Here is a 900,426-nt window from a genome sequence, read left to right as displayed (position 1 = left end):
GGTGATAATATGGAAGGCATTCTACAAACGAGTCAGATTTGAAAGGAAGGGCTTTGAACCACAAAAGGCATATCCTTCCTGGTGGCATGTTTATTCTAGACCCAGGAGATGTCTCATTGAAATCTTTAATTCCAAAATTCTTCCTCATTCATTTCTTTTTTTTTTATGATTTTTTTCCTTTTTTTTTAATGTTTATTTTTGAGAGAGACAGAGTGTGAGTGGAGAAGGGGCAGAGAGAGAGAGGGAGACACAGTATCTGAAGCAGGCTCCAGGCTCCGAGCTGTGAGCCATCAGCACAGACATGGGGCTTGAACCCATGAGCCGGGAGATCATGACCTGACCCAAAGTCGGCCACTTAACCAACTGAGTCACCCAGGTGCCCCATTCCTCATTCATTTCTAATCCCAGACTAGCTTCTCCCCAACTGTAGCTGGTGAGTGGGGAATTTGGCTGTCTCCAGCCCCATTATCAAAAACGATGCCTCCCCCCCAACCCCCGCTCAAAAAACGAGAGAGGCAAATCTGGTAAGAAGAAAGGAAGGAGGGGAAGGGAAGGTGTTTTCCAAAACCAAGGAGACACGGTGTGAGGCCACATACTGGCTTAGATTATACATAGTTCTCCTTTCTCCTGAGAAAAGATCATCTCACCTGGAAAATGTCAGAACTCAGTGGAGTTTCTTTTCTTGAAGCTCCCAGAGTGACTAAATGGGAAAAGCACTTGGGTTGGGGAGGTTAGCTAAAGAGAGCGCGCCGTTGGCAGACCTGGGTTCCCAGAAACTTCAGCTTAAACTTGAACTTGAGCTCAACCTTTATCAGCTTCCATGACCTCATCCGTGGAAGGGGTGCAACTTCTGCCTCTTCCAACATCAGACTCCTCGAATGAAGTGTAGGGAAACGACCCATCGGACAGAGGTGCTCTCCGGAGATGTCCCTCGCCCCCAGCCAGCCCCCTATCCCAGTTTCTCTCTCCAGAACTCTCAGAGCTACAAGTTTTTCGACTTCCTGACCTGACTGAGGACGAACTTTGGCAATGGGGCTTGGCTGCAGTCAACAGGTGCAGAATGCAGCTGATCTCTTTCTAGTTTCTAGCATCCTAGTTTCTGGAAGGGAAGGGGCACTGAAGCAGCAGGCTCCTGAGGCTATGGGTTGTGAAGGGTGTTCTGTTAAGGTGCGGTGCAGGAAGTTAAGGGGGAGATGAGACTCGGGTGGCCTGAGGAATCCTCTCTGGGTCGACTCCAGCACACCCAAGACGGGCTGCCCCCACCACTACCTCGTGGTTCCCAGCACCTACTGCACCCACCCTTCTCGAATGCTGGCCCCGATGGGCTCAAGGAAATCCAGGAGACCCTGTCACTTCCCACTAAGGGGCTGTTGGGGCTCAGAAGCCAAAAGTGACACAGGGACGGAAACAGAAATAGCTAGTGTTTGGCTCCCTCCCCTCCCAACATTGACCATCCAAGCCAACAAGGCCCTTTGGGTTGGGGTTTTATTGTCACTCAGGCAGAGCTTCAGCCAGGGCGGGGTGACCCCAGATGACACTGGGGTCAAAGCCCAAAGAACACCAGCCGTTGCCCTGGAGGGATGCAGTGACACCCCCAGCTTGATCCCTCCGGAATCTGCTGCCCCGGAGCTGGGCTGCGTGGATATGGGCCCAGTCTAGTGCCAGCCCGACTCTGCACTGAACAGGAAGGTTCCTCCTCTTGACCTTCATGACACATGGGGCTGCAGGGCTCTGGGGGTGGGCTGGCTGCACCTCCCCTCTGCTCCAACTGCCCTCAGCAGCATGGCTTTGAGGGTTTGGGAGCAGCTCCTATGGGGCCCAGATGCAGTGGCTGATGAACAGGCTCCTGCTTTACACCTATTGTCCCTGATGTGATTATTAGCAATGCTCCCTCTCATTTTGTTTCTTTTTTTAAATGTTTCTTTATTTTGACAGAGAGAGAGAGAGAGAGAGAGCGAGCAAGAATCCCAAGCAGGCTCCTCACTGTCAGTGCACAGCCCCACGTGGGGCTCTGCCCCATGAACGGTGAGATCATGACCTGAGCCAAAATCAAGAGTCAGACACTTCACCGACTTCCCTCTCACTTTGTTTCCTAATCATCTGGTCCCCGCACTCCTACTGATGAGTCGTAACCTGACAGCCAGGCAGGGCCCAGCCTTCAGTCCCTCCTACACTTGGGGCCTTAGACCACCGTGCTGAAGGTCTGGGAGAATGGAAGGGACCATCTCCTGGACACAAGCTGTGACTGGGGACTAGGGGGTTGGCATGGAAGAACCAGTGAGTCCGGTTCCGTGACCACAGATTCAGAGGGAAGCTCTTCCCGCTTATTGCTGTCTCAGACTCGGTGTCCTGACACTTGAGGGTCTGTGCTGTCCTCAGTCCGGTCCTCCCTACCATGGGCTCTGGGACACACGCATTAATGTCTGCAGGATACTGCTCTGCCTGGACTGTTCTGATGGAGCAGTTGCCTGAAAGAACAAGAAACACATACCCCTCATATAGGGCCTTCCTTATACAAGGGAAGATCCTATACACAGGATCTTCCCCTATACAGAGATCCTACCCCATCTCAACTCTTACTCCCCCAGACTGACCGATAGCTCGTGACACTGGGTAGAAACTTGGGGGAAATCCGTGCCGGTTCTAGGCTGTCTTCAGGAATCTTGCTGGTCAGCATGGTTGATGTAGCAGAAAACCCAGGCCTTGGACATGGGAACAGAGGAAACTGGGTTCAAGTTAGGGTCGCCGGATAAAGCACAAACCAAAATTTGCATGGGATATGTTTATCCCACACCACATAATTTGTTGTGATCTGAACTTCAAAGTGAACTGGGCATCCTCTATTTTTATTTGCTGCCGCAAATCCTAACTCCACACCAGATGTGGGTGCTCCTCCAAAACTTCTGGAACCTGGGTGTCCTTTTCGAGAACATGGGGGATGCCGAAAGCGGCTCTGTACGCCTCCCCCCACCCCCCACCGAAAGGTGTGTGGGTGTCAGAAGGGAGATTACATGAAGACTGAATTTGTAAACCGTAACACCGCTCGACACATGCAAGAGATTAGTCCTTAGGTGGGATCCACTAAGAGCTTCTGGGTTCAGGCACAGTTCGGGCTCAATCCGTCCCGATTTCCAATCCCTTGATAAAAACGTGCTCTACCTGCCTCAGGACTCATCCTAGCTGGAAATCGCATCAGTAGAAAACTTCTGAATCGTAGAGATTTGGTGGGGGCGGAGGGGTCATCCCGGGCCCTTCAGAGCCTGTCATTCACCCTGGAAAACACTCAGATTAGGACCCGTTGAGCAAAGTTTTGTAGGTTTGTGGTAAAGTGCTGAAGAGCTACAAGGAACACCACAGGACCCAAAGTGAAGAGCAGCCATGACCACCCCAGGCCTGAACGGGCAAGAGGAGAGGAGGAAGTTACTGGAACCCGCAGAGAAGGCTGGATGGAGAGGGAGATGTCACACGGGGCCAGTCGGGAGTCGGAGAAGCACCATCTCCCACACTGGGCCTGGCTTGCCTTCTGTCCTCGGGTCCCCTGTCTGGGCTCCTGATGGCCCAAATTCAGCGGGAAGTCAGAGGGCACTGGGGTGCAGCCCATGAAGGCCAACCTCCCCCGGGGGCCCAGAGCGAGGGGGACAGGAAGGTCACGTGGGTGCCGGCAGGCCCACAGCAGTGCTTACGTGTGTGTCTTCTGATGTTGACGTCCCCATAGAGTTGCACTCTTACTCCCTTCTGGATGTTGATAGAGTGGAATTAGGCCCCGAGAGGCTCGCTGGGAGCCTCCACCAGAATAGGTGGGATTTTCTGGTGTATTCGAGAATTTGAAAGGTCTTTGACTTTCTGTTGCCTGCAATCTCCTGTGCCATCTAGAGCCGCAGGACAATGACAGCAGCTGACCTTTGTTGTCGACCACATACCACACCCAGCGCTGTGCGGAAGGCCTTTGCTGCACCTAGTTAATCCTCAGGGCGGCCCCGTGATCAGGAATTTCACCTCCTCCCATTTACCAGAGAAGGACACATAGACACAGAAAGGTGAGGGGACCTGCCGGGTAAGTGCCAGAGCCAGAAGTGGACCCCAGGCCTGCCTGGCCTCACTGCCCCCCCCTTCCCTTTTAACCACCAAGCAACCTGCTGGAGTTCAGATAATGCTGGGTGTTTGGGGAGGCCTCCATATTCTGGGCGGGCGCAGGCCAGGAGGGAAACGTTGTTTCCGGATAACGATGGTCACAGGGGTGGACGAAGGTTTTCCCTAAAGGGCCAGATGGTAAATATTTCGGGCTTTTCGGGGTACATGGAGCCTGTTCTAGTAAGGAAGCGGCCCAAGATGATACATGAATGAATGTGAGGCTGTGTTCCAATCAAGTTTTCTTTATGGACACTGAAATTTGAATTTTATAAATTTTTTAAATTAATTTTTGAGAGAGAGAGACAGCGAGACAGAGTGCGAGTTGGGGGAGGATAATAGAGAGAGGGAGACACAGAATCCGAAGCAGGATCGAGGCTCTGAGCTGTCAACACAGAGCCCAACATGGGGCTTGAACGCACGAACTGTGAGATCATGACCTGAGACGAAGTCGGATGGCCAATCGACTGAGCCACCCAGGCGCCCCTGAAATTCAAATTTTATATAATTTTCACATGTAATGCGATATCATTCTGGTTTTTAGTCTTTCTGAATCATTTAAATATGTAAAAATCCGGGGCGCCTGGGTGGCTCAGTCTAACTTCATGAGTTCGAGCCCCGCGTCGGGCTCTGTGCTGACAGCTCAGAGCCTGGAGCCTGCTTTAGATTCTGTGTCTCCCTCTCTCTCTGCCCCTCCCCCTCCCTCTCAAAAATAAATAAACACACCTGGAACCTCAGAATGTAACCTTATTTGGAAGTAGGGTCTTTGCAGATATAATTAGTTAAGATGAGGTCATACTGGAATAGGGCGGGCCCTAAACCCAGTGACTGATGTCCTTTAAGAAGACGGGAGGACACGGGGAGACACAGAGAGAGAAGACCATGTGAACACAGACGCAGAGTTCAGAGTGGTGCATCTGTTAGCCAAGGGACACCACGGACTACAGGGGCCACCAGAAGCTGAAAGAGGGAAGGAACGAGCCTCCCCTAGAGCCTTCAGAGGGAGTGTGGTCCTGCGACACGTTGATTTTGGACTTCCAGCCACCAGAACGGGAGAGAATAAAATTTTGTTGGTCTCTGCCACCCAGTGTGCTGCAGTCTGTTATGACAGCCCTGGGGAACGAATAATAAGCCCTCCTGGGAGCTCCAGTGTGTGTGTGTGTGTGTGTGTGTGTGTGTGTGTGTGTGTGTGTGTGTGTGTTTAATTTTTTTAAGGTTTATTTATTATTGAGAGACAGAGAGAAAGACAGAGCATGAGCACGGGAGGGGCAGAGACAGGAGGAGATGCAGAATCCAAAGCAGGCTCCAGGCTCTGAGCTGTCAGCACACAGCCCGATGCAGGGCTCGAACTCACCAACTGCAAGATCATGACCTGAGCTGAGTTTGGACGCTCCACCGACTGAACCACCCAGGAGCCCTCCAGTGTGTGTGTTTTATCTTGGAGGGTTTAGATTGAGTAGCCTCGCACAGGCTGACAGTGTCCCAGGACCAGGCACCTCCCGGACCTCGGGCCTCCCTTCTGCTGCCGCCCCCAGCTGCCTTAGCTTTCTGCAGAAAAGTGCCAGCCAGCCCCGAATTAAATTGGCAACTCTGGGATGCTTGTTTTCCTGTTTCTCCCCAACCTCCCCACTTCTTAAATTGTTTCCACCTCTCAGTAAGAGCCAAATAACAGTCATTCCCTGAGGTCAGGAAAAACCCTCACCCGCCACCAACCTGCAAGATATTAATCACAGATGCCGATGACCAGTACTCCGGGGGCCTCTTACCCTCTGGCCATTGCTGGGTAAGGGCAGAGGGAGCGGCAGGACCTGCCTCCTTTTTGGGGCCTGGCACGGTGCCTGGTATGTAGGGAGACCGCACACCCTCACAAGGCAAGGCGCCACTGTCCCCAACTTCTGCTGGGACACAGCAGTACATCCCTAGATGGAAGAAATCCACACGCAGTCAGGGACATGGATACATATGAAAGACAGCTCACGCTTAGCCCAACACTTTCGCAGGCGCTTTGCATAAATTAACAAATTCTTACAAAGGCAGGAGCTGAAACACAGAGAGGCCAGGTAACCTGCCCAAAGTGACAGGGCCGGGGCCCCCAGTGGTATCCCCAATGCCTAGGACTGCACCAGCCAAAACACCATGTGCTCCAGCATGAAGAGAGCTCCTCGGGGTGAAGGGAGCTGCCCACAGTCCTGCATGAGACCCGGAACTGGAGCCTGTTCCCCGACTCCCAGGCCTGGACGACTTCCATTCCACTGGCTCTTCCTCAGAGAAAATGATTGCTCTGGTTCAAGGCTCCTGGGATGACACTGAAATACAGCTGGCAACCTTGTCATTGTTTACTCTAGTGGCATGTATTGTAAAGGGATTTGGTCAATAGCAGGGAAGATCCGGAAGGCTCTAGAAAAAGGATGGAAATGGTAGGAAGTCAGAGAAGCCACCTCAGAAGTAGCCCCGGTGGTCATTTCTTGGAAGGAAACCGGTGGGGGAGGGGCCGCCCCGCAGGGGCAGGGCCGAAGGAAAGTGACCACACCTGTTTGCAGTTTTCCAGCTCGCCTCTCTCCACCTCTCCTCACCCAGCCCTCTGTAATCAGCCAGCTGTCTGTGCTTGTTCGGCCTCATCCTCCTGCCTAGACCCGTCCTGCAGACACCGGGCCCTGAATCACAGGCGGGCTCCTTTCTGTGGCCTCTTGTCAGCTCTTGGGGTGAGGAGTGAGTGGAGTTGTTTCTCTCATGACGCCATGACTTCACCTGGGGGTGGGGGGAGTTGCTGGGGTCCTGCCCCAGGGAGCTTCCTCTGCACTGCCCGGACTTGGGGGAGGGGGAGGGAACACCCTCGGCGGCCCCGGGAGCGGCTAGCAAGGACAAACAGGAGAGGAGCAGGCTGAGTGTTAAGGGACACACAACTATGCACAGTGACAAGATGACAACTGACGCTCGACCTCTGAGGAGAGAGACTCAGGAAGTGGGTCAGCTCAGAGTCTGCTGCCTCCCAAAAGGGGCAGCTCTCCCTGACTGCTACGACTGGACTGGAAAGGGGTGAGGTGGGGAGAGAGACCAGTACTCCAGGCTCTTTGGATTCTTCAAGAACCAGAAATCCCAATTTTATGTGAATCCCCTTATGCTTAAATACTATATATATAGTAAGCGTCGTTGTGGTGTTGTGGCCGGTCATATCTTCCCAAAATGATTGCAACAGAGCTCCCATCTCACGCACTCCCCTTATAATGTAACTTCGACATCCCTCCACCAACGGTGGAGCCAGTGTTCCCTCCCCTTAATCCTGGGTGGGAAGGAAATGTGATTCTAGCAGAAGGGAGGCGACGTGACTTTCAAGATCATTGTTACAGGATGAACTGCGCCACCCCAAAAGATATCCCCAGGGCCTACCCTCCAGGACCTGTGGATATGACCTTTAAAAATAGAGTCTTCACAGATGATCAGGTTAAGATGACATGGGTTCTAATCCAAGATGATTGGCATCCTTATAAAAGGGGGAAACGGGCAGATGTGCATGGAAGGAACACGGCGTAGAGATGTAGGAAGAGGGCCAGGGAAAGACAGAGGATTAGGGTGATGGATCTACAAGCCGAGGGATGCCCGAGTCCACCAGAAGCTAAGAGAGAACATGGAACAGCTTCTCCCTTACAGCCTCAGAAGGAACCAGCCCTGCTGATGGCTTGATTTTGAACTTCTAGCCTCCAGAAGTATAAGAGAATGAATTTCTATTAAGTCATCACTCTGCAGTAGTTTGTTATGACAGCCCTCGGAGACCAATACAGTCATAAAAGATCATATAGTTTCTGTCTGGTTCTCTTGGGACACATGATCTTGGCACGTGGCCGCCATCTTGTGAGGAAGCCCAAACCATCCCACGTGGAGAAGCCATACATAGGTGCTCTCGCTGATAGCCAGCATTAACCACCAGGGTGAAGGTGATCCAGTCTGATGCCAGCCCCCAGCCACTGAGTCACACCGCCCATACCCCCTTCCTACCCTGCCTTCAATCTTCCCAGCTTCGACCTCTTACATCATGAAACAGAAACTAGCCATTCCTTCTGTGCCGGTTCTAAATTCTCGAGACCCACAGAATCCAGAAGCATAACGAATGGCTGCTTACAAGGAGTCTGTTTTGCAGTAGAAGGAACTGGAACAGCTGTGCATGCCAAACAGAATATATCTTCAGGCTGCATCCAACCCACAGGCCACCAGGTTGCCTTTGGATAAGATCACAAGGCTGCCTGTGGGCTCTGCGAGGCCAACAAGCTGCCTAACCTGGAGCCATGCCTTCTCCACACCCTTGGGGAAAGGGGCAGTGACATGACATGAAAAGGGTAGGAAAGAATGGGGATGAGCCGGGCTGCTGGGACAGTACCTTTCAGGCAGGGATGGGGTATGTGTGCAAGAAGTCACCCTCCACTAGCAAAGATCCCGCATCAAGATCCCAGGTTCCAAGAGACGCTGCTTGTCAGAATGTGTAGACAAGAGATCTCTGGGAAATGCCTGCAGCCCCACGGATGTATAGTCTTATAGGGCTTTCTGGAGACCCAATGAGTTAATATATGCGAACCCCCCAGAAGGAGTGCCTGGAATCTTACGGAAACTGACCCGTCCTGAGGTCTACCTGTCGTTAGGATTGCTGGTGTAAGTTTTCAGTATCCTGAAGCCTCGAGCAGTAAAGCAGGTGGGGCGCTGGGAGGCTCATCCCACTTCAAGTTCAGTAGGACCACCCTGATCTGCTTTGTATCTTGCCCGGTTTCACTTGAGGGGTAGAGAGGAGACTTCCTGCTTACAAAAAATAACATCGTTGAAAACCACCCAGGCAGCAAAACCAGCGCTGGCCCGGTTCTGGTAGCAGCAGGCTGTGTGACCTTGGAAAATCACTCCACCTCTCTGGATTTTATTTCCCGCCCTGTAAAGTGAGTGGCCTGGGTGACGGCCAACATCCTGTCATCCGCCCTAAAGCAGCCAAACCACGTGCTCAGGCAGAAAGGGAAATCGCAAATTTCCACGCGATTAATTTATTTAATTACAAGGCCCGTATGCCTTCTCACGCAGCTCTTTCTTTTACCCTCTGATGGCCTTGCCGGAGCAAAGTTTGCTTGGCCGGAGGAATCCCTGGATGTCGCTCAGCCAGGATGTCATTTGCTACCCAGAAACGCCTCTGGTCCAGGCCTGGGGCAGCCTGCTGCCTGAAGCCGAGTCCCCACTGCTGGCTTACCCTAACAGGCCCACTGCCTTCAACCACAACTGGCTTGTGAAGGTGACAGAGGGCTTGGGGAGAGGAGAAAGCTAGCGTCCTGCATCATCAAGCCATCAAGCTGGGAAGTGTAAATTAGCCTTGACATCAGGCTGGGACGAATTATTGTTATGACTCGAAGGCTTTGCCGACCCGAGGAAGGACACACACGTGCACGCCCACATAGACACACGTGCACGCAGACATGACAACACTTACAGGAAACAATACTCTGGAGAAAACCAACGCTGTGGCCACAGCGAGGGGCTTTGATAATTACGGTGTGCCATAAACACATTTTCTGGCACCTCTGCCTCATTCTCCCCACAAGGAGGAGAGAATCAGTGATTCCAGACCCTTTTCCACTCTTGCCAGCTCCTTGGCAGCCATTGGCCCAAGACACAATCACACTGGCTTGAATGTGGGGACAGATTCAAGAGGGCAAGACAGAGGTCCCTTAAAGCCTGTTTCTTCCAGAGGATCTTCCTTCCCTGTGTCCTGGGCCGGTGGGCGCGGGGGTCGGGGGGAGGGCAGCTAGGAGAGTGTAGGGAAAGCCTGGAGTCAGACAGAAGTACACAAGCATCAGGTCAACCCAGGGACCTGGGATCTGGGGGGCTCAGTGCAGAGGGAGGGAAGGAAGTAGAGTGCTCCAATGAAAGGTACAGGCACAAGCACCTCCTGCTCTGAGGGAGCTGTCCCTTTAAGGGCTTCGAACATGTGGGGTGATGTGTCACATCACATTGGGTCAGTGAGGATCTAAGTGACGCCTTCGGCTCTCTCGTCATCTTTTCTTCAGCCCTGGGCCAGGCACTGAGCTCCAGGAAGGGATTTAATTGGGGTCTTTGGTGTGGATGTGGGCTGGTGGTGACAGAAAAGGCAGATACAGCTGGGGCCTCCCAAGAACTGTCTTGAGTCAGTCCTTGAAATGAGGAAGAACCTTCCCCGGGGGAGAAAGGAGGGTGCCTGCTTGGTGAAGATGGCACCCATTCTCCCTTCTGTACTGTACTGTGGCCGAGTACAGTTAGCGAGCTCACTCACACTTCGGCTGGGATCTGCCTCCTTTCCTGCTGTCTTGTGGTTTTGTGGCTGGACCCGTGGGTTTCAGAGCTCGACTGCGTGGGGTCCTTTTCAGTCTAGGATCTGGACACTAGCAATGGAATCTCGGGCCGGCTACTTAGCCTTCCCTGATTTTCATCTCGAAAATGGAAGTACGGGCAACCACTTCTTGGCCCGAGATCTAGAATTCTTAACTCAGAGTAAAGTACTCAACAGGTGACAGCGACCTTGCCTTTTCTAAGGGCCTCTCTTAGGCCACATTTGCCTCTGATCTGGGCTCTTGGGGAGCAGACACACCTTTTCTGAGCGCAGACGAAAGCTCTTTTCTCACCCCAGTTGCTTTTCTTTCCATCTTTTCAGGGGCCCAGGAGGGTTTCTGGTTATCAGGGGCTGCCCTCCAGCAGAGCTGGGTCTCTGCCCACCCCTCCCCAGAGAGGATGACAGAGAGCCCTGGGCGAACCCCTCCACCCCCACCCAAGCCTGAGAGACTCCTTTATCAGAAGTCTAGGACTGCCTCTTGCAGATAATGCTAATTCTTTTTTTTTTCTTTCTTTTTTTCTGTTAGCTCAATTCTGGGAAACACTAACAAGAATGGGCCCACTTTGTGCCCAAGGGGGGGACGCTCGGGAACAAACTTGTTCCACAAAGTCTAACTCGAGCCCTTTATTTTGAGACCGGCCAGCGTCCACATCATGGGCCCTTGGGTGGCCCCAGCCTGACGGTGAACTCTGGCTTGAAGTTTCTACCAGCCTCATGCTAACTCCTTGAGGTGGGTAACCACGTGCCCTCCACTTACAGATGAGCAAACTGAGCCCAAGTGACTTCTTTCCGGTCATACAGTGACAGTGGGGATCTGAACCCAGATAGTCTGGCCTCAGGGATCTGCGTTCCCAATCCGGACCTGCAGGGCCTTACAGCACCAGGAGGAGGCCTCTGCGGACAGGCAAGGCTGGGCTTTCTTGCCCGTCCTGGGGGTCACTGGTAGTCGAAGCTCTGGACTTCAGAAATCTGGGGACCACACAAAACATTCTTTCCAGGGTCCCCGCTTCTGAGACTCGCTATCTTTAGCTGAAGTCTATGCTAATTTTCTGAGGAACTCAGAACCCTGACTGTATCTTTCTTGCCCATCCTTTTCTCCCTCCCAGATAAACAAGATATTCAGTATCATCAACCCCCTTCATGGAAGTGTTCCAGCTCAGTGGTCAGGGGCAGTGTGTTAATAACACGATGATGCACAGTGACAGACGGGACCCCTAAGTGGGGTGAGGCGGGGGGGCCTGTGCTGTCTTTTTCCCTGGAAGAAGGATAGAGGAGGGGACCACGGTACCCAGAAGCCTAAAGTCTGATTTAGCAACAATAATAGAAACCAGGGTCCCTTACGTTGGACTTGACAGTTCACAAAGCAAGGTCACATGTTTGTCTCCTGATTGTTACCATGCCCTCCCTACAGATGGGACTCAAAGAGACTAAGTGACCCCTCCGAGGTCACACAACCCAGATGTTCTGACCCCACATCTGGGCTCATTTCCAGTAAATTCCATGGCCCCTCTGCTCTGTCTCCACCCTTTGGCCCACCTCATCACCTTCTTCAGGTCCAGCTCAACCCTACTGTCGCCTCACCTAGCCTGGTGAGCAGTCCATCTCCCATGCCAAGGAAGGCCAGGGCGCCTCTGAGACACAGCGTCTCCCTCAGCCCCTGAGCCCTGGGAACTACTGTCCTGGGAGGACGCCTGACCCTGTGGATGGCCCAGCAAGGGCCCACTGAGGGGCTCACCGAACAGAGCTCGGTTTGAGGCTGGGGTTGCAAGCGGGGGAAGGGAGGGGTACAGGGCTCTGGACTCTCTTCATTCATTCATGGCCAATGTACTGCATGCCAACCCACACGGGAGATCCACCACCAGTCGGACACCAGCCCGCCCCCAGGAGCCTGTGGGAATGAACTGCTGTTTTACTCTCTGGGATTCCTGGCTGCTCCAAAGCCCTGATGTGGGTTAAATCCCTCAGAAGGGGGTTCATGCACCTGGAGCCTGGGGCAAAAGAGCCCCCACCCCAAAGGCAGACTTTTCCCCACAGTGGTAGAGGGCCTGACCCTGACTGCAGGCTCTCTGCCAATATAGCCTGGTATCCTGGGGATTTTCCCAGGCTGCACAGCAGAGGTTCCCCGGGGCCCTGTGAAAGGGCTCCAGGTGGTTCCCTAGAGCAGGGAACCAAGGCAAGAAAGAGCCCCTGCCTAGCAGGGTGGGCATGAATAGCCAGGGGTGGGCAGGGCCTCAGATCACCAAGGCTCCATCCCAAGCTGTACTGACATCAGGCCCTGGTGACACCCAGAGGTGCCCACCGGGACCATCTTGGCTAACCTCAGTGCGGGGAAAATGGTGAGGGGACTCAGGATAGAGCTGGGAAACCATCGATCATTCTGGAAAGTTAAATGACCGGCCCAGAGTCATACTTTATGGCAAAGCTGACTAGGTGACCTCTCTACAAGGAACTAGGATTAACCCACCTAATGTAACGAACCTTCAAGGCCGGGGCAAAATAATATGAACTAAGATGCCCAGAGCCCAGCGTCAACAAAGCAGGGAGGTGTGAGTTTGGGATGGGTAGGCACACTGGGGAGCAGGGGTAGGGCAGGCCCACGCAGCTTAAGAATCACGTATGCCCAACCCCCAGGGCAGGCCCCAGCAGTTCCCACAGGCAGAAACACGCGCCTGGGGTCTAAAGGCTTATAGGTCAAGTTATAGCAAAGGTGCAGTTAAGACCTCAAATCCCTCTCCAAAGTCAGGGGCTTAGAGCTCGCCAGAAATGTCAAGGTAGATGTTCAAGCTTCAAGTTTCTCATTTTGCTAATTTCCTCTGGTTATCCATAGGCCGCCATAGTCTGAAAGGTTAGAGCAAAACTTAGCCTCAGTAGATACTTAGGAGGTAAAGGTCCCTAGAAATTCACAGGGAAAATTAACACGGTCTTTCAATCAAGCCTCCCGACCAGGTAGGGTTCTAGCAAGGCGATTGAGATCACAGTCTAGAAGCACTCAGCTCCTTCCAGGGACCGCCTACATCCGCTGTGGGCATCCTGAAGGCAGGGTTGGGTTTTACACATCTTTGCCCCCAAGGCAAACCACTGGATTGTTCAAAGTTCGAGGAAGGAGCCTCCCTTGCAGAGCACTGAATTTGGATAAGGAGGGGCAGAATTACAAAAGGGTGAGGACTTTGTCCTAGAGGTATGCTTAATTGACGTGTAATCTAACTGGGAAGGCCAAACCCCCAGACACCTGTAAAAAGGAGAACAAATTACTAAACAGCTAGCCCTAAAAGACAAAATAATGTGTTAAAATTGCAGGGAAGAAGGGGTCAGGGTGCCGGGACTCAGCGAACCAGGTTAAGTTTTCTCTGGACAGATAAGGTTAAGCTGTGGTTTATACCACCTTTGCCTGACTCGCTTTAATTTTTTTATCTTTACTTTTTGGTTTTTTTCAAGATTTTTATTTGTAAGTAAATCTCTTCACCCACCTTGGGTCTCAAACTTACAACCCCGAGATCAAGAGTGGCAGGTTCCACCGAATGACCCAGCCAGGCGCCCCTCGCCTGACTTCCTTTAAAACCCAGGGAGCTGCTAACAGCAAGGGAATTCTCAGTTTGTGCCCCGTCCCCTTTCCTGTGGAATATCTCACCATTGGCGTTTATTACTTTGGTAAGGATCATTTACAAACGGAAGCCGTTTCTCAAAGAAGGAGCCCAAGGCCTGCTTCTCTGGGACTCAGGAGTTGGTCGTCCTCGAGGTCCATCTGCAGCAGAACTTAGCCTCCGCGGATACCCAGGAGGCAAAGGGCACAAACTTTGGGAAAGCAAGCCGATCGAAGCCAGGTCACCCCGCCCAAACCCCTCTGACACCCTCTACGGGGCTGGCGGGCCGGCTCCTTCCCGCCCGTCTCGTTTCCAGTTAGGGTCGGGGACGAATCCACGGCCCGGGGGACGCAGACCCCGGGTTCCCTTCTCCCGTCGGGGCCGGGCCCGGGAGGTTGGGGGCAGGGTGGGGGGGTACTGGTTCCTGGTCACCGCTGGGGCCCTCGGGATCCCACCGGCCCGGGTCCCGGTGGGCCTCCACGCCCGGGCCGCCCCACCTGGAGGAGCCCCGACAGCCTGACTCGCAGATTTGAACCGAGGAGGCCGAGCGGCCGGGCGAGAGTTCCCAGCCGCCATTGGTTGAGGCGGCGCCGTGACTTCAGCGCCGAGGGCGCGGGAGGGAGGGCGCGGGAGGAGCCTGGAAGGGGAGTGTCCGAGCGGCTCACCGCCCAGCGAGCCTGAGGGCCGGAGGGAAACGGACGCCGGCGCTGACATGGGCCTCCAGCCCCGGCGCCGCGCAGAGCCCACGGAGGGGACAGCGCAGCCGCGCCGGTCCGGCGCTCGCGTCTCTGGGGACCCAGGTAGGCGACCAGCAGCCCGCGCCCTGCGAGGCCTGGGTGGGTTCGGTCTGGGGGTGGGGGGTGGCTCGAGGCCCCCGGTGGGGGCGGAGAGCGTGGAAGACGCCGCGACAGGGGGCCGAGGGGCGGGGAGGAGGGCTCAGAGACCCCCACTCCTGCGCCCGGCCCCGGGTGGAAGGGCTGGGCCGGGGCGCGCGCGGGGCGGCCCGGGTGCTTGGGACCCGGAGCCGCGCACCCCGTGTCCGAGCCGAGCCGAGCGGGCTTTGGGGAGGAGGGGGTGGCCGAGAGCCGGGAAAACCGCGTTCTGCCTCGATTTCCTCTCTCCAGACCGGGATTCGGCGTCCGGCCCAGGGCGCTGCTGGGGCGGGTGGGACCGGGGCGGGGGTCGTCCCCGGCTTTAAAGGTCCGCCCGCTGGCCCGGGAATGGGGCGTGCGCCGGGATGGGCAGGGGCACAACAATCGCGGCGAGCCGCCCGCAGTCTCCGCGAGGGGGGCGTGTGTGCGCACGGAGTTCTCCGTGAATAGAAACCGAATTCTTCGCGTGTAGTGGCGGAGGCGTGCACACACGCGCTCGCTCTCGTACACACGCTGCAGCACACGCCACCCAGTGTCACCCGGCGAGGGAGGAAAGAAGGAAGGAGCTGCCTGGAAGGGAACGGCCGAGGAAACAAATACAACCTCCTTCCAGCCGCCGCCGCCGCCCCCCCCCCCCCCCCAAGCCGGGCTCCGGCCCCGCCCGCCTCCTCGGGAGACCTGGAGGCCGAGGCGGGAGAGGCCGAGGCGGGAGCGGACGCGGTGCCTCCCGGCGGGGTGGGGCGCAGCCGAGCTGGCGGCCCTGGGAGGGGGCCACGCGCGGGATCGGCGCGCCGGGTGCGCCTGGGGCAGAGCGCTCCTGGCGTGGCCGCCGGCCGCGAGCGGTCGGTTAATGATTTAATCGCCCGCTTGGGGCGGTGGAGCTGCGGTCGGCCGTCTCTGGCTCCGCCCCCTCCCTGGAGCGCCCCCAGCCGGGGGTACAAAACTGCCCCTGCCCCGGGTGCGTCCTCCACCAGCTGCCCTGCGGCCCGGGGCCGCCGCCGGTGAGTGCCCGACGGGGAGAGCCGGGCGGGAACCGGGAGCCGGGGCTGGAGGGCTGCGGCTGGGCGGGCTTCCTGGGAGAGGACTGAGCCGTGTGTGTGTGTGTGTGTGTGTGTGTGTGTGTGTGTGTGTGTGTGTGTGTGTCTGGGGGAGGGGTGCTCTCTGTTAACTCAAACCAGATTCCTGGTGTTTCCCGTAGAGATACTGCAGCCTGGGCTTTGGAAGTTTTCTTTCTCTCCCTGAGAGAATGGAGGGGAAATACAATGCTTTTTCTTTTCTGTTCACCCTTTGCAATCTGACTGGCTCCCACGCCCTCAGCTGCATCCTCGGCGCCTATTCTTTGCTCGTGTGTATCCGAGCAGTTGAATGGGGACAGGGTCCCCTAGCTGCTGAAGCCTGCTGGCTCTTCTCTAGAGGGTGCGTGGTGCTGGAGGGATGATCTCCGTCTTCCTTACCCCAGCAGCCATCTGGACCAGAGAAAGCTTTCCCCATGCAGCCGGCGTAAACAATGAGGGGCCCAGTTACAGGAGGGCCTCCTGCAATGCAACTTCTTCTTGGAACAGTCTGGGTTTCTAATAACTCCCCGCCGCCTCCGCCCCCTTTCTGAGGCTGGGGTGGAGGAGGGGACCACCAGCAGGATGGACTGAATTTTAAGAGAACAAAGGGCACAAAGGAAGGGGGAACTGAGCTGTGGATTTTCCCCAGGAATGGGGAGTTTTCTGGACCCAGGCTGGGCCCATCCAGGCCTCTAGGTGGCTCCAAGGCTCCCGGAGCAATAATGGGGTGTCCTGGGGAGTCTGGTGAGGCTCCGGCCCTGTGTGGTAGCTAGGAGCCTGCCAGGAGTGGGGGGGGGGGGGTGCCATGTGGGCTCCACCTTTTATCAGCTGCCCTGTGTGAGCTGCCCATGTGACTACTGATTAGTGTGGTTCATCTCCTCCAAATGTGGACTTTGGCCCACCACTCCTGGAGGACATCTGCTCCTTCCCACAATTGGGGCTTCAGTGAACCTTGGGAGATATCCCAGTGGGTTCTGGTCTTCCCAGGGGTTCTGGTGACCCACACAGGGACAGGGAGCGGGCTGGTGTGATCAAGGGAGTCTGCACCCAAGATGCGATGGTTTGGGGTGAATCTCAACCCCTCTGATATCCCCCTGAGCTCACAGACCCCCGTTAAACTGCTTCGCTCAGGCCTCTACTTGGAACATTCCGTCCTTTATTGGGGTCCTTTATCTGCCTTTTCCTCTCTCGACCCTTCTTTTTTTCCCTTCCTTTCTTCCTTACACATGCCCACCCACTGATGCTTATCCCAAGTGGATGTGCAAACCCGGATCTACTTCTGTCCTCCTGCCTCTTGGAGACTGAATGTCCAGCCCTCACAAGACGGGAGCCCAGGGAGCCCCAAGCAAATGAGAGCCTTATCTACAAAGTGGGGCTGGGAGGATTTCTCCGCCCCAACAGATGTCGTCCTGGGAGAGGAATCTTAGACCCTTCTTGACAAGTCAGGCGCTTTCCCAGCAGGGCCTCAGATTGGCTCTGGTTCAGGGATTCCAACCCCCTCCGTCTTTGGAGTGGTTGATTGATTTCTGTGGCCAGGACAGGCCGTGCCCAGGTGTGGCCAGCAAGGTGTTTGATATTGGCCAGGCTTGCTTGTTTTCTGTGTCCTCTCTTTCCCTCTCTCTCCCTCTCACCCCCTCTCTCGCCGTCACTCTCCCCTTCTCTGGGGTGGGAATAGAGAGCTGAGAATTTCTGCCTGTCTCCAGCTTCCTTTGCCCTAGGTGGGGAGGGTGGAGTCTGTCCCTTGGAGGAACAGGATCCGGGTTGATGCCAGAGATAAGGCTTGGGGGCGGAGGAACAGGGGTTGTGCAATCTTGCCCTGGAAGCTGAGAGAGGGCTGACCCCAGCTTTGGTCTTCTGACCTATGCACTGAAGGCTTTTCCTCAACCTTGGGAAAAGGAACCAAACCTTGGAGCCAGCTGGCAGAGGGTCCTGCAGGGCTTGCTCTGGGGAAGACTTCTGGGATGTTCGGGGGGGCGGAGACAGACCCATGCCAACCCTCTCTGGAGGAACTGGATGGTCACACCTGGAGGGACGTGTGGGTGTGTGTGGGTGCGGGTGTGTGGCTGGATGTGGTCCTTCCTCGCTCGCTCACAGAGTATCGCGAAGGAAGTCTAAGCTATTAGTTTCCCACATTCCCACTCAGTGTGTCCTCGAAGCTCCGGCTGAAAATACGCCTCTTGTGGAGCCTTGGGCTTCCTTCCAGAAACGTACATCAGAGTCTCCCCCAGGCACTGCCGGCTTGCAGCTCGGGGCTCCATGCCAGGGTGGCAAGCGCTGGCATCCAGACCCCTCCTTTTCCAGGAACAGGGGCACCGGAAGTCTCCACTCCGCCTCCCGAGCTGGGGAAGGGTCTCCCTTGGGGGTCAGGCAAGGGCAGTGTGGGGCACATTCGTGAAGGAAGGCTTCCACAGAGACTGAGCTGCCCTGCTGGCATTTCCCCCTCTTTCCTTCATCCCAGGAGCGGGGGCCTCTGAAAGGCAGCCGTTCCAGGGCAAGAAACACCCCTGAGTGTATACTCAGGGACAGCGTCTCGCTCGGCCAGGTCTGCTCAGAATCGTGCCGTTTTTGCAGCGGCCAAATGTGGGCTGCAGACCCCAGCTTCCAGATCTTCCCAGGGTGACCACGGAAGCTCTGTGTCCCGGCTTCTGTTCCCTGCCCCTCCTTTGTCTGTTCCCCCAGGGGCCCACTCCCTGCAAGCCTTCTTTATGCCTTAGAATATCGCCCTTGAGCATCAAAGGGGGACTAGTGCCCCTGGCTGGGAGAACACAAAAGGAGGCTTCTCCGGGCTCCACTATAGCTTCTGTACCTTAGTGAGGGTTGGATTAGGTCCAGAGAACCAGGGAGCATTTTATTGGGGGGTGGAGCGTGTGGAGGTTTTGTGCATTATTTGTCACTGGCGCCCACAGTGCCCCAGATTCCTCAGTTATCCGGCCCTCATCCTAGAGAGGAGCGGCAGGCGTTTCTTTTATCCCACCTTCGCCTCACACCCCCACCCCTGTATCAGGCTGAAATAGGCAAGAGTTTAAGTCTGGTCCCAGAGAAGCCAGACTCTTCATCCTGGATCGTGAAAGGTCAGGAAGGGAGAGGGGGAGCGGAGCCAAGTCTTGGATGTCTCAATCCACGGCCTGTGGGGACTGCAGTCTATCTCTGGGCTTCAGAAGCTGGGAGGACCCCTCCTCCTGCAACACTTCATCCTGGGGACCCCCCCCTAAGGACTTGAAAAGGGTCAGCTCTGGAGCCTTTTGGATTGGGTATCATCAGGTGGCTCCAGAGGTAGATGTCTTTGAACTTGGCCAGAGTGTCGCTGGGGATGCTGGAATTTTCCTCCTACCTTTCGAGGCATGGGCATAGGGCATCCACTGAGAGAGAGAGCACATTACAGCATCTTCACAGCAAATACGTGAGTGCTCGCCTCTTGTTGCGCTGAGGGCCTTGCTTACACGATCTTATTTAATCCTTATGGCAATGCTAGGAAGTACATAATGGCACCAATCCCTTTGAAAGCGTGCGGGGAAACTGAGGCACGTGTAACGTGCCCAGTGTGGCCGGGCCGCGGTGGGGAGTCTGGCTCCACGGTCCGTGCTCTCCGCCTCCACCCTGCGTGCTCCAGCAGGGCCAAGATGGAGATTTGCCAGCCTGCTCTGGAGTGAGTCCAGATCCACCCTCTGGAGAGCCTCGAGTGTCTTTCGATCCCCACTCCTCGGCTGAGCAGTGGACTCTCAGGAGAAGGGAAGTGAAACCAAACAGGGCCTGGCAGATCTGATTTCAAGCCCAGCCGCTTCTTTGTGAGGCGCCCGGGCTGGAGGGCGGAGCATCAGGGCCGCTCCCAGGTTCGGGGAGACCTGCCCTGGGTGCTCAGGCCAAGGGGGTCCCCACCAGGCACCTCTTCCTCCTCTCCTGGCTCTTCCCCCTGTGATGGCAGCCGCTGCTTGTGTCCCAAGGCAGGCTGGGGGGAAACACAAGCTTCCAGGAAGAGTCCCATAAACAAGCAAAGTTGCTGATATCCCGGAGTCACTGGCTTTTGGCTCCTTCAACTCCTGAGCGGCTTTGCGGCTTCCTGGCTTCCCGTCGTCGGGTCACAGGGCACGCCTTCCCTTTCTTTCCCCGGAGCTGTTTTCACCCCCGGGTTGGGGGCGGGTGGGGGGGCCTTCTCCTTCCCCCTCCCACTTGCCTTCGCTGCCTCCCTCTCCTGGCCCAGAGCACACGGTTCTGGGATCTGGAAGGAGGTGGATACAGAGACCAAGGTGAAGGAGCCCCGTGGGGAGGATGGCCGGTTGCCAGCGGGATGGAGCTGCCCCTGTCTTTCCCAGGATTTATCTGTACTTTTCGCTGGGGTGGTGGAGAATGGAGTGGCCAGGCTGGGAATATTTTAACCTGGAATTCTATGTAAAACTGTGTATCCTGTGCGTGTGCATGCATCCAGAACCTTCAGATCTCAGAGGCCGGGGCCCCAGCAATACTTAGGACCCTCTCCTGCACACCTTACGGTGGAGTGGGAAGAACCACAGTGGGAAGAAACTCAGAACCAGGCGGATCCTGAGACTCTTCTCTCAGCCCTGTTCTTCGCAAGGACGTGACTTGGTGGAGCATTGGTGTCTCTTAGCCTCAGCTTTCTTATCTGTAAGATGGGGACGATAAGTCCCTTGGATGGTGGGAAAGAACACCAGGACAGTGGTAGTACTTGTTTTGTTGTTAAAAAAAAAAAAAAACAAACAGGGGCGCCTGGGTGGCTCAGTCAGTTAAATGTCCAACTTCAGCTCAGGTCATGATCTCACGGTTCGTGAGTTCAAGCACCGCGTCCTGCTCTGTGCTGACAGCTCAGAGCCTGAAGCCTGTCTTCGAATTCTGTGTCTCCCTCTCTCTCTGCCCCTTCCCGGCTCGCGCTCTCTTTCTCTCAAAAATAAAGAAAACATTTAAAAAATTGGGGGGACAAAAGCAGTTTAGCCAAGACAGAGCAGCTGCTTGGTGCAGAGGAAGAGCTCAGTGAATGTGAGTTCCCTTTCTCATACTTCCGGTGACACATGGGCCACCTGAGATCCACAGGTGGGAGCTGGGATAGCACTTCCCAGAGTGGGGTCCTCAGCCCCAGCCTTCGAGCCCAGGCTCTGCTACAGTTCTGTCACAAGCCTAGACAGCTGCTTCTGTGTTTTCCAGCAGTCAAAGGGTAGATTTTCTAAGCTGTCGCGTGTTTTCCCTACTGCACCTTCGCCTGGCTAAGTTACTGGCTTCATTTTCTTATAAACTGTAAGAAACTATCAATTCTCTGAAATGAACGAGAATGTCTGCATCCAGTGGTGAGCATTATGCATGATCAGTGGAGATCCCTCTAGATCAGCGCTGCCAATAGAGGGAGGTACCGTGCCAGCCGCATACGTAATTTTCAGTTTTCCAGTAGACACAGTTTGAAAAACTAAAGACGGGCGTCTGGGTGGCTCAATCGGTTAAGCGTCCGACTTCAGCTCAAGTCATGATCTCATGGTTCGAGGGTTCAAGCCCCGCGTCAGGCTCTGTGCTGACAGCTCAGAGCCTGGAGCCTGCTTTGGATTCTGTGTCTCCCTCTCTCTCTGCTCCTCTCCCGCTCATGCTCTATCTCTGTCTCCCAAAAAATAAATAAATGTTAAAAAAAATTTTTTTTTTTTTTACTAAAGACAGGTGGAATTAATTTTAATGTTTTGTTTAACCCGAGTGTACACATCAAAAAGATATCATTTCACCACATAATCATAAAAAATTAAGACATTTTACATTACTTAATCACACAAAGTCTTTGAAATCCAGTGTGTTTTTAACACCTACGGCACATCTTTATTTGGATGCGAAATTTTAGAAATTCTTCATTCGAGGGGCGCCTGGGTGGCGCAGTCGGTTAAGCGTCCGACTTCAGCCAGGTCACGATCTCGCGGTCCGTGAGTTTGAGCCCCGCATCAGGCTCTGGGCTGATGGCTCAGAGCCTGGAGCCTGTTTCCGATTCTGTGTCTCCCTCTCTCTCTGCTCCTCCCCCGTTCATGCTCTGTCTCTCTCTGTCCCAAAAATAAATAAACGTTGAAAAAAAAATTTTTTAAAAAAAAAAGAAATTCTTCATTCGAATTTGAATTTCCTACCACTTAGGGTTGAAAAAGTGGGTTCGTATATAGTCAAGTGTGTTTAGCAGCGTGGACATTAAATATATATAAATTAAAAAAGAAAAGACTAGCGTCCCCATTTAGCAGCTGTAACAGTCAGAAAATACAGCTAGGTAAAGGGGGGAGGAGCATAATCCACTCACAATGACAAGAGGGCACAGAATGACCTGGGATAAACACCACAAGGAATGTGTATGACTTAGAACATTTAATAAAGGAGATTATCCAAAAGATTTGAATAAATGGCTATGAAGCTTTGATGTTGTGATAAAGTCCATTCTTCCCAAGTTCATTTCTTCTGTCCTTTCAATTCCAGCATAATCCCACTAGGATTTCTTCTGGGACTTACCGTTTTTAAAGTCCGTCTGGAAAAGGAACAACGTTAGAAACAATGCAAGGAAACTTTAGGGAAAAAATTAAAATAGGGATATTCCCCTATTAGATGCTCAAAATGTTTTACAAAGTGGCAGTGTAGACCTGGTTTAGAAATCAGCAGACCAGCAAACAAAAAGGGGAGTCCCAAGATAGATTCACGAGTGGAAGGGTATCTGTAAATAAAGAATTTAGGGGCGCCTGGGTGGCGCAGTCGGTTAAGCGTCCGACTTCAGCCAGGTCACGATCTCGCGGTCCCTGAGTTCGAGTCCCGCGTCAGGCTCTGGGCTGATGGCTCGGAGACTGGAGCCTGTTTCCGATTCTGTGTCTCCCTCTCTCTCTGCCCCTCCCCCGTTCATGCTCTGTCTCTCTCTGTCCCAAAAATAAATAAACGTTGAAAAAAAAAATTTTTTAAAAATAAATAAATAAAAAAATAAAGAATTTAATATCTGGTGAAGGTAACTTTTAATGCCTTACCCACATTTTATAACAATCCTATAAGGAATCAGTAACGTGCATACAACATTGTTGTATTTTAATCGTTTTTCTATTTTAAACAACCCACAATTTTATAAGCCACAGGCAGCTTTACTTTGTTGTATTTCCTTCCAGTATTTTTCTCTCTGAGTAGTTGCTCATTATTATATTACCTGGTATTGTAGAGGAAGTGGATATTTTCATAAACTGAAAAGGGGAGAAGGTCTTTGCTTCATAGTGTTAAAGCCAGAAACCACGAAACAAATTTGACTATATAAAAATGAATGAGCACTCTGGAAAAGAAGACAAAATCACCCAACTGCAAACGGGTGTGTGATAAACTTACAGAAGTATGTAGGATGGTAAGAAAATTTTAACTGCTTTAATATTTTAAAAAGTCCTACAAATCCATTGAAAAGGTGAAGCCCCTTCCCCGGAGAATTGGGCGAAAGGCTTTGACAAGCAATTCCCAAGAGAAAGACACAGAGGGCGATGATGCACTTTTTATTTTTTTTATTATTTATTTTTTTAATTTTTTTTTAACGTTTTATTTATTTTTGAGACAGAGACAGAGCATGAACGGGGGAGGGTCAGAGAGAGAGGGAGACACAGAATCTGAAACAGGCTCCAGGCTCTGAGCGGTCAGCACAGAGCCCGACGCGCGGCTCGAACTCACAGACCGTGAGATCATGACCTGAGCTGAAGTCGGACGCTTAGCTGACTGAGCCACCCAGGCGCCCCAGATGATGCACTTTTTAAATGCTCATCCTCCCTTGTAATTAAGGAGATACAAATGACAAGTTTGTGAGTGTGCTGATTGTCGTGTTTTTGTTGTTTCCAACTAAAGAAGATACAGCCCCTGGTATCAGACACTATATTCCTGTGTTGCTGGCACTGCAGCTTGGTGTGTAGAACCTTCTGGAGAACAAGTTCACAATAAGAAACAGAAGTAATTTAACTTACTTTTCGACCGGAAATAAAGATTGGCGCAAACTTAACCAGAGGATTTTTGTTACAGAGTTGGGATAAAACGGAAACAACCTAGCATTCGTTAGCGGCCCACTGGATGTAAAATTTTGGAATGTAGTCCTTAAATTAAAATAACGCAGACGTTATTTATGAACGTGTAAATATTTTCCCCCAAAGGTGAACAGTGCTTGGCTTTATTTATCTACCTACAGTGGAAGGTACTGCCCTTGTCCTAAAGGGGAAAATGCCTCAATCAGCACTAGCCAGTAGAAGCAGTTTGCGAGTTTCAGATTTCATTTCCATTTTGAATAACTGTATTTTATTATCTTTTTATTTTTCTTTAATGTTTGTTTTTGAGACAGAGCCTGAGCAGGGGAGGGGCAGAGAGAGGGGGAGACACAGAACCCGAAGCAGGCTCCAGGCTCTGAGCTGTCAGCACAGAGTCCGATGCGGGGCTGGAACCCACAAACCCTGAGATCATGACCTGAGCCACAGTTGGGGACGCTTAACCCACTGAGCCACCCAGGTGCCCCAATAACTATATTTTAAAAAGTGAAAAGAGATAGGTGAAATTAATATATTATTTAACCCAATATATTCAAAATATTCTCATTTTAACATGTAACCAATAGAAAAATAGGATGAGCTATTTTGCATTTTGAAGTGCATTGTCTGTTTTGCCCCTTAGCACGTGTGAATTCGGACTCCCCGCGTTTCAGGTGCTCTGTAGCCACGTGAGGCTGGTGCTGCGAACGGTATAGCTGTAAATAATGTAATAGCCCTAGAGAGGCAGCAGAAGGCAGGAGTCACTGAGAAGTTGTGGTGTGGAGTACGTGGGGTTCGCCTTGTGAGCCCTGCTCCGGCCAAGAGCCTCGCATCCTCATTAGCTGGGCCGGGCTCACCCAGCAGGGAAAGCTGGGAAAGTGCACAGGTAACTTGCAGCTCTGGGAAGCAGGTATTGAAACTGGGCCCTTGTTCACTTTCCCTTTCTTCTAGGAAGCAGGAAGTGGGATCTGCCCACATGGGGCTGGGCAGTGGCATCCATGGGCCAGTGAGCGTGGTCTGGATGGGCAGGCAGGCAGGGGTGATGGAGCAAATACAGGGCCCCCAGCCTGGGAGGTTTTAGGAAGGGAGCTTGGTTCTGGTCTTCCTTCTTGGCAGCTGGGACTACCAGGAGACACGAGGGGGACTGAGACATGAGGGGGACTAGAGCGGAGCGGGAGGGAGGGGGACTAGAGCGAAGCGGGAGGGAGGGACGTTGGAGGCGGGGCCTTGTGCTGAGCTGCTAAACACGCCAGGGGAGTCCTGGCTTCTGCTTCAGGTTGGTCTCTTCCCCCACCCACCCCTTCCCAGGGAATCAGAACACGGGGAGGTTCCTCTGAGCAGGGAGCAGGAATGAGATCCTGAGTAGGGAAGAGCGCTTCTGAGCCAGCCCTGAGAGCAGATCTCTGACAGAGAGTCCGTCCCAATGAGTCTTGGTTCCAAGGCTCTTGGATAAGCAGCCTCCCGATGCCGTCCTACCCACCCACCCCCGTCTTCCACGGGCACATTCTCAGCTGGGAACATCTGAATAGGCCAGGAGGCATCACCTCGTACAGAAAACCATGGGTCCAACGCCCATCAGAAGTGGGCTGAAGTCATCATTTAAGTAGATGTGAGAGTGATCTGTCGGGTGAGGCTCACGCCGTCTGAGCCTCAGTTTCCCTTTCTGTAAAACGGGCAATCTTGATACCCTCCTTGCAGGGCGAGGGGCACAAGTGGCCCATGGTCTAGGACAATGCCTGGCATGCGTCAAACACCAGACTCTGTCATTTAGACAGTGTTGCTGTTTCCACCCGTGGCTTGGTGGTCCACCATTTGGGGGGGAGCACTGGGGTGCTGGTTGCCCTGTGTGACCCCAGCCTTTTCTCTGCTCCCGTGCAGCCACCGGAAGAGCTGAGCTTAGGGCTGTAGGAGCAGCAGAAGCAGAACTTTCACCTGCCCCGGGCATCTCGGATAGCGTCCCACTGTGGGATCACCTGTGTGGGAGGCTGGCCTCCAACTTGGAGCTTTAGTGACACTGGAAATTGGCCAGTCTCCGGTGACGGTGACGGTGGGGGGGGTGGCGATTGTTACCTTTCATCTCCTCAGTTGAAGAGGCTCAGGCATCAGGAAGCAGCTGTTGGGGAGCGAGCTCTTTCGGGGGAGTCCTAATCTCCGTGTCTCCCCTGACACCGGGCTGCTGGAGGTCACCCACCTTCTCCTCCACGACTTTGAATACAACCTGTCTAGCTTGGTGGGGGGGAGGAGGAAAAGAGAACAGACATCCGTGGGGGATTTTGGTGCAGAGAGAGTGGACCCGAGACCCACCTCACCCAGCCCCAGCTCGGTGCCTTGTATTGGGCCCTGAGAACCAGACAGTTTTAAGCTGGTTTTGAAATTAATGTCTTTTCCTTAATCAGCCGTTGATGCTTTGGGACATTGATGCTTTGGGATTTTTATGATTATTATTTTTTCTTACTTTTTTTTTTGTTTATTTTTCACAGAGAGAGAGAGAGACAGAGACAGAGACAGAGCATGGGCGCGGGAGGGGCGGAGAGAGAGGGAGACACAGAATCCAAAGCAGGCTCCAGGCTCCGAGCTGTCAGCACAGAGCCTGATGCGGGGCTCGAACTCACGAACCTTGAGATCATGACCTGAGCCCGGGACGTGAGCTCAACAGACTGAGCCACCCAGGCGCCCCTATTATTATTACTATTAGAACAGCATATCACATCAAAGGAAACAAAAAAAATTGCCTGTTTTCCACTCAAGCCTAACTTAACTCCTCAGTTTCCCTGTGTGCCCTTTAAGCCTTTCTCCGTGTAGACGTGTGAATGCTGTGTATGAACAAGCCTGAGCTCTGCCTGCTTTCTCCTTCCCCTTAATGCCGTTTGGGAAGCAGCTGCCCGTGTGGCAGCGTGGTTTTCACACGTTAATCGTTCGAGTTACTAGGACCTACTCCCCACACCCCTTTCCTTATTCCTGGCCGTTAGGTTGTTTCCAGCCTTTCGTGATTCTAAATAAGGCTTCTATGCATATCTGCGTGTGTGGCTTTTTTCCTGCTTTGAAATCGTTCCACAGGACAGTTGCTAAATCATAATCATTTTAAAATTGTTTTTTTTTTTTTTATTTGACGTTTATTTATTTTTGAGACATCGAGAGACAGAGCATGAACGGGGGAGGATCAGAGAGAGAGGGAGACACAGAATCGGAAACAGGCTCCAAGCTGTCAGCACAGAGCCTGATGCGGGGCTCGAACTCACGGACTGTGAGATCATGACCTGAGCCGAAGTCAGTCGCCCAACCGACTGAGCCACCCAGGCGCCCCAATCATAATCATTTTAAAGCCATTGTTTAAAGAAACTGCCATAGTTGCCCCTGCCCCAAGACCACACTTGGGGGCAGTCCCTTCATGTGCCCTTTCATGTGTCCCTTAAGTCCCTTAATGTGGCTTCACCATCTCTGAGAGTATGGTCACTCCATACCCAGGGATTTTAAGGAGATATTTGACACGGATAGACAAGAGGTACAGGAGTGGGTAACGGTGGTATTTCATGTTTCCATCCCAGGCCTTTTTTTTTTTTTTTTTTTGTCGCTGTTCAGGCCCAGATTATTTTAAGACCATGCTTCTTCATTTCCTGATGCAAACAGCACACTTACAAATACGAGGGCTTTTCGTAGTGCGCGTGAAGGAGGTAAAAGATTCCAAATAGTACTAAAGTCGGCTAAAACAACAACATTGCCCCCACCGCGGTTCCTCCCGCGTTATGTAAGAATGTGGATCAAAGCGTCCACGGTTCTGTTCATTCACCGAGCAGCCCGTCAGCCCCGTCCCACCGTTGGGAGTTAAACCGTCTTGTGCCTTCGCTGGGATTCCTTATCTTTGCAGGAGAAGTCTGCCGAATGTTCCAGAAGGCACCGAGTCTCTCTCTGGCCTCAAAAGCCAGAGCCTCTAGCCTCTCAGGGAGGGAGAGGCGTGGCCCGTGTTACGCGGAACTTGCACAAGGCCCTTCCATGTGTCGCTCCGGCTGGCAGGGGCTGTGTGGCAGAAGGCCTCCCCTGTTCGGGCAAAGTTAAGTTCTTCCTAGTGGTGGAGTGTTGGCTGCACCCTGGGAGAAAGGTCCGCAGCCCAGCAGGTGAGACCTGCTGGGGGGGGAAAGGGCCTCTGGGGCTTGGCCGGGGCCTGGAGTCTTTGATTCTGCCCTTCCTCTCTTCCCCCATCTGGGCCCTCAGCGACTCCTGGTGTCACTGACTCCAAACCCTGCCCCACATGTGCCCTCCTCCGTCTGTCTCCGTAGCCGCATCCGTCTCCTGGCCCCCATCCTCTGCCCTGGGCTCTGCAGCGCCGGCCGTCTTGTGCACCAACCGTGTGCTGCTTGGGAACTGCCATCTGTTTCCTTTCCTACCAAGAATGCCATCCAGACTCCTACCTGGTCCTCAGGGGGCTGGGGCTGTGTGACCTGGCCCTTGGCCCCTGGGTTTCCGTTCTGTTCCTCAAGCTCCGCAAGCTTCTTCCCTCCCCTGGGGATGTGCTCGTGCTGTTCCCTCCCTGGATTGCTCTTGACCTGCCTGGGTCCTTTCCACCATTCAGTTCTCAGCTCACAGAGCCCCTTCCTCAGAGGGGCCTCCCCCAGGCCCGTGACACCCACACTTGCTCCCCTTTCTTGACGCCAAGCACTTGAGAGACTGACTGTCTTACTTGCGTGTATGCAGCGCTGTTCCCCACCCACCCGTATTCACTACAGACTTGCCCCCGGGAAGGCGGGGCCTTATCCACCTTGAGATTTCCACTGTCCTGTCTTCGGAGCCTAGACAGGTATGGGAAACCGGGTGGATATGAATGAATGAATGAATGAATGAATGAAATGAACACGGCCTCCTGTCGCCATCCCAAGCCGTGACTGAGGTTGTCTTTCACCAAACATCCCCTTGCTTTCCACCGTGCTGCTTGGGGCTGGCCCCGGATGGGCGTTAGAACAACTCAGGGGAGTTGATGGAGAGGCGCCTCCGGTGGCAACGGCAGTACGGTGGGCGTAGAAGCATGCGTGCCGTGAAGCAGGGTGAGCTGCGGGTCAGCTGCGAGAGTGGGAGGCCGGCCTTGCCGCCCCAGGAGAACTTGGGTCTCTCGCCTGCCTTGGCCCGGCTGCCAGGAGCCAGCCACTGCTTGGGTGTTCGGAGCGCACCGGTCCAGCCTGTCCTTCTGTCTGTCTGGTTGCTGCTTGACTGGCTGATCTGGGAGGCCAGTGCTCTGTGTGCAGCATGCCGGGAAGGATGGGTGAGGGGTCCAGGCAGGCGCTGTCCTCCGGGGTCCCAGAAGCAGAGCTGAGCTGGGAGCGTGATTGGTGTAAACCAGCCAGGGGCCTGGCCTTCCAGGGAGGGTCCGTTGCTCCCGCCTTGAAGGAATGTTCTGGGAATGGTGGGGCCAAAGGGTAGAGGCATCTGGATCCATCAGAGGCTGGGGAGAGTGAGGGACAGCCGTGGTCCCTGCTCCCTTTTCCTTTGCTCTGGCAGGAGAGTGGAATTATGGCTTCGGGGCAGGGTGGTGGTGCCCCGCCCCGGGCAGGCAGGCTGTGGGGAGTGGCCGCCCTGTCATCAGGCAGCCTATTTAGCCACATCCCCAGAGCTGAGTCATGGCACTTAGCAACACCCCCTGCCAAAGGCACAGCTCTCTTTGGCAGGATCCCCTTCCGGGTGGGAGCGCAGGCCTCCTGACCTGCCGCCCCCAGGACTGGCCCAGGCCACCTGCTTGCCCGTAACCTCAGTGTTCCATCTCCTCACCCCCGCATCGCTCTCTGTTCAGAGCTTAGGGTTCTCACCAGCCCTGAAGCCTGGCCCATCGAGTCTGAGCTCTAGGATCCCAGAGACCCAGACCTTGGCCCCGTCCCAGGACTGCTAGGCAGTGGGATGGCAGGTGACTCCACAGAGACCCCAGCTCTCTCCAGACTCTTTCATGCTGGGTGCTGGAGGGATGGTTTGGTGTTTTATAAGCCGGAAAGCCTCATTCCCACCCCCAGGGAGCGAGGCTATAAGTAGCACACGGCACCGGCCAGACTTACTTTCTTTCTGGGGGTGTAGGGCCCAACAGGATGCTGGGGCCCCGGGCCTGGCCGGTGGGTTTCCCCCCTGGCCGCTCTTACCTGTTCCTTTGTTTTACCCTCCAGGATAGAAGGGGGGCTGATGGCATGATGGGACCCTCCTGTCCTGTAGTCTTGGTGGCCAGAATGCCAGGTCCCTGTGAGTGGCCACAAGCCACTCCATGGGTTCTGCTGAGCCCTTGGCGGTTGAGTGTGTGGTTCCCCTTTCTCTGTCAGGAGCACTTCCCATCGGGAAACCACAGCGCTTCAAGTTGCCTACCGGGTCTGGGGATTCCTACTGTTGCAATGAAACCCTGGACTCTGGGAGTGCATGTCTTGTGTTCCCACAGTTCTGACCCTTTGGGCCCCCTTTCCTGTCTCCCACCCCCACCCCCCTTTTGTTGTTGTTGTTGTTGTTTATCTGGTAAGTAGCATAAGCTTTAGTTTCCTAGCTGTGTTCTCAACCTGGGGCAATTTTGCACCCCCCCAGGGGACACTTGGTATGTCCGGAGACATTTTGGTTGCCCCCCCCTGGGGAGGGATGCTGCTGGGATTTAGTGGGTAGAGGCAAGGGTGCTGTGAAACATCCTACCATGTGCAGGATGGCCCCCACCACAAAGAATTATCTGGTTCAAAGTGTCGACACTCTCGGATCGATCAGGAACTTTCTTGAGGAAGCAGCTAGGCTCCTCCTTTTTCTGGACTCTCCTGGCCCAGACGCAAGGAGAGGTGTCCAATTGGTAAAGGTAGCTGGTAAAGGATGCTACCCACCAAAGGCCAGAGAAAGGTCTGGAGCAGAGCACTGGACCAGGAGGCCAGCTTCTCGCCCAGCTCTGCCGTTTGGGGCAGAAACCTGGATGAGTGACTTTGCTTCAGTGACACCTGTTTTCTGGAGCTGCTCTGGGTGTCCCTTCCCTCCCAGCTCTTTGAGATCCCAAGATTCTGTGACTAGAGGCAGGAGTTCAAATGCAGGCCGTTTGAACACGTGAGCCTTTCCCATTGTTGCGTCAGTGTCCTGGGGGCAGCAGAAGCTCAGGGATTCTCTGGTACCAAGCGTTCATTAGAAACCTGGTTTGATTTCCTTCCGTTCCTAACATGTCTGAGACCAACCCCAGCCTCCCTTTCTCTTTTTTAGCCAAAGAGAGCTTTTCCCCCAAAGGTTTGCCTGGGAGCCCATGGCAGACCCAGAAGGTCACATATGCTGACCCTCTCCTGGGCAGTGTGGCGAGGGGATAACCCTGAGGCCAGTACTTCTCATGTAGTTGGAGTGAGCAAACCGGGACCCATGGGCCAAATCTGGCCCACAACTTGTCTTTATATATAAAGTTTTATTGGGACGCAGCCATACCCTTTGTTTCCATGCAGTATGTTGCTGCTGTCCTACTGGAAAGACGGTATCTTCCCCAAAGCCAGAGATCTTTAGTCTGTGGTCCTTTATAGAAAATGCTGGCCAATCCTTGGTCTAGCTGGTCCGCGTCTGATTGTTCAGAGGTTAGGTCCCAGGGCGTGGGCAGGAGAAGAGGGTTCAGGTTAGGGATGGGGAGAGCTAACTCGCCTGAGGGTTGGTGGGAAGGAAGGGGCAGGAGGAGGGAGAGCTGACTGGCGGTAGTGAGAGTCCTCACCTGGCTCTGAGCCCAGCCCAGATCACCTGCGCCCCGGTGCCTGGCTCCTGCCTCCCGTCCTAGAGAACTTTGTTTGCTGGAGTGACAGTCGCATGACTGCCTGGGGCGGGGTTTGGGGGGTGGCACTTGATGGTTGGGGAGCCGTCAGACTGGGCGTCAGCAGCTGGACAAAGACTGAGAATGCTGTGGGGGGTGTTTGGAGGACACAGGGGTCAGGCCGGCCGGGAACCCTGGAGCCGGCTAGAGGCTGAAGGGAAGCCAGCGCGGCCCCTGGACTGGGAAGCAGAAAGGGAGATGGGGGAAGGCAGGACGGAGGTGTTGCCTTTCAACAGGTCTTTGAAGACCCATTGCTAGATGGGATTCAGTGGTGAGTCGGCCCCGTCCGAACCCTCTGGAAGCTCAGGGTCCAGTGGGCACATTACAACCCAGCTGGCAGGAATAGAACGATGTAGCCTGTGCCTGCCGGGAGAGGGGACATCCAGAGTGCTGGGAGGCCGGAGGCGAGGTGGCCAAGAGGGTTCACCCTAGCTAAGGACGGTTTCCCGGAAGAAGCGACGTCTCAGCCGAGCCCGGAAGGACGTTGAGTGAGCCAGGTGACAGGGTGTGCCAGCAGGGACCTGCATGTGTCCAGTCCTGGAGTCCAGGAGGCAGAAGCTGAGAGAGGGCTAGGACAGAGAGCAAAGGTAGGGGAGCGGCAAGCAGTGGCGTGGAGGAAGGAGGGAGGCAAGGGCGGGTCGCCAGATCGAGGGGTCTGCACCGGTGAGTCCTGGATGGCTTTTGTTTTAGAGAAAAGGTGAAGAATGGTCTGGAGAGGGACAGAGGGGGAAACGGGGATCTGCTGGGCTGGTGTTGGGGGCCAGGTGGGATGTGGCGGCCTAGCTGGGGGTGAGGAAGAAACCGGCGGGACACCCACGGGTCGCGCTTCGCAGTGGGAAGAGTGGTCCCGCCATGAAGTCTTGTTGGCAAGACTACGGCCACCATCACCCCTTACCCACCCGCCTTGTCGGATCCCGTCCGTCTTCCTGCCCTGCTCAGCCCTGCATTGCTGGGTTTAGCCTTTGGGGCAGGTCCCTCCAGAGGGAAAAGGACTGGTTTGTCTCCAACGGTCGACCTCAACTTGGTGCTTGCCAGGAGCTATATGGGTGGTACCTGGAGCTTTCAGATGCCCCAGGCTCTCCGGGGCCCCCCTCGCTGATCCTCAGTTCCGGTTAACTGTCCCCCCGGGGTCGGCAGATCTCGGGGGCCGGGCCGTCTAGTCCCTGCCCTCCTCCTGCACCCTTAATGATTCAAGAGACCAGAATTTTCTAGTCTTCATCCCTAGGAGACACAGGGTGAGTGTCCAGCAAAGAGCTTGGCCCCACGGTGGAGAGGTCGCAGGCGGGGTCCTCGTTTGCGGGACACCCAGTAAGGACTGGAAGGCTGGAGAGCTGGTTTTGTGGGTCCCAGCGGCCCCGCCCCAGTTCTGATTCAGAAAGCGAGTCTGGCCGCCCACATACGTGGAGGTGCCGGGCAGCGTCTCTCCGGAGCCCATCCTGTTCTCTCCCTCGTCAGAGGACCATGACTCAGGTTGAGGTGTCCACTGCCTCCACGGGGATTGAGGTCAGACAGCAGGAAGAACCTAGAGCGTGTCTCCAGCCCGGCTGTCCGCGGGAGTCCTGTCCTGGACCCAGGCTCTTTCCCAGACTGCCACACGGAACCGCCTGTGCATCTCCACCGCCTTAAACGTGGTTGTGTTCACGCTGGTGGCATCCTGGTCGGGGGAGATGCTGTCCTTCGGAAGAAGGATCGTCCTTCTCTCTGGTTCGGGGAAAATGTGTCTGTGGCTACCTGAACTCTACATGGCTACCTAACCCGAGTGCCTGCGCGTGAAGAATCAGGCAGGCTTGGGCCACCGGTGGCTTCTTTCACAGTATTTCATTCTGGTGGGAGAGCTGAGGTTTGGGCAGCAGCCCCTCTGTAGATGGGCTTGCTGCCCTGCGGCCAGCCTGGGTTAACCCTTTGCCTGCTGTTCTCTTCTTGCAGCCCTATGATCTCCTCCTTGGCACCCCCTATGCCCGCCGGACTTCACATCTGACCCCCGACCCGCCTGCCGCCTTGGGAGGCCCACCCCCCGCCCCCCGCCCCCCTCCCCCACCGGCAAGATGCCCATCCTCAAGCAGCTGGTGTCGAGCTCGGTGCACTCCAAGCGCCGCTCCCGCGTGGACCTCACGGCCGAGATGATCAGCGCCCCCTTGGGCGACTTCCGGCACACCATGCACGTGGGCCGGGCGGGGGACGCCTTCGGGGACACGTCCTTCCTCAACAGCAAGGCCGGCGAGCTGGACGGCGAGTCCCTGGAGGAGCAGGCCGCCTCCTCGTCCTCCAAACGCGGCCTCCTGTCCCGGAAGTTCCGGGGCAGCAAGCGGTCGCAGTCGGTGACCAGGGGGGACCGGGAGCAGAGGGACATGCTGGGCTCCCTGCGGGACTCGGCTCTGTTCGTCAAGAACGCCATGTCCCTGCCGCAACTGAACGAGAAGGAGGCCGCCGAAAAGGGTTCCGGCAAGCTGCCCAAGAGCCTGTCGTCCAGCCCCGTGAAGAAGGCGAGTGTCGGGGAGGGCGGCCAGGAGGAGGCGGGCGAGGGGGAGCTGGCGCCCCGGCGGAACGGGGCCACCGCGCTCCACTCCCCCGACCCCCTCCTCGACGAGCAGGCCTTCGGGGACCTGACGGAGCTGCCCGTGGTGCCCAAGGCCAGCCTGGGGCTCAAGCACGCCGAGTCGGTCATGTCGTTCCACATTGACCTGGGCCCCTCCATGCTGGGCGACGTCCTCAGCATCATGGACAAGGAGGAGTGGGACCCCGAGGAGGAGGGCGGCGGTTACCGTGACGGGGACCCCGCAGGCAGCACCCTCCGGGCTCCCCCGGCCCTGGCATCGGCGGCCCCTCCGCGGGCAAGGCAGCAAGAAGGCGCGTCGGGCCGGGACCCGCCCCAGGACGAGGGCTGGGCGGCGGCCCCCAGCCCCGGCTCGGCCCGCAGCGAGGGCAGCCACACCACGCGGGACAGCAGCTCCCTGTCCAGCTGCACCTCGGGCATCCTGGAGGAGCGCAGCCCCGCCTCGCGGGGGCCCGACAGGGCCCGGGCCGCGCTGCCCCGGCAGCAGGACAAGGAGTTCTCCTTCATGGACGAGGAGGAGGAGGATGAGATCCGGGTGTGAGGGGCACCAGGCGGGAGGGGGGCTCCGTCTCCTCCCTGCCCCCTCCCCCCCTCCAGGCCACCACCCCCTTCCCTTCCCTGTCCCGTCCCATCCTGTGCAAGGCAGCCAGGAGCCTGGCTTCCACCGCAGACCCTGGACGTCCCCCGTCCTGGACGTGGGGCGCCGGCGAGGCCGGGGCCCCAATGGGGACACAGGGAGGTGGCGTGGGCACCCAGCTGCCTGGCGCACCCAGCCCTCCCGTGTGCTGCGGGCCGGACCGGGTGCTTGCGGCAGGAACCGGTTCTCCCTTCCCTCCAGCCCGGCCTCAGACGGTGACGCATGTCAGCCAAGTCCCCGCCTCGTGGGGCAGCAGCGGCGGGTCAGTCCGGGAGCGGCCCCGGTGCCTCAGCCAAGGACGCTCGGCTCGCCTTTCCTCTCCTGGCGTTTCTGCTGTGACTGGTGGCCGTGTGGCAGGAGGAAAGGTGGTCCCACGCCCCGGCCCCCCGCTCCCGGCTCCTGCACCGTGAGCCTGGAGCCCCTTGGAGCAAAGCCGGACCGAATGTGTGCACTAAACGCGGCCCCTTCCAGGGGGGAGAACAGGATGGGGAACGAAAGAAAGGAGGCCCCAGGCTTCCTGAATTTTCTAAAAGGGGCCTTTCCAGGATGACACTAGGAACAGGCTGGGCACTCGCTCGGCCCCTATCGATCTGTTTGTTCTCCTGTCCTGTGTAAATCCTTCCAGAGCATATCTGGAACAGTGTTAACAGCTCTGCTACCAGATGGAAGATCAAATCCTTTTAGAAAACCTTTATACTAAGTGCTTCCAGACTTTATTTAGAACTGTATGGGGTGGGTGTCCGTGCGTGTGTGTCCTTCCCCTCCCCCCCACCCCATGGCTATTAACAGTTGAAGGCAGCCAGTGTAGAAATTTTCTGGAAAAGGATTTTTTAAAAAATTAATATATCATTTCTTGGAGGGCTAGAAGCTTTTTTGACTGAGTTACTCCCCCCCCCCATACACACACACACACACACACACACACACACACACACAAACTGACCACTTCCCCTTCCTTCTTTAGGCCTTTCTGCCAGCCCACTTCTGAGGCCCCTAAGGGTAGAGGGTTGCCAGATTTAGCAATAAAACAAAACAAAACCAGAACGCGGAGATAAATTAGGATGTCGGGCATACAAAGGATAATCTTTGTAGTATAAGTATGCCCCACACCATGTTTGGAACATACTTATGCTAAAAAAACTATTTGTTGTTCTTCTGAGATTCCAGCGTTTCACTTTGGTCCTGTCACCCTGCCCGAGGAGGTCGAGTGGGAGCTTGGGCATGTGCGCCAGGGTTAACTGATGATTATTTTCCTGTCCTGGGAACAAGCTGACCCACCTTCTCCTGTCCCCTCGTACGCGGCGGAGGGAGGGGACAGGCCAGGGTTTGCGGGCGTCAGCGCTGCAGCCTCTCCCGCCTGTTGCCAGATCCTGATCCACTTAGTTCCTGATTCCGGTGCCCTGTCAGTACTGTTTCCAGTAGTGTGGCTCCCACATAGGGGAGGAGTCAGAAGGGGCCCTACAGCCCCCACCAGCTGCCCTTGAAACCCATGCGAACAGTGGTCAGTTCCAGATTCTAAACTGTATATATTTTTTCATGGTATTGTTAAAACAGTGAGGAAACATTAAAAAAAAAAAAAAAAGTGCTGTGGCACTCCCGTTGTCCGTCTCTGCTTCTGGGGAGGGTTATCGCAGGATGTGGGTGGGTACAGGTGCCGACTGGGGGCCCTGGGGCTGCCTGTGCCCCTAAGGCACTCGGGATCTGGGGTGGCTTCTCTCCCTGTCCTTTTGGGGCCCCTCCCCTCCTGCGCTGCTCTCCGGCCCCTGGAGGGACGAGGCTCACGTGCCCATCTGCTGGGCAGGTCTTGGGGGCTCTGGGATTTTGGTGGCCCACCCGCCGCTTACCAGTTGGGGGCCTCTGGCCACTAAGTCACTTAGCTGCTCCGTGCCTCCTTCTGCTCCTCTGTGATACGGGAACCCTGCTGCTCTTACTGGGCCTGGTGCAGACACAGTCCCTAGAAAGGAGCCGCCCTCCTTTCTTTCCCGGCTTTTCCCCATCTGACCCGGAGAATGTTAAAGGCAGCGTGCCCTTCGTCCAGACTCACGGCCTGAGAGCCCATAAGAAACGGATCCAGACGCCACCTGGCCACCTTCCCCAAGTCACTAAGCAGTAGACTCAGGACAACATGGACTGAAAGCCCTTTCACCTGGCTGCTCACGGCCTCCTGGGAGCTTCGTTCCTTCAGGAAGTGAGGTTGAGGGTGTGTCTGTCCTGGTTGGGGACCTGGAGACCCGTCCGCCCTGTCAGCCCAGGCAAGGCAGGGTTTGCTAGCTGAAGTCCCTCGCACATCCTCCTTTCCACATGGGGGCCAGTGGGGCTGAGTTCCTGGAAACCCTGCCCCTCTCCTCGAGCATCCGCAGAGAAATTTGGACTTGAGCTCATCCTCCCCGGGAAGCAATTAGAAGCATAATAAAAATGTTGCACCGGCCCCTCTGTCCCTAGAGGGGCTCATTCTCAGCTAATGAGGGATGTGGCTGAGGCTGGGAGTGAGAAGCAGGGTGTGGTGGCCCCAAAAGAGGGAGGGGAGAGGACTCCCCTCTGGTCCCTGAGGCTCGCCTGAGAAGCCCACGGCCCCCGCAGGGCACATCTCGCCTTGACAGATGCCCTGTAGGGCCCCTTCTACCTCCAGCAACCCAAAGCAGGAGCCAGGGGCTGCATCTGGGCAGTAATGTAGCCATGCTGATTCAGGTCACGGCCAACACTTAACAAAAATGTGCTGCAGAGCTTGCTGCTCCGGGCAGGGCTGTGGTTCCAGCCTAAAGATGCGCATCAGCACCAGCCCGCCCCGGTCCAGCCTTCGTGTCCCGTCCGCGACCACCGCTGCAGGCCAGGGCTCTGCTCATGCTTCCCCGGGCACATGCTGTTCTGCACCATTACTGTGGTGAAGGCTGGGTGCCAGCCCTGAGGACCGCCGTCTGCCAGGCACTGCCCTTGGTGCTGGCCTCATTTATCGTCATGACAACTCTGTGAGGCCCTCGCTATTCATATTACCCCCATTCTACGGATGAGGACGCTGCGGCAACGGAAGGCTAAGGAACCTACCCGGCCGCACACAGCTGGCATATGGAGGAGCTGGGGCACGGACCCGGGCACGGCCTCCAAGGCCTTCCTCTCCACCACTGTCCCAACCTGATGATTTATACTTCGGGACCGGCAGTGGCCAGCAGGGCCAGCGACCCGACTGAGCAGGCCAGTGCAGAGACAGGCCAAGTTGGGTGGGGTGTTCCCAGCTCACCTGGGCTGTGCGCCCAAGGGGAAGGGGGTACTGCTCACTGCCAGGCGAGGGGCTGGCGGCTGCCGATTCGCGCCATCCAAAGGGCGTGCGAAGGCCCTTCTCGGGGTCACTCAGGGCTGGCCTCTGTCCCTGCCGGGTAGGCCCCTTGCTTGCCTCACAAGCCTGCAGCCTCGGGCCCGTGTTCCTGCTGGTGTCCAGGCTGGTCCCGCAAAGGGCTCACCTCCGACTCCGTTCTGTCACACACACAAGCCGTTCTCCCGCTTCACCACGTTCCCAGAAGAAAGTGGACAAAAGGAATAGAGGGGGTCAGGACACATGAAGGAGGGGTTCTTAGCATCTCCGAGTTTTAGGATCCGGTCCACCTCTCCCGGTCCCCCATTTTACAGATGGGCAGACAGAGGCTGGGGGAAGGAAGCCCTGGCCGGGTCACGTGAGCAGAACAGAGCAGAGGAGACAGGCGGACTGGACTGGCTCTGGCTCCGGCCTGGCGGACAAGGGGCAAGCCCTGCCTGTGGGACGTGGGGGGCACGGGTGCTTGCTTGAGCTGGGAGTGTTAGTTGGGCTGACGGCTGAGGGGCGGGGTTGACCTTTCCAGGTGTATGTAGCTCCCCCTACCCACCCCTGGCTCACCCCCGCCCTCGCACAACAGCCTTCCAAAGGTCCCCGCCTCTGCATACAGGTCCCCACCCCACCCCGCCCCCAACACCGCCCTGGCTGCAGTGACAGTCTACACAGCGTAACCCTGGAGGCTCCGACTGAAAATGTGGGCAAGGCAACTTAGGAATAGCAAAGGGAGAGCTTGTCTAGCCCCTTGGCAGGAGCCAGATGGGAGACTGGAAAGAATGTTTGGGGGAGGGAGAGGTATTTGCAGGCAGATGGGTGTCGGTGGCTTTGCCTCTAAAACCTGTTGCTGCAATCCACGGAACTGCTGTTCTCCAAGAAGGGAGACTCCCAGGAGGGGACAGGAGGAGCCAAGGGTAGCTGCCTTCCCCCCGCAGGACTCTAGCCTTGAAATGACACTTGGCATGTTAAAAAATACCCGCCGAGGCCACGGGGCTCTGCTGAATCTTGTTTTGTTTTTATGGCCTGCTTTGTTGCCAAAGGATTGGAGGCAGCTTAACACACACACACACACACACACACACACACACACACAAAGTAAACTACAATAGGATAAAAATAGATCAAAGCAAAAACAGGGCTGGAACACACAGTACAATGAACCAAGAGGGTGGCACAGCAGAAACGTTCTCCGAGTGGGCCTCCGCAGTTCTCAAAGATGGGCTGCAACTTGGGCTCTGAGCTTCCCGTTAGTTGAAGTGAAAAGGGAAATCCACCTGTTAGGAAACTCATGAAGTCCACAAGGTTAAAAGGATCCCAGAAGCAACTGTGCACGTTCTGAGGTCTGGGAGGGATTCTTGTGAGATCTTTGAAGGAGCCAGGGGTGGGGTCTCAGACAATGTCCTCGACCACAGTCTCCTAACAGGGCCACAGAAACCCCATCAGGCTGCCTTTGCTCAATGTAAATCCAGGGCTCGATGCCAAAGTGCAGATCAATGAGATCAGGCCTATGGAAAAGGCCAGACCAAAGTGATCCAAGTCATTTACCCAAGACATGGAATTTAGATTCTTCCAAAGCAGGGGTTCTCAACCTCAGCACTTTGACAAGTGGGCCCCCGTCATTCTTTGTTATTGGGAACTGTTCTGGAGGAGGTTAAGCAACATCCCTGGTCTCTACCCGCTGGATGCCGGCAGCATGCCCCCCAACTGGCTAGGTCAATCCAAAACGGCCCCAGAAGGCATTGCCAGATGTCCCATCCGGGGCTGAAAACCGCTGCTCCTGTTCCGTTTCAGGAACACCATTTCCCCCCCCCCAAACCCCGCCCCCCATAAGGGCCAATTTAAGACAAAACGGTTTTCAAGTCACATGTTTTTTATTCAAAGCAAAAAAAAAAAAAAAAAAAAAAAAGGCTATGGAGTCCCGCGGGGGAAAATGTGTACATTTGCATCTTAAATTTTACCTACTTTACTGAGAAAGCTGGCACTTCTCTTTAGCCATCAGCATGTTTCTCTGAAGGTGTAATATGAGAAGCACCATAGAGACACAGATTTCTAGTCTCTGCCTCTGGAGCCACACTGAGGAATGCACTGAGAAGGTGGCTGGGGCCGGGCTGCCCTCCGCAGACCTAGGGTGGCGAGTGCACTGTGTCATTTCCCAGGTGACTTGGAAGATGCTGCTTCAGTATCGTTTCTCGCAACCAGGGCTCCCCCCCTGCCCCCGGCGAGTCAAATCATAGCCGCCTGCAAGTGTGAGGCTGTGTTCTCCGAAGACAGAAATGGGCAGCACAGACTCGTTCGTGCGTCCCCGGCAGGTGTTTATTAAGCACCTGCTGTGTGCCCGGTGCTGTGAGAGGCACAGGAACGGTGAGAGAACGTAAGAGAGTGGACAATCGGGTACTTTTTACTGTGTTAGGAAAAAGATGCATGCTTTAATATTAAATATTAAAACGTTTTCTTTGGCCTAAACGCTCCCATATCGTCTTCTGATTTTAAGGAAATTAAAACATTTTCGTGGGCCTCTAAAAGTGCTGAGGGCCCAGCCCGGGCACTGCACCTGCTGGGCCTGATGGAGAAGCCTCACAGTGGGAACATGGGCTAGGGGTGAGGTGGGCTGGGGGTGCAAACAGAGCACCAGCAAGATAGGAAACATGTGAAACACTGGACATGGCACTAAGGGCTTCTCAGGGATAAACTGGTGGGTGTTGGGACAGGAAATGACCTGGGTCTCACTTTAATTTTTTTTTTAATGTTTATTCATTTTGAGAGGGAGAGAGAGAGAAAGAGAGAGAGCAGGGGAGGGGCAGAGAGAGACAGAGAGAGAGGGAGAGAGAGAATCCCAAGCAGGCTCTGCGCTGTCAGCACAGAGCCTGATGTAGAGCTCGAACTCATGAACCATGAGATCATGACCTAGCCGACATTAAGAGTCAGACACTTAACGACTGAGCCACCCAGGTGCCCCTGGGTCTCACTTTAGAGAAGGTAATAGGGAAGTGTCCCTGAGAGAGGAGAGTTGGAATCAGACCCACGAATGAGAGAAATCTATGATGCGAAGAGCAGGACCGGCCCATTCGAGGAATCAAGGACATCCCTCGCTTTGGCCCGAGCATCTGGGGTGGTGACATTCCTGAGAGGAGATGGCAGGAGGCACCAACTTCAGGAGAGCTAGGGTGGGTCTCAGACATCTCAAGTAGAAACGGCCAGAAGGCAGCTGTGTGGGAAGCGGGTGCCTCGGACTGGACGTTTGTGATCCCCTAAGTTAATACGTTGATGTCCTACCGTCCTACCCACCCCCCTAGTGTGATGGTATTAGGAGGGGGGCTCACCTCGGGGAGGTGAACAGGTTTAGATAAGTTCACAAACATGGGACCCCCACAATGGGATTAATGTCCTGTTGGGAGGAGGAAGAGAGACTGGAGAGTCTCTCTCCACCACGTGAGGACACGGCGAGACAGGAAGTGTACTCTCACAGGAACCGAATCTGCCGGCACCCTGATCTTGGACTCCCAGGCTCCAGAAACTGTGAGAAACGAAAACCTACTGTTCAAGCCCCCATCTGTGGTATTGTGTCCCGGCAGCCAGCACTGACTGAGACGGGGGGGGGGGGGGGGGGGGGGGGGGGGCAACTCCCCGTGTGTCTCTAGCTGCTCATCTCCCTGGAGTCATGGCCCAGAGATGCAATTCAAGCCAAGAAGTAAGACCAAGGACAGCTCCATGGCTGTGATAACCCTCCTCCCTCCCCTCCACCCCCACCGCCGACCGGAGGAAAGGTCAGCATTGGTGAGCCTCTCCCCTCTAGCCCCACTAGCTCCCAGAAGCCTGCACATGCAGGCGGGATGGGCTGGGGGGTCGTCCAGGCTGGGAGCCAGGCAGGGCTGCCCTCTGCTTGTCGGCTTCTGCCACTCACACCCACTGGGCTTGGACACAAAATGGGCACAATTGACTTCCCATCAATAGTTGGGGCCTGGAGGGTTTTTCCATCCGTACTCTGTCTGTCCGCCTTGTGACCCGAGAATCATTTAGAAGTAACAGACTGGAGGGCAGTCTGCTGTGATGGAAATGGAGTTTTTCTTCCAGACTCGATTGACCCAAAGGCAGATCAAACTCCTGACCTTGGCCCCCAATCCATCAAAATGAGTGCCCCAGGCCGTGGCTGGGAGAATCAATCCATCACACTGTCAACAGCCAGCTGGCGGTGCTGTGTCCTATAGAAACCTTCCGCCCCCCTTCTGCAAGTGGGAGGAAAGGGGTGCGTGTACCCCAGGAGGTGCACAAAGCCATCTCCTGGGATGCAGGGATAGATACAGATATGAGAACCCGGCTAATAATTACTGTGGATCCTGACATTGAATGTTTCTCTCCTTTACAAAGCATAGACAGCTTCAAGGCTGTAGGGAAGACGACCCCCTTTCCTGGGACTGCTGGATTCTGGCTAACGGGCTGCTCCGAGTCCTTCTGGGGGGGGTGGGGGCCTTCCTTGGAGAGCAGCCCCAGGGCTTTGCAGCCGCAGGTTCTTTCTAAAATGCAGGCCGGGGGCATCTGGCTGGCTCCCGTTGGTAGAGCATGAGACTCTTGTCTCCGGGTTGTGAGTTTCAAGGCCCACATTGGGAGTAGAGCTTAATGAATGAATGAATGAATGAATGAATGAATATGAAGGCGTCAGCAAGTCTGCATTTCTTCTGGAGGTACTAGGGGAGAATCTTGCCTCCTCACTTTTTACAGCTCCCGGAGACCTCCTGCCTTCCTTGGCTTATGGCCCTTCCTCCATTTTCAAAACCAGCAGAGTAACTAACGTCTTCAAACCTCTCTCTCTCTTTCTCCTTTCCTGCCTCCCTCTGGCTCTCCTGCCTCCCACTTTTAAGTCCCCTTGTGATGACATTGGGCCCACCCAGACAATCCAGGGTAACCTCCCCCATCTCAAGATCCTTAACCACACCCACAAAGTCCCCTTTGCCACGTAAGGTAACTTATTCACAGGTTTCAGAGATTAGGACGTGGGCATCTTTGGGGGCCAGTATTCTGCTCACTAGAACACTGATAAAAGCTGCGCCTTGTTCGTTCTGTATCCTTCAGCATGAAGAGAAGTTCAACAATATTTTTGAGTGAGTGCTGAGTGAATGAACGAAAGACTAGCCCCCTAGAGGCTGGGTGGGGGCAGAACCATCGAGGGGACGCCGGAAGGGCTCTGGATAAGGAGGAAGAAACCAAAGTGTAACCTGAGCTGGCCCCATCACGCCTCTTCTGCTAACTCATTTTTGCTGGCGGTCTGGACCTGTGGCATTCCCCCCAGAGCTGCCGGTGACAGGGCATAGGAACCCCAGGAGGCTCCAAGCAGCCTCTGCTCCCCCTGGAAGGGCTCTGGGCACAGAAGCTGAGGAGAGGACGGCCTGTGGACCAAGATGCACGGAGGTGGCAACAGTGGGGGAGAAAAGCTATCAGGACCCCCTGAGCCCCACAATGTCCTGTCTCCTTGACTCTGAGACCCAAAGTGCGTGTCACATGACCTCTCAGTGGCCTCAGCACGCTCTCGAGCCTGAGAGGTCAGGCTCCTGCAGACGGAGCCTATGGTCTTTGGGAAGCTCATCTAAGTGCGACACCTACTGGTTCAGGCAGCCCTTCTCACCTCTCAGCCCTGGTTTCTTTGTCTGCAAAATGGGTACAAGCAACTTGAACAGTTGCAAGTCAGGACAGGAGGAGGCCCAGATGAGAAGTGTGGGTGGCTCATTAGTGCCATTACTGAGCCCGCGCCCCTGGGGGAGACGGATGCCTTTCCTAGAGTAGACTTCCTAGAACCACCAGACTCCCAGAGACCAAGCTCTTGAGCAAAGGCAGAGCAGACCCATCCCAGCTGCTGGAGCTCCCTGCCCTGCACTCCAAGTGGCTATTGTGAGGCCAACAGCTGTCCCCGCCAAGTGGCATCTCTGGGGCACAGAGCAGTGGTGAGGGCAGGGCACACTGGCTCATTGTCCTTGGGGCTGAGCTGAACAGCAGCAGCTGTGGGTCACTGGGGGATCCTCTGACCTCCACTCCATCTCAACACCATGGCTATCCAGCCACCGGGCCCGTCCCTGCTGGACTTAGAGCGGCCCCTCCAGCAGCGCCTGAACAGCATGGAGCCCCCTGTCTCCTAGGGGGGCCCCTGTCTCCTCTTTTATCAGGGGCCCTTAGGAACAGAAAGCTTGAGGAAGGTGGCACCTTGGGCCTGGGGGCAGGACACCGTTCCTCACTCCTTATGGCACATACCTTCTGGGAGGGACGGCTCCCACCCAGCTACTCCCTGATGTCAGGCACCCACATGCCCATATGTACTTCTCACACAGCACCCCGGGTATGGTCACACTGTGGGTCCCATTTCACAGATGCAGAATCTGGGGTTCAGGGAGGTGATTAAATGACTGGCCCGCGATCACGGGCTAGGGCCCCGCAGAGCCTGGATTTGAACCCTGGCCTGCCCAATGCCACAGTCTATACCCGTGGCATGAACTCAGGGTGCCCAAGGCGGGAGGTAGGCAGATTGATGCACAGACACCAGGGAGGAGGGCCTGGCCACACTCGGCCCGGAAAAGCACTGGCTGAGATTGATCCAAGGCCAGGGGGGACGGGCTCGAGGACCTCCCCCAGTTCCTGACAAGAGAATTCTAGAGCTCCCTGCACGCCTGCTTTTCAGAACAGTGCATCTATAGAGGGAAAGGGGCAGGGTGATGCTGATTCAGGAAATCTGCAGCCGGAGTTAAGTGGGTGCCTCATAATGATGGTGATTAAAAATTAACACCACTGTTTGCAGAACGATTTGGGTGTCCACTTTGCAGCCATGAATTAATTAATCGATGAAAACACCAGTGCTGGGGACAGGCTCCGGGGCACAGAGAGAGGACTATGAGGTTCCAGAGGAGGCACCCAGCTCCCCACTCCGGCGCCTTCTCTGGCCTGGGGCTTGCTTTGTGTCTCTGCACAATGGGGTTGCTGGTGCACTTGGGGAGCCTTGACGTGGTAGTATACACGGGGGGCAGCCTCCTGGTTCGAGTGACAAGAGTGCGAAAGGATTTAGGAGGTGGGAGACCCAGACCTGCCCCCAGTTGCCACCAATTAGCTGTGGGACCTCGGTAGTCACCTACTTCCCTGTGTGTCTATTTGCTCATCTGTAAAAGGGGTGAGGTCTCCTGCAGCTGAATTTCCGAGCGGGTGGATGAATTAGTTTGCTGGGGCCACCATAACAAATTATCACAGAGGCGATGGCTTAAGACAACAGACATGTCCTCCCATCGCTGAGGCCACAGGTCCGAGAGGGCGGTGCAGGCAGGGCGGGCTCCTTGGGGAGAACCATTGCCGCCTCCGTCGCCTCCGTCGGGGTCTCTGGGGGTAGCCGGCCACCCTGGGTGCTCGGCAGCCACCAGAATCCCGTCTCCTCCTCCGTCTTCATAGGGCTCCTTCTCTGCGTCTCTTCCGTCGCTGCGTGTCCCAAACTCTCCTCTTGTAAGGCCCCCAGCCATGGAGTTTAGGGCCCACACGAATTCCAGGAGGACCTCACTGAGATCCTTAGTTACATGTGCAAAGATCCAATTTCCAAATCAGGTCACATTCACAGGTACCAGGGGTTAGGACTGGGTCTCCCTCTTTGGGGGAGACCATTCAACCCACCCTAGAAGGCATTTGGGGTAAGCAAAGGCTGCGAATGCCAGCTGCTGTCATTCTTAGGCCAAATCAGTGACTGTGCTCTGGGACTGGGGAAGTCATCTAGGCAGCATCCTGGGCACGCCCTTGGCCGGCCAGGCACTCAAGAGGTGCGACCGGGAGTCCGGGTCGTGGGCGGGGCCTTGAACGAAAGAGGAGGGGCCGCTGGGGTGGATGGAGGGAGGAGTCTGCACGGGGGCGGGCGGGGGGGGGCCTCCTCCAAGCTCGGCTCTTGCCAATGAACCCTTTCCGGCCACCACAGTGCAGGGAAGCATCCCTGGAGATATTTCCAGGCTCTAATTATTATTTTTATCATCCCTTAAATAGCTGCCTGTCCTCTCCTCCTCCATCTACTCTCCAGGGTGCCTAACCCTTCCGGGACGCTCCACTGGCTTCATGATAGAAAACTAAGCTCTAAGAGACACTCGAGTTTCAAATGCCAATCTTGTCACCCCCACCCCTCTAACAGAAGGACTAAACCCTGACCAACCCCCTCCCCACCACCATGTTGCTTCATTCTCCATGCCTTCATATGGCTGGCCTCCCTTCTGGAACATGCCCATCGCCACCAGACGCTCTTCGGCCGCCCCTCCCTGCCCGTGCTGAGCGCCCCCCCCCCCCTTACCGTTCATACCCCTGTTAACCTCCCCCTGTTAGCCATTATCGTCCCCCGGGACCAGCGTGTACCTCCCCACTTGGCTGGGCTGTCCCTGGGGGCAGGAACGCAGCACTCTGTTTTGGGGCCCCAGTCCCTTGTACGTAGATGCTCTGTGGATGTTTATGGAAAGAAACCATCGAGAGATCAGGATTTGAATTCCGTGTCACCATCTTCCCAGCTGTGTGCCCTGGGCCTCGCTGAGTCGTGATGTCCTCATTTGCCAGCCTGCCTGCCCTGCAGGGATAGTGTGTTGATAGATGAATGTGTTCTCAGGACTACTAATCAATGCACGGGAATAGGGTTCCTGCCCCAGGGGCGCCCCTGTGCCCCAGCCTCCCACAGGCCCCGGCTTGGCCCCCTGCCTCCCTGGGAATGAAGTCAAAGGGAGGCCCGGGCTTTTGGAAACTCTTGGATCCCTTCCCCGCCCCTCCCAGCCCCGCCTCAGCTCCAGGTGTCTCTCCCCAGCTATTTTCTTTTCTGATCCCGAGTTCAAAAGAACACCACCAAATCGAGGAGGAGCGCGGCGACAGCCACGGGAAAACAAAAGCCAGCAAGCAGGCTCCTTCTTGCAGGCCCGCTCGGGCCTGCAGGGCGCTGCCCACCTCTCCCCGCTCGCTCGGTCCAGGAAGGAGGGCGTCGGGGTTCTGCGGGCTCCAGTGCGACTCTGAAAACACCAGCTCCAGTTGGAGGGAAGGCCAGTTCAGGGCCAGGGCGTGGGGGGAGGGGGGGGAGCCTGCCCTAGTTAGAGCCCTAAAATGCTCCTTTGAAAGCACTTTCAGATGTCCCCAGCCCTGGGGGCAGGGGTGGTGTAATAATAATAAAACAACATTTGCATAGAGATTTCGTTTACAAAGCACTTTCTCAGGGGTGGGAGGCGCTGGGGTGGCCTGTGGAATCCTGGCTGGGAGGCCTCTGGTTGGTTCCACCCCCAGCCGAGCTCGCGATTGTGTGCGCGTAAACAAAGCGCTATTCATCCAACTATTTCCGATTCCTCTGGATTTCGTTCCTTTTTCCCTCTCCCATGAAGAGCACACTCAGGGCTTGTCACTCAGGCCAGAAAAGGGATGTCAGGAGTCCCAGAGGGAGGGGTCGGCTGGGACCCGATTGGAGGGAAGCGGGGAGGCGGGGGGGGGGGGGGGGGGGGCGGGGGCTCCCTCCCTCTGCACCCCTGCCCCGCCCACCCCCTCACCCTTTGGCCCCCAAGCTCCTGGGAATCAGAACAGCCTCGCTGTGGTCGGTTTGTGCAACTCTGCTCAAGGCTAACCTGTGGCTTTGTCTTCATGTTGAAAGACTGAGCACAGGTTTGGTAATGTCTGCGCATACGCCGTGCGTGCGTACGTGCGGCTTTGCTAATTCTTCCCCAGCGGCGCGCATTGTGAGCTGGATGTTAGGTACACCGCGCGAGGGCGCGGGGCCCCGGGGCGCCTGCACCTGCACCTGGTGGGAGTAAGAAGACAGCTGTGCCCAGAGAGCAGCCCAGCTGTCACCTGGCCCCTGGCATCCGGGGATGAGGGGGGCAGCACCAGACCCTGCCCCCTTAAGGGCCTCTGATGAGCTATATAGGGTGCACCTGCAGGGGCTTGAGCAGGTTTGGGCGGCTCGGCAGGAGATGGAAGATGCAAGAGATCATTGCTGGGCTAGAGCAGTTCACCTTCACCTTCGAGAAGGATGTAGAGATGCAAAAGGGCACTGGACTCCTGCCTTTCCAGGGCATGGACAGTGAGTGAGGACAGGGTGTCAGCCGTCCCCCTGGGGGACCTTGCGCCGTTCTCTGGGCTTCTCCGCTCAGCCCCTTCACTGCGGCACACCAGGGGGACCGAGTTGGGGACTGGGGCCTGCCACCCGTGATTCTCAGCTCAGCACCCCCCTTCTCAGGGGCTGAGGGCTCCCCTCTTACATACTCTCCAGGATTCCAGGAGAATGGAGCTGACTTCCAGGCAGCCCATTTTCCAGACGGGGAAAGCAGAGAGACACAGAAAGGGAATGGTGAGAAGCCAGGAAGTCCACATTGGCCTCCTGAGTTGCCTTGGGCCCCTCCATCACCTGTGTTTCAGAGTTGGGGGCTTAGGTGTTGAGGTCTTGAGGCTGGTTCTGGAGGCCAGCATCCAAAGAGCCAGGCCCAGCCCCCAGGCCCAAGCTTTGGGGAGGTTCAGGGTTGCGGGGGTGGGTGGGGGTGGGTAGGGACTTCCTGAGGAGGAAAAACCCCCTGGCAGGTGCAGCCTCTGGTGAAGCTACCTTCTCTCTTTCCTTCTTCCCCTTCTAGAGTCGGGCTCAGCTGTGTGCAACTTTTTCGCTAAAGGGCTCTGTGAGAAAGGTGGGTCAGCAGGTGAACCGGAGCGTGGGGGGCTGGGGCCGTCTACATATCCATGCCCTCTTGCAAAGAAATCCAAGTGCTCTGGTGGAAGGTCACACCCAAGCGAGTCATTGGCCGGGTGAGGGTAGGACTATTTACAAAGAACCCCTTCCCAGCAACCCTCACATTCTATCAGAGGGTTGGCCAAGCATGAGGCTGGGCCTGTTTAGGAACTTGGGAACTGGGGCATCCTTCCTGCTGATGGCCGTACCCCCCGTAAGAAGGTAACAGAGTCACACAGGACATTTCTACTTCCTTCTCAGTTGTTAGTTACAAAGCCGGCTCTTAGGTGAGCACGTTAGGTCTCCGGGGTCAGGAAACACAACCTTTGAGGGGGGTTTCTGAGACCTGGTTTTAGCAGGCCCTTAACAAGCACTATGTGCCAGGGGCTGTGCTGGCCCCGGGCTGTGGGGGCCCCGGGCTGGAGCCACGGCTCTGCTCTCTGGTAGGAACCCCACCCTAAGCCTGGAGGAGAGGGGGGCTGTGAGGCTGCTGGGAGCTGTCCTGACCCCCTGGGGCTTCCCGGGGTTTGAGAAGCACGAGGGCAGGCCAGGCAGAGAGGAAACTTTGGGCAAAGGTGTGGCAGTGCTAAGACGACAGCCCGTCCTCCGTGTGGCCTCCACCAGGGGTCAGGTGATGGGATGGACGAGGGGCACGCTCCTCGGGAATCCCAGGCAAGCAGGGGGCGGGGGTGCTCCCAGCTGGCTGCTCTGCTGTTCCCAGGGAAGCTCTGTCCCCTCCGGCACGACCGAGGGGAGAAGATGGTGGTGTGTAAGCACTGGCTGCGGGGACTGTGTAAGAAGGGCGACCAGTGCAACTTCTTGCACCAGTACGATGTCACCAGGATGCCTGAGTGCTACTTCTACTCCAAGTTCGGTAACGCCCCTTCCTGGCTCCAGCCCTTACCTAGGGGGGTTGGCAGTGGGGACTGGGGAGACAGGAAGACATGTGACAGGGAAGCCCAAAGGAGACTGTGTATGTCTCCGGTGGCCGACCGGGCCTCTCTGAGCCCCAGGAGCCTGCTTTTCCAGCCCCCTAGGAACAGTGGAACTGTACTCTGGGATCCCTGTTTCACTGGCCCACAGGCTCGGGCACACGCTAGTAACCCCCACCCCCACCCCCACGGGAAGGGTGGGGTGAGGCTGGACTCAAAGGCTGAATTGTTTCCCTCTGCAGTCCTGGCTAATCACATACCCGGACTGACTGTCCGGAAATAAGCCTGGAATGGGCCGTGTCTCTGTCCCCGGGGTGGGTCCGGGCCAGCGTTTCCCAAACAGCAGGATTTGAAAGCCACTTTCACGATGCTTGCCAAACACAGAAAGCACCTGTGCCATTGACCTGTGTCACTGTCGATTCTTCCGACTGTCTTGTTTTACGGAGTGTTATTTTAGAAGAAAACTTTGCATTGCTTCCGTAAGCGGAAAACTAGCGTCTCTTATTGGCAATGCAGGGTCACTGTAAACATACAGTCATGAGGTTCAGAAGCACAGCCTCTAAAATTATCTTGTGTGGTCGGGTTGGGACCAGTGTCCTCCTTCTCTCTGGCTTTCAGACCTCCTTTTGTCGTGCACAGGGCTGCCCGGGGCAGGAAGCCACAACCACTTGCCACCTCATTTAAGATTGAATCGGCAAGTGTGCCTCAGATCTTGTAAAATATCCTCCCAGTGAAATTCTACAGCTCAGTGCTTTCCAGAGCTGGAAGGAGCCTTAAGGATTATCTAGTCCAGTGCTTTTCAAACTGTGTTCCAAAAGAGTGACCTGGAGGGACAGAGAGCTGCCACAGTCTTCAGGGACGTCTCTGACTGGGGCAGGTTTGGGGTAAGCTGCCCTTAGTGCCAGTGGCGGGGGGGGCAGTGGGGGGAGGTCCCGGCTATTTGGGAAGAAGGTGAAGCATCCCCAAAGAGCTCCTCCCAGGCCGAAATTCTGTGTCCTGCCTGCTGGGAGTTGAGGTCCCGCAGCCTGCATGTGTTCTTGGAAGGGAAGGACAGAGTTTACCTGAAGCTCAGCTTCCCTTGGTCAGCACCTAAATAAACCTCTTTCATTTAAAAATGCCACTTACCATTAAAAAAAAAATTATAACATTTATTTATTTTTGAGAGCTAGAAGGTGACAGAGCACCAGTGGAGGAGAGGCATAAAGTGGGGGGGGGGGGGGGGGGGCACAGAATCCGAAGCAGGCTCCAGGCTCTGAGCTGTCAACACAGAGCCTGATGCAGGGCTCGAACTCACGGAAACTGAGATCCTGACCTGAGTGGAAGTCAGACGCTTAACCGACTGAGCCCCCCGGGCGCCCCAAAGTAATTATCGTTCTTATTGGAAGTAAACTGTTTTATGTAGAACATTATGTTGGGAGGTGTTGGAGTGGGAAGGGGCAGCTGAGGGGGCCCAGGGTCTTGGGCCCTGCAGCTGGCTGGGCTTTTCTAACAGCTACCTGGGGGACTCCGAAAAGGCTGACTGGAGGGTGAGGCGCGGGTGCCACCTGCTGGCCGCCAGAGGAATGCAGCGAGGCGCATCCAGGCCAGGACAGAAAGGCAGCATTGCACTGGCAGGTGACTTCCTGCCGCTGCCTCCGCCCGCCCGCTGCCTCCTAGATCAAATGCTCGCCAGCCCTAGGGGAGGGATGTCACTTCCATTCCTCAAAAGGCGGGAGCCCAGAGGCTGCACTCTGCCCTGGGCTGCACACGGCACTTCCCCTCTCTGAGCACTGCTGTCCTCATTTGTGAGGCGGGAAGGCCAGGAGGGAATGGTGATTTCAAACTGTTAGGCATCAGCGGTGAAACCTGCTTTGCAGAAGGGCGACCTTTAAGTAGATCTCTGGAGAAGTCTGAAAACCAATGGGGCGAACACCATCAAGTCCTTTTGGCTGTGAGAAGCACCGAGTTGTAGACTTTTTTTTTTTTTTTTTTTTAACGTTTATTTATTATCGAGAGACAGACACAGAGCGTGAGCAGGGGAGGGGCAGAGAGAGGAAGACACACAGAATCCGAAGCAGGCTCCAGGCTCCGAGCCGGCAGCACAGAGCCCGACACGGGGCTCAAACCCACAGACCATGAGATCATGACCTGAGCCGAAGTCAGTCGCCCAACCTACTGAGCCACCCGGGCGCACCCGTGAGTTGTAGGCTTTTAAGGAGGATGGGATTGGAAGCATCCACCAATTCTCTACTCACATGAGGTGAAAGATGAACTGATTCCTCCCCATGCTCCTTCAGAGCCCTGGGCTCCTGCAAGAAATCTAAGAGTGTTCTTACAACAATTCTCCAGTGGTCTGTCCCACGAGGCTGGCTCCTTCTAGAGGACCCGAGTCTTGGTCTATAACCCACGGCTTACAGCACAGGCATCGTGCAACCACAGGGGTCCCTGTGTAGCATCTAGCATCAGACCACCGCCAGCTTTGGAGCTGGTCTTGTTGGCCTGTCCGCCAGAAAGGACTGTACCCTGGTTCTAGAAGCACCGTAGGTCTCCGTCGCAGAGACGAAGCACAGAGGGCCTTGACTGAAACGCATCCACACTGTGTCCTCTTGGATCTTTAGGGGCTCGCTCTGGCTCTTCTCTCCCCGCCGCTTCTTCGTTCCTTCCTCTCTGGTGGCCTCCAGATGCCTTCTGTCCCAGTCCCTCCCTCTGGATATCTGGCCCTGCCTCTGCTCTTCCAGATGTGTTTATTCTTACCCAAGTCCTACTTAGCAAGTAGTATTGGGATCCATTCTTCTTAGATTGCAAGGAGGATTAGAAAATCCTTGCTGTCTTCTAAAAGCTGCTGCTGATGGAAGGAAGGCAAGTGGAGGCTAGGCAAGGCGGTCAGTCCACTTTGGGGAGGGTGGAAATGAGCGTCAAGATGAGCCTGTTTTTAAAGAATGCTGGACTTTTCAGGTGATTGCAACAATAAGGAATGTCCCTTTCTCCACGTGAAGCCAGCTTTCAAGACCCGGGACTGTCCTTGGTATGACCAAGGTTTCTGCAAGGATGGTGAGGCCCCGATGGAAAGGGAGCACTAGGTGATCACGATGTGGGGGGTGTCCCCAGCAGGGGAAGGATGCATATTCCTGATAAGGCTCCGTGGGGGTGTGCCCCTGGGTTAAAATCCCAACGGAAGACCTTTCCATAGTTCTCCCCCAGGCTCGCCCTGATGGAAAAGAACCCTCTGTGTATTGTAACATTCAGCCTGGCATGGCTTCTCCCAGCAGGCTTACTTGGGTTCAGATCCCAGTGACTTCAGAATGTATCAGCTGCGTGACCTTGAACGAATTGCTGAACGCAGTTCCTCACTTATGGAAAGGGGAAACAGCTCCTTCATAGGGGTATTGAGCTGGTAGATATAGGACCTCACAGGAAGCCCTTGGCATCAGGTCTGGTCCAGGGGAGACCGACCACATGCATTCTCTTGTCTATTTCTTTTACCCAACTGGGGGGGGGGGGGGTGCTGTCACCTAAGCGTGCTCCACCTGCCCCATTAAGAGGCAGGGTCCCCCCATTGGAGTCCCTGTGCTCTGAGTACTGCGCCCTTTACTTTCATTGGTGTTCAGGTGCACTGTTCTGAGTCCTCGGCAGTGTTCCTTTGGGGGCATTTTAGGGGACGATTAGTAAGCTGTGGTGGGGTTAGTCTTTCCTCAGCTGTAGCTTCTGGAGCTAAGTAAAGGTGACAAATGACAGTCTACAACCACGTAAATCCTCCAAGATGCAGTGTGTCAGGGACGCCTCCGACCCCACTGCTCAGCACTGGCCAGCTGGCACCCACCCCAGCACATTCTGAGGTAGCCATTCCCCTCTCAGTCACGTGGCTAGGAAGCAGGTGCTTTGGGCAGGAAAGGACAAGGTTTATATACCCTGTTAAGTGGAGAGCTATGACTGCCATACCCTCCCGGTGAGATTTGTCATGTGTGTTTCTGGCTGTTCTCTGCCCAGCAGGTCCCCTGTGCAAACACCGCCATGTCCGTAAGATCATGTGCGCTAACTACTTCGTGGGCTTCTGCCCCGAGGGACCCAGGTGCCAATTTGCACAGTAAGTATGACACCTGGATTAGCAACTCTAGTACGGTGCCTGCTTTCTGGCTTCTGGATCTAGATCCTTCTATACCTTCACTGGTCCAAGGTGGAAAATGAAGTGTCTGGTGAGCATGCCCCCCCTCCCCCCTGCAGTGATTTCCTTGCTAGCTCACCCTGCATTGCCCCCCCCCCCCCCCCCCCGGTGCTGCACCGAACTCTACCCCAGGCTGTTCATGTGTATTTGTGCGGGGCTGACAGGCATGCGGGGCTGACAGGCATGTAGCTCTTCCCAAACTGTTCTAGAAATGAGCAGAAACACTTAAAACCCACCCCAACCCTCTGCAGTTCTCCATCATCCCCAGGCTGGGGCATGGGCTCCTTCCCCAGGGGGCTCAAAAACCGGAAATCTGCAGTAAGCTGGCGAGGAGCACGCTAATGAGCAGGTGATGGAGGGCTGGAGCCAGGCTGTAACTGTCTCTCTCTCGCTCTCTCTCTCTGTACTTCCCTCAGTCCCAAGATGAATCTTTTATTCAACCCGAGTTTCACGAAGGTGAGTGTGCAGGCAGGGAGGGGGCAGGGGTGTTTCGTTCCCTTTACCGCACGCGCTCCCTGGAGAGCACTTACTCTGTCTGGCACCGCACTACGCCCAGCTGCCCTCACCCTCGCACGATCCGCTCCAAGTACCCGTCCCGGGAGAGGCACCCGCCACGGCCCAGACCCCCTCCCACCTCTGCAGCCTCTGCGGCAGGTAGCGGCCCTGCTCAGCTCATCAGCCCTCGAATTCTCCTTAGTGGGCGGCATGTGTGTGTAAGCAACCTGTGGGGTTCCAACTCACGACCCTGAGATCAAGAGTCGCATGTTCCTCCAACTTAAGACAGCCAGGCGCCCGACAAGACCAAGGGGCCCAGCTCCGGGCTTGCGGTCCAAAGTCGTTCCTCTGCATCGGGACCATCCTGGTTGTGCCCGGTCCCTGCGGGAACACATACTCTTCCCACTGCTACCAAGCACTGACGAGCACCCGCATCAGGGGTCAGCAAACTACAGCCTGGGGGCCAGATCGGGCCACTGCCTATTTTTGTACAGCCCAGCACTTGCAGTGGGTTTTTTGTTTTTTTTTTTTAAAGATCGTAGGGGAAAGAAACCAGAATATACTGTAACACGTGAAAATGAAAATGTCAGTGCTCGTAGTTTTATTGGAACCGGGCCACGCTCATGTACGCGTCATCTACAGCCGGTCTCATGCTTAGGAGTGGCTGCGCCGGAGCCCAGACGGCCTGCAAGGCCGGAAATCTTTCCTCTCTGGGCTCCTACAGAAAGTCTTTGCTGACCCCTGGTCCGGAAGACTGAAAGCCGGACGGCCAGTTAAGTCTGAAGGAGGTCAAAATAGGCGTGGGAACGGGGGCGGGCGCTTAGCCCCTGTCAATCAGTGGCCCCACATCCGGTCCCTCAGCCAGAGGGAAGGCCGGCGCCGGCTCGGAAGGGCGCCCTCTGCCGCTTCCAGGTGGGATCTTGGCTGGAAGGTGGGAAGCCTCCTCAATGACTGTGGGCGATCCACAAGCCCAAGTCTAAGGCTAGTCGGGAGCCACGCTGTCGGCAATTAACGCCGCAGTAAAGCACCTTGAAACCTGCTTTGCATGTACACGCCTGGCCGGAGCCCCTGCCCTCAGTGCAAAGTCGCCACGTCTGCAGTGTTTTCTCCTGACTTTATCAGCAGCTTGTCAACTGGCCACGGGGTTCAGCCCCTCCTGCTCGTGCCTGGGAGCCTCGCAGGCCCCCTTCCCCGCCGGAGGGACCGCTTCTCCCAGCTCAGAGGCCCCAGCAGCACCTGGGCTCCTACCACCTGGGACTCAGGGCGCCGGAGCCCGGCCCGTGCTACAGGGTGAGTAGCTGCGGTGCGACTCCCTTCGGGTCAGGTAAGACCACCACACTGGGGTCTAGGGGTGTGAATGAGGGCAGGGAGTAGGCACTGGTAACCCCAATGTTACCCTAAGTCTCCACGACCTCATCTGACTTACCTCTCTGGCCAGACAAGACTTTCTTTAAAAGCTACTAAGTTAAACAGCTTTCATCACCTTCTTTGCTGCGTTACCAGTTCTGAGTTGATCTATAATGTCCTCAAGATTTAGGGGGCAGGATTTCCTAAGGGAATGTAGCACTTTGGTTTCCTTTTTTCCCCTGGTTTATCAAGAAGAAAAACATCATACATACCTTCACGAGATAAACTCTACGCTGTTCTGTGCTTTTTATTTTAGAGATTTTATTTGTAAGTAATCTCTACACCCAATGTGAAGCTCCAACTCCCCACCCTGTGATCAGGAGTCCCACGTTCCACCAACTGAGCCAGCCAGGTGCCCTGACTGTCCTGTGCTTCTGGCCACTCTACACTGTAAGAGCAAGCTCCACCGGGAGAGGCCAGGGAACAGGGCCCTTGCCTTTCTCATACGTTTGATTCCTGGGGCCTCTGAACATCCAGAGCCCTGTTCTCTGGGATAGTGATAATGGCTTGAATCTCAAGGTCTCTCAGGCCTGAAACAGAGCTTCATTTAAGACAAAATCCATCAAGGGTACCTGGGTGGCTCCGTCGGTTAAGCGTCCGACTCTTGGTTTCGGCTCAGGTGGGGATCTCACAGCTTCATGGGTTCAAGCCCTGTCAGCCGCGCTGAGTGCGGAGCTTGCTTGGGAGTCTCTCTGCCCCTCCCCCACTTGTGCTGTCTCGGTTTCTCAAAATAAATAAAAGAAAAAAAAAGCTAGCTAGGCAGCTAACTAGCTTTTTTAAAAAAAATTTTTTTTAACGTTTATTTATTTTTGAGACAGAGACAGAGCATGAACGGGGGAGGGTCAGAGAGAGAGGGAGACACAGAATCGGAAGCAGGCTCCAGGCTGAGCCATCAGCCCAGAGCCCGACGTGGGGTTCGAACTCACGGACCGTGACATCGTCACCTGAGCCGAAGTCGGACGCTCAAACGACTGAGCCACCCAGGCGCCCCGGCAGCTAACTAGCTTTTATGGTTCCTTAGACAGGTTAAGATGTTTCTATTGAGATTTGAATTTATGAAAAGTTACACCCTTAAAATCTTTTTCTTTTAGTGTCGAAAACCGGGCCATTATGCCAGCAAGTGTAGAAAGACTCCAACAGGTAGGAGTTATCAAAAAGTAACCCCTGGTCTGTGGGGTAACTGAAGACCTTCTAGTGAAGACACCCAGTGGCCGCGCTGTGGGGTCCTCTCTGTTCCCAGTGAACCCTACTGTCCGCCTCAACAGGGTAGGAGATGCGAGAGTAGCGTGCTGCATTCGGGCTTATTTCCTCTCATGCTGTCTGTGAACGAGCTGCTAGAAACACAACAGGACTGGAGGCATGCAACCTGTGGCAGGACGAGTTAGCCATAAAACGGGGGAGCAGAATGCACATAAACTCTGAACCCAAGCTAGTGGGAACAGCCGCCCCCCGTCTGCGCGGCTCCCGCACCCGCTACGAGACCAGCCTGGGCTGCACGTGGCCTCACCTGCTGCTGCAAACTGGTGATTAAACTCCATGGTTTCCTTTGGCATGACAGCCGCTTCCCCGTTACGGCTTACTTAAATTTAAGGCTGGATCCTGTGCACGCCCGATGTGAGGAATTATGGGGAGGGAGACGGTACACACCAGTCTTATCCTGGGGAGGTAGGGGCGTGACCTGGACCATTTAATGCCATTCTGTTTACGCGGATGCGGGAGTCAAGTGAGTCTGACCCACTGGGAGAGGAGCGGGGAGGTTAAAGTAGAGACTTTTGGAGAAATGGAGAAAACAGTAGAAGGTGTGAGTAGGACGCACCCCCCCCTCACCCCCACCAGCCTGTGGCAGGTGGAGACGGCCACCCGGCCGCCTGGAGCTAGAAGGTAAGGGGACAGGGTGATCGAAGAACGAGGCCCGCAGGTTCTGGGGGCCTGCACGGCAGCCCCGCCTGGGCTGCTGAGACAAATACCACACAGCCGTGTAGGCAAACTACTCAGCCTCAAGCCTCAGTCCCCTCAGTGTGACAAATAAGCGTAACGGCGCCAGCCTCCCAGGGTGGTCCTAAGGATGGGATGAGAGAATGCAGGTAAAGAACTCTGCACAGCACTTGGCTTTGACAGAGCAGGCCCCGGAGGGTAGCCACGTTTTAGCGAGGATCGTGGCGGGCTTGTTCTCGCTTGGTTCACATTTAGAATCTGAAGTAGCACGAGGCCACAGGGGGTTCAGAAGAGCCGTTAGAATTTAATTCCTACCACACGTGGGCCCTTGCTGGAATTTACCGACGCAGGGCCTCTAATCCCACCAAGTCTCTGCAAAGTAGGTATAACTGTCCCCACTTTACAGTCCAGACTTCCAAAGAGGCTCCAGGAAGTCAGACAACTGGCCCCAGGCCACAGCCACCCATCTCAAAGGTGAGGGTCTGGAAGAGGCAAATAACCAGGTGAGAGGAAAATTTTAAAACTACTGTTATGAAGAGTGGCGGTAGGAACATACAGGAGGAACACAGGGAGCAGGGGAATTAGGATAATCTGCAAATCAGGGTAAAGGACTAAGAACAGCGGCAGCGAGGTTTCCCGGAACAAGTAAAACACCCTGTTGCTAATACACAAATGATTATCTTCAATAACTAAATACTCTGGTACGTATTAGAAGAAAGTACTTTCCCCAGTAAACTCCGTATTTCAGATACAGTCACTCAGGCTTCAATCCCAGGAGCTAAGACCAGGGATAACCCACCCTACACAGACCACGTGGGCACAGCCATGGCCTTTGGGCCTGCCCGGAAGTATTTCCAACCTTCTGGAACGGGACCCTCCCCTGAAGTCTTCTCCAAGGCGGATACGGATCGCTCGTATGGATTCTCTGCACGCTGCTGGAAGATTCGTTTGGGAATTCTTGCCTCTGTCTTGGAAGCAGAACCTAACCAACACTGTTGCTCACCTGGGGGTGGGCTCACCTAGGGGGGCTCCTGCCCGTGCTGTGGGAGGTACGAGGCATCATTTTGGGAGACGACATCAAGGAGGCCGTTTAACACGGAACATCAGGTTAGGAGCATCCCTGGCTTCTTTTTCTCGGCTTTGTGATGAGCAGCGACTCCTGACTCACGCCTGCAGGTAACAGGGCCTCACTCATCTACGATCCCAGGTTTGAAAAGAATCTCTCCTCTTTCTGGGTGGAGCCCTGCATCTGCCAGGTCACAGACAGGATTAGGATTGGCTGCGCAAATGAACTGATCTTGCAGGGGTATTTGCAGATTTGAGCACTAAATGTAGCCTCACGAGCCAAGTTTACATTGCTACCGTAAGCGGAAACTGCTCCTTTGATCAAGCACTTTGTCTGGACCGGAATCTAGGACAAGAATCAACGGCTCTCTGCTGACCTCAACAACTCAGACTGTTTGGAACATTATGAGGAAATCGTTAAAAGACCTGATGAAAGGTCTTCAAGCACCCTCTCACCCCACATGGCAGAAATGCGAGTGGCCAGAAACCAAGGAACTCCAGCATCTGGAGATACTAACGGCTTCTTCAAAGTCCCCCGGACCATTTAAGAATCCACGCTCAGTACTGGGGCGCCTGGGTGGCTCAGCTGGTTAAGTATCCGACTTCGGCTCAGGTCATGATCTCACAGTTCGTGAGTTCGAGCGCCGTGGTGGGCTCTGTGCTCATGGCTCAGGGCCTGGAACTTGCTTCAGATTCTGTAGCTCCCTCTCTCTTCCCCTCCCCCGCTCACACTCTCTCTCAAAAATAAACATTAAAAAAAAAAAAGAATCCACGCTCAGTATCAAATTCAGAGGCATCAGTTAAGCCCTTTTCTTCTTTCCTACACATGGGTCAGGATTCTTGGTGCTGGCCATGTCAAACTAAAAAATCTTTTTAGTGCAGGATCCCACCTTCATCTTCAACTTGGTAAAATGAAGCCGCTAGCTGTCCCTCTAGGACGGCTGGTTCATTTAGTTTGCTCTTCACATTAAGGAACTTATTTTCAGGGATATAAAATACCTACTGTGACATAAATTAAGTAGAATGTTTTCACTGTTCTAGCATTCTGATTCTGACAAATGACACTCTCTTATTTACAGTAGTGGTAATAGGTCTTGGGGCTCCAGCCCCTGGGGACCACCACTGCACCTGTGTTTGGACAGCAGGGGGTGGCACCAGGGCACTAAGGCTCTAGGTCAAGAAAGGCTTCTACTGAAATGTTTCCCAACCCAAACTGTCTTAGAGCAGGGATCCCAAGTTGCCTTACACGTTCCAAACGCTCCAAATGCAGGGGCTCCAAATGCGGGGGAGGGGGGCGGGAAGGGGGTCCCGCTCCCCCAGGGCAGGGTCAGCACACACTTCCAGCTTTGCAAACCACGTGGTCTCTGCTGTAACTACTCAGCTCTGCCACCAGAGCAGAAAAGCTGCCCCAGACCACGCTTAACAGAAGGAGCAGGGCTGTGCTCCAGGAAGACCTCATTTACAAAACAGGGAGCGGGCTGGATCAGGCCACCACGCAGCTGCTTGAGGGGTTTGGGGCAAGAGGGCATCCCAGGCAGGCAGCATTCTCTTCTACCTTGACTCCCTGACAGTTCCCGACCTGGACTAAGGACAAAGGGGGAAGTGCAGTGTCTCCCTTAAAGCACATTTGCAAAGAATGGCCACAAAGCCCTTTCAAAAGGAAAGATCCTGTTTTTGGAATTCCAATGAAGTCCTCAGTAATACAAATGCTCTTCTCTCCTCAACCCTGAATTTTTTTCCTTTTGGGAATTCTAGTGTACCTTTTCCCCAACCAGGAGAAACTGATGCGGGATTAAATTACTCCCACTGGAGGGGCGCCTGGGTGGCGCAGTCGGTTAAGCATCCGACTTCAGCCAGGTCACGATCTCGCGGTCCGTGAGTTCGAGCCCCGCATCAGGCTCTGGGCTGATGGCTCAGAGCCTGGAGCCTGTTTCCGATTCTGTGTCTCCCTCTCTCTCTGCTCCTCCCCCGTTCATGCTCTGTCTCTCTCTGTCCCAAAAATAAATAAACGTTGAAAAAAAAAATTTTTTTTAAAAATTACTCCCACTGGGGATAATTAGAAGGGGAGAGAGACAGGGGACTGGGAAGAGAAAAGGCAGATAAAGCAGAAGATAGAGCCAGAATTCAAGTTTTGAGAAGAGAGAAGAGACGTGCAAATAAATAAATGCTGGCCTCGGAACAGCACACTGCTTTTTCTGTAGTTTTGAAAGAGCTGGGATGAAAGAGACTAACCTCCTGTATTTGGCATGAGGATACCCCAAGCAAAGCTAAAATACACGTGTGTGTGTGTATAAAACAAACATGTAGATATGAACACGTCTATGATACATAATCAACCCCCATGTTGGAAAAGGGATTGGAGAAACAGCTCTCTGTACAATCTGGATTACGTTTCCTCTAAGCCTTTTCTATCTGTCAGTAACCAGGTGAGGAAGCCACCAAAGCAGAAGTCACAAACTTAGAAAGACACTGAATATTTTGATGGGGGAAGAGACCCGGAAAAGCCAACAACCCTGACAAAGTAGAAGGAGCGTCCGAGTGTTTCACTGAAGTTCTCAGGGAGGGATGGGTGGGATTCTGAAGTTTCCAGGAAGGGATGACAAACAGAAACCATCTGCTGTTATACTCAAGATGTATAAAAAGTGCTTCAACAATTCTGTTTAGTGTGCGACTGCATTTTCATCAGCTTAAATATATTTAAGGATTTTCCAGAGACCCACCTGCAACTCTGTATCCCCCTGACTTTGCTTTTATGTTTCTCACACCCGCCAAGGTGTCAAGGACCCCAAGAGGCCCGACGGGAGGCAGATTTCCTGCCACTTCAGATATTAACCTGTATCAGGGCGTATGTAGCCTGGCATCTCGTGCAGAACGACTGTAAAATGCCAGAGCTTAGAGAATACTTTTAGGGAGAAAGATCTAAAAGTGAGATATTATTGACTGCAAATTAAGAACTCTTTAAAAACCTCTGTCATCTTCCTGCCTCCCTGACCACCATCAGCCTTAAGGGGCCAACAGACCGAAGGCTTTCAGGAATTCTGTCACTCTGGAGAGCCAGCCGAAGACATGGCCACACAGACGCAGGCCTGTCCACGGCGAAGGGACGGGCTTCCTCATATCGTGGTTTCAGAATCCAGTAACTTTATCCTTTTCACGCCCTCTCCCTGCCCCGAATACCAGTCTAAACCGCTCGATCCGCACCGCAGTGGTCTTCGCCGTGCTCCCCGAGTCTCAGAGCTTTCTTACGTGGTGTCCGGGTCACTACTTACGCCAGCGCTGCAGCTCTTTGGATAAACAGAGAGAAGCGGTAAGAAGCCAGGAGGCCACTCCCGAGGACAGTTTCTGTCTCTTGCCTGTGCGGACCACTCCACACATTCGGAAATAAAGTCTTAGGCGCCATCGGGAGCTTCTGCTCCGCTTTCTTCAAAGATCTGAAAAACCACCTCGGGTATCAACCAACTGAGCCCTTTGAGACAGGTAAACCTTTCCGGGGAGGCCTTTTCCCTGGGAAAGCAGCTGAGGGCTGGGGGGTCTCCGCATGCGCAGGGCTGACCAGGAGGAACCTCCTCTCCCCTGTGAGTGTGTGACACCCCACCTACCAGCCCCCCACCAGCGGGCAGGCGTCCGGCTGCCGCTTGACCTGCTCTCCGGCCTCCTAGGCACCGACTGCGTGAAAACCTCCAATGAGAGTCAAGTGCTGGTATTTTAGAAGTCCTACCGACCATTTGTGAATGCTACTGGGGTTCACGGTCATCTTGTACTTTTACACCCCAAGTTTTCAGAAAGGGTCTGGGCTCTTTTTTAATTGTGGAAAACTGCTGGGCTCTTTGGATATCCTCCTATATAGAACGTCTTTAAAAAGTTTTTACTTATAAAAATGTATTTTTATAAAGCGGTACTGTAAAAAAAATGAGAGAAGTTAACCTGAACTGAAAAGAGAGGTGGAGTTCAGACGCTGTCCTCCTGGTGAAGGCCCGAGGCAGGCTGAAATGAGCTAGAAGGATGCTTGTGTTCTCAATGCGGAAAGTAACGTTAACTAAGACTCCTGTGACCCGCACACACAAGACTGACCGCCGTATTGTTTCTCCTTCTCTCTTGGGGTATGAACTGTTTGGTTTCAATGCTGAAAGGCAGTTCTCAGGTGGGAATTAAGAAGGGCGCCGATCTGGCAGGCAAACAGCTTTAAGGACAAAGCACAAGACCAGCACATCTCCAGGGAGAACCTCACACGGGAGCACAGGAGCAATCATGTAAAGTCTAGTCCAATCTTATAAAGGTCATTCTAACTAAAACCCGTAATAAAAAAACCCCAGAGCCTCAGGCAGTGGCTCAGTCACTGGGCCGAGTCAGATAACGCAAAACTGTAAAACAAAAACAAAAACAAAGTAATTCGGAGAATCCCCTGGAGGTCCCCGTAATAGGACGAGGCCTGTGATTTTAGGCTCAAAGTATCAAAAAGCTTACTCAGATGCCTGAAACTCCAGCTGCACCAGAGGACGAAGTACCCCGTGAAGAGCATGGTGACGCCCCCAACTCCACTCCTCACAGTGGTGCTGCACCTGACCCAGCCTGTGTGGAGAGAAACACGTCTGGTTGCTATGGTGAACTGGAACTAGGGGGCCGCGACCTGCCGGATATTCAAGTTATCCCAGTCGGCCTGGGCCATGGGATTGAAGTCACAGAATCCTCGCCAACACCACACGGGTATTTTTTTTACACAGACGAAAAGGCCCAAAGGTGGAAGACCTTAATTTTAACAAGTTGAGTTACTCTTGTTTTGGGAGTTTGGTCGGAATCTCGAGTGGGCAGGTTAACACGTCTGGTGAACTTGAGGCGTAGAGCCCTCCTGGCTTTGGGACGATCCAGGCGAGCGGGGGAGAAATGGCGGGGGGGGGGGGGTGGCCAGGGGAGACATCACCAACAGGAAAGCTGGCCAGTAATGGCAGCCGCTCTCCTACTGGCTTTGACGTCAGACTCTACGGTGAAAACAGACCGACCAAGGGAAGGGGGCCTACACGTTTGTCTCTTTTTCTCTTTTCCTTAGCCTTGCTGTAACCATCAGGGCTAAAGTAAGAGAAACTTCTCCAAATGCTTGGAACCAGCAACAAAACCCAAAGTCAATGACTCCAGCTCACCTTTCTGGACAGCTCCCAAGAGCCTCATCAGAGACAAGCTGGAGGGCGTAAGTCTGGTCGGGGGTCCCAAACTCCTGAGAGCAGTCGAGCTTCTTTCCAACAAAGGAACTACGGTTCCAAACAGAAGTCACTGTGACAGTTCATCTAGATTCGGTCTCTTTCCCGATCCTCAGTGCCCGGGGTTCCCAGGGCCAGGCTGAGGGGAGGATCTCTAAACAGCCGGATTACTGTGTACGGGGCTGCAGTGAACTAAGTGCTGAAAGTCAAGGCGGTTTATTCCCCAAAAGAGGTTCTGCAAAAGGCTGAGGGAGCCCCTGGGGATCGGGATCTAGCTACATTTTTGGTCTGAAGAATACACCCTGCAGCCCTTCCATGTGCATGTGCTTAATGAAATGAACTGTCTACGTTTTCTACCACTTGCAATGTTTTAGCAGAAGGCAGGACTTTCTACCATGATACTAACTACTGCTACTCCTCACTATATCTACTAGGGTCAACACGTGTGCTCTATCACCCCACTGCTAACAGCAAACAGGTCTGTTCAACATGTGAATAACTCACGTAAAACCAGAAAGGAGAGTTTATGCTCTCCATTTACATCTTTCCTGTACCTGTTTTTCTGTTTAAAGATAGGCAGGGAATCTCTACTATTGCTGGTTCTCTGCTCTTGGTTTGGCTCAGTGGGAGAAAGGGTAAACAAGGGAATATTTACAACAAGTTTAGCAGATGTGGTAAAAGTTGCTGCGGAGGTAAACATACTAACCAAATGATCATATTAAGTGAGACAAACCAGACTGGCTTTCAAGAAATTACCCAGAAAATTACTTCACAAGGTGAAGATTAGTCTCTTGAAAAAACAAAGCATGACACAACCCATTCTTCTTGGAAAAAGTTTGAAAAGAGACGGGAAGAGGCAGTTTTGTGACAACTGCAATTGTAAAACCACTTCCCCTGCCGTGTCAGGAACGGGGCGGCCCCTCCACTCTGTCTCCTCTCCAGCCAGTAGCCCATTTCCTCCACTAAGGGTTCAGTCAAACTTGTGTGAATGACATCAGTTCGGGCCCTGGGCTGGGATACAAAAGCAGCCCGAGGTCCAGGAGAGGCCAGCTCAGAACCCACAGAGGTGGTTAAGAGTTCTTTAGTGTCGTCCTTCCCATCGTCCAGGGGCCCTGGGTTCTGATCTATACCCCTCTTGGCCTGGCTCCACTGCCATCTCCAGACACTGTCCTGGACCCACTGCCAGTGTAGACATCCTTATTATCCCAAACCTAGTGACAGAGGTTCCACTCTCTAACATAAATGCTGGAACCATCCCTGGTACCTCTAACATTTCCTATCACCCCTCTGACCTGGCTGGAATTCCAGACCTGTGACCTGACTACCCCCCCCCGGTCTCTGGCTGTTGTCACATGTCCCCTCACATGGCCGCCTCTGGCTACTAGAAGATCTAATCCTGACGTGTCATATTCCTGCTCTGCTCTAATCCTAACTATTCTGAGCCCCTTCATCACATGTGTCCCATCTCAAACAGGTCACTCGGACACCCTATTGGCGGAAACACTGTTTAAAGATGAGAGAAGAGGCTTATGAAGTTGTTTCTGGGTCTCTGAAAACCCATGACGCGATCAGGTTTCCCTATTTTACTTTCTGCTATCCCCACCGGCCAATTTCTAGGAACTGTTTTATTCAAACCTCCTCCTCCCTCCCCCACCATCTGTTTGCCAACACCCCCTACAGGGTCTGAGTGCCCCCCTCCCCGCCGCCAGTGGCCTTCCCAACACCTGCAGTACTCTTAACTTTGGAAACGTTTGGAAATCTGATTCTTAGATCTGACTTCAGAATCAGTCTTTAGGGATGAGGTCTAAGAATCTTTAATCCTATATGGGATCATCAGGTTGTCCTGATTTGGGCCTAGAGCTCTTCAACTCTCAGTCCCAGAAGCCAAGGCACCGACATCTGGCCAGGGCTCGGCCAAGCACCCCAGCGAAGTGCTCACAAGGCTTTCCTTTGAACAAAGGAAACCAATTCCAGCTTCTTTGCTGAGGACTGTCAGCCCCTTGTACTTGCTCAGTCTCCCGAGATTTGAATCTTGAACTTCTAAAGTCTATTTTCTCTAATGCTGGGAAAACTATTTTTTTGGGGTAGTAAGTCTGTGAAAATCCTTTTCACTAAACCTCACAAGACGGCTCGGCTCCTAATGCTGCCGAGCTCCATGAGTAAGCCTACTTCTCGTTCCTGACTTACAGAAACCCGACTCAGCCGCGTCCTCAGAGCCACCAGTCTGCCCAAGCTAGTGACGGTACTGTAGACCGGGACCAACATGAGGGAACAAAACAGCTCCTCACCACTCTTCTGGAGAAACTCTTGTTGACAAAAACCTTGTATTTTTCCCCCATATTCAATCTCACAAGCAAGCCAGGTGGTCCGATTAGTCACTGTATGTAGCCCTTACCTTATTCTTATCACTATATTCTTGGGACCCACTAAAGTGAGCATGTCAACGGATAACTTACATCAAAAATGACAGCAACCACTAACTGCCCCGAATAGTAAGCCCAGTGCACAGTATGAAGACCAGGGGTAGATAAGTCAGATGGATCCAGACTTGAATTCTGACCACCACTCACTGGATGAACGTGGGCAAGTCACTTGAGATGTCTGGGGGTCATGGGGCACCCGGGTAGCTCAGGCCATGATCTCATGGTCGTGAGCTGGAGCCCCGCATCAGCCAGGCTCAGCGCGGAGCCTGCTTGAGTTTCTCTCTCTCCCTCTTTCTCAACGTAAATAGATAAATAAATAAAAGATGTCCGGGGCTCAGGTTCTTCGCCCATAAAAGACGGTGGGACGGGGACGTCACTGACAGTCACCTGAGTTGTCATGAGGGTTGAATGAGGTAGTAATGTACCTAGCAGAGGCTGATCCAGTCACCATCTGACCAATGTCAGTCTCCTCCCCTTTCCCTCTGAAATGAGAAGTGGGTGCACCAGAGACTCTCCTCAGCACTGTAAGAGACAGCACAGTAACCACAGAAGTCCTACTCGCCAGAGAGATTTGCTACGGGCTGTGCGCGTGCCTACGTGATGCCAACCACAAGGAAGTAGAGACAGCTGACCGACCCCCATGTTTCTGGTTCTGGTGCACTTTCTGCAACACGGTTTGGTGGAAAGGGTGAAACTTGGTCTGAAGAGACTGTGTTCTCTGGCAGCTCTACCGTTTACAGCAACCTGACCTTGGACAAGTCACATGTTCTCTCTGTGTCTGTTTTATCATCTGCAAAGCAGAGATACAGATCACTGCCCACCTCTCAGAGTGGCGGGGCCATAGTAAGAAAATGGATGGAAGAGGCACTCTGAGATCAACAAACTCAGACGTTAATATCATTTCTGTATTAACGTGGAAAAGGGGCTTGCGAGCACGGCTTTGGCCTCGAGACAGACTACAACTTTGTAGAGAGCGCCTGATGTTAGGAGTGTTTGTACAGCGGGTGGAAGAAAATTGTAGCTTTAGCTAGCACTACACTTCACTTGATATACTTCCGCTTTGAAACCTTTAGAAAGGAATAATGACCATACAAAAGAAAATGCTTTTTCACACCGGACAACCTGGGCTTTGGTGAATACGAATAATTTACAAAATATACCAGAGAGGGAAAACACGTCTCTAGGAAGAGGTTACAGGATTTTCAGGTGCAAAGGTATTCTGACTTGCCACAGGTCTCCTGTCCAACCTAAAAGCACCAATGAATACTACACATACACACACACACACACACACACACACACACACACACACACACACCCCCCCCCCCCCCCCCCGAGATGGATGCTACGTTAAACTAACTGTGCTGCCATGGGCGCCTGGGTGGCTCAGTCAGTTGACCATCCGACTCTTGGTTTCGGCTCGGGTCATGATCTCATGGTTTTTGAGTTCGAGCCTCACATCAGGCTTCGAATGGGTGGTGCGGAGCCTGCTTGGGATTCTCTCTCTCCGCCCCTCCCCCTCTCACTCTGTCTCTCTCAAAAACAAATCAACTTAAAAAAACTAAAATAAAAAAATGAACTATGCTTCTAGAAAACCTTGAAAGAAAAAAATCTAAAGCTCTCCGATGAGGAAAATGAAGAAATGTTACATATTGTAATTAGAGAGGCAGTCCGATAACTAAAAGTAAGGTTCTGCAGGAAGAAGTGAGGATCCCCGAAATGCCAGAATTTCCTGGCTCTGTGGGGCCACTTAACCCATTCCGGGCACGGGCAAGGAGCCTCTGGACAGCTTCTGAGGAGACCCCCTCACAGTCCTCTCTCCTTCCCTAACCTCTCACCCAGTCTCTCAAGACAGTTTGAATCCCTGCCCCATATCCACTGGCCACGCCCCTGCCCAGTGGGGAAACTCGAGTGATCAATGCCACCAGCCAGCCTGGCCTAGTCCAACCGTCAACTCTGGGTGCAGGGGAAGGGACAGTGGTAAAGCACTCTGGAGCAAGAATGAGTGTTTTCAGAACCACGAATGAGTCTGGCATACTGGAACACCTGGGTACAAGTCAGCTGAGAGAAAGCAGGAGTGCTCTGAACCTGATTAAGGCAAAAGGCACAGAGCTGTTTGGAGGGGCTTGGAGGGTCCTTGAAAACGAGCACGCTTACCTTGTGAGAGTCTCTCCCCCTGGGGACTGATGAGCTGAGGCTTCTGGGCCATTGCATTCCAATACTGGGGCTTCCCTGGCAACACCCCCAGTCCAAGATAACCAGGATAGAGCTCTGGAAACCACTCCAGGCCCAGGGAGCTTGAGACGCCCTTCCTGCCAGCCACGCCCACCTGACTGAAGGGGCTGTCAGAGGCGTGGAGCAGGACTGAATGTGAAGGCTGCTGGCACCCAGGTTGTGATGCCTGGGGCCCACAGCCCGGTCCGTGCGGTAGAGGAGCTCGCTCACTACGCTCTGTGAACACCTTCACATCAGGGACTCGGTGAGGACTGCAGGCTGCTGCTTTCTCTTCTTGAAAAAATCGGACAGCCAGAGAGGCCAGATTTTGATTATACGACTGTGATACAGAAAGTAGCTCACCGCAAGTCGTCTCCCTTGGAGTGAACGAATTTAAATCGGGACCTTCGTCTCGACATTTCTTCTCTGTGGCCGAATCACCACCACTGAAGTTCTTTGCCCGTTCCTGCGTGTCTGTCACAGATACACTTTTCTCTGCATTTCCTGTGCTCCCACTTGCCTCTACTCCAAGGTCAAGTCCTTCCCCTTGGTTCTCCCTGATGTGGATTTCACCTAATGGGCTAACTTTAAAATTTAAAAATTGTGATTCCATTCTCTTTTCTTGAATCTCAGGGTCTCTAACATCACTAGAGACTTCTAAGAGGTGGTCCCTGGCCTTGGACTCTGTCTCATTGCTTGACAAGGACGTTCTTACTCTTTCAATCCCATGATGGAGATTCATGGGAGAACTACGATAATCACCATTAGCTGTACCTACTAACTTTACTAGAAGTTTCTGTCTTGGGGGATCAATTTTGTCCAATCTTAAATCAGGAGAAGTGGTCTGTACATCACTGGGTAAGGTTGAAAGTTTTCTATCTTGATTTGATGAAGAAGGTTCTACTGGGCCAAGAGGTAAAGATGCTTTGGTTTCTGAAAGCTTAATTCTACTCTCCCCCAATAGAGGCAAATCTTTGGGAAGTTCTTTGTTAGGAGTGGTATTTTCTGATGCATAAAACTGAGCCTTGGTTTCTCCCTGGAAAGCAACCTTTGGTTCAGTATCTTTTAGCATTTTGAGGGAGCACCGAACTCGATTCTTGAGGTATTCATCTGCCTTTGTGTTACTTGCTCTTTCTAAACCAACGGCCGGTAGTGGAAAAGACTTCACTGTCCGTTCTGGTTTGTCCTTTATCAACTTGGTATTTCTTTTTTCACTCCTGGTCTCTAATTCTCTCTCTTTAGTGTTATTTAAATCTGTGATTGGTCTTTTCCTGCTTGTAGCATGTGGGCGTGTAGCTAGCTTGGACTGACAAGCTTTGTGATCAGCAGGTACAGTCGGCCTTATCATCTTACAGTGTGGCAAGTGGGATTTTAATCGTTTAAATGGCTTCTTACAGTAAGGACACACTTCCATCCTGGCAGAATATCACTCTCTTATTCCTGAAAAAGATAAACAGGAGATTATGAGGGGCACAGAGTTCGTAAAGTAAATACTAATATTTCATTTACATGTGTACCTTTCATTTGGAAGAACCCAGGTCGAAGGAAATTTAAAAAAAAAAAATGTTTTGATTCATTTTCTTACAGAAATAGGAAACAGAAGACATAGTTGGTTTTAAGATAAATACTCCTGGCTCCATTTATGCTTGGCATTATACATTTCTTAAAGTCTTCTAGGAACCAATCATCAGTAAAAGACAATCAAAGAGGTTTTACATCCCTAGCTAGTAGCTGAGCAAAGCTAAAAGACTGAAACCTAATAAACAACGGTTACTGGAAGAAAAAGTTGTCCAAACTAGCAGTCAGATTAAAATGTTTGCTATTTAAAGTTACAGCAAGTCAACTGGGTATTACACGAGTATAAAAAAATTGTCTGAAGCCCTTAAATATACCACTTAAGGAAAGAATGGTGAATTCAGGCCAAGATCTGAAGGCTGTTGACTAGAGTCATGTTTTCCAAGTGGTATATGGAAGATCCACAGAGGTGCAAGAAGAAAATATTAGAACTTCCAGGCTTTCAGCATGAGAAATGAAGCTGTACTAACACTTCCCATATTAGTAAAACACATGTACACCCATACACATATATATAAAACTATGTGGGGGTGCCTGGTTCACTCAGTTAGTGTCCCACTCTTCATTTCAGCTCAGGTCACGATCCCAGGTTTGTGGGACTGAGCCCCACGCTGGGCTCCATTGTGAGCGTGGAGCCTGCTTAAGATTCTCTCTCTCACTCGCTCTGTCCCTCTCCTGCTCACACTCATGTGCATGCACTCTCTCAAAAAAAAAGTATGTGCGATGCACTAATAATATATAGGTGGAGGGAACATGGTCCCCAGTTTTTCATTCACGGTTTGTAGCATATGGACTGCCAGCAAATTCATTTAGTTTGAAACCTTTGTGATATTCATACCAGGTAAGAACATGAAAAAAAAGTAATACCATGTATCACTTGTACCTCTTTGAGCACCGCGCTGGGCATATGGTATTTGTTGAATGAATGTTTTCTCTGAACGTCAACATGCAAACGCTATCATAAATCACTGTGACTGAATACCTTCTAACTACTAAAGTCAAAGAGTGACACTGAAACCATTTACAAGATAAACAGACATAATCCTGGCCATTTAGGATCCTATGTAAACTCAGGCAAAACAAAACTGTTTCTGATTACAGTAATCGTTCTGACTTTGGAGGTACCCCTCTGACAATATAATCAAACTTTTGAGCCTTTGACTTACAAAAATAGCCACAATTGGAGCCAGTCCACGGGCCTCAGGCTAATGGCTTCAGAAGAGGCTTGGGACCTCTTAGACGTGTCTGCCCCTACAGTACACCACACTCAGTCCTACTGGGAAGATCCTGCACCCTCTCGTGGTAACGTCTTACCGTGGGTGCCTAAATACTTTCTTACAGGAGCTTCCCCAGAAGGATGCTAATTTTGTGGTTGTTTCTCTTGGATCTCCATGCCTCACCATCGCAGCTCCTGGGTCTGGAAAAAGAAACTCGATTTTAATTATCAGCCAGCGCAAGACACAATCAGAAAAGTAACTCGACAGCACACTCAGTGAATGAATGTGGTGCGGCACTGAACCGAGTACAACCAACTCGCAGCGCACGTCTCTCTCCGTGTTCCGGAAAGCAGACAGTTAAAGCCGCGCACGCCGGTCGGGCGCAGGGCGGGTCGGACTTGTGCCAACCGCCCCCCCGCCCCACCCCACCCCACTCCACCCCACTCCACCCCTGAGCCGCGGTACCTGGCCCGCCCTCCTCCCAGCTCCCGCACTCTTTCCGGAAGCCGAGCCGCCGCTTCCCGCGGAGTGGGCGGGGGCCGTGGGGAAGCTAGCGGCTCCGGGCCGGCCTCCACTGCAGCCTCAGCCGGAGCCGCAGGGACGCCGAGGAGGTTCATCCTGAGGCCCCGGGAAGCCCCCCCCCCCCCCCACGGCTGGTCCGCCACCCGATCGACTCCCCTCTCTCCTCGGGAAGCCCCCTCCCCTGACCCCCAGACATATGGCGTGGGCACTAGGACAAAGTCCGACCCGCCACAATTAGCCCAGAGCAGCGTCCTTACCTAGCCAGGTGTGAAAGTCCCGGAAGCCCCCGCGACAAGCCCCCCAGCGCAGCCCTCCAGCAGCTTCCCAACTCCCTGTCGGGGACCCGCCGCAGGCCGTCTGCGCCACTGCCTGATGCTTCTCAGCTATGTTTCTACAAAACTGTTAGCTCATAGGTGCTTAACTTAAGTACCTGTATCGTCTTATTATGAAATAATTTAAATTAATTTAAACCTGGCTTGACTTATATGCCGTCACTTTTCGGCTGCGAACAGGCGAAAGCTCGGGCCGCCTTCTCATGAGGTCCTCTCTCCCAGAAGCTCCTAGGCGCTCCTCCCCTCGGAGCCCGCCTCTTCCCGTGGGCGGGGTTACCGGTCGGCGCGGCCGCCGTCGCGCCACTGCGCAGTCTCGAGAGGGCGGTACCACGGCGGCTGCGACATGGGGGGGCGCGGAGCAGACGCCGGAAGTAGCGGTGGTACGGGTCCCACCGAGGGGTACTCACCGCCGGCAGCGTCCACCCGCGCCGCGGCGAGAGCCAAGGCCCGAGGGGGTGGGCGTGGCGGCCGCCGGAACACAACACCCTCTGTTCCCTCAGCTCGCGGAGCGGCGCTGCGTCGCTCCCCTCCACCGGCTGCCATGAGCGAGCGCCTCCGCCCCAGGTGAGACCGCAGGGACCTCCTTCCTTCCCAGCCCCTCGCTGGGGGCTGGGGCCGAGGGAGCACGCGAAGCGGGGGTCCGAGCAAGCGTGGGCCCTGTGGGTCTCCATCTGGGCGCCCTACGGCCCCGGGGAGGGAAGAGAAGGATGCGCGAGTGGTCGGGTACCTGGTCTCTGAGGTGCTGGAGGAGTGACTCGCCAGGGTCCAAGTCTCCCCCCAACCCCATCTTTTTCCCTCTTGTATTTCCCTACTTGGAATGCAGTCTGAACGGTCCCGGAAGAGAGACAGTGGCCCTTGAAGCTTCCCTGTCCTAAATTTAGGAGGGTGGGGGGATGGGAGGAATGTCTGATCTTTGAGAGGGAGCCCCTAGGACGTCTTTGAGGGACCGAGGCTGGGAGCTGCCGTCTCCCCAAGGTCAGAAAGGATGGGGTTTAGCTCTGCAGTGGGGAAGGGTTGGGATAGATACTAGAATTTGTGCCCCGGACGGTTGTGAACATAGGAGGGCAGATGACCAAAGTGGCTTATAGCATAAACAGGCAGGATTCTAAACTGTTTGGACGCGGAGCCGTTTGACTCCGAAAGCGGGAGGTAGGATTATATGGCGATGCTCTACTTTCCGGTGAACCTTGACCTCAGGACCTGGGTTTTGACCTAGGGGTGCTATGCTTGCTTGACGTGTACAGAATAGAGTCCCGATCAAACCGCAATTTCTTTGTCTTTCTTTTCTCCTCCTTACGCCCTGTAAGACAGTTGGGGAGGAGAAAGTTGGGATTGGGAACCCCAAATGAAGCGGAGCAGTTTTACTTCAGATTAGAAAAATCGCTTTGTGGAAAACCTATAGATCACCAAGTCCTACACTTTCATTTTTCTGATAAGGAGACATTGAGGGAGCTCAGCAGGTTTACCCCAGTCTTTCCAGGTTCGCTGCTCTTTTCATTACTTCACGGTACTTTCAGTGAAGCTCTGCTGAGGCCAATAGGATTGCCTCGGTAGGTTATGCTGGATGTTTCCTCGTTCTGTATTTTCATTGGCTCTGATTGTACTGGGCAGTCTTTCCACAAGGATCCTGCTCTGGGGGATGGTCAGTTCAGGGATTAAGATTCTGGAAAGCATCTTGAGGTTGTTTGGTCTAATAGTGAGAATCTAGGGTCGCCCATACTTCTGCACTGGATTATTGATTTGGGTACACAGTGAGTGGGGCACAAAGCCTGCTCGTGTAGAGAACAAGAATGGTCTAAGTTTGAAATTAGGGGCCCAATGACCAACTTGCTGTTGGAATTAGAAACATAGGCTCCTGTGATGTCTCATATCTGGAAAAGCCTAAATAGTTCCTGCAGAAAGATTCCCTTCATCCGTTGCCGTATGCAGATCTAAATGTGCTTATACTGGTAGCCGATTTCTTTTACCTGGTACGCAAATAATCTCAGCCCGTTTATACTGCTGACTTCGTTGCCATAAAAGAAACCGTTTGATTTGGACAGGGGTTTCTTACCTCCTTGTCACCCCATGTTTCATGTACCAATTCCGCCAGCTCCCGCTAACATAATGTCTCCCAAGTCCAGTTTCTGGATGAAGCATTGGTCTGAGATGGTGGTTTTTCAGACTGTTATAAAATACACTGGGATAGCCACTGAGGGGTGGATGTAGGTCAAGAAAACCCCCACTCTAACCAAAACAGGTCCTTTGTCTCGTATATATTGACGTATTTTTGCCAACAGAAAGAAAGGGTTCTGTTACTTAAAAAAAAAAAAAAAGTTTGAAAAACACTAGTTTCCATACTCAAGATTCCTCCTCCTCCTCCTGCTTCTTCTTTTTAAAGTTTATTTATTTATTTTGAGAGAGGGGGAAAGATAGAGAATCTCAAGCAGGCTCTGCACTAGCAGAGCAGAGCCTGAAGTGATGCAGGACTCAAACTTCCCAACTGTGAGATCATGACCTGAGCTGAAATCAAGCCTCAGGCACTTAACCGACTGAGCCACCCAGGCGCCCCTCTTAAGATTTCTTCTCTGCTCAGTCTCTAGGAGATGGCAGGAAGATTGGAAGGAAATGAGATGATGGACAGTGGTACAGTCAGCCATCCTTAGAAGTAACAGATGCTAAACAACAATCTGTAGCTAGATGCCTGGGGAGAATATAATCAATTATATGGTAGCTGCTAAAATTATAACCTGGTCTGTGGCATTAATGTAGAAAGCTATAATCTGACTGTGTGGCTAGAGTTGAACATGAAGCTATAATCTTGGCAATTATTAACGATTTTTGTTGAAAGAAGACTGTTCCAAGGACGGAATCTGCATGGAGCCTAGAAAAAGGAGAATGAAAACAGCAGGGCTCATTCTTAATCGGGTAGCATCCAGAGGAGAGGGCCCCCGACACGAGATCGTTCTGTTCTGGTACCTTGAGAAAGCAGCTGATCATGAGGCAGGGATATTTTCATGCGACTTTCCCAGAGTTTAGTTGAAATCCGCAAAAGCAGCCCATCCTCTTTGTTCCTACGCTCTTTTTGCTTTGCAACCTCCTTGACATTCATTTTCTTGTCCCTGGAAAGATACGGTCTGGATTATAAGTGAGGAAATGAGAAAGTTTGGGTCGGGCTCAGAAGTGCTTAGAGTGGCCCAGTCAGCTGCTGGCACATTAATAAGAGTTTGGGGACCAGCATACTGTCATTTGGTGAGAGTCCCACCTGTGTCAACTGGCCTTCCATCAGACCTTGCCCTGTAACTGTAGCTCTTTTCCAGAACAAATTCTCTGGTCATAGCTGGACAAAAATAGTAATTTCTTGGTTCAAATCTATGGTAATAGCACATCCATTTAAATTAGTTTTAAGCCTGCTTTTCACCTCGTTTTTAACCTGCAAATACTTCAAAGTAACGTGCAGGTAAGATCTAATGTCCTGAGAGAAAGTTAGGGAGCAGGAATGATGGTCTTAGAAGCAGTTGAGTCTGGGAATGAGGTAAATGGTGCAGCCCTTTGCTGGTTGGTTAATGCTTTATCAGCACCACACAGTCACAATTTTATCATTCCACGCCTAGATCTGTATTTATTAATAAAGCTAGATGTATTCAGAGTACAGGAATTTTGCAGAATACGGGAACTTGAGCTCGGGGTGGTACCTTAAATTTTCTCCGATATCAAGACTTCAGCTCAAAACCTTAGGATTACGGACGGGCCTGCCATGGTTTGCCGCACTGCTCGCGTAGAAAACGTGTGGCCGTACGAGATGCCACGTGCTCAAGTTCAGTACTTGCGCAAAAGCTGTTTTTCCCTCCAGCTATGGGAATGTGAATCTTTAAGAATTTTCATGGTAATACATTGTGCCGTTTCGTATCAATGGCCTCTTGCCAACACTGTCCATTGGTATTTTCTGCGGTGATGGGAATGTCCTCTGTCTGTGCTGTCCAGTACAGTGACCACTAGCTACCTGTGGCCTTTGAACACTGAGAATATAGCTAGTGTGACTAAGGAGCTGGATGGTAAATTAAATTTAATTTAACTGACTATATGTTATAATAATGTATAATCATAATATAACGATAGCTAGTGGCTCCTGTCCTGGACAGCACAATTCCAGGCAATTCGACTTAAAATAATACCTCCTTTAATTTATCTCTAACTTCTGTCTTCTAAACTGGGATTTAGAAGTCCTTGTAGAAGCACTTAATTCTTGCATAGAATACATACAAACTTTGTTGCACATCTGAGAACACTGGGGTAAAGGTGTGAATTTTTTTCTTTAAACCTGAGAATTTTGAGCAGCCTGGGTTCCAGACTCAAAGTAACAATCTGGTGAAGTAACGTGTCATAATACTAGGGGTGGTGTAGAGAGAATAATGGAGTTAATGTGTCCAAGAGCAGCCTTTCTAATGAATGTCGGGAAAAATGATCTAATACTTTAGAGGGCATTGAGCTTTTGTTTCATGTGATGATTGGGGGGAAGTCAGGGATGAGAGAAAACTGCACATCAAAGGCTACATGAACCTTTAATGATCCTCCTGCGTAGCACCCCAGTTTTATTAGGATTTTAGGGGTATGTGGGCAACGACAGCCCCTCCTGTCTTCCATGTTGTCCTATGGGAGGAGTAGGATTAGGTAACTTGAAACTGTGATTTCAGGAAACGTCGAAGGACCATAACCTTGATTAGGTGGAATTTGGAAGCTTAGTCATTAGCATCACCCTACTTTTATTTATTCCCAGTAGGCATTTAAAGTTGCCAAGCTTCTTTTTAGAAATCAGTTGTACTAATTTAAGCTCACCCTGCTGCTGCTATTTTGTATTTTTACTCTTTGTGCCCAACGGTAGTGTACTTTCAACTTTTTACCTATTGGGGTAGCATGCAAATTCTGTTTTCTCGGGTGAGAGGGTACATTTGTTGTGATTTACGATTTTAAGTGTCCAAAAGATCAACTGTCGGATTTTTTTTTTTTTTCTCGTAACTTGACTTCAGGAAAAGGAGAAGGAATGGCAGTGAAGAAGACCACCATCTTCCCCCGCAGACCAAAAGGAGTAGTAGAAACCCTGTCTTTCATGAGTCCTGGGACACAGAGGTAGGAAGTGTGGTCAGAGTGTCTGCTGTTTCCATTGCTTGAACAAAGTCTAAATAACCCAGTTTCTTTGTGTGATTAAAATTATTCTTTGAATAAATAAAAGTGATTTTATTTGAGTGTAGTGGTTTCAACTTTTTTTTTTTTTTTTTTTTTTTGAGTCACGGCCCCTTTGAGGAAACCGTGCACCCTTTCTCCATTGAAGAGTATATATGCACATACTAATATGTACACAGAGCACAAAATTTGTTACGAGTGTCATAGACCTTTGAAAATTCATCTTTGAGCTGTCTGGTTGATCTTTGAGAAACCAACTATTTTCTAAGTTTCTAAGCCATTAATCATCCTTAAGGCAAGTATATTGCTTTCATTCACATGAAATTCATGTTTAATTTTATTCATGAGAAACTGTGTAAGCATTCAGAATATGCCATGTGTGTGTATGCAAAATACTATTTTTAAGTGTTACTATTTTTTTTTAAAGTTTATTTATTTATTTTGAGAGAGAGAAAGAGAGTGGGGAGGGGCAGAGAGAGAGGGAGAGAGAATCCCAAGCAGACTCCGCACTGTCAGCACAGAGCCCGATGCAGGGCTCACACTCACAAACTGTGAGATCGTGATCTGAGCCGAAATCAAGAGTCGGATGCTTAACCGACTGTGGACACTGCCACCCAGGCGCCCCTGAGTGTTATTCCTTTTTTATCGTGTTCTAAAAGGACTCCTGTGGGAGGCAGGGTGGTGGGGAGAGAGAGGCGTGAGGGGGAAAGAGCTCCCGAAGTTTTGGTTTCCCAACAAGAGAGCTCCATTCTGCATACCACAGGGAGCGTTTTGGTGCAGTTGAAAGGCTGCTCTGCAGAGGGAAAGGAGGGCAGCTAGCATTTAAGTGACGCCTCTGTTAACTTACACACTGGAAAATTGTGACCCTTGAGTTGTCACCCTGACGAGAAGCTCCTCCCCAGCACAGATCCCTAAGCCTTAGCCTTATAACTTAAAGCAGAGCTCTGCATATTACAGTTTTTGTACCACCGAAATAATTTGTACTTTAAACAGTCCTTGATAATAGGATTTGACCTACATCTGGTCCTTACCAGAAATCCAAAGCTCTCCCAAGGGGGGAAAGCCAGTTAACTCTCACATAGGTCCTACACGACTAGGAGCAGTTCATGAACAAGTGTGGGTGGGATCTTTTTGTGTGGGGATGTGAGTTTCTGTGACTTCTCTCCCCCTTTTAAAAATCCTCTGTTATGCTTTCTTTCCTTTTTCTTATGTTTTTAAAAATGATTCGCAGAGAAGTAATTGAGCTTTTGTGTAAGGCGATAACTGGAGGGGGCAAGTGAAGCAGAGCTTAGAGAGGCTCCCACGAGCATTCAGTGATGAAACTGTGACAGTTGACTTTCCATCATTCTTTGGATTAGAAGTCTGTTAAAAGAGCACGCAGTGAGTGCTTTCACTGTATCTGTCCACTTCAGTGTTTCTTTCCTTGTGTCTGTGTGCACATCCTGCTGAGTGAGGTTTGTTAGCTCAAAGGTACAGTCGGTCTGACTGTATTGATCATTTGCCCTGTATTTACAGTAGTGATGCCTGAGAATAGGAATATAAGTTGTCATTAAAAGCAAAAGGAAACGCTTTGATCTCCTATTTTCACTAAGACTCTTAGTATTTTTGTATTGCTTTGTTTTAATTGCTGTTCGTAGAAAATGATCTTTCTTCCCTTTCGAAAACCTGGGCATTGGTATCAGAGGCAAACAACGTATTGTTACTCAACCTCTTGGTTCATGTGTCTTGTTCTTACTTGTTCAAAGACATGGAGTGGATAAACTGCTCTGTAATCATTGGTCTGAAAGATGGACCAGCTTGCCTTTGTTATAATTAACAGTCAGTACAGGTACTTTTTATTTTTCACGGTAATCTAAGCTCCCTGGTAGACCTCGCACGGAGGGTTCTGACCATTCCTTCCAGCCCTGCCGACCAAGCAGTTACCGGCTCTCTGCATGGGTGGCCGCTTGTGCTCTGCTTCTCCAGAGGCGGGGGATTAACAAGTAATGAAGCTGAGTCAACCTAGGGAGGGCTAGAGAAGCAAAAAGCGGGGGGAAAACCTTTAAAGTGGAAAGTTGAGCCCTAAATAATTGATTGGATCATCACCACTGGAATAGATTGTTAGTTATATTTATAGCACAAGAATATCAAGTTTAGGGGCACTTGGCTGCTTTTTGACAATCGTGTATAAAAAGGAAAATAAAAAAAATGATTCATTAGTGGATTACTTTTGTTATTTCATATAGTCATATATTAATGAAAATGTTATCTTTTAATTCTAAGGTTGGGCCAGTGAGGTAAGTTTTCTTAAGACTAACTCAGTGAAGAGAAACCGTTTCTTGTGTTTTTCCTGAAATACTTAAGTAATTTTAGAGTTCTTTTTCTTGTGACTTGAAGAGCTTTTATATGGAAGGAGTTTACTTTTTTTTTAATGTTTGTTTTGTGAAAGAGCACGCGAGCATGAGTGGGGGGGGGGAGAGAGAGAGAGAGCGCGCGCGTGCGTGCGTGCATGCATGCGTGAGAGAAAGAACCCAAAGCAGGCTCTACGCTGTCAGCTCAGAGCCCGACGCAAGGCCTGAACTCACGAACCATGAGATCATGACCTGAGCCAAACTCAAGAGTAGGATGCTCATTTAAAAAAAAAAAAAAAAGAAGGAAGGGAGGAAGGGTGAGGGGAAAAGAAAAGAAAAAAATGGGCGCCTGGGTGGCTCAGTTGGTTAAGCATCTGACTTGGGCTCAGGTCATGATTTTGCAGTTTGTGGGTTCGAGCCCCATGTCGGGCTCTGTTGTCAGCACAGAGCCTGGAGCCTGCTTTGGATCCTTTGTCCCCCTCTCTGTGCCCACCCCCACCCCCCTTGCGCATGTACACTCTCTCTCTCTCTCTCTCTCTCTCACTCAAAAAAATGAACATTAAAAATATTAAAAAAAAAAAAAAGTCGGATGCTTAGCCAGCTGAGCCACCCAGGCACCTCGGAGTTTGCTTTAATTCTAAGAGAGAATTAAAGTTTTTTATAATTAATTTTCAGAAGTTCTGTTTTTCTCCTAATGTAATCATATTGCCCAGTACCGGGAAATAAGATGTGAGGTGTTTGAATTATGTATGCCAGAAGTAAATCGCAGCTACTTCTGTAAAGTAAAGATAGTATACACCTCTCTTCCTAGATACTGTGAAGGTGAAGAATGTGGACTGACTTGCCTGATTAGTTCTGTAAAGAGAAACTTTTAGTCTACTTGTCCATTTTCTTCCTGTCATTTTTGTAGGTGCTATCTCTGCTTCACAGATGGGAAAATTGGGGCACAGAAAAAGAAAGTGGTTTGCCCGGAGATACACAACTAGTAAGAGGCAGGGTCGATGATTCCAGAGCTTGGCTGGTGAGCAGCTCCTTGCTCCTAACCATGGTACGTGCCGTGTCACAGAATACCGGACGGAAGTTCTGAGGGATTTTGCTAAATATATCCAGAGGCAGCTTAGGTCCTAGACTTCTCTCAAATCATAGGAACAAGAAGAATGTTTTTCCTCCTCCTGTCTTTTAGCTGGAAAATACTTTTCCAGGTTAATGCTGTGATACAGTATTAGCGTGAAAGCACTTTTAGATCTCTAGTTAGAAAAAGCGAAGAACGGGAATCTACTCCCAAAACCAAGAGCACACTGTATGTTACCAACTTGATGATAAGTTATATTAAAAAAGCTAGATCAGATGGATCTACATCATCAACCTGATAATAAATAGCTCTTTCAAAACCTAAAAAAATTAAAAAAAAATACTAAAGAAAAAGTGAAGGAATTGGGGTCTAATGGTTTTTTCAAAATTCTAATTGGTGTTTGAAACAAAGACCTTAAATTTTAACTCCAGCGACTTAGATTTAATGACTTGTGGGCCTGAGGATACTATTAAAAAAAAGTTTTTTTTAATCTTTATATTATTTTTGAGAGAGAGATAGAACGTGAATGGGGGAGGGACAGAGAGAGAGGGAGACACAGAATCTGAAGCAGGCTCCAGGCTCTGAGCTGTCAGCACAGAGCCTGACACGGGGCTCAAACCCGCAAACCGTGAGATCATGACCTGAGCTGAAGTCAGAAGCTTAACCAACTGAGCCACCCAGGCACCCCTTGAGGATACTATTTTAAAATTGATATATAGTTTACTGGTATGGGAACCAAATTTTTTTGTAACACCATGCTAGATGAATTGTTTTAGTTAATGTAGAAGTCAGGTTCATTTTTCTGTTCATTGAGTGAAAAGTGAAATCATTTGTCAATTTGTGTCTTCCTATTGGGTCCCGTGGAAAGGCAGTGACATTCCCTGATCTTGGACAATTATTTGGATGGGTAAAAACTAGCTACATTTAAATTTGTTCTCTTAGGGTCTGGCCTTTTTGGTTTGAATTTTATCTTAATTTGTAGTAATGCTTTTTGCTTTCAGTTTCAATATCTTTATTTACAAATTACCTTAGACGTTTCCACATAAATCTGGCTTCTGTTACATAGGATATAAAAGGTGCTGCTACCTGAGTAAATAGAAGCAGTACATCTTTTAAATGCAAAGACCTAGGTTTGTGGGTTAAAAAAAAAATTTTTTTTTTCAATGTTTATTTGAGAGATGGAGAGAGACAGAGCATGAGCAGGGGAGGGGCAGAGAGAGAGGGAGACACAGAATCCGAAGCAGGCTCCAGGCTCTGAGCCATCAGCACAGAGCCCGATGCGGGGCTCGAATTCATGAACAGTGGGTGAGATCATGACCTGAGCCGAAGTCAGACACCCAACGTAGCCACCCAGGTGCCTCAGTTTGTGGGTTTTTTAAAAAAATATCTTTAACTTACCAAGATCATTTTAATTTTTAGATCACTATAAAGTGTAACAAGCAGAGAGAGAAAATGTGGAAGAAAAACGAAGTGGCTTACTTTGAGCAGCCTCTGTCCTTTTTTTGGGGGGGGGGGTCTCTATTAGAAAGGGAAAGTTTTCATGTCATAACTCTAAAATCCCAGGGATACTCTTGGAGTGCAGAGATGTGACAAAAAGTAACCAGGGGAACCCATGTGTCATTACAATTAGGATTCTCTCAATCCATTTATCTGAACTGATAAGAATTAGTTGAATATTAGGTTATCTTTTTTAGTAGTGTGAAGTTCGAGGACAGTAGGATTCTTTAGTGTAATTTTTAAAAAAGTATCTTAAGTTTCTTAGTTTTGCCCATTCTCATCTTCAGTCTGTTGTAGGGTAGCAGGTGCATCCTTAGAGATGGAAGGGTTTGGGTGAAACTTAGGTGTGTGTTGTGTTTAAAATCCTGTAGCAAATGAACTCTGAAATTAACTTCTAAAACAGTCCATTTAAAATGGAGTAACAGGGGCGCCTGGGTGGCGCAGTCGGTTAAGCGTCCGAGTTCAGCCAGGTCACGATCTCGTGGTCCGTGAGTTCGAGCCCCGCGTCGGGCTCTGGGCTGATGGCTCAGAGCCTGGAGCCTGTTTCCGATTCTGTGTCTCCCTCTCTCTCTGCCCCTCGCCCGTTCATGCTCTGTCTCTCTCTGTCCCAAAAATAAATAAACGTAGAAAAAAAAATAAAAAAAAAAATGGAGTAACAAGCCTTTCAAAAGTTAGTCTGATTTTTAGCATACATTTTAAGAAACTTTGCCCCTGGTTTAAGTCCTTGAAGTGTTTGTAATACATCATGTCAGCTCACAGCACAAAAAGCTGCAACAAGTGGTTTCTTACTGACATTGAAGGCCAAGTTTGTTAAGTAATGAGACTACATACACACATTTTTCTATAGGTCAGGATTATTTTTTGGCCTGTTGAAATTTAAACAAAATGAAGTGATAGATTAATAGAACATTTTAGTTAGGAAGGAACTTAAAACATCTGGTGTGGTCCAACTTCATTTTATAAAGGAAACTGAGACACAAAAAGGACATACTACCTGTCGAGCGGCACAGAAGAGTGACCACCTGCATTTTCTTTCCTTGCATAGTTAGAAAGTGGTTTTAATTAGCCCGCTGAATTCATTTGGAATCTTATGGTCTCGCTGACAGTAGCAGACTTGGAGCTCTCTTAAAACATTGGGCACTTGGGAAACAGAAGTTTCCATTAGATGCTCTGATAGACTTGGCTAGGGTCCCTCACTCCAGATTCTGCAGTGGAGTTAGAATGCACTCCATCATGACCCAGGAAGGGAGTGTGTGTGCAGTGAGCAGGAGTCCTTTGGTCTTCTGAGGCTCACATAAATTTAAAAGCAGCAGTGAATGGGGAGATGGAGGTGATGGGAAGCTGGGGGCTGAAAGAAAAAAAAATATGTAGCTAGTCTGCTTTTCTAATTAAGAAGAGAAAGCAGGGTTTGCCTTGGTGGCTTGGTTAAGCGTCCAACTTCGGCTTAGGTCATGATCTCCTAGTTTGTGGGTTCAAGCCTGGCAAGGGGCTCTGCACTAACAACGTGGAACCTGCTTGGGATTCTCCCCATCTCTACCCCTGCCCCACTCAAGCTTGCGTTCTCTTTCTCTCGAAAGAAAGAAAGAGAAAGCATGCAGCTCTAAATAATAGATAGGCACAAATATTCTGGTTCTCTCTTTATGAAGCAGAGAGGCTCAGTAATTAATATTCCTGCTGGAGGGCTTTCTAAAGATTATTAGCAGGAACAGTCTTCAGAGTTGTTTTGTTTCTACCATAGGTATACATGGGTGAGCTCTGAAACTGACTTCACCTGCTGGGAAGATGGAACCTAGGGGTAGGACGAGCTGAGGGGCCGAGAGTTCTTGACTCTCCGCTTTGTCATTTGCGCCCTGGGGACTGAGAAAATGAGCTTAACATTCCTGTCCTGTGTCAGGATTTATACTCTGCCTTTCTGCGGAGGGAAGTGTCCCTCTGCCTTTCTGTGTCTGCTCTACCTCCTGAAAGCACCCCCCCCCCACCCTCCCGCCCACTATGCCTCCCTTCTCTGCGTCTCTCTAGTGTCGTCTCACCCCCCGTCCTCTCACGAGCCCACGAAGGTGCCTTTCCTTGCAGATCTCCTCGCTGCCTGGCCCACACCCGTACCGCTTCCTTCCCTTTCCCAGCGGCTGTCTGGTACCTTCAGCCCAGCTGGCGCTGTCCCACTGTCTTCCGTCCTCTCCGCTCCGTGTCCCGGCTTCTTCCCCGACCCCCTGAAAGTTCTCTCAGGGCTCGCCCGTGCTCTTTCCATTCCACAGACACACACTGAGCACGGTATTTGCCAGGTTGGACGTCTCCTTCATTTCCTCCTTCCATCTCCCTGTGGGCTGTGACACACATTACCTTTCGTTTACATTGCCGCAGTTCTCCTGGGACCTGCTTTCCTGCTTGATGCAGAATCCTCACTCCTGAGGGTAGATCTGGGCAGAATTAGGTGCAGACCTCGGGGCGCTGGATCCGCCAGCCATAACCTCTCACGGATGTTTTGTCTGACCAACTGCGCCCACAGTGGCCCAGCCCCACCACACTATTAGCTTTGCTCCCCGAACACTCCTTCCTTCTCATTTTGCTCTTCCTGTGCTCCCAGTTCGTCACAGCTTGCTTACGAAAACTCTTCCTCCACCTTCCCGGCCCACTTCAGACACCGTTCATTTCAACGAGCCTCTCCTAATTCTTCACCTGCTGCGGGGTTCCCGTTGCCACAGGAGCATGACAGTACGATCACTATCCGCGGCTGCAGGTGGTTTTCACTTTTTAGTATTACAAACAAGGCCAGGCCAGACATTTGTGTACCTGTCTTTATAAAGTTGGTATAAACCAGGGGCACCTGGTGGCTCAGTCGGTTAATTGTCCAACCTTGGCTCGGGTCATGACCTCACAGTTCGTGGGTTCAAGCCCTGCGTCGGGCTCTGTGCTGACAGCTCAGAGCCTGGAGCCTGCTTCGGATTCTCTGTCTCCCTCTCTCTGTCTGCCCCTCCCTTGCTCATGCTCTGTCTCTCTCTCAAAACTAAACATAAATAAAGTTGGTATAAACCATGTCTTTATGCAAGAGTTTTAAAAGGGACTAGAAATCACAGGTATGTTTGTCTCCCTCACCCTTTTTCAGTATCTTATGTGACCCATTTTAAAGAGCTTTTACTTTTTTGCAGCATAGTGTCACCTTTGCTATTATAGTGTGAAATAAAATTTGAGATGGAAACTTGACTTACTACAAACTGATTCTAGTTCTTGCCTTAATTTTCAGACAGTACCTGTAACGAAAAACAGTAAAGAAAACAGACTAAGAGGAAACAAAGTGTTCTGCGCGGTGGGTTTCTTATCTAGTGTAGTAACTGACTTGTTAAATAGCCATGGCCTTACCAGGTGCAGGAGAGCCGCACGTGTGGGCTGCTCCACTCTAGATTAGGAGGGGCCTTAATGTAAGAAAACAATTTTTGGTTTTGAATCGTATTTGACTTCTTAAGTCTTTTAAGTAAATTTAACCAGTGCTGTAGCTAACCGTACCATCTGACTCCATTCAGTCCATTTTATAATGCTTTCATGTTTGTGTTTTTCTGTAGACAGATAGCTTGTCTTTTACTATCTGTCGGCAGTGGGATATGTGACCTGTTAAATAGCTCAAGATGACTTCTGGACCATGATGATTCTTGCTTTAAGTGTTGTTAATAATGGATATCTTTCATGGACATTGCATTCTCTGCTGTTCTCAGATATGTTTACGTACCTACTGTTAGGTGTAACTTTTGATCAAAAATGGATAAACTAGTCTAATTTTGAAAATCACTTTTCGAGTTCTGTCTGGAAACATTATTGAAATATTTATTTTTATAATGAAAATACACAATAACCACATTGCAAGAATGTGATAGTAAAGGGTAGGAAAAAAATAAGCAGCTTCAGTCCCTCCATCCTAATATAACTACCATGGCCAGTTTTTCTCTAGTCTTTTTTTCTGAGGTGCAGATTTTACACAGCTGTATGCAGACTTTTCAAAACCAAGGACTTTGTGTAAGGGAGCAGGAGTTAGATGTATCAAACGACTTAAGTTAAGAAAAAGCATACACTAGATCATTATTAGAACTCTGTCTTTCTCCTGCATCGATTCTTTTCAGTACAGTATCGTATTGAGTTGTGAATGGAAGAAGGGTACTGCTAGTCATTTATTTGAAATGCAGTATTTAAATTGTCAAATATCAGAATTCTGAAATGGATTCTTACCATTGACTTCCCTTTTGAGAACCCTAGCTCTTAGGGATCTCTGACTAGCTTCTTCAAGACAAGTAAGACATCAAGTCATGTTCGCTACCTTAAAAATTAGGCACGCTTGTGCATGCTTGTGCATGTTTGCCCACACACATCTGGAGCTGCAGAAATGCTACTGTAACTTAGAAGAAGTATGTTGTAGTCTTTCAGGATGTGTGTTCTGCATCCAGGGGATACCATTTTGTGTCCATGAGATGATAACCAGGAAATTGTTCCAGATTTTTTGAGACTTGTGCCCAGAAGCCATTTTATTTGTTAATGACGTCTGTCCCCTGTACCAGTGATTGATACTTTGCCTTGGAAGCTGAACACTTCCTCGTTTGATGATTGGACATTATCGGAATGAACGATAAAATTCGCAGGTAGAGAAGATGTGTAAAGGCACTCGGGTGTAGTGGAGAGGGTTTGCGGTCAGAGGCCTGCACTTGAATCCTGGACCCTGCCGCTTCTGGGAATGTGATGGGGATCTTGGCCCCACTCAGCCTCCCGTGGTGGTCGTGAGGATAGAACGAAGTCTCCTAGGTGACTGTGCTTTGTGAAGCTCTAAAGCCCGCGGTCTGTTTTGATGCTGGCGCTCCTCAAAGCAGATGGCAAGAATACTCTCAAATAGGGTGTTGGGAATGAAACCACGGTGAAGTTCCGAAGAAACAAAACAGCCTAACGGAGCTCCCGTTTCTTTTTCCTCCCAGTCTTCGAGCAGCGATAGCGGCGGCAGCAGCAGCAGCAGCATCAACAGCCCGGACAGGGCAAGCGGGCCGGAGAGCAGCTTGAACCACATGGGCGCCGGGTCCGGCCCTAACACCCCTCAGCCTGTTCCTGAGCAGTCTGCACTGTGCCAAGGCCCTTACTTCCGCATCAACCAGACCCTGAAGGAGGCCCACTTCCACAGCCTACAGCACCGGGGACGGCCTCCGACATGATGTGCCGGCAGTTTCTTGCCTTCTGTGAAGGGACAGCGCTGTGCAGATTTGATATTTCAACTTACGATGTTTTAAAAAATTGCACAAAAATATGCCTGTTGGCTTTTCAGTCTATATTTGAAAGAGCAGGTTAACAGGCAGTTGTTTACTTGTGGTTTTGCTGCACTATTGCAATTTCAAAGGGGCTTCGAAGCAATTTTTTATAGGATTCTTTTGAGGGTGGGTATCACATCCATGTCGAGGTAACGGTATGAGGAAATCTCATCTGCGTGTTGAATCCATAGTTTGTCCAGTTCAGATTGGTTTCCAAATCTGTCAATTAGAAATTCTACTTCATGTAAAAAGGCCTTTTAACAATGCGGGATCTTCAATTTTTTAAATTCAATAAATCAGCAAAGAGTATCTAGTTTCCATGAAAAAAACCTAAGTTTTTTTTTCCAAAATTTAGAAAGCTTGATTCAGTCTTGCACTGAAATTAACTGCCATACTACCTCTTAGTATGTAGACATCCTGTTGAAAGTACGCTGTCCTTTCTAACAGGAGAACAATCAGATCCAAGTTAGACCGCGGAAGGGAAGCACCCTTGCTAATAACCATCTTCTCTCTTTGTTATATATTTGTATTTCCAGAGAGAATCTCTTTCAGACTTGTATACCCAGATAACTTCTGCTACCGTTACTCCTCCAAAGCCTACATCTCAGACTTAGTAGAAAACACTGCACAGATCTGACAGTCGAGAAGTACATAACGAATGACCTTTGTCTTACTCACAGACTTGTTCTGCCAGCAGCTTCTGTGATCTCACTGGGAGTCCGCCTTGGGGGTCAAGAATTCAGGCGCTGCTGAACGCTGACCAAGTGTAGGCTCTCTGAACTGCTGTCTGAAGTCACAAGTATCATGAGACTGTCGGACAAGGATTCACTTTATGCTTAAAGCAAACCCCCAACAGTAATTCGGGGGCCACATTCCACCGCTGAAACTGGAAAGACTGGTGTGGCTTAGAAATAAATGAGCAGAGGCACCGTTAGAAGAAGTGATGTAGTATTTATTTAGAGAGGGATGGCTATGTTCCCACGTTATTTAGTCATACTAGAGAGCCAACCTAGCTTGAATAACGAAGGCGTAGACGCGTCTTCTTCCTCACTGACCAGCTGTCTGAACAAGGAGCCAGGGTGCGTCGGGTCACCTGCTCGGGAGAGTGCCGGGGGGCCAACCTGCCACGCATGTAGAGGAAAGTGCCTTAGAGTCTACCCAGACCCTCCTGCCTGTTCACCCCCCGCCACTGCACTCGGAGTCCACACAGCACACACGAGCAGATCTGAGAAGCACGGAGAGCTCTAGGAAGGGGCCTTTGCTCTTTGTCAAGATTGGCAAAGGCCTTCGGGGACAAAATGCGATTCTATTATGTGACACAACTAACGCTTCCAGGTGAGAACTCTCCTGGGAAAAGGGTAAACATATGTACCTCCTTTCCCTGGTCGGTTCCTCTCCTACGGACAGGACTTACGGTCAGTTACTTGAAGAGACATTCCGAGTTCGGGGGGGAAGTTCTGGCACAGGCCCATGCTCGTGGAGGGGATGGTCTGTGCAGGAACTCGTTCTCTTCACTACCATCTCCCACATTTGACAACCAGATGTTTGATGAGAATCTGGGTCTTAATGGGTTTGATGGCGGGGAAGATGGAAAGGATACGTTGCTAATATTTTGTCTCACAAGAAAGCAAACACAACTAAATGCTGAAAGAAGACAAGCTGTTTGGGCTCAAACGCGTGTACACAACACAACTCAGAAATACCCAGGAGGACTCTTGCGGGCTTAATGGATGGCAGTCAACTGAAACAAAACGCGCATTAACAAGAAAATGTCAAACTCAGAGCAAATTCCCTTTAATTTCCCACCCAACTGAAAGAAATGGAAGAGGAAACCACCACCAGAACAGAATGGTTTCTTCCCCCAAACAAGTACAGTCATCACGCTGGGTTAGCAGTTAACTCTCTCACCCTACAAGAAATAATCTCCATCCTGTCCTGCCTCTTTTTTACAGCCTTGGCAGTCTGAGAGAACGTTCCTATTATGAGGCTACTTGACAGTGTAAATGGGCATCTTTTAAAACTTCTATCAGCTCGAGCTAGTGAAACCTTGTACTTCTCTATTGCGCCGCCATTAAAAGCAGCATTAGTGCATTTTGTCATTCGGTTCTTTATCGGTTATTTAAGGGGGAGCTAATTGGGTGGTTTGGTGGGAGGTGGGGACAGGATCAACAGGGGTGAACCCCTCACTCTGTGCACTAACCTGGGTTTTTGTTTCGATGCTTCTGCTGGTTGATTTGGCCTTTCGGGTACTTGTCATGCTCAGTGGAAGAAGTCCGAACCTCCAAGACAAGGTGAAGGAATTTCAGGGGCATGAACAGGAAGCTTCGGGGCCCGGCTAAAACATCTTTAGAACCATTACCTGATCTGACTCGATGCCAGAGGCAGTATGTTATGGGGTTCTTGGGAGTTGAACGTGTTGCTCCTGGGCGTGAACTGATTCTCTGTACCAGTGACCAATCCAAACAGAACCTGACAGACGAGAAATGGAGCGCAGTAACACGCCGGGTTTTTTACTGTCCAGTTGAAAAGAGAAAAACCCCTGGCTAGGAATCAAGCTCTACTTTGTTTCCGTCCAGCCTTTTGGGGAACGTTCTTTTGAGTGTTAATGCTTCAAAATTACCTTTTTCACTGCCCACGGGTCAGAACCGTATAGTCACATGGCTCTTTTACTTCATTCTCTTCCTGAGGCCTTGACCTTCATAAAACCTTAATAATCCTTATCTGCGCCTCCAGGGGTCAGACCGTGGTTGCCTCAGCAGTGGTTTTATCTAATCCTCTTTTGGCCCTTATAACTAAACTGTGTGGTTTGGGTCCCGCCCCCCTCCCAGCACCACCTCCAGGGTATTAAGTGCAGAGGCAGGTTTGCGTGGTAACCTGAGCCCGCGCGCGCTTTCACAACGAGCACGTTTCTCACGTGACTTACCGAGGTTCGCTGCGCCAGCCGCGTGAGGTTGCTGTTGAGGTGTGGTGTGAAGACATCCAGGTCAAACGGGTCAATGAGTGTTTCCAGGGAGTCGGCCACTTTCTCAATTCTGAAAAAAGGATTCTGATTTCCTTTACCCAGTTTTCTAGCTCAGAAACCCCCCTTAAGGCGATTCGATGCTAAAGAGACCCCGTATTTGGACGTAGTCGTAACTGCTGGCTCGGGACCACCTGTCACTGCCCGTGGTACTTGAAGTGATCCCAAGAGCTTCCACCTGCTAAGATGTCTGAAGTCCATTCCTTCCTCACATTGTTAGGGTCAGCGCCACAGGCTCAAATTCTGCCCAAGAGCTGGTTGGCTGACTCAGAGGAGAGAGGGATGAGATTCCACCTACCACACTTGACCATGGCATTTACCCAGCAGGTGGCTATTCTTTATCTAGCTGGTAATATGAGCACTTCCTGTTTAAAACGAATACAACCAATGCACGACGAGAGGCTGCCTCATGGGGGCTTTCTGGAACGGGCTGTGTGCACTTGGGAGAGCCCGTGGCGGGAGCCTACCTGGAGTCCTGCTTGCTGCGGCCACTCTTCACCTCCTCACCCCTGGCTGTCAGAATGATGCTGAGATAGCGCAGATCATAAAGCAGCTGCAGGGCCCGATTCTGGGTCATGGGGAACGCACCTTCTTTCTGTAAGTGAATATCCCACCCCCACCTGTTAAGGGAGACTTGTGATATGAGCCAAATAAACAGCTTCATGCTTTGAGTTACAGCTTATTCCAGAGGCAGCCGCTTTTATATTCATGAGGGCAGTTCAGTCTCACAACACCAACAAAAAGAACAGGTTATGTTCGAAAGTTTGTCTTAAACCAAACTAAAAACCTTAAAGGCCTTGGGGGCTGTAGACTGCCCTTTAAAAGGGGAAAAAGCTCCTTGTGTGAAGGAGAGGCATTCTGAGGCAGCTCAGGAGAGGAGACTTCGCTGAATTCTTCCCCAAATCAGGAGGTGGTCCTGTCTTTAAAAAAAATTTTTTTTAATCTTTATTTATTTTTGAGAGAGAGAGAGACAGAGTGTGAGCAGGGGAGGCTCAGAGAGAGAGGGAGACGCAGAAACTGAAGCAGGCTTCAGGCTCCAAGTTGTCGGCACAGAGCCCGATGTGGGGCGCGAACTCACGAACCCAGTGAGATCATGACCTGAGCTGAAGTCAGATGCTTAACTGACTGAGCCACCCAGGCACCCCGGTGGTCCTGTCTTTAAAATGTCACTAATGAAACCGGGACATCAACCGAGGGCAGAGCGCTCCAGAGAAGGGGAGGGTGGGTGGAGGGCTGGGACACAGGAGCTCCCGGAAGCCGGTACCTCTGTGTGCCACATGCTGCGCTGGGCATGGTCCCCCTCCACCCCTCCCAAGCAGCTCTCTGAGTGACCGCACCTGACTCCGGAGAAACGGAGAAAGTGTCACAATTTGCCCAAAGCCGCAGCATGTACTTGGCAGTGCTGGGGTCGGAAACCAGGCCTTTTTTCTTTCCCACTGAACTGCCTTCTAGTGAACACCTGCTTGATCCTCGAGAATGGGTGTGATGAACTCACGGCGCGGGAAGCCGCTACTGATTAGACAGCCCGTGCTGCGTGTAAACGCTTGGAATCCTTGATGGGAACTGCCCAAGCCCCAGAAAAAGCTAAGGTGTTTATTTCTGTTTTTAGCGGGGAAAAAATTCAAACACCAACCTTCACCTGTTTTTCTTCTGAAAGTTTCTCATAGGCAGCCACCACCTGGACCATACAGCTTTTCAGCATCTCCTGCAGGGTCACTTTTGGCAAAGCGTGGCCTCCAACCCGGTTAATCTCCTGGCAGAGGCTAAACAGGAAGGACTGGACATACCAGGATGGCTAAAAGAACAAAGGGACGTCGAGTCACCAAGTTGCGCCAGTTGGTAAAAGTGGCTCCGTTTATCCCTACTAGGCTCACGTGCCGGGACCTTGACCCTCCAGTCAGCCCCTCACAGCAGGCCCGGCAACAGATACAAGTGACAATCGCTGCCATCCCCACGGTGGCCGGGGGCTTGGCCCGGCAGGTGGCACTGTGCTTTACGCTGTTTTCACTTTAGGGTAAACAGCCGTCTAATGAGCAGAGCCCGGGACACACAAGGAAAGGATCGTTAAGTGACTGACTCCTCGGCCCTCGGTCCACTCTACCCCCATGATGGAAGTTATAAATACCACTTCCGGCTCTTCCTCAGAAGCCGTGTGCTGACTGATTTTCTCGTCTTTTCCCTCTCCGCAGAGTGGGCTGTTTGGCCCTGTCCAGGCCACAGGTGCTCCAATGGGGGCACCTGCTAACCTGTGTAGGGAGTCGGATTGTGGACATGATGCAGCTGCCAGACTCCGCTTCCTCCTGGATTTCTAGTTCATCCCAGCTGGTGGCTGTGGCCAGGATGGAGCCGGCATCGTCTAGAAGTAACGACTGGGTGAATCCGTGAGCCAAAACCTGGTAATAAGAGGCAAATGTCCAATAGGCCCCTTAGCTCCTCCATAGAGCGTTTCAAGCCACCAGGGTAATCTCGAGACCAGCTTCTGCTGCTTAGATCACGTGTGCCCTGCTGAGTGGAAACGTCACTCTTGGGCTGATTCCGTGCGGCAGTAATGGGAGTTTTGTAACTACCCTACAGATGTCAGCGGCCACTCCTTAAGATGCCAGTGGGGACCCCAGAGAACATGATACTCAGGTTGAAGAGCAGGAAATACAGACCCTTGCCCCGAGAGGTCTTTCTTTTATTCTTATCAGGGGGCAGGAGAAAAAGCCGGTGTTTCTGTCTCTAAAACCTAGGCTAAAAATGTGAACGGAGAAATGTGTACGCGAGAGCCATCTCACTATCGCAGAGAAGTAAAAGTAACTGCGTGAAATAAGAATCATTTCTCCCTTAGTGCGGAAAGCCCTCGCTGAGGCTGGCCAGCCTGGAACGTGACAGAAGGGAGGCAAACGGGGTCGCCGCTGAGCACGGGAAGAACCCGCCGACGGGTCGGTCACTCACCTTCACAACCGCCGAGCTCCACACGCGGTAACCCATCACGCTCTGCCGCAGGAGGAGCTCCTTGACTTCCTGCCACTTGGCCTGCGAAGGAAGTACTTCCCGAGTGGTCCCCTTTCCCTGCTTTTTCAGAGCCTTAGGGTCCCTTGCTGGTTTCTCAGAGTTCCTGGACTTTCCCAAGACGCACTGCTTCAGATGGGGACACAGCTCTCCCAGCGACTGGCAGAGTCTGGCCATGAAAAGGACCGCGTGCAGCTGGACACTGTCGAGGGCATCCCGCTGCCCCTGCACCACCTGCTCCGAGCCGTGCAGCTCTGCCCGGATGCAGGCCGTGATGCGCTCGATGCACGCCACGGACTGATCCTGCAGCAGCTCCAGCACGGTGCTGGCATCCGCGTACCTGTCAAAGGCACAGCTCTTGGCTTGCACGGGGGAGACGTCCTTGGGCAGTGACGAGTCCGCAGAGGGAAGGTAGGCCAGGAGGTCGTCCAGCTGAACCTGCAGTTTAGCATCCAGGGCAGAGCAGAAGTCCTGGACGCAGGGGCTAACCGCCTGCGCCTTCATGGAGAGCCCGCTGCCGGCACGCGGCCCCCGGTGCGCCACGCTGACCCAGGCAGCATCGGGAGGCAAGTCCTGGGGACTCTCGGACCAGAGGAAGAGAGACATGTTATGCTCCAAGTGGATGTGCTTACTCGGAGTGGAGCTGCTGGTGCTGCTCTCGAGCTCCTGCAGGGCGGAAATGAGGAGCTCCTTGCAGCCGGTAGAGATGGAGTCGAAGCCTTCTCTTGTCAGGGTCTGAAAGAGAGCGAGAGGAGCGAGCGTTCCAGTCGTGACCTGTCAGGACATCTCAAAGCCACGGCACCAGCTGGCACGCCGTCCTCGCGCTCCGCACGTCCTCCGGCATGCTCAGAGAGCTCACGTGGTGTCGGCAGAGAACGGGGTCGTTGCTGACGGCCCCGGACACATGCCCGACCCCCTGACAGAGGCCGCGTCTCTTTCTGTACCACAGTCTAGATCTCTGCTCATTTCTATGGTTCGTTACCCAGAAGAGCCACCCCTGAGTCAGCAGACAGAGGACAGACTCAGGGAGTGACAGAAGTGACAGTCAAAAGATCACACTAGGACGGGCCGGAAGTCAACCGGACCGAGTGATCTCACCTGTAACCGGTCAAGGAACAGCTGCCGCATCAAATCCTCCCAGAACAGGAGTGGCTTCTCCAGAAGCCGCTGACATATCACGTCCCAGCTGTGGTTGGTGGACTCGTTGGTAAGTAATTCCCACATGGCATCCCGGATCCCTGCGAGCCCTCTTATGCTCTTCACGTAAAAAAGCAGGTTGGTGATCCCATTTTTAATGTCTTCATTACACCTGCAACAAAGTCATTTTTCTTGGGCTTTATTAGACTCGTGGTTTTCACACCTTTCTTAAGAAAAAGAGCAGGACTCCAATGGAAAACCTCTTACTTGGGTCCCAATATATAAACGTATATGTATCTCAGAGTATTTATCAATATGCACTAAAGACGGCGTTTCTGGCTAGACTGGGGGATGGGGCCCACCCTTGCCTCCCCGAGGTATCTACCTGGAAGGACGTCTACGGGCCACTAGAATGGCTTCAAAAACCGCTGCACTAAGTAAAAGCTTAGGAGTGGCAGAACTCTTGCAATCCTGTAGGGATTATTCCCTGTCAGGATATATTCCTTTGGGAATATTTTGGAAGGTGAATTCCTTCTTGGTTCTCCTACAGCGGAGGCTGACCAGCCCCCCCCCCCCCGAGCCCCCCGAGGGCAGTGACAGGTGGCAGAGTGAGTGACTGGCATGACCCAGTGGGCGGCATGCAGAGCATCACCTAGAAGGTCCGGCTTTCCCCTCATTCCTCCGTGGCCTCACCGGCCCCTCTTGTGGCTACGTGAGTGGGTCCTGCCAGCCTCGGGAAAGTCCTGGCTACTTACATGTGGATCCATTTCCGCAGCGTGTCTTTCAGGTACTCCTGGCTGATGGGCTGTGCCAAGGTTCGGAGAGCCGGCTGGAACTGGACGACGGATGCCGGCAGGTGTCTGGACCAGCTGCACAGCTTCACCTCCTCTTGCAGAACACCGGCGCCCTTCCCTAAGAGAAGGCCAAGTGACAGGTAATCGGGGCCATCCTTTGGAAGGCATATTACAACCTGGACCCAGAAGGAACTTCCAAAAATCATCTTGCCTTCCTCTGGCCAGGTCAGGCCGCACCCCTGAAACAGGGGGGAAAGGGAAGTACAGAATAGACGGTCCTCAGGGAGCTGGCAGCTTCCCGCCAATATGGACACCATATCGGTTGAGAAGGTGAAAGGCAGGGAGGAAAGGTGCGGGGTGAGGCAGGGGGCAGGAGCAGTACTGGGGTGCCCTCCACGTCCTAGAGGCAGAACTTACGTTGTCACAAAATAAAAGGCGATCATTTCCCTTTCCTCACCATCCTCTGAGCAACCTGGAAGAGCTAAGAACTGAAGACCACTCATCCTGATGAGTGGCTTGTAGCTCCTTAGAGGTGACCTTTCAAGAAGGACACCAGCGTCTGCGGGGCAACTCTGGGAGGCAAACACCCTCCGGAGCTGGAAACACAGGGGTCCTTCTGAGGTCCCTTGTACTTGTTCTCCAAAGCCTTGACATATCAGCCCATAGGCACCTTTCATGGGAGGGGAAAGGATGAAATGGAAGCACCTAGAGGGAAGCCAAGGCATAAGGAAGTGGCACCCTAGCTGGAAGAGACTACGTAATACACGTTTCTCTGAAAATGACCAGATGGCTGTCCCCACTTTCTACTTGTTTCCCTTCTACCTTTGGCCATGTCTCCTCTGCCTGACCTCTGAGTTCTGGAGTCCCCTGAAGCACAGTCCTCTGTCATCCTCTTCCTGTGATGATGTCACCTATCCCCAAGGCCTCAGCCACAGGCACAGATGTGTGTCTCCGGCCAGACCTTTTACTGCTCTGTTCTGGACCTGTAGCCGCCTGCCCAGTGCACACTCCCATTCCAAGGGCTCAACGGTCTCCAAAGCAGTATTTTCAAGAGTGAGCTCATCATCAGCCCTTTCAGACCAGCTCCTTTTCTAATAGACTCGGACACCTCCTTCCCACACCCTCCACAGCCAATCTACCAAATCCCCTGCTAAACAGACGTCCAAGTTGTCCAACTAGCCCCCATCGTCTGCCACTTAGGTCATGATGACAGCCTCCCAAGTGAGCGCTCCACATCCACTCCAGACCCCACGAAGAGCCACTGCCACATAAAAGCCAAATGAGTTTAATTCCAATTAGGATAAATGCGATCAAATAAAAGCACAGGACGTATGGGGACATATAACAGAAGGATGTACAAGCCTGGAAGGTCTTAGAAGGCTCTCCACTGTTCTCTGGATAAGGTCCAAACTCCCTAGCCTGGTCCACGCAGCTCTGCATTATTTGGTCACATCTGACAGACTGGCCACATCTCTTCCCATGCTGCTCTTGACCCTACCCCAAACCCTTAGCCTCACCTGCTTGCTTTTACTCCCTCAAATATCCTAACATCTTCCTTGCCTCAGGACCTTTGCACATCCCATCCCCTTTGCCCGGAACTCTCTTCCTTGCCTCCCTCATTTGACTAACTCTTACTGAACTTTCAGATTTTAGTTTAAATACCATTCTCCAAGGAAAGCATCGTTGGTGAAGTCCCTCCCAAGTCAACTTGTGCTTGGCCTTTATGACAGTGGCCAATGTCGATATCCAACGGATGTGTGTGTATTTGTGAGTTCGGTATCTGCCTCTACCGCTAGACTGTGACCTCCACGAAGGTGGGGTCCGCATTGGTCCCACGCGCTGCCGTATCCCCAGCGCTCGGCACCGCAGCAGGCAGACGGTAGACACTCAGTAGACAACAGGTGAATGACCAGAAAATGAGAAAGGCTGGCCAAGAGCTCACCGGTCGGATGCTGGCCCGTGATGGTCTCTAGAGTTGAGAAGAGCAAGCCGCATGGCAGGGACGGATCTGGCAGCTGGCCTTCTGGTAAAGTGTAGAAAAGAGCATGAGCCTGGTTCAAAGTGGTGGCCAGCAGCTCCACTAACGAGCAGACCTGAGTCTTGATGCCAGTACCTACGAGAAGAAACCACCCTCCTGTAAACAAGTTCCTGTGGTCAAATGGGAAACAGGGAACACCCCAGATGCTTCGGTCTCCCTGAGCTCATGCGTCTCCACTCCGTTGTTTAAGGACCACGTTTTGGAAAGAAGCCAAACCTACTGTGGTGCGGCTGGTTGAGGAGTTTCTGAATAGCTGCCTTTCTGGCCAACAGGAAGTCTGCTAGGGCCTGGCGAGGAGAACTCTCTTCTAAGAGCATTATCGAGCACAGGGCCTCGGCTACAGCCTGGTCAGACACGGCTTGGCATTTGAGCAGCAGCTTGCTTTCGTGCAGAATAGTTGACCTAGAAAGACAATGACAGAGGTCAACGGGGAATTTTTTCCATCTTGGGAAGAAGAACCTTGGTACATCAGGAGAGAAGACCTATTCCACGACCCGGTAGCGGTGGCGCGTGGCCGTGCCCGGAGCCGGTCGCCACGCCGGGTCCACTTACCGGAAGTGGCTGGCTGCTGCGACCTGCCGGATGAGTATCGGGAATCGCAAGAGGACGGGGCTGTATCGGGAGCCAGAAGAATCCAGCTGGAGCAGGCTGTGGAGGTGGCAGCAGAGCAGGTACAGCTGTGTGGCATGGAGGTACTGAGAGGCCTCCATGGAGCTCCAGATCTTCTCAGGAATTTCCAAGAGTAGCTTGATCTGGGCAGCCATGCTGTAGAACTTCTCCTGGGATGGCCGCTGGGGCTGCAGGGAAAGGCACGGAAACCACGTCAGAAGAACAAACAGATGCAGGGTCAGCGTTTGGCAGGCTCGGGGGGAAGCGTGGGGGTATCGTAGGGCACAAGCTTTTGTTCAGGCTGATGCCGCTCGGCTAGGCATCAGAGTTTGGGGCAGAGAATCAGCAGAGACAGGAGTCCTGTCCAGCCGCACTGGCTTTTCCTCCCGGTTGGGGGCACCTTTGCGCGGTCTCCTGGAGAGGTGGACTTGATCTGGTCCTCCTCTCGCAGTCTGGTGATCAGCGAGCCTCGAGAGGTCTCCACGGCACAGAGCCCTGCGGACCACCATTCCAGTGGGCTTTCTTCTTCCCTTTTCTGATGTTCCGCCTTCCCCCATTTGCTCCTGCTTCTCTGAGTGCTCAATAGACTTCTCTGCCAGCTGTTTTTTTTTTTTTAATTTTTTTTTTTTAATGTTTATTATTTTTGAGAGAGGGAAAGACAGAGACCAAGCAGGGAAGGGGCAGAGAGAGAGGGAGGCACAGAATCGGAAGCAGGCTCCAGGCTCTGAGCTGTCAGCACAGAGCTCGATGAGGGGCTCGAACTCGCAGACCACGAGATCATGACCTGAGCCGCAGTCGGCCACCCAACCGACTGAGCCTCCCAGGCGCCCCTCTGCCGGCTGTTCTTTACCGCCCCTCCGCGTGGCGCAGTCCTCACGCCTCTGCCCACCTCAGTCCACGATCCTACTCCAGGACTCTGTGCCCTGAAGCATCACCTCTAAGCAGACCACTACTATCACGTCTTTTTCAGCCCTCACCACTCTCCTGCGTCCCAGGGACGCCTCTTCTGCTGCCTGCCTGCTAAGTGTCACTGCCATTCTGTAATCAGTATGTCCAAGACGAAATTCACTGCCCTCCCCAAAAATCTCAGTCATCTGACCTCCAAACATATCTCAGCACACCACCACTCTGCTCCCACGTTCCCAGGAGATTCATGTCCTTCCGGTGGTTCTGCTGAGGTCTCCACTACTAGGTTCCAGGATTCTAATGCAGGTCCTTATCGTCTCCCACTCATTAATCCAAAAACATTTCGCTCATGATGCGTTCATTCTCTACCGCCTCCGATCTATCCTTTACCTTTGCCTTCAGATTAATCTCCTTCAAAGGGAGAGCCTTCTAAAAGGCTCCTCGCTGTTTAGTAACTTGGCCTGGTTGTCAAAGATTTCCTGTCCTTCCAAGTACCTTCTTCCAGGGACCCTTCAATCCGTTGGTTCTACTGTGGCGGGGAGGGGAGTGATTTCATCCTCTCGGGAAATATCTGGAAACATTTTCGATTTTCAGAAAGGAGAAGAGGGGTACTACTGGTGTCCAGTGGGTCAAGGCCAGGGATGCTTATAAATATCCCACAATGCACAGGACAGTCTCTAAAACAAAGAACGATCCAGCCCCAAATGTCAGCAGCACCAAGGTTGAGAACCCCTGCTTTAATCAAATTGATTACCGACTTTTAATTGTCTTTTCATACTCCAGATCCATATTCCAAATTTCATCCATCACAACGGCCCCTCCTTACTGAGACTCAACCCTGAAGTGACTTCCTTCGGAAATATTATGGTAAATGTTAGTAATTATTTTGGAATCGATCACACATTATCCTAAAATGTTTTCTATTGCTACTCTGAAGTATTTATATTTTTCTCATCAACTTTTCATGGACTTAATTCCTTGACTAGATTGGAAGCTCCATCAGAGCAGGAATGGCGGGGTGGGGGCAGGATTCTGTTTCTTTGTGCCTTCAACACAGAGGGCACGCAAATATTTGTGAGTCTGAGAATAAATCAGAAATAATAACTATAAAAAATATATTTCTAAGGTCAGGCACGGTACAAGTTACCTTTTTTTTTTTTTTTTTTTTTTCAACGATTATTTTTGGGACAGAGAGAGACTGAGCATGAACGGGGGAGGGGCAGAGAGAGCGAGGGAGACACAGAATCGAAAACAGGCTCCAGGCTCTGAGCCATCAGCCCAGAGCCCGACGCGGGGCTCGAACTCCCGGACCGCGAGATCGTGACCTGGCTGAAGTCGGACGCTTAACCGACTGCGCCACCCAGGCGCCCCACAAGTTACCTTTTAATAAACCTGAAGCATAACTCCGTTATAGGAAAGGCTGGCCACTAAAAGGAGGCATATATAAATGAACAGAGGAGAGGGATGAGGTTTCTCATTTCAAAAATTAGCAAAATATTTCTAATCTTCTATGGTTCTGTTGCGTGAGCCCTGGCTACTGACTTGGATTTTTCAGTTCCAAACTGGAGCTAAATTGTAGTTTTGCAACTTGTTCTAACATGTCGCTCTAAGGTTCCTTCTCCCCACTTGTTAAGAACAAATTCCATGTTTACTCTTCTGACCCTCCCTACCCCTTCACTTTGTCATCCTTAAGTCAACATTCTTTAGGAACACAAAATGCTGCTCCGAATATATTAGGATGAATTTAGGGCTGAATCCTTCCACATCAGGCCTAATCATTAGCATTTCAGGAGGAAAACACTTAGGGTAACTTGATTAGAATAACCTTAGCTCCCTTGGCGCCTGGGTGGCGCAGTCGGTTAAGCGTCCGACTTCAGCCAGGTCACGATCTCACCGTCCGTGAGTTCGAGCCCCGCGTCGGGCTCTGGGCTGATGGCTCAGAGCCTGGAACCTGTTTCTGATTCTGTGTCTCCCTCTCTCTCTGCCCCTCCCCCGTTCATGCTCTGTCTCTCTCTGTCCCAAAAATAAATAAACGTTGAAAAAAAAATTAAAAAAAAAAAAAAAGAATAACCTTAGCTCCCTAAAATGAAAATGTTCCACTACTGAAAGATGAGAGCTTGATGGCTGGTACTGTCGTGCAACAACGCCAACAAAGGGTAGAATAGGTGTTTGGGATCATGGAACTTCTTCTTGGGAATGCGGTGGGCTCGAGACCGGGATGAGGAACGACATAAGGGGAAGGGACCAACGTAAGGGAGAGATGTGTTCTAAGAATAACGCCAGGAAACATTATACAGGGATGAGCTGAACTGCCGAGCGAGAGACCCTGGCGTTTCATCTAAAGCTGGAAGGGAGAGCCCAGCGAACCCACGAGGGAGGTGAGAGAATCTGGGCCCGGAAGTCAGGGAAGGTTCCTGAGCGGAATGACGGATCAGCAGCCAGCGCAGGCAGGACAGCCGTGTTCCCCCCACCAGGAAGGGAGTCCAGAAATGCGGCTGCAGGCTCTTCCCTCGGCAGGTGAGGCTCGCGCGGGGGGGCGGGGACTGGCCCGTGGCCGCCCGAGGGCTGGGGGCGGGTCCGCGGGGGGCGGGACCGAGGGTGCGGGGCTGACCTGCGGGTCCCGTGGCGGCAGGGGGGCGGCTGAGCCGGCTTCGCGGAGACGGGCGCAGTACTGGTCGGTGGACTTCACGGCGTCCACCAGTCCCTCGGCGCAGCGGCGCATCTGGCCGATGGTGTCGGCCGCCTCGATCAGATCGCGGTACCGCTCTCCCACCATTTGCCGCAGCTCCTCTTTCTTGTGCTCGATCTCGGCCCGAACCTGGCGCTCCAGCCCGCGGATCTCCTCCGCCCCATGTGTCTCGAAGAGCGCCGCGGGGTCGCGCAGGTCCAGCCGCTTCAGCGCGGGAGAGGTGGCCGCGGCCGCCATGATAGACGGGTCAGTCGGCCGACGGGTTACTTCCGCCCGGAGGCCCGCCCGGCGGCCATCTTGGATGGGGGCGGAAGCGCTTCCGCCCCGCTGCCCGCCATTCTTCTTAGGGGCTGCTCCGGCGGCCAAGGGGCGGGGCCGGGATGGGTGGTGACTTTTTTTTAATGGGCGACGCGGCGGGTGGGGTAGATCTCTAGGGACGACCGTCAGTTGGCTCGCCGGGACCCCCAGCCCCGCCCGGCGCAGGTGCACCCTCAAAGCGTCCGACCTCTGCACCGGCAGCGCGTTTGTACCGTCTGCTCCGGAAGCCCGAGCCCCTCGGAACGCCGCAGCCGCCCGGGGTCCCGGCGCAACTCGACCACTTGGCTCCCTGCGCTGTCTGCGGGCACCGGGCGTTATCTTCTGGGGCCCTTGGCCCAATGCGACGCCCGGAGTGGAGGAGTTGGGATCCGTTCCTGTTCATCCTCATCCTCGAAAGTAACTTCGCAGTTGTTCGGGACCGGCTCTTCTCTAAGGCGCGCGTCCGCTCGTTTGGCTTCGGTTTTTCTTTTGATGTCGATCAGTTCTTTGCGGCTTTGGTTTTTGTTTCAAGACGGTGTTTAACCACGAAGGATGCACTGGCACTCGCGTGGGGCCGAGGGTGGTGGGCAGAGAGGAAGGGGCGCGGTGCCTTTGAAACAGCGCCTGGCAGTGTGGGCTGGGGGTGCCTAACGCTGACTCGGCAGTGATGAGCTGGGGGGGGGGGGGGGCTGTTTCTTCTGAGTACTTCCAAGACCCTTCACTTTTAAAAACATTTATTATGGAAGAGTTCATTTTCACACCGACGCAGAGAGGATGGTGTCATGTGCCCACCCGCCAGGTTTTCTGCCGCCTCTGTACCCCTATTCACTTCCTCTCCCACCCACGGCCTCTGTTACTTTGAGACAAATCCCAGACAGCAAAGATTTCAATCTGTAAATGAAACCATTGATATTTATATCTCACAATAGCCCTACAACGTAGCAAATGTTCTCATTTTACAGATGGGTAACTTGGGACCCCCAGAAACAAATGGACTTACTCAGTAAGAGTCTAATTTTCAAAGCCTGTACACAAACCGAACTAGTTTGATACACACGTCAGCCTTGCAAAATAGGTAGGGATAACGTTTCTGTTCCACGCATAACCAGAAACCCGGAGAAGCTTATGTGCCCTCCTGCGTTGCACGGCTGATGAGGGATGGAATCTCGTCTAGAGTTTTGAATTCCTGGCTTGTGCCTTTTCTGCTTTGTCGTGCGACTTTCCACAAACTCAGAACACTCAGTGATGGTGGGTCTGCAGTTGGCCATCACAGTCCACTGTGCTCTGTAGGGGACATTTTCTTGACGTTGGCTGCCCAGCATGGGTGCAATGTCTTTTCTGTGTTGGGGGAAGTCACCTCTGTGGGGCAAGATCTTTTCCAGGGACCCCTTACAGCTGTGGTGAAAGCCTGTGGGCCTGGGATTGGTTCGTCAGACAACTAACTGCTGGGGACTTTAAATGGAGAGTCACTGATGTCAAGAGGCATCAGGGACACTGGAGATTTCATTCTGGGGGCAGTGAAGGTACCTCTTGGCAACATCCACTCTCCAGGGGCAGCAGGGGCATTGAATCCAGCTGGGGCTCCCAGCTGCCCATGTAGCACTGGTCCTGGTGGCAGTGGTGGGCGACCCCAGTGAGGCCCCTCATCTGAATTGATTGCCTAGACGTATGCTTTGATTGGGTTCTGGATGTTCTCGCTTCTCTTTATTCCTGTCTGTCCCCTGAGCCTGATTCTCCAGCTTTCCCGGAGGTTGTATGGGCTGTCCAATATCTTACTGATAAATTTGATGGCTTTGAAAAATCAAAACCACTTTTGGTCGCTTGCCCTAGAGACCCTGACTGACACACCGTTCTGAGTTTCCAGCTCAGTAAGAGTGTGGCTGATGTCTCTCTAACAGCAAGGGGGAGGCGTGTTGAGGCATCAGTTATGGTGGGGGACCTGGGGGTTTCTTTGTGCATACACCTGCCATCTCAAGTAGAGGAAAGGCCAGCTGGCTACAGAAGTCTCCACTGCGGAGCGTGTTGTGAAAGCAGGTTACCCTCTGCTTCCCTGGCCAAGTTCATCTGGCCATCCTGAAGATGCCACTGTTGCTCTTCTGCCTGCAGAACTGAGCACCTGACAGAGGCTGTTCCTGAACATTCATGCTCTGGAAACTGGGCACTAGAAACACTCCCGGGGCTGGAGGTAATGTGTCCTTGACTCTTTACCTTCTTTGGTTCCTTTTCCTTTCCCCTCTATGTCAAGGTCCCCCCTCCCCTTCATCTTCTGCCTTTTTTTTTTTTTTTTTCTTTTACCATCTTGCCTTCTCAAAATCAGGATGGGGGCCAAGAGCTCAGCTTCAGCAGCTGAACAAGGCAAATGCTGGGCACACAGGGGCAAAGATGAAAAACTGGTCTTTTTTGTTTTGCTCAAGGAGGTACATGAGCAAAGGGCACTTTGAGTTTTTATGCCATCATTTTGTTTTGGTTAGGGAAGTGTGTGTGTGGGGTGGGGGGAGGGCAGGGGTGTGTTGGTGTCATTTTCTTCTTTTCAGCTTAAATCTTTAGGGGCAGGAAACATCCAGTGTTCCCATTCAAGAGATTACATTTAGATCATCCTGGGTCTCTGAGTTCAAACCCCAGCATTCTGCTAGTTATGAGAGCTGTGATTTTGAGCACCGTCCAGACACTTTGCATATGTGATCTCTAATCCCAACAATAACCCTACAGCATTGGTGGCTTTCCACCCATTTGATAGATAAAGCCAGCTTCGGCAGAACCCAAGTAACCTGCCTGAGATTACGCAGACTGTCTATATGTCCCTGGCAGCCTGACTCAAAAGTCCTTGATCTCCCTACTTTGTCACATTATTAGCTTCAAAGAAAATTCCAGAACATCAAGAGACAGATGGGTCAAACCACTCCGAGCAACATTCAGAGGGCGCCCACACTGCTTCCTGTCTGTTGCCCGGAGGTGGGTCTCTGCCATTGCCTGGGCAGTTTGGGACTGGAGCTGGAGTGCTTCTCCGGTGATGTGGGGGCAGGCGGCAGGCGGTTGGTCAGGCCTGGTAGCCAAGTGTTGGTGCCGGAGAGCCCACTTTCAAAGCTGGGACCACGTTCTGATACATTTGCTTTCTCCGGACCTGTCGGTATTCCTGTCTCACTCAGATGGTTGAGGGGGCAGGATCCGCCTTACTTTTTATTTATTTAATGTTTACTTATTTATTTTGAAAGAGAGAAGGAACGCACGTGGGGGAGGAGCAGAGAGAGAGGGAGAGAGAATCCCAGGCAGACTTGGTGTTGTCAGCGAGGAGCCTGACGCGGCGCTCGATCCCCTGAACCATGAGATCATGACCTGAACTGAAATCAGGAGTCAGATGCTTAACCGACTGAGCCACCCAGGCACCCCTCTCCTTACTTTTTTGTTTTTGATTTTTTTTAATGTTTTATTTATTCTTGAGAGAGAAAGAGAGAGAGACAGAGTGTGAGCAGAGGAGGGGCAGGGAGAGAGGGAGGCACAGAATCCGAAGCAGGCTCCAGGCTCCAAGCTGTCAGCACAGAGCCCGAAGCAGGGCTCGAACTCACAAGCGGTGAGATCATGACCCGAGCTGAAGTCGGATGCTCAACCGACTGAGCCACCCAGGCACCCCGATCCTTACTTTTTAATAGAAATATGGGAAGCAAGGCAGCATCATGTTTAAATTGCAGGGTTCTTAACTGGTCTCCTTCCCTGATGCCACACGTGGTCTAGCATCCAGGAAAGGGGCCCAGAGACCTTGGCTCCCGGGCTAAACAATTGAATAAATATTTGCAAGATGAATGAATAGTGCCACACACAGTGTCACAGAATCACAAAGTATCTGCTCAGAGGGTGCATTGGAAAAGGCGAAAGGACCTTCTACCATCAATTGCCTAAGACGGTTCTCACTCATCCCACACCCACCTCACCGACTTGTTTCAGGACCTCTCCTTTGATGAACGGTGCTGGGTGGCCGTGGGTCGGGCATGTCGGTGTTCAGCCTGAAGGGTGAACCTGCAGGATACTGTCCCGCTATGATGGTGTCAGAGAGAGGGCATCCTGTCCCAAGAGTTGGGGTGGGATGCGGGCCGGGCACCCCCGGAGGAGAAAGAACAAGTAGAAGATGGAAGCTTGCGTGGGAACATGAAAGTGAGCTTAATTCTGGCTGAGCGAGAAGAGATGGAAAAGGAGAAGGAAAAAAGGAGAGGCACCCTCAGCAGATTAACAGAGAGGGGAGGAAAGCTAGGAGGATTTGATCCGGTGAAGGACACACCGTGTTGATAAAAGGAATGTCAGGGGCTTGGAAGGAAGGCTGGATTCCACACCTGAACCCTGGTGGGATTCAGACGTTTGGTGTTTATTCTGGGCTGAGATGCCAGTGGGATGGAGACAGCCTAATGCAGTCGTCCCGCCGGCTTATCTTTATAGCTGTGTTTATCAGCTTGTGTCTGCTAGAGCTGACGTTTGCGGTGGAAGGGTTGGTTGTTTGACTCAACTGTTTGCAGATTCCGGAGACTCCGCCTTCAACAAATAGCCAGGCAGGCATCACACCTGACAACAGGAGCCTGGACGTCCGGGGTGCACATGTTCTCAGTACCTTGACTAAAACATGGTGATAGGCGATGCAGAGTTCATGCTCCAAATGTTATGTCCTTGATTGGCGTGTAATTGAGTAACTACTGTGTTGTTTGTTTGCTTGTTTGTTTACTTCTTTATTTATAGAGAGAGCATGAGCAGGGGAGAGGGGCAGAGGGAGAGAGCGAGAGAATCCCAAGCAGTCTCCACGCTCAGTGCAGAGCCTGGCAAGGGGCTCAGTCTCACGACCCTGGGATCACGACCTGAGCCAAAATCAAGAGTTGGACACTCAACCGACTGAGCCACTCAGGCGCCCTGAGTGGCTGCTATGTTTACTAGCCCTGTGCTGGATGCTGGAGAGAAGACAAAAGGTATTTGACTAACAGTGACTCTAGGGGCACTGGGTGACTCAGTTGGTTGAGTGCCTGACTCTTGATTTCGGTGCAGGTCAAGATCTCACAGTTCGTGAGATTGAGCCCCAGGTCAGACTCCGAGGTGACAGCACACAGCCTGTTTGGGAGTCTCTCTCTCCCCCTCTCTCTCTTCCCTTGCCCTGCTCACAGATGCGCTCCCTCTCTCTCTTTCTCTCTCTCAAAACAAATAAACATAAAAATTCAGTGGCTTTGTAGCAAGCTCAAACTTTTCTTTTTAAAAAAAATTTTTTTAATGTTTATTTATTTCTGAGAGAGAGAGAGAGAGAGAGAGAGAGCGAGCAGGGGAGGGGCAGAGAGAGAGGGAGACAGAGAATCCTAAGCAGGCTCCAGGCTCCGAGCTGTCAGCCCAGAGCCCAATGCAGGGCTCGAACCCATAGATTGTGAGATCATGACCTGAGCTGAAGTTAGACGCTCAACTGACTGAGCCACCCAGGCTCCCCTTCGACTTCTTTTCAAGTCCCATACACAGGCTTTTCCCTTCCCCAACCATTCCACAGCGGATGAGCCTTTCTTGTACGTATTGAGAAAATCAAAGTAATCAGACACGAATGTCCTCATGTTAAATCTGCTGTATCTACCAACCTGCCTGAATAGAAGCTTAGACCTCCCGCCTTCTCTCTTGTTACGAAGAACAAAGTGTTCCTGCTCCCTTGACCTCTCCACTTGGCCTCTGGATCTCACTCCCCACTTCTCAAAAGCTTCACCTCCTTCTCTCTCCCATATAAGGAGAGAGGGTTCTGGATGGTTCAGGAGGATCCTTCCCATGACGGGGCATCCTCTGCTTTTTGAAAGTTCGTGTAAGGCCCCTTCACTTTTTTTTTTTTTTTTAAAGTTTTTATTTATTTTTGAGACAGAGAGAGACAGAGCATGAACGGGGGAGGGGCAGAGAGAGAGGGAGACACAGAATCGGAAACAGGCTCCAAGCTCTGAGCCGTCAGCCCAGAGCCCGACGCGGGGCTCGAACTCACGGACCGCGAGATCGTGACCTGAGCCGAAGTCGGATGCTTAGCCGACTGAACCACCCAGGCGCCCCAGGCCCCTTCACTTTTAAGAAAGACCTCCCTTCGTACCATTTTCACTAACCAACAGAAACCCGAGGAGGAGTTTCACTTTTATGATAAACAGGCCGAAAGCGCGAATAGGCCCCTACAGAGGCAGCGCACCTGAGCGGCGACAGGGGTGTCCGGCCCCTTCCGGGGACCACACTCGGCATCCCCGCATCCGGCTGGCCGCCCCAGCTTTGGACTGTGCGAGCATCCAGGCTGTTACCTGTGCTGGTTTTGTGTGTCTATTAGCAAGATGTGTCCGAAGGTATCAGAAAAGACTACGAGAGGTGACTTTTCGCATCAGGGGTAACTGCTTCCCTGCGCTGCCCCGTGTCGGCCAACGAGAGGCTCTGTAGGAATCTCCACTTTCAGACAGTGGGGCGGGGCAGGCGGGGAACCTGGGTCTTAAAAATACCCTCTGGTGTCTCCCATCTTGAGCGTCGCACTCCTTTGCACGCCTTCTTGCAGCCCCCGTCTGCTTCTCGTCTCCTCGTCAGGAGGAGACGTCTCCAGTCACCTCCTGTTGTCCTGCTCCGCTCCACCCATCAGGGCTTCTCACGTCCCCTGCTGCATCCAGTGCAAGGCCCTTCCTGGCCATCTCACCAGCTCCAGCAGCTTCTCTGTTCCTGGGCCTTTCAGCATAGCTGACCTGCGGCCTGTGGACACTGTTTCCTCTTGGCCTCTGCGACATGCCCCGGGGCCTTTCCTCCTACCGCACGAGGCACTTCTTCTCCATCATTTTTGCTGGCTCGTCTTCCTGTGCTTGACTTCAGGCATCAGATAGGCCCAGGCTCGAGCCTTAGCACCCGTCCCTTCTTGCCCTGCATCCCCTGACCAAGTGACCCCCTCCTGGCCCTCAGGGTTAGACGGTCACTGTGGCAGGTCATGTGGGAATTGTGCCCGTGGTGGAAATAGAGGGCAGGGAACACGTGTCTGCACGTGACGCCTGCGTGTGTGACTTCAGCCTGAGCTTTTGCAGGACCCCTCGCTGCCTCCTCAGAATCTCCACTTGGCTGCCTAAGAGACATCTCAGACTTAACACATCCACACTAATAACTCTCTTCCCGCCCCCCATCCTACACTCTCCTCCAGGGCACCCCCATCTCAGGAAATGGCACTGCCCAATCAGGGCTAGAAACCCAGAATCATCCTCCACCCTCTCCTCTCACCATCCACACCCCATCCATTTACGAGCCCTATGGATTCTTCCTCCAAGATAGGGGTCGATGAGCTTTTGCTAGAAAGAGCCAGAGTCAGTGGGCTTTGCCCGCTCTGTGGTCTCTATCACTATTCAACGAGGCCTCGGTAGCAGGGTTAGGAATAGAGAAGATGTGAATCGGTGGGCATGGCAGTGTTCCAATAGCACTTTAGTTACAGAAGCAGGCAGAGTGGCCACGTCTGGTCCATGGATCGTGGCTCGCTGATCCCTGATCTACAATAGATTCCTGTCCTTCACCTCTACCTGTCCATCATAATGCATCCTTTGCTTCAAACCTCCAGCGGCTTTCTGCCCCTGGAGGGCAGAAGGCAAACTCCCATCAAAGACCACCAAGTCCCTGCAGGCCTCACTGGTCCCAGCCCTCTATTCCTCCCTCACCAGCCTTCTGTTTCGTGAACAGGCTGTGGGCCCACTCCTCCCTAAGGACTTCCCTCTGGCCATTTCTTTTACCAGATCTTCACAGGCTGGTTGCCTCCTCTGAGAAGCCTGCCTGGGCCGCCCTCATCTAAAGTAGGAAGAGTTAGGGGCACCTGGGTGGCTCAGTCCATTCAGCATCCGACTTCAGCCCAGGTCACGATCTCGCGATCCGTGAGTTCGAGCCCCGCGTCGGGCTCTGTGCTGACAGCTTGGAGCCTGGAGCCTGCTTCAGGTTCTGTATCTCCCACTCTGCCCCTCCCCATCATGTGGTCTGTGTGTCTCTCTCTCAAATATAAACAAACGTTAAAAAAATTAAAAAAAAAAAGTGGGAAGGGTTAAGCTTTATGAGGGGCTCACTGTATGCCAGCCACTGTTACAGATTCTGAATATGAACGGACTACCTTGCTTCATTCTCCAAATTCATAAAACTCTCTGAACTGGATTCTGTTCTTATGTCTACCTTATTGAGGAGGAAATTGGGGCCGAGGGAGAGTCTATAATTTGCCCCCAATCATTTAGAATTAGCAGAGCTGAGACACAAACCAGACTGGCTTCAGGGCCTGGGTGCTTAACCATCCTCTTGGCTGTCCGTGTATTTTCATCAGAGCGTCTGTCACTATATTGAGAGTTCACGGTCCTTTATTTGTTTGTTGAGTGTCTCCGCTGCAATAAGGAGGGGAGACTTGGTCTGCCTTTCGTCTCACTGAATTCCTAGCTTCCAGAATAATGTCTGGCAACATAGTAGACGCTCACTATGTTTTTAGTGCACAGACAATAATTTAACTTTGTAATAATTTATTCATATGCTGACGTATCGATAAATATTCAAAGTACACCTTACCTTAGAATTCCTACGAAAGAAAGAAGAGAAAGAAAATAATCAGATTTCCTTGAATTTCGGAAACGTAGAAGGAATTCACCTTCTGACCAGCCCTCCCCTCTCCCCCCAAGTTATTAGGTGAACTGTTTGCATTTTTGAACGACCCTTGTGGAATTAGGAAAGAAAAGCAAAAACTCCTGTCCATCCTGACCATCTTGTTCTCTCATCTGCTTGGCCCCAGACTGGATTAGATGACAGATGCTCGGTCTTGAGCCCCGAGGAAATGTGAAATTCGGGTACTTGCAAATGTAGTTGGGGAGCAAATGCAAACAAGTGGTTAAAGTATACCGAATACCCTGCGTAGGTGGGGGGAGCAGAAGAGCACACTACTTGACGTTCACATTCGGCAAGTTGTGCGGACGATTTGGTATCTTGCAGAGGGAGACCTTGACGTTGTATTCTGCACTGCGAGTGCCCGACGCAGAATTAAACCTTTGGGAGTTGGCCACCTTGAATACTATGTGGATGGAACTCGGACCCTGGACCCCTTTGGCTGCATCGACGCCATCCAGTGGTTATTTTCTGGAAATCCAGTTTATCCTCTTAGGAATTAGGGAGTGCTCCTAGGGTCTCCAGGGCCCCCTCCCCCCCAGCTGTGTCTGTGCCTAAGGTGGAAGTTTTACCGAACGCCCTTCGGCTACGCCGGTAGACCGTGGGCTGCTTGGAGAGGGCTGGGACCCCACACACTGGAGTGCTGCTGGTTCTCCACGTGCCTCCCACCTGCCATTCCGTCCGTTCTGTGCCCTTCTCTGCTCTGGGCACCGTGGAGGACCTCTGCGGACTGCCTCCCTTGGCTCTCTTGCCCTGTGGCTCTGGTGGAGCTCAGCCACGGGCCGAGATCAAAGGGGTCCACTCTGACCCTGACCCTGGCTGAGTTCCTGTGCAGCTACAGCTCCCGTTGAGTCCCACCTTCCCCCGTGGCTGTGCCTCTCTGGTACAGCATCTGGCTCTGGTAACAGCATCCCCTCCCTTGTCCCTTCAGCTTGACGGCTGGTAAAGGCTTCCACCTGTATCTAGTGTCCCAGCGCCTCCTCTGTCCCTGGCTGATTCCCTTACTGCCCACACCTCTCTGTACGCGGCTCATTCCTTACATTCGCGTTAAAACCCGTTTGCAGCTGGACACAGATGGTTACAGACCCCAGATCAATGGCGTGATCCTCTCCTTCTGGTTAGCACCAGACCCCAGGTGGACCATGGTCTCACCCTGGAGGGAAAACACAGAATCGACTCAGCCATTTGTAACATGCTGTGACCTGCTAAGTTTCTAGAATGTTTCAGTAATATGGGGCTCTGTTTAGGGAGGTGACAAGTTATATTCCTGGTCCGTTCTGAAGGCGACCAAAGTTTAGTTAGGCTTGACTGCCAAGCCTGCACTGCACTGGCAGGAAGTCCCCCTCGCCAGAAAGGAACACCCCGTGTAGACAGAAAGCATGTAGCGCCTTATCAGGCAGACACATAATGCATTTACTTTTCTGCCCTGGACTGGCTTTCACCTTGCATCACATGCTCGGCTTTGTTAGTGCCAGCTAAGCTCTCCACTAATGGCAGGATTAGAAGCTATAGTTTAATATTAGCCAGTTTGGAAAATGGTCATTTGTTTAACAACCAAAACGTCTCTGGTCTTTTTTTTTTTTTTTTTTTTTTTTGCTGTGATTGAAGGTGAGGGAAACCTAATGTGTACTGGGCACCTCTGTGCGCCTGACAATGTGATAAAGCATTTAAAATACTTGCTTTCATTCAGTCCCTTGCACAACTCTGTGCAGTCCATGGCGTTATCCCTGCCCTGCAGACAAGGAAGCGTGGGCTCGGGGGTATCCGGCACTGGCTCGGAGGTCGCCTATCTTGTTGGCCTGGTGCCGCGAGTTTGCTGTGCCTCAGTTTCCTTGTCTGTCGAGTGGGGGTAACAGTGGTACTCGTGGGGATTAGCTCCTGCGGGAACTGAATGAGACGACGTATACACAGCGCCTAGAACAGAGCTTGTACCTCGTGAACGCCGCAAACGTTGGCTCACTTTCTTTTCTGGTTTCAGCAGTCTGGTTTGTGGTCAAGACCCTGTTTTAAGCAGCTAGAAATATCCATCATGTTTTGATGTGGAGTAAATGAAAAGGCGATGGGAAGGTGACAAAAAAGTTCTCTGACCTAATTTTAAAACACCCGCTGTTTCCCTGTAATCACTTTTGCCATCTGCAAGACTTGCCGTGCCCTTACGGCATTTTTGGAGCACCCCCCTTCACCATCTGCTTTACTGTGACTTAAGCCATGCTCTTTAAACTCGGCCAGAATCCCGAAGACAGTAGATCCAGTCATTAAGGATCAGTCTGTGGACCAAATGGGACTCAGCCGTGGTGGTCTAGTTTTAAGTTTTGTTTTCCTTTTGCTACCGAGTGATTGCTAAGACATCTAGAAAACATTTTGTAGGCTTTTCATTGGGTTTCGAGTTTTAAAAAAAATTCCTGAAATTCTACACTCTCCAGTTCAGCGTTTCGGGAAACATGGAAAGTGCAGGTTATCTCGTGACCTGGGACTGTGGCCCATTTTCCTGAACACGTAGCGTCTTTTTCAGAGGTAGACGGGAGCAGAGGCGAGTTCACACAGGTGGCCTAATGAACAAACTTCAGTCTGAGTCCCGCCCATGGAGACTATGATTTCACATGAAGGTAGTTTATAGAACAGAACACTTGCGAAGAAAAAAAGCAATACAGTTACTAAAAGCCACGTTTGCTTCTTGCTTTCCAGTATACACAATCAATTAGAACAGCAAAGACAGAGGTAAGTTTATCTGACATACAGAGACACATACAGACTCACAAAGTTAGTTAGAGCTTACTTGAAGGCCAAAGCAGTTTTAGCAAATTCATCTCAATACCGGACATGCAGGAATGACACGTTCACGAGAATAACCACATTCACGGTACCACAAGAATGATAAACATAGCTTGTTCGCATACCTAAGCTTGTCATATTAAAATCATCCATCACACCATGTCACTGACATGGGTTTTGCAGTTGGACTCCCGGAGGCTTTTTTGGATGTCCCATGTTTCCTTGTGTCCAGAGCATGGAAGGAGAAAGAAAACTCCCATTAAGCCCTCACAGATGGGTAGGAGGGGGCCTGAAGGCTCGAATTCCATGACATCCACCACCTTCGGGAAACAACGATGTCAGCACCGCTCAGAAGAACAGAGGGGGTGAAACGCAGTGTGAGCGCCTGTGTATGAAGTATGTTCAGTCTCTGATAATGATTGATCCGCTGCTTGTAAAAACCTGCTGTCGTTTAATGGTGAGTGACGGACAGATTACGAAATAGAGAGTAAGTACACTTTAGGAAACATACCATACATGTGAAACTGTTGTTGAACAATTGTCAAAGTCAACTCCATACCATTGACTGACTGTTTTTTCTTGCTGAGATGGTTCTCAGGCTGTTGGAAACCGGAATGGAGATTTTTTTTTTTCCAGGAGAAAAGGCTTTCACGTCATTTGGGAGAGCAGAATTGTCTACCTTTGCCCTGTATTATCATCAGATAGGGTGACCGTGGAGGCCGGTCATGGCATTTGGTTGTGTGGCTGGGCTGGCTGATTTCCTCCTCCAAACAGATGGGAAACCAGCCTTCATTGGCGGGTTGTGCTAAGTAGGAACTGTTTTCTCCTGTTCAACCGTGTAGTAGACCGCTTCCGTCTGAGGCCATGCTACGACCGGAAGAGGGGAGAGATGGGGAAAGATTGAGGCCTGGCTCTGTACCATCCACCCATAGGATTCAATGCCTCTACTGACTCTTTCCTTCAGAGTCGGTTCTCATTTTCTCATTTTGTGAAAACTAAGGTCTTTCTATTGTTTAAAGGTGGACATTGGGCGAATGAGTGGCTCTGTCGGTTGAACACCTGACTTCAGCTCAGGTAGCGAGTTCCAGCCCTGCCTCGGGCTGTACGCTGACAGTGCAGAGCCTGCTTGTGGTTCTCTCTCCCGCTCTCTCTGCCCCTCCCCTGCTCTCTCTCTCTCAAATAAGTAAATGAACTTAAAAAAAAAAAAAAACAAGGTGGGTATTGTGGAATTCTCAAGGCAGTTTTAAGTTTTTCAATATATATACATTTCAATAAATATTAGAGAACACTGTTTTGAAAGATAGATGGAGGAAACAGGATTTCAAAGAGGTACCTGCACCCCCATGTTTATTGCAGCATTATTTATGGCCGCCGAGATGTGGAAACAACATGGGTGGACCTTGAGGGCATTATGCTAAGTGAAATAAGTCAAAGATAAATACTATATGATTTCACTTATATGTGGAACTTAAAAAACCACACACACACACACACACACACACACACACACAAAATAAACTAAAGAACAGGAACTCTGATGAGCTAAAATTTTTAAATGTGAGACTCCCTGATCAAAGGCACCCCCCCCCCAACTTCTTTCTTAATGCTACCAGAGTACCTGGACCTCGGCTGACCTTGGCATTCTTGAAGGTGAAGCCCAACTCTGACAACAGGCTTTGCTGTCCGCCCCTTCAGTGCCCCACTTTGGTTCTTCTCCGACGATTAGAGTTGACTTCACTGATCCCGGAGGCAGAAAGGAAGCCCTTGAAATTCCAGATCCCCTAAACACCCATTTCCACAATGACCCAACAGCCCAGAACGATGTTGCTGAATGCAAACCGGATCAGTTGGACTAGAAATGTTCTGTTTAACGGGTGAGGAGGGATGGGTTCCCTCGGCTGCAAAGACTGCTCCCAGCAGAGGCCACGTGCTGCGTGGCTGAGAATACGACAAGCCCTGGGAGCTAGGAGAATGCAAAAGGTGGTCGTGTGAAGGCCCAGAGGAAAAGCAAACCATCTGTGATCTGTTGCCTCCTAGAGCAAGCTTGCGACACATACTACCATGCCCATCCACCTGGGAGTTTAGAAGTTTTAGGAGACTTACTCTGCTAAAAAGCATTTAAGGTGAGGCCAAAGTGAGTCTTTATCCAGTCTTTGTTCCGGAAGCGTTCTAGATTACAGGTGGGCGTCACAGCTCTCTTTCTTATCACATACTGGCCAGTACTTAACAAGTAAAGAGAAGGAGCTGACGTGGATCTCCCAAACCACAGGAGTGGACTGGAGTGGAACCGTGGACAAGGGGAAGACTTCTTTGATATTGGAGAGCCTCTTTGTGGGGGTATGCTCATGCCTGAAGAAGAGACTGCAGTGCATTTTCTTGGTGGCCAAGCCTCTCCACTTCCCCCAAAGTGTTCAACCTGATTTTTATTAAGAAGCATGGGGGCACAAAGCTAGAGTCATCAAAACAGTCTGGTATTAGCATAAAGATAGACCCGTATATCAGCGGACCAGCATAGAGAGCCCACAGATAAACCCACATGTATGTGGTCATTTAACCTATGACCAAGGAGCCAAGAGTACACAACGGGGGAGGGACAGTCTCTTCGATACATGATGTTGTGCTGGGAAAACTGGACAGCCACATGCAAAAGAATGTGTGTTCTTACAGCACACACAAAAATCAACTCAAAATGGATTATAGACCTAAAAGTAAGACCGGAAACCATAAAACTCCTGGAAGAGAGCATAGGCAGTAAGCTCCTTGACATTGGTCTTGACAATGATTTTTTGAAGTTGACACCCAAAGCAAAGGCAACAAAAGCAAAAATAGACAATTGGGACAATGTGAAGCTAAAAGGCTTCTGCAGAGCAAAGGAAACCATCAACAAAATGAAACAGCAGCCTGCTGAATATGAGGAAACATTTGCAATCATATATTTGGTAAGGGGGTTAGTATCCAAAATATATAAAGAATTCCTACAACTTAGTAACAATAAAAATTTTTGATTAAAAAAATGGGCAGAGGATCTGAATATTTTTCCAAAGAAGACATACAGGGAGCCAGCAGGAACACAAAAAGGTGCCCAATATCACAAATCATCGGGGAAATGCAAATCAAAACCACAATGAGATATCACCTCACACTTGTCAGAATAGCTATTATCCAAAAGCCAAGAAAGGAATGTTTTAGGGAGGAAGGAGAACCCTTCTGCACTGTTGCTAGGAAATGTAAATTGGCACAGTCCCTATGGAAAACAGTATGGAGGTTCCTGAAAAAATTGAAAATAGAGGGCTCCTGGGTGGCTTAGTTGGTTAAGCGTCTGACTCTTGATTTCGGCTCAGGTCATGATCTCAGGGTTCATGAGTTTGAGCCCCACATCGGGCTCAGCACTGACAGAACGGAGTCTGCTTGGGATTCTCTCTCTCCCTCTCTCTCTGCCCTACCCTGCTTGCTCTCTCAAAAAAAAAAAAAAAAAAAATAGAGCTATGATCCAGCCATCTAACTTCTGAGTATCCATCCACAGGAAAACAGGATTTCAAAGAGGTACATGTACCCCCATGTTCACTGCAGCATTATTTATGGTTGCCAAGAAACGGAAACAACATGGATGGGCCTTGAGGGTATTATGCTAAGTGGAATAAATCAGAGAAAGATAAATAGTATATGATTTCACTTACATGTGGAATCTAAAAAAAAAAAAAAAACAAAACCATACACACACAAAAATAAAAATAAGACCAAAAAACACAAAACCAAGCTCATGGATACAGACAACAGATTGGCGGTTGCCAGAGGCAGAAGATGGGGGGGGGGGGGGGGGAACAGTGGGAGAAATGAATGAAGGGGTTCAAAAGATACAGATTTCCATTATAAATAAGTCAAGGGGATGTAAGGGACGGCATGGCCACTATAGTTAATAATGCTGTATTGCCTATCTGAAAGCTGCTGAGAGTGAATTTTGAAAGTTCTCATCACAAAAAAAAAAAAAAAAAATTCTGTAATTACATGTAGTGATGGATGCTTAGTAGACTCCCGTGGTGATCATTTCACAATATATGCAAATATCAAACCGTCACGTTATACACCTGGAACTAATACAGTATTGTATGGTGGTTACCCCTCAGTGAGAAAACAAATTTTAAAAAGCAGCACGGGAGAAAGAAATATGTGTTAGAGTGCTGTCCTCCATGAGAACCCATTTGAAAATCATTTTGAGTGATTTTTCTGCACAGAGATGGTTATGTTTTTTCTTATGCAAGAGTATTGCTGTTAGCAGGACATGTGCTTTATGTTGTTTAACCAGTGGGGATGTGGTTTTGCCAACTCCTCTACTTTTTTTGAAATTGAGGTGACCATTATTTGCAGGGACAGCAGGCGGTCCTGGCTTGCACTCTATGATCTGGCATGGAGTTGTGTGCGTGAAACATTAGCTTATATGCAATCTGCCCCCCCCCCCCGCCATAAAAAAAAAAAAATGAGTGAAGGTCTGTAGACTCCCAATGAGTTAGTCAAATTACAGTTCTCTCCCTCCATTGGAAGCCTTGGAGATTCCCTGCATCGGAAGTCTTGCCCACAACATCCAGGAGGTGTACTGGGTGTGAGCATGTGTGCGTGCACCACGGTGTGCCTCACATGCATGTGCGTGTGTCCCTCATGTGTGGGACACACGTGTGCTGCATTGTGTTGCCCTGTGCGCTGCATCCCAGGGGTGCGTGTGTCTGAGGGCACAGAGCGCAGCGAGCCTTAGGAGGCTGTCCCTCTGCACTGAGAAGTAGGACGTTGGTGAACGCTGACAAAACAACGAGACCTTGGTTATGTTGTGCAAGAAACAATTGGGTTTCTTGTTAAAAATAACACGCATGACAGGGCGCCTGGGTGGCTCAGTCTGTTAAGCATCGGACTTCGGCTCAGGTCATGATCTCATGGTTCGTGGGTTCCAGCTCCGCGACGGGCCCTGTGCTGACAGCTCAGAGCCTGGAGCCCGCTTTGGATTCTGTATCTCCCTCTCTCTCTGCCCCTCCCCTGCTCACGCTGTGTCTCTCTCACTCAAAAATTAATAAACATTTAAAAAATTAAAAAAAAATAACACCCCATGAGGGAAAATGTCTGCTCTCTCAGTAATGACCACACTCCCTTGCCTGGGCACCAGCCCTCAGTGAGGAAGAGGGAGCATGGCCCAGGAATGGCACTGCTGCACCTTTGAGGTCCCCAGTGGCGGGTCAACAGGTGGTCCAGTAGAGCTGACCGTGGGTCTTCCTCTTTTGAAACTAGGAATTTCCCGGCCATTTTGCGATCTAATCTTCATAAGGACCTGGGACAACTGTGTCTCCTGTGTGCAGGGCTGAGGCGGTCTGATTTGGTTCCACCTTTCCTTCTTTAGTGACTGCCCTTCAAAGGGACTTGCTCTATTGCTGGAGGAATTAGAGGCCCAGTCACTGAAGAACGGAGCGGGAGAGGCCATGGGACGCCACTTCAGAGTAGGCTTCTGTCACACTCCACGGGCTCTCCTACAAGGACAGGGCAATTTGATGTCTGGCCAGTCCTCACAGGCTAAGGGGCAAAGTGAGCCACCTCTCCTCACCAGACACCAGTCTCCTGGCAGAGAGGTCTTCTTCTGTCCCTCCTCTGTCCCTTCAGGAATGCCAGCAAAGAAGAGGGACGAAAAGCTAAAAGTGTCTCCCCTTCTCCACCCACCCGGAGGCCGAGTCTGCGTGATCGGTTCTCACGCAGACAGTCTCTGTCCCCTGAACCCAGGGAGCAAGCCACGGCGTTTCATTTAATATTATACTCACTTTTAACCTGGGGAGAGTCCATCGTATCCTCGGTTAAGTCGGCGCGGTTAAGTCTTGGTTAATAATTGAACTGTGTCGTGTAGCACAGTCCGGGTGCACGCGGCCTCAAAACGAGAAAACGGAGGCGATCGGCCTGTGTCCAGTCACTGCTGAGTTCACAGAAGCGGAGTGGGCAGCGGGGGCAGGAGGCATGAACACTTGCCCCGGAGTTGCTATTTCCAACCCTGACGGTCTGCCGACTGGAGTAACAGACCCGCGGAAGCTTTTCAGCCATAAGTACAGTACAGTCCCTGGTGCCTCCTTTCCAGATGAGCTGCTAGAGGGAAGAATTTGAGACGCTGCCTATGGGGATATTCCAAGAAACTCACACATTAGGAGCCGAACAACCACTTAGGTGAAGGTTTGCTCTGATGGGACGGACCTGTGATAGGAAATGTGGTGTTTCAGAATCTGGCAAAACTCGGGATCAGACAGGTGACTGATTACAAGTTGTTAGAAATCTCAAATGCTTGGCTTGCTCGCTGCCTATGGTGATTTTTATGATGACACACATTCCAGAAACACTAATCGGGCCTTCCCAACCGTCTGTGGAGACCTGATGATTCTCTTGCCATCATCCTTCAGCAAGGCCAAAGTTCATCTCTGCCTTCCATCGTAACTTAGCTGTCTTGATTGAACCGTCACATTTGGAGCTGATTAGCAACACGCATCTCGACAGTCATTAACTTCCTACCTCTCTCAGTGACCACACTGTCCACTTTTCCAGCGAGGTGCTCCTATCTAGGGCAGCTGGGGCTGAAAGGGTCAGCCATCAACACTGGAGATTAAATCTGTGTAAGCAAATAGACTCCAGTTTACTGCCTGCTCTGGAAGCCCCGCCCACCAGCCCGCATTTTCTCCTCTGCATGCCATTTGCGGTAGATAAATAAATCCATGCAAAAAAATTTTTAAAAGGTACAATTTTAAGACGAGGCTATAGGAAAGGGAAAAGCTGTTACCCAAAAGTGCCTGCAGTAAAAATCCCCCGCTATTGCTTAAGGAAAGGTCGGCTACAAGTTCCACTCAGGATTTCCTAGCAGTTACAACGGAGGAAGAGTCATGATTTCTCCTCCCCCTCCTCCTCCCCTTCCCCCTTCTCCTCCTCCCACCTTTCCTCCTTCCAAAAACAAAGGAAGGAAATGCAGTGTCCTTTCATTACCCACTGTCCTTCTCCTTGGCCGCCTAGACTGTCCCAAGCTATGGCACGAAATCCACCAAATATTCGCTATTCCTCAACTCCGTGTTACTGAAACACAAGCTAACGTTGTCCAACACAGGCCACAATGTCCTATTATCTCTCCTGATACCTCTCTCACCAGATCCACTTAGGTTTAACCAGCTCTTAACTACCCATGTGAATGGGTAGGTTAAATAGTAGCTTGCATAATCCAAATGATCAGATGCCCTAAACTCACTGGAGTGCCTTACTTTTTGTTCTCTCCCAGCATCCAGCAGATTTATATTCATAATTAAATGCTGAGCTGAGGCTAAGCTGACATTTTGGAATTAAAATTATGTTACCATTTAAATTAAAACAGCTATTGATTCCCGCTTTTGGAAGAAAGAAAACCACCAGAGAGCAAGTTATCCTTGAAAGAGAGATTTTGAAAAATGGAGAATTCCTTTTCATCCAGTAGCAACCTGCCTGCTTATTTGGAGAGAATTATAGCTTCAATCTTAGAATGATCGCCCTGCTGATGAGCAGCGACTATATATCTGGATATGCATTTTGTGTCAAGACTTTAGGCGGCTGCTGTGGGCCCCGGCCCCCTTGGAGGGAGCGTCTGATTGCAGGGGCCTGAGTGCTACAGAGTTCGTCCGTCTTCCCTGAAATTATTTCCACTAATTCTTGGTCCCTTGGAATCACTTCCCTAAGTAAAAACTCAGCATTTATTCAAAGACCCGGGAATGTCTCATATTATTAGTATTGGTAAAGCCGGGTTTAAAGCATTTCCTTCCAAATCTTTGCTTGTTTTTATGGTGGAAGAGGAGGAAGAGTCACCTTCCATCAGTTGTGGCTGCTAAGAAGTCCTGAGTGGAACTTATAGCCGACCTTTCCTTAAGTAAGAGTGTGGGATTTTACTGCGTGCACTTTTGGGTCACGGCTTTTCCTATAGTCTCATCTTATAATTGTGCCTCTTTTAGTTTTTGCGTGGATTTACTTATCTATCATAATATTACTGAGCACATTTTTCTAGGCCGCAGTGAGTCCTTTCGGGAATGAGGTGGCATGAATAATATAGACAGAACGAAGGCGGCACATTAACAGCAACGCTACAGGTGGGGTTCTTAGTCATTCTGTCAAATGGGCCTTGCTTAGGGAGCCAGAAGAGGAAGGCTCCTTTTTAAACATGGTAAAATCTATATGTGAGACACTCAGGGAGTGAGGCTTTCACAGAAACCCAGAGATGATGGCATCCTTACAAACACCCACGTGTTATATCTTCATACCCTGGAAATTTTGCTCAGTGAAATGGGCATCATCTCGTCTCTTACTGCTTTGTACGTGAGCCCATCTACCATTTCAGGCACAGAAAAATGTCCCCGATGGTGTGGAGTGCCTGTCTGTGACCATGCTTGAGGACAGCTCAGAGTCTGTGGCGTTGAAGGTCGATGTTCAATTTGTATATGGTGGGCGGGGAAGGTGGCACAGGCATACCTGTGAGGGATGGGACTCCCGCCACCACTCCTACCCAGGCACCCCCTACCTGCTACATTTTGGTTGGCTGGCTCCCATGCCTATGTTTCAGGAATAGCATCCTTGGGTCTTTAGTGTGTACTGTGGTTTTCTTAGTGCCTAGCTTTGTATCAACTCCTTAAAAAAAAAAAAAAATCAAGGAGTTGTCAGATTATATTTCCATTTTCTTTCATTAGGAAGTCCTGTCTGCCTTTTTTTAAAAGAAGAATTTCGTGGTTTCTCATCAAGGTGTAATCTTGTTTTATTCTTATTCATTTATTTTCATGGTGGGGGAGGATTAAATGGTTTCCCCACAAGAATTCCAGTCAACTTTTTGCCTGTTATGTTGGTGATTTCCTCCACCCTCCCCTTCCATGGCTCCCTAAGAAAGACCAAAGCAAATTAAGAAGGAACAAATGCAATCTTACAACAAAGCAGGCTTTGTCTTGATAAATACAATAATCGACGCCCCCCCCCCCAAGCATTTAAGTCCTTTTGGGTAAATGAATGATTCTTTGATTATATCTAAGGAGAGAAAACACATGAATTTATAGTCTGGGTCCTCAAATAACTCCTTTGCCTTTCTCACTCTGATCCAACTTGCTGGAAATTAAATAGAAGCAAATACCCAGGGGGCAGAGGTGGGTTTGAGAGGCTGGAAGCTTTAAGGAGATGTCTTTAAGAAAAAGAATACAAAAATATCTTCCTTTTACAATTTTTTACGAAAACATGTGGTCATGTGAAAATACTGCCCAAGCATGTGAGATCCCTGAAGCTTAAACTTTATTGGCTTCATGGTAAGTCCACTTCTGTGGGTTCCATATTGTAACAAATGTCCACCTATACTATGCACACTTCAACTCGCTACTCGTGTACTTGAACACAGGGAACGTAGGAATGACTGTACAGGGACTAGAGAGGAATAGAATAGATAAGTATAAACGTTAAGACCACAAGATTACATATTAGGTTTTGAACATGCAGACGTACTTTCCTATCTTTGTTGAGCGTCACCATTTCTACAGATCATACCCAGGCATGATCTCTTCTTGTCCTGACTTGGAATTGTCTGCCTGCATTTAAATGTTCGCTTTAAGGGGGAGGTAATCAATTTAATACATTATCATTCACTCAGACAAGCAGACTCAAACACTGTTCTCTGATTGGACTCATGCTGAGCAATTCCCTATTCTAGAAGCCAGGTGTGATGGGCAAGAGGAAGGGAAGGCATGGGGGCAGGGAGCATATTGCCACTTGGCAGAGCTTGCGTTTTATTCTATTTTTTATTTTTCAGGCAGTTCAGATACTGGTCTGGAGATCCCCATTGAGGAGGGTTCTCTGGGTCTCTGTGGTCTCATTCAGCCGGGATTTGTCCTGCTTACTGTCACTCCGTTCCCCGTCATCTGTGCCGCTCACCTTGACCAAGCAGAGGACATTCTGGAAGCTCTTCTTGAAGTTGTCAGACAAGAAGGCATACAGGATAGGGTTGGCACAGCTGTTAGCATAGGTGAGGACCACCACAAAGTCAAACATGCCTTTAAGCGCTGGGGTGGGATTGATGGCCACAGACACGGAGGAGACATTAAATATGTAGAAGGGGAGCCAGCAGAAAATGAAGACGGCCACCACTATGGACACCATCCGGGTGACCTTCTTCTCAGACTTTTTCCTCTTGGAGGAACCCACGCGGATCCCAGAGGACTTCACCTTGATGATAATGAACAGGTAGCAAAGACAAATGATGGTGAGGGGCACCAGGAACCCCAAGATGAAGGTGTAGATAATGAACCCTGTGTACCATGCCCCAGATTCACCTGGCCAGTTGATGGTACAGCTGCTTCTCCCCCACTGGTTGCTCCGAAGCCCAGCATAGATCATGATGGGCAAGATGACCAGCAGAGACACTCCCCACACAGCCACATTGACCATCTTGGCCGTTCGGGGTCTCCTCCACTTGGCCGACTTGATGGGGTGGACCACAGCCAGGTATCGATCGATGCTCATGACTGTCAAGCAGAAAATGCTGGTGAACTGATTGATGCCATCCACAGTCATGACCACCCGGCAGATGGCCTTGCCAAAGGGCCAATGGACCAGAGCCACCTGCATGGCCAGGAAGGGCAGACCCAGCATGAAGAGCTCATCCGCGATGGCCAGGTTGAGGATGTAAATGTTGGTGATGGTCTTCATCTTGGCATAGCGGAGGATGACGTAAATGACAAGCGTATTGCCACACAATCCAATGATGCAGACTACAAAATATATGAACGTGAGGACTGCATTGCTGGTCAGATCATAGTATGGCTCTGTCTGGTTGGAGCCGTTGGCCGCCACCACAGAGCCATTGAGGTCAAAGGGAGGGGAAAGCCACGGGCGGCTCTCATTGAGTAGCTCGTACTCCATGTCCATGGCTGCCTTACACTCCTCTAGGCCGATTCCAGCCAGCCAGAGATCTTACTCTCACCTTAAGGTGTCCTGGAGGCAAAGGATCCACTGTGACATCTGCAAGGAAAAAGGAAGACGGGTCCACCAGTCAGAGGCTTACACTCGCGCCAGCTTTCCGGGTCTCCGGTTTACCCTCTCAGACATGCCCTGCAGTCGAAAAGCGTGTTCTCTTTCTGCATCAGCGTTAGAGCTACTGACCCATTCTTATCAGTGTGCAGACTCTTTGAGTTGTTTTTCCACCGGGGGTGGGAGGGGAGTAGGGAGATGGGGGGAAGGGTTTGTTTGGGTCGGGTCATCATGGTTGACCTTGTCATCTTTGGTGACGCATGTGTGGGACATGGCTGAGGCTGCAAAAAAAAAAAAAAAAGGACTTTGATTCCTAAGAAGTTGACTGGTCCAGACTGTAAAGAGGCAGAGCATGAAGTCCCGCCACTGACTCTGAGGGGTCTGACATGGGCATTCTTGGCCTTTTCCCTGTGAGGATATCTCCACTGACTTGCCGACTGCTTTGGAGTCTTTCCATTCTAAAAATCCCAAGTGGAAAAATCCCAGAGTTTAGAGGTAAAGCAGAAGGGTTCCACCATGAAGCCTGTGTGACTTCGTGCCACACGACCACTCTCACTCTCTCTCATTTGTGAAAATGGGGGCATCATGGGGCACCTGGGCGGCTCAGTTGGTTAAGCGTCCAACTCTTGATTTCGGCTCAGGTCATGATCGCACGGTTTATGGGATTGAGCCCCGCATGGGGCTCTGTGCTGACAGCATGGGACCTGCTTGGGATTCTCTCTCTCTCTCCCTCTCTCTCTCTGCCCCTCCCCTGCCTCTCTCAAAATAAATATTTTTAAAAATGGGGGCATCATGGAGGTTAAGGGATGAAATGTATGTGGAAATGCCTGGCATTGTGCTGAGCTCATAATCAGAACTAAAAAAAAAAAAAAAAAAAATCTTCTTTCCCCCTTTTTTCCTCTGCCATCTGAGTTAGCTCTAATTTATTGAAATCTACTCACATAATGAATAAATTTATAGTCTTAAATATCAAAAATAAAAATCTGGCTTGCTTTTATATTTAAAATGCATGTTTTAGTTTAGTTTGTTTCTTCTGTTTTCGTTTCTCCAATTCCCAGTGCTTGACCTTCGCATGCTTCACAGAGTCCCTGGGGGGGAGGGTTACTCCCTGGGGGCGGGGGGGGGGGGTTACTGCTCCGGAATGCTCATCTTCTAACACTCCAGTGGATTTGCCTGGGATCCCCTGGTTAAGGAGGGAAACAGGAGCCAGGTGTGAGGGAGGCAGGCTCATTCACAGAAGTGCATTCCCAACACTACCTGGTTCATTCACGTCTCTATCCCCTTGATCTTCACCACCATCCTATGAAGTGGGATAACTGTCCCCGTTTTACAGATGAGAAACCGAGGCTTAGGGAGTTGAAGTAATTTGCTCCCATTCCCTTGTATGTAACTGGTGGAGCTGGGATTTAAACACAAGACGCTCGACTCTTCTGCGTTTTTCACAGCATCATATCTGCTGCTCGGTGGACTGGAAAACTAGTGGCTGATAATTGGGCTTTGGTTTAAAACAGCTGACTCCTGTTTTACGTTAGCGCTCAGAGAATAATTGTAACTCCACTGGCTTGGCCCAAGTCATAAAACAATAGCCCATCACATAATTAGGTGATTTATCTACTGTCATGAAAAAAAAAACAGTGCTGGGGGGGGGGGTGGGCAGATTCTTTGTTCTGCACACCAGGGATATAGGAATGAACAGGGCATGTCTGGTGCCCTCTAGGAGGTGGTAACTTGAGGGGGGAGGCAGGCAAGGAAGCCAACTCCTATTGGGTGTGAATTGCATGGAGAAATGAACAAAGGGCTTAAGAATGCCTTCCTCTCCTGAAGGATTCAGAGGAGGCTTCGTAAGAGGAATGTGTAGGCTGGGTCTTGAATATATGAAGAATAAAGCAGGAAGGGCAGGAAGGAGGTCATTCCAGGAAGAGAGAAGATGGTAAAAGGCCGGTGTGCTCAGCACACAGTGGGAATAATTCACTTGGTGGACACATCTCTCCTGAGCAGGGCACTTTCCCTGGTGCCTGAGTGAAGATTGGAGATTGCTCCTTTATGCTTGGAGAGACTGCTAGTGAGCTATAGGGGACTTAGCCACCAACAAGTTCTAGAGAATCCTTGCCCACCTTTGCCTCTGATTCATTCTGCACTGCCAGGCACAATTGTTTACCCTCTCTATGCTAATTTCCCTACCGGGCAACTATCTGTAAAGTGGGGTCTGGGCTCTGTGGCTGACCTTTCTGCAAAGTACTTTGGGGACCCAGGATTTAATGTCTTCGTTGGGTAAAAAGCATAAACTGGCAGCTCTTAGAAACCGAAATTATAAAGAAACCATTTTGGGTATCCCTGGATTAATTTGGGTTGTTTCCACTATTATTCTAACCGTTTTATTGGTACTTTAATTCTACAGACCCAGAATCCTGTTGAAGCCGCCTGCACTGGGGTGTGTATTCATCACTAGCATTTCCAAGGTCCCGTCTATGTAACATGCAAGGTCACACTTCAGTGTCTGGGTGAGCCTGAACACCTCTGGGGGACAGAGCGCTGTCTAGAGGTTTGGAGATTGAGATGATGACGGTGGAGGACAGTGAGGGAGGGTCAAATGCTGATCTCCAGCCCTAACTCTGCCTTTTTGGCTGGGGTCTCCCTCAGTGGGATGGAATTGCCTGAGGTGATTGTTTTTCTGAAATAGGCTGTGGAGCAGCAGCACATAGCGCGCTCAGGGCTTGGTGAAGGTGGCAGAGGTGGTAAGCTGGCGAGCCAGTCCAGAGTGGGAGCCCTCTCCAAGCAAGAAATGAGTTTAAGTCACAGTGACTCTTATTATTTCATCAACAATGAAGTCAGCTGCCTAAGGTCTCCGAGTGACCTTCTGCTTCATCTGGGTCCCGGGGAAAGTGGAGTCCCATGCTAGGCAATCAATGCCTGCTGGATTGGGGTTAAGTTAGACACACAAGGAAGCTTGGCTAGAATTCTGCTTGCCTTATTTTTCCAGCCTAAGAGTTAGTCACTGGCAATGGCTAGTTGTTGATTTCCTCTGAGACTGAGTCTGGGCTATGTTGGAGAGGAGGGTGAGAATGGTCTGGGGTATCCCTTGCCCTTCCAGGAGCCTATGAATCGAGTGTGGGCATTGGGACTGGGCATCAGGAGCGGTCCTAAATCCTGTTGGGCTCCAGCTTTTCCCTTCTTCCCAACATTCCACCCCAAGCCCCCCATTCATTCCTCACCACCACTTCCCCAGTGGCCAGCTAAACCCAAGTAGGTCTCCAGCCAGCCATAGTTCAGCCCTGCTGGTGAAAGAGACAATAGTCAGGTGCTAGCCACCGCGGCAATACAGCGCCTGAGGAAAGCCCAGGCAGCCTGGCCAAAGGGCATGGGGGAGAGGTGAGACTGGGGACAGTCCATTTGGTTCCCCAGGCTGGCACAGAAAATCCTCATCACTCAATTCCACGGCCCTCAGGTCCAAGGGTTTCTTAAAGAATCCTCTGCTATTTCCAGGAGGCTGATGGGGGAGATTAAAGACTGTCGTGCCAGCACTCCCCGTCGCTAAACGCAGAGGTGGTGGCCAAGGCATCAGGGCCGCCGGGAGCTGTTAACAGCCGCTTGGGGGCTTGGCCGGTGGCTCCCGGGCGCGGGCCACTCAGGGGTTGGGTCTTTCCAAACATAGGCGAACTGTCCTCTCCTCCCCGGTGCTGGGGAAGGAGTCCCTAGACCTCTCGGGATCTGTCTCCCAGGCGGGGAAAGGAAAAACAGAGGAGAAGCCACCCTTTTTCTCTGCTCCACCGCCTGCCCCTTACAGGCTTGGATCTCGAATGCACGCCCCGCAGGAGCCCCCAGCAGTGACACCCTCCACCCCCGTCCCAGCCGGCTTCGCTCTCCCCGCGTGGGGGCTCTTTTGCAGGCGGCTGGGAGAGAAGTTGTCCCCCGTCGCAGCTACCACCTGGACGAGCCGGTTGGGGGACGAGGACTGGACAAGGGCGCATGCCATGCACACCAGCCTGCGGTGGTGCGGACGCGTCCGATCCCGCACACACGATCCACAGCCCTCACTCACTCCAGGGCACCCGCCGTCGTTCCTTGCCACCAAAATCGCCGCCCAAAAGGCACAGGGGCGGAGAACCACGCTCCGGGACCTACTCTCGGGCACACCGAGGCGCGCACCACCATGCAGCGCAGATGCACCCAGGTGCCCAAGTGCGTCTCTTTCTCTCTCTCTCTCTCACACACACACACGCACACACGCCTCACCTTTGCTTTTCCGCTGCAATCGGCTAGCTCGGCTCTTCGGCACCCAGCGACCGTCCCCAACCCCGCCGGGCGCCCAGGCGCGCAGCAGCTTGGCCGGCGCCTGGCGCTCGGCGTCCCGCGCTGCCGGCTGCCGCTCGCCCCTCGCGCCGCCCGGAGCCCAAAGGGCCCGCAGACCCCCGGCGCCGAGCGCGGACTGAGGCTCGGGGCGCGGGTGGCCGAGCGAGCGCGTGCGCGCGGGTGGCTGCGTCGCCGGGACTGGCCCCGCCGAGCCCGGGCCCCTCGGCACATTTCCCCACGCGCCTCCCCCCCCCCCCCCCCCCCCCAGCCCGGTTACGTCACGGCAGCTTCGCTCCGCCCGCTGGTCCGTAGGAGGACGGGGCTGAGCCGCGTGGAGAACCCGCCGGGGGCTGCGGGGCCGAGCTCACAGGGGCGGGGGCGTGAAGGGCCGAGCGATCCGGGCCTCCCGGACGCTCGTGGCGGGGACACGCGCTGCGTTCCCTCTTACCGCTTGCACAGGATCGGGTGTGTTGCAGCCAGCATATTCCGTGCGGCTGGAGTGGCGGCCCGGGGGACCCGGACCCGCGCCGGGACCTCCGCGCCGGGACCTCCGCCATCTCCCGTCAGACAAGTTTGCAGAGCCGGTCGTCCCGGGGCGCAGGGCCGCGGGGACAGCAGGGAGGAAATGGGTGTGGGGGAAAGCACTTCATGCAGTGGCCAGCACCCCTCCGGGCCAGCGTGTGAGCCGGCACAGGGGTTCCAGAATTCAGCTCGAGGCTCAGCAGAGGACTCGTGCCCTCTCCCAGCTTTCCGTGCTCGGAGGTGCACAGGCATACAGCCAGTCGCCCGCCTGTAACCCTGTCCGACGGCACCTGTTGGCGGGACCCAGCTCGGCTCCCCTCCTGCGAGCTGTGTGTGAGCAAGAGGGGACACGCAGGAAGTGGGAGCTGAATCCCCCGGGGGACGCGTTTTCTTTTCTTTTCTTTTTTTTCTTTTCTTTTTTTTTACTGTTTATTTATTTTTGAGAGGCAGAGAGACAGAGCACGAGCAGGGGAGGGGCAGAGAGAGGGAGGCACAGAATCCGAAGCAGGCTCCGGGCTCTGAGCTGTCAGCACAGAGTCCGACGCGGGGGCTCGAACTCACAAACTGTGAGATCATGACCTGAGCCGAAGTCCGATGCCTAACCCACTGAGCCACCCAGGCGCCCCCCCGCCTCTTTTTTTTTTTTTTTTTTTTACAGCGTTTTCATTTTTGAATGTGATGATTCAGCTTCTGTTCCAATAGATTAATAAGTCATAATCGATCCTGCAGCCTCTCCTTATTCACCCTCCTCCAAGCACAGTCACAAACTCACCACCCTGGGTACAGTTTTTAGAAGACGGGGAACAGAAAGCAAACATTAATTCCAGTTTTGTCTATGGGGTGACAAGTCCAGAGGCTGCGTGCGGAGCGGGTAGTGGGAGCCCTGGAGATAGGTGAGCCACCTGGGAAAGAAAGTGCCAGGTTGGGTAGCAGTCAGCGGCAAGTATCTGTCTGGGCCACATTGTGTCCTGGGGTAGCTGCTGCAGGGGGTGAGGGTTTCCTTGGGTTTCGTCTCTTTCTGAGCTGTTGGTTATTATGGGGCTTGAATCCCTCTTGCTAGGGTCCGGGAGCGAGATGGAAGTTGAGTGAGTGGTTGCCTCATGTTCCAAACCATCCAGGAACCAGCTTCTTTCTCGACTCCTGTGTGCAGGGTAGAGGGGCTGGGGCAGGTGGCTCGCTAAAAGAGGGGTGTCCCTGCTCACTGTTGGCTGGGAGAGATGGGGGTGTTGAGGGTACCAGGAGGGCAGAGTGGGATTGAGCTCAGAACTCCGCATGCTCTGCATGCCCAGGGCACGCAGCTGGTGCAACAACCCCTGTTGCCATCTCCAGTTTAAAACCAGTGACCCGACTGGTTTGTAGGAAAAGGAAGACCCACACAGTGCCCATTCTGCTGTCCTTGCGATCATGCTGTCTTCTTGAAGGTCTTGAACATGTGTCGTTTAAAAAAACAAAGTAACCACAAGTTTTGGGGCGCCTGGGTGGCTCAGTCGGCTAAGCGTCTGGCTCTTCGTTTCGGGTCAGGTCATGCTCTCACAGTCGAGGGTTCGAGCCCCGCATTGGAGTCCCTGCTTCGAATTTTCTCTCTCTTCCTCTCCCTCTGCTCCTCCCCTTTCTCTCTCTCTCTCCCTCTCTCTCTCTCTCTCTCTCAAAATAAATACACTTTAAAAACATAACCACAGTTTTGTAACCTGCACGAGAAGGAACCACTGGCTTTCAATGCCTCTATGCACCTGCCCCCGCCCCGACCACAGTGGCCCTGATAGGACGATGCTTGGTTTGTTTTTCTTTCTGTTTTAGTACGAGTAGCATACCAGCAAGAGCAAATTGCTCCCGGAAGCTCAGGATCATCTTCCTTCAAGGCAGCTTGGGTGGTGAGCTGGCACCCTTCTGTGCGCCCGTTAGTTTGCAACCTCGGGAACTCTCTAGTGAAATCTGAGAGTGGCGCTTTACACGGAGGGCAGAGAGAGACTGAGGAAATAGGCAGGCAGTCCGGATTGGTAGGTGGCGGTTTTAAGAAGCAAGAGAATTGGGGCGCCTGGGTGGCGCAGTCGGTTAAGCGTCCGACTTCAACCAGGTCACGATCTCGCGGTCCGTGAGTTCGAGCCCCGCGTCGGGCTCTGGGCTGATGGCTCAGAGCCTGGAGCCTGTTTCCGATTCTGTGTCTCCCTCTCTCTCTGCCCCTCCCCCGTTCATGCTCTGTCTCTCTCTGTCCCAAAAATAAATAAAAACGTTGAAAAAAAAATTAAAAAAAAAAAAAAAAAAGAAGCAAGAGAATTGACTTAGGAGGCTTGCCTCGGGTGCTGACAGAATCTTAAAAGTGTCTATAGAGGCCTTCTAGACCTGATGGTCTCAGTAATACCTTATTCTCTCAAGGCCGCACCCTTGAAGTGAACCCTAGTATGGGACAAATGGGTGAAACATACATTTCAAGGACAGGGAAGGAGGATAATGAGTGACCCACCTCCTCCCAACAATGTTCCTTTTTATTTAAAAAAATTTTTTAGGTTGATTTTTTTTTTTTTTTTTTGAGAGAGAGAGAGAGAGAGAGAGAGAGAGAATATGAGCGGGGGAGGGGCAGTGAGAAAGGGGGACAGAGGATCCGAAGCAGGCTCTGTGCTGACAGCACAGATGTGGGGCTCGAACTCACGAACAGTGAGATCATGACCTGAGCTGAAGTCGGACACGTAACCGACTGAGCCGCCCAGGCGCCCCTCCAACAATGTTCTTTATCTCAGAGATGGAGTGCAGTGAAATCCCCCTTCCTGTCCTTAACTTGTGAAATCTCTCCTTGCCTAATGTCAGGTTGGAAAAAAAATGCTGGTCCAGTCCACCTCAGGTGCACCTGTCTCTTGTGCAGGGCAGAGTGAATGGGGTTGAATAGCATTGACCTTGACAGCAGAAAATGTGTACTCTAGAGCGATTGTTGATTTTGTCTGGATAATGTACGCCTCCCCCTCGTCCCCCTTTGAATGCCTCGAAAGGCATTGACTTTGCTGCCACCTTACTCAGCAGCCTTCCTGAGGCTCCCTCATTGACTCCTAATGGCTATTCTTTTGACTGTCCTCTCCACCTGCCCAATGAAGTCTGCACTGTCACACCTGGGGCTGCCTCGACTTCTCTGCGGCTCAGTTAGTAACCAAGTAACACAACCGTGAGCCGCGGGTGGGGCGGAGATAACCCGAGCACTGGCTTGTTTGATATCTTTAAAGCAATTAAATAATCCCCTTCCCCCTTTCAGCACTTATCGGAGAGACAATAGACAACAGGAAATTAAGAACAGAAGCAGGAAAAAGGGCCAGGGGTGAGAACTCAGCCTGTGACATGGGGTGGGAGGGGCGCTACTCCGTTCGCTGCTTTGGTGAGGAGTTCACAGCCTTAGGAACACGGCTGTGGATACAAATCCCAAGTAGGTCATTACATCTCTTAGCGGTTTAATAAGCTAAACGGGGGGGAATTGTTCCTCTGCAATCAGTTAGTGGACGTTAAGTCTCGCAGTTGAGCCTGAAGGGCAAGTTAGAGATCCCCCAGAGGAGGGTTGGACCTGGTCGGGAGTGGTTCAGGCCAATCCAGGCATCCAGTGTGGTTTTTATTGACTCTGTGGGAATGCCAAGGACAAAGTTTGCCACTTCTATTAATGTGGGAAGAGCAACGCTCCTGTTGCGGAGAACATACAGATGGACGGAGGAAGAGAAGGTCCCGGCATGATGAGGGTATTTTCTGGACTACCTGGGGGGACACTATTTTCAGCTGTTTTGTCCCTTGTCATCCCTAAACCAACTGCACTTGGCCAAAATTGGGATGTCACCTTCCACATTCTGTCTCTGAGGTTGCATCTTGTACCTGGTGGCACGAAAAATCCTTTCCCACATCGGCGTCCTGACCTTTAGTTTGGAAGATATAGAATATGTAAACAATTTCTTTTAAAGATCTGGCCACTTGGCAGAGTGGGTTTAATGGTCTCTTCGGATACAGAAGGGGTTGATGTGAGGACCAGTCTTCGCTTCTCTCTCTCCCCCACCCCGTGACAGATAGGTTTAGCTTGACACTTCACCCCTTTATTCTATTAACATCCTCAATCCGTACAGAATACAATGGCTGAGTGCGCGAGCAGGCCTTAGAACCTTGCTGGAAACCACCGCAAATAAGTCTAGACCCAGGGATCATGGTTAGAAGACACCCAGGCTTAGACATTATTCCTTTTTCTCTCGCCTCCCCCATTCTGGCAGAAATGCACATAAATGGAATCCGGGACCCAGAGGGACCTTAGAAATTCTCAAGTTTATAGCCCACATCCCATCATTATACAGGGAAAGATACCAAAGCTCCAAGAAGCACCGTGCCTTGTCCCGGGTCTCCCCCTCCACCGACAGTGGCAAAGTCAAGGGTCGAATGGGCTCTCCTCCATCACAGACACTTGCCCCTCCCACAGGCACCCCGCCCCACGTGGTGTGTGGGAGCCGGAGCAGTAGAGGCCCAGCTCTTCCCTTCCATCGGTACATTACTCCTGATGGCCAAGTCCCTGCCGCCCCTGCCCTGGCCAGCCTCCTCTTTTTCGGTCCCTTGGCAACACGGTGGGGACACATGTGGCCACCCCTGCTCTGTGATTTTTTTTTTTTTCCAGAGTGTGCTTCCTGGAGCACTGATTCTGGGAGATGTTGTGTAGAAAAAGAGCCCAGGTCTGTGAAATGCTTCTCCTTCTCTGAAAGACCCACCACGCATATTAATAACACTCATAGGTAACATTTATTAGGTACCCATTATGTGCATGGAGGGCTGAGGGTCTCATACGTCCATTATCTCACTTAATCCTCTCAACCTTTGACATACATACCATTATTGTTCTTGATGGTATTTTGGGGCACCTGGGGGGCTCAGTCAGTTGAGCGTCTGACTTCAGCGCAGGTCATGATCTCATGGTTTGTGAGTTCAAGCCCCGCGTTGGGCTCTGTGCTGACAGCTCAGAGCAAAGTATTGTTACTTTGAGCAGAGAAGGAGGCTATTTATCTTAGACACAGTGTTTCCTCAACTTATTTAACCCTGGGATCTTTCCCTGTGAAGAATTTTTAACGCTAAGCGTTTACTGTGTGCCAGGCACTGTGTACTTTGTACACTTTGTACTTACTCATTTATCCTGACTGAAACCCTGCGAGCACATCACCATATTACCATCCCCATTTGTGAACAAAGCAACCAAGGTACAGAGAGGTTAAGTAACATGCCTAGGGCCACACAGCTACCCAGCCAGCGACAGAACCACTCTGCCCCTCCAAGTACCAACGCCTGAGGCATGGTTTTGCAGGGCCACACATGTAGGAGAGGGGGCCCCTTCCCACCTGTAATCACTCTCAGGGGCTGATTAAGGTAGGAGAGGGTCTTTCTTTCCCCCGTGAATAGCCTGAATTGTTTCAAGCTCTTTTCCCTCCGGTGCTCCCCCCCAGCCTCACCGTGCATGTTGGTGAGTTCTGGATTGCTTCCAAGTCCTCTGAGGCCCTGACAGCCATCCGGTCCTCCCAGGACCCATTTATCCTCCCCCTTCCAGACGGAGCCAGGAGTATCTGGTGCTCTCCTGCTGCACGACCTGCCCCTCCCCCACTCCCCTCCACCCCCCCCTCCCCACCCCATGTCCAGCTGCCTGATTAGCCTGCTCCCTGGGGAGGCCTCTTCCTGGAAAAGGGGGGCTGCCTTTCGGATTGGATTTATAGACTCACAGAAGCCCAGCGGCACTCAGAGGGCATCTAGTTCAGGGCCTCACAGCCAGGCTGCGCACCAGAATCACCTGAGGCGTCTTCAAAACTAAAGGTGGCCTGGGCCCCGTGCTTAGCGATCCTGATTTAATGGAGCTGGGATGGGGCCCAGATGATTTTTCAAAGCTCCCTAGATACAGGAGTGCTGATGTATATGGGCACTTGTACCCCAATGTTTATAGCAGCACTCTCAACAATAGCCAAATTATGGAAAGAGCCTCAATGTCCATCAACTGACGAATGGATAAAGAAATTGTGGTTTATATACACAATGGAATACTACTTGGCAATGAGAAAGAATGAAATATGGCCTTTGATAGCAACGGGGATGGAACTGGAGAGTGTTATGCTAAGTGAAATAAGCCATACAGAGAAAGACAGATACCATATGTTTTCACTCTTACGTGGATCCTGAGAAACTTAACAGAAGACCATGGGGGAGGGGAAGGGGGAAAAAAAAAGTTAGAGAAGGAGGGAGTCAAACCATAAGAGACTCTTAACTGAGAACAGAGGGTTGATGGGGGGGGGGGGGGAGGGGAAAGTGGGTGATGGGCATTGAGGAGGGCACCTGTTGGGATGAGCGCTGGGTGTTGTATGGAAAAATTTGACAATAAATTTCTTATTAAAAAAAATAAAATTGGGAAAAAAATTAAAAAAAATTAAAACTCCCTAGATGACTTTAATGTCAGCTAGAGCTGAGAATCACGGATAGTACAACCTTCTCATTTCAGAGGTAGAGGAGCTTTGGCTGGGGGCAGGCAGGGGGAGGGGAAAAGTCTGTCCTGGGTCAGACAACAAACCACTCGGTCTCTTTATTCTAGGGCTACCGTGGACTCACAACCCGCGCCATGAGCCCAGGAAGTCTGTGACGAGGCTAGAGGGAGCACTGGGCAGGGTTGGTGCAGGCTGGGGCCTGGAGGCTTCTGCTCTGGCGGCAGATGGGACCATGTTGTCCCTCTCATAAGGAAAAGCCCTGTTGAGTGGCAAACACCCCTGTCTCATGGTGACATGTCAGGGTGAGATGGGGGGTGGCGATACCTCAGTTCCCTTTGGCAAGTGCCCACTGCAGATGCTGTCTCTTGTAGGAATGGGTATTTCACAGCTATGAGAGGCAGGCAGCAATTTCATAAATGGGCCAGAACCAGCAAATGGGTCTCAGTGGCTTTGTTTTTATGAAGAGCAGGGAAGATCAGGGCCAGATTTCATCCTGGCCAAAGTGCTTTTAGAATCACTGCACTGGGGTTGCCTGGGTGGCTCGGTCGGTTAAGCATCTGACTCTTGACTCCGGCTCAGGTCATGATCTCACGGTTTGTGAGATAGAGCCCCTTGTGGGGTTCTGTGCTTACAGCACTGAGCCTGCTTAGGATTCTTCCTCTCTCTCTCTCTCTCTCTCTCTGCCCCTCCCCTGCTCGCTCTTGCTCTCTCTTCCTCAATATCAATAAACACTAAAAAAAAGAAAAAAGGATCTCTGCACTGAAGCACCCTCTTCTTTCTGGCATGCTCTTTCCCAGGGTCTGTGTGAGCATCCTGGGACCTTGGTAAGGAATCCCACTGGGTCCTTTCTTCATGGATAACCCCTCCTCCCGGCCCTAGACATTCTCCTTGTCCTTTTCTCCCTGCTCTAACAGCTAAAATCATCCGTTCATCCTTAACGGGACATGAATATTTACATTTTAAAAGAATTTGGGGGAGGCACAGGCCCCTAGGAGAGGCTCTCCAAGTGGAGACACTGGCCTGATGTTGCCAGAGGGGTCTTCACTCCAAGAGTCTGCGATGGCAGAGGAGTAGCACTGTCTCCTAACGTCAGGAATTTCTGCTGCCCAAGGGCCTCTATTCCCCAAGAAGCGAGAGCCGCCCGCCCTGAGTTAATCCAGTAAGGGCAGTTAATAGATTTTAAATCCTGTTTCCAAAGAGGCTGCAGTTCCTCCGCTGGCCTCTGGGTGGCGTGAGCGCACAGAACTCACCACCCATTGGGCTTCTGCGCGGCGTGGGGGGTGGGGGGCAGCGGGTCGGGCAGGATGGGGCCCCAAAGCCCACCTCCCCACTCTTCTTTTCCTTCCCTCCTCCCCTCGCCACCCTCCTCCCATCTGGGGCTGGGATGTAGCCCCGATAGAATCAAAATGACTGCAGTGGCTGGGACTCCTTCGTTTGGCGCAGATTCTGAAGCCTTCCGGGAGAGGAGGACTCTCCCGGTCTCCCCTTTCCCCGATAGGTGTCCCCTCCGGGATCACTGCTGACAAGGACAATCTCCTCTCCCCCTGGCCTCTGTGTGAGATCAGGGTGGCCTGACTGGGAGTGAGGAAGCCACAGCTTCTTGCAGCCTAGGTTGAGCTGGGCTGAGCTGAGGAGGCTTTGAGGGCCACTGCAGGTCGAGCGCGGGGAATTTTTACAGACATGGATCCGGAAGAGGATCTTGGAGAGCTGTCTTGGGAGCTTAGTGCCTGTTCTTGGGCTGCGTGCTGAAGCCCCTAGTGAGGCTGTCACCGAGCGGCGCAAAAGTTTCTGCAAGACAAGCAAGACAGATTTTCCTTCTTTTCCGCAGGAGGCGGCTCCACAAAGACCCGTGGGCATTGGCGGGGTTTCAGTTGCTGCGCCTGGAGGGGCTTCCTTCATTGAGCCAGGTGAAGCCCCGGTGATGAGACTTGGCCACTTTCCCAAAGTGGGAGTTGACTGATGGCTTCTCCCTTCTCGCGGGGTGGGGAGGCAGGCGGCCTGTTGGTTTTGTTTGCTGGCCCAGCTGTCGGTCCCCAAGCTTCGTGGTGCCTGCCTGCCTGCCTCCCCGGCCGGAGCAGAGCAGATGGCTGGACTGGAGAGGGAGACCGGGGGTTTCCGTGCCCCACAAGGCATCCGTGTGTCCCCCTTCACCCCCACGTCCCCTCAATGGCTGCTTCTCCCCCCTCCCCCCTTTCTCCTCCTCCCTCCTCCTCCACCTCCTCCACCTCCTCCCTGCCCTCCCCCACCCTCCCCCACCGCACTTTCCTTCTGCAGCCAGATATCTTCTCCGACAGATTGTCCCCGTGCATGCCGCCAAAAACTAATTTCTCAGTGCCACTTAAGACACTCAATCTTCTTCCCTGGCAAGACCCTTTTATTAGAGGTTGCGAAGCGTGTCAAGTCCCGGTTTTTGTTGCTAGCCTGCCTGAACACGGAACCCTTTTGAGTAACTGGATCCAGGGCTTTGGAGGTGTCTTTGCTTCTAGTGGGGGGGGAGTGGGGGGAAGCACGTGGTGGGGCCCTAACACCGGCAGACCAAGCAGGTGACAGGGGAGATGGGACTTGGCTTCACCATAGGGTGCCGAATAAGGGCTCACTTTAGGGTTTTTTCAATAATAAATTCATTTAAACAGAACTTAAGAATTTTTTTTCCATACAGCTCTTCTATGCATACACAATATATACAAATTTTGAGCTACTTATCAAAATATGGCTGGTTCCAGAAATCAGATCGTCCCTAAAACAGTGATGATTGACCACCAATGAGTCTATTCTAAACATCGTGCTTTGGGCTCCAAAGTGAATTTTCAAAGAAGGGTTCCAAAAAAGACTTGGCAGCGGAGGTATTGAGTGCATGTTTGGTTTTCCAAGAGGAGCACCTCTCAGCGCCGTGAGATTGTTAGACCGTGTAGGAATAGTCTCTGATGTGGTTGGCAAAAGAAACAAACCAAAAATGTAAAAAGGCACCGACAACGTGATCGTGCTTCTGAAGGTTACATCTAGAGGCACCTGGGTGGCTCGGTCAGTTAAGCATCCAGCTTCGGCTCACGTTATGATCTCTCGGGTTCGCGAGTTCGAGCCCTGTGTCAGGCTCTGTGCTGACAGCTCAGATCCTGGAGCCTACTGTGGATTCTGTGTCTCCCTCTTTCTCTGTCCCTCTCATGCTCTCTCTCTCTCTCTCTCTCTCTCTCTCAAGAATAATAAATAAACATGAAAAAATTTAAAGAAGATTATATCTGCACGTGAACCTCCTACACAGATACGTACCTTCGTTGACTCGTCCATCCATCCGTTCAGTAAACAAAAGAGCAGATCAGAGAAAAGGGGAGACAATTTGTTTTCTGAGCTCTGTGATCAAATTTCTGACTGCGTCCTCTCATGGTGAGGGAACTCAAAAGCCCCCACCTCAGGCCCTAAATCCTTTTGAGCAAGTGCTCAGAAAGCACGCAGGGCGATCACTGCATTGGATGTGCCTCTGTGGGCCTTTCGGAAATCAGATATTTTTTCATGGTCTCTTGTATCCCACACAGGAGGCAGGCTAAAAGGGTTGTCATCGCTAACACTGTCTTTGTCCCCCGTTCTTGGCATCTTGCCACAAAGCTGGCAGTCCATCAAAAAACAATTAGTGGTGCATGACTTAAATGTGATGCATTTCTTTAGTGGGGTGGGAGGGCAGCACCAGAGCCCTGAGCTGCCAGAGGCTGCCTAGTGGGCTGGAGTTACTCATCCTGGTTAATTTCTTCCAAAAATGATATCATTGTCTATAATTTGAGGTCCAGAGAGTAAAATATATGCTGACAAAATATGCTGATCTTTAGTTCAAGCTGCTAGAAGGATTTGTTCAGCCAGGAAAATGTTATTTTAAATTTAATTTTTTTGTCAGATTCTATATGCTACGTGGTCAGAGAGTCAAACACTCCCTGAGGGTGAATACTTTCTTTTTGCTGTTTTTTTTTTTTTTCCTACTTAGGTACCTACATGTTTATAAATGACACGCTTACAATTCTATGTCTTGATTTTTCTGTTTTAGATTCTTTTGACTTCCTGTGAGGAAAGAGCCCCACCTCACCACTTACACAGTGTTTTTCCCTACCCTCTTCCCTCTTGGTATAGTTATCCTTTTTTGTCAAATCAGGGGTCAGTGTTTGCATTGTTATAACTATGTAAATATTACTTAAGGCTGACCCAAACACTATTCTCTGCTGGTCTCTTCTTTCTTGTAGAGACTGTGTTTTCCATGGAGTTAATGATTACCTCTTAAAAAAAAAAAAAAAAACTTGCTTACTTTTCTATGTAACTGTCCATATGTAACTCATCTTCAAATTCTGGCAGAATTGGAAGTCGTCTCTCAATGGAGTTAACCCACAGGTTTCATTTTTGGCTTGGAAGCATTCTTCCTGGATCCCTTTGTCCCTTCTGCTAAGTCCGGACCCATTGTCCTCGAAGTCTGCTGCTGAGCTCACATCTCTTCAACATCATCCTGAGGCTTTTCTTTCTTGCTTTCCAACATTAGTTTTCTGTTCCCTCTCCCTCACTCTGTTCCTGGATAGCTTCTTTGTTTCACTGCAGCAGCTCCTTCAGGAGTTTCTTCTTCTTCTTCTTCTTCTTCTTCTTCTTCTTCTTCTTCTTCTTCTTCTTCTTCTTCTCTCTCTCTCTTTTTTTCTCCAAAATTTTATTTAAATTCTAGTTAATTAACATACAGTGTGACATTGGTTTCAGGAGTAGAATCCAGTGATTCATCGCTTACGTACAACACCCAGCGTTCATCTCAACAAGTGCCCCGCTAAGTGCCCACCACCCATCTAGCCCATCTCCGCCCACCTCCTTCCATCAACACTGTTTGTTCTCTATCTTTAAGAGTCTCTTATGGTTTGTTTCCCTCTCTCTCTTCCCCCCTTCCATATGTTCATTTGTTTTGTTTCCTAAATTCCACATATGAGTGAAATCCACATATTGTCTTTCCCTGACTGATTTATTTTGCTTAGCGTAATACTCTCTAGCTCCATCCATGTCTTTGCAAATAGCAGGATTTCATTCTTTCTGATGGCTGAGTAATATTCCAGTGTGTGTGTGTGTGTGTGTGTGTGTGTGTGTGCGCGCGCGCACGTGCGCATGTGTGTATATATGTGTGTGTGCGTACACGTGCACATGTGTGTATGTGTGTGTGTGTGCACGTGTGCGCGCGCGTGTGTGTGTGTGTGTGTGTGTACACAAACTATGGAGAGAGCCCAAATGTTCATCAACTGATGTGATATACCTCATCTTCTTTTTCCATTCATCCGTTGATGGACATTTGGGCTCTCTCCGTAGCTTAGGTATTGTTGATAATGCTGCAATAAACATTGGGGTGCATGTACCCCTTAGAATCTGTATTCTTGTATCTTTGGGATAAATACCTAGTAGTGCAACTGCAACTGCAACTGCTGGATTGGAAGACAATTCTATTTTTAACGTTTTGAGGAGCCTCCACACTGTTCTCCAGAGTGGCTGCACCAGTTTGCATTCCCACCAACAGTGCAAGAGGGTTCCCCTTTCTCCGCATCCTCACCAACACCTGTTGTTTCTTATGTTGTTAATTGTAGCCATTCTGACAGGTGTGAGGTGATATCTCATTGTGGTTTTGATTTGTATTTCCCTGATCATGAGTGATGTTGAGCGTTTTTTCATGTGTCCGTTAGCCTTCCTCCAGGAGCCTCTTGAGAAAGGGCATGTGGTAGTTGGCTTGTAAAACAAGCTCCAATAATCCCCATCTCCCGGTCCCTTCCCACACCGTGCTGGGATCGGTCTATGTGACCAGCAGACTATGACAAAAATGATGGTGTGTCACTTCGGAGGTTAGGGGATACAAGACACTATGGCTTCTGTCTTGCTGACTGGCTTACTCTCCCTTCCCTTCTTTTATTCTCCCTCCTCCTTCCCCTCCCCTCCTCCTCCTCCCGCTCTTTCTCCTTCTTTTCTTCCTCTTCCTCTCTCTCTTTCTCTCTGATCATTCTTTCTGAGGAAAGCCAGTTGCCCTGTCATGAGCAGTCCTTTGTGGTGAGAAGCTGGAGCCTCCAGCCAGCAACCAAATGAATGAGCTTAGAAGGGCATCTTCCAAGCCCCGGTCAAGTCTCAGATGACCTTGCGGCTTCCTCGACACCTAAACTCACCCCCTCCTGGGAAGCCCCCAGCCAGTACCACCCAGAGAAGCCTCTCTCAGATCCCCGACTCACAGAAGGTAGGTGATGATAAATGTGTATAGTCTTAAGCCACTAAAATTTGGGTAACTTGGTTTGCAGCAATAGATATGCCAGCGGTAAATTTTTTGATATGGTGCTTCTCTAAAAATGTCTTTATTCTCACTTTCCACTGATGATTTGACTGTGTGTAGAATTCTGTCCCCTTCTCTCAGAATTTTGAAGGCAGTCATTTATTGTATCGTGGCTTCCCCGGGTGGATGTTGATGTGGCCAACACCTTTCTTTTCCCCATAACTCTTTAAACTTCTCTTCATTGCAGGCATTGGGACATTTTGTGAGGTTATGCTTTGGTGTAAATCACTTTGTTTTTTACTGTGAGTTACGTTTGGCCTCAATTCAGTAGGCCTCTTTAATCTGAAAAATCACATCCCTTATTTTTGAAAGAAGGATGGCCTGGGTGGCTCAGTCGGTTAAGGGTCCGACTTCAGCTCAGGTCATGATCTCACGGTTCGTGGGTTCGAGCCCCGTGCTGGGCTGTTTGCTGACAGCTCAGAGCCTGGAGCCTGCTTCGGATTCTTTGTCTCCCTCTTTCTTTGCCCCTCCCCTGCTCATGCTTTGTCTCTCTCTGTCTCTCTCTGTCTCAAAAATAAAATAAACGTTAAAAAATTAATAAAATATTAAAAAGAAAGAAAGATGTCCTTACATTGTTTTTTGTTTTTTGTTTTTTTTTTTTGGAAATTATTCCATTCCTCTTGTCACGGGTCTCCCTTTCTGGAACTTCTGTTATTCAGACACATTGTTCAATTCTCTTGGCGTTTCTCTATTTTTCATGCCTCTGTTGTTTTTGTTTTACTTTCTGAGTGATCTTTTCTCTTCTAACCCCTCTGTTGAATTTATTTCAGCTATTGTATTTTTAATTGGTAGGAGTGTGTCCTATTCTCTAAACATGCTCTCTTTAGTAGTCTTCTGTTCTTGGTTCGCGGGTACAATATTTTGGTCTCAACTTTCTAAGGATTTTCTTTATTTTTAGTTTCCTTCTACTTCTTGCTTATTTGTTTCCTTCAGATTCCTTTCCTTATTTATTTTTATCTGTATTTCAAGGCTTTCTGCAGACAGTGATTCTTTATTGATTACGTATTTAAGAGAGAAGCCCAAAATGGCTTTTGAAGGCTCTTTCTACACAGGCATGGCTTCAAGTGGTGGATTCATTGTAGATTCTCAGGTGGAGGAGACCAGGTCACTTGGTTGAGGAAGCCCCCTAATCTGTAGATTGTTTTCGTAAGCCTGCCAGCTTCCTGGGAACACCCCAAGCTGGAACGTAAGGGTTGTATAAGGCTGGCTAACATGCTCTTAGAGCCATGCAGAAAGAGACGGTTGAGGATTTCACCAAGTATTTAGATATTCATTAGTTTCCCTGTTGGCAGTATTGCACCACGTCCCCACCTTTCAGTAGACTTGGTGTCCCCAAGTCTAGAGCCTGGCTGTTTCAACCACTTCCCAAAGTAAACTTCATTAAAAAGAAAAAAAAAAAAACTGGGGTAGAGGAAGCTGTATGGTGTGGGGAAGGGATCTAAGGTTCTGATCACTTTTTTTTTTACTTGAAGTATATTGGACATAACATTATATTAGTTTCAGGTATACGGTATAGGGATTCGCTATCTGTAGATACTGCAAAATGACTACCACCTTAAGTCGAGTTAACATCCATCACCATACATAGCTACAAAAATTTTTTGTGGGTGATGTCTAAACATTTCTTATGAAGTCATTCAGCCATCCTCGTCTTTCCAACCCTACTTGGAGCCTCTGATTCCTGGATCTTTCTGGAGATCTGCAGCTTGACTTGGCTTTCTTTCTGGTTGGCTTTACCCATTCAAGGTCACATTTCATTTTTTCTATCCTACAGAGTCAGTTACCTCCCTGGCTGTTTTCCAACTTCTGATTTTTGTTTCTGACATTTTCTCATGTATTGTCATTTCCTCTGTCATTTTCTTTATAAACTTTTGCTTTTGAAAATTTCTTTACTGTCACTGTAGAGGAGTTTGGAAGGGAGAGAAGAAAACTACACGTGTTCAATCTGCCATATTTAACCGGATGTCTTTACTGGTAGTCTGCACTGGAGTTTTTTTCATTCGTTTGGTTTTATTTTGTTTGTTTATCCATGTGAATGTTTTTAGTTTTCATTTGTTTGATTGCTTTTAACCAGCTGTGTATTAGTGACTTGGTTAGCTTTGGACTTGGTTACTGATGTGGTTAGCTAAGTGTTACTGACTGGATTAGCTCACTGCTTGGTCCTCACCCATGGGATGACTTTCTGCCTGCTCTGTTCTGCATTCATTAATATGTAGTTGTAGGGATGGTGGCCACCGAAACATCCAGCTTAGAGTGGAACTGTTATGGTACCTTTCTCACTCTGGACTGACAGCTTCTGCTGAACATATCCTTTGCTGGGGTTGGTTGGGACTATGACTAGCAAAGTGGAGTGGCTCCCTCAGATATGTATAACTTTGTTCTAGTTAGGATATCTCCACATGGCAGATGGTTGTCAACTGGTCTTCAGGGCCAGAGGACACGATTGACCACCACCTACTTCTTGAATTCTCTTCCTTGAACCTTCCTTCAAGCTAGCTACCTTCTCCTGTTTTCTTTCCCCTGACCCTTTGGTCCCTCATCTGTCCATCTATTCACTCAACCAAATCTTTTGAGCACGTACTATGTGCCCGGTCCTGTCTGAATAAGATACAAACACTTGCATCATGATATTTTTACAGAGGCATTGGTGCCCATGCTATGCACATCATGCTAGGAAGTTTGCATTTTATGCTGAAGGAAATGGTGGGAGGGGGGATGGGTGTTGGGAGTTCTACCAGGAGTGTGATGTGATCACTTACTTGTTTCATGGAGATAATTGGGCTGGGTATGGAAGAGTGGATCAAAGGTAGATAACACTGGTTGGGGAAGGGAGGGGATCTGTTAAAAGTCTGTTGAGGGGATTCAGCACAGAGCAGTTGAGGGCTTGAACTGTAGCAAATGATGTGAAACCAGGGCCACAGATTTGAGAGCATTAAGAGGGAAGACTCTGGAAGGCTAGAAGCTTATGGGGTTTAGGGAAGGAGGGAGTGGGGGTACAGTGGGAGATGGGGATCCCAGGTTTCTGGCTTCAGTAACTGGATGGATGGTGGTACCTGTTACCAGAAGAGGAATAGAGGGGGAGAACACAGTGTAGGCAGAAGAGAGTGAGTTCCGTTTTAGTTGTACTGAGTTTGAGATGCTTATGGGACAGCTGAAGGAGGTGCCCAGTGTGAAGTTTGATCTGTGAGTCTAGATATCTTGGGAGAAAGAAACTGAGCTGGACATTTAATTTGAGAGTTACTCTCTAAGGTGATAGTTGGAAGTGGGGGAGTAAATGAGGTCATCCAGAGAGAATATAGGGATGAGAAGAGAAGAGAATGGGGAATGCCAATATTTAAGAGACAAGTCCTCTAAGAGAGACAGGGAGGGAAGAGATGAGGGAGAGATGGAGAGAAAGAGAGAGAAAGATGAAGAGAGACCCAGAGAGAGAAAAGCAGGAAAGGAGCCTGATCATTGTCTTGGATAGCAAGAAGAATGAGTCTCCCAGGCAGGGAGGGCTGAGGAAATAGGGTTATGAAGAGGAGAACTGAAAGATGCATGTTGGTTTGAACACCCAGGAAGTCATTGGTGCCTTGGGAGGTGGTGTGGGCAGAAGGCAGACGGCAGCATGTTGAGGAGGGAGGAGGCATGGATGCCGAGGTGGTAGAGACGACAGGTGTACTCAGTTCTTTCAGCACCTTAGTCGGGAAGAGGAAGGAGACACCAATGGCCAGAGGAAAGCATCTGGCTGAAAAGAGTGGGTTTTTTAAGGTGGTAAATGTGAGTAGATGTGATTAGATTAGATTAGGAGAGAGAGGGAAGAGGAAGAGGGAGGGGGAGACTGAAGAGTTGAGAGGAAGGATGGACCTGGACAGCAAATGGCACTTCTCTTGTGTTGTGTTTGAAGAAGCTCATACGTGCAGAAGTGACCGCAGGCATTAGAGTTACGTGGGTGTGGGTGTAGATGCGAGGTGCATCTGGAAAAAACAGGAAGAATATGAGAGGGTTTTTTGTTGTTGTTGTTGTTGTTCAAGAATCATGCATAATGCATTTTTTTGAGGATTTACTCAGTTCCAGACACCGTGTGTCTGGCTGGAGACAGGGAAGTGAAAAGCACCCCCAGCCTTAGGGAGCTGTCTGGGGGGAGCACACTGCTAGCAACACACAAGTGTGCAGAATGTTGGGTGAATCCCTCCTGTGGCGTGGGGTCAGGGGAGGGGGGTCAGGAAGCCTTCACCGGGTGCCTCTGGTGCCTACCCTGGAGTGAGGTCTGAAAAGATGAGAAAGAATTTTCCAGGTGGTTAAAGGGGGGAGGCGCATGCTTGGCCATGCAATTTAACCACAGGTATTTATTAAGCACCTGTACATATTAGGCATTGCACCTGGCCCACCAGGTGTAAGGGAAGTGAGCTGCCACTCCCACTGAGCGGTGTACCACACCTGGTGCAAGAGACATGCAGATGATTTCAATGCGGTGTGCCGAGTGTTCCGACGGTAGTGAGTGTCCTTTGGGGGCATAGAGTGCCATTTGCTGTAGAAGGAAAATAGAGAATGGGAGGGGGAAAAGCAGGCAGGGCGAAGGGCAAGGTTTAAAGGGTCTGAGATACTATCCTGTAATGGGTTGGCTCCCTGGATTGACTGCCAATTGTGGGTCAGAGTCCTATTTTCATCTACGGTCTGGTCATTGTATGTTTGCGTATTCGTTCTCTGACGAGTGAAGATGAGGACATGAGGGTGGGTCCTAAATCCAACATGACTGGTGCCCTTACAAGAAGAGACACAGACACACAGACACACAAGGAGAAGGCCATGAGATGATGGAGGCAGAGATTGGGGTGATGCATCTGTAAGCCAAGGGAAACCGAGGGTTGTGGGCCACACCAGAAACTAGGAGAGGCAAAGAAGGATCCTTCCCTAGAGCCTTCAGGGGGATCACGTTCCTGCCAACACCTTAATTTCAGACTTGTAGTTTCCAGAGCTGTGAGAAAATACAGTTCTTTGTCTTTATGCCACCAGTCTGTGGTATGTGTTACAGCAGCCCTAAGAATCTAATATAGGCATCCAATGGGATGTTACCTGGGGATGGGCAGAGTTTCTCACGCATGTGGTCTGTGGGTTACCTGTTTCAGACTTACCAGGGGGCTTCTTGAGAATGCTGATTCCAGGCCCCTTGCACACTCTTTTGGAACTGGAATCTCTGGAGAGGGGGCTGGAGAACCTGGATTATAGCAAGACTCTCTGGTGACTCTTATGCTCACTAAAGTTCCAGACTGTGTTCGTGGGACACAGTCTGAGAGAAGGGAATAATGCAATCAGACTGTGCCTAAGAAAGATCATTTATCTTACGGGACAAGCAATCTGTTTCAGCAAATATTGTACAAGGAATACAAGAACAAGATGGAGGGGGAATCTGCAGATTAAAAATGTCTGAAAAGATAGATCAATGAATTTAGTCATTAGTAAGTGACAGAGCCAGGACTGTCTGTCCCTGAAGCATAGAGGTGCCCACACCCACACCAGTTGTCAGGAAGCCTTTCTGGCCCCCATGACAGACACGCACACCCTCTTTTGCATGGGGAGCAAAATTTGCCCCTCAGTCCCTCACAATAGGCTGCCTCTTGTGTCCTTGGTCTCTCTCCTAGTCCTCAAACATTAGTTTGTGCAAGAATGACCTGAGGACATGGACCCAAACCTAATTTAGTAGATGGGGAGGGGCCCAGGAATCTGTATTTTAAAGTCTTCCCTCGGGGCACCTGCGTGGCTCAGTCGGTTGTGTCTGACTTGATATCAACTCAGGTCACGTTCTCATGGTTGAGAGATCGAGCCCGCCTCGGGCTCTGGGCTGAGTGTGGAGCCTGCATGGGATTCTCTCTCTCTCCCTCTCTCTCTCTCTCAAAAAATAAATAAACTTAAAAAAAAACAGTCTCCCCAAATGGTTTGTCTGCAGTAGGCAGTGGGCACTGGGTGGGTGAGCCATGACTGCATTGGTTCTTCTCTGTGGGAAGGATGGAAACCTCCGTTCCACGCAGTCCTTCTTCGATCTCTTGCTACCTGTCTTTGTTTGGGCCGTAAGAAAGCACCACAGCCAGGGGTGGCTTAAACAACAAACACTTGCTTTCTCACAGTTCTGGAGGCTGGACGTCCAAAATCAAGATGCCGGCAGGTTCGGTGTCTGATGCAGACTCTCCTGGCTCAAAGATGGCTGCCTTCTTGCTGTGTGTCTTGAGAGAGAGAGAGAGAGAGAGAGAGTCCTATCTTTCTTGTGTCTCCTCTTATAAGGGCACTGGTCCTATTCCTGAGGTCTCTCCTCATGACCTAACCACCTCCCAAAGACCCTACCCTCTAATACCATCATGTTGGGGGTTAGGACTTCGATGTGGATTTGAGGGGCACACCAACATTGAGTCCATAGCACCACCCCAAGAGGCATTGAAGTCTCGGGCCATTTTGGGGGTGGGGTGGGGTAGGGAGGGTGGTGGGAAAAACCAGTCTCATGTCTTGTCCCTCATTTATATTTCTTTTTGTTTTTAATGTTTTATTTATTTTTGAGAGAGCACCAGTGGGGGAGGGGCAGAGAGAGGGGGACAGAGGATCTGAAGCGGGCTCCATGCTGACAGCAGAGAGCCTGATGTGGGGCTCGAACTCACGAACCGTGAGATCATGACCTGAGCCCAAGCCAGACGCTCAGAAGAAGTCGTACACTCAGCCGACTGAGCCACCAGGCGCCCCTTCATATACATTTTCAAAAGAGACCTTCTAGCTCCTCCTTCCCAGCCCCCCCTCACCCCACCCATACTCACTTTCCTGTTTCCCTACAGGAGCACATCTCTTCTTAAAACACCAAACTGTTATTATTTTTGAATTATAGAAGAATCGTGTGCTCCTTGAAGATACCTTGAAAACACAGAAAAGCAAAGAAACAAACAAAACCGTTGAGTGTCCTCTTACCCGGACCCAACCTCCGCAAAAGTGCCGTGCACGGCCCTCCGGTCTTTCCTGTGCACGGTGTCGCCTCAGACAAGCGCACCCTCTTCCTCCCAGCTCACCCAGCAGCTTGCTCTCCCCGGCACCCCCACACTCTCCTCAGCGCCCCGCTCGCTTCTCCAGAATTCAGACCCATCTGTGCCGGCCTCCAGCTACCCGCTCCCCGGCTTGCTTGGCTCCTTCCATAGGAATCACTGTCTTTGGGGGACACGTGGCAAGCTGATGGTGCCACCTGCTTTAACTGGCAGCACTTAACGCACCGTCTCCCTTTCTCCTGTCCCCCTCCTCCCTGCCCCTGGGCCGGGGAAGGGGGTGACATCTTCCGTATGAATATTGTGAAGTTTCGGCATGGTGAGTGAAAAAGGTCAAGGACCTAGATTTTCCCTCTGCTAACTGAGAAGTACACAGCTCTGCAGGGGGGCTCTTTCTGTCCGTCTCCTCCTTCAGCAGAGATGTCCTCTTGAAGTCTATAGCAGGCTCTGTCCAGTCTCCCGTTGAAGGAACAGAGGCTGGAGGCCGCTTCCTGCCATCCCCGCGTCTGAGGCTGCCAAGAGTCTCCCGATCATAGTGACTGGAGAGAGTTATGGTTTTATGTGGGGGTAATAAACATGAGCTGCTCCGGAACCCAGAACAAATCCTGTTTCCATGCAAATGTAGTTTGTAATAAAAACCTGCCAGGACAGAAGTATGGGGGCTGTTTTTCCCAGCAAACGGCTCCCTTTGACAGAATATTCTTCAAAGTTATCCTGGGAGTAATCAGAGCAGCTGTCGGAAAGGTTCGAGTCTCAGGGATTCCAGTGGCGGCCACTGCTGTGGAATTAAGAAGTGATGGGGCGGGGCGCCTGGGTGGCTCGCTTGATTAAGCGTCTGACTTCGGCTCAGGTCATGATCTCACGGTTTGTGGGTTCGAGCCCCGTGTCAGGCTCTGCGCTGACAGCTCAGAGCCCGCAGCCTGCTTCTATTCTGTGTTTCCCTCTTAGCACCCTCCCCCCACCCATCCCCCAGCTCATGCTCTGTCTCTCTCTCTCTCTCTGAAAAAAAATAAATAAACGTTAAAAAAAAAGTTAAGAAAAAGTGATGGCAAGGCAGGAAGCTGGGCAGTGTGGTTAGGGATTGTAGAATGTGAGGCTGACTGCCGGCCCTCTTGCTTTCTTGACATTGTTGGCCAAGCCGTAGTGTAAAGTCAAACTTACATTCCTACATTTAATACTCCTTTCAGACTGGCAGAATGAGTGCTTTGCAGATTCTCATCCCTGAAGTGCACAGGGACCGGATGAAGGAGGAGGGAATACAAATTTTGCTGTTCCCGCTGCACCTCACACACTGATGTTGCTTTAGGTGCGGAGCCCAGGATCCCAGCGAATCCGCAAAACAATACAAGGACTTATCACCCCGAGAGAAATGAATGCCCCATCCCACTCCAGGGATGTCAGTGCCTTCCTTCAGTTCTCCCAGCTAATCAGGACACAATCAGAGCCACTGGACTCCAAAGCCAGAGCTCTCCTCCCATGCTCGTGCTCACAATGGACAGAGAGAGAGAGAGAGAGAGAGAGAGAGAGAGAGAGAGAGGGAGAGAATCAAGGCTATCCCAGAAGTCCAGGGAGGATGTTACTATCTCAAAGCCCGTGCAAAGGCACCAGCTCTACCTGGAACCAGACCGGGGTTTTCAGGAAGCAGAGCAGAAAGAGGGTGAGACCCCTCAAGGGCTCTGAGAGGCCAGAGGTGCTTTAGGAGGAGGGCAGTGCCCAGGAAGAGGAGGGTGGAGCTTGGTGGGCCGGCAGCAGACAGATGGCCCAGGCATCATTTCAATTTCATCTTCCTGACCAGCTGTCACTAGGAAAATGCGCCCTGGGCTGGAAAGGGGCCAAATGAGGAGAGGAGAGAAACTCAGACATCCAGAACTTCTTTGTTTTTTCATTCGTCTCCCACCCCCCCCCCCCGCCAGATGATGGTGGTCTTCATGAGGTGTGGACAGCAGCAAGAGAATCCCGAGTCGACCAGGTGTCAGCTTGCTGGGCTCTGAGGTTTGTGTCTCCAGTCAATGAGTCGCCTGCTCCACCGCCACCCTCACTCCCTGGTGGGGGGGGGGTGCATCTCCGGTGGCCCCTGGTGCCAGGCTGCTGTTTGCATATGCAAGGACTGACCGTGCGTCCGGTCAGCAGATGATTGCAGGACTCAAAGGGTCATAGTAACATTGCCAGGCAACACTGGGGGAGTTTCCCGCGGATCAGAATTCAGCTACTAAGCGCCTTGCCCAGTCCCATCTCTGTTCAGCGTGTTGCAGGGCCATTTTCTGTGCCAGCCCGGAGACAGCAGGCCTCCACTCCTTGAGCCGATCACGGGAGAGGTGATCAAAAGCACTTTGATGGACAGGACGGTGGTTGGTTCCAAGTACAGTGCGCGGCAACACGTTGGGATCAATAGTTTTGGTGGACCGTGGTCTCCAGTTCACAATATTGTAGGAACCTTTTTGAAGAAGAGTTCTGTCTTTTAGAGGGTTTTTTTTTTTTTTTAATGATTTTCTCTCTGTTTAAAAAATTCCGATTAAAAATAGTTTTGGGGTTTCTTTGGCAAGTAATTTCTGCTCTGTGCTGTTGGTAATCGTTATACTTGGAGACCACTGTGGTGTCCACCAATAGAGGCTTGATGAAATGTGCCATTTTTGGACAAGACTCTGAAATAACAGCCAGTGTTTCGGAAGCTCCTTTTATACCAGGTGTCTATTCAGGGTTTGGCGGGACTTATTTCATTTAATCCGTACAATCTTGTGAGGGAAGACACCTTAGTACGCTCTTTAAATTTTTTTTAACGTATATTTATTTCTGAGAGAGAGATAGAGACAGAGACAGAGAGAGACAGAGACAGAGCATGAGCAAGGAAGGGGCAGAGAGAGAAGGAGACACAGAATCCGAAGCAGGCTCCAGGCTCTGAGCCGTCAGCAAGAGCCCGACGCGGGGCTCGAACTCACAAACTGCGAGATCATGACTTGAGCCGAAGCCGGGCATCCAACAGACTGAGCCACCCAGGCGCCCCTGGTATCCTCTTTTAATAATAAATGGAGGAATGGAGGACAGAGACATCGAGGGACTTGCCCAAGGTTGTGGGAGTTTTAGTTCAGGCAGGTTAAACCCAGAGTGTGTGCTCAAAGCCACTCTCCTCGAGCTGAGACTGCTTGTCGCTGGGTGGTGAGGTTGGAGACATTTTTATATTCATCTCGTTGTCTGTTTTTCTTACTTTTAACATGCTCACATTGCTTCCACAATAGGGAACAATATCCCAAAATATATACAAGTAGAAAATGATAAGATAAAAGAATCTGAAGTTTTTGGACCAGGGGGAGGGGTTTAAAAATTCCTAGCCCACTTTCATCCAGCTAGTCTTCATGTTTCATGGTTTTGGCAGGAGCTTCATCAATTTTAAAAGTTTGCAAAGTTGTCGCAGTAACCAACTATGTTTTCTATCTTATCTTGGTATGCATCTCACTTTGTCATATACTTTAATTTCTTTTAAGGAATTGATGGACATAAGTCCGTTTGTGACTTTTTGCTGTACAGAGAGCTGGAAATAACCGATTGGAAATAAACTGGAAGTAAAATCCACTTTTAATGGGCGCCTGGGTGGCCCAGTCTGTTAAGTGTCCAACTTGGGCTCAGGTAATAATCTCGTGGTTTGTGAGTTCGAGTCCCGCGTCGGGCTCTCTGCTGTCAGTGCAGAGCCTGCTTTGGATCCTCTGTCTCCCTTTCTCTCTTCCCCTCCCCTGCTCACATTCTGTCTCTCTCAAAATATAAATAAACATTAACAAAAAAAAGAAGTAAAGCAGTGCCTGGGTGGCTCAGTCGGTTAAGCATCCCACTTCGGCTCAGGTCATGATCTTGCGGTTCGTGAGTTTGAGCCCCGTGTCGGGCTCTGTGCTGACAGCTCAGAGCCTGGAGCCTGCCTGATTCTGTGTTTCCCTCTTTCCCCCTCCCCTGCTCACACTCTGTCTGTCTGTCTGCCTGTCTCTCTCTCTCAAAAATAAGTAACCATAAAAAAAATTTTTTTAAGAACTAAAACCCTCGAAACAAGGGAAAAATGGAATTGCAGAAAAAATAAAGTGTTATAAAGTATTATAAAACCACTTCAGGGTATTCCAGAGTTGCTAATACTGGGGAAGACATTGGGACAGTAATTTGGATCAGATCGTTATCCTGACAAAATTATATCCAACCAAATTGCACTGAAATGGATACTCGTTTTTGTGGTTGTCCACTATGAGAACTGTTTTGTTTATGGAAAACTTTCCCACTTATGAGACAGAGCTCACCTCTGGAATAACCAGTATGGGGTTTCCTAGCCTTCATTGGAACTGGGGCACGGGTGCTGTGACATGGGAAGTGCTAATCATATGCATCTACGCGTGGCTTTGGATGAGAAGTCAGTGACCAAAAGAAGCAGGGACCATGGTGAATCCATTCTTGGTAGGGTGGTAGCAACAGCAGTGATTATGTCCAGGTTTTAGAATGTTCTGGAAATGGGATCCAGGGGTCTCTGGTGATGCAGATGACAGTGTCCAACCCCTGAGGGTTGCAGCATGGCTGTCCTCACTAGGTTAGTTCTATAGTGTAATTATTGGATTGCACCTGACTGTTTAATCTTTGTCCCTCCTGAGGATTTTGCCGGCGACTCAATAGTCATTTAATAACATTTATTTCTGTGTAAATAAATCAGAGTTAGTTTCTATTACATGCAACTAAAAACTCTGATGGATACACACGTGCTACCATTTTCTTCCATGTATTTATCAGGCATATCTTTAATCCAATACTTTATACAATAAAATGATAGCGGGGCCAGGAAATACATTAAGGATGAAGAGAGTTTTTCGGAACTTTGGAGCCTTAAAAATTAATGTAAGATATTTGCATGATTTATAATTTATAAGTGATTTAAGCCTAAGGTTTTATGGAAGTCACCGAAAGGTATTCTAGAGGGATCTTGCTTCTTTTAGGTAATAAATTGGGTCATACATTGAAAGTTTCCAAGGGCCGTGAAGGTTGGAATAAAAACATTACTTATAATGAATCTCATACTTCATCATTTTCCCAAGTGGTGGTTCATTTACATAATAGTGGGAGTTTTGTGATGAGGTCTTTTGATTTTCGATGTTGCGGCAATGCCAGCTCATTTAGTCCAATACTGTATTATTAATAACTCATTTTTGCACACCATTGAAATCTCAGTGTCTGGGGGAATATCCAAGAAAAAGAAACTATTCTTTTTCTACCCATCCTCTCCTTCCCTACAAAAGTATAAAATTACATTTAGGTGTACTTAGGTCAAGGATTTTGTGAAACATTTTTTTTATTACGATTTTATTTGGGTTTTACATGAGGTTCGTGAGGGGAAGAAGTTCACAGGCTAGCATTTGGAATGCAGGGAGTTATTCATGTACGCAGCAAGCATCCTTTCAACAAACTCCCTGAGTCCTTCTCCAATGCCTCACCACGTCCCTGCTGTAAGTGTAGAAGTCATGCTTAACTTATGATTAAGTTCCACTCGAAGTAATAGAAACCCAAAAGAACAATGGCTTAAATTAGGTAGAAACAGGTCTACAAGCAGTCCAGGGCTGACATTGTGTCTCACAGTATCAGTGACCCAGTCTCCTCCTGTCATATTGCTCTGCTGGGTGCTTTCATCCCCAAGGTCCCTTATGGTGCAATAGAGCTGCTCCAGTGACAGCCATTGCATCACATCTCTCCCAGCAGGGAAGAGGAAGCTTCCTCCTTTCAGGACACTTCCTGGTTAGAGCATAGTCACATGAGTTTATATGGCTGCAAGGGGTCCTGGGAAATGTAGTCTTTATCCCAGGGGGCCATGTTCCCAGCTAAGAACTGAGGTTTCTTTAACTGAAGAGAAAGAGGAGAAAGGATTGCTGAAGACAGCTAAGCAATTATAAAGAACAGGATGATTTTTTTCCTAAGGGAGGAAAGCAACTTGTACACTTGTTGACTGCCTTGCAGTGTGTTAAACGTGTCAGTAGTGATGTATTCAAAGGGCTATGAGAAGATAAGAAGGGAGAGGCAGCGTGGAATAGCGTGGAGGCCGGTGAAACCTGATCTAGTCTTGACCACCTGGGCTCGAATTTGTTTTGCCATCTCCTAGCTGCGTGACCCCAGGCAAGTTCCTCACGCCAACCCCTGCTTCCTTAACGTTGCTGCATAAAACACAAGACACCTGGGGTCCCAATACTTGGGACGCGCTTGTGCTAAAAAAAAATTGTTATTTATCTGAAATTTAAATTTCACTGGGAGTCCTATATTTTTTTTATATATTTTTTTATTTTTTATTTTTATTTTTTTGGGGAGTTCTGTATTTTTATTTGCTATATCTAGCCACCCCACCACCCCTTCCCCATCTGTAAAATGGGGGTTATTCGACTTCATAAACAAATGTATATTCCCTGGGAATTTACTATATGCTGCATCCCGTTTTAGAGATGGGGATACAACTTATGCAATGGGGTTATCAGAGGGATTAGCCAAGAAGGCTCATGTAAAGAGCGAGGCCTGGCCCAGGATCAGAGCTCATTGACCTCTGCTGCTGCTACACCTGCTCTTTGGCCTGGGGAAGGTCTGGTAGGGGGCAGTCTGAGGGATCCCAGCAGAACAACTTCTGAAGGGTGATGCCGTGGAACCCGTGACAGAGTAGATGTGTCCTGCCCATCCCAAGATTTAGTCCAGCTTCTCACCTCTAGAAAGCCCTCTGGGGCTACTCTGACTGAAAGCCCTCTCCCCCTGCTTCCATTTCATGGTACATGTTTATACTTCTCTTTTGGCTATTAAGAAAAAAAGGCCCAGGGGCGCCTGGGTGGCTCAGTCAGTCGAGCGTCCGACTTTGGCTCAGGTCATGATCTCATGGTTCGTGAGTTCGAGCCCCCCCCCCCCACCCCCATTGGGCTCTGTGCTGACAGCTCAGAGCCTGGAGTCTGCTTTGGATTCCGTGTCTCCCTCTCTCTCTGCCCCTCCCCTGCTCGCATTCTGTCTCTCTCCCTCTCTCTCTCTCTCCCACTCTCTCTCTCTCTCTCAAAAAAAGTCCTTACACCTTTCATTCTGTAAAAGATTTGAGGTGACTTAATTGGCAATTTCTCATTGACTACATTGGCAGTCTCTCTCTCTCCTCTCTCTCTCTCTCTCTCTCTCTCTCTGCCTCTCTCCTGTCTCTTCCCTCACCCTCTCTCTGATCTCTTGCATTGTTATTCGATGTTCAGCAGTCTCCCATCCTTGTCTGCAAACTTCCTGAGTCCCAGGATCATGGACCACAGTCCGTGAGAAACAAGCCCTTCCAGCCCTTCCATGGAGCACAGTCCATGAGAAACAGCTGTAAGGTGCCTTTGCCTTTCCTAGGAGGTAGACCTTGCCAGTCTTTCAAGAAATTGGGTGAAGAGTAAGTGTCTCCCCCCCTCCCCCACCTCCCTCCCCCCACCTCCGTGTCTTTCTCCCTGGGCATCCTCTGGGGAAGCCTGTAGAACTTCTCCTGGTCTGACCACAAAGCTGTCAGCCACTGAATGGCTCTGCCACGAATGACCTCAAAAGGTGCCATGGTGGGCGGAGGGAGCAGAGGGAGGGAGAGAAGATACTTTGCTTTAAGATACTTTGAATATCAGGCCTCTCTGTGACATCTTAATTGAAGAAAGGGTTGCTGGACTGCATAAAAGGAAAAGATTAAAGCCTCTGTTCTAGACGAAGGGTTAACAATCTGGTGTCTTATCGATGCATTTCAAGGCATTTATATGTAAAATTGGGATGTGTATATATGTTTCCATTGTTCTGGAGAGCACATCCATAATTTTTGTCAGCTTTTCAAAGGACTCCCTACCTAAAGAAGTTGGAGGGATTATTTTTAGGGCGAACTCCTATTTTTTTTTTTAATTTTTTTTAATGTTTATTTATTTTTGAGACAGAGACAGAGCATGAATGGGGGAGGGTCAGAGAGAGGGAGACACAGAATCTGAAACCGGCTCCAGGCTCTGAGCTGTCAGCACAGAGCCCGACGCGGGGCTCGAACTCATGGACTGCGAAATCATGACCTGAGCCGAAGTCGGCCGCTTAACCGACTGAGCCACCCAGGCGCTCCCCAACTCCTATTTCTTATTTGCATTTCAACTTTTGCTGGGCCCTGTGTGGTGCAGCCCATTCCTTTGGAGTTCATCCCTTTAGATAATTTCTTTTTCTTTCTTTCTTTCTTTCTTTCTTTCTTTCTTTCTTTCTTTCTTTCTTTCTTTCTTTCTTTCAAGTGTATTTATTTATTTTTGAGAAAGAGAGAGAGAGAGAGAGAAAGAGAGGAGGGTGGGGGAGGGGCAGAGAGACAGGAAGAGAGAGAATCCCAAGCAGACTCTGCACTATCAGCACAGAGCCCAACACGGGGCTCGAACTCACAAACCATGAGATCACGACCTGAGTCGAAATCAAGAGTCAGACACTTAACCAACTGAGCCACCCAGGTGCCCCTTTAGATCATTTGTGAGTTCACTGCTGCCTCCCCACTTGGCAATCAGGAGGGTGGTGGAGGATGCTCTGGGAGTACGTATGCATCTTCACATCAGCCGAAGTCACGCATGATGAGCCAGGTAAATCCGCTTGGGGAACGGAGAGAGCTGGGTGACTCCCATTGACATCTGAAGCCAATTCTAAATGTTTTGTGTTATCTGCAGCTTGGGATTTTCTGTGCCATTTTCTGTGGGACTTTGGGTGCACCGTTGGGAGTTGGCTGCACTAGGATGTGGAATAGCAGAGAGGACAAAAGGGAGCAGAGGATTTATTCGTCTTGGAATAAGGAATGAAGCATATACCCTCCCCTACCCTGGCATACTGTTTTCTTTCCCTAGAGCAGAGGTCAGCAAACATCTGTAAATGGGCAAAGAGTAAATATTTTCAGCTATGTGGACCATGTTATTGCAACCACTCCACCGTCACGCTTAGCAAAAGCAGCCAGACACAACGTGTAAGTGAGTGACCGTGGCTGCACGTCCCGATAAAACTTTATTTACAAAAACAGGTGGTGCCCAGACTTTGCCTGTGACCTCTAGCATGCCCACCCTTGAACTAAAGTTTATGAGGGCTCAGTTTCACTCTTGCTTCCTCCCTTCCTTTGAAAGTCTCAAATGGTGCCGTTTAGCATGCCACCATGGCGCCCACTCGGTCCTGCCAGGGTCCCATTGCCCTCTAGGAGAGACCTACTTTGATGCTAAATTGATCCTGACATTTTCTGGGTGGTGTTTTGTGCAGCCGAGTTCTTGGCAAAGAGCACTATAGCTGACTTTTCTTGCTAACAACTCTTGTTTCATAAGCCTGTTTGGATGGTCCCCCTGCAACTCCATCCAACTATGTAATGCTTTTCCAATCTGTGCTGATGAGTTCCTGGAGGCAGGAGACGGAGCCCAGGCCTCCTCATGGGCATTGCTGTCCAAAGCTTCACCAACCAGGGTGGTCTGCACTCAAAGCTTCGCGGTAGGGTTCTTGTAGGTGCGGCTCCTCCCTGAAAAGCCCACTTATGGCAAAAAAAAAAAAAGAAAGAAAAGAAAGATATATAATTACGCCTTCATCTATACATGTGTTTATAGCTTTTTAAAATTGTGGTGAAAAACATGTAACATCCAATTTACCATCTGTGAGATAATAGAAAATACATAGATTGGTCTCTGTCCCTGGTTCCTGGCGTAGAGCTCCAAAACCCTTGTAAGAACACTAGGATCGTCTCTTGTTCTAATATTTGTCTTTGGCCCTGTCCCTGACACAGGGCTCTTAAATCCCTTGTGAATTCCTAAGTGATAAGCGCTACAAACATCTTTTGTTCTAATGAAGTGACTCTGGGTGGGCTCTACGTGGCTCCTGGACAGGGGCTGGTCACTAGTACTGGGTTTGGAGAGCTTCCAGATGGGGGACCACAGCCTCATACTGGGTGATGCACCCAGCTTCACGGGGACAGAAGCTCCTGCGTTGGGGACCCTCCAAGGCCTTGCCGTATGTGTCTCCTCACCTGGCTGTTCATCCACGTGTATCTTTTCTTATATCCTTTAGCGAACTGGTAAACGTTAAATGTTATTCCTGAGTTCTGTGAGACACTCTAGCAAGTTAAAGGAAGGCCAAATGGGAGGAGGTCATGGGAACCTCTGATCTGTGGTCAAGTTGGACAGATGTTGTAGGTAACCTGGGGACCCACTACTTGAAGTTGGCGTCTGACGTAGGGTGGGGAGTGGTGTTGTGGGACTAAGCCCTTAACCTGTGGGATCCCATGTTACCTCCAGGGGTAGACGGTACCAGAACGGAGTTAAATTGTGGGACACCCGGCCAGTATTGTGGAGAATTGCTTGGTGGGGAGAAAGCCCACACGCACGTAGTGACAGAAGTGTCAGAAGTGAAGTGTTTTCTGAGAGTGGTAGAGGAGACACACAGGAGTCGCACACTGAGTTTTTCCATTACGCCACGGAAGCCATTTTTTAAGCATACAGCCGGGTAGAGTTGACTGTATGCACGCCATTGTACAACAGACCTCTGGAACTTTTGCTTGCCAAACTGAAACTCTGCCTGTTGAACAACAACCCTCCCTCCCCTTAGCCCCCGGTGTCCATTCTACTTTCTGTTTCTACGAGTTTGACTACTTTAGATACCTCATGTGAATGCAATCAGTAGTGTCTTTTTTGCGACTGGCTTATTTCGCTCAGCACAATGCCTTCAAGGTTCATTCATGCTGGAGCCTATGTCAGAATTCCCTTCCTTTTAAGACTGAATGGTACTTCCTTGCATGCACGTACTACATTTTCTTTACTCGTTCATCCATCGATGGACATTTGGGTTGCTTCTACCTCTTGGCTATTCTGCATAAAGCGGCAATGAACCTGGGTGTGCAAATATCTCTTCAAGATCCTGTTTTCAATTCTTTTGGACGTATACCCAGAAGTGGGATTGTTGGATCAACTGGTAATTCTATTTTTATGTTTTTGAGGAACTTCTATTCTGCTTTCCATGGCACCTACGCCATTTTGCATTCCCGGCAACATATTAATAGGTTTTTTTTTTTTTTTTTTTTTTTTTTGAAAAAGGTAAAAATGGAAGCAGGAGAGTCTATATATTCATTTAATAATATTTACTGAGCCTGCCTTTGGCTAGGCACTGGGGTACTGCAATAGACCAGATAAATTCTTGTCCCTTGGCATTACAGTCTGGTTGTCGAGAGTCAGTAACAAATAGACATATAGTAACACTAGAGAAATTGAAAAAGAGTTTAATTTAGCTATGTTGGGTGGGAAGGGAATGGTGCTGGTGCTTCCGGGATAGACATGGAGGGAGTGGACCCCTTTACGACTCTTCCTTAGGTAAATGCATCTGTAGAAACCTATAGTCAGAGCTTAACTGTGGTGAACTTATCATAGATATTTTATTTTATTTCATTTTTAATGTTTATTTATTTTTGAGAGAGAGAGAGAGCATGCATGCACAAGTGGGGGAGGTGCAGAGAGAAAGGGGGGGCAGAGGATCCCAAGCAGGCTCTGTGCTGACAGCAGAGAGCCCGATGTGGGGCTCGAACTCGTGAACTGTGAGATGGTGACCTGAGCCGAAATCAAGAGTTGGATGCTCAACTCACTGAGCCACCCAGGCACCCTCATACATTTTTTTTTAATGGGAATGAAATTCCTATAACATAAAATTATTCATTCTAAGTGAACAATTCAGTGGCATTTAGAACATTCACAGTGTTGTGCCACTGCCATCTCTGTGTGGTTCCAAAACATTTTCATCGTTCCAAAGCGAGACACTAGACCCAGTAAGTAGTTATTCTCCAGTCCTCTTCCTTCTGGTCCCTGAAAACTACCAGTCTTCTCTCTGTGTCTATGGATTTACCTGTCCTAACCATTCCATTTATCTGAAATGTAAATACTACAAGTGGTCCTTTATGTCTGGCTTCTGTCGCGAACGTCGTATTTTTGAGTTTTGTACACACAGAAGCGTGTATCAGTACTCCATTCCTTTTAGTGGGTGGAAAATATTCCATTGCATAAATATACCCGTCTTGTTTATCCATTCATCCACTGATGGCTGCTTAGGTTGTTTCCACCTTTTGGCTGCTGTGGGTGGTGTGAATTGTTGGCTGCTGTGAACATTTACGCACAAGGATTTGTCTGAGCGCTGTCTTCATTTTTTGGGAGCGTGAGGATCATAGATGATTGTGGCTTCTTGATCACTCGGGTGCCGTCTCATGAGAGGGAGCCCAGAAATGGCGTGAGCTGCCCCAGTGAGCTGGTGGGAAGCCCCAGGTCGCATGTGCTGTTACTTCCATTCCTCTCCCTCCTGGCTGGGCCGGCGTTCACTCTCTTCCTCCTGTTCTGAATCTGGAAAAGTCCCTGCCCTCCTCACACAGTCCCCAACTCCCATAAGCCACCTGCCCTCAAAGGGAAGAGCTGGGGCGCCTGGGTGGCTCAGTTGGTCAAGTGTCCAACTTCGGCTCAGGTCACGATCTCGCGGTTCATGAGTTCCAGCCCCACATTGGGCTGTGTGCTGACTGCTTGGAGCCTGGATCCTGCTTCAGATTCTGTCTCCCTCTCTCTCTGCCCCTCCCCCATCCATGCACACTCTCACTGTCTCTCTCTCTCTCAAAAATAAATAAACATTAAAACATTTTTTTAAAAAGGGAAGAGAAATGCACAGTCAGCCATTCTGGAGCCCCAGAAGCTCCTGCCCATTCTGGCTGCCCGGCCCCCCTCTGTGGCCTCTGCAGGGTCCTCTGGTGGATATCTCCTGATGCTCTCACTTCCCTCTGTGGTTCCCAAGGGAGCTGGAGGTAGAACCAGCCTGTCCTTGAAGGTGAAGGGGGCTCTGACTTCACATCTGCCCCAAGTAAGTCCTCTTGTGAGGTATCCTTTGCTTGGGGGCAGTGAGAGATGTTGGGGGCCAAGGGAGGAAATCAGGGACTGTTGTGGGAACCCCTTCCCCAGGAGGAAAGCACACCCTTTAGGTGGATCCTCTGCCCCTAGTGGATCCCCTTGGCAGATTCTCCAGGACAAGGAAAAGCTATTTGTCTTGAGATTGAGGTTCAGAAAATTCTAGGATTCTCTCTCTAATCAGGGCACAGGCAAAGCTTCTCTTTTTAGATGCTTCTAAAAAGTCTGAGCTTCTCTTTTTAGATGCTTCTGTTTCAAGGTGAGTGCTTTGTTAAATTCCGAGAATCACCGTTTGGTGATACCTGGGGATGCCGTCACTGGAAGGATTAAATATAAGCCAGTAAGAGGAAAATGGAGAGCGGGAGAGAGAAGAGCGGAGCATAGCCAGTAGAAGAAGACACACACGCACAAGGGAAGCACACCGTGGTGGAGAGGGTCGCTTCTGTGGGCTCAGGGGCCCCACTGTCACTCTGTCTTTGACCTTGACGGGCTGCCTTTTCTCTAGTGTTTTAAGCCTCTCCAGCACTCAGCAAAAAGCCCCGTATGTGGCAAATGCTCAGTAATGAGTCAATTACCATAAATGAGTGACGTCTGCCTTTGGAATGAGGCCAGGATGGGGCACGCAGAGCGCAAGCTGCCGCCGGGCCCAAACCTTTGGGATTTCCTCGCCCCGAGATGGTAAATCACTTGTTGGGCAAGCAAGTAACGCGGTTACCTCTGCCCCAGACAGCATCAAAATGAAATGTCAGCTAGTAGTTTGGCTTTAATTCTGGAAACACTCATGTTTCCTGCCCAGGTCAGCCTGCCTTCAGGTCCTCAGTGGTCTGATTGACAAGAGTTTCGAGAACTCTGTATGCACTTATTAGTCTAATGGACAGACTGGAAGGTGGCTGCCCAGGGCAGAGAGCTGCTTTTATGTTCCCCTGTTTACATCCTTGGGCATAACTTGCCACTGGGGAACATCTGCATTATCTAATTTATTCCTTTGAAGCATTTCATTTTTGTTGATTGCTGCTTAAAGGTCATTTCCAAATAAACATGGAACGAAAGGTCACTGCACCCAGTGGAAAAATCGGCTTTGGTCGTATTCGTTTCCAACGCTGACCTCCTCACCGGCCCAATCTGTTCTTTTGGTTGTATGTGGCTAATTGTGTTGCCCTTTCCTTCTCGGCTCTGGATTTGGGGTGGGAGTTAGCAGTTGGACGGCAACAGGTACAAATCTCGCTGCGAATCTTTATTTATGGAAGTGTGGGCAGAAGTGTGTGTGTGTGTGTTGGGGGGATTAAGTCATTTCCAGAAATCGCTAGGGAGTAATACAAGTTCTGGCTGGCAGTTCTGAACAACTGTGCTCCTGGCCTGGATGAATTGGATGCCTACAGGCTTGGAGGCGAAATTGTGGATTTGCTGAAAAGGATTTTGGGAAAAGCACAAAGAAGAGACATTATGGCAAAAGACCAGGGATGTTCACCTCTGTCTGCGTTTTCCAAATAGTAAAGAAGGAAAAGACTTCAAACCAAGGGCTTGTTGATTTACTGCCCATCCTGGGCTGTGTTCTGAGAACAGATTAACTGCAGGTGGTTTGTGTGCACTGAGAGGAAAGACTTGAGCTACAAAGAGGAAGCTTTTGATGTTATCTGTTTTCTCCATTGGCCAGTAGATGTGCTATGGACCTGGGACCATGGACTTTTTTTTAAGTCTATTTATTTGTTTTGAGAGTGAGGGGTTGTGGGGAGAGAAAGGATCCCGAGCAGGCTCCGTGATGTCAGTGCAGAGCCCAATGTGAGCTCTATCCCATGAACCACGGGACCATGACCTGAGCCGAAATCAAGAGTTGTATGTTCAACGGGCTGAGCCACCCAGGCACCCCAGGGACCATGGGATTTTAACGGGGCCTTCACCACATGGGCCTGATGCTTGGGCAAGATGGGTGGGCTCGAGAGCTGCCCCACAGGGGCAACATCCCAGGCAGGTGTGGGTGAAAACAAAAGGAAGGGTATCAGCACATAAAGACCGGTTGCCAGGATAAGCAAAAGGAGTTGTGGTCAGGAGGGTCAAGAGAATTAAGGAGGAAGATAAACAGGCAAAAACAGAGGGAGCAACAGAAGTGAAATTGGCGGCTGGGGGAGGTGAGAGAGAGAAGTGGCTTGTGTGGAGCAGGTAGAATTCCACAGGCTAGCTTCTGCGTAGACAGTGGGGCCAAGGCTCCGCACTAAGGACTTGATCTGTGCCGTTTCCACGTCATGGCCACTGAGTCCTCCCATGGTATCGATGATGAACTAGGGGCACCAGTCCCTGAGAGGCAGAGGCAGAGGAGAGAATCTGGCTGTGGGACACCAGGGCTCATGCCCTCTCCTGCTGCACCACACGCCTCTCGGGGGATACGGCTGGCACGTGGACACGAGGACCGACAGTGGGTGCCCGGATGACGTGCCATCGTTGTCTGTTGGATTTGGCAGCCACGACCCCCACAAAAGCGTTTCCACTTGCTGATAACGGAAGTGGAATTTGGAGAACGCTTTCAGAAGTGTAGTTTGGGGACTTGGGGGTATCTATGAAGAGAAAACATGACAGATCCTATGACCCAGCTTGTTCCTCCAGGAATGGATCCTCAGAAATGTCCTCATCAGCACTGAAAGATAAAGACAGAAGAGTAGTCATTAGAGGGGTGCCTTGGGTGGCTTGGTCAGTTAAACGACCGACTCTTGGTTTCCACTCAGGTCATGATCTCACGGTTCGTGAGGTCAAGCCCCGCATCAGGCTTTGCGCTCCCAGAGCCTGTTTCGGATTCTCTCTTTCTCCTTCTGTCTCTGTCCCTCTTTCCTCTCTCTCTCTCTCTCAAAATAAATAAATAACCTTAAAAAAAAAAAGAGTAGTCATTAGAGTGTTGTCTGTACTAGCAAAAGATTAGAAACATCCTAGAAGTCCTTCAGGAGGGACTGGCCAACTAGAATACAGTTCATCTCAGGGGCACCTGGGCAGTTCAGTCGGTTAAGCGTCTGACTTTGGCTTAGGTCATGATCTCGTAGTTCGTGAGATTGAGCCCTGACTTGGGCTCTGTGCTGACACCAGAGCCTGCTTGGGATTCTCTCTCTCTCTCTCTCTTTGTCCCTCCTCTCCCCTCAAAATAAATAAACATTAAAAAAAAAAGTATAGGTATGTATGTTTGTATGTATATATATCTGTATAAGTATATAGATGTATGGAAATACGTATGTGGGTATATGTGTGTGTGTGTATACAGATAAACATGTACACACACATATATACATAAATGTGAACTTTTGGGGGATGATATAGAGGATGCTTGTGCATTCTGATGTGCTGCACAACTCAACAGATGACCAATGATTTGGTTCAGCCCCTGACTTAGGTAAACTAAGGCAGTCCTCCTCACTGTGCCTCTGCCCTGACACACTCAAGGACTTGTGGCCCCTTCACCCCCAACGGTATCCCCAGGGCAGTTATTCTCAATTACAGGATCTTGCCAGTCAAGATGCGGCTCAGACACCCTGGTCATTAGTTCGGGGTCATGCCTCAGTCTGTTTATCTGTGAAGTGGTATGGTATCAGAAAGCTGCAGAAGGTGGCTGTGAAGGTCAATTACAGTGCAGCGGGCAGAGGGCTTAGAGTGGCACTTTGTGCCTCGTAAAGTGTTAGCTATTGTCTGTAATTTTTAAAAATCCCTGAGGGGAGCCTGGGTGGCCCAGTCGGTTAAGCGTCTGACTCTCGGTTACAGCTCAGGTCACGATCTCACAGTTTGTGGGTTGGAGCCCTGCATCGAGCTCTGCACTGACCATGTGGAGCCTGCTTGGGATTCTGTCTCTCTGTCTCTCTCTGTCGCTCCCTGGCCTGCTCTCTCTCTCTCTCTCTCTCAAAAAAAAAAATTGAATAAACATTAAAAATGGAGTTATTATTATAAAAAAGTAGAGTATAAAAGAAATTCCCGAGATGGATGTGCTACATATCCCTGCCCTCTCCACTCCTCCACCCCCTAACCAGTAGAGAATCTCCAGTCGAAGCTAGAAGGAGGTCTTTGAACCAATGGATTCATTGGTGAACTCACCAAATTTAGTTGTTGAGCACCTACTGGGCAGGTTAATTTCCATAGGTGCTGGTGATACAAGGCTGAGCGATATCGGTGTTATGTGTGTGCTTGGAGCTTTCGTTCCCACAGGGAAGACATGCACCAATCAAACACAACCCAACAACAACCCTTCCCCCGGCCCCCCACAGGTGAACACGGGCACAGAAGATAGCAACTAACAGCGGTCTAGCCTTGCGGAGGGAGAGGATTAAACTGTGTCACAAGAGGCTTGGGTCAGACGGAGCAAAGTTAGAGAGCAGGACGCCGCGTCTTACTTAATCTAAGACTCCGTTCACCGAAGGATATGCTATTGTTTGTGAACCACCAAAGAAGAAAAAGCAAAACACACTCTCAAAACCAATACGATTTGCTTATACTTAGAAATTTCAAGTCTTGGGGCGCCTGGGTGGCTCAGCCGGTTGAGCGTCCGACTTCAGCTCGGGTCATGATCTCACAGTCTGTGAGCTCGAGCCCCGTGTCGGGCTCTGTGCTGACAGCTCAGAGCCTGGAGCCTGTTTCAGATTCTGTGCCTCCCTCTCTCTCTGACCCTCCCCCGTTCATGCTCTGTCTCTCTCTGTCTCAAAAATAAATAAACATTAAAAAAAATTTTTTTTAAAGAAATTTCAAGTCTTACTAATTAAAAGAACCCTTTGATGCTTGATTTTATCTTATACACACATGTAAAGGAGATGTACCTACATGCGTACCTACACATAATATGTATGTTATGAATACACATGAAGGAATGTAATTACAATTAATTGCTAGGGGACTCACTTCCTGAAACTTCTTCCTGTCTGAGCCTGATGCTTCTCAATAACTTTTCAAGTCAGAACATTTACGTCATGTATTTTTTGTCTCATTATCCAGCATTGTCCCTATCTAGAATGTTGCTGATGTAGCATTTGTTAAAAGCATCCACGAAAGAAATAAAAGCCACTGGTGCTAATCTCTTGCGCTAAGCCACCTTCGTGGATTTAAGCCAGACGTGTGGAGGAGGGTTTCTCGGAAGGTTGAGCATCGTCAGAATATCCTGAAGTGCTGGTAGAAACACACATTGCTAGACTCCGCTCGCAGAGATTCTGGCTCAAGAGGCCTGGCATGGGGCCTTAGAATTTGCATTTCTAGTAAGATCCCAGGTGATGCTCATGTCGCTGGTCCAGGGATCACACTCTGAGTAGCTCTGTTGTGGGACTGGCTCGGTCTTCCTCCTTCAGGAATGCCACTAAAGACCTCCGATTTCCCACCTCCACGTTCCCTGGTCGTCTATCTCCTAGGGGCCAAAAGAGTCCTCCTCGGCTTCTTCCCAATCTCCAAGGCCCTGCTGAGAGTTTTGTGCCTGTGTTTCCGATGTGGGCGTATGATCGGCTTTTGACGACTGCTTCCCACCTGCTACCTGGCTGACGGCAAAATGAATCCGATTTCCGAGGTGCCAAATTGGGGGTGGGGTGGTGGTTCACACGTCCTAGAACGAACGAAACGCAGTAGTTAACCTTCTCTACATGCCTTGAGTGAGAGTGAGGCTCCCGCTGGCCTGGCGGTGGCGGTGGGAGTTTCTCCCCTGTCCCCAAGCCTCCTGGGGCTACTCAGATAGTAAACAGCCCCGCCAGGGTACCCTTTATGTTACCAGGACTGCGGATTGGGCCAGATGGTTCACTCTGGCGATTTGAACAGAGGCTACCCAGTCTTTTCTTTTCTTTTTTTTTTTTTTCTGAACAGTGCTGTTAGAAACTCTCCGATATCATTCAATGCGGCACTCCCATAAAAAGGCGAAAAGGCCTTCTTTGCGCTCTGCTGGTTAAATACCAAAGAGCAGCTGTAAGCAGAGGGGCCGGTGACATGAGTTTGTGGCAACGGGCTGCTTGTCTCCATTAGTGTCATCTACAGAGAGCTTCCCCTTAGACTTAGACACGGGTAGGCCCTGAGGCCACCCAGCTGGTCCCCCCCCCCACCCACCCCCACCCCAGGAGCCTGCAGGCATCAGCTTGGCCTGTGTTTTTTTGAGACTTTAACGAGCTCCCCAGGAGGCACCGTGTCTCCCTGCGCTTCTCTTCTCGTTGCCCTAAGAGAGCCGCTTCTTTGTCTAAGACGGTGGTTCTCCACCCGAGGGGGGGTGGGGGGGGCGCTCTCTCCCCTCAGGAGGCATTGGGCGATGACTGGCGACCTTAGTGGCTGTCACGTTGGGAGGGGGTGCCACTGGCATCTCGTGGGTAGAGGCCCAGGATCCTGCTGAGCATCTGACCACGCCCAGGACGGCGTCCCCCACCACAGAGGATGATGCGGCACAAAATGTCCCCAGTGCTGTGGTTGGAAAATGCTGGCCTGATACGGCAACCACGGACTCCAAGAGGTCGTGCCGGACGGTTGCATTCTTCCTTGACGTCCAGAGGAGCGAGTGAAGGGAGGAAACAAGACAGTTCCGTAGGCAGCGTGCTCCGCCGCTTTTCCGCAGTGCGAGGCCGGCCTTGCTAATAAAAAGCTATCATCCACCCGGCGCCACTTGGGGACAGTTTCCCCTGATATTCAAACAGGAAAAGAAACGGCGCATGCGCAGACTCCCGGACCCGTTAAGGAACACATTTTATGCAAAAATCCCATGCTCCTGACACTTGAGTGCATATGGGAACACCCCGGGGGGGGCCTTTGAAGCTGTAGGTTCTGGCTCGTCTGGTCCAGACGGGGCTGAGATTCTCCACCTCTACCAGGATCGCCACCCGAGACCTGCTAGGTGTGGCCCGTGCGGTGAGTGCATAGGTCACACGTGACGGGCGCGCCCTAACCTGGCCGGCAGCGTTCCTTCACATGTGTGATGTGGTGTGGGGTGACCCACCCATCTTGGTTTGCCTAGAACTGTTCTGCATAAAACCCAAAGTCTTGCATCGGAGAACCCCCGGATGGTCGGTCACTCTAGGAGCCCCACCGTCTTCCCAGGGGGAAGGACAAGGTTGAACCGTCCAAATTACCTTTAATGAGGAAGGCGCAGAGTCCCATGCACGGGGGGGGGGGGGGGGGGGGGGGGGGGGGGGGACTCAAGGAGAGCTTTGTCTCTATTTTAGTTTCTCTCCCGTTCTGGGGATAGAAGCGGGTATGATGTCAGGAAACCCAGCTGCCTGCCGCTGGGACACGTCTGGTGTCACCAGGACTGGGTTTCTCTCTCTCTCTGTGAATTATGCTGCTGCAGCCTCCGCTCTTCTCTTCTCCCCATCCCTATTACTCTCTGCTTCCAGATCCTTCCCTACCTCCTCTGGCCAGGCCATTTCCCAGTGCTAAACTTGCAGTATTTCCTGACTGGTATAGTTCTCGAGGGTTTTTGCCCTTAAGGAAGTTGAGTTTTGTGGTGGGTAGAAAGAAAGCGTGAGATGTTTCCAAACTCATAAGTAGCTCATATTCCCAATGGGTAACAAATACACATAGCTTATAAAGGTCTGAGGGGCACCTGGGGGGCTCAGTCCATTAAGTGTCTGACTCTTGGTTTCTGCTCAGGTCATGAGCTCACGGTTCGTGAGTTCGAGCCACGAGTTGGGCTCCGAGCTGACCGGGTGGAGCCTGCTTGGGATTCTCTCTCTCCCACTGTCTCTGCCCTCCCCTCCCCACGAAAAAATAAGTAAATAAACTTAAAAACAATGAAAAGTTCTGAGATATGATGTAATTAAGGGCTACCATGCTGGATGGAGTAGAGAGTCTGTGCTGATGTGGATTCGCAGGTGGATGAGGGTAGACTCAGTAAGCACATCATCTAAACACTCCGCATGATGGTTTGTTCAATTTCTGTGTAGTTGGCCAAACACTCTGGTTAATTCCTGCCTCTGGGCCTTTGCTTAAACTGGTCTCCCCACCATGATTGCCTTCTCCTCTCCTCTCTGCCTACCCCCATCCCTCACTGTTCTATAAGGATCCCGCCTTTACCATGCCCTTCGCTCTCCCAGCCCTTAATGACCTCTGCTCTAGGACTTTGGGCATGAAATGGGGGTGACACTGCTTTCCAACTGATAGTAACCCCAGTCTGGACCAATGAGGGTTCGAGGATGGGAAAGCCTCCAAGAGAAGAGAATGAATTAGCGCTTACAGTGGGGAGATTATCTTAGGGTGAGCTCCTCCCCAAACCCCCCCGCCAGCCTTCTCATCTCAAGCCTCATCGGTCCTTGGGACCAGCAGCTGCTCTGACTTCTCTGATTAATCTTGTCCTTGGGGGTTTCTGTGAGATCCTGTTCTGGAAATCTTGCCTGGGGGTATGCACTGTAAAAATTAAGAGTCTTAAAATATTGTAGGTCATCCCTCATTTATCTGACAAATATTTATTAAGGGTCTTCTCTGTTCACCAGCGGGATAGCACACATTCATTATAATTCCCTTTGGAGCTGAAAAACCTAATTTGTATACGTGTTAGAACAGCAGTGGACAAGTCACATAGTTAGCTGTTTTGCATGGATGTGTTTATGTTGTTCTCCTGGTTTCTGGATGCCGAGGACCATGTGTTTCATTTATTCTGCAGCTGTGATTCCCAGCTTGGGGTTCCTGAGCTTGAAGGGACTGCCTAGTATCATGTTTATTAATTATTAATATTTCCAAAGGCCAAAACGAGGCAAAGGCAAATTAAAATCTAATTTCTTTGCTTTTCGCTGGAATGACAGCCACTTAGCTCTGCAGCTCTGGTATCTCACATTGATCTGAAGCTCTGATTAGTAGTTACATCAGTGTGTCTTGAAGGGATTAAAAATGGGGAAAATAATTAACCCTTGTTTAACATCGCTTGCCTGGCAGAATTCTTTCAAACTATTTTTGGGGGGATGGGGTTAGGAAAATAATAACAGGTGGCTTATAGTTAGCACAGAGGTGGTTACACATGGGACAACCAGTGCTCGTTAAAATGAACACAAAGTAGACTTTGGTATTAAAATGGACCAGAGAGGGGCGCCTGGGTGGCGCAGTCGGTTAAGCGTCCGACTTCAGCCAGGTCACGATCTCGCAGTCCGTGAGTTCGAGCCCCGCGTCAGGCTCTGGGCTGATGGCTCGGAGCCTGGAGCCTGTTTCCGGTTCTGTGTCTCCCTCTCTCTGTGCCCCTCCCCCGTTCATGCTCTGTCTCTCTCTGTCCCAAAAATAAATAAACATTGAAAAAAAAAATTAAAAAATAAAATAAAATAAAATAAAATGGACCAGAGAGTGCTTCCCCACAGTGGCCATAGAAGGTTCTAGAAGAACTCAGGGTAGCCTTCTCAACCCCAGATGGAGGCACTTCAGGAGACAAGATTCTAAAGTCCAACTGCCATGTGGCCCCCTGACGGCAGCTGGGTATGTATCGGGGGCCCTGCAGGAAGCCCCCCTTTTTTGTACTTTTCTGGAGCTGGTGGGAGGAGAGCAGGAGAGTCAGTTTTGACCGCTTTGCCCTGTGCTTGTGGGTACTTCCCTGGGAATATCTGGGGAGCATTTGGGATGACCAGAGGAACGGGGTCTCCGGTGGGCAGTGGGAGCTCACCCGTCTGTGGGAGCCTCAGGGCTCAGATGTTCTGTCTGAGCCGTGGCCTCGCCAACCATCTGTCTGTGAAACTGGAAGGCGAGAGTGTGACAGGCTCGCCTGGTGGTGACAGGCGGTCCCCAGGGGGCTCCGGGAGGAGCAGGAGCGTGTGCATGTGGGAGGGAGGGAGGGAGGGACCTTCCTTGGGCCTTTGGCTCTCATCGTTTAGAGACTACCTCATTCTGCAGCTGGCCTGTTGAAGAGCTAATGAGGTGCAGACAATTCTTGGAAATGATTGATTAAAATAAATCATGGAAAATTCCAAGGGCACCCGGCTTTCCAAAGAGCTGGGTGTTTTAAACATCCAGGTGCCTTTAGATACAAGCACAGAGTCTATTTTATGGACTGATGGTCTTGTGCTGAGGTTTTGTAGTACCTGGATTGGGTGTCTTTACTGGCTTTAGGCATTATGATTTAAGCTCAGTGCAACTTGTTTCCTGTATTCATCTTCTTTTATACCTTACCAAAATATTTTAAAATTATATATATGTTTTTAAAATTTTTAATTGTTTATTTATCTGCTTTTGGGGGGGGGGTAGGGGCAGAAAGAGAGGGGGACAAAGAATCCAAAAAAGGCTCTGAGCTGTCAACGCAGAGCCCGACGTGAGGCTTGAACCCATGAACTGTGAGATCATGAGCTGAGCTGAAGTCAGATGCTTAACCAACTGAGCCACCCAGGAGCCCCGCCAAAATATTTTTAAATTATAAAAGGAACATAGCATTATAGAAAGGGGGAAAAGCTCTACCTTCTCGTCACCCGATGCCCCAACTAATTTGTATGAATTTCCTTCTTAGTCTTCTGTTCCTTGTGTATTTTTTTACTGCTGTAATAACAAAATGGCATATTTTTTGTCTATTGCTTTTTTTCACACAATATGATATCATAAATACTTCCTGTGTTGCTATGATCTTTATCATGTTCACTAACCGCATAAAACTCCACTGCATTTATGTTCTGTAATTTGACTATCCTTCGGTTGAACATTCAGATGATCCATATCTTTTTCTCCCTATAATTTAAATGGTTTTGTTCAGCACATTCCTGAGAAATCCTACTGATGGGCCACCCTCATTAGCAGGAGCAGGGGGCACAGGGCAAAATGCAGGGTTCCATCATTCTGTTTAATTAGGCAAATGATTTATTCGAGTGCCTTTCATGTGGAAGGCTTTCTGTCTGTATTGTTATTGTAGGTCTCCACTGAGGTTTTCTGAACATGTGGCCAGACTGTAAAAGTGTTGCCAATTATGATGACTTTAGGTAAAAGGCCAGCGTGAATCTGTGTCAAGTTTCAATTACGTAGTATTTATTTATTTTTTTAATTTTTTTTTTCAACGTTTATTTATTTTTGGGACAGAGAGAGACAGAGCATGAACGGGGGAGGGGCAGAGAGAGAGGGAGACACAGAATCGGAAACAGGCTCCAGGCTCTGAGCCATCAGCCCAGAGCCTGACACGGGGCTCGAACTCACGGACCGCGAGATCGTGACCTGGCTGAAGTCGGACGCTTAACCGACTGCGCCACCCAGGCGCCCCAGTATTTTGAATTTCCGTAGTATCTTACTATGAAAACAACTACAGTATTCTTGATTCGGAGATGTGTTAAGACACGGAATGGGAAAGTCAGCTGTTTGCAGAATGCCTGGAAAGTACCTGAACCATTTTTATTAGCTCTGGTATCCTGACCCATGTCCCTGTAGTTTTGCTTCCAATAATCATTTTCCTGGTTGAGCTGCGAGGCTGGGACTCTGATCCGACAGCCTAGGATGACTAAGGACTCACAGAGTGTGAAATGTGGGGGAGTTGGGGCCGATGGGAGATGTGGGGGCCAGCCCCGGCTCTGGCACCAACCGGCTGCCGGCCCAGGGTTTGTGCGGCCACCTGGGAAGCCAAGAGGCTTGGACCAGAAGCTCTCGGAGGGGCTTCCCAGCGCTGAATTTTATGGCGTAAGCCACAGTGACGCACCACCCTGTGTTAGCCGGAACCTCCACAACAAAGCACCACAGACAGAGTGGCTTACACAACAGAAATGTACTCTCTCGCGGTTCTGGCAGCTGGAATTCTGAAATCAAGGTGTCACAGCGTTGGCTCCTACTGAGGCGCCCGAAGGAAGGATCCATTCAGGCCTTTCTCCTGGGCTTGCAGATGGCCGTCTTGTCCCTGTGGCTCTTCACGTCGTCTTTCTTGTATATGTGTCCCTGTGTCCAGCTTTCCTTTCTATAGGGACACCAGTCACATCGGGTTAGAGGCCACCCTAATGATCACACCTTGACTTGATCACCTTCGTAAAGACCCCATCTCCAAATAAGGTCCCATTCTGAGGGACTGGGGGTTAGGACTCCAACATGTGAATGTCGGGGGTGGAGGGAGACAGGACATTGGTCAATCGATAAGAGCCCCAACAGTGGAAGTTGAATTGGGAAGTCGGTCTACCTCCCTGTTAGGTTGAGAAAGTCCCCCTTAGCACAAAGAGATGACTTCCTCCCTCCCTCCTTCCCCCTTTTCTTTTCTTTTCTTTTCTTTTCTTTTCTTTTTGTTTCTTTCTCCCTTCCCCTTCCCTCTTTTTCTTTTTCTTTCTTTCTTTCTGGCACAAAAGAACTCCTCAGCTATACTTGGTAAAGTGTTGGTGCCAGTTTTGTGGTCTGGCACCGTTTTGCTTTGGCAGTTTAATCAGAGAATCAATGTTCAGCATAGGAGGGACCTCAGAGGTCACCTGAGGTCCAGCTCTTACACTTGGCAGTTTCAGAGAGGAAAGAACTGGCCCAAGATTGCCCAGTGAGTTATTGGCAAAAGCAACAACAACAACAAAACAAAACCAAACAAAGAAAAACTTGGAGCTCAAACAGCAGTGCCCCGATTCCTTGGAACCAGCCTGCGTGCTTCCTCCTTGATTTCTTGCGTCACTGCTGACACCCTGTCAGGCCCTCAAGTCCAAGGGCACACCTGGCTTAAATGACAAATACCTCCCTTCGTGGCCACACGGATGCTGTGGTGCACAAGCTCACAGAGCCAAAGGAGGGCTTTACTGAACAAGAACTCAGGTGTCTGAGAAGGTTCTTTGGCTAGGGGGGTGTTTTATTGGTTTTATTCACCTTTCACAGATGGTTTTTGGGAGAAATTTGAAGTGATGTGTTTAAGGATGAGTTAGGTTTCCCTACAGTGATTTGTCATGGGGGGTGGGGTGGGAGGATTGGCAGGGGGAGGGGCAGGCATGGAAGAGACAGGAATCTTGGCCCATCTGGCAGAAAGGCTAGCGGGAAAATACGGCATGAATTCACTTAGGGATGGATCCTTCAGAAAAATGGAGAGCCTGGTCAGATGTCTGGGGAGCTGGTACCCGTCTGCCCAAGCAGCGAAGGGATGGGGAGGGTGGGGTCATCGTGTGTTTTTGCTAGGGTCAATTCCTGGCGCTTGGGGGCTTTCCCGCCTGCACGTGGTAGAAACGTTTGGACTCAGGGTGTATTGTTCCCTGGTGGCCGAGACAAAATGCCACAGCCTAGGGGACCTAAAACAACAGAAATGGATTCCCTCACAGTTCCGGAGGCCACAAAATCAGAAAATGAGCTGCAGGGCCACGCTCTCTGAAGGCTCTCGGGGAATCCTTCCTTGCCCCATCCAGCTGGTGGTGGCTCCTGGTCCCCCTTGGCTGTGGCCACATCACTGCGGGCTCTGCCTCTATCTTAACGTGGCTTTCTTGTCCCCATGTCCTTGTCTTCGTTTCCCCTCTATCTCTTGTAAGTACGCGTGTCACTGGATGTAGCACCACCTGGTTAATCCAGGATGACCTCTTCTCCAGACCTGCAAAGACCCTTTTCCCAAATAACGTCACATTCACGGGCACCAGGGGTTAGGATTTAAAGGTATCTTTTGGGGCGCCTGGGTGGCTTAGTCGGTTAAGCATCTGAGTCTTGATTTCAGCTCAGGTCATGATCTCATAGTTTGTAGGATCGAGCCCCGAGTGGGGCTCCGGGGTGACAGCACAGAGCTTGCTTGGGATTCTCTCCCTCTCTCTCTGCCCCTACCCTGTTCATGCATGCATTTGCATGCTTTCTTTCTCTCTAAATAAATAAATTTTTAAAAATTTTAAACGTAATCTCTGGGGGCAACCATTCAATGCACTACATGGGGCTTCTCGGATGACTCCGCACAGCACCCATGCATTTCCAGCCCCGGGCTTGCCCCCCCCCCCCTTGCCCCCCAATCCGGTCTGATGGGACCTGGAGAGACTTGGAGGTCTGCTCCTCTCTCTGACTACGGACGGCTGAGAGACCACCTCCCCATCTTCTTGCCTTCTGCATGCGAGGGGGGTTCCCTTCCCACCATCCCATCTACTGTGGCTCCTGGTTGGCTGGTCCTATTGACAGTTTGACAGTAGGAAACCACCGTCCTCTCTGGAAAGTTTTGTCCACCCCTATCCTCGGGCCTCTATGAGCCTCAGCTAGTGAGATGACTTTAGTTTCTGCTCCTGCTTGGAGAGAGGAATAACGTTTATTGCAAGCCTGCCTCCCTCCCCATTCCCTGGGGCCTCTTAGGGTCTTTGCAAGCCCCCAAAGAACTCCTGCGTTGTGTGGTCTCATCCCATATTGCACCAAGCATATATTAAAATGCTCCCACATCCCATGTTAAGTATGTTCTTTCCCCCATAAAATAATCAGGAAGATTTTTATAATTTTGCCTTGGAAATCATTTGGCTCCAGGCTGATTTAATTTATGATCGGCTGTGATTTCTTGGCCATTATTGTGCATACTTAGAAATTCTCCTGAAGTGAGAAAAGCTAACCTCTGATTGTTATTTGAATGTAATTAAATTTTTATGAACACCAAAGTCAACAATTAACAAGGTTTTATAGACATTTAAACACTTATTAATTTAAATTTCCAGGTTTTTTTTTTCTTATTGAGCTAAAAATCCAATATTTTTTTCAATGCTTACCCATTTCATGGACTGCTGGAAAACTTGGGGACCCCAGATACCGGTCCACTAGCTTCTGATGGCTAAGATGGCCCTGCTCTTCCCTTGGCCTCGCCTCATCCTTCCTGGAGTTTCTCCTTCCCAAGTCCCAGGCTTCTCCAGCCCCTCTCTGCAGTCTCCTGGGACTGCCCGTGTCCCCTCCCCAAGCCGCCTGACACCAGCACCTTGGACTGTCACTTATGTTTTCCCTCTGCCCTGAACGTCCTGGTTCCCAATCTCTCTGGGGACTTCTGTTCTTTGGATAACCCACCCTGGCCCAATTTCCTAATTTTGACATCATGACCTTCTTCAGTCTGGCCCCACCATCCCAGCGCCTGTGACAGGGCCAGCTTCATGGGCGTGAGACCGATTTGGGAGTTCAGGGTCTCGTGCTCAGAAAGGCTCTGCACTTGGTTTAATGCCCTGCTGTCACCATCTTGAGATTTCCTAATAATTTTATCTTCGAACTTGGGTTTTGTAAGCAAAATCTGCTGGGACCCTGGAGTTCTCAGTGAAAATAAGGGCTTTATTAGTTAGTCCTTTTTTTAATGTTTGTTTTGGGGGGGGGCAGAAAGAGAGGGAGACAGAGGATCCAAAGCAGGCTCTGCGCTGACAGCTTCGAGCCTGATGCGGGGCTTGATGTGAGCTTGATGTGGGGCTTGAACTCAGGAACCGTGAGATCATGACCTGAGCTGATGTCGGATGTTTAACTGACTGAGCCACCCAGGTGCCCCTTAATTAGTACTTTTTTTTTTTAAGCTTATTTATTTTATTTTGAGAGAGAGAGAGAGGCAGTGAGAGATGGGGAGGGGCAGAGAGAGGGAGACACAGAATCCCATGCAGGCTCCAAGCTGCTAGTGCAGAGCCTGACACAGGTGTTTGATCCCATGAAGCCCTGAGATCATGACCTGAGCCAAAGCCAAGAGTCTGACACTTAACTGACAGAGCTACCCAGGTGCCCCTTAATGAGTATTTTAATGGCACTCTTCCGCCTACCTTTTGAATAAGTAGTCCCCTGTTTGCATTTTGTGCCAGGCCCTACAAACTGTGTAGTCTGTCCTGCTTAGTCATGACGGTGGGCAGGGGCCGAGTGTGGGTCCTGGTGCTTCACGGTGTCACTGGAGAAAGGCACCAGTGAAATCAGATGCTTCCAGGCAAACCCAAGTGTGTTAGTTTCCTTGGGCTGCAGAAACAGAGTACGGAAATCCTTGTCGTTTGAACCACCACAGATTTCTCATCTTACAATTCTGGATGTCAGAAGGGCCAACAGAAGGGCTAAGATCGAGGTACTGGCGGGGGCTGTGCTCCTTCTGGGGACTCTGGGGGCCAATCCATTTCCTTGCCTTTCTGGCTTCTCGAGGCCGCTGGCATCCCTTTGCCCTGACCTCTGTTCACATCCTCATGCCTCCTACCCTCCTTTGACTTTGCTGCCTCCGTCCTTTCCCTTGTGGGGACCCTTGTGATGACGCTCCGCCCACCCAGAGAACCCAGGGTAATCTCCCCACCTCGAGCTCCTTTGCTCAACCGCAGCTGCAAATACCCTTTTTCAGTGGGAGGTCCCCATTCATGGGTTTCAGGGACGAGGAGGATGTGGGCCTCTTCTGCCTACCAGAGGAAGCTATTGGCTTTCCAGCTTAAACCTCTAAATATGCACCCAGGGCACATTAGGTTTCGTGGGTTCTGAAGTTTATACAATTTTAAGGGTCCTCTTTAAGAAAAAAAATTAGAAATTTTGATATTAAAATGAATATTACTTTAGTCTGAGGAAGAAATCACAAGACCTTAGATTGAGGCCCTTTTCTTCTGAGGCTTCTGGGCAGTTATCAGCAATGACATGTGCCCTGGTCTGCTAGGTGGTAAACCTAGAACATTCTCCACTTCCTGCAACCTAGGTGCTCAGTTGATCTTGGAGTACCGGGGTCCCACAGAGTGCCTAGTATGGATCAGAGGCTTGTGAAATAGGCATTGAGTAAAGGCAGGCAGGTAGGAAAGAAGGAAGGAAGAAAGGAAGGAAGGAAGGAAGGAAGGAAAGAAGGAAGGGGAGGAAGAAGGAAGAAGGGAAGGAAGGAAAGAAAGAAGGAAGGAAAGAAAGAAGGAAGGGGAGGAGGAAGGAAGAAGGGAAGGAAAGAAAGAAGGAAGGAAGGAAAGAAAGAAGGAAAGAAGGAAGTTAGGAAAGGAAGGAAGGAAGGAAAGAAAGAAGGAAGGGGAGGAGGAAGGAAGAAGGGAAGGAAAGAAAGAAGGAAGGAAGGAAAGAAAGAAGGAAGGGGAGGAGGAAGGAAGAAGGGAAGGAAGGAAGGAAAGAAAGAAGGAAGGAAGGAAAGAAAGAAGGAAGGGGAGGAGGAAGGAAGAAGGGAAGGAAAGAAAGAAGGAAAGAAAGAAGGAAGTTAGGAAAGGAAGGAAGGAAAGAGGGAAGGAAAGAAGGAAGAAGGAAGGAAGGAGGGAAGGAAGGAGAGACAGCCAAGAGATAATCATTCAGGCTGCCATGATGGGTGCTGGGCTGGGCGTTGGGTGATTCACTCCAGTCACTGTCTTAGGATGGGGAGCCTGAGGCTGGGAGGGTTTGGGAGGGGCTGGGGAATTTGTCCAAGGAACCTCATGTGCCAGGCTGAGATTCCTCTTGGCTGTCAGCTCTATGACCTCCTAAGAGAAATCAAGATCTCGGACAGCGAGGGAGGGAGAAGGGGAAGCGGGAAGAAGGGGTAGAGAAGGAAAGACCCAGGACCCACTGGGCTGGATCCCTTGTGCCCATCTCACAGCTCTTCTCCACGTCCCCCAACCCGGGGTGTTTGGCTGCAGACACTGCCACTATCCCCACCCCCGCCTCCGTTCTGCCCCTATGCTGCAAGGGGGAGGCCCTGCTAGCTTGCTTCCCCAGGTCAAGCCACAGTAAAGGGCCACCATTCTGCTGCCCTGAGGCTCCTTTGCTGACTGTCAACATCACTTAGTTTTATGGCCTTTAGATACTCGGGAGGCAGCCCTCACCCGCCTCTCATTAGTGCCTGCTACTGTGTGTGTGTGTGTGTGTGTGTGTGTGTGTGTGTGTGTGTGTGTGTGTGTTTACGGTTCACTGGGGGAAGGAAAGAAATTCTGAGATTTGTTTCTTGGGGGTCGGCCACCCAGCCTGAGGTCAGCCCGAGGCTCTGCTGACTGGGGTGTTGATTTCGTCCTGTGAACCCTGTATGTCCGATGCAGGAAGAGTGCCCTCTCTGGAGTCAGCTGGGCTTGGGTTCCCACACTACCCTGTCAACCTGGGGTCCCGACAGAGCTTTCCTGAGACTCAGTCTCCTTATCTGTTAAATGGAGTGTCACAGCCCATTTGGGCTGCTGTCACCAACCACCACAGACTGGGTGGCTGATCCCCAAGAGAAACTGATCAGTCACAGATCTGGAAGCTGGAAATCCCAGATCAGGGGGTGCCAGCGTGGTGGGGCTGAGGGACCTGTTCTGGGTCGCGGACTCCTCATGTGTCTCCACACGGCGGAGGTGGGGGAGGGAGCTCTCTAGGGTCCTCTTTGTAAGGACGCTAATCCCACGCAGGAAGGCTCCACTCATGAAATTCATATGTCTAACCCCCAATACGACTGCATTTGGAGATAGAGCATTTTGGAGGTAAGTAAGCTTAAATGAAGCCATAAGGGTGGGGGTCCTCATGCGATAGGATTGGTGGCCTTATAAGAAGAGGAAGGGAGAGAGAGAGATGTCTCTTCCTCCACAAGAGGACAGTGAGAAAGCAGCTGTCTGCAAGCCGGGAAGATAGCTCTTACCAAGAACCAAATCTGCACCTTGATCTTGGACCGATCCTAGACTTCCTGTTTCTAGAACTGTGAGGCAATAAATGGCAGCTGTTGAAGCCAGCCCCCGCCCCACCCCCCAGCCCTTCCCCGATTGGTGGTATTTTCTTGAGTAAGACACCTGATCTGGTTCTGTTGGGTCTGAGAATCTCCTGAGGGCAGAGAGCCCCTACAGTCACCAGGCCATCTCATTTCCTGACATGGTGCGTGAATGTGGTGCCACCCTCAATGTGGATGACAGCTTTTTACTGGACAAAAGATGCCAGCTCCTATTGAATCCTCTGGTGTGTGGCACTGTAGTTATGAACAGTTTTTCTGACCTGGTCACCCTCTGGTAGGTTCCTGAGACAAAATATAGGACACCCAGTTAAATCAGAATTTCTGGTAAACAACGAAGGTGAAATCTGTTTTTAGCATACGTATGTCCCAAATGTTGCACAGGACACACGCTAAAACACGATTTGTCTTTTATTATTTATTTATTTATTTATTTATTTATTTATTAACGTTTTATTTATTTTTGAGACAGGGAGAGAGAGCATGAACAGGGGAGGGTCAGAGAGAGGGAGACACGGAATCTGAAACGGGCTCCAGGCTCTGAGCTGTCAGCACAGAGCCCGACGCGGGGCTTGAACCCACGGACCGTGAGATCGTGACCTAAGCCGAAATCGGACGCTTAACCGACTGAACCACCCAGGCGCCCCTATTTTTAAAAATTTTTAATTAAAAAATAATTTTTTTAACGTTTATTTATTTTTGACAGAGAGAGACAGAGCATGAGCTGGGGAGGGGCAGAGAGGGAGGCACAGAATCCAAAGCAAACTCCAGGGCCCCAGCCATCAGCACAGAGCCCGACACGGGGCTCGAACTCACAGACCGCGAGATCATGACCTGAGCCAAAGTCGGGTGCTCAACCGACTGAGCCACCCAGGAGCCCCCCCCCCCCACCCCCCCGCTGGTCTTTTCATAGAAGGCCTGGGAAGCAAAGCCCTTGACCTAGAGCAATGGTTCTCAAAGCGTGGTCCCAGGACCAGCGCATCAACAAATCTTAGTTCAGAACAGAAAATCTCGGTCCCGGCTCAGACTGGCAGAGCCAGAACCTCTGCAGGGTGCTTGCATTCTGTGTTTTGACATTTTCCCTGGTGATTCTGATGGGAGCTATAGATTGAGGGCCACTGATTCAGAGAATGATATTAATACCAGGAGGTTCCTCTCCCCCCCCCCCCATCCGCTCACTCAGCTGCCAAGTGTAGTGACATAAATGATATCAGGGACGTTACAAGGCGCTCTCTCCCCGTGGTGTCTGCGGCTTCACAGGAGACCGCAGAGGCTTGTACAAGCAGAATGTTCTCCGCTTGGCCTCGGGGCTCTCTTCCACCCGCCCCATCTGCTCCCGAGCCTGCAAAGGGCTGTGAACCAGAGAATTGATTCTTCAGGCGGGATCTGCCAGTCGCAGCCGGCGGGGAGGGGCCTGGCGGCTGGAGGGACACGTGTGCCGGGAGGGAAGCAGGAAGTGACTTCGGGAGAGGAGCCGGCCGAGCCAGCGGCAGCGGGGCTGATGGAAGTGGAGTGGGGGCTTGAGAGGGCACCGTAGTGAGTCAGCTCTTTCTCCCTTCAGCGCCTTGGTTGGGCCGGAGGCCCGGGGTCTGGGGCCCTCAGGAGAGTGTGGGACCTGGAAGGGCAAAATGGAGTTTGGAAGGCGGTTCCCCCCGGGGAGAGGAGGGGGTCGGGGGGAGAAGCCGGATGGCTGTGGCAGGTGGCAGAGGAGGGGAGGGGTGCCCGGAGCCCCCTCTGCCCCTGGCCGGGGTCGGCTGGAGGGTGTTGACCTGCCTTCCTTTGACAGTGGTTCACCAAATCCTCTTTGTTCGTAGGTTCATGGTGGGCGTGCGGGTGTGTGTGGGGGGTGTCCCTGGGGCCCTGGGGCCCTGGGGGGGGGAGCAGAGGCGGGGCAGTCAGTGTCCCCTCCCACTCATCCTGGGGAGCAGCACGGCCTTTTGAACCTGACTGGACATTTGGTGACGGTGCAGCCGGCCTGAGCATGTGCATTTGTAACCCTTCCCCGGGGTCACTGGCCCCCAGACCACACTTGGAGCAGTGAGGTATCAGAGAACTTTCCACAGTCCCATCGGCCCAAGCCTGAATCCCGTTGCTGGATTCAACTCCTGGAGCGAGTGTGTGTGTGTGTGTGTGTGTGTGTGTGTGTGTGTGTGCGCGCGCGCGCGCGTGCAGTTTCATTAAATGCTGTTCCCACCTCTCCAACATCATCAATACCTTGAGGCCGGCTCTGGGAGGCAGGGCAACAGGTTAGTGAGGGAGAGAAAAGAAATCCTGTATCAGTCAGGGAGCCTCCTGTGCAGCTGGAGAAGAACGTGTGCACACATCTTTAAAGTTGGGGAGGGCAGAGATAATCCTCCCTCTTGCAAATTAATCCACGTTTATGTATTAACATCCGGCCCACAAGGAAGTCTGAGCCCCATCGCGGGCGGTGCTGGGACTGGCGCCCCTGTTCCCAAGGTGCCACTTACTGGCTGACCTATTGGAGAAAACTTTTCGTTCACTTGGGACTCTGTGCCAGTCTTGCCAGTCCCTCCCTCGCAGGGCAGGGGAAGTCACTTTCAAGGCTCTGGGCCTCCTAGAAGCGCCAGGGTTAGAGCAATACTTTCCATTTTAATGGGTGTGAGACTCCCTCCCAGAACTTGATAAAATGCAGAGTCTTGTTTCAGCAAGTCCCGGTGGGGCCCAACATCCTGCATTTCTAACTGGCTCCCGAGGGGGACCACCCTTGGAGCAGTGAGGATTTAAAACAGCACCTGGAAGAAACTTCTCCCAGGGCCACCGGGTTTGCATTTTCAATGGTAAATGCTGTGATTCTTGGGACGGAAAGGGCCTGCTTGGCTTTGCTGATCCTTTCCCTTCTATCTTGGGTGCTCAGGTAGGTGCAGACAGGCTGGGATAGTGCTGTCCCTCAAACCAGGCCCCCCCCACTCCCGGAACACCCAGAGCTCTCTTGGTGGCGAACCCACAAAGCCCACGTTGACTTTGGCCTGTTGGCAAATGTATGTGGTTTCCTCTTCTCTGTAGCTGTTAAAAGGCGCATTCAGTACTGAAAAAAAAAATTTGTGTTTATTTTTTTGTTTGTTTGTTATGACCTGTCTTAGATGATAAGTACTAAGGGGTGACAGCTGTGTGCCTTTCTTTGCAAACGCTGGTTTAAATTTTATCCACAAGCAGCCAGAAATAGAAGGTTGGGGGGGTAATGATCCAGATGTCTTGGTTGACAGAGAAACACAAACCACTCATTTTAGGGGGACCTAACATGATGAAGTATGTAAATGGGTGGGTTTTTTAAAAAATATATTATTTTTTCTTTCTTGGGGGCACTCCCTTTCCTGAGTTTTTATTTAGACACGGTCTGAATCCATAGACGCTGTTTCTCTTAGAGGTTTCCTGGCAAGGGAGCTGGGCTTGGGCTCATCTGGGCTCACCTGGGGACCCACAGCCTTCCCAGGTTGGAGTCCTATCCACGTTGCTGAGCCCCTTGGCACAAGGGCCCCGTCCACCCTCTGCCACGGTTTCCTTACGGGGTTAACAGAGTCAGCGTCTTTAGCTCTTGGTCCGCGCTCACAGAGCTCTGGGACCTGGCTGGGCTGAGCCCCGTGGGGTCGTGTCCAGCCCTGTGGGAGCTGGAAGACCGGTGGGCAGTTGAATGAGCCCTTTGAGATGAGGCTGTGAGCCCTGATGTTTGTGTACCGGAACACGGGGCTTTTCAACAAATGGGTTTCTCTGCCTTGTAACTTTCCACAGCAAGACTCTGATCCCCTATCGTGTCAGAGCTAGAACTTAAAACGTGTTCAAGTCTAGAGGAGGTCCGCTGAGCGGAAACAAGAAGGAATGGTACTTCCCTTTACTTCCTTGGTGGGCAGTAGTGTGAGTTCCGTTTCATTGCCGGTGTGCTCAGTTGACAGGGAAATGCTCCCTCTTCTAGCTCCCTCTCCTTGTCCTTGCTGAGTGTCCCATCAAGGTAAGCTGGCCCCTTTCTTTTTTTTTTTTTTAATTTTTTTTTCTTAAGTTTTTAATTCATTTTTGAGACAGAGAGAGACAGAGCATGAGCAGGGAAGGGGCAGAGAGAGAGAGGGAGACACAGAATTGGAAGCAGGCTCCAGGCTCTGAGCCATCAGCACAGAGCCCGATGCGGGGCTCGAACTCACAGACCGTGAGATCATGACCTGAGCTGAAGTCGGACGCTCAACCGACTGAGCCACCCAGGCGCCCCATAAGCTGGCCCTTTTCAATACAAGTATTTTTTGGATGCCAGGAAGCCCCATTTCATAGGGGTGCCAGGTGTGAAAAGGTATCATCCCTGTTCTTAAGCAACTAATGATGTAAAAGATATAGGAGGTGAGTCCATACAAAGAAAGCACCGCAGGTGTGCATGGAGACAGGCGTGGAGAGGGATCGAAGTTGGCGTTAGAAGGTGCTCTGGGCCTGCTGGCTGGAACGAGGGAAGGAAGGCATTCTGGGAGGGAACCCGATGAAGAGTGACTTGGAGGCAGGACTTGCCGAAGGTGCCACAAATGACTAGTTGAGCGGGAGTTTGGGGTGGGGGGCGGGTAGTGGTAAAAGAGTCGGTGGGGTATGCCCTTGGCAGGCCATGGGGAGCCATTGAAGGTTTGGTCAGGACTTAGGTGGGAGAGCTTCAAGAGGGAATCTGAGTCACCTGTATTTGGAGGAGAGAGAACCGATGCTGGGCAAGGGGAGCCGGAGTAGGCAGGATGTGCCAGAAGGCTGTAATCAGACCCTCCCCGTGCTCTCTTCCTCCCCGCTGAATAATCCACATTTTATGAACTTCTTCTCTTTGAAACTATCTCCCCAATGTCCTAAGCTCTTCCGTGGGCTCCTCTGGCGTCTCCCTAGGCGTCCCCAGGTCTGTGCGTGCAGGGTTAGATGACTTCTGATACGTGTGGGGCTGGACGAAGAGGCCGGGTCTGTGCCGGGTCGTTGAGGCCGCCGAGGGATGGCGGGGCGGAAAGGTGCCTAGCACCAAGCCAGATCGTGGGCCGGCTCAGGTGGAGGGTGTCAGGACACCTCAGCACGTGCAGGTGTCCCTGAAAGGCACCGCTGGCGGCTGACCCCCTTCTTGCTCCTCTGCACACAGCTGTATCCAGCATGCTCCAAGGCCACAACTCTGTGCTCCAGGCGTTGCTGGGGACCTTCTTCACCTGGGGGCTGACGGCAGCTGGGGCAGCTCTCGTGTTCATATTCTCTAGTGGACAGGTGAGTTGGCATCGCTTGGGTTCTGAAGTTTGCAGGGGGCGGGGCTCTTGGCAAGCTCTGAAACCACACAGGGCAGGTTTCCCCCGGGAAGGCCACTGGCCACGCCTCCTCCCCTCTGTGGTCTTTCCAGGTCCTGTTTTTCCCTCCTCCTCTCCCTACCCGGCTTCCGCTCCCCTCCTGGTGCGAAGGGAGGAGGCAGGGAGCCCAGTTATTAAGCCTCCTTTAGCTCCTGCCTGCTTTCTAGCTTCCGGCTCCTTTCCTTCAGTCCTGGTGCAGGCGGTCAGTTTGGCAGGTTAGCCGTCCCGCCCTGTGTCCTTGAGCTAGCTGGGATGATTGAAAAGCCCTGGGGAAAGGAAGGCTATCTGTTCCCCTCCTCACTGATGGCCATCTTTTCATTCTCTCCCCGACCCTCTCTGGGATGGAGACACACAGACTTGTCTCCCCCTGCCCCCACAGACCCCCACCCCACCCCTCACCCCTGTGCATCCTCTACCCCTGCCCCCGGCAACCTCACTCACCCTGGTGCCTCCACACCCCACCCCCACACACCCCGTGCACCCCTGTACCCCCCACCCCCCACATTCTCCCACCCCATACCCTCCACTCCTCCTACAAAACCCACGCAGACTCTCCTACCCCCGCCCCTCCATGTGCACACCCACAATCCTCCCAGCCCACACCCTATCTCTCCACATGCCCCCACCCCATACATCCCATACACCCTCACGTACCCCACGTGTATCACACAGCCCCCCCACTCCCACTCACCCCCCCCCCCCGACACACACCACATACCCCTCCCCACTCCTCCACAACCCCAGCCCACCTCATATACCTGAGATTCCCTCCTCTTCCCCAGCCCTTGACCCCCTCGGTCCATAGGCCTGGAGCGGTCAACCCATCTTTATCTTGAGGAATTGTCAAGTCCCCGCACCCTTCAGCAGGCTGCCTTAGAAACTGTAGGCGTGATAAGCGAGGGAGTGATTTAAGATCCATTTAAACATGCCGTGAGCCGGATCTGGAAAGGAAAACACAGCCTAGGAAGTTGGCAAGCCAGACGCTCTTGTGTTAGAGACCAGTAAGACGGGTGTTTGCTGTCAGGTAAGCTCTGACTTCCCCACCGCCCTCCCCCTCCTCTCCTCAGTGGGAGGTTTGGAGCCTATGAGACTTACACCACCGGCATCCCAGCTTGCCCTTGGCAGGTAGTGAAACCTTTCAAAACCCAGTCCCTGAATGAGAGACACCCAGGTGGCAGAGGAGAGGGCCCAGGTCACCTCCTCCTCCTTCACGACAGTCACGCCAGGTTTTCTGGGGTCCCGTCTCTGTGCCCTTCTAGGGCAGGGCAGCCCGTGGTTGTATCTTCCGTAGTTACCCTGCGTTGAGGAGAGGTCTCGTCGCCCCCGGGCGTGCTGCCCTGCCGAGGGCTGAGTGAACGGCAGCACGACGGTGGATGGGGCCCCAGAGCCCCGTGTGGCCCGGGCCAACGCTCTGGGGGCACTTTGGGAGGGAACAGGTGCCTTCCCTTCTTCACCGAGGTGCCCCCTTCTGCTGTGGAGCCTCAGAGCCCCTAATTTGTCTCGTGTTACTATAATCACCGAGGTCAGTAGGAGAAATTGCTGAAGACTTCTACTGTGTGGAGGCACGTTCCCCATGAACGTCACCATGTTTGGTGATTCACTAGAAGGACCCACAGCACCCAGAATATAGTTGTACTCATGGCTAAGGTTTAACACTGAAAGGATCAGCAGGAGAAGGATATAGGCGGAGTCTGGGGACATCCGTGCACAGGCCTTTGATGCTCCCTGCCTCCTGTGAGGGGCCCAACAAGGGCGTTCCTTCCCCCAGCAAGGAAAACGCAGTTAACACACGCGTGATGTGTCCGCCCGGGGCACCCTGTGGAGCCTCAGCCCCAAGGATTGTACCGGGGGTGCTCATGAAGGCAGTACATGCTGCCGAAATTCCAGACTTGCAGAAGGAAAGCAGGTGTCCTGCATCCACGACCTTGTCTGGAAACCAGCATAGGCACCTTGACCCACCCTTACCAGGGAATGGAGGGGGCAGTTCAAGCACCACGTTCCCAGAAGCCAGCCAAGGACCAGCCTTGCAAGCAGGACCTTGCAAAGGTAGCAGGCGTGGGTGGGCTACAGGCAGGTTGCATGAAAAGTGGGGGGAGGCACGGCGTTGGGAGGCAAAGGTGGCCAGAGACGGGAGTTCACAGAGATGTGCTCTGGTCCCCGCAGCAAACCTCAGCTTCCATTCGGCTAAGATGGGGGCCGCAGTGAGGGTCACCTGGGATAGTAGACACGCGGACGCTGCCCTCCGCAGTTGCTCTCAAACGTCTCTTCGCTCAAGGGCGCCTGGATGGCTCAGTTGGTTAAATGTCCGACTTTGGCTCAGGGCGTGATCTCATGGTTCGTGAGTTCGAGCCCCGCGTTGGGCTCTGTGCTGGCATCTCGGAACCTGGGGCCTGCTTCAAATTCTGTGTCTCCCTCTCTCTCTGCTCCTCCCCCTCTCATGCTCTGTCTCTTTCTCTTTCAAAAATAGATAGACATTACAAAAAATTAAAAAAAAAAAAACGTTTTGCTCAAAATTTGTTTTCTTGCTTTAAAATATATTTTAATTGTAGGAAACTCATAACGTATGAAAAAGCTTAAAGAAATAATAAAAAAGGTGCTTCTCAGAAAAAAAAAAAAAAAAAAAACAACTCCAAGCTCTGAACCTGTTCATCCAGAGTTCAGTTATATTCACGTATACATAAACTTACCCGTATCTGTTTCTTTACATGACAGGGATCAAATTTTATGTAATATTTTACAACTAGTTTTCCTCACTTGGTATCATAAACATTCTTCCTACATCCCTAAATGCTTTTTTGATTATTTTGATCACTTCGGTTACTTAACTGGGCGTGTAATATTCTGTTGTAAGGATGGTCTGCAGTTTATGTAGCCCTTCCCCAACTGTTATGTCTTTTCTCCTAATGTCTTTAGAAACACTTTTGTGATGAACATACACCTTTGAGCACCTAGCTGATTAGTTCCTTGAAGTAAATGTCTAAAAGTGGAAAAACTTAAAAAGTATAATTTTTCTCCTTCCAGGATCCAGATGAATGCTGATAGAATAATTTTGTTACCTGACTTCTTTATTAGATCTGTCTGGTTTCATTAAATTATTTGGTTGGCCAACTTTGCTTATGTCATGGCACGCCTAGAGGAAAATGTCATTTGTATGGCTTCCTGGGGTCAAAACTTTCCGTCCACCTCCAGCCGCTCAGAGGTGGGAGAGGGCTGAGCAGTTGGGGTAATCACCTCAACCAGCCTGTAACGTGTTCACGGGGCTATAGATTATGTTCCTAACTTAGACTACAAAGTTAAACAAGCATTTTTAAATGGAAATATAAAATGCATATAGAAAAGCGCACATTTTATTTTTATTTTTATTTATTTTTTTAATTTATTTATTTTTTTTTAATTTTCTTTTTTTTTTGAACGTTTATTTATTTTTGGGACAGAGAGAGACAGAGCATGAACGGGGGAGGGGCAGAGAGAGAGGGAGACACAGAATCAGAAACAGGCTCCAGGCTCTGAGCCATCAGCCCAGAGCCTGACGCGGGGCTCGAACTCCCGGATCGCGAGATCGTGACCTGGCTGAAGTCGGACGCTTAACCGACTGCGCCACCCATGCGCCCCTTATTTTTATTTTTTTAACATTTATTTTTGAGGGAGAGCGAGCGAGCGAGCACGCACGCGTGTAAGTGGGGAGGGGCAGAGAGGAGGACAGAGGATCCAAAGCAGTCTCTGTGCTGACAGCAGCGAGCCCGATGTGGGGCTTGAACTCACAAACCATGAGAACCTGAGCCGAAGTCGACATTCGACCGATTGAGCCTCCCAGGTGCCTCAAAAAGCGCCCATTTTATAAGTGTGCAGCTTGATGATTTTTCACGATCGCCTATAAAACTAGTACCCAGGTCAAGAACTAGAACAGCACCAGCCCCACAGCAGCCTTTCAGGATCCTTTCTAATCCCTACCCTCCATCCCCAACCTCCACTGCCAAGAGCAATCCCTCTCCTAGCCTGTGCCCGCAGAGATTAGTCTTCTCTGTTTCCGTACATGATATAAATGGAGTAATCATACGGTATGCGCTCTTCTGCGTCTGGCTGATTCCACTCTGTTTATTTTCCAGCTTCCCCATGCCCCTGCCTGATTATGGGCTCCATTCATGCATATGTCGTGTGTGTTCTCATTGCCGTGTGGTATTCTGTTGTGTGAATACATCCTAATTGTTGCATCCATGCTACTGTTGGTGGGGCGTTCGGGTAGTTTCTAGTTTTGGCTCTCACAAGTACTGCTGCTGAGAGCTTCTCAGCTTCTCTGAGAGCTTCGGTGAGTCCAAGTAGGCGTTCCTGTTAGGTGATGATTTCACTACTCAGGGGTAGCACTGCTGGGTCATAGGGTATGTTCATTTCCAGTTCGCTGGCTGCTGCCAGTTCGTTTTCCAAAGTGGCTGTGCCACTTTGTCCCTCCACCTGCAGCGTGGGAGAGTTCTGCTTGGTCCCCATGGTCCCTACCAACACTTATCAATTTCCATCTTTTAGGCCAGCTACTTACTAAAGGTTTACAGTTATCATTCACAGGAGAGCCAGGTAAAAGACAACACGTGGGTCAATGGAAGGCAAGCACCACTGAGAAAAACTCTGATTGGCTGTGGGATAGATGGAAGGCTAAAAAAAAAAAAAATCTTCCCCCTGGTTCTTGGCCCATTTGATAAAGGTTCCAATCCAGGCTTCTAGCTGGACAGGTTGACAAACTTAGGCGCGGGCCAGTCTTTATTCGTGTGGCTCTCTTAGATCATATGGTTTTCTCTTATCCCCAGACTCATCCCTCAGACTCTGAAACATCTTGTTTATATTTTCAGAGGCGGATCTTGGATGGAAGTCTTGGCTTTGCTGCAGGGGTAAGTAGCGTGTCAGTAGGAGCGATGTAAAACGGAGACATGCTTATTCTAACATTTCTGTGCCAAGGGGGTATGTCCAGTCTCTCTTCCTGCCACCTAGATGCATCTCTCTGGGCTCCAGGTGCTAATGGCCCCTTCGTATCTCCGCCCCTACTTACCGTCGAGCTTATTGAAATGCTCCCACCTCTCAGCGAGAGAGGCCTGCTTGTAGGGCAGCTGTCTCAGGACTTGTGAAATGAGGTGGTTTTTAGGAAGGGCGCTAGTTAAATATCTTTTCTCTCTTTCCCTTCCCTTTAAAAGCCCTTTTTTTATTGGCATCTCCAAACATGTTAAAAAAAGTGGAGAGAATCCCAGGTAGCCATCATTCAGCTTCAAGCATTACCGGTGTTTTGCTAATTTCATTTCTGCTGACTTCCCCCAACCTTCTTGAGAGGTTGGAATATGTTGTTAAAGCGAATCCAAGACATCGTGTAAGTTCACCCGAAAGTTAAATCCCCATCTCTAACCGGATGGCTTGTTTCGTTTTGTTTTTTTACAACATAATCCCCTCATCACACTTACCCAAATTAGCAACTCCTTGCTGTAAGTAACCTAACAGCAGATTTTCTCCCATTTTTTCTTAAAAAAATTTTTTTTTGATGTTTTTATTTTATTTTTGAGACACAGAGAGAGCACGAGCTGGGGATGGGCAGAGAGAGGGAGACGGGGAACAAAGCGCGCTCTGGCGCTGACAGCAGAGAGCCTGAACCCACTTGCCTTAAGATCATGACCCAAGCCAAAGGCGGTCGCCTGGCTCACCGAGCCACCCAGGCGCCACTCGTCCAGTTTTTCAAAGGGGTCATCGAATCAGCAGTTGAGCAAGATTTTCATATCGATTATATCTTTTAAGTGCCTTTTATTCTTAACAATCCCCCCCCTTTTTTTTTCTCACTCCAGTAATTTGTTGGAGACACTGGGTCTTTTATATCCGTAGAGTGTCCCACATGGTGAATTTGGCTGATGGCTTCCTCGGTGGGGGGCTGTGCACCTTGCTCCCCGGTTCCCCGATCTGTGAGCCGGGCGTTAGAGCCTGGGGTTTGGGGCGTTCAGAGCCCGCTTCCCAGGCACGCGTGTACCGTGGTGGGATGTTCTGGTTGTGTTTGTCACACCGGAAGTCCCGTACCACGTGGTTTTCTCTTCCGGGTGATCAGGATTTGGTTCCTTTGCTTTCTTTTTACTGTGATCTGCAAAAACTGGCCTGGGGGTGGGGTCTCCCAGAGGTCGCCTAAGTCAGCAGCCGTCAGACTGGGGTCCGTGTACCTTCCAGGGCACACAGAGGCCCTCCCGGTGGTGCACAGAGGCACGGAGAGTGTTCACGAAATCCGTTTCCAGGTCCTCAGCGGCCACAGGCTGTCTTTCCTGAAACCCACTCTGGTGAGGACACCCTGGCAGGCCGAGGTGCTCCTCGCCCGAGTCCCCTTCCGCGTTTGCCCTCTCCCACTTTACAAGATAGACGCACTCTTGCCATACTACCCTGTCCCTAGGTGGCAAAATCTCCACGCATAAATGGGGGAACGCTTGCAATGTTGGTGCTGCAGTGGAGAAAGTGAGGCCTCCAATCACCGATCCCTGGGCATAAATCCTTAAGTGGTTCAGACATGTCTCGCCCTTTGACTGTGGATCTAATCAAATTGTTTGCAGAGCGATGCTTAAATACCATTTTGGGATTTGGGGCCTGTAACTTGGATAAAATTCAGAGAACAAAATGACATTATTGTAACAAAGTATCTATTTTCTCCATCCTCTTCTTTATGCGAACACATTTCCTCTTTGCTTATGTTTAAAAAAGAAAGAAAAAGGCAAGAAAAATAGAAACAAAATTGATTCCCAACTCTTAATCTAGTGATGACCACTTAATATTTGTCCATGGATGTATGAGTGAATGGAAAAAACAAGGGGGGGGCCTCATCCATGAAAATACACATTCCCCCCCAAAAATTTATTTTTTAGTGTTTAGTAATTGTAAAACAGTGTATTATATTTTTGTTGTTAGAAATCTGTTCTCTACCACTAATCATTTTAATGGTAACTCAATCTGGGAAATTGTTACTTAAGCAGTTAGAGCCCTAAGTTCACGTGAATTTTCCTAAAAATTAAATTAAAATGTATATAGACATTTATATTACAAAGAAGTAGGATAAATAAATCATTAATAGACTTTCTAGCGTAAAACAGAAGTTGCTTTAGGGTAAAATTCTGTGGGGAAAGAGAATTGAAATTTGAGTCTGGGAGAAAAAGTAATGATGTAAGTTTTGGGACTTTTCAAGAAGAGTTCGCTTTTTTGTGTGTTTAGGATGTAGCCTGTGAACAGAAGAGTACGTAAAACATGAACATACAGTTTATATATATATGTTTATATATATATTTTAAGAGGATAAAATATTTGTCCGTGGATATATGAATGAATCACTAGAGTAAGAGTGGGAATCAAATCCCTATGCTGTTTAGATCCCAGTGGATATAATTAATTGACTGATGAAACAAATCAATATTTATATGCCAGAAATGAGTTTGCACCTCTTGAAATTCAAGATGAAAACCTTTTAAATGTTAACTTTAAAAGGAGTGAGGGGGTACCTAGTTTTTCAAAAATTCTTCGAGGGGTTACATAGATGCAGAATTTGAAGAACTCTGTTCTGTACTGTCGTTCTGCTTTTGACTAGGCATTTGTGTCTCCTGTTCTAGGTGGCTCTTTTAGGGCAAAAGCCACTGTAAGGTTTATATAGCAAAAAGCAAAAAACAAAATGAAACAAGAAAGGGAACAAACAAGGAAAAGCAGAGAATAATAGTCTTCAGGACATGTAAGAATAAATTTGGGAGGATAATGAAACATGAAAATTTTAGATGTAATTCTCCCCCCCCCCAAAAAAAAAAAAAATTATCAGGCCACTCTTTTGTGGTCATTTAAGTATGAGGATCTAAAATAAAATAGTTTTACTTCTGCTTTTTAATGTAGTTGTTAAAAAAAAAGAGATTCTAAAAATTATTTACGTGTGTATGCTTTTTTCTTTTATTTTTTTAAAGAAAATAGGATTTACTTTTCTGAAATTGACCTTGAGCTAGTTCCACGGGAGGAACTTCTCGAAAGTCACCAGATGCTTGGAGGAAAGTAAAAGTGTGCTGTGGGAGACCGTTGAGACTCAAAACTCAGGAAATACCAGTGGCCTTGGTGACTAGTAATGGGTTCTCATAAATGCTTCCCCAAACTAGGGAGAAGGCAGTAGAGCCCAGGTGGCCTGAGCTATAATAACCACTTGTACTAATCATAGGAATAATTTGTATTTAACACAGCCATTCTGTTGGCTAGGACAGTAGTTCTCAACGGGGGGGCGGTTTTACCCCCCGCTGCAGGGGGGCATTTGGCATGTTCAGTTGTGACAACTGATATCTAGCGGGTAGGGGCCAGGGATGTTGCTAAACACCTTCCAGTGCACAGGACAACCTCCCCCCCCCCCCCCCCCCCCAGCCAAAGAATTACCTAGCCCAAAACGTCCGTGGTGCCACAGCAAGAAATCCCGGTCCAGAGCATTTTGATGTATCCTCTCTGGTCACAGAGTGGAATGTATAAAAATACAGATGTATTAGAAGTTAAAAAAAGAAGAAGAAGAAAATCATCCTGCCTCCGCCGTATAAAAATACAGATGTATTAGAAGTTAAAAAAAGAAGAAGAAGAAAATCATCCTGCCTCCGCCCCGCGCCCCCCCCCCCCCCTTGCTTCTCAGAGGTCACCGCTGTTAACCATGAGCAGCTCCTTGGAGAACTGTTTATTATGCACGTACAAAGTATCGGCATAAACATGCCACAGGGCTTGCTAGCCTTCAGCACGGCTCTGAGATGCTTTGAGTAAATATCTTGAAAAGGGAAAGCCAGCCATCAGTCGGTTGACTGGGGTCCCATTGTACTTTGCATAGATGTCAGCACGGCTCTGAGATGCTTTGAGTAAATATCTTGAAAAGGGAAAGCCAGCCATCAGTCGGTTGACTGGGGTCCCATGGTACTTTGCATAGATGTAACATGTTTTCAGATCAGCGGGATACATTTATGCATGTGTTGTATGTGCATTGACACCCGTCTCTGCTTTAATGCTGCAGTGATGTATCTATACAATATATAATTGTGCACCGAGAAAGGAGATTCCTGGGACAAAGGACGTGGTGTTTTAAATGTGCTTAGCGGTATATTTCACAGGTGGTTTTTTTCCCTCATTAGCAGGGCCTTGGAAGCATTAATCAGTTCTCCTTAAATGACTCTTCAGAGAATCCCATTTGCCTTCCGCCGCCTCCCCCCCGACTCCTGACTCCTAAAAATGGTTTAGACTCTTTTAAGTCTTTCATATTCGTTGTCTTTTTCTTAGTACCCATGTCAGCCGTCACATTTTGCCTGAGGTGTGAACTTAATGGGGAGAAATTTTACCGTTAAAAAAAAAAAAGGCAGAAAAAGAAACCTAGAGTATTACAGCATTAAAGCCGGAAGAGTTTTACAACTTAAAAAAAAATTGTTTTTAATGTTTATTTTTCAGAGAGACAGAGAGAGATAGGGTGAGCGGGGGAGGGACAGAAAGAGAGGGAGACACAGAACCTGAAACAGGCTCCAGGCTCCGAGATGTCAGCACAGAGCCCGATGGGGGCTCGAACTCTCGAACTGTGAGGTCATGACGTGAGCCAAAGTCGGGATGCTTAACCGACTGAGCCTCTCAGGCACCCCAAAGCTGGGAGAGATTGTAGATGGTTATAATAGCTAATATTTATTGCACCTTTGTTGTTTACAAGGTGCTCTGCTGAGCACTTTGTGTCAGCCATCTAATTTAATTTTCATAACGACTCCATGAGGTATGTAGCATCTACTATTATTTACTCCCACTTTACAGCTGAGGAAATAGGCATAGCAATTGTAAATGAATTGTTCCGGATTTCCCACGGTGAGCAGAGGCAGGATTTGAACACACAGTCTGACTCCAGAGCTTTCCGTCTTAAACCATAGTGCCTCCCGGCTGATGTCTGGTCCAATTGCCCCTCATGTAGAGGCAGGAAACAAATGCAGAGAGAAGAAATGACTTCTCTAGAATCGGAAATCACTAGGTAGGGGCAGAGCTAGGACCAAACTCAGCTGAGAAGTCAGGAGCTGCTGACATTTAGCTGTGTGACCTTGGGCAAGCTCCTTAGTGTTCCTGGACCTCAGTTGACTCTGCTCAGTTGACTGACATTGGGCTTGATGGTTTGTTAAGGGCTTCTTGGTTCTGTCCAGTTAAAGAGGCGGGTTCTAGCATGGGTTAGTGTATATCCTTTTCTCGTAAGGCAGTTGGGAAGCGTTCGTTCCACTTCACCTGTTCACTCACTCACTCACTTGTTCGATGGCGAATTTACACATGCAGTTGAATATCTTTCCATCCGAATTGAGATGAGCAGTCATCGTCCCGAAAGGTAAACATTTGGGGGAATTCGAAGAGGCCAAAACATCAAGGGTCACCATTCACCATTTTAATTTTCTTTGCTCTGGTTTTGATGTCTCTTTGGTGAGGTTGATATTCACTAGTAATCTCTGAATCAGTGTACATCCTCTCTCAAGGAAGACGCGCTTGTGTGGAATAAACAGGACCAGGAACCTGCAGAAGAGAAAGGCAGCCTACCAATCAAGAAACTTACTTGTAGGCAGGAAGAGGCAATTTAATATCTATTCTTTAATCCCATGGGGAGCTGGGTTCTCATGAAAGGCACGGTTTTCTTAAGGAGGGTTTGGCTGAGTCTGTTTTTGTGCAGAACATGGTGAATAATATTTTCTCCAAATAACTGGCTCCCTGTTGGAAGTTAGTGATGCTCTCCGGTGATGGCCTCAGAGTCTGGAGGGACGAGGGTGACCAGCTGTTCTCCATTTCCATGGCGAAATGGATGGGCAGAATAGACTCAGCAGCATGAGGGATTCAGGGAGATTTCAGCCAGAGGCAGTGGAAAAGTGACCTGAGCCAAAGTCAGACGCTTGACCGACTGCACCACCCAGGTGGTGGTGATGTTTGTCCGTTTCAGGGCTGAGACTGTCCTCAGCCAAGAAGTGACGAGGTGTACTGGGTTGGCTTGATGGGACTTGGAGCCGTCTGCCCCGGGGGTCTCATGTGACCGGCTAACTGTGGCATGGTGTGTGGAGAAAAGGGGGTGGGGGAAGGGCGCCTCTCTAAGCAGGACCATTCACAGCCTCCCTCCAGGTTCTGTCACGATTGGCAAGGGGCCACCTGCCGCTTCTTGCCTCCTCTGCCTCTTGCACGGGAATGCCGCGGGACACTGGCGCTCAATCTCGTAACTGAGGGCTTTGGACCCTTAAGGTTTGCGTGAAAAGCATGTTATTTGTAAAGGTCTCCCGTGGCCAGTTTACAACGGGAAAACTTCTGTGTCTCCGCCGAATGTTTTCAAACCTTGCGAGGCGCGAGCAGCAGACGCTGAATGCACCGTGGGGGGCAAGCCTGACTTCCGGCTCAGCGCTCCTGGACCCCAAACCGTAATGGTTCTGCTGGGCACGAGAGCGATGTGGTGACAGCTGTGTCCCCTGGCCCTCTCCTCACCTTCCGTGACATGTGCCGGCAGGATCAGGGCCTTCTTTCCCGACACATCCGGACCCTGACTCCAGGGGTGGCTGGGTGAGAGAGGAAGAAAGGAGAAAAGGGAAGAAGAACATCCAGGAAGGAGACAGACCATCACTATTATTATTTGTGTGTCTTTCCTTTTCAATTTCATGCTTCAGATCTCCAGTGTCGTTATAAACAGCGTGGGGGAGGAAATGACACACGTTACCTCCCATCTGCACTGACATCTAGGTGGAAGAACCCACATGTATTGTCTCGTCCTGCTAAGCAGCTGGCCCGTGTGGCTGTGGGGCCTGCCCAGAGTCGCCTGGATGCTTACCTCGCTTCCCTGCCTCTCCCGTCCTCTCTCCCTGCCTTTCCCGGGTGCTCAGGCTGTCTGTCCTCTCATGGCCTGGGCACCTCTGCTTCCCCCTTGTTTCCTCTTCCTTTCCTTGCAGGCCTGGGCCCTGCAGGGATTGGGGCCAGGGCGTTCTCCTTGGGGAATACCTGCTCCTCTTTGTCTGGGGCATCCTTCCCTGTTCCGTGAAGGGGAGGGGCGAGTGTATGCAAGTGACCAGCAGCTTAAAAAAGGGCTTTGAGATGCCCTTTCAGTAGTCAGATGTGAGCGCTCCAAAGGCAGTAGCTCTTACACATCTCCCTGCAGGAGCAGGTAAACGTGTAATAGATACTCCTTTAAGATGACTGGCTCAGTTTCACTCATTCACTCATTCATGCATCCATTCATTCATTCAGCATTTATGGAGGATCTGTTGTATTTCCAGGCACTGTGCCGAGTGCTAAGGATTTGAAGGGGTGATAGGAGGTGGTCTCTGTCTTTAAGGAGGTTACAGTCTAGTTCTAGTGGAGAGGTGGGCACCCTGCCTGTTTTTGTCGGCAGAGATTTATTGGCACCCACCACGCCTGTCTGTCCGCATACTGTCTGCGGGGCTCGTGCATCATAATGCAGAGTGAGGAACTGCTAAAGGACCATATCGCCTGCAAATCCTGAAGTATGCACCGTCTGGCCCTTTGCAGAAGTTTGCCGACCCCTGATTTAGTGTTTACGGTGGGGTTTTCTGAGGCCTGTTGCAGTACAAACAGCCTGAGCAGGTGTCCACAGCTCCGTGCTGTGAGGGGCTCGGGCTGGCGGTCTCAGAACGTCCCTGGAATGTCTGGTGTTCCTGAGCAGGTGATTTCCTGGGGGAGCTAGGTTTTGCGGGGCACGGGGCGGTGTGGGGGGGTTCCTCCCCAAGGAGGCCTGGCCTTGGCTCATGAAATCGATGCTACTGCTGCCCCTTTGCTGGGGTGGGCCTTTGAAGAATCTTCAGGGGATAGCTTTGCAGGGCAGCACGGTGAATTATGTGGACCACTTTGCCCTCATCTTGTCACATAAGGCACACCGTGTTAGGACAGATGGCCAAGGACAAAAATGTGCGCTTTGAGATTGTGAACGAAAACTAGGTTTCCCAGCTCAAATCAACCTCAAGCTGGCAACCGTCCTCAGCACCCATGGTCTAGCAGAGTGAGCTCACTTGGCCTCACATCCTCGGCAATTTAGTCCCAAGGAGCTTCTCTCTGGCTTTGGAGAGATTCCCTTCGTTCTGATGCAGTGGTTCCACTGCAGGCTGCATGATAGAATCCTCTGGAAAGATTTAAAAAGCCTAGTGGCCTGGACACACCCTGGACTAACTACGTCTAAATCTCTGGGGCTGGGATAAGGCTTCAGTGGTTTCTCGAGCTCCCCGGGTGATCACAGCAGTGAGGACCCAGTCCGAATGGGGATGACGGTTTAATGAAGGATGGGCTGGTGTTTGGAAAACAGCAGACTCCCTCCAGAGGCTCCAAGTAACTGTGGGGCTAAGAGTCTGGCTGAGCCCGCGTGTGGGGCTGGGGCCGTGGTCACACGGGCGCTGGGTGTGGAGGATGGGGCCTCGGAACCCGGACCGGGGGGCCCAGGGGGAGGCTGCTGCCGTGGCGGTCCACTGTGTGCCTGGCAGGTTGACTTTGATACCAGCCTGAGTTGGGAGGGGACAGAGGTACTCACACGTAGGTTTCCCAGTTGGTTAGGTGATACTGGTGTCCCAGCTGCCGGAATGAGAACTCTGGGCTCCCCGACACATGCAAAAGAAAGACGAGAGGCAGGATCTTTGCGGCTTGGAGAACTTGAATGTGAGCTTAAATTCTCACCCGACGCACAGTCTTTGTTGGATTGCACGCTGTGTCTGAAAAAATCTCAGTATGGGCAGGGCCTTCCGGGAGTCATCTAAGGCATCCCTGTGCCATCAGACAGGGCAATGTTTTGCCTAATCCAGACAGATGGTGGGGATGGGGCTTGTTCCCAAAGACTTTTATGAAGCAAGTCTCTGCTTTTTTTTTTTTTTTTGTAACCTAATTGAGTGTTTAGCTAGCTTGTTAGAAACTTACCTAATCTAAATGTCTTCTGCAATTTAAATAAGAGAGAGTAGCTGACATCATCTTCCTTTGGCATCTTGGCACAAATCACATTACAAAGCATTTACTTAGGGTCGGTTCTTTTGCAAGATACTCCAAGTGCAAGGGGTCAAAGTCAATCTTGGTTAAGTCTTGTCCTGTGGCCTTAGCGCGCCAAGACCAAATCTCTACACGTATTATTAACACAAGTGCTTTGTGCAAGGCCTGCCTTTGTGCAAGGATTGCTTCTGATTGCTTTTTAGTGGTGGCTCGCTCACAGGAGGGGAGAAGAACCGGTCATCAAAGCTTTGTCAGGCGCCTGTGCAGTTTTAGCGATGGCTCAGACATGTGTTCTGTTTGCAGAAGAACCATTTATTTTCTTCCTTCCTTAGGGAGTGGCTGCCCGGAAGGTGGGAGCAGGGAGAGGATGGGCCTCAGGCCAATCCATCCACCATTCAGTGAGCACCTACTGTGTGGAAGGCATTGTGGGGATACGTAAAGAAGCAAGATAGAATCCCTCCCTGCAAGAGGCTAAGGCTGGCTGGGTTCCTGCAACCACGAGACAGGTCAGCATGTGGTTGTAGGAGGGTAATGTGTGCAAGGTGACAGGAAGCCTGGGGACAGGGAGGAGTTAGGGAGGACTGCTTCAAGGATGAAAACGAAATTGGAAGAATTATGTAGTTTGAGGATGGGCACGGAACGGGGAGGAAATGAATTCTGGGCAGAAAGAAGAGCATACTGGAAGCACGGACATGGAAAACACAGGACTGTTGAAGGAATGGCGATTGGTTTGGCTGGAAGCTGATGGCCGCAAGGTAGGTTGGGGCCTGGATATAAACAACCTGGGGCCCCGCGGAGGAGGGTTTGCGCTCTGTTCTCTAGATTGGTGGGGAGACCCTGGAGCTTTGAGGGAGGGGAGGTGACCGGAGTTGTAATTTCAGGAAGTGGGTTCTCTTGGAAGCAGATAGCATGGCCCATAGGTAGCAGATAGCACTGCAGCGGGAGGCAGGTCGGAGGCTCTTATGTTACTTTAGGTGGACTCCTGGACTCCTTAGAGGCCTTGAATCAGGCAGAGGCAGGGGAGTTGGGAAGGGAGAGAACAAAGGTCAGTCCTGCTGGAGAACTGGGGACTTGGTGGTCCTTTGATTGCGAAGGTAGCCAAAGAAGTTCAAGCCCATCACAGGTACCGTGTTCCTGGGGCTCCTTCCCCTGGGGCAATCAGGGAATTTGGTATCACCTCCTGGCTTATGGGCTGAGGAGGGGGGGCTCTACCAGAAACAGGGAGGTGGAGTATATATCAGGCTTTTCTCTTTTGAGTGGGTTTGTACTTTGGAATCTGTGTGGCAGGATGGTCTCTATGGCAACCAGCCACCTACACCTAGCTGTACTGATGGTGATGCTTCCTTCTGCTCACCGTGCTTTTGACTGAGAGTCACTGAGACACCCCCCTCCCCCCCCAAATAGTGGCTTAAACAAGAAAGACTCCTCTCATGAAGAAGAAATCCAGAGACTGTGGCTGGGAAGGTAGATCCATGGAGTCCCGAGGGATCCAGGCTCCTTTTCTACTTGGTGCTTTGCCCCAGAGGGAGGCGTTTGCCTTTCTGGCCCAAGGTGGCTGCTGGAGCTCAGGGCATCACAGCTGCCTCCAGGCAGCAAAATGTCAGCCGGGAGGGAGATTCCCTGTAAGTCTTGCCTGACAGCTCCACTTGTAGCTCATTAGCCAGAACTTACCGGAAGACTGCATCTACCTGCAAGGAAGGCCAGGACACCCGGTCTTTCAGCCGTGCTGCAGTGTGCCCAGCTAAACAATGGGATTGTGCTCCTAAAGGAGATGGGAGGATGGAAACTGCAGCAGGCAATTAGCACCCTCGGCCACACGGCCCATCACGGAGAGAACGTTGAGCATTGATGCTATTATTGATTTGCCTTCCCTGTGTTCATTTTGTATGTGGTTGTTCTTTCAAGTGAACTGGGTTATTTTTTTCTTTAGTTTCTTTCAAAATGGGGGAGTAAAAACATGAACTTGGCAAGAAATTCAAGTAGTACAAAGGGTATGCAGTAAAACATGAGTCCCTCCATGTCTGTCATCAGCCAGGGCTTTGGAGGCCACGGATGACGGAAAACCTAAGTCAGTCTGGCAAAGGACTGATGAAGGAAATGTGTTGGCCCGCGCATTGAAAATACCAGGCACAGAACTGACCTTGGATAATACTGCCAGACTCTGTAGATCCAAGGACATCACTGGGGCCTGGGTTTCTCCGTCTCCTGGTCCTGTTTTTCCCTGTGTCTCCACTTTTGGGTACTGTATTGACATCCTCTCAGACTCACGTCTGTGGGGAGGAGGAGCCCTTCTCCCCCAGCTTTAATGGCCCTTGGAATTGAGTTTCATGGGCAGGAAGTGACAGGCCTCACTTGGGTTGTGTCCTCTTCCCCGGACCCTAATTCCTGTTGCCATGGGGATGCGGTGTGTTAATTGGCCGGGCCTGGGCCACATGCCCACCCCTACTGGCCTCTTCCTCTTCCCCGTAGGTAAAAAGCAGAGACTAAAATTGATGAACAAGGAGGGGAGAGATGGTTCTTCTGAAGCAAAATGGAGGTATCCTTGCCCCAGTAGCTGTGATGGAGATTGGGTGGTCAACGTGCAGCAAACGTGCCCACATTCTTCAAGATACAGCAAATGTCACCCACACTTCTTGTGCCAGTTAGAAACCACCCGAAAACATGGTGGCTTAAGTCAACAGCACTTTATCACTTCTCATGCTTCTGGATCGACTGGACTCCGCTGTGTGGTTCTTCTGGTCTTTCCTGGTGTCACTCATGGGGTCGGGGCATCTGGTGGCTCAGTGGGGCTGCGGGGTATAGGAGGACTCACTCACAGTTGTGGAGACTCGGTGCTACCTGTCGTCTGGTCTCTGTCACGCACAGTGGCTCATGGGTCAGTGGTGCAGGTGGAAACCATAAGGCCTTTGGAGGCCTGGCCTCAGGAACGTACACAAAGTCACTGGTCGTGTTTTATTGGCCAAAGCAAGTTGCGAGGCCCGCCCAGATCCAGGGGGTGGGGAAATACTCCCTGGTCCTTGGTGACCACAACCTGCAAACTATCATGGCTCTGTGCTACCCTCTACCTCCTCGCTTTGCAGAGGTGATGCCTGTCGACAGTCTACCCTTCCAGGATCCATAGACCCTTTTTGTTGCCGGGTGCCATCTTGTTGTCATTTCTAGAAGTCCCGAGACCTCTCTCCTGGGTCTCCCTTTGTCCTGTTTTCTCCATCCTGCTTCTCAGCTTCTCTTTGGGTGTCACTCTCACCCAGTGGGAGGAAATTCTGTCTTTCTAGGTTTCCATTCCATTCACAAACGAACACGCAAGGAAGGAATCTGAAGACCCAGTGAAACTTGATTCATGCTCTGGGGGCAGGAGAGAAGCAGAGCTTTTACAGGCCCAGATTAGTCATAGGTGTTCTGGTCTCCTGAGAGGAAGGAATTTGGGCTAAATTCTTAGGACAAGAGCCCCACTGTTCCGGAAGCAAGAATTAGCCGTTGGGTGAGGTGACATTCTGTGGCTAACAGTAATGTAATCGGTCTGGAATCTTTTCATATGGGGACACATGACCTTTTGAGAGTGGGTGTGTGTCCACACTATGGAATTGGAAGGACCCGGGAGAAATACCAGTTCTTCTATTCCATGCTTCAGCATTGTTTGGTTTTGTTAACCTGTATGACTTTGATTTTTTTTTTTTAAGTTTATTTATTTTGACAAAAGGGAGGAGGGGCAGAGAGAGGGTGTGGGAGAGGGGGCTGAGAGAGAGAATCCCAAGCAGGCTTCTCACTGCCAGCCAGGAGCCTGATGTGGGGCTCGAACCTATAAACCACAAGATCATGACCTGAGCTAGAGTCTGACACTTAACTGACTAAGCCACCCAGGCGCCCCTGATTTTTTTTTCTTTAAAAAAAAATTTTTTTTTTAACATTTATTTATTTCTGAGACAGAGAGAGACAGAGCAAGAACAGGGGAAGGTCAGAGACAGAGGGAGACACAAAATCCGAAACAGGCTCCAGGCTCCGAGCTGTCAGCACAGAGCCCGAGGCGGGGCTCGAACTCATGATCTGAGCTGAAGTCGGACACCTAACTGACCAAGCCACCCAGGAGCCCCTGATTTTTTTTTCTTTAAAAAAAATTTTTTTTTTTTTAACATTTATTTATTTCTGAGACAGAGAGAGACAGAGCATTAATGGGGGAAGGTCAGAGAGAGAGGGAGACACAAAATCCGAAACAGGCTCCAGGCTCCGAGCTGTCAGCACAGAGCCCGAGGCGGGGCTCGAACTCACGAACCGTGAGATCATGACCCGAAGTTGGACACCTAACCGACTGAACCACCCAGGTGCCCCTTTTTTCCTTTTTTTTTTTAAAGGTCAAAAATTTCCCTTTCAAATTCAGGCATCAGTCTTATTCCCTCTTTGCAGGGGAATCTCTGCGTCATTTTGTGAACAGAATTTAAGAATATAAAGAGCATATTGCTGAGGGCAGGGTGGTGGAGTGAACGTCCATCCTGGTGTTTCTCTGATGGGCGTGCAGGTCGAGCGGCAGGACGGTTGCTGAACTGTGGATTTATCCCTCTTCTCACTCCCCCACTGCCCCCAAGCGTGGTGAGTGCAAGGAGACCAGAGAAGCTATAATCAGAGGCTGAGGACGCTCACTTCTGCCTTCTCCCAGGGTCCCTTGGAGAGTTTTGTCAGCCTCTGGCTCTCCTTCCACAATGCCTCCCATCCCAAGGAATCGGACCTCAGGAGTGCCTCCATCATACCTCCGATTTCCGAGGCAAGAGGAGCCTTCTTGGGCAGCTGATCCTGCTCGATGATAAACAGTGCTGGGCTCAGACAGGGAGTCGGGAGCCCTGGGTCGCTTTTCTAGCTGAGCTGTTTACAGTCCCTGTGATTAGCAGCACGTCTTGTAACCTCTGGGCATCTCATGGCTCCGCCGAGACTGAAATCCTTCCCCTCCTACCTCGTGCAGAGAGTGGAAGGGAAAAATCAGGGCATGATGGTTTAATGCCTCTGTGCCCTCTGGAGCAAAGCGAGAACAAACTACCAGAGAGGCAGCCACCTTACTAGCTTGCTGGTGGATGCTGCTCTTTGCTGTCCGGGTGCCCTGGCTTTTAATCCCACATCTGACTTTGGCTCGGGGCCATGATGAGCTGTTTCTCCGCGCTTCGCCGAACAGCGGTGGGAATAGAACCGTCAGGCCCGATGGAGAGTCAGCTCCGGGAGGATTGTGCGTTTGACAAGCCAGTGAAGGGACATGGAAGCCTTCACACTCACCTGTGCAGATTTTTTTTTCTTTTTTTTTTGGGAGCGTTTCTTTGGAAACGTCTTAACTTTCTGAAGCCCTGGTCTTCTTGTGAAGAAATCAACCACGACAGCCCTGGGGTTAAGTGAGTTAGTGTTCCAGGAGGATAGAAAGGAAAACAAAAACAAAAGCATATCTATTAAACGCATAAGCAAGGGGAAAACGGGTTAGTAATGTATCGAAGAAGGAGGAAGGGACCCGGAATCGTTGCCTGTGCAAAAGCGTTAAGTAGATTACCCGTCTGAATTTGCAGAACCCTCTGTAATTATGCATGGAGAGGTCTGTGGGGTGGGGTGTGTCCATGAGCTGACTGCAGGGAGCACTTACATCTTACAGGCTCGTGAGTCCCAAATATTATCATCTGACAATGGTTTATTGCTTTATACTTTTCAAAGCATTTCCCCATCCATTACCTCATCCGACCCTCATAATAATCCTGTAGCTGTAGGCTTTCTTTTTTGCAAATAATAGATGAAGGGTGTGCCGTATCTCATGCTGGACTTTTCCGTGTGACCTGTTCCTGGGGTGCTGGGGGCAGTGGGGAAGAGAAGGGAGCCTCCAGTACCCCCCTGAGATCCCGCCAAGGTGTGCCAAGCACTGGGGGTAAAACAGAAAACAAAGCAACCCCAAATTCCTGCTCTCATGGGACTGCCGTGCTGGCAGAGAGAGTCACAGGCTACACTCTACGCTACAACATATAGGATGTCAGACGGAGGTGAGTGTGAATGAGAACAATAAAGGAAAGGAGGAGGATGCATACTGGGAGTCACGACTATTGCAGTTTTAAAAAGAACCAATCAGTGAAGATGCTAAGGAGGTGTTCCCGATGTGTGGAAGGCTCTCAGTCAAGTCTTTTGACGTATTGAACAAATAAACAAAGGCCCAAATGGATGGATGGATGGGTAGGCGGGTGGATGGATGCACAGACTGTGGGTGGATGGGTGAGTGGATGATGGATGGATAGACAGAAGAGGAAGGATGGGTCCTACCCCCGCCTGCCCCCGCCCCCCACCCCCTGCCTCCAGAGACCTGTGCTTCCTTCAGGAGCCTTACTGTGCCTAACTATTTTTATATTCCCTTGCCCCATTTCATGCATCAATGTGGTGCACCCTAAGTGGGACCTCACCTCATGTAAGACCCTGGTGAGGATGAGCCCCTCCCTGCTGGAGAGAACCAGCATCCCACTGGTTAGGAATAGGAGGCCTCCTGGTTCTGTGCAGGTTGGGTTGGGAGGTAAATTGTTGCTAACTGATCAAGGGAGAATTTGCCTCTCGTTTACTCCAACTCAGCCTTGTCATCGTGGACCTCATGTCCTAAGTCCTGGGAGCTTGCCTGCTCTGTCTTTCTGGGAGCCTGGTCTCTTCCACATCCTTGGCATGGAGACGTTGCTCCTCGAGGAACTGAGTGTCTCATTTCCCCCTTCTTAATTTCTTAACCCCTATCCAAGATGGCACTCAGTGCTCCTTGGCAAGCGTTTGTAGCTCTCTGCTTATTCTGTACAGTCCTTATCTCTAGATCCTAACTGCTTGTTCATTTCTCTTTCCTTATTCCCAGACTGGAGGCACCTGGAAGGCAGGGGCTGTCCTTTCCACTGTTGAAACTTTGTCCCTAGTACAGAAACTCCAACATGGTTGGAACTCAAAAAAAATACGTTTTTTTAGTGTATATTATTTTTGAGAGAGAGAGAGAGAGAGAGAGCACGCGAATGGGGGAGATGCAGAGAGAGGGGACAGAGGATCCAAAGCAGGTTTTGTGCTGACAGCGGAGAGCCAGATGCAGGGCTCAAAGTCATGAACCCTGAGATCGTGACCTGAGCCGAAGTCAGATGCTCAAACGACTGACCCACCCAGGCTCTCCAGCACTCAAAAATATTTTTAACATAAGCATTGAATGAGTGTGGTGAGTGCATTAAAGGTTTTCCTTGGGGTTGGCTGCCTTTAGGGCCAGCCCAGTTTCTCCAGACCTTCTGTGTGCACTGATGTACATCTCTGGAACATCAGGATGAAATCTCAAAATAGACAACGAGAAACCCTACCCTCCGGGTCTATAAGGAAATCGGTCTTTCTGATCCTTCCAACGAAGGAAGAAATTAATTGAATGTAAACTCATTACATCTCTGAAGCACTTTGAAAATTTCCCCATAATTTAATTACAGTGAACTTCTCAGGATGTAGTCATGCCAGGAAATGTCTCAAACTTGTCAGTGGCGTGGGGTGAGGTAAGGGCAGGGGGATTGGGTACTGCGGGTGGGGCCTTATTTCTAGAGGACATGTGCTTTGGTATTATAACGAGCTATGGAGTCACCCTGGTTCGGTTTGATCCTGGTTTCTCTAATTAGTTGTGTGAGCTGGGACTTTGTAAGCCTCAATTTCCTCATCTGTAAAACAGGTTATAACAGTGCTGTCTCCTTTACGGGGTTGTTGCACACACGAAATGAGTCAAAATATTTGAAGCTCTTAGCACAGTGATGGTCACATAGTAAATCTTGATTAGTATTATCCTCTGTCAGGGGAAACGGGTGGAGGACACACATGGAATTTGAAATTAGTAGAAGTTAGTGAACTTGGATATCAAGGTTTGGATCAGCTTTCTTTCAATATGTGACTCTCACATTACTGAGCATCCCTTAATCGCCCGCAGTTGATTATCTTCCCTGTGCACACTCCTTCCTCCTTTCTTCCTGGCAGCACCATCTTGGATGCTTTCTTTGTTCACGTATAACTTAAAAAAAAAAAAAGGATCATACCAGACATAATGTTTAAAAGCATGTTCTAGGGTGCTTGGGTGGCTCAGTCAGTTAAGTGTCCGACTTTGGCTCCGGTCATGATCTCACAGTTAATGGGTTTCAGCCCCGCATCGGGCTCTGTGCTGATGGCTCAGAGCCTGGAACCTGCTTCAAGTTCTGTCTCTCTCTCTCTCTCTCTCTCTCTGCCCCTCTCTGCCCCCTCAGAAATAAAATAAAAAAACATTAAAGTTTTTTTTAAAGCACGTTCTTTCACTTCATATATCCTGAACTTTTTTCATATTCTCTTGGATCACAAGAACTGCCCATGTTTGTTTTCACTTTTGATTGAGGTATGATGAAAACACACCCAACTGCACGCAGTGACTGGGATATTTTTAACCAATGACCTGTTGCTCATTTCAGTTGGACTTGAGGCTTTGAATCGTTGTTTACTTTTATCAGGGCAATAGATGTACGCGACTAGGAAGAGCAAATGTTCGTAAAAGGCTTATAAAGAAAAGGACAGCATTCCCTCCCCTGCCTCCCACGGCCCCTTCTCTTTCCTAAAAGTGACCGCTTTTGTCTGTTTCTTGAGAAATTTTCCCTCATATTTCTAAACAAATCTATTCTGCAATTTTTTTTTTTTTTTTTTTTTTTTGATTGGGAAACCGGTACCCTTCAGTCTGGTCATTGTTCTTTTTAGGTATCTTTAATAGTTTCCCCCGCTCGCCCTGTGTTCTCTCTCGATTAATCTTACTAGTTGGCCGTGGGGCCTCCTGGATGAGCCTCTCGTTTTCCTCTCTTCTCTATCTTATAATCTCTCTGCTGTTTTGTTCTGCACGGTGGGAAGTTTCGTGGACCTTCAACTCCATAAAAGGAGCAAATGTTTTTTGTTGGTGTTTTCATAGTTTCGGTTTCTGAAAACTTTCTTGTTCTCCTTGTTTTTGTTTTTGTTTTGTTTTATTTGTTTTTCCTTTTCCTTCCGGCGCCCTGTCCTTTTCAATGTTGTCTCCTTGAATTCCCAGGGTTCTTTCTGAGAGCCTTCTTTCTTCCTGTTTGGTTCCTGGGGTCGCCCGCGGGAGCATTTAAAGACGGTCTCCAGGGGCTCCTGGCTGGCTCAGTAGGTGGAGCCTGTGACTCTTGATCTCGGGGTTGTGAGTTCGAGCCCCACATTGGGCGTAGAGCTTACTTAATAAAAAAATAAGAATAAAATCAGTTTGCAGCTGGGTAAAGAAACCGTGCCTCATAGTAGTGCCAGCCAACATTTCGAGTGCCCCTCGTAGTCCTTGGAACAGCTGGATGAGCGAGGGGCTGCTATTCCAGTCTTGCAGATGACAAAGCTGGGGCTTACGGAGGGGGATGGGACATGCCCAGGCCCTGTTGGGATCTGCCCTCAAGTCTGTGTGATTCTCAAGTCCTTGCCCTAAGCCTGGCGATACACGTTTCCCTGAGTTTTCTTTGATTACAGGGGAGGTCGAACATCTCATTAGTTCCTTGCACCCTTGGGCATTTCTTTGGTGACGAGCCAGTTATTTACAACCCTTGCCCCATTTATGTCTCTAAGTTGTTATTTGCACTGGGGCTTCTGCAATCAGGCTTGAGTCTCCCCCCGATGCTAGTCCTCTCTGCACCTGCCACCTGTATACAGCAGCTTCCACCCCAGCCCAGGCCACCGGATGCCACGGTGGGCTCGTCACGGTCTCCTTGTCTGGGACATGCACTGATCCGCCCCTGCAGATCTCTAGCCGGTCGCCTGATGGGCACCTCGCACTTGACAAGTTCAACCCAGGGCTCTCGACTGCCTCATTTCACTTCCTTCCCCATCCTGTGTTCCACATGTGCTCTCCCCTAGGTCTCCCCTCTCGGTCAAGGGCACCACCTTCCGTGAAGCTGCAGGGGCTCCAAACCGGGATGTCGCCTTGATTCCCATCTGCACTAGGTTGCATGGTGTCCCCCTGCCCCCTCTCTGTCCCAGTCTCTGTCCACCTAGAACCTGTGGGTATGGCTTTATTAGGAAATAGGGTCTTTGCAAATGTAATCAAGTTGAGATCATGCTGAATTAGGGTAAGCCCCAAATCCCATGTGACTGGTGTCCTTACAGGAAGAGACAAATATGGACATGGGCTTAGAGACCCATGGGGAGAAGATGGCCATGTGATGGGAATGATTGTCTACAGCCCAAGGCATGCCGAGGATGGCTCACAGCCCCGGAGGCCAGAAGAGGCAAGGAAGGTTTCTTCTCTAGGGGCTTCAGAGGGACCATGGCCTCGCAGAGTCTTTGATTTTGGATCCATAGGCTCCAGAACCACGAGAGAATACAGCTCTGTTGTTTCCAAGCCCCTTGGTTTGTGGCGTGTGGCTAGGCAGCCGCAGGAGACCCCTACGCTCTCTGTCACATGACCCTGCCCCATCCATTCCGCCGACAAGCCCTGTCTCTCCCTCCAGAATACAGCCCACATGTGACCATCATTCTTCACCATCTGGTCTGCACTGTGGTCATCTCACAGGTGTGCCGGAGTGGCCTCTCTGGCTCTCTGCCTCTGCTCCCGCCTCCCCGCCACCCTGTGTCTACACCCCTTCATCCGCTGCAGCCCGTGTGAGCTTCTGTAAATGCACATTTCAGCTCCATTGCACCTGCCGGAGAGTGAAATCCTAGTTGCCCCACGATCTGCGAGGACCCTGCCCTTCTCTCTCTTCTCTGGTACCCCTCCCTGCCTCGGTCACTATGCCTGAGTCTTCTTTTCTGTCCTTAAACTTGTTCTGACCTCAGGAACGTCTTCCCTTTACTTGGAACTGAATATCGGCCCCTCTGATCATTCAGATCTCATCTCAAATGTCCCCTCCCCAAAGAAGCCTTCCCTGACCACCCACGCAAAATAACCCCCCCCCCCCCCCGTCAGTGTCTGTCTCAGGGCAATGTTTTATTTCCTCTGTGTCATCCACTGTTCTCCGAATCTCTTGTTTTCTTGGGTATTGTTTGTTGGCTCTTCCCAGAGAGAAAGCTCCTCCTGGGCAGAGTGTGCCTGTCTTGTGTATTACAGCCCTCAGTGCCCAACTCGTTAACTGTTCCCCGAGTTAATTAATGCTGCCCCCAGAATTGTCTTCCTAAATCATATTTGAGATCCTTTCCCCTGCCCCTGAAGTTCTCCGTGGTTTCCTGTTTCTTACTGAATAAAGTTTAAACGTCTTGGCACGGTATTCCCGGCTCTCCTGGCCTGTTCCCATCTCCTTCCCGTGCTTCTCCCTATATGTGTGCTCTGCCTTGACCTTTGCTGTTGCCTGAACCTGCCCTACCACTCCTGGAATGCTGAGTTTCTGCTCTGATTTCCCAGCCCCAACCCGGCTTTTCGGGTTGCGTGCACCCTATGGTGCAGTGCTCTTTGTAGCCGGTCTTCCCGGGATCCCTCCGTGTGGACCTCCTTGGGTGCAATGCCTTTGGCCTCATGGTGTGTCGTCTTCTGCCAGATCCTTCTCTCCCAGCTCCCTGCTCACTGTCTCCCACAAATGCGAGGCACAGTTCTTTGTGCACACAGGCCCGTGAGCGCAAACGGACACATCTCCATGTGTTATTGAAGTGGATTAAAACTTTGTGGGGCACCTGGGTGGCTCAGTCAGTTGAGCGACCGACTTCGGCTCAGGTCGTGATCTCACGGGCTGTGAGTTCGAGCCCCGCGTCGGGCTCTGGGCGACAGCTTGGAGCCTGGAGCCTGCTTCGGATTCTGTGTCTCCCTCTCTCTCTGCCCCTCCCTCGCTCATGCTCTGTCTCTCACAGATGAATAAATGTTAAAAAAAAAATTTAGGGGCGCCTGGGTGGCTCAATCAGTTGAGCGACCGACTTCGGCTCAGGTCGTGATCTCGCGGGCTGTGAGTTCGAGCCCCGCGTCGGGCTCTGGGTGACAGCTTGGAGCTTGGAGCCTGGAGCCTGCTTTGGATTCTGTCTCCCTCTCTCTCTGCCCCTCCCCCGTTCATGCTCTTTCTCTCTCTCTCTGTCAAGAATAAATAAACGTTTAAAAAAAATAAAAGGAAAAACAACTTCGTGATCTGGTGGCGACGCTGAGGCTACTCTGGCTGCTGGGGACGCCTCCCCTTTGTCGTGTGTTTTACACATGGCGCCACCTGGGTACACAGCACATGCTTCATGCTTACACGTGTTGTATTATGCACCTGCAGACACGTGTATATGCAGTTTTCAGGATGGGTAAATTGGGCTTCTGTCCCTAGGAACTCCAGAGTTTAGATCATAAGGCTTTGATTTAAACTCTTCTCTCAAATCCTTTGCTCTCATAATAGCAAAAATGGAGACATATAATGAGCATTATAACGCTTAGTATTTATAGAGTTTTTAGGCCAGTTTTTGTGCTAAGCACTTAACATGCATTATTGCATTAATCCTTGTAGCAGTTACAGGAGATAAGCCCCACCTCAGGGACGGTGTTATGCTCTAGAGCAGGGACTCAAGAGCCACAGTGACTGGATTTGAATCTTGGCTCTGCCAGTTACTAACTGCATGCCCTTGTCAATTACTTAAGTGCTCCGTGCCTCAGTTTCCCCAAATGTGGAATAGGGATAATAATAGCACCTAAATTTTAAAATTTTTTTTTAATGTTTATTTCTGAGAGAGAGAGACAGACAGACAGACAAAGTACAAGTGGGGGATGGACAGACAGAGGGATACACAGAATCTGAAGTAGGCTCCAGCTTCTGAGCTGTCAGCACAGAGCCTGATGCGGGGCTCAAACTCACAAACCACAAGATCATGACCTGAGCCAAAGTCGGACACTTAACAGACTGAGCCACCCAGGTGCCCCCTAAATTTTTAAAAGAATATATTCATTTGTTTATTTTTGAGAGGGAGGGGACGGGCAGAGGGAGAGGGGAGACAGAATCCCAGGGAGGCTCCACCCTGTCAGCACAGAGCCTGTTGCGGGGCTCGATCCCACAAACTGTGAGATCATGTCCTGAGCTGAAATCAAGAGTCAGTTGCTTAACTGACTGAGCCACCCAGGTGCCCCCCAATAGTATCTAACTTTAAAAAAATTGTTTTATATGTTTATTTTTTTTGAGAGAGAGAGAGAACATGAGCAGGGGAGGGGCAGAGAGAGAGGGAGACACAGAATCCAAGCAGGTTCCAGGCTCCGAGCTGTTAAGACTATTAACTTTTTAAAAAAATTTTTTTAAAAAATGTTTCTATTTATTTTTGAGACAGAGAGAGACAGAGCACGAGTAGGGGAGGGGCAGAGAGAGGGGAGACAGAATCCGAAGCGGGCTCCAGGCTCTGAGCTGTCAGCACAGAGCCCGACGTGGGGCTCGAACCCACAGACTGAGATCATGACCTGAGCCGAAGTCAGATGCTTAACAGACTGAGCCCCCCGGGTGCCATTATGGTCCCTAACTTTTCACCTGAGGAGGATTACGAAGGTTCCTGGGGTGGAGTCAGTCTATCTATAAATGTTGTTATGATCGATTCCATTTTACGTATGAGGGTCACTATTCCACTATTATTTCTGTTTTCTGTGTGAAGACATAGGAGCCCTGGAGAGATGAATCTCTTCCCCAGGTCTCCCAGGCTGGGAGCTTAGGTTTGAATCAGGAAGTCCGACTCCACAGTCATGCCTTCTGTCCATTATGCCACACTGCCTTTCCCCAAGAGGGAGGAAGAGGGGAAAAGAGTGGGCGGGTGGGGCTAGCCAGGATTGCCAGACCACATACACGTCCCTACGTGAATTTGAATACCAGATAAATAAGAATTCTTTCATATGAGTGTGTCCCAAATGAAAAAAAAAATTCACTGTTTACCTGAAACTCAGATTTGCCTGGGTACCCCATATTTTGGTTTGCTAAATCAGGCAACCTAACAGGGGGGCTCTTTCATTCTTCAGTCCCTTCCTTATGATTGTGTCCCACCATTCCTGACCTGCTCTCCATTTCCCCAGGGTCGCTGCCACCATACTGATGGGGGGGTCCTTTGCACCTCCCAAGTGAGTTAGGGCAGGAAACGCGGAGAACCCATGTCGGCCTGAGTGGTAAAAATGAAATGTGATCTTGTTTGCAAGAAAGACTGGCATCTTTCCTTCTTGACCATGAAGATTGTGTCCCTAAGCCTCGCTGCTAATTTTCTTTGAGCCAGGAGAGGGGCACAGAGCCAGTGGCATAGTGGTCTCTTGCCACCGGTGAGGGAGAATAGTGAAGTCGAAGAAAATCTTCAACCAGATCTTTGAGTTTTTCTCGGTGGGACCACACAGCGTACTCTTCACTCCTCTGAACGTTGGCAGGGACTGCTTCCTCCGCAGCCAGACCTGGGACAGATTGGATCAGTGTGAGTGAGTGGTGGTGTCGGGGTAGGGGAGGCTTGACCAACTGGTGCAGTTGTCCATCAACAGGCCGAAGGGAAGAGGGTGCTGATAAATTGGTGGCTGGGTGCCACGGAGAGGTTGCTTTGGGCAACGTCATGTTCTCGCTCTCTTGAAGACCAGCTGGTGAAGAGGTCCAGTAAGGATGCCCTCCCCCCTTTTTTAGTGTACATGGCATTAATGATTTTGGCAGGCCGAAGGATTCTGGGAGTCCTCCCTCATCTGGCTAGACTGAATCTGCTTTGAAAGGCCTGAGATAATTAGCATGCTTGCACCTGTCCATTATTCAGAATAACGGGTCGGTGGAAGAGGAATGGCAAGCTCAAACCAAAAGTCTAAATATTATTTGACTTTGGAACCTCGTGGTCTTGGGTGCGGCTGAGGTCATTGCCAGTAGGTGCCCCAGTCCCGGGGGGCATCTGACACGACGCAGTTGCTTGGTAAATGTTTGTGGAGCTGAGTTGTACTTGGAATAGGAACAGGAACGTAGGTTTGGAGCAGAACTGGGCTGGAGGGCTGACTTTTTCGGCTCTTTTCCCTCTGTTTGGGCAGGGCAAGTTAGAATTGGGTCGTTGGCCAGTAAATTAGAAGCCCAGATGTGCCTTGGGTGATTATTTTTGCTTTGCCCTCACCACGGAGACCTGTGGTCACTGAGAATGGATACTGAGAGGTCCTTTCGGGCATGATTGACGTATTTGCCTAATACTGCTGGCACTTCGTGTTTGATAATGGCCCGACTCCTAGCTCCGGGCATAGGCCTTGTCGGGTACTTGGTGATTGTGTTGGCCTATCCCCAGAGAGACCATGTTAGGGTGGACCCTAGACCTGGAGACCCCATATACTGTTCATGGCACAAATGTGGCTCATCAAAATATGGGGGAGCCTCCCTAAGAGTCTTTAAAAAAGGAACATACGTCCAGATCTTACGGCGTCAGCCCAATGAGTTTTGATGGTTATATACACCTGTATAACCACCACCCAAAGGGAGGTTGAGAACATTTCTGTCACTCCAGGGAGAGCTTCTATTACCTACGCTAATTCTTCCTCTCTTCCCAGGCAATTACTTTATAATTTCCATCACCATATGGTTTTGCATATTCTTGAATTTAAGTGGTTGCATTTAAAAAATGCACAAGGAGGGGCGCCTGGGTGGCGCAGTCGGTTAAGCGTCCGACTTCAGCCAGGTCACGATCTCGCGGTCCGTGAGTTCGAGCCCCGCGTCGGGCTCTGGGCTGATGGCTCAGAGCCTGGAGCCTGTTTCCGATTCTGTGTCTCCCTCTCTCTCTGCCCCTCCCCCGTTCATGCTCTGTCTCTCTCTGTCTCAAAAATAAATAAACGTTGAAAAAAAAATTAAAAAAAAAATGCACAAGGAAAAAAAAAATAAAAAAATAAAAATAAAACAGGGGCGCCTGGGTGGCCCAGTCGGTGGAGCATCAGACTCTTGATTTCTGCTCAAGTCATGATCCCAGGCTTGTGGGATCGAGCCCTGCATCAGGCTCTGCGTTGAGCATGGAGCCTGCTTGGGATCCTCTCTCCCTCTGTCTCTGCCCCTTCCTAGCTCGTGTGTTCTCTCTCTCTCTCTCTCTCTCTCTCTCTCTCTCAAAACAAATAAAATGAACAAGGCTATATATACAGTGTTGTCAGGTGTCCTTCACTCAGCGTAATGATCTTGAGATTCATTCATGTTGTGATATCAGCGGTTTCCCCCCTTTTTATTGCTAAGGAATGTTTCATTTTATAAGTGTAGCGTTAAGAATGTATATCTATTCTCCCACTGATGGACATTGGGTTCTTTCCAGGTTTGGTCTACGAATAAAGCTGCTGTGAACATTCTTTTGTAAGTCTTTGTGTGGATGTATGTTTTCATTTTTCTTGGGACAGCTATCCAGGAGAGGAATTACCGGGTCGTAGGGTAGAATTTTTTTTTTTTCTTTTTTTTTTAAGCTCGTATGTTGCCTCCTACTTTGGAGCATGCATGCAAACTTGTAGGCCAAGACCTTGCCCATCATTTTCACCGAGTGGGTGTGGCTAACAAGAGTCAGGCCATTCAAGCTGGACTGCATCAACTAATAACTGTAATTGAAGCGAACTGTAAATTATTATAATTCTGAGTTGTTAGATTGAAGTCTGTAAAATCATATGAAGCTGGTACATTATGAGGGCTTTCTGATAAAAGAAAATTAAGTACAGATATGGCCCCTGTATCAATTTGATTCATGCTTGAGTCATGAGGACTAACCAACTTGCCAAATTTGAGAGCTGACTCAATGCAGAATTCATGTGGCCAACCATCGTGGGGTCCTGGGGGGGGTGACTCAGTAGTCAGTGGGCCCGGCCAAGCTCATTCTGGAGGGTTCTGATCCCACAACCCTGGGATCGTGACCTGAGCCGAAATCAAGAGTCAGACACTCAACCGACGGAGCTACCCAGGCACCTCTTCCCTTTTTCATTAAGAAGGAAATTTTGTTCTGTGGCTTGGATTTTCTTCCAGTCTTCAAACTGTCTTTGCTATCATAAAATAAATGCTTAACTGCACTCATCATGCCAGACTATTCTGATCCTTAAGGAACTCTTCACAAATTCATTTATATGATTTCCAGAGCAGAAATCGTCTCAAAATGGGCACTTAAGCAGAAATGAAAAGGTTTGCCTGCTGTGGGCTAGGTGTTTAGCTGATTGTTTTTGATTATTCTATGCTGGTACCTCTGACACCAGAGGGAAATTAATAGCATTGCAAAGTATGGATCCCTGTGGCATTTTACACCATATTTTGAGAAAAAAAAAAAAAAAAGCATCATATGGGTTTTGCTAGCTTTTGGAAACTGCAGAAGGGAAGTGGGTGATGTTAGTCTCCAGCAACGTGAGAAAGAGCTTGCAAACACATCTGCTGATTTTTAAATGTCTCCTGCAGTCCCTTTTGGCTCCCTGGTGTCCAGGCTGTGATTAGGAGCCTTTGACAAAATCATGCCGTCTGGGGCAGGGGGTGTCTCATTATCATGCAGAAACATTTCTGGAAATTGAGTTTTTGTCCATAGGATCCTTTTCTCCCATTGGCTTTTTTTTTTTTCACTGTGACAGCAGGCTCTTCTATTATTAAAACATTCAAAAATTGTATTATATATTTTTTCATCACATTTACTTACATATTTAAGTATTTTAAAATTACATTGTCAATTTATTTTAAGATTGTCCCCCAAAGATATGTGCATGTGTAGTTTGAAAAGTTAAACTCTTGGGGCGCCTGGGTGGCTCAGTCGGTTGGGCTTCTGACTTCGGCTCAGGTGATGATCTCACAGTCCGTGGGTTTGAGCCGCTCATCGGGCTCTGGGCTGACAGCTCAGAGCATGGAATTCTGTGTCTCCCTCTCTCTCTGCCCCTCCCTCGCTTGTGCTCTGTCTCTCTCTGTCTCAAAAATAATAAAAACATTTAAAAAAATTAAAAAAAAAAGGCAAGTTCTTCTACAGGGTTGATTAACAAAAAGCAGCGATCTGTAGACCCTCCCCTCCCTCTTTCCTACGTCTCAGGGATGAATGTCAGTGTTTATTTGCTTCCAAATTTCTCAGCTGCACACGTACTCGGCCACTGCTTGGCTTTTTCAGCCTCAAATGTAGCCAGTGACTTCCAGGTGTGGAAGATGAGAACCCGGTTTTCTTATCTCCACCTGCATCCAATGCTGTAGATATGTTGTATTTTTTGGGGGTTAGTTCAATAATCACAGCTTAATCATGGAATATTATTGAGCCATAAAAAGAATATAATTGTGACCCACACTGCAACATGGAGGAACCTCAAAAGCATTATGCTAAGTGAAATAATCCAGATGCAAAGGGCAAGATTGCACGTTTCCACTAACATGGAACACGTACGATAGGCAAATTCGTAGAGACGGAGAGTGGATTAGAGGTTATCAGGGGGCAGGGTGGGGGGAAGAGGACAGCAGAATGAGGAGTTACTGCTCAGTGTTTACAGAGTTTCTGTTTGGGGTGGAAAGTTTTAGAAATAGCGGTGATGGTTGCACAACACTGTGAATGTAAATAATACGGCTGAATTGTATAGACCTTTAACGTGGTAACTTTTATGTTACATATATTTTATCATAACAAATAAGCAAATCACTTAATAAACAATATTAGTCAGTTTACATTAAGACTGTAAATATTCTTGGGGCGCCTGAATGACTCAGTCGGTTGAGCGTCCGACTTGGGCTCAGGTCATGATCTCACGGTTCCTGGGTTTGAGCCCCGCGTCAGGCTCTGTGCTGACAGCTCAGAGCCTGGAGCCTGCTTTGGATTCTGTGTCTCCCTCTCTCTCTGCCCCTCCCCAACTCACGCTCTGTCTCGCAAAAATGAATAAACATTAAAAAAAAAAAAAAGTAAAAAACAGACTGTAAATATTCTTCATGAATTTCCTTTCTTGTGCAGCTGTGTTTTCCAGCATTAGTAAAGGTCTTTTTTTCCCCTTTACTGGACACCAGGCTCCTGCCTAGAATCATAAGTCTGTCCTCCAGACATTAGCCAGGAGGTCTATGATTTTGCTCTTGCCTGGGAACCTTCTAGCCCCTGTTCTCCTTCGGGCTCTTGGCCCTGGGCCTGAACTGTAGCTCCTGACACAGGGTGCCAGGACGTAAAGTCTTCAGCCGGCTTCCCCCCTGACCTGTGCAGGAAATCTGGGGAGGCAGAGTGCTCTGGAGAAGCCGCCTAGGGGCGGGAGGTGGCCGGGGCTGGGGCAGGAGGGGGGCTGGAACGTGGGAGCACACTGGGCACTCCTGTTCCACAGGCTTTCACTTTCTCCTGTTTTCGGTGCGGTCCAGCCCCTAGTTGGGTGGGGGGTGGGGGTGTCCCCGAGTGTCTGGCAGGCCAGTTGCTTGGCCATATGAAGTTCAGGAAGAATCTGGGATCTGATGGCTTTCCAGCCTTTCCACCAGTCTTCTTTGCCACCCCATCTGCATCCCCGTTTTGGATGGGTCTGGGCCTTTCCATCCCTGGGCTGCTCTGGGTTCTGTGGGGGAACCACCTTAGATCAGCCTTCTCAGGGTGTCTGTCAGTCCTTACGTGCCCCTCCTTTCCCTCTCCTTTCCTTTTTTGTGATCAAGATCCTTCCCGTCCCTATACTTTAAGTCCAGCGGGAATTCGGGAGCCAGCAGTCTGTGTTCGATCACCACCTGTAACCGAAAGTTCCACAATTTCAATTTCACGGTATTCCCAAATGGGCTAGGATTGACACACAGCAGCACGGTAAACATTGCTGTTTTAAACACAGTCAACACTGACAGTTATGTTTAGGGGGAAATCGTTCTCTGCTTAGATGTACTGAATAGGTGACATTGTGAATGTTACTGTTTCTGAGGAATTTCAAACATCTAGGGGATGGAATGGAGCTTTGGCGTTAAGAGCATGGCCTGGGTTTTAGATCCCAGCTCTGTGACTTCCTGCTGGGTGTCCTTGGGTGACTTACCCTCTCTGAGCCCCAAGGAGAGAGGCCGTAGGTTTCCCAGAGGTGAAGCTTGTGAGGCACACAGTCCCCTCCGGCTACCACGAGTAGTGCCTCCCCAGGCCGGTCACTTTGCTGACCCCACAAAGCAAACCGTGGGCCCTCTTGGCTTCGAGTCTTTGCTCGCACAGTTTACGATCCTTGGCTGCAGTGATCCCCCTCAGTCTTGGTAACTGTTACTATTAATTTTTAATAAACTCTTTGGAAGTATTTTAGATTTTGAGAGAACATTCAAAAATAGCACAGGGAATTTCCGCAGACCCTTATCCAGTTTCCCCTAAACATCTTACATAACCACAGCACATTTGTCTAGGCCAAGAAATTAACACTGGTACGTTAATCTTCCCTACACCCCAGACGTTCAGTTGGATTTCACTGTTTTTCCCGCTGATGACCTTCCTCTGTTCCCAGGATCCAGTCTGGGATGTATGTTGCATTTAGAGTGTCCTTGTTTGTTTTTTTTTTTCAACGTTTATTTATTTTTGGGACAGAGAGAGACAGAGCATGAACGGGGGAGGGGCAGAGAGAGGGAGACACAGAATCGGAAACAGGCTCCAGGCTCTGAGCCATCAGCCCTGAGCCATCAGCCCAGAGCCCGATGCGGGGCTCGAACTCACGGACCGCGAGATCGTGACCTGGCTGAAGTCGGACGCTTATCCGACTGCGCCACCCAGGCGCCCCTAGAGTGTCCTTGTTTTAAAGCGTAGTCTGTAAGGGAGGAAGGTGTGCCTCTCATTCAGAGCCCTACACGCAAAGCATAATGTACGTGGGCTTTGTTTTGAACCTGCCAGCTTTAGCTATGCTGCTAGGGGGGAGATTATCTTCTTGTTTGCCTCCCTCTAAGGCAGTCACGGGCTAAGGGTTTCAGTTTTTAAGGTTTATTTCGGTTTGTAAGGTCTGATGAATCTTGCAGAGAAAAATGTTCCACAAGATCATTTCTCCTGTTGATGAGTTGCCAAAGATTTCCCAGTGCTGCGTTTTCTTGGAGCAGCTTATATCCCCAATGGTGGGGAATGGCCATGGGATCGATTACATTTGATTATTGCTAAAACCGATTCATCCCAGGCTGTCATCGTGGGATGCCTTGCCTGGGAATGAGGGAGGCACTAGCTTTAACTTTGTCTTTACTCGGTAGCCCTTAGAATTTCTTAAAAGACCCCCAGGGGTCAGTGGAGGTGGGGGAGGGGTGGGGCTGACTTGATGTGGGAGGGTGCAGTCAGTTTTGGATTACATCAGCTTGCGCTGGGGCTTTGGGAAAGCCACTGGATCCCTTCAGGTCTCTGTTTTCCCACCTGTCAAATGAAGCACTTGGACTGGGCAGCCTCCCGAAACCCCTTTCAACTCTGAGAGTGCAATTCTATCAGGAGATTGTATTCAATGGATTATCTGTGATGCTCTGAAAATTCTATACAATCTTCTTTCCACACCTAAGAAAAACTCCATTGCTTTAAACAGTGACTCATCCAGTGTTTGTCAAAGGACTGAAGACATTTGAGTATGAGCCTATATGGTACTTAATTTGGAAGGTAATTTAGGTAGTAGATTAAAAAATGAGTGTTGAATCACTTCCCGATTACGCCTTCTTTTGATTTCTCTGCCCCCCCCCCCCCCCCCCCCCCATCGCTCCCCTTCACTAGCAGGGATAACAGAGGATTCATTTCGGCCATCCTGTATTGAAGAGCTGCTCTGCCCAGGGCTGCCCGGGTCTGTGGTGCTAGGATACAGAGATGCTCACAGCGTGGCCCTAATCCTAGTCCCAGGGGAATATGGACACGAATAATGAATCCAGTGTGTTGGAAAGGGGCCACCCTGGAGGAGGGGTAGGCAGCGAGATGGGGCCACTCGGGGGAGCCTGCTGAGTGCAGGCAGACTCAGAGAAGAATCCGGCAACACCGCTTTGACAACTTAACTTCCTGCCAGGAACTAGGTTGGTGTGGTGTATGCATCGCCCGTGGAATTCTTTGAGACCATCTTGTTACGTAGTAGCATTGCCCCTGTGTTTCGTTTGCTCAGAACTGTGCTGCAGAGAGCTTAGGTTACTTGCTTAGGCTACCTCACTACCAAATGGCGGAGCCGACATTCAAATTTGAACCTGATTCTAAATCCTGTGTTTTCCTGTCCGTTGTATATGTGGACCCGGGTAAAGGGTTTTGGATGCTTGAAGAAAGGGCCATGCGAGGTAGGTCTTGGTGTTTTGGCATTTTCGCCGACGAAAGTGCTTGGACCAAGGCAAGTTGGCTGGGGGTTTCAGCTCATAACCAGGGGCTGTAGGGCAAGATCATTGCACGAATGATCTAATGGTTAGGGCAAGCCCAACTGTTTTTGTTTTTGTTTTTGTTTTTTAATTGAGACCAAATTTACATACCATTAATCATTTTATAGTGCCCAAGTCAGTGGCATTTAGTATGTTCACAATGTTGTGCAACCACCACCTCTGTCTAGTTCCAAATATTTTCATCACCCCCAAGGACGGCCCTGTACCCATGAAACAGTTGCCTCCCCCCCACCACCCCTCTGCCCATTTCCTGTCCCCACCACCCCCTGTCCATCACTGATCTGTTTTGTGTTGAGGATTTACCTGTTCTGGATACTTTGTGTAAATGGAATCATATATACTATGCGACCTTTCCTGTCTGGCCTCTTGTACTTTGCATAATTAATATTTTCAAAGTTCACCGATACCATAGTATGGACCCAGCGCTCCATTCCTTTTCAGGGCTGAAAAGCAGTCCGTCGCCTCTTAAGGGACATTTGGGGCTGTTTCCATCTTTTGCCAGTGATGAACAAGATGAACATCCACTTTTTTTTTTTTTTTCAACGTTTATTTATTTTTGGGACAGAGAGAGACAGAGCATGAACGGGGGAGGGGCAGAGAGAGAGGGAGACACAGAATCGGAAACAGGCTCCAGGCTCCGAGCCATCAGCCCAGAGCCCGACGTGGGGCTCGAACTCATGGACCGCGAGATCGTGACCTGGCTGAAGTCGGACGCTTAACCGACTGCGCCACCCAGGCACCCCCCACTTTTTTTTTTTTAACGTTTATTTATTTTTGGGACAGAGAGAGACAGAGCATGAATGGGGGATGGGCAGAGAGAGAGGGAGACACAGAATCGGAAGCAGGCTCCAGGCTCCGAGCCATCAGCCCAGAGCCCGATGCGGGGCTCGAACTCATGGACCGCGAGATCGTGACCTGAGCTGAAGTTGGACGCTTAACCGACTGAACCACCCAGGCGCCCCGAACATCCACTTTTTTAAATCAAGTCTTGTCATCCATTCATTCATTCGACCCTCTGTAGGGATCATGTTGAGGTCAGGATGGGGCTGAGACACCACGGGAGGCATGTCAAGAAGAGAGCCAGGGCGGGGCCACCCTTAGTCGTGGGAAGAAGGGCAGAGTACACACAGCTTCTCAAACATCAGCTGCCACGTTCAGGTTTCCGGACCCTGCAGTAGACCTACCAAACCAGCCAGGTATTTAAAAAAAAAAAAAAAAAAAAAAAAAAAATACATTCAAAAGAATGTAGGGGCTCCTGGGTGGCTCAGTCGGTTAAGCGTCTGACTTCAGCTCAGGTCATGATCTCACCGTCCGTGAGTTCGAGCCCCACATCAGGCTCTGTGCCGATAGCTCAGAGCCTGGAGCCTGCTTCGGACTCTGTGACTCCCTCTCTCTCAGCCCTCTGCCGCCCACACTCTGTCTCTCTCTCTCTGTCTCTCAAAAAATAGATAAATGTTAAAATACATTAAAAAGAATGTATTTCCTCCTTAGCTCTTTTTTTGCAGGAGTTGTTGTTATTGAAATGCTCACTTCCTTGAGCTCCTTTGATCATTTAGCACAAAACTGGGCCACTTCGGCGGGTTTAGCAACCTCTGGCTTGGAGGATGGACTTGACAAAAGCTTTCCCATAGCGCGTTTGATCGATTGGGTTTTATGTTTTCTTTTTGGCAGTAAAGAGGCAAACAAGGACTTTGGGGAACAGCGAGGTCCCTGCCGTGTACCCCAGAACCTGATTATGCATGCCTTTTGTAGACAAAAGGTGGGAAGAGGAAGGTACCCACTGTCTGCTCCTCAGGCTTCTATCCAGTGTCTTCAGGGCTGGTGCTGCTAGACCAGTTTTTGCCTTTATAAGCAGGTTTGCATCAGTGGGAAGGCTTTCGGGATCTGTCATCTGGGGTCATAAAGGGACCGGCTGACAAGGACTTTCCTGTGGAGCCCATTACCTGAAATCTTGAGCCCTCTCCTTGGTAACCTATCCCCTCCAGGCTCTGCTCCTTAGGGCTGAGAGTCCATCGGCACACGACTTCCTGCCTCTCTACAGCTAGTCAGTGTCACTACGTCCACATCAAAAAATGCTTAACATTTAAAGGAGCTTTTCTAGTATCTAGAGTTAAAGGCCAGCCAGCTACATTGGGGGAATTACTAAATAGGACTTACCATACAGTCCAGCAGTGGCACTCCTCGGTATTTACCTGAACGAGCTGAAAAGTTACATCTACGCACAAACCTGCACGTGATGCTTGGAGCAGCTCTATTCATCATCGCCAAGACTTGGAAGCAACGAAGATACCCCTCTGCAGATGAATGCATAAATAAACGGTGTCCGTCCAGGCAATGGAATATTGTTCAGAGCCCAAAAGAAATGAGCTAGCAAGCCATGAAAAGACGTAGTGGGGGCGGGCGCCTGGGTGGCTCAGTCAGTTGAGGGTCCGACTCTTGATTTCAGCTCAGGTCACAATTTCACCATTTGTGAGTTCCAGTCCCACGTTGGGGTCCCCGCGGGCAGTGCGGAGCCTGCTTGGGATTCTCTGTCTCTCCCCTCGCCTGCTTGAATGCGCATATGCTTGTCCTTTCTCTCTTTCAAAATAAATAAGCTTTTTTTTTTTTTTTTAAAAGAAGACACAGAGGAATCTTAAAAGCCTATCACTAAGTGAAAGCAGCCAATCCAAAAAGGCTACACACTGTAGCGATTGATTCTGTCTGTATGACATTCTGGAAAAGGTAAAACTGTGGAGATGGTAAAATGATCAGGGGTCTCCAGGGGCTAGGAGGAGGGAAGGATGGATAGAGCACACGGGAGTTTTAGGGTGGTGAAACTACTCTCTCTGATACTGGAGAGGTGGATACTTGTCTTTATGTGTTTGTACAAACCCATAGAATGTACAGCTCCAAGACTGGTCTCAAATGTAAACGATGGGCTTTGGACGGTAATGGTGTATCAATATGGTGTAACAACTATGCCACTGAGGGGCGGGAGGTTGATAGTGGGGAGGTTGTGGGCGGGAGTTTGATAGTGGGGAGGTTGTGCAAGATGGCGGGGCGGGGGGGGGGGGTGTGCTTCTCTGTAATTTCTGCTCTATTTTTCTGTGAACCTGTAACTGCTCTAAAAAAATTGTCATGCGTGCCTTCATATGCTGTATTAGTTTCTTGTTGCTGCTGTAAGAAGCTACACAAATGTAGTGGCTTAAAGCAACACAAACATGCTATCTGAAAGTGCTAGAGGTCAGAGGTCAGGAGTCCAAAATGGATACAGTCAAGGTGTTCTCCGGGGTGCATTCCTTCTGGAGGCTCTAGGGGAGAATCTGTTGCCTTGTCTTTTCTACTTTCTGGAGGCCGCCTGTATTTCTTGCTTCACGACCTTTTCTCCATCATCAAGCCAGCCCGACAGCATCTTCCAGTCCCTTACTGACAGTGACCTCTGCTCTCGTCATTACATCTTCCCTGTGACGCTTATTTTTTAAAATTATTTCGTAATGTTGATTTATTTTTGAGACAGAGAGAGAGAGAAAGAGCGTGAGTGGGGGAGGGGCAGAGAGAGAGGGAGACACAGAACCTGAAACAGGCTCTAGGTGCTGAGCTGTCAGCACAGAGCCCGATGTGGGGCTCGAACTCACAAACTGTGACATCATGACCTGAGCCGAAGTCGGACCCTTAGCTGACTGAGCCACTCAGGCAACCCTGTGACTCCTCTTGTTGTCTCATGGAAACCCTGTGATCCCATTGGCTCCATCCAGATCATCCAGCATAACCTCCCCATATCAAGATCCTTAACTTGATCACAAGTACAGAGTCCCCTTTGCCATGTAAGGTGACATACTCACAGGTTTTGGGGATTGGGATGTGGCTGTCTTTGGCAGGGTGGGGGGGAAGTCATCACATCTTTGTCCACCACATCTGCCCTCTAAATAACTTTTCTTTGGGCCTTGTGGTCGCTTGGGACAGGCAACCCAATACTATCTCATGACTGTTCTCTGGTCTTTTTTCTAGTTTATGTGGGTGGCAGGGATGGTGAGGAAAAGAAATGAAGGAAATCCAGTTGGGTCCAGTTGGGTATCTGGAAGGATGAAGAATAGTGATTCTCAAGGAGGGGTCCACCCGAATCATCTGGGCTGCTTTTCTGTTTAAAGCACCCCAGATTCTGGCATACCCCTGCCTTGAGGGGCACATCTCTTTTGCCCTGTACCTCGTGTCACTTGTCCACGGGAACATTTTGTATTTCTCATCTGGAGGGGCAGAGGAAAGGTTGGCACACAGGGATGCTGAGGGACGGAAAGGAGCTAGGGCAGAGGGAGACGCGCTTGGTGTGCAAGATGGGATGGGGAACCGAGGCTGAGGAAGTGCCCCCGACCCGTGGCATCGACAAGGATAGGGTGCGGGAGGGATTGAAGGATGAGATGAATGGCCTTCCTGGATGGTACCATTTTAGAGTTGCTGATGGTGGGGCTGTATGGAAGGCCCTGGAACGTGCAGGGAAAGAGGTTGCTGGACAGGTGCGTGCAGATCCTCCTTGGTGTGGAGTTCTCCACGAACAGCAGCTCTCAAAGGCTGTTGAATTCTAAAGCCATGAGACAACAGTCGGGGACGTGTTGGGCTGTGTCACGGAGAAGGGGCCCACAGGCTTCCTTGGATGATCTCGTGGAACTGAACTGATGAGACATTTTCTTTCTTTCTGGAAGTTTCTGAGGCAGATACAATTTTCCGGGGGGTGGCCCTAAGACTTTTGCTAGGAGAATCGGGCCCAGAGCAATTGATCATGTGTGGGTGATTGTTGGCAGAAGAGAAATTACTTTCTGCATGGATTTATTCTTTATTGTTGCTTTTGTAATTCCTCGTTCTGTCACTCTGAGTGTTATTTTGGAGATGGGTGATGCAGATTTTTTTTTTTTTAAAGGCAAGGCATAATTAAATCATTTTTAGAAACCCATTCAACACTTTGCATGTCAGTGACGACTGTCATATGGTTACGATGGGTAGTGGGTGTATCTGCCAAGGAGATGTCACAGCATCTGTAAGAGTAAACAGCCATCGATGAGCGTTTACTTCGGTAAACACTGGAAAGTTTTATCAAATTGACCTCACTGAGGTTTTTTTGGGTTCAGCTTCATTTTTCTCTTTCCTTTCATGTTTCTGCCCTCATCGAGGTGATTAGGTCCTACTTGTTCAGTTCAGGATCTGCCATTTATTGGCTGTGCATCCTTGTGCAAATTCTTATTACTTCTAGATTCGATTTCTTTCTCTACAGATAGTAACAGAAAACAGCATCTGCCTCCCAGGTTGTGGCAATGATAGAATAAGGTATCAAAGATACATTTCCCTGGAAATAGCAGGTGGTCAATGAGTACTAGTTCCCTTCTTTCCTTTGAGAGACAACAAAGTTGGCAAGACTGAGCTGATATTGATCAGTGGTTGTCCTCAAATATTTCAAAGGGTGCCACGTGTCAAAGAGGAAGGATACCTTCTTTGGTGCCTCAGAGAGCAGACCTAGAAAGCTAACAGGTAAAAATGGAAGGGAGACAGACACGTGTGACCCACATCTACTGTGACAACCCAAACTGTCTCTAGACATGGCCAAACGTCCCCTGGAAGGTACAGTTGCCCATGGGTGAGACCCACTGGATTAGAGGCTAGATGACAGCATCTAGGACTCCATTCTCCCAAGGTCAGCTCTAGTCTGCCCCGTGTTTTGTTCCTATAGCACCCGTTCCAGGCATTCTGGTGGTGGCCTTTCGGTTTGAGATAGTACCTACCGTGGAAGACTGAAGGCCTAGCACATGTGTTGGGTTCAGTTCAAGTGCAACTGAAGTCTGCACTTGAAACACCTTCTGTGCGGTTGGTTTAATGGCTTATTGTTCACTGTGGTTTTGCAGGTCATGTTAGCGGCTTCTTACTGGTCTCTCCTGGCCCCGGCAGTGGAGATGGCCACGTCCTCTGGGGGTTTTGGTGCCTTTGCCTTCTTCCCTGTGGCCATCGGCTTCACTCTCGGAGCTGCGTTTGTCTACCTGGCTGACCTCCTGATGCCTCACCTGGTGAGTACCACTCTTCAGACTTGACATAGCCATTCATGTCTCTGTTGAGCAGCCAGTGATATTGAAATAGATATTTTAAGGCATTTAGGGCTTTTACCTAGAGGCACTGAATTGTGACTGGTTTTTTTTCCCCCTGAAAGAAAATAAGCTCTTGGTAATATGACTAATCGTTCCCTTAGTTACATTTTGGTGAGTTCAGATTTTAAATGTCAGATTTCATTATAAATATAGAGTATAGCTGATGTCGTACTCTGTGGCACTGTGTATATGAGCGGACCTAGAAACCGGGAGAAGTGAGTGAATATGATCATGGTCTTGACCCTTAAGGAGCGTTCACTGTCATCAGGGAGATGATGACATACCCAACTCTAGCCTGAGACCATTGGCCAAGCGTCACATGGACGGGAGCTTATTTACAGGAGGATGAAGTAGGGACATTGGGTAGCAGGGCTCTGAGTTTGAATTCACTTCTGCCATTTGCTGGTTGTGTGTCCCTCAGCTCTAGTTTTCCTTCCTATAGCTTGAGGATAACTCCCTTCAGGGGCTGCAAAGTAAAAATTTAAAAATCTAGGGGCACCTGGGTGACTCAGTCGATTAAGCAGCCGACTTTAGCTCAGGTCATGATCTCATGGTCTGTGAGTTCGAGCCCCGCGTCGGGCTCTGGGCTGACAGCTCAGAGCCTGGAGCCCGCTTCAGATTCTGTGTCTCCCTCTCTCTCTGCTCCCCCTCTGTTCATGCTCTGTCTCTCTGTCTCAAAAATAAATAAACATTAAAAAAATGTTAAAAAAAAATTTTTTTTAATCTAAAAAGGCACCAGAATTGGGGGGGGGGGGTAGCCAGAGATGTTAGGCCTTTTCGGTAAACTAGGGCTGGTGGGTTGGGTTTGGGGGATGAGCCTCTACTTACTCATGCAGTAGCATGGTATGAACCACAGCCCGCCATCTGGCTGTGATCGCTGACAGAGAGAGCCGAGGTCAAGTCACGAGCTTGTAACTGAATGCCATTGGTTAAAACCAGGTAGTCTGCATATACTGTTGTCAGTGGAGAAAGGTCAGTGTCAGTAAGAACCCAGTACGGGAACATACAGCCTCACCAGATGCTGTGTCCCAAGCAGCCCTAGAGGCAGGCAGAAGTCCTCCGTGAGATCTGAGCTAGTGCTTGAATTCTCTGCTCACCCAGAAAGGGAAGAGGAGGAGGAAGGACCCTATCGGGGAGAATGAGGTTGAAGGTTATTGCTTCTGTTGGATTCTGATGAGCTGGGATCAGGTCAGGCTCACAGGAGTCAGCTGGACATCTATCCCAAGAGGTACTCTGACATTGTCTTCCCTGCCTTCCTGTCCTCTTTCTTGCCTTAAATTCCTGACCGGAGGGAGAGAAGGCCGGGTTCTTGGGAACCTGACCCTGGGGCTGGTGAGAAGCTGATTACTCATGTCCCAGAAGGACCAGCCTCTGGACCAGAGAGCTGGATGTGATGGTTGGGTGGAGAGGCATGATATTGTCTTGGAGGAAAGACCATGTGTCATTTTTTTTTTTTTTTTTTTTTTTTATTTATCGAGAGCTTGAATGTCAGTGTCACTTTCTGCGCCCTGGACCCTTGGCTTCCTTGCTGTTCATTATGTTGCATGATAATGACTTTGAGAGGTCTCCTGTGTGGGCTGCCATATTCTGCTCTCAGATCCACCCTAGTAATGTGTGAACTTGCTGTTGGGATGTATTCTACTGGCCCTGGCAGGAAGATCTGACAGCCAACGGCCTTAACTCTTGCAACAGCAGTCCAGGGGCTGGCTCAGCGGCTCTGCACAGCCCCCGCTGGGTCTCATTCTGCCCTTCCTACCTAGTCCCCACTGGGCTTCTAAGACAGTCTCTTGTAGAGGGCTCTTTGCACTCATGATGGGCCACTGCTCACTGGTACTGGGGGTGGGCAGGAGGTCCCCAGCTATATTTGATCAGCTGTCTGAACGTGGGGACTTTCTCTGGGCAGTGTAAATAGTCATTGGCTAATTGGCACCAGGCAGCAGCACATTTTTTTAACCTTTTGCTTGATGTCTGTTCTAATATGTGCTTTGAATATGGAGAAGATCCCAGGGAAAAGTCTTGGACAGACTGTACAGAAAATTAGGAATGGCTTGGGAGTGGCGGCGGAGCATCCAGGGAGAGAACTCGAAGGGGGTTGAGAAAGGACATAATAACCGTTAATGCTCAGAAGCTCGCTAATCAGCAGAAAGATCAGCCTGAGAGTAAACATCTGTTCTAGGACAATAAATAAAAAAAAATTTTTTTTAACATTTATTTATTTTTGAGGGAGAGGAGCGAGTGAGAGAGACAGAGCATGAATGGAGGAGGGGCAGAGAAGGAGACATAGAGTCTGAAGCAGGCTCCAGGCTCTGAGCCGTCAGCACGGAGCCCGACGCGGGGTTCGAACCCACAAACCGTGAGATCATGACCTGAGCTGAAGTCGGACACTTAACCGACTGAGCCACCCAGGCAGGCGCCTGTGTTCTAGGACATTTTAAAAGAAATTAATTCTGGCCATTGATAGGAGAAGGGGAATTTGCCCTGGAAGGTCTTATAAAAGGATAAGAATGATTTATAATTGCTATAGTCACCGAAGACAGATGCTGCCATTGACGAGTGGTGCTTTGAAGCCCGACCCGCCATCGCTCTGAGACAGGACGAGGTTTCCTGGGTTTCACTGCTAATTTGCTTTCCAGACCCAGAAAGGGCAGCAGCTTGGATCTGTCGAAGATGCTTTCTGGAGTCTGAGTTCATGGGTTTTGACCTGGAGTCCAGGTGGTGGTCCCGCACTGATTGAGCGCCCCCTGGGAAGGTAGTGGTCTCAGGAAGCTGAGAAGGCAGTTTGGGAGCCCAGACTCTTGGGTTTATGGGAAGGAGATGGTTAGCAACCCACTCCGTTTCTGTTCATGCAGCCTTTCACATTTATCTGTTGCCCTTTTGCAGCCCAAGCAAAATATTGCTCATGAAAAGGGTTTTACTCCTAACAGCCTGTCAGGTTAACCCTGTTGTGGCTTTGTTAACTTCAGATACATCAAATCGCTCCCTGAACTGGATATTTGTTTTCTTTTCTTTATCGGGAAGTAAAGCAGAGAAAGCTCAGGCAGTAACTGTTCATGGGCAATGAGCTCACAGAGGTTTACGGAGATTTTGCCAAATGGTGTCTTTGTTTTTTTAATTAAATTTATTTATTTTTGAGAGAGAGAGAGAGTGAGAACACGAGCACAGGGTGGAGAGAGAGGGAGACAGAGAATCCCAAGCAGGCTCCGCACTGTCAGCACAGAGCCCGACAAAGGACTAGAACTCATGAACTGTGAGATCATGACCTGGGCTGAACTCAAGAGTCAGACACTTAATTAATTGCCTGAGCCACCCAAGTGCCCCTGCCAAATGGCGTCTTAATGGGAGAGGGGAGGAGGCTGGGGGTAGGCACATAGGTGCCACCTCCTAGACCTCAGGAAGAAGGCTGGCCAGAGGGGGCTGGTACATGTGACTGGGACCAGCCCAAGCCCAGGGCTCCCTTTGGAGGCCCCAGGGAGAGACAGAATAGATATTAAAGAGCTGTTTGGAGACATTGGCCTTTTTATGATCTTTGCAGTTTTACTTCTATATGAAGGTAAGGATAGCAGCAGGTGGGAAGCCTTCACCTTGAATTTAAAGCAGTGATTTTCTACTGGTGGGTAGAAGGGTAGGATTGGGAAGGACAGTAGGGTGTGTGTTTCCAAGGCCTCCTGTCTTTCTTTTTAATCCCATTACTATTACATCAATACAACACAAAAATCTCACCATAAAAACTAAAAAACAACAACAAAAAAACCTTATGTGAAATTCCCTTCATGCTATAGACTGTGTCCCCCTCTAATTCATGTGGCAAAATCCTAACCCCCAATGCGATGGTTTTAGGAGGTGGGGCCTTCTGGAGGCGATCAGGACACGAGTGTGGTGCCCTTACAGTGGGCTCAGTGCCCTTATAAAGAGGTTCCCAAGAGCTCCTTGCCACCCCTGGCAGGTGAGGACACATGGGGACACACGGACACAGTCTAGGAACAAGAAACCAGACACGGATTCTTCCAGCGCTTTGATGTGGGACTTCCCAGCCTCCAGAACTGTGAGAAATCCATTTTTGTCGCACATAAGCCACTGTGCTTATAGTCATTTGTAAATAGGTCTTATTTTTTTAAGTAATCTCTACACCCAGCATGGGGCTTGAACCCACAACCCTGAGATCAAGAGCCACGCGCTCCACCGACTGAGCCAGCTGGGAGCTGCTCTCGTCATTTTTTATAGCAGCCTGAGTGGACTATGACATTTCCATCTTCCTATCCTTTCCCACACCAACCGTTGTTATTAGTTTAGGGGGTATCCTTCCAGATTTTTTTTTCTCTTTTCTTTCTGCAAGAAAATGAATTATGTTGTGTGTTTTAAACAGTGAAATAGAAACACGTTCCCCCTTTGCTTGTATCGCCCGAGTGTGCTTTCAATCCGCTCTAGAGCAGTCCCAGCTCTGCCTCATTTAGAGCTCCCTTCTCTCGTGAATGTGTGTGCATGAAGTTTTATACCATTGGAAACTGTGCATTCTCGTGTGTTATTTAAAAAAAATTTTTTTTAATGTTTATTTATTTTTGAGAGAGAGAGACAGAGTGTGAGCGGGGGAGGAGCAGAGAGAGAGGGAGACACAGAATCTGAAGGAGGCTCCAGGCTCTGAGCTGTCAGCCCAGAGCCTGACGTGGGGCAGGAACTCATAGACGGCGAGATCGTGACCTGAGCTGAAATCGGCCGCTTAACCGACTGAGCCACCCAGGCGCCCCTCTTGTGTGTTATTTTTAAATTTGAAATGACTTTTATCTGCAGTCATTTTAACACCTATGCAGCACCCCACCACCTAACTTGTATGTATGTAGTTTGCCGGGTGATTTCCCCATCATCGAGTAGCTAGATCCCTCCGTGCTATTACGTATGTATACATGTACATCTGGAAATGTAATTTTGTTTTGTGTTTTCTGAAAAACAAATGGTAACATACTGTCTGTGTTGTTGCTACTTGCTTTTTTCAGCTTGCTTTCTGTCTTGGCAGCCTTCTCCCTGGGAGCTGTGTGCTCCCCACCCCCTCCCTCCTCTCTCTTGAGGAGGCTGCCCGAAGACTGCAGGGGGGAGGGGAGCTGGCGGGAATCTGATTCCATCTGAGATCTCTCATCTGAGAGAGGCTGGCTGGTGGTCCTGCCCAGACAGGCTCGGGGGGGGGGGGGGGGGGGGGAGGGGGGGGCAGGTCAAGTTCATAAGCAGCGGGGGTCCTACCTTCTTCTCTGCCCCCTCTTTATCTCTGCCCCCAATCTCTCTGTGTCCCCAGTCCTGTTAAGTGTCTCTTTGTGTTCTCTGTAACGGCAAGAAGATGGCTCTGCTGAGAACTTGAACAAGCAGCGTGTGCACATACTTGTAACACGCGTCCAACTTTTGCCGACGTCCACGTTGGTTGGCGGGAGTTGCTATGAGGGACCACCTATGACAAGTGTCTGGAAGTGACAGACGTTGCAGGAGGCGATTATTCCGTTCCCCTCTCCCCGCCCCCCCCCCCCCCAGGAGGGTTCGGATGCTTTTCTTCTCCACGGATTCCCTTCATCTTTAGCATTCCGATTCTACCTCACCGAAGAAAGAACACCTTACAGAGAGAAGATGGGGGTGGGGCGGGGATGGCAAGACTCTCTTACAAAAAAAGAGGAACTGCCGTAGGAACCACCTGGGAGTCTGTAGCACAAGCCTGGCATCGTCTGATGAGCCCAACTAGCTCCGTAGCAAAGGTTGGCTCTCTGCCTCAGTTGCCAGTGCTTCCTTCTTTCTCCTACTTGGTTGGGCTGTGGCAGATGCAATTCTGTTTGACACTGGAAGGCGCATCCCAGGCTTGATCGGTTGTTGGCATCTTGGCTGGGCTGGGGAGAGCCCCCGGTGCAGGGGCTGGGGCGCGGGGTGGATGGGGCACCTCCAGTGTCTACAGAATCAGGTCAAAGAGGAAGGAGGTTTTGCACATGGGCATATTGCTTAACTTTCTGCGCTTCTGTGTCCATTTCCTAAGCCTGTCAGAGCATATAGTACAGACCAGGTGGCTTAGACGACAGAAATGTATCTGCTTCCAGTTCGGGGGGCTGGAACTCCGGGATCAGGGTGTCTGCAGCGTGGGTTTCTCCTGTGTCTTCTCTCCTTGGCTCGGAGATGCTGTCTTGTCGCCGTGCCCTCACGTGGTCTCTCTTCTGCGCAGGTGCGTCCCTGGCATCTTCCTGTGTGTCCAAATTTCCTCTCATATGGACACCAGTCGGATCGGATCAGGGCCCATCCTAACGGTCTTGTTTCTTTCTTAACGACCTCTTTCAAGACCCTGTCTCCAATTACAGTCCCATTGTGAGGCACAGGGTTTAAGGCTTCAACGTAAGGATTTTAGGGGACGCAGTTCAGCCCATAACAAAGTTCCCTCAGTTTCTTTTGGTACTTACGGTACTAAGATTGAGAGGTGACTCGGGTAGGCAGACAGAGAGCTCATCCGTGGATGTCAGTGGAGGCCATCCGTTTAGGGACTGGGTGTCTTGAACAAGAACCCGCTGCAGTCCTGCACCGGAATGGGCAGGCTGACTGAGCACGTACCCTGAGCAGCCAAGCCCACTAACCGGTACACGGCACTAATGAATACTTTAGTTCCTGGTGGAGCAAACCCGTAAGGTAGCCAGCAACAGAAGCAACAGCGTGTGAGCCCTGGCTGGAGAGCGCTGTGGAAAGGTGGTCTTTCGGAGGGCTTCCCTAACAGGGGTTTTGAGTCTTTTAAGCAACGGGCAGGAGATTGCATCGCCCTGGGGAGCTCTTGACGCACTGAAGCTGGAGGCCCTCCGGCACGCGGTATCTGGAGAGAGTGGCATTCAGGCCCCCCTGGGTCCCAAGGTGCAAGTGGGAGCCATACTTGGGCCTGCGATGCATTCTGCAGCCTCCTGCGACTTTCAGGAAGATGCTCGGGTGTCGATTTCGGTCCTGCCGGCGTGCACAGGGGCTGCAAGGGGCGTTGCAGCAGTCTAGCCTGGGGTGGTTGCTGCTGCTTTGAGAAAACCGCGGGTGTCGCCAGTGTGCAGTCTCGCGGTGCAGGATTGGCCGTGGATACACGTACCGCCAACTCCCTCTCTTCCCCTCCGCTTGCCCCCCTCGCTTTCTGGGGTGGGTGGTGAATGCTGCAGAAAAATGCCTGCAGAAAAATGCCTGCAGCTTTGCAGCCAGTGGCCCAGAGCACCGGGGACTGTGTGCTCCAGATTTTGACCAGAGGGCTCGGGGCCAACCTCCGTCAAGGCTGTGTCTTCCCAGAGGACCCTCGGTGGGTCTGGCATGAAAACACGCACGTGTGCGTGCACGGGGGCACACGTAAGCTGTCGCTCCGGTAGAGGCCATAGAGCACCATGAAAGCAAGCGCTAAACACTTCTCGTTTTTATAATAAACTTGAAGGGATTAAAAAAAAATTTTTTTAATGTTTATTATTATTATTAATTATTTTGAGCGAGAGACACAGTGTGAGCCGGGGAGGGGCAGAGAGAGAGGGAGACACAGAATCCCAAGCAGGCTCCAGGCTCCAAACTGTCGGCACAGAGCCCGACGCGGGGCTCGAACTCACGGACCGCGAGATCATGACCTGAGCCAAAGTCGGACGCCCAACCGACTGAGCCACCCGGGTGCCCCATACACTGGCAGGGATTGATTCTTTAAAATTTTTTTTTTTTTTTTAACGTTTATTTATTTTTTTGGGACAGAGAGAGACAGAGCATGAACGGGGGAGGGGCAGAGAGAGAGGGAGACACAGAATCAGAAACAGGCTCCAGGCTCTGAGCCATCAGCCCAGAGCCCGACGCGGGGCTCGAACTCACGGACCGCGAGATCGTGACCTGGCTGAAGTCGGACGCCCAACCGACTGTGCCACCCAGGCGCCCCAGGGATTGATTCTTAAATGCAAACCCTTCTAGAACTTGACATTTGCTCTCCGTGCTTAGATTCCCTATTTTTTCCCATGAACTTGGGACTGAATACATGTCTAGTCTAGGTGTTGAGCCCAGCTTATGGCACAGGGGATGGTGGCAGAGGGTTACAGGGCCGGAATTGGGTGCGCATCTCTGTTAGCTCCTTCCTCCCACGGGTGGCAGCCTGTGTGTCTGTCACTCGCAGTGACATCCCTGGCGAGGCGCCTGGTGTGCCCTTCTCCAGCTTGGCAATCCGGCCACACCCCTGTTGTCCGGCTCCTCCGGGATGGGATCCGGGTGCCGATGGTAGGCCCCAAGGCTGGGGAGAGTCGAGCCCCAGGGCAGTCAGGGTTCTGGTGTCCGAGAAGAACAGAGGAGGGAACTGTGGGCACAGAGGTGTGGTCTGGCCAGTTCCTAGGACAGAGTCGGATGACATCCACCCCCTGTGGAGCCCCGGGGAGAAACGACAATGTATTTCTGTGGTAGTGGTGGTGTGGTGTTATACAGCACCCCCTCCAGAAATGCTCTGTGCTGCGTGAAGTCTGCAGTTCCTTTCTCTGTCCTGTGTCTCAGGGGTGGCCGGAGGGGAAGGGACTTCATCCCTGTGTCGCAGGAGCACACCGGGGCTCCAGAATCACAGCCAATCCCCCCTGGAGCGTCCTTTTTCCAATCGGAGGACTTTCCTCACCTTGACCCGAGTAAGACGGAAGCGTTCCGACTCTAGCACAGAAGCTAAGTGACCATTACGAGCCCGGTGGCACTGGCAAACAGCTCAGAACACTGTTCTCTCCTGCTTACCCCACGGGATGCCCTTTGTGTGTTCCTCCTCCGCGAAGCTTCCCTGACCACCCCGCGTCTTGGTTCCACTTGGCCCCTTCTCCCGTGTGGCCCTCGTCTTCCCTGTGCTGTGCTCACCTGTGGGCCCGATCCCTTGGGGGCCTGAAGGCAGGAGCGTGGGTAAAGATGAGTCTGCTCTGGTCCCCGCCGTGTCCTCCACACCAGTCAGCACAGTGCCTGGCACATAGTAGGTCTCCAGGAGGCGTCTGATGGATGAGTAAATGAAGGTGTAGGGAAGATCGCAGGGGATCATCTTTGTGAAAACTCCCTACAGCTTCCAAGTTTTAAAGGACTTTGTGCCCGTGAGTTATTTTCTGGAAGCGGATCCGTGCCCTCTGTGACTGGCCGCTTTCTTGGAAGAAAACAAACATGAGGCAGAGATAATTAAACGTGCAGGTGAAAAAACCAAAAACCGAATCTGAAATTTGAATCCGTTATACAGGTTTTCATGGCGGTACTTTCTTGGTGATGTTTGCCTAAAAAGGGGTATGATCAGGAAGTGTGTTAGAAGGGAGGTGGGAGGGGAGGTGGGAAGGAGCAAGGAAGTCGTCTTTGGTGCTTTAGAGAAAGACTAACACCTGAGCCTCCCTCTGGCGCTTCTGATCTAGATACCTAAGGCAACACATCCCCACAGAGGCTCCGATGTGCAGCCGATGTGGTGACGGCCGACTGAAGGCTACTCATAACTTGTTTTTTGTTCAGGTGTTTTTGACAAATTCACTGCACTTCAAATACCTTTCTCTTTCCCTTCTAAGCCAAGTTTTCCTATTGCAAAAGCCTCCGAAAAGAGGGACAGAAGGACTTTCTGCCGGTGACGAAGGGACAGTGTCAGGATGAAAGGGGAGAGGATCCGGTTCTCTGAGTTGCACATTTCCAGGCTCGCCAGAATCACCTGGGAGACCTTTTGGCACACGCTCCCCTTTACCACTGCCCTTACCACCTCCCCCGATTCTCCCAGCAGCCTTTTGCGAAAGCGGTCGCCTTGCTTCGTCTGACACCCTGATCCTGACTCTGCTCACCACCCCGTCCATTTTGTCAGAAGCTGCTTGAATATCAAGCTTCCATATGGCGGTGCCATTGCAGTCCCAGGAGACCGGCTCGCTGAAGATGCCCGGAAGCGATTTAAGGCAGGACCTGTACGTAATGAGCCTGGGGATGCGCCAGCTAAAGCTAGGTTTTCTTGCTGAGAGAGTGCTAGTTCAACATCACAGTTGGGGATAAAGGTGGGTTATTTATATTATATAATGATACTATATTTTGTGAAGGCATATTATATGCTGACGTAGAAGGATACTCCTCCATAATGGCATTAGGTAATACTATGCCATTATATGTATTGTATCTTAATTCTATCTAACACCGCCATGCTCCCCACCCTAGTCTGCGTTTCTAAGTGGGTATAAAGATTCTTTAGAGGCAACATGTTGTAGTGGAACAGGCATGGGCGTTGAACCAAATCGCCCTGGATTCATAGGGCCGCCTGTCTTGCAACAGCTACTTATCTCTCTGAGCCTCAGTATCCTTATCTGTAGAATGGATAGAATCCTACCTGAGATGGTGGCAATAATGCTTACAGAGTACCTACCACACAGGTTGGCTGGCATACAGTAGGTGTTTAATAAATGTCAGTTCCCTTACATCAGGAAATGTGGAAGCTGTTGGGGATCCAGGCTTAGTAAAACGTATGTGTGTGTGTGCGTGTGTGTGTGTGTGTGTGTGTGTGTGTGTGTGTGTGTGTTGGGGGAGATGTGTCTATGTGTTTGTGTATGCTTGCCGTCTTCAAAGGAGGAGGGTTTCATTGTGATGTTCATTGGTCTTGCCTCTGGGTTCTAGAAAGTGACATGTTCTCTCATAGATGTTTGGATATCCTATAAGCAGATGGCCCCTTCTTTCTTCTATTGGGTTGAAAAGTTCTGCCCATAAAACTGGACCCTTAGGACCACAGCCCATCTTTGCCACTCCTGCTGTGGTGTCTTTCTCTCAGATGGATTATTCAGAGGAAGAATGACCAGTGGCCACTCAGAGGCCAAAATGATTTGAGTAGGTGAGGCGGAAACCTTCAACTTGCCTGATGCCTTCACTTTCCGTAACTAGATTTACCATACTCATGTAACAGGTTGCTAGCAGGTTGTGCCCCCGGTTTGACGTCTGGGTTGTTGCCAGGACTGAATTAGGCATTCCCCCCGGCCCCCAGCGTATGAACCACTAAACCCCAGGGTGATGGTATTCGGAGTGAGGTCTTTGGGGGATAATTAGGTTCAGATGAGGCCTCAAGGGTGGGGCCCTCAGTGGTGGGATTAGTGCTCTTCCGAGAAGCGGCACCAGAGAGCTTGATCTCTCTCTCTCTCTGCCACGTGGGGACGCAGGGTGGCTGCCTACCCCCCAGGAAGAAGGCTCCGTGGTGTGTGTCTTCTCTATGCTGCCAAGCGGTTCTCCAACACCCGCTGGGTACCCTACAATTCAACTCAGTTCTGACGCTATCTCCCTGGAGATATCTGTCTACCTGCCAGTGTCCTGATCGTCGAGCAGCCATAGATCGAGGTTCCCAATCCCCCTCCTCGGATTTGATTAGTCGGCTGAAGCAGCTCACAGAGCTCAGGAAAACAGTTTGCACTTGACCCTTGAACAAAGCAGATGTTAGTGGTGCCAGCCTCTCCCCCGCATACATGCAGGCCCCATGTAACTTAAAAAAAGTTTTTTTTAATGTTTTTTATTTTTGAGAGAGAGAGAGAGAGAGAGAGTGGGCAGGAGCAGGGGATAGGCAGAAAGAGGGGGAGAGACAGAATCCGAAGCAGCCTCCAGGCCCTGAGCTGTCAGCACAGAGCCCGATGTGGGGCTCAAACTCATGGACTTTGAGGTCATGGCCTGAGCCAAAGTCAGAAGCTCAACAACGAAGCCACCCAGGCGGCCTTCCGTGTAACTTGTGAATTCTCCAAAACTTAACTAGTAATAACATGCCTCAGTGTTGACTGAAAGAAAGCCTTATCGATAACGCAAGCAGTTGATTAATCCGTATTTTGGATGCTGTACGTATTATGTGCTGCATTCTTCTAGTAAAGTAAGCTGGAGGGAAAAAAAAATATTAAGAAAACCATAAGGATGGGGCGCCTGGGTGGCTCCCGTCGGTTGAGCGTCCGACTTCGGCTCAGGTCATGATCTCACAGTTCAGGGGTTCGAACCCCGTGTTGGTCTCTGTGCTGACAGCTCAGAGCCTGGAGCCTGCTTTGGATTTTGTGTCTCCTTCTCTTTCTGCTCCTACCCCACTCTCTCTCTCTCTCTCTCTCTCAAAAATGAGTAAACGTTAAAAAAAATTAGAAAAGAAGAGAAAATCACAAGGAAGAAAAAATGCATTTACGGTGCCGTGCTCTGTCCATGGAAAAAAATCCGCCTGTCATTTGGGCCCACACAACCCATGTTGTCCAAGGGTCAGCTGTACTTGTGAGATCGCTGGTCTGTTGAAAAACGATAAAACTTACAGCCAGATGGTACAGCAGTGCAGGGAAGGTACGGGAAGGTGCGGGGAGCTCCCCACACGTCAGCCCTCCGCGTCTCCCTGCCACCCTGGAAGCTCTCTGCATCTTGTGCCTTTGGGGTTTTATGGAGATCTCATTACAAGGGCACGGTTGATTAGGTCACCCATTCAACCTCCAATCCCTGGCTGCTTCCCAGAGGTCAGGGGATGGGGCTGAAAGTTCCAGCCCTCTCTAGGTGGGTTCCCCTGGCAACCAGGTGCTTTCTAAAGGTCACCTCATTCACATAAACTCAGGTGTGTTGGAAAGAGGTTTGCCATGAATATCAAGACACCTTAATCCGCTCTTACAGCTTAGGACTTCCCAAGGGTATTTTTTTAAAGAGCTCCTGTGCCAGAAACAGGGACGAAGACCAGACACCGATTTCTTCTTACAAATCCCAATATCACAAGGATCCTTGTCAGCACCCGATTCCGCGGGCACCCTGAGCTTGGACTCTCAGCCTCCAGAGCTGTGAGCAATAAATGTCTGTTGTTCAAGCCCCACAGCGTGTGTGTGGGGTTTTGTTAGGGCAGCAAAGACAGTGGTGGAGGCGACTGTCAGAGGCCTGGGGTGACCCAGCCCTTCTTCGCCCCTCGCAGGGGTCAGGGCCAGTTCCTGCAGCCGCCTCAGCCCTGGCTCAGAGGTCCTGGCACCACCGTGTGTGTAGGACTCACCCCTTGAGATGAGGAGTCTGAGACCTTAAAATCATTGACTGATGGATCGATCGATTGATTGATTATGTTTGTAGGGTCTCTGAGACCTTAAATCTTCACTTGAGGGTAAATTTTGATTCCTTCTCATTTTCATTTCTCTCCTCTCTGGCGGCAAAAGAGCTACTCAACTCACACTGGCTTTCTTTAAGGCTAGGATTCTGTGTCACTCAGGGTCCAGTCTGGGAGAGAAACCACACTCGTCATTTGAACACAGAGACTTCACTATAAAGAACTGCCCACTGGGTACAGAGTCGTTAGCCAGGGTAAAAAGAGGGCTCCAAGGCCTCAAAGGTGGTAGTTCTTACCACCTGGGGCTGAGGAAATCGAGGAAGAAGGCAGCATCATTAAAACTTAGAGGGGGGGGCCCTCAGCGTCCAAGGAGGACGTGCCAGCAGGCTGGTGTTGATGTCGTGGGCTGGGGCCCGGTGAAGCTTGTTCCACAAGTACCGGGAAAAGTCCGGGTTGGATTCGGCCGACAGTACCGGAAGGATTTGCCACCGCCGTGGCGGAGACGAGCTGCGGGAGGGGCAGCGGCCAGCAGACAGGAAGGAGCACGGCCCCTCTCAAGCCCTGTGAGGTTCCCTTTAGTCCCCTCACCGGCAGAAGCCACCGAAGAACGACTGGCGGGACCAAAACGTAGTTTGCAAGGCCTCAGCCCGAGGATTACAGAGGTGTAGAAGCAGACGCTCGGGCCAGTGGGGATTTCAGCCGGTGGCCGTTGGCCCGGGAACCCTGGGATCCTGTGTCTAAAAAGGACTGGGCCCATGGGTCAGGGTTCTGGGTTGTAAGCAACGGACACTGCTTCTGGCTGGCTGAACGGAAGTGGAGCTTGTAAGAGGCTACCGTGCCGCTCCCAGAATGTCGGCAAGAGAGGAGGGAAGCTGGAGAACGAGGCTCCAGGGCTCAGATTTCGAGAGCACCACCCAAAACCAAGTCACCGCACTGCTCTGATGAGCAACGCACCGCTGGCCCCGGGGCAGCCCATGCGTCTACTTTGCCCCACGCCCGAGTCTTGGCCAGATACACGACTTGATTACAGTGGCCGCTACTTTTGCATCAGCCAACACCAGAAGGACGGAGGAGGGATGGGGGGAGGGGGGAGATCCCCGCCCGATTTCACTGCCTTCTCAGGCAGCCCAGCGTGGGTGCTTTTGACTGGCGGAGCTCAGTCATGTGGCTGTGTCCCAGCTGCAGCTATGCCATCGTAAAACTGGGTGTCTGTAGGTTTTCAGGTCCTGTTATGGGAAGAGGTCTTCATTCTGTATCAACTGTCAGAAAGCGGGCGGTTCCTACACACCACGGGGTTCAGATACAGCACAACCAAAATAAAAGAAATCCATCCACGGTCATGGGCAGTGTTCACCACAGTAGGGAGTGGGCTCCTGACTTCCAGTGGATTCTTCCAGAAGTGCACAATCCCCGACATGCTGAAATGGCTGAGAATTACCTCCTAGGAAGTGCTCATCACACACGTATCAACTTCCCTCTAAATGTAAGGGCTCGGGGCACCTGGCTGGCTCGGTCAGTTAAACGTCCGACTTCAGCTCAGGTCATGATCTCATGGTCCGTGGGTTCGAGCCCCACGTCGGGCTCTCTGCAGACAGCTCAGAGCCTGGAGCCTGCTTCCGATTCTGTGTCTCCCTTTCTCTCAGCCCCTACCCCACTCATGCTCTGACTCTCTGTCTCAAAAAGAAATAAACATTTAAAAAAATAAGAAAAATAAACATTAAAATATTTAAAAAGTATATGAAAAAAATAAATATAAGGGCTCAATAAAGCCTTGGTAACGAGAACCCTTTGATGGTTGAGGTTTCAAGGTGTTCAGCAGGTTTGTCAGTAATTAGCAGCCCAAGAGGGTCTTACCCGGCTGAGTGCTAAACACTGCGAGGTTGCTGGCTGGAAAGGGTCTCTTTGAGCCCTGCCTGGCTTTGATTCATTTCCCGGCAGGCCTGCGGAGTGGGAAGATCAGCTGTTCTTGCATTCCCGACAAAGGCAGGGCTGGGAGATGAGTACATTTTTGAGGACGGCAGGAGGCAATGAGAGAAGGTGAGGAATGAAATTTGGATGATTGATCGCTCCAGAAGGGGACACTCGCGTTGTCATGAGGACCCTCGAATTCTCTTCCCTTGGCAGTATGCATCCCGGGATGCCAGGGCTCCAGCCGTTGGCCAGTGGCCTCCCCGAGGGAGACAGGGCTGTACTCGTGTTTGCAGACCTGTGCCTTCTATGAGTCACTATTGCCATTTTATCGTCTTGTCTTTCTCTGCGAGACCCCGAGCCACTTCTAGCTCATGCCCCGTTCCCACTGCACGTGGCGGAAAATGCTGCCTACCAGCTCTTGAAAAAATTGCTACTCTTCTCTAATTAACCCCTCGCTGCGGTCATCGTCACAGAAATGTCATCAGTTCCTTTCTATCTCAGAGTCTGCGAATCCTGTGCAGGCTGGTTCTCCTCGCCTCTTCACTGAGATGCTTCAGCAGGGACCTCCCCGACCCTGACTTTTGCTTCCCTTCCCCACTCTGTTCCGTGCTCGATGGGATCGCACGAGTTTTTATCCGGGGGGAAGGGGCGGCTAATACCCCAACGCGGTCACATGTGTCAAGATCACACGTCGATGGCGTCTGGACTGGCAGACTTTTGCCGGTGTTTGTGGTCTCCCTTCCTGGGCCGTGACCTGGGCCGTGACTCTTCTGCCCCCACTTTTGTCCCTACCCCCGACGGCCCTGTTCCCACCAGACCTTTTTCTTCTGTGATTCATTTAGCGCCAAATTTTGGAACCAGGCATTTTGCTAGTGCCAGGGATCAAAAGCCTTATAATTATGTAAACAAGCAATTACAGTGCAGTAATTACTATAATGGGAAAGAGTATAAGGCGAGAGCACTGAGAGTGACTCAGTCTGTTGAGGGATTCACAGAAGGCTCCTGGAGTTGGTACTTGTGTTTAGACTTGAGGATGAGGTTGGGATTTGTCAGGTAGATGGCCTTGATAGGAAGTGGGGTATGCATTGCAGACACAGGTTCTGCGGGGGGCGCCTGGGGGGCTCAGTCGGTTGAGCGTCCGACTTCGGCTCAGGCCATGATCTCGCGGTTCGTGAGTTCGAGCCCCGCACCAGGCTCACTGCTGTCAGCCTGTCAGCGTGCAGAGCCTGCTTCGGATCCTCTGTCCCCCTCTCTCTGCCCCTCCCCTGCTTGCGCTCTCCCCCAAATAAATAAACCTTGAAAAAAAATAACGATACACTGTAGCAGGCTCTTTGTTGCTGTGGTCCAAAGTGTACAGGAGCGTGAAACCTCAGCGCATACACACAACAGTCAATAAGGACTGATTTCCTCGCTGTCAGCAAAGTGTCTAAGTGGCAAGACTGCAGACGGGTGGGGTGGCTCTGCTCCAAAGGCCTGTTGTCTGCCTTCGCTCTGAGCCAGTCACCTGGCAGGGTGCAAAGTTGAGGGGCGGCTGTACTGGGTTGAATAGGAAACCCCAAATTTGTGTCTTTCCTAGAAACTCAGAATGTCACTCTCCTCGGAAATAGGGTCTCTTTGCAGATGTAATCAGTTAAGTAGAAGTCATGCTGGAGTAGGGTGGGCCCCGAGTCCAGTATGACTGATGTCCTTATAAGAAGAGGAAGAGACGGGCGCCTGGGGGGCTCAGTCAGTTAAGCGTCCGACTTCGGCTCAGGTCACGATCTCGCAGTTCGTGGGTTCAAGCCCCATGTCGGGCTCTGTGCTGAAGGCTCAGAGCCTGGAGCCCGCTTTGGATTCTGTGTCTCCTCTCTCTGCCCTTTCCCTGCTCATGCTCTGTTTCTCTCTCCTTGAAAAAAAAAAAGTAGCACAGCCCTACCAACACCTCCATTTTAGACTTGTGACTCCCAGAAGTTGGGGAGAGTAAATTTCTGTTGTTTTAAACCCCCCCAGTTTAAAAACTTCTTCAGGTTTTTCTAATGAGTAACCAAGGGATGATCAAAGGAGGCATTTGACGGGGTGCCTGGGTGGCTCAGTCGGTTAGGCGTTCGACTTTGGCCCAGGTCACGATCTCACGGTTCGTGGGTTCTAGCCCTGTGTCGAGCTCTGTACTGACAGATCAGAGCCTGGAGCCTGCTTCGGATTCCATGTCTCCCTCTCTCTCTGCCCCTCCCCTACTCACGCTCTGTCTCTCTCTGTCTCTCAAAACTAAATAAACATTGAAAAAAAATTTAAAAAAAGGAAGCATTTAAAATTTGATAACATTGAAAAAAAAACTTCTCTGTGACAAAAGACGCCACCAAGTTATTAAAAACATTTTTTTAATGTTTATTTTTGAGAGAGAGAGAGAGAGAGAGAGAGAGAGGAACGACTGGGGGAGGGGCAGAGAGAGAGGGAGACACAGAATCTGAAGCAGGCTCCAGGCTCTGAGCGGTCAGCACAGAGCCTGATGTGGGGCTCGGATCCATGAACTGTGAGATGATGACCTGAGCTGAAGTTGGACACTTAGCTGACTTAGCTATCCAGGCACCCTAAGATACCATCAGCTGAAAGCCAGTGAGATGTTTACGGTGCATATAACTGACAAAGTATTGGTGTCTAGCTTATATAAAAATCTCCTGCAAATTGATAAGAAAAGGACAACCCATACTCAATAAAAAACGAACCAACTATTAGATTAGGAATTCAGAGAAGGAAGCCCTAAAGGACCAACAAATACATGAAAAGATGCTCCACATCCCTGGTAATTAGGGGAATGCAACTTACATTCTCATCCATTATATTTAACAAAAAATGAAAAAAGTTGGACAAAACTAAGTGCTAACCAAGGAGGATCTGGGCACATGGGAACTTGCATGTGCTGTTGGTAGGAGTGCAAATTGATTACAACCATCACAGTGAGTAGTTTGGAAATGTCTAGTAAAATCGAAGATTGCACACATCCCGTGACCAGATAATTCCCATTTCAGGTCTGTGCTCTCTAAACGTTCTCACAAAGGTACACGAGGAGCCATGCATAGGAAGTTTCATTGCAGCATGTCTCATGATGGTGAAGAATTGGAAATAAAATACTAGTCATCTGAAGAATGGATAATGAAATTGCGGTAAATTCACAAAATGGGATGCTAAACAGCAGTTAAAATGCATGAGCCGCATCTATATATTGACATGGCTAAATGTCTCATGTTGAGCAGAAACCAAAAGTAAGTTGCAGAATGCTACATAAAGTGAAATAGTGTTTAAAATTTGAAATTATAGGGGTGCCTGGGTGGCTCAGTCAGCTAAGTGACCTACTTTGGCTCAGATCACGATCTCACGGTTCGTGGGTTCGAGCCCCGCGACGGGCTCTGTGCTGACAGCTCGGAGCCTGGAGCCCGCTTCGGATTCTGTGTCTCCCTCTCTCTCTGCCCCTCCCCTGCTCACGCTCTGTCTCTCTTTGTCTCTCAGAAATAAATAAATGTTAAAAAATATTTAATGTTTGAAATTATATAAAATAACATTGTATATTTTTATGGGCCTATAGGAATATATAGGTGTGTCTATTATTTTTTTAAAAATTTTTTTTAACGTTTTATTTATTTTTGAGACAGGGAGAGACAGAGCGTGAACAGGGGAGGGTCAGAGAGAGGGAGACACAGAATCCGAAACAGGCTCCAGGCTCTGAGCTGTCAGCACAGAGCCCGACGTGGGGCTCGAACTCACGGACCGTGAGATCGTGACCTGAGCCGAAGCCGGCCGCTTAACCGACTGAGCCACCCAGGCGCCCCTAGGTGTGTCTATTAAAAGTGTAAAAACATGGCTATGAAAGGTACTCATGAGCTTTTCCAGAAATTTAATGCCTCTTAGTTGGGGGTGGTGGTGGAGGCAGCTCCAATTCTTTTTGCAAAATTTTATTTTAAAAATCTGAATCAACAGGGGCGCCTGGGTGGCTCAGTCGGTTAAGCGTCCAACTCTTGATTTTGGCTCAGGTTATGATCTCGTGGTTTGTGAGATCGAGCACCACATTGGGCTCTATACTGACGGTACAGAGTCTGCTTGGGATTCTCTCTCTCCTTCCTTCTCTGCCCCTCCCCCGCTCATGCTCACACTTTCTCAAAAAGAAATAAACTTAAAGAAAAATTTGAATCAACTATAGTAAAAGGTTTACCTTTGTTAAATTAAGGTAGGGAGTGCATGGATTTCAATCTTGTTATTCTCTGTGCTTTTCTGCATCTCTGAAATAGTTCTTTAAGGAGCAGTGTTAAAACCTAAAGACAACATTGTAAATCATAAGAATAAATGACACTGAAGCGAAGGGGGAACCATTGTGTTCGACAGTGGATCAGTGGGCTTCATGTTTTTACGTAATCTTTACCAACACGTCTCTCCCACATTTTGTAGTAATGGTCCCTGGCCTTTGGCGGTCATGTAATTCAAGTACTCTAAATTTTTGTGTGTGGGCTACAAAAAAATCTGCCAGATTTTGGTGTGAGAGAGAGTGCATGCGTGTGTCTGCAGGCATGCGTGTGTGTGTGTCCGTGTGCATGTACGTGTGTGCAGGTGCACGTCAGGGGAGGTGGAGGGTAATTACAAAATCCCGATATTAAAAGGAAGTAGGAAATGTCTTCTTTGAATATATTCACACCATTGTACTTGAGCATCTCCTGTATTTTCTTCCTGGTCAGTTTTAGTGACAATGATTACATTTCTAATTTTGATAACTATCGAGAATCAAGTTGCCCAAATTTGGGCAGGCTTTGAGTTTATAAAGTTTATTACCAATCGTAGTAATTTATCTGTAGTAGTCATCAAGGTCCTGCATTAGTGTGAATTTCAATGTTCTAACTTTGGAACCAAGGAGGACATGAGGGTAGCACACAGCATCAGTTCTTATCTTGTTTAATTAAGTTTTCAGCTTCCTGCTTGCCTTGAGATGGGGTATTTGTGATGTTACACTTGTCATGTAATGAGACGGATAAGCCATTTACAGCGTCATCTGCAAATAGTCTGATAATACGTGCGGCATTATCCATTTTTACGCTGGGTGATTTAGGATGAGTTCTCATCAAAAGAGAAAATTGCTCTGGTGATGAAGACAAAAGAAATTACTGGAGAACCTCTTAGAAGAACATTCATTGTCTCTTAGGTGACAGTAATGTCCCCCAAATAATTAAGTTTTATGATAATCCATATGTGAAGCCTTTTGCTGGAAGACCGGTATCCCAGGACTCGAATGCTGATGGATAGTCTATTGCAATGGTCTGTGTTTAATTTTCAAGGTGGGAATGCATTACTTTTCTCTTAATAAATGTGAAAGTCTACATCTCGAAACCGTGGAATAAGAAAAAGCTATCTTCACTCGTAGCCTGGCTTGAGCAAGTAGAGGAGGTCAGGACGCATGGCAGACTGTCATTTTAAGTTAACATACTTCCCAAGTACAATGGTAATTTCCTAGAACAGTAGATGCCCTTTAAAAATTCTCTTAAAAGGCAAAAACAAAGATACCAGTCTGGATTGCTGAAAGGTAATCTATATCCTTAAGACATATCTCGCATATTCTTGTAAGCAGAATGATTTGACATAAATGGAATATTTATATGCTTGCTATTACCGAGTTAAAAGGCATGATAGTTCCTCCAAGCAATTTAAGAGAAGCTTGTACTGCCTGCTCCTTGTTCCTTGTTATCCCCGTAAAAATCACTTCATTGCAAATAAAAGGATTCAACAATTAGAGGAAAGGCAATACCAGAGTAAGGAAAACACTATAAAAAGGAGCCAAGATCCGGCTGTGCTGTGGAACGCCAGCCTCCAGCAGTTAGTGATCACGGTCTGCTGTTCTCTTTGTTGTCGTTGCTTTGTTTTTCTTTTTGTTTACTGTGGTAAAAAAAAAAACAGCAACAACACATAATGTGAAATTGCCCATCTTATTTTTAGGGTTCGGTACAGTAGCATGCAGTATGCTCACCTTATCGTGAAACTGATCTGCAGACCTTTTGCATCTTCCAGCTCTGAAACCGTATGCATTTAGCAGCACCACCCCGTTCTCTCCCTGCCCCCACCTCCAGCCCCCGGTAACCACCCTCCTACTTCCTATTTCTATGAATTTGGCTACTTTAGATCTCCCGTGAGTGTGGAACCACATATAGTATTTGTCTGGCTTATTTCACTTAGGATAATGTCCTCAGGGTTCATCCAGGTTGTAGCTGGTGTCGGAATTCTCTTCCTCTTTCAGGCCGAGTAATATTCCACTGTATGGATATGCCACATTTAGTTTACCCTCCCATCTGCTGATGAATGTGTGGGCTGTTTCCACCCCTTCGCTATTGTGAGTAGTGCTGTTGTGAACGTGAGAGTGTTATTGACATCGAAGGGAAGGGGGAAACGATGTCTTTGACAGGGGAATCAGCGGGCTCTCCTTGAGACCCTGCTTTTAATTCTTTTGAAACTCACAAAAGGTATTTCTGGGTCACATGGTGGTAGTTTTGTTTTTAATTCTTTAAGGAATTGCCGTGCTATTTTTCATAGCAATGGTGCGATTTTACAGTCTCACCAACAGTGCGCAAGGTTTCCATTTTCTCCATAGCCTCACCAGCACTGCCATTTTCTGTTTTGTTTTGTTTTATTTTGTTTTTGGTAGTAGCCGTCCTCAGTGTGAGATGACATATCCTTGTGGTTTTGTAGTCTTCTGATGATTGTGATGTTGAGCATCTTTTCCTCTGCTTGTTGGCCATTTGCATGTCATCTTTGGAGAAACGTGTATTCAGTTCAAATGTGTATTTGATTTTTTGGGCTGGCTGTTTTCCTCTCTAGGCTTTTCAATGTAACTGACTTGGGGGAGACATTTTGTTTCCAATATGGCACTTCCATTTTTAAAAGCGAAAATCATTGACGAGGTAGAATCTCCTGTAAAAAAAAAAAAAAAAAAAATTGACGGTTATAGTTAACCTTAAAAAAAGGCTTTGATTTCCTAAAATGAAAAATAGCTCTTGTTGCAAAATGAACACTTGGCTATTTAAAACAAAACACAGGTCTGGGGACTTTTTCATTTGTTTTAAGTCTGCTCAGCTAACAAAGAAACAGATCAGAAACTGGCTGCTGCTTTTCATGGGAGTCTCTTCTGGTTTAGGGACACCCCTTTTTTAAAGCAGAAAGCTGTAGTCATTGTAGTTGGGGGTAGTAAATAGGTCATCCCTTAGTTTCTATCTGGGGCTAGATAGCACTTGCCGCGTGATTAGATACTAGGCACTGTTCTAAGGCCTACCTGTGTGTTAACTCATTCAGTCCTTAATCCTATGAGCGAGGTTCTGTATTATTCCCATTTTACAGGTCGATGGAATCCCAGGGTTGAGGGGCCCTGGGAAGTTCCGTGGGCCAGTGCCTGGCGAGTGGCATCTCATACCTGACCCTTGGATATTCTGATTTAGGAGGCCTGAGGTGGGGCTCAGCTGCTTCTACTTCCAAAAAGCTTCACGGGGGCTCTTCGGACTGGGTCTGGGCCAGGTTTGAGAACCGGCCAAATGAGTCCACCTCCCCAACGACAGTTTGGATCACTGCCCCAGCATCCCCTGCTAAAGGTTGTGCAGACACTGGATGGTTCCACTTTCAGAGGTGGCTCCCAGGCCATCCTGCCTTCGGGGAACCTAGGGTCTCACTGGAGAGAACGTTAGTTCCTAGGTCTGCTTCGACATACTGGCACACGTTGAGTGGTTTAGGCAACCAAAATTTATCATTTCTGTAAGTTCTGGAGGCTAAAAGATGCGATTGAGGTGTTGGCACGGCCATCCTCCTTCTGAAGGCTCTAGTGAAGGATATGTTGCAGCCTTCTTGCCTGCTTTCTGGCAGTTCTTTGGGTTCTGATCGCATAACTGCCTTCTTCCCATGGCATTCCCCCTGTGTGCCCGTCTCTATTTCTGTATCCACATTTCCCCTTTTAACAAGGACACAGTCATATCGGATCAGGGCCCACCCTAATGATCGCATCTTAACTTGATCATCTGCAAAGACCCTATTTCCAAATCAGGTCAAATTCACATGTACTGAGGGTTGGGACGATGATATCTCTTTTGGAGGACACTGTTCAACCCATAACAGGGAGGCAGGGCATACACAGCTAGAGGCTTAGCAAATGCAGTGTTAAATGTCAGACATTGGTGTTGCCGGGGGACATGCAGGGGGTGGTGTGGAAATAAGAAGGGTTTGGATGGGAGTGAACATCTCAGATAAATACCACTTGACCAAGGGGTTAGAGCATCAGTCCTGTCAGCAGAGATGGGGACAGACTTCAGGGAGCGATGCTGTGACTCGTCTCTCCCTCCATGGGCACCTCTGCCTTTTCCTGTCCAGTCCCGGTGTGGCTCTCCCTCGAGGGCCCCATCAGCTCCAGCCGATCATGCCTGGTCCCCGGCGCCTGGTGGAGGGGCATCGACCACGCTGAGTTGGGTGAACTCCTTAGAAGGACTGCAGCCCCACATGAGTTACTGTGCTTGTACCCAATCCCAGCCTGGGCCTCCCAGCAGCACCCTGATGCACTAATCAATGCAGGCAATGTTAGAGGCAGAGACTTCTTTGTTCCTAACCAGAGAAAATCGATGCTAGAAGAGGGTTCTTGCTCCTGTGCACCATTTGCTGGAGTTACTGGTCGGCAGAATCATTAGCTTGAGAAGCAAGTGAAATAGACTACATTTCAGATAAATAATCGTCCTCCTCCTTATTTATTTAGGATTCTGTTTTGACGGGGAAGGTGGTGGATGAGTCAGGGGCCCATGAAAACACTGTGGCACAAAAGAGAAGCCACCAGATGCTGTGTGACTGTGCTTTCCTTGGCTCCCACAAAGGGCTTTGCCTCTCTGTGGTGGTGGTCTTCATGCTTTAGCTTCTGGGTCACCTGGATTACGGGCCCACCCCCAAGGTGCCTGGTTCCAGAGGTCTGGAAGGGGACCTGATAATTTGCATTTCTGCCAAGTTCCTAGGTGTTGCTAGTGCTGGCCTAGGGACCCCACTTTGAGAATAGCTGAATAAAATCCTGGCTCTGTTCGTTGGCCCTGACTCAGTGGGGTTGTTTGAGTGACAGATGCTCTGAGTTTCTGTTCTCTGTAACACTCTGAATGCCTGTTGTCAGCTCACCCCGCGTCACTTGTGTGTTAGTGCAAGTATTTATGCCAGTTACAGTTGTTGTAATCATTTCATTTAACCAAATATCACACAAACTGATGAAATATGAGGTGAGAAGGAAAAGAAGTTTGGATGACAGTTCAGTCGACTGCTGTGAACAGGTTTGCTAATGTTGAATCACGGAATTTCCATTAAATAAGGCACAGAAGAGACAGCTGTCAAAGACTGGGCAATGGTCCAAAATATTGAGAACGACTCTGTTTTAAGATTTCCTCCCATGTGTTGAGTCCTTCCACCACTTTAAGGAAACCAGATATGAAGACTGTAAACGAAGTATTATGGGTAAGGTGTTTGCAGAATAGAGAAAGCCGAACTCAATCCATTAAGATACATGCACTAAAATGGCCTCTGTGCTACATCATAGGGTGAACAGGTTAATGCACATTTATTTGCTTGAAATTAGAAGTTGTTTTTGGGGGAGAGTCTTTCCTTCGTCCGCTTTAAAAATCAACCCACTAATAACCAGTTTGGGCTGCATGGGAAGAGAGACTATCTACCAAGTACGTTTAGGTCCACGTGAAGAGGTCAGTGGTATAAGTTCCCGAGAATAGGATTACACAATGTTTTCTGAATTTTCCATCTTTATAGGAATTCTCAAGTTGCTCTCCGTGGAGCCTGACCCGATTTATACTTTTACCAGCAATGTTTGAGAATGGCTTTCCCCCACACCCTCATCATATGGGGTTTTTGCCTGCTTTTTGTTGATAGGGGTAGGTGAAAAGGGTACCTCGTGGAGTCCGAACGGGTATTTTTCTTCTTGTGAGTTAGCTTGAGCATCTTGCCGTATGTTCCAAAGACATTTCTATTTCCTTTTCTGTGAACTGTATCCTTCTCTTGTTTTTCTGTGCATTGTTCGTCTCATTTTGGAGTTGCTTATATACTGAGGAAATTATCTGTCATTGTTTCTTTTTTTTTTAAATTTTTTTTTTCAACGTTTATTTATTTTTGGGACAGAGAGAGACAGAGCATGAACGGGGGAGGAGCAGAGAGAGAGGGAGACACAGAATCGGAAACAGGCTCCAGGCTCTGAGCCATCAGCCCAGAGCCTGATGCGGGGCTCGAACTCACGGACCGCGAGATCGTGACCTGACTGAAGTCGACGCTTAACTGACTGCGCCACCCAGGCGCCCCTCTGTCATTGTTTCAATTATTTTCTCTGTTCGTCTCTTATGACTTTGTTTATGGTACTTCTAGCTATGTAGATTTTCATTTAATTTGTACTTGTTTGAACTTACCAGTTTTTCTTGAGGAGTGCCGAGTAAAGTTTTCCTCATTCCAGGGTGATTAAAAATATCATCTTTTCTATCGCTTTTATTTCACTTTTTACATTTAAATAGTTGACCCATCCAGAATCCATTTTGACGTAAGAAGTGGGGTAGTGTTTAAGATACTTGTATTTCCAGACGTCTGCTAGAAGTCCTGATGCCTAATTTGTTGAATAAAACACACCTTTTCTCCATTGATGTGAAATGCCAACTCTTTTGTTTATCAAATTAGAGAATATACTTACTGATTAATTTCTGGATGTTTTAGTTGTAAAGTGGATAACATACTAGTAATTAGCCTCGTGTAGCTACTTAGCACTTGAAATGTGGCCAGTCCAAATCGAGATGTGTTGCAAATGTAAAAGATGCACCAGATCTTGCAAATTTACTAAAGAATGTATAACATTTCAGTGATTTTTATATTGCTTACATGTCGGAGTGATAACATTTTGCTGTTTCTTTTTACTGTGTTTGTTCTGGCTACTAGAAAGTTTAAAATTGCATTTGTGGCTCAGATTATATTTTTATGGTGGAGCACTGCTTTAATCTTTTCTGTTCTATTCGTGTTCTGTGCTATTTCAATTATTGGAACTTTGTTTTATTACCTGTTAGATCCCCTACATCTCCATTCCTTTCCAGAGATTCTTTGTTGTTCTTCTAGCCCGTTTTTCCATGTCAACTTCAGAGTCAGCCTTTTAGTTTCAAAAACATCCTCTAGGTATTTCTGTGGCGTTTGTTTCAAATTTATAGATTAATTTGAGCAGAAGTGGCAGCTTTAGGATGATGAGAGTTTCTAAGAACAAGGTGTGCCACTCCATTTGTTCAAAACATTGATTATGTCCCTTGGTAGTGCATTTTCTTTTGTTTCTATGGTAAATGAGATCTTTTCTTTCATAATACATTCTGTCTGGCTACTGTTGCATAGGAAAACTATTGATTTTTCCAAGCTGTTTGTACTAAACCACCAAACTGAATACTGTTATTGGTAGTAGTTGTTCCTTGATAATTCTCTGTAATGTATGTATGTATTATATGTTAATATATACATTATATATATTAATATATCCATAAATAGTGATGGCATACCCCCCCATTTTTATACCTTTTATGTCTCATTTCTTTCCATCTCTCTTCTCTCTTGTCTTATTACACCGATAACCCAGCTTTTAATTATCAGCTCTATTGTGCTGTTCCATGGGTTTATTTCTATCCTTTTTCTGCACTGCTATGCAGTGAAGGGTTTACATTTTATATTTAATGTTCGTGCTGTTCTTTGTGCCTCCTTCCTGAAGCATTAACCTGAATGATGGGGTTGCGTGCCCATGAACAGCAAAAAGCCTATGCATACATTGAAATTCTGGAAAATAGCCCAGTAATTCAGATGATTTGACACTGAAATTAGGGCAGAATGTGGGGAAGTTCATTAGCACAAGACACAAGACTTTTTTTTTTTTTTTTTTTAAGAATGAGATTGGTTTTATATTTGAGCAGCTCCCACATGAGCACTAATGTTCTTGTTGCTATATTGTTCTAAGAACATGCGGTCTGGCGGTTATGGCTGTTTCACCAGAAAGTCAAACTTGGAGAAGTAAGGGACTGTCTCCTCTGTGGGTTTACCTTTCGTCCCCGGGCAGGGTAGAGAAGTAGAGGAGAGAGGGAAAATCCGAGTTCTCATGGAAGGTACAGACTCTCTGAGGAGACAAAAAACCACTTACCCAGAGGGTGAGAGGGCAGTTGGTGGCCTTAAAGAAGCCAGAGGGAGGGGGGGTTGTGTGCATCGCACATGCGTGTGTTGTGTGCTTGGTCATCTTTGAGCAGAGAAGGGGGGTGATGATGGCCAGGGGGCCAGGAAGAAGCACAAGTCTGGGGTGCCAAGAGGAGGAAAGGACTGGCCGGGTCTGGGGAGCGGTTCTCTTGAAGGAGAGGCGTCCTCCATGTGGGTGTGCCGGCCAGTTGAGGGCAGGGTTGGGGGGGTGGCGCCTCCTAGTGGCCAAGGCAAGAAAGGCACATCATGGGGGCATGGAACAGGAGACCTGTCTCTTTTAGCTCTCACTGCAGCTGGAGGCCAATGTCAGTTATTAAGGGGGGAGTGGTGGTGAGATCCTATGCTCTTAGAACCGGAAGGGCCCCTGGAGTCTCTGCTGCTGTTCTCACTCCGTCCAGAAGCCTTCTTAACAGCATCCTTGGCAGGGGCCCTTCAGCCTGTCTCTGAATGATGATGGAGAGCTGACCCCCTGCTCCTACCCGCCCCTCCCGCCCCCGCCACGAGGTAACTGTTTCTCATGCAGTTCAGATTGTCAGGAAATTATCTTTTTACCCCAAAGTTGAGCATCCTGCGAGCCAACAGTTTGGAAATCAGGTAATGTCAGACGAGATACCTGATTTTTGATCTCTCTGATTTTTTGGCAACTTTGAGGCCGGCGTCTAGCCTGGCAGCGGTCGGCCGGAAGTGGGTGGCCGCTGCCCCGGCCCAGGTGAGATCTGAAGTCATCTCCCGCCCCCTCCCCTCCCCCCCAGCTCTCAGCGTGAACACAGGTGTGCCTGCTAGGGCTTCTCACCTGGGCCCTGCCAGGCATCTGAGCTGTGACCCCCGGTTTTGATTTGGGGGGATGAATTCTATGCAGTGCTTGGAAGCGGAGAGCCTCCAGAATCTAATTTACCGTCTTTTTTTCAAAAAGATCAGACGGTCTTTTATTACTTGTGAACCCAGCTGGCGTTTCCTTTCCAACCTGTGTTGTGCGGTGCCATTTTCATGCCATTGCTCGTTTGATTTCTTCTGTCCCTCGACTCCTTCTGTGGCAATCCTCTTTCTCTGACACCCAGCTTAAGCGACACTTCCAGAAAACCTCCAGTGACCTCAACTGTCTTCTGAACCTCCAACAGCATCTTTGTTTTTGTCCCCATCACGCGGCACTTTTCAGATACAGCTTTTGTTTTGTGCTCATTTGCATGCACGGGCTGCAGAGGGTGTTGTTTTTTTTTTTTTTTTGTAATGCCTCTTTGTCTCCCCTACAACTGCAGTTTGGTGCTTTCAGAATACTGGCTGTTCAGCAGATATTTGATTATTGATTGGAAGCTCAAGGGGAGAAGACAAGGTTTGGGGCAGCTGCGGTGGGGGCACGAAGTTGAAGGCTGGATGAAGAATTGCCAAGACGTGTCTGGCGTCACTTGCTAAGCTTAGGGGACGCAGATCTCTCTGGGTGTGTTATTTTGTCCAGGAGCAACCTTTGGACTAGCAGGAGGCACAGAGAAAGAGTGCACAGAGGGATGAAGGGGGGGAAGAATGCACATTTTTAATGGATGCCCTTTGTGGCCAAGTGTGGCCAAACGCACAGGCGATTTTATTTAAACCTCAGAACCATGAGCAATATTCTCTCCTATTTTGCAATCACCGAAGCCTCAATTTGGAGAGGTTAATAACGTACCCAAGGCTGAACAGCTAGAATGTGGTGGGGCTGTGCATCGATCCCAGTGCTCTCTGACTCCAAAACCCCGAATCCTGCTTTCTCAGGACAGTGGGGACAATTGAGGGCTCATATCGGCGAGGCCAGCTTTGCAGAAGGCTGGGTGGCCATGAATCTAGCACAGAACTTCAAGAGGAGTGCTGAGAATGCCCTGTGTGGGGAGGGAGTCAGTGCAGACAACGTGAGGCCCAAGGACGAAGCTTAAAGGTAAAAATGACCCCTCCCCCCGCAAAAAAAAAAAGGTAAAAATGACCCAGTGGCCCCCCGGTCGAACATTCTACAGTACAGAAATCTTGGCTTCACGTTAACAGATGGCCATCTTGCCCTCTGCTCTGGACAGTTCTGTGAACTGAAACCTACTCTTTCACAAGAAAGAATATTCTATATGGGGGCAATTTTAAGACGAAGGTAGTCTCTTAATTTCTCTGTTAGAATGAGACCAAGCAGTGGGACAAAGGGAGAAGGTGAGCAATAGATTCTGGAAAACTCTTTGGCTTTGGCGAGTAGGTTTTTCTTATGAGGCAAAGCCACATAAAAACTCTGTCACTTTTCCTAGGCACCGTGCTTACCCTCAGAGAGCTCTTTAGAGCTCTTTAATCACCAGATTCCCAAACAGGGATGCAGCCTTGAGTTGTGTTTCTGCTGAACATCCCAGTCTTGGTGGTGGAGGACCACTGGGAGGTCAGAGGAAACCTGATGCTCCGGAGAAGTAATTCTCTTTTCCTTTTCAATTCACGTGGGATCTTCTCTACAAGAAACACAAAGGAGACCTCCCAGCATCCTGTTTCTGTCCGTGCTGCTGGCTTCACGCTCTGTGGCTAAAGGTGGGACTCCATGTAGTTACTGAGAAATAGACGTTTGTAAGGACTTTGCCTCTTCGATTTGTTTCCCACCCCCTGGAGATTCTCCTGACTTCGGCAGTAACCTTTTTTACCACAGGCTTTCTGAGTCACTTGAGGGACAGAAGGCATTTTGCCAGTGGGAAAACATAGCTCAGGATGTGTCCATTGGAGACCTTCAAGGGTTTATAGCAGACTCATTAAAGCATTTGCAGAGAAAAAAGCCAAGAATGCAAAAGCATCCCGAATGCCAACCAGACTGAAGCCTCCTTGAGCTGAAGTGAATAGGCTTGACCAATAAATCAGCCATTCAGCATGATCTTCTTTGACTCATCCTGGGCTTGATTATCAAGGGAGCAGTGGCACAGCCACTTTTGGAGTCCCCGGTTTTGTTTTCTTTTGTTTTGTTTTTTTAATTCTTGGATTCTTTTGGCAAAGACTCACCGGGTTGCAACTTTGGAAAGGGAAAATAAGTCAAAAATGGGTTGTCAGATGCCCAGTGTGGGCAGAAAGGGATTTATTTAGTGCTGGTTCATATAGTGAAGGCGGACTTCTGAGATGATGGGTCTCAAAGCCTCAGTGAGGCGACGCTCCAGAAGCCTGTGCCGGGGACATTATCGCACCTGTACATCAAGAAGAGAGAGCTGTGCCTTATACCTCAAGGGCTGCCCAGGAAACAAGCTCATCAAAAACTCTTTTGGGATGGCTGTTGCTGAGATCACTAGGGATTCCTGGAGCAAACCCTTCTTTGAGGGCCCCCGGCAACATTGGTGGTCATCTCTTCTTCCTGACACAGTGGTGGCCTCACCCACCCATTTCCTGTTGCTTCAGAGTTAATGTTGGAGCCACAGTCATGAGACTTACAGCCTCTTTTGTGGAGGGAGGTGGCGTGGTTGATGGTTACAGGAGTAGAGGTCTGGAATCAGATTGCTTGCTTTTGTTTCCCAGCTCCTCCAAGCTTTGCTGAGGGTCCAGCCCCCTGAGTCTGAGTTTCCCTATTGGAAAAATGAGGATAGAAACACAACTTGTGAGACCTGGGTGGTTTCATCGGTTTGAGAGTCTGACTTCAGCTCAGGTCGTGATCTCACAGTTTGTTGGTTCGAGCCCTGCGTCGGGCTCCGCGCTGACATCTCGGAGCCTGGAGCCAGCTTCTGATTCTGTGTCTTCCTCTTTCTCTCTGCCCCTCCCCTACTTGTGCTCTCTCTCTCTCTCAAAAAAGAAAGGAAGGAAGGGAGAGAAGGGGGAAGGGAAGGGAAGAGAAGGAAGGAAGGAAGGAAGGAAAGAAGGAAAGAAGGAAAAAAGGAAGAAAAAGTGCCTAATGTTCAGTTAGTCTTAGCTGGTGTTATCTCAGTGAGACTCTTCTAAGAAAAATGACTGGCTTCTGATGTAAGCAGAGCTCTGTGTCCTGAGGTTTCAGGTTGCTAGCACTTAACAAAATCCAACCCTTTCCTGATCTTTACTTTTTAATTAATATCACTCTCCCTTTAACCTAAAGTATGGACCCGAATACCTGATTCTTCTTTGCTAAGATAGCTTGACATTTGAAAGGAATTTAACTATTCAGAGGACAACAGAGAAACAAATGAAAACCTAACAGCATCTAGCTTGCAGAGTGGGGTCCATTCCCTCCAGCCGCTGTGGAAAACAATATGGCGGTTCCTCAACAAGTTAAAAATGGAACTACCCTATGATCCAGCAATTGCACTACGATGTACTTACCCATAAGTTACAAAAACACTGATCTGAAGGGGCCCATGCACCCCAATGTTTGCAGCAACATTATGTACAACAGGCAAATTATGAAAAGAGCCCAAGTGTCCATTGACGGAGGAATGGGTAAAGAAGATGTGGTATATATACACAATGGAATATTACTTGGCCTTCAAAAAGAATGAAATCTTGCCATTTGCAACGACTTGGATGGAGCGAGGGAGTACAATGTAAAGTGAAATAAGTCAGAGAAAGACAAATACCACATGATTTCACTCAAGTGTGGAATTTGAGAAGCAAAACAAATGAACATAGGGAGAAAAAAGGAGAGAGAGAGAGAGAGAGAGAGAGAGAGAGAAGCCCAGAAACAGACTTACTCTAGAGAACACATTGATGGTTACCAGAGGGAAGGTAGGTAGGGAGATGGGTTCAATAGGGGATGGGGATTAAGGAATACACTTGTGATGAACAGCGGGTGTATGGGAGTATTGAATGACTCTGTTGTATACCTGAAACTAATATTAAACAGGAATTTAAAGAAAAACTTAAAAAAAAAAAAGAGGTCCAGCCCCAGGACCTTGGGACCTACATTCTTACAGATGGCCTGTGTGATATCTATGATCTGGTCCCAGAGCGGTAGCACAACCTTTCAGGCATTTTGCCTCTATTTTTTTCTTCCTCACTCCAGCTTTTCTCTCTGCAGGGGCCAATCAAGCTGCGGGACCCCAGAGCGTGAGGAACCCCCAGGGCACTTTCTCGGCCTGAGGATTCTCCTTCAGGTGCCAGACCTCAGAAGGTGTGGGTGCTGTTTGATGATAGAACACGGCCCTCCCTTACACCTTTGTATTTCTTCCTGCTTAACTACCAAAAGACACTCGTGACCCCACAGTAGGAAGCCTCAACCTGGCACATTTACATTTCTTCTTGAATTCTCTAGGTCCTCTGATGTGTTCAGTCTCTGCTCAGGGGGGCAGCCCCTGGTCCCTCCAGGTATGCTGGCTGCCATTTGCTCTCGTGTGGCGCTCCGGATGCACTCTGGCCGGGAGCCCAGTTAGGCGACAGCAGGACAGAGAAGGGGCTTCAGTGCCTAATGTGCTTTCTGGCCCTGCGTCTCCTTAGGGGTAGGAATACTTTGACAAGCAGATGGTTCCATCCCTCGCTCATCTTTAGACACGAGGCAGGCAGTTGAATTGAGTAACTGTTATCATTAGGGGTGTCCTCAGGCTCTTCCAGCTCTCCTAGGGGTGCGTTTTGCTGTTTACACACTCATGTTGCCTGGCGGGTTCTTCCGGCCAGCCGACGTTGGCTCAGGTGACGGTGACTTGAGCATTTCCCTGGGGTGAACCCCAGCGCCGTGATCACTCTGCCCAGAGCCCGGAGCCTCCTTCCGGGCCTGTGAGGTTTTCACTTTGAACGTCTCCGGAGACCCAGGTGCTGGGGGAGCAGGTCCCGGGAAGCGGGCCTCCTCATCTTGTCTTTAGTTATCACGTGTCTGGTGCGATGGCCACCCGCCTGAGGGCAAGAGCCAGACCCGACACCCCCTTGTGTGCCAGGGCTGAGGGCAGCGCCTTGTCCAGAGTCGGTGCGCAGTGAGCGTGGACGAGAGTGAAGATGAATTGTCACATGCAAGTGCCACTGGCTCTGTTCCCAAGAGGGCTGTTGAATCCATTCACTCCTTTCCATCTCCACTGCCAACATCCTAGGCCATCATTAGCTCCTTCCAGGGAGCCCCCTTGCAAACGCCTCCCTGTAGGTCTCCCTGCTTCCACGGCCTGTGCCCCTGCTTAGTCTGTTCTCCGTACAGCAACCAGAAGACTCTAACACACGTAGATTGGCATGCCCCCAGCCCCGCCCCCGCCTAGAGCCCTCTGACTACTTTCCTTTGCGCTTAATACTAAGGACAGGTGTGGGGCATCTGGGGGGCTCAGTCGGTTGAGCATCTGACTTTTGATTCCAGCTCAGGTCATGATCCCAGGGTGGTGGAATGGAGCCCCACATCGGGCTCCGCACTGAGGACAGGCACCTGTTAGTGTGCTCTTAGCCCAATTATCAGCCCCCAGCAGAGGGACTGACGACGGTAAATGCTCAGCGAATCTGATGATGGAAGGAAGGGCAGGTCAGATGCGTGTTGTTCCTATGGTTTACAGTTGGAGGCCCAGGCCCCAGGATCTGAGGCTCAGCTGGGGTCTCTATGTGGTTGTGCCCACACCGCAGGCCAGAGGATGGCCTAGAAGCCTCCCAATGGGCCATTCCAGCCAGGAAGCCAGTGATGTTGGAGAACCCTGGGGACCGACACTCTGTTAGCTTTTCTCTGGTGGCCCCATGACTCACTGCTCATTTTCATTCCCACAGTTTTGCGGGTGGGGAGGCTCCCGGGGGCAAATGCTGATGGAGTCTATTTCCTGGGCACCTCTGCTCTCCGACACAGCTGGCTGGCCGATGGAGTTTTCCAGGGCGTCTCAGTTTATTGCTTTATTGAATGAAGGCATTCGTTCACTTGGGGAGCTGTTGCCCTTTGGATATTGCCACTAATGTGACTCTCATTCCCCCAAACTCATTGTTGCTGTGTAGGTTTCTATGACGGCTGTTTATTTTGTGTACATTATATAAGGGGCTAGTGCCTCACGGTTATTTTCCACACGTCTTCCTGAGTCCCTTTCTCTGGGCACTGTGGGGTGCCGCCCTTTGCCTCTTTGTGTTCTCTGATGCTTTTGCAGGTGGTTAATCTAAACCTCGTTACTGGTTTGTCTCACGGGGCAAGGGGACGATTTCCTGCTGCCTCGTGATCTCCTAGATGGACTTTGTCCTGCAGGGACTAGGCCCCTAGGCCACACCTCTTTCCCTGCTGTTAGCTTTCTCTTGCCTGTCTAACAAATGACCACAAACTTGGTGGCTTTAGACAGTACCCGTTTGTTAGCTCGGGGTTCTGTAGGTCTGAAGTCCAGGCCCACATGGCTGGGTTCTCTGCTGGTGTCTCATGGGCTAAAATCAAGATGGCGGCCAGCTGTGTTGTCATCTGGAGCCTGGAGTGCTCTTTCAAGCTCATTCCTGCAGGCAGAAGAGTGGGGTCTCCACTCCCTTGCTGGCCTTTGGCCAGGGGCTGCTTTCAGTTCCTTAAGGCCACTCAAGTTCCTCCTCACATGGCCTCCCACCTTCAGACCCGCCTTGGCACCTCACCTCCTTCTCACCTTTGGATCTCTCCGACATCACCCCAGAAAGCTCTCTGTTCTGAGGACTCATGTGTCTAGAGGAGGCCCTTCAGGTCATCTCTCTTCTTAAAGAAAACTGGGCCATACACCTTACCACAGCCATGGGACTGAGAGCTTGTCTTAGGGGGATTAGGGCAGGACATCTTTGGGGGCCATTTTAGAAAATCTGCCTGCCACACCTGGCCCAGGAGTCGAAATGTATCATCCAGGGACCTAATAGAGAAACTTGCTTGCCTTCCTGCAAATTAAGACCTTCTCCCCGCCATGTAGTTTTCTCAGCTGAGTTACTGCTCAGCAGAGAGCAGTAACTCTCTCAGTCAAGTTACCACCTGTGGTGTCCAGACTCCTGTGTTCATTTATAAGGGAGCTGTGACCTTAAAGTGAGGTCCTCAAAGTATGGTATGAGCACTCTGGGGACTCCTGGAGGTTCCTTGAGATCCTTTCAGGGGAAATGAGAGGTTAAAATAATAATAATAATAAATAATAATAATAATAATAAATTGAGTCATGAAAAAGCAAGTTAACTTTTATAACAATACGAAGACTTTGCATTTGTTTCACTCTGATTCCCCTCAAAGAAGTCCTTGCTGATACCCGCTCTATTCTTCATACCTACCCTAGATTGACTGCCAGGACCTTTTCCCAAGAAATAATCTATTGTCCTTTATCCATTCTTAATTTTCTATCCTTGTTACAGCAGCTGAATGGATTCTTTGCCAAACATCCACTTACCCTATCTTCCTTTATAACGGAACTCCAATTTTGTTTGACCTCGTGATGAGCCGAGCTATAAAAGCCTCAATCTGGCAGCCTTCCGTGGGGCTAGACCCAAGTGATGGGGTTGGCAGAAGTCTTTTGGGAGGGCTTGCTTTCTCCTCTTCTCCTCACCCCTTCTCCTTCAACAATAGGGTAGCACCTGGGGTTGCGGGACACATGGCTAAGGGCACCAGGGTGGGAAGCCAGAAGGAGCCTGGTTCTTCCGGGCAGTGTGGGAACCACTGAACTGGCTGGATTGTTGACCCCCAGCCTTCTTGCAGTGAGACAAGTAAGCCCTTTATCTGTTTAAGTCCCTGCGATAGCGTTTTCTGTTTCTTCTTTTTTTAAAAAAAAAAAAAAACTTTTTTGAGGGACACCTGGGTGGCGGTTAAGCATCTGACTTTGGAGGTGTCCGTGGTGGGGCACAAAGAGCTTAGTTGGAACCCTGTGTGGTCGCTCTCCAGGAAGGAGCCAGGTTGAAGGTGCTGGCCATGGCAGCCCACAGCATCCTCCTCCTTCCTGCCCGACCTCCCACAGAGCCTGCCATTGACGTTTTGAGTTCTGGACAAAGAAAAAGAATGTCCAACAGGAGGTCTGTCCAAAACCTGACCCCGGCAGAGAATGGGGTGGGTAGGAAGCCAGGCAACCAAATGTGATGGCTAGTGTGGTTTCCCTGGCTCAACCAGTATCCTGGTTCCGAAGTCAGCGCCACGTGGCCCCGCGCCGACTGTCTGTGGTTGATACGGTCTGGGAAGGGAGCCTCACAGACCCCGGAGAATAATCTGTATTTGGCAAATAGAGGAGAACAAACTCAGAAACAGCGACCTTTTCTTTTGAAGCTTCTCCGAGTGATGTAACGATGGAAAATAATTATTAAGTCTCCGTTGGCCCAGGGCCCCAAATGGAAACGGGCGAGGGTATCGATTAGCTCAATGGCTCTTTAAAGAGCTGGCGATATTTGCCCTCATGCCTCATAAGCAGGCAGCCTCTTTTCTGTCTCCATACTTATTGGATTTTAGATGGCAACGCACACAAAATCCTGCTTTCACTGGGTAAATATTAGGCTTCTGGTCGGGTGGGGAGACAGCAGAGGGAATCTGTCAAATGGAAGGGTTGCGGGGAGCTGTCTATATTGTAGTGCTCAAACCCAGGCCTGCTGTGAACCCTCCCCCGCCTCCTTCTGTCCCCTGAGCCTCACCCTCACTTTCCTTAAGTGACAGGCCACCACGGCCGTCATCCACGGTGAAAGGAGAAAGCAGTGGCAGTAAGCACCACGAAATGTCTTTTTCTCTTCTACCACGGGACACGCTCTTACACGCTCACTTAGATCTGAGTGAGATTTTGTCACAGCTACGCTGCGTACGTCTTCTTTCCCCTTCCTTGTGGTTTCCACCTCTAGGGCAGCCCCAGTCACAGTATTCCGTGTAATAATGAGGATGATGATAATCATAGCTGGTGGTAATCAGGGGCTTATTGCATGCTAAGCTCGTTACACAAATGTCTTTATTCTCCTTCTGGAAGAGAAGCCCCAGTCCCAGCAGGTTGGTTGAAAGCAGAATTTGGACCTGTGCACACTTGGCCCAAGGTCAGGATTTCAGCCCCTTTTTGCGAAACGTAGGTGCTTTGTAGATACGATCTCGACTCCCCAGACGGCTACCCTGGAGGTCTGCACAGCTTCTCTTCTTTAATTAAACAAATGACACCAGTTAGGTCTAGTGTGCCCAGTTATACTGGGTTGGGGGAGCCCCTTGAGGGAGCCCTGGGCTCCTGACCAGCAGCCCGTCTGGAGAGGTCCTCCTTCTGGGGAAGGAGGGGTCTGGCCCACGGGCGCGGTGCTCGCTCTCTGCCCCAGCCTTGGCTGCCCGGGAGCTGCTCAGACACTCTGCTCGAGTCGAAGCCAAACCTTCCCGAACAGCTACTGATCACGAGGGCCGATGGAGGCCTCGCTCTTGTGATTTTAATGCCTGCTCTCCATCTGGATGGAAAATATATTTGCAGTCAGGAGGGGTTTGGGAATAAAGGGTGAGGTTTTCATTAAAATTGGGGACGTTATGCCATTTCCTGTGGGAGACAGCACTGAACAGTCAACCCAAAGCTGCTTTCTGGCCACCTGAGAGAGAAACTGATTTTCAGAGATAGGGAGGGGAAACGTGCGTGCGCACGTGTGTGTGTTGGGCGAGGGATGGTGAATGCACACCTTGATTGTTTCTACCTCTGTAAGAGGCAATTGGCTTCTGAAAGTCTCATTTTATTTATTTGTATTTAAAAATTTTTTTAATGTTTTTTTTTTTCATTTATTTTGAGAGACAGGGAGGGAGGGAGACAGCAAGTAGGGGTGGGACAGAGAAAGAGAAGCCGAAACAGGCCTCCCAAGCAGGCGTCATACTGTCAACACACAGCCTGACGTGGGGCTCGATCCCACAAACCATGAGATCGTGACCCGAGCCGAAATCAAGAGTCAGACGCTTAACCCAACTGAGCCACCCAGGCGCTCCCGAAAGTCTCATTTTAACTCAGGCTCCCAGCTGTGCCCAAACCTGTTGTACACAGTGGCCATAGTAAGCTACGGATCTCTGTTTTTCCATCTCCCCCCCTCCTGCCCCTCATGCTTTGGTAAGCAGAGATTGATGGAAAAGCATGAAATTCAAGAAACGAGAGGTCTGGGTGATTCAGAGGCAGGATACTCAGCCTCTTGGTGATCGCATCCAGCAGCACAGGGGAGTCACTGAGTCCCGAGTCCCGCAGAGGTGGAGTGGGTGAGGAGACGCAGTGATGGGCCTGCTGGGCCCTGTGAGGAGAGCTTGAGGGAGTCCTTTCAGGAGAAATGACTTTCCACTGTGCTTTTTTTTTTTTTTTTTTTAATGTTTATTTATTTTTTCGGAGGGAGGTGGGGGAGGAGCAGAGAGGGGGAGACAGAGGATCCGAAGCAGGCTCTGTGCTGTCAGTACAGAGCCCTATGGTAGGGCTCAAACTCATGAACTGCGAGATCATGACCTGAGCCAAAGTCAGACCCTTAACCGACTGAGCCACCCAGGCGGCCCCTCTGCTTTGCTTTTGTTGGAGAGCCTTCCTCTTACCCTCTGGTGAGGTTCGGAGCCCAACATGACCCCAGGACTCACGGTCCTTTGATTCAGGCCCCCCTGGATTGCCATTCTCCCAGTTAATCCTCTGATGGCCTTTTTAATAGGCATAAAATGAGAGCCTCTGGGGCAAATCCTGGTGTATTACAGTGGACCGAATTCTCTCTGTTGAGTTTTGCCCTCAGCAAGATGTCAAGGCTTGACTTTTCATGTAAATATTAAGTTGATGGGGCTGTTATATATTTTCTTTTATTAGCGGCTTCTCTTCCCTGCCGCTCTGGCAATTCAACTGCATATACTCAGAATTCTCTTTGTTTGGGGCATAAAAGAGAAATCCTGTATTAGCGTGGTGCGGCTGGTTCCTGAATGCACAGCTTCTGATGAAGGGCTTGTCGCCTGTAATAAACTCATGCTTCCTAGCCCAGATAAACGGTATTGGAAATGTAAAGGTGAGAAAGTTGCAGCCACAGGAAGCAGAAAGTCACAAGCTGGGCAGCAGGGTGTGGGGAACAGAGAATGTAGTCTGTTGGCATTTTTTCTCTAACCCCCAAAGGACTCTGACTTATTTAGTGATTCTTCTTATTTTTTTTTAAGAAGCTGGCCTTTTAACTGTTGAGAGTGTAAAGGTCAAATGGTTGGGGACTTAAACAAATTTTTTTTGGGGGGGAGACGCCTGGGTGGCTCAGGCCTGCATCTGACTTCCGCTTAGGTCATGATCTCACATGAGTTCGAGCTCCACGTAGGGCTCTGTGCTGACAGCTGGGAGCCTGCTTCAGATTCTGTCTGTCTGTCTTTTTCTGCCTCTACCCTGCTTGCACTCCATCTCTCTCAAAAATAAATAAACATTAAAAAAATTTTTTCTCTCTCTCTGCCTCTACCCCGCTTGCACTCTGTCTCTCTCTCTCTCAAAAATAAATAAACACTAAAAAAAATTAAAAAAAAAAGTAAACCATTGGCGCCCGAATGGTTTGGGACTTTTAAAAATTATTTGAGCGAAAGATAAATGCTCTGTGGATCCTGGGGAGCCCTGGCTCAAGTGTAGTAAGCTGGTGGTGCCGGGCACCCCTGGGGATCAGGCCCCAGGCTCTGGCAGGATCCATCCTTTTTAGGAGGAGGGGCCCCAGCGGCTGGAATGCCAGGCTTGGGGAGAATATGCTAGAGCCCATGGTATTCTGGGATGAACTCACCTCACTGTGGCCTCCCCGTGTCACACATGCCCTGTGCGCTTCACGATCTTTACAAAATATTAAAGATTAGACCAACATCTGTTGTCTTTGATCACCAGCTATTCTTGGGATCCTCATTTCCCCAGAAACCGAGGGAGATGGGTTTGGTGCGTCTCCTTTTGGATAGTTCTTTCTGTATATTTACACACATCTTTAAAATACCCATAGAAAATATAGTGTGTGTGTGTGTGTGTGTGTGTGTGTGTGTGTGTGTGTGTGTCTGAGAGAAGGAGAGAGAGGGAGAGGGATACACACACACACACACACACAGGGAGGGGGCAGTGGAAGAAAGGGAGGAAGGAAGAGGGAGAGAGCCAATGAGAACACAGATGGCGAATTGCGCAGGCTCATATGCTCTTGGTTCCCTGGCCGGAGCTCTGGAGCTCTGGAGATGCCGTGTCTTTTGTCCCAGGCGTTTGTTTTAGTAGACAGTTGCCACGGCCCATATCTTCTGTTCGTCTCACCCCGTCTCCCTCTCCCACATTGGACCCTCTAAGAAGTTAGAGCCCTCCCTGGGAAGCTCCTCCTCTGTGAGGCTGGATCCTGGTGGCCGCAACTGAAATCAGTTTGGTTGTGTCCTCCCTGGAAGCCGCTGGTTTTCCCATCCTTCCCTGAGGCCCCGCCCTGGTGTGGGGCTCCCTTAACACCTCTAACCCCGAACCTTCCCTGTGGTCCGGCTCCCTGCGATAGCGTGCTTCCATAAACTGGGGGAATGTGTCCCAGGCATAAGAAGAGCCGCCAGGAGGACTCTTCGGCCTCTCCCTTGGTGGCCCTGGCGTCCTGTGCTGACGCACAGGCTGTGCATTTCAGGTGGGGCAGTCGAGGTCTCTGGATGTGATCCCCTGCTCCTGCATGGGGCTGCTGGGGGCCAGAACAACCCTGGCTTGGGAGGCCCGCCCCTCCAAAATATAATAAATAAAAGTTTTTTTTCCTTTTAGTTAGCCCTCTGGGAGGCCCAGGGTAGAATAATCCACAGTGGAGACTGGTTACATCCTGCTCGAAGGGAAGGGCTGTGCTTGCAGAGCTGGTAGGGAGGGCTCAGGCGCCAACAGCACAGGCTTGTGTGGTAGGCGGGGCCTCTGTGGATGTCACTTGTCCCACCCACCTGCACCCAAGGGCCGAGGTAGGTGGGCTGGTGGCAGGCGGGCGGATTTGACTTCCGGTTAGTGGGTTCTCTCCATGCGACCTTAAGCACTGCCAGTAGCCCTTCAGACCCTCACCTAGTTCCTTCCACACGATTGTCCCGGACTTAGAAATGGGAGGGAAAGAGAACGTCAAATAACCAGCGTGCAAGGAGTCCGTCCAAACGGTTTCCTGCTCTGAGCCTTGCGCGGTCCGTGTTTACCTCCGCGGGGACACATTAATCAAGCCCCTCTTAATCAGTGCCCTCTTAATTCAATAGTGGACACATTCCCTCCCAGCTTGCCCCCTTAGCTCATGGGATGTGGGGGCAACAGCTAATATTCCAGATAAGCATTTGCTCCTACTCCTACTGGCAAATCCCAACTCTGCTCTCCAGGTCCCCGGGGGAACACGTTAATCTTGTCCTCTTGCGCCGCGCAGGTACGCGGGATGCGGTTCCAGATCAGATGAGGGTGGAGGCAGAGGGCAGGGAGAGGGGCCTGAATCATAGTAGCTGCGCCCAGGGAAAAACAGCAACAACGGAGGGTGGAAAAGAACAGAGCAGGCAGAGCAGATCACTCCCTTTAGTCCAGGGGCCAGGACATAGTTAACCCTGCATATTAACCCCTCTCCTTGATCCCACACTGCCTGATGAGGTCTCTCTCCAGCCCTCACTCGATGAAGCTGAGGCCGATTTGCCGGCCTCCTGCACCCAACCCACTCCGAGGGTGTGCGGTGGGAATAGCTCACACGTCGTTCAACCTGCAGATACGTGTTGGAGAAACGCAGTCAGCCCCTTTTGCCTCTTGATGAGTTTGTGTGTGTGTGTTTTTTTTTTTTTTTTTGGCAGACGGTTCTTTCCCCTGGCTGTCGGAGCTCTCCATGATGGATTGTTTTTCTAGTTTGGGAAGAGACATCTTGTGATTTTTCTCTTAAATTAGTCTACCTCTCCCAGGCACCTGTGGACACACCGACCCTTTGGTCTCCTTCCCAGGACGGCACTCTGATGTGGAGGCCAATTTCTGACTTCTGCCACGATATATTTGTTATCTGGGTCTTCCTGATAACAGGGACACACGCGTGCTCGCTCGCTCTCTCTCTCTCTCTCTCTCTCTCTCACACACACACATACACACACACGCACACACCACTTTCTCACCTGTGCTTATTCATCTCAGCAGGGTGCTTTCTCTATAACAACAAGATATGGTATCCCACTATAGCAGGTCTGTGACCTTCTGAAAATGCTGTCACCTTCAGAACATCCATATCTGTCACCTGTGGTTATTTGCTCAGGTTCCCTGTGTGGTAGGGAGGGCGTTGTTGCCCACAGATAATCCTCATGGGGGAAACGCCCCCTGCCTGAAAGCTCGTTGGGCTGACTTGTGTGGGCATCCCGTCTTTCTCAGCCTGGAAGCCCAGGGAACCCATCCTCGGAAGGGCTGGGCATTCTACCTCTTGCCAGCCCTGTGGGTGTGGTGTTCCCGTGAGGAGACTCCGCCTGAGAAGAGACGGAAAGGCTATACCCTGTGCCGCTAGACCTGGCAGCCGCCGTCACCCTTGATGCCCTTTTGGATCTAAAGTCACTCCATTGTTGCCCTCTGCTGGGCTTGTCACCCCGATCTAGCTGGGATCCACCTTGCAGCCAAGGGCTTCTTCCTCAAGAGGCACCATATATATAAGTGGCTTGGCAAATTATGGGGAGGTATGGGTGGAGAGATTATCCGTTCCATGGAGTGAGAGTAGATGTCTTTGTCTGGAATTAGACACTTGTAGATTTACCGAAGTTTGGGTGTAGGACAAGCCTTTGGTGTTATCCACTTCCAAGCCCCCTTGTTTCACAAGCAAGAGTTGATGTGTGTTGTTATCAGCAGCGCTTTCTTTCTGCTCAGGCTCCACAGCTCTTGGGGCGGCAATGACCGTGCCTCTCTCTGCAGCTTTCTGTGGTTGCCCGTCCTAGCTTCCGCCCTATACTTTTATCTTGATACCAACTTTTGTCGACCCTCGCTGGGATTTCTGTACCCCCTTCATCCTCATGCCTAAGTATCTCGTCCTGATGCTTAACTCTGAACATTGAACACACACACAATTCCTGCTTTCTCTTTTTCGTTTTAATAGGTTAATGATCTTATTGACGTTGTTAATGATGAAGAGTTTTATGCCCTTTTGCTGGTGTCCGAGGAGGGTTTGAATGGCTTCATTTCTATCCTTACCTCCCCCTGGAGGCCACTGGCTCCCAGCTGTGAGGTAGTTGATGGGAATTAGGAATCCAGCATGACCACGGACTCAAGCAAAACCAAGTGGCTCATCCCAGGACCAAACATGGCCTTATGAGCCCTGTGTTTATAACTTGAGGCTGATTTGTTCCCCTCAAACTAATTAGCATATCAGCACTGCCCTGCAGTGGCCCGGGACTGTCCTGGTTTGTCACTTAGCACTCTTAATTCGCTTCGTCCAAAGGTCAGCATTGTAGGGCTGACCCACAGGCTTGACTCACTCCTCTTCCCCAGACAAGGTCCGTTGCCCTTTGAAATCACTGCAGAGCTGTGCTAGGAAAACCAGCGTGCACCTCAAAGAGGCACCACTATCCGGCTTGCCTTTGGACTTTCACGAGCCCCCCTTCCTCCACCAAAAAAAAAAAAAAAAAAAGACTAAAAGTTGTGTTTTCCAGCTGTGTTGGTAGAAAGGTGAATATAATGCAGGGTGGATTTATTATTTCACATTCATTATCCCTCATTTTTTTCCTTCTGATTTTAAAAGAAATTAGAACATTTTCAGGGGCCCCTAAAAGTGGGCCACTGGGCACGGCACTTCCTGTGCCTAGTGGGTCAGTTGACCCTGGGGGACACTACAGATTTCTTCCCCTTCACGGCCAAGCCTCACAGAACCTCTGGAACACGCCATCTTGCCATGGTTTACTGAGTCTGAAGACGGTTCTGTGAAGTTGGGCTTTGATGGGAAGTTTGTGTTGCAGAGAATTGGTGGAACACTAGATCTTGCTCGTAACATATGGCTCCCGATTCAGGCATCGAAGGAGAAATTTAGACTCTAGAAATGTCAGGGTGGACCTCTGAGGTGGTCCGTAAGGGCTGTGGGCTCTTATGGTGTGCACTCTGTAGAATCCCCTCCCCTCTTTGGGATTTCATCCCTTTAGGTTCCTGCTCTGGTTATCCATCAGTTGATTTTGAGTTCATCAAAAGGGAGGTCACTCTGGGTGGGCCTGACCTAATCAGGTGAGCCCTTACAGGCGAGACTAGGCCCTGTCTGAGGTCAGAGGGATTATTGCCGGCCTTGAAGGAGTACGGCCATGCTGTGAATAGCCTGAGGTGGGGGCCGCACGGCAAACACGTGAGGGTGGCATCGAGTCCCTGAGAGCGGCCCCCAGGTGGCAGCCAGCAAGTGAAAGGGGGACCTCGGTCCTTCATCAACCGGGAACTGAATTCTGCCAACAGCCGGTGCACTCGGAAGAGGGCCCCGAGCCTCAGATGAGATCATGGTTTTGATTTCCGCCCGGTGAGAGAGACCCTGAGCAGAGGACCCGGTTTGAACCGTGGACGCTGAGATAGGAAATGATGGTTGCTTTTAGCCCCCGAACGTGCGGTGATTTGTCCAGCCATGGCAGCCTCATACACGCAGGCTGTGTGTCTGCCCTTGGTTGTTTGCTTTGGAAAAGAAAGAAAAGGGAAGACATGGGTCTCCACGTCCCCATAGCAGGAAGCAGAAAATCATTCCCTCCAAGCAGGCTGCTTCAGAACCTTTTCAGCTGCCAAGTTTTCATCCAGCCCAGATACGTTGAATAATTAATTCTGCTCCAAGCAGAGTGATGCCTTGGATAAAGGCTGTTAAAAAAAAAAAAAAAAAATCAAGTCTGTTCTTCAAAGGCAGAGCTTCTGTTTTGAAGTGGTTTGCGTGCCATTTGCACGCTATTTCCTTAGCACCAAAACGCACAGGGATTTCCATCCTCACGCGAAGAGCCCCCCTTCCCTCTCTGCCATCCTTCGAGTCACTAACCGCCTCCCGGATTCCACCCTTTCCAGCCTTTTCAGCCGGCTTCCTCTGGGCCGTATACTCCGGTCCCAGTTCCGTCTGGGAAGCCGTGTGTCTCAGCCCTGGAGACACAATCATCAGGAGGCAGACTGTTTTCAGAAACAGTTGGCGGCTTCAGACCCTGGTGGTCAAGCCCCCTGCGGGCCAGGTGCTGCTGAGCTGGTGGTGGTGCCTTCCCACACCCCGGGCCCCCGCCGTCGCCCTGTCCCCGCCTCCCCTACCGGGCCGCTCCCTGGCAGGCCGTGAGGAAATCGTGCTTTGCCCAAGTGGCTCCGGGGACAAACGCTGAAGCCGTGTTGAGGCCTCAACCCTGTTGCTTCCCTCCTGGTCTGTTGAAGCTGGTGCTTGTCTGTCCAACCCCCTGGACGGGTGGCTGACGGTTCAGTGGCCCCTGGCATGGCGCTGAGGGCACCCTTGTCCCTTCTGATGACCACCTCTGTGTCTTGCTTTCCATGCGAGGCCATCTTTACCAGCAATAAGATTTCTAGGATTTTCTCTTGTTGCCTGGAGACGCGGTTTTCAGGTGGGGGCCCTTACCCCGTAGAATCTCACGTTAGTTTCCATCCGTCTACCCCCGTGAAGTGAGTTTTCGTGGGCTGTCGCATGTAGCTTCGTGGTTCCATAGCTCTGGGATTCTGCCAGGCCTGGAGAGAGAGCAGCACCAGTCGCCCCTGCGTGAACACCACACTCAGACAGCTCTCCCTGCTGGATGTGGCGGCAGAGACTTGGCACCTAGTGTGTGCGTGTGTTCACACACGTCCCACCCTTTGGGTCGATATTGGTGGAGTCACTTTTTTTTTTAATGTTTATTTTATTTTTGAGAGAGAGAGAGAGAGAGAGAGAGAGAGAGAGAGAGAGAGAGACAGAGCATGAGCAGGGGAAGGGCAGAGAGAGGGAGACACAGAATCTGAAGCAGGCTCCAGGCTCCGAGCTGTCAGCACAGAGCCGGATGTGGGGCTCAAACTTGCGAACCGCGAGATCATGATCTGAGCTGAAGTCGGATGCTTAACTGACTGAGGCACCCAGGTGCCCCTTGGTGGGGTCACTTCTTGAAGTGTAGGTTGCCTTTAGTACATTCCTGGTTGACCGCAGCCTGGTGGTTGGGAGGACTAGCGAGATTTGGAGGCAGAAGTTCCGGGTGCAAATCTCACACGTGCCCGTGACTCACTGTGACGTTAGGTAAGTTATTAGCTTTTATGACTTAGTTTCCTCAAATGTAAAATGGGGGTGCGTCAGTCAGCGTGGTACAAAGTACCACAAAGCAGCACAGACCGGGTAGCTTAAACAAAAGAAATCTATTGCCTCACAGTTCTGGAAGCTAGAAGTCCAAGGTGTTGGCCAGGTTGGTTCCTTCTGGGGGTCTCCAGGGAGGATCCATTCCAGGCCTGTCTCCATGGCATGTAGGTGGCTGTCTTGTCCCTGTCTTCACATTGTCTTCTCTGCGGGCATGTCTGCGTCCAGATTCCCTCCTCTTGTAAGAACACCAGTCAGATTAGATTACAGCCCATCCTAATAACATCATTTTAATTTAATTACCTCTTCAAAGATCTTATCTTCAAATAGGGTTCCATTCTGGGGTGCTGGGGGTTAGGATTTCCACACAGGAATTTTAGGGGTGAAGTTCAGCCCCTCACGGGGGTAATGATGCTGTCTGTCGGTCTACATCACAAGAAGATACCGAGGATCCCGTGTGATAATATAAGAGGGCATGTTAGGGGCGCCCGAGTGGCTCAGTCGGGTAAGCATCTAACTTCGGCTCAGGTCATGATCTCGTGGCTCGTGGGTTCGAGCCCCGCGTCAGGCTCTGTGCTGTCAGTGCCGAGCCCGCTTCAGATCTTCCACCCGCTTCTTTCTCTGCCCCCCTCCTGCTCGCACGCACACTCGCTCTCTCCCTCTCTTAAAAATAAAGAAAGAAACATTAAAAAAAGGGACATGTTAGAAGCTGAGCATGGTGTAGACAAGAGGCTTTGTACAAACAGAGTTGCTTTCTCTGACATTGGTTCCGGCAAGTCTGTCCCAGCAAGAGCTGCTGGATAGAGTCAGCTTTCCGGCTGCTATTCTAGAACTAGAAGCCTCTATCATCTGTACAGGGCTCCATGAAGTCATTTGGTCTGAGCTTGGCTCCAATGTGTAATCTGTCTGTTGAATCTGTGCTCAGCAATTAGCCCTCAACAGCCAACTCAGCACTGCCGAGTACCCACTCCATCGTCAACACGAACGCAGCCCCAGGTGCTGAAATCGAGCAGTAGGATTTGGTTATAAATTTTTTTTTCAACGTTTTTTATTTATTTTTGGGACAGAGAGAGACAGAGCATGAACAGGGGAGGGGCAGAGAGAGAGGGAGACACAGAATCGGAAACAGGCTCCAGGCTCCGAGCTATCAGCCCAGAGCCTGACACGGGGCTCGAACTCACGGACTGCGAGATCGTGACCTGGCTGAAGTCGGACGCTTAACCGACTGCGCCACCCAGGTGCCCCTGGATTTGGTTATAAAAGAGTCACCCTGGTGATTCAGATTGTTGGCATTATTTGTTTCTGTAGATTATCATCTAAACGAAAATACAAAATTAAAAATTTTTATTTTATTTTATTTTTTTTTACATTTATTTATTTTTGAGAGGCAGAGAGAGACAGAGCACAAGTGGGGGAGGGGCAGAGAGAGAAGGAGACACCGAATCCGAAGCAGGCTCCAGGCTCCCGGCCGTCAGCACAGAGCCCCACGCGGGGCTCGAACTCACAGACCGTGAGATCGGGACCTGAGCCGAAGTCAGACGCTTAACTGACTGAGCCACCCAGGCGCCCCCAAAATTAAAAAACTTTCATATTAAACTTTTGGACCTCCGAGAACGTGTCCTTGGGTCCCCATCGGAGAAGCGCTGTTTTGTGCGAACAAGACTGAATTGTGGGTTTAATCCAGAACAGTTGTGTATAGGCTAGATCCATGGAGGGCTGCGTGCCAATTCACGGGCTCCCTGATGTTGGGTGCAACATTTTATGTGTCTGTGCACATGTGCTGTGGTAGACTGTGAAAATGGCCACAGAGTCCTCCCCCGCTGAACGTGCATACTCTGGCAACATGACAGTGGATCCTCCCAGGAAGAGCTACGGTCGATTTGTCCACGCCTCCAGTGGTCACTGACTTGCTGTGGTCAATGGGGTGGGTGGTAGCAGATGGAATCCAGGCAGAGACTTGCATAGCGCTTGACGTTGGATGTCACCTTATCTTGCTGAAATCCTGAATTCACTGTATGAACGGGCCCAGTGTAGGCTGCGAGAGGATGACAGGCCACGTGGAGAAGGGCCCTGGTTTCCCAGCCAAGAGTCAGACGACTGCTGGCCGGCAGGCCGTGGACTGCCGGATGCAGGTGCCGTCCTGGGCCATTCAACCCCTGGGCGAGCTGTGAGTCCAGGCGATACTGACTGAGCCTAGGCCGTTGACTGTAGACTTACAAGCAATAATATCTGTTGTTTTAAGCCGCTAAGTTTTGGGGTGTTTTGTTATCTAGCAAGAAATGTCTGATACACATGCACTTTTTCTTTTTTTTTTTTTTTCTGGGAAGAGTAATCTTGTCTTTTAGCAGATTTCTGGAGGGATCTGATATCCTTCTAAAGGAGAACATAGGTAAGAAAAAGTTGTATGACAAAACCCAGCTGGGGGTTCTCAAACTGTTGAACAGCGAGAAAAGGCTCCTGTGTGTATTTGGGTGTATTTTAATGGGTGTATTTTCGTGAATTCTAGGACTAAACCTAGAAGTAGGTTAAGAGTGATGGATATTCACTGAGGATTAGAAAGAAAATACCTCATTATACGTAGGTACTTGTATTCCTTTAGATTTGTATTATCGTTTTAAGGAAAAGTTCTATTTCGAGTTATAAGAAAATGCATCCTAGTTTGGAAAACTCCTCCAACCCCCCCTCTCTCGGTCACCCATGCTAGCAAAAGACCCAGCTCTTTGGAGCACAACCATACCGTCGCTTACCTGGGACAGCTATTGGAGGGCTCTCTTTGCAGCCTCTTGTAGAGCTGTGTCTGTGCAAAGCCGTGTGTTGCTTTAAAATCTGTTTTATATGATTAAATAGGCTTGATTACGAATAGTAATTTGGCATCAGAAATAGGAGAAGGTTTCGTCCCTAAAAAGATAGTCTGAGTAATAGCATACTTGCGTAGCTTAAATATAGCCAGAGGTCCGCAGTTAACTTCTGCCATCACGAAGCTCCGGGCCGAGGTCGTGGAGGAGAGAGGGAGAACGGCGGAAGGCGTGGCCTTGGATGGGTCATGGGCTTCAGAGTGGAAAGGTCTCCCCTTCGAGGCAAGAGAGCTGGGCTGCCCCGCTCTGAGCGTGCCTGCCAGGAAGAGGAATGGATTAGCCTTTGGGTGGCGGGTCCCAGGCCAGGCGGCTGCACATCCTCACGTGGCCTCGGGGCTGATATCGAAGACCTCATGCAGTCATCAAGAGGGCAGATTGGGGGGGGGGGGGGTTGGGAAGCCCTGCTTCGTGCTCTTAGCTAGAATGTCCTGAGTGCTCTGAAGTCTTTTCTCTCCCATTCTTCACGAATCCTTTCCCCTTCCCTTCTTTCTTTGTGTTGCATGTTATGCGACATTTCCCCAGCCCCCCCACCCCTTGGAGATTTCGTAGTATTGTTCATCCCTTCCTGGAAGTTAATGGAGTTAGTGAACACTGACACTGTCCTGTCTCTCACAGAAGAGCCAGAAGACAGCTCCTGCTCTGAGAATCCTGTGGCTTTGACATAGCCAAGGACACCGAAAGTGACCGTGCGCAGTTTGGTAACTGTTGTGACAGAAGCATGTGTGGGATGTCAGGGGAGCGCAGGGAGGGAGGCGTAGTGAATCCAAACTAGGCTGGGCCTATCTAGGAAGGCTTCGTGGAGGAGGGGGCTCAGTCTTCTTCAGCCAAGATTTTAAAAGTATTAAGTATCGAGTAATCAGAAGCTTGAAAACCTCCTCGCTGGCCACTGATTGGATGCCGTGCTGTTGCCATGGGGAGAGGGGACACAGGCTGAGTTAGAGGTGCAATCCTAGCGTGCTCGGGCAAGGTAAACCAGGAGGGACCAAGTCCTTCGAGCTGTGATTCTCCTTGTCTTTAAGGCTCCTGGTTATGACCCTTGATCCCTGAACACATTGGCAAACTGAGGTAAGAAAGATGACAGCGTCCTGCCTGAAAGAGACTGAGCGTCTACCCCACCCTGTGTCCCCGTGTCCCTGTTTGCTTGGAGGCCAGCCACTTGTCACCCTAAGCCAGCCAGCCCTAGGCAGCCAGGCTGCTGCCGGGCTCCCTGGGAGAGAAGGTCATCTATTATGTAAGTGTCATCCATATTCTGGCTAGTGATCAGGGGTGACATTTAATTTTTTTTCCATTATGTGGAATAATTTAAGATTGTGTTACGAGTGTCATTATTATTGCAATTTCCCGGTAATAAAAACAGCATCAATTATTTAATGTCACCTTGCGCATCTGGGTTAAGTGGGGGTGATGGGAGCAGAGGCTGGGCGGGGGAGGAGGCCCAGCCCACGTGGGCTCCAGCTACCTTCCGAAACATCAGCTTGCCGTGAGTGCCGGTGGGGAGGGAGTGTGGCCCCTCTTGCGATCCTCATCCCCCCTTCTCCGCTGGGGCTGGGTGGCTGGCAGGGGCACCAGTTAATCCTCTGACCTTTCCCTCCACCCTTCATTAGAGAGCACTGACCCGCGGGCAAACCTCAATTCAAGAGGCTGCACTCCATGGGGCTGGGGTGGCTTAGAGTCAGGACTCCCCCAGCCTGAATGAACATGGCAGGCAGCGCGCCCAGGAGAGTCAGAGGTTGGTCTGCTTTGCCCTCCCTGACGGTTATTAGTAGCAATGACATCCTAGTGGGAGAAGAACCAGGGACAGGTGGGCACGTTGAAGTTGGCCATTGGAACTTGGAGCAAACCCATCAAGCTTCTTACAGTGAGCTTTGGGGCTTGCAGACCTTTGGCCCCCCATGGCACGTATCCATAGTTGTGCCCTGCCCTGGGTGCTGCCATTTGCTGTTACAGACTTTTTCGTCTGGACGTGACTACATGCTGTTGGCTACACTCTAGGCTTTTCCTTGTGGGACTGATTTCTCTGCGGCTCTAGAAACCTCAGGCTCGTGCCTGGGACAGCAAACCCTGATGAGTAGTCCCCGGATGGTATTTATTAGAGGAGATATATGTATGATTCCTTGAAACCTGTGTGTTTTCTTTTTCTTTTATTTGAGAGAACTTGAGCAGGGGAGGGGCAGAGAGAGAAGGAGGGAGGGAGGGAGGGAGGAAGAGAGAGAGAGAGAGAGAGAGAGAGAGAGAGAGAATCCTAAGCAGGTTCCATGATCAGTGCAGAGCCTGACACAGGCTTGATCTTACAACCGTGAGATCATGACCTAGAAGAAATCAAGAGTTGGACGCTTAACTGACTGAGTCACCCAGGCGCCCCAAAGCCTTTATGTTTCCATGTAAGGCATATTGTGGGGCTGCTTCCTTTCTCCCTCCCCCACTTTTATTTCGTCCTTTCCTTTTCTCTCCATTCCTTCTCTTTTGCTTCTGGGAAGTGCTCATTATTCTCCAGGTCCTGCCCCTTTTGCACAGCCTTTCTAGAATGAGTGGAAATTGTTGTGTTTGTTCTGGACCGGACACTCGCTCTGAGCCATTAACAACAACATTAGTAATAACAATAATAATTCTGTCACAAGAAGACAGTGACCTCAAGTTCCACGGCCCTTGATGGTGTTGCCTGGTGCCTCCCAGCAGCACCCACCCCTGCTTTCGGGACGAAACTGGATTTGGCGGGGCGTGTAGGTGTCGGGGAGGAGGGCAGGAGGAGGGCTTGGGGGAGGGGGTGGTGCAGAAGAAAATCAAGACTGGTGGCTTGGGAAGGGGCCTGTGTGTCTAGCACCTTGACATTTGGGAGCTGCAGGGTGACAGGGCAACCCTGAAGGGCCTGGAGTGCCAGGAGCCCGGCTGCAGCTGTCAGGGAGAGCAGGGGGACCCATCCCCGTCTGATGGACGGCTGAGCCGGCTGTCAGGGCTGCAGTGGAGAGCTGAGCAGCTTGCATTAGTCAAATGTCTGCCCTGGAAAGGATCATGCTCTCACCTTCCTGTCCTCGCGGGACCCTCAAGGATTGAGTAGGAAGCACAGTTGGAAAAGCTTTGCAGAAGATTTAAAAAAGAAAGAAAGAAAGAAAAAGAAAGAAGGAAGGAAGGAAGGAAGGAAGGAAGGAAGGAAGGAAGGAAAAAGAAAGAAAAGGGAAGGAAGGAGAGAAAGAAGGAAAGAAAGAAAAGAAGGAAAGAAAGAAAGAAAAAAAGAAAGAAAGAAAGAAAGAAAGAAAGAAAGAAAGAAAGAAAGAAAAGGGAAGGAAGGAGAGAAAGAAAAGGGAAGGAAGGAGAGAAAGAAAAGGGAAGGAAGGAGAGAAAGAAAGAAAGAAAAGGAAGGAAGGAAAGAAAGAAAGAAAAGGGAAGGAAGGAGAGAAAGAAAGAAAGAAAAAGAAAGAAAGAAAAGGGAAGGAAGGAGAGAAAGAAAGAAAGAAAAGAAGGAAGGAAGGAAAGAAAGAAAGAGAAAGAAAGAAAGAAAGAAAGAAAGAAAGAAAGAAAGAAAGGAAAGAAAGAAAAGGAAAGCCCCAGAAATGTAAGGACATGCTAACATCAAGTAAAGAGGGCTGTGCTCCCATCAGCAAAGCAAGAGGAGGATGCAGAGAAGGAATTTCTCACTGGGGTCACTCACATGCAGGCCAAGGCCTTCTGTGTTTAAGGCAGTGCTCCCTCCACCTGCTGTGTGAGTGCTCCAGGAGCAGACGGGGCTCTGCGGAGCGTGGGGGCGGGGGTGGGGGGCTGGCAGTGTCAGCCCTGCGGGACGGTCCCACAGATGCTTCCTGGCTTTCCCCCCACCTTCAGGGGCATTATGATAAAGCCACCAGAGCAGGGTCACCATCCCCCACTGGGACCATTCCTGGAAATTCCAAGGGATGTGTTTCTATTTCTGTTTTCCTCATCGGCGGTTGAGAGTGGAGGGCAGGGACATTGAGAATCCCAGAAGGGAGTCTGGAAGGAGCCCCGGGAGGCCGGCCCGTGCCTGGGCTCAGAGGCACGTGGAGAGTGCTGCCGGGGCGTGGGTGTAGACGTCGTTCTTGGCTTCGCCCCGGATGCCCCCCGCGGCTCTCTGCTGCATGGCTCACCCCAGGCCTTCCGAGGCAAGGTGTGGGATGGGGCGCACCGGAGGAGGCTGGGGACAGGTGGAATATGCTGGGTCCTTGTCTCGCTTTTAGAAGGACAGCTTCTAAGTGAAGTTGGAGGGGGGATAAAATGGTAAACGCAGACGGCGGGGAAAGGGGATGCTTGCCTTGCCGTGTCAGGCCTGAAACACGGTCTCCAGAAATCCTGGCGGCTTCTTGCCTTAGTTTTCAGTCTTTGCACAAACGCCACGGTCTCGGAGAGGCCTCCCTCAGCATCTTGCCTCGAGGAGCACGCCGTCTGTAACAGTTTGCGACCAGCTGGCACACCTTCAGGTGCTGGGACAGAGCCCGGCTCACCCCGGGAACCCAGCGAGGACTCCGCTGTGCTAGGAACGCTGTGGGAACGGTTGGACCTCCTCTTTCTCCTTGCATTATCGCTTCCTGGCGCTCTGTTTTATATCCGGTATTAGTTTATTGTCTGTCTCCGGAAGGAGAGTGCCAAGATTCAGGAGCCCGGGGGGCTGGGCTACTTGGACCAGAACCTGGCACAGTTCTGGTATACAGTTGATGCTTAATAAGAGTTTGCCAGATGCATGAAGGCGAGCGGCCTTCCACGACAAAGTGGCAGAAGTCTTCCCTTCTCAGTGAAAAAGAGGACCTGCGAGTTTCCAGCACCGCGAACGACATGGGGAGCTTTGGGGCCCTGCCCGTCCTAAGTTGTTCTTTTTTTTTTTTTTAATTTATTTTTTTTAACGTTTATTTATTTTTGAGACAGAGAGGGACAGAGCACGAACGGGGGAGGGTCAGAGAGAGGGAGACACAGAATCTGAAACAGGCTCCAGGCTCTGAGCTGTCAGCACAGAGCCCGACGCGGGACTCGAACTCACGGACCGCGAGATCATGACCTGAGCCGAAGTCGGCTGCTTAACCGACTGAGCCACCCAGGCTCCCCCGTCCTAAGTTGTTCTAAAGCGTTCCCCAGCCTCCGCCTGTTGACGCTCGGCTGGATCACTCTTTGTTGGGGGGCTGTCCTGGGCGGCACCCCCCTGGCTGCTGTCCGTTAGATGCCGGTACCACTCCTGTCCCCCACCCCACGCACACAGAGAAGAGCCCACTGCCAGTGTGCCCTGCCTGGGGGGCGAAATCACCGCGGTTGAAAACCACTGTTGTCAGCTACACCCAGCTCTGCCCAAGCTGCACCTTGCTAAATGGGCCAAGTAACCAGCCTTGAGCATCTGAACGCTGTGGCGTTTCTGCGCAACGAAGCGGCTCTCTTCATCTGCTTTCCCCAGGTGCGCGTCAATCACGTCGTAAAAAGAAGGAAGACCAAGGCAGGAGGGTCAGCCGACACAAGTTCGTAGCGACACGCGTCTTTTAGGGCTGCGGTGGTTCCTCGATGTCAGGGTGAGGTGTAGAATTGGAAATAATTAAAGCGTAGAAACAAACAAAGAGCTGTGACGATATGGCCCACGGCACAAGCACAGACACCAGCTGTCCCTCGGGGGTGCTGACAGGGGGTTTCAGCAGGGAGCGGGACTGGCCCTCTCGAAGTCCCTTCTGTCCCCATGATTCTGTCCATCTGTAGTGCCAGCCTTGACTGTGATATGCTGTGACAGGCTGCCTTGCTTTGTGCTTCTCCCAGTGACAGAGCCGGTGAGATCCTGTAGCCCCTAGAACTCCGTAAAGGGACCTGAGGACTCTCATGAGGGAAGCTCAGACACAGCCACGAGGCATCTTTGTTTCCCCTTTTAGAACAAATTTCAAAAAAAAAAAGGTGGGGGCGTCTGGGTGGCTCAGTCGGTTAAGCATCAAACTTAGGCTCAGGTCATGATCTCACGGTTTCTGAGTCCGAGCCCCTCATCGGGCTCTGTGCTGACAGCTCAGAGCCTGGAGCCTGCTTCAGATTCTGTGTTTCCCCTCTATCTCTGCCTCTCCCCTGCTCACGCTCTGTTTCTCCCTCTCTCTTTCTCTCTCACTCTCAAAAATAAACATTAAAAAAATAAAAAAAATTAAAAAGTCCAGGGGCATCTGGGTGGCTAGGTCTGTTAAACATCCAACTTCGGCTCAGGTCATGATCTCATGGCTCGTGAGTTCCAGCCCCGCATCAGACTATGTGCTGACAGCTTGGAGCCTGGAGCCTGCTTTAGATTCTGTGTCTCCCTCTTTCTCTGACCCTCCCCACTTATGCTCTGTGTGTCTCTCTCTCTCAAAAATAAACATTAATAAAATAAAATAAAGTAAAATAAAATAAAATAAAGTAAAATAAAATAAAACAAAACAAGGTTTAATGACTGTCGGCACCCTATTAACGTGTATCATAGAGGGTGTTGTAAATAAAATGTTTAGAATAATATCGATGTATTGGACAAGTGGGAAGACATGAGAGGGAGGGCTTGTGTTTTCATTTGCAACCATTAATTATAAAGAAATAATTGAATAAGCGATCTGAATTATTAGATTCTCTTTCTGATTCCTGATCCACACAAAACAGGAAGGTGCATTTGTGTGTGTGTGTGTGTGTGTGTGTGTGTGTGTGTGTGTGTGTGTGAGACACAGTCAGCCATAACTTTGGTGAGATTCCTTCATGAAAGAAGCTTAAGCAAGAATTTTAGCAGTTGCTTGTAAATGGATGCATTTCACTGGATCATCAGCCTTCTCCTCTCCCATATTAGAGACACATATTTTAAATGGAAACTTCTGTTTGGAACTACGTTTGCCTGGGTTTCAAAAAATATCTGTGTTTTTTTTTTGTTTTTTTTTTTTGTTTTGCCCTTTGCGATGATTCTACTCCCCTTCCCTTAGCAGCTAGCATCAACATGTTTGGATGAAAGTGGAGGATGAAAGTCATTTTGGGGGGGACTTACCCATCTTCCTTGTTCCCCTCAAGATCTTACACATTGTAAGCTGTCAGCAGGGTGGGGAGGCGGGTTCTGTGGATGGCTTTGGAAGAGAAGGTTGGCCCCATTATGGATTCATTGATCTGTTCCTACTCGAATATAGCCTCCATGAAAAGCTGTGACTTTGTCTTGTTCCCCAAGTCTGCACGAAGTTGGCAGTAAATAAGGTTTTGTTACATAAACAGGGGGCTCAAAATCCAGACTTTGCCTGGTTGATGTAAAAACTGTCACATTAACTAGTTACAAAGCACAAGGGTGACATGGCTGTCTTAGGGTCTGTCTGGACTTCACACCAGATATGTTGGGTCCCCGGGACTGTCCCTGTTTCCTTCTTTTGAGGTGCTTTTGTTTGGCTCTCCTCCCCTTTTGATCTCATGAGAAACGTGAAGGTGGTCAGTTACTAAGAATGTTGACCTTGTTCCAGAGCGAGGCTGCTGTCTGAGAGAACCTGCCATATTGGCTTCTTTCGACAGTTCAGGAACAGAGCCCCTTATGCTGTTGCCTTGCAGTGGTGAAGCGTGGGATGGGGCCCTGTCTTTCCCAGTACGTGTTTTTCCCATTTCTAGGATCAGCATCGATCCTCGGACCCCAGAGTTTTTGTCACCCCGAAAGCCCCACGCCCAGAAAGTGAGTTGTCTTCCTTGTGAGCCGGCCTGGCCAGACATCTGGGTCTGGTGCTTTTGGTAGAGACCGGCCAGCAGCGTGGGCAGCTCTGAGCTGGAGGAGTCTGGGGGATGAAGGTCGTGGGGGTGTTACAGTGACATCACTGCTTCTTGTTTCAGGGTGCCGCAGAAGACCCCCCAACGGCCCTGGCACTGAACTTCGCCCCTGCATTGATGAAGAAGTCTGACGCTGAGGGTCCCAGGCTGCTCTTCCCCGAGAGTGAACTTTCCATCCGGATAGGTAGAGCTGGGCTTCTTTCAGGCAAGCTCCCTGCAGACCCGGGGCTGAGTCAGGCAGGATAGGTGGGAAACGGCAGGTGTTCTGTCCATCCGAATTCCTCACCCCGCAGTTGCTGAACTGGTGTCTGGCCCCATGCCTTCCTTTCTTGTCGTTCTCCAAACCACCTGCTTCCCGCACAGGAGCTCACAGTGCCTTTCCATCGTCTTTCCAGCTTGGCTGAGTGGGCAGGGACCCCTCTGATGGGGCAGGGCCGGTCTGGGTCACAGCATCTGGCGTTTGTCCCTCCATCTCCCCATCCCTGACAGACCCTAAATGCTCCTTTCCACTCGTGTGACTTTCATTTTTCTTTTTTTTTTTTTTGATTCATCTGGGAAACTGTGGATGTTTCTCTCACTGATTCAGTTTGGAGTCAGAAAACTCTTAAGGTAGAGGGAATGCGCTCCCCGAGAGGGATCTCATCACAGTTCATAAATCCCCAGGGGGGAGGTGTGGAAGGGGCTGGTGCCCACTGACAAGGAGTGGAAGGTGCACGGGCAGGAGTACATTGGTTTCCGGTCTCGGGGTAAGACTGCCCCTCCTTGCCTCTTCTTTGCTCACTCACTTAGGGCATTTGACCAATTTAAGGGTCCGTTAGCATGAGGAGAGGTGGATGCCTTTCTTTCCCTAGCCCCTGCCCTTCCCACTTCCTCTGTAGACCACGGACGTGCAAAAGATATTGAGAACAGACACCTCCTCCCCTGCACACAGTTCTCTTTCTCTCTCTCTCTTTTTTTAATTTTTACTTTTTTTGGGGGGGGGGTGGACAGAGAGAGAATCCCAAGCAGTCTCTGTACTGTCAGCACAGAGCCTGATGCGGGTCTTGATCTCACGAACTGTGAGATCATGACCTGAGCTGAAATCAGGAGTCGGATGCTTAACCGATTGAGCCACCCAGGCGCCCCCCTGACGGAGTTCTCTCTTGAGTGAATTGGGCAGAAGCAGACTGGCTTGGTGATTCAAGGGAGAAAAGCCCTTTCACACTTCCGTGCTGGTATTTTAATTCAATCTTTTTGCCATGTGTAGGCTACGACGAATCTCTAGACCTCAGGGGGAGTAAATGTTAGAGCGATGCTGGTTCTCCGATCTGTGTTCAGACTGTGCCCTGCATGAATTATTCATGGAGAACTCGAATATCTTCCCCACTCGGGTTGATCCTCTCTGCCTCTTACAGCTTCCTAGGGGGATGTAACCGGGAAGTGGAAACTCATCTAACATCAGCTCACGTACTAGAGGGCTTAGCACAGAAAAATCTGTCCCCTGCCTCCCATCACACGTGCCATTCGTACTCTAATCAGAGCGACTCAGGTGTTGTCCACTGTTCCTTTTCTATCAGGGAGTCACGAACTGTCTGGAAACCGGATGGGGCACTGTCTTCCAGGAAAGCTTGTCACTTTTTGTGCCAAACCGTGGGAACACGTGTCAACTCTTACTGGCCATACCGGGCTAGCACTCCTGTGGACCCCTCTGAAGACTTTACAAAAGTCCTGATTCTGAGCCTTCTCTAGGATGAAAAAGTTGACCAGATTTTATTCTATCCCATTTTTTTGGTTTTGTTTTGTCTTCAAGGCCACAGGGGGGAAGGTTCAGAGCGTGTCAGTGAAAACAGTGTCAGTCCCCTGTGCTAGACCTTGTCCAGTGGGGCCATGAGAACATAGAGCCAGCGGGAGTAGGCCGTGCAGGGGAGCCTCCTGGGACCGTGGGGTCTTCTTGGCAACCCAGGGTGAAGCGGTGAGTAGGGGTGGAGGCTGTGGGGGAGGGAGATGCGGTCCTATCCTCTGCTCAGGAACACCGAGGCCTGTTACCAGGCTACCTCCAGCCGCCATTGCTAACTGGTCAGACGCAAAGGCAAAGATCCCTTGCGGGGAGCACAAAGATGATTCGCTGAGACTGAGGGATCCCAGCCATCTCCAGAAAGGTCTCTCTTCGGCTCACTTGGACACGCCTGTGGATGTCAGGCAGTTGACAACCCTAAAACCGATAATGGCTATTTGCTGACTGGCCTCACGCAGATCGAGCCCGAATATGCATTATTTGTGCCATCTGGATGTGCCCTTAAGCTGGCTGTAAGTGCAGCGTGGAGATCGGTTTAATGGGTGTTTAGTGAATAACATTAGCCTTTAAAAAATAATATTGGTGCCGCTGTTATAATGTCCCATAATTGGTTCAGCAAGAGGAAAAGCCAGAGAAGCCACACTGTGGGAGAGAAGATTCAGCTATTCTGAGTAGTGGTGGCAACCCCACGGAGCCGGGGAAAGCATTTATGAGATACTTTTCCTGTTTAGCGCCTAGTGCCTAATGTTTTACGATGGCAACTCTTCTCAAGGCTGGGGATATTTTGGGATTAGCTAGACCAGAAGTTCTTTTAAAACCATCAATCAATCTCTCTCTCTTTCAGTTCAGCTGTTTATTTCTCTCTCTCTCCAACTGGCTTTCTTTTAATTAAAAAAGTAATCACATGGATTAAAAACGGAGAAGTAATTTTTCTTCCAACTTCAACTCTTTTACGGTCCAGGCATCCATCTCAGACACACACACGCACTCTTTCTTGTGGGTCCTTTCAGAAATGGTACGTTCATACAGTCGTGCTTGGCTCATGGTTCCGAACCTTGTGTTTTTCACTAAGCAATACATTTTAGCCTTAGTTTCCTGGGATGCTCACAGATTCATGCCATTCATGTTATTGGCTATCATCTTACTTACTTAGTTCCCTCTTGATGGCCCTATAGGTTGTTTTCAGTCTTTTGCTTTTTTAAAGAATGTGGCAGAGAGCATTCCTATACGTATACCTCTGTGGGCAATTATGTTGTTGAGTAAATTCTAGAAATTAGGTTAGAGGTTCTGTATATCTGGGGTCCATGAATGGGCACCAAAGGGTTCATGTATCTCTTGACATTTCATACATAATAATAGGTGTTTTTAGAAGGCAAAACTCCAAAACATCCATCTTTCTTCAGGTGGTGCCATGACCCTGATGTTCATCTCGATCTTGGGTTTTTCTGCCTCAACCTTACCCATTCAGCTGCCCAGTGGGATTTTTATTATTACTATTTTTATTGGCACTCCTTCTAGGCTAAACAAGGGTAGTAAAAAAGTGAATCAGTCCCTTCTTTTACTAATTGGTAGCTATCCATTTCAGTCTGTTGTTTGTTCTGAGGATGTTGAAACTCTTCAAGAGTGAGGTTTTCTGTTTGCTTGTTTGTTTTTCATTGATCCATTGACATAGCAGATGGAGAATTGTCTGTAATTCTGCGTTATCTGTGGAAGGAGCAGGAATGGGTATTATTTTCCAGTAGAGAAAGAGACGGATTAAATTTGGGAAATTATTTAGTTACGACGTGGTACTTACTTTATTTTCTGTAAACCTTTCCAAAGCTTATTGGAGGGGTAAGTGAATGGGGACTTGAGTCAGGCAAGCATAGGCTGGAAGAAACTCCAGTTAGAAACAGATTTTCCTTTAGTGTCCTGTTCTTTTATAATGGGAGAAATCACCAGGCAGGAATAATTCTACCTAGACAGCCTGGCAGATTCGAAGGCATGTTTTACAAAGTGAAACCAATGCAAACCTAATGTCAAGTGGGTTATAGGTTTGCCTGAGCTACCGTCACCAGCCCACCGGCAGCCTTTATTTGTTTGCATTTTAGTCTAAAATGTCAAACTCCTTCTCGGTTATGCTACTGACTTGCTAGGTAGTACCCTCCTGTGGAGACAGAACTGATCTTGAGAGAGAGAATTCGCCCCTTCTGACTCAAGGTTCCCAAGTGCCTGATGCCCAGATTAGCACCTACCGGGCTGTCCGTTCACAACCGGGATGGAGTTCAGGTGTTCCCTGGTGTCCTTCTCCCTCCTCAGGAACCCTCATTTGTCCACTGGATATCATGCTGTCCTCTTTTAATCTTGAACTCTCTCGTTTTCCCAGTTAAGCATCATCCCTTAGATGCCTCTGGGAAAACACTGGACAACACCGCGGAACACGGAGCTGTCCAGCAACCGACAGTGTTTTATTCCTGCTCAAGTGTTTGCATTTTTTTTTTTAACGTTTATTTATTTTTGAGACAGAGAGAGACAGAGCATGAACGGGGGAGGGTCAGAGAGAGAGGGAGACACAGAATCTGAAACAGGCTCCAGGCTCTGAGCTGTCAGACAGAGCCCGACGTGGGGCTCGAACTCACGGACCGCGAGATCATGACCTGAGCCGAAGTCGGACGCTCAACCAACTGAGCCACCCAGACGCCCCTCAAGTGTTTGCATTTTAACTGGGGACAGTTTCTCCAGCTGGATGATGAATCTGTTCGTTGGATTTCCGCACTGGTTGGCCTTTGGAGGATTATACTTTTAGGTAGCTGTGGGGTACTAGGGGAGGGCTCTGTTCTCTTCCCCCTGTGCAGGGAGAAATCCCCTCTCGGAAGACAACTGCCTGTTCTCTCTCTGAGTACATCCATGTGTATTCAACTCCCAACTGCTAGATGTCCTTGGCAATGAAATTCCTTGTAGTAGCCTAATCCTAGGGAAGCAAAGAGGGCTTACTTAAACAGCTCCCAGGCTCCTGTGACAATCGCTTTTTTCTTTATTCTATATCTTCTGACTTTGAGTCTTCTTCAAAGGAGACGCTCCCTCTGTCACCAATACTTAACAGGCAAATTCAGTAAACTGAAATCTATCAAGAGTCCGATGTAGCTCCTAGGAGAAATTCTGAGTGTTTCTTTGTAGTTAGGTCTCCAAAATAGCGTGGTTAGGGAAATCTCTGAGATGTGAATTAGTAGTTTTGACTTTTTATCAGTAAGGTCTTTAAAGCTGCAAGAATAACTTCACAGTTTTTCCCGTAAGTTTAATGTCCTGGCATGTGGTTTTAGCAGTTAGACACCTCCCCTCCCCTGTAATTGGTTGATTAGGGGACACTTTAAAGTCTTTTCCTGGCCTGAGAGTTGTCAGGGGCCTGGAAAATAGGCTGGCCCTGGCATTGTTACCTGCTTTCTGGACCAGGGCCTACAACCTGGGTTTCTTCATTAAAAGGTTGGGAATGAACCAAACCTGTCAGCACATGGCAATAGCAATGTGCCACATCTTAATACAGGAAAATATGAAAATGTTTTGCAGAATGATGAAGAGCAAAGCATTCAACAAAAATAATTACCAGGAGCTCTCTGGCATCCTGGACGTTGAAGGAAATAAGGAAGTAATACAGAAATACCCTCTTGGAGGGGCGCCTGGGTGGCTCAGTCGGTTAAGTGTCCGACTTCGGCTCAGGTCATGATCTCACGGTTCGGGGGTTCGAGCCCCGCATCGGGGGTCTGTGCTGACAGCTCAGAGCCTGGAGCTGCTTCGGATTCTGTGTCTCCCTCTCTCTCTGCCCCTTCCCTGCTCATGCTCTGTCTCTCTCTCTCAAAATAATAAATATTAAAAAAAAAAAAAAAAAAAAAAAAGAAATACCCTGTTGGACAGGGCTCTGCGTGGGGGTATGAGTGACTGTTAGCATGTCCCAGCTCCTGGAGGCATTACCGGGTGGGTCCATTTTATAGATTCTTTTGCTTCCGAAGACGTTATGTTTCACCTGATAGTTAACACTCAAGTGTTGCTTAGCCTGTCTGTGCGCCTTCTTCTAAGGGAGGCAGTCAATTTGGGGAGCGCATTTTCACGAGGCTTAGAAGCAATAATGGCACTTGCTTAGACTTGTATAAATCTGCTCGGGCTGCCGTAACAAAGAACCACAGACTGGGTGGCTGCAACAGCAGAAGTTTATTTTCTCCCTGTTCTGGAGACTGGAAGTCTGGGGTCAGGGTGTCTGCAGCACTGGTTTCCTCTGAGCCCTCTCTCCTTGGTTCGTAGGTGGCCGCTTTCTCCCCTGAGTCCTTCCCTCTCTGTGTGAGGTGTCCTTATCTCTTCCACCTAAATTGGATGAGAGCCCACCCTAATGGCCTCATTTTAACCTAATTACCTCTTGAAAGATCCTGTCTCTGAATACAGTTACCTGCTGGGGTACACAGGTTAAGGCTTCAACAAAGGAATTTGAGGGGCACACGCTCAGCCCAAGACGGCGCTTAACAATTTTTTTTTTTTTTTTTAAAGTTGTCTTCCCATGGATGGTAACCAGTCTAAAGGAACACCAGGTGGCAAACGTTTCTTTCTGTCTTTTAGATTCTCTCACGGTATTTCTGTCTCCTCATCTGTTAGACTCATAGCCGGATGGGCTGGGAACATAGAGAAAAGGGTACAAAAAAGAACTGAATGAATTTGAGAAGTTACTAGGAGTCAGCACCAAGAAAGAAAGTTAGGGGATTTTAAGTTTGATCTTGTTGGTTTTTTTTTTTTGTTTTTTGTTTTTTGTATTTTTTGAACGTTTACTTTATTTTTGAGAAAGAGAGTCAGAGAGAGAGAGAGAGAGCACACAAGCGGTGGAGAGGCAGAGAGAGAGCTCCAGGCTCCGAGCTGTCAGCGCAGAACCTGATGCAGAGCTCGAACCCACGAACCGTGAGATCATGACCTGAGCTGAAGTCAGACACTTGACCCACTGAGCCACGTGGGCGCCCCTAAGTCTGACCTAAGGCTGCTGGCAGGTGTAGCCATCTATGCCAATGAAGTTAAAGGGGTGGAACACAGCTACCCACTGCCGTCATCCCACGAAATGAGAGACGACTTTGGGGGAGATCAATATTAATACACAAGGGGACGTGCAAACGTGCTCTTCTGACAGTATTCACCTGCTAGGGCCGCATACCGCAAACTGGGTAGCTTCAACAACAGAAATTTATACTCTCCTGGCTCCGGGGACCAGAAGTCTGAAATTCGTGTCATCGGCACCACACCCTCTCCGGAGGCTCTGAGGGAAGATCCTTCCTTGGCTCTCGTAACTTCTGGCGGCACTGGCGTTCCTTGGCTTGTGGCCGCACCGCGCCAGTCTCTGTTGCCATTGGCACCTGGCCTCGTTCCTCGTGTGTCTGCGTCTGATTCTCCATCTCCCATAAAGACCCCGGTTACTGGCTTTGGGACCCACACTAATCCAGTATGGCCGCCTCTTAATTACATCTGTACTCTCTGTTTCCAAGGAAGGTCCCTTTCTGAGGTTCTGGGTGGATGTGAGTTTTGGGGGGACACTTTTCAACCCAGTGCACTGACCAGTCCCCCTTCGTGATCAGTCCGTGACCAGGCTCTGGGAACTCAATTAGCGTGGAGGGGCTTGTGTGTCAAGCAGAAGTGAGGGAGAGGGGAGAACCCGAGAGGAGATGGGAGGAGGCTAATCCTGGCAGTAATAAAAACCCATTTAATTCATCAGGAGCCTTTGGAGCAGCTGCTGGGGCTCTTTGTTTGAAATATTCATGAAGTGTCTACCGAGGAGTTAGGGATACAGTCTCCTTATGCAAAATTTAACATTTGCTGGGCTAGCAGGTTCTATCATATTTATAAGAGTTCTGACACATTCATTTCAGCTCATAAGTCTATTAAACTGGGAAATGCATTTTTAATATGCTTTTGGGAAACAGACAAGTGGCTTGGGCAGTGCCAGCCCCCATTAGCATAGTCCTGCCAGGCTTTTATTACCCAGAGATGTAGGGGGCTGATGCCAAAGCCAGGCGACCTGGGCTCTCTCCATGTCTTTGTGTTTTGGTTTTCAGATGTTATTTTTTGCAGAAGCCCCTTAAGCTGGAGAAAGAAGCACAGGGTGACACCATCGTTTGTTTATTTATCGTTTTTCTTTTTGCCTGTTAGGGGAAGTGCCCGAGAAGGAATGGAAGCTGGTTGTGAGCCCATAGAACTGGGAAGTGCCACTCACTGAGCCTTAGAGAAGGCAGGGGCTGATAGGGGAGAATGAGGAGTAGGGTTTGAATCCATGTAAATCAACAACAACAAAGCTAGTATCTGGGATGGGGTCAGTGCAATCTTGCCTTAAAGAAAAGGAGTCTGTGATGAGCTCCATTCGACCTGGGCGTCCTTTGTTAGCATGCAGGGTCTGACCTCCTCTTTTTCAGGGGGTGCACACTGCAGTTCTGTTCTCCTTTCCTCTGTCTAGTGCATTTCCCTTCCTAGGGCCAGAGAAAGTAAATAGCGCCAAGTGTCTTCAAACTAATTCAGTTTGTCTCAACGAAACATGATTTCAAGGGTTGTGGCATTTTGGAGCTAGAGATACTAAGGGACGTGCCAATGTCTTCCAGTTGACGATCCCAGACAGAACTAACTCTCAGGACTCCTGGACTCCTTGATAATCCTCAACTAATTAATCATCAGCCGGTAGGGGAGGCAGAGGTGTTCACTGGAGATGGCAGGAGAGGATGTATAAGATGTCTTTTGCAGCTCTTAGACACGGAGGGTCAGACATCTGCTGTCTTTCCTAGCAGATGAGGCTCCCCTGGTGATTTCAAGGCACCGATCCTCAACAAACCTCAGTAAAGTTTGCTCAAGTCAGCCTTATTAGTAAACATTGATTATGTTCTTTCCAGTAGTGATGCTCCTGTTGTACATATGGAAACAATTAGGAGGGACACCTGGGTGGCTCACTGGTTGAGCGTCCGACTCTTGATTTCGGCTCAGGTCATGATCTCACAGTTTGTGGGATCGAGCCCCACATCAGGCTCTGTGCTAACGTTGCGGAACCTGCTTAGGATTCTCTATCTCCCCTCCTCTCTCTGCCCCCCACCCCCCACAACTTGCACTCTGTCTTTCAAAATAAATAAACAAACATTAAAAAAACAGTTAGGAGGCACAAACCCTCAAGGAGATTCAAATCTTCTTGGAAGACAAATAGGCCATTTTATATAGTTCAACAAAACATACGCAAGCTTCTGACAATCCCGTAAGTGGGTCTTGAATATGTCCTTGGTGCTCCCCCACAGCACCCTTCGTTTTGAGTTATTTATTTTTAGATAAGGAGTGGGGTACAGTTTGAGGTTCAGCTTCTTTCATATAGATGTTCAATTGTTGCAGCACTATGCGTGGGAAAGACCGACATTTCCCTATTGAATAGACGTTGTGCTTTTGTAAAAAATTAATTGACCATATTGGTATGGGTCTGCGTTTGGACTCTGAGTTCTGCTTTAGTTTATGTGCCTATCCTTTTACCAGTATCACACTCTTTTAATTATGGTAGGTTTATCATAAGTCTTGAAATCAGACATTACGCATCCTCCCACTTTGTTCTTTTTCAAAGTTGTTTTGGTTATTCTAGATCCTTTGCCTTTATATAATTTCAGAATCAGTTAAAATGTACAAAGAAATCCTGATGGGCTTTAGGCTGGGATTGCATTGACTCTGTAAATCAATATGGGGAAAATTGACACCTTAATAATCTTAGTCTTCTATTTCATGAACATGGTATATCTCTCCATTTACTTACATTGTCTTTGACTTCTTTTGTCAGTGTTTTGTGGTTTTCAGCATGTATATCCTATACATATTTGGTTAGATTTATACCTAAATATTCCTTTTATGGTGCTATTACAAATGATACTGTGTTTTAAATTTTGACTTCTAATTGTTCATTGCTAGCTCAGAAATATAATAGATATTGTGTGTTAGTCTTGTTCCTGTAATCTGGCTGAACTCATTTATTTGTTCTGAGAGTTTTTTTTGGTAGATTCCTTGGGATTTTCTCTGTCCTGTCTGTGAATAGTGATGGTTTCATTAACTTCCAGCCAATCTGTATGCCTTTTATTTCTTTTTCTTGACTTACTTGCACTGGCTAAGGCTCCTAGTACGTTGTTGAATAGGAGTCATGAGAGGAGGCATTCTTGCCTTATTCCTAATCTTAGGGAGAAAGCATTCAGTCTTTAACTATGAAGTATGGTGTTGTCTATGGGTTTATGGTAGATGAGTGCTTAGGACAGCACTCAGTGCTTTGTATGCCCTCAATGAATATTAGTCATCGTTATTCTATCTGGAAGGCAGGAAAAATGGCCCCAGAGCTCAGGGTGCCTGGATGTGGGATTTTTTTTGGCACAGACTATGGAGATTTTGCTGCCCCTATTAGAAAGTACAGAAACGGGAGCCTGGGTGACTCTGTCAGTTAAGCATCTGCCTTCGGCTCAGGTCATGATCTTGTGATTCATGGGTTTGAGCCCCATGTCGGGCTCTGTGCTGACAGCTCGGAGCCTGGAGCCGACTTGAGATTCTGTGTCTCCCTCTCTCTCTGCCCCTCTCCTGCTTGTTCTCACTCTGTCTCTCTCTCTGCCTCTCTCTCTCTCAAAAACTAAATAAGAACATTATTTTTTTTTTTTTTAAGTACAGAAAGCTTTCGGGTTTGTATGTGGATTCTCCAGTCATTGAGCACATTTGGGTCTGTAATACTCTCAAGGTGCTCAGACAGATGTACAGCATTTATATTTGGTCCAGTTTAGGGACAGAGGAGCCACTCTGGAAAAGAACAGATGATCCCTAAGCTGGAAGAAGAGGTTCCTCAAGGGGAAAAGAAATCCCTAAGGAAATTAAAGAAGCATAAATGTATCGTTAAGGAAAAATACACCATAAGATAGATGTGAAACATTATAGAGAACCAGAAGGTGAGGAGGAGAGAACGTGTGTGTGTGTGTGTGTGTGTGTGTGTGTGTGTGTGTGTGTGGTGAAGAGCAAGGGGCTAGAGTCAGGGTGCGTGGTAGGTGTGGGAGTAACCTGGGCTCACGGTTCACTAGCATCAGAATGGACTTTGTCCATCTTTACTTTTTCTCTGCCCAGGACATAGAACACGGTCTTAGATCAGAGAACGAAAGTTGATGGGATAAGCTTTGGAATTGTACAGAAGACTGAGCTGCCCATCACTGGAAGGATTCAAGCACAGGCTAGGGGGCTAGTGGTCAGGGAAGTTATAGAGGGGCTTCATGGGCAGTGTGAAAGTTTGGGCTGAGTAACTTGCTGAGGCCCCCTTGCTGCTCCAGGATTGCTGGACCCTGAGCCTACCAAGAACAGCTGGGGGAGGCCTCTGCTGCCTGTCTGCCTCAGTGGACCTGAAAGTCTGGGACAACGGCTTCTGGTCTGAGATCCTGGAGTTTGCGAGTGGGAGCTTTGGCACAGGCTAACGGAAGCAGCATGGGTGTGGCCGTCGGGGGCTGCAGGTGCCTTCTCTGGGCTCAGCTACGGGGCCTGCTGGGTGTTGCCATGGCAACCTCGCCCCTCCTTTCCCGCTGTCGACCAGTACCTCTGAGTGTGGTGAATCCCTTACTGACCCCTTGTGTGGTTTCATCTCATCCCGTCTCTTCCCTTGGTCTCTCCATCCCTCCTGGTGTCTCTCACTCACCTCCCTGCGTCTCACCGTCAGAACCTCTCTTTTTGCGCCCACACCCCTTCCCATCCCATCTGTCAGGGGATCTGCCTGCCTGCTTTTCCTCCTCTCTCTCTGAGGCAGCAGTGAATCTGCTAGCTTCTCCCTTGCTCCAACTGTGGGCAGCCTTTGGAGAAGCCTCTCGGTCTCTGTTGGGCCCGGTGGTGCCCCCGTGGCCCCAGAGTAGCGGTTCTGGGGTGCTGCAGCAGTCGGAAAAGCTCTTCAGAGACCCTTGCTTCCCTGTGTGTCTGGAGATCCATGTGGGCAGATTCCACCCACCCCTCTTTCTGGAGACTCAGATCTGGGTGAAGTTCTCCCCCAGGCCTTTGCTTTGGGTTGGCTTTGCAGAGCAAGAACCCATCAGCTACACTGCTAATTAAACTCATCCGGGCGATCTGTTGTCAGGGTCCCTGCCTGCCATGCATTTGGGGCAGAGCCCCATGAGAGTCTAGACACCCTTCAAGTTTATTATGGAGAACCAACCTCTCCTTGGAGGCATCATCTTTCTTAGCGTCTGTCTTGGTAATGATGCCTCAACCCGTCCATCATCCAGCCCAACTTGATTAGAGTTATTAACCACTTAGTGTCAAAATATCCTTGCTTCCTGTCTGTCTGCCACAGCCAGGGGATAAAGCTTTGCCATGTTGATTTTCTTTTTTTGCAGAGTCTTCTGATCCAACATTACTCCACCTGAGGAGTCTAATTGAACCATGCGTCTCCCCTTGGCGCTCTCCCCCCGTCTCGGCCTGGAAAAGAGCAGTTAGGGATAAGGGTAGATAGACTCTGTCCTGGCATCTAACGGGATCCTATTATCTGACCAAGACTTCAGGGCCAATTTTTGCTGGTGATTGGATTTCACAGTCCTGTCGCTCAGCCCAATTTTCAGCACTGGGCGAAGGGAGGGAAGCCTTCGAGGGTGCGCCGTTTAACAACAAAGGGAGGGGACCGGAAAGACTGCAACCAGGACGAGATTGAAACGGCTCTCCCAGAACTAACGAGCTGCTTCTGGCCTCCCCGCTGGCCTGCTGATGGGAAGTCGTGGGCCCCAAAAGCTTGTTTAAGATTCTGAATGCAGAAGGCTGGACCGAGGCGAGTTTTGATCATACGACCTGACCAGCAGAACAGGACATTTTAACTGCAAACCTGGGCTCTGAAAGTCTGGTTAGGAGAGGGTAGCATGGGGCTGTGGGGCTCTTGCTTTCCTTCCACCCTCTCTCCCCTTTTGTTCGGTGTGCAAAGGCAGAGGCATTTCAATATGCCATCGCATTGGGCACAGGGACACAGACAGCCCACACTGCTTCACCTGGGAAGGGACTCTTCACCACCGCGCATCGAACACGCTGATGTGTCTTATCTTCTCTGCACAATGTCTTCCTTGAACCGATTGGCAATTATCTTCTTTTTTTCTTTTTTTTTTCTAATGTTTATTTATTTTGGTGGGGGGGGGGGAAGGGAGGGAGGAAGAACCCTGAGATCATGACTTGAGCCGAAGTCAGGTGCTCTGAGCCACCCAGACACCCTGGCAGTTATCTTCTTTGATCTGTAGGGAGCTTAACAGAAGCGGAATCCACAGTTTCTAAGGATTCCCAGACCCCCGGGACACCGCCGGAGGGGTTAGGAGGGGACGTGAGTCGCCTGCTAGGACCAGCAAAGGGGACTGATGCCTGTGTTCCTACCCTTCAGAAACAGATACGCCTCTTAAAATGTCAAATTTCAGTATTTGAAAAATTGTAAATTAAATAGAAATGTTGGCTCCAAAGCAGGTAGCAATTCTTCTGAGGTTTCCGTGATGTCTGTCTAGATGCTCTGAAGTAGCTACTTACCTCTTACGTGGTGACCCTCGCATGGTGACCCCTTCCCCCACCCTAACCCACCTTCCTCAGAACATCTGTCTTGACTGTTTTGTGGGGAGGAGACCGCCCGAGCACCTGATGAAAACCATACACTGTTGGGTTATTGGCATTTGGGGGTGGGATGGCTCTTTGTGGTACCACATTACATGTTGCTTTGTGCCCTTGTCCCCAGCCGCTCTATACCTGGAGTACCCCCTAGTCTGTGTGACAGTGGGGCAGAAGTGCCCCAGACATTTCCAAAGGCTCCCTGCAGCACTGTCCCCAAGGGAGCAGAAAAAATAGGACAGGGTGGGTCTCGCACAAGGCTGCGAACCCAAAGAGTTTGAACTGCAGCCCAACTTCTGTTGCTGGAGGTGTCAGCCTGGGTCCAGGCTGGGGCTGCCCAGAAGAAGGGGCGCCTTCCGAATGTACCGAGCGCTCTGTGGGCCACCTGCCGTCCTGCCCTCGCCCCTGACGAAGAACCCCTGCTGGAGACCCTCTCCCCAGAAAAAGCACACCTATATGGGTTCTCACACATTTTTACCTTCGATTTCTAGCACTTGGGGACTGGCCCAGCACGGTGCCTGGCACACACCGGGAGCTAAAGGCATGTCTGTCGACTGAGCAAAATAAAACCCACTTATGGTTCTATCTGGGGCCCAAAGACCCTTGGTGATGAGCCCCAGATGCATGCACTTCCCTCCCTTTGTATCCCCTCCGTCTCCAGGGCATCGTGGTCTTGTAGTCATGCTTGACATGCAGACGGCGGGAAGTGGCGAAACGTCTAAGGACGTTCGGACCGCGAGACTGTATCAGACAGATGCAAAGAGGAGAGACACTGAAATCCAGCAGATAGGGAAGCTCAGTTTTTCCCCTTCGCAGCCACACCCTGGACTTTTTGGGTGTAACAACTATACTCTCTGCTTCCCCCACCCACTGCCCTGTTTGGGCTCCTCTTTTCTTCCATCCCATTCTCATCTCCTAGCCACACTTCTTAATGGGATGTTTTGGAATTGTGTGCTATTCTAGGAGCTTGCAGTAAGACTTCCTATTATTGTTTGTTTCTTTTTTTCTTTTTTCGTTTTTTTAATGTTTATTTTATTTTATTTTTTTTTATAATTTTTTTTTTTCAACGTTTATTTTATTTTTGGGACAGAGAGACACAGAGCATGAACGGGGGAGGGGCAGAGAGAGAGGGAGACACAGAATCGGAAACAGGCTCCAGACTCCGAGCCATCAGCCAAGAGCCCGACGCGGGGCTCGAACTCACGGACCGCGAGATCGTGACCTGGCTGAAGTCGGACGCTTAACCGACTGCGCCACGCAGGCGCCCCTTAATGTTTATTTTTGAGAGAGAGAGAGAGAGAGAGAGCGTGTGAGCAGGGGAAGGGCAGAGAGAGAGGGAGACACAGAATCGGAAACAGGCTCCAGGCTCTGAGCCATCAGCCCAGAGCCTGACGTCCTGACGCGGGGCTCGAACTCCCGGACCGCGAGATCGTGACCTGGCTGAAGTCGGACGCTTAACCGACTGCGCCACCCAGGCGCCCCTCCTAGCCACACTTCTTAATGGGATGTTTTGGAATTGTGTGCTATTCTAGGAGCTTGCAGTAACACTTCCTATTATTGTTTGTTTCTTTTTTTCTTTTTTTTAATGTTTATTTTTGAGAGAGAGAGAGAGAGCGTGTGAGCAGGGGAAGGGCAGAGAGAGAGGGAGACACAGAATCGGAAGCAGGCTCCAGGCTCAGAGCCGTCAGCCCAGAGCCCGACGTGGGGCTCGAACTCACGGACTGCGAGATCGTGACCTGAGCTGAAGTCGGACGCTTAACCAGCTGGGCCACCCGGGCACCCCTGTTTCTTTATTTTCCCACCAGGTTTCTGATGGGGTAGGACTGGTCTTGGTATTGTAAAGATCCATTGTTTTCTTTTTCTTTCATAAGGCATTTGCATGTTCCCCCCCACCCCCCCCGCCCCCATTAGTTCATTAAATTCATTCATTCCATGAAGCCAGCCACTCTGGCTAAGTCTAAGCCAGGAACTTGGTCTCTGCCTTCAAAGATTGTGGGAGAGGCAGATGCCTAAAAACAAGCCATTACACAGTAATTACAAGTAGTCATACTGCAATTTTGATGCTTGATTTCTTTGATAGTCTCCGGAGGGTGGTTACATTGTCTAGGAAAGAACCCGATCATTAGACCTGGGATCCTTTTCTTTGCAGGAATTTTATCATTGTTTTTGGATCACTGAATGTTCAGGAGTACATCAAATTCAACCTTCTTGAGAATCACATGGTTTCTTCCTTTATCCACCCATGTTCTTTGGACTAAGGCATATGGTCCAGGATGATATTGCAAATACTTCCTTTCATTGATATTCTCTCTGTGTGTGTATAAAGGGGGAATGAGGGCTCCCCAGTGAGTGTGTGTGTGTGCGCGTGTGTGTGTGTGTGCGCGCACACACACGTTTGCATGCATATGTGTGCATGTTGACATATTTACTTCCTGATAGAATCAAATATTGCTTCATGTAAGTGATGAAACTGCCTATTGATTTCATAGACTATTTAGACTCAATATACTTTGTTTCCTGAAACCTGATAGGAAAAGGAAAGGTAACTGCTCACCAGATGCATACTAACATGCTTGTGGAAAGGGGAACGCGGTTGCCATGAGGGATTGACATTCCCACTGGTTCTTGGCAATGAATGCTCATTTAAGAAATATGTGTGCTACTTTCCATAAAGCTTTAAAATCACCAGGTTTTGTTTTTTTTTTTTTTTAATTTTTTTTTTTTAACGTTTTTATTTTTGAGACAGAGAGAGACAGAGCATGAACGGGGGAGGGGCAGAGAGAGAGGGAGACACAGAATCGGAAGCAGGCTCCAGGCTCTGAGCCATCAGCCCAGAGCCCGACGCGGGCCTCGAACTCACAGACCACGAGATCGTGACCTGAGCTGAAGTCGGACGCTTGACCGACTGAGCCACCCAGGCGCCCCAGGTTTCTGAAACTCATGGGCTGCCTTCCATCATCTTTAATGAACATCACTAAGAGCCTCTTTAGAATGTGTGTTGAGACGTGTGTATACGAGAACACGGTGACAGGCTTGGGAATGTTTCGGCGAACACTGGTTCAGATCGGGGGTAGGGGCACCAGATAATGTCACCTGCAGGAAGCTTTTCATTCAGGGCTCTCTGTGTGTTGGTTGCTGTTCAAATTGGGAAAAATGGTCCCTTCCATCCAGTGACTTGCATGCTGGCTCCCATGGGGCATTTATTTGCTACCAGAAGACTTTGAGGCTACTCTTCACTCCAGCCCCGTCTACAGGCCCCCCCCCCCCCCCCCCCAGGGAGCTGCGTCAGGAGCAAAATGAACCACTAGGGCCCGCGTGCCCCTGAGTGCCATTCTGAGGTGCTCAGTAATCCCCTTTTGGGTCGAAAGTAACAACTGATTACACAGCAATAAAACCAATATGTGAACAAACACTATAGAACTCCTCTGACTCCTCTGAAGGGGAGAGTTTGGCCCCCTCCCCTCCGGAAGTGATCCCCAATTGATCCCAATTTGGGATGATGGCGTTTCTCCAAAGGCTCTTGGGAGTTCTTAGGAGGCTTCTCTGGGTTGATTTACAACCCAAATTAAACAAAACAAAACAAAACGCTCCCTCCCCCCAAATCAGCCTGGTTTTGTTTTGGTTGGGCATGATTTTAACAAAAAGGGCCTTCTCCAAACCGTTTCCTTCCCCCCAGGACATTTAAAGTAATGATCCCAAAGTCAGAGGGGTTTGCGCTCCCTTGTCCCTGATGCTCTGCTGGGCTCCCAGGGGGCAGCATTCACTCCTGCCGGGTTTTCAGGACATTTTCTCATGTCTGTTCGGCCTTTGTGGCGTTAGCTGGCCTCCTCCTGGTCTCTGGAGTTGTCAAGGTTGGTGAGAAGAGACAGAAGGACAAGTTCTAGGTATGATTTCTTGTCCAAAACATGGCTGGTTAAAAAAAAAAGTAGATTAAAAAAAAAATCATGGTTTGAACTCTTGTTTTCAGTATTATTAAGTTTCACCGCTCGATGACTCACAAAGATGAGGGCATCTGCTCAAAATTTGAAGAAGCATTTGTCTAGAGCAAACGGTGCTCTGGCGTCCTTCCCGGGGAAGATGAGGACATAAAGACCCACGGGCCCACATGTGACCCCAGGCACATTCCCAGCGTGAGATTTGTGTACTGACAAGACTTCTAGCATCGGCTTCAGCTCTCTGAGTGTAATAGGCTGTACCTATTCAGCTCCGCCTTGTACCAAGCAGCTCTCCAACCTCAGAGGCTTGCAACCACAAAGGTGTATTTTGCTTCCAGGTTACGTGCAGGCTGCAGGTTGGCTCTTCTCCTTCTGGGTCCCCGCTGAGGAAGCATCCCCTGTCAGGACACGCCTGGTGTCATGGTGGAGGGGAAGGGTAGGAGAGCTAGTGGAAACCTGCCGTGCCTCGTAAGAACTCTCCTTGAGTGTGGTTTCATCTCCACTCACGCCCGTTGCCCAGCAAATCACATGGGAATGCCTGTCCTTGTGCAGGGAGGTGTACTTGACCTTTAGGGAGGCACCGCCAGTCCAGGTGGGATGGAAAAATCCTCTGTAGGGAAGAGAGGCATGAATAATTGTGCAGGTAATACCCTTTGCCACAGTCCTCCCTCTCGGTCACAAACAATCACTTTCGTTTGTCCTATACACAAAATAAGTTCACTTCTGACCCAACGAAATGTGCCTTAAAATTCTCATCCAGTCATGGAATTGGGTGTGAATTTCAGGACCTTATGGTAAATTTCGGACATCTTCATCAGGTCTGGATCTAGCTGCTCTTGATCTGGAGACGCACCAACTAAAAACAGTTTCCTGTCCTCATGTCTGACGTGGTGGAACGGGAGCAGGTTGAAGCCTTCTGCTCGGAAGGAGGAAGGATGGCGGCCACATAGCCATCACTGATACATGGCAGTTCTGAAGTCCCACCAGACAGACATGTGAGGGTTCCCTACCCGGAGCATGGGGCATACTCCATGAGTGGGTCTGTTTCTGTGCCCTGCAGGAAGCTCCAGTGTTCTCCATGGCCCCGGACTTTTCACTTCAGGAGATCTTCCTTCTTGACAATTCCCTTTAGGCACATCCAAAAAGACAAAAAAAATAGTAGAGCGTATCCCTTCCTTGGGGACTAAGCAGCTTCCCTAGCCTGCTTCCCGCCTGTAGAATATTTGGGACTCCTAAAGTTGTTTCACGTGTTCAGTGGTCACCGTCTGTTCTGTGCCTGGGTAATGGCACTTTTGGTGGCACAGCTCATTCTAAATCATTTTCAGTTTTTATTTTCACTTGATCTCAGTTATTCCATGGGCCAGTAGCCACACCCACATTTCTACGTGAGATAATCCTTTCCCAGACACACCCCGTCTCTAGGTTTAATTCTAGGCACTTGGAGCTCATCAGGTTTTGGTGAAACTGTGCCACTTACCACTCTTCCTGCAGACATTGCATCCAGGTGGAAGGATTTGCCGGGTGGGGTGTATTTTAATCCATTTATAGGTCTTACCGTCATGCCCTTGGTTTTGTGTGTGTCCTGAGGTTAGGTCTTAATCATCTTTCCTTCTGAGAGCATTTTTCTTTTTCTTTTTTTCTTTTTCTTTTTCTTTTTCTTTTTCCTTTTCTTCTTCTTTTTTTTCTTTATTAATATGAGATGAGAAAAAGTTGCAACTTCCAACTTTTTAAGTTCCAAGTTTTCTCAATTTTCTTTTCTTCTCTCCACCCTACTGGTGGTGAGCTAATACTTTTCTGACCTCTTCTCTTTCTTGTAGCACTTTGTCAAATGCATAATGACTAAAGCACGTTTTGTAGTGCTCTGTTTTATGACCTTTTCACCCAAAGCCATGCAGCCAACCTTGATGAAGCAACATGTGCCTCAGTGGCTCACAGCGCGTGTAGGCTGCAGATGGGGTGTGGTTCTGCTCTGCATGAATTCTTTTTTTTTTTTTAATTTTTTTTTAGCGTTTAATTATTTTTGAGAGAGAGCAACAGAGCGCGAGTGGGAGAGGGGCGGAGAGAGAAGGAGACACAGAATCCAAAGCAGGCTCCAGGCTCCGAGCTGTCAGGACAGAGCCCAACGTGGGGCTTGAACTCAGGAACCGAGATCATGACCTGAGCCGAAGTCGGACGCTTAACGGACTGAGCCACCCAGGTGCCCCACTCTGAATTCTTATTCTGAAACTCAGGTGTGAGGGGCAGTCCCTGTTGGTCACACCTGGTGATCCCTCTTACACCGTCTGCCTGGATGTTGTGTACTTCACATCCAGTCCTGTTACCCAGGCAGCTCACATGGCCAGCCCTGACGATGGGGGAGGAAGGGAAGCGGAGACAGTCTAGAACTTCACATCACATGACATTGAGCGGGGCTGTATAATTCTCCCTCAGCAAAGGGGAGGACTGAGTAATTGTGAATAAAAATTACAGTCTATGACGAGGCCTATTCTTCGTTCAATATAAAACAAGAAGAAAGGTGAACGATGACACCAGAGCTTAGGATGAAGTTATACCCATCTCACCAAATAAGCAAAATTTGGGAGAGGGGGCAGTTTTGTGTTTTCTTGGAGAGATTTCTTTCTGGTGATGATTTTACTCACGGAGTTCCTAAAAACTCCTCGAGGGAGTGGCAGCATATTCATGGTGTTTTCATTCAGTGCAATGGGTGTTTTTTTCTTAAGACCTCTGTCTCCTCACCCTGGACAGGGCACTGCCCCACCCGACCTTCCAAGACTTTCCTTTATTAATTCTTTGGTAATAGGGCTGTGTTTTAAGACTGACGAGGGATCAAACACCTATTGTCTCTGACTCCCCTTTCCAACACAGAACTCTGTGTGCTCCCGATCGAGAAGTCCCACTTAAATGGTTGTTTGTGGAAGCGAGAGGCGGCTGTAAAGTTGATGGGGAAAGAGACAGTCGGTGGAATAATACGTGTGAAACTCTGCTCTGGACATCTGGAGATTTGTTGGAACCATTGCTCCTGATGCAAAGCCAGGTGCTTCTGTAGGTCCTTTGATACCCAAATGATTACTTCTCCGTGTCACCCGGTGCCGTCGATCACAGGCCGTTCGTGTCCTGCACGTCCTTATAAGATCTCCTGTCTCTGTTGGGAGGTGGCAGGCTGCCCTGAGGGGCTCTCGGACACACCTAGATTTGAATTATTGCAATTCTGGTGGTGCCTTTGTTACAGCAAATACTCGGGGCCCAGGAAGAGACAAGCCACGTGCACCCGGGTAATCCGAAAAGACTGTTTATTGTGCACAGGTGCCGGCTCGGCGGAGTCACCTCCAAAAGCTGAGCCCCAAACCTTGGCAGCGGCCTCCTTTTATGGCTGGGAGGGTAGGGGGCTGAGGGACAAAAGGAAAAGGGAAGGGGCCCCTTATCGGTGGTGCTCTCCGGGCAGTTGGTGGACACAGAAGGCAAACAAGATTGCAGAAGCCAAAAGTCTGCAGGGGAGTATCCAGCCTCGGGTATCCAGCTGGCCCCTTTTATCTCGTTTTTACTAGCTTTGCTTCTCTTTACTTATAGGAATAATATGTGTTGCACTGGGACGTAGGTAAAAATGTAATAGGACTGGTGGTGATGTTTGACGTACTCCACGGTTTCCAGATTCGGAGACTCGCTCTTTTCTGTACTTGTAGCATCTCTGAAATTAGTATTTCTCTTCCACAACCAATGGCAGGTCAGAGTGGAACTGACATGCCACATAAAATAAAGGTGTGTGTTCAAGTTGCCGTGTCCTAAGATTTGGTGAAATGCGGAAATAAGGACTTGATAAAGATTTAGTTCTTCTTCCTTTTTTTTTCAAGTTGATTTATTTATTTCGAGAGAGACAGAGACAGCGTGAGCAGGGGAGAACAGAGAGAGAGGAGAGGGAGACAGAGTTCCAGGCAGGCTCTGCATTGGTAGCACAGAGCCCGACGCGGGGCTCAAACTCGTGAAACCAGGAGATCACGACCTGAGCTGACACCAAGAGTTGGACGCTTCACCCACTGAGCCACCCTCAGGTCTTAATAAAGAACGAAAAAGAAGTACAGATGTGTACGGAGGCCTCCTAAGTCATAGTGAGACGCTGGCTTTTGTGCTGAGGGTTCGAACAGGGTCTGACTGAAGTTTTAAGGGATCATCCTGGCTGTCCTGTTTGCTCTCACGCTGGTGTACCCCCTCCTACCCCCACTGTTTTCCTACCTACGTACGTCTGAAATGGTTCCGGCGCTGTTTGGTGGGCAGAGAAATCCTAAGTTGATAAAACGATCCGTGAGAAGTTGAAAATTGCCATGCAGGCCAAATTTATTACTGCTGCTGTCTCTACCAGAATAGAAAATAACCCAAGCTCTGGCGTGTGGCCCATTTCTGGCCAGCATCATTCAGTATGGTGAAAATCTACAGCGGCACAAACATTTGAAGAGATCCTTGAAATTCATCGCGGCCAGATTTGTCCTTGTCAACTGAGCCCTCCGAAACCGAGTTTCAGCCAGACCTTGCATTCCCAGCAGGGCTCTGGGATGAACCCCAGTGTCATAGACGCGGCCCTGGCCCCCAGTCACCCTTGAGGCTCGGTCTCCACCTCACACGGGGTCCTCATGGTCAGAGGACTCTGAACTTCTCTCCCTTGGGGTTGTCAGTTGCCGACCTTCTCTTGGTTTCTGGAAAGAAGATCCCCTTCTGGGTCCCTGGTGTGGCTTCTCATGGTTGCTGTGGACAATGCACATGTCTCCCTCTGTCTTTATCCATTTTTATGCTCATGGTAAAGTGGTTTGCTCTTTATTTTTCTTTTTCCAGATAGCTTACCCATTTTCTGCCGATTTCTGTTCTACGCTGCACCCCCTCCTTGTAAGAGTAAGGAGAGACTTCCTCTCCCTGCATTCCTCTCTTCCTTTTCATTTCTAGAGCGTAGAGCCTGGCACCTTGGGGAATGTGGAAACAGGCTGGGATGCGTGACATGGGGAAGGAGAGTCTGTGGAACCAGATCTGGAGGCAGGAACTGGGGTCTGAGCGCGCTTTAGAAGGCTGGCCTGTCGTTGGGTCTGGGCCACTCCATAAGGTGACTGTGGCTGGATTATAAGCATATCACCGATACTGAATCTATTTGCCACCGTGCAGTGCATGTCAAGGGCAGACTTGGAGGGAAGTTGAGCTGAGTTGCGGGGGACGTTTCTTCCCTGATGCCAGTTGTTATCAACTCACCGAAGTTCTTCCCATGCACGTTTCCTGGGAGTGCCGTGGAGCCCTGGGGCTCTGGCTGAGGGTGGGGGATGCAGTGTGGCCCACGTGACCAACAGTGAGCCGGGGCCCTGGAGCCTGAGAACCGGTAACCTGTAGCCTCGGGCACACCAGGGTTCCCGTTTCGGCCTCACCCACCCAGTGCTATGTGGCTTTGGTAAGATAGTGTCTCTGGTCCTTGGTTTTCTCATCTGTAAGGTGGGTATGGTAACATCCCCTTGCATGTTCACTGAGGATTAATTAAAGTGATGCGATACTGAACGGCTGCCCAGCATTCGGTCCTCTGTTCGGCTGTAGCACAGATGGTATGAGGAAGCAGAGGAAGAGGGACCTGGGGGACATTTGCATTTGGACTGCCTGATGGCCCCTTGCCCCACAGCGGAACCAAGGCGGGGATGGCCTGGGGGTTTTGCCTTTGCAGCTTCTCTCCCTAGTTGTCTAAAGCGGCACCTGCTGGGTTGGTGAATAAGTGAGGCACTGGGCCAGGTGTACAATTAGATAAAAAAAATTTTTTTTTAACGTTTATTTATTTTTGAGACAGAGAGAAACAGAGCATGAATGGGGGAGGGGCAGGGAGAGAGGGAGACACAGAATCAGAAGCAGGCTCCAGGCTCTGAGCCATCAGCCCAGAGCCCGACACGGGGCTCGAACTCACGGACCGTGAGATCATGACCTGAGCTGAAGTTGGACACTTAACCGACTGAGCCACCCAGGCGCCCAAAAAAATTTTTTTTAATGCAATATTTTTGAAACTCCAAATGAATGCAAAAAGTCCACAATGAACAGAACGTCAAAATTTTAAATACAGATAGACTTCGATAGTGTTAGAATTGGGGAGCTGAGTAAGGCAGGGCTATGTAAGTGCAGTGTCGGGTCCAGCTTTTTTAAAAAAGAACATTTTTTTTCATGTTTATTTATTTTTGGGAGACAGAGCACCAGCGGGGGAGGGGCAGAGAAAGATGGAGACACAGAAGCCACAACAGGCTCCAGGCTCTGAGCCGTCAGCACAGAGCCTGATGTGGGGCTTGAACCCACAGAGGTGAGATCAGGACCTGAGCCCAAGTCGGATGCTTAGCCGACTGAGCCACCCAGGCACCCTGGGTCCAGCTTTTATTTTCAAACTTTTGGTATTTTTTTTTTTCTATCATGGATTTAGAGAAATTTCTTTTAATTTAATTTATTTTCTTAAATTATTATTTAAAAAAATTTCTTTAATGTGTATTTATTTTGACAGAGAGAGAGACGGGGGGGGACTGACTGGGAGAGGGGCAGGGAGAGAGGAGAGAGAGAATCTCAAGCGGGCTCTGGACTGTCAACTCAGAGTCCCATGCGGGGCTCGATCTCATGAACAGTGAGATCATGATCTGAGCCGAATTCTAGAGTCGGGCATCAGTGCCTTAACCCACTGAGCCACCCAGGTGCCCCAAGCGACAAGTCTTCTTAGATCCGTAAGGGAAGTGAGGTCACAGGCCAACCGCTGCCTCCGAAACTGTGGACAGAGGGACAGAGAGTCTAGGGAACCTCTGATCACGGGACTAGAAACCCACAAGCCGAGCCACTGCGGGAACCAGCTCCTGCATTCTCCAGTAGCCTCCCCGTGAAAGCGGAAGGTCGAATTTTCCGCGTGTGACAAGCGTGAAGGGAACGTTGAATATGATCACAATGCAGATGGGGGTCTTTTGTTTTAACCGAAAAAAGCATATTGGCTGCCAAATCAGGGGCATTTGGGGTTCAAAATGATCAATCACCCGGCTTAACACTTTCACATTGTGAGGTGAGGACACTGAGTCCCTCTAGGAGAAACATCTGGCCCCAGATTTGGCCCTGGTGCATCTGAGTTCAGCCCATCAGGTCTCCAGTCTTTTTCATCCACAGCGGGCCAGGTGATGGCGCTGTTGAGGCCAGGCCTGTGGATCCGGTTCCTTGGTGGCTTCCCCACTCCCACCCTCGTCAGGAGCATTGGTGGGTGGTAGTCGTAGGTGAGAAGGAAGGAGCGGCTGGAAGAAGAACATCTACGCGAGAACACAGCCCAGATCTCTCACTTGTTAATCCTCATCCACCAAGGAGAACTCGTGGCACCCTTAGTGTCTCAGATTCCCATCTCGGTGATTCATGCACACTTGTATTTTGCACCCAGCCCCGTAAAGAGCAGCGGGTGGCTTTTAGCGATGCCCACCTGCCGCCGGGGCTCTGGCAAAATCGTAAGGCAGATTAAACTTTATTTTGGAATATGCCTCGCCTCCCTCTTTGTAACCACCTCTCCCCATTCCCAGATTTTCCAGGGCGCCCAGATTTCCCTTTGGCTGTGCCAGCCTCTCCGTAGTGAGATGCTCCATTGAAAAGTGGTAAGTGGGGGCGCCTGGGTGGCGCAGTCGGTTAAGCGTCCGACTTCAGCCAGGTCACGATCTCGCGGTCCGGGAGTTCGAGCCCCGCGTCAGGCTCTGGGCTGATGGCTCGGAGCCTGGAGCCTGTTTCCGATTCTGTGTCTCTCTCTCTCTCTGCCCCTCCCCCGTTCATGCTCTGTTTCTCTCTGTCCCAAAAAAAAAAAAAAAAAAAAAAAGAAAAGTGGTAAGTGATTTTGGGGCTTAATACAGGGAAGATGGGTTACCTCTCTGCTTTGTTTTAATTTTTAAAAAATATTTACTTAGAGAGAGAGAGGGAGACACAGAATCCGAAGCAGGCTCCAGGCTCTGAGCTGTCAGCACAGAGCCAGACGTGCAGCTCAGACTCACAAGCTATGAGATCATGACCAGAGCCAAAATCGGATGTTTAACTGCCTGAGCCACCCAGGCACCCCTAACTCTTTGCTTTTTAAGTAAGTTCTCGAACATCTTTAGTTGGCAGCCTGCGGGAAATGTCAGGAGTCACCTGGTCCCTCCTGACAGCTTTATATTGTCATGCAGTGGCTGGGCATCACAGTGGGGACACAGAGCTACTCTCCCCTTTAAGGTGACAGTTTCCAAAGGCAGGAACCGCCTTCATTCTGGTTACTGAGGTTCGAGGAGGCAGCCCTTGGCGAGTGATGACATTTATCCTCGTCCCCTTTCTTTCTTTACTCTTCCCACTGTCCTCAGACCCCTCTTTATTTTGCAAAGGTTCTAAGACGCATGCAATCCCATCACAGGTTTAATGAAATATAAAGTCTCCCCGTGTGTGTGGAGTGTGTGTGTGTATTCCTAGCTTGAGCGTGGGCTGTGTCTGCCCTTCTAGTGCCGGGCAGCCTCTCTGGGCACGTGTGATACACTGACCTGGGAGGGGCAGAGGGGATGGGGAGCCTCCCGGGAGAGCGCGTCAGGTGCTCACGGACCTGGGGAAGACAGCCGCAGTGGCCAGCGGAAGGTAGACTCTGTCCCTGGAACTTGGCTCCCAGTCCAGTTCAGACGGTTGCCTCCTGCCCAAGTGCTAAGGCGAGAGAGAGAGGACTAGAGGAGGTATGTGAAATACGAGTGACATCCTGAGAAGTGGCAATGGTGCCTGGCTGAGCTGCCACCGTGGTGACAGCATGATGTGGCCCGCTCTTGTTCAGGAGGCCCAGAGAGGAGCCCTGGGAAGGAAAGGGAAGTGAGGTGCTTGCCTGGTGCATAGCGATGGGACCCCAGCGCAGCTCCGAGGTCTGGCCTGGGGACCTCCAGATTCCCGTGTACGAGCCTGGAGGCATGCCTTAGCCAGTGTGGCAAGAGTTAGTGACATGTGGTTATGTTTATGTTTAAGGGGATCAAATAGTGTTTTAAGGGCTTTTTTCTCCCCTTCTGTTCTAAGGTTTCGTGTGTGTGTGTGTGTGTGTGTGTGTGTGTGTGTGTGTGTGCATATTTCACTACTGTGGGTGCAATTTACAACATGTCATTTCTTGGAGATTAAATGTAGTGTTGAGATTAATGGGGCATTCAAATGCAATTAACTTCAGTGCTTGCTAATTGACTGAGCAGAAATTCCCATTGTTGCAGAGGATAGAGTGGCTCCCCACAGGATCCCCTTTGGAAAAAACAAAAGGCCAGAACTTCGGGTGTGCGCGTATTCCTGGGTGAGGCCAGACGTGTGCATGCGGCTTTCCGTCGGTGGCACTAGACTTCGGCATATGGCGATGTGGGTGTAGGTGGCTGGTTTGTGTTTGTGCAAAGAGACAGCGGAGGTTTCTGAAAAATGTCTGCTTAGCAGACTTAGAAAAAAGAAAATGAATTCAGGGCATTTTAGTTAAAACAGCCACAGAGGTGTGAATAGGAGCGGGCTTTAGTGTGAGCAGCTCCAGGCCGCTGGTTCTCGGGACCATCTGGCACATGGCTGCTTGTCGCACGGGCTCAGCTTCTGTCCGGTGCCAGGATGAACAAGGTGCTGGCATGTGAGTTAGTTGTGCGGTGATGTGGCATGGGATGGCAGAGGGGCTGACTGGAGAAAGGCTAATGTGGGCCGGGGTGGGGAGTGGGGTGTCTCGTCTGTACTGGTGGGATTTTATTTTATTTTATTTTTTTATTAAAAAAAAATTTTTTTAATGTTTATTTATTTTTGAGACAGAGAAAGACAGAGCATGAGCGGGGGAGGGGCAGAGAGAGAGGGAGACACAGAATCCGAAGCAGGGTCCAGGCTCCGAGCCGTCAGCCCGGAGCCCAACGCGGGGCTCGAACTCACGGGCAGTGAGATCGTGACTTGAGCCGAAGTCAGATGCTTAACCGACTGAGCCACCCAGGCGCCCCTGTACTGGTGGGATTTTAATTTATGGAGGTGACTGAGTGATGGCACTCTCTGTGTTCCTCCCTCCCAGAGCCAAGTTCCTTTTCATGGCATATGAGGCCCTGTGTACTCTGGGCCTAAGCTACCTGTCCGGCCTCAGCTTACACTCGCTCCCCTCCACTCACTATGCTGCAGCCACGGGGCCTTTGCACATGCTATGCCCGCTGTTTCCAATGTCCCTCTGCTCTTCTCACGGCTGGCTCCTCCTCCTTCTTCACACGTTAGCTCATATATCACATGCCACCTCTCTAAACACATTCACCTGCTTCTTTCTCAGGACTTATTCTCTTGAAACAATCTTGGTTATTTACTTCCTGACTTTCTGTCCACCTCCCCTATTAGAATGTAAGTTCCCTGAGGGTCTGGGTCTTGTCTGTCCACCTTTTATTTTTTTTACATCATATCCTGGTGCCTGGAACAGTGCTTGACGCATAGTAGGCGCTCAGGGAGTTTTTGTTCAGTGATGGAGTGTAAGACCCGAAGGCCACTGTGGTTTATTCACAGTCTTTTCTGTACAATATCTAACGCGATATCAGTTCTTCCCAAAACATGGCAAGTCACAGAGGTACAAGGTGACAGCACGGGATGTGTACCAGGAGAGTGTTTGAGTAGTGAAGTTTTTAAAAACTGCTCAATTTCCAAATCTATAGGGTGGGGGGAAGTGATACTCTATTTTGCATGTGTGGGGAAGATTGATTGCTAACGGCATCATTGCCGCGTTACGTCTTTCGTAAGTGGGTTTTAATACCTGTGAAGCGAGAGAGAAGAATCTGGATCGAGTTTCTAGTGAAAGTCCCACAGAGACACGGCGGGAGGCGTGGTGCTGTGGCTGGTAGGATGTGATGCAAACCGCATTTTAGAAACCGGGAGACCCGGGTTCTAGTCTGACCTCCAGCAACTGCCAGAGAAACTTGAGTTAACGGGATCCGTGGACCTCAGTTTCCTGATTTGCAGGTAAGGAGTCCGTCCTAGGTCAGCAACTCTTCGCCTCTGCCATTTCGGCCGTGCGGGGGACTCGCTGGATGCTGAGGACCCTCTCCCTTAAAAAATACCTGGATGTACGATTTTGTCCCCTTAGGCTTTTGGACGGTTACAGAAACTCTGCAGCCCAGCTTATGAACCCCTGCATGAGCTCTTCCTAAAGACCAAGTTGGTCTCCCCAGAGTGTATTCCATGGAGATCCTTCTGTTGGATGTCAGTGGATAATGAGTGAAGAGAACTCTTGACTCAAACTCGGAAAGTATGATTCAAGTTAAACAGGTTTCCGAAGTGATGGCTTTCTTTCTTTCTTTTTTAATTTTTTTTAATGTTTATTTATTTTTGAGAGAGAGAGATAGAATGTGAGCACGGGAGGGGCAGAGAGAGAGGGAGACAGAATCCGAAGCGGGCGCCAGGCTCCGAGCCGTCAGCACAGGGCCCGATGCGGGGCCCGAACCCTCAGACCGTGAGATCATGACCTGAGCCGAAGCCGGGCGCTCAACCGACTGAGCCACACAGGTGCCCCTGAAGTTACGGCTTTCTAAAGACCCTCCTTGGGATAGTGTTTCTCCTTGCCTCCCTCACTGTAGAGGCCTCCTTTGCCAGCATGGTCCACATGACTAGCTAGAACTTTCCAGAAGAGAAACGGTTCTCTGAGATTAGTTTCAGTTGTCTGAGAGGTATAGTTTTGAGACACCTCAGTTCGGCTCCGGGGTCCCACATATGTGGTAGATGAGATGGCCCGACTTGTCTCCCGTGGCTTGGAGAATGTGAAAACGTTCCTGGTCATGGTTTAAAGTTTGGAGACTTCTCTGGTCAGCGTCCTTTCTTGCCTGAGTAGATATGGTCATGGGTTGGCATAGGGGCAGCTAGATGTTTCTGCTACCCATCAAACTGAAATTCGCCCTGTTCTGGGCCACGTGTTTTTGTCCCCCCGTATTGAAACCCTGATCCCCATTGTGGTGGTATGGGCAGGCCAGGCCTTTGGGAGGAAACTAGATCACATGAGGGGAAAGCCCTCACAATGGGATTAATGCTCTTGTAAGAAGAGACGGGAGAGAGCTCGGCTTTCTGTCTGCCCTCCGCCACGTGAGGGTTTGATGAGAATGTCCGCAAATCAGGAAGAGGGCCCTCCCCGAGAACCAGATCTGCCAGCACCTTGATCTTGGACTTCCAGTCTCCAGAAGTGTGAGAGAAAAATATCTGTTCTTTCAGCCACCCTGTGGTAATTTGTTATAGCAGCCTGAGCTGGCTAAGGTGGACAGTCCAACACTTTGGGATTTAGATCTCACCTGTATGCTGAAGGCCGCCATCTTGGGGCCCCCTTACCCTCTGGTATGTAGCTCCCACCTGGTGTCGTCCTATGGCAGCCCCTTCGCTCTTGCTCGAGGTCATTCCCATCACATGGTGGTTCATTCCCATCACATGCGGAGGCTTCTTGAGCGCCCTCCTTCAGAGACCTGTCTACCTTGATGATCTGCGTGTATCCACTTTCATTGAGAACAAGCCTGGCAGACCAAGGGTCTCTGGATAATTCTGCGCTTGGCAGAGGCCGTGCGGCAGTGTCATACAGCTAATCATCAAGTATCTTGCTCAGATGTAACCACCACGTTGTTTAGGTTCTAAGGCATTGAGTCTGGCCCTGTCCTTGTGGGAAGCAGGTCGCAGTAGTGGTTTGAAGGGGGCTCTAAGACCCTACCCCCAACATCTCCCTCTCATGATGCCTTCTGCCTCCGGAAGACTACTGTTAAAATGTTCCTGTTTGAGAAAGGATGGGGGCTCCTAGGCTCCTCCCACTCACACCTGTGGATTTGTTAGGCTGGAGAGTCAATATCCCAGGAGCTAGAAAGCGCCTGTCCCGGGGGTCTGGCCGCAGAAGCCTCGGGTTTCAAGGAAACAGTCATGGCAGGGGCAAGCCTGGAGGCCAGAGGACAGCCTGGGGTCTCGCCCGTGGCAGATCCAGGAGAAAGGGACTTGGAGGGAGAAAGAGAGAAAAGACAGAAGGCAGGTTCCTGCACCAACCACAGTGCTTTCAAGGGCTAGCCTTCCCGGAGGTCTTGCCAGGAGCATCATGGAGTGCTCGGAGTGCTTTTTGGAGCAGGTGAGAGCCGAGCTTTCTGCTGCCCAGTGTTGGGGGCCACATGTAGCCTGTGGTTGTTGTCTCTATCTGCAGAGGACGCCGCGCCTGGACCCGCATAGGGGGAGCAGAACCGGAGCACCTGAGTGGAGGTGGGTTGGGAGCAGCTGGATCCGTTCGTTGTGTTCGGGGAGGAGGGGAGAAAGGACAGCTATTTTAGAACGTGTGTGCGAGGCAGGAAGACCAGCGCCACTCTCCACTTGGGTTGTGCCGGCTCCGCGTGGGCAGGGGGTCTAATGCCATCCTGAGTCATTCTCTTCCGACAGCATTTTCCTTCCACACCCCTAGCAGGACCGGGAGAAGCGAGCAGGAGAGGCCCGCCGAACGGAAACCCGGGAAGTATCACTGCTTCCGAAATGCCAGCTCCCCGCTTCTCTCCTCTTGTGAGGGTGGGACTTTAATCAGCCCATCTCAGTTCTTCTGGAAGGCAGCCTCTCACCCTGTGGCTGTCAGAGGTTTTCAGGCAGGAGCAGGTGTTTTGATGAGGCAGCCCCGGCTTTCAGGTGCAGGAGTTGGCTCGGGGGCATCGCTGGAGGGTGGTCTGGATTCACCCCGTCACATTTATGTGGTAGGTTTCCAACTAAACAGAGTGAGGAGGAAGAGGAGAAACGCTGTAGTTATGGGAAAGATGGCTGCAGAGGGAAGGATTTTCTGGGACATAACTGGATTTTGATTTTAGGCCTCTAATGAGATTTATTTAAGGAAGCCCAGCCAGTGGATATTATTCTGAGTTGTCCATTAAAGCCATGTTTCAGTAAACAAGGTCTGTTTCAGATGAGTTGCCTTCTGTCATCAATTGCAGTCAGCACGATTCGGTGCATATCTCTCGCAGCACAACAGGCCAACTGAAATACCCTTGGCATGGACGTCCTTCTGGGCACCGGCTTGGGAACTGCCTGGCACCCACCTCCCAGGCCTCCGCTCTGGCAGTTGTCCATGTTTTCTTCCTGTAGGCTCAGACTCAGCTGAGCCCTGGGTCTGGGTCCGGTTTTGGGTGGGAAGGAGGTCTAGGAGGTGACCCTGCCTCCAAAGACACAGGTGCCATTCTCACCTGTGATGCCCGTGTGTCCGTCCTAACTTTGTCAGATGCCTTGGCCAGGCTTCCTGGCCGTTCATGGCTCAGACCTCTGGCTGACCCCCTCTCCTCCTCTGGACTCGTAGGCAGGGTTCTGGACACACTCCCCCCAGCCAATTTCCCATCTGCTTGTGTGTGCATCACTGACCTCTTTGGATCTGATCTCTTTCCCGTGTGACTCACAGGAACCTTTAGGTGTCCCCTTGCAAGGCACCCCCCCATTCTGGCCCTTTGCATCTGCTCTATCTAGTTGTGAACTTTAAGCAAGCATTCAGTTCCCACTCTCGATGCCAAGAGTGCTGGTCATGGGTTGGGCTGAGATGAGATGTTAGCATGGAAACCGTGTGGCCAGCACAGATGACTGGAAGAGCCCCAGAAGCACCTGTCTTGGAAAAGTGAAACTTAAGAACGGAGCAGACCGGGGTCGTCTGGGTGGCTCATTCGGTTGAGTGTCCGACTTCGGCTCAGGTCATGATCTCGTGGTTCATGAGTTCCAGCCTCCCATCGGGCTCTGTGCTGATGGCTTGGAGCTTAGAGCCTGCTTTGGATTCTGTCTCTCTCTCTCTCTCTCTCTCTGCCCCTCCCCTGCTTGCACTCTCTCTCTCCCCCTCAAAATAAATAAACATAAAAAAAAAAAAAATAGAGCAGAGCAGACCAGCATCTGCCAGGGTCAGATTAGAAGAAGCCAATCCAAAAAAAAGAACTGAGGGGATTTGGACTTGGGGCCTGGCTTGAGCAATGTGTTTGCCAAGATGCGCCTTTATTATCTGGACCATTGACTCCGAGAAGCATCTCCTAAGGACATGCTTACTCTGTTCCAGGTCTGTGTTCTTGCTCAAGAGTTGCTCATTGTAGAGAGGACACCTGGAATATTTGCAGTGCCTTTAAGTGGACCAAAACCTAGTGTTGAAATGATTTTCTGATGGGGCACCTAGGTGGCTCAGTTGGTTGAGCATCCAACCTTGGCTCAGGTCATGATCTCGCAGTTCATGAGTTCGAGCCCCGCATCGGGCTCTGTGCTGACAGCTCAGAGCCTGGAACCTGCTTTGGATTCTTTCTCTCTGCCCCTCCCCTGCTTGTGCTCTGTCTCTCTCTGTCTCTCAAAAATAAATAAACATTTAAAAAAAAAAAAAAGAAATGATTTTCGAAGACACATAAGGGGTTAACGTGCCTCTGTATTGAACAAGCACAAGTCATTTTGATGTACAGGCACAGGCACATGGGTGGCATGTGACATGGAAAATGCTGGCAGAGCTGGGGCTGGGACTTAGGGCGGTCTAGACCGTCCTTGGGACATGTGAGGGCCAGCCGGGCACTGTCTGTTCACTTAGCCTCGGCAGGGTTCCCTCTATGCAGTCCAGGGGAGTCTCCTTCGTAGTGCAGAGGGGCGGGGCAGACGGTGGGAAAGGGAGCTGGTCGCACATCCCACTGAGGTTTGTCCCCTCCAGTTGGGGACATTGAGTCCAGTGTGGCATTTGTCCGGAGTCCTGTTGGTCCTAACTTTGGTGTTCTCCGGAGTGACAGATGGGAACGGGGAGCAGAATTCTGGGACAGACACCCCCTACTGACTCCACTCTGGATTGCCAGGCTGTCTGCAGAATGTGCTGGCTGTGGCTTTCTGCACAGGAGGGTAGCATAGTGGCCGAAACTCAAGAACAAGGGGGTAAGAAGCCAGAGCTTGCGGTCAGCCCCCGCCTCCAGCTTTCCTGCGAACCCATGAGCGGCTGTGGCCCAGAACAGCATCAGCCACTGCTGTCTGTGGCCACCCCTCCCAGCTCGCGGCCTGAGTCATCCAGAGTACGAAGGCCTGAAGACCAGTGACAAAGACTCCCTTCCGCGACCAGACTTGAGTTAGCTTTCATTGAATGCGCTTGGCCTGCTGAGCCCAGTTTGGGCAAGGAATCCCGCTAATTCAGCTTATGGGGAATCCCCACTTCCTCTGTCATCTGCCGACCTCCCACCAGAAAAGGATGTCTTCAGCCGAGTTTTCCCTCTTCTGGTCACCGGATGGGGAAAATCCATTTGACACAGTAGCTATCAGGTTCCCTTGCCTGAAATGCCCTTCCCCCTCTGTCATAGGTCAGGCTGCTGTCACAAAGTACCATAGACTGGGGGGCTGATAAACACCAGAATTTTATGTCTCACAGTTCTGGAGGCTGGCTACCCCAGGTCAAGGTGCTGGTAAATTTGGTACCTGCTGAGAACTGACTTCCTGGTTCACAGACACTGTCTTCTTGCCGTGTCCTCTCACGGCAGAAGGAGCTAGCGGGCTCTCTGGGGTCTCTTTTGTAAGGGCATTACCTCCATTCTTGAGGGTGGAGTCAAATCACCTCCCCAAGGCCCCATCTCCTAACACCGTCACATTGGGGATTAGGTTTCAACTTATGAATTTCGTGGGGACACAAACGGTCTATAGCACCTGTATTCCTGCAAAATCCTTCCTGGGCTTCCCATCCCTGGGCTCACTCATTACCTTGTTTGATGGAGCTTTCCCCGGTCACGGATTCCTTATCACTGTCTTCCCTCTCTCCAGCGAGGCCTGAGCCGTGTGCTCTTCATTTCAGGGTCCCCTTGTGCCGGGCATACGCTGGGTGAGTGACCGGCGTCTGTTGCCACGGCCCACAGCGGCAGGAATTGGGGCTGCCCTAGAGCTTGGGGGCTCCCGTTCTGTATGAGGCAGGGGTGGGAAGGAAGGTGGGGCAGTGGTTTTAGGGAGAGGGCAGCTGAGTTTTAATTGAGGCTGGTTATTGAGACCTCGGGATGTCCCCTATTTTGTCCTCTCTTCCTCCAGGCAGACAAGTCTTTTCAGACAAATAGAAAGAAAAGACTAATAAAGCCCAATTACTTTGAAGAATTTGATCGTTTCCCTCCATTATCTTGTCTCCCTATTTCCCCCTTCAAACGTAATGGGAAAAAACCCATGAAGATAAATGATCCAGTGCTCCTAGGCCCCAGGAATGCTCGCGTCGGCTGATAACTCTGAGGCTTGGCTGGCCCTTTGCTCTGAGAGGCTGGCTCAGCCTCCTGCGGCCACGGTCCAGCAAACAAAGCCTCTGGAAGGACTCACAATTGCTGGGGTCATTACAAGTGGTCTTGCAGAACAGGAGCAAGCTTCAATTATTTTTCTCATGCCTGACAAGGGGCGTCTTAGAAGCAGGAAATATTACAGATTGGGATGTGCCTAAAAGACACCCTGCGTCAGGGACTGAAACGGGCTTTCGTTGCAGAACATCCATCCAAAAAGCTAGACCAGCCCTGGCACGTGCGTTCCATCCGTGGCCCCTTCCTGCATATGCCGATGGAGTTTCCTAATGGCCCTCTTCTTCAAACCATTCCTAACTACAATTTATCATCTTTGACCAGGAGGGAAAAGCACAAAATGATTCTCTGGTTCCTCTGCCTACTTGTAAGTCCAGATCCACAACCCCGTGGCCACGGGGAGAGAGAGAGCTCGCTCCAGAGAAAGGCCTTGGGTCTTGTGCGTGTCCCTCATGGGCAGAGGGGTACCCGCCAGAAGAGGGTAGCTTTGAAGCTAACACTACACCTTCTCATTTACTTTAACTAGCTATATGTTGTTTTATTTTTTTAAGTTTGTTCATTTTCTTTTGAGAGAGAGAGAGAGAGGCAGGGAGGGGCAGAGGGAGAGAGAGAGAGAGAGAGAGAGAATCGCAAGCAGGCTCCATACTGTTAGCATGGAGTCTGACGAGGGGCTTGAACTGCAAACCGTATGATCATGACCTGAGCTGAATCAAGAGTCTGGATGCTTAACCGACTGAGCCACCCAGGGGCCCCTGGATGCCAAGTATCTTGCCGGCTTTCAGCGTGTGCACAGCTATTCCATCCGCATATGCTTGTTCTTGGCACACCGGTGGCCCAGCCTTCCCTTCCCTTTGTTCACTTGTTTATTCACTCGCCCTTCCCTGAGCCGCTCTGTTAGTTTCCCAGCGCTGCCATAACTAATTACCGCAAACTTGGCCGTCTTCAAACAACAGGCATTTATAGTCTCATAGTTCTGGAGGCCAGAAGTCTGAAATCAAGCTGTCAGCGGGGCCTTCCTGGCTCTCCTGGCTCCTGGCAACCTTGACGTTCCTTGGCTTAGAGGTGCCTTACCCATCTCTTGCTTCCGTCTTCACACGGCCCTCTTCCCTGTGTGTCTTCTCTTCTTCTCTTCTCATCAGATTTAGGGTCCCCTGTACTCCAGGATGACCTCACCTTTATTACCTCTGCAAAGACCCTGTTTTCCAATAAGGTCACATTTTGAAGTTCCAGACGGACACGAAATTTTGTGGGGGGACCGACGACAGCCGTTAACTCATCAAAAAGCTTAACGTGTGCCAGTCACTACGGCGTCTGCTGGGAATAAGTTAGGGTACAAATGTAGAGGGGGCCCTGCCCTCCTCCCAGGGCTTACGGTCTGGCCGGGAAGACGATGGCTACATCGTCATGCACATCCAGCTGCGAACTGGAGCCTCTCTTCTCCCACCGGCGTTCCCAGCCCTGCCATCCGTAGCAGTCTTCATCCATGCCGCTGCCAGGCCGCTACTTCCTGTCCACGGAGTCAGTGCACGTCTCATCCTGTCGTCTTTGACCCCAGCCTGAGAGGGTGGGGCTCCTGTTGGCAGCCGCTACCTTCCACGGCAGCTCACGCCTCTGATCGCCTCGGGATTGGACGCCGAGTTGCGCACGGATCACCTTCAGGATGCAGTGGGCCTGCACCCTAGCGGAGGGGATCACCCGGGGTTCTGGCCCACGTTGGAGTTCCAGCCCCTCACCCACCTCGTTGGCTTCCAGCCTTCATTCTCGTAAATCTGCGAGGGGGAAATCGTTCTCGACAGCCGTGCTTGAACCCCGTTTTACCAGTCGTATCAGCATTGCTGAAAATCTGATGGAGTTTCTTTGGTGGCTATGACCTCCTGCAACATAATCCTTCTGGGGGAGAAATGTGCTTTCTCTCTCTAATAGACACAGACACGTGGGTGACATTTTGAAGCTTGGGTTCTGCTTAGGAAAAGGAAGATGCTAAAAATAAGGACCCCCCACCCCCACCCCTGCACTGTTGCTGGTGGACGCCAGACCCTCTAATTGCTGCTGCTCAGTAATTAGCGTCCACTATCCTGGCGGTAACTCAGAAACGCCTGGAAGTATGGATTCTGTTGTTTATTGTTGTTGCATTAACGACCACAGACACTGATAAGACTCAGTAAATAATTGCTCCCAGTTCCTGACCCTCATCTCCTCTGCCCTGGAGGACTGTGGCTGCCTCTTCACTCGCTCTCTGTCCCCACCCTTCCCTCCTACAACCAGTTCTCTGCCCAGCCACCCCGTAAAGATGCAAATTGGATTGCACTTAGCCTTAGACTTCCAGGTCCTTAGCATCGGGCACCTGGCTGCCCCTCTGGCCTCATCTGCAGTCACCCTGCCGTCCTGTTTTTCTTGCCACCCTCCCCAGGCCATGCAGGTCCTCAAACATGTCAGTGCCTTTCTTCAGAGAGCCATTGAGCCTGCACTTCCTTCCGGCCATCCACAGGGCTGGCTCTTCCTTACTGATTTCTCTGCTCAGAGGTCCTGATGGAGAGAGGCAAGGGCTCCTCTCAAAGAAAGCTGTCGGCCACGCCCCTCCGCCTCTCTGCCACGCCCCCTCTGCCTCCCGGCCACGCCCCCACCGTGTCCCTTTCCCCCCCCCTCCAGCACAGAGGCCTGTTGGACGGTTGTTTGTTGCCAGCTCCCCTCCTGGACTAAATTCCACAGAGCTTGGGATTTCTCTATGTTGCCCGGCACCATAATCCCAGTGCTGAGACCAGTTCATCGTAGGTGGTGACCGTGGGCAAAGGAGGCTGTGGCATTGTTGTGAAGAGGGGAATGAGAGACGGGCAAGTCTGTCAGAGCCTGGCCTTTCCGTGAGGACCTGTCCTCCGCTCCTCGAATTAGGATCCAACACAAAGGACACGGGGTTTAAGGAAGACAAAAGGTTAGGTGGTTGTGATTGTTGGGTTTGAGGACGAGAAAGCCGAGCCAGGATTCAGGATCTAGTCGGGTTCAGGAGGCCGAATCCGCGGGGACTGTTTGAGCCCAGACACCATTAGGCACAGCACAGCGCTCGTCCTCAGGCGGTCGCCGTGTTTCCCTTTCTCAGGTTTGGGTTTATGAAAAGCCATTGGAGTTCCCGGCAAAGCCAGAGAGAGTGCAGCCCACTTACTGGGGCTGATAGGGTTCAGTAAAGTGGCTTTTACTTAAACAGGTCTGGACGCTCAGCACAGCCCTTCAGCCTGCGCCCCGTGTAATGCATGGAACATCCCCTCTTGCTCTGGAAGAGAACCTCTCTTGGCAGTAGCTTCCCTGGGCGTTGAGCAGATGCTGTGGAGGAGAGCGCTGGGTCTGGAGTCAGATCTGGGTTCTCAACCTGGCTCTGCAGAAGAGGAAAGGGAACAAGGAGGGTGTGTGTGTGTGTGTGTATTCCTTGTTTGCTAAGCTCATGACCCTTTCAGTGAAATTAGAATTCCTGCCTCTAAGCCACAGTAGGTTTTCGCTACATTTCTCATTGGGGTTCTTGGGTTTGGTTCGGGTTAGGAGAGAAGCCCAGTAACTTATCCCTTCCCTCTTTTGGGGACCACCTTGAGGTTGTCCTAAAATGTTAGCATGGATGACACAACGTTTCTTCCCTAACAGCAGTGGTATAACGAGGAATGGATTCCCTGGGGATCTGACCTATCCTGATCGTTTCTACGCTCGTGAGATTGGGTGCTTCAGCCCCTCAGAAATTCCCAGTGTATCCCCGTTTTTTGGGAGGCTGCCAGTTGAAAACAAACATTTCCTTCGTGCTTCTGTGCTTTGTTGTCTTTCCACCATCCGTCCACTGGAGATGGTTTCCTAAGGTGACTTCCTAATTGCTGAATGCTATGGACGCTTCTCAGTGCGTTATTAGACTTTCTGCCATTGGTTCGCTGGGCTCCTTATTCTTGTTTATCATAAAATTCTCTGTCCTTGCTCTCCCTCCCTGCTCTGTTTTTCCCAGTGTCCTGTCCTGTCCTGTTCTCCCATCCATCCCTTACGTGTTACCTTCCGCCTTCCCTTTGGCTCCGTCGTCTGCCCTCTTCTCTTGGGGGATATTTTCCATGCCAGATGCTTCATCTGTTCTCAGTACACGCTCACTTCCGGCTCTGTTGCCAGCCCACGCTTCTCCTTGAGTGTCACACTCACGTTCCACCTGCCTGTCACGCGTCACCAGGACGCCGGACTCTGCCGTCAGACCCAGCTGGTCCAAAGCAGAGCTCATCAGCTCCCCCCAGACCCATCGCTTCCCTGCCATTTCCCCTAGTTTGTGCCACCACCTTTCACCTGCTTGCCTCAAGCCAGAAACTCGGCTCTTCTAGACCAGCCCCGCCCAGTAGAACTTGTGTGTCGATAGACGAGGTCTCTAACCGCACTGTGCAATATGGGAGCCACCGGCCACATGTGGCCGCCGAGCACTTGAATTGTGCCCAGTGTGACTGATTGACATTTAACGTCATTGAATTTTAACAACTTTATATGTAAACAGCTGCGAGCAGCTGGTAGTGCCCATACTGGACCACACAGTGCAGGGGGCTTTCTGCCCCTCGCTCACTCACCTCCCGTCCTGGGACTCCCTCAGTTCGGGCTTCTGCCTTTTTTCCCAGGAAGGATCTAGGACCTTCCATGGCCTGATTCTTTCCAAACGTGTGTTCTTGGAGTGGGCTTTCAGGGCTTTAAGCGTCATCTCCCCAGTGAACCCCTTCCTTCTCTTACACCCACGAGCAGACAGCTCTGAGCCCTTTCTCTTCTGTGTCTTTTTTCTCCCCCTACTTCTGTTAGGACAATGAACAAGTGTGTTAGCTGTGCCCTCGCTGTGAACCCTTCAGGAAAGGAGCAGCTTAGTGTATAAACACATCTTCTGGTGTCCTGTGTGGAGGGCAGCACTAATAAATGTTTACGGGGCAAACAGAGGAGTGATGTGGATTGTCTCCAAATGTGGGCCCTTTGGCTTTGGGTTACATTTTATTCTTCTGATAACGTGTTGTAAAAACTCCATCTATTGAAAAATCATGTAACTTGAAAACTCAGTTTTCGTTGTACCATAAATTGAGTTAGATTCAATGAAGACTGCTGATTTTAAGATACTGAATCAGGGGCGCCTGGGTGGCGCAGTCGGTTAAGCGCCTGACTTCAGCCAGGTCACGATCTCGCGGTCCGTGAGTTCGAGCCCCGCGTCAGGCTCTGGGCTGATGGCTCGGAGCCTGGAGCCTGTTTCCGATTCTGTGTCTCCCTCTCTCTCTCTGCCCCTCCCCCGTTCATGCTTTGTCTCTCTCTGTCCCAAAAATAAATAAAAAACGTTGAAAAAAAAAATTAAAAAAAAAAAAAAAGATACTGAATCATACATACACCCCTCCCCCCCCCAGATTTTTTTAAATCTCTAATGGGGCTTTGGGATTACGGGTACTTTATTAAGCACAAATAGTACTAATTCTTTTTAAAAAAAATAGCAATTTGTGTATGATGTATGTTAGCAATTTTCATTTAACTACAGCATTTGGTTAAATAAAATCCCCCTTTCCAACCATTCTTCACAGAGAATGCGTTTCTTAAACACTCTCAACTGGGTTTTGCTGAAGGTAGTGTTTACATGGAATTTTCTTTCCTCGGACTCAAAGCAGCCACGGTCAGGGGCACTGGCTCAGAAGAACGGAAAATAGCGAAGGAGGGAAGAAAACAGAAGGGGAGGATTTGTTATGGACGGGGGCGTTGGCAGCTGAAACACTTTGCCTCTCTTCAGAGGAAGGATGGAAAAGGGCTTTTCTGGTTGGAAACAGCATGTGTTGAGACAGACTTAGTCCCCGTGGGCAGTTTTCAAACCAGGTCAGGGAGCTTTCTTCCTCCTTGCGCGCTCAGATCTCGGGAATGTGTTTCCAAGCTGGCTTCTCTCCATCCCAAGGGGGTACCCCCCCAGCGTTCCCGCTGTCCGCCCATCCCTTCACATGCCTACCTCATTCCCAGAAACTGCCAACCGTGTTTGCCTCAAATTAGCCAAAGAAACAGTCTCCCGTTTTTAATCAATTAAGCAAAGATACGGATGTTTGTTCAGGTACAGTGCTAGGTTCCGGGAAGGCGGTGGCCGGCAAGATGGGCATGGTCCCCCGTTCACAGTACTCCCTAGATCCGCCGTCCGTGCTGCTGATCGGATCAAGTCCAAACCCTGGCTTTGTGCCACCTTCTGCAGCCCCGCCCACACGCTCTACTTGGGACGTCCCCTCTGTGCCCATGTTTCCTCCCCCTACCTGGCCATTCCACTCATCCTTCAAGCCTCAGCTTAAATATCCCTTCTCCATGAGGCTTTTCTGACTCATTGGGGCTGAGGCGTCAGCGCCTTCTAGATTCCCCATTCCCCCCTCCCCTATATTATTAGCATTGGTTGTTTTGTATTTTATTTCATGAGTTCACACATCAATCTCACTCAGTGCTTGGTTCCTCACGTTCAAATCCTGTATCGTATCTGTCTTCATATCCCTGAGACAGTGCCTGGTATGTGGCAGGTATTTGGGAGATATCTCAAAGGAGAACAATATACTCATTGGCGTAGCGTGTACCCTGTCACTTAAGAGAGCTCTCTTACCGTCTTTCTGATGAGCAGTGACTTGTCCTGCCATGTTTCCATCTTTTGTCCCTTCTGCTTCCTCGTACCCCGTTAGAATAGCGGCATCAAGGTCCAGAACCACGTCTTTCAATTTAAAATTAATCTCTTCCTAACGATGGTTCCTCTCATGTGTGTGTTGTGGGTTTGGACAGCAAAGTGAAGCTCCCCCTGCCTCCCCACCGCTTTGTACCCATTATTCCTCCAGCATAAGATTTTCAAGCAATCTAGCAGAGATGACATTTAAAGACCAAATTGTGTAGCAGAGCTAGCCAAGGAATTTACTTCTCAATTGAGCTGCTGTGGTCCACATGCTTTCGTTCAAGAGTATCGGTTGCTTTTTCCTTTATTCTCTTATTTTGGGGGGGGGGGTGGCGAGGGTGGGGGAGGTGGGTAGAAGGTATTGTTGTGTTAGAACTCTGTATAAATGATCATTTTGACAAAGGAACAAAAGCCCTCATTCCAACTGGCACCATATTTGAAATCAAAGTCACAGCTATCATTACGAAGATCTCATTTCCTGGTGATTGATTTAACATAATTGCTTCTTGGAGAAGTTACCCTGGACAACACATCGATGCTGGCAAGGAGGGACAAGCCACACTCACTCCTCTCCCTCCCTCGAGCTCACGTCTCTTGGATCCAATGGGGCCATTAGTTGGAGGGAGCAGTTTGGTGAGCAGCGGTGCCCGTGAAATCTCCCCAAACAGTGTCACACTGAGCTCTTTCTAACTCTGGAAATTGGGTGTGAACCAGCCTCATGCATGGCTTGTGGACCAGTTGCTTCTGGACCACGTCATCTCACCCAGAATCCATGGAAATTTATAGCATCTTTTATCCCTGGGGACTAAGAGATTCAATTTCGTCTGCTGCTCACTTAGACAAGATAGGAAAAAAATCGCCCCAAATCAATGGCAAAATCGACGCCTCAATCTGGAAGGAGTGGTGCGATATTATTAAACTATTTCTCTTCCTCCTTCTATTACTACAGGAAGATAAGTATCTCATTTTTTTCCCTCTCCTAAGACTCTGAAGAGAAGGAGATTCTGTATTTTTCTCTGTCATCTATACCGGGCTCCCAGTAACGTTTGTAACTTGAAAAGAAAATTCTAAATGTCTTCCCTCCTATGGGCATGGAAGCTCACTTCCTTCTGTGCAGTCCTTGCTAAAAATCAAGATTCTTGTCTCTGCACTGGTCCTTCGTAGCGTTTGTTCAGCAAATCCTTATTGAGCACCTACTGTGTCCCTTCCTGTCCAAGTTGAGGCTCCTTTGCCCCTTCTGTCCAAGTTGAGGCTCCTTCTTGCCACGGGGCCAAGGGGCAGGGTTCACATCACTCTTATTTTGACCTTTAATTAAAAGCCCTTCCTCTCCGGGCACCTGAGTGTCTCAGTCAGCTAAATGTTGGACTCTTGATCTCAGCTCAGGTCTTGATCTCAGGGTCGTGAGTTGGAGCCCTAAGTTGGGCTGCAGCTGGGTGTGGAGCCTACTTAAGAACAAAACAAAAAGCCTTTCCTCTCTAAACTTTGTGTTGTCTGCCTTCAGCATCATTGTTTCAGTGAGCACAAGCTAACTGCTGTAACAAACAGCCCCAGGGGCCCCAGGAAAGGATTACTTCTTGCTCAAGCAGTAGTCCCATCTGAGTAGGTTGGAAGGGGTGTTTGGCTCCTTCCCTGCCCTGTGATCTTTGCTGTATTCTGGTCCTCAGCCTTCATTCATCTGGAGGCTCCTACCATCTTGAAGGTCTCCCCTAGACCCTCTGCATCAGGCCTGCAGACAAGGAAAGAGCATAATTGAAGAGAATTTTGGGTTTTTAGGTGCCCAAGTCTAGAAATGTTACATATCTCTTCTGCCCGCATTCCATTGGCCAGAACTGAGTCACATGGCCCACCCAACTGCTGGGAATGCTGGCAAGCACATCCCCCTGGATTCCCAAGAGGGAGAGGAGATGGGATTTGGGGACTACGTAGCAGCACCTCCCCACTGCTGTCAGCTTCCACGTGGACAGCTCTCAGTGCTCCCCTCATGGTGCTCCCTGGTGGTCCCTGAGCCTTGCTCTCAGCTCAGACGGACACTTCAGTATCCTGTTCTCTGACCTCAGCATCGTGTCTCTCCATGCCCCTGGTCACCTCCCTGCCTCCAAAGACCTCTGTTTGGGACACGTTCTTACGGTCTTCGCCCCTCCCTTCCCTTCTGCGCTCCCTGACTCAGGGGCTGCTGAGAGCGATCACACACAAGTACAGGCATTAGTGCCGTTCCAGATTCCAGGTCGCCCAACCGGCTGGCTTGGCCAGCTCTTTCCGTTGTGCACTTGGTGATTATTGAAAGGTCTGTCACACCCCCGAAGCCCCCGTCTCAACCTTCATCCCCTTAACTCTCAGCCAACAGCTTTGTAATAGACGTAAGGCAAGGGAACCCTCAGCTTCGTGCTCTGCTCGCTCCTGACTTCCCCATTTGTTCCCGGCCCGCTTTTTATCAGCCCCAGAAGACGAGGTGTCTGCTCCCCCAACTCAGGGTTGGTCCTTTGTTCTTCCCACCCTGTCTTCTTCCTCTTCTTCCTCCTTCCATCAATTACCCTTTTGTTCTCTGTATCCCCTCTTGTCCTGGCTCGTTCAGCCTGTCCAGACACACTGATATTCTTTTATCTTGACAAAGAAGGTCTTCCATCAACCCAGCCACCCGCCTCTAGCTGCCACCCACTTTCTTGTGTCATCTTTCAAACAAAACTTCTGCAAGTAGAGATTCACACCAGCTGTTTTCATTTCTTCGCCTCCGATCACCCCCCGACGTGCGAATCCTGAACATCAAATCCAACGGGAAAATGTGTCACTTGACTGACGTCCACAGTATGCCGTCTGCGATGGTTAGTCTCTGCTGCTTCTCGAACCTTCCCTCCCCTCGCTTGTGGGACGCTTGTGCCTCCCAGTTCTCAGCCGTCCTTTCCGGCCCTGTCTTCCCAGTCTCCCTTTGGGCGTCTACCCGTGAAATTAGGGTTTCCCTCTTGTATTTCAGCAGCGTCCTCTTTCCCTTGTACTCACGTTCTCCCCTGGGGAGCTCACCCAGTCTCAAGGTTCTGCTTAGAACTTGAGTACTGAGTCACCTTTCTTTCATGGATGCTGGAATCAAATGTCCCCTCTCAGTGAGGATCTTACTTGTTTGTCCTACAGCCACCTAAATGGAGTGGGTCTAAAATGGAATACCCAATGTCCCTTTTCCCTGACCTCAGCCTTCTCTGCCTACTCTGTTCCTCACATTAGGAAGAATATGATGGAACCAAACCTCAGCATCATTGATTTCTTTCCTTTTTTTCTAAGCCCCCAAATCCACTTAGTCACCAAGCCCTGCTGATTAGGCTTCATAAATATTTCTTGAATCCCTTCCTACCATGACGGGTCTTGTCGAATCCCTCATGACAACTTGCATGGACCATCCCAACAGCCTCCTTAATGCACCTCCCTGCCTCTGGTCTCCCTCCACCTCTCACCCACCTGACCCTGTGCGTTTATTTGCTTTCAACCCTTCAGCGGGCCGGAGTCCATTGCCCTTTACTGGCACTGAATACAACACGCGGTTACCTGGTACAGGTCAAACGTTCTCCTACAGGATGAGTCAGAACAAAGCAAAACAGCCATCCTGGGGCTGTGCTGTGCAAGTGGGTCCTTGTGGCTCAGGCTAAAATTAGTAGTGACAGCATCATATGTGGGTTATGAAAGAGCCGAATTTTAAATAACCTAGATGAAAGTGAAAAGAACTTGTTTCAACTCTGCTGCTGAAATTGTTTGATGACTCAAGAACCCTGTCTTGTGAATGCAGCCAACACTGGTGTCAAAGACCCAGAGGTGGAATCTGAGAACGCGCAGAAGCAGCATTTCTAAGTTAATGTGTTATTTTCTATGACGCTTTTTAAAACACGTGCATTTACGACTAAGTTAGTGGATTAAATTGTACAAATGGACATTTGACTATTCCATCCCCATCTGTGTCTTCAAAAGCTTTATGTTCGGTTGGTCAGTTCCTTCCCTTTTCGCTGGGAAAATGGGAGACTTGCCCTATATTCGGAATTAGTGCGCGTCTGGGCAGTATTTATTTTAGTATTTTGTTTGGATTTTGTTTGACTCTTGGGCCGCCTCTTGACTGGGTTTGAGCTTGATAGCACCGGGCCTCTGCGACTATACCTGGTTAGTCCCCAGCGACTCTTGAATGAAACGAGCTCAGGGCTGATTAGGTCGGCAAAGCGATACCGCAGCATGGGACTCTGAGAAGATCATGCCTTGTGAGATGTGTAGAAGCTTCTCTGTTTAGGCCAGCAGAGGTTCCAGAAGGCCTTCTGAAAGACCCCTTGTTCCTAAATCCGAGTCAACAAGCAGGCGCCAACCCCCTCTGTTGCCTTTGGGTTCTGGTAGGTGGTTTTGATCATATCTGTGAAAGATGCTGAGTTGAAAATTCACGTGTCAGAAGCCTGTACAGCCCTTTTCTTAGCACTGCGGTAAGATACCAAAGAAAGAGAAGGTGTATTTTAGAATCTTTGTGTACCTTATAATCTAATGGAGCCCAAAAATGTAGAAAAAAGTTTAGTCTCAGAGTCTGGAGGTGAGTGTAGAAGTCCTCTGTCCCACACACAGTATTTTCATCTCGATGTCCATGGAAAAATGATTCAGTCCTGATTCGTATGACTCTGGGAAGAATTTTCCAGTTCTTAAGATGGCTCAGTTAACAAAAATAGGGAAAAAATAAAAAGCCTATTTTTAGAAACCATGACTTGAATGCAAGAGAAATGCAGTTTCCAAGGCAGGACGGGAGCCATTCAGGGAAGTTTCATTTCTAAGTCCCCACCGGTAATGATCGAGAGACGATCATTATTTATTTTTCACAAGTACATTCCTATTTGGGGGTTTAAGTTTGCATTTAGTCAGGGCTGAAAGACAAATGGGAGCAGAGATCTGCTGAGGAGAGCTGGTATTTTTAATGAGTTCCCTCCCCCCCTTTCTATATTTGCTGTCACCCAGGCAAGCATGCCCACAAATAGCCACAATTTGTAAATTGTTCCTGACATATTTTCTGCTCTTTGAATTCCCTGAGTGCCTGCAACATAATTAGAAAGAAGCAATCTTTTCCATCAGTGATAGGAAAAAGGACATGGTTTCGGCATGCAAATAAGATGTTACCTAAACAGAAAATTATACGTGCAACAGCGACCGATCTCATCATGGAGACGGAATGGGAGCTGTTGACGGCAGTGGCCGCGGGGACCGTTCCTCCCTCTGCACGCTGACATTTCTCTCTGCTGCTCGCAGCCACCCACTATGTACACGGGCACAGGGAAGACAATGCAGACGAAAGAGCGGGACACAGAAGCCTCCAGAGAAATGCATGCAGCCTCCGCGGAGGGTTCCTTTGGCGGGTTGGAGGCTCTAGAGTTGAAAACCAGAGTTTTTGATGTGTGTCTTCCGCCCTGTTGCAGAGCCCCACTTCTGCACAAAGCTAAACACAAGAGCTAGACAAACTTTGCAAGCACACACCCTCTCATTTCAGTTGCTGACCAGTGGATGGATTAATTGGTTGATTCATTGATTCATTCATTCATCTACTCACTCGATGAGCATCTATTTGGTGCTATCCTAAACGCTGGGGAGAGAAAGGACTTACATCCAATGGGAGACAGTGGGGGACGGTTTCCTCTGGTTCCACGGGAAGAAAATAAAGCAGACTACTAGGATGGAAGTGTGACTGGGCTGGTTTTTTTCTTATATGAGGTGGTCAGGGAAGGCCTCTCTAAGAAGGTGGCTTTTGAGAAGAGGGCACCTTTAGAGTATCTGTGGAGAGGGTATCCTGGTCAGAGGGAGCATCCTGGTTAAAGAAAGCATCAGTGAGAAGGTCGTGTTGCTGGGAGGTGCTTGATGTCTTTGAGGGACGGCCAGGACACCGGTGTGAATAAGAGGGACATGGAGAACAGGCAGCCAGCACTGTGGACAGGTCTGGGACCACTAGGGCCTTCAGATTTCATTCCAAGTACAACAGAAAGCCATCAGGAGGTTTCAGTCAGAGGCATTACATGAGTTGGCCCAAGTTCTACAGAACTGACCTGGTGGCCGTGTGGGATCTGGAAGGACAAAGGTGAAATCCAGGTTACCGGTTGGGAGGGAATGTTTGCAGTGGAGGAGAGGGTCACTCGGACGGAGGAAATAGCAGTGGAGTAGAATATTAAAGTGATGGGAGGTGTTGATGGATGAGGCTGTGAGGGAAGGAGAAGGACGGAGGCAGACTCTTAGGCTTTTTGGATTGAGCGACTGGGTGAATGGCTGGGGGAAGAACAAGTCTGGGGTGGGGAGAGTCGGGAGTTTTGTATCTGAGATCGTTCTTAAATATCCACATAGTGCGGTTGAACAGGCAGATGGAGCCACGACTTGGGAATTCGTAGAGATGTCCGGGCCAGAGGTGAACACTTGGGGATGTTGAAAGCCGTGGGGTTGGCTGAGATCGTCCCAGAAGCAGGTGTAGGCAGGAGAGAGGGAGGGCTGAGGACTGAGCACCAGGGACCTCCGTCCCGAAGTCAGCAAGTTTGAGAAGACCCCAGCAGAGGAGGTTGATGGGGAGTGGCTCCCGAGGGCATAGTAATGCCAGGAGGGGATCGTGTCTCAGAAGCCAAATGAGGAATGTTCGAAAAGGAAGGTTTGGGGGCCACGTGAAATGTCGAGGGGACGAGCAAGATACAGTCTGGGCAGTGACCGCTGGGTTGGGCCAAACGGAGACCAGTGGTGACCCTGACAAGCGCGGTCTCACTGGAACGGTGGAGATGAAGGGCTGATAGGAGAGGGTCAGAGAGAGAAGGAGAGTTTGACAAGTGAAGACAGAATATAGGAGATTCTGCTGAGGAGTTTTTGCTGTAAAAGGGGCAGAGGAATGGAGTGGTGGCCGAGGGGCTGTGGCATCGTGGCAGGATTTATTTTTACAAGGGACCTGTTATGGAAGGCGTACACTCATAGAAGTAATCCAGCAGAGAGGGAGAAATTGATGACCCAGGAGAATTGTTGGCCATGTGAGAGGGAATGGGGTAAGAGTGAGGATGTCTGTTTCCTGGGGGCAGAAGGCAGAGCAGATGGTGTGGACACGGGAACACGGGTGCACTTGGTAGGGACACGCTGAGGAATTTTTCTTCTGATTTCTCAAGGAAGTCAGAAATTAAAAAAAAATATCAACTGGGAGGAAGGAGGATTGGAGGACCGAGGAGGAAGAAAGCATATAGTAGATTCCTTTGGAAGTGGTAACATGTCTTCTCGAACAGACTCTAGTAGAAATTCCAGCCAGCCCAGAAAGCTTTCAAACCAGGCCAGACACCATGCCATTACGTTTTTCCCAGCCCCCTTCAGCTTTCTGGGGGAGATGCGGAGAAGGTGGAGGGATGACATTCCTGAGGCATGTGTGTGGGTGTATGCCTAAGAGTAGGTTGTAACACAGGACCACTGCTGGATGAGGGAGGTAAGGACACAAGGTGAGCGTTGGAAGTAAAATGGCGGTTGGGCCAATGGAGTAGAGGTACCAGTGAGACCAGAGAATTATTGGATGGAAGGTTCAAAAGAAAGAGCGGGAAATATAGAAGGCGGGTGGTTGGCTATCGGGGACGCCTCAAATTGACATTTTGGAGGCAGTTCCTTTATTAGTAATACCCTTGGGGTTAGCGGGCTGAAACAGTGTGTGGGACAAGTTCATTGAAGGTGAGGATGAGAAAGTACCAAATAAGGGACTGAAATCAAGGTGTCAGATGGTGTATCCACATGAGCCAGGAACACTGACATCGTGAATTATGAATTAATGATGGTGCTTATATCTTCAACAAATGGAGGGAGGGTCTAGGTGGGAACTGTGTGATTGCAAGAGGCGACCTTTTAGCCAACAGTATAAGAGGGTGTGAAAAGGGGCCAGCACAGTTGATGGCAGCATTGGAAGAGGTTCACAGCTGCCTGGATGTACCCAGTGCTTGAGTTGAATAAATATGAATCTCGAGCATATTGGAAACACTGGGATTTCAGGCTCCATAACAAGCAGAAGCTAAAGAGTCGCTGGTCTGAAAATGTTGGAAAAATCTAGAAGTCGGTTTGAGAATCTGAAGCTAGCTTCCAGGAAATGATTTCGATAACATATGAGTATCGTCAGAAGTCCTTGAGTCAACTAGATAAGAATTGCCATGTTTTGAAGGCACTCTAGAAACGTATACACAAAATCATTCAAGTGCTAATAGTACTTGTCTGGTAGGCTCATTCGGTTGAGAGTCTGATTTCGGCTCAGGTCACGATCTCACGGTTCGAGAGTTCGAGCGCCGCGTCGGGCTCTGTGCTGACAGCTCGGAGCCTGGAGCCTGCTTCGGAGTCTGTGTCTTCCCCTCTCTCTCTGCCCCTCTCCTGCTGGTACTCTGTGTCTCTTTCTCAAAAATAAATAAACATTAAAAAAAAATTTTTTTAAAAGCTTCAGTTTTAATGCCTGAGCATCAATTTTACACCATTTCAATGTCACCCAGGGGCACGCCTCAACTAGCTCAGTCATCAAGAAGGTGCCATTCTGGGTTGTCTCTGATTTTCATCCAAATTTTTGGCAACAGCCCTCTGCAGCTTTAGAGAGGAGTCGAAGAGGCTGCCGTATTGAGAACAGAGAGCTGGCACAGACAGCTGTGATACCATCCAGGCCTGAAGCCCAAGTGTACCCAGATTTACACCTGTTAACAGTGCACAGAGGGGCCGATAGTTAACAGCAGAGCCCTGGACCACGTTCCACGCGGGTTTCGCTCACATATGCCTCTGCGTCCATGGAGCCAATCTGCCCAAGTGACACGTGGCACAGAGATGGACCCTCCGTGATGAATCCTCCATCCTTAAGTGGATAATTCCACTTAAAAGCGTCTTGTGCCTCAAGCAGCCTGTGAAATCTTTCATCAGGAAAAGCGGTCGACCCTCTCCTGCTGAAGTCAGACATTATTCCTTGCCAGCGATTCGAGCTCCCGATGAAACTCAGACTCCTAGATTAAATGGTTGTAGTAAGTAGCTTGAATGAGTGAAACAGCAGAGCAGGCCAGCTTAATAAAATGGTTTAAAGGTATCCCTGTAGAGCTTCAAATCTCAGGGTCAGTCCTGGAGGAGTCAAGGCAAATACAAGCAGAGTAGTAAGATGAGCGATGTGTTCTGGCATCCTCAGAGTTCGGAGATGTCTTTCTGATCGTGGCTCTCTGACTTTCTGGGCTTTTCCCGTCTCCCTCTCACTTGAGTTGTGGGTATATGTATGTAGTGTGTCTCTTAAAGAAAGAGTTCACGGGCGCCCGGGGTGGCTCAGTCGGTTGAGCGTCCGACTTCAGCTCAGGCCATGATCTTGCGGTTCCCAAGCTTAAGCCCCACGTCGGGCTCTCTGCTGTCAGCACAGAGCCTGCTTCAGATCCTATCTCTGTCTCTGCCCTTCCCCCACTTGCACTTTCTCTCTCTCCAAAATAAATAAACATTAAAAAAAAAGTCGAAAAAGCGGCCGTTTTGATCGCTTCCTTACAACGTCTACTCTGCAGTGCTCAGAAAATGTAGTAGTGTTATTATTGACCATACTCACCACCTCTAGCCAATGTCTTGGGATGCAGGAATAAAACGGACTAACACATCCTCGCTTCTTCTTTGGTGGGAACTAGAGAAAAAATAAGTAAGATCCGGCGCTGCAGGAGAGAAGCCAGTTCTGCAGCCTGTGAGGCTCAGCACACACACTTATTTGGGCAGCTCGGATGTTCTCACGTATACCAGAGCAGATTTTATGAAATTAGGGGCCTCTCTTGTTTTGAAGACGACGGAGAAGGCGTCTCCGTACCATTTCCATCGGCCACTTGCACGGTTCTCAATCAACAGCAGGTGTGGTCGTATTTCCCAAAGTGATCCGTGCAATACAGCTCCACGAGATACTCATTAAAAAGAATGCAAGGGGGGAAAAAGATTCAGCAGTAGAATAAGTTTGGGAAGTGACATATATTATGTTGTCTTTTGACGGAAGAGCAATGCCCACTTAGAGGCTCTGGAAATCCTCCGGTAAAGAGACTTATTCGACGTAACTGAACTCAGGCTTTTGCAGACACTTTCTTTTTTTTTTTTTAAATTTTTTTTGGATGGTTATTTATTTTTGAGAGAGTGGGAGAGACGACGGAGTGCGAGTGGCAGAGGGGCAGAGAGAAAGGAAGATACAGAATCTGAAGCAGGCCCCAGGCTCTGTGTGTCGGCACAGAGCCCAACGAGGGGCTCGAAGCCACGAACCACAAGATCATGACCCGAGTCGAAGTCGGGATGCTCAACCGACTGAGCCACCCAGGCGCCCCCTCCAGGCACTTTCAACAGCTTTACTGATGTCCACTCACGATAAACAACACGGGTTTAAAGGGCACAATCTGATGAACTTAACGCATCTGGACGCCTGTGAAACCCGCCCCACGACCCACATAGTTCCTTCTGATTTTCTGATTTGTATTTCACGGTGTGGATATGTCAGCGTGTCTGCGCCTTCACTCGCTGACACGCATGTAGGTTGTTTGCAATGTGGGGCCGTTACAGACAAGGCTGCAATGGACGTTCGCGCACAAGTCTTTATATGGACACACGCGCCTTCCTTTCTTTCGGATGCAGACCCGGGAGTGGAATGAATGGCTCCATCACGTGGGAGGTGTTCCTCTGACTTTTTACGCACCTGCCAGGCTGTTTTTCCAAAGTGGTTCTGCCATTTCCTGTCGCAGTCAACCGTGGGTGAGCTCACCGACACTGAGTATGTTCGGTCTCTCTAACTTTAGCTCCCCAGGTGTGTACTCGTATTTCCTTCTGGTTTTAATTTGCGTTTCCCTGGTGACTAATGGTGTTGAGCATCTTTCCGTGGGCTTACGTGGCGTCAGTGTCCTCCTCAACTCAGGGATTCCGCCAGGCTCTGCCTAAGGTCCCTCTCCTTGCTCTGTATCCTGCGAACTCTCAAGATGGCCAGCTGAGAAGGTCACAGGGCTCACTCTGCTCCCCTCCCTCAGAAGTCACCGTCTTTTGTTGCCTGTTGCCCACTCGGAAATGGTTGTTTCATGTATTTTGTCTGTTTTTTGTTTTGTTTTCTTTTGTTTTAGCTGCTTCAGGTGGGAGAGTCCACCCAATCCCTTTCATCCCATCCTTGCCATAAACAGAGGTGTCTAAACATATCGCTTATGTTTATTTGACCGTGAAAATCAGTTTCTCTTGTCTGCTTTGTAATCCCACGGGACTTTTGTTCAATGGAACGCATATTCGCAGAGATGAGATTATATTCATATCCCTGGTCAGGGAGCCCTATGATTTCAATTAATGTGCCAGATTTATTTTAATTAGAGTTGCAGGAATACTTCCTGACATTTGCATTACATGAAACGTATGTGAATGTACGTTTCGTGTTCCTACACCAGGTTTGAAATGGAGACAGATGTCATCTTTTCCATTTTAAAAACAGGGAAAGAATGTCACACACGTTTTTAATGAACAACTCTCAGGCATACTGATCCTTAGCGAATACAGGTCTTTATTCTGTTCATGTTGGAACTTCCATGGGATGTACCTACCACTAGGTTTCGGGACCAACGTGGATTCGGTCTCTCATCCATCATCATACTGCCAGCAATGTGAACTTTGTAAAATGGCAGAATCGATGCAATATGACTTTTCTATTTAGAAGCTTAACATTTCCAACAGTTGTGGGATAAAGTCCAAGATCCTCAGCATGACATAAAAGCTTTTACTATCTGTGTCTCTTCCCTCTTTGTGACATCGTCTCTTATTTTCCCCCTCATGCCCCTTACATTCCAGCCACGTGGGGCTACTCTTATTCCAAAAAGAGTGCCCCAATTCTCTACGTTTTCTTGCCTCTGAGAAATGTTCCTTTTGTCTATGGAACCCCGTGCCCTTCAAGATGGTTCAGGCATCTCTTCCAATCTTAAGGCTTCTTTGACTTTCCAGGCAGGATCAAGCATTACTTTCCCTTGCTAGTCTCGTGCTTTGGCAAACCCAACACCTGTGTTACCATTTCATGTGAAAACTGTCTACCCACTGCTCTCCCCTTCCACCTCGTGCACTAGATACTGGGTCTTTTAAAGGCAGCCACCGGATTTCTGTCCATCCTTCCGTCGCCAACATGCCTTCGACAGTGGCTAGAATGCAGGGACCCTCAAGGATTAAGAGCACCAAGAACATATCTTCTTCCTAGCACAGACCTAGACTGTCGGAGAATCGGCGAATGTAGGCAAAGCCTCCTAAAGTGTGCCTGCCAGTGTTAGGTGATGGGGTGAATCACAAAATGTCATCAGGCAAAGTCGATAAGTCTGCTGAGAAGATAGGTTTAGGAGTCTGTGCCTGACGCCGTGATTTTCTGCAGTTCAGGACAGCATCCATCCGGGACCCTTGCTCAGGCAGCATCACACCTGTTCCATTCTGGGCTGGACGGGGGCCCGGCATGTGTCTGTGGGGCATGTGGGGACAGCTGGTCAGTATGACCAAGGCTTCTCAGGGTTGTTCAGAGCCACTCATTCCTACGGGCCACGCGCCTCTCCCTGGACGGTCTGTCCCAGAGGCGATTCAGCTACGTTGGGTTTTACGTCCAAGTCTCTCGATGCCCTCCTAAAATTCTCACAGAATGAGGTGGTAGTTTGGTTGTGGTTAAGATTTGTTCCTCGTTTTGGAAGAGGATGTGCATTTTGGTATTGAAGTTGGTCACTATGATTGTCCAGCACAGAATATTTTGCTCTGTGTTTAGCTCTAGGATGTGGGGTAAGGATGGGGTCCTACTGGCCCAGGACCCCCTCACACGGCCTCCTCCTGCTTCCCTACTACCTTTGGTCCCTAAGACAGGAGATGACAGCCCAGGATTAATTAATGACCATTTGGAGTTGCAAGAAAATTTTGTGTATACATATTGTCTAAGGGGATGGCTAGTACCTTTCAGCAAATTTTCATTTTCTTTTTCTTTCTTTTTTTTTTTTGAGAGAGAGAGAGAACAGGGGAAGGGCTGAGAGGGAGAAAGAGAATCTTTTTTTTTTAAGTTTTATTTTAATGTTTATTTATTTTTGAGAGAGAGACAGAATGCGAATGGGTTAGGGGCAGAGAGAGAGGGAGACACAGAATCCAAAGCAGGCTCCAGGCTCTGAGCAGAAAGAGAATCTTTTTTTTAAATTTTTTTTTTCAACGTTTATTTATTTTTTTTGGGACAGAGAGACAGCATGAACGGGGGAGGGGTAGAGAGAGAGGGAGACACAGAATCGGAAACAGGCTCCAGGCTCTGAGCCATCAGCCCAGAGCCCGACGCGGGGCTCGAACTCACGGACCGCGAGATCGTGACCTGGCTGAAGTCGGACGCTTAACCGACTGCGCCACCCAGGTGCCCCCAGAAAGAGAATCTTAAGCAGTATCCACGCTCAGTTTGGAGCCTGACATGGGGAGATCATGAGATCATGACCTGAGTTGAAATCAAGAGTTGGATGCTTAACTGAATGAGCCACCCAGGCACCCTTTCAGCAAATTTTCAAAGACCCCTGTAATCACAGAGAAAGTTAAAAGTCACTTTGTAGGGATGAGATGTGGGAGCTGTCTGGGGAAAGATGGAAGTTAACATCTATTTGGCACCCTGTTGATATGGTGACAGGCACCAGCAGGTGATCTGCCCTTGCTCTTTGAGACGGTGAAATCTAGGAGCCTAGTGATGGGTCAAGGTGATGTCCTCGGGCAGAGCCAAGGGTATAAACACAGAATGATGCCACCACCGGAGGGTTTTTTTTTTTTTAAAGAGTTCCTATTGCTCAGACTCCGTCCTCCAATCTCAAACTTCTAAGACTCTTGTCAGGTGAAGCTAATCTTGATCTTTTCAAGAATCCACTTTGGAGACAGGAACATCCGGGGCTCCAGAGATTCAGATTGACCGCAGGTACTTCTGACGGACCCAGAACCAAAGCGGAAACTCTTGATAAATAGAACGGGGTTTTCTTTTTTAATCCCGGGACCGTCATGCTTTCTATGATGGATGAAAGAGCTACTCAGACATTGGCATTTCGCACCTCCAGTTTATCTTCCTAATTGGAATGTAAGGAGCAACAGTATAGGCCACTTAAGATGCGCAGAACATTTAGAACAAATTCATTATTAAGGAAGAGTAGGAATTACTTCAAGCCTGTTTCCAGAGGGGGGATGGGGAACTAACCATGGCAGAAAGGTTTGGAAGTGAGAATGGAACGGGAGTCACTGAAACAGGGAGAACAAGAGAGACCCCTACCCTTGTATTACCTCGAAATGCCACTGCTGCTCTGTGTGGGTCCACAGCTCTCAGCTGGGCCATACCTTCGTGGACTTTGAAGGAGGATTTCTACGGTCCAGCAGTGGAACCAGTATGATGGGCACTGCCCACCCACCAGCCATTTAGGAACGAGTTTTAGGAAAGAATCAAGAGCTATGAGTCATTCTCCCATTTATCTACGTGAAACTGTTGGAAAAAGCAGCTCTTGAAGCTACACGTCTGTCCCATCTCCCGAGGAATATGAAAGCATCAATTAGGTGACGGCTTTGCTGCCCTCACGTTGTCCTGGCGAAAAACCACCAATGAAGCCCTAAAAGTTCAGTCTCTGGATTCAGAGAATATTCTGTCATTTTAGATACATCCGAAAAAAAACGAAACAGGGTCAATCTTGGTGACTTCTTGAACTCCAGCAAATATGTAAGCAGAGAAGCTGATTAGCCTTCTTCTCTTTAGGGTGTCTATTCCAAGAATATGGGTTGCATGCGTCCAGTACATTTCAGTCACCATTCCTGGCCCTGCCCTCAGGGCCTGCAACCCAGTGGTGGAAACAGATATTAAATAAACTCATGGGCATAGCTATCACTTTTGAGGGCCATCATGATGGAAATAAGCAAGGTACTAAGGTCAGGACCAGAAGGAGATCTACTTTGTTTATTTCTTTCCTTATGACTGAATTATTTTCACAAAAATGATGTATGCTCTTTGTAGACATTTAAGCAATATAACAAATCCCAAGAAAAAGTCAAGAAATCCCCTCCAAGTCTCACCTTCCAGGGATGATCAATATAAACGTTTTGTAACCACAATTCTAGACATCTGTCTCTGCGTATTTATAGATAAAAGGATGGATGAATGGAAAGAATTTAATTAACATAGGAAGGGGAGTATGTGCTATTTTAAGTTTTCTTTTTTTTTTATTTTAGAGAGAGAGAGCACACACACATACAAGGGGGGGGGAGGGGCAGAGGGAGAGAGAGAATCTTAAGCAGACTCCACGCTCAGGTTCGATCCCACGACCCTGGGATCATGACCTAAGCTGAAACCAAGAGTTGGGATGCTCAACTGACCGAGCCACCCAGGCGCCCCTCCCTGCTATTTTAAAATAAGTATTGAATTTCATTAATTTTGAATTTAGCTGAAGCAAAAGAAAGCATAGCTAAAGGAATTGCTAAACTTCAGATAAATATTTTTTAATAGAAGGTATCCATTCATGGAAAACATATAAAGGTAAGAAAAAACTTGTATGGGAACCACTTGTATACATTTTTTGACAAATATGTTCACTTGCTGTTGGAAAATAGGAGTGGGATTGCTGGGTCAGAGAAGATGTGTATGTTGTACTGTATAAGAAACTGCCAGACGGTTCTCCCGGGTGGCTGTCCTCTCTGACACATCTACCCAGGTGTGTGGGAGGTCCAGCTGTCCCACACCCTTGCCAGCATTTGGTGTTGCCAGTCTTGGTAGCTTTAGCCATTCTGTATTGTAGTGCGTATGAAATGGCATCTGGGAGTTATCCTTCTATTTCCCCGATGACCGAGACGTCGAGTACATTGCTATTTGGGTAGATTCCTGTGAATGTCTGTTTAAGTCTTTTCCCATTTTTTTTTTTTCTTTAATCGGGTCCTTTGTCTTTTTCTTATTGATTTGTGAACATCCTTCATATATTTATTCTGGATACGAGTCCTTTGTTAGATGTACGGATTGTGAATCTTTTTTTTTTTTTTTTTTTTTTTTTTTTAATTAATCTGTCTGTGGCATGTCTTTTCAGTTTTTTACTGGTGCCTTTTGAGGAGAAAGCATTTTAAATTTTGATAAGTTCTTAAATTTTTTTTAATCCAGTTGTTCTTTGGGGGATATGTGCCTGTTGTATCTTCTCTAAGAAATCTTTGCCTACCCTGCTGCTTCGGATTCTGTGTCTCCTTCTCTCTCTGCCCCTCCCCCCTTGTGCTCTGCCTCTCTCTGTCTCTCAACAATAAATAGATGTAAAAAAAATTAAAAAAAGAAAAGAACTCTTTGCCTATCCTCAGGTTGTGAAGAGATTGTCCTATATTTTCTTCTAGTTGCTTTATACTTTTAGCCCTTACATCTTTAATTTTTGTATATGCTGGGAGATAGGGGTCAAGATATCAGGTTTCTTTCTTTCTCTTTCTTTCTTTCTTTCTTTCTTTCTTTCTTTCTTTCTTTCTTTCCCTCTCTTTCTTTCTCTTTCTTTCTTTGTTCTCTTTCTTTCTTTCTTTCTTTCCCTCTCTTTCTTTCTCTTTCTTCTTTCTTTCTTTCTTTCTTTCCCTCTCTTTCTTTCTCTTTCTTTCTTTGTTCTTTCTTTCTTTCTTTCTTTCTTTCTTTCTTTCACTTTGTTTCTTTCATTCGTTCTTTTTACATATTGAAATCCAGTTGCTTCAGCACCATTTTTGGAAAAGATTTTCCTTTCGTTTTGTCAAAGATCTACTGGCCACCTGAATGTGAGGCGGGTAACAGGTTGGATCTGTAGCTCTCGCAGGACTGTGCTGAGGGTCCAGGTCTCTTTGGCAAACTGCAGATGGCATGTGCCTCCCTTCCAGGTGGCAGGGCTGTTGCTTAGGAGGGCTCTTAACTACTGCTCGCTTCCTCTCAGCCCACATTCCACCCGTGCTTGGAGATTACGGGGAATGGGGCATACGCAGGCTGGGAGAAATCCCAGGACAGCTCTGAGAGCTCACCATGTTCCACGGTTAGGAACAGTTGTGTCCAGTGCTCACAAGCGCAGTCAGAATGCCTCCAGCCTGAATTAGGACACCCCCGTTCAGAGAGCTGAGGGGGAGTTCCCTGCCCCCTCCCCTTCTCTACTCTTTGATCATTTCCTCCCTGTGACACCATGGTCCTTCCTCATTTGTGAACCCCATGAGGAGTGCTCTGTCTTGCTTTCTCAGGCCCTGTACCCGCTACTGGTGGGGAGAGGGGTCTGACAGCAGACAGGGATGAGGAAATGAATGAAACCCAGCATCTGCCCAAGCCATTGCTGTGATCGAAACCTGTACTTTGTCTGGGGGCCGGTTTCTGATACTCTCGTTATTCTGGCTGGATTCTCCCAGAGAGAACTCCTGGAAACTGCCTCCCACCCAGAGTCCAGCTCCCGTGCCCAGTGTTCATTGGCTGGAGCCCCAACTTACTGCTCCCCATGGCTCCCTGTGGTGACTGTCACCAACTCCTGGCTGTGCTCTCGGTGCAGGCATTCAGCAGAAAGTCACCATCCCACCATCTCAACTGTCTTGAAAATGGTAGGGTTGATTGGTACAGAAGCTCTTGCCCACCATCCGTTACGTGCCAGCTGTTCGTGACTGTTAAGGTCCTATTAAATTTCCTCCCACTCTTCTCTTTCCCCTTTTCTACCGGATAAACTGGGAGAAGAACCTCAGAGAAATGGTTAGGCACTTGTTTGTCAGTTGCCCCTGGCTGATGATCAGCGGAGACACTTTTAACGACATACCTATTAGATGCCACACAGGAGGAAACGTTTTCGTGGACGGCTCTCTACCGAGTCCCTCAGAATTATGTTACGGACCTGGGCCAGAGGGTTGGATCATCTTCTGTCCATTAGTTGCAAAGCAGTTTGTTGCTCTTTGGAGTTTAATTCTCCTCCTGACAGTTACCTGGAGAAATCTTATCACCGCTGATTTTATCACCATTGTTGTTATTTTGAAGATTTCTCCTTTTGACTAGATCTGCCAGAATGAAGCCGAGGTACCAAGAGGCATTTGTTACCAACATTCAGAACTAATGAAATGGGAAACAAAGGTAGAGGCACTGAATAAGCACGAATCACCATTTCCAATGATGCCCGTTCTCTGCAAAGGCTGCTATAGCAGGTTCATGCTGAACCCTAGACTGCGGGGAGCATGAATATTCTTGGGATTTCCAGACCTGGATTTCTGCTCAGAGGTGAGCCTTTAGAGAGGCACAGCCTCACTGCCTTTGGGTGGGTCCCAGCACCATCTCTGCTGAGTTTCTGTGGAGGCGGGGCAGTGGGGCGCAGCGGCCAGGGGCGGGCATCACGGCCAGGAGGCAAGACCTGGATTCCTGTGTGACTCTGGCAGGAAGGCAGATGCAAAGCAGGACTTGATAAGGGGGGGACAGTGACTTTTGTTCCTTTGTTGGATGTCCCAGGGATAAGAGGACGGTTGTAGGTAGTTGTAGGGTTTTTTTTTTTTTAATTTTTAATGTTTATTTATTTTTGAGAGAGAGAGACAGGGCATGAGCAGGGGAAGAGCAGACAGAAAGGGAGACACAGAATCCACAGAAGGCTCCAGGCTCTGAGCCGTCAGCACAGAGCCCGACGTGGGGCTCGAACTCACAAACCACGAGATCATGACCTGAGCCGAAGTCGGATGCTTGACAGACTGGGCCACCCAGGCGCCCCATAGGTATTTCTTTTTTAATTGAAAATAAGACCGTGCAAAATATAGCACACTTACACCATCCTCTCCAACCTTTCCCTTCCCCTACGCTAATTCTAGCTTTTAGTTTTTTTAATGGAGAATTCATGGCACCATTTGCCACCATCGTGGGAGGTTTTGCGATTGACCCCTTTCCTTAACCTGATCTTTGCCCTATCTTCCGGTCCTTTCTTTGCGTCCTGCGTCATCTGTCTCATTTGTTTCTCAACCTACCCATCAACCAAAGAGGTTAAAATTCAAGGTCAGCTCCGGAGCATGGTCTGTATTTTTCTTGTAATTGGTTGTACACCTTACACAGGTTATTATTTAAGGGGACAAGGGACCCTTACCGCCACGCCTGCTGGGGTGGAGCCAGCCAGTGACATAAAGTCTAGACCTCAACTGGACTTCACATGTGGATCTCCAGGGCCAGAAGCTGTTCTTGGTTTTCAGTCCGTTCAAGGGAGGTTTTTAATAACTTGTGAATTGGGAATACCTTCTGAATGCTTTCTGAAGCCACTGAGAGTCATGAATACCTTCTGATGCCATGATAATAGTTTTTAGAGATATTTTGCCTCTTTGAAACAGACTTTGAAATCCATTCCTAAAGACTTTTTCAAATCCTGGCATTTGAGGAACTTGTGCTTTTTGTTTTCTGACCACTCCTGAGATTGTGTTATCCCTTCTTTTCTCTGCATCGAGACTTAATTCTTCCCCCCTGGGAGGTTTTATGCATAATGTTCTTCCTTCATTTGTAAATGCTCCTGGTGCAAAGGAGAAGCTCTCCATCTGTAGTGATGATCTGTAGTGATGATGAATACCTGATCCCGTTTCAACGATACAGGTTTTAAAGTTCGTTCGTTCTTTGATTTATTCAGTAATCATTCACTGAGCATCTATGGGTCAGGTATTGGGGATACGGCCTAAACAGATTGACAAAGCGCCCTGCCCTCTGAGCTTGTGTTTATCATGGGGAGCATATGTGATAAAGAGGTAGGACATGTAAGAGCTAGACTGCATGAGTGCTGTTTGAAGAAAAAAGAAGGCAGGAAAGAGGGTGCCGGGGCGTGCTGATGTCATAAGTGGATATTGAGATTGCTCACTACAAAGATGGCCTGTGAGTAAGGGCCTGCAGGAAGTAAGGGGACAAGCCAGAGGGATGTCTGGAGCAAGAGAATACCAGATCGAGACAGAAAAGCAGAAGCCAAGGCCCTGAGGTCGGAGAAAGCTTGGCATGTTCAAGCTTGGGGGGGAGTGTGTAGGCTGGGGAGGGTGTGTATTTTTCTGAAATATGCCAAGAAAATGTACTAATGGGCTACCATTTCCCTGAAACTTACAAGAGAAGAGAGTGTCACGAACTCCTTCCACGGTAGGGGCAAAAGCCGACATTGTGGGTGTGATAGAGCGGAAGTGTCTCCAAGAGTGTCATTCATTGCCACGGAGGAGCCCCGGTTCTGGAGAGGAGGGATCGATCGCCTTGTGCCATTTTCAAGATGAAGACGGTCCAGCCACTTGCCCTTGGGGTGCAAACACGAGTCTGCCACGAAGCTGGAATAAAGTGTGGACTCTGTCCACATCCATCCTGACTCCACTGAGTGCATCTGATGGGCTCCCAGTAGGGGATCTGAGTCCCCGGGGCTAGAAAAACCCCTCTCATCGAAAATTACCTGTGGTCTTTTCCGCCTGCCCAGCTGCAGAGTTTTTTGCATTCCAATTATCTCTCGTGGATAAGTGTGGGGAGAAGAAAAATAATTGATGCATTTCACTTGGGCGTCGCAAGCCTGTCACAAAGGAAAGGTCTGGACCTCTTTTTTCCCATTTCAGTGTGACGCTAACAAGAGTGAAAAGCATTGTATTTGAGGGTCTAATTGGCTGCCCTTCAAAGGAATCAGGGAAATGGGCCCGGTGGTAAAGCCACCCAGATTTTTGCCTTGTGAGTTACCGTTCAAAGACTCAGCGGGACAGGTGGTCAGGAAGCGACACTCGGAGGGGCCGAGGGGGAATGGAAGCAGGCCTGGAAGAGAGGGCGAGAGCAAGGTGGTCCGATGTGAAAGGCTCAGATGATTGATCTCAAAGCCTTTTTTGGCATTTTCCTTCAAAAGCACACCCCTGACACGCCCCAGCTTTCCTCCATAAAACTCAAGACTGGAATGTCTTTCTCAGATGCGTACAACGGTCTTTGAAAGTGTGAGAATGGCTGTTCTCCCTTATCGAGACGGGGATGCTTTTCAATCTTTTAGTGAGACGGTACTTAATTAGGATTTTTTCCTAAACCAGGTGCAGCATCAACTCACATTATGCGTTTTCTCTTAGCTCACCTCCTCACCAAGGTCCTGAACGTGCTGGGGGCCCGGCCGGGGCCTGGGGGCTTATTTCATGGCTGTGGGTGCAGGGACATTGAAAAGGTTTCTGTAGCCTCTAGCTTTCTGTGATTGTGGCCTCATTAGCACTATATTCTAACAAACACAGTCAAACGGGTAGAACTTAGTAACGTGCTCCCTCAGCCCTTCTCTACTTGACTTCGGTTTGGAGGCTGGGGGAAGTCAGCCCCCGAGAGGAAGCCCAGGGCTCCTGCCCCCTCCCCTCCATGAGCATTCCACAGTTGCTCCTCATTTATTCTCTTCTCGACCATCATAATCCAGCCTTTATATCCACCCAGCGACCTGGACATTTTGGGCCACGACAGAGCATGAGATGATGTCTCAAGAGAACAAAGAGGAAAACGTCCAAGTTTAACTTTGACCCCCACAGGACGAGGTGCTAACACAGTAAGCGGGGGAAGTGCTCTAAGGAGAAGGGAGGACAGGAGTTAGGGAAGAAGCCCTGACTGCAGGATGATCATTAATAAATGAACATGCACAAACTGGGTAACCATCCAGAGCGGCGTGAATGTAGGACGATGGGCACGTGCATGGCGGTGAGTGTGGATGTGCATGTGTGTGTGCACACGCATGCGTGCATACTCTAGTGGAAGGTGAGCAAAGGAAAGGTGGATGGATCGTAGAGCATTTGCCATCACTGGATTTGAATAGCTTTTCCATAGATCTCTATCTTGCTTTGCAAGTTCACTGGCACAGAGCCTCAGGGGCGGGGCGGGGGGGCGCTCCAGGATCCCTCTGCCCGCCGATGAATCCCTCAGGAGGGTGGTGGCTGTGTCCAGAAAGGCGGACCGTTATGAAACTGCATCTTTCTCCATCTGGCAGCTCTCCGGAACATGAAAAATGCTCCACTTTGCCTGGGTGTAATTAAACTTAGGGCTGAAGTTTTACCCTGCAGCATTGCTGGTAAATTCAATAATGATGAATTAAGTGGAATATTTACAGCATTAATGTGAACAGGATTTAAAATCATATATACAGTTCACTTAATTATATTCCTTGTGACTTCCCTCCACCCTCAAAATGTTATTTCAGCATGCAGCCTAATTGCAGCAGCTTTTCTGTCTCAAAATAGCTCCTGTCTCTTCTTTTCCTCTCTCCACACTAATTTGCTCTCTGTATTTGTCTACGATCCTGTTGGAGATATATTTGCCTGCCTGGGTTTTTTGGTTGTGAGGTTCCCTTTTTTTCCCCCAGTGTATTCAATCTGCAGCCACTATAACATTTCTCAGCTTTATTTGGGGGTATAAGATGATTAGGCTATGTTTTCAGGGACAATAATTAGAAATGACGGGGTCCTGAACTCTCCAATCTGTGTCCTCTTTGCCTTGTTCACAATTGGTCGGAGACCCTGGCTGGGTTCTTTCTCCTGGGGAAGGGCCAGGATGGGACCCTCGAGAATACAGACAGTGCCCCTGGTGGCCACTGTGCCCTCTCACCCGTCAGGAACGCTTCTGCTCATCTGCCATCTGGACTCTCTCTTTCCTCTCAGACTTGTCCCTGGTGGTTTCCTTGGGAGCGAAGGTGAAGCTGGTCAATTTTCTGTCCGGACTGGTAACTTCCGGCTCCTATCTCAGCCACTTCACCGGCACAACGGGGGGGATTTTTTTTTTATTTATTTTTTCAACATTTTATTTATTTTTGGGACAGAGAGAGACCGAGCATGAACGGGGGAGGGGCAGAGAGAGAGGGAGACACAGAATCGGAAACAGGCTCCAGGCTCTGAGCCATCAGCCCAGAGCCCGACGCGGGGCTCGAACTCCCGGACCGCGAGATCGTGACCTGGCTGAAGTCGGACGCTTAACCGACTGCGCCACCCAGGCGCCCCAACAACGGGGGGGGATTTATAGGACCTTGAATTACCGGGAAGCAGTCTTTTCCCCTTTCCCCTGGTGCCTGAGCTTTGCTCAGCATCCCTGTGACAAATAGGTGCCCAGGTCCCATCCTCTGAGTAGCCAGCCTTGCCGAGGGGGGAGCTCTTCCCGGCACTTAGGCAACCACATTGCAAGAGGGAGCTGCTTGTGTCTGGGGTGACAGACAGTGAGAAGTGGCCCAGCACCCAGCAGGGCACGCACAGTGGACTCTGAACACGTCTCTCTGCTTTGGAGCGAATAATCATCCGTGCTCCCTGGTCCCAGAGGCTTGCTTTCCCCGGGCAAACGTTTCAGTGGTTATTTCTGACCTGCTGTTCTCTGGTTCCACGGACAGCTGCCAAGACTTTATCACAACTGCGGCTTTTGTCTTGATCCGGGCAGTAGCCTGTGGTTGAAGGGGAGGGGAACCCACTTCATACTAGCTGGAGGAGGAGGAGAGAGTACATCTTAAGGGCACAGACAGAATCAGGGGTGGGGAGATGCCCCGGGCCTCCGGGGAGCACTGGGATTAGGAAGTGGGAAGCTGACGGCAGGCAGGCAGTGTCTATTCATTCCTTTCTGCCTCCCCGCCCAGGCCTATCCTTTCTGCTTGCCATTTGCATCCTGCAACCTGCAGGCCCGTTTTCTAGCTAGAGCTGTGCCCACCCCACCCCCCACCCTGGCTCCCAGTCACTGTGCCCACAGTTCAAGAGAACAGTCCGAGAATCTGGCAGAGTGGGTGAGTTGTACCTGCCTGGTCCCCTTGACTGTCCCCGGGGAGCAGAGTAGAGCACGCCTACCCCAGGCTCTCCCTCTGGGGGTGCCTGTGGGATGTGGGTCTCGGCTTCTAGCTCCCTTCGCTTTAGGACTCTGTCTGCTGGGTGGGACCACCGGCCTCCCCCAGCGCTGGGAGAGGAGCGAAAACACTGATCTGGGGCATCGCTTTCCCTCTCCCCCCTGCAGATCTCCCAGGGACAGGCATCATCGCTGCAGCCAGGGAAGGGGGATCGCCGAGGATTTTGAGAGATAATTAGGTGATGGACATCATAGGCTCATTAGCAGGCCAAACTTTTCCCATTAAAAGACAGGTGGGGCTGCAGATCGGGGCTTTGGGCCCAGCAGCAATGTTCTCTTTGGAGCCACTGAACGGTCAGCCAAAAATCTGCCGGGGAGTGCAGCCACGGGAGTAGGGGGAGGGGGTTCTCTGTGCATCTGGAGAGCATCTGGGGTCATGGGGGACCATTCTCTCCCCTCCCTTTGCTTGGGCCTGGAGCCAAGATTGAAAGTGGGTGAGTGGTGATTTGGGGGTCTACTCGGGATGCTTTGCAGATGAATGAATCGCCTCTGGGCACACCATTCTCAGAGGTAAAGTCAGGAATCATTTCCTGCCTAAACTTGTGCCCCCCCCCCCCCACAATGGCAATTATCCTGAGACCCTTGCAGGTGGCTAACCCGAGTCTGGATGGGAATATTTACCCAGTTGTCCTGTGACAGGATGCACCCGGATATTGTGTAAAGGCAGGGTGTTCAGAGGTATTCTGCGGTCCTGCCTGTTAGGGAGGCATGGAGGGCGTTTCTGAGGCCACAACCAGAGAGAGTTTCACATGAATACACCTGTCTTCCAGGACCCAATTGTGAGTGTGGTCTGCTTACTGCACCCCCCCCCCCCATTAGAATTACTTTTAGTCCCTATTGAAAAATGTGATCCCTTCCCTCCTTTCAACCTATTTAGGTAAACAGGGGAGGTGTTTTAAATGCAGATGTAGAAAAATCTGCAGGTTATGTTAAACAAAAAAAGCCAACTACAAAGCTGGAAACAATATAATTCCTTTTGAGTTAGAAAAAAAAAGGAACTATTGGAAAGGATGAATGTCCTGGTGTTAATGTGATATGTGATATTTTTTTCTGGAGGAATGCATCAGAAGCTTGATCACTGGTTACCTTGGAAAGAGACACTTGGCGGGGGGTGGGGGGAGGGAAACTCCTGGTTTTCATTTCAACGTTTTCTGTTTGCATTTCTAACCACATACCTCTGTTATTTTCATGCTTTTAAATGCCATCAGGGATTATCTGGGCAGTGGGATTACACACCCACTTTCTTTTCTTCTCTATGCTCTTTTCGTGTTAAGAAAACCAATTTTTAAAAACGCACTTCAAGAAGATGAACCTGCCACCCGCTGACAGTAGTGGATTCTCCAGGGAGGGAGCCCAGGGTTGCATATTTAGCACGCACTCCAATATCCCAGGATGCGGCAGATCAGAGAATGCCACCCCAAAACGTGCCACTGGCATATCGATTATTTGGAGCAGACGCTTGAGGAACAGCAGAGGCAGGAAGGACTCTCTGACCTCTCCCTTCCTACCTAAAAACATGACATAGGGGCGCCTGGGTGGCTCAGTCGGTGAAGCGTCCCGACTTTGGCTCAGGTCACGATCTCGTGGTTTGTGGGTTCGAGCCCCGCGTCGGGCTCTGTGCTGACAGCTCAGAGCCTGGAGCTTGCTTCTGATTCTGTCTCCCTCTCTCTCTGCCCCTCCCCTGCTCACTCTGTCTCTCTCAAAAATAAACATTGAAAAAAGAATAATAAAAAACAAAACATGACATAAAATTTCCTGTGAGGAAGGTACCCTCCTTGTACCAGGAAGGGCAGAAGTTCTGTGCGTCGCCAGAGATGCTTGTCATCCTGGAGAAGTGCCCACGAGGTGCCCAGTGAAAACAACCCTTGTCTCCTATCGGTTCCTCCGTGTATTTATTTACCCTCCCACAGTCTGTCATCCTTCAAGCCCAGTTCCCCTTGCTTTTGTCTTGTTACTTCTCTACAAATCTGTTGCTCTTTGTTTAGATGCTCCATAAGCCCCAAATTCTAATCACCCCTTTGAGTTACTCATCACCCAGCTTCACCCACGTATGTATGTGCTGCCCACGTTAATAAACTCTGTTTTTCTCTTGTCAGTCTGTCCTTTGTCTGTTTAATCTCCAGGCCCCGGCTGCAGAACCTAGGAGGGTGGAGGACAGGTTTTCCTTTCTCTCCTGTAAGAATCTGATGCTTCCCAGATCCTTGCAAATGGACATTTTGATTTTTTTTTTCAACATTTATTTGTTTTTGGGACAGAGAGAGACAGAGCATGAACGGGGGAGGGGCAGAGAGAGAGGGAGACACAGAATCGGAAACAGGCTCCAGGCTCTGAGCCATCAGCCCAGAGCCTGACGTGGGGCTCGAACTCAAGGACCGCGAGATCGTGACCTGGCTGAAGTCGGACGCTTAACTGGGTGACTGCGCCACCCAGGTGCCCCGCAAATGGACATTTTGACAAACAGCAGAGCAAACGTTGTCTGGTGATTTTCTTGTCCCTTTCACTGCTACCACTTGGGGATGGCGACGCTGGGGCTCATTGCTTTGGGGGTGCCTACTCGCGATGCACATTTCTGAGCCTAGCCCCAGAGAAATTGTTGGCGTCCTATTCAGGAACCAGCTGGAGAAAACTCTTTCAAAGAGCTCATGGGATGAGGCCAGGCTACCTGGCTGATCTCCCTATTTCAAGGTCAATTTTTTGTAATCATGGGAGTGAAATCCATTGTATACACAGTCCCCGGGATTATGCAAAATGTGCACACGAGTGGGGAAGGGGGACCTTTGGGTGCTATCTTTAGAATTCTGCCTATCTCATGAACGCTGAAGAGAACTTTTCAATTTTTTTTTTACCATTAATATGATGTTTCATAGGTAGAGTTTTGATAGATATCTTTTGATAGATACTAAAGATAGTCTCTTTTTATCCACAGTCATTTTACATCTATGTTCTTTTTTTAAATATTTATTTATTTTTGAGAGAGAGAGAAACAGACAGTGCGAGCGAGGTTGGGGCAGAGAGAGAGGAAGACACAGAATCCGAAACAGGCTCCAGCCTCTGAGCTGTCAGTACAGAGCCTGATGTGGGGCTCGAACCCATAAGCTGTAGATCATGACCTGAGCCGAAGTTGGACGCTTAACCAACTGGAGCCACCCAGGCACCCCTGCATCTATGTTCATAAGTGAGTGTGGCTTAAAATTTTTATTTATGTTTTGTTTCTCTGGTGTGAATATTAAGGTTACACCAACATCATCCAGGGTCGAGTTGTCTTTCTTCCCCTCCCTCCCAACCATTCATCCTCTGGAATTATTATTCTTTGATAATTTGATAGTGTAGAGGAGGGGGAAAAAAAAAACAAAAAACACTTTACCTCTACTGTCTTATGTTCAGTGCCTGGGACCTGTGAATTAAACTGACAAAAGACAGACTAACAGGAGAAACACAATAAAATTTTATTGTTAATTTTATGTGCATGAGGGCTCCACAGAAAAGACCTGAAAACCCAAAGCAGTGTTTAGGATTGAGAACTTATATACCATTTTGACGTGGGGTCAAATTACTAGGCAAATTACTAGACAAAGAAAAAAAAATCTGAGCTTCTGGGGCCACACATTGTGGGGGAAAAATAAATATATGGGGGAAACTAATGGTGGGTAAGGATTATTTGGTAAGGTTTGTGATGCAAACCAATCATCTCTGGTGTGTTCTCTTTCTGGTACAGGGAGGTGCAGGCACCATTAGGAATGGCGATTTATATCCTGCCCTTAGGCAGAAGGGGAGAAGGCAGAGAGTTCTTCCTGAACCCGCTGTTGCTCAATTGCCTTAAGCTAAAAATAATCCTTACGCCCAAACGGTGCATTTGGGATCCCCTTCAATAGTCTCTCAGTACTGCCATTTTGCTTCTAATGTGTGTGTGTGTGTGTGTGTGTGTGTGTGTGTGTGTGTGCGCGCGCGCGCGCACATCACACTGCACACCAGAGGCTGTGCACCTTGGAGACGTGCTGGGGATGGTGGTATGACGTTACCCAAGACGGATAGCGCTTCTCCCTCTTTTGTTCTTTCTATTTGTTCTTTTGTTCTTTCTATTTGCCACCTATTTTCTCCCCTCTTTTGGACTTCATTGAGTATATTGACCTTTCCACACGACTTTCTTCTTTTTTTCCCCCACGCTTTATTTGTTTGAACGTTTTAAGTTCACTTTCGTGTTTGTGGCTACCTTTGACGTTTTAACAGGGATGGTAGACTTAATGATGTTCGAAATTAATGAGTACCTCTCTCCCCTCCTCCCTAGCAATCTTTCAGGGCCCTGGATGCTGTAACTTGCTTTACCCCGGCATCGTCCATATTAGTTTTCTAACATTTTAGTTCTACCCTTTTTTTTTTTCTGATACCTCCAAGTTAGTTACTAGTATTGTTATTGTTTTATTTTTTTTTAACCATAGATTTTATTTTTTCAGAGCAATTTTAGGTTCACAGCAAAATTGGGCTGAAGGTTCAGAGATCCCTCATATACTCCCCGCCCTCTCTCATGCACAGCCTCCCCCGTGGTCAACACCCCCGGACCAGAGAGGTACGCTTGTGACTTCTAAAGAACCTTTGTGGACATATCATTAGCACCCAGAGTCCACAGTTTACATTAGGGTTCACTCTTGGTCTTGTACATTCTTTGTTTTTAAACAAACGTATAATGCCATGTATCTGCCATTACAGTATCATGCAGAGTATTTTCACTGCCCTAAAAATCCTCTGTGCTCCTCCTATCCCCCCTCCCCACCGACAACCACTCCTCTCTTGACTGTCTCCATAGTTTGATTTTTCCAGAATGCCATACGGTCGAACACATACAGTCTGTGTTCACGTACAGCCTTTTCATTATTGCCTTCTTTCACTAAGTAATAGGCATTTGAGGCTCATTCATATCTTTTCATGGCTTGATAGCTCATTTCTTTTCAGTGTTGAATAGTATTCCCTTGTCTGGATGTGCTAACATCTGGATGTTTATCCGTTCACCTGCTCAGGGGCATGTCGGTTGCTCCTAAGTTTTGGCAGTTATGAAGAAAGCTGCTATAAACATCCATGTGCAAGATGTTGTGAGGATGTAAGTTTTCAACTCCTTTGAGTGAATACTAAGGGGTATGATTGCTGGATCATCTGGTAAAAGTATGTTTGGTTTTATTTTTTTTTAATTTTAGAGAGAGAGAGAAAGAGAGAGAGAGAGAGAGAGGGAGAGGGGCAGAGAGAGAGAGAGAGAGAGAATCCCAAGCAGGCTCCACACTCACATGGAGCCCAGTTTGGGGCTCAATCTCACTACTTTAAGACCTGAGCTGAAATCGAGGGTCAGATTCTCAACTGAGCCACCCAGGTGCCCCTATTATATATATATTTTTAATTTTTTTAATGTTTATTTTTGAGACAGAGAGAGACAGAGCATGAACGGGGAGGGTCAGAGAGAGAGGGAGACACAGAATCGGAAGCAGGCTCCATGCTCTGAGCTGTCAGCACAGAGCCCGACGCGGGGCTCGAACTCATGGACCATGATATCATGACCTGAGCGGAAGTCGGATGCTTAACCGACTGAGCCACCCAGGCGCCCCACCCAGGTGCCCCTATATTAGCTATAATTCTATTCTCTATAAGTTTGTCGTTTATAAGCCACACTTTCTTGATAACTGTAGCTTTAACATAAATCTTCTGATTTCAAACAGTGATTAAAAAGCTTTGAATAAGCATTCTGATAACAGTTTAATAAGCATAAGTGAGTCCTTAATTTAGGATCCTCTAATGATTCAGGATCTTGTAATGCTTTAGAGCCATTATCTCATTTATTCAGCCAACACATGTTTAATAATTTCTTGACATTTACCAGACATTGATTATTTTTATTATATAAGACCATGAATGGAGATAGAAGGAATCAGAATAAACCTAGATTGGGGGGGGGTCTATATTTTTCTTCTGAAAACCTCTATTAAAAAATAGAAAATAGACCTTTAAAATAGACCTTAAAAATATTATTATTATTATCATTTTAGAAAGAGGGGAGAGGCAGAGAGAGAGAAGGAGAGAGAGAATCCCAAGCAGCTCTTTGCTGTCAGTGAAGAGCCTGACGTGGGGCTTGATCTCATGACACTGGGATCGTGACCCGAGCCAAAATCAAGAGTCAGGTGCTTGACCGACTGCGCCACCCAGGCGCCCTCCCCCCGCCCAACTTTTAAATTTTAATGACATCCTGCTTATCAATTCTTGTTATTGCTTTATATGATCAGCAGTTGCGTGTATTTTCCAGCAATTCTGCCCATTTCTTTGTTCGCCATCGTTCCACGCTTCACACCCCTTTCCCTTTTCTTTCTTCCTTTATTATTTCCTTACTCAGGATCCAGAAGGATAAACATCTCTTCTCTCATCTAAAAATACCTCTATTTTGCTCTGACTCTTGAAGGAAAAACTGAGTTGCATCTAAATGCCTCGGTTGACAGAAAGTTTTATTTCCTCTGGCACGTTGACAACGTCATTCCGAAGTATTACTGCACTTTGACCGCGAGAGTTGTGTTACATGTCGCGGTCTCTGTGAACGTCACAAAGACGTATCCCGCAGCGGCCTCCTCTGTGTTTTCTGTCTTTCCCTCTGGTATCGTTTTCATTTGTCTTGGTGTTTCTCGGTTTCAGCATGGTGGGGCGTTGTAGGTGTACGTGTGTGTGCGGGTGCCGTTCCGCGTAAGACTTGGAGAGCTCTTCTTATCACTCAAAGACTTACCTCTTTATTTAGTTACACATTTATTTATTTATTTTTGCTGTTGCTTTTATTTTTAATTTTCTTTTTCTGTTTTCTTTTCTTTATTTTTATTTCTTTTAAATTTTATTTAAATCCGAGCTAGTGAACATCCAGTGTGATGATGGTTTCAGGAGTAGAATTTAGAGATTCATCCCCTACACGTAACACCCAGTGCTCATCCCAACAAGTGCCCTCCTTAGTGCCCATCCCTCATTTAGCCCATCCCCCCACCCAACACCCCACCAGCAACCCTCGGTTTGTGCTCTGTATTTAAGAGTCTCTTTTGGTGCCTGGGTGGCTCAGTCGGTTGAGCGTCCGACTTCGGCTCAGGTCATGATCTCGCGGTTCGTGAGTTCGAGACCCACGTCAGGCTCTGTGCTGACAGCTCGGAGCCTGGAGCCTGCTTCCCATTCTGTGTCTCCCTCTCTCTCTGCCCCTTGCCCACTAGCACTCTGTCTCTCCCTCTCTCTCTCTCTTAAAAATAAATAAACATTTGTATAAAAAAAAAAGTCCCTCATGGTTTGCCTCCCTCTCTATTTTTATCTTATTTAAGCTGAATACTCATTATTATTATTATTATTATTATTATTATTATTATTAATTTCTGGGAAGTTTTTAGCAATTATCTCTTCTTAGCAATTATCTCTTCAAATTTACCTCTTCCTCATTCTTCATTGTCTTCTGCAGCACTTAATAGATGTTTATTCTATGCTCTTATATATCTGCCCCACGTGTTACACTTTCCTTGATGTTCTCTATCCCTTTATCTCTCTGTGGGCTCTTCTCTGGTTCATGGATTAGACACTGAGCTGATTGTCACCCACTTTTTAAGTTGACTGTTAAGTTTTTTATTTTTTATTTTTTTTAATGTTTATTTATTTTTGAGACTGAGAAAGAGCGTGAACGGGGGAGGGCCAGAGAGAGGGAGACGCAGAATCTGAAGCAGGCTCCAGGCTCAGAGCTGTCAGCACAGAGGCCGATGCAGGGGTCGAACTCATGGGAGTGTGAGATCATGACCTGAGCTGAAGTCAGATGCTTAACCGACTGAGTCACCCAGGCGCCCCAGACTGTTGAGTTTTTAATTGCAATGACTAGTTTTTATTTTTGAATTGTCTCTGGCTTTTTTTTACTGTGTCTGCTTCCCTTTGTTACAGCTCGTTCTTTTCTTACAGGTTTGATTTCTTCTTTTATGTGTTTCGTGTCTTTAATGCCAGGTTAGGCGTATTTATATTTTAAAGCCATGTTTCTCCTTGGTGCATCATGAACTCCATTTGCCGGTGTGTTGTTTTCTCGTAGGCTTTGTAACTTTTTATTTTTAATATTTTATTTATTTTTGAGAGAGAGAGAGTGTGAGTGAGGAGAAGGGCAGAGAGAGAGGGAGACACAGAATCCAAAGCAGGCTCGAGGCTCTGAGCTGTCAGCACAGAGCCCGACACGGGGCTCGAACCCATGAAGTGCGAGATCATGACCTGAGCCGAAGTCGGACGCTGAACCGACTGAGCCACCAGCGCCCTGGCTTTGTAACTTTTTAGACCAGTACTTCTCTAGTGGGGTGTGCTTCTGCTCGAAGGATTCCCAAGGCCCTGGATCATGGGAGGACCTTCAACATGGTTTTGCACTTGCTTCTGTAAGACCCTTTTATAGTGATGTTAGCCTGGAACTGATTTTTACAGTGACGTCCAAGTCGGGGTTTTCCTAGCCCAGCAGACACTAGAGACTCAGAACCCTGAACGATTAAGGTGAAAGCCCATGGTTCTTGGTCTTCAAACCGTTTTTCCTCCAGGAACCAGGCAGAAACATGTAATCATTCTTTTGTCTCTCTGTGCAGCTGGATGGATCTTTTTGTCCTACTTTCCTGCCCCCTTCCACATAGGGACAGAATTTCGTGAGCCTTGCATTTATAGACTCTCACCACCTGCCTCGTGTGGCACACGGCCTCCTCTTTGCTGCATGAGGACAGTAACACTCAGAACCCGTTAATGGGGCCTCGGTAATCCCTAGGCAACATCTGAACCTGAACCGGTTTTGGTATTTAGGCTCTGGTTTATAGCTTCCTTGTCATCCGTGATCCCTTTTCTTTGTTGCAAGCTCAGATGTGCATTTAAAACCCTTTTGTTTATCGCATCCGTCATTTCTAGGCATTGTGGAGGGAGATTTTGGTTGTATCTTAATGTTTAAATCTTGCTGGAAACAGACCTGTCTCTAGGAGAAATGTAAATTTGCACAGCCGTTGTACCGTGTCCTGTCTTGAGTTGTTCACGAGGTCCGAGGTGTCCCAGCCTCTGCCAGGCAGCAGGCAGTGCCCCTTACATACGTGTCACTTCCCGGAGCTTCACGATGCGTATCTTTTTTAAGACTTGTGACTTGACATTTCCGTAATGTTGACAATGAAATGAAAATGCCGATCCGCGTTCAAATTCGACAGGACTGATGTAAGTGGCAGGTCAGGACTTCTGTTAGGCTGTTCGGCAGGGAGGGAGGTTTTGAGTGGGAACTCCTTTTATGAGTGGGGAGTACATCTGTAACTATTTTGGGGTTGTGGGCGTGCTTGCTTTCCCAGTTCACCTTGCAGCTCCAGGTGTTTTCCGTATGCACCCACCATACTCAGGACCAGGAGGGAGACAACTCAGCATTGCAGTAGGTGGGGGGGGGGGGGGGGGGTTGGAAAACTCTCCTGCTAACCCTTTCACCCTGGTGCCCTGGGTGCCCAGGGAGGTGGTTGATGGTGAGGCCAGCGCATTCCTGAGACTCTTTTTGGCAATCAGTTTCCTTTGAGATGGATAGGCTACTAACAGGAAGGAGTAACGGGATCTTAGGCTCTGCTTGAGAGTGGTGCTTGAGGGGGAAAGGAGATTCTGCTCAGTGGTTTATCAGAAGTCTTATCTTGGTGCGTGATTTTCTTTTTAGGGGGAAGGGGAAACTTTAAAGCCACTTGGTGACATGAACGGACAGAGGAGAAAGAGATAGGAGAAAATCTAGGATGAGCATTAACTTCCTTGGGGCTTATGCTAAAGTGTCGCCCGGGTTTCAATTAGCAGAGCACCTCCTTCCCCATTCCTGGCGGATCAGCGGTTACCATGGCAGCAGGCACACTGCTCTCTGTATAGCCCACCCTGTGGCGCGCCAGGTCCTGTTTGCTGAGCCCAGACCTGACTTCTCCGCAGGCTCGGGGTTCTACTGGCATCGAGTGGGACAGATTTTGGTGGGGAGGTGGTTTATGGTTTTGAGATGTGCCCGGCAGCTCTGTCTCGGTCGGATATTCTGTTCCTGCTCCCGTGCTTCCGACTGGAACCTTACACGCAAAGGCATCACAGGCTGTCCCGTGGGCAAACACACCTCCTTGCCACTTCCTTTGGACCCTCACCTGGTGTCTCTCCATGGGTTTCCTTTGGTTGGGTCCTCCTGGAACAGGGTTTCTCAGAATGGGTTCCGTGGGCTTTCCGCCCAGGCGCTTATTCCCACGTTCCTGGTTTGGCGAATGAGGAAGATTGTGGAATCTGTCATTCTAATAGAAATTACGAGAGGAGGGGATACACCCCTAAGGGGATAAGTCTATCCCGTTTGGTGCAAGGTGAACAAAACTGGTAAGAGTCCTAAGTAGGATTCCTAGTAAACACCTGTCAAGGAATCTGGGCTGGACATAACAGCCAGGGAGTCCATTCTCAATGGGCTTCTTTTGTGTTTTTCTGGATCCCTCTTTCTCCTCTAAACTATGTTCCCTCGGGTGCCTGTCACACCTTCAAACTCCGGAGCCCTGCCCAGTTCTCCCAGAAGTTCCAAGCAACTGCACTGAAGAAAAATACTTTTTTTTTTTTAATTAATGTTTATTTATTTTTTGAGAGAGAGACAGAGTGCGAGCCAGGGGAGGGGCAGAGAGAGAGGGATTCACAGAATCCGAAGCAGACTCCAGGCTCCGAGCTGTCAGCACAGAGCCTGTCATGGGGCTTGAACTCACGAACTATGAGATCATGACCGAGGCTGAAGTCGGATGCTTCACTGACTGAGCCACCCAGGTGCCCCCAAAAAAACTTAGTATGATTTTTGTGGAAGTTATCTAGGCGATCCTTCTTTTTAAAATGTTGTTTTATTATAACCTGAGACCTACCTTCTTAACAAATTTTGAAGGGTACACACACACGTTATTGTTGACTTTGGTACGATGTTATATGGGAGATCTCCAACGGCTTATTCATCTTGCTTAACAGATATTATGCCCACTGATTAGTAACTCCGTCTTCCAAAAATACGGAATGCTTTCACCCATTTGGGTGTCATCTTTGGACACGGGCCAGGCTTACCTTCTTGGCTTCTCTTCAATTTTAGTATATGCGCTACTGAAACGAGCAGGTTGGTTGATTTGTTTGCTTGCATACGTATGTACGTACGTATGTGTTTTTGCAAGTTCAAGTTTGAGAACCACTGCAGAAGACTCTGCTTGGCCTGGCCTCAGTTAGGTTCTTGTACCATCCAGTGGTTCCCAGCCTGTGAGAGTCACACACACACACACACACACACACACACACACACACACACGCATACGGCTTCAGCCCTGCACCTCTCTTTGTGGTGAGAGCTCCCGTGTCATTTGACATAATTGACATTACATTTGCCAGCCCTGTTTCATGGTGGTCCTCTTTTTTTTTTCTTGGGGCCTGAGGGGCAAAGAGAGAGGGAGACAGAATCCCAAGCAGGCACCATGCTGCCAGCACAGAGCCTAGCGCGGGTCTTGAACTCATAAACCGTGAGATCTTGACCTGAGCCGAAATCAAGAGTCGGGCATTTAACCGACCGAGGCACCCAGGTGCCACCACATTGGTCCTCTTTCACATTCGTGGTCCGCCGTAATCCAGACATCGCCTAGAGAGAATGTCCTTCTGAAGCCTTCGTTTTCGGCAAGGCATTTATTTTCTGCTTTCGGCGGAAGCTGAAGGAGTACGGAGCTCTCAGCAGCCACGTCTCTCCCTTTCTCCGAACCCCCGCTGGATGGCATTTCCTTTCCCACTAGGAACCAAGCCATTCCTCACGGTCCCCTGTGGTCACGTGAGAAGGTCTCTTCCCAGCCTGGCAAACATTTCTGCTCTGCCCCATTAAATCCTATTCGTTTCACCAAGCAGGGTCTGCCCTTGAACATGAGGGCCGCCTCACTCGTCCCCACACTGACCACACTGGTAAGCCCCAGTCCACGTGACTTCCGATGGTTTTTATTCCTGCTGTCTCAGAACCAGGTTTTGTTTCGGTTTGGTTTTTTTTCGCTTTGTGCTTTAGCTTCAAGCGACCTCAGGTCAGTGCAGATAGCTCCCTCTGTCAGTCTTCTCCTGTCTGACCCAGCCCTTCTGCCTCACGAAGCAGAGGGCTCAAGAGCTAAGCTTCCCACACTGGGGTCCACGCGGGGCGTCCTCCACGGCATCTGGGCTTCTCGGCATAGTGCCTGCCTGGTGTCCTTACACAGAGACAGACGCCCTCTGAAGATTTGGGGTAGCCCCTAAATCTTAACCAAAAATGGTAGAGAAAGAGACTGTGTTTCCCTCCTGGGAGCTACATTTGTTTCCGGAGACCAATTTTCTTCCTGGCCCTTCCCCTTCCTACTTACGTTGATGGGAAATCTGGGGAGTAAGGAATAGTGCTCATTCTTCTCGGAAATTAGCTGTTGGGTGCTATTTCAACGATCCAGTTTCCAAGGTGAATTTCTAAAAATTATATGTGTACATTTTTTAAAAACATTAAATGTTAAAATGGAAATTTAATGGCCTAATGAAATAGCATTGAGTATATGATATAGTACATAGATCATGTATGTATTTATGCACATGTGTGCACATGTAAAGTTTATCTGCCTATCCTTCCATCTATCTGTCTATCTATCTATCTATCTATCTATCTATCACAGTTTTCTCTGGATAATAAACAACCACCCAGCACACTTTAGGGATGCTAGTGACCTACTTTGTCCCCATCTCTCTGGTTGTAACATTTTTTAGGAAGCGCAAACTGGTATTAATGTTAGTCTAAGTAAACGACATTAGATGAAAAATCTGCTATTCAAAAAAGAAAGAAGGAAGGAAGGAAAAAGAAAAAGAAAAGAGGACAAAATTACTTTGTAGTCCAAAGCAGAATAGACAATCTTAAAGGGCACCAAGCCCTCTCCGAGTATTGATGGAAAGTCTCTATTACCTTTAGCAGCTGGTGACCCTTCCTGAAAGTTGAAAATGTTGACATGACCATGAATCTTAAAAGGCTGTCACTTTATAGCCAAGACTGGGCTCAACTCTGCCAGCAGAGTATTGGGATCTGAAGGTATTTGAAAACTCTGCACCAAATCCTATCATGATCCATTTTTTTCTGCCCCTTCATGGCCTTCTGCCCTTTTGGGCTTAAGTTAAGAACGGATTAAGTGTACTAGGCACATCATTAGCCTTCCTTTTTTCTTCTTCTTATTTTTTTTTTTTTTAGTGTTTATTTATTTTGAGAGAGAGAGAAAGAGATAGAGGGGCAAAGAGAGAGGGAGAGAGAGAGAGAATCCCAAGCAGGCTCCCCACCATCGGTGCAGATGGGGCTGGAACTCACCAACCGTGAGATCATGAGCTGAAACCAAGAGTTGGGTGTTTAACCAACCGAGCCACTGAGGTACCCCAGCCTTTGATGCCCTCAGCCGGCCTGCCAGCCTCTTAGGCCGTGTCTGTCTTACCCCTCCCTGCCCACACCATCCATCCACCTTTGACTGACAGCCCCCAGGGGAAGTTTGGGAGAAACTACCAGACCACCTCAAATCAAATAAATTGGTGATAATCTGCATGTGGGCACACATGTGCATATTCTCTCTCTCTCTCTCTCTCTCATTCTCTCTCTCTTTCTCTCTCTCTCTCTCTCACACACACACACACACACACACACACACACACACACCTGCACATCCTGAAAAGGTGAATAAGAGGAACACTTCTGGGCTCACAGCCATTGTAGCTTTCTTCCCCATTGATCCTGGCAAGGGAAACAGGTGGCTTCTGTGTCCGAATCACTTTTCCCCATCTGGTGAATGGGGACGTGGCGGAAAAAGTAGCAGATTGGTACAAGAGCTGCTGGGCTTATTGGCCACGTGCCCATCTGGTGGCACCAGCAGATTTTTCTGTTCACAGTCCACCCCCCCCACCCGCAAGTCCGACCTTGGCAGAAGTTTACCCAAATACGATGTGACTTTGTGTTCTTTGTACGATGTGTTCTTTGTGGAGAGGACCCATGAGTCTGGAAGTGTGGATTTTCTTTGTTAGTTGGGACTCATTCTTGTAGAGCTGGGTTCTTCTTAACACAGTAGGTAGCTGTGCTGAAGTTTACCTTTGCACTCTCCTAAGTGTTTCTTGAACAGATTAATGGCAGGATAATATTGCCAGGGAAATAGTTAGCTAACTAAGACAACAAACTTTTGGAGACAAACATTTAGCTGCATTTACATAATGTGTAAAGTATTTGCATCTCGATGTGCTCATTGCTCTTTGCTTAGAAGCCCAGGCTGATTGGAAATGAGCCCACCTGACCCATGAGTGTCCTTGACATTGGCTTCACCTTAGCGCCGTGCTGACAACAGATTCATTGCTACCTATCAGCATACAGGTGCTTCTGCCCATCGCAGGTTCTGTCTTAGAACAGACTTGGTCTCGACCACGTCCTGTCCCCCAGAAAAGGGACTTTCTTTGCTGACCCTTGTGGAACACAGTTCCCTTTGCTCCTACCCTTGATCCGCTGGAGCATCTTCCTGGCAAGTGCTTCTGCTGAGGTGCAAGTTGTCCACTTGTCCCACCTCCACATAAGCCCCTGTTGTTCTTCATGTTGCTGTCGTGGAATCCGATCAGTGTCTGGAGGCTTCAGTCTTGGTGCGGGAGGCCTTCCTTGTGGCAAAGGAGAGGAAGGCACAGGAGGACACCTGTGCCTACCTGTACACCCTGCCCTCCTCCTAGCTTCCTTCAGGCTCCTCCCTTCCCGAACCTGCTCATCTCTGGATAGGCTTTCGGAATGGGGTGACACGAGGGTGGCCAAGGACCAGGACCAGCTGGATTGAGGAGACTGGCTGCTTCTATGGGCTGAGTGGTTAATGAGGCCAGAACTCATGGCCAGGAGACCATGCAGGGAACTGGGGATTTGCATGGGCAGCGAGCACTGGGTGGGAAGGCGGACCTGAGTCTGAGCCCACAGGCCAAGTTCAAGTCCTCTTGGCCTTCGAATGTCTGTTCTGTTTGCAGCCCGGGGTGACGTGTACAGAGCCACAGTCACCTGAAGCGAGCCAGTTACTTTGCAATTACGGGGTTCTTACAGACACCAGGGTTCAGCAAGGCTAGGAAAATACAAGGTGCCCGAAGAGCGGAGACTGTCACGCGTGCTCGGACGTGGGTGATCTTGGAAGGGACCAGCCTGGCAGCACGGGCTGATGAAGTGGGGCATTCTCAGAGCCCGTTGCCAGGAAAGACACTGATGTCATGTGATCCAGCGGTTCTCATATGCCGGCCGGCCCATGGGCCGGCAGCAGCAGCCCCACCTCAGAGCCCACAGAGATGCCCGTGGGCAGGCTCCTCCCTTGGGACATGCGGACCCACTAGGTCTGCTGCCAAGACTGGGAATCTGGATTTTTAAAGCTTTTCGGATAATTCTGATCAAGGTCTCTTTTCAGAAGCACCAGTCCAGTCCTTTCAGGAGACTTCCAGGGCAACAAAGCTCCTAGAGCAGGTGTATCCTCCCTAAAACCTCCTGCTGTCCCCACTTGGGAGTGAGCACAGAGGATCCGTGGCCGCAGTGCGTGGTGGTCAGATGCGTCCTCAGGCGTCTGCATGGTAGAAGGAGGTGTTCGTGCCCCTGGTGCTTTAGAGAATTAACGGGTCGGGGGTCTTTGGGTTTTGGTGGAGGTGGAGGCTCCCCTGGCAGGGAAAGCTTGTGGCGGTGCGATGCCGGGGGCGGAGGGGGGGCGGGGATCAGCCCCAAACTAGCAGTCAGGAGCCGGGGGCTTCACTCTCGGTCCTGCTGTGAACTGGCAGTGTTACCCTAGCGGGATCACTCTGTAGCCGAGGTTTTCTTATTTCAGTCAGACCTCTTTTGATTGCTGGCGACAGGAATCAACTCATCCAGCTGAAGCCGAATCAACTTTTATTTGCTCACTCATGGGGAGAGGTACTGAAAGCTCACGGAATCAAGGGGAGCTTCAGGAACAGGCCTCGGGCTCTGAACAGCGAGGGCAGTACCATCAAGACAGCCTCTGCACCCGGCGCATTTCCTTGTTCTTGCCCCGCGTGGCTGGGCTTCAGCCCACGGGGGCAGTGTCCACGGGGCAATATCTGTAGGCCACTGGCTCAGATCTGACTGGCTCAGATCATACCTTCACCCCCGAGCTGACCACTGCGCTCTGCAGACTAGACCAGGCTTAGGGTCGGGGGCTGGGGTTGGAGAGGCCTCCTGCCGAACACCTCCATCTTCCCTGTCCGAGCTCTGAATCAACTTTAAGAGGCGAAGGAGGCAGAGGGAAATAAAAATTCCGCGCTCAATACCAAAAGATTGGGTTAGAGGCAATGGCTGTGATGTGCATCAGAGTGCGATTCGTGATGGTGGACTGTGGAATTAGGCCAATTTACTCACCAACTCACAGACACGCTGGGGAACCCCGTGCACCTTGCAGCGTGGAGGCCTAGACTGGAAGTCAGGCTGCCTGTGGGCACCCTGGCACTCAGGGCAAGGGGGGAGGCTAACCCCAAATTCATCTCTCAAGAAACTCACTCTGTCCCCATGGGGAGGTATTAAGGGGGGCACAAAAGACCAGGAGTATTCAGGGCAAAGTCCCTCCTCATGGAAACAGAAGTAGGGGCAGCAGAATTTCATACCCCACCAAACCGGGGGTAGACCAACCAGTTAGTTCCATGAAGGGGGCAGAGCTGGGAATAATGGCTGGGCGGCTGGTTGACAGGATGTTAGGGTAGGCCACTGAGCTAACCCCTTCCTTACCTGTAACATAGGATTTGCAAGAACTTACCTCCCAGCGTTGCTTCTAGAATTAAAGAAGATAAAAAGTTTTCCAGGTGACCATGCCTGTGGGGTCTTGCATGGTGCAGAATAGGCATTTCAATTGGTGATCATTGAACCTGAATCAGGGAGAGAGAGGAGGTCATGAGGCAGGGTCCTGAGGTTATCTTGGGCCGTCGCCTTTCACAGCGGGGTCGGTGTTTACATAAGCCCTTTGGGGGTTAGAGTGTCCTTTTTTCAGGTTGTCATCTACTGTCCCTCCTCTTTTTGCTTTTTTTTGTCCCCTGTTGAGGATGAGGTCGAAGTAATGTCTTCTGTTAGTAGGCAGCTCTAATAGTTAGCATGCTAAAAAAAAGTCCGCAGTGAGATCAGTCTGCCACCCACTGCATATTGTTTCTTGGAGATCCACGTACACTGAACTCAGGTTCATCCATTGGTTTATCAAGCCCAGGCAGGTCCGGATGGGCCACACAAAGCACGGAGTGTTGGGGGAAAGGACAGACAATGCTTGCAAATGTCAAGGCAAACCTTTGCGTGGACACCACAAGGTGTCCATTAGGACGCAGCATTCTGTCATGGTACTCACTCTCTGGACTCTTCTTTCGAGTTAGTCAAGCTGACCAGTGACCTCCATTATGATTCACACATGGCTGAATTATCCACACCAGCTGCTGGGTGGACCCGGGCCATAAACTTCTTTGGGGAACATAAAGGCTTAGGAATAATTCTCATGAGGGCTACTGATGACTAAGAGAATTGAATCTTAAAGAAATCCTAAAAACCCTACTTTTTTTAAAAAAAAATTTAAGTTTATTTATTTATTCTGAGAGAGACAGAGATAGCATGAGTGTGGGAAGGGCAGCTAGAGAGAGAGAGGGAGAATCCCAAGCAGGCTCTGTGCTGCCAGCAGAGCCCGATGTGGGGCTCGAACCCATGAAGCCGTGAGATCATGACCTGAGCTGAAACCAAGAGTCGGACGCTTAACCAACAGAGTCACCCAGGTGCCCCGTTAAAAACCCTGCTTTTAGTAGCCTGGATCAGGGGCCAGCAAAGTACAGTCTGCTGGCCAGATCTGGCCTGTTTTTGTAAAAAAGAGTTTTATTGGAACGCAGACAAACCAACTCATTTGCCTGTTGTCTGTGGCTCCCCTTTGCGCTACAAAGGCAGAGTTGAGTAGTTTTCCAGGAAGCTGGAATGACCCACAAAGTCTAAAATATTTATTATCTGGACCTTTACCCAAACATTTGCTGACCCTTGCGATGGATGTCCATATGGAAGGCATTTGCATAAATAAATGTTGGTTGGTCAATCAATAGGATGTTTCGGAATGAGGGTCTTAACCTTTAATAAAACCATAGACTCTCTGAAAACACGTGCAAAATGTTCTGTGTTGTAGATGTGTGCGCACACTTTTCTGGGGAAGAGTGTGCTTGGCTTCCATTATTCATTCCACAGATATTTAAGGACCTCCTCTGTGCTAAGCGCTGTGCCATTGTGAGCATATGGACTCAGCCCTTTGCGCTGCTCAGGCATCAGAGGTGGTGGCCCTGTGCACAGACCAAAGATGCACTGGAAAGCGGTTAAATATTACGGAATTTAGGCTGTAGAAGACCCCCCCTCCCCCGCTACACACACACACCATACACATGTCCTTTCTACTACACCATTTAAATTGAGCCTGAAAAACGAAGGGCTCAGAAACCACCCTGAAGGTAACATTTATATCACAGAAATCCCAGAACAGTAAATATTGACCCTTCCAAGTTCAGCCAATCTTTAGTCAATTGTAAAGTGCCCGTTTATAATTCCTGTCCACATGACTTTTAGTACTCTAAACACCAAAGCTCACTAGAGGCCTGGAAGGTAACTGGTTGACCCAGACTTTGAAATGGTTTGGACAATTAACACATCTTTTCTTCTGACAAGAAAAAAATCTTGAGTATATATTGTTAGTTCTCTGTTTGACTACTGGAAACTCTGCCTTGTTCCTTCTTGACCTCCAGTAGGTGATGGAGATTTGGCTGAGAACCATTGACTCGGGGGGATTATTATATTATGATATGGAGGATGTTCACACCTTACCACTATGTGAAGTCATGTTTCAGAACTGTATGATTCACTACAAACGTGTGTGTGTGTGTATATATGTTCATCTATACAGATACAGCATAAATATGAAAAAGACTGTCAGGATTTGTTCAAGGTGGTCCCCTCTGGGTGGTGAATGATTTTTAGTTTCCCTGTGCCCTTATCAGTATTTTCTCTATTTCCTGTAATGTCTGGGAATGTTTGTATTGTCAGAAAATATCATAATACATTTAAAGGGAATATAATGCTTTTCGTCTTAGTGCAGAAAGAGATGCCGATTCCTCTGGGCAAACAAATTTGCTCCTCATTCAGTGGACATTCTTACTTTCTGAACAGTGAATGTGCCGTCTCTGAAGCTCATCTTGGGGCATTTCTGAGTCTAGAACAGAGTTGAATGAACACTGACATTGGAAATAGCCTCTCTCTCCTACTTGTCTGGGATGAGCGACCATGAAGGCCAGCAGCGGCAGAGCATAGAATTCGCGCTGGAAGGGGCCCCGAAGTCTACCTAGTTCAGCTCATTTGCAGTTGGAAGAAGCTGAGACCTTCAGAGGTTGGGACTTGCACAGGGTTGTGTATAGAAGACTAGGGATAGAGTTGACCTGAGATTTCTATGCCATGGTTTCATTCATTTATTTGTGGCTTTCTAAGGACAGCAGGAAACCAGGTGCAATTGTATAAAAAAATTTTTTAATGTTTATTTATTTTCGAGAGACAGGGAGAGACAGAGCATGACTGTGGGAGGGGCAGAGAGAGAGAGAGGGAGACACAGAGTCCGAAGCAGACTCCAGGCTCTGAGCTGTCAGCAGAGCCTGACACGGGGCCCGAACCCACGAACCGTGAGACCATGACCTGAGCTGAAGTCAGACGCTTAACTGACTGAGCCACCCAGATGCCCCGACCTGGTGCAAATTTAATATAGACAAGTATATCAAAGCCATGGATGTCCAAGGACATGAATAAAGCTTCCCTATGGTAGTTAGTCTTCCCTAGTCCTTCCTTCCCCCTCTCCCTCCTTCTCCCCCTGTAATGGCTTATCTTCCAAACTTCTTGACTGTGCTTGGTATTTCCTTTCCCCCCACCTTGGAGTCCCGGTGGAAGATGGAGCCTGTCTCCCAGGGTAGAAGTTGGACTTCCGGCCTCTCTTGCAGCTAGCGCTGACCATGGTTTGGCCAGTGGGATGGACCTGGTAGCAAAGTTATCCCAGCGGAAGTGGCCAGGACTCAGTGCCAGTGACCTGAGCTGGGGCATTTGGCGTCCAGCCTTGAGGACAGAGGTGCTGCCACATGGGTGTGTGGTGGCATTTTGGTGGAGCAGGAGTCCTGGTCTCCCTTGGCTCTGTTGGGGTTCCAGGGTGGGTTCTGTGGCCTTCCTGGGTTAATTCCACGAGCCCCTCAGTTTTCTTCTGATGACTGACTTGGCTTCTATTGCCCTTCCCTGAGGCCCGTGCCCCGTAAATTCTCCCCGCTGAACCTGCCGTGGGCAGAAATTCTCCCTTGCCTCCAGGTAAAGCTCTCTCACCTTCTTGTAACCAAGACAACCAACAAACCACACATCTTCAGGCCTGTGTTCATCTTTTCCTTCCTTCCTTGTTATCTCCAGCCACTAACTGTGTTCCCGTGTCAACTGTGCGTATCCTGAAAAGCAAGAAAATCCCCGGACCAAGAAACGTTTGTGGAATTTTAGATCCACGTGAACCTTTCCAGCACCGCGGTTTCCATTCAGTCACGTGCCCCTAGGCAAAAGGAAGGTTTTATTTCCCAGCGCCCTTTGCAGACCATAATCCTATTGGTTAATACTGGCCATGTGTGCGCTCTCATGATTGTGGCACCTAACGGTGTCATTGATAGTGTCGTGTTTGGATTCCTGGTGGCCAAGCCCTAGGACACGAGAGGAAATGTGAGATAGAAATAGAAGGAGAGTTTAGGTTGACCTAGACCCTTCATAGACTCTCTGTAGACACAGGGAGATAAGAGAATGCCTTGTTTGGGGCGGAATTGATTTTTCTCTCAATTCTTCTGCTGGTGGCTGCCTTTCCTGGTGATGGTCCGTATTCTCTAAAAGAAGAAAAAAAAAGGATTTTCATTTGATGTAAGGAGACCGTGGTTTCTGTCAGGATGGTACAATTACTTTTTACCTTCTGGTCTTAAATTCCTTTGCCTTCCCCCCCTTCTCTGTCCCCCGCCGTGCGTTTGGCAGTCATGTGTGTCCTTAGGTGCCCACATAGAACTAAGAATCAGGTGACTGAGCCACCTAGGTGCCCCTGGACTGACGTAAATTTAGAGACTAAGGAAGTACTTGGAGTAAGTGGTACTGAAGTGGTCTAAAATATTAATTTTCAAAATCTAGAATGTATCAGAATCACCTTGGGGGTGAGGGTGGGAGAGAGCATATGGTGGATTCCTGGGCCCCAGAATCCACGATGTGCCCTCGCCCACAGGTCCTAACCCAGTAGTTCCAGGACGGGCTCCAGGAGTTGGTGTCTTACAAGCTCCCACCATGACCCAGCAACGGATGGACTTCTACTCCACGCTTGGGAGATATAGTGGTCTAGGCTGTTAATCTTTATTCTCAGAATTAGAGAGGACAGCAGAACAGCATTATGTCATAGGGGAAAGTGAACCAATGACAATTAAGTTAATATTTGCTGTTGGACAAGAGCCCTGAAGTGGGTGCTGTTCTCCTGGGTGCCTCCTCCCTGACCTGGTAATTGACAACCATGTAGGTTAAGCACACGCCTTCCCCCCCCCCCGCCCCCGCCATCTTTCTGGGGTCGGCTGAGAGTCCTTTGCAAACCTCTTATAAGCACTGGTATTTTTCAGGATGCCCTTTGTCTCTCTCTGATGAGTGTGCTGGGAGTTTTTTGAAACAAATGTCTTTTGCGGGTGGACTCCCCCAAAGCTAGAATGATCTCTTTCCCACGGGAGCATTTGTGCTGAACACACACATGCAGGGTAGACAGCTCTGGAGCCCACCTGGGATTTATTTTTAGACCACATTCAATTCATCAGGAATGAGTTCATGTTGATTAATTGGTTGTTTGTACCTTTGCAGCAGAAGAACTGACCTGGTAGGTAATGTTATTGGATATTTTGGCTCCCTTGGCTGAGAATATAAATTATTACCTTAGATAGTTGGAAAAAGCCATGTTTTAGTGGGTGGTTTGCTTAATGGATGAGAAACCTCTCGCTAAGAGTGAGCCCATCTCTTCGGAGGTACATTTAATTTTTACCAGTTATGCAGATCCGTTTGTGTCTGTGTTGTCCCTAAGCAGTTGCTTATTTGTAAGCATCAATAGGCGAGGCATGGGTTACTTACAGGTCCTGGGAAATATGGACTGAAAAGACAAGGGAATCGAACCAGCCACCCTACCCAGGCAGCATTTGACCCTCTGATAATCGTGTGGCTCATGATGTTTAGAATGATAAGTGAAGACATCTATTCTAGTTACAGAGATTATAAATCAGGTTTTTTGGGAAATGTTTATTTTTGAGAGAGAGAGAGAAAGAGAACATGCACGTGCCAGCCAGGGAGGGGCAGAGGGAGCGGGAGAGAGGATCCAAAGCGGGCTCTGTGCTGACAGCAGAGAGCCCGACGTGGATCTCGAACTCACGAACCGTAAGATCATGACCTGAGCCGACGTCGGATACTTAACCGACTGAGCTACCCAGGTAACCCCTGTAAATAAGTTTTGTATCATATTTCTTAAACTCCAGATGCTTCTCTGCTCAAGGGTTAGTAATTAAGCATAGTAAATACTTCAGTTATCTTTCCATGAAGTTTCCTTCATCTCCAGTGGAATCTTTTCCTGCCCTGGATTACATGTGACCCATGCAGTGTCTCCTTGGACAGTTTTGCACTGAGAAGAGTGTGTGGCTGCTTTCAGAGTGGAATGCGGTTTGTGCATTCTCTCCCCACCTGAGAACTGAGACGCTAAATGGGGCAACAAGTAGGACGGTCAGATAAAATACAGGGTATCCGGGTAAGTTTCAGTGTCAAATAAGAATGAATGCTTTTTACGATAAGTATATCCCAGGCAATATTTGGGATATACTTATACTAAAAAGTTTCATTTTATCTGAAATTCGGTTACAACTGAGCACCCTGTCTTTTTTATTTGCTAAATCTGGAAGCCCCAGCAGGGCTCCTGTTCCACACTAGGTTCCTCTCGGCATATGTAATGTTTGCGGAACTGCTGTTACTTACAAGAGTCCCAGGTCATTGGGTAGCAAGAAGACTAGGGAAGGAAGAGAAGCTGGTCATGTATCCTGCTTTTGAAAAAAAGTAGCGTTTCAATATTGAGAGAGAAACACAGCTTTGGGGACCATACCAGCCAGCAGCATAAATGAAGCGGATGACCCCTCTCCCCCTACTTTTTTTTATCAACGTTTATTTATTTTTGGGACAGACAGAGACAGAGCATGAACAGGGGAGGGGCAGAGAGAGAGGGAGACACAGAATCGGAAACAGGCTCCAGGCTCTGAGCCATCAGCCCAGAGACCGACGCGGGGCTCGAACTCACGGACCGCGAGATCGTGACCTGGCTGAAGTTGGATGCTTAACCGACTGCGCCACCCAGGCGCCCCATCCCCCTACTTTTTTTAAAAGGCAGTACACTGTCTTGAGGAATGTCAAAGCGGATTTTTTTTAAATGTTTATTTAATTTTGAGAGAGAGAGGCAGAGAGACAGAGGACCCGAAGCAGGCTGAGAGCGGAGAGCCCGATGCGGGGCTCAAACCCACGAACCGCGAGATCATGACCTGAGCAGAAGTTGGATGCTCAACCGACTCAGCCACCCAGGCGCCCTGAGGAACTTTTTAAAGGGAGGCTGGAGTCCCAGGTTGGCCAGGTGGATACACCTGTCTGATGTGTGAGACCACCTGCCGCTCCCAGCCGGGTCTCAGGTACCATCGACAAGCACAGGTGCCTCACAGGAAAATTACCCGTGTCCGTAAGGAGTTAGTTAATCATATATCATTAAAGAGGCCTTGTTTGGACAGAGGACCCTTCACAAAAGGGGAAATAAATACACCTGAAGCTCTGAAAAATGTTCAACTTCACCTGTAGTCAAAGAAATACAAATGAAGGGAAATGTCATTTCCTTCATAAGTGGATACATTTATTTTTAAATGAAAAATACCCATGCTGACTAAGAAATGCCATGGTGAGAACTCGTGAACTTTCCTCATGGAAATGGAAATGGCATGGCCTTTCTGGAAATTAATTAGCCAAATGCACCACCGCCCTTTCATCAACACTTCAGCTCTGGGAATTTTGTTCAAATTTCTGCTTGTTAATACAGGTGAAAGGTTTTGCAGTGATATTTATAGAAAAAAAATTAGAAATGGCCTAAATGCCCAACACTATGAGAATGTAAATAATAATTTCTATTGCTGGAAATGCTTCTAAGAGTTTTCAGTCATATGGGGGAAATGCTTATGTTTAGCGAGAATAAAAAGCAGTCTTCAGTTGTATAATATGCTATCCCGGTTACGTAAAACCAGGCAAAAAAGCACGGAAGGAAGTATACCAAACTCCAAATATATATGTTTTTAGGTGATGTGTTTATGTGTGATTTAAATTTTCTTCTATTTTTAGAGTTTCCAAGGTTGCTTTGATATGCACTTATATCTTTATAGTCAGAATGCAGTTACTATACCAGCAGGAGTATTTACCAGCAGGAGTATTTTATTTGGGGCACCTGCCCAATGGTGGAGAGGTGGGTCGAATGGCTGGCCAGCCCCCCCTTGACTACTGGAGCCCATAAAACTTATGGAATGGGCAACATTTAAATGAATGCCATGCTGTTGGCTTTATGCCAGGACTTTGCATTTGCAGCATATATGTTGGCATTTCCAAGGGGTTGTGGAGGATCTAAGGACACTCATGGGTGAGTAGCCTTGTAGGGCTCAGGGAAGCTGAGGAACTTCTCTCGGGTGAGGGTGCCACGAGCATCATCTTGGCTGCCTGGTTTTGCATCGAGAGATGGATCGCACTCAATTGCCAGCCTCAACGACTCACACCTTCCCATTTCCTAACACAAGTGCCCAGTGGGTTCTAAAGACAGCATTTAAAGCAAAAATGTTGAAGAGTCAAAATCACCCCCTTGAACATCCTTTTTCTCCCTTAAACTGCCAAGACTTGCCCCTCACCCAGAACCTCCAAAGCCAAGAATTCATTTTTCTTATCATTTCAACGAACACCTCTCTCTTTCTGGGCGATTGAAGCCAAAATTTCTTTGAAAGGATAGTGATGGAAAGGAGAAAGGGAGGAATGGATAAATGGAGTTTTCCCGTGTTTGTTTTCAACGGCACATACCTGAATTTGCAAAATGTGCCTGTGATACAGCTCCACTGTGGTTCAATGTTAGGAAACCAGTTGTTGGCCAACTAGGAGTTACAAGTAAGCCCGTGGAAGATTTAAGAACCATTGCACAAAGTTTCTCTATCTGCATTAGGAGCTTTTCCTCACATGCGGGGGTGTGTTTCCTGGGGTAGGTCAGCCCTCTGCTCCCATGGTGTATATGAACCATGAAGCCATAAAACAAAGAATTAGTGCCTGAGGTCAAGAAGGTACTTTTCCTGGGTGGGTGCCCCTCCTAGGTGGGAGGGAGCAGAAAGTATGCCCCCATGTGGCAAGACGAGGCACCGCAGCTTTTAGCGTCTAGAAAACTGAATTAAACTTGAATAAAAAGAAATGGTTTTGCAAGTGATGGGCTCAGAACTAAGCAAAATTCCCTTAAGGCATTAAAAACTAGAGTCACAGAGGCTAAGAAATGTAGAAAATATTTCTGGAGTTTTAAGTGAAACAAGTGGAATATGAAACTGTACATTAAGATGTATAATCAAGGGGCACCTGGGTGGCTCAGTCGGTTAAGTATCCGACTTCGGCTCAGGTCATGATCTTATGGTCTGTGAGTTCAAGCCCTGCATCAGGCTCTGTGCTGACGGCTCGGAGCCTGGAGCTTGCATCCGATTCTGTCTCCCTCCCTCTCTGCCCCTCCCCCACTTGTGCTCTGTCTCTCTCTCTCTCAAAAAAAAAAAAAAAAACAACAAAACAAAAACCATTTTTGTACAAAGGCACTGAGGCACAGATATAGCATTTCTCTGAAGCCTTATGGCTAATGATTGATAGAGCCAGAGTCCCATGGTTGACAAAGCCATGATCCCATGGTAGGCAGTGTGATCCCACATCTATTCTCTTTACCATTTGCACTGACCACAAATATGCGCGCACACACACACACACACACACACACACACACACACAAAGCATGAACTGGACAAGGGGTAGGAACAAATGACGGTCATCGGGATAGGGACACCGGAGACTTTTTCTTTAATGTAGTTATGCTTACAGCTTTACAAAAAGGAAGCAGTCTGAGTGTGGAGAGGTTTAGAGACAGTTATAGGCTTTAGTTTTGGGCATATTTGAACTGGAGGGTCATCTGCCAAGACTGTGAAAATGACCTGGCTCTTTCTTAAATTCCCATGTGATTGTCAGGAAGGGCCTCCATGGGCCTTGATCTCTCCATGTGCCAGGGTGGATACTCACCCATGTTGAGTCATTATTTCATGCTCAAATTTGGCATTAATTACATAAAGGAAGTCATGCTAATCCCATAAATGATTAAAGAAACAGAACCAAATTCTTAGCAAGCATTGTCACACTCATGTTGATAATTGAATTTCTTCCCCCAACTCATTCTGATTTCCTGGGAAACCAACAGGAAGGAAAAATAATAAGTAAATAGATTATCCTGTCTCCCTGCTTCGGACTGGCCTTTTGATTTTGTTTGTGCATACGTAGCACGTAGTGAATATATATATCACTGACTACTCTTCATTATATGTTTTGTAAATGGGGTTTAGAAGGAAGGTATTTTTCCAGTGGGTTGAAGTTTTCTGCACTTAGCAGATGAGGATTTGCCTATTTGTGTTAACTCAAGCAGATCATTTCCAATGATATGTTGGGGATATTTTTAAAGCTCTTGTGGCTGGTGATTTATTAATTAGTGTTGCCGCATTCGCTGGGCGCTGAGGTTTCATCCCTGGGCCCTGTTAGATTTGGCCGGTTACATCATCAGAGGGACACCAGACATCCTGTGGGCCCCATCCCGGGCCCAGGGGTTATGAAAACAAAGGTTAACGTGGTTTTCATTTTGCACGATGTTCTCGGTCTGAGGTCCCTGAATCCATGAGGATTCAAAAATTATTTCAAATTGTCTTTGTTTTTTATTAATTAATTTTTTATTTTTATTTATTTATTTATTTATTTATTTTTGCTGAAGAGAGGATTATAGCTTTCACTGTACTTTAAAAAGCAGTTGCTGGGGCGTCTGGGTGGCTCAGTCAATTAGGCGGCCAACTTTAGCTCAGGTCATGATCTCACGGTTCCTGGGTTCAAGCCCTGTGTTGGGCTTTGCACTGACAGCTCAGAATGTAGAGCCTGCTCTGGATTCTGTGTCTTCCTCTCTCTCCCTCTCTCTCTCTCCCTCCCCGGCTTGTGCGCTCTCTCTCTCTCTCTCTCGCACGCGCTCTCTCTCTCTCTCTCAAAAATAAATAAATAAACATTAAAATTTTTTTTTTTTTCAAAAGCAGTTGCTGATTCAAAATGGTTTAGAGCCACTGATACGGAGACTTCACCTTTCGCTTCACTGTCAAACCCCGAGGGGGACAGGGCCTACCCAGGCATCAGGGTTTGCCGTGACCCCTGGCTCGTGCCTGCCGGACCAGAGACGGCTTTGCTCTGTGATACGATGCTTTGGGATGAGAATCACATGTGTGATTGTATGAATGTGTCACAGAAGGTCGCCCCACCCTTCAGTGGGAGAGATGAGCCTTGGCCAGGTCTGTCTGTTCCCCTGTGGTCCTTCTCAAATCCAGCAACGCCGTGCCTCTCCAGGAAAGGAGGACAACAGTCTCAACCCCAGCAGTGGGTCCCTTCTTTGTGTGGATTCTTAGATGCTAACGTCTCAGGTAAAAAAAAAAAAAATGCTTTTTTGATAATGGGCAGCTTTGAAGTCTTTTACCTTCTGAAAGAATCGTAACCCTGTGTTCCGCGCTAGGTGTCGATAACTATTTTCTACTTGTAGCTGCTTTATCCATGGACATAGCAGGTCTAAGGGTTTCAGAAGCGTTGTTTGCAGGTTTGTCTATGAGTGGGACTGACTATAGATACGAGACGTCCACTGAGCCTTCTCCACCTCTGGGGTCACTGGTTGCAAGCTCACCAAACCCCCTCTGCACGCTGAATGTATCCAACATAAACATCTGGGATTTCAAGTCCCTGAATGCCACGGCAGTGAGAACAGTGAGCAAAGGAGCAGATCAACACCCCCCCCCCCCACCCCTCACACCCCAGCCCAGTCAACAACAGGGTCCTGGTTAAGAGGTGACCTCTGGAGGCAAAGACCTGGCTTGACTTCGGAATCCATCTGGGACAAGTTGGTGACCAGGAACTGGTTAACTCTACCTCTCTGCTCTTCAAGCTTTTTTTTGCTTTTAATTTTTTTTGTAATGTTTATTTTTAAGAGAGAGAGAGAGCAGGGGAGGGGCAGAGAGAGAGGGAGACACAGAATCCGAAGCAGGCGCCAGGCTCTGAGCTGTCCGCACAGAGCCCGACGTGGGGCTCGAACTCACGAACCGTGAGATCATGACCTGAGCCGAAGTCGGACGCTTAACCGACTGAGCCACCCAGGCGTGCCCCTCAAGCTTTGCATTTGTTAGAGGGAACCTTCTCTGCTTTGTGGGGCTTTTGTGAAGACTGAGGATAAAGTTCCCTATTAGCCAATGTCACTAATGCCATTTTGCGTTTCTGAATCGACATTGCCCATCCTTCCCCTTTGCCAAATCCTACTTCGAAAGTGCCCAGACCTTTCCCCCCTCAACAGGTTCTTGTCACTCTGGCACACCTCTTCACCCCACCCCAGGCTTGGCCACTGCCCCCATGAAGCGGTCGTCCTTTGCTCATGGTGCTGGTGTTCTTGATATGCGGTGGTCTCAATGACCCTGCCAGGAGACGCAAGGAGATTCATTGCTCAGGAGTTGTTCATACTCTCTGTAGTGATTAATTTGGACTAATTTTCCTCGTTGCAGACCCATTAGAGGCTGTTAGCAAACAGTGGCTTATTTAACATGCACGTGAGCTGTTCACACCATCTCAGGTCCCATTCGGGCACAGCAGCTTTCGCACACGGGGACCCCGAGGTGGGGCACGGGGACCTCAAGGTGGGGGCACGTGGCTTTACCTCTTTCTGCTTCTCCGTCGCTCCTATTAGACACTAGCACACGGCTGGGATTTGCTAACGGTGCCCCCATCTCTGTTGCTCTCTGTGCACATTTGCAGCGGATTCAGAGTCTGATGCCTCCGTGGCCCTGACAGGAGTAAGCACCAGCTTCAGAGTTTATTACAGAGTATACATTTCTGCCCTCCAATGCAAAGGAATTACTCATATCTTCTCTGTCTCTTCTCTCTTAAATTGTAAAATCCCAAGGGGAAGAGTTCCCCACCCCCCACCGCCATCAGCTCCCACTGGAGAGCGAGGTCAGGTCTGTGTGCTCAAAGGAAACCCAAGGAATCCGTGGTGTTTCCTGACTGGTCCTGGAGGAAGGCGGGTGCCCTCTGCCACCATATGGAGACCGCGCCGTGAATGTGTATTTAGCTTTGCCCCGTGCAAATAGTGTCTGGGTAGAGTGGCTTTCCAACAGAGATTGTTGGAGTCCCCAGAGGCCGGTTATATGAGCTGCGGCTGCTGACTGGGTGGGGGCTGGTAACCCTGCATATTCTGGAGGATCCATAGAAGGCCCTTCTCCCTAAGGGCATTGAGATTCGGCTGTTGTAAGAGAGAGAGAAAACCGACTGGGACCTGGGGAAGCCTGAGTCTGCCTGCCCTTTGGAACTTGCTTACTCTTCAGGCTTACTTGCTTGATTTGAGTGAACAAACACAAAAGGATTTTCAAAAGAAGATTCCCCCCTTCCCTACCCCCCGTTTTGGAAATACAAAGCAATGTTCACTTAGGCGCGTTCATCCGAAAAGAGGATCAAAGACCCGGTCAAGTTTCTGTAGCGAGATTCTGGTTGCTAAGATCAACCCCCTCCTACCTTTGCTTCATACCAAGAAGTAAGGAGAGGGGTGCCTGGGTGGCTCAGTCAGCTAAGCCCCCGACTTCGGCTCAGGTCATGATCTCACAGTTCGTGAGTTCGAGCCCCGCGTCGGGCTCTGTGCTGACAGCCTAGAACCTGGAGCCTGCTTCCAGTTCTGTGTCTCCCTCTCACTCTACCCCTCCACTGCTCACATTCTCTCTCTCTCTCTCTCTCTCCCAGAAATAAAAAAAAATAATGATAAAATAAAATAAAATAAAAAATGAAAAGAAGTAAAGGAGAGCCCCATGGTCAGGGCGAAAGGAGTCCTTATAGTTGCCTGTTGTTTCTTAATTTGACTCTGGGAAAAATTTTCTGCAACTTTCCGCTTAGAGATGAGAATTCTTTTGCTCGTGGAAAATTCATAGGGAAGGGAAGGAGCCCACCACAGAGAGTCCCTCCTACCCTTCAAGTTGATGACCATTAACTCCTGCAAGAGACATTCCCCACCCCCCCCACCCCCCCCCCCCCCCCCGACACAGTGGAGAATCAGTCAAGCTTCTGCTGTTTCCTGCAGCCAGGGGAGCCACATCGCTTATTGTCCAGACCAGGACACTTTGAGAGTGAAAGGGGACACCAACAATCCCCCCACCCCCGGGGTGGCGAGGCCAAACTGGGATGTATGGTTGCCCTATTGTGTCCCGTCCAAGACCACTGAGTTGTGACTTACAGGTTCTTAGGTTCACTCGTGATAGCGAGACCCTCCTTTCCATTTGTGCTGCCACATGCCTGAGATTCGCTCCAGACTCTGCTCCCCCAGGAAGCCGCTCCCACAAATGCGTCCCGTGCTGTGCACCGCAGTCTAGACACTGCCTCAGACCCAGGCGATTTGCCTCCATTGAGAGTGAGCAAATGACCCTGGAGACCATGGGTAGTTGGCACAGCCTGGGCCTAGGAAATGACATCCTTCAAATATATCCCCCAAGAGGAGTGTTTGAAAGGGAGGTTGGCTCATGAAGTCCAGTGGCTGGGACCGTAGTCAGCCCGTGGGGTTCAGAATGTCCCGCGACACGCAGGCTGCCATTTGTCTGTCTGTCTGTCTGTCTGTCCAGCTGGCTGGCTGGGTGCATGATTTCCCATGTCTGTGTGTCTGTGTGCAGCCCCTTCCTTCTGTCATCTGCCAAGCTGCTTCCTTGCTCTCTTCCCTCGTGGGTCGTCAGGCTGCCGTCGCACGACCTTTCGGACTGAGAATCCACACACGTCACCAGTCCCTTGGCCCTGGGGAGGGGATCTCTTTGGCTGGGCCTGGCACGCGGATGGGTTCCCATGAGGCGGTGTGAAGAGGAGAGGAGGGTCACATACCCTGCAATGCTGTAGGGAAAGAGGAAACACAGGACAGGCAGCGCAGTCCACACCTACACACTTAGCCCTTGCATGGAGCCTCTTATTTAAGCCTCACGAACCTCTGTGGGTTGGGTCCTCTTAGTGTCCCATTTTGTGACTCAGGAAATCAGGGCACAGAGACGGTAACCAGCTCGTGTAGCGCCACACAGCTGCTAGGTGCACGAGTCAGGGGTGAGTCGGGGAGCCTGGCTCCTGGCCACTCCTCAATATTGTTTCTTTTAAATAGGCGTTGTTAGGGTGGCCCCAGTTCCATCTTTTTTTTTATTCCTTCCAGTACCTGTACTTTGGGCGCTGTCTGTTCAGCGAATGTTTGCTAAAATGAATCAAGTGAAGGAAGGAAGGAGGAACAGGAAAAGAAACAGAATCCGCGGTCCCCTGGGAAGTCAGGAAGTTGACCATTTCCCGGGGTTGAAAGCTGCTTCCCGCTGCTGCTTGCCAAGGACCAGCGTGCACATTTTCAAAGTGCTCTCTCTCCCTGTCCCTCTCTGTTTGCTCAGACAAGAGTGAGAACGGGGAGGCCTATCAGCGGAAGAAGGCGGTGGCCGCGGGTCTTCCCGAGGGCCCTGCTGTCCCGCCGCCTCCTCGAGGGAACCTGGCGCAGCCCCTTGGCGGCAGCTGGAGGAGGATCGCGCTGCTCATCTTGGCCATCACCATACACAACATTCCAGGTGAGGTCTTGCCCCCGAGCGGTCCAGCCACCTGCCCGAAGGTAAAGTCACGCCGTCAGCTCAGCTGCTCGGCTGGAACAGTCATGACGTGGGTCCTTTTTTGACGGGGGTGGGGGACAGAATGCAAATCTTCCTTGGCTATATTTGTAACTTGCGTTATTGCTGTGGGGAGCACCTTTTACAAGCCCAGGATGTCTCCGGTTCCGCTTGACGCTCTTTTATTATTTTTTTTAAGTTTATTTATTTTGAGAGACAGAGAGTGAGAGAGGGAGTGAGGGAGGGGCAGAAAGAGAAGGAGAGGGAGAATCCCAAGCAAGCTCTGTGCTGTCAGTGCACAGCCTGGTGCAGGGGCTTGAACTCTCGGACCGTAAGATCACGATTTGCTTGAGCTGAAATCAAGATCAGACGCGTAACCGACTGAACTGGCCAGGCGCCCCTGCTTAATGCCCTTTTAAAATACTGACTTCTGTATAGCTGAGCACTGATAGTTGCCTTACGTGCCTTCTTGCTGTGGGACACCTGTCTGAAATGTCCTTGCGAGGCCTATCCTTTTTAGCATTCGGCAGTAACTCGTGTTGTGTCTTTGGATTTATTTTAATTGAAAAAAATGTGCTGGCATTCTATTTCAAAAATAATATCACGTTTCATTTAGAGTAACTAGAGAATGTAGATAAACATGAAAAAGAATAAAGACATTATAAAAAAAAATAAATTGAAGGAAGCTGAGGCAGTCCTTGGGTCGGTCACATCTTGGAATTCACCACTTAGTGTATCTGGACAAATGACTCGAGCTCTCTGAGCCTTGGTTTTCTCATCTGTGAAATGGGCATTTGCTACCACTGAGATAACTGGGGTATTATTTACAAAATGAATTGATTTATTTTGATACTTAAATAAGATGCTATAATGTGCACGGACACACGTACGTTCACAGATTTTGGTACCGTACTTGGGCCACATGAGCAATTGGAAAATGGTCGCGGTTGTTAGCATTAATAATACTCCTGTCCTCCTTCCCAGCTGTGGCTTCCTCAGTCTTGAGTTCTTCAGCATCCAGATCCATCTTCCTTGGACCAGAACTCGAGTCTGAGGAATAACCTTGCTGAGGGAGTGTCCCCGGGTGATATATTATCTGAGCCCTTGCCCAGTTCATAATGCCAACCCGTTACCCTGTTACACAGCCGTGACTCGACTGGACCAGGCTTGCTAGAGGCACATTCTTCTCCTCGAAGCTCGTGTAGACATTGTTCTTTTGCCCTCTGGCTTCAATGTTGTGGGAGAAAAGGCCACAGCCAATGTATTCCTCTCTGGGTAACTTGATATAACTTCTGCTTGCACAGAAGTCATTTTTAACTTTTACAACGTTTGTAACTTCTGCTTTGTCATTTTTAAAGAATCAAAATTTCAATGTTCTATATTCCCGTATATACTAAACCTGTCTAGAACACTATGTGTCCAATTACTTTTTTTTTATTTGAGAGAGAGAGAGAGAGAGCACACGCGTGCACACGTGTGCACACAAGTGGGGGAGGGGCAGACAGAGAGGGAGATAGAATTCCAAGCGGGTTCCTTGCTGTTAGCGCAGAGCCCCATGAGGGACTTGAACTCACAAACCGCGAGATCGTGGCCTGAGCTGAAATCAAGAGTCGGATACTTAACTGACTGAGCCACCCAGGCGCCCCAATCACTTTTTAAATTTACGTCTTCCCCTAGATGAGAAGCACTTTCCTTATCATTTCTGTCCTGGTCTTAGGAATTTCTATCATAGGATCATATAGGCTGGTTGCCTTCCAGCTTTTCTTCACAATCTCATTTCCCTCTTGGCTCTTTCCCTTTTGGCCATAGGCATACTCTCTGCTTTTTCTAGAGCTTACTATTCAGTATTCCTTTGGAGGAAGTCTTATGTGGGACCCCCAAAGCACCAAGCTGACCCGAGTAGATTTGCCCTGGTGGATGGGTCTGGCCACATTCACCCCCAAAGTTTTAGCGAGCTCATTGGAAGACCAAAGACTTGGCAGAGGGCGGCTTGAAAAACCTCCACAGTCACCCTCAACCTATTAAATTCTAATCAGTAGAAAAGAGAAGGTACTTACCCTGCCTCTTCAGTCGTAATAGTTAATTGCTATCTTGCTGCCACTCAAGCCTCCTTCTCTAACCAGTTGAAAACGAATAAAGATCAGCCCAGTGGGTTTACAGCCAAATAAGGTAACTATACTGGCTTGAGGTATCCCGTGGTGATTTTCTGTCTCCCAGAAGAACACAAAAGCGATCTAAAAATCCAGATTTCATAGGACTGGGCTTTGAGAAGCTGGGCATAAGCTTTCCTCTGGCGGAGCCCTTCCCATCTCCCACCTGCCACTACCCTCTGTGCTCCCGTGTGCTCAACTGGGACTGTTTCTGGGCTCATTTTAACAGAAGATCAGGGAGAGTCAGAGTTCACATATTTACGTGTTCATTGACTTCAGTAAGAGCTTGGATTAAGGCCAGAAGCAAAAATGTGTTAGCAGAAGGAGGTGTGGGTGGACACTGACATTTGATGATTCATAATCAGCACAGATTCAAAAGTTACTTCTTTCCTGACAACAGACCTTCTTCTGGGATTTGGCGTTCCCAAGTTCAAGTTCATCCTGTGTCCCTTTTATGGTGAATTGGAAGTACCTTTTGACTGTATGGAGGATTGAGTGGCTCATAGGAACCTCAACTAGTTGGTTCATCAGAAGCATCGTGTTAACAGTTCATGACCTGGGGAGCGGCTGGCTTGCTTAAATCAAGAGGTTCAAGGGGAAATTTCTCCTCCTTTCCTGCCTTTTATTAATTGCATTTTATGTATGTATGTATGTATGTATGTATTTAAGCTTATTTATTTATTTTTGAGAGAGAGAGAGAGAGCGAGCATGCACAAGCTGGGGAAGGGCAGAGAGAGAGACAGACACACAGACAGAATCGGAAGCAGGCTCCAGGCTCTGAGTGGTCAGCACAGAGCCCTACACGGGGCTCAAACCCACAAACTGTGAGATCGTGACGTGAACCAAAGCCAGATGCTTAGCCGATTGGCCACCCAGGCACCCCAGAAAGGAGTTGCAATTTTAAATAGAGCAGTCAGAGTGAGTCTCACTGAGACCTTGCATTTGAGTCTGACATGCAGCTCTCTGGGGCAGAGGGAATGTTCCAGGCAGAGGGAGCAGCCAGTGCAAGAATGCTGAGGCAGGAGCACGTGAGGACCTATGAGGAGTAGTCAGGAGTCCACTGTGGCCGGAACAGGGTGAGTGGGAGGCACAAAGGAAGGACAGAGAGGTCAGCCCTGCCCCAGTTGGAACGTGTAAGGATTTTCGTTTTCACTCTGTGGGACCTTTGAACAGAGAAGCATATGATCTGAGTTGTGTTGTAAAAGATTGTCTGTCGGTGCTGAGTTCAGACTGGACTCAGGAGGGGGAGGGCGGCTGTGGAGAGACCGGGCAGAGAGGCCACTCACTGACGAAGGTAACAGACGAAGGTGGCTCAGACCAGGGTGGTGGTGCCAGAGATGCTGAGCAGGGGTCCCATTCTGGCTTCTGTTGAAGGTGGAGAGGGGGGATTTGCTGGTGCAGTAGACGTGGGGTGAGAGACAAAGGCAGGAGCCAGGAAGGACCCCGAGGTTTCAGGGCTGACCGGCTAAGCGTGGAATCGCCTTCGACTGGGATGGGGATGGCCCAGCGGGGGCAGGCTTCAGAAGGGCATGTCAAGAACTCCGTTTTGGACTGCGAGGTTTGGTTGTCGGCAGACCTTCGAGTGGAGATACCCATCAGGCAGTCGGATGTTCGAATTTGGAGATGGGAGCAGAGTCTGGGCCGCAGAGATCAATCTGGGCCACCTGTGAATCATTGGCACGTAGATGCGGTTGAACCCCCCCCCCCCCCCCCCCCCCCCGGCACCAGATGACATCACCAGGGTCTAAATACAAACAGACGAGTCTCCCAAGGCCCCACTGGGATGCATCCCTGGAGCCTCAGTCTGCTAACTCCGGTCGGAAGAGAAGTTCACTCGCCCGCAGTTACCCGCGGCAGCTTCCTGCCCTTTGATGGGAACCATTTCAAAAGCTTGTCTGTCGCCAGCTTACCTTTGAAAAGGTCTCTTTTTTACCATTTTCCTTCATAGTTTATTAAAAATTTAACTAGAGCTTTCACGTTCCCCGCGACTCTGGGTTTTAGATAGACTTTTCACAGTGACTAAAAGGATACTTGATTTTTTTGAAGTTTTTTTTGTCTTTGCTGGTTCAGTTTTGTATGTCCTGGGGATGATAGGGATGACATTTTGTTAATTTTTTTTTTTTAATGTGGAAGTAAAAAAAGGAAGCTTGTTAGTGAGTGTCTTGTCCACTAGCGTTTTCTGGTGTGTGAGGTCACACATGTAGGCACACGCACACACCCCAGGCCCTGGGTTTACACATGTGTGCAAGGGAGGATGTGTTCTTTCATTTTATTTTATTTTTTTAAAATTTTTTTAATGTTTATTTTTGAGAGAGAGAGAGAGTGTGTGAGCAGGGGAGGGGCAGAGAGAGAGGGAGACACAGAATCCGAAGCAGGCTCCAGGCTCCGAGCTGTCAGCACAGAGCCTGACATGGGGCTTGAACCCACCGACTGTGAGATCATGACCTGAGCCGAAGTCGGACGCTCAACCGACTGAGCCACCCAGGTGCCCCGGGGCAGACACGTTCTTAAACTTTTGTGGCTCACAGCTGTTCTTAAGAACCTGGAAGGAGCTGGGGACCCCCTCCCATTCAGCACGCAGGCAGCCCCAAGTGTTCATGGACCTCGTGAAGACCGCCCATAGCCCTAGAGCAGGGAAGAAGCCCCACTTTCGAGAAAAACACGCACAATTGTGCCAACAGTGGACGTGTTTCTGGAAGAAACCGTAATGGCCGAGGAAGACCATCAGACATGAGCCCCTCCGGCCCGTGTGGCAGACCTCAAGTCTTTACAGGTAGATGTGCCGCCTCCAAGTTCCATGCCCCCTCTCTGGCTTGGCCAATGTGCGTCGAAGGTGGGATGGGGTGCCCGAGTCCTTTGGAAAATGGTGCCCCGGGGTAATGACGTGTTTTCTGCACAAGCAACTCTGTCGCCTTCTGAGCATTGTCTCTGAAAAGTGATTTTCATGCGGCATCATGCAGGCTGAAGGGCTCTGAGCCTTCCAGAGGTCCCTGGGCCTTCGGAAAACAAGCACCCTCTGTGCATCTGAGTGGAATTAAAAATCAACTAGCAAATCGAGTTCCTACTAATCTCTTTTCATGAGCAGCTTATGGTCTCGACAGTGTGCTATAGCATCATTTTGTATGCCAGAAAGATAAATTTAGAGCTTAAAGGGATCTTCCAGAGTTATCTTCTTCAAGCACTACTCCATTTGGTGACTCAGGGTGTGTGTGTGTGTGTGTGTGTGTGTGTGTGTGTGTGTGTGTGTGTGTGTGTGTTAAATTATTGCTGCGATTCCTTTCAGCCCTGGCATTGGATGATTCTGTGAAAAATAATACAAAAAGTACAATATTCATCTAATGTATTTAATGGTGTAAATCATTCCTTTCTTGGTGATGCCTTGCTATGTCCTGTCTCTGCTTCTGTAGTGATGGTTATCACCTTGAATGGCAGTCATTTAAAGGGGTCTCACTCCCCCCACCCCCACCACAGATGGAGTTTCCTGTAAGAAGCCCCATGCTGTCTCCCTTTTAGGACCTCATGTTGCATATTGAAGCTCAGCGTCTATTCCAGCACAAGGAATGACTGGTGCACTTGGTACCTACTGTCCATCCTGGGATGGAGGGCTGTCACCTGAGAGCCAAGGGTCCCAGTTTACCTTCTCCCTTGGCCACAGGCGGGCTAAGGGACGGCATTTAGCTTCTGTGGGTCTCTGTGACACAGTGGGCTCTCCTTTGTGGTTAAAATTATTTATAAACCCATAGAAGAGGCGAGATGAGTCACACGCTTTTTATTTTCCTTTCATTAAAGTCAAGAGCCAAGTTCACTTTGCTGGTTGTTGCTGTGACATACAGCGAACTAGGGTCACTGCCCGTGTCTCCAGAAACAGCACAACAATTGATTTTAATTATTTGGCTTGTCTTCACTCAACGGTTCCTGTTAGGCTACATTTTGTGGCTTTACATGAAATGCTTGAGTGGGGCTTTTTTTTTTTTTTTTAAGGAACAGAATCTCACAAATTTATACACTAAAAATATTAACCGTCGTTGGTTATTCCTGGGATTGTGGCTGATTTTTATTTTCTTCATGTTCTTGTGAGATTTATCAACTTATCTATCACAAATGACTTGTATGATAAAAAAGGTTTTTGGAAGAGGCACCTCTATCGCTTAACTGCCTCAACATCCCTCACCCCCAAAACACACACAAAAGGGTAGAAATAACAGTTATTCCTTTATGGCTGAGATAACCTTGTTTGGGTGGTTTTCATTACAGGCTGGAAACAAAACAAAGGATTTGTATTAGATTGCTTTCTCTTCTGTGTCTAATCTCTATGCCTCCTTCCTATAAAGATTCTTGGGTTATCTGGTCCACCCATATAACCTACGCTTGGTTATCCTGTCCCTAGATAATCCAGGACCATCCTGTCTGCAAAGTCTCCTTTGTCATGAACACTGGGATTCCCAGGTTCCAGGTCTTGTCCCTGGCATTCACTTTACCCTTGTGTGTGGTCTCCACGTGCTGGAAGGGCAGCTTCAGCGGTCTGGCAACTTAGAGCTTACAGGAAGGAGCCAAGAGCTAGAAAGAACAGCTTCCTGACTCTTCATTTTCCTGGGACAAAGACCGAATAGAAAATCCTGTTATTAGAAAGGGAGCTTTTCAGGGAAAACACTGAAGCAACAGCCTCTCCTTCACATTGTTCTGTTTCCAGAAACTGGAGGAGTATTCTGCACAGCCAGGGACCCAGGCTCAGTTAATGTGTAAGCTGAAGACCACTCAAGACTGCAACTCATTGGCAGCAACAAAAGCCACCAGTCATACTGGAGGCTGCCACTTGCCGGGGCCTTTTGTAAGTGTCCTCTGTGTATGAGTTAGGTATTTGTACCCCATGTTTTACATTTTCGAAGCTGCCCAGGGAGGCAGAAGATGAAGCTCACAGTTGCATGTGCAGGCATGAGCAGCCTGCCTCTCGCTACGGGGGGCTATGCTTTCTTCCTCCCGACGGATCAGAGTTTTTCAGAGCCAGTTACAGAGAAGTTCAGGAAATGCTTCTCGTGTTTTGAAGCTTGCCACATTAGATGTGAATGTCTGCGGCACCACAATGGCGTGTTGGTGCGATTGTCACCCCAGACGCAGCAGCTCAGATCAGGAGGGAGGTTTCGGCAGGGGAAACGTGGACTATCACCATGGGCGCTCTGCAGATGCGGGTACAGTGAGCCCCCGCGCGGTCCCCATGCACCTGTCGCCATCACCACCACCTCCACCAAGGGAGGACAATCCAGGACCCAAGCAAATCGTTAGCCCTTTGATGTATCAAGGAGGGAGGTGTGGGGAGAGGGGACAAGCCCAGGATGTAGAATCAGAAAGGCCGGGGTGTGAACCCTGGAGCCACCAAATGCTTTGCCAGCTGGGTGACCTCAGCTAAGACGCTGGGAGTTTCAGGATCCTGGCTGTAAAATGGAAGTAATAATCCATCTTGGGGTTCGGTGTTAAGTGAGGTGACAGTGCTGGCCACCAGCAGGGCCACTCATTATGTCATCTGCTGTGACGTGTATATCACGGGGCCTAGAACACCTCGTCCTCTCCCCTCCCCCCTCCCCCCTCTTACTTTGCCTTCACGCCGCTCTGATCCCGAAAGACGGTTTCGTTCTGGCCTTGGGCGTCTCCAGTGGAACATCTCCAACCACTTTAATTCCTATCTCCAGCAGGTGACATTCGAAGATGCTTCCCATTTACCCCAGGAGTTGGGAAACACTGTAATATTCTCCTCTAATTATCTGTGTCTCAGTGGGAAGCCTGACATTATAATTAACTTGGGCTCCTGTCTGGGATGACATTTTGCGCAGCATATTGTGTTCCTGGGTGAGCACCGTTGCAGAAGCTGGTAGAGTGCTCCCCGGTGACGCTGTTGGGTTTGAGCAGGAGAACTGGCACAGAGCCCCCGAGGGTGAAATCGTAACTGGGATTCCTGCAGCCCCCCCCCCCCACCTCCCCAGTGCAACAGGGCAACTTTAAAATTCACTACCAACTCCTGCCATGGGTTACAGACCCCTGCCTGTGCCCTACCGACTGGCCGGAACACGTGAGCTATATTCTGGAGCTGCATGAGGATTGGGGCGCCTGGGTGGCTCAGTCAGCTGAGGGTCCGACTCTTGGCTTCTGCTCTGGTCACGGTCTCGCGGTTTCGGGAGTTCGAGCCCCGCATCGGGATTCTCTGTCTCCCTTTCTGTCTCTGCCCCTCCCCAACTTGGGCTGTCTCTGTCTCTCTCAAAATAAATAAACTTAAAAAAAAAAAATTTAAAGCTGCATGAGGACTAGGGTTAAAATCAAGACTCATTTCCACATCTGCTAGATTATGTCATCCTCCCATCTATTATGTAAATTAAAGGGAAAAATTAAGGCAAGAGAATCTGAACATGTTTTTGTCTGAAGACTCAATGTTTCTGGTAAATTCCAATTGCCTTTCTACTCTGGCCAGGCAGTTATCAGCCACCTCACGGTTTTCCTAAGTCCTCCCAGACCTGCACTGTCTAGGGCAGCAGCTAGTAGCTATAGGGACAGACAAGCGTAGGTTCTGGAGTTAGAAAGCCTGAGATCCCAGAGCCACCAAATGCTGTCCTATTTATTTGTCAGATTTAAACACATGTCAAGTGCTGACTAGCCCTACACAGCCAGTGGCTACCATATTGGACAGCACAGGTACCGAACAATTCTGTCATCACAGAAAGTTCTATTGGATGGCACTGGCCTGGACCCTTGGCAAAACAATGTGAACTCCACAGTTTATCTAGAGCCTAACTCAGCTTGCCTTGGGCCGAGTTCTATTTAGGGGAGACATTCTGTTTCCCGAGACAGGTGTTCTTGGTTGTGGGGTCGGGCGTCAAACGTATTTTACGAATAAAATGCCTTACGTTTCAAAATTTGAAAATTAGTGGATTTTGTTAAAATAAGCTAAGGGGAGGACAGGGTCACCCCTGTGGTGCCATCATTCTTGTTCCCTTTGGTTCTGATCTGGCTTCCGATTTCTCAGATGGGGTGGGGGGCAGCTTGTGCAGAGAAATCACAGCAGGCTCGTCACCACGTCTAATGTCAAGGAGATGGAAAGAGCCACTCCAAGGATGATCTTGTCATTCTCTGCTCCAGGTGACACACACCTGCCCCCCGAGCAAGCCAGCATACTGGTCTGTGCCAGCTTAGCCCTCTCACAGAACAGATTCTCTTGCCTCAGCTCGGGTTTCGAAGGAAGGACATGAACTGTCACATGAAAATCACCACAGCATTTACTGTCACTTTTTTTTTTTTTTTGCTGGGAACATTGCCTAGTTCATCCCCCAATGCTCCCAAATAAGGTATTTAGTTTAGAATGTACCGCCTGAGAAAGCTTTGCCTCGCTTGTGGAAACAGTATTCATAATTTACTGTGTATGCCTTTTCTTTTTTCCCTCGGCTGCTAAGAACACAGAGCCCCATTGCCATCGAGATAAGAAGGAAGTGCATTCTGATGGTCTCATTATTGGAATTCTTCTCTTCTTGTACAACCTACTACTGTATTGCACTTTAATCCATTTCAAAAGGAGGGAGGTTACTCATTAATTGGCACATGTGATTTTATTCCTTTGTCTCCGGTTTCCTTTGTTTCCTGGGCACAGATTCGATTTCTAATCCAGATACCTGGAAAATACTTTTATCTGGTTTGTGATGGAGACTGGGGGCCAGGTGAGAGGTGGTGCAGTCATCTGTTTATAATGTTCAACCAAACAATCGACTGATACGTCCTGTGTGTGGAGGCTGCTAGACCCCCCATGTGCAACAGGAATACAATGCAATCTGCATCTCCGTTGTTAGCTTCCTAGTAGCCATTTTTTAAAAAAATGTAAAAAGCAAGTGAAACTAATTTTTAATTTTTTTTTAGCGTTTACTTATTTTTGAGAGTGAGAGACAGAGCCCGAGCCGGGGAGGGGCAGAGAGAGAGAGGGAGACACAGAATCTCTAGAAGGTTCCAGGCTCTGAGCTGTCAGCACAGAGCCCGACGTGGGGCTTGAACTCACAAGCCATGAGATCGTGACCTGAGCCGAAGTCGAACGCTCAACCAACTGAGCCACCCAGCCGCCCCGAGACTAATTTTTAATACATATTCTATTTAACCCAAATAGTCAAAATCTCATTATTTCAACAGACTCAATGTAAAAAATTGAGACATTGTACATTCTTTTTTCCACACTCAGTCTTTGAAATGCAGCGTGTATTTTACACTCTGGGCACAACTCAGTTTGGAGGCTAAATTTTTAATGGTTCAAGTGAAATGTAGTCCCCTCAAAACAAAGCTGTGTAGAGTGGAGAAAAAAAATATTATATATATTTCTTCAGTTTTCAGATGTAAACTTAAGTGAATTAAAACAAAAACAAATCATTCATTGTCTCAGTCCCACCAGCCAAATCCCAAGTGCTTCGCGGCCACACGTAGCTAGTAGCCGCCGTGTCCGATGGCGTGGATCTAGATGCTCTGAGAGCTACAAAACAGGATAAAAAACAGCCCTTGCCTCAAAAGAGCTTCCCGTCTGGCAGACGGGATGAAGTTTATACACACACGTACTATGATGCAGTGCAGAATGAATCCATTGTCACCGGAAGTCAAAACAGTAAGTACAAGCCTTCGGAGCAACGGTGTCGTTTCTTTTGGCTCTGTGCGGTTTAAACAATAATATTTACTGCTCCTAGACTTGACATTGAAACCCAGGCCTTGTAGGACTGACTGGGTGCCGGTGATCTCACCCACAGCCGAGAGGATGGAGGAGGCCAGCGGGAATGCCCTGGGCAACGGCACATGGGAAAGGTCAAGGCCACTGGCTCAATACCAGGCTGTTCTCTTTCTTCCTGCTAGTTAATGAGATTAGTGTCTCGAGCCTCGGCACTGACCTACCTTCGCACGCACCGGGCAGATCATCTTTTGTGTCAGAACTACAATGTTGCTGCTGTGCTCGGCCCCGGGCAGCTCCGCGCTGGGCCAAGGCTGCCATGAGAGATACCTGCAGACCCTTTCCTCCGCCTGGAGAAGCCATCCCGAGGACAGGTTGTTCCTGCAGACTGGCCCGCTGCTTCCGTCCCAGAACTCAAAGACATTATCGTGTCCAGAGTCCCACGTGACCCATGTTGGCTTTGCTTTGATCTTTGCCCAGCACTTGACTTGTCTTTGCTTCGCTGTAAAAAGAATTGTAGCTCCTCTCAAACTTTGATTTATAAAAATACCCGGAGCCTTGGCGGGCAGATTAATCCTCCAAGGAACATCTCATCTGCTGATGTGTCCCCGTCCCCTGTTGGGGTGGCCTCAACTCTTGAGAAGCTATAGCAGATAACAGGACTAATCAGGTGATAATATTTGAGGTACTAACTTTATAATAGTCCCAGCTCATTCATATTCATATATGCTAATTTTAGCACACATTAATTATGTGTTTAATAAGTCCCCTGTTTATTCTATTTTGTCTCCATTCCCTTGATAGCTGTTATGGTGTGGGGTTGAAAATAATTAAAATGTTACTTGTGTTCTGCAAATAACAATTAACCAAGGATGAATTCTGAAATCAAAATCCCATTGTCTTCCCCTCTCTCTGATTAAATACAGTGAGTGAGGGGCGCCTGGGTGGCGCAGTCAGTTAAGCGTCCGACTTCAGCCAGGTCACGATCTCGCGGTCCGTGAGTTCGAGCCCCGCGTCGGGCTCTGGGCTGATGGCTCAGAGCCTGGAGCCTGTTTCCGATTCTGTGTCTCCCTCTCTCTCTGCCCCTCCCCCGTTCATGCTCTGTCTCTCTCTGTCCCAAAAATAAATAAACATTGAAAAAAAAAATTTTAAATACAGTGAGTGAAACGGCAGCCCAGTGTAGCTCTGTTCCCCGCGCAGTTGGTGTGTTTCCCTTTTCAGGGTGGTAAGTGCCAGAGATGGGTCCTGGCCTGACTCAAACAGCCTCCGTTGCCTTGGGCTCCTATCTTCTTGTGGACCTGGAGACACACATTCGGGGGTGGTAAGCTCCCACGGGGCCGTGGGAGACGAGGAGGGAGGCTGTTCCCCACAGAACACACAGGGGGGTGGAAGCTGGCAAGTTCTGTCTGTGGGAAGCCCCCAGGGGAGCTGTGATGGACCCGAGCTTCCTCCCACATCTGGGTCCAAGCCACGTCTAGCCACCCGTCCTTCGGCAGTTCAGCACCTTGGAGAAGAGACAGCCCCCTGGCCTGTGATTTTTGCATGTTACCTGCCCAAAGGGTGGCACCGCGACCTCATGCAGGGTCTCGTCCTAGTCAGTCACCCTCTGGCTGCTCTTGCAGTGGCTGGTAGCTATTGGGAATAGACATCGGGCCCCATTTCCTGTTGTCTTGGATCTCGTGCCACATCTTGCCCTGCTCCAACGTCCTACAAAATACCAGCACATAGTCACTCTTCCTGCCCCTGAACTCTTTCTTCCCTGACTGCTTCTCTTTCCTAACCCTGGGAGTGGCCCCAAGCTGTCGATCTTTGCAGCCCATGCCCATGACTTAAGCCCCACTGTCAGCTTTGTAGAGCACAGATCCCTCAGCTTGAGCCAAGCAGCTATTATAAACGGGGCTCGAATGAGTGCTTGAAAAGAAATCCATTGCCCCTTTTTGTCAGCAATTCTACTCAAGAGAAAATGCACACGGAGGGGAATCTCAAATAGATCTGTCTTGCTAATGGGCTACCAAAAAAACTAATTAGAAAATAATCCAGGGGTGCTTGGGTGGCTCAGTTGGTTAAGCATCTGACTGTTGATTTCAGCACAGGTCATAATCTCACAGTTCATCAGTTCAAGCCCTGCATTGGGCTCTGCACTGGCAGCTCGGAGCCTGCTTGGGATTCAGTCTCTCTCTCTCCCTCTCTCTCTCTCTCTCTCTCTCTCTCTCTCAAAAATAAATAAGCTTAAAAAAAAAGAATAAAAAATAAAATAACCCAAAGCTTATGGGATTTGGAATTTGGAAATTGCCTTGGAATGATAGCAATTTAGACTAGCCAAATTCTCCATTTCCACACGTAAGTAAGAGCTAGGAATCAGAATCTATAGTTTTTATCTTACTGTGTAAATAACCGTGTGGTTTGTGTGTATTACAACTTCAGCAAGTTGTGATTTCCAGACCCGCGAAGGAAGGTGAGTCAGTGTGGCCCCACCTCCCTGCCTCCCAGGTGACAGGAGGATAAACTTTGACCAGGGACATGAGCCTGCCTGAGGAGTAAAGGGCCCAGAGAGACAGTGGTTTCCCTGACTACCGGATACAGTAGTTAAAAGCAATGTTTGTCCACACCTTCCCTTCCACATCCCCATTTCCTCCGAGCCTCAGAGCGACGAATTCATCATCTCTTGCTCTGATTAAAGTTCAGAGCTGTCATTTCCAGACATTTTGTTCATTTGCTCTTCAGTATATTCTCAGAAATGCTTCCCGGCGCAGAGATGTTAGAGAAGAAGCAGGAACGTGCTGGTGGGGAAAAAAAAAAAATCTCTGACTCCCATTTTCAGGTGCAAATTCTTAAATGTCAATACAGCAACATAGCCGTCTTCTCCCGTCTGCTTTTAATCAAATGCTTTTCTCCAGCAGAGCCATTTGTTTGCACAATTAGCAAGTCCCAGAGGCATCTTAGCTTCCCTTTCTGTGCCCTGTTCTCAAGGGGCAGTCTCCCCTTCACACTAGGGCCATGTGGGGCTTTTCTGTCAGGAGTGGGGTACATGAGCCACTGACCCCTCCAGAGGTCAGGGGAAAACGCCCAGGGGAGGAGAGCAGAGAGGTAGAATTTTAGGCCCCAAGGACGGGGGGAGATGCCGGGTTGTGTATGGGGTTTGGTGGGGGTATTTGGGGCCGTGCACCTTTCCAAGCTCCTTGGGCTGTGCCCTGGCAGGGACACACTCTGCCCTGATTTGCCCCATCCTCCGGGGCTCAGGATAAGCTCTAGGTTTTGCCTCCCGGTGCTTCTGAAGAGTGCCCTGTTGCTTAGAGACAGGGCACGACGCCTGGAGTGAAGATAAGGTTGTCAAGGAAACCAAGCCACAAATTCCCTTGTTTTTCTTCCAGTTGCTGGACAGAAGAGTAAAGGATTTTCGCTCTGACAACTGGGAAGGTATCTTCTTTTCTGTGTGTGTTTTAGACAAACACCAATTTGTTGTCCAAGATACAGCCGAGTTAGTACCTGAGTCGACAAACAGGGTTGAGTTTTGCTTATTTTTTTTTTTTTCTTTTTAACAGCAGTGAGTGCTTTCTGACAGAGACAGAATTAAGCAGCCACTGTAACGTGTATCTTTTTTTCAAGTGTGTGGACCCCAGGACCCAACCCCCTCTGTTACACCACTGAGCTTTTTTGAATTCTGAGTTTTCACTTATTGCCCCAGCTTTTCTCTTTTGGTGGGATCGTGAGTGTCTTTTTGGAAAGTCGCAGCAGCAGCGGCCGCCCTTTCCGTCCTCCGTCTCTGAGTCATTTCCATGTTTCACATGGTAGGAATCAAGGAACGCAGACATCTTCCTCTTAACTCTGGTGTTCATAATTCAGGAAAAAAAAGGCCTTTTGGAGTCATCCTCAAGGGATTCTTTGTTGAAGCCGCAGAAGTTCACATCTGCTCTGTGCTCTTGTGTCAGTGGACTGCAGAGTCGGGGTCCACATAGTGGCACCCCCAAATGCTCCCTCCACTCTGGGGAGTTTGAGGTACAGGTCAAGGGTTCTTCATTTATCGGTGGTGGCAATTTTAGCTCCTGCTGGCAGCTTGAAGAATCACCTGTGAGCGTGTGTCCCCTAGCTTTCTACAGACTTAAACCTGTTCCTACTTGTTAAGGAGAAATGCATCCTTGGCCCATCTCCTTTTTTCCCCATCTTCTGCCTGTGTATTTCTCTTGAGCAGTGTTACCAGTTGTCTGAGTCCCTCTGATGTGTTTCTCCGTGCCATCCCCTGACCTTATAAGGAACTTCTGCACCGCTCAGTGACATTCCTTAACACACACTTGGTTCTGCCCCTTTCCTGAGTTCTTGGGAACTTTTCAGCGCTCCATGGAGACATTGGAGGGTCACTCAACCAAGTGAGGGGGGGGGGGTCAAAACACAGTTACTGAGGGGATGATCTGCTCCATTAGTGACCTAGAGAAAGGGCACCAGGAGCAGAGAGGAGGCACCAGTTAACTCTGGGTCAGGGATGCGAGTAGTCTGGGGAGCTGGGGAGGAAGGGCACACAAGGGCAGTTAGACAGTAAAAGATGCATAGGATTTTGATAAATGGAAAGGGGAGAAAGAGAAGGGGCCTGGGTCTCTCTGGACCCCCAGACATGGATTGTCCTTGGCTAAAATATCCCTCCAGTGGTAACACACTATTTTGTCTTGACTTCCAGTGTAGTGCTGAAGCTGTCTTTTCAGGGTTTTGCCCGTGATCCCCTCCTCCCATCCAATGCCCTGGTGCTCCCTTATTCACAACTGGCCTTAGCCAATATGCTGCTCGGGTCTGTCCAGAGGCTGCCACAACCCCACCCTTCTCTGCTTCCTCCCCTTCCCTCTGTCCCCCTCCACCATTTCTGGCCCATCTTTTCACCTGGCCAACTTCTACTCAACCTTCAATGCCCAGCTCAAGCATCATCTCCTTGGGGAACATTACTTGATCCCATCTGCCCAGTATGCCTCGGTGGCCCCTCCTGGTGACCCCAACACTCAGGACTCCCCCCACAGCCTGCATTTCCCATTCTGCTCCACACTGGCTTTAGATTTCTAAATCTAAATTAGAAATCTAAATTAGTGGCTCACCTTCCTCATTTTTGGGGTTGGTTCTGTTCCCACCTGAAATGGGGAAGGGCCTTGTACAGTGAGTCCCTGGTGAGCAGGGAGGTGGGATAGGGAAGGAAGGCATGCAGAGCTGAGGGGGACCCAGGGCTGCTGAGCAAATGACCACAAACTCTGTAGCTTAATGAACAGAAAAGTATTGCCTCACAGTTCTAGAGGCTAGAAGTCCAAAGTCAAGGTGTCAGCAGGGTTGGCTCCTTGTGAGGCTGGGAGGGAAGGATCTGTCCACACCTCTCTCCTCTGCTTACAGATGGCCATCTTGTCCCTGTGGCTCTTGACATATTCCCTCTGTGCATGTCTATTCCATAAGGACACCAGTCACGTTGGATAAGGGGCCCGACCTACTCTAGGGTGACCTCCTCTTAAGTAATTACATCTGCAACAGTGTATTTCTAAACAAGGTCATGTTCTGACGTACTAGGTGTTAGGACCTCAACATATGAACTGGGGCGGGGGGGAGGGGGTGGGAACCATGACATTATTCCACCCATAGAACCCTCCTTCCAGGAAGACCAGACAAACACGTTCAACCTGCCTTTTCAAAACTTGGACTATGAACATAAGCCACATATCACCTAAATATCTCACTCAGACCAGCCTATTGATGGCATGACAATCTGTAGCTGACCTGAAGGGCAGGTAGTCTGCAGGATGATTAAATCATTAAACCAAAAGATCTCCAAGGCTGGAATTCTGATGCACTGTCACAAGGTGAAGACGGACAGAAACACAGACCTAAGTACAGTCCCGAAATTAGATTCCTCACCCCCAAACAGGTGAGAAAAGTGTCTTCAGGAGGAAGGAAGTGAATTTGGATTTTAATTCCATAAGAAGCTTAATTGGGGGTGTCTGGGTGGCTCAGTCGGTTGAACGTCTGGCTCTTGATTTCAGCTCAGGTCATGATTTCTCAGTTCGTGAGATTGATCCCTGTGTCGTGCTCTGTGCTGACAGCGCAGAGCCTGCTTGGGGTTCTGTCTCTGCCTCTCTCTCTCTCTCTCTCTCTCTCTCTCTCTCAAGATAAATAAATAAACATTAAAAAAAGAGAAGCTTAATCGTTCATTCAATCACGTATTGATTGAAGTGTTTGCTGCTCACCTCCTTTCTGCAAGGCGCGAGGTACCACTGGAGTTGATAAGTGAACCTGGTGAAGCCGTTCCTTCCAGGGCTCATGCTGTGTCTACTGTCACCTGGACAGGGGGAGGTACAAGGCAGGGTACCCTCCTCTGAGAATCCAATGATAGAAGAGAGCCCCATAGCCTTGGTCTTGCAGACAAGGACCCCCCAGCATGCTGGGCTAGAAACTGAGGCCAGAGTAGCATCCAAGATCACCGGGCCTTTTAGGCCAAAGCAGTGAAAATGGAGGGGGTGTTGGCTGCTTTATGTCTTGGGAGGACCACCATGGGGAGCAGAGCCTGGGTTTGTCCCATGTTCCCTCCCAAGCCGGAAGTAGAACGAACGAGTGAAAGGTATAGGAGAATAGATGTTAGCACAGCATAAGGAATAACTTTTCCACAGTTGGAACTATCTAAAAGTGAACTATTCTGGTTTATCTTGAGAGGTAGTGATGTTGTCATAGCCAACCTGCTCTTTCTGGAGAAAGAGACCCCAGGATCTCTCATAGTCAGCCATTCCTCTATCTGATGTAATATGACTGCCTCTAAAGAACCCTTGAAGTCAGAAAACACTCTCAATCAAGCTAATTGCTTTCTTTCCCAGACCACAGGGTTTGGAAGGAACTAGTTACTTATTTATTAGTGGATTCGAAGTAAATTTTCCTTTTGGAAAAAGAACTCTGTTCTTCATATTCCTCCACGTAAGCTCAGGCTGGGCTGTGGTGTATGAAATCTAATCTCCTACCAGGAAATGATTATTTATTTGAACGCTTCCTCCAAATCCATTACGCACTCTGGAGCGTGAGTTTGGGGACGATAGATTTCATAGCTGTGCTGTTGACACCTTGGGTTCATTCTATTCCACATGAGCCCTTCTTCCACGCGTGGCCGGCAGTGAGTGAGGGGATTAGGAAGTCCCCGCTGTGATTGACAGATGCCTCTGCAGATATGGATCGCCTTTTCCACTAGCCTGGGAGTGTGTTCTTTGCCCCTGCTGCTTTCCTTAATACGCTAGCTTTGCGCTTGTGGATAATTTGCGATGTTCTTCAAGTAACTGTGCCACTGCTTTTCAAATGTTTTGCTTCTACTAATTAAGGAAGGGAATTGGATGTACTCTTGCCTGGCTGATTTTTTTTTTCCTCCTCTGCATGGGATGGGAATGGGAAGGAAGAGCAAAAGAAATAGCTAAGAGATGTTTAAGAAAATAACCCTGATGCCACCAATGATCAAAGCTGTGTCTGGGAGTTCATTCCTATGAGAGGTGTAGGGATCCACAAGTTCAAGTTCAGTCCAAGGAGTGCATTCATGGAGACGGGAATACTCCACAGCTGGGCACCCCCCCCCCACACACACACACACATCCAGAAACTTTTCTCGGCCATGGAAATGCAGGCAGACGATGTTGAATGGAGCACGCAGGATCCAAAGACCAACGTAAAGAACGTCTCTGCCTTCCCAGTTGGGATGAGGGGTTGGCTGCATATGCAGAAAACCTGAAGCAACAGCATCTGCTCTCATTTAGAAGTCCAGAGACAGGCAGTTCAGCACAGATATGGCGACTACAAAACACATTTAGGGACATAGGTCCCTTTTCATTTTCTGCTTTGCATATGGCTTTGATCTTGAGTTACCTCATAGTCAGGGTAGCCACTGGAACTCCAGTCTGTACCCTACTCTACAGGTGGTACAGAGGACAACTCCAAACTCTTGCTTTGTCTTCTGGAAAGTTCGGGCTCACAGTGCTCTCCTGCTAAGGAAAGGGGGGCAAATGGATATTAGAAGGCAGGAATAGTCTCTGCTCTGCCCAGACAGTGGTCTGTCAGTCTCAGCACCAGTGATGTGCCTGACTGACCTCGTGGAAAGGGAACCCCATTCAAGACCACTCCTTGCAGAAGCAGCCACATGGTGGCAAGAGTCCACCTGGGTTTGAATCCTGGCTGACCCGCTCACTGCAGTCTTTGGCAAGTTATCGAACTTTTTTGAGCCTCCATTCCCTCTGCGTAAAATGGAGTAATTATCCACGCCACATGGTGCTCCTGTGGCCAGGAGTCTACGTTCCAAAGCTGACAGGTCACCCGTGTCGTTGTTAATTTAGTGCTCTTACCATCACCTCCTCATGGGCTGTTTGCATCCCTGCAGTCCTACCTGGGCTGCACGTTTCTCATACATTCCTTCTAGAACCTTCTAAGTTTGTAGGGTGAATCACAGAACAGCTTTATATTCTGTTTATCGCTGTATCTAAGTGCCCTATTAGTTCTCCCTTACTGCCCCTGGGTGATTTCATGGGCAGACATCTCAATTTCCAGTATGTTTCAGGTGGATAAACACTTTTCCTTATCCTGTTTGATGCTGATGAGCCAGTCTGGTAACTTCAGTCTCTCATTCAGTATAATGAACATCCTTCTCTCCTCATCTGATTAGCCTTGGAAGCCCACAGTGGGGTCAGAGGTGGGTGGTCTGTCTTTTCCTTTTTTTTTTTTTTTTTTTTTTTTTACCCTTTGATCTTGCTCATCTTGCTGGGGATGGCTCAGCCATGCCAGGGAACTGAAGGAAGACAGAAAGAAAAGGTGGTGGTGGGGTATAGTTGGTGGTATTGGCAAAAGGTCTTCCCTAAAGATGACAGTTGTAATTTAGTGTTGTGTACTCAAAGTGGCAGATTTTCAAGTGTGGGCCCTTCACCTCATGGGTTTCTGAGGGCTTTTCCAAGCCTCCAATGGGAGTATCCACTGGTATAGGTAGGGTACCTTGTGGTGGACCACGTAGGAGTTCCCTCTCATCCCCTGGTGGTCTTCTCTGCATAAATTCCATTAGAAGTGCCATTTGCCCTTGTAGGTGGACCTCTGAGGGGAGAACCTGTAGACGTTGTATCTAGTCACCTTCCAAAATAATCAAGCTGGTCCTTTGTCCTTTGGAAACGCAGGCTACTTCCAGAGTAGCCCCTTCTCCTCAGTCAGCCACTAGAATTCTCCCAGCCACCTTCTCCCCTCGGGACTCTTTCCAGGAAACGGTCAGAGAGCGGTTCTACAGGGAAGTATGCCAAGCCTGGCGAGCTTATTTCTTGGAGTGGACTTTCACTTGGCCTGAGTACAGAAAAGTTCCCTCCTCCTCAGGGCATACTCTGATAGCTCTCTCTGAGGGAGAGACCTCATGGTCTTTCCATGGGACCACTGGGAAGTAGCACCATTTTGGAGGGACTCCTCCCCATTAAGACCTGCATAGAGCGTTAGGCACCTTTGTAGATGAGTACTGTCCATAGAATTTTTTATGATGATGGAAATATTCAGTATACGCAGTCTCATATGGTAACCGCTAGCTACCATATTGGCTATGTGGGTATGCAATCTTGTTGAATTTTAACTAATTTAAATTTAAGTAGCCACATGTGGCTACTGTAACAGACAACACTATTTCAGAATGAGAGGGTGATGCCAGCTTTTTTTTTTTTAGCAACGGTTCTATTCTAGCACTAGATACCTTGCTCTGCTCTTTCAAGAAAGTCATCCTGAAAGCCTCTCCCAACCATAAATAAGGAGCACTGTCAGTGACAAGTTTTAAATGTTGGTTCCCAGAGCCACATTATTAGGGAGGTGGACTTTAGTCTTGTTAATGGGGAGTAGGTGTCTTTCTCTGAGCCTCCCTCTGCCCCACTCTGTCCCGACTGGAGGCATTTTGCTCTCTTGAGAGTAATGGCTGAAGTCTTAGCTCTGGCATATCTTTTGACCACCTATTAAAAAGAAATTCTTTATTTTCCTGGAATAAGTATTCCTAGCAGTGCCATCATGGGCTTTGGCTGGATGATCAGCTCCTGCTTTCCTCCAGGAAATGGTTGGTAGATTGGATGCTGACAAGGATTGCCCAGGATCCTGGTGATACCCATGATCATAGGGAAGGACAGAACTAGTCCCAGAGTTTGATACTTGAATGCAGTTTAGGTCCAGCAGGATAAAGGACCATGCTGCTTTACGAAGTTAATCTAGTACAGTCTACAGTAGCAATAAAATAAAATAAAATAAAATAAAATAAAATAAAATAAAATAAAATAAAATTATGACTCTCAATGTGCAATAGCTCTGCTTATTCTAGTTAGGGAAAATGTATGTCTTATTAGATTTTTTTTAATCTAGTTTTTTAGAGTACTTTAAAATGAATTAAGTTTTATTAATTCGGAGAACAAAGTAAGGTCCCACAAGGGATCAGGAAAGAGTTCTGTGTCAGGATTCTTAGTTGCAAGTAACAGAGGTCAGCTCTGGCCAGCTTAATCACACCAAGGAGATTATCAGAAGTATGAGGAATAACTCAGACAATGAAAGGGAAAATGGATTGCCAGGTCTTGGAAGACCATAGCGAGGCATCCCAAGATTTGCAATGATACATACAAGCTAACGGGTGTCTTTTGAAAGAGCTGACATTACAGTGACTCAGGGACAACCATTTTCTGCCTCTGTCATTCAGCTCAAGATTCAATTCTGGAAGAGAAAATCTGATCGACCTAGTCTACTGGGAGGTGGGGAGGTCATTCGCAAAGAAAAGCAGAGTGCCGTCTCCAAAGAGAGGAAGTAGGCATTCAAGCGTAGGAAAATGGAGCCCTTCCCAAACACATTGCCTCTTTAAATAGTGTCAAAATCGTTACAGACACCAGAGAGAGTTACAAGAACAGACTTTGCATTTATCTTTGCAATTTTTCTCCATGTATCAGACAACAGTAAAGTTCATCATGTAAAAGAGACTTCAGAAATTATTTCATTTACCCTAATTTGCCCACTTTACAGGTCAGAAGCCAAATGACTTGGCCAGGATTCTACAGCTGGGCAACGGTAGAGGCAGGACCAGAAGCAGGTCTCCAGAGGGAGTTATGATGTCCCTGCTGCTGTGCCACTCACTCTGCCTCTCCCATCGGCAAACACTTTTCAGTTGCTTGAAAGCACATTGTCTTTACGTGAGGCTAACTGTTCCTTTTTCAGTCTCACCCTTGCGTTTCAGTTGCTTAGGCATCTTTGCAATAGATGTATCGAACCCTAGACTCTAGATTCTAAAACACTCAAGTTCATATTACTTTTTGTTGTTGCTCTGACTTCAAATAGCAAGCAAGATGTCTAGGATACAATGGTGACGATTCTCAAAGTTGACTCTGGGGGAAGATCTGCAGAGAGAGAGAGAGAGAGAGAGAGAGAGGCTGCCAGCCCATCAAATTGACTGCCCAGATACTTTCCCCCTCACAGATGATCTCTGGTTAGAATAAGATAACCTTGGAGGGTAACTCTCTCTTCAAACATATTATGTGTAGTTTTTCTTGTTTCTGGCCAAAGAGAATACAATGTCATTTCTGCAAAGGCCAAGTTTGGGTTGGGGCGGGGGGAAGGCAATTTATTCAGTGGCCCACTAAGTTGGCTGGTAGAAATAGTGACTCTCTCCAAAGGCTTGTATTATTAGACCACTTTGCTGATAGGCTTTTTATTGTGGATGCAGGTTCATTGCTTTAGATCCAATATATTTTATGCCAAAATAAGATTCTTTCATCTAACAGTGCCTGCCATATTCATCTCACTGCAATTGTTGAGTACAAAAAACAGGGGTGATGTGGTCTCCGACCCCTGAGAGCTTATCTGGTCCGTGATGAGAGGGTAAGAGCAGAGGAATCCCGTGTCTGGTTGAAAAGGAGGGAAGAGATAGAATGTCTTTTGCTTAAGAAAAAAAAAAAAACAATCCCCACTTTTCCCCAGTGGTCAAAGAATTTTGGAATTGGAATGGACCTCCGAGGTAACGTAGGTCACCCCCTGGTTTAAGAGAAACTCAGAGAAAGTGTGACCTGCCCAAGATCCACAGCGCTAATAGCAGAACTGGAGGGGCAAGGAGGTTGAACTCTATTTCAGTCAAGCATCTCAATGACTGAACCGCTGATATGCAAAGATGCCAGCCCCTCCCCTCACTTCTGAGATCCAGGGAGGTTTGGGAAGGCATCACATCCCTTTTTTTTCCTCTCTGAAAATCTTTTCCCACAAAGCTTTAAAATGATAATCAGCGATACTTTATTTTTTCTGCCTTATTTATTTATTAATGTTTATTTATTTTTGAGAGAGAGAAACAGAGTGTGAGGCAGAGAGGGGGAGAGGCACAGAATCCGAAGCAGGCTCCAGGCTCCGAGCTGTCAGCACAGAGCCCGACGCGGGGCTCCCAACTCATGAACGGCGAGGTCATGACCTGAGCCAAAGTTGGACGCCCAACCGACTGACCCACCCAAGCACCCCTCTTTTTTCTCCTTTTAAAGTCAAGTTATAATGTATGTACAGTAAACACATCTCAAATATACAGCTGAAAGAGTTTTTGTGTATGTACATATCCCTGTAACCACTATTGAGATCAGGATGCAAAACATTTCTAGCCACATAGAAGGCTTCCTCGTAGCCCTGCACAGGCAGTAACTTCCTCTAAGACATAAGTACTGTTCTAAGTTACTTTCCCCACAGATGGGTTCTCCCCATTCTTGAATATCATTTAATGGAATCATCCTGCATGTTGTCCTTCTTTATCTGGTTTCTTTTGCTCTGAGATTCATCCATACCTGTGTCGTATTAGTTGATGAATTGAACAATTTTTTTTTTTTTTTTGCTGTGTAATATACTGTTGTATTTATGTGCCACAGCATATCCATTCTGCTGTGGGTAGATACTTGGGTGTTTCCAGTTTGCGGCTACTAGAAGAAAAGCCACGCTGAACATTTTCCACAAGTATTTTTGTGGACATGCATATTCATTTTTCTTGTGTATATTTTTATGGATGGAGCTGCCAGGGAATAGGATAGACATATGTTTGGCTTGAATAGATTAACCAGTACGATTTTAGAATCAGGAAAGACATTTTCTTACCATAGTATTCAGTGATGATTGTTACCGGTGGGTTTTTTTTTTTCATTTAAATACAAAAACAATAAAACAGAGGCTTAGAATTAAGCTGGCTTCCTTTAAACATGGCAGATTTAGCACATGCATTTCTGCTTCTTCCCCAAACCCCACTGAAATGATAGTAAGGACTTAAAAATGGGTACCTAGAAGGACAGAGATCTGGAGTGGTGAACAGATGTTGGGAAATGGAAAACAGAAGAAAAAGTACTAATTGACTGGCTTCAAATGGAGAAGGACCTAAGTACCTGCAGAATGGAAGACTCCAAGAAGCCAGATGAAATGTGCTAGTTAAATCCTGGGAAGCCTCAACAATCCTGGGAGTGGAATGGGGACAAGATGGGACAGCCAACAGGGTGGTTGGTGGTAATCTGTATCAGGGGTAGTTAGACTTTTTTTTTTTAAGTTTTAAAAATATTTATTTATTTTTAAGAAACATAGAGAGAGCATGGGTGTGCAAGGGAGGGGCAGAGGATCCCAAGCAGGCTCCATGCTGACGGGAGAAAGCCCAATGTGGGGCTTTAACTCATGAACCATGAGATCATGACCTGAGCCAAAGTTGGATGCTTAGCCAACTGAGCCACCCAGGTGCTCCTGGAGTAGTTAGATCTTTGTCCCACACCCAACAAATGGACAGTCATGTCTCCTGCAGCATAGCAAGAGACACATTTATTATCTATATAAACGAGGCCAGAGAGGCATCTGGCTTGATAGACCAGGAGAAAATAAAGATGATGATCCAACTTGGTACAGGGAATAATGAAACCAAGAGCACAGCATCCAGGGAGGAAAGGGGAGGACTCTTTGCTGGGAAACTGAAGAGTCTTAGGCAAATGGTCTCCAGACACTGACACTGGGGAGTCTACCTACCAAAAAGATGTGACCACACAGCCCCCTGGGATTTCATCCAGCGCCCGACAAGCCCCATCCATCCTGGGCCTCCAGTGAGCTTTTTAATGCCTTGCGTGAAATATGGCTTGGACAGCCAGAGTTACTCAGACTTCTGAGGAATGCCTTCCTTCTGAAAGATAAAGTCCAAAAGCTAATTTGGAGATAACAGAAACAAGGCATCGATCACAAGAAAACATGAAAACAAAACAAAATGATTAATATCCTCAGAGAAGAAGAGGACATAATCACTAATTAAAAGGGATGATCTGATGAAGAAGGAACTCTCAGAAATTAAAAACAGGAAACCTAGATTTAAAAAGTAGAAAGGCTAAAAGAGCAAGTTGGAGAAATATCTAAGAAAATAGAATAAAAGGCAGAATGCCATATGATGTGAGAAAGGAAGATAAGAAAATGAGCAGGTGAATCCAGTGGGACCAGCTACTGACTAATCACCATTCCAAAAAGAAAGTAGAGTTTCAAGAGTGCCAGAGTGGTCAAATAAAAATTTCCCCAGACTGAAGTAGACTAACTTTGCAGACTGGAAAAGAATTCTGAGTGCCAACCCCATAAATGAAAAAGGGACCCTTGCCAGGAAGCACCATCGTGAGCTTCTAGGGTGCCATCACCAGAGCTTGCAGAAAGGGGGACATAGTTCTGAGTTAGAAGGACATCACACATCCCAACAGCAGTGTTTCAAGCCAGAGGACGATTGAAGGAGGTTTTCAAGTTCCCAAGTTTCAAGCTTTCAAAGGCCTGAGGAATCGGACACTGGCACAGATCTCTTTCCTCATTTCCGTGCTTTGAAGGACCATAGGCCAGAGTGGTCCGGTGCAAGTTACCACTGTGTCACCTCTCCTGGTCCCCACTCTTGGGGTGTCAACTTGACCTGGGAGCCCACCCGATGTTCCCCAGAGAAAGCTGATTAAGGTGATGTGATGAGCAGGCCTTGAGGCTGTGTCTCACTGATCAGGGGAGGAAGGGAACACCAGCCGGGACTTCCACTCTCTTGAGTGTGAACGTGCCGTCCTCAGAGGCCCCACAGCACATATGACAAACAGAACATCAGGCATTTTATGTGGCCAACTCCACACACCAATGGCAAAGCTGCTGCCACCCAGGTTCACCCGTCAGCCTCCTTTGCACTCAGCCTTTGTGGAGGCCTAGGATGCCTACCAGGCTGGAGCAGTTGGTTAGGACAGGAGAGGGTTCACGTGCGGTCCGGAGGTGGGGGTGGGGTGGGGCTTGTTCACTAGTCCCATCAAGACTGCATGGAATAGAGCTGGGGGTCCTCAAAGAAAAGCAGGGAGCTGCCACCAAAAGTGGGGGGTAAGGATACTGAGTATACAAGAACCGGCTCCCCACCCCAAACCCCCAAAGCCTCTTCAATTAGTATCAAAACAGTTAAACGTACCAGAGGCTGACTTTGTGTTGATCGCTGTAATTTTGTATGATAGAGTAGTAAGGTTCGTCATATAAAAGGGACTTTGGAAATTATTTACTTTCCCCTTAAGATGACCACCTTATAGATCAGGAAATTGCATAACTTCTCCAAGCTTCCACAGCCAGACAGAGTGGCAGAGATGAGTCCAGAAGGAGGTCTATTGATGCATTGTGTTCCTGTCGCTGTACCAACCCCTGGGCGTCACTCATCAGCAAATGCTTTTCAGCTGCTTGAAAGCACGTTATCCTCTTGTGTGATTAACCAGTCCTTTTTCAGTCTTAAGGTTGCAATTAAATTGCTCAGGTGTCTTTGTAATAGATTGTTTCTACCTCTGGGCTCCAGATGCTAAGTCTGGCCACACACCCTTGCCTGGGCTGGGCAAGGGGAGAAGGGGGAAGTGGGATGCACGCTCCCAACAAGGGTGTGTGTCCTCCTGTGGGTCCTTAGGTTGCCAGACCTGTGCAGCCACATCTTTCCAGAACGGTGGCCACTGGGCAGAGCTCTGTGCAGGACTGGAGGGAAAGAATAGGCAATGGTTCCAGATTCTTTGGACTTTATACTCAAGTGGGGGCTGTATACAGACAATGTTTACAAAGAAACATAGAAGCAGGTTAAATGGGGGGCGGGGCGCCTGGGTGGCTCAGTCGGTTGGGCATCCAACTCTTGATTTCAGCTCAGGTCGTGATCCCAGGGTTGTGGGATCAAGCCCCCCATCGGGGTCCACCCTGAGTGTGGAGCCTGCTTAAGATTCTCTCTCTCTCTCTGCCATTCTCCTCTGCGCACATACACAGTCTCTCTCTCTCAAATTAAAATATCTATATATATAAAGAAACAGGCACAATGGCTCTGTTATGAAAGGGAGGCATTTGTCTATAAGAATTCATTTCTCATCTAAAGTTGGTTAAATGGAGTAGGATTGATGACTGGTCTCAGAAGGGCATCTGACCCAGGGGCACAGGATTATCTGGATCCCAGGTGAATCATCTCCATCCAGATGGCTGCCATCAGCCCCCTCCAAAGCCACTACAGGAGAGCAAGTCCCAGAGGGTGAAGTAAGACTCCCTTTCTTCTACCAAATATCAATCAAGGGTCTGCTCTGTGTCAGTGTGGAGATGTAAAGTCGAGAAATCAGATGAGATGTGCCTGGCTGAGGAGGGGGGTCAGCTCTCGGTGGGTCTGTTTCCAAGCAATTGAGAGGCGATCCCGGAAGTAACCTCACACCTCTCTTGTGGGGCTTGCCTCTGCCTTTTAAACCCTTTAAATCCTTCACCCTGTGGAGAAGTGGCATGTGACAACTGCCCAGAGCTCCACAGGCCACGCAGCCCCCCTGTAGCCCCCAAAGTCACTTCTTTGCACCTCCTGAGTGTGTTGCTTCTTCTCTGCCTGAGAGGTCACGTCCAAGCAGGAGGTGCAGATGCTGGGTGTGTTCGTGGTCCTAAGTTGCTAGTGCAGAGACCCGTGGGGTCACTTGCCAAGCCCTAGGCTGGCTGGAGCCCGGGGCCCTAGCCCAGCCCTGTGGGCCCAGGAGTCGGGAAGCCTTGGAGAATCTCCTACCAGCCTCCTCCACCAGCGCTCCCCAGCATGAACCTCCCTGCAGAGGCGGCATTAAGCAGTGGTTGTGAGTGTATACCTTGGAGCAAACTGGGTTGGGATGCCGACTCTGCCACCTGCTAGCCTGGGCTGGACATTGACACCTGTAAGGTTCAGTCTCCCGGGTGTAGATCTGGACGGCGGGGGTTGCATCTCCGGAGTCGGCGCGGAGGACTTGGGGAGGCGGGACATGCCGAGTACCTGGCACTTACAAAGAGCTCGGTAAATGGGACTGCTGGCGTGACTAGCCTTTGTCCGGCCCTTTCTTCCGATATTCCCTGGAATAAACAGAACCCCACCCTTCCAAGCCCTCTTCAAATGCTACCTTCTTCTTGCCTAATCACCTTGGTGGAAGGAAGGAGGAGGAAGTGTCCTTGACCTGCCAGCCATTGCCTCATTCCTTGTCTTATTCAATACTCCTACAATCCCATTCTATAGATGTGGAAACCGAGCCCTGCAAGGGCTCCCTATTGCCTCCAGCAGTAGACTAGACTGATGGGTATTCCTCAGGGGCATCATTATTATTTATTATCATTCACAGTAACATAGTCCTGTGCGCTGCTTTGAATCACAGATGTTTGTGCCCGTGTGACTGTTCGGTCCTCAACAAGCTCATAAACCCCTGGTGGGCAGATTCTTGTTTTGTACTAGGCTTTTCTGGCAGCAGAGCAGTGTGTGAATGCACACACATCCTTGTACACAGGTACTTCCCAGAAACTCTGTTCTCTGGGAGTGATCTCCCCCATGCTCTGCAGAAAGTCAGGAAGTTTCAGCCCCACCTTCCCTTGGGAACTCTTGGCGACTGCCTTAGCCTGTGGACAGCTCCCTCCTGACAACTCTTGTGTGAATCACTTCTTTGGCCTACGGCGTCTGCCATCTTGCATTATATTGTCATTTATCCTTTTTTGCGTGTGTGTTGTTTCCCCAAGTGACTGTGAAAATCAAGAACTAGGGGTAATGTCTTTTTATAGACTGACCACTTCCATTATCTTGCACACGGTCACTGCTAAGTCACTGTTGAGTATGATGCGGTGATGCTGTTGGATTTTAATGTGTGCGGTTTGCCCTGGACACACCTGGGTACTCTCCAGGGTCTGGGTTCTGTTCTCCCAGCCTCTCATTTTAATGCGTTCTCCATCCTGCCCTCTCCCTCCCTTGCTGCCACTGTCCGCCTCTGCCTCCTGCCCTCCCTCTCATCTGGCATTTCCCCAGGGGAAGATGGAAAGTTTTGCCTGCAGAGGCCACATCTCAGGCTGCTGCTTAATTGTTGAAGACATCCCTGCTCCGTAGAGAGGGCATACTTCCAAGAATCTCGATGCTGGGAGACGAGCAGAGAGACAAGCCCCCATTCGTATAGAGTGACCCAAAGTACAGGAGGCAAGGCACACTCACTGGCTGGCTTCCCTGGGTGCTGTTGCTGGGAACCATTAGATGTGAAGCCCATTACTCCCAGGAGGATGATGAGGGAAGCCTCGTCTAATGAGCAAGATGTGACTTCCAGGCTCCTTTGTCTCATGTATTGGAAAATAGTTTTCCTGTTGTGGCCAGAGGCCTGCTGAGCCAATCTGAGGAGTTTCCTGCTGCCTGAGGCTGAGCCCAGGGCTCCTTCCTCATGACTCAGAGTGGTTAAGCTGCAATCCAAAGACACGGAGGCTGATGGGGCGCCTGGGTGGCTCAGTCGGTTAAGCGGCCGACTTCGGCTCAGGTCATGATCTCACGGTCCGTGAGTTTGAGCCCCGCGTCAGGCTCTGTGCTGACAGCTCAGAGCCTGGAGCCTGTTTCAGATTCTGTGTCTCCCTCTCTCTCTGACCCTCCCCCGTTCATGCTCTGTCTCTCTCTGTCTCAAAAATAAATAAACATTAAAAAAAAAAGACAAAGACACGGAGGCTGATTAGCATGGGGCTCTGGATACATTTCATTGCATTCCCTTGCATTGTAGGGAAGTCAAAAGTCATCCCAATTTTTACTTCTTTCTTATGGTCATTTTCTGTGTCCTACTTCTTTCTCCCCCTTCTTTATTCCCCATACATGTATCAGTCATTCATTCGTTTATTTTTTTCACTCAACCCATAACGTTGTGTTGACCCTCTATTATGTACCAACTGCTGTGCTACTCACCAGAGATGTAACATGCAATTGTCCTTGCCTTCAGGGGTTCTTGAATTTAGAGAGTTAGCACCCTGCAAATCACACACATAATTAGTTACGTGCCCTTGTTATAAAGTAGTCAAAAATAGAGGCATGGTGTGCTGTGACCGCCAAGCCATCGAGCAGAGAATTCTGACCTCCCGTGTTAGGAGGATGTGGCAGTTTTAATTTTTTTTTTTAATGTTTATTTATTTTTGAGAGAGAGACAGAGACAGAGCACGAGCGGGGGAGGAGCAGAGAGAGAGGGAGACACAGAATCCGAAACAGGCTCCAGGCTCTGAGCTGTCAGCACAAAGCCCAACAAGGGGCTTGAACTCACAAACTGCAAGATCATGACTTGAGCCGAAGCCGGATGCTCAACCGACTGATCCACCCAGGCGCCCGGATGTGGCAGTCTTACAAACATGTCCATAAATTCTTTGACATTCCTCCCTTTAAGAGGTGGAGGCTAATTCTCCTTCCTTTGGAAGGGAAGTGCCAGATTTAGTGATCTGCTTCTAATCAGATCACTGGGGAAAAGCAGAAGTGATGGTTTGCTACTCTGGAGACTAGGTCATCGAAAGTCCATATTGTTTCCATCTTGGCCGCCCTGTCGATCTCTTTCCCTCGTGGGTCACCTGCTCTGAGAAAAGCCAGCTTTCACGTCACGATCAGCCTTGTGGAGAGACCATGTGGTGCGAAACTGAAGCCAGCTACCTCCAGCCAGTAGCCGTAGGAGGGCACCATCTTGGAAGAAGGTCCCCCAAACCAGTCTGGCCTTTAGATGACCACAGCTCCACCGACATGTTGACTGCAGCCTCATGAGAGGCCATGAACCAGAACCACCCAGCTAAGCTACCCTTAAACTCTTGACCCACAGAGCTGTGAGGTAATACATGCAGTAAGTGGGATAATTTATTAACCAGTAATAGATAATGAGTACATAGTGTGACGGAAGTTAATTCTTCAATACTCTACTTATCTGAAAAGTCTTCATTATCCCCCCACTTTGGACTGATGCCTTGACTGTATATACAGTTCCATTCTCTTCCCCCAGAATTTGGAAAGCGTTCGTCCATTGTGTCCATTGTGGGTGTTGACGTGTCCAGTGCCTTTCTTTCTCCACCCCCCGACCCACAGAAGTCGTGCGAGGTCATAAGTGTTAATTGTGTATGCTGCTGGATTTTGGGAGTGATTTGTCACACAACAATAGATAACTGATACAGAGGCAGAGAAAGGAAGGCGTTGATGGTAGGGACGCGCTCAACGAAGTGAAAGCTACACAGAGCCCTGAAGGCAGAGAAGAAATTGACCAGGTGAGGAGGAGGTTGGGGGACAGGCCCAAGGGCACAGCGCACAGGAGCCCCGCACCATGATGAAATGCAGTAAGAGAAAGTGGGGCTCATTAGCTGGAGTAGAGAAGGATGGGCAGAGAGGAGTGTCTGGCAATGAAATCGGGCACCTAGGGGGAGCACCAGGACCTCAGGGACCATGCCAAGAATTTAGCATTTCATCTTGTGAGCAATGAGAAGCAAAGGCTTTGGTCAGGAGAGCAGCGTTAGCAGATTTTCTTACCAAACTAGCAAAAGGATTGCCTAGGACTTAAGAGAAAAGGATCCGGTTGTGTGCTAGTCTAGCCTGTCGATAACCAGCGCTGCGGCTGCACCAGCCTTTGTGGTTCTTATGATCGCAAGACGCCTTTCAGCAGAAACCATGGGGAATCTTCTAGGAAAAATGCTTATTACTTACAAGACCTGGGAATTAGGTAGCACACTGGCAGCCACAGGCGTGGTCATGGGGGGTGGGGGGAGAGAGCAGAGAGCGAGCTGTAGCACAAGAAAGCCAGGCCTTGTGCATTGGGTTCTGCTCTTATTGGGGTTGAAGGTGGGGCCTAGGGCTTTGTGGGCTCACTCTTTATTGGTGAACTTAAAACACGAGAGCAAGAATTGGAAGTGTGGAAAGAGAAAGGCAAGTAGCCCAAATGGCCAGTCATCAACATCAGCTAACATCTTTAGAGCAAAGGAGCCTCCGTGTGGGGGAGGTGGCCTAGCTCTTTATCTGCTTGTGTAGCCAAACGTGTTTATTAGAGAGAGACATCTTTGAAGTGGATGCCTTCTTTGAGGTGCATGCTTAGGCGATCAAAGCTTAAGTCGTTCATTTGCATGACAAAAAAAATCAATAACTGTCGGCCTTACCCTACAGATCCACACTGTGTGGGACCTTATTGTCTGCACTCACTGGCTTTCTGGGGACTGGTCTGCTCCACTGGGTTCTCCAAGGCATGGCTCCGTTCTCTGGAGTAAGCCCTTTTCCTTAGCCTGGGTGATTTGTACTCCCGAACCCCATGACTGTGTTGAGCACGCGCTTCTGATTTTCCCCCTCTAGGTGGGAGGAGATGCCGGGACCCACTGGAAGTCTACAGTGACTGTTCCCAGGTACTGGCAGCTCTCAGGTGCAATCTCATTTCCCCAGGATGGGTGAGGGTGCTCTCGGGACAGCGCCACGAATCCCAGGCACAGCTGGATGTCGATAGCAACCCAGATCTTGGCAGGCTGCTATTACCAGCTGGAGGCACGACCGCGGGCCCCTCGGGCTTCCTTCCAGCCCGCAGACTCTGTCTTTTCCCTGTGCGCCCGCCTGTGCAGCTCACCTGGGGATGAGGGTTTGCCGCGTGGGAAGCCGCGAGGTCTGGTTCGTGTCTGCAGAGCAGGACTGTGTTTTTCTCCTGGCCCCGTGTGAAACCGCCGAGGTCCCCCTCAACCCCAGGGGAGCAGAACTTGTTGGCCTTCGCCGTTCCTTCCCCTTCTGTGCGCCCTTCCCATTCATCCAGACAGAGCAATGTGTATGTACGTCAAGGGGCAGTTTCAGGCGTATAACCGAAAATTTCATGTGTCATGTGTCAACTCTACTTTGATTTAAAAAAAGAGGCATTTTCTGGGGCGCCTGGGTGGCTCAGTCGGTTAAGCGTCTGACTTTGGCTCGGGTCATGATCTCACAGTTCGTGGGTTTGAACCCCACGTTGGGCTCTGTGCCGACAGCTCGGAACCTGAGCCTGCTTCGGATTCTCTGTCTCCCTCTCTCTCTGCCCCTCCTCTGCTCTCTCTCAAAAATAAATAAACACTAATAAACAAATAAATAAAATTTCAAAGGGCATTTTCCCCTTTAAAAGGAGAAATCTATTACCTGTAATCCTTTTCCTCCCTTACTCACCCATTCCTGTGTTCCACACAATTCGTTCTGTCATCATATCCTATGTATTAAAGAAAAATCTGTCTTGGGGCTCCTGGGTGGCTCAGTTGGTTAACCATCCAACCCTTGGTTTTGGTTCAGGTCATGATCTCATGGTTCGTGGGCTTGAGCCCCGCATCGGGATAATGGCACGGAGCCTGCTTGGGATTCTCTTTCTGTCTCTGCCCCTCCTCCACTCACATGCACTCTCTCTAGCTCTATCGCTCAAAAATAAATAAATAAAAAATAAAATAAAAATAAGTGAATAAATAAACTTAAAAAAAAAAAAAAAAGAAAAATCTGTCCGAGGGTCACAAATATAGAGCCTCAGTGGACCAGGCAGTTCATGGAAACTAGGTGAGCAGCTAGTGAAGACAATAGGGGGGTGTGGGCCTGTGGCCACCAGGAGAGTGCTTGCCCAGCAATGGGACTTTTTAAAGTGTGCCGTCTGTGGCCTGCCTCTGGTCCCTGTTGGGCTGGCACCCTGGGAGTCCGTGGCCCTGCATCTGATCATGGACCAATCACTCCCTCCACAGCCCTTTGTCTGGAAGCCTTACCAGAAACCCACCTTCATGCTAGCTTTGCCCGCACTCTGTCCCCAGAATTGCCTTCCTAAAATGGCAGATGTCCTCATCCGTCCCGGGGCCAGGGCCTCTGCTGATTCACCAGAGCCCGCAGGGTACATGGCTGGTCTAAACACCTCGGGGATGAACTTAAGCCCTTTGCAATGTTCTCCCGAAGCTCTCATTTGGATTTTGGTTTCCCCTACTCCGCTGGGAGTTTCTCAGGCCCCATTGTTTTGACATTGCCTTTGAGTCCCTGGCGCCTGGCAGGGTCCTGCCAGAGTCAGTGCTGTTTGCTGGAGGATCGAATGTTTTGTACACGCAGCAGACAGTGTTTGTGCCCTTGCTGATTTGCAGCCGGGTGTGTGGAGGGGTTGAGAAGGAAATGCAGTCGCCACGTGAGGGGGCTTGTGACTCGTGGAGGAAGACCTTTGACCTTGATACCCAAAGCCTCCCTGACGCAGCCGCTGCTTTACCAAGTGCGCGTGGGCCCAAGAGGGACTTGGTGCGGTGAAAGGCGATGGGGCCTCTAGAGCAGATGGGCTTGGGTTCAAATCCTGACTCTGTCACCTCCTACCATGTGACCTCATGTGTGTGTGTTTTAAATTTTTTTTAATATTTATTTTTGAGACAGAGAGACAGAGCATAAGTTGGGGGAGGGCCAGAGAGAGAGGGAGACACAGAATCTGAAGCAGCCTCCAGGGCCCAAGTTGTCAGTGCAGAACCCAATGCAGGGCTCGAACCCATGAGCTGCATGATCATGACCTGAGCCAAAGTCAGACACGTAACTGACTGAGCCACCCAGGTGTCCTGACCTTGTGTGTTTTAAAGCCGGAAATTCTGTGTGCTACCCTGACCTCTCTGAGCCTCAGAGGGCTCCAGACTTCTAGTCTTGAGTTCCCTGCTCTCGTTAGACGTGCTCCCCACCCAGCGGGGTGGGCTTCCCGCCCAGCCAGACCGGCTACAGTCCGCCTGGTCCCCAACCTGCCAGCATAGACGCTCCAGCAGGCCGCTCGCATCCTCCATCAGGAATCAAGAGCCACTTCACCCTCTTTCCGTTATGAAGCCTGCCTCCCGCTGTCCCTTCTGGTTCATTCTGTCCCTGAGTACAACCCCCAGTGGCCCTTCATGGCATGCAGTGTCTCCCTCTGCTGGCTGCAGGTGTATGTGATTAATAAGCTGCTGCAAATCTCATCTGTCCCAGTGGCTGGTGTCGTGTGTTTGGCCATCTCGTTCTGTGTAGGGTGGGGAACCCCTCCCTCCCTCACCACCAGGTGAAGAAGAGGTGATCAGAGCACCTTGTAAGAACAGTCTGACCTCTCCGTGCCTCGGTTTCCTTCTCTGTAAAAGGAGAGGCTATCAAAGTGCCTCCATCATAGGGTCACCATGAGCATTGAGTGAAATAATGTCTATAGAGCACGTAAAACCGCTCCTGGAACACAGGAAGCACTGTGCCTTTGCTATTATAATTTGCTATGATCAACCTGGCGCCTTGGCTCTCAAACTTGGGGCTGCATCAAGATCACCTGGAGGGTTTTGCTGCTGTCCACCCCCAGAGCGTCTCATTCAGCGGGTCTCTGGGAAGGGGCCCAAGAACTTGCACTTCTAACAAGTTCCGAGAATGCTGATGTTGCCCATCTGGGGACTCCACTTTGAGAACCGCTAACTTCATGGAAGATCTACCAGGCAGGGAGCCAAACTCGTCCTTGACTTGGGCTACGGGACTGTGTGGACTTGGTCTAGCTGTTTCTGTTTCAGCTTCCCTTCTGCCTTCTGCTCAGCATCCCACTAACTTTAAATGTGAATGTGATACGAATCCCAGAAATTCACTGCTTCCTCTGAAAGACGGGTGTTCTTCTTGTGACCTCCCTCCTTGGAAATGCAGCTCCAGAACCTCTCCGTGGTATAAAGAACGTGCCGGCTGGGGAGAACATGCTACTGTCTGCTATCTCTCTTCCCGCACGTTGTGGTTCTGTTCTGGAAGACTGTCACCTCCTCCCTTGCCAGGTTCTGTCTGTCCAGGTCACTTGGTGGGTATTCCGGATGCTTGTTTGTCAGAGCTGGGCCACGGGCAAGCAGCATGGAGTTTTTATCGCAGTCAGAAAACCTCTGGGATTAGCCGAGCCTGGGGTCCTGGATGTACCAGTCTGCTCTCCCGGGGGCACAGGCAGCGTTGACGCCACATGGTACTCAATGCCCTAGCCTACAGAAAGAGGGAAATAAACAGATATCTGTCCCAGTTTGTTATTGCCAGCTCCCCTCTGTGTAGCCGTGGGTAAGTCGCCTCTCGTGGCTATAGAACAAGCACTTTGTGTTGTAGAATCCTAGACGAGGAATGGACTTGTTTTTTTCATAGCGGCCTGATTTCCCCCAGCTGAATCTTCTGTCCTGTGGGGGATCTCAGAAAACCAAACTAAAGTCAAATTCCCTACCCAGGCATCTCAGTTTGTCAGACCAGACATGGAAGGTGAAGCTTGCCCATGTTCATCAGTGATTTCTTCAGCATGGTGGGAGGCCCATTACCTATCAACAGATTTCTCCCCCTTCTCCAGTAATGCTTGACCACCGGGCCATCACTTGTGGATGTCAGTACCTTTATACTGCTTCAGGGAATGAGGTTCCATAGATGCCCATATAAGGAAAAGTTTCTTTCTTTAAAAAATTGTTTTTAATGTTTATTTATTTTTGAGAGAGAGAGAGAGAGAGACAGAGTGCAAGCAGGGGAGGGAGGGGCAGAGAGGGAGACACAGAATCTGAGGCAGGCTCCAGGCTCTGAGCCGTCGGCACAGAGCCTAACACAGGGCTCGAACCCACAAACCATGAAATCATGACCTGAGCCGAAGTCAGACCCCCAACTAGCTAAGCCACCCAGGCGAATTACAACTAATTCAGATGCTTCAGAGAAAGGGTGGGTTTTACTTAGATTGCTGTTTTAGATCATGCCTCTAGACTATCCAGCGTCTGCCATACAGTGGGTGACTGCTCAACTGAGCAAAAGGGTAGAATTGGAGGACAGGCCATTGTCTTCCAGGCAATAGGCCTACTTCTGGGGTGGTCCTCACCTTGGAGACACTGAACCTACTCCCACATCCAATCCCAAAACCATTCTTCATCTCACACACCCGTTACCCCGACACATTCTTCTTTGACTTGAGCCTCAAGGTGGCTAATCCTCCATTGTTCTCCGTGGCCCCCTGGCACGAGTGCAAAGTTCAATAACAAATAGCGGGAGAGAGTTTGGCATGGGTGGGGTAAAATATCACCCTGCCCATGAAGTTTTTCTGTTGGTGACCCCTGAGGATTTGATACTCAGTCACATGAAGATAACACCATCAGGAGAGACACAAGAAAATATACCAGGGTGAGACAGCTGGCTTTGTCACCCAGCCTTTCACCTGGGGTCCCATTTCAGTTGTGTGGTCTGCGGTGGCCGCCACATTTCACTCTGGCCGTGTCCCATGCTCCCACCGTCCAACCTTCCCACAGCTTCCTGTCTCAGTGCTTGAGATTGGGTTCTCTGCCTCTGATGTCGTCAGGGACTTCTGCTCAAGCAGGGGCAGCATTAACTTCACTGCACACCCCTGATGCACGTCCTCTCCACCAGCTTTCTGATGGGGCTGTTGTTTGGCCATTGTAACGATAAATCCTGCCATCTCTCAAAATCATGTGTGTATCATTCTTTTTTTTTTTTAACGTTTATTTATTTTTGAGAGACAGAGACAAAGTGTGAGTGGGGAGGGGCAGAGAGAGAGGGAGACACAGAATCCGAAGCAGGCTCCAGGCTCTGAGCCATCAACACAGAGCCCGACGCGGGGCTCGAACTCACAAACCGTGAGATTGTGACCTGAGCCGAGGTCAGACGCCCAACCGACTGAGCCACCCTGGTGCCCCTATCATTCTTATACTCCCCTTTTCTGGGGTCAGGTTACTGAGCATGCCTAATGAAAACGTGGGACTCGAGACAGAGGTACATCAAAAAGAGCTGCAAAATGGAGGGTTAGAAAGCATAAACTGGAGCTGTGTGAAGCTAGCCAACTTCCTTGACTTTTGGTTTTTTTCTCTTCTGCATAGAGGAAAGTGGATAAACACTGATCTTCAGAAACTCTCCAGATGCTCATATGGTATCACACTCAGATGAGAAGATCATTAGAGAAAACTGTTAACCCACCGAAGCAGGGAAAGGATTGATTCAGCCAGAAGTCATGGCAGAGAGCTATCGGAGATCCCAATGTAGATTGGATAGGAGGGAGGGGCTAGGTCAAGATGTTTCTGATTGAGGGATCCAGGAGGCGTGGAGGAAATAGCCTGCGGTGCTAGTTTGGGTCTAATCAAGGGGGAAAGGACCTCGGTTTCCCAGACCCAGAGGATGCAGGCTAGAGGCTACTCGACTTACAAAATGCTGGGGAAAAAAATGCCAAGTGTTGGGGACGCAGCGGTTAGTAGAACGTGCTGTCCCTGCCCTAATGGAGATTTACAGTCCCATGGAGAGGAGGACGCTGATTAAAGAGTCATACAAATAAATGTGAATCTTATGTACCTGCAACAGAGAGGTGCACAGTGCCATGAGGACACATAATAGCAGGACTGACCCAGAGAAGCATCCAGGGAAAGAGGAGGAGAAGAATCATTGGGGTAGGCAGTGAATCGCAGGAGGGGAACAGAATGTACTAGGGACAAGAGGCATGGTGACTTTGGTTTTGGCAGAAACTTGGCCATGGAGCTGTGTTTAGCTCGAGTTGGGTTTTCTCCATACTTAAAATTACCGCTACCTTAAAATTACCTCTACCCCCAGGATTCAACAGATATTATTGGCTGAGTGTGTGCTAGTCTGAACAGTTAGAAGGAAGGGCTCTAAGAGGAGCGGAAGCCACTGTAAAACCCCAATATTTCAACTTACAAGAGGAGAATTGCCTTGAAATTTTGGATGGCTGCAGCAAAAGTGGCAAATGGTAAACGCCGGAGGTGTGTTATTTCAGGGTCTCTTGAGGCGTGTTTGTCCGAATAAGCTGACACCAGGTCCCCTGCACTCTATCTTAAACATATGGAGGCTGCCTCTAGGACCCTGGTCTGTGGCATCCCTCACTGTCTCCAGTGTCACCATCCCTTAATCTCACCTCCATCCAGAGGTACATCCCACCTCCTGTCCATACAGAAGGGAGGGGTTTAAGACAGATCAAGACATTGCTATGCATATCCCCCGTCATCAAGGAATATCCTGGGTGTGTTCTAATCTGGAAAAAAATACCCCAGAGTTCATCCTGAAATCTTTTTTTTTTTTTAATTTTTAATGTTTATTTATTTTTAAGAGAGAGAGAGAGAGAGAGAATGAGTGGGAGACACAGAATACGAAGTAGGCTCCAGGCTCCAAGCTGTCAGCGCAGAGCCCAATGTGGGGCCCGAATTCATGAACCATGAGATCATGACCTGAGCCGAAGTTGGACACTCAACTGACCGAGCCACCCAGGTGTCCCCTAAAATCTTCTGTTCCTGTAACCAATCTAGCATTTTGACGCATGGGGAAGGCGGCTTATTTTGGTAACTAGGACTACTTCCCTATCTTGAAGAAAAGGCAAGATGTGATGTATATAATAAGACGTATATGTGGGAGGGCGTATGGAGCATTTGCCTTTGAAATTGGGTTATTTACAGTAAGACAGGAAGATAAATGTAAAAATTTCACTGGCACAGACTGTGGGTTAATTGTCTGGAAGAGCCAGGATCAAAGGCATCTGTAGTTACAGTATTAACTAAGAATAGAACTTTTCATTGGCTGTCCTAGCAAACTCAGACTCTTCACTGCAGCTCCCATATGTTTGTAAATGGGGTAGGGTGATGTTTCTGTCAGATTCTAGCTGGGCGCCCAGGCCCTGACTCCTGGTTTCCCACCCAGTAAGTTCCTAGGATCCAAGTCTGTACCATAAGGCTTCCGCGTGTGCATACTGCCCTTTCAGGGTGTTTTCCACCTCCCTACAGGTTTCTGATAATTATGATCCATGAATGGGGGGAATATCTTATCCGATGAGGTAAAGAAAATGAATATTCAGTAGCCCGAAGAGTGAGCTTTGGTCCAATCCAATTAAACACTTTTTTTTTTGGAGCATAAAATTTCATTTCTGGGCCAAGCTAATATGTGTTCCTGGCTCAAGGTGTTTTTCATACTTAGATGTGAGATGCATTCAGCACATCTGAGTGACAAGACAAGACCCGGAAGATTCAGATACATACGTACAATACCCTTGCAGCTCTTCGGATTCAACTGGGAGCACAAGGGAAACACAGGGAAGAAGGAAAGCCATTTTCCCAGGATTCCTGTACCAGGGACCCAGTGGGCCCCTGATGCCTCCACTGAAGTCCAAATATTGCGGCACTGGTTTAGTTTACATACTTGTGGGCTTTCCCGCCATCTTTCCTCAATTCTCTCTCTCTCTCTCTCTCTCTCTCTCTCTGTCTCTCTCTCTCTCTCTCTCTCAAGTTTCGTCACTTACTCTCTTGCCACATCCATTCTCCTTCTCTGTCTTCTTCCCATCAGCCTGCAAGTATCTCTTTCAGACTTAGAGGAAAGAGGGAGGGAGGGAGAGAAGACAGAAGGAAAGTGGAGGAAGACAGAAGGGGAAGGAAGGAGAGCGGATTATCCTCAGTAATAATTGCCCCTCGGGCTCTCATCCTATTTCCTTGCCTCTTTTCATCTCCAGACGTCTCCAAAGTAGCTTGACACCCTCCGACCAAAGCCACCGTGTTGACATTCTGGTGACACATTGTTTTTGCCTTGCCTTGTTTGTTTTCTGAGCACTTCTGAATGCTTCATTCATACCCTTTGCTTTTAGTCGCTCCTGGGGGTTACCCCCACAGCTTCCTGTTTCCACCCCACCTGTTTCCACTTTGGAGCCACCCTGCAATCATGAGGCAGCCCTGCCCTGGCTCCTGAAAGCCCCAGAGTTCCAAAGAGCCTTTCTCCGCTGGCTGAGGCGGGGCTGGGGAGGCACTGAGACTGCCTTGCTTTTTGGAAAGCGGCACTCATGGCTGCTTTTTCTGTTCCTACGTCTTCATTCCATCACATTCTGACTCGGCCGTTTATAAACTCTGTTTCCTCTCCCTTCCCGTGGCACATTGTCTTCCACCCGCCGTTTAGAAGTTCATGTTCCATTTGATCTGATCGATCATCCTCTGGATTTATTGTCTCGTTCCTGGGCATTTTTTTTTACCTGCCGCCGTGGTTTCAGACTACCCGTAGGTTGATGGCTCCCAAATCAATATCTGCCATCCAAACTTGTCTCTTCTGCCCCAGGCCTTCCACGTGACTGGGGCAGATTCCCCTGAACGTTCTGTAAGCGTGTTAAAACCTTGCGCCTACATCGTTTGCCATAAGCTCAATTTCCATTCTTATCAAAACACTTCATTTCCCCCAAGAAAGAAGCATGCTGCCCTTGATCTGTCTTCCCTCATGTATAATATCTAGTTGAAATTCAGATCCTCTCAATTATACCTTATACATGCCTGTGAAGTACATCTCCTACCTCCCATCCAGTCTGCCTCAGTCTGCCTTCAGCTAAAATCAGCTGAGCAGGTGTTCGTTGGGCTCCGCTCTGTGCTTTGCCACAAAAGGCTGGTCGGATGTGTTCCATGTACTGCAAGGAAAGAATCCCTCGGACGGGTTATTTCAAAACAGTGTGATTGCCGTGACCGTGGAGGTGAATACGATCCTATGAAGAGGGCACGGAGGAGGGGTGTGGGGGAGGCCAGAGGAAGTCTCCCTGGAAGTAGGGATGTCTCTGCTGAGTCTAAAGGGGGATGAAAAGTAGAGAAGAAGGAGAGCATCCCGGGGAGGGGGTAAACAGCGCTGTCTGCCGGATGTAAGGCAGCTCGGGCTCACAGTGTGGCCGCACACGGTTAGGACTGGCTGAGGGATGGTGTCTGCGGGAAGGTGGGGCCAGGGGGCAGGCCGTGCCCAGCTCCAGAGGGTGTAGGGGCTTTATCCTGTACGCAGTGGGAACCGTCACTCCAGTGCACCCTTAAATTTTGTTTAATGTTTATTCATTTCTTGAGAGAGAGCGAGGGAGAGAGCGTTCACGTGTGCGAGTGGGGGAGGGACAGAGAGCGAGGGGGAGACACAGAATCCGGAGGAGGCTCCAGGCTCTGAGCTGTCAGCACAGAGCCCAACCCAGGGCTCGAACCCACGCACCGTGAGATCATGACCTGAGCCAAAGTCGGACGCTCAACCGACTGAGCCACCCACGTGCCCCTCCCGTGCACCCTTCACACAGGTCACTAAGGCAGCATCATGGGGAGAAACTGGCCATCTGAAAGGAGGTTGGGACCCTCTGGCCAACACTTCAGGCGAAGTTAAACAGCCCCAGTGTGGTTTAGGGTACAGGCTAAGTGGCTGTCCCAGGCCCCTGAAATACGGTGGCTTATGTAAGGTAGAAGTGTGTTTGTGTCTCTGTGGTTTATATACTTTATTCCAGTTACCAGGGAGGCCAGAAATAAAGTCTCTAGCTTGACAGCCCTGTGCTCAGCTAAACTCTGCTCCTGTGGACGGAGGGTAGGGTGGCTGGAGGGGGAATGGACTGTCTCCCACAGTAATGCCATCAGGGGTACGTGCTGGGGAGAATCCACATGCCCTGGGCTTAGAAGTCTATTGGTATGGGAAACAGGAGAGAGGGCCCCTGTCCCGGGCTCAGGCAATCAGGTGTTGCCCTCAGGAGAGACAGAAAGCAGAGGAGAAGGAGGGAGGGAGGCACAGAGGAAAGACCAGGAGTTCCGGTTGGGATTTATTCACTTTGAGCTTCCTGTTGCTCCTCTGGGGGAGCCGTCCAGGTCTTAAACTTGGTAAGCCCGCCTTGAGCCAACCAGAAGGGAGGTCCTGGCCAGTGCCCTAAGAGCTTGGGCTACGATAATGAGCGTGGGGGGCGTCTGGGTGGCTCAGCTGGTTAAGCGTCTGACTTCGGCTCAGGTCGTGATCTCACGGTTCATGGGTTCGAGCCCCGCGTCAGGCTCTGTGCTGACAGCTCAGAGCCTGGAGCCTGCTTTGGATCCTGTGTCTCCTCTCTCTCTGCCCCTCCCCTGCTCACACTCTGTCTCTGTCTCTCTCTCTCAAAAATAAATAAACATTAAAAAAAATTTTTTTTTAACTATAATGAGTGTGGGATAGGGGGGAAAGAAATTTAGGAAATGTTTTCAAGAAAAACTGAATGCCGATCTAATATAGGAGGAGATAGAAAGGGCAGTTGAACTCTACGTGGAGGGATGAACTCGCGAAGCCCAGGGGCGGCTCTGACATATTTCTGTGCCCCCAGCACCTCTAGGACATGGCAGGGCAGGCGGGGGACATAGCATCAACACCCACCAAGTGAATGTTGCCCCTTTCATCCCGAACGTCAGCAATGAAATCAAAATTGAGAAGTTCTTACTAGATCTCTGAGAAAAGCTATATTTCTTCATGATGGCTGTGCCCCGCTCAGGGACAGCTGAGCTCAAGTCAGCCCCCAAACCAAGGACAGAAGCCAAGGCAATGACAGTAGGTCTTGCTTGGGAGGGGTTTATGGAGAAGACCTGGCTGGCTGAGCATTTACCCTGGAGTGATATCAGTTTCTCCTCACTTCTTTCTCACTTGGCCCACTTAGAGCTATTCCTTTCTTTTGCCTTTTTTTTTTTTTTAATTTTTTTTTCTTTTGAGAGAGAGAGAGAGTGAGCATGAGTGAGGAAGGGGCAGAGAGAGGGAAAGAGAATCCCAAGCAGGCTCTGCACTGTCAATGCAGAGCCTGATTCAGGGCTTGAATTCACGAACCGGGAGATCATGACCTGAGTTGAAATCAAGAGTCGGATGCTTCACCGACTGAGCCACCCGGGTGCCCCTCTTTTGCTTTTTAAAACTCCAGCATGCTGGAGTCCACAAAGGGTTTGGGTTGAAACAAAGAAATTAGGGTTTAGCCCTCCTTCACCCTGGGCCCTTGCTAAGCCCGGAGTGCACAGACCAGGAGGATAGTCACTGCTCAACCACCATGAGAAAGAATTCCATGCTGGCCTTGAACTTGGGCCCAGGGCCTTCGGGAAAGGAATCCCCTGATGCCATATACTCAGAGAAGGAGGTATATACACCACAGGTAGTTGTGCCTCCTGGGCTCCCTGGACTCCTTGCCCAGTTACGAGGGGAGCAGCTGCAGGACCCCCTAGGAGGAGCCCTCTTATGTGCAGGGCCAAGAGCAGGCTTCATGGCTCTGGTTTAAATGCAGTTCTGGGTTTGGATGCTCCTCACCGTGGATCATGTGAGCAGCTAGGACACAGTCTGGGGAGCATCATATATCAGCAGCAATGAGCCAACTGAAGGTAGAGGCCAGAGATGTGAACTTCCCCTTGAACATGAGATGCTGCCATGATGGTGTCAATTGGGTGGGGGGGTGAGGGGTGGGGGGGGGGCATTCTTGCCCAGCGGCCACAACGTGTGGAGTAAAAGCATGGTACAATCAGATGAACCGTCTCCTTAGCGCTTATACGAGAAAAGCAGACGGCAGCCAAGAACTTCTTAGGATACCTCTTATGTCCCGGGATGTCTGGGGGGGCTCACGATGCCAGTCCCCCAAATGCCTTCTAAAGGCCATCCTGCCAACGGGAGAAACTGGACATTAAGCCAACATCTGTTTTTCATTCTGGAGCCCAGTGTAACTCATTCCCTGCCCCAGAAAGGGGGTGCCTCTGCAGGGCAGCAAGGTTGGAGGGGGTGGAGATAGTGAAAGCTCTTTCATCATGAGTGCTGCTGGGTAACAGGAAATTAAGGGTAAAGGCCTCCACATTCCAAGAGAGAGATCAGAAAAGTCCCGAAGCAGTGGGTTTGACCCATGAAAGAAGCCGGGTCTCTGCTCAGTTCTAAGAGATTTGGTTACCCGCTTCCTAAACCTTTATCAGATGAGGAAGGAAAAGCACATGACACATGAAAGGGGGAGGTCTTGCTGCATGTGAACCTCCTGAAAACTGCAAGACAGAAAATGAACGGGGCATAAAATCTCATGACAACGAACGGGGCATAAAATCTCATGACAACGAACGGTGCATAAAATCGATGACATGTGTCATTCGTGCAAATGCCACCTCAATGAACAGGCCAGCTGGAGGGTGGCTCGAACGAGGGACCTGATGTCCCCTCCTACCTCCAGATGTCTGAGGCCATCATGTTTCATGGCCTCACACAGTAAGGAAGGTCTCTGAGATGACTCTGGGTCATTGGCGCAGAAACTAAATTTAATTAAGGATGTGGGAAAATGAGGATCGTCTTTGATAACAACTGCCATCAAAATAAAGGACAGTATCAGTGCTTAAGGGTGGAGGCGCAGCTATAGGAAAACCCGTGTTGATTACTCTGGCTCCTTCGTGGTCTGAGTCCCTGAGTTTCCCTCCATCAGCGTGGGTACTGGTGGCTGGTGGTGGCCAGCCGGGAGGGACAGAGGCGTCCCCTCCACAGCACGGCGGCCCAGTGGCCAAGACCAAGGTCGGCAGATCAGGCCCTGAGTCCTGCCATCTCTGCAGAGCCATGTGAACTTGGTCAGGTTCCATTGCGTTTCTAAGCCTCATGGTCCTCTCTGCAAAATGCGGTTCTGACAGCATATCCCTCATGACATGAATGAGGAAACGCACCCAGAGCACAGAGCCTGTCCCAGAAACTTCCATTACTGTTTGTATTAGTTTTCTAGGGCTGGCACACCGGGTGGCTTAAAACAAAAGTTTTATTTCCCCACAGTTCCAAGGCCATGTGAAATTAAGGTGTCCTGGCAGGGCCGTGCTTCTCCTCCTGAAGGCTTGGGGCCGGGGGTCGGGGGTGGGTTGGTTCTTCCTTGGTTCTTCCTTGGTTCTTCCAGACTCAGGTGACTGTGGAAAGTCCCTGGCAGGTAGACACATCACTCCGGTCTCTGCCTGTGTTCACATGGCTGGCTTCTCTCCGTGTCTGTGTGTCTCCCTATTTTTTTTTTTTTTTAATTTTTTTTTTCAACGTTTATTTATTTTTGGGACAGAGAGAGACAGAGCATGAACGGGCAAGGGGCAGAGAGAGAGGGAGACACAGAATCGGAAACAGGCTCCAGGCTCTGAGCCATCAGCCCAGAGCCCGACGCGGGGCTCGAACTCACGGACCGCGAGATCGTGACCTGGCTGAAGTCGGACGCTTAACCGACTGCGCCACCCAGGCGCCCCTGTGTGTCTCCTCTTATAAGGACATCAGCTACTGGACTGTAGGACCCACCCCAATCCAGGACAACCTCATCTTAACAAATTACCTCTGCGAAGGCCCTGTTTCCAAATAAGATCACATTCCGAGGCTCAGGTTGAATATGAATTTGGGGCGGGCAGTATTCACCCCAGTGCAGGATTCCCTGGTGTGACTTAGAGTTTTCTAAGGGGGTCCTGTCAAACATAGAACTCGCTTCCCCTCCCCACTCCAATCCCGTTCACCTCACAGGACACGTGAGACGTGAGGCCTGTTGCTAGAACTTCCTTCATTTGGCTGCAAGATCTGTCCCCTATTAAAACACACGTGGTTCAGTGAGGATGTTGCCCTTGTTGTTTGAAGTCTTTTAAAATACTGAAGCCCAAGTGTGGGTGTGTGCATTTAGGCCTCTTCCCACATACTACTAGTTCACAAAGCAGATTCGTGTCACCTCGGCCAATCCTCTCAGCCTCCTGGAGACGTAGGCAGGACCCATATCGCAGATGAGAAAAGGCGGTTGAGAAAGGTCACGTACCATGAACTGTAAAAGTCGACTTCAGAGCCAGGACCCTTGGCTCTTGGTATCGAGGCAGGTGGTGACCAGGGGAGAGGCAGGATCCTTGCTTTACCAGACGAGCTTGGGGAGGTGATGTCACCTCCCCGAGCCGCTGTTATTCCACCTGGAGAATGGGATGGATTGCATCTTGTCTGAAATGCTGCTGTGAGAATTAGATCAGACATGTGTGTGTAGCATTGGGAATTTCCCGGCGAATGTTTGCTTCCCTTCTCCTCCATCCAGTAGTTATATTAGCAGCAACCTGTCTCTGGGTTTTGCTTGGTGCCTGCCTTGCATGGTCCCAGGAGGGTTTGCGTTCGAGAAGTGGCAAGCGTGGTGGTCAAGGTGTGTGGGAAAGGGAAGAACGGAAGCAATGGTTGTAGGTCCCCCCACGATCTTGGCAGCTGTCTGAGGTAGGTGCCAAGTGGACTTCCCGGAGGGGGTGACTCCACTGCCATCTGGCATTTGCAGGCACGTGTCCTGGTCCTACTGTTTGGAATCACATCTCCTCCAAGCAGGGGACCTTGCCCATCTGTATTTCCTAGTTCTTCCCAGACCAGCCTGATCCAAGGAGACATAACATGTGGTAGCTCTGTGGGACCTGCCTGGAAAAGAGGGTTTCATAAATAACTTAGAGCCGCAGGGTACCTCGGGAAGGGCTGGCAGAGGAGTTCTGTGTGAATATCCCTGGTCTTTCAGAAATAAGCATGGATCCAGCGCCAGCTAGCACCAAGCCCTCCGCAGCAGAAGAGGAGAGCTAAAACCTCATGCCTAATTTCTAGCCCAGCCCTGCTGTGGGTCTTCCCATCATTGGACTCCAGAGAAATGTGCAGAGAAGTGTGTCAGCTTTGTTCTTCAAGGCAGACCAGAAGAAGTGCCTTGAGGCAGAGAATGGCCCTGAGCTCGGGGCAGGGCGCTTCCTGTGTGTTGAGGCTTGAGGGTCAGGCATTGAAATGAGCTGGTACCTTGTAGCCTGGCTCCCTGCAGCTGTGCCCAGGTGATGCCTCCATCTGATTGGTATATGCCCCCATGATCATCTTGCAGGATATAATCCTTTACGAAAGACTGATTCCCGGAGACTTCCGTTAGCATGTAGATCTTCCTGCTGCACTGGGTGGATATGAGCTCAGAGAGCTCACCGCTCTTACCTTGTCTGGTTGTGCTCTAGACCTGGTTCCCCAAGGCCTCCAATAGGCAATGCTAGAATCAACCTGACCTGCTTGCGACAAACACAGCTTCCCTGCCCCTTCCGTGTTTCATGGGACCTGGGTGTGTATTTTTGAGAAGGGCCAGAGATGATTCAGATTCAACCCATCCAAGGACCAGCCAGCTATCTGCTCCTAGAGTGGTGGCCCGTGGGGCATCTCAGCTGCCTGGATACTGGGCTGCGGGGGTGCGGGGGGGGAGGGGCTGGGATCTTGAGAGGGGCTCCAGGCTTAGAACCACAGAAGCTCTTATAGAGATGAAGCCGCTGCTTGGAGAAGGCTCCACAGAGCAGGGTCTCAGGGCTGGAAATGGATCTGATGAAAGGGAGCTGAGGAGAGAAGAGTCAGGTAGCAAGAGACTGGCTGGGTTTTTTTTTTTTTTTTCTTTTTTCTTTCACGTGTAGCCAGGCCCCACTGCTCCCTTGACAACAAGTGCCTGAAAGTTAGACAGGCATGGAAGGAGAGATGGCCCGGCCAGGGTGAAACAGAGCAGAGGGGAGATGTCTCCTGCCTGAGCCTTGTGGAGAGAGGAAGAAGGGAGAAGACAGTAAGAAGGAAGTTCTCTGAACTTCAGCTCACTCTGGGCTCACAGGACATACCCCTGACCTTGGCTTAGAAAGAAGCACAAAGCAATGTGGCATCAATGGCAAATGTATACAGCTGGATCCAGACAGACGGGGGATGTTCAAGCCAGAGGCCACCGTTTCTTTTTCAAAGAAGGTTTTTCATTTTTTGAAATAAAGACTGGGACACACAAAATGGCCCATTTGTCAGCTGTCGGTTGGGTCACTGCCTTGACGATTGGATTCTTTTTTTTTTTTTTTTAATTTTTTTTTTTCAACGTTTATTTATTTTTGGGACAGAGAGAGACAGAGCATGAACGGGGGAGGGGCAGAGAGAGAGGGAGACACAGAATCGGAAACAGGCTCCAGGCTCCGAGCTGTCAGCCCAGAGCCTGACGCGGGGCTCGAACTCACGGACCGCGAGATCGTGACCTGGCTGAAGTCGGACGCTTGACTGACTGCGCCACCCAGGCGCCCCATTGACGATTGGATTCTTAAGGCCAGCTGACATACCCAATTAACGCGAGGTTGGGAGACCCCCCTCTAGGCATGACTTCGGATGACTTTGTTTACCTTTATTTAGCGAAAAGCAATGAAAAGCGGTCTTTGCAAGGTCTTAGGTTATCCCAGGGCGATGCCGCCTTGGCCAATTTAATTACATGCTGCTCTGGAGCTACTGTTTTGCAAACGGAAGAGCTGTAACGGAAGACCTGTTATCTGGTTGCTTAGAAACTCTGTACTTTTACTACCTCAAGTCGTCACCAAGCCCTTCTGGGGAGTCAAGGCAGGCGGCCACCAGCTCTCCTAAGTCGTAAATTTCTCAAGAGCCAGGCGTAAACCGTGCAGCAAGACGATGGAGATTTTGGTGGTGATTGTCCCATTACAGACCATTTCAGTCCCCGCAGGGAACACGAGCCTCGTCTGGTCCCCGCTTCTGGCTCCGGCCGTCGGTTACACAAGTGCACCCTTGTTCGTTTGCATGTGTGCATTCCATGGACCAAGTCACCATGCCCCGTGAGGATGGCTACTCCAGAGAGCCAGAAACCAGGAGCGACTCTGTGGCCTTTTGCATCCAAAGAGGCACAGGGGCCCAGAGTGCCTAGTTGGGAGCCCAAGCAGCTTTGGCTTCAAACTTGTCCCCACTTACGGCCTTACTAACACCATCCCTTGTTCTTCAGCTTTGTAATTACAATCCGGGCCGATGGGGAGTACAGATGCCTCCCGGGCCAGGCTCCATCTGTGGGTCAGTCTGCTTCTACCACTTCAGAAGCTGGGGGGAAGGTTGGGTGTTTTGACCTGCAGCCAGAACACCCCTCCTTGAAGTGTGTATTTTGTTGATGGTTAGGCTTGGAAATCTACAGGTCGGTGATGGTAAAATTGTGCTCACGAGCTCTGGTCAGCCTGGCTCAAGGTCACAACCTGCACTTTTGGCCACACGGCTGTGGATGCCACACCATGATATCCCATGAGTGTGTGTTTCAGCTTGTCTATAGAAGATAACCTTTCAAAGCAGCACACCAGCCTAGGGTGAAAGCATGCCTGATAATCTGATCATGCCAGGGCATAGCTTCTACCAACTTATTCTGATCTGAGAATATCTGTGCATCTCTCCTGCATCTTCCCCCTTTTCTCTGTTCTTTTCATTGTTCCTTCTATTCATTTCACTCCTTTGCTTCACTGACTTGTGCACCTGCCATGAGCCAAGCTCTGTGCCGTGGGCAGCAGAACTGTAGTGTGGGTGATGAAACAGGAAGTCTGCACTTACCTTCTCTTTCTGTCTCTCCTCTCAGCTGAGTCCTGCCAAGCGGGTACTGGACTCCCTTATGCATTAGCTCTCCCCACCAGAACCACAGATAGCATTTTGTCAAGCAGGATCAGTCATTCTGCACCTGAGTTTTGAACAGTCACTGTGTGGCTTCCAGAGCTGTGGAGATGTAGAAGATGTCCAAGGTGGGATCCCCAAACCCAGGTAGCTTAGAGTACATATTAAGAATAGAGAAAAATAAAGGGAGAAGGTGTGTGCCATCGTGCTAAGCCTGGGGGTACTGGTGGGCTCGACAGTCCTGGAGGGTCTTGAACTTGGATGTGGAGGTAAAGGAACAGAGTGCTCAGGTGTAATGAGGAAGGAACAGTATGGTATAAAGGGTGGGAACCCCAAATACTGCCTTACTGTGGTGGAGGGATAGCTGCAGATTCGGGTGGGGGTATCCGGAAGTAAAGTACAACTCTTTCCAAATGACCAAGTCAGTCTTGCTCAGCCCTGAAGATGAGTTTTGCAGTGAAGGCTTGTTGAATGAGCCCTTATCATCATCCAGTGTTGTTGGAAAGGGATCAAGGGGAGAAGGGAGAGCCCCGGGAAATAGCTTTCCATCTCAGGTGTGTCCCCAGGCCAGGTGAGTGAATGACCAGGAAGAATAAAGAGTGATGTGTCTACACACTCTTACTTCAGTGAGAGAAGAGGTGGGAAGGAATGAAGGATGTGGCAGGTCGAGACAGAGGAAAGCTCCCGTCTCCACAGGAAAAAGAATGTTGGCTGGTGGAGAGGTACCCACCCTCTCAAGAGGCGGGGCTGAGGTTCAGGACGGCTCTCTCTGCACCAGCACTTTCTCTTTCCCTCCAGGTCTTTGGCACTGGCTCCATTTCTTTCTCCGATGACTAGTTTGTTGCGTTTGAAAAATTAACGCTACATGAGACCTCACATTTTCCTTGATTTGTTTGACATCTAAAAGATAAAACTCATCCTCTCTGTAAAACGCACGTGGATTTTTCTCATTTCTGTGTTGCAGTTAGCCTCAGCCATGGCTGATGGGCACATTACAGTGCCATCTTGTTTTATTAGGAATATGAGCCGTGTGCTTTATTATCCATTGTCATGTCTTCTCATTGAAGGCGTCTGGTGTGAAAGCAGAGGCAGCCACATGAAACTCTAAAGATAATCCGTCAGACCACAGAGACTCTCAACTCAGGCTCTGCCATCAAGGGCGAGGCTGATTCACAGGGAGTGTAGGCAGCCTCCCGCCAGGTGAGCCTGCAGGTGCAATCATGCTATGACTCCCTATTCCCTCCTCTGGGCCAACTCCTGCAAAGCATGACTCACCAAGCGACTCCCAGCACACATCTGTGCTTCTGTTTTCTCATCCTTCCCTAATGCAGAGTGCTGTTTTCAGGATTTTTTAAAACGAGCCACACATAAAAAGTACAGAACAAATACCTGGCATATAGTAAATGCTAAATGATGTTGGCTATTATTTTCATCATCGTTAATTAGAGCCAAGTTATACACTTATAGTAATCCCTTACAGTTTGCTCATGTGAAAAATGTGGATGAGAATGCCAGCCTGCCTTGTAAGTGTAGGATACGCACAGTGGGACTCCCATCAGTGGGACTTAATACACATTTATTGAAGGAATAATGTAGACTTTAAAGTGTTAAGTTCTGAAAAAAAAAATTTAGGGCAGCTTTTGCTGTTCTTCCAAATGTATCACGCTAGTTCCAAGGGCATACGTTGGTCTCTAGGGCATTGATTGGGCGTTTCGCTCTTCTGTCCAGTGTGACGGTATATCAGCTCAGGTCCAAGCTGGTGCCAAGAAGGGCTAGATGTGCAAGACATCTGTTGGGAGAAACACATGGAAGGGTAGAGGGAAAGGAGTAAAAAGGTGGAAGGCAGAGCCTTCAGCCTGTGATGCAGGTCTGGCACCTGTGGAAGGAGACAGGGAAGGAAGAGTCTCCACGTGTGGCACAGTTCCAGAGATGTTTCGGTCAAGACAATGTGAGGGGAGGCCCTTCAGCCACAGGAGTCTGCTGAGAAGAGTCCCACATTCTATACTGGTCACCCCATGCTCAGTCACTGGCTGGGAGCAGCTGAGAGAGGGGGAAATGTGGTGGTGGGTTCTGAAAAGCAGCCACTGGGGCCACCAGTCACTATGCTCCCCACAGCAGATCTGAAGGACGCATTTTCATGGCTACCACAGATCGTCAGTGGGACAGGCTGTAAACTCTGAAGGTAGGGAATCAGTTGTCTCTGCTTTTCTTTTTCCCTCTGTGGTTTCTACTATTCTGCATGTGTTTGCCGAGGCTTTTTCAGGAAGAAGCAAGAGACTGAGCATGTTCTGGGAGTGGGCAGGGGGTAGTTAGAGGCAAGACAAGGGGTTATCACCGGATTGGTTGCAGGGCACTGTCCAGCAGCCCTAGTGCTGAATTCTGATAGAAAGACAGCTAGTTATGTGAGGAACCAACTGCTTCCTAGGAGAATTGGCATCCCAGGAAAACACTTAATGCATTGGCCACAACCTTATGGCAGATAAGGAAACCAAGGCTAAGAACCAGAATGATACATCTTATCTGCCACCACAGTTGCCATTTTCTTAGTGGTCATATCTGAGAATTTGCCTTTGGTTTTTGGCTCCTGGTCCACTATCTCAAGCTCCTGGAGGGTCACTGTAGTTTAGTGGAAGGGTAATTTACCTAGAAATCTGAGTATCTGGACTGGCATCTTGACTTTCAATGAACATGCTGAGTGATTGATTCTATAGCATGTCAGTGTGGGCAGCATACTCTGTGCTGTTGGGGATGATGAAGGCATTAGGGGCATATCCCTGTCCCCAGTGTTCCTACGACTTTCATCACCAGCCTACCTTATCTATAAAGTGATGCTCCACAAAAATGAAGTGTTGGGGGGTAACATATGGAAGTAAAGCAGGTCTGTTTCCTATTTCCTTAGTGGTTTGTTTATCAAAGAATTGCTTTATTTCAAAATGTCAAGTAGTATTACATAGGATGCAAGTTTTACATCTAAGAGGTCATACATGGGGGTTTTTCCTGAACCTTATATTTTTTTACTGTGGTAAAATATATATAATACAAAATTTGCCATGTTAACCATTTTAAGTCTACAGTTTTGTGGCATTAAGTACATTCACATGATTGTGCAACCATCACCACCATCCATCTCCAGAATTTTTCCATTTTCACAAACGGAAGCTCTGCATCCATTGGACAATAACTCCCAGCCACTCCCCATCCTGCCGCCTGCAGCCACCATTCTATTCTCCATCTCTATGAATTTGACTATCCCAGGTGCCTCGTAGACTTGGGAGTCTTGCAATATCTGTCCTTTTATAATTGGCTTATTTCACTTAGTATAATCTTTTCAAGGTTCATCCATGTTGTAGCAGGTGTCAGAATTGCCTTCCTTTTCAAGGCCACATAATATTCCAGTGTATGTAACCAATGAGTCTTTAAAAGTTGTGAATCTCTGCTCTGTTGTGTCATAGATGAGAGATACGCTGGAAAGATGAGCACCATGCAGGCCAGAGGGTTGTTGACTATCATGGGCTCTCACCACCTAGTATTGAGGTGCTTTTCTGAGTTCAGAGCCAGTGGCTAATAGTGTGAACTCTGGGCCACTTAGAGGAGGGTGGTGAGCAGTGAAGGATGGAGGGGGGAGAAGGGGTGTTTGCAAAGTTAGATCTAGAAGCCAAGCAAGAGTCCTGCTAGCTCACACCCGGTCACCTCTCAGAGGCTGGCCAGGGTCCAGCTGCACTAATGACTATGCCATATGTCAGCGTTAGAGAGGCGAGAAGGGGCACAGAGAATGGAGAGCACAGGCCTGGTGGTGGGCAAGATGGAGAACACTGACCTCAGTTCCTGCCTCAGAGCAGGAAAACTGCTTAGGAGACTGCTCTCTGACTCTTGGGTTCCTTCAGGCTACACTGTGGGCCTAGGGGTGGCCACAGGGACAGAGGGTGCTAGGGCTCTTTGAAGGCAGGGTCATTTCATTTATCTACTTATCCTAATATGTGCAAGGCATTCACCTTGGTGCTGGAGATTCGCATGATGTTGCATGAAACAGACACAGGTACCCCTTACTGGAGTTTACAGTCTGGCAGGGGTGATGGATGCCTATCTAAGCCACCTCTTCTATGAGGCTGCAGTGTGGTCTCGCTGAAAATATCTCCCCAAGGAACACTCTTCCCAGCCCTGGATTATTTTTCTTTATGACGCTCCTCATTACCTGACCTTATCTTCTGTCTCTTTGTTTATCTGGTCTTCTCTTTCTCCTCTACAAAAGAGTCAATCTCTAAAAGGTGGAGACTACGTTACGTATTGATGTTCCTTATGCACCTAGAGGAAACTCCAGCCTGATGCCGATGCTGAATAAATACTTCCTGAATGAACCAACAAAAGAAATACTTGCAATAAACATGCAATTCAGCATGTGGTGAAGGACAAGTTGAAGGTGCTATGAGAGCACAGTATGGGTGTGCCTGACCTACTTTGGGGGCCAGGGAAGGTTTCTCTGAGGAAGTTACATGACCACTGAAACCCAAAAGACAAGCAGATGTTAACTAAGTGGGCAAAGTAGAGAGAGGGAGAGACATAGCCAGAAGAAGCAATGGCCCAAAGGCCCTGCAGTTGGAGGAAACATAACTACTTGCAAAGTCCAGGTAACTCGAAAACAGAAAGAACATGAGATTAGGATAGACAAGGCCAGATGTGCAGGTTACCATTTTCACTTCCTTCTAAGTGCAGAGGGGAACCACTGGAGGGTTTAGAGCAGAGGAGAGCAACACTGATCCATGTTTTCTTTCTTTCTTTTTTTTAATGTTTATTTTTGTCTGTTTGTTTTTGAGAGAGCAAGAGCATGAGCAGGAGGCAGGGAGCAGAGAAAGAGTGAGACAGAGGATCTGAAGCAGGCTCCACACTGTCAATGAAGGGCCCAATGTGGGGCTTGAACTCATGAACTGTGAGATCATGACCTGAGCCAAAGTCGGGCACTTAACCCACTGAGCCACCCAGGTACCCTGATCCATGTTTTCAAAAGGTGCCATTGACCCAGTAATTCCCCTCCTAAGAATATACCCAAAAGAATAAAAACACAGGTATTCCAAGACATACTTGTACCTGAATGTTCACAGCAGAACTGTTCATAATAACCAAACGGTGGGAACCAAGCCAAAGGTCCATCGGCAGATGAATGGATAAGCAAAATGTGGTTTGCTGCACAGTGGAATATTGCTCAGCTGTAAAATGAAGTGAGGCACTGCTAAACGTGGCAAGATGGATGAACCTGAAAAATATGTGAAGAGGGGCACCTTGGTGGCTCAGTCGGTTAAGCATCCAACTCTTGGATCTTGGCTCAGATCATGATCTCACGGTTTGTGAGTTTGAGCCCCACATCAGGCTCTGCACTGATGGTGAGGAGCCTGCTAGGGATTCTGTCTCTCCTTCTCTCTGCCCCTCACCTGCTTGTGCTGTCTCTCTCTCAAAACAAATAAATAAACTTAAAAAATATGTATTATGCTAAGTGAAAGAAAGCAGACATGAAAAGTTATATCTTACATGATCCCATTTATATGAAATTTCCAGAAGAGGCAAATCCCTAGATTCACAAAGCAGGTTGGTAGTGGTCAGGGGTTGGGGTGAAGGGAAGAAAAGGGGGTCACCGTTTGGTTCTCTTTTGGGTTTGGGGGTCACACAGATGTTTCGGAACTAGATAGAAATGGTGGTTGTAAAACATGGTGAATGTACTAAATGCTACTGAAATGTATACTTTACGGTGGTGACTTTTATGTTCTATGAAGTTTACCTTCAGTAATAAGAAAAGAAGGTTCCATTGGCTTCTGGTTGTTCAGTGTCAAAGGTGGTGCCCACACTGGCCGGCTGTCAAGGAAGTGTTTGCTGATGAGGATAACTATAGAAGGAGCAGCAAAGACAGCCTCGTGTCTTTACCTGCACGGCACAAACACTGCCCTACTTGGGTCCATCCTTGAGTGCTTGGAGACAAAGGGCTGGACCTGCCGTGGCCTTGAATCTATAACATGTGGCCATTGCTGACATATTGATCAGCCCATCTTCACCTTCAGACAGTAAAGGCAATGGAAGAGTACCTTCATTCTGTTCACAGGTGGCAAAACCAGGCACCTGTCTGGGATGCAGGCTGGGGTTGGCTTCTCTGGCCTTTGGTCAATAAGAAGGTAAAAGAACGAGTGATTTCTTTACTCCTCCTTCTAGAAAGTAAGTGAATCCTTGCAAACTGAAACGTTCAGGGACTGGAAAATAAGACATTTACCTGGAAGACATGTTTAAAATGACTGAATTACTGGGTGCCTGGGTGGCTCAGTTGGTTAAGTGTCCAACTTCGGCTCAGGTCATGATGTCACAGTTCATGAGTTCGAGCCTCACATCAGGCTCTGTGCTGACAGCTCGGAGCCTGGAGCCTGCTTCCAATTCTGTGTCTCCTTCCCGCTCTGCCCCTCCTCTGCTCACACTCTGTCTCTCTCTGTCTCTCTGTCTCTCTCTCTCTCTCAAAACTAAATAAACATTAAAAAAAATAATATAAAATGGCTGAATTACTAAGTTTTCTTCCAGCCAGGAAGGGATAGGGCTATGATTAGACCCCCTTTGGGCCCTGGGTCCTTCTAGAATAATTGTCTACCTCTAGTGCAGCTGAGCCAGAGATGGAGGTAACAGCCTGTATCCCATCGTGCTTCATAGTTGGAAAACCTTCATATGCCTTTTGTCTCCCTGTGTCCTCACTATTTACCTTGGGGGGGTAGGTGCTATCATAGCCCTCCCTGGTCTAGCCCTGAGGTCACTGAGGCCCATTGATAAAAAGTGATTCGCTGAAGGACGCTCAGCTGGTGAATGATCTGAGGCCACTTGGCATCATCCTCATTCTTAAAGTGACATCCCACTTTCCGCCATCAGGCCTCGTGACCTCTTTTGCCAAGAGGAGCTCCCAGCAGCGTGGTGATTCCCATCTGCTCTCTAGCCGCCAGCAGTGGAGGATTCTGGTCAGGCTGATGGCCAGAGTCCTGTCTGGGCTCCTGAGGCTGATGAAAAATTTTCCATTATCTCGCGACCAGCACTGGGTCAAGTTCTGAGTCAGACTGTCCTTTGCAAGATGGAAAGAAAAAAAAAAAATCTCTCCTTGGGGAGAACCTTAGAACACAGAGATAAAGATAAAACTGACAAATATGTCATTACCAGATTAAAAAATAGCCAGCTTGCGGTTGACCTGCTTTTAAGAGTTTTCAGCTGCAGGGGAATATTGCTTTTTATTGTGATTTTATTTGAAAGGGAAGCTCCCCAGCCCTGACTGGCTCAGCTCCCAAGAGCTCCTGGGCACGGTTCCCTGTGTGTCAGCAGCAGGTACCCCAGTCAGCCTGACCCGATTCCACCATCACTGGACAGATGACCCTTTGTGGTGGAGTTGCAGGGTTTTGTGCTCGAACCTCTGCTCCCACCCCCCCCCCCCCGCCCCCCGTCACTTATCTTTCTCTCCTATTTTCTGGGCTACAAATGGCACATGTGTAATACAACTTTCACAAGATGCAGCATCAGACCCCAAGCTCTGGGCCGGGAATGCCAGAGGCTGGCAACATGCCCTCCAGGATTCCCTGGGTTTACGTCTGCCCTCCTCCCCCACTCACCCTGTCCGGCCCCAGCCATCCGTGGTCTGTCCCACCAATGGTGCCACTTAGGCTCTTCTTGTTGCACGAGACAGACCCTGGGGCTACCTCGGGGGAGAGAGGGGCATTAAAAGGGCATGCGCAGACTGGGAAGCTGTCGTTCCTCCTAATGACCCAGTGCCCGTAACCACTCCCGCGGTTACCCACCAGGGTGTCCGCTTCAGTTAGGGTTATGGATGAGCCAAGGGAAAGGTGGGGGTGAGGGAATGTGGCGCCACGCTGTAGAAATCTCCCCTTGCCCTGGGCGAGTACAGAAGAGCTGCACCTTTGTTTCTACCACAGCTGCATGGCTGTGAAGGTCCAGTGTTTGCAAACCAGTGCACCCCTCCCCTGAACTCTGCTTTCTGTGAGTCACGCGGTTCCTGAGACCCCGTTTGGGGTGGGAGCACCTCCCCGTAAGGTCAGCCATCATGACAGCCCTTCTCTCTGCTCCATAGAACTCCCTGAGGCAGATACCTGCATGAGCTCAGAGAAAGACAAGAAGACAGAGGGGAAAGGGGTCTTTAGTCAGTGACCCTGGGGTCCCCTACTGGACAATAGCACCACTCCTAAAGGAGATCAGGAGCTGAATCCACCTGAAATCGAATAAACCTTACCTAGGGTAGCTGGGCAAGGACAAAACAGGCAGAAACAATGGAAGCAAATGATGTGTCGTCACATTGCCTGGCAACCTCCAGGCTCTGGCAGATGGGCTCTGAGAATGTACCGAGGTGTGACCAGGTGAAATGGGCCTGCCTCACTGGACGGGGCACTGGTCATCAGCTTCCTGTCCTGGAGAAATCCACTAAGCCGCAGCTCAGAACTCACATCTCCATTCAGCCCTCACTGACTTCTCTGAGCCACGCTGTCTATTCCACCCGTGAATGCCTTTCCCTTGAGCAGAACACTCATATTCCTTAACGTTCCCAGTTCTGAGCAGACGCTGTGGTGCAGATCAAGCTCTCAGTAAGTCCTTGCACGGTGACTAGGCCGGTATGACACGGATGAGTGAATTTCCTTTTATTCAAATAAAAATGATATGATGGTGGCGAGGGCAGGTTTGCAAAAGGCTCAGAAACCTCTTAATTATTTTTAATTCTCCCAGGCAGTATTTCCCTGAACGAGTCCCACAAAACACAGGTTCTGCAAGATGTAACAGGTGTTACCTAATAAAAGGGTTCTGTTGTCAAATAATGTTTGGAAAACAAAGCTATACAGGTTTCTTTACTGTGGGGAATTATTCTAGCCTTTAAAATGTTAATGTAGACACCAAATGTTCAAGAGCAGAATATTCATGGTTTCCAAAACTCATTAGGTTGGACCCAATGAAATTGCTACTTTCTAGTAAAAAAAAAAAAAAAAAAAAAAGACAGTGATTAAATTGCAGTAATTTCATAGGATTCAACCCAATATTTGACTATTGAATCTTTAAACATTGTTACTGGTGTTCCATGGAACGCAGTTTGGAAAACATGGATCTAGGACATTGGTTTTCCTTTGGAGGTGAGGGAGAAGATGGGGGATGCGGGGTTCAAGGAGGGAGAATCTTAAATCACATCGAAAGCCTTTTCACAGTGCACATCCCTAGACTCCTGTCCCAGGAGAGTCTGAAGTGCCTTTGGGGTTGTGAATGGGGGTGAGTCTTAGAGAATTCTCTCCCTAGAGATTCAGGGATGATTGTCCCCACCTCCACCCCATGGTAGCCAACTGAAAACCAGAGATGGAGGTAACAGCCTGTATCCCATCGTGCTTCATAGTTGGAAACACTTCATATACCTGTTGTCTCCCTGTGTCCTCACTATTTACGTTGGTGGGGTAGGTGCTATCACCGCCCACCCTGGGCTAGCCCTGAGGTCACTCGGGCTCTCCCTAGGCTGGCCTAGGGAGAGACCCCCTAGAAAGGCCAAAAACTTCTCTGCCAGAGTCAAGGCCTGTTTCCTCATCCCAAACAAGCAACAGCCTAGCTGGGTCCTAAAATTCAGAAGAGCCACAGTGAGAAATAATGAACATGATGATAACCAGTGGGACACGGGTGAGGCTGGAACTTTCTGGGCATTCTGGTTTTCTGTCTGTAGTCGAAGCAGAGGGTCGTGCTTAAATAAGGATAGCAGGAAGGGCTTCAGTGGGTCTGAGGAAACAAGGTCATGGCAACACACACTACTCCTTGGGGGAAACCCCAACAACAGCACACCCACAGTCTCCCGGGTCCTTATTGGAAGGCCAGCCTTTGCCAACTCGTCATCTCTGGAATATCCCAGACTCTCCTAAGGCTGGCTCTGTATCTGCCGTCCACATCTACTCATGATTTGCCCCAGAGTGGAGCTCTGGTCCTCGATTAACCGTGGATTCCCTGTGTTCTTTCCTCCTCATTGTGGACATAGCATGGCCCCACCCTTCTCTTGCTTTGACCTTGCTCTTGAATGCCTGCTGATCCGAGCACTGCACTGTGCTTGCTTGTAAGAACTTTGCAATCAGCCAACAATTAGAATTCCTTTTCCCTGGGGATGAGTGGTGTTGGCTGGGAATTCTGGACCAAATCCACACTTGGATATTAGACAAATGGAGAAGAGCAGATTGTTGGGGCTTCACAGACACGAGTGGAAAGCCTTATATGACCTGGAGCAAGGTAGCTACCCTCTTGCTCTCATGTCTATAAGTATGTATTTATGTATGTATGTATGTGTGTGTGTATTTATTTAGAGAGAAAGTGGGGGAGGGGCAGGGAGAGGGAGAGAGAGGATCCCAGGCAGGCTCCACACTGTTAGTGCAGAGCCTGATGCGGAGCTTGAACTCGTGAACCATGAGATCATGACCTGAGCCAAAGCCAGTCGCTTAACTGACTGAGCCACCCAGGTGCCCCTGCTTTCTTATCTTTTAAATGCAGACATTGGTCATATGTATCTCCACCCCATGGTCATTGGCAGGATTGTGTTTGAAAATGTGAAATAAAGTGGCTAAGAAACAGCAAGTGCTCAAAAGACATCACCATCCCCTTTTATTACTTCTGAGGTTTGGCATGGCGTTCTGGTTCTTTCACTGAGATGTTTTGGCATGGAGTTGGGAGGCCTGGGGTTGAGCTTGGTTAATATGTTTTATTTTACTTGATTCGGTTGACTGTACCTGGAGCATGTACTCTATAGTTTGCATTGTTTCATAGATTAGGTCAGGACTGAGTATAGGGAAGCAGGTGACACAATGGGGCTGTGTGACAAAGAGGCAGTCGTGGCATTGAAGGGGATTCCAGTAGAAGGAATGGTCAAGTAAGAAGTTGAATGGGTGCCTTTGCCAGCAAATTATTCTCTATGTCTTTCCCCAGTGGAAAGGTTGGAAGGCAGATCACAGGGTGACCCTGTGGCATGGGAGGTGGCTTGAGTTCACAGCCACCAAGGGGGATCATTGATTTGAGTTGCCTACAGAGCTGGTTCTGACGTGGCTGTAGGGTGGGGGCTGTGTTGCTGGCTTCCTTGATCATGAATATTCGATCTCAGTCAAAATGAAAGGATGTATCTTCTGGTGCTCACGTCAACCCTACTGATATCTCAAGGCATTTTTTAAAATGTTTCCAACAGGGGGAGAAGCTTATGCCAAACCAGCCACTTTTTTGCACTTAGCACTACCAAGAGTATAGTGCATGGGATATAGGTGGCTGGGATTAGAGATGGAGCCACTCGGTGGCCATAGGACAGCTCAGTGTCCCACATGGAAACCACAGCTGTCTTTCTGCCTTACAGCCTGGGCCCAGCTTCATAAACAGGGTCGAGCAGCAGGCTCAGACATTTCCCACACCCTCCTTGCAGAACGCAGACATGGTTTCTTCGATGTCTTTTCTGAAGAGCATATGTTAAAATATGTTCCGTGAAATCCATGTATCCTGGGATCTGCAAAGAAGAAAGCAAAAAAGCATTCCATGGCAAAAGACATTTGCATAATTGCATACTCTGTACTTCTGTGACAGATTCACAAAACATGCATACTGATTAGTCTACTTAAATCCCCATACATTTATACACATATGTATGTGCACACGTAAATACACGCACATGTATGTGCATATGTGTGTATACAGAAATATATATACATGGCTGTACATGTATTTAGGGTCAAATATATTTGCCAGGCACTTCCATGAAATGCTTATAAACATGCACCAGACCTTACACTCCCCAGAATTCACTTTGGGAAATGCTATCCTAGATCTTTCTCTGTGGATTGTAGGTGAGTCAGACTCTTGAATAGAATTCTAGACAGAGCTGGGCTGACTTGAAAATATGTCCCCTATCGGACCTAACCTTAAAGGCACATCCAAAGCAGCATTCCAGAAGGAAAAGCCTGTCGATGTCAGGCAGGTAAATAAATCTGAGACTGGGCTAGATGTGAGTGTTTAGGGAGTGGTGACTCCTTCAAGGACTGGAGAGGACGCACCCTATCTAAAGGCATTCTGTGTTTAAAGCCTGTGAATCTCCTTGTAGACCAAGCTAAACTCTGCTGTGAACCCAGCACAGCCTGCGGAGCGAGGTCTTGCCGTCTTCCCCCTACTTCAGCCGCTATGGGAAGTTTTGGAATAATACAAGTTTAGGGTTGGGACAGATGTCGAATATTTGAATTTCCTGGGGCGATATCAACTGTGATGTCCCCTGAGTTTCTGTTTTGTGCTTCTGCCTAAACATGTCTGTTACACAAAGCCCTGATTCCCAGGGTGCGTGGATCTGTATAAATAGCTCTGATCCCAAGGGGGACCTCCTTGCATGGAGCCAAGAGCTGGCCACCTCTGCCTTCTCTTGGCCAGTTCTTTATACCTAAGTTTGGGATGTTACGCTTTTCTTAGACGCCATATCTAAGCTAAATGTTTTCTCTCATTTTGCACCCTTTGTGATTTCTTTATCGCGTGTCTCTTGAGCATACAGTGTTCTCGATGTTGTGTTCTCTCACAGTTTTTCCTTCTGTGTCCCCACTGAAGTTGTTGATGCTCACACGGAATGGACAGTGGCAACAGCCGAACCATGGGCTTAGCTCTTCCCGAGGGGTTGCACGAACCCTTTAACTGACACCCGAGTGTAGTTGCTCAGCCAGTTAGGAATGCGGTTGTCCGCACCACGATGCATTATTTTACCTTGTTCATTTGGTATCACGAGAACCAAAACCTATGATGAAATCTGGATACATTATAATATTGTGTCCTTTGCACCTCCCTGCCCTCCTAGTTACAATCCGCCAAAAGGGTTTTGCACTTCGTTTGAAATTAACTGTTCATGAATGCCCGCTGGTTCCTCTTGACTTCCATTCCTGTTTGTTTGTTTGTTTGATGGAGATTTGTGAACCAGACTTGTAATAATCTAGTTGTGGTTCTTTTAGCAGAGGACCACTCACAATTTCTTTGGCCGCCGTCTGCCATATTCCCCCCCTCCCCTCCATCAGCTAACTCTTAGCTCCCTGCTGCTCAGGGAGCGCCCACGTCTGTTTTGGATCTCCCTTATAGAGAAAAACCAGGATTGCACGTGCCAAGTACAAGGGCAGATCCTCCGTGGTCTGGCTAAGGAGGACAGCCTGTGTGTGGGGCCTCGTGACAAAGCCAGCTGGGAGGATTCTCCTGGTACCTGCCGCTCTCTCTCCGGAGTATCTTGGATCAAATCTGACATTAATTAAAAGAAGGCCTCAGGCTTTGAGCACCTTGCTAGCTGGGTTACATATTTTATTAGTTTCTGACATTTACGCTGGACTTCGAATTGGGCAAATGTTTCAAAGTGATTTATGAGACCATCTCTACCTCTGCGTGGCTGAGCAGCACCTCGGGCAGCCAGCTGTCACTGACCTGGTGCGGGCAAGCAAGGGGACGACTGGGAAATCAGAAAGAACACCTCCAAATTAATACTATAATTGCCATAAAAAATGTTTTTAAGGTAAATGGATAGACTGATAAGAACATTCTAGATGAAAGGCCAACCTGGGAAGTTAAGTAGAAAGCAGTCCTCCAGGTCACAGACGCAAAGTCAAAGATGTAAAATGTGAGCAGGGATGCAGAGAAATAATTCTTAAGGTAAAGAAAACACACAGCCTTGCAGATTTTTATTTATTTATTTTGAGAGAGAGAGAGCACGAGCAGGGTAGGGGCAGAGAGAGAGAGAATCCCAAGCAAGGCTCAAACTCACCAACCATGAGACCATGACCTCAGCCAAGATCAAGAGTCAGACACTTAACCAATAGAGCCACCCAGGAGCCCCAACGTTGCAGATTTAAATGACCCACCAAATGCTGAGTATGAATGAACAGAGACCTCCCCCTCAGACAGATCTTGGTGAGATTTTAAAACTCTAAACACGAAGATGAAAAAAATTTAAGAGCTTCCAGAGGGAAAAGTCAGCTCAACTACAAGGAACTGAGAATCAAATTAATACCAGACTTCTCAGCAGCAACACTGGATACCAGAAGGCAGTGGGACAGTGCCTTCAAGATACTGAGGAGAGGTCATTTGGGACCTAGAATTTTCTATCAGACCAAACTATTAAGTCACAGAGCAAAAAATCAAAATTATTTTTACACATGCAAGTACTCAGAAGTTTATCACCACCCATCCTGTGGGGTCATGGAGGCCCTCGAACAAAACAAGGAAGGAACACATGACATCTGAGGGAGGTGGCATCACAAATGCTGTGTGATCTCTCTTATACGAGCTTCTCTTTTTTTTTTTTTTTTTTAAGTTTATTTATTTATTTTTGAGAAAGACAGAGAGAGAGAGACCCCAAGACGGGGCAGGGCAGAGAGAGAAGGAGAGAGAGAATCCCAACCAGGCTCCTGCCGTTGGCACAGAGCCAGATGTAGGGCTTGAGAAACCATGAGATCATGACCTGAGCCAAGATCGTAACCGACTGAACCACCCAGGCGCCCCCTCCTATATGAGAGTCTTAGAGGAGTCACATTCATGGAGACAAACCTGGGATGGTGGCTGATAGAGACTGGGCTGCAGGGAAAATGGGAGTGAGTGTGTAAGGAGGACCGAGTTTCAATTTTGCAGGATACAAAGAGTTCTGAAAAGACAGTAGTGGCGGGTCATACCCAACTGTGAATGACCTTAACGCCACTGAGCCTTAACATGGTTAAGATGTTAAATTTTATGTGATGTGTATTTACCGCCATTGAAAGAAACAAGGGGGTATTATGCTAAGTGAATTAAGTCAGAGAAAGATATCGTATGTTTTCACTCATATGTGGAAATTGAGAAACTTAACAGAAGACCATGGGGGAAGGGAAGGGGAAAAAATAGTTACAAACAGAGAAGGAGGGAAGCAAACCATAAGAGACTCTTAAATACAGAGAACAAACTGAGGGTGGATGGGGTGGGGGAGGGCAGGAGGGAGGGGGAAATGGGTGATGGGCATTGAGGAGGGCACTTGTTGGGATGAGCACTGGGTGTTGTATGTAAGTGATGAATCATGGCAATCTACCCCCAAAACTAAGAGCACAGTGTATATACTGTATGTTAGCTAACTTGACAATAAATTATATTTAAAAGTAATCATAAACGAAACAATATAAGAGAGAGAAAGAGAGAAAGAAAGAAAGAAAGAAAGAAAGAAAGAAAGAAAGAAAGAAAGAAAGAAAGAAAAAGAAAAGAAACGAAATGAGAAAGGGAAGGAGGAAGTAAGGAAGGAAGGGAGGGAGGGAAGGAGGAAGGAAGGAAGGAAGAAGGTATCTAATTAAGACCCAGAAGATAAGATGAACACCAGAAAGAATCCAGTGGGACTTGATTCTTGGGACTATTTTCTGCAAGTGGGAAGAATTTAAAGGCTTCTTGGGACTATCTTTCCGTCTCTTCATTTAGCAACCTGATTTGTAAAGAATATATGTTAGCACCCCACTATCATAAGTTCCATTTTTATTTGGGTTGCCGTTTTCTGAGCTGGTCTGAGAACACACCTTGGGTGGAATATATCTGCAGAACAAGTACCAAATGCGATAGCTTTCATAGAGTCAAGGTGGACAGAAGGCAGAGGTGGGAAGAAAGTACACTGAATCCCTCAACCTTTCCAAGGGAGGCTCAACAGAGTAAGAAGCAATGGTTCTGTCAACTGACTATCTAAATCAAGACTGTGATACATTAAGGGCACCTGGGTGGCTCAGTCGGTTGAGCGTCCGACTTCGGCTCAGGTCACGATCTCACAGTTCATGGGTTCGAGCCCCATGTCAGGCTCTGTGCTGACAGCTCAGAGCCTGGAGCCTTGCTTCCGATTCTGTGTCTCCCTCTCTCTCTGCCCCTCCCCTGCTCACAGTCTGTCTCTCTCTCTCAAAAATAAATAAATATGAAAAATTTGTTTTAAAAAAGCAAATGTATTAATATTTAAAGGTATGTAAAGTTACAGTGGCACCCACTGGAGAATGAAAAGTTAGAACTTAGAAAACATACGTCGCCTCATAGGAGGGGAACTAGGGAATGGAGATTTAGATGGGGAAATGTATTACTTTAGACTTTTTTGAGCATTTTGAATGTTTTCTTCCATGTGAAGGTGTATTGCTTTGATTAAAAAGTAGTGAGTAGCATGATTTAAAATAACCATTTTTTAGGTTCAAAGTAAGAATATGAAATGAAACATTTTGATGTGCCTAAAGTCTTTTTTTTTTTAATTTTTTTTTTAACGTTTATTTATTTTTGAGACAGGGAGAGACAGCATGACGGGGGAGGGTCAGAGAGAGAGGGAGACACAGAATCTGAAGCAGGCTCCAGGCTCTGAGCTGTCAGCACAGAGCCCGACGCGGGGCTCGAACTCACAGACCGCGAGATCATGACCTGAGCCGAAGTCGGATGCTTAACCGACTGAGCCACCCAGGCGCCCCTGATGTGCCTAAAATCTTAGGGAAAGTAAAAGGATGTTCAAATATATGGAGATGGTGACAACAGAAATGGTGATAGTGCTAAGGAGGATTTGAACAGGAGTCGTGGAAGGCAGCAGAGGACCGGTCTCCACGTCTCCAACAGGGCTAAGAGTATACCCATCTTACGGGGTTGTTGAAAGGACCAGATTAAAGACGGTGTCCAGGGGCGCCTGGGTGGCGCAGTCGGTTAAGCGTCCGACTTCAGCCAGGTCACGATCTCGCGGTCCGTGAGTTCGAGCCCCGCGTCGGGCTCTGGGCTGGTGGCTCGGAGCCTGGAGCCTGTTTCCGATTCTGTGTCTCCCTCTCTCTGCCCCTCCCCCGTTCATGCTCTGTCTCTCTCTGTCCCAAAAATAAATAAAAACGTTGAAAAAAAAAAAAATTAAAGACGGTGTCCAAATGGATGCTCTTGCTGACATTGATGCCATTCTCAGCCCTTTGAGTTCCCAGTAGGAGAGGAGGCGTAATGGTCAAGTAAATGAAGAAGCCCGTGTGGTGCACTATGAAAAAGAAGGAACACATAGGCTGAACGGCTCAAGAGGTGTGTGACTTTGGGCATATTGTTTGACCGCTCCGAACCCCGGTTTACCTCTCTGGGAAATACAGTAACAGTATCAATTTGGCAATCAAACTAGGGTTAAATTAGATCAGTTTAGGTGATGAACATAGTATACCTGGGACCGACTTTGGCTGAATTATCGAGTCTTTGGGTTGCAAGTCGCAGAGCGAGAACTCAAATGGCTTTAGGAAAATAGTGGGGGGTGGCAAGAACGTTGCCACATCTCACATACTCACAGGAAGGACAGAGCCCCAGCCGTGCTCCAGGCTTCAGGGATAAATGAAAAATAGACACAGACAACTTTGCTTTATCCATCACTGCTTCTCGTCACATGCCGGCTACACCATCTCCTTCTGTAGACCAGCTTCTCCTACGCGATACAGAATGAGGATAATGATGGCTCCTGACCTTCCCTTCCTGTGGCTGCCTGGCCCTCTTCCTGCTCCATGGAAAAATCCCAGCTCTCACTGCGCCCACTTGACCAAGTGCCCAGTCAGCCGTGGCCAGGAGGACAGGTCCGTGCAGGATGGCCATGACCACAGAGGGCCCACCCTGAGGAGCCCGGAAGCCACCGCTGGGTGCACGGCGATCACAGGACTGGGGCAGAGAGGGCAGACACCATTTTCCTCCTCTGTTGACATCCTTGTGAAATGCTTCTGCTCCCTCTAAGGAAAATACTGCTCCCCACTCCCCCCGCCCCACCTCGCCCGGTACAGTCATTGTATTATAGTGCTGGCCATCAGTGTAGCGAAACACAACAGTGTCCGAGACATCAACAGCTGTTTCTTGCCTGGCTTTTAGAAATACGTTGGTGGTGGAGGGCTTGGGTGATTCAGTCGGTCAAGCATCCAACTTGTGATTTCGGCTCAGGTCATGATCTTACGATTCATGTGTTTGAGCCCCGCATCGGGCTCTGAGCTGACAGTACAGAGCCTACCTTAGATTCTGTCTCCTTTCTCCCTGCCCCTCCCCATCCCCTTCTCTCTTGAAAATAATTAAAAAAAAAAAAAAAAAAAAAAAGAAGAAGAAATACTTTGGTGAGAGTTGGGTATGGGGAATGGTAAATTGAACCTGTGCCTTAGGTCGTTCATCATTCTAAGAGAACTGCCAGAGTCTAATTTTGTTCGTAAGTCCTTCAAGGGGGGTAAAAAAAATTCTTTCCTCCTGGTTTCTTTCGGCCCTCGAGTCCACAGGAGTCACAGAACCATGAATCAGTCCCCCTCATACCTCCAAAACCGTCCAGCTTTCAGGCATGTCCCAAAGCTGGCTGTACCCCATGCGTGGGCTGTGGGGGAGGAGGCAGGCAGGTGGACCAGCTCACAGCTGCACTCACAAGACAGCCTGCCCCAGGCTGCCTGTCCCTGCAGCTTGGCAGCTCCGTCCTCCTGGGACCAAGACTGCAGTGACCAGTGACTCTTCATGCTGAACCCCAGGGAGGACCAGCAGGTGTCAGCTACCACCTGAGGGCTTCAAGGTCCCTGGACAGGGTAATTCCCACGGAGTACAGAATGGGTGACAGCAGCATGCTGCTGGGGGACAGCCGACTCCCTGCTCCCCTCGCTTTGCTTTGTCCCAGGAATCCCGTCTTTTTGTGGAGAAGAGCGTCCTTTTCATGAAGCCTCGAGAAGCTGGGCTGTTAGGGTGTGTGTGTGTGTGTGTCAGCTACAGGCATTTTCAGTGAGGCAGGTTCTCTGGCTGAATTTCTGCTATGGCTTCCTTCCAGTGGTTGGTGAACTATGAGCAGGGACGGTGCCACGGGGTGGCTTTGGCCATGCTTTCCTCTCTTTCCTGGAACTCTGTCCCACCTCAGAGCAGTTTTCACCACCTGGGAGATTGAGATCGGGGGTGGGAAGCTTCAGCATGCAGCATGGTGCCGGGGAGGGGGGTCCCCATTGCCTGGGGGGATGGGCGACACCGAACAGAAATTCCACCTGCTGCCCTGGCTTCAAATAAGCCCATCATCGCAGGGTACACTTGTATTGGGAAAATAATTCTATAGAGGCCACACTTTTGACCGCCTAGGATCCATTGTCCTGCCTCTTTGTGGTTGTAGAGTTTCTTGGGTTTTCACTGCTTCCTAAATCTCAAAAGGATTTGTTGGTAAATTATAGAACAGGAACTTGTGCACTTAAATAGTGTGAATTTGTCAGATTCAAGCACCTGGATGCTCCTCTGCACACCGGGGCCTCTGCAAGTGGGGAGAGGAAGCTCGGTGACCAGGTGCTTGGAGAACAGAGACCATGATGCTTCTCTGGCCCCCCCTACCACACCTGGTCTGGCCCTCTACTGCACCTGGTCTGACCCCCCCCACCACCACACTTGATCTGCCCCCCCCCCCCACACACACCTGGCCTGGCCCCTCCACCACACCTGGTCTTGCCCTCTACTAGACCTGGTTTCACACCCCCACTACTGCACCTGGTCTGGCTCCCCTCCCACACCTTTCCTGGCCCCTCTACCACACCTGGTCTGGCCCCTGTACCACACCTGGTCTGGACCCCCTACCCCACCTGTCCTGGCCCCCTTACCACACCTGGTCTGGCCCCCCTACCACACCTGATCTGGCCCTCTATGACACCTGGCATGTCCCTGGGCCTGCAAGTTTATCCTTTACCTGGAGGGCAAGCTGCACTGTGGCCACAGTGGCACATGGTGAAGGGGAGCTGGCTAGAGTCCCAAGTCTGGGCATGAAGCAGGACTTGTGGGCTGGAATTGCCCAGCATTTTCTGTACCAGCAAAGGCATTCCCTTCCTTTTTCTCCACGGGAACACAGGGATCTGATCTTTGTCTGGTTGCTGAAAACTGAAGCAAATTGAAATTGACTCTTGGATGTGGATATTCAACAAGATGCCTTCACTTGTTTAAAGATGTGGCTGAGTCATCCGTCCTCATTTCTACCAACAAGGAGATGCCTCCTTCTCTGCCATCTGCTGGGGTTGGAGGCAGCAAGGACCACAGGACAGTAGTTCCTTTGGGTCCTTCACTGGAACCCAACTGGAGACAGTAGACTATGCCAAAAAAAGCACACTTGCAAATGTTAATTAGAGAGTGTTTATTTTAATTAGAGGGAGATCCATGATGGAATATCTTTACTTGTCAACATCTCTTAATAAGGTGTTAAGACATGCCTATTGACACTGATAAGAATTTGAGCTCGATTCATCTCTCCTGGAACACCTGTCTTTCCCAACAGTTGACTTTACCCAATACAAATAGCAGGGCTAGTAATCCATATTAGAAAGTGTGTCCAACTACTTTTTCAAAAAATAACACTAAGTAGATCATTTTTATCCTTTATGGGGTGTTTGCCAGACCCCACAGGGATTCTGTGGCAATACCTGGCTGGTTGTACCAACATCTCATTTAATATGATCAGAGATCCTGCCTTGCTGCTTTCCCTTCTTGCTGGAAATCTGCATGTGGCCAATGACAGGCCAAGTGGGGGAATCAGTATATTGTGGGCCAGTCTCCCCAGAAGGCCCAGCCAAGTTGTGGGTTCAGAGTAGAAATAAAGACAGCAGGCGTGTCCACGCCAGATGGGTGAACCCTCCCGACAGCCAAAAGCAAGTCCTTATGGCCAGGAAATCCCTCCCATAGTATGATGTGACACTGCCTCTTCATCCAGCATGTCACACCCCTCCCAGCCCAGGGACAGTGCCCAGATGGGCAGGAGCAGGGGAGGAATCAAAACTGGCTCTCCCAGCATCCTTGAAGGCCCCCATTGCCACTGGGGGTGGGCATGCCCCCTTCCTCACGGCCCCCATTGCCCACACAGTCCCCTCCAGCCACAGATGCCCCAAGATGGTTATATCTCTATTTTTTAAATAAATAACCCATGAGGACCTGGGAACATATAAGTGGCAGCTTGGCCTCGCTCTAGGACTGAGCCCCTATTTAATGTTGAAGCATCATGTGTCCACAAGGGCCAACACAAGGCCACCCTCTCCATTCTTTTCAATCCCGCCTATCACCACATCTATGGTCATCCCTGCCTGGGAAGCAGCTCAGCAGGGGCAAAGGCCACTTTTCTCCCAGGGAAGGAGTATTTTTAACCCCCGTTCAGTGAGGTATGTCATACGTTTCAAGAACATCCTCCCTCCAGGTAATGTTTCCCCTTTGTCTGAATCCCTCCAGCTGCAATATGAGTCATTTTTCTCTTGTTCGGTCCTCAGTAGAGGTGTGAACAAGTAAGTTGTCCTCTTTCACCTCATTTCTCCACCTTTGGGATTTGCTGTTGGTGGTGCTGGTGGCAGCAGCTGTTTGTTTGTTTGTTTTTTTACGATTTTATTATTTAAAAACATTTTTTTAATGTTTTTATTTTTGAGAGAGAGAGAGAGAGAGAGAGAGTAGGGGAGGGGCAGAGAGAGAGGGAGACACAGAATCTGAAACGGGCTCCAGGCTCCGAGCTGTCAGTACAGAGCCCCATGCGGGACTCGAACCCATGAATCACAAGATCATGACCTGAGCTGAAGTCGGACACTTAACTGACTGAGCTACCTAGGCGCCCCTCCAAAAATTTTTTTAATTTATTTAAATTCAAGTTAGTTAACATATAGTGTAATATTGGTTTCAGGAGTAGGACTCAGTGATCCATCACTTAACATTTAATACCCAGTGCTCATCCCAACAAGTGCCCTCCTTAATGCCCATCCCCTATTTAGTCCATTCCCCCCACTCCCTCTAGCAACCCTCAGTTTGTTCTCAGTATTTAAGAGTCTCTCATTGTTTGTCTCCCTCTTTCTTTTTATCTTATTTTTCCTTCCCTTCCTTTATGTTCATCTGTTTTGTTTCTTAAATTCCACATGTTAATGGAATCATATGATATTTATCTTTCTCTGATTGACATATTTCGCTTGGCATAATACACTCTAGTTCCATCCACATTGTTGCACATGGCAAGATTTCATTCTTTTTGATCACTGAGTAATATTCCATTGTATATATATACCACATCTTCTTTATCCATTCATTAGTCGATGGACATTTAGGCTCTTTCCATAATTTGGCTATTGTTGAACTTTTAAAAAAAAAATTTATTTGAGAGAGAGAGAGAGCACACAACCAGGGGAGGGGCACAGAGAGAGGGAGACACAGAATCCAAAGCAGGCTCCAGGCTCTGGGCTGTCAGCACAGAGCCCAACACGGGCTGGAACTCATGAACTATGAGATCATGACCTGAGCCGAAGTCCAGCACTTAACCCAATGAGCCACCCAGGCGCTCCTCTTGTTGAAATTTTTAAGTAGTCTTTACACCCAAGAGATTACTTGGCTAATCTCTTACTTGGGGCTCAAACTCACAACTCTGAGATCAAGAGTCACACACTCTACTGAATGAGCCAGCCAGGAGCCCCCACAGCCAGGTTTAGTATTAAGCCCCCACAGGCTGTGAGCGGCTGTCTTAAATTTAATACTTTTTGAATCGAGGGGAAAAAGTCATAACACCCCTCGTTTCCTTCATGGCCATTGTGTTGACCTTCTCTAAATGGCTTTTGGCTGTAATGTCTAGAACCGATAGCAAGGACGCTTAAACCAGAGACCCAGCTAGAGCATTGAAAGTTGAGTAATCAGGAGATCCCGTGGCCCCTGCACGACCACCCTGAGATGCAAAGAAGGAACAGCAGAGGCAGTGGCTGGAGGACCGAGGCTTCCCATCAGCGCATTAAGTGACAGACTGAGGGTTTAGTTCACTGCCCCCTAGTGTGAAAGCCACCCAAGAGGAATGTAATCATGAAGCTGTGGTGAGAGAGTGACAGAGCCCAGGACAGGGAGATGAGACCCCCCACAGTCTTTAGCCCTGGCCTGAGTGCCCCAGACACCCAAATCTGTATTTCAGAAGGCTCTGTCTTGCTGAGACCATCTGACAGCCAGGCCCACATGGAGAGGAGCATAACCAGGTGGGGAGAGGAGGGGTGTCCCCACAGCAGCTCAGCTGAACCCGTAACCACATTTCTCCTGACCCCATGCTGGCTTTCCCTCCCATCCCCCATGTGACCTGACACCCGTGAATGTCAGGCAGAGCTGAAATGTCACCTACGTCAACTGTTTTGGAGGCTGGCAAGGTCTCTTGGAGAAGACCTGTGAACTATTCCCCTCCCCCCACCATGCCCTTAAAAACAAAGGAATAGTAGGGGCGCCTGGGTGGCTCAGTCCAGCTAAATGTCTGACTCCGGCTCAGGTCGTGATCTCACAGTTTGTGGATTTGAGCCCCGAGTCAGGCTCTCTACTGACAGCTCAGAGCCTGGCGTCTGCTTCAGATTCTGTGTCTCCCTTTCTCTGCCCACTGCCCCCCCCACCGCCACTAGCACGCTGTCTCTCAAAAATAAATGTTAAAACATTAAAAAGAAAACAACAACAAAGAAATGGCTAGCCCTCAACGGAAAAAGAAAATATTAGTTGCTATGGTCCGAACGTTCGTATCCTTCCCCACATTCATACACTGAAATCCTGCCCCCCAAGGTGATGATATCAGGAGGTTGAAGATGGGAACCCAGGGATTAGAGTCTATTACGGAGGCTTAAGAAAGGTCCCTCGCCCTTCACCACGCCAGGACATGGCAAGAAGGTGCGTGTGTGAACCCGGAAGGAGGCTCTCACCAGACACCCCGTCTGCCAGCATCTTGGCCTCGGACTTTCAGCCTCCAGAACTGTTGAGAAATGGGTTCGTGTTAGTTATTAGCCACCCGGGTTATGGTATTTGGTTATAGCAGCCGGAGCAGGCCAAGACACTGGTTTTTAACTATTCATTTTCCTACCATCTACTTAAACTCTCAGAGCATTCTAGAATAGTTTCAAAACGCTTCCCCTCGCCGGGAAGCCAGTGGTTCTCAACCGGCCACGATGTTTCCCCAGGGGGACATTAGGCAGTGCCCGGAGACATTTTTGACTAGCACCACTCATGGGGAGGGGGCGTGGCCAGCATCTAGTGGGCAGAGGCCAGGGATGCGGCTCAACGTCCTAAGATAGACGTCTAGGCCGGCCTCGTACAAGACAGTGTCCGTAGCGAGAAAGCCTTCCCCCGAGCACATCATCCTGTACGCGAAGCATCGTTATCCTCCTTCCATTTCTAGAGGAACCTTAAATAACATACCGGACCTGAGCCGTGGCCTTTTTGTTATTCTTCTCCCCGGTGGGGGACAAGATGGGATGGAGACACAGGAGGGTGGGGAGATGGAGGGAGGGACGCACACGCACCTGCCATCCAACCCCGCAGGAGGGCGGCGGGGGCGGCCTGGGCTTTCTGAGCCTATTCTCCGGCTTGGCTTGTCCTCAGGACTCTGCCTCGCCCACCATCTATCTGCCAGATGCGCCACTACAGATCTGGGATTTATCTTCTCTCTCTTTGCACCCGAGTTAATGGCAGTGGCTGTGAAAAGAGGCAGCGGCTCACTGATAATATTCCAGTCACTCGGGTTTCTTGTCTTAATTACCTTCCTAATTTGCACTCTTGGTGGAACACCTGGGGTGTGAGCACCAGTCGGCAATTTTTTCCTCTGCTCCTTCTCCACCCAGCGGGTCCTTTCTGCCATCTGTTGATCTTAAATACCTGCCTTAATTCTTTTATTTATGTTCTTTCCGCGCGTGTAATTTATCTTGGTCTCTCATTAGCTTCTCTGCCAGGCTCTATTCCACCTTCGGATGAGGTAGCTATTGCATTTCTTTCCCCATCACCTGCCCTTCCCCTGGCGGTGGGAAACTGTTTGCCCCCCCCCCCCCCAGGACACAGCTTATGCATTCACTGCTCCAAACCCCTTCAGAGTACGGATTCGGATGCCAGCTCTTGCCACCCACACCTGGGAGAAAGCCACAAGTGCAGGTTGGCAAACGGGTGGGGGGGGGGGAGTGGGGGACCTGGCTCTGCTGCTCGGGGCTGCGTGCGTCCCTTTGGGCAGACGCTATTTTTTCCTGCCTTAACTGGTTATTCCCCTGCCCAACCTCCCAGAGCTACTGTGAGTCCAAGTGCTGGGGCTTTTGCTAAATAACCAGAAGGGCTTAGTTCCCTGATTAATATAGGTCCTGTTGCTCTGGGCTGCGCTATCGTTTACATGAAAGTGACTGATTAGAGGGGCGCCTGGGTGGCGCAGTCGGTTAAGCGTCTGACGTCAGCTCAGGTCACGATCTCGCGGTCCGTGAGTTCGAGCCCCGCGTCGGGCTCTGGGCTGATGGCTCAGAGCCTGGAGCCTGTTTCCGATTCTGTGTCTCCCTCTCTCTCTGCCCCTCCCCCGTTCATGCTCTGTCTCTGTCTCAAAAATAAATAAACGTTAAAAAAAAAATAAAATAAAGTGACTGATTAGAGCAAAATCTTTAACAAAAGAGCCAACCAGCTGTTGTTTATACTTTAGAAAAGCACATTTTTTTTTTTCAAAGGAAGGGAGATGCCCCTCTGATGTTATAAAACACCGCTTAGTCCCTCCCCAGCTTTGGACACCTCTCCCCAGTGGGTCAGGGCTCCCTGGTGAAGTTCTTTGCCTTGGAGACCCGCAGTCACCGCTGAGAGCCGGCTGAGGGCTTGGCTGTTTGGGCACAAAACAAGAATGAGGACAGCAGCTTTGGAAACACTGGAGTCTCTGAGGGTAGGGGACTGGTCAAATGGAAGAAGCGTCGGAGATGTCCTCCAGCTTTCTGATCTCATGACCGCGGGCACCGGCAGCTACTGTGATTCAGATTCTGTGTCTCCCTCTCTCTCTCTGCCCCTCCCCTGCTCACAAGAGACCACAGCTCTGTCTCTCTCTGTCCCTCAAAAATGAATAAATGTTAAAAAAAAATTTCTTTTTTTTAAAGGCGCCTGGGTGGCTCAGTCAGTTAAGCACCCAACTTCGGCTCTGGTCATGATCTCACGGTCCGTGATTTCCAGCCCCGTGTCGGGCTCTGGGCTGACAGCTGGGAGCCTGGAGCCTGCTTCGGATTCTGTGTCTCCCTCTCTCTCGGCCCCTCCCCTGCTCGCACTGTGTCTCTCTCTCTCTCTCAAAAATGACTAAATGTAAAAAAAAAAAAAATTTAGAATTTACATCAGGAGCCTTAACAATTATATAAAAATAAATCAGTCTTTAAAGCCTCGATCCTGAAACATGCGGTTGCTCTGGTGGTGTTGATTGCCTGGCCACTTCGGCCCCAGAGCCTGTTGGACGCAGTGTCTCAGGGGCTTCTCTGCAGCCGGCTCTGGAGTGTGCTAGGCATGCTGGGAGGGTGCTGTCTGCCATCTGGTTTTGGAAAAACCTCCCCACCCACCCCACCCCCCACCCCAACCAAACTGATAACTTCTGAGCCTGGCAGTGGCCCAAGAGTCATGCCACGTGATCTCTGGGGTTTCCTCTACCTCTAAAGTCCTAGGATTCTGTATCCCACCGTTGGTCATTATGAGGAATATGGGAAGATACTTGGAGGAGCATGAGAATCCCAAATTCTCAACCAGCAACCCCCATAGGGTCCCCACAGGAGATTGAAGCACAAAGGGTAAGGTGAGGGAAGAAAAGAGCCCTTTAGGCCTTAGCAGGGTGTTTGGACTCCAAACCCCATTGTGGTCCCTCAGTGAACCAGACTAGATAATGGGTGAGCTCTTACCCTTTCACATGGGACAAGCGTGAGCAGCTCTTTTTTCTCCAGGTGCCTCCTAGAATCCTAGCATCCTTGGCCCACCCCAACTAAAAAGGACACAAAGGATAAAAAGAGGCGTTTCAAAGAGGCGGTGAATCCCAAAAGAAGACAAGCCCTTCTCACTCAGTGGATTTTTCCCTCTTCCCTCTTTATAACAAAAAAGTTCCTCCTAGCCCCAAAAGCCCTTGGTCTTGATTCTGACCAGTATTGGTAGGTCTCTTTCCTGTTATGATTCAGGGGATCTTTAAACTGTCCCATAGATACCAGAAAATGTCTTAACATTATGGTTCTACCCCACTGGTCCCAGGCCACTGGACCATTTTTCTGTAACCTTTCCTTCTCCATCAGATACTTGTAGACAAGCAGTGTTCTTCCACATTTGATCAAAGTCAGAGTGTTGGTAGCCTTGGCAGGCTTACTAGTCCCTCTGGAGAGGACTTGGGGAATCATCTTGTCCATCCCTAAGCTTAAGCTAGACTGTAGCCACACCATCTCAGAGTAGACTGTAACAGTCTACCATTTCAAGATGGCCCCTCGAATGTCTGGGAAGACATCATTGGGCCCCTGCACCAATCTCGGACTTCTTGTTGCGTGAGCTAAATAAAACCCTATGTGTTTAGCTTAGGAGCCTGTCATCAAGCTCTTTCAGTAAAGGGCCAGACAGTAAATATTGTAGGTCTTTGGGCCATATGTTCTCTATCACAACTACTCATCTCTGTGGATGTAGCGCAAAAGCAGCCACAGACAACTTGTCAACAAATTAAGCATGGCACTGTGCCAATAAAACTTTATTTGTGAACACTAAAATTATATAACTTTCATGTGTCGTGAAATACTATTCTTTCTTTGATTTTTTTTCCCAGTTATTTAAAAACGTAAACGTCGTTCTTAGCTTTCAGGCCATACCAAAATAGGCAGTGGGCTGAGTTTGGCCCCCAGACCATTGCCAGCCAACCCCGGGTTTAAACTCCAGTTATGTGGGTTTTCTGTTACTGGCAGCCTAATGCGGTCTCACCTGACACAGCGATGGTAACGAACCTTGTTCGAAAACTGCTCCTAACCCTTCATGCTTGTTTATTCCATTTCAGAGGGTCTTGCTGTTGGCGTCGGATTTGGGGCTGTGGAAAAGACGGCATCCGCCACCTTTGAGAGTGCCAGGTAAGCCAGCACCTGCTCCCTAGAGCCTGGCACCGTACCCAGTGGTGCTCTGGAAATGCTTATTACCTCGATGGGCACCCCTGGCCCCAGAGGGCCAAGACTGGTGGAAGTTGGTGGGGGAGGTCAGGTGAAGCTTGCCTGAGAGAGGGGTTCCATCAAACAAGCTGGTTTACGCCGTTTGTCAGATGAGCTACCTAATGGGTAACCGCTTTGAAAACACAACATGGAAATAATCGTCTGCGTTCTCCAAATCTTTTAAATGTATAAAGACTAAAGACAAAAAAAAAAAAAAAAATTGACAAAGCCAGCAACTGATGCTCTCAACTCCTCCCTCTTTTTGAAGCCGTTCCTTTCTCTTTCCAGACCCTGCGCTCTCCTGGTTCCCACCCCCCCCCCACTTCCTGTTCCTCTACAGGTTCTTCTGTGGGCTTCTCATCCTGCAGCCCTCTCTGAAATGTTGATGTTGCCTGGGATCCGTCTCTGGGGCATCGTTTCTTCTCACTTAGTGTACTCTCCTTGGGGAATCTCCTCCATTCCCGAGACTTTATTTTCCATGCATTTGCTGGCGATGCCAATGTTGATCTTCAGCCTAGACTGTTTTCTGGAACTTACACCTACGGGTCCAGCTACCTTGCGGACATCTCCACTCAAATGTTTTTCAGGATCCCCACGCTCAGCATTTCCACAGTTGAGCTTATTGTCTCCTGCTGCCATCCTGCAAAAACCTGTCCCTCCTCCAGGGTTCCCCATCACCCCCTTGCACCCTGTTGCCCAAACCAAACTCACTGCTAGCCTTGACTCGTGTCCATAGACAGTCTTTCCGCAGACAATCTGTGCCTTCTAAGTTCTTCTCTTCTACCTCCCTGGCCCCACACAGGGCCTAGGCAAGGCTATCGTCTCGGGACCACGGAGGCTTATGGCTTATCCTGTAGCCATAATGGAGATGTGTTCTACGTGGTCCCTTGTGCCTACAGGACCGTGAATACTACAGCCTTGGGCTGGAGGAGAGCAGGGAGGAGCCTTCCATCCAAGGGTGGCAAACTCAGGTGCCTTCAGAAGACTAAGGGGCAAGAAATTGAGTGGAGACCATCCTGGGGTGGAGACAGTTAGGAACAGTGAGGACAGAGGTGAACCTCAACTGGGCAGCACATGCACTATCTCAAGGCACAATTATTTTAAAAATATGATTCATGTTCAAGAGATGGTCCTGGGGGCCACTGGTTTCTGACCCCTGCATCTAGCTCATTTCTCTGCCTTCTTACCTCCTTTTTCCCCCTGTGGCAGTGGCCCCACCTCCTTCAGTGATCAACCTGGTTTCTATTCCCCTGCTTGTCAGGAACTCATTTCTCACAGAGCCCCTTTCCCGCCCTCCCTCGGCTGCTGAACTTATGTGAGGCCTCTTTATGCCCCATCCCCTCCTTTTAGCTCCTCAGCCAACGTGGGACCCCTGTGTGTTAAGTGTAGTCTCTGCTGGTCTTTATTTATTATTAGTATTTTTTTAATTTCGGGGGAGGTCAGAGAGAGAGGGAGACAGAGAATTCCCAGCAGGCTCCACATTCAGCACGGAGCCCGGCGCAGGGCTCAGATTCACAACCCTAAGATCATGACTCAAGTTGACAAAGTCAAGAGTCAGACGCTCAACCGACTGAGCCACCCAGGCACCCCCCTGTAGGTCTTTAAATTCTAACGCTACATGTTAAGGGACATGTGTGCTCCTTGAGGCCCCAGACGTGCATGTGGGCCGGCATGTTCCAAGTCGAAATTTCCCCTGTTCTCAACTTCTTTTTCCCATCTGTCAAACTGGTGGTTTCCTCCAGCATCATCCATTCATGTGATACCTATTGTGAAAACCAAATGAGCTGGTTGATGGAGGGTGGGGGGAGGGCAGAGGGGACTTCATGATGTAGAAATGTCGCCAAAATCAAGGGTTAATTGTGATTCCTAATGCCCTGCAGTCTGCTCTTCTCACCCTGGGAGAGGGGAGAGGGTCGGGGAGTATGGCTTTTTTGCCGTTTTGATCTTGGCCTTACTTAGACCAGGAGAAACTTCCGAGTCAGCAGGATCCCGGGAGCTGAGCCTGTCAGCATCCACAGGCCGGGTCCTCCTGGAGCTCGGGCGCCGTGCACGTTGCAGGGGGTTGGTGGCTGGCAAGTGACAGCCCTGCCCCCAGCCAGGCTTTAGTCCAACCACATCTCCCGCGACATCGGGATGGCCACTCGGACGGCCCTCTATTCTATTACCTGCACTTTCCGCTAATCCTTATAAATATTTCTGAAGAAAGTAGAGCAACAATCTTTCCGACCCAGCCCCTCTCTTCCCTTGAACAGACGCTCCCTGAGTTACATAAACCCTCAACAGGACCTTTCAGTTGGGATTGACCTGGGGCGGCAGTCTTGGTATTTCCAGCCTCAAAAAACCCCTGCTAATGGAGCCACTGGGGGGTTCTCACCACCCCCTGCCCTCCACCCACTCTCAGCCACAGCATGTGGGCCTTTGCTGTTGTCACCACTGTGTCCAGAGTATCTTGGGAGGGAAGGATCTCCCTCCAACAGACCCTCCCCATCAGGCCATACCCCCCCCCCCCCATAAATCCACCTACAGTTCGTGATTTGGGTTCTTCCTTTCCAAATGCCCGGGGGCGGGGGGGGAGGGGGTGAGGATGGTGATGCATAAGAGCCCCCAAGCAAGGCACGAGGGAGAAGGAGAAAGAACAAGGCTAATGCCGGAGGGCAGGCTGCAAAAGCAAAGTCATCCGATGATTAAACGCATCTTGTACAAGAGACAGGTTTTGCCTTTTGAAATCCCAGCTCCGGGTGACGAACGAGGGGCACGCCTAAGACATGACACAGAAAAGCTTGAAAACAAAGGAGTGAAAAAAGGTGGAAGGTGCACCCTGGCCAAAAAGAAAGCGGGTAATACAGTCTTGGAATCAGGCAAAACAGACTTTCGGGCAGAAAGCCACGTGAAGAATGGAGGTCAGTACTTTGCCGGAAGAGGAACAGTGCCCCGGGCCGATGGGCACCTGTATGCTCCTGGCAACCTAAGTCTCACACTGGGGAGGGAAAATGGTCGGAATTTCAAGAGAAGTCAGACAAAACCGTCGTCATGGTGAAGGGTTAGGATTCCCCGCCCGGGCACTGAGAAGGCAGATAAAAAGTTAACACGACAGGGGTGCCTGGGTGGCGCAGTCGGTTGGGCGTCCGACTTCAGCCAGGTCACGATCTCGCGGTCCGTGAGTTCGAGCCCCGCGTCGGGCTCTGGGCGGATGGCTCGGAGCCTGGAGCCTGTTTCCGATTCTGTGTCTCCCTCTCTCTCTGCCCCTCCCCCGTTCATGCTCTGTCTCTCTCTGTCCCAAAAATAAAAAAAAAAATAAAAAAAATAAAAAAAAAAAAAGTTAACACGACATACATCATGGTTGTGCGTAGAGCCCAGCCTGGCGATGAAAACACCGACATTCTTGTCAAGCCCGTGTGCGCATGGTTCCCAAAATTGATGAGCGCCGTGCCGCAGAGAAAAGTCGGAATGCCCCCCAAATCAATACCACTCAGACCACATTCTGTGACCGCAGTGTGACATAATTGAAAATCAATACCAGAAAAGATGGCCTAAATAATTGGTTAGTGGGCAGTGAAACCAGTAACACCGTAAGAAGGGCACAGCGTAAGCTCCAAGGAAGGGATACAAACCGAGTTACTAAGAAACCAGTGGATGAAGGGCAGGCTCTTCCTTCGTGTCAGGGGCACTTCACAGAACGGTGGTACTTCATCAGGACCGGGGGGGATGGTCAGCTTGAATTGGTGGACACGATGGAGGCAGGTAATATTGTGAAGAAAGGCCCAGGTAGGTCCCAAGGCATTTTCAGGGCCGGCGGAGAGGTGAAGTCACCGAGATGGAGCTCACATGGTGCTTTCTGGAAGGTAAGCCTGACGGCTAAGAAAGCACATCATGCACCGAGAGGTTGGCAGCTAGGGTGGGTTCTGATATGCAGGGAAAGGAAATGATAAAACCCAAGAGGTGGTTTGAACCGTGATCTGGCTCCCGTGGAATAATTTGAGGCGAGGACATAGATGGACGCGTGTTGACCACCCACAGCTGTGTGCCCTCAGAGCAGGACGAGGGATGTGGGACTGAAGGGAGACCACAAGGAGGGGAGAGAGGAAGAGCTTTGAATGCAGACCCACCAGACGGCATCTGTCGGTGGATTTTGTTGTCCTGCGGAAGGGAGAAGGGGGAATTCAGGTTTGAGAGTAGAGAGACCTAGATAATCACGTAGGGCTCCGGAAGGGCCCGGAGGGCGAGAGGATGCATTTGCAGGTACTTGGCAACAAGAGTTACCTGGCATGTGCCTGGGGCCCACGTGGACCAAGCTAGCTGCTCTTCATTTAGCCTAGGGGTGTCAGCAAACTGTAGCCCCCGGGCCAGGTCCAGCCCAACACCCGGTTCTGGAAACGGAGTTTGCTTCGAACACAGCCGACACTCATTCGTTGACATATTGTCCGTAACTCCTTGTAATAATGGAGGCGGGCAGTTGCCGCAGAACCTCAAGGCCGAAAGCTCAGCGTCTATACTCATCTGGCCCTTTGCAGACCAAAGTATGCAGGCCTCTAATTCAGTGGAAAACCGTAATTTTACTGCAGATTCATCAGCAAATGCTCTGACACCAACTAACTCTTGTACGACCTCTTTCTTGTGCCCTGTTAATCATGCATCTGGAAGCCACATATCTGCAGCCACCACGGGAGAAAAGAAAGGTATAAAATAAAGACTCCCAAGGAGGCACGATCCTTAATTGAATTTCTCCACAACCAGGACTCAGGCAGGACGCAGGCATGTAATTTGTGTAGGGCTGCTGCTGCCACCCAGTGTTCAGATGCTGTTACTTCACCTTTATGGCGCCTGTCCCCATGCCTTCCCTCCATCCTCCTCCTTCCTCACTGGATAGCTGGTGTGGCACTGTTTATCCCGAATTCAGTGTCCTCTGAACTGCGAAGCATCTCAGGCAGCAAAGGGAAGCCCGTGGTTCAAGGGAAACATAGCTTTCTTCTCTCCAGTCTGGTCCCATCACAATTTCTTCTGGTGTCACCACCAAGAAATTCTTCAGACCACATGTCCCTTGGGAGTTTGCTGCTTAAACAGTTTTCCTTTCTGAAGTGGCATTACCTCCAAAGAACATGTTCCCGACGGAGAAAACGTGCCCTCGGCTCTCACTTGACTCAGCGGCAGGCATAATGCAAACCAGCGGGGAGAGCAAGGCTATTTACACTTCACATACAGACCACTTCCTATTAGGCTTTGACTGAGCACACACGTTGGGTGGCGTTTGTCACCCACGAACATACCCTGACCGGCAGGTGCAACAGTCTCTGGGTAGCCAAGGAGGCTGGCTGCAGACTCATGGTCTTTGTGGATAATCCACAAAGCACATCCCCAAGATACGCCTCGAACGTGTTTCTTGTGTCCCAACCAGCTAATGCTAACCGACATCTAGATACTTAGGAAGGGATGCCTGGTGGATTAGTCTGCATCTGGACCTAAGGTGGCTCACTAAGTTGCACAGGAGGGACATCAAAATAAATTTTAAAGTGTATGTCTGCCTCCCTTATCAAGGGGTAAATCATAAGTCAGATATATACTTTCCCTGGCTTAAAAACCAACACACGTGTTGGTATATTAACAATCATTTAAGACAGCAGTCATTAGTCAACCAAGCAGCCATTTGTTTAGAAACAAAAATGGTAGGGCGCCTGGCTGGCTGGCTCAGTTGGTCAAGCACCCGACTTCGGCTCAGGTCATGATCTCACAGTCCGTGAGTTCAAGTCCCACGTCAGGGTCTGTGCTGACAGCTCGGAGTCTGGAGCCTGCTTCGAATTCTGCGTCTCCTTCTCTCTCTATGCCCCTCTCCTGCTCTCGCTCTTGTCTGTCTCTCTCTCTGTCAAAAATAAATAAACATTAAAAAAAATGGCAGTAGACACATTTTCCTGGTCATTAGTCAACAGTAACCAGTCGATATGTCTTTATGTGGAAGACCCATTACCTATGTGCATCTATCTGTCCAATTAATCCCCCTACTTTGGATCCAGAAAATTATTGAAAATAGGTTTGCCAATTAAATGTAGAGAAGTTCAAGAGCAGGCCTCACTGTTGTGGTGGGGAGGGGTCTCGGAGAACTAAGTGTAAACTTCTTCAGCATAGTCCACTCACACATCTACCGTAACCGCCTGCACGGGTCAAGCCGCTCTTACAAAGTCCCTAGATCACCCTGTGGCAGGACCAGCTGCCAGACTTCCAGAGAATTCTCAAGAGACTCTCCATGCCTCAGGGTGCCACTCTTGACCTCATGTGCCCGCAGCTCTGGGTCTCACCGTTCCAGCCCAGCCCGGTCTTCTCTGGAGACTGGTCTTCAGGCTGAGAAGCACAGCCCCAGCATGAGGTCAGGAAAGGTGCCCGGGAGAGGAGATCCTTGCACCCCTTGACCCAACCACTGCCACCCCTTTCACAGCAGAATAATACACACGCCCTTCCCCGCTCCCCGCACCACAAACCCCACCGCTACATGCTTCAATCACCCCAGAAAGCGAATTCTTGCGCTGTTCTGTATGTGTGACGGCGGACTGTGCTCTCCATTTTATTTTATGCAAACGAGCCCTTCTCCTGAACCCATCAAGCTACCTTGCCCGGGATTCTAGAGTTATCTATCGGCAGCTCTTTCTCTTACATGCTTCTTTCCAGTCCTCCCACACACCGATCTCTCTACCCTGTATTCTGACAAGAGAGAGGAATTTGCAAGTGTGGGCAGGCAGGCAGCAGGTGGCGGCCAGTGCCCCCGTGTGGTGGCTAGCCATCATCGATGCCGGGTGACAAAACAATGACAAAGGGACAAAAGCAATCGAGACACATGGATGGCTGAAGCAGTGTGGATCTCAGACAGAAGTCACAACTACAAAAGTTTAAGACCCCGTGTTATATACATACGAGTTTATAAAAATGCTGTGTGCATTTCCCGAAATAGTTACATCTTTATATTCCTGCCATGTTGACCCCAATAGTTCACTGGACTCGGCCCTGACGGTGCTCCGCTGTCGTGTTATTTTCCCGCATCAGCATAACGGCAAAGTTTTTGCGTGGTCCCGGCACAGAGAGGAGGGTGGATGTGGAAGGCACCAGAAAAGAGCAGGAAGTCCCTCGGGGCCGTGACTGTCGGCACCAGTAGGAAAGCAGTGGGGTGAACGGGCTTAACTTCAAGACACCCAAAAATTCATTCGATTTTTCTTTATGTTTTATTTTGCTAATGACTTCAAAAAACAATGTTATGAAAATTAGTATATTAGTCCTGGAAGTAAAGAGGATGGGCCTAAAAGCCTGCCAAACACATGGACAGAGCCAGACTCGGGCCCAGCACTTCCTTGTAGGCAACTGGAGAGCCATTCCCTCCACAGAGCTGTTCCCGAGCATGCCCCACACGGTTTTTTGTTCTGTTTTGTTTTAATTTTTTTTAATGTTTATTTTTGAGAGCGAGAGACAGAGCATGAGCAGGGGAGGAGCAGAGAGAGAGGGAGACACAGAATCGGAAGCAGGCTCCAGGCTCTGAGCCATCAGCACAGAACCCGACGCGGGGCTCAAACCCACAAACTGTGAGATTGTGACCTGAGCCGAAGGTGGACGCTCAACCGACTGAGCCACCCAGGCACCCCCTTCTTTTTCCCTCGTCCCCACTGACCCTCAAGAAGTGCCCCTCCCATCCTCAGAACCCCTGGGGGTTCTCCAACAGTCCTCCTGAGAACAGTCTGCAGGTGCTTTGCTCCAGGAGGCCTGACTGAAAGGAGCCGGCAGGGTTGGGGGCTGGGAAGCGAGGGCGAGAAAGGAATGGTCTCCGTCCCGTCTCCTTGTCCAAACCCCGGCATTCTTACTGCCCCCTGCCACTCTCTCTCTCCTGGCTCCTTCTCCCTTCCCGTGGGTTTTTATGCTCCCAGCAAGAGCAGAATGGTACAGGAAACAATGAAAAAAGTAACAGTATTTTGCCAGTAAGCCCCCTCCACTTCCCGTGTTCTGTCCCCAAGAACCCCCAAGATTTTTCTTGGACTGGGTTATCCTCTCGAGGGGATAGCAGCACCCCCACCCCTTCAGACACTTTGCCTTCCACATCCCCAGGTCTGTGCAGACACACAGATATCATTGTTACCCGCACACCTGGGGACTCCCCCGCTGATAACGAAGAGAATCCGGAACCTAATAGCCACTTGCCTGCAAAATATGCCCATCGTGGGGCCTGGTGCCCATTCATTCCCTGCACTGGGTGCACAGATACGTGAACAGATGGAGGAGTGAAAGTCTGTGTACTTATCATTTACCTGCTACCTGAGATTGTCCACGAGAAACCGTTTAATGTTAGTTTGGCTTCACCCACGAATCTGGCAGACTTTCCATACTTCCCAGGACAGCTGGGATAATTACCATTATTTGAGCACAAAGCCACTAGAAAGGATACAAAGAAAAACCCGATCGGTTTTGGGTGTTCTGGAAGTCAGGGTTCTTCAGACCTTTGCTCGCCTTTCCTGGCACACATCATCAAGTCTAAGGCGACCGTCGGCTATGTCAGAGTGACCTCGTCGGGAGGCCCAGTGACGGTCATTCATCCCTCCCTGCTGGTACTGGAGAGGGGAGCCATGTCTCCCCCTGGCAGATGGTTTCCTTCGAAGGTTGGGGACATTCTCTGATGTGAACCTCCAGCAGCAGCATTCTGACTCCCACACCCATCCTTCCACACACACGGTGCTACAGAGACAGAAAAATGCTCGCAAATGTGCTCATTTCAGCACGCGGTCCTTCCAATGGTACCTCTGTGTCAAGCAGAGGGGACCCAGGCTAGCAAGCCCCTGGCAGTCTGACCGTGTCCTTGACTCTTACTATCTAAACCTCAGTTTTTATGTGCATTTCGGGAAGAGAGGCAGGTTGCATCTGTGGTTCCGGGACTGTTGGGCTTTGCGGGACAATAAAAATGTCCCCTGTGTATGTGGACGGACGGAGAGCTGTCACCTTCTCTGTTTTGCAAAGTAAAGGCATCGATAGAAAGCTGCGATCATAGGCTCTTCCTGTCAGTCAATTCTTGTATAAGGTATCTCTCGGTTAACAGTGTACTTATCACCAAAAATCAGTTCATAAGGTCAGGAAAAAACAAAATCCGTTCTACTTTTCAGATAGGAGTTTACTTCTCTTTATCTTTCTCTGTCTCTCTCCATTCAAATTCAGAGCAACTTACAACATGAAAAGCTTGTCCAGCACCACTCGATACGTAATTATGTCCTTCATACAAATTCGTCAGTTTGAGCCCCCCACCCCCCACCGCCGGGCAATGCAACAAGGTGGTCTTGAACATCTCCTGTATTCTACTACTGTGTATCATGCTACCTTGAAAATCTTACCGTATTTTATCTGTGTTGAAAACCAGTTTCCGCAGATCGGGATGATATACTTGCAAAAGTCATACTGATTTTGTTTCTGCTACTGTGTGGAAATGAGGGATCCAGGATGGGATCATATCATAGGAAAAAAAGGTTGTTTTTTAGTGCACGTCTGAGTTATGGGGTGTAAATCTTGATACACACACACACGGACTGCTTGTGTGCCCCATGTGGGATTCAGGGTGTGATCTGAGAGAAGGCAAGGAACAGTGACACAGTCAACCCCACACACTTGTGTACCTGTTTTCAAGCCCCGGAACAAAGCAGGTGTCATTCACCGGGAGGGAGATAGGGCGCCCTCTGCCCACAGCCGCTCGCATGCGCGGGGCACAGTGAGACCTGCGAGAACCAGTCGTGGGGCCCTGGTGCAGCACCCGCCCCTCCCCAGCCCAGCAAGCCCAAGAACACACAGAATATTGGAGGACCTGGATCCTGGAGCTAGACCACCTGGGTTCAAATCTTGACTCTGCCACTCCCTGGCTGTAGAACCTGAACGGGTTGCCTTTCTTCTGTGCCTCAGTTTCCTAACCTGCAAATTCCCACAGTAACCAATAGTCGTAGAAGTAGTCATAACGATAATAGCGTCTACTTCAACAGACTTAACTGGATTTCTTATACACGAAGAACCTGGAACAGCGCTTGGCATACAGGAAGGCAGTGTAGGATGTGGGATTTTTTTTTTTTGCATTGTAGGTATTGTTTTTTGTCTTGTTTGTTTTGTTCTGTTTTGTTTTCCTTTGGCCTGCCCATCGCAGGCACTATAGATAGATGCCCGGCCCATTCCTGCCCCTGCCTGGGCTCCAGGATTGGAGCTCCCAACCCCCTGCCTACCCAGAAAGAGAGCTGGTTTGGAAGTGGCATCCACAGTCTGCGTGGGACCACGCAGGCCTGGAGGCCCTAGTCCAGCAACGTGGGGGGCTCCAGGTGCGTATAGCTGCTCCCGATGTTGCTTCTGTTGGCCTGAGTCTCGGGCCCCATGCCTAACATCCTTTCCCCGATCCCCCTTTGGGGATTTTGCTGTCATGTCTCAGCACAGACGTGACATTCGTGTTCGTTGGCTCTCGGTCCGGAACCGCTCAGTGTCCTCAGCCGTTAGCGTGTACATACGCTTTACCCCATCCTGTGCCCTCGCCCGGAGTACGACCTGGGCCATCTCCTCTGCTGTCACGTGGGACCCAGCACCAGGCTGGGCAGAGTCGGCTCTGCGCCAGGGGGTCGACAGCCTGCCTGGAATTCTGTACGCGGTTCCATAATGGACAGCACCCGCCAAGGGCACTAGCTGCTTCCTCCTGGCCCCGCGAGTCCCTGGACTCACTCTCAGACCTTGAGTTGCTTGTCCCAAGCTGTGCAGGAGGACGGACAGGGCGGCGATGGGAACGGAGGAGAGAAAAGTGTGTGTCGTCTCCAGAGCCTGGGAAAGCCACAAAGAAACCACACTGCTGTTCTCAAAGAGCTTTGTAGGGTCCCTGCCTCCCTGCCGCCCCCCCGCCCCCAAGCCTGCTGCAGGCTAAACAGAGTGCACGTTGTGTAGAGATCCGTCCCCCGTGCCAAGATGTCCAGCCCTGTCGCCGGGGATGTGGGTGGGGGTGGCTGGAGGCGGTGGGGGGGGGGGTGGAGGGGGCCACGGCACAAATGGCCCCTTGTGCTGCCCACAGGGAGAGGCCGCTGCTCGGCAGACAGGAGGCAGTGCGGCTGCCTCCCTCCTTGTTCAGACAGCGTGACTCGCGTGGGGACGTCGGAGGGGTCCATTGCTGCCCCGTCCGGCCTCCCCCACAGCTTGTTACGAGCAAGGAGAGGCAGAGAGTGACAGTGTTTTCCAGAGCAGACGCTAAGGGATCCGTAGGCACAGCTCGCTTGGGGTGGTGGTCTTCGTGCCACAACTCTTGCTTGGCAAGCTGCAAAAGGCAGCTTGGGTACGTGCGTTCGTTTGCCCTTGTGACACTAGTAGGGACAGCTGTCGTTATAGGTGGTTTACATGCACCACTTAATCCTCGCTGTCATCCCAGTATGGAGAGGAGGACGCAGAGCCTGGGAACTTTCTCAGGGGTCATGCTTCCAGCAAGCAGAAGGCTCAGGTCTAGCTGAGGTCTGGCCGATGAAGAGGCCCATGCCGAACCATCTCCCCACCCCTGCTTCCAGCAAGCACGAAAGCTGACATTTACAGAGTGCTTTCCACACACAGACCCTGCGCCCGCTGACCTGTGTATTGGCCGGTCCTCGAAGCCCCCTGCGAAATGACGGGCCCCAGTTTACAGCTGCGGGATGCTCCTGCAAGTAAGGGGCAGAGGCCAGATTCGAATCCAGGAAGCCTGGCTCCGGAGCCCGTGCCCTAAACCATTGCCCTCTCCTGCCACCCGGGTCAAGTACCTGCCAGGTCCACAGAGGCTGGAAAAACGCCCCCTAAGGTGGTGCAGAAGATAGTCTCAGCTTAGTTGTAAAAAGGTGTCTGACCCCTTTTGTGGATGCTTTTGTGTTGGCTGTAGGAGGTCTGAGTCCATTGTCAAACCCCCCTTTGACATCCTGTCTCATTGGACATTTTGGGGGTTAGGGGTGTATATAACTCTCCCCGGTGAGGGACAGACTTTGTCTAGCCGATCTCAGTGGCAGCGAGTATTTCTGTCAAGGGCTTGCCGAACACCACTCTAGACGTCTGCTGCTGTAGTAAGAACCCTAAGGCTTGCCTGGTGTCTCCGTGCAGCCAGTGGCTGAGGGAAGGAAGGGGAGAGGAGGAAGATCCAAAGAGAGGGGACAGAGATAGTCTGGATGGCCATTACATCATGGTCCGCTTCCCCACCTCACCTCCCAGAAAGCATGGACAGATAGGCTGGGATGCTGGGAGGATAGGACCAGTTACCTGTCCTGTGAGTGCCTGAACGAGGGGAGGTGGGGGTTGGCTGTGTGGAGGTCCCAGGTTCTTTTGGGCAATGGTGTTGTGGTAGAATCATGTCCCCCAGAAAGCTGTGTTGACATCCTAACCTGTGAATGCAACCTTCGTGGGCGAGAGGGTCTGTACAGAGGGAATTTGTTAAGACCGGGTCATGCTGCGTGCGGGTGGGTCCTAAATCCAGTATGACCAGTGTCCCTCCAAGATGAGGAGAAAAGACACACACACTCAACGCTCACACGGAGGAGAATGCCCCTGGACAGCACAGAGACACCGAGGGAAGACTTCGGGCACGTGAAGACAGAGGCGGAGATTGGAGTGACGTGGCTAGAAGCCGAGAAGCGCTCAGGGGCAGTGACAGCCACCCGGAGCTGGAAGAGCCAGGGGGGCGTCCTTCCCTGGAGGTGTCGGAGGGAGCCCGGCCCTGCTGGCCCCTTGACTCGTAGCATCCTGAACAGTGAGCATAAATCCCTGTGTTCTGTGTCGGCGGCCATAGGAGCCTAATGCGTAGCGTCTCCACACTCCCCATCTGTACCTTCTCCGTCCCCTGACCCCACTCAGCTCTCTTCACCTCCTCCCACGGAGGACACTTCTGATCCCCATTCTTCTCTATCTGGACGCACGTTTCCCTCACCCCTCCGGGAGCTTTCCTTTTTTTTTTTTTTTTTTTTTTTTTTTAAATTTCAGGAGGAGCTTCTGGTTCTGTTTCTTTTTATTCCTGAAGTCTCTCTCAGTTCAGCTTGGACCAAATGGGAGAAAAGCAGTGGTTTTCTTCCTTCGTCCGCAGCCGCCTGCAGACGCGGGCCCATGGGAGAGTCAGGGCTGTCCCCGTATCGGAGCTATTAAAGTGTCGTAAGAAAGAGGCCTTTGTCACAGGGAACACGGCACTCGGCTCAGAAACAGAGACAGATTGTGCCAGAAAACAAACAACAACAAAAAAAATGGTTCAACAACAGAATTCTTTGGGACTTCAGTCATCAGCCTATCGCTTGCTCTTAAAAGACAAATTTTGCCCAGACCCAAGGCTGGGGGCCCTCCCCGGACCATCTGCACCTGGCCTGCACCCCGCTCCCTGCTGGTGTGACCCATGCCTGCCTGTCTGCAGGCTGGGGAGTCAGAGCCCCTCGGGGCCTGGCTGCTCAGGGGGCTGGGCAGGAGAATGAGGACCTGAGTTCGCTATTGTTCAGGACAGAAAAGGGAGAAGCGCTTGGAGAAGTCAGGGAGGCCAAGTTATAGACGCCTTGGCCCACCAGAGTGAAGATTTGCGTAATTTTGCATTCAGTCTGAGAGAGCCTCCTTTTATGCAGGAGAAAGACGGAAGTAACATGACTTGCCCAAAGCCACACCGTTCACTAATGTCAGACCGTACCTGCCTGCCCGGGACCAGTGGCCAAAGTGCCCCATGTCCCAGCGTGGCACTCGGACTGCCCTGGGCCCCGAACCCCGGGAAAGCTACTCTTGAGTCTGTTGGTCACAGAGCCCCAGCCACGCTCCGCTGGCTCTCACCCTTCACCATCTCTGATCACATCAGGGTTAACATCTTAGTGCTACTCAGGTGGCCAGCATGAAGGGCGCTCCCCAGGCCACCGTGCCACAGAGAAAGTGAAGACAGCAGAGGAGGGGCTTTCCCCGGGCCTCAGGGAGGGGTCCGCATCTGGTTACAGAAGCCGGTACACTCGTTAAGAACGGTCTCTTTCAGAAAGCAAGGCAAAAAGAGGGGCTCGGCGTTCAGAGGAGACAAAGGAAGTGGGGTTTATCGTGTCTTCCTTCTCCAGGACCCAGAGCAGCGCTTCCTGAACCCCAGTTGAGGACCACGGCGTGACCATCACACCCCAGACACGGTTCCACGCCTCTGCTTCCGGGTCGGGTCCCAAAGCAACATGTTCAGCGAGCCCCCCGTGTGCTGTGGAGGAACCGGCACGAGAGCCACGGCTCTAGAAGGAAAGCAAGGGAAGAGGGGCGTAGGGGCCCCACACCCCTGTTTCAGCTGTCTCCCATGAAGGGGGAGATGCTTCCTCAGCCCGGGTCTTTCCTGAGTCAGGGGGAAAGAGAGGCACCATTTCAGAGGACGCAGCCTCTAGGCCTGGGGTCAGAGACAAGTGACAACAGCAGAAACACCTGCTTTGTTTTATCCCCAAGACAAATCATTACATAATCTTCAGGACCTTACACAAAATGAAGACTCGGGGTCCCTTGTTCAAATAGCTGGAGGACAAAAAAAAGGCTTTTTTTTCCTTCTTCTATGATGTCTCTGTCAACCTGTCATCGTGCTTTATTAAAATCGCGTCATCTTAACATTTTTTAATTGCAGTAAAATACACATAACATAAAAGCTACCACCGTAGCCGTTTTAAGTGTGCAGTCTGGTGGCATTTAGTGTATTCACATTGTTGCGCAGCTGTCCCCAGCATCCGTCTCTAGAACTCTTCCGTCTTGCAAGAGGGAAACCCTGTCCTCACTAAACAAGAAGCCCCCACCGCCCCCTCCCCTCAGCCCCAGAACCCCCCCCAATCTACTGTCTTTCTCTGTGAATTGACTACTTACTCCCGGTACCTCCTGTGAGTGAAATCATACAGGATGTGTCTTTTTGTGCCTGGAATGTTTCGCATAGGTGGCAGGTGGCAGAAATTGCTTCCTTTTCAAGGCTGAATAATATTCCCCTGCGTGTACACACCACATTTTGTGTATCCATCCGTCCGTTGATGGACACTTGGACTGCTCCCACCTCCTGGCTATTATAAGACCCTGTTTTCAATTCTTTTGGGTGTATACCCCGAAGTAGAATTGCTGGGTCACAGGGAAATTGGATTTTTAATTTTTTTGAGGAATTTTTCATGGCATTTTTTAATTTACTATTTAATGTTGGGCTCCCTCAGGCACAGGGCTTCTTCCTGGAGGAATATACACCCTCACAGGCTCCCGGGGCCTGACCCCTTGACCGTGACCAGGTGCTTGGGGGGAGGGGGGGCTGTGCTTCTGACCTGACCTTCCTGGTGCCCAGGCCCCTGAGTGGCTGCACTGTTCGTGTGGCCCTTTATGACAGAGAGCGGAAAGAAACTGGGAAGAGAAAGTGAGGATCAGGGGTTCAATGAGGCCAGGTGAGGTGAGTTTAAATATGTGCATGTAAAGATCTGTGATTCCAGACTTTTCTGTCAGCTCTTTGGCCAAATGAACCTTTCACTGTTGGCCTCATGCCTCCAGCCACGTTTCCTCTTCAGGTAGATTGGAAGCTCCGTGAACCCAGATCTGAACCTGGGGTAGTGACAGGACGGGCACACTGTGGGCTTCAGGTGGTCCCACCTTCCTGCCAGTTTTGGGGGAGCAACCCCCCCCCGTGATCTCAAGGGGGGTCTTATTCTCTGGAGTCTAAACACAGTGCTCCCCCCTCAAGCTTTCTTCCTGAAGCCTCAGTTTCTGCATCTGTAAAAATAGGGTTGCCTTGGGGGAAATAAATAAAAGTGAAGGTTAAGGTCTTGGGTGGTGTTCTGCTATGTAGCCGGTACCACTCTCAGCAGCGGGGGGCGTGGATGCACAAGGCTGTGACTTCGCCTCTTCTTCTGCGGCTGGAGCATGCAAAGGCAGGATGAGGTAGAATCTTCTCCATGGACTAGGAGCTGGAGGAGCACGTCTCTCTGCTCTGACCTCAGGTTCTTCACGGCGTCTGCTTGTTGGTAACACGCCAGCAATCTGTTGTTAAAAAAGGACCATGGGGGCACCTGGGTGGCTCAGTCGGTTGAGCGTCTGACTTTGGTTCAGGTCATGATCTTGTGATTTGTGGGCTCGAGCCCCGCATCGGGCTCACTGTTACCAGCGCGGAGCCCGCTTCGGATCCTCTGTCCCCTCCTCTCTGCCTTTCCCTCCTCTTGTGCTTTCTCAAAAATAAATAACATTTAGGGGGCGCCTGGGTGGCTCAGTCGGTTAAGCGTCCGACTTCAGCTCAGGTCACGATCTCGCGGTCCGTGAGTTCGAGCCCCGCGTCGGGCTCTGTGCTGACGGCTCAGAGAGCCTGGAGCCTGCTTCGGATTCTGTGTCTCCTCTCTCTCTGCCCCATTCATGCTCTGTCTCTCTCTGTCTCAAAAATAAATAAACGTTAAAAAAAATAAATAAATAAATAAATAAATAAATAAATAAATAAATAACATTTAGAAAAAAATGACCATGATGTCATCGCTATGGCTTGTGTGCCATATAACGTGTGGACATCTCAGTAGCTCCACATGACCAGTTGGGGCTTGTTCCCCAACTGAAGACCAAAATAAAAAGGGACCTGACATAACATGCCCCTCAGTGTGCCAGACAATGGTTTAGAAATTAACATTTATTATAACCACTATAAATATACCTAATAACATTTTTCGGTAACAGCTTTATTGTGATATAATTCACTTACTATATAATTCACCCATTTATAGTGTACAGTTTTTAGTATATTCACAGAGTTGTGCAGCCATCACCACGGTCAATTCCAGAACATTCCATCACCCCAGAAAGGCAGTCTATATACATAAGCTGTCACTACCCCCTCTCCCCATTTCCCCTCAACCCTTGGACCCCTGGCACCTGCTAGGCTACTTTCTGTCTCTGTAGAATTTCCTGTTTGGGACATTGCATATATGTGGTCCTCTGCAACTGGCATCTTTAACTTAGTGTCATGTTTCCAAAGTTAATTCATGTTGCAGCTCGTATCAGTATTTTACTTCTTTGTGTGGCCAAATAACATTCCATGGTACTGATACACCACATTTTGTTGATCCATTCATCAGTCGATGGACATTTGGGTTGCTTCTATGTTGGGGCAATCGTGAACAGTGCTGCATCCAACATCTGAGTGCAAGTTTGTACATGGACGTTATTTTCCATCTTCCTGGGCAGATTCCCAGGAGTGGAATTGCTGGGTCGTATCATAAATCTGGTTAACATTTGAGGAACTGCCAACCTGTTTTCCAAAGCAGGTGCACCATTCTCCATTCCCACCACCAGTAAAGGAGGGTTCTAATTTCTCACATCCTCACCGATACTTGTTATTATCTGACTTTTTGATGATAGCCATCCTAGAGGGTAGTGGGAAGCCATTGTGGTTTTCATTTGAATTTTCCTGGTGCTTAATGATGTTGGGCATCTTTCCAGGTGCTTAATGGCCATTTGTATATCTTCTTTGGAGAAATGTCTATTAAAGCTCTTTGCCCAGTGTTTAAATTGGAGTACACGACTTTATTAGTGAGTGTCAAGAATTCTTTATGCATTTGATATACATACAAGTCCTTTATCAGGTATATGATTTGCATATGTTCTCATATATATGGGTTGCTTTTTCACTTTCTTGATGGTGTTCTCTGAAGTACAAATTTTATTTTATTTTTTTAATGTTTATTTATTTTGGGAGAGAGAGAGCGTGAGTGGGGGAGTGGGGGGAGAGGCGGAGAGAGAGAGGGGGAGGGAGAGAGAGAGAGAGAGAAGAGAGAGAGAGAGAGAGAATCAGCAGGGGAGAGATTGGTGGGGGGAGAGACAGAAAGAGAGAGAGAGAATCCCAAGCAGGCCCTGTGACACCAGTGCAGAGCCTGATGTGGGGCTAGAACCCACGAACTGTGAGATCAGGACTTGAGCCAAAATCAAGAGTCAGACCTTAACTGACTGACCCACCCAGGTGCCCCTGAAGTACAAATGTTAAAAATTTTGATGAGTCCAGTTTATCTCTCTCTTTTGTTTGTATTTTTGGTGACATATCTAAGAAACCATTGCTTCATCCTGGGTCACAGGGATTAACTCATTTTCTTCTAAACGTTTTATAGTTTGGGCTGTTAAAGTATTTAATTCATTTTGAGTTAATATTTGTATACAATATGAGATAGAAATTCAGCTTCATTCTTTTGCATGTAAATGTCCAATTGTCCAGCACCATTTATTGAAAATAGTCTTCTTTTCCCTTTGATTTGACCTGGCACCCTTATTGAAAATCAGTTTACTACAAATGGGAGGTGTTTCCCTCCTCCTCCCCCTCCCCCCGCCCCCTGAACTCTCAACTGCATTCCATTGATCTCTATGTCTGTCCTCATGCCAGTACACCACAGGTTTGATTACTGTAGCTTTGTAGTAAAATTTTAATTTAGGAAGTGCTAGTCCTCCAACTTAGTTCTTAACTGTCAAGATTGTATCAGCAATTCGGTGTCCCTGTTGTTTCCTTATGAATTTTAGGACCAGCCTATCAATTACTGCAAAAAATCATTTGAGATTTTGAAAGACTTTGCATTAAATCTGAAGATCAATTCAGGGAGTGTTCACATCTTACCAATACTAAGTCTTCCAATCCATGAACATGGGATATCTTTCCATTTGTTTTGGTCTTCACTTTCAGTAATGTTTTGTAATTTTCAGTGTCTGAGTCTTTTACCTCCTTGGCTAAATTTATTACCGGAGATTTTATTCATTTTGATACTATTATAAGTAGAATTTTCTTAATTTTGTTTTCAGATGGCTCATTGTTAGTCTATAGAAATACCGTGTGTGTGTGTGTGTGTGTGTGTGTGTGTGTGTGTGTGTGGGTGGTATATTTATCTTGTGTCCAGAAGCCTTGCTGAACTCATTTATTATCTCTTGTAATTCTTTCTGGTGAGTTCCTTAGGATTTTCCATATATGAGCTTATGTTGTCTTCAAACAGAGATAATTTTACTTCTTCCTTTCCAATCTAGATGCCTCATTAATTTTTCTTATCTTATTATACTGGTAGGACCTCCAGTATAATGTTGAATAGAAGTAGTGAGAGTGGACATCTGTGTCTTGTTCATGATCTTAGGGGGAAGGCATTCAGTCTTCTACCTTTCAAGTACAATATGTGATGTTAGCTGTGGGTTTTTTTTTTTTAATGTCTTTTTATTGCCAACACAGGTGAATGACAACCTGAATGGCTAAAGGTCCTGATTTGCACTTTTTTTATTTGAAGGGGGACAGAGGAAGAGGGAGAGAGAGAATCTTCTTCTTCTTTTTTTTTTTTTTTTTTTTTTGAGAGAGAGAATCAATCTTAAGCTGACTTTACGCCCAGCATGGAGCCTGACATGGGATTCAATCCCACAACCGTGAGATCATGACCTGAGCTGAAATCAAGAGTCAGATGCTTAACCGACAGCCACCCAGGTGTCCCAGCTGTGGGTTTAAAACAATTTTTTTAATGTTTATTTATTTATTTAATTTATTTATTTTAGCATTTATTCATTTTTGAAAGACAGAGAGAGACAGAGCGCGAATGGGGGAGGGGCAGAGAAACAGGGAGACACAGAATCTGAAGTAGGCTCCAGGCTCCGAGCTGTCATCACAGAGCCGGACGTGGGGCTCGAACTCATGGGCCACGAGATCGTGACCTGAGCCGAAGTCGGCCGCTCAACCGACTGAGCCACCCAGGCGCCCCTAATGTTTATTTATTTTTGAGAGAGAGAGAGAGAGAGAGATTGAGAGCATGAGTGGAGGAGGGGCAGAGAGAGACGGAGACACAGAACTCGAAGCAGTCTCCAGGCCCTGAGATGTCAGCACAGAGCCTGACAGAAGGCTTGCACTCACGGACTGTGAGGTCATAACCTGAGCCGAAGTCAGATGCTTAACTGACTGAGACACTCAGGTGCCACCCCCCAGCTGTGGGTTTTTAATAGATGATCTATATCACATCAAGAAAGTTCTCTTCTATTCCTAGTTTGTTGAAGGTTTTTATTATGAAAGCGTGTTGGGATTTTGTCAAATGCTTTTCTTGCATCTATTGAAATGATTTTTTCTTTTATCCTATTGATATGGGATATTGCACTGATTTTCAGATGTTTAAAACCAACCTTACATTCCAGGGATAGATCCCACTTGGTTATGATTTATAATCTTTTTTTATATGTTGCCAGATTTGGTTTGTTAGAACTTGACTGAAGAATTTTACATCCATATCCATAGGAGGCATTGGTCTTTAGTTTTATTTTCTTGTGATGTCTTTGTCTGGTTTTGGTGTCAGGTAACACTGACAATTAGTCCAATTAGATATCGGGGATACGAACAACTAGAACTCCTCCCCCGCCCCGCCACCCCACCAATTTTTTGAATTTGTGCATGTAGGTAAATGTTAGTGCCTCTCACAGATACTGAGATTCTAAGGGAGGAAGAAGGCAATGATGAGTTTGATGATTAAGATCAGGGTACGAGAACAATTTGGGTTTTACCCCTATTGACGTAGCAACTGCTGTTTTAAGAAAACTGGTTCACAACCTCCACTTTCTCCAGACCAGTTGGTGGGCCTGGCACCTACCCTTGGAAACTCTCCCGTCTATCTACCTTCTGGTCCAAGAATGTGGGCGTAGTTCCTGCTTTATAAGACACCTGTTCAGGACCTATGCGAGACCTGCCATCAGATACCTCACCTATGCTTAACACCTTGTTACTCCATTTCTGAGCTGGGCTTCAGGTCTCTGGCTCTGAATTCTTCCAACCTGGATTCTGACCCCATTACCTACCGGTCTGTGGATACAGAGGTCCTCCCCTTGCATTGCATCGGTGGTGAGCCTCATCACCCCAGGCTCTGATGGTATAATGTGTCTGCTTGAACCTGCTTCTTCTCCTCTACCTTTCTTTTTACGTGGACTCTTCAGACTGTCTTGTCTGCTTTGAATTTTCAGTTGCTTACCTGCCCTTGCTCATTGGTGCTACCTGTTACCACTGCCCCCTTCTCTCCAGAATCTTGACATTTGTTTCCCCAACTGGACTTGCTTCTTCTTATATCCCATCCTGATACCAGCTGACCTCACCTCTCCCCACACCTCCCACGATGTCTTACCTGTCCATCTTGTTGGTCCTGGATTTCCCTGGCCTGCCCCATGATGCTGCTGCTCATATGTCAACTGTGACCCCATGGTATTGACTTCCAACGTAAAAAAACCTCAATTCCTTTTCCTCTGTGGGTAAGTTAAATACATGAAAGCATATCCTTTGACCAAGGGTCTTTGTAGATGGAGAAACAAGGAAGTGCTTCAGCTTTCCAGGGGAGGATTACCTTTAAGCTCTGTGGAAGGTTCCTCATATCACCCAGCAAAGCCTTGGAAACCTTTCAAAGCAGACTGAAAACTCAAACCTCAGAATCACAAACACTGCTTTCTGGTAGGGTCGTAGCCAAGGTTTTAACTGGACCCAAGCCATCCTGCAAATGTTCTCTCTGGGTTGCCTTTCTATTTAAAAACATGAGAAGGGGAAAACAATAGATTACAGTGATATATAGAGTAAATAGTCATGGTTGGTGGAACAGATCACCTCTTTCTTCTTCCTCCTCCTCCTCCCTCTTCCTCCTCCTCCTTCCTCCTCCTCTTCCTCCTTCCTCCTCTTCCTTCATCCTTTCTCTTCTTCTCTTCTTCTTCCTCCCCCCCTCCTACACCCCTTTTTTGCTTCTCCTCCTCCTTCTTCTCCTCTCTCCCTCTGTCATGCACCTACATACTCATGTACTTCCTTCATTTTTTATGCATAGCTCAGTAAGGCTGTCAGCCTATAATTTCTTTGTCCAACAACCACTGTTCATGGAATACACTTCTCTTTGTCAAATTTTAATTAATTATAAGAGAAAACATATTTGGCTCCACTCGTCTGTGTTCCAGAGGGACCTTAAACAACAGGGCGAGGGCCAGTCTACATATCAGTTCACCTTGGACTGATCTGATACATCTGGACACTCCAAACAAAAAAGAGCTCAGCTCTTTCCTGGGCAAGGAAATGGGTTTAAAAAGAAAAAAAAATCTGATTGTCTTAGCCTGGGTTTCTTAGAAAACAGAGCCGAAGGCAAAGTTTACATGCTAAAGCGTATTAGGAAGTGAACTCCCAGAGAAGCAAGAGTGAGGGGAAAAGGAAGCGAATGGCATGAGGGAGGCAAGGAAGTAAATCTGAGACATATCAGTGAGCTGGCCATAGCGTCTCAAAAACTAAAATCTCAGTGCTCGGTCATGGTTATGAAGAACATCTTTATTGAGATGGAGTGGAACTGCTGAGTCTCAGAACTGTCTGTTGGAAGGTGCAGAGGGGGCGAGAGAAGAAATGCACACGGGATTTATCTCCTAATGCCTTCGCATCCCCTGCTTCTTTGGCCCAAGCCCACTTCCGCCATGCTTCTGACTTGCATTACCCATCCCTCCAGGCAGCTGCTGTGGGTCCAGTCAGGGGGATGTGGGCACTGAACCTGCTGTGGGTCCAGCCACCATGGAAAGAAACCGAGTCTTTACTTCTGAGCATACCTAGGGCATTCCTGATGTTATGAGGTAACGAGCTGCAGGTGAGACTTCAGGAATGGCATGCTATATTAGTCATGGTTCTCCAGAGAACCAGAACCAATAGAATGTGTATACAGAGAGAAAGATTTATTATAAGGAATTGGCTCATGTCTCATGGAGGCTGACAAGTCCAAACTTGCAGTATGGACTGGCAGATGTGAGAATCACTGGTGTCGTTCTAGTCCAAAGGCAGGCTGCTGGAAAAGTTTTTCTTACTCTAGGGAGGGTCTGATTTTTATTTCTTGTCAGTTCCTTCAACTGATTAGGTGAGACCCACCCACACAGAGGGCAGTCTGCTTTAGTCTACCAATTAAGATGTTAATTTCATCCAAAAACACCCCTGCAGAAACAACCAGAATAGTATTTGGCCAAATAACTAAGCACTCTGTGGACTAGTCAGGGTAACACATAAAATGAACCATCCCACACATGAGAATTTCTGAGTCTGCTCAAGAAATTCTCTGCCAAGGTCCAGAGCTTGGGCAGGGTCACAGAGAGCTAGGGTGGAACAGACTGGTCCCCTGCACCGGACGTGGCACACAAAGTGACCAACATGTCTGATACAAGATTATTGCCGTGCGGCTCACTCTTGTTCTACAGAGATTATCGCTGATCATGTGTTTATCTTTAAATTCTGCCGACGTGCCTCTTACTGATGAAAACTTTATCATCTAAACTAGTTTACTTTGAGGGTATTTTTTTTGCCATGCTTGAGAAGAATGGATAAAAAGAATCTTCCAAGTTGAACTTTGTCTTTTGCTAGGAGCCTATTAGTCCATGCTGTAGCCTTTGCCTTCCTAATCATGTTTTCTTTGGTGGAAAGAAAATAAACCGTGAATTAAAAGTGATATACCAGGATGGTATATTGTGTGAGCGTGGGTGTGCCAAGGGAGGTGATTGGGAATATATGGTCCATATAAATGGAAATGATGCTGAAGTTGCTTGAAGACATGGACGTTTGCCTTCTTTCTCTTCCGTGAGTGATTCCTTATAGGTTTCTGACCTGTCCCACAGTACCACCTACATGTTCCTGCCCACACACATACACATATTCTCACTCAGGGCAGGCCCGCTTTGTTTCCGTTGTAATCAGCGTAACAAAATTGTTGATGATGTAGTTGAATATAACAAAATTGTTAACGATGGTGGAGTTGACTTTCTCTGTTTCATGCCAACTCTTGGAAATCTGGAATGCATTTTCCATTTACAGCACATCTCAGTTTGGATTTACCATGTCTCAGGTGTTCAATAGCCACACATGCCTCATGGCTACCATATCGGATAGCACAGCTCTTGAGCAGTGGTTCTCAACCTTGGCTGCATGCTGGAATTTTCTGGGGGCTTTAAAATACTGATACTGAGGTCCTCCCCATAGTGATTCTGATTTAATGGGGCTAAGTTGAGGCCTGGGCTCCTCGGGAGATTTTTGTATTGAGGCCGGAGGACCACCGGTCTACAGGGCGCTCTCCCTCAGAAGTTGAGTTCTTTCCTCCCACTCTGGCCGGACCTCTTTTTCCCTGATCCCCATGGGACCCACATTGTAAACAGAAATTAAGCAAGCTCTAACTTGGGTCGTGGGCAGAAGAAAAACAGAAACAGGATGGTATTAAATTCGTCTGACAGATGAGAGTGAACGAGCTGAATGCACTTGTCTTCTCTGGGTCTGTTTACCAACAGGCTCAGTAATTATTTGCTTTTGCCAGGCCCTTTATGCTTGCAGTGTGTTTCCTGATCTCTCTTTGCCAGAGCACTCTCTGAGAATTGAGACTCATTTATGAACCCTACAGATTTGGCAGGATTTCCCCCTACATTGCACTGGGAGCTTCCAAAGGGAACAGAGGCATTCTGTAAAGAATCCTGGTTCCCAGAGACAACTGCAGGAATATATGTGGCGAGAAACCAAGGGTATCATGACTTCTGTAGAACTTATATTTCTCTGCCTTAGACAAGCAAACTCTCCTTCTCCACAAATAGAAACCAGTCCAGACAAACCACAGAGACTCGGGTTTCCAAACGCATCCAAAAAAGATTGTTTCAGGGAAGTGGACAAATGAGGCATGAGTAATTCGATCAGCAGGAAAACAAACACAGTGACGCCCCACATCTGAAACCCAGGGTGTCGGCGGGCAGCTGTTAGCCAGTTCCAGCAGCTCACAAACACCTGGGGCCCCGTCTGCCTGCTTGGTCCCTCACATTCAAATTAGACTTCCCAGGGAAGGCACGGACCTGGAGGCCATATATCTTGGGAAACAGAAAATTGCTGAGGTCCTTCTGGAGGCTGTGGAACCAGAGAAAATATATATGGAGAATGGGATCATTGGGAGGATCATGAGTTACTTGAATTTCACTCTGGAGAGTCTCAGTCCAGAACTCATAAAGTAAATAGTTGGCTCAAGCGAGAGCTTTTTGCTTTAGTGAACACACTGGGGTAAGGTGCATAGAGCTCAGCCTTTGCCACTGAGCTGGCCAGCCCTCCAGCTGCTAGGATGCCAAACCCTTTATGTTGATCTTCAGGTAGAGGAAATGGGCCAACCCATCCACTCTTATCCATCTAACCTGTCACCCAGAGCCTGTAATTGCAAATGCTAGTTGGTAACAAGGGTACAATGTGGCTATGGATAAGAGAGTCAGTACAGCTCAATGAATAACTCACACAGGAACAAATCCCATGAATTTACTAACGACGTTCACAGATAATCACCTTGCCTACCAACATAGTTCACATAAAGTCAATCACATTTCCTGTTCATCCCTAGAGTTTTATATCCTCCTTTCATATAAAGGTGTGGGGAGAGGGAGCAGGATCTTGATGACCAACCTTTTCCTCACTCTGTTCCCAACCAGTATAGTGTACTTGTGTGCAACTTCTTTAACAAGATATTTTTAGTGTTCATTTATGTCAATGGTAAGAGACAGAATGACAGTACATATCGTCCTAAGCTAAAAAGAAAATTTACTGGGTTTGCAGAGCTAAAAAGTCCAGGGATCCTGGCTTCAAGCACAGTTTGGTCCAGGGGCATAAATTATATCATCAGACCTCTGCTTATTTGTCTGTCTGTCACCTCTGCTCTCCTCAATGTTGGCTTGATTCTCAGGTTCTCTGTGGTAGCAAGATTGTCTCCTGCTAACCGCTCCAGCCCTGTGTCCTCCAGGTTCAGGTTCAAGAGAAATAGGCTATCTCCCCCTGGTAGCTCCCTTGAGGTCTGATTAAACCAAATTATATCACATAAATTGAACCAGCTGAACTAATTACTGTGACCAGATGATTGGATTTACTCCTATCATCCAGAGTATGAGCTCAGTTTGCTCCCTGGAGCCCAGAATGGAGCCTCAGCTGAATCCTGTGGACTGAGAGGGGACAAGGAGCTTTCCCCAGGGGAACGGCCTGGCCTCTCTGAGAGGCGCCTTCATACTCTTGTTCTCTCATGCTTTATTCCATTGGGCCTCCTTGGATAGAACACACACCTGCAGAGGTTACACTTGGGCGTTTTGGGGGGACAGCGTCCTTGCATGCTTCAAGGCCACCATCAGACTGAGGGCCTCGCAGGACCCCCTGGAGATCATAAGAAGTGGGCTTCGTAAACTGCCCAGAGCTTCACAAAGTCAAGTCCTCTTTTTACTGCTGTTCCTCAGGACCCGTGGATTTAGCTCCTTCCTTTACTTCTTTAGTCTTAAATGCCTGAAGAATCGGGCTGTTATTCCCCAGAGAGGCAACCTAGCACAGTGTCACGAGCGTGGGCTCCGAAGCCACCCTCCCTGGGTCCAAGTCTGGGCTCTGCCACTGACCACCTGGGTGGCCTTGAGTAAGTTACCTCTGTGCCTTGGTTTCCTCATCTGTAAATTGGGTACGATAAGATGATCTCCCTTGTATTAATGAGTGTAATACATGTCAAACGCTCAGAATAGCATCTGGCATATTTGCAGGTACTCCGTGGTAAAAATCATAGCTTTTACTCTTATTATTTTTTTTTAAGTTTATTTTGAGAGAGACAGAGACAGCATGAGTTGGGGAGGGGCAGAGAGAGAGAGAGAGGGAGAGAGAGAATCCCAAACAGGCTCCGCACTGTCAACACAGAGCCCGATGCGCGGCTCAAACCCACGAAACCATGAGATCATGACCTGAGCCGAAACCAAGAGTCGGATGCCTAACTGACTGAGCCACCCAGGCGCCCCAGGTTTTACTCTTATGAAGTGAGTTCCTCTGTCCGGAGCCATGAAACAGAAGTTGATTTCTGAGCCTCTCCCAAAGACACACTGCGGTAGAAGGCAGAGCTTTCCAGCATTCATTCCTGAGTCTATCTTGTTGGCAATGGGATATCACCATTTTTTGAAAAGGATTTAAAAGCTGAATCTGTCTGGGACTCGGTCTGGCCTTTAGCACATCAGAAAAGCAGTTCAGAGCGAGGAACTCTTACCCTGTGTTCTTCACGGGCCTTGATGTCAAGACCAAGGATGCCGGTGATGTGCCTGGGGCCCCATGAAGCAAAGATGCCTTGAAAACCTGACCTGTAGGTATTGCCCCAACGGGCATTACCTTCACCCTGCAAGAGAATGCTCCTTTAAAGGCGTTCTTCTGCTCGCTGTGTATTCTTATCACAATAGCACCCCCACCTCTTGCCCCCACGGAACTGCTGTAATTAAAAGGCCATCAGCTCTGCAGATCATGACTTGGCCAGAAAAGTTTTTGCGGGTTGGAGCTTGAGTCTAGAGGGATTTGATTTTGATATGCAGGGTTTATGTTGTCGTTTCTCTCTCTCTGGAAGCACAGACACAACAGGAACACCAGTCCTACAAGAGGGACTTTTCACTGCCTTATGGTTTGGACAGGATCCACTCCTGATGGAAACCCCCTAACATTTCAGGAAAAGCCTATGCAATAAATCCGAGCAGGAGGAGCAGGCGGAAGAACGAATACAGGACGATCCACAGTCTGGTGACGGGGTGATAATGGGGCTCAAGAGATCAAGCAGCCCATTTCAGTCTCCTTTGCTCACCCCAGGCTCTCAAACCCACAAGGACAGCTGAAGTCCATTCTCAAAATTCCTTGGAAAAGAGAAATCCACACCCTCTCCAAGGCACGCTTCCTGCTTGTATGCAAACGTGATTGCCAGAACTCGGCACCGTCGATCACTGGGACAGATCATTCTTTGTCGTGGGGACTATTGTGGGCATTGCGGGTCATTCAGCAGCGTCCCCGGTCTCTACCCATCAGGTATCAGAAGCACTGTTGGGGCCCAAACTGTGTCTAGACCCTGCCCAGTGTCCCCTGGGGGGACCAGATCTCCCTGGTTGAGAACCACCCCCCGAGGTAGTACATACTTCAAACACTGGAAGGCCTACTGTGTGCCAGGCTTCTGCCAGGTGCTGGTTGAATCAAAACCAGTGGGCTCCTGTCCTCGGACTCAGAAGAACAGAGCACTTGCAAATGAGTGTAAATGCAGACAGCCTGGATTGGTGCATCTGGGGTAAATCAGTCATATGTTCGTGCCAAGAAACGCCTATGTTCTGTAAACGGCGTTACTTAACTGTCTTCCGAGCGAGCTCTCTCTGGCCCCAAGGCCTTCCTACTCAGCCAGCCCTCAAAGCCATTCCACACTCCCTCCCCAGTGCAGAGGGAGCGGCTGCTCCCAGTCTCCTGAAGAACCGCACTTCAGAGGCTTGGCCAGCGTCCTCTGCGCCTCCCTCTCTCCAGGAAAATTCCAGGTCTCTAACCTCCTGGGAGGCATTGTGGGTAATGCCAAAACCGTGCCAAACATCTGGATGAGAACGGCAAGATGTGGCCAGTTCCTGCAAAGTTTCCATGCTGTGCTGCTGGGGCAGAATGTGAAAGCATCTGTCCCCAGCTCCATGCTGTGACATCTGCGCTCAGTAGAGGGGCCCTGCGTCTCAGCTCCACCTCCCTCTCCACACTTTCTTGGCCTCCATCAGCTCACCTTGGAGCCTGAAGTGGGGACTGTGCCATGCCGACTCCTTTGGGCCCTTTTCCCCCGCAGTCCCAGCCCCACTTTTGGGCTAGTGTCTCTAGGAGGTACTCAGAAGTCAGTAAATACCTCTAGATGTTTGATGTCATGTATATAAACAGTCATATGTCCCCCTGGCCTCTTAGGTTTCACTCAGACTGTCCCCAGAGTTAGACAGAAATGACTTTATGATTCTGAGACTTAGCACCCTTCTCCAGCCCGGTTGTTGACCAAAAACTATCAACAAAACCTGACACGAGGTCCCTGTCCCAATCGAACTCACAAGAACAATCACAGATGCAAAACATGAACTTTAAGTTAAAAAAAAGCAGCTGGCCCAAGCCGTGCCCCAGTCTCGGCCAAGAAGCCAGCGACATCGTGGAGCCCGGCCTTGGAAGGGCCACAGAGACCTTTGACCTGAAACCGGGGTTTCCACATTCTTGACCTTCCTCTCCCAAGACCTTGTGTTCTTGAAGAAACCCTGTAGCCTAGTTTCTGTGTGGCCTTGGGTAAGATATCGGACGTACAGCCTCAGAGCAGGCTAACTCCCCATCCGGCTTTCTCCGAGGACCGAGTTTTTAGGTGTGGGATGCCACCAACACCCAGATTCTGGAAGTGGCCTCCTGAAGGGTGGACATACGTGGCACATGAGAAACCTGGTCATTCCAGTACTTGGGCAGCCCGTCCCCCCCCCCCCCACCACCACCACCACTGAAGATGGGTCATGGGTGGTGCAGTTAACAGAGCACAGAGCAGCACAGAAGGCTTTTGTCCCCTGCTCCCCTAGCTGAGAATGTTCCCAGCACCGGCTGCCCTTGGCAGCCTCTGTCTCGGGGCTGGCTGCTCCCTCCCCAGAGACCTTTTAAAACCAGGATAGATAGTTGCTTGTCCTGAGCGGTCATACCACAGCGCCAAGGCGAAAGGTGGATGGGACCCTCTCTGTGAATGCCTGTCAGCCTCAGGGGGCGGCTGCTGTTGGTGAACGATACGATCGAGCGGTTCCATCACACATGGTGGGAACTCTCTGAGACGTCTCCCTGCTCCGTCCTGCCCCAGAATTCTCAGGAGGGGCAGACTAGATAGATTCCCGAGGGGCCAGAGCTGAGCTGCTCCTTCACCCCCAAAACCCAGCAAAGTCTGCAGGGATTTCATTCCCGCCCCCCCCCCACCCAAAGATCCTCCCCCAAAGGTATCCCTCAGTGCAGACAAAGCCCACCCAGATATTCACACTGGAGGAGTATTTGAATTCTAGGAAATCATATCGTTGGAGCCAGGGACACCCCTGCTCCTGTCCGATGCTATTTCCCAGCACCCAGGACAGTACGTGGCACAAATAAATATCTGTTGAATGAATGAATGAGAGGAAAGGAGTTTTAAGGCATTGCCTTTCAGCCAAAGCCCTTTTTCTTTTCCTTTTACCACGGAGTGTTTTAAACAACCATATGGGAAGGAAAGCGTTATAATGAATCTCCATATGCCCATCACCAGCTTCAGTAATTATTCAGCCAAACTTGCCTTTTTTTTTTTTTTGGCTTTTATTATGGAAATGTGTAAACATACATAAAAACAGGAGACTACTATAATAAACCCCATATGTGCATCACCCAGCTTCAACTATTATCAAAATGGCTTTTTTTCCCCTTCTCCCTTTGATCTGAAACCCAGCCAACCCAGAGCCCGCCCCCCCGCCCCCCAGCCTCCCAGCGTAAGGCTGTGTGCATGTAAATGCAGACATGGAGGCATATATAAAAGCACCTCCTCCCCCAGCAGGTCATTATCTGTGTTTATCTTATCAGGATACTCCTAAACCAGGCCCACTTAGAACAAGGCGTCCCCAGTTCCGTTTATAAATCCACCGTCCCAGGCGGAAAACAATCTGAAAGGCAGCATTGTTCCTGGACAAGGCTGTAACTGTGATAACGGAGCTTGTGTGGCTCCTGTCTGCTAATAAATTGTCAGCCCCCGGGGTTGTGGCCGGGGACCTTGGCAGAGCACTGTGCCCTGTGTCTTCTCCTTCCCAGGCCCGTCCCGGACACGTACAGATCAAATCAGACAGAAGAGCATTTACTGAGCTCCTGGAATATAGGGATAGTGGATTCTGCTCTCAGGGGCTCGGTCCCCACCGTGGGACACATCCCTGGCCATGACTCCGTGTTTCTCAGAGTGTGGGCTCAGCTGGGGAGATGGAATCCGGGGATCTGCCCTGTGGTGTAATGGGCTCCTTGTTCTGGGTACTTGGCTTTTTGGTTTCCATGAGATGGTTAGATGGCAGTGGGCATTGATGGTGATTATGGAAGTTGAGCGGACCAACGTCTTTCCTGCCTCTTCTTGCAACCCAGCCAGCCTTACCCTGGGCCCTTATTGGCAGCAAATTAAGAGACACCTTCATGTAGGGGTGGTCAGGGAAGGCTTGGCAGTTAAAAGTACATACACAAAAGTACTTTGCAAAACCATAAAAGGCCACGTGAAAGTTGATGTCATTGTTACGAGGAGAAACAAACAAGACTTCTGTGGGTAAAGTGAAGTGGAACATACTGGGCACAGACAGTCATCGCCAGCCCCGGGCCAAGGTCCTGAGTTCCGCGTACAAAATGCAGATGCTTAAATATACCTCACGAGGCTGCGGCAGTAATCAGCTGATACTATACGTGAAGCATCTAGAACAGTACGGGACACGTAGCAGGGCTTGGGAAGGCAATGGTAACATAACAATAGTATTATACTATTTATGTGTAATATAATTTGCAATGTGATTATCAAAAGCAAGTTCATGGAGGTGCTAAAAATAGGTGAGTAGGTCTGTGTGGGTGAATTGGAAAACTCTTGATGGGAAACGACAGGAGATTGGAAGAAGTTTTATACGGAAATCGCGGAGTTGGGGGCAATGAGGTTGTACGAGAGAGTATGGGTGTTTTATGGTAGGCAGTGGGAAACCCCTGAAGGGTCTTGAGCGAGGCAAGGATGGATGATGAGGAATGTCCACGAAGTCCAGCAGGAAGAGGAGCAGACTTTGGAGTCTGATTGGCTGAACCGTGCGCATGTCCTTTAAGCCAGGAGCCTTGGGTCTTTGATGTGTAGAGTGGGATTTAACAGTAGCCACCTTGCATCCCGCCACTCTCCTGGTAGACCTCTTTGAAATGGTGACTGTAATTATTTGTGCTCTGGAAAGATCATCTGTCAGCGTGGTGGAGAATGGGGGTGATTTGAAGGAGGGAGCAACTCGAGGCAGAGGCTAAGGCCAGGACTCAGGGGAGGACCCAGGGGGAAAAATTGGGGGAGGACTCAGGGGAGGACTCTAGGGGAAAAATTAGGGGAGGATGCACGAGAGGACTTTGGGGAAGACTCTGGGGAAGATCCAGGGGAGGACCCATGGGAAGACTCAGGCAAAGATTCAGGGGAGGACCCAGGGGGAAAATCAGGGGAGGACTCAGGGGAGGATTCAGGGGAGGACCCAGGAGGAAAATCAGGGGAGGACTCAGGGGAGGATTCAGGGGAGGACCCGGGAGGAAAATCAGGGGAGAACCCAGGGGAGGATTCAGGGGAGGACCCAGGAGGAAAATCAGGGGAGGACTCAGGGGAGGATTCAGGGGAGGACCCGGGAGGAAAATCAGGGGAGGACCCAGGGGAGGATTCAGGGGAGGACCCAGGGGGAAAATCGGGGGAGGACCCAGGGGAGGATTCAGGGGAGGACCCAGGAGGAAAATCAGGGGAGGATTCAGGGGAGGACCCAGGGGAGGATTCAGGGGAGGACCCAGGGGAGGATTCAGGTACAGGCCTAAGCTCTGCCACTTCTTCCCAGCCCCGAGACCTCCGTTGACATGCCAGCTTCTCTGAAAGGCCCTGCCTTCCCGTCCACCCCTACCCCCATTTACTCTTGATCCCACCGGCCAACCTGTTTCCTTCTGAGCCCTTCACAAGCTGTAATTACATATACTTTCCTCTCTACTTAATTACTATCTGTGTCTCCTCACAGACTCTGCCCTGCATCAGGGTCTGTTTCACCACACCCGGCGTCCAGGTGTTGCAGATGTCTCCCCCCCCCCCCCCCCCCCCCACCGCCACCCTCTACCTAGTCTCCTCTGGCTGCCAAAACAAATTACCACAGAGCAGAGGGCTTAAAACAACAGGTTATGTCCCAGCTCTGGAGGCCAGAAGTCTGCAATCAAGATTTCGGCAGGGCCACCCTCCCTCTGCAGGTTCCGGAGGAGAATCTTCCTTTGTCTCTTCTAGACTCTGGTGGCTCCAGGCAACTCTTGGGTTTTGGCGGTGTAAGTCCGGTCTCTGCCTCCGTCCTCATGTGGCTTTCTCCTCTTCTGTGAGCCCTTCCTCTGTTTGTCTCTTCTCCAGACACTTGTCATTGATTTAGGGCCCTCCCAGATAATCCTGATCCGTATCATCTCCAGATCCTTAACTTAAATGCATCCACGACGACCCTTTTCCCAAGTGAGGCCATGTTCACGGGTTCTGGGCATGGCGTTCCTCTTTGGGGACCACCATGCAGCCCACGATGCCCTCCTTTGTGCGACGTTCTCCTGGAATAAAGATGCTTTGAACAATAATGACTTGCCAAGTGCCCATTGGGTACAAGGCACCGTCCCAGGCACAGAACCCAGCCACACGTGACCCAGGACACGTCCGTCTCTCACGACGCTTGCCTTTTTTTTTTAGTGGGAAGGGACCAACAATGAACAAATGAGTATAAATGTGCCAGCTGGTGGCAGACATGCCGAGGAGAAAAATCAAGCCAGGAATGAGGCAGAGCACATGAGAGAAGTGATGGAGACAGACTCTGTTTAGATGGGCACTCAGGAGAGGCCTGCAGGAGAGCAGAGGCGGGGTGGGGGCGGGGGGGGGGGGGCGTTGAGGCAGAGACCTGAGTCCAGTAAGGAACACAGGCGGACCGGAGGTGTGTATTCTGCATTTCTACCCTTCTTGGCATTCCTGATCTCTGGCCTCTGTTTAGGCCATTCTCTTGATTTCCAAAGAGAACCAAAGGATTCAGTACCAGACCAAGAGAAAGGGCAGATTTCCCTCAAGAGAGGAGAGAACAAAGGACGGGCCAAAGGAGGCCCTACTCCCAACCACAGGGAGGCCAGCCCTGCACACATCACATGCCTGGCCTTGGCCTGGAAACAGGGAGCAAGAGAGAGGCTTGCATCGGGAGGAAATCTCAGGGTGGGTATCCGTGGAGTCCCCACCACCTCTGGGCCACAAAACGAGGGCAGCCGACTCTGCAGGGCAGCCCAGGGACAACCGGCCGGCTGGCCCCAGCCCCAGGCCTTCCTGCAGGTGGCCCGGGGCTTATTAAAGAGAAAACACCATTTCAGACCGTCTGGATAGACCCCGACATGACCCCACAGGTTCCCCTCTGTCCGTCTGTGCCCTGTTGATCATCTGCCTGTCGCCGTTCCTCAGCCAGCCACAGATCCGCTGGAGAGGACACAGTGGGAAAGACAGAGCCACCCGGCAAGGGTGGGGTCAGCAGACACCCCTCCGCCCTCACAAAGCACCAGCCACAGCCCCACAGCAGACAGGCGGGTCTGGCGGACGCTCACAAAATGGGGGGAGCCCGTCTTCAGCTGGTTCCGGGTCTGCAGCCCGACAACCTGCCTCTTTCTTGAGGAAATTCAAAGCCAGGTCAACTACCAAACCAGGGGGGCTCCACAGTGATTTGGGCCGTGAAGGGGAGCTCCATGGAGGTGCCCCAGAGGCCGCAGGGACGGTGGTATCTGAGTGACGTCAAGGAGACCATGCCTTTGATGCCCGGGAAACAGGAGCCAGAGCAGGAAGCTGCAAAGGACACCAGAGCTCAGGGAAGTGTCCAGAAGGAGCCAATTCCCACATTTCTGACTACGGTTTAGGTAAGCAAGAAAACTACACACTCTCCAAACGAAGCAGTATCTTTAGTCTGAATGTACATGTTCTACAGCCCAGGAATGACCTCACGGTGGATTTTGTGAGGTCGGCCTCACAGCACCCAGAGAGCCCTTTCTTGCAAGGTCTCAGGGGCCAGCACATCTCAGCGAGTAAGCGGCTGTAGGCCGGGGACCCCCCCAGTACCACCTCCTTTATTTCTTCTTCTCCCCTTCCCTCAAACTCCCTGAGCGTGGCAGACTGTCCAGATGGACACTGTCCCCTCAAGAGTCAGAACAGGAAAGGGGCACCTGGGTGGTTTAGTTGGTTAAGCGTCCGACTTCAGCTCAGGTCATGATCTCACGGTCTGTGAGTTTGAGCCCCACGTTGGGCTCTGTGCTGACAGCTTGGAGCCTGGAGCCTGCTTCGGATTCTATGTCTCTTCTCTCTGTGCCCCTCCCCCACTTGCGCTCTGTCTCTCAAAAATAAATAAACATTAAAAAAAATTAACAAAATTCTGACCAAAAGAGAACAGGAAGGAGGGCATGGCAAGCTGACCATCATCTTCCTCCAAAGAGCCAGATAGTAAACATTTTAGGCTTTGTGGCAATTACACAGGTCTGCCCTTTTAGCCCCAAAGCAGCCGTAAATAGCATAAATGGATAGGTGTGGCTGGGTGCCACTGAAATTCCGTTTACAAAAACAGTACGGGTTAGATTTGGCCCGTGGCCATAGTTTGCCGACCCCTGATGTAGACAGCAGAGAGCTTTGGAGTGTTTTTGAGCAGAGGAATGGTATGGCCAATTCTGTGCGCGGGGAAGATGGCTGCGGCCGCCATGGGGAGGCGGAGACGGGCCCGGGGCAGGGAAGACTGGCGTTCCCTTGGCCTGGGGTCTTGGACTGGGCTCTGTGCCACTGAGCGTGCAGCAGTTTTCCCGAGATAAGGGAAGGCAAGATCTTGCCTTCGGGAAGGCGAGGTGCTGGGTACTCTGCGGCCACCCAAGGAACGGACGGTTTATTGATCTCGTTTTTAAATAAAATATTTTAATAACGTTTATGAGTTCTGGTTACGAGGCCAGGGCCCTCCCGGCATCTGGGCAGCATCTGGTTCAAGGGCTCTGTGCGGGCAGCTCTGCAGGTCTTCACGCCCATCTGTTTGGGTTAAAGATGGGAGGGGCCGAGGGAAGGAAGTCCCCTGGGCCACAAGCGTGCTGGAAGGTCGGTGGTCCACGCAGCTCTGGAGAAGCAGGGCCTGCGGGGAGCCAAGTGTTCACGCACCCTCTTGGGGCCGAGGGCCACCGGAGAGCAGGGTGGGCCCAGGCGAGGGGTGTCCGAGGTACCTGCTGAATTGGGTACCTGGATGGGGGAGGGGTTGCTTTGAATTCTAGTAGTTCCCTGTTTTGTTCCATTTTCGTCTGGGGACTCTCCCTACTTTAAAATTGATCCAGGTGTTTGGTTTATATGAAGATATTTGGCATCTGATGAAGCCCACGGAACACTGAGTTTAATATTCTTTTAGCGCCAGGTGAACCCAACTTGCGTCACCGCTATCACTTCCTGGCAGACGGGTCTTGCCTGAGAAAGAGGACCCTGCTGAGGTCAGAGCCCAGTTCAGGCGATGAGGGCAGGTGAGGCAACAGGCTGTTGATCGTTCTCTCCGCTCCCCTTCTCCCCACAGCCCCCATTGGACTGTGGGCATGGTGGCTCGTGGACGCGGAGTAAATGTGTAAATCCTTGCTCTCCTCACCTCACGCCATCCCATCGCCCTAGGAGTTGAGCAGGTTTACAAAAGCCAACTCAGGACAAATGGCTAGGTGTGCAGTTGAGGCAGGCATGGTGACAGATGGCAACCCACCTGGTCAGGCCAGATCTCGGGGGTTTGGTGGGAGAGGCCTCCTCCCTGTTCCCTGATTCCTCAAGCCCAGGAGTCCTGCCCCCTCTGTAGGCCACTGACCACATCGTGACAGTGTCATAGCTGGGAGGGCGGTACCTGGTCCAGAAATCCATAGGTCCGCAGGGCCCCGTGCATGTCGCGGGGAAAACTTTGGTGAACAAAGGATATCTGCACGTGGACGTGACTCAAGCGTGAGTCAAATGCAATCACTGGCTTTATTCATATTTCATTTCTACATGTGAGTAAATCTCAAAAAAAAAAAAAAAAGCCACTGGTTCACTCTTGCAATGTTAGTGGAATTGATCCCGAACAGCTGAAGTTATTGAAGGCACTGTTTCAGTTGCAAACAGCTTTTTTGATCCAGTGACTAGAATGTAAGTGTTCTGGGGAGGGGGCCCGGGGGGGGGGGGCCCAGCTCTTGCACTTCTGGCTAATAAGAAATTCTGGAGTTAATAGTCGTGTCTAAGTCTGATGGTGGAATGCCTAGTCATCAGTTTCCAAATGGTTGTGCTAGTTAACCATTTTTAAAATTTTTTACATTTATTTTTCAAAGTTTGTTTCTTTTGAGAAAGAGGGAGAGGAGAGGGAGAGTGCGTGAGGGGGGAGGGCAGAGAGAGAGTGAGAGAGAGAAGTGCAAGCAGGTTCCACACTGTCCGTACAGGACCTGACGTGGGGCTCGAACCCACGAACCATGAGATTGTGACCTGAACCAAAGTAAAGAGTCAGATACTTAACTGCCTGAGCCACCCAGCTGCCCCAACCACTTTGTTCGGAAAATAAATCTCAGAAAGGCTAACGCCAGGGTCACGTATAGATGTATACGGATGCCTAGAGGATACTCAGGACACAGTGTGGTACATTTTACCCAGAGAGAAGCAGATACAGAGATGGGAGTGTCTTGCCCAAGGTCACTGTTAGGAGATAAGTGAGCCAGGATATGAGCTAAAGGGTTTACTCTGTCTCTTACCCCATGCTCAGGGTCCTCAGCGATGACTGCACTTCTGGATCACCTGGGAACTTGGTCCCTAGGCTTCATCCCCAGGGAGCTGGTACCTACGTTTTGAAAAAGCTCTCAGATCCTCCCCCATCCCTAGGCTGCCCTTCTGCTTAAAGTCTCCTTTGATAGAATCAATCCTTTGAGATAAGGCTTCAAGAGATCTTGAGACGTGCTGAGAAGAAGAGATCTCACATAAAATGGAGTGACCCATTTCCATACTTGCCCCTTCCCACAAAAGGCCTCTCTCCCTTGCATGTTTGGAATGTCTGGTCTGGTTTATCTGCTCTGGAAGTTGCCATGTGACTGCTGCTCCCCAGGGCTGTGTTTTGGGTGGTTCTACTGCACCTACTGCCTGCCTGAAACCCCCCCTGGCCTGTGGGACATAGTTTGGCTATTAGAGGGCCTTGTGAAATCTATCTGTGAACTGCTCCCTCCGTAACACTCTCCTCCCATTGCTAGCTGAAGCCCTGCTAAACTCGGGGGGCGGCTAGGGGACATCCAGTGGGGCAGCTAATGTATCCCCTTCCACACACACACACACACACACACATACACTGCCTGGAAGGCAGCCTTCAGAGGGGATACTGGTCTTGGGTGGAGGGCAGCCCAGCTGTGGATGCACTCATGATGGCCTGGCAGCCACCGATTGGCCTGGCCAGGGTTGAAGTGCTTGTCCAGCATGAGGTCATGGCTGCAGAGTTTCCAGTTAGAAAAGTTGCATTGTCTGCCCAGGAAATATCAACATCTTTCCTTTCCTCCAGCAGTGCCTGGCCACTGGGCTCTCCCGCAGCCTGGCAGGGCTTTGACTTCCAACAATGATGATGCTTTGCATTTCCCCTGGGCCCTTCATTCAGGCATCTTAGGGCCTATTCTTGTTCTGCGGGCGCCTGCAAAGCACAGCTTCCTCATTCAGAGGGCGGAAACAGGCCCCAACAGGCCTGGGAGAGATCCGCGGCCTCAATGCATACTTGTCTTCCCTTACGTTCACAGTTAATCAGCGCAGAGCATTCGACAACCAGCTCAAGTGGCCTCTAAAGCTGTTGGGCTCTTCCCGACGTGTAGCCAGCTTGGGCCGTTCAAAGGAGCCATGCAATCCTTGCACACAAAGGGGCCCTCTGATGCCACTGGTTGTAAGCAAAACATACCCGGGTTCCAACCGGTCGTGGCTCTCCAGGGCGCGTGTGGCCTTGGGGACGTCACTTAGCCTCTCAGAGCCTCCGTTTCTGCTTGTGTCCATTTGGAATAATTACACCAACTTGGGAAAGATTTGGAGGTTCAACAACAGAGCACGTAGGACCTTGCGCGCGGTCTGTGCAAACGCTCGCTCAGTGCTACTATTTTGTCATCCTTATCGTTGTTAGCATGCAGACCTTCTCCTTCCCATGCCTCGTCCTCACAGGGCTTTGGCTCACTGCTGAGGATCTCTGTAATTTCAGCCACGGTTTCCAAACCCTGTCCCACAGAGATCTAAGGTCTCCGCAGTAGAAGTGGGAGCCGGGCTTTGCTCTCTTCTGTTTTAAATATTGCGCTCCTACCCAAGAGTTCATCCGAAGAAAAGGATTCCCCAGCCCGATGAATTTGGAAAGTAGCTATTCTAGAAGGTTCTCGAGAGTTTGTTTATTCCTCTGGCAAGGTTTACTTGCCTGGCCATAAGGCAATGGGACAGATGCTTGGCCGCTCCTTTCGTAGCAAGCAGCAGACGGAGGGACCAGCTCGCCTGTATTGGTCCCATCACGCCCCTGACTCAGTGACACTGTCATGTAAACGTCCTTTACTACAACTCAAGCCTGTCAAATAGGGAAATCGGCTGGCTGTCAGTCTGCTTCGAAAGCCCCTTATAAACTCGAAGGTTAGTATCTCAGGTGGACACCCTGGGTAGTTCTATCTTGGGCCAGCGCGGGCATTCACAGCAGCAGCTGGAGAACAAGTGGACAGAAGCCTGGCCTTGGGAGTTGGCCTCCTCCCGGCACAGAAGTCCCCAGGTGCGCATGCTTGGAGGGAGCGCCACTTGCCAGGCAGACCTGGGGCATTGTTTGGAGGAAAGGGCCCTCCAAGGTGTGGAGGGGAGGGCCACGGGCAGGAGAGGCTAGCGCTGTCTTTACTAGCAAGAGCCAGCCAGAGTAACACATCACGTGGGGGTCCCGGAGGCAGGTGGTGGGTGATGATGGTGGGGTCCAGGATCAAGTATTATTTGAAAGTATGGGCAGACCATAGTCAGCTTTGCGAAGCTTTGTTGCCACATAGCAGGATTCTAGACACCGGACAGTGTCTAGCGGGGCTTCGGCTCTTGGAGGAGGGGCAGGCGACAAAGAGCACGTAAAATGAGGCACCAAAAAGACCTCAGCGTCAGGCAGTAAAGCATGCCAGCAGTGGAGCTGGGTTGCAGGGGCTTAGACTAAAGGCAGATAACCTATTTGCAGAACTTCAAAGGAGTGTTGGATCTCACATTATTGGACTAGAGGCTCCCACATGTATCTTGCGGTAAACCAGTAATGGCCCTGGGGGGAGAATCATTCCTACAGGTGGGGATCAAGGGGTCCAGCTGTGGATAGATTTGATGCTGAGGATGGAAATCTGGCTATTTCAAAATCAGAAAGTTGCCCGTGCTCCTCAGTCAGTCCCAGTCCCCAGCTGAGCAGTTCGCCTCTGTAGCTGTGTTACAAGGGAAGCCAGCCAAAAACACCTGAGAGGCCCGGTTCAACCCCGTTGTGAAAACTAACCTTTGCCACCATCCTGACATCAATTCTCTTGGGGCTCATTGCATTTGGAATAAAGTTCAAGTTCACTCCCCCACTGTGTCCCGCCCCCGTCTCTCAGTAGACTCCAGCCACACAGGACCTCTTCAGATTTCTTGAACACACGAAGATCTTGCCCTACAGACAGGCCTTTATTCTTGCCTTGCCCTCTGCATGGAGCATTCATTCTCCCTAAAGTTCACTCTCTAACCTGCTGGTCCCGTCCCGTTCCTTCTTCAGATCTCGGTTGCAATTACATCTCCTCCCAGAGTCCAACTCTGGGCACCCTATCTAAGTGAGGGCCTCCCTGAAATTCCCCGTCGCATCCCACGGCCATGCCCTTCCCAGTCCTGACCACAGTTCCTCTGTGTGGAAGTGTCTGCTTACGTGTTTGTTGTCTGTTCCCTGCTCTTGTGAGAACAAAGAATGAGGCACCTAGGAAGGGCTTGCTAAGTTCTTGCCGGCGAAATGGGTATCTGTTTAGCAGAATTGAATGGAAGCATTTTCCCCGCTCAGCACTGCTTCTAGTCATTGCTTGGTCCATCCTGCATCAGTGCAGCTGGAATCAAAGGCCACAGGGTGGTTCAGGAACTTGATGTGTCATCACAGCCCTCAGGTGGCCAGCGACAAGCCTGTGCACAGACATGATGAGAAGTTCCAGCTCCTGGGGGCCCAGGCTGCAAAAAGTCAGGTTTACAGTAGCTTTGTACGGTCTGGAGGAGAGTCCTCTGAGTTACCCTTGACCGTTGTTGTCAGGACTGGCCGTGCTGTCCTGCCCCATCCCAGGGTGGTGGCTCTGTCAGCTTCCCTGGTCAGAGAGAAAAGTCTTCTGTCCTGGCTTGTCGGTTCCTTAGCATTTGCCGCTTATTTTTTACGATGTGCTACCTTGCTCGTAAATTGTCTGCCTGTCCCACGAGCTTGGGCAGAGCCTCCAGACCACAAGCCGGACACTTGCACCATTGACTTCACCAGGATGTGGTGCCATTGACGTTCCGCTGACCTCTGGCGTGGTAAGTCCAGATGCTTCCCAGGGGAGGGAGTGGGTCAAGGAACCCAGTCTCTGACTCATGAGCTGTCCGGGGAGCCTGACAAATCCACGTTTGGACACAGCCTGCAGATAACCTTGAGCTAATAGCAGGCCCGGGGAAATAACCCTGTGGCTCCTTGGGGGCCATAACTAGAGCAGAAAATCTCTCTTGTGAGTCACTATAAATATTTACCCTCGAAAGTCTGATTGTGAAATTTGCTAAGCTCTTGGATGGCTCTACTCCTGGGACTCATAGGGCCCCTGCCAGCAGAGCTTAGATGGGTAGTGCTGAAATGAAAAGGGTGAGGCAGGAAGCTGGGAAGAGCCCCAAGCTGCCAGATCTCCAAGAGGAATCCTGGGGCTTGGGCTTCTCTAGGAAAATGCAAGTGATGGAGTCACAGATACTCTGGGAGCTTTTCCTCTGGTGGCAAATCTATTGACTGCACTGGTTTCCTGGCTATGTGTTTACCTAAATGGAACCTCCCCCCCCGCCCGGCAAGATCAACCCTCTGCCTCTCAGTAGGAGCTTTTATAGGCCAAGGGCTAGGTGCAGAATCCCCTGCTGACCTGATTCTGTCCTCACCACTATCCAAATCAGCCTTGACGAAATGGCACACCAAATCCAAAGCAATCATGGCCCTGGATGGCTTTCTTCTTTCTTCCACGGGAGTGTCTGTTTTGTGCATTCGTCGGCATATCCTTCCTTCCCGCCAACCAGGACCTAAGGAGAATTAGTTACGTGGGAAGATCAGAGAGGGTCTTTTGTCAACGGTCGCTTGTGGTGAATTAGAATGCAGAGGGCACCCAGAAGAAATGCAGGAAGCAAAGCCTTCTTGGGAATCCACCAATAACGTGGCCACGTGGAAGACTTTGCATCTGAGGGTCTGTGCCTACCCTTTTCCTTTCACTGCTCCCAGTACAGACCAGGAACGGAAACAGCTCCTTGTAAAGACGGTGGGCAAGAGTCCCTGTCATAGATGCCCGTCCCCTGCAGAGTGGGAGGACGGCAGTGGACACTTTTCATTTGGTTTGGCTTTGCTGACATTTTGTTTTCGTGTCAAAGAAACGGGTGCCTCAAGGTAATGCTGTAGGTCTTAGGTTATTCAGATTTGAACTTTTACCGTGTGCTTGAGATTGACTCACAAATCAGGCAGTTATATAAATAAGGGGCCGATAAGAAGATAGCTGAGGCTCGGTTTGAGTCAATAGCTTCCTAAAGGGTGGAAATCATCTCCCAGTCGGAGGCAAAGAGCCCAGCTGTACAGCCCCAGTACGGGCAACGGTCTGGAAGTGGAGGTTCCCTCAGACATAATGGGGGCTCCACTCCTGGCTTAAGGGGATGAGGAAGAGCTCTTGGAGGCCAGTGAGTTCCTTACAGTCCAGCTGGGAAGAAGTTAACAGTCAGCTGACATGCCTGTCTTGCCTGGAACGGGCTCTGCCGTTGACTCAGCGGTCACATTGGGCGGTGGCGGAGTGGGGGGGATTTCAGCAGGGAAAATGGCGCTTTCTCACTCGAGACGAGATGTCCACAGCTCTGTCAGGAGAACAGCAGGGGCAAGAGATACGTGGAGGGTGGGACTCTCCACTTCTCTCCTTCCTCCTTGCCACCCTCATCTGGTCTCTCGTCCATCCCAGCCACTCCCGCATCCCTGTGACATTCTGCTCACGCCAGCCCTAGCGAGTGCATGAAAACACGATTCTAGTAATGTGGCTCCTACCTGGGTGGCCTGCGGGTGCTCCGAGACAAGCCCCGAATCCTTACTATGTGGCTCAGCCATAGTTACGGGCCCCCAGTAATTGAAATGGGTGTTCAAACAAAAACTCATACGCCCATGTTCATAGCAACCCTACTCATGATAGCCACCAAGTAGGAACCATCCAAATGCCCATCCGTGAGTGAATGGATAAACAAAACGGGTTCTGTCCACACCGGGGAATATTATTCATCCGTAAAAGAAGAATGAAGTACCGATAGACGATACGATACGGATGAACCTTGAGAACATTGTGCTAAGTGAAAGGAACCAGTCACAAAAGGTCACATATTGTATGATTCCATTTATATGCTCCTGAGGCAGAAAGCAGATCAGCTGGTTGCCAGGGCTGGGGAGACAAGGGGATGGAAAATGACGGCCAATGAATATGGGGTTTCCTTTCAGGGTGATGAAAATGTTCCGGAACCAGGTAGCGGAGAGCGTGGCACAATATTGTGAATGTACTAAATGCCACTGAACTCCGCACTTCAAAATGGTCAGGATGGCAAATTTTATTCCATGTGAATTTTACCACAATTAAAAAAAAAAAATCCTTACTGTGCCCTCCGAGCCCACCTCACATCAGGCCATTGTCCCCTTGCTCACCCCACTCCCCAGTCATGACAAACACCTGCAGCTTCCTGCCACAGGGGTTCCATGTCTGCGCCTGGCCAGCCTCCCTCAGGAAACTCTCCAGAACCCAGATGGCCTGTCTTGGCTGTCCCTCTTCGGTTCCAGCAGCCGTGCCCTTCCTGGAAGCACGAATTCCCCAGGGATTATTGCCCTTTGGAGTTGTCAGGCTGTCTTGTCTGGAGAGAGAGAAGAGGAACTCAGTGGTGGCTGAGGATTGATTAATCCTTGAATCGCTTCATGATCGTGACCCCAGCGGCTGAGGAATGATCTCCTCGGAGTTTCAAATTCCTCCCGTCTCCACATTTTGTCTCATTACTCATTTCTCAGTCCTTTCATGTTCCCTTCCCACTGTTCCGAGGGAAGGCCTTTTCCCGTAGGGAAAAAAGAACCAAACACAAACCATGTTATAAATGGTGATTCAGTTCCTGCCGTCCCCCACGAGCTTTACGTCAGCCATAAGGTACTCAAATACTTGTAAGCCACTCATGCATGAGTTAAATGGGCTTTTGTGAGCTGAGCTGGGCACCCAACCCGCCATTTGTAGCAGACCTTTGTAGGGAAACCTGCTGGGAGCTTTGAAAAGGTATAAATGTTTTGTATTCCAAAAATGCCATTGGAATGTGGACTCCCTGCCTCTGTTTGTGGGATGTTAGTTGATGGATATGGTTGTCCCTGCCCTGAGATGCACGGAGGGAGAAGGAGCCCGAATGAGCTTGGAAGTCAGGCTGAGAGGCGAGGGCGGAGGCTTGTAGGTGGTGATGTTGTCTCCGAGATGGCCTTGGTGGTGGCGGGACAGGCCCTCTGTGGGCCTCCTCTGCTCCCTCCCTCCTTACGCGCTGCCCGTGCTCGCTGTGTCCCAGACACCCTCGAGGGAGCATGGCTAAACACTCCAGAAATTGGAGACACGCTAGCTAGCTTCATTTCCCCCTTATCACTAGCCCCCACTGATGCTGCACCTGCTGTATCCTGAGCTTGCTGTGCAAGGATATGGAGGGGGCTTTCTCATCAACACTGACACTCTGAGGCAGAGGCTCCTGTGTAACGGGGGCCGGCTTGTGTCTCGGGGGATGTTCAGAACCATCCCTGGCTTCTCCACACTAGATATCAGTAGCCCGGCTCCCGCTGCGACACCAAGTCTCCGAACGTTGACAATGTATCCTGGGAGGCCGAGTCACCAGCCTCCCTCCCCTGTTGAAAACCCTTGGTCTGGGGGAACAGGAGGGACTGTCATTTTTATGGATGCCTGCATCCTTTCTTTACTGGAGCCCAGAGCTCACGCCCACCCCCCCAGCAGCACCAAGACCTGACAGGTGTGATGTGCCCTTGGCTTGAGCTGGGACATCCCAGCTGCTGCCTGCATGGTAAAAGGCGCCTGAGACAGGGTGGGTGTGCGCATCTTGGAAGGCTCTGGAATAGTTCTGTTTCCCCAGAGCTCTGCCAAGACGGCCCCGCTGGGGCTTTTGATGAGCCCACCTCTCCTCCTGAGCCTTTTCTGAGCCCGGCTTCCCCACCCAGCTGCTGCCCGCCGGGGGCTGGGGTCAGGGGAGGGTGGATTCATGACATCCTCATTGCCCAGAGCTGCTCGTGCATTTTGGGGCAAACCGTTCTTCCCTCTACGCTGCAGAAGCCCATTCGTTCTGATGGTGACAGGTAAATGTATGTCTCTGTGTCAGCAGCTTTCAAAGTGTGGCCCCCAGCAACAGCAGCATCGCCTGTTAAAAGTGTACGTTCTCAGACCCCACTCCCATCTACTGGATGCCCTGGGTGGACCCAGCAGTCTGTTTTAATAAACCCTCTAGGTGATTCTCATGGACCCTCAAGTTTGAGAACCACTACTGCCCAAGAACTTAGCCTTCCTTTGCCTGGATGGCAAACGTGTGCCATTTAAATATAGCCCTGTCACCTCCAGTCTTAAATACGCTCAGCTCGGGTTATAAACACAGGCAATTTGGGATTCCCCCTCCCTCTTCTCCTCTTCCCTAAAGGAGATCTGAATTCTCAGCATTACCCCTCTCCTCACTGAGGGGAGCATCTGGTGAGGTGCTGTCCTTTCTCCTTGTAGCTTCACTGTGAAGCTACATAGCGCTGTGTTGCACATAACGCTGGGCACAAAGTAAATGCTCAATGAACGCTGGCTACTTCTTTCATCACCATGCTGATCAGTAGCCATGTATCAAAAAGAGTTAACACAGCAGGCTTGAAATGGCTCTCCTTAGGGAGGTCTATTTGCAGGGCTGGAAACTTGATAAGGGTGTCTCTCTGTGCCTAAACTGTTTGTGCAAATCATATTGTTTTACGCTGAACGCCTGCTTCACTTCCGGGAGTCTGGAATGTGGTGGTGTGTGGTAGTCGGAGGGTGCCTATGTGACCAGCCCCCAGTAGAATCTTTGGGCACGGAGGCTCTAATGGGTGCCCTGGGGAGACAAGAATTTGCGTGCATTGTCACAAATTCACCCCTGGAGGAACTGAGCACACCCTGTGAGCTAGCAAAAACCAGAACTTCTGGAAGCTTGTGCCTGGTTTCCACCAGATTTTGCCCCAAGTATGTCTTTCCTTTGCTGATTTTGCTTTGTATCTTTTCACTGCAATACATCTTATCTGTAGGTACGACTGAATGCTGAGTCCTGTGGGTCCTTACAGTGGCTCATCCAATTGGGGTGGGCTTGGGAGACCTCCAGCAGAAGAAGTAGCAGCAATGACAGTGGCTGATGTCAGGAGGCTGCACCTAAGGGAAGCTGCACACGGCACCCATCACATCCTAGGGTTATGAGTGGGAGGCAGCCAGGGTCCTGACCTTAGTGGATTGGAAATGGGGACTTAAGGGCTGAGAGGGCCAGGGGACTGGAAGAGGCTCAGTATACAAAGCCCAACATGAGATGGGCTCGTCACATCTTTTCATGTCAACGCTTTTTTTTAATTTTTAATTTTTAAAAAATTTTTTGTTTATTGGGGTGGGGGTTATTTTAAGGAGGAATTTAGTGAAGAAATGGGCAGAAGACACGAATAGACACTTTTCCAAAGAAGACATCCAGATGGCCAACAGACACATGAAAAGGTGCTCAACATCACTCATCATCAGGGAAATACAAATCAAAACCACACTGAGATATCACCTCACACCAGTCAGAGTGGCTAAAATTAACAACTCAGGCAACAAAAGATGCTGGTGAGGATGTGGAGAAACGGGAACCCTCTTGCACTGTTGGTGGGAATGCAAACTGGTGGCAGCCACTCTGGAAAACAGTGTGGAGGTTCCTCAAAAAATGAAAAATAGATCTACCCTATGACCCAGCAATAGCACTGCTAGGAATTTACCCAAGGGATATAGGAATGCTGATGCATAGGGGCACTTGTACCCCAATGTTTATAGCAGCACTCTCAACAATAGCCAAGTTATGGAAAGAGCCTAAACGTCCATCAACTGATGAATGGATAAAGAAGATGTGGTTTATATACACCATGGAATACTACTTGGCAATGAGAAAGAAGGAAATCCTGCCATTTGCAGCAACATGGATGGAACTGGAGGGTATTAAGCTAAGTGAAATAAGTCAGTCAGAGAAAGACAGATATCATGTTTTCACTCATATGTGGAACTTGAGAAACTTAGCAGAAGACCATGGGGGGGGGGGAGGGGAAAAATGGTTACAGAGAAGAAGGGAAGCAAACCATAAGAGACTCTTAAATATAGAGAACAAACTGAGGGTGGATGGGGTGGGGGAGGGCAGGAGGGAGGGGGAAATGGGTGATGGGCATTGAGGAGGGCACTTGTTGGGATGAGCACTGGGTGTTGTATGTAAGTAATGAATCACGGGAATCTACCCCCAAAACCAAGAGCACACTTCAATGTTTTTTTTTTTTTTTTAATCTTATTTTTGAGAGAGAGAGAGACAGAGTGTTAGTGGGGAGGAGAGGGGCAAAGAGAGAGGGAGACACAGAATCCGAAGCAGGCTCCAGGCTCTGAGCTGTCAGCACAGAGCCCAACGCAGGGCTCGAACCCCCAAACCGTGAGATCATGACCTGAGCTGAAGTTGGGTGCTCCACCAGCTGAGCCAAGGCACACCCTTGACACATTCACTTATACAGTTACTTTCTGTGTCAGGCAAATAATGTTGTAGTTGGTTCCTCTTACAAAAGTATTACAATTTTATTTACAAAAAAAAAAGGCATTTGAAGGAAAAAAGGTGGGTTGATCTAAAGTGAGAAATCGTGGTGCACATTGTGAGGGTAGGCGGGAGTGACCAGGCCGGGGGGCCGACCTTTAAGACCTTGGCTGGATGGGATTCCAGGAGACAGAAGACACCCGGCTGGGGGAAGGCAGTCAGAGGAGACCTGAGTGCTCTGGGAGGTTTCCAGGCTTCCTAGGGAGGTGCCCAGCCTGTCGGCATTGACACCCCTCCCAGGGTGGCTTAGCATGTGGAAGCCATGGAGGCAAGGGAGGAGGGCGGGCCATCGAGCATGCTCGCTGTAGCAATGGGGGGAAGCACAGTGGCGTGTGGACGACTGACTCACTTTGTGTGTATGTGGAGAGGGAGGGGCTCTTTGTGTGTGTGTGTGTGTGTGTGTGTGTGTGTGTGTGTGTGTGTGTGTGTATGTGTGTGTGTGTATAAGACTATTGTTCTCTCCATAGATAAACATTCACACTCACATAAACACACACGCGTACCTTTCTTCCCCACTGAACCATTTGACATGGCAGGGCTCTTTTTCTGTATGTACTTCAGCTGTATCTTTTAAGGATAAGGACATTCTGATTTTAAAAAGTAGAGGAGGGGCGCCTGGGTGGCTCACTCGTTAAGTGTCCAACTCTTGATTTCCACTAAGATCCTGATCTCATGGTTTGTGAGTTCGAGCCCCACATCAGGCTCTGGGCTGATAGTACAAAACCTGCTAGGGATTCTGTCTCCCTCTCTCTCTGTACCTCCTCACTTGCTCTCTCCCTCTCTCAAAATAAATAAAAATAAACTTTAAAAAAAAGTTAAAAAGGGGCGCCTGGGTGGCTCAGTGGGTTAAGTGTCTGACTCTTGGTTTGGGCTCAGGTCAAGATCTCCTGGTTTGTGGGTCTGAGCCCCGCCTCAGTCTCTGTGCTGATGGCAAGGAGCCTGCTAGGGATTCTGTCTCCCTCTCTCTGCCCCTCCCCTGCTTGCTCTCTCTCTCTCAAAAATAAATAAGTAAACACTTAAAAGTTTTTAAATGAAATAAATTAAAAAATAGAGGAAAGGAAATGAACACTATTCATAAAGAAGGTATAATACGCAGTACCTGGCACATAGACTCTCTAAATATTTGATGAATGGAGGGGGGGGGCCCTGGCTGGCTCAGTTAGAAGAGCATGCAACTCTTGATCTCGGGGTCGTGAGTTTTGAGCCCTATTTTGATGGTAGAGATTACTTAAAAAAACTGTAAATATTTGATGAATGACTAAATTTGTCTATTAAATTATTTGAGAAGTCTCAGAGCAAAGCAACCTACTTAACTTTGGGGGGAAAAAGGAAGAATAAAGACATTCTGTCACATAACCACAATATGATTTTCCCACCCAGGAAATTCCACACTGGTCTAATGAAGTTATCTAGTACGCTGACCCTCTCCAATTTTTGTAATCAGTCCCAAATGTCCTTTATAGATGTGTCTGTGACATTTTATATGTTGGCTTTGGCGTTGCATTTGGCTGTCACATCTCCTTAATCTCCTTTAATGGAAAGCAGTTTCCTGCCTTTCTGTCTTGGATGACAATGATGTTCTTGGACTGGCTGTTTTCGATAGGAAGCAGTGGAGAAGGCAACCTTCTTCATAATCTCCTGTTCACATGGGACGGTTCTTTTTTTTTTTTTTTTAATGTTTATTTATTTTTGAGAGAGAGAGAGAGAGAGAGAGAGAGAGAGAGAGCGCATAAGCATGGGAGGGGTGGAGAGAGAGGGAGACAATCCGAAGCAGGCTCCAGGCTCTGAGCTGTCAACACAGAGCCCGACGCGGGGCTTGAACTCATGAACCGTGAGATCATGACCTGAGCCAAAGTCAGATGCTTAATTGACTGAGCCACCCAGGTGCCCCAAGAACATTAATATTTGAAACCAACGGGGTATTTTACAATGTTCGTGATAGGCACCCCCTCTCCAACCCCTGCATTGGAAGATTGGTACTGGACAGCTTCGCGGTGTGAAATATTGCCCTGAATCACAGGTTACCCACCCCCGCATAAACTGAGAGTACAGGAAGATCCACCCTCACTCTGCAAGGTTTCTGTAGGAGTCGGGGGCGGGGGCAGCACATGTGGGTGAAGTCCTTAAGCTCTAGAATCAGATCTGGAATTTCAGCGACTTGGGGGGCTCGTGAGTTTGGGAGAGATATTTCACCCTCTGTAAGCCTCAGCTTCTACATCTCTAAAATGGGTTCATGGCGTTTCTTGTGCCAGAGTAAAATGAGTTGGTTCATCCACAGCACTTGTCTTTGGATCTGGGCAAGGCGGAATCTGCTGTTCTTGCTGTGGTTGCCGTTGGCCTGTGATCGGCACCTGCCGCTTCTCGCAAAGGCGGCTCTGACGAGGGTGGCTGCTTCGCCCACCCTCTTGGTGTCATTAGCAGCATGTACACAGCAGCAGACGCAGAACCTTCCAGCTGAGGATTATCCACAGCCCACCTCACTGGCGTGGGCTTCTTGGGCACGCATCTTGCATCGGAACATAGTCGTCCCCCAGCAGCAAAGCTCAGCATCCCCAGCTAGCCAGGATGAGGAAGGAAGAGAGTTCTTTCTTGTTAGATTTCTTTCGAGCACCCTGCCTGGTTTTCTTCATGTAAGTCTGCACTCAGAGGCAGCGGGCTATGATCTATGGGCCACATGCTTTCAGTGCCGTGAGGCTGGAGAGCCTAAGACAGCGGTCTCATGGATGTCGAGTGTTCTGAGGCTTGGGGAGGTGCTGTTGTTCGGGGGTGAGGGTCCAGGGCTGGGCCATGACTCCCTGGGTCTTGCTCCTGCCTCTTCACCTGCACCTTCAAGTTCCGTAAAGAAGGACGATGAAGGATGACCAGACACCCTAACCCCAACGTCTTCACCCATCCTCGTGCACTCCTTGCAAGCCTCCCATGTTGTTTGCATGACACTCTGACTCCCGTGCACTGCAATGCTTTGAGTTGCAGCTCGAGGCTTCCCATGCTCCAAGTCGTCTTGGCCATCAAGCCATTGACATCACCGGCCGTGCAGTTGGAAGTGGGTAGAACCCCACGTTTCCCTGCACGCCTCTCCCGCACTCCCTGCACTGTGGGTCTTTGCTAGCTGAAGAGAGCGTAGGAAGTTCGGAGCCCCTCAGACTCGTTTCATTTGCAAGGAATATCATTCCTCTTTGTTCCAGGGGGCCCAGGCTGGTTGCCCCACAACAGACTGCATACTGACAGGCGGCTTTCTCCGCCCAGCTGCGGTTATAGCTACATGCAAATCGCCCGCGATTTCTCACCAGAGCTCAAAGCTCCCTGTTCGGTTTGCATTAGGCGTGCAGTTCAATTACTCTCCTTGAAGGAGGAGGAGCAGGTGGTGTTCAGCTTTGAACTCCGTCCACATGCCCCAGGGATAAGTGAAGGTATCGTTTGGTCTTAACAAGGGAGTGGGGGGAAGAAAAATGCCTGTTCTCTAAGTTTTGCATTGGCCAAGAGCCAGGCCGAGAGAGCAACGTGACCGAGACGGCAGTCGAAGGCTATTGAGAGCTTATGTTATTCAGCAACAGAGCATCGGGCTTCCAGTTCCGTGCCCAGAAGATTGTTTTGCGGGTGGAAAAGAAAGGAGCCTTTCAGCCCCTCTCATTTGGCCTGCACTGCGGTTTTCGCTGAGCACCCGGTTCGGAGTTTCCTCCTGGAGCGATTGGTTTATGCTGTCCAGATGTGCACAATGCAATGGTTTTTGTTTTTCGGCTTTCCAGATGTGCACGGCCGGGAAAACGGGCTTTGGCAAACACGGAGGCCGGTCTCTGCAGCCCCTGAAATCCAGAGAACCCACAATGCTGCCCTTGTGTAGGAATTACAAAGCTTAGGGTCTGGAAAAGAGCTTATGGGTTGCCCAATTCAGCCTCCTTGCTTTAGAGCTGGGGACACCGCGGCCCAGGGAGCTGTGACATGCTCGCTGCTGATTGATTACCTGCGGCTGGCAGCAGGCGAGACCTCGGCCTTGCTGGAACTCACGGCCCGTCTCTCTGCGCATGTCTGTTTCATGGCTGTGTGCACCTGGCACTCTTCTAGTGTTCACCGGGACACCTAGGTGAACAGAGATTCCTAGCGTGTTTCGATGCCAGGTCAGACACAGGGGAAAGAGTGAATCATTTTTCACCTATGAAAAAAAAGTACATTATACAGTAGGTTAGATGGTAGAGATTTCTATCAAAGAAGGAAGAAGAGAAGAAAATTAGGTTTAAAGGGGAATGAGAGCACTGGATGGTTTGCAATTTTAGATAAGGGGAGGAGGGAGATTTCACTGAGGAGGTGACTACCTTACAACTGCTGAATAACAAAAATAGCTCAAAGTTTGGTGGCTCAAACCAATAAACATTAGCTCATGTTTTTTTGTGGGTTAGGAATTGGAGAGTGGCTTTGCTGAGTAGTCCCTGCTCCGTGTCCCTCTTGAGATTGCAATCAGGAAGTCAGCTGGGGCTGCTCTCATCTGAAGGCTGGACTGGGCTGGAGGACCTGCTTCCAAGATGGCAGACCACATGGCTGCTGGCTGGAGGCCCCCTTGTCACATGCGTGCCTCCATGTGGCTGCTTGAGGGTCCTACGACATGGCAGCTGGCTTCCCCCAGAGCTAGTGATCGAGAGAGACAGATGAAAGCCACAAAGTCTTTTGTGACCTAAGCCTTGGAAAAGTCATATAGCCCAGTCTGGAAAGAGGTGAAGAAGTGAGCCACAGATACCCAAGGAGGAATATTCCAGTAGAAATGCCCAAAACTGGAGAGAGAGAAGGGCAGAGAGAGAAGAGCAGAGAGAAAGGCTGAACAGATAGAGTAGAAAGAGCCAGGGAAGAAGAATAGAGGAGGTCAGAGAGAAGACAAAGGGTGGGGACATGTATGTCACGGCAAGCTAGGAGAAGGGCTTGGGTGCTGCCTCTGGGTGAACTGGGTAGCCACAGCAATTTTGAGCCAAGGAGCAGCGTAAGCAGGTGTAGTAGGTGTGGCGAGAACAGACTGGAGGGGTAGGGAGAGAAGCAAGGGGACCAGTTAGAACACTGCCACCGTAAACCATGCAGGAGATGGTGGCAGTTCCCACCTGGGTGCAGCCGTGGAGGAGGGAGGAAGTGCCTGGATCCACATAGGCTTGGAGTATAGATCTACAGGTTTCTCTATCGGGTTATGGGTGAGGAGTGAGAGTAGCCGAGAATGACATCAAGGTTTGTGGTCTTCATTCCCTGAAGCCATCACTGGCCACTTTTTCTCCCTGCTTTCTGTGGTTTTATATGAAGAGATGGCTTATGGGAAAGGCTTGGAACCCAGCACCGTTTGCCTTATTGCTGTGACCCGCGCTGTGTTCTACGGTTTATCGTTCGCCCTTTGTGGGACCTTGGTTATTACTGTCTACAAAATGGAAAATAAACTTCTACTTCTCAAGTGAAAGAAAGAATACATGTTCATAAAGGCACTTAAAGCTCTTTAGAAGAAACTACTAAAGTGCTGGAAAATTTTTTAATGGTTTGTAATGGTATTTTTCATGCTGGAGAACAGAATGTTTTTGTGGCACGTCCTCCCCTCCAATGTTGATCCTGCAGATGGAATGACTGATGCAGGCAGTGGATAAGAAAATGGGGTGAATTATGGCAGGGGGATAAACTCGGGTGTTCTAGGAAAGGCCTGACACCAAGCTCCAAACCTATGGCCCCGGGGAAGCCAGCTTCATGCCAAGTTTGCAAAGTGTTCATCACCCATAACCCTCCCAGGATCCTCCAGCGGGGTACCTAAACCATTCACAGAATGTCCCCAAGCAGGCATGACTAGGCTGAGCCATTGGAAGCGAAGACAGTGGATCCTCATGGGGCTGGAGCAGGGGGAGCAGGGAGCCCGGGGTTGGAGGCTCCTGGGGTGCTCATCATGTTCTGTTTCTTCATCTGGGTGGGGAGTTCGTGATGACCATCAAGTTTCTGAAAATTCATCAAGCAGAACACTTATCGTATGTGCTCTTCTCTGCATGTACATTCAGCTGCAATAAATTGTCTTTATTAAAAGGCAGTGAGTGTGGGGGGGACACCTGGGTGGCTCAGTCAGTTAAGCAGCCGACTCTTGGTTTTGGCTCAGGTCATGTTCTCACGGTTCCATGAGTTTGAGCCCCACAGCAGGCTCCACGCTAATGGTGTGGAGCCAGCTTGGGATTCTCTCTCTCCCTCTCCTTCTGCCTCTCTCTCAGTCTCTCTCAAAATAGATAAGTAAGCTTAAAATAAAAAAGGCAATGAGGAGTTTTCTTGTCCCCACCTGGGACCTGAATTCCTACCTTGAGAGCATCTACATTCTCTACTAAAATGCACTGGTCTTTTTTTTTTTAATGGATTTTATTTTTATTTTTTAGAGAGCACGAGAGGGAGAGGGTCAGAGCAAGAGAGAGAGCGAGAGCGAGAGAGAGAGAGAGAGAGAGAGAGAGAGAGAATCTCAAGCAGACTCCATGCTCAGTGCAGAGCCCGATGCACGGCTCGATCATACGACCCAGGGATCAAGACCTGAGCCGAAATCAAGAGTCAGAAGTTCAACCAGCTGAGCAGCTCAGGCGCCCCCAAATGCACTGTTTTAAAAAATCAATTACTTTATTTTATTTTATTTTTTTTTTAATTTTTTTTTCAACGTTTATTTATTTTTGGGACAGAGAGAGACAGAGCATGAACGGGGGAGGGGCAGAGAGAGAGGGAGACACAGAATCGGAAACAGGCTCCAGGCTCTGAGCCATCAGCCCAGAGCCTGACGTGGGGCTCGAACTCCCGGACCGCGAGATCGTGACCTGGCTGAAGTCGGACGCTTAACCGACTGCGCCACCCAGGCGCCCCAAAAAATCAATTACTTTAAAGGAGAACCCACCAATAAGTTGTTGCTATTGGCCTCTGACACTTCCCATCAATTAGTAGGTGAGAGAAGGCATAGCTGGGCTTTGTCTGTTTGGGGACTCTATGTGATTAGAAGCACACAACATTCACGATTTGTATCTAGTTTTTCTCTTTTTTTTCTCACTCAAAATTTTGCCTCTGAGATGCGTCATACTGTTGCACGTAGTTATAGGTCATTCATTCTCGTTGCTGTATGCCATTGCACGGTGTGACCGGAAGGCTGTTTCTTTATTCGCTCAGTCTTTGATGGGCGTTTGCTGAGTTTTCCGTTTGGGGCTGTTACTGATAGAACCTAGTAGCCTTTTTATGAATACGTAAGCACATTACTCTTGGGTACATAGCCCCAGGTGCTTTTTAAGTCTCACGAGGCAGCCTTGCACCTGGCCTGTGCATAGAGCTGATTTATTTGCCAGGAGACATGGCAGGTGAAGATCCCCGGGGTGTCCCTGGGGGAGCGAGAGATTCCCCGCCTCCCCCCCACCCCACCCCCAAATCTGGGAGGCTTCTCTGCTTTCCTGCAAGGAGAGGTGCGCAGTGGTGGCCCGAGTCACCCCTGTACGCCTCCCTGCCTTGTGGCTTGCTTCCTGGGGCTCTTCCCCGCCCTCTCTGCGAAGGTCGGCAGACTTTAAGGGAAAGGATGGGTCATCCCCGCTTTCCAGCCTGTGGCAATAAAGCCTCCCAAAACTGTAAGAAGGGGGTGGGGAAGATCCCTTTCATGCTAAACCAGCTCCACGGAGCAGGTAGGGCCCAGCAGCCCCGCGGGGAGCCTCCAGCCCCTACCCATCTGCAGGCTCATCAAACACCTCAGCCGGCAGCCCGAGTGGGAAGCTGGTGATGTCACCGCCGAGCCTGAACAGTCAGGCCTTTCAGGGCAGGATGATAACAATCAACACGGTGTGTGAGGGCCTGCCACGCAAGAACACACACGCTCACGGCACAGGGGAGGATCTGCAAGAGCCCGGGTGAAGCGGGGCTTGTCAGGAATATGCTGTTCTTTCATAACCAGCAGCGCAGAGATCATAGCCTGGAGAGCAGGCTGCCCTCGCACCTGCCAACTCCCAGAGGAACCCGTGACGCTCCCTCCCACCTCCCCGGGGACCCCTCGCCTCCAACCCCAGCCCTAAACCTGCCACGGAGCAATAATCTGCGCGTGGGGTTCCAGCAGGAATGCCCCGTCGCACAACTCCAGAAGGGTGCCGGTCACAGAGCACACGACGCGCACAGCACGTCCACGACTCCGAGGCCCCAAAGCTACTGCCTTAGGAATGCAGGAGCAGAGGCCCCATCATTGCCCAGTGTCACTTCTACCTTGAATCCCAGGAGTCTGTCCCGCCACAGCTAAGTTCCCTGAAAGACTCAACTCCACTGAACCAAGAAATTCTCAAATAACGTGGATGGGGTCGGATGTTGTCCTTTGCTTGGTCTGAGCAATGTTTTCTGACGTTCAGATACTTGCTGAGGAAGAAACCTAAGCAGTGGTTGTTAAGCAGGGACCACTCAGCCCCCCCCTTCCCCCCCCCCCCCCGCCCCAGAAGACTTTCTGCAGAGTCTGGAGACATTTTTGGTTGTCAGGACTGGGAGGGTACCGCTGGAATCTAGTGGGAAGAGGCCGGAGATGCTGTTAAACCTCCCACCATGCCCAGGACAGACCCTACAGCAAAGAGTGACCTGGCCTAACATGTCCGTAGTGGCGAGGTTAAGAAGCCGTGCCGTGGATGAGACGTTCCAACCCCGTTAACTCTGGGGGGTCTCTGGTTAACACCTCTTCCATCAGGTCTGGTGTCCTTGCCTCCAGATCGCCCCAAATCGCAGATCACCACTGAGTGGGCATATGGCATCACCTGCTCGTCTGCTGGGGACATGAGCCCAGGTGACCATCTCTCTCCAAGATGGTGTGATGGGTCTGCGTGAGGCTCAGAGGACCCGAAGTATGTGACCACTGTCACTTCGTGGCCGGGTGACCTTGGGGATGGCCGCTCGTGCATCAGTTTCCCCGTCTGCAAAATGGGGATAGGAAGGGTAGAAAACACTTAACAAGGTAGTTGAGGTTAATTGTGTTGCTACGTGTAATAAAACACCCACAACCACGCCTCCCATTTTATCACCTTCAATAAATGGCAGGGATGATTGTCATTATCTTTATTCCAGCCAGGGGACCTTAGGCTCCCGTGATGGGCATGGTAAGCGGAGATGAGACGCGAGCTGATTTCGGGGGCGGGCTGTTGCCATGGGGAATGTGCGCCCTGTGCTTAGTGCTGCTGCCCTTGCTGAAAACTTTCCCCAAGTTCAAGGCCTGAGATAATTAAGTGGCAGGTTTGAGTGGAGACCACCAATACACGAGTTTCGAGGGAACGCCTCCAAAGGTGGGCTGGAGGCCCCTGGGGCGCAACTCCACACCTGGCCTTGGGAAGACTGGGGTGCAGCTGGGCCGGGGCACTGAGCACTCAGCACTGAGCAGACTCAGCAGACTGTGACGCTTTCTTGTGCGCAGGAACGGTACAAGATGGGTGTCTAGGACACCAGCGCCCGCATGCCCGCGTGTGTGTGTGTGTGTGTGTGTGTGTGTGTGTGTGTGTGTGTGTAGGCTTTGAACTGGGGAAGGGGTGAGAAAAGACGGCCTGGATGACCCTGGCCTACCACCTCATTCCTACGCTTGCTCAGTTCCTTCTTCCCTTGGGACACGCGTCTCCCCATCTCTCTCTGTTGATTAAAAGGATCCCTGTCCTTCAAAGTCCGTCTTGAATGTCACCTTCTGTCTCGGATCATCTTCTTCTGCGGGAATCGTCCTCCCCTCACACTTTGCGCTGCTCTTCCGGCTTTGAGCCAGTTCCGTGCCGTCCTGTCCTTTGTAGGCAGGTGTTTTGCCCTCTCTTTGATCGCAGACTCCTTGAAGATCGAGGGGGGCCCTTCCTACCATCTTTCTTCGTATGTGACCCGAGCTCTCACACATGGCCAGTGCGCAGTGGTGGATTCTGGAGGCGCCCTTGAAAGGGGGCTCCCTGCTGGCCGACAGTTGCTATTTCTGGCCTTGGTTCCGACCAGGAGGTCACAGAATCAAGACGGTTGAGGAGCATGAGCCCAAGAAGAAGTTTCACGTGAGGCTGGGAAGGTCACCAGGCGCTGGGGAGCAGCAGAGCCCGAATGCCGCCTTGTTCGGGAACCTCGGGCAATTTGAACAGTAGGACCGTTCGAGGAGCCCCAGCTCTGGGCTGTGTGCTGTGATTGGCACTTCACAGCGATTGTCCACAGAAGAACCCCGAAAATGGGGCATTTATGCCCCTTTTGTGGAAAAGCGAAGGCCGAGTTTCCTATAGCTTGCGCTGGGTCACAGTGGTGCACTTGGGGGGTCCCACCGGGTCTGTCAGGCAAACCTACTATCTGTCACACCACCTCTCTGTGCCTTGGTTTCTCCCTTAACCATGAAGGTGTTGGACAAGGGACCTCCAAAGGCCTCTGCAGCCAGTTCTCTGGCTTTTACTCTGGGGGCTGAGTGGGAGGAGGACGCAGGAGATGAGAAGGCAGGCCTGGGGTGGGGGGCAACGGGATCGGGCTTCTAAGAAGAAGCAGCAACAGCTGCCCACGGGGATGGCCTTTCTTCCTGTCGCTCACCTCTCAGGAAGATAGGGGCAAGGAGGGCCCTTCTGACAGCAGCCTGGACGGCCAGCATTGCACCTGACAGGCCCCGGCCCTCCTCCACTTACTCTCTCCTCCCCACCCCTGCTCTCCCCATGGATGTCCTTTCCCTGCCCTTCTCTCCCCTCCCTTGCGAGTCCCAGTCAGACACAGATGACGGGTCACCGTGGGGCTTGGCTTGACCCTGAGACAAAGGGGTGCCGTCAGGGGACAGCGTGTGGTTTCTTTTCTTAATGAGCCCTTCGTCCCCACCTCCTTCTCCCTGCCGCTAATTTGCTGCGGTCCAGATTAGTGGCAGGGTCTTTGTGCTTCCTCTGGGAAGAACAAAACGCAGGACACGGCAGCCTGACGGTCTTGGGAAGGACAAGGTTTGGGTTTCTCCCCTTGCTTTTCAAATCCGTTGGGAACCTTCATAGCCCATCCTGGAAAGGAACCCTCTCATCTGGGCTTTCCCTGCCCAAAGTGGGATGAAGGGGGGATGGCCCCCCAGGCCCCGCTACCTGGAGAGGCGGCAGGAAGGGCCCAGGCTCTCGCGTGGAGCCAGGGAGAGCACAGTAGGGCTGCAAGAGGAGTGAGCGTCTGGGGCTTCCTTCCTGGCAGACCGCCCTTTCCCCCTCACTCATGGGGCTCCATCCTGCTGATCTCGGCCCCCACGGCTAAGGCAGCTCCAAGCTTGTCCATCCAAGGGACCAGCCCTGCCAGCCTGAGCCCCTGCTCCCCCTCTCCTCTTTTGCCCTGGGCACCTGGGAGCCACCCTCTTCTGTCACTGCTGTTGCTACTCCTGTCGCCCCAGCAACCCTCCACTTTGATGCTTCTGTTCTCTGTTCTTCCATTCTGAGCCCCTCCAGGACTCCCCCGTTCAGGTTGTATGCACAGGAAGCATCCAGGCTGCTGGCCACCTGGTGCATTCACAAGGAGCCGCTGGTGTCCTCAGCTCCCACGTGGGGCCACCCCGGTGACACTTCTCAGCTGAGTGTCAGGATAGCAGGAAGGGGTCTCCTGGGCCGGAGGTGGGCGTGGCGACGAGCCTCATCCTCACCCATTTTGGTGATGTCTTAGGTCACGGGTTCGCAACACCGCGGGCGCGTTCTTCAAGTCTGCGGGTCTGGAGCCCGACACCATAGCGATCAATTGCGGCCTCCGAGGGTGGGCCCGGGCATCGGCATTTCGGCCAGGGCTGGGAGCTCTGGATTTTTTAATTCAGTCCTGAGCTGACGCAAATGATGAAGTGGTACTACAGAGGGTGTGGAGGGGACTGAGCCCTTCCATGGGGTCCCCCCCACCTAGCTGACATCTTACAGGTTCAGGGCATACGGCGGAGCAGGGAACACGGTGGGCTAGTGTGTGTGTGTGTGTGTGTGTGTGTGTGTGTGTGTGTGTGTGTGTGAAGAACAGAGCCAAGTTGGGAAGGGATGTGTATGAAGATGGGAAGGGCAGAGACTCTGTGGTCTGACCCTTGCGGGGGGGTGAAGGGGCCCAGGAGCACTCAGGAGAGATCTGGTGATCTCCCAGCAAGGTGGTGCCCTGCTGAGGACGGCCTGGCAGGTCTCAGAGGGTGTAGCACCTGGTTGGGCTGGGAGCCCCATGTCAGAGTCAGGGCAGGGCGGAGGTGATGTGGCTTGCCAGGGATAGAAGAATGGGGTTTCTGTGCTGCTTATCAGGATGGTGGCTGCTGGACAGGATGTGGAGGAGGCTCCCACAGCCCGCCTGGCGGATGGCTGCAGTCAGTGCTGCGTCATGGTGAGGACTTTGGCCGGGCAGCCCCACCTCTGACTTGCTGGTGACATGGGGCTGGCAACTCTGGGGTTAGGCTGGGGGTAAGTCATGTGCCTACCTGTGAACGGGGTGTGGGGGGGCAGGCGATGCTGTTTCTACGTCAGACAAGGGACTCGAGATCTGGTCAGACACTTTGATCTTCCTCGTTGAAAGAAACCTTAGATTCAGGTCAAGAAAGCTGGTTGTATTCACTTATCCATTCGGGGGCGGGGAGGGGATGCTGAAAAAGTGTGGGGGAAAGAAGGGACCACCACTTTGAGGGTCTATTTGAGAAGACAGGACAGGGGCTCATGAAATACTGGCAAGATGATATTGGCAAATGAAACCTTAAGGTTCATTTCTTCCACAGAAATATATTTTAAATGTCCCTTGCTCCTGAAGTAGGAGCTCACGGTCAGTGTGGGCTATGACAGTGATAGCAGAAGCCTCTAGAGCCCAGGGCTCTCTGCCCTGATCCAAGATCCAAGAGGTGAGAAGTGAGACTCCCATTTTTTTAAGTCTTTCTTTTTCTTTCTTTCTTTCTTTCTTTCTTTCTTTCTTTCTTTCTTTCTTTCTTTCTTTTTTCTTTTCTTTATTCTTTCTTTCTTCTTTCTTTTTTCTTTCTTCTTTCTTTCTTTCTTTCTTTCTTTCTTTCTTTCTTTCTTTCTTTCTCCCTCCCTCCCTCTCTCTCTTCCTTTCTTCCTTCTTTTCTCTTTCTTTCTTTCTTTCTTTCTTTCTTTCTTTCTTTCTTTCTCCCTCCCTCCCTCCCTCCCTCCCTTCTTTCTTTCTTTCTTTCTTTCTTTCTTTCTTTCTTTCTTTCTTTCTTTCTTTCTCCCTCCCTCTCTCTCTTCCTTTCTTCCTTCTCTCTCTTTCTTTCTTTCTTTCTTTCTTTCTTTCTTTCTTTCTTTCTCTTTCTTTCTTTCTTTCTTTCTTTCTTTCTTTCTTTCTTTCTCCCTCCCTCCCTCCCTCTCCCTCCCTCCCTTTCTTTCTTTCTTTCTTTCTTTCTTTCTTTCTTTCTTTCTTTCTTTCTTTCTTTCTTTCTTTCCTTCTTTCTGTGGGAGAGGGCAGAGAGAATCCCAAGCAGTCTCTACCCTGTCAACACAGAGCCTGATGCGGGGCTCAAACTCACGAACTGTGAGATCATGACCTGCGCTGAAACCGAGTCAGATGCTTAGCTGACTGAGCCACCCAGGCGCCCTGAGAAGTGAGACTCTTGACTCTGATCCCAAGCCCAGCCCCCAAGGCCAGCCTTTTTTCACCCTCCGCAGATAGCAGGACAGTTTGCCCCTGAGCCTGACCAGTGACCACAGCACAGCCCCTCCCCCCTGCCGCCACGTGTCCCACAGGAGCAGAGGAGAGAGGATCTCAGTGAGCACCACAGGGGCCCAAAGAAGCGTGGTGCCAGTGCCGGACCCACAGAGAGTCGGCGTGGAAGCCAAGCCCAGGAGACCTGTGTCCCTGTTGGATTCTATTTGGCACCTCCCCGCCCCATTTCCGAGGTTGCCTCTCAGTAAAATGCGATGTATCTGTCTCCAAGCCAGAAAGGAATGGAGACCCAAAGGTACTGAGCACCTCACATGTGCTGGGAACTGTACAGGCATGAGGTCATTGGGCCACACGGCAGTCGGCCATCCTTCGTAGGAGATGTTACCATCCCCACGCAAGCCCGTCTGTGGTATTCATAAGGCTCTGAGACCTACAAAGTCAAATGATTTGCACAAAGTTATACGGCTGAGTGGCAGAGCATGGGTGGTCCTAATGTCCAGCCAGCATGCTCTCTGCTTACTGTAGCGCCATAAAGATCCAGTGTCCCTGGGGACCAGGAGCAGCACCAAGGGGTGGACGGTCTGTATCAGCCCTTTCTCCTTGCGTCCTGCACCTGCACCTATGCCCTAACCTTGCCTTTCCTCCACCTGGCACAGGTCTCACCTGGATCTCTGACACCAAAGGGCATCGTTGGGCCTAGGCGAGGGGGTCCTGCGTGTGTGGGTGCTCAGTTCTAGACGGTTGCCTCCATGTGTCTTCTTGGTCTTTCAGGAATTTAGCCATTGGAATCGGGATCCAGAATTTCCCGGAGGGCCTCGCTGTCAGCCTCCCCCTGCGAGGGGCTGGCTTCTCCCCCTGGAGAGCCTTCTGGTAAGTGCTCCGAGAGTGTCAGCTGTCAGAGGCCAGGGTCGTGTCTGACGTAAAGTCAGAGCAGTCCTCTGTATGGGCTTCCTTCTTCAAGAACCATCTCTTCTGTCCCGGAAGTGTCTCTGGAGCTTCTGGTCAAACGCCAACAGTCTGTTTGAGTCCTGAGCCCTCAAGGGTGGGAGGAAGCTCAAGAAACTCATCTCTTGACCTTCAGCCTTTACATAAACCAGCTCAAATCGCCAGGTTTCCTATTTCAAAATGTTTCCATTGTAGCCACGCCATGCCCATTCGGTGTTAGGGCTCTTTCCCCTCCAGTAGGAAGTAAACCAATGTCTACCCTAAATATCACATGCCTTTGCTGAGGCCCATCTGACCACAGCCCGTCTCCAAGAGTCACACACTAGCCCCTGTCACAATCCTTGTCACTATGAAGGCCAGGATCGTGTCCATAGGAGATGATGCCCTACTGTACTCAGACTTTGTGTTTTCATGGGCTCCAGAGGCCTTTCTAGTCTCTTCCTTAATTTTACCTTCTCAGTGACACATAAGGTGAGTCCTCAGTTTTCAGAGGAGAGAACTGTGGCCTTGAATGTCAGGTGACTGGTTTCAGTGGTGGTGACTCCAAGACCAGAAGTTTAATCTTCTGTCCCTCAACTCAGGACTCTGAGCCTCAGAATACTTCTCTGTTCAAGCAATCACTGCTCTAGAATGTATGGTGAGGGCATTTAAAAAGACTGCTAATAACAACAATTTAAAAATGCCTTCCATTTTATGGGGCCTTATGACTTACAAGTTCTTACACATACTTAAATTATCTTATTTCCCCCCTCCTGTCTCTTTCTCCATTGCCGGAGTCTACGGAATAGAGGCCTAGGTGCGGGCAGGGCATCATGGCCTTAGAGATTTGATTCAAATGTGAGTTCTGGGAGCCCAGTAGCTGTGACTGCTTTTTTTCATATGGGAGGGGCACCCCGGACAGGAGGTGAGGGACCCTGAGCTTAAACTTTTTTTCTTCTTGCTCCAGTCTGGGCCTGACGTCCAACTCACTTTTTCCCCAAGTGACAAAGCCAAGCCAGGAATTGTACCCGCAGCACAGAGCTACAAAGTCGGCCGACCCGTGCACAGGGCACAGGTCAGGCAGCGGTGGCCCCTTACAGGGTTCTGCAGCACAGACAATGTTTCCCCCATGCCCACTGCCTGCCCCTGGCCAGGGAGAAGCAGAGAAGCGGGGGGCAGGGCGGGGGTGGAGTTCACAGCCCTGTCCTGTCACTGGGGAGGCACGCTGGGCGGGGAAGTGCCCCAGTGCACCTCTGGGTTTCTTGCCCCCATTTTACAGATGGAGAGATTGAGGCTCACAGGCAGTATATCTTGCCAAATGCCCACAGCAAGGGGTAGTGGGAAAGATATCCCAGCTCCCTTGTCTAGTGGTGTCCAACCCATATCAGGTGACTTTTGCAGGTGGTGACTTTTGCTCCGCTATGGGGAGCAGGTGCCAGCTCATCTGCTCTCTGCATTCTCAGCACTCACCTGGGCTACTGTTTTACTCAGGGCTCATATGATTTCAAGCAACAGAGACCCACTCTCACTAGCTCAAATAAAGGGAATTATTTATATTTTTTATTGTGAAAGAGAGTGTGCGTGTGCACAAGTGGAGGAGGGGCAAAGAGAGAGGGAGAGGGAGAGAATTTCAGGCAGAACCCACCACGGGGCTCGATCCCATGAACCATAAGGTCATGACCTGAGCTGAAATGAAGAGTTGGACGCTTAACCGACTGAGCCACCCAGGTGCCCCAGGGACTTAAAAAAAAAATTTTTTTTTTTAATGTTTATTTATTTTTGAGAGAGTCAGAGACAAAGACAGAGTGCGAGCAGGGCAGGGGCAGAGAGAGAGAGGAAGACACAGAATCGGAACCAGGCTCCAGGCTCTGAGCTGTCAGCACAGAGCCTGATGCGGGGCTTGAACTCACGGACCGTGAGATCATGACCTGAGCTGAAGTTGGACGCTTAATCCACTGAGCTGCCCAGGCCCGCCCCCCCGCCGCCAACCGAGGGATTTTTTTTTTTTTAAAGAAGAAATCTCAGCTTAATTCAGGATGGGGGTAGTGGGGAGAGGCCATCAGTATACATCTAGCCAGGTAGGTCCACATCTTCAGTAGAGACGCATGGGTGCAGCTCCTTCAGAAGGGGGTACAGTTGTGACCCAAACGCACCAGGCACAACTATGCTAGGGAAGTGTCTATACCACTCCTAATCAGTGTCCTCTCGGTCAAGAGACAAGGTAGACATCAGCTGACCAATGGTTAGCAAGCACGTGGTGGATCTGTCCAATGGGTTATTGCTCAGTCATAAAAGAAAGGAATGATACGTGTTATGACATGGATGCACCTTGAAAACATTATGTGAGATGAAATAAGCTAGTAAAAAGGACCACATATTGCTTGAGTCCGTTTATACGAAATATCCAGAATAGGCAAATCCATCGAGACAAAAAGCAGATCAGTGGTTGCCAGGAGCTGGGGGAGGGAGGGGTGGGGAGTGGCCGCTGATGGGTGTGGGGTTTCCTTTTGTGGTGATGAGAATGTTCTGGAACTAGATAGGGGTGATGGTTGCACAACCTTGTGACGATACTAAAACCACTGGACTGAACACATTAAATGGGTGTGCCATATGGTATGTGAATTATATCTCAATAATGCTATTATGGAAGACAGACAGTGTGGAAACCTTAAAACTCTACCGGAAACCCGGGGAGGGGGGAGCCTACTGTGTTAGAGGAGGTCAGGGAAGAAGGAGGTGGCTAAAAACACAGTGATTTGCACTGCTGTGCGCGGATATGACGTGGAATGAAATGCATCCATTTTCTGGGGCTGAGTCAGCAGTCTGAGCACAGAGTGCCTGAGCGTGCTGGTATCTGCTTGACTTTCCTCATAGTGGCACTTGTCTCTGGTCTCTCCTCAGGTACGGGCAGCTAAGCGGCATGGTGGAGCCCCTGGCAGGGGTCTTTGGTGCCTTTGCCGTGGTGCTGGCTGAGCCCCTCCTGCCCTACGCCCTGGCCTTTGCTGCTGGCGCCATGGTCTATGTGGTCATGGACGACATCATCCCCGAGGCTCAGATCAGGTTGAAGAGCATCCCCTCCCCCATTCGTGCTCATCTGTTTCCCAAGCCCGGGCCCTGCATACAGATCTTGCCTTTCCTCACTTGCTGCTCCTTTCTTTGCTCCCACCCCTTTCTGCCGCTTCCCGAGATCGTCCCCACTCCCTTCTCAACTGTGTTTTCTGAAACTAGAGAGAGGAGTAAGGGGCAGGTGGGAGGGGATGGCCCAGGTGACACCAGGTAATGGCATACAGACACTCTACCTCCCCACCCCCATGACACAGACGATTAGCTTTTGCATATTGTCCCTTTCTCTCCCCACCCTTCTCTTTCTCGATTTTTCTAGGGCTAGAATCTCGGGAGAGGTGAGCTCTGAGAGCCAAAGCTATCCATCCATGTTCTTATTATGTAGCCATAGGCCAGGTGTCCGGGAAGGGGGAGGGGGGGTGCTTCCTTTCTTTGTTTGATTTATTGATTTATTGATTGATTGATTGATTGATTGATTTTACATATTTATTTCGAGAGAGAGAGAGAAAGAGAGAGAGAGAATCCCAAGCAAGCTCAGTGCCACCAGCACAGAGCCTGACGCAGGGCTCAGTCTCACGAACCGTGAGATCGTGACCTGAGCTGAAATTAAGAGTCGGATGCTTAACCGACTGAGCCACCCAGGCACCCCTGTTTCATTTGGTTTTTGTAGCTAGTTTAAAGGTCAGATTCAATAATATCATCAAGAATTTAATTGCCACTCTTTATCATTTGAGCATTTATTCCAGAGCCATAAGAGGTGTCTTTGGGCAAGTTACTTCTGTATGCCTCAGTTTCCCCACCAGTAACAAGAGAATAACGGTAGTACTACTGATCTTGTGTGGTCATCCTTTGGGATTACATGAATTACTTTGCCTGGCGTATAGTAAGCCCCAGTAAATGTTACGTGTCAATATTATTATCCTTACTAATCGTAGTGGTACATTTTTATTGGAATTGGACATCACAGAGGATGCTTGCAGCTTGGACAGTGTCCCAGAGTACATTAAGGTCTTCCTTTCCTTCCCTCCCAGTGGTAACGGGAAACTGGCATCCTGGACCTCCATCCTGGGATTTGTGGTGATGATGTCACTCGATGTCGGCCTGGGCTAGTGCTGAGATGCCTCAGAGTCCAGGAAAAGCAGCACAAGGAAACTGCAGTGGCTGGCTTCTACGGGACCACACGCCTCTTCCTTTACATTAAAACATTTTTCCTTCCTCTCCTTTTCATCTCATTATCCTGATTGACTCTGATCATAACATGACAATTTTTACTTTTCTCTTGAGGGAGATAATAGTTTTATTTAGAATGTCAAGGTGTCACGGAACAACAGATTTTTGTTTCTGGCCACTGAATAGAATCTTTCTTCGGCAGGATTACCAAGGACACACAGATCAGGGAAATCTCTGCTTTCACACCCTCAGTCTCTCTCACTGGACTCTGTGGCAGCTTGTTAAGTTCACCTGGAGGAGCAAGCTGCTAAGAGAGAAGCTTCCAAGCATTTTTTGCCTCGTGACTCAGAGCAGAATGGTCAGGACCTCTCTCGTCCATCCCTCCTGACCTCTCACCATTGATCATCTACCCGTTAGACCAGAACTGGAACATCATGGACAGAGCAACCAACTTTCCAAGGTTCGGCCAGCCTAAGGAGGAATACGACTTCCTCCTGTGTCCCCCCCGAGGGACATGCTGGATGGGAAGGGACACAGACAAAGGGAAGAAAATCAGTTTATCTTTTTCTTTCTTTCTTTCTTTTCTCCTTTTTCAAGGCAAAGATTGACACTATTGAAGTTAAGGGAATTAGGGAATTCCGAGAGCCACGAACACAGTGAACCCTGTAAAGGCAGAGAGCAGCTTTGCTCAGAGACCTCTGCTTTCTATGGATTCCAAGAGCAAAGTGGTTTGTCATGGTTTCCAGATCCCCTAGACATTTCTTTCAATACGTTTATAGCCTCCAGTTTTCTAAGAGACTCGGGGACTCCAGCAGGTGGCTGGAGCCCAAACCCTCCTGGAGTTATGGAGGGAGCCACTGAAGCTAACTTCAGTGAGAGAAAGACATTTGGAATCTGCAATACCCCCTTCCCGGTTGACCATTCCCTAACTTGTAACCTGACCCTGCCGGAGTCTTAAACTGCCGCAGGCTTTGCTGGAGTGTGGCCAGAGAGCGCAGGATGGGAAAGGGAAGAAGGGGTGGGAAGAAAAAGAGAGATTTTCACGTCCCCCTTGTAAAGGAAATCTTGGCCAAGTCACCATTCTGAAATGACCCTAAAGAATGACTTAAAGTAGACCAGAGGCCAATCTGCCCCTTCCTGCCGAGAGCTTCTCCAACAGGGGCCACACACTGTCTGCTTCAAACAGAGCTAAAGTCTGCCGTCCTTGTTGGTCAAAGGAGCATGTGTGACCTTAAATGGGCTCTGCCAACGTGGCCGGCAGCTCGGGAACCAGGTATTCGGGCACTGTGTTGTCAATGCCTGCCCTCTGAGTTTACATGTTGAATTGCTTCCAAGGGTGAAGAGCCTGCTCTGTGAATGCTCTGAGACCCCGAAGGCCAACCTCATGCTGGGTCTATGTATGTTCTTCTGAAGCACTGATGATCATAATTGAAGACACATTCAGAGGGTTTTGATTGGTTGAAATTAATTGGTTTGGTGGTTGGTATATGTGTATTTTTTGATGTCTTTGTATGTAGTTCTGCATAACGCAAACTCTCTGATGGACAAGACCTCATAACTGTGATTAATATCAATAAAGGGGATATTGTTGTGGATGAGCTGTGTCCAATCCTTCTCCAAGTTGCTTCTTTCCAGGGTTGATAATGTAAGAGCTTACTAAAGTTAGTCCTAACATCTCCCCTACCTGACGTCAGCAGAAGCAAAGGAAAGAGCTCTGATGAGATGGGCCAGTTAGATTCATGGTTACAAGCCACAAATCCAACTCCAGCTAATTTAGATGGGTATTTAATGGAAGGCTGTTGGGAGCTCTCAAGATCTATAGGAGAAACCATCTCGAAAATGGGTTGGATCCAAGAAGTCTAGAGGTCTGGGACCACGACCCAATCACATCTCAAAAACAGCTTGGTTTGGGTGCTATGACCCCTGGATACTGAAAACTGCTACTCAAACTGCTCCTCCGTGGTTCTACCACCACCGCCATGGGAATGAACCAGTCTGAACTGACCCTGATCCTTTGCGCCCCGGTTTCCACATTCAAAGTTCTGGGCAGTAACATCTAAGCTGACAGAATTTATATCCTGTGTCCATGAACTAGCTGGTCCTGCCTCCCTACCAAGACTCACAAATGGCTTTTCAGTTTTTGGAATGAGTTCAGATAGTGGAGACCCAAAAGAAGAAAAAAATATGTTTATTACGTTTATTACAGCCTCACTCTCTTGCTGTTCCACATCTCCATACACTCAAACTTCTCTGTTCACCCTTAAACAAAACCTCTGCTAGATAATGGAGCTCTCCATCATGCAATGAAACTTCATACTTTCCCTTTCCAAAGGGAGTTACCCTAAGGACCGGCTGCCCCAGTATGGAGCATTCTTTCTTGGATTCAAAAATTCTAAACTGGTGGGGTCCAAAGGTGAAGAGAGTGTGTTATTAGGTAAAATGGAGCAGGCATCATCCCCACACCCCTGTCTTCCAGACCTGATTCGTCTGGCTTTGGGGAGAAACCGCCCCACATATCGATCATTGGTTCTGAACCAGTGTCTTTTTTTTTTTTTTTTTGAACCAGTGTCTTAAAGGACACTTGTCCTTAAAGGACCACTTGTCTTAAAGGACAGTACCTCAACTTCATTAGGTACTGTCTCAGAGCTAGTCCTGAAACCAGATCTTCAATAATTCAAGTCACCATTCAAAACACATTACTGCTCCTGAGTGATAGGCTCAAATCACCAGGATATCTACCCAATGCCTTCCCTCTTTGACTATAAGTGAATTATTTGGTCAGAAGTAGTGTCACATAGAATGCCATAGTGATTGGATAGACAGGGGAGCTACTCCAAACCCACATATACGAGCCTGTTTCAGGGGGGTGATATCTCTGCCTTTTCCATAATGGAAGAGGTCCAAAGTAATCAATCTTGAACTAAGTAGTCTATGGGTGTCCCTGGAGTATCGGCAGTACCCAGGGTCACGGCCCAGTCCCATATAAACCATTTCCAATTGGTAATGGAACTTTGTGAGTGTGTTAGATGACCCATACATAACGGACGGTCTGGCTCACACATGGCATGCAATACCTTAGGGAAAATCACCTGGTGTTCTATGTTCCTATGCTTCTCACACTAGCACAATAAACCCAGAATCTCTCTAGCAATGAGACGTCAATGAATTCAGACTAGAATTATGTTCTTCCCTCCATGGTTGAGTATCCTAAAAAATCTATTCCTGCACATCTTTCCCCCAAATTTGTCAATAAAATTAGGAAACTCCTGAAATAGTGTTGGCTTCAAATCCTTATCCTCCCCGGGTTGAGTTTGCCACTGCCCTTCCTTTGGGGGCATGCTGGGATATAACTTATCATTTCTGGAGACGATACAGGGTGGTGGGCGAGGAGAACTGGCTTTCCCTTGCAAGGTGACTCCTTCAGGCAAAGCAAAAACACAGTGAAGTGTTTCAGAAGACTGAAGGAAGGGGGTTGTTTCAGCTGACAAAGGAAGCTCTTTGAGGATTTAGAATTGAGAAAATTCCAAGGTTTTTGAATCCTCCCATATATCTCTGTTTTCCTTTTCTGGGTCCTACTGCTTCCTGACCATTGCTTTCTATGAAAAGGGTATAACTTCACCAGCACGGACATTCAGCCAATCCTGGGGATTGGATTTTGCATTTGCTTTTTCTACTTTTCTCAGCCTTATGGATACAAGAGGTAAAAGGATATTTAAGAACTGTCATAAGATAACTCTAGGTTTAAAAATTTTTTTAATATTTATTTTTGAGACAGAGACAGAGCATGGACGGGGGAGGGTCAGAGAGAGAGGGGAACACAGAATCCAAAGCAGGCTCCAGGCTCTGAGCTGTCAGCACAGAGCCTGACACGGGGCCCGAACTCACAGACGGTGCGATCATGACCTGAACCGAAGTCGGACGCTCAACTGACTGAGCCACCCAGGTGCATCGATATCTCTAGGTTTTAATCTTTTCCTTGAGCTGGTATTTCAGTACTGGAGTTTGCTGGTGTGTTTTCAAGCTGCTAGCCCTGCCTGATGGGACTGACTCTGTCTTCATATCCTTGACCGTTTGGTGGCAGAAACTTGTTTCCTCAAGGCTTTGCCTTCGATGGACCCTTCATTCCAGAGGACTGTAATGAGAAATTGAGAGATGGGGGTAAGTATCAGCATCTGGCTCTTCTCTGGGGACCTAACAAAGACATTCTCACCCCACTGTTCTAAAAAAGTTTTTTTTTTTCAATGTTTACTTATTTTTGAGAGAGAGAGAGAGAGAGAGAGAGAGAGAGAGAGAGAGAGAGAGAGAAGCATGAGTAAGGGAGGGGCAGAGAGAGAGGGAGACACAGAATCAGAAACAGGCTCCAGGCTGTCAGAACAAAGCCTGATGCGGGGCTCAAACCCACAAACCATGAGATCATGACCTGAGCCAAAGTCAGACAACCAACTGAGCCACCCAGGCGCCCTTCAGCCCCCTGTTCTGAGGGAAGGACCAAAGGGCCATCGGGTGAAAACTGTGGGCCAGGCAGGGTGCTATGCGCATCACCTCCTTTACAGCTCCTTGACTTCCACGTTACTGCCCCACTTTGCCAACAAGGAAGGTGAGGTCCAGAAACTCTTCCTCTCTCCAAAGTGGTGACAGGCAGTGGCAGGGGTTGGCTCTACTTTGCACTAAGAATGCGGTAAGTGACTTCCCAGACCCTCCTCCTTGGAGCTTTCCAGGCCCAACGTTCTGCACCCCTCCACCCTCTAATAAAATGTTGGTTGAACCTGTGAAAGTTGGAAGCAAATGGGAGCCCAGGGGCTGTTCTTTTCCTCTCTTCCTTTTAAACAAGTATGATTACATATAACAAAGGCACAGACCGTAGGTATGCGGTTCCACGAATTTTTACCTACGCACCCCTGGGCCGAGCCCTGCGGCAGGGTCTAGGGAAGCCACCGGCGTGGGGTTCCCCGGCTCTCAGGTCTCTCCCCCTGGCTACGTGCCCTGGTCAGCCGCCTGGCCCGCAGGTGCCACCCGCCCTCCCGGCCAGAGGAGGCTGGGCTGCCTGCGCGGGCACACGTTCCCCGGGGCGCGGCCCCGGGTCACCGGGAGCCCGACGCGGCGCCGGGGGCGGGTCCCCGGGCGGGATCCGCGGTCGGCGGGCGGCTGTTTACCTGCGCGGGGCGGGGCGGGGCTGCGGGCGGGGGCGGGGCCTGGGGCTAGCGCTGGGCGGGGCCTGCAGCAGAAGGTGCTCCCGGGAAGCGCTGGGGCCCGCCCCTCCCGGCAGCCCCGCCTGCCACGAACCCGCCAACGCCATCAACCCGCTTGGTTCCAAGGAGGGCAGTCCGTCTCCACCGAAGGGAACTCTGGCTTCCTGGGGCTCTCTGCTGTGTGCAGGCTTGTCCCTTGCAGGGGTGGACCCGGATTTGGGGTTTCCGAAGTTTATGCAATTCGAGGAGCACTCTTTGGGGGGAAATTAAAGGACAAACACACCAATAGGTACCGGACTTTGGAAAGGGCACCTGAGACCAGCGGCCCTGCAGTCGAGGCTTCCCTGGCTTTAAGGTAAGTTCACCTCTGGTCCCCGATCCGTAATTTACCCTGTCTGACGGTGCTAGGGCATTTTGAGGTTCCAGAACGTCAGGGGTTTTATTGAGCGAGTTCACTTTGTGATCATCTTCCTAGTATAGCTCAGCCCTGCACTGTGACAGGGGGTGGTAGTGTGTTCACAGGCAGGAGGAATACCTCTCAAAATTGTGCTTCTCTGTCCTGGAGCGGGAAGAACTGCACCTGCCAGGCCGAGTGTTTCTTCCTTCCGGCCGGAAGCGGAAAGAAGGCTGGCCTCCGGCTGCCAGTGAGCGCTGGGGGAAACAGAAAGCCTAAGCCTTAGGATCCTACTCAACCCTCTTCCCTTCTAGTTCTCCTCTTGACAGTGTCTGGGCTCCGCCAGCGACTTGATGGCTAAGGGGCCCTGCATGGCCACCGTCTGTCCCCAAGAGCTGTCACTGGACCGCTGCAGCTTCTGATGGGGCTGCTCAGCCTCAAGACCCCCAAGCGGCCTTGGGGCACCTGGCTATGCCCTCTGTTCCAAGACATGGAAGACATAGGCAGATGGCTGAGCGAAAAGAGCAGCTGGATTTTGTTGGCCCAGGGAAAGGCATAGGATTCTTTTCATACAGGGTAGACCTTGGGACCTGTATCCCAGCAGCCCTTGATTCTTATCCAGATTAAAAGATCAGACCAGAAATTGTGTGGGATCTCCTCTGATGTAGTCTCTACTCTCTCGCAAACTATGAGCCACACAGTTAACGAGTGTTTTTGCTGGTCTTGTTGTCTAGCAGTAAGGGGTATGGATCTTGGAGTTGGTGTTTGGAGTTGGTGAGGACCCAGCCCTGGGGTTTAAGGCCAGGCTTAACTCCCTTCACTGATGGCAAGAGCCATGGCCTCCAAGAAGTCCAGGATGTGTCAGAAGATGAAAAGGTAGCCTGGAGGGAGCATGCAGAGAGAGCCAAACTTTAGCGAAGGTTTGGCTTTCTTTGCTTTCTAAGTGCTCAGTAAAGGTGTTGGAAGTATACCCCCTTCTCTGACCTTGCCTTTTAGCTTTAGGGTTGGATGTGCAATTGGGTCTGCAGCCCGCATCGGTCACTACCACCCCGTGGAGCGTGTCCCATAGAAAAGAACAGTCAGCTGTTTTCGGATTAGTACTTGGGTCTAAACTTCATCAAAGTTTCTACTGAACAGGATACCTGCTCCATTTCTGCTTTTTCAGTGAACAATCCTGAAAGAACTTACTATGTGAAATTAGGGGGAACATAAAATTGGTCATTCACTAACAAGTCTATAATATAGGTTTAAAAAAAAGCCTACTCTTGGCTGTATTCTCTGGGGGCTCTACTGGGGAAGAGTTCACTTCCAAGAGCACCCAGGTGGCTGGCAGAATTCAGTTCTTGGTGGTTGTTGGGACTGGGAGCCCAGCTTCTTGCTGACTGTCGGCTCTGGGCTTTCCTTAGCTCCTAGGGGCCACCTGTGGTTCCACCTGTAGGGGCCGCTCACAGTTTCTTGGCACACGGGCTTTCCCAACATGGCTGCTTACTTCATCGAATCAGCCTCTGGGTGAGTTTGCTAGCAAGAGGGGATCAAAGTAGCAGAATCACAGAAGCGAGACCCTGTCACCTTTGCCATATTCTCCGGGCTCAGAAACCCAGGTCACATGAGTTGACTTCATACATTCGCCGTCTTTTTCGTCCATCGTGGCGTACGTGACACAGCCGACTTCGTGTGGGTATGATATGACTTTATTCTCTCTCTTGCGCATATGCATCAGAGTGGTGCAGTGAGAAAATGGAAGGGTTGGGTGAGTGGGGGGGAGACTGCAGTCACGGATGCCCACCTGGAGAGATGGACTGTGCTGCGTGAGCCCCGTGGATCCTGGTCCATGTGCCTTCCTCGAGGGATGTCCATGGGCTGATCCCCCAGAACTCTGATCCAGAGTTGTGGCCAACTCTTGGCTTCTTTACGTGACCCAGCGACAGGTGCTGGGATGCTGAGTGCTTGGAGAGGAGCATTTGCAAGTCTTTCCCCCCCTACCCCATCTTCTGTCATTAGCAGGGCAGAGCTAAGTATAAATGCTTCAGAGTCAGGGTGACCATTTCCATGCAGACATGGGATAGAGGCAGTGATGCCTTAATTTTGGACACTGTCTTCAGTTTGGTCTAGAAACTTTTACAGACCAGCTCCTATTACATATTTCATGGCAATGGCCATGTAAGTCTCAGCCATTGGCTGTACTTTGTAGGCAAGAGGGAAGGAAGGGAGACACAGGGACGACAGTAACCAAAAACCAGGCTCCTACCAGACCTGTAAGAGCTTATAGACCTAGAAATCTCCCAAGGATTTATATGCACATACCTGTATGTTCAAAACTTGTATAAATAGACTTGTATAATAAAAACACAACAACAAAAACCTTGTAGGTCAGAATCAAGCGTTAACTTTCTTGGTTTGGAACCGAAACTTTAATGTAAGGGAGATATTAGATGAATAGACTTTTGTGTCCCCGGCAGAGATTAAAACGGGCTATGCCTGGGGCGGGGGGTGGGGGGAAGTAGGTGATGGGCATTGAGGAGGGCACCTGTTGGGATGAGCACTGGGTGTTGGATGGAAAGCAATTTGACAATAAATTTCATATTAAAAAACAAACAGGCTACGCCCTGGAAACTAGAAAGGTTCACGAACCTATACCATCCTCCTTCCTAGAGCTGTTTCTTTATCCACTAGGTTATGCGGCTTGAGGAGGAGGGCTGATATAGGTGTGTGTATTTGTTTAACGCAGAATTGTTGGCAAATGTAAAATTCTTGGCAAACCTGTCAGGTTGGCAGGTGCTGAAACGCTGTTTCCAAGCCAGCAAACCTCTGCCGCCTGTTTTCCATCATCATCTTCGTGGCGCCACCAGGCAGAGTGCCATCTGTCTTAGCTCTTGGTAGACCCGGGCACCAGCCACACTGACAGCCTCTGGAAGGATGACACAGCTCTCTAGATCAAAGGGAGGGCCAGGGTTAGAGCTTTTCCTCAATGGGCTCTATCTGGCCAGCTGTGAAAGACAAGGGTGAAAATGGGGAGGTGGTTTATCCTCATCTTAAGGTTTGGGCTGGGGGGGGGTAGGGTTGGGATAGGAGGGGCAGGGTAAAGAAGAAGGAGAGAGGGATGTTGATGGGGATGCCGGCCGGTACCATTGGCATCACTTGCACCACTGGATGGCAGAGGGCATGGCTGTGGGAAAAGGTAGGATCCTTCAAGGCAGCTTCTTTAGAATCCGTAGCACTGATGGTGTGTCCGTGTAAGATGACATTGCTGATAGTGTGGCAGATTGTGATCAGCCTTGGCAGGGAAGCTCTAAGCAGGGCTTTGTGGTTTGGAAAAGCGCAGCAAACAAGTAAGGCACAGGGCGGCCTCAGAAAGCCAACCTCCTGTGCCCAGGGCTGCCATCACCACCCACACACAGGCTCCTCTTACCGAGAGCCCGGCTTTCATTTCCTCCCGACTTTCGTTGATGGCGGAGCCTCGTCCCACCTATTTGGCCCTTGGGAATATTACCCATCAGCACCTGGTGCCTCGCTTTTTTCTGCTGGGTCATTGACCCTCTGCATTGCCCGTGTCCCGTGAATCGGTCGGCACCATTCTTCACTGAGATTTTGTTGGCAGGTATAAAGGGGAGTCGGACCAGCCCAGGGTAGGATATGGCTGCCTAAGTAAAGGAGGGTAGGATCTTACAGTCGGAAGGAGAGAGAGCACCTATGCATGTGGGTGTGGCTGTTACAATTCAGGGAGTGAACGGGTGACTTCTGATATTCTCTCTCTAATCTTTATCTTCACTCGCACCATCCACTAAGAACAAAAATAGCAAGGGGAAAAGATTCAGTGGATAACATTAGCTTGGGCAATGTACCAGCTAAAAGTGGAACGCTCGCAAACATCCTACAAATGTCAGTTTATGCAGGACGCTTTACCTGGGATGGTTACCAGTGGTTTCGCCGCCATTATAGCTGACCTTCCTCCTGCCGATAGAAGTATTGTGACAGTCCCCTTCCGAACCACGACTACAGCTTTGGCCAAACGTGTCCTGTGTTTAGGAACTGCCTCAGTCCATCTGATCTCTGCTGTGATGTAATCTGTGCTACAGCAGGAGTATTTGGGGAGTAAGTGTCACGAGACGTTCTTTTGGAGTCCCACCAAAAACGAGTGGTTTACTGTCCAACACTGGAGCTCACTCAACTTTTTACTGTCTGGTTAAAAAAAAAAAAAAAGCAAAGCCAAGTCCATTGTAACGGCTCTAATTTCAGGGCAAGGCCAGATCCGATCATTTGCTTTACGACGCATACAGAAGCCTTAGGTGGGCAGATTTATTCTTTCCTCCGTGTTTGGATCTTTAACATGTGTTTTTGTTCACATTTTATTAGGGAGAATTTTGAGCCTCCACTTCAAGTAAACAGAATGGTGTCATGGATCCTCTTGGACCCATCACCCAGTTCCAACCATTAACCAGCCTGGCCCCCCTCACCTCTCTCTTTCTCATTATTCTGAAAGAAGGTAAAAAGAAAATCCCAGACATTTGTCATTTGATTCATAAGCAGGTTGGTATGTGTCTCAAAAAGGAAAAGGGTTGCTTTTTTTACATGACCCTGATACCATTACTATACCAAAAAAAAAAAAAAGTGACATTATGTAATTTGCTTTAAAAACCCACATACACCTTATCCCCTCTCTTTAAGTTGAGGAGTGGCCTTTGGCCAAACACAATAAAATCTTAACTGTTTAACTCAAATAGCCTATATTTCTAAGGGAATTTGTGCTTTTTTCAAAACTCATTCATTAGCTCATTTCCTTTCCCTAAATAAGCCTGTGGGGTAAAGCGCAGGGAATGAGACCTGGGCAGCAGGGCCTCGATCAGCACTAATCATAACTCTGAACTTGCCTTGCACCCATGGCCTAGGCAGCTCGTGCCAATGGCCCCACCCTAGAGGGACAGCAGGTCTGGACACCCCGTCCTCACCTGTCCCCCTCCGTCTGCGCTGAGTGCCAGGCCCCGGCTAGGCGTCTGCAGCTGCGGAAAAGTTATTTGCCTGAGGAAAACGCTTGTATATTCCTGGCCAGGTGGCTGGCCGTCATGTGCATGGAGAGTGGGAAGGGAGGGGATAGCCGGACAGAATCAGACAGCCTAGGATGGCTGCCAGGACTTGTCAAGAAGCATACTCACCGGGCAGCATCTGCTCAGGCTGCCTCCAGACTCTCTCAGACCACAAAGTCCCCCAACATCTGTAGAGCCTGCCACCTCTCTCTGGCTGCCAAGGACAGTGGCACACCTTTCTGGTTGCTGTTGAATTTGTAGGGCATCTCATTTGGAAATCCATACTTCCATTTTCCCTCTTCCCAGGTAGGGTTCTGTTTTTCGTGGGTTTTTAAGATTTTTTGTAACGTTTATTTATTTTTGAGAGAGAGAGAGAGAGAGAGAGAGAGAGAGAGAGAGAGAGCACGAATGGGGGAGGGGCAGAGAGAGAGAGGGAGACGCAGAATCCGAAGCAGGCTCCAGGCTCCGAGCCGGCAGCACAGAGCCCGACGCGGGGCTCGAACTCCCGGACCGCGAGATCGTGACCTGAGCTGAAGTCAGACACCCAAGTGACTGAGCCACCCTGGTGCCCCGGCAGGGTTCTGCTTTTTAAACTGCCAGGCACATGAGCTGGGGGTGTGCACCACCTAAGTGCTCATAAAGTAGCTGGGAGATCCCTGTGCCTACACGGAAAAATGACTTTCTTTTTATGTAGCTCTCTCGGGGCTGGTTTTAAGAAAGGACATGCCAGAGTTTCAGGTGCACCTTCTCTGGCCCTGGTTGGCTTCTGGGGATGAGAGCCTAATGCCCCCCCCTCCCCCGCCCCTACCCGGGTCCCCACCCCGGGCTTTTAGGTTGACTGACACTTTGCGTGTCAGTGAGAGCTCGTGCTGGAAGCCTGGGGCTTTGCTGGAGAATGTGGATCCTAACTTGCATTGTGTTCATCGAGGGCCCTGACAAGTGCCGATGGATTTGGCTTCCTTGCAAAGCCCGAGCTCTGGGCGGGGACAAAGGGGAGCATTGTTAGGCAGGGCAGGCCTCTGCCTGTGAGCCCACTCATTTGCCTGACGGTGGAGACAGGTGTATCACGCACTCAGCGTGCCAGAGCGACGCTGGGTGATTAAGATCTTGGCTTTGTTCCCCAGGGCCAGGCGTAGAGAAGCAGATGTGCAGAGAGGGACCGCCATGGTCACTCTCCCTGGAAGCTGCCCCTCCCTGCAAGCTCTTCTTCTCTTAGCTTGCCCTTCTGAGTTCTGCTCCTACAAATGGCATCGTGTGGGGACAGGGAACTCTGGATCCTGCCCTGACTTCTTGCCCTTTGTGGCTCGAGGGGGAGCAGTAGGGCATTGGCCATCTTCATGAGGGAGACACATCTGGATGTTGTTGAACCAAGCTGAGAGAGCGCCTTCTGCCGCCCCACGGTGGCACCCGAAGAGGCCACGTCATGTCTCCCGGAAGGGGGACCCTTCCAGCCTGACCCACCCCAGCTAGGGGCCGCGCATGGATAGGTAGTTTCCTCGCACCTTCTGGGTTGTGGCCATAAATGTGTAAAACTATCTTTGTCGTTTTTAAAATTAAAATGCTATTTTAGGGGCAACCTGGGTGGCTCAGTCGGTTGAGCTTCTGACTTCAGCTGAGGTCGTGATCTCACAGTTTGTGGGTTCGAGCCCCGCGTCGGGCTCTGTGCTGACAGCTCAGAGCCTGGAGCCTGTTTCGGATTCTGTGTCTCCCTCTCTCTCTCTGCCCCTCCCTTGCTCGTGCTCTGTCTCTCTCTGTCTCAAAAATAAATAAAAACAGGGGCGCCTGGGTGGCTCAGTCGGTTAAGCGGCCGACTTCGGCTCAGGTCACGATCTCACACTCCGTGAGTTCGAAACCCGCGTCGGGCTCTGTGCTGACCGCTCAGAGCCTGGAGCCTGTTTCAGATTCTGTGTCTCCCTCTCTCTGACCCTCCCCCATTCATGCTCTGTCTCTCTCTGTCTCAAAAATAAATAAACGTTAAAAAAAAATTTTTTTTAAATAAAAAAATAAATAAATAAAAACATTAAAAAAATCTTTTTAATGCCATTTTATTAAGTACCGGATACATAATGCTTCCTAAATCAAGCCGCACGATAACATGTTTAATGAGTCAGTCATGCCCTGCCCTCTCCTTCCTCAAGTGTGAATTTGCTCCCTCCGAACACCTTTTTCAAGTGCAATTATATGTTTCTTTTGAGATTTACTTCTGATTTCCCAATACCATGCTTGTCCTGGCATTTCTCCCCATTTTGGTTTCAGATACTATCTATTGACTTCTTACGTTGGAAAGTGAAAGTTTCCTTACTTGGCCTTGTGTTTGGGTTCGTGCAGTAAAAGCCCGCTGTGTCTTAACCAATGAGGACCGATTTCTCTCAAATTACTTAAAGTGCCGTCGAGGCTCAGTCTGGGATTGGAGCAGTGGTTCCGAGGGGTCACTGGGACCCTGCCTGCCTCTTGCCATTCCGCTCTGTAATCCTCAGCGCGTGCCTGCCTTCCGTCCACTCTTCCCTTTCTGCGAAACAACAAACTCTACCTGCCTGGTACAGTAGACGGACGTGTCTATGTTCTAGTCCCCAGAACCCATGAGTATCCTAGGTTATAGGCCTGAGGGGAATCAAGGTCGCAGGTGGAATTAAGTTTGCCAGTCTGCTGACCTTGAGGTGGGGCGATCACCCGGGGTCATTGGGATGGGACCAGTGTCAGCACAAGGGTCCTCATGCGTGAAAGATGCGGAAGGGATGCTAAGGTGATGTGTGGAGAATGACTCTCCTGGCCATTGCAGACTTTCGGGATGGAAGGGGACCATGAACCGAGGAATGCAGGTGGCAGCCTGAAGCTGGAGGGACAGGTAGGTGGATTCTCTCCTGGAGCCTCCAGAAGGACGTCAGCCCTGCTGATGCTCTGTTACCTTCTTAGGTCCCCTGCTGCTGTCACATAGTTTGGCACTATTCAGGTTTCTGGTGTTTTGGGTGACCTTGCTCTCTCCTTTCTTCTCCTGCTCCTTCCCTCCTTGGAAGGTCTTCCTTTCATTTCTTTTTTTTTAAATTTTTTTTCAACGTTTATTTATTTTTGGGACAGAGAGAGACAGAGCATGAACGGGGGAGGGGCAGAGAGAGGGAGACACAGAATCGGAAACAGGCTCCAGGCTCCGAGCCATCAGCCCAGAGCCCGACGCGGGGCTCGAACTCACGGACCGCGAGATCGTGACCTGGCTGAAGTCGGACGCTTAACCGACTGCGCCACCCAGGCGCCCCATCTTCCTTTCATTTCTAATGGGCTGGAACTTTGTGATCTTGGTGTGGACCTGTTTTCGTTCATCACACTGGGCCCTTGACAGGAAACTTGCAACCCTGAAAACGTGTGTCTGTTTTCTTATATTATTTGCCTTCACAGTTTCTCCCCCTCGGATTTCTCTCTTGGAATTGTTATTTGTTGCATCTCGAAACTCCTGGCTCTATCCTCTTTGGTATCCATTCCTCTTGTGTTTACTATGCCTTTCTCTGTCTCTGTCTCTCAACATAATCTTACAATTTTACCACTTTTTCTTTTTTTTCTTTTTTAAAAAATGTTTATTTACTTATTTTGAGAGAAAGAGAGTGAGCGAGCAAGGGAGGTGCCGAGAGGAGGAGAAAGAAAGAATCCCAGGTAGGCTCTGTGCTGCCAGCCCAGAGCCCAACGTGGGGCTTGAACCCACAAACTGTGAAATCATGACCTGAGCTGAAATCAAGGGTCGGACGTCAACTCTCGGCTGAGCCACGCAGGTGCCCCTCTTTCTTTTTTTAAAAGATTTTATTTTTAAGTAATCTCGACACCCAGCGTGGGGCTCAAACTCACAGCCCCAAGATGAAGAGTTGCCTGCTCTACCGACTGAGCCAGCCAGGTGCCCCACCACCACTTTTTGATTTTTGTTGTCACATTTTTCATTTTCTGAGAGCTCAAATTGCCCTGATAATCCCTCTTGTGGCCTGCTTTTCTTACTTCTTGGATGTAGTGCTTTCTTCTGTCTCTCCCCGTGTTACAATGAAAGGAGCTAGTAGGTTTTACTATGTTTTTGTTTTCTTCCAGTCCCTGCCTTGGTTTCCCCTGGGTTTCTTTCCTCTTCCCCTACCCCATTTTGTTGTTTGGGTCTCTGTCTGTCCTATTTGGGACTTGCCCCCAATGTCTGGTGATGCCTCATTGAAAGCTCTGTAAGCAGGAGTGGAGATGGCTGGGACCAGACGGCTGGTCGACTCCACTGGTGGGTGTTTGGGCGGAGACTAGACCTTGCACTGTGGAACCTGAGTTACCACTGTCTTTTCTCTTGGGGTGATCCGTGTTACCGTAGCGGAATCTGGACGTGTCTTGTCAAGGGGGTCGTAAATTGGTCACTAACGTTCACGGTGCTAGGTGGAGGGGCACACAGGCGCCTTTTGTTATCCCTCCCTCGGCTTCCTGCTTTGCCCCTGCTTCTGCAGTGCCCACGTCTGGACCCTCTGGGTCAGTTTCTCCGGAAACTGAATTGCCAGTCTCCCACGGGGTAGAGGGGGAAGTTGGCCGGCTGCACAGGGTGGGCGTATGCCAGGGATCTGGGGGCTCTAACACCCATTCACAGACGTCCAGGGAACGTGCCGTTCTCTGCCCACCCCACACCCTGCCTTTGGCGGTAACTAGTGTTTCCAACTCCTGTGCCGTTCTGGTGTGCCAGGGTGCAGGTTGGCTGCCTCGTGTGGCCTCCTCCTCTGCAGACAGCTGGGCTTCAACCTTTTTCACGCCATTGAATCCTTTTTTGACTTTCAGAATTCTCTTATGTCCTCTCCTCTCCTGTTCTCTTTGTTTTTCTGACTTTTTTTTTTCCTTGTAAATACCATTGCTATCATTCCAGTGGTTTCAGGAAGGAGGGGAAGGAATCACACATGCTCAGCCTACCATGTTTTACTGGAAGTCTTTCTGATCTTTTTTGGCCTTATCCCAGTACCAAACGCCAGTAACCCGGTGCGACAGATCTCTACACGTCACTGGTAGGAACTGAAACCCAGAGATGTTAAGAGCAGCCACCGACACAGCCAGTGTTGGGTTGGTCGTTTGGGGCTCATGGCTGGTAATTAATGGTGTAGGATATGCCACACACGGGAGATATAAACATAAGACAGAGTTGCCATTCTGAGGGGAAAAACAGGGCGCGAGAGAATTATTGAGTCCTTACTGGGGATTCGTGCATTATCTTGTGGAGTCCTCAAATCAAGCTTTCAGAGAGGTTGGGTAAAGTTTAGAGATACAAGATAAGCTCCCTGGGTGTCCCTCCTGAAAGTGACCGGGGTCTGGAATTTAAGCTCAGGTCTGTGTGACTCCACAGCAAATGCTCCCCGCTCTGACCCACTCTGCCTTTATTGTTTTGACTCTTTCTAGACCTGACAGCTCATGGCTCTGCTCTCAGAATCGCATCTTAACACGTAGCCTTCAGGTTTTCTGCACTGCCCTTCTCGGCTAGTTTTTGTTCTTGTCCTCATGTCTGCCCATCAGTGTCACAAAATGGCTGCTGCAGCTCCATGAATCACGTCCCCATCTGTAGGTTGAACAGCATTCGCCCAAAATTCATGTCTACCCAGAACCCTAGAATGTGACCGTTTGGGGTCTTTTGCAGATATAGCTAAGGCAAGGATCAGGATGAGATTATATTGGATGAGAGTGGGGCCTAAATCCAATGAGTGGCAGGAGGGAGCACATGAAGACAGAATCAGGCTGCATGAAGCCAGAGGCAGAAATTGGAGTGATATGGCCACAAGCCAGGGGAATGTCAGGAGCCACCAGAAGCTGGAATTGGTAGGGAAGGGTTCTGCCCTGGAGCTTTTAGAAGAGAAGCTGACACCCTGAATTTGAGCTTCTGGCCTCCAGACCATGAGAGAATAAGTGTCTGTTGTATGAAGCTGCCGAGTTGGTGGTCATTTGCTGTGGCTGCACATGGAATCAGATACACCAATCCAAGGCTGGAAGGAGAAGGGAGGTCTGCACCTGCAGCCTCCTTCCCTTTTGTTAGGAAAGCCAAAGATTCCCTGGAAACAGGCTTCCTGTAACATCTCCTTGTCAGAAATAGGTAAAAGGGCCAATCCTAGCTGCAAGGAAGTCTAGTAAAACAAGAGTAGGGTTTTGTTTTTCCGTATTTGGAAAGTTCTGAGTTTTGGTGACTGCCCGTGCTCTGGCTGTAAAGAAATGACCGGGACATGCCAAGGAGTCACCTTATTGCTTCCCCAGAGCCAGGTGCCTATGGAACGTCTCCTCTCCTCCCTGTGGTCCCCCTTTCCTACGACTTCCTTCCCTCTTGTTTTCTCCTCTTTCTCTAACAGCCTCCATCCTGTATGTAGCTCAAAGCAGTGCCTTGAATGTTAACTAAGATAATCTGCAGTGAACTTGCCCTCTGTGTCGTTGGTGCTCAACACAAGTGCACAGGAAGGAGGCTTACAAAGGTAAGGGTAGATATAAAGTGTGAAAGTTGGGAAGGACTTCGTGAATGCTGAGAAATGTGCCGCCTTAGACGTGTCTAAGAATCGAATGAGGGGCCGTGTGCCTTTGGTTAGTACCTGCTGCTGTCCTGGAAGCTGGGTCACGATTTGGACCAACACTTCTCACACTCGAATGTACATTTAAAAATCACCCACAGAAGGGCGCCTGGGTGGCTCAGTCGGTTAAGCGTCCGACTCCTGGTTTCAGTTCAGGTCACGATCTCATGGCTTGTGAGTTCGAGCCCCACATCGGGCTCTATGCTGACAGCGTGGAGCCTGCTTGGGATTCTCTCTCCCTCTCTCTCTGCTCCTCCCCACCTCTTCTCTCTCTTTCTCTCTCTCTCAAAATAAATAAAAATAAACTTTAAAAAAAACTCAAAAAACAAAAATCACCCACAGAATTTACCAAATGCAGATTCCCAGGTTCTTGTGTGCCACCACCCTCTCCCTCCCCTCTCCTTGCTCATGGGATTGTCTGGAACAGGGCCTGGGAATCTATATGTCTACTACGCTCCCCCACCCAGGGTGGTCCATCCACTTCCCATGAGCTTCATCCCAGTCCCATGATTGTGAGCTTCCGGAAGCACGGCCTGAATTGATTTTCAGACGCTTTTTGCAAGAAGCGGGAGGCAGCTCTCTGTTCCTGGCTTTTGGACAGGGATTTGGGCCTAACTGGCCTTCAGTCTTTGAGGAACTTTCCGCAGAGGGGGCTCCGGGAGTTTGTTTGGACCTCCTCGGAGCCTCAGGCACACGGGGACCGGGGACAGAGCGCGCGGGGTGGCCGCGCGATGGGAGGGATGAGCCGCAGGGTTCTGTTATCACAGGATCCTGTCAGCCCCTGTGGGCCTACAGACACGTCTGCACAGCCACCTGCTGGAACAGAGGGATAGGAGCTGCCTGCTTTCCGAGCACACGCCTCCAAGGAAGTGGGGGGAGAAAGCTGGTTAGAAACGGAGTTGGCCACTGTCACCTTTTAGCATTCCAGCGGTGATTCTTCCTCTGCCTTGGCCTTCCCTGGACCTGAAGAGCGTTCCCGTGATGCCGTGTGAATTCCTACATCGCTCCGCTGCCCTTCTACTCTATCTAATCTCTCCATCCCATAGCACACCTCCTCTCAGATACATCCGGTTCCCTCTCTGTGACCCGCTGTTAAACTTTCCTTTAGGGGCGCCTGGGTGACTCAGTCGGTTGAACATCCAACTGGCTCAGGTCACGATCTCACGGTCCGTGAGTTCGAGCCCCGCGTCGGGCTCTGTGCTGACAGCTCCGAGCCTGGGGCCTGCTTCGGATTCTGTGTCTCCCTCTCTCTCTGCCCCTCCCTCACTCATGCTCTGTCTCTCTGTCTCTCAAAAATAATAAATAAACGTTAAAAAAAAATTAAAAAAGCTTCTTTTATCAGCATAAGGCACCAAAGGCAAAGCTCTCAGAACAGCACCCAGCACGGGACGCACTAGGCAAACACCGCCTCTTATGTGTTGTCTGGTGCCCCCCACGCCCCTCCTTGCTGACCTCACGCTCACCCAGGGCTTCCTCGCAGCCCCGCGGCCCCTGCCCCCAACCGTCCACCTTCCTCGCCCACTCTGCGCCCCTGCCGTTCCCAGCGCTGTGGGGTCTGGCCCGGTTTTATTGCCAGCCCATTTCCCGGCTACACAAAGGGGGCCTTTGTTACAGGCCCTTGCAGATGTTGAGTATTTGGAAAACATTCCAATCAGAAGGTGTTTGTCCTCTGGATGCCCTCGGAAGGGTCCGGGACAGGGGTTCAGGGGTGGCGATCCCAGGCCTCGGGAGCTGGGACTCCCTGAGAAAACGCGGCGAGTCACGAGTGCTTTTTGGTGTCATTTCCCGTGACCCTTTCAGTGTGGTCCCAGTCGGTTTCCTCCCCACTTATGTGATGTGCCAGCAAGGCCCCGCACCCCGCCTGCCAGTTGACTTCCAGCGAGTGGGTCGCGTGCCTGTCTTATTGGACCCAGCAAAGGAGAGAAGCACAAGGAGCTGTGACTGAATTGTGTCCCTAAAAGTCATGTGTCGAAGCCCTAACCCCCGATGTGACTGTATCCGGAGATAGGGCTTTCAGGGAGGTAACTAAGGCACTGTCTTAATCCAGTAAGATTGGTGGCCTTATAAGAAGAGGAAAGAGGGAACTCGCCCTCTCTCTGCCATGTGATGACCCAGGGAGAAGGCGGCCATCTGCTCTCACCAGAACCCGACCACACTGGCCCCCTGATCTCGGACCTCCAGCCTCCAGAACCCTGAGAAAAAAATGTCTGTTGTTCAAGCCATTCTGTCCGTGGTGTTTTGTTACAGCAGCCTGAGCTGACTAAGACCCAGGGCAAGAATTGTGATTGACAGCTTCAAGCAGACGGGGGCCTTTTAAATGGCACACACAACCAGGACTTGGTGTTGTGATTCCAAACTCCGTGCTCTCCCATTACAATATGCCTCCTTTGTATTGTTTCTGGAAGAAAAAAAAAAAAACCCAGGAAATATCATCTCTTTTGGAGGCTCAACCTGCAAGGTGGCGATTGGATAATCTGTTATGGTGCCTCCTGGCTCTAGGCACCTGCCTCGTTCACCTTTCCCCTGATTCCCCAAGTCAGGAAGCTGATTCATAAACAGAAGTCGAGGCCCAGAGAGGTTAGGACAGCTTGCTGCAGGCCACACAGCAGGTCAGCCAGAGAGAGGGCAGGACTGGAATCTGGCTCTAGTGGGTCAGCACAGAGCCCTTTACTGAACGTCTGGAGTTATGGAAGCGAGGGAGGCTCAGCACCGAGGTTCAGCCATTCGCAGCCAAGCCTGGCCAGTGAGCCGGCCATGCCAAGCTGTGCTGGGTATCCTCTTTCCTGCTTCTTGGGGACTCTGCCTAGTTAGAGGCTAGCTTCTCTGTTTCCATAGGTTAGCTCCCCCCTCTTTCCTGTGTCCACTCTCTGCTCCCCCCTGGCCTGAGAACCCCACCCCACGTTCGTCACCAGCAGGTGCCCCCTTTAACCTCTCTGGACCTCTGTTCCTCTCTTTACAAAGCACCCATGCTCTTCCAGAGGGCCTTGTATAAAGACCAGGGAGCGAGGACCTCAGGAGAGATGGGCTGAGGAGATAGTGGGTGTGGGAGAAGTGGGGCAGTTGGAGACTATTGCTGGGGAGAGCTTCTCACACTGGCTGTGCGTGTAGCTGCTGAAAAGTTGCTTTTCGCTTTGGAGGAGTGTGCATAGTCACCATCATCCTAGTACCTAGTTGGGGGTTGTTGGGAGGATTAAGAGGGTTGTTGAGGTTGTTAGTCCCCCAAACACATCCTACAGGACTGAGCGATGTCCTGGGATGTGGGACTGTCTGTGCTAAAACCAGGAAAGTCCCAGGCAAACCAGGATGAGTTAGTCACTCTGCCTGAAACAATGCTCTAAGGGGAAGTTACCCCCTGTTTTTCAGGCAAGAACTAAATATGGTGGGTTGCAGAGGGCCTGTCATAGATTGGATTATTGTTTTGTTTGTATATACTCCCCCACCCCTTCCCACTGATCCTGCATCATGGCTGTTGGCCTTGGCCATATCACTTCTTTGGCTGATGGAATGTTAGCAGTCCCACCAGGAGCAGAGGCTTTAGGGTTTGGCTTAGTTTGGTTTCCTGTGGTCTATCTCAAGAAGAGCATGTCCCAGATCTCTACTAGCCCTTGAGTCTTGGATCTAGAGGAACACAAGTGGAGTGGATCTGAACCCAACTGTGGTAGATCGTGTCGATAATTAACTCTCTGCCTTGCCCCATCAGACGAATCATGCCAACCTGAATCCATGCCCCTTTGTACTGGGAGGTTGCTGTTTATGTCTTCAGGAGGGGGACCTATTTCTGTTGCCCTCCACTGCCTTGAACCTGGGCTGGGCACCTTGTGACTTGCTTTGACCAGAAGGTGGCCAAAGTGATATGTGGGGCTTCCAGAGCCCTTAAGAGACCTTGCATACTGGACTGTCACTCTCCTGGACCCCCGAGCCCACCATGTTGCGAAGACATCCTTCTAGATTCCTGAGGAACGAGAGGCCACATGAAAGAGAACCAGTGATCCCCAAAGATCGCCAGCACCAATTGCTGGACACAGAAGTGAGACCCCTCGGACCCTAGCCACACTAATGAGCCCAGGCAAGATCAGCAGATCTGCCTGGCCAGCTTAAAGAACCATCAGAAAGAAAGAAATCATTGTTTTAAGCCACCGAGTTGGAATAGATGACTGTCCACCCACAGCCTGGGATCCAAGCTCAGCCAGCAGGCAACCTCAAGTCACGTTGCCCTGTTGGGTCCATCCCACGCTGGCAGAACCACAGTCAACCAGCAGGCCTGCGAATGTGGTATTCAATGCCTCTCATTGTAAGATAGTAGTGTTCCATCATTTGTCATGCTATCGGTATTGAACTTATGTTAACATGGGGAGATTCAACCGAAGCGAGGCTGGCTCCAAAGCCCAGCCTTTAACACATTACAATCCTGTGCTGTCATCTTACGTCCCAGAAATATTGCCCTGGGTGCCCAGGGACATCCCCAGCCTGCCCGAAGCACCCAGAAACCCTGTGTGCAGCCCAGGTCCCCTTTTATCTTATGGTCCTCATTGTAGAGGGCCTTCCACATTGTTAGAAAGAGAAGGGGGTGAGGGTCACATGCCAAAAAGAAATGATGGTTGAGGAACTCTTTTTACAAACTCTGTAAAGCTTTGCAAACAATCAATATAGACTTCAATATACATTAAGACAGCATAGATTATACCCAGGAGTGCTACAGCAGAGAGAGGCATAAAAAGTTGAGGAGCGGAGAAGAACATTGCAGAAAATCTGGACTTCAGGGTAGGGAAGCAGCAGACTGCATGTCACATAATAACCATTTTGGGGTACCTGGGTGGCTCAGTCGGTTAAGCGTCCGACCTCAGGTCACGATCTAGCCCCGCGTCAGGCTCTGTGCTGATGGCTCAGAGCCTGGAGCCGGCTTCAGATTCTGTGTCTCCCTCTCTCTCTGCCCCTCACCCACTCATGCTCTGTCTGTCTCTCTCTCTCTGAAAAATAAATGAACAACATTATAAAAAAAAAAACATTTTAATGAGGTTCAACCACACAACTAAGCAGCATGTGTGTGAAAACCGCAATGGAAGTAAAGGGAATGATAAACGGAATTTGGGGTATTTGTCCGGGAAGAGGAGGAAGGTCTACACAAAGAATGTCGGTGGTCTTAGATCTTCATTAAGCTGGGTGGTGGATTCCAGGTGTTCCTGTGACTATTGCAAAAGAGTAACAACACCCACACAGGAAGCGGCAGGATATGATGTGTAGACTCTGGGTTTGAACCTCAGTTTGCCACGCACCGGGGTCTTGTGCAAGTGACAACCTCTTTATGCACTAGTCTCCTCATCGGTGAATGGACATTGGTGGCCACAGTACCTACCCCAGAATTATGAGGAAGAAGTGCCATAGAAAGTGCCTGTCAGGTACACGCCATGAGTTACGTGTGTTAGTTTGTATATATCAACTCTCCTACGGGAAATGAGATGGAGTTGGAGAGGGTACTCGTCTGTGTTCATTCATTAGCGCGGATTAAGCGTCTGCTCTGAACCAGACTCAGGGGCTTATACGGATCTGCGGAAATAAACTGGTGAGTTACAGGGGAACGTCATTTATTGATTTGCAAAGCAAGAGCCTGATGCTGTTGTTGCAAAGCCTTGCACGGAGGTGTGTCAGCAGAAGGGTTGGGAGGGGTTTCCTGGAGGAGGAAGGGTTTCGCGCAGCTGCTTCGAGCCCCCTCTGGGGCTGGGGCTGAATGTGCTCCCCCAGCCGGTCTGGGATGGCTGTGGATTCCACTTTGGCCTTGAATGGGAGTGATTGTCTTGTGCCTGGGGAGGAGCAGGCCGTGGAGTTCAATAATTAATTTGCCACAATTAAACCAGAGACTTCTGTCTCCAGCAGCAGATAAGCAAGCGGAGAGCTAACAGCGGGAAGGGAGGGGCGGCTTTGACAAACCGGTTGTGAAGGGAAGGCGGGGCTGATTGACTGGTGACAGTGGCCGGTCATTGCTTTATGGTGGTAATAAGTCATCCTCGGGCATCTGAGGGATCTAGGCCCCAGCTGTGGGGATAAGGGGGTAAGCCCCTGGCGAGGCTTTCTTGGCAGTCTGATGGACCGTTAGGGAAGGTTTGGGGGCCCTTGAGGTGGAGGTTGGTTATCAGTTTACCGTGGTCCTTCGTGTCTGGGCTAGGTGGACCAGATGCGACAGCTGCTATGTGGACGTCGGGCGTCTCCACCAAGAGGCAGCTAGAGTCGAGAGAGGACTCTGTCAGGCAGACATGGCGATCAGCCCAGGGGGACTGGCTTTCCCTAGGAAGCAGGGACGGGAGTAGGCAGCAACAGGTTAGACTCCAGGAAGAACTTTCCTCCGGAAGCAGATAATCAGAACACTTGGCCTCTCTTGAGTGCTTGCTTCGAGCCCAGCACTAGGTAGTTGACACATAGTCACTAATTCCTGTAACCCACAGCGTAGGTAATTTTACTGTCCCTTTAGAGAGATGAGGAAGTGGAGTCTGGCTGATGTTAAAACACCTTGGAGTTCTTGTAGCTCCAAAGCAGCAGAGACACAAATGGAAGGAACCGACAGGTACTGACGAGCCTTTTCTTGCAGCTTCTAGGCTCCAGGTATCCTGCATGCCCAAAGGTGCCCATCAGAGATGTTTCAGGACAGTCTTATCTCTGGAGTCTTCCTTGGTCCTCTTGTTCTGACATTTATCACCTGTGGCCATACATACGGTCATCACATACCTGCATAGGCCACACGCACATATACGACACACACATGCTCATGCATAGCATATGCGTGCACCCACATCACATAGACACATCACCTGCCCCCCCCCCCCCGCCCACCCACACACACCTTCGAGGAGCTGGTGTGAGGGCAACAGAATCGTTGGACCGACAGAAGCCGGTTGTCGGCCCCAGGGGCAGCTGGGGCGGATGGTGTCCCTGGAACATGCTGAGGGCTGTGCTAGACCACCAGCACGTGGTTGCCACAGCCACACTGGAAAACAGATCTCATACTGGCCCTTGAAGTTGTCCACACTTACTGCACACTTGGCCACAGTAATTGGGTCGCGCTTCATCTTTGTAGGAGGTCTGCTGGGAGCCCTTCAAACTCCAGAAAGAGCTCATTAAACTTCGCATTGGTCTTGAGATGGGAACTGGGGACCATCCCTGCCCACGCTGACTTTATTAAATTGAGGCCCAGTGAGGGTGAGGGTCATGTGTGAGATTATTTGGCTCGGGAGCAACAAATTCGGTGAGGACAAATTCGGTGGGGACCTAAACGCAGCCTCACAAGCCTCCAGCGTGCCACGGTTGGCAGAGACTGAGACAAGGGGATAGGTGGCCACAGCCCATTGGTCCTGAAATGACTTGGCCGCTCTGTTAACCGATCAGGCAGTGACTGAGGGATGCTGGTGTGATGGATGCACCTCCTCTCCTCCTTGGCGGGGGTCGTGTTTGCTCTGTAGTTCCGTTCCCAGAGTTAGTCCAAAGGAGAGTTCTAGGAGTTTGCTCCCTCGTTCGCCGTGGATTGATGGAGCTGTGATGGGCTGCTGGGCTGACTGACTGACGCCATCCACAGAGTTGGAGGTGGCCTCGGCTGGGGACTGGGTTCTGAGATGTCGATTTGCAGTAGGCTTTCTCAGTGTCGTGAGGTCTGAGGCTGGATCGTTCTGTCTCGTGGGAGGCTGTTCTATGTGGAAGGGTGAAAACGAAAAATGTCTTAGACGTGCCCAGTGCTCCCTGGGCAAGGAGGGAGAGAATGTCTCCATCGAGAGCTGGTGCTATTGGTACCTTTGAATTAGGGGGTATGACTGTCTTCAGGCCAACAGTCACCCTGCCTCTTGTCCCTTCTCCTTCTCTATCCATCCCTGCCCTCCCCATCCGTCCAGTGGGCGTCGTGAAGGCAGAGGACGAAGCCTTTGAATCGCGAGTCGGGAGGAAAGCAAAACTCGAGCCCTACCTCGCACGGCCTTTTGCCACCAGCAAAAGCGAGCCGGGAGTGGGCATGGCAGCTAGGCGAAATGGGGCTTTCTTTTCTCTTCCCTCAAAGTCCTCATTCTCTGCAAGGTCTGCGAGTGGCCAACGGAGACCCGAGGCCGCTCTGCAGGCAAGGACAAGCCGCCAGCACAAGCACCCCTCTGTCCTTTTCTCCAAAGGGGGTTTGCCTTCCTCCTCCTCCTCCTCCTCCTCCTCCTCCTCCTCCTCCTCCCCTTCCCCCTCCCCTTTTAGAAACTCCTGTGTTTTTCCCATCCGTCCACTTGCACGGCCACCCCTTCCCCCAACCCCCTCCCCGAGTCCTGGTACACCTGACTTATTTATTTATTTACGGCTGGAGTATTTGAGCTGAGGGTTAGTTCGGGTCTATTAAGTTTGCTCCTTTTCTTGCCTGGGAACCCGGGTAATGAGTAACCATAGCGTGCTACAGGCAGCTGGCTCGGACAAACCCAGAGACGCTGTGAGAGCTGCATAAGGGAGCGTTTGTTCTGTCCCTTCTCAATAGTTCCTTGTGCAGGAGGCAGGGGATGGGAGGGAGGGAGGGAGGGAGGGAGAAAGAGACAGACACTAAATCACTGCACTTTTGACAATTCCTCTCTTCTCTCCTCCTCCCTCCCCCCATCCTCCTCCCACCTACAGCCACCATCGTGGACCCAAGGCTTCCCGAGTCTTCCCACTGGCTCATCCAAACCTTGCGGGGTACTTTTTGGCGCGTTGTAGATGACGCGGAGCCTGAGGGCTGATTTTTACCATGGGGAAGGTTTAGGCGCCCTGGGTCTCCCTCTCAGTATGTAGATGAACACAATGCCCATTGTCTTCCAGTTCATTTAATGATCCCATAAATCTCTAGATATCTATTCCCAACCTTGTGTGCCTGGCTATGCTATAAAGCTGTTTGAAAAGTGCTTTCATAAAGCAGTTCAAGTATATTATGGGATTAGTCATATGCGCCACAATCAACGTGGGGCTCATTAGGGCTGTACTTGGTTCGTATTATTGTGGAGACCGAGAGACAGACCAAGAAATATATTGCCTCTGTGGCCCTTGGAAAATCTCCCAAGTGGTAGTCATATCCATTCATTCCATGTGCGGGTATTAAATATGTATAATAAACCAGCCACTTGGCTAGGTACTAGGAGCAACTGTAGAAATGAATGGGACATGATTCTTGCCTCAAGTTTACAAAGTGGTAAGAAAAAGAGGAAAGAACGCATGTCTGTGGATTAGGGTTATATAGAGTCGGATGGGATATGTTCCCTACGAGGGGTACAAACAAACTATCCCAGGAGACTAGAGGAGGGAAAGATCAAAATCTTCGGTAGCATGAAGGGAGGCTAGACCTAGGAGGTAAAAATGGAGGGTGGCCCCTCCTCCAGGAACAAGAAAAGTTTTACCAGAGATATTGAGGCAGGTGCGACTTGGAGCTTATTTGGGGGACAAGGAGGGGCTGGGTTGGTTAAGTCATGGGCAGATAAATCCAGATCTGCGTTGGGTTTTAATGAATGAGGCTACGGGGTGTGAAATACATACAAAAGGGAAGACATTAGCAATGTGGAAACCAGTTAGAAGGGGCTCCTCTGAGATAGAAGCAAATGAGAAAAGAAAGAATGGGCAAGACAGCGAACCATAAGATGGTGGGGGTTAGGAACTATGGAGACAGCAGCGTGGAGGGGCACTGAGCTTTTTGCCTGGGTGGCCGGGAGGGCCGAGCTGGAGAAACATAACCAATCGGGAGGCCCGGCGAAGGATCAGAACTGAGCAGCGAGATGAACAGTGTGGTTCGTGTGTGTTGGGTGTGAGAGGCCAGCAGGGCACCAAGGAGCAGGCGCCTGATAACCAGTTGGAAAGAGAGTTCTGGGGCTTGAACGGAAAGTCACGGCTGCGATCTCTCGCTAGCTGGCCAGTTAATGCTTCCGTGACGGGGGGGAGCATTCTTGGAACACAGGACTGGATCTCTTCCCTTGGCCTGTCCCGGTCCTCTCCCCACCCTGCCCCAGGAGCTACCCTATCTGGATTGCATCGGCAGGCTCTCTTGGCCTCTGGATTCCAGCTGGGTTCAGCCAGTGGAACAACGGCGAGGGATGGAAAGTAGCCATAGTTCTTGGCACGTGGGTCTCCCTGTGTTGCTGCCTTCTCTAGATTCTGGAAACAATTGCTCCCCTTGTCCCCTCTGGCTTAGTGGGGAGAGGGAGGGGGTCAAGCCTCATTGCTGGCAGGGGCTGAGGCCCTGCACTCTCCCTCGTTGGTTTCCCCGAACCTTATCCGTCCCCTTGTGCATAGTCCCTGCCTTCAACTCTCTTCAGCCCTGCAATTGGGAAGGGCCATCTGTATCCTACGAGGACCCTGAATAATACAAAAACTGGAGTCAGGGACACACAGAACATATCCTATCTCTTTCTTGTGGATGATACTCCTAATCAAGAGAGACCTTCTAAGAAATGGACGAATAATCATTACAACTGAGGAAAGCTCTGTCAGCTGAAATGATTGGCAAATTTTCTAGGATCCGTCCATAATGGGATCAGCTCTTGATCACCTGCTTTTTAACATTTCCAGATTCTTCTCTGTCATACTGTCTGCCACCGACTTCCCCGGGAAGCTTCAAAGCTCCTTGACGCTAAGATGAGTTGCTATTTGAAGTCAAAGCCGTGAGCCACCTATAATGGAGCCAGCATTTCCTAAGCAGAAAGGAATTCTGAGCAGGAACATTTGCTTTTTGCTCAAGTTTATCAAAACTTCTTCCAAAACTTGGCGAATTTCCAGTAGAAGATAGCCTCTAAGTATCAGTCTGTTTGAAAACGCATGCGTGCCCTTCACGCGGTGTTTGCTTTCCTGCCTCGGTGGCGGCTCTCTTGTCACAATCTCTTTGCACATGGTTCGGGAGTTCATAGACGTTTTCATTGCAAGCGATAGACACCCAGATGGAACTAGCATGGGCCCAAAGAGGAATTTCTTGGAAGGGTTTGGGGCAAAAAAAATAAATAAATAAAAAAACCCAAATGAAAGAATGGAATATCCAAAGACAGGTTGGAAGGAATACAGTCTGTCTTCAGAACATGCGTGGAACTGCTTTTCTCTGCACGTTAGCTGTCTTCCTTCTCTTTGCAGATCTGCTTTCTTCATATGGTAGGGAGAGCGGTCGTTCTCAAGGAAGGGAGGACTACCAGGCAAATTAGTGTTCACCATACACATGGTCGAACAGCAATTATTTCCAGAAGCCAAGTAATGAACTTCATTTACGAGGCTCCACACACACCATTTGACGTATTCACAATTTAATAGACAGAAGCTATCAGTTAAGCAAATAAATCAATCAGGTAATTGGCAATGTCAACGTAGGAACAACTCGTTATTTTCTGGTTGCCGATGGATGCACCTTAGTTATTTGATAGGGCGGTGACTGAGGTTGTGTGATAATGGATCATAAATGAGATCACACAGGTACAAGCCTCGGTGTATGTGACCTTGGGCAGGTCACTCAACATCCCTGACCTTGTTCGCTCATCAAGAAAAATGGGAATAACGGTACTGTCACCTCAGAGTGTTGACATGAAGCTCGAATGATGTCATGTTTGTAAAATGATGTTGCAAAGCCTCTTGAGAGTTCAAGTTGGAAGACAGAAGAAACCGTGATCCATAAATCCCAGCACCGCTCAGGTTTCTACACACCCTTTATATCTCACTGGTTCTCAGAGTCATCTTGCAAAATAAGGAGGCGTGGGGAAAATGGCCCCTGCGTTTGAGATGGTACAAACAGGTCCAGAAAGGTTGAGTGGCTTCTTGAAGATAACACAGCAGAGTCACTACCAGAGTGGGCTATGTGTTCAAGACTTCAGCCTGGTGCCATCAACGTGACTGGTCATCAGTCAAGGATGCCTTCTGTGACACAAATCCTGATGTAACCTGTAAGTGTAGACAGTGAGGACATGTTCGACATCACATAGCGGCAAGTCCAGAGGTAGGATGGGCTCCAGGACTAGTCAATCCGGTGGTTCAGTGATGTCATCAGGGACCCAGGTTCTCCCAGCCCCATCATCACCTTCATCCTGAGGTTGGTCACTGAAGGGTTGCAAGGTGTTCCTGGAAATTGAGGCTACATGCTGGTCATTTTAGATCAGGAAAGAATGTTGCCCCACCCCCTCATTGTACAGGTGAGCTTTGAACACCTGGCCAAATGTCACATGGTAGACTAGAACTGTAATATGTGATTAATGGGAAATCAAGTGCATATTTGGAAGTGCACCGCAACAGGGACCCAGATGGCTAGGGATGGAGGGCAGACTGTGACTTCTCAGTTCCTGGCTTGTGTTAGAAATTTCTAGGTCTCCCAATTTGCCATTAAATATGTTTTCCAACTGTTTCGAATATTTGCAGTGATACTGGCTTTATTCCATTGCCACTTTAGGTGACACTGAAATTGCAGTGTTTTCCAAGTGTGCCTTCATTTGCAAGGTTCACATAGAATGCCAGCATGCAATCGGGCCCTCACTCAGGCAGGTGTCTCGTTCCACAGGGAGGGCTTGTATTTCCCTTCTCCCCTTGGTTCCGTGTCTCCCCCAGCCCCTGGCCATCACCAGCCTACTTTCCATCTCTATGAATTTGCCTGATTTGCATCTGATTTCTTAGCATATTTTCCTTTTTTCTTTTCTGTTTCTCTTTTTTTATTAAAAAAATGTTTAATGTTAATTTGTTTTGAGAGACAGAGTGCAAGTGGGGGAGAGACAGAGAGAGAGGGAGACGCAGAATCTGAAGCAGGCTCCAGGCTCTGAGCTGTCAGCACAGAGCCCGATGCGGGGCTTTGAACCCATGGAGTGTGAGATCATGACCTGAGCCAAAGTTGGACGCTCAGCTGACTGAGCCACCCAGGTGCCCCTCTTAGCATATTTTCAATGTTCCTTTATGTTGTAGCATGTATCAACCCTTCATCCCTTTTCATTGCTGAATAATATTCCATTGTATAAATGTATCACATTCATCCATTCATCCACTGATGGATGTTTGGATCGTTGCCACTTTTTGCCATTATGACTAATGTTGCTATGAGTGTTTGTGTACAAGTTTTTTTGTGTGTGGACATATGTTTTCACTTCTCTTGGGCAGAGACCTAGCAGTGGATTCGCAGGGTCATATAGTAACAATATTGTAATCATTTGAAGATTGCTGGACTGGTTTCCAAAGTGACGGCTCCATTTTACCTTCCCACCAGCAGTGTCTAAGCATTCCAGTTTCTCCATATCCTCACCAACACTTGTTATTATCATGTCAGCTTTAACTAGACAAAGTTTTACTACTTCCTTTCCAGTCTCGATACCTTTATTTTCTTCCCTAGTTGCTGTGGGCTACAAACCCCAGTACCATGCTGAGGAGAAGTAATGACAGTAGACATCCTTGGCTTGTTCCTGACCAGAACACATCCCATCTTTCACCACCACGGTTCGCTGTGGGTTTTTCATAGATGGCCTTGATTAGGCTGAGGAAGTCCCTTTTGTTCCTAGTCTGAGTGTTTTATTGGGAAAAGGTTTTGGATTCTGTCAGATGCTTTTTCTGTGTCACCTGAGATGATCAGGTAAGCTTTTCTTCTCTTTTCTTTTTTTTTTTTTTCAATTCATATAGTGAATTGCATTGATGGATTTCCTTGTGTTAAATCAACTTTGCATTCCTGGGGTAAAATCCCACTTGGTCATGGTGTATGATCTTTTTTATATGTTGCTAAATATGGTTTGCTAGTATGTTGTTAAGGATCTTTGCAGGTATATTCACAAGGGATATTGGTCTGTAATTTCTCTTTATTGTTTTGTCTTAGTAACAAGGTAATACTGGGTGTTACCGGGAATCAGGGTAATACTAGCTTCATAGAATAAATTGGGAAGTGATCCTTTCTGTTCTGTTTTTTGGAAGAGCTTGTGAAGGATTAAATGTTTGTGAAGATTTTAAAGTGTGTTAGCTTTCATCCATGAAGCCATCTGGCCCCGGGCTTTACTTTGTGTGAGGTTTTTTCTTTTAATTACTAATTCAATCTCTTCTTGTAGGTCTACTTAGATAGCCTATTTTTCAGATGATTTTTGAAAACGGTAGGTTAAAGGTCAATTTGCCAGATAAAGTAATTATTAAAGAGTTATACTCTCCGTGTGAAAATACTGCCGTTGACAGTGTTGAGCTTCTAACTTGGCTTAAGGTGGTGAAACCATAGAATGAGCCCCTCCCCGCTCTTCAGGGCCTGGCTCTGACTCTCATGATCCATGTGACGGTGGGAAGGTCACTCTGTCTCTGAGTGCCCGTTTCCTCATCTGCAGCTGTCTTGCTGTGTGAGCTTGATCAGTTGCTTACCTTCTCTGGGCCTCATTTTCTACGTATGTAAAATGAAGCAGCGAACACGTTTGTTAGGAATGTGCCTTCCACGTCCGGATTGACTTGGGAGCCTCTCCATAAATACTTCATTGAGTAAATGAATGAAAACGTGACGGTTTGTTATTCTGTCTCCTCGCCTGGGCCTTTTCTATGAAGCCTGTGAAAAAGCCTGATGGCTTATGGCCTCTTCGGCCACTTGTACAGAAAGCCGACCCCTCGTTTTCCCGCAGGACACCCAGACTCTGTTAATTAAGGGCTGAGCCAGAACTCGAATCGAGCCTCTTCCTTCCTTCCACCTGATATTTCTTCACTGGACAGCCATCCCTGCAGGTGGTCTGATTTCTGGCATGCAGAGGCGGGGGCAGGGAAAATCAACAGGTTGTACAGAATAACTGATGTTCAGAGCCTGCTCGGGCACCTACCCACCCCATGACCTTGGTCTCGAAGCCGCTTTGCTCATCTCCGTGGGGAGGAAGGACGGTAAAGGTTGCAGTGGGGCGGCAGGCTTAGAGACGCGTGCCAGCCATTATTAGCTACCCCTGCCTCTCTCTTCCCCCCTCCTCAGCGAAGCAGAAGGAGGGGACAGAACTTTCAGTGTGGGATGAGGTAAGTGAGGAGGCTGATTTCAGAACCTCTAGCAAACAAAGCCTCAGTGTTCCAAGGGGAGCGCCCGTGTGGCTCCTCCTTACTGGGGGGTAGGAGGACTGGGGTGGGGCAGAGGTATTTTCCCAGAACTGCTCACTCAAGTCTCCCACCCATCTGACCTGCTCCCTGGAATGGAAGAAATGACCCGAGAGAGAGAGAGAGAGAGAGAGAGAGAGAGAGAGAGAGGGAAGAGAGGGCATCTCAGGTGAACGCCTGGACCCGTGTCTTAGTATTTGCATTACAAAGCTTCTTGCAAAATCTGGGTTGGGCTTCCTGCTCACCCCAAGGAGGAGCCCTGTGCAAGTCCCAAGCTCTGCGTGTCCCCTGCCCATAACCATACCCCCTTTTCAGGGGCCTGTTTGGTTTTGCTAGTTCCATGAAAGGGAAAAGGTGTAGTCTAACTGCGTCCCATGCCTTCTGTCGCCTTGTGCTGGCATGCCTGGGTGTCTGGGGCTTTCTGCAGCCACTCTACTCCCCGGGGGGGGGGGGGGGAATGTGGGTTTCTGGCTGAGCAGCTTTTTGCCATCAGTGGGAGACGTGGGGGAGAGCCGCCTGCCACATTTCACCCGGACGTGAGACCCTACGGCACCGGTTCTGACAGAGCGTGCTAGTGTGAGAGCGTAGCCATGCCTCCCTTCCCCGGCCCCCGGCACCTCCTAGCCTCTGCCTCCCCATCGTCCATGCAGCAAACTTCTCTGGCTGCTTTTAAAGCCAAAGTTGAGGCCGCCTCCTCCAGGAAGCCTTCTCTGACCACCCAAGTCGCTCACACGGCCGCCTGAGATGTAGGTGTCTCTGTGCACATGTAATTCTAGTTTTGATCAATTTTATCACCTGTCCTTAGAGAAGCCTTTTCAAGTCAGACCCACTTTTTCCTCTGTTACAGCCTTTCCATCCTTGTGTATTTCTTTCCTTATTTATTTCATATTATTCTGCAATTATTTAATTTAATTGGGTTGTTTACTCATTTATTGTCTGTCTCCCCCGCAAGGAAAGGCTTTGTAATTATTCCCCCAGTGGTTTGCATAACACCTGGTGCTCGGTTGGTGCCCAATATATGTTTGTTGGGTGAATGAATGAATGGTCACCATCGTTCAGCGTAGAGACAAAAAGCCATCAACTCTCATTCTTCATGGTATTTCAAGGGCAAACACCATCCTTTCTCTCATGAGGCCATGAACCAGCAAAAATACTGACTGTAGTCGGATGCTGGCATGTCGGTGTAGCCTAATTAATTCTACCCTCTTGGTCAGCTTGCTGTAACGTCAGACTTTTGGGCAGAGCTTTGTGGGTGAGACTTCTGGGGGTTATTCAGTATGTGTGGGGGATAAGTGTTCGTCCACCTGCCAGGGCACTATTTACCTGCATTTACCTTGTTAATGATGTAAGCTTGTCAGTCACATGAAACCAGCCTAATGTTGACTGAGCCCCAATTAAGGAGATTTTTTTTTTTAAAAAAAAAAGCATATGATACAGGGGCGCCTGGGTGGCCCAGTCAATTAAGACTCCGACTTTGGCTCAGGTCATGATCTCACCATCCATGGGTTCAAGCCCCACATCGGGCTCTGTGCTGTTAGCACGGAGCCCGCTTTGGATCCTCTGTCCCCTCTCTCCCTGCCCCTCCCCCTCTGGTGCTCACTCTGTCTCTGTCTCTGTCTCTGTCTCTGTCTCTCCCCCCCCCCCGAAAATAAATGAACATAAAAATTTTTTTAAAAAAACATATGATGCAGTTCTCGACCCTAATGTCCTTAAAATTAATTGGAGGAGTGAGACATGCACACGTGTAAGTAACCAATGCTGAAAGACCACAGACTGCCAACATCAAGTGAATGGAGTGGATAACGTTGTGAAAGGAAGTACAGAGAGGAGAACCGTCTTTGGGATGAGGGGCAGGGAAGACCATCCCAGAGGAGCTTGAAGGATACACCTAGCACAAGGCATGGCAGAGAGGAGCCACTCAAGGGCAAACCTGAGGAGCATTCCTGGCAGATTGAATGGGCTGAGTAAGGTGGAGGTGGGGGGGGCGGTTCATCAAGGTGGGAGGTTGTAAGGATTTGATCTAGGGTGGGAACAATGGAAAAATGGACATAAGATATGTCAAAGCATGAATCAGGACGACTCAGGGAGGTGGAAGGCGGAGAGCAAAGGAATTAAAAAGGAATCGGGGCGTCTGGGTGGCTCAGCCGGTTAAGCATATGACTCTTGATTTCCGCTCAGGCCACGATCTCACGGTGTGTGAGTTTGAGCCCCACATCAGGCTTTACATGGGCAGCACGGAGCCTGCTTTGAATTCTCTCTCTCTCTGCTTCTGCCCCACTCACTTTCTCTGTGTCTCTCTCTCAAAATAAATAAGCTTAAAAAAAAAAAAAAAAAAAGGATTTGCGAGTTCAGCTCTGATGTCCGAGAGACCTAGAAAATCATGGGCATAAATAAAGAATCCAGAAATGCAAACCAGTTTGTGGATGGGGTCTGACTTTGGATTCTTCTCAAAGCAGACACATAACGTGGGTACCGTAAGTCATTGATCAGAGCGTTTGCATTCAGCAGCACCAGCGGAGGACGAGGGGAGAGTGACTAGGAGGGAGAACAGGCAATCATATAAATGATGGGTTAACGAGAAGTTACGCCGAGGGCGTCCAGGGCTGAATCTCACTGGAGACCCTCTGGGCAACTGGGTGAACTTCAGAACTGCCAAGTGGCAGGGTGAAGATGAAGTGTTTATCCAATGACTTCGTTCCTTCCCTCATTGCTTGAGGGCCGTCCTTGGAGATGCTCTTACCGAGAGCTAAACAGTCCCCAGGAGCATCAGGAGACAGAAAACAGGACCACAGCTGGCTGGGGCAGAGGCGGTCACTTGCTAGAACTGCCCATCGGTGGCGTGGCTCTGTTGGGCGAGGCAGCGACAGTACGTGGGTCAAGGTGCTTGTTCTTAGGCAGCCTGGGGTGGAGACATCCGGCAGGCAGGTGGGAGACAGAGCTGGAGTCGAGCCACACTCCCTGGTGGGCAGGACTGGGTGCAAGAGGAAAAGGCACCCAAGGAGGGAGACGAGTGGGCAGCTCGGCCCTGGAGCCTGGCATGTGCCCCCCTTAGTGTGGGGCGGGTGGACCCGTGCAGACCCCAGCACCTGGCACGTTACTGCAGAAGCCTAGGGAAGGAAGGATTTCGGGAAACTAAGAAGGCCCGGACAAGCTCCCTGGAGGCAGAGGAGGGGCTGAGTCTGTGTGATAAAGGCAGGTGGACGGAAGTAAGCAGGTGGCAGGCCAGGCTGTTTGGCCCCAGGCAGGTCACCCTGCGTCTCATCTGTAAGACAGCAGTGATCCTCTTTCCTATTTTTTTTAAGGTCACTGTCTGTCTGAAATGTTTAAGTGCTTGGCACAGAGCCTGCCATTTAATTAGTGCTTGATGAAATTTTTCAGAATCATTTATTATTGAGAACTGAGCATGTTACCAAGCAGAAAGGGAAAGAATGATAGTCTTGTGACCTGGAGAGAGAGGTGTGGGCTCTGATGACTCCTCGCGTGGTTGCACACGTGACCGCACACAAACTTGGAATTTTCCAGAAATCTAATGGCTTGGCTGATCCCTTCTGAAACTTCCTGGTGGTTCTAGAGCACTCCCTTCCATTTAATGATAGCATTTTTTTTTTTTTCTGAAATCTGTCTGAGTTTGCGTCTCTTAGTTATTTTAATCTCTGCAACCAAGCAGAGAAAAACCGGCAAGCTGGGTTTCATAATTAGAGCCCACAGATATGCCCTGTCTACTTCTCAAACATGCCCCAGTACCTTTGGCTCTTCCCTTGTGCAGTCCCTGCTTTGATATCTTCAGGTGTCGGCACCAAGTTCATCTGCGTGTTTTAACCCGCCACCGTGAGTGTCCTGGGATCTCAGTGCACAAGACGGGGGCCGTTGGGTCGGTCTTGGACTTTGTTGAATTTCTTTCATGTCAAACTATTTCCAAATGCTCCGTCTCCCTTGCACTGCTCAACTTATGAAGGCTCTCTAAATCATATTGCTAATAAGAGAAAGGATATTGTGGAACGACAGGTGGGGCCTTCCCTTTGTTTAAAATCAACACTCTGTCATGGGACGCCTGGGTGGCTCAGTCGGTTGAATCTCCTGACTTTGGTTCCAGTCATGATCTCGCGGTTCATGAGTTCGAGCCCTGCATCAGGCTCTGTGCTAACAGCTCAGAGCCTGGAGCCTGCTGGGATTCTCTCTCTCTCTCTCTCTCTCTCTCTCTCTCTCTGCCTCTGTCTGCGTGCCCCACACTGGTACTCTGTCTCTCTCTCAAAAATAAATGAACATTAAAAAAAATTTTAAATCAACGCTCCGTCCAAGCCTTTTAATTTTTTTTTTTTTTACTTTTTTTAACGTTTATTTTTTTTTATTTTTTTTTTAAATTTTTTCAACGTTTTTTATTTATTTTTGGGACAGAGAGAGACAGAGCATGAACGGGGGAGGGGCAGAGAGAGAGGGAGGCACAGAATCGGAAACAGGCTCCAGGCTCCGAGCCATCAGCCCAGAGCCTGACGCGGGGCTCCAACTCAGGGACCACGAGATCGTGACCTGGCTGAAGTCGGACGCTTAACCGACTGCGCCACCCAGGCGCCCCAACGTTTATTTATTTTTGAGACAGAGAGAGACAGAGCATGAACAGGGGAGGGGCAGAGAGAGAGGGAGACACAGAATCCGAAACAGGCTCCAGGCTCCGAGCTGAGGGCACAGAGTCCAACGCGGGGCTCGAACTCACGGACCGTGAGATCATGACCTGAGCCGAAGTCGGCCGCCCAACCGACTGAGCCACCCAGGCACCCCATAAGCCTTTTAATTTTTAAAGCAGGATTGTGTATGTATGTAGGATTGTGCCCACTTGCAGAATAAAAAAAAATGTTTAAATGTACATCAGATGGTGCAGTTTCTGGGGCCGGGGGTGCAGCCTGAGAGTGTGCGTTTCAAGATGCCCTCCTGCGTGGCCTCCTGATGCTGATGTAGCTCTGTGCAGTAGAACCTGGGCAGCGACGGAAATGTTCCATATCTGCGCTGCCCAGTATGTTAGCCTCTAGCCACCTGTTGCTACTAAGCACTTAAAAAGGTGACTAGCGAAAGTAAGGAACTGAATTTTAAACTATTTACTTCTAATTACTTTTTTGATTTAAGGAGCCACACGTGGGCTGGTGGCTTACTGTAGGAGACAGTGCAGTTCTCAACTGTTAACTTTCTGGGATTATGTCTTGTTTATCTGTGTGCCTCTTCGGGATTTGCATGTTGTAGGAACAAGCATGATGACACTAATGTTTCCTTATGTTACACTCAGGTTGTGTTTTAGGGACTCCTTTCATGTATAGGATCTTATTGAAGCTTCCCAATGGTCCTAGTATTGCCCATGTGGGTACTGAGCGATCGCTTTGTCCCAGTCACCATCCCAGATGTTTTCCAGGCACTAAGTCATTTGTGCCTTGAAACAACCCAATGAATGAGCCCCATTCTACAGATGAGGACATTGAGGCACAGATCCGTCAGAACCCTGCTCAAGTCACTGCACTAGGCAGTGATGTCAAAGCTGGGCTTTGAGCCTAGGATCTAGTCTGGCTCAGACCGCCCGCATTTAGCTTGATGCTTTATTGCCTTAGAACATACCTTCTCTTCCATAGGTGTTTCCTTTTTAACAGGTGAAACAGTGCTGCTTAGACTTTCCCAAAGGCATGACCGGCAGACCAGTGCCCAGCTACCACGTTTTATGTATGTTGATTGATGGAGACAAGGTGACTGGTTCTGAGCACTTCTGTCCCAAGCCAGGTCCCACCGTCACGCTGGCCCTGTGTCCTGCACTCAGGCCGTTTTACATCCACCACCTGGCTGGTCGCCATCAGCCCCAGGACCTTAGGCAGTGCCTCCTTTCAACAAGGAAGAGTAGAATGGGTGATGGAAGAGTGTGGGCAAGGCAGGGAAGGGGCAGAAGGAAGGACAGGAGGACAGGTGGCCTCCCGAATGGCTAACATTTATGGAGCGCCTGTAATTGTCAAGGTTGCGCTGGGTGCTTCCTACCTATTCAGCCACTCTCACAGCAGCTTGTGCAGAGCACCTGCTGTTCCTGGAATGAACCCCAGGGCGGTGGGTACCAGAGTGAGAGGATCAGCCCATGCTGCAGGGAAATGTATAGACAGACACACCATCTGGAACTGTGGAGGAGCTGGGGATGTTTCTGAGCCCTGACTCTGCTATTTGTTTGCTCTGTGACATGAACCGAGTCGCCTAACTGCTCCCAGCTCTGATTTTGCCTCTGACAAGTGGTTAATACAACACCTGCTGCTGACACCTTGGGAAGTCATATGACACGATATGTCACAAACATTCGGGACAGTGCCTGGCACGTAGCAAGCTCTCAGGAAACGTCTGCATCCATGGCATTGGTACAGGTGCTACCCCTAAAAGCAGGTGTGCAACTGGCTCTAAGAACCCCAGTAAGAGTCTACCATGTGCCCTTCCCCCAGCAAAGCAGACAGGAGGATCCTGATAAACAGGAGATAAATGCATGGCCTGCAGAAACTTGGTCTAGAGAAGACTCAAAGCGCTTGGAGGTTGGATGGAGGTCTCTCAGGTCATGGGCTTTTAAGAGGACTTCCCGGAAGAGGTGGCATGTGAGTTGGCCTTGAAGGCTAGGTAGAAGACGAGTCCGACATTCTGTAGCTAGGGCTGGGGGCATTCTGGGTAGAAGAGGCACAAGCAGCCACAGGGAGGGCTGGAGAAGTCTGGGGTGCTTGCAAATAGCAAGTATTCCAGTTTTTTCGGAGTTCAAGGGGATTTGTTGGTGAGTGTGGGAGATACAGATGAAGAACAGGGTTAAAGTCAGACTGCGGAAGGCTCTGATGCCAGGCCGTCGAGTTTATATGTCATTTTGTGGGCAGTGAGGGGCTTCTGGAGGTACTTTTCTTCCCCAGTTTTCACTTTTATTTACTTGAAATTTCACACCCATTCTACATTTAATATGGAAAGTCAGAGGTCCAAGAGTAGCCAAGAAACTCTTTCTTTTGTAAAATTTTTTTGACGTTTATTTATTTTGAGAGACAGAACAGAGCGTGAGCTGGGGAGGGGCAGAGAAAGAGAGAAGGAGAGAGAGAATCCCCAGCAGGCTCCATGCTGTCAGCACAGAGCCTGATGAGGTAACTCACGAACCATGAGATCATGACCTGACCTGAGATCAAGAGTCAGACGCTTCACCAACTGAGCCACCCAGGCACCCCCAGATTTCCTTAGTTTTGACCTAACATCCTTTTTCTGGGCCAGAGTGTCCCTTTAGCGTCCCCTGGGCTGTGACAGCTTTTCAGATTTTCCCTGGTTTTGTTGACCTTCACATTTTCGAGGGGGACCGGTCAGGTATTTTGTAGACTGTCCCACCACTGGAATTTTTCTCTTAACTAGATGATGAGGGGGTTACAACTACCCCTCCGCCTTTTATCCTTTACTCTTGAAAGGAAGTCACTCTAGGCAGCCTACACTTAAGGGTTCTACGTCCTTGAGGGCAGAATACCTACGTAAATTTTTGGAATTCTGCACAGATTTGTTTATTTTTCTTCATATATTTATTTATTCAATTATCTAATTGTATCAGTATGGACTCATGAATATTTATGGTTTACTTTGGGTTATAATCCAATAGTACTGGACTTATTTTGTTATTCAGATTGTTCTCAACTTCGGACCAACGTTCAGTTGGTTTCTGTGTCCCTTTGATGTTCTCCCATCATTGTGGTGTGTGTGTGTGTGTGTGTGTGCGCGCACACACACGCGTCTGCATGTGCGTGCACATGCTTTCTTACTTCCTGGCACTACAGGATGCTCCAGGCTCATCTCGTATATTTCTTGCCCCAATCCTAAAATCGGCCATTTCTCTGAGGAAACCTGGTTCCTTTTATGGGGCAATCGTGATAGAAACAAACCATGGATCCAATGCTCATTGCCACCTGGGTGTCATTGTTTCTACATCCACATACAGCAGAGGGAGCCGGGAGATCTCTGTGTGTATACGAACCTGTCTACATACACATGTCTGTAAATATTCTCCAGGACTGTGAAATAAGTGCCTGTTGCTCCAAGCCAGCCAGTTTGTACAGCAGCTCTAGGAAATTAGTACAAGTCCCTTCCCCTCCTCTTCAGTGAGTTCCCCTTTCCTTTTTTTTCTTTCAAAAAAATTTTAATGTTTTTGAGAGAGAGAGAGAGAGAGAGAGCACAAGTGGGGGAGGAGCAGAGAGAGAGGGAGGCACAGAATCTGAAGCAGGCTCCAGGCTCCGAGCTGTCAACACAGAGCCCGACGCAGGGCTCAAAGTCACAAACTGTGAGAACATGACCTGAGCTGAATTCAGGCGCTTAACCGACAGAGCCACGCAGGTGCCCCTGCCTTCTTTCTTCTTGACCCTCATAGTGTCCTCCACATGGCCAGCTCTCTGCCTGCCTTTGTCGTTTTGTGTTTTTTTTTTTTTTTTTAATTTTTTTTTTTTTCAACGTTTATTTATTTTTGGGACAGAGAGAGACAGAGCATGAACGGGGGAGGGTCAGAGAGAGAGGGAGACACAGAATCGGAAACAGGCTCCAGGCTCCGAGCCATCAGCCCAGAGCCTGACGTGGGGCTCGAACTCACGGACCGTGAGATCGTGAGATCGTGACCTGGCTGAAGTCGGACGCTTAACCGACTGCGCCACCCAGGCGCCCCTGTCGTTTTGTGTTTTGTGTGCCTCTTTGGCTCCTTCCTACCCATTCCTTCCAAACTCCACTCAGAGACCAGCCCTCTAGATGCCTTGGCTCATGCCCCTGAGCGGAGTTAGGTCCCCTGTTGCATACGGCCCTTTGCACATCCCCACAGTTACCGCCGTGTTGCATCCTCCTCTTACCTGACTGTCAGCTTCTTGAGGGAGGACTCCTACCTTTGTGCTTCCGGTGTGTGCAGGTGCTCAGGTGTTGGATAAATGAGGAGGCAGCTGCAGAAACGGAAGCCTGCGATTAAGTGCCTGGCAGCTCCAGAATGTGATCTGGGAGCGTCTCGGATGGCATTTGGTTTGCAGAAGTTGAGCCTTGAAACTGAATTTGCTTAGCACTTAACAAGTGTAAGGAAATTATAGTTGTTGAAATTAGAGATGGGGAGATCAGGCCACCCTGTGCAGGCGGGTCAACAATGAGTGTGGTCGCCTCCCTCTACAACCCCATGGAAGCAGTCACCAGTATCCTCTGTGTCAGATGAAGTATCCAAGGTGTACATGGGAACTCCTCCGTGAAGGTCACACACAGCTAGTTCGCGCAGGCTGGGACTGCAGCCTAGCTGGGTTTGTCTGACTCCAGGGCTACCGAGGTTTGTCATCCTGGGCGGCATTTAGGTGCTTGAGGTCACCCACCTTGTGCACAAAGACCAGCCTAGACCTAACGGAGGTGAGAGCGAGGCCGGAATCCCAGCCTTACCTAAGACGGAAGGGTGCAAGGGAGCACAGCTGTTCCGTGTGGACCCCAACCGCTCCCACAGCTGTTCTGCATTTGCTGTGACTGGGTGAAGAGAACTACACCTCCCAGGAAGCAGCGCGGCGCCCTGGCTGCTCCCTCCCTACGCCCCGCCCCGGGGAGGCTCATATATAAGGGCGGAATGGCCCGGCCTCCGGCAGAGCGCAGGGGCAGCGAGGGCGTGCGGCGCGGTCCTGGGCTTGGGGGAAAGCGGCCACCAGGGCTGGCCTCCGCGGCTCCGCGCCTCTCCCCCGGCCTCTCTTGCCCCGCGGCGTCCAGCCTGCGCCGCCAGGGCCCCGCGGACCTGCCAACCCGAGGCCAAGAGTGGAATTGCCCTGCCGCTTTCCCGGGCTTGGCGGAGGGGATCCCGGCGGGGAGCTGGGCGCTCGCGATGGCGATGCGCAGCGAGGAAAGGCGAGGAGCTGCGTGCGGGCTGGGTGCCCTCGGAGCGCCGGGAGGCGGGGAGCGCCCGCCGCCGGGCCGGGGGATGCTGCCGCTTGGGAACCCCCGCGGCGAAGTCCCTCCATCTCCGCGGGGCTCCAGCACAGAGGTCGGGGCTGCAGGCCCTTTGGCCTTGGATGGAAAGTGGGAAATGGGGCGCGAGGCTGCGGACCCCCTAACGTGGATTACTTGGTGCGTGTCAGCCGGGCTCAGAAGACCCACGACCTCGTCTCCATCCTCGGATTGATTCATTCCACCTGGCAGTCGGGTCGCTTTACCTGGAGGTAAGTTTCCCTGCGATTCGAGGGAGGGGGTTTGAGTGGACTCGTCTCCCCCCTGCCCCCCTACCCCGCGACGCTTTCTGAAGGTCTTGGACTAAATTTTTGTCGTTGTACTGACATCTTCGCAGAGGTCGTTTGGCCGTCCTTCTGCCTCCAGGCGGAGCCGACTGGCCGGGTCGCGGTGGTTAGCGTTCATGCCGGGCGTGCGGGGTCATCGCCGTCCGCCCCCCAGCGCCGCCAAGACTCTGGCTGCCCCGCGGGACAGACCCTCCGCGGGGGAAAAGGCCCCTCGCCCTTACCTTTTCCCTTGTCGCCCTCCGGGGCCCGTTACTTCGGAAGCGGTGCCGCCTCGGGGAGCTCCCGACTTCTGCCCACGGGCGACCCAGAATGCGGCTGGGGCGCAGCGCCTGGCGGTGGCGCCCGGGCCGAGCCCCTCTCGCCGTGCGGGGTGGGGGCTGGGGCGTGTCTGGATGTCCCTGTGGCCGGTGCCTTGGTGAGCGGCTTTGCTGCAAGCCACCCCCCCCCCCCCCCAACTCCGGGTCAGGCGGACGCCAGGGTGGTGTGGGCAGGGCTTTCTGGAGAGGTGGGAGACGGCAGGATTTCGGTCCACTGCGTCCACCCGCGCCCCTACCCCGTACGCCCCCACCCCAGCGCAAACTGTTTCTGGAAGGGGTTTCAGGGCCAGCGTGGCGGGGGCGGGGGCACTTAGTCTTGAGTCCTGAGCTAACCGCTCTGAATCCACAGCTCCTTCCTCTCCCTGTCCTTTTGTGTCGGTGCTGTTTGGGGCAACTCCGTGCCTGTCACTGCACTGAGTAGGCGCGGAATACGTGTTTGTTGAATGAATGACTGAGCGACTCCGCCTTGATGTACAGATAAAGCCGGGTCCCTCCTTTACCTTCTCCCTCCTTGCCACTTGTCCTCAACTCCAGGACAACCTCCGCCGCCCCCCCCTCCCAAGATGGCTTCCTGGAGATGCTTTCCCAGATGTGGGACTCCCTTCCTTCCTCCCAACCCTGTTGGCAGCCTGTTGGCGATGGTCCATTTCCCACCCAGAAGTCCCTCCTGCGCAGATAATTTCTGGGAGCTGTCAGGGGTCTCCCTTGGTATGTTCTCAGGGCGCCATGCCTCCAGTGAGCACCTGCTTGGGGAAGAAGGGAGGGCCAGGCGTTGCCGGAGGGAAAGAGGTAATATGTATTAATACTGCCCCCTCCCCCCAGGAGCCTGTGCCTGTGGCCGTGCCCAGGTCCCTGGACCTGCCCACGTTGGTGTGGCACCTTTTCTTTTGGCCCTTCCCCACCCTCGCCCCCTGCCAGCCCCTGGGAGACTGTTAAACTGCTCCACGATTGACTCGTAGCTTCACCACGGCAGCTCACTCTGACCTTAGAAGCAATCCGCGCACTCTCTCTCTTTAGGAAACTACAAAAAAAGTGTAAAGAGCAGGAAAAAAAATACCCAGTTCCAAGTAGTGCTGGCAGCTTGACGTATTTGCTCACTGCTGAAATCTTGCGCTAGAGACAACTTCGTTCACTGCTTTTTTCCTCTCGGTTTTACTTAACAGTCCCCACGTGATGACTGGGTTCCACTGCCCGCGTCAACTCCCGATCTGCTTGACAGTTCCCCTACTGTTGGGCGCTAAGGTACTCGTAGATTTTTACCCTTAGAACTAAGGCATCAGTGGGGCGCCTGGGTGGCTCAGCTGGTTGAGCGTCCAGCTTCGGCTCAGGTCATGATCTCGTGGTCCGTGGGTTCGAGCCCCACGTCGGGCTCTGTGCTGACAGCTCAGAGCCTGGAGCCTGTTTCGGATTGTGCCTCCCTCTCTCTGCTCTTCCCCCGCTCGCGCTCTCTCTCTCTCAGAAATAAATAAACATTTAAAAAATGAAGAAAAAAAAGAAATAAGGCATCATTGAGCATCATTTGTACATAAAGATGTGTCCACTTTTTGGATGATCTCCTTTGGAGAATTCCCAGAAATCACTCTGTTTTAGTCAGAGTCATGGCTGCAGTGGACATTCCCATGGTGGGATTGAAGAGAGCCCCATGTCCCCATCAGATAATATCACAACTGGGAGCCAGAGTACAGGAGCTGGGAAGACACTTGCTGAGTAAATGCAGTGTTTCATTTCGAGTTTCCTGAAGCCCAGGGTTGACCAGCACTGGTATGAGAGTAACTTAAAAATTTGTGTCCAGGATTATGATGTAAATTATTTTAGCAAGGCCCCAAGCTAAGATTTAGTAGGCAGCTGGATTAAAAATGCTGTCCTTTTTAAACAATTAACTTTTGGGGCGCCTGGGTGGCTTGGTCGGTTAAGCGTCCGACTTCGGCTCAGGTCATGATCTCACACTTTGAGTTTGAGCCCCGCGTCGGGCTCTGTGCTGACTGCTCAGAGCCTGGAGCCTGTTTCAGATTCTGTGTCTCCCTCTCTCTCTCTGCCCCTCCTCTGTTCATGCTCTGTCTCAAAAATAAATAAACGTTAAAAAATAAAAAAAATAAAATAAAAAGAATTAACTTTTGATTTGGATCTTTACCCAGCTCCCCTAAATGTTAACATCTTACGTATCCACAGTGCTATGGTCAAAGCCATTGGACTGATACTGACAGGATACTTTGAACTCACCTTCAGGCCTTATTCAAGTTTCTCCACTTGTCCCACTAATGTCCTTTTTCTGGTCCAGGATCCCATTCAGGATCTTGCATTGCAGAAAATTCTGTCTTGTAAAAAAAGCGGGAGTGGAGAGGGATTCAGAAGACCCTCTTCTTTCTTTTCAACCACTTTATCGAGGTGTGATTGACAGACACAAAGCTGTACATATTTAATGGATATCACTTGATGAGCTTGGTAATAAGTATACACCTTGAGACCCTTACCGCAACCTAGGCCACAAACATCCATTGTCTACAGAAGTTTCCTCCCGCCCTCTTTATTATCATTATTATTTTGTTGATAAGAACACTCCACGAAAGATCTTCCCTCTTAGCAAATGTTTAAGTATACAATGCAGTATTGTTAACTGTGGACGCTGAGAGGGAACACTAGGCCTTGCTCATTTCTGCAGACCATCTTTATTCTGGAGAAGGTTTTAAATGGGGACTGCTTTCGTCTTCTTCCCCAGGTTAACTTGCCCCGCCCCCCCCCCCCCCCCCCCCTTGACAGCACAACAGCTGAGACCCTTCAGAGCCTAGAGGAGACCGGAGACCTGACTGTGAATGGCCGAAACTCCTCTGCACACCCCTCCTTCCTCCCCCTCCCCCCCCCACCCCTCCACTGGGAGTGAGTCGTTTAGTAAAAATTGGGTTATAGCCTGATCTGTCCCGACACGTCTTCCAAGGGGTAGGTGGATAGATGACATCCGGTGTGCGTGAGAATGAGCTGCCGAGCACCGAATCGGCGGCTGTCAAGTCCAGCGTGCAGTGCCTGTGTGGGTGACTCACGCGGGCCCAGCAGCAGGTGTGCTGGGGCTGCTAAGCGTGCAACCCCGGCAGAGACCGTGTTTTCTGGTTATCCGGGCACATGTAAAGGTTGCTCTTGCCTCCGACTGGATGTAGGGAATTGTCAACCGGTCTGGGGCTTACGAAGTGATCCCCTTTTGTTTTGGGGACTTCTTTCTCCTGCCAGGGGTGAGGAGAGCCAGCCCGAAGGGGTTTGGGAAGCAGCTGACGTGGATGCGGGCTGGCTGGCCCTCGTGTGTCTTTGCAGAAGAGAACATCTGAGTTCACAGCTGAGGAAGCCCAAGAAACAGGCCCCGCTCCTGCCCCTACAGCAGAGACCACGTTAGCCTGAATCTTCTGCCAACAGTGTGTACTCAAATTAGGGCTGTCCCTTCCAGCTTGGGGTGGCTGCCTGCACACAGCGTAGGTGCTGTTTATTGGGAGAAGGACGTTTTGAGTTGCTTGGATCTCAACACAGCAGACTTCAGTTGTCCAGGTGGAGTTTCTGTGTTGCCCTTAGGGTATGGTCGCCTAGAGTGGGTTTTTCTTTTCCTCTTTGAAGCGCTTCTGGCCTTCCTTTTCTATCTCGCAAGCTGGAAGAGACCCCCTCCTCTCCCTCTCCCCGTCTCCCATCCTGCACCGGCCCAGACGTCTTCCATAACCGGGCAGCTCCAGCGAGGAGCATAACAGGAAGTCTTGGTGGGAGAGGGGTTGGGGATGTTGTGACTAACCAGCTCTGGAACAGCCCTTCCGTCTACACCTGCCTTCTCTGTCTCCTCAGTGACTCCTCACGGGCCCTCCCTCCAGAGCCTCTGCTCTTCCCAGTTAAGACCGTTCACTTAGTGCTACTCCACCGCGGTCCCTCAGGTTGTGGTTTGCCTGAGAACAGATCGCTTGAAGACCTTGTTAAAAATAAGTACTGATAGCAGCCATCCTGCCCTCCCCGACCTTAACGGTTTGGTTTCTGTACAGGTGGGGGCAGGGGAGGGCTCTGAGGTCTCGCCATTCCAGGACAGATGGATACCTTTAAGAATCAGAGAATTGACTGACGTCTTGGCCAGCAAAAGCCCGAGCTGAGTTTTTTTCCCTCTGAAACTTACCAGGCACAAAGCTGCACGCTCTCTCTCTCTCTCTCTCTGTCTCTCTTTTTTTTTTACTCCTCTAGGAAGCCTTCCAGGCTTACCTCCCTCCACCTGGTCTGGGCCTCCACATGCACTTAACTTAGTTTGTTGGTTTCGAAACGTGAAGTCTTGAAATCAGGTATCCTTTATGCTTGGTTAGGACAGAAATGGCTGCCTTTGGGTGAACGACAGAGGATCTTCAGTTCTGGGCTTTGGGAATAAATTAGATCTGCAGGTTCTCCCCCCACCACCCGCCCGGGTCTGTGAGTTCCCCGGGAGCTTGGAAGAAGGTGCCTGGTGATAGGCAGTTTCCCGGTCTGCCTACACAGACCACTGCCACTTCTGTTTCTGGACAGCGTCATCCTAGGCTATGTCCACGATCGCTGTGGAGCTGGTCGGTGTCCTCCACGGCAAGGGAGCACCCCCTTCGTCACGTGGTACGTGCACCCAGCTCACTTTATGCGAGGAAGACAATGGTCCTGGACGAAGGCCCTCACTTCGAACTATGCCGTCGGCCAAAAAGACACCCTGTTCAAAATCGCTCACTCTGCAGACCATGTTTGTGCCCGAAAAAATGTCTATACAAAACCAATCTCGGTTGATCACATGACCCGCGAAAGGCCTGGAGGTAACATCCAAGCGGTGGAATGCTGAAAAGGCTAGTTTCTGTCAAAGCATTCTTTCTGTGATGTGAATCATCGCCTACTCCCGCATTTGATTTGTTGGTACAGGTTTTCACACAGAAGCCTTGAAACCAGGTGCTTTCTGTCGTTAGTTAAGGCAGAAGTGGCTGCACTGGGGCGAAGGATAAAGTTCTGGGTTTCCAGAAATCAGTCAGACCTTCAGTCTCTCCCCTCAGCTCTGTGAGCACAACACCCCCTCCCCCACCATCCCACCATCCCACCATCCCACCATCCTTTGGAAAATGCCCCTTACAAGGGTCTGATTTTAGTGGTTTTCTGACCCATTTCCTTTCCTAAAAAGTGATGTGGTCTCACTTCAGAATTGCCATTGCTTTCCTTTGACTGGACGGAGAAGCCTGAGGGGGACAGGACAGGGCAGACCATCTCTGCTGCCCCGCCGTCCATCTGGCAATGCGTTAGCCATGTCGGTGCGGGCTTTTTTTTTTTTTTTTTAAGTTTATTTATTTTGAGAGAGAGAGCGCGCACAAGCAGGGGAGAGGCAGAGAGAGAATCCCAAGCAGGCGCAGCATTGTCTGTGTGGATTGCAATGTGGGGCTTGACCTCGCAGACCACGAGGCCACAGCCTGAGCTGAAGTCCGACACTTAACTGACTGAGACACGCAGGTGCCCCGGTGCATGCTTTTTGAGCCTCCAATGGACTGTTCCCTTTCCCTCGTTGTGGACATGTTGCCAATCATTTGCCAGTAAGGCTCCCTCTCTCTTAACTTCTGCAGGTAGTAAGTGCCTGCTGGATGCTTCCTCAGACACTGCTACAACCCCACGGGTTCCTCTCCTGTGGCCAACTAAACAAGTTTAACCCTTTTAGTATGGGCATGCGCCTCATTCACACTGCCTTTCCATCTTCCCACCATCCGTCTCCAGAACTTTGTCAGTGTCCCCAACTGAAACTCTGTGCCCTTTAAACACGAACTCCCTGTCCTCCCCCTTGCTCGGCCCCTGGCAACCACCGTTCTGCTTTCTGTCTCTATCAATAGGGACTTCATGTAAGTATAATCATAGAATGTTTGTCCTTCTGTGTCTGCCTTCCGTCACTGAGCATAATGTCCTCGAGGCACCCCCGTGTTGTAACAGGTGCCAGAATTCTTTTCCATTTTAAGGCTGAATAATTTTCCGCTGTACGTGGAGGCCACGTTTTGTTTATTCGTCCGTCCGTCGATGGCCACTTGGGTTGTGGCTGCCTCTTGGCTATGGTGGCTAATGCTGCTTTTGAACCTGAGTGTGCGGAAAGCTGTCCGAGGTCCTGCTCTCAGCTCTTTTGTGGGTATGCCCAGGAGTAGGACTGCTGGATCCCAGGGTCATTTCGTGTGTGATATATATATATATATATATATATATATATATATATTTATTTATTTATTTGAGGAACCACCAGACTGTTTTCCACAGCAGCTGCAGAATTTACATTCCCACCGGCAAGGCAGAAGGGTTCCAGTTTTTCCACATCCTAGCCAAAATGTTTTTGTTTTTTGGTAACAGCCATCTCATTGGGTGTGAAGCGGCACTTTAATTTTAAAGGCAGATTGACCGGGATGGTTAGATATTTCCCCCCCAACCCCGGTTTACACTCAGCGTGCCCGCGGATCTCCTTTTTATCTCGGAGGAAGAATCTTCACTGGGAGCGAAGTGATGGGAATAAAGAGCAGCCGTGGGCAGGCAGCCGTCAGCTCCCAGCCAGCTGCATCTGTTCTTGGTAAATTAAAAGGTCTGGTGATCTAGTGAGTTCTTAGGTCCTGATTATTTGCACTGGAGTTGTTCAAGCGATTCTGTGTCCATATCCCATCTGGTACCAGCCCCAACCTGGTGAAATGGTCAGGTGTCATCCCCATTTTTCCGGAAGAAAATGGAGATTGGCATTGCCACTGGAGAGCACTCTAGGGGGAACTCTATCCTCCATGGTCAAGTTTGTGTGGCTGTGGGATTTCGTATGTGAAGTTTGCTGGCTGTGGGATTTTTTATTTTTTTTGAAAGAAAAATTTAATTCTTCTTCTGTGGAACTCTTTTCTGCACGGTCACATGGCTGAAGAAATGCCTTTCTGAGCACATGGGTGCCATGTCAGATTCCTGTCGCAGCTCCCACGGAGAGCCCTGGTTAGTAGCTGGGTCAGGGTGACCAGCTCCCTCTTAGGGTTTGCTTCCTGAAGCTGTGTGTGAGTCCCGAGAGCTCAGTCTGTTCTGGTTGGTCATTGGACATCCCAGGTGTGCGTCCAGCCTCGAGGGGGTTAGGCGTTTGCAGTAAGTGATGTTAGTGGACTGGGGACCGACTGTTCCCCAAGTTTGTCTCTCCCAGCCTCTGCAGCTTCCCCCATGCGGCAGAAGGAAGGTGACTTTGTGTCCCTGGAGCCATAATGAATGTAGTTCTATTTCATTTAATTTTTTTTCATTCTGATATTCTTTTTCTTATTATTTTAGAGAGAGAGAAAGCATGAGTTAGGGAGTGGGGCAGAGGGGGAGAGAAAGAGAATCTTTAAAAAATTTTTTTTTTAAATCTTTATTTATTTTTGAGAGAGAGAGAGAGCGAGAGCATGAGTAGGGGAGGGGCAGAGAGAGAGAGAGGGAGACACAGAATCCAAAGCAGGCTCCAGGCTCTGTGCTGTCAGCACAGAGCCTCACGCGGGGCTCAAACTCAGCCACCAAAGCACCCTGAGAAAGAGAAGCTTAAGCAGGTTCCGTGCTCAATGTGGAGCCTGATGCAGGGCTCGATCCCACAACCCTGGGATCATGACTTGAGCTGAAATTAAGAGTCGGATGCTCAGCCAAGGAAGCCACCCAGGCGCCCCTGTTTCTTTTTATTTTTTAAATTAAGCAGCAAGAAACAAAGCTCTTATTCCTCTGGATGGGGTGACAGAACAGGATGGTCCCAACCCCGAGGAGGCTGTCTTCTCTCTGGGAGGGGAGGGGAGGAGGAACCTGCCCCTGACATGTCCCCATGGCCCTGCATGTGACCCTTCCTCCTCTGACTTCACACAAGACTTGTCTAGTGGCCCCAGAGTCACCCTGAGGGAGGCTTCTCTGAATCTAAGGAATCTGTGGCCACTGGCAAGCCAGTTGGGAAATTGAGATGTTTGGGTTTTTAATTAAATTTCTTCAGTAGAGACCAGGAATGTGGTTAACCAGAGAGCTGAGATGGTCCCGGTTTCTAATTCCACCCTGACCACTGTGCTTTTCCGCCTTTCCTGGAATTGCTGTCTTGGTCACTTTCCGCTGACCTGGTTTTATCCTGTTCCCCTCCCTTCCCCACCCGAGCCCCTCATGCTAAATCTGAACTAATGTCTTTCCTCTCCTCCGTGTTCTTTCTCTCTGACCTTATCATCCTGGCATCTGTCCACCGGGCTCTGACTTGGAGAAGATGCTTGTGTGGCTGCATTCATGGCTCACAGTCAAAATGGCCATTTGATATCCCTGTCCCCTAAACTAGGACCTTGTCCTATTCCTTCCGCACCCCTGCGTAAGGGTTCAACAGATGGAATCCACCAACCAGTGCCGGCCATCAGAGCAGGAGTGTTCTGTTGGGAAAGAGCGAGAAGCCAACCTTCCACAGGCTCGTAGCAGCTGTTCCCAGCATCTCTTTCTTAATCCTTGTAGGGTGGATGTGGGCATTATTACCTCTGATGTCAGACATTTAGAGACTTGAAGGAACACCCTTAATGCCCAAGAGCCTGGAAGGATGGAACCATGGTTCCGTGTCATGCCTGACACTGGGGTCCCATCCTGACCTAGTCACCACTGTCTGTGTGACATTGGACAAGTCACTGGGCCTCTCTGGGCTCACTTCCTCCTCTGTAAAAGAAGAGTCTGTTTTTAGATTGGGTGCTTTTGGTTGCGAGTTAGAGAAACCAATTCTAACTGGCTTAAACAATCAAGTTTGGGGTTGTTCATCTACCCGGAAAGTCTAGGAGTTGTGCCTTGGGGTGATTTGGCTCTCTGTTTTTCTCCAGTTCTTTTTATTCTTAGGTCTTAATTCCCTGATGGAAGCAGAAAGGGCAGGGGTATTGGCACACCCCTGTCTCTACAGATCCAGAGCAAGAGAATGCCTTCATTTCAGCTTTCTGGAGAGCTGGCCCGGCAGCAGGGCTCACCCCTGGACCCATCCCTGTGGCCCAGTGGGATACACTGATTGGCTGTCCTGTGGTCACATGCCTCACAGCGCCTCTGCAGGTGGAGGCGGCTTCCCTCCACCCAAAGCCATTGGGATGTGCAAATGGGAGTGAGGGCCGTAGGAACAGGGAAGGACGCAGAGAAACATCGGAAGTTCGTTATGAGTAAACTGGACTACTGGATAATCCACCAGAATGAATGGTGGGCAGGGGGTTACTTGTGTTTCCCGTTGTATAGCTAGGACCAAGGGGGGTGGCGGGGTGTTGTAATGCTCAGTGACAGGAGGCAAATGGATGGACCTCGCCAGTTCTTTCCTCCTCTGAGCTTCTGGACCCGAGATTCTATTTTTTTTTTCACAGGACATCCTCTTGCTCCATCAAGAAATGGGATTTGGCTCTTGGACCTCCAGATCTGGCCTTGCAGGGGATTGCCCATGTCTGGGTTCTCATTTACCTGCAGGAAAGGGTTGTTACTGGAATAGCAACTTGACTCTTGGCGTGGCAGCTGTCAGCTGAAATTTCGGACACATTTTGTCCTATTCCTGACATGAAAAGCCCAGTGATGGGAGATGGGGCTAATGGATGTGCGCAGACTTCTTGCGAAGCTCCTGCATGTGGCAGCCTGGGGAGGAGCCTGAGCGCCCCGTTAGACCAGACAGAGGACTTGTCCTGGCGCAAGCACATATGTGGACTTCTTTAGATGGCTCCTTTGCGTCCACACATTCACATGCCAACTGGTGTCCCAGCTTCCGGGGGCTCCGTGTTAAAGAGATGGCTTTGCTCTCCAGGCCGTTGAACTCCAGGTGGGGGGCTGTATGTGCTTGCTTTGTCTACATGTCAGACAGGTAGGCTTTGAGGAGCACTGATTTATGCTCGTGGGTCCTGTGAGCTCTAACGGCCGCCATGCTGCCCTGGCAGGTGCTCTCAGCTGCCCTCGTTTGCCGTTGTGAGGGGGAAAGTTCATGGTCATGATGAGAGATCATTTCTACCCCCAAGCATGAGTGTGATTTGGCTTTTTTGCAAGGGTGGTGCGGTGGAGGAGAGGGGGTGATTATCATGATTAAAGTGATGGAGGTCCTCAGACGTGTGCTCGCTTCCGCGTTTAGTACTGCCCCGTTGAATAGACGAGGAAGCTGAGGCTCCCAGGGCTTCCGTCACTTGTCCAGAGTCACCCTGCTGGCCAGTGGCAGAGCCAGACCTCCATCTGCTCCAAGTTGGCACTTGACTGCATCTATCTCGCCTCAAGCTGCAAGCGTGGATCCCTGCTTCTTTTGGAAAGTGCTCAAAGTCACGGATCAGATGGATTTGATAAGGTCTCCGTAGCTGTGATTCATCTTTCACCCCTTCCTCCGGAGCAACCGCAGACAAGTTTAAAACAGTGCTTCCTTGTCCCTTCTCAGTGAAGTCAAGGTTAAAAAATTTACACCAAACCAATTGAAAGATTCTTCTGCCAGAGTTTCGCTGATGAGGAGCTATCGTCAACTTCTCCCCAGGTTCCAGGCCTTTCCCTGAGGTCTACCTCTTCTGTTTTGCCATCTTCCCATTATTCCCTGCGGATGTAGGACCTGGCTGGGAGAGCTAGAAACCATTGCGTGCCATTTCCCAACCGGCAGGCATGGAGTCAGGATCCTCATGCAGGTAAACCACTACCTTTCCCTATAGTATTGTCCTGACTCTGTTCACGTGGGAGATGCTCACGTCCCAGACCCGCATCAACGTCCTCAACCCCCTTGTTGCTGAAATCCCACCAGGGATGCTCGGGCCACATTGTACTGAGTTGGGTTCCTGTGACTTTTTTCCGTCTCCTGCGACCGCTGGCATTTAGGGTGATGATTCTGGGGAGGCCTAGCGTCCTCGCTCAAGGAGCCTCACGAGGTTGGGTGCACACGTTTGAGGGGGACAGGGAGGTAGATTGGCCCACGATCAAGGTGTTTAATGGAAGTGTTTGTGTTGAAGGATTGTAACTGTCCTATAACAGGGCAGTGTCGTGTGCACTTTACTCCTTGAGCTCAAAGCTGAGCTGGGCTTTCAGACCACACCTGGCCTGTCCTTCTGATTGACGTTGGAGGGTAGAAATAGAGCCTGGGTGGCCTTGGGGCTGGGGAGGGGTGGCAGTCAAGGTGTGTCTAGTTCACTGTACCAGGTGGAGTGCATCTTGGGTTCCTCCTCCCACTTCTTTTCTTGCCCCTTCTTGGCTGGAAACCTGTGTAAATGTTACAGAAATGGACGAGCTCCATGGCTATATCTGCTTGGGCTGCCGTTGTCTCTCTACTGTGATGTCGCTGGATTTAACTGGGGAAGGAAATTTCCACTTTCTAGTCGAGGAGTCCAGTTCTCTTTGGGTTTTCTTCTCAGAAGTGAAGAATTTGGGCTACAGAGGGTAGAATTTGGGGAGTCCAGGCTTAAGTGCAGTGACCTGTGTGAAGGTGGTTTATGAGTGTGACTCACGAGTCTCAGGAGCTCTGTTGGCCTGAGGAGGCAGACAGCAGCAGGGTGTGGGGGAGGAGGCGGTGAGGTGCCCTCGATGGTTCTTCCTGGGGTCTGCATCGGGCTTGACTCAACCCACTCTTCCCTGTGACCCGTTAGCCACTCCTTTCCTTAGGGGTTCGGTCCTTCTTGTCTCTTTCCCTGGCTGTCCCTGTGCTTAGTCGGTGACACTCCCAGGTGGAGGGGACCTAGGGTCCAATACTGCTGTTACAGTGGTTGCTCAGGTTGTACTTAAACTCACCGATGGGTACTCACCCTTTCTTTTTTCAAATTTCTCTTTTATCCAGTCTTTCCCGTCCCTGAATTTGTATTACTAATGATCTAATATATACCGCCATGACTGGTTCACGTACGTGGATTTTTCTTCTTCAGTAAAATCAGAAGCGTGCTTTCCCGGCGCCTGGCCTGATGCCGACTCCAGTGAAAACAGTGTGTGCTTGATGAGGGGACAGGTCAGGGGCCCACGCCACCCTGCCATTTTGCTGCTGTGTGTGGCTGTGGATGCTGGGTCCGTGGACTCCGGCTGGTTTACCCAGACACATTGCGTTGGAAAAATGGCTTTTCACATCTTGCTTTTGGAAGGCGTTGCTGGTCTTTGCTCTAAGTAGTCCTGGGCATTGCGCACCTCTGTCCCTTGTGCCTACAAATGGTGGCTCAGCCAGGAGCGCTGGTTTTGCCTGTTTTCAGTCTCCTAACTTGCCTTGTGGCTTTGGGCAGGTTCTGCCACATCTTGGGGCCTCAGTTTCCCCCCCCCTTTGTACCTTACTGTGTACTCGATGGTTCCTTGATTAATTTCAGCAGAGAGGGTGCCTCCTTGTCTCCCTTGCTGTTGTTGGCAGATTTCCGTGAGCCAGGTAGGCGAGAAGAAACACCCAATTGTTCTTGGTGGACACATCATTCCCAGCTCTTTGTGCTGTACCGCTCAGCTTCTTGGAGAAGTACTCAATTAAACATAAATGAAATCAAAACATACAACGGTCTCGTGGGGGCAGTTTTTATAAAACATCATTTGTGATAGTTTGGGATGCCTTCAGAAATAAGTGAGGGTGACCTTGTACCAAAATAAACATCTAGAAGAGTAAATTACCCTCTTTGCCCTGTGGCTGGAGAGAATTTTATTTATTTAAGGGCCTGTGGCTGCTTGCCTCCCCCTTTCCACAGTGAACATTTGGACCCAAACTGCCTTCAAAGGATCGATCCTTTAGTACAGTGTAACAGAGGCCCTTCACTTAGGTAAAAATGAGATTCTTTTCTGCTTGCGGGCGGTTCCCGAGCTGGATTCGGGAAGCAGACCCAGCTGCCGGGCACACAGCCGTGTCACCAGAGTTCTGCTCCGTGGGGTTGCCTCTTTGCTAGCATTTCTGTTGCTTTTGAGGCTGAGATGCCTGGTTATAACCTGAATTGTTCTGGGAGGGAGCCGTCCTTGCCACGCCCCCTTTTCCTTCCCGCCCTCCCCTCCCTCCCCTCCTCTTAGGGGGAAAAAAAAAAAATCCTTCCCCTTTTCTGCATCTGTGTCTTTAAGAATTCCCTCCATTGTAGCCCTGGGACAGAGACCCTTCTGTGAAAGTCTGTTGGAGGCCTGTCCTCTGTGACACCCCGCCCCCCGTATTAAAAGACCATCGGAACAAGCTCCCCATTCTCCTCTGGAGAGGGTCCCTCTGTCCCAAGCCAAGCAACTCTTAAGGGAGCGTTTATCCTGGGACACTCAGCTTACAAAGACTGTTGCAGCTTCAGATAAACTCACTCAGACCCGCGGGGAGGAGGACAAAACCCCCTTTCTTTTCACCCCTGCGGGGAGACCAATAGAGACTTTGTGCTGGAGAGCAGGGGTCTGAGCAAACAGAGGAGGGGTCTGTGGTGGGGCTGGTGGGGGAGAGCCTCCTGGGTTATTATCTTATCAGTTTATCTTTCAGGGGGAAATCTCCGCAGGGGGCAGTGGACTGTAACTCTCCCAGAACCACTGCCTCAGCTCTGGCTCTCCCCTCCACTCCCCTCCAGGTCCACAAGACTCTCTTGGGCAAGTCTGTCTTGGTTTGCCTGGAGGGATCCATTTTTTGTTTTTTGTTGTTTCTTCAATCTATTGGGTAGGGCAAAACTCACCCGCTTGGTGGGCCAGGCCCCAACTGTGTGTGTGTGTGTGTGTGTGTGTGTGTGTGTGTGTGTGTGTATGTGTGTGTATAAAGATTCTTGGTCTAGGCGTGCCAGGGTGGCTCAGGTGGTTAAGCTTCCCAGTCTTGCTTTCGGGTTGGGTCACAATCTCACGGTTCATGGGTTCAAGCCCTGCATCAGGCTCTGTGCTGACAGCACGGAGCCTGCTTGGGATTCTCTCTCCCTCCCTCTCTCTCTCTCTGCCCCTCCCCAACTTATGCTGTCTCTCTCAAATAAATGAACTTAAAAAAAAAAAAAGATTCTTGGTCTAAAGGTCTTCGGGTGGCAAGCATCATTGGTAAATTTGGCCGCCTGGGAACGTGTGTGTGTGTGTGTGTGTGTGTGTGTGTGTGTGCGCGCGCACGCGCGCACTCATGCGCCTCATCTGAAGGTACGTGGGCGCCCCCGGCCCCCACATGTGGCCATTGCCATAACTCTGGCGTAGCCTTTGTTATATGTGGCGAGAGGTAAACCACAAATGTCTGTGATTCGCTATTCGAATTGGAGTCTGAGTTGAACACTGCAGGTTCCTGGCCTGGCGTCACCAGGCAGTGGGGCGCCTGAGGTTCCGGCCCTGCTATGGCTGAGCTTGGAGCTTCTGCCTGCTGCTGAGCTGGAGGCCACGCGCGAGGGTCCAGCACAGCGAGAGGGCCAGCGGGGAAGAGCTGAGGGTGCCAGGGTCACAGCAGAATGAGGGTGCTGCCAGGCCCTAGCCTTCCCGCCTGGCTTTGGTTTTGTCCTCTGCCTCCTGCCATTCCTGCTGCCTTCCCCCAGGGTTGGAAATCTACTCACGGCTCTGGGTCCTGGTCTATCTCGCACCCATGTAGGCCTGTGCCCTTGCAGTGCTCGGCTCCCACGCGTGCCCGCTGTGGTGGGGAGACGGCAGAGAGGCTGGAGCCTGCGGGGCCCAGTTGCAGCTGGGAGGGAGATGCCTGGCTGCTTGTGCACACAGGCTGGGTCGAGGCGCCTTGCTGGAGCTGGAGGAAAGCGCCTTCCCCACTGATGTCTTAGAGAGGAACTCTGACCCAGCCCCCGGCCCCAAATCTGTAACTTGGTCTTCCCATTTTCTTTTCTCAGGGTGGGGGACTCCGGGGGCCGACCTGTGTGCGGGAGTTGGGGGGTGGGGACAGGAAGGATGGCTCCCGAAATTCCCGAGTCACCTGTGTTCTGTCTCAGTGCATGATCTCCTGCGATGCCAGGAGTGAGTGCCCAGAGGAGGCAGGGTGGGGGTGCAGGGGCAATGAGAGAGGCCTTCTTCTCTGCAGGGCTTTATGGCCAAGGGCAGAGTCCCTGTTCACATATCACAGCTGCCAGGGCAGTCGGGGTCTCGCATCCCAGGGCAGGAGGCTCCTGGGCCTTCCCCTTGTCTGGCGGAGCCTGTCTTGGCCGCGGAGGGCTGGCTGCACCCTGGGCCTGCCTGCCTCGTGAACCAGGAGGGTGAGAGTCGCCCTGAATCACTGCACATGGACTTCCTGCAGGGGGGAGGCGGTCTCAGAAGCAGGCGCTAGGCACCCATGGGGGTGGGGAAGAGGGGTTTGCAGAATTCAGGATGGAGCCAAGAGGGCGTTTGGCGAGAAACAAACCGCGCTCCTTTGCATGGCTGTGTGGACCCACCGGGACCGATGACGGCAGGAGGGAAGGTTGGCCGGTGGCAGGGTTTGGGGGGACGGCATGGAGCAAAAGAGGGGAGCCCAAGTTCTTGTCTTGGGGACTGGGGGTGGGAAGGGTGGTGACCTCGGGGGCGAGGACGCAGAACAGCGGCCAACGTCAGCCCTGCTGGGGAAGCAGCAGCATCGCCATCCCGGACATCGGAGAGTGGGTCTCTGCATCCTGGGGGCGTTCCTGGACTCCCAGGACAGGACCAGGAAAATGAGGACTACTGGCTTGAAGTCCCCCCCAACCACGGGATCCAGAATAATCCCCAGGGACATTTGCACAATGGCAGCGTGCACCAGAGGGGACCGGGGCCGGATGGGCAGATCAGGGTCACTCCTGGCAGGATATCTGCCTTTGTGGGGGTGCCCAGGTTGTTTCTGTACCTTTGCCACGGTGTGAGCCCTCGTTTCGTACAGGCCGGTGTTTCTGAACCACTTATTGCCGTAGATGGAGGCGGTGGCGCCACGGGATCTATCGATTGGCCATCTGAGGGAGGGTGAGATTTGCCTTAGGTCCGGCCGGGGTCTCCATGTTTGCTTGCTTCTCTCCCAGGCGAGCGAGAGATCTCGGATCGCTCACCCTGCCTCTCTGTGCCTCCGCGCATTTTATAGGTAAAATACCGAGGATGTGTTCCCAAGTTCCGTCCAGCTCTAGACATCACGCGATCCCATGTTTTATGATGTGCGTCCGTGGGGGGCTGGGAGTGTGGCTGGGCATGTGCACGGGCTCCCTTGTCCCTCGGTTCTTGTGCACCTTTCCCTGTGGCTCAAGTCACTTCTGCCCCGGAAGGGTGTCATCCCACCTCTCCACCCCGTCCCAAGGAGAAGGGGACCCTTGCCTTGGCGACGGTGAGGATGTGAGAACCCATTGGCCCGTATACAGCCTGGCAGAGGGCAGGGAGGGACAGGAGAGTCAGCTTGGGATCAGAAGTCAGGCTGCTGGTCTCCTGGGGGGACTCACTTCCATTGCATCCGCCCCGATGGGTAGTTGGTGAACGGGCAGCACCGAGCATGAGGTCCGGAGGCTCGGAGCAGGCGGTCGAGGAGGTAGGGCGGCTGCTGTCCCTTTCTGGCTTCTTTCACACCCGAGGAAAGCTGGAGGCTCTGGGGATTGTCCGGTGGGCCTGGGACGATGCTTGTGTGAGTCTGTGTCTGGGCAGGGTGACGTGTACCTCGTCCTTTGGCTCGTTGTTCACACACACTGGCACAGCCCACATTCAGGCAGCCCAGAAGAAGCCCTTTTTACTGGTATCCGACCTTCCTTGGGCACCAACACGCCCTCCCCCAGCGTGGCAGGTCGGCCTTACTGATCTGACTAGGAAAAAAGTCTGCTTGGCTTAATTCCTCCTGTCACTGACTTTTTCAGTGGGCGAGGGAGCTTTCTTGATGAGGCGTGTGTTTTGGAAAACGGACGGAACATCCTTATCATCGGCGCTCTTAACTGCCACCTTTGTGTGTTCCCTTTGGTTCCAGGCCCGATCAGAAGGGAGGAAGCTGGGTTTGGGAGTTGCCCACAGGCGCAAGCCTCTCTTTGGACTGAAGCTTCACCTGGTAACACGTGGATGGCACCTTGAGCACAGGGCAGGGCTCTCCCTGCCCTGGACTCGAGCCTCCCATTCTTGCGTTGGTGGAGGGTGACACTTAGCACAAGGAAGACTTTGGCGGGAAAGGGGGAGCTGGGCAGGCTAGTGGGATAAGCAGCAGGGGGTGAGGGAGTGTTGTCGTTTATTAGTGAAAACAATACAGGGTTTGTCTCCAGGGTACGGTGGTGCCTGGGGAGGCGAGTCATGTTGGTCCCAAGCAAAAAGAAAATCTGACCCCAGGGAGCAGGGAGAATAGCACCTTGTTTAGGGAGGTCAGGGCAAGTGAGGGACGGGGAGGCAGGGAGGAGGCGGATGAGGAGCATTCCCAGGCAGGGACCATATGTCTCGGGAACCTGGCCCCCTAAAAGGACCGCAAGCTGGGTGGGATTTGTGGGGTGGCTGGCCCCCAAGGCCTTGCATTCTGGGGTGGGTTTGGGGGAACCGTCTCCTTATCGGCTCTGCTCCTTGAGGGTGACCTCAAGAAGGTCCCCCATTGGGAGGGAGGATGGCTAGAGGGGTCTGCCTTCATGTGGGGGCCCCCGGTGGGCTCCCGTCTTGCTTCCCACTCAGCCCGATTACATGATCTGACTCCGAGCAGAGAAGCCCTCCGAACCCGGGGACAGGCCCTGTGGGAATCTCCCGGGGCGCCCCTCACCTGGCCTCACTGTGGGGCTGAGACCTTAGGGGTCTGGGGGCTGCAAGAGGAAGCACAGAGACCTCCCTGCTGCAGTGTTTTCTGCCTCGGACCCTCCGTGACCACGCCTGTGCACTTCCCCCAGCTGTATCTTTCCTGCAGACACCCTGCCCCCTCCTGTAGACGTGTCTCCCCAAACCCAGTGACTCACTTCTGTTTCTAGCTAACAACTTCTTATCTTTTAAAGCAGAGGGGCTTGTAGACGGTCCCTTCTCTCATTGGCAGAAGCACTCCCCTGTCTGGTATGACCCTGCAGCTCTTGGTGACTTTGCCCTTGCTCACGTGATCCGTGACTTCAGCAGGCTCAGCAGTCCCTGCCCCCCCCCCTTCAACCTCGACCCCCTGCTCTGTGCTGAGGGATCTTGTTCCCAGAACAGCAGCCCTCACTGCCCATAAGGAGCCCCGAGCTGGGTGAACTTGGAGCGCCAGCCACCTGCCAGAGGGAACCGTGATGGAGAATCCCGGTGGTGGGTGTGGACACTCAGCTCTGACACGCTCCTCGCAGGGTGTGGGCGGTCCGGATCACACTGGGGCCGGTACAACCCCGTTCTGAGAGAGGGGTTCTGCATTGTTGAAGTTCGGTGGTTGAGGGTTAACAAGAAAAGCTAATACTATTAGCCGATAATAGTTGCTGACACTCCAGCACATTCTGTGTTCCGAGCATCCGTCATTCTAGGACACACACATACAGCATACGTGTAAGTTTGCTCAGACACACGCGTGCACACGCACACTCCTGTATCCCTCACAACGGCCCTGTGAGGAAGCCGTCATTATTATCCGTATTTTACAGATGAGGAAAGTCAGGCACAGAGAGGGCAAGTAACCTCAAAGATCACACAGCCATCACGCGGTGCGAGCTGGCCCCAAAGCCAAGCTCTCGGGCTCCGGGGTTTGCGATCGAGCACCAGGCTGTGTTCCCAGGGAGCCGGAGGACGGCTGTGTGCCAGCTCCGTGGTCATGTCCACCCGCCCTGTAGCCTTGGAAGGGCTTTGTGTAGCCTCCTTCTCCAGTGGCAGAGCCTGAGGCTCACGGAAGTCAAAGGACTCGGCTCAGGGTCACCCGCTTGTGCCCTTAGCTCAGCCAGCTCGAAAAGCCGGCGCCCCCGCGCAGAGACGAATGCTGTGGTTCCCGCTACCCGTATGCGGGTTGTCTTGCAGGAGGTTTTGGATCATCCGATCCCTGTATTTTGTTTGAGGGAGGGTCTGGAGAAGCCGGCATCATCCCCGGCTCACTGCGGGGGGGGCGGTGGTGGGAGGAAGAGGGGTTGGCTCTGCCCCCTGCCTGCGGGGTGCCCTGTCCTGCTGTTTTCCTGGCTCAGCCCCCCACAGTCCCAGCCCCTGGGCCTTGCACACTGTCGATGCGAATCCCCCCCCTTTTTTCCCCCTACTTCAGATGACGCGTCAGCCTCAAGAGGCGGCCCCCTTCGGCCCATGAGTGCCAAGTGGGACCTGTTTGTTCCTTGAAGGAAATGCATGTTCCCTATTAAGTGTTTGGGGTCCGCCTGGCTCAGCGGGGCTTCCTTCATTGCAGGAGCTAGGGTGGGAGGAAGGGGAGCAGAGGCGGCCCTGGGCTGGCTGGGTTCCTGGCCTTGAGCCTTGGGTCCGGTGGGTTTTCTGAGGGAGGAAGGGGGGGATCAAGGATGCAGCGTTCTGAAGGGAGCAGCCTCACAGAACGCTGCATCCTTGATCCCCCCCTTCCTCCCTCAGAAGGGCCTCCCCTGTGAGTCTTCATCTTTATTGATTTGGGGTGTGCTCCCCCTGCCCCCTCCCTCCCCCTCCTCCTCCCCCCCACTTCATCCCCGCCTTGTCCCCCTCCTCATCCCCTCCCCCTCCTCATCCTCCTCCTCATCCCCCTCCTTGCCCCCCTCCCTCGTCCCACCTCATCCCCCCCTCGTCCCCCCTCGTCCCCCCCTTGTCCCCCCCTTGTTCCCGTCCCATCCCCCCTTCATCTCCCCTTCATCCCCCCTCATCCCCCCCTCGTCCCACCTTGTCCCCCCTCATCCCCCCATCCCCCCCTCCTCATCCCCCCTCCTCGTCCCCCCCTTGTCCCCCCCTCGTCCCCCTCCCTTGTCCCCCCTCATCCCCCCCTTGTCACCCGCTTGTTCCCCCCGTCCCCTCCCTTATGCCCCCTTCGTCCCCCCTTCATCCCCCTCCTCGTCCCCCCTCATCCCCCCCTCATTCCCCCGACCCCCCATCATCCCCCCCTTTGTCCCCACTCGTCCCCCTCCTCATCCCCCCATCACCCCCTTGTTCCCCCATCCCCCCTTGTCCCCCCCTTCATCCCCCCTTATCCCCCCTCATTGTGCCCCCCTCTTCATCCCCCCTTCCTCCCCCCTCCTCCCCCTCCTCTTCCTCCCTCCTGTTCCCTCATCCCCCGTCCTCCTCATCCCCCTCAACCCCTCATCCCCCTCATCCCCCCTTCCCCCTCATCCTCCTCCCCCCCATCCTCCTCCCCCCCTCATCCTCCTCCAACTCTACCTCATCCCCCCTCCACCTCATCCCCCCTCCTCCACCTCGTCCCCCCTCCTCTACCATGTCCCCCCTCCTCCACCTCGTCCCCCCTCCTCCACCTCATCCTCCCTCCACCTCGTCCCCCCTCCTCCCTCGTCCCCCCTCCTCCCTCGTCCCCCCTCCTCCACCTCGTCCCCCCTCCTCCACCTCGTCCCCCCTCCTCCACCTCGTCCCCCCTCCTCTACCACGTCCCCCCTCCTCTACCATGTCCCCCCTCCTCCAGCTCATCCCCTCCTCCTCCTCGTCCCCCCTCCTCCTCGTCCCCCTCCTCATCCCCCTTGTCTCCCTCCTCACCCCCCTTGTCCTCCTCCTCCTCGCCCTCCTCCTCGCCCTCCTCCTCGCCCTCCTCCTCGCCCTCCTCCTCGCCCTCCTCCTCCCTCTCCCTGCTCACCCTCCCTTCTCTCATCCTCCCTCCTCCACCTACCTCCTCCACCACCCTCCTTTCCTTCACTCTCCTCCTTGCCCACCCTCCCTCCCTCCCTCTTTATCCTCCTCCTCCTTGCCTTCCTCCTCCTTGTCCTCCCTCCCCCTGTTCACCCTCCCTCCTCCTCGCCCTCTTCTCCCTCCTCATCCTCCTCCTCAGCCTTCTTGCCCCGCTCCTTGCCCCCCTCCTCTCCCCCCTCGCCCTCCCTCCTCTCCCCCCTCGCCCTCCCTCCTCCTCCTCGCCCTTGCATGGCTACCTCTCTTTATTTTTTTTTCAACGTTTTTTTTTTTTTTATTTTTGGGACAGAGAGAGACAGAGCATGAACAGGGGAGGGGCAGAGAGAGAGGGAGACACAGAATCGGAAACAGGCTCCAGGCTCCGAGCCATCAGCCCAGAGCCTGACGCGGGGCTCGAACTCACGGACCGCGAGATCGTGACCTGGCTGAAGTCGGACGCTTAACCGACTGCGCCACCCAGGCGCCCCGAGCTACCTCTCTTTAAAGGCACCTGATGATAACTGAGCACGTACTGTGTGTTGGGTTCTGTGACATTCTCTCCACGTGCCACATCACTCCTCCTGACACAGACGTTGGAAGTGATTCCATTTTGCCGCTGGTTCTGCTGATGTGGTCGAGATGTGCAATATCCTGCCCAGCATCCCAGCTGGTGAGGGGCCGAGCAGGGATTTTAAATCAGGCTTGGGGTCTGGAAAGCCGTGTTCCTCCTGACCCTCCTGCCTCTGTTCGAAGCTGGCTCAGCCCCTAGCTCCCCTGAGAGGCCCTCCTGGGGACCCCTTCCTCCCGGGCCATGGCTCCACCTTTGGATTTTTCGGCACTGCGAGTTTTTGACCCTGATGATGAGGTTTTATCCTCAGCCACTGTGAGTTGCTTTTTAAATGTGTCCACAGGTTGTAAGCCTGAAAATACAGGGCACTTTTTTCTATCACTTTTGTGTCCCTCAGAGCATCCAGTACAGGGCCAGGCACACTGTAGAGATCTCTTTAAGTCTTGTTAAATGGAAAGGAAAAGCACTAATGTGGTGTTGAGTGTGTAAGACGTGTCACCTTCTGGTGGCATGACACATGCTGGTGAATATTGTTAGCATCGTCACAGATGAGAAGACAGGAAAGCACGTGCAGGATCAAACTGCTGGTGAGGGGCTCGGCTGGTCTGAGCCGGGAGCCCACGGGCTGCAGCCCAGCACTGTCGGCTGGGGCTTTTGGCCCCTGGGGGGCAGGAGAGCAACATTCGTGGTAAGGCTTGCTGGCCCTGGGGCGGGGTGGGGGGGGGTGTGGGGTTCGGCTCCGAGCATGATGCCTCATTCTTTTACCTTGAGCTGCCTACCTGCACACCAACTCTTTTTTTTTTTTTTAACAGCTTTGTATTTTTAAATGTTTGTTTAGTTTTGAGAGAGAGCACACGCTCATGATCACGTATGCATGCGCTAGTGGGTGAGAGGGAGCGAGAGAGAGACCAGGATCCAAAGTGGGCTCTGTGCTGACAGCAGAGAGCCTGGTGTGGGGCTCGAATCCACGAACCTCGAGACCATGACCTGAGCTGAATCTGGACGCTTAACTGACGGAGCCACCCAGGTGCCCCAAAACCGGCTTTATCAAGAAATAACTTAACATCATACAAAACTCATCTATTGTAAATGTTCAACTGAGTGAATTTCAGTAAATTTGGAAGCTTGAGTGACCATCACCGCAATGCAGGGGTTTTGTCCCACAATTCAGTTTTGAAATATCCATCAACTACCTCTCCCCCGCCGACCCCCTGCAGATTTCCTCGGGCCGCCAGTCCCCACTCCCCTGGGCAGCCCTAGGCAACCGCTGATATGCTCTGTCACTTTGCCCTATGTGGGCATTTTGTATCCATGCGATTAGACAACATCTGGCTTCCTTCGCTTAGGATGATTCTGAGAAAGTGGCCGCCACTGAGTTTTCATTGAGGTGCGTGTGTATGTGTGTGTGTGTGTGTGTGTGGCAGCAAATGGGTTAACCGGAAACGTGCAACACGTTTATGTTATGGTAGGAGGGTGGGGGCTGTACCTGGGGATGTGAGGAGTGTCTTGTCTTCAGTGCTTCCTTCCTGCCTGGGCTCCTGATTGCACACGCCCCACCTTGCCAGCCAGCTTTAAAGGACCTGGCTTCCTCCTTCCGGGCGGTTTCAGCTTAATTAAGTCATAATGACAGACGGAGAAGCTGTTTCCTGGCAATTAAAGTAAGTGGAAGATTGGAACCTGGGCCAGCCCTCCTCTCAGCCAGGAAGGACTTGACCCTCCCGTGGCCTTGTTCCCGCTCCCCAGAGGGGGTCTGGGAGGATGTTGGCAAAGTCCCTCCTCTCTCCAGGGCTCCCCTTTGCTGCAACTGATTTTTCTCTTCCCTTGCTGATTCTCTAGACTGTTGTCTACCAGGGTAAAAAGGCCCCATTTCATGTATTTTTAGGTTTTTTCCCTCCCCACCTCCCCAGCCCCGATCCAAGGAGACAGAGAGAGGAGCCGTTTATTCATTCAGCGAACTGGTCTTGGGTGCCTAGCGTAGGCAGGGGAGGAGATCCAGCCCCAGACCTCTGGAGGCTTCCAGCCGGGAGGGGGAGAGGAGGCGTGAAGTGGACAAACTGAGGCCGAGAGAACAAAAGCACCTGTTCCCAGATGGGGGTGACCACAGTGCCGCCTGGGATGGTTGGGAAGAAAAGGACATAGAAACCCGACGGCTTGGCTATGGGAAGCGGGGAGGGGAGCTCTGGAAGAGAGGACCACGGTGTGGGCTGGCTGCAGGTGGAGAGGAGGCACGTGGCCCCTGCAGGGCTGTGCCGGGGCCGTGGCCAGAGAAGGTAGGGATGCTCCGCTGCCAGGATCCCACATCCGCAGATGTGCCATCAGAAGGCTGTGACCGCTGCTAAGCTGCAGAGCCAGGAGGAGAAAGCGGGTGGGAGCGGCCTGGTCCCACGCTCTAGATGGGGTGGGGTCTTGAGGAAGCCTGCCGCGCCCCCAGACCCGCAGTCAGAGCTGTCCTCGGCTGCCGTCCCTGTGAGTTGTGCGCTGGTGACTTTCCTCCTATTTTACACCACTATTCATCCAAACCATACATTTTCTTCCCAACCACTGTGTCCTTAAGCTGTCCGCAGCGTCCCGCCTCCCTGCCGCGCGCTTGTATTTTCCCGTCCGTCCAGCCCACTCCCGGTCTGCATCTGGGTTTCGCAGAGTCCTGATCTCTTGATTCTCCTTCTCAAGCCCTCCTTTGGTTCTCGTCTTTCCATGTTCTTGCGTTCCTCGTCTCTGTGTTTGCTTTCATTACCTGTGTGGTATTCTGCCAAACCAACGCCACAGTTTGCTTCATGTGTAACTAACTAACTCTTCAGCAGAAGGCCACCAGCTTTAGTTTAGGCTCATGTAAGCGGGGCTGCGAAACTTCTTATATTGTGCTTCTTGTGCCTTTTGGTCAAACTGGGTATTTCGGTGGCAGGATGCACGCTGCTGGCGTATTCCTGGTCTCTGGGGTCTCGGGTCTTTCTGCTCTCAAGACGCACATCTGGGAGGCGTTAGGAGAGTCTTCAGTTTTGCTCTTGGACCTGCCTGGCGCTCGGCTGCAGCTGAAGGGATGTTTCTTCCCCTTGCGTGGATTTCCAGGCTCCACGTGGGGTGCAGAATTCTTAACCTTTATTTATTTATTTATTTTATTTTATTTTTTTTTTAAACTTTTTTTTTTTTTTAATTTTTTTTTTTTAATGTTTATTTATTTTTTTGGGACAGAGAGAGACAGAGCATGAACGGGGGAGGGGCAGAGAGAGAGGGAGACACAGAATCAGAAACAGGCTCTAGGCTCTGAGCCATCAGCCCAGAGCCCGACGCGGGGCTCGAACTCACGGACCACGAGATCGTGACCTGGCTGAAGTCGGACGCTTAACCGACTGCGCCACCCAGGCGCTTTTTTTTTTTTTTTAATTTTTTTTTTTTTTTTCAACGTTTATTTATTTTTGGGACAGAGAGAGACAGAGCATGAACGGGGGAGGGGCAGAGAGAGAGGGAGACACAGAATCGGAAACCGGCTCCAGGCTCCGAGCCATCAGCCCAGAGCCTGACGCAGGGCTCGAACTCACGGACCGCGAGATCGTGACCTGGCTGAAGTCGGACGCTTAACCGACTGCGCCACCCAGGCGCCCCAGAATTCTTAACCTTTAAAGGAGAAAGACCTTGAGTCTCAGGCTTGCTCTGTGTCCCCTCTCCGTGTCCATGTTTCCACGTTGGCTGAGCCCCTCTCTCTCCCTGCCTTCCCGTCCTGGAAGGACCACTGGGCACAGGAGGGACGGGGAGAAGGGAGCGGCTTGCTCTGGGATTCCTTCCAGGCATTGAAAAGTCTTCCTCTTTTTATAGCCCTGCCCGGGCTCAGGGGCTCTGAGCGTTGAGCAAACACCCCTTGAACAAGAAAAGCTGCTTTGTGCTCCCAGTGCCGATGGCCCGGTCTCAAGCGTCACCAGTGGCCCTGACTTGAGAATCACTAAGGGGCAGTGCAGAATGCATGTGTGTGTGTGTGTGTGCATGCATGAAGATGTACACGAACACGTTTGGGGAGGGGGGCACTGAGCTTTTATTCCAGGAGAGCTCTCGCAAGTCCTGTGGGAAGAGGGAAGGTGATGGGAAATGTTCCGGAGATCAACGTGACCGTGAGCGATGCGGACACTGTTCCTGTTTATTCTGATGGCCATGGACATTTTAGAACACTGTCAGAAAATGAACCCTTGATGGTGGCCTAAAGATGAAATATGTCGGACGACCCCTTGACGTGCTTGACCAGACATCCATAGTATGGATTCTATTCTTCTGTCATTTATTTATTTATTTTTTAATATTTTCATTTATTTTTCAGAGAGAGAGAGAGAGACAGGCAGAGCATGAGCTGGGGAGGGGCAGAGAGAGAGGGAGACACAGAATCGGAAGCAGGCTCCAGGCTCTGAGCTGTCAGCCCAGAGCCCGATGCGGGGCTCGAACTCACTGACCGCGAGATCACGACCTGAGCCGAAGTCAGACGCTCAACCGACGGAGCCACCCAGGCGCCCCTGCTGTCATTCTCTATAACAGGGGAGATTTTCCTGTGTCCCGGCCTACCTGGTTCATGATCCTTCCTGGCATGAGGGCCTCTGAGTCAATGGGCCATTGTTTTCTTAACAAGTCCCCGGTGCTGGGCCTTTGGATTTCCATTTTTCACCCCGAGGCTGTCATAAACATTTTTGTACTTTTTTTTTTTTTTTTTTAAATAATAAGAGCATCTGAAGTGACTTGGGTCTCTGACTTGACAATCATAACCCTTATCCAGTTCCTTAAAACTCGAACGAGGCTGGGGAAAGGAGCGAAGCTGTGCCCCTGTTCTCTCACTGACTGCAGGTGGGGCGGTGTCAGAAGCCAAGGCTGTGGGAAGTGGCCGTCACTGTGGCTGGGGGGGGGGGGGGGGGGGCGGGGTCTCACTCGCTGTCTTTCTCGGGGGCCCTACACTCTTCCTCTCCTCATCCTCCTTCACTTCAGGTGAAAAGCTTTCTCATTTTTCAAAGCTTGGAGCCTCATTCCTGCCTGTGTTCCTCAAGCTTACCTCTGTTCCCTCCCACCCACCCCCTCCCGAGTCTGCTTTTCCCGGGATACTAAGGCTGGTTCTCCCCTTCGTCATGGAGGAGGGAGGGTGGAGGGAAGCCCAGCAGCCAGCGTTGTCCAGAGGGCCAGGGGAGATGGGCTATGGCCAGGACTGTGGAGACCCCCCCCCCTCACCTTGCTTCTAGAATCCCCTAATCCAAGTGCTTGATCAGCACTTGACTTCCGGGCCCTGGATGATGGACCAGAGGGAAGGATGTCAGGGCGACAGCCAAAGAAAATGTCTGTCTGTATGCACATCTGATTTTGTGCGTGCTGAAAGTTCAGTGTCCCTCTCTCTCTGACCGAGCTGAGCGCTTTTAACTGAAGTTTGATGATGTCAATCAGAGAGGTTTTTGCTTGTCCGTTCTGCTCTGAGTGCTCTCATGCCTACCAAGGGGAGAGAAGAAATACAAGGTAGCATACAACAGAATGATCCTCAGCCATAGAAAGAATTAAGTGCTGACCCTTCCTACAGTATAGACGAACCTTGAAAACATTGTGCTCAGTGAAAGAAACAGAAAAACAAAAGGAACGCGCGTTGTCTGATTCCACTTACGTGAAAGAGACAGAAAGCAGGTTAATGATTGCTGGGTCCTGGGAGAGGGTGGGGGTGAGGGCTGTGACTGCTTAATGGGCATGTGGGTTTCCTTTTGGTGGGTTGACGATGTTCTGGGACAGAGAGTGGGGATGGCTGCCCTACACTGTGGACATGCTCGGTTGCCTCTGAGACGTACACGTTAAAATGGTGAGTTTTGTTAGGTGAATGTTATACCAATAGGATGGAAAGGGCACACCCGGGACTTTGTGATAGGATTTGTCTCAGGAGAAGGCTCAGAGTTCCATCCGCTTGGTTTTCTGCCCCCATCCAGTCCTCTCTGCTTCTTAGGAGTCCCGGCCCTAGAACTGGATGAGGCCCTTTGCAAGGTAGACCTGATTCTGGAAGTCTCTTGGCAGCAGGAAACTATGTGAGCAAGGTGGAACCGTGCCCTGGTGTGGTGAGCTCAGAAACTCTACCCTCAGGGCAGAGGAGGAGGGGCTCCTGCGGAGCTTTCTGGGGTCTAGTTGGAAGTGTGGGTAAGCCGTCCTGCTAAGAGACGCGGATCGTCCTGCTAAGAGACGCGGATTGTCCTGCTAAGAGACGCGGATCCTCCCTTCCAGGCTGCTCCCGGCCTCATGCAGACTTTGCCAGGCATTTCTGCCTTCACGGGCCCCCCTTCCCTAAAAAAAAAAAAAAAAAAAAAAAGGTAACTTTTATCACTAGGACTCCCGTATCTCCACGCACAGGCCCTGCTGAGCCATGGTTTATGCGTTAGGTGGATGTTGTTCTTGGACAAAGACTATGGTTATGGACCCAAAGCAAAGCTTATCTCCAGATCGTTTCCCCCCCGCGTTTGGGTTCATGCATCATGGGGGACACAGGGAGAAGCAGGTGCTGCTACCTCCCAGGAATGATGGTGCGTACACACTGGCTTAGCTCGTGCGTAGCCCAGAATTTCAAGGCAGCGTGCGATGCAGGCCGCTGATGGGGACCAGGCGGGAGTTCACAGGCACCTGGGGCTGGAATGAAGGCGGCTTTCCTGATCGAGGGGTGACGTGTCTTTGGGACCTACGTAGGTTCAACAGACTCCTCTTTCTTGTGGATGCGGGAAAGGTCGATGTTGTCCTTCTCTGCCCAGAAACCATGTTGGGGGGATTGTTCTTGACGTACGATTTTTATTAGTACAAGACAGAAGTGGAGTAAGGACAGAAAATTGGAACCAGGGCATGTAACCAACGTTTCTGTTCCTATTGTGGAGTAAAAATTGGTGGCTGCTTCCTGCTGTGTTAGTTTTGCAGGCCAGTTCGGGCTTTGATGTCCCCGGTGCCCAGGGAGTCAGGCTGGGTGACCAGGAGGTCATGCTGCGCCGTCGGCCTTGGGGGCAGGAACCCCGCCTGCAAAGTGTCCGCTTGTCCTCTGGGCTTGCACACCTCTGTGAAATTTGGGGCAGGGGCTTGGTTCCTTTTGTGTATCTTCCAAATTTCTGTGGGGCGGAACCTGCTGAGAATGAGAATAGGACGCTGGCCGTGGTGGCCGGACCACGGTGCCGGGAGGGACCCTGACTTTCAGGGCTCCCGGTGCCTCTGGGGGTGGGGAACATGCACTTGAACCAACACCCACACCCATTCCTATCTTTTTAAAAATAATTTCTTTGAAGTTTATTCATTTATTATTTCTGAGAGAGAGGGAGACACAGAATCCGGAGCAGGCTCCAGGCTCCGAGCTGTCAGCACAGAGCCCGACGCGGGGCTCGAACTCACAAACCGTGAGATCATGACCTGAGCCAAAGTCAGACACTTAACTGACTGAGCCACCCAGGCGCCCCGAAAATGTGTTTTGAGTAGAGCTAGTCTTGGGATTAGTAACCTTTTCACAGTCCTAACTGATAGCCCAACATTGGGCAGACACGAGGAAGAAGTTTTATTTGTATTTATTTATTTATAATATTTATTTTTGAGAGACAGAGAGAGACAGAGCATGAGTGGGGGAAGGGCAGAGAGCGAGGGAGACGCAGAATCTGAAGCAGGTTCCAGGCTCCAAGCTGTCAGCACAGAGCCTGACGTGGGGCTCGACTTCATGAACCGTGAGATCATGACCTGAGCCGAAGTCAGACGCTCAACTGACTGAGCCACTCAGGTGCCCCCCGCCCCCATCTTACTTTTTATAGAGTGAGATACAGCAGTGTATGTAGCCTAAGCAGGAGCATAAATTGCAAATGTTGTAAGAACTGGGGGAGGAAGTCTCAGGGCAGATAAAGGGACTCCAGACCTCCGAATGGTGGCTTAACTCCCCCCCTCGCCCCCCCCCCCACCCCGTTTGCTGGCAATGAGCCAAGGTTCCTGGGGACCCGCCCCTGGGCTCCACCAGCAACATTCACCCCAAGTTTATCCCAGCTCCGGGTCACCGAGGCCAGCACTCCTGAGAACGGGCTCCCGTTTGCCTTTTGGGAGGTGCTGGGCTACCGTAAAAAGCACCCCGTCCGGGTGACACTTGCCCAAGCTCGGCCCACAGCCGGCCCAGATCTCCGGCCATGGAGGTGACTTTGCACTCTGGGGATTCGTGCTCCTCATCTGCAAGCGGGGTGATGGAACCAGCCCCCCCAGCTGCTGCTGCTGGTCTAACTGAGGTGGAATGTGCCTGTGCCTGTTGGTGCGTGGGAGAAAATGTCCTGCAAAGTGATGTGATCACAGGTGCTCCGTGGCACCACCTCCTTTTATCCTCAGAGCACTCGGCGAGTGTGGGAACTTCTACAAATGCAGACTGAGCGGCCCGCGGTTTGCAGCTCTGGGTGTCCCCGGGTGCCCACTCACTGACCGGGCCCGTGCGTGAACACGAACGGGCGGGGGATGCACAGGTGCCGGGCCGAGAGGGGCCTGCCTCTTGCAGCATCATGTAGCTCAGATGGTTATGGGGTCTGCAGTGGGCCTTTCTCTTATTGTGTTTCTTGTCCCTGGAGCCTGCCCAGGGCCTGGTCGGGGCCGGCCAGACTCTTGGGCTATGGTGCCCTCTAGTGTATATGTTAGGTTGTTGCAGGCGCTTTTCCAAATCGTACCAACTTCAGGCTGGGGCTGAAAAGCTGAAAATCCAAGCTGCCTTTTCTCTCCCCAGGTGGACATCGCTTTAAGGAAGTTGTGTCGCAACTTTGCAAGACGTCAAACATACTTATGCCTGGCCTGACAAGGCCAAGTGAATTTAAGGCAGTTTATTTACAACCTTATTATTTTTTTTTTTTTTTAAATTTTTTTTCAACGTTTTTATTTATTTTTGGGACAGAGAGAGACAGAGCATGAACGGGGGAGGGGCAGAGAGAGAGGGAGACACAGAATCGGAAACAGGCTCCAGGCTCTGAGCCATCAGCCCAGAGCCTGACGCGGGGCTCGAACTCACGGACCGCGAGATTGTGACCTGGCTGAAGTCGGACGCTTAACCGACTGCGCCACCCAGGCGCCCCTACAACCTTATTTTTATACATAAAGAAAATAAAAGTAGGGAAAATAAAGGTGGAAAAAATAAGATGAAGCCACGAACAAAGCTAGGATCAAGTGGTCTGCTGTAATCCCTAAATGCGTCGTGGGTACGATCTAGAGTAGTCTAGAGCTTTCTAGATCAGTTCTATTCATTTCTCAGTAGATTTCATTGTCCATATGCTTTGATTGGTAGAGATGCTCAGGGCCTCTGGACTCCCTGCAAAATGCCATGTGGCTGAGGCATCGTATTCTTACAGGAATTCTGAACCTCAAGGAACTTCTGGGTTCATTCCGTGTCATTTCCCTTCAAGGAGGCCTGCGGTGTAAACAGCAAAGAGCAAGTCTGTGACTCAGAGGAAGGCCAGAATAGGGCGGCGACAGCCGGTGTGATGAAAAATGGATACTCTTTTGAATATCCAGAGTGGTGGTTCTCCAGGCTAAGTGCATTTGAGCTGCATGGAGTGCTGTTAGAACACGGATCCCTGCTTCCACCCCCAGAGTTTCTGATACAGTAGTTCTTGGGGGAGGGGGGGCGGGAGTCTGCATTTCTAACAAGCTCCCATGATGATCCTACTGCCGGTTGAGGGACCCCACTGGTCTAGAGAGAGTAGATGTATGCTTGCTGGCAACGGAGTTTTATGGTGTCTATTCACTGGCACAACCTTGGAAGCTTTGCTCTGCCAGACCAGGGCGGGTCTCTCTTTGATGGAGGTGTTACAGCAGAAACCCCCTGCCGAGACAGGGCAGACATTTCACTTTAAAATTAAGGGGCTCTCTCAAGAATGGGAGACCTTGTCTCTGCTCTAGCTCGACTGTCTCTAGAAAACATTTGCGTGTCTGTTACACACATGAATAACAAGAATGACAGACTCCAGTTCCAAGGTTTGGATACAGGCTGTGGTATTTTAGCCTAGAAAAAAATATTTTTTTCTTTTTTTAAGTTTATTTATTTTGAGAGAGAGAGAGAGAGAGAACGTGAGGGTGTGCGCAAGCAGGGGAGGAGCGGAGAGCGAGGAAGAGAGAATCCCAAGCAGTCTCCACGCTGTCAGCACAGAGCCCAACGCAGGGCTCAAACCCACAAACCATGAGATCATGACCTAAGCTGAAATCCAGAGTCGGATGCTTAACCGACTGAGTCGCCCAGGCGCCCCCTAGCCTAGAAAAAAATTTTAAAGCAGTTGTTCCTAAACATTCACCTTGACCTTAAAACAAAACCAAAAACGTCTCAGTACCACCAGGATAAAACCTTGCCTTGTTGCCATGCAAATTCCTGGCGTCTCCCTCAAGATACGGGTTGCCTCATGTTCTCCCCACATAAGGGGGTGGTCCGCTGTGGTGGGTTCTTCGAAACTGGCTAGAGGTTGAGACACCCTCCCACCAACTGAGCCTTCAGTTCTTGGAACTGGATACATAGGGCAGGTATTCATTAGGGCTCCTTCTAGAGCCTATCCTGTCCATATCCTGTCCATATCCTGTCCATGTGACAGCTGGGGGGTTGAGGCGTGGGGTAAATATACCCCCTCAAGAGGGGGGGAACGACCACCAAAAAAAAAAAAAAATGGCAAACATTTATGAAGCACTGAGTGAAGTGACGTTTCCCCTGTGAATGTATTTAATCACACAGGGCATCTAGCGAGCTCAGCCCTCCTTGCATCTCCAGGAGGCGGATGAGGAAGTGAGGTCCTTGACTGGGCCAGGTGCCCGAGGTCACTCCTATAGCAAGTGACAGAGCTGGGATTCAAACCCAGGCAGTAGGGTTTTCAATCTGGAGCTCCTGAGGTTTAAAAATGGGGGCCAGAACCCCTGTTTTCCACAGTGGTGAGTCAAGATGAGTTCTGCGAACCCTGACTCTGAAGACCGAATATAAAGATCCGTCTCAGGTGTGTGTGCATGTGCATGTTTGTGTGTGTGTGTATGTGTGTGTGCATGCCAATGGCCAAGGAAACACTGCCTAGCCTATAAAAAGCTTTGCTGTTCGGAAGTCTGAGGCAAAGAACAGTGTCTGAGCTAAGGATGGCCACTCCGTGCCTGGACGCCTCTCCTTGACATTGGTAGGGTCTGTCGCCACCTAGTGGTTCTTTGCTGTATCAGCTCTTAGTAGAACTCTCCAGGGCCTGGGAATGTGAACATCTGACAGAGGGCCCCTTCCACTCCTTCCAGTTGGGCCCGTCTCTTCCATGGCTCTGGTCTTGAAAGGCACAGGGGGGTGCTCGTGGGAAGACAGTAGGGGGTGCTCGTGAAGCACCCACATGTGCTTCAGGGCCAGCCCTGAATCAGAGGCACACCTGAATGCCAGGTGACTTTGTCGGGTTACTTAACTTCCCCCACTGTCTGTTTCCCATTTATAGGGAGGCTGATGCTCGAGGTGGTTTGGGAATTAGAGATAATGAGGCGGCCGGCATGTACTAGCTGTTCAACTGTCTTTCGTGATGGACCGTGGGTCTGTGGCCAGTAAACCTTGTGTATACAGCTTTCAGACATCATCCTGTTGTGTAATTCCTGGACGGGTGGTGGGCAGGATGGTAATGGTTCTGACCAGTTATCCACCTGTTGTGTCCAGTACAATTTCTTCTTATTCTGGAATAATTCTGAATTTACCAAAAAGTCGCATCAGTAGCACAGAGAGTTGCTCTAACGTCTTCCGTAACCCTGGTATAGTTGTCAAAACTACGAAGTTAACGTGGGTGCAATGCTGTTACCTAAAGTACAGACCTGATGTGTATTTCACTAGTCTTTTCGCCAATAACCTTCTTCTGTTCGGGGATCCAATTTGGATTCCCGCAATGCATTTAGCTCTCTCTGAGTCGGTGCAGTTTTTTTTTTTTTTTAATTTTTTTTTTTTTCAACGTTTATTTATTTTTGGGACAGGGAGAGACAGAGCATGAACGGGGGAGGGGCAGAGAGAGAGGGAGACACAGAATCGGAAACAGGCTCCAGGCTCTGAGCCATCAGCCCAGAGCCTGACGCGGGGCTCGAACTCACGGACCGCAAGATCGTGACCTGGCTGAAGTCGGACGCTTAACCGACTGCGCCACCCAGGCGCCCCGAGTCGGTGCAGTTTTTAATGACCTTGACAGTTCTGGAGAGGACCGGTCGTGTGTTTTGCAGAAGGCTCTTCAATTTTGGTTTGCCTGATGTTTTCTCATAATAGACTGGCATGTGGGGAAGAATACCACAGAGGGGCGAAGTATCCTCATTGCATCACATCATGGGTATGTGATATCCACGTGACTTCTCCCTGGCCATGATGTGACCTTCATTACTCAGAAGGTGGCTCAGCCAGGTGTCTCCATTTCAGACTTGCTGTTTTTCCCCTTCCATACTCCGTTCATTAGAAGAGAGTCCCCGAGTTCAGCCCACACCCAGCAGGAGGGGAAGCCAGCCTATCTCCCGGACGGGGCAGTACCTGTGTGTGTTGCTGGGAATTCTTCTGTAAGGGAATTTTGTCCCTCTCCACCCCATTAACGTATCTGTTTGATTGTTTGTTTATATCAGGATGGGCTCATGGATGCCTGTTAAAACACGTTTCTCCTTGTCTTGATTGTGGAATAATTCTTTCCAAGCTTAGAGGGATAATCCCTAAGTTCTGGTTTTGGGGTTTTGGGTGAATACTTCTTGATCATTTCTTTTAGTGCTATGTTTATAAAAAGCCCGTAATAACGTGTATGTCTAATTACCGCTTGCATTTGGACCTTGCGGGGTCTTTGGGTAAGAGAACTGGGTTTCACGTGGGAGTCTGTTGGTGGCAGTCGAGCCGATACCCCTGTGGTGATTGAGGACTGCGGGCGTCTCATTTGTGGGAGGCAGCAGGGTGTGGGCTCCACTCCCGCGGGGAAATCCCGATGCTGCTCACACTGAGTGTGCCTCTGCGGGGGGGCCTGCCCTGGTCCCTGCCTCCAGCTTTCCATCTGCAAAGGCAGAGGCCGGGACTGGACTTCAAGTCTGTATACCGCTGGGCACATAGGTCTTTGTTGTTACTACCCCTGAAAACGTGCTGTGAGCAGGGCCCTGGCATCACGCATCAGTCTATGTTCCTGATGAGGAAGCCCATGGGCCACACTGCTCAGGGCCCTCTGCAGGGTCATGGCCAAACCTCAGTAGGACTAGGTCTAGACCATCACTCACATATCACATTCCAGCCTGAATGGTTTCCGTGGTATCCACAGTAGCACATCTTGGAGGGGGGAGGGCTGACCTCGGATATGTATGGGGCCACCCATCCCTGCTTCCCTTGTCCTTCCTCCTGACCTCCCAGTGCCCCAGCGTTAAATGGTGGTCTGGGCCGTGAGGCAAGGCTGACACCAGGGGGAGAGGGAAATGCAGAGGGCGTCAGAGGCCTCGCGATCGTCCAGGGTCTGGGAATCAGTCTCCGAGGTCCTGGCTCCATCGGGATTGGATGACCAGGTGCCTGGGGACAGGCCGACTCTGGAGGGAAACAGGGCGGATGTGTACATCAGGTGCTGGTGCATCTGTGAAGGTAGGAGCCATCCTTTTCCAGGTGTTGGAATTCTCAGAGCTTCTGCCATGGCAACCCGTATCCCGGTTTCAGGGCATCTAAGAGGCCCCCTTATTGTTCAGGCTGTTGCCTGGTGAACACGGGGTTAGCGGTTGGCAGGGAGAGGGCCCTCAGCCTCCAGAGTCCGCCTCATTCTCCCTGGGTGGAGGTGGCCATGCACTGCCTCGGTCCGCCCTTCGAACCCGGGATGAGTGTGCATGACTGAGGGGGCATGTGCACACGGGAGCTCTTTGTGTGTGTACATGTGCGTGTGTCCATAGAGAATGAGGGCGTGTGTACATGGGTGTGGTTTTGTGAGCGCACGTGTGTGTGGGATGTGCACGCCTGTGCGTGGGAGCGTGCACATGCATGTGTCCGTGTATATGGTAAATGAGTTCAGGTGTATGGGTGTGCATGCACACATGTGTGAACGTGTGGGCGTGGGCATCGAGTATGAATGCGTGCATGTGCACGTGGGTACGTGCGTGCATGTGGGGTTTGTACAAATGTGTGGGGGTGTGTGCGTGCAGGTGTGAGTGTGTATGATGCACGAGTGTGTGCGTGCTTACAAGCGTGTGGACGTGTACATGTGTGGGGTATGTGCACGCGTGTGTGATTGCACGTGTGCGACTCGTGTGCCTGAAGGCCACTGCTTCCACGTGATGCCGCCTTTCGATGCATCCGTGTGACCTGCCAAGCGTCACAGTCTCACTCGTCCGGGGACTGTCTGTTCTCTTTATCTGCTGCTTTAATTAGTTTGACTTCATAATAAAACATTTTTTTCTTGAATTTTTTTTTCGAGTTTCCTGTGACCATCCCACGAGTCACTTACATAGGGTTCCTCCCATGATCCATTTCGTGTTTTCCTGTGGCTTTCACTTCTATTAAACACAAACGGGCATGATGTTAATGTCCTTCATGATCAGCTCAAAGCTGTGGGACAGAGCACACAGTATGGGGCCAGTGCGCCTAAATGTGCATGTGTGTGTGTGTGTGTGTGTGTGTGTGTGTGTGTGTGTGTGTGTGTGTGGAGGTGAGTGTAAAAGGAGGAAATGCTAATGGGGTGGATCTGAGGAGGTGAGGGAAGAACTGAGTGGGGCAGAGGCTTTAGGAGTCGGAAGGAGATTCTCTTTTCCAACGGGATTCCGACACCACCCTCCCCCAGGAGTTTATGGGATGGTCGGGCTAAAGCCAGCATAGTTCCAGGCATGTAACATAAGATACACCAGGAATTCCCCGGAGAGGAGCCTCACCTCTCTCAGTGGGGGGGGACAGGGGAGGAGCCAGCAGCCGTGGAGTTTCTGTGGGATTGTTGGGAGTGGAGTTTCTGTGGGATTGTTGGGAGGGGAACTCAAGTCCAGCCCAGTGGTTTATTTCAAAGGGGACATTTGCACGTGCACTGGGGTTAGGGATGTGGATGTTGGGGACAGTCCTATAGCCGCCCCCCCAAGACCGCTTATCTAGGGGTAACACTGGAGGTCTGGGAGCGAGATGACCAGGAAGGTGTTCAGGACGAGCAATGTGAGGGAGAGTCCTGCCGAGGGTTTGGCTAGCAGCGGAAGGACCAGTGCTGACCTAAGTGACGTGGCCTTGCTGCTCAGGCCTCACCAAGGAAATTGTTCTTACTACAGTGGGAAAGACTTTAATCAAATCAGGAGATGGAGAGCAATTTAGAGGGTGTCCTGGTTAAGTGCCCCTAAATTACATTCATCTAGGACCTTCTGAGCAAGAAGGAACTGGACTGCAGAGAGCAGAGACATGAGCACTAGCTGCGGGGGTGGGGGGGAGTGTCAGACACGGCCTAGGGGGTGCCCTGCTGAACTTTCTAGACCGAAGGGCGGGGTCAGTGGCAGGGTCGGCAAGGGGGTGGTCGCAGGGGCTGGCGAGAGCTTGCCAGGCTGAGGAGAAGAGTCAGACTTCCGTGGTGAGTGAGCTCTGTGCGTCTACAGTAGACTTATAATTTACCCGTTTCTGTACACTAGAACAGAACTACTTTGGTGCACAAAGTAGATTCTTAATGCTTTACACGCTGCCGGGCGGGGGACGTGGGGGTGAGGGCAGCTCGGGAGGGCCTTCCGCCCTGAGTCATGGTTTTGACTGTGATGTTACAGGTGTTGGGTAGTGCCTGAAAGGCTTCGGACAGGGGGCTTTGGGGAAGGTAAACCTGCACCCCGTCTGTGGGGGGGGGGGGGGGTTGTGGTCAGGGGAGGACACTGGTCAGAGGCTGCTGTCACCACGCTGCGGTGTGAAACTGTGACCAGGACGCTGGCAAGGCGCAGGCTGGCCCTCATGCTGGGGGGTTGTGCCGACCTGGCAGAGAGGTCGATATTTCTACGGTTGTTCGTTTATACCCTGCCTTCATTGAAAAGAGAGTCGAGGTGGTAAGTCATCACCTTAGAATCTAATTTTCTTTCTCTTCACTCATTCAGCAAATATGCAAGTACCTTCTATGTGCCAGGCACCGTTCCCGGCACTTCCTTGCTGTATTCGTGATCTAACGCTGTGTAACAAACCACCCCAAACTTAGCAGCTTGAAACAACATGTATTCTTAAAGTTTTGTTCATGTTTATTTTCTGAGAGAGGGAGGGAGAGAGCATGAGTGGAGGCGGGGCAGAGAGAGAGAATCCCAAGCAGGCTTTGCTCTGTGCACGCAGCGCCCAGCTCGGGGCTCAATCCCACGAATTGTGAGATCGTGACCTGAGCAGAAATCCAGAGTTGGTCACTTAACTGACTGCGCCCCCCCCAGGCGCCCCCCTCCCTTTTATTTTATTTTTTTTCTCCAGAAACGTGTGTCATCTGAGGTTTCTGTGGGGGCAGGGATGTGGGTGTGACTCAGGGTGTCAGGGTGTCTCTGGAGGCTGCAGTCAGGGTGGTGACTGGGGCTGCTGCCATCTGAAGGTTCGAGCGGGGCAGGGTCTACTCCACGTTCACTCGAGGGTTGTCGGCCAGATCGAGTTCCTTATGGGCTGTTGGTTGAAGGCCTTGCCTCCTTGTCACGTGGATCTCTCAATAAGACAGGCCACATTGTGGCAGCTGGCTGAGAGAGACCAGGAGAGAGGACGAATGAGAGAGGGTCCAGCACGTCGGAAGTCACAGCCTTTGGTATCCTTGACGCCTGTGCTCTTGGAGCGCTGCACAGCCAGCCTGGACGTGGAGTGCTGTCCTGCCCCTTTGTTTGTTTTAAAATAAGAGTAATTAGTATTTGCCAGGTAATAAACGTGTTTTGGGCAGGATGTACTAACTGCGAGACCTTGGGCAAATTATGTGAGTCATCCGTGAAATGGAAAGAATAACACCTGCGTCTTGGAGAGAAGTAATAGAAATTCTGGCTTATGGCATAGTAGTGCTAAAATCCTTTCCATTCGCTTATCATATCCTCGTATAGAAAGGTAATTAGAGTAGAGAGCACATATAATTAATACACGGTTAATTATGTCATTCCCCTCCAGGGTGATGTGCTGGGCCATGGGAAGCAGAAATGAATAAAGATGGAATTGTGTCTCACGCTCAGCTCGTGCCGGTGGGGGAGGCAGATACCTAAACGGATTATTACATCGGATGGGTGCGGGCCACTGCTCAGGTCTGCATTAGCAGTGGGGAGTGCACAAGAGGTGGGAGCCACCATCTGGCCTTGCAGACCAGAATGCAAACACTACCCTCGTGAAAAACCCGAAGGCAAGGCATCCACCTACAAGCTTCAGGGACGGGTGGACCCTCCCTCACCTGAGAGTTTTGGCCTGAAGAATCGGGTCGTGGCCTCCGTATGACTTACAGGACTTTTGTAGGATTGTGGCTTCCTGCTTTGCAGGGAAGCAAGAGGACACAGGTTGAGACACATTCATTTCCCATCTGTAAAAACCTGCCTTACCGGTGACCACCTCAGTGTCCTCCACCCAGGAATAGCCTTACCTGCCTGGGCAGGAGGCCCGGGGCTCAGGGCCCACGATACTTTTCGGAGCCCACAGAAATGTTTCAATTTTAATTTCTTTTTTTTTTTCCAGTTTTTTAAAATGTTTATTTATTTTTGAGAGAGAGAGAGCACAAGCAGGGGAAGGGCAGAGAGAGAGAGAGAGAGAGAGAGACAGAGAGAGCCTGAGCAGGGGAGGGGCAGAGAGAGAGGGAGACACAGAATCTGAAGCAGGTTCCAGGCTCTGAGCTGTCAGCACAGAGTCTGATGCGGGGCTTGAACCCATGAACCTTGAGGTCATGACCTCAGCTGAAGTCAGACGCTTAACCAACTGAGCCACCCAGGCGCCCCGTGCTTGTTTTGATGAGGGAAATGACTGGGTGCTTGGCACATAAGAGATACTGAGTGAACGCATGTTGAAAATGTCTTTCCCGAGACCATTTAATTGTGCTCGTTTTTACTTTGCACACACTGGTAGCCTGCCCAGACTGTGGATACACAATAAAAACTAACCGAAATCCACAATGACAGAGGAAGACACAAGAATTCTTGTCTATTGGCTCAAAATGGCAGAGACTCCCTTGCACAGATTACGCCCCAAGCTCAAGGACCCTGGGAGGCCACATGATGAGCTGGGTGGCTGCCCGGTGATCACGGGAACCGGAACATTGCAGGGGGGCCGAGTCGGGGACCCCCTAGACCACCCCTGGTTTCAGTGGCTCACTGGAACTCACAGGACTCCACATACAGCTATACTCACAGCTCTGACTGATTTCAGCGAAAGGATAAAATGCAAAGTCAGTCGAAGTCAGGCGGAGACGAGGTGCAAGCTGCCCAGCGTCCCTCCCCTGGGGAGTCACCCGGTGCCGCTTCGCGTGCATGAATTGAGAGGCGCTGTGGTCAGTGCCAAAAGTGGGCGCTGGATTTCAGACACTCGCTATGGAAAAGTAGCACCATCGCTCATGAATAATTTTTACAAATTTGGTTCGTGTTGAAATGAGAAGACGTGAGATGTATTGGGTTCAATAAACATTATTAAAATTAGCGATGGCTGTTTCTTTGGAGCTCTTGCAAGTGGCTGCTAGAACATTCTGGATGACTTGTGGGACTCACGGTCTGCTGCTTTTGGCCCATGTTGGCCTATGTCAAGTACTCTCTAAGCCAGTCCCTCCCCTCCACCCACCGCCACCTGCTCTGAGGGAGACCCCGCCCACATCCCATGATACAGAGGAGGAAGTCTCCGAGAAGTGATGGAACTTCTGCCAGCTGTCTGGGAAAGGCTAGATAGAGCCGGGACTTGTCCCAGGGTGTCTGGTTCCAGAACTCGCCCTCCGCACTGGACTCTCTTGCCTTTCAAGATGTCACTGTTCTCGGAAAGCTCGCCATATAGCCTGGGAAACCGTAAATCAACACTAATGTCGTAGGGTTTGCATAGTGCTGTGATGGGCATGCATAGGGCATGCCCAGGATACAGAGGGAATTGGTGTATCATTGAGGAGTCATCCTGGAGGGATTCCAAGAGGAGGTGACATTTGAACTAGGTTCTGACGGTAGTCGGCAGAGAAAGGGGTGAGCGTTCCAAGTGCTGGAATAGCGCGTGCCCAGGCACAGAGGGGACAGGCACCAGGTGCCATGCTTGGGAAATGCACAGTCTGGGATGTCTGAATGGAACGTAATTGTGCGGGGGGGCCTTATGGGGAGATGCGGCAGGCACAGGGGTGACAGGAGTCTGATAATCCTGGGCTTTGTGATGCGGTCGAACCTCACACTGATGGCAAAGGAAAGACCTTGCCGCTTATGTAGAGAAACAGCGTAATTTGAAATGCGTTTGAGGAAGCTCACTCTTCTGATGAGGGGGACGGGTAGGAGGCGGGGCAACAGGTGTGCGCATCCTGTAGGAGGCTCTTCAGAGATCGGGAGCAAGATCTGGAGAACCTGGGCACAAGCCGGAGAGGAGGGCATGGGCTGAGGGAGGGAGGTTCTTGGTGTGGTTGATGGATTCCAGGGAGACTGTTGGTGTGGTGGAAGGTGGATTCAGGACAAGTCCTAGATTTCCTGTCTCCATGCATCATCACCTGTGCCATGCAGAAATAAGCAGAGGGAGGGCACAGGCTTGAGGGTGATGATGCCAAGAGCACTTGTAGACAAGATGAGGTCCTCAGAGGGGCCACGGGTGAGCTGATCTGCACTAGGTGCTGGAACTAGTCATCTAGTGCCCCGGACAGAGTGACGAACTGGCACTTGGGGCTGACACTGGCCATCAGGGATCGCGGAGCCCTACTACATGCTGGACATCCTACTGAGCACTCCTCATGTATTCAAGTTTTTAAATAACTTAACAGTGTTTCATCCCAATTGTATAGAAGAGAAGATGGGCTCAGAGAGAGTGACTGATTTGCTGTCGGCCACACAGCTCTTACCAGGGACAGGGTTGCGGGAGGTAGGGGTGAGGAGGGGTTAAACCCCGGGTCTGGCTGTCTCAGAGGGTATGCGCTTTCCTCTGCCACGCTCAGCTGGACGTTTAAGGAGCAGGTGACGGGAACTCCATCAGCGAGGAACACGGAGAAACAGTGGCCAGCGTTGAGAGGAACACAGGGATGCCAGAAGAGAGTTTTCTGGAGCGGAAATGTAAGGGGTGTAATTCTTCCAGGGGGAAGGGCTACAGAGCACTCATTGTACTTGGCAGCTGGGGTGTCATTGGTGACCTTGACTCGGAGCAGTTTCGGGGACAAGCAGGGCATGGCTGTCAATTGCAGAGGCCAGAGCAGTGGCTGGGAGGGGTGAATGTAGAGTGTTGCAGGGAAGCCAGCGGCAGGGGAGGGTGGGGGAGAGCAGAGGCGGATCTTCCCTGGAGGTAATGAAGCAACAGCCCCCCACCTGCATGGGCCCTCTGCTCTGCATCAAACTATGTATGTCTAACCTCACATGTGCCTTTAACCTCATTATTTTTCTGAAAGAAGATGCCCCTCCCTCCAGAAAAACGTATAAGCTTCAGGTCCCATAAAACCCAAGTCGACCCCTGGGAGATAGGGGCTGGATGCAAAGAGTGGGTTCAGGAACCAATAAGCAAGGGAGTGGGTTCGGGGCTCGGAGATCCAGGTGTGGCCTTGTGACTTACCAGCTGCAGACCTCGGGCGAGTTATCTGGGTCCTTCCCTTTCCTTTTCTGTACAAGAAAAACCATAAAAGTGCTCATCTCCTAAGGTGGTTTGAAGATTAAATGAGATAATGTGTATAAAGGAATTAGCACAGTCATTCACACATAGCCAACCGCTCAATGCCTTTGCAGCGATTTCCTGTTAGATACTATTTTCCCGGTTGGTGTTCTGAGGATTTGTAACTTTTCCTGTGTTGGGTTCCTCCCGTGGTCTGTGAATGGAGAGCATGTGTTTTTCTCTTGCGTTGCCCCGTAATTTGTTTCAGAGGACCAGATTCAGTCCCGGAGGCACACGGATGGAATCACGCACCACGTCCCAGGGGAGACGTGTCCTAGTTTGTGGTCCTGGCAGGGCCAGGACCCAAACCCGGATTTTCTGGGAACACGCCAAGTGGCCTGTCTCACAGCCCTGGGGCCACACACCTGATGCGTGGCTGCTGTGTGCCTGTCTGCAGCCCCGAAGGGTGTGACCGGTACTCCTCTGCCCATCAGAGCTCCCCTTTGCTCTGGCCCCCGCTCTTCTTGGGAAACAACCCTTTTTAAGCTTGGAGCAAGTGGCTGGAGGAGAGGGTGGGTCTGGGATTGCAAAAACAGCCCCAGAGCATCCTCTAGGGCAGCCGGTTCCTGGCCAGCCCCGGGTTGCGTAGTGCGCCCGGACAGCTGGTGTCCGTCTGCAGGCTCCTGCCTGCGGGCCTGGAGTGACAGCTTGGCAGGCCCAGGCCCTGCTCCAGACCCTCCCCCGGAGCCAGTCAGGGCTGGGAGCCCTGGACCTCTTTCCCGGTCCCTGCGCGGCCGTTCCCAGAGTGGCCGCTTGATGGCGCTGTGGCTCCACTGAGCGCCTTCGCCGGTGGCCGCGGGCCGCTGCTGCCTCAGCAAGCACAAAGCCCCTGCCGGGTCCCAGCGGCTCCCCAACTTACACATGGAAGAAGCTTGGGGCTTTGGCGTTGTTTCCCCTGCCCTTGTCCTGGCAATGCCCAGGACCCTCGCCACCGACTTTATTCTTCCTAAAACTTTTTTTTTTTTTTTTTTTCCTGTTTTGATTTGTTTACTTGCCTGCACCACGTTTCCGCGGTCTTACTAATAGCTATTTACCAGGTCCGGGGCCCCAAGCCCCGGGCCTGCCGAAGAACTACAATTTAATTTAATCTCTGCTCTGATTTTGGGGAGGAATTGAACGGAGCCATGGCCGGGCTGGCCTGTTTCCTCTTTTCAAGCTTTTCTGTGGCTCTAACTTCACTCCAAAAAAAAAAAAAAAAAAAAAAAAAAAATATCCTTCTTAGGTCTGGTGCTTGGGAGAGAACGGTGTTTGAACACAAAGTTCAAGCAAGCCGCTAGCATGGAATGCAAAGAAAATTAAGAAGAAGAAAAGAAGCTCTTTAAAAATGGGCTTTTTATCTGACTCCAAACATTCTGAAGTGCACATGTATAAAATCGTGCAAAACGCAGAGAAAGAAATAGAAAGTATTCGTACTTTTTCACCCGGAAGTGACTTCTATTTCAGTATCTTATTCCAAGATATATTGTCACTGCACGGATCTGTCTTCTGTAATCCGCCCCCCCCCCCCCCCCGACTGGATCCGTTGATTCATCGGTTTGCTTGCCCAATTTTTAATTTAATACACGGAGCACGGTTCTCCTTGGCAAGCTGGCTTTTGAACGCTCACTGAAGCAGGTCTGTGTTTGAAGTTTTGCACACAGACGGTGCTCGGCTCGGTTTTTGTGTGAAAAGGTCTCCGTGGAGCCGTGATTCAGACGTTCGGAAGAGAGTGATTGAACGGTAGCTTCCAGGGAGGGCAGAACTCTGTAGATGTGGCTTTCCTCAAGGCCAGAGTTGCCCTGTTTCGATTTGCAAAGTGAGCTGCCCCATTTAACTCAGCAGGTCTGAGGACACCCAGAGCAGGGTGCTTGGGCTCCTGAGCTTTGAGTTTGCCTCGCAGAACCTCTGGGCATCTGTATGCAGGCGGTGGTGGGGGGGGGGGCTCTGCAGGCTGAGAGGCAAGCTCAGGGCTCACCGAGTCAGGCCCTCGTTCCTCTGGAGGATCCCCGGACAGATGCAGAAGGCCCAGATGTGTGTGCATGCCTGTGTGTGCTTATGTGCACACGTGCGTGTGCATGCGTGTGTGTCAGGTTGCTGCTTCCGGCTCTGCCTTCCCTCCCTGGGGGCAGACACGGCAGCAAGCCTGCCTGAGCTGACTGGCCTGTCCAAACCCAGGACTCTGCACGCTTGTGCTCCGCCTGAGAGCAGCAAAGGGCAGGGGCAGAAAGAAGGCTGGAGCTGGCATTGCTGGGTCCCCCGGGGTCCCCTGTTCCCAGGGCAACGGGACATCTAGCCCCAGGAGACAGAAAAAGGTTTTTTATTTGTCTTCTCTCTCTCTCTCTCTCCCCTGCTGCTGTTACTCTCCTTCTGCCCTGCCTGGCTGCCTCCTGAGGCACAAGGGGTCCCGGGCTCTCTCAGGACTCTGGGAAGAAACCGCAGGGGACGGGGACAAAGGAGACAGCACTCCGGTCATCAGAGCCTTGATGGCCCAGGTGCCCTTCAGGTCCCCTGTGCCTGCGGTGGCCCTGGGGCAGGAACAGCGTCCCGCAGCTAAACACTGACCAGAGCTCACACCCTGGCTTTGCCTGCCTCTGGCTTTGTGTTCTTGGGGGAGTCACACAACTCTCTCAGCTTTGGTTTTCTTATCCAGAAAATCGAGAAACTTTGGCCAGTCCATAGGGTTGATGTGAAGAAAGCTGGGGTAAAGGAGGGTAATTTCTTTAAAGCTGCTAGCTATTAAATGCTCCCACGGGCCACACATCGTGTAAGGATTTTGCTTAGATTCTTCTAGTTAGTCCTCACAAGACCCCGACGACGTACGTGGTATTATGGTCCCTGTGGTGGGCAACAGACACCCAGACAGGTCGTTGTTACCGTGCCAAGAGTCACCCAGATGGCGAGACTGGAGCCTCCGAGCTCGACTGGGACACTTTTGGGGACACTCTCACCCCACCTCCCCCGCATCACTTTCCCCTTCTGTCCCCCACCCCGTGTGCTCCTGTGTGGGAGGCATCCAGTCAGATGGCAGCTCATCCCACCCCATGCCAAGGACCTCCGGTTTGGAGCCTTGTGGCTTTCTTCTTCTAGAAGTCACGGGATCCACTTCCTGTTTCCGAAACTACACCAGATACAACCGTGGAGCTTTGAATAAAGGAGCAGCATATCTAATAATGAATATGCACAACTGTGGTCAATAAGACGTGAAAAGTCTCCACTGAGGAAGAACACGCCTTCCAAGGGTGGGTGGGTGGGTGTGTGTGCGTATGGAGACTCCTCACCCCTGCAGGTGGAAAGAACACAGGAACTGGAAGACGTGACCCAGGGCATCAGGTAGGGGCGATGCCACGAGATGAAGCATCTCTCCGGAAGGAAGGCAGGGGCAGGGGCGCGTGGGGAGGAGGACAGGAAGAGAAAGCCTTCTAGAGCAGGATGAAAGGCCGGGGTGCCTTCTGGGGCTCCCCCGCCCAAGTGCCTTCTGTCTCCTGGCTGCTGTGGTTCTTCACATCCTTTAAAGAAGAAAAAGTCCTTTCATTCGACTCTGGGGTGGGGGCGGGGCGGGGGAGACTTAACAGGGCAGCGCCTGAGGTGACACTCCGGTGTGAGTTGCCATTAAAGCAAAATCAATCATGCAGGGAGCAAGAGCACCTTCAGGCCCACCCATTGGCGAGGATGACGATGGTGGTGAGGGAGTGTCACCTGGTGATCGGCGAGAGGAAGGAAGACACACAGCAAACGCGGGGACCCGACTCAGCCAGGGTGACATTGCTTACTGTCTGGCGGGCCAGGTGTCTGTAGTGAGGGGCCTTCTGATAGCCAGGCGTCGGCCAGTGCGTTTCCTTCTCACAGCTGGCCAGCTTGATGCAAGATTCTCTCCCTAGGATTTGCTATCTGAGGAATCTTTCCACCGTGTGTGACAAGGCGTGAGAGAGAGCACAGTAGGGTTTTAGAACACACACACACACACACACACACACACACACACACACAGTTGTAAACGGAGTACATCTCCAGTTGTGATGAGAGGCTGTCATCGTCTGTGAAAGCCCGAAGTGGCCCCGGGCAGACGGACATGGCCCCTTGACTCCCCTTCCCATGTTCCACCCTGAAAACCCACTTGTATGGGTCCCACGTTCCCCTGATGCTCCCACAGGTGACAGCACTCCTTTCCACTTTAGGAAGCTGGTGGTTGGCCCGAGGATTGACGGCCGGGGTAGAGACGCGGCCTTTTCTTGTAGCTCTAAAAATAACCCCCCAGCGGCGGTTTTGGGAAAGTGTGGGGAAGATGGTCCTGGGTGAATGGTGGTGTTTCTCGTCTGTCTCAGGTGGTGCGGCTGAGGCTTCTGCTGTGTTAGCTTGATTATCGCTGGCGGGAGCCTCTCGTGTGCCTGTCCCAGAGACCCCTCTGCGTTAGGAGGTGTGTGTCATCGTTTGTGCAGCTAGGGTAGGGTGACAGGCCTATGCTGAGACCAGTACTTCACAGAAGCTATGAAAGGCTGCCCTCCTGGGCTTATCGTCAAATACTCCATGTCGGTACCGTAAGTAACAGCTTCTGCTTATTGACTATACACTATGCCCAAATTTCACAATTCTGGATGGTAGGTATTATTTACATTTTATGAATGAAGAAGCATATTCAGAGAAGTTAAGCAACTTGCCTGAGGCCACACAGCTTTAGGGGCAGAACTGAGAACCCGACTGTCATCTGTCTGCCTCTCCAGATAGCGAGTGCCCTTCCTGCTTAGCTCCAGGTGACACTGAGGTCTAGAGGCTGGGCTATGACGCACAGGGAGGGCTCAAAGCAAGTAAATGACTGACTTGCTTAACCTGACCCTCTGGAGGCACCTGGGTGGCTCAGTGGGTTAAGCGTCTGACTGGCTCAGGTCACGATCTCACGGTTCGTGGGTTCGAGCCCCACGTCGGGCTCTGTGCTGACAGCTCAGAGCCTGGAGCTGCTTCAGAGTCTGTGTCTCCCTCTCTCACTCTCTGCCCCTCTCCCCTTCAAAAATAAACAAACATTAAAACAAAAACAAAAACCTTTACCCTCAAATGAGGCTGCTGCAGCTAGAAACGCCCCATTGGACTGACACTGCAGCCCACTGCCCTTCTGGAGGATGAGGAGGAAGGGGGAAGTGTCACATAGCCCCCTGGGCAAAGATGACAGAGGAGCATGTGGTTGTCTCCTGAGATTTGATCTTTGTTGTCTGGCAGTTTTTCAGAAACCAGCCGGACAGCTACGTGCTGTGGTTGGACCCCTCTGGGGTTTCTGCTTCCCCATGGGATCTGCAAGCAGGAAAGTGTCTAAGACGCAACCCGCTGACCTCGTGGTGACAGCCATGTGCACATCCCTGAGTCAGATCAGCTCTGGATGTCGATGTCGCAAGCGGGAAGCATGTGCCGTCTGGGGTTTGTACATCGGCAGCCCTTCTCCCCGCCTGTCGACTCGGGTCCGGGGTCGGCTTCATCTGCCGGGGTTATTCTGAGTGAGGAATCTCCTCCTTGGATTGAGGGGTCGAGAAGCCAGGATCCCCCTGCGGGGGCTTAGGACTTGAGCCTTCAAATACAGTCAGGCCGGCACCCCTACCCCCTCCCGCGTTCCTTCATGCAGTTAGAGGCCGCTTTCTGAAGACTGTAAGTGAGCAAGAGTGAAAAGCAGGGCGGTTGTTTGCTTGGGCGAGACAGACGGTGGGGAAATTTGCTTGAGCAAATTGTAGGCGGCGCACCATCCCCGTAGACTGCCCTCGGGTTGAGGTGTGGGAATGACACTTGTCAACATCTGTGCCTGCGATGACTTGTGGTATGTGTTTTGTGTTCCAAAACATGAAGCCTCTTATCTGGAGATCTTCATGGAAAGAAATCGATTCATTTGTTAATTAATTCAACAAATATTTGTTCGGCGTGTATTGCTGGCCTGGCGCGGTGCTGCTTGCCGGGGATACAGAGGTGCGTGCAGATACGTGCCCTCGAGGACAGTCCTCAGATGGTGGAGAGGGAGAATCTTGAACCAGTAAGCATAATGGCACAAAGTTTGTGCTAAGTGGCTGGAGAGAGAAGTCTGGGCTTCTAGGGATCCACTGAGTGATGTATGACTCCATCTGTGGTCAGCGGGAAGACTTCGTCAGGGACATTCATTCGGTGAGCCTTGAAAGTTTAAGAGGTATTCAAAGGGTGTTGCATGGAGGAAGTGAGAGGAAGGGCATTTCAGGCAGAGGGAACAGCATGTGCGGACGCACAGAGGCTTGGAAGGGAGCCTCTTGGAAGGGAGTGTTTAAGGAATAGTACGTACAGATGCACAGAGGCTTGGAAGGCAATGTCTAAGAAACAGTAACACTGGGGGCGCCTGGGAGGCTCAGTCGGTTGAGCGTCCGACTTCGGCTCGGGTCCTGATCTCACGGTCTGTGGGTTCAAGCCCCGCGTCGGGCTCTGTGCTGACAGCTCGGAGCCTGGAGCCTGCTTCGGGTTCTGTGTCTCTGTCTCTCTCTCTGCCCCTCCCCTGCTAATGCTCTGTCTGTCTCTCTCAAAAAATGAATAATCATTAAAAAAGACTTTTTTAAAAAAGAAACAGTAACACCAGAGCTTGGGCATACGCTGGAGGTAGAGGTTTTGGGGAGGAGAACATGAGGTGGTACATATAAAATGCATAGCTCAGTGCCAGGCAGGAAGGCTCCAAGAAAAGGTTAGCTCTTACTATCTTTCTGGTACGAAAATGACATCATTACCTCCCTTTTCTCCACCCGTCAGAGTTTATCTTCCTTCATTTTGTATTCTTGGTGTATTTCTTCATGAGATAATGAGAGGCTCTGTGATGTCAGTTGTGAAAGAAAATCTTGACATAAATACTATCTTCATGAAACACTGGATGTTCTTTCGAACATAGTCATATCATGTGTTGCTTCGGACAGATGTGATCCGTTCCCTTTCAAGAGTGATCATAACTAAGTGTGGGTGGAATTGGATGGCTGGAATTTGAGTTCTGGAGACTTGGTATTACTGTGGGTGACCAATGTGTTTGGACAGTAGAAGGAAATTTGTTTTTAAATCGCTTTTCACACGTTCTGTGTTCTTATGCACGCTGACTTTAGGCAGTGACCCCTCAGAAAGCGTTCCTATGTATCTCGGAGTTTGCAGGGGGGGCTTTTATTTAATTTATTTTCTTTTATTTTTTGCAGGGGGGCTTTTAAAAAAAAACTTTTTTAAAATGTTTATTTATTTATTTTCAAGAGAGAGCACATGCAGGGGAAGGGAGCAGAGAGGTTGGGGAGGAGAGAATCCCAAGCAGGCTCTGAGCTGTCAGTGCAGAGCCCGATGTGGGGCTAGAACCCCTGGAACTGTGAGATCATGACCTGAGCCAAAGTTGGATGTTTGACCAACTGAGCCACCCAGGTGTCCCTGGAGAGGGGCTCTATTGGGAGGATGCTGAGGTCAAGGGAGAGGCCATAGTGGGTGGATCCAAGGGGAGCTTGGAAGAAGGAGAAGACATTCTCTTCCTTTAAATAATTTCCAAAGCTTTAAAAAAATACTTATTTTTAGGAGAGCACAAGTTGGGGAGGGATTGAGAGAGGGGGACGGAGGATCTGAAGTGGGCTTCTGCACTGAAAGGCTGACGGCAACGAGCCCGATGTGGAGCTTGAACTCACGGACCACGAGATCATGACCTGAGCTGAAGTCAGGTGCTCAACCGCCTGAGCCCCGCAGGCGCCCCTAAATAATTTTCAAGTTTTAACGTCGCAACACTCTCGGGAGATTATAGACACAGAAAAGAACGGAAATTCTCATAAGGTCTAGCGATTTGGCCTGGGTATTTCTTTGTAGCCTGGAGTTTTCTTGGAAGTCACCTTTATCGATTCTCAAAATTCCTGGGAATTCTGCAACCTATTCCCCCGTGAAATGTCGCATTTCACAGTGTGCCCATTGTGTGTTTCCAGTGCCCTCTTGTCCCAAACCCCAGCACCGCCTGAGAAGTTACAAAGGGCGCTTCCTTCCTGACCCTCCCCTCTCTATTAAATTAATTAATTAAAAGGCACAAACGCTTGCAGCCCGAGAACATTCTCCGTTTCTTTCAGTTGACTTCCGTGCACTCAACAAGAATCTTCCCACCACTTGGGTGACTTTACCGGGCTGCAACCTGCAACATTATTTCAGGCTTTGTTCTTAACATCTTGTGCTCCAGATAGCGCCAGCAAGGGAGTTTGTCTGTTTGTTCATAAAGTGCCTACGTGGTTGGAAAGGAGGGAGGGAGATGGTGATGAGAAAGAAGGGTTGGCCAGGGAGCCGACCTCCTGCAAGATAATGAAAATGAAAAAAGAAACAAATGTGTTGAGAGGGAGTTACTTTAAGCATCACATGAGCTACAGGATTTGGGCCAGGAGGGGGTTGTGTTTTCAAGCGCAAAGGGTAACCGAACTTGGGTCCTCGCTTGGCGTATCTCTCCTGCAGCCTCTGGGTCCACAGCAACCAGTGAAAAATCTCATTAGGAATGTTTTCCCCGTCCCCGGTCCCCACCCCTGTGAGATGATCTGAACACCGAGTGGATGGAGCAGATGCAGCGGTTCCCAAATAGCAGAGTAGAGACAAGGGGAGGGAGTTTTGTCCTGGTGGGGACGGGCTGCTTGGGGGGGATCAGTTTTGGAGGCCAGGTGTTCTCCTGTTTGGCTCTCCCTCCATTTTCCAAATTCTCAGGTTAAGTAAGAGCAAAGTGAGAAAAATCGTGGAGTTTGTACTGTGTGCGCACTACTGGCTGTGGCTTTGAGGGTTAGGTTGACTAGATGTTTCTTTTAGGGGTGTCTTAAAGAATCAAGGAATGGACTTACCTTTAACTGTGCCTGTGCACAAATAAATCTTGCTGCTCCTGATTGTGTGTGTGTGTGTGTGTGTGTGTGTGTGTGTGTGTGTGTGTGTGTTTACATACACCTGGGTCCATGCTTCCTGGCTGGCATATCTGTTTGTGCATAAATATGTGCAGAACTATAAATAAAAACCACAGACGAATGCCTTTGAATGAAACATGAGGGCTACGCTTTCTATTTTGTGCAGGAAACGAGGCATGCGCGTCTCGTTCAGAGACCAAGTCTGAACAGCAGCTCTGGAAAGGGATGGACAGGGGGTGCTGGGGCTCCTGGGGCTCTGTTTACCCAGGAGGCATATTTTCCTTATATGGAATTTAAGGAGGGATCCCTCTTCGATGCTCCAAGGTGACACGGTGTGAACCTCAAAGACAGACTGGTCATTCTCCCACGTGTCTTCCTATGGGTGACATTTGTGGGTTTCTGAGGCCACTAGAAGGCCTGTCAGACCGGCTGTGCTGAGGAGTGACCCTTGTGAGCAGGTGTAGTACCCACAGTTAGCATTGTTTGAGCACCAAAGGTGTACCGAGCCCTGGGCTAAGAGTGTTATCTCAGCACTCGGAGGACCCTGGGAGGTGGGTCATATTGTCATCAGTTTATACACATAAAGAGACAACTGCTAGGAGGGCCCACACATCACCAGTGTCCCCCAGATTGACGTAGAGCTGGGATAATAACTCAGGATGGCAGAGTGTAAAGCCTGCATTTATCCTTCCCTCAAAAGAGAGGATGGGGTGACCGGCTGGCTCAGTGGGTTAAGTGTTGAACTCTTGCTTCCAGCTCCGGTCATGACCTCCCGGTTCGTGAGTTCTAGCCCCGAGGGGGGCTCTGTGCTGACAGCATGGAGCCTGCTTGGGATTCTCTCTCTCTTTGCCCCTCACGTGCACCCACGTGTGTATGTGCACTCTCTCTCTCAAAATAAGTAAAACAAAACAAAACAAAAAACCTTAAGGGATATATACTAAAGAAGCTGAATAAATGCTTCCTGAGTGGATGAAATGTTCTAGCAGTTTGAGAAGTTAAAACACATACACGCTCTCTTTGTGTTTACCATGTAGTAGACGTTAGCTGTGCACCTGGAAGCAAGGTCTAGAACTTGCTCTCCATTTCTTCACTTGTACACACAGGGAAAGTCAGCACACACATTCATGAGGATTCAACGGGGTAAGGGTCGCACGGCTCTTGGGACAGAGGTGCCTAGTGCCACTGCACTTGCCGTTACTATGGCGATGGCTGCAGTTACCGTCGGGTGCGGCAGGAGCACGTGGGCGAGTGCAGGCAGAGACAGCATGCTTCACGGGTAGAGGGTGGCACAGAGGAGGCCGAAGGCACCCAGGGAGGGGGCACCAGCCGACGGGGTGTCTGGTGTGCACTGGAACAGGTTCCCAAGGATGGCACGGATGACAAGACCGATACCCCAAGGGTGCAGGGACAGCATGTGGGGGTGACAGGAAGGAGCCGGGCCTTGCCGGAAAGGTCCATTGTCGGTGAAAGTGCCAGCCGAGGAGAGCACGTGAAAACCCTGCTGGGCCAGGAGGCAAAAGAGCCCGGTCAGTGGCTCTGAGCTGAAGAAGCATTGAATGAATGATGGTATTGGGTGTGCGAGGGGGGCAGCCTGGGTATTGAGATGGAGGAGGGGAAGGTGAGATGGGCTCTGCGGGCACCCGGTCCAGGCCCCCTGTGCAGCGCAACACCGTGGTTCCTTTGCGTGAGCCCGGGTACGTGGAGGCGGGCGCGTGAGCCTGGGTGTGCGCTGTGCGGGGTGGGGGGGATTTGGTCACGTGAGCATGGGTGCGCGCTGGGGGGGACAGTCACGTGAGCATGGGTGGGCGCTGGGGGGATGGGCGCGTGAGCCTGCGTGTGAGCTGTGTGCGTGGGGGGGGGGTGGTCACGTGAGCATGTGTGCGCTCCGCGGGGATGGGCAGGGGAACCTCCCTCCGTGGAGGTGAGCACGGGAGCGTGGGTGCGCTCCGCAGGCACAGGCAGGTGAGTGCCCAGTGCCCCAGTGCACTCCGCGGGGGTGGGTATAGGGTGGGGGACAATGGGAACGTGAGGATACTTCGCAGTTTAGGTAGATCGGCTACCAGGGCTGTTTAGAGGCCAGACGACGTCGGGAGAGTGGGCAAAGCTGGTTGGTAGAGTGCCAGACAGGAGACTGAGGGTTTGTGGGCTCAGGCAAGGTGAAGGGAGCTGCGCGCGGGCCGGGGAGGTCTTAGGGAGACCTCTGTGGCTGCGCCCCAGAGCCAGCCTTAGTTCGTGTTGCCGGTGCATATCACTTTCGGCTCGGCTGATTAATAGCACCGACTCAGCGTCGGGCTCCGAGGCTGAATCCGACACACGTTTGTACTGACCCCAGGGTGGAGCGTGACCCACCCACCATCCCGGGGACTACATAACATTAAAGCATTACGTTTCCCCGAGGAAACAGCAGCAAGGCCAGTGGGGACGTGAGGGATGACAGAAGAGGATCGTACACGAGACCAAGAGAGCAGTTTCCTGATTGCGTAGCCGGGAGATGAGCGGGGGTGATGGACGTGGAGAAACGGAGTCTGGAACCTTGCTCCGACTTCTGATAGTTGTGGAGGGCTGGCCAGTCCCAGACCTGTTGCAGGCAGCAAGCATCCTGATTGCGGGAAATACGATGGTTCTTTTTGGTGTGCTTCCGGATGAGATAAAGAATTGCAGGGTGGATGGTAGAAACTAGGACCCTTCAGTGTATTTGCATCCCCAGGTGTGCAGACGGGTGGACTTGTTTCGAACCCTGTGGGCTTCGGCAGAGGCTGCTGGCATGTTGCTTGCATCATGCATGTTGCATCATGCATGTTGATTGCATCCCGCAATCAGGATAGACTGGAGCTATGGAATTCAGAGATGGCCCCAGCTGGGAGGCTGGCTGGCACACCAAGATGTTGAGGTTCCACGTGGCCAAAAGAGGCAGGGACTATGGGCTGAAATCAACGGGATGAAACTCAGCAGTGTTGGGTCCTACACAATTGTATAAGTGAGGAAAAGGGGTGATACTTTGGAAGTCGATCGTATGATTAAAATAGGAAGCTGCATCAAGACAGTCACAATGTCTGAGGTAAGGAAAGGAATAGTCAAGTGATTCTGGTCCATACAGAGCCCTAGGGGTAGCTGGTTGTTTTGGGGTCCAGTAACTCAAGTGTATTTGGAGGAGGGTCTCCAGGATAGTGAGGGGGTCTGAAAAATCATTCTGTGTAAGAAATAGTTGTCATATCACTGTCGTCCACTAAATATGTCGAATGAGCGAATTGCCTGAATGAACAGTACCAACGGATTTTGCTGTTTGAAAGGGTGCCATGTTGAGAAGAGAATGTTCATAAGGCGTTCATGGCGTCCTGTAATTCAGGAAGAGGACACGTTCGTTAAAGTTCTTGAGTGACAGATTTCAGCATGATTTGCGGGGAGTTTGGGGACTCTCCTTCCGCCGGATGACCTGGTAGAGCCAGCTTGGGTAACACGAGTGTGGGGCTCAGGGGAGGAGAGGTAGGAGCTTGGAAAAAGGAATTAATTGTTGATTGGGACCTTTTTTGACAAACAACCTGGCTCTTGTTGGGCATGAAATAAGCCTGTGGAGACTTAAAATTTGTGTGTGTGTCTATGTGTGTATATGTATTACTTTTTACTAAATAATGCATCGAAAATAAAGACTGAATGTAGAGCTTGATGAATTTTTGCATATGTATACATCTGTATAACTACCATCCATAATCAAGATCTAGACTATTTCCAGCAACCTGGAAGGTACTATCGTGCCAGTTCTTCCCCACTTACCCCAGATATTTCATGGTTCATCGTGGTGTTGTGTTGAAGAAAGGAAGGGTTGCGTGCTCACAGCTAGGCGGTCGACAGATGAGCCCATCCAGCAAAGAAAGAAAGAAGGGCTTCTGCTAGAGAGGTGTCTGAAATGAAAGTGAAATGGAGCTCGATTCTGAGTTGGAATGAAGTTTGGTGGGTCCTAGAACCTTTCTTTTAGGCTGAGACATTGAGGCACTGCACTTTAAGAAAACTGTTTTGCTCATGTGTAGACTTTTATCCGGCCAGATTTCCATCCTGAGGGTTTTTCTTTCTACTTATCTGACAAACCATAAATTTTATTTCCTTTAAGGGCAAAACCAACCTTCGAGTGCATTCATGGCCCACGTTTTAAGAGTCGGCTCCCTTTCTATCCTGGGTCTCTGGTTAAACACATTTTCTTTTTCTTGGAGCAGACTTCGCACAGAGGGGCTGACGATATGTATTCCTCCAGAAGGAGCTCCCGCCTGCCCCGCAGGAGAAGAGAAAGCCAGGTTCCACCTCATTCTGCTCTGGTAGCTGTGTCTGTCCTGCTGAAAGTCTTACTCCTGGTGCACGGGAATCCTTCTCTACCTAACCTTGGTCGCTTAGCGCTTCTTGGTTTCTAGTTTCTTTTCCTCTGCCTCCTTTAAAAAGTGGCAGAGTTTTGGACTTTGGACAACTTATAATGCCGGAAATCATGTTGATTTTCGGGAGTCTGTTTGTTTCCAGAACAGCAGCCCGCTTCCCGGTGAACTGGCTGGCGATTGGTTGATGAAATGAAGGAAGTAGCCTCAGAATGCTGGGGAAGGCTTTAACGCCCGTGGTGTTGTCTCCTTGTCTTGTGTTTGGGACGTCAGAGACCGAGGCATAGGCACCAAGACTTTGATGATGTCTGTTGAAGGAATCTCCTACCTCTTGCCCTGTTGGGAACATGGTGGTTGAAAACATAAGTTTCTCTTGGAGCACAGGAGTTTCTTTTTTCATTATTTATTTACCTATAATTGTGGTCACACTCATACATAATGTAAAATTAACCATTTTAACCCTTCTTATGTGTAACATTCAGTGCCATTAAGCACATTCACATCGTTGTGCAGACATCATCACCATCCCCCCACAGAGCTTTTTTCATCTTGCGAAACTGAAACGCCGCCCTGTTAAACAAGAGCTCTCCATTCACAGAGTCCCCTGACAGCCACGATTCTACTCTGTTTTTCTGTGATTGGACTGTTCCAGGGGCTTCGTTGAAGTGGAATTATACACAACTTGCCCTTTTGTGACTGGCTCATTTCACTCAGCATAATGTCCTCAAGGTTCATCCATACTGTAGCTTGTCTCAGAGGTTCCTTCCTTTTCAGGGCCGAATAATATTCCACGATGGACACACCCCATTTAGAGCATTGTTTTTATATATTTTTTTTATTTTTATTTATTTTTCAGAGAGAGGGAGACAGAGTGTTACTGGGGGAGGGGCAGAGAGAGAGAGAGAAGGAGACATCTGAAGGATGAGATGAAGAGAAGGAGAATCTGAAGCAGGTTCCAGGCTCCGAGCTGTCAGCACAGAGCCCGACACGGGGCTTGAACTCATGAACCGTGAGACCATGACCTGAGCCAAAGTCAGACGCTTAACCGATTGAGCCACCCAGGCACCCCTGGAGCATAGTTTTTAACGCGAGTGCATCATGGACCGAGTCTTCTTAATTTCACGTATATGGAGCACCTACTGTGTTCCTGACCACACACCCATTATCTTATGGCCGGGGGAGGGGGTGGGGGGGGGACTCCCAGGTGTAGCATCAGTGTTTTTCATGGGGAAACAGAAGTACGCATGGGTGAAGGTGAGCTCTTTGGGGGAAATACCGCCTAGAGCTCCTCCTTTCCAGTGTTTGCTGCACAGAAGGCTTTGAGGTATGGTCTAATAGTTCTCTTTTGGCAAGCCATCTTTCCTAGATTTCCAGAAATATGATTAGGATTGTTTTCCTGGGCTTCAGAGCCACAAACAGTGATGTGGTTTTAGGCATAGGCTATTGGCAAGGCTGATGAAATGTGGGATCATTTCATTATCCCCCTAAGTCAGTGTTGCCTGAAGGCTTTTAATGTGATGTGTAGGTAGGTAGGTAGATACAGGGGTTTTTTTTTGGAGAGACTCTAAAACACCACGCTAAGGGAATTGGAAATAAGAGGGTGAACAAGCCGAAAGTTAGACCCAGCTCTTCTGTTAATTCATTTTGAGACTCTAGGGAGGCTTTTCATTGCATTCCCTGGTTTTCTGCTTGGTCACACGTGAAGAATAATCCTACCCTCTCTGTGTCACAGAGGTCTTCATGGGGAAGGGTGGTTCAAAGTCCAGAAACCTTTTTTTTTTTTTTTTTTAATTTTTTTTTTCAACATTTATTTATTTTTGGGACAGAGAGAGACAGAGCATGAACGGGGGAGGGGCAGAGAGAGAGGGAGACACAGAATCGGAAACAGGCTCCAGGCTCTGAGCCATCAGCCCAGAGCCTGACGTGGGGCTCAAACTCACGGACCGCGAGATCGTGACCTGGCTGAAGTCGGACGCTCAACCGACTGCGCCACCCAGGCGCCCCCCAGAAACCTTTTAAACAGGGTCGTCCGTCAGTTGAAATGGAACTCCCAGCCCATCTCCAGTCTCTGGATCTGTACAACAAAACGCGTGCTCAGGTCACATGCATTATCTGTCTCATGGTTTGCCTTGAAAGGCTTATTTGCCAAACGCGTTCACCTGTTCATCGAACATTCACGGACCGATTCCCTGTGCTAGGCACTGAATGAGTGTCCCAATGGAGAGAGGGGTGAACAAAACTCCAGACATTAAGGATCAAACTGTTTTGAGGAAAAAAGGATGATTACCAGATGATTATAATGCTCGGAGGCTAATTCATACTTTGCAGCCTGTCCTTTCCCTGTCCCTCCAAGAGACAAAGAAAAAAAAAATGAAAAAAAGCTGAGTTGGACTCTAGTAGCTCTTTGTCCCTTTTGGATGAGTGTCCGGTGTGTTCCTCGTGCTCACAGATAATCCTTCAAGGTCTTGGATGCAAACAGTTTTTCTGTGTCTCCATAGTTTTCTCTATCAAAGGGGAATATCAACAGGTGTGGATCCTCAGGGTTCGGTGGTGACTGCAGGGGGGTGGGGCAGGGGGTGTGGGGCAGATGGGTTTTGGTAGATATTTGGTGCAGGGGTCCTTGCTGTCTGAGAAGGAGACCGTCTCAACCCAGACATTCCAAGTTCATTTTGCAAATGACACCTTCTCCTTGGGACTGAAACTGTGGTAGCCACAAGTGTTTCCCAGATTACCGGTCCCATGCTAGGTAAGACTCACATGATGAAGAGCCAAGAGGTAGTCATAAAGATGCACTCTTCTGAGTAGGGATAATAATTGCACCCTGAAAATGAAGATTTGGGGCAGAGATTCATGTGAAGGAACCCTTTTGTGAGGTGATATCTTGGCCGGTACGGTAGGAGACAGATCTCATTCGTGTGCTGCTCTAAGTCATGGAATGAGAAGAAACAAACTGTTGATAACTTGGAAAGTGCTGGATGTACCTCGGGGAGACCCACCACTACCTCCTGGGGCGTCTGCTTCCCCACTGATGAAATGAAGGAGGTTGACCAGATGCCCCTGTGGCTCGTTGGTTTCTGATTCCTACACCCTGTTTCTGGCAGAGTTTGCCAGCTCAGCTCTTGGGCATAGCACGGCCTCTGGTACATGCCTTTGGGACCCGTTTCAAGAGAGTGTTGAATACACAACCCTGAAGACTCGTGCAAACCTTTCTAGGTAACACTTACTTCATTGCGCTTTTAAACACGAAACAGAAAGAACACGCCGCTTAGCAGGCTCATGGTAATCGGGGCTGACAGATGTCACTCAGAATTTTATTATTGAAAGCCACAATGATTTTCCAAATAACCTAAAAATGTATAATCCAACCTCAAAATAGTGTCCTGTAACACAGGCCAGGGAACCCTGTAGGAAATGAAGTCAGAATCTTGGCACCCCTGATGTGCTTGTTCAATTGCTTTGAAGACTTTCACGTCCTCCCGGGAACACAGGCACGTGAAACCATATCAAGTTGCTCACTGTGGCTGCCAAGCTCTCAGAGGACGGAGAGCGCCTTGGGTGTCTCACTCTGGTACCTAAGCCAAGGTGACACCTCTTCTGGTCCCCATGAAGAGCTTTCTCCCCATCCTATGAGAGCAGGGGTGGATAGAGAGCCACGTTAACACACTTAAAAAATTAAGCACCTTTCAGTCTGTAGGTGGTTCTGTTTTACTCGGAATCTCGGGCAGGTGACTCATAGAGACACTTACAACAGGAAACGAATATGTGTTGAGTGCCTACGATGAATCCAGGCAGGGTGCTTCATGTACCCCTCATGTTGTTTATGTATTCCTCATAGTGATTTAAGTGTATATGAAATATTATTAATATGTATGTTAACTACATTAGCACAGGATGAATTGTCAGTAATGCGTTCATCATAAAGTCTTGTGGGAATTACTGTCCCGTTCTGCAGATGAGGAAACTGAGGCCCAGAGAGGTCAGGGAACTTAAACCCCGTGGATCACAGCTAGGAGACAGAAGAACAGGAGTTTGACTCCAGGTGGGTACTTGGGGTTTTGGAGTTGGCATGAGTCTCATTGCTGGCTAACTGTCCTGGGCCAGCAGCCCTGGGACAGTGGGTGGGACCAGCGAGCTGTCTTTCTAGGACTAGGAAACGGGCAGAACTGGTCTGGCCTGAAGGGGGAGGGAGGACAGGTCTGGGCCCCGCCCCTTCCAAGGAGCTGCCAGAAGCCACGCCCCCTGTCCCAGGTGGGCAGCCCCCGCAGCACATCCCGCTGGATGCTATCTCTCCAGATTGATCTCCAGGAAGCCTCTCCCCGCGGCTTCCGAGCTGGGGGAGAGGCAGGCGGGGCTGCCAGCATCCGACTGGCCGTTATTTGGTTTTCTCTGACTAGATCTTTGTTTCTGTGAAACCCTTAGCTGCTGAGGCTCTCGTGCGTCGGCTTAATCGCTGCCTCATGGAGCGCTAGCCTGGTTAAGTAAACACCGCTGGAATATTACCTGTCTGTTAACCTGTCAAAATTGCTTTACAGCCCCCTTTTATCTCCCCCCCACGGAATTTCCCCTGGAGTGTTCTGCCTGCTCTCTGGTTCCTTTCCTCCCTGCCCTCCATCCTGCAAGGCCTCCCCACCCCCTGAGTCATTAAATATTGTCAGAGTTCCGCCACTTACCGCTGCCCTGTTTGCCCAGTGCAGATAAATTGCTGTTGACTCTGTGATGCAGACCAAGGACACCAGGCTCCTAGCCCCAAGAAAGTAACCAGGATGCCTGCCAGGTGGGCGGAGGCTGGGGCTGGGGGGGCTGGGGTCTGGAGCTGCCCCAGCCTGGGGGACGCTGCCTGGGGAGGGAGCCCTGCCTTCCGGTTACCCAGTTTGCCTCCAGGCCAGCCGGCACTCTGCTCCTGGCCCGCCTTCTTCCTTCCCTCTCCGTCCACTCCGCCCTCTCTCTAAACATGGGGTTTATGAATCTGAGGGTCTTAGGGGAACATCCAGTTCTAAGTCTCGTAGAGGCTAAGCCCTGGCTCCGTGATTTGTCTCATGCTCCATTGAATATGTTCAAGGATTCCTTGGAGATTCACTTCTTTCCCCAAGTTATGGTAAAATACACATAACGTGAAATGTACCATTGTAATCGTTTCATTTTATTTTTATTATTTTTTTCAGAGAGAGAGGGTACAAGTGAGCGAGGGGCAGAGAGAGAGAGAGAGAGAAAGAGAGAGAAGTGGGGCTTACCCGAAGCAGGGCTCCTGCTCGCCCGATGCGGGACTTGAACTCGTGAACCGTGAGATCGTGATCTGAGCCGAAATCAGATGCTTAACTGACTGAGCCACCAAGGCGCACCTGCATTGTAATCATTTTAAAGTGTGCAGCTCAGTGACATTAAGTGCATCCACGGTGTTATGCAACCCTCACCACCATCTAGTTCCAGAACTCTTTGACCCCGCCCCCACCCCAAAAGGAAACCCCCGTACTGTACCCTTCAGGTAGTCATTGTCCACTCCTCCCTCCCGCCGTGAGCCCCTGGCTACCACTAATCCACTTTGTGTCTCTATGGATTTGCCTGTTCTGGGTATTTCTGGATATTTCACGTAAACAGAGTTACACAAGTTGTGGCCTTTTGTGTCTGGCTTCTTCCCTATGGTTCTCAAGGTGCCGGAGACTGACTTTTGTCTTCTGCTCAGGGTGGGGACTCCTCCAAGGGACAGTGGGACAGTTGCTGGGGAACCTCTGGGTCTTGTGCCTGGCAGGCGTGAGCCTCTGATCTCTCCATCCCTTGACTTTTCCACCGGAGACTTTCCAGTGTTTTCTTGGGGAGGACGTTTTGACTTTCAGTAAAGCCACCAGGCCTTCCCCGTCTGCCAGGCTGGGCAGAGGCAAGTCTGGAGGCTGCCAGGGCCTGGGGGAGGACTTCACGAAGAGGCTCCTCTCCTGAGCAGCCCTCCATGCTTGTGATCCGTCCAAGGGCTACCATTCTTTCCTCCTTGGGGTCAGAAATCTGATAAGTCCTGGAGCCGTTTCCTTTCTGGACAGCAAGCTCAGCACATGGCGTGGAGAAGATCTAACTTTTCATCAGAGAGTCAGCGGCGTTAGGGGCGTGGGCTTTGGAGTCCGCTGGGCGTTTGAATCTCCTCTGTCATCTCTTAGCTGCATGACCTCAGTTTTTCCACCTGTAAAATCGGGATGACAATGCCTTTTCCTTTAGGGCTGTGATGATTACACGGTGATTGCGTGCATTACTGACCATAAATCGCTTCACATTGAGTGCAGTGCGTGAGGTTTAGGACGTGTACAGTAATTGGTTATTGTTCATAAAATGTAGGATAAACGAATCGGTACATCTCCCCGCCCTCCCCCCCCCCCCCCCCATCAACCTTTGCCAATCTAGAGTTCTGGCAACTTCTAGAAAATGCACAGGGCTTTAGGGTATCATTTAATTAGATGCATTTGCTGGTTTTCAGGTTTCTGAAAAGCTCTCAACTTTTGGTTTTCGACAAGGAGGAAACCTTGCTTCTATTCAAGTCAGCAAATGGTGTCACCATTTTTTTTTTTCGTTTGCTTCGCCATGTTTGGAATCTCTCCCATTCTGAGGCCATTCCTGACTCATTCATGTTTTCCATTCCAGTAGCCTGACCCCTGGGACGTTGGTGACACGGCATTCATTAATCACGTGTGACACAGAGGGGCTGTAGAAAGTGTGGAAGAATCGCTACGTGCCCTGAGTGCCCGGTCCCTTACACGGCTGGGGACGAGGGGCTCCATTTCGTTTGCAGCCTGACATGGGGGCAGTGTAATCTTTGTGAGGTTTGTTGAACGCCTACTAGGTGAGTGTGTGAAGCAGGCTGCAGGAATGTTGGTGGGCACGTCGGTGGTTCTGTTTTTTGGCTGTTGTGAGGGTTCGGTGCTTTGTGAAACCTCTCTGGCCTCCCGTCTGTGAATCCTTCGCCCTCGGCCTGTGTGTGTCTCATGACACGAAGGGAGACTGTGGCTGAGCCTTTCACGGTACCTGGTTCCCACTCTTGTCTGGCGGGCGCTCCGTGGGTTTTCCAGGAGAGCTGGGCACAAACAAGTCGGAGCTTCTCAGAACAGCCTCTGAGCGGCCTCCTCAGAACTTTCTTGGGAACTTTTTGTTTTTTATTAACACCTCGGTCAAGCAAAAAGATGCCGATTCCCTTATTTTCTCCCTAACTTTGTGTGCATATATGTGTGTGTGTGTTTGTTTCTTCAGGAAGGACGAACCTGTAGATTTTTTTTCTAAAGTCATGTTTATTGACACATAACTGACATACAGTAACACTCACCCTTTTTTGGTGTTCAGTGAATTTTCATTTTTAAATACTTCTTTATTTTCGAGAGAGAGCGTGAGCAGGGGAGGGGCAGAGAGAAAGGGGGACAGAGGATCCAAAGTGGGCTCCACGCTGACAGCAGAGAGCCTGATGCAGAGCTTGAACCCACAAACCATGAGATCGTGACCTGAGCCAAAAGTCAGACGCTCGATCGCCTGAGCCACCCAGGTGCCCCAGATTTTCATTTTTGATGCTGTGTGCCCTTCCTGTGATATCCCCTTAAATCTGGTTTGGACTCACATTTACCTGCAGATTCGAGTAACTGGGAAGACAATGCTTGGTACCCAGCCCTGGAGATGAAATTGTTTCCGGCATGATTAGAAAGTGGTCCTAGGGAGACAGATAAAAACAGATGAAGGACATTTTTTGCCTTGACGGGGGGTGGGGGGCTGGGTACTGAGGAACAATTTCTGGGCGTTTGTCGCGGCATTTTAAGGAAGATACTAAGCAGAGAGCTGCGTTGTATGTGAGCAGATGAATTCGGGTGGACTCAGCCGGAAGCTTCCGGAGGCTGACCTGGGCTCTGAGTGCTTACCTGGAAGGCCCCTGAACCATCCGCACCAGGGATCCATGAAATGGGAGGGCGGGCCTGGTTCAGCTCCTTGCTGGGTGATCTCATCTTGCCTTCAAGAGACTGGACCTCATTTTCTTCTTTGGCTATAAAAGGAGCTTCCTGGGGCTTAAAAGTCTAGGCAGAGGTTTTGTCGTCTTCTCCCCGTGTCCGAACCCCCGCTCCCCCCGACCGGCACTGTACTGTGGGGGTGTGAGCCCTAGTGACCCCCAGTGCCTTCCAGTTCACTGGCTCGCTGATAACGTTCCAGTGGGTTTTGTGTTGCGTTGCTTGGAGACGGGTGGAACGAGGCCAATCACGATTTAAGTGGGGCTCCTGAACTTTCTGGGGCCACTAGGTTTGAACTGGGCTCTGTCCTCTTACTTTGCTGGTTCGTTCGCTGGCCCTGCCTGCCTCCTGAGGAGAAAACAAACAGAACTCCGTCTACACTCAGATGAGCTGCCTTAAACAAGGGAGGGAACAGAAGCAGAGACCCACTCTGCCTGCGCCCCCCCCCCCCCCCCCCGCCTGGCTGCCTGCCTTCTCTTCTGGGGCTGAGGCGGGCAATTGTCTTGCCTTCAAGCCATCAAGAGACTGCAGCCAGTCTCTGAATGTCCACTCGGGGAGTATGGCTGGGACTGCGATATGCCTGTCAAACCCAAGGGAGGGTGCTTCAGAAGGCTCCAGAGAGCGGCTTTGTCTCCTCGCAGCAGCTCGTGGGCTTGCGGCCATATCCTGGCTGAGCCATGGTGCATCCAGCTTCTCTGGGGCCAGGGCTGAGTCACCACAAATCCCCCACAGCGTTGGCAGCGGCTGCTTAAAGAGACCCCGCCTGGAAGAACAGGAGCGCTCTGGGGTTTCTCTGGAATCGGGCTGGGTGAGGGAAGGCAAAGGGTCAGAATCTATCAGAATCTGCTGGCATATGGAGTGATCCCAGGGCTCCTGCAGTCGACCTTTCCACCACCTGGTAGACCCCTGCCCCGGCCTGGGCTGCGCACACGTGGAGTCAGGCCCTCTGAACTCAGGTGGCCAAGTTCACCTCCCTCTTGAGAGATGGGCACAGGGGGCTTGGCCCTGCACGTCCCACTGTCTCTTCGCTGCAGCCCGGAGGCCTGGGAGGCCGGTCCAGGGGTGCCGTGGCTTTCCCTTCTGCCCCCTCTCACTGCCCACCTCTGAGTAGCCCAGTAAGGAGGGCAGATGAGAGGAGCCGCAGAGTTCCATCAGTGCTCTTGATGCCTGGAAGGGCGGAGAGGCAGGGACAGACTGGGAGTCAGCCTTGGGATGAGAAGCCCGCCCATTTCCTCTCTGCCTGGCTTCAGGGTGCACTGGGCACTCAAGTCACTTGGTGGGTCCTGGCTGCCCAGGAGATGTGATACCTGCCTCAGGTCCAGGGAGAGGGTTAGGGGGAGGCTGGCAGCAGGTGAAGGGAGAGGGGGAGGAGTTTTCTGGACACCTGTGTTCATACACATAACCCCACACACTTCTCTGATCGATCCTGGCTATGAAAGTAAACCGTACTCTGGATGAGAGAACCAAAGCACGTTCTGAGGTATGAAGAGCCATCAAGTTCCTATAGATGTTTGCTTTGAATTTTTTGTTCTTATTTGATAGACAGAGTGTGAGCTGGGGAGGGGGAGAGAGCGGGAGGGAGGGAGGGAGAATCCCAAGCAGGCTCCACACTGCCAGCGTAGAGCCCGGTGCGGGGCTCGATCTCACGAACCGGGAGATCATGACCTGAGAGGACGCTTAGCCTGCTGAGCCACCCAGGTGCCCCGCCCTGCAGACCTTTGCTTTAAATGCGAGTGCCTACATCCTTGGAGGGATTACAGGTGCTAGGAAGGCAACTAGGCATCTTTGAAGGAGGAGACAAGGACTCATGTGGTTTTGTTTATCCTGTGACATAGCACCGGGGTGGCATTCTCGTCCAGGATGCCCAAGTTGGGAGTCCTGGCTAAAGCCTCTGTAATCCAGCCTCTGGAGGGACTTACAGGGGGTTCTCCGCCCCCGCCCCACCTTCCCCTGTTCCCTCCTCCCTTCCACCTTCTGCCTCGCCCCCACCCCCACCCCCAGCTGACTCGGAGTCACCGCTGCAGGAGGTGTGTCTCGCTAGCTGGAGTTGTGTGTGTAGCTCAGTGACACTAGGTTATTCCTAAATGTCAGGCCTGATTTGCTGCAAGTTTTATTTGATGCGAACAGCGTGTTTTATTTATAGTACGAGGGTCTGTCCGTGTATCTGCCCTCTTACAGTTTGTGCTTACAGGGCGTGCGTAACTCTTCACAATTAAAAGCAAACAAACACACGCAGCACCGAGGGAGTATTGCTTACAGCTCGGGGCTTGGGTTAAAGTGTGGTCACTTCACAAAGCCCGCTCCAAGATAAGGCATACACGTGTATACGCTCACACAGTTAGAATCGTGAGGTCCGTCTGACCTTCTCATGGCTTGGGTTTTAACTTAAGCTTGAGGGCACCTGGACCGCTCCGTGTAAGCATCCGACTTCAGCTCAGGTTACGATCTGGAGGTTCGTGGGTTCGAGCCCCGCGTCGGGCTCTGTGCTGACAGCTTGGAGCCTGGAGCCTGCTTTGGATTCTGTGTCTCCTTCTCACTCTGTCCCTGTCCCTCACACTCTGCCTCTCTCTGTCTCTCTCTGTCTCTCTCTCTCTCTCAAAAATAAGCAAACATTAGACAAACATTTTTTAAATAAAAACCATAAAAAATAATAATTTAAGGTTGATAGGTTGAATGACCCAAATGTCAAAGCTCTCCCAGTCGGCCTAACACAGCTCCGTTAGTGATGTGTGCTCGCCTCACCCTGGAAGACACGTGCTGGAGGAAAGGTGCCTTGGTTTTTAAGGCTTTAGTTTCTTCTCTGTGCGGTTACTTGCTCCTGTTAAGTTACTCTAGTACCTGCTCAGCTAACGAGGGGAAATGTCCCCTTTGTGTGAAAGGCAGGTTTTGTTTTCTTCCTCACAGCCAGATTCTGTATGTTCCAGTCCCCTCCTTCCCAACAGCCAGTGGACTGTGTGGGAAACGGGGGTAGGAGTGCATTCCGGGCAGACCCTACCCCTGTAACCAATTCCATTTTTCTCTTCCCTGGGAAGATCCTCTTATCGTTTCTGGGAAGAATTCAAAAGTGAAGTGGGTTTTACCAGCTACGCAACCAGACCGCACAGGCCCCAGGGAGACGACGAGCCTCAGACCCTGGGCATTGTTCTTCTTGGGGGAAATGGAACCTGGCATCCTTTGCCGCAAAGACTTGATCCCTCCTGACCTGAAGGTGTGGCCTTGACCAGAGTGACAAGATTGCAAACATGGGGAGCGAAGAAAGTATCTCATGTTGCAGCCCTTTTCCTCCCAGAATATTCTGAACTTCCTGTCGTTTTTCATCAGCTGCATCGAGAGGAGAGACTCTGGGTTTAAAGCAGTGTTTCTCCCCTTTAAGAGGTTGTGTTGTGTATGAATTCAAGCTGAGCTTGGCATGGAGGAACATTCCCTCTGACCAGTAGCTTGTTTTTTCTTTTTCTTTCTTTCTTTCTTTTCTTTCTCTTTTTGCAGGCCAGGATGGCACTTAAGAATTCCCCAGCATGGGGTCTGGCTCCGTTTCCAAAACCTCTCCTGCCACCCTCTTTTCCTGGCTTCTCAGATATATAATGCTTTACAGGGCTAAGCATGGGGACAGAGTGTTTTGCATTGACGAACAGGAGTCTCAAAATAAAATACGGGCTTGTTTGGAAAAGCAAGGTGATGGTTCCAGTTGGCATGCTGGGTAGGTTCCTGGTTTGGGTTCTCTGTGAGCCGTTTCTAGATACGAAGCCGCTTTGTGTCTCTACCGCTTCCCCTATTTCTTTCACCATAAAAAAATAAAAAAATAAATAAATACAAAGCATACAACTCTGCTGACCATCACGTCCTTTTGTCCTTCCTCTTGCATGCATTAGTGCACAACCCTGCTCAAGTTTTCCTTCAGGGACCTCCAGTAGACACTACAGAGAGATGAGAAGGAAATTAAACTCGGTGGGGGTCGCCCCTGCACCTCGAAAGTAATTCCATGATTGAAATGCCGAAGATCCGAAGATACCTCTCTCTGTCAGACCCGGAGAGAGGACGGTGGAAGTAGCTTGTGCTGAAGGGAATGAAGGTTTAATTTCTAGGTAGCTCTTTGAAATGAGTCTGGTTTGCAAGGGATGTGTGTGTGTGTGTGTGTGTGTGTGTGTGTGTGTGTGTGGAAATGCCTGTCCTGAATGTCTGTTAACTCTTCCAGTCTGATGGGTTTTTTTTCCTCTAGGGTGAAGAGTCTTTTATTGTCCATATGAATTTAAAGGGACTCATCTATTGGTCATAAGGCAAATGGCCTCAGGCTCTCTGGAGGTGAGGGTGGCAATATACAAGAAAAGTCTTGAAGGGCATACTCTTGACACACTCTCAGCACACTTTTAGAAATGGGTTCTGAGGACGTTGTTAGACACGCACAGCCTGGGTGAATTCGTGCGTTTAGGGAACAGTGAAAACCCAAAAGCAATGGGTGTGCCCTTCAAGGGGAGGGGATCGCCCATCCATTGAGTGGGACATGTACTAGGAAGCTATTGAACATAACGCTGTTGGCGTCTGTTCGTTGACTTAGAAATATGTTCATGATGTGCACTGTTCAGTGAAAGCAGTGTGTTTACAAACGCTAGGAGCCCTCTAGTGTGGTACCCCAGACTGGATCCCGCAACAGGAACAAGAGATGTTGGCCGAAAACTGGAGTGATCCAAAAAAATCTGTAGTTCACGGTAGCGTGTCCATGTTAATTTCTTAGTTTTGACAAATATACCGTAGTTATGTAAAATATCCATGACATTTTTTATCTTTCCTGGGTGAGGGACGTATGGGAACTCTGTACTGTCTTTGCAGCTTTTCTATAAATCTAAAATTCTTCCCCCAAAAAAATGTCTGTTAAGAAAAAGCATCTGAGCATGCTTAACACTTTGGAAGGATTTATAACCAAAGAACAGATTACCTCTGAGGGTTGCTGTGATTATAGATGATCTTAATTTTCTAGTTTGCAATGAGAATTATTTTATGTTAAAAAAAAAGTCAGGGAAGTTTATTCCCTCTGGGGAAAGAAAGTAGCACCCGATAAAATTTTGTCTTTTTTGTTTGTTTGTTTTGTTTTTTGGTATTATTGCCTATGACTCTCTTCATTAGACTTCATGGATCCTTTAGGGTAAAGTTTTAGTTCATTCTTCTGGGCACAGCCAGGCAGGCAAGATATGTCACGATCAAGAGCTTTGCTCTTAAAAAAAAAAAATTTTTTTTTCAAATCTATAAAATGGGGTTAATGACTCTTTTCTCTTAAGGCCATGGCGAAAGCTAATCAAGTCGGCACGGTGTTACTCATAATGGGTGCCATGGTCACCTAGGGGACTCTGTGCCTGGCAGCTGCTCGCATTGGGTGTATCTTACCCCGATATATCTTTTCTGAAATCTTCTACGCTAATCGTTACTTCTGTGATGGATGAGTGTGTGCATTATATTTATTTGTTAATTCACTTAATAAGGATTTATGGGCTGTTACTCAAACATTAAGTATTTGAGGATCATGATTATGCTGTTCCCTTCCTATCCCACTGTCCCATGCTCCATGCCCAAATAATCTTTGTGGGTTGTGTTTGTATATGTTGTGTCTAAATTAGGCCAGTTGAGAAAAATCCTTCAGAGGTGTGACTTTTTTTTTCTGAGCCCAGATTCTCTCATAAAGGTGCATTGACTTCACATGTCCTCACCCTACCTTACCTGCAAACACACTCGAGGAGTCTCCCAGTGTCCCTGGGGAGATGGCCATTGTCATCTTTACTGGTGGTGACTGAGAAAAGACATTTCTGTAAACTCGCATGTCCAGGAAGGGTGCCCCCCCCAGGATCGTCATCTCAGAGCCGACCCGGAGATCCCCTGCGGAGACTGGAACACTCTGCACGTGGCCCTGGGAGCCAGGCCACCTGCATCCTAATCCCAGCCTGGTAACTGCTTACTTCTCAAGCAAGGTCACCACAGTCTGTCTGAGCCTCCCTCCGCTCCACAATACCATCCTGGCCGCTTGGGCTTCCTGGGTCTAATGTTCTGCGATTCTAGAACATTTGGCAAGAAGAAGCACCATCCTTCCCGCACCCCCCCCCACCGCCTCCCCACCCAGAACACAAAGCAAAAAACCTCCCAAACCAACATCACAGGCTTCAAAGCTTTGAACATACCATTTCAATAATGTTTATTTAATATTGGATAAAAATATACTGCTTTACCTTTGAAAAAAATAATTAAATAACCAGGAGGGCTTCAAAGCATTTCCTTTCCCCTCTGCTTTCCAGGAGGAGAAATATTTTTCAAAGTCATTTGCATATTAAAGAGCTGGGCCCCAGAAGCCCTTCATGTAGGGGACTGAGATCAGCAAGTCAATCAAGTATTTCTCGGAACACCCGTTTTGTGCACAGTTTGAAACAGAGACCCCTTCTCCTTCTCATAATGTCCCCTTCTCCCTTTCCTTTAGTTGTATTTTGTTTCTCTTCAGGCCTGCATGTGTGCGGAGAAACTTAATCCATTTGTTTCTGATTCATTGACACTTAACTCACCCAAACGCCGTGTAGAGAGAGGTAGTCCAAGTCCAAGATGTGCTTCATCCCAAGGAACAGGAAATTGCGCCTTGGGCGCAGCGATCGAACGCAGACCCAGGCCGCCGGGACCGGTCTTAACCCAGACCACAGAGGGAATCTCTGCCTTGGGAGGCTCTGGGTCAGTTCTGAGCCCTCTGAGTCTTTCCCATTCGCTCTGCAGCCTCTGAAAGCCTCGGCAGCTCTGAAAACTCACCACAACGAGGTGCCTTTCACATGAGGCTGTTTTGGGGTGCCCTTTCGTTTCTCTCCCCCCCCCACCAATATTTTATTATGGAAGTGTATAAATATACGTAAAAGTTGGAAGAAAGCATTTTACAGCAAGCACCCATAGACCCTCCACCTCCATGCCGTGCTCGACTTTTGCCAGACTCCGTATCTCACGGCCAGCCTGATTTCCACGCATCTCTCTGCCCCATGTTCTTCGATCCATTCAGAGTAAGTTGCTAATCCCCCCCAAATACCACAGCACAAACATCATTAGCTGGACTTCAATATCTGCTTAGAGATCTTTTGCTTCCTTTCAGGCAACCTTTACGCAAATCTCAAGTGTCCCTAGGTATGGATGCTCCCAGCACCCAGCAGGTTCCCCCATGTGACTTTGCCAGCCCCTCCCCACCCCGAGGCCCCCAGTGGCAACTACTCTTCTGTTTTTTGTTTTTTGTTTGTCCCTAGATGACTGTGCCCATTCTATGAGGAACGCCACATAAATGAAGTCATTCCTTACCTGTTCCATCGTGTGACTCCTCTTTGACTCAGGGTAATGTTTCAGAGATCCATCCCATTCTTGGACGTCCAGGGCTTTTGTGCCCTTGAGGGCTGCCCCATTGAATGACGGTTCATTCTTCCATTCTCCCACTGATGGGCACCTGTCTTGTTTCCAGTTTGGGGCTGTGTTGAACTAAGTTGACTGGACATTCTTGAACAGAACTTTGTGGACACACATTTTCATCTCTCTCGGGTTAAATGATTATTAGGAGTGGAATCGTGGGCTCAGGGAGTAGCTATCCACTTAGTGCCATAAGAAACCATCAGACCCTTTCCCAGCGTGCCTGTACCCTTATGCACTTCCGGTGACCATGTACAAACAAACCTTCCAGTGGCTCTTCTCGTCATTAGCATTTGGGGCTGTCACTTTTTATTTATTTTTTTTATTTTGGATTTTTTTTTTTTTCTTTTCAAACTTCTGTTTAGATTCTGGTTAACCTATAGTGCCATATTGGTTTCAGGAGTAGAATTTAGTGATTCATCGCTTAGCATGCAACACCCAGTGATCGTCATAACAGGTGCCCTCCTTGTCACGCATTTAGGGGCAGTCACTTTTGAGAAGTTTAGCCATTTTGATAAGTGTGTGGGTAGATCTTGCGTTCTCACTGTGTATTATGTGTGTCTCCTCTGCATAGACACAGAGCAGAATGTAATGGGGGAAGGAGGGATTCTTTTAAAAAAATTTTTTTTAAAACATTTACTCAGTTTTTGAGAGACAGAGGCAGTGTGCATGGGGGAAGGACGGAGAGAGAGGAAGACACATAATCCAAAGCAGGCCCCAGGCTGTCAGCCCAGAGCGCAATGTGGGCTCCAACTCACGAACCGTGAGATCAGGACCTGAGCTGAAGTCGGACCCTTAACCAACTGAGCCACCCAGGAGCCCCTGGAGGGAAGAGGGATTCTTACATGAAGAAGTGCTTATGAACCAGCTTACCTCTGGGGACCTCAGGAGCCTTCCTTTCTCTTGGCAAACTAGAACTTTCTGATTCCACTTGCCTTTCTCTGTCTTGTAGATCTGTGCTCCCTCCTTAGGGGACAAACACCCCCACGGCAGGGGCTGCGTCTCAAGTCAGCTTTCCAGCAGTGCCCTCGGGGATTTGTGCAGGTGCAGCTTGTTCCCTGAGGCTCCAGACTCACCCTTGTCACCAGACTGAGCCCCCTGAAACCTGGGCTCCCTCAGCTCAGCTGGGCCCCCATGTCTAGCAGAGCGAGAGACCCACAGTAGATGTTCAGTACATATCTGAATAAAGGGACCGACTGGCCTTTTCCTTCTTGCAAGTCGTGATCCATTTATTCAACAAACGTTGTCTAAGGATCTACTTACCGTCTCCGGTGCTAACCCAAGGCTGAGGACGGTTTGGAAGTAGATAGACCTGGTTGCCTGGCCTTGCGGAGCTCTGTCTGGGAGCCCCTTGACTTCCAGGCAGAAAGTGAGTTGGTGCCATGACAGAGTCATGGGAAGGAAGGGCCCTCAGCCGGCACACTGTCATTTGTCAGCTGTGTGACCCGGCCTGTTGGCTTGTCCTCAGAGCCCCCAGGTGCTCCCCCGTGCGATGGTTTCTACCTCACAGGATGATTGTGGGGATCAGAACCCCCGCCTCGAAGGTCCTTAGCATACTGCCTGGTACAGAATGACACTCAAGAGGGGGCGGCTCGTACTCGCATTACGTTTACAGTTATGTCTCAGAAGAGACAAAAGCTATTGAACCCTAGTAGGTTAGTTATGTCTCCCAGCAAAGGCGTACATTCCTTAAAACCTGGGATCGAGGGGCGCCTGGGTGGCTCAGTCTGTTGAGCGTCCAACTTCGGCTTAGGTCACGATCTCATGGCTCGTGAGTTCGAGCCCCGTGTCGGGCTCTGTGCTGACAGCTCGGAGCCTGGAGCCTGCTTCATATTCTGGGTCTCCCTCTCTCTCTCTCTGCTCTCTCCTACTCATGCTATCTCTCTCTGTCTCTCAAAAATAAATAAACATTAAAAAAATTTAAAAAAAAAAACCTGGGATCGATCTGTCTGATTTTTCTGGGCTCTCCTCTTGTATATGGTGCTGAGTCTGTGCCTGCAGACCAAATAGACATGCCACGCTAAATGGAGATTAATGTGCAAGGGATTTTTTTTTCTTTAATTTTGAAAAGGAAGCCGAAATCCCACAATGGGTGTGGCATCATCGGCTCTGCCCACAGACCTGGATAGTGTCAGACAGGCCCTTCAAACCAGCGCTTTTAAATTGCGTTACAACAACGGATGCTTCATGAGGATTTGCTGATATTCTTGGACGTGGGATCTAGACTTCTCTTCCTGCTGAGCCGCAGGCTATTGGGCTCACCCGGCTGAGTCTCGTCTCTTCTGAGTAGTTGCGATTGTAAATAATCGCTGTGAAATGCCTACAGGGGACCAGCCTGTGCACAGGATAAAGTCCCAGTCCTGCTTCTAAGAATATGAGTGAGGAGGGAAGTGGTGAGTGGACGTGACCCGGGAAGGGTCACCCCGAAGCTGGCCCCTTCTCCCTACAACGTGCGCCTCCCCGGGCTCCCCAGACAGGGTCACCCTCTGCTCTTTTCTTCACCCACCTCGCCAAACTGGGCCGGCTTCCCTTCTGGGTCAGATATCCTCAGCGCACTTCCAGCAGCTGGGCCTGATGTCAGAGGCAGAGAACTGTCTGGATTCCTGTCCCAGCCTCCCTCCCCACCGCCCTTTTGATCCAAGATTGAGTAAGAGACGTTGGCAAGGACCGAGAGAGACAACTCAATTGTTTCAACTTGCAGAGAAGGGGGAGATGGGTTCTCATCTGCAAGATGACTCATGCCCCCCTCCCCCCCCAACCGGCCCCCTCCGACCCCGCCCTGCCATTAGAAAGTTCAAAACCAAATACAAAACCAGCAACAAACCACAAGCGAATTGCCCCCTTGTCTGGGTACACACTTGGCATTCAGAGACGCCCTTGGAGAGAGGCTGTCCGGGATGAGCTCCTTCTCACGGGCTGTGTATTTCCAGCTCTGTTTTGTGGGGTCAGGACCCTGATTTTCGGGGTGTGCGCTTTGGAGGCAGGGCCACCCCTGGTCAAAGCCAGGTTAATTGGACCGTCTCTCATGCAGCTCGCTCCCCCTGCTGACTTGCCCTTCCCCCCCCTCTCCCCCCCCCCCCCAGTCCCTTCTCAGTGGAGCTCTGAGAACAGCTTTTTCTCTGTTTCCTGGACTCTGAATGCGGTAGCTGTGGTCCCCGGGCCTGCAGCGCGGGCATATCATGTAACTCCTCTAGGCTTCATTCCTATGCAGGACAGGTAGGCTGCAGGCTCTAACACGCCGCCAGCCAGGCTCCACTGAGGCCTCGGCACCAGTGGAAATTTTAAAAAAAGAGGGAGCAGGAGGGGAGTGAGTGAGAGGGATTATTTTGTTTCAACGTGTTTGAAAGCGAGATCTGTGGCCAGTTGGGTTTTTTTTTTCCCTCCCCCCCTTCCCCCCTTATTTACACAGTCTGTTCGGAGGCACACCAGGGCCTGTTTGGATTGGGTGTTTGCTTCGGAGACAGGCCAAGTGTTTCAGCCCTGCCCGGTGGCACCAGGAGGCCCAGTCGGTCACAAGACCTCACAGGGCCTCCTCGCTCTCTGCTTTCCTCCTTTTCCCCGCTCTCCCTTCCTTGCAGCGGCTCTCGCTCCGTAGCAACCCTGGGCACGTAGCAGCCTTAGGGAGGCTGTCCGCTAAGGGGACTTCACCTGCAGAATGAGGGCTTTCTGAGTCCCGGGCATGTGGGGGGTGTGGAAAGACAGAGAGGAGGGCTGGGGTGCAGACCCTGGGGTAGATGCTTCTCTAGAAGGTCTGGATTCACAGCCCCCCCCTCCCCCCGCCCCCGCCAAACCGGGGTCCGTGAGCAAACTTGGCAGTGTGTGGAACAGTTTCACATTTGGGGAGCTAAGCCGTGGCCTGGGCCTCTGGAAGTCTGTGTAAGGGGTTTTCTCTCGGGGATGAGGAGCTGGGATAAGGCTTGTCTGGGGAGATAGTGCAGAGTAGAGCCAGCCCGCGCTGTGCTCCAGGTCTTTGCTAGGCCGAGTGGGATCCAGCAGCAAGCCTTAGCAGCCGGAACTTGCTAGAAAGCCAGGCTGTCAGGCCCCACCCAGACCTAGTGAATTAGAACCTGCTTTTACCACGATCCACAGGTGGTTCACGTGTGTTACAGTTTGAAAAGCACAGTTCTGGACCTGCAGTTCCCCAAAGGGGGGTTCCTGACCTCCTCCTCCTACCTCGGGATGCTCTTGGACAGAAGGATTCTGCGGTCAGTGCCATTGGAGAGAGTTGTAAAATGCACCTTCCACCCTTGGAAATTAATTTATGTATGTCTGCAAGAAGAAGTCTGTTTAGTTTGCTTGAACTCAGGATTTACCAAATTTGATTTAGATCATCTCCCACCTTTTCTCTCCCGAGGAGCATGTGTTGGTGTCCCTTGGAACTAATGGTGTGTGGCTTCTCCTTGGAGAAGCACGGCTCTAGTTGATAAGGCAGTTCATCCCAAGGAGCTTACGTGCCTTCGCTGTAGAGGGAGGAAGAGAGCCTAGTGGTTACGACGTAGACTCCGCTTAAGGACCTGGGTTCTAATCCCGGCTCAGCTCCTTTACTAAGGGAGTGGCTTTTGCCATGTCACACAGCTGCTCCGTGCCTTGGTTTTGTCCTTTGTGAAATGGGAGGGATGACGATACCTAAACTAGATAGAGTTCTGGTGACGCTTAGACCATTGAATGGTGACTTAAATGAGAACGGCACCTGGAATGCAGAAACCCCTTAGTAAGCGTCGGCTTGTGCATCATTTTGTGTCTTACTTTCTTGGGGTCCCTGCCCCACAAGTAGTCTAGATGAGCCATCCCAAACCCAGCTGTGCATCAGAATCCCCCATGGAGTTTCTGGAGCCCCATGGCAGAGCCACTGAGTCGATCTCTAGCAGGGAGGCCTGGGAATCTGCATTTTGTAAGCCCCGGGACTGATTCCAGTGCAGTGGGCTTTTCCTTAGGTGCCTGGGGTACAGCTGCTCCAGAACCAGTCTTCCGTAGCTGAGGAAGGCCTGCCCCGATTGCTCACGCTGCTTTAAAGCTAACACTTCCCCAGGGAAGGTGCAGTCTGGTCTGGGGGCCTGAAGTCAGGAGTAGAACTTTCTCCCTGTACTTCATTCTGCTCATCTATCCAATGAGAAGGCGGTGCAAAGTGTGGCCCTTGGATCACCAGCAGCAGAAGCATTTGGGACTTGCTAAAACTGCACTCTCAAGCCCCAGCCCAGACCTACCGAAGCGGAATCTGCATTTTAACGAGAACCCCGTAAAGATCACGTTAAACAGAAGCAATGCCTCTCCAGAAACAGTTGAAAAAATCAGTTTGCAGAAGTCAAAATGCAGTAGCCTTTTTTCTTAATGAGGAGAACTCGGTTAAGCTGAGGACGGTACTGTGTTGGGGGACATTGGGACAGTGACCAGCTGTTATCCATCCAGCTGGGGAAGAGGAAACAGGCTTCAGGAGCCCCGGGGACTACAATCAGATTGGTGAGAACCTTTCCTGATATTGAAGGTTGCAAGTTCCTAAGAAGGTTTGCAGGAATAAGTAAGCTTTGGGCCGGCTTCTCTAGCATCGATTAATATTAGATTGAGGGCTGTGTGTCCATTTTACAAATGTTTATCCAGGTGCCAGCTGTGTGCTAAGCTTGGGTACCAGTGGATGGCAGGGATTCTGTATTGCTGTTTGTATTCATACTCACTCAGGATAAGCACGTATCTCTGTGCTCAGAGCTTTGCATGGACCAGCACTCTGGCATAGCTGATGGCCTTACGGAGGTGTATCAGCTATCTACTGCTGCGTAACAAACCACCCCAAAACTTAGTGGCTTCAAATAGTAACTATTTGGTCATGATTCTGGATTTGGAGCTGGGCTTGACTGGGCAGTTCTTCTACTAGTCTAGTCAGTGGTTACTCAGGAAGCGTCATTCGGCTGGAGATTGGATGGGGCTGGGCTGAGCTGGGTCCCGGGGACACTGGGCCTTTCTCTGTTTCCTCATCATTTCGGGACTTCTCTTTCTTCACATGGTGTCTCCACATGGCCCCTTGAGTAGGGTGGCGTGGCTCTCAGATCTCCTTAAGACCTAGGCCTGGAACCAGCACAGCATTACTCCTGCCACATTATGTTGGTTAAAGCAGGTCACAGGGCCAACCTCCATTCAAGGGTGGGAAACCGAACAAGGGTACAGTGTTAGGAGGCAAGGTTCACCGCGAGCCACCGACCTCATGGTTAGCACGGAAGCTGCTGCCGCTGGTCTCCCTCAAGCCGGCTGATGGGAAAGGTCTCATTTTGTATCTAAGAATGACAAGGTTGTCTCTGAACCAGAGGGCCGACTCTCTGATTAGATTTTACTATTCCCTTGACCTTTCTACCTAAATAATTGGGGTGGCTAAAAACCCTTGCTAAATGTTTTTTATTAGCGACAGGTGCCATCGTCCCTCTGGTTATCAGAGTCTGTATTAAGAAGTGGGATTCAACCCTTTCTCTTCTGTCAGGCTCCCGACACAGTTTCCTATCCAACTGACCACAGAGCAGCGTATGAAGAAGGAACTGGCAGGGCTCGGTGGCTGATTTGTGTTGTTACTACCTCACGGAAGCTCTTACTCATGGTGGGTTTATTGAGAGCACTTCTAACTGACCCCTCACCCCACTAGCTCTTGTTGGGTCTGTTCACTCCTGAAATGACCACTGTCGTCTATGGTGGGTTCCAATGTCCTACAGATCAGTTGGAATTCCTTGGGTATAGATGAAACCCTTCCTCAACCCCAAAGGTTCACCCCTTTCTGCTCTGAACGGATGGAGCCTGTGATTCATCCAGGGTGGCCTCCCCAGCGCCCCTCACCTTGGCTAGCTGAGTCTCGCTTCTGCACGCTTGACTTGGTTGCCCACTTCCCCTTTCCTCCTCTCTTGCTGACTGGAATCACTTCTGTCTTCGGAAGTCCAGTCAAGTCCTGCTTTCTTCATGACGCCTTCTCTGAACACTTGAGCCACAAATGGTCTCCGGTGGCTTCCGATCTTGGAACGTGTATGGTCTCTCCTGGTCATTTGGTGCCACTCACAGTCTGATTTATTCTCTTGATCTCTCTCTTCTGTGACATTGCAGCCGTTGAAGCCATGCCTCTGTCTTAACAAAAATAATCGTAAAACAAAGCGCTTGCTCAACAGCTTCCTCACTACGTTCAGAGCCATAGCCCCTGTAGGGAATGCTTCTTAAACGTCTTTTCTCTGTTGGAGGGATGCACTTTTCATTCTAGATCAAGCTCTGTTCTCTGCATGCTGAAGTTACCCAAGATGTTGCCCACGAGGCCGCCAATCATTCCGCCGGGAAGCAGTCCATGTGGTGTGAAAAACGTCTTTGAGGCCGAAGAATGGAGTAGTAAGAACAACAGAGGCTCTAGAGGCCAACTTGCCCCAGTTCAGATACTGGCTTTGCCTCTTCCGAAAAAACAAAACCAAAAAACAGTGTTTCTCGACCGGGAAGTGCTGTGGGCGTTCAGGTGGGGAGGTCCTGTGCGATGCAGGTATTCGGCGTCCCTGCCACCTACCTACCGGATGGCAGCAGTGCCCCATGAATTGTGACAACCCAGAGTGTCCTGCGCCATGTGTCCCCAAGTCCCCCCACTTTAAAAAGCGCTGAGCTGAACCTGACTAATTTCCTTGGGTGAGCTCTGTATCCCGAGACTCTGCAGTTGAGCCTTGTAGGGCTGTTGGAAGAATTACCTGCGTTCGTGATATAAAGTGACTGGTATGTAGCTGGTGTTTGTTGAGCACTTAGGTTATTAATTTATTGAATAATCATCTTGGCCCCTCGGGAAGTCGGGTTTGGGAGGCTTACGACCTGGAGCAGGCCTTGCCTTTCGCCTCTCCATCAGCCCTCTGCCCAGGTGGCTTCAGCACCTCTTTGTGCCTGTTTCCTCCTCTGGGGACACCTGTCTCAACCTGCCTGTGGGGTGTGGTGACATTACACATCCGTGGTAGGAACTCCAGAGCAGCTGTTGGCACACGTGGGACTTGGCAATTTTGTCTCGGGACCTACAGGACATTTGACAGATGTTTATGGAGAACCCACTGTGTGTCTGCTTAGCTTAAGAACTTAGAAAGTGGGTGTTGAGGCCAGGGGAAGGTAAGGGCAAACGGATTCCCATGCACGTTGGTGGCTAGATTGTTTCCACCTGCTCAGTCCTGGAATCAGCGAACGGATGTGCGCGTGCGTGTGTGTGTGTGTGTGTGTGTGTGTGTGTGTGTGTGTGTGAGAGCGATGTGTTTAATGAGGGCAGATGCAGGGAGATGATGTCGGGGCGCCTCGGTTGGGGAAGGGGTAGAATAGAAGAGGTAAGCGGCCTGCTTCACAAACGCCGCTGTAGGCAGCTCGGGAAACACGTGTGGAGATTGCACGAGCGATGAGGTAGATCTGATTTGCTAAAAACAGGAGTGTCTTCTCGCCGATGGCGTCTTGCGCGGGTAAATCGGTTTCCAGGTTGTGCTTCACCTCACCACACGTACTGCATCCCAATGGATCCTGCCCAAGTGCAGTGAGGCTCGGGGCCAGAGACGGCGACCTACGGTAATGACACGACACCTCATCGCCAGGTGTAGAGGGAAGAACAAAAAGACCTGCTCCCCCCCTTCAGGTGCGAGGCACCTTGTCCGAGGTGTTCATGACGTTCAGGGTTTTAGGTTCAATGCTGACTTCACCAGGGTGACAAAAAGGGTCGTCGGGAAGGAGGGAGCCCATCCACGGAAGAGAGAAGGGATGGATGGGTTCTTGCGTGTGCCTTGCTGGGGCTGTCGTGGTCCATTGTTTCCTTCAGGTCTGCTCTGTGCGGCCTCTTCTTGTGAACGGTATATGCTGAGTCCGTGTAAGTCAGAGGTGGTCCTACCCAGAGGTGGCTCTTGTAGCACATCTGATCTATCAATGCGTCTTGCTGGGCTGACAGCGTTTGGGTTTTTTTTTTTTTTTTTTTTAAAGGTTCGCTACCAGCATTGCAAATTGCAGCATCTCATAAAAAACAATCCAGTTTTCCAGCTTCCCTGGAAAAGTCGGAGAATCTGGCGGCAGCGGGCTCCTCTTTCCCATATGGCAAAAATCAGCGGGCTGAGTAATAAATGTCCCTTTAAGACCGGACATTCGCTCTCAATTTATTCCAATCCCCACCACTCCTGACCTGATCCCCACCATGCCTGGCCCTCGTGGCCTGATTTAAATTCCTGCTGGCCCCGTAGGCATTCAGGCCCGTGATCCCAGTCCAAATGCACGCCACCCCCGCTCGGATGCTGGGGAAAGTCGAGATGCTGCACGGCTGCCGGTTTCCTGGGGCTGGAAGTGGCTGGCAGGAATGCGAGTCTGTGCTGCTGGGTCAAAAGGCCAGGAGTTCAGAAGTCTCCTTCCAGCTGTGCCCTTGACTTTCACGATGACCTGTCAGCAGTCATTTAACCGAGGTCAAGCCGGGTGGCGCTGTGCTGAATACCAAGACTTACTCCTTCATCTGCAGTGGAATCATTTAAGAAGGGCAAAATGTCACTGTGTGAATTTTTACTGACATCCTTCTCCTTGCCCATCTCGTCCTTCTCCAGTGTCTTATATTTTGGGGGCAACAAGTGTTCTGGAAGGTCAATTACAAGTCATTCTAATGGAGGGGCACCTGGGTGGCTCAGTCTGCTGAGTGTCCGACTTCGGCTCAGGTCACGATCTCATGGCTCGTGGGTTCGAGCCCCACATCAGGCTCTGTGCTGATGGCTCAGAGCCTGGAGCCTGCTTCCGATTCTGTGTCTCCCCCTCTCTCTGCCCCTCCCCTGCTCATGCTCTGCCCCTCTCTCTCTGCCTCTCTCTCTCTCAAAAAATGAGTGAACATTAAAAAAATTTTTTTAATAAAATTTTTTTTAATCATTCTAATGGATATGATCACTTTAGAAAACTGCTTGGCAGCATTTAGCAAAGTTGAACATATATATATGTGTGTGTGTGTGTATACATATGTGTGTATATATGTGCATATATATGTGTGTGTGTGTATATGTGTATACACACACACTTATGAACATCTCTCTATAACCCAGCAAACATACGTTCACATTTTGCCAAAAGATATGAGCCGATATTGAGAGTCAGATGCTTAACTGGCTGAGCCACCCAGGCGGCACTTTCCTTTGCATATTTTATTGCAGTAAAAAGTTAAAGCTAAAAGCTAAAAACGCAAAAAAAGAAAAAAGCCCAACCTAAGAGACACCGTGCTGTAACATCCAAGTACCAATGCTAGGATTTTTGCACAGAATGCTGTTTCCATCAGGTTCTTGTTTGCAAGCAACAGAAATGACCTCTGGCTCATTTAAGCTAAAAAAAAAAAAAAAAAAAAAGGATTTATTACAAGCACATTGCGCTAGCTCAGCATCTCTGTGAAGGGAAGGAAACCAAGCTCGAGGCTCTGCATCCAACAACAGGTCTCAATGCTGGTCTGATGATGACAGTGTCACTTGTACCGTTGGGCACGTCTGTCAGAGGCTATGCCACTGACGCTGGGCACAGGAGACTGTGCTAGAATGGCTGCCTTCCAGAGCAGGTGAGCGGTCCTGTGTCAGCTGTGCCCCACCTCGCTGGACTGGGTCTCTCAGGACTTCCAGGGCTTTGTAGCACTCCTTAACGCTCAAGGTCAGGCATGGGCGTGAACCTAAGCCTTGTTGCTCTTTGCCCTGGAGGCAAGGGAGCTGGGGGAGGGGGGGGAGTGGAGAAGGAACCTGCATCCGGAGCTTCCTGGCCACAGGGAGCTCTGCTTCACCAAGCGGGGCAGCCCCCAGTCCCAGGAGATTGACAGATGTCCCCAGTGTGACACCTGCCCGCTGATGCCATTGGAAGGGCACTTGTACCCACTGCAGGAATTTTCTGTGTTTATCTGATCACATTTCATGGTGCCCAAGCCTTCCTATTGTTTTAAAAATAAATTTATGTATCCCTAAACTTATCTTTTCCGTGGTCATAACTGCTCTCTATGTTTAAAAAAATTTGTTTAAGTTTTATGTTTTATTTTGAGGGAGAGAGAGCAGGGGAGGGGGAGGGCAGAGAACGAGAATCCCAAGCAGTCTCTGTACTGTCAGCACAGAGCCCGATGCGGGACTTGAACTCACCAACCGTGAGATCATGGCCTGAGCTGAAATCAAGAGTTGGATGCTCAGCTGACTGAGCCACCCAGGCGCCCTGGTCTCTACGCTGAAAATATGTGTGCTCTGGATGGGTTGTCGGTTGATGTGGTTGCTTCTTTGTACTTAATGCTCTTTGTCATGGATTCCCTGGGAGAAATAACCTAGTCTTACTAAGCATGAGGATAGTAAGATTGTTGAGAGAAAGAACAGAGAGGAAGCTGTTCAAATTAATGGCAATAATGAAGGAGCTAAGGGATCCATGCCCTAGAGAACCTGGAAATAAAATGAGATAATGTACGAAAGCACTTAGCACTGGGTATGGTTTGTAGTCAACACCCAACAAATTATCATGACAAAGCAATTATTTACAGACGCAGATGAACACTGTGATCTCAGCCACCAGATAATAGGGTGGGACCGGCAGGCCTGACAGACTGTGGGAGAAGGGTCTCCTCCCTCCTAAGGACCTCCGTCCCTCTGCCCACCCCTTCAGCTGAAGATACATTAAACAGATGAGGAAACCCAAGTCCTAAAAAATCTGGTCGGAGCAAAGCAGCTCAAAGGTGGGAGGCAGGACACATGAGCCCCCAGAGCCCCGTGGAGCCGACCAGGCAGGTGTAACCCAGACCTCTTTGGTTGTTGCAAAGCGGGCATTTCCGGGAGCTGTACTTTGCGCATCCCGTCGAACCGGAGCACCAGGAGACGAGCAGGTCTCTTCACCGTATGCTAATCTGTACTCCCATCGTGTAAGGTCCAGAGTGTGGACACTACCCAGGTGCCCTGTAGCTCTCTAGCGACTGTCCTGACGCGTGCGCCCGGGGCCGAGCTGGGAGAAACACGTGGGGGGCCCTCCATCTGCAGAGCCTGGTCTGCCGGGGCTGGAGGGACCCAGGAGCGCGCTGGCGGACCGCTGAGGAGCCTACTGTGCTGAAGCCTGTGGATTGAGGGCCGCTGCAGCGTAAACAGGCTGGAAGGAAGAAGGCGGGGTGCTAGGGGGGAGCACCGCGTGTTCCCAGCCTTCCTCTCCGTCCCCTCCCTGGGTCATCTCTCGTGCCTTTGCTCGTGCCACCTTCCAGACAGCCTGACGGGGAGAGCGGCCTGTTTCCAGGGACAGGACGGGCTCCGGGACGGGAAGATGCCTCGCTGGAAGCAAAACCTTTGCCTGCACGGTTCTGGACACCTGAGCCGGGCCCAGCGGGGGAAGTTCCGTGACTGCAAGAGGTTAAAACTTGCCCCTGTGTTTACTTTTGTTGGCTGCAACAGTGCATAATAATCTGTCAGCACGTCAGGTGCGGATTTATTTGTGCATTAAAAATTGCCTAGAGCGGACGGATGCAGACGCTCTACAGCACGCTGGAAAATGTGCCTCCAGCACAAAAACAGCCTCTCCAAATATTTCACCCTTTTAATAAGTGCATTTAATTAAAGTCATATAACTTTTTTTATTATATTAAAAAAAAAAAGCCCTTCACTTACTGAAGCTGAAAGTAAACTTTAGAACACAAAGGGTGTGCTTCCCTGGTCCCTATTCTTGAGGATGGAAAACTCATCCACCGGTGTGTTCCCTCTTGCCTTTTCCAGGCTCCCTGGAAGGAGGGTATCCTCATGGCTCCGGTGAGAGTGGGGTGTCCCTGCAGCCTAGAGGAGTGTCCCCAGTTGCCATGGAGACACTTACATGTTTTATTTTTTAGGTTTATGTGTTTTTAAGAGAGACAGGGACAGCATGAGTGGGGAGGGGAGCAGAGAGAGAGAGAGAGAGAGAGAGAGAGAGAGAGAGAGAATCCCAGGCAGGCTCCACACGGCACAGAGCCCGACGCAGGGCTTGAACTCGCAAAACCACGAGATCATGATCTGAGCCGAAACCAAGAGTAGGTCGATTTAACCGACTGAGCCACCCTGGTGCCCGGACAGTTACACTGTTTTGTTGTGCGTTTCGTGTTCCTTGCCAAGCACGAGGGTATGAGCTTGGCTCTGTATTCGAAGTCCAGGTACATATAAGGGTGGTGTGGCATCAGCCTTTTGGAGACAGATGACTATTTCTCACATTTATTTTGAGGATAGCCCTGCCCAAAGGCAGGAGGATAGACTAAGTGACCTCTTAAGACCTTGCCTTCCAGTAGGGGGATTATGATTTTGGGGTTGGGAGGGGGGCAGGGGGAGAAAGAGGGAAGGAGACGGAGAGGACAGAATCCATATGAGAGATAAGTATTAGTTTGAGTTCCTGCGTTTTCCTTATTCCCACCATAGCTTTGAAAGTCTCTAAATGGGTTGAGACTAAGCTTGGCTCTGAGTGGTGACAGCAGGGCTTTGTAGACTTGGTCTGCGTTTGCCAGAGGATTAGGGAACGTGTCAGTGTGAGGGTGGCGGCGGCCCTGGGGCTGCCGTGTGGGGGACCCAAGGTTGGCGAGGTGGGGCCGGGGAGGGGTGGGGGGAGGAAGGGCGGGGATGTGTGTGGCGTGGCGTCAGGGGTGGCGCCGGTGAGGAGGGGGCTCGGGGGGGCTGTGTTTGGGAGTCGGGAACCACAGCATACCGGGCAAGGGCGGCCTGAAGCCCGCTAATTATGCAGCCCGAGGGAGCAATGTGGACCTGCCCGAGCCGCCCGGAGAGGTGGCATGGAAAACCTCAGAAGGGGTCTGTGTGCCTTGGGTCTGACCAGGAAATAGCCTCAGGGGCTGGGCTGCTGAGCCTGGGTGGGAAGTGGGGGGTGGGGGGGGGAGGGTGGGACCGGACGGGACTGGATGCTCTGGCTGCTTGCTTACATGTCAACAGGAAGGGTTTTCAAAACTAGCCCTCTGCAGGTTCTCCGTGCAGGACAGTAGGCAGTTGGAGAGGTCCCCAGGAGCTTCTGAATTCCAGGATGCCCATTCCAGAAATTCTTCGGAACCAACCACCTTGGTCTTCAGCATTCTGGTCCTCACTGCTCCCCTGGGAGTGCTCATTAGGTTCTTTCCACAGCCACAGAAACAGAAATCTCCCGAGTTGGTTACTCAGAAGGCCACCCAGAAAGAGCCAGGTAACCAAAGACCAGGCAGGTTTCTTTTAAAGTTATTCTTCTCTTAGCATCTTCTAATGCCACGGGAGCATTGCTATTTAGGATTGTTTTCCCCGTTCGCAGAGGGTAAACAGATTCAGGCTGCCGTTCTCCACCTTCTTTTTGAAGTAGAAAACCTTGATACCCAGGCTGGGTTTAATTTTATGACTTTGCTACTTTTTCCCCTGGCTTAAAAAAAAAAAAAAAAAAGGTTTTAATTGAAATGATCATGTATTGCTGTTGCTGGTTTTTGAGCATTTAATAGCTCTCCCGCTCCCCAGAAGAAAATAAATTTCATTTTAGGAATCGTTATTCCGGATGTAAGCCAAAGGTATGTCCCAAATATTGTGCTTTGCATTACGGAGACAGTATTACACATAGGAACTGGTGAAATGCTGTGTTTTTGTATCTTTATATATCCATGTAATATGCACTGTGTGTTCACAGAAAATTAGAAATAGAGGAAGAACCCAGAGAAGGAAATAAAATTGTTGGGGTTTGCCATAGGCTTTGATAATCTGTTTTTTCCCTCCTTACTTAGCAAAATCATTAAATACCCTTCTACAGCAATGCTCCTGCCATTTTAGTCTCGGGACTCTCTTACATACTTAGATTTTTGAGAGCCCAAAGAGCTTTTCTTTTTCTTTTCTTAAGAAATTTTTTAATGTTTATTTTTGAGAGAGAGACAGAGCGGGAGTGGGAGAGGGGCAGAGAGAGAGGGAGACACAGAATCCAAAGCAGGCTCCAGGCTGAGCTGTCAGCACAGAGCCCCACGTGGGGCTCGAACTCACGGACCATGAGATCCTGACCTGGGCCAAAGTCAGACGCTTAACCGACTGAGCCACCCAAGGGCGCCCCCCCCCCAAGAGCTTTTCTATGTTGGCTTGTAGTTTTTGATATTTACTGTATTCGAAATGAAAGCTGAGAAAATTTTAAAAGTTGCTTACTCATTGAAAAATCAGAATAATGCATGCGGTGCATTTTTGACCTTATAATACTTTTATTTACCAAAGCCAAAAATTGGGAAGAGTGGCATTTTTTCCCTGTGTTTGCTGGGCTCTCTGTTGTCTGGCCGGATGGACATATTTGCTTCTGTGTTCAGTCTGTAGACGTACATGTTGCTGTGACGTATGTGCAGAAAATCCAGTCGCATCCACCTAGGTTTTTACACAAAGGGAGAAATATATTCATAGCCTTTTTAGATAATTGTGGGTATTCTTCTTTGATATTTCACCCAAACTCTACAAGTGGTATTTTTTTTTTTTTTTTAAGCTTAGTTGCAGTATAAATTTGAAACCACCTTCATGAGCTTTCTTATTCCGTCACCTTGAGGTCATTTTGTTCTTTTCCCTGCCTCGTGAGGGTAGACTTCTTTCCCAACATGGTCCTTGGGCCAGAGTAACAAAATGGTGATGGGTGATATTTGATGGAAAGCTTAGGGCAAAGAGCCACCCAAGCGTCCCAAATGAATGTAGACTGAGGTACGAGTAATATTTTTGGCTTTGTTTGGAAGGACAGAGTCTCTTTAAAATTCTCACGTATCCCTGTTACTCCCAATTTTATTTTTCTTCCTATGAATGCCTTCCTGCATCAAAACCCTAAAGACTTCTCTTTACTTATTATCCTGCCCAGAAAAAGCTCTATCATGTTACAGAACTAACGTCCGGAAAAAGCGTGAATAATGGAGGGCCTCACTTACACCTTACAGAGAGACCAGAGCCTGCCGGTTATTAAAGGTCCCCTCGCGCTTATCTGGGCTGAGCTAGAACTACAACTACCTGTTGACCAAATGGTGTCACTCGTTTTCACAGAGCGTCCTTGGATCTTTGTGTTCCTAAAGAAGCGGTCCAGTTGGATCTTTTCTGTGTGACCTCGGGGTCATGAACGGCCTCAGGTGTGCCAGGAACACTGCAAGGCTTGGTGGCGACCATGGACTTGGAGCCACTGGCTGCCCAGGGGAGCACTGGCCTGCCAGTCAGCATGACCTCTGTGTGCGGAAGCATCATCTGTTCCCCACATCATCACTCACCATGCATCTCAACCTGTGTGGCTTGAAGAAAGTGCTAGCAGTGGGAGGAGCAAAAAAACTGGTCACTCATTAAAAATTTAGGGGCATTTTAGACAATATGCTGTAGCCCACAGGAGCACGGGAATCTCCCTTTGGAGAAAAATCCCATTTTTTCCAAAGACAAATCATGATGTACTTCTGGCTCGTGGAGCAAGCGTGATATGTATAAAAGTCCATGGCGGCCTGAAGGGAGAGTGTAAGAAGACTTTTTTATTTGCAAAAAAAAAATGCTCTGGAATTAAAATACAGTAGAACATTCTAGACTTTCTCTGCTTTTGAAGATAAGGACTGTGACTTTATTCATCTCATCAAAATATTTTAAGAACCTTCTAGGTGCTAGGCATTCTCTTTGCTGCAGTCTTAGCAGGAAATAAATAGAATGAGACTCTGCCCTTAGGAAGCATACATTCAGATTGGGGAAATAGGTGATATCCAAGGACACAAACATACAATCCCGCCGAGCAGTAAGGGATGTGAAGAAAAAGAAAGCAGGACAAGAGGTGAGAGAGGGATATGTGGAGGATTCAGGAAGGACCATTTTGATGGAGTTGTTCCGGAAACCCCTGAGGAGGTGATATTTGGATAGAGTCAATGTTTAATGAAAGTGTGGAGGGGTGCCTGGGTGGCTCAGTCAGTTAAGCATCCAACTTCGGCTCAGGTCATGATGTCACAGTTTGTGAGTTGGAGCCCCGCATCCGGCTGTCTGCTGTCAGCGTGGAGCCTGCTTCGGATCCTCTGTCCCCCCACGCCCCTCTCTGCCCCTCTCCTGCTCCTGCGTGTGCGTGAACGTGTGCTCTCTCAAAGATAGATATTTAAAAAAAATTTTTTTAAATAAATAAAAGTGTGAATGAATGAACACACAGCTCAAGCCCAGAGTGCCACATCTTGTGCTAAATAAGTCATATGCATGGGCAACATGGCTGACGAGAGGTGGGGTTGGATGTGAGCATATTTGTGTCCTAGGGCCACTGGCCCCAATTGCCACTAACTGGGCAAAACAGCAGGAACTTGTTCTTTCATGGTTCTGAGGCCAGAAGTCCAAAATCAAGGTGTCAGCAAGGCCATACTCCTTCTGAAGGTCCTAGGGAAACACCTTCCATGGCCTCTTCCAGCTGGAGGTGGCTACGGGCTTTCTTGGCTTCGGACAGCCCTGCTCTAGTCTTTGCCGCCATATCTTAACATGTTCTTCTCCTTGATGTGTCTGTCTTTGTCTCTTCTTGTCTCTTGTAAGGATACCTGTCATTGGAGTTAGTGCCTACCTGGGTAATCCAGGAGGCCTTGGTCTTGAGATCCTTAACCTAATTCCATCTGCAAAGACCCTTTTTCCAAATAAGGACATATACATAGATTCTGAGGGTTAGGATGTGGACTTGTCTTTTGGGGGCCACCATTCAACTCAGGAAAGTGTGCAATCTGGGAAAACCACTTCAACAGGAGGTTTTATTTATTTTATTTTATTTATTTAAATATAATTTATTGTCAAGTTGGCTAACTAACATACAGTGTCCACAGTGTGCCCTTGGGTTTGGGGGTAGATTCCGATGATTCATCGCTTACGTACAACAGCCAGTGCTCATCCCAACAAGTGCCCTCCTCAATGCCCATCACCCATTTATTTCCCCCTCCCTCCTGCCCTCCCCCACCCCATCCACCCTCAGTTTGTTCTCTATATTTAAGAGTCTCTTATGGTTTGCCTCCCTCCTTCTCAGTTTGTAACCATTTTTTCCCCTTCCCTTCCCCCGTGGTCTTCCATTAAGTTTCTCAAGTTCCACATATGAGTGAAAACGTGTGATATCTGTCTTTCTCTGACTGATTTATTTCACTCATCATAATACCTTCCAGCTCCATCCACGTTGCTGCAAATGGCAGGATTTCATTCTTTCTCATTGCCAAGTAGTATTCCATTGTATGTATAAACCTCATCTTTATCCATTCATCAGTTGGTGGACATTGAGGCTCTTTCCATAATTTGGCTGTTGTTGAAAGCGCTGCTGTAAACATTGGGGTACATGTGCCCCTAGGCATCAGCACTCGTGTAACCTTTGGCTACATTCCCGGTGGTGCTCTTGCTGAGTCGTAGGGTAATTCTATTTTTAACGTTTCGAGGAACCTCCACACTGTTTTCCAGAACGAATGCACCAGATTGCATTCCCACCAACAGCGCAGGAGGGTTCCCATTTCTCCACATCCTTGCCAGCATCTGTTTCGACAGGAGGTCTTAAATCAAAATTAAACAGAGCCCCAGACCAGAGCCCTGGTGCTTCTTACCTCCAAGCCGGGTGGGGTTGTGATGCCGCTGAGTTGCAGTGGTGATGGGAGAAGCAACTACGGGCACTGGAGATACGTGACACTGCAGTGTCTGCTGTGGTGTGGAGCCGCTGGGTGGGCTATGAGTCTACCAAGCTCAGTGGGCATCTGGTTAGACCTTGCTACCCAGGGGGAGCGATCGCGGCAGTAAGACACAGGGCGGTGGGTCTTCGTGGGAGTACCTTAGAGAACAAATAACAGTTCTTCCAAGATGGAGAAACATACTCTCAGAGGAACAGAGCAGAGAAGTAGTTAGAGCGGAGGCGGGGGAGGGGCAGTAGCGTTCTGTCTGGACATTTCACCAGCACCAGGCCAACAGCGCTCATGGAGGCAGGAGACCGGGTGATCTGCAGAAGTCAGCAGCTTGGGAAGCTAGGACCTCAGCCTAGGATGAGTTTTCACTGCATTGAGCAACCGTCTCTTCTGGGAATGTCCTGGCTGGGGGCGTTGCAGGTGTTCCAGAAACGACTGTGGCATTGAACCCACCTCCAGAGGGCGGCCACTCTGCTTGAAGACGTGATTGCTTAGTCTTTCCTCAGTCGAGTCTTTTGCCAGAGGAAGGCAGGGAGGAGCAAGTCAGGGTGCCCGGAGTCTGCCTGGATTGGGGGTGATGTTTGCTCAACCCCAGCTGCTGCTCCAGGTGCTAAGTTAGAACCTTGGTAATTAGCGGGGCTAATTTATTTAATCATGTTTGTACTGTTTTTCTTCTTCCAGCTGTTCTTCTTGCCCTGACCCTTCAGGTTTTCCTGGATCCCCTCCCAGGTGTGTTTGCTGGAAGGTGGTGTTGAGAGAGGTGGATGCTCGTTGATGCCAGAGATCAGAGCAAGCTCTGGCTTGGCGATGGTGGTGGGGGATGCTTGTCTCCTCCATGTTCTAGGTCAGAGTTTCCCAGCCCTGACACCGTTGACATTTGGGGCCAAATAATTTGTGTTGTACCATGTTGAGCAGCATCCTTTGGCCTATACCTGCTAGGTGCCAGCAGTGCCCCCCCTCTCCGGTTATGACCATCAAAAATGACTCCAGACATTGCCACGTGCCCCCTGGAGGGGCCACAATTGCTCCCAGTTGAGAAGCCCTGTTTTAGTGATGGTACTGATCACTGATGTATTTCACTTGGGCTCTCTGGATGAAAAGTAGCCTTCAAAGTCCATGCTGTAGGTTGAGATGATGAATGCCCTTTCTCAACCATCTCCCGTTGCTTTTTCTGGGCCTTCCCTGACTTGACAAACTGAAGCCCTCAGCCAGGGAAGGGGTTGGCTTAGGGGACAAGAAGCTAAACGCAGTGTCCTTAAACACAGGTTCTTTTCTCCAAGATGTACAATCCCTATGCCAGATGAGGAAGGAAAAAAGAAATCTGTGGCAGAGAGAGGGACCACTGGTCGCAGGGTTAGTGTCACCAGGGAGAGAAAAGAACCAGAAAAGCCACTTGCGTGTTGAAGGTAAAAAACTAAGCTTCACCAGCTGCCCACATGGAACTGATCCAACATGGCGGCCAAGCCAAAAGGGGAGGGCGTTTGCAGTTTCTGTGTTGGTGGGTTCCCCAGAGCTGGCTCTCTCAACTTCACTTCTTAAAGGGGTAAGCCAGGTCCTACAGGTCCTTAAAGGCCTCCTGTCCAAGAGTCTGATTCATTTTGGGGTCCCCCACTGATGCCAACTTAGTGCTTTATGTGCAGAAGACATGTTGGATGTCTTTGGCAAGTGAATTAAGATTGATACACTCTTTAAAAGGATCCAGATAGTCTGAGGCAGCTTTGCAAGGAAGGGAGGAGGCAAGGTAGGGGGAGGAAGGAGAGAGCAGAAACTGAGAACCATTAGCATAGAGCAGCGTTGTCCTATAGAAGTAAAACTCAAGCCACATGTGTAATCTTAAACCTTCTAGTAACCACATTTAAAAGAGGACAAGGACAGAGGTGCCTGGGTGGCTCAGTTGGTTAAGCGTCCTACTCTTGATTTCGGCTCAGGTCATGATCTCACAGTTTGTGAGTTCGAGCCCCGTGTCGGGCTCTGTGCTGACAGTGTGGAGCCTGCTTGGGATTCTCTCTCTCCCTCTCTCTCTCTGCCCCTCCTCTGCTCTTTCGCTCTCTCTAAAAATAAGTAAATAAATGAAATAAAATAAAAAGAGCATTGCTTTGTTATAAAGAAAAATTAAAAGAGGACAAGGACACAGATGCAGTCAGTTTTAATAGTATATTTTATATAACCTGCTGTATCCCCAATCATATCATCTCAGCATGCAATTGATAGAAATCTAGTAGTGAGATATTCTACTTTATTTTTTGATACAAAGTCTGGGAAATTTGGTGTGTATTTTACATGACATCAGTTTCAGTCTGGACTTATCACGTTTCCGGTGCTCATCGACGAGTGGCTCCTGTACTGGACAGTGCAGGTCTGGAGAGGAAGTTGAAGTGGTTAAATTTGGGGAATAAACTGTTCTCTGTAAACAGGAATAAAAAATGAATTTAAGGACATAGGTGGACAGATTTTATCCACCAGGGCTCATTACTGCCTTTCTCTGTAGCACCTCCGTCTCCCGCAAAGAGGGTCTGTTCACAGGAATCCATTGGTTGTCACTCTCCCCTCCCCCTGACCCCTTTGTAGCCCCCTCTATTCGCTTTTGTTTCAAACGAATGAGCACACAAAAAAGGGCCCTGCATTCCACTGGGCCGGCTAATTCACGCATGGCATGGCTGCGTTTTCTCAATTAATCAGGAGCCTGCCTTTCTCCTACTGTTTTCTCAGCATCTTTAATCAGGAGCCTAGCTTGACTCTAGCTTCCAGGATCGTTTCGGGGGCCAAACCGACACCTGCCCAGGTAAATAAAAACCAGTGCAGGCCTTTCGGGGGTCTCTCCTCCTGTACTAACCAGAAACCTCCAGAAGACTTGGCCTCGGAAGGGATGAAGGGCCATGTTGGGGACGGGGGAGGGATGATGGTGGACAAGTCGTGTCCCTTATGAGATGCGGATTTCAGAAGGGGCCCTTGGCTTCTTGGAAATGTCTGCGTTCGGCTCCTATTTCCATTGCCCCATCCTTGTCCCGTTCACAAAGATGGAGACCTCCGGCTACCTTGATTTTGCCTTGGCTTTTTCCTCTGGCCCAGAAGGCCATTTCGTTCTCTCTGCTGGTATCCCCATGACGTTTCCAAAATGCCTCATGGTCAGAGTTTTCCAGGTAAGCCTGATTAGGCAGCTGCCCGGGTGGTATGACTTGATGGGGCCCTTGTTCCCCAGTCTCCCCGCCCACGCCATTAGCTCAGTGTTCTCAAACCAGGGCCGATCTTGCACCTCAGGGCATCATACGCAATGTTTGGAGATATCTTCTGATTGCCACCGCTTAGCAGGGAGAGGGGTACCCCAGACATCACAAGCCTGTCCCCTCAATAAAGAATTATCCATCCTAGGAGCTCAGTGAAGCGTCTGACTCTTGATTTCGGCTCGTGTCATGATCTCATGGTTCTCGGGATTGAGCCCTGCATCAGACTGTATGCCGATAGCACAGAGCCTGCTTGGGATTCTCTCTCTCTCTCTCTCTCTCTCTCTCTCTCTCTCTCTCTCTCTCAATCTATCTCAAAACATAAAAGAATTATCCAGCCTAGACTGTCGGTAGTACCAAAGTTGAGAGACGCTATGTCAGCTTTCCTCTGAATTTTCAAAGACCTCTCTCTCAAAAATAACCTTTTAATCTACAGAAGCCCCTGGGAGGGGCCGGCTACACTGAGGGATATAAATGACTAAATCACTACCTTGCTTATCAGTTAGCACCCTCTAGGACTTCATGGGCAGCCAGCTGAGAATAAGACCTTCGTCCAGGCTGGGTGCTTGCGGGAGGGGTGGGTGGCCCTGATGGAGAGAGGGAGGGAATGGGAGCTGAGTGGCACCTGAACTAAATGTCACAACTTGCGAATTTTTTAAGGGAGGGCGTATGCTTTCTTGGTAAGGGTCTCTTTCATTCTGCCCCAGGCCTTCTTCCGCGTGAGAGCAAAGCCTGTAAAAATCCAGTTCAGGATCCATTACTTGTGTCTCTACCGTTAGGATAATGAGCCAGCCTTCCCGGAGGTCGCCGGGATGCTTGCGTAGATGAGCCAAGGCGAGCACTCAGCACTTGGCACTGCTCTTAGTAGGGTCAGAGCCAACCAGCAACGTTTGTTAGGAGGTCCCAATGGGGAAAGAGGAAAATCCAAAAGAAAAGAGGTCGGCCTCCTGGTCTACCAAGCCTGAGTGTGAGTTGACCATCACATGTACTCAGGGTGGGTGGAGCCTTTGTGCCAGGCCGCCTGGTCTGGATTTCATCTGATTCCACGAGATTCTCACCGCTGACAGAGGCGTAGATTCTGCGGAAGCAGACGTTTCAGTTCCAGGCCATTCAGTCAGGTGACCTCTGGTGTCTGGCACCAGGGTGGGTATCTCCTGGGTCCAGGTACTGAGCTACTTTCTGAGCATCCGGGGGTGTCTGGAGCCTGAAGACCCTGGCACCACCTTGACTCTGCATTGGCCCCACCCAGAGAAAACTCCTCCCAGAGGAGCCATCTGGGTGACTTGGCCGCTGCGGAGTTTCTGCAAAGGGTTTCCGACCTCGTCACGGGAAATCTGGAGTCCGTCATGCCTGACGATCTCCTGCCCACATCTCCCCTTCTTGTATCGCTGTTGGGAGGATGAAAAGGCATGTAGGGCCTGAAGGGAAGGGAGAGAACATAAGTCTTGGATACTAAACCTCCCGTTGTTGAAAAGAAAAATCTGTGGCTTTCAAGATACATGCTCGGCAGTTTCTGTCCCTGTGTCATCTGAGATGGCCTTTCTAAAAATCAGTTTCTAAAATCAGTCAATGCAAACTTTTTCATTTTAATTGTGAATATTTGTACTTGTTCTTGGTTAGGAGTTTTGTTTTTGTTTTCTATTTTTTGTTTTTGGTTTTGGTTTTTTTTGCCAGACTCCAAACAACTGTGGTGGCTGTACTTATGGGGGGAATAGTTCCAGACTTGGGGCTGAGAGATCTGTTACTAGCTAGCTGTGTGATCTCTGGCAAGTCATCTAACCTCTCTGGGCCTCAGTTTCTCCTTCATAAAGCGGAGTCCCACTGCCCTAGCAGGGGTATTGCAAGGATCAAATGAACTAATGTCAGCGAAGGAGCTTTGTGAAGAATGACAGCAGATGTCTAATTACCTGCACTGGGGGATGTTCTGTTCTCCCCCCCACACCCAGGAGACCTCGTAGTCTCAGGCAGGAGCCTTCACCATCAGGCCTGTAACTTCTAAGACCTTCCTTCACTTTGTAACCCCTGGCCTCCCGGGTTCAGAGCAGTCACTTCTTGGAAAAGACCAGAACTGGGTGGGAGCAAGAAAGGGGAGGAATTTGGAGTAATTGTAGTGGTGGTCTAATTACAGATCCCGGTCCCCATTAGTCCCCAAGCTGTGTCCAAGGATGTAAATCATTTGTGTCTCCCTTAAGGGGATCGATTCTCCCATCCCCTGTGCCCCCCCCCCACTATTGTCTGCAACATTCCAGTTTTTTTTCGCTAAAGGTGGGATTATTCACATTAATAAATTCTTTCCCCCAATAAAAGCCAGATGGGAGCCTAGGAAAACCCACATCTGCCAGGCCAGCCCTCTTCAGGCTGCAGCCACTTTCCTCTACTGCCCACTCAGCCCATCCCTTTTGTTATTTTACCGTTTGGTTCAGCCCGTAGCATTTTGCCACCCGGACTCACCGGCTGTCCCTCGGAGAGGAAAGAGCAGAAGCAGGAGAGGGTGAGCAAACCCAGAAAGGAAGAGATTAGAAGGAAAGGGAGGCATGGCAGCCCATTAAAGAGAAATAAATTCTGCACAAGGGAAGCGAAGGTCCCTCCCTGTGTCTCCGTAAATCACCTTGTTTTATGGACGGGATGCAGAGGAAAATGGGGACGCCCTGACTCTGATAACCAGTGTCATTTCTCCTACTGATGTCTGTCTGAATTTAAGGATGTTCCATCTGAGAGCCACCTTGAGCTGCCAACCGCTGGGGCTCCTCTCCCTAATTTACTGTCACCATTATTACTCCAGAATCAGAACCCCAGTTACTTAAGGAGAGCATTTTAAGAGCTTTATTAGAAAAACATAGCTGGTTTGTTTCTACTGTCTGTTTTCCCCAAGACGCCCTAAATCCTGAGCTTCTGCCTAGCTATTATGGACACAAGTGTGTGTGTTGTGTGTGTTGTGTGTGTTGTGTGTGTGTGTGTGTGTGTGTGTGTGTGTGTGTGTGTGTGGAATTTTTTTTTTTTTTTTTTGAGAGAGAGAGAGAGAGAGAGTGAGCGAGCAAGCAGGGGAGAGGCAGAGAGAGAGGGAGGCAGAGAATCCCAACCAGGCTCTGTGCTGACCGCAGAGTCCCACGCAGGGTTCGAACTCACAAACTGTGAGATCCTGACTTGAGCTGAAATCAAGAGTCAGATGCTTAAACCGACTGAGCCACCCAGGCGCCCCAGGAATGGGATTTTTGTAGGTTGTTTGAAAGCGCCTCACTTTTAGATGTTACATTTTGTACTAAATTGTATACTTTTAGACTCAAAGTTCATTATGACCTCAGGGTGTCAGTCAGCCCTTGCTTTCCTTCTTCTTGTTAACTGGTCTTTCAACCGGAAAGGCATTCTTAAAGGTCAGAACGTACCAATCTGTGGCCCCAGGGACCTGGGCATGGGTGTGATTGTTTTGTTTTGCTTTGTTTTACTTATACGTTGTTGCTACAAAGGTTTGAGTGTGTTGCCAATACTGAAGTTGTGGGTATTTCATAGGAAATTTTGGATCTCCAGCTTTACTTGAGGAAGAGCCAGTATTCCCCGTTGGCTGCAGACCCTGAGAGCTACAAAGTGCCACCTCCTTGGGGCCGTCACAGCTCTCCCACCCTCCTAATTCATTCGTTTTTTAATTTTTAAAATTTTTATTAAAAAAATTTTTTTTTAATTTTTTTTTTTTTTTTTTTTTTTTTTTTTTTTGGGACAGAGAGAGAGCATGAGCAGGGGAGGGGCAGAGAGAGAGAGGGAGACACAGAATCCGAAGCAGGCTCCAGGCTCTGAGCTGTCTGCACAGAGCCCGATGCGGGGCTCGAACTCACGGACCATGAGATCATGACCTGAGCCAAAGTCAGAAGCTTAACCGACTCAGCCACCCAGGCGCCCCCCTCCTGATTCATTCTTATGCTCAGCCAGCTTGACTTGTTTCTGTGTTACCCCTGCTCCCGAATTTGAGACCCCTCTGTCTTAGGAGAAGCCTTGAATCACCTACTGCAAGAAACGAGGTAGATGATGGAACCCATGGATGCAATTGGGGTGGCTGCGGGGTACGCTGCGGGGACCCTCTCAATTGTGGACTTACTTGTCAGGTGCAGGTGTGTTGACCAATCTGGGGGTATATGGGTGAGGGTGTAATCTCCCCTCACCGGTAGCTGTGTGTCCTTGGGTACATCATCTCCCCTCTGTAGGCCTCACCCTTCTCTTGTTGAAGGTGAACTGGCCGGAGTATATTAGTAGTTTTTTAAAAAATGTAGCCACTTATGCCTTTATGTCAACAAAATCTTGCACGGACGTCAAAGGTATGGGGAATGGTTGATTGTGGCCGCTGGAGGGGACCGGCGGGTCGGGAAAGGCATGCGTGGGTTTTCTACCCTTCCCCAGGCTCCCACAGCCCATCCTTCACAAGGGTGAGACCTACTTGATGTGAGCCAACGTGAACCCTGCTGCCTGCCGGGTAGTCACCTGTAGAGTGCTCAGAGCCTCTTCCAGGGGTTGCCGCGTGAGAAAAAGAAAAGTGTACTTATGTATCCTCGTAGCACGTATATGCTCACAGTATACGAGTGGCTGCTACGTGCACAGTGTTTCTGCTCTGCCCAGAGGTGTGAGATCTGGTCCCTGTCCCCACGGGGGGTGGCACACTGGTGTAACACATGGCGGAACATGTGCACGCCAGGTTAGTGATCCAGGGCACTTTGTTGGAAGACCCAGGCAGGCAGAAGTGTCTGGGAGAGGTCTAGAAAGTTGTCAGAGAGGAATAGAGGCTGCAGAGGACCACTGACTTTTGTAGCAGAGCTGAGGTGGGCGGGAAAGATGGCCATGTCAGGTGGAAGCTTGCTTTGAACAGGGGGCCCGAGGTGGGTCAGGGCATGCGTTCCCAGGAGTTGGCCAGGGCTGGAGGAGCAGAGTGGAGGAGATGGGGTTAAAATGGTGGGTGAGGTCAGGGCGCCTGGGTGGCTCTGTTGGTTGGTCCTCTGACTCTTGATTTAGGCTCTGGTCATGCTCTGATGGTTCATGAGCTCGAGCCCTGAGTGGCCCAGTGCTGTGAATGCAGAGCCTGCTTGGGATTCTTTCTCTCCCTCCCCCATTCATGCACTCGTGTTCTCTCTCTCTCTTTCTTTTTTTTAAAAATTTTTTTTTCAACGTTTTTTATTTATATTTGGGACAGAGAGAGACAGAGCATGAACGGGGGAGGGGTAGAGAGAGAGGGAGACACAGAATCAGAAACAGGCTCCAGGCTCTGAGCCATCAGCCCAGAGCCTGACGCGGGGCTCGAACTCACGGACCGCGAGATCGTGACCTGAGCTGAAGTCGGACGCTTAACCGACTGAGCCACCTCGGCGCCCCTCTCTCTCTCTTTCTGTCTCAAAATAAATAAGTAAACATTAAAAATAAATGGTGGGTGGGGTCAAAAAGTGGGAGGATCTCGACAGCCAGGGCCTGGGAGTTTGCAGAACTTGGAGGGCTTTTGAGCTGGGCAGGATTTAATCTGTGCCCCCCCCCCACCACCACCCCTGACATTAGGATAGGGGGAGAAATGGCTGGTGAGCAAGGAGCTGGTCACTGGACTGTGGAGCAGTAACAGAGCATCAGCAATGGTGGAAAAGTGGGCGAGGAAGCAGGTGACATTGGGGGAGGAGGTGAAATTGACAATGTGGGGACTGAAGGCTTGTGGGGGAGAGGGATACATCCAAGATGATGTCTAAAATGTCAGCCTGACCCTAAACTAATGGGTGGGTGGTTTAATTTGCATTTACTGGGTATCACCGATGTGCTAAGATCTGGATGTAATGAGGAAGCTGAGACAGAGAACACAGGAGGGATTACCATGGGTTTCTGGAACTTCCATGATGTTCGTGGGAAGAGGTCTACCTGGCCACTTGGAGATGGGAATTCAGAGGTAGGACGAGAGGCCCAAGGTAGTGCTTTGTCTCCACATTTGCTGGGTTCCTTCTTTGCATCAGATTATACCAGGGATAAACTCATGCATCCATTTTCATTCCTTTTGGCCCAGCCAATGACCGATGGTGGCAGATAAGCACGCGAACACTGAAATTATGCAGGGGTGGAGCACAGGGTGGAGTGGGGCCCCGGGAGACTGGGGAGACTGGGAGTGTACATCTGCACCCAGGAAAGATGTTACTTGGGACAGGCCTATTGTGGGAGGGCTGGTAGATGAAGGAAAGGAGGCCTGAGGATGGAATCCTGGAGGACGCAGTGACAGTAAGGTGGATGGAGGCTGATGAGCCACTGGGGACACAGGAGGAAGCCCCAGGTGTGCAGGGTGGTGGAGAGCAGCTCCATGGTGGGGACAAAGGCTGGTAAGAATAATAAATACTCATAATTGCTGGTTGCATGTGCACTATGGGTCACATGGTCTTCTAAACGCATTACATGTACCGCTTACTTATTAAACAACGGTCAGCACTGTTTCTACCCCATTTTACAGACTGAGGCCCAAAGAGCAAGAAGGGGTAGCTGACCCCCGAGATGACGGTATCTTGCATGGGGAGGGGGGTGCTAATATCCCAAAGACTCACTTTCTGATGTGAACAGCAGCCATCGGTGTTGCCTGAAATAGAACTCACCCAAGCCAATGCCTCTTCTGAGATTCTTGAACTCAGTCGCACCTCACCCGTTTCCACCTGGCCTGCCCTGACCCTGCCACACAAACGCCAACATGCCAGCAGAGGCCAACGGGGAATGCTGTGTTACAAATGTGCTGTCTGGTTGGTTAGAGGACTTTTTGGCTGTTCAAACAAGCCCTCTGGGACCTCTGAGTTTCTCACTGCAGGAAAGGGGACTTGGTCTTTGTGCCTTGGGTCTGAGCGGGATGAGGCAGGGAGGTAGGATCCCGCAGGTGTGGTTGCTGGCCAGGGTTTGGTATGTTTCGCTGAAGTTCATGGCTAATGACAGGGCACGGGCAGGTAGGAACATGATTGAGCCCTTCGGCTCGCACATGTGTGGTTGGGCAAAAGACCATCGCAGATGTTCCTGGAATTCCCAAACCGGATACAAAATTGCTAGCAGGATGCAGAGAAAGAGGAAGGAGCCAAGTGCTTTACATAATGAGAAGCTTGCCTCCCTCCGCATCGGCCTGTTGGAGCGCCCCGGCGGGTCGGGCCTCCTGAGGATTAGGAAACCCGTGTGCGTGTCTGCAGGGCAGAGCTCTGCTCCAGCAGCCGGCTCTCTCTCGCTTTGGTCGGTTTCTATCCAGGATCCGTGGCTTTCCACCGGGTGTGGTGGCCTCATGGGCAGCCAAGGAGTTCTCTTGCACCCACATGTGCCTCGGTGTGCCCGGGATGGAGAACAAATCGGGCAGCGGCTCTGAAAGGAACTGCTAGCAGCCACCCAGCTCTCTTCCCGGCTCCGGCCCCTTTTGAATGGAATTCTCTCTGGGGGGAGCAGCAGAGGGGGGCTCCGCTAAGTTTGCATCTCGCTGAGAAGGTGGAGGCTGGCAGCAGGAAGGCTGGGGCCGGGAGGAAGGCAGAAACAGGGAATACTTGGGAGACCAGAGTGTCTGGAAATGGCCGAGGCTTCTTGTGGGGAGTTGCTTGCAGGGCAGATGCTACTTTGGGGATCCCAGTGAGCCAATTCCTGCAGCAGCGCTGAGAGTGATGACCAGAGATAGGCTCATGTCCCTGCAGTCTGTCCCTTCACTGCACTTCTCTATGGCCCAAGGTGGCACTTAGCTTTTAAAATGTACCCCCCCTCCTCCCTCACCCCAGTGCTAGATGATTCTTAGAGGTCCCTTCAAGCCCTGTTTCACTTGGGAGAAGGTTTCGGAAGGAATTGGTACAGGAAGGAGATGGGTGTCCCTCCCCACTCCATGGCGGCTCTGATGGGAGGCTTTTCTGAACTCATCCTACAAAGCTCCAGGCAGATGGCTTCCCGGACCTCCTCTCCTCACGTCCTTCTTAATATATTCTGTTGTTGTTTAAGGATGCCAAACCCGTGCCTCCTTGTCTCTATCTGGAGTCAGATTTCTTTTTAAGTTTTTTTTTTTTTTAATTTATTATTTATTTTAATGAAGACAGAGTGCAAGAGGGGATAGGCAGAGAGAGAGAGAGAAGGAGAATCCCAAAGCAGGATCTGCATTGCCAGCACAGAGCCCAACGTGGGGCTCGAACCCATGAAACTGTGAGATCATGACCTGAGCCGAAATCAGGAGTCAGAGGCTTAGCCGACTGAACCACCCAGGCGCCCCTTGAGTCAGATTTCTTAGATGAATACCCTTACTACGTGAGCTTGGCACATTGTCTTTTCCTCAGCCTCAGTTTCCCCATCTACTAAACAGGAATGATATTTACCTACCTCGGGTGTTACCACCAGTGAGAACAGAAAGCAGTTTTCTTTGTCGAGTCCTTCTGTGTAATCAGTGTTCAATAAATGTTAGCTATTACTATTGTTACTGTTATTTATTTTTTTTTTTTCAAAAGGAAGAATTCGCAGAGGGTTTCCTTTTCCACGGGCCCAAACCCACCTGCTACCTGTTTTTGTGCACCTCATGAGCTAAGAATCATTTTCACGTTAAAAGTTTTCTTAAGGGGCGCCTGGGTGGCGCAGTCGGTTGAGCCTCCGACTTCAGCCAGGTCACGATCTCGCGGTCCGTGAGTTCGAGCCCCGCGTCAGGCTCTGGGCTGATGGCTCAGAGCCTGGAGCCTGTTTCCGATTCTGTGTCTCCCTCTCTCTCTGCCCCTCCCCTGTTCATGCTCTGTCTCTCTCTGTCCCAAAAATAAATAAACGTTGAAAAAAAAAATTAAAAAAAAAAAAAGTTTTCTTAAAAAGTAATGTTTTCTGCCACGTGAAAATGATACGACATACAAGTTTCAGTGTCTGTAAACAAAATTTTATTGGATCTCCGCCATGCCCATTCGTTTGCACGCTTTGCCACTACCAAGGCAGGGTTGAGTAGTTGTCATGGAGAGCACACAGCCCACAAAGTTGGAAGTATTTACTGTCTGGCCCTTTGCAGAAAGTTTGCCAATCCTGGTTCTAGATCCCTGATTATTTAAACAGGCAGGGTACGTGTGGGCACTCAGAACAACAATTATAGGGCTTCGTGCACATTGGAGTAAAGCTCACTAACAATCAGGAAAAGGAGATCAAGCTTTGCTATGTTAAGCTAAGAGAAGAGGGAAGAGGGTCAGAGTTTTGGAACTCCTACGGTGGTATTTATGACACGTTCTCTGAAATAAGCTCGGAGTTTCGGGATAGTAGGCTGTGAGTATTAGCAAAGTTGCATGTTCTGAAGTCCCCTTAAGGAGAGGAAGCCCCTGGTTGCTGAATGAGTCAGTTCTAGTGGGGGCAGAGCTGCAGTGGGAGTGGGATGGGACAGAGAGCGGGGGGGGGGGGGGGGAGGTACAACATATTCGTCCCCCCCACCCCTCCTCCCTTTGCAAGCGGGGCCCAGTCATTCCACCTTGCCCTAGGAAGAATTTATGGCAGCTGGGACCCTCGGATGTTGAAAATCACAAATCACAGAAGAAACAAAGCTTAGAGACTGGCTGAGAAGAGTAAGCTGAGCAGATAGAGTGTTATTGGTGATTTTGATTAATTTATTGTTTTAATATTTATTTATTTTTGAGAGAGGCAGAGTGTGAGTGGGGGAGGGGCAGAGAGAGAGGGAGACATAGAATCCAAAGCAGGCTCCAGGCAATGAGCTGTCGGCACAGAACCCGATGCGAGGCTCGAACTCATGAACCATGAGATCATGAGCTGAGCCAAAGTCACCTGCTTAACCAACTCAGCCACCTAGGCGCCCCTCTTTGCTGATTTTAAAACGGTGACCCTTGGAGCATCTGGATGGCTCAGCTGGCTAAGCGTCCAACTCGGCTCAGGTCATGATCTTGAGGTTTGTGAGTTTGAGTCCCTCATCGGCCTCTGCACTGACAGCATGGAGCCTGCTTGGGATTCTTTCTCTCCTTCTCTCTGTGCCCCTTCCCCTCTCACTCTCTTTCTCTCTCGAAATAAACAAACATTTGGGAAAAAAAAAACTTAATAAAAACAAAATAGTGACCTTGGACCTGAGCTTCAGATTTTTCAACCGAGGGAACGGAACGTTGTTTTCCTGCCTTTTTCTCTGAGCCCACAGTGACACCGTTCCCCCTCTCTCCTAGGACCCGCTGTGTGTGCTTGGGTCCTATCGACCAGGAGAAGAGGCAGAACTGAAATAAACCTGAAGCATTTGTTTGGGATCTTAGAATTGCACTTTGGGGAGCACAGATTCAGGAAGCATTTGTTTGGGATCTTAGAATTGCACTTTGGGGAGCACAGATTCAGGTAGCAACCCCTTGAGGAGGACATGGGGGCCAGGAGGGCTTTATTGGCAAATTACCCAAGTATCAGGAAACTCACACAAGTTGTTTTCCAAAAATTATGATTGGAAGATATAGTGACATTTCACGGTTCCTTGGTTTTCTGAGTGCATCGTGACGGTCACTAGAAGAATGTGTTTTGCACAGTGTCCGACTTTTACCAAGAACGTGCATGCCGCAGCCCTCCGTTCCGTCATGTACCTTTGCCCAGTTCAATAGCTAAGTGTAGTTTCTGTTTCAAAAATACAAACCAGAATGAAGTGTTAGTCCCAAAACAGAGTCTCTCGTGTCGAGAAGTTTTACCCAGGTTCCCAGGGTCCCCGGTCTGATGGAGGAGAGAAGACAGGAAGGAGCAGAGGCTGCCCTAGGCAGGTGTCAGTCCCTGCACGAGGGCCGGTCTGGAGCAGCAGCCAGTGGCCCTGACTCTGGCTGTGGGAAGGGCTCAGGGAAGGCTGAGTAATGGAAGCTGCAGGTTCATGGGTGTCCCGGCTGGGAGCTCAGTTTATGAATCACCCCACAGCGGCTCTCTGCTCGCATATTCCCAGGGGAGCCAGTGTCTGGGAGACCGGGAGGAGAGTTTCAGCCACGTGTGGCCTCGGAGGAACTTGTTCCCATGGGTTACGCCCAGATCCTCAGCATGAAAAGTCCCAGGCGAAAGAGATGGGGCTCTGAACCTCCTGGAGTATATGTGCATGTGCATGCGTGTTTTAAAGGACGCGTCTTGTCCGTTCTGGGACCGCATTATTAGCTTCTGACTGTGTGTCCGTCGAGGGTGGTGAGAAGTCTCGTCTGCACGATCGTGGGGGAGGAGGTGGCTCTGATGGACCGCCCGCCTGCCCGCCCGCCCGTAGCCATCCTAGCATTTTTCCCAAAGACGCTCCCTCCACAAAACCCTGCTCCAAACCCACGATTTGCACGAAACATTGCCTCTTCGACCGCGATGTCTCCTCATTTGGCATGCACACTCGAATCGTGTGGTTAGAGGGGCTGGCCACCTTTAATTGATTTCAGAAGGGCAAGGCCAGCCGTGTGCAGTCAGTCTGCTTACTGTCTCCCAGCCTCTGACGACTTTTCCCATATAAATTGGCCCGTCAGACCTTCTTACCGCAAGGGTAGTCGATAGAGGCAGGGGAGAGCTCACAGTAGCCTCATGCCACTGCACTTTTTCTTACAAACCTGATAAACACGCCAAGCCAACCAAACCCACAGATACCACGGAGGCTTTCCCTTTGCACTCTTACCCTTCGTTGATTAATTAAGGCGTTCTTTGATATTTTTGTAAAATCTTCGTTCTCCTCACCTGTTTCGCTCTCCTATTGAAAAGCCCTCGGACTGTCCCTGCCTTCTTGGGTAGCAAGAATAGGAAAACCTATAAAATATAACGTCCCTTACAGATAACAGAACCACAAAGGGGACAAATCTAGTATATGCCTTCTTAACAATTAACTGAAAAAAACCAAGGAGCTGAGATGGGGCTCCAGTGACGGTCAGTGGCGTGGCATATGAACTGGGGACGTGATTTTGTGGGGGAAGCCCACCCATCTGTAATGTTTGCAGCCCACACTAGCGCACAATACTTACTTAAAACAAAACCAAGGGGGCGTTTGGGTGGCTCAGTCGATGGAGCATCCGACTTCGGCTCAGGTCACGATCTCACGATTCTTGGGTTCAAGCCCCGCATCGGGCTCTGCACTGACAGCTCGGAGCCTGGAGCCTGCTTCCGATTCTGTGTCTCCCTCTCTCTCTGCCCCTCCCCTGTTTGTGCTCTCTCTCTCTCTCTCTCTCTCTCAAAAATAAATAGAAAACAAAACAAAGTTCCCCCAAAATAATAAGCAGCAGTTACAGACACATATTTATAAACTCATTATTTCATGAGCCTGTCTGTGTGACAGCCCCTGTGGGTACCTGTGGAGGTTCATCCTAGCATAGATGGGGAAAATTTCCAGTGAGTTCCTCATTTCTTTGTGTTCTTTGTGAGTGGGTGTAGCTCCGGTGACCTTCCAGTTCCTCAGAAGCGGAGAGGACCTTTGCGGATGCTAAGCTAATACCCAGGAACTGGGTTTGGTTTTGTTTGCCCCACCCACTCCCAGTAGAGGTACAGATAGAGAGTGGCCATGCCATGGGCACAGCAAACACAGAAATGACCAGCGCTGTGGGGATAGGAGGCCCGAGGGCCGTGGTGATCCTTGGATCCCGGAGCGGTATCTGCATCACATTTGAAAACCACTTTCCTTTTTTTTTACCCCCCCCCCCCCCCCCCCCCCCCCCCCCGCCCCAGTCGCAGACGACTTTCTCTTTCCTTCCTGCCACACTCCTCCTAAACGCGAAAACTTGTACCCGGCGAACCTCCTCGTACAGGGCGATTTGCAGAGGCTTTAGGGGTGCCGGACTGACCCCGCCTCCTTCGTGGAGAGCTGCCTGGCGGCCGCAGCTCAGCAACTTTCTAGCGTATTGTGTCTTGAGACAGGTACGAAACACTGGTCAGGTTTTTCATTTCCCAAGGCTGCTGCTTTCTGACACGCTCAAAGCACTTAGGGTTGAATACAGGTGGGTTTCTTCCTCTCCTGTCTCTGTCACCTGGACATCACCATGGCGATAATCCTCCCTGAAACAAAAATAAGGAACAGAACCGGTTGGACAGAAAGTGTGACCGCAGACTCTTCCATTGAGACCAAGTGGTGAGGGACCTGGGGGCTGCCCGGGGCTCCTCCAGGTCATGTCCAGAGGACGGGGTGGTAGGAAAGGTGAGAAACCCGGCGGCAGGGAACAGCCACAGATTGGAGTCCCATCGGGTTGCGTTTTTAGGGGAAGGCTTCAGTTGGGTTCCTTCACGGATTAGGTGGGATTGCTTTCTGCAGCGGGCTGTCCTGTCTGGTCTCCCTCTGCCCTTGGGAGAAACAGAACAGTAGATCCGTAATCTGTCAATGGAGCTTAGCTGGGCTGTGAGTCATAAGGTGGGGAGGGAGACCGGGGATTCTGATCTGTTCTGCAGAGGCTTCCGGGCTGTACCATAGTAGAGGTTTGGCTCCTTGAGAAGGTTTAGGAAGGCAGGTTTCACTGTGTCAGCACTGAGAAACCAGTTTGGAGTTTAGGAAGCAAGGACCCACAGTAGGTAGATGAAGAGAGGTGGGTTTTATTCTCTGCTGAAAAAAATGTATTTGCTCAGTCTCCTGGAGAGCAGTGAAGCCGGCTTCTGGTGGATGCAAGGGTGAGCCATCCATCGGGAGTTGCTTTTCTCCCCCCTCTTCTCTGTCTTAGAGCCCTGCGTGGAATGTTCCGAAGGGATTGGCAGGTTCTAAGAGAAAATGCTGTTGGCTTATGGGATCTTCTCATTGGTGGCACAGAGCAGTGACCTGGGGATGCTACCAAGGAGTGTTTGACTGTCTGATTTCTCTGAGATTCTCAAAAGAGGGAAAGAAAAAAAAAAAAAAAGATCTGCGCAGGGTGATTTCTCATGTAGTCTCCCTCGGGGCAGGGAGGTGGTCTGCTAACCTGGCTGACCTTTAAGTGTTCCCTGGTCCTAAAGTATGAGACACATGCATTGTTGCCTGACGTGGGCTGATGGATGGGGCAGTCACTTTTTCCTTCACCCAACAGATAGTCACTAAGTGCCAGGTGCTAGTCACAAACAAAACAGAAAAACGAATCTTGGCATCACTGGAGGGAAAACAGACTTAACGGATAAACAAATAGAACCAGAAGTAATAAATGTTATGAAAAAAATTAGGGATAAAGGGATAGAGTGACGGCAGGTATTGTTGCGTGTGGCCAGGAAAGGTTTCTTCAGGAGATAACCTTTGAACAGAGATCAGGCAGGTATCTGGGGAAAGAATGTTCTAGGCCAGTGGTCAGTAGATGATGGCCCTCAGGCCAAAACCCACAGCCACTTGTTTTTGTAAATAGGGTTTTATTGGGACTCAGCCACACCCACTCGTGTACGTATTGTCTGTAGCTGCTTCCTCACTGTTGCTGCGGATTAAGTAGTATCTGGCCTTTGACAGAGTTCTCGGACTTCTAATCTAGGCAGGAGCAAAGTGCAAAGTGCACGCACTACTCTTTGTATCTACTGTCTTGGTGACAGACGCCTAAGTTGTCCCCAACTCTTTGGCACAAGACACAGCTCTTCAATAAGCATCCTTCCCGTGTCACTGGGTTTACCTGTGTGAGATTCCAGGAGTGGTGATGTTTTTTATATTAGGATGAGCAAGGGAACATAAAGCTGTGGGCAGGAGGTTTTAATCACATTATAAAACCTGCCTCATCCTGCCATGCATCCTGCCACCAGAGCTGTGGATTCTCTCAGGGGCAAATGTGGCTCCTTTGGACTTTGTTTAGGGACGGTAATAAGCCCCTGGTTCATTCCCAGGGATTTGTATACATTATCAAAAGGGACCGTGTCTGTGCAGACGCCTGGAAAATGAGGAACGGCTAATAAATGTTGAGGGTGAGAGAGAGGGGTGTTCTTAACCTCAGACTTGAGGTTGGTAACTTATCCATAGCACAGGTTTTAAAAATCTCTTTCTCAGGACGCCCGGCTGACTCAGGCAATAGAGCATGTGACTCTTGATCTCAGGGTGGCGAGTTTAAACCCCACCGTGGGCACGGAGCTTACTTTAAAAAATAAATAAATAAATAATCAAAAAATAAATCTATTTCCCGCCTTCCCTCAACACCTTCCAATCTGGACTGAGAGCTTCCTAGAAGCAGTGGGATCTCTACTTTCTCTTCCCACATCCTAGCAAAGCACTGGAACGTAATAGGGTCGTAACAGATGCTTTTTATAGGAAGACGTGCCATTTCCTCTTAAGCTATCGTAATAGCTACCTTAAGTAGGAATGTTATTGCTTTAAAAAAAATCCTTTAAATCCATTACATTCTAAAACTGAAGGGAAATGAGTCCAGGTACTGGTTTTTTTCCTTCCGTTTTTGTGTTTGGAGGGAGTGTATCCTGCTTACCAGACAGTTGGTATAAAGCTGAGCAGCTTTGTTTCTTGGTTGCAGAGAACACGGATGAGGGCACAGAATGATCTATTCTTCCCCTGTGGTCTTTGCCCACACCCATTCATCAGCTAGGAATGCCCCGCCTGGGTCCTATATGCAGGCCTGTGCTTTTTCTTTTTCTTTTTCTTTTTTTTCTTTTATAATTTTTTATAAGTTTATTTATTTTGAGAGAGAAAAAGGACAAGTGGGGGAGGGGCAGAGAGAGAGAGAGAGAGAGAGAGAGAGAGAATCCCAAGTAGCCTCCGCACTGTCATCGCAGAGCCTGATGCGGGACTCGAGCTCACAAACTGCCAGACCATGACCTGGGCTGAAGTCGGATACTTAACCGACTGAGCCACCCAGGGGCCCCAGGCCTGAGTTTTTCTTACATTCCCAGACCCAGCCCTTCCATAAAGAAGCTCTTCCTCATCCCTCAGAGATGTTCCTCTTGACTTCACAACATTTAATAACTGTGTCATTCCTTTGGCAAAGAGTCACATATCACCCTGTAGTATCTCTCTCCGTGGTTGCTAACATGCAGGATTCTCAGGGATCAGATCGTGGCTTTGTGTCTGGCTGGTCCTTGCAGGGCTAGCACTGGGCTTCCATGTGGCAGGCTAAGTGAATATCGATTTAATGATTGATAGGGCAGCCCACTGACATTATAACCATTGTAGGTTGCCGCATTAATATCTGTCACTAGCCTACATTGCTTTGATTCTCCAAATCACAAAGTAGATCCCCTGGGTGCATGGCCTTCAGGTTTCTTATCTGCACAACAGGGGCAGGAAAAGCTGCTTCCCCAGGCTGTCCTCAGGAATGCACGGGAGCATCGTGCTCCAGGGACTGAAGGTGAAGACTCCCAGGCAGACAGGGCTCACTTGCTGTGAGGATGTGCTGTCCCGTGTTTCCCTCGGATCCTTTCTGCTGATGGTTCAAAGAACCTCCTCTTGTGAGTTGTCTTTGTGTTTGCTGTAGATGTCTGATGCTGGTCCCTGACACAGAGAAGTATTGGAGGCACAATTTTCACAATTAGACTGTTTTTTTTTTTTCCCCCGGTGTCTGTGTAATTGACAGTCTTAACTTTGCATGAACCAGGAAGTTTGGCCATTTAACTTCCTGGTGATCTGGGGACAAGCAGGTGAGGCATGAGGAATGCAATGCCACATAGGAGAGAGAGGCATGGAAGGAAGACATCCCGTGGAAAGCCCAGAGATGGCCACGCCGAGGAGCCCGTGTAGCAACTGTTCACGGCCTGCGCCCGGTGGGTGCTGGGGCCATAGGTGGTGACGGAATAGGCTTTCCTCATGCCTGCTGGGCAGCTGCTAGTGTGGGGTTTAATTATTTCATTTATATAGCTTTGCTGCCACCGATTTGTAGCGATTGGAAGCAGCCCCCCTGTAAGCCCTTTCTTTGCCTTGGATTGTGACGCTTTCTTTTTCCTGTGTATTGCCACGCATGGCACCGTGTTGAAGAAAGTGGATAGCGTTAGGAGGCCTTATACTCTAGGCCTGTTTTGCTACAGACTGAATCTGCCCCGGGGCCCAGAGCCTTTCGTCCTGGGCCACAGTTTCTCCTTGGAAGGCCCTTCTGGGACCTTGAAACATTTCTGAATGGGCTCCACCCATGTTTCCCAATGACCTGCCCTGGTCCCATCCTTTTTCTAGCTTCTAGGCAGGCCAGTCATGACAAGCAGGTGTCCACTGAGTTCTGGAGATCTGATAAGTGGGGCATGACCCCTGGGAACGGCCCGGAATGAAAATGATTTCTAAACATTCTTGTTTGCGACTTCCAGAAATGGTTGAATCTCTTGTCCGTCAGTCAGCTGTTTGCATGTTACAGGTTTTCTTTTACTGGGGCCATTTTAGTTCAGTCTTTACTATTTAAATCTGTTGTTGTTGTTGTTGTTGTTGTTTAAAGTGAATTGAATGAAAAACAGTGATTCTCAAATGGGGGGGTGGGTGCCTCCCCTCACCCCACCCCTGGAGACATTAGACAATGTCTGGAGATATTTTTGGTTGTTGCCACTTGGGTACAGCAGTGTTACTGACATCTGATGGGTAGACAAGGTCAAAGATGCTGCTAAATATCCCACAATGCGCAGGACAGCCCCCCCCCCCCACCCGCCCGCTACCGGCAAAGAATTATAACCAGCCCCCCAGTGCCCATGGCTAAGGTTGACAAACTCTGTTTTAAAGAAAGAAACATGACCTTAAAATAGAATTTACTGAACCCATTACCACTTCCCATACAAAGTAAATCTAAAAATAATGAGCACAGTGAAATCTCAACCATGTTGGTAAATTCAAGGGGGATGGCGCTTGTCTGCCGAGCCTCTGGCCTCGAGATTATCTTTCTCTTTACCACGAAGAGAAATCAGCACGTGAAGCCATGTCACAGACCTGCCTGCATGGAGCTGAGCCTCTGTCCTTAAACGCAACCAGGATTCAAAGAGAAAGGGAAGGGGGTTGCTTCGATGCTACACTGTGCCACCTGCTGGGCCCCCCGTGATGGTCCCCATCCCAGACTTTGGGGACTACTGCCTCAGTGCCGTGGACATGAGTACAGCTGCCCAGAGTAATTGCCCACAAGGGTCTGCTCCCTGCCCCTCTGACTCCACGGGTGCTAAGAGCCGATCGTTACACATGGATTCCCATCCTTTTCTCTCTTTTTTTCACAGGCAGTTATAATAATAATAGCCCCCTTTAGGCACGGGCTTTTTCATCTTCAAAGCACTTTATAAACATGAGCTAATCTCCCTGCTCCCCAGTGAGGTCAGGAGTCCCACGTTTTACTGGATGCTGCCACCAGGGCGAGAGAGATGAAGTGAGTCACCGGCAGTCCGGGCTGGGAGTTAGGCGAGGTTAGAGCCGGGATTCAACTTTACTGTTGCTGGCCTCCTGGACGTGTCCTTCAGCGAGAGCCACACCTTTCTCTTGGCCAGCCCTGTCCTGGAGTTTGAGCCAAACCTCAAATTCAGGCGGGTCTAGAGAGAGAGAGAGAGAGAGAGAGATTTCTTTTCCCCTCCTCTCCGTCGGCTGCTCTCACAGGGGCCGCTAAATGCTTTTCTTACCAAAAAAAAACTGATAGTAATAATAATTCCCCTATGGCAGGTAAACCCCCCAAACCAGGGAGTTACTTTAAGAAAATATTTTCCTTGTAGACCCTGTTTCCCAGGATGGTGGTAGGGGCCGATCCGAAGCAATGCTTCTTTTCACAGCCTCTGTTTGAAGACGTCTGTGGTTGGCAGGGCCCGAGCGGAGCCGTAAGGACCGAGGGTGTCTGGCCGCGGGCCGTGACCGCTTCAACAAGGACCACCATGGCGCACGCAGGCCCTCGGTGCCTGTGGCCACTGGGGTATTTCCTCTGCACTCATCCCAGACACTCCTCGACCTGGCCGGGAGGGGAGCCAAGGCGAGGTGTCAGGGAGAACCAGGGCCAGCTTGAAAGGCAGAAGCTACCGGCAATGGCAGCCATTTCTTACGATTTCCCAAGGGTTAAAAAAAAAAAAAAAAAATCCCGAGTGTTCGAGACACATGTGAGCCTGCCTGTGGATTACCCAGGGTCTCTGAGTCTCCTGGGGAGACAATCCAGTCGGAGGTGCACGGAGTCCCGTGCACAGGACCGAATAAAACTAGAAAATGTACAGTGAGTCAGAGCCGGAGGGTGGGAGTGACTTTGTGGACGTTGGTCAAGTTACCGGTTTTGGGCTGAGTGAACTTTTTGTGGCCCAGACACCCTCGTGTGGCTGGCATAAGGCTTCCGACCTTATAGGTTGCTTTAAATCTTGTGGATGGACGCTAATACCTTTTGTATCAGTCAGCTTCGGCTGCTGTAACAAAGTCTCCGTAGACCGGGTGGCTTAAACGACATCGATTTCGTGGGGTTCTGGAGGCCGGAAGTCCAAGATCCGAGTGCTAGCATGGTCAGGTTGTGGGTGAAGACTCTCCTCAAGGCCGCCTTCTCTCATCACGGGGGCTGGGGGGGTGAAGAAAGCAAGCTCTCTCTCCCGTCTCCTCTTGCAAGGGCACGAGTGCTCTCATGGGCCCCCCACCCTCGTGATCTAACTACCTCCCAGAGGCCCTATCTCCCAACACCATGACACTGAAGCTTAGGGTTTCAACATAGGGCTCTTGGGGGGATACAGTATTCGATCCGTAGCACCTTTCTACGTGACTTGGGGGTTTCACAGCACTGAGTATGGATGGAGAAAAGGATACAGAGCAAATGACTACTCAGACCCCAGAGCAGCAGCAGAGTCTAGACCAGGTTTCTCCTGCATCCTTTGATGACGTAGATCACCTGTTACTTGTAGGATGTGAAGAAGGACCACGCAGGGGAGCAGGGCTGGGAAGCTGGAAGTGAGCCGGCAAGGAGGGAAAGGATGCTCCTAGCACAGGGTCCCCAGAGCTGGGGTGACATTGGGAACCTGGGCTTCGGTTGCGCCTGGTCCTCAGCTGCCGCCAGCTTGTTTGTCCCATAAAGGTCAAATCCGGCTGTGGGACAGTGGGCAGCAGCCCGTGTGACATCTCACTCTTTGTTGCCAAAGGATCCAGTTCCCCAGAAAACAGAAGTATGGCCCCATGAGGCACCGTGGCCTCCTAGCATTTCAGTACTTCTTCATGCTTCCTGTTTCCATGGTTTCTAACTAAACCAGGTAAATGATATGCAGGTAGATGGGGAGGAAGACATGGGGAGGGGGCTCCCGCTGGGGTAAATATACCCCTATCAAGGCACATGGCCTGGTCTCCTCCTGTCCTCTCCATTATATGCAGGCTCTTCCTGTTTTTCTCTCCCAGCGGCTTCTCTGCTGCTTTTCCCTTGTCCCACTTAACCCCTTCCTTCCCCAAATCACAAATACGAACCAGAGAGCCCAGAAGCACTGCCTCTCAGGCGTGTTCCTGCCTCATCCTTCACTTTGACCCTGTTCAGCCCATTCATTCTCTCTCTCACCAGCTCCGCGAACATGTCCGAGGGCCTTTCTGAACTTAAAAATGTTCTTGGACCTGGCCGCTTACTTTCTTTATTTTTGTTTTTCCTTCCTTCTACAGAGAGGTAAAGATTTCTGTGAATCCTCTCTGATTTTAACAGCTCACCCATCCTTCCCTGTTGGAAATCTCACTCTGGCTTTTCCCACCCTTCCGTGTGGTTCCCTCCAAACCGCTTCAGATCTAGTTGCCTTTTCTTAGTCCTTCTGTGTTCACGCTGGCCTGTTCAACACCGACCACCCACAGACTCCCCATCCCACCTCTGCCCACTGGGGATGAGCTTCAGCCCTGCATTTCTATTCTACAGTCCAATCTGCTGCCAGGGTTTTGGCCACACCCCTCATTTAAAAAAAAAAAAAAAAAAACCAGCTCTGAAATTTGCATCTTTGGTCTTGGAATTTCTTCGGATGTCAGCTCTGTGTATCCCTTTTTACACCCATCTCCTCAAGTTCATTACCTTTGCCCCCACGCTGGGCTCTGCCCTAGGTTTCTTTCCTGTTGGGCTACAATAATTTGTCTGGACATCAGTATGAAGTTTTGTTACCTATTTACCTCTTGGCTGGCATTCAGCTGGCCACTATAATTTAATCTATACCTGCAAGGTTGGCTCTTTAAAAACAAGGTCATTATGTCTGTCTTGTTCCTCTCTGGACTTTCTGGGAGTTCGTTACACTCTGCTGTCTTAATAAATGTATGATAATTAAACTAAAAGTATTGTTCCCTAAACTTGTACAGCACTTACGATCCTCTCTTCCTCTTATTCCCCCCTCCCTGCCTCCCCCCCCAACCCCCGCCTGGTTCTCCACAGCCCTGCCTTGAACAGGAACTTGACACCTTATCCCCAGAGCCTCTCATCCTTTTGAATGTGAAGACCCACATTAATATTATGTATTTTCACAGGCTTCTCTTGACTGAGTAATGACTTAATATTTTATCCACTAAATATTTGAAAAACTCAACATGTTTGTGTAAGGCATTATGTTGTCAGTCTTCTAACAATGCTTAGCATGCCTTCATCTTGTGGGACACTGGCGTTAATTTTGTGGCCATCAGGTGACTGCCAGCCTCGACTTGGGCAGTGGTCCCCAGCTGGTTTTCCTGGCCACGTGCCCATCTCTCCAGTCTGTCCCACTCACTAGTGGGTTGTACACCTTTCTGCATATGCTACTTCCTGTTCCTGCCCTAGACTTTATCTTGACCGTAAGCTCCCTAACCTGCCATCTGGGTCCACCACTGGCTTTCAGTCTCTCCAGCCTCAGAGTCCACTCCCCTTGAACATACATAGTCCATTTGGGGGAATTTTGCCCCCACCCCCTCAGCAGACACTTGGGCCCCAGTTGCTTGATCTTGGCACCTGCTGTTACCTGTGTGTGGAAAGCCCCACCAGTCCGTGGTGTCCAATCCTCTGCTCCGAGGGTCTCGTCCCACCGATTCGTGCTCAAAGTGTGTTCGTGAGGTCTCTTGCTTTTGTAAACATGCACGCGTGCATGTGCCCACACGTTTTTAAACTTTTAATGTGGAAATAATTCAAGCATTCTAACAATAGTACCAGATACTCCTACATCCTTTACCCAGATTCACCTGTTTTTAACACTTTATCCTATTTGCTATATCATTTACTCTATTTTTTCCTTCCTTAACCGCTTGAAGGTAAGTTACATTCATCATGGGCCTTTACCTCTCAATACATCGATGTGCATTTCCTAAGAGGGATATCCTCGTTTGAAGAGCGACCGCCTTCATAAATTTATACTAACGTGATACCCTCGTCTACTCTTCGTCCATGGTCTGGTTTTATCAGTTGTTCTAATAATGTCCTTTATGATACCATTTCCCTCCGGAAGTGAATGCAGGCTAGAGAAAGCGACTGCGATGGGTTGTCGTGTCTCCTTGGGCCCCTTTATTTTTATTTTTATTTTTTTCAACATTTTATTTTATTTTTGGGACAGAGAGAGACAGAGCATGAACGGGGGAGGGGCAGAGAGAGGGAGACACAGAATCGGAAACAGGCTCCAGGCTCCGAGCCATCAGCCCAGAGCCCGACGCGGGGCTCGAACTCACGGACCGCGAGATCGTGACCTGGCTGAAGTCGGACGCTTAACTGACTGCGCCACCCAGGCGCCCCTCCTTGGGCCCCTTTAATCTGGAACATTTCCATAGCCTTTGTTTTTTTATGACATGGACATTTTTGAAGAGTACAGTTCCCCCCGCCCCCGTCCTCCATTTTGCTAATGGAAAATTCCTCATTTTGTGCACGCAGTTTTCTTGTGGTTCAACTGAGGTTATGTGTTCTTGGACTACTCAATAGGTAGTGTGGTGTCTTTCTCAGCATGACACATCTACAGGTACCCAGTGTCCATCTGTCCAGGATCGGTGATGTTAATTTTGCCCACCCGTGTAAGGAAGGTATCATCTGGTGTCTCCAATATGTAATTACTGTGTTGTTGTTGTTTTTTTTCTCTCTTGCAACTAATAAATGGTCTGTTGGGGAGATACTTTAAGGTCAGGCAAAAATTCTCATCGAAATTTCCTCCTAGAATTGGCATCCAGTGATAATTCTTTGCCTGATCCAATCACTGTGATGGCTGCAAATGATTTTCTGCCTCCACTGTTCCCTCAGCATTTGTCATTCGGTTCTTGGCATTCTACTATTATCAAGAGTCTATCCGCCTCCCTATTTATTTGTATAATAAATAAATGAGTCTGTTCACTCTTGGCAGGCACTCATGAATACCTAAGTATTCATTGGTTTATAATTCACAACTTTGCTTAATTATTTTGGTGTTCAAAATATCCCAGATTTGGCCAACGGGAGCTCCTTCAAACTGGTTCTTGGGTCCTTACACAAACACACTTTCACTATATTGTAGCCCCTTAAAAAGATGTAAGCCTCTTGAGAACACATTAATATTGTGAGCCACATATGATAGTAACTCAGATGTGGCAGAAAGAGAGAGAGAGAGAGAGAGAGAGAGGTGACCTGTGTCTGTTGGATACTTTTTTGGGTCCCTTTGTGCTGCTGTTAAGTAACATCTATGGTGCACGGATCTGAGACATACCTGCCCAAATGATTTCATGGTTAGAGACTTTGAAGTGTCATAGCACTGAAAGTTCTACTGCCTTGCACCAGGGAACTTAAGAGGGCCAGTCACTGATGGTTACCTCTTCTCTTCCCTTTGGTCCCCTTTTTACCAAGCCATGTTGTTTCTCCGTAGGCAGGAGGGCCGGGTGGGTCAGCATCTTCTTTGACATTGCCATGAAAGAGACCAAATGAGAAGCATCTAGTGGAGATGATTTTTGACCAGAATTATAAATTTAAATGCGTTCAGGGGCCACAGAGGGAACCCAAGTGAATGAATAAGGCTGGTGCTTTGGCATAGCATAGATTACCGCACACTGGAGAGCACACGCCCTGCCTTAAAGAGACTGCTGCTTCTCAACTCGATGCCTGCTCCCATGTAGGAATTTAAGGATGGGGTTGCCAGATCGTCTCGTTTTTCAAGACCATCCCGGAATCCGGATTTTTGTGTGCGATCTAAAAATCTCCCGTCTTTGCATCTCACCACCCGATTGCAAGAGAATGTCGAAGCACACTTCGGGTCTGTATGCCGAGCCAGCTAGCGGCACGCCTCGCGGGGCCCCCCCTCACATCAAAGTACAGAGGTGGAGAATTAATGGTTGTTGGCCTTTCACGCATCTTCCTGAGGATGTAGTTCAGCGATTCTGTGGCTTCTTATCCAGAGGAGGAAAGCTTTAAGGTTCGTCTTAAAGTCCCATTTCAAAAACAAAACAAGGTATAAAATCCATATATGTACAACCCAAACTGTGCAAATCCCAAGCGTCTGGCTAATGACCTTCCCCCAGAGTGGCAATGCTCACTGGCTTACTGGATCCAGTTTTCATGCAGATGTGGGTTTGTTATTTGGTGTTTGGAGATGAATTATTAGCCTCTTCCCTGGGACCGAACAAAGGTGGATTGTAGTGACCGCTGCCCCCTTGTTGAGCCACACGCCCAGCCCGTCACCTTGCCAAGCCATTTCCAGGGGGAACATCTTCAGTGTGTGCAGTTGGTCGCGACTTCACAAATATTTCCACTGAATTGTTACCAAGAAAACCTTTGCCTTATGAATTTTTGTTTTATTACTTTGCTTAAGCAAATACGCTCCAGAAAGACATGCGGTAAATGCACGTCAGTCAAACGCTATGTCTACCGCTCCATCCCCCTCTCTCTCTCTCTCTCTCTCTCTCTCTCTCTCTCTCTCTCTCTCTCAATCTCCCTCTAAAGAAAAAGCAAAAGAAATGCCAGCTGCTAACACATTGCGTTTTTCAGAGGTCCGTGTTGTTTTCTCCCCTGCTCCTCACTATGGACAGATCAGTGAGACTTCAGATTTCAAAGGCCCTCAAGCCCCGCTAGATTTTTGACCCACAGAATCACATGAAACCTATTGATCCGTGTTTGGACCGAACAGACCTATCTGTTTACACTTGACCCCTTTGCCTCTTTTCTGAACACCTCCCCGTCTCCTCTTTCTGGATAAATGATACCAGGAAAGTGGATCTCATGATAGAGATTTTTAAAATTCTTTCTGATCTGAAGACCTCCCCCCACCAGGCTTGGGTCCTAGCCAGAACTCTCAGAGAATACCACTCGGACCCCCTGGGCCAGAGCGGGGGGCCGGACTGCGCACGGCTCTGAATAAGGGGCCACATCACTGCATTCCAGTCCTTACCCTAAAATTTCCACAGGACGTTGGCCTCTCTTTCCTGCTCAGAATAGCATCCCTACCTTGAGGAAAGCTGTCTCCTGGTGTCTCATTGAAAAGGGCAAATGAGTCTCCCTCGGCTATGGTTTTGCAGAGTCAGCCTCACGGGGCACAAACCTGAAATACAGTGGTTCGTGCCCTGTGTTTACTTTTATTTCCAGCCCCATCCGGAGGCCAAAATTCATAAATTTATCGCCAAGCCTGACAACAGTTTACTGACTTCGTACGTTGAGAGAAGGGGGGGAGAAATGGTCTCCTGACTTGTGGCGTGTAAGATGGATGGAGAAGTCGATGACGGGCAGGGCAGACCATGAGCCCCAACTGTGCTTGTTAGCATCTGAGGCCTGCCTGCACCCAGTGGAGGTGTGAGTCGGCTGTGTTTGTCTTGGGGGTTTAGCCCAGAGAGCTCCATGGTGCACCCCCCGTATATACATACACAGCCAGGCATCTCTTTAACCCTCCAGAGACTGAGGGAGGGAAACAAGGGCTGTTCAGAGGTGGAGGACCACAGATTCGATAGGGGGAGAGAGGCAGTGGGCGCCCGGCCGTGTTTACAATTGGGCAGTACAGTGGGTGGGCCAATTCTCGTGACGTACTTGAGGCTTTAAAAAATGGTCATAAATCTGATGTCTGTCAAACAGGGCTGGCATTTTCTTTTCCTTTCACAACCAGGTTTTGTGTGACCAAAAAAAAAAAAAAAAAAAGAAAACGATTTTTTAAAAGAAGAAATCCACTAGGCTCCTGTGAAGGGGGGGGGGGGGTCCCTCCAGATCCCACCGTTAGGGTGAACCACCCCTGCTCCCCTCGACCACCACTGCTGGGAGCACGTTGGAGTATCTGGGTGGGAGGCTCACAGGGGGAAGGCGGTTGCCAGAAACGCTGGGGTGGGTGCCGCGGCACCCACGGAACCGAGACCTGAAGCTCTGTGTTCAACAGCTTGGCTCGTCGCACCAGAGATTTGCCCAACTTGCTTTGGGTCAACCCGGAGGACCTTAAAGAAGCCAAGAGCCCTTTCAGGCAACTGCTTTTTCTGCCACAAATAAAGCAGGAACCAAGGGAGCCACTCGGGAGGGCCCCGGGCTTGGGGGGGGGGGGGCGGGGGAGGACGTGCTGTTTGTGGCCGCCAGCCACGGACCCTCTGACTAGAAAGAAATGTGCTGGGGGTGTCCTTTTAGCAGGCGGTTTGGCTCTCCGGGACCTCACGTCTGAGGTGAGCCCGCCAAAGAAAAGGGCGCTTTTTGTGGTCAGAGCCTGGGGCTTGGACGAAACCCTTGGACGGAGGGAATATGTGCCTGGGGGAAGGCGTGGCCCCACTGAGGAGGAGAAAAACCCCCCTGTCTGGGAGGAGTGCGGCTGCCAGGCCTCTCCGCTCAGGGAACAGTGGGTGACTGTTGGAGAGCTTGGCCTGCCCCAGCGTCCAGGTGTGCCCTGGCCGGTCAGGTATGTCATCTCACGAAAAGAGGCACGAAGGTCCTGGTGCCCCCCACCCCCACCCCTTGTGCCCCACCGTCGCCCACCTCTGCCTTCCCATTCCAGAACTTTCTGTTCACGCGGGAAGCGCCCCCTTCGTGATCACCGCGTGTCCCGCGGCGCTGGGCCCTCCGGTCCGAGGCCGGCTGCGGGGTGCCGAGGCCTCCTTCCCCTCCTCGCTCCACCAGACCTTCGTGTTCGTTTTCCACACGGGGCGGTGTCCCAGCCAAGCTGTGAGCCGTCTGAAGAGCTCACTGCTTTTCAAGGCATTTTTCCTGGCCGCTGGCCACACTTGACTGCTTGGTTGTTTGGGCAGGGTTGTTCAAGGCTGTGAAACCAGTCGGGCCGGAGGGGGAGGCTGGGGCTCAACCCCGTGCGGTGGGATTTCCCTGTAGGGTATGGGCAGGGGGGCATGGACGTGTCTCCAGCAGGGACCCCTGGAAGAAACCCAGCCACCCCATATGCCAGTACTTTTCCACTGGCGGGTGGGGCTGGGAAGAGGAGAACTTTGAGCCCCAGTGACCTAGCAGCCTAGGGATTTTCCAGGCTTGCCTTGGGGGGTTATCCCGATGAGGGACAAGGAATCCGGAAGCCTTTATCTTACTTATTTAATTTTATTTTAACTAAGCTTCACTCACGGTGATAAAATGTTGAGTGGTCATGCTCGAGGCCCTTATCAATGCCTTCCCAGAACCCAGTGGACCGGAGGGGTAAAATCTCACGGTTCTGCGTGGTCCCTTTAAGACCTGTTGCTGTATGCCTCAGTTCAGCGGTAGGTGCTAGAATGAGGCATTGGTCTCAAGGACGCTCTGAGTTTCCTACCTTACCTTGAGGTCATGTCTGCAGTTTGCGTTCCCCTGGCTTGTATCCTCATGGGTCTTGTGTTCTCTCAAGCCTAGTTATATTTTGCTTTAACTGTTTCAGAATTTCCACTCTGCAGTGTGGCCTTGGAGTGGGGTCCACCCCAGTTATGCCTGGGGTCCAGCCAAAGGCGGGAGCTCCCCTATGTTAGCTCACACGGCTCGTGGCATTCCCTGAGAGGGGCCCTCTGCTGTCACTGTAACTCGCTTCCCGCCCCCACATCGTGCTTCTGTGCTTCTTCCCAGAAGCTTCTTGATTGATAATTGAATGCCTGTGTGTACTTATTCACGACCGGTGTCCCCGCCTGGGACTGTGTCCGCTGTATGACTGACGGAGCCCCAGCTCCCAGCACAGCGTCTGACACACCGTGGACGCCCAGTCACTATTTGGGTTAATGCCTCCAGGACGGGTGCTGGGGGAACGATGTACGTGGGTACAGTGGGACATTTGTGCATTCTGGCTCCTAATGCTTCCGTTGGCTCTGGTGCGTGCTAGGCCACTCCCAGAAACGGGAGAAAAAAGGAATGCTATTTAACATTCTAGCCTGATTCTTGATCTCTCAAATGGACGGTTGTGATCAGAGGTGTGGGGTTATGGTATGTTTATGTTAGATGGAGACACAATGCAGCACGATCATGGGTTCTGTTTATTTGTTGTTGTTGTTGTTGTATATTGTAGAGGTGGGTGCTTAAAGGGGCATTTTTCTGATCCAAAAAGACAGGGCTGCAGTCTCCTGGCCACGTGGCAAGTATCTAAAAGTCCTGAGTTCTGACGTGGTTTTAGTACAAGGTGAGCCGTTAGTTCCTGTCGCTGTTGGCTAGTGAGGGGTGACCCCGGTCACCTCCAAGGCCGCCCATGACGTGACCACATCACGTGGTGCTTTCTGCAGAAGGGCTCAAAAAGCTTTGTGTGCTTTGAATTACTCACCAGGGCATCCTTTTAAATTAAGAGTTTGGTTTTGGTCACGAATTGTCAGGTGCCTCCTTATTGGCACTTTGGAGTCAGCTCTAAGCATCCGCAAGTAGCTGGAACCTTCCGGTTGAAAGGCCCAGTTGGTATGAACGTTTTTTAGGGGGAACAGCATGCATCCTACAGACTCTGAGTTCTAGGTGATAACACCTGTGCTCAGCTACCTGCGTTCTAGGCCCTGTTCTGCTGCCTCCACCCTGGGGCCTCCCTCGATGCTGAAGCTGGGCACCCATATTTCACAGCTAGCGGCTGAAATAGTGTAGACAAGCAGAGAAGAGAATGCAACAAGCAAAGAGCTAATTTATATAGTTTGTGAAGATGTACATTTGGCAGGCATATTAAGATGTATGTAAACACTGATGGTGACGGGACGCCTGGGTGCCTCAGTCGGTGAAACATCCGACTTCGGCTTGGGTCATGATCTCACGGTTCGTGGGTTCAAGCCCCGCATCGGGCTCTGTGCTGACGGCTCAGAGCCTGAAGCCTGCTTCAGATTCTGTGTCTCCCTCTCTCTCTGCACACCCCCCCCCCACTCGTGCTCTCTCTGTCTCTGTTCTTGAGCAGGTATATCTGCATTTCCTGCCCTGCAGGGAGATTCAGGAGTGCAAAATACAGTCACCAAACTAGCAAATCAATTTAAGATGATGTGTTAGTTTGCTGGGGCTAATATTACAAAAAGTACCACAAATAAACTGGCTTACACAATGGAAATGTATGGTCTCACAGCTTTGGAAACTAGAAGGTCAAAGGGCTGGTTCCTTCTGAGGGGTTTGAAGGAGATGTGTTCCATGCCTCTCTCTTGGCTTCCGGGGGTTTGCTGGCAATCTTTGGTGTCCCTTGGTGTGTTGAGATATCACCCTGTCTCTGCCTCCACTTCCACTGTGTTGTCTGTATGCAGATTTCTCCTTTTTATTAAGACACCGGGCACATCATGGCAGGGGCCACCTTCAGTAGGACCTCATCTTAACCGATTACATCTGCCACAACCTGATTTCCAAATAAGATCACATTCTGAAGTACTGAGGATTAGGGCTTGGACATATGAATTTGTTCAGTGGGGGGCACGATTCAACCTATGACAGATGACAGATGACCAACCTTTACAACCGAGCTATAGAGGGAACTCAGATTCAAGAATTTTCAAATTACTAATCTCGCCTCATGTCTTGAGGTTAATGTTAGGCACCCAAGAAAATGTCCAGTGGGGAGTTAGAAATTGATGGGGGAAGAAGGGCAGAGTTAACCCTTCCAAACACTTCCTAAGACTTTTGTGATTTTTGCCGTGTCACCACACACACTATTATTTTCTTTTTATTTTTTATTATAAATTTTTCAAAAAAATTTTTTGAGAGAGAGGGAGGGAGCACATGAGTGGGTGAGGGGCAGAGGGAGAGACAATCCCAACCAGGCTCCACTCTCACTCCCCACGGAACTCAACATGGGGCTTGATCCCATTACCCTGGGATCATGACCTGAGCCAAAGTCGAGAGCTGTCTGGATGCTCAACCAGCTGAGCCACTCAGGCACCCCATACTATTGTTTTCTTAATAGTTTTCTACGTGGTTTCATATTTTAAAGTAAACATACATTAAGAGAAAAATCCACATCATTGTCAGAAATGGAATCAGAGGCCATTGGACATAAGTGGAAAATACAGTGGAATCATAAAAGATTGAGATTTTGTGACTTTTCCCAAGTCTCTGTGCCTAAGAATTGCTCTCTCTTCTTATAGTTGGACTTGCAGAGGTATTACTGAAAACACCAAATGGGGATGCTTTTCCTGCTTGGATCAGTATGGAAAGAGAGCAGAAAAGGGAAAAGCACTTCTGCGTGATAATATGGCATTATTGAATGCCATATTAGAGCATAATATGGCATTATTTAATGCCATATTAGAGCGTGGCCAACATTTATCTCAGGTACCCCTAGGGGGTGCATCACCCCTAGTGTGGGAAACACCAGTACAGTCAGGGTCCTCATCTAGCGGTCTAGAACTTTAAGGCCTGTGGGAAACAGAGACCCCTGACAGCCTTCAGATCCCATTGCTAATCTGTGGCCAACCTGACTCTAGTCTAGTGGTTCTTAACCAGGGGCCATTATGCGTCTTCCCCCAGGGGAAACATCTGCGTCTTCCCCCGGGGCACATTTGGACAGTGATCTGGAGACATTTTGTATCTTCCCAGCTGGGGGTTGCTACTGGCATTTGGTGGGTGAGATCAGGGAGGCTGCTCAACATCCTGTACCCTGCAGGGCACAGGACAGACCCCACCACAAAGAATGATCCAGCCCCAAATGTGTCTACTGCTGAGGTCGAGAACCCTTCTCTAGGGGCGGGCTTCTTGGCTCTCGTCTTCTTTTTGCCCCCTTGCTCCCTGCTGCCTCTTGCACTTGACTGCAAGTGCTGTCTGTTTGCAAAGCTAACCAGTAGCTTTTGCTGTACCAAAGAAGGAGTGGAAAACATCATCTTCTCTAATTTATGAGGCTTCTAAGCCATTTGGTGGCATAAGTTACCACCTCCGGTTCTCCCAGCAATCTCTTGGCCATGTATCGTTAAAGTTTGCCTGTCATTCGTTGGAAATAGCGTGAAATCGGATGGTGGAAGAATTGGACTCCCCTACGTCCTCCTACACACAAAACACCAGAATGATCTCTCCATCCCCATCCTAAATAGAGGAAGTTTTGGGAAGTGGGGTTTCCTAGGGTGGGACTCTGAAGGATTTTACTTACAACCAACGGCACAAAAAGGTAAGTTGGCTTATGGCTTATGCCTTCAAGGGGCGTCCTTGTGAGGACAGTAAGACAGCTCCACTAAGTTCCTATAACACAGATCCAGCTAGAAATTCGCAGGAACCATGAGAGAATGGTGGCGGGCGGCGGGGTGGGGGGGGGGGTGTGGCTGGGCCCAGAGCAGCTACGTGGAAGGACGTGAACATCCACCAAGTCATACGGGAAACCACCTGTGCCAAAGCTTGTACTGATGCCTGTGCAGACGCTGTTCTATCCAGTTCTTTCTGAAACATCTAAGGCGACGGGCATACCCAGTCTCTCCCCAGTTACAAACTCGACCCTTCACCTCCGTAAGTTGATAAGACTTTGCTTGTGCGAGTCTCGCTGTGAGGCATGGTTCTGCAGCCTGTGTCTGTGCATTGTGAGCCCAGTACAGTTGGGTTTTGTGGAGTTTCTGCATTAGACTCTGAGCCCTTGGTGGCAAGGTGTGTTTACTCCATGCTCCTCTATACGCACGCCCTCATGTGCAAATCACCGCTCCCCAGCAGGCCGGTTGGTTACGTGTTTGGGGGTTTCTGAGTCTTGGCAGGAGGTCGGACCTCTCCCAGTTTGCCCTCTGTCTCTCCCAACCCCTCCCCACGAGCCTTCCTGCCTATCGACTGGCAGACTCAGCTGTGTCCCGGAAGGTCCTGGGTCTCACTGGAAGCCTGGAATGACCTCTGACTCTCAGTTTAAGTCACTCTTTCTGAAGATCATACTCCAAACAGAAGTCGGTGATGCCCGGTCCTGAGATGGGGGTTGGTTGCCATGGGATCAGGGAGCCAAGTTAAACAAGCTTGTGATCTATCCGGCTTCTGGTTACTACTCAAGGCTTTAAAATCAGCCGAGCTCAGAAAAGGAGGCATCATATTATGGGGCTTTAGTAATTCCATTTAATATTTTTAAATATCTGCACATTCTTTCCCGGTCTCCGTTAAGTAACCTGTTTTCTGTGAGGATTTCCTGATAAGCCTGAAAAAATCGCAACCGTTGTCCACCAGTTAAATAATCTTCCAGCTCACGGCTTGCCTTTCTTCTGAAATCACAGATCTCTTACCCCACTCTCTGCCCCAGCTTGGTTCTCATGTGTCCCCAGACATCCCCGGGAGACAGGAAGGAGGAGGAACGATGGCCCAGATTTTGCCGATGGGGCTGGTAAAACGGCATAAAAGCACGGCCGGGGCCATGCTGCCACCGGGCTCCCATGAGGGCCTCTTGCTCGCTTGTCTGACTTTGAGCCCAGCCAAGCACCTCCCGACGGCCTCATTCGGGCACCGCCTCGGCCAAGCTTTCTCGCTTTTCTCTCCTTGGCAATTAATTGATCACCTACTGCCTGCCTGCTGCGTGGGGGTGTCCGTGCATCATGCGCTTTTTACTGATGCTCGAAAAGGTGTTAAAAACCCAAGATGGTACAGCGAGAAAGTGCCAGCGTGATTCCCGCGCAGAAATGCCTGCCATCCTCCTTTCCACCGAAACCAAGTGAGCCTTCTGGCTAATGACCCTGCGACCGTTTCCTCCTCTCCTGCCGAGGTGCCCCCACCCTGCCAACCCACGGAGGTGCCCCCACCCTGCCAACCCACGGAGGTGGGAGCCTCCTTCTCCCCCAGCTCTTGTAGGTATCCGTGCATGTGTACATATGTATGACATATGTATTATAATATATAATATGCACACATAATACATATCACAAGATAAAAGTGTCAGTTGTTTTGGACCTCTTCTCTCCTACCAGGTTTTCTGCTCTGGGGAGCCTGGGACCTTCCTTTCTGTGCTTTGTATTTCTTTCAAAAAAATTTTTGTATTGAGTTTATTTATGTATTTTGGGGGGGGGGGGCGAGGGGCAGAGAGAAAGAGGGAGACAGAGAATCCCTAGCAGGCTCCATGCTGCCAACGCAGAGCCCGATGCAGGACTTGAACTCGCAAAACTGTGACATCACGACCTGAGCCAAAACCAAGAGTCAGAGGCTTAACCAACTGAGCTACCCGGGTGTCCCATGTGCTTTGTATTTCTGGTGCCTGTACTAACATCTGGCACACAGTAGGTGCTACGTTGACATTGACATGCGTCCGTGGTGTCTGTGGTGTGCAGTGAGTTTAGATAAGGTCTGTGCCTGTGTGGGTCGTATTTTGTTGTCGTAGGATTGCTGGAAGGCTTTGTGGTGGTTTTTCCTTAAGAAAACCCCTCCTTGGGGTGCCTGGGTGGCTCAGTTGGCTAAGCGTCTGACTTCAGCTCAGGTCACGATCTCGCAGTTCTTGGGTTCAGGCCCCATGTTGGGCTCTGTACTGACGGCTCAGAGCTTGGAGCCTGCTTCCGATTCTGTGTCTCCCTCTCTCTCTGCCTCTCCCCTGCTCACCCTCTGTGTCTCTTTGTCTCTCAAAAATGAATCAATGTGAAAGAAAGAAAGAGAAAGAGAGAGGGAGGGAGGGAGGGAGGAAGGGAGGAAGGAAGGAAGGAACCTTCCAAACAACTGTATAGATAGATATTATACTTACTGCACAAATTGTTGACGGATGAGGAAACTGAGGCACAGAGAAGTCCAAGACTTCTGGTAACTGGTGAAGGTGGGATTCACACTCACACACTCCAGCCTGGTTCTGGGTTCTCCCGCTTTAAGAAAGAAGTTTGAGAGTTTAAGAGCCTAGTCCCCACTGCCCTCGGACTCCTAAGTTTGCCGAAATAGTACCCCCCCCATTGGATATTTGTGCAGGAAGTAGCCCTTCATTGGTGGACAGAGGGTGTGCAGCCCACAGTAAAGTTTGGGAGGTTCTGCGGTGCGTCCCAGGGGAAGCTGGTTGCTGGGTGTTGGGAGAGGGGAGGAAGTTGGAGACAGCTGTGGCAGTGCCCTGGGGCACTTCCCTCTTCTCCAGCCCCGACCCCAGCCCTGGGGACGTGGGGGCCTCTTTCTCCCCGAGCCTTGCTGTACAGCTATTAAGTGGGGATTGGCCAATCAATAAATCAAGGCACCTGAAAAATGAACTGGGGAACCACACCGGCTCTTTCCCTCTTCTTGATTAACACAAACAACCTTATGAAATGTCAACCTGTCAGTCGTTTGGAAAGTTTGTGGCATGGAAAGGCGATTACCCAAATGACTTTTTAAAAGTATGAGAATTTGCCTGGCTGAACGGTTTTTAATTAATGCCCCGAGTTAATGTTAATAACTATTCATAGCTCAGGGAGCTGGACTTGGGGTGGGTTTAGGAAACATTTGGTATCTCTGGCAGAGGCAGAGTGTTGACCTGGCTGGCAAGAGCGGGGTGGGGGCTGTTGGCAGCTCTTGTAAAGCTAAAGGGACCTCGGGGTCCCTTTGGGCCTCAGAGGGGAGGAGGCCATTTGCAGGGAGGGTGTGGGTTCAGGTAGCATCATGACTTTTCGTGGCGACTATCAGGGTCGCTGCTGCCCAGGTAGCCTCTAGGGTAAGGTCTCCCCAGATACATACCCCACCCTCAGGGCATTCTTTGAAAAAAAATGTGGCTTGGGGTTACACCATTTCAACTTACCTCCCTGATTTTCTGTGATCTCATATTCCCTTAAAATATCATCGGAAAAGTGTTTTTGAGTTGAGCATTTTATTTTCCATTAACCACGGTGAAACCGACGCACGTGGAGGCCAAGACTTGGCGGGAGGGCGGGGGACCGGGAGCCTCGCGCACCTCTGCCCAGCAGCCCTCAGCAAACACTTGGCCCCAAGGCCGTGCTGATTCCTGCCAGGGATGCTCCGCCTTGATGCTCCCCTCCCGAGGGGTACTTGGGGGGGTCCTTTCTGACACCATATGCGGAAGGTGCCCCTGGGGGCAAAGAGGTGGTTTTAAAAGAGAAAACCGGATGGGCTTGTAAACTTTCTTTCCCGCCCCCCTCCCCCCCTTTTAAGCCCAGTGGGTTAGGCTCTGTCTTTAGGTTCATGTCAGAGACTCTGCTCAGGGAAGACCCAGGAGAGAGTTCAGAGTAGCCCTAATGTTAGCAGTTCCAGGTGGAGGTGGGGTGGGAAAGGCTTGAGAAGCCAGCCTCCAAGGGCACTAAGTGAGAGAGTTTTGCCGTTGTGCCGTCACCCCATCTTTGTCTTTAATTTTTTTTAATGTTTATTTAGCTTTTTTTTTTTAATTTTTATTCATTTTTTGAGCGACAGAGAGAGACAGAGCATGAGCAGGGGAGGGGCAGAGAGAGGGAGACGCAGAATCGGAAGCAGGCTCCAGGCTCCGAGCTGTCAGCACAGAGCCCAACATGGGGCTCGAACCCACAAACTGCGAGATCGTGACCTGAACTGAAGTCGGCCGCTTAACCGACTGAGCCACCCAGGCGCCCCAATGTTTATTCAGGTTTGAGAGACAGAAAGAGACAGAGCACGAGCAGGGGAGGGGCTGAGAGAGAGGGAGACACAGAATCCGAAACAGGCTCCAGGCTCCAGGCTCCGAGCTGTCAGCACGGAGCCCGACGCGGGGCTGGAACTCACGAACCATGAGATCATGACCTGAGCCAAAGTCATACGCCCAACTGACTAAGCCCCCCGGGCTCCCCAGGCACCCCCATCTTTGGAAGACTGCAGGCCAGAGTATGGCACATAGCAGCAACAAAGCTCCTCTCATTTAGGGTTTATACTGGGCTCCAGGGATCCCAACGCAGGAGGCATGTTGCCCGCCCTGAAGGAATTTAAGATCTCTTTGCAGTGGGCAGGAGTGGGGGGAGACAGGATAGGGAACCTCTTCCTTCTTTCACCTCATGTTCAGGTCACCTGTGGGGCGGCCAGTAATACTGTGGCTCAAGTGCGAGCCACCACCAAAGGCTGGCAAGTCCGGCGGCTTCTCGTGGGAGGTGGGACCAGGGCTGGGCCTCAAGGGAAGGTGTTAGGGAGAGGCAGAGGGAGGGAGGCGTTGCAGGTGTGGGGAACGAAGATTAGATAAGAAGCAGAGAAATCCTGCAGACGAGGCTGGGGAGAGAAGAGGAAGGACAGAGCATAGATGGCCTCTGATTTCAGGCGGGCGCGTGCAGTCTGCGTGGAAGGCAGTAGGGAGCCGCTGATTAACGGTTGAGCAGAGTTTGGTAGACGTAGTTGGTATTTTAGAATGATAAACTAGGAGAGCGATACAGAAGGGTCTGGATCAGGCAGGTGGAAAGCCCACACGGGGGGTTACTGCAGCGTGGAAGGCAGAATAGCAGGGTGGCCGTCAGCTTTCCCCTTGGAGCCAGAAGAGCTTTGGTGCAAGTGTGGACTCCACTGCCTAGTAGCCTCGTGACCGGGAGCGAGTTGTAAATCTTTCTGTATGTCAATTGCCTTACCTTTCACGCAGGGGTACTAATAGTCGTTCATTTAGCCAAAAGAGGGCTGCCTCCTACAATGTATGCTGATCGTACAGTGGAGAACCAAACAGATATCATCTCTGCACGCAGGAATCTCATAGCCTGGAAGTAAGATTGTAGGCAGACACACAAACTAAAATGAAATAAATACATCTGATCATTTCAGATTAGGTTAAGTGCCGTGAAGAACACAGTGGGTTTTACTGCTTGGGTGGCCCGTGTAATAGAGTCATCATGGACGGCCTCTGCAAGAAAGTGGCAGTCTAAGCTGAGACTTTGGAAGTTAAACAGAGTGTTTCAGGCTGAGGACACCGTACGTGCAAGGGCCCCGAGGCACCAAAGAACTTTGCAGAGCTTTTCAGCCCAGACATAGAGCTCGTGTATAGAGGGAGAGAGAACAGGGTGAGACGTGGCACAAGATGAGGGAATTAAGTAAAGGAACACATGTAAAAGGCTGGGACACAGTAAACGCTCAACAAATGACATTTTTATTATGGGGATGTTCTGGACCTGAGGTTAGAGAGAGCCTAAGCTATGGTCAGGGCCATGGGGACAAAAGAGAAGACAGATCATGAACACCACCTGCAGAAGAACTGAGCAGAGGTAGGGTGATTCACGTGATTTGGGGGAGTATTGCCCATGTGGATAACGGAGGGAGTGAAGTGAAATTCATTTCACAGAAAATGGAGAGGTTCCAAGGGGAGCCTGGTTGAGGGGATCAGGAGCTCCCTTTGGAGGTGGAGAATTCGAAGTTCTTTGGGAATCGGTGATCAGCCTGCCCTGCGGCTTGCACGCTGGGGCTTGGGAAAAAGGACAGAGGCAGGGATTTGGGAAGTCTTCAAGAACTGGAGGAAAGGACGGCCGTTCAGCTGGGCTGAGGCCTGAGCCGTGGGATCCCCCTGTATGCTGGACCCAGCAGGAAGAGGAGGTTAGGGGGACGCTCCTGAACCTGGGCACCCCGAGTGAGGCCCATGAGGGTCCTGGTTCTCAGGCTCAAAGCCACCCTCCCTGTTCCACGCTGTCATGCAGCGGGCCCTTAACTGCTGGCGTGGCCTCCGCGTCTCCATGGAGCTTGGCCTCTGTTTCCAGCCTGGGCTTATGTAACAGGCTCCGGGAAGTGCACGGGGCCGTGGGTCCTGAACCAAAACGGCTAGTGTCATCAGAGCCCTCTGTCTATAATGGCACAGGTATTTGGAAAATGCCACGGAGCAGGTCTGTTAACCCTCTGGCCTGCAGCCTGTCAGCTGAGTTCGGATTCTTGGTCAAGTTTACCGTTCAAGCCAATGTTGACTGTATCCTTCAGTGGAAAGTGCCGCTCTCCTGTCAGTGAAGTCTGCGGGCTGTTCCCCTCGCCGCCTGGGTGTGTCTGACCCCTGGTCTGTGGATCACACGGGAGGTCCCAGGGGGCACCCTTGCCAGATCTGGTCTCAAACCCCAACTTTGGGGCGAGCTTGCAATATCTCTTTCTGATTTCACAAGCAATCCTGCAACTTCTGTTTTGACTGTTGTTTTTTGTTTTGTTTAGAAAGAGAGTGTGAGCGGGGGAGGGGCAGAGGGAGAGGGAGAAAGAATCTTAAGCGAGCTCCGCGCTCTGTGTGGAGCCAGACGTGGGGCTCGATCCCACCACCCGGGGATCATGACCTGAGCGGAAATCGAGAGTCGGACGCTCAACCGACTGAGCCACCCAGGCGTCCCTTGGCTGGTTTTTAAAAACTGCATTTATAGCTTTATTTCTACTTGAAGGCGATGAATGCCCCCCCCCTTTTTTTTTGGATTTTTTTAAATACCAAGACTTTTTTTTTCTTTACCAAATGATGCCTATTCACTTTCGACATGCAGAAATGAAACAAATTGTCCATAAACTTACCCTCCAGAAATGGCAATGGTTAACCTTTGCTTTCTCCTTCCAAGTTTGTTTTTCTTTTTTTTTTTTTTTTTTAATTTTTTTAAATGTTTATTTATTTTGGAGAGAGACACAGAGTGTGAGCAGGGCAGGGGCAGAGAGAGAAGGAGACACAGAAACCGAAGCAGGCTCCAGGCTCTGAGCTGTCAGCACGCAGGGCTCGAACCCACAAACTGCGAGATTGTGACCTGAGCTGAAGTTGGATGCTTAACTAACTGAGCCACCCAGGCGCCCCTAAGTTTGTTTTTCTAACTGCAATTCTGTAACCTATTTATTTTTACACAGATAGCAGTTATATTTATCAGTTACTTTCCATTGACCAGGTAATATGCTATGCAGTTGAACAAATGGTTTAATTTAGTAGCAAGAACCCATTTGTGAAATACAGACCAGCGCAGCCCTGTTTTACATCCTCAAATAGAAATAACAAGAATGATCATGGCTAACCGTTGTGGAAGGCTTACTAGTGACAAAGAATGGTCACTACTGCTGTCTCTGCTTTTCAGGTGAGAAAATGGACACCCAGGAAGGGGTCCACGGTGATACAGCTAGCTGGTGGTCAAGCTAGGATTTTAATCTTAGACTCTCTGACCCTAGAACCCAGAAGTGTGTGACATACGTTTGATCATTTGCCAAGACTCTGTGTCGTCCGTCTGCGACGGATTTGACGGATACTCGACATCCTCTTGCCCGTCTTTCTGGGCTTAGAATGGTCAGTGCTTCAAAATAAAGCCCGCGTCAGCAGAGTCACTGTTCGGAAAGAGAGACGCTTTTCTTGGCTGCTTCCCTCCTCCTTCCACGACCCCTCAAAGCAGTCGGCATGGAATGGATGTTTGTCTCCTTCTTAAAAGTATACCCTCGTCTCAACCTTTTTGGAGTCGGAATCTGAGATTTGGCTGGAGCTCTTTACAGAGATTGTAATCCAGCTGACAGTAAATTTGCATGGTCTGGCGCCCCTTTCCTCCGCTCTTAACTGGGTCACCTAGAATCCTTATGGATTTGGTACAAGAAAACCGCATGTCTGTTGCTTTAAGTCAGAGGCTGTTGTTTAGAACGGGTTTGTTTTCCCATAAACTCATTGTCCTGGGTGTATACACATATATACATAGCCACACACAAAGACACAGTCACTCACTCACCCATATGTATATATTTGAGCTGAGGTTGTCCATATACAATAAATTCCCATAAGAGCAAACGTTCTGTGGGCTCCACATCAAAGCCTACGGAAGCACGTGCTTTTTCTCTGAGCCGGGGCAGCCTCCTAGAGAGGCACACCGAAATAATTTCTGGGGTAGATCATGCTGGCATCGAGTGGTCCTCTGCCTCTGTGCTCATCACCTCCTCATTTCGCAGACAGACTTCCCTCTGCAGTAGCCACTAAGGCGTGAGCACTAAATCCTGCTCTGTTGACCAGTGTTTCATCTTTCATCTGTAGGGCTGACTTAGGAGTCCAGATAGGGAATTTATTGCCCCAGAGGAGACCCCCAGAAAGGTACACTGGGAAAGAGAGGGAAAACCTCACTGTCCTGCCACAGTGCTTTTTTCGGTTCGGTGAAGGATAATCCTCACGTGGTGTCGGCTTGCCCTGACCTTCCGGTAACAGGTCTTTGGTGATCTGGCTGTGTATGAGCTAGGGAGGTAGGACCCGACTCTTAAGAGGCCTCTCCTCTTGGACGGCTCCTTGGAAGGGAGGTGAGAAGGAGATGGCCAGAGAGAGAGAGGGAGAGAGAAACAGTGTATTTAGGGAAATGTGTATATATGATTGTTCTCCAAGTACACATTTCACAGTTGAGCCAGAATAATTAGGAGGTAAATTGCCAGCTGGGCATGTCAGTTCTTTTGTTTACTTGTACTGAGTTAGTGCCAACTAATAAAATAAAGCCCTTGATTTGGGTTTGGGATGTCCGAACTTTCCTTTCGTGAAAAATTAACTGGCTGCCTGTCTACCTACCTACCTACCGATCGATCGATCGATCTATTGATCGATCGATCTCTGTATCTGTCTGTCTGTCTCTTGTAGTTGTGCTTTGTTTGATATTAGCTAGAGTGACTTCGTTTGTGGGAAAGATCACTGGTCAGCTTGCTTGTCTAAAAGCCAAACCTGGATGGGGTGGGGAGGTGAGGGCGGGGGCGTGGGGGTGGGCGGCAGAGGTCGCCTTTCTACCCATCCTCAGCAAGAAAATTAAAGAAGACCAATAAACCCTAATCCTGACCTGGGGGCGAATCCCAAAAAAGATCCGGGTTAATTTTTCCTGCCGATACAGCCCTTGAATTCATTGTACGAATTAGACGTTCTGTGGCCCTAATTTGCCAGATCAGATTGTGTAATTATCTTTTATAGGCCTGGGTGTGAGGTGTGCTCAGTGTTTATGCTGCAGGGGGCTGAGTGCGTGTTTGGATTTCAGAGATGCCTCTGTGTCTGCCAGGCTGAGCTGCTTCCACAGAGCGGGGGTGGGAGCTTGTCTGCCTGGTCCAAAGCAGGCCCAGCGCACCTGCATGGAACAGAAGGACTTGGGACAGAGTCAGCAGAGGGTCGTTGGGAGGCACTTGGGGGAAGGCCTCCGGGCTGGGGTGGGGGTCTCCGAGAAAGGGCATTCAACAAAGGATCTGCCTAAAGGGTGGCAAGGTTGGAGTTTGGAAGGAAGTCAGACTCCGAGCTGGATGAGCTGCTCATGACCTTAGGCCCTTTTGCCTTCGTGAGCCCCTTGCCCACCCCTCCCCCCCAAAAGTTCAAAACGACATTTTATTACTTAAAAACAATTGTTTAAGTTTATTTATTATTTATTTATTTATTAATGTTTATTTTTTTTATTTTTTTTTTTTTAATTTTTTTTTTTTTTTTCAACGTTTATTTATTTTTGGGACAGAGAGAGACAGAGCATGAACGGGGGAGGGGCAGAGAGAGAGGGAGACACAGAATCGGAAACAGGCTCCAGGCTCTGAGCCATCAGCCCAGAGCCCGACGCGGGGCTCGAACTCACGGACCGCGAGATCGTGACCTGGCTGAAGTCGGACGCTTAACCGACTGCGCCACCCAGGCGCCCCAAATGTTTATTTTTAAGAGACAGAGAGAGATCGCAAGCATGAGTAAGAGAGGGACAGAGAGAGAGGGAGACAGAATCCGACGCAGACTCCAGGCTCTGAGCTTGTCAGCACACAAGCCTGAGGCAGGGTTCGAACCTCCGAACCGTGAGGTCGTGACCTGAGCCGAAGTTGAATCCTTAACCGACCGAGCCACCCAGGCGCCCCTTATTTATTTTCGAGAGAGAGAGAGAAAGAGAGAGAGAAAGCGAGCACACGAGCGGTGGAGGGGCAGGAGAGAGAGGGAGACACAGATTCTAAAGCAGACTCCAGCCTCCAGCTGTCAGCGCAAAACCAGATGCGGGGCTCGAACCCACAAATTGCAAGATCATGACCTGAGCCGAAGTCAGACGCTCAACCAACTGAGCCACCCAGGCACCCCTAAAAATGACATGTTATGATTGCAGTGATTTTAAGGGTGAATATCATCCAGGCTGGGTTCACTGTTATATAGGCATGAAAATTATACCCATTTTATTGCTTCTAATTTTATAAGAAATTAGAACATTTTCGTGGATCGGGGTCCTGGGCACTGCATCCTGTGCTCAGTGAGTATCGGCCTCAGGTACCTTCTTAGAAATGGGGCCCGGGGGGTTGGCCAGCTGACAACTCCCTGGCCTGTTTTGTAGAAGTCACTCCCCTCTGATACTGGACCCATTCAGAAGGTCCAAGAATTCTCCTAAACTGCAACCCTTGTTTTGGCCGAAGAGGGACCCGTTGCTTACAAAATGTTAAAAGCCGGTGTTTGATCTTGCCCTCCCCTAGTCTTCTGCACCGTGTGGCCTTCTGTTGTCTGCGAGACTGACAGCGTGGGTGGAGAGGAGAGACCAGCGTGGGCTGGCGTGGCCTGGACATGTTCCAGACTCCTGTCTTCTTGTGGCCTCACCTGCTGAGCCTTCAGTGGCTCAGTCGCAGGTATCCGGGAGGATCCGCCCCTTCCATCTTGGGCCGAGGTGGTTGGGCCAAGAGCCACTAGATGGTGTTTGGCTCAGGTATCCCTGGAGATGTCTGGAAGGAACTGGTCAGGGTGGGGGGTACAGATGGAAGGGAGGGACCTTTGGGGCAGGCTGTGGGTAACCCGATGCAAGCTCAGAGGTTTGGTGCCGGGCGTGGCTGGCTGCCATTGGCCACCTTCGAGGGAACACCATCCATTCCCTGTCCTGCCCTAGTCTGCACCGAGGATGAATAGGCAGCTGGGAGGTGGGTGTGTGGCCACAGAAGGGCTCCGTGTGGCAGGTGCAGAGCCAGTATGCCGTGGGCAGGGAGAGGCTGTATCCATGGTCCCCCAGGCTTCCCGCCTGCCCTGGATAGGCACCTTGACACAGAAAGCAAAGGGGAAAACCCCCAGAGCAGAAACAAACTGTTCCATTGAACGCAGTGTTTCTTAGAGTGTGTTTCAGGCTAGCATTTGGATTGCTGAGAACTGGATTAAGCGGGGAGGGGGAGAGGGACAGCTGTCTCTTGGGATGTGGCCCATCTGGCACTCCACAAGTCAGCTGGGTAGGTCTTGGGGACTGCTGGAGAGGCGGCGGGGAGAGTGGGGCAGGGTGGGGTCAGTTTGCCCGAGGTTTCTGCGGAAGGGGACGTAAGGTGTTTGAGGGCATCCCTGCTGAGCCCTGACTACTGAGCACGTTCTGTGGGATCACCAGCATTGGGCCGGCCCAGGAGCGTATTAGAAAGACAGAATCTCAGGCTGCCACCTCAGACTTGTTGATTTGAATTTTAACGGATTCTCCAGTTGATCCTTACATTTTGATGCATGTTAAACTTTCCTGGGGGAACTTAACATTTTCCTTAACCCAATGCTCAGACCTTACTTTATACCGACCAGAGCTGCTGGGAGTGGGACCCAGGCTGCAGTAGGATTTTCCAGCTGCCAAGGGGAGTGATTTCAGTGAGTAGCCTGGTCTGGGAGCCTAGTTTGGGAGAACCATTCCTCCCCCTCTGTAGGGTTTAAGGCCCCCACTCCCCAAAGTCTGCTACTACATTGGCTAAATCGAAATGTCATGGGGGCAGGGTGAGCTTAGACCTCCTTGTGTTAAATGTCCTATGTCCCCTGGAAGGGTGAGACTGGAAGGGTGTCCCCTGGAAGGGTGAGCATTTCCACTCATCTGCCCTTTGACTCGAATGGGGTTATCGGATGCTTTCCACCTAATGAACTGAACACAGGTTGGGCGTGGGGGTGCCCTTACATAAAGTAGTAACAGGAGTGGGAATCCATTCTGGTGCCCAAGTTGAAATTGGAGGATACGTTGTGGTTTGCTTTGCTTCTTTTTGATGAACTTTCTAGCATGGGTGAGTCATCTAGTTATGTCTCAAGTATTGCATGGCTCAGCGGAGCTAAAATTGTTGAGTTCCTTGCCCTGTACTCAAGAGCCCTACATTGCATTTGAGGTTGCTCTTGGGATAAGTTCTTGGGCATGGTGGAAGAAGCTGGCTCGGCAGATGCGTGTCCCCAGGACTGGGGGAGGGAGTTGTGGGGCTCAGAGGATGCCGATCTGCTGGCGGGCATTGGTGGATGGGGTTGGCCACAGAGTACCAGCATGGACCCTGTCTTCCATAACTCTAGAAACCGCGGGAGTGATCCGGGCCCCAAGATGATGTATGTGTGCATCCAGCGAAAGAACAAAACACCACCCAAACAATCCCTCCCCTTGTGAGTGAAGGTTACAAGTTTTCTGTTTCAAATCTGATGGTATTATTTTTCCCCCTTTTCTTTCTTCTTCCTGTTTTCATTTGCCAACCTGGGGGTCTAGAGTGATTTCTTTGAGCCTAATGATGGGGAAGCTTAGAATAGGGCTATTATCTTAAACACCTTTTGAAATACTACTCTTCCTGGTGTCTGAATCAGGTTGAACAGAGGTTGGATTTAAAGATTAAATATCTATTTTAGCAGCAGCAGCAGCAACTATGCTCAGGAATTATATGGATGGCATGGAATAGCCTTGCTCTCTAGAAGCACGTAAAGGAATAAATGAAAGTGAAGCTAATAACAATGGTAGGGGGCAGGCACAGAGCTAGATGGTCCTCCTGATTTATCCCATCTGATGAATTCAGACATACCATAAAGTCAGAACATACACAATTCAGTAGTGTCATAGGAGTCTTTGAGTAAAAGGACCCTGAAAACCAGAACAACTCAGGCCTGTGGCAAGAGATTATTATTATTTTTTTTTTTTTTTTTACTAAAGATTCACTGTGAATGTAAGATTTAACTTGAAAAAAAAATTGCTATCCAATGTAATATTCGTTTCATTTTATTGTAGGTGTTGTTTATTAAGATGATAGCCTGTATTTCTTTGACAGTATTCTTCCATTTGCCATGTCTGTGACGGACATAAGAAATGGATTTTTGCCTTTATTCAGAATGAATGTAATTTTATTTTATATTAAAGAATAATCAGGGGCACCTGGCTGGCTCAGTCAGTTGAGGGTCAGACTCTGGATTTTGGCTCAAGTCATCATCCCTGGGTTGAGTGAGCCCTGGGTTGGGCTCTGTGCAGAGCGTGGAGCCTGCTTAAGATTCTCTCTGTCTGTCTGTCTGTCTCTCTCTCTCTCTCTGTGTACTTCCCTCCCTCCCATTCGCTCTCCCTCTAAAATAAGTGGGAAAAAAAGAATAAACAACTATTAAACTCCTATGTCCTTGGCAGGCTGTCTGGCATTCAGAGACCACTCCCTCTACATTTTAAGCTTGAAGATGAGTTTTATTGTCTTATTTCCTGGTGTAACTCTCCCTTCTTTTTCTAGGTGAAACCAGAGGTTTGAGGCTGGCCTGCGTAGGTGCTCCGAACCAAGAAAGAAGGGCAAGACAGAAAGGTGAGCTGCAAGAAGGTAACCCCTTCTTGCTTTGGGGGTTTTGTTCCTTCTACAGCCAAGTTCCTCTTCCCAGACATCCCGAATGCACCTGTACCTGCGCGCCAGCCCACAGGGGTGATTGGCAGGCAGGAGCCTTGCAGTTAGCTGTCGGAGAAGGTCCAGGGACACAGGTTAATAAATACTAACGGTCATTGCAATTAATTCCAGGCAGGCTGTGTTCTCACAGCTTCTACCTGGGCGAACTCATTCCCACCTGTCACAACCCTAGCAGGTCAGCGTGTTCTACCCAGCCTGCAGGTGAGGAGACAGAGGAAGGGTCGGTCGCCCAGGGCTGCCTTCCATCACTTCCTCCCTTTGTGACTATAGGCTGATGGCCTTCACTTCCCTAGACCTCAGTTTTCGCCACTGTTAAATGGGGACGATGCAAGGAAATCCCTGCTATGTTGGGTCATGAAATGAGAGGATACAGAGTTAAGTGCTTGGCATAGTGCCTGGGCTGTATTAAGGCACACACTTAATGTCAGTGGGGTTTTTTCCCTCTTTAGCTCCGGATATGATCTGGGGTGAATTGGTAAGCCTCTCACCTATAAGATGGCGATGCTAATACCTTGTCGTCAGGGGAGGTCACGAACTAAATGAGACAGTACAAAAATACAAATGAAAGTCCAGATCATAATAGATGCCCTGTCTGTTCCCTTCCTTATTTATCTTATTCCTCATGGATCATGTAGAAGGAAGATATCCAACCGCGTTAACTCCCCCATCCCCTAGAACCCTGAATCCTGACCATTGCTCCCCAGTGATTTTCGGAGTTGATCCTTCCCCTCCCTTCTCCCGGCCACCCTGCTGATCTTGACTTTGGTTGCACACACCGGGATACTCACTGGGGGCGCCAACCTTTAGATTTCCAGTCTTTCTTTCCGCACATAATCCTACCTGTGCTTTCTCTAACCTGCTTTCTTAAACCCAGTATTCATCATGGCTACTTTCTGATTGGAAAAAAAAAAAAAAAAAAGATAAAACAAAACAGAAAAGCAACCCTGTCATGCTTCTCTATTTGTTATCTGAGCAACCAGACCTCACTGGATACTTAATCTTATTGCTACGACTCCCCACTCAAATCCGGATCCTTTTAGCCAAACTTATGTGCTTCGGATCCTACCTCCAAGACTGGAATGTTTCCACGCCACCCCCCAGCGCACCCCCCTGCCCCGCCCGCCATGTTGCCATCTATGTGCTCACCTCCTCAAAACCCCGTAACCATGGGGGCCCAGGGCACTGGAACCTCATCTCACCTCTGCCTCCCTCCCCCACTGGTGCCTTCACAGCTGGGGGAGGGGGAGACGGAGTGGGAGCTTATTTCCTGTTGGGTGTGGGTGTTTTCTTCCATCTCACCCCTCCCTCCCTGCATGTCTTCTGCATGTCTTAATACATGACCCAACACACTGGGTGCTCAGATGGCAGTGGGGACGAAGGGTGGGAGGATGGGCCTGAGAAGGAGTCAGTCGGGGAAGTCAGTGTGGCCGCCGTCTACAGTTCGGGTGACTGGCAGGGGAGCGTGAGTGGGGGGCGGGGTGTTAATGAGTGACTCCGAGGGGATTTCCAGGCCAACTGTGGGCACTGCCTTTGTGGAAACAGCTCCCTCTGCCTTAGCCCGCCCTCTCCCCTCCCTCCCCAGGTGACCTCAGCCTGAATAGCAGTTCGTTCCCTGAGATACACAGCCCTCCATGCCCTTGGGAACGGCAGCGAGTTCCTCATTCTTTCCTTCATTCGCTCGTGCATTCATCTAACGGAGCGTTACTGGGTGCCCGGGCCGTGCCGGGGCGCTCGAGGCAGAGGACGCCATCCTGCTGCCACAGAACTGGCCGAGAGTGTGGGGAGGGTGGATGCTAAACAGCAAAATAGTAAATATGTTAATCACCTAGTACCTGGGAAGGTGCTGGGCTGTGCAAAACAACAGAGATGTAGGCAGGAAAGGCAGGCCGAGTGTGCGGGCAGGGGAGGGGAGGGCGGGTTGCAGTGTTGAATAAGGCAGGGCTCCTCACTGAGGAGGGGACCTCTGAGCACAGGCTCGAAGGAGCTGGCCGCGTGAACACTTTGGGAAGAGCTTCTACAGAGGGAAGAGGGACGTTGAGACCGAGGCCCCCGCCCACCTGGTGTCTTTGAGGACAGGGGCACCGGTGGGGTTTGAAGGAGGCCCTGGCCAGCGAGAGCCTGGGGGGCATCAGCCTTTCCCACTGAGGAAACTGGAAGCCACATGTGTGGAAATGGAGAGGGGCAGAGCAGCTGAGGGGTGACGGCACGATCGGTCGGGCTATAGGGGTGCCTATCCCTGTCCCGCCCAATCACATACGTGTGACAACAGGATGACATTTAAGGTGGGGATGAGTTGAGAAGCTCCGAGGCCATTTCTCAGGAGCTGTGATTGCCCCGTTTAGGCTAGCCTCTTGCCCTGGGGTGGTGGCTCCCTGTGAGGGTCAGTCTCCTCTCCTCCCTGCCTTCAAAGCCATCGGGCATCAGACCGGTAGGCTGCGGGCTCGGCTCAAAGGGAAAGAGGAAACAGAGGGAATGGGGGAAGAATTCTGGGAAGAGAGAGGCCAGATGCCCCCGTTTTTCCCGTCCAGTAGTGGAAGGACAGGAGAGGGAGCAGGCTGCCCTCAGGGGACACCCGAGAGGCTGATCCCGGCCATCCCTGTGGTCTCCCTGCCGCCCTTCAGGGGGCTCTGCCTGGTGCCCTGCAGCCACCTGTGTCTTCCTCACCTCTTCCTCCTGCCGTCAGAGGGAGCCTGACGGTGACGGGGCTGTCCTCACTCCCCGTGTGTCTTTCCTGTCCTGCGGTCAGAGTGACCGCCCGGCTGGGGCAGGCTCGTTGTGCCCCAGAGCTCACCCCTCAAACAGCGTGTCTCTTAGAATGCTCCCGTGGGGACCTGAAAACCTGACACCCAGGGAGGACCTGCTCTTTCCTCGGGTCCAACCATCACGCGTGTGTGGTGGGGACAGAGAGGTGGCTAGGACGCGAACTTCTGCGGTAACCGTAATTGAGAGTGAAAAGCCGGGGCTCTGGGAGAAAGAACGAAACAAGCCCCAGTTCTGAGCGCCAGTGGGGATGACCTCAGCCGGGGGACGGGAGCCGTCCAGAGGACTCGCGGATGGAACTTCCCCTCGGGGTCCAAATGTGAGTCACCGTGGCTCGCGTCTGTGCAGTGGGCTCCGTCCCCGGGCCTCCCACTTTTCACCCTGGGACATCATGGTCACTGCTCAGGCCTGATGACTCACTTGGTGTCCCTGAGCCAGCCACGGCGGGGTGGAGCCTCTCTCTCCTGGCCTCTGCACCCTCCGTGCTGTGGACGCAGCTTGGCCGGCCACGTCCTCGGACAGTATGTGCGAGACGTGTGTGGCAGACAGAGCCCCTCACGCCGCACGGGGTTGAGCCACAGCTGCCAAAGCCGATTTCAGAATTCAGTCTGGAGAGTCCGGGGGGCTCCGGGCTGCAAAGAGCACGGCAGCCTCGCTCTCTGAGCCCCGGAGTGAGTTGCACTCCGACACATGAGAGGTGGGGGACACACGCCCGCCCGCCCCAAGGGAGCACCCTGTCGCCCCATCTAGACGAGCGGAGTTCACCCAAAAGGCCAGCGGCTGGCGGGGTGTCAGATTTCCCACCACACCCGGCACTCAGCCTCTCCTCTCATCTTCCCCCCTTGGTTTTCATCTTCTAATGATAGAAAGAGTGTCATCTTTTCTCAACCTGTCAGTCTCACACCTGCCGGGAGCCCCTGGCGGTGAGGCGCCCAGTGCTGTCCAATCTGATGTCATCTGTGTTTATCGTCTGTTTTAGAAACCAGGTAGCGGGAGGGACTTTCTGAGGATTAAAAAAAAAAAAAGTAAATCCCCAGACTATTTCAGTGAGGTGTTTGGTTTGTTTGTTTGTTTGTTTGTTTGTTTGTTTGTTTGTTTTGCCTCCTGTTTTTTTCATTTTCATAATTTTCATTTTTTCCCCTCTTTCTCTTTTTAATTAAAAAAAATGATAGGAAATACCATGCAAGGGTGGGGAAGGAAGGGGCACCTGAAGAGGGGTCCACCTTCCCCCAGGTGAGGTTGATTTGGTGTATCTCCAGAAAACACAGAAAGGTGGCCCTGCCAGGCCAGTCCTGCCTCCCACCTGACGCAGGGCATAGAGAGTACGTTGACAGTCATGGGACTCAGTTTACCACCCATAGCCTCTGTCCTTCCTGAGGGTGATGGAGCTAACTTATGGCCTCACAGTTTTGTCCTTTGGCTCATCATCTAGAACTTTCCACTTCTGGTCATGCTTATGTGCAAATGGAGGGGTGGGCAGGTAGGAGAGCGCTCTTTAGGGTAAAGGTCAAAGGTGACAGACACCTGACCCACTGTCAGGCCTGGGTGACCACCTGTCAAGTACCCCTCTCTCAGACATCTCTCCAGTCTCCTTGGGTCCGGGGTTACTGTCCCTCCTGAGGGAGTGGGGAGGGATGGGGAGGGGCAGAGGCTGGGGCACGGGGACACTGTTTGGCCTAGACCTTGAGGGTCCACTTCACAGGGCCCAGCTGATGCGGAGAAAAGGTGGTCGAAGGTATAGGCACGGATGCCACTTGGCCCAGGTGTGAGAACTTGTGTGAAAGGGTCGGCCTCCGGGTGACTCAGTCTGCTAGCAAACTATAAAAGGGAAGTGACTCACTGTCAACCCTGAGCAAGAACTCCTAAGGCCAGGCCGCCAGCACCTGTCTGGGACGTGGTTAGTTATTAACGCTGCCAGTAAGAGTGTCATGGGAACCGGACGCTGGCCTAGATTGCTGGAGGTGGCTGGGCTTTTTCACAGCCTGCACACCTTCCACTCCCTTCTTACGGCTCCCCTCCAGCTTGAACCCAAAGGCAGAAGAGCCCATGGAGCTCTTTGTTGCACAGGGTCTCCCAAGGGGCCTTGAGGAGGACACAAAGTCCCACACGGGATGAGGAAGGGGACAAAGCAGTGGTTTGGTAAGGGGCAACCTTGGCTGGAAGGTTAAGTCCACGGAGCCAGCCTGAACCCGGGAATTCCAGAAGGAGTGGGCTGCGGATAGGGCTGGCCCTGCCCTGCCCTGCCCTCCCCGCCCTACAGGTGCTGCCCAAAGGGTTCTGGTTCTGGGACCTCGATCAGCTCTGCCGTGAATGCCTTGGGGCGGTATGGGCTGGTCTTTCCAGCGGCCCTGGGAAAGGAACCCTGCCTCCTCCCACGGAGGGCCGACCAGAGGATCATTAACTCCTGCCCTACTGACCTGTGGCCCCAGAAGAGGGTAGTGTTGTTCTTGCTCTGCTCTTCTCTGAAGTCACCCAGCCACTTCCTGGGGCCGCTTGAGACAGCTTGGTGAACTCGAGGGCCCGGCTCTGACGACCTCTACAGAGCAGGTTGGCAAGGCTGTAGCTCGAGAGCTGAGCCCGGCACTCGGGTCAGCTCTGCGTGCCCTCGGTCTTTCCCCGTGCCCGGAGAGGTACACACGGGCTGCTTCTCCTCCCAGATCCCAAAAGGCGTGCTTCGCCGCTCTCGCAAGGGTGGCCCGGCCTGGACAGGAGTCATGCCTGCCTCTGCCGGTCCACCTCCTGCTGTGAAGCAGGAGGAGGAAAGTTGATTGAACAGGAAGAGGTGGGAGTTTTAGGGAGTCACGCTCCCCAGGGTCCAGAAAAGAAGCCCAGCACCGAGAGAAGGAGGTGCCATCATCTGATCTTTGTGGTCTCCTGTGTAAAACCCCAAAGTACTCGTGGGCAGAACATAGGTGGTGGGGATGCCATTTGCGAGCCTAGGCTGCAGAAGGAGCACTGGGCTGGTGACCGGGACATGTACTCCCTGGGTGGCCCTGAGCAAGTCCTCGAAGCGCTCAGGCGGTTTCCCCATCTGTAAAGTGGGAATAATAACAACACCTGTCCTGCTTACTTGACAGGGTTTGTGTGAGGCCAGCTGAGATCACCGAGCACGTGACAGGCTTTGGGAGTGGTTAAGGGCCACCCAGATCGGGGCCGAGGCACTGTGGTTCTTATGGTGATTAGCAGTCAAGCAGGGCCTGAGGTCTGGGCTCCCCTGGGAGAGTGGCTTTACGGGCACCCACCTGCGGCTTAAGAGCTTTTTGGGCCTCCCACAGCTGATAAATCACACCGGTAGGTGTTTTTAGTCTGGGCTGCTGCTGCAGAAAATGCTTCTCTGCCTTCTCTCCCTTCCTCAGTGGGCCAAGGAGGAGCAAATACAGATCCCAGGACCTTATCTCTTAGGCTTTCCCCAGGAACCCACCACCTGCCCCTATACCGACTCTGGTTGTCCCAAGTCTCTTTCTCAGTCCACATAATCACTGAGGTTCAGATTGAGGTGTCTCTGGCCACGTGATTTGCCCTGGTATGTCACTGGCTTGCCATGAGGGAAGAGACAGGCACACGGGAGTGTCCGATCGGTATCTCATAGGGTGGTTCATCAAGGAGGTGCTCGACAGATAGTCGTTGAATATACAGATCGTCTAATTCTTAGTTTAATTTGCTCCAGAATGTCCCACACTTTCATTGAAAGGAGGAGTGTTGAGATTCAAGGGGGCCTGTCTGGTGAGGCAGTAAACATCTATCGAGTGCCTTTTCCTTGCCCAGCACTGTGCTAAGTGGATTGGGTACAACTCCTTGGCTCTTGTAAAGCCGTACTCTCCCTGGCCACCCAAATCGATCTCCTCTGCAGACCAGGATCTCCTCTGAGTCTTTCCAGGCGGGTGTTCTCTGCTGGGAACGCTGGCGTGGTGCAGAACCTCTCTCTCGAGGCTGCCCTGCCCGCCATCGGCAACTCCAGCTGCCAGGAAGTTCGTTCATTTAAGGAGACTCTGTCTGCCTCTGGGTCCTTCCAGGCGGGATTGACGTCTGGGACCTGGAGGACTCCAAGAAGGCCTCGCGGAGTTGCCGAGACCCAAAGAAAAGGCTGTCTACAGCGCATCCACGAGCGTCCTGCAGAAGCCACGGCCACCCACAACCTCACATTGTGACTGTGTTTGTAAATAGGGTCTCTGCATCTCTGCAGATGTGATTAGTTAAGGACCCAGTGACAAGTCCTCAGAGGAGAGAGAGGGAACAGAGAGACGCCGAGAAGAAGGGGATCTCAAGACGGAAACAGAGACTGGAGTGAAGCATCCACAGGTCGCCGACGGCCGACAGCCAGCAGCAGCTGGGAGACCCGCCTGGAACGGGTTCCGCCTCTCGGCCTCTGGAAGGAACCAGCCTTGCCGACACCTTAATTTCGGACTTCTATCCTCCTCAGCTATGAGAAGAGAAGTGTCTGTCGTTTCATGCCACCAGATCGTGATCATTTGTTACGGCACCCCCTGCATGGCACGTGAGGCAGACATAAACACGCTCTGTGATGGGTTAGGGGAACAGGCTTGAGGTGAGGAGTGCAGGGGACCAGGCTACCTGTCAGGAGGGTCTGCAGGCTCGTGGGTCCGTAGCTGGAGGGCCGTGATGCCAGGCTGAGGTGTGTGTGGAGCAGAGCCATTCTGCCGGGAGACGGTCTTCAGAGCCCAGAAAGGTACCGACCTTGGATTCTGACTCTCTCTGCCAAATTGTGACTTACATGATGCCAGAGGTACTTATAAGATGCTTACCATTAGAAAATGTTACAAAAGGGGGCGCCCGAGTGGCTCAGTCAGTTAAGCATACGACTCTTGGTTTCGGCTCAGGTCGTGATCTCGTGGTTCATGAGATCGACCCCGCGTCGGGCTCTGTGCTGATGGCACGGAGCTTGCTTGGGATTCTCTCTCTCTCCCTCTCTCTCTGCCCCTCCCCTGCTCTCTCTGTCTCTCACTCTCTCAAAATAAATAAATAAACTTTTAAAAAGGTTTAAAAAAAGAAAATTTTATAAAAGGCAAGGAAAATATTCAGGATCCATACTCGATTATATCAATGCTCCCTTTTTAAGGAATAGCATCACGGTGTTTTTATGGTCATATAGTATGCCATAGGACTGTGGCATAGCTATTTTGGAACCCTTCTTTGATGTTTCCAGCGGTGTTTTCTTTTGTGCCAAAAGGCTCTGAAGAACATCCTGGTAAGAACTTGATTCATGTCCATTCTACTTTCCGGGGGCTGCTGTAACAAATCACCAGGAAGGAACTTGGTGGTTTAAAACACGAATGTATTGTCTTATGTTTTGGCGGCCAGAAGTCTGAAATCTTATGAGTCTCACGGGGCTCAAAGCAGGTTGTGGACAGGGTCTCTTCCTTCTGGTGGCTCCAAGGAAGAGTCCTTCCTGGTCTCTTGCAGCTTCTGGCTGCAAGAGGCTGGCACATTCCTTGGCTTGTGGCCACATCACACCAATCTCTACCTCTATGGTCAACGTCCATTCTCCTCTCTGTAGTCAGATCTCCATCTGCCTCCCTCTGATAAGGACCTTTGTGAAGGCATTTAGGGCCCATCTGGATAATCCAGGATCATCTCTCCATTTCAAGACCCTTGACGTAATCCCACCTGCCAAGTCCCTTTTGCCGTAGAAGGTAACATTTGTGGGTTCCAGGGATTAGAACGTGACTCTCATTCTTCTGGGGGAAGAGGATGTTGTTATAGAGCCTATCCCTGTGTCCATGACTGCTTCCTCATAGTAAATTCCTGTAAGTGGGAATACAGGGCACAAGAGTCATACTGATGCTGCGTGAAGTGTTTGGAGAAGGCACTCCGTGTCGAGTAGATTGACTGGCGTGGTTTGCTGCTGTCCCTTTAAGAGCCCTTCTTAGCCCTCCTCGGAGTCCAATCCGATAGGGAGGCTGTGGACTGAAATCCCCATTACAGGAATCATTTAGAGTCAGCCTCTGGGAAGCTCGGGGCTAATGAGATAATTCCCATTAGGAGAGGAAGGAAGTGAAGGTGGCCTGACATCCTTTCTGTCTCTAATTTATATGATTCACTGAAACCTCCCCCTCTTCCCCCGTGGGGCCCCCCTCCTCCGGCTGCCCCTTTGAATTCTGGTTCCGCTGTCCACCCTCATTCTGCCAGCCGGGGCTCTGGTCTCCAGCAAGTCCCAGCATGCCGAGGAACCTTGGGAAGGTTGCCTTCCGCCCAGATGAGGCATTCAGGCTCTTTCCTCCGCAGCTCTGCCAGAGAATCTGTTCTTCACCTCTTTCTTCCCTTTTCCCAGAGCCTCACCCAGTTCCCCTCTCCCCCCATCCCTGCCCAACCGGTGACCCACCGACCGGTGTCTGCAGGACCCAAGAAAGGGAGAAGAGCTTTCAACAGAGCACAGGCGGGCCCCAGGGTGCCCAGAGGTACCAAAGCGGCCAAAATTTTGTTTGCCTCCCCCTCCTGTCCCCCTCCCCCCACCCCATACTTTTAGAGTTTTAGAAGGGAGGGAGAACGAGAGAGAGAGAGAGAGAGAGAGAGAGAGAGAGAGAGAGAGAGAGATCTCTTCCTGTTTTGTTCCACTGCCTACGCTTTTGTTCAAAGTTGTCTCTGTAAACATGAAAATCCAGTTTGGGTCTTTAATAGGCAAAGTGTGAAGTAGCCCAAGGTCCAGGGTGTTTGAGGTTCAGATCCAACCCTGGGAACCCGTCTGGGGGCTGCAGAGCACAGAGAGGAAGACCCCATCTCATCGCGGGCATCGTTGCTGCTGTCAGAGTTCATTTTGTGACACTCGCTTGCTTTTCTGGGACCTGCTGCTGGGGACAGTTCCAGCCTCCCCTCCCCCAAGCCCGGGAAGGGTCCCTGGCGCCCAGGGGGAGGTGTGGCTCCTTCTTGCCCATCCCCCGTTTATTCTTTTCCTCCCTCTCATCCTCCCTGAGGGAGGCCATATGGTGGAGTGTTCCGAGTCAGGGCCAAGGGCCAGAGCCGCGCTGGCCCCGGGGACAGTCCAGCGGTCCTGATGTGCCGTGTGGGTGGCCTGTCCTGTGAACTTGCTGCCTGACCTCCCCCGGCCTCTGAGAGCCCAGCTGCAGCCTTGGTTAACAGCCTGGCCCCGCAGTGACGGGAGGGTGCCGAGGCCCTGCTCCCCCACCCCCCACCACCCTGTCACCTTGGCATCCGTGCCACATGCCGTGCAGGCGGGGCTGGGGCTGGGCCGGGCAGACCATTCAGAGTCCCCAGAGGCCCCTTTCTGTTGGGTTGGCCTAAGCTGGCTCTTTGGGCTGTAGTGTCTCTAATGGGGGGGGGGGGGGGTGGGGGGGTAGAACACACGGCCAAGGGTTTGAGGAGGAGTCAGGGACTCCAAATTAGGAGGAGGAGAGAAGCAAGGGCAGGACCCAGGAGCTGGAGGTGGGCATAGGACGTCCATCTGTCCATCCTTCCTTCTGTCCATGTGCTTCCAGGTTAAACAGCGTCAAACCTAGAGGCCTGATTTACGTCAACTGGGTTGGAATCCAGGTCGCAGCCCTGTCCTGTCCTGTCCTGTCCTGTCAGTGGCTGGGCCATCCTCTTCTTGGGGCGGGGGGGGGGGTGGGGGGACGGCTCCAGGAGGAGGGGCCCTTGTCACCTGCTCCCTGTACGGGGGCACATGTTGCCACACGCTTTAGGGGTGCTGGAGGGAGCATGGAAGGCGTCGAGGTAACGGTTAATCTAAATGCTACAGACAGCTTTATTGGTTTAACAAAAAGAGTACCAAGGGTGGGTCTGGAGTTTTTATACACCTCTTAGGTCTGGTCTACACCGGGAAGATAATCGAGGCAGTGACTTACAGTCCCTCCTTCTGAATTTTTTAGTAGAGATCGAGATAGATACAATTACAGGGACAGATTCACTTGTTGAGCCGTTAGTCTTTCACTCCGTCCTCACAACATGGATCCTTCTCTTATTCCCGTTTAATACCTGGGTTAGAGAGAACTGAGGTAACTGGCCCAAGATCCGGGACTCGAACCTCGCCTTGACTCCATTTCAACAAGCTGAGGTGTCCTCAGTGACATGTGCTGCCTGACGTCTTTTCCTGTTGGTAGGAGTGACTGTCCATGCCTCACGTCCCTCCCGCACTTGTCGGGTAACTAGCCTCTGTTTCTGGTGATTCACTTGTTCGGTCATTCATACGTTCATTCACTCATTCGTGTGCCTCTTCAGGGTCAGACACTAAGTGTCCTCTGAGCACGGAGAAGGAAAACGTGGTTGCTGACGGATGCCTCCAGCTGACCGGTGACCGACCTGTGAGGTGCTGAGGAACATTCAGGGCCCTCGAAGCCCGCCAGCATGGGTCCTTGAGTGCACGGGCTCTTTTCTCTCCCATGTGGTTGACGGTCCTTGGTGTTCTAGATCCAGACAAGCCACAGGTCCCACAGTGTCCTCACTGCAGGCTGGCTATGGGCCCTCAAACATTTGGGTAGACAGTAGAGTCCAATAAGAGACTTTAGGGACCAAGCGAGGGGACCTATCCATTTATCCCTCCTGAGGAGAGAGGGTAGCACGTGCCCTCCTGTGGAACCCCATCCCTGGCATGATTCACAGAGGACAGAGGAGCTCCTGCAAGATCTCCACATAGGTGTCCCTCTGTCCCCTTGGTCCTCATGATTGCAGCAAAGCCGGACCCTCTCTGGCCCAGTCCCCTATTAGCTACTGTTAATGGGCCATCTGAAGAAAGAGAAGAGAAGGGCCTTGTGATTGGCCACTGGGTGGCCCCTGAGGGACGTGCTGCATGATAAGGAGAGGGCAGAGGGAGTGTGGGACTGGGGTCCGTATTATCTTTAAAGTCCATCTTCAGGAACAGTCTCCCTCGGATACACAAGGGATCCAAGTCGGCTGGTTCAGAAGGGTCTTTGATCCACCTAGAAGTTAATGCTTTTCCACGGAGAACCGCAAAGCAGCCCCACCCAGGGCAGCCGAGATAACAGGCTGGTGCAATCACAAACCACCAGTCTCTCGATAATGCCCAGTTTTATTGAGGTCTGGTTTTCACCCAATGGGAACACGTCCGGCGAACATCAAAGGGAGCAGGCGTCACCTTGTGCAAAGAATCCCGAGCCCTCAGGTGTGTGTGCTGGGAAGAGTGCGTGTGGGGCTGTGTGTGCACAAGGCTGCCCGTTGGCAATTACCTTTGTATAGATCAGAGGCCACCAGCGCCAAGGGGCCTTGGCCAGCCGTGAGCACCGTCCCCTTATTCCAGCTGGTCCAGCTCCTCGGATGTCCCTGCAGGTGGGGATTTCACATCTTACATGTGTAAGGGACGCTCTGTGTCATTTTGTACTTGAGTCTGCCTCGGAGGCAGTTGGTGTAAGGATTTTGAGGGTGCTCTGAGGAGACAGAGCCCGAAGGCATGTTATTTGGGATCTCAGGCTCGCTCTTTTGGAATCTTTTGGAGGTCTCTGCACTACAGGGAGCAAACCTCAGGGGTATATGTCTCACCCATGAGGGTGGAAGAACAAAGAGGAAGCGCACGGTCGCATCTCTGCAGGGGGAGGGTTGGTGCATGAATTGGTCGAGTGTGGCCCTGGGGGAGGGGCGTTTCCCCCCACTATCCCCAGGCGGTGGTGCCCCTGGGCGTCGTGCACTGGCCTCCGGAGACAGGAGCAGAGAAACACCCCCATACAAACAGAACATCTGGAAGCTTTTTAAAGTTTATTTTTTAACACATTTGCAAGAGTCAGGACATTTGCACACGAGGTTTACAGGCTGGAGGGAACCAGGAGTTTCATCAAGCGGGAGACACATTTTGACTCTGGAGAAGGCCAGTAGTGTAGGGAAAGGAATGGGGGAGCCCTGGGAATGGCCGGTGTCAGCAGCAAAGTCCTATATGCTTTGGGCTAATTGCTGGCACAGGAACTTGTTAAGAGGCCCTCGCAGCAGAAAAGGGACTGGAGTCCTTCGCCTCTTCGGCACCACTGGTAGAGAGCGGCTGGATTTCTTCTACTTTGTTCCGATCAGCTGCATTATGTGGTCAGGACAGAAATCAGGTCCTCTGGGAAAGAATGGGAACGTGCTGGTAGCCTCCATCCTGTTGAACCTTAGCTTCTGAGAGCCTCGCTAGGTGGGGAGGGGGGCTTTTTCTGGGACCTCTTCATCTTTCCATCTAGGCTAGCCACTGGGGGGCTGACGTAGGCAGGGGACAGAAAGGCCCACTCATCCTGGTGCCTCCGTGAAGGGATGCCTAAGGTCAGAGCCCTGTGAGCTGCTCTCTTGCCCTGCACTCCTCTTTTGCCCCACCCCCTCCCTCTCTCTCTCTCTCTCTCTCTCTCTGTCTCCTCTGCTCTTCACCTCCTCCTCTTCCTCTTCTTCCTCCTTTTTTTTCCCCCCTCCCCCCACTTCCCCTAGTGACATCCTGGACTTAATGGTTTGGGCCAAGGGAAACAAGGAAGAGCTTGGCTCAGCATTTCAGCAGGGTAGGCAGGGAGTGAAATAATGGAGGAAAAAGAAAGTCCCAGCAGGACAGACAATTTACACATGACTTCATCTTTCTTTCCGAGGAGCCAGAGCATCAACCTGTTCGGCCCTCCCTTTCTTCATTGCTGGTTTCTCATTTAATTCTTTCCTTCCTTTCTGCTCCAACCCAGTGTGGAGCCCCGGCCAAGCTGATTTTCAGGGTTCCGTTAAATAGATGGGAAATCTCTCCTTGCTCCGGGGGCATCCTTGTGGGAGGATTGTGGTTTCAGTGCCTGGGGAGTTTACCCAATTGGAAGGAGAATTAATGCTCCCCGTTTCTAAATAGGCCCCACTGCCATCCCACTGTCTTTATTAAGACAGTTCTTTTTGTTGAATGAGCTCATGTTTCTAGCTCGTGGGAGCTGGTTCATTGTGTGCTGTTTATTAGGGGAGGAAACTGAGGCTTTGTGTGGTTATTCATGGGAGACACTGAAAGGTGTCCACCCAGTTCTGATGGGAAATGAGGTGACACAGGGAATAGGAATTTCTATTCCACCCCATCTAGTCACCCCCATCTGGCGACTAGGATGCCGGTTCCCAGGTCCACAGCAAGCCGTGCTTATTGTAGCTTCTTGTGTGCTTCCCATAGTCAGGATTCAGGTGTGTCCCCTTCCCCAGCTCGGAGAGGTGTCTCCTCCGGGCCCACTGGCCTTCTGCAACGTGCAGTGCTTCTCGGCATTGGTTGCACACTGGGATCACCCAGAGAGCTTTAACTACCGCCTGATCCTGCCCTAGTAGATTCTGATTTCTCCAGGTTGGGGCCAAGGTCCAGCCACTGGAATACTGAAAAGCATCCCAGGTGATTCTAATGTGCAGCCAAGGTCAAGAATGAACCACCCCTGAGAGGCAGCCTTTCTCAACTGGGAGAGATTTTGATGACCCCCCCCCTTCCCTTTCTTACCATGCCCAAGACAGTTTTGATGGCCACACGGGGAAGAGGGTGCTGTTGGCATCTAGTGGGTAGAGGCCAAGGGTGCTGCTAACCATCTTACAAGCTACAGAACAGCCCCCTGTGGTTTTGATTCAGTAAGTCTGGGGCAGGGCCTGAGAATTTGCATTTGTAACAAGTTACCCAGGTGCTTGCTGAAGCTGCCGGTCCAAGGTTACACTTGGAGAGTCACTACTCTTGACTGACTCTGAATCCTGTTTTTCTAGATCTGTGACAATATCGCCTCCATCGTGGTTACTAGAAAACTCTAAATTGGCAATGACTTACTAAGACAGAAGAGCATTCTCTCCCACATAACAGAAATCTAGAGAAAGGCTACAGCTGTTTTTCAGTTGACAGAACTGAGGCTTTCAGAGATTAAGCCACCAGCCCGAGTGACAATCACAAACGGTATAATTTGAGAGCCTGCTTCAATCCCGGACTGCTTCTTGCCTCAGTTGCTCTCAGAGACCTGACCTTTCCCTTCTGAGCCTGCAGGGTGTCTGGTAGACGATTCTGAGCCAAATTTGGGACCCCATCCCTTCTGACCAGCTGCATTCCGTTGTCACCTGTGTCCCTAACGCAATACCCTCTTCTCTGGATCCACCGGGAGACAGAGGCATGGTAGGCCCGATTGACAACATTAGTTTCCTGTGGCTGCTGTAAAGTTACCACCAGCGCAGTGGCTTGAAACAACACAAATGTATTCTCGTACATTCTGGAGGCCCACTTCACCGGGCTAACCTCAAAGTACCCACAGGCCTGGTTTGTTCTGGAAGGGCTAGGGAAGAATCCATTTCCTAGCCTTTTCTAGCTTCTGAAGGCCTCTGTGTTCTGAGTCCTTCCTGAATCACTGCAGGCTCCTGCTTTCATTTTCATATCTCATTCCCCCTGCCTCCCTCTTATAAGGACACCTGTGGTGACACGTGGGGCCTACCCGGGTCTTCCAGAATCACCTCTGTATGTCAGATCTCTTCTGCCACAGAGGGGAACATTCACAGGTTGCCCAGATTGGGACATAGGTGTCTTTGGGGGCTGATATTCCGCCAACCACAGGGGCTATCTTGCTCTTGCCCCCATCCTCCCATTCTTCCTTCCTTGGCCCCAGTTTTTCCTCCATCAGCTGTTCCCCACACAGACTCTCCATACATTTAACTTCTGTCCCGGGAGTTTTCAAAAAGGCCAGAGACTGGTTCTGAAGGGCAACACGGTGTGTCGGAGGTTTGTCTGATCAGCTCCCAGCGGCCTTGGCAACGGGCACGAAAACATTCACGTGGAGAAAGGATTGGGGGAAGGGGATCCTGCCCTGGACGTGGCCGTGCGACTTCACCTGGGCGTGATGCACACTGAAGAAGCATAAACAGGAGATACAGTTGTCGCGTAGCAAGCTTCGCAAAACCGTCTGGTTTGTGGGTAATCTCTCAAATCTCTAGCTGCCTGCTAATCCCTGAGCCCCCTGTTTGTTGCCTTTCTCTAGGCTAACGGAGGCGTGTCTTTGGCCAAATACAAATGCTACTACCCGGAGCAGAGTTATGTGGGGAGGGAGGACGGGGGTGTGCTTCTCTGTGGGGCTGGTTCTTCCCTAACCTTACTTTCCTTCCCTGCAGTGATCCCCTCATCGCCCCCCTCATCCCAACCGCCACCCCCCCCCCCCCCCCCCGCCTGCCTTGGCTGGGTCCGCCTGCTGGGATGAGTCTGGGGTGTTGTATGTTTTACTCTTTATTTTATTTTGCAAATGCCTCCCAACATTCCCCTCTGTGTTTAATGTCCCTCTGCCAAGTGCATGAGGTTGCCCGGCAACAAGAAGGAAGTCCCAGTGTGATTCACCCGCTGTTGCCAATTAATTTGCTAGCTGTGTGCGTCTCCCTGGGGAAAAGGCTCCTCCTGGCCCTCCGTGAGCCTGTGCAGAGGGCCGCTGCCCGGGAGGGGGAAGGAGACCAGAGAAAAGTTAGCACAACCTTGGGGCCGTTCGGGGGTGTTTTCGGGTCCAAATGAAAGAGTGTCTGGAGAGCCCAGGCCACACCTGGGTGAGACTTACGGTTTCCTCTTGGCCGCCAATCAGAGAGCCTCCTGGAGTGCCAGAGCGCCTCTGCGTAGGCACATTGGCTGGCTTTCTGCGGGTAGGTGGCTCTCACACGCACACTCGCCCTTTGCGGTTCTCCTGCAGAGCAACGTCCTCTGAGTTCTCTGCTCAGTGCCTCCCAGCCCGCGGGGACCTCCTCCCGTCTCTGACAGTTAGCACCTTGTCTCTGGGGATCACGGCAGCTGCACACATCACTGCCTGGGGTGTAGCCAAAGCCCACAAGAAGGAGAACACGCCTTCGTGAGGTGCACGGGGCTAAGCTGTGACGTCCGTAGGTCCTCAGAGGGGCGGAAGGGGGCCTGTTGGCCCCCGGAATCCCCAGCGTGCGTCCCTCGAGCTTGATCCGTGTCCCCTCTCTCCTGAGGCCTGCGAGGGCCGGTTTGCCCGTGTGCTTCAGCTGGCCCGGTCTGGGACTTGGGTTCCCCGTACGGATTTGCATGGATTTGCAGTTGTCCAAGTTGTTCCATGTGAGTTGACGGTGATTGCTGCTGTCGTGAGGGAGGCCTGGGCTATCTGTGCCTGTGAGTAGGCCCCTGGCTTGCCTTGCTGGGCCTCGTCAATTTTAAAATGGGGAAGTCCCCCGGGGGCATTTGGTGGCACTAGCTATATTTCTCCGAAAAGGGAGCCACAGGGGGTGGCGGGAAGTGACAGAGGTATGCAGAGCCCAAACCCGTCTTCGTTCATCTGCAGTCAGCATTAGGAAAGAGAATGTGTTAAGCTGTGTCTCTCCTTTTCCTCTAAGGAGCCCCATCTGCCCTGGATCATTTCCTCATTAGTTGTCAAGGGATTTGTGAGAATAGACAGAAGTCTCAGCTAAGGTGAACATTGGGATAGGGACCAGGCCCTTGTCATCCTGTACTGAGAACACCGGCACCCTCTGCGCCTCAGTTTTCCCAGCTGTAAAGTGGGTGACCTAACACCCCCATGCTTCTTGCACCATGTCTCACAGACTTCATAGTGAAATGCTGAAAAAGAGAATTTCCTACTTGCTCTGGGCTGGCTGTATTCGGTGTGTTTTGGTTTGTTTTTTTAAGTCAGCTGTGGGTATCGCGGTGAGGTCTGTGTGGAGGGTTCCCCGTGATAATTCCGCGTAGGAGTTCCTCGAGTGGTATAAATACGCCTTTCTTTTTTTTCTGTCTTAGCTCAAATAGCGCGGTTAGCACTGGAGGTTCTGTTCACCGGCTAGAACATTGTGGACTAAAGACAGGAAAGTCAAGCTCACTGCTGAAAGAGCAGAAGCCAGACTCTAACTCTGATGCTGTGTTTCGGTCCACAGGCCTGGAAAGGAGGGGCGGCTAAGGGCTGCTCTTCCTTGCCCACACGTCCCGCCAGGAAGCCGGGCGGGGCTGGCTAGTGCCGCCAGGATCCCCGGGAAGGACCCGGCTAAGATGGGACCATCTCCTAAGAGGCAACAGCTCTGGATCTGATTAAGACTTCCTCTTCTGGAGAATGAAGAACGTTCTAGATTGGAGAGGACATTGGAGGAGAAAGTAAAGACTCGTGCACTGAGGAGTTGTCTGTGTCTGGACCTGCGTGAGCCGGACGTGACCTGCATATAGCTGGCGAGACACCATCGTCACAGACCTCGTCCTTCCTTCTTGTGGGAGACATTCCCTGGTCTTAAGACTCCGCCCCCCGCTCCGCGCCCCAATCCCCGGGAACCACAGGGCTTTCTACCGCACCCTTTGTCTTGCCCCCCGGCTCCCCCGTCTGCTGTGCCTTTGGACGCAGTCATTCTTGTTTGCTCCATTATCTTCCAGCCGGATACAGAGTGAATAGTTAACTACACTTAGGTCAAATGGGATTTTAATTTTCGTTCCTGTTCCTTCTAAAGCGGCCGGTGTTTGCGTTGCTCTGTGAGCAACATTGGAATAGTACATCCTCTCCCTTATTTGGGATCTGGCCCCCTGGGGTTCCAGAGCGAGGCAGGTGAGTGCTGAAGTTCTTCAGGGCTCTCCAGTGTCAGGGACACCGGAGGGGCTCCTGCAGGGGAGCTGGCTCAGGACGGCTGGCGTCCTCCGTGTCCAGCTTCTTTCATTCGGATCACACGCAGGTGTATGTCTGGAAGAGTGAAAAAGACGATTTGTTCATCCCAGCTACCTTCTACCTTTTTTAAACTGTATTTTTGACATATAACTGACATACCGTTATACTTGGTTCCCACCTGTCTTCCGTTGAGGCAGACGCACCGCCCGCTATGAAGACCCCCTCCCCCCCCCCCCCCCCCCCCACCTCGCAGGTGGCAGTTGGGACCCATGCCAGAACATGGTGCTTCCTTACAGACAGTCTGGCTGCCAGAGCTGGTGTGTTTATTGAGGATCCTCGTCCCCCAGAATGCCGATGACACTCCTGACGGCAGGTTGAGCCCCGTGAAACATGAGTCAAATATTCTGTCACCACCGTGCGCATGGCTGAAAGCAGAGCCAACGATGTCTGCACGTCCTGCTTCCCCAAAAAATGGATGGCTCGTTTTTGTAGAAAGAATTAAAGCTGTACATATCCACCTTCTCTATGTTGTAGGTGATGGGTTTCTGTGACCGTTTAGTGACTTTGGTGTCTTCTAAGGGGAACAACGGGGACCTTCTTGGCATCTCAGATTCACCACAGAATGAGGGAGGGGGACCCTCTTGAGGAAATTTCATGCTGTTGAAATGTGAGGCTTGTCTGTGGGCTTTGCCTTCCTTCCTTGACATGCACACAGACTCCTCGTCCTGGTTAGATTCCTTCAGGTTTCAAGGAACAGAGATCCACTTACATCACTTCCGTGAATGAGGGTTTATTCCAAGTTGCATTGGAATGGAAGTAAGGTAGACAGGAAACAGTCTACCCAGCAGCTGCCCGGCAAGACCTGTCTAGAAGCCCAAAGTCATTCAAGATACCCATTCGCTACAGAGTTTCCAGGAAGAGCAGGAACTCTGACACCATGGTCATTTTGACCTTCTGTTCAGCAGCAGGAATCACTGCTCCTGCTTCTCGCATTCGGAGCTGTTCCAGTTTGCCCAGGGCTGAGCAGTTTTCTGGGACACACGACTTTCAGCAATAAACCTGGGACAGCCCTGGGCAAACCAGAATAACCGTCACCCTAGTGGGTGACTTGATGACACTGCCTTTGCTGCTGCTTTACCTGCTGTAGCAAGCCGATGCTCTCGATTAGTCTGGCCAGCTGCCATTCGGAACCCTTGTGTCTGACCACGTCATTGACCACCGGGTAGGCTACAGATGGATGCCGTTGGATCAAGCACCAATCTTGACCAAATCTGGTGTTTCCAGGGTGGTAGGGTTCCATGATACTGAACAAAAACCTGGGTGTCATGAACCAGTCGAGACCACATGCTTCAGAAGAAGTGCTGTGGATAGTGGATATGGCAGCCATTCAAAGTATCAGGGATTCCTCTCCAATACAGTCCTACTTAAAAAGATGAACCTAACCTTTCATATTAAGAACAAAGCAAATCAGTAGGAAACAAAAACAGCTACCGGGAACAGGAGAAAACAGACTACGACGTGTGCATGCACATGCGTGTGAGATACACGCACATACCACATAGAATAAGCCAAGAAGAAAATTATGCATCTTTGCAAGATGGAGGCTAAGAGCTAATAATCATTGGGATGGATGGGGCACCTGGGTGGCTCAGTCGGTTGAACGTCCGACTTCGGTTCCAGTCCCGATCTCGCTCGTGGGTTCAAGCCTTGCATCAGGCTCTGTGCTGATGGCTCAGAGCCTGGAGCCTGCTTCGGATTCTGTCTCCCTCTCTCTCTGCCCCTCCTTTACTCACACTCTGTCTCTCTCTCTCTCAAAATACATAAACGTTAAAAATTTTTTTTTTTAACGATCGGGATGGCATTGTCTGGAGAGCAAAGGAGTTGGCTGGAGGACTTCCTGAAATTCCTTTGAACTCTAGGATTCTTTGAAATCTCAAGGGTATGTAAGTTGGACCCAAGTGTGTACTTTCTCCCGAAAGTCTCCCAGATAACCTTTGAGTTCAACTCCGATCATGTTGAATGGGACCTCCCAGCTCACTCTTACCTTTCCAGACACTGACTTTATCTGGGATAAAGGAGCGGAACTTGGTGGTGGTCGTGGGCGGTAGAGGACGGGAAGGTTGTGTCTGCCCAGTTTTCGGTGTTCATGACAAGTAAGAACAATCTGAAGGCAAATTACAGGTTCTTTTCAGGCTAGGCAGATCCAGGCTTTCGGGATTGCATGCCATTCTGAAGTTGTTGCTTCTTGTCAAGGGATCAGGCCTCCATCTTTGCTGTTGAAAGATGGGCACGAGTGTCTGCGCTACTGGAACACGAGCCTTCGGCTAATCCCGCGCCTCTTGCACGCTGTGGCCACAGGGAGGTCTTCGCCTACTGAGGTAGAATGAGCACGCAAAAGTCTAGGAACCAGTCTCTCGTTACTCCTGTGTAAAAATTGAGATTCCCCCGTGCACCTGAGTCTTTGCCCTTGTTCAGACTCTCTCCGCCTTCACCGCCCTTGAAGGAACACTAGCCCAGCTCCTTGGGCACTGTTTTTCTTTTTAAAAAGACGAACTAGGGGCGCCTGGGTGGCGCAGTCGGTTAAGCGCCCGACTTCAGCCAGGTCACGATCTCGCGGTCCGGGAGTTCGAGCCCCGCGTCGGGCTCTGGGCTGATGGCTCAGAGCCTGGAGCTTGTTTCCGATTCTGTGTCTCCCTCTCTCTCTGCCCCTCCCCCGTTCATGCTCTGTCTCTCTCTGTCCCAAAAATAAATAAATGTTGACAAAAAAATTAAAAAAAAAAAAAAAGACGAACTCATTTCAGACATTTCCTTCATTTATGTCCCACGTACAGTCTTTGGTTCCAGAAGTCTCGCTGTTGTGCCAAAGGCAACAATCTCCTCTTTCTCTCTCTCCTTATCTTCTCATTCACATAGAAACACAGAACCCCAGAGCTCAAAGTGGTCTGTAGCATCACCTTTATCTATATTTACCTCTGACTGATGCAGGAATCCCCTTTCCAACATCAGACGAGGGACCGTCCAGGCCTGGGGGAGGCAGCCATTTTGGCAGAGTGGGAGAGAATGGTGAGAGAGGGGTGGGTGGTATTCAGCTTGGTGGAGAAGTGGTAGGATTTTGAAGAGCAAATTCATAGACTGTCAAGAGACCCTGAATGTCAGGTTCTTAATGAGATTTCGAGGCAGATGCTTCTTGCCCTCTCCCTGACGCACATCAGTCTCTCACTTCTGGATCTCGCGTGTCTTCTGCTGATAAAAACCACAGAGTGGGGAGACCAGGAAACCTGAGTTTTCATCTCAGAGAGCCCCTCACCTTCAATCCTTCCCTGTAAAATGGAGGGGTCGGGCCATGTGATCCCCAAAGCCTCTTCTGTCTCTGACATCCACAGGCCGTCCTATTTAATAGAGTCCATGACTTGAAGATTTGCTGGGGTTTTTTGGCTCAATATGAGAAGAGTAAATCAGATGTTGCCCAAGGTACAGTGTAAAGCCATTTCATCCACATCCTGAACCAATTCATCTTGCTGCAACTCATTATGAACAGAACCTCAAATTAGCACCCCAGCCCCAAGATTTTGTTCAGGCTTCCCTGTGAAATTTTTCCCATGGCACTGAATCTTGACCCACAGGGACTTTTGATCATCTACAAAGGGAAACCCTGGTGGTGATGGAGAGATAGGAGCTTCTAATCGTGAAGTAAGGCCCTCTGCTCGGGAATACGCTTTAAAGGGCATCACATTGACCTTGGGAATGGCCCTTGACCTTGGACAAGACCCTTCATGCCAGGCTGGTGGAAAGCAGGGCTGGTTCCCCCTACCTCTGCTTCAGAGTGAGACCTTCTTTGCCCAGGCTACGTCTGTACCCTCGTCCTTCAGCGTTAGATCCGTTTCTGTGGGTCTCAGTTTTCTCCTCCACCAAATGGGAGAAGGAAGTTGGTGATCGTCTCGGGTCCCTCCCATGTGTCAAGTTCGAAGCCTCCTCTGACCCAGCTGATGCCTGCCTTTCCTCTGCCAAGTAGCTCCTCTCCCTTGATCCTTGGCTGCACAAGCCAAAAACCAGGGCTGTCCTGGGAAGTCCATTACCAAAGAATACTTCAAAGCTGTTTGCACTGGTTGTCAGTTGCACTAAACTTGAGTTTGTTGAGGCAGAAGATAAATAGACATACAGACTGATGGCAGGCACGGGGAAGGGGGAACTACTATTTGCCCGGGTGACAAGGAGCAGGGGGGAGACCTGCCTGCAGTTTTGACCAATAAATAAAAACTGGGCGCTCTGTGTGGCTACAACTGGAGGGGATTTATTAGTTTGCTTAGTGAAAAGCAAATATTAAGTCTTAAGTTGACCCGTCCTGGGACCTGCCTTTTGGCTTTTGTATGCCGTCCGGCACCGATCACCATGTACTTTGGGTTATCGAGTTCTGTCAAAGGGTGGGTTTTTTGTTTTGTTTTGTTTTGTTTTGTTTTGTTTTTATTGTTTTCCATCTCCTCCTTTTCTCCGTCCTTTGCCTCCGTCCTTCCTCCCTGTTACTGTAACCTCAGGTCTGGGTTTTAAAGGCATGGGGATAGCAGGGTGTGGAAGATGCATCGTCCTGGTCACGAAGCTGTCTATATTCAGGGCTCCCACCGGCCTAGGGACTGCCCAGTTCCTGGAACAGAGGCTCAGGGGGGAAGGGGTTGTGAGCCCACCAGGTGGTCCTCGTGGGGCCCCTCCGTCCTCGGCCCTGAGCATAATTATGGGCAATAGGAAAAGCTATGCATTCATATGTGACTGTTCATGCTGAACAGTGATTTCAGCCAGATGCACTGAAAGACGAACTACCGAAGGTAGCACTGTGAGTGCTAATTGGGGTCTGACCGGGGTTTCTCACGATCCGTGGAGTGAAACGTCCAGACCAGAGGGGCTGGACAGACACCTGATCTCTCCAGTTTCCAAGTATGAGCTGCAATGAAGCTCAACAACATGAAAGATTCTTTACCCTTTGCCTCAAGCGTCCTCAGTGCGAGCCAGTCTGTTCTAAATCACTGCAGTCTGTGTCTTCTCGGGCCTCATGGGTGCTGCTCGCTGATACCTACCACGGTGGGTACAGTCCACCAGGGCACAGGGCTGCATGTCAGACCCTCAGGGCCCTGGCCACTCTGGCAACTGTCCACAGAGGATGCACCTTAAGGGCCAGTTCAGGATATAATGGTTCACTGCCACTACTCCTGTAGCCAAGAGTTGGGAACGCTCTGGAATGGCTTAATTAAGAAAGTTCCTTTCACACTCCAGTGGTGATTTTTGATTGAACTCGGCACGATTTTTAATCCTCTGACAATTCTTCCTGGATGAGTCTATTTTTAAAAAGGTCGATGTTGGGTACCCAGGCTGCTGAAGTCCTACTGATCCTTCAAGGCTCAACTCAAAGGCTCCCTTCTCTGGGAAGCCTCCCTGAATTCCTTCTTCCCTGTCAACCAGGCACATGTCCTTTTAAAGCAGCTGGCATTGGACGGGTACTCGAGAGATGCTGATCTCTCCTTCCTGGACCCCGGCACTTTTCATATGTCTTTTACTGCGCTTACACTGAACTTATTTAACTATTCCTTCTTCCTTTTAACTACTTCTCTCCCCCGTCCCGACCCTTATAAGAGCAGGACCTGGGTCACTTCTTATACATTGAAATTTATCCCTGAGATGCCCCCTCATGTTAATGATCACATGGCAGGCACTGTGGTTGACATTTAATCCTCAGAAAACAGAATCACATGGATCAATCGCTTGGACCAATTCTTACAGGTGAGGGTTCAGATCAAAATTGAGGTCATTAAGGGGCCTCGAGTTCAGAGCTCTTCAGTTGCTGCATGATGGCTTGAACATGGCAGATGTACAAGAAGGATGTCGAGTTGAGTTTTCCTACTAATGACCCGTCACTGTGTTGCCCACCAAACTGCCAGTTTCTTGTTTGCCCACTATTCATCAATAAAGTGTTTTCTTTTTCTGAACAGTGGAGGAAATGTGCTTGTTGCGTGATGGGTTGTTTTCCCTGTAGAAACTTTTCTTGAAATAGAATGTGTCTGTTTTTTGCTGATTATTTGAGAGGTAGGTTCATTTTTAAAGTAGGAAAGAGAAATTGAAACTCAAAGTTCTGGGGCACCTGGGTGGCTCAATGGGTTAAGCATCCGACTTTGGCTCAGGTCATGATCTCACAGTTGATGAGTTCGAGCCCTGTGTCGGGCTCTGTGCTAACAGCTCAGAGCCTGGAGCCTGCTTCAGATGCTGTGTCTCCCTCGCTCTCTGCCCCTCCCCCTCTCATGCTCTGTCTCTCTGTCTCCCAAAATGAATAAACATTAAAAAAAATGATATAAAAAGGAAAAAAAAAAAGAAACTCAAAGTTTAGGTCAAAATTTCTGAAGAATTTCACAGCATCTAATAGGAGAAACACACACACTAAAGGAACACACACACACACACACACACACACACACACACACACACACACACACACACGAGATGCTCCCTGCCTTCAGGATCTTACAGTCTTAATCTCATTTGCCAGATGAACTCTTCGTTAGGGTTCCTGAATGGATGGATAATGCTGCCTGTCATTTACCCTAATGCAAACATTTCCACCAAGTCATGGGCAGAAAAGTTGGCTAATGGTGATTAGATCCCCTGCTACAGGGGATGGGCCTGGGTTCAAGGGCTTATCACCTGGGGACAGAAGGCAAAGATGGAAGAATTGTCACTCAAAAGCAAGCAGGCCCCAGGGAGAGAGGCTGTGTTCCCATTTGCTCTCTGACTACCTACCCCCTTTCAAGGGCAAGAGCATAGGAAGGAAAAGAGAGGGGCAGAGATCTATGTCGGAGGTTCACTTTCTTTGGGAAGAGGGGAAGAACTCAAAGCCCACCCCCTCTTCTCACTTCGTACAAACAAGTAAAATTAGAGTTTGGGGCACAGTGGATGCCATCTGCGGGCTGCGGTCACCAGCACCAATGTTAGATATTTGAGAGATGATAGGACGTTCAGCGGAGAAAAATCAGGCAGTTCAGGAAATAACATGTTCAGTGTTCTACCGTGCTTTACAATTTTAAAGCTGCTCGTTTGAATCTCACGGCCACAGCGGGAGAAGGTTTTGAGACTTCGTTGTTACAGGTGAAGGGACCACGCTGAAGGGGTCGGTGACTTGCCATAGAGCGTAGCCCATGAGGCCCCTGCCCTCCATGCCATGTTCCGATTTCTCTACGGCCACCTCAAGGAGGGACTGAAAACGCAAGCCGTATCAGCCCCAGGTGGCTGCTGTAACAAAACACCCCAGATCTTTGTTGTGTCCGTGAGTTTTTCCATTCACACCTCCATGGTATGTGAGGCAGCACTGGTGGGGGCAGAAGGCTCCTTTTCCTGCAGAAATTTAGGGACTCTGACTCCTATTTTAGGACACAGCAACCTTAAAGAGAGGCTGAATGGCACAGCCTCTGGCTTCAGACCGTCTGCACCGAACCATCCCAACCACCCTAGTCATGAGACCTCTCGGAAGTGTAGGAAGACCTCTAGTCGGTTGCCTCCGTGGGCCTCAATTTCCCAATCTTTAAACTGCTTCGTGGGGTGGCAGCAAGGTGTAAGTGAGTTATTGCAGGCAGAGCACTGAGAACGGTGCCAGGGACTCAGCACTCAGATGACCCGGGGGATCTGCTCGCCAGTTCAGTCAGCGTAGGCTCTACATACACGGAGCCAGTGGCCCGCCTGCCATGACTCTTCGCCCAGATGATCTCTGTGCCTGGATGGGAAGAGAAACGTCAAGTGTGAACTCTGCCATGGAGTCTGTGTTTTCCTGATGTGCCATGGCATCGCTGCTTCTCTCTGGCTGTGAGCAGGCTCTTTGGCCTGTTTGGTTTGATACTGGGGATGGAGCTGAGCTGCTGGCCGGGGGTATTGATGTGGGTGATGTCTGGACCCTGACTCTAGGAACACTGATTCTCCTTCCCGGGCACACTCACCACCACGTTCCCGTCATCCCACCCTACTACCAGTCGCGCTTTCTTCCCCAGAGGCCAAGTTCTCTCCAGCATCTGTCCGTGGCCTCTGCCGACTAAGGGGCCCCTACCAAATGCCCGAATGGACGTGCACGTTGGGTACCCAAGCCCCTTTCTGTCGCCTCTTGCACCGGGGCAGAGAAGAGGTGATCTCACGAGCCAGACCGCCTTCTCCCTGTCTCCACACCTAGACTCCAAATCCTACCCCTCTTCCGTCTCAGACCCCTGGCTGGGCGTGGCTGCCTGTAGCCGGGAGACCTCAGTCGTCCAGGATTCTGGCCGCAGCTCGGTCTGTTCCGTCTTTGACGACTCTCCTGGCACCACCGGAGAATGGAAAAGCTGGTCTGTTTACAGGACACGGGGCCAGAGCAGCATTAAAAACTAAGGGGCAAATAAAATGTGGTAAACAAATTTCCTTTCCAGTAAGGATCACTCCTTTCCCCCATCCCTCCAACACGAACCATTTTCCTCCTGTGTTTGGATAAACTTTCATCCTGTGCAATTACCATTCCCAGGGAGGGGCCGCCTATTTCCGTTGGCTCTTTATTTTGATTTTGACCATTCCTCTGCTTTTTGAGCATCACACACCTAATAGTGAAGAAAATACGCTCCCTATCAGGACAGAGGGAGCAGCTCTACCCTACCCTTCCTTCGTCCTCCCGAGTTTCCCCCTTCCTTCCCACTGCACCCTCACCTTCGGATTTCATTCACTTCAGGGTATAGACACGGGGGACGGTCCGCGCTGGCCAGACGCTGCTCCCCTCCAGGAGAGCTGGTAGCATTAGTTAAGTGAGAATCAGGAAGGAGGGAAGGAGGTGAAGCAGAGGAGAGAGATGGTTTCCAGGAAAGCTAGAACAGATACAAAGGGGTTGTGTGTGGGCTGACCACCTCCCTACACAAAGCTCTTCGAATCCCCCTCGTGAGTTTTTATGTGAGCGGAAAGCCATTGAGCTCAGGTTTCCTGACCCCGGCAGGTAGCTTATCGTAAAGCCGTTCATCCAGAGGGGGAAGAAATACCTGGTTCCAATACCTTGTTTCAGCACTTAAATTTCGTTATTGTTGTTGTTGCTGTTCTGAATGAAAGGAGAGAGGAAAACCTTTTTTTTTTTTTTTCCTTTCTGGCTCTGAGATACATGAAGCTGCGGGGGCGGGGTGGGGACACCAAAAACCAAATCCCCCCCGAACCAGTTTTGAACGACGATTATTCTTGTTTATAGATGCACTGCATTAGTAAGGGCCCCTGTTTGCGTATTCTAGACCTACCCGCTGCCCTCTGCTGTCCTGGGTTGGCGTGAAGGAGGAACACCCCACGCTGTCGGCGATATGTGTGGGTGGTCCCCACTTTCTATTAAAGTTCGCTTCACTTTCTAAATCCCTGGCCTTTGCCCGGTTGGATGAATCGATATTCTTAGAGGTGCTGAATTCAGAGAGGCCATGGAGAACAGAGTGGCGTGGCTCACGGACAGGTCATGGCATCAGTTTGACTCCAGATTCCATAAGACTGAACTCAGTGGAGGCTCCAGGAAGTGGCCTGGGGTGGAGGGCAGGGTCTGCTGCACCCCCACAACTTCCCGATGGGCTCCCACCGGCCTCCTCTGTTCTTCCTGACTGCCCACCCCCACACCGGACCTCTGACAACATCATAGAGCTGTCCCAGGGTCCCCTGACCTAGGCTTGGTACCGGGGTTGGGAGTTGGTGGCATGATAAAGGGGAAAGCTGGACACCCCCCTTTGAAGTATGCGGGCCTTCTTCACAGCCCCGTCTCCTGAGGCCTGAGGATTCTTATTCCAGAAGGTCTGAGGGCCTCACTAGTGAAACCTGGTTGACACTGGAATGATTTCCTGGTGTGCGTGCTGAAGAGTGAAATACACAGAACCACGTGCTTTACCCAGATCCCCAAATGTGCCACTGTTGTCGTGCTGCGTAGGTAGGAGCTTTGGGTAGACTCTTCCAGAATGCAGGAGGAATGTCTGCCGACCCCCAGTCTGGTGCCCAGTCCTCCTTGAGAGCAACAGGAGACCCTAAATAAAAATTAGCGCGCAACAATCTAATGTAAGACAGAGACCACAGTGGTCCTCGTTCTCAGATGTTGGTTTCGGGAACGCTGAGGTGCAGGTGGGTCAGTGGAGCCCCCCAAGCTCACTCAGCAAACTAATGGTGAGCAGTGATGGGAGCAGGCCTCTGAATCCCTGCCTGGAATAGGATCCCCTGGGTACCTCCGAGGGTAAATGCAGGGACAGGAGACCAGAGGAGGCATCCGAGATGCCCGAGAGGGAGGAGGGGTCCAGCCCAGGCAAAGTGCTGCAGAGGCAAAATCCATTGGTGGTGGCTTCGCGCCTGCCGTCAGGCTTGGGCGCTCCGGGGTCAAGAATGCTTTGAATAAGAGGCGCTGGGGGGAGACCAGCCCTCCATGGGGGACGCCGGGCTCTCCAGGGAGGGGAAGACTTCATCCGGGCTGTGGCCCCATTCTCAGTTCCGCTCTATTTAGAACACTTTTTTTGTGGAAAGCAGATTGCTGAGGAGGGAAGCAGCAGGCCAGCGGAAGAGGATTCTGCAGTGCTTCCAGAGTAGGGGGTTGGGGGAAGGCCGAGAGAAAGGCCAGGACTTGGAGCCGGCGGACTGGCCCCATAGGATTCTCCCCTTCCTCCGTCTCTGTGCCCATCACCCTCCTCCAGCCCAGCAGCCCATCTCCAGGCAGGGTTTATGGAGGCAGAGTAGAAGCGTCCGAAATTATTTCTACTTCGACAGGTGAGACAGGCAAGCAATGCTTTGAATTCCATGCATCCCTGGAACAGAAAGCCCCATTGCAGTAAACATGCCCTCTGTGGTGTGCACTGTTGAGTGGGACTTAGCACGCCTGCCTGGCTGCAGGATGGCATTATGACGTCATCTTCTTCTGGAAACTTGGGCGGCCTGAGTTAAAGGCGATCCCGGCACATCATGGACGTGCTCGCCGGCGAAGATGGGATGTGAGGCGATTGACATTTTGACTTCAGGGCTCAGTTGATCCTCCCCCGGACCCCCACCCTGCAAAGGGACAGCTGTGTCAAATACAGATTAGGTCCTTGCAGATTCCGTAGGCCGAGCTGGGGGTGGCCAAGGGGTCTCTGAAAACAATGTCTTTAAAAACCATTCCCCGATCCCCTACCTTCTCCTTCGTCTTTGCCTTGCAAGAGAAGCCTGGTGTCTGAGGAGTGACTCTCATTGGCCCCATACGCGGCTCACTTTGGAGCCCAGTGAGACTGGTGGCTCTACCCACTGGACTCCAGTTGGCATCTGGATGTCCCTTCTCTGGAGACTTCTTCCTTGAAATGGATCCTAGCTTCCCAGCGAAGGTGACTTTGAGACCACTGGTGACTGTTTGCGGAACTTTGGAAGTAGCCTAGCTGTGTGCTTGCTAGTTCGCTGCTAGGACCTCCGAACCGACAAGATCCCGGTTGTGTCGATCTCGGTGCTGACAGGTGGCTTTCTGCTGAGGTCCTGGTAGCACACAGCTATTAACAGCCAGCAAAGGTTCACATGCCTGAGATGCTACATTCCTTTCCAGATGGCCGGCTGTCTGGCCCTCTGAGCCTCCACCACGAGCTCGTATGTGACTTTCAAACTCGGCCGTGCTCCTGAGTTTAACCAGTGGTTCTTGACCAATGGTGGTGTTGCCCTCTGTCCCCAACCCAGGGGCCATTTACTCTGTCTGGAGACATTTTTGGTTGTCATCGCTAGAACGGAGGGTGCTGTTGGCATTTAGTGGGTAGAGGCCCGAGGAGGCTGCCAAAAATCTTACAATGAACTGGACAACACCCCACACTGCACAGCGTTACCCAGCCCCGAATGTCAATAGTGTTGGACTTGAGAAACTGCGCTTTAAATCTCCGCTGCAGGGTTGAACCATGTGCCAACTCTGGGCCCCCGCCCCCCCCACCCCCCTCCCCATCACTTTATTTACCAAAGGGGGAAAATATCTGTTATTTTTTCCGAGTGCATTTCCACCTGTATCTTATCAAGAACCACCAAGTTCAGCACACCCTTGATTAGTCACTTCCATTAACAGCGTTTACTTTGGGGTTTGTGTTTATTTTTGAGATGTAGTCTCCTTCTCCCCGCCTTCTTCCTTACGCACCAGTGGTGTGCAGCCAGCTTTCTGGCACCGTCTTGTCCACACGTTCGTCGGCCATCCATAAACCCCTCCGGCCAACTTCTGAGGACATCTCTCCCCCTCCCTTCCTCCAAGGAGGTCGTGGGGGCGGGGAAGTCTGCAACTATCTGAGGTTCTCTTAAAGCGGCAGTTGTCTTCCCCCACCCCCCAATTTCTCAGATGCGCTTGAAAATCCTCTTCATTAGGGACTCCGTTGGCCAGCTGACCTGTAACAAAGCTGAGACTTTATTCCTAGCCATCCACATTCCGTGAAACCAAAGACTCTTGGTGGTTTTCTGCATTGAGTCAGAGGCAAGGAGGTTTTTGCTTTGCCGGGTCCCTCCTGTTTCCCTGCACCCCTCCTCTCCTCACTGCAGGCTAGTCTCTGGACTATATTTAAGTGTTTCTGAGTCATAGAGAACACTGGTGCCTGTTCCTCGCCACTCACCCACCCATCCGCTCTCTGAACGGCACCTAGCACTCCATCCTCAGCTGGAGGGATTTCAAGGCTTATGGCTGAGTAACGAGGAGCTCAGAGAGAACTCCATTCCGGCTTTGGACGTCTTGTTCTTTGCCTGAGCATGGCCCCCTGCCTCTGCTTCCCTGAGCTCCAGCAGCCAGAAGCTCCCCAGAGATGACTTGTAGACCTCTTTTTTGTTTTAGGAAAGTTTTTTTTTTTAATGTTTATTTATTTCGAGAGAGAGAGAGAGCGAGATAAGGAGAAGCAGAGAGAGAGGGATACAGAGAATCCCAAGCAGGCTCTGTGAGTCAGCGCAGAGCTCTACTCGGGCTTGATCTCACTAACTGAACCATGAGATCCTGACCTGAGCCGAAAACAAGAGTCAGATGCTTGACTGACTGAGCCACCCAGGCGCCCCGACTTTTAGAACCTCTTAGCCCATGGGGTCCCTCTCCATTCTGGTGGGTCTCCTTAGTGTTGCACAGAAGTCCTGGCCGGATATTTGCAAAGAAACACCGGCCCAAGTTTGCTCCCGGCAGGGAAGGCCCAGAGTACCCTTCCTCCTTCCCCCACACTCCTTCCTGGGACATTTATTTGAATACCACAGGGGAGTGGGTCACTTTGGGGTATTTATTTGTTTAAGCATGGGTGGTTCCTACAGAGGAGGGTGTCAGGTTTCAAGGTTGGAGGACCAAGGCAAACAGAGAGTGGGTGGTCTGGAAAAAGAAGTGGGCAAGGGGCAGGGGGCGAGAGAACCCATTCACCCTTTTATGTTTGTAGGTGGAAATGCTGAATGAAGCGTGACCTGACTTGTGACCCAGTTATCTCTGTCTATAAGAGCAACTTTGAAGGTGGGGGGGCGTGTGTCCAGACTCTCGGAGCAGGCTTTTCAGAGACTGTTGAAGAGTATTTGGAAATCATGGGGTATTTAGGGGCGATACCTCTTAACTAATTTATCCTGAGGGTTCTGGTGGTTCTCAGATCACCTTGGGAAGGAGCAGAAGTGTGCAGGCTGGACTGCAGACCCAACTCCGCGATTCTGGAAGATTCCTAAAAAGCTGGGTGCAGGAGTGGAACAGCATGCCAGTGTTGACCAGAATAGATGTTCCTGCCTTGTGTCCCAGGGCTCGCCTCTTTTCTGGTTTAAAGTAACCAGAAAAATCTCTCTGATTAGTTTTTTTTGTGGTTCACATCAGGCTAGACTGACAGAGCTTGGAGTTTGACTTTTGGCAGGTCACTGTCAAAAACAAAGACAAGGTGAAGGAAGACCAGAAGTGGAGGTGACATGGCAGCTGTCCGGTCCATGATATCCTGAAACCCGGCAGCCGTGAGTAACGGCAACGTTGCGTGTTGTCCCTAAGGCCATTCCAATGTCCTCGAGTACAGGATTGGCAGGGGCAGTGGCAGGCTCACCATTAGTCTCCACAGATGGGATCCTAGTGCCCTGGAGGGTCTGCCAGGAGGGTACACACCAGGGCAGGTGGGGGGGCATGGCGGTATCCAGTGAATGACATTGTGAAATACAAGAGACGCAGGAAGATAGTAGCGTGTGGCCATTGGCTCATGTCCTACCAAGGGAAAGAGGAGGTGGGGCTGACAGAGGAATGTGGAATGAGGTCAACCACCAGCATTCATCTCCACTGTTCCCTCTGGACAGAAAAAAAAAGACTATCGCTAGATGAATAGCTGTACCAATTGGAAACCTTGTTAAAAATTGATGATGTGAATACCGAAGTGTTTAGGGATGAAGGGTCTGGATGTCTGCAATTTACTTTGACGTGCATTTAAAAAATGAGATGGGTTGATGGATAGATCCATGCATAGATCCGTGACGAAACGACCATAGCGAAGTCTCGACGATCATAGAATCTAGGTGGCACGTATGTGGGCACGATATTTCTACGTGTTTGAACATTTTCAAATAAAATATTGGAACAGAACGCCGATGCCTGGGCCACCCATGGTGATTTCGATCCAGTGAGATGGTGACGAGATCTAGGAATTTTTCAAGCATTGCAGGGAATTCTGATAATGAGCCAAGTTGGGTCAGGCATCTGTGGAATACATTGGTGTACCTCCAACTCGGATGTACACAGGAATCCCCGGGAGGTTCTGTCGAAATGCAGAGGCTGACCCAGCAGGTCGGGGGGTGGGGTGTGGGGGGGTGGGCCTGGGAGTCTTCACTTCTCGTAAGCTCCCAGGTGATGCTGATGCTATGAGTGCATAGACTCCACCTTGAGTAGAAGAAAGAAATGAGAGGGTCCTCCCTTGTTCTCCCCATCTGTGTAGTCCGGTGGGTCTCAACTTGGGCTTTGCAGTGGAATCATCTGGGGAGCCTCAAAATAAACTGATGCATGAGGGTCTCACCCCCAGAGATTCTGGTTTAAGAGGTTAAAAAGCTCCTCACATGATTCTAATGTGCAACCACTGACTTAATGTCATGAAGTGAATCCATGGAATATTGAATTATAGGAAATGAGGTTTTGCACAGGAAAACACCAAGGACCCTCATCACCCAGGTATGCAGAGTCTCTTTCAACAACAGCGAGAGACTCAAAGCCACTACCCACCCTGGAGTCCACTTCATTCCCATCATAATGAGAATTCTTAGAAGCTGGCATTTATTAAATGTCAGGTGCTCTACTTGGTTGCATCATTGCTGTAACCTGGTGAGCAGGTAATGCCATTCATTAAAGGTGGGGATGAGCTTGACTAGGTGGCTGGTCCAAGGTGACCCAGCTAATAAGTCTTGGACAAAGATTTGAACGAGGGTCTGCCTGATTTCAAAGCCCATATTCTTCAGCCATCATATCATTCCATTGTCTTGAACTGTGCCAAGGTGTTGGAAAATTATAGCCTGTGGGTCAAATCTGGCCAGCTGCCTGTTTTTATAAATAAATCTCCCCCCTTTATTTCTAGATTTTATTTTTTTAAATTTTTTTAATGTGTATTTTTGAGACACAGAGAGACAGAGCATGAACGGGGGAGGGTCAGAGAGAGGGAGACGCAGAATCCGAAGCAGGCTCCAGGCTCTGAGCTGTCAGCACAGAGCCTGACACGGGGCTCGAACTCACGGCGCATGAGATCATGACCTGAGCCGAAGTCGGACGCTTAACCGACTGAGCCACCCAGGCGCCCCTCTAGATTTTATTTTTAAGCCATCTCTATACCCAGCATGGGGCTTGAACTCACAACCCCAATATCAAGAATGGCACACTCTACCGACTGAACAGGTCAGGCGCCCCTGTAAATAAAGTTCTTCTTGAACGAAGCCATGCCCCTTCATTTATGTATTGTATCTGTTATCATGCTACAGTGGCAGAATTAAGCATTTGTGACAGAGACCCTATGGCCCCAAAACGAAAAATATTTACTATCTGGCTTTTCACATTAGAAGTTGGCTGACTTTAATGGATTGGTGAGGCAGCTGATGCAGAGCCAGGGTGCAATCTTTGGCTGGGCTCCAAGCAAAAGGAATAGCCTGTGGAGGATGAACTTGAACTCATGATCACTGCAGCTCTGTTTCTGCTCAGACTTTTCACTTCAACCTTGTGGCCTGCGTTTCGCTCCGAGGGTTACTTGCTTCCTCTCGACATATTTTATTTTGATGCCAACATTTCTGATCTGTTTTCTTAAGAGCAAGAGGTCTTGATCCCAAAGCCTGGGCCATCACACAGGTCTCTGTGGAGTGGGGTGAGGGAGGCCAGCTGCTGGCCACCTCCCCCTCCCACACTGTGGGGGGCCTTCGTGGAAAAGCTCTGAGCCCTGCTGCTCCTGGGAGGTGACAGCAGCTAAGCGGCTTCTGTCCCAGTCCCATCCCATCATCCATCCAAGGAGAAACCCTACCAAGAGGTCAGGAGGGCAGGGGGAGGGGAGGAAATGCCAATCAGTCCATCAAAGCCCCACCCTCCCATGGCTTCTAGCTTGGTAAGCGGGACCTGAGGACCCTTGGCCCACCCCCAGGGGCCGAGGGCAGGGCAAACAGGGGAAGTGCATTTGGTAATGATTCTAGATTTCCTGTTTGGTTTCTGCCCAGGGGGCTTTGGGATATGCTAACTTGTATTATGTGTGTATACATGCGTGTTTTGTTCTTCTTCTCCCTGCCTTTTTTTTTTTTTTTTTTTTTTTTTTTTTTGCTAGTTTTCCTCTTCTAGGGCTTGTTTGCATTTTTGTTTCTTTTTTATTATTGTTAAATGGTTTGGGGGCAGAACAATGGGCCAGTTCCCAGCCTCCTTTGGGGAAAATTTGTGGAAAAGGAGAGATGAGAGGTAGGGAGAGGCTAGGATCTCTGGCCAGGGTGCCTGGGGATTAGGCTTGGGTGTCAGATAGGCTTGGGGTATCCTGTGCCCCTCAGACACACATCGTAGTAAAGCTGTAAAGAGTCTGTTTAGGTAAACACACACTGAGTGCCTACTGTGTGTATGGGATACAAAGGCACAGGCAGAAAGCTCAATCTTGCTTTTAAGAGATCAAAGGTGAGAGAGAGAGAGAGAGAGAGAGAGAGAGAGAGACTTCCAAGTAGTATAATAAGTGGAATGGCAGAAATAGGCAGGGATCAAGGTGGGGTTTGGCAGGGGGCGGGGGGATGTCAGGATCCTTCTCTTCCAAGCAGGACTGAGCCTTAGTGTTGAAGGCAGTGAGGGCACCTCTCACCAAACAACCCTCCAAGAAGTCGTAAGACCTAGGCTCACTGCTAAGCCTGTCCCAGCGATGCCCAGAGCAGGCGGACAGCCTCAGCAGCCACCATTCGTTCTCTGGGATCCAAGCCTCAGCCTCTGCAGGGCCAGGAGGCTGGGTCCCTGGGCTGCTTAGCCTCAGGGAGTCTGGCGCTCCTGGGGGAAGGAGCCTGCACTTCCTTGGGGGCACGGAGGTGATCGGCCTCCTTTTCATGAAGTGAGGACTTTGATCTCTCCAACTGGGGAGAAAAAGAGATCTCTCCTTTTCAACACCTTCCAATATTTTCCGCCCTTGCTATGCCTGGCCCCACTGTCACCTCACCTACAGGGAGACAGGATGTGTTTCCAGCTGGGCCCTTTCTCCTCAGGATTTAGACTTGGAGTGAGTGAAGCTTATGATACTGATTGTGGCTGTGGCCGCGTGGCTTAGGTTGCCCTGAAAGGAGCAGGTGGGGGCGGGGGTGGGGGGACACAGGGTTCTCCCTTGCTCTGCTCAGGTTTGCCCAGAGGCTGGGGGCTGGGAGATGTGGGGCTGGGGTAGCTCAGTACGCAGGACTGCAACTCAGCGGGTCAGGCAGGAGTCCGTTGCTTCTGAAAAGCCCGTACAAGGCCAATCTGCCTGTGTCATTCAGCCATGCCTCTGGGTTTTCAAGCTGGTGGGGTTGTCATCTCCCCTCTTGACCTCCTGTCTCCTCTCACCAGTTGTTCTAAATACTAAATGGTTAAAAAGGAAAAAAGAAAAAGAAAAAAAGAAATCTTGGGCAGGATGCTCTGATGTTAGTGTTTCCGGTTTGTGTGTGAATTCGCCACCTGAACTTGTTTCAGAATCGGGCAAACCCGAGCAGTCCGTGAACTCTGAACTGAGGGAGGGCAGAAAAACAAATAGAATGCTTGCCTCCGTGTGCAACTCAGAAGGCCCAGCCCATCCAGCTGGAGCGCGCCCTGGAGCCTTTGTTACCCCCATCCTGACAGCACGTCCTCAGGCAAGCGGCTTTCAGGGACTGCCCCCCCCCCCACCGCCCCCTCCCCCTGCCGCAGATGCATGGTGGGGATGAGGTGCAGGTGTGCTTTGCTTCCCGTGAGAAAGAGTGTGGCACAGCTGGGTGCCAGAATCTTCTAGAAGTTCTGGGCTTTCCCCAGAAATGAAAGGATCTCAGAAGCAAATGGATTTCGGGTTGCTTTCCCATCTATCAGCTCAGTGTCTCTGAAATTTCCTTTCACACAGAGTCCCATGCCCAAGCCCCAGCCTTGTAGACAGGAATGTCACATTTGATCATTTTGCCAAGTGAGGATTCTTGTTGAAAGGTGAATAATTACCCCCCAATTGATCTCTTTGGAGAATTCATATACATATATGTATATACATGGTCTGTAAACATACACCTTTTGTGAACATACATAACGTATAAAGAGTTTTACCAAGGACTGAAGCCCCCTGTGTGCAGTAACAGCTGGCCCCCCAAGATGCACATGCTGTGCCTGGAAGGGTGACCAACTTGTCCCGGCTTGCTGGGGAATGTTCCTATTTTAAGCCGGGAAGTCCTACATCCAGAGAATGCCCCCAGACTGGGGCAAATTGGGAACTCTGGTTGCCATAGAGCCGGGCATTTGAAGCCCATTATCTCACACATCCTTATGACGACACTGTGCATTAGATGGGTCTGCACAGAGAAGGAACCGGAGACAGACGTGTCGAGTGAGTTTCTCAAGGTCACACGCCAAGTCAGTGGCTAGGGCAAGGCCTACACTTAGGCCTCATTCTACAAGCGTGCATTTTTTATGGGGACACCTCAGATCTTGCAAATACAAGTGGGGAAAGCCCTGCTGAAGATCCAGAATGATGGGCTGTGGCTCCTGGGGTTGGAAAAGGGAGGGCAAAGCCAGGAGGAGGAGGAGGAGCCAGACCTCCAGGATCTCTAGCTTGGCATTCTTAAGAAGGATGGAGGACTTGCCTCGAGGACGCTTGCCGGGGCCTTCTACAAGGAAGGACGCGTGAAAACTCCTCCCTCTTGACCGGTGTGCAGCCCTCGTCCTGCAGCCCAGCCCGTGAGCCTCCTTATTTGGCACCAGAGGAGCCGCGATTGGAGACGGAAGAATTTGCTGGGAGCCCCCCTCACAGGAGCAGCCCGCATCCCTCTCCCCCTCCACCCCCAGCCCCATCCCAACCCATCCTCTTCTGCTGCCCCAGGGGCTTCCAAATAGGTTCTCCTTGCCTGTCGGCCAGACCTGCTGGGCCTGGTGAGCAGAGAGAGGGAGAGCTAATTACTGTTTTCTCTTTTCAGTGCCCGTAGCTCTGCCAAATGAGGATCCCCATTCTGTAGGGACCCTAATCCTCTGCGGGTGCCCGGAGGTGCCGCACGCAGATTTCCATCTTGCTCATTATCGTGGGCCCTTTTCCAGAACGCGTCCGGTCCTGGCTTCCGGGACTCCGCCTGCCGCGCACACCTGTACTTCCTGTCGCCTGCTACCTGGAGGAAGGGGTGCTCGGTTTTCCGGGGGTCTCCTGATCCCCAGAGTGGAGCTGACAGGAAACCAGGCCAGGTCATTCCACCGACGTGGCCCGAGGAGCAGGGGCCCTCTTGGGAGTTTCCTCGTTTAAAAAGAAAGGTATGGCGGAGGACTGGGGCGTCGATATCCTGGAGGACAGTGGTCTGGGGTAAGCAAGAGTCACAGAGGACGCAAAGGCCAGCAGGAATCAGCCTGGGGAGAGCTTCCCGGGCTGCTGTGCCGCATCCTAAGGGGGAAAAGCATAGCTCCTGTCCGTGCAGCTGGGTATGGCTCCCGGCACCCCCTGTCCCAGCCCCCTCTGCCCCGATCCCGTTCCCATTGAAATAATCACAGGGTAGGCCCGGCCTGGTAGCGTTGTCATGACAACTGTCTAATTTCTTTTAATCCCAGTGTTCCTTCCTAAAGGGACCTCCTCCAACCCCCACTCCCCCCTGCAACGTGTTTTAATTGTAATAACCCCTGGGTTTTCGGGAGGTAATGACCGTGTGTGGGGAGCCGGCATTGGCCTGGCCCCATCCCCAGCGTGGCCCGCCCAGCGGCGCCAGGCGGCCCCTCCGCCTCCCAGCGGGAGTCCTGGAGGAGCCCAGGGCAGGCTCAGGCAGGGTCTGCCAAGGGGGGTCTGCGGCCTCGGCAGTGCTAATGAACGCAAGCCGGGGGAGCCTCAGCCCTGCGGGCTTCGTGTCCCGAGGACATTTTATGGCACACCGCCCCTTACCCCCATCTGCACACTTTCCCCCACCTCTGTGCACACCTTGAAGGGAATCCACGGGCCATTACTCTGCTCCGGGCCCCAGCCAGCCACGCTGCTTCAGGGATGTGACCCTGAATGTGTGCTCATATCCCCCGGGGTCCTGTTACGATGCAGTTTCCAAGTCTCCATGAGGCCCAAGATCCTGCATTTCTCACCACCTCTCGGGGGGACGCCCAAGCTGCCTCGCTCCAGACCACGTTTTCAGTAGGAAGAGTCTGGGGCACCCTTGTCCAACAGATCTTTCTGCAGAGACGGAAATGCCCCATATTTACACTGCACGACGTATTCGCTAGGAGCCTATTAAGCCCTTGAAGAGTTGCTATAGCACCACTGAGGAAGGGGACTGTCAGTTGTATTTAATGGTCACGCATTTAAATTTAAATAGCCACACAGAGGCTGGTGGCTACCATGTTGGAGAAGTGGCAATGCTTGGTGAGTCCCCGACTCTGCTTGAACCGTCTCTGCAAAAGGTGTCCCTCGGATGCAGTCACCTGGCCAGCGCCTGCATCTGCTCCCTGGACCCTTCCATTAACCCCGCGCTGCGGGGACCCAGCTCCTCTGCTCCACACATGCTCCTCTCTGGCTTCTGTCCTGCTGAAAATGGACCGCAGAGAAACAAGCATGAGATCTGGTGGCCTTGCTTGGAAGTAGGAACCTGAAGTCTGACCAAAGCCTGCAAAGGTCTGCAAGGCGCCCAGCTCTTCTGGGAAGCCCGTTCTTTTCGAAGCGGCGCTGAGGTTCCCCGGGCCGCTACGGGCTATCAGATACTGTCTTGCGACTGCTCTTTCACTGCTAATAACTTAAGGGACAGTTTGGGATTGATGCAGTAATGCTGCGGGTGCTCTCGGCCCACATTCGCTTCCACCGTAGCCTTCCCATTCGCACGCTGAAATATTAGATGTTCGGTTGGGAGTCCAACAGCAAAATATTTCTGAAATTGTGTGTGTGTGTTTTTCTTCTAATTTAATGTGCCAGACAAGCCTCCCTGTAATTAAAACCAGAAACAAGGACCAGACTTAGACAGAGATTTGAAGGCTGTAAAATTCTAGGACAGGTTTATGTAAAGCAATTAAAAAGGGAGTTAAAAATTGTTAAAAAATTAAACACTAATTACTTTTTTTTCTCCTCGCATTTCTGCTGAGCTGTTTTGGCCGTGGAGCTCGAAGGACGATATAAAAAGGAGAAAGTTTTGCCTCGTTGCTGTAAATCATGTTCAACAAATGCTTCTCTGCGTTTTGCAGCCGAACCCATCTGCTCTCAATTAGCCTAAATCATGCCTTTTCAATTAAACGGGCTTAGGGAAGTCTGGTACCGAAACGGGCATGTGTGTGTGCATGCGTGTGTGTGTGTGTGTGTGTGTGTGTGTGTGCGTGCGCGAGCGCATGTGTGCGTGTGTGTGCGTGTGTGGAGGGGGGCCGGGAAGGGGGTGGTTGTGGAGGGCGGGAGAAAGGTGAAGTCTGATTTCAGGCTGCGAGGTGGAAATATCTTTTAAAAGGTGTGATCCTATTTTAGTGTTTTCCATATAAAATGGGGTATTATTTGCTGTGCTGCGGGGAGCAGTGAAGGGGGAAAACACTGTGAAGGAGGTGAGCCTTGAGGATTGGGAGCAAATTAATTCTCGTGAGCTGAGTGTGCTGCCTAGAAGACACGGCGTGGGGGACTCCGGGGTCGGGAACAATGGCTGCGACCGGGGGCCCCGGGGGTTCACAGACAGAGGCTTCCTTGGAGGGACAGGGGGCTGAAGTCCAGGAACAGGTGGCCTGTGGAAACACGGAGCAGGGAGGGAGGGGAAGGTGCTGTTGTCTTTCAAAACAGAGTGGACTTCTAACACCGGGGTGTCCTGGGAGGCCCCGTCTCCAGGGACTTCCTGGGGGGTACCTGTGTCCGACTCCACTTTCCTTTTAGAGACCCACAGGCCATGCGGCTCTGCGTCCTGTGTCCTGGTGGGCTGTGGCTCCCCCAGAGGCCAGGGCTGTTGAGTTTAGGAGCGGCGGGACGGGAGTGTTGTGTATCTTTGCACGTGGGACGCCTCTGTGTGCTCACGCGCCCACCTCTGGCTTCCCAGCCTGTGATGGCCCCGAACCTTCCCAGCCCCTGGCTCCGTCCCAGCGCTCGGGTTTGCCAGGTGCGGCTGCACCTGACTGACGAGGCGATGCTCCTGGTGGCAGTTTGCGGCACTCGTGTCCGATATCCTGTGGCCTCCTCTCCCCGGAGGAAGAAATGCGTTTGCCTTAACTCAGCTTGGTTGGAGGAACTTGTATTCTCTCCTCCCGTCCGCGGTGGGAGGGGCGACAGATGAAGTGTGTGGTCTGCTGACGAGTGTTTATTTTTAGTCACCCAGCCTCCTCCCCCGCTGGTCCCAGCTCCCTCTGCGGGACTGCCCTGAGCAATCAGCAACCTGCCTGCAAACCTGCAACTTGTTTGGGGTTTCGGAGGGGGATTTGGTAACGGAAGGTCTAGTGACAGGAGCTAGGTCTTTGACATCCAGACTGACGTTGACGTTAACTGTAATGCTAATAACTGTAACACTGATTGAACATTTACAGTGTTCAAGCACTGGCCTAAACGTTTCACCCCAAATCCCTCATGATCAGCCTCACCGTCGAGCTCTGACAATAGACCGTCCGTAGCTCTATTCTTCGTTAAGAGGAAGCTACGCCACAGAGAAGTTACGACATTGGCCCAAAGTCACACAGCTTGGAAGCCCAGAGCCAGGGTTTGAACTCTGCTCTGTGCCCTTGACTTCGACACGACACGGCCTCTTAGAGTCAGTGAGGCTCTGAGGGTGTCCGTGCTGTCTGCTGCTGTGCTCCCGGGAGGAGGGTGTCAGGGACCAGCGGTGGTCTTGGGGATGATGGGTAGAGTTCTGACTTTGGAGTCAGGCACACCTACGTTCGAATCCTAGCCGTACCCCCCGCTACGTCGGTAACTGCTTCGGTCGTCACTTACTGTCTCGGCCCGTGTGTGAAATGGGGCAAAGCCTGACCTCCTCCGAAGGGTGATATTTCACATGTGCTGAGTGTGCCCAGCGTGGAGAAGACACTCCACAAACAGTGGGCTCTTTGCCTTCCTTCCTGGTGGCCTGATTCCATGAAGCTTGACCTGGTTTCTTTCTGGCTCTTGGCCTGTGATTTCCTGTAGGATACAGTTTCAGGTCTCTTTCCAAGTGATTCTCTCTAAACAAGACCTGGGTGGGAGCAGGTCCACACCCCCTCTGAGGACTCTGGCCACGAGAAGCTTTCCTTTCCCCAGGAAAGGCCACCTCCGGAACCCAAGGGCTCTGCCCTTTGGGACAGCTGGAAGGAAAGAGTGAGGCCCGTTCAACCCCTGTTCCCTGTCCGCAGCTTCTCAAGGCTGCCTGGCATCCCATGGGCTGGGCAGAGGAGGGCAGGGCCGCCTGGCCTGGTTCCAGAACAGCCCAGCAGGCCCAGCCACGCAGACTGCCCTCACTCTGAGCCCCTTTAATCCGATGGCTGAGTGCAGTGATCCGTGCCTGGGGCTTCTAGGAGCCTCCCCGAGCCAGGCACCAGTGTTCCCAGCCATCTCCGAGGGTGGCGGAGAGGTTGCTGCCTGGCTCCAGGGAGCTGGCAGGATGTGGGAGAAGGATCCAGGGGCCAGAGGCTTCAGTTGGATGCACAGAGGTGCCAGGACCCCCGGGAGGTCCTGTCCGGGCCATGTGAAGGAGGGTGTGAGCTGCCCGTGCGAAAGAGTGCCCGGTGAACACAGGACGGGTGAGCTGGGGGAGCCCACTCTGCACGTGCCGCTTCCTTCCCGTCCCGGGCTCACCATCATCATCTTCCCCCCGAGGGTGGCACATGGCAGTCCCCAGGCTGAGCCCAGATGACCACATGGTTGAGCCTTGTTCTGGCCACCCACTCCCTGTCCTCCTGTTCCCTGATGTCAGGACGAGCTGAAAAGCTTTTCTGATCAACAGAGGTGTGAGTGAGGGTGGAAGGGGGGCTTCTGTTCTGGCAACATCGTGCATGAGGAAAGCAGGGGCTCTGGTGTCACATGAAGCAGGTTCCGACCTCAGTGCTGTCACTCGGGGCTGGTTGACCTTGGGCAAGCCATTTAGCCTCTATGAGCCTCCCTTCCTTCGTCTGTTAGCCGAGGACAAATCACACCTCTCGGTATGATTCAGATGATCTAAAACGATGTGTGCAAAGCCCCTGGCACCGTGCCTGGCACAGGTTAACAGGCAAGGAGTGAATTGTTCTCTGTCCTGTCTCCTCTCCGCAAAAAACCCTATGCTTTGCACCCACTCACCCCCATGTGGTTGTCACAGACTTTCCTCTGTCAGACCCCATTCCACAGGACCCTGTCGGAGCCCAGTGGCCGAGCTGGGTCTGCCCCTCCTTTGGGAAGAGCCAGGCTGCGTCAACACGCTCCCCGACCCGTAGTCAGTCACAGGATAGGGTCGACAGCAAACTCAGAGCTGCCTGTCACACGCTCCTGGTGGCCACCTGGGAGGTGGCCCTCTTTCTCGTGTGCAGACACAGTCTCTGGGCAGGGCCGAGCCTCACCGTAACTGTGGAGAGAAGTTCGGCGTCTGGAATAACACCACCGGCCTTGGGGTTTTTGCTGTGTCTCCTCATCTGGGAAGGTAGCCAAGCCAAATCGGCATCTTGCTCTCCAGGGGCCTGCAGAGCCAGACTCTGGTGGTTTATCTGCTGGTCCCCAAGCTCTCACTCCGCGGAGACACAGTCCTGAGGAGCTCAGTTTTGGGGTTCTTCCCCCAGCCAGCATGCTGTTTTCATGACGACAGCTGCCATCAGAACCCTCCCTGCCGCCTCAGCTCTCTGGGTCTCGGGAAACTGATGCCAACCTTGGATAAAAGACCAGCTACTGACTTGGGGGCGGGGTCCCTGGAGACCCTGGTGCTATTCCCAGGAGACTGCATCTACTGACATGACCTGGAGTGTCTGGTGGGTTGGGCTGGCCCAGACGGAGCCAGCAGAGCCCTGATTGGAAACAGCATCTGTCTGATCCAGGGGTTATGATTCCAGTCCAGCATCACCTCCTCCAGGGAGCCTTCCCTGAGTTTTAAGAATGTTTAAAATTCTTTCCCTGGGTTTATAGTCTGCCCTGTGCTTCCCCCATCACATGAATCCATTTGAATGGTAATTATCTCCTTGTCCATTTAGCTCCCTAGGCCATGAACTCCTTGAAGACACAGACTATATCCTAGGGGTCAACCAGTCCTTGGCTTGCAGGGAGAGGTCATCACGGTGGACATGACAAGGTTTTTAAAGATGAGCCAGCTACCCCGAATGTGCTTAAGACTCGCGGGCAGAGCCTTGGGCTTGGCTGCGTGGGTCTCAGGTATCTGGGGACTTAGCTGTGCTGGGAACATAAGGTGGGCAGAGGACACAGCAGTCAAGCACTGCTGCTGGGGCTGATGTAGGGTTAGACATAGAGTTAGAGAGTTAGATGTAGAGTTAGACATAGGGTTGGATGTAAGGTTAGATGTAGGGTTAGACGTGGGGTTGGATGTAGGGTTGGATGTAGGGTTAGACATGGGGTTAGACGTCGGGTTGGATGTAGGGTTGGACGTAGGGTTAGACGTGTGGTTAGATGCCACGTGGCAGGACAAACGCCCAGTTTCTAAAGCATGAAATGGGCTGCATTTGGCCAGAAAGCCACTCAGCCCACCAGCTCAGGAGAGCAACAGTGCCCTGGTGGGAGGGAAAGATGGCCAGGTGGTATGGCCACACCTTCCAACACAGCTAGCGCGAGTCAGGCTCTTGGGCTACTTTAAAGGGCAAAGATTAGAAGTGTAGCTCAAGGTCCCAGGTCTTAGACACCCAAACACTATTTTGGAGTCAAGAGTTTGGGTATTTCGAGGTCCTCTGCCGGCAGGTCTGGGTCTCTGGGGTTTTTGTTGTTGTTGTTGTTGTTGTTCTTGTTGTTGTTGTTGTATCCCAAAGTAGAGGGTTTGGGCGGTGACTCTTGGGAGGCTTAGACCACAGAGACACTGGCAATAGTCAGAAAAGGGCTATCCTTGGGTCCAGAGGCCTTGGCCTAGTGAGGGCTTTACCCCCGCATCACTGGGTGACTTTGGGGTAGTCCCTTAACTGTTGTGCACCACACCTCCTTACTGCTATTGAATTATTCTGCCTCACGTAGGTTCCAGACTTGGCATGAGAGTTATGACAGATGAGCCATGTTCAAAAGTAGCTTCCAGAACAATATACTGAACCTATCAGGTGCTTTTGGTATTTAAGCGGCCGTGGTTAGCAGGGCTCAGGAGATCTCAGCCCTGATCCCCACCTGCACCCACCCCACCCCCGACTATCACCATTAACTGGGTTCTCTGGAACTTTCTCTAAACCAAGCAGTTGGTCTTGCCTGTTTGTTTTGGCTTCTGAGGGAGACAAAAGCCTCATGAGAGGTGGAAAGCCTCTTGACAGCCAGGCCGATGCTCAGGACGCCTGGCCTGGATGCCGCCTCCGGGAAATTAAGGCCCTTGTGACCGGTGCTGCTGCACGTGATTTCTCTGTAGGAAGTAGGTGGGCGGGGAGTTTGGCAAGCTTGGTGTGCCATCGATCCTTCCAGCTCCTCCTGGAAAAAGCCTGGTCCATGCCCCCAGGGACGCAATGGTCCCTTTGAGCTGGGCCAAGTTATTGTTGAACCTGTTCCTAGGTTGTCCTGCCCTTAGCCTGTTGTCCTGAAATACCACTTAAGCCAACACCACTCTCTCCCCAGGGCCTTCTGACTTAGCCCAAACCCTCAATTTTAGTGTATTGGCAACTATTTATAAAGAAATAGCATTTTATACATTCAACTTGAGTGGACACTACAAGCCAACCTACAGAGGAAGTTGATGAGTCAATTAATGCAAAAAGTACAGAGAACAACAGGCTTTGTTTCATCTCAGGGACTGAGAAATACGAATTTGGACACAAAATGTGGTATAGCAGAGGGATTACGAGGCGAGACTCAAATCCGTGGACGTTTTCAGATCTCAGCAACCCCTAATAAGCTTCTTATTTTTGGAGGCCCCACCCCTCATCTTATCAAAAGTCTTTTTTTTTTTTTTTTAAATTTTTTTTTTTCAACGTTTATTTATTTTTGGGATAGAGAGAGACAGAGCATGAACGGGGAAGGGGCAGAGAGAGAGGGAGACACAGAATCGGAAACAGGCTCCAGGCTCCGAGCCATCAGCCCAGAGCCCGACGCGGGGCTCGAACTCACGGACCGCGAGATCGTGACCTGGCCGAAGTCGGATGCTTAACCGACTGCGCCACCCAGGCGCCCCTCAAAAGTCTTAAAATGTCCCCACATCCCACATTTAATATAATTTTATGTGTGGGGGAGGGGGGAAGGAACAAGAGTTTTATTATTTTTTTTGAGATTTTGGAATAAAGGTCTATTCTCATGATTTAAACTTTATTATATTCATTAATAACTACTTGAGAATTGAGTTAAATTACCATTGGCCAGTTAACAAGGTTATTTTGAGGATATGTAGCTAAACATTTGGTAAGAATGGATTTTGTAAAAGTTCTTTTCTTTATATTTTGGAGCCAATGCGTTTTTCTTTTCTCGAAGGGTTCAAATGTTTTCTCATGGGTCCACAAAAAGCCTGTTGGCTTAAGTCCCTGCACTTGTATCTCCTAGAAAAAAGTAAAGTCTTGCTGAAGTTGGAGGGCTGGTTTTGATTCCTGCCTTGGTAGAAACTGTTATTCACTGTGTGATCCATTTCAGCCTCACTGTCTCCATCTGTAAATGGGGCTGATTTGCTCTTGCTGTGACAATTAATAGAGATAATAAATGAAAGCACACAGCCCAGTGCCTGACTCCTACACAGAAAGCTATCCAGTTCAATATGTTAGCACTAAAAATCATATATGTAGGCGGATGCTTGGCTGGCTTAGTCTGAAAAGCATGCAACCCTTGATCTTAAGCTTGTGAGTTCAAGCCCCACATTGGGTGCAGAGATTCCTTAAATTAAAAACAAAACGAAACAAAAAACCTATAAACAAAAGATGCATGATTCTAGAGTTCGAAAAAAAATTAATTTGAATGATTTTCTCCCATTCTCAAGTAAGGTCTTGAAAGCTCAGATTAAAAAATAAATCATATACATATATTATATATATATGATTTATATGTATATGTATGTGTATATATATAATATATATATTATATATATAGTAACCATCAGGAATTTCATTCATTAAGAATTCAGAATAATTTCAGAGCACCTGGGTGGCTCAGTCAGTTAAACACCCACCTCTTGGTATCGGCTCAGGTCATGATGTCACGGTTCGTGGGTTCGAGCCCTGCGTCGGGCTCTGTGCTGACGGTGCAGAGCCTGCTTAGGATTCTCTCTCTCCTTCTCTCTCTGCCCCTTCTCTGCTTGCTCTCTCTAAAAGTAGAGAAATAAACTTAAAAAAAAAAAGAATTCAGAATTATTTCACTATGTTTTAGGTTTACCTCTAGATTTTCTGTGATAAAAAGTGTAACCCAGGGAGTTAACGACAGAAACAATATTTGGTGGAGAGAGGGAGGGTTTTGGTCTACTTGAGGGAACAAGCTTTTCAGGCCCTTAGAAACATCTACTTGGAAACAATTAGTGTGTTAATTAGGAAGGATTCTTATCAGATCTCGCAGAACCTCTTCTTGGCTATGCCCTCTTAGGTGAAGTACTGTGCAGTTGGAAATCATACAAGCATCCCTGTGCTTGGCAGCTTTTTTGTACCTGGGGGTTTTCACTAATCCAGACCAGTCTTCCTCCCTGAATTTGACCTTGGGGGCTGTAGGGGGGTGGACTTTGATAGCCGGTGTCATGGGCGTCCCCCGGGAGGCCTTCCCTAAGCACATGACGCACACACACGTGACATGAGTCACACCTGAGTCCAGGTAGTTTTCCCAACATGATATTTGGCAGTCAGATTTCTTGTCTTTCTAATTGGAAGGGCAGAACGGTGGGTTGATGGATGGGAAGCTGCAAGCTGGAAAATATGTGGGCATTTCGGGGGAGGAACTAACAGCCACGTGGCCCCACTTCAGTTGGGTCGGTTTCTGCTTCAAGACCATGTGCCTGGGTTGTCTCAAAGTATTCTTGATGGTACGGGAAGCACTGAGATTCAGGACACTTAAATTCCCCTGGGTTTCTGTTAACAATAAACCACAGATAAACAACAACGACAAACTATGACTGTGAATTAGTTAGGGTTTATAGCATATTGAATTCAACAGGAATGATATATTGGGGTAGATTAGATACTTTCAAAGAGTGAGCTCTAAATGAACGAGGTTTCATTTGACTCTATCGTCTGGTTAAAAGAGTACATGTGAGCTGGTGAACAGTTTTGTTCGGCAGATCCCCAGGTAGTTAAACAACTCTACCCAACGTATCAATAAAAGCCTCATTTCAAACATAGTTGCATTGTGCTTTAGGCCTCCGTGGGCATCTGAATTTTTATGAGTGACCCAACTAAACATCAAGAAAGTCTGAAGATGACCCTAGGCTAGAAGGGGAGCCGGGATGATGCGTGCACGCATTCACATCCCTGATAATCTCCGTGGACCCAAATGCTCAGCCAAACCCAACAAGATAGAAGGCTTTCAACTCCTGCTGCTCAGTCTCGTGTGGTTTCAAATTCAGAAGCACAAGAAGTAGATTAGAGAGTCCTCTGTTGGCAACAGTTCACATGAAAGAGATGTGGAGGTTTTTGTCGACCACAAGTCTAATACGATCCAACCGTGTGACTGTTGCTGAAAATGCTAGAATCCTTGTAGGCTGCTCTAATGGACATATGGTATCCAGATCCAGAGAGGTGATGCTTCAGGGTCTCCTGGACCAGGCCAGGCCACATCTAGGGAAGTGTGTTTAATGCCGAGCGTCACTTTGAAGGGAACCAGAGTGACCGTTGGAGGCGTGCAATGGAGGAATTGCCGAAGATGTCCAAGTGGAGCGAGCGGGCTCCTCATCCCGCGTTCTCTTCGGAGGCACGCTGGAAGTCGACATTTCCCGGCCTCCCCCCAACACGGTTAGTTTGGGCTATGGCTGACGAGCCTCTGGATGACGGAATACGGGTAGCTCTGACGCACTCCATCTGTACTGCCCTGCGAAATGTCCCCACGACACTCTTCCCTTTCACTGGTCCTAAGAGCGTAGCAGAACAAGATCGAAGGAGCCGGGCACCCCTGAATCATTTGAAATCCCACCTGGGAGGCTCCCCATCAGACGCAGCCATTTGGTCTGTGACAAGAATGAAAAATAAAGCTTTCCAGTGTGAAACCGCTGAGGCCTGGGGAGTGTTTGTTACGGCAGCTCGCGTGAGTCGTCCTGATTAATACACTTGTGGGAGAGAGGACCCCGGGGAGATGTGACGGTTATGTACTGACAACTTGGGGGGCAGCACAATCTATTGAGATACTGCCTTGCTCTCCCAACTACAGGACACTTAACAGAATGAAAAGGTGATTTTATCCTCCTGGAAATATTCCTGGAAAACAGCTCCCGGAGGAGCAATTATAACCCTCCCTCTCCCTGAACGCCCTCTGCCTGACAATTTCTTTTCTTTTTTCTTTTTAGTTTATTTATTTTGAAAGAGACAGAGAGAGTGCACGTGGGGGAGGGGCAGAGAGAGAGGGAGAGAGGGAGAGAGACTCCCAAGTAGGCTCCCCTGGCTGTCCGCACAGAGCCCCATGCGGGGCTCAGACTCATGAGGTCGTGAGATCGTGACCTGAGCTGAAATCGAGAGTCGGAGGCTTAACCAACTGAGCCACCCAGGAGCCCTGAACATTCTTTTTTAATGGTCTAATCCTTTTGCCCCCGCTTGGCAGCTGTGTGACCTCTGGCCAGTTACTTGAATACTTTGTGCCTCCGTTTCTTAATCCATAAAATGGGCACAAAGTAGCACCTACTTCGTGAAGTTGTTATGAAGGTTCAGTGTGCTAATCATATAACATTCAAGAGTGCCTGGCTGTGTTGTTTTTTTTTTTAAACCTTTTTTTAGGGGGCTGTCCTCAAGAAACTCCTCACTCAAGTCTTTTGGAAAGTTGGGCAGATCAGGTTCTTCACAGATGAGAAAGAGACAGGTTTTGGCTTTTCTATAGGTGACGGAGTCAAGGCCTGTCTGGCCCTTTTTAGCCTTGGACAGAGGAGAGTATTTCTGCAGGAGAGGGGTGGCGGTGGGGAGCGGGGAGGGTTAGATGCACAAACAGTGGCGGAACCCTTGTTCCAGGGGAGAAGCAGCATCTGACAGCGGGGGGGGGGGAAGAGCCACCTGTGAATCCAGTGCCGTGAACCTGAGTGATGGAGGCCGCTTTCTGGAACACAAGGACTCCCCTGCGTTCAGGGAGCCACATGAGCCCTCGGGGTTTGGAGAGAATGTCTTCGAAGGGCGCTGCTAGCCGAAAGTGGGGGTTATCCAGCCCTGGGGCAGATCAGTATGCTGATACGGGGCCACAGTGTGTTTATTGCTGAGGGCAGGAGCCTCGTGCCATCCCTGCCCCTGGCCCCCATGACCTTGCCTTATAATTGCTGTGTGCTCTCGGAAAAGCCACTTAACCTCTGTAAAATGGGGCTAACAATACTGCTCTGTCACTGCCAGAGGAGGTGATGTTAAGGAAGGCTGTGTCTAGGGAACATTTGCAAACTCACCTGCCAGGCACAGAGCGCTCCCCCCAGGTGCCCCTGTCTTCTGTTTCTGTTTTAGCCTCGAAGGAACTTCCCAACCTCTTCAGGGGACTCGAGATATTTTACCAGGCAGGGAGCAACCACACACACCCCACCCCCCCCCCCGCCACCACCAGAAACCGGGAGCCAGCAGAGGTCAAGGACGCCGGGGTTCTGGCAAGAATGATCGTGGAACCAGGCATACTCCTTCTTGTCCTCTTCTTGGGGGTGTTTTCAGGGCGGGAGCCCTCGGAGGGGCTGCCGCCTTGGGGCCGGATCCCAGCCCTGTTGCGACAGCATGCGCTGCTCTGCCCTTCTTGGCCCATCTCCGTCCTCACCTGAAAGTCCTTCAACCGGCAGGGTGGGCGGGCGGTGCAGGGAGGGGGGCTGCGGGGAAGGGGAGAGCCCAGGCGCCTGAGCGTCTCACGTCATAATTCAGGACTGCCTACAGCCCAGAGAGGTGTTTCACACTCGGCAGAGGCAGATAATGAAGCATTCTTCCAAAATAAGAGACTGTGCCTTTTCTTTGCCTCCCCCCGCCCCTTTTCCCAATAAAATAATTAAACAGGGATTTCTGGAGGCCTGACACCTCACCGCCCTAGCAGTTTCTGGCAGTTTCTGCAGGGGAGGGAGAGGGGAGCACTGAGCTTCGGGTGGGAGGGTAGAGGCTGGGCTGGGAAGGGGCCTGCCGGTGACAAAGAGAGAGCAGGCCCGCGGAGAAGGGCGTGGGGTGTCAGAGGGCACAAGGGAGGGGCCTGCTGATTCCTCGCCGCCCCAGATGACATATGACTTAGCACGTCCCCAGGTCTCCAGGGCTGCAGCCTGCTGTGTACTTTCAACATGTGTTTGGTATTATCAGTGTTTTTATAATAATAACTGTGGTCTTGAAAGGGACTAAAATTAATTAAAATGCAGCACTCTGCCATATTCTACATTATTATCATAGGAATGCTCGCCTGGGAAGGACCTCCCTTGGTGGGGGGGGGGGGATGGGAGGAGCAGAGGAGTCGGTGGGGGTGCCAGGGTGGGGGGCATCTTGCCCACCCCCCTCTCTCTGGCTGGGTCTCTACCCCATTTGGCTCTATCAGCCAGCCTGGAAGATGGCCAATGGGACGGTCTGCCATCTTGAACGTGAGAATTGTCTCTTTTAAGGAAATCTTTCTTGGTATCTTCACTACACGAAGACAGTGCAGACATTCAGATGTTGTGCTCACAGTTGTAGGATTACACCTGTGAGGTGTAATCTCACAGCCAGGAGGCCCCACTGGTTGTGCTTCTCAAACTCTGCTGCAAGCTGTCACCAGAAGGCACCTGCCTGAAATCAGCCCGTGGTTCAGAGGTGCCCACTGGGATCCCTGAAATAAGGAAATGGCTGAGGAAGAAAATTCAGGAGCTCTGGGGTGGGGCCCGGGGGTTTGCTTCTCTAACGTGTTCCTGGGAAAAGCTGAGATTGCCGGTCTGGGAACCAAACCTGGAGACCCTTGACCCCAGGCGGGCTTCCCCAGCCTCCGCACTGCTGACATTCGGGGCCGATTATACTGGGTGCGCTAAGCATGTTTGCCAGCATTCCTGGCCTCTGCCCATCAGATGCCACTCACATTCCTCCCAAACTGTACAAACCCAAAATGTCCCCAGACACTGCCAAATATCCCCCCGGGGCACACAGTCGCCTCTACCTGAGAACCACTGATTTAGGGCAGCCTCCCTGGAATTGTTGCTGAGAACCCAGGTGTCCAGGTGGGGAGAGAGGCTGTTCCTTATTTCAGAAAACCCTGCCCCTTGATCAAGGGGGTGATCACCCCCCTCCAGGGAGAAGTGACATGTGTGTGTGTCACCGTCACTCGTGAGGAGGGGAACAAGTGACTTGCCATGAATAACGTCCTGAGGTTTGTGAGTGATTCACTCTTGAAAACAAATTCGAGCAGGTACTAACATAGCAACATGGCTTGCAGTCTCCCGGATTCCAGCAGGGTTTTCCGAGTGGCCAGAATTGGCCACTCTTCCAGGCCTGTCTCATTTAGGTCACAGCCTGGACTGACAGGAAGGGAGAGGAACTTTTGCTAATATTGTCCTGAATGGTGTCAGAATTACAAATTGCTGCCGTGTTTCACTGTTGCCTCACATCTGGGTTTGTCCACGGGACCGTGCTGCACACAGGGTGGCCACCCTCTCACTCCACATAGAAGAGACCCTGGCCCCTTGGTGGGATACAAGGTGCCGCGAACCCCCCTGGCTCATGTCCTGTGATCTCCCATCACTCGTCTCCTGTGCTTCGGCAACAGTCCCCCCTCTCTACCTCTAACGCACCTCTCCCTCCCCATGCCACCTGGAACCCTCTCCCCGGTCCTCAGGGCATGGCTGACTGCCCCTCCTCCTTCCTGTCTCCGGTCCAACGTCACCTTCTCAGAGAAAGTGGGTACACTTGGCGTCTAGCTAATATCGACCTCTTTGGCCAAGTCAACTGCTGCCATCTTGCCTTCATCTCTTTCCATAGTAGCTGCCAGTCCCCATGGTTTGTACACGGGGTGGGTTCCCCAGGAAGCAAATGCTGAGATGGGGTTAAGGTTATATTTGCTTCTATAAAAGAAGCAGGGGGGAGAGCAGCCTTGGGCAGGAGAATGCCCCCCATGTGGGAATGTGAAGACCTGAAAAGTCTCTGCCAGCCCCCGAGGAGCTCTAGGGCAGAGACAGCCTGTTGGAGAAATCCCCTGTGGGTGGAAATGGCTTGGCTCTTGGCCCACCACCTTGCTCAGGCATTGGCCAGGGGCTTCCCCAAGAAGAGCATGACCTCAGCTGGAAAGCTGAAGAGGAACTTGGAGACACCAGTGCTTAGGGGCCGGGGGCCAGTCAAGCTCCTCGGTCAGGCAGCGAGTCCTTTCTTGAAGGGGGATCTGAGTGCCACATCTCCGTGCCTGCCCTACCAGGCTAGAACGTACATTCTCCAAGAGCGGGGATCTTGGACGTCGTTCTTGTGGCTGATCCCCACTCGCTAGAACAGAGGCTGGTGCATAACAGGTGCTCCAACGATTCTGTGGAAAGACACATGCATGTTTTGGGGGTGGGCAGAGAACCAGTGCTCTGAGCCAATGTCAAGCCATTTTTTACCAAGGTTTTAAAAGCTTAAAAAAAAATCATGATGTTGAGGCATCCTGCTGCCTCTTGGGGGGTTGGAGGACGCTGGTGGGGTGACATCTCCTGAGCCTGCTTTGTAAGTCAGGAGGAGGAAGGGTGGGGAGGGGAGGGGAGCAGCAGCCCAGGCATCCCAGAGGAAAAGGAAAACAGAACTATCAGGTGGGCCAAAGGCACATACCAGGGGGCTGTGGGTGCCTGTCAAACCGGAATGGTTATCTGGTCTGGCAGAGCCCCGGCACCTTGGGTGGCCAAACAAACCTCAGATACGGTGTTCCCAGAGACGGCGGGCGGGGGAGATTGTCCTTTTCTGGTTCAGCCTCTCTGCCTCCCCAGCGTTTTCCTCTGCCAATGGATCGGGCTGGGATGGACTTGTCACCAGAACGGCTGCCCTTGTAAGGGGGAGGCTTGAAGCCCCAGAATCCAAGAGAACAGGCTCCAGGGTGCAGTATCCTATGTGTGTGCAGCACGCAGTGATGTGCAAGGGTCTTCCTGGGTGGTAGAGACGCCTGTGGGTGGGTTTTTGGGGCTTTGGGATAAGGAGTAGAGGGTGTAAACTCTGCACTCTTTGAGGAGATTGGGGGGCAGAGATGCCTGGCCCGGAGGGCAGGTGTGAGCCTCTGTTTACAAACTCAGAAATGGGGTGCCTGAGTGGCTCAGTCTGTTACGCATCTTAATTTCGGCTCAAGTCCTGATCTCATGGTTCGTGAGATCGAGGCCCACATCGGGCTCTGCACTGACAGCATGGAGCCTGCTTGGGATTCCCTCTCTCTCTCCCTCTGTCTCTGCTCCTCCCCTGCTCGAGCGCTCTCTCTGTCTCTCTTAAAATAAAGAAATAAACTTAAAAATATATGATTAAAGACAAACCCCTCAGGAATGCAACGGCTACAACTTGATTTTCTTACAACTCCATTCTACCAGGGCATTTCAGGGTCCTTCCTACACTTTTCGTTGGGGCTGCGTTGAATTTCTGGGGAGGGGGAAGGTTAGTGGGGGACAGTAGCACTGGGGGGGGGGGGGTGGCAGCCTGCTGTGTCTGTGTCATCGTCCCCACTGGCCTCCTTTGACGTCTCCAATAACTAGTCAAGAGCCATTAATCCACACCAGCCACTGCTCAGTCATCTTTTGTTCCCAACCAGAGACCCTCAAGGGCCACACGCTTCCAGAAGCCTTGGAAGCACCCCTTACCTGGTTCCTACTCCTTCCTTGGTGTCGGGCTCCCTTTGCCCTCCCCAAACACAGGGACTCTCTCTTAGTCTTTATCCAGGGGCTTCTCTGCTCGTCTTCATCCTGCGTCCTCCCATGTGTGATGTATTTGCCGTACATTTCCAAAGCCTTCTTTGAAACTCCAACTGGAATTTATCATCTCTTTGATTTTCACTGTGCCGTCCATTCTCTAGTGCAGTGGATTCCATGGGGCCTCCCCGACTAGTTGAAGAAAGGCCAAGGGGCGCAAGGCGACACTGTAGCAGGGAAGCCATGTGAGCATTGGTTAAGACTTGCAAAACATTATCCCTCCACACCTGCTTTGGGAGAGCTTGTCCTGCTTAGAGCCCGGCTCCTTTCCTGCCTCACCTAAAGCTCCTTTCCCTTTTGGGGGCGGGTCAGGCCGGCCCAGCTTGGAGAACTAAGCAGTTGGTGCCATTTTCCATCCTCATTGGTGGCCAAGATGCAGTCAGTTACCGGTCGGGGGTGGGTCCCTCCATTCCTTCCATTGGCGAGTCCTTCCTTTGCAACGACCAGACCCCCTTGTCCCGGGGAGGGTGGGGAAAGTGGCACAGCCCACGGAATAGAAACGTACCTCGGGACACCACTTGGGGGTCTCAGATGCCGTTAGATCCAGATTGACGTCCCCTGAACCCACATCTAGGTAGTAGTGTGCTGGTGTGGATGGGGGCAAGAGCTCCGAAAGGAGAGTGACTCAGGTTTAAATAGTAGCCTTGCAGGTGAGCCGCGGTCCTGGGAAACCTACTTCGTTTCCCAGGGAATGTCTCCATTTCCACATCTTTAAATGGGCATAATAATCGTAAAGATAAAATACGGTGATGTTTAGAAAGCCCCTTGGCCTGTCTATTCATGACCAATACGGTTCATTCGCTTCGCTTTCTCCTAGGACGTCCACAGATGTGGAGACAGCCCCCGTCTCTGTGATCCTCAGTATTTAGTGCTGAGAAGCCACGGGACACTAAACCCCCCCCAAAATGAAAATCAACCAAACGCGGAGGAAGGAAGAATTACTCAGACCTTTCTATCTTTTATTTTGTAGCTCTAATACCTGAGAAGATGGGTAACTGAGTATCTCATCTGGGCACAGATCCTAGCATGGGGTGACTCAGTCTCTTGCAATGCCCTGCGTTACTGGGGACTTATTTCATAGCCGAGAGTCTCTCACTGGTAAGACACGTTTCCTTATTCAGTATCAATTTCTTCAGCTGACTGGCACCATGCCATCTGTCCTTGTCATGGGTGCCCAGCTAACAGAAGTACAGCTATAACACTGTAGAAGGAAATGCACAATAACATTCTTGCCTTTAAGTGAACTCACCATATACTAAAGCCAAAAGTCTGCAGGAAGGATGGTGGGAGGGATTTTTTTCTTTAAGTCATGGAAGAAACATCTGGGATCACCACTACAGCTCCTTCTAGGCACAAAGCTGGGTTCTGTGCCCTTCTGACGTCAGATGACTTCTCAGCTTTTGTGCACTCTTGGTTCAAGGGCACTGCGAAGAGCCCTAATGCTCTGGAGGTAAAAAAGGAGTCCTGGGATGTCAAGGGAATGGCTAGTTTTGTGAGAGGAGGAGAGCTCAGAGTCTAAGGCCTCAGAGGGGCTGGGCCAGACCACAATGGGGTCACTTGGGTACTAGACCATCCTCCTGTTTAGGATGTAAGGGGGCCAAATAAAAGGTGTACCGCACATTACATTCCTTAGATGTGAGTCTTTGGTTGAGGAAGGAGGGTTCTTGGCAACATTCCTCAGGAGTGGAACTGTCTTTCTTCTGACTCAGAAGGTTGGGGCTGAGCAGGGCACAGAGGAGGAAAGGGGCGCCGGACTCAGTGAAAGTCTGTTACCTGTTTTCACCTTTACCCAGTCACCTGCCCCTTGTCTGAAAGTGGTGAATCAGGAACACTGCCTGTGGGTCAGTGGTGTGGATTTCACTTACTGACCTTGAGCACGGGCACAGGAGGCGCTAAGGACCGGCCCATTTTTTACCTTCTTTGTGCCGAGTAGAGGGGGCAGGAGCTGCACAAAAGCCCCGCAGACTCACGCGTGGCCCGTCACAGTCCCTTCAGAGTTGGCTCTTTCCCTGCTGCCGGTGAGGTGATAGGTGTCACCAGAGTTTCCCAACCAGTGGCAAGGGCTCAAGGCCCAGGCAGAGGTCTGGACTCACAGTCATGGGAGTTAGAGCTGGAAGGCATCTAGAAAATAATTTGATCCACTCAACACCCTCGTGTCATAGATCTGCACCTGGGTGGGTCTGTCGGTTGAGCGTCTATCTTGATTTTTGGCTCTGGTCGGGATCTCAGGGCCGTGGGATTGAGTTTTGTGTCGGGCTCGCTCTGAGCATGGGCACTGGAGTAGGAGGGTGCCTAAGGCCACAGAACCAGTTAGTGGCAGAGATTCGTGCATACCCAAGTAGATGTGTGATACTGCAGCTAAACATCTGATTGTGGTCATGCCTGTCTTCCTGCATTCGAAGGGACAGCTGTGCCTGTGGATTTCCCCTGTTTGCCCCTCTCCACCCTGCCCCACCTGCTCTGTGCCCCAGGAGACTAACCTCCATGAGCTGCATCAAAAGTTTCCCTGCCCCGGGGCTCCTGGGTGGCTCAGCTGGTTACGAGTCCCACTCTTGGTTTCAGCTCAGGTCACGATCTCATTCGTGAGTTCGAGCCCTACGTCGGGCTCTGCTCTGACAGCATGGAGACTGCTTGGGATTCTCTCTCTCTCCTCTCTGTCTCAGCCCTTCCCCCACTCGCACTCTGTCTCTCTCAAAATAAATCAACTTAAGGGAAAAAAAAGTTTCCCTGCCCCTCTGGCTTCCAGACATTGGCTCTGGACAATGGCGAGTTGGGAGGAAGGTGGCAGAGGAGGGAGGACAGCGAAGCTGGGGTGTTCACCGCCCCATTCTGTCGCCCTCTGTGTGTGTTCACTGGTAACTGTTCTCTCAAGGGCAGCAGCTGAGCCCCTATGGATGGTGCTTGCCCCTCATGATTTCCCTACACCTGCCCACACCTTGTCAAATAATCCTTTTACTAAGTCACCTCAGATTACCTAATTTGAATGTGTCATGCACTTCCTGCCAAGACCCTGACTGACGCCGGAACTGGAAGTTCGATGGAAGAATTTAGAAACTGCAATGGCATTTACCACCCCTTTGCTTTCACATTCCTTACGAGTAAGCTGAGCTTCTGGGAGCCTCACCCAGGAGAACCTGGGGAGCCGGGAGGGTGGACAACTCACAGGTAATCACAGGAACTAGCAAAAGGCTAGTGACTCTCCTTTGTTTTGCCTTTTATCAATACCGTCCTTGCTACTTCCGTTGTCATTCAAATTATGCAGGTGACATTCCAGTTGTAAACAAATAAAACAATACGAGAGGGTGTAGGTTGAATAATTCAGTGTCCCTTTCTGCCATCACCTCCTTCCTTCATCCCAGTGCACTTTGTACTAGTCTTTCTTTCTCGATATTTTTGTATACACACACACACACACACACACACACACAGCTATAGAGCTTGTAAAAGAGAAATTTGGCTTATAATATATGCATTGTTCTGCCATTCTCCCTATCAAAACATATGGACCCCTCGTTTTTTAACTGCTGTGTGAAATTCCATCACCTAATATATAATAAGTTATATAACCATTTTGTAGATGTATGGGCTTTTTGTGGTTTTTCTCTGCTACCCAAAAGATTGCAGTAAGCATTCTAACACATATGCACCCAAAGGTGGGTATTTCCTAGGGACAGATACCTATACATAGAATTAGGTTGAAGAAGGGGGGGCCTGGGTGGCTCAGTCATTAAGCGTCTGACTCTTGATATAGGCTCAGGTCACGACTGCATGGGTTTGTGAGATTGAGCCCCTCGCGGGGCTCTGTGCTGACAGCGAGGAACCTGCTTGGGATTTAGTGCCTTCCTCTCTCTCTCTGCCCTCCCCCCTCAAAATAAAGAATAAACATTTAAAAAAAAAGAATTAGGTTGAAGAGTATAATTTAAACTTGATAGATCTGCCCAGGTGACCTCCAAAAAGATCCCACTGACAGTGCAAGAGGATCTTTTCCTCACAGTACTTTTTAAAGTGTTGATTTCATTTTTTAAAAATTTTTATTTGGGGCGCCTGGGTGGCGCAGTCGGTTAAGCGTCCGACTTCAGCCAGGTCACGATCTCGCGGTCGGTGAGTTCGAGCCCCGTGTCAGGCTGATGGCTCGGAGCCTGGAGCCTGTTTCCGATTCTGTGTCTCCCTCTCTCTCTGCCCCTCCCCCGTTCATGCTCTGTCTCTCTCTGCCCCAAAAATAAATAAAAACGTTGGGAAAAAAAAAATAAAATTAAAAAAAATAAAATAAAAAAATAAAATTTTTATTTGAGAGAGAGAGAGAGAGAGAGAGAGAAAGAGAACGCGAAGGGTAGAAGGGCAGAGGGAGAGAGAGAAAATCCCAAGCAGGCTGCACACTTAGCGCAGAGCCTGACACGGGGCTCGATCCCACAACCCTGGGATCATGACCTGAGCGAAAATCAAGAGTTGGATACTCAACCTACTGAACTACCCAGACGCCCCTGAAGTGTTAATTTCTATGATTCCCAGGAGACTGAGCATCTTTCCCTGCCTTTTGCCATTTGGATTCCTTCCACAAATCTCCTGTTCCATTTTCTGCAGTGTTGTCTTTCTCCAGGGTGGCTCTTTGACTTCGTTATCTTTAGGTATGGAGACAAGGATACGTCGTCTCCAGACTGTTTACTGAAGCTATATCCAAATTCAAAGCACATGGTTTTGCCGGGGGTTCTTAGCAATGAAAGAGAAAAATCCAGATCTTAGAAGACATGAATCACATATTCCCTATCAGCTTATATAATTTTATATTCTATTTGATATACTTCATTACAGATTTTATCTATCTATCTGCCTACCTACCTACTTCTTAGATTTGCTCTGATGTTCTCTGTCATGTTCTTGGGGTACAACTGTCCCCTGAAAACATTAAGGCATGTTTCCTCAAGGACTTGTGGGACAACAATTATTGATGAGGTTGGAGAAGATTCCACTTAACTTCTACATATCCTACCGAGGCCCGGAGAAGAAAACCACCTGCCTGAGGTCCACCACCAACTAATGGTAAAGCTAGAACTTGAATCTGGCTCTTCTGATTATAAGAGCCATGCCCTTTCCATGACACCAAGTTAATTGTCTCAATAGAATTCAGTTCAGGGGGCATTACTGGGTACCTACTCACAGTAGCAGCTCATGAAAGCATCTCACGCTGTCTCTCTTTCTCTCAAAATAAATAAATAAACATTAAAAAACGGTATGTATATCTATCATCTGTCTACCCATCCATATCATCATCTACGTAAAGATACACACACACAAGCGTATGTACATACATGTGTATCTTATTATTGGGTCTAGTTCTCTGGAGAGCTCTGATTCAGAGCGTTACTCTCTTGCCCGCGTTTATATTTTAAGAACGGGGGGACGGGAAAAGCGGGCGGCTGCCCAGACGACAGAATAAAAACTCCCGAGGCCAGTCTGGACCGTGTCCTGCCTGTTGTCTCCAAACACACCACCCCAGTCCTGTTCCTGTCGACGCTCAGCCATACTCTCCCCTGGGTTTCCTCGCTGGCTGGCCCCTGGTCCTCTTATCAGCAAGAGAGCTCTTCTCCAGTCTTTCTGGTGTCAGTGAATACATCCCTGGGACAAGTCCGTTCTGTCGTTCTGTAATCCTGGACATCTGCAGGGAAGCATACGTCCCCAGACTTCTTCCAAGTTGCCAGCCCCAGGAGTGTGCCCAGCCGTCTCAAACGGGCTAACTGCTGGCAGTCCCCCAGCCAGTGACGGCTTTTCCCCACAGGTGCTTGTGCGACGTGAGCTCTGCAGAGGCTGCCCAATGGGTGACAGGTAAAGGGGCCAGCTGCCACCAGGACTAGTCTGCGCACTGAACCTCAGGGCAGACATGGCTCGCTCTCGCTGCAGCAAAACGACACCAAAAAAAAAAAAAAAAAAAAGAAAGAAAAGAAAAGAAAAAAGTGTGTCTCAGAAGAGATTTGCCCCATTAAAAAAAAAAAAAAAGTAATAAAAAGAAAACCTCTTGGGCCATGTAGCTTTGGGGTATGGAAGAGGTAGAGATCTTGCCAGAGTAGGCCTCCGAAGCTTCCTGTTTTCAGGCAAGCGGGAAGCATAGTGCAAACATCCTTCTTCATTTATGGGCTTTGTTCTTGCTCAGCCAGTGTGCTGTTCAACAGGGTGGCCTTTCAGACGCATGCTCCCTTCTGCGTTATCTGCCTCAGATCAAAAGAGAAAATGCATGAGAATGCGCTCGGAAGGCCTGGTTACCACACACATGCCAGTTATAATCATAATCATAAATGCTTGGGCTGGGACCTCTTGGGGGAATCTAGGACTGTGTCTGTCCCTGAGATCGGTCTCCTCCCTCAAGCTCGGGCCGGCCGACACTGGCTGCGTGTTAATGTGCCACGCACCAAGCTGAGCGCTGGGGGACTCCCTCTCCAGTGGGACCCTTGGTGAGCCCCGTTGGAAGATGAGCGTTGCCATTTCCCCCAGGCAGCACAGTGACCGAGGGATCCATTCATTCAGCCCCTTTGGGCATCCACTTTTCAAATGCTGTTTGAGAAAGTGCACCTGCCTCCTCCCTTATCCCCCCCAAAGATCTAGAAAATGCAAAACCATACCTCCCCATTGGCTCGAGACAGTCCCAGTTTACATGGGTGTTCCCCGTGTAGTTATTAAGAGCGCGTTTCTGCTCTCAAGAGTGTTCCGATTTGGGTGAACAGGTCTGTGGGCTCACTGGCTGTAACCCCTCTGAACAGCCATAACAAAGTCAAGGACCTTCCCTAGGAGCTAGAACAGGGCTTGGCACCAAGAAGGGACCTCAGAAATGGCAATTATCCAGCCGATTTGGCTGTTGGATTATCTTGGAGATTCGACGCCTATGGAAAGCACAAGGCAGGGGGTCTGGGAGTGATTCTGTTGCACTGCCAGGACAGCCCTCGAGTGGCTCAATGTTCAGGAAGAGTGGATGGCCATTTGTGCGATATCCTTCTACTCCGAGAAATTAGCCCCTAACTTCTAAATCCCATCATTGAGGTGCCTGAATCAAGTCAAGGTCTTCGTGGAAGAAATTGGGCCTTAGGAAAATGGCAGAGTTGAGTTAAAATACAAGCGTGAACAGAACAGTGTCTGGGCCCCTACATTGACTGCCTCACGTCCAGTGAGCTGGACAGCTAGGAATATGTGTCATTTGTTTAGAATTTGGCAAGTGAGGAAGCGTATTTGAATATGGTTCTGCTCTGGGCTGACAGCGCTGGGAGGTAGGAAGGATCAGTATTCTCATCCCCACTTAAAAAAAAAATTTTTTTTTGTTTAATGTTTATTCCTGAGAAAGAGAGAGACAACACGAGCAGGGGAGGGGCAGAGAGAGAGGGAGACACAGAATCCGAAGCAGGCTCCAGGCTCCGAGCTGTCAGCACAGAGCCCCACGCGGGGCTCGGACCCACGAACCGTGAGATCACGACCTGAGCCAAAGTCAGGGACGCTTAACCGACTGAGCCATCCAGACGCTCCCCCCCCCCCCCCTTATTTTTAAGACAAGGAACCTTTTGCAACTGAACGGCTGATCTGTGGCGGAATCCAGAGTCTCCTCCGAGCCCAGTGCTCTTTCCACTCATTATCATGGAGGTAGCTTTGGCTTCCCAAGGGTGTTTTGACGCTCTCTGCAGAGTGAGTTTGCTAGTGGGACCAAGGTTGGGGTTTCGTTCTAGCAGTTCAGACGGTGACCCGACAGATCTAGGGGCGGGGGGAGGGGTGGTCCGGCCAGCCGATTTCCGTGCACAACTTGCCTCCTGCCCAGCCCTGTGAGTGGGGAGCAGGGGACAGACGTCGCCAGTGGGTGCCAGGCTGGCGCTCCCACTACGTGATTGGGAACATGTGAGGGCAGGGCGAGTGAACTGCGGGTGACCCCGCGGAGCAGGGAGGCTAATTAAAGCTTCTCTTCTCCGTTCTTCAGTCACAGCCCCCTGCCTTCCTCCTGATGGTGCGGCTGATAAGGAGGGATTGAATTTATGAAAAGCGATGATGTTTGGATAAGCCGCAGTACCAAGGCAAGCCGGCCAGACGAGTTAGGGCCTGATGAGGCACCGGCAGAGGGGGTGCCTGAAAGCTGGAAGGGACAGGTGAGGCCCGGCCGGAGGAAGGGGGCGGGGCCTGAAAGTGACAGCGCGTGGGCGTGGCCTCCGGCGGGCACACCCCCGGCGGGTCAGGTGGAAGCGTGCTCCCTGAGCGCTGGGGAGACGGCTGTGTTGGCCTGTGTCACCTGGCGGCCCCGACAACGTCCAGACCTGCCACCTGTGTCCCAGGTTCCCAGGAAAGCCTGTGCGGGCTGGACAGGAGAACATGGAGCCCATGAGTAAGGAAGGGGTGAGAGGCTAGGAAAGAGCACCTCCCTCCCAAAGGTGAAGAGGTTAGACTTTCCCCAGGGGACAGGAGCAGGAAGACGAAAATAACCGTGGGGTTTGAGCATTTGCCACCTGCCGGGCACTGCGCAGCAGTAGGCTTTATATGAAATATCTCACTTAATCCTTTTTTTAAAAAGTTTACTTTGGAGAGAAAGAGAGTGAGCAAGGGAAAGGCAGATAGAGAGAGAGAGAGTGAGAGAGAGAGAGGGAGACAGAGAATCCCAAGCAGACTCCACACTGCCAGCACAGAGAGGGACACAGGGCTTGAACTCACCAACTGTGAGATCATGACCTGAGCCAAAATCAAGAGTCAGACGCTTCACCCCTGAGCCACCCAGGCGCCCCTCGCTTAATCCTTTGATATGAGTGGCGTGGTTGTTATATCCAGTGTACTGCTGTCTATTGTACTGTACTGGAAAATGAAGCTCAGAGAGGGTGGGTAGCTTGCTCAAGGCACACAGCTACATCTGGGAATCAAAACCAAGTAGTGAAGAAAAAAGCAAGTAAGACCCTGCAGACTCTATTCTAAATTAGCGTGCCCCCAGCCAGTCCCCGGTGCCACATGGCAGGGGAGGGACAGGTAGGTCTACCAAGACTGGAGGGTGAGCTCTATCTTTTGTCCTCAGATGCACTGACTCATTTCTTAGCAGGGCTCCTTACCTGTCTTTCCCCACTGGTCTCTCCATTCTTCCTCGGGGAGTAGGTGCTATCTGCCAACCGGAAATACCCCCAAACCCTCAATACTGGCTCATGGGAGCACCAGCTTTGAAGGGCTTTGGGTGAAATGCCCCAATAGCTGCCTAACCCCAAATACCCATGCTCTCCTGTCACAGAGGAGCCTCAGGACTCCGTGACCGCCTGGCCTCCTGGTCTGGCCCACGCTTGCCCACCTCAGGGCTGCCTGAGAATGAAGGCCGCCTGTAGCTCTGTTTCTCCCTGATGCTACCCTCCCCTCCCCCCCCCCCCCCCCCCCCCCCCTGCACAGAGTCTGTGATTCACAGGCAGATGATGCAGGCTGAGTGGCTGTTTTGGGCCATGTCCCTAGGGCCAAGGGTGGGACCAGGAGGAAGGCAGGCTGCCTGGTGTGAGTGTGGTGTTCTGTGGGATGAATGCATCACTTACTTCTAAATTAAGGGAGACCACCAAGCCCAGCGTGCTTGGGAAGTGGTAAAGGCAGCAGTGGGGCAGGCTTCTCTTCCTTGGCAGGGTTTCTGCAACTCAGCCCTCCTGGATCCTGACCTTCTCTTGCCTCCTGGAAGCCAGCCTCAAGGAGGTGAGAATGGTAAGCGACCCCTGCTGAATTGGATCCTCCCCGCTGGAGGAGCCCTCCTAAAACTGGGTACCCCTACCTTTTTTTTTTTTTTTTTAACCATAGTGAAGACTCAAACCATTTGAATTAGTCAATTCTATAGCATGCTTATCCCACCGGATTCCAAAGTCACATGTAGTACATCATTTTCAACCCTAGATTTTCCAAGAAATTTCCCCTCTGTTGGGAATCCCTTTTCACCAAGGAAGCAGAACTATGATCCCAGCAATTAAGGCCGGGACCGTCTGGTGTGGTCTGGTCTGATCCAGTTGGGGCTGGGATGTAATAAGAAAGAATAAAGCCAGGGTGGAAGAAGTGTCCGTGCATTTTGATATAAAATACCCTACATTCTGGTTAAATGCAAGGCACGATGTATAAATCAGCCTGGGTCACTTAAGTTAACAGTGTAGACTTGGTTTTCATATTGGTCATGGTGCCCGAGACTCATTAGTGTCAGTTTAACAGTTGGATACATGGGCCAGGGGTAATATTAATGATTACTTGTTAGTTAAATGGACACGGAGCTCTTACACAAAATGCCAGCGGCACAGAGACCTTGACGGTGGCTGTTTCGGGCAGGCGCTCCTCTCCGGCGAGCTGTGGTAGGCAGGGCGCCGCCACGGGTCTGGGAAAGCGGGAGCTCCCAGGAGGACAGCTTACGAAGGATCGCCTAAAGCCCAGCAGGCCTGGCCGGGCCTCACCTGGAGCTCGGCCCAGGAGGCCCCTGGAAAGGTGAGCTTCCGCCCCTTTGGGGCTGAGTCACTGTCTGAGCAAGAGCTTTCTCTACAGAGCCAGAGACAGCTCCCCAGGATCCAGAAGAAAGGAAGGGAGCCGCCCCTGGGCCTCTCTCTTGGAGAAGAAGCCACCTTTGCAGGCTGGGATGGGTTTTTCCTTGTGCCAAGATGGGAATGCCCACCAGTGATTTATGCAGACATTTATATAGAAAGCATACAGGTTTGTTCATTCATAAAATAGAAGAACGGCGTGTTTTTTTTCCTTTGCCCTGGCAGGGCCCTGGGGCAGCTCTGTGGGTAGTGTGGCTGATTGCAATCATTTCTGGAAATGCCCTGATTTGCCGTGGAGGGGAAGGCCGGGGTTGCATGGGAACAGGCCACAGATGGAACCTGAGTACAGGCCACCTGCCCCATGGAACAGAGCTGACCTGAACTGTTAGGAAGGATCCCCTGCCTCTCACGCTGCCCTGCAGTCCTCCCCTTCCCCCATGCCTCTTCCAGAAGACAAGGAGGAGGCTGCGGCCAGGGCCACAGGACAGAGCACAGGAGGTCCGCCTTGTCAGAACAGTAAGGAAGGGCATTCTTCTTGGTCTCGTCTGATCAGTCAGCCCGGGGGTTTCCGGGGAGCCCGACCCGACTGTGGCCGCCAGCCTAGTGGGGGTTCAGGCCCACCCTCCCTAAGCAGCCATGGTCCTTGGTTGAGCCGAGAGTGACTCACCACACCGGTGTCCTTGGTGTGCAGCCTTACCTGCGGGCCTGGTGGGTGGGTGGGTGGGCAGAGAACCCGTTCTGTCAGAAGTCAGACACCAGTAAAGAGCGATTTTATTCCAATGTTGCCCTGACCTCCCAGCTGCAAATGCCCCGCACTGTGTTCCGTGGGTTGTGGTTGGTGCACGTATCACGTCACAAGTGTGGCCAGCGGTAGTCTTGGATTTTTTTTTTTAAGCGCAAAATAGAATCCGAGCAAAACGCAAAGTCCTGTCTTTTGGGTTTTTCCGCCATCTTCTTTTGAGTCAAAGGCTCAGAAACTGGAGGCCTGGACCGGGTGAACCGTCTCACCTTGTCCCTTGAGGAATGCTACCAGTAACACGTCAGCCACGAGACTGTCCAGAAAGACCCAGGGGAGCTGGGAGCACGGCAGGCAGAGCACAGATGAAGAGCGAAGGGAGAAGGGAGAAGGGAGAAAAGGCAGGGCAGGAGCTAAGGGGAAAGGCAGAGTTATGGCACATGTCTGTCTTCGTCTGTTCAGGTTGCCCTAACAAATCACCACAGCCCGAGCGGCTTAATCGCCACTCTGGAAGCTGGAACTCCAAGGTCAAGGCATCAGCATGGCTGGTTTCTCCTGAGGCTTCTCTCTTTGGGTTGCAAATGGCCGTCCTCTCGCCGCGTCCACTCAGCGCACACATGTCCGTGTCCCAATCTCCTTTTTACAAGGACACTGGTCAAGATGAGATTGGGACCCACCCATATGTCCCCAGTTTACCTTTATTACATCTTTAGAGGCTCTGTCTCCAAATACAGCTCTGGTTTCTGTGTTCTCTGGGCTAGACTGAGCAGAGCAGCAGTGGGAAAATACATTGTCTAATGTAACCACAACACAGCCCTGAGGTGGAGGGATCCCTCTTCCCATGAACAGAGGAAACAGGCTCGTGGAACCTCAGGTCAAAGTAGGTTATTCTGGTTGCCTGATTTCCAAAGCTCCACCTTTTAAGCAAAAGACAAGTAGAAGGGCACAGGAGGAAAAGAATATAAAAATAAGGTTTACGTGAGGCCAGCATCAGAAGCACTCCTGCAGACTCTCCGTGGGCCTCTGGTGCCCCTGTTTTACTTAGGGAGGGACTCTGAGGTCAGGATCAGTCGCTGTTCCCTGCGGTTCTAGGATGGGGGACCAGGTGACTGCAGTTTTCTCTCTGGACCATCCTCCAGCCAGCACCAGCTGACCCGTGTTACTCTCCTAATCTGTAGGCCTTGTCCTCACTCTGACCCCGGAGAGAGGGATGCATGGTGGCCCCTGAATGGACCCCCTTCTGCTGGGACATCTGGAGCCCTCACTCACCCTGCTTTGGGCGCGGTTCCTGGACAGCTGCCCTGGTCTCATCAGCGTCTTAAGTGTGCTCCAACAGGGCGGGTCCTGGGCCACATCCCACTGTTTGCTTCTGGACGTAACCGTAGCCCCGACTCATGCTGTGTGTGAGTGGCACAGGAGAGCCGGCTGGGGGGCCTGTTTCAATGTGAGGTCCTCAGCCGGGTACACTCTTGTGCATGTGAAGTGGGTGGGGGTGAAAAAGAGCCCAGAAGTTCCTGCTTGTTTGGGGTTGCTCTCTGTTGACATGAACTGACCCAAGTCAAGGAGAGGCCAGGCTGCTAGTGACCAAATGCCCTGCCGTGCGACTAGGCAAGTCTCCTGATGTTTGGGGACCTCAGTGCCACCATCTGTAAAATGGGAGTAGGAAAACCTTACCTTTCTTTCTTTCTTTCTTTCTTTCTTTCTTTCTTTCTTTCTTTCTTTCTTTCTTTCTTTTTCTTTCTTATTAAGAGATCATGTGGGAGGGAAAAGGCAATAGCACAAAGAATTAGACAGCTCTGGTGCCCAAAATGAGGGCAGTCAGAGGGACTCTTGTATCCAGGCTGCTAAAAACTGCACAGAGCGCCACAAAAATTTGAAGAATGTGGCATTTAGAGCTGTAACTAGTGCAGAGGAATAACTAGTCCTGCCTCTGCCTGTGCCTCTAAATCTGTTACTCTACGGCTCCAAGAAGTATCTCAGAAAGGGAATGGCAAGTGAGCACTTCTATAGTCATTTCTTTGACTGTGTTTCTTATGTTCTTGTTAAGGTTTGTGTTAAGAGGGGCACGTCAGCTCCTCAACAAAACAGATTCCTTCCTCTCCCCAGGATGTTGGAAAGGCCAAGCGGGGGCTTCTTCCTGCTGCCTCGAAACTCTCCTGCCTTCCTGGAGTCTTCAGCTGGTGATCCCATTGGAGTATCCAAGTGAATAAGGTCCTCTTGGCACCAATTTAGAAAATGATATAAATTTAAAAAGGGATGGGGGGGGTGTGTCACAGGGACACAGAAATCAGCTTGAAGGAGCGCTCCCCTTGGCTAAGTCTGGCACAAATTTGAACACCGCAATGATTTAGTACGGGAATGAATTATTATCTTAGCTCCAGCTGCTATAACAAAAACACCAGAGACAGGGGTGCTTAAATAACAAACATTGATTTCTTATAGTTTTGGGGGCCGGGAAGGCCAAGATCCAGGCACCAGTGGATTCAATGTCTGGTGAGGACCCACGTCCTGGTTCAGAGGTGGCCCTCTCCTTGCTGTGTCCTCACATGGGCAAAGAAATGGAGGGGTCCTCTGGGGTCTTTTTTATAAAGACACCAATCCCACCCTCATGACCTAATCGCTTCCCAAAGGCCCCCCCCTCCCAATACCATTTTTAGCCACGGAGACTTGGGGGCTATTTGTTATCTTAGCGTGACCCATCCTGTCCCAACTTTACACGCTACATCTTTGCAAATGTGGCTACCTCTGCTTAGAATATTCCCCCGCCTTCCACCTGGAAATTTTTTTTTGCCTTCCAATGCCCTGTTCAGGTATCACCTCCTTGCTAATGTCCTCCAAAGATAGAAACATCATTCATTCTAGGCACTGCTCCTCTGTGGCCATATGGCCAGAATTTATTGAGTGCCTGCCGTATACCAGGTACTACTCGAGGTGCTGGGATTATACGCCATGAATACAATCGAGTCTCTGTCTTCCTGGGGCTTTCGGAGGGGGATGTTTTGCACACAGCCTCAGTGTCCTTTTCGCGAAAGAAGTACCGTGAGGGTAGACTCAGACTTGGCCGTTTCCATTTCAACACCTGCCACAGAGTAGGAAGTCAGTAAGCGTTTGCTAAAATATGCACGTTCACTCCTTCCCTCGTGCGTCTTCAGCCCTGATTCATAACGCCCGTGTGTACAATTTGCACATATTTTCGTGACCCCTGTTTTGTCTTCCTTCCTGTCTTGGGAGCCTGGCTGTGCCTTGTGGGTCTCTGTGTGTCGGGACTGCCGATCAAGGGGTGGGGGCTGGATGTGCGGTAGATGTCTGCAGAGTGATTCTTGCTCACACCTCATAGGAACGGGTCTGGAGATCATCATGCGGTTCCAATGACGTAATTACCTATGCAGAAAATGGTAAACAGGTGACGCCGACATTGAAGGCTTTCCATCTTCCAGGGCTACTACTGTGTCATGGGATTGTCTCGAAGAATGAACAAGTGGGCAGGAGACAGAGTTCCGGGTCTAGTCCCAGATCTACTGGTGACTGTGTTAGTCGTTTGGCTGGTCTCTTCCTTCTCTGGCCTTGATGGCCACATCTGCAAAATGGGGAGGAGACATGGATCTTTCTTTGCCTCTTTGTTTCCTCAAAGACTTAGGTCTAAGTGGGGCCACGTGGGACCACTCTGGAAAGACTTCAGAAAGACCAGTGGGGGGAACCTACACGTTTTGCACGGTTCAAGGGCAGTGGGAGGGCAGCCCTGGCCCGGTCTGAGCCCTTGGACACACCGTCCTATGGCCTGGGCTCCTGGGAACATTTTTGCGAAACAACACTGCTTCCCAGTCCCAAGAGAAAAATCTGGCAGAAGAGAGCCCTGCGCGCTCACCCTCCCCTCTGCGTGGGGGTAACACTTCAGTAGGCGCTATAACTCGCCAGCTCCCCTCCCTAAAGCCATGCTTGTTTTCTTCTCCTAGGAACCTGGCACAGAGCCCTAGATACTGTCATTGTCTTGGGGACAGACGCCCCTCCCCCGGCACCTTAAGTGGCCCCCCCTGCCAGGTTGGGTGGCTTCACCCCAAAGCAGCCTCCCACCCTGGAGCACCCAGAGCATTTCCTCCGTCCCCGTGGCCGCAGGGAGCGGCACAGATGGGTTCAGCTGGTTCTGTGTGAGTGCGTGCGTCTTTCCGTTCAGCAAGTTCTCAGGCCGGGCTGGTGGGGGCCGATCTGCAGACACTTCATTCACAACTTGTTGTTGGTTGGTTTTTCTCTTCCAAGGGAGGCGGGGGTGTGGCTGCAAAATAAATCTCAGGGTTTTTTCTTCTCCCCAAAGAAATCATTGTGTTGTAATGCAGGGAGAGCCCAAGCTGATGACATTTTTATGGGGCTGCCTCTAGTGAAGACTGTGGTGTCTGTTAGGGCCATCCAGAGAGCCGGTGGATCCTTCTCTCCTACCCCCTTTGCCACTGCCCGCCCCCTTTCTCTCACAGCAATACAGCTTCGGCTCAATACTTGTCTAGAATTCTCAGTGGGGCTACCTAGGCCTAAAGGGGTGGGGGTGGGGGAGATGACATCACATCCTCACCAGCTGATTGGCTGCTTTCAGGCTTCAGGAATGATATCATCTCTGCTTCTGCCTCCCCACCCCCCTCGGCTTCCAGTCCTTTCCTGGCCGGGCAAGCCCCCCTCCCCAGCACCCCACCCCAGGATACCCCGTTGCCTCGGAGACCACGAGTTTCCAACCCTGTTGTCTGAAGCAATGGTAATTCATTATATGTCTGACATGGGGGTGAAGGGTACAGGGAGGGAGACCCAGGCTGGACGGTTGTGAGGGGAGGTTGTGGACAAAAAAAAAAAAAAAAAAAAAAATAATGAACAAAAATATGTTTCACGCATGAGAAACTGTCAAAGATGGTGGAGAGGGAAAGGTCATTGCAAACGGCGTTTGTGAAATCGAAAAATGGAGACAGAATTCTAAAAAACAAGCAGTGGCCGAAATATGGTTGAAAATGCCCCACCCCTCCACCCACCCCCAGACAGCTCATTAGGAAGGTTTTGGAGAGAGAATCACAGGCTGTCTGGGGCTGTTGTGTTGTCTTTGGAGGAAAGGCCATCCCCTCGTTACCCTGTCCCTCGGTGTAGACACTGAGACAACTCTCTTCTCCCACAAGCTTTGCTCAGGGAGCAAGCTGTTTCTTGCAAAAAAAAAAAAAAAAAAAAAAAAAGGACCAGATAAGGATCCAACCCATACCCTTGGTGTTTGTGGGTGTCTCCAAGAACAGGAGCACCAATGCCTTGGGTTCAGTCCCCAGGAAACCAAGGCAGGAGTGAAGAATCGCAGTTAAGGTTGCATGCCTGTGTGTAGGTATATGTGTATGTGTGCGTGTGTGTGTATTTCAGTTACCCATAGGTTCTCTGTCTACATGGATCATATTCAGTAGGGGATAATTCAATCTCTGATTTCCCTGGGGTGGTTTAAAGGTACCATATAAATTCACCTTGGTGCTACCCAGTCTCAACTGTGTCTTCTCCACTCTCTTGTGTCTGCTTCGCTCCATGTGCTGCTAGTGTGTGTCTATTTGCGGTTTCCCCTATGCATGTTCAGTGTTTTTTTTTTTTTTTTTTTTCTCTTGTCTGGACATTCTTCAGAGTCAGGAATTCCAGATGTGTGGTTTAGAACATTGGCGGGGCACCTGCCTCTTTTGGTCCCAACTCCTTACTCCTGCCCCCCAACTGCTGGCCCTCCTTGGTCTTCTCAGTCCCTGACAGGGAATTCTGTATCTACAGTGGTAGAAAGGAAAATAGCGAATGACCAAAGGAGGCGTTACAGACATAGTTGCTGGGCAATAGAGGAAAAGGCTATAGGTTTGTTTTAAGAATAGACTCTCCTAGATGTGCTCGTGTGTAGAGATTGATGACTGTTTTACACCTAGAACATACTAAGAGCTCAATAAAAGTTGGGTATCGTTAGCTTCTTATGTATCCATACGTATGTGTGTATTCATACAGCTAAAAATATATTTTGAAATAGTAGCTAGAGATGGATGAAAACTCTAACTGTATAAATATGTTAACCGTATGTATAAATATATATATACACGTACACATACACACACGTGCACATCCATACGTAGGTCTGTGTGTGTGTGTGTAGGTATGACTGCATTTCCTTATTTCTGTTTCTGAAGTTTCCAAATATTTTGCAGTGGGTAGGTATTGCAAATATAATCAGGGGGGAAAAAAAGCTATTTAAAGAAATCAGTCATTGGGCAGGATGTTCCAAAGGCCAGATGAATATAACTCCCAAATGAAGTAACCGGATGTCTGTCAACTCGGCGTAGCAGAGAAAACAAGGTATGCGTTTGTCCCCAGCGGGGTGGTGACGTGCACATCTCTGGAGTCCTGTGGCTTCTCTCCCGTTTTGCCATGGCCTAATTTCCGAACCTCAGAGGGGAAGCAAAAATCACCAAGTACCAGGATGGAGGTGATCTTGGATGGCCTTTTGATCCACCCCATTCACATCTAAATTGGACATTTAATGGCTCTTGAAAAAGGGAATATTAATCCGAGGTTTGACACAAGCTGTTGCCTCAGAATCCACGTGGCCGAAGGCAAAGTCATAATTTCCCCAAACCGTCTCCTACCACCCCTTAACTTTCCCCACGTCTGCCCCCAGAACCACTATTTTTGAACAAGCTAGAAAATTTGGAGTCACTTTTGATTTATCCCTAAATGTCAGTCTCCAAATGATCTGTCAAGAACAGTTTGTTTTTCCTTCCAAGTCTGCTGTTACATTCTTCCTTCCCAACATCCCACTCTCCTAATCCAATGCATCCTTCAACTTCCAGCTAAAATGCCATCTCCTCCATGAAGGCTTCCTTGATCATTCCTGCTTTCACTGATAAACGTCTAACCTGAATTCCAACAAGATGAACAGACTTAGTAGTACCATCCACCCTGGATCATGTAGCCTTGATTTGTTTGAGGGATTTGACTTGGTTTCTACCTAGACCACGTAGCTCTAGAGAGCAGGGGCTGAGTAAGGTCACATGGGAGGAGCTCAATACAAGTTATTGATTAAACAAGAGGAAACTACCTCCTCTCTTGACAAACCATGCTGGTGTTTCACCTTCTTCTGTTTATAGGTATTTTGCCAAACACCTGATCCTATGAACGCCTGCTTTTTAACTTAAGCAAACTCTTCTCTCTTGCATTTCCACGGGATCTAATGTCTTATATGTTCTATCCTTGAAGATATTAATTAAACTCTATTAAACTCTACCTCTAGAGTTTATCTATTAAACTCTACCTCTAGATTTTAATTGTTCTCCTAATAAGTAGTTCCAAATTCTCTCAATTGATTTAAAAGGCAGGATAGTCTAATGTTTAAGAGTGTGGATTCTGGAGCCAGACTGCCTAGATCTGGGAGTCCAGTATGGTCGCCACTGGCCACATGTGGCTGCCCGAATTTAAATGCATTAAAATTAAATAACATTAAGAGTTCGGTTCCTTAGCCACACTAGCCTCAGGGGCTCAATAGCCACACGCAGCTAGTGGCTTCTGTTTTGGAAAGCACTGATATGGGACATATCTACCCTTAGAGAAAGTCCTATTGGATAGCTCAGGCCAGATCCATATCCCAGCCCTGCCACTCACCAGTTATGTGAGCTTACACAAAATATTTGGCTTTCTGGGCCAATTTCCTCATAGTGCCTACCTCGTTGGGTTGTTTGAACCTCATAGGAGTTAATGCATGTAAAACACTTATGTCCAGAGCATAATAACAGATCAACATAGTTAGCCATGATGGTCCGCACCAGTCTCCTTTCCTAGCTATTGACTCGCCTACATGACCTGAACTTTATAGTCCGTGGATCCATATCACATTTTTCCTAACAGCGTTCTTACAATCTCCTTCCAAGAGTTCTCTTTGATCGCCCTTAAAATACAGCTTTATCCGGCCAGAAACTATTCATGGAGACCACCTTCTTTCTCACTCACATATCAATTACACTATAAAGCCGTAGGCAACCCTGGGAAGTGAGAATCACTTTCTGTTGGACCCTGATGGCCGTTAGGCTGGGCTCCCAGTCTTAGTTACAACCCACCCAGTTCTCCCTTGGATCTAGGGCAGCGAGTGGAGAAGCTCGGGTGACATTGCATCAGGCCGAGCATTCTTCACTGGTGACTTAATGAGCCGGCATGACTGAATGACCATTAGCTGGATGTTTGTGTGAACTGCAATAGAAAAGTTCCTCTAAACTTCCTGAAAAGGGAGATAATATATCTAAATAGCTTCCTGTCTCTCTGCCGCCAAGCAGCAGCAGAGGCAAAATAGACTCTCCAGCAGGGAAATATTTAGCACGTTGGGTGCGCTCAGCCTCTCCCTGTCGGAAGATGGAACCAAACAGGGAAACGAGGGAGCCTCCAGGTAATCCCAGATGCCCGTGGTATTTGGCAAATTGTTTCCGAGCTGGATGTCAGGAAGCCATCGAGGGTGTAGGGGAGGGTAGGAGGGGACATGGGACACAGATGGGGTGACTTTCAGGCTCCTTATTGCTCACCTTGATGTGGTGTCGAGCAATATCAATCTTTGCTTTGGCTCCTAGAAACCTCAGTTTGTGTCTTAGCAGGACAGAGGAGAACAGATTGCTTCCTGCCTGCTGGATGATTGCTTCTGAGCCTCTGTGCGTGTTGCTCTGGAAGACCTTTCCATTGCTATTAAAAACATGTTTGGGGGCTTGACTTTAAATAGAAACTGCTACTTAACACAGCCAAACCACAATGCGGACTCCAGAGAAGCCCCTCTTCCATTTGCCATGGTTGGGTGTGGGCATGGCAGAACTTTGTCAGAAGTTCACATCCTGTGTCCCTCCAACCCTCACCCCCTGAGGTGTATGCAGGGGGGACGAGGCAGGTGGTTTGAGAAAGACAAAGCATGGCCTGTCCTGCCCCACCGGCTGCATCCCCAGGGACTAGCTCATGCCTATTTGCCCAGCAACCTGCGTTTAGCCCAGATGTGAGCTTTGGGTGCCTCTCTCAGCACCCATCCCCAAGCGCCCTCTCCTCCCTTTCTCTGACTTCCAGCTACACGAAGCCCCATCAACAGCTGTCCTGGGGATCTAGACCTGAGGTTGGCAAACTTTTTCTTAAAAGGCCAGGGAGTGACTCTTCTAGGCGTTGCAGATCAAGAGGCAAGGTCAGTTACATTATGTAGGTACTTATATAACCATTTAAAATCTAACCCTTTCAACATTAAAAAACTAAATAAATAAACAACAACCTTCTTAGCTTGAGGGCTATCCGAAAGTGGATGGTGGCCTGGATTTGGCCTATGGGCTATATAGTTTGCTGACCCCTGATGCAGGGGGTAAGCCGTGATGCATCATTGCTGTTTCATGGATGGCGAATATTAATTGAGAAGTTACTATGTGCTAGATGCCATCCTGGGTATTGGGGACACCACTGAAAAGCGAAACAAAGTCAACAACAGGCTGTGTCCTCAGGGTTCACTTTGTAATGGGGATGATAGGTTTATAAAAAGATCATTACAAGACCAATGCCTAGGAGCACATGTTCACAGAGACAAGGTTGCAGAAGGGCCAGCTCCCCCAATTCAGGGGATTCTCAGGCTGAGGCTTTAGGACCTCGTAGATTAAATTGGAATCACTGAAGCCAAGGCAGAGGAGCAGGGAAGCAGGGAGTTTCAGGAATGGAGGGGAAAGCATGGAGGGGGGAAACTGCACAGCATTCTGGGAGCAGAAATGCAAGCCAAGAAGCGCAGGAGTGGGCCATGCCAGCTATAGTCCTTATTCTCTGGTGGAAGAGGTCACTGGGGACCTCACATATGTGCTGATAATGACTTGGCGTCCGTTATCAGGGCCTCAGACACAACCCTGGAGTGTACTTGTGTGATCATCTAGAATGGTACACAAGAGTTCTAAACCATCCTCTGGTTCCTCACTGTCATCACAGGGCCCCCAGACTCTATGGCTGACCCCTCCTTGGCTCTTCCAGCTCAGCCCACAGGGCTTTTGTCAGGAGCCCTGGCGTAAGTGGCTAACGGCTACCATATTGGATGGTGCAGACATAGTACATTCCCATGATTGCAGAAGGTTCTACTGGCCTACAGGACCTGAATTGTGTTCGTAGCTTGGCTTTGGGGAGCAGTTACATAAGAAAAGAAAGAAAGAAATCTTTTAAAGAAATAAAGAAAAAAGGAAAGGAAAGAAAAGAGAAAGAAAAAGGGAGAGAGATGGGGCGCCTGGGTGGCTCAGTCGGTTGAGCGTCTGACTTCGGCTCAGGTCATGATCTCGTGGTTTGTGAGTTCAAGCCCCTTGTTGGGCTTTGTGCTGACAGCTCGGAGCCTGGAGCCTGCTTCGGATTCTGTGTCTCTCTCTCTCTCTCTGCCCCTCCCCCACTCACACTCTGTCTCTCTGTCCTTCAAAAATAAATAAACATTAAAAAAATTTTTTTGAGAAAAAGGGAGAGAGAAAGAGAAGGAAAGAAAGAAAAGAAAAGAAAGAAAAGGAAGAAAGAAAAGAAAGAAAGAAAAGGAAGAGAAGAAAAAGGAAGAAAAGAAAGAATGAAAAGGAAGAGAGAAAGAAAGGAAGAAAGAAAGAAAAAAGAAAGCAAAGAAAGTAAAGGAAGAAAGAAAACCAGCAAAGAAAGAAAAGGAAGAAAGAAAAGAAAAAGAAATAAAGAAAAAAGAAAAGAAAAGAAAGAAAGAAAAAGAAGAAAAAAAAAACCCACAGCTCTTCTTTGCAAACCAGGGGGTCCCTCGTGATGTGGGAATGTCAGGGCCTCTCAGTGAAGTGAGCAAGACAGAAGGGAAACAAATGGAGCTAAGGTGAGGACTTGGTGTTTTCCCCAATATTACTAAGCAACCGTGTCCTAAAATCTGCAGAGCCAGCGACAGCATTTTGTTTACCAGGAAGAAAACACTTGAAAAGGAGAATATTTGGCGGAAATGCGCTTGGGATTAGCAGGGTTTTTTCTTTCTTTCTTTTTTTTCTTTTAATGCTGTTTTGTTTTTCTTCTGGGTTGTTCAAGGTACTGACCTAGCGCTCAGCCCCCTTTGCCAAGAAACTCCTTCCCGGCCTAATTAGCCTGCGGTATTGTGCGCGGTTCTGGGGAAGAGGGGGGTGCAGCAGGACCAATGGGGCCGGCAGTTGGCCCAAGGAGGCGGGGGGGGGGGGGGGAGCCGGCTGGCCATTAGATGCCGAGGTCTTGAAAATCCCTCTGTAATTAATTTTCTCCTGCATTAATTAGAGAAATGTTGGACCGGGTGGGAGAGGGAGGGGTTTGAGGGGAATCCAGTTTAAACCGGGGCTAAGGGGAGGCATGAGCTTTATTTTGTCTTGGGCAGAATGATGGTACATACCTCTTCCTGAGCCTGGAGTGTCTGGGTGCGTGCACACACACGCACACGCATCACTGCTTGTCCATCATTTGCCCACGCACTCTGAATACACAAACATTTAGCCCAGTTCTCTAGGAAGAGTCCCCTTGCCCCTCTCCCTTGCCCCGATCCCACAGCTAGCGGCCCTGGAATGTAAATGGGAGCCCCACTTGGTTGTATCCCTTCAAAAGACTCCATGTTCTCCTGAACAGAAGCCGTGGTCATTTTCCCTGTGCTTTTTTTTTTTTCCCTAAAGAATCAACTACGATTACCCTCCCTCAAGTAAGTTTCTAGCCCTATGGAAAGACGGCCCTGAGAAGATTCTAATAAAAGCTTCTGGAATCATCCAGCCCACAGATTTTCTATCCGAGTCCCAGTGTGCTGAAAATGACGTTTGGGAAGCAGGAAGCCAGCACACTTCTAGAATCCAATGACAGTTCCCTGGTCCCTGTTAGACACTTTTATGGAAATTTGAATTGAGCCCAGCTCCTTCGAGACTCTGGTCCCGTATGGATTTTATTAATTCGACCAATGGCTTTAAGAGTCGTGTTCGAGCTGGTGGGCCGCTCCAGCGAGCAATGAGCCTGTGTCTTCGGGCCTGTCCCTAGGGCCAACACCTTCAGTGAATAATTCGGTGGAGTCCTCCCAAAGAGGAAGAGCCAGCCTAAGTCTGCTACTATTTTCAAAGCGGGCAAGCCAGTGCAAAAGCTTTGGGCCCAAATGCAGGAGACTTCTTCGGGGCTTGCTGACTAAAATCAATACATCTTCAGTAGAAAGAGGTCTCATAGGATGGACGGGCCAGTTGCTGGAATAGGGTGATGGCCGGTTCACCTGGCAGAAGCTCTTTGACTCCGCTCTCTCTCTCTCTCTCTCTCTCTACGGGCTTGGGTCCAAGCAACTGGACCGGGGCCCCCAGACATTCCATCTGCCATCATTATTGCCCACTGAATGCACTGCTTCCTTAAGTCTTTCCGGCTGTAGGTTTCTTCGCTAGGGCAGAGAGTCTCAGGATTCAGGCTCCCTTCGCTGCTCATGACCAGCAAGCCTTCCAGCGGTGGGAAGAATCTTTGACCTGCTCTACTTGGGCCACGTGACTCTTATGTCCCTTGAGGGAGGGATGAGAGGAGATATGAGGAGAGTGTGGGGCAAGTTCTCGGCAGGAAATGGGGTTGGGAGGAAGGGTGATAAGAACGAGATGGAATCTCCTGGAAGCTATCAGCACCTCTGGGAAGCTGTCCGTGCCCTCTCTCCTCTCTCTCCCCAGGCCCAGCCCGACCACATTCTTCCCAGCAGCTGTTTCAACTCTTCTACTCCGTCCTCAGGCCTCTAAATCCACCCCCATCATTCACAGCAGATGACTTCACCTCCGGCTCTACCGACAGGACGAAGCCACTTGTCTATACGGACTCCAGGCAGCCTGCGAGCCTGGCTGTTTGTGCTGTCAGGAGGACCTGGGTTTCAGTCAGGGCTCTGCCACTCGTGGGCAGTTTCCTTCGCCTCCCTCAGCCTCAGTGTCCTCACCTGTAAAATGGGTTGCGGTGAGGTTTAAATTAATGCGCGGAACTTGCACGTAAACAAAAAGTGATGGTAGCTGTTAACCGTTGGGACGTGTGTGACACATGAAGACCGTCTCGACTGTTACCACCACCGCCGCTGCCACTCATGTCACATGCCCCAGTGTGACAGCCGCACTTCCTTCCAGCCCCTCTCGATGGTGGGGAGTCCCGTCTCTGGTCCGTGGCCAGCCTCTCCGCCGAGGCAGATGCCATCTGCCCCTCTCTCATTCCTAGCGAGCATCTCTGGCCTCTTGGAACTGCCTTCTCCTCGCAAGCATCTTCTTCCTTCCCTGGCGTTCAGATGTGCTGGGGTTCCATGTAACTCGCCCTCCCACCCCCCACCAATACTGGCCTTCTCTTGATTATTCCCTTAAACCACAGTCCCATCTCTTTCCTTCCTTTCACTAACACGTCTCTCCAAAGAATCGTCTGTGCTTTGTTGACACCACTTCCTGGCCTCCCACTCCCTCCCTGCCCACTGCAATTTGCCTCCTGCCCCCGCTGCTCTGGCGAAATGGAACTTTCAAAGGTCTTTCTAATGGCCCTCCTCCAGCCGACTCAGTCCGTCGGGAGCGTCTAGCTCTGCGGATCTAAACAGTCAGCCCCAAACTCTCTTCTCCCTGGGCATCCACGATTCTGTTTCTCCCTGGCTTCTCATTTCTTCTGCACATGACTCATTATCATCTGTCAGTGAGCCCCTGGAGTGTCATCTCGTCTGTCCTCTTCCTGGGTGGTCTTACACACTCCCTCTCCAGCCACGATTTCACCCAAGAGTCTGCCAAATCCACATCTCCAGCTCTGACCTCTCCTGTGCTCCAGATTCCCATTTCCGGCTCCTTGCTATGCTTCTCCACAGAGTATGTTGTTCACCCCCTTGGTTCGACTCACCTAACACCGAAATACCAGCCAGCTCACAAGCTCCCTCCTTGTCTCCTTTACCAATGCACCCGTCTTGTTGCACTTACCTTCGAAGCGGGTCGTTGATCTGTTGATGTTCTTTCCGTGCCCATTGGATTTTTTTCCCTTTGGAGATTCTTATTTCCTACCCAGACACTTGAAATGGCTTTTGCACAGATCTCTCCGGGGCTAGCTTCTTTTTGCCCTGGCTTCTCCCATTGATAGCACGGTGAAAAACTGCTGTGGCCACATCGTTAACTGTCCAAACAGAAACACTCTGTGCATGAAAAGGAGTTCTATTAATAATTACACAGCGGGACTGTCCCGGGCAGATAGAGATGCGGGTTCATGCTGTTAACATGACATTTGGACGATGCCACTTCCTGGTTTCGAAATCTCATGGCCCCCACCGATGGCATGTAATCTCCGCGCAGTGCTCATGGATCCCTCCTGATCTGGCCTCCTCGGTGATTTTAGCCTCGCCTTCTTTCTGGGCCCTTGTGCACCTGACCGTTCAGTTCACCCAAATGCGTCATCATTTCCTGACATGCTTTGTCCCTTTCTGTCTCTAGCCTGTGCTCTGACAGTTCCCGGGCCCCGAAGCCTCTCCTGCACCTCCATCCCGGTCCTTCAAGGCTCAGCTCAAATGTCACAGGCTCCCTGAAGCCTTCACCACTACTACTGGCTAGAATGAATCGCTCCCTCTTCTCTGTTCCAATAGCACATTGCACGGCCATGCCTGGTACCCAACATTGCAAGCGACCTGTGTATATAAATCTTGCCCCCTAAAGACCCAGCGCTTGGAGTGCAGGGCCAGGTACCATTCTTCCCTGCACATCTCGGAGTTATTAGCACCATTCCCTGCTTAAAGAAGGGAAGAGGGAATAAAATGTTCCGTCCTACACAGTGCTGGGTGTTCCCATGCGGTCTCTTGTTCCAACGTGACAGCTCTGCACGACAGATATCATTGTGCCTCCCGCCCCCACACAGTTCTTTTTTTCTTTAAATAGAGGAAAGATAAGGCTGGGGAGATTAAGTAATTCACACAGCTGGGAAGTAATGGAACTGCATTTCAAACCGAGGCCCGTCTTCTATAGCGAAAATGCCTAAGAAGCAGGCTGCATGAATTACTTCTAATCCTGTGGGCTTTCAATACACCACGCTACTCCTAATATTTATTTATGGAATGGGATTTAAAAAAAAAAAAAAAAAAGAAGAGGGCACGGTATACAGCAACAGGGACCCTCAACACGCCCTTGGTCCAACGAAACAGTAAGCAAATGCCTCTATCCCTGGGGAATCAGAGAAGGGTGTGCATTACGGTCTTGAACAGGAAGACATGTCATAGGCAGGCAGCCGAGTGGAGAGTGTAGGTAGAGGAGAGGGTTTGGGGTAAATATTTTCTGTCTTAGTAATGGTGTGAGAGGTGTTTTTATGAGCAAAAGAAGCCATTGGGGCTTCTAATTTTTTTTTAAGCCTTATTTATTTATTTTGAGAGAGAGCTTGCGCAGGGGAGGGGCAGAGAGAGAGGGAGACAGAGAATCCCAAGCAGGTTCCACACCGTCAGTGCAGAACCCGACTCGGGGCTCGAACCCACGAACCACAAGATCATGACCTAAGCCAAAACCAAGAGTAGGATGCTTAATGGACTGAGCCACCCAGGCGCCCTCTAATTTTTTCTTTTTAAATGCAAAATCTCCTTGTTCTCTTCTCTTATCACTATTTAACTGCCAGGATGGTGGAGTCTGTATGGAAAGCTGGCCTACGCCAGTGCCTACATCCTGGACTCGCAACCTGTGAGTTGGGATTTAGGGTTAAGAGAAAATAGGACTATAAAACTGAACCACGTCAGGGAATCAAAACCAAGAGCCAGAAGAGGGCTTCTGGAAAAGTTCCCGATTACTGCTTTTTCTTTCCACTTGGGCCTTCTTCCCTTGGTGGTTCTCAACTTGTTGTTTGATTTGGTTGTAGGGCAAAGTGACAAGGAAATAAAGACCCCTGGAATGTCACCTCCATTTCATAACCTCCTACCACATCACTAGTTCTGATAGGCAGGCTGCTCTGAGATGCCGTTCCTGCGTCCTGGACAAGCGTCCCATGTCTAAAATGGTTTAGATAAGGTGTCCCCACTGGAAACACACACCAGGAGTTGGGGCAGGGAAAAAGAGGTGGGAGAGGAGAGAAGGACTACCTACATCGTGATGACCTGTGTCTATGCCAAGGTGAGTGTGACGGATTCCAATCCCAGGAAGGGGGATTTCAAAGCTTCATATCGTACATAAGTGTATATACAAGTGCATCATGTGCTCTCACTGAGGGTTCAGTTTGTCTGTCTACAAAACCGAGCACCCTGCAAGACATCTCTTTGCACCCCTTTGAAAATGGCTGAGGATGCAGCTAGGGCACAGTCAGCCTTCCAACTCTCTCCTCTCCTCCCTCTGGAACACAGTGGCCGGAAGAAAACAGAACGATAGACCTAGGACCCCGGGAGCCTCTACAGCCACATGGATGGCAGAGAGTGGGAATCTCTAACCAGCTATCAGCTGTTCCAAGTCTGCAGTCTCAGCTGTCATCCCTTGGACTTCTGGCTTTCTTCACACCCCACCCCACCCCACCCCACCCCACCATCAGGGCCCGAGTGGGTGGTGCAGAACAACCCACTTGGAAGGTGGTGTCCATGGTGGGAAGAGGAAGCACCTTGCAGTGGTGAGTAAACAGGACCCGTAACGAGAGCCCTTCGCTGACTGCTTCTGAATAAAGGCTTCAGACTGACTCGTCGGGCGAATGGGGAAGAACTTTGCCTCATCTGATTCTTCTAGAAGTCTGAAACTATAGTTGTTGTTTTTTGTTTTTTTGTTTTTTTGTTTTTTTTTTTTTTTAGGCTGGGAGAAATTCAAATCATCCAGACCAGGAGTCAGTGAACCAAGGTTATGGGCTAAAATGAACCTGCTGCCTAATTTTGCAAATAAAGTTTTATTAGAACACAGCCATGCCCACTTGTTGACGTATCGTCTATGGATGCTTTTGCCATACAACAGCAGAGTCGAGTAGGTGCAACAGAGACTGTATGATCGGCAAAGCTTAAAATGCATTTGCTATCTGGCCCTTTCCAGGAAAACTCCACAACCTTTGATCGTCCATTGTTTAGGTTCTGGACAATGTGCTATGGCAGGACTGGGACCATGCCGAGCTACTTAGAAACATACATGAGGCCACGCGAGCTCTTAAATAATTGTTTTAGTTATAAAATTATAAAGAAAATTAAAAAGCACCCATAATTCTATCACCTTCTAATAAGAACTGTTAATATTTTGCTGTGTTTGCATTTAGTCTTTCCCTATGCACATATAAAAGTATAAATATATGTAATTACATAATTAAAATCCTACTGTGCTTAGTTTTGTATCCCGTTGTGTGTCCTTGTGTTTCGCATTTTATGGTGGCCACTCTGCATGTCCTTGAATATTCCTTGTTAACATGACTGCTGATAACTTGTTAATATGTGTCACAGCATCACTGAACTTCTGGGTGGTTTTACTTATTCACAAATCAAAATAGTGTGTGCTATCCAAATCCCACGGAGCAGAAATCTTTGTCCGATTCTTTGATTATTTCCTTGAGATAGATTCCCAGAAGTGAAATTACTGGGTTAAAGGGTAAGGACAATTTTCAGGGTCTTGATAACATATTGCCAAATTGCTTTCCAGAAAGACTGTACCAATTTATGTTCCCACCAGCAATGTACGAAATTGCCACCTTAGCCTACTCTCACCAGCATGGAGTACTATCATTAAAAAAAGTTACCAAATTGATAGGCAAAGATTGCATTTTGTTGTTTTGATTTGGATTTCTTTGATTACCGGTGAGGTTAAACATTTTTTTCATATGTTAAACACTTCTTCATATGTTTATGGCCAAAGGGAATCTTAATAATGGTCTTCAAGTGTGCAAAGGGGTTATTTCGTAGATTGGGACCAGCTGTTCTGGAGAAGAAACTGGAAATGTTGAAACTTGAGCAAGAAAGCAATCTGCGGAAGGTCCTTCAGTGGAGGATGATCCCGAGCGTGGTCAAAGTCAAATGGAAGTCTCTGTGCTCCTCAGAGCCTCTTTCCTCAAGGTACAAGGGAACTGATGACAAGTAGCTACAAATTGTGCTTTGCAAGTGATAGGAAGGCTGCTAACATTTACATATGTTTGCATTTAAATGCTCACAAAAACCCTAGGAGAAACGGGGTGTGTGGGGAGGGGAGCTTAGGCATAATTTATTATTAATTATCCCAAGCACTCTTGATATCCTCACCCCCAAATCCTGGTTTCATAACCACACGACTACACTACCTCTGAGAGAATGAATTAAATGAACATTTCTGGCTGAAGCGTTTTGCAGAGTTTTCATAAACAAAAGGGAGTGTGAACCAAATCTCCCAGAAGACCTCAGGGAGACCTCACCTCTCTCAAACGAATCAGCGCATAGTCCTTTGCTACCAAGAGCCCACTCTCTGCTCTGATGTTTGCACTCTTCATTTTTGTTGAATGCGTGAGCTTGCATAGCTGGGCTTGGTTCTTTCTTTTCTCATCTTTGTCTTCTATCCCCACCCTGCTCCATAGCAGGTGTGTGCCTCCCTACACACTGTAATCCTCAGCAGCACGTTGGCCAGCCGGGCGATGCTTTCTTCCTTCTGCGTCCTCCCCTGGCCATGCGGATGGTGACGAGGGTAACGAAAACCCTCCACGGGCTCTCCTCCTCTCCACCACTCAATGGGAGCTTTGTCTCTGAAAAGAACAAACCTGAAACCCATCCGGCTGTGGCAATTGTTGTCTGCCGACTCCCGCACCATTTGGATTCTGACTCTGTTAGAGATCTTGTAATGTAAACTTCAACCTGCTTATTAGAAATTCAAGGAAATCATCTAATAGTATTGAAAATCTAAGGAAAAGCAGGCAAAGCCTCTCCTCCCCCAGCCCCCTTCCTCTGTCCATCCCTCACTTCTCCTTCTAGAGGTGCTCTGAGATCCGGGTTCCAGACACAGTGATGGGCATTTATTCATCTTCAACAAATACAGTGAATTGCTCAGGTGAGCAATTTCCAGGGTCACAAGGACAGGATGGCCAGAGTTCTTTTATTCTGGGGGGAGGAACTGAGGGCATCGACTCTGGTTCTTCTGTCTCTTTGGTTTTTCAACTGAGAATTTTAGTGCTCTCATCTTCCAGAAGCTTGGAGTTCTTCTTTTTTTAAAAAAAATCTATTATTGTTATTTTTTTTTAATGTTTATTTTTTGAGAGAGAGAGAGAGAGAGAATGCGCACAAGCAAGGGAGAAGAAGAGAGGAGGGGGAGGGACAGAGGATCCGAACAGGGCTCTGTGTTGAGGGTGGAGAGGCTGATGTGGGGCTCAAACTCACAAACTGAGATCATGACCTGAGCCGAAGTCGGGCACTTAACCCACTGAGCCTCCCAGGCGCCCTTGGAAGCTTGGAGTTCTTTATCCTGTGTGGCCCAACACAAGTTATTGCTCTGACTAGTGTTGCTATATAAACAATGATCCTACATCTTACCCACTTGTTCATTTCCCACCCTCTGTCTCCTTGGAGTGCTGGCCCTCGTGAACCCATGTGTGTGCATGCGTGTGTGTGTGTATGTGTGTGTGTGTGTGTGTGTCTCGGGGGGGGGGATGGATGGAGAGAGGAGCTATGTTTTGCTCACTTATGGTTGAGATGACAATTCAAGCATCATCATTTCAATAATGAGCTTGCTTCTGCCCTCCTCACCGCTGAGCACAGAAGGCACCTGTGCTGCCTTGAGCAAGGAAGCATCACTCTACTATTGTAGGAAGCGCCCTCTGCTATTGTAGGAAGAGCCAGAAAGGTTAGGTGACTGTGGCTCTGCCCTGGTTTGCTGTGTGAGCTGCCTCCTCCCACTGGGTTCGCTTCCTTCCGTTTTACAACGAAGTGGTTTTGGCCACCATAGTCCATTTCATCTCCCTAAACCTGTATTTCCACAATGGGGAGCCATTTCCAGAGTGGCAGGTGACTTGTGTGCCCAGTGTCAAAGTGTCAGCCTCCTTGGCCTTCCTCCCCCAAACCTAAGCTCAACCTTCCCCAGCTCTCCCATCCAGCTTGGTCTTCCATCTGAGTAGAGAAGGCAAGTCCTAGTTTCTGCATTGGATGCATGAAAGGTGATCATCTAGGGCAGTGTTTCTCCAAGACTTATCCAGGACCAACAGCATCTCATCACCTGGAAGCTTGTTAGAAATGCAAATTCTGCATCCCAGCCCACACCTACTGAATAAGACGCTGTGGGGATGGGTCCTAGAAGTCTGAGTTTTAACATTTGGGGAATTGGAATGTGTGCCCAAATCCCACACCCACTGCTCTGGGCTGAATCTGCAGAGGAGAATCCAAAACATCCCAGGTCCCCTCGGTCCCACCACACTCTGGAAAAGAAAAGAAGAGGGGCAGGATCGTTTGTCCTCCCATGCATGGGAGGAGAGCCAGATCCTGCTGGAGAGATCTGATATTTTCTAAATGAGCTCAGGCTCTTTAACACTACTTCCCTCCCCCCCACCCCCGCCCCGGACAAATGGGCTTCTCCTCACTCTGGGGTGTGGCAGCAAGATTGTTTGGAATTGGGTAAACGGGTGCCTAGGGAGTGAGGATACAGTAAATAATCAAATGGAGACAATATGGTTTTCAGTTGGGCCACACAGTTTAACACTAACTGATGGTTTAGTAGTTAGTAGTGATTAATATTCCTTTCACATGTATGATCTCAGAAACCACAAGGCATGCCTGAGTTGAAAGGAACTGAGGTACAGAAGAAGGCACGGCACATGACCCCATGGGCAGGTTTAATGTTAAGGCCTCCTGACTCCTTATGCTGGTGATGAAGGGGGTTATGCCAGGGATGTCCTTTCCTTCACCCGCAATTAAGCTGCTTTCATAGGAACTGAGTCTATAAGCAGCTATCTGTTAGATCCTTAATACATAAAATGTTATTTATCAACTGTTTGGTCATGGGTGTCTCAGTACTGAGCATTGCTTAAAACAACCAACCAAACAAATGAACCAAACCCCCAAATAAACAAAGAAGGTCTTACAAAGCTAAAGATAGTCTTACCATGCAATCCAGCAATCGTGTTCCTGGATATTTACCTACCTGAGTTGAGAACTTATGCCCTACACACAAATGTTTATAACAGCTTTACTCACAATCACGAAAAACTGGAAGCAACTATGATGCCCTCCAGCAGATAAAATTGATTGAGACACTTTGGTGGGTACCCCCAATGATCAACGGAATGGTATTCAGTGGCGAAACAGGAATGGATTACCAAACCACACAAACTACACCTCGCGAAGTGTAAGGAAGCAGCCTGAAAAGCTACATACTGTGTGATTCCATTTTTATGATATTCTGGAAAAGGCAAAAATACAGGTGGCAAAAACAGAGGAAAAAAATCAGTGATTGCCAGAGGTTCAGGAGGGAAGGAGAGTTGAACACGCAAAGCACAGGGGATTTTCTGGGCAATGGAAGGAACAATTGTGTTGGATACAGTGATGGCATATACATGACACTATGCATTTGTCAAACCCATAGAACTTTACAGCCTGGAGAGCGAACCTTAATGTATGCAATAAAATATATATATATTTAGGAGGTTGGGGGATCCTAGGATGGAAGGAAACTGTGATAGTAGGATCTAACTGTATTGGAAATATATGCAACAGTCTCATGGGAGGTTTAGGGAGGGAAAGGGGTGAATCTAAGCGACTTTGCAAATGTATCTATAAGACTAAGGGCAAAAGGAACTGCACGCAATTGTACTGTGGTTCATTAAGTTGGTTCCCATGGGAGCATGGGTTAGCAGTTCTCATCCTTGTATCACGCTTCCTGGAACTGAACAAGTAAGTAAATAGACAGCAATTGGTGGGAGCCCAGCTTCTCACTGTTGGAATGGACTTTTCAGATAAAGAAAGGGAGGAGGCTAGAATGATCCATGTGGTCATGGGTTAGAGTTGGAAATATTAGTATGAACTCGTACTAATATGAGCTTAATGTACATACAGATGATTACATACAGAAACATTTATAAATGCGCACGCGCGCGTGTGTGTGTAAGCATGGATTAGTATACACGTGTATTTCCTTGCTCTGTCCATTGAAAGGACTTAGAATTAACATCACCACACTCTCAATGAGCGCACTGAATGCCCTTTGTTTCTGGTCCTGTTCTCCAGTAACGAGAACCAGGGCTCTTTAGAGAAATGGCTGATTTCCGGGCTGAGGCAGGAAATATCCAAGATGAGCCTGGAGCATCTGTCTTGCCAGAAAGGAAGGGAATGCCTAAACTCCAAACAGATAAAACAAAACAAAAACCAAAACACACATACACACGATGATGAGGATATGTCAAAGGAACACAGGAGCCAAAGTGAAAGAGTTCTCAATGGCCAAATCTGAATCAACTTGAGCAAGAAAATAAATAATGTAGTATTGGATTATAAACCAAAGTATAAAACAAATATCCATGAGAGTCCATACTGATGTAAATAAATATTTCATAAATAAATAAATGGGAAAGACCATTCTCTGTGCAGAAGAATTTCAAAGAACTTACGTAGACACTCAACCATCAAGGACATGGGACCTAGTGATTTCCCTCTGAAGAACACAGTCAGGAAAGGAGGAGAGAGAGGGGACTTCCCAGTGGAGAAGCCTGATGAATACTACCTCACCCAGGAGGTCAAGGTTAGTGTCAACAGTAATAAAACATGTTGAGAGCATGTAGTCTTGAGATGATATGATAACGATGGCACTTTACCTCTGTGTCCTTCTTTCCCCAAACTTGTAACTCCTGTCTTACCATGAGAAAACGTCAGATGAATAAAACCAGAGGGAGATTGTCCGAAATATCTGACCAGTACTCCTCAAAACTGCCAAGGTCATGAAAAGCAAGGGAAGCTTGAAAACCATCACAGCCAAGAAACATGGGAGGGGACAATGATAACTAAATGTAATGTGTTCTGGCTGAGAAACTGGAACAGAAAAAAGACATTAGGAAAGACTAAGAACATCTGAAAAATGTATAGGCTTCATTTAATAACAACGCATCAACAGGGGCTCATTAATTGTGACAAATCTACCACAGTAATGTAAGATGTTAATAATAGGGGAATCTGGGGTGTATAGGACCTTGCTGTATCAACCTCCTAACTTTTCTGTGCATTGGAAACTATTTTAGAATTAAAGATTTACTAAAGAAAGACCAGAGGAGATTCTCGCCTTTGAGATTAAAGTCAAGAACACAGACACGGATATGAAGTCATACGGAGAGCAGATTTGATATTGAACTACGAAAGAAATAAGTGAATGAAATGAATATATTTTGTGCCTGAGTAAATATGTCAAGCTTATATAAGCTCCATGAAAGCAACAAGTCATTTTATCTCCTTAGCTGCCATGTTCCCAGCAGGTAAGGGGATGGATGGCTTGGGAGTGTTGGGAAAGTTGCAATTTTAAATATGGTGGTCCGAGAAGGCTGCACTAAGAATGTGACATTCAAAGGGCGCCTGCCTGGGTGGCTCCATCGGTTAAGCATCCAACTCTTGATTTTGGCTCAGGTCATGGTCTCACGGTTGTGAGATCGAGTCCCGCGGCAGGCTCTGCACTGACAGTGTGGAGCCTGCTTGGGATTCTCTCTCTTCCTCTCTCTCTGCTCCTTCCTTGCTTATACTCTCTCTCTCTCTCTCAAAATAAATACATAATTTTTTTTTAATTAAAAAAAAAAGAAGGTGACATTTAGTGAAAATCTGGAGGACAGTATAAGCCAGGTATTTTTGGTGGGGCAGCATGGTGGGGGGGGCGGGTACTGAGCTTAATAGCATGGAGATACATTTTTTTTTTCATCTAATGACACCAGGGTAAAAATGGCAAGACTGGATTTAAACAATGAGTTAAGCGTTCTGCTATACAGAAATGACCATACATGTACTAGAACTTAATGAAGGGAAAAGTCATCAGGATTGGAGAAGTGCAACAAGGCTTTGGGGAAAGCTGAGTTTGTGCTAGGGCTGGAGGAATGGGAAGGAAGTAGGGAGAAAGACTGTGCTGCCCAGAGGATGTAGCAGGAATGCGTGAGGCAGAAAGTAGCCAGAGAGAACTCACCTGGGGAGAAGCAGGAAGTAAAGGCTGGGGGAAGGTGAATGTGATAAAGGGAAGTTGAAAGTCAGTGAAAGTTCTTGATTTTGGTATATGGACGATGAATGTGGTATCTGGGGAATGTCTTAAAAAAATTTTTTTTTATTTACAAGACAGAAAGAGAGAGAAGGAGAGAGCATGAGCGGGAGTGGGGCACAGAGAGAGGGAGAGAGAGGGAGAGAGAGAGAGAGAGAGAGAGAGAGAGAATCCCACATAGGCTCCACTCTCAGCAAGGAACCTGATGCGGGGCTCCATCCCATGACCCTGGGATCATGACCTGAACCAAAATCAAGAGTCGGTCGCCCAACTGACTGAACCACCCAGGTGTCCCCAGGGGATGTTGTCTTGATAGGAGGAGATGGAAAGATTGAAGGAGGAAGATGGAAAGAGCAGGCTCTTCCTCTAGAAACAGCTAGGGTGTCTGGATGAAGAATGCAGGGCACGTCACTTTGGGTTGTGGCGGTGAGAATGGAGAGGAAATGGTGAGTGGCAAATGGGGGATTAACTGTTGAATTGGGGACAGGAAGCGTCAGAGAACTGATGGAAGGGGTGGGGTCAGAGCAAGGCTTCTGGAAAGGCTCTTGAAACTGGCAAGAGGAGGACACTGGCGATAATTACGCTCTGTCTTTAGAATCAGTAAGAAAGCCTGTGGGCTGTGCACTTAACATAGGTACTGCTCGTGGTCAGTGGACCATTCTCATCGTCTAATGGAATTGATTGGTTATTGTCACTGAATAAAAACAGAAGGAAGCTGGTTGTCTCCAATAGTTACAATTCCCTCTATCCCAACTATAAGCCTCATATTGTCCTGAGTGTTCTGTATCAGTGGTTCTCAATGGGGGGGGGGGTGCGATTTTGCCCCCCAGAGGACATGTGACAATGTCTGGAGACATTTTTGATTGTCACAGCTTGGGAGAAGGGTGCTCCTGGCATATGTAGTGGGTAGAGGCCAGAGAAACTGCTAAACACACAGTGCGTAGGACAGCCCCCCCATAATAAACACTCTCCAGTCCAAAATGTTGATGGTGCTGAGGTTGAGAAAGCTTGCTCTCTGTATGTCGAAATCTCTAGGTCCTCATGACTTGGACACAAAGATAGTCTGTGTCTTTCTCATTCTAGAGGTGAAGTTTATGAGACTCTGAATGATCCAGTGGCTCTCCACTAAGTATGGCACTATCCCCTAAAGATATTTGAAATGTGTGGGATGATTTGGCGGGGGGGGGTGGGAGGGGGGTTCTCCTCAGGTGGGGCACTGCTTGCAATGAGTGGGTGGGTGGTTTTTAGGGTAGGTCCTATGATGAATGGACCCTCCTGCCATTACCCTTCTCATGGAGGAAGCTCTGGAATCCACGTGCCCAAGGCCGATGGCTATGGGGGAAGAGCCAGGCTTGGAACCTCGGCCTGACTGCCTACCTCTTCTTCCTCTGGGATGTGTTTCCTTAGATCAGGGAACTCACAGCTCCGTGACCACCATCTCCTACCAACTATGAGCAGAGTTCATCTCAAGAGGACTCTCCGTTGGCCAAGATGCACCAGATTCCCCCGCCATCTATCATGAACTTCATGTACTAACGAATGTCCTCGATTCCTCACCTGTAAAGTGGAGGAAACAATAGAACCTGTTATTATCATGAGGATGAAATGAGGAAGTCCTATAAAGTCTTACATATTGCCTACGACACAGTGAGCGGTGACAGTCTGGGAGCGGGACGACTTCACAGCCCTCATCAGAGAACCATGAGCGGAGAACCCAGTACGGGAGTCGTCCACGACTTCAGGTCCGTGAGCGTCCTCTGCAGGGCATCAGGGAGGGCCCGGGGAAACATAATAATCGCTAGAGACCTGCCGTGGAGTATAAGCTGCTGTTGGTGAGTGTGTTTGTTCCCTGGGCTGCCATAACAAACCCCGATCGGGTGGCTTGAACAACAGAAACGTAATGTCTCACAGCTCTGGAGGCTGGAAGTCTGCTATCACCGTGTCACTGGGGTTGGCTCCTTTTGAGGGTGAATAGGACCCTTCTATCAGAAATCACTGCTCCTCTCAGCCCACCCAATTCCTCTTCCGACCATTCTGAGACACACACTGAGGGTCCAGCGGTGAAGGAAGCCTAGATTCTGGCCCCTCCGTGGCCAAGTGCAAGGCCCAAAGCAAAGCAACAGTGCTGGCTGTTATCCTGGGAAGGGAGCTCTTCCAGAAGAGTGACTTCAAGGAGAGAAACCAGAACTGCATGGACCCCTTTACCACCACCCCTGAACCTCACACCAGGGAGCTGTCGCGTGTGGCAAGAAGCCGATCCGGCACATATTTTTCGCCTTTGAATTATGTGTCCCCTTGCAACGTTAGCGGATGGCCATACACAGTGGCTGCATGCATGCAAATAGTTTTGCATTGGGTGTTCCTCAAAGGCACACGGAGAACCGCATTTGGTTAAGTCCAGTCTGCACCCCGATTAATCCCAGCTCCCTTTTCGCTTTCACACATTCCCTCCAACCCTTATCACTTCCTGCTTTGGGATGCCCTTGCTCTAAATCTCCGGGTTTCTGTTGTTCCGTTGCCATGAATCACCTACTGCTGTTATCTCACGCAAATAAGCAGGGACGGGTCGGGGGAGAGCTGGTGCGAGGCACCTTGGCAAACTTCCCTGGTCCCCGCGCGCAGCAGCTAACATGCAGATTGCAAAGGGCATAAAATAGAGGAGTCAGTCGGCCAGGGCAGAGCCCCGGGACGGTCAGCCTGGGCCGCTTCTGCGGGGCTCGTGGAGGTCGGGAGCCGCTGGCCGTGACTGAACTCTAACCTGCTCTTGTGACCTGCCAGAGCCATTCATCCCTTCCGAGGTTCCTCACGGATGCCACTGCCCTGCCACTTCCCGCCTCGCAGGAGGACGGTCCCGAGTCTCGTCCCTGGCTGCCTCCCGGCCTCATGCCCACACTTCCCCTCACTGGCCTCTGGTCTGGGTATCTGCCTCAGCCATTTGCACACACGGTTCTGTTGTTTCGAATGCTTTTCCCTTAGAAGGGCCCAGGGTGGGGTGCTGTCTTCATGGAGAGGTCTGCTGGAATGTTCTCTTCCCAGGGAGGCCTTCCCCCTGGACTTTGTGCACGATGGCATCTCACGAGCTCTCCGTCGCTTGCCCTGGCCTGGCCTGCCTTTCCTCCTAGCCCTTTGGACCAGTCTGTGCCATCGGCGTTGTCTGCTGACAGCATGTGCCTCGGGCCTTCACCTTTGTCCCTCTGGTCACCGCCGTGACTCCACAGTACAGAGCGAGTCTGGCCTGGAGGAGGCCCGCTGTGTAGATTTGAAGGAAGGGACCACTAGACCACGCTCTCCCAGCTGTGAGGCGCTTTCACATAGGACATGTCACTTGTCCCTCACCGTGGCTCCGTGAGGTGTGCGGGGTGGGGGGTGGGAAGGGTCGGGGCCGTTGTGTAGGCGAGGAGAAGGTGGGTAGAGGGTCTCTTGGTCTCGGGGGTCAGTCGGCGCTGCATTCGAATTGCAAGGCACGCAGATGTAGAGAAACTGTGTAACGTGTGCCTGGAAGGCAGGGATGAGTCCACCTTTGGTCTCATATATTGTTGGCAGATTAACTGAGGACTTGCATGTGAGATGCTTAGCACCTTGCGGACCCAGGTCGCCCTTCACCCTGGGGGCTATTATAATTACTGCTGCTGTGGCGGTTATTGGGGCTCTCCTGACCGTGGCCTGCGGCTGCTGGTTCCCGTGACTCTTCATCCGACGTCTGTTCCACCGGCTCACGGAGGGGTCCCCATGCGGCGTGTGGAGTGTAGGGGGCTCAGAGCAAGAGGGGGACTTGTGACTCTCACCTGCACGTGCCCCACCTGCCTTCACGGCGCTCCTTTTCCATCAGATTCAGTAACTATGTTTCTGTCTTATTCCCTTCTTTCTAGACTTTCCCATCACACCCCTCCTTTGTTTCCTCATTTCCTGCAGCATTTCGAATCATCACTCTTTCATATTTCCTTTTCTTCTCTGATCAGATTGAGCTGGTCACATCTTCTTTATAACACATTTTTTTAAAGCCAGCCACCGTGCCGAAGTGTCTTGAACCCAGTGCCGAGCCATCAAAAAAGAGATGCTCGGCCGGCTGCAGTAGACAGCTGGGGAGGGCGCAGTCCGGGTGCCCCGTGTCACAGATGGGTGGAGAGGGTTTCTCTAAGCTTTGAAGCTTTGGTGTCAGCAGAGAAATATGATCTCGTTGATTTCATTTTGCATTTCCCAGCTTTTCTTGGTAAGTTTTGGAATTTGGATTTTAAACCGTGCCTCTAAACGGCTTGAAGCCCTAAAATCTGTCCTCGCAACTGCTCTGGGGAATAAAGAGGGATTGGAAGGAGACACTCTGGTCCCTGCCCCACTTCCATGACACCCTCGTGACTTTGTTTTGCCATATGGCGCGGGCATTCACATGTGAGTTTTCTGCAACTCAGCAGCTAATATTTTAGAAAATCACCATAGTGTATTTTTATATGGTTTGGAATCATTTTTGCAGATCTCACTGTACCATGGTGTAACCTTCTTGTTCTAGAGAAATACATCTCCAGCTCCTACCATAAATGCCATCAGGGAAATACGATTTGATCCTTAGGACTGTGCTTAGAGAAAACTTTCCAGGAAAGGGAGATGTTGCAAATGGGATATTCCTATCACAGCCTGGGAGTGTTTGGGACAGATTATGTTGCACTCTGACTTTATTATAGCATTTATTTATTCTTTTAAGTACATATCTGCTGTGTACTTATGGTAAGCTAGGCATTAACCAGATAGCAGGGAATAAAGACCCAACATTGGTGCCCTTATGAGGTTTACTGGTAGTGAGGGAGACAGACAATAAATATATTTGTACCATTCATGTAGATAGTGATATACTGAGAAAAAAATAAAGCGGGGTCAGAGGACAGACAGAGTAACCACAGGGCTGTCGCAAGTAGAATGGCCAGGGGAGGCTCCCCAGAGGGACACAGGGAAGCAGAGACTGAATGAAGTATGGGAGCAAGCCATTGGCATGTCTGTGGGAAGACATTCCAGACGGAGGGAAGAGAAAATGCCAAGCCTCTGAGGCAGGAACATTCTTAGCATTTTCAAGACACAGCCAGAAGCCCAGAGTGGCTAGAGTGGAGTAAATGAGGTAAAAGTCCTATGGCATGTGTTCAGAAAAGTAGGTAGGGACCAGATCACGGAAGGTCTTAATGGTCAGAGAAAGGAGGTTGGATGTTATTATCGTTTTAAAATACATTTGTCCCGGGGCACCTGAGTGGCTCAGTTGGTTAAGCATCCAACTTCGGCTCAGGTCATGATCTCACAGTTCGTGAGTTCGAGCCCCGCGTCGGGCTCCGTGCTGACGGCTCAGAGCCTGGAGCCTGCTCCGGATTCTGTGTCTCCCTCTCTCTCTGCCCCATCCCCACTCATGCTGTGTCTCTCTCCGTCATAAAAATGAATAAAACATTCAAAAATTAAAAAAATAATAAATAAAAGACATTTGTTCATCTGTTATCTTTACAGACTGCATTCCTGGGGAGAGGGAACATGGCTTCTTTGTTTTGCATTTTGGGGATCTGGGGACAGAGTGAGTGCTCAGCAAATACATGTTGAGGGGTCTCTTTCGGTTCCATGCGAAAATCCAAGTGGGAATAACTTCTCTCCCTCGTCTGTCTCCTTTTGGCCCGTGAGCTTGGAGGAGGGGTGTGGCGGCCCTCAGCAGAAGAACCCAGAATGTCTTTAGGGTGCAGCCTGTATGGCAGCATCTCATATCGCTGCTGCTCATTTTCCATCATCCTTTCCTCAAAACTGTGGCCATCAGTGCAAAGGCCCTCTGTGTATTCTCCACACACTAGCCCCCCGCCCCTGTGTGTGTGTGTGCGCGTGTGTGCGCGTGCGCGCGTGTGTGTGTGTGTCCATGCGGCCTCAGGGCAGAGTCTCGTGGATTTGAATGGAGAATAACAACAGCCCGATTTGTAGATGTTCCTGAGGTTTTTAAAGGCCTCTTACGGACACTGGATCCCGACTGCCCGCGGGAGCGAGTGTCGGTTGGGCGGCTGAGAAATCACCATCCGCAGCAAGCATTTTGCTTCTTGATTCCTTGGAGGCCCTTTCAAAGCCGGATGGGCAGGGTGTGGAACCGGTCATTTCCCCGGTGGCCCCGGGGCGGGGATGGGACGAGGCAGGGGGGAGATGGTGTCTTTCTCTCCTGAGTGACTCCAAGAGCCTGTTAGTCTCAGCCTCTGACCAGAAAGCAAGATTTATTTCTCACTGGCTACAAGAGAGTTATTTCAAAATCTTCTTCCTCCATTACAAAACTCCCCTCTGGGAGCGTGGTTGGCTAAAGCGGCCACAATCTTGGTTTCTCTGTCTTCTGTGCATCTAGAGTTACATGCAGAAAATGAGGGTTGGGGTTATGGAGGGGCAGGCTCGGGGTCCCTGCTGTCCCTGTAGCTGTCAGCTGGCCGCCCTGGAAATGGGGCCGGCTTCTGCTGCATTCTGGAAGCCCCACCTTCTCGTTGTGCGTGCGGACAAATATTCCCTCTTGGTAGAGACGCCAGCGAAAACAAACCTCCAGCAAAAGCATGGGGAGTTTTGTTTGTTTTTACATTTCTATTTTATTTTTTTTTTGTTTGTTTGTTTTTCTTTTGCTTTGCATAGCTCTCTTGATAGAATGCTCAATTTTTAGCCACAAATAACTATAGCTGAGTCCCAGGAAGTTAGGGAATCTTGGAGTGGGGTAGCTGAGCCATTCACTTTAGGGAGGCATTGCTAATGACCGATCCTTTTCGGAACCGTGACCAACGTTCATGTCCCGTGTTAGCGTGATGTCTGGCCCTGCTTACCATTCTTTATAGTGGGTATCGCCGTCTGAAGATACTGTATGTTTCCCTGGGTGTGTTTGCTCTCCGTCCATCCCCATTAGAACATTCATTCCACGAAGACAAGGAATTCATTCTAGTTTGTCCACTGCTTTGTTTCCAGTACCTAGAACAGAACCTGTCCGGGGCAGGTTCTCGCTGAACATCTCGTGAAATGACAAACAAACGTGCCAGGCACTCAGCTGTACCTGTAAAAGCCTTACCTCACGTTTTTGTTTTTCCTCTCCAACCTCTGTCCATGGGCATGGCTGTTCTCCCAAGCATTTGGATGAGGAAACAGGCTTAGGGAGGGGACGGCACCTGCCTGGGCTCACAGGGCAGGTGAGCAGTGGGGCGAGGGGGTTGGGGGGGAGGTACCTGAAGTTTGGCAGGGGCACTGGGACTTGGCTGAAGCATGTGACCCCCACACGTGAGTACCTTTGGAGCTTCGCTCGCTCTGTCGTGGTCCAGCCCTGCCTGGCTGAGCGCCCGTAGGACCTGAGCTTTTCCTCACGGGACGGACCGGTCTGTCGTGTAGGGATTAACCCAGACACACTCGCACACAGTCACATACGCTCACACACGCTTACACACCCATCCGCTCACACACGAACGCTCTCACGCTCACAGTGTGCGTGCACACACGCACCCACTATCATGTTCATACTCACATGGGCACACACCCACCCTCCCCCGCCCACAGTCTGATGCCGATGCACCCACACACCCACACATACAGACACATACACACCATGGCCTTTGGTCGTGCTGCTCCTTATCGGGGGCCAAGAAATGGGCCCGGCTCAGCACCTTTCCGATTCGTGTCGTAAACGGGAAGCATGCTTCCTTTGGGCCCACCGGCTTTAGAAGAACCTAGTAGAAATGACATTTCGACTAAGCCTCAAAGAGAATCTACTGGTGGTTCCCAAGTCTGGATGCCTTGACCGCTCCCTGAAAGCCCATCAACCAGAACTGTTCCCAGGCCCCAGCCTCAGAGAGTTTGATTCACAGTTCTGGGCACGATCGGGGACTGGGTTTCTTTTTTTTTTTAATTTAAAAAAAAATTTTTTTTTTTTACATTTATTTATTTTTGAGAAACAGGGTGAGACAAAGCGTGAATGGGGGAGGGGCAGAGAGAGTAGGAGACACAGAATCTGAAGCAGGCTCCAGGCTCTGAGCAAGCGGTCAGCACAGAGCCTGATGCGGGGCTCAAACCCACAAACTGTGAGATTATGACCTGAGCCGAAGTCGGACACTCAACCGACTGAGCCACACAGGCGCCCCCGGGGACTGGGTTTCTAATCGCTCCCCCAAGTGACCTTGAGGTTACCAGTCCACGGGCCAGCCGGCGAAGCTGAGGATGTCTCCTTAAGGACAGAGCAGGCCTTTGGTGTCTAAAGGGGAAAATATGCTGAGTGTCACGGCCGAATGGACGGAGCACCCCTGGAGGATAGGTAGGGCCGAGTCACCTTTTAGCACCAGCGTCTTATTCCTCCTAGAAGATTCTCCCTAAATATTCATTGAAGCCGTTTGCCATCAGAGGAGGGAGCAGTAGCCGATTCTGAATCATTGCCAATTCTATAATTACACAAGGTTTCTCCCAACAAAGTCTAGACCTTAGCAGCATAGAAATCTCATCATGCTTGAGGCTACCCCTACCCCATTCTCACTTAATTGACCTGGGGTGGGCCCACATCACTTATTTTTGCAACTTGCCAGGTGATTCTAATGTAGCGCTAAGGTTGTCACTCTTCGAGACCAGGAGCTGGCAAACATTTCCTGGACAGGGCCAGGTTTTGAGGGTCACAGGATCTCGGTCACAATTATTCAACTCTGCCATTGTACTGTAAAAGCCGCCACAGTGTACAAACGAGTGGGGAAGGCTGTGTTTCAATAAAACTTTATTTGTAGAAACAGGCCATGGGCCACATTCTGTCCATGGGCTATAGTTTGCCCATCCCCGTTCGAGGCTATCCTAGCCTCCTGAAATGTGTGGTGAAAAGCATCAGAAGGATGTTTTAGAGTGCCCGTTTCTTGAGGCACCTGGGTGGCTCAGTCAGTTGAGGTTGAGTGTCTGACTTCGGCTCAGGTCATGGTCTCACACTCTGTGAGTTCGGGCCCCGCATCAGGCTCTGTGCTGATGGCTCAGAGCCTGGAGCCTGGTTTGGGTTCTGTGTCTCCCTCTCTCTCTGGGGCTCCCCCACTCATGCTCTGTCTCTGTCAAAAAATGAATTAAAAACGTTAAAAAAAATTTTTTTTTAACTGCTCATTTCTTGGACCCCTTTGACGGTCTCCTAAGTCTAGGTGGAGGCCTAGGAATCAGCATTGATCAGAAGCCTCCCAGGATCTGGGGCTATTCTGATTATTGGGAGCTGGTGACCCACACTTCGAAATACCCAACAGTCATCTGGCTCATCAGCCAAGGCGCTAATCTTTCTCCAACGCCTTCACCCTGCCAGGGTGTCTCACTCCAGAAGTGTGTCAGATTACCTGGCCCGTGTCGCCTTCCTTCTCTCTTCCTTTTCTGTTCTTTGTGCCTTTGTCCTTCAAGCCCTTCTCAGACATCAGTTATTAACTCCGACCAGTGCAAGGAGAAAGTTGGTGCCAGGCCTTTTGACCTGACAGGGTGGGAGGGAGGTGGCGAGGCAGACTATGGGGACAGTAGGAAGGTGGCCCACTTCGAGGCTGCCCTTGCTTCACTATCCACAGGCATGACTCTGGCTCCTTCGAAGCCCAAACTCTGGTTCTCTGCACCCTGCCGCTTATCTCTGGCTTGTTTTCACAGGGCGAGGTGACAGGAGCCCCTCCCACGTTTCTGTTTCGTGATAAGATGCTTCTCTCCCTGGCCTTCTCCAAGCTCCGGGGTGATGGCTCTGCAGAGGCCCCAGCTTCTGCTTGGTTGTTGTAATTAAATTTGAAATCGACTTGAACAAGAGGGCTTTGGGAGCTCGGTGGGCTGTGGGCCAAGGGCCTGAGCAGCTACCACGGAATAGCACCACCTCCCACAGTCCTGATCCCCGGGACACGTGTACAGATTATGGAGAAATCCTTCTGCAATGAAGTTATGTTAACTCTTTAGCCTGGGTGCCAGATTTCAAAAGCAACCACAGATCAGGGGCAGAGAACCCTGGCTTTGCTTGCTGAGTACATGGAGGGGTTATCTGGGGCCATGGGAATCAGGATCGCCCCTGCCCCAGGACTTCCAGTGTGGTGACTGGGGATCCTCGAGTCCTAAAACATGATTCACTGCACCAACTGTATCCCCGCCCCCACCTTTATTAGAGGATTTTCCCTTAAAGTGACCTAAGGAGTTGGTATATCCAGAACAGAATATCTGGGGCTTTTAGGAAAAATACAGAGTACAGAGGTCGGGGTGGTGCCAGACTTCTACAGACAAGGGACAAGGAGTCAGCCCCCCGCAGAGGCGAACACTTCCTGGTACCTCCACATGTACAACAGTAGGTTCTGGGGAGTGCTTGTGTGTCACACACAGAAAGCAGTGGGAGTTGTGCAGGGCACAGTGGGAGATAATACCCAGCACATGCTTTAGGTTCTCTCTCTTATTGAGTCATTACAATAACATTGGCGGTCACCATTATCTCCACCAAAAGATGAAGAAACTGAGGCACCAAGAGGTGAAGCAATTTGCTCAAGGCCATACAGGTGGTAAGTGGCCGAACTGGTATCCGATCTCAGGTTCGTCTGTCACCAAAAGCACTGGGAAATGTTTTAAGATTTTACTTATTTATTTTGTTTATTTATTTATTTTTGAGACAGAGAGAGAGAGAGAGAGAGAGAGCACACGTGGGAGAGGGGCAGAAAGAGAGAGGGAGGGAGACACAGAATCCGATGCAGGCTCTAGGCTCCGAGCTGTCCGCACAGAGCCCCACGTGGGGCTCAAACCCATAGACTGTGAGATCATGACCTGAGCCAGAGTTGTATGCTTAACTGACTGAGCCACCCAGGTGTCCCAGAACTGGGAAATGTTTTTTTTTTTTTTTTATCTTTATTTATTTTTGAGAGAGAGACAGACAGACAGAGCATGAGTAGGGGAGGAGCAGAGAGAGAGGGAGACACAGAGTCCAAACAGGCTCCAGGCTCCGAGCTGTCAGCACAGAGCCAGACGCGGGGCTCGAACCCACGAACCATGAGATCGTGACCTGAGCCGTAGTCGGACACTTAACCGACTGAGCCACCCAGGCACCCCCAAGAACTGGGGAATGTTTCAAAGGCGACAGCATATGCCCCCTTGTCACAACTGGAAGATGCTTTCGAGGCAGCCCAGGAGCAAATGCAGTGTTGCATGTTAGAGTCTGGAGGGAGGTCAATGCGATGGCAGGTTCTTGGGGTGACCGAGAACTTGGAGAAATGGAGTTATTAGCGATTACCTCTGAATTCTTCCCGCTGCCTATAGCTGCAGGGAAGTGACACCAGTGTGTCACCGAGGGTCACATGCGGTGTGACAAGCAGTGGCAAATATAACAGCCAAATGAAGGACGGGTAAGGACCGCCGAACACTGAGACCAGCCCTGGGCAGCACTGTGAACCCGTGTCCCTCTCCCCTCCTCCCCTGCGGCAGCTGATCCTTTCTTTCGGGGCCTTTTCTGACCTTCAGGCTTTCTTCCTCCTCAAGCCTCTCTCTGTTTTGCTCCTGTCCCGATGGAAGGAGGTTGACTAATAAGGGTTGTGTTGTGTCCCCCTCTCTCGAAATTCACATGTTGGAGTCCTAACCCCCAGTCCCTCAGAATGGGACCTTATTTGGAGATGGGGTCTTTACAGAGGTGGTCAAGTCAAGCTGAGGTCATTAGAGGATGGGCCCTAACCCAATATGACTGGTGTCCCTATAGAAAGGAAATCTGGACACAGGGACACACATAGAAGAAAGATGATGTGAAGAGACACAGGGACAAGACGGCCATCTGCAAGCCGAGGAGAGAGGCCTGGACGACCCTTCCCTTGGGGCCCTCAGAAGGGGCCAGCCCTGCCCACACGTTGACACTGTCTTGACATCGACCTCCAGCTTCCAGAAGATGATAGGCTTGTATGAAGCCACCCGGTCTGCGACACTTTGTGACCACAGCCTCAGCAAGCCAAGACAGCAAGCGATTTATATCCCAGCATGAAGCAGGGTTCCCACAATTTCAGGAGAATTTTCAATTTAAAACAAGAGAAAAAGGCCAGAGAAGTGCATCTGAAGGGATGGCATCCAAGGCTGTCTGCAAGGCGGTGGGGCAAACGTGGGTGTGGGGAGTGGGGGTGCAGATCAGGCCCCGGGCTTCCTGGCGTCTTCCCTTCTGAGAACTTGGTGTCTGTTTAGCTGCTTAGTTTTGGTATCCTGGAAACTGAGCAGTGCTAGGCACCACCCCCCCCCCTCGCCCCCCAGCAAGCAGGGCTCCCTAGAGCTGTGACTTCTGGAAACAGAATGTTCCTGCTTTCCCGAAGGTGAAAAAGTTCCCTGGGGTCACTTTCTCCTTAGCGGCCAACGGATAGTGGCCAAGCTCTGCTGAGTTTTACCCAGCAGCTCTATAGCCTGCCCTGCTCAGCGTGTGGCTCTCACAGGGGAAGCTGCACATTTAAACGTAGGGCTGCATGAGGAATTTGGGAGGGTTTGGGCAGTCTTTGGTGGTGCCTTTATTTGTGTCTTCTGCGGGACAAGCGGAATTCCTCTGTTTAGCCGTGTGCTGGGGAGACCACCGTGAACATGTCTGGGGCTCTTGGGCCATCCATCCAAGGGGGGGGGAAGCGGATTTTCAGATCTGCTCATTGTTCAGAAAGGGAGAGTGTGGATTCCATGCTCCGTGCTCCTAACCTGATGTCTGTGGACCTTTATGTGCTTGTTCCCATCAATCTTAGATTATAAACGTTGAGGGCACGGCCATGTTGCCACCATATTTCCTCCTAGAGACTTCATGTGCTCCCAGTATATGAAGGAAATGGCTTTTACCAAACCCGAGCAGACATTCAATCGCTTGGGGAGGTTGTGAAAATGCAGCTTCCTTGGCCCTGAATTCATGGATTAGGGGGAGGGCCCAAAGATATGCATGTTTTTAAGTTTATTTATTTATTTTGAGAGAGAGAGAGAGAGGGAAAAAGAGAGGGAGAGAGAGAGAATCCAAGTAGGCTCCGTGCCAAGAGCACAGGGAACCACATGGGTTCAAACCCACAAACCACGAGATCATGATCTGAGCCGAAACCAAGAGCCGGACACTTAACCGACTGAGCCACCCAGGTGCCCCAAGGATGTGCATTTTTAACAAGAACCCCACACCCCCAAGTGACCAGGATAGTCGAAATGTGTGCACTACAGGAGAACATTCTCCTAGGATCCGGGGACACTTGATACTTTTCTTTGTATTTCCACAAAGGAGACAGAAGAAACACACATACACACACCCCAAAAAACAAAAACAAAAACAAAAACCTGTGAAACTGGCAAATGTCAAGGAGGAAAAAAAATATTTTGCTGAAACTAGCAAGTCAATTAAATGATGTTTGGATTGAATTGGATCCCTGCCATCAGAGAAATTTATTATTTTTTTTTGAGGCTTTATTTATTTTTTTTAGAGCAGTTACAGGTTCCCAGCAAAACCAAGAGGAAGGGACAAAGATTTCCCATATACCCCTGCCCCTCACACGTACAGCCTCCCCCCGTTGTCAACACCAGAGCGGGGCATTTGTGACAAAGGATGCGCCTACGCTGACACGACCTTATCGCCCTGAGTCCACAGCCGACATCAGGGTTCGCTCTTTGGCACATGCTGTGGGTGCGGACAAAGGTGTGAGGACGAGTGACCCCCACCCCAGCGTCCTAGCTTCACCGCCCTCAGAATCCTCGGTGCTCCCCCTATGCTTCCCTCCCTTCCCCTAAGCCCTGGCCAGTCCTCATCTTTTCACCTCCTCCATCACTTTTCTGTTTTTCAGGATGTCAGGGATTTGGAATCATACTATAGGCATCCTTTTCAGCCTGGCTTATTTCACTGAGCGATACGCGTTGAAGGTTCCTCCGTACATTTTCGTGGCTTACTGGCTCATTTCTTTTCAGTGCGGAGTAATATTCCACTGTCTGGATGGACCACAGATCGTGTATCCCGTTGTTTGTTTTTCTAAGGGCAGTGGGTCCCTTAGACCAGCTGTGGGTCCCTTTCCTTTTTAATCATCAAGAGCCACAAGAGCCCCGAACTTTATGGTGTTTGATTGAAAAACTTTCCATCAGAGATATTCGTCTGGTCCTTGGATCCCTTTGATTTTCTTATGATTGGGAGCTTGTTAATCACAGATCCTGGACTCTAGTCTGGACTGAGATGACAAGGTAGGTGGACGATGTCACCTGTGTGCCCATCCTGGAGCCCACAGGTGACAAGGTGGTGGAGAACTGTGAGGTCAGTGTCGCCATGGAGACAGACACGTGGGGTCCACGCACCAGCACTTCTGCATTGTCTTTGCACATTGTCTTGTCCTGGGGGCCAAAAAAGCGAAGTCTGGCCAGCCAGCTGGGTTGCTGTGTGTCTTAGATAAACTCCTTGCCCTCTCTGAGCTTTGGTTTGCTTATCTGCAAAACAGTGGTACCTAAGAACTGCACTAACTTGGACATTTTATGGCGTGGCCGCATCAAAGTCAGAACTAGGTCGTCACCCTTGCCTCGTCGTCCCCATCCTACCTGCCCTGGTCCATTTGTCAACCCAGGTCGGGAACAGTGTGAGATGCAAAGTAAGCACTCCGTACGTGGGTACGACCACTCGGTGTCTTGGCATATTTCTATCTGAGTGGGTTAGGAAGAGAGAAGCTGGAGCCAGTGATATATTTTCCCTTAGGGATTCCCCTCCTTCTCCTTCAGCCCCATCCAGCTGCTGGCACCCTGAGCCCCTGAACGTAGAGCCAATTTCCTTCCCACTTCTTCTGACTCATATCTTTCATCATGTCTCAGGAGAGCGGCGTCTGTCACTCCCTTCTCCTGGTGAACAGGAGGGGCTTGGGCGGACTCTGAGCTGGAACCCAGCACAACCAGGAGCAGGCATAATCCCGGAGCAGTTAGCAAAGCCGCGAGGCCTGCTTCGGGGCGCCGTGCACATCGGGGTGAAGGAAGTTTCCTGACCACCTTCCTCCCTCCCCCATGAAGCATTAAGTAGAAAGAGGGAAGCATTCTTGCTTCTCGGCCCTCTCCTCCTGGAGGGGTGACTCTGAAGGACCCTGCACATTATCTTCTTTGCTGTGGAGGCTTGTGCGCCACAGTGCGCAGCAGGACGGACACACTCAGGGCCGGTGTGGACATTAGAAATGCCAGAGTCTCACCTCCTCCCACAACTCCGGCCTCTTTTCCATGAGATTTCCAGAGCCCATCCGTGCTGAAAACCCAACCCGAACCCTTGCCAATGTGTTTGGGAGAGGAAAGCTTACTTTAGGTGGGCACTCCAGTGCATTCCTATAATTACAGCTTGATTCTAAAGCACTAAATGGCTATTATTATAAAACCAGTGTGTTTTTACTGCCAAGGCGATAGGAAAGACACCCTGTGAGCCACACCAACACAAGCTTCGGGGAGATCAAGACTTTTCACTGGATTTGAGAGTAAGGCATAATGGTGAGAACAGAAGACGGGGCTCTTTAGCTGTTCTTAGGGGGACAGAAGAGAAGGAAGGAGACGAAATGGAGGAGAGAACCCCCTGAGGACTGGTGGCAGACACAGAAGGGACTTTGCACAGACACGAAGTCAAATAACCATTTGCAAGGATTCTGGAATATGCAGACTGCTGTGATGTGGAAACGTAGATTTCCCCAAACTCGTACTCATTTCCAAGTGTTTATATAGTGTGCTATGTGCCAGGCATTGTCCCAAACCCTCTACATATATTAACTCATTTAATTAAATTTCCATTGAGTTTCACAGTTTCTAGATTTATGGAATTTTCACCTGGAGACTTAGTCAAATCTGTGATCACTCCTCACCCAAAAGAAGCTCTTGGAACGGTGACAGATCATTCTAGAGTCCAGCCCACACTTTCTCTGTTAGCACCTGCACCTCTGTTGCCTGGCCCCTCTACTTCTGGGAACATTTAACCCTTTGTGTGCTGGATCAGACGAGAGCTAGTGAACAGGAAAGGGGAGGGAGGAGAGGTTGAAGGATCAGGGGAGAGGAGAAGACAGGTTGGGGAGCAAAAGGACCCGGAGCCGAAAGCAAACTCGGAGGAAAGCTGCAGCCTAATCATTTGAGACTCTTTTTCCTAAGACCTACCACTGAAGCAGCAGGAGGGAGGTCTGGCGAGACCTGATTCTGCCACGCCTCCCCCTTAGCTCCTTCTGTGCAAGTTCATCTCACAGCAGCGAACAAGGAATTTGTGGCGAGCTAATGGCCTCAGGAACTTGGTAGAGGGGGTCATCTTTCTCGCCAAAGGCACTATCCCACTCTTTGAAGGATTGGTTTTGAAGAAGGCCCAAACTCAGGCTTGATGCGGCATAAACAGGGCGCACGGTTGGGGCGCCTGGGTGGCGCAGTCGGTTAAGCGTCCGACTTCAGCCAGGTCACGATCTCGCGGTCCGTGAGTTCGAGCCCCGCGTCAGGCTCTGGGCTGATGGCTCAGAGCCTGGAGCCTGTTTCCGATTCTGTGTCTCCCTCTCTCTCTCTCTGCCCCTCCCCTGTTCATGCTCTGTCTCTCTCTGTCGCAAAAATAAATAAACGTTGAAAAAAAAAAATTTGAAAAAAAAAAAAAAAAAACAGGGCGCACGGTGGCTTTGCTTTGAGCCCATTAAGAATCAGAGGTCAAAGTCTAGGAGCTCATGCTAAGAGGGCCAGAGGTAGACCACTTTGGAAGAGGTCCAAGCCCAGTAGTGATTGAGAGGGTGCCGGGTCTGGGATGAAGCAGACAGCACCCAAGACAGCCACGGGGAAAGCCTTGGGGGGCGGGGTGGGGGGCGAGTGCTCCCTTCGGCATGGTACGTTTGGGGCTGCTTGGAGAGGTCATAAGCCGTTTCCTTACAGAGCGAGGCCAAAAGTCTCTTGTGGCTCTGTTAAATGACACAGTTCATGACAAGTGCCTAACAGAATGCCAGATATCAATATTTATTAGGTTAGCTTTTAGGATTATATTTTGTGAACCAAAGTCTTCAGAGGTCATAATAAAATTCACCGCTGTCTGGCCCGCTTACCAACAAGCACATGGTGACGTTTGCTTCAGGCGGCAGGAAACAGCCGGATACATTTTCTCCATCCTGGCCTGATATTTTCGGAGTCCCGGGTCGGTGGGTCTGTGGTAGTGTGCATGGTACAGAAACACGCGCTGTTGAGTTCGGGGAACTATAAAAAGAATCTAGTTTCAGGTTTGGGGATTTGAAAGAGGAGTCGCCGAGAAGGTGGTGGTAGGGTTTGGTTGCTCTCCAGCAGGAGTCTGACAATGACTTGGAGAGGGAACAGAGGCAGCTTGGTTTATATGTATTTGAACTTAAGGATCCTTTGGTGTGTCTGAGGGGTAGGGAGGGGGAGGGGAAGGGGGCTGGAAGCGCCGGGAGGCAGACGATAGGGAGCTCCTTGCTACGAAGTCATCCAGAGCAGTGTTCCCCAACTGCAAGGGCACCCCAAGTTATATTAGCTGGGCTAAAACATTTTGGGATTCCTTGCTCTATCGTAAGTGGTGACATGATAGAATTCCGTTTGTTTGTTTGTTTCCTTGAAGCCATTTTTCTCTTGCTCCCTCCTTCGACGTGGCTCTGTTCCCAAGAGCCTTGCTTCTCTGGAGGTCTGAAAAAAGACAAAATATCTTAGAAGCTGAAAAACCAGGGGTGCTTGGGTGGCTCAGTCAGTTAAGCATCCGACTTTGGCTCAGGTCATGATTTCACAGTTCGTGGGTTCGAGCCCCACATCGGGCTCTGGGCTGACAGCTCGGAGCCTGGAACCTGCTTCGGATTCTGTGTCTCCCTCTCTCTCTGCCCCCCCCCTGCTGGCGCTGTCTCCTTCTCTCTCAAAAATATATAAATGTTACAAAATTTTTAAAAAAACCCAGAAACTGGAAAACCAGACTGGAGTTGGGGTGCACCCCTTCCCGGCCGGCTTCCCCTGCATCCTCTTGTTCCCCCAGCCCAGGCTTGGCTTGTTGCTAAGTCGCATTATACCCAAGAAGCTGCAGGCCGGTGGGGCTGCAATGGTCAGCTTGACTCTCTCTCCCATCTCTGCTGGACTCAGGCAGCCGCTGATTCCTGCCATGACCAACAGAGAGAGTCAGTTTCAGGGAATTTGCAGTAATGATAGGAACGGTCTGTGAGAGCAGCAACCTAACACATGGGGAGACTGTCTGTTCTCTGGGGTGCAGACTGATCTGCTCCAGGAACCACAGTCCGGTGACCAGATGCTCGAAGGCAAGGCCGTTATTTCTGGGGTGGTGGGGAAACGGAGTCGGAGGCCAAAGGGGGCTTAGCGCGCAGTGAAGGCTCCATGGATTCGAGGGCTGGTTTGGTATTAGCAATCCCATACTTCAAATAATAGAAACTCACACATAGTTAGGGGCCTACTTACAGACATCCCGTGTTGGTTATATGATCCGATTTTCTTTTTTTTTTTTTAATTTTTTTTTTTTTAACGTTTATTTATTTTTTTGGGACAGAGAGAGACAGAGCATGAACGGGGGAGAGGCAGAGAGAGAGGGAGACACAGAATCAGAAACAGGCTCCAGGCTCTGAGCCATCAGCCCAGAGCCCGACGCGGGGCTCGAACTCACGGACCGCGAGATCGTGACCTGGCTGAAGTCGGATGCTTAACCGACTGCGCCACCCAGGCGCCCCTATGATCCGATTTTCAAGGTAATATTCTAGATAAAAGCCTTCGTATTTGGACCTGGCTGCATTTATTGAGGTCATCGATGCCCTTTTCTTCTGTTGGCACATTTATTCTCCGTTGTATCTATTTGAGATTAAAGACTGGGAGTGGCATTTCTTCTTTTATTTCATTTTTTCAAGTATTCGCTCCACAGAATTTTATGAGTACTCACTATACCTGAGTCTAAGCCCTTGGAACATAAAGACAAAAGAACGTGGTTCCTCCCTTGGAAGAAAGAAAGAGACAGATCAACAACCCCATACAATGTGAATCTTCTGGTGTGGTCAGGAGAGACTCCTCAAGAGAGGAGATCCTAGAGCAGAGATCCCCAAGGCAGGCAAGAGGGGCACAGGGTTAGACAAGAGCTGTTTCACGCGGATGAAAAGCAAGTGTCGAGGCACTGAGGTAGAACACGCGGTGGTGAGCACCTAGGGGTGCCTGGAGTATCGCACACGAGAGCAGCCATGATGAGAGATAAAGCCGGACAAGAGGGGAGGGGCCAGGCTCACAGAAAGTCTGATGCCGTGAAGGTACCTCTCCTCCTGCCATCAGTAAGGAGCCAGTGAAGAGCTTTACACGCATGGGGACGAGATGATCATTTTTGCGTGCTGGAAGGATGACTCTGGCATGGCACACAGGATAGAGGGTAGGGAGTTAGGCCGGAGGCAGGAAGACCAGATAAGGGAATTTTCCAAATTCCGGGCAAAGGAAACTGACAGTAATGGGATGCAGGTGGTGGTGCAAAGGGGGTGGGCGGTTGAGAGATTTGGGGGATCAACCAGATTTAATTTTTAATTGCAAGTGAGTAATGAGGGGAGCATTCAGCGTGGCCCTTGGTTTTCTCATTTGGACAATTCAGCGGTTGGTGGTTCTGTTCGCGGAGGCAGATAGAGAGGAGATGAAGGGAGCCAGTGGTTAGAGGGGTCTCTGACGTGCTGAGTCTGAGGCGCTCCAGGGAGGTCCCAGTGTGGATGTTCGGGATGCAGCTGGCAAGCAGCTGGTATGGAAAGGAGGTAGTCTTGGGAAACACCGACATTCGAGGGATGGGGAGAGAAAGACAAGTCCACGTAGGGCTAATGGGGTGCGTTGGGAGGAGAAGAGAGCCGATTAGGAGGTAGTGGCGAGTGTCTGAAATAAAGTCAGGAGGACATGCAAAGAAGGACACGTGGGTGACATGAAAACGTGGCAGAAAGGGCGACCCAAACCACTGAAAATCACTCTTGTGTCTGGAGGAGGCCACATGGGACCTCGGAGGGAGCTGTTTCAGTGCAGAGAAGGAGGGGACACAGCCAATGAGCTGAGGGGTGTTGACAAGGGACAAAGTAGCTACTCTAAACATAGGCTTCACTGCAGAAACCCTGGTAGTGTGCATGCAGGGAGACAGACGGACGACTGTTCAATGGGCACGTAGATGATAAGTAGGCAATGGACAGTATTCAGAGGGGATGCAAAGTCAATAGACTCTGTAAGATAGAAGACTCTTGAAAATGTCGATAGACTGACAGGAAGAAGTCAATGGAGAGAGAAGTAAAACACACAGGAAATATCGAGGCCAGCTGTTCGAGGGAGGTTATAGGAGAAATGGGCGTGACATGTGGGTGCATCTTGGATGCAAGGCAGGTACCACTCGTATTAGCGATGTGGGAAAGAGGTTTGGATGCAGGGAGAGGTGGGTACCAAGTGAGGAAGTTTATGGCCGCTTGCCTCTTCTTTCTTTCCATTTTGTCTCAGTGAAATGGGCAAGGTCCCCTCTGATAGGAAAGATGGCAGAAGGGGCTTCAATTATGTCATTGCTGTGAGGCAAACGGGACATGAGGTTGATCAGAAACTTGCAACAAGGTGGCTGAGCACTGAGGGATTCATCCGAGTCTGACCCTTGGCACACGGGGGTCCCGCCCGTGTCGGGGTCTGTGAGCAATTCTCAGAGGTGCCCGGCCATCAGGACGTGGGAGCAGAGCAGACCGGTGGCTGGGCTGGTGCCCGGTTGGGGCTGGAAGTGGAAAGAAACCCAGCATTGTTGCAGCTGTTGGCATGACGGTGGCCGTGGCTGAATGAGCTTACCTGGGAAGAAAAGGACAGTAGGAGGAAGTGACAAAGTGTGAGAAAGGGGAGGGGTCCAGAGTCTAAAGAGCATGACGAGGTGAGAGACTGAGCAAGAGAAAGAGCTGGAAAGTTGGGACACTATGTCAGGGATCTCAGGTTTTAAACGTCAGAGGCGGGATAGTTTGGGATGATGGCAAGTCCAAGATGTGGGCCGTAAAAGTGGGGTGGTGACAGGCGAAGAAAGGGACAGGCACTTAAACTGGGGCCAAAGAAGTAAAAAGCTAGAATGTCCACTGGACATCAGCCACCTCTGGGGCACTTGCGTGGTTTGTTGTGGGAAGAGGCCCAGAGGGAGCGGGCATGAGATGGAAGGATCCAGAGAGCTCAACAAGGTGATTCTCATTTTAGCGAGAAGGACTCTAAAGTCAGAATTCTTGATAAACGTGGTCATCCCGAGCAAAACAGATGAGGGGCCAGGCGGGCCCCTACTGTTTGGTTTCATCACCTTGTTCTGCCAGGCCCTGGGCCTGTGGACCTCGGCTTGTTTTATTTTTTATTTTTAATTTTTTTTAATGTTTATTTTTAAGAGACAGAGTCCAAGCAGGGGAGGGGCAGAGAGAGCGGAAGACACGGAATTAGAAGCAGGCTCCAGGCTCCGAGCTGTCAGCCCAGACCCCGACGCGGGGCTCAAACTCGCATACCATGAGATCATGACCTGAGCCGAAGTCAGACGCTAAGCCAACTGAGCCCCCCAGGCACCCCCCTCTGCTTGTTTTAATAGCGAAGGGGCAAAGCTAGTTATTTCCAGGATGTGGAGAAATGGAAACTTCAATAAGCGTGTTGGTGACTTTGCCCAAAATGACACCACCGAAGTGTTGACCTCAGTCTGTCACCTCTTCTCCCTCCCTGCTTGGCTTCCTCTCTCTCCGTTTAACCTATTGCAGCAGAGCTGGTCCACACGGGCTTCCTCGATGCATGCCCTCCGGAGATCTGGCACTGAGCTCCGATACAGGGATGGGGACGGGAATTTTTCCACTTGGCACAGTGGTGTGAAAATCAGGAGGGAATGTTTTTCCTGCTCGGCAACCAGAGGTATCAGATCATTACTTCTTCTTTCTCCCTCCAACTCTGTTGCTATTTATGTACGTGTATCAGTTCCATAACAATACCTTTTGCTTGGAAAGGGCCTTCTCTTACTAAAAGTAAAAGAAAGAAAGAAAGAAAGAAAGAAAGAAAGAAAGAAAGAAAGAAAGAAAGAAAGAAAGGCTATATTTTTAATTCTAGAAGTAGGTATACTCACTTCTCTCTCCACTTCCACCTTAAAAAAATAAATGAATATGATGATCTATATATACATTTACCTCGGGGCACTGGGTGGCTCAGTCGATTAAGTGTCCAACTTCAGCTCAGGTCATGATCTCACGGTGCGTGAGTTCGAGCCCCGCGTCGGGCTCCGTGCTGACAGCTCGAAGCCTGGAGCCAGCTTGGGATTCTGTGTCTCCCTGTCTCTCTGCCCCTCCCCAACTCGCGCTCTCTCTAAAAAACAAACAAACAAACAAACAAACAAACAAACAAACATTATATATACACTCACCTCTCACCAATCTGACCCTTGAGAAGTTGTGAGATCCTTGAAAGTTGGGCTCTACCGAGTCTTACTGATTTCAGAACGCTCTAAACTCTTCCGGTCCTTAGCACACAGCAAGTGTGTTTGTTGAGTGAATAAGGTGTGTTTACTGAATAAACAGTGGTTTTGTCCACCGCTCTAAAGCAGGTGCTTTGAAGCCTGAATAACTGTGACAGGTTTCATTCTGCCCAGCCTTGGTCTCTGTTCTCTGTGGTAAAGGCCACATCTATGGTAAAAGGAAAAAGGACCAGGTCTTAAGACAGCCGGGTTTAATCTTGGCTTTACCACTGGCTGTGAAGCCTCAGGTAAATCTTCCAACCTCTGCATCCAAGTTTGTTCAGGCGAAAATTAAAACTCCTTCGTTCGATTATTAGGAGGATTAAATTAGATGTAGTCTGGTAGCCAAAGTCTAGGAACTGGTCAATTAAGAAAAGATTCTTTCTTGACTCCCATCCATATGGACAACCATCTACCCATCTTTGGGTCTCAGGGCAAGTGTCTCTGAGAAGTTGAACTGATTAAGAGTTGGTTCCTAAAGCCACAGAAGAGCTTTTTGCTCCGTATGGAATTAATCTGGAACTCCTTTCATGATCGGGGCCTAGGACAAGCCATGCTCTGAAAACACTAATGAGCTCAGGTGCCCATGTCAGGAAATTGAGGCTGCACGTAGAAGGTTCCCTGTAAATCATTGTCCCTCCTGTCACTAGGCGGTACTTTGGTTCAGAACACAATGAGAGGAAGCTCTTTCCTGAAAGAGATGAGGAGACATGCTGGTGGTGGCCAAGAACCTCGAAGATCAAAGAAAGGACATGAGAACTTACTTTTGTGGATATTCACCACGTCTCAGGCATGTGTGTTTGCTCTCTATTTACAAAATCTTTCTTTTTTTTTTTTTAATTTTTAATGTTTACTTATTTTTGAGAGAGAGACAGAGACAGAACATGAACAGGGGAGGGGACAGAGAGAGAGGGAGATAAGGAATCCCAAGAAGGCTTCGGGCTCTGAGCTGTCAGCACAGAGCCTGACGTGGTGCTCGAACCCACAAACCGTGAGATCGTGACCTGAGCCAGAGTTCTATTTACAACATCTTTGAATTATTGAACAACACCCTTCAAGGGGTTGGGCGAGCTGGAAACCTGGAGGAAAGGAATTCTGGATATGTCAAGCTTTCAGACTACCTCTGAGTTTTAAAAAACAAGGGTACAGATTGAATGGTGCCAAGCTGTGCAATGCAATCAGAATCGAAAGGAATCAGAATCACTGCATGTGGACATATTCCAGGACATTCTCTGGACTAACAGTAGACTGCAAGACACAAGAAGTCGGGGTCCCGTCTGTTTGGCCCATGCTTGTACAGTGCTTAGCAGATGATAGGTGCTCGGTACAGGGTTTGATGTTTGGATCTGCAGTGGCCATTTTGTGACCATGAGGAAAATTTCAGGGAAGGTGACCCAGAGCCCAGACACGTTTGAGCTGCCAAATTAATTCACCTTGGGACCACCTACCTCCAGACCTCTTACTCTATGATATAATTAAAGGTTTTTATTCTTAAAAGTCATTTTTCTCTGACTATTTTTTTTTTTAAATCATGGCCAGAAACATCTTAATTGACCCAATCTCCAAATAGGAGCTTGGGCTGGCCACTCGATGTTTTTGTGCTTCAGTTGGATGAGCACAGTCGTTCTGTATAATGAGGCAACACCATATGTGAATGATGGCGGGCACCTATTTCTTCAGGCTAAACCATAAAAGTTGTTGGGACCCTTGCGCGGATCTCCCCTACGTTTAAACAAAGTCTCACTTCATCCAGAGTTGGATTCCCGGCAGCGCGGGTGGTGGAGAACGAGCCTGGCCGTATTTGGTTTGTCAAGGGTGCCCCGTGGAGCTGGGTGTTATGTTATGTGAGCTGGGCCACTTCTCTGACCCACCCGCTGCCATGCCCCGTGGCAGGCCAGCAGTTGAAACAAAAGCATAGTTCACATTCTTCCCTCTCCTGGAGAATTCTATGAGGAAAGACACCTGAACTGGTGTCCTAGGCATTTCCTCCTTCCTTTTCCTGTTGGATCTACATCTCTTGAAGCTAAACCATGCTGGGAGGGGGGCGCTGGTGCACTCGGAGGCATTATTAACCCTTCATCAGAGAAGACGGTGATTTGCGTTAAGTGTTCAGGGCAAATATTTCGGAGTATGTGTGACTGTGGTGGGTGGTGCATCTGTCTCTCATGTAGATGAAGCCATCTGACTTCTTTGCCTCAAAAACGCTACCCTGACACACGGCTGGCTGCCTTGAAGAGCCTTTCCATCCTAGTAGCCCTGGATCCCCCTGTGACCTTCCCCGTGGGGACTCAAAGTAGTAAGGATAGAGGTGACACAAAGCCTGAAATGTATCCGGGGAACTGGTGCTGGAAGGTTTATTAATACTGGATAAGCAGGGGCTGTGTTTTCAGCTCCTTCTCTTGGAAGAAAGGAGCTCTTCCTGCTGAGTCTCTGTCATTGCCCCAGTGAGCTGCAGGCCCCCAGGCTCTGCAGAGAAGAGCGGGGAGAAGGTCCAGGTAGGACAGATAGACAGCCGGGTAGGACAGATCCCACGGCTACAGCTAGCACGCTGTAGGGGAGCAAAGAAGCAAAGCCTGCCCAGGAACCTGCTGGTAAAGTCAATGGCATGGACAGGGTGTCCCAGAACAGAAAGACGTCCACAGTGAACCAGAACTAGGACGATTGTTTTAGCCTCATTGACTGTGAATCATCACAAGCTCTTTGGGGAGGAGGGGCTGAGGAGGACCCACTTTAGAATATTCCGCATCTTTCCTGTGCTTCGTTGACATGAAATTGTAGAGTCAAGCCTGTAGCTCCCAATTCAAGTTTGGGCCCCATCAATTGTAATCAACCTCTTGGTCTTGATAGAATCCCAAAGCTAGTTCCCTTACTACCACATTTTGATATCTGTATCTCATTACCTTATGGCGTCTCTTTTTCATTACTTTTTAGGTTTTTTAAAAATGTTTTATTCAATTTTTTGAGAGAAAGAGAGAGAGAGAGAAAGACAGTGTGAGTGGGGAAGGGGCAGAGAGAGAGGGAGACACGGAATCTGAAACAGGTTCCAGGCTTCGAGCTGTCAGCACAGAGCCCCACGCAGGGCTCGAACCCATGAGCCGTGAGATCATGACCTAAGCCGAAGTCGGACACTTAACCGAGTCACCCAGGCTCCCCTAGGTTTTTATTTTGAAACAATATCAAGCTTACAGAAAAATTGCAAATACAGGACAAAGAATTTTTTTATTTTTTTTTTAATGTTTATTTTATTTATTTATTTATTTTTTTTTTTAAATGTTTATTTTTGAGACAGAGAGAGACAGAACATGAACGGGGGAGGGTCAGAGAGAGGGAGACACAGAATCTGAAACAGGCTCCAGGCTCTGAGCCATCAGCCCAGAGCCCGACACGGGGCTCGAACTCACGGACCATGAGATCATGACCTGAGCCGAAGTCAGATGCTTAACCGACTGAACCATCCAGGAGCCCCAATGTTTATTTTATTTTTGACACAGAGAGAGACACAGCATGAGTGGGGGAGGGGCAGAGAGAGGGACACACAGAATCCGAAGCAGGCTCAGGCTCTTGAGCTGTCAGCACAGAGCCTGACACGGGGCTCGAACTCATCAACTGCGAGATTGTGACCTGAGCCAAAGTTGGACACTCAACCGACCGAGCCACCCAGGCGCCCCAGGACAAAGAATTTTTGATTTTACGAACCACTTGAGAGTTAGTTGCCAATATGATGGCCTATCACCATGAAAACGTTAGTGTGTAATTTCTACCAACAGCATAGATCCTTACATAGCTGCTTATCCATAACTACATTCTCCATGGCCGAGATACAGCCATCCCAGTCCCGACGTTAGCACGGACACGTTACTCCTGCTTAACCCGAGGCCCATTCCCATCTCCCCAGTTGGTCCAATAATGGAGCCAGTTGTCATGATTGACGTGTCTCGTTTGGACCCTTGGAACTGTCACAGTTTCTTAGTCTTTCCTTGACTTTTGTGACCTTCGCGGTTTTAAAGACCACAGGCCAGTAACTCTTAGAATAGCCCTTAGTCTTAAATTTGTGGAACGATTCTTCATGGTTACCGTTGGGTGATGCACAGTTGGCAGATATCACAGAAGCAATGCTGTGTTCTTTTCGTTGCATCCCGAAACGCAGTACACAACTCTGAACCCTGAAGGAGGTGGGTCTGCCAGATCTCACCATCAGAAAGTTACCACTCTTCCCTGTGTAATTAGTATTTTTTCTGCATGGGGAGGCACTTTGAGACAATGCAAAGATTCTGTGTCTCATCAAAATTTCAGTTTATTTCTATCAGTATGGGCTCATGAAATCTTCTTTTCATGAGTCAGAAGCCATTACTTCACTGATTTTGTTGTTCAAATTATCCCAGATTTGGAAAGTGGGAGCTCCCTTTAAGCTGACTTTTGGGGGCTTTTCAATGCCGGGCGTAAGGACCCACAAATGTGCCGCAGAGAAGCACAGGATAGCAATGTTTCCACCTCGGTTCTTCATTTCATCCATTTCCTGCCCCCAAGATTCTTGAACTGTGTAAATCCTTCCCCAGAGAACACAGTGGCATGGTCATAACTTGCTAAATACCGTAATTAAAATAGTTCTCTTATTAACTTCGTGATAACACTTCCCCCCCCCCCCGCCCCTCCTCGAAATTACATGTTAGCGTTTTGTTAATTAAATTTCCAGTTCCAACAGAACTTCTTGCTGCTGCCATGAGGTTTACTGGGGGCCCTCTTCCTGGGGGGTGGGAAGGTGGCCCAGCAGGTCAGACAGGCTCTCATCTTTTCTACTGGAAAGTTGAGGGAGGGAAAGAGGGGAAGAGATTGTGCACAGTCTGTGCCTAAGTAAGGTAGCCAGATTGAACAAATAAAAAGAGAAGGTACTCAGTTAAATTTGAATTGCAGATATATGATCAATATTTTTTTAGTGTAAGTATGTCCCCAAAATTGCACGGGGTGTACTTATGCCAAAAAGTTAATTGTTACTTCTCTGAATTTCAAATTTAGTGTGATGTCCTATACTTTGGCAATCCTACACCTACCTAACCTTGGTTCATGGCTCCAAAGAAGAGAGGTTTTTCACTCCTCTTTTAGTATATGTTGGCTCCTTAATTTCTGAATCAACATTGGAGGTTGTCTGTATTATTTTGGTCAGCTCCTTAATGCACACAATCTCAAAAAGATTTTCCAGCTACCTGTTTTACTAATACTTGTATGATGACTAATATGGATTCATTGATCTATTAATCTTTTTTAAAAATTTAAATTTTTTGAGAGAGAGAGAAAGAGTGAGAGAGAGAGAGAAGAAGAGAAGGGCAGAAGGAGAGAGAGAGAGAGAGAGAATATGAAGCAGGCTTAATGCAGAGCCTGACACAGGGCTGGACCCTGAGATCATGATCTGAGCCAAAATCAAGAGTTGGACACTCAACCATCTGAGCCACCCAAGCACCCCACCATCTATTAATAATTTAAACAGAGTCTGCAATGCACTAGGTGTTGTGTGAGGTGCTACAGATACAAAGGCCAGTAAGACATGGGCTTTAACCTCAAGGAGCTCACTGCTGGCGCAGGGGTCGTAAGCTTGGTCAAATCCAGCCGCCATATTGTTTTATAAATAAAACTTTATTGGGACACAGGCACGCCAATTTGTTTATAACTGTTTATGACTGCTTGTAGCGGCTGAGTTGAGTAGTTGTAACACAGACATGTAGCCCCCAAACCTAAAATATTTATTTTTGGCTCTTAAAAAAAAGAATTTGCTGGCCCCTGACCTTGAGAAAGATCTAGTCACCAATAGGAACAATAGGCTAAAAGAGATGTAAGCAAAGCACATGGGGAACACAAAGAAGGGAGCACCTAGTTCTGTTTCTGTGGTGTTGTACCAGTGAGTGGAGTGACATTAGAGCTGAATTTTGAAGGATTTGTCAAAAGGTAAGAAGGGACGGGAGTTAAGATTCCACGTAGTTCTGGGCCATGCCCTGGGGATATGGAAGGCATATGGTGAGGGCTGAGAAAATATCACATCTCAAGGGTCTCAACGTGTCAGGTATTTATGGGTGTTCATTTACATAACGCACATAGCAGAGCTTGGAGTTGAAATTAGAATTCATATTTTACACATGAGTAACTGAAGGCTCAGAGACGTTCATGGGCCACAGAAGAAAGCAGAGGAGTCAGAACACGAACTCAGGGTGACCCCGTTGAAAGGCCCATGTTTTCAGCATCTTCCATGCTCCATTGCTCTACGTGCCCGTCAATTCTACCAAACCACGGGCGGGCTCTCGGAGGGCAGGGAGCATGTCTTATCCTAGAACAGCAGTTCCCAACTGTGGATGATTTTGCTCTCTGAGGGACATCTGGCAATGTCTGGGAGACACTCCTGGTTGTCCCACCTTTGTGGGGAGTTGCCACTGGCATCTAGTGGGTAGAAGCCAGGGATGCTGCTAAACATCCCAGAATGGATGGGACGGGCCCCCACAACAGAGAATTATCTGTACGAAATGTCAATAGTGCCACAATTGAGAAACCATGCCTTGCATCCCTGTGCCCAACACAGCGCTTGGCAAATAAAAATGGTACTTGGTAATGTTTGTTGAGCTGAAAAAAAATTGATGTGTTTAGGGAATGGTGGGGGGGGGGGGGTAGTCCACAGACGTTAGTGAGTAGAAGATGGGGCAAGAATGTGGATTGGAATGGGCTGTTGGAGTGGATATCCAAGAAGTTTAGCTTCTTCGAAAAGCGTGGTGACATCAGCGAGGCATTTTAGTTCAGGAGAGTGACCCGATTACGGTGGCTTTTCGGAGGGTCACTGACTCTAGCACGAAGGCGAGGTGCCAGTCGGGAAGCTTGACGGTGGCCATAAGGAGGTAGCGCCAGCGGGAAGACGGAGGCAGAAAGAATCCCGTGAGAGGTTGGAAAGTGGCCTCAGCAGGATTTGGGTGTATGGGGCGAGAGGAAGGCTCATGAAGATACTTGTTTGAGCAATTACAAGATTGGCTGAGGTAAAGCATATAGAAGAGCAGAGCAGGTGTGTGTGCAGAGGTGGGGGGTACAGGGTTGGGGGGATGACGATGTTGGATTTGCCAATTTTGAGGTGGCTACAGGATTCCTATGTTTCTGTGTGGCAATTTTTTCATTAAGGCACTGGAAATCTGAATCTGGAACTTGGAAAATGGAGATGGAGTGAGAGTATCGACCTATGTATCTGTCTATGTGTCTTTTTCCCATTGATGTAATTCCTTCCTGTGTTGTTTTGCCCATTCTCCCTGACCAGACCATACATCCCCAAGGGCGAGGACAGTGCAGGCATCATGAGCTCAGACCGGATTGGGTTTGAATTCTGGCTCCCCCCGTGTCCTAGCTCCATGGGAGTAGTATGTTATTTTGCTTCTTTGAGCCGTAAAGTTTCCTCATCTGTAAAATGGGGATAAGATTAGCTACCTATAAGCTGTGGATGTAAACCGTGTAGAATGCCTGCAGTAATCGTAGCAACTCAGTATCTCACTCTCTGGTCCTGGTGTGCAATGTACACGTGTGTTCACACGCACCGCCTAGCGCATCTTTGCGCTGACCAGGTGGTCTTGAAATTCTCGGCTGAGGTGTTTATCTTCCCCAAGGACTCTTCCAGGGGAGGCGGTTACCTTCGTGTCCCCAGCGCCTAGCACGGCTCCTGGATCACAGATATCAAATCATTCCTGAGGGTTCTAACTGAGGCTAAGGCACATGCCTGAGGTTATACAACTTGCAACAGGCAGAGCTGAGGCTTGCCTTGGCAATACTGGGAGACTGAACCGTCTTGATCATTGTGACCAGCAGAGAACCCAGAAAAACAACATCAGTTATTAGCTTTGGAACACACGTGCTTAGCTTCGAAGGTAAACTAACCCTCACAACTCTACTTTCCTTCGGGCTGATGTGAGGACGAGTTCGCATTCCCGAAGTCGGCCTCACTGGCCAGTGATAGGAAGAGGCAAATCTGAAATATCAAACCCCTCCCAGAAGAGGCGCGAGTTAATTGGTTCTCACCTTGGCTTGGGCTTGGCCGTTTTCGAGCCTGGCCCCTTGGGACTCTGGACACTTGGAACCCACTCTGAGCTCCGTTCCTGACTTGAGTCATCTTGGAACACACATGGCCCCACCCAGCACGCCCACTGCCTTCTGACTGGTACCGTGTCTGCTCCGTAGAACAGGAACGAGTCTGCTTTCTACGGTTTTCTGAGCGGAAGGTGCCCACCCGTCCACTTCTGAACACCCCTCGTTATTACCCACATGTTGCCTCACATGCAGATCATTTTCTTTGTCAACCTGGGTACAACAATGAGTGAAGAAAATCTGATGAAACAGCTTCAAAAAGCACTCTATTACAGATTTCAAAACCAGTCCTCTTTGGTACGGCGATAGTGTAAGCCAGAGAGGGGGCAGATATAGGCTCTCCTGGTTTCAATCAGCACACATTTCTGGAACTTCTACTATGTGCCAAGCACTGTGCTTGCTTTTCCCTTGGGATGTTCGACAAGTGGCAGTGACATCTGTCTTATCCTTGGTACTTAAGTAAGACATCTCATGGTGCCCTGGGAACGTCAAGCCGTGGGGTGTTCAGGCATCTCTGAACTCATCCCCAGGGAGCTCCTAAAGCCAGAGTTAAATTCTGCCCCTCCTCGACTTTTGGAAGGATCTACTTTGGGATACAGAGCACTGCGGAGTTGTAGGACTTCTACCTCGGCGCCCTGCGGTGTCTCATCAAGCAAGGAGGCTCCCCCCCTAAGCCTGCAGGCTCCTTGCTGTCTGACCCCAGCCATCTACCCTCGCTTCAAATTACAAGTAGGACTGGAAGCCAAGAGCCAGCCAAATGCATCATGGTTCCCACTAAGGAGACAAACCAAGCTGCCAGCCAGCAGGGCTTGGCTACAAAAGCCCAAGAGGCAGCAAGCTTATCCTGAGAAGGTGATTTTGTGTGTTTGTTCCTACATGCAGCTCCTCTCTCTGCAGAAAGCTACACATTTGTTCAACTGCTCTTCTATTTAGAGATGGGATGCTGTGGGGAGAGGGTTAAGGTGGCATGCAACTGACTGATTTAATTGGCTTCAATTAAGATAAGGACCACACACACACACACACACACACACACACACACACTGGAACTACATTTTTGTTTGTCAATCACTTGATACTACTATGATGGGCCGGGGGTGACTCATTAGGGAGAACCCCGGTAGTTCTACTTTTCAGCAGAGGTGGCTACGTCTGGGGTCCTGGGAGAGGATTGTCTCTGGGTTGTACACTGGGTAGTTAGGGATGCAAGATCTTTACAACTGGTTATTTTGTAGCTGCGAGTTGGCTTCGGAATCCAGAAACCCTGGAAAGAAAGATATTGAGGGTGTTCATCGATTCATTCATTCATCAAACATCTGCTGCACTGCTCCATGTGTGGGACAGACACGGCACTTCCTATGAGAAGTACGTCGGGTAACTAGGCAATCCTGGGTGATGTCATTGCCTATGTCGAAAAGCCCTGGATGGGAGGTGGGATCAAACCTGTCTTTGCTGGGTGACCGTGAGCAAGTCACTTTCCATCCCAGGGAGGCTTGCAACTCAGAGGCCCTGTGTTTCGGCTCTGGAAGTCAGGGAGGACCTGGGCTTCAGCCCCAGTCTCCCTCCACCTTCTGCTCTGGGTAAAGACGGAAAGCCAGACCTAGTGGGGCCAGCCCTCGCTCTCCCTTCAGGCTTGTCCCGGGGATTTTTCCTTCTCCTCCTCCTCTCTCCCCACAGAGGTGAGGAACAGGTGAAAAGAGGAAGAGGGCTACAGAGAGAAAAAACAAAACACAAAATAACTCACGGCTTCCTGTAGAACTCTCAAGTTGGAACCTGAGCAAAAACATGCCTTCGTGCTCCCTGGCTATTACCTGACTTTGGAGCCCAAATGGATGTTCTCTGTCAAGTCAGCAATTGTGGCTCAGAGTGAAGACCGACTTATATACACATCACCATGGCAACGTTTAGGCAAACCGGCTTGGAGGCCTGAGGATTGATATTATGGGATAGCTTCCTTTCTTCTTCTTCTTCTTCTTTTTTTCTTTTCCCCTTTCTTCTCGTAACAGTAGCCTAAAGTAAAGAACAGCAAATTTGGATTAATGGGCTTCTTTTTAGAGATTTCTTACCCTTGGATATATTTGACTCTGAAATTGTTAGTGGAAATTTAGCTAAGGTGTCAGCCAAGGCATTCGGGGGTCCTTGAGTTATACTGATAGGTGGAGGGTGTGATTGATGATTCGTGTTGAACGTCACTGATGATGAAGCTGGAGGGAGAAGGGGCCGTGTGTGTGTGTGTGTGTGTGTGTGTGTGTGTGTGTGTATTGGAGTGAGGATAGTAGTGTGATTTTAATTTGGATGTCTACATTTTCCATTCAGGTGTCATCTGCTCGTCCTAGATTCCCTCTGTAATGGTCAGATCCAGTGACACATTGTCTTTTGTCTGCTTAGCCAGAATAGTCTACCTAGTACCCTGTGATCAAACACCAGCAGGGTCGTGGAACACCAAAATGGGCTTCCTCCAGAGAGGCTCAGAGCAGATGCAGGAGATAAGCTGATGCCCCTGATCCCCTCTAGGGATTGACACTAGAGACCTCCAAAAGCTTATATTTATTTTTACATTTTTAAATGTTTACTTATTTTTGAGAGACAGAGAGAGAGAGAGAGGCTGGAGGAGGAGTAAGGTGAGGGAGACAGAGGATCCGAAGCAGGCTCTGATTGACAGCAGAGAGTCTGACGCAGGGCTCGAACCCACGAACTGTGAGATCATGACCTAAGCCGAAGTCGGACGCTCGACCGACTGAGCCACCCAGACGCCCCTCCAAAAGCTTATATTTAAAGCAATGAGTCTCTTGGACTTCCCAGGCTATTTTAACTTAATTTATTGCTTTTCTGAACTGGACTTTCAGGTTGCATGCTTAAAACATCAAGCTGACCCGCATATAAAAAAGATGGGTCCAGTAAATACTGATAAAGGGGTTTCTGGAGCTCATCCTCTAAGATTGGTGGGCAGCCTTTAAGGGAGAGCAGAAATCTCCTTTGCCAAGGTTCCACGCACCCTACAGAGGTGGGCTTTGGGGAGAGGATTCACAGCTGCACCTGGTAGAAATTGGTGGAACCAGTTCATTCTTCCTCCCAACCTGCCCTGTAACTGCAAATTTGTAAAGTGTAATTTCAACTGTCTTATCAAATGGGATAAAGATAGGATATCCTTTTCCGAAGACAAAACATCTGAAAAGTTAGGACTTCTACAGATATGTGCCTTACATTTACAGAAGACAGGTGCCTAGACATCCACGGGGATATGGACATTTTGAAGTGGGTGATTTTATATGTATTTAAGGAAATCATCAGAGGAAATCTTTGGGGATTCCCTCATAAAGTGCATTGTTACTTTCAATATTTGTTACCCAGATCTTTCTGCCTTAGGTTGGATTGGAATAGAGAGTCCCGAAACTTTGGACAAACACAAAATAGTATTGACCTGGGTAAAATTCACAGTAGGTAGTAAGGGCTTTGACACTTTCATATCTCTCCTTTTGACATCCACTTAGCATTTTGGGGATGTGTGGACATTTTTCTACTAGTCCCTATAGTTGCTTGGGTCATATTTCTTCTTTATAAATCAAATGCTCTGGTCTGAAATTCTTTTATTTTTATTTTATTTTATTTTATTTTATTTTATTTTATTTTGTTTTTGGTTCGTTTGTATTTTAGAAGCTTCTATGGCAGGGACACTCCTCAGAAACCAAGAATTTCTAGAATCACCTTTGAACATATTGTCAGCTTTAATGTATAATGCACTTCTTGGAGAAACCTGACTTCTTTGCCATCTCTGATAATAAACCCCATTTTGATATTCAGAGTATTGAGTCAGCAACTTCAACAGGAAGGAGTAACAGGAACTAACCAGAAGAAGCCTGCAGGGTTACTGGACAGAGACGGAATAAATGCATTTTAGACGGCAGATGCCTTCCGGACCCAGGTCTGGGGCAATATAAAGCTCCCAGGATGCTTCCAGCTTACGGAACTAGTGATATCTCTCCTTTGGTCTTTCCCGGGTTCTGATTGATTTCAATAGAACTCAGCTCTTGGCAGTGTAGACTTGGAAGCCAAAAGTGGGCTCTTTATACTTTGATCCTTAAGGAAACTGGAACAAATCAAGTTGCTTATTAAAAAAAAAAAAAAAAAAAAAAGCCAAGGGTGAGGTTCCCTGGGGTGTGGTATGAGGATTGTGCTGGAAAAAGAAGGCCACGGTCCAAGCAAACACTTCTGAGAAAAGTCTTCCAGCTGGACTGGGTTCCGAACAATTTCTCCGGGCAAAGGGGAGATCCACTCTCAGATAAAGAGCAGCCCATCGTCCTCCCAGCAGCAGCTGGGCGGGCGGCCAGGCTGGGAGAACAATGATTTCCTCGCTTTTAAATTTGATTATTAGTTCATATTTATTGGAAGCCTGTGCTACATTTAGCCTTGTAGCCAACATGCAAGAGGAGAGAGCCTAATGGGATTCATTTTTTCCTATTAGCTTTTTCCATATTTCATCAACTGAGTCAGCATCCCACTAGTTAAGAGATGTAGAGCTGAATCTCCCCTGATCGCCACACAGCTACCAAAATGGCTCTTGCCCCCCTTCTCTTCCCAGCCCCCACGTCATGGTGGCCTGTGCTGGCCCCCAACCCCACCCCTCCCATCCCCACCCCCCCAATTTGTGCATCCGTATCAATGAAGTAAAACGGCCTATTTCATTGAAAATGCCTCTTCCATTGAGGGTTTCCTATAATTGCCTGGAACAAACCATTCCAGTGTTTAATGTGGTATTTTAACTCGCTTTAGGGACAGAAGAAAAAGAAAATGGGTCAGGATTGTGAGCATCTTTTACTATTTGTTTTTTGTTTTTTTTTTTTGAAAAAAAATTTTAATGTTTATTTTTGAGAGAGAAAGAGAGAGAGAGAGAGAGTACGAGAGGGGGAGAGGTAGAGGGAGGGAGACACAGAATCCGAAACAGCTCCAGGCTCTGAGCTGTCAGCACAGAGCCCGACATGGGACTTGAACCCACAAACCGTGAGATCACAACCTGAGCCGAAGTCGGACACTCAACTGACTGAGCCACCCAGGCGCCCCTCTGTTTGTTTTTAGTATTTATTGAGTGCTACTGTCTTTTGGACTCAGTGTTTTGTGAATTATGTCACCCCTGTTCACCGCCTCCATTTTCTTGGCCCCATTTTACAAATGTGGAATCAGAAGCCAGCAGAGCTATAGGAAATTTCAAAGCCTGGCAGTTAATGTTTGTCTTCCCACCAATTTCTTGGGATGAACCACTATGCATACTGCTTCCTGTGGCTTTGGACACTGGTCAGAGCCTGGTGTTCTAAAAAGTCAAAAACCAATGGACAAATACCAAGTGGCATCCCCACTGCTCCTCTAGGAAAATAATTGGCCAACTGAATATAAAACTCAGGTCCGTAGAAATGTTTTTGATTATAGGTCTGACATGTAGGGTATCTTGAAGCTTCAGGCATCCATTTAAGAATGCTGCTTTTTTTTTTTTTTTTTTTTTTTTTTTGAGAGAGAGAGAGAGCGTGAGTGGAGGAGGGGCAGAGGAGAGGGAGACACAGAATCCAAAGCAGGCTTCAGGCTCTGAGCTGTGCACAGAGCCCAACATGGGGCTGAAACCCATGTACTGTGAGATCACGACCTGAGCCAAAGTCAGACACTTAACCGATGCCCCTAAGAACACATGCTGATGCTTGAATTTGCTCCTGAGACCAAACTTAATCTCAGCTTAGATGCAGCTGGGGTGGGGTGGGGGCGGAGGGAGAGCTGCTTGCCTCCTTGTTGAACAAGCTGGTGGGTGTCTGAAAGTTGGGAAGTCTCACTCAGTGAGTCCAAATGGAGCATATATTGGCGACCATCCCTGGAGACTACTGGTTCTGGGGCCACCTGAGGTTGACCCTAATGAGGAATTGTTTCAACTCCTCTATTTGCCCATTAGATGAGCTCTGGGTGCAACAATTTGGATATGAGTAAGTGCTGTAAGGGTTTGCATCTGAGGCCAAGATTTTTGCAATACGTTGATGTTTATTCTTCTGGGGATACAGTGGATTGTGGTTTATAGCCAGGGGCAGAGCAATCATAGACTGCCAGCAGGAGTGGAAGCCAAGAGCAGAGGGAGCTTGATGGCAAAAACAGTGTCTTCTGGGGGATTTTATGAATGGCCCATGGATGTCCCTGAGAAAGTCAATGTAAAACATAGAAAGTCAAGTTTCCATATAATTCACTCTGGGTCCAGAAGGAAGATTTCTCATGGCAGGAGATTCATTAAACACACTGTTAGGTCCTGAGACAGCACTGGGTATTCAGTAGGATCTGGGTGGAAGAACTAGTTGGGGAATAGTGGAGTGATTTCTTGTTTCCAGAAGGGGTAGTAGATAGCTGTGTGATCTGGCAGGAGTCCTGGTGCCCATGGGTCATGTCTAGGTGATCATCTCCAAAACAATACTTCAGCGCAAGATGCAGGCATCATTAGAGTGAAATCAGGGGTTTAAGCAAGGCGATCCCGGATGCTCTGATATTCTAACGGGCTAGCCAAGCCTTCTCCCTGAGCTGACAGGGCGCTGTAGCCATACCCAGCATGACGCACCTGAATGGGACAGATGGCATAGTTGATGCCGATAGCCACCAACTGGTCAAGTTCTAGACTGCTCTGTGGACAATGCTGACGAGGTCACCTGGTTCTACCAGCGTTGAGCTCATGGGTACATGGAAGTGTTGGTTCTGATGGACTATACTTAGCTCCAAAGCTGCTTAGATTATGTCAAGACAGACCTGCAATTGACACGTATTTGTTTTTGTATTCTTGCAGACTCTGACGTCCAGCCCAAATCCCTCTTTATCCCATAAGTATTTCAGATGGCGATGTTTTCTGTTAATTCCTCCCGCTGGACCTAATATGAGAGGCCACAAAGAGTGAGCATGTGTGTGTCCAATTGTATCGATGCCCTGAGATCTTTCTTCTAGATGTTCCATCCAGCCACTAAGTCCCCTTGTCATTGTCCCCATACCTAAGAGGTGGCATTCTAGGACTAATAACCAGTCAGAGTCCCAGTTCCACGTAACTTAGGGAAAAGTTTTAAACTTCTTAATCCTCACTCTTCTCACGGGGGAAAGAAAAGGGTCGTCGTTGGAGCTAACATTTATCCCATGCTTACATGAGTGACCTCACTGAATCCCTATGGTGACCCCATGAGATTGTGCTGAGTGTTTTCAGTTTGCCTCTTCACCCTGTTCTGGGTCCCAAGAGGCTGAGCTGTAGGGAACAGTGTCAATAGGTTGCCTTGCTCTTGGCTTCCAGTTGGGTTAAGCCAAGGAGGGCAGGAGACAAAGGTGAGCCAATCCTTATCTTTTAGAGTTACCCTGGCTGGTTGCATCTCTCCATCAGAATTCACAAGTACCATTAAGGGATATCCCTCTTCTGCATTCTTGCCCTTCAATCCTGGGTGATGGCCCTGCTCTTTCCAGCCCTGGGGTACTGCACGATCCCCCCTATTTCCCTGCACTCTGCCCACTCCTCTATAAGTCGCTCATTCATTAAACTCTCCTTAAATTACCCAATTTGAGTGTGTCATCTGTTTCTGCCAGAACCTTGACTGATACAGAGGTAGGTACTAATCTGATCCCCATTTTACAGGCGAGGAAACTGACCCTGAAGGAGGGCAAGCCACTAAGTCCAAGGGCTTCTACCTAATAAGAGGTCTCCAAACCCAGGTTTGTCTGAGCTCAGAGACTAGTGGTTGATGACTGTACCTCAGCACTTCTGTATGGTCCCTTATTGTGTTGGCTGTCCCTGGCAGAGACCCCAATAACTCACCAGCCATGGAGCACTGCTCTCAAGGCCTCCTCCATACCCCCTGTTCCCTAAAAGGGGGGCCATGCAGATACACCTGGTCTCATTCCATCACCCTTGGGACAAAAGACGTGAGTCTGTGTGGCAGATGATCTGGTCTGGGATGCAAATGGTATTGCAGTGCGAAGAAGCCACTTGAAAAGTGGCTGAGCATGGCTTCATTGTCACTGTGTCCCTTCATCTGAGGGACATGGCATTGATGGAATGTTCCATGAGATACAGGAATTGCAGACCTGTTCGCCTCATCCTAGAGTCATTCCTGAGAGCATGTATTTACTTCCAGGAAGCCCAGGAAGTTGGCTTAAATCCTGTCCCGCACTTCTTCAGAGATAGGTCTTAGAAAATGCAGGTGCAGGGGCACCTGAGTGGCTCAGTTGGTGAGTGTCCGACTTCAGGTCATGTCATGATCTCGCAGTTCGTGGGTTCAAGCCCTGCATCGGGCTCTGTGCTGACAGCTCAGAGCCTGGAGCCTGCTTCAGATTCTGTGTCTCCCTCTCTCTCTGCCCCTCCCCTGCTCACACTCTGTCTCTCAAAATAAAAAGGAAAGAAAAAAAAAGAAAAGAAAATGCAGGTGCATAAGATTGAGAGGATGCTAGGCACTCTCCTGTTTCTGTGCATCTTCATTATGCTTTTTGTCACTGATGCTTTAATACGAGTAGAGTTTAAATGGTTAATATGCTTGATATGCACTAAGCTTCCAATATTGTTGAAGGAATGAATGAATGGGATAAGAGATCATACTCTGAGAACACTAAGAGGCATTTGAATCACTTCACATCCCTCTTTCAGAACACAGATTAAGGTCAGGGCCAACAGAAGAAATTCGCTGAGAATTGAGTTATGCTGGGAATACTTTCTGGAAAAATAATAAACGATAATGGCTACCATTGGTGAGAGCGTGATATTTACCAGACATTGTGCTAAGGTTTAATATGCAGTATCTCATTTAATCTTTACAACTCTGTGAGACTGATAGAATTATCCCCATTTTACAGATGAAGAAGTTGAAGGTCAATGAAAAACTCTGCATTGCATCCAGATTTATATTTCTAAGTGGCCGCATTGGCATTACAAGCCAAATCTGCCTTCAGACCTCAGAACTTTGGCTAATTATTCAGAACTCTGGGTTGGATGCCTGGCATTTATGGTCTGTTAATTTGATCTTGTGGGTACGGTTTAGATGCTGCCCTACTGTCCCACCACACCTATAACCTCGCCACCCCGGCCACTTCTCTCCCCGTGCGATTCCTTCTCACCCGGTCCCCCTTTTCTGAGGTTTCTTTCTTGCCAGTTTCCTCTTCTCGTTGTGAAATTGGTTTTCTCTCTGTTGCTGCCTGTCCCAGCCCTTAGGCGAGAGGCACTGAAATTGATTCGCTAGCGTTTGCCCTGACCTGTCTGTCGCATCTCACAGCACACCGGGAGATGCTTTGCCTCTCAGCCTTATTAATCATTTCAATTTGACATTCTGTGTGTTTTATGCTCTTTACTTCCGCCCCCACTTTGCCCCCATTCAATTATGTTTACCTTTTAAAGCAACACTGGAAGGGGAAAATCTATTTCTCCTGCCAGATGTTAAAAAAAATAGAAAAGAAAAATACTCCCTAGACACACACATGCGCGCGCGCGCGCACACACACACACACACACACACACACATTTCTGCCTCCAGTTTTCCTCTTTAATGTACACAGATAAACAGGAGAAACGAGCAAACCCCGCCTTCTTGTTTTTCGTATGAGAAGCTGGGATGTTGTCCTGGTGTATGTGGACCTCTAAAGCAATGTGTCTCACACTTGAACGTGCGTCTATAACACCAGGGGCATGACGTGAGAATTCAGATTCTCATTCGGAAGATCTTGGGTGGGATGTGAAGTTCTGCATTTCATGCCAGGGAATGGCAAGGTACAGCTTTAAGGAAGGCGCCAAAGTTTCCTTCCCCCTGCGCTCCGCGTCTCCACTGCTGTGTGCCCGACGCTTCTCCGTTCTCCGGCGTGCAGGGAAGCGTGTCCTTGCCGGGAAGCTCTTCCGGGCTCCCCAGCTCAGCCACAGCTCCCACAAATGCTGTGCCTAACTCAGTGGCATCGCCTTTTATGACTGAGGGTCTTTTATGGTTTAGGTTGGAGTCTCCCTGCTAAGCCCTTCCAAGGATAACAGTTAGTTGTCACTGGCTGGGAGACAAAAGAAATGCGCTTTGCTGGAGACAGTTTTCCCCCAAACGCTAATGGTACCTTTATCTCTGGGTAATTAAAGCTCTGACTGATGAATGCATAATTATGCATAAGCCGGACTGAAATGATCACCTTGGTCTTTTCATCTTTTCGCTTACTTCATTTAGAGGTAACAGTCTCAGGCCTGCTTCGGAGAAGAGCTGTTTCGAGGTGTCTGGGTTGGGCGGGGTCACTTGGGGGCCCAGCCACCACCACAATTGCTGCAGTGTGTGGAGGCCAGAGCTGTCTCTGCGTCCATGATGTAGTGGCTCTTTGGTGGCTGAGGGGGCCTTGGGGAAGGCATAAAATTTGTCAGGATTTGCCAGACTGTTTGGAAGTTCAAGCTGTGGCCCATGGGTCTGGTCCAAATTTGCCTCTGGATAAACGAGGTGACAAGGCTGGGCTCAGTCTCTGTCACTTGGGCCACTGACCTCCTCTCCGCCCCTCCCCGTTTGGGAACAGGCTCATCCTTCATCTGGGCTGCCCTTGAACATAGCGAAGCTCGTATCACTGTCGCCCTGTGACTGTCCCACCTCATGTCTGGGTCAGGGCTGCCTTCAGCCTTCTCTCCTCCTGGGCAAGTGTTCACGGAAGCAGGGAGAGCCCTAGGGAAGGCTCCAGGCCCCCAGACACCTCAGCAGGAAGAGGCCCATAGAGTGATGGCAGAGCTCATGGGTTTCAGACACGAACTGAGCTCAGAACCCTCTTTCTCCTCACGTGATCCCCTGCAACAAATGACAACTTGTGAAACTCTTCTGAGCCTCCTGTTTCCCACAAGTGAAATGGAGAAGATAATTTTGCCAACTTCATGAATTAAGTGAAATTAAGGCTGTCTGGGCTTAGCACATGGCCTGGCTACTGTCTGGGACGGCCACTATAGCCTCATGGGCACTGGAGATCCACAGGAACTGTTTGAGTCACCGCTTTCGAGGGGTCTCTCCCCGCCTCACAGGACCCCCAGAACTGCTGGGAAATCTGAGACCACGTGGGATCCAGGCCACAGGTGCAATTGGACTGTTGCCTTAGATGGTTGGCGTGGGTTTGCAGTGAGCTTTCTTCTGACCTCCACAAGCACAGGGACAGTCACGTGAGGGGTGATTCCCTAGGCCTAAAACTACATGATGAAAAGGGAGAGATCATCAGAAGGCATTGAGGAATAAGTGGATGTTTGATGGGGAACTACTACGTGCCGTGCTCTGTGTTGTGTATTTTCATATCTTCACCACAATCCCACATGGTAGATATGAACACTTTCATTGGACACACAAAGATACAAAGGCTTTGAGGGGTGGCTCCTGCCCGTTTATACACTGCTAAGTAATCCATATAGGGCCCCTCCACCATCCCAAGAAAGACTTGGACACCACCGTCCTCCTGGGCTTTCTAGCTCCTTTTTTTCTTTTCTCAATTCGTACCCAAGTTTCTCAACTGTACCTCCCTTCCCCTAGGCTTCCATTCTCAGCCCTCTAGTGACACTGTCACTCAAAGGTCAACAATGACCTACCTCTTCGTTGTCAAGTTCAATGACCTTTTTTCACTTAGTCTTATTCTCTGGCACATTCCACTGTTGATGGAAGCTCTTGCCTAAGGCTCTCAGACAATCTATTCTACCAATTCACTTCTTCCCTCTCTCTCTTTCTCTACTGACCACTTTCCCCTCCCCCACCACCCTCTACTGCCTCTTTCTTCCTCCTCATATTTATGAATCTGGACCGATTCTTAAATCACATTACTTGACAAACTCATCTAATATCACAACTTCTGCTCCATCCTTTATGCTAACCATTGTCCATACTTGTATTTTTCAACTTTTCTTCTAATGAGCTGTAGGCATGGACCACCCCCCCCCATCTGTCTTTTGCTAGACATGTTGCCACGATCTCCAGTTTCAGAATTCCAAAACAGAGGTCCCCATCTCTCTTTGAATTTTCATTCACTTTCTGACTTCTCTGTTTTAGCCAATGGATTGAGACACCTCAAAGAAAAATCTCTGTCACCTTTGACTACCCTGCATTCTGATCTTCAATATCAACTTAGTATCTGAATCCTACAGCTTCAGTTCCTGACCTCTCCATCCTCTCCCCGTGGTGAGGCTCTGACCACCTCACGCCTGGCTTATGGGAGTGATTTTCCCAAGTGTCCACACCTCTTCCATTGGCTCTCCAGACTTGGACACTCTACAAAACACAGTGAGAGTGTTTATTCTTCTGGAAATGCCGCACGTAATTTACTTGTCTGCCCAGAGAGCCTATAAGATCAGTAACACGTGCCTTAACTTGATTCGAGAAATTCTCCACAATTTCCATTCTTTCCTAACCTGCTCTCCCACCGATCACGTACAGAACTCAGATCAAATCAATTTAGACTGTGTTCTAATTAGGATTAAGTTCAATTGCCAGTAACACTGTAGCCTAAAATAACAGTGACTTAAACTACATAGAAGCTCATTTCTCCCTCTTTTCAAAGCCCAGGACAGGAATGATAGTTGTACTTCACCAAATGCCCAAAGGCCCAGGCTCCTTCTATCTTGTTGCTCTGCTTCGTGTGACCTCCATTCCCAAGGTCACCCTGGATCCGGATTAGGCATTTCACATCCTGCTGTCAAATCCACAGTCCACCCAGAAAGAAGTAGGAAAGGTGAAGAGGGAACACAGACATTCCATTTAAGGACCTTTTTGGAAGTTGTATAGATGGCTTCCACTTAAATCTTATTGGTCAGAATTTAGTCACATGATCACATCCAGGCGCAGAGGAGGCTGGGAAATGTATGCTTCACTATGACAGGGCATGTGCATGCCTGGTTAAGACTCAGAGTTTTATTACTAAAGCAAGAAGGTGGGAAAGGCTGTTGGGAACAGCCAGTAATCCTGGCTAGAGTCAATCCTTTCATTTGTTCACAAGATGATATTTGGGGAACCATGCTGTGCGGCATAATGGTCTCCCTTGCCTGACACGCTCTCCTGCTTGTCTAAGTCCTGCCTGACAGGGAAAACACTCTGACTAGGGAGGATGAGCGTTGGCCCCAGAGTCACACAGAACCGGGTTCAAATCCTGGTTTTACCACCTTCCCTCGCTGTGAGACCTTGAACTCACTCAGTGGCCCTGAGCCTCAGTTTTCACCTCTGTCAAATAGGCTGACAAAACTCATGTTGGTTCTCAGTATGAGAATCCCATGGGGGCAGTTTTGAGGAAGCACATAATACAGGTCTGGCATCACCTATGCAGCTGAGAAATGAAGGTGACTGGTCTCATCAATAATCATGAGATTTACTATATTTTCCCGAAAGGTTCAACTCAGATGCTTTTTCTTTTGCAGAGAACGTCCTATCCATTTCAGAGTTCCGTTTCCATTTCAGCCACTCCTGCTTTCAGCTCTTTCTAATAATACAACTACCGTTTAAGACACTCCTGTGAAAAGGAAGTCAGCTGGTAACTTATATATTTATTTATTACCCTCAGAAAAGTTGAAAGAATAGTGCTTTGACTTTTCGTGAACTGTCAGCTTCAGTTACTACCTCTTCATGCACACATGCACCGTTTTCTCAGCTAGATGAAATGTGTCTCGAAGGCAATGCCTATTTTAAACAGGAAGTTTCCTTTGTTTTTGATCCTTTGCTTTTTTTTTTTTTTTATCCTCTTAGTCCCTCCAATGCTGCTTAAGAAAAATGTGCATTTCACTTCTTCCTGTCTTCTCCTGTCTTTGGTGATTTCCATGGATGTCTGAACAGCTGAAGGCAATAAGGAATGTACAGAATAAGACTTTAAGACTTGTCAAAATTGTCTGTTATTGCTCTCAAGGCACCATCCCCGGGGCCAATGTGCCCTTCTGTTGTTTCCCTGTACATATCCTAACTCCCCATAGTATTTTTAAAACAAGCAAACAGCTGCAAAGTGAGCGAATGTGTGAATGAATGGATGAATGGCCCCGGAGATCCAGCTTACGGTGATTGAATGCGACTGAGATGGTCAGTGAGAGAGCACAGACTTGGATGTGTGTGAGTCAAGGGATCTGAACTACGTCCTGCAACAGCGAGCTCACCCAGGGGCGACAAATGGTCCTGAAGATGCTTCGGACGCATCTCCCATTTTCCCTAGGGAAGTACAAATGAACTAACTTCCATGCCAGTTCCCCCTTTTAAGAGAACTGGATTGCTAAGACAGAACATTTTCCAAGGCTCTGCGGAAGCTTGATTGGCTATAACTGATTGTCTTCCTCTCGTGGTCACTGCAGGGGGCTAAGACGGCCTCGCAGCAAAGGCAGTCAGAGAACGCCGATCTCCTTCAGCAACCTACCTCTTTGGAGTAATACCCCCCCCCCCCCCAGTTGCTCACTGGTAAATGATAAATGATAAGTCCACGTGCAGTGTTGGGTGTCCATGTGACCAAACTTCCAAGGTAGGAATCGTGATTCCGTTTTGCAGGTGAGTTTAACAGAGGAACAAAGGGGATCACAGGAGATCACACAGCTCCCAAGGAGCAGAGGCTAGATTTGAATCCAGGTTTGTTTAACCCCACAGCTTTTTTTTTTTTTTTTTTTTTTTTGAATTCTACTGTGGACGACCCTCTGTGTATTTTTCATTAATCGAGAACACGTTTGAGAAAACATCCACAGAAGCCGGTATACTGCAAACAGGAAGTGAATATACATTCTGTTACTCTTCAGTAATAGGCTGGTCAATTTCTCACAGCCCCTCTCCCTCCCTCACTGCACTCCCAGAAAATAGATGTGACCCTAGACAGCAAGGAAAATCTTTTGGCTTGTTCTTTGCCCAGGCTCTAGGGGAGCAAGAATTAACATAGCCATTTTTATTTATTTATTTATTATTTATTTATTTATTTTTTTAATTATGTCTACTTTATGAAATGGCCTCTTCTCAAAATCACTGCTTGGCTGGAGGTGATCACAGTTAGGATGCCCGAAGGCCGGCTTGCCCAAGAGAAAGCAAACTCTCACTGAGTCAGAAGTCTTTGCATTCTCTCCCCTCTTCCTGGCACACAGTCTATATATTTTAGAGTCCATAATATGCATGTACACCCATGACACACACACATAATAAACCAAGCAGATACAGGACATTATTATGCCTTGTCTGGATCACCAAATAACGTCCCGGCAGAACAAAGGCTTCTAGCAGAAAGATTGCAGACTACGTTGTCCTTTGTCTTGCTTTCCTCTCCTCTTTTCCCTTCCGCTCTCCACCGCCCTCCACCTGTCCCTCCTTCCCCGGCTCCGAGCACTCCATGTCAGGACTACAAAGCGTCACATTCCTCAACAGGCTTAATCTCTGCAACATTCCGGCCTTGGATTTATTAAGAGGAGATTGTGCAGAGCCGTGATGACGGCTAGATGGAGACTTTTCCTGGATAAAAGGTCCTTGCCTGGGATTATCGTTACCTCATTTGCGGTAATCTCACCGCCCCCTCGGCTGATTTTGCCATTTTGGGGGCCGGCTGGCGTGGAGGCAGGTACAGAGAGAGGGCTCAGCAGGGCTCTCGGAATGGACAGCCGTGAGGGGAGTGGGCTGGGGAGGAGTCTGAAACCTCTAGTCTGCGGAGGGTAGAGTCTGAACGTCTGAACAAGGCCCTGCTGCAACAGCCTGGGTCAGGGGAGAGTCTCTAACACTTTTCTTCAAGATGCAGAACGAGGCCAAACCGTTCGGTGGGCTTTGAGGCTGATTGTAACGGTGGGTCCCGGTGCACTGAATGGGCAGCATCTGGGTCCAAAATAGACAGTTTCTCTTCTGTTCCAGTCCTTTCCATGTTTTCTACACTTGCTACCTCCAACTGTGTCTGACAGAGGCGTGTGTCTTTCCCCAATTACTTGATTATTTCCACTGATATTCAGATAGGTAAAGGCGGCAGGGCATATGCAAATTGAGATTTTAAAGGGCTCAGATGTAACATGTCCTTCCTGCTGATGGGAGAGAGATGTGAGGTCACTCCCATCACTATCCATTTAATAAGGATTTTAGGTGTTGACGGCAGAAGATTTCTCATCTATGAAAAGGGTATCCCGGTAGCTATGTAATGGCATTGGCATCGAGTGCTGAGCAACTTTATGGCACATGGTAAACAGGGAACAGATGGGGGCTACTTGTGGCTGATGAGATTGAGAATGTGTCCCAGGAGATACTGTGACTGCAGAGATTACCACTGTTCGAATGCCCACTGGATGCAAATGGTTTTTAATCATGGCGGAACACCAGGATTACCTGGGGGAACTTATTACGTATATAGCATCCTGAGTGCTCCTGTTTCAATACAGTCCATAAACTCTAGTGTCCCAGCTGGGGCACTAGATGAACACTGAGGATGGGTGGATCGGAGCAGGAAGTGAATGGTGGTCTGGAGCTATAAGACTGGTGGTCCAACCACAGGGGGCAAGACCTCTTCTAGGTCCATAGCAAATAGAAAGGGAAGGAAGGGATAGATCCATGAGACATCTTGAAGAAGAAAGGACACATTTTAGTTACTTACTGCCTGTGGGATATGGAGAGGACACAGGAAAAAGTTCTGTGCTTTCAAAACCGGGTGCCTGGGAAAATAGAAACGAGGGAGATACGGAATCATGGAAAATGCTTGCATTGATGGGAATTAGGCATACGGGGAGGAGAGGAGGGTTTGAGGGAAGATAACCTGGATGTGTAAAGATTCACAGGAAAGTTTGGAGACTAATGAAAATACCCAACAGGAGACTTGGGTAGATGGGGAGAACTTGACTTACAAACATGGGAACCAGCTGCACACAGGTACATAATCAAAGCTCTAAGAATGAATGAGCTCTCTGAGGGCTGCAAAGGAGAAAGATCATGTTACTGAACTAACACTCTACGCTTAGTACTCATCACAAAAAGCAGTAAAGAAAAACAAAAACCAAACCCACGAAGTGCTCTTATTATGAGGGCATAGTGGGTTCACGGGATGCCCAGCACACGAAAACAAAGACCGACGGCGTCTCTCATAAACGCTGGGACTCTCCCATGGCCGTCCAGAGTCCTAGAAGGTACCCAGTGGCCTTGAATGTGGCTGCCACAGGCTTGTTTCCTCTCAATGCAGAGACCAGGTTTGAGTGTCCAACTTCCTCCTCAATGCAGGACATCTGGCTCATTAAATTTCCTCTTTGATGTCTTTCCTGGAAAGACGTCATCTTAATTTCTGCCCCTTCCCTAAAACTTACGTGGTTAGAGACCCTCATGTTGAGGGCATTTGCAGATGCCTTTAACACGTGGCACTTGTACCTAGAGCCATTTTCCCTCCTGGAGGCTAAATGTTTACTCCAGTCATGTGTATGTTCTAAGGGAAGGGGCTTCAAAGTAGAAGTGCCTAGGTATTCTACGTCCAGAGACTAATCATGTCATTTCTCTCAGTCCCAGTTTCCTCCACCAGCTAGAAAGGAGGTAGAACTAGATCTTTTGAACCTATCCAGCACATTGTCTTTCAACAGTGTTGTGTTACTTGTTTATTCACATCTGATTTATCTTTGCATTTCCCCTGACCATTATCCATATTGGATACCCAATAAGTGTTTGTTGAATGAATAACGAGGTATTGGGGTACAAACACCAAAATCAAGTAGGATATGGTTTACTCCTGAGCCCTGAGTGTACCTCCTTCCTTCTCTTTTAGCTCTGGGTTTCTCAAAATCTGTTCCTCAAACTTCTCACCCTGTGGGATCCAATAACACTGGGATGTTAACAAGTGGTGGTATGTGTTTGTGTGTGTATGTAATTTCTTGTAGGGAAATGCTGTGCTCTACTTACTCTGGGGGATTCTGTGTTCGAAACAGCGATGAGCAAGGCTCTCTTCCTGCAGGGCATCTCAGAGCCTTGATCACACTAATGTATATCGTGAACATATACATTAGTGTATAGCTAATGGTCTAGCAAGACCCACTATTGAATAGGCAGCCTTTCCCAATTACATTTGATTGCAAGGATCACCCTCACCCATTTTTAAAGAATATTTCGAGGAAATAATTTTCTGCATATTCCACTTTGGGAATCACTCACTAGTTGCTAGCCTACAAAATAGAATTGTATAGAATTCTATATTCTATAGAATAGAATTGTAAGAAAAAATACATATATTTGTATACTACAGTTGTAGTATACATGTATATACAACTAGAGGGGTTTTTTTTATTAGTTAAGATCTTTGGGGATCCCAATTTCAGATGTTGTCTCTTCCCAGAAGTGGAATTTGAAAGAAGCAGCAATAAGTCTTTAGTGGGCCTTAGGATCAGGATATTTCAACTAAAGTCGTGACAATGTCCATACAGATTTTTGAAGCATGTTTCATTCCATTCAAAATAGTGTTTGTACTGCAAGTTTGAGGCTCCTGTAAAGAGAAGTTAAATCAAACCCCGGCACACCCTGAGTGCTATAAAATTACTCATGAGAAACTTGTTGTCAATTACCAGAGTAAAATAATAGGGCGTTTTTTTTTCTCTCTTTATTTAAAATACCACTTCTCAGCCAGGCAGTCATGAGTGCCGTCAACAGCCGGATGTGTTGTTTCCCAGCAGGGTTGGGCAGGTTGCTGGGGCTCACCCAATGGGTGGATTTATGGCTTAGCTGGCATTCTGGGCGACACAAGGCAGTCTCGTGAGGAGCTGCAGGAGGAGAGAGCCCGTGCATGTGACCAGTCCCATTTTCTTTCCTAAGATGGTACCAACCTCTTGGCCGCACAGTGGCTGTCCGTGCCCCTTGAAGATTTCTGTTCTGACCTTGATAGGCTTTCTGTGACCATGCTGGGATGACTTCTCCATGCTACCTATTGCTGTCTCCTCACCGTCGAGATGAATGGAGAGCTCCCACAGCCACGGAGAGGCTGCCATATTGGTCTCTGGAGGAAGTGCTCCTTTCCTCCACTCTTAGGATCCATGACAAGGAAACAAATGCCTTGGCAATTGAGTTGGGGTTTGTTCGTGGCTCAATCCAGATGGCAAAAAAGGAAAGCCTCAACGAATTACCATATTATAACATTTCTAAAACACTCCCAAATCACTAGCTCTCAACCAGCAAGAAGCATTAGCTAAGAGACCCAAGTTATGTTCTTAGCTATTATATTAACCAGCCATTTTTTAAACTAGCCATTTGAACATTATTTCACCTCTTGAGTCTGGATGTTCTGAGCTAAAGAATATCAACACTTATAAAGTCTCTTCTGGCATTGAATACTTTTACTCATATTCTAGAAGATGATACTTAACAACAATACTGTGGGTTGAGCATTATCACTTATGTCACACACAGTGGAGAAGCGGGGCTCAGAGAGTTTGAGTGACTTTGCCCAAGATCACACAGAGAGGGAGAGACAGATTCTGGAACTAAACCCAAGTTTCCGACTCCAAATTTTGCACCCTTCTTCCTCATTACACTGAGGAAATGGAACTTGACAATTCAGCTTTTAACATCATCTTACTGTAGGATTCAGTGCCCGCGGGGAGGCTGTCCCCTGCACACAGCGGCCAGCCAGAATTCAAAAGGGCCATCTGAGGACATTTCAGCCTTTTATCCAGATAAAAAATGGAGTCAGAGTTCCCTCTTCGAACGTACTCCGGAATCATTTGGTCTTGCTTTTAATCAGCCTCACTATCGATGAGGCACCTTTCCTGGAACCTTTCTTCTGCTCTCTCCTGCTACAGAGCTCAAGACAGTTTTTAAATTTGTATTTCTTTTTAGCCATTGGCTTAGTTACACAGGTCATTAATCAGTAAGTCTGTCTATTTTTCATCAAGGACTGGAACGCATGAACGCCAACAGTCAGTATGGATTCTCCCCCCTTTGATAAGACTTACTTCTCTCTTACTTTTCTCATGTGTGGTTTCCATCTGAGTCTGCCATCCACTTCCCCCTTCCTAAGGCTTCAGATGTGCCCAGGGTCTAACCCTGACATGCCCATGACCACCGTACTGTTCACTTAGCTGCATATGTCCCTGTGAGGTGTCTATCTTCACACTTTCTGACTCTCCCTCCCTCCAGCTCTCTGAGTTATCTGTCCCCCTCTAGTCCTTCGTGTTGCCCCTACCATTTCACCCCTTCAGTTCTCAAGAATCTGAAACCTGATGCCCAGCCAGCCTGTCTAATCCTGTTCCCTGGTATAGCAGGGGCTGAAAAACCTGCACCCCAGAGCAAAGAGGGGGAGATGGGCACCCTCTCTTTCTCTTTCATTCTGACATGCCTGTCAACGCCCACGGGGGTGCTTTGAGGCCAAGAGGCCAAGGGAGTTCCAGATTGTTATTTCCCTTCATATGGTTTGGGGAGCACACTTACTTTTCTTGGAAAAGGAATGGCCAAGATGGCATGAGCTAAACAGAACCTTATGTTCCTGGAGGAGAGGAGAGGAAGAACTCAGGCTTCACTGACAGGATTACAATCCTGGACACACCGTCCATTAGACAGGTGGCCATGAAGCCTCATTTACCCTTACCATCCATCTTACCACTTGAAACCTAGAGATTCCGATGTCCTCACGAAGTCTGTGAAGTTAAAATTTAGAGATATGAAGCGTTTTGAAATAATACATACGTCACATGATTTAAAGGATAGTTACTCTTCTGGAATGCATCACCTCTGTGGGGGGGGAGGGGGAGTTCCTCTGGGGGAAGCATCAAGTCCCCATGGGCTTTCCCCGTTAGCTATATTCTGTTGTGGTTGATTGAAAAAGACCAATCGATTTTGATTTGTTTGGGTCATGTTGTGTAATCTATTCATGTCCGTTTTCAGATGTGACAATGATCTATCACTCACTGATCACAGGGTTTATGTGAATGATCTGGTTGGCTAATTGAGCAGCTTTTTTTTTTAATGTTTATTTTGTTTTTGAGAGCTAGAGATAGAGCACGAGCAGGGAAGGGGCAGAGAGAGGGAGACATAGAATCTAAGGCAGGCTCCAGGCTCCCAGCTGTCAGCACAGAGTCCCACGTGGGGCTCGAACTCATGCACCGCGAGATCATGACCTGAGCCGAAGTCAGACGCTTAATCGACTGAGCCACCCATGTGCTCCTGAGTGACTACTTTTTTTAAATGTACATCCCTCCCACATCCTCATGCTCAGTCAAGAAGAACTTTCTTCTTCCACAGAAACGGCCAATTCTTCCATCAAGTTATGTGAGTAGCTGACCTCCCCTGTTAAAACCCTCATCTCTTGTTTGCTGTTATTTTTTAGGTATGTAACATATATCACACAATAGGGGAAGTTTCCAGAACTCTTTTAGTTATTCCCCTTACTTATATGTCACGTCGTCATGAGGAGGAACTCAAGGCAAGCTTTGTTCCTGGGAAAAAGACCCTGTAAACAACATCTCAATTACCAGTTTGCAGTGAGGTAAACTGAGGAAAGATGAGGTCACCAGCACTACCTAATTATAACTGTCACCATCCAGCACTGATGGGTAGGTTTCGTCCACTCCTAGTATACTCTTATATAAGTAAATCTCTGGAATCCAACATATTGTAATATATTAATTCCAGGATTATCATTTTCAAAAGAAAAAAAAATCTAACCACGCTCTGAGGAGGGATGTGTTTTCCTCGTATAAGACCAGATGGGGGCATCTCTGAGAAAAATACAGCGCTGCTGGCTTTGGTGAGGAGGGCTTGCTTCTTAGGTAACTTGTGAGTATATCAGCGGCAGCCTCCTGCTGAAGAAGGTGTAATGTGAACTTGAACTCCCACCACCTACGCAACTCTTGGGACTCATTTCCTTGAGTTTCCAAACACACATAGATGAGATCCTTCGTTAGCATCTAATAGAATGCTCAGTTTGCTACATCTAAGTAAGAAATGAGGGAAGGGTAGATTTCTTGAGGAAAGAGCGTGGGGTACGTTCTGGAGGAGCTCACGGGAGGATACGGGGCCCGAGAAAGGGATGGACAGGAGAAGGGTTATCTCCACATGGGAACTCTACTTTCCTGAGTTCTGTGATGCCTCTTCACCTTGGTAAGGTACAAGGAGATAAGGAAGTTGAAGTCCCCAATATTGAGATGTTCCTAACCCCTCAGTGAAAAAATGTGCACATTCAAGCAGGTGGATCGGGGAAGACTAGAGAGGCAGAGGCTCCCAGGGCGAGGAGGGATGTCTGCTTCCCCTTACCTTGTGGATTGTTCCAACTCTTAGGGGGCTGGGGGGCACCAACCCTCATCTCTGTGGATCACCAGCCACATCACCTCAGGGTAGCAGCAGTTGTGGAGGGACCAGAAGATCAGCAGCGGCTGAGACAATTCCTTGAATGTAGGCAGGCATTAAAACTAATTCTGGGATGGCTCCTTCCCCTCCTTGCTCAGAAAGGAAAACCCCTGTGAGAAAGAGCCAAGACCCGTATACCAAGCAGGTTCTTCATGTACGCAATTTCCATGCCCCATCCTTCGTAGCCAGTCCATGCGCCCCACTCATCACCTCTTTTTCCCCATTGCACAGCTAATACACGATCAAATGACGCCCAATAATGTAAATGGGAGCCAAAGCAACTCCAAGGAGGTAGAGAAGCAATTGCAATATAAAGCATTTTTAGCTCATCTCAAAATTAAACATAAGCACCTTTTTATGTACACTGTGTTAGTTAAACTTTGTTCGGGTGGATAACCAAGAGTAGCCTTTAAATCTCCAAGTGTGAAAATGAGGCATCTTTCTTTTTCCTTTCTTTCCTTTTTTTTTTTTTTTGTTTCTGTATGGTTTAGCCAAGATCTGCTAAGATTTGCAACTGCAACCAAGCCCTGTCACTTTTCCATGGGTCTCTGAGCTCTGCTGGAGTCGTTGGCTGGGCTTCCGTGGCTCATCCAAGGGTTTCTTTCCTTCATCTTGGAGGATGGGACAGGTTGAGCTGGCTGTTGCCAACTTCTTGAAAGCATTCCCAGATAGGAGGGAATATCCCTGCCAGGTGGTTGGAACAGAAAGACTTTCTAGAGAGGAGTTCATGTTGGGTCTAGTTTTCATTACTAATTAAAATCTGTAGGTAATGGGTTACTAATTTGTTGGTTCCTTTTACCGTGCTATTGCTTTTTAAGGACTTGGGGGCTAAGGAGGTTACATTTAGTATAGCTATTGTTTGATTGGGGTGTGGGGGTCTGGTGATGGTCTCCAGAGCATCTGCCCTGGGTTCTCCTTCTCTGACTTGGTGATAGAATTCAGAAGGGCCTCTCATTCTGGGTCCCTAACCATTGGAAATCCAAGCCAAGCTGAACCAAGTTTCTCTTAGGTTTAAGTGAAAGAGAAATGCAGCTCATTGAGCAACTCTCCCTTCCCAGAGGGAAATTCATAATCCATTACCATCAACCCGCTTGCCAGTCAGCTTTGCAAGAAGTGGGACCAGTGGTGACTCTTAGTTTTCTAGAACAAGCTAGGGTGGAAAGTCTGAGCACTGGCCTTGGCATCAGAAGCTTTGAGTTTGAATGTGGACATGTCATGTGCATCTGGGAAAGTCATTTGAATTTTCCAAAACTCGATTTCTTTATCTGTGAAACCAGAGTAACGATCCCACCCACCCCCTGCCCCACCGTTGCCCATTTCAGAGGGTTGTGGGACGGAAGAACATGAAAATGAAATATTGTTTGTGAAAAGGTGATGGAAAACATAAAGTGCAAAACCTAGCAGATTGTGAACATTGCTCAGGGAATGTGAAGCCAGAGCATGTTATAACTTATAAACTTCATCCAAATAGAAGACACACTACCCCCAGCTCATTCCCTAATATATCCTCTCATCTGAGGCAACCCTCAGAGGACTTTGCTAGAGCTGTTGAGTATTGGGTCCTGAGAATAACAGATGTGTTCTTGACTTAACCCTTCTGCACCTACCTGCCGGACAAAGACAGCCTTATGCCCTTACATGCTACTTCCTGGTGGCTTTTTTGGGTGACTTCCCATGGACTTGGACATTTCTAGAGCATGTCAGTCCCATTATTTAAATCTTTGCTTTAAGAGCTTTGTATGCTGGTTGGGGAGCATGAGTGGCTTCCAATGGCAAGTTTTCCAGAAGCTCGTGGCCCTAGCAGTGACTGCTGTGGAAACGGAGGCAGATCTCAACAGGCTGATGAGCGGGCAGGTCCAGCACCAGCCACAGGGAAGAACCTCAGGCCAGCTGCCAAGTTTCAGCCAGGAGGGAACATCTCTTCTGGAGTTTATAACCCTGCGAAGGAAGGAGTCAGTAACGAAAAGCTGCACCACACCCTTAATACCACAACATTACTCATGAACACCTTGCTGTTAATTAACAGCGGTAAATACCACAGTTATTTCATTTTGCTTATTAGTCTCTCAGGTAGCAACACAGAGACACCCAGCAGTGGGATGAGGGGTAGTTTGTCTTCACAACGTCCCTGAGGTCCCACTGACACTGGGGCTCGAGCCGTCCCAATGGATCTCCCATCAAGGGGCCAGACTGAATCCTCGTCGAGCTGCTCAAACTCTTGAACCAAATGGAGGGTAAATGGCCATGACTTCTCTGGAGAGTTCAAGTTGGAACTTGCTGATTTTTGAATATTCCAGCAAGTGCTTATTTGATATAAACAAGTCTCCAATCGCCTGTGAGCCTCCCTGCTTCCTGAGAGGGCCTCCGGAATGATGGGGTAGCTCTGGCCCGGCGTTGACATGTGTTCGTCCCCACTGCCCACAACCTGGAAGGTCTCACTCAGGGAGCATTTTTCAACTGTCCACAACAACTCGGTTTCCCCCATATAGACATGTCCCCATCAGATGTTCAAATTTGACAAGGCCTGTAGTAGTCATTTTTCCTTTTATTTTATTTATTTATTTATTTATTTATTTATTTTTCAATATGAGAAACGTGCATTAAGGACTACTTCATGCCAGATACTGGAGAGAACGAAGGTGAGTAGGATAGGATCCTGGCCTCCGGGAACTCACGGTCCAGCAAAGTAGATAGACATGTAACATGTTCAAACAGCGTTGAATCATACATGCAACGATGGTGGAAGTCGAGGGTACCGTGGTAATCCCTGGGAAAAGCAGTCATTTGGGGGGTGAGAAATGAAATGAAAGCTAAGTTTTGAAGGATGCAGAGGAGTTTTCTGGAAAGATAAGTCTTGCCATTCCAGGGAGAGATAATTGCAAGTGTCAAGATCTCAAGGGATAAGAAAAAGAAAGCAAAACATGTTCCACACAGTGAGAACAAGCACATGGTGATTGCTTATCCCAAGTGGGTCTTTTCTTACAGACTTGGCTGGTTTTCTGATTCCTCCTCCCCTACAACACGTATACTAGGTTGGCTCTGTGACATTTCCTACCTGTGCTAGTGGGCTTATGCTAACCCACTATGCATCCCTTCACACATTCTTGTGTCACCCTGCAACAATACTGAGCTGCTTCGATGTTTTGTTCCTTCTGCCTCCTCATCTCCAAATATGGGGCTCAATCCCCATTCATCCCAGCTTAATTGCCTCCAAAGGTAATAAGTTCAAATGCATCTCTTTCAAACTTCACCCGGATGCCCCCTTTGTACCTGATGTCGAGGAGTGGGGTTGCAGGAGAAAAATATATGAGGCTAGTTGTTGCTTTCTCTCCAGCTCATAAGCCATTGCCCTCCGTTCACGCCCCCAACCCCCGTGGAACAATTATCTAGATCTTCCAGTGGCTGTTCCCCTTCTGTGGGTCTCCAATTACAACCCTGGTCTCATGTCTCACCTCCATGTGCCACGGGCTCAGCGAATGTCCTCCGTGAGGTCGATATGACAAACATGAGGGTGGAGAAGGTTCCTGGCACAAGCCTCGTGGGACTACCAAGGTCCACAAGGTGCTTCTGATTCGTTTATTCACTCCTCCTTTCCGACACTCGCCTGTTGGGCTCCAGGAAAGCTGCTAGATGCTAAGTTTGCCACGCTGGACACAGCAAATGGTACCTGTCTCTGGGAAGCTTCTATTCACGGGATCCCGATTGGGAGCCACCAGCCAGGCTGAGATACGGGCTCTCTGGTACCCAACCACCTTCTAAGAAGGGCACAACACACTGTAAAACTACAAGTGCCTTTTGGGAAGGGGTCAACGAGCCACCATTGACCCGGAACAGCCACAGCTTCCGGTGAGGGTCGGGGCAGCCTCTTAACGGGCACACAGATTCTGAGGAACCGAGCTGCTGAGGAGATGATGCTCCAGAGAGTTTCTGGTGTTTGGGCTCCAAATGGCTTTAGAATGAATATTTTATTTGGGCAAGAGATCTGGAGATCCAATGAGCGTCCAATTCATTCATGAAGAAAATGTGTCTAAAGTCAGACCCCATAGGGCCTCGAGATCATAGATGTCTATGTTTTGGAAAAGAGCCCATAAAGTAAACAGTTTTGGATTTTTCTTTAAATGAGCGGTTTCCTGGCAGACCGGCTGACCCAGTGGCAGGACTGGGGTGCCACATGTGTAGAGATCGGACACCAGCCTCTGTCCCCAAGCTTCTTAGAGACTCCGTCTCATCTGCCCGCTACTTGGAGCAGGGGTTTCTGTCTGTTTTGCTCACGGCCACACCCCCAGTGCCTAGAAGAGTGTCTGCAACATGGCGAGTGCTCAGTAAATTTTTGTGGGCTGAGTGGTTGAATGTTCATTTTGACCCAGACACAACCACCCAGCTGCCAACACCTTGTGAAAAGGAAGGCGAGGTGCTTGTTCTTTTTCGGCTTAATAACAGTCTGCAGGAACTGTTGTCTTTTATAAGCCTGCTTAGCTCATTGTGAAGGCCCAATAAATATTAATTGATGGACAAGAAGCTCTGGGGTTTGGCTCCAGCCAGATCCAAGTACTGTTTTTTGAGGAAGTTTATAAGAGCAGGGGAATGTAGGGTGTTATGTTGTGAGTCTGGAGGCTCTCAGGACCCCCTCCTCCTTCTCCCATACCCAAAGCCTGAGAGAAGTGGGTGGGGACAGAAGGGAAGCGCCTAATTATATTCATGGGTTATGTAATTACACTTTCAGGTTCCCACTGGTGGTGGGTTTTAAAGAAGCTTTGAGGAATTTCAATTTTGAAATGCTTTGTTTTCCTGGGCTTTGTTTCGCCTATCCTTTGTTCATCATCCTTGATCTTTTCCCGGTGCCTTCCGCGGGGAATTATCTGGAGATCAGCAGATATTATGTCACCTCGTTGGGCCCCCAGTGGACTTGGTATCCACACACAACAAAGCAGAGACCTGGAGGGACTGACTTGCCAGTGGCTTTACCACAGGACCCAAATGCCCCCAATGCAGCCCATGCTCCATCCGTTCCAGTCCCTTCCACCGTCAGACCTCATGATGTCCTCAAATAGTGGTTCTCACAGTCTTGTCCCCAGAGCAGCCTCAGCAACAACACCTGGGAACTTGCTAGAAAGGCAAATTCGTGGGTCCCACCCCAGAACTCCCAGAAACTCTAGGGTGGGGCCCAGCCATCTGTGTTTTAACAAGCCCTCCAGGGGAGTCTGATGCGTGGTAATGTTTGGAAATCACTGCTCTAGATTCTAGAGTCTAGAACAACGATTCCCAGGCCAGGTGACTGCGTTATTACAATCAGCTGCCTACCTGCCACCCCAGACCTGCCAGATGAGAATTCCCCAAGAGTGTGGCCCAAGCATCAGATTATTGGTTAGTTCTTTGAAACTCCATAGGGGTTCTAATGATGCATGGTCATGGCCGAGAGCCCCCGAACCAGAGTAACAGCCTTTGCATTGGACATGTGTCAGGGCTATTCCCATGAACAAAACCCCGCAGAGGAGATAGTGGTAAGAACAAAGGTGTGGGCTTTACGCATCCTGTGCAAGAACACAACCAGCTCTTGCACACTGACCACGTTGCGCCCCAGTGCATGACTGCAGCCAGCGATGCGGCCTCTGCCTACGCAGAGGCTGTGATTCAGGGAACCATGTGGGACAGCATCGTGCCACGGTTTCATGAGGAGCTGAAATGATTCGTGTGACATCTCCATTTGGGGAGATAAGCCTGTTTGAATCGGTAGCTCCATGCGGCAGAAGACTGTCATAGAGAGAGACAGAGATGAGAGGTCATCATTCAGAACTTTAGCCCAGTGTCTGCCGATAGGCAACTGTGGGTGTTTCTCCTGGTCTCCCTCATCAGTCCGGGTAGTGACTCTAGTATGTAGGCTCCCTCAGAGGTCCAGTAAAGACTCAGAGGCCTGGGCTTGTGGAAGTAAGAAAGGGCCCGGGCCTTTGCGTTTTTATAAAGTTCCCTGGGGATTCTGATATCCGCCAAAGTTTAAGGACCACTGCCTGTAGGCCACTTTTTTTTTTTTTGTAAAGTGCCAGATAGTTACCATGTGGTCTCTGTTGCAGTTATACAACTCTGCCACTGTAGTGAGAAAGCTGCCATAGACAATGTGTTAAGTGAATGAATGTAGCTATGTTTCAATAAAACTTTATTTGCAAAATCAAGTGGTGGGCCATTTGGCTCATGGGCCATAGTTTGCTAACCCCTACTCTATGCAGTAGATCCTGACCATGACGGCCTCACATTATGCAGATTGTCCTCTTAATCCTCAGATCGATCTCCTGGGTGTTCAAAACGATTTGATGTCAATCTAGCTGTGTTTGAGGGATGAAACTAACACAGGGTCCCCCTGCTACAATGCCATCTTCACTCCTTATGACCATGACTGCACAATAGAATCACTGTAAGAGGTTTTTTGTTTTCCTCCCTCCCTCCCACCCTCCCTCCCTATAGCAGATGAGAAAATGAGGCTTGAGGAGGTTAAATAATTTGCCCCAAGATCATAGAGCTAATAAGCTTCATAAGAGTGTTAGTTTGTCCCCTGACACCTGCTGGGGTGGGCAGCTTTGAGAATGGCTACCAGTGATCCCTGTCACCTGGCATGCACACCCTTCGTAAGTCCCTCCCCTTGAGGGTGGGCTGGACCCAGCCACTCACCTCTAACCAGTAGAATACAGCAAAAGCTGATGGGTGTCACAGATGAGTGGATAAGCAAAACGTGGTCTATCCAAACAAAGGAATATTATCAGCCTTAACAAAGGAAGGAAATTCTGACACCTGCTACAACACGGATGAACCTTGAGGGCGTAACGCTAAGTGAAAGCAGCCAGCCACGAAAGGACTGTTTTCCAGTCACATGGGGTAGCTAAAGTAGTCAAACAGAGATGGAAATAGAGTGGTGGTTGCTAGGAGTGGTGGGGGGGTGTGTCAGGGGAGTGTGGAAAGGAGTTTATTGTTTAATGGACGGGGAGTTTCAGATGGGGAAGATGAAGAAGTTCTGGAGGTGGATGGTGGTGATGTGACACTACATTATAAAGGGATTTAATACTACTGAGCTGTAGATTGAGAGACAGTTTAAGCGGCAAATTTTATGTTATGTGTATTTTGCCACAATAAAAAAAATTGGGGAAAAAAGGGATGGGGTTTCACTTTCAAGATTGGGCTACAAAAAGTCTGGGATTTCCACCTTGCTTGCTCTCTCATTCTCTCTGTATTAATCAGGGTTTGCTAGAGAAACAAATAACAGGACAGATGGATAGCTGATTGATAGGTAGATGATTGACTGATTGATTGATTGATTGATTGATTTTAAAGAATTGGTTCATGCAATTGCAAAGGTTCAGTGGGTCTAAAATCTGATGGAGGAAGCCAACAGGCTGAAGCCTCAGGGAAGAGTTCAAGTCTAAAGCCCATCTGCTAGCAGAACATCTTCTTTCTGTGGGCAGGTCAGTCTTTGCTCTGTTAGGGCCTTCACATAATTGGATGAGGCCCACCCATACTACAGACGTAATCTGCTTGACTCAAAATCCACCCATTTAAATGTTAATCTCACCCAATGTACACATTCAGAGAAACGTCCAGATTAAATATTTGACCAAATATCTGGGCGCCATGGTACAGCCAGGTTGACATATCCATTTAACCATCACATTTGCCCTCCCTCATTGTAAGGGAAACCAATAACTAGGTTGTGAGCCATGTTCCAGAGAAGCCCACACAACAAGGAACTGAAGGAGGCTTCAGGCTAACAGTTATTGTGGACCTGAAACCCTCCGTCCAGTGGCTATGCGAGTGACCTTAGAAGCTGATATCCTCCCCTACTCCCTGGGTCAAGGCTGGAGATGAATCCACTCTGTGAGAGTTGGGGCACCCAGCTGCGCTGAGCCCAGATTCCTGACGCATAGAAACTCTGAGATAGTAAGTGTTTGTTGTCCACAGCTGCTAAATTTTAGGATCACTTGTTACACAGCAATAGATAGCTAACACATTCGCAGTACTGCTTAAGCTGGTTCTGAGATTTTTCCCGAATATTTCATCTTAACTATGGGTGTGTGCCCTGGGTCTCCAGTAGAGAGACTGATCTGTGACCCATCCAACATTCGAACGGATTGACTCGGTGAAATTTTTAGTGATCTCCCTTCCCATCTCCATTCTTACTGTGGACAGTTTTAATCCAGTTCCCAGATGGGAAACTGAGTTTGAAGTGGCCTGTCCGGAATTATGGAACCGCGTGCCTCCCAGGACTGGAGTTCACATTTACAGCTCTATAGCCCCATGGATTGACTATTCCCATGTCAAAAACACAGCTTTCCTTCAGTCAAGGCCCTTCGGCAAGGAGGACTTGATCAAATTCCATATTGAGGCAGAGACTTATTGCATCTGGGGAAGGAATTCATTCCGCTGAGCCCTCCGCAGTGGGGCCCTCGCGGTAGGCAGTCCATCCATGTTAATAAATGTCTCACCTACCAGACAGCTTCAATAAGGTGAACCGCCAAGGGGAGGTCACGCTTGCCAGTTTAGTTTTACTAAGACATGGAGGGCCCGTCTGATGAGGCTCTGGAATTTAGCTGTTGTCCTGAAGGAAAGACAGACTGGCAGCAGCTTCCCAAAGACCTGGCCCCCTCCCTTCCCAGACACGCTCTTATTCTGTTTCCACTCTTAACGGCTAGAGACCGCTGGAGTCACGCTGCCCTGTGTGTGTGTGTGTGTGTGTGTGCGTGTGTGCGTGTGTGCGTGTGTGCGTGCCACACGTGTGTATTATTAGATATAATATGCGTACAGCTTTTCTATTTTTAACAATGCTTCCCTAGCAGCTGTCTCATTTGTTGTCCCAATAAACTGTAGGGATTACTCCTCCATTTTACAGGTGGGTATCACTGAGTGTCAGAAGTGACCTGCTTCCCTCGGGTTACACTGTTATTGAGGGGTGCCCCCCGCCCCGCTCACCACTTAGGGGTGCTAATCCTCCAGGGACTGTGTTCTCTTGTTGGACACAGTATTCCTTTGCATCATCTTCCCTAAGGAAATCTTAGGGTCCAAGGGTTCCCTACAGTTTCTCAGAGCTTCAGATTTTCACGAAAGGAAGTAAGTAGCAGAACACCCCAAGCTTGTAGCGGGAAATGGAAAGAAAAGCAGAGCAGAATTTGACAATCAGAGAGATTATAAAAATCATGTGGGATCAGCCCCTTCACTTGACAAATGAAGAGACAGAGACGTGTATGGGAAGGTGAGTCAGGCAGGTTAAGATTGAACTGTGGTCCCAGACCCCAGCTGTGGCCACAACACCGTCCTTCCGCACAGACACAGACGGGAGGTTTCAATGGCCCTGAAGGATCTGCCTAAGCACCTGCGTCTTCCTGTTCCCTCCTCCCCACATGGAGGCTCCCCTGAAACTCTGAGAGCCAGATTTGCTCAGCTTGACTCATGGTCAGCTTTGAGCTTACTCTGGGGCCCGGCCTTGATGAACTTCCCTTCCGGGACTGTCCCTCTCTGCTTCCCCCTCCCCCGGATTCCCAGAGGCCTTCACCTGCCAGTTAGGTGCCCTCTTCTTCCTCTGGCCGTCTTCCCCTTAGTTCACTCTGCCGGGCCATGAGTAATGGCGCCTCTCCTTCAAAGAGGAAAAAGATTGATGGCAGAGGAAAAGGCCAGTGAAGATCCACCCCCCCGCCCCCACCCCGGCCCCCGCTCCTCTGGCTCCAGCAGGAAAAGTGCCTCTTACGGGTGGGTTTATGAAGTGGCCACATCTCCCCCTTCCAGATAAAGCCTGGCAGAGACTCGCCCACCCACAGTCCCATGTTTCCTCTCTGTAGCCAGTTCCAGGGCAAGATTCTCCAAGGTGGGTGTGCAAATAGGACCACCAGCGGGGAGCAGGGGCTACTTTTTCAGACGGAGAGAGATCTAGACAACCACGCAGACGTCCCCTGGTCTTCCAGTCCCGCCTGAATTCTGAGAGCGCTTCAGTGGGATTAAGGGGAGATCTGCCTTTTTTGTTTTCAATTACAGGTCAAATCCTGCTCCAAGAAAATGGAATATTTCTGCACCATGAGAACATCGCTCTGGGTTTTTTCCTTATGTGATCACCACCACCCGAAGTGAGTATTGCCAAATAAGGTACAGGATCCCCAGGTAAATTCAAATTCCAGATGAATAACCAGTAATTTTTTTTTTTAGTGTAAGTATATCCCAAATATGACATGGGACACACTTATACTAAAACACGCATTCCTTGCTGTTCTGGTTGCCAAATCTGACAGCCCTACCTGAAGAGCCATTTCTCTTGTCTCTCTTTGGTCTAAGTTCTGAGGATGAATTTAAAAGCACTTTGGGGCAACAGATTTCCTGAGGTCAGGAACTGGGCATGCTTCTTTGTATTTCCTCCTTTGCTATGACCCCCAGGGCCCTGCTTCTCCTGCCTGTGCATGGAAGGCCCTGGGAGCCAGCATGGTCAGGTTGATGGCATTGCCTGGAGGAGGCAAAAGGGAGAAGAGCAGTGATTCTCAACTGGGGGTGATTTTGCCCCCAAGGGTCATTTGGCGACGTCTACAGATATTTTCTGATTGTCACCACCGGGTGGGGGATGCTATTGGCATCTTGCGGGTAAAAGCCAGGGATGCTGCTGAACATCCTACAGTGCACACACACGCAAAATCACACACACATGCACACGCACCAATGATCTGGTCCCAAATGTAAATAGTGCTGCAGCTGAGAAACTCCAAAGTGAAGGAGAAACCAGTTTTAAAGTAAAGGGCTCGAGTAAGCTCTACGCCCAACGTGGGGCTTGAACTCACGACCCTGAGATCAGAGTTGCATGCTCCACTTAAAATAATAATTGGGGCGCCTGGTTGGCTCAGTCAGTTAAGTGTCCGACTCTTGATTTCGGCTCAGGTCATGACATCATAGTTCGTGAGGTCAAGCCCCTCATTGGCTCTGTGCTGACAGTGCAGAGCCTGCTTGGGATTCTCCCTTTCCCTCCCTCTCTGCCCTCCCATGTGCTCTCTCTCTCTCTCTCTCTCTCTCTAAATAAACAAATAAACTTAAAAAATTTTAAAATAATAATAATAAAATAGAGGGCCTGAGGTTTAAATATAAACATTCAGCCTATAAGTAACCTTAGGTCCCTGGGCAGCATCATCAAGAATTGGAGAGCTAGCCTGGGACCTGTAATCCCACTCCCTCCTCCACTCAGTGCCCTGAGGCTGTAAGACCCATGATGTCCCCTTCAAGGCTAGCCTGGGTTCATTTTAACCACCTTTCATGCATGGAAGGATGCTGGGAGATGGGCAGTCTACACAACTTGGGGCTGAGCCCTCCTCTCCAGCTTCCTGCCCTTTCTGGCCACCATCCCTCCCTGACGGGAGTCATTTAAGGCTCTGTTCTGATTCCTGCAACACCTTTCCAATGTGCCAAGGAAAGTTCCTTATGCCTGGCTGGAGGCTGAAGGTGAGATGTCCCCTTGCTTGCTGCCCAGTGGGAAACTGGAAAGCCCTCAAGAGGCACAAATATCGGGCCTGCCCTACTCCCGGAGCCCACCTCTTTCCCAGTCCCCAACGCCAGAGTCCCCAGGCAAGATACTCCCAAAGTCAGGATTTATTCCGGACTGGAAGTTATCCTAGCAAAGAAGAAAGGCTCACCTTCTACAAATTAAATCAATTTTCAGTAGCTTCTGGTTCAGGGCGGTTTCCAAGGTCAGCCCTCCTGTGTGCCTGTTCATCCCCGTTTTATTCTCATGTAGCCCTCAGCAGAGATGACCAAGGTCTGAGCCTTCACACTCAGCAGCTTGCTAGCCTGCCAAGGATGGAAATACTGAAAACTCCCCACCTGCTTCTCTAAGAGCCCCCCATGTGGTGTGGGTGAGCAAAATCCAGTCCTTTCCTTAGAATGCAAAACCAAACCAAAACAAAAAACAAACAAACAAAAAAAAAACCAAACCAGAACAACAACGAAAAGAAAAACCTTTTTTAAAAAAGGAAAACCAAAAACCAAACACACAAGAAAATAAGGACAAAACAAAAGGCAAAAATAAGCAACCCCGAAGGCAGGGGGACTTTGCTTTGTCAGTAAAATCCTATGATATATAACTTTGCACTTGTTTTTGGAACTCGGAGAGTGAGAAACTGTTCTCATCTTACAAATTAGATTTCCCACAGCCTCCTACTTCTTCACCTATCGCTGGACAAACAAAATACTTTATTTTATGTGACTTGTGACTTTCCCCTCTACCAAGCACGTGAGCCGGCGGCCGCCTGTTGGACTGCAGCGGTGAAACTCGGAGCAGCCCACACCCCTCCCTCCTCTGACCCTTTCTCCGTCTACCCCTCACTCTGCCCCCCTCACCCCCCCACTCCGCCCTCGCCAAAAGATTTATAGAGCAGAGTGGCTTGAGAACAAATGAGCAGACATTAGGCTGATGTGTTCTGCATACTAATGACAAGATACTGCTTCTGTACCTAGGGGCAAAGCCAGGTCAGGCCAGTTTAACCATAAACTTTATTTATGGGCTTATAACCTGCAGCTGCAGTACTTAAGCTCAATCTTGGGACTGAGATCTGTCTCTCTCTATAGATTCATGCATATCGCTTCAAACACATTTGGGGGATGGGGGCGAGCTTCCTTCGGGATCTCCTGAGCAGTTCCAGTACGAAGTTTAAACAGAAGGGAAACGTGAGTTAGACCAAAAAAACAAACAATCGTAGCGGTAATGGTAGTACCAACAACAGCGATACTAATACCATAAAATAACGATTTCTCTCTCAGAGCTCCTGGAGGAAGAATCTGCTCGATTACTCTAAGTTTTTTCACAAGTTCATGTTTAGAGTGACTCATCTGGAATCCTGAATCACAGACGGAACCAATCGCCTGCTTTGAAGTGACTCAAGACCCTTCCTTCCTGCAGAGAATATTCTGAGTTGGACTGCCTTTAATGCATCAGCGGGCTGGTCCCTCCAGTCGAGAGGGTGCGAGGCTCTGAGCTCGGCGACCGCTGGCTGTCCCCACCTTCCGCCCTCACCAGGCCCCTCCTGCATTCTGATTCAGGGTTCTGACCACGTCGGCCCAAGTTCTGTCGTTACGACCACGTTAGTGCTCCTCGACTCCAGGAGAGAGAAGGTGTAGAAAGTCTCGGTCATTCGATAAAGATGTATTGGTCACCTGCTGTGTGCCAGACCCTGTGCTTGGTGTCAGGGATACCACAGTGAACCAGGCGCGGTAAGCTCCTTCCTGCGCGGAGCCCAGCGGATGTAGACAAGCCACTCCCACTGCTGAATACATTTCAGAGTATTTGCTGGTCCCGTTCTGGTTTCCGACCCATTATTTGTAAAGCGTGTCTATCCTTTGAATCGTAAGATAAACAGGATTGGATGGGTGGTTGGATGTCAGGACCCTGGGGGCTTGGGTCATAATCCCTGCCCATCCTCAGAGTGGCTAATCCATTTCACCCACTTGCACTTCAACCTGCCTTTCAGAAAACATCCAAGACGCTGTGGGTGAAAAGAGGGAAGAGCCCGTGAACACCTGTGGCCGTCAACCAAAGCTTAGGAAACACACGGTCACCCTCTGGCACTATTGCTTTTCTCTTAGTAGGAGCTCACCTGTCAGCTCTGCTTCCTCTGAGGTGGGAAGTTTGATGAGGCCATTCCTTGAGATTTGCTCACACCAAAATATTCCCCTCTGGGGAAGGACCCTGGCCAACCTGTTGTGAGATGCCAAAAACTGTTCTGTCAATACAGGCTCTCGTTCCAGGTGGCTTGGGTGCTCAGCTGTTGCTTAGTGCTGAAGGAAGGTAGTGAAAGATTTTCCATTGGTTCTTTTAGGGAGTCTACCCTCATTTTCATCCCCTTCTTCCTTGTTTACCCCCTGGAAGTGGTAGATGTCTCTTTGGTTGGAAGACACTAGAGGGCCACAGGGTCGTGGGAGGATGAGAAGAGGGTGGCTGGTTTGTGTGTACCTTGGGGATGGGTGAGGCAGTGGGTTGGTGCCACAGAGCTTTGGAGTTGGACCAGATTCACTTGCCTCTTGCTAAGAGATCCACGGAAGATGCCTTGGCCATTGCATTGGGAAGATGTCGGCTGAGCCTACGTGCTTTCTGTGCTGAAGGAAACAAAGCAGCTAGGCTGGAGTGGGAACAGAGTTTGCAGATGCTCCACAAGCAAAAGGTGGCCTGGATCATCTCTGGTTCTTGGAAAGGGAGCCGCTTTGTTTTGCCGGTCACAAGAGAAGGAAATTACCAAGCACCTCTGGGAGAGGCCATCTCATTTTGAAGCTCCAGGAGAGGAAAAGGAGACTCTCACCATTGCCTGCCCAGTGCCCTGGGGACTGCAGATTTCACATGGACAGAGACAAAAGGTTAGCACGTGAAAGCTTTGGGGATATGTGGAAAGAGGAAGGAGCTGTAGGCTAGTGGGCAGTCCTTGGCTTACTAGCTGCATGACTTTGGACAAATCATTTATCTGAACCTCAGAAGGCAAAGATTTAAGATGGGTACAATAACAATTCCTGTGCTAGGTACTTTGCGAGGTAGATGTATTTGTAAAGTCTATGTAAACTGTAAAGGACTATAAAAATGTTAGTTTTGTTGTTGTTGTTTCATGACGAATCGGACAATGGAAATCAGATACTGTTGAGGATTTGTTATATACATGAATGAACAAACAACTGGAGAGTTTGAAGTCCCCACAGTTTAATCATATTGAGTCAATGCCTATGTATATATATATATATAAATCTATGCAGTAATGATCACTTGTCTAAATGTGCTTTTTAATGGTTTCATTGGCTCTCCACGTGGGGATAGGTGTACCTGCATGCATGCTAGACTCCCCAGGACAGCATGAGGTTCCTGTGGGCAGAAAGCAGATCTCTCCCTTTGCCGATGTTCCTTCAGTGCCTGCTATGAAGGGCTGTGCTCTCAGCTGGAAGTCACTCCTTGTTTGACCAATTGACTAGGAGTAGGTATGGGCTTTCATGGGCGCAGAAATATGTCTGCTAATTTCTTAATGTCTATGTGGGACATAAGCATAATGTCTATGCTTGTGAGATCCCTGGAGTTGGCATCTATAGATATTGGCTGTATGATAGCAGGAAGCCGTGCAACATCTTGTGCTATTTGCTGGCATTTGCATTGAATGTGGCTGAAAGGTAACATGTGGCTGAAGATTCCTTTGCACCTCTTCCCCTAGTTAGTTTTGTCTCTGCTACTTCAAAACGAAGAGATCTTGAAGGAGTCACTTTGCTCTTTGATTCTTAGTTTGCTGATCTTTAAAACTGGAATACTAAGGGCTACCTTGCAACTATTGTGTGGTTTGGAAATAGTGTGTGTAAAGGGTCTAGCCTGGTGCCTGGAGCATGATAATGGTTAATAGGCTTTCTTCTCCCTATTGCTTTAGTACTGATACAGATACAACACAAGACTACATTTGCTAAGTGCAGAAACCAGTGTTCCTGTCATCTGTTGGCTTCCCTGGAAGACAAAGGACCATCCTTTTTATATATCTGCTGCTAGCTACATGGCCCATGCCTCTGTTCCATTCATCTCCATTTTTATAGCTCCTGAGGATATTACTTCTGCACCTCAGCAGTCCCCAGAGTAACTACTTGACGATTCTTTTGTCACACATTGTTCATTCCTTATTTCATTCATCCATCAAACATTTATTAAGAACTTCCTGTGCTTTAGGTGCTATGAGGGGCATTGAGATGCTGCTAGGCCAACAGCACTGAGTTCAGAACATAAACATAAATTCTATAAATAGTCTACTTCTTAACTCTACCCACAAAACCTTGATAATAAAGGTTCCTATTGACCCTCTGTTTACTGCCTCTAAAGGAGAATTTTTAACTCATTGCTGAGGCTCAAGATACCCTTATTCCTTTTTAGATGCTCTCTTCTTCCCCAAAACCATAAAAGGGAAAGATCATTGAAAGCAGAGTTGGAAGAAAGAAGCTCAGCAATGTGAACTCTGCATCAGGGATCAGAAAACTTTTTCGGTAATGGCCAGATAGTATTTTAGGCTTTGTGAATTGTAGTTTCTGTTTCAGCTTCTCACGTCTGACATTATAGTGTGAGAGCAACCACAGGCAATACATAAATGAATAAACTTGGCCATGAACCAATGAAACAGGCAGGAAAATGAGAAACACTGGTGGGAAAAAAATCAAAGATTTAAATAAATGGAGAGATATACCATATTCATGGATTAGAAGACTCGATATCGTTAAGGTGTCAGTTCTTCCTAACTTGATCTGTAGATTCACCACCATTCCAATCAAAATCTCAGCAAGCTATTTTGTAGATATTGATAAACTGATTCTAAAGTATATATGAAAAGACAAAGGACCTCAATTAGGCAACACAACACTGAAGAAGAAGGGCACAGTTGGAGGATTCACACTACCAGATTTCAAGGCTCACTAGAAGGCTAGTCATCAAAACTGTGGTATTGTTTGAAGAACAGAACAATAGATCAATGGGACAGAATGGAGAGCTGAGGAAAAAACTCAGAGAAATGTAGTCAGCTGATCTTTGACAAGGGAGCAATGGCAATTCAGTGGAGAAAGGATAGTGTTTTCAACAAATGGTGCCAGAACAGTAGATATCCTTATACAAAACTGAAGAAGAAGAACCTAGACACAGATCTGACACCTTACACAAAAATTAAGTCTCGAGGAGGGCCTGGGTGATTTAGTTAAGTGTCCAACTCTTGGTTTTGGCTCAGGCAGGTCATGATCTCATGGTTCGTGAGTTCGAGCCCTGTTTCAGACTGCACTCGCAGTGCAGAGCCTACTTGGGATCCTCTCTCTCCCTCTCTCTCTGCCCTTCTCTGCCTCTTTCTCTCTCAAAATAAATAGATAAACTTAAAAAACGTCTTGAAGAAAACATAGAAAAAAATCTATATGATCTTGGCTTTGGTGATAAATTCCTAGATAAATCATCAATACCACAATCCATGGAAGCAAAGAATTGATGAGATTTATTAAAATTGAGGACTTCTGCTGTGCAAAAGACATTGTTAAGAGAATAAAAAGATAAGACAGAGACTGGAAGAAAATATTTGCAAAACACACATCTAATAAGGGACTTGTATAAAAATATACAAAGATCTCTTAAAACTAGGAAATAAGAAAACAACCCAATTAATGAATAAAAGATATGAACAGAACTTCATCAAATAAAGCATATAGATGGATGACAACTCAACACATAAAAAGAAAGTGTGTCATCAAAGAATCAAAAATTAATAACATTTTTCTTCATATCTATTAAAATAACTAAAATCCAAAAACGGAGGGCTCCTGGGTGGCTCAGTCAGTTGAGCGTCCGACTTCAGCTCAGGTCATGATCTCCCCATTCATGGGTTCGAGTTCCATGTCAGGCTCTGTGCTGACAGCTCAGAGCCTGGAGGCTGCTTCTAATTCTGTGTCTTCCTCTCTCTCTGCCCCTGCCCTTCTCGTGCTCTGTCTCTCCCTCTCTCTCCCTCAAAAATAAAAATAAACATTTAAAAATTTTAATTAAAAAAATAAAATGCAAAAACTGACTACCAAATTTTGGCAAGGATAAAGATCAGCAGGGACTCTCATTTGTTCCTGGTAGGGTTGCAAAATGTTACAGCCTCTTTGGAAGACAATGTGGCAGTTTCTGATAAAACTAAACATAGTCTTACCCTACAATTCAGCGATCACACTTCCAGGTATTTGCCCAACTGGGTTTGAAAACTTATGTCTACACGGAAATCTGACTGTGCATAGCAGTTTTATTCATAATTGCCCCAAACTGGAAACAGCCAAGAAGTTCTTTATAGGTAAATGGATAAGTAAACTATGGTATATTCATACAATGGAATATTATTCAGCAATAAAAAGAAATGAACCAGTAAGCCATCAAAAGACTTGATCAAAAGCATATTGTTAGGTGAAAGAAGACAGTCTGAAAAAGCTACAAAAGTGTAAGATTCCAAATATAGGACATTCTGGAAAAGGTGAAACTATAGAGATGGCAAACAGAGGAGTGCTTCCCAGGAGTTCAGAGGGGACAGACAGCTGAAGAGAGGGAACACAGGGAATTGTTTAGGGCAGTGAAATTGTTCTGTAAGATACTGTAATGATGAGTACGAGACATTAAACATTTATTGGAACCCATAGAACTTTATAGCACAGAAAGTAGACTTCATACAAATTTTAAAAAGTGACTTAAGTACTTGGAGGAGTCCCCAGATGGAACGTGGAACGTGACAAAAGAATGTCGGTGTATTACAGATGTAAGCACATAAATGACTGAAGTTGAGGATCAAAGCGTTGACCTAATTAACTTTGGAAATGACTGGAGTTTGCAAGACTACAGGAATAGGAGTTAAGAATTCTGAAGCCATAAGGCACGTATGCCAGAATTGGGCAACTATGTGGATTGGGGGAGGATGGTGAAAGTCAGGTTTTTCATTGTTGGAGTGGGAGATAATAAATAAACAAGGAGAGGAGGCCAGAATTAACCATGTGGTGATGCTTTAGAGATATCTAACTGGACTGCTATTTAGCTTAACAAAGATACAGATGATTACATCTAGAAATATTTATAGATACATGTGTATGCACAGGTTAGTGTACATGCATATGTCTCCTTGTTCTGTCAGCTGAGAGAAACTAGAAGCCATGACACCCCAGAAACAATGAGCACATCTAGTACCCAGATCTTGGTTTCTATACCAAGATCCTCTCCAGTAAAAAGAACATATCCAGGCATCTTTAGAGAAATAGCTAATTATTCTATGGGGACAGGAAATATACAAAGTGGTCCTGGAACATCCTATAGTGCCAGAATATAAGAAGATGTTTAAAAAACAAAGTCACAACAACAAAAAACACAAAACAAACACCCCACAATGATGGGAGTATGTTAAAGGGATACAGGAACCATCTGAAAGCTGCTTGAGCAAGAAAATTAAGTAATGTTATATATATCCCGAAGTATAAAACAAATACCCATGAGTTTATAATGACATAAATAAGCAATCAGATGAATAAATGGAGAGCAGAAGAATAAATGGAGAATGTCTCATGCAGATTTCCAAATATTTATTTATTTATTTACTTATGAATGAATGAGAGAAAGAGAGAGAGCAGAACAGGGGATCTGTAGTGGGCTCTGAGAGGACAGCAGGGAGCCCATGTGGGGCTCGAACTCAAAACTGTGAGATCAAGACCTGAACTGGAGGCAGATGTTTAACCAACTGAGCCACCCAGTCGCCCCAAAGTAACTTCTATAGCTACCCCATCTTAGATGTGGCTTGTGCATAGTGACTTTCTTCCGAAGAGTACGGTTCGGAAAGTGGGGAGGCAAAGAGTGTCACAGTGGACAAACCTGGCAAATCCTGCCTCAGCCAGGTGAGCCAGATTAACATCAACAGTGATAAAGCTTGCTGATTCCATATACCCTTGAGGTGATATGATGAGAATAGCACTTAACATCTGTGGGCTTCCTCTCCAAAACATATTATCCCAGTCTAATCATAAAAAAAAAAAAAAAAATCAGACAAATTCCAACTGAGGGACAATCAACAAAATTCTGGACCAGTGTCCCTTCAAACTGTCCAGGTCACCAAAAACAAAGAAAGTTAATCCAGGAAATTATCACAGCCAAGAGGAGTCTCTAAGGAGACATGATGGCTGAATATAATGTGAGATCCTAGACAAGATCCTGGACCAGAAGAAGGACATTAGGGGAAACTGAGGATATCTGAAGTATGGTAATGAGTTACCTATACTTATTCATTAACTATGGCAAATGTACATGCTAATGCAAGATGTTAATAATAGGGGAATAACTGGGTGTAGGATATACAAGGAATTTCTGAGCTATGTTCTCAATAATTCTCAAAGTCTAAAATATTCCTAAATAAAAAGTTAACTAAAAAAAAAAAAATACAGGGGGCAGGCTGGGTTTTGTCCACAGGATGCAATTTGCATCATTAGCATCACTAGAGGAAATTTTTAAGAACTTTATTTTTTTTTAACAGGTAATTTAGATACTCCAGAAATTCAGACAGTATCCAAAGGCTCTATCCAACCCATGTCCCCAAACATTTGTCACCCTTTGCTCCTTATAGTCACCACCTTCATTATTTTCTTGGGTACTCTTCCAGTCTTCCTTTATGAACATATAAACAATATGAAAGCATATTCCTGATTTTTTTCCCCTTCCTGTAGTAACTACTCTGCCTGTTGCTTTTTTTTTCTTTGTATATACCCAAGATGTCTTTCAATATCAGTGCAATCAGAGAGAGCTTTCTAATTCTTTTTTAACAGACGCATAGCATTCTAGGTCACGATTGTACCAGACTCTATTTAACGCATCTCTTCTAGATAAACGTCTGGCTTGTCTTCAATCTTTGCTATTACAAATTATGCGGTGTGAATAATCTTGTACCGATGGAAGTATAAGCTTGTGGAGGAATATCTTGGATGCCTACAGCCCACTTTCAACCAATTAAATCAAAAATTCTGGGGGCAGGTCCTGGCCATCCTCATTTTTTCAAAGTCCTCCAGGTAATCCTAATGTGTAGCCAAGAATGAGCTGCTCAAACGCATCCTTTAAAGGAAGGGGGCGGTCGGGGAGACTCTCAGCAGATTTTCCATGTGGGACAATGGTTCTCAAGCCTGGCTACCTGTCAGAATCATTGAAGAGCTATTTAAAAATACCCACGTGCAGGGTTCACCCCAGAAAAAAAAAAAAAAAAAGGAATCCTAATCAATGGGGGTAGAGACCCAGCACAATTTTGTAAAGCTTCCTCTGTGAATCTGATGCACGATCAGGGTTAAAACCCACCACGCTGGGGGAAAACACACCCTGTTAAGAGAAAGAAGTTGTTTTTGAAGTCAGACCTCAGTACCTGTGCTTCTTCGCTGAGCTTTTCCACCCACTTTCCATCCGTCCAGTCCCCTACCTGGCCTCGTCTCAGAAAGTAATTTGGAGGTACATCTAGTCCAGAGGGTGAATGGCATGTCATGGCGAGTGCCCCCGGTGCAAGGGTGGGGTGGTAGGCTTGTCCAGCCCGCAGGTAGCATGCTGCCGGAGAACGCGCATCACTGCCCATCCGTGAGCTTCCAGATTAATATTTTGCCAACCCTTGATGAACTTTTGTTTCCTTCCGGCAGCCTCTCTTTCCCATCAGCAGAACTGTGGTGAGTGATGAGGATGTTGGTGTACAAACCGAAACTTCTCTTTCCTCATCTTTACTCGATTTCAGTGAGTTGGCCTGAAATCCAAGGCATGGCATACTTTGGGCATTGCTTCCTCATTGTGTCATATGGAGAAGGACATATTTTCAAAAGAGAAACAAGGAAATATCCCTTAATAATTGATATGTGTTGAGTGCTTACTCATAAAACTCTTGCCCCAAATGTATGCTATTTTATCATCCTCATTTGACAGTGGGAAACTGAGGCCCAGGGAGGTTAAGAAATTTGTTCAAAGTAACACAGCCAGGCAGTTTCAAAGCAAGTGGATGTCAAAACCAGGGGTACACGGCTCCCAAACCCAAGCTCTATGCCATACCATCTTCTTCCAGTAGGAGCTGAGAATTTTCTCCTCGTTTCTGTGAGCTACCCTAAGCCTACAGTATATTCTTGACAGTTGCCATCTTTGATGGAACCTAGAATGTTGGCTTCCATCTTGGGGAGAAATAAAAGCAGTTTGGGCGCCTGGGTGGCTCAGTCGGTTAAGTGTCCGACCCTTGATTTCAGCTCAGGTCATGATCTCATGGTTTCGTGAGATCGAGGTCCGCTTTGGGCTTCACGCTGAGCGCGAAGCCTGCTTAAGATTCTCTCTCTCCCTCTCTCTGCCCCTCCGCTGCTCTCTCTCTCTCTCTCTCTTCCCCTCTCTCTCTCAAAATAAATACATGAACTTTAAGAAAAACAAAAAGGAGTCTTTTACATTATCTGCTGTTATTCCAAGATGAACTTTCTACAGGCGGTGAAAAGGATCGCTTTTCACCTCCAATAAAGTCATAGTGATTTTTCAAGGCGTTGCACCCAAAAGTTCTTTGTAAAGTTCCTCCTAAAACACTGCAAATCCCACCTGTTACAGCACGTTAGAGTCACCTTCATAGTTACCAGACCCATAGAAGTGTTACCCTCATTGCCTCATTTAATCCTCATTCCACCCTATTCAATAAGCAGACTGGGCTCCAAGAACTTCAATAGCTTGTCCAACATCACGTCGCTAGGAAGTGGTATGGCCAGGTTCAGATTCAAGTCTCACTTCACACCAGCACCTCTGCCCAGCCCGTCCCAGCGTGTTTTCTAGCGAAACGTTCTTTTCACCCCCGGTGCTTCTTGCAACTTTCCACATTCCTCTCGCTACCCCTAAGGATGTTCAAAAGTCTTAAGATTCTTTCTATTTCTTCTCCTGCCCAAGTCAGAAAGCATTAGGCCACAGTGGGTAGATTGATAGACGGCTAAGCTCCGCCTCCCCCAATCAGGGCCAGAAGAATTCCGGACATCGGAATTGGGGCAAGGGGCTGGAGTGAGAACCCAAGGGTTAATATTGCTATAGTGGGAAAGTTATCTGCTTTGTTGTACAACACGGCTTCCCAGCACTACAGAAGGGGCTATTAGCATGCAAATGTACTTTGCCTCTTGCTTTTTAATGTTTTACTTCTCTTAATTGCTGAAACCGGTTGTAATTTCTGAGCACTGCTGGCTTCAGGGAAGCAGTTTCCTCTAAAGGGATCCATCATTGCACCTGGAAAGATTTTTGAATTCTAATTTTATTAACCGGTTGGGTGAGGCACGTTCTCTTTTTTTCCCAAAGAGGTGGGCGGGGGTTGGAGGGGGGGGAAGTCCAGGTTGAAGTTACAAACCTTCTTGTTTTGCCTTAGTTTGGTTTAGTGCTTGGCTTCTCCTGAATTCCTTGGTTTCGATATTTGACATCTGATATTTGATGAAGATAAGAGGGAGCTTATTAAAGATTTCAGGTTATCAGATCCCTGGTTATGACTTTGCGACGAGGAGTTTTTCTGAATGCTACCTGGACTGGAGCGTCATCTGTTCTCTTACTCTGAGGCATTCTGGATGAGCACATTACTTCCGTGGGTGCTCTCCCAGGCTGCAACTACTTTCCATAAATCAGGAATGTGGCTGGAGAGCCTCTGTTGTGCTAAGACCCGTGTCGGACCAAGCAAGACACTCTCAGCCAGTGTGAGGACTAATTGCCTCTCTCTCCCCATCACATACATCCCAACTGGGCTTTCGGGAGAGACTCTGAAACCAAGTGTGGGATCCAGAAAACAAGTCGCTCTTGTAGACCTTCCGCAGGTGCCACTGTTGGTCAAGCCATCGCATCCTGGAAGTACCTTACTAGGGAACTCTTGGAGATGACTAGCCTGACCGGGCACTTCTTTCTGGTTGAAAAGCAGCCTCGTGGAACCTGAAACCTCACCAGAGGTAATCATTGGATCATGCAGATCCGGGACCACCGTCTGCGGAGGTGGGTATTAGAGAGAAGGTGAGAGCGAGGGGAATGGCATCCTATGTGGGGAAGGAAGCAGTTCCCGCCCTAACCCACTCAGTGCAAAAGGTCGATAAAAATACAGATTTACCTCTGCTGAAGCTGTGCTGTCATATGTACATCTTCCGGCCACGTACTGTAGAGACAAGATCATTAGGGTCTTTGATGGGCAGCTCTTTATCTACCATTTTGTTATGAATTCTGAGTTTCTGGGAATGCCAAGTGCAATGAGAAATGATGGAGAGCCACGATCTCGTGTCTTGTTGAATGAAGACGTGATACACTCACCACCTCAAAGGCTAGGGCCAGCCCGCAGGGTGTTTATTTTCTCGTCTTCCGGGCACACTTCTCTGCATCCCCATGAAGTCCTGCCTGCGCTGTGTGATGACAAACGCACGGAAAAGAAATCCCCAACAGAAAACAGATCACGGGCTTACCCGTTGATTTATTTGTGGACGCATTTTCAGGGCTGGGGGACTGCGGTGTCTGAATGCGCTGAACTTAAAGCAAACAAAGGTCGTGGCAGAACCGAGTTCTGGATGGAGCTCTGGAAGAAACCAAAGAGAAGACAAGAGACGTGTGCTCCCAGGTCAGGGAGGCTAGAAGACCATGAGGGAGTAAAGTGACATTAGTCCACAGTATCAAAGCTCACCTTTGTCTATATCTTTTCAGTGGTAGTTGGGAGAAAGCCCGTCCCATTTCTGAGCACCTGATTGTAACAGACACTTTCCATTCCCTGAGGCTGCTCAAGGATCCTTGGGGCTGCGTTTTATCTCCTTTTTGCATGAAAAAGAAACTGAGGTTCAGAGACTCCCACTGATGCTCCAGGGCACAAGACCACCACCACCACCACCACCGAGAGACTGGCAGAACCCGGGGCTCATACCAGGGCTCCCAGATTCCAAAACTTTCCCCTCCACACCACTGCCCACCACCCTGGCCCCCTGCCCGAATCTTCCATTTACTCTGGCAGAGCCTCAGAGCAGATGTGGCAGTGGGGAGGGCTCCCTGGAAGGTGGACTTAGTCCCAAGTGGCCTCACTCTGTCCCCCAGCCACCAACCAGCCCTTCCCCTCCCCAACAATTTCACCCTGTTTCCTTTGGAGAAAACATGACTTTAGCCATTGATGGAACTCTGAGGCCAACAATACACCCACTGCAAGCACACCCCCCCTTCCCCCCCCCCCCCACCAAGCTTTAAGGCTGGAGGTCCCCTCCTATCTCTTATCCCCCCCACCCCCACCTGCCTTGACCTTCCTTAGTGGGAAGCTTTCTGCATGACAATGTCTGGCCCCTCCTGCCCCGAGCTGCCCTTGTGCTATTAGCACCTAATGAAAATGTAACCGTATTTAACCCCCCACAGTCCCAGATTAGCAGGAGAGAGCCCAAGTGGGTTTAATTCCTTTGTATGATAAGCATCCAGCTCTCCATTTGGACGGTCCAGCCCCTTCTCCCTGGAGAGGACGCAGAGCTGTGTAGGGCTAGCTCGGACCTCTCAGCTGTCCGGGCACAATGGGGAAAGTATCTTTTGTGGCATTAACGGCTTTGGGGAGGGGAGAGGGGAGGGTACGGGCTGGTGGGGAGGGGTGCAGTTGAAGAGGAGGAGAACAATGTGTGAGAAGCTGAGGCTGTGGGTTTCCCACACGGACCAATATGTCCCCCCCACCCCCCTCTGAGAGAGACAGATCTGCAGCGACCAGCCCACAGCTGATCCCGCCTTGATTGGCTTTTTTTCCCATTGTGCTCTCTAGGGACGAAAATCCTTTTGTGGCGTGAAAAGAGAGGCGTTCCTGCCATCCCCTCCCTCGAACTGATTGGCTATGTCACAAGATGGCCAAATCCACCCGGATTAATGTGCGGCCGACCCCGGCCCAGAGTGAGGATGTCTGAGTCCGCCCCTTCGGGCCAGCGTGTCTGCTGCCCTGGGAGCAGGGAAGGGGGACCCGGAGGGGCAGGCCACCACCTTCTTCATATTTATTATTCTCCCCACCCCACCCCACCCCACCCCCAGCCCCGCGGGGATGTTTATTCATGGGCCACATCTGCTGGCTGGCAGGCGACACATCTCTTGTTAGAATGCCTGGAGTCCCCAAGGAGCCAGGAAAATGGGGCACATTCCTTAAGACCCGCCTCTTCACTTTGCTCACATCACCCTTTGGCTTTTGAACCCACCTGTAATCTCAGCCCTCCTCACTGCCCAGCAACCCGCCTTTAACCGCCCCCAACTTCTCACCCATGAGGTTCTGGGTTCCCTTAGCTGCCTCCTGTGCTCTGAGCTGGACCAGAAGGAGAACACCTTCTCTCTCTGCCCTTTGCCTCTCTGTTGCTTCGACCCGAATCACAGTTCCCCACGTGGCTTCTGGTAGGAGTAAATTCCGAGCCTTTAAAAACCAGCTCGGATTTTGTCTCGCTGACTCTCTTTATCCGAAGAACACTTTTCTTTCCCTGACTTCTCATATGTATATACATGGTAAAACCTTGGCTTGCGAGCGCAATTTGTTCCAGAAGCATGCTTGTAATCCAAAGCACTTGTGTATCAAAGCGAATTTCCCCATAAGAAATAATGGAAACTCGGGTGATTCATTCCACGACCCAAAAATATTCGCATGAAAATGATTACAACGCTGTAATATAATACAAAATAATAAAGATGATTAAAAAATATAAAGAAACATAAATTAGCCTGCACTTACCTTTGAAAACCTTCCTGGCTGGTGCGAGGGAGACCAGAGAGAGGAGGGATATTGTGTAGGACGACTTTCACTGTCACTAATGGAATCACTGCTGTCTGTTGGCTCAATGGAATATTGTTCTACGTGGGGGCCATTGTATATGCTCACAGGGATGTTGACTATGGTACAGTATTAATAAACTCTTGTCATATACTGTATTTAGTGCAGAGAGAGAGAGAGAGAGACAAGAACCACTGGCTCAGTTGTGATCACATGACATTCGGCTACTTGTATTGCAAGACCTCACTCGAGCAAGTTAATATTTATTAGAAATCCTTGCTTGTCTCGTGGAACACTCGCAGAACAAGTTACTCGCGATCCAAAGTTTTACTGTATGTTTTTTACCTCTTTCGTTGTGCTTCCGGTTGTCTACCATAAGTAAACGTGACTCCTGGTACGTTCTTTCCTCTCAGAAACTACAGGGTCCTGGAACACAGGGTTTGTCTCTGGTTTACCTTTGTCACGTCCCCTGCCCCCATCTAGTGCTGATTCGTGATGTGTGTGCGCGTGGGAGGCGTCACTCAGCAGCCGTGGCGGAATGGAGTGGACGAATGCAGGCTGGACCCCAGGTCTTGGACCTCTCTTTCAGAGGTACCATGGGTACTGGGACTAGTCCAGAAAGTGCACGATGGTCTTTTTCCCCATTTGAAAAGTGACGCGAGTCTGCTTCAACGTCGCTTTCCGTTCGTCTGTCCTGTACGTGGTTTTAGCAGTAGTGTGCTTTGCTGCTTGACATTTCCAAAGATGAGATGTGAGGGAAATAGGAAGACCCCAACTTGAAGAGGAGGGGACGACCCCAGACTTGAGGGGACAGGACACGCCATCGAGCCCCTCCCAGGTCTGTGTGTGTGTAGGACGAGCTCCGTGGCAGTCAGGCTGGTAACTACTTTTATGTTGACAGCTGGGAACGTCTTTGCTATTTTCCATTATAATATATAAAATTATATATTTTCTATATATAATTTTCTATTATGATTATAAATAAGTATATATTTTCTATTATAATATATTATAATATTTTCTATTATAATTATAATCCAATTATATAATTGGTTTGGGGAAATGGGATGGCCTCCAACAGACTTAGAAATATGGGCAAGGAGGGAAAATAGGGGGAAAAATGAGAGAAATTGTAGCATTTTTATGGACAAGCTGCGTCAAATCTTTCCAGGGTTTAAGTGAAGAAATACTAGCACACCAGGTTGTGTTGGAGTTACACGATTTTAGCAGCACTCACTTTCAGGAATTCAGATTAGACAGTGGCTAGTTCTGGATGTGAAAGAGGAGTATGTCAGTGAGATCCTGGCAAGGGGTGGGTGTGGCTTCCAAGTGGGATGGCCGATTTTAGGATGATAAGTGGGACATCTTTCAGGTACGATGTGGAGGGACTAGAAGAGATCAGAGAATGGGCCTGTGACTGGCCCAGGGACACTTTTACCTCTAGGCACTGCTCAAAAATTGCTCAATGGCATCAGTCATTCACACGCTAGTATGAAGTACTTTGATCACATTGCCCTTTTACATCTTAGCTGATATCACCTGCCCTAGGTAATGGGAACCTGATTACCAGGAACAGATGTGAGAAGGGGGGAATGAAGGCTAAGAAAGCCTTAAGATCATCCAAGAAAGCCATAAGATCCTTATGCACACACAAATTTGAGCACAATTGGGCTAAGTAGAAGAGTCACATCCAAACCCTCCACGGCCCCTCAGAACCCACTGCAGTATCCACTGCCTTCCTGAGAAGATGCTTAGCTGAGGGGAAGCTGATCCGTGATCTCAGAGTTAAGCAGCAGTGGAGGTGATTACCACTTAAAATGGAAAAAAAAATCCCACTTTGAACTCAATTAACTTTAAGAGCCTACTTTTTTTTTTTTTTTAAGAGGACTGGCTTTAATAGAAAAACGTTAATGTTCGAACAAGGAAATTCATCTTCCAAGGCATAGAAGGTTAAAAGGTAGCTTTGTGAAAGTGATGGGATAATAGAAATTTTGAGACTTTTCTTTTGAAAGATAAAAGGTTCGTCTCTGCGGTGAAAGTCCCTGGTTGCCATTAAAATGTTGAGTGCCTCTAAGTAGGCTCATGGAAACTTCTCTGTGTTTGTTATCCGCTTACCTGCACCAATGCACAAATAATGCATTTATTTGCTCTTAGCTTTCTAAGAACTCAAACGTCGAGACACAATTTATTCTGGAGGAATGTTGCATGAATCGGGCATTACTCTGGATGTTTATGCCTCTGTTTCAAACTGGGTTGAATTGGGCTTAGAACAGGTGGGGAGAAGATGGCCCAGGGAATACATTAGGAAAAAAATCTCAGGCAGGTTTTGGTTTATCACAAGGAAGCATTGAAATTGATATTGTTTCTCTCAATTGAATTAGATAACTATTTTATACTTAAATATATATCCTTTTTTTAAATAAGAAGAAACATCTTTAGCTCTGCTTCTAGGTTTAAGAAAATCTGCACCCATTTTGTAAAGGTCCAGTTAGAGCTGAGTTGGGGATGTCATAATGAATTACTTCCCAGTAAGGTGCATGGGTTGAGAACAACCTCCTAGGACAGAATTTACAACCTGAAGTTAAAAACCACAGTTTTCTAAAGCAAGCGTTCTAATGAAGTGGTTTGTTATGATGTTCTTTGGCTCAACGTTTCAGAACGATAGTACGGAGTACTAATACCATTCACGTCAAACGTGCTTTGTAAAATCTATAAATTTTCCTATGTATTAGTTTATGTTTACCACAGTCATACATGCAGTTCTTTGCTTTTTTATTGAAGTATAATAATATCCCTATAGAATGGTGCTCAAATTACAAAGGCGAGCGGCCTGATGAATTTCACGAGCCGAGCACACCTTTGTAACCAGCACTGGGATTAAGAAACAGAAACTTAGAAGCCCCTTCAGGCTTCCTTCCAGTGGCTCCTCCCTCCTTCCCACCAAGGGAAGCCCTTATCTTGACTTTTAACACTATCAGCTTGCAAGGCTTATTTCTGAACCTCATATAAATGAAATCGCGCAGTACGTGTGTGGTTTTGTCTCAGGCTTCCTGTCATCCAGTCTGATTGTTGCAGAGTCATAGACTGTTTATTCTCATTGCGGTAAAATATCCCATTGTGTGAAAATACCACAATTTATTTTTCCATTCTGCTGTGGATGGACATTTGGATAGTTTCCAGGTTGGGCTGTTATAACTGGAACATGCATAGAGTTTAAAGAGTCAAAAGCGGGTCGACAGAGCAGGCAAGATCAGTACACTCTCTAATTGATAAAATCCTATCTAATTTTTGCAATATGATGCTTAAAAAAAAAAAAAAAAAAAAAACACTCCCGAGTTGTAAACGTGTCATTGTACTATGGAAAACAAATAGAAATGGCCCCCTCATCTCCAGAGGTTATAACCTAACACACAGACGATACAAGTACTGAACGAGTCCGAGATGATGACGTTAAGGGTAATTTATTGAAATGCTCACAGTCTGCAGGTGTCAATTTTAATTTAGAACTAGTAACATGCTTCTTTACTACTGGTGCCTCTAGAGGATTTTGCTTGCCCTTGACCTGGTTTGCCCTGGGAGCCCAGTACTGCTGGGCCTCGTGAGCCCCGAGGGCTCGGCTCTCCCTCCCGCTCGCTCTCACCTCTCAAAGGCCAATGCTCTCTCATTTCTGCTTTGCTGATAGATCTGCTTCCCAAGCCCTCTGCAGAGTTGCTTTGCTGCGTGCACTCGTGGTTTCTGCTGCACCATAACGTTGTGCCCATGACCGTGGCTGGCCCCGTGCTGACCCAGCCTAGACTCCACTTTTTCACCTCCTCACTCAGCTCCCCCTGCTAACTGGAATCACATCTTGCTCTCTGTGTCCTTATTCCCCCAGCCCTCGAAGGTAGAATCTGCTTGGCCCGGGTCCTCTTGTGTTCACTTGGTGAATTGGACCGGTTGCCTGTGAGTCAGGAGAGGCAATCAACTATTATTTGGATGATGGGTCCAGACGACCTGCTTGCCTGTCAAGTGGGGTGGAATTGGCTGCTTTTTTGTTGTTGTTGTTGTGTTTGTTTTTTTTCCTAAAATAATGTATTGTCAAGTTAACTAACATACAGTGTCTACAGTGCGCTCTTGGTTTTGGGGGTAGATTCCAATGATTCATCGCTTACGTACAACACCCAGTGCTCATCCCAACAAGTGCCCTCCTCGGTGCCTATCATCCATTTTCCCCTCTGCCCCGCGTCCCCTCAACCCTCATTTTGTTCTCTGTATTTAAGAGTCTCTTATGGTTTGCCTCGTTCCCTCTCTGTAACATTTTCCCCCCTTCCCCACCGCCCGCCATGGTCTTCTGTTAAGTTTCTCAGGATCTACATATGAGTGAAGACATATGATATCTGTCTTTCTCTGACTGACTTATTTCGCTTAGCATAATACCCTCCAGTTCCATCCACATTGCTGCAAATGGCAGGATTTCATTCCTTCTCATTGCCAAGTAGTATTCCATTGTGTATATAAACCACATCTTTATCCATTCATCAGTTGATGGACATTTGGGCTCTTTGGAGTTGGCTAAGTTTTAAGTTCCCTTCCAATCTGGACATTCTGTGAGTCCAAGAATGATGGCCCCATCCAGGCCTGTCTCTGGCACAGGCAGCAGAAACTTCTTTTCAAACATTCTACTCACTGCCTGGAGAGAACTTCATTGTCATTCACCATTATCATTATCATTAATTTTGATATTGATGCTCCCTGATTCATTTACTAATTTTACATTTGTATCTAAATGCAACATTTCCTTTCAGCCCAGAAACAAAAAGCAATGCTCAAGTACACACAACGGATAATTGGTGCTCATGGGGGTAGTAAGTCTGGAAGAGTCCTCACTGAGCCCTGTTTGGACTGGAGCCAGGGAAATGATTTCAGGTCCCCACGTCCCCTCCGGGCCTAGCTCTAAAATAATGACACTGTCCGAAGAGCAACGAACATGTTCCCTGGATCTAACTGCACTGTGTGTGTCCTTTTTTTATGGAGAAGATATTCTGTGATTTAGAACATTGATTCTTAACTATTTTAACTATATGTGTGCATATACATGTCTATGAACATATGTGACATATATACATACATAATACATGTATATAATTAAATAAGATGGCAAGTACACAGATACATATATATGCGTGTTGTGTATATATATGTGTATATATAACAGATAATTATATTAATATATAAATTATATATTTATATACAATTTTATAGAAAATATAAATGATTATGTTATATTAATATACAATTTTTTGATGCATAATATATCCTATAGTTTATTTGGTGATATCTAATATTAATTATATTAATGTATAATTTTGCACAAGAACAAAGTGGTTCTCTGAGCCAGTGTGATGGCCATCTCATTTAATGCCTGAAATGTTGGCACTAAAAGGGATCTCTTGGCTTTTCTGAAGAGAAAGTGAAACATAGAGAGCAAAGCTGACTTGCCCAAGGTCACAGGATAAGCAAGAAAGAGCAAGAACGATCAGACCTCCAGTCTCTGGCTTCCTAACAGTCTCTGGCTTCCTCCAGTCTCTGGCTTCCTCTTTCTGCCCACGGGCTGGAGAAACCCACTGAAGGGGACTTTGGACAGGGTGTTCTTTACCCTTTGGAGGAGTGGGCATGTCTGGGGGGCTCCAATGTCAGGCCATGGGAGGTGGCCCAGCCAGCACACCATGACATTAAGGCAGGAGCAAAGCACTGGTCCCCACTCCGTATCCTCAGTGCCCGAGTGCTCACAGTGAACTGGAGTCCCAAAACGTTTGCTAAATCAACTTTCTTATTAAATTAGCTTTCCAATATAAATGACTACGGGGTGGGTTTATATTTTAAATTGTCACCTGTCAGCCGTGCTTTGGCATCAGAGAATGAATGAAATGTTCGGGGAGCAGGCTTTCTATCAGGGAGAGGGAGATAATGTGAAATCCCCGGGTTCTGGAAAGTGGGGAGTGAGAACAGGTACCGACCAGGAAGACAGTAACGACTAGAGCAAGTGTGCTGCGTTTCACAGTCTGTACGTGGACTGCCCCAGCCTCCAGAGCCCCGGTGGCCACGAGAGAGGCCTCTCCCAGGCTAAGCCAGTGCCCCGCAGGTGATCCTTCCTGGGTATTTGTCCATTTCCTACTTCCCCTGAGCTACTAGAAGTTTCCTTTCTTTCCCTTACTGGCTTTAATGTCATAATTAAGACATACTTTTCAGCCTAGCGTTCTTACCTGGGGAACGGTGGTTATGGCCACAGATCGTAACCCCCTGCGCCCTGGCTGTGGTCCGCTTCCTTCAGCCCATTGCTTCCTTCAGCCCGTGCCTTAGTTCACCGTATAGTCTTACCCTTGCTGAGCGTCTCCTTGCGCCAGGCTCCATATACACATTCTATATCATCTCCTTCCCACGACAGCCTTGTGTAAAGGGTAGGTACTTGTTTCCACACCTTATAGGTGAGGAAAATGGAACTTTCCTACCCAGTAAGTGGCAGAACTTGAATTCAGACTCCCTGTTGTCTGATTTTAAAGCCCCAGCTCTTTGAACAACACCACATATTGTCTCGCCCCGTGAGGCCTTCAACTCTACACCCCCCCCAAGAACACCATGAACACCATGAACACCACCATGTCGCTGGTGGGTTTTCAACAATCTGGTCTTACTCAGATCTGTTATTCATCCTTCTTTCCAGGCTTGACACATCCCCCCATCCCCAGCTTCGGGCCAAGCACGACACATCTCTTCTCTCCTGCCAGTCATTAAGGTGCGTCAGTCATTTTTGATGTCTTTTTTTGGCATCCGCCAACATCAACTTGGAAGTTTCTCTAGTTTTGGGGCACCTGGATGGCTCAGTAGGTTGACCGTCCAACTCTTGGTTTTGGCTCAGATCATGATTTCATGCTTCATGAGATCGAGCTCCACATCGGGCTCTGTTCTGACAGTGTGGCGCCTGCTTGGGATTCTATGTCTTCCTCTCTCTTTTCTCTCTCTCTCTCTCTCTCTCTGCCTCTCCCCTGCTCTCCGGCTCTTCCTCAAAATAAATTAAAAAAATTTTTTTCTCTAGTTTCAAGAGCTGAGCTGACACTTTTTATTTTTTTAAATAAACTTTTAAAAAGTTTATTTATTTTGAGAGAGAGAGCAGGGGAGAGGCAGAGAGAGAGAGAGAGTGAGAGAGAGAATCCCAAGCAGGCTCCCAACAGCCAGTGTGGAGCCCAACACGAGGCTCCAACTCACAAACTGTGAGATCGTGACCTGAGCCAAAATCGAGAGTCGGACACTTAACTGACTGAGCCATCTGGGTGCCTCTGAGCTGACATTTAAAAATGAAATCTAGAAAAAGGGATTTGACAATACTCTGATGTCATTGGGCAAGAGTGAGTTGTAGGTAGAGAAAATCTTGATTTGGGATGTGCTCGTCGTTCATTCATTCGTTCTTCACTCATTCCTTCAGCCCACCAGACATCTTAAGTGTCGCTGAAGATACCAATAACTTCAGAACACAGTGCTGCCCTCTCCGGTCAAGGCCCCCAGTCTCCAGCCCGACAACCCTATGTAGGCCACCATACACAGAACAACTAACTTAAAAAGACTTTGGAGGAAAGTGGGAAGGCCGCTAACTGCATCTCGCAACCACTGTCTTGATCGCTAGTGTTAGACTGACCTGCATTCAACAAGTCCCCTTCTCTCATTCGGTGCCTCTGCCTCAGATCCAGAGACAGTGGTGATGAGCTCACAGGCATTTCTGCTAAAATCAGACTTATACTCCAGCTTAGGAAAGAAACAGAACAGTTTGAACCTAATGTGTTAGGTTCAGAGGGGCATCTTTCCACCCCCCCACCCCAGTTTACTTATTTCCAAGTCTTAAAATGAATCGGTGACATCATTACACGACCACGTCATCATTCTTTTCTTTTCCTTCTTTTTCTTTGTTTCTTTGGCTCATCTTCAGGCAACTTTTCTTGTCAGTCAGTCCCGCCAGGATTCAAGAAGGTGTGAAAGGAGAATAAACGATGGTCCAAAAAAGAGCATAGAAAGTGGCACCGTTTGGGGGAGGCTGTTCACCCGGAGCAGAGTGATTTGAGATCAGGGTTAACAGCTACCTTTATCCTCGCGGAAGGAAGAGGTGAGACACTGACATTCACAGGACACGTACAATGGGTCAGACGCTTCTATGCAGGTTTCTCCCGTGGATCCCCAAGCCATCAGTGAGATCGGTGCCACCTCCAGACTTTCCCACGGGAAGACACTGAGGCTCAGAGAGGGTAGGTGATTGGCCTAAGGTGCTCAGCAGAACCACTGCCTCACCTGACTGGCTGGCTACTGCCCCCTTGCCCTTCCTGCCACCCCAGTGAAGCCTGTCCCCTGGTGGTGACGCTTCTGGCTCCTTCCACCCATCCGGAGCAGCGAGAGGACAGAAGGAGAAAGGGGAACTGTGTTGCATCAAAGACTTTTCCATTTCGATGGCACACAATTGAGGGGAAGGAGTCCAGGAAACTCAGTGATGTGGTCCTGGGGGCAGCCGGACCTGGGCTCAAATTGTGACTCTGTCAGTGTTTTGCTCTGTGTGCTATTTATTTCTCCTCACCACAACAGGCATCAATGCTACGGCACTAATTGTAAGCAATGCTGAACACGTAAGAAGCGTCCTGTATCGGCAGGCGTTACCGATACCAGGGTGTTGGCTGGGTCTGGACTCTGTGATGGGCTGTGCCACCCTAGATAGACACTTCTGAGAAAGTCCTGGAGCTACGGCACATTTGGTCTGCTCACCTGCGAGATGCACTCTGCTTCCTTAAGGAGCGTCTGCATTTGATAACAGAACGTATTTGAACCGCTCTGCCGCAAAGGACTGGGATCCTTTTCGCTCTGGCTTTCAGATCTCACGGCTGGATGAGGGGTGGCCTGGGAGTCCAGCCATGCCTTCTTCCACGATCTCTTTCGGAAAAGTGGCGCGGGGACCTGATGATGCAAGTGTATCCCCTTGTGACTCCAGTCGGTGGGAGGAGGTGTGGCTGGAGAACGTGGGGCACAGCTTTCCCCAGGCCTGGCTCCAGGTGGGCCCGTAAGTGTCGGAGCCTGTCACGGAGCTAACCCTCAGATCCCAGGGCTGACGCAGGCACAGAGGAGGGGACGGCCAGAACCCCCAGGCACAGCTTCAGCCTCCCCTCAGAGCTCAAGCTCCCCAAATCCTCCTTGTTAATGACCCCATGACACCTGGAAGTAAAAGGCAATCCCAGGCAATGACTTTGACTCTTGGTAGAAAAAAAAGGAAAAAAAAAAATTTTTTTTTTTAATTTTTTAATGTTTATTTATATTTGAGACAGACAGAGACAGAGCGTGAGCGGGGGAGGGGGAGGGGCAGAGAGAGAGAGAGAGGAAGACACAGAATCCGAAGCTCCAGGCTCTGAGCTGTCAGCACAGAGCCCCACGTGGGGCTTGAACTCACGAGCTGTGAGATCATGACCTGAGCCGGTCAGACTCTCAACCGACTGAGCCACCCCGGTGCCCCTAAAAAGGAAAAATGTTTGATTAAAAACCAAGAATCCTCAGAATTTGAGATATTCAGCCTGCCTTTTTTTTTTTTTTTTTTAATCCCAGAATTTTAAAATCTATGCAATTCAACGTTGTAACAGTTTGGTGTTCTTAAAGCATTTACATTGAACAAAAGAAGTTTCAATAGCACTCACAACCGGAACGATTTTATGAATATCCTTACATGGGCGTTAAGTCAAAACTCCGAATTCAAGGTGCTTTGGAGATCTACTGCCTCGCCTCACCGCAGTGTCTGCGGATAATAAGAAATCTTCAGGCCAGCGGTCACGGCCCACGCCATGGCCCATGGCTCACTGGTATCTGAGAGGCCTTCTCAGGCTTGGGGCTGAGCGTCCAGGGTGGGGATCCCAGGATTCCAGCACTAAGCCCTGGTCACCTAGACCTGCATGGAATGAAACACGAACAGCAAAATCTGCGCTCCCAGATTGAGGCCTCTGCTGTGCCTGCAGGGTCCTCCCCCACCCCCAGCCCTTGCACCAGATCCCCCTTTATGCCGCCAAAGACACACCTGAGGAATAGCCCCTGCCCCTGACTGCAAGCGGAGACCCCGCGCGACAAAGCCCCCCACCCCCCTGCGGCCGAAGCTCTCTGGACGCAGCCACCGCCGGGGGGCTTTCGACGGCACAGGATTTTCCCAATGGAGGTGAAGTGGCCTCTGAGGCCCCGTGGGAGGGGCGGTGGCGGGGAGGCGGGCAGCCAGGCCGGACTGGGACTGTGTGAATGTGGCCGGCGTATTGTTCCGCAGCTTTGTGCTTCAGGCCTCGATGGGGCTGATTTAGAAATCCTAATCAGGGAGCTCTCAGGGCTTCCCGGGTGTGACATAACTTGAGCGGCTCTGGGGGATTCTTTGTTCTCTGATGACAGCTGACTCGGTCTCCAGTGGGAACAGTTTGAACATAACTCCACAGCACACGCACTGGCAGCTGCAGCCTTAACTCTTCGTTACCCACCTCGGGGGCCCCTCTCTCGTCCGCTCCTTCTGCGATGTGTCGTCGGCGCTTTCCGCAGTGTGTCAGCTCTTCAAAGCACCTTTCTGCGGAGGGAGGGGACGTGCTGACTGCGGGAGGGGCGCCTTGTGTCCCACACCTGGGACCCTCTTGGAAAATCAGGTGTCCCCGGCCCCGTGCGGTCTCTGCTAGCTGTACCGGCGGCCCGGTCTGACTGCGGCACAGAACATGACCATTCGCCTCTCCGCGGGTGCTCGCGGGGATTTCTTCCCACCCCTGGCACCATCTGAAACACAGGCTCACGCTCTGGGGATTCTTCTGGTCTAAACACAGAGCCAATCCGTTCGGGAAATCCGACGAGAAGGCAAGGCGGGAAACTGGCAGGAGCACTGACTTTGGAGTCCGGCAGAACCCCGTGGGGCTGCAAGGTCACGGACATCGGGCCAGTAGTTTCCTCTCTCTGGGCCTCCGTATGTCCCGCTGTACACGTGGAGATGGTCCTGGTGAGAGCGCCACCCAGGTGGATTGCCGGGAGGATAGCGCGGGGTTGCGCATGCGCAGGGCGGTGGTAGGCATCACCACTGCTGTGGTCGCTGTGATACCGGAAACTTTCTCCGGAGAGAAGGTGTGGCTACTCCAGGAAGCACGGAGGAGGTGAATGCTGTGGGTGTCTCTTGAATTAAATCGTTCTTAATCTTCTCTTTGGTGATGAGCTAACAAGGCAGCCCTGGAAACTTCTATTCGGCACCAGATCGGTTCTTTGTTCCACAAGCTTTGAGTGCCAGCGCTGAATGGGCATTGAGGGTAGCAGAGATGACAAAGTCACAGCCCTGGGCTCCAGGGGCTGACCTGTAAGGGGGGCTGCATAGCTAGGACGGTTGGCTGCAGACGTTGGAAGCCCAACTCCGATTAGCACGCGTCAAAAGAGAACTGAAAGGAAGAATGCTGGGGTAGCTCATGGGATCCCAGGAAGAGTCGCACAGCGATGCACCTGCCCGTGGAGGGGAGCAGCTAGCACCAGAGGTTTGATTGTGGTCAGTCCCCCTCTCTGGCGTCACTTCTCACTTTCCGTGTGTGCTGGCTCCACCATTCTGTCTCACAGCAGGTTAGCGTGAAGCATAGCAGACAGCATAGGTGGGAAGCATTCTCCGGTCGGACATGGCATAGAATTCCCGGTGAGAAAACTCATTGACCCAACAATGATCGAATGCCTATTCAGGACTGAGCAGTTCTGGCCATGGGACCGGCTCATGTTCTGACATGGCCATGTCTTCTGAAGCCCCCCAAATGCAGATAGGGGGACTTAACCACAGCTCGAAAGAGTGGGAAGAGTGTACAACTGGGAAGACAGTTGTACAGGAAACCACTACGGAAGCAGGACCGGGTTACGAATACGGTTGACTTTCTATCTCTAGACCAAAAGGAACCACTGAAAAGTTTTAAGCTGAGGAGTAAAAAAAAATGGCCATGTATATATTTTCCAACTATAATGGGAAGAGCAAATGGAAAGGAAGGGGATGATTTGGGAGGTGGAGAGGTCTATCAGAAGGCTACTGCACCAGTCCAAACATTAGATGATGAAGGCCTAAAGTAGGGTGATGAACAATGGAGATGGCCAGAGGTGACAGACATGAGAGATATTTAGAAGGTAATCTCAGGGTGCCTGGTGGCTCAGTCGGTTAAGCGGTCGACTTCAGCTCAGGTCACGATCTCATGGTCCGTGAGTTCGAGCCCCGCGTCGGGCTCTGGGCTGATGGCTCAGAGCCTGGAGCCTGTTTCCGATTCTGTGTCTCCCTCTCTCTCTGACCCTCCCCTGTTCATGCTCTGTCTCTCTCTGTCTCAAAAATAAATAAACGTTAAAAAAAAAAAATAGAAGGTAATCTCAACAGAACCGGTTAACTAGATACTGAAAGAGGGGAGTGAAATGTTGACTATGACCCCTAAGTCTCCCCTGGGAAAACACATGTTTATAAACACAGACTAAAGCAATAGCCCACTACTGGTCGTATCTGATAAATTGGTGGGTCGGTGAAACTCCCAGGAGTGTGTGTGTGTGTGTGTGTACATGTAATTTAAATTTGATATAAATATAATATATGTAAATATATAAATTACATATCCGTTTCAATCTGTCTATCTGGAGGGGTATGATAGGATTGTTTTGGTCCCTGGGAAAGAGATGAGGAGACAAGGGTAAGTTGCCAACAGAATGGTGACCATTCCCTAGCCTTGTCCCAAACACAAGCCTGATTCTCTGTAGAAAAAATCAGCTCAGAGTCAGAAATGGTGTATATCTGGTTGACACTATGAGATCCAGAGATGGGGAAAAAGGAATACTTCCTATTGCTTCAAGGCTCTAGAAGGGATCCTAGGCCAGTGAGGATGAAAGGACACCACACTCTTTGACAATCTGAAGTTCTGTGCTCTCAGCATCTGTTCAGCGGCCTTTTCCTGGAAGGCACCAGTGGCAGCAGCAGGAGGGAGGCTTCAGCTGTAGGGTGTCACAGGGCTACCAAGGGACTGTCATGGAGGGCAACGCATCACCTGCTCCTCTACCCCTGTTCCAGCTTTATGTGAAGAAACCTTGGTTTTTTCCATCTTGTGTAAGGCTTCAATTGGGTGGGGGGGAAGGGTGGTTCTTTTGGAACAGTATCGTATTTTCTAGTGATGGATAAGATAGAAAAGCATGAGAGGGGGACCAGAAATAAGGAGATCAAATAAGATGCAATTACATTGTTTAAGTGACACGTTAATGAAAACCTGAAGTAGGAGGTAGGGGTAGACAAAGAAAGGAGGGGGCAAGGTGAAAACCAATGAGCAGGTGGGCTCTTCAGGGCTTACAAGTTGCATGTGGGGGCCAAGTAGGAAGTAAGGAACAATGATGATTTCCTAATTTGGGGTTTTGATGAGGAAAACGGTGTTTCTATTAACAGAGTTTGAGGAGTCGACAGTTTGGTTGGAATTCAATGACTCTAAGGCACATGTAAGTCCTCATTTGAGAAGGAAAAAAAAGAGAAAGAGGTGTACGTGTTAGTTGGATGCTAAGGCCCTGCAAGGCTGAGACAGTTTTCCAAGAGGTAGTTTTCCATCATCAGATTTGCTGAGATACCTGAAGTGGTGAAGATTACAGAACCTGGGTGTGGATGGATGCTATTGAAGAATGTGTTTTGGACCAGCAATCACAGAATTAGAGATGGGTTCCCGCCTTTGGAAGGAATGTTTCAGACTTGATGATGTGGTGTGGATCAGTGTTCTTTTCATGGAGAGCTCCACCCGTCAGCCTTACATACATCCATCCATCCATCTATCCATCCGTCCATCCATCTGTCCATTATTTCTTGAGCTTCTCCTATTTTCTTAACTCTGCAGTTGTGGGGAGTCAAAGAACAAAGAACAGCTTCATCCTTGGATTAGCAGAATACAGCCAGTAAATCACTAAGTCTCCAAAAAGAGTATTTGGCATTAACTTCTCAGTACTTTCCCTTGTGTATCTGGTCAGAGTAATTAGGGGGTCCTTCTTGCAGACCAATGATGAGTTAACATGTTCTTTTCAGCTATATGACAAATAGTTTAATTCCAATAGAATGCCTAAAAGTCTTTCTCAGCAACTGGCATTGGGATTATCGACATATTATATTATTCATTTCTAATTCAAATTCCTTATCGGTTTCTGGAATGCTTGAGCACTTGCAACATCATTCTTCACAATGGTCCACGTTAATGCTCAGAGAATGCAAATTCATTTAAATATTAGCTTTAGCTACATATAAAAATGGATCTGCTTTTCGTAGAACATACAGTGCACTAAAAATGTTCGCTGTCTCCCCTGACTTTTCCCCCACCTTTTAACAAGAACTGTCAAGAGTGGACTGTGCTTGGATACCTTGGACAGCACAAGCTGGTGACACAGTTTGGTCATTCACCAGTTTGTACCTCTCCAAAGAGGAGATTTCATTTGTAATCTCAGACTTCAGATCGTCAAAACTTGTTTTTGTTGGTCATTAAGGGCAAAATTGTCAAACAGATGACAGTTTGGGTAAGTATGTTGGTTAGGTTGCTTGTCACTTTTAGAAATTTTTAAACAATTAAAAAATTTTTAAATTAATTAAAAAATTTTAAACAATTTATTAGGACTCTTTGTTTTGGAAAGAAAACATGTAAACAAAAAGACAGCCCATCTCAAAATAGCTTAAACAACAGAAGGGATTTATTGGCCTAGCCCATTGGAAAAAGAATGGATAAAGTGGAATTCACGGTTGGTTTGATCCAACAGATTAATTAAGTCATCAGGACTGGTTTTGTTTTGACCTTGCTCTGTCTTCATTGGTGCCGTCTTTATCTTCAGGCCAATTTCCTTCAGGGTGGCAAAATGTTTAAAGCTCTAGGATTGTCATCTTCAATGTTCTCCAGGAGTGAGGCTTTGGTGGTTCTCCCTGACACAGTTAAGAACTTACTCTCTCAAAAGTCCTGGCAAAGTTTCCCCCAGGACTCAGGAAAATGCTGTGTGTTGATTGGCAAAGACTTCATTTACCTCAACCAAACATTGTGGCAGGAGGATCAGAATCAAATGGCTGATTGATCCGACCCTGCAGCTGGGTGGAGTCAATCTCTATTTAAATCCCATGCAATGGGATTATACAATGGAGGAAAAAGAACTCTTAGGGATTCAGCTGTAATTTCTAGTATAGCGAGGCTTAGAATTTTCCAGTGTTCAACCAACCAGCATGTTTTGAGTACCTTCTGCAAGCAGTGAACCCTGCTAGTTCTTTGGCAACTCATGCTCCACAAAACCAACTGCAAAAATCCTGGTCTTGATCCTCACGGCTACTGCAGTGACAAAGCAATGTTGTGAAAGTCTAGAACAATCGGCTCAATCTGTCCTCCAGCTGCAGAGGTGAGTGCTGTGAGTGTCTTGTTATAAGAATCATGGCAGGTACCTAGAATTAGAACAATGCAGATGACTGAGTTCAAAGTACCTAAGTAGGAACATTCTATTTACATTTTTTTTTTTAAGTAGGAGTACCTGAGAAGGTTCTTTCCTCCCATTTTTACGTTTGATGACAGTTTGGGGAAAGTAATGTCCACTAGACCTACTGAGCTGTGATACAGCTCCAGTTAATATTTGACTGTTAGCTTCCTGTTATACAGAAAACTAATAGCGAAGGATAAACCACAATATCTTTTAAAAAGATGCCTTTCTGCCTGTCAGTTTCGAGGAGGTGTTTACTGTTTCTCCCAACAGGAGAGAGTGGGGAGAATCCTTTGTCGGTATACAGGTCCCGTCTATTTTCCAAAGTGATTGAAGGAGGTTCCAGTGACCAAGTCTTCTAAATATTCTGCCAGATTTCAAGGCTTCTTGTGCATGTATCCATTATTCAGACTTGTGGGTGAAGTAGAAAAAGGAAGAAGAAATGGGCACTGAAAACAACTAGAGCTTTCCATGTATGGCATCAACATGTATCAGAACGATGCAACTCTCAGTGGTGAGAAAAGAGGCTCCTGGTCCCAAGGGCAAAGCCCACCTGTGTTACTTCGTCCCCAGTCCCCCTCCAACCCTCAATAGACTAAAGGTTCTTGTTGGCTCATATTGATTCCCTAAACACCTGTGTTCACCAGACTGTCCTTTATGGATATTTCCTGATCTCTTGGCTTCGGCTGGCTGGTGTCTCCATGGTAACAGGGAATGGGGAGGGGGATGTGGGGGCAGCTCAGCCCATTTGTCATCAATTGCCACTGTTTTGTTCTGCCTGGTGCGTGCCCTCAATTGAGTCCTGGAGGAGGCAAGCAGAGCAGAAGGGATTCAGCTGACGGGCTGCCCCCCGCCTTCTGAAAATGGGGGTGGAGGGACATAACGGAGGGAACTGCCTCCAGAGAGAACCAAGGCATGGGGATCGCAACAGAATGCCCAGCTTCTCTGGGAGAATAATGTGTTTTGTTTTGTTTTGCTTTTGTAACTGAGACTTTTGTTTTAAGAGGGAGGGTGGCATTTGTGTCAGCCCAAAGACCTTTACTATTTTGTTGAATGAAGAGGGAGGAAATTTTGCCCATAATATGGAATAGGATGCTCCCTTTCTTTTTCTGGGTTGGAATTCTATGTTAAAAAAACAAAGAGTGATTGGGCTACCACGGTACCACTGCCTTAAACACAGCATGAGTTGTGCATCCTGTTTCATTGTGTGCCCGTCTTATATGCTATGCATTCATTTAGATAATTCACAAAAAAGACTGCTCCCCCACACCATCCCCTCAATCAGGCTTTGAAGGGTGGGAACATTCCTGGTTGGACTCAGCCTATGAAGGTTCCTCTTGCTCATGTCCCGATGAACTCTGTTTTGTTTCACTCCCATCTTTGCCCTTAGCAAAGGCTCAGACTGAGCTCCTCCCAGACTCGTGGCCAGTTGAGTGATGCCTTCTCTCTTATTCCATGAGGAGCTCACCAGTGGGGTCAAATGAATGGCTCCTTCTCCATGTTTTTCTGGGTGACTTCTCTGCATCATGTTCAACTACCCCTCCTCTAAATCTCTCCTCTTAGGGCCCCATAGGCCAAGGTTCCATGTCCTCTTTCTTCCTCTCTATTGACTCATCTTGACCATCTTTTTTGGCTCTTTTCTTTCCTCCAGTTGAAGTTGGATCTGTCCTTGGTCCTTTCTTTATACTTCTCTTCACTTCTTGCAGTGTCATCTACTCCTGCAGCCTTAACTGTGAACTCGGAGTCTGGCTCTAAACCTGCCTCTAAACCAGGTCACCCTCCTAAGCAGCCAGCTCTGAGAGACAGCTTTGCATGGATGTGGCCCATCAAACCATTCAAAACAAATTTGACTTTCCCTTAAAATTTCCCCCCATTTTCTTGGAGCGTTGCTAGCATCCCTCCCAATGCTCAGATTCAAAAGCTTTGTATCATCTTTACTCCCACATATGACATGACTCTCAACCCCCTCACTTTCCTACTCCCCCTCTTTCTCCTCCCCCTCCTTCTTTCTCTTCTCCTTCTTCTCCCCTTCCCTCCCCCCCCTCACTTCCCAATCTGTCTCTCTGTCTGTCACATGGATGCAGACCATCTCAGTACTCCGATTTTTCCCCACCTGCACCAGGGCTCTATGCTGGGTCAGTTTCTCCTCCTGTTTTTGCCATTTCTGGCCAAGTCCATCTCTGCTCAAAACCTAAGTCTCTAATCCTTATAAATCAAAGTCCAGTCTTTACTTAATGTCACCCAAGGTCCCCCGCAAACATGGCTTGCACTCTGACCCCCCCCCCCCCCCCCACTGCAGCCATTGTCTCCTGCTCACACGTTCTCTGACTGAGCCTTCCAACCCCCAGATGTGGCTGCCGGGATTACAAAAAGGCACACTTTTTGGCAACATACATCCAAAACCTTGAAGGTGTGTTTTAACCAAGTTCTTCCATTTCCAGGAATTCATCTTGAGGAAATAATAAGCCAGCTGCACAAAGATGCGTGCCTAAGAGGTTTCTTTACAGCATGATTTGCAATTATAAAAAAATGAAAACAATGTTCAGTGTCCAATAATATCAATACAATGAAACACTAGGAAATCATTAAAAAATCATATGGATGTATTTACTGACATGGACACATAGTTCCAGAATTTTTCTAGGTTTTCTAAGTAAAAATGAAGGCATGTGGAGATAGAAATACATAATTAATACTTATTAATATATGATCTTTATAATTAATAACGATATACAAAAAGAACAACTCAACTGGACAAGGATGTGTATGTATCTACATACATACATCCCGTTGCTGGAACTGAAATTAGTAGTTTCTCTTTTCTTTTTTTTTCTTTTTTTCAAGAGAAAGAGCACAAGCCAAGCAGTGGAGGGAGAGAGAGAGAGAGAGAGAGGGAGAGAATCTTAAGCAGGCTCCGTACCCAGCTTAAAGCCCAATGTGGGGCTCGATCTCATGACCTTGAGATTATGACCTGAGCGGAACTCAAGAGTCAGTTGGATACTCAACCGACTGAGCCACCCAGGCACCATTAGTTTTTTCTTTTTTTTTAATCGGTATTTAAACATTTTTATACAATAACCATGGACTAAATGCATAAAGTAATGAATAGTTAAATTGCCACCACGCTGAAGTAAAGCAATTTAAAAAATTCTTTTTTTTTAAGTTTATTCATTTATTATTTCTGAGAGACACGAGGGAGGGGCAGAGAGAGAAGGAGACACAGAATCCAAAGCAGGCTCCAGGCCCCAAGCTGTCAGCACGGAGCCCGACGTGGGGCTCAAACTCACCAACCTCGAGATCATGACCTGAGCCGAGGTTGGCTGCCCAACGGACTGAGCTACCCAGGCACCCCAATTAAAAAAATTCTTAAAAGGAAAATGTCTTCCACTCTCTTGTTACCTTGTCTTTGTTAATCTCATCATTGTGCCTATCAGTCTTCAATTCCTCACATTGCTGTAAAGTATTATCCATTTCCAAGTACAATTAAATGCGTTCTTCAAGGGAGAAGCCAAGGATCTGGGGTCAAAGGTCCAAGGTTAGTGTCCTCATTCTGCTCATCACTATCCCAAATTTCTTCCCCTGTAAAGGAGAGAGGGGTAACAATATAGAACTCATAGACATGACATGAGGATCAGGCAATGTACAGGAAAAGCATTTCAAGAAGGACAAAGTTATCACGCAGCAGTCAGGGAGTGTGGTTTATTATTATTACTGACGCCCCTGGGTCTAACTCTGTGGACTGAATTGCCACACGAGGATTGGAGCCTTTTCAGCCTCAGCTTTGAGCCCAGTATGGACACAGCCCAAGTTGCATATTAGTTTGAGCCCTGGCCCCCAAGAGTTGGCTGTGTGGGGTGGAGGGGAGGGGTATGGTCCGTCCTCACACACCCCAGGACTTTCCGTCCCTTCCAATGTTTCCAAAGCGATGCTTAACTCTAGAAGTTATGGAGAAAATGCTGTGTCCTGGGCCAGTCTGTCTGGCACCCACCACGTGGATACCGGTGCAGCCTTGCCGTCTGTCTTCTTTCAGTCCCCTACTCAGGATCTGAGGAGGTGACCATTCCCAGGAACTGGGGGCTCTCAGTGCCACTGGCCATGTGGTTGAGAAGGAGGCCTCCGTTTCCCATCCTAGCCCTGGCTGGAGCACAGGCTGGACTGCTGCTGCTGTGTGTGTGTGTGTGTGTGTGTGTGTGTGCGTGTGCGTGTATATGTGTGTGTGTGTGTCCCTCACCTACTTTCAAGTCTCTGTCCACAAGAAGACTGGGCCCACTGCATGCTTTTTAAAGTGATCCAAGATGCAAAAAAACACCTACCCAGGCCCCTAACAGACCGAGTGGGAAGGAGAATTTGGGAGGAAGTAAGAAGGGTCCACGAGGATCCATGTCAAGCTCTGGGCAGCCAGTGATGTGGGCTTGGAGACCAGAATCGGCCTGATCCACCTGGGCCTACTCATCTGCCTGTGGAGCAAGGGCCATCTGGAGAGGGTCCACGGGGCGTCTTGGAGGTGGACAGCAATCCAGGAGGAGGACTTGGAGACACGGAGGGGTGCAGGCGCTGGAGATCATTTGTCTTGGCGTCGTTGGGATGCTGTTTGGCCAGCCTGACTGAACCTGTCAACAGCTTGAAAGTGAGGTCAGCTGGGCGCTGGAGGCCTCATTAGCTATCTCCAGAGCTTGAATCTCAACCTCTTGAATCATCCATGATGAAACTCTTTATCAGCCGGGGAGGAGGCAGCCCCGGGGAATAACACTCCTGTATAAGGCTTGATTCTGAGCAAGGCTGCATCCGGAAGGACTGGCCAGGATGAGTTAGCCCCAGTACGCACTCCAAGATAACCAAACATGCTGACTTGCCCAAGGGAGTTATTCAGTATTCTCCATCTGGGATCAGGGGAATGCCGTTGTTCTTCTTCCAAAGCCAGGCTAACTTAACCCTTCGAGCCCCCGTCTTCGTCTTCCCTCCCTGTAAACTCCAGCCTCACTCAGGAGGGACGGAGAAAAACCACAGGGGCGGCTGGGGGCTGAGGCGTGGAAACAGCTCAACTTCTGCAGAAAGATTAGGAACCGTTGTGAGGCAGGGAGTGATAGGCCTGGGGGAGAATTAGTTTTGTCCCGGGGTTTCTGCTAAAAAGAGACAATTGCAATCCTCCCTCAACACATTTGAGAGATAGGAGAGAAGGGGCATGTCCTGTGCCTCCCGCATCTCCAAATGCTTCAAGGCCTCCCCCTGCACCCCCCCCCCCCCCGGGGGAGGCTGTGAGCGACCCCATCCTGTGAGCGACAAAGAGGGACAGGCTGCCTGCACTGCTAATCCTGGAGGCTAGAATCATGAGGGAGGCTGGAATTTTTAGTACAGCCTTGAAAGAAACTATCAGCCCACCCCACCCCTGGGATGGGAATATGATAGGAGGCTAGCAAAATAAATAGAATCTGCGGTCCAAACTGACCAGGCAGAAATTGTTACTTGAACGGCAAAGAAAAACATGTGCCAGATATCCTTCCCAGGCGTTGTTTCCCCTCTTCTCTTCCTTGTGTCCTTTTATCAAAGTGTTTCTAGAAGAAGCCGTAGGGGGAGCAACTGGGTGAAGGCTGAAAGGGAGCGGGCCTGGAAAAAAAGTGTGAGGTTTGGGGGAGCTGGGCGAGGGAGCTTGGGGTCCTGCAGGACCCTCAGACTGGCATCCCCTTCCCCAGGAGGGGCATCCCTGACTAGGGAGTTGGCTGACACCCCCAGAGCTAGGACTGGCTGTTTGTAAGAAGTGTAGACATCTCCTTCACACTGCCCAGGGACGCAGCACTAACAGAAAGGAAAAGTGGGCTGCATAAGGCTTCCCAAGGAATTTCAGTTGTTATTCAAGTGACTCGGGGGCACCTAGGTGTCTCAGTCAGTCAAGCACCCGACTTTGGCTCAGGTCATGATCTCACGGTTCGTGAGTTCGAGCCCCGCATTGGGCTCTGTGCTGATAGCTCAAAGCCCAGAGCCTGCTTCTGATTCTGTGTCTACCTCTCTCTCTCTGGCCCCCTCCTGCTCATGCTCTGTCTCTCTCTCTCTCTCTCTCAAAAATAAATAAACATTTTTAAAAAAATAAAATAAAATAAAGCGACTCAGTTTGCAGCCCCAGGGAGTTTTGAATTGTTCTCCTTTGAGCTTTAAGTCTGTTGTTCTTGTGTCTTTTGTCCATAATGTTGCCATCAGCAGGGAACCAGAAAGATGGCTGAAGGCAGTCCCCGGCACCAAGCTCTTCCGTCCTGCCTCTTACTGGGAGGTGGCCTCGCTGTAACCTCATGGGTGAAATTAACTTCACTGCAAAGTGATTCTGCACTTACGAGGTTGTTACACTGTTAGGCCAACCACAAAGGCCGAGCCGATCCCCTAAAGGGTGCATTCACTCATTTCGGTGGCAACTGCCGTGTTGCTGGGCATCTGGGCGAAGGGGGCTGCGCGGGAGCACCCTGGGTGGGTGGCCGGGGTTCGCGATCTCTGTGTGGGTTGCACCAGCACAAGGTGACCAGAAGAATGTGCTGGGACCCTTTCCACATGGAGACAGTCAGGAACTTCGGGGAGCATGCAAATCCTCTTAAATTGTCCCAGCACCTTCAACACAGCAGACAAGCTGCGGACGGAGACACGGCCAGGGGGCCTGGGAATGAGCTAGCTGTGAAGGTTCAGAAAAATAAGCTTTGTAATCTGGATGCTCGCTAAACTTCCTGTGTTTTCTTTGTTTATTTTCCTTTGGTGTTCTTTTCTCAGTTTCTCTGTGTGTCTCTATCTCCTCTTTGTGTCATTAACATTTCTGTCTTTCGGCGGGGCTAAGGGAAAGCAAGCGGGGCAGATGGCTGGCCACACTTGGGCTGGAACTCTGAAGACTGAACGGTAACTCGGTGCTGGGCTGACATAGTCGTGGCTGCGAGAGTCAGAGGGAGAGGAGGGCAAGGGAAAGAGGAAACTCAGGAGAGGTCCTGGCTCTGCTTGGTCAGCACCCCCGCCCCACCTGGAGACTTGGCTTCCAGTTTTAAGGCCTTGGGGACTCTGTGTTTTATTTAAATAAGGGAAGCTGTTTCCCTTACCTCCTTTCAAAGACAAATAAATAAAAAGGCTGTCATATCATCTTACAGATGCTGCTACCAAAAACAAAGGTTTCAGAACTCTGGCCACTTTTTACAAAATTAAAACATCAGAAGACGGGAGGGAGGTACGAGGAAGGATTTTAGAGACAGAGAAGGCCAGTTACCTGGTTTATTTATGTCTTGTGTCATTTTCACTGCCACCACTCGTGACAATAGGGGTGTGCCATCACCGTCATTGCCACCGCCACAGGCACCATCAACACCACCACCATCAGCATCACCGGCAACATCATCACCACGACCATCAGCATCACCATCATCGATACGGCCACTGTCCCCACCGTCTTCCACACTGCGGTTACCCATTCACCAATCCACCGTGACAACCACCACCCCTGCTGCCACTGCCACTCCCCCTCATTACTATCACCAGAGCCACTGCCAAGTAACTCTTCAAAACCCCAAAACGAGGGACTGTCACTCTTAGCCGAAATGACGCATTCCAGACTGGTGGAGCCTACGGTTGCATTATGCCAGGCGATGGGACCAAGTCAGTACATTCTAGAGGAATCCCCAAACTACTGGGCAACAGCAGAAGGTGATGGAAAGCTTCCGTGTCTGGAGCCCAAAGACTCGTGTTCTTGCTGTGGCTCCGCCTTTTACCAACCGTGACCTTGAGCGATCCCCAAAGTCTGACACATAAAATGGGGAAAATCAGTATCCATGGCCTTACAGATTTTAAAGGAGAAAACCCACGTAAAACGCTTTTCACGTGACTTAACCTACCAAGGTGCTAAAAATCCTTCCTCTTGTCCATCCCTCCATCTTCTTCCACCCTTTGTTCTTCCGATTCTTCCTTTTCCTATTATTCCCAGATTCGAGACCCGCATCCGTCCCCAAACCGCAGACTCAGGCAGAGAACCATGACTATAGGATAATAAGACGCGTTCCGACCCGTGAGCCTCATATCTGCCCCCACCCTCCCATGTGCATAGCACACTCTTCTTTTTCTCAAGAGGACCGAAACGAATCCCAGTCCTTGGGCACCCGGCACGTGGAAGATGGGTGAGGACCACGGCGGAAGAGTGGAGGGGGAGGTCCGGTCCCTGCAGAGAAGGGGGTCAGGCTCTGTGCAAGGGCTAATTAAAAGGTTAGGCCCCGTTTCTCGTGTCCTCCAGGAGAGCTCGTAGGGCGAGCGGGGGGAAGGCCGAGGCTTCCTGAAACAGTCTGCCAACTCTGAATTGCAGCTGCTTGCTGGAGATCGGCTCCAGAGAGCTGTTTGCTTTGGCCAGATGCGCTACACGGAAACAGTAGTAGGACAATGTTGGGGGAGTGGCAGGGACCGGGGCAGAGGGGGCCCTGTGCATTTTCAACAGGGAGGAGAGTTTTCTTTCCAGGTGCTGTCGGGCCTCGGGCTGCCTCGAGGAGCCAGTTGTGACTTGGGTTCGAGAGGCCGGCCTGCGGGGACATCCAAGACGCTGGGGCTGAGCGTGGCGGGAGGAACAGCTGTGCCTGTTCGTGCACAAGTGGGCAGCGTGCCGAACGCAAGTTAAGCAAGGGTCCACGGAGAGCCACACTTTGGCTTTTTTCTTTTCTTCTTCTTCTTCTCCTTTTTTTTTTTTCTGCCTTGTCTCCATTTGGGCTGAGTTTTCATGGGATAGTGAAAAGTCTGTGGCTCGTGGACATATGTGACCCAGAGAGGACACAACCTGAAAGCGGAGGAGGGGGGCATCCTGGCTGGGAGGTGGCGCTGGTGAGTGTGGCCCAGGCAACATGAGCTTCCAGATCTCACTCTTGCCGTTTTTCACTTTCTTTGCGGTAACACATGAGATCTCTTGCAGACCACGTGCCCTCACAGTGTTTGTGTTTCACACGCATGTTCTCATTCAGCCTTTTCTCTTTAAATAACTTTTTTAGGTTTATTTTTGAGAGACACACAGAGAGAGCATGAGCTGGGGAGGGGTAAAGAGAGACAGAGAGAGAGAGAGGATCCAAAGCGGGCTCGGCACTGACAGCACAGAGCCCAATGCGAGGCTTGAGCTCACAAACCGGGAGATGGTGACCTGAGCAGAAGGCAGGCGCTTAACCGACTGAACCCCCCAGGGGCCCCTCTCTTTCCATCCTTTAAAAATAAACAGGGACAGGTAGCCTGAAGCTCAAGCTGTTCAGAGAGGACGGGTCCTGCAGCTAATGAGGCGTGGGTCAAGTCGTGTCCGCCTGTAAGCCTGTCTGCTCGGTAGTCCTGTCACGGGCACCAGGTAGTAATGACCGCTTTGCAGCAACTTGTACAGCTTCGCCGAGGACAATGCGGGGATGGGACCGACGCGGGGTTGAAGGCATCATGCGTGATACTGCAAAGAGCCAAAGTCACGGTGAAGCCGAACGAAAGCTGGCTGCCCGCCTCTCCTGATCGGGGGAGAAGGTCGCCGGTCCTCCCGTGTCTTGGAGAAGCAGCCTGTCTGCGAGCCAGCTGTGATCTACCAGAGTAATCGGAAGCCTTTCCACATGGCTGGGGCTGAAGGGAAGAGAGGACTAAGCCCGGTGACAGAGGACAACCCTACGCCTACAATTCCTTGAGCAGAATTGCTAAGACTGACCTGAGTCTCACGCTTCAGCGTGGGGAGCAGCTCTGAGAGGCAAGACTCTTCCATGGGAGCCAAAAACGGCAGAAACCCCAGTGGAGCTTCCAGGCCCCCCAGACTGTGAATGTTCCTTCCCTTGATAGAACCCAATAGACTGTTCCCGGCCCCTTGGTCATGTACCTTGTTGCCCTCTGGGGCAAATAAATATCCAGGAAGGATTTTTCTGCTTATCCTGCTCTCAGAAGAATTCAAAACAGCTGGGAGAAGCAGCCACATTTGGCTGCTGGGATTGTCCGGGGGCCTCAGAACGAGTGGAGGCGGAGTTAGACAAAGGATTGCTACCCCATCATTTAAGGAGAACCCCAAGTGAGTTTGCAGCCTCCTAGCTTCCGGGCACCGTAGTGGGTCCCTTCTGCCTCCCCAGCCTCCAGCTGGTCACCACAGAAGACCTGATCACCCCCACCCTCTGTCCATGGAGGAAGTTCGAACTTGCAGGCTCCAGCCCAGAGCCTGACCCTGGCCTGCCGCACGCCTGTGATCTTCTCCTCCCCCTCCTTCCTCTGGTCCGACTTTCTCCATGTCC

At 49.9% G+C, this 900,426-nt stretch overlaps 7 protein-coding genes, 4 long non-coding RNA genes and 1 other non-coding gene across 41 annotated transcripts; 5 read left to right on the top strand and 7 right to left on the bottom strand.

The window, feature by feature from the left end:
* Positions 1-14,686: 14,686 nt before the first annotated feature.
* CDC42EP4 (CDC42 effector protein 4) lies at positions 14,687-35,834 on the top strand. Of its 7 annotated transcripts, XM_086687929.1 has the most exons (3): positions 26,517-27,013; positions 27,250-28,064; positions 33,647-35,834. In XM_086687929.1, exon 3 carries the CDS (start codon positions 33,766-33,768, stop codon positions 34,813-34,815), a length of 1,050 nt encoding a protein of 349 aa, XP_086544055.1. In that variant the 5' UTR covers positions 26,517-27,013; positions 27,250-28,064; positions 33,647-33,765; the 3' UTR covers positions 34,816-35,834. The 7 variants fall into 7 exon arrangements, with proteins under 7 accessions (XP_086544050.1, XP_086544055.1, XP_086544054.1 ...); XM_086687924.1 differs by lacking the exons at positions 26,517-27,013; positions 27,250-28,064 and adding an exon at positions 14,687-14,840; XM_086687928.1 differs by lacking the exons at positions 26,517-27,013; positions 27,250-28,064 and adding an exon at positions 30,463-31,991.
* Positions 35,835-48,139: 12,305 nt separating this feature from the next.
* CPSF4L (cleavage and polyadenylation specific factor 4 like) lies at positions 48,140-57,358 on the top strand. 5 transcript variants are annotated; one of them, XM_086687923.1, is made up of 8 exons: positions 48,140-48,251; positions 48,796-48,846; positions 49,609-49,761; positions 52,754-52,849; positions 53,789-53,882; positions 54,377-54,416; positions 55,578-55,745; positions 56,954-57,358. In XM_086687923.1, exons 1-8 carry the CDS (start codon positions 48,149-48,151, stop codon positions 57,044-57,046), a joined length of 798 nt encoding a protein of 265 aa, XP_086544049.1. In that variant the 5' UTR covers positions 48,140-48,148; the 3' UTR covers positions 57,047-57,358. The 5 variants fall into 5 exon arrangements, with proteins under 5 accessions (XP_086544049.1, XP_086544048.1, XP_086544047.1 ...); XM_086687922.1 differs by lacking the exon at positions 49,609-49,761; XM_086687921.1 differs by lacking the exon at positions 49,609-49,761 and having other exon boundaries at positions 53,786-53,882.
* Positions 57,359-61,980: 4,622 nt separating this feature from the next.
* MTNAP1 (mitochondrial nucleoid associated protein 1) lies at positions 61,981-72,651 on the bottom strand. Of its 4 annotated transcripts, none has more exons than XM_086687903.1 (6): positions 72,477-72,651; positions 71,581-71,683; positions 68,635-70,131; positions 63,998-64,105; positions 63,327-63,431; positions 61,981-62,146 (listed from the first exon to the last, which is right to left on the bottom strand). In XM_086687903.1, exons 3-6 carry the CDS (start codon positions 70,103-70,105, stop codon positions 62,124-62,126), a joined length of 1,707 nt encoding a protein of 568 aa, XP_086544029.1. In that variant the 5' UTR covers positions 70,106-70,131; positions 71,581-71,683; positions 72,477-72,651; the 3' UTR covers positions 61,981-62,123. The 4 variants fall into 4 exon arrangements, with proteins under 4 accessions (XP_086544029.1, XP_025783523.2, XP_086544030.1 ...); XM_025927738.2 differs by lacking the exon at positions 72,477-72,651 and adding an exon at positions 72,263-72,436; XM_086687904.1 differs by lacking the exon at positions 72,477-72,651 and adding an exon at positions 71,949-72,080.
* VCF1 (VCP nuclear cofactor family member 1) lies at positions 72,611-89,760 on the top strand. 3 transcript variants are annotated; one of them, XM_086687918.1, is made up of 5 exons: positions 72,611-72,901; positions 77,344-77,443; positions 80,738-80,875; positions 85,638-85,700; positions 87,346-89,760. In XM_086687918.1, the coding sequence occupies exons 1-5, from the start codon at positions 72,681-72,683 to the stop codon at positions 87,574-87,576; spliced, it is 753 nt and encodes a 250-aa protein (XP_086544044.1). In that variant the 5' UTR covers positions 72,611-72,680; the 3' UTR covers positions 87,577-89,760. The 3 variants fall into 3 exon arrangements, with proteins under 3 accessions (XP_086544044.1, XP_025783529.2, XP_025783530.2); XM_025927744.2 differs by lacking the exon at positions 80,738-80,875 and having other exon boundaries at positions 72,623-72,901; XM_025927745.2 differs by lacking the exons at positions 80,738-80,875; positions 85,638-85,700 and having other exon boundaries at positions 72,631-72,901.
* COG1 (component of oligomeric golgi complex 1) lies at positions 88,601-102,123 on the bottom strand. Of its 3 annotated transcripts, none has more exons than XM_025927742.2 (14): positions 101,778-102,123; positions 98,204-98,448; positions 97,872-98,053; positions 97,556-97,726; positions 95,575-95,731; positions 94,781-94,991; positions 93,626-94,417; positions 92,935-93,081; positions 92,322-92,483; positions 91,156-91,283; positions 90,593-90,701; positions 90,029-90,138; positions 89,870-89,948; positions 88,601-88,790 (listed from the first exon to the last, which is right to left on the bottom strand). In XM_025927742.2, exons 1-14 carry the CDS (start codon positions 102,090-102,092, stop codon positions 88,653-88,655), a joined length of 2,946 nt encoding a protein of 981 aa, XP_025783527.2. In that variant the 5' UTR covers positions 102,093-102,123; the 3' UTR covers positions 88,601-88,652. The 3 variants fall into 3 exon arrangements, with proteins under 3 accessions (XP_025783527.2, XP_086544027.1, XP_086544028.1); XM_086687901.1 differs by having other exon boundaries at positions 92,328-92,483; XM_086687902.1 differs by lacking the exon at positions 101,778-102,123 and adding an exon at positions 98,661-98,885.
* On the top strand, positions 99,794-527,268 carry SLC39A11 (solute carrier family 39 member 11). Of its 9 annotated transcripts, XM_086687907.1 has the most exons (12): positions 99,956-100,033; positions 101,464-101,683; positions 185,508-185,626; positions 190,542-190,580; positions 227,651-227,809; positions 231,831-231,929; positions 284,546-284,687; positions 381,213-381,383; positions 459,269-459,338; positions 521,288-521,386; positions 524,342-524,500; positions 525,535-527,268. In XM_086687907.1, the coding sequence occupies exons 2-12, from the start codon at positions 101,590-101,592 to the stop codon at positions 525,611-525,613; spliced, it is 1,230 nt and encodes a 409-aa protein (XP_086544033.1). In that variant the 5' UTR covers positions 99,956-100,033; positions 101,464-101,589; the 3' UTR covers positions 525,614-527,268. The 9 variants fall into 9 exon arrangements, with proteins under 9 accessions (XP_086544039.1, XP_086544033.1, XP_086544034.1 ...); XM_086687913.1 differs by lacking the exons at positions 524,342-524,500; positions 525,535-527,268 and adding an exon at positions 519,157-519,312 and having other exon boundaries at positions 99,794-100,033; XM_086687908.1 differs by lacking the exon at positions 99,956-100,033 and having other exon boundaries at positions 101,481-101,683; positions 284,546-284,666.
* Positions 113,351-120,471, bottom strand: LOC147574514 (uncharacterized). The gene is made up of 2 exons (XR_015244277.1): positions 119,336-120,471; positions 113,351-114,410 (listed from the first exon to the last, which is right to left on the bottom strand). It is a non-coding gene; the product is annotated as an uncharacterized LOC147574514 (long non-coding RNA).
* On the bottom strand, positions 122,813-129,446 carry SSTR2 (somatostatin receptor 2). 2 transcript variants are annotated; one of them, XM_086687917.1, is made up of 2 exons: positions 129,301-129,446; positions 122,813-124,553 (listed from the first exon to the last, which is right to left on the bottom strand). In XM_086687917.1, exon 2 carries the CDS (start codon positions 124,458-124,460, stop codon positions 123,351-123,353), a length of 1,110 nt encoding a protein of 369 aa, XP_086544043.1. In that variant the 5' UTR covers positions 124,461-124,553; positions 129,301-129,446; the 3' UTR covers positions 122,813-123,350. The 2 variants fall into 2 exon arrangements, with proteins under 2 accessions (XP_086544043.1, XP_025783478.1); XM_025927693.2 differs by lacking the exon at positions 129,301-129,446 and adding an exon at positions 128,796-129,080.
* Positions 360,388-360,493, bottom strand: LOC112864727 (U6 spliceosomal RNA). Its single transcript, XR_003223997.1, has one exon. It is a non-coding gene; the product is annotated as a U6 spliceosomal RNA (small nuclear RNA).
* A 2,145-nt stretch (positions 527,269-529,413) lies between the features above and the next one.
* On the bottom strand, positions 529,414-530,777 carry LOC147574513 (uncharacterized). Its single transcript, XR_015244278.1, has 2 exons — positions 530,570-530,777; positions 529,414-529,805 (listed from the first exon to the last, which is right to left on the bottom strand). It is a non-coding gene; the product is annotated as an uncharacterized LOC147574513 (long non-coding RNA).
* A 36,628-nt stretch (positions 530,778-567,405) lies between these two features.
* On the top strand, positions 567,406-900,073 carry LOC147574511 (uncharacterized). Of its 4 annotated transcripts, XR_015244274.1 has the most exons (5): positions 567,406-567,982; positions 705,548-705,616; positions 858,498-858,586; positions 897,478-897,811; positions 898,137-900,073. It is a non-coding gene; the product is annotated as an uncharacterized LOC147574511 (long non-coding RNA). The 4 variants fall into 4 exon arrangements; XR_015244273.1 differs by having other exon boundaries at positions 897,478-900,073; XR_015244276.1 differs by lacking the exons at positions 897,478-897,811; positions 898,137-900,073 and adding an exon at positions 881,421-881,735.
* On the bottom strand, positions 892,780-895,377 carry LOC147574512 (uncharacterized). The gene is made up of 2 exons (XR_015244272.1): positions 894,511-895,377; positions 892,780-893,776 (listed from the first exon to the last, which is right to left on the bottom strand). It is a non-coding gene; the product is annotated as an uncharacterized LOC147574512 (long non-coding RNA).
* Positions 900,074-900,426: the final 353 nt, after the last annotated feature.

Source organism: Puma concolor, chromosome E1 (assembly GCF_028749965.1).
Source record: "Puma concolor isolate L17-30 chromosome E1, mPumCon1.1.hap2, whole genome shotgun sequence".
Lineage (NCBI taxonomy): Eukaryota > Metazoa > Chordata > Mammalia > Carnivora > Felidae > Puma > Puma concolor.
Note: the sequence above shows the minus strand (reverse complement) of the source record. Positions and strands in the feature narration are given on the sequence as shown.

Bases quoted from the DNA above. Each gene is read 5' to 3' on its own strand.
- CDC42EP4 (XM_086687924.1), top strand. From the start codon at position 33,766: ATGCCCATCCTCAAGCAGCTGGTGTCGAGCTCGGTGCACTCCAAGCGC.
- CPSF4L (XM_086687923.1), top strand. From the start codon at position 48,149: ATGCAAGAGATCATTGCTGGGCTAGAGCAGTTCACCTTCACCTTCGAG. The intron at 48,847-49,608 runs GTGGGTCAGCAG...TGCTGTTCCCAG, and splicing joins TAAAGGGCTCTGTGAGAAAG to GGAAGCTCTGTCCCCTCCGG. The intron at 49,762-52,753 runs GTAACGCCCCTT...TGGACTTTTCAG, and splicing joins CTACTTCTACTCCAAGTTCG to GTGATTGCAACAATAAGGAA.
- MTNAP1 (XM_086687903.1), bottom strand. From the start codon at position 70,105: ATGGAAGTGTGTCCTTACTGTAAGAAGCCATTTAAACGATTAAAATCC. The intron at 64,106-68,634 runs GTAAGCGTGCTC...TTGGAACCGTAG, and splicing joins GGGGGAGAGACTCTCACAAG to TTCCTTTGTTGGAAAGAAGC. The intron at 62,147-63,326 runs GTAAGCTTTTTG...GTTTATCCAAAG, and splicing joins CTGGAGTTTCAGGCATCTGA to AGCTGCAGCGCTGGCGTAAG.
- VCF1 (XM_086687918.1), top strand. From the start codon at position 72,681: ATGGGGGGGCGCGGAGCAGACGCCGGAAGTAGCGGTGGTACGGGTCCC. The intron at 72,902-77,343 runs GTGAGACCGCAG...ACTTGACTTCAG, and splicing joins AGCGAGCGCCTCCGCCCCAG to GAAAAGGAGAAGGAATGGCA. The intron at 80,876-85,637 runs GTACGTGCCGTG...CTTAATTTTCAG, and splicing joins GCTCCTTGCTCCTAACCATG to ACAGTACCTGTAACGAAAAA.
- SLC39A11 (XM_086687907.1), top strand. From the start codon at position 101,590: ATGACGGATCAGCAGCCAGCGCAGGCAGGACAGCCGTGTTCCCCCCAC. The intron at 231,930-284,545 runs GTGAGAAATCCA...TTCTTGTTTCAG, and splicing joins ACTTCCCAGCCTCCAGAACT to GGTGCCGCAGAAGACCCCCC. The intron at 381,384-459,268 runs GTGAGGTCTTGC...ATTCCATTTCAG, and splicing joins CACCATACACAACATTCCAG to AGGGTCTTGCTGTTGGCGTC.
- COG1 (XM_025927742.2), bottom strand. From the start codon at position 102,092: ATGGCGGCCGCGGCCACCTCTCCCGCGCTGAAGCGGCTGGACCTGCGC. The intron at 97,727-97,871 runs GTAGGTTTGGCT...TTCTTCTCGTAG, and splicing joins CCTCAACCAGCCGCACCACA to GTACTGGCATCAAGACTCAG. The intron at 94,418-94,780 runs GTGAGATCACTC...GCTCTCTTTCAG, and splicing joins TGTTCCTTGACCGGTTACAG to ACCCTGACAAGAGAAGGCTT.
- SSTR2 (XM_086687917.1), bottom strand. From the start codon at position 124,460: ATGGACATGGAGTACGAGCTACTCAATGAGAGCCGCCCGTGGCTTTCC.